Genomic DNA, 1,111,484 nt, shown 5'->3' on the forward strand with positions numbered 1-1,111,484 from the left:
CTGGTCGCCTTCCCATAGTGGCCTCTGCCAGTTTAAGATTACTACATTCACTCCTCAACAGTGAGCACATCAACCACATTCAAGCCATTTTAGTGTGTATTTATCAGAAAAAATAATGATTATAATTAATAACATGTTTCAGTTTTCTAAATAACAAGAAGTGGACCAGGGATGTTTGCTCAGGTCTATAATTTGAGCTACTCAGGAAGCAGAAGTAGAGGGATCACTTCTGAAGCCTGCATGGAGAAAAACACAAGATCCTATCTAAAATAAACTAGGGCAAAAAGGGATGAGGGCCCAAGTGGTAGAGTGTATGCCTAACAGGCACAAAACCCTGAGTTCAAAAACCACAGAACTGTTGAAAAAAAAAGAGGTGTTCGGCAGCAGGTCCATGAAGGATTCAAGGACACATTCCTTTGGAGGTATTTGGAAATATGACCGGCAGACAGGGAAGGCCAGGATTGGGCTGTGTTCCTGTCATCCTTATTAAAATTAATGGTGAACCTCTCCTGTATAATCCTCCCCCTCCTCTAGGTAGCTTGATTAAAACAAAGGCAATAAACACAGCCTGATTACAAACAGAATATCTGTTACCAGAGCAAGCAAACAAACAGTGATAAAAAAAATATCTAACAACTGGTAAAAGCCAGGGTGGTTGTTTAATGTACAAACAACCTTGAGGGGACATTGAACTCCTGTGTAGATCTCAGATTATTCTGCTGGGAATCCCTGTGCCCTGGAAACTCCATCATTAATCACCCTTAACTGTACAACCTCATTTTTCTCATAGTAGTGTGTGTAAATAAAAGAAAAACCTTCCCCGAAGGCAAATCAAATGGCTGCCTATTAAAGCAAGACTGCTTAGCCTAAATAAATAGTGAACAGGGTCTCCATAATTCTGCAGGAAATGACAGCAGTGTTTATGAAACAGCTAGGGTGCTAGTAAGATCATTATTGGATTGTATTTAATAATTCTAAATGTTCAATGTAGCTCAGTATTCCTTGAAGCCAATTTAAATGGGTAATAAAAAATGTCAGAGTTAGAAATGACTGATTTGTGTATATTATGTACAACTTCTGCTAGCAGATGAATAAAAAGTGTGCCAGGGTTTGAACACTGGCTATATATAAGTCAAGAGAAGGAAAAATGAAATATTATAGTGCTGATGGCAGAAGTAAGGGCCAATATTGGATGGAAGATGGAAGCTGGACTTGAATCCCAAGCAGTATGTCAGATGTCCTTGATAAAGTTGGTGAGACTTGACCTGATTTCAATCCCATGGTCAATGGCTAGCCCTCCACTATTTCCATGAATTCTAATGACCCACCCCTTCTGTGCCACACATATTTGGTGGATGTGCTCACCTTCAATAGTGCATAAAAAATGTTTTGGATGTACTGATGATATGGAGACTCACAAGAAGGGAAGAAACCAGCCTTCTGCTATCTTCCTAGCTTCATACTAACCAGCTTCTCTTTCTCCATCATCACCTGCCCTTCCATTATGGAGCCACTGAAGAGCTGCTTCCCATTACAGCTTGCTCATCAACTCCATACATGCCCACGGGCCTTAGGATTATCTGTTGTTCTCCAAGGTCTCATTAGGGAGTTTATATAAAAGGTATTAGGTGCTTCCTTGTATTTCCTCCCCTAAAGTGAATATTGGCATAAAACCTTCTTTGTCACACACATACACACATAGAATGCGCATATATATAAAATGTATATATATATATATATATGTATGCATATATATAAAATGTGTATATAGATATATGCATATGTTGTATAGATGCATGCATCTTTGGAATGTGTTTACATTCCATTTACATTCTAGAATTTCTGTTCATTATTGCTGCTGATGTTGTAGCTTCACTTCTTCACCTGTTCAACATCTAAGTAAACATTTTGTTTGATAAAGGTCTTTAAAGTATAGAAAAACATTTTTCACATACTTTGCCTTGCTCGCTCCTCACAAGGTCCTATGAGGGAGTCAGAAGTGATTAGTGTCTCCAAGTTCTGGAAGGGGAGCCTGGGAATTGTCAGGTTGTGTGTCTCAGCAGAGATCACAGGACTGGCTCATGTTGAATCCAGGAGGATGGAAGGTAGGACTTTGGCCTCTGACTCTGGGGTCTTTCCTCTTGACTAAATTCTGTGAACATTCTGTAAATGGCCTTATGAGTTTACTTGTAAGGCCCAATGATTATTGGAGAAATTAAGGAAAGAGAACTTTAATTTAGAAAGAGAAAAATATTGGCCAGTGAAAAGAACACAGGAATAAGGGCCACAGACAACAGGGAAAGTTATAATTCTTTAGGGGAATAGGTGCAATTAAGGAAGAAACAAAAGTGAGATCTTTCTCATTGACTTTGAACAACATTCAATCAAGTTTACCCCAGGACTATCATTTCATTGATTCAGTTACTAAGCGCAGCATGGAATGTAAGTTTATATAGTGAATAATACACCAACAGCTCTGGATCAAAGGAGAAACAGAGGCAGTGAAACATAGTACACACACATGTATGAGTTGCCTCATGCATCCAGAGGCCACGTGAGTGAGTGAGCATACAGTGAGTGAGCCGTGCCAAGTTTGGAAAAGTACCTTTTGTGATTTTCACACAATGCCCAAATCACCTAATGATACTTCTTGGAATGTTGCCTCATTGTTACATGATGCATAAAACGTATAAATATTCCCTGGAACATTCTAGAGACTATTCATTGAAGAAGCATTAGAGAATTTTTTTGTTATTCTGTCGACAATGTTACAGTGTAATGAATTTAGAAGTCACCATTTTTGTTACCAGAATTTTGCACATATATTTCATTTGTCTTCTTATAACAACATATATAGCTTTAGACTAGTGGGACATATCTACCCTAGAGTGTTTGTAATATCCCATCCTATAGTATTAGTAAATTATGACCAAAATTCCACACCTGGTTCAAAGGACATTAGATCCCATGAGCATGCTTTGGGTAGGTACTGTTAGGCATCATAAGGAATTTTAAATAAGGAGCCAAACATAATCCCTGTCTACAGAAAAGTCAGTTGTATAGGAGATAGGGAAAATTTTCAAGTAATAGTAAAACAGAGGGGAGAAATCCCACAAGCAAAATATTAGCCACTAAGATGACCCTCTTTGCAGAGAATCCTGGATATCTTGGTTCAAGTTCCAATTAAAATAATCAGATTTGCCCCACATGGGAACTGTGCCACTGTAGAGCATGGTGCCATAGCCATGAAGAAGGGTCCCCATATTCCTGAGACAGCCAATGACTTCCTTCCCCTTCTATCAGAATAAGTGTGCCAAATCTGGGCCACCCAGCTATTTCTATCATAGAGTACCATATGAGTTAGATCTTAAATAATAGGCAAAACTTTGGCATATGATGATACATGGTTGGAAAATGTGAATAGAAGTGCTAAACCAAAAATTCTTGCATCCAACATTTTTTGCATGTAATTTTCCCATTTGGATGGAGCACAGAAGCAGTAAAGATTGTATGCTGGGATGTGCTAAATCTGGAAAGGTAGTTCTTAGGTAATAAGTAGGGGACAGTTTTAATTTAGCTGGCAAACAAGAGCCATGTATTTTGTTGTATTGAGTGTTTATGTTTGAATATTATATATACTTATCAAAAAATTGTTCAGTCTCATAGGAACCCTTTTGGTTAGAGTTACTATAAATCAGTCATACTCCCTAAGAGGGTAAATTCAATTTCTCTAGCATAGCACTTCAAATCTTACTGCATGGTTATTAGGTTTTTTTTTTTTTTTTTTTTACTAAACAGGGAAGATGGATAGTGACCAGAACAGCTTTTATTCAAATGGCAGTGACAGCAATAATAGCAGGGGAGATCTGTCGTGCTTACTGGCACAGTCAACTGTTTACATTTAGTATAAATGCCCTCCCTTCAAATTGGCCTCATCAGGAAAAATCTTCTTAGAATTTTAAATTGCTTTCTCTTGCCAAGTATAGAAGTTCTGCCCTCTTCTCATCAAAAAAAAAAAATTATGTTATCCCAGATTACAAAGCATTCTATTATCTGGCAGAGAAAAAAAAATCTTGGGAAGAACATAACAATTCATTAAGCACTACTAACAAGAGACTTCCTATAAGTGAACTCTGAGACTTTGTTGTACAGGACAGCTGAGAAAGGGAAGAAGTACTGTGTAGGAGTAGTGGGAGAAAGGGACTCAACCATGAACTGGAAAGTATTTCTTGAGTTCTAAAATGATCCCATGCTCTTAAATGTCTAAATTTCTTATCCCCTCTTTACTATATTCAGCAACAGAACAATGGATGATGTTGCAGGCATGTTAGGGCTCAATGTGACTAAATTGCCCAGACATTAGAAACTTCCCTTTTTTTAAAGATGGAATTTTTCAGGGGGGATGTTGATTTTTCACTGTATTTTAGAAAATGTCAGTAAAATTAGCAAAGCTATTTTCAACATTCATTTTCAATGACATTCTCTGAGCTTGAATCTAGAGAGCTTTTCTTCCTTTTTCTCCTCCTCTTTGGCGATGCCAGATGTTTTTCATTACCACAATTAAAATTCCAGTTATTTCCATTAATTTCCATTGACATTTTAAGCTCCATGTTCTCTGGGGCAACTCTTGAGGATCTTTGTAATTTTCTCATTTCTAATGTAAGCAATATAAATTCAGTTTATTAACATTTGAAATTTGAAAAATGTTACTTATGAGTCTTTCTTGCTTTTAGAGAAGGAAACATATTTAATTGCAACTAAAGTCTTTGAAAATAATTAACTCTACTCTCCCTAGAACATATATTATTTCTTTGAAGTTAGATGCCTAAAGAAACAAACAGACCAATGGGAACTCCTATAGCTCAAATTAATGTTCTTCCACTTGTAGCTACATGCCTACCAAAAGCCATTTAAATAAAATAGCAATGTCTTTTTCAACTGAAGGAGTTTTTGAGAACGGAAGTCACAAATAGTTAGCATATTCTATTTTCATTGAGGACTCTTATTATAGGTTTACATTTTTAAGATGCCAAGTAACTATTTAGACTAATTAATGTGAACTTGACTTTGTCATTTATTTAGATCTCCAAATGCTGAAGCTAAATCAACAATTTGACATTCTTATTGATTAGCTAGTTGCTTTAGTCACATGGATCAAATTATTTGGCATGATACAGCCATTCTCTGACCTCATCTTCCAACCTAGACACCAGTAAGGAGATGCAACTTGAAAGTTTATTTCTCGTTTTTTACCTTACAGCTTAGCTATAAAATGTAGTAAGGACCACCCAAAAGAAAAAGGGCTTAATTAGTAGATCCAACTCTGAGCACTTCAGGGAAGTATTGCTTGCTGACTAGGGGTAGTAACTCTATATTCCCAAGCTGTAATTTCTTTGAGAGCAGGGTCTATAATTTATTCATTTCTGCTTAGCAACTAGTGCAATCAATGTATGTAAGCAAAGCCTGTTTATAGAATTGGTTGAATAAATGAGTGGATAAATGAATAGATGAACAAATAGTTAAATGAATTTACCAGATCATTTCCCTTGACATTGCTGAGCTGTCCTAAACCTTCAAAGAGGGCAGAAAAAGAATAAAAAACCTAGGAAGCTTTTGCATATTGAGTGGTAATTATGCACTTATTCATATTCATAATTCCCTAATCTCCCAACTACTATATAAAGAAGTGGAGGTTCAAAGGTGTTCTATGACATTGACCAAGATCATACAGTTACTCCATGATGTGGCTGGATCATGGAGTTAAAACAAATTCTGGCTTATGTCGGGCCCCTGAACCTCCACTATGCCAATGCTTTATTCTCCCCCTTGCTTTACAATAAAAGAAAAGGGAATGAGGAGAGAAAGATGTGAAAATTTCTCTTTTCTCCATTTCAGAAAGGCTTTTCTCTCCTTCTTAGCTTTTGTAGGATATGAAATCAATAAATCCTTAAGGTGTCTTAGGAAATAAAAAATCATGTCTGCCACATATTAAGGGACAGGGGGAGAAAGGCTACAACAGCTCATAAATATTCTGTACTTTATAGACATTTACCACACCTGTTGTGGTTCAAATGTGAAGTACTAATGCCATAATTCAGCAAGTAAGTCACCAAGGCCAGTAGTTAAGATATTTGTCCCAAGTTAAGAAAAGGAAATGTGTTTGCTTTAGGTCTGACTGAGTCTAGGTCATTGCAAGTGGACAAAAGTTCAGTCCACTTGAGAGCCAAAACTTCTTCACTATGAGGAATGTCCCTGTGGAACTAGGCTATTTAAGACAAGTTGCCTTCTTAGCTGGTATGCTGTAAATAAAAGTGTCTTAAACAAGTGTTACAGTGGGTGCCCATGGACATCTACTGGTTCATGCTTGGGCTTCAGAAAAATCCAAGAAGCCCCCTGAAATTGTAGGCAACAATTGCTCTATGTGTTTGTGTCTGTATCTGTCTTTGTGTGTGTGTGTGTATGTGTGTGTGCCCATACACACACATACATACACATTGGTGCATTTGGGGTGCAAAAACTTTCTGGCTATTATTACATCCTGAAGTGGTTCAAAACCAAGAAAGTGACTACATCATGTATAGAGGCAAGATGGCAGACTGCTGACAGTCATCACATCCCCAAGTCTTCACAAACCTGAAAGAAAACCTCACATTCATGACTGCAAGGTAGGCAAGTTAGTACACTAAAACTGGTGCCAGTATAAGGATAGATCTTAGCTAGAGTTATCAACCTCTAACTGAGCCTCTGAAGCACAAATTCACACAGGTATGTGGGGGCTGACCCAAACTGGCCCCATTGCATACCTCTGCCTGAATTTTGTCAGTTGTTTTTATTGTTTGTTTTGTTTTGCTTTTCTGCCTGGACATGAGTTGCTTCCTGTTCACAAGGACAATTTAGAATGCAAAACACTGACAGAGAATTAAGAGTCATGCCTGAGCCACAGTTCCATAATTGACTACATACCTGTGTTCCCTCTGACACTCTGACAGAGGTGAGCCTGCAAATCAACCAGGCAAGCTAGCCACTTTTAATCCTAAGGGCTAAGGTGTAGGGCAGCTCATCTCTTGGGAAATAATTCATCTAACTCCCCAAAGAACCTGATGGCTAAGCATGCTCCGTTTGAAACCTCTCCCCTGAAAACCTTGGGTTAAATGGACTGTTTGAAGGCTCCCATACTGGTCCAGCAGGGATGGGGTATAGCCACTAAGCTCAGTGTCTCTATCCAAAGAAGCAGAGAGTAAGCAGGCTAGCTGGCTAGAGTTCAGCATACAGATCTATATCCCCAAATAAGAAGGGCACCTAGGTGAGCTGGACAGCTAGCCAGAACCTTTAATTTATCACCCAATCCAGCAATATATGCATATACACATGTGACAGGAACTTTCTGCCTCTCACTCTTCAAATGAAACATTAATTTGGTGGTCTAGGTGGAAAAGAGGAAAAAGAAAAAGAAACTCAATGTGGACAAGCCAGAGCAATAATTGAATTCCTGAAGACAGAAAAGTACAGGTTCCAAAGGCAGCAGAGTGCTTTCTAGCCCACTGGCTGGTCTCAGAGAACCTAATGGCTACCTCACCCACCTCATTCCAGCAAATGCCTTAATCTAATTCACCCACACACACACACACACTCCGGGTAAACCTGGGCAGTCCTGGGCCCTGGAAGGACACATGAATAAATTCACCAGAACTGTAGACAAAAACCCAAGGACCAGAGATTGGATGGGAGCAACCAGTGCACCAATAAAGCATAGACTATACCCACTCTTCTCCACACCAAGGAAGAAATTCTGAATTTAAAAAAATTTATTAAAATTTTAATTTGTCTATCTCTCTTACGTTGCCAATTTTAGCTCCTTACTTTTTCATTTCTTCCCCCCTTTTTAAACAATTTTTTCTTCTCTTTTTTCCTCACTTTTCCTCTCTCTTCTTTATAAACCATTCAACTAGTGTTTTATTCTAATTCCCTCTTTTATTACTCTCAACCTTTCCATCCTTCTGCAGTCTCTTACATAGCATCCTTCTCCATAATGGTTGAACTATATCCCTACACACTAGGGTCTTGATTACATGCAGACGTCACATTTCACACCTCTTCACCCCATCTTCCTTCGTCCTTATCTCCTCATCCACCTACCCCATTATTTTTACTACTAAGTTTCAGCTTCAATGCAAACAAGTTTCATTTTTCTAATCCCCTACTGTATATAGATAATACCACCAAAGTTATTATACTTCATGATTATATCTGGTTTGGTATTGAATTGGTGAATTTGTTACTGTTAAGTTACACCCCAGGCCAGTGCCAGTGGTCAGAAACAACACAACCTAGCCAATAACATCTTTCCAGAATATAGAAGTTAATTCAAGGGAAAGATTTCAGGTGACTAAAACCTCCAACCAACTAATTAACTACAGATGAGCAAATCTCAAAATACAGGCATAACAAATATGAAAAGGTGGGGTATATGACTCCTCCAAAGGTCAACAATCACACAACAAAGCATCTGATGGATAATAAGGAAGATGAAATTGCAATTTCCAAGCTCAAAAGAATTTTAGGAACAATTAATGAGATGAAAGAAGATATGCAAAAACAAGTCAATGAAATCAAAGAGAATATGAACAAACAGTTAAATTAATTCAAAGAATGCAAAAAAACACATAAATTCAAAGGGGGATACAAGCAAACATCTGAATGAATTCAAGGAAGATATAAATGAATAGATAAAAGAAATAAGGAAAATAATATAAGACAGGAATGGGAAATTTATAAAGATATAGAAAGTCTCAAAAAAAAATTTAAGCTCTGGAAACAAAAACTCCATAAGTTAAATCAAAAAATTCAGTTGAAAGCTTCTTTATTAGACTGAAATAATTGGAAGACAGAATTTCAGAGCGTGAAGACAAAGTGGATATAATATTTTTTAAAAAACAGATAATATAGAAAAAAAGAATGAAGCAATCTGAATGAAATATGCAGAACTCTGTGACTCTATTAAAAGACCAAATCTACAAATCATAGACATTGAAGAAGAAGAAGAGTTGCAAGCTAAAAGCATAGGAAACACATTAAACAAAATAATAGCAGGAACCTTCTCAAATTGTGAGAAAGAGATGTCTATCCAGGTACAGGAAGCTTCTAGGACACCAAACAAACACAACCAAAATAGAACTCCAAGGCATATTACAGTTAAAAAATTAAACACAGAAAATAAGAAAAAAATATTGAAATCTACAAAGGAGAAATGTCAAATCACCTATAATGGCAAACCCATCAGAATAACAGCAGATTTGTCAATGGAAACCTTAAAAGCAAGGAGGACATGGAATGAGGTAGTTCAAGCACTGAAAGAAAATAATTTCAAACCTACATTCTTCTACCTGACAAGGCTATCTTTCATAATTGAAGGAGAAATAAAAATCTTTCACGATAATCAGAAACCAAAGCAATTTATGACTGCTAAACGAGCCCTCCAGATGATATTCAAAGGAATCCTACACAGAGAAGATGAAGATAAACATAGCCATGAAAGTATGAGACTAAATAAATCTCACCAGCTCAGTAGATAAGAGAATGAGGAGTAGGAAAGACTCACACACACACACACACACACACACACACACACACACACACACAAAGCAACATAATGGCAGGAGTCTTGAGAACAGGCAGGAGTAGTTATATGTACATCTGATAAAGTAGATTTCAACCAAAATTTGTCAAAAAAGACAAAGATCACTCCATACTAACAAAAGGAACAATACATCAAGAAGAAATAGCACCTAACGTTGGCACATCCCACTTCATTAAACAAACTACTGAACTTAAAAGCACAGATAAACCCCAACACAATGATAGTGGGAGATGTTAAGACCTGAGTGTCACTACTAGATAGGTCATCCAGACCAAAAAAAATCAACAAAGAAACCTTGTAATTAAATAACACCATAGGTCAAATGGACTTAACAGGCATCTACACAGTACTTCACTCAGCAGCAGCACAGGCATGTTTTGCCAGCAGCCCATGGAACTTTCCCCAAAATAGAACATATTTTAAGTTATAAAGCAAGACTTAAAAATATATGAAAATTGAAATAACTCCCTGTATCCTATCAGATCAAAGTGGAATAATAATAAAAAGAAACTATAGAAAATGTGCAAACACATAGAGATTGAACAACATGCTGTTGAATGACCAATGGGTCATTGAAGAATGGAGGGGTGATCAAAAATTTCTGGAATGTAATGAAACTGAAAACACAACTTACCAGAAACTATGAGACACAGCAAAGGCTAAGGAGGAATTTCACAGCTATGAGTGCCTACATTAAAAACACAGAGAGAGCTCAAATAAATGACCTAATGCTGTACCTCGAGCTCCTTGGAAAACAAAAACGAGTTAAACCCAAAATTAGCAGAAGGAAAGAAATAGTCAAAATAATGGCAAAAAAAACCAAAATAGAGACCAAATAAAAGATTAGAAAAAGAATTAACTAAGCAAATTTGGTTCTTTGTAAAGAAAAACCCTTTGTCAACATGCCTAGAAAGAGGAGGGAAAGGACCCAAATTAATGAAATTAGAGCTGGGTACTGATGGCTCACACCTGTAATCCTAGCTACTCAGGAGGCAGAGGTCAGGAGGATTGCAGTTTGAAGCCAGCCTGGGCAAATAGTTCATAAGACCCTATCTTTAAAAAAAAAAAAAATCACAAAAAGGGCTGGTGGAGTGGCTCAAGTTGTAGGCCCTGAGCTCAAGCCCCAGTAACACAAAAAATAAAATTAAATTAAAGCTGACTAATGGGGTTATCACAACAAATACCAATGAAATACAGAGGATCATTATGGAATACTTCAAAAAGTTTTATTCAAATAAACCTAGAAGAAATGGATGAATTTCTAGATTTATTTCATCAAAGAAAATTGAAACAAGAGATATAAACCACTGAACTAGCAATGAAACTAAAGCAGTAATACTGAGTCTCCCAAAAAAGAAAAACCCAGGGCCCAATAGATTCACTGCTGGATTCTGCCAGAACTTTACAGAGCTAATATCAATATTCTTCAATCTTTTCCAGGAAACGGAAAAGGAAGGAACACTACCAAACTCATTCTATGAAGCCAGTATTACACTCAGTTCAAACCGGATGAGGACATGATAATCTCTTTAATGAACGTAGATGCAAAAAATTCTCAGTAAAGTACAGGTATACTGAATTCAACAAGTCAAAAAGATCATACACTGTGATCAAGCAGTTTCATCCCATGGATATAAGGATGGTTCCACATATACAAATTGATAAATGTAATGCACCATATAAACAGAAGCAATGACAAATATCGCATGATCATCTTAATAGATGCAGAGAAAACCCCTGACAAATTCAACAACCTTTCATGATAAAAGCTCTGAAGAAAGTAGGACTAGAAGGAATGTACCTCAACATAATAAAGGCTATATATGACAAACCTTATAGCCAATATCATACTAAACAGAGAAAATCTGAAACCATTTCCTCTAAAGTTAGAAGTGAGACAAGGGTGTCTATGCTCCCCACTCTTATTCAATATAGTTTTGGAATTTCTAACCAGAGCTAGGAAGAAGAAACAAAACAGACTCAAATAGGGAAGGAAGAAGTTAAATTATCCTTAATTGAAGATGATATGATCTTATACCTAAAAGACCCTTAAAATCCACCAAAAAACTCTTAGACATTTTAAACACTTCCAGCAAAATAACAGTATACAAAATCAATATACAAAATTCAGTAGCTTTTCTATATATCAACAATGAATAGACAGAGAAATCAGGAAAGCAATACCATTTACAATTGCATCAAAAAATAAAACATCAGAAATAAATTTAACAAAGGAAGTGAAAGACCTCTACAATGCAAACTATAAAACACTAAAGAAAGAAACAGAAGAAGACATCCAAGGATGGAATGACCTATGACCTTCCATGGACTGACAGAATTAATATCATGAAAATGGCTATATTATCAAGAGCAACCTTTATGTTCCATGCCATCCCCATCAAAATTCCAGTGACATTCATCACAGAGATAGAAAAATCAATCCTATATTTCATATGGAAGCACAAAAGATCTTGAATAGCTAAAGTAATACTGAGCCAAAGAGCAATGCTGACTTCAAACTATACTATGCAGCCATAGCAATAAAAACAGCATGGTACTGGCATAAAAACAGACACAAAGTCCAGTGGGACAGAATAGAAGACACAGACCCAAATCTGTGCAGCTACAATCTGTGATTTTTGACAAAAGAGCCCAGAATATACATTGGAGAGAGTCTCTTTAACAGATGGTGCAGGAAAAACTGGATATCTGCCTGTAGAAGACTGAAACCAGATCCCTGTCTTTCTACCTGTACTTACACCAACTCAAAGTGTATCACAGATCTTAATGTAAGGCCTGAAACTCTTAAACTACTACAGGAATGAGCAGGGAATACTGAACATTGCAGCGCAGGAAATAACTTTCTGATTAGAACTCCAAAAGCTCAGCAATTAAGAGAACAGGTTAACAAATGGGACTACATGAAACTAAAATCCTCTGTGTAGCCCAGGAAACATCACCAAGCTAAAGAGGTAGCACACAGAATGGAAGAAAATTTTTGTCAGCTATATATCTGACAAGGGATTAATATCTATAATTTACAGAAGCTCAAAACACCAAAAGCCCAAAGAATCAATGAAGAAATGAGAAAAATTAACTGAACAGAAATTTTTCACAGGAAGACGTACAAATGACCAATAAATACATGAAGAAGTACTCAACATCTCTGGGCAAAAAAGGAAATGCAAATCAAAACTACATTAAGATTTCACCTAACTTTAGTCAGAATGGATATCATCAAAAACAAATAGCAACAAGTGTTGGTGTGGATGCAGGGAAAAAGGAACCCTAAATGCTACTCATTGGAATGTCAATTAGTACAAACACTATGGAAAACAGTATGCAGGCTCACCAAAAAATTAAAAAACAGAATTACTATGCAATCCAGAGCTACTACTCCTGGGCGTATATCCAAAGGAATGTAAGTCAGGATACCGTAAAAACACTTGCATGCTCATGTTTATTGTAGCACTATTCACAATGGCCAACCTATGGAAACATCCCAGATACCTTACAACTAATGAGTGGATTATGATACATTGTGTGTGTGTGTGTGTGTGTGATGGAATGGGATGGAATATTATTTGGCCATAAAGAAGAATGAAATTATATCTTTTACAGGTAAATGGATGGATCTGGAGATCATCATGTTAAACAAAGTAAGCCTGGTTAAGAAAGACAAAGGTCACATGCTTTCTCTCATAATGGAAGGTAGATCTAAAAGATAAACATATACACATATATAAACATGTCCATATATATGTACATATGCGAGAGAGAGAGCATGTTAGCAATTGTGGGACTATTTGAGGGGACTAGGTGGAGGAGGGCGAGGAAAAGAGAATGAGATAGTAAATAAAATTGAAGTGTATTTCATTTTTGTAGGAAGAAGCCAGAATGAAATGTACTGAAAGCTGTCAAAGAGGGGAGAATGGGTAAGGAGTCGTAATGGGGCAAGAGGTTAGACTGATCAAAGTGCGATACATCCACAGGTGAAATGCCATGGCTAACCCTCTTCGAACAATGAATATACACTTAAATAATGAAATATAGGAAAATAAAACAGGCCCTCCTTGGGAAGAGAGGACTAGTGAGAGGTAGGAGGAATGTGAGCACAGTCAATGTACTTGTGTGCATGTATGACAGAACATTGAAACCTGTTGAAATCATTTTGTATAGCAGGGAGAGGGTGAGGGAGAGTGACGGAGGGGATGTCACCAAGGTACAATGTAAGCATATATGGAAATGTGCAATGAAACTCCCAGTATCCCTAATATATGCTAATGAAATGTTTTAAAAATGTGTAAAAACCCAAAAATAAAAGACCTCAACATGAACAAATTTTTTTAAAGATTTTAAACCAAGAAGGCTAGAAATCCCCGAAAGACAAAATAATCCTTATGATTCAAACTTCCATAACTTTATCCAATGTTGTTTGCATTTTGGTTTACATTTTATGATTGTTTTAAGTAGATTTTTGCTATGAACACCCAAAAGTAAGACAGTAAACAACCAATAGATATGTAAGTAGAAGTGATAGCACTGTACATGCAGACTTGGAGCCCACCAGGGGATACAACTCAGAGCTGAGACTTCCATTTCAGGGAAGGACCTCAAACAGAGGACGGGAAGAAGCACCTACAGCTTCGTAAAGTAAGTTCACATCTGTGCACGGAGGCTTTAGGCACAGCCGTAACCATACCAAGGCCATCTTGCACAGACACAAGAGTGAAGGCAAGCTTTAAGTTCATGCAAGGATTAACTCTCAGAAACACAGGTCTGAGAGTTTCAAACATGAGCAAAGTCCCTGGGAATGATCAGCACCTGCTGTCACTCTGTTCACATGGATCAGTGTGTCATGAGACTCCTACATACAAATTGCTATTATCAACCCTAACTATACCCAAGGAACCAAGGTGGCACATTACATCAGCAGCATTGCCTACAAGATTCCCTGGAGAGAGACCGTCAAGTCACAGTCTAATGGTTTAAATAGAGGTGCTGACTTGTATTGTGTCAAACAGCTGTGTTAAAAAAAATCCCTAAATAGATAATGACATGAAAAGGATATATTAGCAGCTGCTTGTCCTGCCAATCATCTAAACTGAATGTTATAAAATATTGGACATAAAAACTACAGGGGAAAGTAGATTAGCGTTGTTAAAATTCAACGAAGATTAGTTTCTTGATACTCTGAATTGACTGGTCCCACAGCACAACCTTCTCAGATTCTATCACTAATAAGTAAAAATAAAGATTCGTGATCTGTGTGGGTTTAAACATAGGCCTGCTGCTCTGATCTCATAAATCAGAGATAAGATCAGAGATCATAAATGTGTGTGTGGCATTAAGTCCATTGGTAGTACAGGGGCTAAAGAGCCGAGGGTCAAGAATTGACTTCACTTGTGCCACCAAGATTTGCACAAATCCATGACTGAAGAGAAAATGGCCAACCGCATGAAACCCAAGCTTAGATAGCGCAAGCCCAGACCACAGTTCTGCTGGTGACAGCCAGTGAATTGATTAGGAAGGGATTCTTCTTTCACTACCAATAAACCAGATCATGACTTGGGTGAGCTTACATTTTATACAATTCACAACTGATCAGATTCACGCTGAGGACCAGAACCTAGTTCCTTTTTGCACTGTGAGCTCTTGCGACCTCTGTCGAAAGCAGATCAGTATACCATTCGGACAATTTAGGATCCTTGTGTGCACCATGAACTTTCACATGGAACTCAGAGCTCAGTATTAGCTTAGTGAGTTACAGTGATATATAAATATCTATAGCTTAAATAATATTTTTCTCATAAATATAGAAGAAAATGTATCTATTCACCCCAATCTCATATGTGTACTGTTCTGTGCATATATAAATTCATTTTACACAAAACAGAGTAATGATGTGTGTGTGTATATATATATATATATGTGTGTGTGTGTGTATGTGTGTGTGTGTGTGTGTATCATTTTATCATGCACATCTTTCTCCTTATCCACACAAATCAGCTGATTTAAGAAATATACCACAGCATCGAAAATACTTCGGGGCTGGGAAATGGAACTTGGTGGTAAAGCACTTGCCTAGCATGCACAGGTTCCTACGACAACAAATACTTGCACACACACATAAAATTTAGGAGGAATATAATTTTTGAATAAGGATAATGATGCATTGTAGGACAGGCTTTGGAGCCAATCTCATCTAGGAGGATTCTTCTTGACCTGTGGAAGACTGAACCCAGTAGCACTGCTAGAGGCTAGAGCAGTTTGTGTCCTGGCCCTGATTCAACACCTGAACCCTGTTATAACCTTCATCTTTGTGGTGGAAATCTATGGGACCAACTCATGGTAGATTTCAACTTTTACCCTATGCTTCTCCTTCCTAATATGGTGATTCAATATCCTTCTGATTCTACTATGAGGAACGACCTGACAAGTTTCTCTAAAGCAGTCTTTCAGATTGTAAGCCACAACCCTTCAGTGCATGGTGAAGTCAAACTTTTTGTGGTTCTGGGCTCAAACCCAAGACCTTGCACATACCAGGCAAGCATTCTACCACTGAGCTAGAAACCCAGCTCTCACTTTCACTTTTAAATGAACCTATGAGAAGAAAAAGAAATAGAAAAATAAGTACAGCATATGAAATAAATGCAAATTATAAAACTCTACTTTCGTATGATGTGTGTGTTTTCTTGGGTCATAAGACAAAATGGGCCCTAATGTTTTAATTTGAAAGCAACTAATCTAGAGTGAGGAGTAAGGATTTCAAGGTTCCCCAATAATTTCTCTGAACTGAAAAAAAGTTTAATGCATAAATCCACCATGCCTAGAATTCCTCTAACAACCTCAGGCCAGCTGTGGCTGGCCTCCACATCTGTTAAAGGAAGCAAACGTTTGACAGCTTTCCTACCGCCTGCTGCCGGCTTCTTGCAGGAAAATGAAAAGTGTGCAGCCTGACTTATTTTAATCATAAACCAAGGCATGTTTCTGAAATAATGAATCTTCTGATTAAAGACTGCAAAGTTCAAAGGCTCATTTTGGCTGCAGGAAATAAAATGATTTGGAATTAAAGATGAAGAAATTGAAGCAGGTGAAATGTGAAATGGCTTAAACGACTGCTCTAAGAGTCTTTTGCCATCTAAGAAAACTGCAAGAGGAGACGGTTTGTATGGGAAACACTACTCAGACTTTGCAAAGCACCTATGATTTTAGGACATGATAAGAAGTTTCTACTTTGACTTCTTAAAGTTGACAATTTCAATAAATTATACATAATAACATCCACATATTGTAAGATGTAAAGTATTAACTCATTAACATAAGCCACAACTCAAAAGCGCATCCTCTGAGGGTAGGGTTTGAATTAACAGGCTAAGAAGTTCACTTGGGGAATTAATTTGAGAGTTCTGAGTCCATGTCCTGTAAAATGGTCTATTTCTTGTGAATGTCATGATGAATATATACCTGCTTAACTCAAGATATACACCCTAGGCAAAGCGTTCCCTTACATCTTTCCCTTTTACCAGTTCTACCACATATTTTGAGTGACAGTAAAACACTTAAGTACATGTATTACACTGCTTATTATTTAAAATATGATCACTTTTTAACTTGGCTCCTTAGAGATAAGGGCAGTGTTTTGCATATTGTATCCCTCAGACTATATGATATGATACTATATGGAATACAAACTGGTCCTTCAACAAATATTATCAAATGCTAAAACAGAGCATGAGGACACCAGCACTAACGGAATGAAAACTACGTGCCGGGGCCTTGACATGTATTGTCACTTCATGTGTGCAGTGATCCTGAAAAACATGGACAATTCTATTTCACAAATGAAGAGGCTAAGCTCAGTGATATTCTGTCAGTCACACAAGGCCTGCTAGGTCTCCAGAACCTAGACCCCTTGTTGTATATCAGAAATGTTGATGTGTTCCACATGCCTGAAAGACCATGATAGAGCTCTTTCCTTCTGAGCTAAGCATAACTTCAGACTCCTTCTGAACACCGTGGGCTGGGAAGCCTCAGTCATTGATGGCAGTTGGTTCAGAAGAAATCCCTGTAATTCAGTCTATAGTCTGTTCTAGCTACTACATTCATACTCTTACCAAGCTCTATTTTAATAAATTAGGAAAGACAAAGCCCTGGTTGTAAAGTTTCAAGCTTTCACTTTGTCAGAAAGGTACTATGGCTAGTCGATGCTGTTTGTACCTCCAGCCTCCTGCCTCCCTCTCTCGTTACCTTTCTCCAACCATCTTGGACTTCACATTGCTGTCCCTTCTCCAGCATCATCTTACAGCTGTCTCATCCAGCACAGTAGCACCATCCACATCACTTGAAATGTGGTTAATTCCACGTCAAATGTGCTCTGAACATAAATAGACTGCAGATTTTCAGGCTATAGTATGAAAAGAAGAGATAAAATGTCTCACTAATAATTTTATGTTAATTACATGTTAAATTTATAATTTATAACATGTATATATATGTATATACATGCATATAATTAAATAAAATATATCATTAAAATTAATCTCCTGTTCTCTTTTATTTCTTTGTAATGTGGCTACTAGAAATTTTAAATACATACATGGCTTGTATTTGTGGCATGCCTTATGTTTTTATTGGATGGGGCTGTCTTAAAGGCTTCCACTTCTCATCTTTGAAAGATTCATTTCTTTGCTATTGCATGTCTTCTTATTCCATTTTCAAGGCTGGATGACCCTGCATCTTCCTTAGTCCAGTGCTGCTGCCTGCTGGGCTTCCATGCAATGGGGCAGCCATTCCACCTTCTCTCAGTCCACCATGTCTTCCTTTTGAAACAACTCTCTGTTGCCCCCTGTTGTTGCCATGAAACCATTGCACTTTTTCAGCCAAATATCAGCAGTTCCAACCACACTCCATCAAATTCCAACAATCTCAGTCTCTTGAGAGTTCTTGGAAAAAGACATTAGCAAGAAATCAATTTGAAAGCCAGAAGCAGGAAGACAATTGAGGCTACTATTCCTCCTTTGACTTGGAGTACATTTTCTTTTACAGGACATCCAATCAGTCAAACAATCCCACCGGGACTAATTGATAAAGCATTAAAGGTAAGTGGCCCGTGGTAATGATAGTTTACCAATTACCAGAGCCTGGAAACAGTGGCAGAAGCAAAATGGCTAAGACCACGACCAGAAATGGCCAGAGCAAGTCAGATGGCTACTAAGGGTACCATTACAAGATTCTCAGCAGGAATTGATTCTTTTGGGAGACTAGAAAAAAGACCCAAGGCAACTCAGCCACCTCAAGAAGAAAGTAAATAAGTCCTGCCTCCTTATCTGTAGGACGTTCATTCCAAAAGCTCCCATTAGATGCTGAAACCGTTTATAATACTAGTTTTTGCTATGCATATATATATACAAACTTAATGCCTTTTCCATCTTAAATAAATTTTTGTCAAGCACTGTGACCCTAACTGTTGCAGTTGAGGTACAACACTTCATAATTTCATGGATAGCAGACCCATTCTTGTCATAGCTCTTAGCAATCTCAGCATACAATTTTTCTTCCTTTCTTAAGTTGACAAATTTACACTTGCACTTGAAAATGTCACTTCACAGCTTCTCTTTAGCATATTCAAATAGTTAGCATTATTGCCATTGTGTTTTGGGGCCATTATGCAACGATATAGGGGTGACTTGAACACTGCAATATCACAATAGTCAATCTGATAAGTGAGTCAACTATGAAGTGACTAACTGATGGGTAATGTATATAATGTGCATATGCTGAACAAAGGGATGAGTCACATCCTGGCCAGGACAGTGGGATGGTGAAGACTGCATCATACTGCACAGAAAAATATACAAGTTAATACTTAACAAATTGTTTATCTAGAATTTTCCATTTAATGTTTTGAACTGTAGTTAATCACAGGTGAATAAAAGCATAGAAAGTAAAACCATAGCTAAGGGGGGACTGCTATACACATCTCATTAATCAAAGATCCCAACCACCAGGGAACAGTTGAAAAACAAAGGAACTCTTAGATGGCTTGGTGGGAATGGAAATCAGTATGGTGGCTCCTCAAGAAATGGAAACAGAACTGCATATGATCCAGCTCTACTTCTCCTGGGTATACATCAAAAGCAATCAAAGTTAGACATGTTTTTCATGGCAGTATTCACAATAGCCAAGATATGGAATCAGACTAGGTGCCCATCAATAGACGAACGGACAAAGAAAATGTGGCGCGCACACACACACACACACACATACACAGATGGCATATATATTCAACCATTAAAAAGAGTGAAATCATGTCACTTTCAGGAAAAGGGGTGGAACTAGAGATTGTCACATTAAGCAACTAAACCAGACTCAGAAGACAAATATTGCATGTTTTCTCTCAAATGGACTCTGAAAAAATAAAAAGATCTGAAAGCAGAAGGGAGACCATTAGGAAACAGGAGGGCAATTTGTTAACATGCCTCATGTGTGCCTTAGAGACCTGGTCTCAGGAGCACAGAGTTCAGGGGAAAAAACTCACTTTCAGTTAGGATTTCAGTTACATAGCAGCAAATGGTGACCTAGTTTCTATGACTTGCAAAAAGGAACTGAAAAACAATAGAGAAGAAAGCAGAATTGAACTATTAGGACAAGTGTACACTTCACTGTGCTTTGAAATAATTTGCATAAACCTGTTTTATTCTCTTTGGCAGAAAATTGTATGTTGAACATGCTATGACCAGAACTGCCTAACTGAGTTAATAGGAACTGAAAGTGAAACCTGTACATTCAATGTGGTTTTGAGTATATAATTAAGTTATAAAAATACAAGTTGAACATCCCCAACCTGAAGTCCAAAGTCCTAAATCCTCTAAAATCTGAAACTTCATGAGTGCCATCAGGACAACGCAAGTGGAAAATTCCACACTTGACCTCATGTGACAGGTCAGAGCCAGAATACAAGTGCACTAAAAATATCCTATAAAGTTACCTATGTATTTGACTTAGGGCCCCTTCCTTCCCAAGATATCGCATTATATAATGAAAATATCCCAAATTCCATAAAAAATCAAAAAGTCAAAATATTTCTGAAACACTCAACCTATCTAACATTTTAAACTTAAAAAGTTAGTTAGTAATTTAAAAATCTGCCCCTAAATACTCAACAGGACTCTTATCAGAGTTCTGATCCAGATGTTACAGGAATGAACCCTGTACATATTCTAATGAGAAATTCACAGTTATACACACAGAACCTGAGTAATTTCAAACAACTAATAACTAACTTAATACCTATGTTTGATAATAGGCAATCTAAGAAAATAGCAATTTTGTGTTTAATCAGATTCCCAGTAGAATATTCTTTGCCTCAAAAAACCAAACAAAAAGAAGAAAATAACAAATATGGAAATTAATCCTCCAGCCACTTTATGACCTAGACTTGGACCAGCTATTTGAAAGGAACACTGAGACATCTAAAGGCTACTCTCTCCAATTGGTCCACAATCTGTGAGGCAGCTGTCCCGCTGTCCCTCTCCTGCCCTTCCTCCCAATCCTACCAAACCCCCTGAGGAAAAACACTGGGTGTTTGCTTTGGTTCTTTCTGATACATGAGACATTCACAAAATTTTCCCAAAGCAGAATGTTTCCATGTACAAAATCAGCAGCATGCAAAGAAATCTACATTAACTGCAAATAAAGTGATTTTACTGTGGCCCTTGTCACTGTCACCCAACAACCAGATAAGGTTAAACACAATTTTCACAATGAAGAGAAGTAACTGTTAGTCAATTTCCATGAAAACTCAGAGAAGGCTTGGTGGCTCACACATATAATTCTAGCTCTTCAGGAGTCTGAGATAAGAAGGATCATGAATTGAGTCCAGCCCAGGCAAAAACTTCCTAAGATCCCATCTCAATGAATAAAAGCTGGGCACAGTGACAACCTAGCTACCTGAGAAGTGTTGAGTAGTAGGATCACAGTCCAGGTAAGACCCCACTCAAAAAATAACTTAAGCAAATAACTAAAGGGCTGGAAGCATGGCTCAAGTGGTAGAGCTCAGATAAATCTCCTCCTTTTGCCTGAGCTTCGGACAAAATCCTCCTACCTCCACTATCTGAGTAGCTGGGATTACAGGCACAAAACATCTTGACCACCTTGCTTTTTAAGATATGTTCTTTCTAACTTTTTGTCCTGGCTGGCCTTGAAATTTGAACTTCCTATCTCTACTTCTCCAGCAGGTGGGCATCACCATGCCTAGGTGGTCCTATAGCTTTTGGAAGCCCATTTCCATTTTAAGCACAACATAAATCATAAAACCTTTTAAGTCCTGTCCATCTCAATGTTTGAATTTTTCTCATAAAAACAGAGAGTGAAATCAAAGTTATTCTAAAAACCAATATATTTAAAATCCTATCTATCTCAAGGTTTAATTTTTTCCATTGATTGATTCATAGAAAGCAGAGAACAAAGTTTAAGTCATTCCAAAAGGAGAAACATTTCACCTTCCTGCTTATAGATTGATATGTCATTCCCCAATTTACAAAACTAAAGCCTTCCATGTCCAGACACAGCATCTTCAGTGGCTGGGAGAAGATGGCTCTACCTACAGGGCAGTCCAGAGGAAAAACACCAACCACCTGGAATTGTTTGCTGCTGAATCAGCAAAGCAGCCCAGCCTTCACTCTGGGGAATCCTTGGTTGTGTGGCTGCCCTGATCTTGGGGTGTGCTTTCATTTTTCTAATTTGGCAATTTGTCATAACAAAAATATCATGTCATTCCACAAAGCCTACCCATAGTTAGCAGTCTATCATTTCAAGTGAGTAGTGGCGAGAAACTCTTCCCTGGTGTGACACCATCTCAAGGCTCCAGCATAGGAAAACAGAGGAATCCTGGGTGCACATGGGACCAGCCTCATGTCTGGGGATAATGTCGCCATGTTCCTTCAGACATTGTGGTCCAGCTGAGTTCTTTGTGATTCCTACCAGGTGCTCAGACTGTTGTTATTCTAAAAAACATTCCTATTATACACGTTCTTTGTAAAAACCATTTGCAGACAAATTAAGGGAAACCAATTTGAGCTAACTTAAGCTAACTTTACCATGAGAAAAAGGGAGATTTTTGTGGAACCACAGAGGAAGCATGGAACTCAGGAAGGCACAGGAACCACAGGCAGCTGACTCTGTCCGTGCTTCTCTGAATATAGTCTGCATTCTCATTTGATAAACCAGGTTTCTTCTGTTTCACCCTGGTCCCTGGAGTGGCATATGGGTGTCTCATATCTATAAAGAAATCATCTTGATGGTTCTTAGACTCAATCCCCGATTTCTGATCAAAAATCTACAGGGCCACTCCAGGTCAGGTGTTCACCTGTGCCCATAACCTGGACTCAGTTAAGTCAAGTTAGAAAAGAGATGCAGAATAGTCAGCAGAAGCCCACCATATGGGACAATGGAGAAGAGAGGCACTCAGTCCCCCTCCCCAAAATGGCAGTCATTGACTCCTGGACAAGCCAAATTCCCAAAGGTATACACTCTGGTGTGCAATTATAAAACATGTGACTTCACAGACATGCTCCCCTTAAATACACTTTTTTAAGGCTTTTAACTCAAAAGAATATTCTATTATCTTGAAAATATCTTCACAGTTTAGATCAGATAAAACTTAGTACAAAGCTGCTTATTGTTCGTAATATTTTTAAAAGAGAGAATTTAGTACCAGAAGATTGGTGTGAGGAATTGGCTTTGTTCGGTAAGTATGTGCAAGCACAAGCAAGCATGCCACATTTCCCACTTTGTTTTGAAGTGCACAGGGAGTTTTCCTTGCCTCTCCCATTAGTCCTTGTGATGAACAGCCATGGTCTAGAAGCTCATAGAGTCCCTGGTATGGACCCTGCACCCAATCACTCCTAACAGTACCATCACACATTTGCCCTAGCCTCTTCTCCGGATCCACCATCCTCATCTGCTAAATTTACTTCTTTCCTCAGGAGCTAAATCCCAAAACACTCTCTGCAAAGCCTTCCATTGGCCTCAATGACCTCTGCCACCATCCACGAGATATACCTACAGGTATTTCCACTTCACATCAACCCAGGGCTCCAGATAAGTCCTGCACTCAACATGCTCTGAACCCAGTGAGAAATTTCCCACCTGGCATTTTCCTTTCACTCTTTACCACTTCCCTACCTCTCTCATTTAGCCCCTCCTTTTTCAGTCAAGAAATTTTCATTTTCCAAAAGTCAAGTAAATCCTCGTCTTCTCAGTGATGCATAGCCTGGAATTCATCTCCTCAATTATATGTGATACATCTGAATTGTGCAGGGCTTGTTTTCTCATATTTATTGATAAGCAAAGCCTTACTTCTCCTCTCTCTTGGTCATCTGTCATGGTATGCTGCTATTTAGACTTTCTTTTTCTCAGGGCTTTATGAAGTTTAAATGGTATATTGCAAGGGAGGGACCCTGTATTGTCTCCACCCTATGGCCTCAAAAGCACTCTCAATAAACACAGTGACCATGCAATGGACACATCTGTCCTAGGCTGCCTCTACCTGAGTCTTATTTTGTATAAACCTATACTTTATGTAAGATATTATTCTTTTCCCTAAAAGTGCTGTGAAGAATGGAAAGCTTGTGTTGCCCTTTCCTAGATGAAAGGGAGTGACCACATTCTTTTATTTAATTTCTAACCCCTTGTACTTTAGTATGTCCAATGACAAGCAGAAATAAATTCTCACATAGAGCACATAAAACTTGCATAGAAAAATCATCAACGCACTTTCCTGAGCCTTGTTTGCATCCACATCTCCATGGTATACCTCATCCAGAGTGACTTTTGGGACTGAAAGACTGGATTTCCCATTCTATCCTGGCAGTCCTATAAGCCACTGCAATGGAAGAGAGTTGAGCACTAATGCTTTTGGAAATACCGAAAGCATAAATCAAGACAAAGGAAACTAGGGAGAGATTTCCTTTGTGTGTATTTATAGTCAAACATGCATTTGGAACAGTCTACTCTTGAAAGATAATGGGGCCTTCTTAATTTGTGTCTATGTAGCCGCTTAAAGAGCATCAGATTACACCAGGCAATTCAGATGCCTGTTTCCTAATCACCTAAACTCACTGTGCTTGGCTTTTCAGAAGCAATAACACAAATGGGTCCCTTAGCACTTTTTGCGAGTTCAGATGATCTGTTTTGATCACAATTGCTTTGGAGAAATCACATCCTCTTAGCTTAAGTTACCCATAGACAACAGAGCCTGGCACGCTCTTTCTGAGCAGGTAGGAAAAAATGCCTTAGGTGTTCAGGAAGTGTGGCCATGGTTTTCAAACAGTTCAATGTTGAACGTCTTTTTTTTTTTTTTCTCTTTATTTACATTGTAGAATTCTGAATTTTTCTGGAGTTAACTATAATATGAAACTAATCTTCTAAATATCAGATCCTTCCTGACCTCCTTTAAATAAGGAAATTCATTTCACCGAGCTGGTTTGGAAATATTAACAGAGGAAATCACAGTCATGATCCCAACTTACTATGTGATTTTGGAAAGAAAAAAGTTTCTAGGAGCTGGAACAGGAACATAAACAAGCATATCATCATCAATGTATTGGAAATAAAAACTGTCATTAAGAATAAACTCTAGTATTTTAAAAAATATTTTCTAGGTGCCAGATGTGAGTAATTCTATCATCTCCATTGCAGGTGAGGAGACCAGGCTCAGAAAGTTTGAGAGACTTGCCTGAAATTATGCATCTGCTCAGTGGCTCTGCTGGGATGCACCTGGTTGTCTGGATCCTTCAGTGCCTCCATGTGCAGCTGTTCTATAAAGAAGTAAGAAAGTGATTCTCTTACTTCTGTCAATGAAGTTACAATCCATCATCAGTTACTATGCATCACCTTAAAACAGGATGCAACTCTCAGAGACACACCTGTCCTGGAATCCTGCTCTACCTACAACAAAATAAAAGATAGGAAGAAAAACTGAAGTGCAGTAAGAATTGCAGGGATAGGTAGCTGTCCTTTCTCAGCTTTCAGAAAATCCTGCCAACCACGTAACCATCATGATACATAACACTTTATAAATTGGAAAACCCTAGAAACCAATACTTTTGATCCTTCCAATATAATATTAAATCTAGGAAGTTGTACAACATATCCAAGTAATCAGGTTGTGGTCCATTTGTTGGGATCACTGAAAGTTTGCTGGTAATTGTTAGTTATGTTCACAGGGTATTCTTTAATGACACTGATGTGTCTATTAATTTTGTGGAGGACATCAGAGGCCATACATAAGTGATCATCTTAGGGAATACTATTTCTTTTTTTTTTTTAACTTTAATAACACCATTTTATTTTAAATAACTACATTCATGTAATACAAGGAAAACACAATTTGTGAGTTTCTGACATGTCTTTCCTCCTGTTCCAATTGCCCTGAAATTATTTTTAAAGAATTTTTCCTTCTTTGGTTAGTAGGTAGATTAAAAATTATATTGTTTGCACAGACAAAGTTCAGGTCATCCCCATTTCATGGTTTCTTGGTGCCCTTGTGAAGAATTTCCAAAGACAAAGACACCTTCTTGTTTAGCTAGGTAGCTTGGAAAAATATTGAGTAGATCAGCATCTTACAAATGTGACAGAGTTGCTGAGAATTTTTCCCATGTCAAAGTATTCTCTTTGTTATTCAATATTAGTCCTGTCTTCTTCAGAATCTCCATGTTCATCTTGTTGGCAGGCTCAGCCTCCTTTTGGCCAGGGAATACTATTTCTTTGCAAACCTAAAGGGAAGAAATTAAAAAAAAAAAACCATAACCTTTTTAAAAATGTATGTGCCTATTGGATATTTGTGAACATAACTATGTTGATATTAAATCATATAAAAGTATAAATATATAACAAAATAGAAATCTGTACCATGGGTATGAAAAGAAAAGTTAATTTTGAAAGTGGAGCTATCACTGAATTTTCACATTTAAAGTCTACCAGTTGGTAACACACCAAATATGGTTACCCTGCTTCTCTTTGTTCTTTCAAAGGTTTAGCATTCAGCTAGCTAGATTTATTAGTATTAAAATGACTCTACAAGAGTTGATCCTAACCACAGGCTAGACAACAGCACTATAATCTTCCAATGGGTCCATCTTTGTCAAGTGCCACATGGGTTCCACAGAAAATCACACAATTCTCAGTTTGATATGTCTCTGGAGATGGTTGATAAAAGAAGCTATTCTAACAGCTTGAATTCTCTGGATGGTTTGGAACTGTCACAGGGAATAACAGGGAAGTTTGGAATGATGTAACACATTGAGGATCCTGTCAGATGAGAGACTATGTTAATATCAGTTTCAAAGGATGTGCTGGGAGTAATCCCAGACCACTAATCATTCTAAATAATACATCTAATCGATTCCTATCTCATTAGATGAAATTAAAGCTTCGTGGAAGGTTCAAAGTATTTTGTGTTTGAAATACTTATCTTAGAATTTCTAATTTATAAGAAAAAGTTGAAGAGGCCTATCTCAGAAAATTTCTGTTATTAAAATATAGATCTATAAATATAAACAAACAAACAAAAAGACATGAACCTCAATGGAGGGACTAAAGAGAGAGGAGAGGGAGGGACTGGAGAGAGAGGAAAGGAGGGACTGGAGAGAGAGGAGAGGGAGGAACTGGAGAGAGAGGAAAGGGAGGGACAAGGGAGGGCAGTGGGTAAACAGTATCAAAGCACATTGCATGCATGTGAGGAAATTTCTTGATGAAACCCATTATTCCATACAATAAAAAAAAATCTAATGTTAACATCTGATAACTGATGCAAACATCTGAAATTGGCTCAATGATGAGAAACCAGACTTCATTAAAATTTTGACTTTCCAATTAATGACTGCAACTCTAGGCATGACTCATTTCCTCTGAGTTTAATTTTATCTGCTCAATGGGCTTCATATATATATATATACTCTACAGGGCTGTCCTAAGTTTGAATGAGATGTCTAGAAAATGTTGAACATAGTCTGTAATGTATGGTGACAATCTCAGCTACACTGAGCTTCATTCATTTAATATGTAGGAATCCCGTACTGTCTCTCTCCCCCAACAATAAAAGTAGCTTCATGAGGAAGGGACATTGACTTGTTACTGCCATGCCTGAAGCAGAACCTAGAATATTATAGATTCTTAATAAATATTTATTGATTAAAGGACTGGTACTTGATTACTATTTAAAATGGAAGATTCAACCAGGTGCCACTGGCTCACATCTGTAATCCTAGCTACTCCAGAGACAGAAATCAGGAAGATCATGGTTCAAAGACAGCCCTAGTTTATGAGACCCAATCCAAAAAACACCCAACACAGAAAAGAGCTGGTAGAGTAGCTCAAATGGTTACAAGTATAAGGCCCTGAGCTCAAACCCCAGTGCTGCCTATAAATGAATAAATAAAATGGAAGATTATCTCCCTCTAAAGTCTAAGATTCCCATCTCCTAACACATACTCTCTTTTATTACAACATAGAAGAGAAACAACACTGCTGATCCCATATACACAAGAAGGATGACAAACGAATATTAAGAACCTACAAGTTTGACAAATGAAATGGATCAACTCCTTGAATGTCACAATCCACCAAAATTGGCTCAAAGAGAAATAAATAATATGAATCAGCCTATTGCCATTAAAGAAAATTGATCAGTAATTAACAACTTCCAATACAGAAAACAACAGGCCCAGATAGTTTCCTAAAGAATTCTACAAATTCATCAGGAAGAAGCAGTAGACATTGTCTAGTCTCCTCCAGAAAGTAGAAGCAGAGAGAATGTTTCCTAACTCCTATGACACTCACTCTTCCCTTCTACCAAAAGACAAAACATTACAAGAAATATCTCTAATGAACATAGATTGTAAAACTCAATAAAGTATTAGCAAATAAATCTGACAATGTATAAAAATAATTATCCACTGTCGGAGCCAGCAGTAGGTCCGTGCCTGGGTGATTTGGCATCTGGCCTTGTGAGAAAGCTCCAAGGAACTGAGGCAAAGGTCTCAGGACCAGATGCCCATGGATCCCCCAAAACACTATGGATTCCTCTTCGGAATGTCAGGCCCAGGAAAGCCAATGAACTTGTCCAACAAAGTGATGACCGCCCCCAGATGGAGAACCTTGAGCACGTTGTTTTTCTGGACATCTGGTCCTGAGACCTAATCCCTAACAGGTGGGATGACTTAGTTGCCATCTCGGAACTTGTGTTCTTTAGTAAATGGGGATATTAATCATGTCTACTTCAATGGTTTATACTGAGGAAATAAGAGAATAAACATTTCTTTTTCTGCATGGTTTTCAAAGTACAATGAGGAAGCATCATGGATAGGAGGCTGAACTGTGGTTTTACTTCCCCAGGTGCGATACACATGGCAACCTCTAGCAGAGCTGCCTTCTGGAGTGTGATTAACACACAGCTATGCCACTCAGAAGGCCATCATGCAAGATGAAGTCTAGTTTTGAATTTGAAAGTAGACATATGTTTTCAATGACAAAGAACATAGATCTTGTCAAAATTATATCTAACTGGGTCTTGCCAGGGTAATTGGATAAAAAAAAGAAAAGAAATAGAAAAAAAGAAAAGACATTCAAAACCATCTTAATTTTTAGATACTATGATTTTGAATACAGAGAATTATAAGGAGTCCACTAAAAATTATTACAACTAATCAACATCTTTAGCAAGATTGCAGAATGTAGAGTAGATATATGAAAATTAACTATACTTATATGTAATGTTGAAAGATCCAAAAAATGAAATTAAGAATTCCATTTATAAGAACATCCTCAAGAACATTCAGAAATGAATTTAACAAAAGAAAAAAAAACAGAAATAAATTTAACAAAAGAAATGCAAGACTTATTATTAAAAACTATAAGACATCATTGAAAGGCTTTAAAGTAGATCTAAGTAAATGGAAAAATAGCCCATATTCCTGGATTAAAAGAGTTAATTTTTTAAGGTGACACTAATCTCCAAATTGGTTTATAGATTCAATGCAATCCATGTCAAAATTTTAACTTTCTTTTCCGGATAGATTGAAAATCTGGTCCAAAACTCAAATGTAAATGAAAAAAAAAAACAGCCAAAAAAAAAAAAGAAGAAGAAAAAAAAACTTGAGTAAGAACAAAATGTGAAAACTCTTGATTTCATACAAAGATACAATAAAAAGTTCTTAGTGTGCTAACATAAAGACAGGCATATAAATCTATAAACTAAAATAGAGCAGTCAGAAATAAATCCTCACATTTATGATCAATTGACAAGTGTACCAAAACAATTCAACGGGAGAAAGAAAAGTGTTTGTTTTTGTTTTTTTAACAAATGGTACTGGGAAAATTGTATATGCACAGCCAAAATAATGAAGATAGACTTTAACCTCATGCCACATCCAAAAATTAGTTCAACTGTAATACCTTAAGGTATTAAACCCTTAAAGGAAAACAGAATAAGTCCTTGTGATTGTAAATTAGGCAATGGTATCTTAGATATGACATGAAAAGCACAAGAGACAAATTTTTAAAATTTTAAGTTGGATTTCATCTAAATTGAAAACCTTTTCACTTCAAATGATACCCACCATCAAGAAAGTTAAATGACAACCTAGACAATGGGAGAAAATATTTTCAAATCATTTATCAAATAAGGGAATTATACCCACTATGAGTGTCCATAGATAAATACAGGTACTCACAAACTTACAACTCAATGAAAAGACAAGTGACACTTTCAACATGTGCAAAGAACTTGAACACACATCTCCAAAGAAGATGTATAAATGATCAACAGCACATTCAAAGACATTCAAGATCATTGGTTGTTAAGGAAATCAAAATCAAAATCACAGATACCACTTTATACTCAGGAGGATAGCTACAATCAAAACCACAAACAATAACTAATATTGGTGAGGATGTGGAGAAATTGGATTCCTCAAACTTTGCTGATGGGGGGGTGACATATGGTGTAGATACTTTGGAACATAATTAGGCAATTACTCAGAATGTTAACATAGCACTATCACAGGACCCAGCAATCTCACTCTGCAGTGGCTTCTTTTGAAGCAAATGATCTGAGAGACCACCTCTGAGGATACTCTGAAACAAAAGAATGATTACTAATTCTACCATTAAAATGTCACAGGCAACTTCTACACACATGTGCTAATCATACCCAGGAAGTCTTTAATTCTAGGGGAAAACTCTCATCTCCTCTTTACTAACACTAGCTGTAACATTAGTTCTATTTGTTGTTGGCTTTTTGCTTGTTCAACACATCAAATTTGATGTCTTCTGCTATAATTAAAGTATATTTAAATCCATATTTATAACATGTGGCATTGTGTTTAGATATTTTTAACAATTACAGGATTCTAGTTGAACTGTCTTTCTTATGAGCAGCATAAAAGTTCCCTTTATTGAAGTTGAGTCCTTGAACAGGAAAGTCCTTGAACATAAAAGAGGTCTCTGTTCTCTGATCCAAACCACCCACTGCCCAAGATTTTGAGTGAGGCACATTGGCAATTCTCTCCATTGGCAGGGCACTCGCCATCATTTTGTACATCTCCTTCTACCTGGGTATCATTCTCCATCCTCACTTCTACCTCCGTCTCTTTGTCTATCTTCCTGCTTATTTGGTCCATCTGTCTTCCTCTACTGATCAAAATCCTGCCATATACAACTTTGAAAAAAAAAAAGCTAACTGAAAACTGCCCCTATTCCCTTGATCAAAATGTATTTGTATATCATCTGTGCACCAATCAAATAAAAATGGTAAACTTAACATTTCAAGGTTTACTATGTGGCAAGCCCATTACAGAGATCAGTTCATTTAATGCTTTGCTCCGATATCCCTCTTAAGATTTTTATTAACCCCAATTAATGAAGGTTTCATTAATCCCACTTTTGGAGAGCAAAACAAGATGAGGAGTGCTGGGACAGAGTAGGTAAGGAGTTAGGTCTGGGCTCCAAATCCAGACAGATTTACCTGAGCCAGCCCTGGTTTCCTAACCTAATCTTGCTCACCAAAACCTCATTTGTATTGAGGTCACTGCTTCTGGGCCTGCTCTGTCATTCTGTGTCCTCATGGGGAGAAGTGAGTGAGAACACAGCCTCTTATTATTCCTTGTAAAACTTTTCAGCCCATGGCATAGTGGCTGGGGCTCAATTCATATTTATGGAATTAAACAGCATTCCTATGGGAAATCACAACCAGCTTTACAATAATATTTTATGATATTTGCCCAGAAATGTCTTGTGGCAAAAAGACACCACAGCAATGGGTGTGGTGTTTTCCCTCTCCTTATTATCTGGAATTGTCTTACATCTTGTCACAATTGTTCCTCAGCACCCACATGGATGGAGGCTAAAACTGTCAAGTCATCCAATGGAAGCATAAAATAATCAATATAATAATTATTATTATATTATTATAACAAGAAACAGACAGTATTCTAAGTGTTTTATTTTATTTTATTTTATTATTGTTGTGCTAGTCCAGGGTACATTGTAGCATTTACAAAGATTCTTACAATGTATCAAATATATCATACTTGAATTCACCCTCTCCACTGCTCTCTTTCATCCCTCCACACTCCTGCAACAGTTTCAACAGGTATTTGCATTTACTTACATGGGTACACATTATTTCCACCATAGTCATCTTCCTACCCATTTCCCCATGACCTGCCACCTGTCCCTACCCCAGCCTCCAGGCAAAACCTGGTTCACCCTCTTGTTCTCTGATTTTGTAGAAGAAAAAACATTAAGGATAATGAGAGAAACATGGCATTTTTGCAAGTTTGAGAAAAAGATAGGTTTAGAAGGAGATTCCTTGAGTTATTTCCAGCAAATGTGTATTACAACCCACATTAGTTCATCTCTGCCAGTCCTCTTCACTACTCCCTAGTCCACTTCCTATAGTGGCCTCTGTCAGTTTAAGATTACTATATTCGTTCCTACACAGTGAGCACATCAGCCACATTCAACTTTTCAGTTTCTTTCTCTTGCCCTATCCCTCCCATGCACTCCCCTAATGTGACCTGTGTCCGATAATATTGCTGAATTTGTTTTAAGTCTATAATCCACATATGAGGGAGAACATGCAACTTTTGCCCTTCTGAGCCTGAGTAACTCTGCTTAAGATGACCTCCAGTTCCATCCATTTACCTGAAAATGACACAATTTCATACTTTCATGGCTAGATAAAATTCCATTGTGTATAAATACCACATTTCCTTAATCCATTTGTCAGTAGTGGGGCATCTTGGCTGTTTCCAATAGCATGGCTATTGTGAATAGTTCTGGTCTTTAAGGTATAAGATCATGTAATCTGTAAATAGGGATAGTTTGACTACTTTTTTTAACCTATTTATATTCCTTTTATTCCTTCTTCTTGTCTTATTGCTCTGGCTAGGAATTCCAAGACTATGCTGAATAGCAGTGGGGAGAGTGGTCACCCTTGTCTCATCCCTGCCTTTAGGGAAAATGGTTTCAGTTTTTCCCCATTAAGTATGATGTTGGATATAGGTTTGTCAAATACAGCTTTTACAATATTGAGGTACACTCCTTCTATTCCTAGTTTCATTAGAGCTTTTATCATGAAATAGTGTTGAAACTTATTAAAGGCTTTTTCTGCATCTATTGAGATGATCAATTGTTCTTTGTTTGCATATGTTGAACCACCCCTGCATCTGTGGTATGAAGCCAAGTTTGACATGGTGTATGATTTTTCCTATGTGTTGTTGGATTCAGTTTGCCATTATTTTATTGAGGATTTTTGCTTCGATGTTCAATATGGAGATTGGCCTGTAGTTCTCCTTTTTGGATGTGTCCTTCTCCAGTTTTGGGATGAGTATAATACTGGCTTCATAGAAGAGTTAGGCAGTGTTCTTTCCCTTTCTATTTCATGGAAAAGTTTAAGGAGGGTTAGTATTAGTTCTTTTTTAAAGGTCTGATAGAATTCAGCAGAGAATCTGTCAGGTCCTGGGCTTTTCTTTTTTGGAAGACTCTATTGCTGCTTCAATTTCATTGCATGTTATAGGTCTGTTTAGTTGATTAATATCCTCTTGATTTAGTTTTGAATGCTCATAAGTATCTAGAAATTTGTCTATTTCTTCTAGATTTTCAAATTTATTGGAATATAGGTTCTCAAATAGTCCCTGATGATTCCCTGGATTTCCATGGTGTTTGTTATCTCACCTTTTTTGTTTCTGACTTTACTAATGTGGGTCTTTACCCTCCTCATTTTAGTCAGATTTGCCAGGGGTCTGTCAATCTGGTTTACTTTTTCAAAGAACTAGGTTTTTGTTTCATTGATTCTTTGTATGGCTTTTGGTCTCTATTTCATTGATTTTAGTACTTATTTTTATTTTTCTCCTTCTGCTTGTTTTTCTAGGAGTTTGAGATATAATATTAGGTCATTTATTTGAGCTCTTTCTGTGTTTTTAATGGTTGTAAACACTCATGGTTGTAAACTTTCCTATTAGGACTGCCTTTGCTGTGTCCCATAGGTTCTGATAGGTTGTGTTTTCATTTTCATTAAATTCTAGGAACTTTTTGCTATCCTTCCTTATTTCTTCTATGACCACTGATGGTAGAGCCATGTGTTGTTCAACCTCCAATTGTTTGTATATTTTCTGCTGCTGCTTTTGTTGTTCAGTTCTAGTCTCATTGCTTTGCGATCAGATAATATGCAGTGGTTATTTCAATTTTCTTATATTTGTTGAGACTTGTTTTGTGCCCTAAGATACGATCTATTTTGGAGAAAGTTCCATGGGCTGCTGAGAAGAATGTATATAGCTAGTCTGTAGACATCTCTCAGGTCCATTTGATCTATGGTGTCATTTAGTTCTAGGATTTCTTTGTTGATTCTTTGTCTGGATGACCTATCTATTGGTGACAGAGGTATATTAAAGTCTCCCACTACCACTGTGTTGGGGTCTATATGTGGTTTTAAGTCCCTTAGTGTATGTTTGATGAAGTTGGATGCACTGACATTGGGTGCATGTAAGTTAATAACTGTTATTTCCTCTTGATGTATTGTTCCTTTTATTTGTATGAAGAGTCCTTCTTTGTCTCTTTTGACTAATGTAAGTTTGAAGTCTCCTTTGTCTGATATAAATATTGCTACTCCTGCCTGTTTTCAGGGACCATTAGCTTGATAAATCTTCTTCCAGCCTTTGACCTAAGCCAGTGTTTGTTTCTGTCAATAAGGTTTGTCTCTTGTAAACAACAGATTATCATGTCTTCCTTTTTAATCCAGTTTATCAAACAGTGTCTTTTTTTGTGTGTGTGGTACTGAGGCTTGAACTCAAGGCCTACATCTTGAGCCACTCCATCGATCCTTTTTTTGTAAAGGGTTTTTTCAAGACAGTGTCTCACAAACTGTTTGCCTGAGCTGGCTTCAAACCATGATTCTCCCAATCTCTACCTCCTGAGTATCTAGAATTACAGGCCAAATGGGGTCTTTTGATGGGGGAGTTGAGTCCATTAACATTCAGTGTTAGTATTGAGAGGTATTTGATGATTCCTCAGATTGAATTGCTTTTGTTATTTAAGGATTTCAGTGTGTGCAGTCAAATCAATGTTACTCTCTGATTTCCTGTCTTTTCTTCTCCTGTGGTTTAATATTTCCCATCCTCTCTGGTTTAGTTTGCTTTCATCTTCTGTGTGCAGAATTTCTTGCAGAATCTTCTGTAGTGGTGGCTTCGTGGTCATGTATTGTTTTAGTTTCTGTTTATCATGGAAGAATTTTATTCCTCCATCGACTGTAAATGATAGTTTTGCTGGGTAGAGTTCCTAGGGCTGAAATTATTTTTGTCTAGTACTCAAAATACCTCACTCCACGTGCTTCTTGCTTTTAAGGTTTCTGTTGAGAAATCTGCTGTTGTTTTGATGGGTTTACCTTTATATGTTACTTCTTTTTTCTCTTACAGCTTTCAATATTCTTTCTCTGTTCTCTGTGCTAGTTTTTTTATGATAATATGCCACAGAGGGGTTCTATTTTGGTCAAGTCTGTTTGGTGTCCTAAAAGGATACCAAACCTGTAACTGAATGAACAACTCTTTCTCTAGACTTGGGAAATTTTCTGCTATTATTTTGTTAAATATGTCACATATTCCTTTGACTTGCACCTCTTCTCCTTCAATGCCCATGGTTCTCAAGTTTGGTCTTTTGATGGAATTGCTGAGTTCTTGCGTATTCCTTTCACAGTTCTTGAGTTGTTTGACTAAGAGTTCTTCTCTTTTTTCCTTAATTTCTATTTTATCTTTGAGTCCTGAGATTCTGTCTTCTACTTGTTCTAGTCTGCTGGAATGGCCTTCCACTATGTTTTTTATTTGATTAAAGAGACTTTTTATTTCCAGGATTTCTGATTGATTCTTTTTTTCTGAGGTTTTCCAGATCTTTGTTCAACTCCTTTTTCACATCTTGTGTTGTCTTCTTTATTTCACATATCTCTTTTATTATAGTCTCTTTTGTTTCACTTTGGTGTTGTTTAAGTCCTGAGTTCATTTGGCTGTTTCTGTGTCTTGTCAAGTTTTTTATTTTTGGTGTCTTGACATTTCCTGGGTTCATCCTGTACATTGTTTAACGATGTTTTGTAGCATCCTCATGAGTTTCTCAATGATCTTGTCCCTGATTTCCTCTTTGAGAGATTGTTTTGTGTGTGGATGTCACTGAGCTCATTGGTGACATTCATTCTGTTGGAGTCAGGAACTAGGTATTAATTTTCATTTCCCACTAAATCTTCTGCTGGATTCTTCTTTTCAGGAGTGCAGTTTCCTTGCCTTCTGCTCCTCCTCATGCTTCTAATTGATGCTGTGCTCCAGTGTCCTTGATTGGCTAATTGGTGGCTTTAATCACCTGTTTTATTTCTCTTGATTTAGTTATTATGTTGTTACTGGCTTAGCTGTTAGCTATCTTGATGTGTTATTTCTGCTCCTGGCCTAGAAGTGTAAATTAACAATAACGAATCCACAGGTTCAATGCCAGACCAGTTGTTTACATATTGTACAGAGAACCTCTCAGGAAATGTTTCTCTCTCTTTTCTCTCTCTCTGCCTACCCTCCCTTGGCTATACTTTATCTTGTTATACTAAAATAAATCCTTGCTTGGGGGAGGGGGGCTAAAACATTTTTTAATAAAGGGGTTAAAAACTAGTAAAACAACAACAGAAAAAACCCTAGCTACAACAATAATAAAAACTATGGTCAATTCCACAAAAGTTCTGGACTTATTCCTTTGGAGTCCACTCCTGGTATTGGCACTTATGACTGGGGGTTTTTCAATGCCGTCTCTTCTGAAGGTTGGTATCTGGGCAATGGAAGGAAAGGTGCTGCCCCTCTTGTCCGACAGCCTGGAGGGGAGTTGGCTGGAGGGTTTTTTTCCCCACTTTCCTTGGTCTTATGGGCCATCTGTTACAAGCAGGAGCTCTGTAGTGGTCTCACCAGATGGCTGGCTTGTGAGCAGTACTTGGTTCCTTCTGCCCACAAGGCAGGTTGTAATTGGAACTTGCAGTAGCTCACTACCAGTTTGTGCAAGGTGGTCTGATCTGTTGTTGTTTTTGCCAGGTGGCAGCTGCATTCCCCGACAGCTGCAACACTGACTGGTCAGTTCCTCCCCCAGCAAGGTGGGGCAACTCCGTTTTGTGAACCATCCTCAGTCCCATGAGACTAGCTCAGCAATCTGCCACACTCCCACTCTGGGAGGTTGATTTTCTCTCCAACCCCACTCTCAGCCTTTACTCCTCACCCCACCCCTGCTTGCTGAGAGTTCGGCTCCTTGCCCCACTCCCTCTCCGAGGTTGGTTCAGCATTCCACCCCATCCCCACTGCCAGTGGCAGATTGCAATTCACTGTCTGTGGTTTTCAGTTATGTTTGAGGGGTGTGGGGGGATATGTGGTGTGTGGTCCTCACCTGTTAGGACTGCATATTCATGCAGCCAGCTTTGAAACCAGTCCTCAGGAAGAAATGGTGGGCGGCTTTTCTCAGGGTAGACGTTTACTCAGACTGGGTTCAGTCCAGCAGAGTGTAATAGGCTTTCCACAGGTTAGGAGTCCAGTATGTCTCAGGTTTCAGTTCTGTCTGATGCTCTATCTTCTGCTTTTTGAAATAAAAAAAGAAAGAAAGAAAAAGAGAGAGAGAGAGAGAGAGAGAGGAAGGAAGGAAGGAAGAAGAAAAGGGAGAAAACAGCCAGGGGCCTTTTGTGCCACACTGGGATTTCCCCAGCTGTTAGGTGCAATTAAAAGCTGTTTTAAGGGTCAGTCCTTGAATTTTTTGTATACCTTATATGTTGGCAGTCTTTAAGTTGGCTAGAAAGAATCAGAATTACCTAAGTGTAATTCTCATTTCAAAGTGGTTTCTGAAGTCATGGAGCTCAGCGATACTGATCCCCTATCCTATCTGTCATCTTAGATCCTCTTCTAAGTGTTTTAAACATGTTCTATCATAAACAAAACCCTGAACTCTGAAACTCCCACTGTGAAGAAGTGAGACCAAGAGGCTGGGTAACCTGTCCAAATTCACAGGGTCAGTAATAGGCTCTAATTCCAGCCGCCTGGCCACAGAACTCAGACACGTGAACAGCCTCCATGCTGTGTGCCAAAGGGACCAGGTGCCCTGTATCAGGACAGAGGTGGGCAGCTGCCATTGCTGTGCCCTCTCTCTACGTCCTGCAGCCCCTCAAGGTCTGTGGGAAGTCCCCAAGCACCTCCAGACCCAGCCAACAACTTTTTGTGTAAGCAACCATTTGTAAACATACAACAGCATCTTCAGAGGTTTTTTCCCTTTTTTGTAGCTGCCCCACAAGACACTGCTATTAGTATACTACTGTTGTGATGGCTGCGAACAGAACTTCTAGGCATTTGGTTTAGCAGAGCTGACCTGCAGTGGCTTTCTTACCAGGCATTTGCCTCCGGGGTTCATGGATTGGCAGTCCGTGTTTAAGGCTGAGGTACGCTTTTTACCTACAAGAGGCAGCATTGTGGTGTGGTGTGTGGTGTGGTGTGTGGTGTGTGGTGTGCTGTGTGGTGTGTGGTGTGTGGTGTGCTGTGTGGTGTGCTGTGTGGTGTGCTGTGTGGTGTGTGGTGTGGTGTGTGGTGTGCTGTGTGGTGTGTGGTGTGGTGTGTGTGTGTGGTGTGGTGTGTGGTGTGCTGTGTGGTGTGTGGTGTGGTGTGTGGTGTGCTGTGTGGTGTGTGGTGTGGTGTGTGGTGTGCTGTGTGGTGTGTGGTGTGGTGTGTGGTGTGGTGTGTGGTGTGTGGTGTGCTGTGTGGTGTGCTGTGTGGTGTGTGGTGTGGTATGGTGTGTGGTGTGTGGTGTGGTATGGTGTGTGGTGTGTGGTGTGGTGTGTGGTGTGGTGTGTGGTGTGTGGTGTGCTGTGTGGTGTGGTGTGTGGTGTGTGGTGTGTGGTGTGGTGTGTGGTGTGTGGTGTGTGGTGTGGTGTGGTGTGTGGTGTGGTGTGGTGTGGTGTGTGGTGTGTGGTGTGTGGTGTGTGGTGTGGTGTGTGGTGTGTGGTGTGGTGTGTGGTGTGGTGTGTGGTGTGGTGTGTGGTGTGGTGTGTGGTGTGCGGTGTGCTGTGTGGTGTGTGGTGTGCGGTGTGCTGTGTCGTGTGCTGTGTGGTGTGTGGTGTGTGGTGTGGTGTGCTGTGTGGTGTGCAGTGTGGTGTGCGGTGTGGTGTGCGGTGTGGTGTGCGGTGTGCTGTGTGGTGTGTGGTGTGTGGTGTGGTGTGCTGTGTGGTGTGCGGTGTGGTGTGCGGTGTGGTGTGCGGTGTGGTGTGTGGTCTGCTGTGTGGTGTGTGGTGTGGTGTGCGGTGTGCTGTGTGGTGTGCGGTGTGGTGTGTGGTGTGTGGTGTGGTGTGTGGTGTGCGGTGTGGTGTGCGGTGTGGTGTGTGGTGTGGTGTGGTGTGTGGTGTGTGGTGTGTGGTGTGGTGTGCTGTGTGGTGTGCGGTGTGGTGTGCGGTGTGGTGTGCGGTGTGGTGTGTGGTCTGCTGTGTGGTGTGTGGTGTGGTGTGTGGTGTGGTGTGGTGTGTGGTGTGTGGTGTGGTGTGCGGTGTGCTGTGTGGTGTGCGGTGTGGTGTGTGGTGTTGTGGTGTTGTGGTGTGGTGTGGTGTTAAGCTGGGCTGGCTCGTGTTTGACTCGCTGCATTGTGCTGTCTTGTCCCCTCTTGGTTGTGTCACTATGCTAGTGAAAAAGAGATCTCATTGTAGTGGGAGACAGTTTCTGGTTATTTCAAAGCAGTCATTGGAAATTCACTTTCCAGCACAGAGAGAACTGAGTGTCGGTGATGTCAGTGAAAAGTATGCGAGATACTTCTCTTCTTTCTGCTCTCTTCCCTTGCCTTTTCTTCCCTTCCCTCCCTCCCTCCTTTCCTTCCTTCCATCTTTCCTTCCCTCCTTCCTCCCTCTGACAAGACCACTTGTCAACACTCCAACAAAACTGGCAACACGGCAATAGGCAGTCCCTCAGTGTCTCCTGGTCTCTGGGCTCCCATCAGACTGGAAACCACAGCTCTCACCGTTAGAGAAAAGAAGCATTTTTTTAAAAAAAGAACATCTTAGACCTGTTTGTACAAAATAATCCCAAGAATGAGCTCTTAGAGGGGAGCCATTTAAATATGTTAAACTTGCAACATAAATCCTCTGAACTTTCTATGGATTTGTTTCATAATTATTCTGGCCTTTAAAACCTTAATTAAATAGGAAAAAACCCTAAGGCTTTTCCCATCAATATTAACTAATATTTATATAAAATCAAAAGCCTTATTTAAGCAATTAACATTTTAACAAGGATGGTTCTTAAATGAGGGGACAGCTAGCTGGGAACAGAAGAGCTCCTGAGGGTGGCTTGTCCATTGTTGCCAATTCCTGTCTCTTTTTCAGATTCTACCGATGGACAGTGTGTGCATTTCTGGCCCTGTGTCCATCTCCGTGATTATGAGGATCTGGCTGCTGAAGGACTGTGACTTACTTCATTAGCTTTCAAAGACACAGAAGGGCTTGCCGGAGTCTCTGAGAGTCTTCATCACATTTAAGGAAAGGAAAGACACAGGAAGCAATCCTCCAAGAGTGTCAGTCTGCTCTTAGCCTGTCCTTTGCCTTTTTAATGCTCAACTTGGTTTTCTATACCAAATAGCTTACAGAATCATCTCTAGCTAAACACTGATGGAACTAAACAAACAGGCACACAGAAAGACAAGAAGTCCATTGAAAAGAGTTGCTATTTAGTCACGAATTTGGTGGAAGAGCTGTCTGCCTCTGGAGCTAAGTTAAGGCAGGATAAGATGAGTACTTGGACCCAATTCTCAGTTCACAGCTTGAAGCTCCTTGCACTGGGGCTCCCAACCCTCAAGGTCTGGAACTACCTTACCCCACCATTTCTTCCACTAACATACGTCTGGCCTGGGTACAATCTGATAGAATCCCAATGGCACTAATCCAGCAAATGTATTTGGGGTAAATTTTAACAGATTTACATTTAGAAGTTAGCCTTAAACCATGGACTCCTCCAAAATCAATGAAGTCTGTAAATACTTGGAATTTTCTGAGAGGCAAGAGCGTCTTTATTATTTATGGTGGGCCCTGAGGGCTTATGACACCTGGGCTACTCATGGTGGACCCCTAGATGGCTCATGTTAATGAGAAGCCTCAGGGTGTGTGTGGCATGTTATGACTTTGTGCCATACGATATGATAGGTGCCCAACATCCAGGGGATAGTGGGAGCTGAAGACTGGTTTCAATCCTGTGGCCATGGAGTCAATCAGATAGCCTATATTTTATAATCCCAGTAAGAACTTTGGACACTAAAGTTCAGGTGTACTTCCCTGGTTAAAAATATGCTTATTCTCATACAAAGATGTCTTAGAAAGTCATACATCCTGATGTTGTGGGGAAAAAGACACAGAGGTTTTGTCCTATGCTTCTTTTTTATTTTTTGTTTGTCTTATATTAATTCTGATTTCCATCCCTTTTGCTATAACAAAATTAATGGTAGCATACACAGTCATGTTTTGCTTAACAACAGAAATACATTCTGAGAAATGCATCCTTAGGTGATTTTGTCACTGTGCGAACATCATAGAGTGACTTACACAAACCTAGGCAGTACGGGTCTGTCATATACCATTCAACTTCTAGAAGTCTGCAATATCAGTTAGAGATCCACACATTCTCTTTTGTCCTAAAAGCATCCTATACATGGTTTATTCCAGGCCTTAGCCTCTGCTTTCCTCTCTTTGGGCCTCCTTCTTCCCTGCGGTTCTGTCTGCACCCCTGGCCTTCCCTGAGTCCTCTTCTTTTCTAGCCCACAGCTTGTGCTTATATGTGGCTTCTTCTGGTCCATGCATGGCTTCTGCCTGCTCCCTTTTCTGCTTAGATGTCTTCATTCAAACACCTGACAAGGGGACATGATGGGCTGCTCACCACACACAGAAGCATCTCTGCTGGGTACAGTCCTCATAGTACCGCTCACAGACTGCTGGTCTCCTCAAAGTCCAACCTATAAAACCCCAACTGCCTTTGGGTCCAGAGCTAATCCTCATCCCAGTCACCCATGGAAATCACTGCTAGGTTGCATGACATCTCAGGTATACCAGGAAACTCTTTTGCTCCCTCTGCACACAGCTGAGCTCTGGAGAGGGCAAGCAGCTCAATATATCTGATTCCTCTTCATAGCTTATACTTGTCTCTTGGGATACTCTTATGTTTGTTTGTTTCCTTCCTTCCTTCCTTCCTTCCTTCCTTCCTTCCTTCCTTCCTTCCTTCCTCCCTTCCTTCCATCCTCCTCCCTCCCTGCTTTCTTTCCTTCCATCCTTCCTTCCTTCTTTCCTGTCTCCTTCCATAAAATACCAAAATGCCAAATACTTATCCCACTGTCCACGTACACAGGGACCCAGCTCTCACACCTCATTTAATTTTTTTCACTCCTTTATTTCATTAAATGTTTATTAATAAGCTATTTCCCCCAGTTGCTATGTATCCTATGATTTCAGACCACAATAGTTAAACTATTGCAGATCTGTCTGCTTTTGCCTGTTATACCATGATAGTATCATAAAGACTGAATATCAATAATGACAGTAATGATATTACAGCTGACTTTTATAGCACTAATTACAGAACAGGCCCCATTTTCATTTATCCCTCGCAAAGTGTCTATGCAGTGGTACCGGCTCTAACCTCCCAACCTCACTTTTGCAGATGGGGAAACTGAGTTGAAGTGACTCTCAGACTTACCAGCAACTGTACAGATAGAGCTGGGATACAATCCCAGATGGTCTGAGCCCTGAGTCTGTAATTAGCTGCCAGGTGAATGGTTTGATTGCTGTAAATTCAGGGTCAAAGTCAAGTAAACCTGGATTTGAATGCAACTGTGTTACTTTTGGCTGTGTGGTGTCACTGAGCCTTGTTGTTATCTATAAAATAAAGAGAATTCATTCACAGAATCGTTATAAGAATTACAGGAGATAACACATAAAAAGTACTTAACATATAGTCTAAAAAGTAAGTGGCTCAAATAGTGGCTTATTTTTGTAAGCTCTATGAAGAATATTAGCATCATGTCAGTTTTCAATATTAAATAATCACTATTATTTATTACATACAATAGCATACATCAATACAAAAAATATGCAGGCATAGTCCTCACATTCAGCATCTTAGAGTCTAAAAATACTAATCCTAAGAAATGCTAATATTAATACTAAGAAATAGATAAAACCAACCACTGATGAAAGTTCTGAGTTACCTCAGAACTCAACAGAGTTGAATAGAGTATTGAACAAGTTAGTTGATCGGAAGAAGAAACATGGAGATTAAAGAGGGCTAGTGAGGGCTGTGTGCTGGGTGGTGTGGACCACAGTACATGGAGCTAGGACCTCACCCAGCAAGTGAAGCCAAGAGGAAACTCTAAAAGCAGGGAGGAGGGCTAGGCAATTCTGATAGGAGGAAAACAGGAAATTTCTACAAGTCTTTGTGACAGGACAAGCACCGAGTTTCCTGGCTTTCTCTTGCTAGATAATTGGCTTCTCCTGTTGTTGACACAACATGATTTTCCCTTTTGTGTCTTCCTGAGTTACAAGGATTTGATGAGTTGTCAGTTCTTCCAGGCTAACTATCAGTTATTGTAGCTCTCCTTAGCTGCCAGCACAGGGTGCAGGATGCAGTAAGTCCTCGGTTAATACATGATGACTCTTGGTGACCACAGACAGCTACACTCCTGCCTCACAGAATCCTGCAGGCTTAAAACTATGTCACAGGGTATTTTCAGCAAGCTAAAAAGTCACGATGGAATTGTTTTATTGGCCAAAAATGTAATTCCCTATTGGCATGAGTTTGGACAAGATTAACAAAAGATTTCTCAACCCCCAATTAAACTTTAGGACGTTTGCATTAAGACAAATGGGCAATAAAAGCCTTAAAGTTTAAAATAAAAATATATTCTGCATGAGTGGCAAATTGTTAAATGAGAAGGAAAAAACCATTCTGATATTCTTCCTGCTTCATTAAATTCAGGGACCAAGAAAATTCACCTCTCTGAGACACTATCTTTATTATTATTCAAAGAATATCTCAATTTTTAGCATTCTTTCAAACACTGATATTTATATTGAATTACTTTCCCTTATGCTTTTGAACAAAAGACAAAATTTTAAGAAAATATATTTTATTCATTAACAACTGACTGCTAACTTCACCTATGCCATAGTGAAGTTACTTCCAAATGCTGGTTTCAGAAAAGAGGTTTGTGGTTTACAATAACTGACAATCATCCTTAAGCATAAAAATGAAACATGTGCATTTTAGGCTGTCTTAATATTCCAGAATGGAAATAACTTTTCACATGTAATTTTTGAGCTTTATGATCATAACATAAATTTGTGGAGAAATCTTGGGTTTTTTTGTTTTAGCTACATTGCATACATAAATAGATTATTGCAGACTAAAAAGTGTTGGGAACAGTAAAACACAAATGGTGCCCATGACAGGAGGTTTTTCAAATGCACGATTTTACATGGGCTCTATTTTTTCCTTTGGTGATGGAGGTACATACTTATACTAAAAATGTTCTGTCACTTGTGCCATGGGCCCAGCTTTTTTGCTCTTACTTTATTTTTCAAATGGGGTCTTGTACTTTTTCTTGGGTGGCCCTACACCATGATCCTCCCCATCCACCTCCTGAGTAGCTGGGATTATAGGAGTGGACGATCTCCCCCAGCACATTGACTCTCTTCTACTCACCCAACACAATAACTGTAGCTTAGAGCAGGTTCTGATTTAGCCTTTTGGCTGGATGTGCATGGCAAACTACAGTGAAAGTCACCAGGAGTCAGCATGGCCCTATCTCTTTACTCATAGGTGCATGTCCTCATCTCCTGCTTTACGTGCACTACAGCCAAAAGACAAACTCAGCTTTCTCGTACCAAGCCATACACTGGTAAGAGCTAAAATGTGTCCTTCTTCCTTTTCAAAAGAAATTATTGGGATTATACATAATTAAGATGAGCAACATATTATTTTGACATGCATATTTCTAGTGAACTGATTATTACAATCAAGACATTAAGGTATTCGCCACTGCCCAAACCCTGGTAACCACTGTTGTACTTAACTTTGCAAGAGACTTTATTCTTAGCTTCCTTTTATTTTATTTTACTTTTTGTAGGGCTGGGGATTAAACCCATGCCCTGTGCTTACTAAGCAGCGTTCTACCACTTGAGCCACACCCCCCAGCCCTACAGCTTCCTTTTGAAAGGTTCCTATTTATTGGCACTGATAGTACCACACACCATTGGTTTTTCCTGGCCACTCCCCAGTTTCTTTGGTTAATTCAACCTTCTCTGCATAACTTGTTAAATATGGTGACTCTTTGGGAATCAAACATACATCCTACCCATTTTTCACTCTGTATTCTTGGTTTAAGCAAGCTTATGGCTTCAAACATTGTCCAAGTCAAGGGGTTCTAATTTACATATGTAGCCCAGACCTTTGCTTTGAATTCCTCTACCAATACATCCAAATGGCTATACAACATGGCTATACAAAGCTGTAAGGGCACATTAAATTTGATATGTCCCAAACTAAACTGAGGATCTTCATCCCCTAGCCTGGCCTTCCTCTAGCCTCCTGTCAGTGAGTGACACCACCATCAGGACGTGCACACCAGAAACTGAAGAGACAATCTGACACCTGCCCTCTTCACCAACCCATTCAACACAGCACCAAGCCCTACCACTCACTTCTTATCTAATTCTCATGTTATTTGCTTCTATCTCTACTTCTGCCAGCTTGATCAAACTAACATCTTCTTACACAGACTACTGCTAAACCTTTCTAACTGAACCTGTCCCTATTCAATATTGACCTCCAATCCATTCTTCACACCAGAGTAAGCTTTTCAACATGAAATTTGCTTATTTCATTTTCCAGCTTAAACCCTTGCAATGGACTTCCACTATTCTTATTATGAGAAGCAAAAATACTTGAGGTAGCCCATAGGCCCACCTGTAACATTCTTCTCTTCCCTCTCCACTGTAGCAGTTATCATTCTTGTTTTATTCTCAGCCTATCTCATAGTACACTCTATTCACAATATTCACATACTTATTTTTTGAGAATTTTATTATATCTCCCCTAAAAGACTGTTTTCAAAATCAGAGCCAAGTTCATGTATTTTTGCTCAGTGTTTTACCCCTAAGCATTTTGCTCACACATAGTAGGTATTCAATACACATATTATGTAAATGTCTGCATCAAAGATCGCAGATTTGTGATTTATCAGTAAAGCTATGAGAGCAGATGTGCTCACCTAAGTGAAAAGTAGGTAAAAGAAAGAATTCTGGGGTGAGCTGGAATTCACAAGTTCCCAAAGAATAGAGTGTGGGTCAGGAGAGGTTGTAGGAAATTAAACCACTATGAAACAATTTACGTTTGGGGAAATGTTTCCTTAGCATTATTGATTTCCCCAGTTTTATTTGTGTCTCCTGTGATAGTGACAAGACTAAACAGGGAATTTCTCATAGATAAGCCTCTATCTTTATGGAGAGACTCACTTCATAACCTCAGGTTAAATTAGTACTAACCTCACCTGTGTTCACTGATAGCTCTCATCATTGGGTTTCTTTCCTTAGAATCCCCAGGCATGGTTCCACCATAGATCACCAGCACAGGTGGGTCCTACAAATCTCCACCAAGTGCAAAAGCATCCATGCTGTCTGAGGAGCTGGTAGGAATTCAGGTAAAGAACCCACTTGTGTGAAACAGGCTGTAAGAAGCGCCCCCTGCTTTCTATAAATCACACATGAGTTGTCCACTTCTCTTCTGGAAAAGATGGCTTTAATTTCCCAATAAGGAGGAAAGTGAAAATACAGGAGAATACACCTCTCATAAAAGAGGTTCCAGATAAAATATAGGACACTCGCTTAAATTTAAATCTCAGAAAGAGCAAATAAAATTTTAGTATAACTATGCTCAAACATTGTATGGACATACAAATACTAAAACGTTAATTATTTTTTATTGAAAATTCAAATTTAAGTAGGTATGCTGGATGTTGACTTGTTAATCCAGTAACTCTAACACAGCCTACATATTCACTCATTCATTCACTCAACAAGTATATTTTGAGTGCCAACTGTGGGTCAGTCACTGTTCTAGCTACAGTGACAAGACAAAGTCTCTTGAGGGGTTTTTAGTCCATCATGAAAACCACATGTTGGTATCTATGATTCTGATAGGCTGTACCACTTAAGGGATAGCTGTGACTCACCACTATCAAATCAGTCCTTGACTACCTCATGGTCAATTTGTTATAATGTTATTTCCTTAAGTGATTAATTAGTCACACCAAAATATTACCTACGATCATCACTGGGTTTGAATGACCTCAATTTTTTAAGTTATGTATGTTTTCTACACTTTCTAAATGAGTATGTGTTCCTTGTAAAAACAGTATGAATTGTTCCATTAACTAAAAGTTACTTATGGGGTCACATTCATGCAACTCACTTGGCGTTCCTCCAGCAACACATTAGTTGAAGCTAGGGTTTGAGCACAGTTTGTCCCTACCAAAACTCACACTGGTGTCTGGCCCCCAATATAGCAGTGTTAGAATGTACTGAAGCCTTTATGAGGCATTGGGGTCATTGGGGATCCACCAACACAAGTGGATTGATGTTTTTCTCAAGGGACTAGGTTAGGTCTTGGAACCTGGATGAGGTCTCTTAGGGACTGGATTAGTTACTTCACGAATGGGTTGTCTGAAAGTGAGTCTGGCTTTCCAGGCTCCCTATCTTGCTTCCTTTCTCAGCGTGTTATACCATTCACCAGTGAGCCCTCATCAGAAGCCAATGCCAGCACCATGATCTTGGGCCTCTGCAACTGTGAGCTAAATAAACTTTTTTTTTCTTTATGAATTACCCAGCCTTAGGCATTTTCTTATGGCAACTCAAAATAGACTAAGTCAATTGACAACTCTCATGTGCCAGCAATAGAGAGGGAAGTCCAAGTATGAATAAATTGTGCACACAGGAGTCTACTGTCTTTGATGAAGGTACAAATAGGACTCGGGACTTGCCAATCCTAAGACAAAGATTCTTTTCAGAAAGGCAGGCCACTGAAATGGCCTCTGATCTCCTTGGGACACTGAAGTAGAATTCCATTTAGTGCCTAGTTGCATGAGTGAATACCAGCCCAACACACGCCGTATGAGTCAAACTTACCACCAAGGGCTCACTCATATACAAGTAGACAAATAACCACTGTTTCAAATAAAGAAGCTTTGGGAAATTAATTATTTCCAAAGTCATACAAATAACATTCAATCCAAAGGTAGTATCATATCCCCACATGACTTTGAATGCTTTCTCCTTCATTTCCAGCCATTGCTAAATTATCTATGCCCCAGAGTGTGAAAATGCAGTGCATAAATCAAAAACAAGTCAGTCTTTTTTTTTTTCTGTGCTGTTGCAGAAATATCAATTTGCCACATCATTTAGCAGCAAAGAAGAAAGCTCCAGATGGGATCCAGGGAAGCATAAGCAATGAGCCTGATAACTTGGGGTGAAAATTTGGAATTTCTGACCAAATTGAATTTCTTATAGTGCCAGGGAAAGATGTTAACATGTAGATAAAATGTGAGATCAGAAAATTCTCCTTCGCTTCCCTATAGTCTCAGTTTTAATTTCAACCATATTGACTTCTTATTCTCTCCCCATATCTGACTCCCTGGGCTACACCACTACTCACACTATCAACTTATTTTCTTTTGATTTATTTTTACAACTTAACAATGGTTTCCCATGCTAAGGGAAAATTCAAGGGCTGGGGTTGTAGCACAGTGGTAGCACATGCCTAGCAAGCTCAAGGTCCTCGGTGGCATCCCTACAACAGCAAGAAAACCAAACTTCTTGTCTAAGATAAAATTCAGATGCTGTATCTATCTTAGAAGCATGAATCTAAGTCTCTTAAGTGCACAGGGGAAATTCATATGCACACACCCACAGAGCATTCCCTATTCTGTTTATTCATCTCTTATCATTAGGTTTCATTGATCATTCGCTCATCAAATCTAGACCAGCCTCCCTCCACATCATCTATCTTATCCCACTCAACCATCAATTCAAACTCAAACTCCACCTCTGGATAACTTCAACTCCAATGTCTTTGGCCTCACTCTGTTCTGAGGTCCTAGACCTTTTTGTTTATATCACATATTGTGTCACTTGTTTATGTAATGCCTCACATTGGTATTTGGGATTCTTTGACATTTCTTTTTTTTTTTATTTTATTTTTTCATTTTTCTTTTATTATTCATATGTGCATACAAGGCTTGGTTCATTTCTCCTCCCTGCCCCCACCCCCTACCTTACCACCCACTCCACCCCCTTCCTCTACCCCCCCCCTCAATACCCAGCAGAAACTATTTTGCACTTATTTCTAATTTTGTTGTAGAGAGAGCATAAGCAATAATAGAAAGGACCAAGGGTTTTTGCTGGTTGAGATAAGGATAGCTATACAGGGCATTGACTCACATTGATTTCCTGTGCGTGGGTGTTACCTTCTAGGTTAATTCTTTTTGATCTAACCTTTTCTCTAGTTCCTGGTCCCCTTTTCCTATTGGCCTCAGTCGCTTTTAAGGTATCTGCTTTAGTTTCTCTGCGTTAAGGGCAACAAATGCTAGCTAGTTTTTTAGGTGTCTTACCTATCCTCACCCCTTCCTTGTGTGCTCTCACTTTATCATGTGCTCAAAGTCCAATCCCATTATTGTGTTTGCCCTTGATCTAATGTCCACATATGAGGGAGAACATACGATTTTTGGTCTTTTGGGCCAGGCTAACCTCACTCAGAATGATGTTCTCCAATTCTATCCATTTACCAGCGAATGATAACATTTCGTTCTTCTTCATGGCTGCATAAAATTCCATTGTGTATAGATACCACATTTTCTTAATCCATTCGTCAGTGCTGGGGCATCTTGGCTGTTTCCATAACTTGGCTATTGTGAATAGTGCTGCAATAAACATGGATGTGCAGGTGCCTCTGGAGTAACAGTCTTTTGGTATATCCCCAAGAGTGGTATTGCTGGATTAAATGGTAGATCAATGTTTAGCTTTTTAAGTAGCCTCCAAATTTTTTTCCAGAGTGGTTGTACTAGTCTACATTCCCACCAACAGTGTAAGAGGGTTCCTTTTTCCCCGCATCCTCGCCAACACCTGTTGTTGGTGGTGTTGCTGATGATGGCTATTCTAACAGGGGTGAGGTGGAATCTTAGCGTGGTTTTAATTTGCATTTCCTTTATTGCTAGAGATGGTGAGCATTTTTTCACGTGTTTTCTGGCCATTTGAATTTCTTCTTTTGAGAAAGTTCTGTTTAGTTCACTTGCCCATTTCTTTATTGGTTCATTAGTTTTGGGAGAATTTAGTTTTTTAAGTTCCCTGTATATTCTGGTTATCAGTCCTTTGTCTGATGTGTAGTTGGCAAATATTTTCTCCCACTCTGTGGGTGTTCTCTTCAGTTTAGAGACCATTTCTTTTGATGAACAGAAGCTTTTTAGTTTTATGAGGTCCCATTTATCTATGCTATCTCTTAGTTGCTGTGCTGCTGGGGTTTCATTGAGAAAGTTCTTACCTATACCTACTAACTCCAGAGTATTTCCTACTCTTTCTTGTATCAACTTAAGAGTTTGGGGTCTGATATTAAGATCCTTGATCCATTTTGAGTTAATCTTGGTGTAGGGCGATATACATGGATCTAGTTTCAGTTTTTTGCAGACTGCTAACCAGTTTTCCCAGCAGTTTTTGTTGAAGAGGCTGCTATTTCTCCATCGTATATTTTTAGCTCCTTTGTCAAAGATAAGTTGCTTATAGTTGTGTGGCTTCATATCTGGGTCCTCTATTCTGTTCCACTGGTCTTCATGTCTGTTTTTGTGCCAGTACCATGCTGTTTTTATTGTTATTGTTTTGTAATATAGTTTGAAGTCTTTGACATTTCTTAATTAATTCACTGTGTTTGCCCTGAGTCTTACTGAAGCCTTCAAACCCTTCTCTGCAGTATTAACAGTTCTAGTTTTGTGTCCTAATTCTCTCTCAATTACTCCCAACTAGTCTGAGCAAAGCCAGTGATCCTACATTTTCTTATATAAAAATAAGAGCAATGTCCCTAAAGTTGTTCCCAATTCCAATAGTCAGTAGGTCTACGATTTTATTTACCATTTAGAAATTTAGATTTGTCCTTTTGGGTTTTATTGTTACTCCTTTCCATTGCTAGCATTATTACAACAAATACTATATGCTTACTCCCTGAGTAAGTTTGAAAGAAGATAAAGGAGATGAGTATTTTGGAAGTGACCAGAATTCCAAGGATTAAAAATCAGGTGTCTTTGGAAATGTCCCTCAATGATTAAGACAATTGCTAGTAAATTAAGAGCATCAGAACACTTCCTCACCCCTCCAAAGCATGAAAGGAGGTGACAAAAATACATCTCAGTATTTATTGAAGGCAAAAGTTTTCCCAGAAAAATCTATCTTCAGCCAGGTGCGATGGTGCATGCCTGTAATTTCAGCTACTAGGGAGGCTAAGGCCAGAGAATCAGGAATTTGAATTAGGCCTGGGAAAGTTATGAGACCCTAACTCAAAAATAAAATACAAAACAAAAGTCTGGAGCAGTGGCTGAAAGGGTAGAGAACTTGCCTAGCATATGTGAGACCCTGGGTTCAACCCCAAGAATGACACAAAAAGAATTTAAAACAAATCATCTTCAAAGCTTATAATTTTCAACCAATAAGAAGCAATTCTTTTATCTCCAAAAGTCAGGAGTCTTCTGTCTCCTCAAATGAAGAGAAATGCCTGGCATGTCACATGACAGCCCAACCCAATTTAAAAAGAAAGAAATGAAATGATCAACAGTTTCAAATGGCAATCTGGAAAGAAAGTGTGAGGTCTGACAATCCAGGCAGGTTCCTCATTTTCTGCTTCAGACAAAAATAAAGAGGACTTATAAGGACTGTCTTTTGTTATTACAGTGAGATGATTGCTTCAGCCCTTCTAAAGTGTTTTGTAATATTAATTTTTCACTAATGACATTTTTAATATACTCTGTGATAAATCACCACCAAAGCCTGGTTCTTTGTGCTTGAGATGTGTGGGAGCCATAATAGGCATGACCCCCATCTTTGACACAGATTGGAGTCATTCATTACCCAGTTCTGGGGCCAATTTACATTTCTGATCCACAAGCAGGTTTTCTTCTCCAGCTATTACCTAAATGTGTCCTTGTAACCATTTCCATCCATTCTGGATAGCTGTATGTAAAAATCTAACTTTGTAGGTCAGGGCATAAGGAAGAATTTTGTGCACTCCTCCAGAGAGTATCAGAGGAAGATACCCACCAGCTACCATAGGAGACAGAGTGGGACACCCCACATGGCATTTGAGCTTGTGGGTTCCTTAATCAGGGACATAGTGTACAATTAGTTGTTGGCAGGTTTCTGCTTAATTTGGAGGTATCCCACTTCATATTTTGTCAACACTAAGTAATTCTGGTGGCTGTATAAAACTAGGGCTTTGAAGTTTACACACACATTAAAAACTCAACCTTGAATAGATCCCTTTTCTCTGATTTTAAACAATCACATCTCTGCCAGACTAAGGAAGAAAGAAAGAAAAGTGAGCAATGAATGGAGACGGAGAATATTAGACAACACTCAAATCACATGTACTGATAAAACATGAGCTTCTGTCTGTTTTTATGTGAAATGCATAGAAACATGTGACACAAACTTATTAGTGATTTTATAATTTCATTCATTCATTTATTCATTACCAAGTATCAGTTGTGAGCTAGATATTGAGCTGGGCAGAGGAAATACATGTATGATTAATTATCGCTGAGGCTATCTTGTAGCAGAGTGAGTCAGAGAGTGTATCCAATAAAAGAGTGAAAGAGAATTTGGGGGAGGAGCAAGAGAGAAGAGAGAGAGAGAAGAGGGGAGAACAGAGGAGAGGACAGAAGAGGAAGAAGAGAAAGAGAAGAAGGAAAAGAAGGGAGGAGGAGGAGTAAGGTACAAGAAAGTTAAGTTCTATCCCTAATATCTTACCAAATACCTGGTAGAGAGAGAGTCTCAGTTGTTTTTATATATCATGGAATAAAATTAACGTAATTCATTTCTAAAGCATTGCTATGCCATATAACTTGTGTTTAGACTAGCTAAAAATATCCTAATATGAAAATTGATGTTTGCTAAGAAGTAAATGAACACATTCAGCAGCCACTTGTCTTCACTTACATGTTTCTATATGTGCACAGATATGCTCTGGGAGAATCATTTAACTACTTCCACTTCTAGGTAAGGCTGCAGAGAAGCCATACAAGAGTGTCATGTTCAGAAGGCCACTGGCCCTCCATGTGAGATGCAGGGCAGGAAGCTGCAGGGGCTGAAGAGGGGCTTTTGCAGGGAAGTATTCTTATTGTGATTAAGCTGAATTCTGAGAACACCATCCACCTGTTCCCTGAATATTTGTTGAGACTTCAGTACATTGAAGCATTGAGTCAGAAGGAACAGACCTTACACTTAGAGAACCTGTGGTCACAGGGACCCAGCCAGAGGCAGTAACGATTAAGATGCAGTGAGGGCTGTAAGGAGGAAGCACTAAAGACCTAGAGGATCAATCCCTGCCCAGCCTGGCCTGGCCAGAAAGGGATGTCCAGGAGAAAGGATGTTTCAGTTAAGTTCTTTAAAGAATAAGATCAAATGAAATAAAGAAAAAGAAACCAAGCAGAAGCAATTTAGCAGACAAAATAAAAGAAAGCATTCTAGAAGGAAAAGTAGCCCAGGCCACAGCAAGGGGAGGGGAAAGCTCAGAGTGGGTTGAGGAACTGCATAGGGCTCCTTCTTTGAGCAGTCACCAAGAGAAGTGATCTACCATGGTAGATCACTGGTAGAGGCACAACTCAGGAGGACTTGGGCAGCCATGTGCACAAGACCAGATCTTACCCTGAAGATAATTTTCACTCACACGCTCAGTGTGATGGTTTGCATCTTAAATGTCCCCCAAAGGCCCTGTGTTGAAAAGTTGGTCCCCAAGGGGAAACTATTGGAAGGCTGTGGAACCTTTGGGAAGTAGGGCCTAAGGGAAGGAAGTTAAATCACTGGGGGTGTGACCTCGACGGTGATTTGGGGAGCCCACCCCCTTCCTCTCTTTTTGCTTCCTGGTTGCCATGATGTGAGCAGCTTTGCTCTATTGCATGCTCCCAACCATGAGGTTCTGACTCTCCCCAGGTCCATACAATAGGGTCACATGATCACAGACTAAAACCTCTCAAACTGTGAGCCAAAATAAGCTTTTCCTCCACGATGATTATTTCAGGTGCTTTGTCACATGATTGAAAGCTGACTAACACATTGAAGTAAACAAAAACACAGATGGGCAGCCAATATGAGGTAGGCCTTGAAAACCAGCTCCTTCCAAAGCATAAGAGCAGACTATTAAAGTATATAAATGCAAAATTGATACCTGTTGAAACTATTCCAGGAATGGGTGAAGGAGAAGATAAAGGAGAGTCGTAGAAGGGGTGAATTCAACCATAATATATTGTAAGAACTTTTATAAATGCCATAATGTACCCCCACCCAGCACAATTGAAAAAAAAAAACAGTATTCTTCTGAGGATGGTGTCTAGAGTTTAAGCACACAGAGTGGTCTGGTGTTTGACATACCAACACTGTCATAGGCTTTTTTACAATGCCACTTCTAATGAAGCTAGGGTGGGCAATAGAACCATTCACCAAGGTGGGAAGGCACCTAAACCTACCTGTGGCATGTTCCCACACCAGCTTCACGGGTTCAGCTAGTGAGACCTAAAGTTCTCATGAGATTGTCTAAAACACAACACCATGCTGGCTGGACCCTTGGCAGCTCTATATGTGCGATGTACGTCCATGACAGGGTTAAGGAGCAGAAAATCATTATGAAAGTATGGATGGCACAAGCACAGTCAGAAAGTGAATTTTCAAGTGAAGTTTTTCTAGTAAAAAGAAAAATAAGCCAGAGTTCAGTCTTCTAACCAATCCTGTCTGTGCACATGAAGTAAGCTCTATGCAGAGGGCAAAGGTGAACATGATGAGTTAAAAAGCATTGCCTCCTGTGGGGGGATCAAGAGGTACTCTGAGGAAGAGGGAAGATCAAGAAAGCTCTTCCTGTGGCAACAGCTCCGGCTAGAATGGGATCAGCGTCACCTGGAGGATCCCTACACCAGAGTGTTGGGCCCCTCCCTCAGAGTTTCCAATTGAGATCTGGAGTGAGGCTCCAATATTTGCATTTCTTACAAGTCCCCAGGTGACACTGATACTGTTGGTACAGGTATGGATGTTCCAGAACCTGGGCACCAAGGGAAAGGAAGAACCAGGCAAATAGAAATGAGGTGTGGGCACCCCACAAAGAAGAAATCATGGGCATAAAGACACACGGTTATAAAAGCAAGGTCACATCCTTATTACAATTGAATTGGGGTGGGATATACGCCACAAGGCGTGAAGATGTCTTCAGACAAATGGCCTCAGTGAATTAATTCCCCAATCCACTCCAGTTATTTGAGAGCAGTTGAGTTAGAATACAGTTGCTATCAACATAAGGCATCTTTCCTCTTAAATCTTCTTGAACTATCATGGCTCGCCAGGTCTCCCCACTTTCTGAAATGAAATAGCCATTACTACCAACCCACTCAGTCACCAAGTGTATAACTGATCCTTTCCCTCTAAAACAAAAATTACAAAATCTCTTTAGTCAAGGAAGGCTGGGAATTTTCAAAAGGAATTTTAATAGGAAAATGCACACAGTTTTCCTTTCATCTTAAAAAGAAGAAGTCCAGTCCAAGCAGTTTAGCTTGACTGATATAAGTTTACAAGAGTTTGCAAGATGTGGTAGGGTGAGTGGAAAACAACATGAAGGTATGTTGAAGTCCTTGAACCCATTCCCTCAAAATGTGGTCTTTTTTGAAAATAGGGTCTTTATAAAGCAATCAAGTGAAAATGAGGTCGTTACAGTCAGCCCTAATCCAATACAACCAGTGTCCTCATTTAAAAAAGTCAATTTGGATCCAGAGACAGACACACTCAGAAGGGAGAGGATGTGAAGACACACTGTGTGTATGATGTGTGAGACAAAGGATTGGAATGACACAAGTAAAGACAAGGAACACCAAGCAACCACAAGAAGCTAGAAGAGACAAGGAAGCAAGCTTTCCTCATACTTCATAGGGACCAAGGCCCTACTGACCTCTTGATCTCCAGCTTTGGCCTCCACAATGACTTTTTGTGTTCTGGGTCACCCAGCAGTGGTACTTGTTAGGGCAGCCCTAGCAAGGTAACACCGAAGGCAATTTCAGATTCAATATATAACCTCCCCACACACATCGTAGCATTCTAGTGGCCTTTGTAATCGTGCTAATGAGGCTTTATGCTCAAGCCACATTGCATGGGAAGGTTTGTTGTATATTGTTTTGAACAAATGATAAAGAGCAAGGATATGTTTTCCCAAGGGTGGCTTATTCTTCAGGTGATACATATAGCATTAGCAGTTTCCACTCACACCCAAAGGAAAGGCCAATCACTGGTCCAGTGGCACCTGGCAATCTCAGGCCTGACTGCCAATCATCTGTCATCAACCTCCATCCATCTGCCCCCACCCTTGTCTTGTCTTCAGTGAAGGAGTAATTTACCCCAGGCTGGCATGAATAATTCATAAGTGGGCAGGAGTCACTTTGGATGCCAACTTGCCATGTCTGCAGAGGCTATGAAACAAGTTGTTTGAAATCACAAGAGTCAGGGTCATTCCCCTCCTGTTAGCATTTTAAAAGTCAGAATTAGAAGTCATGACAATTATATGCTTTTATGACAGTAGAGGGGTATTGGGAGACACCCTACCAGTTTGTGGTGCTCAGTCCTGTCATCTACAAAACCAACATTTCCACCCACACAGTCTAGAGAGGAGGGAGCAGAACCTACTGTTGAATAAATGAGCATAATTATGGGTGGGGGAAGGGCATGCATTTCAGCAAAGATGCCCTGTACACACCAGATAACTCATAGCAACCAATATTATCATTAAATCCCTACCCCAAAGTCCTTAACTGAGAGAGAGAGAGAGATCAGTATATGCCAACATTCCTCTCAAAGTCCAAAGATCTTTTCAGCTGGGTCTCCTCCCACCTATGATAGGGAAGGATGCAGCAAAGGAAGGGATACAGGAGAGAGATGAAATTGAAACAGAGAAAGTACTGCACAGTCCATGGTGTTGTGCTTGAGAGCAGGTCTTGTGGCCCTGGAGAGAGACAGGAAATGAAAGAAGAGACCAGTGATGGAACTCATCACCTCACAAGTGACTCTGAATTGCCCTTCGTTCTTGCTTTTGAAAAGAAAATCTATGGAAGTACCTGTGGTCCCTGAGGTTTGACATGGTCCTTCAGAAGAGAAGTGTCCTAACCTCTAGCACATTCAGAGCACATCTGGATACCCCCTCAGGACTAATTAGCACAAGCAACGGTGTAAACATTTCTCCATCTTTGGGGATAATTGTTTTGAGGCTGACTTTTTTCACACTTAAGGGTTTCCTCTTATTTGCCTGCAACCTCCCCCTCCACTTGGGGGGATACTGCTCCAGGGACAGCAGGGCAACCACTGTAAGTGTCCGAGCCCAAGGAATCTATACCCAGTAACCAAAAAGCATGATTAACACCTCCCATGCTGCCAAAATGCAGTCAATCTTAAGAGAAAGCGGTGGGTGTGCCCATATTTCATAAAGGCCATAACAGTGAACTTGAGTAGATAGTTTAAACAGAGTAATTCCAATGTGAAAGTGTCCAGATTGAGCAAGGTTTGGGGAACTCAGTTTGTCTTCCCCTAGGGGTACAGGCTGCCCTTGTTCACCCCTCTCAAAATATCCTGAGTGGTCTAATCAGTGGAAGAGATGGGCAGGTTAGTCCTCTGTATGGGACTTCCAAGTACTTTAGTAGGTGACACAGGGCAATCTTAAATATGCCTATAAAATGTATCAGATGAATATGACAATGATTGAGGGGGGTTTTGATAAGGATCTGCAGTAGTGAGACTGTTTGGGGGGATTGAGGAGGAGGGAGAAAACCAGAGCAAGAGAGAGAGTAAATCTCAAAATATATTGCATCTGTGTAGGAAGACACAATCAAACACACCGAAAGCTGCTGAACAATAGAGGGTTGGCGGGAAAGGGTAAGGGAGAGTAATTGGGGGGGTAAATCTGCTTAAAGTACAATATATTCACAGGTGAAATACCAGGACAAGACCCTTTTGAACAATGACTATACACATAAAAATTGAAAGACAGGATTGTAAAACAGGTCTTGTCAGGGGGAGAGTATTAGTGGGAGGGTAAATGGAGAGGCTAAAGGAGGGTGAATATGGTTAAGTTAACTTTATATGTTTGTATAAAAATGCAACAACGAAACCTGCTGAGATCATTTTAAGTAGTGGGGAGGGGGATGAGGGAGAATGATGGTAGGATAAACCTAACCAAGGTGCACTGTAAGCATAAATGGAAATGTGACAGTGAAACCCCCCCATACTACTAATATATCCTAATAAAATGTTTTGAAAAAAATCTGTAAATTGCAGGGCTTGATAGTATTTTAAATTGTACTAAAATGAGTTGCAAATCACCAGGTGATTCTAATGTAAGATAAACACAGAGCAGTACCTGCCCTTCCGATTTCAAGGGACAGAAAATTAATTTTGAGCTAACAGGGATAAGATGCTTTTTCCATTAAGGTGAGGTTCCTTGGGATAGATCACACATCATCAGTGCATTTTCTATCATGAATCTGAGTGATGGAGAAGAATGATTCTGTCCTTGGAATCCTTACCCAGGAGTGACCATGAAATCACCCAACCCTACCCCAGTTGGCATGGTCTTGGGATTCGACCTTGACCCTCTTTAGCTTCAAGGTGTTGAGGTCATTCTGGGTGGACTTCCATATATCTTCACATTACTCCAGATGTTTAAGATTTTTAAACTGCATAAAGTCAACAGAGTACGTCACTGCAGAAGGCAGTCCCACAAGTCTAGGCTGCTTCTCATAGTAACTAAGCACATTGATTGACACCTGCTTTCCCTCGCCTCCCATCTCACCTGTATTTCCCAGGCTGGTCTTATTGATGGTAGTGACAATAAGGAATTATCCTGCAGGAAGCAATCTAATGATCACTGTACATACATTATACTATCTACCAACATCATATGAGTGGTAATTCCTCCCACACAACCAGTACTCGATACTGCCTGGGAATTAGCAAATGGCCACTTGCCTTGGTTTCTCACTACATTATAAAGAAGCAATAGTCCAGTTGGGAGACTGGACTTTTAACTCCTGAGACATCTCACAGGAGCCAAATCCTCATATTCTTATTTGCAATCCATGTGTATGTACTTTAAGGAAAAATATCTGAAGATTGTGAGTTGGAGCTCCCAATCCATACGTGAACCCATATGTGAAAGCTCTGGAAGCCATACTTTCAAGGGGTTTTGCCTAGGGCAGGGCACTAATGAGAACACACTCATTCTGTACAGAAAGCACACTGAGTACACATTGTCCAAGGCACTCAGGATGCAATGACAAGTAAACCCTGCCATCAAGAGCTTCTGGTAGACACACTAAGATGCCACACTACTGTCCAATGTGGTGAATCAGGTGAATAAGTAAATAGGATATCAGAACCAGTGGTGGGCACCTAATCCAAGCAGAGGAAGGGAGAGTAGGTTGTTGAAAAGCCACATCCCATCTGTGAGGTTAGAGCCCAGCATTCACTCAAGTCTGTCACCACATGGTTAAAAGGGTCAACCAACCTCCCTGAGAAGATACATTTATTTGTTTTCTAACATAACTTGAAGAGAACTAAATATCCCTACTTGTACATTCCCAGTGTTTTCACAAAAAATTTTACTCAGCTGGGCACCAGTGTTCCATGTCTATTATCCTAGCAACCCAGGAGGTAGAGATCAGGAGGATTGTGGTTCGAAGCCAGCATGAGCAAATAGTTCATGAGACCCTGTCTCGAAAAAACCCAACACATACATAAAAAAAAAAAAATAGGGTTGATGGTGTACATCAAGGGTTGAACGCCTGCCTAGCAAGCTCCAGGCCCTGAGTTCAAACCCTAGTACCATCAAAAACATTTTTTCAAATACAATCAGAGGGCTATCTGGGTACCCTTAGTGGGAGAACAAGGTGAACCCTTGGTGGGTTCACCTCACCAATGAGGAATATATCCATCATCTCTAGATCTCCTTAGGATGTCTTCTGCAGCCTGGTCCAGCATCTGGCCAAAGCTCCGGTGTAGCCTATAATGGAGAACAAACGTGTGGGAGTAAACATTTAAGAAATTCAACGTCCCTGTGAAAATACGCCTCAAACAGATTAAGTGATAAGATGCTTAAACAGCAGAAGGGCAACAAGCCGAGGAATCGTGTCCTATCACCATTGCCCCTGAGATCCTACCAAGGAACCCATCTAGACCTGAGGACAGATAAGTGCTCCGGGATTTATCTAGAAGACATTACCATGGTGGGATTTTCTCTTAGGAACAGGGAAAAGTTCTAAATCAACTTTTCTCAGGAGTCAGGTTTAAATTTTCTGGAATTTTAAGCCAGACTTCAATTATACAGTGACTTCTCCTGAAAGCCAAGACACTGAGGAGAAAGGGACAAGGGACCTCAAGGACATCGGCTCTCACCCGACAATGTTGGCTGAGGCCACAATACTTGACCAAGCTCTGTGCTTGCCCCTCAGTCCACAGAGTAGTGCTGCCAGGAGACTTTATTCCAATTTTTCTGAAGAGAAAACCAAGATTCCAAGAGGTAGTAACTTATCTGGATCTCATCCTGCTTTGATGGCAGAACTTAGATCCACCCCCAAGTGCAAATTTCTGAAGTCTACAGGCTGCAGGAGTGAGTGCTACCCAGAGCACACCTGAGAAGGTTTTGTTTTAGCTCGATGGAGCAATGTGTTTCCTGGATTGTGATAGTTACTGTGAGACAGGTGCACACCATGGCCCAAAGCAAAAGAGGCTGGGAGACTTTGCAAACGCACTCCACCTGCGTGCTGTAACGATGAATGCCCGAAGCCCAGCTTCCTTCTATATATAAAGAAATCTGGCACAGGGGAGCTTGGCTCTTGCGTGAGGAGTGGTCAGCCTGGGTTCCCTGTGGCGCCATGTGGCTGCTGAGGCCCATTGTGCTCTGTCTCGCACTGTCTCTTCCTCTGAGCAGCCAGTATGATCCAGACTCTCCAGATGGTCCTGGTGTGCTCCTGTGTGGGCTGCAGGGTTTTCAGCTCACTGTGAACCTCAGCCAGGAGGCAGAGGCTCCTCCTGTACTGACAACTTGGGGTACGTCTGGGGAGGCACCTGGCTTGGCTGCCTGAACCCACTCTAGCTCCTTGTCTTGACTCATTCCTCCTTCAACAAATTCCATAGCTCCTGCCTGCAGAACAGTCTAAAACAGAACCACATCTGAAGCCAAGGCGCTCCTATTCCTCTTAGTGGAAGGGGTCTAGTAGCCGCCCTCTCCCAGCGCCTGTGACAAGATGACTGACCATTGGTGCTTTTCACCGTCTCTCCCCTAGATAGCCATGGCCAGCCACACAGGCTGCAGAATGATTCTGTCTGTGGCACCTGGGTGACTGAGGGTCCTGGCGGCTCCGTGGTACTGGAAGCAACCTACAGTGGCTGCTACGTCACTCAGTGGGTGAGTAGGGCCCACTTGTCAGTGACATCGGGACCTCTTCCTGCCTCTAGCAAGGCTAATCCCTGGCCTGTCTCTCAGGACTTTCACTATGTCATGCCGCTTGAGGTGGCCACGAAGCAGAGACTGCTCAGGTGTCCTGTGGAGCTTCCAGGTAAGGACTGCAAGCACCCAGGCTCTGGAAGGTGCCCTTGGGTCTTTCCTGCCCACTCAGTGCAGTGACACCTGAAACACATGAAGAACCATTTCTCCCGCTTCCTTCCACGGCAGTCCTTAGGGTAACTGCCAATCAAGGACTGCCCACTGCTAAGGCTCCGGTAAGTGCTTGGCGTGTGACCTCCCCTGATTCTAACCTAGTGCCATAAGCACTGTCACAGTCCCCTGGTGGGAACCTGCCCAGGTACTGTCACCAGGAGTAGCAGAACTGGAATTCAAAGTAACACTAAACCAGAACCAGGAGCCCCTCACCTCTGGAAAGAGAAGAAAGCTAAATCTAGTGACCAAAAGCACCTGGAGATGCCACCTCTGCCCTGAGACTAGGGCTCGGTCCTGCTCCCAGCTGGGGTCACTTGATCACTTAACTGGGGAACTGGTAGTGTTATGCCTACTCAACTTCAGAAAACCTTGCCTGGTGATCTGACACCCTACCTCATACTCAGAACAGATTTGAACTTCTCCTCTCCTCTCTTCCTTGTGACCCAAAACAGTCTTGGTGAGTGATACTGCTCAAATGGGGTCACGGGCTGCACCTCCAAGACCCACCCACCCACCTAGTCATGTATATTAAAGAGATCCCAAGGTAACCAATGGTAAGCCAAGCTTGAGAAGGGCCTGCAAAAGTTGAAGGCTCTTTACTTGAAGGAAGGTAAAGAGCCTGCTGCTCCTACAGGTCTTCTGGCATTCCCTTCTCTCAGGAAGGACTCTGTCCAAGGGACTTTCACCAGGTGGCTTAATATTAACCTTGTTTTTGAAATCTACTCTGCAGCTGTAGCAAGCATGGACAGATATGTCACAGTTGTCTGTCAGCCTAGGAATTCGATGCTGAGGCATTGTAACAAAAAGATGTCGCAAAAGACAGCACTAACTCTTCAGCTTGGGTTATTCTTCCCTTCTCAATACCCAGCCCAAGACACTCCAGATACTGACCTGTGCCAGTCCGTGCCAGCAAGGGACAGGCTTCCATGTGCTCCTTCAGCTGTCTCTCGAGGAGACTGCGAGGAGCTGGGCTGCTGCTACAGCTCTGAGGACAAAGACAGGACTTACTGTTACTATGGAAACACAGGTGAGCGAGGCACCAGTCTCGGAGACCAGCTCAGAAAAGAGACTTACTGTGACTAGAAGAGGGGACAACTTTTCTCAGAACGCAAATATTAAAGCGACTGGAAGCCAGGCACTGTGGTTTATGCCTTTATAATCTCAGCTACTTGAGAGGTAGAGATCTAGAGGGTGGTGATCGAGGCCAGCCAGGCTAGATCTCAACTCAATAAAAGCTTGAGCATGGTGGCACCCATCTATCAACCCTCTCTACACAGGAAACAAATAGGAGCTTAGTCGAGCCATCCCAGATATAAGCATGAGACTCTACTCAAAAAATATGCAAAAAAAAAAAAAAAGGGCCGGGGGTGTGGCTCAAGTGGGAGAGCACCTGTCTAGAAAGGCGAGGCCCTAAGTTCAAATCCCAGTCCTTCCAAAAGTGATTGGAAGTTGATATGTGCAATGCCTCCGAAGGAATGGAGCTTTCTGTAGCCTGCCATTTTCTGTTTTCCCAGAATCCAACACAAAGCAAGGCACTTAATGATCTTAAGTTACATCTATGTGCTGGTACCTGATGACTGACAAACTAAAACTTTCCCCAAGGCATAGACACTTTGGTGGCTAATAGTCTGAAGTTGTGTTCAGAGAGCCTTAATTCAAGAGTACTTTCCACAAGCCCAGCTCATGCTCCCAGGTTTTCTAACACTAACCCTCCTCCCACTCAGTGAGCGTGTGTACGCCACACTAAGATCTGAGTTCTGAGCAGGAAATCGAGGCAGGTGCTACCATCCCTGCTTCACAAGTGAAGCTGAAGCCAGAGTTTAAACCCTCACCTCGGGTCATGGGAGGTGACTTGAGCCCAGGTGCTCCTTCACAGCTTCAGGTGAGCTGTGGCCAGCTAAGCCTACCTCATGGTCATCAGTGGGAATCCCAGCCTCTCACTTGGGGCTTCAAGGGCAACTTAGTTACTTAGGATTTGGTGGGGAAATGACCTGGCTTCACTACTGCTTTGGTGTTTCAGTAACCTCACACTGTACCCAAGAGGGTCACTTCTCCATCGCTGTGTCCAGGAATGTGACCTCGCCACCCCTGCACTTGGATTCTGTGCACTTGACTTTCCAGAATGACAGTGGGTGTGACCCAGTGATGACCACTCATGCCTTTGTCCTGTTCCAGTTCCCGTTCACTTCCTGTGGCACCACAAGATGGGTGAGAAGCGCTGGCCAGGGGCTCTGTTCCTGGTCCTGGAGGTTGGGAGGGAAGGTCCTAGTGACTAGCAGGGACAGCTGGAATGTCCCAGCCATGAAGGGATAGCTCTATGGCTCTTCAGGACTTAGGGTAGTCCCTAGAGTAAGAGACGGCTCTTCAGTGAGAATACTGAAACCTCCCCTGAAGTATTCAAAGAACCTGGCTGTGATCCAGCTGCCACTCCACCAACCTATAGAGAAAACAAGGAATAGGTTCCCCAAACCTTCACCCTGGGAAACCAGCAGGGCTTACCATTTGGTTGGGTGGTCGGACCACTGCATCTGAGTGCTCAAAGAACCTTCTCATTCTTGCCTCTGAAGTAAAGCAAGGCCAAAGCTTCCCAAGCTATTTACTGCCAGAGCCCCTGCCTCTGCCAAGGGATTTGGATGTGTCTCACGGTAGCGAGCACAGCTGAGAACCAGGGCAGGCAAAGGGAAGTGACATCCCTCAAGCAGCAATGACCCTTCACTTTACCATCCATGTAGATCACTGGGGATGAAGCAATGTATGAAAACGAACTGGTCGCCACTAGGGATGTGAGACCTTGGGGCAATGGCTCCATCACCCGTGACAGCATCTTCAGGTAAAGACTGTTAACCTCGATCCTAAGGGGCCAGAGTGGCTTCTCTTCCATTAAGCATGAGCTCTAGGTGCACCCTAAATCCACAGAACATCTCTGAATATTAAGAGAACCTGTCCTGCACTTTAGTCTGCTGATCTCACTAACCACTACTTCAGTTCACCTGCATCACAGCCACCAACTTGAGCTCAGCCTTGCACTCACCTGGACATCATCTCTTCCTCTGAACTGGATCGTTTCTCAGCTGAGCCTTTTCCTTTCTACTCACACTGTCCATGTTGAGGCCTAAAGAATTCCTTGAAGACCTTTTCCTGCCAGATCTCACACCTGAAGTTTGTCTTTCCATAGCTGAAAGCTAACGTGACCACGACCTTTAGGGCCCTGTATAAAGCAGGTCCTACTTCTCCCTCCAGCAACCTCCCTCACTGCTTTCCAGACCTGGGTTGGTCCTTCCATTGGCCTTCCAAAGGACTTGGAGAATTTTCTTGCCTCCTTTATTCCCAATCGGGTGTTCCTCTCCATCCTGTACCTCTCAACAGTCCTCATTCTCCTTTGTTATCAAAATGCCTCTAAGATGTTCCTTGACCACCTTCTCTGCACCTGTCTTTCGTGATGCCATGTTTATTTCTTGTATGGGTCTTATTTCCAACTTGGTCCTAATTACATATTGGTCTCCCCAATCAAAATACAACTCCAGTGCTTGCTTTAGCAGCACAAGTACTAAAATTGGAATGATACAGAGAAGATTAGCATGGCCCCTGAGCAAGGATGACATGCAAATTCATAAAGCATTCCATTTTTTTTTAACCTATCAGAAAAAAGAGCTGGTGGAGGGCTTAAGGTATAGGCCCTGAGTTCAAGCCCCAGTACTGCAAAAATAAATAAAATACAACTCCACAAGGGCACAAACCATATCCCAAGTTCACACTAGTGAAGTTGGGTAACATCTAGCACTTAATGGTCCATCAGGAGATAAAATCAAAGGAGCTATGACTACTCCACCAAGCTAGCTAGCTAATTTTTTTTTTCCTTGCAGGCTCCGAGTCAGCTGCAGCTATTCTGTAAACAGCAACACATATCCAGTTAATGTACAAGTGTTTTCTCTCACACCACCTCCACCAGTGAACCAGCCTGGACTCCTCACTCTGGATCTGCAGATTGCCAAGGGTAAGACTCTCTTGGCTGGAGCATCTGGCCTGCAGTCCAAGTCCTGCCTCTGTCTTCAGCATCAAGACTCTAACTTGGTATCAAGACACTTACACAGGTGTTGGGGGTGAAAGGTTGTCTTGAGAGACTTAGAGGTTCCTAGTTCTGTTTGCCCCACTTCAACTCCTGGTTTTGGCTTTGTGCAGACAAAACCTATGGCTCCTACTATTCTGCTGGTGAGTACCCAGTGGTGAAGTTACTTCGAGATCCTATTTATGTGGAGGTCTCCATTCTTCACAGAACGGATCCCCACCTAGGGCTGCTCCTACAGCAGTGTTGGGCCACACCCACCCCAAACCCTCTGCATCAGCAACAGTGGCCCATCCTGGTGAAGGGGTAAGTAGTCCTTTCAAGCACATCTGTGGGTCCCTCAAAGAAGCCCATCCTGATGGCTCAGTCTCTTGGCTTAGATGTCCCTATGTTGGAGACAACTATCAGACCCAACGCATCCCTGTCCAAAGTGCCGTGGGCCTGCCCTTTCCCTCTCACCACCAGCGCTTCAGCATTTCCACCTTCAGCTTCACGGACCCTTCGAGGGCAAAGCAGACTCTCAGTGGACGGGTATGATATTTCTATACCCTTCTGTGCCCTTGCAGGGCTCTGAATCTCTCAGCTTTGGACTGTTTCCCCATCCTACCACTTCTTAGCCAAGGAAGCCCTTTAATGCTGGCTCTTGGTTCTGCCATCAAGCAATCCTAATACCAGTGTCATCTGGACTCTGGTTCCTTGGGGCTGTTGTGACATCAGCTTGGGGATATCAAGATGTTCTGATAACTTTCTCAACTTTTCCCTAGGGAGACAAAGTGGGTCAGAAGCTTTGACCTGGTGGTCCTACAACATGACCCATGTTCTCTTGGCTTCCAGGTGTATCTACACTGCAGCACGTTGGTCTGCCAGCCTGCTGGGACACCATACTGCACAGTAACCTGTCCTATTGCTGGCCGTGAGTATCTGTCGACATAGAGGACAGACCTACATCAACCTTGAATCCCTCTAGCTAGTGACTCCTTGAGAAATCATCACACAAATAAAGCTTCTCTACTTACAGTGCATTAGAGCAGACAACTAACTCCCCAGCATCCCAGGTCTCTTAAAACACAAGTGATAAATACTCAAATAATCCAACCTTACCTTTCCCCTATAAGCTAACTAAACCATAAGCCAAACCAGTCCACTAACCTATATCTGGCTCGCCGTAACACTTGCATACAGCTAATGTACAAAGGTAAGTGCCCAGAACCCCTGAAAGGCAGATCTGCAACCTGCCTGAATAGGTACCAGTAGAATATGACTGGACTTGAGTTCTGTCTCATGGGCCAGGCCCAGTGCTTCCACGGTGTGTGTGTGCATTATTAACCTGGCTTACTAACTGACCTGTCTTGTCCCTGAACTGGAACTCATCAAACCAGATTCACGAAGTACACAGCATGTTGTGGGGTGGGGGTGGGGAGGTCATAGTAACTAAATGGTGTCTATCATGTAAGACAACTAAACACTTTCAGCCACCTCCAATTATGTACATCATCCCCACTTTCAAAGGACTAAACTCTGTTAGATGGACTCTTTCAAGATCTTATAACTGACAGACGGTTTAAAACAGTTGTTCTTACTTCCTGTTCTAGCACATTCCCTTCCCAATGATACAAAGGTGACTGAATGATGAACGTGCTACTGTCAGTGTCCCTTTTAAGAAAGGATGATAGTTCATGGATAATTCCTAACATAATCCTCTGCCCAAGTTCTGGGGAAGGTGAGGTAACAGCATCAGACACAAAGCTGCACACTTGTTCAAGTTTGTATTAACACTAATGGAAAGTAGCTATAAAGAATAGAACAGTTCTAGACATTGAGGACTTGATCTTGCACCATAGCCCTCCTAACACGTATTTACAAAAAAACAAACCCTAACCAATTACTAGCTCTCTTCTCTCCAACAGGAAGAAGGAAATCTGACGTCTATTTTGAGAACCATACTGCCAGCATTTCTAGCAAGGGCCCCATGATTCTACTCCAAGCCACAAAAGAGCCATCAGAAGAGCTCCGTAAATACTTGAGTGAGTGGGAGGAGACCTAACTAGCCACCTAAACCCAGTCAAACCAAAGCCACTTCGTAGTCAATATGGTGGCCCCTACCATTGATGCCAGTACTCAAGACGCCGAGGTGGGAGGATGGCAAGTTCAAGGTCACACACTGTTGCAAAAAGTAAAACAGGCTGGGTATGGTGGTTCATGACTCACAGCTACTTGGGAGGATGGAGGCTCAAGGCTAGCCTGGGCAAAAAGACCCCATTTCAATATGCAAGGACCACAAGATTGTGGTTCAGGCTAGCCCAGCTCCTCCTTGCTCCCCACCCCCTGCATGAAAAAATCTACCAGAAAAATAATTAAAGCAAAAAAGCAATGAGGGCAAGGCTCAAGTGCTAGAATGCCTGCCTAGCAAGTGTGAGGCCCTGAATTCCAGCCCCACTTCTGCCAAAAAGACCAAAGAGCTGCTCCTCCCTCACCCACTTTCCTGTCCCTTACCTATGTTTTCCTCAAGAGAAATTGACATTTTTCTCCTGAAAAGACTGGTCTCTGTCAGAGTAGCATTACTGGATTATTTTCAGCATAAGGTAATCTATCCTTCTGCCTTCTAGGTGTTCCTGAGAAGTCCCCAGCTCTATGGGTGGCAGGACTTACTGGCACGTTAATCATCATTGGAGCCTTGTTCTTGACCTACTTGGTCTTTAGGAAATGGAAATGAGTAGCTCAGACCAAGTGGGTCAATAAAGTTAGACTGCCTTCCCAGCATGTGTCAAGCCTATTGCTTGAAAGGTTGAGCACTAACCTAGCACTAGCCTGTCTGATCTGGGCATCTCCTCTTTCCAACTTAGGGTGGCTTTTCATCTGAGAAAAGAATAAAAAACTGATCCCTTTCTACTCCACTTCTGCCTGAGTAGAAAAGCACAATTCAGGCTGTGTCAAACAACTAAATAACTCAGACTTAACGAACTTTATAAAATTAGCAAAAGGGTGCAGAACAAAACTACCAAATGGAAGTAGGACTAGTCTACAGCTAGTCATGAAACTCCTATACAGCTGACTTTTTGATCAATTACTAGAAACTTGGCATGGTGACATACGCCTGTAATCCCAGCATTTGGGAGATTGAGGCAGGAGGATTACAGGTCCAGGCTAGAATCTGTCTGACACAAAGAATGGGGGAGCAGCTCCATGGTAGAGCACCTTACCTAGCATGTGCAAGACCCTAGGTTCAAACTCTAGTACCACAAAAACAAATTACTGGCTTCTTTCTCGGTGTTTGATTCAGTAGGTATGGACTAAGGCTTAAACTTTCTATATCGGGAAAGTGGTTAAAAAATTTCAAGCTGAATATCAGACTTGGAAAACAAACATCTAGGATAGTGACTGAAAGGTAACATTTGTTCAGGCTTGGTCAACTGGAGCTGGTCAAGGAGCCTTAGTTTCAGGCAAGGTGTGGGGGCGTGCACTTGTAAGCCCAAATGCTCAGGAGCTAAATCTCTAGAGGATCAGTTTGAGACAAAATCAGTGAGACTACCATCTCAAACTGGGCATTGTGGCACACATCTGTAATCCTACCTACACGTGAGATGTAGGTAAGGCTGGTCCTAAGCAAAAAAAAAAAAAAAAAAAAGACCCTATCTGAAAAATAACTAAAGCAGCATGGCACTTACTTAGCAAGTACAAACCCCCCCAGTAGAGCAAAAAGAGCCTTAGTTATGAGCCAGAACTGACGAGTTTACTAGTATAGTAGGTCCTGAGACTGGTAGAAGAAAATGGGGATATAATCGCTGACTTCACCATGTAGATTTCCTGTCCCCAGAACTTTCTAGTAATGGATGCTTTCGGTCATACTCTACAGTGTTGTCTCTGCCCACAGGGAAGCAAACAGTCCTGGTTAAATGTTTTCTCACCCTCCAAGGAGTAACTCCTAGATTACTTGAGATCTTAGCAAACAGCTGCTTTGTGGTCAAGCCAACGTCACTTCAAACTGAGTCTAAGCAGGGAATGGATAGACCGTACTCAACTCACATGTCCTCCATGTTGACGTCACTCTACCAATTGCTTACAACAGATACTTGAGCCTGATGACAACTTGATATGGTGGGCATTCATTCCCAATGTCCATGACCTAGAACAGAGTAAGAGCAAATAACAGCCAGGGTCACTTGGTGAAAAAGTTCACCTCAAACTTGGGTATAACACCACAATTACACTAAAAATACAACTCTGTAGGGTGACCCATTTCCTATGCCAGATATGGGCCCAGCTTAATGAAGAACCTGGTCAGGTTTGCCCACCTGATGCTGGGGAGAAATGGCTAGACTTCACGCAAAGCTCTGTGACTACTGATGGCCTCTGTGCCAAAGGGTGAAATCCACAGAGGGGAAGAGCAGTGTCTTTGTAGTGGTGGTGTTGGATAATAATCACAGAACTGACTCCTCACCTTGGCCATCACAAATAGGTAAAATACATTGTAACTTAATACATCCAAAATTTCAATATAAACTCAAGGTTGTATGTTTTTATATTCAGCTGCCAAAAGCCAGTATGTATTTACAGCAAGTCTTGTGTTGCAGATATTAGTAAATTAAGTATAATTTCCAATAACTTACTGGTATAGCTTTCCTTACGTACAACTGAGCTCAGTTCTTCTAACCAAATTTCAAGTGCTAATCGCATCTGACTCAGAGCTGTAATTGTGATTCTAAAGTCCCCTCAATTCAACATGTATTGGATGAACCCTATGAAAGACATGCTACATGGTGAGAGTAATCAACAGAAAAGCCCCAGAAACAATAGACAAATGTTGTGATGTTAATATTGCTTCTTAACAAATGATAAAGTAGATAAAGAATGACTAGGAAAGGGGAACCAGCAAGTTACATTTTGCCTTTTCTGTAAGACGAATGGGTAGTCATGCATCTTATCTAACTCCTTTAAGGCAAAGCCAGTATGTGTAGGGTCCTCTAAGTGGAATTGTCCTAACAAGCCAGGAATCTAGACCAGCTCAGCAGGTAGCATGTAGGTTATTTACTTGGTCAATTTGTGCCTTTTTTGAGGTTGACATTTATACTTAATACCAGATGTATACTGAAGCCAACCAACCAAAGAGCAGTCCTGATGCTTAAGTTTCTGCCTACACACTTCCAGGTCCCCCTTAAATATCTATTAACACCCTGTATACCTCCGAAGAGAACTAGAAACATTTCCCAGACATCTACCATGGAAGCTCTCTTCTGAGAATGTCCTAGGAGTAACATCCAATACAAAGCACTTCTATAGATGTAACACTGCTGGCTTCCTAGCCACAGGATCCTCATCAACCTAATGTGAACAACAGAGAAAGGAACACTTTTGCTGGGAAAAAGTTTTACAATGCACCTCTGAATTAAATAGGCCCTGGAAGAAATTGGTTTGAAATTGAATCACTGCTACAAAAGGAAGTATCAGCTAGGATCATTAACTTGAATAGTTTATTAATATGCTTTCTTAGTGCAGGGAATAATCGAGTGCCTGATTCAGCTATCATTCTTATGTAACTTTTTGTCATTTGCAAATTTTAAATTGCCTTAACTCACTTATAAAAGGCCAACAGTGCTATCTCATACTCTTTCCAGTCTTCAACATTTCCTCTAAATTTAGAAAATCTACATCTGGTGGACTTTTTTTTCCTCTTTGACTAAACAGTTGTTCAAATCAAGCCAGAAGAATTAATTTACTCCTGTCTATCTTGGGCTCTTCTTGAATAAAATCACTGCTTATTTTGCTTATGGCTTTGTATGCCTGTCATTGTCTTGTTCAGTATGTGTGGCAATGGAACCTCTCTTCCTGTGGATGGTATCTTTCTGGATCTACTGCCCCACTGGCAGCCTCAGAGTTCCCTACATTCTTTTCCTTCTTAACAGTTCCTATGGTTGTATATCCCTGCGGAGAGACATTTACTGGAGATAAAGCCTACTCTGGTTCAGTGCCAATTCGTCATCCTGTGTTGTCTGTGCAACTCTCTCCAACAGGGGCCACACCTGTCCTCTTTCTGCCTTTGTCTTTAGTTTTGGACGTGATGGAAGTTTGTAACTGCAGTTCCTGTCAGACTGATCTTCCTCCTTCCCTGTGCTGATTTATTAGTTATTAGTTGCTGCTCGTGTCTGATTAACCCACCAGCAAATAAGCCAGTGAGGAAAAGAGAACATGCAAAATTAGATAAAATATCTTTGTACCATGCAGCTGATAATGTCCTAATATCAAAAAATATATAAAGGAATTCAACAGCAAGAAACAATCCAATCTTTTAAAAGGACAAAGAATTCAAATAGACACTTCTCAAACAGTTAACGGGCATATGGAACAAATACTCAACACAATCATCAGGCAAATGTGAATTAAAACCACAATGAGTTATCACCTATGCCTGGTAGAATGGCTGGCATGAAAAGACAAAGGATAACATTGTTGGTGAGGATAAGAAGGCAATGTAACACCTGCACACTGTTGCTAGGAATACAGTTTATGCCACCATTATGGAAAACAGTAGGACAGTTCCACAAAATATTAAAAATAGAACTACTCTATGATCCAGCAATCCCACTGTTGGGTATCTATTCAAAGGAATTAAAATGAGTGCATCAAAGACACATCTGCACTGCCAGGTTCACTGCAGTTTTATTCACAATAACCAAGACATGGAATCATCCTAGGGGTCCATGAATGGATGAGGAAAATGTGTATATCACGATGGAATACTAATAGCCTTAGAAAGGGAAATCTTGTCACTTCCAACAACACAGATGAACCTTACTTCAAGGGCAGAAGCCAGGCACAGAAATATGTGGAACCTGAAAACAAACAAAAATGCTGAATTTAACAGATTCCGAGGAGCTGGGATTAGGGATAGATTAAAAGACTCAAATTTTCAGTTAGGATGAATAATTTCAAAAGGTCTATTGTACCATATGGTGACTCTAGTTAATGTTTGTCCTTAAATTGCTAACAGTACATTAAGTGTTATCACCACAAATCCATAAGTGATGTAATGAATGTTTGCTTGACTTAGCCATTCTATCACACTTAGGTATTTCAAAGCATCATGTTATCTGTGATACATAGTTTTTGCCAAATTTAAAAAGCTAATGAAATTCCCCATTTAGTTCATAAAAACCATGATTTAGAGATAAAATTAATATTTTCAGAGTCAATAAATTAAGGATAAAGATGTGCTTGTCACCAACCACTTAGAAATCCAAAAAGGGTTTTTTTATTTTTCCTCTTCATTTGGTCACTTTCCAGGAAAATTTTGTGATAGAAAATGAGATTAAAGTACTCTGTTCTAAGACCCAGCAGTGAACTTGCTTCAGATCTGGAAACAGGCCTAAAAGCAGGAAACTGGAAGTTGAAGTTGGAAGTTGAAGGTTCTTACAGCAACCCTTCAGGAGAAAGCCCCTTTTTGTAAAAAAACAATGTCCTGGGCTACAGCTCCATCCTCAACCATAACACAAGCAGAAGATAAGCTGCATTCTGTGGGCAAAGTATTTAATCTTACAGACCCAACTTTCTCAACCCTGAAATAAAGAGGTCTATAAACCACTTCTGCTTTTCTAGCCCTAAATTCTTGGCTTGTAAAATATTCTTTTTCCCCTTCAGTTATTTTCTGTCATTCTAGATTTGTGGTTATCCCTTAGAAATGCCATTCCTCTAATTCTTGCTCAGAGTTTCCATGCTAGGAATTGGCAGTGTGCTTTTGGGTCTCACACCACAACACATTTCTGCCTTTAAGACCTAAATCCCAGATGCTGCTGAGCACAGGCCTGAGCAAGCCTCACCTTGTCATGCACAATCACATCCACAGGCCCCCGGGAGCAGAGATTAGGCTTTCATGCCACTTACAAGCTCTTCTCTTCCTGCTTTTTCCAAGAAGTGCTATTTTTCACCCTTGCTGATGTGAAAGAGACTGCAGACATTGCCACCTTCACCCCCCAATACCTGGTCAGGTGACAGGAAGTGACCACATCAACTGAAGTTTCTTATTTCAGTCAACTGTGATTGGGAGCCAAGGGAGCAGAAGGGAGCTGCCTACACAAGGATTTAGGGGGTAAAATAAAGAACAGATTCCAATGACATTGGATAAAATGAGTTCTACCTGTGGCATTTTGTCTTTTAGTCTAAATATTCAAGTAAGGTGTTGAGTTATAACAGTTACTGTTCATATCTTGATTGTTTGGATCTTGAATGTCCCCCAAAGGACTCTGTACTGATGGCTTGGTCTGATGGTGCTGTTGGGAAGTGGTAGAAGCCTGAGCAGGTAGGGCATAATGGAATGAGTTAGGTCATTGGGGTGTACCAATGAAGGGGATGCTAGGACCTCTGCCTCCTTTCCCTTTCTTTTTGCTTCCTTTGCACATCCTCCATGACGTATTCCATGATGTACTGTGGTGCCACAGAGCCAACCAAGCATGAACCAAAATCAGCCAAAATAACCCTTTCCTTTTAAGTTGATTATCTGAAAGATTTGGGCACAGTAACAGAAAGCTCATTAGTACAAGTGTTTCTACTATATGCCTGATGAGTTTATGCCCTTGTTAGTATATAAGCACTGCTCTCTTAGAATACATCATTTAGCTGGGTGTGGTGGCTCACACCTGTTATCCTAGCTACTTAGGAGATGGAGATCAGGAAGATCTTAGCTTGAGCCCAGCTCAGGCAAAAAAGTGAATGAAACCCCATCTCAGCCAATAGCTGGGCTTGGTGTTGCCTCAGTCCAGGCCAGCAAAGGCAAAAACTTGAGACTCTATCCTAAAAATAAAGCAAAAATGGCTGGGGTGTGGCTCAAGCAGTAGAATACCTGCCTAGCAAGTGAGAGGCCCTGACTTCAACCCCAGTACTACACAAAGAAAAAGAGATCAAAATTTATTTCACATGTGTCAAAATGCCTAGATTAGTTTTCATAAAATTCAGACTAGGATGGGCAGTAGGAGAGATGTTGATCAAAGAAAACAAAATTTTAGTTAAATAGGAGGACTGTATTAAAGACATCAAATGTAGAGAATGGAGACTAGACTCAACAGCAATGTATTGTGTATCTGAAAATCACTGAGAGTACAATCTAAGTGTTCCCACCACAAAAAACATATTAATTATGTGGGGGTAATGAATATCTCAATTAGCTCCATGTAGCCATTCCACAAAGTGGACATATTTCAAGACATACCATACATGATCAATACATACAATTTTTACTTGTCAATTAAAAGAAATTTTTTGAACGTGTTAAGAAGCAGCAGAGGAGACATTTCCACTGGTCACCCTTCCTTCCCCGTTTCCTCACAGTGCAGAAGTGCTCACCCTGTAAGTGATCCTGAGAAGAACCAGGTGAGGGAGAGGTGGCTCTCTGTGTTGGTCACTTTCATGGTTGGCCTGCAACCCAGAAATTGTCAAAGTCAGACTTTCCTCCTAAAAATTATCTAGCCTTTGTCCAGGACAAATAACCTGGCATAGAGCAGGAGCTGAGTGAATCCCACCAAACCATATCACAATCTACCCAGATGTAATGGAACCTAGAAAATTCTCAGGGAAAGGCTGAATCTGAAGCAGAATATGCATGTTCCCTAATCTAGCCGCTTCAGACCAGGGAGGCCTGGTACAGCTGGTAGGCTACCTGCCTCTGTCAGCAACCCTTCTATGCCCTGTGACTCCTATGTCTCTAGGATGATTCCCACTTAGGAACAAAGAAAGCTTCATGATCACAAAGGATCACACCTTGAATAGAACTTAACTGTCTACCTTTATGATGTGGGGACACTCAGATTCCAGATTTCTTAATAAAACACCAATAATCTGGGAGAGGTGGCTTATTTTACAATCCTAACTACTCAGGAGGCAGAAATCGAGAGGATTGAGGTTTGAGGACAACTCAGGCAAAGTTTAGGAGACCTCATTTCAACAAATAGCTAGACTTGGTGAGGCATGCTTGTCATCCCAGCTGCATGGGGAGTATAAACAGGAGCATTGTAGTCCATGCTGCCCACGGCATAAAAGTGAGACCCTAACCAAAAAAAAAAGGATAACAAAAGCAAAAAGGGCTAGAGGTGTAGCTTAAGTCAAGCTTGAGACCCTGAGTTCAAACCCCATTACCACCAAACAGAAACAAAGCAAAACAAAAAATATCCTGATTTCTTTGTCCTCTTAAGAAAAAACAGTTGACCACAGTAACAATAAAAAATGTCACCAAGAAAAATCACAAATCCAGTTGCAGCTATAGTGCTAGCTTCTGTTCATAAAACTGGCCTTTGTTTTGCATAGATTTTTAGATAGTTTTACCAAGATGATATTCACTTTCCACACAATTCATCCATTCAAGTATCCAATTCAGTGGCTTTTAGTATATTTAGAGTCCTGCAACCATTACTCAGGCAAAGAAGTCCTGTACCCATTAGAAGTCACTGGCTGCTCCATCCTCTTCCAGCCCCTGGCCAGCTTTACTGTCCCTAGAGATTTTCCTGTCCTAGACATTTCTTACAAATGAAATCATCCCACATTGGCCTTTTATGGCTGGCTGCTTTCACTTAGCACAGAATTTGCAAGCTTTATCTATAGTCCATACTGTAGCTAAATGCAGTACTTCATTCCTTTTATGGCTGAACAATATCCCAGTGTTCCATTTTGCTTATCCACTTACCAGTTGATGGGTTTTGGGGTTGTTTCCACCTGTAGGCTATCAGAAATTGGCTATAAACATTCATGTACAAGTTTTTATGTGAACATATCTTTTTATTTCTCTTAAGTATATGCCTAGGAGTAGAATTACTGGATCATATGTTTGTTCCATGTTTACCATAACTCAAAGTGGTCTCACCATTTTGCATAGCCACCTGGAAAGTATGAGTCTTTCTACTCTTGCGTATCATTATCTTTTTGTCTCAGGCTGCACATTAATCCTCAGTTTTAAATATAAAAAGGCTTGAAGACAATAAAGACAATTTGGGCATAACAAAACTAGAAGGAGAAATTCAAACCACAGAGAAAAGCACAAATGAACAGAACACTCATTCTTTCCTCCAAGTTCTGCTCCCTCAAAGAAACCATTGTCCATCCTTTCTTGTACGCTGGTCTAGAAACAAGTCTCATGTGCATAGTCCTTTAATTAAATGGCAACTCTGCTCATAGCTGCCATACTTGGCTGTCACGATGTGTCTATGGAATCTGTCTCATGTGTGGACATCCTGAAGCCCACATAGGGCAATGGCATGTTGGCTGAGGATGGTGAGTGTGACCTTGAGGGGTCCTGGACAGTGTTGTTCCCATTGTTTCTTATTACAGCCCCCCTACAGAACTCTGTGTACAGGAAAATCTTTTTTCCAAGATGACTTTGATTTCCCCATGGTGGGGCTTTTTTGCTGAGCTCTCTAAAGCACACAGAGAAGGTGCAGACTGAGTGCAGGATGAAGAGTGCCTTTAGGCACCTGTGTAACGTTCTGCATTTGGTCCCAGGCTCTTGATAATACTCTGCAGGTTTTCTTCCTCTGCTCCTGCAGGCTTGCTGGCATTTGCTCAGAGAGGTGATGGGAAGGTGTTTATAAATAAGTCCATTCATAATGAGAGCCAAGGAAGCAGCTCTCTGTCAAAGTCACATTTAAATTCCGTGAGTCAACTCTTTTTGCAATTACCAGGCAGAGGATCTTAACCCAGTCTATTGGAGTGACTTCCACGAGATGACACTGACACCCGGGAATGACTCAGGGCCCTCGGTGTGGGGGCATAGCATGCAGTGTTCCCTGCTTCCTGTGAATAAGTCCTTCTCTTATTTCTCTGATCTCATTTACATTATAGTCTAGTCTTTTTTAAAAAATAATTCTCTGGAACCTCAGGAGTCATCACCTCTTGGACATAAAAACTTAATTATCAATTAATAAAAATGGATTTTGAAATCTTTACTAAATGAAATACAAGAGCACAATGGAAATACTTCCCAAGCTGACGTCTGATACAAAAGTATACCAGAATGTAATCATGGAAAAGTGAGCACAAAAGCAGCATTACTTAAATAATATGACTGTGATAAATATTTATTACACATTAACAATACATTGGGTAAAATTAAAAACAGCATGAAAGACAAAAATAATCATGAGTCTAACATGGTGAACTTGTCTAAGTGAAAGGTTATTAGGCGTAGAAAGGAAACGATTAATTTGTGCCTTTTAAACCCTGAAATAAAGGTTGAGAAACTGCAAAATAATAACTACCCTTTAAACAACTGCATCAAATCAGACGCTCCGTCAGCAATTTCCATGAAGTGTTACCATGTAACTGTTACATAGGAGTCCAGTTTATATAGAAGACATTTGTTAAATAAAAAGGATAGGACACCATTGTTTGGACCTTAGTTCCTGGAGGGGGTCCCAAAAGACCAGACTTAAGAGTCAAAATGGAGTGACCTGTGCAAAACCTTCACATTACCAAACCAAAGCCAAGTTGGTACCCGAAGCTCTGTGAAAATCCAACAAGAGATAACAGCCCGATTTCCAAACAGGTTAGTTTTAATTAACAACCGTGATAATAAAGCCTCCTATGCCTTAATCTTTCCATGAAAACTTACCCAAGCACCCTGACTTTAACCAGTCAGGTATTGTTTTCCAATGGTTTTGTCTCCCTGTCCCCACATTACAAGGAAAGTAACTGTTTAAATGACCAATCCTCTTTGTGTTCTTTTCCCTTTTCTCATCCTCTGTAACTAAAATCTAACTCTTCCTCTCAGTCCATCAGAACGCTGATTCTATTTCATACAATGAAGTGTATTTTTAATTCTAGAATCAAAAATAAAGCAAGGTGTGACGGTGGCACAAGCCTGCCATCCCAGCTACTCTGGAGGAGCCTGAGGAGGCAGGGAGACACTTGAGCTCACAAATTTAAGACCAAACTAAGCTACATAGCAAGGCCTCATAACAACAACGACAAAGCCAATTAAGATCTTTAAAGTTCTGTAATTTTGTCTTTTAATAGGTCTGATAAATATTCCATGCATGAATGATACATCTGTGAAATTCTACTACAGTACTGGACAGGCTAACCTCTGCAATACTCTTCCAGTTCTTAGAATGTGAGAAACAAAAGAGAATCAACTAACATCTCATTTTTCATGACACCCCACTCCTGCTACCAAGTATCTTGTTGAATTTTTTCTTAGATATTCTTGCCATGTCTGACCAAAAGTCCTTGTGGGGATAAAGGAGGGAGGTGTTTAAGGCACCCAGAAAGAGCCTGCAGCCCCTTCCTTCTCTTCCTTACACACTCCCCAGATGGGGGAGGGAGGAAGGGCTGAGGATGCAAACACAGCTCTGTTGGCTGAGCATCTACTCCAAACCCACCTGGGTTTCTTACTGCACTGCAGCACAATCCACAGTTAACCTACCTGAAGGCTTCCATATAACCAGGTTTTCAAAAGTTGAGCCAAAGATTAAATTTTTTAAAAAAATTAAATTCCTTTGAGCAACAACACTTGGGATTTAATTACATTATAAATGAGCTTTGATCTCACAGTTGTGACAATCATTCCACTCCCCTCCCCAAAAGTTCAATGGAGTAGGCCTAATTATCTTATCTTGTTAATTCATTAAATATGCATTTGCTAAAGTCATTTCCCTCCAACCTCCGAAGATTTTATCAGAATTACTGATTTCTTTCATTACGGTAGGATTCCATCCTGCACCTTTTGTTTTGCTTATAGAGATAGCTGGACGACCCTGCGAATTCTGGCTGCCTGGGTACCTGTTTCAGGGTCTTCCTCCTTCTCTCCAGGGCAGAGTTGGCAGAGAGAAAGGTTCAAGCTATGCATTTGGCCTAACTGAGCAGTGTTTGAGCTGGGTAAACAATTAGTGTCACATGAGACAAAGGATTCCTTCTGGACAGCAGTCTGGAGGTTACTAGAGGACATAGCCTGAAGGACAGGCATGAGTGAGCTCAGAGGGAGAAACACAGAGGAGGAGAAGTAATTCAAGGAAATGTTGCCAACCGAGCCACTGCTCCAGGGGACAGGAGTTCCATCCTATGGATTTTTTTTCCAATCTTTTTCTCTTTCCCCCCATCTCTACTGAGGCATAATTGCCCCCCTAAAAGTGCATCTATTCAGATGTACAATATGATGATTTCATTTATGTCTCCATTGTGAAATGATTACCATAATCAAGTTAATTAGCATATTCATCATTTCTTACAGCTATCACCTTTTGTTGTGAGAACACTTAGAACTAGTCTCTTAGCAAATTTCAAGTATACAATACAGTATCATTAACTACAGTCATGTTTAATTAAACTCTGTCTTAGTTGGCTTGTGTACTGCAAGTCCCTGCTAACCAACTATTACAGAATTTAGTGTGCAAACTCACTGGAGCCCAATTTAGTTGTATACTTTTATAGCAAATCGCTGAGCTTTAGTCAGTCACAAGAGCTGAGCTTCAACCAATCACAGAAGCCAACTGGCCAAACCACGTTCAAATAAGGCAAACTCTGGGTTGTGAATTAGTTTAAGTTGCCTCTGTACTTTACTTTCATTTTCTTTTCATAAATGCTGCCCTCCCACATTCCAGAGAAGAGGTCTCTGAAGCTCTTCTGGTTCTGGGGGCTAGATCTTTTCTTCGCTAAGAATAGTTACATTTAAATTGTCCCACATTTTTCATTTTAACAGTTTCCAAGCTACACATTAAGTTTCCAGAATTTATCCATATCTTATAACTCAAAGTTTGTACCCTGAAGCCTTTGTACATGTGACATAGCACTGTCCTTCCAGGGAAAGATGGGGCAGCGGCTGTCCATTGGCACTGGCACCAGGTAGCAGGTATATGGGTGCCACACGAGTAACATTGGCATCTCACACGGCAGTATTAGTGAATACCTAGGCAGGAAGCAGAGGTACCTGGCTTAGGCCAGGCAAGGCAATTGTCAGGGAACAGCTGCACAGAGCTGGAAGAGGCCTGCATGGAAGTATGAGGGTGAGCACAAGGCATGAGAGAGACAATTACTAATATGCCATCAGCCCTTGTTAGTTTTTATTCCTAGTGTAATTTCATAGGTAGCATCACTCTGTCTTAAGTCCTTTGGTATTTGATGATACCCATTTCCAACTGAAGCTTAGAAAGAAAACAAAACATGATTCCCAGAATGATTGAGTGCTATTCTGTGTGCATTAAATTGTCAGAACACTATAAAATCCTCCAAACTCATTTGAACCTGATTTTTCAAATGGCATAGAACAAACACATTTGAGAGGAGTATTGAGTTGGGAGAGATGGGTGACTCAGTAAATCCTGTGGTAATGAGATGGCCTGCTCACACAACAGAACCTTCTTACAGCACAATAGCCATCTTGCCACTGTCCCGTGGAAGTGAGTGACTGCCTGACACCTTCTGGAACTGACTCTGACACCTGCTTAGAGAGCTGGGTAACTCAGACTCTGGGTGATGGAGGTGGTGGGAGGTGGACCTTACAAAAGTGAAAGTATGTAAGGACATAGTTTCCCTCCTTGTAGACTTCTGAAGTGGTTTGATTGTGATTCAAATGGAACATTTTCATATCTTTTCAGTGCAACACATTAATTTAGAGTCTCTATTTAAAGTGCAAAGTGGTAGAGGGCAGGGAGTTGGTTTCTATTCTATCACATTGGGACTCACCAACTATTTGAAAGGCAAGAGGAAGTTACATTATACTAAGACAGGCCAGTATGAGAAGGCCAGGTGTCTTCAGAAATTAATTCCTTGATTCTGGCAGAATATCACATCCATTGTAACTGACAGGAGAACGTTATCTGCAGATCTGTCAAGAAAACATGACCTTTACCACCTAAGCAAATGAAAAAACCTGTGCATGGCACCAAGTAAAACAACTACCTCCAGCCCAAGAAACAGGGGCCACATTGTGTATACTGTGGACACATGGCTGTCCTTTTCCCCCATTGTGACTTCTGAGGATGGTTTAGGAAGAATGCCTGCCATTAAAATAATTATAATGGGATATGAACCTCAAAAGATGCAGCTTAAAGCTTAAGAAAAAATGTTCAAGTACATTACAATTTCTGGAGGAGAATAAGCTTAAATGGAATTTGTCTAATCTAAGACAAAATGGAGATTTGGGTGAAGTTGCTACCCCTAATGACACCTGGAATGTTAGTTGGAGGGTGAGAAATAGGAGGGCAGGAGCTATATTCCCTGAGAGACCGTTTCAGTAAATCCCATGGGGATGTGTTAAGGGCATGGAAGCAAAGACAGAAGATACAGTATTGAAGGAAAGTGGACAAGGTTGAGGCATTGAGATATAAAGGTGATTCAGAAAGTTTATTCTAGGGGCTGCAAGTAATATACTGTCAAAAGCTTATACTGAAGCCATATTTTCACGAGTTAGGGATGTGACAGCAAGATATGGAATTATTTGGCTGCAACTCAATAAAAATGATTAAGGAAAAGAATGTCATGGTTTTACTCCCCTGATCCAATAATGACTCAGAAGTTTAACCTTTGTGGTTGATGAGTTGAAAATGCAACAAAGTGTTCAGCTGAACTTGACAATATTAGGAAAAGTAAGATGGGGTGGTGGTGTGAGAGCAGGGACATGTTCTGGGGTATAAAACCAGCCTACCAACATGTTTACAAATGTGATCAAGTTCCTTCTTCAAATTCTCATAAAGGGATTGTTAAAACAGAAAATCCTTCATAATTGGTTCGGGTACATTATAGGGAACACACATAGAAATCAAATAGAAGGAAAATTATGGGACACGGGGGAAGCATTTGGAAGGTAGCTGCTTCCCCAAAATCAAATAACACAGGAAACTGGGTCGAAATGACCACAACTGTCTCTGATGTGCAAGAGAAAGCATCATCTCCAGGCACACAGGATTCATAACAACCCCATTGTAAGGATAGTTGCAGTGTATTCCTAAATCCTGAGCACAATTAGACCTGAAACAACAACAACAAAAAATATCATGCAGAATCAAGGCATTTGACTTGCATCCAGACTATGCACAGACATGATCAAGACTAATATCTACTGAGCTTTGTTCAAGGGCGTGATCATGTTGGATGGTTTATCTTCTTTAATTCTCATGACAATACAATGAGGTGATATTTTTATCCGCGCTACAGCAGAGGAGGAATCCAAGATTTAAATGAGTTAGGAAATGTACCATATTCTGTTTTGTTCATCCCTATGCTCAGAATATTTATTCTAGTGCCTAGCAAACAAAAGGACCTCGGTAATTACCAACTGAATGAATGAAAGAATGAAAAATGAAGTAGCAATGCCTAGAATCCATCCTGGAGCGCCTAATGCCAAATCTGTCAGTCCGCTGCTCTACTAACAAGGACCGTGAAATATAGTTTAAAATGCAAATTTCCTAATAATAACAATCCTCAGGAGTCACCAAGATGAGTTGCTTCCTTTCTTCAGTATTTTTTCTTTTGTTTTTTGGGAACAGGGACTTGTTTTGTAGCCCAGACTCACCTCAAACTTGGGATCCTCCTGCCTCAGCCTCCTGAGTGCTGGGATTTTAGGTATGTATGTCTCTTTCTGCACTATTTGATGGACAATCAGATAGGACATCTAACAAAGCAATCCAAATGCCTGTGGAAGCAACAGATACAACCTGCAATTAGCCCTTCCCTCATTTTCCAAACAAAAAACTAGCCCCTAAATACAAGAGAGCAAAAGAAAATAATTAGAGGAAAAGCACATTAGTGAAGTAACCACAAAGCCCCAATTTTATTAATATAAACAGACTCCAAAATATTCAATACAGATAGCCATCATGGTATTTTTTAGGGAAGAGAGAAAGAGGGTGGGAGGGATGGAGGGAGGGAAGGAGGGAGAGAGAGAGAGATTAGAAGGTTTACAAGAGATAAGAGTGAAACACCAGAAATATTTCAAAACATAATCTGAGAAAGAACAGAATCAGAATTGTACAACTTAGCAGTGCATGCTGTATTCACCATGGCCAGGAGACACCCTGCCCCACACTCATTCTAATTAAGCATCCAAGTTGTCTCAACTTGGTGCAGCATGGTTGCAGGATAATTACATTGACAACAGGACCTGTTGCTAATGCAAGCTAGCAGCAGCTTCAGACAAGCCTACCAAGACTGTCTTGCTGCCAGTCTGCTTGCTTCTACCATCACTGATCCCCAGAGAGACATTTGCTTGAAAGCCAGTGCTAATGGAGGCTGCACACCTTTCATTCTGTACAATTGCTTGTCCCTGGCTCTAGTTTATGCCTTCACAGTGATGTTGATGAGGTTGCAAATCAGCACTATCTAGGCTGAAATGCTTTCAGTACCATGGAGAGCACCACCAGACCCTTGACTGAAGAAAAGCCCCAAAATGATGATGAGCTAATCCAAATCCAAAGCCGATTAAGCCAAAAACAATCTGCTTTGTGGTACCTTGCAAGAGAACCAAAAGACCAAAGTCAAGCAGAGAATATTTTGTTTAGATACTTGAAATTTCACTCACATCATAAACTCAAATGGCAAATGTAATTTGTTCATGTCATGAATATTTATTGAGTGTCTATAATTTATTGAACAGTAGTGTAGGCACCGCTAAATAAAATCAGAATAAGGTAGCAACACTAGCATTGGGGAATGAGCTTTCCAGGAAAAAAACAAACAAAGTGATTTTTTTAAAATGTTTTGGTAAAGCAATATTTAAAACCACATAAAAAATATAGTGCTAAGAGAATTTGTTTCTGGTGGTATGGTATAGCAATCCTGACCATCCCTCTCAGGGAAAACAAATAAATATACCAAGTAAAATATTAAAACAACTTTCTTTTAAACAAATGTTTCTTTTCTTTGGATTTTGGATTTGTTGGTTTCTCTCATTTAAAAATTTTTTATTAGGTTATATTCATTATATGGGGGGATTCTAGTGGCAATTGCAATTAGACTTATATTGTACATTGGTTACATTGCCCTATTGTCTCACCCCTCAACTCCCTCCCCACTTAAAGCAATTGCAAGAGGTTTCTTTGTTCTGTTTCATATAGGAATATATATGAACCGTCACCTTAATCTCCTTCCTTCACCCTCCCCCCTTTCACTAGTGCCCCCCCTCACACATACTGTACCTATTTTACAGTCCTGGCTTTTGTTATTAATATTTAAGTTGATGTGCAAAGGGGTGTCTCAATGTATCCCACTGTGGGTATACTTTACTTTGGTCCATTCAACCCCTTCCATTACTCTCCCTTACCCCATTACCTCCCATCCCCATTTTCAACAGCTTTCAATACACATCCTTATATGCCCTACCTTCACATTTTATGTTTTATGATATTACTGATTCTCTATCACTCTCTTTTCCTTTCCCTCTTTCCCCGAGTTCCATAGAGTAGTTCCATGTTACAAACATGTTCTACCTATGAGTTTGTATATGGTCATGCTTGTCTGTGTATATGCTTATCTTTTGTATCTATCTTCCACATATGAGAGAAAACATGTGGGATTTGTGTTTCTAAGCCTGGCTTACTTCACTTAACATGATGTCCTCCAATTATATCCATTTACCTTCAAACCACATGTCATTATTCCTTATGGCTGAGTAATACTCCATTGTGTATATATACCACATTTTTTGATCCATTCATCGGTTGTAGAGCACCTGAGTTGTTTCCAAAGCTTGGCTGTTGTGAATAGTGCTTTGTTGAACATTGGTGTACAGGTGTCTCTACTGTACCCTGACTTACATTCCTTTGAGTATATGCCCAGGAGTGCTATCACTGGATCATACAGCAGTTCTATCTCTAGTTTTTTGAGGAATCTCCATACTGCTTTCCATAGTGGTTGTACTAGTTTGCATTCCCACAAGCATCGTTATAAGGGTTCCTGTTTCACTGCATCCTCGCCAGCATCTGTTTTGTATTACCCTTGATTATGGCCATTCTAACTGGGCTGAGATGAAATCTCAGTGTTGTTTAGATTTGCATCTCTTTTATAACCAGGGAAGTTGAACACTTCTTCATGTATTTATTGGCCATTTGTACCTCTTCCTTTGAGAATTCTCTGCTTAATTCATGCTTAAATTTGGCCAAAAGGATCTAGTTGGCACCGACTCCCACCTGATCTGCTCATTGTTCCTTCCTGACATGGGACCAAGACCAACTAAATAAACAAAATCCGGGAAAAAGCAAATCCTGACAATGACCAATCAAGAAAGATCTTCAGTCTAAGGCCATACATATCATGATCTCATCTGGTCTCGGAAGCTAAGCAGGGTCGGGCCGGGTTAGTACTTGGATGAAAGACAGATCTTCGGAAGAGACTGTTCAAAGACAAACAGTTTGGAGACAAAGTGGGGAATGCCATCAAAGTTCAAATGGAGTCACTTGTGCCAGACCTCTCAAAAATAACCAAGGCTGAGAGGATTAAAGAAATGGTTTTTATGCATGTGTGGTTATCTGGCATTAAAGCCCTTCCAGACACAAACTCATATTTTTCTACAGGGTCTTCTACTTAAGTAGAGACAAAATAACTATTTTTACTGGCTCTAAACATGTCCTTTGATACTTAAAGATAGTGGTTTTAACTTTTTTAAACAATGAGTTTTCTTGGACATATACACTGACAGTATATTGTTGACATAGTAATTCTACTCAGCTAAAAAAAAAGACATTGGGTAAAAAAAAAATATCCAACCATTAAAACCCCATTTGAGGAGCCCTTTTATTGTTATCTTGTCTACTCCCACCATAGTTAAAGTAGCAGTGATAGCTCCTTGGATCTCACACAGTCAAGTCAAGCCAGCTTCTCTCCAGCGGGAGTGCATCCCTGATCCGGTTTCACCTTGCAGGATCGACATCCAGAATCTGAACACCCTCCCTCAGCAGGACTCTGCTTCTCAGGAAACAACAGGGGACCAAGAACAATGGAACGACAGCCCTGCACTAGTCACCACTGGAAGCTGACTAGTCTGTGCATGGGAGAAGCTTGAGTCAACTCTCCAACAGTACAAATGGGTGTTTTTCACCCCAGTTCTCTCACTGTAATGCATTGTCACCACTTGTCTGTATCTGCTGCTGTAGTTCTCACCCTAGTCTTCACCATAGGCTTGGCAGAAACTGCCCTGATGATTGGTCTCATGGTGAAGGGTTTTTATTTGTTCTCATCTATCTCTTTTGAGCAGGATGCATAATTACTATTTATGGTTACTGATTTAATTTAACAAAGGACAAAATAGGCGGCCCTCCTTCATAAGAGAAAACTGCCCCTAACTGCACCTGTGACACCTGTGACTCTGTAAATTTCACTGTACTTAAGCCATCTGAGTAAACACGGGAAAAGTAATTAGTATAAAAATAGATAAAAGGGTCTTGACCCTGAGAGTCTGATACACCTCAAATTAGTAACCATTACCCATGAGAGTTCCTCATACCAAGTTTTTCACTCCTTTTATAAAGAGATGAAAAATGAGTTTTTCCATCTCTGCCAAAGCTACAACCTTGTTCCTCTCACTGGCTGAGTCTACAGCCCAGACACTAAATGTTACTTCATGCTATGTTTGTGGGTGGGACCAACATGGGAGAACACTGGGCTTAAGAAAAAAGATGACAAATGGCCTTACATGTAATGATGTTATGAAAATACAAACCCCTAAGTAAAGATGATGCTCTTTGACCCTAAGTGGGTCTGAGCATCAAAGAGGGGAATAATGCAGCAGGGAGGAGGACCAAAAGACAACAGACTAGGCCTGAACCTGAGAAAGCAGCAGGGAGGTAAGTATGGCATAGCAGAGAGACAAAACCTGAGAAATCTGAACATGAGGAAGGTCACGTAGCACCAGGGAGGGGAAAGTCTAATAGCACTAGGATAAAGTAGCCAATAAAATTAAATATAACCATATATGGATTAGACCTTGCTTTTTGCTTCTGTGCAAGGGTATATAACGTGAGACCCCTTTGTTCTCGGGGCTCAGCCTTTGGACATGAGTCTGCTGACTCTGTGCTGGCACAATAAAACATTGCTTCCTGCTATTTACTTCAAGAGTCCTGTATCTCTGCTAGCAAACTCCCACAACAGTATGAGGTTTCCTTTTCCCCCACATCCTTACCAGCATTTGTTGCTAGTAGTGTTCTTGATAGTAGCTATTCTAGAGTGAGGTGGGATCTTAGTGTGGTTTTGACTTGCATTTCCTTTATGGCCAGGGATTGGGATTTTCACGGCTGTTAGGTACAATTAAAGGCTGACTTAAGGGTCAGTCTTTGAATTTTATGTGCACCTAATGTGATGGCTAGAAGCAGTCAGAATTACCCAAGTGAGCTCCAACATCTCAAAGTGGTTTCTGGAGTCACAGAGCTTAGGATTTCTGATTCCCTACCCTGATCGCCATCTCAAATCTCCTTTAGTATGACCATTTTCACAATGCTTATTCTACTAATCCACAAGCAAAGAAGGTCTGTCCATCGTCTAATGTTTTCTTTGATTTCTCTCTTCAGTGGCTTATAGTTTGCATTAAAAAGGTCCTTGCTTTCTTTCATTAAATTTGTTCCAAGGTAGTTTATTGTTTTTGAGGCTATTGTAAGTGGGATTGTTTCCCTGATTTCTTTCTCAGTCTGTTCGTTGTTGGTATATAGAAAAGCTACTGATTTCTGTATGTTAATTTTGTATCCTGCTACTTTTCTGAAAGAGTTTATGATTTCTTATAGTGGTTTTGTCTATGTTATACCACCCTGAACATACCTGATCTCTTCTAATAGTTTTTTGGTAGAGCTTTTGGGTTTTTTAGGTATAGGATCATGTCATCTTCAAATAGAGATAATTTGACTTCTTCCTTCCTACTTGAATCACTTTTATTTCTTGCTCTTGTCTTATTGCTCTGGCTAGGAATTCCAAAACTATATTGAATAGGAGTGGAGAAAGTGGACAGTCCTGTCTCATTCCTGACTTTAACAGGAATGGTGTCAATTCTCCATTTAGTATGATGTTGGCTTCAGGTTTGTCATATATACCCTTTATTATGTTGAGGAACAGTCCTTTTATTGCTAGTTTCTTCAGAGTTTTTATCATGAAAGGGTGTTGGGTTTTGTCAGAGGCTTTTTCTGCATCTATTGAGAGGATCATGTGGTTTTTGTCCTTGTTTCTGTTTATATGCTGTATTATGTTTATGGATTTATGTATGTTGAACCATCCTTGCATCCCTGGAATGAAACAAACTTGGTCATGGTATTTGATCTTTTTGATGTGTTGTTGAGTTCTGTTTGCCAGTATTTTGTTGAGAATCTTTGCATCCATATTCACTAATGATATTGGTCTATAATTCTATTTTCTGGTTACATCTGCTGGGTTTTGGAGTGTAATGCTGGCTTCATAGAATGAATTTGGTAGTGTTCCTTCCCTTTCTATTTCCTTGAAAGTTTTGAGGAGTATTGGTATTAGTTATTCTTTAAAGATTTGGTAAAACTTGGCAATGAATCCATCAGATCCTGGGTTCTTCTTTGTAAGGAAACTCTTTATTATTGCTTCAATTCCATTGCATGTAATAGGACTATTTAGGTGTTTAATATCTTCTTGGCTCAATTTTGGTTGGTTATATGCATCTAGGAATTTGTCCATTTCATCTAGATTTTCCAGTTACTTGAATATAAGTTTTCAAAGTACTCTCTAATGATTCTCTGAATTAATTAGTATTTGTGGCTATGTCCCCTTTTTTACCTCTGATTTTATTAATTTGAATATTTTCCCTCTTCTGTTTTATCATGTTGGCTAAGGGTTTGTTGATCTTGTTAATCTTTTCAAAGAACCAACTTTTTGTTTCATTGATTCTTTGTATAGTTTTCTTTTTTTGGTTTCAGTCTAATTAATCTTGGACCTGGTATTTATTATTTCTCTCTGCTGGTTTTGTGTTTGGTTTATTCTTGTTTTTCCAGGAGCTTAAAGGGCATCATTAGGTTGTTTATTTGAGAGGTCTCTGTTTTTTTAATGTAGGCACTTATAGCTATAAACTTTCCCTTTAACACAGCCTTTGCTATGTCTCACAGATGCTGACAGGTTGTATTTTCATTTTAATTGTATTTTAGGAACTTTTAGATTTCTTCCTTTATTTCTTCAGTCACCCAGTGGTTTTTCAGCAGTGTATTGTTCAGTCTCCATGTGTTTGAATATTTTTCATGGTTTCTTTCGTTGTTGAGGTCTAGTTTCATTTCATTATGATCTGATATAATACAGGGGGTTATTTCAGTTTTCTTGAATTTGTTGACACTTGCTTTGTGTCCTAAAATGTGATCTATTTTGGAGAAAGTTCCATGAGCTGCAGAAAAATGTGTATTGCCTGGTTGTTGGGTGAAATACTCTGTAGATATCAATCATGTCTATTTGGTCCAATGTATGGAGTATCTCTGAAGTTTCTTTGTTGATCTTTTGCCTGGATGACCTATCTACTGGTGACAGTGGAGTATTCAGGTCTCATACTATCACTGTGTTAGGGTCTATATGTGCTCTTAGGGCCATTAGAGTTATTTTAATGTAGATGGGTGCCACTGTGTTTGGTGCATATATGTTAGAGATTGATATTTCCTCCTGATGAATTGTTCCTTTAATTTATATGAAGTGACCTTCATTGTCTCTTCTGATTGATTTGAGTCTGAAATCTACTTTGTCAGATATGAGTATGGCTACTTCTGCCTGTTTATGGAGTCCATTTGATTGGAAAACTTTTTTCCATCCTTTGACTTTAAGTCAGTGTTTATTTTTTTCAGTGAGATGAGTCTCTTTTAAGCAACATATGGTTGGGTCTTGTTAATCCAGTTTGCTATTCTGTCTTTTGATTGGGGCATTGAAGCCACTTACATTCGCTGTTAATATTGAGAGGTGCCTGTTGTTTCCAGTTATTTTTGTTTCCCTGTAGTTTAGTTTTTGCGATTCCTTGTTTACTGTTCTGCTTGCTCAAAAGGGTTTATTCTTTCTTGAGTTTTCCTGTCTCACTCTAGTTTCTTCTCCTATATGTAAAAGTCCTTTAAGTATCTTCTGTACTGCTGGCTTGGTAGTCACAGATTCTTTTTCCTAGTTGTGGAAGGTATTAATTTCTTCATTAATTAGGAAGGATAGTTTTACAAATAGACTAGCCTTGGTTGACAGTTGTCAACCTGAATTATGTCTTTCCATGACCTTCTTGCATTTAGAGTATGAGTTGAGAAATCTGCTGTTATTCTAAGTGTTTGCCTTTATATGTGATTTGTCTTTTCTCTCTTGCAGCTTTCAGTATTTTTTATTTGTTCTGTGTGCTGAGTGTTTTGATTATGATGTGCCTGGGGATGTTCCTCTTTTGATCTTGATGGTCTGGTGTCCTATAAGCTTCCTGCATCTGGGTGACTCTCTCTTTCTCGAGGTTAAGGATGTTTTTTAGCTATTAGTCTATTGAATAGGCTGTCAATTCCTTTAGTTTGTATGTCCTTTCTTTCTTCTATACCCATGGTGCATAGATTTGGTCTTTTCATGGTGTCTCAGATATCTTGCATGTTCCATTCATATTTTCTTTGCATTCTTTCATGATCATTTACTGTTTGGTCTAATTCCTCTACTTTGCCTTCCATTCCTGATACTCTATTTTCACCTTGCTCTACTCTATTCACCAAGGTTTTGATTGAGATTTTTATTTGGGATATTAAGTTGTTTATTTCAGATTGATTATTTTTCAGGTTTCTATGTCTTTATTGATTTCCTCTTTCATATCCTGGATATTCTTCGTAATTTCATTCATCCATATGTTTCTATTCTCTTTGAGTTCATTTAATTGTTTTTTTCACATCCTCTTTGAGGTCAAATACTAGCTTTTGTGTTTCTTCTTTGAGGTTGTTAATCATTTTTACTAATTTTTTTAATTCATTATTTGATATCTCTTCCTCTATGCAGGTGTTTAGATCTTTAGTGGTGGCATTGGCTTTTGATGGAGAGCGGTTGTCTTGCTGATTCATTCTTCATTGAGATTTATGCATCTGTAGTTGTTTTTGGTTGGGGTTTTAATCCCTTGTGCCCCTGTATTTGGGGTTTTAAGTTTTTTCTCCTGGAGTTACAGCAGTTTTCCTCAGAGAAGGGTATGCTGGAAATGTTACACCTTGCAGGGTTCTTGTTGTGGTGCAGAATATCTCTTTTCTCTCCTCAGCAAGGGTCCTGGAGTTTCTGCTTTTTGATGGGGGCATGGAACTCTCCTGCAGGCACAGTGGGAATCACTGGGTCTCCGTGAACTGTGGGAGGCAGGCCTCCTAGCACCTGCAGACTAGCAGATTGCCACTCTTGGAAGAGCTGGGATTCCAGCTCTTGGACAGGAGAACCAGACCTCTCCTGCAGGAATGCAGTGTGAAGCACTGGGCTTCTGTGCACCTTGGGGAAGCAGGTCTTCTGGTGCTGTCCATAGAGTAGCAGGTTACAGCTTTCCTCCCCTCAGTGGGGAACCTGGCATTCTCAACTTTGATAGGAGAGTGAGAGTTCACCAGCTGTCAGGCACAGTAAGGAGTGCCGGGCCTCTGTGCACCTCAGGAGGCAGGCCTTCTGGTGCCACTCACTGAGAAGTAGGTTACAGCTTTCCTCCTATCAGTGAGGAATCTATCATTGTTGGTCTTTAAGGGAAAAGTGGGGGCTCTACCAGTGTTAGGAACAGTGGGAAGTGCTGGGCCTTTTTGTGCCTTAGGAAAGCAGGTCTCCTGCACCCACAGAATGGCAGATTACCACTCAGTGGAGGAGCTGGGTTCCTGCTCTTTGACAGGGCAGTGGGGGCTCTCCCCATGGGTGGGCTTGGTGGCTAGTGCTGGGCTTCCATGCTTTATGTGGAGGGAAGCCTCCTGGCACCAGCAGAAGAGTGAAGTGTGGAACCTGGGGTTCACTTGCATGTGTGGTAGTGGTCTTCTGGCCCTGAGTAGTAAGTTGAGGGTGCCCATGGGGCAGCAAAGCCAGCAGGCTTGAATTGTCTGGTGCTTCCACCAGGCAGTGGAAGCCCTGGTGTCTACTTGTGTTGGGGCATCAGCTTCCAGGAGCCACAGAAGCTGCTGCAGGCATGGAGGAGCCAAGCCATCAGGCAATGGGAACCCTGTGGCCTGCTTGCCAGCATAGGCTACCAGGAGCCACAGCAGCTGCTGCAGGCGCAAGGGATCCAGGCCTGTGGGCAGTGGAAATTCTGGGGTCTGCTTGCCAGGTGCAGGCATCCAGGAGCCACAGAGCTGCTCTAGTCACATGAGAACAGAGCCTATGGGCAGCAGAAGCCCCGGGGCTTTCTTGCTGGTGTGGGCTTCCAGGAGTGCAGTACAGTAGCTGCTGCCAGCATGGGGGAACCAAGCCTGCTGGCTTGTACCTTCTCTTACCCATGGAGCAGCAGGAGTCCAGGGTCCTGCTTATACAGGGGCACTGGTTTCCCTAGAGTTTCAGGGTGAAGGTAGCAGGTCAAGTAGTAGGGGGGAGCATGGAGTTCCAAGTTCCTGTGTGTGCCAGGAAGCAGGACTTATCACCAAGTGCCAAATAATGGAGCCTGGAGCCAGGTGGAGACTTCAGGAGTGGAAGGTCAGGACTGTTGAACTGTGAGTTGTTCTCATTCTTCCCGTGGTTAGTTGATTCTGTGGATTCAGAGAGGGCTTTGCTTTTCACTGGTTATAGGATCCCATGGGTATATTTTGGGGTCCCTGACCTTCCTTCTTCAGGGTGGTCACCACTGGGATATAGTGACGTCAACAATCTGCAATCTTGCTCGATCCCAGTATTTTTTTTTATTAAGGTCTTGTACACACAAAAACTTTCAAATAATTGCATAGTTGAATTATCACTGAGTGAACCCATCTGAATAGTTACTACTCAGACCAAACAATGTAACACTACTTGCATTTCAAAAGCTAGCCTGACACTACCTAGTCACAAGCCCCTCCTCTTCCCAAGCTGCCCTCAAACATAGGTTACTTTTGCCTGTTAGGAATTATATATATTTGTTTTGTATGTCTGACTTCTTTCACTCAGCATATTGTGTGCACAGTAGTACATCTATTTTCATAGCATAAAGTTTTCTGTTGTATGAGCACATAAATACAGAATGTACTTATCTACTCAATTTTGAAGGATATTTTCTTGCAGATTTTAGTGTTACAGAATATACACCTTTGAAAATTATTGCATATATATTTTGATGCACATATGTACATGTGTGTACATACCTGCTACTGGAATTTCTGGTTCTCATGGAATGTATAACATCACCTTTAGTAGATGCAAAACAATCAACTTATTAAAAGTCCTTGATGAGTTGCAAGACCTCAAGGATTAATCAGAGGACAAAAATGTGTCCCATATCTTTGCCCCTCCCTCCCTCCTTCCAATTCAACCTAAAATCCATTAGGTATGTGTCCAAGTGAGGAGGCAGCACTAGCAGTGGCCCAGTGCAGCATGTAGGAATCCAAGAAGAGTAAAGAGGGCACTTGTTCCTCAATAGGAATGAAGGCCCCATCCATGGCCTGAATATGGAAGAAAAGTCCATTGAGGTATTGAGCTGGGGAGAGGTGAGTAGGCTGTTCAAGTAGAGAACAGTGTGGCCATGGGAGTTTGGTTACACAGGGTGTATTAGTCCTAATAAGGAAATACATGGAGGATAAAAGGATGAAGGTTTCTAATTATGGAGAAAGGAGTTACAAAACTGAGGAGGAGCAAGAATGAGTGCTGATGTCAAACTGGAATGGGAAGAATTAGTGAGAATTTATGGTTTTCGATACACAGAGATAGGAAATGAATACAAATGTAAATGTGTGGTCTAAACATGTACTCCTGCCTCTGTCCACCATGCATAGACATAGATTTACTTAAGTTTCTATCTAAATGTCCTTCATTTCTTTTGCTACATTTCTTTGGCCAAGTTGAGCATCAAGAGGAAAAGAAGCAGCTAGATACTTTTGTTTTCTTCCTAAAGTTAGGGGGGCTCATTCAGCCTTTCACATTGAATGTGTTGTTAATTACAGGTTTTGTAGATGCTGTTTTCAGATTGAAGAAGTTCCTCTTTTTGTTGAGTGCTGGATTTTTAAATTTTTTTCTACATTTGTTGAGAGAACTTTTTGGTGTCCCATTAATTTAAAAAAATTAAGTCCCTGTTTTCAATCTTCTTTTTTCTCTGTTTTATTTTGAGTAGGATTTTTTTCTATTTCTTTCTTCAAGCTCATTAATCTAATGCAGTCTAATCTTCTGTTTGCTCAACCTCAACCTCATGTATTTTTCATTTCAGACACTGTATATATTGTTCTTGTGTCTCTGTTGGTGCTGGTTTTCTGTTGCTAGCATAACAAATTTCAAATCTGGCATATTAAATCAATGCCCATCCATTATCTCATAGATCTCATAGTTTAGAAGGGAAAAAGTTGAGTTCATGCTTTGTGTTCTCCAAAGCTGGACTCAGGCTATCAGCATGTCTGGGTTCCTTTCTGGGAGCTCTAGGGGTGAGCACACTTCTAGCTCATTCAGGTCAGTGGCAGAGTGAGTTCTGTTCAGCTCAAAGACAGAGGTTCTGTGCCCTTGCTGGCTATCAGCCAGGGTCATGCTCAGCTTCTAGAGGTCACCTGCATCCCCTGTCCCATGGTTCTCTTCCTCCATCTTTAAAGCCCACAGCAGTGACTCAAGTCATCTTTACACTTCAAATCTCTAATATCCTCTTCCGACTTAGCTTGAAAAAGTTCTTTATGGTGCCTCTTTTCCTGGTTACAGTTCTGCCCAGCAACAGACTAAGTACTCACTCCCACCCCACTCACTCCCAATCCTCCATCAATAGCCTCCTCCCTTAGGCAAGGCATTGCTGCTCTTGCTGTTCTTACTAGTTAAAATAACGAGTCAGTTGAATAATGAGTACAGGTTAATTTTGTAATATTAAAATTTAACTTCTGATAGAAAATCCACTGATGCCAAAGATTATATTTTTAAACGTGAGTTTGAGAAACACTGAACGTTAGGAAGAAATAAAACACTTTACTTCAGGAGTGTTATTGGGTTGGATTATGTCTTTCTAACCAAAGGTATGTTGGTGTCCTAACCCCAGAATGTATCCTTACTTGGAGATGAAGGTCTTCTTTTTCTTATTCTTCTTTGCCATTACTGGGATTTGCACTCATGACCTTACACTTACTAGACAAACACTATACCACTTGAACCACATCCCCAGCCCTGTGGTGGGGTCTTTACAGAAGTTATCAAGTTAAAATGAGGTTATTAGGGTGAGTCCTAATTCATTATGACTGGTGTTCTTACAGAAAGCCCAAATATGCACTTAGAGACACACATAGGGAGAATGCATATGAAGATGAAGGCAGGGACCTACAGAGCCTGGAATGCTAGAGATTTCCAGTGAACCCCAGAAGACAAGAGAAAGGAATGGAACACAACCACGCCTCCCAGCCTCAGGAGAAACCAATATTGCCAAATCCTTGACTTTCAACTTCTAGCCTATAGAAATGTTAGATAATAAATTTCTGTTATGTCACCTAGTTTGTGATACTTTGCTACAGAAAATAGCATGGATGAACTGGGAATTTCATATCTTTCTAAATCAATAAATTATATAAAGTCTCAATTGATAATCTTGAAAAATAATCATCAAACTCTAATGGGCAGGAATGACAAATTATGCTGGAGGACTTGCTTTATTAAATATCAAAACATGTTTTGAAGTTTCAGTCATTGATTGAAGCTGGTCCTGAGATGGAGAACAATAAAACAAAAGGAGCCAAAGAACAGGTACAGGAACAGGTGCAGCATCACACCCCAGAACATTTTGATAAACATCCTGCTCCACAAACAAACCTGGTGCTGTGGTTGACTTGGACCACCAGATAACAAGACCCAGCAAGGATTTTCTCAACCTTAAAGGTAACCCAGAGGCCTCGTCAACATCTCATTATAGTTGTGGTTTGATGCACACATCTCCTCTCAAATTGCCATCTTGGCTGTGACTTACTTTATTAGTTAAATAACTAACCTTATTAGTTAAAAATACTCCTTATTCCCCAGTTCTTAGAATACTCCATTTTTCAGAAAACTACACAATTATGTACATGTAATCAACATACTAATTTTCCACAGCCCATAAAAGTGCCCAGGATGTGAGAGCTTAGGGTATTTGGCTGCCCCATCAATTTTCCCGCTCTCGATTTCCTCTGAGGATGTACTTTCACTCAGCTTCAATAAATCTTAGTATGATGAAGTTCTTCTATATTGTCCACCCCTGAATTCTTTCTTCAGTGAGACTGAGAACCTGCTAGTCATCTTTAGTAACAGTTGTAGCATGAGAGCTATTCAAATATTTTTTATTGCAAGTAATAGATAACTCAGTTCAAACCAGCTTGAACAGTAATGAAAATGCTGTTTTATACAAATGAAAAGATGTATGGCTGGCTTCTGAGGATGGGCTAACCTTAAAGTTCATGGTGGTGATGTCAGGATTACAAATCTGTTTCTCTGTGGTTCTCTCTTCTGCCTTTGCTCCTCGGACTGCCTTCTCTCATGGTAACAAGATGACTCTCTTAACAACTGGAACCTAAGGCTTAGATTCACATCCAAAACGATCATTTCACATCCCATAACCGTCAAACGAATGTCCGAATTTTCCATCTATATCTGTCTACTCCTGTAACGATCACAAGTTCAAGGATATTTGTCTTTCATCACTGATCTCTTTTGAACTCTAAAAAGTTCTTCTCATACAAGCAAAATACCCCTTGAAATAGGTGGAAGAAACAAAGTTTGATATAACCAGTGAAACTATCTTGGAAGGAAATCTTTAAAAAAATAAACCAACTTTGATTACTTCAATAGACATAGGGTTATTCATATCTTTAATTCATCTTGTTAGCTTGGAATAGAATTTTTCAAAGATTATTTTATTTTAGAAAAACTTTAAGTTGTCATATTTATTATATATTGCCTGAAAAACTTTTCATCCTTCTATTGTCTCTGCTCTATCTGATGAGATATTATCCATAATACTGGTAATTTGTTTTTCCTTTCATTTTTCATATTCAGTCCTACTGTGGATTTAACAATAATTTTTGAAATACTTATCATTTTTTCAAAGAACCAATTTTTGGCTTTGCTCATTTTCTCTATCTTTATTATCTCCTATTTACTTTGGGTTACTTTCCTTGATCTATTCTAACTTCTAAAATGACACTTACCTCGTGGATCTTAAACCAATTCCTTCATTCTACTGTAAGCATTTTAAGCTGTAAATTTGCTTCTAGGAACTCTTTTAGCTATATCTCATAAATTTTTATATGTTCAATTTTAATAATCATTATTTTAAAAATATTTATTAAGTTCCTATCTTTTTCCTTTTGAGACTTTTTTATTTCAACTGATTTTAAAACAAGTGAGGCAGGACTAAAATTAATAAGGATGAGAGTTGCAAAGCCCTTGCAATCATGGTGCCTGTTCTCTAGTTCCTATGCACATTTTGACTTTGATTTTCACATTAGGGTTGGGGATAAGGAAGGTTGTCAATCTCATCTCTCTCTCTACCCTCCTTCCAATTTACACCTTCAGTCAAGGCCTTGCCAATTCCTTTTTTCTACAGTGGCTTTCTTATCCAGTATTATAGCTAAGAGGAAATTTAAAGGAAATGGCCCATGCTTGTTTTCTATGTGCACTTTAGCCTGGATGGACTCAACTTCCCTAGAAAGCTAATATCCCTTCTCTTGTTGGCACCCTCTCACAGGAACAACAGGAACCCTAGAAAAACTAAGCACGAAATTCACAGGAGATAATAAACATAAAACCTAAAACTCTCTTTTACAGCCACAGAGAATAAAGTAGAAACAAATTGAACTATTGCAATCACAGAGAAAGTGCACCATTTTAGATTTGCCTAATGAGGCAACTGCTTAGAAGTTAAGGCAGAGGGTCTTAGAAAAAGTTTAAGTATGGAAGTGCTGCTTATCTCCTGCAAAATGTCATTTTGGGGTGGGTGTGGGGGGGGCAGATGTCTGGGGTTTGAACTCAGGGCTTTGCATTTGCAAAACAGGTGCCCTACAGTTTGAGCCACACCTCCAGTCCTCATTTTGTTAATTTAGGAAGGATAATAATATTAGCTCCTTGCTTTGAATCTCATTTTTCCATTCTGCATAAACATTGATCTTCAGAATTCTGCCATTACATATCAGATAAGGTAATCCAGTTTTAGCTAGATTCAATTAATTAAAATTCAACAACACAGGTTAATTTTTCAAGTCATATTGCTAATAAGTGCTGTACCTCAGGTTGGAATTTAGGCCCCTTGATAGCCACACCTGAAGGCCAATGCTTCATGCAATTTTGAAGTCAAAAGATCTTAAAGGCTTCAAAATCATTAATGCAACATTTCCTTAAACTGTAGTCTGAAATAACTTATATCAATGTTTCTTGCTTTGATGGAGAATTGATATTACTTAAAATCCAGATTGCCTGGCCTTGTCAAATATTCCAAATCAGAATATTTTGGGGTATGGCTGAAGAGTCTGAATTATTTGTAAGTCACTAGATGGTTTTTTATGCACCTGTACTGGGAACACTAAACTGCTGTGCAGACTGTATTTTCAGGGAGTCTGTCACCTCCTACAATTGCCTAGTCAACTGTTGGGCAGAAGTAGTGAAAGAGTGTTGGAAAATTGAGCAAAAGCCAATTAGTATTGCTTCAAACAAGTGCTTCTAACTTCTTGGACCAAAACAATTACTCTATAACATCTTTGGGAAATAATTAAGAATACCATTCTCTTGTTAGGCAAAAATGGAAATAAAGTAGATATTAATAAAATTATGTTCTTTCTGTGACCTGATAGTTTCACCCAAGCTTAGAGGTGACTTATTCCTTTTTATCCCTTTTTGGTGATTAAATATTTCAAACATAAAAAAGCAAAAGGGAAATAGTAAAATACACCTTTAACTCAGACCCAAACCTCTTGTGCCTCTTCAAAGGTCATTGTTGTCACCTACTCCTGGGTCTCCAGCCACTGGTTTAGTTCAGCCTCCTACACCAGACTCTTTTCAGGACCTCATGATTCTGCTGCCTGGGACTGACAGGTCTCTTGTCCCTGACACATTGGTTCCTCCCTATGGCCTCCCCCATGGGCAACAAGGCTGACCAGCTGCAGCCTGGGATGTCTGGCTCTTTCTTTCCCTTCTAGACTTGGACATAAATGCCCACTATAGGGTTTGTATGGCTCTGGTGTCCAACATGGATTCCTTGAGGCCAGATGATTGAGTTGCATTTGACAGCTTTGGAGTGAGCTTTTACTAGTGGGAAACGGGAGCTAGGAGAGGAGTGAGAGATCCATTCTTGGCCTTTTCTCCTTCCTGTGGACTACTCCAAGGCACCACTTCTCTCTACAGGATGCCTTGTGAACTGGACACATGCTACATGGCTCCTATCCTCTCCTGGCTGGTGGTGGAGTGGTGGCCAGCACATGCCTGCCTGTGTCATCGCTGTTCCTCCTTCCTGACTCACATCCTGCTTTCCTCACACTGCTGTCCAAGCGCCACCCACAAAGTGCAATCATTCCATCCTTGCCCCAGGTGGGGTTCCAGAGAATCCAGGCTTAGACTACATCAAGCAGATACTATCCAGGGTAACCGGAGAACAGCTTCATTCTCAGTATTGTGTCAAGAACGGGATAGAACGTATTTTTTATATGCAGGCAGTCATTTCAAGCTTTACTTCATTTAAACAAAAAGATAAACATGTTTACCAGTTTACCTTACTGGTAAAAACACTACTTAAATAATTGCTTCTATTCTACTTGTATGTAGGGAGAGAAACTGACAATCATCTGACCTTGGATTTTTGTTAATTCATGACTCTTGATGGAATATGAGTTCTGTTCCATCATTCCCATTTTATGAGGAAGGGGGATCCATAAATACTGAAAGCTCGAGCAGGTATTTCAAATTTTTCTTTCTAATAATAAAGAGTGTATGTAATCACACAAACCCATCTACTGCTCTTATTCTTGACATTATGCCACTCTTTCTGAATTTACACATAAAATGTTATGGATATATAATTTGATGCATTTTTTAATATGAGGTTCAGAACTGCAAGTAATTATAATTACAGTGTACAGTAACTTTCAGGTTTGGTGAATCTTTTTTTGAAAGCACTAGCTCTTGAGTTTCACTTATACATGAACACACTGCTCGTTAGAAGCATTAATTTTATAATATTTTGGGGTGTTAACCAGGACTATGTAAGTTATTTTCTCTACAAACAAAAATTCAAAGACCTATTTAGCAGTGCTTAAGAAGATGGCTTGCACATATATCAAGGTCACAGAATTCTTGGAAGAAAATAAACATGAAATTCATGATGCATGAAAGGGACTGGAATGCACATGGGAGTGTGAAGGCTGATAGGTGATGGCACCTAGCATAAGCCACTGTGGCTGCAAATTATTTTGAGATAAAATAAAGGCAGTTGAGTTCCTGAAATCTCTTATCTGCCTGAAGGTGGAGCCTCCCCAAAGAACTTGATAGTCCTAAATTACCCGAGAGCAACTCTAATCTCTTTTTGGAGACAGGAGACAGCACCTGCCCAAACACTCACAAAACCACCTCCCATCCAGTCTCCTAAGGGCATGTTTGTCTTTCTAAAAAGTCATTTGTTTTCCCCAAGCCCCTTTCCCTTGGAGGTCCAGGACATCAGTTGTGCTCATCTCCCCACCCCCGGTGTTAAGCAGGTTTTTAATTTACAGCTTCTTACAAACTTCTTGAGTTACAACTTTTTGTAAAGTTCCAGGTATGTGAGTGAATACAGATCTGTTTTATTTTTGAAACTAAGTTGTTGCTTTTCCTTTAATTTACATGCCTCTGACGACTACACTAACAGGATAAAGGGCGAGTATTTTCCTCCCCGACAAACACTAAGCCACTGACACCCTAACCCAAGGGAGTCTTTGAGCTTCTGATGCTAATAATGTCCAGAGTCATTAATTATTCTAATCACAATGAATATTACAACTGGAACTGGACCTTTTTAGCCATGAAAAAGTAACTTATAGACAGATGAAAACCGTATAGACATTAGCTAGATACTGAAGCAAAATGTCAAGGTTTTCCTTTTTGTCTTCGACTAAAACCGACACTTGCTTTATTTCTTCAGTAGTAGCCATGTTCAGTGGTGCTTTTAGAGGTCAGTCATGTATTTAATCACCCCAGAATCATCCCCTCATTATCAGTGAGCACCAATGATTTTTTGCCAAAATCTTCCATCTCTGTTTTCCTACGTTAAGTCAGCTTGGTAGCAAAGAGCTTGGTGTTTTTCACTCCACTCCAATTGCAACAGAAAGAAGATAAACAACAAACCTGACTTCTTTGACAACACTCAGCGGTGACTTCAGTCTCTCCAGGTAACCTACCTGGATCCTCCCTCTGAATCACATGTGGCTGCTCACATCCTTCCCATGCTACAATCCTGGGCGTCCTGGAATGTCATCCCTATGAGCAAATTAGCATTACCACCTCTGGTTTCTGTTCTGAGTGGTGACGTTATTTAAAAACCTCTGATTTGGGGGAGGATAGAGATAAAGACAGTTGTGGCCCATTTTCAAGGCAAGGCATGAAACTCTGGCCACTTGCTTGTGTATCAGCATACTGATGTTGGGGGAAAGTCCAACTTATGAGGAACTTAAACTGGGAGGGGTAAATCACAATAGAATGAGGAAATGGGTAAAACTGTGTATGTGCCAGAAAGCATGTATCATCGGGAGATCTTCCTGCTACAAAGAAAGGCAGATACCACCTAAAGCCCAACTCTAGAATTTGACCAATCTCAAGAGAGGCATATTTTAAATAACCCAATAGGAAACCTAGGCTACGTCTTTGGGGAGGGGGAAGAATGTACTCCAGCAGTACTCAGCCAATGAGGAACTGGGGAGGGACTTGTGCGCTAGACAATATAACATTTGTTTTAACTGTTTCTGCTGTCTCTGTGAACCAGGCACCTAATCTTACAAGATCACCATTGAAGTCTCATTTACACTGCACTCCACGTGTCTCTGAATCCATTCTTTGAGTCTGGGTAGGTGAGTATATTTCACAAAGGGAACATGAAATTTCAAGATTGACTTGGCTACCTGTTTTATGCTTGCATTAATTGCACCACTGTGGTATAACTTCAGATAATGGTACTGAATGTTGTTCTTTTAAGGAGGTATGTTATTAGTGTTTACAGCCATTCAGAGACCAAGGACCATCCATGCTCAGGTATCCGGGCTTCCACCACAGATATGCAGAGCTCTGAGCAGAAATGTCATCAGGAAGGTGACAATGAGGTCATTATTTCATAATGGTCATTTATGAAATAATCTGGGGAAACATCTAACTGTCTAATCCTTTGCCATAACAAGTTCACTTGAATTCTATGCTTGGGTAGAGTGAGGAATATTAAAATGTTTCTCTTTCACTATGTCCACAGTAAGGTACTCACAACTGACTGCCATGTGGAGACCCGTATTTGTATATTCACCCAGAAAATGGGAGCATAAGAAAAATATAAACAGTTCCCCCAAGAAAGCAAGAGAGTAAAAAATAAATGTTCAATTTCCTTGGTATAACTTTTATAGTCAGACCTAATGTATTTTCATTGCAATGTGGATTTTTAATGGGGGGGCAGGGCTGAAAACAGATGGCCTCCTGCCCATGAAAAATACGATCATCCATCCAAAGAACACCCTTAAAGACACTCATGACAAGGGTGCATTTAGAAAACTTTGACTTAAACCATGGATTTCAACTTACTCTATGGAGTAGATTCAAAAGCTCTTTCCAAGAAAAAAAATGAGAGGAATCTAGGAACTTAGAAGAGCAGGATGATGTCTGTAAATATTGAAGCTGAGATAAGGATACATGTGGTCCAGGATAATATTCTTTGTGAATGTTTTTATATTGGTGCAATATAAAATTTCTAAGAGGATTACATTTCTTGAGTTTGAGTCAGGCAACCAGAGTTGAATCAGAGAAGTGGAGATCCATACTGTGTTTGGGGATCTTTGGGACATTTCCTGGGCATTAATAATATTGATAAAGACCAGCTCCCTCTTTCCTGAGGCTGCCTTGGGAAGTGAAGCAAGAGGTGTCCTGCCCTTACTGCTGGCCAGAGATGAGGCTGGGAAGCATGTGGCTTGCTCAAGTGACCAGCCCAATCCTTTATTTTTCCTCCAGTACTCATGTGCACACAAAGCCCAGTAGCTAAGAGACACCTCCTTTCCTGACTCCAGATTCCAACCTCTCTCCTTCCTGAGTACTTCTGTCCACCTCCCAGGACTTCAAAGCAGGGAGCTATCCACGGAGAGATTGAACAAGAATTTGAAAAATCTACAGGTAACTACAAATTTATTCCCTTGCATCTCACCTGTACTGTTGCTTTGTGTCAACTCTGGTTTGGGCATTGTAAATAGAAGCCCTGAATCTATAGGTGGACTTTTTGTCCCACAAAAAGTATTCTCCACTGGTTGCTTCTTCTGTAGCATTTTGTGAGGAAAGGCAATGTGCTCTTTCATGTTTTTTGGAGCTGACCTGATTTATTTTGCTCAGATTCCTCAGAGCATACGATCACCAATCTGAGCAGGCTTGGAAGTTATTCCTGTGGTAGAGCCAAATTTATTTCTTTCCTCAGATAAAAGTAATATCAAAAGGTAAATACAAAATCCAGGTGCAACTGCTCAGATGCTGTGCCAACAAGGTATAAAATGACAGGTGACATGTCACGGGTACCCACCAGAATTCTTGGCAGGCAGCATGTACTCAGATGGTATTTGAAAGTTTCACACTTTGGACACTTCTCTTTCACACTGAGATAGAAAATGGGCTCCTATCATTATAGAGGGGAAAATGCTCCGAGCAAGGAAGAGCTTTGTAAAATGAGAGATGGATACAAATTAACTGGATGAACAAGGAGTTTTTCTGTCATGGAATTACCCTCACCCCTGTAGCACTGAAATAACAGGAGTGGGGCCAATTGCCTGATGAAACTGAGGTTCAAAAGTCACAAATGCTCCAAATTTGCATAACTCTGCATGTCCCACTGTGGGAACATTCTCAGCACAGGGTTTGGGACAGTCCTCTACCCACCTCAAGTTAAAAGCTCATGGTTTTATGAGTCCCAATTATAAGAGAAATGGAGAAAAAAAGGAGGGTGAGAAAGTTAGTTAAATAGTTTAATCAGAGCAGTTTTACAATTCTAAAATTAACAAGCAGACTGTAATAAAAGAGCCCCAATGTTTGCAAAGTGACCTCCCTTCCATTCCGAATCTGTCTTTAATTGTACAGGTTAGTATTACATTTAAAAGGACTCAAAATGGAAAAGAAATGGAGCAATTGATATTACCATCCATGTTTCGTGATGCAACTGATGAAATCCCTGAATGGATATTGCTTCAGCATTGATATCAAAAAATGGCCTGACAAGGAGTCCTTAACCAACAACTGATCACAGGTGGCTTAAAGAAAGAGAAAAACCCAAGACTACTGTCAAGTTCATAATATATCACATTGTTGGTGGTTGACATTGGCTCCAAATAGACACATAAGCCCACGACACTGTATTACTATGAATAGAATTATCACGGAAGTCCTCTCAGGTTGATCAACTTGCTTCTGGAGGGTTTCTGTGTTTGTTTAAACTTGCATAATAAACATGCAATGAATTTATTTCTTTTGAAAGTGTATTTTTTGCAGTCTTTTGTTTTCATACAAAGATTTCATAAAGTTGCAATGTTGCATCAGCGTTACCAAAATAAGAGCAGGAGAGATGGCGAGGGCAAATATGAAGTAGCTGAATGAGAAGAGCCTCCTTCCATCCTGAGACACACCACCCATCTCTTTTAAAAAGGTGCAAACAATCGGCTTTTCTTACCCTCCCCCACCAAAGAAAAGAATAAAGAAAAAAACTCACAAAATCAATCTAACTAGGAAAAAAAGGGTCGCCATAAAGAAAATAAAGGTGTTTTGTTCATGCACATATCTTCTGCATAGCTCAACCCACATAGAGTAAGGCACTAGTTCCCTTCACAACTGGTGTCCACGGCAATCTGTTAAGTGCTACAGTGCTCAGTGACTCTTAGACAGCTCCTTTCGGGATGGTGAAATAAAGAGGCCGGGTGAGTGTGGTTGCCACGCTTGGCTGTGCAGGTCCTGCAGCTCCGGGAGCCAACCAGGACCTTCAGGAGAAACTGCCTGGGTGCAGTATGGTAGAGAGTTTTCTTTCCAGAGTTTACTCTGTCTGTGTATGGATTTAGATTCTTCTTCAGTTTTTATTTCTCAAAGAAAATACAGAGGTGGGGGGAGAACAGTCAGGTCTTCAGAGATCCAGCTTCGATGCTCTCAGAAAGCACAGAACTCTGGCAATTCACAAAATCAGCAAGACGTTCCAAGAGAGCAGAGAGTCTGAGAGAGGGGAACCCCAGGAAATGGAGAGAGAGAGAGGGACAGGGAGATACTTTTGGTGTTTAGAGGTGATCAGGCAGGATTTTAATTTAGCTGGTCTTCATACTGCTTCCGGAAACAATCTCCTGCTGGAAAGAACTCCCAGCACCTCTCCTGATACATCTTCCAGACATAAGATTCCTGTAAAAGCAAAGGAAATGTATCAACATTGCCCCAAACCTATGTACTCACGCAAGATAAAACAGAGAAAGAGACTCAACTTGCAACTGAATCACACGCAACTGAAAAAACCCAAATTTATTCAGATAGTTCCAAACTGACTACATACTAAACCTCAGTTACTCCTAGCAATAAACAAGTTAACAACTGATATTCGATCTTGACCAAAATATAATAATGAGAAAATAGAGTTGCTCTATGTATTTTTTAGGTTCTCTTGAACTACCATTATTAGTCATGTCCTTCTTCCACCATTTGTGGTATGCACTCCTGAAAGGGAAATTCTGAATAGCTTAAAACCATACACATTTAATATTTAGTCATTTTCAACTGACCATAACACTGTAATCATCAGCCATCTGATTAAGCAATCAAGGACATCATAATTAGGAACACTCAATGTTCTTATAACAGGGGATTCAAAATGAATACGCAGCATTTTCAGTTAATGAAAGTCTATTTTTAAATGTGAAATTAGAATCTTAGTGTTTCAAAGAAGACAGCATCTTCCACACTCACCTAGGAGAAGAGGGGCTTTATATCAGGGTACCACAATTAACATCTGAAAGTAATTCCTCCTGACTCCTTAATGTACACACTTCATTCCAGTGTGTATGGCTTCTCTTTCTATAACTCCTTTCTGAAGATAGCGTCTAGTCACCATTTACCTACCTGTCCCGTGTGTTCTGTTTCATCTTTGTTTATGAGATACATCAGGAAAAACCTACAAATATAGAGACAGAGTGGACTGTATGAAAAGAGCAGAAAAAACAGATAGAAAATATTTTTATGTTTCATATGTTGCATTCAATTATGGTAGGCTCACAGAAACTGCCTCAAATACTTTGTGGAAAAATATTTGCAGTACTGGAAAGAGTTAAGGATGGTTTTCATGTGACTTTTCTGATATGATACTCAATTTTACCATAGAGGCACACTGGCTGCAGGTTAAGAATATATACACAGAATCAAATCAACATGAGTGAATTTCAGTGGATGACTAGCTTCATAAAATGTTCCAATTTACCAATCAGTTCAGTTGAATACAGTTCAAGTACTTTTTTTCTTACAATAGTTCTCTGCATCTTTTGCCTATTTATTTGGTATCAAAATTGCATCAGAAACTAAGAATAGCATTTTCCCAAAGCATAGTTTGGGTTAGTCCCAAGTAATGGCCAGGTTTCCATGTATTTGAAAAAAAAAGCAATTTTTTGTATTGCTGTGCTGGGTGGAGGTATACTGTGGCATTTACAAAGGTTCTTACCATGTGTCAAATATAACAAAAGCAATTTTTAACTGAGTTTCCAATAGTGCCTAAAGAGGCCTGTAAGTCCTCAAGGGGAAAAACAGAAAACAAGGAAGAGCCACGTATCTCAGGGGAGAAGCCAGAGGCTTCCTGTCTGAAATAGGAATGGGGCCAGAACTCCCTGAGATTCTCTGCTCCTGACTCTCTTCCACTCCACCTTCCAGAGTGCATCGTCTCCCGAAGAGCAACAGCTTCGCTTCCGAAGCCAGCCTCTCCAGGGGAAAAGTCCACTAGCTATCGCCTTTCTCTCAGAGCATCTGAGCAGCTGTGAAGCATAAGGAACTTGTGTCTGTCCTGTTCTCTTCTTCCTGAGAGAGAGGGAATGGGGTTCCTGGGGGAGGTGGGGGAGTCTGAAAGGCCCACTCACAGGTAATTGGCCAAGTTGTGCTCCTGTAACGTGTGTGTTTCAAAGCCATGTGGCACTGTGTCGAAGTAATCATTGCCTATCCCACAGATGAAGCACTTGGTCTAGAAGACAAAGAGAAATATGTCAATGTCAGAGCAAAACACAAGGAACGCACAGCATTGTCTTTTCCTTATTTTTCGCAGCCTACATACAAATGCTGGGGGTTCAGCAATCACACTTAGTTATGAGACTGACTGAAGTTATCTACTGACACTGTTTTCAATTAAAACTGCAGACTTGAAACCTACAAAGAAAGTCTGGCAATCAAAGGGCAAAAGGTACAAATTGCTTCCCTTTGGGGAAGGCCAAATCAAATGCCAAGCTATGAGGAGTCACATCACCCATTCACAGAGGGTTTGCCATGGCCTGGTGCTCTGCTAGGCATAGAATTAGCCAATAGATGTGTCCAGGAATAAATGCCTGGTCTCTTTGCTTCCCCTTCCTCTGGACCACACCTCTCTACATGGAGATTACAGTATGGCACCTGCTTAGGTCTGCCATCTGCCGGCAGATGGTTCACAACCCAGAGAAGCAGATGGTCCATCCCATGAGACCATGTTAGAGTCTCAGAGTTAGAATGACATCCACTCAAACGGATTCAGTGATCACTGACTCCCTGGGACTCAGATATGCCTCAGTTTCTGCCAATTAGAAGCTGTTTAGTTCCATTTGAAGCATGTTTATGATGCACTGGATGTGAGAGCCCAGGCTGGAGATGATTCTGATAACTTACGAATTCTCCCTGCCTAGTAGCATTCAGACCACATCCAACAACCTGAGAGAACACTCAAATCTTTCTAACACTCCATTGCATATCTCTTAAACAGGTCTCAACCCCGCTCATTAGTTGTACTCATGAACCTGCTTTCATCTGGTAACCCGGGTCAGTTAACTGAGCCACCATGGTAACCTGGGTCAGTTAACTGAACCACCGTGCACTTATATGATAGCTCATACCTGAAGACTGAGCATCTCCTCAGCTTGCTTCATCCTCATGACCCCTGCATTTGGCCAATCACCACGTTCTTTTCATTCCACCTTCCAAACACATCTTGCATCCATTTTGTTCCTGAGTGCTCTGTTGCACTTTTGTGGCAAACCCTCATGATCTCTACCTGGAGGATGCTGACAGCCCACTTACCTGGTGCTGGCCCACTTCGTTGCTAGTTCTTTTCTCATATTGTAACCCATAGTTATCTTTGTAAAGTGCAAATCTCATCACCTTGTTGCCCTGATTAAAATCCTGTCTTGTTTTCCAAGGCCTGTACATTGTTATAAATCTTTCAAATGACTTAGATTCTTCATTCACTAGCCCCCACTAAAATTTAATGCTTCATCCTGATCCACTTAAGCATCCATCTAAGAAAAGAATTGCATGTCAATTCCCTGAAACCAGGACCTTGGTAATATGATGTTATCAGATGGTGACATTGTCACAGAATCCAATGGGAATGGTAACTTAGCATAGGCTAGGGGAGCAGGGACAAGGGAGATTGTCTAACAGTCCTGCTTTCTCCTGCTCCAATCCACCCCTTAACAGTCTTCAGGCCTCATCATAGCATCACTCTGTAAAAAGTTCCCCTATCATATGGGAGTGACCAGGTACCAGTCCCAGAGATGCCAGCACTGAGGGCCACCTCCCATCAATGGTCCAACATACTGCCTTATCTGTTGGTGAACCTACAGTTTGGTCTCCCCACTCTCAATGGATAAGGTGGTACCATATTGTTATATGAATACACTTGGAGTCCATGACAGTTGTAGCCTAGCCCACAGATCAAGCATGGGTATTATCTAAATGGAAAACAGGCCAAGGTAGCCACAGTGTTTATGTCCTTGTCCCCTTTCTCACACATGCATGATTTTCTTGATAAAGGCAGTGTGGCAACCAGATACCCACAATGTAACACAACTGAGTCACGGAAAGAGGCTCACCTCCATATCTTCCTTGACTTGCTCCTGTTGGTCTCTTAGTTCTCCAAAAGCATCAATAATTAAACCTAGAGTTAAACAGACACACATATCATCTTTACAGCCAGAGAATAATTGAATTCATATCCCCTTGGCGATTCCTTCCAAGGAAAGGGAAAATACATAACTACATTTGGAGCTACTCAAAACATGGTAAAAATGTGAGGTCACCTCTGATCCTCTGACAGGGAAGTGACTCTCTCTGGGGGAAGAAGTCCAGGCAGTTACTGGGGCAAATACTCACTAAGAAAAGCATTTTAAAATGAGATGATACAGCAAGAAAGACCATTAGTCAACTTGGCATATATGGGTGGTATGTTTCTGTTTACTTCACTTCATGCTGAAAAAGAGAAACTGAGCTTTATGGTTGTAAAGCACAAAAAAAAAAAAAAAGTCCACCAAAACAATTTTCAAGTTCAATTTGGAAATGAAACATTACCATATAAATTGAGAATTTGCCTCAACTCACTTTTCCCACAAGGTTCTCATAAACCACATAATTTTATCAAGTGTGGCAACCAGAAACAACATTGAGTTCTTTTGTTCAGACTATTTTGCCTCCTGTCACTTTCCATCTGCACCCTTTCTTCCAAGTGCTTTAAGACTTTGCCCTCTTGTAAAATACATTATTGTTACACTCCATGAAGACATAACAAGTGGATTAGGAATCCTTTAAATCTATCCATGTACCTTACCAAAAAGTAGGTTTATGCCTGTGGAACCTAAAGGATAATGTCACATTTTTAGACATCTAATTCAAACTAGGATAAATGTGTTAAACAGAAAAAAAAAATAACCTGAGTGGTTTTTCTGGGAGAAAGACTACATTCCAAGTTAGCCTGGAGTAAAAGGAAGAGTTGGTGGGTAAATCCACATTACCTGGACCAGACTAGATCCAGAGTCCAGGCAACTCTGCGCAGCTGTGCACTTCAGCTCAGTTACTTTGACCTGCCATGGCTTACTTATTTCACATCGTTACCTGGCACATGGTAGGCACTCAATAATGACAGTGCTATGATTGTTCATGTTGCATGAATTACTTTCAGGTACTATACTGAGGGCCTAAAATCTCTCAACAACCACAGTCCTTAGAGATTTATATAACCTCTATGTGACAGAATCACCAGGTTAAATGGCTCATGAACCTCTCCCCACAATCCCCCTCCAAAAAACTCTCAAAGCTTGAGGAATGCTCTTTCCATAAAATGGAGACTGAAGAAAAACATATTCATGGACCCCCATTCCAGGGTCCTATGCTTCTTTATCTATGGATTTACAAGGAAGAAATATTGGAAGGAGAAATTATTTTTGGGCCCACAGGATCCCAGGACATCCTTATCCCACGTGGAATGCTGGCTCCAACACCAGGTATCTGGAGTTCAAGGTGTACTTGAGCCCCAGAGAGCTTTACCTTGTATGATAGCCAAGAGGATGACAATCACAAAGAAGAAGAAGGTGATGTCAAAGATAATTCGGTAAATCTCATATTCGTCTCCCGCCGGGTCTTCAATCTCATCCCCGATGCCCCCTCCGGCACGCACGCCCACATACATGTGGAACATGTAGCACTGGAAAAGAGGGGAGCCACTTCTGAGAGAGGTCACTCACTTCACACCCGCAGACCCGGGCTCTCGCTCTAGTTCTGACTGATCCTCACTCTGGAAAGGAGTAGGCTCTTCTCTTTCTGCTTAAATCTTTGTCATTGTGATGAAACCACATCCCAGTCTTTTAATCAAAGCTCCATACTGTGATCTCTGCACCTTCTGTCTCACTTTGGAGAAAATGAAAAATACTTCATTAGCATTTTGGCTCCCAAATACCTGTGATAATCAGGTATTATGATCATATTAAAGGGCACAGAAGTAGATTTAATCCACTAGCGTGATAAAGGAAAAGGAGAAAAAAAGAATCTATAGATCAAGCCAGAAAGAAGTAGACAGAGTAACACCTCCTCTCCTGGCACCTAGCATGCACAGATCAGGATGATGACATTTATTTCTTCTTCATCATTGAGGATAAAGAGTGACAGAGTGGGGAGAGGAGGAGGAAACAGAAGCTCATTGGTTAAATCCTAAAATATAAAGGCAACCAGAAACAATTATGGCCGCTGGTGTCAAATGCAGAGAAAGTTTCCATAAAGTGCTTCTGGGGCAGACTCACAGCCTCAGCATTGTTGGTGTTTGTGCTTGGGTAATTCCTTGGGGTGAAAGTGGGGGTGTCATATGCATTGCAGATTTTTAGAAGGATTCTTTTACCTCAACCCTCTAGATGCTGGTAACAGCCCATGCCACAGAGACAACAAAAAAGTGTCTCTAGATGCCAAAGATCTCCTGAGGGCAAAATCACAGTGGGTGGAGTCACTGGCTCAGAGCATCCAGTGTTGAATAGCCACTAAAGCCAAGACCAACTGCCCATTTCAGGCCTGCAAATTCAGCCCCACTCAGCTCTTTAAGTTGTTTTTTCCCAGCTCTGAGCCCCACCCTACACCCATCCCTCCTCCAAGGAAACCGTTCCTCAGCCCATGTCTCTACTTGCACATTCTTCATATTGTTCAGTATATTTTCTCACTCTTATTCCAGTCCTACTCATCCTTCAGAGACTAAACTCACAGCCCTTCCTCCAACACGCCTTCTTAAACGGTTCCAGGCATGCTGACTCACTCGACTAACGCAGATTCAAACTTTTTACCTTCTCCTTCCATAGACAGAATGTGTCAACCTGCTACATGACCTCTTAATGAGTAGTATATGGGATTCTGACTCATACACCAGACTCATGGCTAATTTGAGTTTTTCCCCAAGAGAATGATTAACTTTTAGCTTCTAAACTGGTAAAGCTGAAGATGAGACCATGGGATGGGACTAAATTACCAAACAAAATGTTTCTCCTTTTCATATCTGTTAGCCATCTAACCAATCATTCCTGGCAATATCCTGTATCTCACTTCTCGCCCTCACTTTTTTATGATAACTATGCATTTGAAGAAGGCATTCCACAGTGGTTCAACAGCAGTTTTATGACCCTGATGAAAAGATAAAGTCATGAAGATTTGATTATTTAGACTCAATAAAATACCACATTCAAAAAGAATAAAGGGAACATTTCCTATGGGATTTTGGTTCTGATTTCCCAGCTTCATCCTTCACTAACTGACTTGGTCCAGACAGCACAGGCTATAGCGGAGAAATGTGAACATCACTGCCTTTTGGTGTCAGTCATCCCGTTGTCAAATGATCCTTCTGCCTGGGAAAGTGAGCTACCTTTTGTTCACCTTTCTTTTCAGACTCAGCCTAAACTTGGTAATGAAAGCTAGAGAGGAGACAAGGAGACAGAAGAAACAATTCTGCAAGACAGTACACTTCTTTCAGAGAATTTGAGTAATGAGAAAGGATGGCCCTTGGTTCTATAAAAATTGGGAACAGCAGGTATTAATTCTCAGTATTTGATATGCTCAAGCTTTTCCTCCTCATCTGTCCCCTGAACTGATTGGTTCTGGGGTTAATCATTATGCTGGCTTTTAGATCTTTATGAGACTTAATCTTGGCCAAAAGAGGGAAGGTATGATGGAGAGACAAAGACAGAATTAGAGGAAGAGAATGGGGGAGGTCAGGTAAAATGAGTGAGAATAATTACCTCTTCAGTTAACTTCCTGGGACATGTACTCATTTTCTGGATCACCTAAAAAGCCTCTCCCCTCCAAAATCCACAGGTCTCAGGCCCTCTCTGAGTGTCTCCTCCAGGGGTCTGAGAGGGGGCAGCTGGCCCTGTGGGTTTACAGAGCTGCCCTGGAGATTCAGCCTTGGGAGAAAAATTTCCTTATCTATGTTCAGTCTTTCCCAGGCTGTCTAGCTACAATCATCTCTTTACTCTGGAATTTAGATAATTTTTCACATTCTCCTCCTACATTCTTATAGAGGAGGCTCAAATTCTATCAGGACAGTACTGGTTTAACTAGATTCTCAGACTCAAAACACCAGAATCCAGGAAAGAGAAATCCCTGTGTGAATCATGTAGTGTGTAACTGCAGCTACAGCGCCACCTACTGTAAGAAACAGAAGCTGGAGTGAACTCCCTACTAGTGAATTGTTCCCTAGACCAGCAGGGTGACACCCATCAAACAGGACACAAGTAAGGAAAACTATCTTAAGAGAGAGTACAGACTTCAGCTAGAATATAGATTTTACCCTTTGAAAAGGAACTGCTAGAGAGACTACCACAAAGAAAGGATTCTCTTTTGAGGATTAAATAAATTGCAGAAGATAATCTGGCACCTCCTGCCCCATGCTCTTTTCTTGCTGGCTGGCTGGTACAACCCACCCTTGCTTTGAAAGAACACCATGATAAGTGATCAGTTACATTTTAGATTTTGTCAGCTTTAATTTTTTAATTTCAGTATTTGAAAGTAAGTTGTTAGCTTTTTAAGGAAACTGATGCACATGGATTATTAAGAAGCCAATTAAAAGAGGGTGTTTTGACCCTAAAATTGTAAGGTTAATCTCAGTAATGAGGCTTCCCATCTATGAGTTCTCAGAGACAACTAACTTCCTGTGAGCTTGTACAAAACCCCAAACACCTGCCTGGTTCCACTGGCTGGCAGCAGTGGGTTGTGCTAGTGAATAGGTAGAGAGCTAGATGTGACTGGTGTCTCAGAACTGAATTTTCTCTTGCATGAACAAAAAGTCTCAGACAGATATATCCTCATGGTGCACCCAGCCTCACCACCACTAAAGGCAAGATGGGAAATTTTGTTATTCACAGAAAGATAAAAACTTACAACTGAGCTGGACACCAATGGTGTCACTCATAAGACCCCTCAGAAATCCCTCAAACTGAAGAAAATCTAGGCTCCAGGTAAATTCATCTTTCAAATCATCAGAGCCTATTTCCTCATCCAAAATTGAAACAAATTTCTGTCTTCTGGATTCACATTCCATGTAACTGGGCAAAATCAACCAGGCAAGCCATGGTTATCCCAAGCAATTTAAAATTAATAAAAGCAGTGAAAATGCATACTGAGAATAAGCCAAAATGTAGTTGCCTAAGGTACGCTGATTACAGCCTGAATAGGTCCAGTATGGCACCATGACGACTGGAGAGCAGGGCTCACAAAGGTTTTAGTCTGGAATGAGCAGGAGAACAAATGTGGAAGGTCTTTCCCACTACCCGACAGCCACTGAAGATCACTGTCTAAAATCATCCCCTCCTTCCACTAAGCTCCAGCAGACTATGCCTCTTTGCAAGGTGTCCTACAACTTCTAGAATCCCTGGGGCACTCTTTTCTTGGAAGACATTCTTAGAAAAAGAATGAGATTAGCAGAATTTCTAGAAAGATGTTTAACATAGTCAAGTTCCTTGTTTATTCAAGCCTTATCCCTGACAGGTATCTGGCACAAAAATATCACTAAATAAATAGCACAAACATGAATTGAATTGCATTAATATCCACGAGTTAAGCCTAAACCCAAAGCAATGGCTAAAGAGTCTTTTGAATGGTGTGACCTGTGACAAGTTATCGAGACTCTCGGAAGTTTAGTTTCCTCATCTGTAAAATGGGGACCATAACAGCACCTACTTATAGCACAAAGTTGTCAGGTATGAATGAATTAATATTTGTGAAGCACGACAGCACTTATAGAAAGTGTTACACAAATACTTGATATATAAATGAATAATCTACATTATGAACCTATGACTGGGGTGGTATTTTCTTCATTTGAGGAATTACATTTTTTGATGAAAGATCATGACCATCAGATGTATCTTCAACACTATGTTCTCCAAGGCGGTGTCCAACACATGGAAATTACAAAGTCATATACAAAACATCTTCATGATGGTAATAATTATATGAAACGTATGAAAATTACTAGTGTCCTCTTAATTGTCCTGGGTTAGCTCCCCCTCCTTCCTGCTAGGAAATAGTTCATATATTCTGAAACTGATTTTGAGAATTGATTAAGCTCCCTTTTATAACATGGTGAGTATGAAGGTCAGTTTGTCACTGCTGTGACAAATATGCAAGAAAAAGAATTTAAAAAGAGGAAATAAATTTTGACTCACAGTTTCAGAGGTTTCAGGCCCATGTAGGCTGGCTCCATTAGATAGGGCTTGTGGTGAGGCAAAACATCATGGTGGGAAGCCATGGTAGAGCATAGCACTCACCTCAAGCCAGCCAGGAAGCAGAGACAGGTGACAGGAAGAGCGGAGTCAAGATATACCCTTGAAAGGAATGCCCCCAGGGACCCACTTCCTCCATCTAGGTCCCACCTTCCACAGTTCCACCACCTCTGATGAGTCTATTCAAGTTTTGAATCAACCAATGGATCAAACCACAGATTAGGTCAGAGCCTTCCTGATCTAACCCAGAGGTGTCCTTCACTACTGATCTCCTAGGTGTCTCTCAGTCCAATCAAGTTGACAAGATTAACCACTGCAGTTAAGAGAAACCAGTTTGAGGTTTTTAAAAATAAATGAACATCTCTATGGTAAACATATCCATAGAGGAGTGAAGTTTAAAAGTAAAAAGCCTATGTTTTTCTCTCTCCATCTACCTGAGGTCCTGCTCCCTGTGCACCCTATCATAATACTGTTTGGGACCTTGATTTTTCCTCATTTAAATGGAATTTTTACATCTCTCCCTATCAACATACAGATTGCCCTCATTTTAAAATATTTGCGCACTTTTAACAGATTTTAACCAGGCCTCCATTGATGACAGTTTATATTGTTTCCACTCTGCGAGAGCAGCTAATGTGTTTGAATATGCAGAGGCAAACTGGTGAGTAAACCTTTAAGGAAATCACTAGCAGTGGATATATAGACTTAAAAATTTGATTGAGATTGCAAATTTTCTCTAAAAGTATGTATGAGTTAAAATTCTCATGAACGTGCTGCTTTTCATCAATTTACCAACTCTGGGTATTAGCAAGTTTAATACATTTTTTTACAATAAAAAGTGACAAGCAATTGTTTTGATTTGCTTACTTTTCTGGTGGCAAAAGCTGACCACCTTTTCATGTTTACAAGCCCCCTGAATTTATTTTACTGTGAATCACCTGGTCATGTTATTTGCCCATTTTTCTATTGGCTGAGTTCTTTTTAATGATGGTAGAATGACTTTGTAAAGGAAGGAATCTGGCCCTTTGATATCATGCTGAATGGACCTTCCCTCACTTAAAAATTATCATTTTTATTTTAAGGATTTAAATCTATCCTAGTTGTTATTGACTAAAAGAGAAAAATTGGCATCCATTTATATCTGCTTCCTCCAGGATCTTGTCCATGGTACCAACACCATTTATGGAATTATTTTTCATTCCATGATTATAAAAGCCACTTTTATCACATGCTGCTTTCCATGAGTATTTGAATCTGTTTCAAGACTATTCTCTTACACTGAGTTGGAATTCTCTAGAGTAAAACTGTCTTAATTATTAGTCCATATAACACCTAGAAATTCTCTTTTCTCACTCCTTGGGTGTTTATTTTTTCTAGAGAAATTTTAATATCACTGTATTAGCCACCTTGACTTCCACCTGCAACCCAGATTGCATAGATTTTTCAGTAAGGAATTCATGGAGGGATTCCTCTTTCCAGCTAGCAGTATGCACTTTTGTCTAGCTTTTCTTTCCCAACCTATGATCATGTATGGTAATTTCTGAAGTGCCATTAGCAGAGAGGCAGGTTGTAAAATAGTGGTAAAAAGCAATATGAGACCTGGAATATCTGTTGATTTTGAAAACCAAGACTTAATAGTAAGTTTAAGCCAAGATACTCTATTTAAAAGCAAAAAGTCACAATTCTATTAACAGATAAATTTTTGGATTTTGATAACTTGGGCTAAAGACATTAAGGCAAATAAAAACCTAAGACTTCAAAAATGTTCTACAGGAAATAATTTGACTTGCTGTCCTGGAGGCTAAAGTAATGACATTACTTCTCCTACTTCTTATTACATTAACTCAAAGAGTCCACTAAATTATGAGACTGTAAAAGTTGACAGGAATAGCCCTCATGTTCTACTACAAAGAAAGACTGATGATTTTTCAGTTTTAGTTATTTATTTTGTCTTGCTAGGGACCAAACTCAGGGACTGCACAAGCTAAGCAAGCACTCTACCACTGAGCTACATTCCCAGTGCTTGGTTTTTGAGACAGGGTCTTGCTATGTTGCACAGGTTGGCCTTGAACTTGTGATCCTCCTCCCTCCCTGTCCAGGGGGTTGCAACTGTGTGCCCACCACCATCACATCCAGCTGACTGATCTTTTTTAAAGCCACACAAATTTTTGATGTGTACAATGCTTTCTATTCTTCACGAATAAAAGGAAATACACAACCACTTTGGAGACGCTGAGTAACTTTTTCATTCATGTGAGGTCAAAGGTATGAACTTACCGTTAGCATGTCATCACATTTCATGTCTGGTGTATCACCATCTTCACTTTTATTGTAGAATTTTCGGAAAAAATTGAATGCCACAACAGTGTATAGGTATACGACGACAGCTAATAAACCAACAGTTAGGACAAGCTGGAAAGCAAGGGGATATGGAGCATGCATGAGAAAACACAGGCACAGATTGGTGTACTTGTCACCTGCACTGGAGGGGAGCATGCTAGTGAGAGCACAGCTGGATTTACTGGCTACAAGCAGTCAGTAAACTTTGCCTACCCCACCAGTGGAGAAATTTATTTATATATTCTCTTTATTTTATCAAGTTGTCAGAGTATTTTATGCAAAACCTCACTACTTAACTGGATACAAAACACATAGTATAGCTAGAGTATGAATACATTACCATTTTGTTTCATACCTAAATAGAATGGATAATACTGGAAGGCAGCTTAAAATGTTCAATTTTGTATCATCCAAATATCTGGTTACTACAGGAAGGACATTTCCCCACCTTTTTTGAGGTCTATTTTATGTAAATAAGTGATATTTCTAATAAAACCCACCTCATTTTGTTATGTTAATAAGAAGGGTGGTAAATTATTTCTTTTTTTTAATCATATCCTAAATAGGAATTTTAATGCTTCTGAAATCTGGGGCCACAACTGTTAATAAAATAGACTATGATTTTTTTAAATATAAAACTAAAACATAAGACAATAATTGAAGTATGAAAAACACTACAGTTAAAACCAGCACTTTTTGAAGGCTAGTTTTATCAATGTACAATTAAATCAGTTGGAAAAGTCTTTTTTCAGCTCTATGCAATCTTTAATTTCAAATGATATATTCTATATAGAGATAGATATATCTTATAGAACATACATGTGGTTTACTAAAATGTGACTTTTTAGTGAAAATATATTTCTAGTGATATCACAGAAATTCTAAACATTCTAAAATATGCCATCTTTTAAAATATTTTTTTTTGTGGTCCTGGAGTTTGAACTCAGGACTTCACACTTGCGAGACATGCACTCTACCACTTGGGCCACACCTGCAGCCCAAAACGTGCAACTTTATGGGCCCTTCTCTGAAAATAACACAGCTGTGTTCCTGACTATAGTTGCTGGTATTCATTAAGCACTTATAAAATCACTTTGCAATTATCTTGAGAATGTAAAGGACTTAATTGGCCTCTTTAGGTGGAATACAGCGGTACTGTACATTTTTGTACGCTTTCCCTGTTAGGTGACTAAGCTCTGTATATTTCTGTCAGTGGAAATTCAGCACCTCAAAAGGGTAAGGCAGACTACTCACAGAGGCTCAGAAATTGATTGAAAGTCACACCAGACCTTCTGTGTGGAAACACAATAGATTCAGCATCTCCAGTTCCTCACATAAGAGCAAAATAATCTCCAGGGCTGGTGAAGTGCACAGTGGACCTTTGTCACTGTACTGTGTCATGGTCATACTCAGAAACCAAAGTGACATATGCTGGAATTTAGGTAACTAAGGATTGCAATAATGGGTGTGAAACTGTGGACACAGTTCACATTTTCTGGAGGGGCACTGATCTTAAAATGTGCTGGCCTAGAAGACTCTGGAAAAGAAGGACTACGTTAATCCAAATAAATAACATACACACTTGAAAAATAGCATAGGAACTGACAAATGTATGCTCCTGCAATAGGTATGACACCAAGGAAAGTTTTAACATGGAACACTGAGTTCTGTCAGAACGGAAGTTGATTATCTGGACGTAGACCTTGTTTCCTCCAACTCAGTATGACCATGCCAAGTATAAAATTTTATTTTTTTGTTGTTCAACTTAAAAGTGGAAGAAAGAGTACATGAACATCCAAATTTTAAAAATTATGCTAAACTAAACTGGAGCACCTTAGGTGTCATGAGTAACACAGATAACATATCAGCATGCTGCAACTTTTTTTTTTTTTTTTTGGCGGTACTGGGGTTTGAACTCAAGGCTTCAGACTTGATAAGCAGCCGCTCTACCACTTGAGTTACTCCACCAGCCCTATTTTGTGTTGTGTATTTTCCAGATAGGGTATCTCAAACTATTTGCCTGGGGCTGGCTTAGAACCTCGACCCTCCGGATCTCTGCCTCTAGATTAGCTAGGATTACAGGCGTGAGTCACCTGCACACCTCGCTGCTTCAATATATTTTGATTTCCCATAGAGCAAAAATTGTATCATGACCCACACAGTAGCTAAATTCCTCAGTGCTTAATCTGTGTGGTTCTAAGTCCTGCACATTTGTTTTCACTTAATTTTCACAAAAACCCAACAAGGTAAGTACTTTCATTATTTTTCACTTTATGAAAGGAGTTGAGATTGAAAAACATTGAAAACACAGCTAAATTAGTTAAGTCAAAACTTGAACTCAGGTCTAGGGGTCTCCAAAGCACAAAGCCCCAAAGTTTAGAAGAGAAAAGATACAGCCTCTCCTTTCAAAAAAAAAGTCTTTATAACAGCACATTGTCATTCAAGGGTTGTTTTGTGCTGACTTTTTTGCTTTTTTTAGTTTTTCTGGGAAGGGCAGAGAAAGATCAGTTTTTACCTGTTTGCCATTGTGAGTTACGGAGGACAAGATGGTTCTCAAAGTCTTGAATCCCATAGCGATGTCAAGAAGATGGGCAGCGAAGAAGAAGTTGTTATAGTGCCCGAGGACAGACATAGTCATGTACCAGGCGAGGTAGAGGAAGGACTGTGGGGACAGCGGGAAAGCACGTCAGCAAACCCAGCACAACTGTCAAAGGCCACTCTGTCTACTGCTTAAACCACTCATTCCCATCGTCTTAGACCATGGTTTTAGGTGTATGAGGTCTGTGTCATATTTTATTCTTATTTGCTTTGTTCTAAAAGGTTCAAAGTTATTTGACTTCTCTTAGTCATCCTCCCTTGGAGAAAAAGTTAGTGACTTCCTGACAGCAGGTCTCTCACCTTAGCCCTCATGGTATTCTGGATAATGCTCTGTTGCAGAGGCTGCCCTGTGACCATAGGACAGGACACGTGGCAGCATTTACTAGATGGATGTGGCGTCCAGCTGTGACAATCAAAAATGTCTACAGACATTGCAAATTATTACCTGGGGCAACGCTGTCCCTGGTTGAGAACCTCTGTCTATAGTCAACCAAAGAATCAACCAACTTCCCCTCCCTCTTTTCCTTCCCTCCTTCGTCATTCGTTCCCACACTAGACTAGCATTCATCCAGATGTCCCAGTTATAACCATCTTGCTAACCAGGCATTTCCATGATCAAAGTGAGTCTAGGAGAAACCAAAATACATTGCTGTTACTGAAAGCTAACAGTGTAACTGGAAGCATTTGCAGAAATTGCCTGCATTATTATTAATATACATAATAAACTTCATACAGGCTAGAAAGTGTGTACACTTTGTGGGGGGAGCAGTGAATGGAGCAGAATAAAATCTGCAATGGTTCTAGCTTTTTGGGGTAAGGGTTTCTGCTGTGAAGGGTATGTTTTTGCCAGTGGAATCAGGAGCTCCTCGTTTGGGAAGGATCTGAACAAAACTTTTGTCCCTGGATCTTGCTTGGGTATGGTGTGCATTAAATGCTTTGGTATTTGACTAACTCCTTCCATCTGCAGGAATCTCACCAATTCATCTAATCAAGAGTGCACTTTCTGCTGAGGTGAGAAAGCAGGCTTACGTTGTCAGTGAAAACGACTCCCAGCTTCCACATCTGATACTTCACATCAATAGAATTCAGCCTGGAATAACAAACAACAACATAAAAAGAATTTGTAGATATGCAAATGAATCAAAGACTCAAAGGTTGCCTCCCATGGGCGGGGCTGGCAACCTGCTCAGGACACCAGTTCTGTCCCTGGCTCAAGGGACCAGCAGAGCTATGTAGGAGGCACATCTGCAGTGCTCTGGGAGGCTTTCCACCAGGGCCTTGAAAAACAAAACAAAAGACCACCTCCTCCATCTCCTGTTATTAAGAAGAGCTTTTCACTGTCCACCTTTTCCTTTCCCATATTAAACATAAGCTCAGCTCACTTTGTACGGGACCATTATTACTGGAAACTGCACTAACTTACCCAACATGTGTGCTTCACAATTCCCTCACTTACTTTCATGATATATCTGTAATTGCATTCCTGAAGTTTTTTTGGTTCAAATAAAAAAAACTGGTCTAAACATACACACTTGTTTTATAATTATCATTGTTTTACAGATGAAAGGGTTTTGCTTTTGTTTCCCTTCCCTAGCAGTAACCTCATCTGCCCTGTTCCTGTTTCTCTCCAGGCCGTGGGTCCCCTGCTACTCTGTAGACTCTTCTCTCTATCGTCCTTCACTTTGTCTGCAGCTGTGTGTGTGTGTGTGTGTGTGTGTGTGTGTGTGTGCGCGCACATGTGCACGCATTGGCGTGTGTATACACGTGCACGTACATGTGGGCCTCTCTCCCTGGGCCATGAGCTACCCAGACATGTCAACTGTCTTTCAATAAGTATGTACTGAATGCATAAATCTGAACATAAATATTCTCGATCTTGCAGGTTAAAAAATACATATATTAGAATTTGCCTGTTAATTCTCGTCTTTACAGATCTTGCCACGGATTTCTGGGTTAGATATTATACCTTTCTTGGCTTTTCAGCATTCCGATTCCAAGTAATTGACATGCTAGGATTGGAAAGCATACGATCTCGTGTAATGAGGTGGAGAATTGTTTTCTAGACTTAATGATGCAGCCTTTGATTACTTCTTTAATCCTTTCCTTAAATTAGGCCAACTTGAAATTACAAGTGTAAAGACACATAGTTGCTAAGCAGAGTTCACGTCTTAGATTTTTCCTGAAAGGTTGTGGGTTTACTTAACCTTAGTTTAGGATTTTTCTTTGTTTTGGTTTGGTTTTTCTGAGATGGGGGTGTATGTTGCTCTGGGACTCTTAGGCTCACCTGATCCTCCCTCCCTCCCAAGTGCGGGAACTACAGATAAGCATCATACGCAGCTGCATTTTTTTAAAGGTAATAAAGTTGTCTTTGAGCTATAATTAATTTTAGTGCTACAGGAGCCTTTTATTAAAAAATTCTATGAATATTCTCAATAGGTTTCAATATAAGGAAGAGTTGAAAAATTATAGAGTAATTTGAGAGCACAATTATTTTCTATGAAAGCAACCTGAAGCAAAATAAAGGTTTTTTTCAGGATGTTTGAATTTTGCATAGCAGCTTCTAACTTTATTTTTAAAAATTACCCTTATGGTGATTTCCATCTCTGTCATATGCTAGGTGACCCTACTGCTATCATTAAGCAGAATTTCCTTCATGCGGTACACAACGCTCTTGTCCATACAGTGCTCCTCACGTTGAATGAAATCGACCCTACTCACAGGGGTGAACCATAGCTGATCCAGGTCAATCAGAGCTCAGCCTTCCTTTGGCTATAGGCCTTGGCTCAAGAGTACACTGTAAGCTGGACGCTGAGCACCCCAAATTACCCAGACAGGTGACAATGGACGTTATGTACTGCTTTCACCTGCCTAGTCCTCCAACAGTGGGGGAAGGAAATCAGTGTACTAGCAGGTTCAGAAATGGGTTACTTTTTCTCCATCAACCTTCCCACATAGAGGGCAGAGCAGAAGCAACACTCACACAGCTGACAAGGAGCTGTCTTTCTTGGGCTTCTTCTTCTCTCTTGCATCGCTGAAGTCCAGCGCTGCTTTGTCCATGCCCAGCAACTCGCTGATTCTGTCTCGGCCATAGAACTCCCCATATTTATCCATAACCTGCAGTCAGGAGAACAGCATTTAATTGATCCCAACCATTAAGCAACATCATCTATGTGTGTGTGTAAACAAATATCTAAGTATTTTTGTACGTATGGTATATTTGCCATGTTTTAAAGATGACTTAAGAATTGAGCACACAGCCCATCTTCTGATCACACACAAAGGTTTAAATAAGTCTTTAGCATTTTTTAAATAGCTCTCTGAGGAATAAGAGTGCTCCTTCCAAAGAGGGAGGCATGCAAATTGAAGATGGCGGTCTGCAGTCAAAGCGTGGGAGTTGAAGGAAAGTGAAGAAGAGTACCTTCACTAAACTCATGCTTTCTGGCAGGAATTTCGCTGTATTCCACGTGACTGTCACAGTTCTAAGTTTTGTCCTTATGTGACTATCATAATAAGTAAGTTGCCTTTCATTAGCATCCTATTCTGCAGATAAAGAAACTGTCTTACAAAACTTAACAGAATGTGCCCAAGGTTGTAAAACTTAGCAAAGGATGGCTTCAGGTAGCATCTAGGCAATGCCCGACTTCCCAGTCAACAGTCTTCTCTACAGACCCTACAGTCCACTTCTCTACAGTCCACTAGGTTGCACATCACAGCAGTTACATGCCCTCCCAAGTAGGATTTCAACCACTCAACTGTTTAACCACAGTCCCCTATTTCCCACTTCACTCTTCTCAGAGTCCTAACTCCAGCAATTCTGACTTCAGCAGTCTCGACTCCTGCAAGCTGTCCCTGTCATCCCTTTCCTCGTGACCTCATGTTAATTCTTTTTGAGTACAGATGTCATGCCCATCTTTACAATCATTTCTTCACATCTCTGCTCAGCTTCCTGATGCCTCTCTCATTCTGTCACCTCTTCCTGAATTTCCCACTAGCTCTATTTCTATCTCAGTCCTTGGATGTGGCTCACACCCACCCTTGAGCTCAGGGTGTTCAAGTCCACACACAGCTCCTCTCAGCCTTAAGTTCATGTATCATACATGAGAGTCCCACAGCAATGAGAACAGAGGGAGTGGGAAAGAAATGAAAGAAAGAGGGAAGACAGATCCTCAGTAGTAAAAATGGAAACAAAGGAGAAGGGAAGCAGGGATAAGGCACCAAGAGAATAGGAGAGATGAGAGGAGGGGACTATAGGAGAGAAAGATCAGAGTGATGAAAAAGGAAGTGTAGATGGGGAGAAAAGACTCACATACTCTGAATGTATAGAGCAGGTGAATGAAAAGAATGTGTAAAAGAGCAATGGTAGTTAAGTTGCCTCTTACCCACTTACGGTAAGTAAAATAATGAAATAACGTGCCTGTCTTTATTCTCAGTGCTAAGATGGGCTGGGTAGACAGACCTATGCATGAGTTCTCTATGGGTGGAGACAAGATGAGGACTGTAGCCGGAATGCCAGGAATGGGCTGAGCTACTAGCACAGCTTAGTTAGTTAGCTATTTCTTTGACTGCAAATATATTGTTTCCTTCAGGGCAATTCATACTTTAGTGATTTAGATGATTCATCATTATTCCATGAAATAATTAATAAGAATAAAGTGCTCAAATTACCTAATTAAAATTATCTTTATTCTTTCAAAGCTTTGCCTAATGTGGATGAGCCCATATGCATTTGTGCAATGCTACTCAGAAGGCCAACTCCACGGGAGACAAAAATCTTACAAACACACACAAAAACCAACAAACACACTGCTTCTTTCAGCTGGAAAGTGTGGGGACACACACACAATGGGTTTAATGATGTAGTTGATTGAAATTTAAATTCTTGGCATAAATTCCCTATTTCTGCTCAGGATGGTAACAAAAATTTTCACTGGCCAGTTGACAACTACCTTTTGAGAGGCACTGAATCAAAGGGTGCAAAGAGCAAAACCACTTCATCCAACAGGTGCATCTGGCTGTTCACTCCAGATGATACACACTGGAACTAGAATTCACTACGAAATAATGTGTGACCTGAATTAGCTTAGCCACTAGAAAGGGTCAGAGAATAAGCCAGAAGGCACAAAAAGAATGATTAGTGCACAGCCGTTTATGACATACAAGCACTGTTACTTATATGTCACAGTACAAGTACTGCATTCAACATGAATGTGACCCAAGATAGATTCCTGTGGAACAGGTAGGACAGAACTGACTGCTAACTTGCAAATCAGAAGTTAAACATCAGAGCTTAGCATGCACCATGGTCATGGCTGAACCCATGACAGCATCTTCTCTATGGTCCCCAAAGCAGCCATTACAATAATAAAACCTTATCTTTAAAAAAGACGTCTTTAAAGGTAATTAAAGAAAATAAAATTAGCCTTTAGCAAACCTTACCTTTAAAAAAGACGTCTTTAAAGGTATTTAAAGAAAATAAAATTAGCCTTTAGCCAACTTAAGTCACCTAGACAATTTCAAAGAAAATTTTTGCCAATTCTTGTTATTCTCATAGACAGAACACTGTTGACTCAGCTGCATCAGGATGGGTGGTGAGGCAATGCCTGTTTATTTTGGAGGTACAAAGTATGAATTTCTGATGTGCAATTCTTAAAGGCACATTTAGTTCTACTGACACTTTGAAATCATATTAACTGGCAGATAAAGCATACCTCAATATCTCATGCTACATCTAAACCACATCAAACTCAAATCTGAATTGCACTTTTAGAAAATAATAGAGAATTTATGTCTTCTAAGAAACATTACCTTTCTTTTAACAAATTTATCCCAGTAGTTGTTGGGAAATGACCTAAAAAATATAAAAGCATAAAAGTAAAACAGTATTATATTTTAAAATGATAAATAACATATCACTTGAAATAAATAAACTACTTAAAATAATATCTTGCCATCCAAATAAAGGTACAGTGAATTAGGTTACCATCTTACTGCATAATTTTTCTGTATCATAAGCATATTAAGTACTATTTAAAATATTAGTATGCAAATATATGTATGTCAATCAGATAAAAAGATTATGGGATGATACTTTAATGGAGAAGAATATAATCACATTTGTTAATAAAGAGTATATAATTTTTACCATTTGTATATAACATATCAATACATAGATTTTCTTGTCAACTGTCTTTAAAATGTAAAACATATAGAAATCAGCCATCAGTTCTCTTATGAAACAAAAAATGTCTCACCAGTTATTTTCAAAGCAACTTCAAGCCTATAACTAATCCATTACTCTGGCACCTTGACCAATACAGTTTACTAAAAGGGATGAACTTAATTAGTGTTTGCATTAACGGGTAGAAATGTAAACAAAACATTTACATTTAGAATAATATGTACAATGCACAAATACATCGTCCCCACTGGTAAACTAAGAATCTACCAGAAACTTCTAGGAATAAGCAAGATGAATCACACTAAAAGGAAGAAGATATTTCATTCCTGAGTAGTATGAGCTACTCAAAAATATACCACTAACACTTGTAGGGCGAAAAATTAAATGCTGTGCTGGATTTATAACTGGAGCAGCAGCTCAACACTAAATACTAGCTGGATTGAGAAAGCATTTGTTTTCTGTTTTACATCATGTGGAAACACTTAGGTAGGTTTATGTAAGGCTGCCTGCCACATCAGCTGAAAATCTGTAACTCAGATACATTAAAAATGTTAGCCTCTAATGCTACAACTCTTTCCTTAATGAATAATTTTGGCTTCCTTAGCTTTCGGAGGAGATAACTCAGTGACTGTGCATGTTGTGCCTCCTGAACACTGAGCAATGCACACTTCCCTGAACACGGAGCAATGCCTGTGAAGTCCCATCAGCGCTGTGGAAATGGCTGCAAAGCCCTTTTTGATTAAGGACACAGAACACAGAGGGCAAAAATTGCAGGCATCCATTAGTAGGCTGGTGGCATTTAGTCTTTTGATTTTCTTGGCTGAATATCTAAATATTTTTCACTTGCGCTAAACTTTGGACAAATCAGCAGAACATCCAGCAAATTATATTCTCTGTCTTGATGTTTCTGAGTACGGAAATGTCTCTTGTAAGTCTTCACTCACTGTGTGTTGATTACGAGTCTGTCCCACTGGCCTTTAATGTCATCTTCTGAAGGCTGCTCTGTGATATAAAGTCCATCAAACTCCAATTTTCGGGCTACTTCCTTTTCTCGTTTAAAAATAACCAATGGTACCTACAGATGAAAAATAACATGCAAAAATCAGTTTAGATTTACTGGCATTCCCTGTGGTCACTATCTTCACAAAACAACTTTGGGAAGGAAATATTTCCAACGTACTTGCAGGAAGGTAAAAATTGAGAGAAAATGCACTAGCTACATTCAGACAAAAAGAAGCATCTAGAAGGTTTTTTGGAAAACCAGAAGACAGAATAGATATTATATGTACGCATATGTCTTAAATACATAGAGGTTCATAGATAATTGTACTAATGCTACCATTCTAAATGCTAAAAAGAAAAAAAGGTACTTAGGAAAAACTGTCCTTTTCTCTATATATATCTCAATGTGAATGGATGCAAAAAAAAAAAAAAACCCTTAGCACTCTTAGTAACCCTCCAAAATGCATGCTACTCTCAAAAATGCAGCTTTATTTGAGAAATCTCTTTAGCAATTCCATGCTCAGCATATCCACATGCTATGTGGAGATGAATTTTAATTTCAACATCAGCAAAAATCTTTGTCAGTTTGCCAAGATGTCTGTAGAACCTATTGATTCTCTTTTCAGATGGACAGACTTTACACAGGCGCAGACAGAAGAAAGAGGCAGACCTTCTGAAAGTATCTAAGAATATTTACCCACAAAAGACAAACAGGGAAAGGAGAAGATAAATTTCCTGAAAAAAAAATGCTTTATACTCTAGTCTTTTATCCCTGAGCTCTACCTTTTTAAGTCTTCTGGAAACTTTACAATCAGATGCATAGGGATGTAAAATAAAGGCATTTTGGTCTCCTGGTGACAATGATAAATAGGTTTGCACAGGTAATGGGCAGACCTGAGCACTCAGAGAGAGGCTATCTTGAAGACTGTTCACCAAATTTTATTTTTCCCTAGCATGTCTTTAGGGATAAAGCTGCATCACTTTCCAGGTGAAGTTGCATAAACTATAAAGCAAAGATGGCAAGAGGTGCTTACCTAATAACAGAACAAGCAAAATGCCTCCCTCTATAAGTCCTGACACAGTGGAGCTTGGCTGTGAGACTCAGTGAGGGGAGAAGCTCACTTCTGTGGGGCCAAGTTCTAGGTGAGAATGCCCATTGCATCAATAAGTACCAACAAGTAAGTGAATACTAAGAACAACACCCCTTTCCAGAACAGTCTGGAGCTAAGGATTGATCGCTGTAGATACAGACAGGCCAAGCCCAGCTATGCACGCACCTTAACCCACCTTTTCCCTCTGCCTATCTCCCTTCCTCCCCTTGCCCCACATTTGTAAGTAAAGTTCATGCAAACAAAATCTGCATCCCAGAGCTGGCTCTCTCGGAGGCACGCGCGCACAGACGCACGCAGGTACCCAGATGCTGCACGGGCTTACTTTCTTTTTTTTTTTTTTTTTTTAACAAATATCACATTTATTGAATTAACTATCTTGTTTTTCCTAAGAACACTGGGAATGTCTCTTTTTTTTTTCTTTTTCTTTTATTATTCATATGTGCATACAAGGCTTGGTTCATTTCTCCCCCCTGCCCCCACCCCCTTCCTTACCACCCACTCCACCCCCTCCCTCTCCCTCCCACCCCTTCAATACCCAGCAGAAACTATTTTGCCCTTATTTCTAATTTTGTTGTAGAGAGAGTATAAGCAATAATAGGAAGGAACAAGGTTTTTGCTGGTTGAGATAAGGATAGCTATACAGGGCATTGACTCACATTGATTTCCTGTGCGCGTGTGTTACCTTCTAGGTTAATTCTTTTTGATCTAACCTTTTCTCTAGTTCCTGGTCCCCTTTTCCTATTGGCCTCAGTTGCATTTAAGGTATTTGCTTTAGTTTCTCTGTGTTAAGGGCAACAAATGCTAGCTAATTTTTTAGGTGTCTTACCTATCCTCACTCCTCCCTTGTGCGCTCTCACTTTTATCATGTGCTCATAGTCTAATCCCATTGTTGTGTTTGCCCTTGATCTAATGTATGGGCTTACTTTCAAGCAGTAGTATCCAATGATGCAGAAGAAGGAAATGACCGTGTGAAGAATGGCAAGGATGCGTAGTGTGGGCTCCATGTAGCCACTGCTCTCCTCCAGGACGTAGTGAACCGCGATGATCCTGTGTGAACTGCTGTCCAGGCTCACGGCCACTTTGGTGGTTTCACTGGAACTTCGAGTGGGTAGTTCCTTTCCTTCAACCACAGAAGAAGTGGAGACCTGATTCAAACCATTTAAAACACAGTCAGTTTGCTGCATCTAATTTGCGATCGCAAACAAGAGACTGGGAACACAGCCTTTTTAGCAAGTAGCTGGATGGGAAGTTGTTGCATAATGAAAACACTAAAAGGTAAAGGATAAAAAGACTTCTCAAACACCAAAGGCAAGTAATCCATATACTTTAAAGTTCATTCTTACCTAACCAGGAGTTGTAAGGATTCCAAAGCATGCGGGATAATATTAAATGGTTTTCTTCCTAATTTCCCTAAATAATTTGATGTGACATGGGATAAGCCACATCCAGATAGTAACAAATAAGAAATTCACCTAATTTCCCCTTGGGTACAATGTGGTGGACCCTCTGCTAAACCCAAAAGACTTCAGCTGAAGCCAGCTGAGGCATTTCTCATTCAATGATGTGTCAGGAATTCAGCTTTCTTCTTTCATTCAAATGTATTAGAGAATAGGTTTGGATGTGTTCGCTAACAGATCTGAGCAATCTGTCCACGCATCTCAGTCTATTTGTACTTTTAGTCTGGTCATTAAAACACTCAGATGTACATACCTTATAAAAGAGCAAGATGAAATTGATTGCAAACGCCACAAATAAGGCCAACATTCTCATGTTGTAAAAGTTGCGAGCAAAATAGTTCTGAAGAGGAAAAAAGTTATGAAAGTTCCAGAGACTTGAAATGTTCTGACAATTTAAATAAAGCATCCATTCATTTCCTCTAAAGCTATCATTTGTTTCCTCTAAGCTATTAATGGCTATGCATAAAGCGCCATTCTCTGTGCTGTAACACATAAGGAAGAAACTTCTGACACCACAGAGAGGACGACGAATAACACACTCACAAATAAAAACCAGTTCCAGGAAGTGCCAGGTGCCATAAAGAAAAAGACCTTGGATTGAGGGATTAAGGAAGGAGGTGGGATTTGGATAGGCAGTCAGGAAAGGCATGCCTCAGGAGGTGACTTTGAGCACCAGCGTGGATGCAACAGGGGAACAAGTTGAGCCAACATCTGGGGAAGGATGGGTCAGAGACAGGGATATGAAGACAGGGCCTTGGGGTGACAGTGAGGCTATGTGTTTGAGGATGGAGTTCAGGAAGCCTCAGGAGAAGAAGGGAGGAGGCAGGAACAGGGAGCAGACAGGGGAGCAGGGGAAGGCATCAGAAGTTTCTGATGAAAGTTGATGTTGTCATTTAAAATGCCCTGGTTCATGACCTCTGAATCCATTTATGACCTCTGGGGTCACACTGTCAGAATAGGAAGACCGTCCCTTACCATTTCTGTGATTTGTAATGTGGACAAAGGACTTTATTCCTCTAAAAACTTCACTTTTCTCATCTGTGATATGAGCATAACAACAGAACCTGCCTTATAAGTTTGCTTTGAGGACTGAGTGAGTTAATATAAGGAAAGCTAGTTTAATCTTATATTAATAAGCATATCTATGGCATAATAGATAAAATAATATTACTATATTATAATTACTATTTTATTCTAGGAGAGATGGGATGCATTAAGAACTTGAAGAGGGTTTAGTGTAATTAGATTATGATCTAGAAACACTGTTCCAGCCACTGTGTAGAAAAGGGGACAGGTTAGAAAGTTCTGGAGGGCTGTGGGAAGAAGTGGTGTTGATGGTGGCTTAGCCTCAGTTGTGGCTTGGGGATGGCAAGTATTGGGTTGACTCTGGGTATATTTGGAAGGAAGAGCTGAGAATTACTGCTGGATTATGTTTGAGGTGGGAAAGAAAGAGAGGTCTCAGGGATGATAACGTCTGCATTTGGGAGCCTGAGCTACTAACTAAATGGTTGGCACAATTTATTGAGTTGGAAAAAAGCAATAGAACAGCCTAGAAGAAGTGGGTTTAAGGAAGTAGGCAAGAGAAATCAAGTATTTGTTGTAATAATAATTGTTGTTAATTACACAAGTACATGTGCCAAAGCTTAGCATCGTAAAGTATAGCAGAGTAATAACAACTCTCATTACACCCTCCACACATACACACCCCCATCTCCGTTGGGGCCATTTCTCCAGCAACGGTTCCTGGGACCTCTCAATATACCCTCCACATATACACCCATCTCTATTGGGGTCATTTCTCCAGCAAGGTTCCCGGCTTTACTGCCACAATTTGTTAGACCATGGCTGACCACCACACCTGAACTGGGCCAGTCACAATGGCTCTCCTTGGAAGGTAGAACCAGGTGACAGAGACTCAGATAGCTAACCCTGCTTATCTGAGCATACTGATCACAAATATATGGAGGGTGGGGGACCTGTGATGGCCTGATGTGGCCATGATTAGTCTTGTGCACAACTGGCAAGCATGGACAGTCAACTGCAAAGAGAAGCAGGAAGATGGAGACGGAGACAGAGAACATGTAAACCCTGGGACAGAAAGATGGGGAAAAGCCTCAACTACCTGGCCTATACACCTGCCCTGAAACATTCTCTTCTGGAACCCACCAAGATTATTGCAAAGTACAGCAGAATCCATCTATAAAGAGCTATCTCTGCTACCAGCATGCTGAATCAATGATTACCTAGTTATCCATAAAATCATGTTCAGATTACTTTGTAATAAGCAATTTCAGGAAAACATAACACTTGGGAACACTTCTGCAGAATGCAAGGGACACTACATAAAGAACCATCTTCTCTCTCCTCATGCTTTCATTTTTTTTCTTTTATTTGTCTCTACTTGAAGAATAATTTTGAATTATCATCAATGGGAAGTTGGCTCATTGATTTAGTAATTTCATAATTGGATTTTTTGGCAGTCCTAGGGTTTGAACCCAGGGCCTCATGCTTCCTATGTAGGTGATCTACAACTTGAGCCACTCCACCAGCATAAGTGGATTTTGTAATGAAAGGGTGACGGAACACTGTGATGGCAGTCCCTAAGTCAAAGGGTTTCAAGTGTTATGAATATATGGAGAGGTGACAGGTCTGACCAAGGGAGGCATTCACCGTAAGAATAAACACACCGACATACACATATACAAACTACACCAACCATATTCACCCTCCTTCACCCTCTCTGTTTAAACACTGCCCCCCCCTCAACACACACTGGTACCCACCCCTGGATGAGACCTGTTTTTCCTTCCCTTCCTCCATTTTTTTTTCAGTGTATATTGATTATTCCAAGGGGGTTTTGCCTTGGTATTTCACACATGTATATATTGTACTTCAATCAGATTCACCCCCCCATTACTATCTCTGTACACAGATGCAATGTGTTTTAATATTATTCAGTCTCTATCATTCCTTTTCTCCTCCCACCTCTGCACAGTCCTGTCAGAAAGACTACTGTTACAGCCATAAAGACTAGAAGTGCCAAGCAAATGAAAGGGACAGAGACAGTAGACAGAATCTTCATGCTTCCTGAGTGAAAACTGACTCTAAAATGGGAGAGGACTCCCAGCTGTTAAACAGAAAATGCCAATTCAAATTTTCATAACGAGCACAGGGTTCTATTCACTTGAATAAAAGTTTAGCAAGATGATCAAAAAAAAAAAAAGAATAAACACACCGAGACAGGCAGACAAAATACAGTCAGCCCTTGAATCTGCAGTTTCTCATCCACGAAGTTCAGCAAACACAGCTAGAAAATATATATTTTTTAAAAATGTGTCTATACTAAACATGGTTGGACTTTTGTCTCCTGAACAAATACGTAATTTTCCCCTAAACAATACATAATTAACAATTCCACAGCATTCACACTGCACTAGGCATTATAAAATAACCTAGAGATACTTTAAGTCTACAGAAGGATGTGTGTGGGTTATATGCCAACACTCTGCCATTTATATACAGGGCTCTGGTACTGGGAAGGGGGTCCTGGAACCAACGCCAGCAGACAACTATATCTGCAGGATTCAACAGCTCCGTGACTGCCCTCCATGGGAAGTTCAATGAATATTCACTGAGCCTGAATTATTATTCTCACAATACATCAGTAACAATATTCATTGCAAAACATCTTACTAGGAGTTTTTGTTGATAGGCAATGATTTTCTTCCAGAATGCTGACTCTGGGACCTCAGGTTCTCCATATCTATGTGTGTGAAGCTGCCTCAACTTTTGCTTGCACTTGTCTTCTTTGGCTTTTTCTTCTTTCTCTCCATCTTCCCCCCTGTGAAAATGAATGAAATACAAGCTGTCCAGAAACGAAACAACTAAACAGGTGCTATGTAGAGATGTACACGTGAACAAAGACTTCAGATGCTGGTGTCATTTTTGAAAACTAATTTTCTGGATTTTAGAATCAGGGACATGATTTCCTGCTGATCGCAGTTCCCCACAGACAGAGATAATTCTGTGAGGTTCAGGTCTACCGGATGCTTACAGGTTTGCAGTCTTTACACCCTATGGAGCAGATTCTCTTCCAATTGTGCAACAGAAACATTTCAGTGGAAAAAGAACAATGAAGGCTATTTGTTTTTTTCCAACATATCAGGCAGGCACTCTTACCTCTTCAACCACAATTTTTAACATTGTCCAGCCATTAAGATCTAAAATCATAGGCCTTTGCACTTGATTTTTCATATGTACAAAGTATGTAAGTATACTAATGTACTGATATATTAAGTTTAATTAACTTTACTCAATAAAATATTAATTTTAATATAATTGTTAATAATATTAATTCCAGAAAACAACAGAATTAGGAGAACTAGAATCTTATACTAAAAATGCCTCCAGGAGCCATATGTACTGGTCCATTCCTGTAAACCTAGCTACTTGGGAGGTAGAGACCAGGAGGATCACTGTCCAGGCCAGCCTGGACATACACATGACATTCTGTTCAAAAATAACTGAAGCTAAAGGGCCGGGGCCATGGCTCGAGTGAGTACAAGGCCCCAAGTTCAAACCCCAGTGGCACCAAACAAACAAAAATCCCTCCTAGGTTCAAAATATCAATCTTTCCTAAAAGTGAAAGCATAGATACATAAACCACATCCATAGACGGTGTAAGTAAACCACTGAAATGCCAGTGAGGGCCCATTATAGATGTCTGCCTTTTATTCTAATAGTCATTCATCTGACTGTTTTTACAACTGACGCAACAACGCGAGATGTAGACAATGCACAGTGCAGACTGCAAGGGACACACAAAGAGAACAGGCCAAAGACACGATCAAATTTGAGGCAAAAAAATAAGATGCTAAATTTTTATTTCTTTTGTAGATTTTTCAAAAGGAGCATACAAAATGACATGAAGTTGGGAGATGTGGCTTTTCAGTTATTACCATAAATCCACTGTGAAGAGAGAATCATGCATTTAATTGCTTCACATCCAGCTCTGCATTTCCTGCCTCAGTTTGTAACTGGGCTTTCCAGCACCAGACATGTTGATGAAAATGTAGATCCCTGGGCTACACACCAGACCTGCTGAGTCAGAATTAGGGTGGGCCCAGGAATCTGTGTTATTTGTTTTTTGAGGACAGGGTCTTATTATGTAGCCCAGGCTGGCCTTGATTTTCCTGCCTCAGCCTCTGGAATGCTGGGATTACAGGCATACACTACCACACCCAGGTGGGAGTCTATGTTTTAAACAATCCCTTCTTTCCTCCAAGGTGATTTTTATGCACTTGGCCTTGAGGCTACCCTTGAAGGAAATCACTCTGGTGGTGAATGCTATACTACTGAATTTGTGATGTTTGTTTCCACTTTTCTTTTTAAGGGACAGAAATATATTCATGGTTTTAAAGTAATGTCATCTTTTGGACAGTGTTAATGGGATCACTGGAGTCTTTCCTGCTGAGGGAAAAGTATGGAGTCCTCAGGGAACCAGGAGGAACGCACTGGTAGGCGGCTACACTTAGCCTTATTGTGGACTGATGTCCTCGCCATCACTGAGATGGCAGATCTGGTCACCCTGATTTTTCACAGGGTAAGCGTCCATCCTAGCTCCCAAAAAAGACAAGAAAAAGACTTCCTGAAACACAGGAAAGTGAACAGGAAGTATACATACTCAGCTTTTTCAGGTTCAGATTTGGTTTCTTCTTTTTCTTCCTTTTCTTCTTTTGCCTTCTGTTCCTTGAATAGGTCAATAAGGGAAAAAAGAGCAGGATTACACATCACCTCTGAACTCATCTAGGGAGCCACATGGCCACGTGTCAAACCATAACCCATGCAGGACACACTCGTGTAGCCTGAGGTAAAAGAGCCATGCGTGCTTTTCATGGTAGTAAGGAGCACTTCCCTCTTCTGCACACCTAACCTATTGCACCACACAGTGGCTATGGATCTCCTGGCTCCTTTCCACTTTCTTTTCTCATTTCAGAAACGCCGTTCTACCACCTACTCAAATCTCACTCATCATCCTTCAAGGCCAAGACAAAGCCCACCTCATCTAAGTATAACCCATACTGCTGTTTGCATTTTCTTAACATACGCACTCGTACTGTCTATCCTGGTTAACACTTAATAATTTTCTACGTCTTCATGTGTGTTCTGTCTCTTTAATCAATTATTTAAGGCCATTTGAGAGCAGTGACCACTTCTTTTTTGGGGAAAATGGCATGATTTGAATTCAGAGTCATGGCTTGCTAGGCAGGTGTTCTACCACTTGAGCCACACCCCCAGCCCTACTTTTTTATTTTTGATTCCAACATTGTTAGATGCATAGCAAATATTCATAAAATATTTGAGGATGGAATGATGGGGCCAACTGTCTCATATCATTAGGGGCTACTACTTAAGTTTACATCTTGATAGGTTAACGTAGCAATTTGTAAAGACTCTTAAAGGGCTAGCTTTGCCTACCAACAAGCCATTTCTTTTGAGATTCCAGTCATGTACTTAACACTGATGTCACCAACACAAACCCCAACTGTCCTCATTTATCGTGCCCACCTGAAATCCAGAGAGAGAGCTGCCACGATTAGAGATAAATTACCTGAAACTTTTCTTGCGCCTCAGGGATGGGCACTGGATTGGACATTAGATCACTGAGGCCAGCATTTGGATTGTGAGGAATGAGTTTGTACTGCCCTCCTTCCCTCTTCAGATCCAAGCCAAATATGTCAGAAAGAAGGTCACTTTCTTCCGTCAGTTCCTTTAAGTCGGTCAGATCTTCAGAGGGAAGGGCGGCCTCCACGGGTTTCCTCTCTCCGTCCTCTCCGTCTCCTCGCACCTCATCCTGAGTGGGGTCCGGCATGTTGGCTAACAGTTCTGCCACTTTGATCTTCTTGGCACCTTCCACCAGGCTGCTCCCCAGGAGCAGGCTACAAACGATGCGGAAGAAACCTCTGCAGACACTGGCCACAAAGTGCAAGAGTGTGGTGAAAACGCTCCAGTAGGAGCAGAAGACAGCTGTGACCAGGTCCTTGACTGTCATCTTCTTCACTTTTTTCATCTGCTTCTTCAGGCTCTTTGGGCTGAGCACCCGCACGAGGGTCAGGACATTGTACCTGAGTGCAAACAGGGCCGACCTGACTGTCAGGATGGAAAAGAAACCCATCCTGGGCCCCTGCTCCTCGGGCCTCTCCTTGTCACTCTCTTCTTTATTCGCAGACCTCTCGTTCAGATCGGACTCTGAGATCTGGGCCGCCAACTGCATCTCAAATATGGTGTCCTCGCAGAAGTTCACGAAGAGCTCCATCTTCTCCTTCTCGCCCCCCTCATTGACCACGTCGAAGATGAACTGCCTCTTGGACTCCTTGACCTGCGGCTTCTCCCACTGGGTGCGGCTGGACTCGCTGATCTCGAAGTACACCCTCTCGATGCGCTTGGCACTGCCCATGATCTCGATGCGGCCCAGGAAGGGCTGGAAGTAGTTGAGCACGCTCTCGGCCAGCTCCAGGAAAGTCTGCAGCCGGGTGTCGTTGGGCATGTGCTCTGAGAGGTTGGTCAGCAGGACGGCCACATTGAAGCCGATGTCCTTGGCGGGCTCGTGGAAACGTTTGACAAACTCTTCGTAATCCAGGGTTTCGTTCTCATCCGTCTCTGCGCAGGACAAGAGGAACTCGGTCTCTGACTGTGTGTAGTGCTTGTGGCTTTCCATGGCTTTGTGGAAGTCCCGCTTGGAAATGACTCCTTTTCCATCCGGATCATACTCTTTAAATGTGTCCGAAGATGTCAAGTCCTTCAGTTTTAGGAACATGTCAAAAAATTTGAGAATCATCTCTACGTTGTTGGAAGATTCCACCAGCATATCCACCATCTGTTTGCCGATCGTTCCGTTCACCACGTTACCTGGTGGGAAAGCAATTGTGTTTGTTCAAAACAGACATCCCTGACAAAACCAGTTCTATAGAGAAAATAAACAACATAGGCCTTTAATGAAAACCAAATCAAAGGGACCTCCTTATTTATTTCCAAATGATCAAAGTTTCAGGGAAAGGTGGGTAATTATACCTACACTATACTTTCAGGCATGATTACATAAGAACTTACATAAACAGATCAACAATGCAATAAGAATGACATACGTAAAGCAATACTTGAACAAAATCTGACTTATGTCTCTCCAATTAATCAAAGAAACAACATGTTTTAGTTAAAGAAAAGAAGGCAAATTGTCAAAAACTGAAGTCTAGTCTCATCTTAATGATGAAAATGAATGTTTACACAGCCCTGTAGGGTTGAAAACTCCCTATCAAAGGTAATATCAGATGTAATGGCTTATATCTGTAGCCAGGTACTTTTTATTAATTCTGATTGTATGAATGAGGTAAGTGGGATTAACAAGCCCAAACCAATGTGTCCTTTGTGAGGTGATTATCAAGGACTAGTGCCAGAATATCAAACCAAACCTTCTGATCACAAATTATTGCTTCTTTTTGATTTATGATGAAAAGCCTTTCTTCATACACCTCTTATGATGCAGAGTGCTGATAGCTAAAAAGGATAATCACTGATAAGATTGAGAAAATTAGATTTTATCCCAGATTATAGAATCACAGACTGCTTTATTCCTAGAACACTTTGTTCTGGGAACAAAAGACAGACAGTAGAAAATGGTGCTTGGCAAGAGGTCTGTAGAGTCTATTTGTAAACCCATGGAATTCAGTGTGTGGGATCTGGAGGCATGGATGGACTGAAACCAGATCCACCTGCTCAGGGGACTGAGCAAGGGGTGGGGAGGGGGAGAGGGCACAAATTTCTCAGCCTCTGCACCTAGGGTTCCTCATTTGTAAAACAGGATGCCTGCCTCAGCTAACCGAAGTAGAGTTATCAGTGCCTTGAGGAAGAAAAAGGGAGAGACTGAGAAAAAATAAGATGGAATATAGTATCAAACATTCCTAGTTACTCTGGTCATATTTACATAACTTCACTATACTCAGTCTGCCATGGTCTCTGTTTGTTGAGAAGGAAACTGAAAAATGGAACAGTAGCTTGCCCAAGGGTCACACCACCATGAAGAGGGGAGCCAGACTTTGGAACCTTGGGGGTCAAGTGCCCAAGTTTTTAATCATAACTTTTTCTGCTTGATACAGATGAGACATGTAATAGCAAGGAAAAATTAGTTGAGGGGAGAACAGAGAATAAAACTGGGAGCTTGTGGGGGTTGGAGGGAAATGAGCAGGGCTGAGGTATCTCCTGCAGCATCTCTCTCCTTCACCTGCCAAGACCTTAGGAACTCACAGGAGTGGCTATGTGGTCATCTCAAAGCAGCAATTTACCCAGTTGGAGTTTACCCAAACATCCACAGTCCCCACTGATTACAGAAGAGCAAACACAATCAAATATTGCTTAGACACTGTCTGTGTGGAGGGCGTGCTTGTAGAATAGCATTCTGGAATGAGGTGTTATCAGACAACATTACTGCTCTCCTTCTGCACCTATGCAGGTTGACATAGGACACAGCTCCTTTTTAAAAACACTGACTTGAAAATAAGAATAACAAACTCAGCAATAAACCAGTGCTACCAGTCAGATCTTACCATCTCCATAAGTACACATTGATCTTAAAAATGAGAGAAGAAGAACTCGAAAGTGTAAATAAATGTACCTTCTAACATGGATAGCAACATGACCACCATATCCTTCTGAAGGTCCATTAATTCTTTCAAAAGCTCAATTTGACTGGAATCCTGAAAATGTTAACAGATTGTATATGAGATAACAGGATAAAAAGTATGCAGCCAGAACATCCATTTATTCTCACAGAAAAATGTACTGTTTGCCAACAGTGAGTGCCATCATGCATCGTGGAACCAAAGAAAGCCAATTACAAATATGTAGCTTACTAAACATAGATCGGCTTTGAATTAAAGAGTATTTACTGTTCATTTCAATATGTGTTCATTACAGTACCTGTAAGTAAGGACTAGGAGTGTGTCTTACAAGCACAGGGGAGAGACTACAGACTGATGGACACTCCAATGCCAGGCAAGACTCAAGTGCTTCTATACATTTGCCAATTATTTTTTGAAAAGACTGTATCTTTTCTTATTTCTATGTCTTACATAAAGTTCTATGGTATGTAAAACTAATCTATTTTAGAAAAAATAGACATATCCAGGACATATAACATAAACTTACCTTACACAAATATAGTCAAAAATGCCCGTGGATGTTACCTATGCTAGTATTGCACATTGTATCTTGTCCAGTTTCATTGAGCTTTTACAAACTTCTCTGCTTAATGTTTCCTGGGAGTTTTTGTTTTCTTCTGTTTTTAATTTTGCTATTTTTATTATGAAAAAAATTATTTTACAGAGATATGTTGTAAAAGTCACTATGCTTAGATTGAGTGCCTAGAAATATGGGATGTGACTATAGCTACCTAGCAATACCACATCTCATCAGATATTTTTTCAGAGGACAGTTTGCCAACTTCTTCTTTTTCTTAAAACATTTTAATTAGCATACATCAATTGTACAGGGGGGATTCACTGTGACATTTCTGAATATGTATGGTTACATTGTAATTGGTTAGGTTTGCCCCCATCTCCCTCTCTTCTTCACTACCCACTTAAAACAATTGCAGAAGTTTTCATTATTCTATTTCATATATTTATAAAAACTACATCCACCATGTCCACCCTCCTTTATCCCTCCATTCATCCTCCTCCCTCCCACAAGTACCCATCCCTCACAGAACCTATTTTACAGTCATCAGATTTTATTTAAACTATCCTTTTAAATTTTCTTCTTTAAAAATTGAATAAGGAATCATTTTACTTACTTGGATTTTGCTGTATTTGAAACTAAATTTCTATACTGCTAGAAGGGTGGCTTTTCTTCAGTAGCTGTTACCATGAACAACTGCTAGGTAACACCAGATGATAGTAAATGATGAAAACCCATGAACTGAGAATTCTCTTGTGAGCATATAGATTATATTCATGCCAGTTTCCTTTGCTTTCTAAAATGCCACTCACAATTAGGTGGAAGAACAATGAGATGTCCATATTTGACTGATATCACCAATAACTAGATATTAGCATTTTCTCATTGACCAATGTCAGGCTCCTCTGAGTTTTCTTGCTGACTAGGTCTCAACCTTGAAGTACAAAGATTTGAACAAACACTAGCATAGTTTTAAAACAGCTCATGGCTGCATCCCTAGGATGGACTTAGCCCCATGTACAGTGCCTGCTAGGGAAAAAGCAAGGCTACCAAAAATCTTACCATCCCTGACAATACCCAAGGCATTGTGCCCAAGTCTCCTGAGAGGACAGACCCCTAACTTTGATAATTGCCAGTTAGCAGACATGGCTGGCACAACCACATTTACACCAAGTGACCCTCTGTGACTTTTCACTTCTCTGACTCTCCTGTTCCCCCTCCTGCCCTCCTTCACAGTCTTTGGTTCTCCCTTCAGAATACCCACTCACCTCTACAAACTGAACTTGAGTCAAGTTCACACGGATTCTTCCCTGTGACAACAGTCACTACTGATTAAAATCCGTCCTGACCACTGTGGCATCCAGCTTGGCCCATCTTTGACAATGTGCCATTGCGTATAGGTCAGGAGGGGTGTGAGTATCCTCACTCATACAGCGAAAACAAGGCCTTAGGGAAGAAGGGACTGTCCCACATTTATGGGACAAGGGAGTGAAACTTTTGGGACCATAATGGCAGTATTCCGATTCTAAATCTAACCTTATTTCTTTCTACCTGACCACCTAACAGACACCCAACCTGACAAACATGTCAAGTCTCTGGATAGGATATCAACATTCACTGCATCAATGGGACATGGCTACTCAAGACTGATACTAAAAAAAACCTTTCTATTAATGCATCATTTAGTTCCAAATGGAACAGACACAATAGTGAGAAAACAATAAGCTGTTTTCAATAGGCAAACCCAAGTTAACACAAAAACATGGTGCAAAGTCTGTCTCTTCCTTATTGCCTTAGCCTTACAGCTATTATTTTCTCTTTGGCTTCCAGGAAGTTAAATTTCCTGGTAATGGGTGAAAGTCATCTTTGCTTGTTCATGACCCTTTAAGTACTATCTCCCGTAAAGAGAGATTTGTAACAGGTTACAATCCTTTAATATTTGTGAAGGGGAGGCAAGTTCCAATGAGCAAGTACAAGGCAGCATGTCTATGAGGATTGAAAAGCAATTATTTGGGGACACCCCCATTTTTTTTCTCCACTACATTTAGTTCATTGATACCCTTCATTCTCACATTTGAATACTGACTCCCATCTATCTATTCTCAGCTTGCATAAAGTAGTTTTTTAAACACTATTTTGATGTAGAGTAAGATGCATCAGGAAGTGATCGATGAGAGATAATGTCCAAACATAAGATAGCATGTTTACGTGCTAATGATCACAGCCAGCAGAGAGGCCGTGATTTACAAGGTCATTAATTTACCTGTGACAGCTTCATCTGCATGTGAGCAAACACATGAAGAAAGCCCACCACCGCATCCCACAGCCTGCTGTGTGCCAAACTCTGCTGGTTCCCAGTGCAGGGACCCTGGAGCGTAAACAGAGAGATGGCAGTCATTCCTGACCGTTTATGTGCCAAAGTCAACTTTAAAATAACAGGGAAAATGGACTCAGTGTTAATGTCTCATCGCCAGCATGTCAGCTGGAAACACAGGGACCCACAATGAAAGACACAGATAAGGCGGTGATAATGGTTCCCTTGACAAGTAAGTGTGCTCTTCACTGAAACACTTAATAAGTCCTCGAAAATATTTCTGTAGGATTTTGTGTTCTGCTTTCAAACGAAAAATAAAAGAGTTGCAGACTAATTCATTTTTTCTGACTTTGATCTCTCTAGAAGAAAAGGATAAGTAAGGTATCAGTGTTTGGGTTGTTCAATCAAATCAACAAGTAGTCACTATCTTTTGTAAACAGACTATGAGAATGTGCTTAAGATGAGAGGCTATTATTTCTTATTCATAAATCGTTATCTGGATAAAGCATTTCTATAGAGGAAGAAGTCTTCAACATTTTCTTAATTACACAACTGTTTCACAAATGGTACAACCATTAGGATATTTTTAGAAGACTAACACTTGGTCATTAATTTCATAACTTTACAATCCAAGGCAATTAGACTTTGTTAAAAGGATTACTTGGGAAGCCTCCTGAGTGACAGGGCTCCAGAGCTATGGGCTCATACAGAAACCAAGCCAAAGCTTTACAACTCAGTGTGAACCAAGCTTAACAGTCAGAAACTGCCAATGACTATCTCAATAGGGACTTACACTTTAAACAATAATATATACATGCATATGTATATTTATGGACAAAATCCACACATAGACAAAAATACATATATAGAGACAGACAAGCACACACATACACACACACCATGAAAATGGATAATGTGGATTTTATTTTGAATGAGAAAAGCACCAAAGTACAGTTCCTAACACTCCTTTTTTTGCTGTACTGAGGATTGAACTCAGGGTTTTGTGTATGCTAGGCAAGCAGGCTACCTCTGAGCTACTCTTTTTGAATTATATTTAAATTTTTGAGTCCGTGTCTTGCTATATAGTCCAGGCTGGCTTAAAATCTGTGATTCTCCTGCCCCAGCCTCCCGAATGCTAGCAACACCACACCTTGGTAGTTCTTAACTTCTAATTCATTCATTCATTCACACGAATGACTCATAATTAATTTAAGTTTCAGAACACTTTCAAGCATTTCATAGTTTACTCTAGGAACAGATGATGGCAATACATGATGCACTGAAGACATGGACAAGAGGCTGAAATGGAGCTTTGTCCCATTTTGGCTTAACTTGAGGCCTTAAAGCTGAGAAGGAAATACCCACCAAGTCCCTCCACATTACAAAAGCAGGATATGGACTCAATACCTACATAAAAAATGACTGAAAATGATCTTTCCACCCTAAGGAAATAAAGGGGTTGAGTTGAAAAGGTGATGCTTTGAAGACAGCACTCCACACACTGACTCTACTGTGAGAATGCTGACTTCAAGACGTCCCTTGAGGGGCCTGGTTATGTTTCTTGAAGTTGGGAATCACAAGGTCTGGGATGAGAAAGCGTTTTAGACAGAAAGTGATTGTGAAGAAAAGTTGTGTGTTTCCTACGTGGGATACTGAGGAAGGAGCCACTCTTACCTGTCTGAGATCCTGCCCAAAGTCATGTAAAGAGTAATGTGATTCCCAACAAGGGGAATGGACTTTGAGCACATGATAAAAGCGACAGCACACAAGGGAGGGGTAAGTATAGGTAAGACACCTAAAAAACTGGATAGCATTTGTTGCCCTCAATACAGAGAAACTAAAGCAGATACCTTAAAGCAACTGAGGCCAATAGGAGAAGGGGACCAGGAACTAGAGAAAAGGTGAGATCAAAAAGAATTAACCTAGAAGGTAACACACACGCACAGGAAATCAATGTGAGTCAATGCCCTGTATAGCTATTCTTATCTCAACCAGCAAAAACTCTTGTTCCTTCCTATTATTGCTTATACTCTCTCTTTGACAAAATTAGAGATAAGGGCAAAATAGTTTCTGCCAGGTATCAAGGGGGTTGGGGGGGAGAGGGAGGGGGTGGGGAGGGTAAAGGAGGGGGTGGGAGAAGGGGGGAGAAATGACCCAAACATTGTATGCACATATGAATAAAAATAAATAAATAAAATAAAATAAAAAAGAGTAATGTGATTCCATGGTGGATGGAACCAGAGTCTGTGGGAGCAGCTGGATAGGAGTGCATTATTCCCAGGCACCAGGGCAGGACAAGGGCCAATCTCCCTTGTTAGAGGACGAACACAATTCGCCACACAAGAGGGCTAGTTCTAGGGTAGAACCTAGGATTCCATGTGCCATGGAGGAAAGGCTTTGGCTCTCCCACCCCAACTTCCTCAGGCTTCCCTGAGGAAGCCTGAGACTGACTAGCAGGAGAAGGAGGAAGAGAACAAACGTGTGTGGACAGGAGAAAAGGCTAGGTTTAATTGCAGGTCACTAAGTTCAGCTAGTGAAGCAGACATGGTAGCTTTGTAGTTTAGTCCAACGTGGCTACACTTTACTTCTGTCTGCCTATCTTAACTTGCTTCAAAGCAATGGATCTTGAGCATTTCACTGCAATTGAGTTCAACATCAACATGGTCCTACTACATGGTGCAGAAATCAGAGTGTAAAAAGCAAGGAGGCCATTAGAGGAAACTAGAATGCCATTTTGAAGGAAATGAACTTGTCTTTTCTATAAGTGATACTTTTCTTCATGTGATATTTAGGGTTTTAATCAAAAGTTATGATTTTATATTATAAAAGAAAAGAGTTGTATTCTGTGACTTCTAGGCAACCAGTTCTGGCAACTCTTCTGTGACAAGAGTTGAAAGTCCAAAGACAAAGCACTAAGTTTTCCTTTAAAATTAAAATAAATTACAGCTTTTTTGTTTTTGGTAGTACTGGGGTTTGAACTCAGTGCTCCACACTTGCTAAGCAGGATTTCCACTTGAGTCATGCTCCTAGCCTGTGGTCATGGTTTTGGATTAAGTGCCTACACAGACAGTGTAAAAATCAAAATGGAGTCACTCATGCAGAAGTTCCAGGTCACCAAGCTGAAACTAAGCTGTTTATCTGGACTTCAGAGAAAACAGGAGAGAGAAAAATTTCTCAAACAAGCCAGGTTCAATGGGCAAGATAACGAAATTCTCTCTGACTTAATCCTTGCACAAAAAGATCATGGTGAAGTAACTTAATATTGACTTGATGTTCCATTGTTCTGTCTCCCTTTCTGTGATTCACAAAGAAAGCAACTTAAAATGACCAATATTCTTTGCTGTTTCTGCTTTCTTCAGTCTTTTTCTGTCTATAAACCTAACGTCCTCAGCTTAGCTCATTGGAACGCTCATTCTATTTTATGAACTGAACTATTGCCTGATTCTAGAACTGAAAATAAATCCCATTCAGATGTTAAACCAAGTAATCTGAGATAGGAGGAACATTTGAGGCCAGATGGGGCAAAGTTAGCAAGACCCCATCTCAGAAACAAACCAGTGTACGCCGACAATCCTAGCCACTCAGGAGATGTGGGTAAGGGGATCACAATCAGCGGTGGCCCATGAAAAACAAAACTACCTGAAAACAAACAAAAGCAAAAGGCAGGCATGGCTCTAGTGGTAGAGCTTGCCTAGTAAGCATGAGGCCCTGAGTTCAAATTCCGGTACCACCAAAATAAAAAAGAAGTTAAGCTAAAATGTTGTAAATTTATCTTAAAACCAAAACACATGGAGTGAACTTTACAGGATGTGCTCAACCTTAGATGTCCACTTCTCAGAGCTGTTAGCCAGTTTGGAGGGAATGGCTGCCTCTGCCTGCCTGTGGATGCAATCATTGTCCCTAGCACAGAAACCTTTGCTGTAGGTGGGAAGGCAGGGCAGTCTTACTTTCCCAGAGACCTGATGGCAAGGACAGGAGAAGTGTCCTCTAGGACCCTTGTGATACCACGTCCTTTTAGTCACACGATTTTTCTTCTTCTTCCCCTTTGTTAGCACTTGCATTGTAATCCTGCAGGTAATTATCTTTAGCACAGTTGTTTTGGGTCTTCCACTCAGTTCTCTATAGTTAGCAAAAACGTGAATAAAAAGCAAATATACAGTGCTGTGATCTAAAAGGCACTCCAAAATACACATGAAGCTGATGATCTTTTATTCACTGTCAGTAGTTAGCCAGAATACAGCACAGAGACTAGCTTCTCCTAAACTTATCTCACTAAATGAGATATGCTAACCCGAACTGGATCCTGGACTAGAAAAGGGCACTGAGGGAAAAATGAGCAAAATAAGAAGAGAGCCTGCAATCTAGTTAATAGGACTATGCCGGTGTTAATTCCTTAGTTCTGACAGGTGTGCTACATTGATATCAAATGTCAACAGGAGGGAAAACTGGGTGAGTCACATATAGAAACTCTGTAGATCTCTGCAACTTCTCTGAAAACCTGAAGTTATTTCGAAATAAAAACACATTTATTAAAGCGTAAAGTCATTTCAGAAATGGTTGCATTAGAGGACTACGTCATATGGACAGGGAGTGACAGAAGTTAAAATGAACGGAGAGGGTGAACCGTGAGACCCGACCTTAGCTGATGTCCTTTGACCATTCTTTTACAAATGCGTTCTCTACCACATCTAACACTTTTGCACACTGTGAGAGCTCAGTGCATGTATCTAGCTTTAGATACATTCAGGGACTTCACTTAGTTTAGGTTCCAAGAAATGCTCATTCTTGGCTGAAGAAGCATTTATGTTTCATTTGGAATGCAGAAACCATTTTACTAACTATTTCTCCAAATTCATCTGCTTGCTAAGGTCGTCGGTCAAGGTTATTTAATCATGGCAGTGCACATAAACGCAGTACCGTTACCTTTAGGACATGCATGAGGATACGCTAAGGCAACCATGGAAACCAGGAAAATAAGGACGTTAATGGATGGACTAAAACAGACTCACTTCTACTTTCCTTTGATTTTTAAGAAAACGTGCCAATCAGTGTGACTTTTTCATTTTCAAAAGGTAAATTAAGGGCTGCGCATGTTGCAGTTGGAATTACATCTGTAACTATTCAGAATCTTGGTTTGAAACCAGCCTAGGCAAAAAGTTAGTGAGATCCCATCTCAACCAATCAACCAAGCATGATGATGTGTGTCTATGATCCCAGCTGTGCAGGAGGCTGTAAATAGGAGGATGGTGGTCTGACCCTGGTCCTGAACAAAAAGTGTGAAACCCTACCTGAAAAATAACTAAAGCCAAAAAAAGGGGTAGTGGAGTGGCTCAAGTGGTAGAGCACCTGCCTAGAAAGTGTGAGGCCTTGAGTTCAAACTCCAGCACTGCCAAAAAAGTTGGAACGAGGATCTTCTTCCCCCATCAGGGAGAACACTAATACCAGTAGTGAGATCCTTTCCAGGCACTGAATAAGGCACAAAGGACAGAACCAGGCTGAGGATGTCATCATTATTCTTCCCTACCACTCTTTCCCCCCAGCTGGTTTCCATTGGCCCTGAGTTCTTCATTCAGGCAACACCTCTAACTCTGAGAGGCTCTCTCCCCTTCAAGATTATGGTTAGACTAACAAAGTGAACTACACATCCCTTTCTCCTGGACACCTTAGCACAAGACTCATCACACATCCTGACTGGCCAGTTCAGGGAAATCTTAGCCACTGAAATAAGAGACAGAAAGTCAGAAACACTGATGTTCTGAAGATTGAAAAAAAAAAAAACGAAGGATTATATAAAATTTTATTTTGTACATATCTGAGGTCAAGACTAGAAGTTTAACCTAAGGAGACTATAAGACAAACCAATGTAGCATAACAAAGTGCATTCCCACGGTATTTGGAATTTATCCACGATGTATGGTGTACACACACAAACAAGGATTCTCAGCAATGTTCTCCTTAAGTTTCTATGAAACTTCTTCCTCACTATTACTGGAATACTATAAGGGTGGTTTGAGGATCCACTCTCCCCTTTTCCCTCCTTCCCCTCTTCTCTCCTTTCTTTCTTAATATTTATTGAGTGCTTCAAACATAATCCAGTACCTGGAGACACGACCGAGTCAAGGTCACATTCATGCCTCTAAGGAGTTAATTCCATCTCTACATGCCAAACGGTAAGAATTTTATTCCCTATAAAGACACATTTCAACCCACTATTTTAGTTGGACATTGGTGAAGGGACAATGAAGTGATTGGTAGGAATGTGGAAAATACTTGGGCATACTGCATTATTTTCTCTGGGATTCATTGCAAACAAGTTGCGTCTGTTTTCATTTTTCTTTCTTCAAATAGCAGAAATGTCTTAGCGTTTACCTGAATGTACTCTGTCAGGGTGTTAAAGACTTGTTTTGCCACTTGAATAGCTTTGGAGAAGTTACGTTGTCCTTGTTCATCAATAACGTCTTTCCCTGAGTAATACCAGTAGAAATCACTGATTGACTCCTAGAAAATACAGATGAGGTTATCAAGGCACACAGTAAAGGTATCACACTCATCTGTCCAGCCTTGGACTCCATAACAGAAAAGTCTTTTAAATAACAGACACAGCAGCAACAAAAATGTAAGTACCATTCTTGAATGATTACCCCAACCATACAATATGGAAACCTTCTCCCTACACAAAAAAAAGCAGCAGAAAGCTTAGCTTTAAAAATTACTTCCTGTCTCTGATGACCTTGAGCAAATGTAAACACTCGTGAAGATTAGTGTGTATTCATCCATTGAGCAAGGTTACGCATTGACAATGTGAGCCCAGAAATTAGACACATGAAGGAAAGGTATAGTTTTGGTTGCTGTCAGGAGCATTTTAGCAGAGAGAGCCCCATGATGTTCCTTGTTTTTTGCGATTGCCTCTGAGGAAACTGGCTAGATTGGTTCCCAATACTAATCACAACTGTACACGAGCACCTAAATAAGAGTCATCTTTTCCAACAGGGTATTTTCAACATTAATTTCTATTTTGAAGGGACTTTCAGTGGCTAGATGAATGAAACAATTTAGCTAAACATATGAATTATGTTAGAGTTCTGAAACATGATTTTAAGATCACAAATATGTTTTCTTGATATATTTGTTTTCTAATGCACTGATTTCCCAGGAAACTTTAAATTAAAAAAAAAAACTTTGTGCTATTACATCCTCAGAGATTAATAAAAAACTGAGTGTTGGGCTTTGTAGTTTTCAAGATAGTGTACCTGGCTTCTATTAGAAGTATAACCAGGGAAATAAAAGTCTCCTTCTTTAAGAGCCTTCAGATATAGTTTGGTTGACATGTTAAATATAATTATGACATCAAAGTTATTTTTAAGCAGTGAGGCGTAAAGGAGATTTTCTAAAAAATTAATGCAAATATGAGGACAGTTGACAAAAATAAAAGCTTAGGCTGTCAAAGTAAGTGTATGGTAGCAGTTGAAAAGGATTTCTTCCTAGGAATATTCCAACTGTTTCCCAGTTTACCTATCAACTGTGAAAGGAAGGGCTGAATATTCCAAAATGGAAATGAGTCTAAAATATCATCAAGCTAAAAAACAGAAGAGCATCGCCATCAATAGGAGGAAAGTAATGAGCAAAGTAGGAGCTGTGATCAGATTAGAATGACAGGGACAGTTTTCCCCTAGAAGTTGAGGAAAGGCTGTGATTAAAGACAGAGGGTGCCCTCAAATCACTCACAGTCTTAACTCAAGCACAGTGATGAGATACGCCAGGTTAGCCACACTGCGTTCAACGACACCGTCGTTTTAACTTGTGACTGGCCTGTGCGTTCACGTACCTGCACCCGGAGGAGGTAGTCCACCGTGGAAATGATGATGTTCACAGTTGTATTGTTGCCAGTCTGAGTTCTCAGGTAATTCTGAAAATCTACATAAGGTCAGAAAGCTTTAATAAGCTCACTGAAAAGTTGAAAATCAGTTCAATTCTTCCAGCAACTCTGTGAACCATGTGTCCACAGCAAAAGGTAGTGCTTTATCTGATAGTTCTAATGGGACATAATTTATGTTTTCTGCAAAAAGTGAATGATCATCCCCAAAACATATCTAGATGCTTCACGGAATATCAATGTTCAATTCTGTTGACACCATTTCCTTCTTCCTTTTTCTAGAGATCTGGGCCTGTGAACGACTGAAAAGCTTTCCATCCTTGAGGACAGACGAATCATTCAGGAAACCTCACTACTGTACAACATGCTGGGGAAACAAGAACTATAAAAATTAAGATATGATTCCTGCCTCCATGGAACAGAGCTACATACCTTAACAAGGAATGAAAATACACTATGTTAAATAATTTAATGACGTCTCCTCCCAAGGTAAAGAAAAGCATCACGAAAGACAAAAACATCTAGTCAGGTGCCAGGGGCTCGCACCTGTGATCTGAGCTACTTGTGAGGCTGAGAGTGGGAGGGTCCCTGTTCAAGAATAGCCCGGGTAGAAAGCTTAGGAGACCCTGTCTCAACTGAAAAAGCTGGACATGGTGTACATCCCTGTCATCCCAGCTATGGTGGGAAGCTTAAAATAGAGGCTCATGGTCCCCAGCTGTTCTATGTCCAAAATAACCAAAGGAAAAAGACCTGGAGATGTGGATAAAATGACAGAGTGCCTGAGTTCAAACCCCAGGGCCACCAAAATAAAATAAACATCTATATTAGTTTAAAGATATCTACCTAATTTACATCTTTTATAACTACCACTTCACTTTTCTAACATAACAATTGGTCAAAAAAACAATCAAGTGACATGAAAGCAGTGAGGACCTCTGTGAAGTAGCTCAGTGCCCTATGCCTACAGAATAGTGCTCAAGAAGTCACTGAGAAAAAGCATAGCTGGAGTCAGCGAGTCTCGCTGCCATCAGCCAGGCCGGGGGCTCACGAACCTGAGTTGTGTCCCTCACAAAGCAGCTGCAGGAATCGGAAGAGGTCACAGGTGAACTCATCATCCTGCAGAACCTTCTCTCCTGCGGGAAGTGCAGAGGGATGAACAGGACCAGCCACCAGGCCACCGTCCCTGACCCCCCACCCCCATGCTTGCATCATGTAGCCTTGTTCTGAACCCAGAACATTCCCAGGTCAGAGCGACTTTTCTATCTGAAGCTCCTGAGGTCATGCACTTGGCAGACAGATGTACTTTTTCTTTGCAAGAAAAGAACATTTGAATCTTAAAACTTTTATTTCTCTCTGTTAAAAGTAGCAGCATGGGTTTGGCAACATTTTACAAGCAACCTGAAGGCTGAGACTTTTTTTTCCTGTCCTTTTTTCTTGTTTTGGGAAAGACTGTATATACAAATAGAAGTGATCATTGTACCTCTGACAAATGTTAAATTTGCTGTGTTCCCAAGGCATGACCAAATGACTTGATACAAAGCCTGAAATGTATCTGTAAGACAGTATCAAGGGCTTCTTTGATTGAAGAATAATGAAAGGGTTTCATGAAAACTGTAAATCGCTAGACATTTTTTTTTTATTTTTAACTCACTTTACTTTAACTTTTCAAACATTTGTCTACTAACTAAAAGATGTCAAGGCTTCAGACATCTAAAGACATTTTCATCACTGTTGGAACCTGTCTCCCAGAGGAGGGAAACTAACAGGCAGACTTCATTCTAAATATTAAACTGAAAGAAAGACTAGGGTATCCCAAGAGCTAACTATAACAGAGAAGCTATCCATCCTGCATCATGGAAAACTAAGAATACTTGGGGGGCATGGATGAAGCCCCAACAGTGATCACAATTTACTTTGAAAGGCAAAAACACAAGGAAAGAAACAAACACAAAACAGCACCACACAAATGAAAGTTGATTACAAAAAACAACTGTTAGTGAAAACAAAATTTCAAAGTGATGAGTGTCGACTCAGGAATCTGTATTTGTTTAAAAAGCAAAATAATGGAAAAAAAAGTTGTTCAGCCAGTGAATGGATATACTTATGTATTCATGAAAAATAATTTTTCACAGACTGGAAATACTTTGGGCTATGAAAGAAAACTGTGCAATGACCATGTATTTATTTTAGGTAGGATGACGAATGACCATAATGATGGAGAACTGATGGACTTACCAGTCCGCAGTCTGTGACTTTCAAAGTGAGAGGCTTCATATAATGGTAGGATTAGGAAGCAAAACCATTTTGATAACTAATATAAACATTAAAAAAAAGTACATAAAATCACTGTACTCATTTCCCTGTTAGCCCACAAGATATGATATTTGGTGACCAAGCTAAAAATCACCATGTCTAAAAATCAGAGGTTGTGGCAAGTATACAAGGCTCATTTGCTTTGAATCTCCACACATGGCTGATAAGTCCATTCCTCAAAGCTTGAACTCATGACGCGATCAGAAAGAAACAGGAACAGTTTAGGCTGATAAGCAAACCTAACTCTTCATTGATGATACTGTTTCAATCAGAAGACTCTTCAAAATGATATTTAAATAAAATATTATGAGTTAGTCATATAGAACTATTGATTCTTTCCCTGTAAGCCCATCAACAGTGTTTTTCTTCTGAAAACAGAATCAATAAACCATGTATATACTTCCAAGTTTCATGAGTTCAATGGGAAACAAGTAATCCTGATAGAAAGTACTCAGGAAAAGGAACACTAAAATAGAGATCGTCTATCTGTGTGCCTAAAAACTCGCTGCATAATACATAATGATTTATAACAAGAGGTTTTTATTGACTGTTGGCATGCACAGTATTTATTTTCTTGACTATAAACTGAAAGACATATAAGTAACTTCATTTACATGAGGACACACTGCACACAGCAGAAAAATAGGGAGGGAGGAGTGACAGGAAAGGATGGGACAAGCCTTCATTTACCGCCGCTTGGTTCCAGGTATAAACAGGGTGCTATTGCTTAACGTACACATTGCTCTGGGGTTAAAATGCTGCCATTGCCCATGCTGCAAGTAAGTGGTGCAGTAACAGAGATGGAGGATGGCTTTATGACTGCAGAGGCCCAGGATCAAGAGTCTATTTTGTGATGTATGCAAAAGGAATCTCATTGAAAGATGGAAACTAAGGTTAATGACAAATAACGAAATGGAGTCACATGGAGTTGAAAGTGCTCTGACATTCTTAAAATAACATTTGCAATAGGTACGTGAGGGCCAAGGGAAATATTGTAGAGGGCGTCCCTTTGGTTTTACTTTTATAAAGGGCTCAATTAAGATGCCTAAGTGATATCACTCAGGGAGAAGGACTTCAACACTGTGGCTTGAGATGAGCTCATTCTTTGCCCCTTGGTTTTCTCATTAATAAAAAGAGGACAACATATGACTACTGTTTTTACATAATGTGTGGTGATTATATAAAGAGTGACAAGGTTATTATATTAGGAGCAGTGGCAACACATGCCTAGCTGATAAATGGCTATGTGAATATTTACTTTTAGTTTCATTAATTGTTGTTACATTTTCTGAAAGCCATCTTAATTTTAATACTGAACATTTTCACTTGGAAACAATACAAGGTAGACCTTTTTTTACTTAAGCTAAAAGTAAGTCCTATTTTACAGATCTAATAAAGTTAGATCTAATAAAGTTAACTTTTAAAAACCACTGTTCTACCTCCAATTGGTTTACCCAGTTAATAGAAAGGTATTCAAGTGTTTGATTCAATTTAATAAAACATTTGAGTATGTGTAAACATTTGAGTGCATCCATGTGTGTACATGAGTGCATATACTCATGTGTGTGTGTGTGTGTGTGTGTGTGTGTGTGTGTGTGTGCAGTAATTACTTAGAAAGCCCATGGACATAGATTGAAGTTCCCAGCCTACTCTGCAGACAAAGCTTGGTTTCACTGTGATAATTAATACTAATGAAAAATTAAATGGTAGTACTTAGTAATGGATTAATAAAATTTAATGATATAAGTGACAATACTACCTAATAGGCACCTAAAAATAATTGAAAAAGTATAGACACCAAACAGTCAGACAAGACCATTGTTGTAAGGTCTTATCAAGTCAGTGTTTTAATAATACAAGGATGAAAAAGTGAGTGGCATGAATCAGAAGATGGGCCACATCAAAGGACTCCCCACGATCCATCAATAAGTCTAACTCAAAAGAGCCCCACCACCAATGGAGGACGTCAATCTGGTTACTGATCTCCAGAGGACTTAAATGTCTATTTTGCACAGTGGCAAAACTGAAGAATTAATACTAAACATACTTTTAGATATTGAAAAGTTGAGTATTTTATTCCATGTGGTCAGTTTTAATATCATTGCTTAAATGGCTTGATTATGACTTTCAACTATATAATTCAACCAACAAAATACAAACTTTTTAAAAAATGAACTCAGTTAACTAACATTTAGTAACTTTTAGCTCATTATTTCCTTTTGAGCTTATAGTGACCCTGTGAGTTAGGGAAGTATAACCCCACTGTACGGTTCACTGTACAGCTGAGAAATTAAGCATCTCAGCTGATGTCATACAGTTCCTCACTGGTAAAGGATTTGGTTCCTGTGAGCATCAGTGGACACTGACTCAGTGTCTCCTCTCTGCTTGCCACCTTTATAGTCTGATGGAAGAGGCAGGCAGTGAGCAGATAATTGCAGTATTGCTTGGTCTTTCTGAATCCAGTATGCTACAGTTTCTAAACTTTGTAAAGTAGCATCAGTAACTAAGAAGATCTTTAACAATATCACACAGTGCCTTCTTCAAATTGTGAACTGATACTTGTTTTCATTAAACTTAGGACCCAAGGAAATCATTGCTAGATATCTGCCATTAGAGAAGTCGATTTGCCTTGATGTTTTAATTTTGCTATGGGGATTAATAAACACCTGGCCCCCTTATTTCATAGGCTGTTGGGAGAATCACATTGGTTCAGATACATAAAACTGCTCTGAAATCTGCAAACTGCAAAGGGAATAAATGTAGACTTTCAGATAGGATTTCAGTAGGTTCTGGATATTGTTAGCTATAAATAACGTGCATTTATTTAAATTTTGTTAAGAATCTGATACCATGAATACAATACATTGCTAGTTTAGATCCCAGGATAACAAAAACGATCATTGTGTGAAATAAATTAGGTATGTTATAAACATGACAGAATTAAAGTAAATTCTTTTACTGCAATGAGTTAATGTAGCTGTGGAAGAAAGTCCCTTAGTAAAGGGACTTTAAATCATATCCATTGTGATTTAGAGATTCCTTCTCTCTCGCTTTTTTTTTTTTTTTTGGCAGTGCTTGGGTTTGAACTCAGAACCTCATGCTTGCTAGGCAGGCACTCTACTACTTGAGCCACTCCACGAGCCCTGCAATTGTTTCTCTTAAAGACAAAACCCACGCCTTTTAGCTGACACTACTCTTCCTGAAATTCCTACTGACCTTCATCCTTTCCACTAACCCTGCCCGACTTCCCTGCCTTCACACAGTGATGCCCATCTATACAGTGTTGGTAGAAGTGATTTTTTCAAAGGTATCCACCCAATGATAATACATCCCTACTCACAGATGGAGTCCTTTACCTGTCATTACTGAAAGTCTACTCTGAATAAGTCACCAGGCATACCTCAGAGCTCCCCACTTCCATGGAGGAAATGATGCTCGACTCTTTCTTTGGAAGAGCTTTGTTTCTTATAGCACAATTATTGAGAAATGATAAATCTGTGTACTTTAATGTCAGTGCAGTAAACCAGAGACATTCTTCTAATAGTAGATGGTAGGAACTAATTCCATCTGAGTCATTTACAATATACAGAGTACTGTTTAAATGTCACCTATATAAGGGCTCTCTATGGCCCCAGGAAAAAAAATACAAATTTCATGGCAGAGCAGAAGAAGGTTCTTCTCGGTCTTCCGCAAACTATCCTCCCACTCTCTAGTCTGATCAACTTCCCTTAATCACACTATGAGTGGTCATAGATATCTGTCATGTTTTGTCATGTACTGCTCTCTTCTCCTGGAAAGTCTCTGCCTTCCTAATCTACCAGAGGTACTTCTATTTCAGGCCAGATGTTACCTCTACAGAGAGGTGCCCTTCATTCCCCTGGCAGCTAAGTCCTCCCACTGAGATCATCCCCACACATACAGCATCATTCTGGAGCTCTGTGTGTGCACGTCTGTCCTCATAACACTGAGATCCCAAATCATTCTCAATGCCTAGAACACTAACTAAAACATACCAGCCACTCAAATTTAAATGAGTGCTTCAAAGTTTATAAAGCGAGCAAGGATGTTAAGAAAACTTCTTTGGAGACATGAACCAACACCACAAGCTTTCCTTGAAAAGAGTTTTCTCCCACCAGGGGTGGAATAAAGTAGGCAGAACACTAGGCCATGTTTGTGAAAGTATTTTGAAAGTCTTGGGGGAGAGACAGTCAATAAATAGCAAGATAATAAAAACTGCAACAAGAAGCTATAGTAAACAATAGTTAAAGATCAATATAATCCTTTTGCCTAATTAATTAAAAATTCATCTTTGTTGCTTCAACTCCACATAAATTTGTTTAGGTCACCAGAAGTATATCAATAAGAAACTCATATTGTGTAGCATGATATCAGATACGGCTGGGAATTTTGGGATAGTTAACTGGTAGTAAATGTTTAGGGAAGATTTTTTTAAAAATCAAATGATTTCTACAGAATCAGATCAACTTCAAAACTTTGTCACGCCTGTGAAATCTAGGACCATTACATGTTGGTCAGAACTAAAATGCAATGTCTTTGTCATGTTCACAGTATCTTTTGCTATCTTCCAAGAAGAATTTTGAAAGAAGGAAAATTGCACTTTCAAATTGGTAATGATTTGGTCATGAGGTTAAATGGTTCTGATAAAAGACAAGTTAAAAATTCAAAAGATGGAATGAAATTTTAAATATTCACATAGATTTCTGAACTTCATTATACCATTTAAAACCTATGCGAATGTAAAATATTCAGAGAGGACAACACTGAGCACATCACAAATCCACCAAACACATTCACTGAAGAACTTACTGTCTTTTTTATTTTTTTTTTTTACAAGTAGGAGGTCCAGGTTTTTGTCAAAATGGGGGAAATTTAGTAAGGAGCGATAGAGGCAGGGCAAAGGTACATTATAATAACTGCAGTAGATAAAGAAGGCAAACCATCAGTGTGAAATCTGTGTATAAAAATTGACAACAGACTGGTGTCCTTGCAGGGTGCAAAAAACAGGAGGCAAAAAGACAAAAAATGCTATCTACAATGTTGACTGTGAAACACATCCCCGAAGAACAGGAAAAGATGGGGAGAAAGGACTCTGGCTCATGGGATCTGTAAAGTAAGCAGTGGCTCTGCCACCCAGCTGTGTGGTGGTGGACATGCCAAGGAGCCTTTCCATCCCTTGGTCTCTTTATCTATAAAATCCAGCTCATAGCGTCCATATTGGAGGGCTGTGAGCATCCCAAAACTCCATGCGCTGAATTTTACGCGTTGTGCTTGACTATGTAGTTGATGGTCATATTAATCATCTTCAAGAAGAGATTTAGCCTACTGAAGGCAGTGGGTTAGGATGGAGAAGGTTTGGCTCGAGCAGATTCATTTTTAGTACGAAGCCTGTACTCTGAACCTTCTAAGCTGTGACATCAGACACAGATTTAGGTTTCTAGTCTTTTCCAAGAGGAATGGCCAATTTTCATTCTCCTATGATGGGATGAGCTTTTCTTAAATTTGTAGAACCTTAAGCAAGAGAATGGTCTCATAACAGAAACTTCAAACATATGCCCAAAGAGAGTTCGGTATAGGAGTTCTTAAAGTAGTCTGGGAAATACTACAACATTAATGGAGCTACCAATGGGTGTCGTTTTCCTGGCTTGTTCCAATAGGTGTCATGGTTAAAGTAGTAGTACATGTTCAGAAAGCACAATTTATCCTGAAAGCTTGTTGACATACTAAGTTCTAATCAAAATCTGAATCCCTTCTGTATTACTATTGCACAAATGTCCTGCTGAAGCTATTATACTAAGGCCATCTTTGTTTTGTTTTTATATCAGTTTGAAGAGTAAGGAGTTACTACTACTTGTAGCTGCTTTTTGAATTTAGTCTCAAGGATGAAAATTAGCGTTCATGTTAAAAGGATGGTTAAACTGACATTTTCAAAGGAAAAGAGGAAAACCCAAACCAAACCACCCAAGACTGGGCAGGCAATGGGGAGAGCACACTCAGTGGTCACAGTTCACCTTGGATATATCACTAATTGCCATGCATCATTGGTACAGCCATAAAGCCACAGTATGTTCAAGACAAACTCGTCACGGGAAGACTAAAGCGCACATTCTAGGATTCTTTCATTCACAGGCCCACAAGGAATGTTTTCAAATGAAAGAAACCTAACAAAACAAATCCAAAAGCACAATATAAATGTGTGTGGCCTCTTCACATCTAGTGTATTGATAATGGTACATCTTCATAGAAAGAAGAATAAAGAAAACAAGAAAGCTAAGTCTATAAACTTTTAAAAAAGCAATGCATAAGAATAGAAATTAAATAATCTACTTGTCAACACATACTATGAGAGGGTAAAATGCACACAGACTGTACTATCAAGTCTGCACTCAAAGCTAACCACAAATAAAAGAGCAAATAAACAAAAGACAGTTTTGTTTTTAATAATTACCACGCTCATGAGTGATGACTGAGGAATGAAAGTGGAACATTTACAGAAGTTGAAAGAAAAGGAAAAGAAAAAAAAAGGTGAAACTTTGGTTCTGTTTGCTATTTGTAAGGAAATAAAAAAATGTGTTAATCAGTCTGGACAATTATTTTTTGTGTGTTGAGAAAGAATGCACACATTAAACCAACCCCCTAATGGGAGAGGTACATAATTCTCACGTTGGAATGCACTGTCATGGTTACTTCTGACTGGTGACTCAAAAAGGTTATTCCAGTCCACGTCTGGCTGACGAGGCTAGAGATGGCCGTGGAGCTGCCATTCCTTTATGGAGACTGATACTAAAAGAGACTGAGTCGTGGGATTCTGTTCAGAGTCTCTGGAAATTTAGGTGATGAGTGCAGGAGATACTAAAATTGGTTTCTAATTCTAATCAGGGAACTCAGACTTTGGACAAATAATTCATTTGATTTTAGGCATTCTATGGCTGGAATATGCCCCGGATTCTGAGAGATGCTTAAGCCAGGCAGGTAGAGTACCCTGAAATTTCTACTGACTCTGAATTCTCCAGATGGGGCCCTTAGGAAAGAAACCATAAAGAAGGTTCGAGTGTGCCTGGTGATTTTTCTTGAAGGTAGCTAACTTGATTAACCATATGATATTATGTTTGATGATTGGGCCTACATAGTGAAATGTCACACAAAATAAAGTAACATGGATGCCACACAGTACTAGCAGGTTAGAATCTGTAAAAGTGATAAACTTTAAAATACAGTATGAAATAAGGAAACTTTTCCTATTTGTGAGAACAAAGGTAGACAGATATAAAAAGATTAATTCCAACATTTTTCAGAAGGGCCATCGCAACTACATATGGCAAATGAGAGAAAATTTATTGTTTGAAATGAGACTAGGCCAATAAAAGACCCCATGTTCCAAAACTAATATTGATAAGATGATGAGTACGAGGCTGGACCAAACAAACAAAAACACTAAAACTAATGCAGTTTAAAAAAATCAGACATAACAGAATAAAAATCCATCAAAACAAAAAATATTGGAAACAGGTTTTTCTTAAGAAATATTCATAAGGTGCATGGGTAGCACTATCGAATTCTGCTTTAAAATGCATTGCATCCTAAACTTTCTGTTTATAGAGAGAAAAATTGTAAGATGTGGCACGAATCACTTCTTTTGCACATGTGTAAATAAAATCACCAAATTATTTAAACACAAAAACTACTCTAATTGTCCTCACATAATCTAGACTGTGAGAGAGCAGGGTGAGCGCTGAGAGGGAGAGCTTGGCCAGTGGGAGATGGACAGTAGCCAAAGAAAGAAAAACATTCTCTACCTTGGTTCACGAATGTGTTTAGATCTTGTGGATAATTCTCTCACAAAGGAACTTTATCCTTTACTAGACTTTTATCCCTTATTAATACCCAACCAGGAGAAAGGGCGGTGACAGCTGGGCTGGGACAAAAGGGAGCAGGGACAGGTGTGAAACAATGGCTTTGGGGTGTGACCCATGTGAGTGTCTAGTTGTAATCATTCAAATGAGTCACTTCAGCATTTTATCAATTTCAAAGCAGCCTTGTATCTCTCTACTTGAGAAAGTAATTGCTGATGGACTTGTCTGGGGAAAGAAAGGGGACAGGGATCCTTTTAATGTAAGTGACTAATACCTGATCCTTCCTCGGTCACCATGCCGAGTCCTTCAGCCTTGTTTTGCCGCTCAAATGCATTTAAGTCAAGGACACTACAATAAAAACAGAAAGAGTGTTGAGAGGACTAGTAGAACATTTTTTTTTTTTGGTTCCAGACAGTAAACATCTAAATATGACTTGAAACGTAACCAAACATTAGCACACGCTGAAAATGTGTCCCAACCCAATCCTGACCTCCTTTTCCCACCCTAGACCAGCCTCTCCCCATTTTAGGTCACCCTAAAATGACCCATGTGAAATTCAAGCACAAGGTCCCTTGGTTTCAGCGTGGGGAGAGCATTACTAAGTTAGCAAGCACGTGAAACTGTAGCTAAAATAATCGTGTTTCTGCAGCTGTGATAGAGTATTGTGATATGTTTACATCAGGTTCCTCAGTCTAATGCTATCTGAATGATTTTAAATATTTAAAAAAATGCAAAATGATTATCACAAATTACTTGGTTAAGGATCACTTAGAAGAAATGAGAAATGCCTTGCAAGCTCCCAAATAAAAATCAATAGAATTTTCTTGTATTTCTTGCTTAAAAACTCATACATAACTACGTAGAACACACTTTAATTTTCCAAGGTCCCTACGGAAGCACATTAAGACATTTAAGGGCATTAACGACATTGAGAGAATTGGTAATTAGGACATTACTAATGCTCTAAAAACAAGGCAGGCAACAAGACACTGCCAGTCAACCCACTGCCCAGTGCCTTTCCTCATTACCAATTCTTCCAAGAGTAAAGATGGCCAGAGATGCCAGGCAGAGTTTGAACCCAAGGAGGAGAGCACATCCTCACCTGCAGGACTGCATCAGGCCCGCCAGGCTCTGGAAGAAACCCACATCCTTTTTCTCCTTCAGGTAGTCAAGCATCTTCTACAGAAAGAAAGAAGCCACAAGGCCACTGAACACAAGCCTTGTTGTTGTGCTGTTGTTAAGTAAATATTGAAAACAGGCTTTCTATTCTGGAACAAAGGCGAAAAGTATCTCGTGCATACAATTGTTACTCCTGTCATGTTTAGCACAAAATTGTGGCAAACACGTGAAAGCAAGATCACTGTATGTTTCCAGGTGTAGGAGTAAATAACGTGACGGGAAGAAGGGAGCTGTTTCCCCACCTCCACACGCACCATAACGATCAGAGGAAACAGAACTGGAATCTGCCGTCCTGTCTTTCTACAGTCTCTGTAGACTCACACACTGGTGTAAAAAACCAGAAGGTCTTCATGGTCACTATCCATGGGGTTCTAGGAAAAGAGGGTTCCTTAAACAGCATTATCATCAGAGATTGCGATCAGCATGTGCTGATGTGAGAGTCAGAGACTGAGGCTTGGACATCTTAGTCTCTGAATCTAAATAGTCCAGGATCACTGGGCTATTAAGCTATTCTCTGTTCTCAGAGCAATGTCCAGAATCTGTGGTTAATACTTGATGTAAACACAAGTGTAAAAAAATGCTAAAGCAACCCATGGCTCTGTCTTGTTAGCTTTTTACACACTAACGTGAAACAGCTATTTCTAATACTTGTACAATGTTTTGGAGGTTTCAAATAAACAGTACAGAGCCAGATATGGTGGTGCAAACCTATAATCTGAGCACCCAGGAGGTTGAGACACAAGGTTTGAGCACTTGAGGCCAGCCTGAGCTACTGAGTGAAACCCTGTCTCAACGAAAAAAACTGGAGAAGTACATACAAGTCCCTGATTTATGATGGCTCAGATTATAAATTTTTTGACTTTATGATGGTACAATGGTGATACACATTCAATGGAACCCTACTTTGAATTTCGAATTCTAATCTTTTCCTGGGCTATTGCAGGACACTTGTCTCTCAACACTGGGTCACATAGGGGATGCAATTCCTTCTGTCTTAAGATCTTTGGGTAAACAACCCACATGCTTAGTGTGTTTTGTTGCTAAGCTATGATGTCCCTTAGTACAGGAATAACAAGTGCATTTTCAAGTTATGATATTCACCACTTATGATAAGTTTACTGGACAAAACCCCATCACACATACAAGGTAATAAAAGGCATACTCAAAGGTTTGAAGAAATAAAGACACTGTTTTACTCCCAATCATTGATAGAATAGAGTAATTCCTACTGTCAGTGCTGTTCTAAACTGACCTCAGCTGAGTAGCAAAAATTTTGATAGTGATATTTTTCAGAAGTCAGAGTGAAAGGCAATATAAGTTAAATATGTAAAGGATACAGCACAGCACACACACAAATTGTACACACATAAATGCACACATATGACGTTTCTATGTGTGTATACACACACCATGCACATAAATACACAAGGGCATGCAAAGCAATCACTGGAGTGACAACCTACTAGCCTATGAGAAAATGAACACATTAATCATAGGTCTTTTAAGATAAAGGAATGTGGCTTAGAGCATCACAGGGAGGTGGTGACATATATATTTGAAGTTCAAGGGAGAAAAGATGAGGTGTGAATAGACAGCAAGGACATTTCCTGCATTACCTTTCAAGGACTCTGGATCTAAGGACTCTGAATATATATACTGTAAAAGGAAGGGCTTTTGGAGTAAAGCATGAAGCCAGGAAATATTGTCGATATTTTGGAGAGATTAGTTTTACTTATCTTCCTTTTTTTCTAAAATCCTGTGGTCATTTACTATGGAAATGAGGATGGTGTGGTTACCCCTGCCAGTGTATACTGCACCATACCATGGGACGCCATAGCTTAGCCACACAGCACACTACAGTGGGGTTGTTTACTCTTAGATATCATGGCTGAAGCAAGGACAGCTCCCTGTTGCCTGCTATCAAGAGGGAGTATCATGCCGGCCAGGAAAACATAAGAATCCTAAACTCAAAGTATGGTTTCTACAGAATGCATATCACTGTTGCTCCAGCATAAAGTAAAAAACTGGCTGTTGACCCACACTATGGATGCAACCATGCCTCCATAGTTTGAAGTAAAGATGGTCAGAGAGAGGTTCATTTCCCAATAAATGAACTCATTTGTCAAGGCTAACATTTGTGGATATTTCAGCCCTGTCTTATGTGTGGGTTTGTAAGATGACCACATAATTACTTTTTCCCTGTCATGTTCTCTTTGAGTACTGTGGAAAACTGACATAGAGACAAATTTTATAGGGCTCATTTGTTCGAAAAGTACATTATGCAACTTGCTTAAAGACATTACCTGCTGCACGGTAGAGTTCCCACCATTTAAAATAGCAATTCCTAGTTTCAAAGTAGCAACTACCATTGGTCCAGTTTCACCTTAAAAATACAAAAAATAGAATCCCTTATCATTTCACCTGCTATATTAACCTATCCTACCTCAAGAGGTACATTTTACAATCTTTATTAACTCCTACAAATCTGTGCAAAGATGGAAACCAACTGACTTATATACCAGAACACATGAAACCATAATTATGCATCAATAGTTTTATTAAATTCTGTGTAATATATCAAGACTTGAACTACATGAAAACATAGGGAAAAAGAACAGGAAGAAGCAATTGAAGTACTAAGAATTGAAACTGTTAAGACTCAAAATTAACCATGTGTACTAGAATAATATTTAAATGAATATGAGTTGCTTCCTTCAACAATATTATATTGGAACTTTAATCATTTGTCACTTTTAATGTGCATAGCTTGGTTTTATTAAGGTGGCAATTCTCAATTTTAAGTTATTTAGAGAATGACAACATTTTAAAATCTAACTAGTTGTCTATCATTTAGTACATTATATTTTATTTTTACATTATTTACCCCTACTCAGAAATAAGAATAATCCCCTTAATTTAGGAGAAGGGATACTTAATAACAGAGTATCAACATTACTTTCCCAGTCCATTAAAAATGATATTACCATGTTTTCACAAAAAGAAGATATTACTAATACAGAAACAATCATCTTGAAATGGTTGGCTACTCACATAGACAATTGTACTTAAATTAATGTTAAAAAGACTCACTTTAAATGTCTACAAACTTAAGTCAAGAGCCAATAAACTATGACCTGAGGTCTACTATAGCTTGATCCCTATTTGTGTAAATAAAGTTTTATTAGAACACAGCCACACTGTTTGCTACTTGTTGTCTTGACTGTTTTCATGCTCCTATGGCAGAACTGGGAAGTTACAAGGAAACACATGGTACAAGAAGCTAGTCTTACAGAAAATCTTGCAAACTCCTGACTTATGTGCTCAGTCTGCTAGAGTTGAGATGTGATATAGCTGCTAAAACTTAAAAATATGCATAAAATAAGTCTTTTTAGTGAGGCTCTGAAAAACATTGTCTCTGTAAATGTGAGAGTTGCCATTTAGCATCCAGGGCCCAAAGGTCAGAGGGACTGAAATAAGGGAGTGCCTCTGGAGCAAGGAGGAAGCACGAACATCCCCTCCTGAGGGGACAGGCACAAGCTCACCTTTGCTGGCACTGATGGTCTGAAGCACCATCTCGGCCGCCCCACGGTCATGCAGTCTGGCTTGCTGGTACAGAAGCTTTTGCTTTTCCATTTCTTTTTCCTGAACACAAATCCCAACCATTTATGTCGTGGCTATCAGTAGACAGAACAGCATTCTACAGACCATATGTTTAGTCATCTCTTCATACATGGGCTCTATGACATTATGGACCATTTCAATACCAACAATGCTATCAGACAGATAGTCACATAGTCAACTCTTGGCTTTTTTTTTTTTTCCCTTGATATTTTTCCCAATATACTTTTGGTTCTGGTTTACCAGGATGGATTTTTCTCAATTTTAATTGTTTGATTCGTCCAAAGCCTGTATCACAGTTTTGTACTTCATCATTGAAACTTGAACTTTCCGATTGAAACATTTGTGCATAAATTGGTCACATTTTTTTTAATAATCTCCTATGTCATGGCCATAACTTGATACTGCTCAGCCAATGGCTCAGGTTGCAAGTTTATCACTGCATCACAGGAAAACATTAACTGAGACATCTTGGAGTTTAAGCAAAGTTGAAAGCTGATATGGATCAAAAGGGCGGCTTCAACTGAGTTGTGGACTTATGAGGCGATCCCCCCAGGGACCTCCAAACAATAAGAGAAGCAGTGTGCCTTTATATTTTGCATTCTCTGCTGGTAACAGAGGGTACTGCATGGCACTGCTTGAGCAATGGGCTGGAGTTGGTTCTTTTCCACTTAAGCTACCACTGCGAACATAAAGGAGGAAATTAAACATGAGAAAATATAAAGGCACAGCAAGTTTAAGACTGGGATGAGCATTCACTCGAGCAATCCAGTTCGCTGGACAATTGAGGCGGAACTAAGCAGTATAAGTTGCATAGAGCCCTATGACAGCGTGTCCATCAATGGCGTGATAGAAAAAGCTTAGTCAATGGACATGAAGCCCTCAATTAGTATCATGTCCGTAAACACAACGGCCAAAACATATATGACCTAAGAGCAGTAGGAGTTGCAGCAGAGGTAGCCAGAGCAACAGCTTTGCTACCGTAAACTTTCCATCCAAAGTACGGACAACAGACACTGGAAGATGGAAGAGGTTTAAAAAATGAAGGCTTGCTAGTTACAGAATATGAAAAATAAAGTGAACTAAAAGGAGGGGGAAAGAAATGGGCTCAAACAAATGAAGAAAAAAGAAACCTTTAAATCAAAGCAACCAACACAGACATTTATGCTGTTACCAGAGAGTTCTCGCCGAGGCTGGCAAATTTGTTTCTTAAATCTTTGATAATATCGTGCTGTAAAAACAAAATTGATCAGGGTTTTTTTCACACTATAGTTAAAGCTCCCGTGCTTAAATTTCATTGATTTCTTAAATTATGTGATAGGCCTGAATGGAAGCAGAGAAAAGAAAAGAAAAAGAGGCAGCTGTGCTTCAGATGTAGCATGCTAACTTCTAAAAGGTTTGCCTTCATGTTTAAACCTCTTCCTGAGAAGTCAAAAACAAAACAGGAACAGAAACACACAGACACACAAAACCATACTGTCTTCACAACACGGCTTCAGGAAAACTGAAAGAAGACCCTTTCGTTTGCTCTTCAGCTGTGGCTTAAAATTGAGCAACATTTGATTCTTCCTTTAGACCCAACAATCTTTTACTTTCCTCCCATTGCTAGAGCTAAACTGGAGTTTTCATTTACTGCTTAACCAACTCCTTTTGTGAAAGAGTTTTTTAGTGAGAGAATGATGAGAAATTATTAGCTTGGAGTACTGGTCTATCATTTTCACCATCTAAAGAGGCCAGAGAGTCAGAAACAATGGTTATTTTAGTGAACACAGAAAGATATGTGTCCAGAAACCCACAGAAGATGAAAAATGGCAGCATGCCACCAACTCTTGAGAGAAAAAACCTAACAATTTGCCTTTTGGGTTCCAACAGTGGGTACCTAAATTCAAAGATCTACCAGCTCTGCCAGAACCACTTGTACAATAGATCCAAGGTCCCAGCATCCTCTTCATAACAGAAATCGCACCTGATATATGAATTCCAATGACCTTCTATTAAAAAAAGAAGAAGAAGAAGAAGAAAGAAACTCCCTGGACAAAGATTACTCTTGTCTTTTTTTATCTTTCATCTAAATTTTAATAATGATGAATTTTTCAGAAGTGATGATGAGGCTCATTTGAAAAAGTAACTAAGCCAATAGAAACACTGCTCAAGAAGCAGAAAGTTATACTTCATTAAGAGGGGCCACCAGGTCAACCTCTTTGCTGAATTTATTCTTTGTGAGACTGAGCTGATGGCTCTCTCTTCAGAACTCTGCAGGATTAATTCCTTCCCTATGCCCTATCCTGAAGAATTCTTATTGGCAGGTAATTTAATTTTGCCACAGGGAAATTTTATCCATTAAAAAAAAGTCTTGAAAACTAAACCAGGATGATATCAGTCAATTAAATGATAGGTTACAAGGAAAGAAAAAAAGCACTTAAAATTTATAGCATATTAGCTTTTCTGAGCAGATTAGAAAATTATTGTTGTTGTTTGAAACAGGTCTTGCTATGTAGCCCAAGCTGGCCTGGAACTCGAGATCCTGCTGCCTCAGTCTCCCACGGCATGCACTCCCACAGTGCATGAGAGACAGACCTTTTAAAAATCTTACTCACGGACACTGAATTACAATTTTGACAGTGCCTTTTAAAATGGTGTTTCCTTCCAACAACATACTCTGCTTTATCTGTCTAAGAGTCTTAGATAAACACCCTTATGTCTTCCACCAGCATTTTAGTCATTAAATTATTCTCAGCTATTAAGGGAAGGTTAAGAAAAACAAGAGCAGCTCCACAATTTGAATTTCCTCCTAGGCAAAAAGTTCTGATTGTCAGGAACAACCAAGAATTATCAGCGCTTATCCTAACTAAACTGGTAAAAGGGGCGGTGGGGGGGTTAGATACACCTGAAGAAAAAAGTTGGTTCTTGAACGACTTGAGGAAAAGTATTTAAATAAGAATGATAAATTATAACTGCCCCTTGATCCTTGAGGAAAAATAGTTCATCTCCAAAATGGACATGAGAAGATATTTTAAATTAGGCAACCTGAAGTTCTGAAGAACTTTCCCAGACTTTCACATCCAAGAACCCAGTTACTTGGCTTTTTTCTACAAGGTGATAAAGAATCTCAATCTTCCTAGCAAAAAACAAGTCTGAAAACTAGAAGATTCAATTGGATAACTATGGGAACAAAGATGAAAGGGGTGAAACATGGAGGGCGGATAATTTGTGTTTGCAACACAAACAGAACAACTCAGATTAAAGAAAAACAAAACCATCCCCAAGAGTCTCATTCTCCACTTCAACTAGCTGCACATTAGTCATGTTTATGCAGAACTGACTGATGGTTATTAAAAAAAACCTATAAGATTATAACTTTATTTAATAATGGATGGTTTCCAAAATTTTTAGAGAATTAAATAATCATATATGGAGTCTCATAGAAGAAAAGACTTATGAGGGCAGTAGCCATAGCTTTTTTCCTGGTTTTAACTATGAAACCCATATACATAAACTGTACTATGCTTGATATGTAGCTCAGAACAGATGTTCCAAATGAATAAATGACAACTAAATGATGTCATCATGGGATTGGCAATTGGAGCTTCAAAACTAGGACAATGTGAACATTTATTGAGTTTGCTTTTAGTACATGGCCAAATGGGTCTTTGGAATTATACTAATAGGAAACAGCAACTATCAAATTGTGGGCTTTGGCTCATGTGCTGTTTTGCCTATACCTTTCGTTATTATCCATTCTCTTTGCTGCTGTAATTTCAAATAGTGTGATAACCTTCCAAAGTCCTGCTTCTCACTAAGATGACCATAGTTTTTCATGCTTTCTATTTAACAAAAACAGAAGAGAGGAAAAAATACCATGTATACTCAGAGAAAATGTTTAAGCAAAAAGTTAAATCAAACTTTTACTAACATACTCAGACAACAGAAATACTCCATTAAAGACATATACTTCTTCTGCTGGGGGTTCTGATGTTTAGATGTAGAGTGTAATATGATTTTATGACTCACTTTTTCGATCTTAGATCACTTACATTTTGGGTGGAATATTGTTTCCTTTGGATTCAGCATATTTAGAACTAATTTAGAACCATGATAAAGCAATAAAAACAGCTGAGTGAAAACGACTATCAGGGTCCAGTGGACACAATTTATTCTATACCACAAAAAGCTCCAGAAATGAGACCTTAAAAAGTGAGGCAAGAATAGTTCTGAAATCAGAACTTATCAAATTAGCAAAGTTAAGCTAATCTTTAGAAGGAGCGTGGGTTATCTTGAGCACAAAATTAAAACAGCCTTCATTTGCCTGTTTGTCTTTTTTATTCTTTAAAGCTCTTGAATCCAGAAAGCAAGTGCTATGCCATTCTTCCTCTACTGGCAAAGTCTGATTTAAGAAGAACAAGAGCAATAATTTAAGTGGTGGCCGCCAACAATCGGAAGCTGTGGCTTCATCCTGCCAGTGATGGATGTCACATTAAATAGTGAGAAATGAAAAATCAGAGTAACTTTCATCATAGGATGGATCGTGACAACGCATTATTTGTAACTTGAGAAGCCACAACTCTAGCATCTGTGATTCTCAGTTTTAATAAATGCTGTTCAATTGTCACCCAGATCAGCTCTGGGTAAACAGCTGCAGTTTAAGTACTTAGCGCAGCCCCCAGTCCCTAGCCACGGCTGCCTGCTTAGCTGGGAGGAAGAATTGTCTGAGACTGTCTTAAGGACACATTTTCCTTCCATTCTTTGATACTCAGTACCCTTCCTAGACCAATCCATCCTCAGCTGGACTTCATTGTGAAAATTCTCAAATAATTATTTTGACCGAATTCCTGAGGATGTGGTTTTTGGTTTTTGTTTGGTTGGTTTTTTTTAAGATCATATGCTGTTCCTGGGTGAGGGGGTGGAGAATGCTATTGGATTTTAACTTTAAGAATTTTTGTTTCTCTCAAACAAGACGACTGGCTCTCATTTATTGATACAATGGACTATTAAATTTATGCAATTTCATGTTGGCTCCTAGAAAGCTTATATTCAAAAGTACTGACATCCACAGCAAGAGACAAGTCTCTACAGCCTGCATTTATTTATAGATTAACTTTATTCTTGGAAAGTTCTCATTTGGGGCCCTCAATACCTTTTTTTTCCCCTTTATCTTACTGTCCTGTGCATTATTATGTGATACTTTACCAAATTAGGAAAAGGTGTGTAGACATTATTTTCTACAAAATATTTTATTACGATGTTCTTATTCTAAAAAAAGCATTTATTTCCTTTTCATTCTTCCACAAAAGCGCAAATGAAAACTAATGAAAATCTGCGTGCCTTTATCAGTGTTTATAAATTTAGAATTGTGAAATGGCCCTGAAAAAGACAACTTCTGAATGAACAGCAAACAAGGAACGTCTGTTAGACTTTCTAGTGCAGAACTCTTCATTCTAAGACGCAGCAGCTGAGATACAGAGTGGTAAAAGTGACTTGCTGGAGGCCACACAGCACTCAGGTAAAAAGTCAGTTCTCCTGCAAGGTATGAGTCATTCTTTGCTCACTGTACTGTAGCTTGTTCTCTCATGGGCTTCCATGACTTGTTTTTAGCAGAGGAAGTAAAATTTATTAAATTAATAATATCAGCAAATACTTAGAGAGACTGTTGCGTGATAGGCAATGGTTTGAGAACCTTATATGTATTAATTTAATGTTCATGACACCATTATGAAGTAGACATTATAAGCCCTAAAATTAGTCCTATTTTATGACAGGGAAATTGACATTTAGGTTCATACATGTAGGTGGTGGAGCTGAAATTCAAACAAAGGTAGTTCTTCCGAGTATCCTTGCTTTTAGTGACCCATTGACTGTTCATAACTTGGTAAAGTAAATGTATCAACTGGGGTGATTTTTAAAATGACATGGTTCGAATTCTTCTGCATATTTTCATATGCATAATTCTCCCTTTAAATATACATCTTCTATATATGTCTACCACTTCAGTTTCCATATTCATATGCATGAATTGTCACATACAGTCAAGAGGACTGTGCTTTCTGGGAAGTTTCCAGGACCAGGGTCAGCACCCTACTTCTGCCTAACTCCTGTCTCTCCAAGCTTTGGCCACTTGCCTTGATTCTGAGCCAAATGGACTTGCAAATGCCTAATACCACATTGTGGTTATGAAAACTGGATGCTACCCCCAGGCCCATTCACCAAGGAGATCTCCTGCTGGGTAAGGAGAGACTGAATGGTCTGGGCACTGGACAGGTTGATCCCTAAGTGGATCCCACTTCCCCAGGAATAGGAAGCATGAAAAAATGAGCTCAGTGACCAACACAAGATGAGAGAGACTCATCCTTCATCCCCCAGATGCACTGACACATGACACATCTGGTCCCTCTGGTCATATCCCACAAAATTCCCTCCTCTTCTCCCGTCTATGACTCCATAATAACACATCAGTCCATATTTTGGATGTATATAGCTTCTGTGGTATGAACTAAAGAATTGTAATTTTCTTGAGAAAAGCAAAAACTAGTTGGCTAGTTTATATTCATGGCTATATATTCAATTTCTAGGCATTTAAAGGTTCACTTTGTCTAAAAAAATTCTACTCAAAGAACAAATTATATAGCTGTTGAGGACAGAACATCTTATAGTCAATTAATTCATTGAAAATTACCAAAAAAGCAATTATTCACTATTACACCACTGTAGAAGCCCAAAAAAAATTCCTTTATCACTGAGGTAAAGCTAGATAATATCAGCTTTTAAGAGATTTGCTCCCAAGTTGATTCCTGCATACTTCATGAAACATCCTTTGAAGCAGGAGTGGCTATGGACCTGAGTAATTTAGAAAGTATTTCATTTTAGTTATACCTGAGGCCCATCCAGGAGATAACATGCTAGCCTTCTAAACTTTTCACAGAATGCTGACTCTGCCACAGGCACATTTAATATTAAAGACACAAGAAATTGTGCCTTTGGACTTTGGGTTAATCCAAAGTACAGAAAATAGGACTTCATACAATTTATCTCTGAGTTAGGAGCTGGGCTGTGATGAAAAGGAAGATACAGTTTGTTTAATTATTTGAGAACGATGACCTAGAAAAGAAGTCAATGCTGCCTGTCTTCCTCCCGCGTACCAACCAACGCTCCAGTGCCATTAATAAGGGCTTTTCAGTGAGTAACACGTCTGCATGAGAGTCCCTCAATAATCTGCAGAAGTGCTTTTACTCAGTCATCATTTTAAAGTCATGACCCAGATTCCTGACAAGGGCAAGCCATCTGAAGAGTGTTCCCAGGTATTTTATGAAATCATTGCTTACAAACATGGTCCATTGTGGTACCAAAGTTCTTTGATGATCTTGTTCAGAAAAAAATTCATTGTGCTCAGAAAAATGAACTTATTTGAACAGAAACATTATTACTTATGTGTTCTTATTATTTGCTTTGGCTCATGAAAAATTCAAAACTAAAAAGCACTCAAGTGCAATAATGGACTTTGCCAATACCTGGTAAGGTATACTGGCTTCTTCTAAGATTTAACTGTCCTTTTTAGGATTTTTTTTTTATTGAAGTAGCCATAAATCCAAAAAAATAATTAAATATACCATCAAGTCATTAAATAAGTAGCTGTGGGAAAGCACATTTTATGTTTCATTTTAGATGAAATAAGGAATTAAATTATCCAGCTAAATGAGGAAAATTTTAACAGAATCATATCAATGAAGCATACACATGGTAGAAGAAAAAAGAGCTGATAGATACTTGAAGTTCAGCCCCAATTTGCCTTTTACATGTTTCTTGAGTTTTCCTATATTCCTCACGGAAAATTTCCTTATAATACCACACTTCTTAATACATCTACTTCTTTTCTCAATTTCTAGGTTGAATATTTTACAGATAACGAATTTAAGCAGAAACTACAGTCAGCCAGTTATTTGAGATAAAATTCATTGGCCACACACTTTTTATTATTTCCAAACTTACTAAACATAATTTAGTGTAAAAGTTACTGAAACTGCCAAACGACCTTTTAGATTCATTATAATTTGCATGAAAAATTCCACTATTAGACTGCATATAAAATTTGTGCCAAGGAACCAGACACCTTAATGTAAGAAGTCTGGTAGATACTACATTTATAAAGAAAGTAATAATCTAATTGTCCAGTTAGTGTTTCCATGGTATCACTTAATCAGCCTCAATAAGGTGTATTCTCATAGGTGATTGACTATATACAGCTCTGTCTTTCAACTATAAGTTTTTGTATAGTTTAGTCACAGAGCATATACTTGGTAAAGAGTAAAATGTTACAAAACCAGGCACAGGTAAGAAGTTGTAGTACAAATCACATGAAGATCAGTAAAATAACTGGCTAGAGAGTAAAAATCCCCAAATGGGGTATATGTGTCACACTTAAGAATATGGTGTAATTGCTGACAACTTTAAAACCCTGTGTCATGCCGGGGCCATCACAGATGCTGATCTATAGTTCCTAATTTGGGGTTAACCACCATGTTTCACAGTTATGTGAACTGGCCCACCATTCTTTTTTCTTGTTTTTGGTAGTGGTGCCAGGGTTTGAACTCAGGGTCTCATGCATCACTAGGAAGGCACTCTGTCACTTGAGCCACTCCACCAGCCTTTGCCTACCATTCTTAATCCAAAAGTAGTCCTCCTTTTCTCCCTGGTCAGGCTCATATGGTGCCTGAGTCTCATCCTTAGCCTGGTCTGAATTCTACGTGTTTAAACACTAAGCCTCTACTGGTAGCTCATTCTTTCTGAATAAGAAGTCTCTCCAAAGTCATTAACGTTAGCCCTATTCATCAAGTTGGACTTGCTTTCAGATCTCTTGAAAACTGCCTTCTTCTTTCAGAATAAAATTGTTTTCTTCATCAGCAACTATGTCTCATCCTGGCCTGTCCTATCCACCCTCAGGATAGAGACACTGGCACAGTCTCGGGCATGAACTTGTGTGCTGAATAGGAAATTAAGTCTGTTGGTTCATGTTAGGTGGCTCTTTCATGTTTTGATTCCCCAAACAATTCACAGGAATTCTGAGACAATCAGTGACAAAAAGTCAAAATCTATCCACTTGTTTTTGGGCCCATTGTTATCTACTATGGAAACCCATAATACATTGTAAGTATTATGGCCATTAACCCTTTTACCCATCAATTAGAGCTGCGTCTGATAGTATCTTTATACAATTACATTCCAAGGATCAAGATATGTAACAGAAACAATATATTATTCCAAATACAATAGTGAGCTAGAAACATTACAATTTGTTTCTTCAAAATAGATTGCTCATGACTGTCTAAATTCATTTTTGTTGACTGCCTCAGATATTTATGGTCAATTCTCCCATTAAACAGCCTCATGAAAATAAAATTTAAGCTCAACAGGCTCTTTGCCAAAGTTAAACTGCCTTGTAATTCTAGATCAAAATGTTTTCTTTTAGCAAATTTTCCAGATCAAATATTTAAGATAATAAGAGATAGAAATGGTCACCTTGTTCTTCCCTTTAATGAAATGGCAAAATAAACATTGAAATCATGTGGTCATCTCCAGATACTAACTAAAGAACTAATATCACAATGAAAAGCAGACTTTTCTCCAATCTCACCAGCCATACCAGTTACCGAGTCTGTTTTCAAGCAGGGAGACTGGTGTAAAAAAAAACATCAAGACGGATGAGGCCAGAGGTTGTGCTGAAAAGTCCTAGCTAAAAGTTTATCCAGTAAAGGGCTGGATTCTATTATTATCAAGTACAGTATGCAGCTCAAAGTTGACCTGAAGGATACATTTCAAATCATGAGTCATTTAAACTGCAAGAAGAACAAACCAAAGAAGAGGCTAATTGTATTGGAGCTACAAACTTGTAGGAAGGATTTTCAAGAACTTTTATTATGAAAGAGTCCAAGATGTTGGGTCTAACAAAAGTCAATGTCACAAGAAACTGAAACTGAGACCCAGACACATGCACACATATATATGGTTTTACCTTGCTGCGCTGGGATCCTGTGACCTTAAGGAAGGATGAGGACAAGAAGCAAAATAGCAATAAACAATTGCTCTGAAGACAACTGGTAGACCGTAAATGGTGTGCGTGTCAGGAAAACAATATTATCTGCTGTGCCCTGATCATTCTAATTTGTCTCCTACCAATAAAGATGGATCTGAGACTAGAACACACACACATTAGAAAAGATTATAGTGTCGTATGGGAAGTGAATCCCATGGCATTTCTTTCAGCCAGCAATAGTCATGGGTAATTATCAAATTATTTCATTTTTATATATCTTTTTGCATATTGACTTCAGTGCTGCAGACATGCTCAGACATATTGTTCCTGGAAGCCGTATTTAGTGTTCTGAGTTCATTCCTTGGCTGTGCAGTTTTTTGTGGGTCCACCATAATTAAAGACTCATTGCTGGCTATTGATATGTTTCCAGACTTCTAGCTCAAAGTCCAGAAATGAAAATTAATAGGAAGAAGACTCTAATCTTTATTTCCTTCCACTGAATTTGTTTTTGAAAACTCAAAAAGAAAAAAAAAAGGAGTAGCCAATAAATAAGAAGAGTGGCAAGGGGGATATAACATTAACTTTTCTTCTGGCTAATCAACACTAAGCAGCATTTCGAATCATATGAGATACTTAAAAGTTGAGAATTTTTGAGAAAATCATCATAAAATAGAATCTAGTCCTAGGAATACACACTCCTACCTCATGCAAGCAAAAGACACCATGTGCAAGCACCTACATATGTGCATGGAATGAGTGCCAAATTGGGCAGAAGTCAAGAGGCCAGATCTTTAAGACTTCAATTCAGGAGAAAAATACCAAACCAAAGGTATAATTAAAAACTTGATGTCATGTTGCTCTTCAATCATTTTCCTCACATGTCTGTTGGAAATTGTAGATCAAAATATTACTGAGATGAGAACAATTTGAAGTGGTCTCATCTCTGAGGTGTTGGGGACACTCATTCTGAACATATGGGCTTCGTTCTATGACTCTGCTATCCTATGCTTCTTGGTCTTAACTTCAGCAAATGTTAGGACTCATGTTTGTTTGTCCATCCAGCTCTGACATGCAGGTCCTTGTGACTCAATAAGCTGCAATAAGCCATGGAGCAAGAAACATAAAGTCAGTTATAAGCTATGAAACAATGCTTCCAAGCAGAGCAAGGCCAACTCTAGAAAGATCTAGCTTACTTCAAAGCTCTTCACCTCCTCTTCACTATCGTCATCTTCCTCATCATGACAACTCTGAAATGGGTTTAAAAAAAAAAAGCAGATAAGAATATGGTGAGGCAGAAAGTAGAAAAAAATCATTGAACATAAACACAAATGATCTGTATTAATTTATCATCACAAATGGCTTGTATTAAGTTACCATAAATATTGTTTAAACAAATACACTAGAAATTATATTTAGACAACATGGTCGACTAATTTATGACCTAAAATAAAATGATATTCTATATACTATACTTTTGCAAAATTAAAATATTTAGCTGCTTATTTTGTACATGGCAGAGATAATTATGAGGTCTGTTTCATGCTATAGATAACACTTATTCATGTCTTTGCCTCATTCAAACCAAACATCAATCTTTCTTAAAGAGGAAGGACCTGTTCTCTTTTTATGCTGCCATACTTACACTAATGCAGGTACACACAACAGACATTACTCACAATTAGCAGAAAGCCACACCCACTAATTAAAGTGATCTGTAATCCTTTAAAGTTCATTTCTGTTGTCTCTCACCCAAAGGAAGAAAGTGAAATTCTGCTTATTCTTTATACATAAAAATGATAAAATTGGACTCTTCCATTATTTTCCCTAGACACAATAAAAGGAGTCATGCTAAGCCATGAATGTATTCTTATCTAATTCCTACAGCTGTAACTCTTGCTTGCTAAAGAGGCAGAGAGGAAAAGCTGGTAGAAACAATGGCCTGAGGGGACAGAGTTCAACCCCAATGCTGCCAGTAATTAACTGTTCATACTTGGCAAGTTACTTTTCTCTGTATCTTACTTTCTTCATATTTAAGGTGGGATTAGCGAAAAGAGTATCTGGGTTGTCCGGAGGAGTATATGTGTTAATATTTGTAAAACATTTGCCACTTGGGAAAAAGTGTCTGAAAAATAGGCAGCTTTTGATAAAATCTCAGCTGCTACTCTTATCCTGGTTTGGAATTTGGAGAATAATGGTGTCCACAGGATGCAGTATCTATGGCAGGAGGAAACTTACTGCCTGTTGCCATTAGATTGCTCCAACCATTCTATGTCATTTTTTACTTTTGGTAAGTGCTCAGTGCATCTGTGATGTGCATGGAAGCAAATGGTGACATATGAGTTGCAAATCAAAAAAAACACTTTTAAGTCAATGAGGTACAGTTTTGGAGATGAACTCGAGACAGGAGGCAGGGTAGCAAAGGTGATCCTTCTACCCACTCACTAATAAATGCTAAAAGTTTGCGTATTCCTTCACTCATTCAACAAATATGTTTGGAGTGTCATCCCTTCTATCTAGAAAAATAACCATGTGAGCATGGTCTACAAAGGAGGAAATAAAGGTAAGTACACAGGCATGTCACATTTTCACTCTTGGGGCAAGGTGCTACGTATGCTAGGACCACAAGAAAACTCAAACAGATCTCTAGCAATTTTGTAATGCCCTAGACAGAAATAGAAGGATGTGTGGCTATGGGAGGGTGGTCTTCAATAGCAATTTCATCCACGTAATATGCATGGTAATGCTAAACAAATGGAGTATTATTAGACCCAAATACAGGATTTGGCTCTCTGGATCACAATGGTAAGTTCTAGTTAGGGAAGAGTGGTATTATATTCCAGGAAGGAAAAAGTGAATATGCTCCATACATAAAGGGGCAAAAGATGTAACAGAGAGAATTTAGAAGAAAAAAATAGGAAATAAATGGAGGATACTTTAGACCATTCAGTTATCCAAAACAAATTTTAAAATCAGCAACGAGGACACATAAATTAACAAAAAGGGCACTTGAACTCGCTGTTATCTGCTAGAAATTTCATTCAGCAAAAGAAGAATATTTTACAAATTCTTCAGCTGCCTTTCTGACCACATAGCTCCTCAAAAGACTGGGGGAAACAAGAAACTTCCATACAGATTTAAATCTAACAGAGCTAATGGATGAGAGAGACCAACCTAACAAGACAGTGATCTGGTATTATATCATTTCAACCAGCAAAACATGGAACATAAGTTGTGTTGTAATGTGTGTCTTAAATATCTCAAAAAGTGAGAAAAAGGAAGAAAAGTTTTTCTTAGTCAGACACTCTAGTATGGAAACATTACCGAGTGTTCAATTTGTGATGATATCATCCAGACACTTCTGTGTGGTTACTTAAACTGCCAAAAAAAAAAAACCCACTCCACTAGATAAAGCAGCTTGAGCCTGTGCAGGAAGGATGACAACCAGCACAATTTAGTTTTGTTGACTACGTACTTCCTTCTATAGCTCCTCTATCAGCTCACACTCAGGTCCTCTCCAATTTTCTCAGGTTCCTTGTCCTCTATACTTCTCTTAGCGTGTCTGTGCTTACAGACTTGGCCCTCGGCCTTCTTCTCTGCTCATGCTGCCTTTCCCTTAAGGGTGAGATTATCCACTCTTACGGCTTCAGCACCACCTACTGCTGATGAATCCCAAGTCTACACTGAGAAGCCTGACCTGGGATACTGCAAGGCAGACCTGAATGTCCAGTTGCAGGTCTGACATCTCTCGCAGGCAATGTTATCATTGCAGTCCAGGATTTGACTGCCATCTTCCCTCATCATCCATGCCTGTGATGATTCTGAGGTTCCAGAATCACCTTAGTACATGGTATCCAAATCACGATACTCAGTCAGAGCTTGAGTCTGTTTACACACATCCCCTTATTGCTCTTCTTATTGGGAGGAGCAAATGAAAAAAAAAATACTTTGCATGGCCAAGTCTCTTCAGTAGTTAAGAATTTCCTTAAGTTGGCCTCATGCCTGGGTATATAACCTTGTCCCAGTACTCTTGATGGCTCCTCCACCATTTCACTTATCAGACTTCATAGGATCATTTGTTTAAGTTTTGTCTTCTCTAGCAGATGGTAAGCTCCAGTAAGACATAATATGCATAGTTATTCTTGGTCATCATGTTATCTTGACATCCACTGAATATTTGTTGAATGAACGAGTGTTTGGAAAATTAGTGAGTTCCCCATCAATAAAATGCCTAAGTAGGAAACAATTATTATTTGTCCAGGAAGTTAGAGCAAAGATTCTTGCAACATGTGAAAACTAGGAATCCATAAACCTCATGTTTCTAAGAATTAACAACATTTTGTTTTAATCCCAAAATATACAGGTTTGTATCTTTCATCAAATGAAAGTGATTTCTAACTATTAGACATTAAAATGAGAAAGGATACTTATTTACCTTTGCCATAATATCTGCATAAGCCATATATAAAAAATCTTCCTCCAGTTTGCTAAGGAAAACAAGAAAAACAAAACATTTTTTAAGTAGAAGGCTAGTCATATGAGGATATTCCATCACTCTAGAAAATAACCTTTTTTTGTTTCCTAGCAACTATTCCTTTTATGATTAAGTAACACAAAATGTAGGCAATAATACTACTTCAAGAATATCTTACAGTCAAAACTCAAAGACCCCAGGACACCCAAATAGCTGCTCTACCTTACCTTTAGAAGATGCCCTCAAAACTCAGAAAATAAATGCTGTATTGATTTATGCACAAGTAAGTTTAATTAAATAACTTTAATTTCCTTCAAAATACAAAATGTGAAACAAGCAACATAGGAGCTTTTGACAGCAGAAGTGATATTTGACATTGGTGGAAAGACACCCCAAATTATACTGCTACAGTTGAGATGGTCACAATGATGACTGAAAAATTAAGACAAGGGGGTCTGCCAGTGTCGCTCACGTGGTAGAGCTCCTGCTTAGCAAGCATGAAGCCCTGAGTTCAAACACCAGTACTGCCACACAAAAAATAATAAGAAGAAGACAGGATAAGATATGCTTACTACCCTCTTTCTAAAGAAGTACAGAATCCATAAGTACATAGGAAAAACAGGTTTCCATCAAAACATTACTAAAATGTGCAAAGCTATTTTAGCAGTTTCAAACTTCAGCTCTGAGAAATACTCACTTGAGACAAATACCTCATTACATGACAACGCCAGACAATTGCTCTATGCTTAGGGATGAGATGATTTTTGTTAGTTTGGAAATAACAGAGAGAGAGAGAGACAGTGAAAGGATGGACCACATCAGCTAAGAGACAGCATTGCACATCATCACGGAATACAAAGAGGTCACAGAACTCTTCAGGACTTTGGGTAGATAATTAAATGGTTCTCAGATTTTGAGGAAGTGGAAGACCGAGCAAAGTCAGCTCACTTCCACAAAGTGGGGAAGCAGATAAAGGGTCTATAACCTTCCCTGTGTCCCATCTACACAGCCAGTCTTTGCAGTGCCCCTGTAGTGAGCAGAGGTGGAGATATTTTAATTACTGGGACTGAGAATGCATTTTTTTATTTAAGTCCATAGAGGTTTGCCCTCTGTGGCTTTAGTGAGATCATATGACAAAGAATGCAGAAGAAAAGGAAAATGGGAGTTATCCTTAAAATAGACCTCAAGATCCTTCCAAGTTGAGGTGACATGTTAAACTGCCCTACAAAGCTTCCTAATACCTAATGGCACACCGTCTACCTAGAAATTGGTACACCATCTGCCTGGAAATTTGGCACCACCATCATTGGTATCCCCATACATTCTTGGCACCAGAATTTGCTTTGGGTTCCTTTATTTTATTTATAAAGGCTGTGTGTGCTAGAGAAAAGGAATTCCATCAGAAAAATCAGAATCAACTAAATCAGTCTATTACAAATTTGTTTAGAAAACTCAGAACTCAGAGGTAGGTTTTAAAGCCTGACTCTGAATGGATGTTGGTTGGTAGATGTTCTCTGACAAGAACAAGATGAAACTGAAATGTGACAGGAAAGACACAGACATGGATTTCTTTGTTTGTTCCTCCAGTGAACCCTACCAACCATACCATCTCTCCGTCAAAGCCGTGCGACTGAACAGCAGGACCAGCTGGTGCAGGGGGTCGACTCTCTTAGTGGCTTCATCTTCTTCTGGAGGATCAGCCCCAGGTTTCTGCAAGGACGTCCAATTTGGAAAATGTCTCATTTACAAGATATGTTCACTCAAATCCAGGAGCAAATGAAGAACAGGAGCAAAGGATGACAGAAAAGCCCCCCTCTTCCTAATGTGGCAAGTCTGCGCACTTTGTGCTGTGTATGTGTGTATATTTATGTGTTTTGGGTATGTATAGTGCATAGTAAGCATATGAGTGTAATGTAATGTGTTATATAGGCAGGCTGTCACATTACCTATGTGAAACTAAAAACAGCTTGTAAGAGAGGTAATTATTATTTTGAATAAAAATTAGTATGGACAAGGATGACTACAGAATTGAAAAATTCTCAATGCTATTCTTATAAGCTAATTTGTAACAAACAAAAAGCATATTTGCTAAAGGTATTTTCACTTTAGGAAGGGCTCAATTTATAAAAATTTCCAATAAAAATGCTACGTTACCGGAAGTACCACAGGGTACTTACCAGATGGAACATTTTCCTGTACTGTACCAAGGATGATAGGTGAAGAGTGTGAAAAGAGTTAACCCCTGAAGAGCTACCTACCCTTTTATCTCATTTTTAATTACTTTTAAAACACAAAATATTTTTTTACTGCTGGATAGAACTTCAAAAATGAGAAAACTTACTAAGTATTTTTCTTGCCTGTAGAATTAATTCATCCTGGCTTTGCTTGAATAATTTAATGAATTTTGTGAGACCAGGGATGTACCCATTTAGACTGATTTTCTTTCTTCATCAATTGGGCTCGTTCCTGGATTCAAGGCTTGATGTTATGGGTATTGAACCAATTTCTACAAGATACCTAAATAGTCTGTAGTTGTTTTGATTGTGAAGACAACTTAAGTTCATTTAAAAAAAACATGGGGCTAATCAAGATTAAGCTTTTAAAAATCAGACTAATTCATTTATTATATTCCCTGAAAATTTATGAATTAATAAAGCAACTTTCAGATTAGAGGTCTTTTGGGTTGTTTTGGCGTATTATGTATTTGTTTGTTTGTTTATTTATTGAGACAGGGTCTTGCTACATAGCCTGGGCTGGCCTCAAACTTGGAATTCTCCTACCTTGGCTTCCTGAGTGCTGGGATTTTAGACATATGCCACCATGCTTGGTCAGATGAGAAACTTAATTTGGAAATTATGAAGTCTCTGACAATACTGAAAATTTGTGGGACTATATGTTCATAAATCATTTTGGAAAAATGGCTTTTGTCAGATTTTTAAGCAGCAGCTCAACTTATGAAGTGTTCACTCCCCTGTGTGAATGCCCTTGGGAACACAGCCCCTCACACCCAGCACTGTGGGATGGAACTCCACATGCCACCCTCCATGTTTGACATGGCTTCCTCTCCCTCTACACCCAGTCTAGCATCCTCTAGCCTGTCTATTTTAGAAACCAGCAACTTTCTGCTACTATTAAACTTATTTTGGGTGAATAACTTCTTTAGGGGCTAGACTTTGATACTCTATACTGATTCTGAGGTTAAAGGGGCTTTGAGAAAGAGTTTATAAGAACAACTGAACTACAGTTAGTTAATAATAAACCTGGATATTTTCATCTTAAATTCTGAATAATTAAGAATAAGAAGAGAGAATTTTTCTGTAAAGCACTGAATGAATAACAATTGAGATTCCGTTTCCTAAGACCACAGAAGTACAATGACGGTTTTTTCTTCAAAGTTATGTGACAACTCCTAACATTGTTTCACCAAACCCGGACCCTCTTTCATATTATAACCCCATGAAAAACATACTGCTAAATCTTCAATCAGTTTATCTTCAAAGTAATGTTCTTCTGTTTCAATCCAAGACTTTTCATATCCCTGAAGAAAGAGATTGACAGCCCGATGTCTAAAAGATAAGCACAATTTCAAAACAAGGTTTCAAAAAACATTGAAAAGGAATTCACTTGTGCTGTCTTACTGGATCCTCTATGCACTAAACTGAAATAAAATACACCTCTTATTCTTGATTCTTCTCTTCAGAGGCAACACTTTGTAGTGAACAGAGCCAGGTTCCATGGACCACACTCTGACTTGGATTAAATCCTAGCTTGGCCTTTTCTAAGCTTTGACCAATGTCAAGTTATTCAACTTTCATGGCTTGCATTTTTATCATTTGTAAAACTCAAACAACCCCACCTCCATTTCAGTTTTTTAAGACTTGAAATACAATAGGCAAAGTGCATTAGGTAGGTATTAATTAAATGGTGGCTATTATTACATAAAGTAGCTCTTCATAAACACAGGTAATAAATGCCAATAGAGAATTAATCTGTGTCCAAGTGAACATTATGTACAGGCCCTGAGAATTCTAAAACAAAATGTACTGAGGGACATCCTGGGAGTGTATGAGGGAAGATTAAATATTGGAACACTGAAAATAAATGGTGAACTAGGGGCTGGAGATTTAGCTCAGTGAAAGAGCACTTGCCTGGTAAGTGCAAGCCCTGAGTTTGGTCCCCAGCACTGTAAAAAAATAATAAATGGCGAACTGTGAAATAAAAGATCAGGGAAGACCAAAGAATCAGTGAAACTCTCATGGCATTAATGAGAGAGGTAGGTAAGATGTCAATGTAAGAAGGAATAACTGAATTTCATAACAATAAGGGAACGTCATAAGAAAATGTTAAGGTGATAAAATGATGCCCCCACAGGATAGGAATCCGAGCTTGCCAGTAACCAAAGTGGGCTAAGGACTCATCAGACATAATGGCCAGACAGGATTTAGGATTAAGAAGGACACACAAGAGCAACACACCAAAGGACACATTCGCAGCACTGGACATCAGAAACACTTGCATGGCTTTTAGAGAAAAGACAAGCTGGGCCCCCACAGAAACCCTGACTCAGTAAGTTGAGACCCGGATGTTTCTTAAATGCATCGAAATGTATTTCTTCAAAACATCAGGTTGGAGAACCAACTAGAAGAGAGGCTACAATCTTGAACACAGCATATGAGAGACAGTGGGATGGCAACCTGTGTGGCATCCCATCAACTGTGGATATGAAACAAGGAGCAAGTGACATGAAGTGGTGGCCATGACAGAAGGATAGTGATGTAAAATCATTCAATGGAAAATTAATGTGATACGGAGAATGGCCACATAGGAGTAACCAAGAAAGGAATGTGAACGTGAATTGTGAGTAATATTGTAGTCACTGCAAGGAGACACCAAAATTGCTTCAGAGAACTTAGAAGTACAGGGTTTGAGAAAGATGCTAATACATTTTAGATTTTTGTAGCATGATGTCATCTTAACCCTGTTTATAAGACAGTAGATATGGTGCAACTTGCGTAAAGTTCAGGGTGGCAAGAGTACAGTGTCTTAGGAGAGCCACCTGAGGGCTGACATGGCACCTTTGGCCACCAAGCCAGACTTGAAGAGACCACGTTACTTCTCTATTAACACATGTGTCTGCTGGGCCTCTAAGATGAGGTGAGAGTCTGTCAGATTCACTTACATTAAGTTAGAGTACAATACACCTGTACCCCGATGTTCATTGCAGCACTACTCACAACAGCCAAGCTATGGAAACAACACAGGTGCCCTACGACTTATGATGGATCACGAAAATGTGGTATATACACACAACAGAGCTTTACTCAGCCATAAGGAATGATGACAGTGGTTTGAGGGTAAATGGATGTAATTGGAAGACATCATGTTGAATGAAGTAAGCTAGGCTCAGACAGACAAAGGCCACATGTTTTCTCACATACGTGGAAGATAGCTCCAAAAGATAAACATATACACAAAAACAAACATGAACATATACAAACTCAGAAGTAGAACGTGTTTGTAACAGTGGAACTACTCTATGGAACTCAGGGAAAGAGGGAAAGGAAGAGAGAGTGATACAGGAACAACGATATTGCAAAACCCAACATCTGTGAAGACAGAGGATATAAGGATATGTACTGAAAGCTGTTGAAAATGGAAGGGGTTGAACAGATCAGAGTAAAGTATACCCACAGTGGGGATACACTGAGAAACTCCTTTGAACATCAACTTGAATATTAATTACAAAAACCATGAGTGTAAAATAGGTACAGTGGGGGGGGTACTAATGGGAGAGGGAGGGTGAATGAGGAGATTAAGGTGAGGGATATGGTTGATGGAATTTATATACCTACATGAAATAGAACAAAGAAAGCTCTCACAACTGCTTTAATTGGGATGGGGAGGGTGATGAGGGGGAGAGACGATGGGAGCAGTGTAACTAATGTGCAATATAAGTCTGATTGGAATTGTCACTAGGAATCCCTTTCTGTATAATGAATACATCATAATAAAAAATTTAAAAATTCACTTACAGTATTCCTATAAGTCAGTGTAGCATCAGTTCTTCCCCACAAATGCTAATAATTCTCTATATAATAACATAACAATGGATAACAACACTGTGGTAAGCATACTTCTGAGCACTTTGCATACATTAAGCCATTACATCATCTAAAGAAGTCTGTGAGGCAGGCCCATCATGGGCCATATGAGAAAACTATCACAAAGTCAGGTGAGTAACCTGACCAATGTAGTACAGTGCTGAAGCTGAGATGCCTGGTTTGAAATTAAGACTGCAATGGGTGCATTCTTAACCATTCTGTAAGTCTTCACATATGTGAGAAGCTATTCCTTAGTATATAAGTTACTTAACAGTCACATTATAGGTCCTAGTTCTCTAAAAAATATCCCACAAGAATGACCAATAAATCACTTCCATCCTTCTTTTGGACTACTGTACTACGTTGAGCTAGATTTTTATCACCTATAATTGAGAGAAAAACTAACTTTAGTGTATTATAAATTTTCTAAAAGTTCTGACCTTGGCAGATTGTACAAGGGGGCCATCCGGAAGCAGGCGACCACGGCCCTTTTTCTCTGCTTAGAGAGCAGCTTATGCCACACGGCTTTCTTAGACCTCTGGGGATGCTCCACCTGAGGGAGAAGGGACAAATAAACACAAATTTCCACCACAAATGCCCACGAGAATATTGTATTAACCAGTTGCATCTTGTAAGTATATCTGCAAAAATACCTTAAAATTATTTGGAGAAAGTCTATACCCTAAGGTAAAGTCTACACCCAAAGCTAAGTTTGGGAAAGTTTCAAATACTACTTAATTGTCCTTAGTAAAATTATCACATTTTCCAAATAGTGTGTCCTTCAGAAGCTTTGTCATGTCCCAAATCAAAGAGACATAAAAGCATTCTATATAAAATCATTCTGCATCCATCTCAAGATTTTCTTGGTCCTTCATGGCTCACAGACATCTGCCTGGACAAAAGTCTACCCCATTCATATAGGGATATACATCCACTGGAGCTAATTTGATCATAAATGCTACAGCACAAATAGAGGTAATGAAAACTCTGTGTAATGTCAGATGATGACAAGGCTTTGTGGACACAGTATCAGGAGTGAGTAGAGGGATTTAATTTTATAAAAGTGCTAAAATATGTAACTATTTTGTTAGCTAGGGACAAATGAGAATCCAAAAGTTATAGCCAATGATGCATGATGCAAACAAGGTATTTATTTAACTAATGGTGTTTGGAAATTCAGGAAGAAAGAGAGATTGATTATAAGTATTAGAAAGAAAAAGTCTGAACACAGGATTCTAAGTTAATTAGTAATCTCTAGTCAATTGAGCAATGTACTTCCCAGACTGTAATATCTCCGGCCAGTATATTTAGATTTCTGGAAGAAATAGAAATGTTACATTAGCCAAACAAAGTAATCCTGAATTTATTATCCTTTGCGGTAATGGGTCAAAATATGAATATAAGAAAACATTAAGAATGCTTGGACTATAGTGACTTAGAAATTTTAACAAGGCAACTTGTATAATTGAAAAACACTTATTTCTGTGAGCCTGTCTTCCAGAAGACCAATGAAAGTTTTAAACACAAAGTCCTCTTCCGTTTTCTTCTTTTGTTTTTGTTTTTTGAGACAGGGTGGTGCTACGTAGTGCAGTCTAGTCTTAGACTAACAATCCCCCTGACTCCAGCCTCCTGAGTGCTGGGATTATAAAGCTGTGTACCACTGTGCCAAGCTTCATTTTCTTCTTGATGAGCGTGTTCAATGGAAGTAACCACTGTGGAAAGCATTAGGGGTAAAAACAGAATCAAAGGCAGTGCTGCTCAGGAAGACCCAACACGTCTCAATTTAAACTTGAACTTTGAGATGTGAGAATGTACATGGGTCACGTTAATGGGAATATCACCTTCTGAACAGCATGGTGATAATTCACACAGATTCGGCACTTGGGCATTGAAAATGCAGTAGTGAACAGGACAGAAAAGTCTCCTGCTAGCAGGAGGCTCACTCTTTGGCAGAGCATTTAATACACAAGGAAAGACTGACGTTCCTCCGGGAAATGGGTATCTGTGAGACCAGCAATCCAGAGGTGAACACCACGATACACCTTGCAACTCAGACATCTTGATGGGCTGGTGTGTTAGCTTGCATACACTAAGAGTTTCGGGAAATTTCATGGAGACTGCCTACTCCCAGGAGAATTACCAGAGGTCCAGGACAAAGTATACATCGTCACTAATATGTGAGAGAATTTAAATCAACAGGTATGACCTGCTCAGAAACTGTCTTGTTTACTTATTTACTTATCTTTGGTGCTGGGAATGGAAAGCATAATTACAAGCAGGTGCTCCATCACCCAGCTACACACCCAGCCCAGCACACTGGACTCTGCACTGACTTCAGCAAGTTCAAATATTATCTATACAGCATCCTGACACTTGAGTAGAAATGAACACTATGTTGACAGCACAGTCTTTGCCCAGGGAGCACCCACTTCTTCACTAAATGAAGTTGGACATCTTTTACCATTGGTCTTCAGCACATTTCATATTCTAACACACCTATATCATGCACCTGTTTTTCTGTCTATGTCCCCACAGAGCCTGAGCTGCCGGGGCCCAGGCAATGGTCACTTACAGGTGGTGAGTATAATGACGTCCTGTGATTGAACACTCCATCAATGTCCACAGCAGGAATGGATGTGTAGTAAAGGGAATCTCGTTTTAGAAATGCTTTCACCACCATGACTGCCTAGGCTTACGAATAGCTATTACTTATTACAAATATAACACAAGCAGATTTTAACAAGTTACACTTAATTATCTAAATTCCATGTGAGCAAATCCAGATGTATGTGAGCAAATCCAGATGTGTATATGCAAACCAGGAAGAATTAAAAACAGTGCAGGAATGGTCCTCCAGTAGCTATTGTATTAAAATTTAATAATCCTACTAAATTTGTATGTAGTTTTGAAAACATACGTCTGTGATTTTATATGTATCACTTAAAATTCCATTACCTTACGACTTGTCATTTGCTGACTGATGATAATCTATATTTAATGTTTTAGGAAAATAGTCAGGGAAAAATACTAAGTTCCAAAGCATTACATAAAGTAAATATGTGTTAACAGCTATATGGTCTCAGAGCTAAGTGCAGTGATAAATCCTATGGCAATGGAGTAATTATAAGAATTTATAGGGCAAGTAACAAAGAAAGAAATGAAAAGGATATTACATTAAATGATATCCTCATGTTATTTAACCACCGTGGTAGGGATGGACATTCAGACAAGTATGAATCAAATAAAATGTTTAATATTGCTATGATAATACATTCAAATATGGCTAAAGTTGATGCAAACTTAAAATTTATAAAATTCAAGAGATGATGTCAGGTACCTTATTATTTCATGTTCAGTGTAAATAACCATGCCAAGGCTGGCACTGTCACAGAAGACCATCGGCAGGTCACTCTGTTGGGGCCACTCTGATGCTATGTTGCTGATTGGCCTCCAGGGAAAGAAGAAAGCATGTTTCTGTGTTGTCCACACTTGATCCAAGCCACAGGATCGCTTTTATAGCAATGTAACCCTCTAACTAAGGATGTTTCAAGTATTATTGTTTTGGAAACTCTTGAGTAAGTGAAGTGAGTGAGAAAATAAAACACAATGGGTTTCATGGTGTAAACAGGAGACAAATGAAAGATTATAACATTTTTCATATGGGATTTAATGTCAATATACTTCTCTAAATGTAATTTATTTCTGATCTTGGAGTGACATAATTCAAAAATATCTCTAATAGAAGGTCAGGTTAAGCAAGCAACAAAAATAGAAAATACTGTGAGTATTAAACCCATGAAAGATAATATGTGAAAATGTTGTGATCAGTGATAAAAATTACATAAGCATAAAATGTTTAAAATCAATTGCAACACCTGAATATTTTGTTAGAAAGATTTAGGTTTAAGTATCTAATCCTAATTATCTGTACAATTTTAGGAATATTTTGAAATATACAATAAACAAAGGGCTGGATCTCCTGAACCACACTCTATACACAGCTCCAGAATCATAAGGTTAGAAATTGTGTTTATTAGATGCAAGGCACTCCTGAATCATATATTCTTTATAATGAATATGCTGAACGTATATGCTTTGGGGCTCATAGTCTAAAAGTCAACATCCACCTTCTTTTTGAAATATTTCATGTGGTTAAGGTAAAGTCACACAAAATCTGACCTGTTCAAGATGAAAGAGCACATTTGCTATATCCAGGACTCTTTCTACCGTCCTCTCTGGATCCGAGGTATTTTCTGTCCTGTTTGGCAAGTCTTTGTACAGAGCCATTTGCCATCTAATAGCAGGGTCCTCCAACTGCAGGAAAAGGAAAGAGCATATAAAATCCAAGGTGCCCATCTTAAGAGGTGAAGAGTTCACGTACAATTATTTGTTTTGCACAGCACAGTGTCACCACACCTGTAGGCCACAGCTGAGTAGCATGAGTAAGGTCAGGGATCTAATGGATAGCACGACAACTGCAGATGATCATACGGCACTGTGTTCTGGAAACCTCTAAGAGTAGAGTTCCTGTGCTCTTACAACATACACAAAGAAGGTAGCTATGTGAAAAAACGGATGTGCTAATTCGCTTGACTACAGGAATCATTTCACTGTGTACATCAAAATGTCACATTGTACACCCTAAGATATACAAGTGAAAAAATTATGCAGAGAAGACAGATAAGACTTTGTAGTCATGACATTTATCATTTTTAACTAGGGCTGTTAAAAAGGAAATGTAAGGTACCATGAGATGTAACCTACCATGTGGGAGGTCAGGAAGCCTTCCCTACACAAGGTAAGAGGCAGCCATGCTTTAAGGATGAGTTGGAGTTGGACGAAGGAAGAGTTAAGGCAACCCTTCATCTTTCTCTTCCCTTTTTATATACTAACTGTTGAAAGGTCACATGTCTGCTTCTATAAGAAATGCTACAGGCTCATATTTGTCTATAAATTTAAGGAATTTACAATTGGAACAATGATTTTAAGTAATAAAAATCAATGAAGGTTTATAAAAATTATATTCATCAAGAAGTCTACACTTTTTACTTGGTAACTCTGTCAAATATCCTTAGTGAAAGTTATAAATGAAGTCTTCATGTTGCTTTTTTGTTTGTTTGGCAGTACTGGGGTTTGAACTCAGGACCTCATGCTTGTGAGGCAGGCGCTCTAGCACTTGAGGCATGCCCCCAACCCTGGTTTTATGAACATTTTTGAAACACTCAAGGTTTTTTTTTTTTAACTATCTGAAAAAGAGATTTTCTTTTAATGGGAATTAACCTACTCTGGAGAGCTAGTACTAACTTTTGGCTGAGTGCATATCAACATTCATGGGATTGCCTCTCAAAATGTGCATACATCATGAATCTGTAAAGGCATGCTTCATCTTTATCATGTTATACTCCAAAGTGCTAAAAGGAAAAGAACAAAACATTTTGGATCTTTGGCTAATTCCTTCACCCAGCATTGAACGGCAGCCATTGTGTCGGTGTCCAGTCACACTTTTCTTTTCAATGGAGTTTCCTCTGAGGGGACCTCATTTATTCTCCCTGACATACCTTAACTATACGTATTTAATCTCTGACCACTGGATGCAAAATTTCAATTTCCTATGGTATTTCTTCCCAGGTCTCTAAAGTCCTCAAACTCAGCTACAGAAAAAAAAATCCAACTCTTTATTTTAACTTGTAACATAATTTTTCAAAAGTTTATAATTCATGATGCTTTAAGAATGTACTACTTCTTACCTTAAGAATTGTTTAATACAAAAGGATTTGCAAGTAGGCTAATGACTAATTAAATATTATCATTATCTTAATTGCTAAAGTAAGATTATTTATGATATTAACCTAAAGAGAGATTAACTAATTTATAGATACAAAGCATGCTTTAGAATAAAGTGTGGCTTACCTTGCCTTGTAAATGAATATTACTGCGAATTATGTCTCTCACTTCCTCCTCGGTGTCTTTCTGTCAAGAAATACATGTTACCTAAAAGGAGTCTTATAATAAATAAAGTGTCACAAGTCAATAAAAGCAACTCGAATGTCCTTTGAGCTAGCATACGCCTGACAAGCAGCTTTACCAAAACCCACACCATAAATCTGGGGCATTCTCCTTGAGGTATTTTCTTAATATTGCCATAGCCTGACACAGAGCAACAATCTACTTTTAGTACACAGTAACCACATCAAGACTCCATGGAGTTAGGTTTCTGGTTCATAACAGGAAAGTAGGGCAGAAGTGTGTTCTCTTGGTCTCAAGCAGAAGTGTATTTACATCTTTCTCCCAAATCTCCAAAGGGACTTTAGCCTTTGACAACATTGTCTGGCACCTACAATAGCAGGGAACATCTGCCCGAGAATCACACATCAGGAAACTGCCAAACAGGGCTGTGTCTGTGCAGCCCTCTCCCCAAGCCTCCCTACCATGCACTCACATCTCTGAGTATCAAACTCGGGATGCTCTGTGGGAACCACGCTCGGGGTAATATGTCCTGCGGTTTGCATAAATATAAAATAGTGATTCCCGGGAATGTTTTTGAAAGATTACATCCTCATCTGTGTACCCATGGAGAGGAAATAAGAAGTCTTGAGAGCCTAAATCTTGATGCTTACAAAGGAAAAGACTCCCAGAGGTAAAAGCCAACACCTTCTCTACCCTGTCATTGGCACAATGTACCATGCTTCTAACCTTGAAAACTTCCCTTCACAAATCTGAATAGGACTCTCCTCATATTTTATATAGGAATGCATATGAAATCCACTTTTTTCAGTACTATTTGCGCTCTTCTGTTTGGTTCCTGAATATACTCTGAAGGTGATTATCAATACTTAGAAATAAAACTGGACTAAACAACAGGCAGTCGTTGACTTCGGTCCTATGTTCTATGCAGAAAAACTGCTTAATAAAATCTTCAATGCAAATGAAATATCAGCATTGAGCAGAGAGGCAGAGGAATGCAACACCTGAGAGCCTGGAGGTCAAGGATCACCCATTGACCATGGGTAAGGAAGAAACTTACCAGACTAAATCGATTTTTGGCCAGAGCTATGAGCTCCTGGTCCCCAGGGGCACAGATGTTCAGCCCGATGGGCAGCAACCTCTTCAGAGCTGCTACGATCAGAGATGTCTGCATGGAGTACCGGTCTCCTTTGCGCTTCATCTTCTTCCTTTCCTGGTCAGAAACAGCTACCTGTGAGACAAAGACAAGTGCTAAGATGGGCGCCTGCTTTTCTCATGTTTGGAATTACCAACCTTCTCTAACTCAATCGTTGCTCTCTCGTCCTTATTTTCTCCTGGTTGCTAGTTTTGGAAATCATACTGTTCCAAGAACATTAATCTCTTTTCTCCTCAGCAACTTGTGCTAATTTAGATCCTAGGTCATTATAATTCATGGGTATGTATTACCATGGAACTTTAAGAAGGAAGTCATGTTGTATTGTTAGGGAGGCAGAAATGAGGAATTCTGGAGATTTTCAGATATTGTATACCTTCTAATTCTCAATGCAATGAGAAAAAGCTTGCTTTGAAAATATATGAACAGTATGTTTTGTGTATTACATATATATGTATATACTCCCTATTTGGTATATATAAAAGTATTATAAAATATATTTCCTTTTACATGGTCTTCAAATTTGTCTCCCTATAGCCTCAGTATCTCTCCTGCAGAAACGGAACTGATATACAAATCAGTGTTTCATACATATTCAGGAGTGTCTGTACAGCCAGATTATAACAGAATATTGCCAGAATATTCCAGGACTTTGTGGATTCTTTCAAGGATTACGCTGGCACCTGAGGGTCACCTGAAATGATGGTGTAAGTTTTGCTGGGTAGTGAGTATTCTTTCCAGTAAGAGGGCATGTTCTAATGTCAGAATGAAAATAATTGTCCCATGCCCAGTTCCTTGGGCACTTGAATCTTTTTGAAGCAATAATTCAAACTTGGAGCATAGTTTTATGATAATGACATACTGGAAAAATAAAGAAGAGAATTTAACATATAAGTGATTTTACTCAAAATAAGACAAAATATACCACATCAGAAGCTTTCAGCATGCTGAAAGCAGGGAGACAAATGATTCATATGGGAGTAATAGTTCATATATTACAAAACTTATTAAACACATTATTACTTATGTCAATGCTGTGATTTTCTGAACCATACAAATTACAACCAGATTTATGGTCTAAAGTGATATACTTATTGCATGGATCCCATTTTTTTATTTGCCAACTTGTAAGAGAAAATTTTCAATAAGTTTATTAGAAAAAAGCATAATGAATAATTATTGGCACTATTAAATTTATTAACCTATAAGATTAATGGATCAGTGGTTTTAAATGAGCTCTTTGTTGAAAAGTAAATGCAATTAAATGATAAAAATAATTACCCAAACGAGGAACAATCATCATAAAAATTAACAAACTATGTGAACATACTTCTGTTCAATGCTGATGGTTTAGCTTCAAACATCATTCCTCAACAAAATAAAGTCTGATTTGTATGAGTGCTGGAGTTGTCTTTGATTTGACCTTGTAAAGTTTTTTTGGTCTTGTGGTTACGAGTGCAGAAAGAGCTTGTTAACCTGGTTTGATAGTATACATATTGAAGTGATCAGTAATAAAAATAACTTAAAAAAACTCTACATTGCTCAATTTGAAGACACAAAAGATGAAAGGATTCTTACTTATGCTCAAGCAATGATCTTGCTGTCTATCCTATGGAAAATTCGTAACTGCAAAGAGAATAGCAAATCTTTGAACATGTATGGGCAATATCAAAGCCAGATGAAGCAATTAAACCTACAAGCAATCAGATATCCTCTTATGCATATGCACTGGTTGGCTCTTTATTTGCTTATTTGGTGCCTGTTCTTCTTCTCCCCCACCCAGCCCATGGCGTTCCACTGGGACAGTGGATGGACCTGCCCTTTCCTTTCCATATACTCATACAGACATACATGACTGCAATGATTTCAAATAAAATAGCCTTAAATTTAATAGAAAAGGGACAAAGGAAAGAAAAACACCAAGAAAACTATTATTAAGAGCCACTGTTAGATGTTAATAGTAGGGGAAACTGGGGGAATGGGAGCTTTTGGGAACTTGATATTCTGTTCAATTTTTCTGTGAACCTAAAGCCACTCTAAAATAAAGTCTAATAATAAGTGAATAAAATTTAATAAAATTATGCAGAAAAAAAAAGAGCCACTGTTAGCTGTCTGCTGAATGGTTCTGTGGTTACATGAAATGAAGTAGCAGCCTGCTCCAAACCCTCTCCTCGTGGCTCACCTAGAAACCACTCATCTTCCAATGCCAAATTCAAATCATTTCCTAAGAATTCTTCCTTCACAATCCCCAGGATGTCCTCCTCTAATAAATTCTGTAAATACTTATTACTCATATGATCTTTGGCTATTCGGTTGTATTTTGACTTCATCATTTTGCCATTGCAATAATATCAGTTAAAATTTGTTTGACCCTGCAATCCACGAGGCACCACACACACACACTCACTTACACACACCACACACACACATATTATATTGATCCTTACAGCTCACCATCTAGGGATGCAACAGGACAAACATTTCACTGACATGGACAGGGAGGGTGAAGGTCAGTCAAGGCATCCTAGTTACAAGAGAATCTTTGTCTGCCTGTCAAAACTGAGCTCTTTCCTACACTCCACCATGGAGGACACTCAACCTGTTGTATTTATCATAAAACTTTACTGAGAATTCACAAAGAGCTTTCTTAGATTTCATCACTGGATAGTCTACCATTTTTTATATGTTAGATGTGCTAATTACACAAATGAGCCTGGCTTTAAATGGCCAAGGCTAGTTACTACATTTCAACAGCAAACGAACCCTTAAGGAAAAAAGAAGATGCAACTCTAGAATGCAACAGGCAAACCCCACCATTTTTTCTCACATCAACAAACTAACACAGCTAACCTGTACTGAACACTATGTTTACGTTTCAAAACAAGTTATGAAATTAAAAAACCTTAGCAACGCTAGCCATATAGGGCAACATGAAATATTTTGTACCACTGCAACAGTGAGTTAGTAAAAGCAAAATCCGACACATAAAAGGCCTAGGTAAATGACTACTTTTCAAATTCTTTCAAGTCAACATTTCACTACTTAATTTACCCACATTAAGTAGCTATTATGCTCCACACACTGCATTTAGCAGCAGAGTTACCAAGTGAATAAAGTATGTTCCCCATGCCCCATCATTGAAGAATGCATAGTGCAGAAGTTCAGACGGAGGCAGTAAAATGGGCTGAAGTTAGGAGGGGGACATGGAGCGGGGAAAGGACTTCCAGAAGGAGAAGGGCCTCAGAGAAGGAGAGCATTGCGTGTCACACACAGGCACATCACATGTAAACTGACAAACTGAGCACAAGTACAACATAGCCACTCCTGGTCCACCACCACGAAGACTGTGCCCACAAAGGGCACAGGGGTTTCCTCACCACACATTGGGGTACACTCTCCTGAGAGCATGTGACCTATTTTCCATGCACTGGCCTCTCTCTCTGTTTGTGTTAACACAAAACGAAGTTCTCCATCCCAGAGTACACATTTCGAATTGGTCTACTGGCCTCAATCTATTTTATAGCCTCTTCTCATTTTGGAATTAGGACTCAATACAATAGTGACTGTCCCCTGTTTGGATGACTGACTTAAAGACTGATAGGGGACCCTTTGTTGTCTAGTTTGTGTTCATAATTCAGTTAGTTAGTCTGCATCTCCATTCTAAAGAGTTCCTAGTCCTTTCAGGTCTGGAGTGGGGTACAGAGGTGGGTGGGTCTATCTGTACTTTGATACTTTAGGCAGACAGTGTTGTCATTCAAATCCCCAAAGTTTCCTGTGTCTTTCGCTCTCAGCAAGATGGGAAGCATTGCTGTGCATTCGGCTTCAGGTGTAACACCGGAAGCTACCCTCCTGTTACTCACTTTTGGCATTAGTCCTGGCCAGCACAGTTTGGGGAGCACATATTACTCATCCCCTGACTATAGTTCCAAGTCTGGGTCCTTTGTGTCACCCTCAGTTAGAAGATTCCATCATTAATGCTGATAAAATGGTAGCTATGACACCTCTGTGACAGTATCATGACTCTCAAATCTGACCAAGGCCAAAACAAATGGACACTATAACTCCTCAAGTAAAGCAATATAAGATATTTGGGCACCTGACTGTGCTATCTGAACTAGAGACATCGTTTCTATAAAAGTACTTATAATACTTATGTAGGACGAAACTGCAAACACAACCAGGTAAAAATACTTAAGCAAAGAAGGCAAGAATATTCAGTAATTTCTAAATTTTTCACTTTTACTGCTATTATTTGCTCTCTGTCTTGACTCAGTGTGCTTGAGTCAAATGTTTAAAAAAGAAAACGAAAGGGTTTCAACAACTTTTGGGGAGAGACGTTAAAATCGATCTTCTCCTATGAATTACTTTCAATTTCCTCCTCCCACACATGGGAATGTCACTATGGCAAATGTTTGTAGAGACAACGGTATAATTTTCAGGAATGCAGTATTTTGAGACTCACTGGGCTCTGATGATGGAAAAGAAAGAGGAGGATATCTGTACAGGGAGAGACAACTTGCTCTGAGGTCTTTAATTTATCCTTTGTGTGATGACACACTACAGTCATTGTCATCCTCCCCAGGGATTCTGACTTTTCCTTTCTCTATGCTTTACCCACAGGCACCTTGGCTGACAAAAGCTGCCAAGGTATAAATTTTCCCTCACAGTTTTCAGTTCAAAACACCTGTGAATTTTGAGCTCCAGGTATTTCAAGAGCAAGTCACAGGCAGCAACAGCCTATGTCATTGGACAGGTATCCTAGGACATGGAAAACTTCAGCATCTACTGTCAATCTTGTGACACGTGCGACAGTGTCTTTCAAACTGTAAATGAGACCTGGCCTATCAAGAAATGCCATCCATCCTACTGTCCAGGTAGGAGGTGCTAAGAACCCATTGCTCTCACGCCCAGTGTGATGAGATCATCCCAGAGCAAGTTTTTGCTCACTACTGATTGAGTTAGGTGAGGCTGGGTTCCTCAGCCAGAATTTCTCTCTACTTTGCATCTTTGACAATTTGGCATCATATTCTGTGTTACCATGCAGAAAATGTATTTATTTTTCTTAGCATTAATCTGTAAGATGACGGCATGATTTACTGTTTGGAAATGAAGCTTTTCCCTCCCTGATAGAAGGGATAAAGACAAAAGCTAGAGGCATATTTCTCACCTTGTGAATAAGAACCTGGAATGCACTCAGGTTTTTTGAATAATGCTGCTATAATTTTGAGATCTGGCATGCTTAAGTATATAAATATTCACTCTTGATGAATGCATAATATCTACTGACTGACAGTTTTAGGAGTGTGAGATGTCACGCACAAGTGTGTGTACATGTGTTTGCATGAAGCATTTTGATGTTTCATTTTGATGTTTTACCACCTTGGGGCTTTGTTGATGCTGAAGAGATTGCTTTTCTCAGAATTAGGAAATTCCTGGAGAAGTGAATACCTCCCCTGTGAGCTCACCTTTACATACAAACCAACATTCCCCACTGTCTTCACTAAGCCTTCATACTCTGGGTTTCTGTTCACTTGCCCTAATCACCCCAGGACCAGGTACCAGACAACTAGGGATTTCCATAGGCCCCATGGACCAAGAGAGCATTCAAGTGAACCAAGCCCAGACCTGCTTACTCTGCTTACCTGGAAACCATGATAAAAGCTTCCTGATCCTTTCCTTGTGGCTTCTATGTGTAATTTGGCCCTGCCAGTCACTCTGAATATCTCACCACACCTGATTCAAACCAGTCCTAGGATTTCTCACAACAGTGTGGTGTTTTGAATTAGGACATAACATCATGGAACTGATCAGATTCCAGGTGTACATCTTCAAAGAATATTAAAAAATGCCAACACACAACAGGACAGTCATACCTTGGACATTTTGGACTTGGTGTCGGTAATGAGGAAGGACATATTGTTGATTTCATTTTGGACTACGAAGTTCTGCTCTTCTCTTTTGAAATTCTAAGAAGTTGAAAGGAGACACCAGTTAAAACCACTTGGAGAAGAAGTTGATTTAATTAGAAGTCATACAAGAGCAAACATTTCTTCAAAGATAGGCATGAATTTGCTGTACAAGACTTTCCAAGAAAGAGCAAATATGCATTGAGCATCTAGTGAGTGCTTAGCTGAGAGCAGCACTTCTAAAACTTACATTTAAGCATGGATGTTTTAAAGACAAGACACTAAGGTCATTAGTGCCACTGTGTGACACTGAGGCCACACATTACCAAGTAATAAACAGAGTACTCAAACCCCAGACATATAGTGCCAGGTGAGATAAACATAGGCTTTTCAAGGACACATAAAACTGTGATGCTGTTTTCTATCCTGACAGATACTTTATCTACTTTCATCACATCATTTTATTCACTTTTCATTTGAAACCATGAAAAGGATGTCCAAGTCAATTTATCTTTAAATATTTGGGTAAGAATAGAACACATATTAACAGATTTGTGTTTTAAATATGGGCATTCAGATTTTGTTCTTATTCAGATACATCCAGATCTTCTTCTTATACATTCAGATTTTTTTCATGTTCTTTAGACATTTATATAAAAGCCTACTATTGATAACAAACTCTTCCAAAATCTTGTCTTACACAAATTTAAAGAAGCTTCATTGGTATTTTAGTGACTTATGTAGGTGAATATCATTATTTCCTGAAGAAAAATAATTCTGTTTTCTAAGTGATTTATTCCTGAGTATCTCCTATTTGTCATTTAGGCATTACAGGTAAAATAACCAGAGGAAATAAAAGGTCAAAGGCTGCCAATCCATCTCTGTTCTGGTAGATGAAAATGGATTGATTTCTTCCAGAGTTAAATTTTCCTTCAGAATACCCTGAGTCATCTTAGGACAAAACGTCATTTATAGGTGTGGTGGTGCATTTCTGTTATCCTAGCACTTGGGAGGCAGAGGCAGGAGAAATGTGAGTTCAAGGCCAGCCTGATCTATGTAGCAAGACACCGTCTAATTGTTAGATCACTTGCCCAGCATGCCCAAGGTCCTGGGTTAAATCCTCAGCACCAATAAAAAAAAATTGGCTTTCACTTAGAGGAATATAAAGAACCTAAAATAGCCAGGTGCCAGTGGCTCACGCCTGTGATCCTAGCTACTTGGGAGGCTGAGATCAGTTAGAAGGTTCATGGTCTGAGGCCAGCCTAGGCAAATGGTTCACCAGACCCCATCTCCAAAACAACCAGAGTAAAATGGACTAGAGGCGTGTCTCAAGCGGTAGATTGCCTGTTTTGATAGTGCAAAGCCCTGAGTTTAAAACTCAGTCCCATTAAACAAACAAGCAAGAACCTAAAATAATTATCCATAGATAATATCAATGTGAAGTTACAAATTTACATGTTAAAAAACATTTACATTATACAGTCTCTCTGTGTGAAATGTTCTATATAAAGTTTGATATTAAGTTTAACAGACTCCTAAGATGTAGGCAACAAATATTTATTATTTTATGATTAAATACGATTTTTAAGTATATTACATGTTCAGGGTGATTTGATTTGTACAACAATCTGTTGACACAAGGACAATCCGATCCCTCAGACGATGAAACTGAGACTGAGGTTTTCATTTTTACTTTCACAGTCCTCCCCATTACAGGGTGGCACACAATTAGAACTGACACTAAAATCCTAAACTTTTAAAATAATTTGGGACAATAGTAAGTGCTCATATCCTGCTAGTTACTAGACACAATTGACAGAATATTCTGAAATTCTTCCTACGATGAAAGTCTTTTTTTCCAGATTTAAAAATAAACAGTTTCACTTGCAACAGACAAAATAGTGAAAATTAACTGGGCATGGATTTTAGGAATTTCATCCAGAGGATTCCAGCAGAAACTTTATTGTACTGTATTCTATTTTTTTTTGTGGTACAGGGATTTGAACTCAGAACCTTGTGCTTGCTAGGCAAATGTTCTGCCACTTGAGCCACACCTCTAGTCCTAGAAGTTTTAGTTTAAAAGTGAACTGAGTCTAAAATGTGAGTTAAACTGAATTCCTACAGAAATTGTGATGAAACCATTAAAGCCATGGTCCCTATACACGTAAACCAAGTGTGTCCTATGACTGGAAAACCCCACTCCATCTCAGCACTTCTCCAATTAAGAGCCGAGTTGGGTACTGCTAGGGCTCAGGTAGCACCAAACCAACAGAGAGGGAAAGTGAGAGGGTAAAAATGCACAGCACTCTGTAGTGTTGATGTCACACTGAGAGTGACAGGTTAATATTTCTCTTAATGTCTATGCATGATTTTACAAAGCTCAAAAGAAGGCTATGTTTCTTCTAAGTCCCCAGTGGCACCTCCCCTCTCTCCCCAGCCTTTGAACAAATGAATCCTAGTAAATCAGTTTGAGAAGCACTGCCCTACACAGTTACCAAGGGATCGGTCAACATTTACAAAGCTCTTACCACGCATTAAACAGCAGCTGCCATCTGCCAACCTCCTTACACTTACGTGGGATTTGGACCAGAAGATGAAGACCTCAGCCACCATGCGGAAGAGATCCTCGGCTTCCGGGTCAGGCTCTTTCAGCCACTTGGCCCTGAATCACACAACAAGTAAAGCAGTCTTTCAACCATTCCTAAACGTTAATTTAAAAACGAAATCACCTTTCCTCCCCAGAGTTAAATTTGCTGACCAGAGAACACATAACGTCTTCAGTGTACAGCGTGACATTTCAAACCATGGAAAGGCCTAACTTTACAACTGCTGACTTTATATGCAAAAGGCAGAGCACTGCACAGTGCAATTGCCAATTTTAAGTTTAAGATGCTTGGTGAGAATTAAATTACCTATCAGCATTTTGTTATGTCGTATCCACAAACCATCCCAGGGCAAGCAGTTCGTGAAGGAAGCAATTCAATAGGATCTGTGAGCCAGGAAAGGCTGTGACCAACTTGGGGCAATTAACTACTTTTGCACACTGTACCTGTTATAGTCCACAAATCGAATCAGGAGCGGGTAGAAAGCATAAAGATCTCTGGCCAGCGTGGTAAACTCATCCAGAATGAGCAGCTCGGCCTCCGACATGTCCCCTCTGGCCTCGGCTTTCAGGTGGTCTTCCTCAGAAACCACCATGGCTGCCTTTTTCTTCAGTTTCTCCATTAATGGTAAGAAATGAGTTTTCAAGAGTTGAGGTTTCACTTTATTGATAATAGGCTGGGAAAACACTGTTTGAAGACAGACGTTAGTAATCTTTTCTCATTCAAATGAGAACAGGGTGTAATGACAACTGAAGCTTCAGTTTGTTCTCCTTGTCCCTGGGGCCTGACTTCCTGGAGGACAGAGCCCATGTCTCCACTGTTTCCTCCCAAAACCTCATCACATAGTTGATGTTCAGAAATGATTACTGAATTGAATACAATGTGCTACATTATTTTTTTAAAGATCTTTGATAGGTGATTTATAATAGAAAAAGACAAGACTTTGATTCATTTTGGAAATCAATTATTTTCACACAAAGTGCAAATATGGACATGGTTCCTGCAGCCCTTTCTTTAGAAGACAGACACTCTCCACTGCATTAACCATGGGAGGTCACACACAGGTTCTCCTCTCCCCATCCTCAGCCCCATGGAGGGCTTAGGTTACACTCAACACCACTCTCCCAGTTAGTAATGCTTCCAGTGGTAATAGTTCTAAACTTGTGTAGACCACTGTCTATATAAATTGATAAAAGAGAAAAGTTCAAATCAACCATAACCCCTGGTTCTGATTTGCAAGGTACCTGCAAGAAACCTTCTTTGGAGGTTTCTTTGATGGACTCATAATGAACACATCATTCTAAATTTGTTTGTTGAAATTCTTCTTTTTACTCTCCAGGGTGTCCTGAGCATTTCCCAAGATATAAAATATGTCTGCAATCTTAGCGGTTCTAGATGATGTCACATTCTACTATAAGAGTGTATGTCACTGCAAACATTTCCATACAAGTGACGCAATGACAGACTTCATTTTTTGATTACTCCTCATCCTCACATAGGAAACACACATGTGGGATGTTTCAAAATTCAGTGTTATTTCTGCCTCTAGCTACATGATCATTATATGTATCTACTGATTAACCTTACACAGATCATTAAATCAGGAAAATGTTTACTTCACAGTAGCAGCTATGTCTGATTATACCTGGTTTTTTTTTTCAAACAACAGCATGAAAGAAACAATCATATTTTCCGAGCCCAAAAGAAAATTTTAATAAAGACCATAGGTAGGCTTCTGTATTTCACACCTTCTTGGAAATAAAACAAATCCATGGCTCCGTGCTTCCCAGGTCTTACCTGCTAACCTCTTCATCCAGGCTCCCTCATCAATTCCCAGGTTGTTATAGATGATTTTCAAGATGTTCCCCAGAAGTGTGTTCATGTGCTCCGAGTCCAGGGCTGTGCAGCACATTCCTGCCCTCTCGGGGTTGTTCTCGGGGCCGTGTTCCCACCACCGGGACATGTAGCTACACAGCATGGGTAGCACGACCTCCATGACGTGTGGCATCTGAGTGTAGCGGATGCCGGACTCTGCCAACTCCACAATCTCATCCATGAGTTTCTCCAGAGATGGAATATTGGGACAAACATCTTCCACATTAGTTGGCAAGCTGAGAGCTGCAGGAGCACAGACATGGCATGACACGGCAAGCTTCACTGTGTGACACAGACACAGGCAACCATCCATGGCTAGCTTCAAAACTCAGCAAGACCTGGTCTGCTTCCCACTGGCTTCTTCCTTTTCTCCTGGTGGCTATCTCAAAGCTTCTGCCTCCTGAGTTCCTACATTACCATTGCTCCCTGAAGGTCAGAGAACAGCCATTCTTCCTCCGTCACAGCAAACAAGAATGGCAAATGTCTCTTCTCCAAGCTTCCTATTCTCATGGTCACCAGCCATTGCTGTCTGGTCCTACATTCACCTCCATGCCCCTTTTAGGGGAAGGAGTTTTGAAGTTGGTTTTGAACCAGTTACTCTTGGTTCCACCTGTGGTCCTGAGGCCATTCCAACCTCAGGAGCTTTGAGTGAGCTTCTGTGTTCAAGCATCTTCCTTTGTCAGTGCATGTGATCTTTTTGGCTTTCTGCTAAAGTGCCCCAGTGTCCCTTCCCTCACTCCTGTCTCCTTGGTGAACTTTTGCATGTTGGCTTTCTTTAGGGATCTGTCTTTACTCTCTTCTTTTCCAACTCATATGCTTCTCTAGGCAATTTCAGCCAGTCCTATGGGCTTCTGCTATTAGGTTCTTAAAGCCATATTTCTCAGTTTTTTTTCTGTCTCAACCTGGATGTCTCAGGAGTGACTAAAACACAACAGGACTTAATTTAAGCTTTTCCTGTCCTCTTCAACCCACCTCTTGAGCATGCAACTGGGAGAGGACATAATGCACTCGGTCACCCAGGCCAGAAACCCAGCAGGACATCCAGGCTGCAAGGCTCACGTCTCACACCTGAAATGACTCCACCTCAGGGAAATCTCACAGCTGCTTCCCTGTCTTCTCCTTCCATGGGGCTTGGCCCAATCACCTCACTGCTGAACTACCAATCATCCTCTAACTCCTGACGCATAGCCATTCATCTCCCATGTCACTGTCACAATGGATTTCAGCAACAAAAATCTATTCCTGCCACTCCCTTTTCAAAGCCAGTAAAAGAAACCCTCCTGCCATTCGTACTGTTAGCACTCCTGCCCTTCCTTCCAGCTTCCCTGTCTCATCTCACTTTTTACTCTCTTCCCTCCTGAAAACAATCTCCAACCATGCTGAAATGCTTGACGTTTCTGCTAATGTAACAGAGTATCAGTCTTCAAATTTCCAGAACCTTCTTGATCTTGCTTTGTACAGTCTTTCCCAGAATTCTTAGCTAAAAGTGCTTTTTTTTGTGTATCCTTAACATTTTTATTCTGAATTCGATCACAAATATTTAATAATTTCTCAACTTCTATGGCAAGTAAAACCTCTCTGAGGGAAAGAATCAAACTTACCCATCTTTGTATATCATATCTCCTTCATCTACCACAGTACATCACAGAACTATTTGTTGTATAACTGACTAAAATGTGAACAAAATCATTAAATTTAATTCCTTTATTTTATTATGCAAATGATGCATTATAGAAAAATAAGTGGTAAATTATCTGCTTTTTGTGTATTTTCTTATCTGTAAAGAAATAAGAAATCCACTTCATTTTTGATTCATAGCAAAAATACTGATGATTCAAAAAGCCTTAATAAGGCAAGTCTATGTGTTTACACAGAAGATTAATAATTTGAACTGTTAAGTTCTCACTATGCATAAGTATACTGTGGAAACTATGTAGAAAATTTTTACTAATGCATATTCAGTATATTTGCTTTTCCTTCATTTATTGTATGAAATTAGAGCTATAAATAGGCAAATTAAATAATTATTGTTCAAGTCATTAAAGGATTCTTTACTTGATAAGATTCACTATAAAAATCAGTGTAGCTAGCCAACCACTCCCATTAAAGCACCAGTCACCCAGAGAAGCAGGCCCGTTGGCAGAGAGGTGTGCGTTTGAGGACAGCCAGCAGTCCTTGAGGACTCTTTAGGGCTATGAGAGAACAACCCAAATGCCACAGACTTTACCACACTCGGGGGAAATTAAACAGAGGCGGATCTCATCAGAAGACCCTGTGACATGTTCAGGCTTTCAGAACTGGGCTTTGATTGATTTCAGGTGCTGATTAGAAGCATAACTAGTTCCCACTTAGTGTTTATCCAACTCAGCTCACCTCTTGGCTAATAAGTCTCATAGGTTCTTGAAGGCCAATCATTGAAGTCGTGGTCAGTAGTTGTAAAAGCTTTTTCAACCAGGGTAGTGAAAAAAAGTAGGCTTATTCACCCAGCAGATAGCCAGATTTTCCCATCTGGAATGCAGTAGGAAGCATGCTATATGCATAAACACACGCTGCGCACATGCAGACACACGGATCTTAGGAACACATGTGCAAGGGCCAGGTGCAAACTACAGCTATTGACTGTCCCAGATTTCTGTCTTCAAGTTTTTTTAAATGGCCTAAATTAAATTGAACAATTAAAAAGTCCACATGGGATAAGACCACATCACAAGTTAGACATATTTACTGAATAAAGAAGAACAAAGGGCACAAATCCACAAGTGGGCTGAAGAAGAATGGCACAACCTTCGCTGACTAACTCTAAAAATAACCAAATCAGAAGTCAGATGGACCTGTTTTTCCCAGGTTGGCTGATCATTTTCTCTTCATCTCAAGAGTGGTAATTTGTCTCTGGCTCATTAGCTTAGAAGTAGCTAAACAAATGTTCTTTCAGACACCTGAGAGGAAGAGTACACCGTTCTGCGAAGGCCAGAAAGCATTCAGCAACAGAGCTCATGGAGAGGTAACGCCCCAAATTACCTGCTCTCTCTCGGGAGGACTTGGTATTGTAGATGGAGTAGACGTTGTGTTTGTCAAGATGGGTTTCCAGAAACGCTACAGGAAAGGCGCCAGCGAAGGCAGCCAGACACTCGCCCAATGCAGAACGCTGCCTACAAATGGGAAACGAGGACTGGTTTGTCTCCCAAATGAGCAACCCAGGAAGGTGCATTAAAACTGGCAAGTTTGATATCAAAGAGGCACAATAACATCACTACTAACAAGTTAACCTCCTACCCCACCTTCTATATTACAAAACACGATTCAATAGCGAAATTCCCTCTACTTAAGAGAAGCTGTTATCTTTTTAGCAAAAAAAGTTAACAGCACAGAGTAAAATAATGAGTTAAACAAAACAATGAAAGGGAAAGAAAGCTCCATCACTTCTCCCACAAATCTGAACATTTTCCTGCTTCCCTCCCTGCCCCCTCCTTCCTTTCTTTCTTGTCTTTCTTGAATGGAATGACTACTGCAGAAGAATTCTTGCTAGGTGAATAAGTGGTTTCGGAAAAATTAAAAAGTGATGTACTGAAAGCGGTTGAATAAAAAGGGGGTGGGTAGACCAGAGCAATGGAGGGGATTAGATAATTAAAGCACTCAGGTGAAGTACATGGTAAGCCCCTTGGAGCAGTGAATATATGCTTTAAAAAATGAAGACAGGAATGGAAACAGGTACTGTGAAGGGGAGGGTACAACTAGGAGAGGGAGGGAAAATAGGTTCAAGGAAGGTGAATACGGTCAAAGAACTGTGTGTGTGTGCGTGTGTGTGTGTGTGTGTGTGCCTGTGTGTGTGTGTGTGTGCGTGCGTGCGTGTGTCTGTGTGTGTGCGTGCGTGTGTGTCTGTGTGTGTGTGTGTGTCTGTGTGTGTGTGTGTGTGTCTGTGTGTGTGCGTGCGTGTGTGTGTGTGTGTGTGCGTGTGTGTGTGTGAGTGGAGACAGAACACTGAAGCCTACTGAAAGCATTGTAAGTGTGGTAGGGCAGAGGGAGGGGAGGGAGAATGATGGTGGAAATCACCGGACCAGGGTACGTTGCAAGCATATATGGAAATGCCACAATGAAACCCTCTGTACAACTAATATATGCTAACAAAAATGTTTTCAAAAGTGAACCACTAATATTAAGGTACTAATCACATTTTCTGCAAATTTGCTACACACAAAAAATTCCAGGGTAGCCATGGAATGTTCAGATATGGTAAAAGGTAAAATCTGCTGACAACACTTTAAGTTGACTTATCATTTACAAAGGAAGGAGGGTGTTTAAGAAACCAAACTATGATCAATTGATTCAGGATAGGCAATAAATTCTCTCCCTCTGATAACAGTTTACTTAATCCAAGATTTCACTAGCACATTAAGCTGTTCATTATTAAACACAAAATAATACAAAAGTTATGAGCTTTAAAAAGTCACTTTCTCAAAGACAGTTCACCTTGTTCTCTGTATTGTGACCTTATTTACAGGACAAATTATAACCTCCACTGTTACATTTCTCAGTTTATTTGCTCAGTTTTGGTTTCTCCCAAAAGAAGAACTATCTACGAGTGTAAGGAACCATCTTCCTCGCCAGTTTCCAAATGTTTCACGGTGCTTGGCATTTAATTAATATTTAATGAATGAAAATGGGATTTAAAGGCTAAATCTAAATAGTGGAAAGCAAGAAAAATCTAGGAGAATAAGCATTGAATTTTTACCTGTGAAAAGTATATACTTTTTAGGGTGGGGAAGGGGGGCAGGGTGGAGAAATGACCCAAACAATGTATGCACATGTGAATAAAAACAAAAAAAATTTTTTAAGTATATACTTTTTAAAATCATAAAATAGAGAAGAAAGGACAAACATGAAATAACTGGTTGATGTGAATACTTAAAAATTCAAAATTCCCATGTCATAAAACGCTGTCTGCATATAGTGTTTTATAATGGAAGCACTATAAAGTATGCTAAAACTCATGAAAATAGGAGGAAATAATAGGCAAGTGGCTAATAGCTTTAATAAATAGTTAATAGCATTAATAAACAGATAGTATTAATAAACACAAAACGGTAAAGATAATACATTAATAGAAAAATAGACAACATTTGAGAAAGGACAATTCATAAAATTAAGAAATACAAATGGTGGCTAGGTAGCTCACGCCTATCTAGCTTCTTGGGATGATGGCACTTTAAGCCCAGCCTAGGCAAAAAGTTTGAGACCCCATCTCATCCAATAAAAGCTGAGAGTGGTGGCACATCCCTGTCATCCCAACTATGCAGGAAGTGTAAATAGGAAGCCCAGGCATAGAGCAAGACCCTATCTGAAAAGTACAACAAAAATGGTACAGAGGTATGGCTCAAGTGGTAGAGCACCCGCCTAGCAAATGCAAGCCCTGAGTTCAAACTGTAGTGCCACCAAAAAAAAAAAAAAAAAAGGCAATGTAAACATGAAAAAAAAAAACCCCAACTGGTAATTAGGGCAATGCATTTGAAAATAAAGGTCAGATCCTATTTATAACTATCACATTTGCAAATACCAAAAATTTTTAAAGTAGGATTAAGAAAAATATGAGGAAATGAGTATTTATTATAAAACCTGAAAGTGTAAACCAAATCAATCTTGTAAAAAGATAGTGGAGTATCATAATTGCTTCTTATTTGCATGCTTTTAACCTAGAATCTCCAAATTCTGAGGTTATAGGGACGGAAAAGCAGCATAAATGAAGGAATCCATGAACACAGTTGTAGCATTACTTACATTAGTGAAGAAAAGAGAAAACAGACAACATGTTATAGGTAAGTTCTCAGTTCACTAAGTCATAATACTTCTTTAATATATTTTGTAACCATAAAAAGCATGTGAAAATAGTTCAGTTAAAAACACGCTGATCTAATTTCCTATTTCAATAGAATTGGTGCCTTATTTTAATTTTAATAGCTGTATGAGTTTTAATACTTGGTAATCCAATAACTACCTTTGGCTACTCTTCTGTATCTCTTCAGAACTGTACTGGCTGGCTGGACTGGGGATGTAGCTCAATGGAAGAGTGCTTGCCTTGTATGTGCAAGGCCCTGGGTTTAATCCCCAGCACCACGCAAAAAGCAAAAAAGAAATTTCCAGCTAGACTCATTGCCAGTCTTATTCTCTGAAATGGATTTTCAAATTACCTTGTTCAAGTTCAAGTTCAACAAAATGCAATTTGTCTTTGAAATGTGTTGTAATTAATTATAGATTAATTTGGTGAAAGTTATTATCTATGTAATTTTAAATCTTCTCTTGTTGAGTCTTCATATTTAGTCCATTTTAGAAATTTCTGCCAGTGATGTCTTCTTTTAAATTCAACGTGACACTTGCTCTTGCTTGACCTGTCCAGCATTTGATAATGTTAGATCTCCTGAAACTTGAGAACATACAAGCTTGATTTTACTAATTGCCTATATTTGGACTTACTTTGTATATCTGGTGTACAATGGGAAACTGTCCTAGTACAGTCTTTCATAAAACTCATAAGCACCCTAACTTTAAACTCTCTGTTAAGTATGGTCTTCGTCGTTATTACTTTACCCTTTATAACAATTCTTATTTAGCAGAAAACTTGTCTAGTGACTCTGAAGGAATGTAATGGGTTAAGCTGCTTCAGTTTACAAGTAAGGAAGAAATTATCAAAATGAAGTGAATGAAATTAAATAGCCATTAATACAAGTGAAACTTTGGAATTCTTACCTCTCTACATAAATACTCTTGCTGGTTCCCAAAGCATACAGGCTAGTCAGGATTCTATAACAAGACACCTGCACATCTTCCACTAAGGAAAAAGAGAGTCTCACTTGAATAAAACACTTGCTTGATACATTGTCCTAAGAAACTTTAGGCTAAAAAACAGCATTCTTACCAAAGGCACTCTAATATTTTAACATTTGGAAAAAGCAAAGAACAGACTTATAAAGTGTAAAACTTTTTTTAAGCAAAATTCATTCCTTTGTAAAGGGAACTGAAAACATTCTAAAGAAGGTGATGCAATTATCTAGAACATTCTCAGAAAACAATTCCTTTATAATTTTTTGTAGGTATAAAAATAAAGGATTTTTCTAATAATGAAATTATACACAAGAGGGAGAGGAGAAACAGGTAGATTTTGACTCTTGTTCCAAAGATATACAAGGACTGCATCTTTTATCTCATGTAAAGTATATATGGACAGTGTCTTTTTAACTATAAAGATACATATATATGAAAGAGATGTGTGTGTGTGTCTCTCTTTCTGTGTGTGTGTGTGTGTGTATGTGTGTATCTCAAATGATAACAAGAATACTGGAGAATACAGTCTGTTATTCTTCAAATGACCTGATATTCAAAGAATAAGTCAGTCACTCTGGTCAGTTTTTTTTTTTTTGTGTGTGTGTGTGTGTGTGTGTGTGTGTGTGTGTGTTGGAAAACCAAGTAAAATCTTACAGATGACCAATTATCCAACCAGACACATTGAAAAGAAAAATAAATCTAAGAACTTTGAATTTTTAATTCCAACTCTGTTACCAGTTCCTCATGGATACACCATGGCATAAGCAAAGAAATCAATTTTCCCTCAGACCTGCTTGCATGTGCACACTGGGCCTCAAGCAATGAGCCCACTGGTTAAAAAAAGGTTTTGCCACTGGTATTTGTGGCAGCCACTGAATAACACAGTGGTCTTAATGCAGTGCAGCCTGTCACACACAGAACCTATAAAGTGAGCATCTATGAAGGAGGGCTTGCTCCACAAAGGCCCTATCCTGTCCCATGTTTGTGTCAGCAGCAGACTGGGAAGGCAGAACAGAATATGTGTTATTTTTTCTACTTAATCTTGGGCATTCTGTGGATATTTTTTTAAAAACTACAGGATTCTATCCAAAAACAGTTGAGGAATACCCCCCCAAAAACTGGTTAAAATCCATACATAGTAGGTACTTGAGCCCTTCTAATAGTAAATTATTTAGACTAATAGTAAATTATATATAGCTTCAGTACTCTTCATATTACTTGGTAGTACAGCTTGCCAACACATTCTGCAAAGTCAGAAATGATTTGAAAATATTTAACATGGCATGTCATCTGACCCAAGAGCACTAGAACACTTAGGTTCTAGGCAATGCAGAAAAAGTAGAATTTGGATCCTGTTCTTCAACAATGTAGAAATCATTGCCCATAACTTTATTGGTCCCCTCTCAAAGTGCACATAACTTCTAAGAGACTTCTAAGAATAGTTTATAGAATTCATGTCAATCTACAAGGTCTTATGAAAGAGTATTTTAATGTACAACCAATGTTTGAGTAACCCAGACATGGTGGCTTGTATGATTTTTCTACTGGACTATTTACAAAGCAAACTCTTCAGTACCAGGTTTACATACATATCAGGTCTTCTCCAAACTGGTGCTGGCCAATGTGTTCAAATAAGGAGGACAGCACTGGAAGCAGGGCCACGGTGGTATAGTTGATGATCTGGGTCACCCCTTTGGGCTGGTTTCGGGTATGAGTGAACTGGCCCTGTTTAAGGTTTTCCATAGTCTTTTCCAGGTCCTCTGCAGCATTGTCCAGAAACGCTCTGAGCGCACTTTTCACACTGTCCAGGCCCGTCTTCATCACAGTCCTATAAGTCAAGAAGGGGTCTTGGGCCTTCCAACAGCAGCAAACGAAACACAGATAAAACATGGCCCTACATTGGGTGTATCTTTTCATTACAGCATTAGCCTAGCCAACTACATTCTAAAATTCAATGCCAAAATAATTTTTTTCAATGTACTTGAAGTTATAGGAATACTGTTCTGTAAATTGCTTTTCCCAAGAGAGGTCATCTTTGACTTCATTAAGGACTGCACAGCAATATTATACTTTATACTTTCCATCCATGCCCTCAAGTAGTTATTTTATGACATAGTTATTTTGAGATAGTTATTTTATGACAAAAAAAAAACACAGTTTCTGAGCCAGTTAGTTAATCCCAAATCCAAATATATATATATGTGTATGTATGTATGTATGTATATATATATTTCCTAAGGCAACAAGCATGAAAGAAGCATTTAATACCACCTAAACCATGCCACCAAGTGCTATAAATATTTTGTGCTTTTAAACATAGCAATCACATCTTTTCTAAAGAAGCTAGTGAAGGCTGAATTTTGTACAGAAGTGACACACTAATGCCACTATTTCTGGTAAGAAATGGAGGGGTGTTTTTGTGTCTCCTCTCTCCATTTGTTACAGAAAACATGTCAAGTAAAACCTTGAACTCGGTGGATCTCCACCTCCCTTGCTGAGATGACCCACTTTCAGTCTATTGAAAAAAATCTTCCTTTTCTCATAAGCTCTACTATCGCCTTTACTACAAAAAAAGGAAAAAAACACCTTAAACTCAAGAATGGATAATCAAAGAATATCATGGAATATCCTCTGTAGGAGATAGTTAGGAACTTTATTTAGATTTTTCCTGGATTCTATAGGAATGAAATGTAAGGCTCAACAGGCTGAATCAATCATAGTAAACAAACAGGTTATGTGTTGGTCAACAGGCTGGTTCTCTGGAAAAGTTAATAGTAGGAAAGAGAAGAAAACTCACTCACTTGGAAATTCACCCATCTACAGATTTACTATGTACACTGTTTTTACTTTTTTTGGCGGGGCGGGGTTGTATGGGAGGTTGAACTCAGGGCCTTGTGTTTGCTAAGCAGGCAGTCTACCACTTGAGCCATGGCCCCACTCCGTTTTATTCTGGTTATTTTTTGAACCAGCCTGGACAGCAATTCTCCTATTACTGAATCCCACATGGCTGGGATGACAGGCACATTTTACCAAGCCTAGATTTTTTTGTAATTGGTTAAAATAGGGGTCTCCCTAACTTTTTGACCAGGCTGGCCTCCAACAACGATCCTCTCAATCTCTGCCTCCCAAGTAGCTAGGATGACATGTGTAAGCCACTGTACCCCAGCTACTATGCAGTCTTAAGAATCATTTCTCTTCACAAAATGAAGATAAAACTTTCCAACTGTCCATAAAGCCAAAAATTATTATAAATGTTGAGCACAAGTACCACTCCTGGAAATTAAAAAGACCTCTAAAGTTATCACTTGACCATTTTTTAGTATTGTGATACAACCAGCTCGATCCTCAGGTTATTCCTAGCTGCTACAGAAATTACTTGAAATTTAAATAATTTATTTATGATCATAAAAATAAACCACCAAACATTAGTCATTATTTACAAATTACTAATTTACCTGCACCAAAGTCTTTATTACAATCCAAAAATAAAACCAAGTCACTGGGTCCTTTCTAACACTCTTCTAGATCATTATTGCATTGATTGATTGAGATAAAAAGTTCATTTACCTTGCATCCAAAGTCTGACCCAAAATATGGAGGCAGTTGACAATTGAAGTCGCGTCATTTCCTAAAGGGAAAACAAAACGCTGTATAAATTGTCCTCAGAATGCCTCAGTGTTCTTCTTTTCTATTAATATTTGTGTTGTAAAAATTGGTCAGTGGCACAACTCAATCATAACTCAATTAAAAAGACTGTTTAATAATCGAGTTGAAAATCATGCAGTTCTTCTGCTTAATGGTGATTATGCAAATGTAAGTAGGAAAGCAATAAAGCATGTCTTGTCAAAGAGCTGACATGCTCCAGAAGCATCAAAGCACTGCAGGAAGCTAAGTCTGGCTCAGATCTCCAGATGCACTCCCCTTCCCCAACCCAGTTCATTCTAGCTCACATTGTATGTCACTTTCCAAAGTCAGCTCAAGTCCTTTATGAAACGAGATGGGCTGAAAGTCTGAGCATTTTAATTCTTTTTAAATTACCCCATGTGTCTCTGCTTTCTTATTTCCTTCTACTGCCTGACAGTCTGCAAGTCTGAAATCTCCTGAAGTCAGATAAATTGATCTCTTGAAGAGGGTCGGTCTTTGCCAAAAAGCACCAAACCAGCATATAAACGTAACATCAGAGGTTGAAGAAGTTAAAGAACACCCTTATGAGATATTTGAAATGGCAGTATCTCTTCCCAAAAGTAACGTGAGATTCACTCACTTAGCTCAGTATATTCTATAGGGAAGTAAAGAAATAGCCGTGATATAAGCAACACATATACTTTGCTTTGTGACAGGTGCACAAAAAGGCAAATAAATGAAATGATGAATCCAAAGTCATTTTGGTCACTCCAATACGGTTTGATATTATCAGTTCCTTGTTCTATAATTCCATCACACACAAACACACATGCACACACACACAGAGTCATGTCCTGAATTCTTAGGGTAACAATTCCTATTTTGATTTTTATAACATTTGAATATGTTATGTTCTTGGGCTGGTGGAGTGCCTCAAATGGTAAGAGCACCTGTCCAGCAAGAATGAGGCCATTAGTTCAAACCCAGTGCCATAAAAAAGGAAAAAAAAGAGTGAATATGTTATATTCCTTATAGAAAAACAATCCTAAAATAGCCAAGTGTAGCGGCAAAGACCTATATTCCAATACTTGGGAAGCTGAGACAAGAAGATCACGAGTTCCAGGCCAGGAGGGGCAAAACAGCGAGACCCTGTCTCAAAAAACCAAAACAAGCAAAAGGTTTGCTAACATAAATGACTTAAATATACAGGCAAATTTAAAATTGTCTTAGAACATGGGCAAGCCAGTTTAGAGGCATAATACAAATAAGAAAAAGGGTATTTATTACCAAGACACTAAGCTTTTTAAGAAAATGTCTCATTTATCTTGTTCAAGTCTGAGAATTTCTGGTGCTGATAAAGACAAAATGAGCAGAAGAGAAGAACTGATTTTCCTGGCTGTTGTCACTGCCAATCCAAGGACTTCTATTGTATCCTTGGCTGTATTATTCACTTAATTACAAATAACTATTAAATATCAGGCCCTGTCAAGCTTCCAGTAATCAATAACACAGAGTCCTCATCATACTTGCATTTAGTAGGACGGAATGAGCCATTAAGCCCAAAATCAGCATACAATATAGTATCAGACATACGTATGCATATACACATATATATATCAACATTATCAACATATATGCATATATATCAGGGAACAGGAACTGGAGCACCTGGAGAGAGTGTGTGAGTGGTTGTAAGTCCCTCTTCAAGGGCGCCATTTGAGCAGGAATCTGAACAGCAGGAAGGAATGAACCAGGCACAAACCTGGAGGAGCACAGGAGCAGCACATGCAAGGGCTCCAAGGCAGGAAAAAAACCCTGGTTTTTCCAGGCAAGTCATCAAGGTGGCTCAGGTGGCGAGATCAAGGGCACAGAGAGGATGGATTTGAGGCAGAGAGGTAGAAATGGCCAGGTTCCGGAGACTTGCAACAAAAGCCAGCACTACGCATTTTTCAAAAGTGCAATGGGAAGACAGTTTTTAAAGGACAAGAGGTAGACAGGGTGGGCTCTAATAGGATTTGCACTTTAGGATTAATTCACAATATATACAACTCTGAGAGAGGAATTGTGGAAGTCAGAAAGCTACCTCGGGGCTAAATTAGTGGATTGATTATGGTGAATTTGGACCAGAATATTAGTGGTGAGACATGAAAGATATATTTTCAGGGTTTGTTTATAGACTGAGCATGAGATAAGAGGGAGAGGAGTCAGGGATAACACCAAGGTTTTTGCCACCTGAGCAATCAGGGGAATGGAGAGAGCGAGTGGAGGAATGGGGGCATGCCCCCCTGCTTTGGACATGTGAAGTGTGAGGGACCTGTGAGTGACACAGGGAAAAATACGGAAGCAGCAGTTGATATAAAAATCTACATTACAGGGGGGAGACTGCTCTGAAGCTATATATCTGGGCATCATAAACATACTTTAAAAAAAATATAGGTGTCTAAATGAAATTAGCCAACATGGGTACAAAAGATAAAAGGTCTCAGTTATCAGAAGTATAAATGATAAGAAGGATGGAGCAAAGAAAATGAGGAAGAAGGGAAACGGTGCTGTATGCCTGAGTCTGGCACCTATTTCTCGGTGTGCCAGGCCAGGGAGGCACATCCCACACTCTCTTCCTAAAACAATTCATTTTTTGTCCCTCTGCGTCTGATGTGCTAACCCTCGTTAGAGAGGATCACTGTTAGGACATTAGAACATTTACCTATACCTTTTTCCATAAAGAAAGGTGTGGGCGTTTTAAACCTCCATTCATATAAGTTGGAGAGGTTGAGATTTTTGCTTGTACTCGACATCATCTGGCATAGAGCAAACACTTAATAAAATATTTGTGGAGTGACTATGGGACGGAGGAGTAGGAAACCAGTGGCAGATGAGTACTATGGGTCAAATGAAGATGTGTGCTGGGAATGGGAGATTTGTGTGATTCTTAAAACTAACATAGTAAGCTACATTGTCATTTACATCTCCTTATAAACCACCCATCTTAGATGCAGAACAACCTTCAGTTAAATCGCTGGAATGTAAAAAATGGCAAGAAAGGGACCCTACATGATGTGGAAAAGTTATTGAGTGTTCAGCATTTTACTTTACAGACCAAGTAAGAGAATCAACCCCATTAGTGGGTGTAGGAACCTTCAAGTATGAATGGAAGAAATAATTCATGCAGTGAGTAAGGCTTTTCAATTAGAGTTTGAACCTGACCTTCTTAAGGCTACTCAGATCACCATAACCATAAATGTCAATCATGTCACTAGTAAGAAGGGAAAAGCTGACCAGGCACGGTGGCTCATGTCTGTAATTCCAGATACTCAAAGGCACAGAGTAGGAGGATTGCAGTTTAAGCCCAGCCTGAACAAAAAGTTAGTGAGGCCTCACCTTGACCAATAAAAAGCTGGATGTGGTGACATGCACATTCAGCTCTGTGGCAGGTGTAAACAGAAGGATCATGGTTCAGGCTGTCCTAGGCAAGACACAAGACCCTATCCAAAAACAAATAAAGCAGAAAGGGCTGTGGGCATGGTGTAAGTGGTAGGGTGCCTGCCTAGCAAGCATGAGGCCCTGAGTTCAAACCCCAGTACAGAAAGACTAGCAAAGTTTGGTAAGATGATAGACCACTTGAGTGATTATTGGACTTCTCATGTACTTCAGTCTATGTAACTGCTTAATTGCTCTGAGTGATACAAAAAACCAAAAGTGGTCGCTGGTTTTTAAGACGGCGTTTTGCATGCATGTAGGTGTGCGTGTGTATCTGTAAGCCCAAAAGGTACATAATTAAAATCACAGTTCATTCCCAATTCTAATAACAGACAACATTGGGTTTAAATCTTACACCTGCTCACCTAATACAACTCAATTAGCAATAAAACCAACAAAGTATATGGTATAAATAAATATAGAAACTGCTTTGTATTTTAATTCCCAACTGATTTTTGGTTTTTAATGTAAGGTTTCTGTAACTCAGGAATTCTCACTGTTGTCTCAGGACTGACCTCTCACAAGGCATTTCTGTCTTATAATCTGAAATACTATGGATTCTCCAAACGGTGACCTTTTGCTCTGGAAACAGCAATAGCAGTCCTTCTAATTTATTTCCTGCTTTTCTAACATGGCTCTTGAAATAGTGTCTCATTATATCCTCTTCTTTGAAGAAATGATTAATCTTGGCAGAATCCTTGTTTACAATGTGAAATAAAATTATATTAGAAGATAAAAGTTCTTCCAAAATGATGAGGAGATAGAAATTGAGGAGTGTCGATGATTTTATTACTTACTAATGATATTGAAAAGAATAAAATTACTGGTTGTCTAATTTAGTGAGAAGTTTGGGTTAAACTGAGAACACATTCTGGGTAATTACATCTTCTCTTCGCTTGGCCCAAAGTCAGAAAATTCTCCAGAATACTATGTTCGATGGAAAGAAACAAAAAGGTGTATTTTGTTCTGATACTGTCTTTAGAAATTCCTTTCATTATATGTGTCTAGAATAGATTATTTTCTTTTATAACAAGTCACACCTAGTAAACTCTTACCTTTGCCATGAATTATTGACATAGAATGACAGAATTTTAAGATAAAGAACTTAATGATCTTCAAGTTACAAATAACAATAACCAGCCGATGGTAGCAGATCATGCCTGGTTGACAACTGAATTCTCAAAGTAAAGGCATGTTCGGTTCTCAGACACATACTATCCCCAGAGAGCCTCTGTACTCTAGGAGATTTTCCTCTTCTTTCATGTATCCTACCAAACAAACCAAGCATAATGTGAACCTTGCTGGGGACGAACTAAACATATATTAATTTTCTAGTATCTCCTGATAAAGGTCAGCACTTGTCATTTAAATAAATGAGTGACTTAGGGGAGACACATCAGAAGTATCAACGTAAACATAACCCACAACTTTATTGATCCGGGAGATCTGCCAGTTCAAAGAATTCACTGTATTGTTTAGTATTTACTTTTGAAAACTCTTCTAAACATTATGACGCATGTACTAGTTTAAATTAGGTATGCTCACCTGGAAAAAAAAAGTGAAAACCTACTACTTCCTTTTAAACACATACTACATGTGTTGTGCAATATTGCTGCAGCTAACATTGGAGTTGTACCAATGATATCAAATGTTGACTTCCAGGGTCCCTGTGAGCTCAAACCAGAAAACATACCAGAGACTATTCTCACCCTATACGGAATGCTGGCTTTGTGCCAAGTATTCCTGGCATCTCCATGTCAAAGATTCAGAAAGTCTCCATTGACTTGAGGAGCTATCAGGATAATGTATATCTTATTAGGATGTTGAGAATCACCAGAAGACTGGAGAAGAGAAAAGGTTTACAAATGACAAATAGTTTGTATCAGTTTCCTCAAATAGTTCCTGGAACACAGGGTCGTCGTTGGTTGAGTTAAATCATCTTGTTATTTGAAGAGTCATTAATTGCATGTTATTTCTGTTTTAATGTAAGTACCCAAAGTGTTTTCACGGACCTTAAAGGAATTTTAAAAAATGATTCTCATAGATTGTAGGATAATTACATACAACATTTTTCTTAATACTCTTTCAGAGGAAACAAACCCTAAAGCTTGAGCTATATGTGAATGCAAGAAAATCTCTAAATGTCTAGAATTTGTTGTCATACTTTCCCTATTAGACTCCAGACTTCTGAAGGCAGGATCTGGTTGGCTTATTTAGTCACTTATCAGATAATTCAAAAACAGTAATTTATGTGCCACACGTCCCACTAAGCCCTGAGGCGGCAGAACTGTGAGCCATCCAGAGCAGAGTTCTGTGGGAGAGAGATGTTAACCCACTAAGCACCATCACACCACTGGTGCAATGGAACACAGGGTGGGAGAAGGATTTCCAGACAGCAGTGCTTGCAGTGAAGTCTGAAGGATGGGAGTTTACTCCGTTCTAGGTGTGGGGACTCAAGGAGGTGAGTGTTACATGAGAGATCCCATTCCAGCTTGGAATTTGCTCCTAGGAGGTAAAAAGACCCTAGGCAGAAAGGGACACACACATTCAAGAGGCAGGAGAAGGTCAGTGAAGCTGAAGTAAGTGGGAAAGAATGCACTGGGAGATGAGGGGGGTGGTCCATAAGGAAGGTGGCAGAGAGCCCCCACATGGGCAGTTAAGAAGTCGATCTCAAGACACGCTGTGTGCACATGCAGAAGTATTACAATGAAACCCCTTGGTACAAAAAATATGTGCTTAAAAACCCAAAGAAAAAAAAGAAATGTGCTATGCTAAAGTGAAACTACCAAATGTGTAAGAGTATGACACGGCAGATGGGTATTTGGGGAGGGTGTGACTGTGTGGCACTCAGTGTAGAGAGACAAGGGAGGCCTCAGACAGAATGGCCACCATGGCCTTGGAGTAGTACAGGTTACAGGTGTTTGCAGATTGATCTGAGCACAGCAATGGAGGAAGAAATCTTCATTTCTCTATCCACATCCCGAGAGAATGTCTCATACATACCAACCACACAATGGATGTCTATTTAGTACACTAGCTTTGTCTTCATGTGTACAACTATAGTCCTTAGGGGCCCTGATAGGCACACACCTCTGCCACCATCCCTGAAGTCTTAGCTATGATATTCTGCTCCCTCTACAAATGTCACAAGAGGGCTGTGTATCCTCTAATGACGATGACATCAGTAATCAGCTAGCAAAAGTAAAGAGAAATGGTGGGGATAAAAGCATTTTTCAATCAACATCGAGTCCTTGAAAATGGCAGGTGAATCCTTAGGGCTTGTCAACCTGCCTAGTTCCTATTCGTATCCTATCCAAATTCCCTAGATAAATGTATGCACCAACTGTCGATCTCCAGCAAGCAATTCGGAATTCAAATGAGGAGGCCTATATTTAAACAAGATGGGATTTTCTTTCTTTTTTTGCCCCTATAATAATGTGCATGATTCCCCAGAAATCTGTGGGTAATACAGCTTGCCCTCCACTTCAAAGAAACTTATCTTTCTCCAGTATGTAATGAAATGGCTTTAAAAGCCCCCAGAACAGATGAGGTGGAAGAGCACTACTGATCTTTTTCATTCTTAGGTAGCATGCTTCAATGTACAGAGACTATTTTAAAGTACATCAAAGATACATACAAGTAAGGAGGCCCAAATTTTGGTAATCCTCACCTCAGATGTTAGAAAAAAGGAAGGAAGGAAGGAAGGGAGGGAGGGAGGGAAGAAGGAAGGGAGGGAGGGAGGGAGGGAGGGAGGAAGGAAGGAAGGAAGGAAGGAAGGAAGGAAGGAAGGAAGGAAGGAAGGAAGGAAGGAAGGAAGGAAGGAAGGAAGGAAGGAAGGAAAGAAGGAAGGAAGGTCCTGCACAATGCCTCCAGGAGAGCAATATCAGTCTCTGTTTCATTCTCCTCTCTTTTCTCCAATTCCTGACATACGTAAGGTTAGCATGCATCTTTCTACATCTTCATCTCTGCTCATGATCACCAAGCTCCAATATTTCCTTGTTAACCTCAACTCTCAATTCTGCCTCAGTTTATTCTTAGGAGAGATTGTAGACAATTTTAAGCTAAAACTTTTATAGTCAGTTTACTTCCTGTCAGATGTATGAAAAATGACAGAATATAAAGGTAGGATGAAAGGAGTTATCGATTAATACAACTGTATACAAGCAACCAGTGCATAGAAGTTCTCAGGTCTCTCTCATTAGGAAAATGCATAATGGTATAGCTGATATTTCAAAACCAGATTGTGTTGCTTCTGATTCATTCTGGAAATGGGTAGATTATAAAGGTTTCACTGTGCGTCTATTTTAAATAGCAAAGTCTGGCTTGTATGTAATTCAATTTCTGTAAATAAGATCTAATAAATAAGATTTGAATAAATCTAATAAGTGAAGTCTAATAAATCAAGCTTGGAATACCTTATTTGTGACAGCTGCAGAGTTACAAATTCTAAAACAGTTCTATGTTCACTATCTCATGCTAGGTTTGATACACACACTGGATCTCTAAGGTTAACAATGATATTTAACCTATTGTATATATGAACAAGGTTTTGACAATTTAAGTCCCCTGTCCAAATCATTCAGATGGTTACTTTTCAAAAACAGGACTTAACATCTAGGCTTTTCAGATTCAAAGAACACTACTTCTTACAGGGCATAATATTAGTCTGAAGCCAGAGGGAAAGTATATCAGATAAAGTTTAAATGCATACTACTTAAAGAGTCTATTAGTCAGGCATGGCTGAATTAGAGTATGTCTGATTAACAAAGGCCTCTTGGAATTCTCCTGTCCTAAAGACAAATACCAAAGCAAATCTGAAGTGATAATAGACACTTGGATAACAAAAAGAATGTACAAAATTATAAAATTAAAAAAAAACAAATAAAGGTGTCTAATAAATTCCCGTTAAGAATAAAATAGTGTTTAAAGGAGAACCGACTTAAAATACAATGCATCACACAGCAAGGGATAAATGGTAAAGTCCAGGTCTCTCCCCTAATAGGAACAATTGATCATACTTCACATTCTTCAATTACCAGCCCTTTGGATGACATATTTGTAAGGAGAAATGGAAGTCCAAAAGCAGGCCAAATTAATCCACGGTAATGGAAGCTAGATGTGCTTCATTTTATAATTTGGAAAACGGCCCAAGAGAGGCCTCTGGGATGTTGGAATGTCCTGGCCTCAGCAATGATTAAATGGATGCCTACGGCATGAACAATATCACCACATTATTCTCAACATTTGTATACTTTGCTGCATTTGGAGTACCTCAGAAAATTTAAAAAGAGAAATTATAGTGAGGTATGACACAGAAAAATCAGAGTATACAATAGGTAGGAAGTTAGAAATAGCACAACAAAAACCTTATTAATAAATATACAAAGTACAGCTGAGGAATGAGGCACTCCCATCAGAGCCCTATGTAATTAGACACGACTCTGGTGACAAACAGAATGCTTAAATGCACTGTTACTCCAGGAAAGTTCAGAAGTATGAAAATCCTGTCTGAATAATTGTTATAGAAATTGTTCTCTATTGAGCAGAAGTTAACAAAAGTCAGTCAGCAAGAAATTATTCTGGAGACAATTGCCCAATTGCTTTTAAATATAAAATAAAATATAAGATATAAAAATCAGGAAATTTATATGAAATATAAATATTAATTACTAGATTTAAGGGCAGGAAATATTATAAATGCTAGAAGCCAAACAGTATAGCATTAACTCATTGTTCCAAGAAACTACCATTTCTCAAAAATTGCAACATGAAGATCTTAAAAGTTGTGTATATGTGTTTGATCTTCAGCTTCTTCTTTTGTAGAAATGAATACCTTTATATTTTTAAACTGTAGTTTTTCCTAGACTGTAGTTGAACTTACAACATTCCTACCAATACATTTTTATTACTAAAAACTTCTAACACTATATCAAAACCTACAGAGCAAAGGGCTCAAATTTATACCGGCAGTTTATAAAATCTAAGAAAGTGGGAAACATGAATTGTGCCAGCTGCAGCAGCAAAGCGACTTGTCCCCACTGTCCCAACTATGAAGCTCCAGAGTTTAGAATGCAGTACACATGCAAATCTTTAGTCAAAAAAATTAAAAAAAATAAGTGCAGCTTAAAATTTTTGATTTGCAACAGTTCATTATTCAATCCAACAGAGATAACCAAACAAAAATCCAAGAGCCCAGTTTTGTTTTAACCTTGAAAGAAAACTTGCCATTTTCATTCATCTCTCAATAACATACCCTTTCAATTTTTAATTAAGGTTTGGACTGGTGTAGAAAAGACACATCCCTCCACTTCCCCATAGATGACGCTACTTGAGTCAATCCTGAGGACCTTGTCTTGCCTGTGAACATGCATGCAGCCGTGCAAACATGCACCCATGCAACATCGCAGCACACAACACGGTGCAAAACAGCAAAGAAAACCAAGTGGTGGCCATGCTAGTAGTTTTTTCAAGGGTCTCCTTACCAAATAGTGAAATCCTATGCCTGACAAGAACTCCAAGTTTGCAGAATAGGCTGAAGACAAAAGGAAAACAAAAGAGAAAAGGGAAGGGGGGAGGGAAGAAAGAAAAGACAGGGAGAAATTTAAAAAAAAAACACAAAAATAAAAAAAGAAGAAAGAAAAAACAGCTGATATATGAGCCAGAACAAAACAACACGATGTCACGCAGAAAGAATCGATTCTCTGAGCAGGATGCGGAGTAAAGGGATTAAAGAAAGAATCTTTGAGTGCATATCTTAAACAAACATGGTTAAAAAAGCACATATTATAAGTAAAGAAACCAAAAAAAAAATTGAAAGCAAAGCTAATTAATATAAAAGCAATCTATATGAACCTCACAATAATATAACTACTGAAATACCACATGGGTAATTTTATCTACCCAAATGTACCACTGGATTTCTAGATGTTTTTTAAATTATCAGCATTATTTAATGACAGCAAATGGTGCTTTGGGCATAAAATGTTACTGTAAGTCATAGTACGTTTTATTATTTGAAATGCTCTTCTTTTCCAAACTTAACCACACTCTTTACATGTACACCAACCATCAGTGGATTTAGACTTAGACTCAGTGAAGTACAACAGAATTTGAACCACCAGAAATCACTCAGAGGAAGTCACAGATGTGATAACATGAAGGACTTTTAGTGCTAATGAATGAATTGAGGATATTTCTTGCTTTTCTACAGCAGGTTCCTGGCAAGTCCTTCATGGTAATAAGCAACCTGAGATTACAACTGGAGTCTGGTTCCAATGGATACCTATGTATCCATTGCCTGCTTTTATCCCTCAGCATCATGGCTCTAGAACCCCCTACCTCAGTAAGACCCCAAGACCTACACAAGCCTGACTGTCCCCTGTCTTCTCACTAAGCCTCCCAGTCCCATGGGTTCCCTGAGTCTGTCTCAGGAGTACCATCGCTACACTACCTCCTACCCAATCCTCAGGACCCAGCTCAGGATGTATTGACTCCAAGAAGCCTTTTCTGATGCTAGAAGAGGTCCCCTTCCAGCAGCTCCCAGGGTTATTTGTGGATCTCTCCCACGGCACTTAACCTTCCAGGTTATAACTGACATCATTGTCACCTCTACCCACATTCTTCTGCGCTCTTGAAGAGGACAGGCTTGCCCTAGCCACCACTTTGTCTAAACGTGAAGAACTGTTTTGAAGCTCTATTTGTACTTCCTCTTGATTTTCTCAAGAATAAGGAAAGCTAGATCCTCACTGGGCAGACTCTCAGAAGTTCTCCCTCTAGTCACCAGGTCGGGGAGTGGGGGCACTCAAACACAGAGGGCATCTGGAGGAGGATGTGGACCGATCACATGGGAGAATAAAGGCTGTGGTTCTGTACCAGGATGGAAAAAAGGGGAGAAAGAGGGTTATGTTTATTGAGGAAGTTTTGACCATCACAGCTCACTTCAGTCTCAATGTGAAATTTATTGATGGAAATTAAGTATTTAGGGAATTTTATAACTTTTCTAAGAAAATGTTCATCTGCAAATGTCTAAATTATCAGAGAGTTTCAGCAAATCTATTAGAGAAAAAAATTTTTAAAGTAGCCCTCCATGTAAGAAGCTGTAAGACGTAAAATTAGACCCCGATCTACATTATTTGTGCTACAATTTTGTACAGTTTTATTGACACATATTAAATTGTAGCAGGTTTCATCGTGACATTTCCACACATGCCTACAATGTACTTCAGCCATACTCGCCCCCTCTGTTACTCTTGGAAACATTCTTTAATGCGTCCTACTCGCTAAGGACAAGCAGGGTCAGACTTTTGCCTAACAATTCTTGTAAAAAAAGACAACAAAACAAGACAACTCCTCCCAGGAGCGCTCCTGTACTGAGGTTCATGGATGCCCACTGCACATGCTAACTCAGCCAAGAAGGATCTGAATCTCTCTGATGAAATACATTTAGGACTGCACACACTTTGGATCCTTGTTTTCCAATCTATTTTAAGAGATGTCTCTTATTTATTACTATCCAGTATTCAGGGTAACACGCTCTCATGAACTCTTGGTGATAGGAAATTTATAATGCCAGGAGTTATGTTTTTACCCAATTAATCCAGACCAGGGATAGTGCTTTCTCTGGTGGAAAACCCAACTGTATCTCATTCTACCAGATTGTATTTAATGACTAAGGCTATGTCAGAGAAAACAATTTATTTACCATCTCTGCTGCTCCCTAACCACAAGTGCCACCAGGGAGAAATACAGATAAAGAAGGTTACATCTTCCACAAAGATATATTATTTTCTTTCTCCCCCTGTACCACTCATTTTGGGGGCACAGTTTCTGTACAGATTAGGAGGTTCAATTGTTATAAAGTTTATTTAAACTTTCACTTTCTCTAAAAAATATTACCCATAAAACTGTGGTCCCCTTTTGCTGCTTCCTGTCACTATCCAGATTCTTCAAAATTGGATAAGGTGTTCATTGCCTTGTACTGAAACACTCTCAAAGTTCACGAAGTCCCCTCTCTAATCAGCAAATCTAATAACTTCTTGTTCTGCTTCATAGAGAGCTCTGTGGCTTTTGGCATTGCATCATGCTTGCATCTTTGAAGCCCTTTCCCCCTTGGGTATTGTTTCATAGAAATATTGTTCCCTTCCTCTGCAACTAACCATGCCCCTCTTGTTCTTCGATACCCTTTTCTAAAAGTCCTCCAGCTGTAATCATTTCCCAAGTGTTGGGATTCAGACTTTTTTGTTTCTCTTGTCCTTCTGTTTCATCTGTTTCCATAGCTTTGAACATGACATGTGATCTTGCAGGCAGTGCATGTGAGCAAATAATTCCTAAAGCCATTACTTGTTGCCCAAATCTTTCCAGGAGACCCTCAGGCACATTTCCAATTGCATGCTAAATACGTCCAGCTGAGTGAATTGCTTTCATTTCAATAAGCACCTCACCAAGCTTAACCTCTTCTTCTGGAAACTAGTTCTTTTTGTGAAGTCTGTTTCTGTGAGTGATACCACCCATGTTCCAGCTATCCAGAGCTGAGGCTTTAGTGCCATGTGGGACTTCCTCCTTCCGCTTCCCATTTCCTCACTGCTATGTCACTCTGACTTCCCTCTCATGTTTCCCACATTGGCTCCAAACGTCTCCACTGATAGCACAACTTCGTCAATGGTCACATGTGTCTATACATGTCTCCTCCATGGCACTTCATCACATTAGGAACTGTGTCCTTGTCTGTAGTATGTTGACCTGCGACCTAGGCTCCTCAAGGCAAGCCTTCAGAAGTGTCTGCTGAACAACCCAGGAGGGCAGCACCCCTGAACTAACTGAGCCACACTCCTGCAACAGCCTGCACTGCTGCCCTGGCCCCCTAACGCCTGCCACAGTCCAGGTCTTGCTTTTGCTGCAAGAATGTCCTTCCTAGGGGTCAGTTTGGATCATCTTCCAACTTCCAACTTCCAACTCTTCAATGGCATCTTACTGCCAATTAATTCAGTGGGGGAATAAAAGAATAACACACTTTAAATTGTTTTAAAAAGTAGGCTTGTTCTGGAAATTAGTAGACATCACAACCTATATAATTTACACTTTTCCCAAATTACCAGGCCCTATCTTTTATTGACGAGGGCATGTAAATCTGCAGAACCTTCTCGTCCTTACCTCTGCCCTGCATACTCTTTAAATTATCTGTGAAGGCCATGGCGTCAACACCCTGTAGCCCCTCCAAGCCTTCCAGAGAGATCTGACTATGCTGTGAATCTCTCTGCACCTTGGGGCTTTCCTCTGCCATGGCCCCGTGCTTGCTCGTGTGCTGAGCTACTGCAGTTCATCCAGGAAGACACAGACCACACCCTACTCTTTGCAGACATGGCGCTCCTGGCATCAGTCACAGCAAATGCTCCCTGCATAATTTCTAGCACCGGGGACCACATAGCTAAGCATCTCATGGAAACATGAGTCATTAGCTGTGGAGCAGTTAGTGTACACCCATGAAACTTGTGTTACCTGAGCCTGTTAAACACGAACTAAAGTCATCCGGGAGTGATCACCATGTGTATAAATGTATTGCTGTTAATTTGTGGTCGGGCCAGGCTTTGTCCTATGCATTCTGACTGATGAGGTTTTTCTTTTTACCCATTTTACTTTCTTAAGGCTGTAATAATTAACTCAGCTGATAAGAGATCAGACATTGATAAATTTCAGTGATTCCACTTAAACATGTCAAAGAAATTACTCATTTGGTTTTGTTATTGTAAGGGTGCTATTGATGATTTAAAAACATTATTATAAAAGATTTTAATTTTCATTTAAAAAAAAACTTTGAAAACAAAAAAGTCTCCAAATATGGTCTGAAGAAAACAACTGTTAAAACTAACTTTATTTCTTACCAGTACTTCTCCACATTTACAAATGTTTTACTATTTTTGAAAGATGGGTTGATACTATTTGAACTTGTTTTATTTTTGTCATGATGATTTTCCAAAGTTATTATTTCATATGTATAATTATATAATACATGTTTATCACAATGGCTACACATAATTTTGCATATACATGTATCATAATTAAGATATCATTACCATATGCATTTTTTCCAGCTATATATTTTTCTCCTGAGGTTAAATTCATATGCTTGACTGTCGTGTACTGTCATGAAATAAATTACTACGATCAAGCATATCATTTTTTATGTGTTGGAATCTTAAAGGGCTTGAGTTCCATTTTTGGAAATGCTAATGGGAGATGTAAAATTTACAGTCCTTTTTCTATTAGGTGAAGAAAACGGAAGATAAAATTATGAAAGGCTGGGTGTGGTGGTACACACCTATAATTCCAGCTCTTTGGGAAATAATTTAGGAGGATTTCAGTTTGAGGCCAGGCCAGGGCAAAAGCATGGGACCCTATTTGAAAGATAAACTAAAGCAAAAAGGGGTAAGGGCATGGCTCAAGAGGAAGAACACTTGCCTAGCAGGTGGGAAACCCTGAGTTCAAACCCCAGTACTACACAAAAGAAACTACACTGCAATGACACTGGTGCAGTGTATTAGAGAGGTCGATCTAGATGTGGTCTAGGGTCTCAGCACAAATATTACATGAGGGTGGCACAGAAGGGCAATATTATTTTGATTTCTTCTCTGAGAGATGCCAAGTTGAAATGGAAACAAGCTAATTTTCTTTTCTTTTTTTTGGTGTACAGTTCTCTGAATTGTTTCTAGTCTTACTGAGACATAATTAACAAATAAAACTGTGTGAATTAAAGGTGTCCAATTTGATGCTTTGGTATGTGTATATTGTGTGGTTGATAAACCCTTCTGAGAGTAAAAGCCAACACTGAATGGAGATAATAAAAGACGAGAGAGGATTAGGGGAAAGCAGAGCTTGCATCAATTTATTTGTATTTTTTTCCCCGTTTTCTTTGTCTATTTTCTCCTGATTTATGTAATTAAGTGACACCAGAGTTAACAACCACCTGAGAAGTTTCTGTCACTGAAGGCCAAGCAGGCCCAGAAAGAGTAGGGGACCTCAGGTGGCCTGGGTCTCACCATGTTTCATGGGAACTCAGTGCCTCTGGGTTTCCTAGCTACTTGTGTGAACTCCCAGTCCACAAGGTCACTGATCCAAGGAAGTGGACAAGAGAGCTTGTGAACTGCTGAGGGGCTAGCCATCTCCCTGTGGGGCAGGCAGGAGGAAGGCCATGCCCAAGTGGGAAGGAGTGGGGACACTACATTGCCTGTCCATCTGGTGACAGTTAGGGAGCAAACTATGCCACTGGAATTGGTCCTCTTTGTTGTTTTCACTCTGAGCAGTTTTATCAACCTCAGAAGAAAATTATTACACAAGGAGGTTGGAAGACATCGTTAAAGCTATTGCAACCCTACACCATGTGACTGGCACGGTGGAGTTGGTAGAATGGGTGAAAAGATGAGCTGAAAATTCCATCCCAGTGGCATACTCCAACGTCACGCAAATCCTTCCTCTTTTCCACCCGCTGGTGACCATCTCATTCCATCTCCTCTCACTCTGTCCAACAGACTGGCACAGCACTGCTACTGGGCACAGCATCAAAGTCAAGGGCAAGGAAAGCCTGCCTTCTCTCTGGTTTTCTGCTGTATGTAAGTTCCTTGCTTTTACAGAAATTTTGTTCAGATACATTCTACTTTGAGTAATGTAATAATAGTGATGGACTTACTCAGCAATCAGTTGTCATGTGCACTAAGCGCTAACAGAACTGGGAGCAGAGCGGACCCCAAAACCCCAGCAGAATCACAAAACCTATAAAGAATACTTGGGTGTTAAACACAAATGGGAAGGACGTCCAGACGCCAGGTTGCGCAGTGTAGAGAAATGTTTACCAAGGGTGTATCTGTACTCCTTTCCCTTCCAGGATGGTCATTATTTTAATACTATTGTTCAAATTCAGTTTATATAAGTAAGATTTTGCCTTCTGAAAAAATAAAGGCCGTGAAAAATAATAGATTTACAGAAATATTAAATAAACTAAGGTTAAAAGCATCATTCTTCATAAATACTAATATGGTAATAGATTCCTTCCATGTATGGATTATGGGTTTTTTTATTGTTCTTTTTGTTGCTCATTTGGGGTTTTTTTGGGGGGGTTCAGGGGAGGGAGGTTGACCCTGGAGAGCAAACCCTTATAGATTCTGTTTTGTACAATATTTTCTTTTTTCTGTTTGGCAGTACCTTTAGCAGCAATAAACTGAACACACAGGGCACATACCATAATCTCCAGAAATGGTCCCTGTGACCATCTAGTATTAGATTCCAAGAGAATGGGGACCAGAGGATTGGGGAGGAGACCCTTCTCATGGCCCCCCTTCAAGGTCCCCATGTCCCCTGCCCCAAATGCACATAGAGGGAGCTCAAATAATGGGCTTTAAGATTCTGGCTCTTTACCTAGTTACCATCTCTTTCTCTTTGTTGGATGCGTGTCCTCCGGAGCGCAGAGGCCTGCTGGCTGCAGACAAGAAGTACAAGCGGTGGTTTTTGAAATACTGATCAATGAGAGGAAGAACGACCTAAAAGAAAGGAAAAGAAAACAGATCTGTGGGGGGTGAGTAAGCACCTCAGCTCAGAGCAGTCAGAATTGTATCCCATGTCATAGGCCCTGCAGCCAGGCCCTGTCAAAGGATGTCCCTGAGTCTCTGCTGTATCCATTTTGGGTGTGTGCATGCGGATTGCGGGGGTGTAGGTGTGATGATGGGGAACAAGCAGACTCTCAACAGTCTGGAGTTAGTCTCAGCATTTTCTCAAAATGAGGCATACTCAATATTTCCATACAATATTATTCAATCCCCAACAGACTCCAAAATAACCTTGCACTACGGCACACTGAGTCCCTACTATGTGTGAGGGTTGTAAGAGATGCAGCATCAGCTCATCTGTCCTACATCCCCTTTCTGCACAGACTTAATCCTGCTGGCCCGGCTATCCTCCCTCTGTCCACTCACACTGCCATTCCCCTGAGAGAAATGCTCTTCTCGCTTCCTGTCACCTCCAGGGACCTCAGCTCAGTGGCACTTGAGGGAAGAAACTTTGCTAAGCTCCACACTGGGGAAAAGTCACCTTCTCAGCTCTTCCAATAGCTTTGGCAATCTTGCATTTTGCATGTATAGTTTTGGATTGGAGCCTATGAAGTACAAGAGAGCAGGAAGCATCTCTGCTTTGCTCCCATCATCGCCTCTCCTGGCCCCGAGGCCTGCATGTGGTCTGTTTTGCCTCCAGTGGACTTTCCAGAACATAGGACCCTGCCTGTTGGGCTCATACCAAGTACTAGATGAGTGTGTGTTGAATGAATATATAAAAATGATAAGAGGCAGTACCAGTATTCGAGTCAAGTATGTTTAATTATGCTCTTTTTCCTATAGCTATAAAAGTGAGTAATACACAAGCTTTTATCTATTGTCCTTAAAAGCTATAATATACAAATATTGCCTGAATTTAGTTGTTGGCATATAGTTGGTGTTCAATAAATAAGGGGAATGAATGAATTACAGACTTACTAGAAATTAAGCCCCTTCATGTATCTGTAAACAAAACTATCAGCAGCACTGAGTAGGTAGCAATATGAAAGTACATATATAGAGAGAGATAGATATAACATATATTATAGACATGTTTTTATATATTTATAGTTTATATACACATGGAATTGGAGTTGAACTCAGGGCCTCATGCTTGCCAGGCTGGCACTCTAATCACATTCCCAGCCCTTTTGGCTTTGGCTATTTTGGTTATTTTGGAGAGAGGGTCTCACATTTTATGCCTGGGACAGTTTGGACCACAATCATCCTATTTGTACTTGTCATGTAGCTGGAGTGAGAGGCATACGCCACCACAGCCACCTTTCTGTTGGTTGAAATGGGGTCTCATTAACTTTTTCCCAGGCTGCCCTAGAGTCACAATCTTCCTGATCCCTATCTTCCCAACAGCCAGGATTAAAATGTATATTTTAAAGGCATGTTTGAGGCAACAAATATACAGCATTCTGATAACTGGCTATCAAGGGGAATTACAATTGACACAGGCTGGAAGTGATCAATCAATTTATTTATCATTAACACAAATCAAAAACCAAATCTTTAAATGGATGGAACAGACTCTGAATGCTATGTAGATAGAATAAAGAAGACAAGAGAAATTTTTGCAGTGAAGAGTATAATCCAAAAAATGTAATAGAAGTCAAATATTAACCAAAAAGCATGCCATTTTAAAATCCGTAAAATGCAGTATTTATAGCAAATGACGTGTAATTATCACCAAATGCAAGAACACTGAAAGAAAGTTGGCAGCAATAATCAGGTCTTCATATTAACTGCAAGGTAGTGTAAACAGGAGTGCTAACTCAAGGCCATTGTGTCTCTGTGACTATCCCCAGGCCATAGTCTATTGCCTAACATGGATACAATAAATTCTGAAGAACTGAAGGTACCCAATATGGAGGCTTTGCAACCCTTAATCTCTTTCCCTTCTTGGCTGAAAGGAAGTGTTGAAAGCTCCAGAAATGTAGCAATCCTCAACAAATCCTTATAAAATGGAATTGATAATACTGACAATGGGATATACTTTGTGTATGAACAGTGGATCCTCTGAGACTGTTTCCTTGTCTGTAAAACGGTAGGACTGGGGTCCCACGATAGAGTCACACTAAAGATTCTTGTCACGTGTACATTGACAAGTTAACTGATGCTTCCCTTCCTTATAAAAGGTTCATATAAAATGCTACATCATAACATATTCAAATGTTAAGAAGTGGAAGTGTTTCATCTTTGACACACGAGGAAGCCAAAGAATCAGAACTTTTTGACTTGGATTGCCTCTAGCAGCTAAGTCATTTGAGGAATACAGTAGAAGGAGCTGAAGGAGCTGAAGTGTGACTAAACACGCTGGCAGAAAATCGCTCCCCCATGACTCATGCTGTTATTTCTGTCAGCGAATGTTTACTTGGTAGTGAAACGAACATTTATAGATAAGCACATTCTGGAAAGAGGCAAGGATCTAATGAGAGTATTTTGTAAACACACATATTGAAGCAAAAAACAAGATGGATTGTATACTGTACTTTGGCAAAGAACTTGATTTCTTGTTCATAGGGAAAGTGTTCTCCCTTGCTTCTGCTGCCACCATCTGTAGAAAGAAAGAGTTTTTAGGTACTTGGTATGCTTCAAATATTCCAAGATGGTTACCAAAACACAAAGTTTAGAATGCTTTGCTGAATATACTGTCTCGCCAAACTGAATAGCCAACCAAAAACAGAAAGGCTAACATCAATTAAGAAAAAAAAAAGATCTTTTAAATTACTCAAATCCAAACATAAAATCTATTGACAACAGCCCATACTTATGGTCACAAGCACAAATACACCTTACATAGCCTTGATGTCTTATTGACGTGTTGGGAGAAATTGGAATAAAGTCAAAATCCCACGTCTCCAGGAATCTTCAAGAGAGGAAGGTCACAGAGGGGAGAGCAGTGAGTAGAAGTTAAGTGTGCGTAACTGGCAGGTTTTGACCCCACCCTGAGTCAAGATGTGGCTGGCAGTTTCTGATTTTAATAGACCGACTGAAAAGCTACAAGAAGCCAGTGCCTGTGGTGAGGAGGAGCTAACAATTTTAATATTACACAGCAAAATTAGCATTCTGGGGAAGGATAAAGGACTTTCCACCTATGTCAAAAGATAATTTCAATAAGGGAAGCAGAAATACATTTTTTTCCCTGTGGTTTTGAATATGAGTCAAGGTTAAGAACTGATTGACCTCCTGCACTTAGCTTAGAAGTTGGCCTCTGTCACCTTCTTTGTGCATACAAAAGAGGTAATAATGACACCAGTGACCATGACAGTATGAAAAACAAACTGAAGAGCTAAAAAATTCAGACTTGGATAAAAGATTTTGTAAGTAGAGTTTCCAGATTTTATAAGACTCTAACTTGTTTCTGCTTGAAAAGTAGAATTTCTTTTGTAGTTAGAAATAAAAATAAAAACACTTTATCAAATATGAGACATAAATTCAGGGAAGACAGGTAACACTTGATAGTATCAGATCAATGTCCTCCTCATGAACAAGTAAGAAAATGATGACTTTTTAACACTGAGAAATATTATTTTTGTATTATTTTGGCATTAAATCTCTCTCAAGCACATTAAGCAAAACAGCCAAATTCTTATAAGGGACTGTCCCATGTAAAGTATGTCAAGATAGAGTTTTGTACACAGCCAGTCAAATCTGCTTTTATTTCAAGGAATTAAATAAGCAATATCCTTTCTTTCATTACACATGTTAACAAAAATTCTTATGTGCAGAGCATGAAAAAGATTTGGAGAGATTCTGGTCTATGGTATAACAAAAAAATTAAAGGCCAGGCATGGTGGTACATACCTGTAATACCAGCTCCGTGGGAGGCAGAGACTGGAAGGACTGCAGGTCAAGCTTGGCCCAGGAAAACGTTGACATGACCCTAACTCAACCAACAAGCCAAGTATGGTGGAACAGCCTCCAGCTACATGGCAGGCTTAGGTAGAAGGGTCATGGTCTAAGGCTAGCCCAGGACAAAAACTGAAGACTCTAACCAAAAATTAACTAGAGCAAAAAAGGGATGGGGGTGTGGCTCAAATGACAGAGCACCTGCTTGGCCAGTGCAAGGTCCTGAGTCCAAACCTGACTACAGCAAACAAAAAAAAAAAAAAGAAAGAAAGAAAACTGCACAGCAAGTCCTTACTATCATAGTAACTTAGATCTAAGAATGAATAAATTAAAACTATCCTAAAAAGTCAAGGAAAAAGGAGAAAGAGATAGAGTGGTTTTATTTGTAATTATGAGAGAAATTAAAATAAATGAAGGTTGTGACCACCCCAGTTCTCTGCCTGTCCCTCTAACAGAGGAACTCAGGGCCATCTGAAGAAGGACATGCCACATCAGAAACTGAAGAACTGTTTCTTTGCTGGGCTTAGTGACTGCAGACTTTGTTCCCCGGTGTTGTAGCTATAAGATCCTCTACTAGGAAGAGATGAAATGTACCAGCCCCAAGAACAATCCTTGGAGGGGATGCCTACCACTCCCCGTGCACACATACTGCTGGTTCATTCCCACCCTTCAAATGTGTGTTTCTGTGCTCCAAACGATGGTAAAAAATTAATAATTTTCTCACTCCTTTCTCCAAATGAATTTTTCTCTCTTTGCTGGCCCAAAATATTTCGTCTTAGAGTTGATACCCTTCTAATCCCTTTCAATGGAGATCAGAATTTTCAATATTCAACTTTATGCCTGAAAGTCTCAAAAATTACCCCAGCCTCATGTTTTGTTCTTGGGTTGAAATTCATTCATTCAAACTAATTTGGCTGCTTGTTAGGATCAACCAGGAATCTTATTTTTCATAATTATATATGAGTGACGGGGAGATTGTGCATCATAAATTAATTTGCACAGTTAGATTTCATGTTTAAGAAGAGAGCAAAAGGGCAGCATTTGGACTGTAAATAAAGGGAAGGCTGAAAGAAAACTAAGCTGTTTATGAGAATGACAGTCGACTGGAATATCTTGAATCCCACTCAGAAATTCCACTCAGGATGCAGGTGGCCACGAACAAGAAAATACCAGAGCTCAAATTTCTATAAACTTTAATCTGATGTTGGTCCAAAGGCTAAATTTAAATCCTAAGAAAAACAGCAATTAAGGGTTGAGGGGGATCATCTCAGAGGAAATGTCTTGAAGGAAGGAAGAAATGAGGACTAGAAACAAAAGCAGAATCAGGCATGGTGGTACATGCCTGTAATCCCAACTACCCAGGAGGCACAGGCGGGAGGATGGCAAGTTCCAGGCCTGTCTCAAAAGCAAACTAAGGACTGGGCATGGTGGCACACACTTACAGTTCCAGCTATTCTGTAAGGTGAGATTAGAAACATTGCAACTTGAGGCATCCCAGGCCAAAAGGTTAGTAAGAAAGACCCCAGCTCAACCAACAAGCCAGGTAGGGAGGTATGTGCCTCTGGTCCTCGCTATGTGGGAAACACAGGCAAGAGGATCACATCCAGGCTGGCCAGGGCAAAAATATCTGAAAAATAACTAAAGCAAAAATGGCTGGGGACATGGTTCAAGAGGTAGAGCACCTGTGTAGCAAGTGCAAGACCCTGAGTTTAAAACCAGGACCACTAGATAGATGAGAGATAGATAGACAGACAGACAGAGAGATGATAGATAGATAGATAGATAGATAGATAGATAGATAGATAGATAGATAGATAGGCAGATAGATGAGATAGATAGACAGATAGATGATAGATGATAGACAGACAGATGGATGATAGATAGATGATAGATAGACAGACAGATGATAGATGAGAGCTAGATAGACAGATAGATAGATGATAGATAGACAGATGAGAGATAGATAGACAGATAGATGATAGATAGATGATAGACAGACAGATAGATGATTGATAGATGATAGCTGATAGATAGATAGATAGATAGATAGATAGATAGATGAGAGATAAAAACAAAAGGATTGGGGGGTATAACTTCAGTGACAGAGCACTTGCCTAGCAGGTGAGCATGTGTGAAGCCCTGAGTTCAATTCCCAGTACCAAAGAGAAAAAAAGTAATAAAACTTTGACAGTGAAAAAGAAAATAATATGGAACCACTACAAGAGCCACACTACAAGAGCCACAGATCCGGAAGGGATCAGACGCCCTCAAGAGATTTCACCTCAGCCGGGCTGACTGAGGCAGATCAGACAATGACAGGGGTAGGGAAGGCCACCCGTGTCTGTTCCCATCTGGGGTTTATGGTCACATGCTGGTGGTGAGGTGGCACTGGGCGGGCAGAGGCTCTCCTATGCCCCATAAGTATAATGAAATATTATTCTGCATTGCAGGTGTTCCAGAATAAACACCATCCCTGGAAAAGCTGGACTAAGGCCTCCAGAATCCTGAGAATAGAAGTTTTTTTTTTTTAATCTAACAAGTAGAAAATTAATTTCATAGATTTTACTCTGCCTTAAAATTTTGATGTTTAGAAGGAAAGAATCACCTATGATAACCTTTCTAGATTCCTCCAAATTCACCACTTACAGCAACTAGTTGGTCTACTGGCCGTTGGCCCCTTCTTGGTATAGGACAGATAGGATGTGTTTGTGACATCTGGACACTCCAGTAATCTGTGCCTTTCACACCCCAATGGATGTTGTAAACATTAAGAACAACAAAGATGGGGCAACAAGCCACCGGAGCAGGTGCCTACCAAACTCCAGGATGTACTGATGGGCTTCATCCACGTAGCGAATGAGCTGCTGGAGGAAACTATAGGCAAAACGCTTCTCGATGGAGGGCGTGTCCAGCTCCAGGTCCTTGAACCCTCTGTAATGGCAAAAGTCAACTGTGGACAGTGCAGACCACGTCTCTTACATGGCAAAGTTGTGTAAAAAGAAAAACACATACATGCAGATTTTCACATTACCTAACGGTCTTGGAGCTCAAGGCAAAATCAAATTTAACTTGAAAGGAGCACTTTGCATCTCATATAAAGGTGGAGGAGAGAACCCCATTACTGTGGAATAAAATGTTGCCTTTGCGAAAGCAGGGTGTGATTTGTAATTGAATTGAATTAATTTATTCTTTGCCTAGGGATTTTGTCAAATGATGGATAGCAACTTAATACAGCAAAAGGGCCTCAGCTATGCAGCAAGCAGTTACGGGCCCTAACGTGTGTATTTTGAACACAGTAGCTCTAAGCTTGAACAGACCTGTGGCTTCATTTTCAGCTTTCAAATACCTGATGGGGTATTTGAACACGTTCTTCCGAAAAGAAGGTGGAGGAGGCAAACTTTTACCTAGATACTAGATATCCGTTGATCTGCAGAAACTTGAGGATATCCTGCGCCTTTTCCCTGTCCTTGGCTTTCTCTTTGGCGGTCAGTGTGTCATAGGGCACGAGCAGGGGATGGTTCCCACCTCCTAAGAGAATGGCAAAACAGGGACACACCATAGTAATTTGAACACAATCCGAGGTGACAGTCCCACTTAGGTGACAGCATGTCACAACAGAACTTTCGATGTGTTTAAACAACACACAGAGCACAAGAGACTCAGGCAGGCCTCTTCCTCCTCCAGTGCCTTTCGTGTCCTGGTTAATTCAGGAAAACCACTCCAGGAAAGACTGGGCACCTGCCTTGTACTGGACATTTAAACGTGAACATACAATGACTTGGAATAGCCAGCACAATAACATCCCTGTCACCAAGGAGGCAGAAATGGACACTTTCTTTTCTCTGCTCTAAGGAATTCTGAATGTGGGGAGTGGAGACAGACCAAACCCACATAAGGATCTAGTAAAATTACAGGACAAGTTTTAGGGTTTATGTTTCATTTTCTGCTTCCCAGAGGCAAAATGTACCTTAGATAAGGAATTTTTATTATAGCTCCCAGATCAGAGAGCACTTTATGCTAATATTATTTATAAATACACAAAAACTATATGTAGATATGCTAAGTTAAAAAGTTGATCCATCACAATTATGTAATATTTGACTGGTTACAAAATATTTGGCCAGTAACTCCTAGCAAGAATCGATATCTGACCTGTGAGAATTACTAAAGCATTCTGCTCTTTGAGATTTAAAAACTTTATAGCATTTAAGTTAAAAATAGCTAATAGAGAAAAACATTTATAAATTTTTAATTTTTAAATTTTTTTGTAAAATTATAAGATACTGTTAATCTCAGATAAAAAGATCTGATAATAGAGAGTGCTATTAAAATAGTAACAAACAGAATAGCTTGGTGTATTGTCAAAACTTAAATGTCATAAAACATATATAAGTGCTATATTATTGTGTGGGATGCGAAATTATCCTGAAATACAACGGCTAAGGGATTTTGAGAAAGAAAAACAGAAAATGAGTATTTTGTTTGAATTATGATAACATTATCTATCCAATTCATTTCCACAGTAACTGACCCAGAACTACTAACACAATCACAAATGTTGAATTTGACTTCCTAGTAAACAAGCCAGCTGAAGTACAAAGCTGTTGCTCTGATTTTTAAGAGCTGGCTTTGTGTGAGCGTGCCACCTGCAGAAATGCAGTCGCCCACCCAGTTTTACAACCATCAGGTGACGCTCTGTAGTTACAGTGCCAAGAAAAGCACAGCATAGCAAGGAGCCAGCAGCAGAAAACAGCTGTCAGAAGATAATGCTGTGAGACATCCTGTGAACAGCAAGAGGACATAGGCATGTGACTTGTGTCAGGATAAAAGATGTGATTTAGCAGGATACAGATGTGAAAAAAATTTCATTGAGTAATCAATAAGCACCTATTTCAAACTCCATTATTACATTCAGTTCTAGGGAATTGTGAGTTAATTTGGAGGAGGTGGGGAGAGGGAGAAAAGGAGAGAGGAAGGGGAAGAGGGGGAAACCAAGGAGAGAGAGAGACAATATGAATGAATAAATGAATGAATATGAATAAGGTCTATAATTTAAAACCCCCAAGAACTCAAAGTATCTCTGACTCTGAAACCCTTCTTAGCTTCTCAGACCACTGCTGAACTAGAATTAGAACTAGCTAAAGGGCAGACACATATTCTGAAGTCAGCCTGGCAGATCAACAGCTTAAGGTCTTTGCTGTGCCTCTTAACAGCAGTGTGACTGGGACTACCGCTGGCTCTTCCAGCCCTCTTCCTTCCCTCTGATAACTTGGGTGCAGGTGTTTTGTGTAGAGGAACCAGCTGAGTAGGGGTAAATGGATATTCAGAAAGCCCTTCATGCTGCCTCAAACATACTAGCCCTGGCTCAAGAATGTGTTTATATGGAAGGGCAAAGATTCCCTCATCTGTCTTCAGCTTCCACAGTTGTCTTGGCTACATGACAAATTACCACAGCACAAATACTTAACATGGCAGTAGAGAAAGAACAGAAAGGAAAGCCAGCTCTTGACATTTTTTCACTAATTTGGGAGCACTGATAATAGTTTGGGGACTTTCACTCCTTATTTCTAACTTATTTCCTCCCTCCCTCCCTCCCTTCCTTCCTTCCTTTCTTCCTTCCCTCCCTTCCCTCCCTCTTTTCCTCCCTCCTTTCCTTCCTTCCTTTCCTCCCTCTCTTTCTTTCTTTCCCTACTTCCTTCCTTCCTCCCTTCCTAGCTGCAGTGGTGGAGATTGAGCCAGGCACCTTGCGCATGGTAGGCAAGCACTCCAGCACCAAGTTATAATCCAGGTATCACTCCTTTGTTTCTATTCATGAGGCAAGTTCTCCTCATGGTGCCTGACTTCCTCCTAACCCCTCCAAAATTCCTCAAGTGCACTGTGAGAGAACCGAAGATCCAATGACCAAAGCAAGCAAAATAGGAATTTTCCTGCAGATTTTTCTAAAGCAGATTCATCTTCTGCAAACAGATTCAGGGATGATAAGACAGCAGAATAGCTGAAAATGAAATGGTGCAGTTTTGCCATGGATTTTCTGAGTATCTCTGACTTTGACGCATATACACAGTTCATAATACATGCATAAACTGTGCCAAAGAAATAACCATGGAAGAGACCATCAGTGTTGGATGCACTAAATTGAAAATGTTGGTGCTAATAAAATTTGCAAGTTTTATGTTTAGAAAAGGAGAAAAGGACAAGGACAAGCATATGAGAGAAACGTAAGCAGACCAGATGGAAGAAAAGAGACAAAGGTAGCAAATAAAAAGGGGTGAGGGGGAAAGAGATTCAAGTTGAGAGATTTGAGTTGGAGTAAGGACCGGGGTGAGGGGAGCGGTCCAAGTGTCTGGTACTTGGATATCAGTCAAAGTATACACATGGATATGCCAAAATGGCTGGAAGAAAACCGTCACAATTCTGAGACACAAGGAAACACACACAAGCTGTCAAGAAATTCTGGAATTTCCCCCTTGCATCTGATGCAGGCACATTTGACACTTTCTAATAAAATGAAGGCCTTATGCGTACTTGTGCTAAAAAGACTAATTATTTCACCCACATCACACACTCCCACAGTTAAGCTCTGAGTGCTTTTGAGTGGAGGCTTTTAGACAACCTCACCTTTGGATTCCAGCTCGAGTTTCTTCTTCTTCGCCCATATGTTGTGGTAGTTCTCAGCCATCATTTCCGCCATTGCCTAAAACATACCAAGTACTTAGGAGCTAACTTACGCTTCAGTGAGTGGGGAAGGGTGAATCTGCTTTCTAATATGCAGTCAAAGCATGCCTTAAGTAAATGAAACAGAGCATTAGCACCGAACCACTTTAAAAAGATAATCAAGTGCAACTCTCATATTGGAATTTGAATTCCACAGAATTTTACTGATTTATGAAAATCCACAGTCAGCAAGCAGAAGAGGGAACTTTGATAGGCGTGCTCACTGCTATTCAAAATGTTTAAATGCATACATGTACACACAGATATGTGTGTATGTATATATATTCATATGCACACATATACATATATGTGCACATTTTCTTAATTCAGTAATGGAACTTCAAAATAACTCTGGATTTAAGCATAAAATATTCTTATTTATAATTTCTTATTTTAATTTCCAAAGCTTTAAAGGACAATGCAAACCTTATTAAGCAATGAATGCAAAACAATGTTAGCTGGAGAGTCTAAATATTTTACTTCCAAGTCGTTCTCTGATCAAACTGGGTGAGAGACATTGACCAAGCCACATTACCCTCTCTGTGGCTTTGTGGATTTTGGTAAAATCACCCCTATGGCTCTTTTTACCTTTGATATTTAAGTTTACTATGTTACATCCTTACAGGAACAATGACAAAGAGCAAACCAAACAATTCAACCATGCACAAAATTCATATTTATATCTTTATTTCTCTTGGATATAGTTGTATCATATTGACCTACTAAGTATGATCGAGGATACAAGTTTTATCTCTCACTCAAATCAGCCATTCCAAAGTAGATTCCTTAGTGACAAAGGAGGCTGTGATGGAGCAAGCCAAATACCACCAATTTATTTGGATGGACAATCTAAAAGACACATTCTTTAATGAGTAATTAAGGTGAATCTTGGGCAGAGCCTTGTTAAATGTTTACTCCTCTTATATATAGCTAGCTAGCTACACTGGGCATTTGCAGGGGATCAGTCCTAAGGAAAGCATGTTAAGCATCCTTGCAAAGGTTGAACAGTAGTCTCTCTTGTTCTGCGTATACTTTGTAAGATGCCCAGTGGATGGCTGAAACATGGAACAGGAATCAGTCTTCTATGTCCCATGTGTCCTGCACCCTTGTCATGTAGTGCCAGACTTGATTTGTCCTGTGTTTTGTCTCCTGGGACCTTCACTGCATCTCTTCTCTTGTACTTTGGGGCCATTAGTAAAATAACAGTCCTTTAACAAAAGCATGGCAATACCATGCCAGAGGAACTGATAACCCAGACAGCCACTAAGTCCTTAAGGGAAGGACAGAGGATGGTTCCCGCCCAGGGTGGGACAGAGCAGCATTGCACCACTCAGGATGGAATGTGATTTAAACCTTATGAGTTGGTTCTTTCTGAAACTCTCCACTTAATGTCTCAGACTACAGTTGGATAGGAGTAACTGAACCACCAGGCAGTGAAACTACAGACCAGAGGGGACTCACTGTGTCAACTTTTAAGGTACTAAAAAGCTAGACCACAAAATTGCTATGAACTCTATAGTCCCATTATATGATCACCAGGCTCAAACCATTCATGGTACAAAATACATGCAGGAAACTGTCACGATGCTATGCTTCCTAGAAATAAAACAGACAGTATTTGTTAATAAGTAACTCACGTGTAGGTCTCTGGACAGTGTAACATTGCTCATGTCAATCGCTCGGGGACTGTAACCATGGGCAGCATCAACAGAAACCTAGATTATTTATATTAAAAAAATCAATGCCACATCTCAAACCCTGCAGACCTGCAGAGAGACTTAATTGACACGTTAGTAACATAAGGCAAATACATTTCCAAACACAATGTTTTCTCTGACAAAAGCAGCAAATATCTACGCAAAATGAGTCCAAAGATATATCCAGGGATTAAATTCTATTTGGGTATCTGACAATTACCTATGATTAAACAGTTCATCCTAATATCTTAAGGATGAGAAATCCCCCAAAATTAATAATCATAATTCAACAAGTTGCACAATGAATTCCAAATTCCACCATGTTCCCTTACGCAAAGGATCACTATATTCTTCACTTTCTTACAAATCCTATTTAGATGCAATGAAATTGTCCCTTTCTCAGCCAAACAATAGTGACTCAAAGGAGTATTTACAAATGTCCTGGTGTGTCAAAGGCTAGGCAAAAAAGAACCAGCTTTCTAATTCTGAAAGCAGATCACATGGTATCCATCGGTTGACTAGGAAATCCTGGACGACAGAAGACGTTAGTTTCTAAGTTGCACATTTTAAAAAATGAAATGTATCTCCTTGGCTTAGCTTTCAGAAAGCCTCATTCTCATCCTGTGCACTTACTTATCCTCTCAAAGGCACAGAAACAAGCTGAGGTCCTGCCTATGAATCTGAAGTTTTCTGGGTATATTCCACAGTTGGGTATGTGCTCTCATGGGAAAGGCTCTGAGCCTAAAGAGAAAAGATATAATATAGCACAAATCCATGCTTGTGAAATAAAAGGCCAACGTGCTACAGATAACAATGAGCTCGAGAGAGACATTCAGGTCTCTGGTTAGTTTTGACTGAACCCCAGCTTCTGGGCTTCACCTCACTCAGGACCTCCGACAACACAATGTGTGATACAATCACTAGACTAAGATGAGGTTTAGGTTTGCATAACCCAAGCAAGTGTGAGGTTCAATGTGAAGTGTACTCCTTTCCTACTATCTTTGCTCTAACTCTGAAAATTAGCATTTCTGCTTGTTTAAGCTCCTAAGGAGTTGTCTTTCTGTCTCAATCTCACCATCCTCTGATCCACCTTACACTATTTCATCCAAATTGTATTTCAAAAGACGATTTTGTTATTGTTAAGTGATAAGCCCTATCACTGTACCATAATAATCTGTGGCAGGAGCTAAGACTCATTCATCTCATGTTCCCAGAGCTTGGCACAGGCCAGCTGATACCAAGTTTAGGGTTTTATCAAATGATTCTTGATCTCACAGATATTAAAATATGGCCTATGTGCATCTTAAAACTGATAAAAAAACAGTATTTGGCTCTGTGAATGTCACCAAATAAATTAATAAACTAGAGCTCATCTCAAGACCTTCATTTGTTTTTAAAATGTAGTTTCCTTTCCTCTTAGACATGTTCCCTATATAACTGAAAGTCATATAGTTCTATCTTTAAGTTCTTATGGCGAGTTTAAGAATGGAAGCAAATATTTGTTCCTTCAGGAACAGGTCCCTTTTATGTTTTTTATTACATTTTTCTTCTTCAAATGCATAGAAATCAGAAAACTGGCCAAGTCTTATACAATGTTCTAGAATATGTGCCATCTGGATGTCTATTAAGCACATTGGGTGTATGGTGTCATTTAATCCTGAGGTATCTTTGTTGATTTTTTCATCTGGATGACCTATCTATTGGTGATAGTGGGGTATTGAAGTCTCACACTAATATTGTGATGGGGTCTGTCTATGCTTTGAAATCTAGTAGTGTTTGTTTAATGAACTTGGGCATATATAAGTTAAAAATTATTTCCTGTTTAAAAAAGCCATAAACTTCAACATTAACTCTAAACTTATTAGCACTCATATAAACAACAGCAACTACCAAGTGAGTGGTTGTTCTGAGCAAAAGTCATAGATGACTTCATTCAATCACCTCCAATGCCTCTGAAAGTGGCATTACTTTTTGCCACTTTAAAATGAGAAAAAGAGTACCTTGAGAAATTAACCTAAAAAGTCATACATTACAGTGCACCCTGTAGTAGTAAAGAAGAGACTCAAGTTTTGAAAGTGATTCTAACTCCAAATCACTTATCACAGTCTTTAAAATGGCACCCATGGTCCACTGTCTTGTATGACTGGCCCAAGATCTCTGCAGGCTCTGTGTTGCTCATGGGGCTCCACCTCACCTTCCTCATCCTTGCTCTCCTCACTCACACAAGTCACACTCACACATCACAGGCGTACACTGTTTGGAACATTGTTCCTCCAAATCTGCAGAAGTCCCTCACCTCTTTCAGGTCTGTATTTAGCAATCTTGCCAAAGATACTGACCTTGAAAACTAACTCCATATTAAAATTGCAACTCACTTCCAAACACATTCCAGCTCTTCCTCTACACCCCCAGTCTACCTTTCCCTCAAAACTCTTATTTCCATAATCCACATCACATTCTAGCAGAGTATACAATTAACTTAATTGTTTCTTCACCATTAGAATGCAAACTCCATAAGAGCACAGATTTTTGTCTATCTTGTTCACTGATCTGAGAAGCTTAGAACAATGCCTGACGTGTAACATATTCTCAAAACACATATGTGGAAGGAAAGAATGAACCAGCCTCTGCCCTCCCAATCCTAGCTTGTATTTATGTATTATGTGGGTAACACTTTCATTCCCATCTCCTTCAGTCCTAGGTTCATTTTCTTAAATGGTTTCTAACTTATACCAGCAATACTGAAAAAAGAGAATTCAATAGAAGAAATTGGAGTGTGAGGGTAAAGAAGGGCTTGAAATGTTGGAAATGCCCTTTGTGCTATCTGTAGAGTTCACCAAATGGGAGCAGTCAAATTCTTCTTTAACCTCTTTCTATTACCTTCTCCTCACTCCTAACTCTGCCAGTCTGCATATAATATACTTTCACATATTCTATGAACTTGTTACTGGCATCATTCATGCCCTTAGGTTTGCATCAAATACGCAAATTATAAAACCTTAATTGGTAAGTTTCCTGAAACCAGGATTCGTGTTTTCCTGTGGTCTTCCTGGCACACAAAAGATATTAATAACATCATTCATCCACACAACAATGATAATGACAAAAAATTATGGAGGCCCAATTCTGAAATGCAAGCCAGTCATTCTTTCAGTGGCTCAGAAGCAGCACAACATAGAACACTCACAAGCTTCTTTGAAACTAGATACTCTTATCTGTTGCATTTTGAAGACGAGAAAAGCATAGCATAGAAAGGTTGACCAGTTTGCCTGAGTTCACAGACATGGCTACTTAGTGGTAAAGATGTGTTTTCAACCCCAGCCGGCTGGACCCATTCAGGCCAAGTTGACCATGGGCTGCTTGTGCCCATGGAGATGGGGCCGGGCTGCTTGTGCCCCATGGAGACGGGGCCGGGCCCCAATGGAACTGTGCTGAGATCATCAGATTCCAGAATGACACAGACATGTGTCCCTCATCCATCCATACGCCTCACTACAACCTGATGCTGTGACAAGTGACCACTGATCATTCAGAAGCGTTTGTAACCTAGTAGGAAAAGCCCATTATAATCACATGGGAAGTCAGTAACAAAGAGCAAAAGAAGACATTAAGAAGCTTATCAGGGTGATAGTTGAAAAGGAAAATAACCGGTACGAGGTTAGTAATCAAGAGATGACATTTAAAGCTGGGTATGGTGGTTCATGCCTATATTCCCAGCACTTAGAGGCTGATGCAGAGGGATCACGAGTTCCAGGCCAGCCTGGGCTACATCAAGATACCTTGTCTTAAAAAAATGACATTCTGTTTTAACATTCCAAATGTTGATTTGTGCTTTAAGAATGTTTGAGTGAAAAAGGGAGCAAGGGTTATAGATAAGTCTGTGGCATCTGCTACATTCTACTCCCCATTTCTGAGATAGTAGGAATAGTCTTTTTTTACTCTTTAGAGGTCATGGTACTTCAAAGTCTGGTCCTGGGATTTAAGTTCAAGTAGTGTAAGTCTAGGGCCTTCCCTCTTCACCTACAAACTATGCCACATGCAGAGACAGCATCGCTGTGTATGAAAACACACAGGACCTAAGAATGGATATCATAATCCACATATGTCACTTTGACGATGACTGAGACAAAGATTCTCAATAGATTCTGATTAACAGAATCTATTGAGAACTCAACGTGACAAAAAAAGTGACAGGACAAAGGGAAAGAGGAACTACATACAACATCCACAATTTAAAACTAGAAAACATAATTTTTGCTGTTAATGGAAGTGGGAGATTCTTAATTTTCCTGATAAAACTGAAAATCACCTCCATTGTGTAGAAATTTATTTGCTATCCACCTTACAGAAAAATAAAAAAGGTCATTTCTTAGTCCACACCGTGTGGTACCCTGCCCACACCACTCCACTAGTCTAATCTTTACCATTCTGTGCTATAGCAAGTTAACTTGACCTTCTCTAGGGCCATTTTTTCAGTCTTTAGGATCAGCCTGGATCTCATCTTTGTATTCTTATTGCCTTGAATATAGTTTTGCTCAACATTTGTTGAAACAGATTAAAAATGGTGCAGTTAGAAAAGTGAAGGTACATGAAAAGTAGGTAAGATGTGCTCCTACAGTCTTCATGCATTCAACATTTACCTCAGAGAACGTAGTGAGAGATAGGCCCAAGTCAGAACAGAATTTCTTTAAAAGCATATTTCAAATGGGAAGCATGTGAAGCACATGCTTTTAGCACCCTCATTTTATCAAAAGGATATTTATATTTAAGGATTATATTTAATATAATACAATATTTTGTATAAAATAAATTCACAGCTGTCTGAGGAGGTAGAAGAGGGATGATAACGGGTTTTCCTCCCGGAGAAATGAAAGGGCTACAGGTGAGAAGCTCAAGCATCCTAGTGACTGAATTTTAATGGCTGGTATTTGGCTCCAACCTTGAACCCTAGCTTTTCTAGGTCAGGGCTAAGTCTTCCTCTTGCCACCTTGAACATGAAGCCGTAGGATGGGCTTGATTCTTGCTACATTGATCAAATTCTTTGATGTGGCCCACCAGCCCTGAATTTGTGTTCTACCTGCATGGTTATGTATCTCCTTCATCAGCTGACAGGTGCTCAGGTGTGCAAGCCCGCCTGCATGGAACATCATGGGGTCTGGATCGGTAACCCCAGACTTTGATCACCCACTGTTCCATAAGAACCAGCACTCATTCTGACTGAAGTGAGCAGAAAGTTCTACTGGTAACCCAACTGTAGAGTTGAGCACACTGTCAGCCATGTATCAGGACATAAGCATTGAGTACCATTGTCTTTACTGGCCAGGAAAAGTAGGACTTGATCCCAAAACGCAAGTACTTTATTCACAATTTAATCTCATTTAAAACTAAAGGTAAAGTAACACAGTCCTTTTTTTCTATCTTCTAACTTTTGTTAGTCTTCAGAATTTCCAAATTTTTGTTTGGAAACAACCAATAAGTCAATAAAATAAATAAATCATTATTATTATTATTGCTGCTATTGTTGTTATTATTTTGAGACAGTGTTTTGCTATGTTGCCCAGGCTGGCTTCTGACTTTGGGGCCCACGTAATCCTCCTGCTTCAGTTTCATGAGTAGCTGGTCTACAGATGTGTTACCACATGGGGCTTAAATTTATCTTAAAAGAACAGGGACAGTTCCTTCATCACGTGCCACTCACCTGGCTTGTCTGAGAAATACGGCGAGTCCGGTTGTATAGGGCCATACTGTCCCCCTCCCGGGTTCTCTCAATCCTCCAACCCCAAGCCAGCATGGTTTTTAAGGATTCTTTGATTGGCCAACGATAAATTTCTTTTTCCTACAGGAAGAAAGAATATCAGGGATGTTATGAACCAAACTGAAAAATCAAAATATTTAATGTTTTGTTCTGAAATGGGCTTCCTTCCCTACAAAAAAAATCAACTAGCATTAGTTATTTAAAAATAAAAAGAGACAGTACAAATGCTAAAGAGTGCAGTGTAAGCTGGGATGCAGTCTGACTAAGGCTGCCAAGAGGGGATCTGGCTCATGACACAGCATAGAGGTTGATTCCTTTCCCTCCCAGTTCCTGCTCCAGAAAGGAGAAACACAGAGGGGGAGGCGCAGAGGTCATATGGCCCATGCGTGAAGGCTTTCTACCATCTGAACAGCGAAGTCACTCTTCACAATAAGTGCCATGCTAGAAAGGACTTTTCACTCACTTATCAAGGAACCCATTTTCTCTTGCAGAAGTGAAATACCTGAAAACCCATTATGATAAGCATATTAAACGTTACGTTATCATTCCACATCAAGAAACTCTTAAGTATGATAAGAACATTTTCTAACATCCTTAAAATATGAGGAGGAATAAAAACCAAAAGGGAAAGAAAAATAATGAGAGAGAAGAGAGTAAATAATGAAATACCAACAAAATAAGAACAGAAAGAAAAAGATAAAAGATAAGATGAAGGTCAGGTGCAGTGATGCACAGCTATAATCACAGCTTCTTGGGAGCATCGTGGTTTGAGGCCAGTCCAGACAAAAAGTTAGGGAAACTCTATTCTCAATAAACAAGCCAGGAGTGGTCATTCACATCTATAATCCCAGCTACTGAAGAAGTGGAAGAAGAAGTATCATGGTCCAAGGCCAACTCTGAACAAAAAGCACAGGACGAGATCAGAAAAACATAACTAAGCAGAAAAGGACTGGGGGTGTGAGTCAAGACACAGAGTGCCTGCCTAACAACCATGAGTCCCATAGCTCACTCCTCAGCTTTCAAATGAAGAAATAAACAGAAAAGAAGATGAAGAAATGAAAGTGTTGAATAAAGGCAAATTTTATTAGTATAAATGAAGAAAAATTTTTTTTGGTTTATTTACTCATTTATTCATGTCCACATACACTGTTTGGGGCATTTCTCCCCTTCCCTCTCCCCCCACCTCCCCGCCCCATTCCTCTCTCTCTCTCTCCCTCACATCCCCCTCACTTCCAGGCAGAACCTGGTCTGCCCTCTTCTCCAATTTTGTTGAAGAGTAGACATAAGCAATAATAAGAGAGACAAAGCGTTTTTGCTAGTTGAGATAAAGATGGCTACAGAGAGAGATTCCTAGCATTGCTTCCATGCACAAGTGTGTTACAACCCAAACTGATTCGTCTCTACCCGACCTTTTCACTACTTCCCGGTCACCCTCCCATAGTGACCTCTGTCGTCTTAAGGTTTCTGTATTAGTTCCTCTGCAGTGGGCACATCAAAAACTTTCATATTTTGGGTTTCCTGCCTTTCCCTATTCCTCCTCTATGCCTTCTTCCCTTAGCATGTGACCCATGTCCAATAATATTACTGTATTTTTTTTAGGTCTAAAGTCTGCATATGAAGGAGAACACATGATTTTTGGTCTTCCGAGCCTGGTTAACTTCACTTAAGATGATGCTCTCCAGTTCCATCCATTTACTTGCAAATAACAAGAGTTCAATAAATGCAGACAACATGATCCTATACCTTAAAGACCCAAAAAACTCTACTCAGAAGCTTCTAGACATCATCAATAGCTATAGCAAGGTAGCAGGATATAAAATCAACATAGAAAAATCATTAGCATTTCTATACACTAATAATGAACAAACTGAAAAAGAATGTATGAAAACAATTCCATTTACAATAGCCTCAAAAAAAATCAAATACCTAGGTGTAAACCTAACAAAAGATGTGAATGACCTCTACAAGGGAAACTATGCACTTCTGAAGAAAGAGATTGAGGAAGACTATAGAAAGTGGAGAGATCTCCCATGCTCATGGATTGGTAGAATCAACATAATAAAAATGTCTATACTCCCAAAAGTCATCTACGTGTTTAAAGCAATTCCCATCAAAATTCCAATGACATTCATTAAAGAGATTGAAAAATCTACCGTGAAATTTATACGGAAACACAAGAGGCCACGAATAGCCAAGGCAATACTCAGTCAAAAGAACAATGCTGCAGGTATCACAATACGTGACTTCAAACTATATTACAAAGCAATAACAATAAAAACAGCATGGTACTGGCACAAAAACAGACATGAAGACAAGTGGAATAGAATAGAGGATCCAAATATGAAGCCACACAACTATAACCAACTTGTCTTTGACAAAGGAGCTAAAAATATACGATGGAGAAATAGCAGCCTCTTCAACAAAAACTGCTGGGAAAACTGGTTAGCAGTCTGCAAAAAACTGCAACTAGATCCATGTATATCACCCTATACCAAGATTAACTCAAAATGGATGAAGGATCTTAATATCAGACCCCAAACTCTTAAGTTGATACAGGAAAGAGTAGGAAATACTCTGGAGTTAGTAGGTATAGGTAAGAACTTTCTCAACGAAACCCCAGCAGCACAGCAACTAAGAGATAGCATAGATAAATGGGACCTCATAAAGCTAAAAAGCTTCTGTTCATCAAAAGAAATGGTCTCTAAACTGAAGAGAACACCCACAGAGTGGGAGAAAATATTTTCCAGCTACACATCAGACAAAGGACTGATAACCAGAATATATAGGGAACTTAAAAAACTAAATTCTCCCAAAACTAATGAACCAATAAAGAAATGGGCAAGTGAACTAAACAGAACTTTCTCAAAAGAAGAAATTCAAATGGCCAAAAAACACATGAAAAAATGCTCACCATCTCTAGCAATAAAGGAAATGCAAATTAAAACCACGCTAAGATTCCACCTCACCCCTGTTAGAATAGCCATCATCAGCAACACCACCAACAACAGGTGTTGGCGAGGATGCGGGGGAAAAAGGAACCCTCTTACACTGTTGGTGGGAATGTAAACTAGTACAACCACTCTGGAAAAAAATTTGGGGGCTACTTAAAAAGCTAGACATTGATCTACCATTTGATCCAGCAATACCACTCTTGGGGATATTCCCAAAAGACTGTGACACAGGTTACTCCAGAGGCACCTGCACATCCATGTTTATTGCAGCACTATTCACAATAGCCAAGTTATGGAAACAGCCAAGATGCCCCACCACTGACGAATGGATTAAGAAAATGTGGTATCTACACACAATGGAATTTTATGCAGCCATGAAGAAGAACGAAATGTTATCATTCGCTGGTAAATGGATGGAATTGGAGAACATCATTCTGAGTGAGGTTAGCCTGGCCCAAAAGACCAAAAATTGTATGTTCTCCCTCATATGTGGACATTAGATCAAAGGCAAACACAACAAGGGGATTGGACTTTGAGCACATGATAAAGTGAGAGCATACAAGGGAGGGGTGAGGATAGGTAAGACACCTAAAAAATTGGCTAGCATTTGTTGCCCTTAACGCAGAGAAACTAAAGCAGATACCTTGGAAGCAACTGAGGCCAATAGGAAAAGGGGACCAACAACTAGAGATAAGGTTAGATCAAAAGAATTAACCTAGAAGATAATGCACATACACAGGAAATTAATGTGAGTCAACTCCCTGTATTGCTATCCTTATCTCAACCAGCAAAAACCCTTGTTCCTTCCCATTATTGCTTATACAATAATAGGATACAACAAAATTAGAAATAAGGGCAAAATAGTTTCTGCTGGGTATTGAGGGGGTGTGGGGGAGAGAGAGGGGGCGGAGTGGGTGGTAAGGGAGGGGGTGGGGGCAGGGGGGAGAAATGACCCAAGCCTTGTATGCACATATGAATAATAAAAAAAAAAGAAATGAAAAAAAATAAAATATCACAAAGTAAATAAATAAATAAATGAAGAAAATATTTTAATAAGAAATTATACAACAAAGAAAAAATTTCCAGACAATTAAAAGTTTACAAACTTAGAAAACAAATCCTTACCTTTTCAGATAATAGTTTATAAGGCTTCATTAACGGCTGAACCTTAGAGGAGTCTGAATATATTTCTCCATAAATCCATCCATTTGCCAACTAAAAAGAAATACAAACATCAAAAAGTGTTTTACATGCATTCATTTTACAGTTTGTATGTTTTTAAGCATCTGTTAATAAAACAAACCTAAAATGAACCAAGGATTAAGGTTTTCATTTTCATCCAGCATAAGTCCATATAATGAGTTCTATCCTAATTGATATTATATGCAGTCATCATTTGGAGAAAGTCTCTATCCAGAGATAAAGAGAACCTTGTCTTCCCAAAACAGACCGAGGTCTGTGATTATTGCAAGAAAAAATTCCCCTAGAAGGAGGCCGAGAAATGCAAAGCCCTGGGGTTATTTATCCCGACATGTCTTGGGGTCCCTCCCACCTATGATCCATGTCTATAAAATGTTTATGTTAAACAAAATTGTGTGAGCATGCAACTCAGGAGCTTCCTAGAGTGCTTTTCTGCCTATTACTACATCCATCTGCCTCTCCGCATATTCTTCCCACATTATTTTACCCAACTGGATATATTGCTGTTTCCCTATGTCATTCTGTCTGCCTCTGGATCTTTGTAACTAGACTAGAATAGCTCAGGGCCGGGGAGTAGGGACTGACTGGCTAGAGCACAGGGTGAAACTTATCATGTGAAATCTAGCACGGCCGACACTGAGTTACTGTATGACATCGCACTCTTTTGAAACACTTACTGTTTGGTTTTCATTTCCCCAAATCTGCATGTGTGCATTTCAAACTTCTTGAACCCATTTCTCTAACAAACCAATTTTCACCACCCTCTTTCAAATTAAACTAAGCTCAACTTAAACGTGAGTGTGCAGGTAAGATGCTTCCTTTAGAAAATCTCAGGGCAAGTGGGAATAATCTCAGAGACTAAGTGCCTTAGTTTTCTCGCTTGAATTGTTCTTAAAAACAAAAGAAACCATCTCATCTGGCTGATTCAATCAATTCTTAGAGAACTGCAGAACAGAAGGGCAAACAATTATTAAAGCTTATTAAGAATGTTCAAGATTTTTCATCTAATATAAAGCTACAAACAAAAGCAAAGTTCACTTAAAAAGTGAATTCTGAACTAGGGTCACTACCTCCTCCTGAAGCTCCTGGTGATTCTTACTTTTTACCCCATGAATAATACATTTAGAAGCTCTATTCATGATTTAATTAATCAATCTTTTGAAGTCTTAATACTGTGTTTTTTATGGACATGTTCCTACTCATACGTGCGTCATCCTTGCACTATGACAGAACTAGCTAATTGTATTAGGAAATTGTAATTAAATATTCTTTCCTAATTTATACAAAGCTCCCCCATTAAAAGAGAAAGTTGCTATGAGCAGCTATATGTAAGCAGTGGCCTCCTTACGTTAGAAGTTGATACTCTGATCGTTACCTTGTCCATTGACCATTTGTCATGGGAGTGTTCTGCGTATTTGTTAATGAAGTACTCCAACTTCTCTGGAATTATAATACTATAAAAAAAAAGAAAAAAGCTTAATTTTTACACAATTTATAGGAAATTATATTAATAATTTACTCACAGCTTATGAATGCTTAGATCCCATTCAATGTATAACTGTTAAAAAATAATTTTAACAAAATATTACTTCTTCATATTTAAGATCAATATAAAAGTCAAGCGGATAATGTTCTATCTGCTTTTAAATTGACAAGTCTTTTATTGTGTGCTAATATAAAAGATTTAATATGATAAAATGTACATAATATTAATTAAAATATATTCGAAGATGAGGACAACAGGTTATACATAAAAGAAAATAAACCCTAAGTCAAGACATGGTTAAATTCAACAAGCTTAGAGACACACTTCTCTCCCACATTCTTTCTGTGAAGTGCTTCTCTCTTTTTGTCTTGTCTCTTCTCCAACAACTATAAATGGACAAAAGACCACTGAAATTGGACCTGTGACACTTTTAAATTAATGACATATGTCTAGTGATGTGTTAGTAATTTCAAATATTAACGGTCTATAGATAACATAATAAATGTTACTGACATTGGCTAAAGGGAAAAGTAAGTAACCAACTCATTTCTTAACTCCTTTTAGGTTTAAATAAATATTTAATCCCTTGAAGAGATGTCAAGCATATGTAGTAGATGACTAAGTCTTATGGCAAATGTAAGAATTGGGGATATCAAATAGATCTATGAGCAGAAAATTAAATGTACATATAATTCCCTTCGTTCATGAACATAATTTGTTAAAGCAGTTAACTTTCAGAACATAAGTCTTAAAAAAAAACTGGGAAAATGAGATGGTTTTCTGTTCTTTTCCAGTAGTAATCAGATAGGAAGTGGCATACACATATTTAAGATGCAATACATAAAAAGCACGTTTATGTAGAAGGTATTGATAGCACCATATAAACCTATACCTGTTAGGAAGTTCCCCTAGAGGCAAGCCTGAGTACATTAATATACATGTCAAAGACTTGTTATTAATTGGATTTAATTAACACTGGAACCATGACATTGCTCTGATATCATTTGAAAATCCTGGATTACACTGTATGTTAGCAAACCACACACATACTTACCCAGATAGGCATGTGAACCTGGGATGTTTTGGTTAGTTACTTTGGAAGAAATACAAAGGACGGATCACGTAAGATAATACTGAGGGGTAGACTCTTTTCTCACAGGACTGTTATCAAGTACCCGACATGTAATTTTAGGCATTATCAGATTAATGGTGTGCCTTTTGGGTTGGAATTCTAATCCGGTTAGGAGACTGAACCAACTTGAGGCTCTTCTGGAGCCTCAAAGTTGAATTTCAAGTAAATTCAGAAACAGCGGATATTAACCATCACCTGACTCCTTGCTAACCGACCTTACTGAGTCACCATGATTTCAGTAAAATAATGTAGCATCAAGAGGCAAATTTCCTTTCAAGTGGGAACCATGGCCCTACTTACATCAGTAAAAGAAAAAAATGCTGAGACTTTGAACAGCTGAAGTATCCTAACTGCACAACACTTCTGCAACTAAGAACGCCTAAGAAGTCTCAGAATTAAGGTTGTCAAGCTGCATTCTAACTCCATGTTTCTTTTTCCACAACAATTTCCACTTGCTGTTCCTTCAATCTCAACGCCTTATAATGCTGACCCTCACCCAAACACTGGGTCTGGCTGAGATGTAGTGAGGGATGAAGTAATTCCCAGTCATGCATAAAAACAGCACTGCATTGCATGCTGGGATCATCCTAAGGTAAAGATGCTACACAGAGGTTGGTTGTATAATTGATAACTAACAATGTAGCTAGTGTAGGCTTTCTTAATTCTCATTGTGATAGATCTCACTGTGTGGTTATGTACAGAGACTCCTTATGTGTTTATGAGTATCCTAAAGGGTCCATCTCATCTATTTCTGATATTACCATAATAATTATAATTATTATTATTCCTATCATCTGGTAAACTAAAGGAACTCCTATGAAAAGGATACCAATTCAAAGGGGGCATGTATTAGAGAAAGTTCACTTCAGTACCTTCTTTAATTTCAGACTTCACACACCATTTACAATAAAAACTGCTGCAATAGAAAAGTCCGTACTTTGAGGTATCTACAGGTTGTGGGTTAAAGTTCCCTTCAGAATCCATGGAAGACTGTTTCTCCATCATACTGACATAGTTTGACTCCATGTAGTCTGGAGGCAAAGCTCCCGCAACTGCACTCAGGCAAGGCAGTGCCAGTTTGAAAAGTTCTTGTTCATATTTCTGCAAAGAAAAAAAGGAGAACCAAAGGGAAAAAAAATCACCGTATGTCTCTACAGAAAAAGCTGTCGGCATGGCCACTGTGCATTTTTCCTGGGCTAACCTCACTGCTTAGAGATTCTTTCTCTAGTAATTGGAAAAAGCATTCTGGAGTCCAGCACACACAAGAGATGTTATAGCTAGGTTTAGCAAAGTCCACCTTAGAGACAATAACATCTTTGCTTTTCAAAAGTGCATTTTTCCACTTTTGAAAAGAAATAAGCTTGAATATTCTAAATTTATAATATGTCTTTATGGCGCCTGTAATCCCAGTAACTCAGGAGGAGGAAGTAGGAGGATCTTGGTCCAAGGCCAACCCAAGGAAAAGCTTGGAGACCCTATCTGAAAAACAAATTAAAAGCAAAAAGGACTGGAGTATGGCTCAAGTGGTAGAGCACTTGCCTAACAAGCCTGAGGTTCTGAGTTCAGTCCCCCATACTATTCCTCACCAAATATCTTTACAATACAGACATGATTTCAGTCAGTGAAGGCTCTCTCCCTTACAGTTACTCATAGGTTATTCCTGTACCACATTATAATGACTATCCAGGCAAGATATTAAAAGGATCACATTCCAAAGAGTGAGAATTTTAACTGAACTGTGTTGCATCACAAAGACAGGAAAAATAAAATTCCATATTGGGAAAAAGTTCTCCAGGATATACATATAATAAAAAAACTTCTGGGAAAAGGCATTTGTACATTAATGACATAATTAGTTAAATTGGTAGTTGTAGAATTTTTTTAAAAATCAAATATAATTATTTAAATGGTCTCACTTTAAACAATTAACATTGTAAATGCATCTAAAAATACTTACACATTATTTTAAAAGGACTGTCAGATTACCTAAGGAAATTCAGTAAGAAAAGCACCAAAATCAAGCTCCCAGATAAACTTTCTCCTATCACACAGAAAACCTGTGGCTGCACTACTGCAAAGCTCTAACTCTCTCTACCAGAATTCAAGTAGATTTTGATAGTTTAAGCCTTCCAAATACTTTGTTCTCATTTTCTCTGAAATTACTGTCCTCTAGTCACCTGAAGATACATGAACTATCCATTATAAATACAGCAACGACAAGGGAGGGCCACAAACACAAAGTAGACTGAGCACAGGTTCCAGTAGACCACTGGACTGTTCCAATATTATAGGGTCTTATATTCTATATTCTTAGATTTTATAAAGTTTCTTCAGACCTTCTAAGACTAACCAAGTATCTAGGGAGAGTTTGAGTCCAAAATAAGCCCAACTGCACTAAAAACTTATCAACCATGTGCTGAATTGCCTGAAAGGCTGAGCTATTTTCTTTTTTTTTTTTTTCATTTTTCTTTTATTATTCATATGTGCATACAAGGCTTGGTTCATTTCTCCCCCCTGCCCCCACCCCCTCCCTTACCACCCACTCCACCCCCTCCCACTCCCCCCCTCAATACCCAGCAGAAACTATTTTGCCCTTATCTCTAATTTTGTTGTAAAGAGAGTATAAGCAATAATAGGAAGGAACGAGGGGTTTTGCTGGTTGAGATAAGGATAGCTACACAGGGCATTGACTCACATTGATTTCCTGTGCGTGGGTGTTACCTTCTAGGTTAATTCTTTTTGATCTAACCTTTTCTCTAGTTCCTGGAAGGCTGAGCTATTTTCAATTCAGAAACAGCATTATGATCACAGAGAAAGAGCTACCACGATGATCTTGAAGATTCGATACAAAGCCCATTTCACAATCATAGTTACATTGAGAAAAACAATGAAGCTACACAAAGTCTTGACTAGTAAAGGTTGTACTCCACTACAAATATTATCTTCCCAAGAACATGCAGCTTTTGTTATTTTATCGACACAGATGAATCCGTAAAACACCAAATTACCTTTTGGGACAAGGCATCAAAAATGCCCCAGAACAACTTTCTCGATAAGTGCAGCTCTTCTTCCGAGGCAGCCCCAAAGTTGCCCCACCCCCCAGGCAGGCAGTAGTATTTCCAACACCTTTCATAGTGGTTTGTCAGCAGCTGTGTGGGAAGCAATGACAAAAGTCATGAGGTTAAGGCACCTGTTCCATTTGCATTTCCCCTCCTAGGACACTCTAAGGCTAAACCAAGACCAACTGCAATGAACCTCCTCCAACTCACATGGGATCCTTTGGAAAACGCACTTACTTGCATAATACATCTCTTTAAACTTAACACTGATTGGAATACAAGAACCAAATGTTCAGCCTTACAAATGACGTCCCAAACAGCATTCTTTATGAGGTTGTTTAGATAACCGTGTTTCCCACAGTTTTACTTTCTTTACTAGCATTTACTCACAACTGTGTGAATTGTTGTCTCTGGGAATCCATGCATAAAATGAAGGGACTGATATTGGGATGACCCAGAGACACAATAAGGGAAGCATATGTCTGTGACTGTTTCTGTTCCCTTTCTTCTTCCTCAACTACCACACTGGATGATTTGCCTCTAAACTTACTTCTATAGCAAACTACCAAACCTACGCTACTTGGGTCATTTCCTACTCTGCATTTCTTTGTTGGCTAGAGATGGGTTTCTGGGTTTACACCTATGTGAGCGATAAGGATAGAATTTTCCATTATTTGGTAGCTTTCTAGAAAATTTATTCTCAATCGATAGTTGCCAAGTTCATAAAATAATCTGTATGAGTCAGCTACAAATATTTGGACTCTCTTTTTCTACATCTGAAGAGGAAATACACTTACAAAGATTACTGTGATTAAGACTACTATGAAATATTTCTTCTTGTTTGGCTTCCCTTTTAATTATAAATGGTATATGCACACACGCAACTTAGGAATCTCAAATGATGAAAAACTGAGGTTTAATTTCCTTGGGGTAACATACAATGTAAAAGACTTATTACAAAAGCACAAGAAAGTGATACTACAGTTTTTTCTGGCATCTTTTCATTCATTTGTCCTGAGGAAATTTTTCAGGACAGGACCTCCTTTTATGATGCAAATTGTAAAAATGAGAATTTTTTTAGCAAGGATACAATTTACCTTTCCTAATTCATTATTTTATCTAGATCTATTAAACTCATTGCCATAGAAAAAAGGTTATTTTTGCTATTCATCCAGGGATATTTTGTGTAACACCTTGAAAAAAAAAAGATTCACGTATATTCTGAACTTTTCTTGTACAATGCTGTTAGTGGCTGGCCATGGGGGAGAAAGGGTACCTACTAGATAGTACTGCAATGTGGTCACCTGAAAAGGTTCGTTTCTTTACCATATAATTTGCGTGCACAGCCCATACCATCCTGAGTCTGTATTAGAACAGGAAATTTTTGGAAAGTGGCTGGACAGAGTCTTGATTATTCATGAACTGAATACTATCTACCATCTGACAAGCTGCAATTGTTTATACACAGAAGTTATCTTTGCACTACATGAAATGCTTTTTTGAACCTGGCATGTGATTACCAACTTGAAAAACCTACTCATTATTTCTTGAAGTGGTTAATAATATTTGAGGCCAGGACTATGACCATGCTTGTCAGCCCAAGAATGTCTTCATTCATCTATTTTTTGTGGTTTGTTTTTATCCATTTATTTCCACACAAGTCAATGGTAGGGATTCTATGATTTTTATTGCTTATTTATTTCAAGTTGATGTGCTCATTTGTATCAATTACCTGACCATTTCAATAATTGAGAGAAATTTCCCGTATCAATTATTATACACACTAAATCTAAGAGATGTCCATATGATAACAAGAAATAGAGGAAATGGTGATCAAATAATTACAAATATTGCTTGTACTTACCTTGAGAGGCATTTTTGCATGTTCATTCAATAATGGGACATCAAATACTAGCCTTCTGAGCAAGTGCTGCATCATCGAAGGTCTCAATTGGCTGTTGGGACAAAACAAATTATAGTAACAAAGAGAAGTGTGTCTTAAATAAGTAGACTGTATAAGACAAGAGACTGCGCCTCTACCTCTCTTTAGATGGTATCAATAATCAAGCATTTCTAATTAGAAGATTAGCCAATAGACAGATACCACATAAAGGCGTTGCAGTCAAACTAGGACCACATACATGACAGTGGTCCCATAAGATTAAAAAGGGACTGATCACCAAGTGATGTCATGGCTGGTGTGATGTCAGAGCATGACACAACACTCGCCTGTGTGTGGTGATGCTGGTGTACACAAGTCTATAGCACTGCCAGTCATAAAACAGTATAGCGTGTACAATTATGCACAGTACATAACAGCTGATGATGATGAAAATCTATGGTCCTGGTTTATGTATTTACTCTATGATACATTTTATCATTAGTTTAGAGTGCACTGCTTCTACTTATAGCAACAACCAAAAGTTACTGCAATATGGATGTGTAGAAATATCACACTGCAATCCCTTTGTACAACTAACACAGTAACAAAAAACCTACATATAAAAATGTTGCTGTAACCTAGCAGATGTTACACTGACAGCAGCAGCACCAATATCATGGGGCTTTTGGTTATTTGGTTGGTTGGTTTTTGTGGTACTGGAGATGGAATCCAAAGCCTTGTCCATAGTAGGCAAGTGCTCTACCACTGAGCACGACCCCCAGCTCTGCCAAGTCTCTGGCTGTACCATGAAACCACATTGAGTGATTGGCTGATAACACGTAAGTTTGTGCAGGTGTATCCTATGATCTTCAGCCAAGAACAAAATCTTCCAACATCGTGTTTCTTATGCCTACATATAGGCATTAGATAATACATGCCTAGATCTAATCTCGAATCAAGTTCCATTTCCCAACTTATCTCTGTCCTCCCATTGCTCTGTGAGATGCCTCTTCTGCTCCTTCCCTTCCCAACCACTCTCAACTGCAACCCACCTTTTCCTGAGAACTTCTTCCACTAACTCTCATAACTGCCTCTCCCCTAACAGCTGTGGCTGACTAGAAGCAGAAAGAAGAGTGTGTGTAGAAACAGGAGAAAGAGTCTTTGACAGGATAGGAAGCAAAGAAAACTAACACACAGTGAACATCACTGTGGCAGGCAACACCAGGTGTTTGATCATCATACAAACTGTGAGATAGGCACTTTGACGCTGTTTTACAGAACCTAAGGTCACGAGGCTGTAGACCTACTCCTGATTCCTCCTGCACAATCCAATCCCAGCTCCCTCTGGCTTCTCATCCCATCCTCTCCACCAGGCATGAAACCCGCCTTTACCACGGGCTGCCAGAATGCACGTCCTCATCTCCAGGAGCTCTTGTCCAATCAGCAAAGAAGCCATCCCCCTGGCTAGGGGCTGGGAAACTCACTTTCATGCTTGGATTTTCAGCAGGGGGAGATATCGAACTAGTTTTCATAGGCAGATAGTTGAATATGTCTATCCACAGGAAGTGGCTATCCAGGCTGCAGGAACCATCAGCCTCACCATGGCCACACAGAAGTAATGCTTTCACATTACACTCTAGTCTTTTCATGTTTAATAAGGTCCTTTGTTCTTTCCTCTTCTGGAAGAGGAGTGAAAACTATCACACGCAGGCAAAGGGGGAGAAACTATTAATCTTACCCCATCGTGGCCAGGGATCTAACACATTCATCTCCCCCAATATGTAGGAGAGCATTTTCCTTTTTTTGGTGGTGGTGGTGGTACTAGGGTTTGAACTTAGGCTTTATACTTGCTAGGCAGACCATTCTTTGCTTGAGCCGTAACTCTAGACTTTTTTACTCTGGTTATTTTTGATATAGGGTTTCACTTTCTGCCCAGGCTGGTCTAGACAGTGAACCTCCCTAACTCAACCTCCGGCATAGCTGGGATGACAGGTGCACACCACCATTCCCAGCTATTGGTTGAGATGGAAGCTTCTTATCTTTGTGCTTGGGTTAGCCTTGAACCACAATCTGATCTCTGCCCACCCCCCACCAAGTAGTTAGGATTTACAGGCACGAGCCATTAGTGCCTGTAACAGCATTCTAAACCTGGACAGTATTCAAAGCCTGGTCATTAACCATATCCAACAGCCAGAGGCCCATAGAAGGCTTGGAGGAATATCCTGAAGTTGGCTTGAAGAAGACTCAGGACTCAATGCATGGGACTACTTAAAATGAACAAATTTTTTGGTACAGAAATCACCTCAAAGGTCATAAATATTCACCAATGGCTGCATAATGAATCCTCTTTCTTAAAGAAGAAAGTTGTGTTGGAGCGAGTTGCCTACTTACCCACAAATAGAGAGTAAGCACACTTCTATGGAATCCCGCTGAGCCTTGGTGAGCGAGCAGCCCTTAGAAAGTCTGTACACGGTGTGAAGAAGGGAGTCAATGAGAGAGGCATGGTGCTCTGTGCCAGCGAAAAGCGGGGCACATCTTGTCAACAAAGGCAAGACGGCTGTGCAAAGGTACCGATTGAGGGCCAAGGCCATGTCTGTAGCACTCAGAGCAGCCTGCAAAGGAATCAGAGGGTACACAGCCGTTTGTGTTGGCAGAAGACAGCTTTCAAAGGACTCGACACACTGACGCATCTCCCTATCTAGAAAAAGAGCATGAAAAATAGAAATGCACTCCTTAGACACAGCTGTGAATGCAGTTCATATGCTCAATCGCTGCTAAAAACAACCGTCAATTGTTCATAAGCAGGTGGAGATGATATCGCGTCCAAAAGCACAAGATGGCCAGGTTCTATCATAAAATATCCTTGATGGACCCACGTCAGAGGAAGGTTCCAATGGTATTCAAGATGGGAGCTCTTCCTTTGATGGCGGGGAGACAGCAGGAGTACATTTGCATAATGGATCACATATTCACAAATTCTTTCTGAATCTGGTTTCCTGACATTATTCAGATTTCTGCTATGCCCATCAGCATCACGTCAGTTGTATTACTGTGCTGTCATTTGTACTATTCTCGATTTCATGTGAACACACAACAAAGCAAAAGAAAACCTCTGGTTCATTTTTATGATTCCACAGTAATGCATTTCATGAAAGGGCTATTGTCAACTGAGATTTCCCTTGAGATTAAAAGGACCCATTTGATTGATAAGACAAATAAGTAAATAAAAGCAGGTATTACTACAATGGTATTTGGAACATTGGCTTATTCCTCAGTGTTTCTCAGAGCAGCACACTTACATCAGTAAGGGCAGACCCTCTCTGTGGGCCACCTGATACACAGGAAAGACTCTTCACAATCTGTACGTTAGCAAATGAACACACCAGGAGGACACTGTAACTGGCATGAATCACCTTATTAATTGCTTTCATGAGAAGCATAACTATTCAGGCCAATATAGAGGTTGACACTGAACAGAAGCTAACTGGAGCCACTGTGACCTCCCAAATCACGGTTAGACAAACCTCATATTGACCTCCATAGACCTCATCAGAATTCCTACCACTCTCTTAAGGGTCACCACCTCATGACTCAGTGAATTCCTTGAGAATATGGTCTATTTTACTTTGTATTTATCCACTGCTTGCCTTAAAATAGGATAGGTTTGCAATAGATGTTTGCTGGCAATATGTGGGTAGATGACAATCACAAGTGGAGGAAGGCCACTGTCACATCATACCGTGTCTAGAGAAGCAGCAGCCCGGAGATCTGGCAGAAAGCCAACCTCGAGAAGATGGAGGAGGAAATCTTGCACCTCAATCCCATAGACCCTGTCAAGGAACAAAACCATGGCTGCCTTGTGATCTGGGCAAAACCCCGCAGACATGTCAGGCTCCACCACATTCCCATCTACAAGAGAGAAGGTGACATGTTGGTGTCAATGCTGGGCCAAGTGTGGATTGAGTAGACATGGCTTCTTTCCAGCCACCTCACTTTTTAAATCAAGTTATCAGTGAAATGGTTCCCTGTTCTACTACCCTGGGCAAGTGTGCACATTGGGTGAGGAAACAGGGCAGTGCGATTAAAATCCAAGGTCATCCACTTGCTAACTGCAGACTTGTTAAAGACGTAGCATTAAGTTACAGAGGAAACAAGGCAGCATGAAATCGACCATGCAAAACATGGAGTGAATGCCATGACAGGTTAAAATGTGAGGTGGGGATCTCCACCCTGGCCGAGGCCCGCCGACTTCAGACATTGAGAAAGCCCAGGAGGCCCTCTGTGATGATGACCTTGACACACATCTTCCTGGTCATGGCTTAGAATAATTGCAAAATGACAAATCAACACTACGAGACCAGTATAGCTTTCCTACTAAGTATGTTTCATTTATCATAACAGCATTAAGAACATATTTGAGTCACTCCATTTTCCCTGTCACTAGTCAATACTTAATGCCTATATTGATCAGTGAATATTTTATAACAACTCCATAAGGTCACAGGTTTAGGACACTGCTTAAGGAATTATGGGATGATGTGCCAATTTTAACTACAGGGAGAATTGATTTGCTTCCTATTTGACCATACAATAACTATGTCAAGCTGGTGCTCATAACACACAGTAATATTCTATTAAAACAAATCACAGGATTTTTAGTATGGGGGCAATGTTGAAGAAAGAGAATAACCCAGGAAAAGAAAGTAGTAATCATCTTGAATAAATAAAATAACTTTTCTGTTTTACACTTGAGATCAATAAATGAATTTTCCTTTTGGATCATGAAAACCAACCAATAATGTTTTAAAGGAAATTAAAGGGTAATACCAATAGCTCCCATTCCTTATTATTATAAAAATCACAACATATAACTAGTGTTCTCCCTGCCTTATAAGACTAGCAATTCCACTGTTGTGCTACTGTCCTATACTAAGATCATTACAGACCTGGTCACACACAATTTCCATAAGCCAAGTATGAAATCGTATTCCAATCTTCATTTAACAGGTCATGAAAACTGATGTGTAGGGACATTAAGTAACCTACCCAAGGCCAAACACCTAGTAATGGGCCAGGTTATATTTTCAATAACTAAAATTTTGCTTAAAATCTTTGCCAGTTATTCATCTGACAAGGGATTAATATCCAGAGCTCAAAAACTGAACATCAAAAAATGAATAATCCAGTTATAAAGTAAGCAAATGAAGTAAGCTTCTTCAAAAGAAAAAGTACAACAAACACACGAAGATGTGTTCAATATCCTTAGCTGTAAGGGAAATGCAAATAAAAACGACACTGAGACTGAATCTCACCCTGGTCAGAATGGCTGTCATCAAGAAAACAAACAACAAATACTGGTGAGGCGGGGAAGAACACCCCTAACACTGTTGGTGGGAATGTTAACTAGCACAGCCATGGTGAAAATCAGTATGGAGGTTTCTCAAAATCTAAAACTAGAACCATCATATGATCCTGCTGTACCATCACTGGGCATATCGCCAAGGGAATATAAGTCAGCGTGCAATAGAAATGTCCGCACACCCAAGTTTATAACAGCACTATTCACAATAGCCAACCTACCGAATCAGACTAGGTGCCTATCAACAGATGAATGAAAAAAGAAAATGTGATATATACATATATAAATACACGGTCTCTGTTTGCATTTGCCAAAAAAAAAAAAAAAAGGAAAAGAAAAAGACTCAGCAATTTACTAATGATTAGTGGACTGAATTTTAGGAGTCATTGTGATGGTGATAGTGTACAATAAATCTTTGTAACTCTTGATGTAAATGATATACTGTATTTTTATGAAGAAATACATCATAAAACAATATGATTGGAGTGCAAGTAAGCAGAAGGGGAAGAGAGTGAGTTGAAAAGTCATGAAGTTCGATGACAGACATCTGCACGACACAAGTGGACATGGAAGCTTGGGGGCTACTCTGAAAGTGACCCCTGGGCACGCTCACATGTGCTCAAGACCTTGTCATTACTAACACTACCACTGAGCTTCCCACATCTTCAGTTCCTCATCCACATGTCACCATTCTTATCCCTGTCCTCATGGTGTCAGTTTGGGAGCTCACAACTATAAGAAGGAACAATCTTTTCCGTAGGAAAATGAATGTGAGTTAAAAGAAAAGTGTAAAGAAGGCAAGTAAGGATGACCCAGAGATACAAAGGAAGACATGGCCCCAGGGAGGCAGACAAAGCCTCCTTGGTTTGTGAGGTGAGCACACAGGAGGCTCACTTCCTCTTTGTCATATGGCTGAGAGCAGGTGAGCTACCTACAGGTATGCAGTGATCCCCTCACTCTACACCCAAGCTATTAACATCCTGCCTTCTCTGGACACAATTAAAGGAAGACAAAGATTATAGCATGAGCTCCCTTTATAATCATGTTTTTGTCCTTCAAATTAGCTCAGATAAAAATGAATTATATATAAATATCTAGAACACTGAAAACTAAATGATGTAGACACTTAAAAGCAAAAACGAATTATACTTCGTGATCCAATATCTTCTAGTTGCCACCAGTAATCCCTTGAATATTTTCAAATTTTTCTCCTTTGTCTTGAAAAGAACTCTTCTTCCAGCACACAAGAGATTTTTAAACCTCAAAGTCAGAAGCTATGACTATAACTTTGAAAAGAAATAATCACAAAAGAACGATACTGAAGACTATTAAAAAGTGTGAATTAAGCCGAGCACCAGTGGCTCACACCTGTTATCCTAAACTACTCAGAAGGTAGAGAGTAAGAGGATTGAAGTTCAAAGCCAACCCAGGCAAACAGTTCAAGAGACCCTGCAGGCCCTGAGTTCGAACCCCAGTACTGTAAAACAAAAAAGGAAAAAAGAAAAAAGAAGTGTGAGTTATGGGACTGAGTTCTAGAAAAACAGAGGATGGGGATCACAGAACAGAGCCAGGGATATGAGACAAGACAGTGGTGGTGTCTGAGATGTTTGTGTAAAAGAATGAAAATATTATTGTAAAGACAGTTGTTGAAAACCAATGAGAATGAAAAATATTTAATAAACTAATATGCTTTATGGTTCTTTACTTTTTTAAAAGAGACCTAAGAGGTGTAGTAGCCGTGCTGCAAGGAACAGGGAGACGGGGTGTTGAATATTAATCGCAGTATTTAGAATGCAGTGTTATGGCGTCCTACTGAAGCACACAGAACAGAAGCTGGACTTACCTTTGGCTATTGTTGGCATCTGAAAAGCGATGCTGATTACTCCCACCAAGTCTCCCAACGGGATGAGGGATCTCAAAATAGACCTGATTCTGATGGCTTCTCCCTTACCAGCATGAATCAACTAAGTGGAAAGAAGGATAAAGGAAGATTAGAATGCAGTTGTGAAGTCACTGTTATAATTCTGTCTAGGAATCTGAACTTTGGGAAGCCAAGTCTAAAATAATTTTGTTGGATATTCATATAAAGTTAGACCACTCTCAGAAACTGCTTCTCAGGAGGAGTGAAATAATCACTGGCCCACAGCTTTCACAGACATTAGCATACTCCAAATTAAATACTAACTAGGACAGCTGATTTACCCATCATCCTCTTTGGGGTGTTAAAAGGTACTGAAAATCTGATGCCTACGAATGCTTATCCCCCTCAACTCACATATAAATTCCTACCCACAATGTGAGCAGTAACACGAAGGAACCATCATTACCTATAATCACTGAAAATATCCTAGTATTTATAACTTAGCCTTGCCTTGTGAGGAGAAATTAATTGTATATCCATCCATATTCCACCCTGGTTTTCCCCCAGGCTGGGTTTACAATGGGAGGGAGTGGTGAACATTGTTCCCTAACAGTCCCTTTGGACTGCCACCAGCTGATGAAGTTCTCATAAGGACAGTGGATCAGGATCCAGTCAAGAATGTCAGTGAGTTTCTACAACAGCCCAGAGGTTCTCAGAGCCAGGATGGTGGCTGTTTCCTTCACCATAGGGCATAATTTCTGACACAGAGGATGCCTCAGCTAATGGATGCAAAGATGAACTAATTCCAGAAATGCCAAGGTGAGTTCTTTATGAATCTACTTAGGCTTTCCCACCCTTAACACAGACCCAACAATTGAACGAAAAAGCTTATGCTTCTTTGCACAATGTCTTTCTTAGTTCTTCCAGTCTTTTCACTGAGATGAGAAAAAGCACAAATATGTGACTATAAGGTTTTCATCTGCAATCACCTCCAGCACACAGATATTCCATCACCTGTTCCCACTTACTAAACCAAGATATCTCAGCAGCAGCAGAGTCTGGGTTGTTACAGAAACCACACTCTAGATTTTCAGATCTCTCTATCCTGTAAGTCCTCTCTGCTCACAACAAAAGAGGACGTCAAACAAACATTACCTATGATTCTTGAAAGAAAGAAACCAAACCAAAACAAACATAGATACCAAGGGTGGGGGAAGGACGTGTTCTAAAAGTTCTTCTGGCCTCATGCTCATCCCAGTTTAAAGGTACACTTTCGGGTCTTAACCCTTCCACCCCAGCACTAGCCAAGGTGTTTCAAGATCTGGGCTGTTTTCCACTCACAGGTCATGAAAATAGCTTTATAGGAGCTGGCTAGCATTTTTAAAGCACAAATAATGGAATGAAACAGAATTAATGAGAATAAAATAAAGCAGAAAACACCTGATTGTATTACAGAATAAAAATATTATTCCATGAGGTTTTAATTTCAGTTTGGTCAAAAAGTTTCAGAAAACCCTAATCTACAGGATTTTTATTTCCCCTCTCCCCTCCCTAAACCAGCGGGAAGGCACACAGAGCTAAATGCTGTACAAAAGAAATCAACCCTTGGTGGAAGCAGTTGTTTTCTATAAGAGGAGAGGGGAAAACCGTGCAGAGAAAAAGACATTCTTTTCTTCCTAAAATGCGGGGAGACTGTATGAGTTTTAGAGATACATGAGTGACTAGGTATTCTATTAATGACTCACACTGAAATCTGATTACTAATTTTTACAACTGACAGGACATTGACAACTAAACACTGGTTCAGCAATTAGGCTGCAGCTATTACTCATAATGGAGCATGAAGTCACCCGGATGGACGCTGCCAAGCTCTGTAAACACAGACAGATAAATAGCGACCGCTGCTCCCAAGGCACTCACATGCATCTCAGGGGCACAGCGACCAAGGAGGTCAATCAAAGCTGCATAGAAGGTCATGATGGCATTCCCCATGTGGATGGTGTCATCTTCCTCCTCTTCTGTATCACTTCCGTGGATTTTTTTTCAAAAGAAACAGAAAGCAAATGTGATAATTGGTATTTCATGCTTGTGATGCATCTCTCAGAGAAAAGGGAATGCTAAGGTATTGCGTTGGTGTTTTCTTCTGGTACTCTGCACGTATATTTTAAATTTACAGACTGATATTTTTAAAAGAAAATAATGATTAGTTGATGACCAGAGTTGAGATTCTATTACCAAGAAAGCATCAGTGGGAAAATGAGGAATTGCTAGTTTGACCAATTCTACTCACTTCTAGTGGCAGACAGTGTATTAACAAAAAAAGATAACTCATGGGAAGACTATTTTGAAGTAAGTTTAAGACTTATTTTTATAGACAGCACACATGTAGAGAGAAGGGGACAAAGACATCACATATGGTGATACGTTAAGGCTCGCAGCACAATGCTGTATCCAGAAAAAAGAAACATTTGAGATGTAGTTTATTCACTCACTTACCTAGATCAACTAACCTACCTCTACCGCATTTCTCACAAACAGTCCAAATTACCCCCTCCCTACCTCCCTGAGAAATTTGTAAATATTCCATCATATTGCTGAAGAGAGGCAAATCTGGATGACTCTGGAGGCGTCTGACCTTCATCCTTGGTGACTTGGTAGAGGACAGCCTCAGCTGGACTCAGTCTGCAGTGACAGCAACAACCCTTGGCTGACAACTCCCAGTATGCAATGCTGGTCCCTGGGCCTTTGCATGTACACCTACTAGAGTGATCCTGGACCAGGGATCTCTGGATTTTCTGCTATGAGAGAGACTAGGGGCTTGCTAGTTTTTCTATGGTTAACTGCTAACTGAGTGCAGGATGTGTGTTGGGGATGTTTATTCTTGCTTGTGGAGTTAGCCCAGTCTGGAAAATTAGCTGTAGTGCAGACAGAAAATCCATGGTTAGTCTCTCTGTGGAAGGGTAAGGTTTGCAGGACTCTGTATACACTACTGTTACTTTGTTTGAAAATCTGTCTCCAGTAAGCCCACTATTTGATCTTTACCAGTGTCATTAGCAGTGGGGGTACATGACCCATGAGAGGAATTTCACCTCACAGATGACAAACTATGAAGGCACAGACACACAACACACCTGAGCTGGCTTAGGTCCATGCTGGACATAAGTGTTAACAACTCTACTGTGGAGAGATGGAAGACAATGGCTGCCAGCTGCCTGTCTCCAGGGACTGAGCACGCTACTCCCCAGAATGGCATCTTCTTTTCTGAACTTTATCACCATACCCATCTGGTCAAGTTCCCCATTTTCTTGCTAAAGGACTCTTTCTCACTCTCTCTGATAACATCATAAGAACTCATTCTAACCATCTTCCACTGGACCCTAGTCCAATTCCAAAGGCTCACCTCCCATGATATACAAGAACACACTTTGCCTACAAGATTCATCTCCTCTCATAACCTAAACTTTGCCAGCTAAACCCACACCATCTTCCCAGGCTTTCTTTCTTTCCATTCAACCTATTCCAAATGCAAATTCCATCCATTCTATTTTCATTCCAGGAATGGTGACATATGCCTGTAATCCCAGTACTCAGGAGACTGAGACAGGAGGATCACAAGTTTGAGGTTAGCCTGGGCTACAAAGTGAGTTCTAGGCCAGTGAGTTCTGGGCTATATAGCAAGGCCCTGTTTCAAAAAAACAAACAACAGCAAAAGACACTCTACTTTCATGGGGAGAGATATTCAGTTTCAGACACTCTGTTGCAATTAACAAAATGTCAAATGTATTTTATAAACATTAGTCAGTAGTATAACTTGTTATGAGGGAATCTAAATTGGACCTACAGTGTTCTACTGGATCCACTAGTGGGGGAGGGGCCGTCTCGGGAAGGATCCTCAGCTATTTTTATAGCTTCTTCCATGACTGCGAGAAGTCCATTCCCACCTTCCCCTCTCAGAGCGGGACCGAAGCACTCAGGCCTCCTGATGAGTAATCGCACCACCACGTTTGCATTTTCTTCCACACTCTCCCCTACAGTCAAGAGGGGAACATGAACAAGAATGGATTATATGGAAGTTCTGAGCAAGTAAATGTTATCACAATCATCTCTTATTTAAAGAAACAGGTAAAACTCAAGAACTTAATTGTAGAGCCAAAGTTCAACCCAAGTTACTAACTTCATGTTTGCAAAGCATAGGAAGTTTCTTTGCTTAATATTTTCAAGGCAAAAAAACCCATTATGGATGCCTAAACCATTCACTGTCATTAACTTGTTATAAGAAAAGATGTCATCATGCTAATTATTCTAACCCAATTATAAAAAATACATAAGAATTTAGGATTTTAAGTTAAATAATGGAAGGACTATCCATATAAATATCGTATAGTAAATTATTGTTGTGAAAAGACCCTACTAATTATAAAACATGCAATTTCTTTACTCATATTTGCATCCTTCATGAAAATGCTGGGATGAGTTCTTATTTTCACACAGTTTTGTTAATGACCAAAAAAAGGACCTCAAGCAGTCAAGTCCTACCATTACAGAAGACAGCAAATCTGAGAAAGTCAAGATATCTCTCTCCTTCGACGGGATTCCACCCAATGTCTGGGTAACCCTTGGATACCAGCATCTGGCAACTCTGCAGTCCACAACCAGCCAGGTAGCGAACTACCTACAAACAAAAGGACAGGCAAAGTGTTATCCTTTGGATACTGCAGAAAGAGGGAATAGCAAGTGCAAAGGCACTGAGATGGGGGCACCCCTGGCATGTTCCAGCTACACCAAGGAGACCAGTGTGGCTGCAGCAAAGAGAGTGGGCAGAAGAGCTGTAAGACAGGAAATCAGACTGATAAGTGGGATCCAAAGGTGAAAGAGCTCTATCTTCAGTTTTACTCCGAGAGACACGGGAAGTCTTCAGAGGGTTCCGGGAAGAGAAATTATGTGGTCCTTTTAAGAGGATCACTTAGTCTGCAAATGTAAGAACAGTCTCTAGGAGTTCAGGGGAAGGACCAGGTGACTGCTGGGATGATACTGACAACCACGTCACAGGGAAGATTCTCTCCAAGCAGCAGGTCAACAACTGTGGCTAAGAACATCTAGAGAGCATGGCCTTGTATAACACTGATGCCTTGCTCTGAAGTATGCAATGCCGATGTGATATAAAACGTACGTGTGATATGTGAAAAGAACCTTTGAAAAAATGAAAACCATACAGTTAAAGCAAAAATGACAGCACTTGTCATGAAAAAGCCAAAACATCCAGGATACAGTAAGTTGATTTCTGCTTCATAGAAAATCCTATGATCAGAGGAGATACCATATTTCAAATATCTTCTAACATCTAACTATAATATGAATATATAATATATAGTATTCTATACATTATATATATAACATACTGTAGCAACATACTATAATTCTAATAAAATTACAACACAGTTGTAATTACCCCAAGAAAGAGCTGTGAACAAGTACAATCCACAGGATACACAGGGCAGGAGTGCATCTTACCTTCTCCAGATCTGGCTCCCTCAAGGCCAAGGCAAGTTCATTATTATCCATCACCGAGGCTGCGGCCACATCCAGTGGGGTGGACCCTCTCATAGCTGGTGAGGCTAATTAAAGAAGATGAAATGAATTCTGGGATGTGCTGTAACTATGAATCCCACATAAAAATATGTGGTATATTTTATTTTAGATTTTAATTTAGTTTTGTCTTTGGTGGTGCTCAGGGATTCATGCTTGCTAGGCAGGCTTCTACCACCTGAGCCATGCCCCCAGCCATTTTTGCTCTGGTTATTTTGGAGACAGGGTCTTGCTTTTCCCCCCAGACAGGTCTGGATAGCAATCTTCCTATTTTAGACTTTCTGCCTTGGCTGGCCACACGGTCATGCCCAGCTTTTCTCCCTTGAGATGGTGTCTCACAAACTTTTTTTGCCCAGGTTGGCCTCCCAACCTCAAGCCCCCATGTAGCTTGGAATAACAGGCAACTCCAACGCCTCCTGGAATGGACTGAGATGGAGTATCACAAACTTTTTGCCTGGGGTTGGCCTCAACTGCAATCCTCCCAATCTTAGCCTCCCAAGTAGCTAGGATTACAGGTGTGAGCTGCTGGCGTGTGGCCTACATTTTAATTTCTAAATGCCATACACACTACAGTAACCTAAATCCATTCAAAGTTTAATTCAAAAAATATATTTTTGACAAGTATGTGTATTTATTGTAAACAACATGATTTGAAATGCGTAGGTATTGTAGAATGACTCCATTGGGGTAATTAGCATGCATTACTTCAGGTACCAATTTTTGTGGTGAGAACACTTAAAATTTGTTTTCTTAGTGATTAGTGATTCTGTGATCTGTTTGTGGACATTGAGGTTGATTCTCTTTTCTGGCTATTGTGATTAACGCTTATTATGGGGGACAGATATCTCTTCAACATAATTGATTTCACTTCCTTTGGCTACTCCAAGAAGTGAAACTCTTGGGTCAACTGGTAGCTCTGTTTTTAACTTTTTGCAGAATGCCCATACTGTGTTCCATATTGCTGTGCCAACTCAGATTTCCAGCAACAGTGTGCAAGTGTTCCCTTTTCCCTACACCCTTGTCAACACTTAGTATTATCTTTCATTTTCATTATTTGGCTTTCTAATGGGTGTGAGAGTGAGAGCTCATTGTGATTTTAATTTGCATTTTCCTGATGATTACTGATATTGAGGGTCTTTTCATATACCTGTTCACCAGCTGTGTGTCTTCTTTTGAGACATGTCTATTTGGGTCCTTTGTTCATTTAACACGAAGTTCAATTTTATCTTAAAGATTAAATTAGGGCTGGTAGAGTGACTCAAGTGGTAGAGTGCCTACCTAGCAAGCCTGAAGCCCTGAGTTCAAGCCACAGTACTGCCAAGGGAGAAAAAAAAAGATTAAATTAAAGCCACACATTTACTTACCAAGACCAACACTGCTGTTTTCCAGTAAATAACTGAGATGATCAAACATAGCTTTTTGATTCTGCCTACTTATACGACAGAAGTAACAGAGAAACCGGCAACAGTTGGCCACCATCTTGGGAAAGGTGATTTCCTAAATGAAGAGAATCAGTTACTGAAGCAAGTGATCTTCATGAAATTTAGTTCAGAAGTCACAGTCTCAGTAACCCTGTCAATCTCGTAAACCCAAGCTGCCAAACCTCAGGTACAGCAGAGCTTCAACACACAGACTATATCACTCACCTAGTCCTTGAACATCAAGCCAGGTGCTAACTCAGAAACCTCATTACCATCAACAGGTTGGATCCAGAATTAATCAATAGCCCTAAATTCAAAGGTGGTATGAGCTTGGTTTAGGAATCAGACAGACCCAGCTGGGATTTCTGAGTACTACTATTAGCTGTGCATCCCTGGCAAATTTGTTAATCTTTTGTGATTCTGTTCTGTAAAACTAGGATGCTATGAGTGCTACTACTTTAGGTAAGAAAGGAGAGGATACACTGAGAATTTCTGACCAATACACAGCTCAGTAGTTGGAACTACACAACAGGGTGCTGTTATCAGCATTATTATTGAGGGGTTTACAAGCTCCCTAGTTTGTACACAACTTGCCTGCTGAGCCCCAACCCCCAACAAAAAGGCCTGCCTGGTGGGCTCCCCTGAACTCACCCCAATGCGCCTTCCTTAATAGAATATATTGGGAATATTTTTATGTCTCTCTACCAGTTATGGGAAATTCAGACTTATTTCCATATTGTAAAAAATACACTTACATTTTAAAATATGGAAATGTATTTTGCATATGAGAGGCTATAAAATTATATTGATTTATCTGAAGCTACTTACTTCATTCTGCCCACTTGATTTTCAAGAACTTTGTTTTAAGTTGTAGTCACTTAAAAGCTCTCTTTAAGGTCTTACAACAAATTAATTGTAGATTATCATTGTCAATCCTGCTTTAGTTCAGAAATTTAGGGACTATAACTGTGGCCTGAGTCCTGAGGAATAACTGAATACGAAGGACATGCCTGTGTCATGAATTTGTGGTGGGATCTGATTTATAATTTAAAAGTTTAAGGTAAATTAGGATAACATTAACTTTTGAAGTTTCTAAAGATCCCCTAAATGAGAATTTAGGAAACAAAAAATTACACAGCATAAAAAACTCTGTCAACATCAAAGAAAAATCCAACTCTTAATCTAAAAGGTTTGTGGGGTTTTTTTTGGGGGGGGGGTTCTTTTAAACAAATGGTATTCTTTAAAATCAGTTCTCCAAAGTGGCATTAAGGGGTTTTTATTCTCATGGTCCTCTGTGACCCAGGTAGTCTAGGAGGTTATACTAAATAACACCCCAGGAATCAAAGGCTTTGCTGTACCTTGGACTCCCCACCTCCAAGGACATTCACCATGACCTCCATCACCGTCTCATGCATCCCAAGTGCTCTCATGAGGTTAGGGTGTTGGTAAAACACTTTATTATTCATGATGTCCCTAGAAAGGACAGGGGAAAGAGCGGCAAAAGCTGAAATCAGAACAAAGTTTAAGCAAATATTTGTCTGAGATTCTGACAAGTGTTCTAGGAAGAACTGTGTGCATGGAAAAGTAGGAGTGAGCCTAGCCGAGCCACAGTGCCAATGAGCTCAGCTGGCTTTTCCTCAAAAACATTCAGTCTGATACAGGAGTGTCTGTTCTTTTCTATGACAAGAAATACACTAAACGTGTAGAATCTAGTTATAGAAAATGTACTGTGGACACTAATTTTATGGATAGCCAACAATGTATTCAATTGTTTTGTACAAAAACAACAGTCAATATTAGACCGTGTTATAGAAAATTCCTATGTAAATTCCTGACAAAGGCATCTTCTCTTCACATGGATGCCACTTGGTATAGTACCTTACACAGCACTGCAATCAGTAGCTGTGTGTGTAATTGCAAGAGTCTTGTTTTCCATTAACATTTTCACTCTGGTAAAATATCTGAAATGATGCCTACTTTCCAAGAAAAACTGAATATGCACGAGGTACTCAGTTCAAGTAACCAATTCCTTAGGATGGTCATTCAAGGCTGGGGGTGTGGATCAAGTGGTAGAGCCCCTGCCCTAGCAAGCATGAAGCCCTGAGTTCAAACCCAGTGCAGCCAAAAAAAAACCCAGACATTTGATTTTTTTTTAAAAGATGCTATCTAAACTGATTCATATGACTACTGTACTAAGTATTAATGTAACCTATGTATCTATGTTAATTTTACTCAAAGAACCAACTCAACTTTATTACTTTTTTATTCTATTTTATTCATGTAGCAGTGACCTTCATTGGCTCCTTTTCGCCTTATAATTTATTTAATCACATCAGGTTTTTCCTGTATCTTTGTCTTTTCATCACTTTTTAACACTGCATTCCAGAGCTCTACACCTTTGGGCACTCTTCTTAGGAATATTATGTAGCTTAATCGCATACTTATTTTTTTGCTACTATTTTTATTTCATCTTAACTTTTACATTCCCAACTTTAGGTCTTTCAATGATGACTGTAAGTAAATATTATTTGTTTTGTTCTCACTCCTGAATATGAGGCATAGACTTGAACCCCAAATCTATATGAAACATACGCATATAACGTTGAATCCTTTTACCAAGGCCCAACAGATAAGAGAAACTTCCTCACTATTCCCGGCAGGTGAGCTCCTCCAGCACAGATTTTAATTTGTTTTTATTACCCTGTGTCTTTAAATATAATTGTACATTTCTGAAGAATTGGGGTCATGTCTTACTCCTGGTGACATGCCATGCTACATCAACATCTCGTGATACAATTAGAGTCATCATTTGCTGCTCACCAACTTTCTTAAAACATAACCCTAATACAAGGATCAGAAAACGCAGACAGTACATTTGTACTCACGCACCTAAGGCGTATGAATGATAGAGAAACTAGGAAGATGAAGGGTTGTCACAGTGAAATAGTTTACCCTAATCCACGGATCATAAGCTTCTCTTCTTCTCTGCCCATCCTCACACTCAGCAAGGAACGAATCTGGCCAAGGGAGGCCAGCAGATTGATGGTGTCCTCCACGGAGACACCATTAATGGTGTAGGTCTTCGGCAGAGCCCGGACTAGGCCCCCAATGCCATCGTACTGCCGGTGCAACAGCACGAACATGGCCCTCACCAACTCCGGGTCTTCAATGACAGACTCCTGCGTCCACCGGACCATGGTCTCGGAGATCAGCAGCTGGAGACTGGCTGCAGAGCATTATGGGTAAGTTTTTAAGGGACAATATGAAGAGAAGACACATCAGCTGGTCATTTCATCTCTATCGATACCAGAATTGTGAAGGTTAGGATTCTTCAAATTTCTTTGAAGAAAATTAACTTTAATTAACCATTATTTATATTTCAATCAAGATCAGTTATGGGCAAGCAAGGATAAAAACACAAAAACATTTTAGTAATCATTCTTGTAATTTTATAATTCAGTAAGCCATTTCAAAGTTGTAACCACTTTTTCAAAATCATTGTTATCATCCCAGAAGTAACTGAAAAGTATGACAGTTAATATGAGGTGACCTAACTTTTACTTTTATTTGCTTTGTCCCATTATTCTTCTCCCAGAAGATCTGACATCAGTATCCTTGAAAGGTTGGTCATGTATAATTGAGATGGTATTTGTTTTTCTAGCTATCTCCTTGATTAATCCATCTGCAATAGTGGCCACAGAATTACGATTTTATTTAAATTTGGATCCTGTCACTTAAAATGTCTTCAAAAGCATTTGATTATGAAGCAGACTAGAGTGAAAAATTATTTCATACATACAAGATTACTTGCAGTATAACATACAACACAGCTCATTTAAAAGCAGTAGAAATTTCCACATCTATTAAAATAAATATTAGAATTGTGATTGACTCATATATAGTGAGGTACCTATCATTAACACACTGGCTGACTTTCCAAAGGAGCTGTTTATCTTTGCACCTAGACATTATTTAAGAAAAAACAACCAATGTTATCCGAACACAAAATTCAAACAATGTACTAATATACTTCTATATAGCTCAAAACCTCACTGTTTTAACAGTTTATGATCATAAGTCTGAAATAATAAATGAGATTCATAAGAAAGTTGGAATACTGATTTTGAAGGTGACCTATGTCAAATTTGATTGTGAAAGAAATTTATATATAATTGCATGAACAAAGGTTTTCCATTGTGAGTTACTGCGTTGTTCTTTTTTTTAAAAAAAATAAGATTTTAGTGAGTTTATTTGTTCACTCTTTCAGAAAAAAAGCCTTAATTAAACCAGCCCTACTTCTTAAAATCACCGGAGTCTTGGAAGTGAGGTAATGTGTTAGTTGAGCCCCTCAGACTTGCTCTGTGACCCCTTCAGGATGAGTGTGCCGTGCCCATGACTCTCAGTCCAAAATGGGTATGTTTGGTTTTAAGGACTACCAGTCATTGTTCTTGTTAAATAGGATATGGATGAATTAGAAATGCCTAACACTAGGAAATATTCCAGAACCAAAATACAGTTATACACATTATCTACTTAACTTTTAAAAGGTTTAATTTGATGTGCTAATAATCTGAAAATCAGTTGCATGTGTGATATTTACATATGAACGGTAAATAACTCCCTCTATACTTTGATAGCCTCTGATTAAACTAAATCATTTGCTCTCCAGGGAGCCTATACACCTTTACAATGCTGCCACCACTCAACCTGGTTCTACAGCTAGAGCTCCCATACTGCCTGCCATGTACTTCTGGGAGCTACAGGTGTCCGCTGAAGAATCTGACTCTTGGAAGATATGAACTCTGACTTGTTACCTCTCTGGCTCATCTAGTGTAATATTCATTCACAGGATGGCTAAATGTCCTCAGCCAGCTGGCTATAAGATGTAAGATGCTTACAGGACTTCGTGGCATCACTTGCCACTGGTTTATCTGCCTGCTTCTTCTTCAGGTAGGTCACCTTTTCTACCAGGGACAGCAGACGTCCTCTGATTGTTAAATCACAGTTTCCATCCAAAGATCCATCTTCATCCAGCTCAATTCCTACCACGAAAAATGCAGAGGAAACAGAAAAGGAAAACATTTGAAAAACTGTATCTGTGGAAATGATTTTCAAGTTCCGCAACTTTTCCATTCACAGCTTCGAGCAGTATCAAAACATTAGACAGCATGTGGTTAAGCAAGCTTTTCACAAGCACCCGAATGAAATCCACTCGAGCCTTTTTCTCTTTTCCCCCTGCTCCTGTGGGCTCAGAGCTACTGAAAACCACCACAAAATACAATCTCAGCCAACACCAAAGACACCCTCAGGAGTGAAGCTCAATTCTTCTCGTTGGGCAGACTCTTTTCACATTATTGACTTTGGCTGTCCAGACCCAGGACATATCTAGCCTCCTGTCTTCCCTCCAAAAATGTCGACTGTATTTTGATAACTTGCAAGATAAAAGAAAGCACAGGGGCAATTAGGTACCCTACGCCTAGGAATGCTTATTATCTGTAGCAATAATCCTATTGTTTTAGTGTATTCCCTTTATTGATGATAGATATCAATAAATGTATAATTTCCAGGCATATATTTGGTAAATTTGCATCCATAAAATGAACTAACATGCAAGGTGGTATTTTTTATCCTCTTCTAAAATACGAAAAGCATAATCTTACTGGTACTTTTTCTTTCAAGGAATGACTAATTCACTTTCTTTCTTTGAGTCACAAACCTTATCCACATCATTTCATAGAAGAATAAAGAACTACACGCCCAGGACATCTAATAAATTCCATGTTAAAGTTCTCAGAATAGGGGAGAGCTCCTTCACTAGATCTGGATCGCTGATATAAAGCAGTGTAGATTTGTTAGGTACTCACTATTTCGAAAGTCACATGCTGGGTATCTGAGAACAATCGTAAAAGGTCCTCCTTGAGCTGGTTTAAATATAATTGTTTGTGATCAAATTTATTTCCTCTTGAAATATAGCTTTACTGAGGTACACTATAGACAGAACTGCAGGTGTTTAACGAATACAATTGGGTAAGGTTGACATATACATCACTCATGAAATCATCTTTACCATCCAGGGGACAGACATGAGCCATCACCTCTAAGCTCCTTTGAGCTTCCTTTGTTGTTTGTTTGTTTGTTTGATGCTGTTGCTGTTGTGAAAACATTTAACGTAGGTCTACCCTCTGAACAAAGTTGGCTGTATGCAGCACAGTACTGGTAGTGACAGGTACATGCTGTACAGCACATCCCAAGGACATCCTCACCGCTCTGCCAAGAGCACTTGCCTGTAGATCCCCATGCTTCCTGCCCGTTCCCTGCCACTGAGGGGAGGGATGTCAGTCTTCTTGGGCTCAGTCTTCCTGCCTCTATGATTTTTCTGCCCCCACCCCTCACTTGCCACACAGAGACAGTTTAATCATTTTGCCATAGTAAATACAATATGAACCTTCAACAAACCTGTTGCCATATCGCTCACAATGTTTGTACCAGAATACGTGGATTTAGAAATGCACGTATTTTAGTAAAATGTGCATTTAGTAAAATTCGTCAATCAAGATGTTCCTACCACAATGTGTCATCAAATCTTCATGGAACTCCAGCAGCTGGTCACGAATTTCTTCAGGACATGGACACTCACTTTTGTCATCCTTAAAATTGAGAAGCATATTAATCTGGCAGAAGAAGAGCAGGAAAGAAGGAGAAAAGAAGGAAGAATTCAGGAAGGACAGAGCAAAGGTAACAAACGCTCAAAATCAATTCTTTTTTTCGGTGGTATTGGGGCTCAATCTCAGGGCTTCACACTCTCAAGGAAAGCACTCCTTCTCTTTAACCACACCTCTAGACCCTTTTGCACTGGTAATTTGGAGATAGGATCTCACTTTTTGCCCAGGCCAACCTGGGTCACAATCCTCCTATTTTAAGCTTCTCGCTGTAGCTGGGATGACACACACACAAACCACTACATTCAGCTTTTTTCTGTTGAGATGGGGTCCTGCAATCTTTTCTACTCAGGCTGAACTTCCTGATCTTAGCCTCCCAAGCAGGTAGTATTACAGGTGTAAGCCACCAGCACAGGGCTCTGATTCAGGCATGTGCCCTTGGTTTTATTATACCATAAAGGAGACATGGATTTGGAGGTGAGTAATGAGACAAAGAACCACAAACAGACTGTTAAGTCTTCCAGGAAGACATTTGTTTCTTCTATGAGGATATCAAACAGAACTCATCTTCAGGAAGTCTTAAGAGCCCAGGTTTCAATCAGTGAGGGCAGTGCCAGGACAGCCAAAGAAGACCCATCTGTGGTTGGCTGCTGTGCTTATTTGCGCAATGTCAGGCTCTGGCATTCTGACTTGCTCTGAGAATCTACGGTATAATTAATAAACCCATGTTTGTTTAAACTAACCAAGTAGATTCTTTTGGTAAAACCAGAACTATTGTCTGAAACAATCTGGCTAGTTTAAACAGAACAGGAAATAAACACCCATTTATAATTTACAATTTTGCAATAGCTCGCAAATGAGCTGAAATCAAAAGTGAAAAGGAAAGACTTTCCTATCACTCTTGTACCTGTTCTTGAGGCGGTGACCTGAACTCCTTGGTTTTCCTGGCTGTGAGCGCAGCTGACATGTTCAAGGCTTGCATAACTTCATTGTATCGGAAACGCTGATTGTCTTGGAGCTTAGCTACAAAGTCATCTGAAAAGGCTACAATGGCTTCTATCCGGTGTCGGACCTGGCAGTCACAGAGGTATTGCAGCAAGAGGCACATCTAAGAAGGCAATTAAAAAAATTAATCCTGGATCTTTTACTTTTAAATGTGCTTAGTTATACATTCTTCACCCTTAAAACAGAATCTTAATTTTGTGTAGATAGCAATGTGCTCAGTCTAAATCACAATGGCAAAAATGTGTCCTTCTACTGGACCCTTACCTACCCAACCTCCTTTGCAGCCACAGGGATCATGGCCAACTGATACATAGGGGGGTTGGAGAGAGGCCTTCTGGGAAATAATTCCATCATTAGTAACAGACTAGAATGACTTTCTTTCAAAATACATGCAACTGGGTTACGTCTTAATTGTTGCAGAAGGAATGAGGTGACATGCCTCAGGATGAAAACCACAGGCTGGATCACAGGGCAGAGGACAGCACTGAGCACTGGCATGAACCCCAGAGCTACACACTGGGCATGTCCGTTAAGCAAGGGGTGGCACTCACTTACTAAATGATTAGTATTTGCCTAGGGTAAGCAAGGGGATTTTAACTGATACAGAGTGTAGGTAGAAACACGCCTATGAGAGAACACCAGGCCAGGTTAGGAAAAATTTATGTACACATAGTACTACCTGTGACATAACCACAAGATGGTGTTGCAGAGGATGTTAAAACTCTGCTGGTCACAGTCTGCAACGTAACCATTTCTGTCAACTCTCTTAGAGCATTTGCTGTCATTCTCTACAGCTGCCCCATCCTCTTTCCCCATCTCCATTTCAAGACCCAGCATAAGCACCAGCCCCTCAGGGCAGGACAAGTGCAAGCCACCTGACAAGCCCTACTCTGGACCAGCCTCTCTGTCCCCCTTGTTTCCCTCACAGCAGCCACCCTGGTGTCTCCTGCCATGGAGCCATGTGTGAGGTCACCCTGCCTGCTCCATCTTCCTTGCCCAGTGGAAATCTTACTTCTCCATCCGACCTCAGTTTAAAAGTCACCATTCCTGAGGGAACCTTCCCTCCCACTTTCTAACAGTAATCCAAAGGTTCTTCCATAACCCATTCTTTTGCTGCAGAGAATTTAATGCAGTTTAGCAAAAAGACATTTTTAAAGAAATGCTGAGCATTTCCCCCAGGGAACATGGGCTTCCAGAAGGCAGGCTCACATCTCCTTCCTTCTCTCTGCACCAAGTATACAGCTGGGATCAATGCTGACAGGGAATGAGTGAAAAGCCTGCCCATGATGTAAAAGCTGAAATGACTCTGAAGAACTGAAGACACAAAGACCTTCCCGCAGCTCGAGAGCACAAAGCCAGGCCATGCGTCCCATTCCTTAGAAACACACTGGGGGAGCAAGACCTTGTTTTGTAAGAATGAGCAAGTGTCCTAAGGTGGGCAAGAGAGGAGGTGGTGGCAAGGGGCACCTAGTGCCTCTGTTTCAGGCATCCCAACATAATGTGGGTGAGCTCTATCTGCAGACATGAGAGGGAAGAATCAAGGAGGTGGAGAATGAACAGGAGGGAGATGATCGGGAGGTAAGTTCATTTTATGAAGAACTACAGAGAGAGAGAGGGATGAGGGGGGAGAGGGGGAGACAGGTAGAAAGGGAGGGAGGGAGGAAGAGACAGAGAGAGGGAGAGAGAGAAAGAAAGAGGGGGGAGAGCAAGAGACAGGTAGACAGGAAGAGAGAGATGGGGGGAGGGCAAGAGGGGGAGAAAGGTAGAAAGGGAGTGGGGAGAGCAAAAGAAGGGGGAGAGTGCGAGACAGGTAGACAGGGAGAGAGAGGGGCAGAGAGGGGGGAGGGGGGAGGCAGGTAGAAAGGGAAGGAGGGAGGGAGAGACAGAGAGAGAGGGAGAGAGAGAAAGGAAGAGGGGGGACAGCAAGAGACAGGTAGACAGGGAGAGAGAGATAGGGGAGGGGAAGAGGGGGAGAAAGGTAGAAAGGGAAGGGAAGAAAGAAAAAGAAAGGGGTGAGAGTGAGAGACAAGTAGAAAGGGAGAGAGAGGCAGAGAGAGGGGAAGGGAGAGAAGGAAAGAGGGGGGAGAGTAAGAGACAAGTAGAAAGGGAGAGAGGCAGGTATAAAGGGAGAAAGAGAGAGGTAGAAAGGGAGAAAGAAAGAGGAGGGAAGAGAGAGAGGAGAGGGATAGACAGATAGAAAGGAAGAGATTGGGGGGACAGAGAGAGAGAGGAGAGAGACAGAGAGAGGGGAGGGGAGTGGTAGAGACAGGTAGAAAAGGAGACAGGTAGGCAGAAAGGGAGAGAGAGGAGAGAGAGGAGAACAGACAGGTAGAAAGGGAGAGATTGGGGGGGACAGAGAGATAGAAGAGAGAGACAGAGAGGGGGGAGGGGAGGGAGAGTGGGAGAGACAGGTAGAAAGAGAGGAGGTGGAAAGGGAGCAAGAGAGGAGAGAGAGGAGAACAGAGAGGTAGAAAGGGAGAGATTGGGGGAACAGAGAGAGAGAAGAGAGGGGGGAGGGGAGGGAGAGAAGAGAGAGAGGCAAATTGGAACACTTGAACACAGAAATCTAAATTGACTTTTCGGATTACCTGCAGTTTAACCGGCTCGGGTAGTTTCATCTGGAGCAGGCCCTCCTTGGGCCTCTCGCTGGCTTCTTCTTCACCTGCTCCTTCCAGCCTGGAGTCCTCCGCACTGAGCCCGTTCTCCATGTCGCCCTCCTCCTCTGGAGAGGCGGCCTCCTTGAACACTCTGGGCTCGATCAGCTGCAGGATGAGCTTCAAGTCCTCGTTGTGGAAGACGCCCATGATAAGCAGGGTATAGAAGAGCTTGATGAGAGGCACGAAGAGGAACTCGGTGGTCCCCCCGACAGGGTCCCGCGCGTGCAGACTGCCCTCCTTAACCGCCTCGGTCAGCATCTGGATGGTCTTGGCCTTCAGGATGTCCAGGGGGAACTCGGGGCTGTACTGGTAACACTCGTTGCTGATGCTCACAAAGCTGGGCGAGGAGAACTGCATCCGAGGCCGGAGGGAGGTGCTGAGGCCGATGCCGGGGAGGCCATGCTTCTTGTTCTCATCCGGGAAGAGGGTGATGCTTTTGGTCTCCTCCGTCATGGGCACGATGAACTCGTTGTTCATCATGAGCCTGGCGGTGGCATAGGAGCTGAGGTGGATGTCGATCAGCAGGTCGTAGTAGCCAGCACGCAGCAGGCCAGGCATGTACTTGCTCTCGATGGCGTACAGCAGCTGAGGCTCGTCCACGTGGCTGCACAGAGCGTGGGCCACGCGGTGGTTCCCCAGGGCGCAGACGGCTGAGTAGAGCCGCAGGGTGTGATAGTGAAACTTGAGCAACTCCTCCTGCTCTGTCAACTCTAAGATGTCAACAGACCTGTGGATGGGAACAAGGGAGTCGCAGCGAGATCAGAAATGGGCCATGAAAAGAAATACTGAATCAGAAGAGAAATCTGTGCGCACCAGAAACTTCAAAAAGTTATGGGAACAGACACTGTCTTCTCTTAGTTTTCTATGACATGGCTGCATAGAGTTTGTAAATCCCTTCTGGGTGTTTTACAAATTTTCTTCTGCACGGAATTTGAAAATTGAAAATTTTCCAACCCCAAATACATCTAGGACTTCCTTCAGCCTCCGGGGTACCTCTTTTTGACATGTGGATTTCAATCTGAACTTGGGACACCTCCTTTAAGAACACTCTTAGAAATCCAAAATCTCCTTTTATAACTGGATAACCTGGCTTGGGTCTGAGGAGCCAGAAAACTTTGCTTTTGCTGTGGGTATTACATGGTTCCCACATCTTTGCCCTATGATTAGGCTGTCAGCCTGACCGCACACAGAAGTAAGTGAAGAGCACAAATTCCACTGGCGTAAGTTACCGCCTCATGCACCCCTGGCAAAACCCAACACCTCCTGCCATCTGCTTCCCTCCCCCAGGCACGAGCAGCTCACACTATATAATCTACCTATTTAAAATACATAATTTAGGGGGTTTTATGTATTAGCGGAGTTGCACAATCATAACCAGAAACTAAGCAAGCATAGGACACTTTCACCATCCCAACAGACAACCCAGAACCATTAGCCGTCACCCCTCAGTTTCACCTCTAGCCCTAAGTAACCACTAACCCACTTTCTGTGTGTAAAGACTTGCGTGTTGTGGACTTTTCATGCAAATGGAGTCCTACAGTGCATTTTGACTAGCTTCTTCAGCTTAGTAAAATGTTTCAAGGTTCTGTTTTGTAGCATGTATCAGTACTTTATTGTTCTCAAATAATATATGCATATGCTGCATTTTAGTTATCTATTCATCAGGAGATAGACATGTGTGCTCTTCCCTCTTACTGATTATTGTAAATAATGCTTTCATGAACGTTATTTGGTTTTTGGTGGCACTGAGGTTTGAACTCAGGGCCTTGTGCTTGCTAGGCAGGCACTCTACCAATTGAGCCATGCCTCTAGCATTCAACAACATTCTTGTACAAGTTTTTGTGTGGACCTATTTTCATTTCTCTTCACTATGTACCTGGAAGTAAAATCTAGGTCACGTAGTAACTCCACTTGTATTTTTGTGAGGCCATGACAGTTTCTCAAAGCACAGGTTAAAAGGTAAAGGTTTTAAAGTCAAGTAAAAATGCCAAGCACATAAAGACACAGAAATGAACAAAGCTCCTAAAATCATTTTAAAATTACAGACTTTAAAAGACTACAGATATGTTTGTCTCTTCATGGTCAATAGCATGTTTTTACCTGGTTTGTGACTAAGTATTTTTATGGTACTTTGGTAGGCAAATCCAAAACTTCTGAGACTGAGCTCTTTATTCCAAGGCTGTTGAAATGAAATCTCTGCAATTTAATTGGCAATCCCAAGAAGAAAATGAAAGTCATAATCAAAGCCACCTTTGAGTATGATTGCACCTTATCTTACTATTGCCATTGCCCAGAGTGCAATGATTTGTTTCCTTCCCTGAAGGGGCTTGATCTCAGCTCCACACACCTAGAAAATGAAACGTTGAACTTGGTGGGCCCTCTGATTCCCTCTCTATCATCTCTCAGTTCTGTTGCATTGCTCTGCTAAGTTATCAGCCACATTGCATGTGTGCCTTATGAAACGCATTAGCTATTGTCACCTTAAAATAACACAAGATGGAATGAAAAGCCATACACTATTACGTGTCATCTTCATCCACGGTTTAATTTTTGATTAAGAAATAGACTTAAACCTGGAATATGCAAAGTAACAACTCCTTTGCCAACCACTGCCTTTCACCCTCATTTTGTTCCTCCAGCACCACCCCTGAACCCTCAGTCAGAACTCTGATTCCAAGTGTCCCAAACCAACAGTGATGGACACACAGGGCTGACCTGTTCTCCTCGGGGATGTGAAGTGACATGAACTGCAGAGGGTCCAAACATTGCACCAGCCATCCTTGGCGTTCACTTATCCGAGAGACATCTACCTTCAAAAACTGGTTGGGCATCCGACTCCACAGGACGTGTGATAAGAACTGCACGTGCAGACGTGGTGGGCACTGGGGCACAGGGTTTTTGTGCTCACTCTTGAACAGTCCCGCAGAGAGAGGCATCACATTCTTGGGGACAGGGAAGCAGAAAAAAAAAAATACATTTGTAATGTCCCTTAGGGTATCTAAAGCAATGACCACAAGTCTGCACAGGAAAGAGCTAGTGGGAGCAAGATACACCAGGAGGCAAGTGATGGCAATACAAGACATAACAGAAAGAGTTGAAAGCTCCTGAAAGAACAAGAGGAGAAATTAGGGGAAGAAAACAGCAGATGATTTAGGGCAATAGGTTTGGGATGTGTCTTTCTGGTATATATGAGATTTGTGGTCATCAATCCTGCCTGTTTCTTTACCTGGCTGGGCCCTCAGGGAAACCGGCAGACCTTTAAGATTTTCAGTAGCAAATTTCTTGACCTACATGCCACATATGCTTGGCTCTCTCTCATCTTATGTCCCCTGCCACCCTTGCTGTCCTTAACCACTTCCTCTAACCAGCTATATATATACCAGCTCAAAAGATAAACCCAGCTATCAAAGAAAATCAGTTATTTGGCATTAAGAACACAATTTATGTCCCCTCCATCTCCAACAAGCATCTTCAGCCAGCCTTAGTTCCTCTGGCCTCAGGGAAAGAAAAGTCTCCACTGTGCTCAAAGCTTATCCATTCTCTTATGATGCAGATGTCGTCTTTGCTCTCCTCTGGGACAAAAGGAAGACACTATGTCACATGTATGACCTTCACTCTCCTCCTCCAAGAGCCTTCTGGTGCATTCTCTAGGCTTCCTTGGCCTCAAGCTTTCTATTCCCTTTTATGAATGGGGAAAAACAATGCTTACTCACTGAGAACACATTGATGAACAAAGCTAACATAATTCCTGGCCTTGTGTAGCTCCCATTTTCCTTGGAAGTATAAAAAGAAAACAAAATCAAGGAGTAAATTAAATAGTGTATCAGAAGAGCTATGGGGGGGTAGGCAGAGTTGAAGAATGAGAATACAGGGTGGCAATTTTAAGTGACTATTGATCAAGATGGGCATCAATGGAAGGTGGCATAAAAAGAAAGACCAACAGCAAAGGGCCTCGTGGATGGCAGGGAGGAAATTTCGACACAGAGGACACAGTTGGTGAAGAAGACCGAGGCAGAGCCAGGGACTGGCATGGCTGCAGTGTGCAGAAGGTGGGAGAGCAGCAGGAGAGGAAGTCAAGAGAGGTGATGGGATGTCGGGCTTTTTAGGGCCTAGACATCTGGTTTTCACCCTCAAGGGACATGGGCTTCAACAGCTCTAAGCAGTGGGATGATCTGATCTGCTTTAGTTGTCAAGCAGTGAGAATCGCTCAGATTGTAGAGTGAGGAGCAAGTGGACAAGGGTGAGTTAAAACCCACGGGGAGGCTTCTGGAGTCACATGGATGAGAAACGAGGTGACAGTGATCACAGAGATGACCAGCAAGAGGTCAGTGAGGGAGGTCACAGGTGGAGGATCCATTTGGGACAGACCTGGGTGTGGGATATAAAGGAGGAAATGTGGTTTGGGGGCCTGAGTAACTAGCTCTGACACTGACATGGGGAAAACGGCAGGTCAGGCAGATTGGAGAGGGAAGGGGACCAGCAGTCCACTCTGAACATAGTCAGTTGGCACTCTCAACTGGACAGCCAGATGGAAAGGCCATATAGACCAGAAGGAGCTGAAAAACTACCTCTTCTTATGCTGTTTTTGGAATATAGATCTACACACAGGTGAGTGTGTGTATGTGTGTATGTATAACACATGTATATGTACTATGGATGTGTGTACACATACACATGACAGACATATAGCTATGTCACCTAAATACTTCCTGTGCAGTGATAATATATATACTTAGGTGACAGGTAGGCATGGATGTGGCACCTAAACTTGCTGCTCCCTTTCCCCCATGATTCACCTTTTCTTATGGCTTCTTCCACCATCTCTCTAAAGTTCTTCCAGCAGGGTCACCTGAGCCCTTCTAGTTGACACATCGCTGGCTTCCCTTAGTCTCTGGCCATCTGTGGCACCTGCAGTCTGTGAGTGGACACTTGGCTTCTGATCCCTCCTCACATGCTGCCTGCAGCTCCCCTGGGATCCTGGTGGCTGTGTCCTCAGTGTCTCTCATGGGTTCTCTCTCAACTGACTCAACCAGGCTGTCTGCTCACTCTTCCTCTCCCACTCTAGTTGCCCTCAGACAATTCATCCACCCTCAGATATGAGTGACACTTGATTTCTGGATGACTAAAATCTTAATTTCCAACACAGCTCTCCTTTTCTTCAGGACAAGTGTAGCTACACATGAATTATGCATATGCATTTTATATAATATATATAAATTTACTGAGCAAATGCTATGTGTAATGGGTGGATTGAGATTTTCAGTTATGTTATTTTTTTGATGGTACTCAGGTTTGAACTCAGGGCTGTGAGTTTTCTAGATAGACTTTCCATCATTTGAGCCATGTGCCCAGCCTTGTCTTGCTCTTAGTTATTTTCCAGATACAGTCTCATACTTTTTGCCCAGGGTCAGCCTTGGACAGGGACGCTCCTACCTGTGCCTCTCACATAGCTAGGATTACACAGGAACATACCACCACACCCAGTTGTGTCTTGGGATCAGAGTCTTGCTAACATTTTGCCTGGGCTGGTCTTGAACTGTGACCCTTCTGATCTTTGCCTCCCAAGTAGCTGGGATTATAGATATGCACCACTATACTTGGCCAGATTTTCAGTTATAGTTTTTGAACTCCAAAAAAGAGATACTATGAACTCTATTTTACAAAGACAAAAACTATGCTCATATATATTAAGAAGCATATCCAAGGTCACTGAGCCAGTCTGAAAATGCTATCTACCGTGATCACCCTGACATGTCCCTGGTCCTTCAACTTCACAACTACAAAATTAAGTTGCTCTGAATTTCAAGAAGCTCTTGTAGCTGTGGCATTAGCACTCCAGTCAGAATGACCATTGTCAAGAAAACAACACCAACAATGGCTGGCAAAGATTGGGGGAGAAAAAGAACCCCCACTCACTGCAGGTGGGAATGTAAATTAGTGCAGCCTCTATGAAAAGCAGTGCAGAGGTTCCACAAAACACTAAAAACAGACCTACTGTATGATCCTACTGTATCACTCCTGGGTATAACTCCAAAGAAATCAAAGTCAGCATACAAGAGAGGAACCTACACACCTACCGTGTGTATTGCAGCACTATTCACAACAGCCAAGCAATGGAATCAGCCAAGTGACCACCAATGGATGAGTGGATAAAGAAATCGTGTGTGTGTGTGTGTGTGTGTGTGTGTGTGTGTGTGTGTAATGCAGTATTATCCTTCCTTAAAAATGGATGAACTGAAATCATTTGCAGGGAAATAGATAGAGCTTGACACCACCATGCTACGTGAAATAAGCCAGACTGAGCAAGACAAGTATCATGTGTTCTCTCTCACATGCAGAATCTAGACCTAAAAGCAAACAGACAGAAAGACAGACAGACAAAAAAGACATGAGTGAATCAGGGGGACTATTTGTGGGGAGGACCAGTGGGATGGGGTGGAGAGGAACCAGAGAGGGTAATGGGGGCAAATATGATCCAAGTGTACTGTATTTAGGGATGAAAGGTCATTATAAGGTCTGTTATTTTGTAAAATTAAAAATTCTAACTCATTAAAAACTTAAATTAATCCTTGCTTCCAGTACCTGAATCTAATTAACGGACATGTCCTATTAATCCAATTCATTGTCAGATCCTGACTTTCTTCCCTCTTTCCCATCACCATCATCCACAGCATCAGGCCATCAGCACCGCTTGTACCGCCTGCTCTGATTGCCCATCTCCACATCGCTACATATTTTTCCAAAAGCAGTTTCATTACATTCAATGCCCTTCTTCAAATATTTAAGAACTGCCCCCATCTATGTGCTAAACGCTAGCTTCTAAGCACCAATCTGGCTTTGGCTACATCCTGGGAGGCATCCTCTGTCAAGGTCACATGAAATTATTTACCCACTCTTACTTCTTCTTTCTCCTTCCCTATGACAAGAACAACTCCCCCTAATAAATGCACCTCAAGAACCCCAACTGAGCAGGTCTTCTTTCAGATCACCCTGCTCTAAGTTTCAGATCCCCCTTCTCTCCCCCACACCCATCTTAGTTGTTCTCCATTTGTGTTTCCAGAGCCCTTCACAAGTGCCACTATTCTAAGTGTCATGGTTTCAAGTCTTTACAACTATCTACCAGCTCACTTGTGAGTTCGATGATTACTATGCTGTGTGTAGACTGGCAGTTTTATTCTGTGTAAGCCTAGTTTTATTGAATAACATATATAAAATAATTAGAGACTATATAAAGATAATCAGAGAAAATGACATGAAAGAATCTCAAACATGACAACATTCCTTTAAAGAATGGCACTGACCCATGTCAGTGTAAATAAAACACCAAATCCACTAAAAGGTGCATGCCAGGCCCTACAGAAAATAATAGAAACCCAACACAAGGAATGAGTCTTCCTCACCTTTATTCTTCCCAACTCAAACTGGAAAACATTGGGACTTGTAGCTTGCGCAAACACTGCAGGAAACAATTTTGTACTTGGCTCCACCTTAAATAAAGGAATGCATTTAGTCATGTTAGTAAACAAAGAAACAATATTTTCATTATAGCAACTAAGGAACACTTTACACAAGGAGACCAGAGACTTTTCTTTCCTCGTCTTCTAATACTTAGGTGGAGAAATGACCGAAGGGGTGCACATCACTGGGGAAGTGAGTGCTTCACTCCAAAAGGTTTTGGCACGGTGGATACTGAACAGAAGCAAGCATTAACTCATTTCTGCTTCTACTTTCTCGCCTTCGTTTTGGTCTTACAGGAAGCGCTCCCCTTTGTGGGGAGGAAAGGCTTTATTCCAAGAACCCTGAGGCCATCCGGGCGGACAGGTACCTGGTAGTATGTGCTGAGCTCCTTGCCGTTGGCAATGAACGTGAGCAGCCCGCTAGCAGCATCCACCACGCAGCCGATCTCCAGCCCGTTGTTGTTGCGTCCTTGCCCGGGGCTCATGCTCTCGCCTGCACTCACCATATAGCAGTTGCTGCGTTTGATACTAAATCGCAAAAAACAACAGATTTTTATCTTTGCACGAGCACAGGGAGGAGAGAGAGCGTGTGTCTTGCAAACTAAGCCTAAATGTGCTGCGCAAGCGACAAGCTCATGCTGCGATGGAGAGGTGCGCGATGGCCGAGTCTGGCGGAGCAAACACATCTCCTCTGACTGCAGGGACGTTCTGGATCGGGTCTGACACGTCTCCAAATTTCACACCTCATGGAGCCCGGAGCCCGGAGCCCGGCCAATGGGCTGGAACCAAGTAAGAACTGTCCTGCACCTTCTCTCCAAAAAAACTCAAACCAAACTGGACCTTTATCTGAGGTTCAAAAAAGTTCAACTGCGTAATCATCATCTGAATTTGAATTTCCAAATCGCTTTTGTTTTCACCACTTGTCTGGGATGAGAAACGTTCATTTGCAAACAGTATCAAAGTCCTTAGGCAAATTATCTATGAGGTATCAGCCATACAGTGTATTTAAATTTTGGCTACATTTTAATTAAATGGTGCTCCTTTGTGGACAATTTTTGATGATCTTTGATGAGAGACAGTTATCTGGAATATGCACAAAATCAGTGATGCTAACAAAACTCCACCTGATTCTCACCTTTACCAAAACCTTTCTGAAAGATGGAAACAAAGCTAAGGACTTTCAGCTTCCTCTCCTTCTCTTCTCTCTACACCCTTCGCTCGCACTGGGCTGTGCTGCAGACAATTAACAAGACCAGCAAAGAAAGGCCAAAAAGCAGACAAGCAGGAGGAAAGAACAGAAATTCTGTTTGGAATGCTCAAAGGCAGGCTGGTTTGTTCGCACTAGGCACATACGACTCAAGGTCTTTACTTCTATTTCCTGCACCCAAATTGTCTGTCTGTTACCCCGTACCTACTCTGAGGATTTTGGTTTTTTTATTTTGTTGCCAGCTCTGAAAACTGAATGCACCCCCTAGAATATCCTAGACACACAGGTTTGGGGTCCCATCAGCTCAAAGCGCTCGTCCTGGGAGACCACTGCTAGGTTCCTGTCTCAAGTGCTAAGTCCATCCCTGTTACAACCTAAGAGCAGAACAGAAGGTTTCCCAGTCACCAAAAAGGATGGTGCAGGTAGAGAAGGAAAAGCAACATTCTGGAGGACTCATTCTGAGATCTGTCACAGCAGATCAGAGGATGCATTGGCACAAAAGATAGAAGCAAATGGTCAGATCTTCCCTTGTCTTATTCTGCAAGGAAGATAGCCTTCTTCACTTTTTTGAAGGTTTGGTTTGAGTTTGGTTTGTTTTACAAATGGAAAAGGATGGCACAGAAAGTGTAAGTGACTTACCCAAAGCCACACAGCGAGTCAATGGCAAAGCTGAGGAAAGAACCCACTACTCCTCAGTCCAAGTTCAAAGGTGTCCACCTGGTCTAAACTACCAGCCCGCTCTGTCTTCACACTACTGTCCCCACCACAGCCAGCTCCCGAGATTCTACATTCACCCATCTCTCATTCCCAAAAACAAAGGCTAAGTATTGGTCACTCGAGTCATTAGTCATGTCACCTGATCAATACGTGATTAATACACGTTTTCTGCTCTGCACACACTTAGATTCCTTGCTGGTTTGCAGGAGTGACAAAAAAGGACATTGACATCAATGGCTTCATTTTATTGTTCTATAAATGAAAATATCCAAGAAACACAAGTACCTAGATTTAACCAATATTTTTTTTCCAGAGGTCATTCCTGTAAGAAACTGAGGATAAACCAACCTTTCATGCACTTTTCCTTTTTCATCTCCTAGAGTAACGGTCACTGTCCGGACCCTGTCCAAGTCAAAGCCTGTGTCATACTGATGGAAATCGGATGTGATCCAGCCCACCCAGACATTTGCAGGTTCTTGACCAGGGAAGATTCTCACTGAGTAATAGTACTGTCGAGAGAGCGAAACCAGGTGTTGGCAAAGTCAAGCAAAACCTTGATCTGCAACATCAACTGTTGTCTGAGCCTGTATATTATCCAATGATGTATTTCTTCATTTAAAATTATTTGGCTGAATTAAAATGTTATCAGTACAAGTGACTGATGAGAAGTAAATATTTTACTCCAGAAGTCCTGAATTAAATCAGAATAAACATGCTAAATGATTTTGATGAGTTACATGTATGCATGTATGTATGAAGTACATGTAACAGGATACACAATAAAAGCACCAATCCATCAAGCAGGTACACTTTAAATTCTTCCAGCTTGTGCACACACACTAATCTAAACTAGAGTTTTTATGCCTGCCACCAACATCTTTGCAAAGACTTAGCCTCTCCTATCTCTGACAGATAACATTTTGACACCTTAAAATCACTTTGAAATATTTCAGATCTAAGATGGGAACATCAAACTCAAACACGGGATGACTCTATAACAGATACAAGTATATATATTTTTCCATTTGGCATTTCAGGAAAACTAGTTTTGAAAACTTAAAATGGCAGAGAGTAAAACTTGACCTCTTCCATGGTGTGATAAATAATCATCTTAGAGACACTTCACTGAGATGAAATAAGTTCCATGCACTTGGGAAATTAATATGTAATCAACAAACAGGATGGCAGAATCTTCATTATAGGTGCCACTAAGGATATTTTCCCTAAGAGAGCTCTCTTATTACATAATTGACATCACAGTAGAAACTTCTTTTATAATATTTTTCATCCCAAAAATACATTTAAAAGTATAAACAACTGGTTATATTAAGATTGTTGCTCAGTTGAGTGTGCTGGCACAAGCCTGTAATCCCCAGCACTAAGGCACTAGGAAGGCTAAGGCAAGAGGACAGAGAGAACAAGGCTATCTTAGGCTGCATGGTGAGACCATGTCTCCAAAGTGGGGGGAATTCTAATGAACCAAAGTACACTATGTGAAGTGGAAACCACAATAATCAACAGCAAGCACATCTGTGGCCTCGTACCGTGGACGTCTGCATCAGGCAGTCATAGTCGTCCCGATCGTCTGCCAGGACATCTTCCGTGAGCCTTGCGGAATGGCTTGTGCTGTAATCTGGCTTTGTTCTTCTAAGTAGAAATCTGAAATATGGCAGAGGATCAGGACTGACGAGCATAAAGTGACGGAGTGCTCTTCAACCTGCGCAGTTTTGCCCCCTAAGTAACATGTGAGAAGATACACAGGCATTTTGGGCTGTCACACTAGGGGGATGGAGTACTGGCCCCTGTGGAGGGAGGCCAGGGATGCTGTGCAACAGCCTTCAGTGTCCAGCACGGTGCCCTACAACAACAAATGGTTTGACGGCTCTTGACCTCAGTCCACAGTGCTGAGTGTTTCTCGGTGAAACCCTGACTTGGTGTAAGAAAGGCTGCTACTATTCACAATAGCCAAGTTATGGAAACAGCCAAGATGCCCCACCACTGACGAATAGATTAAGAAAATGTGGTATCTATACACAATGGAATTTTATGCAGCCATGAAGAAGAACGAAATGTTATCATTCACTGGTAAATGGATGGAATTGGAGAACATCATTCTGAGTGAGGTTAGCCTGGCCCAAAAGACCAAAAATCATATGTTCTCCCTCATATGTGGACATGAGATCAAGGGCAAACACAACAAGGGGATTGGACTATGAGCACATGATAAAAGCGAGAGCACACAAGGGAGGGGTGAGGATAGGTAAGACACCTAAAAAACTAGCTAGCATTTGTTGCCCTTAATGCAGAGAAACTAAAGCAGATACCTTAAAGCAACTGAGGCCAATAGGAAAAGGGGACCAGGAACTAGAGAAAAGGTTAGATCAAAAAGAATTAACCTAGAAGGTAACACACACACACAGGAAATCAATGTGAGTCAACTCCCTGTATAGCTATCCTTATCTCAACCAGCAAAAACCCTTGTTCCTTCCTATTATTGCTTATACTCTCTCTTCAACAAAATTAGAAATAAGGGCAAAATAGTTTCTGCTGGGTATTGAGGGTGTGGCGGGGGAGAGGGAGGGGGCGGAGTGGGTGGTAAGGGAGGGGGTGGGGGTAGGGGGGAGAAATGACCCAAGCATTGTATGCACATATCAATAATAAAACAATTAAAAAAAAGATGCATATTCACATTTGAAAGAATGCATTCTGGCTACAAAAGAAAACACAACAAATTGTCATAAACTGTTATGTTTCCAGTTTCTTAAATGTGTGATAATCTAATTAACTTAAGTAAAAGGTACTAAGATGATTTCAACTGATGATAAAACATTGATGCCTGCAAACATGAATAAATGTCTTTCAGCCATGAAAAAAAAAAAAAAAGAAAGGCTGCTAAAATAACGTGCCTTCCTGACCGTAAAAATAATATTTACAGGCGACACTTCTTTTAAGTTTCAACCAAGAATGGAAATGGGGAATCTTAAGGAGTGACTCTTGGGATAGACTACAACTGTGCTAACAAATTAGAAGATCATTAGGTTGCTTTATCAGCTCCTGTAAAATCTTTTGCAGAGAGAGAGAGAGAGAGAGAGAGAGAGAAAATATGAAAAAGACCAACAATAACAATGAGGAGGAGGAATCTAGGGAACCTGTTTACTATAATTCCTCCCACACGATAACTACACATTTAAAATCACATTGCATCTGCTAATAACCTTTGTTTCAGGCGAGAGGGCTTTTCCTGAGCGTAATCTTTGTGGTTATTAAACTCTGGCTTTGTGGCTTCTTTGTCTTTGTCAATGCGGTCAGGCACCAGATGACCATGAGCTGTCTTCATCAGAACCTCAAAGTCGGAATCTGCATCGTAATCCTCCAAGTCACTCTTGGGCCCAAAGAGACCAGCGCCCGGTAGCCCTCCAGGCACTGTCTTGGAGAAGACCTCTGCGCACTCAATGGGCATGCTCAGACGGTAAAACATGATGTCACTGCTGCTGTTCTGAGAACCAAAGGACTTCTGAGTGACCTTCAGGCATGGGGAGCTGTCTATGGTGCCGTCTATTCTGGTCACCTAGCAAACGAAGCAAAAGTTCACACTTTAATCACCTCTGTTGATTATCTGCTCCTAAATATGACTAATGCATGTTCCAGAAGCTCAAATATGACCCTCCCCCCAACCCCCCACACACACAGGAGCATTTTGTCAGAGGTGAGTATGGAGCACTGTGTTATGGACATATAGTTAGCCCTACCTACCTGGCATTCTGCACATGTGATTCAACCAATCACCCTGGGAACACATGCAAAACATGTGTTTGTATTGAATAGGACTAGATTTTTTTCTTGTCATTATTCCCTAAATAATATATAGTGTAACAACTATTTGCATAGTGCCTCAATTGCATTGGAAAGGAGAGGTAGCATAGAGATGGGATGCAAGAACAGGTTCTAAACAAATGCTGTGTCATTTTGTGTAAGGGACTTGAGCATCTGTGGATTCTGGCACCCATGGCAGGCCTGGAGTCAATTCCTTGTGGAGAACTTCAGGACAACTGTATCCACAGAGTTCTGCTCCTAACTCTAAAAACGGTTTGGGAAATTCATGTCACAGTTGTACACATTCAGATTCAGCCAGCATTGCATTCACCTGTATAAAAAGTGTGATGGCTTATCACGGTTGTCATCCTGACTGGATTGAGAGATGCCTAGGGTTGAGTGAAGCTCCCCTCCGCATGGGTCTGGGGCTATTTCCAGGGACTGTTAGATCATGAAGGCTCTGAGCTAAGGAATGGTTTAATCCATTGATGAATTCAAAATCTGAACAGAGTATTGGGAAGTCTTTGTTGCAGATTCTGCTGCTATAAACACACCACCATCACCATCCTGAGTAAGTAACAGTAATTGTCCAAACAGGAACAAAAGCTACTCTACTCCTGGTTTTGGAAAGGGTCTGGGTTTTAAAGAAAAGCAAACCTCAATATGTTCGTGATTTGATGGGACCTGGAGGAACTGAGGAAGCCTCTTGCTCAGCCACATGGTGATGTCTCTGTTTGTATTAACGGCAAATGGCTCATAGCCCTCTTGTAAGCCACAAATAGTGAAGTATTTCAGGGTGCTGACATCCTTTCCGAAATTCATCCTGCCCACCTGTGCCACGCCAAGACTACATACAGGTATGAATCCTGGGAAGAAGAAAGAAATCACAATATTCAGTGTAGTCAGTAGGAGATCCTGCATATTGGTCCAGGACTCTGAGAAATCTATCACCCTAGGATGATGACGGTACTGTGATGTAGAGAACCCAGTATTTGATCTTGATCTCACAGCTTATTAATTGTGGGCCCCTTCTATTATCTAGGTTATTCTACAAAATGAGACCACTAAGCCAGCCATATCTGGTCCTCTATGCATCTTACAGTGTCCCCCAGAAAGACCCCACTTGACAGGCCCTTGCCTTCAATCTCTTGTGAAGGACAGTGAGAAAGACTTAAGTGCTGAAGGAGTAGTTTCCTTTGGCTTGCTGTTAAAACAGTGAAAGACCTTCATATGTGGAAACACCAGACACAGCCTACGTGAAGACTTCCTCATTCGTGACTCAAGGAAAGAAACATTTAAGTGGTTTCCATACACTGAGAGCCACATTGGTTCTTTGAAGAGAACTTTGCCTCTTTTATTTCTGGGGTAAATTCAGGCTAAGCATGGAAAAATATACATGTATATGTATAGATACAATATATTTCTATATAATTATGTATTACACATATAAAGTTAGATATACATATATGTGTGCATTTACACAACAGCAACGATCAATGGGGCAAAAACAAATAAAATGTTTCATAAGTTAGTCTAATGTATGGCTAAGTCAACAAATGTTCCCACTACCGAATAAGGAGGGGAAATTATGTTAACTCTGTTAGTTGTTTCTTCGAGTTCTTTAGAATCAATTGTCCAGAGGGTGAGATGATATTTGTCAGGGGAGGGTGTTTATGTAATCTATATTTCTTTCTATAATATTTTAGACTAATGTTCAAGCAGTGAGAACAATGAATGGTGTTGGCATACAGATTACAAATTAAGGAACATAATTGGGTCCTCTAATTTGTAGATCAAAAATGTAGTGGATCCTAAGGATACATTAATGGTTTTCAGGAGAATTGCAGTTAACTCTATCATTATCATTTATACTTCTTCTCCTGATGAAATTAGGGGCAGTGACATTACATAACCCCCTCAAGTATCAGAAGACAATAAAAATTACACATAACAGTTCACAATGACAGCCCCCAGTGTGTTCCCATCAGTATGCACTCCGAGGAACAGCTGTGTATCCGTGCCACCAAGAAGGATGCACAAGCAGGTCCAGCTGGGCTCCACCAAGTGTGAATGGTGAGTTTCTGGTTAAAACTAAAGAAGCTGCCTCTGTGCCAGCTTGTGAAGGAAAGCTGCCATAAATACACATCGCCCAAGCAATCAAAGGAAAGGACCTGATAAACACAACAGCTCTGAGACACTTGCACTGCACAGAGTGACAAAGATACCCAAGCACTTAACATGTCTAAGGGGCAAAGACAGAAAGAACTCATCAGGTACTGAGCATTTTCCCATTCCTGGCCACTGGCTTTGCAGGAGTTTCTAGACTGTAAGTGAAGTTAGCAGAACTGCACATAGTAGACCGTTGGGTGTTTGCTGTCCTCATCTTTGAATTCTTCTGCACTTTCATTTTAAAAATTAAGTGATGAGTGACACACACAAAGATTTATGTTCCAAACTTCTCCCTGTAGCTATGCTCTCAATTCTAGAATATTGTTTTAATAATAAAGGTTTTTCATATGGTAATCCATCATTTAGCTTTTGAGAGTCTTCAAAGGGTCAGCAACATTTAGGAAAACATTCACAGCAAACACTACTTGAACAAACATTCAACATATGGTCTATACTTTTAGAAAGGAAAAATGCCAGAAGGATTTTTATCAAGAAGTTGCACAGTGGTAGGATTTTTGACACTTTTTGTTCTCTCTTCTTTATGCCTTTCAACAAATTTCCTTCAATGAATGTGTATTTCATTATGAAAGTAAAGGATCACTTCCATTAAAAAATGTTTCATTTAATAAAACAGGATATAACAACATCCTTTTCATAAAGGAACCTGGAAGAGTGACATGGATGGAAATGGCCCAGACAGGGCGTTCTTCAAGCGCTAACAACAGGTGCAGGGTGCTGTAAGTCCACTGCCAGAAATCCTGTTATGAAATTCATATAGGATGATTATCCATTAAGAAACTTTCAACCATTTTTTTGGCAGTACTGGGTTTTGAACTCAGAGTCTCATGCTTCCTACTGCTTGAGCTCCCCCAGCCCTTTTTGCTTCTGTTTTTTTTTTAAATAGGGTCTCCCATTTTTGCCCAGGAATGTCCTAACCAAAATCCTCCTATTTACATGTTATGACTAGTTGGTATGCTTGTTGGTTAACATAGGGTCTCTTTTTGCCTTGGCTGGCCTCAAACTACAGTCCTCCTAATCTCTGCCTCCCATGTAGCTGGGATTGCAGGCATGAGCCATCACACCCAGCTCAACAATTCATTTCTTATTCAATAAATATTTATTGAGCAGGTACTACCATGTGCTAAACACTAAAAATAAAAGGTGAGCAGCATACATACCCTGGCTAAAAAGTGCTTACAGTCTAATGAGAGGTGGAGAGACAAGCAAAGGTTTTACCAAAATAGCCCACCACCCACCTAGCAGACAGGCACAAGGAGCAGAGGTAAGGGTGGAGAGACTGCAGTCAGAGACACTGGCAGAAGAAGAGTTACCATCCAACAAGAGGGCAAACAGGGACGGTGGTTGAGGCAGGGGGAATGCAAGTTTGAGGCCAGCCTGGGATATATAGCACGACCCTGTCTCAATAAAAAAAGAAAGAAGGCAGACAGGCAGCACTATGAAGAACAGAGTTTAGTGTACAACAGATTTGGATCCAAGTCTGAACCTTTGGCAAGTTACCTACATTCTCTAAGTTTTAATCCCTTCCGTAACAGCTATGCCATAGGGCTGTGGTTTTACAATGAGACCCTGCAGGTATATTGCCTAGTATGGAACATCAATGAACTTAAAGTAGAAAAAAAAGAAATGAAAGAAGAAATTAATCTATAATAAGAAAATAGTTACCTATGATATACACACAAGACTAAATACATGCAGGCATGAAAATTCATCTTGAAGGCTCCCAAAATAAGGCTGCAAACCACAATAAAGCTAATAGGAAAATTTAACCAGTAAAACCAGGCACACAGTGAACAGATGCAGTGCACCACTCTTGTACTGTTTGAAGAACCGAGACTTCTCAAAATAAAAAGTGTGTAAAACGAATTTAAAATTCTGTTAAAAGTATTTTTATGCCTTTGGATTATATAGGTTTAAAAGAGGGCTTTTTTTGCTGTTGTTGTTTATATGAAGAACAGAGATTTATTTCTCATAGTTCTGGAGGCTGGAAGGTCTAAGAACAAAGCATCTGCAGGTCTGGTGTCTGGTGAGGGCCTGGTCTTTGCTTCCAACATGGTGTCTTGTTGCTGAGTCCCCAGAGGTGAGGAATTGCTGCTGCATCTTCACATGGCAGAAAGCAAGAGGGCAAGGAGGACCGAACTTGCTCCATTACGTCCTTCTATAATAGCATTAGCCATTCTTGATGGCTGAGCCCTCCTGGCCTAATCACCTTTAAAAAGGCTCCATGTCCCCCAAATTGTTGTGTTGGGGGTTAACTTTCCAACATGTAAACTTGGGAGTCCACGTTCAGACCATAGAATTGTCTGTTGAATTAAGTCTTAGTGGTAACAAGTGTTTTTCTCGTAAGAATTATTTATATACTTGTCTTATTCTTCACCTAAAAGAGGGCTTATTTTTAGAGGATGAAATACATCAATATATCTCTATTTTTTAGGGAGTAGAGATACATATGTACGTGTATGTAAATTTTTAGCCATTTTCATTATACAAACAAATACAGATCATTTTCTCATTAATTTACACTGGTAGATGGCATATTATTGCTTTATTGTTTGGGCTTTTGAAGTCTAAGATGCAGTGCTAAAGTGTAGTAGGTACACAATGAATGCAGCTGCGTTCCAATAAAACTTTACTTACAAAAGCAGGTGGAGGGAAGGCTGGATTTGGACCTCAGGCCTCAGTATGCCAACCCCTGCCCTAGGTTACTATTCCCCATGGTCTTTCTACAGCGTCAGGAGCCTCCACTCAGCAAAAACTCAATGAATATCCACCATGTGCCAGGTACTGGACTGCACACTGAGGTTATGAACAGAATCTAAAAAAAGCCCACGACTGGGGAGCTTACCTTTGACCACAAAAGACATACAGTAATTAGGAAATAGTTATCATGTAATATCAGGGAATAATAAATGCTAACAAGACTGGCACAAATTGTACAAGATAGATTGATAAATGGAGTCATTATTAATCATTACTGCATAGCAAAATCTGATAGCTGGGTTTCAATTCTTTATTACTATGAAGCAGCCATACATACAAATATTCAACACATAAAACAGATTTCCACAAAGTCATGCATGCACCCAGCCTATGTAAAATTTTAGTCCTCCCTTCCTGTCCTTTGAACTCTGTCTTCTGTTCCAGTTACCTTAACTGACACCCTAGAACAACAGAGCGTGACAATATCAAAGGGAAGTCTTCCTAGCAGTGACTCTTAAATTAGTGCACATGAACCCAATCGGTTCTTGGGCCTGAGCCAGACCCACCCAATTTGTAAATCTGTTAAAACAGTAGCTACAACTTATGGTGAAGCTGCTTCTTCCAACAAAGGACAGATGGCTTCAGCAGTTTTTAACTTTCTCCAAGACTGAGCCTCCCCTTCCTACTGCACAGGGGTACATGAGGAGCTCACAAGTCCAACCAAGGATGGCATCACAGGACATGGTTGGGGCTGCAGCAAAAGGAAGATTAAATGGATCACCGGCATGCTAGCTTTTCCTAAGGACACATGATTTCAGATTTTAACACTTCTGAAATAACTAAGCAAATGGCCAATATTATAATATATAAAACAGCCAACAGTATACTTACTAAAAATCAGAATTTTGAATCAGAAGAAAAGGAATCATACACTTGCCTGTAGTCTATTATGTGCCAGGTAAATCTCATATGCCCATATATTATTCATTTAATAATAATCCCGTTTTTCCAGATGAGGAAACAACTATGATATCAACTGTCTAGGGTCCTGTATCTAATCAAATGGGTGCCAGGATTTGAATAAAGAATGCTGAAGGGGAGGATAAAACAAATACCAGCACAAATAACCCTTGCCTGGATCTCTGGGATCTTTAGGACTGAAAGAAGCCATCTCCAATGGCTGCTCCCTCTCACCAAAATGAGAACAGAGAGGCTATTTTCCAAAGCATCAAAAAAGGAATCATTTTCATCATTGGGTTGAGTGGATTCCCCCACTGCAGAAGTCAGGGTCATAGTCCTGACTTCTTCCTTCCTCAGACAAGTGCTAGGTTTTAATTTGGGAGATTCCCAAGTTACTTTCCTAGGACTGTCCAGTAACAGCAGACTGCACAGTGATGTGGAAGAGCCAGGCAGGTACATGCCTGGGATGGCACAGAGCTTCTAGCCTAAATTCACTCCCTGCTGGAGACATTCATGGGTAAGCCACACGCATCCATAGACTATTCTTTATCCTGGTTTCTTTCCTTTTCTTTATACCAGTGATAATGGAAAATTATCTGTCCTTGCTTTCATTAGAGGTCTTTTCTGCCCACAGCTGTGCAGTTATTTTAATTGTAAAAGTACTCTTCTGTTTTTCTCCCATGGAAAGGAATCCCAGGAGTCTGACAGTCCAAGGAATCCGGTTGTGATCACTGTGTCTTCAGATGGTAGATATGGCAGTGAAAGTGTGGTTTCTGGGTTGGAAAACACCGTTATGGCTATGGGGTTCCAAGGTTGCCTTGGCTTACAGGAGGGAAGACAGGCTGCTGAGGCTCCAGTAGAATGAAGCACAAGACAGACCGGTCCCCATAGCACACTCTGTAAAATGCAGGTAACGTCCAGGTGTGAGTGACTACTCTTTCACCGGATCCCAAATGGTAAGGTTTTCATGACTCCTTCACTTGTTTTAAATCAAGGAGAGAATTAGCTCTTCAAACTACTGGTAATAGACAGCCCTGCCCCAAAGAGCAAACTGAGAATAGTAGATCCATAAGGGACAGAAAGGTGGAGGGGGTGGCGTGGTCAACAGCCAGGGCTGTCACAAAGTATGCTTAACCAGAGTTCTATTTTCTCAGTCTAGATGCTAGAAGTCCACGATCAAAGTGTCTGATATCAGGGTTGGTTTCTCCTGAGGCCGCTTTCCTTGGTGTGAAGATGGCAGCCTTCGGGCTGTGTCTTTTCTATGTACACTGCATCCCTGGGGCAGCTGGTATCTCTTCCTCTTTTTACAAGGACACAACCCATAAGGCTTAAGGCATCACTCTATGACCGCATGTGACCTTAATGACCTCCTTAAAGGCTCCTGTTTCTAAATTCAGGCACATTGGGGCTAGGGCTTTGAACACATGAATTTGGGGGAATACAATTTAGTCCATAATAGGCATGATGGGGTCACAGCTATTTAGGATGTCTATTCACCAAAGGACACACCTCCTCCAAAGCCATGTCTTCTGAGCCCCAACAAACACTGAATTAACTCCTGAATTACAAGAACTTGAATTCTACTCAGTGGAATTGCATTTAGTACTCCTGAAAAGCATTCTTTCTCCTCCTCCTCCTTCTGCTTCCTCCTCTTCCCTCTCCTTCTCCTCCTCCTCCTCCCTCTCCTTCCCCTCCCCCCCTCCTCCATAACAACAGTTGGAATTGCACACATATCAGGAGGAGCCAGATAGCAGCAGAGTGAGACAGTTAGTCACCCTCATAGTAGTAAGAATTGGCTTGCTTTGCGTGCGTTCTTCATTCAACATATGTGGGGAGCAGGAGCTCTGTGTCAGAGAAGATTGCACGCGTCATTCTCCTGTGACATCAGCACCACGACGCTGGGGAGGGTGTAATCGCACATTCTCACTAGTACTCCCTTGACCTTATGGGATTGTTTTTAGCTTTCCTTTTGCTGTTTTCAGTGTGTGTTTCTCATACTTGAGTTTGAAGTGCATAAATACTGGGTTTAATTTCTGTATTTTGTGAAGGAATCTGGAGTTTATACTATGTGATGCTGAAGAAAGCTTTAGCAGAGCAAGGAAGCAACCAAATCGAAGAACAAAAAAAATAGAATGCAATATTAGTTTAGCGAAAACTATGCTAGCTGTCAACTTAATTTTAGGGTGACACAGTATTATTTTAATATTAATAAGGTTTGATTTGGTGGCTCAGAAACACAAATCCACAATTTCCTATTGAAATTAATGATCGATTTTTGACCTATAGAAATTTGCTCTCTGAATATACTTTGTTAAGAAGTAAGTTATCCTCAGATAGTGAAAAAGGTCACAGACAAGGCAAAAGCACCATTTGTTATTAGTTGGTCTTTGGAACTCAAGTTCTAAGAGGTTTATTTTTTTAATTGGTGAGCTGGGCTGGGTCATGTGTGAGCCACAAAATTCCCTTCTACTTCTGCAGAAACCTACGGGGAAAAGTCATGCCTTCCTAGCTTCTTTCCTGCTTGCTTATATCAATCCTCACCCCCTTGAGGTTTTGCCCTTCTGATGGCACAAAGTAGCAAGGAGAGACAAGCCCAGATGGGAAAGCCCATCTCCCATTGTTGCCAGCAGCATGCTGCTCAAGTCATTTACTGCAGGACTCTTCCTGGTCCTGAAGTCTCAGGCTGATCTAGGATGGAGGCAGGACAGGCACCGGGAGAAAGAACATGGCTGCTTTCCACCTCCTTCTCAAAACCACAGGATGGGAGAGGAGACTTCAGTAAGATGGATCTCCAAGAGGGGAGGGCTGCATCAGAACAAATTTCTGCTCAGAAATCTTTTATATAGGCAGAAGGTGGAATGTGGGAAAGAAACAAGATTCCAGAGGAGGAGATGGGAGGCCTCAGAGGACCACAGGAAACATGAAGTGACCAAATACCACCAGGAGCTGATGCAGATGGACAGGAACAAAGGGAATCCTGGGGTGCTACACACACACACACACATACACACACACACATACACACACATACACACACACACACACACACACACACACACACACACACACACACACACACACACACCACCTGTTCCAGGATAGAGGCTACCAGGACTTCACCCTCACCACTTCCTTCTGTGCTGAAACTGAAAAACCATTCTGATGTCATCCACTCTTGCAGCACATCACGGCCTCCTTTCCTCAGCAGTAATACCTCTTCTCCAGACTTTATTATCAATTCCTCCCTCTCTACTAGGTCACTCTCAAAAGCTCTGCAGATGCACTCAGAATTCTACATCCTCTCCAAGAAGCTCAAGTACATGGAACTGAACTGTGGGTTGGTATAACCATTTGTTCACGGCACAGTCTCACTCCCATCTGCTTTTTTTTTGCTATCTAGTTAGTGCTACTGAAATACTACAACACCTACTAACCTCCAACCAAGAAAACTTATCAGCTATGCCTCACCAGGGATCTACAACACATGTCTGTATGTACACGCATACATACGCATACATGTGTGCACATATGTACTATACATATAAAGCTTCCAGGTGTATCTTACCACACAGTTCTTATGATTCTCATAATAACCAATGTATGTACAATTGAGCTAACCATCTCTGCAGCAGCAAGGAGGAATCAAAAAGATGGCAAAAAATGCCAAACCATGCATAACACAGACATAATGACAGCCCAGATATAAGAAAAATTTGAAAACAAATCACTTATGAAGCTTTTTAGTACATTTGCAACTATGGTGTAATCCGTTGTTGAAAAATATACATGTGTCCTAAATTAACAGTTTTTCAAACTTGGTTATTCGAGCCCCAGGTGGCACTCTCTCAGTAGAGAGACCTCTATGGGGCAAATTAGGGACCTTCTTATAGAAAGCCATGTGAAGTGAATTTGGAGGGGGAGGGAGTAAGAGATTCCACTACCGAAAGGACCTGCACAGTCACAGATGGGAAAAAAACTCTGAAGTCCTTCAGCGGCAGAAAATTCACACTTATGACTGACCTCTACAAAATCATCAGCTAATAATCATGGCTACCTAAAGCTAAAACCTGCCCTGAAGACCAAAGAAATACTTTCCTAGGACCTGCAAATCATTTAAAAGTTTCTGAAAATTTTACGGAGTAAAAAGTCAAAAAACAAAGTTAGTCATACAAGTGTGCCACTCTTCAGATCCCCTCCCATCCATTCACGGGTGACTGAGCTGTGCAACAGTTCTGTGTCATTAGTATTTGTTAAGCCCTTGAACAGTGTGCATGGGTGTCCTGTGAAACTCTGTGTATGCTGTGAACATCTACACAAACACAACTCACACACCAATTTAAACATCTTTAACTTACAAATAAGGAAAGCATAAATAACCAAGCATTTTTCAATAACACTGATTTGAAAAATAAAATCTTAAGTCATATCCATTGTAGTGGCCAGTACAAACAGACAACAGTGAGAAAAAAATACCACTACGACCTTCCCCATATGTTGACACCCAGGAGTAGTGGAGGATTTTAGAGTGCCAATTTTACCACCTAGAGGTACAGCTGTTAAAAACATAAAGTAATAGAAATGCAAAATTCTTCTATTTTTGTAACTCTGTGCTTAAGAAATGAGGGCTGTATCTGCTCAAAAGATTGCTCCATGAATGAATACAGAACTTAATGCAGCAATGAACTGGCTAAGATTCTGAGGATCAGCAAGCTTATAGAATATTTAAAATACCAATTGCATTGAGCATGGTGGTACATGTCTGTAATCCTAGCTACCTGGGAGACAGCAACAGTAGGATCACAGTTCAAAGCTCACTGGAACAAAGTTAGCATGAGACCTGATCTGAAAAATAAACCAAAAAGCCAAAGGACTGGAGAAATAACTCAAGTGGTATAGCACTTAGCCAAGCATGAGGCCTTGAATTCAACCCCCAGTACTGAAAGAGAATAAATAAGTAAACAAGTCAATGCCAACTGAGAGGTATCATAAAATGAGTATGTATGCAAATATATTCATAGATGCAAATAAATATACATCTATGGTATACATTGAAAAGCCATTTTGAAAAAAGCACTAGCTCAATTTGAAATGAGCTATTTATACAAATGCTTATTAAATACTTTCTTGTTCCAATGCCCTAAAGCAACATGGAACACTTTGGGGCATGATGGGACTGTCTATACCTACACTGTCCAGTAGGGGATGCAACCAGCCACCTGTGGGTAAGGAATACTTGAAATGTAGCTATTGTGACTGAGAAACTCAATTTTTAACTTTCCCTGATTTACACTAAGTCTAACCAGTCCCAGGGGCCACCATATTGGCAGTGCAGCTCTGAAGAGCAAACGGCTTCTATGCTTCACCAATGCCACCATCTTCCCTTCACATTCTGCTGACAGGTCACCTCAGGCCCCCATGGTCAGAAGCATTTGCTCCTGACCTCACATAGCTCTTTCTGCATTTCCTTATTGTAGAATTTGCCCACTGATCACAAGTTACACAAGTGTCAACCTCCTCTAGCTAACTATAATCCATGTAAAGATAGCACAGGGCTTTATTCAGTTTTGTCACTGTAGCTCCCAAGAGGGCCTGACCCTTGGTGGATTCTCATTCCATTTTTGAGAAGTGAATCAGCAGGAAAAGGCTGCATAGCAACTGGTTAGCCAGGGAAGTCCTCAATGAAAAGTTACTGACTGTGGGATGGAGCACCATCCCTTCACCTGCCATTTGTGTTTTTACCCTCAAAAAGCCATTTCCACCTTATCAAAATCCCAGCTAAGAAGTGTAAGACAGCATTTCTGCTAAGGCAATTTCAAGGGTGTCCGAGCAGATTAGCACCTGGCACCCTGTGATTTGGAGCTGTAACTGTCTGCCTGCTCACCCTCAACCAGAGCCCTGAGGACCAGCAGCTGCGCCATGTCACTCACCGTCCCCAACGTCAAAGTCCTTGAAGGCCAGCTCAGAGCCCGAGTCATCCAGCAGGATTTCGCCGTTCAGGGTGAACATCATGGTGTGCTCATTCATGTCAACCATGCAGCCCACGATGTCGCCAGCTTGCCAAGAGCGCCCAAAGTGCTCATTGCCCTGGTGCCACCGCTGGGCCTACAGAGGACAGGAGAGTCCTTGTCACAGCCAGCCAGGGGAACAGCACCCACCCACCACTCACTGGCAGAACTTCTATTAGGAGCAGCACAGGATGGACCCGGCCAGGGATACCAGGATAGAGCAGTGACCGTCAGACACAGGAGCTAGGAATTCTAAACCCTCAGTGCTAATGGGAAGGGCTAGGGAAGCTTCAGCAACACCCATGATCTTGAGTCTAATATTTAAAAAGAAAAATAATAATCCTCAGACTTTCTGTTAAAAGAAAAGCTGTATGTCTTTATAACATTTATTTTTTTCTGCTACGATGAATCCTTTCTTGGATCTGGGCTGTTTGTCCACACTGTCACAAATATGAAGAATTAAGAGATGAGAATCTAGCTGTCAATTTATCATTGAAAATAACACTCAAATTTTTATCTATCTCAAAATAAAATTCCATTCCTTAGAGCCAATGGCAATGATACTTGAACAAAACAGAAATCCAGTTGCTTTGTAGTTACATACTAAAACCAAAAGCTTCCAATCCAACTTCAAAATATTCTTAGAGCTCTAAAATAGCAAAGCAAACACTGAATATAAATGACAGACTTTCCTTAAATACAGAAATGTAATCTTATATTATAAATACATTCAGATGTGAATTTTGGGTCCACATGTGTACTCCACCAGTTTATAGAGACAAAATTAGTTCTACTATTTTGTCAGATAAGTCTTTTACCTTTGTGCTTAAGTATCATCTCCACTGTGAACTGATATATAACAGGACAGTCACTGTGCAAAACTGCTAAAATCCTTCTCAAGATAACATTTTGTATTAAAAAAACACTTAAGTATCAAGAGGTATGAATTAAGAACCTGCTTACCCAGTTCTGGCAGTCTCCTTTGCCTACCTGTGCTGTCCCCACACTGGGGCCCCACCTTGCCTGTTATCTGACTGGGGTGAAGGGTATTTCATACATCTGACCCTCAGCGAGAATAAAGCCAAAGCCACATTCTAGCTGATAATTTGCTTTTAAAATTTTAAATAAATTTTTCTGATTTTGATTCAAACCCCCCACACCAAAAAAAAATGTTAAACTTTCAGGATTCAGGAAATGTGATTTGTCAAAACAAAATGGGAAAACTCTCCTCATTTACCTAGAAATGCTTCCCACACAGGGCATGACACACTTGAAATACCCAAATGTCAGTTTCTTCAAGATTGCTTGTGATTCTAATTTCCTTTTTACTTACTGAAAAGTGGCTTTACCTCCATGTGAAGAAGAATACAAATTCAATGATGAAAATCAGAAATCAACGCAATTTAATCAACACAAAGTGACTATTATCTCATTATAGTCACGAGAACACATACATTTTTAGTTTTTGAAATGTTTTATACTCAGGAGGCTGAGATTGAGCAGGACTGAGGTTCAAGGTCAGCCCCTGGCAAAAAGTTAGCAAGATCCCGGTCCCATCTCAACCAATAGCTGGGTGTGGTGGCATGCACCTGTCATTCCAGTGAACACATGGGCACAGCTTTGAGACCCTATCCAAAAAGTAACTAAAGCAAAATGGCAGGGCTCATGGCTCAAGGGATAGAGCGCCTGACTAGCAAGCACGAGTCTGAGTTCAGACCCCAGTACTGCCCCCCAAAATTTGTTAATTGTTATCTCATTGTAGCTATGAACATAGTGATACATTTTTAAATTTGAAACACTTGATACATGGAACATAACCCTTAAACATTTATTTAATACGTAAATAAATAACAAAACAAGCACTTGACCAGCTTCAGAAATGAAATCACTAGTACCCTTGAAAAGGAAAACTGTCATTGTAAATAATGTCACCAGCAGCATTCTTGGGGCTATTTTTATTTTTATTTATTTATTTTTATTCATATGTGCATACAAGGCTTGGGTCATTTCTCCCCCCCTGCCCCCACCCCCTCCCTTGCCACCCACTCTGTGGGGCTATTTTTAAATGTGATTTTTAATTGATACATAAAAATGTTCAGATTTTAAGGGGCACCATTTATTTTGATACAGAGTTTACACACATCTGTCTCCTCAAACTTTTATTATGTCCTTACAGTGAAGAATTTGAGGTGATTTCTTTTCTTCTAGTTTTGTGAAATACACACTGTCGGTATGCAGACTCACCTACGTTGCAACGACACACCACAACTTCTTGCTCCTGCTTACCTAGGACTTAGTCCCCACTGATAACCTCGCCACATTCCTCCTGGCCCTACAATCCCAGTCTCGGGGTACCTACCATCCTACTCTAGTGTGGGTTGTTACCTGTATACACATAACACTCATTCTTACTGGAGGATGGAATTACTGTGTAAATGTACATACATTTTAACTTCGTGTACGTACCATGAACACTTTTTATTACATTTAACTTGGTACATGTATTTTTAACACCTTTTTTTTGAGACAGTCTCCCTATGTAGCCCAGGCTGGCCTTGAACTCATGATCTTCCTGTCTCGGCCCCCAGAGAGCTGGAAATATAGATGTATGCCACCATCCCAGGAGTTTTTATTAAAGAGCTATGGGGTTTGAACTGGGAACCTTGCTATGCAGGCACTCTACCACTTGAGCCACACACTCCAGCTCTTTTTTGCTTTAGTTATTTTTCAGATAGGATCTTGTACTTTTTCCCCTGAGTGACCTTGGACCACAATCCTCCTGTCTATCTAGACCTCCCACCTAGCTGAATTACAGATGTGAGTGCCACCATGCCCGGTTCTTTGCCCAGCTTCCTTAAGACTTTTGATAGGCAAAGATGACTCATCTTCTCTCCAGCCTTGTGGTGAATTTCACAGCAGTGGTGGGGCAGGAGAAAGAGCTCTGGGCCTTCCAGGAGCACAGATTTCCTTTGCACTTTCAAGGCCTGAGCTGGGAAGTCCTGATCGCACTGGGCACCCCAGGGACCCGCATTGGCCACATGGAGCCCCGTCCAGGTCCCCAGCAGGGCACTCACCTTGAAGCCATCAAAGGCAAAGGCGCGTTCATCAGAGCCAAGCTCCTGATCCGGCTGACAGCCCGGCCTGCTCCAGCCAACCCGCATGTCCCCAGCAGTGACAGCCTCAAATTCAAAGTACCACCGCCCTGCCTTCACCGCATAGGTCTTCTCTGCCCGGAAGATACGAAACCGTTCCCCGGTGCTGCTGCACATCTCGGCTCTGGCGGCTGTGGGGTGTAGAGACTGGTGATCATCAGGTGATCGGGAAAGTAGGAAGGATATCCCACACCCAGGGAGCATGACCCGGGTCACCTCCCATCCTCGTCCTGTGCTGTCTACAAGTGCTTTCCCCTCTGCACTCAACCATGGCAGGTGGATCACAGGGTGCAGGGGAAACCCAGCCAAGGCTTCCCTGGGAGAGGCTGGGGATGAAGGGGTAACCCTGCCTAGGAAGGGGGTTCCTCCTTTTGCCCCATTTCAGGAGGGAACTAGCTTGCTGAGGAAGAAATATACAAGCTGCTCCTTGGTTTGGCGATGGAGGACCACATGAACTTGAGGGTGTGGTTGGAAGGACTAGGTAGCAAAACCGCTCTGCAGAAGACTGGAGCAGACATCCATGGGTGACATGGAAAAGGGAAAAGGTGGGAAAGAGGGAAAGTCATAACAGCAGACATGGCAGACCCTGAATTTGTACCCCAGGATGTCTAAGGACTCTTGATGTGGTGCAGAACTTCTCCACTCTCCCTCATTTTCCATGTGATCTGCTGCTCACTCAAATAGGTGACTAAGAGCTCTGGGAGGAATATATAAAAGTCTAGGACCAGGGGAGTACACAGGAGTTAATGTGGAAGGCAGGGTGTCATGGGGGATGGATTAGGGGTAGGGATGTGGGGGGTGAGCGTGTGGGTGTGTGGAGTATGTGGGGTACGGGGGGGACTGGGAAGGGTGAGTGGGTGTGGGTTTTGTAATGGGTGGTGTGAGTGCCAGGGGGTGGGTGGGTAGGCTTGTGGGGGAGTTGGGAGGTGAGGGGGTGGGGGAAAGGGAAAGTGGTGTGAGGGTGTATGGGGGGCTGTGGGGAAGGAGATACTGGGAGGCTGAGGCCAGAAGGTTGAAACTTCAGACCAAGAACCTGGAGCAGAATGACCACAAGAAGGCAAAGCCCCACAGAAATCACAGGGAACAGGGCTGAAGGCCCACTGATCTGATGCAACAAAGGGAATGTCACCTCAGCTAAGGTCTGCATTAGATCAGACACAGGAATGTCAGTGCCTATACGGGCCTAGGACCCTGAAGAAGGGAAGTGAGGACTTCCTAAAGCTATGGCCTGCTCTTCCCATGGAGTAAGTAGACACTGGGTGAGAGTTTGTTCTCCTTGCTCCCTTATATGATTTGGGTAACACCTTACAAATAATAGAAGTTTAAGGACAGTTTAACCATTGGGTCAGTAGGTGCCATGATGGGCTGTATCATTGAGTAGCTCCTATTCTGGGTTTTAGTAATCAATCAACAGCTGCACTTTGCGCTTTTCTTTCTTCTTTTTTTTTTTTCTTCTTTTTAGCAGGGCTGGGGATTGAACTCAGAATCTCACACTTACTAGGCAGGCACTCTACCACTCAAGTCACATCCTCAGCCCTTTTAGGAGCTTTGGTTCTTTTCAAATAGGGCCTCATGCTTTTGCTAAGGTTGGCCTGGAAAGGGATCCTTCTATCTAAGTCTCCCACATAGCTGGGATGGCAGGTGCACGCCACCACACCTCGCTATTGGTTGAGATGGAGTCTTGCAAACTTCTGGCCCAAGCCAGCCCCAAACCATCACCCTCTCGATCTCTGCCTCCCAAATAGTTGAGATTACTGCTGCTTTTGATGACAGCGGTGGCAATTATAGAACAGACGGCTGAAGCACATCTTCTGGTTTGCCTGTCAAAACCTAGGCTAGCTCTCTGAAGAAGAGAAGGAAATTATCTCTGTGGTGAAGGGTAAAAATTCTATGTCTATTACTGAATATGTAGCTTTTTAAGGAAAAAATACTAACAGATTTTCTGACAGGAAAAGGCAGGTGCTGCTAGCAACTAGTTCTCAATGCTGCCATACTAAAACAGGAAAAGTGAAATTTTTATTCATTTTTCTCAAGAAACAGAGGGCTGTTTCCTTAAATCATCCCTGTAACCTCTCCTAAACTAATCTAAAAGATGCACAATATGAAGCCAGGTGCCGTGGCTCACATCTGTAATCCTAGCTACTCAGGAGGCAGAGATCAGGAGGATCATGGTTCAAAGCCAGCCCCAGCAAATAGTTTGTATGACCCTATCTCAAAAACACCCTTCACAAAAAAAAAAAAAAGGACTGGTGGAGTGGCTTAAGGTGGGGGCCCTGAGTTCAAGTCCTAGTACCACACACACAAAAAAAGATGTATAATCAGAGCTATGGACTGCACAATTAAAGATTATTCTCAGGAAAGAATTCTCACACTAGAGGGCAGTCAAGCTCTAATTATGTCTGGAAATCATGAAGTATGGCAAGTGGCAAGGAAGGCAGGCTATTTTCCAAAACCTTTCACGTACCTAGAATATGTTAGGTGTATTGATATCATACTTCAAAAAATAACTGGTACCAACCATGCACCTTTTAAACATATTATTTATAATAGAGCAATTCAAACTGTAATAAAACCTTGTAGGGAACATAATAAATTCCATTTTCAGATGTTTATTGAGAACAATACTGCAGAGATAATGTAACTCAAATACCGAGTTCATGTTTAATCTAGAAAATCTAAGCATTCTGCTTAAAAACTAGGAAATGAATTGCAGTTCCAATTAATCATATACGGTTACATTCAATTTCACCAACGTTTTATGCTTTCAACTTTTTCCAATGTCAGCCAATTACAAATGAATACTCTTAATCTTAAGTGATCACCAGACATATTTTGCTTTAAACATAAAATCGCTCACAATTTTAAATTTCCATCTTCACCATCCTTCTTCAGGGAAAAGAAAATAACAATTTTTCCAAAGCTTCTCAACTAGACTCTCCACCTCCCAGCACTCTCCTCCTAAAATCTGTTCCTTCCCACTGTTGCCATAGTTACGTTGCTATGTAAACTCATCACACATTGAGATCTGGTTTTAAAGCTTCCCTGCACATTTATACTTGTTCCTTAGCTGGGTTTTCAAGACATTCCATGTCTTGTCTTCATCCTTCTGCCTTCATCTGTGACTGCTGTCTTTGACCTGTACCCTATATTTAGCCTGACTACATGATAGACCATCATTCAACTCCTTCTATACTGAACCACATCAGATACACTTCCCCTGCAGTAGGAATTTCCTTTTGACACTAATCTCTACATCTAACTCAGAAGATATCTTCTCCCTTCCCTGAGTCCTCTCATTGGAAAATTAATGTTTCTCATGTATTTTGCATAAAGCTCTCTTTAATCAGTAGTGTGATTTAGGATGTTGGGTTCAAGTTCATGGTTGTGAACAAGAAACATGATCTCAACTTCTGTTGTGGAATGCATACCATCGGCCTCATTGTTCACTAATCACATAGGACAGAAATTTGTTGACCAACTCTCAAGAGCTCTAACTGTTAATTCTCAAAACTGAGAGACTATGTCATTATATGAACACCATTTCACCTCCCAACTTTCTTATTTCCTTATGCAAACACTTTCACTCTGCAAACTCATTAACTTCCTTCCTTACCTAAATAGCAACCCATAGGTTATTCCCTATTACCCTTCTTCCCACTTGCTTTGTTAACCCCAAATCTTATCCAATTTAACTGTCTTTACTCCCAGCATCTATACTTGCTTGCTGAGTAGTTTGGCACCACTGCTAACTCATTGGTTCTACCCTTGATTGAACCATGAGTGCCCTTTGCAATCTTATCTGTTTTCAGTCTTCTCTCTGTTCCATCCCAAACAGCAGCTAGTTCTAACCTTTGTTGCTGACTGGTGTCTGCAGGAATGACAGAGTAAGGGCCTCTAGAAATCTTCTTCCCCACAAAATCATTGCGAACACTGGCAACATTTATTCCAGAACTCTGGTGTCAACAATCTAAGGAGTATATTAAATAAATATGGCCCAATCTAAGAACCATAAGCCTAGTGGTGTTTTAACTACAATATTCCCATACCACTTTCTCTGGTCCCACTGAAAACCAACAACTCCTGGAACATAGTGAAACAAGCCACCTAGAAGTTTCTGGAGCAGGCAGAACAGGATTGGAGCCCCTCCAAAGCCCAATTTCCATATAACTGTCATGGTTTTACCTTCTGGTAATTTCTTTGGAAAATCTCACTCACAAGGCTTGTCTGTGTTCCACCTGACTTAGAGCTTACCTAATACAAAGTCTTTTCCATGGGGACATTTGTTGAAAATCATCACAGGCAAGTTTTTAACACTGCATCTCCTTAAGTTTGCAATAACATCTGAGACAACAGCTAAGCAAAGCACTAAAGGAAACATCTGGAGATTAGAAGTCCACTGCAGACTGCCAGGAACTCAAGCATCTTCTAAAAGGCCATGTTCATGCCCTTGGCTGTGCATGTGTTCAGGGAACACCTGAGAAGGCCCTCAGCCCTCACCTTGGAAGACCTTGAGGCTCTGCACAAACAGCAGATAAGGTGAACTTGTGAGCTGCCTGGTTCAGTGCCAAAGGCATTCCCCAACATGCATTTGGAGCCTCTCTCTAGGCTTACTAATCCTGTGCATTTAAGAAAGTATCAATCTAATACTGGCTGACGACTAAGCTAAGGAACAGATACCCATTGGCCATGGCCACACATAACAAACAACACAGACTCCACAAAATTAGTTAAGAAAGATCACTAAGCAAACAAACAATAACAACAAGCACAACACCAAATCCCAGATGGGGAAGAGTCCAGATTCCACATTGTATTATTTCAAATGTCCAATTTTCAACAACAAAATACTGAGACATGAAAAGAAACGAGGAAGTCTATGTCTCATATATGATGTGTGTGGCGGGGCAGTCAATAGAAATTGTCCGTGAGGAAGCCCTAGTGTTGGACTCAGACAATTACATTAAATTAGCTATTTTAATATGTTCAAGGAAACCATGTATAAAGAAATAAGCACAGCATGAGAATGATGCTCACGAGTAGAGATCTTCAATAAAGAAAGAAAACCAAATAGAAATTCTAGAGATGAAAAGTACATTAGCTAAAACTAAAAATTTACTAGAAGGGTCCAACACAGGTTTAAGTCAATAGAAGAAAGAATCAATGAACTTGAATAAAAGTCCATTGAGATTATCAAGTGTTAAAACCAGGAGAAAATGACTGAAGAAAAATAAGAATTTTAGAGGCCTGTGGGATAGAAGCAAGCATACACGTTGTGAATGGCACACAGGTGAGGAGAGGAGAAAAGGGATGAAAATTTGGTTGAATAAAGAATGGTTAAAACCTTTCTGACTTCAATGAAAATGTTAATTTATTCATCTAAGGAGCTCAATGAACTTCAAAATGCTCTAAAGCCAAAGTCCCACCTGACACATCAAAATTGAACTGCTTAAAGACAGAGCGAGAACCTTGAAGGCAGGGAGAGAGGAGCAACTCATCACTCACAAGATGGGCAGCTGATGTCTCACCAGTAACTATGGAGGTTAGGAAGCAGTGGGATTACATACTCAAAATGTGGAAGAAAAAAACATGTCCAAGGAGACTTTATTTTCTCTCTCAACCAGAAAACAGTATTGCACAGTAGGACTTCTATTGGTTCTCTTGGGATTTTCCATGTACACAGGTTTCTACAGTCTCTCCAATCCTTACCTCTCTCCCACTAAACTTAGGGGAGGGAGTGGTCTCTGTTTTGTATCAGGCCAATCCCTTCACCCATGCTCTGAATTCCCTCTCTTTAGAGATTACATTTCATCATGGTCTATCCTTGCTCCTCTATTTTTCAACTTTTCCCTTTCTACTGGTTCTTTCCTTTAGCATATAAATGTCTCCAGATTTCTCCCATAAAAAAGGAAATGTTTAACTCTCTGGTTCTCTAACAACAATCTCAGATTTATACCTATGGATGCATTTGAGACTTGGTATCTCTGTATAATTCTCTCACATGAAGTTTGGACTCAAAGTATTTAAAAGCAAACACAGACTCTCCACACCACCGCACCTCCATCTGCTCTAATTCCTGTGTTCCCTATGAATTTGGATGAACATGTTATCTACCAAGCCAAACACCTCCTCTGTCCTCCTGCTTTTCCTACTTATAAATATCAAATTTTTTACCCTATTTTCTGTTCTGCCTAAAATCAGGCCACCAACATTCCTTATCCACTCATCTTTTTTAGTCACCAAACTACTGTCCTCCCCTCGAGTTTTGATTATATTCAGCTGGTTCTCCAAGGAGGTACCAGAGTCACTTTTTTTCTTATTAAAAAGTCACTTTCAATCCATGCTTTCTCTACTTAGTCTCTTGCCATTCTAAAAATTCCATTCTATATCTGGTCATACAAAGTCCTCTGAAATTCCTGTTTATAATCCGCCCTTGGGTCTCCTCATCTTTATATATACCATTCTCTCCACCTGGGATGCATGAACCTGGTAATACAAAAGCCAAGTTGCACCAGATATGTGTAAACTCATCCTTCTAAATTGCATCCTAGCTTTGCTTGTTTTGATGGTTGTAAGATATGACATACTTGGTCACACCACACTTGAAAGGTGTTGGCTTCATTCAACGATTCACTTGAAACAAATAGAATACAATGAAAGTAATTATAACAGGCACTGCAACTTCCTCCTTATGTTTGCTGTCATGGGAAGACACTCAAGCACCTCTAGGAAGAAGTCAAGATGGTAAGGCTGTGTCCATCTGGTTGAGTCTCTCTGGCTATGTCTCTTGCTAACAGCCAGAGAGGCAATGAGGCCTTTAGCTGATAGTTATGTAAGTGAGTGGTATCAGTATCAAATCCTCCATTGTCAGACAACTGTAGACCTGGCCAACTTGTTAATGACCTCAAGAGAGACTAGGATTCAGATCCAGCTTACTAAGTCACTCTCAAATTCCTAACTTGTAGAAACATCCAGGTAAATCAATGTCTATTATTTTAAGGCATTAAGATTGGGGGGTGGGACAATTCATAAGACAGCAGTAGATAAGTAACATATCTCCTCTTTGAAGATTTCCTACACATCATCAAGCTGAGTTAAGTGGGCACTCTTTCACTCTGACAGTATTAGTAATTTAAGTCTATCTTCTCTGCCTGCACTGAGGGCAAAACTATCTTCTCATCCTTGAGTCCCAGGAATGGGTGCAGTGGATGTTCAATGTCTATGTGTTAAAATCAAAAGGAAATAAGAATTTCAAATATGGCAGCCAACTAGGATATAAGCATTTTTGCTTTCTTCTTAAAACTCACTTGATTCCCAAGAAAGTAGGTAGCCATAGACTGTCCACAGGGAAATAGTGTAAATCACTGTAAGTCATCAGAATAACATCTTACTTATCCAGAATCATCTTGGAATAACTTTCTCTCTAACAGTAAATTTATCAAATGTAATTAAATATGTTATACCTTCAAGTGGTAATATCTTTAAAATGTAATTATCACTAGTAATTTTTCTGGCATTTATTGAACATTTCTATGTATTCTCCTTCATGAACATTGACTTTAATTAACTCTTTCCTTGAATTCTCAAGGTTATGATTAATCATTTATCATTTCTCTGAGACATAATACCCCAGTCCCATTTTCACTGTAGTTCTCCTGCTGTCTTTTGTAACTTGGTACTTGAGGGAGGGTGACATTGATACCAATCTCTCTCTGTAATTTTCAGTGAGTATAAGGAAAGCAATGTCACAAGTATTCCTAGTAAATGTAAGGAACTTCCAAAACATTTGACATGAAGCAGTGGGGGAGGGGAAGAAAAAGAGATAATTATATACTTATGGAGATTCATGTAGGAAGAAATGAAAACCTAGAGATATAAAACAATTGATGTGTCAGATTATAAAACTACAGGGGATTTCCCCCAACACACACACACACACACACACACACACACACACACACACACATTTCACTAAGGAAGGACTAGTAACTGGTCATTTCAAAGAAGACTTGTGGGCTTGTAAAACGAGAATTTCTAAACACTATGGCAAAAGACTGAGCTTCTCCATAGGATGCCGCGGTCACTCAATAGTATAAAACTTTCTTGAGGAAACATATGACATAGTCACAATCATGACAGTTTACTCATAATAATTCAAGCTAGGTGATGTGGCAAAGTAAATAAATGTTTGAAAGTTTGACTCTAAAAAATTACAGATAATGTAAACTACCTTAAAAGATTTATAAAATCAATCCCTAAGAACAGTGGTAAAGACAAAAAGAGAAACAAAAGAAACTACAATATCAGTAATGAAAAATCGGATGTCCTATAGATCCTACAGACATTAAAAGGATAGTAAGGACACAATGGAAATTGCAATAAATATGGCAACTTCAATTAAGTGAATTAATGAATCAATAAACATTTTATTCTATAGAATAAAATTTCAAGCCCAGATGGTTGAAGCAATAAACTCAATCAAATATTTAGCAAAAAAAAAAAAATCCCAAACTAACATATTGTCTTTCAGAAAGTAGAGGAAGAAGGAACCATTTGCGACTTACATTATGAAGCCAGCTTTAACCTAATATCAAAAGCTGATAAAGAAATTGCAAAGAAAATAAAATTACATGCCATTATTCCTATGAACACAGATGTAAAACCTCTAAACAAAACATTAGCACACAGAATCCAGCTATATGTAAAAAAAAAATGATAATACATAATGGCTAATGAGTTATTCTAGAAATGAAAACTTGGTTTAATGTTCAAAAGTCAGTATTTTTCAAAATATCAACAGAATAAAATAAATAAAACAATCCTCTTAGTGGCAAAAAAAGCACTTAACAAAATTTAAAACCCCATTAATGACAAAAGCTCTCAAAAACCTAGGAATTGAAGAAAATCTCTTCAAAATGATAAAGGACATCTATTTCAAAAACCCAATGTTAACATAATATTCAAGAGTGAGGCATTAAAAATTTCCCCCAAGGCTTTGCCTAAGGCAGAATAACTTCTCTCACCACTTCTCTTTCACATTGTTCTGAATTCCTTACAAGTTCAACAAATCAAAAAGCAAAAGACTCATGTGATGATTATAAAAATAAAGAGGAGTTTTTTTTTTCATGTAGAACTCATGATTATTTTTGCAAAGATCTTTATGGAATTTACCAAACAACCTAACAGAACTGATATGTAAATTTTACCTAGATCAAAGGATACAAGGTCAATCTACAAATATCAGACATGTATTTCAAATTAGAATTAAGTAGCTGGAAAACAAAATGAAATTAAAACTAATTTAATTTACAATAGTATAAAAATATCAGATTAATACAACAAATGAAGTAAAACTACAAAACAATACCAAAATAAACTAAAGAGAACCAAAACAAACTGAGGTATATACCACATTCATGAATTGGCAGACTAAATATATAGTTAAAGTATCAATTCTCCCCAAATTGATCTATAAATTCAGGAGTAATTATACCACAATAATTAAACTGACAAGTTGAATCTAAAATGTATACAGAAATGTAAAGGGAAAATAAAAGTAATGAAATCCTTACAAAAAAGAAGTTGGAGGATTGACCCTACCCAATTTCAAGATTCATTATGATGCAGTGTGATCTACCCTAAGGACTGCTCGATGGAACATAATATACAGTCTATAAATAGACTGATACAACTATGCTTAATAGAGTTTGACAAAAAACGCCAAGATAATCCAATGCAGAAAAGAAAATGTTCCAACAAATGGTGCTCAAACACATAGACATCCATCCGTATAAAAAATGTACCTTGACCTTAACCTCACATCATAAACAAAAACTAATTCAAACTGGATCATGGACCTCAATGGAAAAGCTAAAATAATGGAACTCTGAAAGAAAACATAATCTTTGGGGTTTTTTTGTACAGGCAAAGATTTCTTAGGACACAAAGCTTACAATTATAACATTAAGAAGTCATAAATGGACTTCAAAATTAAGAATGTCTTCTCTTTGAAAGACCTCAGTAATGAAAAGGCAACCTACTAGCTGGCAGAAAATACTTGCAATATCTGACATGGTACTTAACATTCAATAAAGTAGGATTTTTTTTAAAATAGCATTCAATAAAGAGACAATTACAAATATAAAAATATGATCCAGGGCATTGACTCCAAGAGAAATGAAAGCCTAAGTCTGCAAAAAGACTTGTGTACAAATGTTCATAGCAGCCTTGCTCATACCCCAAACTAGAAACAACCCAAATGTTCACCAGAGAAGAATGGATGAAACAATTGCGACATGTGAGTCATAATTAATCGTCAAGGTCTTGAAAACTCTCATTGCACATGACACCTGCATATGAAGCAGTATGTAAATGTCAGCTAGTGTTATCTGAACTCATTTGTATGCACAGATACCACAAAAATGTTAGCCATTAAAAGATAACTGGGACAGAGTTTTTTAACTTTCTGCCAAAAAAAAAAAAAAAAAAACAGGAACTACAAGGAAACACAGCACTCATTTCATTTTCACCAATTCTGAAACATAAATATTAATACGAAATCAAATAGCACAGCAAAGGGTTGAAGAGTCAGCTATTTTAAGTCATAGTCTTAAAAGGTACTATTTTTAAGGAATATGTGTTGTTTTTGTTTTGAGACATGGTCACACTATGCAGCCCAGGTTGACCGTAAACTCACAATCCTCCTGCCTTGGCCTCTGGGGTGCTGGGATTATACATGTTCCCCACCACACCTGGCTCTTACTTAAAGGAAATGTGTTCTCCATAGCACTATTAAAACTCCAATAACTCAACAGATATTGAGTGCCTATGTTAATGTGTTTCCTTAAGGAAAAACATCATATTAAGTGATTAACCACTACTGATATGTATGAGCATGAATACTGAGATTTATTTCTATGGAGGTCATGAATCCCCCCTCCAGCTCCTACTCCACTAGCATCTCCATATCAACTGAAACCAACATGTCTGGAGGAGGACTGGCAAGGTGGTGGGTGGGGTATCATCACAGAGACCACTGCACATTGAAGACACTTGGGTAAGGTGAGCCCCTCTCTTCTGCAGAATCACTGTGCACTGAGCCACCAGACTGAGGGCTGGGGCTAATCCACTGGCCTACAGCACACACTCAGACTAGCAGACGCCATCTTGCCCCCTCCTTTTACTTGGCTTTGAAGAACTATTACATGATTTTGCAACTAGAGGGCAGAGGACAAAGTCAAGCCAATACCATGGTCTTGGTCTGGGGCTTCCAGGTTGTAGCCATAGCCCAGCAGGGTGCGCACTGCCTCACGGAGGCTGTCCTTGTTTGATTTCTTGGTTCTGTCATCCAGGAGGGTGTAAGGAACAAGGCGAGGGTTTCTTCTGTTCTTCACATCCTGCAGGGCAGGAGAAAGGCATGCAGTTATCCAAACTATGCCAGCAGCTTTTGGAAATGAAGCAGCAACTGATACAGCAAAATTCAAATTCTCCAAGGGTCAACGTTGCCCATCTCTCTGCTCTCTTTGCCTTCCCAGGCTCCAGAAGTTACCAAAACATCATTAGTTTAGAGCTTTATGCAAAGGAACAAGTGCATCAACTTAAAACAGCCTCCTCCATGGAAAGGGGGAAAGAATAAGGATAGGAACAAAAGCCAGCTTTACTGTTCTCTAACCAACTTCCATTTGCCATAGTTACAGGTGATGGGTTAACTCAGAGAAGATATAATTTCCAATTTGCTGCCAAGTCTTTGTTGTAAGAAGGGCCAAATTAGCGGTTAGCACTCTTCAGTGACTGTGAGTCAAGGGACAACACAAGTGCTTTCTCTTCTTCACAATGTGTGTTACAACAGCCATTCTGTGTCCCTTCAACAGCTAAGAAAATAGGCACCAGGTCAACTCCATAAACCAGTGAAACCAGGTAATGCCAGGCAATGTCAAGAATCCTGAAATGACTACAAAATTCATAATTGGTCTATTATACCAGAGGCTCCGGTTTAAAAAAAAAAACTATTTCAAATGTTGCTGACAAAGCGTGGAGGCGACTACTTTGCAATCTTGGCAAAAGAATGCCTAATCTTAGAGGAGATAGAAGCCTTACATTCAGAGATGGATAGAGATATGTCAACTGCTACAAGTGCAAAGGCCCCATCACTGAGGAAAGTCCATCCTTCCATCTACCTGCTGAGACTGCTGAGGATTTGCAATGTTTCCATATTTCAAGAAGCATAATCAATTCCAAATTTGCCTTGGCATAGGAGGAACTGGGAGCTGTGATGTCCCCACACTTTCTTCTGCACACACAAAAAGCTGAAGGGATGAGCTGGATATGGTAGTATATGCCTGTAATCCCAGCACTCAGAAGTCTGAGGCAGGAGGATGACAAGTTTGAGGCTAACCTGAGCTACACAGCCAGACCCTATCTCAAAAAACAAAAACAAACCAAAGCTATGGGAGTGGACAGGCATTGTCCTGGTAGACAGGAGTAAGGAAACCTGTTTTGTGTCTTCTTTCTTTCCTCTTTCTAGCAAGTTTGTACTGATTAATCCATCCCTAGTTCTGAATGTCTGAACACCCACTGCCACCTCCACTGGAGTCAAGTTGTCTGGGCTGCTTGTCCAGACAGGGCCACTCCAAAGCCCTCCAAATAAACAAGCAAAACCTTGCACCACCAAGGCAGCTTCTAGACCTACTGCCAAGGTGCTGCCCCCAAAGCTTTCCAATTGGAATGTCCAAGCCCCTGGGGAATCTCAGCAGATGGGATGCTAGAACTGCACAGTCAAAGGAGCTCCCCAGGGCTCCTGGGTTCACTGATGCTTGAGATGAACCATGATAGAGGACAGGAATGACCAGCTCCTGCTTTCAAGGAGTTTACAGGCCAGTCCTAAGCCAGACGCCATCAACCATCAATGAGAGAGAGGGGAGAAGTCAATGACGACCATCATTCAGACCACACAACAGACTACTGTGTCAGTGGGGAGGGCATGAGGGTGGGTGGGAGCTGGAAGAAGGACTGGAGAAAGGACTCCTAGGGGAGCCCCGCCCCCAACGCAGACAGGGCCGTGTTTCTCAATGTTCAAGAAGGAAGCAGAGCTCAGGGAAAAGCTGACTTGCCTGGCAGACACACGTGGTCATCCAGGCAAGTGGGTCTTCCTTCGGCAGAGACCAGTAGACAGTGTGCCTCTCTAGTATGAGGTTAGGGTTAGCACACATACATGTGCATGTGCACAAGCACAGACACACACACACACACACACATAAACTTGATCTGATCTAGGTTGACATTCTCATTGGTTATGACCAGCTGAATTCAATGCAAAAAAATCATTTGATGGGGTGAAACAAACCTAGTTAAGTTTTCTTTATTCTTCTAAATGACAGATTAGAAGGGCTTTAGAAAAGCATCTTGCAAGCCATCTGTTAGGCTTTGTACAGAACCATAGTCCAAACCTTTGAGCAATAATTCATATTTTGCCTGACAATCTTTAAGTAGATATTGCACCAAGAAAAGGAGGACAAGGGATGAGGGGGAGGGAGGGAAGGGAAGGAAGGGAAAGGAGGGGAAAGGGAAGAGGGGAGGGGAGGAGGAAGGGGAGGAGGAAGGGAAGGGGGAAGGGAAGAGGAAAAGGAAGGGAAGGGGAAGAAAACTGTAGAACTCTAGGCAATAGAGAAGTGTTACACAGTATTTGTTAGGCACCAGGCACCTTGGTCCCCTTTTGCATACGCACATTATATAACAAAGTTAAATAATTTAAGGATTTAAGTTGTGAGACTTTAACTTAAATAGTAATGTCACTAAGGGCTGAAGTAAAATTTGCTTTGAGCCCCTCTGCTATGCTGCCTCCATATACATACCCCAGAAGGATCCCCTCTCTAATGGAAAAAATTGTTTTTTCCTAAATTTAACAAAAAATGCAATTAGTGATAAAACCTTCTGTGAACTGATACAAGACTGTCATAGTCTTTATTTGTCCTTCTGGGTGTGACCATTCCCAGACAGTGCTGAATACGTGGTCATGTAAAGACTCCGCCCTTCCGAGGGTGCTGTGCCACATGTGACAGGTCAGCTACCACTCAAAAACAGCGAACGCTGGAATTCTAACTCAGGCCCTGGGGTGGTGAAGAAGGAACTGCAGATCCATTTTTACCATTACTTTACTTTACGCTTCATATTTCAAATGCCCCTTCTACAATTCCATCTCAAAGAGAGAAATGCCACAAAACCATGTTACAATCACAGTCGTAGGAAGAGCTTTCGTCTCATTTCTGAGGTCCCACGCTAGCCAGGCACATGTGTGCATACGTGCGTTAAGATGTCAGAACAAGTTTTGAAACTTCTTGGTTTAACCTGTCCGGCTAGAAGGGACGCTCATTCCCAGCTAAATGAACCTCGGTCTGCGTGCTGAGCCTCCCACGTACCTGCTGGATGCCGTAAGTCCAGCCCTGCCGGATTCGATCCCGGGCCCACACATTGTGAGCATTTTCTGCCAGCTTGTCCACCATTGCTTCCTGAGAGGGGGTGAGTTTTATTAAGCTCAGATCCATCGGGGCAGGCTTGTATCCACTCGCCAGCTGGTAACTACCAAGCAAAGACGAAGAAATTTGTAATTGGTTTCTTCATAAAAGTCCTTATGACAATCATAATCCTCGTGATAATCCCTACGACAATCTCCAAAAAAGGTCCCTGTGACACTCTTGTCCTGGTGCCACCTAGTTCCAGTTGTTCCATAAAGCACAATGGTGACTGGAGGTAAAGGACCACGTAGCAAGCCTGCGTTCCTTTTGCATCAGCGGATGACTGCTCAGGAGGAAAAGCGACACCGCCTTTATGCTTCCATTTTCGTGCCAATAGAAATGAGGCAACCTACCTTTTTCTCAAAGATCTAAGGATCTACAACTGCATGTGTTCTTAATAGCTGAGGCTTTTGTGTAGTCTAAATCAAAATATTAATTATCTATTAAAACATAAGATGGGTCTCTCTTGCTGAAAAGTCCTCATTTTTTCAACTTTTAAAAGTATTAATGTGATATTTGTTTCCAAAATCAGTGCGCCCTTTCAGATGTGACCTCTTCCTTATTCCATTGCATTTGTAACTTGTTGCCCTAATACCATCCAACTTATAAGACCTAGAAGCTAGGAAGAAGAGAAAAATCTCAGCTGTGCAATCATCTAAAATGTCATTACATTTTATTTCAAGGAACTCCTACCAGAGGCTACTCTCATTCTGTGAGCAAGACTGAGAAGGTCCTATAGTGGTTTTAGATTTTAATCTTTTGGAAGAGATGCAAAATGAAAGCATGCAATATGCAACATGTATGTATTGCTGACCTACTGTGCATGTGTGCACACACACACACGCGCACACACACACACACACACTCCTCTTTCTAGTTCACCTTTCACACTGGCGCAAAGCTTAGTTCACAGCCACTTCCAATTCACCCTTCTGTCACTGCTTATCCTCCATAACTCACTACAGTTTCAGATCCACTTACACCAAAAACAGTTTCTAACAGACAGAAGCCTTTTGATGCATGATTTTTGAAAGAATTAATTTTATTTGCCAAGTAAATATAGGTAAACACGCATCTTCACTGTGATTCTTTTGTGAAAATGAAAAAAAAAACTCGCCAGGAAAAAATGCTAACTCAAAAAAGTTATCAGAACATGAGAGGAAATGCAGCTGAAATGAAATGGAATCGTCTTTCTATGGCCAATGGCTGACATCATGACAAGGCGAGTTCCTCAGCACTGGACACTCATCTACTCATCCACTTCACTCAGACCCTCCTCCCCCACCCCCAGCACAGAGGATGGGGCCCGGTAAGGTACTCAATAGAAATTTGTTGAATGAATCAATGTATTGCAGCAATAAATTATTTTTGAAGTTGAATAGTTACTTCTACCTTAGTTACTCTTATTTCATTACAAAACATCACGTTTTATAATTTATCCATAAGCAAAAATTATAGAAATATTCTGGTTTAGGTAGATTAGTCTGGAGAATGCCAACAACTATGGACAATTACTGATTTATATAATTCTATTTATACTAAATTTATAGACATGAAATTTTGTTCTGCTTTTAAAGCAGCACCTCAGTAAACATGGTTCCTTCCTTCCTTCCTTTTCACTTAAGAAAACCATAAGGGGTTTCTCTACCACTCCTACAAATCATCAAGTCTTATAAAATTCTGATGATTAGGGAGATGAATAAATCTGTACACTACAAGCACAGCTACACATCCAAGTTCTTATTCAGATAGTATTTTCTTCAAGAAAGAGCTCCCAAGGTTTTCCAATGTACCATCAGGAGGATCATGCTGGTACAGTCTAATTTCAAGTTCGAGGCTGTTGGCTGGAGGCAGCCCTCCTCAGAATCCCAATGCAGAGTCCAGTCTGTGCACACTCCTATCTCTGCCTCTCTTCTCAGTCCCCATAACTGCGACCCAGCACACAGCAGCACACCCTGCTCTTCCTGTCTCACTTTCCAGGGGCCTCCATCCTCCTAGCTCCCAGCAAGGAAACACAGATAATAAAGACTCAATATCAATCTATGAGTCACTGATAACAGACAAGACTACCTTCAGACATCCTAGGAAAAGGGTGCTTCCCAGCAACCAGTTGTAACAGAGGCTTTGCAGCAGTAACTCAAGGTCCAGCAGGGAAGGAGGGCCTTCCAAATAAAGAATTACTGCGAGTTCTACTGATATGAGAAGCCAGGTCACTGGCATATGCATTTCCCTTTATTTTCCAAGTCTTCCTTCTCTTAGGCAGATTTTCTTCCCCAGTTGCTTTACTCTGTGAGCTCACATAAAACCTATAGGGTACATTTGCATCTGTTGCTTTGAAGAAGTGCAACAATTACTTCAGTCTCATTTTTAGATGTAGACTAATTAACTACCTGAGTTTCTATGACTCAAAGGGAAAAATGAAGTTTAAAGTGGTTCTTTTCAATAACTCATAATCCACCCAAAGTAGAGTTACTACCACCGCACCTAAACCTTTTTATTTCCACTTCAGCTGTACTTCAAATCATCTTATTCAGTAAAAACAAATGCAAATATCTTAGAAATTCATAAATCCAGCCAACTGGATTTGGTAGAACTGTGATCATAATGAGTGCTTCCTCAATATAAATTAAAGAGTGTCAATGGAATTTATAAAACCATTTGTCTGAGAATTGAATCATTAGGTCAAAATGGAGGATATTTTCTAAAACAGATCAATGTATTTTGGCAAATAATGTCCAGTCATATTATTAATGCCACCTAAAGCATATGAAGTTCTGTCAGCTAATATGAAGTACTATCTTCTCTATGAAACTATCTTCTCTACAAACTGAAAATTCTTTTCAATAAAAGATGATTGACATTCACCTCAAAAGTTAAATGGTTTCAAATAAAGTTTCAAATTGAGTTCGAAAAATTTCTTGGGAAATGTTATTCTGTGGGCCCCCAAATAGGGAACCATTCTACTATTGCCAATTAGGTTAATATAAAATACATATAGCTCTATTAAAGACATCTGTGTATTGCATTCTACCTTCTCCAACTTTCTGGGAAAAGTCTCACAGAATCAGCCACAAGATCTCTACCTCCTTTCATGTATTTGCTTCAGAGGTGTACTTACTTCCCATACCTTAATAAAAGTATTAAGTATTTTGTAGGGTGACTCTGTGCTGTCACCCTACAAAATTAGTTCATGGGGAAAATATATATATATGGAACTTAGCATGTACACTCCATGCAGCCACTTTCCAAACACTGAAATTCTTTTGTAATGACTACCTTTAACTTTCATGTTCACAGGTAGAGAATCTACTAAAACAAAACAAAAACTATTAGCCCTACAGCCTGAGATTCAGTTTCTTTATAGTGAAATTTCTTTTTTAAATATCTCTGGAAAGAGAAAATAAAATGGAACAAATCCTGGCAAACTGCCAGTTCCCTTTGCCTCAAATTACCAATGATATAAACAAAAAGTTGAAGGCATTTGACCCAGCTGATGGATTGTCACATTAAATAGCAATTCACTTTGGTTTTTCATTTCCACCTGACCCAGATCCTTCTTAAGCAGGTATTTTAAATGAGCCTTTGAAAAAAGTACTGGACTAATCTCACTAAAAGGCCAGCTATAATAATGCAGCAAAAACAAGGTGGCAGAACCCCAAAGCACTAGGAAGCAAGCCGTCCTTTCTTTCCAGCCATCCCATCCTCCAAGCATACTTGTTTAGTGTGAATCAAGTTAAATGAAGCTTAGAAATCATTATGCTATGAAAGATGTATGGTAAACACGAAATGGTGATGTCCAAGTTCAGTGGATACGAGCTATAAATCTCAACACCAAATCAGTCCTTCAAGTGCACTGGAACAAATGGAAAATCTCAGATGACTGCACACAGAGATATTAAGAACAAGCCATCTCCCCGAAATGAATATGGGACTGACATTTTCACAGAAAGAGGAGAGAGAATATTCAAGAACCATTCTCCAGAAAACAAATACAGAAGAATTAATTTTGAAGTAGAAATCAGAGTGGGAAAGGACAGGGATATATTTCTTCTTTGATTTCACTTCTTTTTCTTCAAAAATAACTTCTAATAGGATGATGTGTCCTGTGCTCCGCCCCTCTTCCATTTTGCTTTAAGGACTTCCTTTACCCCTCAGTCCTCTTAAACCAACACAATGAAGCATCAACTGCCCCTCAACTCCAGAAAGAGTCATTTCAAGAGAAAGACCCCCCCCCCAAAAAAAATATTACCTTTGGCTTTGGTTTTTAAAAATAGCTTTGAAAATTCAATGCAGAGACAACTCCAGTCTTTTGAAAGGGGCCTGGCCATAGTACAAGCTCTCCTTCTGGATAGCAAAGAGCAAGGCCCTTATGCCTTGGGATGAGAATGAAGATTAAAGAGCTCAGAATCTCCAGTCTAAGATAGGTGAAGTTTCCAGAGCCAAGGGGCAGGGAGGGGCAGTGGAAAGCCAGGGCTTCCATCCCTTCTGGACTTGACGGATCACTGCAAATCAAGGCGAACTTCCACCCTGATTCCTAGATTGTACCCAGGAGAATGGCTAGGTGCCACACTCTACACACTCAAGCCTTGTGCAGTGCAGTGTGGGAGAATAGATGTGGTGACAAGTCAAGTCTAGTTTGACAGGGCCAAAGCAACCCTCCCTTTCTTCACCAATACACTGCAGTCCCCATACTGCTAACCCATTGTTTGGATTGCAGGACTCCCCAAGGAGGCAAGAGGAAGGCAAAGAGAAGAGCAGTGACCCCTTGCCACAGGCCAGCAGGGAAAGCAGGCATCCCACAAGATGCCAGAAGGGATGAATGTAGACAAGTCAGTCTAGGGTAGCCAACTCAAAGCGGAATGGACAAAGGTGGAAGGTCCCTTCCCATTGGGTGAGTGCCTCAGAATATGCAGCTCTGGAACAGGAGTGGTAAACCCCAAACTCAAGCTCACCAAGCTCAGTGCATACAACAGGAGAACGCTTTCAGGCCCTGTTCAAGGAACTGATGCTATTCATCACTGATTAACTGGAACACAAAAATTCTTTAAAGAAATTACCCTCTTATAGCCAATCAGGTAGTAAACAAAATAAATATGTAAAAATAGTTTGTTAGAGGACTTAGGTGCTGTGGGAAAAAATGAAGGAGCAAAGGGATATGGGAGGAAGTACAATTTTAAACAGGGTACAATTTTGAAGAAGCAGAGAGAGATGCTGACATTGGAGTCAAGATCTAAGATTGAAGGACCAGGGGCGTGGTCAAGGGGTAGAGCATCTGCCTAGTAAGCACAAAGCCCTGAATCTAACCCCCAGGATGGCCAATAAAAAAATTAACGATGTAAAGCTGGGAATAAACATGGAAAGCAACGATTTAGTTGAGTTTGTAGCAAACAGTCTAGGATGAAGTTTGCCACATCAGGTTGAAACTGTGTTTGCAGTAGGATTGGGAATTTGAGACCAGACCAGGGAAAGTTTGTGGGATGAGAAATAAAACACGAACAACAACAAAAACCACTGAAGGTTTGGCTCAAGTGGTAGAGCATGTGCCTAGAACACGGGAGGTTCTACATTTGATCCCCAGTACCCACTCCCCGCCAAATATATTCTTCTGCATTGCAAGGTCATGAACATAAATCCATTCTGTTGTCTTCAAAAAGTTTTTCAAATGACAAAGCTCTGTGCACAGTGTAGAGATCCAACAATTTTTCCCGTTTGCTGATCAATTACCTGATCACCACTGGCTCTCATCTGCCTGCTAATCTACAACGTAACCTTGGGCATGTATCAAATTTCCATGTGTGCCATGAACTCTGGGACTCTCTGTTACAATCTGCCTCAGCTTTCCATCACCTTGTGGGCCATTTGAAAGGACTACTCTATCAGCACAAGGTGAGCACTTTATTTATACTGTAGCCAATTTCATCCCTTTCCTACTGAAGAATTCCTCCCTCTCCCTGCACCCTGTGTTTTTTCCTGGCCCTCATTTTTCTCATTTATTTGTTTGCATTATTTTGGTAAACGGTCATGTGCATATTAGTGTGTCTTTCCCCATATCTGTAAGAATGGACAGGAGATATAGGAATAGGTAGAAAACCCAAAACATGAAACAGTTTGATGTCCCCACTCCAGAAGAACTAATACAGAACCTTAAAGCGACACAGGTTTACATGAGAAGGGGATCAGGAACCAGTGTAAAGAACAGTTAGAGATAAATGAACTTGGGTCGTAACACACTTGTACATGAAAGTGGTGCTAGGAATCTCTCTGTATAGCTATCCTTAATTCAACCAGCAAAAACGCTTTGCTTCTGTCTTTTCTTCAACAAAATTAGAGATAAGGGCAGAACAGGTTCTGCCTGGAAGTGAGGGGGGAAGGGGGAGAAGGTGGAGGAGGGGGGTACAGGGGAGAAATGACCCAAAAATGTATGCACATGTGAATAAATGAATAATTTTTTAAAAAAGAAAGGAACTGCTGCGTAAGACAGTGTGCACCTGTTCAGTTGTGCACAATGGTGCCAACTTGCTTTAAACATGGTTGTAAAACATGGTGCCCTTTGCAGACTGTGTTGACCTGCACCCATGTCAATGACCTATCAATTCCCTTACTTTTGCAAGTCAAGTAAATTCCATGGAGAATTTAATTATGGGACAGACTGTCCTCAGGAGTAAGTACTTTTTACTTAGTGACCTCACCTTTTCAATTTCCCCACCTCATCTCAAATAATGCAGAGCTACTGAGAGCAACACAAAGACAAAACATCACTACAAAGACACCAAAGGCAGGGGATCTCAACTCCTCAAAACGACGTACTTAGTGCAAACCTGGGGCCCCATCCAACTGTCTGTCTTAGAACTAGAAATCAGAATTGAAACATGTCACATAGACATGTATCCGTCCATTTGTTTCAATAGAAAAAGAGACTTTTTGTGACAAAAGATAATTCTGGATGGGCACATGGCTTACCTATTTCATTTGGGAAAAATCCTTTTAGATTGCATTTAGAACAAAACCTTATTAACACATAAAAATTCTTTTTATTTAAAAATGAGTATTTTGCCAGGTGCTGGGGGGCTCATGCCCGTAATCCTAGGTACTCAGGGAGCAGAGATCAGGAGGATTGTGGTTCGAAGCCAGCCTGGGCAAATAGTTCACAAGACCCTATCTCAAAAAAAAAAAAAAAATCACAAAAAAGGGCTGCAGGCCCTGATTTCAAACCCCAGTACCACAAAAAACAACAACAAAAAGATAATTCTGTAATTACCCTGACAGTGAAAACTGGCTTTACCAACTAGGTTATATGGCAGATAAATTCCATAAATAGAATTAGGTAATTGTACCCTAAGAGTTCTGATGACATATGAGCACGTGTATGTGTGCACACAGCACAGGATGAAAATAATCTGTTAAGTACATTATGTCTTCAAAGGCAATGTGAAATTAGCGCTTCCCTCCTCTCACGTGAAAAAAGCAACAGAAATACTAGTTTGTTGGTTTGGGTTTGTTTTGGTTTTAGGGTTTTTTTTTTTTTTTAGCTATAAGAAATAATGCGTCTTATATATTTTCAAAAAAAATGAAAGAATGACTTTAATGAGAACAATAAATTCTTTTCCATGTTGGGTGGTTTCTAGCTTTTTGTTTTCAAAACACTGAACAGGGATAGGATTGAGTTGTCACCTGGAAGATTGGTTAAACTTTGTTTCTCATGATTACAAATTCATGTTTTGGTTCACTGAACTAAATAATCTTTAATAACAGAATGATGTATGCGAAGAAAGAATGTAATTGATTTTGCAACTTGTCTCTTTATATTAATAAATAATATTATACATGGATGCACGACATAATTGGAAAAATAGTAGCCCAATACATCTAACTATGAGCTATTTCCAATAAAGTCCTACTTTTTATTAATTGTTATCAAAAAATAATTTTTGTTGTTTTCAGTACTGGTACACTAAAAGCAATTAGAATGATAACTCAGAAAAATTTTGACACCTATGATCTTGATCACAGAAAACAAAAAAGATAAAAATTCAATTTAGATACATATTTTAGTTATAAAGTATGTTAGGATGACCAAAGACTTCCAAGCATAAGAATATTACTTAATAGCATATTATAATGTAGGGAAAATGGATTGGAAATACAGTTCCAAGAGAAAACTGAAATAGTCTAAAATTCCCTGTTATCAATGTTTCCAGGTAGCTTTTACATAGATTCTAAATCATTGTGCGTCTGCTCTCTTACCCTACACTAAAAATGGATGCGAAACTGTTACTTCAAAATCTAAATATGTAAAATGTATCAGAAAATCACATCACTTGGAACTGTTTAAACCTGTAGAAAAAACATCTAGACCCCCAAATGTGCAAGGCAATGATACAGCTTTCGTCAATTCTTCCAGGGACCATCTGAGTAAAATCCAGAGCCTGGAGAGGAAGGCGCTGGGTCAACTCTGCACTTTCAGCGCACCTGCACGATTGATCTCTACTTGCGTTTTATGTTTATCTGATATACCCGAGGCCTCAGGGAAGCAATAGAGTACTGGGTGGCTACTTTGTCCTGATCTCCATGATATGATTTATACTTCCAGACTCACTAGCTACAATCCAGGGACTCAGAAAAGTGCCTTGACTTGTCAAGGTAAAATAAAAGAAAACAACAGTGCATGAAAGCTACTACTTATGGAGCACTTCCTCGAGCAATCCTGGAACTTTCCTGAGATGCAGGTACCGTTAAGTGCGGCAGCAGGGCAGAAGGCTGAGGTTTTAGGAAGGTAACGGGTCCTTAGGCCCAGGCCATAGAGCAGCAAGTGAGACCATTGCTATAACAAGTATCTGCCTTGGTTTTCTCCTCTTCACGTGGGGATAATCACACTGATGCATAATTATTCCTCAAGTATGTTTTCTTTATAAAAGCAAATAAAATTAGAAACAATTTTTGGTAGGAAAGAAAAAGTGATATATAATCAGTTAGAAGCATGGATGCATGGTCACACGCACACGACCTTCACACGCACACTTGGAAAAATCACATACTTACTACAGCACACAACCAAATATACTCTGAGCTTTGATTGTTCTCTCTGCACAGTCTACAGTCCCACCACAGATGTGAAGTAGCCCTGGTGTAACTCAGCTTGTTTACATTTTGGATCTACATTTCACAGCAGTAAGTCCCCATCACAGTTATTCTACACACCAGTACTGATAGTGCCAAGTCATTCAACTTACTTTTTGGGTAGTTTCATTTTCTTCACCTTTTCTTCAGCATGTTCATCTGATATGCCGACGTGACATCCTAACGCCAACAAAGTCCTGGAAGACACAAACAGAGATAAGATGCAAGAATCCCTTCCTGTGTCCAGAACAGACCAAAATCAGGAGGAATGACATACAACGCTGCATTGTGAAAGCAGAGTCCAGGCCTTTTGTCTTTAAAGCAAATCTTATTTACCTATAAATTATTTACTCTTAAGAAAAGGGTAGGACTTCAAATTGAAATGGAACAAAAAGAAATATCCTGAAAATATAAGCCTCCCTCAAACCCTTTTCCATTCTCTTCCCTTTCTCAAAGGCACCAACTGCTACAAATTCTTCTGCATCCTACTGGAGGGCCTCTGTGCATATGCTGAATTCCATGCATGTGTCTTCTGCTGTGTGTGCTCCTGCTATTTTTACCTTGTACACAAATGGGTATACAAAAGATATTTCTCTACAATTTGCTATTTTTACATAACATTATAACCTTCCTAACATTGTCCTTTCAGATACAACTGGTTTGTTTTTTTAACATGTTTGTAAAATGTTTTTGACCAATTTTCTTTTCATAGTCTTCAAGGAAAGTTTTAGTGTTTGACTATTATAAATAATGCTACAATGAATAATCTCACACATTTAATGTCATATAATATATATATACATTGTATATATATATATATTACACATTTAATGTCATATAATATATATATATTGTATATATATATATTATACATACACTACCACTTATCTGGGTGTCTCTCTCCCTAAGTAGATACCCACGGATATGGTTGTCTGTCTTAATGTGTATCAGATGGATGGAGAGATGACAGACAGATAGATAGATAGGTAGATATGTTTGTGGGTGGGTAGTTGGGTGGTTGGTGGTTGGGTGGATGGATGGATAGATGGATGGATGAGATATATAGATGATAGACAGATGGATTAGATAGATGGATTAGATAGATTAGATAGATAGATTAGATTAGATAGAGATATTAACTGAAGTATGGGTGCAATGAGACATGGAGAAATCTATATGAAGTAGTGATGCCAAATCCAGTCCTGAAGGAACTGGAGGTTGACAATAATTATTTAGCTTAAATTCAGGCAGCTAAACCTGTGATTACATGCCCACCAAGAAATCTTCTAATTACGATGCATTTTCCCAGGCCAATCTGTAAAAGTTGGTAGCAAACATTGGTCATTCATGAATATTTCAACAGCTACTACCATTGCAGGCAAGAACCCCAACATTACACTTCCCAAAGGTAGTTGACAAGGTCCACACTGAGAGACCTACAGTCACATGGTGTGCAGATATCAAAATTGGGACTGAACCGTTCCAAATTCAATTGGTTCATGTCATCTTTTTTAAGGGCTTATAAGACAGAGCCAAGCCTTCTGCAAACTATGCCATGACCTACTCAGTCCTAATTAACTCAGCCTCATGACCCTGGTACCAGTGGAAAATATGTAAAAAATTGTCACTTCAGCTCACAAAGACAGTGGACATAACAACCCAGGACTGCATAAAGATATAAGTGTTTGAATATGGACTAGTTCGTCCTGTTTACGAGGTACTTTACAACACAAGGTACCAATCATAAGTTTCTGTTTGACAGTGCTTGCTCAAGCAGTAGAGTGTCTGCTTTGTAAGCATGAAGCCCTGAGTTCAAGCCCCAGTTCCACCAAAACATAAAAATAAATAAAAAAATCAAAATTAAAAAAAAGTCCACAATGAATGATTATAATAAATCAAATAAGGTTCAAAGTGAGGAAAGTTACAATGTAGAAGTAACTCTGATTTATTCCAATAAGCATAATTAATACCTCCAAAGTGAAGATGTGTGGAAATGAACACGTAGTTGAAAGGAGGCAGACTGTCCCAAGTTGGGGACAATGTGGACAATCTACAGAAGCCAGTCTGTGTGTCTGTGGGGCTGGAGAGAGAAGAGGTGATGGGGTATAGGTACCACCAAGTTCTAACCCTCCCAGCCTGACCTCACAGCTCTGCTTCTCTTCTCGTGTGGGCTCGGGTGGTTGGGCCTAGATTAATGGAACAAAGCAGTCTTCCTCACCTATCCTTGCCCTTAGACATGAAGACAATGTCTCTGCTGGACATCCCTGGTAAGCGCTGGGGGCCCTGATAAATCCATCTTTGTGCTTGGTTTTCCTTGTCCCTACATTTTACTTTTTTGCCTCAATATTGAAAAATGCTCTGGAGGCTAATAAAGACCTCATCTCCCTTTCCAAAAAATGGACATGGATACAGCAGGTTGCCCTCCAATATGGGTAGAAGTCATGGCCCTGACTTCACGGGGTGGACAGTCTCAGAGGAAAAGCCCTGGGAAAATTATTGCCAGCAAGAGACAACAACAAAAGGCACAAAGTTTGAGGCTAAACCTGGCCTTTTAGACAAATACTCTGCCTTTTCTTTACCTGTTACCTTTTGTCCTTCTGTATTGTTCTCCTCACGGTCCCTGTATTCCTCCCTTCCTCCCCTACATATGTGCACAAACACACCACATTTCCTACAAATAATTTTAAGCCAAAAAAGACTCAGCCAGTCACTGCTATTTCCACATACATAGAATGTGTCAACTTCCAAAGAAACATTCTACAAAAGGACACTGATTAAACATCATTGTAATATTAATTTCCAAACCATGAGCTATTAATTCATAAATTAAGACCATGGTTGTGGAAAATATCATGTGGACTGAAAATGAAAGTAGAGAGTGGAATTTCAATAAAAGTTACACATGAGGACACCTGACGACATGCACTGTCTGAAGAAGGTGTCAGATCCCCTCACAATACACAGATGACAAGCCAGGTCTAAAGGAAGTTGTCTTTGTGACCAATTTACATGAGAGGAAAGTCATAGAAGAGAATTCAAAATTTATCTTCACAATAAATAACTCAAAACGAGAGATATTCTGGGAGAATTTCTTGCTTATTTTGTTATTTGCCACTTCTCAGGATTTAAACACATAAAATTGTTCATCCCCCTTGTGATGTACGGTGAAGCCAACAAACAAAAAGCTAGCATGTACTCCCTCTGCCAGACACAGGGCGCTGAAGGCCTTATCAACTCTGTCACTTAGACCCCAGGATAATTCCATGACATGAATAAATTCTGATCTCCACTCAATTGAAAAGAAGAAACCCTAAGACGCAGAGAAGTCGAGTCACTCAGCAAGATCCCAATGGTGGGGCAGGTCACTGAGTCATGAATACCCAACTCCAGAGGATCTACTCTGCAGGTGACCAACTAAATAAATGAACAAAGGACACGGGACAGTACTGTGCTTCCTTTAGCTACTGGAACTGGACAAAGTATAAATTTGGGAGCAGTAAGACTTTTTCTAATTTGATTTTTAAAGAAACAGGTGAAATCACTTCACCATCAAACCATATAAATGTATAAGAAACAACAAAGAAAGTAAAGAATCAGCTCATGAAAAGGGCCATTTGCCTTCACCATAGGGACTGACACCCTGACACAGGCATCTCATGACAAATCAAAACATCAGCAGTCGCTATTGGGAAGGAGATTAGATTATATTCAGCAGTCAAAGGTCCAGCCTATGAAATGCAAATATAGGGATCTCCATGTGCCAGGATTTACCCTGCAGTAGCTGGCCTAGCAGTCAATCCAAAAATGATAAGGAGTACACTACAAATTTAACTAAATTATGTTGTAAAAGATGGGAAATAATGAGTTACCATGAATTACAGAACTAACTGCGTAGAACTCATGTCAGGACTAAAAAGGAAGACAGCACTGAACACAGTACCCAGGGGGTGTGGCAAGGCACAGACCATCTGCACCTTTAGTAGGTTCCTTATTTTTCTTGATTTGTATACTCTCCTCCTCTTAAGTTTCTATTTGTTTATTTCTATGCTATTAATCTCTTTGAGGATGCAATGTATGACCTAAGCCCATGTTCTAGAATGTGAAATGTTATTTAAGTTTTATGCTTTGGCAAAATGGCTACAATGGAAATTATTCCTTGCTCTTAACCAAATGGAATCCAACAACAACAAAAAAAAGACAAATATAAAGACATGTTAAGGTAAAGTGACCTATTTGAACAAAATCAGTTCCACAGGACATCAGAATGGAATGGAAGCCCAAAACAAAAGGTTACACATTTTCAAAATTATTTTCTGAACTTTTTCTATATAAAGTTGAAATTATATTCCTTTATTTATTCTACCCAGCCCCATTCTTCCATCTGAAAAAGAAGGTGGCAAATTCAAGAGATCAATTGATTGGCAGGCAGTCATTGGAAAGCAAAGTTGCCATTCCAAGATGATATAAAATAGCCCAAAGTACACTGTGAAGATACACAGGTTCTCCCTGGAAAAAAGGGGTGCTGTGGTTAAATAAATTTATAAGAGTCACAAACTGACTTTACCACATTTCAGAGGCTGACAGTACACAGTTACATATCGAAGTTCTGAGAAGTCCATCCGCAAAACCAAAAACCTAACTATCTTAACACCACATCTCTAAACTACATTAGATCAGGGCTTTTCAAAATATCTGTGGTAAAGGACTAATTATATTTTTTTTCAATTTCCAGTCTGTCATGATCTGATTCTCTGATAAAATACAATAGAATTGTAAAGAAAGTTAAAGTCTCAAAATGAAGACAGATGTGTGCCTACATTTTTAATTTATTAAGTTAATAGGAAAACATTTCTCCCTTAAAAACTGGTATGAAATTTAGAAACACTTATTCTTAATATCCATATTTATCTCATCACCATCCAATGACAGTTTGTGACTGGCCTGGTTCCTGGATCATACTCTCAATAGTACTGGTGGGTCACAAAACCCTCATATTCTGTAATTCACCATTTGGGAAATACTGACATAGAGCAAAAGCATGTAAAATAATAGGGTCAAAGTCAAACTCCCAACAAATACTGATCTCATCCACCTGTGCATTATGGAAATTCCTATCTGGACTACAACTAGCTTCATCACTGAAATAGAGTGTACAACAACTGGCTTCTTTCAGGTGAGGAAGATTAGAAAACACAAAACATTTAGAAACTCACTTCAGGGTCTCAAGAGACATCTGTAAGTTGTAATTGCGCTCCTGCTCAGGTAGCTTGGAGAACTCCACCAGACATGGGTGCTGTCTCTTATTGTCATCTCTAACCTGAAACACAGGAAATCAGCATGTAACAGTCTCCAATGTCAAACGTGAGCAATGCTGATTTAACTGTGGTGAACAATGGAGGTGGGAAGTAAGAAGGAACACCAGAACCTCGCCCTACGGGTCTTCTAGAATCTCCAGGGACCCACTGATAACAAAGATCACAGCCAATGGTAAAGGCTGGATCCTCTGTGCTCCCTGTTCTCTTCTCTGTGGCACAGCTCACACCTTGGTCCCAGTGCCCTTTTGCCATGCCAGCTCCCCTCCAGAACCCACATTACGTCACTCAACTTCTTCCAGAATTTGCAGGAATCTTCCTTTCTCCCTGAGGCTTACCACCCACCTTTCCAATTTAGCAATCTGCCCATCCACCCTACATTTTTAACAATTTGTCCATAAGACTTACCACCTACTAACCACCTGGACCCCTATTTATTGGGTTACTGTCTGCCCCCCTGCACTATTCCTTGGTAACACCATGGGAGCAAGGATTTGGGTCTCTTTTTTCTCTTCATGTATTCCAAACACCTAGGACATAGCTGGCACGTGGTAGACACTCAACAAATATTTCATATATTGAGCAAATGTTTCATAAATTGAATGAATTCTGGGTAAGAAGATATGGTAAAGACTTGGTATTAATTTGTACTAACTGTTCTCTTCAGAGCAAACTAGTGAGAGGTATTAATAAGCATTACTATGAACTCTTTGGGGTAGTTGTGGTTATTCATTTTATACCTTGTAAGTCACTTTCTGCTCTCATGAACCACTCCACTAATGAAATGCAGAATAAAGGTATTTTCATAGTAATCCATGAACGTGTATACAGTTACTCCTCTGTGTCCACAGAAAATTGGTTCCAGGACTCAGCACATTTCAAAACCTAAGGAGGCATACATCCCTTCAACAAAATGGTATTAGTGTTTGCAAATAACCTGTGAACCTGTGAACTCCTATAGAGATGACTTACACTACCTGATACAATGTAAATGTTATATATAAACAGTTGGTATACAGTATTGCTTAAGAATAATAGCAAAAAAAAAAGAACTCTTTATCTGTTCTGTACAGCTGAAATTTTTTTCTGAATTTTTTTGGTGGGCAGTTGGTTGCATCTATGTAGATCCCAAAGATAATGGAGGGCCTACTGTATTACAGCCAACACATTAAAGTCAAGATTTTAGGGATGAATTAATGAGAAAGATGTTCTCTATCCTTGCCTTAGTAATTAGATTTTTATTTTTATTTTTATCGTGGTAGAGACCTAAATTGCATAGGCATTACTGCCATGGTGGCACCTCGATGACAGCCATATGCTGTCAGAAACCAAATTACTCCATGGGAGCAATTACCAGGTCCTATAAATGCCACAAAAGAAGTATGCAAACATGAGTGAGAATTTTTTTGAAGGTCTTCATGACTCTCCAAGTTTGAAATTACATCTTTATTCCTTTCTTTCGTGTGATCATTAGAAATGAATAGGACATATAAGTGAAGTGAGTTACAAAATTTAACTCTAAATCCCTAACCCTAAATGCCAAATATGAAAGGAAAAAGAATGTGTCAGAGTCTGCAGGTAATGCCCTCCTTGTTTGTAGGCGTCCACTTCCCCTTTATTCTCTGACCAGAGAAGGCCAGTATCACCCTCTTCACCTGCCCCAGGAAGAAACTGAACCCCGCCCAGGTCCTTCCCTCCCTTACTGCATTCACACTTGAACTCTGACACATCTCCTGTAATTACACCCTTCCAACCCCACTGTAATCACACTCCACTGTCTCCATTGCCAGGCAGGCATGAGAGTGGAACTCCCACACACACCTCTGCCCTGCTTTGCACCCTCTCCCTGCCCTCCTCCTGCCCTCGACACTCTTGCTCTTTCACATTCACAAGTGCCACCTTCTTTCTCAGCATTCTTAAATGCTCTTTTGTCCTCTAGAGAATAAAACTATACTGCCCAAGACAGACCTCCCGCCCTCATGGCCAGACTTCCCAGCTCTACTCTGCACCACGGCCCCGTTCTCTATCCCATGGCAATGCTGTGCTACTGAAATGTCACTGCAAATGTCCACCTCCTCATTTTTACCTGTGCTATGTCAAGAGTATAGCCCTGTTCTCTAAGTATGAAAGTTAATCGCTATCCTATACTTCCTGCCTTAGATCTAACAGTTACGTCCTCTGGAATCTTCCCTAATTGTCCAGGAAAGAACTAAGCATGTTTTCATTCTATGATCTTCGCACGTAGATCACAAACTAAATAGGAGCCTTCTATAAGGCAAATGCAGTACTCAAAAGTCAACGTCTTCCCAACTTTGAGTCTCCAGTTCCAAGCACAAACAGGCAAACAGCAGGCATGTGGAGCATGTTAAAGTGACAGACAAGGGACAGAATGGATCTGTGTGATGTTATTCTACAAAGTAGAGCCCTTCATGATGCTCCTGCGAAAGGTAGTCCACAGAAACCACAACTTCATCGTAGAAAAATAATTCAACATGCTAAACATGGAGAGCTAAGCACAGGTTACTCCAAAGAAAAGCACACTTGAATATTTCAAAACCTTATTTGAAGGACCAGCAAATTTGTGGAATTAGCCTAGTCACAGGCACCTACCTTAGTCAAGAATAATAGAGACGCTGGGCCAGGAACTGTACTAGGTAACACAAAGAATTATAAGGGAAGGTGTTGAATAGTAACTTGGAGGACTTCAGTCATCTGTTCCATGAACGGAGGATGTGAAATCCTCTCATCTGTCACTTTGAGATTCTCCCAAGTTGCTGATACAGAACCTCGGCAGAGCTTGCCAGGGATGGGCACTGGGAAAACAACTGCTTCATCCCATAAGCAAGTGGTTGGTGAATTTTGTCCTGGCCTCAGGAAAGAGGCAGTGCCAGCAAGCTAGCAGAGGCCGGGACTCTGGCTGTGCCCTGGGGACACATGAAGCTCAAAGGTGCTTCAAACCCCTTGGACCAAGCGAGGTGACTGGAGACAACTGTGAGGCGTCCTGAGGCCCTGTCTCTTCTGTATCTGGAAGCTCAGGATGCTTTAAATGTAGCAGGAATAGCCTGTATGGTATTAAACGGAAATGAACTGAACTGGTAGAATGGATAGGAATGAGACCTTGTATTTCTGTCAGTTTGAAAAGAAACAGACCGAGACTTCACTGAAAAACATGGTCATGTAGGAGCTTACACGCTCCACACTGAGACCAGCAAGCTTTCATCTTCCCTTGTCTCGACACCTTTGGTGAATATTGTCTGTAATTCCTCTGGCAACTGACTATGTTCACATTTATTATCTCTCGCCATACTGATTTTAGTTGATGGTTCAATCTTTTATCTAGAACTTGTCCATTTAATGGATTTGAGTCAGTGAATGTAGCACAAAACTAGATATTCAGCATTTGCTGATATGACAAATGTCTAACCACCATTTTGTCAACGAAAGGACCTCATTTCCAGGCCAGGCTTCAGCAAATTTTATATGAAAACTGCTTTAAACCAGGAGATAGAACACCTGGGTTCCAGTCCTTCTACCAAGTCCTTCAACAACTCTGTAGTAGAAAATGTGAAATAACAACATAATCCAGTGCACGCTATCCCAAACCAACCTAATATTCTCCATGTGTGAAAACACCATTGCTCAACGTACATCCACTACAGAGGACAGGGGTCTCAGGCAGTGTTACTCCTGACACTGAAGATAAACAGTCCTCATTCAGAGCTCAATGCCATAAACTACAATGTGGACAAATACACTGGTTTCTATATTCCGTCAAGTATGAAACGGCATTTCAAGCTTGGGGATATTTAGAACACCAATACTATAAAATGAAAGTATTATCAATGTCCTCTAAAAACAGGTTCACGGTACACTGGGATGACATTGGAAGTTGTTTAATCTGAGTTTCACTGACAAATTATAAGCTAAGATCTTTAAGTGTTTGCAAACAGGATCAATTATTATTTGCCAACCTATTCTCTAATCATGAACCAACCAGGAGCATCTGTCTACAGGCCTCCTGCTGCCACACAACCTGGACTGAGCGGCTGACATCAGAGAGGAAAAACAAATGACTTCCTTCTTTATGTTTTAGCTTCTACTTGTAGTTTCATCGAGTTTTTAAGAACTGACTTGGAAACCAGTGTGCATTGTCAATGTTAACCTTGATTTGAAAACACAACTTTCAGCCCAAAGATTCCATTTTCGAAGCAACTAAGCCATCTCACAAAGAGTCTGCCAATATTGTTGGTCCCTCTAGATATGTATCAACAGGAAATCAATCTAACTTACTCATGTCACTCCAAAGATATATTAATGGAATCTGAAAATAAGTTTCAAAATTATGTACCGGACCATACTGCCAGCCAAGTTCGATTTTATTCATGACCCAGAGCTCGTGGATGTTCTCTGCCAGTTTTTCTCTTATCCTTTCTAGGTGAGGAGGCAACACGATCTACAATTTAAAAGAAGAAAAAGAAAACACACATCAGAAACAGATGCAGAAGCAGATGCAGTGGTGCCAGGATCCCCTCTGTGAATTTAACTAAATCACACTGCCATAAAGCGTCAAAACCTAATCACAGAAGTAGGTTCTATGCCAGCACGTTCATGGTATTCTTTGGCAAACTTTGGGATTTTTTTGTGACAACTTTTGCTTCCAAGTAAATTAATGAAGAAAGCAAATGGTGTCAGTGAAGACAGCTGAAAGATGCTGACTGCACATGGGACAGCTACCAAAGTGTGCATTACTTAAAAAGAGAAATCACCCCAGTGCCCTTAGGCTCACCTGGCCTGCACCCATAGGCCAGGATGAAGGCAAGCCAGTGCCAAGTTCTAATTCACTGGCTCCTTGAGCCTCTAGATGTCTGACTATGGTGATTAATGTTTTCCCTGAACCCTGCTCTGTTACTTTCAGTAGTTTCCAAATATAATGCCTCAAGGGAAAAGACTCTTTTAATGACCTCTTCATAAAGAATACAGGGGGATTTACAAGGAAAGTATGCTTTTTTCCATCTTGATAAAAGTCCTTCTGCATGCCCACATAAATAGTCCCCTGACAGGACAAACGTCTAAAATGCCCCCGGATGAGGTGGCACAGGGGAGCTGTCACTGCATCCTCTCCCTAAAGGTGAGCAGACATCCTGGTCTCCCGCCATCTCCACTTGCTACCACTGCAAATCCAGGTGCCAATTTCTATCCTCCAGTTGTGTTTCATGATTGACTTAGGTGGCACGAGACATATCCTGCCACCTTCTAGCAGTGGACAACAGAAACTAAAGTCTAGCACTGAACAATGCCTGTATATGTATTTTAACTACCTAGCCTAAAACATCTGTGTGGTTAAAAAATACCGACTTTCATTCAAGGAAATAAGTGGTTGCTGACATTCTACTGGGAGTAAGTCAACTTCCAACTTTAGAAATGTCTTCCGTTTTCAAAAACTAGCAACCTTTGAATAGCGAGCCACCCTCACTGATGTTACTTCTCCATCCAAATAAAGCAGCATTTAATTCACCATCAACCTTAGGAAACAGAAACGCATGGACAATGGCTGACATTCCTTGGATGTCTATTTACAAAGTAATGTGTCATCTATTTTTCAGACGTGTTTTTGGCATCCCTACCTTCCCCAAAGTCCCAGAGTGGGCATTTCATCCTGGGCATTTTGCCTTGGAGCCCATAACCTCAATCTCCATCCAAGATAAAGATCAGTTAAATATCATTAACATAATAACTGTCTCTGTGTAGGAGAACAAATTAAAAACTCCATGTCCAACTATGTAAAAAAGTATACTTTAAAACTGGTATGTATGACATCAATATATAATTTCAAGTACAGTACATCACCCCAGATGTGAAACCATCATGACACTATTACACCTAAAGTCACTTTTATAATTTCACAAGTGTCACCTGTTGCTACTAATGTCTGCTTTTCGCAAAGTGTAGCACTAAATAATTTTAGCTATTTTAATAAAACTTTCATGACAATCCAGAACAGTGTTTTTGAAAACGTGAGGTTATGACCCCATCATATATTAAGAAATCAATTCAGTGGATTGGGACAACTCTATTTTTAAAAAGAAACGGAATGGAACCAGGTGAGAGGAGATTGTAAGAGAGCAGTATTTTATAACACTTGTTTCAAACAGACACATCGGTGGCACTACTGGGAAAGGCGTCCCTGTGGGCTGTCGTCCTAGCTCAATCCTAGCTTGAAGCCACTGTGAATCAGGATAACTGCAGTGCAAGCAACGGCCACCACAGCTGCCCTCGCTACCTGGCTGGTGTCCACAGGGATTGGTGTGAAGGCAGCTTGGGTAAGGGACACCGTGGGGCCCAGCAGGTCTCGAGTGTACGTCCTTTCTTGCTTGTACTCCCGACTGTGTTCCACTTTCAATTTTTCTTTGGGCAGGACGGCTTCATAGCAAGGAGCATAGCCCGGTGGAGGGAGGAATTTGAATTCTCCATGTCGCCCCCCAAGCAAAAACCGTACCCTAGAAAGAAGGCACATACGTGAAAGTTTCCTAATCAGCAAACCAATATGAAAAGTTATTACTACGATATTAACTTTCTCAGAAGCCACATCTCCCCCAGCACACTTAGCGGTAAGTGTAAGGATCTAAGAGTTTCGACCGTAAGAGGCAAAATGTGAGCACTTCTTGTCAATCAAACGATAAAACCTAGTTAATATTCGTCAGTGGTCACTGAAGACATGGCACTTGCTAAACTAGAAAGACACGAAAAATATATAAAGCCTGTATTTCCATGTGCTCGGTCATTTAATGTCCTAAGATGCCTAAGTAACATGCGGACAAAAAGGACATATGATTTAGTCACCTGCATGTTTAAAATCGCAGGGTGGACTAGGTTTAAGGAAAAATACACTCATTTTTCCAGTGCCCAAATTACTAATGAAATTCCTTAAGGAGGACTCACGTGTGACGTCCATTTGCTGAAAAAGTAAGGCAACCTTAGTTCTTGGGGGCATTGGGGTTCTGAACTCAGGGCCTAGTGTTGACTAGACACGTCACTTGAACTATGTCCCCCAGCCCAAGGCAACCTTATTTTTTATTGCTTGTCAATTGTAACAACAAGAAAAGAGAACTGACTGAAATACTATGCATATCATAGTTAATTAATTAATTTAATCCAAGTTTCATTGAATAAAGCACTTTTTGAAATAGCTAAATGATATCAAATTCTTGGGGCACTCAGCTTACAAAAGTATTTTTAGATTTTTTCTTTTTCCTTATAATTCCTTTTCTAATTTGTGTTTTAGACCCATACCAAAGTAAATAAAAAGAAAAAACCCAGAGCAAAAAGTGGGAAAAACTTAAAACTTCAGAATAATTCAGAAACTTATAGAAAGAAACATAATTTATATAACTATACCAGTCAAGGTGAGCAGTACATGAATAGCTAATATTTCATGATTACTCTGTTCTTTGATATGGTGCTTTTGTGACAAGGGGTTATTCCTGGGAGGAGAGTTATTACTAAAAGAATAACCAAAATAAATGGATAGTCAGTAGGAATAAGGGAGTGACTCTTGTTAGTTAAATATATAAATAAAATAGACCACAATGTGGTCAATTGTGACAGACCATCATGCACTAAGGTCTTATTTGTAGAATACCAATGAATTATAATGTTAATTTCTTTCCCTCGGGTAATAGAAGAAACGGGAAGACAGGAAACCATGTGGACACAGTTGCAGGCAGAAAATCCACAGTGAAGGGAAGCGGGGGAAGGGGACATCAAAAGGAGCCAGGTGGACTTTATCAAAAGAAAGGACATTATTTTCCTTACAGTGAGGGGCTTGGGGGAGTCTGGGGAACTGTGGTAAGGGAAAAAGGAAACAATAAAATACATACAAGAAAATAAGTGATATTGCAGTATTCATTTCCCCCTTACTAAACAGCACTGTGACCTTGAGAAAGGGACCTGAAATATTTGGGGGCACTGGTGTGAGGGATCATCTCCACCCAGAGCGAAATGGTACAATGAATGCGTGGGACCCCAAAAGTCTCTCCTGGGTGGACCTTGCCTCCTCCTCCAGGATACCCAGCCCAGGAGGAAGGAACAAAGGTGGGAGAAGCAGAGTGAGGCGGGTCAGAGTCTTGTGTGGACGTAGAGGACCAGAAAAGAAAGACATACTAACTTGATTCCTGCAGAGAAACTAACAACTGGAAAGAAGAGGCCATCGATGTTGAAGTTCTCAAACATTCCTTGAACAGGTTGCCCATTGATGCGGAAGGAGATGCTGGGGGCACTCAGATCTAAGCAGCAACTGACGACATCATCCGTCCTCAGCAGGTGCTGGTTTGGTGAGCTTACAGTACGTGCGATACAACCTATGGGGAGAAATGTAAGGGAAGTAATGTGCTTTCCTTGCAGAAAGTCACCTGTGAGTCACCATAAATGGACTGAACAGTGACAATCCAAAACACAGCATTAAATGGACTAAACCTCCTATGTAAATTAATGTCAAAAAACAATGTCCTGCTCTTTTTTCAGGAACCAAGCTGCTTTGGTAGGAAATGGACTTTCTGATATACAGAAATTTCTGCGTGTGGATGGATGGTATCTGATGCAGAAGTTATCTTAGAGTAAGTATTATAATAATATCAGAGGAAAACTTTTAGGAAAAGATCAAACAGTTTTCTTTCCAAGTAGAGGGTTTCTACTTCGACAACCCTGTGCAAATTGCTTAACCTCTCCAAACCTTGATTTCTTCAGAACAGAGCACCAAATACTACACCACCTTCTAGAATCGTTACCGTGGCTAAATCAGTTGTTAACAAGTAATACAGTGTCAGGCATGGCAGGCACTTCACGTCAGTTCTTTCTCAAAGTCCTCTTTGTTTTATAAATCCAAAATAAAAATAAGGATAATGAAATCAGCAGGTGGTGATTTATTCTTGCAGCATGCTGCTTATTATGAGACAATTATACGCCAGTTTGCTTTTGTTTTATAATTGAATTTAGTTTACATAAGAACTTGGTTGGCTTTTGAAGTACAGCAGGATACAATTGGGGGCATGAAAACGATATTTGGTAAATGTCATTCCTTCCTCTGGCCAACCCATGGTCTTGGTCCATTCTTTGCCCTACCAGAACTCTTCTGCTAATGAGTCCCAAGGGCCTCTGTTTCCCATAGCACCCTGGAGAGAGGAAGGTCAGGACCTCCCACCTACACATGCTACAAGCGCAAAGGAACCCCTCATGTGGAGCAGACAAAGATAGATTTCGTGATACTTTTGCATTGTATTTTTATAGCACCTCTTTGTATTTCTAGTATGCAAAGGTTTTTACCAAGAACAGATTCGAAATGCCAGTCGTAGATACTCTCAAGAGTTCAAAATGTGGGCACTTTTTCATTTTACCAATATTCAAATCTGCAAAGCAATAACTGGTTCTTCTAAGATTCCCTGAATATAAGGTGGCTTTTTAAAAAATGAGATAACAACAATGTAGCCCATGGAAGAGGTCTATTAACTAATTAGCTAATTAATAATGAGTAAAAATATTTTAGGCTGGGGGGCCAGTGGTTCATGCCTGTAATCCTAGCTACTCAGGAGACAGAGATCAGGAGGATTGTAGTTCGAAGCCAGCCTGGACAAATAGTCCTTGAGACCCTATCTGGAAAAAACCCTTCCCCCAAAAAAAGGCTGGTGGAGCGGCTCAAGGTGTAGGCCCTGAGTTCAAAAAACAAATATGTTTTACTTTTATAATGAAAACAAGTATTGACTATAACCCAAATATATTGCTCAGTTTGGGGACTATTATAACTATTATCATTCTTATTGTTATTGGTGGTGGTACTGGAGTTTGATTAGGGCCTTGTGCTTGCCAGGCAGGTGCTCACCACTTAAGCCATGCCCCCAGCCCTTTTTGTTTCAGTTATTTTAGGGATAGGGTCTCCCATCATTGTGCTTAGGGACAGCTATTATGCTAATGCTATAAACCATCCAACAGTCACCACAGTCAACTCTTTGCAATGTCTGAAAATGACACAGAAGGTAAAGACCACTAGGGAACAAGCAGAGGCCAAGGTTTGAGTGGCACTTCCAGTGTTGAAGTCACTTGGTACAATTTTCAGGCTGCACTTATGTGAACTCATATTGAATCCACTCCAGAACTGCATTTCTAGTCTGCATTAGCCAGAGAGCAAGCGAGTAACAGGTGGCTGGCTGCACAGCTCTTGGATGTGAAATCTGTGTCGATCTTTCCTTTACTATGAATGCTGTGACATTCCACCATCCTTTGTCTATGATCACATGCTCTAAAAGCATAAAGATCTTTCACATTCCACTCTTTTTAAACATCAGGAATGCCCAGTTAGCCACAGTGTTTAAAGTGAAAGAATAAATGAGGACTTTGCTCAAGACTTTTGATTTTGACCCAAATTCTGGTTCTATGAAACATCTTTACTCTCTAAATACAAAATGTTCACTGGTAAAACATGGGCTCTGTCCTAGAAATCACTAATATTTGATATTTTAACCATTAAAAAGAAAAAAAAAAGGAATAACTTCAAAGACATTATCAAAATTACTATTAGTTGGACCTTGGTAACTCAGTCAGACTTCAGTAAATTTAGATTTATTTTGTTAACTTTGAACCCAAAATTAGCAAAGCATGTGATAAAATCTAAGGGCTGGAGACAGCATACCTTCTAGCTACAGACATGGTAAGGTGCACAGTTCTTTGCTGTTTTTGAAAAATGGAAAAATATTTTCTTTAGACAATGAAGTTTCAAGATACTTTTTCCTGAAATTCCACAATCTACCATCTTTCCTGTGACATGTATATAAATTCACTGATTTTTGTTCTTATTGTTCTATTTCACAGCTATTTTATAACAAAAGTCATGATACACACAGCTCAACTCCATAAACACTAGGTTTTTTAATATATTGAAAGAAAAAGTTCCACCGATTACAAAACCAAAAATGGCAAAGCATGTATTTGAGCATTTCAGCACTGTCTTACCAGAGTAAGGCTTTCTCCCCTAATTTCTGCCTAAGGGGAAAATAGTTAACGTGTTTCATTCATGCTCTTGAGTACCTCTTTCCCACAAAGTGATACCAAGAGCTAGAGAAGGTGATAATTCCTGAAGGGTTATAGGTAACACGATGATAAAGTAGACGTTAGCCTTGTTTGTGTTTGCCAAACCTCCTGAAGTTTCCTGTTGGCTTTCAGCTTGGTTGGTCCACAGGAAATTTAATGTTACTATGGGAACAATACGTTGTGGGTATCATCTGACTAGAAGAGTGGACCTGGATACAGACAATACACACTACTGGAGGACCCCAACCACAGTGCCAAGTGGTTAGATAAGCGTCCTCTCTTCTGGACAACTGAGCTATTGGCACTGAGTAAAAGAGAAATTCAATAACTATTAGGATACAGGTACATGGAAGGCTTTTAGGCTGTGAACTCATCACGATAAATTCTTGGATTTAGTTCACTTTAAGTCTTTTTTCGTAAGTTATTAGGCCTCTGCTGCATTATTATTACACAAGTATCACTTGCAACCATGAGACAAAGTTTAGTTTTAAAACATAAGATAAATTTGTGTAAGTTCTATATAGTCAATGCTTTGCAAAATAAAAGTCATGCTGGGACTTATTCTAAATGCAGCTTTCTGAGCCCAAGTATATGTGTACAGAATCCAGACGAATACAAATACCTCAAAAAAAAATCTCAGAAGCAAGAGCTGAACTTTTATGTCAACCCAATTATACCTCATTATGAAGCAGAGAAGACAGTTATTATTTTCCAAGCCTAGTGCTCACTTTTAATACATACTCAAGCATCAAAACTGAGAACTGGTAGCTGGTGACATGAGGTATACGTTTATTTTTATTTTTTCTAAACTTCTGAAGCAAAGAGCTATTTCATCACAAATGGTCTCCTCATACAGTTTTACAGATTACTGATTCCTGCCTTTACTTTCTCTTACAGGAGGCCGAACCGGCCTCATTCTTCTATTTTCCAGGATTTTTTTTTTTTTGGTATTTTTTGCACTGGAAGCCAAATCTTTGCACATGCTAATTAAAGTAAGCTGGAAACACACAAGTCTTTTGCAGTTCACTCATGCATTGGAATGCCACATCTTAAACACAGGAAATGTACTATAACTGTAACCATTTTCTTTTTGCCTGGTGCAATTGTGCTGTTTTACTCAGCCCTCTTATTCATCATCTCAATGTTAAACTTCTGAATAATACATGTCCCCAGAAGCAGCAACAGCCATACCTTTCAGAAACACACAGCAGGGTCACAACATCTCCATCTGAAAATTGGTGAAAGAAAGTGGATGGTGCCTACCTGACCAGAGATGAAGGCCATCAAATCCGTAAGAGAAGAGGTCATCACCGACACCATTGCCACCCCATTCTTCACCCCCTCCGGGGTAGGGAGAATCCCCTTCGGTGGAAGCCCAGCCCACTCTCAGGTGAGTCGCTTCTGCTGTCACGAATGGCTCGGTGTGGTCCACCATGAGCTCATAGTACCACTTCTTATACTGAGCAGACCCTTCACTGACGCCCAGAAAAATATTGGGCCTCATGCTTTAAAGAGACAGGAAGAACATGTGAAGAAAGGTCAAGGGAACCTCCTGGTATTTTCACTAATGTCTGATTTGGACATTAGTCCTGCTTCTATAGGATCCCATATCCTAAGTCTACATTCCCTTAAATACTACAGAATTAAGGTGCACAGTAGTAGCCTGCCTGCCTCCAAGGTCACCTTCAGTGAACAGTACCTGACCTTGGGTTTGCTTGTCAATGTCACTCAAGATCTAATATGATTTTTTTCTTAAAATTTCTCTTCATCATAGTTTACACTATTAATCAAATACAAGTCACAAAATAAGGCACTTGGTAGAGTGAGCAAACCTTCAGAATCAAGGGAGTTACTAGTCCCAGGACCCATGGGACTCTTCCTAAGCTAAGCTTTGTGTCACATGAGGTATGAGATTGTGGCAGGCGATGTCACTTGTGACGGAGCCAAGGTGGCTGGCGAGGGTTGCTGCTCTCTAGGTCTTGCTGTGAACAGAAGAATTTTTAGCAAGTTGTGTTTAAGTTCACTTTAAGAGGAGGCTTGCAGTCTATGGTAACCTGAGGATTCATGGAGCAGCAGGGACACCGCTCATTCACCACAGATGTTACCTAAAACGCCCTGAATGAAGCCTTAAGTCAACAGCATTTAAAACACACAACGTGGACATACACGCTTAATGGTACTAATTTATTTAAAACAGGATAAAGTAGCAAGCATCTTCTGGACACCTTCTAGAATCAGTGTACCCACGTCACTGCTGTCACACACGATGTTTTGTTGACTGCACTTTTATAGTTCATTTATCTGTTTATTTGACTGAATTTTTTTTTCTTTTTGGAGGAACTGGGATTTGAACTTGGGGCCTTATGCTTGCTAGGCAGATGCTCTACCTCTTGAGTCACATCCCAGGCCCATTTGTCTATTTGGGGGGATGAGAAATGGAGAATGGCATGGTGCTCAACAGCTCAGACTCTGGAGGTAGACCTGAGGTCTATCAGTCCCAGGCTCTTCATCAATAAAATGTAGATAACTGCAGAACCCACAGAAGGAAGCACACGTGCTCACACTCATACATACACACGTGTGCATGTACACACACAAATACGCACACACAGCACAGATGGTATGCAAAGCGCCTGACACTTGCTCATACTTTACATTCAAGGAACATCAGATACCCTGAAAGGCAAATCCTACTGATGTGTACCACTTTATTGGCTACTTGTGGAATTTATTATTTTTTGGACATTCTAACATTTTATCATATACAATGGACACCCCCAAGGATACTGAAGGAGAGTGTTTTTGTTCTTTCTAAGACAGCAAAAAACATGACTGTATACACCTATGCCCCCGTAGGGGTGTCACCTGCTCAGGAAGAGGTCAATGATGTCCATCCACATAGGAATGTGAACAAAAACTCTTACACATGTGTTCATGATAAATCCATGTTTTCCTGGTTCATCTATTGTTATCATTATCCAGTCTGCTTGGTAGAAAACAGCACTTGCATTATTCACTGGGGAAATACATAAAAGCCCCTAATAAAACAAAAAAGACCAACTGCTATCTTAGCTACAAAGCTAGAGCAAGAGTTCTCTGACTGTTTCCTATTTTGAGACACTGTCCACCTGAGTTTACCTGCTGACGTGGTTCATGAGACGGGTCTGCAATAAAAGATCTCTTCCTGGTAGGAGGTTGTCACAGATGAGATGCTGGTTAGAACGGACGGCAACCCCATGGCAAACGCAGAGTGAACACAAGACATCCAGGACCTGTGATGAGAAATTACTTCCAGCTGATTCGAACTCACCTTGCAGATCCAAGCATGGATGGCACTCCTCACAAAGCAAACACCTTCCCTCCAGCGACCTGTGACCCAGTCACTTAAACAGCACATCCTATGTGTCACCAACCCCCCCAACTTTCCTTCACACACGTTGAGAACTGCTCATGCCCCCACTGAGGCTCTGAATGCAACTCCAGCATAGCTAAGACGTAAGAATCACTCATGCAACACTCAAGCCATCTTTGAAGAGTCATCTTAAAAGATTTTCCGTTTGTTTTTAATTGAAACATAACCATTGTGCATATTTACAGAGAACCAGGTGGTGTTTTCATACACATACATATTGTGTTAATATTCAAATCAGGGCGAACATATCTATCTCCTCAAACATTTGCCATTTGTTTATGGTAAAAACCTTCAAAATCCTTTCTTCTAGCTTTTTGAAATACACAGTGCACTGTGTTGCACTTGTTGCTTTTTGTTTTGTTTTCTTTTGTTTTGCAGTACTGGAATACATGAAGTGATTTCAGAATTCATTCATGGAAGTAACATTTCACACTTACCTTATGGTTTCTTCCATGCTTGTCTAAAAGTGAGATGATGGATTTGATATGTCCTTCTTTAATAATATTCAGAGCTTCTGGACTTTCCACTAACACACAGTGTAGGACTTCCAGAATGCCTGAAGACCAAAGAAAGAAAGAAACAAAAACTATGACCAATCAGTCCACATGACTAGCTTCTTCCTTTTTCATCCAGAAAACTGTGTTCACTGTGCTGGACATGTAATTATTTTGAGCTTAATGCATTTGTCACAGAGCATGGTAAATGGGGACGGGTGGTATTTGCAGGAAGGCACTGCAATCCAAAGATGGTGAAATCACAGTGGAGGTGGGAAAAGACTAAGATAAAGTTTAGCTAAGGAAGCTGCTATGAAGTAGCAGCATCTAGACGGGACCTTGGAAGATGCCTTCATTCGCAGACTTTCCAAGAAAGGACGGGAGTAGGGCATGAGTTCAGTCTGTGTGGAGGGCATGCCTGGTGTGCAAATGGGCAGAGAGAGTGAGGGAGGGGACAGCGGCTTGGGACAGCTTAGGAAGCCTCCCGGTATTAAAAGTTTAGTCCTGCAGTAAGGCATTATAATCCAGGGAGCTCATTCCACTCTCCTTAAGGTTTACAGCAGAAAGTATTCCTTGATTTGCAAACAAGAGAAATTTACAAAATTTACAAAACATACAGGATGCAGCAATCCCAAAAGACAGGATAGAAAACACACCTTTTCTTATCTTGATGTTTACAAAAGAAAGAACAGAAGATAAATTTTATTGCCAGGATGTTTAGCATGACCTTGGAAAGCTCAATGTGTGTGTCTTATTCAGTTTTTCAGAGCAATCCATGAGACCACACATACAGACCATGCGGTCCCCCGAGAGCTGCACAGAATTGGGAAGGACCTTCCAGAACCCACTAGAAAAGTTCATCCATCTCAGAGTTTGCTCTTTTGGAAAAGAAATGTAAAGTATTAGTTGTACAACAGAAGAATACAGAAGTCATTTGTGCAACTGTCACAACCTGTGCTTGACCCAAGGCCTAATGCTGCCACACGAAGCTTATTAATGCTAATTTCTTCACTTATGACTTAACTTGTTGAAATAGGAATTATATTCAGTGTTTAAAGTACCCTCAATGATATTGAGTTAATTTTGGTATTCAAAATCAGTGGCTATCTTCCAACAACCTAATGATAAATGTTAAAAATCAAAAACAGTAGAAACTATTAATAATACGAGCTTTTGAACAAGTTGAAGATGTTGACTTCAGTGTACTGAACCAGCTCACTTCTTCCACTATTATTGAAAGTGTAGCAGTAAAATAAAAGCATTCATTCTGAGCTAACAGAAAATCATGGAAAAGCATTTTTAACAGATTAGTCATGCTATCCTGATGTTTTTGTTGTTCCCCCCATTGTTTGTTACTACAGAACACATGGCCACCTGTTTTTAAAAATAGAGTTTTATTGAATCTTCCTTACACATACATTTACAGACTGTGGCTGCCTTCCCTTTGTAAGTCTGGCTGAGAGGCTATAACAGAGACCTGATGAACTACAAAAGCCATAATATTTGCTAGCTGGCTTGCTATGATTCAAATATTTGTGGTATCCCCAAAATTAATATGTTGAGACCCTAACCTCAAAGGTGATGCCATCAGGAAGAGTGGCCTTTTGGGAGGTGCTGAGGTCATAAGGGCAGATCCCTTATGAACGAAACTTGTGCCCTCACAAAGGAGGCCCCAAGGAAGTGACTTTGTCCCCTCCCTCTGTGAAGATGAGCTATCTATAAGAAAAGGGGTCCTCACCACACACCTGCTCCACAGGGACCTTGATCTTGGACTTCCCAGCTTCCAGAAGAGTGTCATAAACATCTGTTGGCTCCATACCACCTAGCTCATGGTATTTTGTGGCAGCAGCCCAAAGAGACTGAGGTACTATTAGCCTTTTACAAAAAAGTTAGACAGTCCTTGCTGTGGATTTACCATTAAAATAAAAAACCAATGAGTAGAAGACAAGAAGAGACCCCTGAAGACCGAGAGCATCCATAACACCGAATAGATCAGAAAATATGTATGACTGGATTTTGGAGATGAACAACATATATATAAATGCATAAGTATATAAATGCAAAAATGGGAATATGAGAATAAACCCAGTTTTTCTCATGTTTAACCTAGTGTAACAGAAGGCTTTCAGAATTTAGTATTTAATATTAATACATTTTTTCAATTCTACCCAGTCGGATCCAATAAATAAGCAGTTTAAAAGCTGTCCTGTCTCAAATTCTACTATTCTGACAGTAGAATGTCAGAGAAAACTTTTATTGCTGTCACAGTAAATTAAAAATTTGCTTTCTTTTTGCAGTAAAAAAATTTTTTTCTTCTGTTTAATTTTTCATACTTTATTCCTTGTGTCAAATAGTTAAAGTAAAACTTCCTAAGTACTGATTTATAGATAATGACTATAAGTGGCACCGAGTACAGCGTCACAAAGAGTAACATCAGTGATCTCTTTAAAAAGCAGTTTTAATTCTTATTTTAAGCTAAATATAACAATTTAGTGCAATAAGCTAAACACACACAAACTTATATTCCTGATCTACAAAAGTGGTTTCTATAGCCACACATGGTTTTAATCAAGTACATATTTCCACAATGAACAAGATCTTACAAATATATTAATAAAACACCACCCAACTACTTATCCTGCCATCAGCTTTTTAAGCAGTAACATTCTTGCTACTAAAATCATTTAATTTTAGAAGCTTTAATCTGATCTGGGAAAATGAGGTCTCCTAAAACCTTAACCAACAGTATGTTACAAACCCACTAAGGTCTTAAATTAAAAAAAAAAAAAAAAAAAGCCTTTCAATACAGAAGCACTGTATTGAACTTTTAGTTTCTCAAAAAAAAAAAAAAACTCTTGTTATTTTTAGAAAAGAATATTAAAACAAATTAGGACAGATAAACTTTCTTACAAAAACTTGTTGTTTCCTATGTCATGATGTCATGTCCTTAAAATCAAAACATACCAGTTCACTATCTTCATGAACCCCCAAGACCACTATCATGAAAAACTTCAGAACGTGTAGAATGTCTCAGCTGTCAAAGGACATCTAGCTGTCACATATTAAAAGCTACAGTATAGCTTATATGGCACAAATCTATGCACACATAAATACTGCTTTATCCTTTAGTCAAAAGTCAGAAGAAACCCCATGGTTTGCAACATGTAAATGCAGTCACTAAAAGCCAGTAAGTAGCTCATGTCTGCTCGGGTAAAGGCAGGCCATGACAGGCTCAAATATCACTTTCAACTTGAAGACATGAAAATAATGGCTGAAAACTTTGTGCTCCTCCCTTTTTCGTGGGCCTGCCTACATATCAGGACATTACTGCAGAAAATACACGGTAATTATAGATAACTTTACAGAAAATAATGAATTTTCAGAAAGTAAAAAAGGTGTCAACCATCGTTTGCCCATCAAATGCTTTTCTAGCTCGTTCCAATTCTTCATTCGTGGTAAGTCTTTAACTCGAGCAAACTTCCTTGGATCCTTTGAATCAAGAAGACAGTATCTTCCCCTTGCACTTGACCTTGTCCTCTGATTGACATTGCTTTGTGAGTCATTTCCATGATGATTCTATGACATGTTCTCCAAGAACATCCACTGACTTAGTAGGATGTCTGGTCATCCCCAAATCCATATGTCATACACTGCAGTTCTTTAGGAAAAGTCTCTCGCTCTCTTTTTTTTTTTACCCTGGCTGTCTTCTGCACCTCCTCCAATTTCTCCAGTTCCCTCCTCAAAGCTGTGTCTTCTTTCTCATCTGCCATCCCACTAGCCTGACAACCCACAGAACCAGGTCAGCTCGCCTGCAGTAAAAAATTCTTAATGGGGATGGAAGCTGGAAACACCAAAGGACTCGGTTTCATAAGAAATAGAGACTAGCTATACTACACTGTGCACATATTCTAATTAAGATGACATTTGCCTTGAACCCTCAGGTGAGAAATGAGGCCAAAAAATAACACTTCATAATGCTTACAATAGCACTCGCCCAGCTCACGGTGATTTGACCATTGAATGGCAAATACACCAAGTAAGACTCAGACGTGGCAACAGTTCATAAAGTTCACTGCTAGACTCTCACAGTTCAAAAGCTTGAAAGATTAAATAGAATTACTAGAATGAAAGAATTATGAGTGTGCTACCAACTGTCCAAAAAAAAAATCAACCAAACACAAAAGCTAGTAAGGCAAAACAACTGGATTTTGCAAGTTATGATAAATTATTTCAGTTAAGCTTTTAGTAACATGAAACTACATGACATGTAATGTAACCTTTAAGTGTAGATACAAAATTAGAAATACATTATTCTAATCATGTCAAATATATTATATTTAAATACATATTTCAAAAAAGACCAGAAGCTAATACATAAAAATGTCTCTTTCAATGTTTCATAAATTCTATAAATGGGCACACATAAGTTTTATATAAAGGACCATAACACAATAGGAATCAATGTCTATTTCCAATTTATTTCTGCCACTCATTATTTATTCAACTCATGCAGCCTAGTCAAGCCTCAGTTTTCCTGGTAACAAATGGGCACATGGAGTGTACATGTATTCACTCTAGAGTACAGAGTCATCATTGACCTTGGTCTAAACCAAAGGTAGACAAAGAGGAAGACTCCTGTGTAGTCTGGATTAGCCTGCCCCTCTGGAAGGAAACAGAGGATACACACAGAGGGGCCTCCATTGTAGAATCAACAAGAGTTGCAATCAGAGCACTTGAATTACAGATTATTCAGACCACTGGTGTCACTGTCCCCCCCTTCTCCACAGTTGGGGGCTGAAACTCCTTGCAGCTTTTCAGTCAGAGCCTTATAAATATCCCCAGAGCTCCCTGAAGGAAGTTGAAGGAAGGAATATGTGTCTCCGACCTGGCTGATAACATTTAAACAAAGTGACAAAGTGAGTGAGAACATGGGAAAAATAAGAAAAGAAAAACATGCAGACCATGAAAAAGAAGGTCAAAGCTCTGCAGGCTATAGACAAGGTTGCTTCTGAACACAGCAATCGGTCAGGTGCGATGGCCTGCCAGCCTTCCAAAATAGGGCCCGGTAGCCTTGACACGGACCATGAGAAGAGGTGTCCTGATTATTCTGTTGTATTAGTCAGTGGTTATAAAAATACACAAAGTTAACAACCAGGAGGTTCCCAACAAGTTGCCTAACCTCCCAGGGTAATTTTATACAGCACTTTAAATAATTTTGTGCATGAAATAAAGCCTGCATATCACAGATGAAGGGGGGAGGAACGTCTTTTTCCCTCAGAGATGCAGCATCAACTGTGTTCACACAATAAAAAAAATGATACAATCATTAAAAAATTTTTTAAAAGTCTACTGGCTACATGTCTCCCCCTGAAATGCCAATGTCTACAGAAACATTGGAAGGTAGAGTTAACTGCACCAAAGACCTTTTTGTGGATGTTTAAAAGACATACATGTGAGTATCTTTAAGATGAACTCTCTGGAACAAGAGAAACACAGATTAATCAGTTCTTCAAAAAGAGGCATTGAGCCAGTACACTGCATCCAGGTTAGGTCATGGAAGCTTCAGCTGAAGTTAACCTTTCCATCAAGTGACACATTGCAGTTACATGACAAAGGGTGATGCTAATATGTTAATAAACAGCCCAGCCCAAGCAAATCCCAGCCAGAATAGGCACAACCAATAAACAGCCATCGGTAGCCATGTGTAAGAGCTATAGCTTCAGTGCTGCCTGTGGCCAGGAAGCACGAGCTCAGTTCCCCCATGGGACTAGGAGCTGGCCAGGGCTGCTTCTCATAAGTAAAATCACTGTCTATGACCTTGTTTTCTAATAAACAGTGTTCCTCAGAGAGGCTTTGCTGATTCTGGGATTTCTGAGACAGAACTTTCTCCTTTATTTCCCTGGCTTGCCAGGACTTTGTGGAAGTCACACTAAGCTATGGCAAGGAAAAACAAATCATCAAAACAGCAAACAGCACAGGTAACAAGAACTCCAGCATTGCCCAACCTTGGGGAACCTAAGGAAGTGGGGCAGATACAAGGAACCACCCAAGAAAAGCCCTTGAAACACAGGACCCCGGGAATTAGAGGCTGATGGAAGGAGGTGGCTGTAGCCTAGACAGAGAGCAGCAGAGAGGACAGGAGGGAACAAGCAGCCTGCTGCAAACCCCATGGGATATCACCTAAGCTGCTGAGCCAGGTTGGAGGAATGTGAGGATAACACAAGAGTCCTACAAGGACAGGACAGTGAGAAAAATAAGGTCCCAGAGACCACCTGCCCTTGGCCAGTCACTGGTCCACACCCCGGGAGTCTGGTTAATCACAGCCCACCAAGACTGCCTCTGTCCAATCGGGCTCCTCTCTGAGGTTGAAGGGCAAGCCCTGGCCAGCAGTTCCTGCAGAACTGGCCAATCTGCAGGGATCCACAGTGTGGTCCCTGCAGCTTGTAAACCTGGTCTTGTCCTCTCCCTCTCCTTTGTCAACAGACTAGGACTCATATACTGAACCCTTCCTGAATTCAGCCTATCAGAGAACCTGAGGTTCCCAGAATGATGCAAGTCTCCTGGCCATAGAGCCAGACACCTGTCAGCACAGCTACCATAAAAGAATCACAGAATGCTTCTGAGGACCACGTATCAATCAGTCAGGCCAAGAATGCAAACAGATAAACAGATGTGGAACTCTGAATACTTACTTGTGAATCTGAAATCCAATTTAGTAACAAAGTGCATCAGAGGCCAAGGCCTTTGAAATGACTTTGTGTTTGAAGGCTCCCTTCCCTACCCCCACAATGGCCAGCAGTACTGCACCATCTCTGCAAGCCTGAGCCCAGCTTCTCCTACCTGCCATTAAGTCCTGGTGCTGTGGCTAAAAACGAACAATAAGCTCAAAGGGGTAACCATGGAAAATGATTGTAAAATCATTCAGCCACATGTCACGAAGCACTGAACCTTTTCTGCTCAACTCTGAGTTGAAGACTTCTTTCATTTCAAGAACCATCTTCTAGAGATGTAATTTGCTATCCATCTCACCACTAGGTTTTAAGAAAGCATTTGGAAAAGGATAAATACTTTAGATAAAAAGCTTTGAACATTTTTTTCTTTTCTGTATTAAAAATGTTCTCTTTCATTTGACATTTACTTTGAGGGACTTTTTTTATGTTTCATATTGCTGGTAAAATAGTGCAACCAGGAAGCCCTTGATATTCAGACTCTCCATTCACTGTCTTCTTTTCCTTTCCATCTACAACTTACCGTTTTGTGCAGAAAGGGGGCACTAGTAATTACCTGAGTAACTTTTAATTAGTAATACTTTACTTCTAAGATTTAGAGTGGATGTTTTTTCTAAAATACATTCCATGTTTCCCTTCCTTCATAAGAGACCCATCAGCATTAAAACAGAAGTTACATGTCTTGATGATCCTGGATCATTATACAAAAGCATTGGTCCCTGCAATGCCCTATCGATGAGGCCGGGGATGCAGATGGATGACTGCATGGACTATTAGGGCCTAATGGGTACTGACCTCAACAGTTGTCATAAAAAATTTTCTTAGACAGTCTCCAATGTCAGCATGATTCTGATTTAGGTTTTCTCCTACAGATTGGGAACATAATCCCCTGGGAATACCATGATAGACTCTCTAAGAGATGCAAAGCTTCAATCAAAAGCTAACATGCCTTCTGCAAGGCTTTCCCCTACTTAACAGCCTCTTTCTCGCTGTCACAAGTTTTTCATGAATTGTTAGTGTCACTCCAATTTGTTAGCTATGATTGCTCCATCTGTCACGTGGATCTTAGATAACATCCCAAGAAAGTATCTTCTTTCTAACTCAACAGCTCACTTCTAACTGGACATCCAGGAGGAGGGTGTCCTCGTACACAGATTCTGGGACAGATTATGACTCAGGTCACAATTTTATTGTGATGAGCTGATGAGCTTAAATTCTTTAAGATAGCATTGTGGTAACTTTGAACTGATGAGGAGGGTGTCCTCGTACACAGATTCTGGGACAGATTATGACTCAGGTCACAATTTTATTGTGATGAGCTGATGAGCTTAAATTCTTTAAGATAGCATTGTGGTAACTTTGGAAGCTTTAAGCTATCCCACTCTTTGGTACTAAGAGTTGTGTTGCATGTGAAGGTGCAACTTTGGGATTGGAGCAACCCCAAGACTCCTTCTACTTAAACCTAGCAGGGCTCCCCTCATTAACACTTAATAAGAGAGGGGAGAGCTTTGCAGATTTCCCAAAGTAAGAACATTTGCATCACTACAAAACCACAGGAGAAAAACAGTGTGCAAAAAATACGACTCAGAAAGTCAGCCACCCCTTGACTAGCTGGCTGTCCTCAATCAGCTTTCTCGTGCCCCCAAACAGCATCACAAGTGCTGAGAATGCCCTAAAGTAACACCCGGTCTTCAGAAACACATCCCCTCCATCCCCTGCACCTGCTCATGTCAAGCTTCTGTCTTTTAAATTAACTCTTATATAGTGATCAGATACTGTGATACAGCTTTATCACTGGTCAGCTAGCTGTCAATGATGAAGAACGTCACACATACACAATCCTTGTTCAACTGTCTTTCTCAGCCCTGCTACGATATAAAGAGGTAAGCAGTGGCTGGCTGGTGGCAGACACAGCCAGGATTCTGGGTAAACCCTTATCCTTCCGTCTCGGTACACACTGCCTCCCTTCCAACTAGCTCCCGTGCTTCCCTACTTTCAGATTTGCTCTGACTACAGCTGGAGGGGACACACACTAAATGCCCCTGGGAACAACATCACCCATCACCCAGATCCCTGGTCCTTCCTATGGGATAACTCCAAGGTCCATGGTCTGCTATTTCACCCAGAGAAAAGAAGTTCCAGTCACCCACAATGGTGACTTGCTTAGTTACACAGTCTCCCTGCCCCCATGCCTACTTGTCTCACATCCACTTGTGGCCCAAATAAACTTACCCTTGAATTCCTGTCTCCAGGTCTTTTTCTAAAAGGACCCAAGCTAAGGTGAATTGCTGCATCATTACTTCAAGTATTGTTCTTGCAATGGCTGGATCTTTGCAATACAAGGATCTTTCAAATCCTTCAAGTCTTCTTCAGTTTCTATTTAAGTTTGCATACATGTGTTTTATTTCCTCATTGTCCTTTCTTGAAAGAAACGCAAAGTTTGTGGCTCCACTCTGGTGCTCACATTCAGATATGGATATGCTGGCAATGGCTTTTACACCTTGTATACATTAGAAACATCTGGACAGCTTTAAAGTCAACACCTCCTCCCCTCCTTGTGATCCTTTTATTGACCGAGTTTCAGATGGACTGTGGATACAGGCATTCATTAAACTTCCCTTGGAGAATGTCAACATAGTGAAATCATTATGGAACAGTACACAGAGGTTCCTCAAAGAACTAGCAGTAGAACTACAGCATGATCTAACTCTGGATATATCCAAAAGATTCAAAGTTAATATGTCAAAGAGATGCCTGCACTCCCTGTGTTCACAGCAGCATCATTCATAGGAGCTGAGTTATAGAATCAACCTAAGTGCCTGTCAACAGATGAATAAATAAATAAAGTATCAGACTGAGGGTATGACTCAAGTGGGAGGCTCTAGTTCAGTCCCCAAATCTCCAGGAGAGAGAGAGAGAGAGAGAGAGAGAGAGAGAGAGAGAGATTGATTGAGAATGTGGTATTTACCCACAATGGAATACTAGTCAACCCCTCAAAAGAAACTGAATTCACAGCACAGAGAGAAAAATACCCCAGGTTCTCACCTACATGTGGAATCTGAAACAATGGACTTCATAACAGCAGAAGATGGTGGTTACCAGAAGCTGGGGGGTGGGGGCATGGGAATGAAGACACGTTAGTCAAAGGGTACAAAGTTTCAGGTAGACAAGAGGAATAAGGTTTTTGAGATAACTGTACAGTATGATGAATACTACAGCTAATAATAACACATTGTACATCTCAAAATTTCAGAGTAAATGTCAAATGTTCTCACCACAAAAAGTAAGTATTTAACAAAACTGGAGAACAGGAGGGCAGAACAGGTCCTGTTGGGGGTTGAGGGTTGGTACCAGTGTGTTGGGTATACAGGGTGAATATGTGCCAATGCCATGTACACATGTATGTAAATGGAAAAATGAGACCTGTTGAAACTATTCCAGGAATGGGGGAGGGGAGATAAAGGAGAACCACGGAGAGGTGAATTCAACTAAGACATATTTGATATTTTGTAAGAACTTTTGTGAATGCCACAGTGCACCCCCAGGACAACAATAAAAAAAACAGAAAAAATAAGTGTTTGAGGTGATGAATATGTTAATTAGCTTGAATCAATCACCCCATGTTGTTCACATGTCACAATATCATTTTGTGCGAGATAAACATATACAGTTATAATTTCTCAATTTGCAATGCAATTATTTAAAAGTCCCTTTGGTGGCTCTAATGTGCGGCTCCCTATGGGTTTTGCTCCCACTTCCATTATAAAGGATTCCTTTACTTCCTCATTTTTTCTTATTTCCTAACTTTAGGGCCTCTGAACATTTCTCACAAGTGGTAGCTATGAATTTTATAAATGTAATTGAGGAATTTCAGAGTGTACCAAAAGGGTCAAGGAAAATTAGATAAAAAGAAATCCCAAGAAACTCTGCTTAGAAATTCTTCAGCTTGCTTAAGAAAGAAAATGAAACTCCAAACCAGGAGACTATTCTATCACAAAATTATACCTACTTTAATTTCCATTAACAAGCTCATACTCAGAGAGAGCCTCTACAGAGGCAGCACAATGGGATGGTTTACATGGTGGACAGTGGATCAGACTCCCACAGTAAGTTTCAAGGCCCAAGAGCTGGCTCTGTCTTGGCTGGGTTACTAAGTTTCTCTGAGCCTTATCTATATAGTTCCCTCATCTGTAAGATGAAAATGATAATGGCCCTATCCCATAAGGTCACTATGAGAATTAAAAGATTAATATTTATAAAGCACATAAAAAAACAGCACCTGGCCCATAAGTGCTGGCTAAATAAGACATCTATCCCTCAACGACTTCAGTTAGAGTCTTACAAAGATGCCTTGCAGTGATGCTATGTATCATTCAGAGACCTCTTGTGAACACAGCATTTAGGTACAAGCCAGGGAAAGTCCTCACAGCGGAGCCATGTAGCTGACTGCATGTCAGTTCCGTTCCATCAGGACCCAGACTCCTTCTACTCTTTGACTCCCCGGCCATGAGTGGCCTTGGCGCCAGGTCCAGCAGGATGGCGACTGAGCAGCAGGTACACGTCTCAGTCCAGCAGCACTGAAGGAGGACCTGCTCTCTCTCCTACAAAGGCTTTCTTTGCAAAGTACAGCTCTCCTAGGCACATTACTTGATTTCACAGGACCAAACAGCACAACCAGGCACTGCCCCTCCCTGTTTCAAGTAAGAATAAGACTTTGAGAATTGGGCATCTAACACTCAAGACGAAGGTCTAGAGGCTCTGAAGATGCCCATCTGCACAAACCTCCTCACACCCACTGATGAGCCTTCTGATTGCATTCATAGCTCTGCACTCTGCCTCCTAAAAACTGACCAAGGTCCAGATGTCAACAGAAGAGTGACTAGAAAAACTTCAGGTAAAACCTTTGACATAATGAAGACAGCCAAACCCATCTGAGCTGACCCCTTGACCCAACAAGCAGGGTGACACATCCCTCCAGAGGTTTGTGACACCTGCCAGCTCTCTTCTCTGGGATACAGGTCAGCTGTGCCTCAACCACCTGTACCCAGTTCCCCAGGTCTGGAGGGGAAAGGCGCCCCCCCAGCTTGCTGCTTGCTTTTCCACTCAACTCCTGTTCTATTCCATGTTTGTGAGCTTCTTTCTCTCTCACCCTGAGCAATAAAAATGTCGGCAGCCAGGACCCCCAGCATGGTGGGAAAACATATGAAATTAACTCAGGTAAATTAGCAATGCTGAGAAGACATTACTACTCTGTAATTATATTAGAGAGAGGTCTGCCTGCTGGCCATCTAAAATTAGAGGTAATTATTCTAATTATCAATATCACATTGGTTTCAACTTAATGCCTGCATGTAAAGGGTAGTAGAGAGAAAACAAAATGAAAAAATAGAAAATAGAAGGTACAATAGCTTGGTATTAGTGACCAGCAGATCTTACTTCTATGTGACCCCTTTCCCAGTACTTTGGCTCTAATCAATTTCTCATTTGTCTATTCACCACAGGTTTTGACATTAAATTTCCTAGTCCTGCAGAAATCCTGGTGAGTGATCTGCCTCTTCCTTCCTCCAATTCCACTTCTTACTCAGGAAAGCCAATAGCTGAGTGCATCACAGCCATCACACCAAAATAAAACCAGCCTGCTAGAGATGTGCACAGCAGGTTGACTGCCTGTAACTACTTTCCTATTATTCAGACTGTGAGTATTCAATAAATCCCTTTTAAATAAAATAGGATGCTGTCTGATTTGTGAAGTACCATACTTCAAATTATCCAAATAATCTTTCAAATGCCAAGAAAGAGAACAAGAATTTCAAGTTCACCTTTTGTTTATAGAGCACATTAGGAACCACTGATCTGCGAACAATGAGAATTTTGGCTCTTTTGAGGCTTTCAGAACTTCCTAATTAGTCTTCTTTTTTAAATGTACATGGGCAAGATATTTTTAGATTGCTATTCAGAAATAAGTAATGATAATACTAATCACTTGATTGATAAATAAAACATTCCTAAAAAATTACAAGAAAAACACTGATGTTACAGTAAGCACCAGAATTTAGTTTTATGTCTTAAAGGACATGACACAGTAGACAACAGGAATAACATGTCACACCATGGGGAAACGTACCCGAGGAAGCTTCTAGTCTTTCCAATCTGCTGATCAGCCAGTCGAGGGAGCCAGAAAATTGAGCACAGTTTTTACGGTTTCCTCTAATTAGAGCCGCTGCAAAAGAAGATTCCACATTTACGTGAGTTTCTAGTTTGAAAATCAAGGTAGGCTGACAGCAAACTTAAAATGTTAGATCAAGAACAAGATATCTTCATGTATCATCTGAACCATATACAACCATGTATACATGTACACAGGAAAAACTAGGACATTAAAAGTGACTTGACATCTATTCATGGGGACTAAAAAAAGCACTGCTCATTAGAAGGAAAATAATTCCAGAAAGTAACATTTCACATTGGGAGGTGATAATGAAGCATAATGGGAAAAACCAGTGTTCTGGGAGTTACCTCGCTTGGGTTCTGAAACTCATTGCCTTTAATTAGCCAGGAGACTGAATTACTTCCTCTCTCTAGAGTCCAATTTTTGTACCTATATGCTGAAGCACATCCGTTTTCCTGAGACTGTACCACAAAATACGAGGAGATACAAGTACTGCCAACTCTACATGAATGTGCATGGAGAGAAGGAATGGGAGCGTGATGGCTCGAGTACGAAAACATGTTTGCCATACACCTCTTCCTCCTCTCTGAGACTCACAAAGCATATGAAAAACTCTGAGGAAACCTGAAGTGAAGAAACCCCTTCTAGAGGACCAAGCAAACCAGGGTACATTGTAAGCATATATGAGAATGACATAACAACCCCCCCCAACCCATACAACTATTATTACTAATACAAATGTCTGAAAACAGAAAGAGAGAGAGAGAAAAAGAGGAAGGAAGGAAAGAAGGAAGGAGGGAGGGAGGAAGGAAGGAGAGAGGGAGGAGGGGAGGGAGGAGGGAGGGAACTCATTCTGCCAGATGCTGCTGGCTCACACCTGTAATTCTAGCTACTTAGGAGAATGAGATCCAGAGGAGCATGATTCCAGGCCAGTCCAGACAAGATGGGGGTCATGAGACCCCATCTCCAAACTAAGCAGAGCAAAATGTACTGAGGTGTGGCTCAAGCAGCAGAGCTCCTGCTTTGCAAGTATGAAGCCCAGTTCAAACTCCAGTCCCACCAAATAAGAAAAATATAAACCCATTCTAACTTTGTTTCTACAAATTTTTTTTTGGCAGTACTAGGGCTTGAACTCAAGGCCTCTCACTTACTAGGCAGGCGCTCTACCATTTGAGCTACTCTGCTAGCCATGTTTTTTTGTGCCAGGTATTTCTGAGATAGGGTTTTGCAAACTATTTGCCCGGGCTGACTTCAAACTGCAATCCTCCTGAACGCTGCCTCCTGAGTAGCTAGGATTACGGACATGAGCCACCAGCACCCAGCTGTTTCAACAATTTTTTTTTTAGCCAAAAATATTTCCTTATTTGAAATTCCTACATGATTCTGATCCCATTCAACCTAGTTTATATACTTCATTTAAATTTTTTAATTTTTCAGTTTAAAACTCAATCGATTCAATGCTTGAAAAGCAAGTCTGGTAATTTTTTTATATAAGTTTCACTCTTTCACCAATAATCTTCCTCAGAGATAGTATAAGTGCTTACAAAGTGTCAGTGAGACTTTTAAGTAACATGATACTTAAAGAAAGATGTCTCCACAGGGAGAATCACTATTTACAGTCTGGTCGCACTAGGAAGTAGATTGGAAATGCCCCAGGTACCTCTTGGTTAAAAGCAGGAGGGATGAGATTCTAAGATCAGAGCATGCAACTAAACTCAAAGATGTCCTTTCCTTCTCCTCTTCCCAAAGCTAAGAAAAGAAGTAAAAGCTATCACCAGGGAGTAAGAGAAGAACCAGACAGAGGAAGACAGGACGTCTCCTCTCTACAGTGGCCTGAGAAGAGCCCTTGGAGCCTCCAGGACATGACCCTTCACAGGGACCCCCTGAGTCTGCGACAAATTCTTTTTAAAAAATCACAAATACTCTATACAAATAGAACTTTAATATGAAATCTATGAAGACATCATTTCCAGAGTCAAGATAGTATGTAAAGTTATAGTAACAACAGATGACAATGAAGAAGAAAGTGGGAAAGAAGGAGGTAACTAAGCAAGTCCCGCAAAAATGCAGACATCAAAGGGAAGCCATTGGACTCTCTCAGACTGGGATTCGGACCATACCAACCAAATCTTCAAGGATAGAAAGGACAAACCCAGTGTCTTAGGGTGCACAGATGTATACAGGCACACACAATACGCTGTTTCATACATGGGCACGTCAGATTTTTGATACATATCCAAAGGAAAAAAAACAAAGGTTATACACTAACATGGGCGGTAAAAAGTAGTTCCCTTCTCCTTATTTATTTTATTATTTAAATTCTTACGATGACTATTAATTTTGAAATCAAATAATAAAGCTGCTTTCTTTTCAAAAGGAAAAAACAATGACATCAATGTACACAGTGTCAATCATTATCAGATATCTGAGACACATCTGAGTTTCAGTGGCAACTTTATTTTTTTTTATTAAGGTGTTATCTGTTTTTTACACCCTATTGAGCTTTTCTTATTTTTCTTTCTTTTATCATTTTTATACTTACGTGTATACACATTGTGTGCAGTGACAAATGGTGCATCCAGGTATGAAAGAGACAAACGTCTTTTCTAAATATGGGACAGAGTATCTACATATACTCTGTAATCCCTGGCTCACTGACTAAGTAAACACTTTCATCCTCCATGAATTATTTTCCCTCTCATTCATTGAAGAACTGCTGACAGAAATGCAGCAGTCACTTTGGTTGGCTCTGTGAAGATGAGCTTACATAAAACGTAGCATATCAAAGTGGCTTACAGGTCTTGTCTCGTTATAGGTTCAGTTCCTTAGGTCAAATATTCTGTCACATCACACCTTTGCACAGCCCATGAAACTTAAAAGATACATGATTTCTGAGCATGAGGGGATGGGCGATTAGCTTCCTATCTTCCATGGAATAAGAACCTCCATGGTTAAATATCTGTAATTCATATTAGTTACCACAGAAATGTTCTGAACTAAGCACTTAAGAAAATGCTAGTTCACTGAATTAATTCATTATTGTTGAATTTTCCAATTAGGCACCAGAAATTGAAATGTGGGCATATTGGTAATTAATGAAAAATTATTGTAAAAATACATATTTGGTTCTGAATTTCTTATTACAGGTTGTCTGCAACTCAAAATGTTTCAACTTACAATGTTTCGTGTTTACAATGGTGCAAAAGCAACACACATTCAGTAGACCATACTTCAGATTTTGAACTTGATCTTCACCTGGGTTGGAGACAAGTGAGACAGTACTGTCTGAGATGTTGTGTAGCAGCTGTGAACTCCAAATCTCAGCCAGCCACACAACGATGAGGTGCAACAATCAACCCTCTACAGTAAACAGTGCTGTCAGCATTCGAGGGGCACAGGTGTTCAACAGATTACGTGAGATATTCACAGTTTATTATAAAATAGGCTTTATGGCAGATGACTGTGTCCAAGTGCAGACTGATCTGAGTGTTCTGAGCACTTTAAGGTGGGCCAGGTTGAGCTATAATGTTTAGTAGGTTAGGTGTATTACATGTGTGTTCTCCTTACTGTGCTTTCAGCTTACAATGGGCTCATCTCAACACGACCATCGTAAGTTCAGGGGTATCTTTAATAGTATGACATGCCCTGTCTTTGTGCTCCAATGCCTCCAAACGCTCAAATTTTCTCAAAGTACTCAGAGAATTACAAGTGAAGTGAAACTTAAGTATTATCCAAGAAAACTCCCTCACTTAAATTTGGTTCAACCATCATCCATCACCTACTGAAAATCACACACTGTTCCTAGCCAATTCAGCAGGAGGCCAGACAGCATCCCTCTAGCAGTTCATATGCAGACCCTACAAACAACAGGTGGACGGGCCCCACACAGCACAGATGATGGAAGTTGAAGGAAGGTCTCTAGAATTTTCAGAGCAATAAGTAGATGCCCCTAAGCCTTCAAGACCACCAAAAATTGGTGCTGAAGAATTGAAGATGACACCATGGAAACTTCTTAGAGAAATTAAGGCATTGCCCTGCATTCCAGCAACCTTGACAGCTGCAGTTGGGTGACTCCTACCCAGGAAGTCACCAGAATGAGAGCAGCACAGACTGTATGCCTGGGGTGCACTGGTTTTCAGGAATGTGCCAGGCCAAGGATGCTAAGTGCACCCCTCCCTGCCTTGGATCATGGGAAAAGGAGACAGCTGTGGGGTCACCCTGAGTCCACTCATTAGGGCCACTGGAGCAACAGGACAGCTTCAGGGAAAAGAAGCTGGAGGTATGCCATCAGTTGCACACGACCACAGAAGAGACTGGAACAGCCACTCAGAGGGGCGTCATCACTGCCCTGTCACAGAAACTGCAGGACAGAGGAGCTCAGCTGGGAATCTCCCTTGCACCCACAATTAAAAGAGCTGCTCTCAGCCACTGCTAGGCCCCAGGGGTATCAGCCTTGATCATGTGGCTTGCCCAATCTCACTCATCCTGCTGGAATTGCCTTTGTAGAATAGTGGGTTCCTTGAAGCACACAAGCAGGTTAAAAAAGGAGGCAACTCAAATTAGTTTTAAAATGAAGTTGCCTAAAATATGTTAATCACTGTCATCGCTGTTGCATGGAAATGAGACTATTACAAAATTGAACAACAACAAAAGTGATGTCTTGCTTAAAAAATGCAGTGCCTGTCCAGGACCTCTTAAGAGCAGGCAGGAACTGTCTACACGCGCACACACTAGAATAATGCCTGGTACATGGGTGTTTGAAGTCCAGGCCCTCACTTCTCATCTCTTGAAAGCCTTCCCCCATGTCTTATGGTGTTTAGGAAAATCTCCCTCCCAAAACACTGGGAAAACTCTGAACCTGCAAAACCCTCTAATTGCTAAACCTTTCTGAGTTAGTCACTTTTTGTCACTGAGATAAAATATCTGAGAAAACAACTTAACAGGAAGAAAATTTTATTTTGATTCACAATTTCAGAGGTTTTAATCAATGGTTGGCTGGTTCCACTATTTTTAGGCCTTTGGGAGGCAGAAACATCTTGGCAGATGGGTGTGGAGGAAGACTGCTCACTCATTGCAGAGAGAGTGGGGGACTAGGGCAACACAGAGCTTTCCAGGGCACACCTCCCGTGACCTACTTCCTCCAACAAGACCCCACTTCTAGTTGCCACCTCCAAAGATGCCATCTAGTTAGGAATCCATTGGTGACCCGTCCATTCACTCAGCCACAGCCCTCAGGATCCAATCACTTCCCAAAAGCCACCTCTGACACTGCATTGCAGACCAAGCTCTCACTTTCCCAAGTCTTCAGGGATTCAGAAACTGCTTACCTCTGCCATACTGAAAGAGCAGCAATCTGTTTGTTTCATACTTTAGATCTTCAGAAAATGAGTATACATAGAGAGTCTTCCCATGAGCTAATTCTCAGACATCTTTGGAAAGCCATGCCAGTTTGTCAATGTCCCCCAGATTAATTATGTGAATGTCAGAGAAGATATATGAAAAAGTGCCACAGTGATTCTTCTCCAGCCATGGGCACTGGTGTCTTTAACATCCTCAGGTCTTCCAGGTGGCAGCTCATAAACCTACTTTTGTCATTCTCTCCTCAAATACATATTAACTACACCCATGTCAAATGCCAAATTGTTATAGATTAGCTTACTGCCTCCTCCCTTTTCTCTCCTGTTCCAAAGGTGCACCAAAGAAGAACGAGAAGCAAAACAAGAAGGTGGCTTATTTCACACCCCACCTCCCAGCAGAGAAGCCACTATGTACCTATCTAGAAGAATCGGCTTAATGAGCCATGCTTTTTGATAGGGCAATGGGCTCTACAAGGAGAATGGCATAAAAAATGTATCATAGAACTCCAATTATTGCTGCAGATCTGAGACTTCTGCAGCCAAACTGAAGGATAAACATGCCAAGGTGTAAGCAGCTTTCTGTCTTTCCTGACCTCGAGCCTCATGAAAATTACGGGCAGCAAAGCATTCTGAAGTCTTATGCACATCAAAATTCAACGTATGGTTTTATTTACTAATTTTTTCTGGTTATGAAGTCAATAGTCACTAAATAATAAAAATCACGAGAACTGAAAGGAATAGTTCTTAAAAGTTTCTCGTGATTCTATCCACATAAAACACTGCTCCCCACTTAAACTGCCATGTGTGTAAAAGGGGAAAGTCTTTTCATTTGCACTCCCATAGAAATATTCTTTTTTCACTCAGTTATAATTAATATATAGTTTTTCCTCATACCATCACTTCACAAGTGTGACTTACAGATGTTAAGTACAATTTGATTATAAAAGTAGTACATGTCAGTACAATAGGAATAAGTACATAACAGAACACGTGGAAAGTAAAAATATCAAGATCCCTCTCCCAAGAAGTAGTCACCTAACATTTGTTCTGTGTACTCTTTCAGAAATGTCCAATGAATACGTAAGAATGTATCTTTCTCTCTGTATTTTAATTTTATATAATTGCAATCTTAATCTGTATGTAACAAGTCTTTGCTTTTTCCTTTCCACTTACCTCCATACCATAGGCTGACATACTAAAAAGAACAATGTAGTCTGTTTACTACATACAGTTTAACAATGATAGATCTATCTCAATTTTCAAGGATAACACAGTATTATGCTATGTAAGTACCCTGCAACTTATATCATCAATTCCCTATTGATACACGATTGTTTTCAATATTCTGCCATTTGTAAACAATTTTACAGTGGGCATACTTTTCCCATTTGCACAATTTTATCTCTAGAACACATTTCATAGTAGAATTTCTGAAAGGTTATACACATCTGCAGTTTTGGATATCTTGTCAGAGCAAGGCTGGTCAATTTCCACTCCAATAAAAAAATAAAATAATAATACCCAGCATTTCCCCATCATGGGCACTACCAAAGGTTTTGAGCTCTGCCAACCTTGGGATTGAAAGACGATTCTTACTTGTTATTTTAATTTGCATTTCTTTATCCTGTTGAAAACTTTTTATTATTTTATTTATTAGCCTACAAACTTACATCTCTATCTGCTGTCCATTTTTCTATTAGATAATATGAATTTATGAAAACTCTGTATCTTAGAGGAACTGGGTCTTTTCTCTTTCATTTACATTATATATTTCTCCTCCCTTGTTTTTTGATTTTGTATTAATATTGTTTATTATTAAAGGTTTTTAATTCCATGTCGTCAAATGTATCAGTCTTTTGTTTTTTATGTAGTAACAACTTTAACAATAACTTGTATCAGATGAACAGGGCAATACAATCCAAAACCACACAGCACTCTGGCTGACCCTGTAACTTATACATGTCTCTGTCACTTAACCACAAACTACCTGGCAGCAGGCCCTATATCCTGGCCACCGCTATCCTTCAGGTACCTACCTCATCAGGTAGGTAGGCATTTGATTAGTATTTGAGACAGAGATGAAGTTTCTGTCATGGAGTGAATGTTGGAATCCCCAAGATTCATGTGTTGCAGACCTAACCCCCAAGGTGACAGCATTAAGAAACAGGGTCTTTGGGGTACAATTAGGTTATATGGGTGGAGACCTTAGAGAGACTGTCACCCATTCTGCCAAGGGAAGACATAGTGAGAAGAGGTCATCTATGAAGCAAACCCCCAGAAAGTCCTCACTGTTCACATCAAGGCCTGCCAGTACCTTGATGTTGACTTCCCAGCCTCCAGAATTAGAAGAAATAAAACTCTGTTCTTTACAAGCCACCTGCCTCAATGTATGTTGTTATAGCAACCTAAGTAGTCCAAGAGCTTCTACTGGAACTGAGACCATCTGGCTCCAAGTCTGTGTCCTCCAACATGACAGTGTCTGTGGTACATGGTTGCCCCATCAGAAGACCATGCAAAGAATTAAAATGCAAAAGGGAAAAGGAAGCTTTCCCGAGGTGAGGTATTTCAATAAAGTAAGACTAAGAATTATCTGGAAGAAATAGAGTGGAAGATTAACACAAACTCTCAGGAGTGGGAATATGCAAATGTGAAAGTTAAAAATGTATGTGCATGTTAGGGAAAAGTAAAAAGACGATTTATCTGTTGGTGCTCAAAAAAAATAGTTTAAAAGTCAAAGATATTCCTGTGCTTGAAACCATTGTGTGTTCTTGGTGACAGATATGGTTACTATGCTGTTATCCTTTTCTAAGTTGTGAGGTTTAGAGGATTCTAATTATGTCAGTATTAAGTAACAGTGCCTTAGAATCCCTTTTTAATCAAATGGGATGAAAATAATTTAGAATATATACACACACACACACACACATATTTAAGACGTATCTGAGTGTTGTGGATATTAATTAATTCTAGACATGCTGGAAGTGCAGTCTGGGCTGGAGGAAGTCTGGAAGGAGGTCGTACAGAGCAGCAAGGACACAGGGAGCTGGTCAGTGGTGGAAAGCACAGAAGGCCAAGTACAGGCCGGAGAGCTCTGAAGAATGACTGAGAAGCAGAAAGGCCAGGAAAAAGTCCATAAGCATTCATGAGGAAGTGCGTGCAGGTCCCTGAGGCTGAAATTCGGATGGGTGGAGGCACAGAGAATGACCTTCTGGTCATATTACACCAAAGGGGTCAACTATGATCCCTCAGTATCCTTGAGGTTTGAGGTTCCTGCAGAAACTAAAATCCCCGGATGCTCAAGATCCTTATGTAAATGGCATGATTTTGCTTGTAACCTACGAATATCTCTGATAGACTGAATCATCTCTAGATCATTTATGAGACCCAGATCTAGATCTACTAGAGAGAATTCATGATATTTAGTATGAGGTAAACACAACACTATGGACAGAGTTGCTACACTGTGTTGTTTAGGGAATAATGACAAGAAAAAGACATCTGTAAATGTTCAGTATGGATACAGTTTTTCTGAGATATATTTTACCTGTGGTTACTTGAATCCATGAATTCAGTACCCCTGGATATGGAGAGCTGACTGCATCTCATGAGCACAAGCTGTACCAGACGCTGAGATGATACAGATGAGGCACAGATACCGTGTTCAGAGAATAAGCAGAAGAGAAGAATGTAAAATTTTCAGTCTGGACAGACCCATGGAGAAAATTTTATTTCCTCTCTTTCCTGAAGAAGAAACCAAGGGCCAATGTGTACCAACAATAATCACGATCCCATGTCTTCTACAACTAATCCAGGGCTTTCTTGTTGCATCCACAGGTCTAAGTGAAGCTTCTTTTCTGAGGCATATTTGGAAGGCAAAAACAAGAATCACAGCAGAGGATGGAGAAGACAGTTTTACTGTACAAGCAAGGAAAGGATGATGACAGCAGGTATCCAAAAGAAATGGGAATAATGACAAGAAGGAGAAGAGCTGTGCTAAGCACTGACACCACTGAATGTAAGCCACCCAGTGCAGACCTCGACCTCTTCTCTTAGGAAGAGAATCGCTATCGCCATGTTAAAGACATGAACCAAAATGACAGAGCTCACATGCTGATGGCCTGTCATCTTCCTAAGTGCCTTCCACTAGGTCATGTAATTGACACAATGACCCTAATACGATAAGCACTTTTATTTCCCCCTCTTTGCTGAGGTAGAAACTGAGCATGAATTTAGTAATTGGTCCAAAGTCACAATAGTGGCAGAGCCTGTGGCAGAGTCACAGGCTCTGGGCCTGTGACTGGCCAAAGGAGGATCATTTTCTCAGTGGCTATTGTCTACAGATGAAAGGTTAGGCTTTTGCTTTGAGAAAAAGACCTAATGGCCAGATGCTGGTGGCTCATGCCTGTAATCCTAGCTACTCCGGAGGCAGAGATTAGGAGGATCGCAGTTCAAAGCCAGCCTGGGCACATAGTTTGTGAGACCCTATCTCTAAAATACCCAACACAAAACAGAGCTGGTGGAGTGGCTAAGTGGTAGAGTGCTTGCCTAGCAAGTGTGAGATCCTGAGTTCAAATCCCAGTACTGCTAAAAAAGAAAAGAAAAAGATATAATGGAAGAAAAGTAAAAGTCCTATTGGTTTTTAATAAAGTAAACTAATAGCCAAATTCATCCAGCTATAGAAAATCAATGGAACTCTCTTCAATGTGTTCATTAAATAATTGAAAGAAATGTTTACAAGTGCCTACTCAGCTTACACCTGGTGCTAGGTAGGTATGAAAGCATTCTGACTTCGGTTCGTCAAACCTGTTGAAGAAGTAAATCGTGTGAGCTTGTATTTGTGGAGGACAATCATGCTTCTCTCTCAGCCTGGCCTGTGACCTCCTCTCTCTGGATGAGTGCCTGGGGCCCCCAGGGCCAGACCAGTCACAGTGGTACAGGGAAATCCTCTCCCCTCTCAGAACGACTGGTTCAGGAATGGCCACAGACACATTTTGGGCCAATGAGATGGGATGCGTGACTTATGGGATTTTAGGAAGCAGCCTGTTCTTTTTCTAGAGCTAACCTCTTCCACTTCGCCCATGTCAGAGGAGGCAGCATGGGGAACTAACTGAAGCAGGAGCTGAGGCTATAAGGGGAGACCCATGTCCCAGGAAGCTGACCCCACACGAGGCAGAGAAAACACAGACAGAAGCCCCTGCGTCCAGTGCTGGTGGAGGCTGTCTCGGTGAGACCCTCAGACTCCCTTTGATGTCTAAGGCATGAGCCAGGGCGTTCTGTTCTTCCAACTGACTATATCCCAAGAGACACGTCACTCCACCTACCCCCACTGCTCACCTCTTTCTTTGTGGACAGGTATGCCATGTTAAAACAACACCTCCAGCATGTTCCAACAGGAGCAAACCATAAAACTAATCCTGGAGAGGAGCTGTGTGATACCCCTGTCCCCAGCATTTTGTAGAGAACATTCAGGCTACTTTAGGAGGCTCTAAAATGATCAAAGTTAATCCCCAAATAACTCTGTGGAGTTACAGGAACAGCAGGCTTGACCACAAAGTAGCTCTGAGGGCTAAGGCTGAAGTGTCACTCTCCTGGCACAGACTGTTTCTACAAGTTTACAAAACTCCTTGTGACTCCCTGAGCTCATGTGTGTCACTCACGGATACCTGAGCACATCCATTGCCCAGGGAGCAGCTAACAGAGGCAGCAGGAGAAGCTGACCAGGAAACTGGGCTCGTGTTAGCGTCATTTCTCTAAAACCATGTTGCTCCTGCCCATTACTCGATCTGCTCCTGACCTCACCTCCGTGCACCTCAATACCTGAGCATCAAGTGTGTGTGGGGAATTCAGCCTGTGTAACAGCAAGTGACGACGTCACACTGTAGTATTAAAAACACCATGACACTGCAGACTCTCCTAGATTCAGAAATTCCACACTTGCAAAGAAATGCTGTCTCGAGAATCTTGACACAAAACCCTCATCCTGATGACTGTTGTGGGTCAAATAATGACCCCAGATTCCTATAAAACCTCGACGTCCCATGCTATCCCTTAGTCTGAAATTAGCAAATTATACATATTTTAATGGCATAGTCAAAAGCCCACCTCATGAAATCATATTTAAAATTCTAATAGGCACAGGAGTTTCATTTGTTAAATTGTATTATGACTATACATTTTAATGAAGCTCAATTATATTGGAAACTTTGTAAAAGACCTTTCAAATATTTTGACTACCCTCCCTTTTTCGTGTTCAAAGCAAAAAGTTTTATCTACTTTCTATACTTGGATACACTTTCCTATTCCACCAGAATCCGGTCACTTAATTAATATTAAATTAATATTGTATTGAGTACCTATGGTATGCCAGACATTAAGTTCAATGACACAAATACAAACACCAGAGAGGCACTGATCTTGTCTTTAATAGATGCTGGTATAGAACCAGGAGCCATGGTAAATGCTGTAGCCCAGGGAAATACTAAGTGCCATGAAAGCAGCTTACTGGCTGTAAGTCAGGTAAAGGTGACAAAAAGCTACCTCAATAAATGAAGACCTATGTTTGCATACAGCCAACAGCAATGTGATAGAAAGCACTGCAGGTGTCACTTAGCATAGGAGGAGCAAACCTAGAAGTTATCAAATGCGATCTTACAAAGACTAGGGAAGGAGGTTGGACCAGGTCCCCAGTATGATGGGACTCTGACTCACGTTCTGGAACCAAAGAGGAAGTCCCTCATCGGCAAACCTCCACCCTCACCCAAAGGCACACCTGTTCTGGCCACTTTTCTCACTGAGAGATGGATTGGAGCACTAAGCAACGCTGGCTGTAGTCCAGTGAAAACTAAAGGTCCTGACTGGGAAGCCTTCTATTCAACATTGTGTGACAGTTAATAAGACTGACTGGTCACTTACCCAGCAACTCATACAGAGAATTCAGAATGGATTTCCAGGGCTCTGCAGCTTCTCTCCCAGCAACATCAGCGAAGTGTGCAGCACTGCTGTAGACGTGGAGACGGTCTATGCACTCCAGCACCAGGTTGATCATTCCCTGGGGGTGAAAAGTCGCCATCAGACACAAGTTCTGCTCATGAACAAAAATGCAAAACCTCCAAAAAAAAAAAAAACAAAAAAAAAGACATCAGGCGTACAATATGTCTATTACTCATAAAATTGAGATCATTCATCGAAAGGACAGAAAGAGCCACATTTGCATATGAAAGGAAATGGTCTTCAATAATCCCCAGTGCCTTTGTCAAACAAGAATGGAAGGACAATGTAAAAACGCCTGCTCACACTTACATCTGCAAGGTGCCACGTTAGCCTAAGTGGATCCGTCTCTAATGGTATTTATTGCTAAAGCAGCCCAGAGAAGACCGGGGTTCTTAGGCAGACAGTATTACAATTACCAAATTAAAGATATAGCACATTATGTAAAAGAAAGCTGGTGAAAAGATATTTCTAAGGCGAATCAAAAATGCATTCTATAATTCTGTAGGAAGCAGCCTACACTTGAAATGATGCTTCTCTTATTAAACTGCTAAGAACAGATACTACACTTGATCTTAGCCAAAAGGCTGGGAAGCGATGATGCTCCTCTTACTATCATTGCCAGACCAAGCTTTGCAAACTGAGGCACAGACAAAGGAAAAGCTATGAAGGGTTGGCTACTTGAATTAACTTATTTGACACAGAGAATTTAAGAGGTACCATGGACCATGGGACAATTCTGGGTCCTATCCAGATTGTCTTAGATGAGAAATTGAAGAAGGGGAAAAAACCTAGCTCAATATGAGGTTGATAATATTTAAATTGAGATTTTTAAATTTCCATAGCTCATTATTTAGGCTTAGTTCTTCTGGATAGCACATAAGTGCAGTATGGTGAACTGTCCACGATCTTGGTGTGTGTGAAAAGCAAAGCTCTTGATAAACTAATCCATGTTTTTATTACCACTGGTTTATGGTGACACTGCCTTTGCTTTTGTGCCATTATATCTCAGGTCATTTCTTTTATACACACAGTGAAAAAGTCCTCAAAAATTAATGTCAGAGGCTAGGCATGGTAGTGCACACCTGTAATCCCAGCTACTCAGGAGGCAGAGAGCAGGAGGATAGCAGCTCAAGGGCAATCTGGGCAAAAAATTAGCAAGAACTGATCTCAACAAACAAATCAGGCCTGGTGGTTCATGCCTGTAATCCCAGCTACACAGGAGGCACAGATAGGAGGATTGCTGTCTGAGGATGGTCCAGGGAAAAAGTATGAAAAATAACCTAAAGCAAAAAGTGCTGGGGGAGTGGCTCAAGCAGCAGAGAGTTTGCCCATCAAGTGTAAGGCCTGAGTTCAAACCCCAATACCATCAGAAAGGAAAGGGAGGGAGGGAGGGAGGGAGGCAGAGAAGGAGGAACGAAGGGAGGGATGGAGGGAGGGAGGAAGAGGAGGTGGAGGGTAAGAAGGAAAGGAAAAGAAAAAGGAAAGGCGTGCAGGAATCACTGAGAAGAACTGAAACCCTCGCCCAGCTCCCTGACTGACCCCATCAGCCCCAAGTTCGCCATCTCCCCCACTAAAACTCCCGAATGTCTGGCCCTAGTTTCTACACCAGCACTGGAACATTGGACTTGTTTACTTGTCCCTTACCTCACTCTGTTTGTAACGCATGCACATGACATCTTTTTAGCAGAGGAACTCTTGGTAAAATAAGCCACGCACACAAATGTAATATATGCAAAAGGAAAAGAACGTGGGCTCTTTGCCCATGAGGAGAGCCCAGAGCTCAGCCTCTTCCCTGGGGTCCTCTCAGGGTGGCTTCCACCCCCAACACAAAGCTCCCGGGGCCCACTGCACTTCCAGGAAGCCTCAGAACCTGCTGACCAGTTTCCTTGATGTTGGCAGGTTCTGTATTTGTGTCCCCAACATGCAGTATGTGCAAATGGCCAGGTGAGGGCTGGGTGCACAGCCTAGGTCCTTGCCAGGTGATGACAGAGACTGTAAAGAAATGGCCAGGCTCCCCCCAGGCCTGTTGTCCTGTCCAGTACACCTGCTCCTCCTCACCTCCCCCTCTACACAACACATGAAGCTGATGGGGTCTTTCCCCACCAAGAAGTTGTTTGCCCAAGAGCATGACAGAAGAATGACGGGGCCTACCTCTTCCTGGAAGAGATTCTGCCGGTTCTTCAGGGCCCGCAGCCGGTTCTGTTTGTCCTCGTGCTCCAGGTGCTCATCCGGGGGGTGGAGGTAGCCTATGAGGTCCTGCAAACTAAGGCTCATGGACTCTATGGGCAGGTCGACCACGGGCGTCTTGGCTTTCTTGCTCAGAGCATCCAGGCCCCTGAAACCAACAGCCAGCACCTCTCTATGTCAGGGTCCCCAGATTTAGTTTGCTGGGTTTTGATTTGGAGATGTTTTCACAGTGTCACTCCCTCCCTATCTACTGTAAAGGGAAAGTATAAGAAAGGGCCTCCACCAGCAGGAGTATGAACACACTCCCCCAAGAGCCTAGACACTGTGTCTTGTGAGCATCACCTACGTCAGAGAAGCCAGCGTCCCAAGCCACTCACCCACGCAGCCCTGGCCAGGTCAAAGGACCAGTGCCCCCCAGCAGCAGCCTGCACATGAAACCAGCTGGCATTCTCTTTACAACACCTTGTACTTTGAGACCTAAGGCCACATCAACCAGGTTCACGATGCCAACATCTGTTTGTGGTTGACTTGTTTGTTTTGCAAAAAGGAATTCTTTAAATTTTGCTGTCACTGACACGAGCTGCTTTGCTTAATTCTTACCAGCTAAAAACCATATTCTCGGGCTGGAGGTGTGGCTCAGTGATAGAGCACTTGCCTAGCATTTGTGACGTGTTGGGCTCACCTCTCAGCATCCAAAAATAATTTTATACTATGTATCTATGTATATGTCACATATTACATGGAGAGAATCTAATGGTGCTAATTTAAAAAATCGCTGTTAGTCAGTAAACAATGTACTAACACGCCTTTCTCTTATCCAAAGGAATGCATTCAAACATTCAATTTAGAAACACTATCGTGATGTATTTTCTATCTTTTCAATAAAAACACAACAGGGATGGAAATGTGTTCATTTGTTCAACTTACTGAGATTCTAACTTGCAGTTTTGAATTTGTTTGAGAAGCACACTAAAGAAGGTTACTTTTTAAAAGAACATAAAATGGATGCCATGACAGAGCAAGTCAACACTTCTATCACAGCTGACACCGGAATGCACTTCGTCAGGACCAAATTTAACACAAAAAGATACCATGCTTCCATTCCCACTCACTGCATCGGTGAAATTACACAGCAACACTTTTTTGGAGGCCTGTTTCTGCTAATTTCCTGACTTTATTGGCACTTAAATTTTAAAAAACAATAAAATCCTGATGAATGAGAGTTAGCTTAACTTTGAACTTTACACTGCTTGAAGACTTATTTAAAATGCATTATCCTTTAGAATATTCAGATTTGGCTCTAGCAGCCAGCAGAAGTCATGAAACTGCAGTTAGTCTAAAGCTTTTGCCTGAAATTCTATACTAACCCTCTTCTTAGAACTCACCCCTTCCCTACTTCCTTCATGTCCGTTTCCCCACTTATTATGAGAAATAAGTATGATACAGAGTGAACCAAAAATAGCGTAGTATTTTCAAGTAATAAGTACAATATAAAAATGGCACCTGCCCAGCTCTAAGCCTTACTGCATCTGATTAAATTAGGCAGAAAAGTGGAGCACTTTTCTATGATGAGGCTAAATGCCACTCAGACACGCTAGTTATAAACACGCATGCACACACACAGTGGAATGGTTCACAGAAGAAGAAAATAATTAAGTGAATATTAATTCACTCTGAAGTAGGACAGGTCTTTTTGATGTTGGAAAGCCAAAACATGACTTACTAGTGAACTACTGTGAAAAAACTACTTTAGAATTATTTCCCAAGCAAATACATTACGGGGAATACTTGCAATTTATATATAATGGCAGGAAATGAGTCTCTCTAAGATAAAAGCTCATGATGGCCTATGTAAAAATAGTAACATGATATTCTGTGAATCACAAAAGAGAAAAATATGAAGAAATCTGGTCGATAAGTATGAAGTGTATCCATTCCCATAATAAGCAAATAAATGCAAATATTCACAAAATATGATATAGATACTAACTTTAAAAATACAATATATACCTCGTTTTCTAAAATTTACATTATATTCTGTATGTGTGTGTGCATATGTGTGTGTGTGTGCGTGTGTGTGTGTGTGTGTGTGTGTGTGTGTGTGTGTGTGTATAATGTTATTTTGGTTTGATTTTCAGATTTTTGAGATAGGGTCTCACAACATAGCCCAGCTGGCCTCAAACTCATGGTCCTCCAGTCTCAGCTTCCCCAGTGCCGGAGTTACAGGCATGCGCCATTGTGTATGTTCAGAAGAATTTACCCCATCAAATGTGAGAACCGAAAGAGCTAGATAGCACCCAGCATGAGTCACACCGTGCGCTGGTCTGTTACCAGAAGACACTTCGGTAACATTTGATTTGGTTTGTGGGTGTGCACTTTTTCCAATTATTAGAAAAACTAATTATTACACGGATCACTTTATTTCTTAGTGTAGTCTGAAACTCATCAAGTTTCTAGACTTCATCACCCTCACTGTAAAAAGGAATTAAATAGATCCAGCTTGGAGATACAGACTAGAATGACTGCTCTGCCCGATCAGACACACAATCTCCAAAAGCACAATTTTATTAAAAGTTCATTTAAAAGAAAGACACAAGATTGCCTAAGTAGCACTGTTTATCATGTTTGCTGACCAATCATTGTATATTTAGAATCACAGTGTATTTCAGAATCATCTATTTGTAAAGTTGGGAGGAAACGAAACTAAAATACCCAACAGCCATCACAATGACAATTACCTTATAAACCTATTGAACAGGAAAACCGTGCTCCGGATGACCCTGGCTGTGCGTGATTCCTCATGTTGAGACCTGGATAAGTTCAAGCCATCGTCCATGTGGCCTTCGTGATGCATGATGGCCTGCAAGAGAGTGCAAACAAAGCCATCGTCCACACCACCTCATGCCCAAGCCAGAGCTAAGAAGGCAGGCTCGCAAAAAGTTGAGCCATAAGAGTGAGTACAATCCAAAGGCAGAGAGACACAGAGTTACTGTGCCAATAAAACAAACCAACCATTCAGTTATTGCTCAAGAGTCAATCAATGTGCCAGGGTGAGTAAAACAAACAGCTGTGCATTTTCACATCTCTACACTCAACAACCACAGCTTCGACAAACTGAACAAATGGTAACACTATACAGGGTGCACTCCTGCACAAAAGTAGACCAATGGACAGCTGAGTGCTGGGCACCACTTGTAAAGCATCTAAGTTCTAAGTTCATGCACATGTGATTAGTTCTTTTGTTAGACTTTGTTTTTGAACTTTCTGTAAAAGAATAGCACAGGTAAGTGCAAAAATCTGAAGTGAACAGCTCAATGGATTCCACCAAGTGAACACACGTGTGAGCAACACTCAGCTCATAAAAAGGGATCACGCCCTCTTCCTGCCCAACCTTCCCAAAGTCCACCACCCAGACTTTGCACGGCACAGACCAGCTGTGCACTCTGTACAAGAAGAGGCACACACTAAGTCCCCCTTTGGGTCTGGCTTCACTCAACACTTACAGCAAGATAATGTAGCAACCCAATCAAGAGTTGAACTAAAATTGGTAGCTGGAACTAAAATTACTCGCTATCTAGACAGCATGCCAAAGGAACTCTGAATGCCCAAATCAACGCAACTCAGATAGATTTGTACTCTGAGGCAAGACTGTACCCTTGCATGCCTTCATTAATAAAAAAAGAAATGACTAAAATCAAGGAACTTATTTTTCATGGTAAGGCTTCTTAAAAAGGATGCTGAAAAAGCAGGGAAGTGGAATTAATGAAGATAAAAAGTGAAATTAATGAACTAGAAATAAGATACTAGAAAGGATGAATGAGCCCCAAATTTGGTTGTATGAGAAGAAAAATAGATAAACATCTCACAAACTAGGCTAAAAATAAAACAAGGAGCAAAAATCAGAAGAGGGGAAATTCTAGTAATGTAACACCATGTACATCTCCATGGCAAAAACAAACACAGCCAGCAAGACCAACTGGTTAATCAAGAAGAATAGGAAGAGTTCATTGAAAATTAAGAATAATTAACACGGCTGGGTGTAGTGGCTCAAGCCTGTAATCCCAGCTGCTGAGGCAGGAGGACCACCTGGGCCCAGGAGCTTGAGAATATGGTCTGGACCACCCAGAGAACTCATCTCAAAAATAATATAATAATAATAAATAAAATCCCCACAACTAAGTGGAAAATTCATGAGACAAGTTTCTTCAGAAAATATTGCAAAGATAATTTAAGATTCAATGTTCAATATTTAAAAGATCTAAGGACTAAGTATTTTACAGACGAGCCTGACAAGCCTCCCTCACGGTAGATAAGGCTGGTCCAGGTATTGGTAAACTGGCTCGTCACCTATTTTGGGGAACAGTTTTCAACATATTTAAAGGGTTGACAAAAGACCAAGGAAGGACATTTCATGACATGAAAATTGTAAGAAATTCCAATCTAGCTAATTTTCTTTAGACAATTTAGTTTCCCTCATGAATACATATGAAATAATTCTGAATAACATATTAGTGAACTAAATCTAGTAGGATTTCACAAGAATAACACACTACAGACAAGTAGGGGTTAGTCTATAAATATAAGGATTCCTCAATAACTGGATGTCTGGTAACATTTTATCAGCAAGTTAAAGAAGTCTGAAACATGATTTTTAACCCATTTAACTAATAAAATTCAGAAATCACTGTTAATTTTTCCAAAGTTAAGTAAAATAGGAGTAACAGGAGACTATTTAAATGTTAAAATAATTTCAACTGTCTTCATGATGCAAGAAGTTATAATTTCTATGAAGTAGGAGTAAAAATGCACCAAGAAAATATGTTGAAGTAAATAAAAGCAATCTGAAATAAAAAGATAAGCTGGGTGCGGTTTTTAAAGGTACCTGAGAAAGCTAAAATTTCAAAGGTACTGAAAGCATTTAAAGAGAAAATAGCACAAAGGTGACTCGGAAGACAGCCTGCACAGAGAACAGGACTGAGCACGATCCTCAGAAAGAAACTACAAAGGACAACAGGCTTCCATTCAAGGACCACCAGGGAGCCTCCTGTGGTGTCTAGCACGGCGCTGGAATCACGGGAGGTGCTCATACAGGGAGTCGTGGAGACGGAGAGCATGGGGACAGCAAGCCAGGACCGCACACCTGTCTCATCCTTTGCTTTCTGTCCCTCCCCTTGGTTAACCTTCAGCTGAACTTGGTTAACCTTCAGCTTATTGGCTTCTGAAGACCTCAACAAACAACATTAGCAATTTGAACCCAAACCCAGAACAACAGGGATCTGTGTCACACAGGCATTTTGCTAAGTGAAAGAAGTCGTAAACGGAAGAGCGCACGCTGTGTGATTTCATTTAGATGAAGATCTACATCAGGCCAATGAACCAGTGGTGGAAAGAGATCACCCGAGGGAAAGGGGAAGGGACAATGGGGGGCCTGAGCCACTTTCTGTATAAATGGAAGTATCTCATACTGAGGTGGCTGTGAGGGTCACACCAAGTGACCTTTAGCCAAAACTCCACAACTGAGCTTTTGCATTCCATTGCATAGAAATTTTACCTCTAGTAGGTGACAACAAATGACAGTAACAGCCTACTGGGATATGGCAGGAGGATGAAAGTGTGACAGAAACAAGGGCCGCGTTGAAATATTGGTGCTGCATGACAGGTGGAAAAGGACATTGTCTTATTTGTTATTTTGTATACTTGGTATCTATTTGAATTTTCCAAAAGTTTTACAACATCCAGGCTCAACTGTAAGAGGCAAGAAATGCATCATAAATACTGAATCCATACACACGCATTTGCGTTTATGAACGCAGGTAAAAGAAGTTAAAAGCAAGTGAGTCTCCTCGTAATGATAAGAGTCCTGCAGAACAGGACCTCCACCCACAGCCCTGGGGAAGGTAACATTAAAACATCAAGGCAGCATCAGCTTTGACTTCCCTAAAACCCACACTGGATCACAATAACAGTGAATAATCTATACTAGAAAGTGTGCATTGAAAATTAAAAATTTTGCCCCACTACAGCTTTCCTTAGCAAGGTCTCACATTTCTGGAAGAGTCTTGTTATTTGGGTCTGCGCACAGGGCTGCATGTCATGTGTAAGAACATGAGTGATGTACTACCATATATTCCCTCAGGGAACTCACAAATTAGGAGAGAGGGACTTGGACCCACATAAATAAAATAACGCAAGGAGTAAAGATCAAATGTAATAAGCTATTTATAAGTATTATGAAAACACAGAGGAAGGTGGAGTGGGTCAGCTGAGATAGGAAGAACTTCTAAGATGATCTTTAAATCTAATCTCTGAAGTATGGAGAAGAATTAGATGGGCAAGAGCAGTTTCGAATGATCCTCTAATTGGAACAAACAATCCCTGCAAAGGTGCAGGCATAGAAAAGCTGTGTTTTTTCTGAGGGACCACAAGAAGTGTACAGAAAGGGACATGCTGGGAAAACTGAACAGAATGCCTACAAAGTGGCAAAAGAATAAGGGACAAGAAGGGCAGCACATCACCACCAAAGAGTCACCAGCATAGAGTGTGACTGCTGCCTTGTAAGCAAGAGGAGGTCAATGAAGGTCTTAGTAGCAGCAAGGACAGAGGACAGAGGGTATTTGGTTGACTAAGCTAGAATCCAGAAGACAGTGAGTGTCTTGACTTAACTGGGTCACATGGGTGATGACACCTCCAGCAATGGTGGTGGGGCCAAAAATTGACCAGTTTATTACTAGTTCACTTTCTCCAATGCTTTTACCCGTTTAAAAAAATTGTGCAGATGGGTTTGCACAAACTGGTGCCCAGTGACTTGGTCTCCAGCATCATTTGGCTACATACTGAAATTCACATATGGTGGGATTTGACCTTTCACATATAAAACAACCTGAGCAGGTGGCTGGAAAGGTTTGCTGTCTTTTGGTGGTGTGTTTGTGGTTTCTGTTCATAGAAATGTCCAAACCGCATTTGTATCTAGTCTTACCTTACGCTGTACGGATCCCATTCGCACAGATTTCACATCCACAGACTGGTAGGTCAGCCACAGCCCTGTATCCACGTGCTGTATGTAGCATACCGAGTCCCCATATTTGATTTCAGAAATTCCCATACCATCGACTTCTTTTCTCACGCCCACATCCAATTTTTCCTGAGTAGTAAAAGAGAGTAGCAAATATCCTTTAAGTACAGAAGTATAGCAATGGAACTTTGCCCTGTTGGAAACACGTTCCTTGAAAACTCAGCCCTCTGAACTCCCCCCAAATAATAATAATAATAGAACTAATCAAAGCTGTAACTCAGTTTCTACTACTGCAGTTTCCAACCTGGACTGCACAGGTTTTCGGTCCTTAGGGGAGTGAGGCTCAGGAACTCACTGTCTAAATGTGTGAAGGCAAGGGCCTGATGTACCTCCTGTCTGTGGCTTCTTACTCCTTTCTTCCTCGATTAACTTCGATGCTCAAAATTACTTTGCTTCTTCTATGTCTTTGGTTATATGATTGTTGCATGAGCTTAGCTGTGGCTACACAAATGTTTCTAAACGTTAGGTTAAAGTAAAATTTATATTAGTTATACCAATATAATATTTATATTTTATTTATGCTTACAAAGGAACACTTCAGAAAAAAACAAAAATCAAGATTTTACAGATTGTTTCATGTCATTTGCATTTTGTACTAGCAATTAATGATCCTCAAGTGATTAGAAACTCTTCTTCAAATTAAAATTGAGTTGAAATTCTCAATATAGAAAGGTCAAGGCCATCTAAGAAAATAAACAACTATCAATTAGGTTGAATTAACTATTATGCAAATAACTTGAAACCCTATTCTAAGAATCTGCAATAAAACAGAAATAAACGATTCTAATTTCATTGTATCAAATGAGGTAAACTACTAATCTACTTATACCAACCCCGTCAATAGGGAAATTAAATTCTGGGGAAAATATAACAACGTAATTATCTTTTCAGAAGAAAACAATGAGCCTCTGAACATTTTTTTCTTTTATTCAAGGAAATTAGTTTGTAGTCTAATTATTTATGGGCTAGTGGACTGTGTTTTGAGAAGTCACGCGCTCATTTACTATAAATTTGTGTTTTGTCTGCGTTCTCCTGCAGTGTTTTGCATCACTCTGTGGACTGGGAGTTTTAATTACAAAATTTACTGATGACTGTGTTTTCATAGCTACTCTGACCCCGAGTCAGGTGAGACTGGCAAAAGTGATGTCAGATGAAGGAACTGTGACCCACCATCCACCTTCTTCCTTTCCTTCATTTCCTGCCCTTTGTCATTGCTCATGTTTAGGAGAAATTCAGAAGAAAAGGATCAAGGTGTTTTAGACAATGTAAGTGTAGTATGAGCTAAGAACACAAAAAGGAGTAAAAGCACCCAACAAAAACTAGCCTCCATTACTACAAATAATGCACTGATGCGTTTAGTAATATTACCAAAGCTCCAGCCAGGGGCCTCTCTCTAAATGAGCGGCCTTTCATTCTGATGTTGGCTTTTGAATTTGATTTTTCTATTGAATTGTTCTGCTTTAGGAGTTGATGGAGTGATTACCTTGCACAAATCCTCCCACGGACACTATTATAAAACTTATTATAATAAGGGGGAATTCTCCTTATTTCCATTAGAATCTAATGGAAAGCACCTGAGAGGGATCAAAAGAGAGAGGACATGGAGAACATATTTGTCTAGAAAAGTGACCAGTGCCTGGCCTGACTTATAAGAAGCTCCCTTTGCCTCCGAGCACACCCAGTCTCATCTGCCCACTCTTCAGGCAGAAGGGAACCATTGTTGTACTGGCTGGAGGTACCAGCGGCAGCACCTTAGGGTTCACAAGCAGCCATAAAACTAGATAGGATAAATCCTGGACTTATATTGTTATAAGATCCATCCAAATTCCAAGTTATGCGTGCTCAGGGAGGTCCAGTAACGACGCAGTTGGAATCCAAAAGTACAAGCAGCCTTCACTGCCAAAGGAGGAGAAGGTGAACTTTCAACCCAACAAGCTTAACTGCCTGCAAAACCAAAAGCACCTCAGGAAAAAAAAAATTAGTCCTACAATGTATCATTTCTAATACCCAATATACTGTCAATTACATGTGAATGTAGAAAAAAATAAGAAAATGTGAGCTATGGTTAAAAAAAAAAAAAAGTACATACCAAAAAGGAAACAGAAATTAAAGCAGAGATGCCCACAGACCTTACAGCCAGCAAAGACCATAAAGTTAACTGTTACAAACATAAAATGCATTCAATGGCATAAATGAAAATATACTCATGATGAATAACCAGATGGGTAATCTTAAGTAAAACTAAAAACTATAAAAAGTGAAATGTAACAGGCAAAACAAAGACAATAACTGAAATACACAATCAGCTGTATTTACTTAACACGTGATTGGAACTGTATGATAGAGAAGCAACGACGTTTGAATTAGACCAAAGAAACTTTCTGGCCTGAAAACTTTCCACTGAAAACCTCCTAACATGAAACAGAAACTCTGTCATTAAACACAACTTCCCTCAAAAGACGTGATACAATTTAATTCCGAGGCTCCCTAGACCAGTCAAGGAAATTCTGAGATCCTCACTATTACACATTTTTGTTCATTACACATTTTTGTCAGTCAAGGAAATTCTGAGATCCTCACTATTACACATTTTTGTTCATTACACATTTTTGTCTGTCTTGAGATCTTGAGAACTTTAAAATGCTCAAATATTAAAAATAAAAAACACTCTTTTCAACACAGTCTGAAGTTATTACAAACTTCGCTGTTTTCACTACAGCAGGTTGGTTTGGACAGATATTTTCTCTTTTGATATATGTAGTCTCATGAACACTGAACTTCCACTTAAGGGTAAAATATTATTTATTGAAATTAGATCCTCAGGACCAGATTGGGACCTAAAAATGCCAGATTGTTTATAAAGAACACATCCTCTTCATAGTTCAGAAAATGTGCTGTGCATACCTCTCAACATGAGCTCTCAAAGAGCTCCAGTCCAGAGTGTATGGAAAAATCTAACTTTCGAATGAACACCAAAATGATTCCACATGTACAGGAGATTAGCCTGAAAATATGAAGTGGTATCTCTGCACTGATTTCACAAATTGGCTTGTTATGGAGTCAAAACCATTTTGAAGCCACTGTGACCTAATTAAGTGATCCACAGGTAAAAGATTTACCAAACTAGATTCATTAAGAAATTCAAAGGACTCCTACAGAACTATATTCTAATTCTTGGACCAGAGGTAGTTGAGGGGATTCTTCTAGCATTAACTGAAATCATCCCAACTTAGTTTGTCAGGTGACAGTTAAGAAAAAACAAAAAGGTCCTTAGATGGTGGAGTTTTCGTTTATTTTATGCTTTGAAATTGGATCTCATTAAGACAACAGTTAATAATAGGACAAATAAAAAGGTCAAAACAATTTTTTACTTTACTTCTTTATGGTGCCATATTGTACATAAAAATTCCTGGACTGACAGGCTAGGCCAGGTTCTACCCATGCAAGGCAAGATGCAAAAATCAACAGCTCTTTTTATTCCTGGGATTTAGGAGACGCTGCTTGTAGCTCTGTGGAGATACAAGATTTTAAAATGTCTCTGGCTAGGAGGGCCTTTTGATGGGATGTCAGTTGTGATGAAGCAAGGTCACAGGGCCCTCAGAGGAGCCCTCTTACTCTGTTAGAGCCAGGCAAGGTGATAGGATGTCACTCCTATGACTCGGTTATATTTTATGGCAATAGGAAGGGATCTTGCAAATGTAATTAAGATCCCTAATCAGCTGGCTTTGAGATTGCCCTATGTGGGGGACATGTAACCTAGTGAGCTCTTTAATGGCTCCAGGCTTCGCCTGAGCACAGAGACTACAAGAGCTGGTGTTCTTGGGGTCTGCCCTGCTCTCCATCTGTCCTTCGTGTCTATGGACAACAGCTGCTGTGCAGGCCCCAGGGGTCAGCCTGCTGCTGATTGAGCTTATCAATTCACTTGCACTACAGATGTGGGGCTTCCTCAGCCAGCCCTCAGGGTCTCACAAAGCATGTCTGCCCACCCTGGACTTACACCTGCACCCTCCTGGCTCTGCTTCTCTGGCTGAACACTGCCTGACAGGCTTCACAGTCACACATAAGGCATTCCCTCTCTGCTTCATGTCTACTAAAAAGAGTCAGCATAAAAACTGGAACTGAATTTCTTTCTGTAAAACCCTAATTTCTATTGTGTTCTGTTAGTTTATCATCACCTCTTCTAAAATGTTTACTTCAAACTTTTTAAATTTAATCTGGATAAAATTCAAAGTTCTTCCCCATTGACAATTGCAATAACTATTTTCAAAAACAACTAAAAATAAATCTAGTTTTTAGACATTTAAGCATTAATAATTGTGATAGATAATGACAGGTAAGCCATCAATCTTCTCTATCAGCTGTTATTATAATGACTAAGTCTTTGCTTCTCTTAATAAAGTTCCCACCTTATTACTTATGCTCAAAGTCTGGACCTGTCACAGAGCTTTTCTCAGGCTTAACTCCATAATGAAGATTAAAAATAGCCTTTTAACTCCATAGGGTTGTGCTAGAATTGAGTGAAATAATTCATGAAAGGTGATCAGCCCACTGGCACATAATTCATTGTTAAACATTACTGTCACTTTCATTGTGTTTGAGTGTATGTTTTAAAACGTATACATTCTCTGAACCAAGAATAAAAGTCTCAAATAAAAATAATATGCTACGAATTATGTCCTAAAAATGTCCTGATCTTTCTGTCCTTATTTCCCTAATCCTCACAATCTCACTGATGGTCTTATTTGAGGCTGTCATATTCTCAGTGCTCCAAGCAGGAAAGCTGGCGGAAGCCATCCGCTGAAAGTGGTTCAAGGGAATATTAAGCTAAAAAAACCTTACATCGGAGGTGGGAAGCTGAACACATCAATGACTGGCAAGACCCACCTCACAATTAAAATTGACATTTGAACACATTGTAGAGTGCGGGCTAAAAGTTCTAAGAGTAGACAGGTGAAAATACTCATTACATTTGAAAGAAAAAGTCTCTCCTAGAATGTTAGCATTCATTCTTCACCTTGGAAATCTAACAGAAATATAAAAAGGTGTGGCATGACTTCCAGCCTACCAGGGGGCACTCAGAGAAAAAAACCATGAGCATCAAATATACATTAAGTGACCCCAATGCATGTGTTACAGGACAGGAGCCACTCTGAATGTGACAATTAACAAAGGGAGGGCTGAAATGAGCTAGCTGCACTGTTTTCTCTGAAACGTTGATGGTGTGAAAACCTTGCCTTTATTCTGCTTCAGTTGGTTCTAAGTTCAATGCTTCTTTCTCATGGAATTGCAGAAAATGCCTTTCAGCAGGAATCAATTTTAATTTCATTAGGCTTTCTTCCAGTTAAAAAAGGCTATTTTAAATATTATAATCAGCATAATTAATTGCTTACTTTCACAAAGATCTGTGTATGAGTGTATTTTTAGATATTGCAGACATGCATACACACCCTAAAAATGTCTCACTTAGCAAAATAGCTTTAATTCCAATCATAGTTCCAGACTTACTATTATCTACAAACTTCCAAAAATCAAAGATCTAAAACTGGAATATTTAAAATACAGTACAAAAAAATACAGTGGAGTGAGTACTGTGTATTCTGAAAGGGCTGTGTTGGGCTGGAGGTGTGGCTCACGTGCTAGAGTGCCTGCCCAGCATGCATGGGGCGTGAGTTCAAACCGATCAATTAATCAATCAGTCAATAAATGAACTAAGTAGTCCAGAACCATTAATTCGCTTTGGTAAAGGTAATAAGAATGGTTACAAAAAACAGATGCAAGGAAGAAAAGTCACCTCTCTACTTTTGGCTAATAAAGAAGGAATCTGAGACACCAGGTCCAGTTAGCAGTCTTGGGATGCAAACATTGTAAGCTAAGGTTTTTTCTTTTTGTCTTTTGGCAGTACTGAGGTTTGAACTCAGGGCTTGTACTTGCTAGGCAGGCACTGTACCACTTGAGCCACAAACCAGCCCTAAAGTCACTTTTTGAATGCTGAAGTCACAACATCCAGAGCTATGCCTGGTCAGAAAGGGGCAGACCATGATTAGAAAGAGCCCAGGAATGGGGCGAAGAGGGATAAAGAGGAGTCATGGAGGGCTGAATTCAACTATGAAACATCGTAAGCACTTTTGAAATTGTCACAGTGTACCCCCAGTACAACAATAATATGATCATTTTTCAAAAGAAAATTGAAAAACAGAAAGAGCTCAAGACATGCTGTGGGTGGAGTTCAGAGGTCGGGAGTAAGTTGAAACCCACACCTTCCCTTCTTGTTCCAGCAGAATGAAGTCGCTACACCACTCTGACCTGTGTCCAGCACTAGAACAAGTTTTACTGGTCGGTTTGGAAATCCATAAAGTGGGATTCATTTTACTTTTGATGATTTTTTGGTCGGCACAAGCACTGATTACAAACTCATTGCAAATGTATATGAGAACTACATACATGAGATACATGGATGTCCAAAACATAAAATGCCTCAGAAAATCCAAAGTGCATTCTAAACTGAATCCTTAAAGTCACGTCCTAGAAGAGGCTCCAAAGTCACTGGTCCGGGGACACCTGGAGTGAAGGGCAGGAAGGTTTAGATCACAATCACCTGCTGGTAGATGCCATGTGTATCCCAGGAAATGACAAGAAGCCACTTGCTCAGACTGCTTACTTTGGAATAGGTTTCTTTCAGCAGAATCCTACAATCATTCTGATGTGACTTTAAAGCAATCAGACTTTTAAAATTAGAGAGAGAAACTTATCCACAGAATATATAATAGGATGAAATTTATCTTCACCAAAATTAGCAGAGACCTGAAAGGATCTGTTGATGAGGTTGCACAGACATGTCAGCTTCCACACCCTGCTCCTAGAATGAATATGCACCAATTCCAAAGAGCACTCATCTATGTGTGTCATCCTAGGGACACTCAACAGCGTCCACTCTGTGTCTGTCACATGCCACACCATGGTGAACACAGCACACATCTCTGACCTCTGGGAGTTTCCAGGACCAAAATCCCTTTCAAATTTTATATTATTTGGCCAAGTACTTCAAGTTCCCAAAAGGAAGTACTTAACCATATGCAGAGTTAAAGACAAAAGTGTTTGGGTTACAAGTGAACATAAGCTAAATACTCAAACACAAGTGCCTAAAAAATCATTATAAATCTAGATATCAGGACACCAAATTTTCATCAAAATTCTATTAAAGGAAAAACGCAGCAGGAGACATAGTATAAAAAAATTAGGCCCAATATGGTATACAATTAACCCTATTAAGAACCAACATTTAAGCTGGGTCCATTGGATCAAGCCTGTAATCCTAGCTACTTGGGAGGTAGAGATTAGGAGGATTTCAATTCTAGGCCAGAGCAGACAAAAAGCAAGATCCTATGTCAAAAATACCCAACACAACAAAGAGCTGGCAGAGTGCTCAAGTAGTAGAGTGCCTGCCTACCAATCATGAGGCCCTGAGTTCAAACCTCAGTACCGCCAAAGAAAAGGGATCAACATATAGGGATTGGGTATGGCGGTTCATGCCTATAATCCCAGCATGAGTGTTACAGAAGTGGCCGTATGAGGATCACAGCTTGCCAGCCCAGGCTAAGGTATGGCACCCTATCTGAAAAGCAGACTAAGCGTAAAGACTGGGGAAGGGCTGAAGTGGTAGAGCCCTTACCCAGTAAGTCCAAGGCCCTGAGTTTAATCCCCACTGCAGAAAAAAAAAGAAAAAATCTATCTATCTATCTATCTATCTATCTATCTATCTATCTATATAGTGTGTGTCTGTGTGTGTATATGTGTGTGTATGTGTGGTGTGTGTGTGGTATATGTGGTGTGTGTGTGGTGTGTGTGTGTGGTTAAAAGTTGTAATACACACATGGAATTGCTTCTGAAAGATGGACTGTAAATTATTTAAATCTTCCCCTTTTACTGCACTCTTTCAAATTTTTCTATAATGATGATGTAGTAAATAAATTTTTAAAAAGAAATTATTAATGCAGTTATTGTTCTACATCATGGAGAAAACCTTATTACCTAACCTGCCAGTTATATTAAAATTAATATTCCACTGAATTTTTGGGGGGTGGTAAGACTGGGGTTTGAACCCAGGGCTTCATAATTGCAAAGCTCTACTGCTGGAGCCACACCTTCAGTCCATTTTGCACTGGTTATTTTGGAGGTGAAATCTCACAAACTATTTGCCTTGGCTGGCCTTGAACTGAGCTCTTCCTGAGCTCAACCTCCTAAGTAGCTGGGATTACAGGCATGAGCCACAACACCCAGCTTCAATTCTACCACAATTTTTAAAATAAAGCATCTTCCTGAGTTTTGGCTCCACCATTATCACTCTCTCCAATCTCGCCATGTGTGATGACCATCATGAATTATGTGGAGTGCACAGGGCAAGCCGGACGTGGCCTGCACAGTGGAGTGGAGCAGGAACCTGAGGCCAAGGTGGAAATGGCGCCAGACACCCAGAACAGTTCATTGCAGCAATGTTCAGACCCTCGTCTCTTTGCCTTCAGTGTCAACTGTGACATTCCAAAGCTGTCAGCTTCTAGGAGAGTCCCTGAGCAGACACCACAGAGGGATGTGGACAGGAAGGAGAATTAGAATGTAAGTCCCACCCTGGGCTGGGATGTAGCTCGGTGGTACAGCGCTTGCCTAGCATGCGTGAGGCCCTGGGTTCGATCCCAGCACCAAAAAAGAAAAAGACAAAAAAAAAAAAAAAAGTCCCACCCTGATACTGACAGAAGATTTAGGGAGATTTGGAGGCAAATGCGCCCAAAGCTTTTGCTGTGCACGATGAGTGTCAAGAGCTCATGAGTCAGGATTCCATTTCTGGGAATCCATCCTCAAGACACACAACAAAAATGTGTGCAAAACTGTGTTCTGGAACACCAGTGCGATGGTTGTCTTTTGCTAATTAATTTTGTGGTTACAAAAGAAATATGTCCGTTGTAACAGCCAAAATCATCCAGAGACCTATTTTCCAAAAGCTAAGCAGAAGAAATCTTCCTCTCTCTCAAACAGTTTCCATTCTCTCGATTGCTCTAAATAATTCAAAGTTAGAAAATGAGTGCATATCCTTCCATGGCTGACTAACAGACATATGCACAGGGTTTCCTCTCCAATTAAAAATAAGCTTTGTACTGCTTATTACATTACAGTCAACAACATTTTCACAGATGTCTTTCCACACCAATATATTCTGACAGTTAAAAACAATTTTTGCATAATTTCTGTTAAGCATTTGAGTTTTTCCTAGCTTCTGGCTGTGACATACAGTCATGAAACTCCTTTGCATGTGTATTTTTCAACAGGGTCCAGTTTATTTCTATAAGGAAATCCCCCCCTTCATGAAAAACTGGATTGCTGGATCAAAGGCCATAGATCCATATATATGTATACATGTACGTTTGTATTTTTGAAATATGTTAATATACTTCCCTTTTTTATTTGCATTTCCATTTGAACAATGAGCTCTGCTTTGCCACAGGAGAATCCTGACTGATGGATTGAAAGATGGAGTCGGCTTTCTACAGCCAAAGAGGAAAGAGGTTTGCACAATATTGCCAGGCAGCAGCCTGAGTGCCTCTGCAGGAGTGGGGTAGCACTTCAGCTGTACAGGCCCTGAGAGGATGAGCTCCGAGGGCAGCCTTACACCCAGAGGGTCATGAGTGAACCAGACAGCTCCCGGCCTGGGGTAATGCCCAGCTTTCTGTAACCACCCTGGGCAGACAGATTGGGGCAGAGATAACCTTGTGTCCACCAGCTCTGCCAGTGATGTGGGCAACCAACCCATTCACCTGTCTTGGTTTTCCCCATCTGTAAAATGGGGGTCCTGATACTCACTGAGATAAAATAGAGAGTTCTTGCTCTGGTGGCTGATTCACAGAGAACCACAGAAAGGCAGTAATTATTTTCTATAAAAAGCCAAGGAGTGGGGAAGAGAGGGTCCCTGCCTCCTGACTGCCTCAAGAGCTCTTGGAGGGCACTAACTACCAGCGTGTCCCTGTCCCCAGCGGAGGCAGGGGGAGGCAGTGAGTCAGCTCTCGAATATCCTTGAGCAAATGAAATGAATATCCAGTTCCGGGAAGAGACCCTAAGGCACCTCTTCAGGCTCAGATGTTGAAAGTCCCTCAACAGTTTGGAAGAAGGCGAATGATAGGTAGCTAGATAGGTAGGTAGATGATTGATAGGTAGACAGATAGATAGATAGGTAGAGGAATAGAATAACTGTAAGATGTAATATTTATTATGTTATTACATCTTATATATATATTAACTTACTTTTTGTCTACTTGACTTTTACACTTCAATTAATTTGTATTTATTTATTTCTTGGTGATGCTGGCATTTGAACTCAGGGCCTCACGCTTGCTAGGCAGGCACTCTCACCACCTGAGCCACGCCCCCAGCTCTATTTGACTATTATGAACAGCCAAAAGTGACTCATTGTCTCCTAATGCTAGGATTTTCTATTTATTTCTTCCTGCATCACCTGCATGCTTTGCTTTAGAAGTATTAATGCTGTGCTGTTTGTTTGGTATGTAGATTTTGCAAACATTGCGTCTTCAAAGGCTTGCACTCTAACACCATAAAGTATCGGCTTTCATTCCCTTCAGCGCTTTTTTCCCTTTGGCCTGGGTCCCAATGCTTGGTTGTATTGTGGAAGAAGCCGAAGAGCCCCAAGGTTGGCACGACAAGGTCACCTGTGCTCTCCAAATAAGAAGCAAGGGCAATCGGCCCACCTTGGGAGTTCTCTGATGCACCCCAGTGGACATCCCTGCCACGTATGGGCACAGCAAACACATGTCGCCATCAGACTCCCTGCTTTCTTTTCTTCTGCATTAGCATGGTGTTCCATTAGCTATTCTCTTCTTTCCAACAGTATATCTTAATTGATTTTATTCGGCTTTTTTGGAGCAGTACTGGGGTTTGAACTCACAGGTGCTCCATCCCTTGACCAACACCTGCAGCGATATATTTTATAAATGTCCATGTATTCACTCAGAAAAAAAATCCCGAAGGAAATTTATCAAAATGCCAGTATTTCACATAATTATAGATTTCTTATTCTACATATTTCCCTGATTTTCTAAGCTAACATAAGCATGAATTCCTTCAAAATCACAAGACATGGCTATCATTAAAGGACCAATATGCATATTGAATTTAAGTAGTCATAAATAACCAAATCCTTATGTTTGGTGCAATGATTTCTCTAAATGACACGTCTATTTTCTTGTAAATTACATCTGAATATGAATATCCTATAAATAGCTTAGTGAAAGGACTTTTCCCAACCAGCTAAATTAACAGTCTCCATTTTGGTACTCACTGGAAATGTATGCACCACAGACATTAATGCAGAAAGCAAATGGTCACTGGCACCTATTAACTGAAAACATGGAGAACATGGAAAGCCCCCAACATTTCATAAATATCTGTGCTCGTGCTGTCACTCCTATGCTGTGCATGGATGTGATTGTACAATCAACACAACAGAATTAATTAAACATATGGACAATTGATCTCTTAGGGAAAAGTTTCACTGGAGCAGGAAACTATCATTCACTAATTCGTACAAAATATTTGGAAAATGTTACCTAACACAGATCTCTAGAGAGAGTTAGAAAGTATAAATGCAAAACCTAACTCAACATCTTAAAAGAAACCTGACAGTCCTCGCACCACAGTCTCACTAATCCAAGTGTTGGTCTTGTGAACACATGACACAGAGTTCTTTTATCTTTTCCTCGACTCCTAACGCTGCTATCAAAATCCAGCTTAAATTCGGGCAGAATACATGGGAAAGAGTGATGGAATCCTTCGAGTTTTCCAGAAGTTTAAACAAGGAGAAAGCAAAAAAAAAAAAGGGAGGGGGGAACTGAATAACATCCTACAGGTGCCTCTGCCTAGACAAGCACAAACCAACCTCAGAAACACAAACCCTACTTCTATCTATAAAGGAGCACAAATTTTGCCTGAGACAGAAGCTAGCCAGTACTTCAATAGCGTTCCTACCATTATGCTAAATAGATATACAGTGCTCCTGAAGTGAAAAAGAAAGGTTGACATATAAAAATGCATGAGTAAACACGTTTCAGAAAAAATCTCAAAGGTATGTTTGATAAGGGTATGTTTTATCATATTTTTTTAAAATTTTTGATGGTTCTGGGGTTTGAACTCTGGGATTCATGCTTTGCTGGCAGGTGTTCTACCACTTGAGCCACAGCCCAAACCCTATTTTCACACTCCAGCCACAAATCACCTGCTAACTGTGTATTGCTGGTGCCTAGGAAAACAGGAAGGAGCTGGCTGGATGTGTTGAATGTAAACAACCAAGGAGCAAATAAATCCAGTGAAATGTCTAGGCGGGTTTCAGTAGTTTGAGAAACTGGTTTTACTGGAGAGGAAGAGATGAAATGAACCTGGGATTTTAGAAACATATGCAGAACAAGCTTGCATCATTTGCGTGTTTGTAACATCAAAGGGAATGAGATGGGAATATATTTACAGGGAATCCAAAGTGACTTGTTCTATCTTACCTTGGAAGACCGGAAGGTAAAAGCTGTTGATTTTACATCAGCTTTTTCTTTGTCCATGAGGAGAAGGTTTTTGTCTTCCAAGAGACTTAGGTACTTTCCTGTTGTGACATGGCGTAGTCGGAATGGTTGACCCCACCTTATGTGGCTTCCACTCCACCTAGCAAAAAAGTAACCATAACTTGGTTCAACAGCATCTGCCATCACAGAGGTAGAAACTGAGGCGTATGAGCAAGATAACATGTGTGTGTGTAGAGTGTGAGTGTAATTAAGCTGCCATTTTTATAGCATACAAGGTAAGGGAAATATATCTATATATTTGAAGTCCCTTTCCCTAACTTCTCTGAATAATTGTGAAATAATACAAAAGTATGAGCTTTTCTTCCATTTACCTTAGTCTCTCTTGGTTTTCCGTCTGATTGAGAGACACATGTCCAACAAAAGTTTACTTTTAAGCTCAATATTTATCAAAAGTTTTAATATTTAGGTGGACTTGATCAAATGTATATCCATATCCAAGAAAAGTAATGCTATCAATCATTAATAATTAATTATATTGATATAGAACTGTTTAAAGTTACAGACTAACAAAACATAAAAATGTATATAAGCTTTTTGTTGCAAAGGAGTGTGACAGAGTGAACAGGATATCTGTTAATCACAGACCCCACTACTTGGGATAAAATGTTACAAGAGAGTAACAGAAATGGGAGTGGGAGGAAAAGTATACATTTTCATTGTTAAACAAGATGGTATTCAAGTATTTTTAAGGAAAAAAAGTGAGTAGGAAATCACAACAGTATTTGTTGTCAATTGGATACTTTGAAAGAACTGTAACATTTTATTTTAAAGTGCTGTTCCTGTAATACACTGGAAGTTATCATCCATGCATCTATTTAAACTGATCATGAAAATTTCCATATGAACCTTGAAATGTTTAAGGATGTACAAAGATTTTCAAAATTACTATACGTGGGCTGGAGGAGTGGCTCCAGTGGTAGAGCACCTGCCTAACAAGCATGAGGCCCTGAGTTCAACCCCCAATACTGCAAAAACAAACAACAAACAAAATACATGGAATATCTCAGCAAAACCAACTAGAGACCTCAAAACTATTTTATTTTTATCATTAGACAGATAATAATGTCACATAAAAATCTATAAAGAGCACTACTCTAGTAAGAAAGTCCTTCACTGCAACCCAAGAGTCTATAATTCTATCTTAATAATTTCCTTAAATTGTAATATAATAAGGTGCTTTTTAGACAAGGACTAATTCTTCCATCTATTAAATTCTAACTGATATTTTAATTCTATTTTAAGCAGTTTAAAACTACCTACTTTATCATCGGTATTGAATTAATTTAAAGTAACTAAAATGCAAGCTTCAGACAGCTTTTGAACTCACCAGAAATGTCTGCATGTATGTTTGTGAATTCTTATGCTATCATGGATACCTACAATCCATATCTCTATCTGCACATAAACACAGTGACAAACAGTGACTCTTCTCCTGTCTTTCAAGATCAGGGTTTCTCTGTTTCACACATCCATTAGGTTAAATTGAGAGTCCTTCTGAGCTGAAGTGGATGACAACTGCAGACACTTGTCCTGCCTGCAAATCTTACACCACTCTGGCCCAGCAGCAGCCTCGACAGGAGATGCAGGGTCTGGGATAAAGCAAAGGAGACTGAAGACAAAGGCATGCCATACAAAACTGGCATTTCTCAGGTCTAAACCCTAGTGAACCAAGATAAACAAAGTAGGCAGACTGGGGAAGAGGAGACACAACTCTCCAGCACTTCCTGGGTGTTTGGTTTGCTTGCGTGCTGGGGTTGTTAACAGGACCCTCTTGTAAGGAAGCAGTGGCCTAGGACACAGAGTGCTCAGTGCCCCTGGAGCCCAGGCTGGGTTCAGAAGTCTACTTACGCCACTCTTAATGTCTCTAGCCTCCAAAGGGAGCGTGCATGAACAGATACGGCCCCACCTTCGTAATGGACAGTTCTGTAAAAGAAAACAAGTCCAATTTTGTGTTTCACAGATTTCATTCTTTGAACTCTAGTTTTCAAGCAAGTTAAAAGAGACAGCACATAGGACAGCCTGCAGGTAAATAGTTACAGCCATAGTTTTTGGCAGGAGCTCATATAAGTAAAAATAACAATAACATAATCGACATAAGTTTTCCCTGAAAAAAACCACTTATTTAAAAATATTCTCTCACTGTCTCTTCTTTTCTCTACTCCTAATAATTTCTCTCCTTTTCCTCCCCCAAGAGAATAGACTTCACCTTTTTCTTCCAACTTAGGTCCAAGGATGTACTTGCTTATCCATTCAGGTGCAGCTGGATTAGATTATTACTTATATGAAACACATAATTATTTACAGCTCTCAAGCATGTTTTAGATATTTAAAACATTTCAAAGAAACAAAATAACACTAATCTTTAATATTTTAAAATGCAATCTGCAATTTATATCAAGTCTGCCACTTGTCAGAATGTCACAAAGTCACAAAAAAAGAAACACAAAAGTCACAAAGAAGGAACTTCTCTGACAGTCTGTTAATATGCCAAGCACGAAGCTAAGTAACTTGCATACATTATCCAAATCGATGCTCGTGTTGACCCTTTGAGAATGTTTTAAGGAAACTGAAGTATGCTTCTTTCCTGAGCACTGGGGCCTCCCTCTCAGAAGGATCTGCTCATCACATAAGCACAAGCAAGCCCGTCCTGTCTCACACATAGCAACATGTCTGCCCCCTTTCTGACTCTCTGGCACCTTCTGTCAGTCTCAGCGTTTTCCAGTTGTCCTTTCAGACCATTGCTCCACTGAGACAGACATTGCTAACGTCATCAAATGACCTTTTTCCAGTTATCAGATGAAAGGTCTGTGCCATCTGTCCTTCCTACAGTGCTTTCCAGAGCCTGGATTTTGAAGATTTCATTCCCATGGTGTTTTTTAACATGTACCCCAAAATTTAGTTAGAACTACAAATCTAGATGCTTGTTTAAGTTAGATTTGGGGAGCAAGAATAGTTCAGAAATTGGCTTTTGCCCTTTTGTCATATCAGCACAGGAAGTACATAATGTCTACTTTATTTTTTATGTCAGAATCCATCCATGATTTCAGGATCTCCCTTTCAACGGATCCACGAGCAGTATCTACAGCAGTGATTTACAACCATGACCGCAGATAAGTCATTCCACAGATACCTTTACAAACTCCTGCATCCTCACCAGTGATCAATTAACCAGCTCTAGAGTCAGCTCTAGAGTCAGGCTCATTTAAACTCTCCACTTTGGGCTTTGGGCTAGGTAGATCTTTGCTGCTTGGCTGCCCTGAGTGGCACACTTACAAACCCCCACCCTCTACTGACTAAATACTAACCTAGCTTCCCACCAGCTGTGACAACCAAAAACATCTCCGACAGTGCCAAATGTCACCTATGGGATAAAATCATTACTGCTACAGAGCCACTGGTTTCAATGAGTATTCTCAATCTTGGGCAGGGTGGAATTTCCTCAAGGGTTTCTTAAAACCCAGAGCAGGCACATGGCCAGAGTTTCTGATGAAGTAGGTCAAGGGAGGGGCCGTGAGTCTGTATTTTCCCCTAGCCCCCAGGGCCACTCGTGTAGCTGGTCCACATTTTGAGAACCATGGGGCCACACCTGTTATGTCCTCGGAGAGTGGTTCTTAAACTTGGTTGTTTATTAGAATCATTTGGCATCTTAAAAAAGGGTATAGACAACACTCAGAGTAATGAAATCAGTCTGTGGGTATATCCTGAAAAACAATGAACGACAAGATACAGACATTTTTTGTATATGTAGATAGGTAGATAGACAGACAAATAAACAAATGCACAGAGACACAGTTTTAAATAAGTCTGATCTTTAATAGAGGTCTTGTGCTTGATCATAGAGAACAATTACATTTTTTAAAGTAAAGCTTTTTACTCATTATATTTGCTGATCACAAACAATAAAATTTAGAAACAAATAATAAAAGATGATGAAAACACAACCATTTGGAAAATTAAGAAACTCTCCTAGATAATTCAGAGAGGGAATCAAAGGTACACCTGACCTAGAATAAAGTGTGCATTTCCTAACACATTTATGACTCACATGGGAACAGGAAACATTTAGCCTATAAGCCCTTAATTATTAAAGAAGAAATAGTGGAATTAAAGGAAGAGTTGTTTGGCGAGAATAAATAGAGAAGAAAATAAATGACCAGAAAAGGAAGAAGGGATTCTATGATGGACTGTGAAGACAAGTGCAGATGGTGTACATTTCCTATCCATCGATAAAGCGCTATGCAGCTATCATAGATACACATATATATGGTTATATACCCATTGGACATAGAGAAAGGTGTTGAATAATGAGCAGCAGCATATTAATTACATAGGAATGGTACACAGAAATTAAGCTGGAAAATATAAAGACCTTTAAGATACAGATAACGTGAAGAGGGTTATATAAAATAATATATACACATATTGAAGTATATGAAGAATTATCATTCAAATATTATCTCCTTCATGACTTCTGTTTAAATTTAACAATCAGCCTTTGTTATTCATACAGGTAGAAATCCAATGGTAATTTTAGCTAAAAACACAAATAAAAAGTGTAAAAAAAAAAAAAAGTAGATCCCTATCCTACCTGAATCACTGTTAGCTCTACTCTAAATTTCTTCTTCCGTGAATTATTTCTCTTTATCTTTTAAAACACTCCATTGGTAGGTGCACAGAATCTGATGACCTCTTTCATGGATCCATTACTGATGGAGTCTGTTATTTTATTGAGTTTTCCATACAATGCACACAGTACATGCAGAATGTCATGGCTGTCTAACCAGGTCTTCATGGGATACTTCAGACCAAACATTGGCATCACAGTATCACAACCCTAAATGTAACAAGAATCTCAGTCCATCATAACAGCACTAGGACGTTCAAGCTCACATAGAAACTAACCCACCTGGAGGGTTGGTCCTACCAAGGAGGCTCCCCTTTTGCCTGCAATGCATCTCAGGTAAGTCCAGAATGACAACTGCTTTTACAAGCTTCTCAAATAGTATTATCAACTCTCAACTCAGACAACCAAATGATCATCTTAGGGCCATCACCCTTTCCACGAGGAAGAGTGAGAAGGGAACGAGATTCTTTAAGAAGTTAAACAGCCCTAGGGTAACATCCCCTGTGGAACTGATCATACAGGGGACTTCCATGAGAGCGGCAGGAATGACACCAAAACTGAAGAGGGGGTCAGTGGCTATGAAAATACAAAAATGGTCACAGGGCAGCTCTCTGCTCACTGAAGACTACTTTTGTCATGGACCTAAACAATGTTACAGCTGCTGGGAGAAAGAAAGTATGTTAAAATGACTGGACATAGAAATTACTTCTAACCCCAAAGTCTTCAACTTCCACCTCATAAATCACAAAAGGTCAGTCACTGCAATTTCACTACCTAGGAATTTTTAAAATAGTATTAATCAGTACTATGAGTCCACTCAGCAGTACTTTGAAAACTTCCAGGCTTCTGGCTATAAGTTAAACCGGCGTCACAAATTATCCTCAAACCTGGTACATTTCATTAACAAACTCCTATTTCAGGCTGACCACAGAAAACTGCCTGCAGAGGCCCTTTAGGATTATTCTGTTATAACTACAAATTTCCTATGCTATCTTCAATTCTCTTCCCTTAGTTATTATAATATTGTCCACTGAAATAAGGTACTTAGCTATTTTTTAATTCAGGGCTATAAAATATAATTTAAGGCTTATCTCAATTGCCAAACCGCTTGTTTTCTTAGTTAAAAAAAAAAAAAAGCAGGCATTTTGACAGCTAGGATAGTACTTCTTCAGAATCTGAAGCCCAGAAAGACTACTTAAGCACACTAATAAATGCACAAATCCTTACAGGCTTCCCACAGCCTGACAGTGTGGTATTTATTCATAATAAAGTTTTATAGGACACACAATTCCAATTAGAGTCCTATAGTGTGGAAGCATAAAATATATAAACTGCTGCAAGGGTGAGTTCCACCACAGGGCACCTTCTCAAGATGATGTCACAGTCATGAGCTCATTTTTTTTTTTGGAAGGGTACCAAGAAATTGATAAGTCACTTTCATGTGTCATTATTGTTACCTTTCTGAAGACATCCCTTCACTGTGTGAACTTGTACAAGTTATGAACTCTGTGTCTCACCTTCCCTGGGTTACAAGGAGGGAGGAAGGAATGACGTGACCCATTTAGACCACTGGAAGTTCCTTGCATAGCCAGTGTCAGCTCTGAGGATGCAGGTGGGGATGTTGAAAAGCCTGTTGTCAATCCTCCCACATGGAGAGCTAAAGACTCGGTTATGTTTGCTTGAGTTGAATTGACTGTTGTCAAATCACTAGTATGACAGACTCATTGACATTCAAAGATATAATAAGTATGTATAAAACTGCTTGGGACAACATCTGTAGTCTTCGTTCCTGAGTCAGCCCACCCCAGTGTCAGCTTCCACCTGCCTGCAGTTCAATGGCCTGTGTAGCACTTGGATCTCAGTTTCCTCCCTCCCTCCCTCTCTTCCTCTCTCTCTTTCTCAATAAACAAGCATAATTCCATACTGTTTCTGTGTGTCTGGAGTCTGAAATAGCTCAGCCAGGCCTTGGGGTCTATTATGAGGCTGTATGCGATACCCTGGTGGGTTGCAGTCACCTGAGGTTTAGGCTGGCCCTAGAAGACCCACTTCCAAGGTGGCTCCACCAGCAGGCTGTTAACAAGGGTCTCCATGTCCTCCCTGTGTGGTCCTCTCCAGGGGTCTGAGCATGTTCACAATGTGGAATGTCCTCACTCTTCTCAACCCCCTCCCTCCCTGACCCCACCACCATGCTGAATGGGTCCCCCCTGCAACAGGGCTTCTTGACCTTCTGGGGTCACACACTCACTAAGCTCTAGCGAGAATTCATGACTGTCCCTTGAGCAAACACATCACCACATCAGCCATGTCTACACACTCCTTTGACTTTGAGCAGCTCTACATTACAAATAAAATGATTCTGAACACAATGTAGCCTCAGAATCAACACATGCAGCTCATCCTGTGTAGTTCCCTGAACAAGTAGTGAGCCCTGTATTCATAGGGTTTCTGACTGTGCTGTTCCCTCCTTTATCACCTTACTCATGCTTAACAATAAATCATCCCTGTCCACCTAAAAAAAATTCCCCTACAAACCAATATCACTTTCTGGCATCTGGTACTATATGCTTATTTAATGGACAAATAAAAATTGTACACATATTTATGGAGCACAGCGTGGTGTTTAGAAAGGCATCTCCATCATGGAATGGCTAAATCCAGCCAACTAACATGCTTTCCTCTCGTGTTTATTATTTTTCTGTGGGGATAATACTTAACACTTACTCTCTTGACAATTTTCAAGTATGTAACATGTCCTCATTAACTACAATTGCCATGCTGTACAACACTTATACCTCCTAACCAATTTTTTTTAACCTTTGACCCCATCTCTACCCTCCCCCAGCCCATGGCAACCACCTCTCCACTCTCAGTTGCTATAGCTTTAACTTCATTTGATTCCACACATAAGTGAGACCATGCAGTATGTGTCTTTCTGGGCCTGGCTTATTTCTCTTTACATAATGTCCTGCTGTTCATCTGGGTTGTTGCAAATGACTTCCGTTTTTAAGGCTGACTAGTATTCCACTGTATATATTACAAGACATGTTGATATAAAAAGGACGCTATAAAAAATTCAAGCTCTGCAAAGAACACATTTATATTTATAGATTTAAAGGACACTTCTTTTCCTATTTCTTCTTTTCTCCTTCTTACTTAAGTCTACTACTGAAGTCACCTGCTTTCTCACCCTTTCTTTGGCTCTCAACAAAGGGATTCATTCACTTGTTTCCCAGGACCACCAGGCCAACGGGTGCCTCACCCAGTCCCCAACTTTCACTGCCACCATGAAAGGGTGACTTAACACACATTTCACGAGCAGGCAAACTTTACCTGCAAGGGCCAGATAGTAATATCTGAGTTTGCAGGCACATGGTCTCTGTCACTCAACTATTAATACAACATAAAAGCAAACATGAACAATTTGTTCAAAAGGTATCACAGCTGGGCTAATAAGACCTTATTTACAAAATGTGCCCTAGGCTGAATTCGAGCCATCAGCCATCGTGTGCTGTCCTCAGGTCTAAAACTAATTAATAGCTTTAATCTCAGAGCACACCTTATCTGTCTTGAATTGCTCTTTATTTCTAGAATTAATATCTTAATCTGATGAAAGAACAGGTAAATTCAGAAGACTTAACAGACTTGGCTGATCCCAAAATACTTCACAAATAAAGAAGAATTGGGACATTTTCTGTCTATTTTTGTTTCTTCAATATATAAAAGAGGTTAGCATATTATTTAATTTTTTTTTGGCAGTCTTAGGGATTGAACCAGGGCCTCAGGCTTGCTAGGAAATGCCCTACCACCTGAGCCATGCCCTGGTATATTACGTTAACACTAAATTACTTACATAATAAATTATTATTATTATTATTATTATTATTATATCCAAAGCCCTTTGAACTTTCCAAGTGAACTTTGTCTTTTCTTTTTTGACATTTATTCTATGACTTTAAAGCACTGGGGAATTGGGATGGAGGTACTCAGAAAAAGTCCTACCTTCTAAGTCCACACACACTCCAGTTTCACTATTTTCAAGAGAAAGGCTACCATGTGTAACAAATGCTGTACACCAAAACAGGAAATAATCAAAGGTAATTTAATCACTCACATCAAATTTTTATAATGAATCCATTGCATGAGTTAAAAATAGAGATGGGCAGCTTCCCAGCCTCTGAAGACTCCCTGGCCAGTTCATGTCGTTATTGTGTTTCACCATCAGAGTGCAGTTGTAACACAAAACATATTAATGCATTTTAGTTACTGTCACACAAGACAGTACAATAAGACTAGGATCTTCATTTTCTAAACTTGATTTTCAGTAAATTCATGGTGACTGCAGAATTCAATTTTCCTTTGGAAAATCATCAGTAGTTATGTAAATGACCTTAGCAAAATACATCATAAATGCAATAATGGGTGTCTGTAGGAATTACCGTTGTTCTATTTCAAAAAACAATGTGCTACTTGAATGCGAGTACAACTTCAAAATGATTACTTTTCCTACTTTCGTACACATAATGTAGCTAATTTAAAATACTGAGCAGGAACATAATCCACAGGGTCAGTACACTAAAGGAAAAGACCTCATGACCCTGCTGATAGGTGCAGAAAAGGCATTTGACAAAACCCAGTATCTATTCAGAGCAAAATCTCTCGGCTAACTAGGAAGAGATGGGACCTCCCCCAACCTGATAAAGAACATCTATAAAAAACCTACAGCCAGCAGATTTCATGATGGAAAACTACATGCCTTCCCACTAAAACCATAAAGACCAGGGTATGGGGCTGTCCCCTCTCTCCACGCTGACACCTGATTGTATGGAAGTTCTAGCTAGCTGGCTCTGTATGTAAAAAGTATACATACCTAGGTAAGAGGAATAAAACTGCCTTTGCAAATAACATGACTGTCTAACCCAATTCCCCCAAAATCAATAACAACAGTAAAATCTTCTAAAACTAATAATCCTTATAGGAAACTTACAAGAATAAGTTAATATAGAAATATTGATTGCTTTCTGATATACCAGCAATAGACAGATATTTAAGATTAAAAACATAATTTATATGAGCATATTTATATGAGCATAATTTATATGAGCATAATTTATATGAGCAATATTTAATATACTTAAATATTTAAGTATAAATATAACAACATATGTACAAGATCTACATGAAGAAAAACCCAAAACCCTAATGAATGAAATTGAAGAAGGTCTAAATGAATGGGGAGATATTCCACATTCATGGGTAAGATGACTCAGTAAGTCAAGATGATGGCTACAAGTTTAAAGCAACCTGAATCAAAATCCTTGCAAGCTACTTTGTGGATTTCAACAAACTGACTCTAAAGTTTAAATGGGGCAGTAAAAGACCAAGAATAGTCAATGCAATATTGAAGAAAAATAAATTTGGAGGAGTAACACCACCTAAGCTCAAGATTATAAAAGGGACCATTAAATAGCATATGATGCTACAGAAGTGAAGACAGGGTGGTGCTGGCAGAAGAATAGGCAAAGAGCACAATGTAACAGGAGGAGGAGGAAGAGGAGAGGGACAATGAGGAGAAGACGACAACACAACCACCAGTCAGATTTTACCCCTTCACAAAGTTACAAAATTCATTCAAAATAACTTCATCCTTGACCATTTTAGAGCAGACCTGCTCTAGTAAGATCTGCTATAAAATCCTCCCCCAGGAGAGTGTCCAATCCCTGCAAGGATTTCAGCCGCCCAGTTTTGTACAGGGACATAAGCTATGTGTCTCTTTGTAAGCCAGCCAAAGAGACGTTGATTCATTTTATCAAACGCATCCCATTCCTTATCAATTACTGACAATGACAGCTCACTGATCATCATAGTATTAAAAGAGACATGGACCTAAAAAATATTGTCATGCATACATTCAGCATGGCTTCTGTCTGCTGAGTCACATTCTGGAAAGTAAACGTACCGTTTACTTCCAGATATTACCCAGACTGTTATTTAATTGCCCTGCATTTGAAAGTAACTAGACTGAGCCACTGTAGGCCAAGAGCAATGCCTGGTAAGATGGAAGGAGGATAACTCTGTCTGTCTGTCTCTCCCCACCTCCTCCATCTCTACCTTCCTTCCTCCCTTTTCCCTCACACAACACACATGAATGCTCCATTCCCTTCTCTACTTCATTTTTCTCCACAGCTCTTACCTACTATATTTTATCTCTGTATACATGGGGATTTGTGTGTTTAGAAATAAACTTATTTATGTTTTATTGTTACATGTCACCACTAGAATACGGCCTTCTTGAAAGAAGACACTTTGTCTCTTTCTACACATTATAGCACTCCAGCATCCAAAATACAATCATTTTTATTAAATTAATAAAACTATGTTCAAGCTTTACAAACAACATTCCCCTAGTACTGATTCCCAAATAAGAGATCCAAAATAATTCCCCTAATTTGTCCATTTTAAGATTTATTAACTTGTTGGGGAGATAGCTCAGTAGCAGAATGCTTGTCTAGCATGTGTGAGGTTGTGGGTTCCATCCCTCAGCATCACAAAAAATAAATAAATACAAGATGTATTAACTTAAAAGTCTTGCATACTTAATTCAGACAGTGCATATTTAATCCATAAAAAGTGTGTATACACCTTTGTTGACACTTTATTGCATTCACATAAATTATGGGTGGAAATAATAAGATATATCCAGAGACAAAAATCTTAAATAGGAAATGTTCCCCACATATATCCTGCTTGAGATAAAATTTGATAACCTAATTCAAAGCCTCCAGAATGGAAGTCTATTTTGGTTGTTTTTGTTTTTGAGACAGGATCTTGCTATACAGCCCAGGCTAGCCTAACTCACTATCACCCTGCTTCAGCCTCCTAAATGTTAGGATTACAGGCTTGCACCACCATATCTGGCTGAAAATCTGTTTTTAAAGCATTAATTAAAACTCTATCCTACATCTGATAAATCCCTTACCAACTTCCAGACTTATCCTGTCTCACCAACTGAAGTCTGAGTAAGAACTAAATTAATAACATGAGAACTTCCACCTGACCGCTCACAACTGCTACAGAGTATATCGTCACTGCTTTTACTGTTCAGGTAAGTTGTGAACCAGAAGTTCTAGACCTATAAACTTCCTGGGAAAATCTCAAGAAACTTAAAATAACAGCGATGCTACACTTGACAAGCACATCAGAATCCACCCCTTCGTACGATGGGCAAGAGGGGAGGAAGAACTTCTCGTTAGTTAACTTTGCTAGGTGCCATTCTTCAACTCAATTCCACTTAATTGAACAGTGCGATGCAGGCTGTTCGTCTGAAGAGTCTGTTTGGTAGTCTTCGTGAGAATCAGTAGGTAACCACAGGTGCACACACATCAGCAGGAAGAAGATAAACCCATCCTACCTCAATTCACAGCACCATCATTGCAGACCACTTTCCACAGCTAAAGTCAGTGGAGTGAGAGAAAGCCAAGCAGCCATTCCTTTGAGGAACGGAGCATCCATGATCAACATATTTCTAGATTGCACACAAGTGTCACTACTGGCCCCTCCTTAGCCATTTCCACTACTTCTCATATCGAAGCTGATCAGAGTTGGGTTGTTAAACTTTATTAATAGCAAGGTCCAATTCAATGGGTGTAGGCAGGTCAAAATTTCTGCAGCGATGAGGTAAAAGAAAACTTCACCTATTTTCCTTGGAACTTCTCCAGCTTTCAAATGAATGTTAAAAAAAATCAAATTAGTTTTATTTCTTTTTGTAATGAATCACCATATTTCAGGTCATCATTATGCATTTCACCCCCCAAACAGACAGTTGTCAATTAAAGGAGTGCAAGCTGAGCTGTCCCCAGTTCCCTAGGGTACAGACAAGGGCTTTCTAAGTCTGTTAATGATATCAACAAGATTAGATGTAATAAGATGCCTCATAAACTTAAAAACTGAAGAATTATTTTATCGTTTTGTGCAAATAATTGCTGAATCCCACTACATAATGAAGACAAATAAAACACTTCCTTTTTAAGTAACAACCCTGAGGCTCCCTGCTGCCTGATTCTGACTCATTTTCTCCCTTAAGTCATGATCTGACATCCATTTTAATCTAATTTCACCATGTGAACATGCTATAAAAAGGGACACAGACAGATGTATTCGTACTGCCACCACTACCTTGAAAGGCTCACGATATGTTCTGCGGGATACATGAAAACTGAAAGAATTCCTCAATATTAAATCAAGACTGGGATTTGGGGTGGAGGGACGGCAGGATATATAATAGGAGAAAAGCTCAAAACAATCTGGAAACATCTTTGAACTCCCCCGGAGTTCTCTGCAGTCACAACCAGAGTTTTCTTATATTCAGTTTGGCCTCTCTTCCTAGAGAGTCAGGTCTAGGCTCTACTGTGTCTTCATCCATTTGCCAGGGTCCTCAAACTCTTCCATAGTCTCTGGCCAAATGATGCCTATTCAGTGCAAATAATGATGGCCATAACAGCCAAAATAAAATGTGTTGATGTCTTCATATATGTCAAGTATTTTACACATGTTTTCTCATCCAGTCTGAGCAAAAGCCTGTGAACTAGGAGATAATATTTAAGCTGCATTTTACAGAGAGGAAAAGCAAGGTTTAAGGAAATTAAGTCCCATGTGAGTCACACAGCTAATCTAACCCTAGGGGCCTTCCCCTAACCACAGATCTCTATAGCTTCGGTGAAAAGGGCCAGAAGAGCTCCAGCAATGACTTGGTCTAGTCTTCCTTTAAACAAATCAAGGACTGCAGACCCGAAAAATAACACTGTGACAGCCTCTAATAACCAATTCCTCCATGTGACTGCAGCATGACACTTAACAGGTCTACACTTGTTCTCCCTTGGTTTCCATGTTTAGCTTACCTGGCTCTTGGCTTAACCCTCCTTCTGTCTCTCTCGTTGACCCTTCCTCCTCTGTCCAAATCCTCAGTAAGTTCTGTCCTCAGCCTCCTGTCCTGCTCGTCTATTCCAGGGCTGCCCAGCCTTTTGAAAGCAATGCCAGGTTGCTGCACACACGCCCCTCGTGTGGCTCCTCTCTGCATGAGTGAACACACGATGGATGCCTCCAACTCCTCTCTACACTTGCGATTCATATTCAAGCCATGTTTTTTCTTAGTCCAAGACTCAGATATCCTGGTTTCCTTCTTAACACCCTGTGGACCCTCTGTACTCACCTGTGCCCAAAGCATACACCACCTCCTGCCATCCTCAGCGCCACCTCTCTCACTGAGCCAAGCATCAGACCTTCCTAGACCTGACACTTTCACCCACAGTACACAGCTAGTGCATGTCCACACCCTTCAAGTTCACGTGACATTTCTGGGGCTCAGGTGGCCTCACATCCCATTGGCACTTTCTGGGTTAAGGACCTTACCTTTTGTTAGGTGAACTACTGCAAAGCCCTCTCCTAACAGGTTTTTCTGGCTCAGATTCTCCCAGCTCTAATCTAAGCCCCTCTTACCTATCACAACCATGACCATTCCACAGCCAGCCCTACACCCCTCCATCCAGCTCAGAGGAATAGCCAACATGTGGGAATGGCACTGACCAAGGTTGTTGACAGCACACTCTCAGCTCTAGTTTCCTCCCTTCCCTTGCATCCATCAGGAAAAAGAGCCTTTCCCAGAACAAACTGCCATCCTATATGCTGGCTCTTGTGTTTAGCATCAGTTCCTCAAACCAGCTGCCTCTTGATATCCCCCTGTCGTTTTACAAACCCTCTTATCCCCTTCAACATCTTCTTCCTAACTCACTTAAAGGCAGCACTTTTAGCTTAGGGGATTTTTCTAGAATCTAATTGCTCTCTCCATCAAGCCAGGTCTGCCTGGTGAGAGAGTTAAGACCCAAGACCAGCTCTCAGAGTAACTCTTCCTAAGCTATTTAAATGAGTATTAATTTCCAAAATGCCCCTTACATCTTTTTACTAAATTATAGTACTAAATACTTATTAAACAAGCTACACTCCAGTGCCCATGGCCTCTATAGGATTTGAAGACATAACAAGCCATCCAGACAAGGTCTTCTCTCATTGTGATGTCTTCTTTATGTATTCAATTTACTTATTCTTTGATTAATTCATGGGACAAAGCAGCAGCAATCGAATCACCCAAAATATTTTTACAGTTTCATAAAACTTGCACACTGTTCCAGGAATGCAGACTATTTTTATCTTCTCCCAGTGCCAAATAATAGGAAGAGAAGAGAGATTCCATCACATAAAATTTGGAAGAAAATGATCCATCAGGAGGAAACTGAAAAGGGTCCTGAAACTTTGCACAGTCTGAGAACTGTTTCTGAGACTGGATTTGAGATGAAACCTTCTAGAAAGAGAATTAATCAGAACTAATGAACATTTAATGACATTTTAAGTAGTTTAATTTCAGTGTTCACGCCGCCCACTCATTTTATTTTGTTCATTGCTTCTTAATGTTTTAATTATACTAAAACGTCCAGCTCTTTTTCTACTGAAAGCTAAGAAAAACCTTCTAAGGAGGACAATAACTTTAGTGGATAGATGAATGTCTGTGGACAAATAACCTGAGTAGACATGTTCTTAGTTTTAAAAATTCTATTGAGGCAAAGAAAAAAAGTCAGTTACATCAAAGCCAGCACAAGGTACTGGGTTCAACTACCAACCTCCGCTGCTCTTCACCATGTTCTCCTGAAGGGACAGTGAGACATTCATCCATGTGTCCATGCAGCAACCTGAGGACGTCACCACCAATCAGATACCCTGCAAGGATGAAAAGGCATTTGCATTTGGATTGTCACGGGTAATGCTGACAGCTGGACGGATCATCTGGACCAATCTTCTGCTTTCATCAACAGAAAATCACAAGACTTAAGTACCTGGCCAACATCACAGAGGTGGGCGGTGTTCTCTGACCCCTCTGAGCCCCCCATGGCTAATGATATTCCCAATGGAATACATGACCTCAGCCTCACAAAACCCACCATTAAACATACAAATGTGGATGGATCCGATTTGAACTATGGGAGTGAGAACAACCAGCTGGTGCCCTCGGAAACCCTACTGTAAGAACATCACTGTGATCTGGCTACAAGGCATAAGCATGGATAATGCAAAATCTTGACGTTAGTCTAACCAAGCAAGACCCCAAGGCCAAGAAATTAAGGAAAGGGCCAGAAGAAAGCTGGCATATGAAATTACACAAATCAGCATTAATAATAAGGAAAGATAACCTCAATATGAGCTTCACTTTTAAACAGCAATTTAGACAAGAGTCTTAAATGCCATGATAGAATATTTGGACACAAAAGAGCACTAATTAACAAGCAGCTCATTATCACAATTCCACAGACCATCATCAAGTTTGCATCAAGACCAAGCCTTCTAATTAAAGTGGAGTTTTTACCTTGGGCTGCTTCACTTCCTGAGCTGATGGGGGCCACGCTCCACAGAGTCTGCTGGAAAGCAGCGTCCACGTGCAAGCTGTCAGTGCCGTAGGATAAGTGCTGTAGCAAGAGGTGAGAGGAGGAGACATCGCTCATAAAGCCTGGCCACTTGAACTTAGCATCACATACTTGGAAGTGTCCATGGCGAACATTTAGAGTAGGAAAAAGAATAATCAAAACTCCTTTTTAACCTTTGATACTTTCTGGGTCCATCCTTAAGCCAGTAATCAGAAAATATACAAATGAATAACAAATGCTCTAAAGTTTATTTACAAAAAGTGACTATTTTTGTTTTAAGGCTTATTGATGGGCAAAATGGTATAGGCACTAAAATTATAACTGAGTTTTCTACATATCACACCATGATAGTCTATTGGCAACCAAGTAGGTGAAATCTGCTGAACCAATGTCTTCATTTTATGGAGTTCTTTGGGAACTGTTATCTGCAATTTGGCACAATCGCCAGTAGATGGCGATGTTTCCTAATACCTATCTAAAATTTGCATCCATTTCCTCCAAATCTCAGCTATTGCAAATTTCAGATTGTCCTTCTAAAAAATAGAAATCCGTTCAAATAATGTAACATTTAACACCTTTGAGAGCCATAGATATGATTTATCAAATGTTAGTTAAGAAAAAAACAAAATTATGAGTACAGCCAAATGCCTTGCTTGTTTTACTGATCACTACTTGCCTGACTTTCGATTTTCAAAAATACACCACCTGCCTTCTTGGAGTCTTCTCTGTAGTCATCACCAATATCCCCTCAGTGCTTCTGCAATACCTCCCCAACAGTGACGACAACCTGAGCTTCTAATGATTTTAATCAAACCAGAATGTCCCAGGAACCTGACCATCCTAGGAAGATGAAGGTCAGCCGCAGCCAGAAGGTGCCACCTGAGGTCTGCCAACACCCGAGGGACTTCTTTACCTAAGAGACTATCCACAAGTCCTCAATAGCAACAGTTCTTTCTCCCAAAAAGAAAACCAAAGACACCTGACATTGTGACCTACACATAATTGTCTCATCAGAAATTTTTCCAATCGATAAAAGGTTTACCAGGTGGCTCATGAGATCCAGCAGTCACATACAACCTCTTCCTCACCTCAGAATCTCGTATGCATAATTCCAGCGGAGGGTCCTTTATGGATTCAATTCCCTTTCTGACACGTTAAAATTCTTTCACATAAACCATATCTTACCTGCTTCCACAAACAAACAAAATACGTTTTCCTTTACAGGAATTAACACACAAGATAATTATTTGGTTTACTTTTCTCTCTTCTTCATGTAAGCTATCTGACTATGTGACCCAGGTTCACAACTGTACCCACGGCATCCACACTATCATTTAATAAACAAGTTGATAGAGAAGCCAACCAAATATTTGAAATCAAAACTGCACAGTTTTTAAAAAATGTATTGTTATTCCCGAAATAACCCTATTTCAATGGCTCAGTGAAAAAAATAACACACACCTCATATATGCGTACATATATATACAGACATATATAATATATGTGTGTATTCATGAATATAAGACATACATCTACATATACATATGAGATGTGGATTCTTATCAAACCATCTGAAAATAATTCAAAACACTCATGTTTGTATTTTACTTTGGTTTTGAAACCAGGTAAAATCGCATGCAATGCTCTGATGAATGACTAATCATTTGTTAATTCATCAAGATTCATTTAATGCACGATGCATAAAACATTACACTCAGTAGTAATAGATTGCACTCCAGATACACACTGAGGGTGCCTGTCATCTTGTAAGGAAGGTAAATTACACACACAATGTGCTGTGTGTTAGTATATAAAAAATGTTGCATGAACTGCAACCAAATGCTGCAGGAATTATGAAAAGACAGCACTTCCACCAACACAGCTGGAACAGAGTCCATGGTCCTGGACCTTCAGGGAGGCATGATGGACACTCCACCAGAGAGGTGTGGTTTCTTATGGCCAGGGCATGAGGGGGCAGTGGGACCACTTGGCCTGGGCCTCCCATTTGGGACACACTGTCTCCAAATAAGTTTATGCATATGTTGGATTTGGATATGTACAAAAATAATGTTAATGTATTAAATGAAAGTATTTCAAACATACTAAAATTTTTACAGGCCACTTAGGGGATTTTCACTTGTAATATATCAGAGACCATGTCACTGGTGGTAGACTGAACCTCCCTTCAGCCTGAGACACTGATAAGCAGAATGTATGCAGAGGGAAGACCAAAACCAAACAGAGCAGAAACAAGTCCAGCAGAGTCTCCTCAATGGGGCCTCTGGCATCAACTTAGAGGTGGAGTGAACCATAGACCTGCAGGTGAAGGCTGGCACCAGACCAACGACCTTACGTTTAGGGCAGTGAGGAACTACTGCAGTGAAACGAAAAACAAGGGGGGTTGAAATGCAGTTTTCAAATCATGCCTAAGCCTAAAGATGAGTCACACATTGGACAGAACAATGAAAACACGGACATTTCAGTCTTGCAGAGAAAATCCTAAGTATGTCCTTAAGGTGATATGACAGCCACAGAAAGTTATATAAAGTCCTCTCTTCAAAAGAAAATATTCTCTGGGCATAACAACTCAAGGTGCATCTAATTAATTTTGGTGCTTAAATGGCAAATAGAAATCTGAGTGAGAGAGGGTTCAAGTTAGGCCTGAGGTATTAAATATTCACGGTGCGGCAACAGTTCAATCACTGAAGCCAAGATGAGTGTCCTTAAAGCAATGATAGAGGATGGCAGAGGTTGGAAGCAAAATCAGCCTTAGGCTGAAAAATATAATCACTAGAATTTTCACAATAATGTAGCTGCATCCATCCATACTTTCCAGGGCTCTGGGCACCAATCTGCAACCCGGCTTCACCTTTGACCTTATGCTAGTGACTTTCTGATCCTATCCCCCAACCCCCCCAAAAAAAAGTAGACTCAAATTTAGGAGGAGTAGGGTGGGGGGGCAATCAAGAGGGCTGGTACAAAACTACTATTTTTTAGGTAATAATAAATTACATGTATGGTTGAAGCACAAAATCTAGAAATAGACTTGACATTCTAAATCCCCCTCCCAGGAGTTCTTAGTCTGAAGCCCACAGAATTATACTTCAGTATGTTTGGGTTCCTTTGCAACCCTGTGTGTTTATTTTATGCATTTTAAAACATTATTATAAGAAGTCAAAAAGCCTTATGATATCACCAGAGGGTTCTATACCCTAATATTTTTAAGGATCTCTGAATTCAACGCTTATCTGAGCAATTGTTCATTTGCTCATTTATCTCTTATTAAAAAGCCAGGCACTTGGGCCCTGGTGATACAGCATTCAGAATAAATCATCATTCAGGAAACACAAGTGAATAAGTCATATTACCCCTCCAGATCCAGCATTTTCTTCTGAAAAAAATAAACATAAATGAGGAGCACAGACACAGATGCACTTTCCAAATGTAATATTCTATGGCATCATCACCTGAGCCACACGGAGAGAAAAAGGGATCCAGGTAAATTAACCAGAATTGAATAGGAGGGGCTAGAGGTGCAGCTCGGTGGTAGAGCACATTCTTAAAAACATGCACAAGGTTCTGGCTCAATCCCTGGAACCCTCTCCCCCATCAAAATGGTTGATGTTAATAAATCACTTGAAAATATTTATGATCACTGTCTTTCATCATATTTATGCAACTTGAGGCAATTCAGCATTTTTATGCAATCAAAATGCCTTTGCATTTCTCATCAAATACCCAGTACAGGAGGAAAAGACGTACAGTACATTTTCATGGGCCCTAAAATAGCTTTCTTTTAAGGATTTTTTCATCACTCTTTAGAATGAAGGGGTCTGCCTGTCCTCATTGATTTTCAGTCAGTTGTTTGGCAGTGTTTTTATGGCTCATAAAAACTTTGTCTATCAATGACCTGATCAATAGTAAATCACCATTTCCAATGAAAATATAGATGGTAACTTTTATGCATACTGGGGATGTTTAACACATGTAAAAGGTGTCTTATATGACTTATTTTTTTCAATTTTAAATGGATTCAAAGTAAGTAATACCAACTTGCTCTGCTTTCTCTACATTAAACTATATGCTTCTCTTATACTTAAGCTGCTTAGCTAAAGCCTTCTTTAAAACACAAAATTTCCAATATGGGCAAAGAACACTTTCCTTCTGCATACTTCTGGAAAGAGGATTAAAATATAGTTTCATAAAACAGCAAGAAAGAGAAAAGACAGCATTTGGGTGGGCAGTTTCCAAGCATTTTTAGAAAGAAGACCCTTCATTCTTTGGAAGTGAGATCTCATTGTCCATTTGCCAAGCAGACAGGGCCTGGGAGCCCTAGCCACAGCATCCTCTTCTGTAAATGAGGTACCTCCACAGAGAAAGGGTAGAACTCAGTCCTTCACATTGGTTTTACTCAAATTAGCATCTTAACATTTGTACTTTGCATTAATGTTCCAACTGCACAGGTAGAAACTTTAACCTTCATTCAGCCACCACTGATGGTGAAGGAAAAGACAGCTCATTAATCAAGAGACTGATGAGCTGAATGACTGAAAAGCTGTAAGTCAGAGATTGAGAATGTTTATTTTTTGTAGTTAGTTTTAGGCAATTTTTCTTGAGACAAAATTTCTCAATTATTTTTAACCACGTCAACATCTCAGAATATGACTCTTGGCTTTTGCATGATACATCTTTACTTAAGATTTTCTGTAATATTACCTCTCTTCCCCAAATGTCTCTTCTTTGGCTTAAATATATGAAATTTCCTTAGCCACTCTAAATAGGCACAAATCTTCCAGGTAAATACTGAGAGTAATCTACCATGCAAGAGCTAAGAGCTTGTTTGGGTTTATTCATTTAATCCTAGTGACACCCCTATAAATTCAAGTCTTTACTAGTCCATACTGCAGAGGAAGAAACTGAGAGTTCATATTTTCCAGGCTCATATTTGCCAGACTCTGTATGAAGAAATACAACCCATCTTTGGTTATTCAAGGTTCAGCTCTGACTATTTCAAAGCCCTTTCATTACCTCACTTCTTGCCTTTCATTTTTTCTAGATCCTTTCATTAAGTGTATAAGTCCTTGAACCCACCACCATAGTACTCTACCTGGTACTAGCCAAGCACAGTGGAAATGTAAGTTAATAGTGAACCATCCTTAGACGCATGGACACTTCCACTGGCACCCCTAACCTGTACGGTAACACTTGGTTCTTACCTTATAACACCCTCCCACATTCATTTAATTTGTGTTACAATTTGGATCTTAAATGTCCCCACAGGTTTGTGTATTGAATGCTCGGTCCCCAGCTGATGAAGCTGTTGGGAGGTGACAGAACCTTCAGGTGGTGGGGCCTAGTGGAAGGAAGTTAGGTCACTGAGGGTGTGCCTGTAAAGGGGATATTAAAATCTCAGGCCTTCTCTCTCTCTGTCTCTCTGTCTTTGTCTGTCTGTCTGTCTCTCTCGCCCCTCCTTCTCCTCTTCCAGGTTGTCATGACATGAGCAGTTTTGCTCTGCTATGTGCGTGCTTCTCACCATAATGTTCCCCCTTGCCCTAGGCTCAAAATTATGAAGCCATGCAACCATGGACTGAAACCATGAGCCAAAATCAATCTTCCTTCTAAGTTGTTTATCTCATGTGTTTTGTTACTAGCACAGTTTGCTCTATTAACTCTTTGAGGACAGAAACCATGTGTGATGATGCATCTGTGGTTTTTCCTGGCTCTTCTATTATATGCTAGGTCCCTGTAGAAATGATAACAAAACCATCGACTTCTTTACCAAATGCAAGTGAAGTTTCAACAGCCTGGTCTTTTGTAGCTCTATTTAAAAGGTTACCAGAAAAGAGAACTTAAGAAATTGGCTAAAATACAGATTAGAAATGATTTGTGATTTTTAATTAATCGTGAGACTCATGTCAAAAGTTAATAGGAGGTGAAGGCCACACACCATATTAATTCCACTATTATTTCCATAGTGCTTTGTAACTCAAAGCACAGTCACCTCATTGTGTCATGGCTTCCTCACAATAACATCGGGACTAGGTATTATTTTAGCTTCAACCACTTTATCAATGGGGAAGCTAGAATTCAGGGAGTTATATGACTTGCTCAGGTTGTGAACTGTCAAATCGGAATCAGAAGTCCTGGCCTCTGTGAGGTTTTGAATATTCTCCTCCTTTGGTGCCTGATGATACCATGGTGTCAAATAAACTGCTATCTAGAAAAAAGAACATGTGCACGACAGTAAAAAAAATACAGTCATGTCAAAACCAAACTGTGGAATTTGTACATTGGAAAGTGTACATGAATTGTTTCTACTGCAGTTGGTTTCCAAGTACAACTATAAGTCAGAATGTGTGTCTCCTGATCACAACACCTCACCCTCTTGACATAGTGCAGACACAGAGGAGGGGCTTAGCCAACACTTACTCTACAAGCTGCACTCGTGTACTGTTCTAGAAATCTGTATGACAACTGTTTCCACCTACACTGGCCAGGAGATGGGAGTGAAGAAATGCTACAAGCCATAGTTAGTGTATGCTACAAACCTCCATTTAGTGTAATATTTCCTGTCAGTAACACAAGCCACTGCTTCCCCATTCCTGTCTTCATCATTACCTCTGCCCAGAGGGCAAAAAAACATTTGAAGACTGGAACTAAAAGTGTTGGTAAACTGACACTAACTTACAACATCCCCCACCCACCCTATTTCTACGTTTACAGAACACAGGAACAGGTACCACAGACTCACCCTATCCTAATCAGATACACCAAGAGCCTTCTGCTTTCTGGCACTCCTTCCTTCTCTTTCTACAGCCTACTGTGTGCTCCACATGACGCACTCTAGTTCTGACTTCTCTTTAAATCGCTGTCCACTTCAGCATCTGGGATATTTTATGTGGATATTCATGCAAAGCTTACAATGCACCTTTAGTTACTTTCTCAACATTAAAATAAAAAGACTATTTTGTACTGGTATCCTTCATACTTCGTGGATTTCAATATTCTATGTACTTCTGTATAGGATTATTCTTTAACAAAACTATAACTTATTAAACATGTAAAATACATATTGGCCTCACCACAAAAATAAAAATACATTTAATTATTAAACATAACTTCTTTCTTCCTTCTCCCATTTCTAGCCTCTCCCCTTTCACACGGTGCAAAGTCAATAAAAGACAAACTTTCAAATTTTGTCTATTCCTCCTTTCCAGGGCAAATGTTTTTTACATAATAAATTGGTTTCATACATATCAAAATATATGATTACCATCTCATTAATATAGCCTTTACAATAGACACAAAATAAAGACAATGGAATTTAGAATTCCTAATTAGACTGCATTTACATTCTATTAATGAAAAAATCTAGGCTAGAGATGTTGACTCACACCTGTAATCCTAGCTACATGCGAGGCAGAAAGTGGGAGGACCATGGCTAAAGACCATCCTGGGCAAAAAGTTAGTGAAACCCCATCTCAACCAACAAAAGCTGGGTTTTTTTATATGGCTATTCATGCATAGCTTACAATGCACCTTTTATGTTTAATTACTTTCTCAACGTTAAAATGAAAAGAATATTTTGTACTGGCGTACAACATATTGGACACATTTGGCATCCTAGCTATGCAGAAAGCATAAATAGGAGGACTGCGATCCAGGCTGGCCTGGGCATGAATGCAAAATCCTACTTGAAAATAACTAAAGCCCACCCCCTGACAAAGAAAAGGGCAAGGGGCATGGCTCTAGTGGTAGAGCACCTGCCTGACAAGCGCAAGGTCCTGAGTTCAAACCTCAATACCAAAAAGTAGGTGCTAGCTATCTCATGAACACATGAACATAAGTCAAGGTCAGTAGGGAAGCTGCCTAGACAGACCTAGAATCCCACTCTTGCTCCTGCCGCATTACTCTCTCACTTATGACTCATGAAATAGAGTTACTTACGAGCAGTTTTCCTAGCTTTGCTTGTTTAGACGCGAATCCTCTATCATTTGCAGAATAAACCTTTAAAGGATTGTTTTATTGACCTGGAATAGCAACAAGTCCACGGTCTCATTCTGCACACTTACCAAGTACCTTTCAGAGGACACGCTAACTAGGATGAGGTCATCTCCCACTCTGACTTTCTCTCCTTCCGATCGCTGCTTAGAGGCCGGATGTATGGTCCACCAGCAAGCCTCACCTGCAGAGTGATAGAGGAGAGAAACAGAGAGAAGTATCTTTTAGCTTAAGATCCATCTTCTTCACCAGTGACTCCATTCTCACGACTTTCAGAAATATGAAATTCCATGCAAATTAATAACTTAGACTAGGAAAATCAAAAGAACTCAGTCAGATTAGTTTAGGTTAAGACATACTGAAATGCAAAGTTTCTTCCCCTAAATACTGGGTGTGACATCAGGTTTCTTTCCTCCCCACTGAGAACTGTTTAAAAAGACATCTTGTGTACTGACATAAGACCAAAACCACCAATATCCCAATCTGGTTTCATTCCCTGTGTAAACACGTGCCATTTTCCCGCTCACATTGCTCTCTGTGAAAACATCTAGCTTTTCATCACTTGATCTTCAGAAGGACTTGGGAACGAATTCAAAGAAGGGTACAAAGTGGTGTTGCCTAAAATCTTGCCATCCTATTACCTCTTTTTGACTTGTTTCACTTTGTTATTTAAACTGGTACTTTCTATTAATCTAAGAGTAAAACATAAAAGAATCTCACTACAGAATGATACATTATAAAACATCTATGAATCATTAAATAAAATATTTCTCCTAGAATAAGTCAAGCATAGGAATGAACTCCAAGTTCCTTCATCAGTGCTCAATCCATTACCCAAGATGCAAACACAAGCAAACCAACTCTTCAATCTGCTCACAATTCCTTCGAGAACCCAAATTTACGTCTGTCTGGCAATGGCAGTAGTGTCCAGTGCTGTGAGGTAGACATTACCACCCTGTCGCCCTACCCGCCATTATTCTTTTTCCATAGCACAATGTGTTGCTTGACGAACCCAATACCAGAACAGAGGTTCCACAGCAGCATGTTCTGCTCACTGGGATCCTCAGCTCTTCCTAGCCTACTGTAACCACTCAGTAAAAATGACTTCGTCGTGAGTGAGTAAATAAATGACCCAGTAACACTGCTTAAGCATTCTTAGAGTCACTATGTCCTTGGTCCCTTTTCTTCCACAAGCCAGGCTTTCCTTCCATGTCACTTGATGGAATGCCTCATCTTCATTTTTAGAGTTGTAGGTAGTTTTTCCTGCATTCAACTAAACATTTGTGATACACCCAGTGCCTGCCAAACACTGCCTTAGTAGTGTGGGATCCATCAAGAAACAAAACCAAAAACATCATCTGCCTTGTGACTTTAATTCCGATGAATGCAAGCTGACAACAAAAAATAAATATCATAAATAATTCAGAAGAAGTCGAGTACTTTGCAGAAAGCATCAGACTAGCAGCAGGGGCTGGGGACGTGGGAAGAGGGACTGACGTGTGGCGATGTCCTGGCTAACACATAAGCATCTCAGTGTGGAACACCAGTCCAGAGCATGTCTGACTTGTACTTCCATTGAGTGTAAACTTAAGACTTTCTGTTTCACTTAACTGCATGCTAAAATACATTAAGTAAATTACATTAAGTAAAATGAGAAAATTTAAAAGCTAGTAAAAATGCAGGATGACCGAGCCTGTGGAAAATGAAATAAAAATAATACATTTATTTTTCTGATGCCTAGGAACCTCGTCACTTACATGAAGCCGTCTGTTTGTCCATTAGAAAGTTAACTGGGTTCATAAATATAGTTTTATTTTTATCCATGTGTTGTTGTGAAAAATTAGAAAATACGGGAAAGTATCTTAATTTATTTGTAAAAATTATAAATACTAATGGGGTAACTCGTTACTTGTAAATGTATACAATGTATAATGTTTAAATTGGGATAAAGACATCTGTCTCCTCAAACATTTATCATTTATCATTTTCATGGGAAAAACTCTTTTCTTCTAACTTGCTGAAGTTAGAAGTACATAACTATTATCCCTAGAGATGAAGGACGGCCTGGTTCCACTCTCTGCAAGGAACAACTTCATAAAAGTTGACTACATCCTTCCATTCTTTTCTCTATTTGGTCTTTAATTCATTTTTAATTCCCCAAATCACACAAGCTCATTATCAGAGATAAAATAGTTAAATTGTACTTCAGCGATATCTAAAGCGAATGTAAATTCTTTGAAGAACTAAGAATGGGAACACAAATAAAACTTGTGTGCTTTTATTTTGATTTTCCAAAAACATGTGTTATTATATTTATTTTCCAAAATATGGAAATGCATGTCTATTTAGACAGAGCTGCAGCACAGTGGCCTCTGTGTAAAGGAATGAGAGAAACGTTCACTTCTACCTTTTTTTGGAATGTTGGCATTCAGTATGTTACATTTTTATACATAAAAATATTTTTAAAAGCCAGGTGCTGGTGGCTCATGCCTGTAATCCTAGCTACTCAGGAGGCGGAGATCAGGAGGATTGAGGTTCAAAGCCAGACTGGGCAAACAGTTCATAAGACTCTATCTTGAAAAAAAAAAAATCACAAAAAAGGGCTGGTGGAGAGGCTCAAGATGTAGGCCCTGAGTTCAAACCCCAGAACCCCCAAAAAAAAGAAAGAAAGAAAGAAAGAAAACTAAGGATGAAAGATAAGAGAGATAAGCAGTAATACTTCATATCACTGCATATTAACCTGGTCTCATCCAGTAAATCATATAGCAAACACTGGTTTTCTACTCTAAACCTTTGAGAAGAAAAGGTTTGAAGTCTAGTTTGAATATCCAACTAATTACCTGGGAATAACCAATGGGAAAAATATATACTTCCTCCTAAAAAATGTCAAATAGAAAATAATTTTTTCACTTGCCTAGCATGTACAAGGTTCTGGGTTTAATCCCCAGCACTGCAGAAAAAAAATCATTTTTCCTGACTCTATTCCTAAGAACACTCAACTCAGTGCTTCCTCACTCCTGCCTCGGGCCTTACAATAAAGTCCCAACCGGGCTTTCTCCGAGCACAGTTTCCATCATGGCACAAAGCGCTCACCTGTGGTGTCTTCTTGCAAGCCAACATCAAAAGCCAGTTTGTCAGTTGAAGACCGGGAGGTGGAGAGGCAGCACAGATACTAAAAATACAGAATCAGTAGTTGTCACTAAGTTTCTAAGTCATATCAGAGTCCTATGCTGACAAGTAGTTTGATGACTGTCTATCTTTGCTGATTAGTCTTGTTCTAAAAATCTGGATACCTCTGCACAAAACTCAGGGTTTTAAATGTCTAAGGAGAGACGCACTTACACGGCATGCAACGGGAGCCATATTCTAAAGAAATTCGGTCCTTTTCCCTCATAAAAGACTAAGGAAATGTGCTCTGTCAGTACAAGATGACAAGTGACTAGGGATGTGTTTGTACATTTCCTCATGTGATATTCATGATCACCAGCAAACAGACAACGTGATCTGACAGCTAGAAATCGCCCCCAAACATAAAGCAGAAAACCATTCGCTTTTATCTTTAGTTTTGTGTCCATTTAAAATTTTTTAACTCTTTGAAATCCACCCAGAATTTATGTTGGTATGTAGCACGTACCTTACTAAAATGAGGGTTTTTAAAGAATTGTTATTAGCATATATTAGTTGTACAGGAGAGTTTCGTTGTGACATTTACACAGGTACCTTGGTTAGATCACCCCGCCCTCATCGTCCCTCATCCCCTCTCCCCCACGTCTTAAGACCATCTCACTGGGTTCCTTGTTCTATTTTCATGAGTTCACACAGAACTTTGCCCACAGTCATCCTCCTTTGCCCTCTCCACTCATGCTTCCCCTCCCACTGGTACCCACTCCCGTCCAGGACCTGTTTGACCTTGCTGTCCCTTCTTTTTGTTCAGTGTATATTCATTTTTCAAAGGGGTTTTGCTGGGTATTTCACAAGTGAATATATTAACCCCTTCTATTACTTTCTTTCCTAATCCCCACAGCCTATTAACAGCGAGGACCACCATTGTCCCCTTGCTCCCCACCCTTAGGTTTTCCTAGCTGTGTATTCTTGTATTCAGGGTTCTCAGACCAATTCCCATAGCCCACTGCAGCTTCAAACCATTGTGAAGTGCTACCCAAATGAGAATACAAAGATGAGTGTGGTATGAGCTTAAAATACACGACCATCTGCACAACACAAGTGATCTGCCAGAAACAAGAGCCTTCAGACAATACCCAGAGGCAGTCCTGGGGACCGAGCAAGCCTAGGTCTCCCCCACCAGAAGCCCTGGATCATTAATGAAAAGGTACAGAGGTCCTATTAAGGAATAGCGTATCCCACTAAATGAGTGTTGGTGTGTGGGGGAAGGGAGGAGATGAGCTGACAGGATCCACGAGCTGGAACCACAGGTGGATGTCAGTGTTACGGGACGTGGAGTCAAATTGGCCTGGAGACTCATTCTGCTCCTTGACTGCAAAGCACTGACCCCAGATTATAGCACAGAAGCTTTGAGAGTTCCCAAACCCGTTTTCAGCCTGCGCAGGAGTGAGCCTGACCTTGAGACTGCTAGCCCATGGTGGTGCCTCAGGTTTATAGTCTTAAGACTTAAACTGTGTTAAAAGCCTTTCTTTATTGAGAAAAAGTAACAACTTTATGGAACTCAGAATTCCCAGGTAAAAACATAAGGAGATACCTATTAAAGTCTTCTGTACTGTTTGTCAGTAATATTATACTACTCAGCACTGGAACTCTTAACACACGTTCTGATTTCCAGAGCAACACTGAAGTAGGTACTACAATTATTCTAAGTGTTATGGCCCATGAATGCATGGAACTGGTCCTTTTCACTACTATTGTAAATGTAGAAGAGGGCCTAGCATAGGGGGAGTAAACACAGAATAATACTCATTGAATAGGTGGATGGAATTTTCAGATGCAATCACAGCCTTCAAGAACTTCAGCAAGGTACCCCGGGCTGACTAGCATGTGACACAGCAACGGAGAGCCTAGATCTAAACACCACGTCAGGGCTCGTAACTCACCTACTGTATAGAGAGATCAGTTTCTTAAAACATCTGCTATTTCACATTTATTATTCTATGCAGTTTATGTGTTTTGGTTGCCCTTGAAAATGGAATTATTTCCAGGAAGTTTTAACAGGTGATTGCTTTGTATGAACAAGTTGTTTTTATACATTTGTCTTATATCCAGTCACTCTCTGAAACTCTACTACTTTCTTTGATTTCAGATCTTACCACGTCAGCCGAGGCCTCTGAACATTATATAGCAGTGGCAGACAAAACATGGTCTTATTTTTATTTGTTTTTTTGTTTTTAGTTAATTTTATCAATACTAGCATCAATGTTTACAATTACAGTATTGGTTTTTTATTTGATGCTGATAATCTTTATCACTGAAGAAATAGTCATCGATGCTTAGCTTTCATTAGGAATAGACACTGATTTTTATTAAAGATATTTTTCTAACAATTATTAGAGGAGAAGAATTTTTCTTCTTTGGGTTATCTACATAATGTAGTACATTAATAAAATATATTATTAAATCATCTTTAAAACAATGCCTCTACTTTCCCCACACTTCTCTTCCAAGGCCTTTGAATTCTATTAACCTGGGATTTATAATCAGACCACTGCATTAGTATACACAATGGAGAGAAACTGTTCATGTGCTTGCTGGGTCTTGGTATCGAGGCTATTGGTCTTCTGCTCAAGAAAAATTTATATAATATGTGAATTACCTTTTTTTAAAGAAGGATGACCAATATATTACAACTGGACTATAGCTTAGCCACTAAAATGATGGTGATAAAAATTTAAACAACAAGGAAATGCTTATACTATGATAAAAAATGAAAATTATCAGGATATAAGTTTGATTATATTTTCTCAATTATGTAAAAAATTAAGAACAAAAGAATGAAATGTTTTAAGTCTATAATAACTTTCTCTTATTAGTGTTACCAAAAGATTACCAAAAGATTTTTTCTATAACTTCTAAACATTATAAAATAAATACATATTTTACAATTTACAAAGTTTTATTTTATTTTATTTTTGTGGAATGATATGAAACATTTATTTGACATACTGGACATGAGCACACCTAATTAATCCAACTCCACTGCAATATAACAAAAAAAATTATCCCTTCAACACAGTGTAAGATTTAAATGTAACCCACATGAGGACACATGTCATAAGAAACACAGTTGGACTGACACTGCCCTGCCAGTTACTTCCAGACCTTCGCCAAGTCTTATTGAAATACTGGTGGCCCAACAGTTTTACTGAAATGAATTTTTTTTTTAATAAAAAGCATTAAAAAAGACAAAAGTACCTTACTAACCATATATCCAACTCAAAACTTAACTTACTTAAATGACTGTCGTTTGCTTCTCACTAATAAACTATTTCACTAGAACAAAATCTTCCATGCTTATCCTCCTTGCCCAATAATTCTAAGAAATATCCAAAATGATCAGTGAAGAGCATGGAGGAATTAACACCCTCCCAATTTGTTTTAAATATTTTTAAGGTTTAAAAATGTACTTAAAGTTTATAATTCTAAATAGGAAAACATTTAATTTATAGAGATTTTAAAGGAATGGTATGAAACTTTTATGTATCTTACAAATCAAAATACAACATTTATAAAATATATTTTTTTTAAATTGTTACTTTTAAAATATATACACAGGATGTAGAGAATGAGAAAACTGCCTGCGAGGAGCCCAGATGATAATGGGAACAGAAGAAGACAGAGAACACCTGGTTAGGAAGGAAAAGAAGTTAGTGAGCAGAAGTGACACTGATGAGTGCTATTTTTATCTTAAAGAAGGACATTTTAATTCTTTTTTAAATGAACTATTTTAAACAAAATCTAAAAAGGGAGAGATTTCTTATTTGACTCTTATGCCTCTCTCCTCCCAAAATTAATCTATCAAAAGTATGATATTAAGAATAGGAACCATAGAATATGGCCTTTAAATGTCATGCACGCTAACTTTCATCTTGTAAATGAGGAAACCAGGGCAATAAAGGAAATGAACATGTACTTCCAAGCTCATTAATACCATTGCTAAAATGACATTATCAACATTCCCTGACCATATGTCCCCAAATGGACCAGCATGACCACACAAAAGACGAGCTCACCACGTTCACTTACCATGCCACTGTACGAATGGCGTAGCAAGATGGCATGTCCGTAGAGGAGTGTCCGATGGCCGCCACCTTGAGCAGTCTGCATGGAGAACAGAAATAAGTAAAGAGAAAAGTCAAATGAGCAAACTCACTAAATCAATAAAATACTCTTTTGCCTATGATGGAAAGTTTAGAAGGAAAGAATACAGTAAAAACCATTGCAAAAGCAAAGTGCTGTGGAAATAATTCTTAACTAGAACCCAGGAAGCCTCTACTGAGATGTTCACATTTGATCTAGTTCTTGAAGGATGAATGTGAGTTTCGTGCATAATTATCACGACTTAGAAGTATTCAACATTCCCCTGGTTATTTTCTACATTTCTCATTACAGTATGGTCTCCATGGAGCAGGAACCATGTACCTTGGTCACCCTTGTATCCAGGTGCCTACATTCCCGACACAGAATAAGCAAATAAATGTTGGTTCAATGAATGAGTCTTTCTAAAATTCAAACATAATCATATCACCTCCAGGCTTTCAAACTGTTCATTCCTTCCAACCACCTATAGAAAAAAGTCCAACCCTTCCTATGAAGTCAAAGAGTGAGTCTTAAACCTTAGCGTGCCTGGGGAACTTGCTAAAATGCAGGTTCCTGGGCCTCACCACTGAGATTCTGACTCAGAAGGTCTGAGACATTTCCCAATTGTGCTGATGCCACTGGTCCAGGCCCACTCTTAGAGATGTATAAGCACAGAGGAGTTAGTCTCAATACTTTCTGAGTCAGCCCAATCACCCATATTCCAAACATATGAGCACTTTCCCTTCCCTGGAGATGCCAAGCTGCTCTGTCTTGGAGCCCAGTGTTCCTCTCCCTGTAGACTTATACCGCATAAACTACACTTCACAACTCAGCTTAAATTCAGCTCTTCTCTGAAGCCTCATCCAGGTTCTCCCTCTGTCCTCTGGAACAGTAGGAAACACTTGCACACTGGCCTCACCACTCTGCACTGCAAGAACCTTTCTGTCCTTGACCAGACTGTGAACTCAAGGACAATGGCCTTATCTCTTCTCCAACTCTGAGCAAAATATAAGACCATAGCAAGCACTGAACAAACATCTGTTGAATGAAAACCTGCATCGGAGGGGGCCCATTTGAGGCTGAGTGAGAAGAGCATGTTCAGGCATCATGGCCCCTGGACATTGGGTGCTGCTTAAGAGGAAGGGATTTCAAAGCGCAGGACTCTACATTAAAGAGCTGGCATTCCTTTATTTGGGAAAACAAATCTTTAGTCGGGGAAAAAAACCCCACCACTTCCAAAAGTCTAAGCACTGGATACCCAGCATCATTTAATCAAATGTGACTTCAACATCAATTAAAATGGTTTTCCCAGTTTTTTGTGTGGGTATGGTCTCATTAACCATGAAGTGACTGACAAGGTTAATATTACATACTAGTGTAAAACAAACTCATGAAATACGTGGATTTTAAAAAGTCTAAGCCTTCAAACAAACCTGAATAACACTATTGAACATATTCTAAAAAATCCTCACTTAGCATTTTCCACAAAGCATTTAATACCAGTTTAGTATTATTAGGTATTTCTAGAGTTCTAGATTTCCAGGATCTTCTCAAAAATGTCCAGTTGGAGAACGCACATTGAAAGCAAGAGATTCAGCGTCTGTGTTTACACTCACATTTATATGCATTCCATATTTACATTTATCTAGAATAACACTCTGTTGTGGCACATCAGTTAGCCATTATTCTTCTTTGTGGGGAGGGTGACAAACTGGATTTTGCAGCTACATTTGAGGTATTAGTGTCACAAGCTTAAAATGTGCCAAGGCAGAAAACCATGAAACATAAAATCAGAATAGAAATGACAGAGAGCAACTAAAGAGATTTATGCACATGAAAATTACTATGTTTTTTTCTTTATTATTTAGGGATTTTTGAGTCTGTTTTTTAAACATAAGCTTACAATATCTATTGACTTTTTAACCTAGGTTTTGTGTTATTGCTGATTAAAGCCATGTACTATCTCACATCGAAACATCTTACAGTTTTCTGATTTTATAATCAGCTATATCTATACAAAAATGCTATATCAGTCAATGTCAAACACTTCTCAACAACTCCAGGCCCTTATGATGTGAGAGAGTTTTTGTAAAAATATAAATCAAACTCCACAGAACTTCTCCCTGTCCCTTGACTGCTGTCTCACTTGCCATTTTAGAAGTTAAAATGGAATTTTTAGAGTTTATTACTTCAAGCAGTACTGAACCCTACCCTCAGTACTAAGGATCGCAGAAAACAAGGAGAGATTTTGTAGCAAAAAGGACATCCTTTAAAGTATTCCGATATTTAAGTGTGTTGGGGGGAACGGGGCGGGGGACAATATTTGGAAAACAGAAAACTTAGTTTCATGGAGAAAAACCGAGTAAAACTCTTCCCATTATCTGGGAAAGACTAAAGTCGGGTGTGAGCAGCACATGATACACGCAGGCAGCACGGGGGTTGGTGGGGGGGGTCCCTGGCTGTAGGAAATTCTCTGACAGCCCTGCACCCTTAAATAGTGAAATCCACAGCAAGTCACAGAATGATTGTGACAATGAATGAGAAACCTGGCTTCAGTGCAAAATTAATTTGCCTGACAAAGCCAGTCAACCATCATGCAGATGGCCACTTGACACCGAATGGCTCTCTTGCCATGGTGGCTAAACCACAAGGCTCCTGAGGAACCGGTCAGGCTTCTGACAGTGCCAACTCATGACGGCATGGCACCAGTGAGCAGAACCAGGTTCCGAGCAGGAGAAAGCAGGCACCTGGATTTAAGTGGCTCAGCAATGCCTTTCCAAGTGTGAAGCCCAAGGTAAATCATGATCGAGGTGACAGTGAAGTACTATTCAGCGTCCTTTCCCTGTTAAGTGACTCAAATTATTCTAATTGCACGCACATGCCCTCTTCTTACTCCGAGCCCAGCCTTCCCAGATTGGCTGACGCAGGTAAGAAAATAAGCTATTGGCCTCTGGCCTGCCAGTTAGCAGAAATCAGAGCCTATTTAAAATAGTTTAGGCCTAACACCTGGTTTAAACAGCGTTACATCATCTATTTGTACCAGTTTTGATATGAATGGACTCTTGCAAAAGAGCTAAAGTAACTGGGGTGATGGTTGCATTTACTTGTCCCAAGAGGAAGTCAATATGGCACGATTTAGGAGACTGGGTTAAGGATGCAATGACAAAATGAAATAGAGTAAATGCAGATTTAGAAAGAAAAACTGAATTTTTCAAACCCAGTTTCATCATTTATTAATATGTGCAAGGAGAGGACACATCTTCATGCTTATTGCTGCTTACACGATCTGCCCAATCCAAACCCTTCCACCATGATGAATCTAATTTAGCATAGGATGCAGTGCTAATATTTCCTACTGGAAAATAAGAGCTGAGGTGATAGGGAATTTTGGAAGGCACTCTGTGTCTCTGTTGATAGGCAGCTTTGAAGATCCGATCCAAATTACCAAATTTCTCAGTGTTAGTGAGTAGGTCCAATTTGGGGAACCCCACCATGCACCTGGTCCTGAGATCTGTGAAATGTGAATGACAGACTTGACTAAGGAATTCGTGGGCTGACAAGAGGGCTCTCCTTCCCTTTCGTCAAGGCAAACTTTTCAGCCCATATCCAGAATTTTCCTTAATAGTGCTCAAAGTTTCTATCTTTTGAATGACTTTTTTGAGATCATACATTATAGGAAGCCTTATTAGCTGAATACCAATAAATGTCTTTATCTATTATTTCTCAGCTATAATTTTAGGATAAAAAATTAAGTTTCATGAATGATACAGGACAAATGTGGTTGGTACCTAACAATGAAACAAACATTTTCAGCTATGCGTCATAAAGTAGCTAGCTATACTGTGTTCTGGCTTCCTTGGCATCTTCCTTCAATGGCACACCTCTGTGCTTTGCTCTTCTCCTGTGTCTGCTTTTAAATTTTTCTACTTTAATTTCCTAATTTAATTGAGAAATAAAAGGGGCCAAGTTATTTTCCTTCTCCGAGAATATGTAAGGATAATTTACTCGTGCCTCTTCTAATTTCCCAGCGTAAGTTCCAATTATATCCATGCAAGAGCACGAAGTCACAAAACAGCAACTATCATCTCTGGACTGAGCGATTTCAGTGAATATTCAGAATATATATTATTTTAATGAGAGAAACTCGTAATGATAACTAACTAAACATGCTCAAGTACAGCCCCAAAATGCCAAGTGTCTCTTAAGTTGTAATATCTAAACAGGTGATTGATTTATTCCCATTTTAAACCTCAAAAGTTGGATTTTTAAAAAATTTTTAAATGTGAAAAGTGCCATGAATCCGAAAATGAAGCAATCCCCGCTGAAATATATGAGGTATTATATATACTGCAAATGATCCAAAGTCTTACCTTCATCATGAATTTCTGTAAGGACAAAAGGAAAAGAGAGACAACATTAAAAATGCGTCATTTCAAAGACTTATTTTAAAACATCTCTTATTTATAAAGACTCCATTGTTCTAAATGGAGTTATGTAAACAAATATTTTTAAAAATTCACCTTGTTGTCGCAACAAAACTTAGTGTTAACTACATGCTAGAGAAGCTGTAGCAAGCAAAACTTTTCAACGTGTTTCAACATTAGTTCTGTTTTCCGTGAGAACATACCACTCTACTGTAATGCGTGGTTCAACTCATAACTTATCTAAGCCCAAGGAGGCAGAATCTTAAGTTTATCCTTTGAAAATGCTCAGTAAAAAAAGAAAAACCTGTTATCTCATCTATTGCATCGAAATGCAGCCATACAAACAGCAATTCCTCTAATCTTACGAAGCTCAGGTGGGTTTCAAACAGTGAGCTGTGCAGCTTTCATGCAAAGTTGCAGGAAGCAGTTCCTTAGATACAGCAGAGGGTGAAAGGTGAATTTCAAAGAAAAATCACAGAAGTGTTTCTCTTTGTCTCTCAAAATGACACAGTCTCCTCTCAGGAACTAAACAGCTCTTTTTTCTTCTATAGGACATCATGTGTATCCATCTTTCTTTCCTCAGGAGATCTCCTGAAGTTCCCTGTCCTCATTCCCAGGAGACATACACAGACGACAAAGAACTAAGAAGGAAAGACAATGTCGTATTTCCAAACTTAGGGCTGGATTTAGTTGTGAGGAACATGTCTAAGTCCTAGAGTGAAAAGATATACACGTCCACATTAGTGTTAATGAAATCAGCAAGGGGAAATTTCCTAATGGAGATATTTATAAATATGACAGTTGTAATCCACATATTACCAAATGGAAATTCCACTGAAACTGGTAATTTTCATTTTTAATATTATAACTTTAAGAGAAAATTGTAAGGAACTTTTTCATTCTTGGCTTGGAAAACAGAGGCTGTTCAGTTACAGTTTTGCAGCTGATATTAATGTGAATGATCTCAGCAAACTTATTTTCCAAGTCAAACTGACCAATCATATCCATACATGTGACTCACCAGTGATGGAAATATCACTCAGTGGGGAATTAAGAAAAATCATTTTATGCCTTAAATTAAGAAAACGAAAAACTCAACATTTTGCTATAGCACATGGCTTACGTTCTTCGTGAGATTTTAAAGTGAGTTAGGTTTGGGGAATTATTTTTTTAAAAAATTCTCAGTCTGATTTTGTCAGTTACCTAACTACTTTAAAATTATAATAGATGTTAAAGAGAAAACAGTGGTCAGTGGAGTTACAGAGGTCTGCTCTTCAGAATTTGTGAGTTGCATATGGCAGCGGGAAGATAAGACCCGAGGAGGAATTTGCATAAACAATAAAAGAGAATGAATTCTGCAAATTAGCAAAGGCCAAAATATCCATCTGTAGAAAGAGAAAGAGCAGCAGATGTAACAGATATAACTTTCCAAAGATAACCAGGACCATGAATGATAACTTGTAGCGCTAACATTAACTTCTTTTCAAATCTCTTACTGGACAATTTGGCTTAGGTTCCAGATATCATCAAAGTTATAACATTACGAGATTCTCCAAAGGAATCATTCAAGGGCAAAAAAGAAAGCAAAACAAGAAGGAGGAATATATTATTGTAATGCTGAGGTATATATACACAGGCAAGGTCTTGTGAACAACAATGAACAGAAAAGGAATGACAAGAAAAAAAAAATCTTTAAAAGTAGATGACATAATGAGAAGGAAAAGTCTTGCAGAAAGATAAATATTGAGGAAAGTAGTGTCTTTAGGTACTTAGAATATCATTTTCATGCTTATAAGAAATTTATAAAGAAATTAGTTTGACTTACTTCAGACTCATGAAAATTTCACTAGGCCAAGTAGAATGAAGGATAATAAGGGAAGCTCTAGTGTAGCATGTGTCCTGACCTCATTTCTGTACTAGAAGAACTTTTGGATGGTAATCAATTTGCACAGAGACACAAAGGGGAGAGCTTTACTTCTTTAGGGTTAAACCACAAGTGGCAGTAATTTAGTGTTCAGGTTAGTTTAATTGCTCCAGGACTGACAGGTCAGACAATGCTCCAGGTCTGAGCAAGAACTGGGACACAACCATTTACACCTCCATCCACATGAAAACCAAGGAGAGCAATCGCTAGTGTGACAGTTTAACACAAATACAGATGACTCTGCTGCGCTGTGTCATCCTCAGTCTATAAGCTTAAGTCACTGGATGCAGCAGATCTGAGAGACTGAAGGGATTCTCTTTGCAGATGCAAATGATTACAAGTGGAAGCCCAAGTTCAACGGTAATACTTTACTCTGGACATTGTTAACAAACAATGTTAATCTTACCCAACCTCTTATCTGTGCATGAAAAGAAATAGCAATTCAGGTGAATATCCCTCTGCCATAAGGATGGCTTTCAGGTCAACCATGATTTTTTCACTGATATTTCAGATTAGGGAAATGAAACCGATTTTAAAAGTTAATACTTCCATATAAGGTCCTCCCTCAGAACATTTATACAAACTGTTACTGAAATAGCCCCTCAAAAAGCATCCAGATGCGGAATTACCAACACAGTAACAAACACTTATGGAAGTTTGTCGTTAAAAAGAATTGAAAGTAGTACTCTGAGAGAATAGGGCAAACTTTAGACTCAAGATCCTTCTAGAATGAATGTTCCATTAGGGAGGAAGAATGTCCCACTCTGGATGTAAGAGTTCCGTCAAGTGGAAGCCTTATTTTTTTTTTTCATCTATCCTCTCCATGTACCAAGGGGCCAGGATTCCTCATGATTGTCCAAGTATAGCCTCTCCTAGGTATGTGTGTGAGCACAAACCTAGTAACTTCATGTGTTATCAAACAAAAATCATATTTCACCACCAAAGACTTGAGTATGTTGGAGGCTATATTTAATTAATAATACAATAATTTGTAGGAGACATAAATAATCTAACATGAGCAACTCCTAGTCCTAAACATATATCAATGCATAGTATCTGAGAGCATGTAAGGATATATATCACATCAACTACTGTTCATATGGTGAAAAAATAAACCCGTGTACACACCAAATTTTCTATGGTTCCCCCACTGAATATATTCAAGTCTATATTGATGAGACAGACATGTTGATTGTGGTTCCAGAAAGGATCAGAACAGGATTCAGCCTTCAACCCATAAGGAGCAATTATAGATATGTCACCTCCCACAGAAACAGTCTCATGTCACTCATATTGCTGGCTCCCATGGAAAGACTCATTGTCACTCACTGGGATCTGGTTAAGCAGGCATGCAGATACATTTAAAAAGAACACACTATATTTTGGACAGATTGTAGCAACTGTTGTCTTTTTCAGTCCATCAATAACGGTGCAAACAGTATTGAAGTGGGCTGCCTTTCCTTTTGAGTATAATGGAGTTGACATCTATATGTATATATAATTATCTAGTTCTGCTTTAGAAGGATGGAAGAAAATAAATGATTCTGATAAACTGCTGTATGTCCTGGAGTTTCATCTCTGTGACACATGTTTATATATTACAGAGCTCACAGATACCTGAAATATGAAGCTGACAAACTAGTCAGGGCTTTCTTCTTTGTTTAGCTTGCCTCAAGAGAGAATTCTTCTAGGCAAAAGGCAATAAGTTGACCTCCTCATCAGAGGTCATCTAGATAATAATGACCTGAAGACATATGAAACCTGATGATATGCAGAGCAGCACCTACATATAAAACTCATCTACATGAGCATGTAGAATATTCTGTATATTTTTTCAAACCATTTCAAAAGCAATTATTGAGTTAGGAACACTTTTAAATGATTTCATATCTTAACAATTACAATAGCATCCATATAATTTTAAGAAGAGTTAAGAGAAAGACATCATTTGGTCTACATTGTTTCAGCATCTGTTTCATTCTTCTATTGTCCCCACCTGTGACTTGAAATCTGAGGCATCCAGGCTGGAAACGAATGGTATAAGGTTAGGGAAGGGTGGAAGAGAGAGCAGATGGAAATAACACTTAGTTACTTTTCAAGCCAAGACTCAAAACAATTCTTCTGTTTTAAAGTGTGAAGAATAGTATTGGTTACCTAAGTAGGCTTATTATGGTTAAACAATTGAAAGATGCCCCAAAGAGACATTGATGAGGGGAAAGAAGGGGGTTGAGGGAGGAAAGAAATGAGGGAGGGAGAGAAGGAATGAGAGAGAAGAGGGAGAGAGAGGAGAGGAGGGAGGGAGGAAAAGAGGAAGAGAAAGAGAAGTGGAAGAGAGACAGAAGGGGGAAGAGAGAGAAAGGGGGTGAGAGAGACTGAATTTTGATGAAGCTACCTAGAATTATGCTTCAAAAAACATACACAGAAGCTATTTTAATTTATATATTAATATATAGCTACATACACACATATGTATATGAGGTAATTAAAGGTCTTCACCTGAGGTTGTTCAATGCACTCTAGACAAGCAAGAAGAACAGACATGAAAATGGGACACCTGTCTCAGAACAAAACAATGGCAAGTTCCATCACATTCCCAGACAGACAGTTACACCACCTAACAGTACACCTAGAGTACAGCCAAAGGGGAGGCTATGGGTGCACCTGCTGCCCTTAGTTGATCACCCCCTTCCAGGCAGTCAGTAGGATAGAGAGCAAAATGACGAGTTCTTAAAGGGAGATGTTGACGGGCATGGAATCCTGCGTCCCTCCAAGCCTGCGCTCACTGTAAGCCTACAGAAGCTGGGACCTGGAGGGCTAGTGCCTGGCTGTGCTTGGAGACCAAGGGGCCAGTGGGTGCCTGCAACCTCTACAAGGCTGCAGCTGGGAAGGGAATGTACTACCAGCAGGCAAAAGCAGTATCCCTTATCACAGCCAGCCTGGGATTATCTAGAAAGACAGACACCAAAAGAACTCAGGAGAAGGAGGAAACCACCCAGCCAGCTACAGGCGATGCATGAAGCTGCAGTATGAGAACCACAGGTCAGGGAGTCTGTAACAGAAGCTCCCCGCAAAATACCTGCCAAGAGCCCATAGGGAGCCCATAGGGAAGGACAGCTTCGCACACCGGCCAAGTTCTGGGAAGCACACTATGGTCAAAAGGCTTTCCTGCCAGCCTGCCACAGCTCCCTCCTCACTATACTTGAAGAGGGTGGAGGCCTGGGCACAGAACAGGGGTCTGTGGAAACTGGTGGGGTGCAGTGAGAAGCCAGTTCTTGCTGACTCTGTCTGAGAGACCCACACAGGCTCATTTACATGGGACCAGGTTAGCCTGCTCCACACAACAGGGCATCAGAATTACTTTAATGAGATGTGTGAGACATGAAGCAACTGATACATTTCACTCTCTGAATATGACAAATGCCATGGGACCTGTTCCAGTCTAACTTCAACTAAGAAGGGGAAAGAGGGGAAGGAAAAGGAAGGATGAGGAGAATGGGGAGAGGGAGGGGGAGTGGAGGGAGAGGGTGAGAAGAAGAAAGAGAAAAGAAAAAGGAGGAGAACAGAGGAGTAGGTCAGACCCTTATCCTATAGACAGGGAGATCATGGCCCACAAAGCGCCTTCCTGAGGCTACAAAGCTGGTCTCTGGCAAAGCAGAGCCTCAAGATGTACAGTTGGGTGACATTTATGTTATCTATTTAGAACTAAGAAGCAATCTCTACCATAAAGACTTACAAATATACTTAATAAAAATAAATTCTAAGGTGTCAATTGTTACGCAAATAAGAGAGAGAAAATAACCCAATGAGACAGATCAAAAGCAGCCAAATGCACAAAGGAACAAAAGAGAATGCTTTCTGACAGTGGTGAAAAGGTGACGTCATTTTTTTCCCCCATCTTCCATTTCCAAAACAATTAGAAGCAGCTTGAGCTTTTGGCCAAGAAACATCAATCTGAGTATTGCACAGAAATACTCAGGGACACAGATAAGAGGAAGCACAGGAATGTGTTTTAGGATGCTGATATTGGAGAGTCGGGGATAAGTAAGGAGGTGGCATGGCTGTTCTTAGAAAGACAAGCTGTCAAAGCCAGACAAGAAAGCTGTAGAGCTTGGATCCAAATGTAACCCTAGGCCCTGAGGAGGATGCACGACTTCAAAGGAAATTGCTGACCACAGTTCTAGTAGCTTCGTTACAAGGAGAGACAACCAGTGTAAACTCTTCCCAGGAATGCCATCCATGGGAACAGCTATTCTCAAAGACCAGTATGGTGTCATCATCAGGGAATTGTCAATTGAAAAACAAAATTTTCAGGGCTGGGGGCATGGCTCAAGTGGTAGAGCACCTCCCTCCCCCCACCCTCCTCTCTCTGTCTGTCTCTCTCTCCCTCCCTCCTTTCTCCCTTTCCGTTTCTCCCCCTCTTCTTCTCTCCCTTTTTGTCTCCCAGCTCCTTCTTATCTTGTTTTTTTTTTTAACAGATAAAGAAAGTGAGACTGAGAATAACAATGTCACTTGTTCCCTTACACAGTTGGTGGACAACAAGGGTCCCCCAACTTATCCTCCAGAATCCCATAGCTGCATTGTCCATAGGACAAGGCTCTTTGCCTTCAGTTTTTAAGATTATATGAATATAGAAAAGTCTGGCCTTTTTCTGTATAATGTATGGAACAATCAACAGTTAGGACTGTGAGATTAAAGTCACATTTTTGGCAAAAAAGGAGAGTACTAATAATAAAAGCCATCCTGTTGTCCAGAAGCCTATCATCATTTATATAATTAAAGCCAATTATATAAAATTCTATGGATCTGGGATGGGGAGTATTTTAATAGAACCCATTTTGGATGAAGCAAAACCACAGGCAGAGAAGGTTCTGGCGGGAGACCTGTAAGACACGTTCATTTCTGCACAGCCGTTAGTTCCAATACTCCTAGCACACGCCACACTAGGAAGCAAAACGAAAACCTAGAGACAGCAGCCGTCATGCACTTCCCATCACAGCGTCTTTATAAATACATGGAAACACATACCCATTTTTCCACATCAACTTGCTGTGGAAAGAAAAAGCCAAAATAAATTAAACAAACAAGAAAAAATAAATACCTAGCAATGTTTCAATAACTGTCATTGAAATCAACTGAAATATCCTCTACCAAAATCCACTTCCAATTCCAAAGGCTAAGAAACAGTGTTCAAACTCTTACTTACCAATTTAATCTCATCAAACATTAAAAATTCAGTTAATTTAGTAATCAGAGTTTCAACAAGCAGGGGCTAAAATTGCAAGTGATACATGAAATTGCGATATAATTCAATATATTCAAGAGCAAAGGTGAACATTTCACCCAATTCCCAAGCATAAGAGGGCTCCAGTCTAGAAACCACTATTTAAAAAGTTCTACATAACTAAAAGATCTAACTAACTATAATTTCTCTAGGGGCACTGAAAGTAAAATTTCTCTTACCTCATTTTTCCGAGCATTGTATAACATTTCATAATACAACAAAAGGGCATGCTTTGCTAAGTAATTGAGCATATATGAGAATGAAATTACTTTTAAACTGGTATTTATTAATGAATGTATGCTAGTCACATGATCATATGTAATTCTTTTAAAAAATTAGTGACTATAATTATATCCATAGTATAAACAGAGCAAAATCATATGTCAGCAAAGACTGTCTCTGACCATGTTCTCAGGTTCAGATCAAATCAATCAGAATGACAAATCTTATCACAGAGGGACTCACTCAGTCTTCAAGGTAATCCCCACAGCCTACACCCTTCTACAAAATGCATGACTAATGTACTGTCAGAATTGTGGTTTACTTCACATTCTTCATATCTAAGTTAATTTGTTGCATTTTTCCTTAGAAAATTCATTTATCAGATAAGAAGCTATTGCCACTAAGGGGAAAATCATGGGCTATCCAGAAGAATTTCCATCCCTTAATAAGCAAACTCCTAGAAGGCAAGGTGCATAAAATGCAATATATAGAGTAATTGTTTTCTTAAATTTTATAAAGTGATATTAAAAATACCAATCTAAATGTAGAGGAGGAATTTTCTGAAGTCCTGGCACATTCAGTAGATAAGTGAAATTACTTTAGTAGTTTATTTACTTCTACACCCATCTCCTTGCTCGCATTTTAAAAACACATTATAATTATTTAAGAAACAACACTTCACTGCAGGATAGGCCTGGTTGTCATTATACTTGAACTGCCTCACGTTCAACAATAATCTCCTCCAGTGATTAATCCATATCTTAGGTCGTGAGGTAAAAGGAAGCAAAAGAAGCTTGCGCAATATAGTATAGTTACCATGTGCTTTTCTAGCCCCCAAAGAACAAATTGTTATATATGTTTTCTTCCAAGAAAAACAATCCACAAAAATGTGAAGTGATTTATAAACCATATTTTAGGCTATCAGTGATTATCAAAACTGTATTATGGTATTACGTTCAGTGTTCACTTCTAAAAGCTAGACATTCATACCCATACACAAGCACACCCATCACTGGAAAGACCAACATCGTGGGATTTTCCAGAAAACAGAATTTACACTCAAGAGTCATAGTTCTCCATTATCAGCAACAGACGGTCTTCAGTGATATACATCACAAAAGAGGAACATAGCTCCTTAAGTTGCATCCCAGTGTGGCAGAGGCCATATCCAGATAAACACAGAGGTGTGTGCTGAGGATAAATGAATGTGTGGCTAGACACACAGACAAGACAAATGGTCCACAAGGCTGGAGACCCACTGAAGTACAACAAAGTCACACCTATGCAGAAGCGAGGCAGAGCAATTTCATGACACGTCTCTTATCGATGTTAACAAGAACCTTTAATTAAATTCCTGCAAACGGTGAAGACTAGAGTGATTCATATGGAGCCAATTAGATGGAAAAATATAAAATTCACAATGAATTTGACCAATTTTATAATCTAAACAATCACTAGATCTACAAAGTATACAAGACAAATGAACACTTTTTCCTAACAATAAATCCAATTATATAGACTTTTTTAAAGAAATATACTTACTCCATGATGTTAGAGAAAATAAGTATTTTAATATTTGTAGGAAACTACATTAAATGTTTTATCATATGAACACTGATTAAAAAAAGGGCAACCTTAGTTTTTAAAATAAAAACAAAATTTCTCTTAAGGGAAATAATCATTTAAATGCCAAATGTATGCTATGTGAACTCCATAGGTGCCTAATGATTTGTTAAACAAGTGATGAAACTGCCAACTAACAAAGAATTCAACGAAATATACATTACACACTACTTTTTATCCAGTAATAACGAGATTTTTTAAAATTAGGATATATTTGTTGTGGGGGGGTGTCATTGCGACAATTCCATAAAGGCTCATATTGTACATTGGTTATATACTCCCCACCTTCTCTCCCCCTCAACTCGCTCCCTGCCCCACTTAAAGGTTTTTTTGTTCTATTTTGTATAAGTATATGAAGTCCATTAACCATATACCCTCATCCAATCTCCTTCACTCACCCTCCCCCTCCCTCTGATACCCCTCCACTGTATCTGTTTTACAGTCCTGTCTTTCACTAAGTCAGTGTTCTAAGGGGTTTCTCAAAGTGTCCCTGCTATGAGTCTACTTCACTTTTGTCAGTCCAACATCAGCATTTGGATAGGTCAATTAAATCTCAACAGTGATTTTATCCCTTGAACAGGGAAAGGGAAAGAAACATGTTTACTGAGAACCACTGTCAAAGTACTGTGCTGGGTACTTTCAGACTTGGTTTTTCTTCTAGATCTCTGACTCTCATTAGTTGGCAAGGACTTTTTCTTTACTCCCCCTTTCTTCCTCGCCCTTACATGTTTTCAAATGACAGAATTACAGATTCACCCGACCTCAAAGTGAGGTATTTCCCAAGTGCTTCTAGGAATAGGCCAAGTAACTTTCAAATGGAAAATACAAAGTGGTAAATTAGAACACACAGACGTGACATTCATGTTAGGGAAATCATAAATAATAATAAACAATAAAAATGTCCCTGCATACTGGAATACTGAATGCGATATGGGTTTTAAACTGTATGAGACTGCAAAATCCTTTCTGTCATCAGTTTGAAAACAAAACTTACCATAAACTTAAATAACCAAATGAAATCACAAAAGTAGATTGGAGAGAGCTTTTTCTCTTGTTCCTTTGTTGGAGTAAGCTTTCTCTCACTCTTGGTTATTACTGAACTTAACTGGGGCTAACTGGGGGTGATGGGAGATACAGAAAAGACACAGAGCAGACAGACAGACAGAAAGTAGGGTTAGGTGTGTTGGGCACTCGGGTGGAGACACCCAACCCTCATTGCTTTTTATTCTCTATCTATATTCTTTAAGGCCTTACTCCTTGCAGTTCTTAAAACCTTGCTTTTAAAGTCTTCTTTTCTGTTCTTTAAAATCTCTTTCCTTAGACTTGCTCTGTCCCATGTTCTCTTTAGCTTTCTTAAAGTCTTGGCCCTCAGACTTGCTAGCAATTCCCCTTTAGCAATTCTCCTTCAGCAATTCTTTTCCCTTCAGCAATCCTCCCTTCAATTCATTTTCCCTTCAACAATTCTTTTCCCTTCCAAAGCCTCCCACAGCAAAAAAGGCAAAAGCCCAAGAGCCAAAAGTGAAAGCCTCAAGCAAAAAGCCTCCCCACCATTCTGTCCTCCTTCAGCAAGTCTTTTATATCAGTGGTAAACAGGGTGGAGCAGAGGTTCTTGGGGAGGGGTGTGACATTGCAACAGGAGAAACCTGCTTTCCTGCTTCTCTGAACATAAACAACTTAGGAAAAGCAGCTGTTTCGCATTTTCCTCTTCTGGGGCCAGAGCTGTGCCAATCTCAGCCTACAGATAAACATCTTAGGAAAAGCAGTTGAGCTGCATCTCACCTTGCTTATGTCTAGTTCTCATAGGCTTCTCATATTCCACTCTTCACAGTAGATCTAGTAATTCATCAAATTATACTTGAGCCCAACTTCTGACTCTACTCTGCTTTTGTATCAACCAGGCAGAACTCTCTTCTTTTAAAGTGTGTCCTACAAGAAAGCAGATTCAGTACTATAGTCTTAGCAATCTTGTTCCCTAACACAAGTATGACCTAACTCAACCAAAGGTCTTATAATGTTATTCAGAAGGGGTTTTTTTTTTTTCTTGTAAAGTTTAAGCCAGGCATCAGAGGACTAAGGCCTGTTGCCTACTTACTAGAACTTCAAAGCACAGTTAAATATCCCAAATAATTTCATGAACAATTCGTAGAGGGAAAAAGCAATGAGGTAGGATAGCCTTATTAAACACTACAGCATTTCAGAAATGTCAAATCATTACATCAGTGTTATTGAGCACAGTAACAACAGAGGAAGCTGGGCTGGTGAAGTGGCTCAAGTGGTAGAGCATCCACCTGGCAAGCACTAGGCCCTGAGTTCAACCCCCAATACTACCAAAATAATAATAATAATAATTATAATAGAGAAAGCTGAGGTGATGGAGAAGGTTTGTACATACTCTACTTTCCAACAATTTTCTGTAAATCTAACACTGATCTAAAATGTGAAATAAAAATATTTCAGTTTAAAAACTATATTCTAATATAAAGAAAATGTAGATAATATGTACCAAGAAATTGCACTGCCCAATCTCATGGGTGTGTTAGATATGAGACAGTTTTCTCTCATTAGATAACATGAAGGTTGTAATTGTTCTGTCATGCAGGGCTCACTTTTCCTGGAACTGTGGAAGCCAGCACACTACAATAGCAGCCTGCAGTCCTCTAATCAGAAATACTTACTGAGTATCTGGTACAAACCTGCCTCCTCTTAGGTATCTGAACAATAGCAAGTGAACAGAAGACCGAAAGCCCCACCCTTGTGGGTCTTTCCTCTATCCTGAGCAGTAACCTAATTGACACATAAGAAGCAAAGTGTAATACAGACTATGTCAGGAGGTCAGGAGTGCTTTGGAGAGGCTTAAGGTAAAGGGTTCTGGTTGTGTTTGTTTTTGTTTCGTGTTTGCTTGTTTGGGTAGGGAGGTAATGGACAGTGTTGTTTGATAAAGTGGTGAAAGAAGGAGGTATTCAATTCAATTAGATGAAAATCCATTTTTTTTAATGTTAGAAATTTCAGAGAATAAACATTGGAGAATGGTGGCTCAATAGATTCCAAAATATCTTTCAGTCACTAGCAATTCTAGAATTGTTTATCACATCTGCTTCATTTGTTAATAAATATTTACAAATGAAAAGACATTTTTCTATTGTATATACACAAAAAAATCTGAGAAAAAAATGTCCAAATTGAATGACACTAATCAAAGAATCTAATGTATACACTTGAGGCTCATAATCTAAAACAGTGCCTAACATGCCCCATGACTGAATTCCATGCTGATTAAATTGATCTCCTTATTGAGTCTGAGGTCAGAGTCTCTGCAAACCACGTCATTCAAATGCACAGAAACATGTCATACTCTTAGCTTCAGATAGGAAGTTGCCTTTCTAGCAGAAAGACAGCAAAACAGAGAAACTGCAGACAAGAGATGCACGGTTCCACCACAGACAGGCTTCCAGTCACATAAGTGACAGAGAGTTGTCGCTCAGGGAATATTTTGAGCTGTAAGCCCTTCCTCAGGAGATTACAATCCTCCCCACTCTTTAAGTCACAGCAGCAATTCTGCAGGTGAAGGGAAGGGGCAAGTTTATGTTCAGAGCCTTCGATAAAGATCTTGGCAAATACGTCATCAATTAGTAAATTTGCCAATTGATTGGCATGTGAGCCTCATTCCAGAGCAGTGCTTAGGCTTCATGAGGGAGGCTCCTGACCAGAAATAGCAGCAGAATCCAGACTCAAAATACATTGCAACTAGCATTTGAGAACTGCACTTTCAGGTATGTAGCTAATGACATCCTATCATCAACAATTTAAACACACCAATCCATTAAGCATTTCACGGTTCTGAGGATGGACTGGAGGAGGTTGTAGTACGTATTCAGAGGTCTCTCCTAGGCACCCCAAAGCACAGATTATTTTATTAAGCAGTATCCCTGTTGAGTCTTCGGCTGTGGCCTCTTTGGGGCAGATAACTACTACACTTAAGTATTTAAAAGCGTGGTCACAGTTTTACATACTAATTCTGTATACTAATGGAGCTTAGTTTTGTATTTGATGGCAATATAGCAGCATTTGTAAAGCTGTAACATATTTGAAGATGGATGAACAAAGTGTTAAGGTAAATGTGTAGGATGAAGAAGTCTAGGATCTAATGTCTAACATGAGGACCACAGTTAATAAACTTGTACTGCTCTGGGATTCCACTAAACGAGTAGGTATTAGTCACTTGTGCCACAATAAGAAACAAACAAAAATGGGTAACTATGTGAGGTGAATATGCCAATTTGCATCACTATGGTAACTATTTCAATCTCCAGATGTATCCTTAACATCATGCCGTATGCCTTCAATACATACAACAAAATCTATTTTTAAAAAATAAACTTCAAAGTGGTATTTATACACAATGAAATTTTACTCAGCCACAAAGAAGAATGTTTTGTCATTTGCAAGTAAATGGATGGAGCTGGAGAACATCATCTTAAGCGAAGCTAGCCAGGCTCAGAAGACCAAAAATCACCTGTCCTCCCTCATATGCGGATTATAGAGCCCAAACAAATTCAGTAATATTACTGGACATGGGTCACACACTAAGGGGAGACTGTGCACGGGAGGAATAGGAAAAGGGAAGGAAACCTAAAACTGAATGCGGTTGATGTGCTCATTGTTGAGGAGTGAATGTAGTAATCTTAAACTGGCAGAGGCCACTAGGGGAAGGTGACCGGGAAATAGTGAAGAGGTCTGGTAGAGATGAACCAGTGTGGGTTGTAATACACAAGTGCATGGAAGCAACACTAGGAATCTCTCTGCATAGCTTTCTTTATCTCAAACCAGCAAAACTGCTATGTCTTTCTTATTATCTCTTATGCTTTCTCTTCAACAAAATCAGAGAACAAGAGGGCGGGACAGGCTCTGTCTGGACCAGGTTCTGGTGGGGGTTCACAGGACCCAGGGGGGCAGTTAGGGGGGAAGAGGGGGAAGGAGGAGGGGGAAGGAGGAGGGGGGAGGTGGCCCAAACAATGTATACATATGTAAGTAAATGTAAAAGTGATAAAATAAAAAGAAAGAAGAAAAAAATAAACTCCATTCTTTTCCAGTGAGTCATTATTAGCCCAGCCTCTGCAAAACTTACTTTCAACAATGTACAGAACATGGTCCCCTATCACACAGACCAGGAGAAGCACAAACACTCCCTCCCTCCTCCCTCCTCACACCATCTCAATTCACTTTAATAAGAGGAAAAGCCAATGGAACAGAAACATCAAAGAAAACTCAGTCCAAGTGGACACGACATTAAGTCTTCACCTTTTTATCACTGGCCTGTCTGCCCTAGAACTTGACCACCAAATAAGTGTTTCAGATACTAAAGCCACTGAACAGACACCAAAATATCAGAAAAATAAGGATATTAAAGAATGTTAAGACCCACTTTGGGAAAAGAGTGATGACTGAAAACTCAGAAAACCTTCAAAGAATAAAGTCTTTTAAATGCAAAATAGGTGAATCTACAAAGATAGACTGAACATAGACTGATAGACTGAAATTAACATTCTTTTGTTTGCAGGGAAGTCAGGCACCTATCAAATCAGAATAGATTTGGTGGCTAGATTCAGCTACCAGACTGCTCAGATTTTTCACTTGGTCTCACCAAAAAGATCTTACTGAATCTTGGTGCTTTCATGAGGTGGTAAGTCAGTAAAAGCATGTGAAAGATGCCTACGTCCTAATCCTTGGAACTGTGAGCATGTGACATGCTGTACACTGCTGGCTTTGAAGATAAGCGACAGACCCCAGTTAAGAATGTAGCAAGCAATGCCCAGAACAGATTCTTTCCAGGGCCCCTAGATTAAGTGCAAAGCTGCCAGTACCTTTATTTTAGCTCACAATTCTCTATACAAGAATGAATACAGAAATTTCAAACTGATTGAAACAAACATAAGAAAGGGACTAAAGCAGAAAGAAGAAAAATAAAAGAAATGAACCAAATCGGGTTACAATACATATACATATGGAAGTGCCAAGAGGAAACTCTCTGCGCAGCTATCTTAAACAAGTAAAAATGTCATGTCTTTTTCCTTTCTATTGCAAAATCAGAGAACAGGAGGGAGAAACAGGCCCTGCCTAGGAGAGGGGGGTGATACCAGTGGGAGGGGGGAGAAGGGGGGAAATGGTGAAGGAGGGTGAATATTGTGCAAATACTGAGTACACAAGTATGCAAGTGGGAAAAAGATACTTGCTGAAACTATTCCAGGAATGGGGGGAGGGGGGAATAGAGGAAAATGATGCAGGGGGTGAATTCAAGTATGATATATTTGATATATTTTAAGAAGCTTTGTAAATATGACAATGTACTCCTACCAGGCACAATAAAACAAATTGATATAATAGATTTGTGAGCTCCAGAACTACAAGACAATAAGTTTATGGTGGTTTCAGCTACCAACTTGGTCAAAATTTGTTACAATGGCCATAAAAATCAGTCTAAAACATTCAGGTAATTAGGAGTTTGGGTGGTGGGGATGGTAGTGGTTGGTTTGTTTTTAGATTTGGTTCAGTTTATAGTTGTTTTCTTGAGGTCCTGGGGGATCAGATCTGATGGGAGCTTACCCAGGCAGACTCCATGTAGGACTCTACAGAAGGATGAAAACACACCCATAGCACCTCCTATGGGCTGGTGTTGACCTACACATGGGGCATATATTATTAATTCTCATCACAATTTTCTGAAGGAAATGCTATTATTTTGCCAACTTTAGAAATATGAAAACTGAGGCACAGAAAGGCCAAATTGCTTGTCTTGTGTTACCAGGAGCTGAACTTGGGGAGTTTGCTATGGAGTCAATGTGTCTAACCACTTGTGAGATACAGCATCACACTTCTTGATTTTGTCTTTTGCTCTTACTCTTTTATAAAATAATCTTTGATGCAATTCCTTGTCTGAAACTGGAGCCTTGAGATTCGATAAACGAACTTGTAAAGAACTCGGCTATGGTGCTTCAAGGTTTAAAAATGTATTACAAAAAACTCATTTACCAGTAAATTTAGTAGGTAGCTTTCTGATGTTGTTTTGAGTACCCTCAGAGTACAAGTCTAAAACAGTCAAGGATTTTATTAGAATGACACAGTGCACTGTGCACACACAGAAGTCCATGCAAACTTGGGCCACAAAGATGCAAGGGACGGTATCATGTTCTGATGCCCTAAGGTATGTCTCCATCCTCAGATCTCAAAGGTTCAGTGAGCAGCTATTCAGATAAACAACAGCTGGTCCATTGACTGTTGACAAGCTTTGAATAAGAACCGAGGTTCAATGGTGCCGGGCATGGTGGCTCACACCTGAAATCCCAGCTACTCGGGAGGTAGAGATCAGGAGGACGGACTGACACACGAGGCTAGCCTATAAGTCAAAAGTCTGCAAAACCCTTATTCAATCATGAGCTGAGTGTGATGGTATATGCCTGTCATATCAACTACTGGGAGGCATAGGAGAACTGTGGTATGAGGTCAGCCCTGGGCAAAAATACAAGACCATATCTAAAAAACAACCAAAGCAAAAAAAGGGCTGAGATCTGGCTCAAGTGGTAGAGCTCTGCTTAGCAAGTGCAAGGCCTTGAGTTTAAACCCCAGTACCAAAAAAAAAAAAAAAGAGGCTAAATGACATTCAATGAAATATACATACATACATATATATACATATATATTTATATATCAGATCTAGAGCTCTGATTTATCATACATTTTTCTATTAAACAGAAAATCCTGTTAAATGAAATATTTCAGAATGCCTTTGGTTTCATGAGAGCATTTCACAAATAGCCACAATAAGCAACTCTTTGGGGAACCAACTTCATAAATTAGGCATATCTTCCTGTTTCATCTTACACAGTGCTTTTTCTTTTATTATCAGTGGTTTTCATGATTTGCTTTGTCACAAATAATGCTGAGAGCATTTTGCTGGGTTTCCTTTTACCTTTATGGAAAACATGCATTTATTCACAGACCCAAGACAAACTGGTTCTTAACCACACAAAGCAAAGGCATGCTTATACATAGAAAGCTTTTCCATGTGGATACCAAGTGTGCTTATGTGACCATATGCACATCACAACACCTTGGACATTAAACAGAATCAATGTTTTTCAATTTACTGAACTGCAAAAGGAAGAATTATTAAATAAAAAAGAACAAAGCTTTGTAAAGAAATTTGATTATGAAAGTGATGGAATCAGCTGATATGCAGGTTTTTATGCACTACTAATTTGTAAAGAAAGAAATAATTTCATGGAAAATTAGCATTGCCTTGCTGATACATGTCATCGTAGGAAAAGGGGACTTTAATTTCAGCAAATCTACTGCCCATAATGTTGGGAAAAAATTGCTTGATAAAAGGTCTTGCCATTAGCATCCCATATGAGTTTAAAGGAGACATTGTGACATACAAGAAAAGAGTATACGACTAAGAAGTCCAAAAGATTTAATTCCTACAAGAGATGACAGAATGCACTAATCACATATCATCAGACATGAGATTTAGCTGGTACACATGCTTATGAATAAATGGAGAAAAGTTGTGTCTCTTGCCCAAGCCCCAGGAGTGCTCAGTAACCTGGATTACCCCACAGGTCCTCCAGGACACCCCAACTCCTTCCACATCCAGCACTGCATCTGGGAGCCACTCTGATTAACTGATATCCATGCAAAGCATTTTTAAAATATATTGAATATCAGTCCTGGATATAATTGTAAGTGTTCAGTAGTCTAAGGGAGAATCTTTTTCCTAAAATTTTTTCTTAAAATTCAAATGAGCTATTTGACAGAATGATAGTAGCTGAAAGTAAGAGTCAGCACCACGAAATATATTTCTTTCCTTTAGTGGATTTTTCGCAAATTCTACCTCTTAATCAATGAATTGTGGTAGCTATTGCAGGCTTTATAAAATGGTGTTCCACATGTCATATAAGTTACCATTTTCCACACATCACATAGATAGAAACTTTCTAGAGGGAACAACTCAAAATTTAATTCAGCTAAATAAAAGTATGGGGGGGTGTCTAGAAATTCTCATTAATGAATATCTTAAAAACATAAATCCTAAAATGTTATTCCAAATCATTTCCTATATTCATGGAATATTTAGAGGTTGCCTAGTTCAACCTCATAATTTACAGAAATAAAAGATCTTTTTCAAAGTTGTTAAATTTAGGAGAAGCTCTTAGCAATCTAAAAATAAAAAATGAAAAATAAAATTTTAGGCAAATTGACTGGTTGCATTGAGAAATTTTGACTCTTTCTTAATTTAAGTCTATCCTAAAAAACTTAGCATGAAAGGACAAATTTTGCATGTTAGTGTAAAATAGTTTCTACCACCAAAAATGAATTTGAAATGTTAAAATATACACAACATATTTGGAGCTTTATAAAAGAAGCTTTCAGTCTAACATCAAATAAAAATCACTCAAGTTTCCTTCCATATTTAATTGAATGCTAAAATTTAAAGTTAATTAAAAATGAACGTATAAGCCAATTAAAATTCTAAAGTGTGTGACACTAAAAATTTAAAAACTATAGGGGATGAAAAACAGTATATTATATTACAATTGATTAGCCATTTGTATGGAACCATGTGTTACCATTTTTAATATCTTTACTTATCGAAACTGGAGCAATAACTCAACAATAACAACCATATGTAGATCAAGAATGACGAAAGACAATTTTCAGTTATATTACTAGAAACCACAGAGTTTACTAAACTATGCAACAATGCAGTAATTAGAGTGCTCAAAAAAATAGGAAACAAAAATTTGATCATTTATCTTCCTAGTTAATTCTAAATTTTAATGAGTTGGTTGGACATGGGTAATAGCCCAGCATTCACTAATAGCATGTCTCATGGAAAACTATTAAAATTACCAAATAGTCTTTCAAAGAAAAATATCTGCATTATGAAATAGAATAGAAATTTCACTTTTCAGCAGAAAAATGATTAGGTCTTTGCAAAATTACAATTAACTAAAGCTCTAAGTATCATCATAATTTTGTCACTTCAAATACATAACAGTGCCATGAAATTTTATTTGCCATAAAGAAGATTAGAACAAGGACAATGAGTAACAGCTGTGCACAAAGTAATTAGTCAGAACAGTAACACTAACAGTGCTGAAAAAAGTGTAAGGAGACACACAAATGGCCACAGAAAGGCTCTGCTTTAAACCACAGACAGACATGAGATGTACTGACACAGACCACATGGAGACTGGACCCTGAGTCAGCCAGCTAGAGCAGAAAGTCAGACCTAAGGGAATGAATCGTAAGGAGAAGCCACTGTCTTATTTCAGCGAGAGGAAGATGGCGACACCAGGAGAGCAATCATTCATCCCCCACAGCTGAGCTCATTACTGCACTACTGCAATCACAGAAAGTGGTACTTGCCCCTTCCGACTTCTCCACCGTGTTGGCCAGCATCTCCTGGAGGGCGCGCACCGAGAGGGACTGGTCCAGCACAAAGGTACAGATGGACAGGTCCGGGGGGACATTCTGTGTGGAGAGGGAAAGCCATCAGTCTGTCATCTTTGTCAAACACCCATGTCTGTTTACCTTTGTGCACTCCAGGTGCCTTCACAGACAGATTGAGTCTTTGTCACTTCTCACCATGAGCTCCCCATCTTCAGGACACACTGTCCTTGCTATGCACATTTAGTACAGTTTTTAAACTCGTGGAAGGCAGCAGTTTCAGTTATGGTGCACTTTCTCTGACACACATCCCACTGGGAGATTTATTCATAGCTCCTGCGGTCACCTACAGATAGAATTATTGCTACCACACAGATAGAATTATTGCTACCACTGTGGGGATGAGAGGATGGAGAAGATAGGCCACTTTTCCAAAGTCATGGAGTTACAAAATTTTCCAGTCAGGATTAAAATCCAGATTTCTCCAACTCACAAGCAAGCATTCATTTCTAACCTCCAATCAGCCTGCTGGCCAATGAGATTTACAGGATGGAGAAATACACTTGCCTCGAAGCAAATGTAAAACTGGACTGGTGTAATAAGTTCATTGACACAGATTCCTGTTCTGTGCAAGATGGAATTCTTCTTCCTCTCATTGGATGTCACATTTTGCCTCTAAGTTGGGATGTAGGAACCTGCCTCCTATCCAGTGCTTATACTCATTATTTTATTTTCTCATCCTCCATCCTTTTTTCCTTTTCCCGTCTTTCTTTAGTCTTCCTGTCCAATCAATACCCCATAAGTTCTGACGATCTCAATAAGTAACTACTAAGCATGGACAGAACCTGGATAGGAACTGCTGGGTAAGTTAGAGCCAACTATGCATTTTTGATCATGTGTGTTTTTGCTTGAGTTGACAGGATCCAGAATGTATGTGGTCCAGCTTGGTGTGGGAACAAGCTCAAGGAAGATTGTCAAAACATTATAAATAGCAAAATAGCAAAAACATTATAAATATCCTTCAGCACAAAATACAAGCAAAATTATTCTTCTATGAAAAAGAACACTAGGAAGATTTTTTTTTTGGTGTGAGGAAATCAAACCCAAGGCTTTACCCATGTTAGGCAAGACCTCAAGCATAGAACCACATCCACAGCCCTTGTGGTTTTTTTTTTTTGAGACAGAGTCTTGATATGTATCCCAGACTAGTCTGGAGCTTGCTATGTAGCTCAGGCTGGCCTAAATGCACAGTACAGGAAGGACTGTAATGAAAGTTGATAAAATGCATTAAAATTTCAATGTATAATGTTTAAAGTGTTTATTAATTAAACCGCTACCATTGGAATGTTTTTAATCATTAGTAAAGAAGGATGCTTTATGGTTTCAAGGAAAGAATGAAGACTAGGGCCCTGAAATTATTTGTAGTGAAAAATGAAGCCAACAGCCAGGCCACAGGAATGATTCACCCAAAAACCCTGTAGGCACCCATGTGTCGCTGTCAAAGGGACATTCTTTCTCCACAGCCCTCCATCCTCCAGTCACGGGCTTCTGTGCACCCAACCTGATCTGCTTCCACTCCTCCTCAGAAGTCAAGGATCCCCTCAAACCCAGGTACAGCCACTGCTGTCACCCTGCAGCAGCCAGGAAGGGCACTGCCATCCAACCTCCTCAGCTAAAAGACTAGAAGCCTGAAAAGGGACTCTGCTATGAAGCTGAAGAATGAATTCTCTTTAATTTTCTAAGTTATAACTACACTGATTACAGTCTCTCCTCTTCAGATGAGGACAAATGTTTTTGGGAAAAAAGAATCTGTCTAAGAAAGTACTTATTTCATTCATATCCATGTCAGATATATTCTGAGAAACAGTGCTGGCCAGGTGATACGTTCTCAAATGATGAACAGCTCAAAGACAAATGCATTTGACCTGTAGCATTTGCCCACTTCTGTGGTGTAAATATCCCAATCATTGCTGATGTCAATGTACCAAAGTTTACAAATCAGCTTACACAAACCAAAAATATCTAGCCATCAACTCTTGGCACCTGTAAGAGTCATTTCTGGCTTGCCACTCGCCAACCATGACCAATATTCATTAGTGGCACACACCTACGGAGCAGGAATTCTGTCCTCACTATTTACACCAGCTGTTAACTGCTCTAACCTTTGATTTCTTTCCCCTGAAAAACAGGATGATAATTACACCATCTTATAAGGTTGTTGTGAAAAAAAATGAGAAGGCATACCTAAAAAATTTATGATTGTGTCAAGACCAGAGCAAGAATTCAAAATACGTGAGCTAGTATCATCACTCTTGCATATTGTAAATTTTCTCCACTCATGTCATTTATGAAGTGTCACTCATTTCTTAAAATTGGTGCTTCAGGAATTCCACTTTGGACAGTGTTTGAAAACACAAATGTATAATTACACACCTGTTCCTAACAGCCAAAAGGTATATTCTAGAAGAGTTCCTTTCCAGTTAAAAGTTTACATTCTGGGAATACTGCATTTTTTCACTCTTTGCTTTCATCAAAATGTTAATGTATGGATTGCAGTAACAACCTACATCATTTTAAAGATCCTGAAAACTCACATGGGTTTGAAATTTATTAGTCCCATCCCAAAAGCTTCATGTTTCCACAGTGACAGGCCTGGTGCAGGTATGTTCCCAGGCAGTGGGTGTTACAGGAAGAAGAAAGCCCTCAGTCCTCCAAGGCAACTCTGTCCCTTATGGGCTCAACCCATTTTCTTCTGACTCATCTTTCTTTTCCTTTCTCCTGCAACTCCTTCTCCGCCCACCCAAATGTAATAGAAAAGCTGATAGAGTAAAAAAGAAAAATTATTTAGCCATTCCAAGAAAATCTGAAACAATACAAATCAGAGCTATATTGTGCTATTTTTTGCTCTAAAGAAAAAGGTCCTAGTTATTCTAAGCCACAAAATCTTTATCATAACCTGGTGCCACTTAAGGTAAACTACTAGAAGTATTCCATAGTTTAGATACATATTTTTCAAGTAATCTTGATTTTAATAGTTATACTCTCTCTAGCATTGATGCTGAGCCTTCACTCCACTTCCAAAAAATAAGGCCAAATCACCAGAAAATAAAGGGTCTCCTTCATTAACCAAAGACCCACTACATGACTCCAAAGAAAAATGGGCCCCAACTCCAGGCCAGCAGAGGAGGCAGCTCCCACCTGTGCTGGGAGCTCCAATGCACAGGAATTTGCCAAAGATCATCTTTTTCTTAGTATTATTTTTCACTCAGAAAGTTTTTTTTTTTTTAACTGAGAAAGTTAATTTTTAGAACTTCAGTTTGAAAAAACTTTATTGGGCTTCCAAACCATACCAGAAACACTTCCCTGGTACACTTCAGGACTGGTCCTTTAAAATACCGATCACATCAGAACCTAAAATCCCAAACTGCTCTCAGCATGCATGCCCACCTGCCTCACACACACTGCATGTGACATTAACTGGCATGCAAAATCCAATCAGAGAAAGCGATTCAGTCTGTCCAAATGTCTAAGCCACCCCAAGTGCATCCAAAGCAAGCAGTCTGGAGGTTAACAATTCTTTTCATTAATTTCACCAGAATATGTGTACCTTGCCAAAAAGGAACTAACTTTAAGCTACCAGCATGGCTGTGAGCCTATTCTTTCTAAAATACAAAATGATCACCATTCTCCCAGGCCTGGCAAACATCACCTAATCTTAGAAAAGAAATTCTCTAGATAACCACAAAGCAGCATCTGTCTTATTGGCACCCATGCAAAATCAATCAGGTTTCCAGCTAAGGTACCCATCAAATCGTTTGGCTTCTACAGATGCTCTGCCTCATTCACTTAAAAACCTCTTGCAACCAATAATTCAGAACCACGTGAGCAACATGAAGCCATCGCTCCTGTTATCACCGTGGAAAACCCACATACTAATAAACTATTTCATTTTAACATTCTGATGCCTTTGCTCATGTTTTTTTTTTTCTTTTTCTCTCTTTCAGAAGTTCCTATCTCTACATCTCCACCTATGGAAACCATTTCATCATTTTACATCACACATAAACAAAAATCACATTTTAAGGCATTTTCTGTGTAGAGAAGTCAAATAACACTGAAAATTTGGAAACTGTCTCTCCAGTGAATTATCCTCTTTCACTCCAAGAGCAAATTCAGTTTTTGGTGTATTATTCTGCAAGCCTTTTTCTATGCATTTACATATATATGCTTACATGGAAACCTATAGCTTGTCTTTTCCATGAATGGACTCAGTCTGTACAAATTTTAATTCTCTAATTTACTAATATATCCCAATAACACTGCCTGTCAGTATATATCAATTCCATTCAGCATGGCTGCTATAAAACCCACCTGTGCCATACTCCCTGAGACCTGGCCCAAGTGTCATGCCATGCAATATTACCACTCAATGTGTGTTTCCCTCTCCACTACCACCAGTCGAAGACAGTGACTTATGCAAAAACAACTGCTTAATGTCTGATGAACTGACCTCAAACTATGATTTCATCTATTTCTAGAAAACAAATGTGCACACAGGTGCAGAGGGAGTCAGAGTCCTGGTGGCAGAACACTCTCCTTTTGGCTTTGTTTTAATTTTAGTTTCCGTTATGAAGATAAGCTAATTTAATTTTTCATACCACCTTTCAAATGTATTCCAAACAACCTTCAAGGTAACACAGAGATATCTCAACATGTATTTTAAAAATCACTGCTGAATCGGATCTTGATGGTTACACAGCACAGAGCAAAGGAGAAGAGGCTGAAGATTCAGGATTGATGGGTAACTAGCCAGAACCTTAGGGAAGTCAGCCTGGACATCCTACCTGTGAAGTGGAAAAAATACTTCCACTTTGAAGAATCACTGTGAAGAGTCAAGTAAGAAAAGCACTGGCTTCTGAACTGAAAAATGCCAATTAAATATAATTGTGTCTATCCAATTTAAGAAAAGCCTAAATTAAATTGAAAGCTTAAAACCTCAGAGATACAAATGAAGAGAAAAGCTGCCGGCCAACCAAGGCATGAGAAGACAGAGGGCTTCAAAACACAGCAGATGGCATGCAGTCGAGGCAGGTTTGTCTTGGCTCAGCTGCCCATCCATGGAGCAGAGGGCGTCAGACTACTCCAAGAGAAAGTTGTTGTTGTTAATCCACCAGCTCCAGACACGAACCAGACAGAATCTCACCTTGCAGATGGGGAATAATGTCCTTATATCTTTCCCAGGGACAATAAAACTGTGGTGTTGGATCCCACAGACTTGCATGAAACACCGTGGGAAGGACAGATCAGCAGAATATAAGAAATACCACGTTTTCCTGTTTTTTTCCAAAACTCCACTCCCAATATTCTACTCCCAGTCTCAAAGTATGATTTCTACAGCTTCGTACTTTTTCATGGTTCTGAGTCATTTTTCTCTTCATCTCACTCTCTCACATGATGACCTTCAAGAAGGAATGATTTGCTCTGCGTCAGTGAGTTCTTTCAAGTCAGCTCTTGAAAAGACAGGGGATAGATGTGACCTTGCCAGATGAGAATGATACATCTAGGTGCCAGGCCTCCAAATAGTCAGGAAAACTCCTGGCACTGTCCTGGCATTTTTGACCACAGGAGGGTCCAGATCGGAGGGAATGCAGTACCAGGTATAAATGAGTCGTGCCTAGCAGGACCCTGCTACCCTAAAGGGCCACAGCTGTGCCAGGGTAGCACCTATGAAATCCCCAGTGAATTAGTGGAGTTTAACAGGGTTTGCTTGGGAGAGGGGGTTCATTTCCCACCATGTCATCCATCTTTTGCAATTAAACCTAATATCATGTGGATACGTCTGACTTTTACAGTTATTTAAACAATTCAAAGATCCAAATGTGCCACTGCAAAACTAGAAGTGCACTAGACTGGTGTTTCACATCCCATGACTCCCCTCTCATCTCCATCACAAAGTGACATCGGCTCAGGTCAATTTGGTTCACACACACCTTGAGTGGGAGCCATTACTGATGAGCTTATGATCACATGGAATTTTAAAAGCAAAACACTCAAGGGAAGCCGAAGAGGCTTCACTGAGCCTGCAAAACATGTAGGTATCTTAAAAATAGAGAAAAAAAAAAGACTATTTCTGCTGACTCTAAACAATTCTTTTCAGCAGTCTATACTCTTGGAGTTATTTTAAAAGAAGATCCCCTACACAATTTATTTAACTGGATGTCTTCTTTTACTCCTGCTGTGTTCTACTTTATAATAGTGCTTCTAGTTTCAGATTTAAACAAGTACTTTCAGCTTATAACTCCAGCTGTCATCACTTGTCCTCTTCTGTATTAATTTCCCTCAAGACTGAGGAATGTTGAAACATATGCGGGGAAACATAAGAGGTAGGGGCTTAAACTGCTTTTGCCGAAAAGTACCCAGTGCCCTCAAATTAACTAAAAGAAGGAGAAGGTATGGCATCTCTCCCTTTCGTATTTATCTTTGTTCTAAGCCATTCTCTCTGCAGTCACTCTGCAAATCATCTTGGATTCCAAGAAAGACAGAACTGATAACATCTTCATGACAAGGGACAGAAACTTCCCCAACCACAGAGTCCTCTCAGGATAACCACTTGCCAGGCAACAATGACTCTGGATAACAAACAAGGACTGAGGTAATGACCAACTAGACCACACCTGACACAGGGACTGTTTAACTTGCAGACCTCTCCCCATGCTCCCAATTCTTCATCAATTTAAACCTAAAACTCATTGTACCCCAAAGATGGCTGAAGATGGGGTGAGTGCTTACTCTGCCTCTTCCCGTGGTGTGTCCCAGGCCATGTAATAATCTCCTTTCTCTGTCCTTAAAAAATAAAAGTTCACCTGACGTGGCCCACTGCTTCTAACACAGCTAAGGACGAACCACGTCTAGCAGACTGATTTCCATTCTATTATTCATGATCAGAAAGACAAGGCCCAATCCATAAGACCTCTACATACCGCTCTTCAGACTCGAGGTAATGACCCACTTTCCCAAGTTGCATTTGTACACCTAATTTCCTGTCACTTATACATACATTAGAATAGTATTCTGAAATACCACTCTAAATTGAGAAACCGACTTTTAAAAATTTATAGTGTCCCCAGTAAAGTCAGAGAATTTAGAGCTATTTGAACAAATATATGAATAAATGAATAAATAAACCAAAGAAACAAAGTAATTAATGGAAATGTTTAGAGCCACTGCTGCAGTTCAGTACTCATAAGAAACTCCCAGGCAGTGTCACTTTCTGCTCAACAGATTTTTTGACCTACTATATATGTAGTAAGCATCTGATGTTGTCATGGTAATAAAGATACAGCAATAATAAAGACAAAAATAATATGTGGCCCAAATATTTGTTGACTATTTGGACTATTAGAACCAGTGAGAACTCAGCTCTGTTCTCTGCAAGATCCCAGCGAAGCACAGACTGTGAACAACGTTGGTGGAACCTCTAGTGAAATTTCTGATGGTCAACAATGCTATCTTCAGGGAGTTTTATGGAATGCTTTCGACAGAACCCATTCATAGGTTGGTCAACTGAAAGAGAACTTGGAAATAACTCTTACAGTAACCAAGTCAACCTAACCATCTGTAATATGACCTCTGCCACAAGAGCCACAGTCTTGTCTCAAACTGTGGGAGAAGCAGGGGAACAATTTGCAGAAACACATCAATGAGGTCAACTGACAGATTCTGACTCTTCAGAGTTTCACAGAAAGTCAAAAAGAGAAGGAAAATGAAAAGCTAAGAGTTATGGCTTCTGAATCTAGTCATTCAGTGATAAGGCACAGTCTCCAAATGGAAGTAACTCTGCAATACAGTACATGTTTATTCAGGCATAGCCATAAATACTAACCACTCACTCTTTGTAGGTGTCTCATTCTGTGATAATGTGCTAGATCAATTTCATGTAAAGTAATTTCGAATGGCAAAAGCTAAATTACTATCAGTCTGAACAAATCAAGCTGGAATCTACTGAGAAACATCCCCTTCAGAAACCAGAAACTCCAGGTAGCCACAGGCTGAAACACTCCACCTTGGAAGTCTTACTAGGAATTATGCTAGCATCAAATTTCTATGCAGTTTCAAGGATCTAGAAAATAATCATACAGTCACAATTGCATCACTCACAATGGCTACGTCACTTTTTAAGTGTTCTCTGTAGGCTAGGTCCTAATTTTCATTGCAACCCTACAAAATAAGTGTTATTAATCCTACCTTAGAAATGAGTGAATGGGGGGTAGGTGGCACAAACACAATTTGGCTCAGAAAGGGACAGTGGGTAACACAAAGAAATCAAATATTTTAGGAAAAATAACCCTAGCAGATGGCTACAGAGTTATAGTCACTAAGTGACACACTTTTATGCTTAAAGGTCAATTGAGGACAGATAGAAAAGGTTTATGAGCTGCATTTTTTATTATTTTTTATTTATTTATTTTTCTTTTATTCATATGTGCATACAATGTTTGGGTCATTTCTCCCCCCTTCCCTCACTCCCTCCCTTTGTCCCCCCCCTCTCCCTTTTCCCCCCCCTACCCTCCTCGCTACCAGGCAGAAACTATTTTGTTGGAGACAAAATTCTGATTTTGTTGAAGAGAGAGTATAGGCAATAATAGGAAGGACCAAGGGTTTTTGCTAGTTGAGATAAAGATAGCTATACAGGGAGTTGACTCACATTGATTTCCTGTGCGTGTGTGTTACCTTCTAAATTTATTCTTCTTGAACTAACCTTTTCTCTAGTTCCTGGTCCCCTTTTCCTATTGGCCTCTGTCACTTTAAAGTATCTGCTTTAGTTTCTCTGCATTGAGGGCAACAAATGCTATCTAGTTTTTTGGGTGTCTTACCTATCTTCATATCTCCCTGTGTGCTCTCGCTTTTATCATGTGCTCAAAGTCCAATCCCCTTGTTGTGTTTGCCCTTGATCTAATGTCCACATATGAGGGAGAACATACGATTTTTGTTCTTTTGAGCCACGCTAACCTCACTCAGAATGATGTTCTCCAATTCCATTCATTTACCAGCAAATGATAACATTTCGTTCTTCTTCATGGCTGCATAAAATTCCATTGTGTATAAATACCACATTACATTTTCTTGATCCATTCGTCAGTGGTGGGACATCTTGGCTGTTTCCATAACTTGGCTTTTGTGAATAGTGCCGCAATAAACATGGGTGTGCAGGTGCCTCTGGAGTAACCTGTGTCACAGTCTTTTGGGTATATCCCCAAGAGTGGTATTGCTGGATCAAATGGTAGATCGATGTCTAGCTTTTTAAGTAGCCTACAGAGTGGTTGTACTAGTTTGCATTCCCACCAACAGTGTAAGAGGGTTCCTTTTTCCCCACATCCTTGCCAGCACCTGTTGTTCGTGGTGTTTTTGATGAATGGCTATTCTAACAGGGGTGAGGTGGAAGCTGAGTGTGGTTTTAATTTGCATTTCCTTTATTGCTAGAGATGGTGAGCATTTTTTCATGTGTTTTTTGGCCATTTGAATTTCTTCTTTTGAGAAAGTTCTGTTTAGTTCACGTGCCCATTTCTTTATTGGTTCATTAGTTTTGGGAGAATTTAGTTTTTTAAGTTCCCTGTATATTCTGGTTATCAGTCCTTTGTCTGATGTGTAGCTGGCAAATATTTTCTCCCACTCTGTGGGTGGTCTCTTCAGTTTAGAGACCACTTCTTTTGTTGAGCAGAAGTATGAGCTGCATTTTTTAAACAAATTTATCGGGCTTCCCCCATAGCTGGAGGAGGTTGGCATACCCTTTCCCCAAAAGCAAGCTGAGTAAAATTGACAAAAATAACACTGTCAGAGTTGTGGGAATTAAGCTAAAGCATCCAGAAATGTAAGAGACTTTTGCGCTTCAGAACTAAACTTCAGGTGAAAATAATAAATAGATGTTCTTTCCTGGGGCTGCCCCATCTCAGCTTGTAAGTGGTGCTCAAGCTGCTTTTGCTGAAAAGCACCTACCCCTTACTCAGGCTCATGATCTAACTAAAAGCAGGAGAAAAGCTTGGCCTCTCTGTCTCCATTTTGTACTTGTCCTTTGTTCTGACCCATTCTCTCCTGCAGCCACCTTGGAAACAAGGAAGGACAAGAATGATCAATAACGTCTTTGTGACAAGTAACCCAAACTACCCCCAACAGTAAAGCCTCCTCAGGACAGACCACATGCCTGATTCCAGATAACAACTCTGGAACCTCTCCCAGAACAAGGACTGAGATAATGACCACCCAGACTACACAGGTGACTGGAACTGCTTAACTATACATTTTGTCCCCAGCCCCAGGCTCATGCCTGCATTCTGAAGATGGCTGAAGAAGGACTGAGTGCTTACTTTGCCTCTTCCCATAAAATGTCCTGGATCGTGTAATTAATCCCCTTTCTCTCCCTTCACCATGCCTTGTTATCTGGCATATGAGAGATATAGAAGCGAGTGGCTGCACCAGGTAGGTGGAATCTCAGGAGTTTGGACCTTGGATCCAAAATTCCAGTTTCAAGCTGATGTTAGGGTCTGCAAGGGTGTGGCACTGGCGAGGCCATGAAGACCACAGCTGTGCCACCTTGTCCAAAGGGGCTGCTCACTCGATTTTGAGCATACCATGCACACTTTATTATCTGTGAAAGTGACTCAGGCCAGGGCCCAACAGCTCTGCCAGCCTTCCTCAATATATTCCTGACTGAATATATCAGTCTTTCTGGCACAAGAAAGACACATGGGACCTGGGAGAAAGTACTTCCAGGCAGGTTTGAAAATGACCAGAGCTTCTCCTGCACTTCCCTCCCCATACGCAGGTCCACTCGTAAGGTCTGGACCCCTTCCTGCCCAAAGTGCCTGAGCACATTCTCTGTACCATCACTGCGTGAACTCTAAACTGTGCAACAGATAGGACAGCACCACGGAAAGACCAGAGACCTGGTCTTCACGACCAGCTATGGCTCACACCTATAATCCTAGCTACCTGGGAGACTGAGATAGGGAGGATTGTGGTTCAAGGCCAGCCTGGGCAAATAGTTTGTGAGATCCCCATCTCCAAGGTAACCAGAGCAAAATGGACTGGAGGTGTGGCTCAAGCACCTGCTTTGCAAACTTGAAGTCCCAAGGTCAAACGCCAGTTCCACCAAAAAAAAAAAAAAAAAAAGGAAGAACATTAGTGCCCCCATATCATAAGGGAAACATATTTCATAGATTTTTGTCTAGAAAATTTACTAAACAATGAAATACACAAACAAAAAAACTAACAACAGCAACCTTATTAGGGAAATATCAGAATTCAGAATTGCTACAATATATTATCTAAATTGCATAGTGTTAACAAAAAAACATAAAAAGAAACCTGGAAATTGTAATCAATATTGAGGGTGAAAAAAGTCAAGAAAAAGCAGGCAAAGGTTTAAAAACAGCTGTTATAGATCTGTTTAAAGAAAGGAAGAACAGGCTGGGAGTGTAGCTCAGTGGTAGAGCACTTTCCTAGTATGCATGAGGCCCCGGGTCCCCAGTGCCACAAAAGTGAGAGAAGGAGGGGGTAGAGAAGGAAGGAGGGAGAAATGCTTAAAGAACTGAAGTGTGACAAAAAGGAACCCAGCAAAGAGAAGTTCCCAAAAACCATAGAGGAAAATACAAAAAGAGGACTAAATGGAGCTTCTGCACTGGATACATTAATTATTAATGATTAGCTAGAGGAGCTCAACTGCACATTTGAGAAAGATCAGAGAGCTTAAAACTAGATCATCAGAAATTACTTAATCTGAGGTATGGAGAGAAAGATCACGGAAGAAACTGAACTGATAGCACTAAATGCTCCTATGTACATGTAAGGGGAGTTTCAGAGTCTTGAGACAAAATAAAGCCTCAGCTACCTCAGAAACAAGGTCAAGCACATCTGTGTGCCTGTGATGTGAGGTGCAGGAGAACAGGGGAGCAGGAGGGGGAGGAAAGAAGCATCACAAACTCCAGGTGTGATGAACACAAGGAGATACTCACCCGGTCATGTCATGAGCAAGCTAAGAGCCAAACATGCAGAAAGCAGTTACAGCAGCAAGAGGGAAAAACACCCATCCCCTGCCATCAATTCGATTAATGGCTGAGTCTCCTTTGAAATTAGGGGGCACAGAAGGCAGTGAGATGACCCAGTCAGTGAGCTGAAACAAAAAACTATCACCCGAGAATCCTACAACCAACAAAGCTAGCTTTCCAAAAATGAACACAAAATACAGACATTCCCAGATGAAAAGACTGAGAATCTGTTGTGAGCAGTTTCTACCTAAGAGATACTAAAGGAAGTTTTTCAGGGGCTGCCTTCCAACCGAGAGAAATAAAACTCTGAAGCGGGAGAAATGTGGGTGAGCATAAATGACTATAAATGTTATCTTAGTATCATTAAAAGACATAAGAATGTGTAAATAAATAGTGAAGGAGTTATAATAGTGTTAAATGAAGTGTTCAATAAAAATAATTCTAATAGTGTATTATTGATTTGGAACATATAAGTATAATACATGACAACATCTAGGTGTGAATATGTACAAAGGTAGTAAGGGAAAGAAGTAGAGTGAGTTAAGGAGAGTTTCTCTATTTTACTGGAATTAAAGTCATATTTATCTGAATCAGACTGTGAAGATAGGATGATGAGTTAAGACAAATCAAAACCAAGCTTATTGTAATCCCCAGAGTACATAGGGATTAAGAACACAACCAAAAATACATAGTTAAAAACAACAGCAGTTTTAAAATGGCACTCTTGATCATTTTACACCCAAGAACAAAACAATGGTGACTGAAGAAACATGGTATAAACATGCCAGACATAAAAGACAGTCACACAATGGCAAATGTAAATCCAATCTTATAAACAATCACCTTAAATGTGTGCGTTGTAAGTACTCTAATCAAAATGTAGACATTGGCAGACAGCATGTTCAGCTTGCCTTCACTGTGACAAAATACCTGAGCTAAATCAACTTAAAGGAGGAAAGATTTATTTTGGTTCATGGTTTCAGAGTTTCAGCCCATGGTCGCTGGGCTCCACTGTTTCTGAGAGTAAGGCAGAGCATCATGGTGGGGAGCAGATGGTCATGGCCAGGAAGCAGCGAGAAATAGCAAGAAGGGGCCAGGCTCCCAATCTAACCCTCTAACACTCCCAGTGACCCTCCAACTAGGACCCACCCACTCCCAGTGGCACCACCAGCTGGATACCAAGTCTTTGACATATGAGCCTTCAGGGGCACTCCAGAACCAAGATACAGCTGACAGGATGAAAAATATGATCTAAGTTTGTGATCTGTATAGGAAACATGCCATGGATTAAAAGCCACAGATAGATGGAATTTTGTTAACGGAGACACAGAACATGCATCATGAAAACACTAACCACAAGAGAGCAGGAAAAGCTGTATTAATGTCGCACAAAAGCGAAATAGGCTTGAAGACAAGAAATGGTACTATCAAAAGTGCAATGAGCTCAAGAAAGAAAAGAGAGAGAAAGGAAAGACATCCAAATGGGAAAATAAAGGAAAGTGTATTTACACTACTATGATTATGCACACGAGAACACCCAGGCAATCCCCTAAAAACCTACTAACCCAAACAAATGAGCAAGTTTGCAAGATACAGGTCAATACCAAAACCAACTTTTTCTACATACTACTAATAAAATCTAAGAATGGGATTAGGAAAACAGTTTCATTCCAATAGCACAAGTAAGAAAACCAACTATACACTACACATTTTTTTTGGCAATACTGGGTGTTGAAGTCAGGGTCTTGTACTTTCTAGGCAGGAACTCCACCACTTGAGCCACGCTGCCAGCCCTTTCTGCATTGGTTAATTTTGAGATAGGGTCTCACTTTATGCCTGGGCTTGGCTGAACCACAATCCTTTTATTTGTGCTTCTCCACACAGCTGGGACAACAGGCACAAACCACCATGCCCAGCCATTAGCTCAGATCAGGGGGCTCACATCTGGGGTCTCACATCTGCCTGGGGTTGGCCCCAAAGCAAAATCCTCCCATTCTTTGCTCCCAAGTAGCTGGGATTACAGACTTGAGCCACTGTGTCTGGCCTACATTTTCTTAAAATAAGAAATGAAATAACTACAACTAGGCTTAAACTTTTCTATTTATTGTTTTCCTATCAGGATGGTTAAAGGTTTTGGCTAAAACTCAAAAAAAAACTACATGACTAATACTGACCACATTGCTGTGCCTTTGAGCAGATCTCACGTTAAGTAGGAGACTTTTGCCACAGGCTTGTTTGGTTTTGCTTTGGCTATCAACTCATAGCAAATGTTGTCTGACTTGTGCCTGTATGTGGAATTTCCCTGAAATTCAAGTTTTGTATCTAGGTGACATGGACAACACTGATTAGGTCAATAAATAAATATTCCTCATTCTACTCTTGTTTACTTTAAAGCACATTCATCCGCCTTTTGGAGGGGAAGGAGTGGGGACTGGGTCTTGCTCACAGACTCAGGTGCAATCTAAATCCAGAAAATGACTGTTGCTATGGTTTGCTAAGATTTGTGTGTCCAACGCTTGATCCCAGGGTGGCAATGTGAAGAGGTGGTGAGACCTTTAGCAGGTGTGGCCCAGTGAGAGGTCTTTAGGGCTTTAGAACATGTCCTGGGAAGGGACTGATCTCCCTATGGAACTTCGGTCCCCCTCTGGCTTCCTGTCTCGCCATGTGATTGTTTGCTCTCTCGTGAGCCCTGCTGCTGTGAGCTGTCTTCCACAGGGTCCTCATTCTCATCAGGGGACAAATTCATTACCACCCATGTGGACTATGAGCTAAATAAACCTCTTTTCCTTTATGTACCCAGTCTCAGGTGTTTCATCACAGTAACAGAAATGGGCTAGTAGACCCATTATCCCTTCTCTAATCCAGACTGGAAGCTCCTCACTCTGCCCTTTGAGGGCACAATACATGGGTTAGTGGTTGTTGACCACATAGGCTACACCTGGCCCAGAAAGAATGGGGAAAGAAGATGATCAGACATGTCTCTTATACAGGACACAACACTCAAAAATCTTTGGATTCTGAAACATTGCAGGTTTTGAATTTGTAGATCAGGGATGCTCAACCAGTAAAGCTTAGGCAACTATTCTAAAATCTGAAAAACAAAATCCAAACCTTCTGTCCCCAAGCATGGCAGAGAGAGGACACCCATCCAGTAATAACAGTAAAGGGAAGAACTGAAAAAACTTTAATGTCATTTCAACCAGGCCCAGACAAACCTAAACTGGTGCAGAAATAGGAAGTGAGGCAGAGGACCAAAGGGAAGGGAAAATGGACCTGACACCTCACGGGCCATAGAAGGTTACACAGGAACTGGACATAATCCATAATTCAAGCCCAGATGCTGCAAGGACAGTGTCACCATCAGCGAGGGGGAGGAGGTGACCAAGGGTGGAGGTGGGGCATCTGTAGGGCGTCCCAGGTTTAAGCGTCCGTTGGATGTCTGGGCAAGGTTAGTCACGCTGCAGAGTAAGCCTTGGGTCCAGGAGGAAAAGATGTGGATGTCTCCTGCACTAAGGTGAAGACACTGGTAACAACTAGCTGCAAGGTTGCATGGCATGCCTGACCTTTTTCATTTGCCACCCACCTCAGACCCCACAGTGACCTCCCTTTTAAAGCAGAAGCTACTTTGAGTGGAAGGAAGAGAAGAGGTCATGAGGCAGAGCTGAGAGGAAAAACAGTCTTGCATTGACCTTGGGGAATTGTGACCTTAAGGGACTAAAGAAGAAGCAGTTGGGGTAGGACTAGGAGAGGGACAGAGCATGGAGGAAGAAAGCAAGAAAAAAGTGGGTGACAAGGCAGGCAATTGAGGGACAGAGGCACCCAGATTCGCAGAGCGCCTATGTGAGAGAAGTGAAATAGGGTGAGGGAGGCAGCGCTTCTGGGTCAGATGACTAAGATATCACCAGGCAGATTTCAGAAAACCAGCTTTAGGAAAATTAACAGGGAAAGGATGGGAGCCAAAAGTTCTATAAAAGAGGGTTTCAGTATCACAGCAACGACAGATGGGAAGGACAATTTCAGAAACCCACTTCAGAAATGAAGATAAAGTATACGAAAAGCAAGAAATGCTGTAAGATGTCAATAGCACTCATAGAGGATTTTTAATTAAATCACCAATGTCCTAGAAAACAAGCTGTAATATCCATATCTGACACTGAAAATTAAGCAAAAACCCTTTGAATTCTGATATAAAAAAATTTTACATAATTTGTTTGGTATTGGTAGCACTCCTGGCCTTGTGCTTGCTAGGCAGGACTCTACAATTTGAGCCACACTTCCAGCCCTTTTTGCATTTTTAGGTTATTTTTCAGATAGGGTTTTGCATTTTCGCCCAGGGCTGGCCTCAGACTGTGATCCTCCTCCCTGTGGCCTCCGGTAGAGCTGGAATTACAAGCATGTGTCATCACACACAGACATTTGTTGATGTTTAAAATAATTTAGTTTAAAAATATTTCTTAGGGCTTATATATTTTTCAGTGGTTCATTTAGACAGTATCAGTGAGACTATACCTTTATGATGTCATAAAAATTATGGGGTTTTTTTGAACAATTGAATATAAAACACAGGCAACAATGAAGAAAACTTAATAAAATGCATAATGAGTTGGGTTCTGGGGTGAGCAACAAAGTCTCCCCAGAGTCTATAGTGTGAAGGGTATTGGGTGTCACTGTGTTGGTAAGAAGGCAGCTGGAGTCCTCAGGGAATGTCTTTCAGATGAGGCAGTAATGTAAGCTTAGAGTTGGGGAAGGGATAGACATTGGGTAAATGACAAAGATGAAAAATAAAACATATGAAAAGTAGAGTGACCTAATTTAGCTTAATAGAGGTAAGCAGAACCATAGGCTGGAAATTAGATTAGCACTAGAATATGGACACCAGGTAAGGAACTTGGACTTCAGACTTTAGGCAGTGAGATTTTGGGGTAAGTCACTGAAAGGACTGTCCTGATATTAGGGGAAGTGTTGCTTGGTGGTGAGAACTAGAAGGGCCCAGAGATGGCATGATAAAGGACTTGGGGAGCAGGCGTCCAGGATATGATAGAAAACAGTTTGGGTGTGAAGACACTAGCAAGGAAAATAAAAAATAACAACTAATTTAAAAGTTGTATTGAAAAAGTGGCTTGTGCCTATAATCCCAGAGACTCAAGAGGCAGAGATAAGGAGGATTAAGGTCTGAGGCTAGCCCAAGCAAAAATAATCATATCATATAGACAAGATTTTTCAAAGGTAAACATGTTAAAATAATGTAGAAACTAACTGATATTTTTACGGTGGTCTAACAGTTCTGATTAATGCTGGTTTTGAAAAAAAAAAGTCATAGTCAAACATTAAAGATTCAAACTATCTGCAGAGTGCTATTTAAGGACCGATTCATTTTCACGCAGTGGGATCTTCCATCGAAGGATGGGTAAAAACTGGACCAGGAGGAAGGTGAGAAACAAATGCACCTGTAGTCACCTAACTCATGCACATGGAGGTCACTAACAGGAAAGACTATTGACTCTTCACAGCAGTAAGATTTTTTGATGAGAAAATTACATACTTCTAAATGTTTCTTTTGGCAAATACTAGAATAGAATCTAATGGCTGATGCCAGCATTAATTGGGCTAAGGAGATTTAACCACACAATCCCCCATTAAAATAAGTATCCAGCTATTTTCTCCAAGCTAATCCCAGTTTTTGTTCATTTCATCCACACCATACCACAGTTTGTGTTTACAGCCATCTGTAGTTAAAGAATGAATGACCCAGCCAGTTTCCAGTGCTCCTGAAATGCATCCGCATTAGAACCATCACATTTCCTGGAGGAACCAATTTCAGTTCCTTTACACAAGAGCACCAGGACATGGAGGCAAATGACAAGCAAGCAGCCCAGTGTATCAGGGACATGGGGAAAGTCTCTGTCTAAGAGAACAGCCTCACCTCTAAGCATCAAACTGCTCAGTTTTTTCAATGTGTGACACACCTGCAACACTAACCAACTTCAACAACTCACGTTGCCTTTGATATGATACATCCTTAATAAAATGAATGATATATCTGTCACAACACACCTCAATTCAAACTTGTAACCTGAGAAGCACAAAGTTACTATCACTTTTTACCTATGCAACTTTAAAGCTTTAGCTATCATGTTTTAAAAAGAAATTAGAAAGACTCCATCTTTTCTTAAGTAAAGCTATGCTCAAAGTTGCCCAAAAGAAATATGTGAAAGTATTTTGCCTTTGAAAATTCCTATTGAAACACAGAGTTTTTTTACTGAGTAGTCACCTGTCTGAATTTGATTTTCCTATTGAGTTATTCATGTCATCTTTCAAAAGGACTGAAATTTTTATTTGGAGTAGAATACTGTGCTCTGATACAGATAATCTGGTAGACAGCAAGAAAAGAGAACAAGCAAAGGGAGGGAGGGAGGGAGGGAGGGAGGAAGGAAGGGTCCCAAAAAACACATACGATTAATTAGCAATCCTAACAGGAGTATTTCACTAAGTTGGAACCTGGAATGGAGACTAGCACCTTCCCACCTTATCTCTGCGCACAAAGTGTTATTTTCTCAGTTCTGCCATAGAAATTAATATGGCTTAACATGATGCAAATGTATTGTCTTAAAAACTGTAGAAACTAAAAGTCTGAAACTAGTTTCATCAGGCTAAAGTCAAGATAGGAGAAGACTGACTCCATGTGGAGGCGCTCAGGAGAGGAACTGGTTTCCTTGTGTTTTCCGCTTGTGTGGTGACCGCCAGCATCCCTTGGATTGTGACCCCTTGTCCCATCTTCCAAGTGCACCCCTCAAAGCTCTGCACAGCCACTGCATCCTCTTCCCCTCTTCTACAGTAAAATTTCTCCCTGCCTCCCTCGATAAGGCCACTTGTGGTTACATTTGGAGCTAACCAAAGAAACTCTAAGAAAAATCTCATGTTGGAATCTTAGCCATGTCTATGAATTCTCCTTTGTCATATAACATTTGTAGGTTTCTGAATTCAGGCATGAATGTCTTTGGGGTTAATTCAGCCCACCACATACTTCATAAGCAAATATTCTTGATTATGCATTTGCAAAAGGAAGCGTGTTCTTAAGCTATTTCAATCATTGCTTTAATTCTGACATTCAATTCCATTGCAAAACAAAAATTTAAATTAAAAGATAAACATTTGCTATTGCTTTTGTTTTTAATTAAAAAACAGAACAAATAATATTTGAGTTGTGAAGGCACTGTGACTAAATATACTTCCTTACTTTTAACCTCTTAGATTAAAACTTTGAGATTCACAAATATGAAAGGCTGGGGTGGAGATGGGGCTCGGCGGCAGAGCACTGGCATAGCACACACCAGGCCCCAGGTTGATCCTCAGCACTGACAAAAAACAAAGGCGCATTTCAACTCCAGTTCATCTTAATGGTTTTGAAAGGTGGGAAACAAATGTGACAGACACACCAAGTTACACATGGAAATGATTCGTTCCCATTTGAATTCACCAAGTTTAAAAGGATTTTGTTGGAATCCAAGCAGTACGTTCTCATTTCCCTATTGTCAATCAAGTCTAGTGGTGCACTATTTCATGTTTATATTTCTGACAAATGAATTCAAATCTCACTTAACATCTTTATTTAGGTGATTGGAACGTCCTGCCTTAGCGTTTACAAAGGTTAACTGAGAGTTTCTCTATGCAATGTGTTTAGATGAGAAAGTATATCCAAATGTCCGTCTTTATCATAGCCTCCCCACAGTAAGATGGCATTGCTACAAATGTCATTGTCACCTTGAGAATACGTCCTGGGGCAGGCACTGAAAAGCTCTATTATCATGGCGGGTCTGGAAGTTACTGTCACGAGATTACATGAAGACCGTCCATGGCAGTCATTCCACATCTCACATACAACACTACTAAGACTTGGACATTCAAGTTCTCTGAGCAACAGCTGCCTATGCAAGAAGGAATTCCACATGGACAACTACTTCTGTGAGCTCGACAATCAGGCATCCAACTCTCTTTGTGGTTACATGGGTCCTTTCCTTCATGAAGAGTCTCCATAACCAACTCCACCCCAAATCCCTGCTTTTACCACAGAACTCACGCACTACTGGCAGTATGTCCTCTCCACAGTGTTACTTCAGTAGCCCTTGGTGAATTTCACTGTTGAGCAGAATCAGTGCAATTTTATAGTCAACCTCCCGAGCCCAGTGGTTTTCCTATGACTTCATATCTTCAGCCATGTCTTCCACATTTCTTCCAACAATACCATGCATTCCTGGTACATTGGGCTTTTAGGGTGCAACAATGCAATTTCCTAGTATTGTCCCACTGAATTCTAAGTGTCTTTCCCAAAGGACTGTCCATTGTGTCTTCCACTAATGAAGACACAAAAGAAGCTTTAACTATTTTGTTGAAGAACACCACAAGTCGTGCCACACTCCAGCTTCTTATTCTAAATCTTTTTTTTTTTTCAGTACTGAGTGGTTGAACTCAGGGCCTCAGGCTTGGTAGGCAGGTGCTCTACCACCTGAGCCACCTGCCAGCCCTTTCTGTGTTGGTTATCTTTGAGACAAGGTCTCTCTTTATGCTCAGACAGGCCTGAGCCACAACCCTCCTGTTCTTGCTTCCCCAGATAGCCAGGATGACAGTGTACTGCCATGTCCAGCCATTGGTTCAGATGGGATCTCATGAACCTTTTGCCTGGACTGGTCTCAAGCTATGACCCTCCTGATATCTGCCTCCCAAGTAGCTGGGATTACATGTTTGAGCCACCAAACCCACCTAAACTTTTACTTCTTAAATGTCTCAGAAACTATGCTGACTTTACACTCTCATTAGTTTGTACCTCAAGGAATGGTAGACCCATAAGGTAAGATTTGTAATAAACAGTTACATTACTCACACTTTCCAGACAGACTTGGTTATTGGGGCCATTTCCATGTCAGATCTAGCTACCAACGTTTTGATCTCATAGTGCAGTTGGTAAAAAGTTTGTGCTAGAAAAGGAGAAACATCAGCTCTTTCCATTTCTTTCACTTGTCCATTATTAGTGCAGTTTTCAGTTTGTGAAGCTCCACAGGCTCTCCTAAAATGAGTTGTCTGTCTTTTGAGCAAACTGAGGTAGAAAAAAATGTTTAGTAATAATTGGTAAACAATGATAACATTCTATTAGCGCTTACTCTGCCTGCACTTGACACTCATTACTCAATTCATGGAGGAACCTTCTACATGACAGAGCCCTACTAAACTAAATGAACATCCTGCTCTGCTGTACTAAAATCCAACTAACTCTAATTGGGGAACTCCTGCTCACCCTCAGCATACTTTGCATAACTTAGACAACAAGTGGTGACTGTGTGACCAACTCCCATTCACACCAACCAGAAGAAAGACTGACTGGTCAGTAAATATTAATTTATTAATGAAATTTAATTTCTTATGTGCTTTTGGATAAAAACAATACATAAGATGCTAGAATACTATCTTCTCACACCTCATTGAATTGCCTCATTTATTTCTAAAAGGCAACCACTTTGGAGACCACTACTAGAGATATTAATAGTCACTGTCTATTATTTGGTAGATTGCAACAGAACCGTAACTTTGGGCAGGCAGCACTGCTAACTAAAGACTCACACTTACCAACTGTCTGTTATTAGTCCAAAACCAGCTTACAGATGCATAAAGTGTCATTGACCTGAGTGCAGCCTGGAGCACTGTGGAGAGTGGATTATCAGAAGCCTGTGAGAACTGGACATAAGCAAGATGAGATGCCGCTCAGCTGCTTTTCCTAAGATGTTTATCTGTAGGCTGAGAATGGCATAGCCCCTGCACAGAAGGGGAAAATGCAAAGCAGCTGCTTCTCCTAAGCTGTTTACCTTCAGAGAAGCAGGAATGAAGGTTTCTCCTGTTGTAATGTCACACCCCTCTCTGAGAACTGCTGCCACCCTGTTTACCACTGGATATAAAAGACTCACCGAAGGAGGACATGAGGCTTTTGCTTTTGGCTTTTTGATATGGAAGGCTTTTGGAAGGGAAAAGAATTGATGAAGGGAAAAGAATTGATGAAAGGAAAAGGATTGCTGAAGGGAAAAGAAATTGAAGGGGAATTGCTAAAGAGGGGTTGATAGAAAGCCTGCACTGAGAATTTTATCGATAGGCTAAGAATAGAAAAGCTAAGCTAAAGAAAACATGGGACAGTGCAAGTCTGAGGGCAAAGACTTTAGAGAGATTATGCTAAAGAAAAGCTTAGAGAAAACATGGGACAGAGCGAGTCTAAGGAAAGAGACTTTAAAGAACAGAAAAGAAGACTTTAAAAGCAAGGTTTTAAGGAAAGACTATAGAAGCAAGGCTTTAAAGAACTGTAAAACAGTAAGGCCTTAAAGAATAAATATAGAGAAAAGAAGCAGAGTAAAGAGAAGAGATTAATAGAGAGAAAAAGCAATGAGGCAGTTCTGCATCTCCAACCAAGCACCCAACACACCTGATCCCACTTTCTGTCTGTCTGTCTGTCTATGCTTTGTCTTTTCTGAATCTCCCATTGCACCAGTTAGCCCTAGTTAGGCTCAGTAATAACCAGTCACAAGAGAAAGCTCCCTCCAACAAGGGAGCAAGAGAAAAAGCTCACTTCAGAGCACCAGTTCTCAGAATCTAAAAACATATCATGAGGGATGGAATATACTATAAGAGTTAAAGAACTACTTCAGGAACCATCAAGTTTGACAGAATCCTATGAAATATGGAAAAAAGGAACAAAATCCAAATTAGCTTGATATAAAAATAAATGGCAAGGCTCCAAAGGCAAATCAGCCAATGAATATATGCAGAAGTTAAAATCACACTGAACATATTCATGATAGTAATTACAGAATTTTTGTAAAAATTCTACTTTTGTCCCATGAAAATCTGGATTGACTTTCCAGTTTAGAAAACCTGCAAACTCATTTCTGAGTTGACTGCTTCTTTCACACTAAAGGCAGTTCCTCATGGTGTGGTGGGAAGGAACAGGGCTAGAATCGAAGCTCAGCTGCTGTAGGAACTGTGATAAATCACTGCAGTCCTCTGAACTTCAGATTCTCCTTGCCGTGTAGAGAGTAAGGGAGAGACCACCCATGTGATGATGCCTAACGCCATCTCAGATACATCGTGTGCATGAAAAATGGTTAGGACATCATTATCTCGCGGCTTTTGTGCTAGAAAACACTGGCTAGATTCAAGCACGTTAGACAAGTGAGCTCTTAACATAGGAGACACATCAGAGAGGAAATAAGACAATTGTCTTATGTTCCAGTTACTGAGTCAGGGATAAAACTGCACCTTACAAGGGTTAAAATCATCTTCCCATCTTTATTCTAATAATTTGTATTATCACAGGTCATCCTATCAGGGTAGGATGCGTACAGCAGAAATAATGCACTGGCTCAAGAGTCCACGGAAGGCCTGGTCCTGCCACTGACCACCTCCAGTGTCTCACTTCCTTGGAGAAAACAGCGGAAGAGACAACTTCAGTTGGCCTCATTCTTTGCAGATCTGTTTCTGCAGATTTTTAATGCTGTAAATACAATTTAAACCATAAAAACTAAAACCCAAGCCAAAAAAAAAAAGTCAAAGTGTTGGGGGACAAAGAAGTTTGTCACACAAAAGAAAGGGCCAAGTAACCAAATGTCAGCAACTTAAAGTCAACCAAGAGGATGGCGTCCAATGACTGTTCTCTATGCCCATTAACGTTTTCCCATTAAATGACCAAGTTTGAAAGCACATAAGTGAAACTTGCTATTACAGGAAGCCTAAACAATGCAAGAGTTTGCTGGCTCCTCACACACAAGGAGTCTGAATCAGTGCTACATTTCTGTCATTCATTGTTAAGTCATGGGCCAATGTAAGGACTAGTGAACCCCATAAGGTCGCATAATTTGATGTTTAGCAGACACATGGATTGGCGTTGGTTCAGACAGACTAAAACTTAAATTTTGTGATTAGATGTAAGACTTCATTGAATTGATGTCTAGCACATTAAACAAATCATCAGACAATTATAAAAATGGCTTTTAGTCCTATCAACTCCTGTTGACTACTCAATAGTCCGGTCCAGATAGAGCTAGGTCTCTCCTCTCAGCCTGTGAGTCCTTCATTTCTGGATCTACATACTTGTTCTTCTGTTCATTAGTACAGTACTAGTAAAACTACCATGAAGGGAAAATTTTTCATCTATTGGTAACTTTTTCTCTAGCTTGTAGATAAAATTTGCAGACTAAGCATCAACCAACATCTTTCAGGCTCTCTCAGTTTATTGAAAAGGTATCATGTATTCAAAAGAATGTATGTGAAGAAATGCATATTTGAAATAAAGCCAACACCCATGAATCCATCAACCAGACTGAAAAAAACATTAGGGGTGACTTTGGAGGTCCCTGTGTCTCTGTACCACAACACCCCCTTGTTCCCATTATAATTTTACCACAAATTTCAGCATGCCTATACAACCCCGAGTTTTGCCCTTTGTATAACCAGACACATGAAGTGTGTGTCTCTCTAGAGCTTGTTCTGGTTGTGCAATATATTTTGAGTGTCATCCATGGTTGATGGGAATGACTACAGCTCGTGCACTTTCACTGCCATGGAGTCATCAGTGCACTGCAGGACCACAGTGGACTTTACTTTATCAGCCTGCTGTGGTTTCCTTTTTTTTCTTATCATCAGTGTTGCAATAAATATCCTTACACGTGTTTACTTGGGCATACGTGCAAAGATCCCACTAGGATATATACCTAAGGTGAGACTCCTCTATGGCAGTGAGTGACGTCTTAATGTTCACCGAACCATTACAGTTTTCCAAGGTGGTTATTTTACAACTTTATATTCCCACCAGACGTGGGGGAAATTGCTACCATTCCACAGTCTCATTCGTAAAGATGTCACCAATGATGCTTCTTTGTGCTCTTAAGTTCACTGTACAATTAGTGGGGCTGATGCATCCATTTTCTAGTGAACCGTGTGCACTTCCTCTTCTGTGAAAGGCATGTGCATCGCCCACTTTCTCTGTTTCATTATTTGTAAATTTTCTATAGACTGGTGAGAATACTTTGTGCATTCTGTGTATTTGTGGGTCTTCAATTGCATGTTTTGACAAGTAACAAACCAAATAAAATTGAGTTTTCCTTTGACAGTCTGTACGTTTTGCTTTATGATTAAAACTACATTTAGATAAAGCACATGTTCATTTAATCAATAGAATTATTCATTTGGTTTTCTCACTATGCAAAATTACATACATATAAATAATGCCTTATCTTTAATTTAAAAACCTTCCAAATCCCCCTTCTGACACATCCTTCAAAAAAAAATAATAAAGATAGAAAACCTTCATCCTCTTTAATTTGAGCATTTGAGCCCAAGTTCCCCACAACCAGAAGTAGAGGTCAGCATTAACTGCACAGGGGCAGTGGGGACACTCAAGGCTGCGTGTCAACGTCTATGAAGAAGTAGCCTCTGAAGCAGGTGGCCCAAGTGACAGTGCTGGGTGCATCTCCCGTGCACTGCCGAAGCGCAGAGGCTCCCAATAATCCAGCAGTTTGCGCTTCCGCTGCCGCAGTGCTTTATGTATTTTCACTGTGCTTTCTGTGGTTTTTGTGACACTCAGTTGTACGTGGGGAGGAAATGGAGCCACTCCCAACACTTGAGAACTTACAAAGGAAGAGGCGCTTCCCAAACAGGATGAGCTTGGGGTGGGTTCTGCTGTCCTTAGGACCTTACTGCCTTCCAAGGTCAGAAATGAATGCCACCAAGGAGGGGAGGTTGCATTGCATAAAAGTCTGCCGAGTGTGTGCAGCTGACTTGTTCCTACTGCTTATAAAACAATCACACCGTGCCCAGGAGTAATTCTATACAACAGCTCTGTTCAGTACTGAGATGAAATTATAGCAGGGAAATTTGTATCCCACTCAGAACATTTGCTTTCTAAGATTTTCTGTGAGCACAAATCTCTTACCCCTCTCAGAGGATTTACAAAAAAAAAAAGTAAAACCTGGCCGCATAGGTTGGCATTATCGAAGTATCTAATAATTAGGAATGTCTAGTAGAATAAAAAGCTCTTCTTGGAGGGCAGACATGGGAATGCATGCCTGTGATCCCAGTTTCTCCAAAGGCAGAGATCAGGAGGATCATGGTTGGAGGTCAGCCTGGGCAAAAAGTTACCAAGACCCCATCTCAACAAATGTGCAAGGCATGGTGTCCCACACCGAAATCCCAGCCACACAGGAAGCATAGGTGGGAGGATCGTGGTCCGAGACTGATCCAGGTGAAAAGTACAAGGCACTATTTGAAAAATTAACTAAAGCAACACAGGGCTGAGGTGTGGCTCAAGTGGTAGAGTGCCTGCCTCGCAAGCATAAGGCCCTGAGTTCAAATCCCAGTACCTCCTGGATTTGGCCTTGTGGGTCTGCCCAGATAGCACTTGATTCATCACCAGGCCAGATGTGAACCTGGAGAAAACTCTACCACAAAGACTCACTGTGACCGCAAAGACCATCATATCTATATGACGGGCAGGACAGAATAAGGAATGTGTACACTTAACTTCATAAATTCAGTTTTCAGTATTATAAACACTTTTCTTTATCAAAAGGAAATTAAAAAGGACAACCTAGAGCCATTTTCATATGAGTACATGTAAGAGAATTATTACATTATTAATACATTATACCCTGGGACTGTAAATATAGTGAGATTCAATAGTTAGAAGTGGGAAAGGACTTCTCATAGTAACTATTGAATTTTGTACCAGATAAATGTATTCAAAACTATATTCAAAACTTCTATATCCCATGAAACTATTTGCCTAAAGATTAAACAAGAAAACTATGAAAGTCTGAGAAGAAAATGTTGATAGGTATTTTTGTAACTATAAGATATGAAAGACCTTTCTAAGGACAGCATGTAAAAAATAGATTTTACTAAGTACATTTTTATTTCTCAATACAGCAGAAACACTAAAACCAAGGCAATATGTTACAAAGAAAACTGGAAATTTTTGCATACATGATTGCATGTATACATGCATGTGTGTATAAGTAACAGTTATATACAAAAAAAAAGACAAATAATAATGCAATAATAGAACAGGAAAACAGGCAAGGGATATGAACAGAGAATTCGCACACCTCCATACACATGGCATCAAGAAAGCCCAGCTTCTCCAAAACAGACCCCTTCTGCTTTTGGGTTAGTGGTTTTTCCTTATTTTAGTGCCCAGTACAGATAAAGGCATGAGAAAATGAGTGGCCAATGGCTGCTCTGAGGTAGTAAAGATCAAGAGCCCTACAAAGAGCATCCCTTTAGCCTAGAAATTCCGTTTGTAGGAATTTGTTTTAGGGAAATATTGAGCAGTGCCCAGACACACTTTCACATGGATGCTCGCTGTAGTCTTTTTCAACAATAGCAAAAGGAAAACAAGCAAATGCTAAGTGCAGCACTGGGATTTTAACTGAGGGCATTCTGACTTAGTGTTTATATCTCTGATGAATTTAGATTCAGCTCTCCCAGCGTAATGGTTTTCCTGCTAGTTCCTAAGTTCATAACAACCAAGATAAATTGCAGATAAATTATGAAAGATATGATTAGCTCATGTCAAGTGTGAACAGGACACTTGCTAACCAATCCAACAGCCTATTCTAGAACCGGCCACAGAGCAAATACAGCAGGCTAGTAATGTAACCCTTGGTTTTCTTTTTATAATGATTGCACACTCAGTCCAAATTCTTAAGCTAAAAATACCTTTTTGTATTTTTCAGTGTAACATTAAACCACACTGGTATGTTTCCTACAACACTACAAAGCCACCTTACACTATTAAGTTGGTGACAATGAGAAGTGAGATGTTTGTTTCTAATTTTTAATTAAAGTGTTGGGTGGTGGGGGGAGAAATGACCCAAACATTGTATGCATATGTGAATAAAAAATAAATAAAGTGTTACTCATTTGACAGCAAATAAATTTATGATTCAATAAAACAATAGAAAAGTGGAAGTTTGAAGCTTGACATTTTCAAAGATACATAACTGATCATCATATCACTAAGTTCATGAAAGCAGGTGAAAATATTTTGCAATACATTTGTAACATTCACATTTCAGTTAAATTATGCTTCCATTGGCGTGCTGGGAGCCAGAGGTTTCTGTCCAAAGATCACAGCCACAGAATTTGGGGGCAGTATGAGCAAATACGGTGCAGTAAGATTTTCTCTACACAGGTGGGCATTACAGGGTGAGGCTGCTGTCTTTCTCGAAAGCATTGTGTCTGTCCACAGACAAAGAATCTAGAGTATCATTAGATTGTGTTCATCTGCCATCAGGAAGAGACAAAGTCATCAGACTGGCCTGTGTTTCATCAACTTAATTACCAAGAAATTGGAACTGCTTAATCATACCAGGAGAAAAGTCCTTTAAAAGGGAATTTTTTGCTATAACAGGAAGGAGGCTAGTGTTAGGCCTCCTATTGGAACATGTATCAACTATGTGAAAACTTCTATGTTCTTAAGGATTACAAATTCTTTCACACAGCCAGTGAAGATACTTTCTACCATGTACACTCAGCGGAGTTCCTTGCAAATGCTCGCCACAACTTCCTTGACTTCATTACTTACAACTAGTGTGCTATACACAATATATACAACCTTCATGAAAACCCAAGAAACTCTGTATTATAATACCAAAATATTTGCAACCTTGAGTTTTACAGATTTGAGAGGTGTGAGTTCAATCAAGGAAGATAAAGCAGAGATCAGCACAGGTGTTGTTCCCTCTTCAAGTAGAATTTCAATTCTGAGATTGATTTTTTTTTAATCTGTTAATTATTAGACTCAATTTGTTAGTGTTTAAAGAGCACTGCACTTTACCAAGCTCTTTAAAGCATGCAAGATTTGGAATTACTCATCCTTCGTGTTTGAGGGTTGGGTGAGGGTGAGGGTTAAATAACTGGGAGACCTATTTTAGTTGCCTGTGTGGCTGGGAATCTGACTAATTTTGTGACCCTCATCGGTCCCTATTACAGCCTTCCCAACTGCTGAATTTCCTTACTCCATTGACACATCTATAAGGGCCATACTATCCTGACTTCCTTTTGCAACCCTTTGATGTGTAGGTGTCTTTAGACAAGTGAAATTGCTGTACTTAATCCCATGTGTTCACAGTTCCCAATCTTTTTATTGCCCACCATCTTCATCCCTTTTGGGGAAATGAAAGGCTTTATCAGTTCAGTTTCACAAACACTGAGTGAATATTGACCACATGCAAGGAACTCTCCTTTTTCTGTTAAATTCACTTTGACTATCATAATGCAGTCACCAACACTTGGTTACTATTGGTCTGACTGGTAGAAAACTGAGCAGATTTCATTGACATCACATTGCTCTCAGCATCGTGGAATTCCCCAGTAAACTGGTTAGTATTTATCTTATCAAAATTGTAGAAAGTCATAGGTATCCTGTTAACATCAGTTAGTTCCCTCTCGTTATAACTGCCAGTGATTCCATAACAAACTATGGAGCAGAGCTTTGCCTAACTCAGTGTGGATGGTCTACTTTTTGTCATGGGAACGGATGGCAACCCAGGAAAGTCACAGCCACGTGACCTACAAATGGCTGCTGATTGAGAGAGCTTTACTCAATTCTGTAACAAGGGCACTATTTGGTTCTCCCTCCCATTTTTAGAACTAAGAGATCAGGAAACACCCACATCAAAGGACTGCAAAGGGAAGTCAGGATAATATAGCCCATACAGACATGTCAATGGAGTGGGGAATTCAGCAGGTGGAGTGGGTATAACAGGGACCAAAGAGGGTCACAAAATTAATCAGATTCCCAGCCACACAGAGAACTGATAACAGGTCAACCAGTTACTTAGTCCCCACCCCACCCTCAAACACCAAGGATGAGCAATTTCAAATCTTACTGACCTGATTTCCCTAGTGGTCCTAAGTCAGCGTCTCCATATGCTAGGTCCCCCTTTATCACATCCAAGGCAGACACAGTCCATAACATCAGGTGACATTCACAAATTCAAAGAGAAAATCTTGGCCTTGAACGTGAGTTTCCTAAAGTCAAGTTCACATTTCATCTCCCTCACTGAACAGACAGGAATGTCCCACGGGACTCAAGGATGACTCAATCACACCTCAACTTAAGACGTTAAAATGGCAGGTGGCACCACAGCAAAGGAAATCACCTTCCAAACACTGCTCCAGGTTAAACCTTTGACGGTACTTCCTATTCTGGCAATTTAAAACACATTATAAATTTGTCAGCAGCTCCGGGATCCACAGCCCTCGGCATAATTAAAACCCATGAGTTTGGTTCAGAGAATAATGGCACCACATGTGCCATGAAAACATATCCTTCTAAAAACCCCGAGGAGAACATTAAACACTCACAACCCACAATGAAGACGTAACGGAACATGCCAAAGAATTAACTTTTAACCAGCCAGCAGCATAACCTTCCTTCCAGACATGATGTACTTAGACCTGGCTCCTCTAGCCTACAATCTTGAGCTCATGGAGGTGGGAGAAGGCACTGAAGATGTCTCAGAAAGCCTCCTGGCCCAAATTCACCACATCCGGGGCAGTACTGAGAGTTCTTTGTGGCAGTTTGGAGAGCAGTTTCGTTTTCGAAGACCCCCACCTGATCATCCTATCAATCACATATCACTCCTTCTCTTTGTCACTAACTTAACCTTGTACTTGTCTTTTGTATTCAAAGGGGGCAAGCTTCATCTCCAGCTCTTTCCCTCTTCCCTAGCAGAATGTCACCATCAGGAGACACTGATTATTCTCCCCCAGTGCTAGGGATGAAATCCAGAGTCTTACTCATGCTAAGCAAGTGCTCTGCCCCTGAGCTCCACTTCTAGCCAAGGTCAAAAACTATTAACTCCACCAGCAAAATAAAGAGAAGGAAAAATAAAAGTCCATAGAATTTTAAGACTATAACCTAAGGTCATCTCTGAGTTCATCATTTAGACCCAAACCAAAACAGACCCATGACAAGGAAAATCACTCTAAGAATCACACTGAAAGTTTCATAATTTCAATCAACAACAGTACCACCAAGCGGTTCAAACTCTTCTGAATTGAATAGTTTAACAGCGGTGCACATATGATACACAAGCAAGAGGAAAATGATTCTTTTTTGCGGGGAGCAGCACTGGGGTTTGAATGCAGGGTCTCGTGTTTGCCTACTACTTGAGTCACAGCAGCCACAGCCCTTTTTGCTTCTGTTAATTTTCAGAGAGGTTCTTGCACTCTTGCCCAGGTCAGTCTAGGACAGCATTCCTCCCACCTATGCCTCCCAAATAACTGAGATTTCAGACATGCACCAACACACCTGGCTTGTTATTTGAGACAGGATCTCACTAACTTTTTACCCAGGCTGGCTTTAAACCACAATCCTATCTGTGCCTCCTAAGTAGCTGGAGCTACAATCATGTGCCACTGTGGCAGACCAGGATAATGAATCTTTAAAAACTATTTTTTTATTGTCATTCTGTTTGCCCAGAGGAAACAGAATGTAGCTAATGGAGCCAAGTTTGATCCCATGAGAGGAGGGTCAGGAGAATTTGATTTCCGTTACATATGGTTCTTTGTCTTGGGTGGTTTGTTGTTGTTGTTTTAATCCTCGTTTGCTCTCTCTGGCCAAATGCCTCATTGCTATATCTGATGAAAATATGCATCACTTTGTAAATAACCTGGAAGGACCATGAGTCCTTGCAGGCCGTCACTGGATGATTTCAGCTGGGCATGACACTCCTCCCAAGCTCAGGCACCATCTTCCTATCTTTCCAACCAGTACCAGGCACAACACCTACACCCAGGTGCCAAAGAGCCAATGGATGGGAAAATATGTCTGAGGTCCAGTGTGAAGGAATGAGTAGCACAAATAATCCAGTTGGCTAAGGAAACAGAGTAACTAGCTCCTGAAAACGATGATTCCAATACATCCTTAGGTTCTTTGTTACATATGAAAATCACATAAAGACAAAACATGCCCTTTAAAAAGAAAGGGGCTGGGAGTAATGGCTGGTGCCTAAAATCCCAGCTACTCAGGAGACAGAGGTTGGGAAGATCATGGTTCAAGGTCAGTCGGGGCAAAAAGTCAATGAGACCCCCATCTCAACAGATAAGCCAGGCTGTGGTTGTGCATGACTTTAATTCCAGTTACAAAGAGGTATAGGTACGAGGATTGTGGTCTGAAGTCAGCCCCCCCACAATAAAGCACAATACCCAATCTGAAAAAATAACTAAAGCAAAAAGGTTAGGGACTGGGTGTCAGTGGCTCACGCCTATAATCCTACTACTTGGAAGGCTGAGATCAGGAGGATCACAGTTCAAGGCCAGCCCAGGCTAGTAGTCTGCAAGACCCCATCTCTAAAAAGGCCAAAGTAAAAATGCACTGGAGGTATGGCTCAAATGGTACAGTGCATGCTTCGCACCTGTGAAGGCCTGGGTTCAAATCCCAGATCCACAAAAAAAAGGACGAGGGCTGTGGCTCAAGAGGTAGGGCACCTGCCTAGCATGCACAAAGTCCTGAGTTCAAACTTCAGTATTGCTCAAAAAAAATGTGATTTTAGTTGTTTGAACTTCGTAACACGCTTTAGTGTCTGGAGCACCATAACGTATCTGTATGCAGCATTTGCATTTTAGTCTCTTGTGGCTCTGTGCCTGACCAAACTGATGATGCACTGTTCCAGTTTAAACAACAAGGATACAGATAAGACTCATAAAAGACAGATCCAGTGTCTGCATTGCGGGAACATCTCCTGACCTTCCTCTAACACACTCGAAGTGTGTGAGCCAAGCCTTTCTCTTCTATGGACATACATTTCGCCAAGTGACTCTCATCCCAGCCTGTGGTCTTAAATCCCACAGTGCAACCCAAGGACTACCAAGTCTGTCTCCAACCCTGACCTCTCCCTATGCTCTAGGCTAACATTAGTGGCTTATGTGACATTGCTCGAATGTCACAAACCTAACAGAGTCAAAGTAGAACTCTATAATAATGTCTTCCCTTCTGTAGAAGGGAAGTCTTCCATCTGTCTTCCTCATTTCCATAACACACTCAAGTCCCAAACTCTTTGCTTCCTCTTTTTCCCTCCTGCCAAGCAGTCAATGCCTTGAGTTAATGACAATGAAATGACATATTCAATGGATATGACAAGTCAATATTCTAAAAGCTGTGTCTCAAAATTCAATTCCACTCAAAAACCCTGCCAAACGGACTCAATTCTCCTTAGAAAATTGACTGAAACCTTGAACATGCTTCTCATATACCTCCGAGGAGGGGAGAGAGACTGAAGGTTGAGTTGATAACCTGTGGCCAAGGAGACCCCCATAAAAACCAAAAAGTACAGAGTTCAGAACTAAAAGCACCCAGAGCTCTGCTCCCTTTCCACACACCTGGCCACATACATCTCTTTCATCTGCATTCCTTTGTAACTTTCTTTTACAATAAATGGGTAAACATCTGTGATGTTTTTGCCTGATTTCTGAGAGTTACTTCCAAGACAGAGTCCTAGACACTCACTTCAGTCACAAGGATGGGGATGATCTCCTACCTGCTCTGGTGTCTGAAGGCAGATATCTTGGGAGACTGAGCCCTCAACCTGCGTTGAGGCCATCGCCAGGCAGACAGTGCAAAAATGGGGTGAAATCAAAGGGCACTCAGTGTTATTGAACACTAGAGATGCCTGGGGAAAAGTCTCCACCTATCCAGTGTGCAAACGTTGTGCTGGATGGAACTGGTGCATGAGTAGTGATTGGAACTCTGCATCCTGACTTTGGCCATCAGATTAATACAAATTGAGACTTTGAACTAAAACACTTGTGGCAAAAACAATCAGTGCAAACCAGTGTGGTGTGGTGGCACCTGGAGTCCCATGATGGACTTCTCTGCAAATATCCTCACCTCTTCTCTGGCTTTATTTTCTTATTTGCCAAGTTGACTATCTTACCCCAACACTGGACCTTGAATTACAATGAATTTCCAGTAAAGCAATTTCTGCTAGCAACCTTGAAAATGTAACCTTGTAAATGTAAATCTAACAAGATAAAATTATTATTCATAACACCAGAACTTCCTAGATTAATTACTTGAGTGTTCACTGCTTATTTCAAAATCTTCTGGCTGGAAAGAAAGGAAGCATCACTTTCCACAGCTGTTTTCTAATGGAGTTCTTCAATGTACAAACCATACAGAAATTCTATAACAAACAACCATGTTCTAACAGCCAGCTCAAATGTAATGCCTGCCTATACAGTTGGAGTCAACTAGGTACCCAGGTCCTGATTCATTCTGCCTGTTCTGAGGGAACAACAATTCTGCTGAAATGAGTTTACCATTAATGATCACTTATTCAGAATTTTTCTGCATTATCTATTTTAATAGCTTATACAGGATCATTTTACATATTTGAATATACTTTTGCAAATTCGATAGGAGTGGTATCATAAAGTATATGTTCATTTGCAATTTAATTTTTCATTTTTGTGCAATATTATGTTCCTGGAATTCACTGTTACTAGCATGTGAACTTATAGTTTCATGTGTACAGTGTAACACTGGTGAATACACTAATTTAATTATCAATTTCTCTACGATAAGCATTTTTGTGTGTATACGATACTAGGGTTTGGACTTAGAACCTTGACTCTTGAGCCATGCCCTCAGCCCTTTTGGCTTTATGTATTTTTCGAATAGGGTCTTGTACCATCCTCCTATTTGCACTCCCCGCATAGCTGGTATGACAGCCATGGGCCAACACACCCAGCTTTTTATTGGTTGAGATCGAATCTCATGAACTTTTTGCCCAGGTTGATCTCAAACTGTGATCTTCCTGATCTCCGCCAACCAAATAGCTAGGATTACAGCCCCCCCGCCAAGTCTGGTGTGTTCGATAAGTTTGTGGGCCTGGTTTTTGCTGATATGGGTTTGATTTGTCCATGTGTTAATGGTGGTGGTTCTGTCTGTGATCAGAAGACCTCCAAAATCTTTGTGTCCTGAGGGAAGGATCTGTGGCAAGACATCTGGGTATGAGGCAGTTTATTAAAAGTTAGGGAAGAAAAATGCAAAGGGGGCATGGTGGACGCAGGTAGAATCTGCAGGCAGAGAGAGCTGCTTCTCTTTTCCAGGTACTTCTAAAACTTATGCTAATCTATGGGAAAGGAGGAACGAGGTGATTCCCATCCAATAATCAGTGAGTGGAGAGGGGAATGGGAGGATTTTCAGCCAGGTGAGGGTGATCTGGGCCATCCTCAGCCAGACGTGAGCAATCTACATATACATATGAGTCCCAAACTTTCCCTGCTTCTAGCCTGCCTCACATGTGGCCTTGTTTTAGTTTGCTAAGTTCGTAGACAGTAATATTTAATTCATGCAAGTAAGTTATTAATCAGCATGGTTTGTGCTGGACAGGTAGTGGTTGGTTACTGCACAAACTGGACAGAATGTGGTGTCATTCTGCCTTGGCATTTGCATTCAAAATGGAGTACACTGCTATCTCATAAAAGAACGATGCGCAGCCTGAGAGCTCCTGTTCTGAATAATATGGAAGAGCTTTGAGCAGGCACTACCTGATTTACCCTCACTCTTTTGACAAATGAGTTGAAAACTTAGGATCATGCAAAAAACTGAAAATGAATGTTTGTAACAGTTTTATTCCTAATGCCAAAACTTGAAAACAACCAGGATGTCTTTCAGTAGGTAAACAGATAAATAACCTATGGCACATCCAGTCATTGGGATGCTATTCAGTGCTAAAAATAAATGGGTTATTAATCTATGAACAGACATGAAAGAACCTTAAATGTATAGTAATGAGTGAAAGAAGCCAATGTGAAAAAAGGTGATACCCTGTGTGATTGCAACTCTATGATATTCTGGAAAAGATAAAACTATGGAGGTAATAAACAGATCAGAGATTGCCCAGGGCTGCGGGGTGGAAAGGATGAATAGGCTGAGAACAGGAGTCTTTTGGGACAGTGAACCTATCCCATATGGTACCATAATGGTGGCTAGATGCCAGCTGTAACACAGAGAAGGACATGCTCGTGTCTTTCCACAATGTTAACATTTATTACATAACAGTAAGTTCACAAACTAGGTCAAGTTCATTGGCACTACTTTGCCAAGTTCTACTGGTTTTGCTTAAAAGTCCTGCCAAACTGGGTCTTTTCTTCCAATCTTAATTACTGCCTCTCAGCTCACACATTATGCTTCACAGTAACATAGAGATTACTAAGAAGGAGTTAAGTAGGGGTCAAAGAGGCCTTGCTGAAGGAAGGGCAGAAAGCTGATAGGGATGCAAAGAGTGGTCAGACAAGATATTAACACAACAACCCAAGCTGTAAGGCCTAGGCTCAGCATTGATTCCAGGCTGACTGGATTCCCATTAGACTAAGAATTCATGTTTTACAACTGTTGAACCCACACTGAGACATCATTACCAGTCTTTGTGTGGTATAGTCTATGTGTTTTAACAATTTTATAATGATATGTTTCCACCATTATAGTACCTTACAGAATACTTTCACTGCCTGAAACATCTTGTCCATCCCTCCCACCCCACCGGCCCTAGGTAACCTCTGATCCCTTTATTATCTCCATAGTTTTGTATAGCTCATGAGCTGAGAATAAGTTCTACATTTCTTCCAATGGTTGAAAAAAGTTGCAAAAAAAAAAAGTAGTAATATCTTAGGACACACAAAAATTATCTGAAATTCAAATTTTATTGCCCATCAGTACAGCTGTGCTTAGCTGGTTACATAGCACCTATGACTGCTTTCATGCTGAAGGCAGAGTTGAGAAGAAAACTTATAACCTGCAAAATCTAAGCTATTAATCTAGCTCTACAGAAAAGGCTGCCACCTCTGTGTTAGAGGACTGCTGTGCTCTCACCAGTGACGGCTACACCACACTCTCAGGTGTGGAGAGGGAGGTGGCAGGCAAGACCCTAGGGCAGTCCCCAGTCCTTCACAGACATCCTCCCAATTCAGTTCTGATCATCAAACTTGGAGCTTCCCCTTCCCCTACTTTTGTTTCTCTTCTCTGTGGTTCCATCATCAAAATCACCATCCATAACCTAAGCTTGTAGTAAAGTTGTTCCCACCTGCTTAGGCCCTCAGCACCTTTCGGTGAGGACTAAGCTTCCAGTCCACATGGGTCATCACCAGCTTCCTGCCTGCAAGGTTGGCACCATCCAGGCAGAGACAGAGCTGACTGGAGGAGGTGGGGGCAGGAACCAGAGGCTGCTGTTCACTTTGTTCCTCAGCATAAAACCTGCAGTCGAGGCAGACAGGTTGGGTGGGTTAAAGTCCAAGAGGTTCCACCTGCCCCATGGTGAGTGCAGCTCCCTGCCAGAGTATGAGATAGATTGTTTCTCAGTGTTCTCTTAAGGTTTCATTTTATTTCATTTTCTACATCTTACAAAAAAAAAAAAAAACCATAAGAAATCAAGAGCCCATTTTTCTACCACAAGGATCCTTTAAAATTTTCCAAAGAATCTCAGGATGAATCTTTAACTTAAAAGGCAATATACCAATTTCCTAATATCTACGTATTTCATAAGTGCTTCCTACTTTGGGAATTTCTTTATGTCATCCTTGCCCTTTTGTGTAATCACTGTTTTCTAACCGGGTAGCAGCATTAACACACGTTTAAACTACTAGCCAGAACTCATCCCACATAACATAAACTATAGCTTAACATTGAGCTCCATTCTGGCGCAACGTAACAATCTGACAATAAAACACATACTGTCTTATAACTCTCTTCTCCTATCAGAATGCTTAAGAATGTGTTCACTTACTCTGATATTCACATATTATTGGGATATTTTCTTTCTGCCACACCTACCACCTATTTTACTTTCACCTTAAAATATTGGAAAATAACCAAACACTATTTGGGAAAGGCTGTAGAGGGGGAATGGGCCACTGTACATATGTATGGAATTATCATGATTAAAGCCCCTTCCTATTATTAATGTATGTAATTCAACAAAATAAAATTTTTTAAATTGGCAAATAAATAAAACATTATATAACTAAATCACAGAGACATTGAGAAACAAATATGGTCTTTGCTAGTTTATCTTTTTTACATTATATTCCTTTTTATTACTTTTATTATGGCTGTAAGGGGGTACATTGTAACATAACTTATCTTCTTTCTCAAGCACACTGGTCTTTTTTTTTTGCTTCCCTTCTGCACTTCTGTGAAAGTCAGAATGACTAAAGAGAACAATGATAATGTTTATACTTATTTGCCTAAAATTGTTTTATTGTTTTAATTAAATTTTAAGGGAAGCACATTGAGAAACAAGTATTTGATGTTTAAGATGTTTCATAAACTTTATTTTTGAAGGGACACTTTCTTATGTCATCTAGAATTTATCTTTTACCGACATTTTTATTGTTCCAAATTTCTCACTTGAAGAAGAAGAGCTGTTCATCTGGAGTAGCATAACTGTAATGCATCATTCATACCCCAATGCATTATTTATGGGGGTGAATAACATGTGGAATGAAAAGTCACTGAAGATGAAAGACTGCTCTATCATGTCCCATTATAGGAAGGAATTCTTCTAATTAAAGTGATGCCATAGAAATTTAGAGTGACAATATCACGGTATCTACAGGGCCAACTTCCTTTTTTGGAAGCCCGATAAAAAACCAACAATGTCATTTACACAGATGATGGGCCAGTCTTAGAAGGACAGAGCCATCCAAGTCTTAAGCTGAAATAAATCTAAAAGATTTTCATACCATCTCTATCCTAAGTCCACAAAGACAGATACCAGAAAACTGTCCTTGTCACAATAAGATAATCAAATAAATATGGGTTTTTTTTAGAAGGGAATACTGCACCGCTTGTGATTCAGCAGTCACATTTGTATAAGACAATGCTCCCCAGCTGCTCCTATGAACTCCTAGTGTTCTGAGGCCAAATTCCTTCCTGTTTTTGCAAGTTTTTCCTCGATTTTAAATACCTATTATAATCATGCTCAGGCATTAGAAACTATTACGATTCCATATAATAATACAGTGGGATTTGGATTTCATTTAGTAAAAAATTAAACATTTCATTATTTTAAAATGTTTACTGGCTAATTATTATAAGTTGTACCTTGTCATGAACTTAAAAGTTAAACGAATTAGTCCCCAGTGAAACTGTCAAACCAAATGGGCAGTTACAATTCCTCACTCTTCTTTTAGTCATTGTTGAAGCTAACATCCCTGTTCCCCAAAGAGACAGCTCTAACTAGTCTGTTCCATTCGAGTTGATTAAAGTTATTCTGCTCTACGTATGGAAAAACAGAAAATTTCTTTTAAATTTATCACGTTTTAAACATGTCTGATAGAACTACATCAATTAAGAGTTGTTTCTTGATGTAGTTCAAGTTAAATTCCTAGAACAACCCAAATATCACCAAAGGAACATTGGGTTAGCTGGCAACTACTCCCCTTCATCAAGTATTTTACTGACCATAAAGTAAAACAGAGAGAAGAGCATTATCAGCTTCTCTAGTCAGGAGTGTGATTGTCCACTGCAAGGGCTGGTCAATAGCAAACCAAGGCATCCGGCTCATGTTCACTGCGGAAGTTCACATTATCCACACTAAAATCCAATTGGTACAGAATGTGGGTGTTTACTTTCAAAAACGGGGTACCCAACATGAATGTTGGGTTGCAGAAATTTCACACCAACACTCAGGAATACAAATTATATTCAGTTATTACTATTTAGAATGAAATATTCATGGTTTTATGACCTAATGATACATCTCAAACTCCTAGAAAAACAAGAACAAGTAAAACCCAAAATAAGCAGAAGGAGAGAAATAATAAAAATAAGGGCCAAAATTAATGAAATAGAGACCAAAAAAAAAAATACAAAGAATCAATGAAACAAAGAGCTAGTTCTTTGAAAAAATAAATAAGATTGACAAGCCTCTAGCAAATCTGACTAAAATGATGAGGGAAAAGAACCAAATTAGTAAAACCAGAAATGAAAAAGGGGCAATAACAACAAACACCAAAGAAATCCAGAGAATTATCAGAGAGTACTTGGAGAATCTACATTTCTATAAATTGGAAAATCTTGAAGAAATGGACAAATTTCTAGATACTTATGACCATCAAAAATTAAACCAAGAGGATATTAATCACCTAAACAGATCTATAACACATAATGAAATTGAAGCAGCAATAAAGAATCTCCCAAAAAAGAAAAGGCCAGGACCTGATGGATTCTCTGCTGAATTTTGTCAGACCTTTAAAGAAGAACTGACACCAACTCTCCTTAAGCTGTTCCATGAAATAGAAAGGGAAGGAAAACTGCCTAACTCATTCTATGAAGCCAGCATTACACTCATCCTAAAACCAGATAAAGACACCTCCAAAAAGGAGAACTACGGCCCAATCTCCTTAATGAACATCGATGCAAAAATCCTCAATAAAATAATGGCAAACTGAACCCAACAACACATCAAAAAGATTATTCACCACGACCAAGTCGGCTTCATCCCAGGAATACAGGGGTGGTTCAACATATGTAAATCTATAAATGCAATACAGCAAATTAATAGAAGCAAAGACAAAAACCACTTGATCATCTCAATAGATGCAGAAAAAGCCTTCAACAAGATCCAACACCACTTCATGATAAAAGCTCTAAGAAAACTAGGAATAGATGGAATGTACCTCAACATTGTAGAGGCTATATGTGACAAACTTATAGCCAACATCATACTTAATAGAGAAAAACTGAAACCATTTCCCCTAAAATCAGGAATGAGACAAGGGTGCCCACTATCCCCACTCCTATTCAACATAGTCCTGGAATTCCTAGCCAGAGCAATAAGGCAAGAAGAAGAAATAAAAGGAATACAAATAGGTAAAGAAATAGTTAAAGTATCTCTATTTGTAGTTGACATGATCTTATACCTCAAAGACCCAAAAAACTCCACCCAAAACTCCTAGGTTCCATAAACAGCTTCAGCAATGTGGCAGGGTACAAAATCAACTTACAGAAATCATTAGCTTTTCTATACACCAACAATGTATAAATTGAGAAAGAATATAGGAAAACAATTCCACTTACAATAGCCCCCCCAAAAAATCAAATACCTAGGAATAAATTTAACAAAGTGACCTCTACAAGGAGAACTACAAACCTCTGAAGAAAGATTGAGGAAGATTACAAAAGGTGGAGAGATCTCCCATGCTCACGGATTGGCAGAATCAACATAGTAAAAATGACTACACTACCAAAAGCAATCTACATGTTCAACGCAATTCCCATCAAAATCCCAATGACATTCATCACAGAGATTGAAAAATCTACCCTAAAGTTCATTTGGAACCACATTAGGCCACGACTAGCCAAGGCAATAGTCAGCAAAAAGAGCAATGCTGGAGGTATCACAATACTTAACTTCAAACTATACTATCAAGCTATTGCTATAAAAACAGCATGGTACTGGCACAAAAACAGATATGAAGACCAGTGGAACAGAACAGAGGACCCAGATATGAATACACACAGCTATGCCCACCTTATTTTTGACAAAGGCACCAAAAACATATGATGGAGAAAAGAGAGCCTCTTCAACAAATGTTTCTGGGAAAAGTGGTTATCTGCCTGAAAAAAACTGAAACTGAAATCATGCCCATCCCCCTGTGCTGGTATCAACTCAAAGTGGAGTAAGGAACATAATATGAGACCCAAAACCTTTTAGTTAGTACATGAAAGAGTAGGGAATACCCTGGAAACTATAGGTATAGGTAAGGACTTCCTCAGTAGAACTCAAGCAGTTCAGAAACTAAGAGAAAGAATGGACAAGTGGTACTACATGAAATTAAAAAGCTTCTACATAACAAAAGAAATGGTCTCTAAACTGAAGAGACCACCCACAGAGTGGGAGAAAATATTTGCTAGCTACACATCAGACAAAAGACTAATAACCAGAATATACAGGGAGCTCAAAAAATTAAACTCCCCAAAAATCAATGAACCAGTAAAGAAATAGGCAACTGAACTAAACAGAACTTTCTCAAAAGAAAAAGTCCAAATAGCCAAAAAGCACATGAAAAAATGCTCACCATCCCTGGCCGAAAAGGAAATGCAAATCAAAACCACATTAAGATTCCACCTCACCCCTGTTAAAATGGTTATCATAAAAAACACCACCAACAACAAATGTTGGTGAGGATGTGGGAAAAAGGAACCCTCTAACACTGCTGGTGGGAATGCAAGCTGGTGCGACCACTTTGGAAAACAATATGGAGGCTTCTTAAAAAACTAAACATAGATCTGCCATATGATCCAGCAATCCCACTCCTAGGGATATACCCAAAGGAATGAGACTCAGGTTACTCTAAAGGCACCTGCACACCCATGTTTACTGCAGCACTATTCACAATAGCCAAGCTATGGATTAAGAGAATGTGGTATTTATACACAATGGAATTTTACTCATTCACAAAGAAGAATGAAATTTTGTCTTTTGAAAGTAAATGGATGGAACTGGAGAACATCATCTTAAGTGAAGCTAGCCAGGCTCAGAAGACCAAAAAATTCCATGTTCTCCATCATATACAGATTATAGACCCAAAACAAATGCAGTAATATTATTGGACATGGGTCACACATTAAGGGGAAAATGCACACAGAATGAATAGGGAAAGGGAAGGAAACCTAAAAGTTGAATGTGGTTGACATGCTCACTGTAAAGGAGTGAATAAAGTAATCTTAAACTGGCAGAGGCCACTATGGAAAGGAGACTAGGAAGTAGTGAAGAGGTCTGATAGAGATGAACCAACGTGAGCTGCAATACTCAAGTGCATAGAAGCAACACTAGGAATCTCTCTGCATAGCTATCTTTATCCCAAACTAGCAAAACAGTATGTCTTTCTTATTACCTCTTATGTTTTCTCTTCAACAAAATCAGAGAAGAGGGTGGAACAGGTTCTGCTCAGAAAGGAGGGGGGAGTGGGAGGAAGAAGGAGGGAGGAGGTGGCCCAAACAATGTATACACATGTAAGTAAATGTAAAAATGATAAAATGAAAGAAAAAGAGAGAGAAAGAGAGAGGGGGGAGGAAGGAAGGGAGGGAGAGAGGGAGGAAGGAATATTCATGGTTTTATTCTATCCTATTCTCTCCCAGACTCAACCAAATTTTTGAAAAGCATTAATTAAGACAATAAATCCATATTGTTGCCTTTTCCTTGATTCTTTTGAGACTATTAGGTATATGATCAACTCATCACAACTAGGAATGGTCTTACCTCCTCCTGTCTAAGCTCCAATTCTGTATTGTGTTGTCTCTTCCTTTCAACAAACTGGGCATCCTTCTTCAACTTACTCCTGACTTTACCCTTAGTGCTTCCTTTTTAAGATTCTAACTTCTGAACTGAACTCTGTGTGTGTGTGTGCATGTATGTGAACCTGCACATGTGCTTGTGAAATAATGTTAAGTAGACAGCCATCAATCTTATTCTACTACTTTTTAAATATAAATAGAATTTGATCTTTGTCCAGTGCTTTTTCTCTATCTAAGGAAAAATTCAAAGGATTTTCCTCCTTATCTCTATTAATATCAGGAGTTATATTAGTGGATTTGTAGCACTGAGTCACTCCTGGATTTCCAGAGTAAAGTTAATTGGTTAGGACACAGGTTTTAATGCAGCTGTGATTTCTTTTTAAAAAACAATTTTATCTTAGATTTCTCTACCAAAGTGAAATTGATATAGAAGTTCCTTTTGCAAAATATTGTCTGTGATTTGGTTCCATAGTTATGCTTCATTGATGAACTAAATCTGGAAGATTTCTCACTTTTGCTCTGTTCTAGAATAATGTAGCAGCACAGATAAACAGGGGCCCATCTTCCCCGGGTGCCCTGTCCTGTCAGGGGACACTGTCACCACTCTATTTTTTGGTAATAGAGTTTAGTTTTTCTAGAAAATTATTCATTTTGTGAAGACTTAAAAATTCATCTGAAAGAGTAATAGAGAGGGAGAATTTGATCAACATATATTACATGCATGTAATAATAGCACAACCAAATTCCCTTGTATAATTAGTATATGTTAATAAATTATAAAAAAGGTAAATGGTACCTTAAAATTTAATTTCCTCTATTTTGGTTATTATATACATTCAACATATAATTTTAATATCTGAATCTTTATGTTTGATTCCTTTTTGATTAGTTATTCTCTACTGGTTTCTTTGAAATTTTAAAATTAACTTATCGATTTTTTTTTTTGAGGGGGCACATGTTTTTTACTTTTGGTGCTAGGGATTGAACCCAATGTCTCAAGCATGCTCAGCATGTCCTCTACCACTGAGCGACATTCCCAATCCCTATGGGTTTTTTTAAATTTTTTTTATTATTATTTTATTATTCATATGTGCATACAAGGCTTGGGTCATTTCTCCCTCCTGCCCCCACCCCTTCCCTTACCACCCACTCCGCCCCCTCCGCAATAATAGGAAGGAACAAGTGTTTTTGCTGGTTGAGATAAGGATAGCTATACAGGGAGCTGACTCACATTAATTTCCTGTGCGTGGTTGTTACCTTCTAGGTTAATTCTTTTTGATCTCACCTTTTCTCTAGTTCCTGGTCCCCTTCTCCTATTGGCCTCAGTTGCTTTAAAGCATCTGCTTTAGTTTCTCTGCGTTAAGGGCAACAAATGCTAGCTAATTTTTTAGGTGTCTTACCTATCCTCACCCCTCCCTTGTGTGCTCTTGCTTTTATCATGTGCTCAAAGTCCAATCCCCTTGTTGTGTTTGCCCTTGATCTAATGTCCACATATGAGGGAGAACATACGATTTTTGGTCTTTTGGACCAGGCTAACCTCACTCAGAATGATGTTCTCCAATTCCATCCATTTACCAGCGAATGATAACATTTCGTTCTTCTTCATGGCTGCATAAAATTCCATTGTGTATAGATACCACATTTTCTCGATCCATTTGTCAGTGATGGGGCATCTTGGCTGTTTCCATAACTTGGCTATTGTGAATAGTGCTGCAATAAACATGGGTGTGCAGGTGCCTCTGGAGTAACCTGTGTCACAGTCTTTTGGGTATATCCCCAAGAGTGGTATTGCTGGATCAAATGGTAGATCAATGTCTACTTTTTAAGTAGCCTCCAAATTTTTTTCCAGAGTGGTTGTACTAGTCTACATTCCCACCAGCAGTGTACGAGGGTTCCTTTTTCCCCGCATCCTCGCCAACACCTGTTGTTGGTGGTGTTGCTGATGATGGCTATTCTAACAGGGGTGAGGTGGAATCTTAGTGTGGTTTTAATTTGCATTTCCTTTATTGCTAGAGATGGTGAGCATTTTTTCATGTGTTTTCTGGCCATTTGAATTTCTTCTTTTGAGAAAGTTCTGTTTAGTTCACTTGCCCATTTCTTTTTTGGTTCATTAGTTTAGGGAGAATTTAGTTTTTTAAGTTCCCTATAGATTCTGGTTATCAGTCCTTTGTCTGATGTGTAGCTGGCAAGTATTTTCTCCCACTCTATGGGTGGTCTCTTCAGTTTAGAAACCATTTCTTTTGATGAACAGAAGCTTTTTAGTTTTATGAGGTCCCATTTATCTATGCTATCTCTTAGTTGCTTTGCTGCTGGGGTTTCATTGAGAAAGTTCTTACCTATACCTACTAACTCCAGAGTATGTCCTACTCTTTCCTGTATCAACTTTAGAGTTCGTGGTCTGATATTAAGATCCTTGATCCATTTTGAGTTAATCTTGGTATAGGGTGATATACATGGATCTAGTTTCAGTTTTTTGCAGACTGCTAACCAGTTTTCCCAGCAGTTTTTGTTGAAGAGGCTACTATTTCTCCATCGTATATTTTTAGCTCCTTTGTCAAAGACAAGTTGGTTATAGTTGTGTGGCTTCATATCTGGGTCCTCTATTCTGTTCCACTGGTCTTCATGTCTGTTTTTGTGCCAGTACCATGCTGTTTTTATTGTTATTGCTTTGTAATACAGTTTGAAGTCAGGTATTGTGATACCTCCAGCATTGTTCTTTTGACTGAGTATTGCCTTGGTTATTCGTGGCCTCTTGTGTTTCCATATAAATTTCACGGTAGATTTTTCAATCTCTTTAATGAATGTCATTGGAATTTTGATGGGAATTGCATTAAACATGTAGATTACTTTGGGGAGTATCGACATTTTTACTATGTTGATTCTACCAATCCATGAGCATGGGAGATCTCTCCACTTTCTATAGTCTTCCTCAATCTCTTTCTTCAGAAGTGTATAGTTTTCCTTGTAGAGGTCATTCACATCTTTTGTTAGGTTTACACCTAGGTATTTGATTTTTTTTGAGGCTATTGTAAATGGAATTGTTTTCATACATTCTTTTTCCGTTTGCTCATTGTTAGTGTATAGAAATGCTAATGATTTCTTTACAAATTCCATCCTTTGCTTTATTTTGGTTATTTTGTTGCTCTTTTCCCAGTTTTCTACCTAGTTGCTTAGTCTGCTTATTTTAGATACACTGTTTCATTTTAATAATGTGCATTTAATGTTATAAATTTTATTTAATTTCTTTAGCTGTATCCGAGATGTTGTTATCATGCTTTGTTGTTATTATGTTCAAGAAACATCACTTTATATTTATTTTATATCTTTCCTTGTACCCAAGATCTATTTAATAGTATATTTCTTAATTTTCAGGCTTTTCACATTAGGGGGTACCATTATTTGGGGGGAGTGCGTTTTTGTATGGGGGTTTTTGTCTTTAAAAAATTCTTAGTTTTATTCTTTCATGGTCCGATTTGTATTATTGCTACTCTTCGGGAGTTACTAAGGTTTTCTTTGTGGCCTACGATATTGTCAATGTCCCTCAAAATTACATGTGAGCTTTTAGGAAATGTACAGTCTCCTTTGGAAGGTAAGATCCTGACCCATCTATCAGTTCAGCCTCACTGATCTCACTATGTATTTCACCTGTTTTTTCCAGTTCTTGTGCTACATCTCCTTTTGTTACTGTCAGGTTCTCCTTGCAGCCTCTGAGCTCCCTGTTTGTAAATGCTGTTTTGGTTATTGAAAATCTTGAACTAGTTTTTCTCCACTGAGAAGTGCAAGCACCCTTTAACATTATAAAATACATTTTGCCTCACAAACTTTTTAGATCTAAATTATACCTTGTCAAGTAATGAGACTGAGGTCTAGCTGTCACTTATTTGCACATCTTTGTCTATCCTTCAGTTTTGACCTCTCTAAACCCTCTGCTTCAGCATGGATGATGTCAGGCTTGGCTTTGTTAGTGAATCTTAAAATCTTACTTTAATAGGTAAGTGACACCCACTGACAATCATTTATGTAATCAATGTTGTAGCCTCCATTTTCTATATTACTGAAATACATATTTGTCTTTAAAATACTATAAATACATAATTCCACGTGTTTAAGACAGGCTTGTTCCTTTCATTCTTAACATTTTACATGTATGTGTGTGGATATGCCTCATCAACACATGCCAGCATCACTCACTTAGGAAGTTTGGCTACCCCAGTACCAGGACCTGTAAATAACTCCTTGAGTCCCTCCTATTGCTCTCTCTGTGAGCAATACTGAAAACAGCTAATGACATCGTGCTTCACCCTCCGCACCGAGCAAGAGGTGCAGGATTTGCTTTCAGATGATGCACACGAGGCAGTCAGAAAGATGAGTGCAGTGGTTGCAAACCCTCCCAACTCTTCTCCCATTTTTTGGTGGCTGCACTGCTCTCCATTCTCAGAGCACAGAGAATCTCCTGGGTCCTCTCCCCAGACCTGGCTCAGCCTCAGTCCCTCACTCAGGTAAATCCCTGTGGGACTCTCGCCACCATTCCTCATGCCCGTCTCCCTGGAGTTGGCTTGTCAGAAGCTCATTCTCCAGGAAATGCCCGAGACAAGGCTCTTGGAAACCTTACCTCCACATTTTCCCAGGCTCATGACGGTTTGTGATCTTTGTAATGAAAAGTCACTGTGGCTGCAATCCTTGGCTCATATTTAAGAAGTTAGAGAACAGAAAATCCATTTCTCCATTTTCTCTTGGCAGAAAGCATTGCTGTTACAAGTCTGATGACAACTAGTTCTTCTCCTTAAAAGTGACTTGGCTTTTTTTGCTTGGGTTCAAAGGAATTTTTTTCTCTTACTTTTAAACTCCTATTGCTTTTCTAGAATATCCATTTGGCTAAGGGGTGGGTTTTCCTAGGCATGTGTTATGCCCTTCCACAGTGTAGTTTCAAACTGTTGTAGATATATGAATATTTGTTTTTCTTCTGCTTCAATTTTTGTCCTAGAACCTTCTATAATAAATATGAGGCATTTTCTTCCTATTGTCTACCTCTGACATTTCCTCTCCAGTCTTCCTCATCTTCCTGTCACTTCCTTGGGTTTTGGGGTTTCTGACTTTTCCACCTCCTGTTTCACAGAAGGCATTACCTGTGGTCTGAGGTGCTCTGGCACTCCTTTGGTTCAGTCTCCTTTTGCAAAATTGGTTTTCTTGAATTTATAGTGCACTTCTGTTACCTTTCAGTTCTCTTTTCAAATCTCTCTTCTCTACTTGCCTTATTTCCAGGTTTTATACTTGACATTATCTTTTCATGGTGTCTCTGATTGTCTGCATTTCTGCTAGCTCATCTTGAAACATTAGGCAATGGTTGTTAGTTCCTTTATCTTGTGAAACTATCACCTATAGACATTATTCTGCTCCTTATTCTCTCTTTGATATCTAAAGTTATATATATATGTGCACGTAAATTATATATAAAATATAATTTACAATAATTATATAAACACATAGACTACTCCACTTACACATAAATTATACATGACTATAAGTAATTGGATATTTATTACCAAGTTATAATGTCTATACTTGTAAAGGCATGTCACACGAAGAAATAAAACTTGAGATGCTATTTTTTGTACTCTAGCAGAGGAAGACATAGTGTTTAAACTTCATGGCTCAGGAACTCTGTTCCTGAACTTTCCTTAGTGTTTGAAACATAGCTTCTTATTTTATGAGCTCTGCTGGATCTGCTTTCCTCCTCATCTTTTGCCTGGTCCTTCACTATATCTTTGCTCCTCTCACCCCTACTCAACCCAGACTCTGCTTTCAGTAATGTAGAGTTTTGTTCGGGAAAGGAGTTTTATGTGGTTCATTATTTTTGACTGGTGTATATCTAATTGAATAGAGCAAGGCATTTCACCATGACATTTCCAAACACATATGTGATGCCCTTTGATCATACTCTCCCCTCTATTCCTCTATTTTATCCACCCTCTGCTTCCCTTTCTCCCTTCCCCTCCCACCTCTCTGCTAGTCTCCCTTTTACTTCATGACCTTGGGTTTTATTTGGGTTTTGCTTCCCCTACCCCCAGGTTCCACAAATGAGAGAAAACATGAACTTCTTGTCTTTTGGGGACTGGATTATTTCACTTAAAATAATGATCTCCAGTTCCATCCATTTTCCAGAAAATGACAAAATTTCATATGGAGTAAAACTCCATATTATCTACCACATTTGTTTATCCATTCATGGGTTGATGGGCACCTAGGCTGATTCCATAATTCAGTTGTTGTGAATAGTGCCACATAAACATGGGTATACAGACACCTGTATGGCAGGCTGAATTTGATTCGTTTACATGTCTGAGTTACACAGGAGTTCTATTTTTAATTTTTTGAGGAACCTCCAGACTGATTTCTATAGTAGTTGCACTAATTTACATTCCTACTAGCAGGGAGTATGAGTTCCTTTTCCCTACAATGCTTTTCCCAACAAATGCTTTGCACCAGCATTTGTTGTTATTTGTTTTCTTGATGATAACCATTCTCACTGCGGTGATGTGGAATCTCAATGTACTTTTGATTTGTCCCTGATGGCTAAGGATGGTGAACCTTTCTTCATGTATTTATCGATCACTTGTATTTCTTCATTTGAAAAATATTCAGTTCATTTGCCCATTTGTTGCTTGGATCGTTTGTTCTTTTGGTCTTTAATTTTCTCACTTCTTTATATATTCAAGATATTAATTCCCTATCAATGAGTATCTGATAGATTTTCTCCCATTCTGTGGGTTGTCTTTTCAGTCTGGTAACTGTTTCCTTTGCTGTGCAGGAGCTTTTGAATTTTCTGCAATCCCATTTGTCAATTCTTATTCTTATTTCCTCAACTACTGGAGCTGCATTCAGAAAGTCATTGCCTGTGCCTGTATCTTCCAGTGTTTTCTCTGTGTCTTCCCGTGTAGTTTCAAAGTTTCAGGTCTTACTTTAAAGCCTCAGATCCATTTTGAGTTGAGTATTGTTCAGGGAGAGAGACAGGGATCTAGTTTCAGTCTCCTACCTGTGGATATAAAGCTTTGCCCGCACTACTTGTTAAAGAGGCTGTTTTTTCTAACGTGTGTTTTTAGCACCTTTGTCGTGCAGTACCTGCATGGGCTCTCTCTTCTACTGGTCTGTGTGTCTCTTCTCATGCCTGAACCAGGCTGTTTTTTCACTGCGGCTCCATAGTATAGTTTGAACTCAGGTATTGCAATAACCTCCAGCATCACTCTTTTTGTTTAGGATTGCTTTAGCATTTTCATATGAATTTTAGGATTGTTTTTTTTCTATTTCTGTGAAGAATGTTATTGGAATTTTGATGGGGACTGGATTAAATTTGTCTATCCCTTTCGGTAGTATGCCCATTTTCACAATACTAATTCTGCCAATCCATGAATATGGCAGGTCTTTCCACCTTCCAGTGTCTTCTGCAATCTCTTTCTTCAGGACTTTATAGTATTCACTGTAGAGGTCTTTAACATCTTTGGTAAAGTTTAGGTGTAGGTATTTTTTTGGCTATTGTGAATGGAATTACTTTCCTGACTTCTTTTTCTGTAAGCTCATTATTGGTGTACAAAAAAGATAACTGTTTTTTTTTTGGGGGGGGGGTTGTGTTGATTTTGCATCCTTTACTTTACTGAAAGTGTTTATGAAATCTAAGAGGTAATTTTGGTAGAATCTTTGGGTCCTTTAACTATAGAATCATATCACCTGCAAAAAAGGATAATTTGACTTCTTCCTTTGTGTCTTTTCTTTCTTTCCCTTGCCTTTTGCTCTGGCTAAGAATTCAAGAATTCATATTGATAATGGACACCCTTGTCTGATTCCTGATTTTATGGGAAATGCTTTCCTTTTTCCACATTCAGTATATTAGCTCTAGGTCTCTCAAATATACTTTTATTATTTTGAGGCATAAACCTTCTATTCCTAGCTTCCATGGGGCTTTCATCATGAAGGGATATTGGATTCTTATCATAGGTTTTTCTGCATCTATTGACCTGATTATGTGGCTCTTGTCCTTACTTCTGTTAACAGGCTAGATTAAGTTTATTGGCTTGCATGTCTTGAACCATCCTTGCATTTCTGGAGTAAAGCCAATTTGATTACACTGTGTGGCCTTTTTAATGGGTTGCTGTATTCAGTTTGAAAGTATTTTATCGAGGACTTTTGTATCTATGTTCATCAAGGAAGTTGGCCTACAGTTTGCCTTTTTTTGTTGGTTCTTCACCCAATTTTGCTATCAGGGCAACACCAGCTTCATATGTTTGGAAGTGTGGTTCCCTTTGTATGTTGTGGAATAGTTTCAAGAGCATTAGTGTCAGTTCCCCTTTAAATGTCTGGTAGAATTCATGAGTGAATCTGTCCAGTTCTGAGCTTCTCTTTTGGGGGGAGGCTTTTTAATACTGTTTTAGTCTCATTACTCATTGCTAATGTGTTTAAACTATTTGTTTCCTCTTGGTTCACTTTTGGTAGGTCATGTGTGTTAGAAATTTATACATTCTCCCAGATTTCCACTTTATTAGAGCATAAGTTTTAAATTATTCCCTAATGAGTCTTTGTATTTTTGGTGGTATCTGTTGTAATGTCACCTTTTTCATCCCTGATTTGTTTCATTTGAATCTTATCTATTTTGGTTCATTTGTCAATATTCTTTACTCTTTCAAATAACTGACTCTTTGCTTCATTGAGCTTTTGTATTATTCTTTTGGTTTACATTGTGTTAACTTAAGCTCTGATCTTCATTATTTCCCCCTTCTACAGTTTTGGAGATTGGCTTGTTCTTGTTTTTCTAAGAACTTGAGGTGTATAATTAGGTTATTTATTTGAGATCGCACTGATTTTTTAATGTAGGCACTCACAGCTATAAACCTTCCCTCTTGAATTATTTTCATTGTATCTCATAGATTCTGGTATATTGTGTTTTCATTTTCATTTACTTCTAGGAATCCCCCCCACCAATTTCTTCAATGATCCACTGGTCCACTGCATTTTTTAGTAGCCCTGTGTTTGTATGTTTCCTATAGTTTCTCTTACTGTTGATTTCTACTTTCATTCCATTGCAATCTGATAAAAAGCAAGAAGGTACTTCAATTTTCTTATATTTAAGATTTCCTCTATATCCTAAAATATGATCTGTTTTGGAGAAGTTCCTTGGGCTAATGAGAAGAACATATATTCTACAACAGCCCATAGGAACAAGGGTGTTCCTGCAATATTCTACCTGACCGTGTGTTCTTTGCCTCTTCCCAGCATGGCCACTGCTTTCATATTGTCCTGCATGCTTTCCAGTGGGTACGTGTCACCAGTCTTTGAAAACAACAGAAATTACATGCCTTTCCTTCACTTTCTCCTATATGCTTCCTGATATCATGGTTGGGGGTGGGGAGACACCTGGCCACTAGTTTGCTTTAGAGATTATGTGGACAGTAGGTTTGGAGTTTTACCATCTTTGTAACTGTCTACTTTCATGCAAAGATACAAAAAGTGGTAAACTATGCCTCCCCAAAAACTTCAAATTTGTTGCTAAGTTTTTAATAGTAACAATATGGATCTGCCTCAAAATAACTAGTTCCTAAAAGCAAAAGCCCAACTTCTCAACTCTAAACTCTAGAGACAACAATGAAAATACACACATAAGGACTAAACAGTAAATATCCATCATTATTAATTAGGAATAACTAATCTAAAGACATCATCAGATTTAAATATTTCTATTTTCTGTTTGAAAACCTATACTGAAATTATGAACCATTCTCTTGCAAAGATAAGCCTTAATAAATATCCTAAAAGTAGAAAACACAAGCATCTCAAAATCTAAATCCTGCCTTCAATTAAAAAATTCTGTAGCTTAAGATATTTTGGGACTGCTTCCAGGAGCACATACATAATTCACAGTGTCTGACTAGTTATTGCCAGCAATCATTCTGTTCTCCTTGCATTTATGATAAAAGCACGAGAAGCCAACCGGAGATAAGAAAAAAGTCACATCCCATTCTACAACGTCAGGCAAGTACAGACACATCTGTATGAAATACATCTCTAGCCAGGTTTACACATTGTAAATAAGAGCTGGGAACTAGAGTTTTGTCTCTTTCTTGTAGAAAATTGAAAGTCTGTCATAGAAAAAAAACACAATTAGCCTAAGACTATTAGTGTCCTTTCAAAGTTAATAATCCACTAAATTTTGCTAGTTCTAGGGCTAGCACTAAAAGATAAGAAAATAAACAAGACATATCTGGTCTTCAGAGGTCCAGAAGCTGGTGTATGGATCCAAAAGGGATCTTGCGTGAAGCCAGGAAGGGAAGGCAGTGTAGACATTGCCAAATGGCTGCATCCTAGATGCATACACAAAGCACTAAGTAGCACAGTGCTTCATAAATAATCTAGTGATCTCATCCCAAATGCAATTTTTTCAGGCCAAGCAGAAAAGTACCAGAAAGCATGAAAATCAAAAGAGTGTAAATTCTGTTCCCTCAGTCATTAGTAGCTACCAGACAGTCAAGTAGGAGATGAGCAGTTCAAATGGATGCCTAGCCCTACTCCCATGCTTGGCTTTTGCATGGTATACTTATTACAGAATTGGGGACATTAATTTTTACTATCAGAAACCAGCTATTTTATCAAAGAACCAAGACAGCAAAAGCTAGTTACAATATTTGATAAAATGTGGAAAGAAAAAAAAACAGGTTAACTAAAAAGCCAAGTCTACAAAAATATGAGAAAACACCAAATATCAAAATGTCTAAGTTTTTAAAGGAATATTTTTTATAACTGAACCTATGATAGTAAGTTTTACAAAGAGAATGTTCTGTTAAAAAAAAAAACACTTCTCAAATTAAAATTATAGCCCCTACGTACGGCTATAAAATACCTAACGTTTGGTAATAAGCTTGTAATATTACTAATGTTACTTTGTATAAACTACCATAATAAACAAATCCTATACATACATTGCTCAATATGATTTTACAGAGTAACAATAGAGGTTCTGAGGCATGAAAAGATAAATCAAGGATTTGAAACCAAAAGACCTGGGAAGAGCATTGGCAATACTGCTGCTTGATGTCATCTTGAATTATTTCAAGTATAATACTTAATATCTATTGGATTTCCATTTCCTCATCTGCACAATGAATTAAACAATAACTACTTGCTCTCTTAGTGTGACAAATATATGAGACCATGGATACCAAGTGCTCTGCAAACCAAAAAAAGCAACACAAAAGACTTCTTTCTGATTTCCTTCCCCCAGAGTCACCTTGTCTTGCCTCATTCCCTCATGCCACTGTCTTCTGCACAATCTGACCTGACAGCAGATCCAGTATGTCCTCAGAGAAGATTCCAAATCCATCCACAGTTCCCACCACCATTGCTCCCAGTCGGAGATAGAGTCAGCTCCCACAAGACCTCATCAAGCAACTTCCCACTGTCTCCCCAAGTCTATTCTTGCTCTCTCCAGTCCGAAACCCAAGACAGAGCCAAAGTGGTCCTCACAGCACATACACCAAATTGAATCGCTCACCTACTCCAATCCCCCATTCCCATGGCCTCCCTTCACACTCAGAAGAAACCTGACTCCTACCATGACCTGCAAGGCTGTCCAAGACCTGATTTCTTGAAGACCCCATCTCCAACACTGCTCCCTCCATTCATGCTGCTACTCTCACACTCTGTACACCCACTCCTACCTGGGGATCTGGCACTGCCTCGCTCCTCTTTGTAGAAGATTTAAGCATGTTGTACTTCTCATCCTCTCACTTGATCTCTGCCTACTCAAATGCCACTGCCTCAGAAAGGCTTCCAGGAATACTCTTTATGAAAGGGCAAGTCCTCCCCTCATTGTTGTCTATGCTGTGACTCTACTTTCCTTCCTGGCCCTTACGTGTTCTGAAATTACATCACTTGTTTACTTTTCACTAGAAAAGGCAAGGACTTTCTCTACTCATGTTAACAATTACATCCCAGTCTCTACATCACAGGGAGATCTTAATTAACATTCTATATTGAAGAGCAAAGGTATTTGTCTACATATTAAGCACTCCACCAAGAACAAGAGAGTGCTCGTAAACTGCATCAATTCCACGAGTGAAGCTTGACCATTTCAATGGCCTCGAAAGACTTCATCCCACCTTGGAATTGGAAGTGGACTCCAAGAAACAAAGTCTGTTGCCAAAGCCTTCTGCCGCCAAACATAGTTTCTGTTGCTCTTTGTGAATGGTTGCGGTGCACTGCAGGACCACTTCGTCATCCTGCAGAGGAGGAGAAACAGAGAAGAAAGAATGAGAGTTGACATGACAAGTCTACATCAGTTCACAAAGAACACAATTTTAGTGCATTTTAAAAAACGGAGCCACATGTAATAACTGGTCAAAAAAAACCCTACAAGATCATTTCCTAAGGCAAGTTTTATTTGCAAGAAAGAAACTAGGTGGGGGAAAGCGAAGGGCTAAAGCTTTTCAAGGCGATCAATAGTTTTCTCATTATTACTGATCCCCAGAGACGAACTGCACAGATAACAGTAAAATAAAGGATTTCCATGTTAGCACTCTCACACACTGCTCTAATCATCAGAAATTACCAAGAAATCATCTGACACATTTCTAGGACATCGAGCATCATCAAGAATAGAACGAGCCAGGTATGGTGGGACATGCCTGTAAGTTCAGCACTCAGGAGGCTGAAGCAGGATGACCTTAGGTTTGAGGCCAGCCAGAGCTACGTAACAAAGTTCCAGGCCAGCCTTAGCTGTACAGTGAGACCCTGTCTCAAAAAAAAAAAAGAAAAGAAACAGATTCTAATAGCAGGCACACGTCTTTCCAGAACCAACACACAGAAACAAGCCAATAACTGAACTTCTGAGTTCAAATTGACTGTAAAAGTCATCATACTTCAGCCACATATTGGCTATTTGATCATATTTGAAACGATCCTGGCTGCTTAAAAATGCAGAGAGACCATTTGTTACTTCAAACCTCTCAAACACACTGGTTCCCAATCAATCAGTGAAGCAGGATTACAGGAAAACCTGCACATGGGAGAAGGGAATAAACAGGGAGACTCAGTGTAGACAGCTTGAGTCCTGGAAGGAAGAAGCATGACTAGGGACAGTGAGCAGGGTCTGAATACCATCCCAGCCTGGCTACATGCTATGTCATGAAATCTTATTGAGTCTCTAAAATGATGAAGAGATAAGTCTGATATATTTGATACACGGCAAGAACTTTTGTAAATGCCACAATGTATCCCTACCCAGGACAACAATAAAAAAACAAGTAAGTAAAATGATGAATAGAGATAGAACACTTACAGAATGACTGACACACACAGAACTAGATACTGGATAAGCAGGACATGAGGTTACTTGTGACAAAGTATCTCATTTTAACCAGTTCTCAGTAGCAAATGCCTAAAAAGTCTAACCATAGGTATTTCACATTTCAACGTCAAACACAGAGAAGGAAGGCCTGCACCTATGGCTCATGCCTGTAATCCTAGCTACTTGGGAGGTTGATATCTGAAAATTTGAGTATCAAAATCATCTCAGGCAAAACATTCCTGAGACCCTATCTCAACTGACAGCTGGGCACAATGATGCACACCTGTCATCCCAAGCTACGTGGGAGACTGAGATTGGGAGTGTTGCTGTTCCAGTCCAGCCTAGGCAAAAAAGTTTGTGAGACCTGATCTCAACAGAAAAAAAGCTAGGCATGGTGGCCCATGCCTGTCTTCCCAGCTATGGCAAAAAGCATAAAATAAGAGGATCAGGTCCAGGACGACCTGGGCAAAAGAGAGAACTTATCTCCTAAATAACCAGAGCAGAAAGGGCTGGAGTATGGCTCAAGCAGTAGAGTGCCTGCCTAGCAAGGGCAAAGCCCTGAGTCAAACCCCAGGACTGCTAAAAAAGAAAATGCACACAGATGCATACCAGAGTAATTAAAGAATGAATATATTCACCACTCCTTCTGAGTCAAATTGTATTCTAAAAGCCCTTCATCAAGATAACATGGCAGAGTAAAAGTGGTAAGATGTGATCACTTTTCAAAAGCAAAAACCAGCTTTTTTTGGCTATCCAAAGAAAATGCTACATTAATTGGAAAAGTGCAACTCTAATTTGCACTTAAAACCTTAGTAATGCTGGCTGTCCTCCTTTATTTCCTATACAGTAGCAGCAATAGGTGATCAGCCTTTGCTGATTTTTAAAAAGCACCTCCTAACAGTCTTCCAGTGCTCATTAATTTCTAGTGAATATTAGTTTTATTTTAAAAGTGATTTGCTTTAAAAAAGCCTGATTTTCAGATAAATACATATGAGTGTAAAATTCATGTTCAGCATAGCTCTAATAAAAAAATCACAAAGTGTTTTATATGATCTGCAAGATCAAAGATAGATGGTGCTTTTCAAACATGCAGCATAATGAGAGAAAAAAACGAAAATGATACCAACAGACTCAATTCCTTACCAAGGAATTCCTCACCACCTTTCACTATCTTGGCTTACGTACACAAATGATACCCTCACAGAAACAAGGGATCTTTGGATCTTCTTGACTAACTAAATACCATTTAGTAAATAATTACTTTAATGCACTAATTAAGGACGGTTTGGGAATGAGAGTAAGAGAAGACATCGAGATAGGAGAAGAGGTAGGTAAAAAAAAGGCCACTTTATAGGAAAAAAAGACAGTATGCTAATGAGCAAGTCCTGACAGAAGAGAGAGCGCCACCATAGGTACCAAAAGCATGAGGTTTGCCTACACTGGCACTAACTCACTTAATCCTCACTCCACTCCTGTGATACCAACTACCCACACAAATGCAGGTGAGGAAAATCAACAGTCCTACAGAGGGCTTATCGAACATACTTCCAGGAATCAGATCATTAAACCTAATTTACCTGAATCTAAAAGTTGTTGGCTACACACCGCCTCTAGAGTGAGTTGATTTTCACCATTTTGTTATTGCAGATGTCTTTAACACGCATCCCACTGCCCAAGGATCTTGGTGAGATACAGGTTCTGATTCTATAGCTCAGGGGGCAGAACTAAGGCTGGCTGCATCTCTAACAAATGCTCAAGGTCAAGGACCACACTCTGCGTATCTCGGATCCAAAATGGGTAGGAGATATAAGTAGTCTCCTGTAGGAGCGTGGAGACCATCAAGAGCAGCTGAAGATTAAAGTATGTGTGTGTACTTTGGACAAAGTCCAAAGTTAGAGCTCCTGTGCCCATGGAGGAATAAATTTAAATAATATATTCAACTACCCTGTCCAATCTATGGATTAGGCTTATTTATGCAAAACTTCCCTTCAATCTGGGTCTTCCCATTGCTTGACAGGATAGCTGACAATCACACAACACTATGGTCTGCTATACCTCCAAGGCAACAGGCAATGACAATTACGACTTTCCATTGATTCAACTTCAAATGACAGCCCCTAACCTGACATACTCATAAAGCTTTCACCAGTCTATCTAGGAGCAGTTTTTGTTCTGCATTCTAATAAGCAAAGAGGTCCTCTTTCACAGAAAATAATACACACCAAACACTTGATGGACCAAACAACACAACACAAACCACCTGCCAGGTCCGTTAAATTATCCCATTATTCATCTCAAAGAGAACTCTCTCTCCAGCACCCACATAGTGGGAGAGACAGCATGAAGACTTTGCATTGAGAGGTTGTGGCAAGTAACCTAAGTTTTTCTATCAACTGTAACCCATAGGTAGTGAATCTGGTTATTGTTAACATCTATATAGTGTACACACGAGGGTATAATTGTGTGTGTGCAAGTGGATGCACACACACAAGTTTGTCTCTCATTTCAAATCTGCCAAACACTGATGAGATCCAGAGGGGTAACCCTGCTCATGTAAGAGAATGACAAAGACCTAGTTAAAGTGGATCTTCTTAGGTCATTCTTCTGAAATTAGTCTTTGCTATGTGGCCCCTGAGAGGCAGACTTCTAAGTCACATCTCTTGCTTTTGCCTCTGGTTGTGCATGCCGATGGTACATCTAGGGCCTCTGTGCACATGGTGGCCATCGTTTTTCCCAGACTGGGCCATGTGAAACAATACTCTCCCTGGAATATACTTTGCTTTTGGAGTTTCTACATTTTACACTCTGGTATCTTGCTAGGGAAACACATTTCAACTCGATCCCCAGGAGGTAATACCTCATAACTAAAATGCTACCAAAAATTGATTGAACTTATGTCCTATTTTAAAATTCCAAAACCCACTAGCTAACCATGAATGACCAGCACAAAAAGATATTAACATCTTGCTGTCCCCAGAAATACTTGATCTTACAATGCTTCCCATTTTGTAAAAGAAAAAAATTTAAAAAAACAAATTTACTGATATTTCTGTATACATATTCTGGATACACAGTAAACTGTAAAAAGAAAAAGTATTTTGGAAGAAACCTCATAAGCAGATAAATGGCATTGCTTGAAGAATGCCATCTTGCTTCCTGTCACCAAGTTTATTGATTCTGCTCCACTGATATCCTTCAAATCACCAGTCCAATCTATCATCACTTCTTATTTAGGACCATTGACATGCACTAAATGGTTTTCCACACTGCGAACCCCTTCCAGTGGTGCTTCATCATCAACCCTATTATGCTGGGGTCTGGCTTAAGGCCCCTCAATGGCTTCCCCTTGCTCTAAGGAAAAAGGCCTTTTATCCACTAGCTTCCAAAACCCCACATCATGTGGTCTGGGGTCCCATTTCCTCCAACCAACCTTCTTTTTGTGTATGCTACTAAACCTCCATTCTCTCTTCTAATTATCACCTGTCCATCTGTCCAACCTTTATCCAGCCATGAGCTTCCCCTGATGCACAGGCTATGTGGGATCCTTTGTAATTTGCTCCTATACCACTGTATTTCTTTAGTTTCCTTGGTTTGTCATTATACTTTCATTTGTATAATTATCAACATCTGATTTTTAAAGTGAGCCTTTATTACTTAGAACTGTAGTCCAATATCTGCCATACAGTCAGGTACACCTTGCTAGAGAAACATTCTAACTCGATCCCCAGTACTGAGGTATTAAGTCAGGACCTCAGAATAAATGAAGAAAAACAAACGATGGCAAAAATTCTAATAAGTTAATCCTGCTAAATCAGCACTACCCTTTCACTGGATTGCTCATTTCAGACATTGCAGTTCAACAGTCAAGTTCAACATGAGATCTTTCTCAGCACCAAAGGAATCCTACCTTCCTTTTAAGCCACTCTAACCATGCCGGATTAGCCAAATGAGAAACTTTGGCTATGATGCAGACAAACACAGGTCTTGGCAAAGAAAATGGATAAACATCATTCAGCGATAGGTAGGGACCTCACACTTGACCAGACACTACACTGGCTGGTCCCAGAAACAAAAGAAATAAAGTAGATGTTATGTGGTCTGGGAGACAAGAGCAAGAGGTAACCAGAGAGGAGGTGAAAGAGAAAGCCCAGACCTAGTGGCTGGAGCATCTATATGCTGGTCCAGGAGTGGCAAGGATAAAGGTGGGATAGGCAGTGGAAGATATTAAGGAGTGGGTTATTGGAGTGTGCTTCAGGCATTTTTTAAGACAAGGTTTCACTATGTAGCTGAGGCTGACCTGGAACTTGCAACCCTCCTACTTTGAGTTCCAAAGAGCTGGGATGGACAGGCATGTGCCACCACGCACAGCTGGGTTTACTTACTTTTAGCAAAGCCAGATTGACCGTGTTTCCCACACATCTGGAAAACCACTTCCACAGACAACCAACCTATCTATCTCAGCAGTCCCTATTACCCTAAGTCCCGTTTTTCTTTTTCTTGATTTTATCATATTTTTTGAATTGCCTGAGCCTCCCCCACATCTGGTTCTATAGGGTGAAAGTTCTATTTGTCCTATTTACTGATGGGTATCTCTCTGGCCTGCAGGAATGCTGGGCTCACAGGAAGTGATCAAACAAGAAATATCTGCTGAATGCATGAGAGAAAGAATGATCAAACTCTAATGAAAGTCCATCCACATGTGGTAGCACTTGCAGCAGTTTCCAACTTTCCCTTAACAAGTAAGTATGAAACAAAAGATGCTCCATCCCGGTCTGGAGTACTGGAGGCAGAGCCTAAGGATGTCCTTCCTCTCCCACTTCACTTCCCCATTAACTCCTCAAATGATATTTAATTACCAGCAACAGACTTTAGAAATCATGACGGTACTAAGTTACCACAGACGGGAATCACCTCCTTCCAGTTACACAGGCCTGTCTGCTCTCTCTGTACCTGTCCCCATGGTATTTAGCACCTGTGTGAGAGCAGGAACAAGATCTGTGTTTCTCCATCATCTAACACTGTGTCTGGCAAATACAGCGCCCTAAATAAATGACTGCAGATCCCAACTCACCTCTGATTGTTCAGACGTCTGTGCTGCATGCTGACAGATGGAATCTCTTTTTAGAATGGCCAAGGTAAGAACTTATTTAATTTCTAATTAAAGCTAGTATTATATGACCCCAATAAGTGATTTAGTGGTTTTGCAAAGCCTGGATATAGGGCAATATTGAAGGAAATTTACTGAGCTATGACAAATTTTTCTTAAATTTTTTATTCATTTATTCACATCTGCATACATTGTTTGGACCATTTCTCCCCCCTGCCCTCTGCCCTCTTCCTCTCCCTCTCCCTACCACCACCCCTTGCTTCTAGGCAGAACCTGTTCTGCCCTTTGCTCCAATTTTGTTGAAGAGAAGACATAAGTAATAATAAGACAAGGCGTTTTTGGTAGTTGAGATAAAGATGGCTACACAGAGAGATTCCTAGCATTGCTTCCATGCACAAGTGTATTACAACCCAAGTTGATTCATCTCTACCTGATCTTTTCACTAGTTCCTGATCCCCTTCCCATATTGACCTCTGTCGCTTTAAGGTTTCTATATTAGCTCCTCTGCAGTGGGGACATCAAACACTTTCATGTTTTGGGTTTCCTACCTATCCCCATACCTCCCATATGTGCTCTCCTCTTATCATGTGACCCAAGTCCAACAACATTGCTGTATTTGCCCTAGATCTAAAGTCCACATATGAGACAGAATATATAATTTTTGGTCTTCTGAGCCTGGCTAGCTTTGCTCAGAATGATGTTCTCCAGTTCCATCCATTTACTTGAGAATAATAAGATTTAATTCTTCTTCATGGCTGAGTAAAACTCCATTGTGTATAGATACCACATTTTCTTAATCCATTCGTCAGTGCTGGGGCATCTTGGCTATTTCCATAACATGGCTATTGTGAATAGTGCTGCAATAAACAAGGGTGTGCAGGTGCCTATACAGTCTGCAAGAAACTGAAACTAGATCCATGTCTATCACCCTGCACTAGTATCAACTCAGAATGGATCAAGTACCTTAATATCAGACCCAAAACTCTGAAGTTAGTACAGGGAAGAGCAGGGAATACTCTGGAAGCACTAGGTATAGGCAAGGACTTCCTCAGTAGAACTCAAGCAGCCCAGCAGCTAAGAGAAAGGATGGACAAATGGGACTTCATAAAATTAAAAAGCTTCTGCACAACAAAAGAAATGGTCTCTAAACTGAAGAGAACACCCACAGAGTGGGAGAAAATAGTTTGTCAGCTATACATCAGACAAAGGACTGATAACCAGAATATACAGGGAACTTAAGAAACTAAACTCTCCCAAAATCAATGAACCAATAAAGAAATGGGCAGCTGAACTAAACAGAACTTTCTCAAAAGAAGAAAGTCAAATGGACAAATTTTAAAGTAAGCACCCCTAGAATCAACACAAAGCCTAAGTATATCCCTGGAAAAAGGCTCTTATCTCCCCCATTTCCCTATAAATAGAAAACTTTGATTATGACAATTCTCTTTCCATACACCATCTACACCAATCAATTATACACTCTTGAATACTCCTCACATCATGCTAGAATTTCCTTAAACTCTTACTCTGCTTGTCTTCCAAAGGGTTGTCCAGCTTTCAGTGTTCTGTGACTGATCTTCTCCCTGGGAGATATCATGAGACATTTTCTTAGTCTTCACTGACAAAGCTCACCATATGTGTCTTATCCTATAGCTGTCTAGCAGGTCAGATTCAATTTCATGGAAACCAGGTGCCCAACAGAAATAATGTTTTAGTTAAAACCTAAGGGAATCACACCATCATCAATTGTAGACCACTGTATACACTAAGTGCTCAAGAAACAGACATTGAGCCCCAAATGCTCAAGAAACATAAATTGGGCTGAATTCCCTTCTTTGAACCTTATTCTACACTTTCTGCAACTTTACAACTCCTTCAAGTTTTATACTTCTGACTGCAATTTATGGGGAGTAGAGCCAGAACTAGAATTTTGTATTCCAAGCATTTGTGACAAGTAAATAAGACATGATTTCTACAACACACAATGCCAAGTCTTCTGGAATCATGCAGCATGGAAAATAATTCTCCAGCAGCAACATCAACAACTTCTTTCAAATGTTCATTCATCATTTATTAGATATTTGCTCGGGACACAAATATGTGCTAAGAAATGTTCTAAGTGCTTGAGAGAAATTACTCAATAGACCAAAAATCTCCAAACTCATTAGGCTTCCACAGTGGCAAGGGAAGAGAGCAAATAAGCAAAAACAAGATAAATTTATAATTATGTTGGAAGATGAAAAGTTCTACAAAAAAGAAAAAAAGAAAAACAGAAGAGTTTAAAGGGATTAGAGTGCTATGGGGCTGGAGGTAGAAGATTTGTAGAGAGCTGTCATGAACTCATGCAGGTGCCTTTTCAGCAGACTTGAAGAAGGGAAAAGCAGTTAGTCATCAAGTGTGTGGAGAAGCATCCCAGAGAGAGGCAAGGTTGGTGGAAATTTCCCCAAGAGAATATAATCTTAGCAGCACCAAGAATAGGAAGGAAGCCAGCCATGGTGCACAACTATAATTCCAGCACTTGAGAGTCTGAGGCAGAAGGATCATAAGTTCAAGACCAACCTGGCTTACATAGCAAGATCTAGTTCAAACAAACAAATGAGCAAAAAAGAACAGGCTCACTGTTCACACTGGCTCACTGGCACAGTATATGAGGTCCCAGATTCAATCTGCAGCATCAAAAGAACAACAGCTAGAGCAGAACAAGCCAGAGGGGAGGCTGGTATACTAAAACGATACAAGGTCACCAATAATGGGGTCAGATCATAAAAGGCATTGATTGAGGTCAGTGCAGCGTCTTTGACTTTGACTGGGGGAAGGGAGAGCCACTCTACCATGTAGTCCATCCAGAGTGCAGGGTGACCTAATGGGATTACTGCAACCATTCAGGGGTGGCTCAGTCCAGGTTGGTGGCAGTAGCAGTGGAGAAAGGGGATCAAATTCTGCACAAATGTTCCTTTATCTAGTGCCTGTTGTGCTGTAGGCACTGGAAGTACTTCCCAGTTTAGCTCAATTACTCTATTATTGCTTTAGACTTTTCTGGCATCTGACCAAATAAAATGTTATCTATGCTTTTTTTTCTTACAGAGAATGAGTAGTTGACAGAGCAAATGAGTTGAGATTATTAAAAATCAGAGAACTGGTGAATCCAGTCTTTTGGACTTTCACTGGATCTGTATTCATTGAAAAACCACTTTCTGCACATTCACAGAGAAAGACAAACAGGAAAATTATTATACTTTATGATTATTTGGTGACTTAAAAAATTTTTTGTCCAAGCATTCAAAATCCTTACTATGATTTATAAATACATAGAAAACAAAAGAAAATGATGTGACTAAAATGTATAATTTAAAACATTGGAAACACAAAATGAAGGAGTTTTATTTCTTTTTGAAACACCTAGGGAGAGTTTGGAGAGAGCCTGCCACCTAACTCCTTCCCACCACAGAGCATCTTCTTTGGGCCTTGGAGCTGTCATACTCCTTCTGTGTTTGGATCAGCTTCCAGCATTTTCTCCCTTGTGTTTTCACATGGAGAAGAATCTCCAAGAGTTCCTTTCATGGCAAGTGTTCTACCTGGTGTCACTTCCTCTAGGACACTGTCATCCTTCTGGTCACAACCACTGTCCTCATTTGCAACCACAACTCACCTTCCCTAAGTTCCACTGGCTCTGAGTGTAGTGTCTTTGCAACAGTGACACAGCTCACATTCTACAGCCAGACATGCCTTCTACAATGTCTTGTAGATTCAACTGGAATTTTACTGCCAGCATTACCATATTTTGCTTCTGGGATGCATTTTCATCTATGTTGGCCAGTTCTGACTTACTCATTTTTGTAAATGTTCCATGTATTGACCCCCAACAGACTCGAGGGAACCCTTCTACACACTTGGCCACCTGTGTGTGAACTAAATAGCATATGCATGGTGACCAATCACCAACAGGCCCAGGAAAGAGTGACATGCTTGTCACCCATGGTCGATAGTAATTCACATTTATAGCGTAATGACACTACAGAAACTTTGGGGTGGGAGGAATTCCTTCTTCTCCTTAGTCATGTTTTTATTTGCAATGCTATGATCCCATTTGGACTAGAATGTGACTGTTTACTTTCAGGTCCTCACCAACAGATGGACCGATTGTCCTCCAATGGCCCTTCCAGTGCTCATGATTTATAATTCTGTGAAAAAGGCAAAGGAAAGGAGCAAATTCCCTCTCTGTGCAAATTCAAGGGGAGAAATTGAGTGTAACCTTTAACATGTTTACCTAGAAGCCTGTCTCTGGCTTTGGGTTCAGTACTGGGAACCAAAGGACATTTCATCACTAGCCTCACCTATTAACGCTGGGCATGTGATCTGCTGCAAGGTGACTGCAGTATGTTTTTTTATCTCACAAACAATAGAGCTACAGAAGTAACCTATTGCTCTGTGCTCATGGCTCATGTGTGAAAGTTTATATACAAAATGGCATGTAAGATATTATGGACTGTGAACCAGCTGTCACAGTGGACCTGGGTAATGTCAGCCAAAGGAGGGCTGGACAAAAATACTCGAACATCAGACACAATAGATGTTCCACCAGTCAGAGACAGCAACTGGCCAGGCAAAAGGCCAGTGCTGCCTGCCAATATATAAACATTCCATCCATGCCTTTCTATCCCTGTTTAGCCAAAGTCAACGCCTCTATCAGAAAGGAACTTCACGTTTTTGTCTTTCATATCCTCAGTCAGGAAATCTATCCGGGCTGAGCAAATGTACTACACCAACAAAGTCTAAGGAAATCCCTACATTCCCTAAGACTTTGGCGATCATCAACCAGCTGCTGTAAAACCCAACTCTGTCTCCTCACAGACACTGGCTATCTCTCCAAGGACAATCTTCAGTTTCCTGCCAACAAAGATTTAGCAAATGAAAGACGGAGATGTCTACAGAGGAGGTTTTCAATGCCCTTCTGAAATGTCAGAGGAGCACAAAAGAAGACAGCCAAACCTCCATCTTATGAATAGTCACAAATGATCTTATTGTTAGTTGGTCCAATTCTCCCTGAAATGGAACATGTCCAAAATGTAAATCTTTCTTCACTTTCTCAAAATTTCACTATTCCACCATTGTTCCTTATGTCAACAAGTGGTACTGTTAATCAAACAGGAATTAACACCAAACATCTGGGTACCTGCTAAGCCTGTCTTGCACTAGGGCAGGTGAACTTGGGCTCAGCCTCTGGGTCCTGCAAGAACTACCACTCCTCTGCAGCCAGCATCCTTTTACACCATCCTCCACTTGACTTACACCAGCATAGGGTGTGACCCAGGTAATAAAGGAACAGGAGGGGTAAGGCAGGGCAGAGCACTAAGGAACCAGAGATCTGTAAGGTGAGGGCACAAGACAGATGTGCAAAGATCTTATTTCCAGCAAAGGTCTTGATGCAGAAAAGAACTCATTTGGAAAACTAAAAGGAGGTTGAGTGGCTGGACTACAGTCAGATTTTTTCCAAGCTTGAGGGTGGGGGTGTTGAAGTCACTCCCATGAATACCACCAAAAACTTAAGTGATGGCAAACTGTATACCTGGACAGACACTACACACAAAAGAAAGAAAGGGTTCCCAGGAACCACAAGACAAAGAAAATTCCTTTGTTTGTATGTTATAAATCCTTGAAAATAAGTCATGTTTCTAAACTATTTTAATAGCTGTGATAACACAAAATTTGGGATTAGAAAAAGATAAAGGGAATTGAGTCTAAAATGGTTTGGATTAAAACCATTTAAATAGAATCATAAAATGACAGCATCTCACAAAAATTATCCTTTAATTTGACCAGAAATTTCATAGGAAATGTGACATACATGTAAAAGATCAGATCTAGAACGTCTGGACACATTTCAGTTGTTTAACCTTGATGTTTCCTTGATATGAGATGGAGGTCAATGTTGACCTAGCATTATCACAGACAGAATGCATCAATTCCTCTTTCCAACCTAAAAACAGTGTGAATCAATGGAATTTTATGCAGCCATGAAGAAGAACGAAATGTTATCATTCGCTGGTAAATGGATGGAATTGGAGAACATCATTCTGAGTGAGGTTAGCCTGGCTCAAAAGACCAAAAATCGTATGTTCTCCCTCATATGTGGACATTAGATCAAGGGCAAACACAACAAGGGGATTGGACTATGAGCACATGATAAAAGCGAGAGCACACAAGGGAGGGGTGAGGATAGGTAAGACACCTAAAAAACTAGCTAGCATTTGTTGCCCTTAACGCAGAGAAACTAAAGCAGATACCTTAAAGCAACTGAGACCAATAGGAAAAGGGGACCAGGAACTAGAGAAAAGGTTAGATCAAAAAGAATTAACCTAGAAGGTAACACCCACACACAGGAAATCAATGTGAGTCAATGCCCTGTATAGCTATCCTTATCTCAACCAGCAAAACCCCTTGTTCCTTCCTATTATTGCTTATACTCTCTCTACAACAAAATTAGAGATAAGGGCAAAATAGTTTCTGCTGGGTATTGAGGGGGGGAGCGGGAGGGGGTGGAGTGGGTGGTAAGGGAGGGGGTGGGGGCAGGGCGGAGAAATGAACCAAGCCTTGTATGCACATATGAATAATAAAAGAAAAATGAAAAAAAAATAAAATAAAAAAATAAAAATAAAAAAAAACTAAAAAAAAAAAATAAAATAAAATAAAAACAGTGTGAATAAAGTTTATGCTTAGCATCCTAAACCTGAGTGGTCTGTGTTTCCCATCTGGCATTGAAGACTGGCTTACTTATCGAGGCTCCTGTTAAATTCATCAGAATAAGTGTGCTGAGTCTACCTGAAAGTAGACCAAAGAAATAACAATTAAAGAAAATAAGAGCTCTGATTTGTGCATAAAAGATTTAAGTCAGCAGAGAGACAAGCAGAGTAGTTTGACCATCAAAAACATCTCCAATTACCTGAAGGATGGTCAAGCAGGAAATATTAAGAGAGAAAAGTAAGTGCCAGAGGGGCAAAACCTGTAGGATCTATACTCACAATTATGCCAAAGACCATTGCCTATTCTACAAACTGTGAGACCTGTTGTGATGAAAAGTTAGATACATTTATTCATACTACTCAGAAATATTTAGCATCTATGCAGAGCAGATGAGCCCCACATGTAAGTATGAATAAATGTATATATTATACATAATACATGGGTTTGGGCTGTGTCCATATTTTAGAATGCTGAGCATACTCCCCCTCCTTTCTGAAGAATGACAGACACCACAATAAGCAAGTAAGAACAGGAGAAAGTCTTGAAGATCCAGACTTAGGTTATGTAATCCATGTTAAAATCCTGAAAAGAAAACCAGAGTGTGCTAATTATCCCAACATTGTAAGTAGATTCTGAAAAGGCTACATTTTAATGAAGGATAGGAAAAAGAGCACTTTTTCAGGAAGGAGACTGAAAAAAGACTGTTCTTGCATAAGTGGCAAGTGTTATACAAGACAAGATAGAAAGGTAATTTTAGAGGCAATTTTCAAGATCTGAATCTGTATATCCAAGCCTCATTATTTCAAGATAAGGCAATTTAACTTTTGAGAACATGGCCCTTTCTTGTATTGCACAATGCAATGACCTTTTGTGAGTACATTTTTCTTGTGTTGCACAAAGCAAGGACAAATTTTCAAGACTAAGCAAGAAAAAATAATAGCAATTTGGGTAGCTATATAGTATACCACTGCAGGAAAAAAAAAAAAACACCAAAGAGTTTTCAACAAACAACATGGAACATGATATAATATTCCTCATGCAAGGAATTTTACCCTCAGCTCTGGGATGGGTTTTGACAAGCCTCCCTTCACTATGATGTTACACAGGATTTCACAGCTCTGTATATATGGACGAAATATCTATAGAGTCATAGGTTTACTTTTGGAAAGTACAATAAAATAAGAGTTTGTATTTTCAAACTTTAATTTATTTCTATAATTGGTGAAACTATTATATTATCTTCTTTCTTGCTAATTATAAATGTAATTCTTTAATTCAAATGGAAATTACCATCCAATGTGGCAGGCACTACTACTCCCATATTTTTTAGGCCTTTGGTAAATTAACTCACTTTTCTTGTGATCGGTAAACATTTCAGCTGAGGCCTTTTCTCTGGCCTGAAAATGGAACAGTGAACCAGGAGGTTTCTACCTGAGCAACAGTCTGGGCTCTGATACAAGACAGGTTGAGCATTTGTGTGGTAGAAATTCAGTCTGCACAAAATGGCAAATTTCAGCTCAACAGCTATTTTCATTCAGTTTCCCTGCTAAGGGGTAACTTGTACATAAGGGAAATTCATGGCACGAGTTCTAGGACCAGAGTTTGAAAAGCTTAGCATTGAACTCACAAAAGTAAACCTCTGTCAATTAATAAGAGCCAAATGTAATGAAAGAAGACATAAAACTTACCCATAGAAAGTGAGATGTACAGAGGATCTGTGTGACAGAAATTTTGCAGTTGTACAAAAAAAGCCTCTGGGGCCAAATCAGAAAGCTAGGCCTGACAGCCTTGTCCACCTGCAGCAGTGGGAACTAGCAGTGACATCCTAGACAGCTCACCTGCCACTTCACCCTCAGTGTTCTCATCCATTAGGTGGAAATAATACATCCTATAATAGCAATTTATAGTAACTTCTCCACTGTGTATTATCAGTTAGTAATTCATAACAAATAATGAATTAAGTGGCCAGAACATGGTTCTTCAATGAGACACACTCCAGGTTTGAATCCCAGTGCTCTATCTGTCCTTTTATAGTTACTATGACTGAAATTTTCACCTATGAAAATAAATGAAGCCCTACCATAGAGGATTGTTGTAAGGGACTAAATTAATCAAAAATATAATTTGTACAAAGTACCAAAGTGCCTAGAATAAAAAGTTTATAAATAACTGTTCATTTCTGCTTTGTACTGGTAAAGATTAAATTCACTATGAAACACAAGACAGAAGTTCTTATCCTTGTGCAGCTGATACTCAGCAAGGAGATCAATACTGAACAAATAGTAATAAACTTTATTATGAAACATGACAAGAGCCAAGAATAAAGGAAGAATGGTGTAAAACAATCAGAGTAAGGAGAGGGCGGTCAGAGCTGACCTCTCTGGTGGGAGGCACAGAGTTGGAACTGAGCACAAAGCATATTCTAGCAGGAAAGAAGAGCAAACACAGGAAGAAGAGAAGAGCTTGGCACACTATAGGAAGTACAAGGGGACAGTTGAGATGAGTGGGAAGAAATAGGGCAGAGACTGAGCATGGAAGATGCAGAGGGCCTTATAGGCTATCGGAAGAAAGGACTTTTGGCCAAATAAGATGGGAGCCATCGAAGGCTGTAAGTAGAGGAATGACAGGCAGTGACACATTTCCATTCCAAAAGCATCACTCAGGCTACTGTGCTAGGAGCATTAGAGCTGATTCCTGTGACCCAAGCAAACAAAGATGGTGACTTCTACCAGGGTGTTAAGCATGGAAGTGTTAGAAACAGATCAAAATCCAAATACACTTTTAAAGTGAGCCAGGCATGGTGCCGTACACCTGTAATCCCAGCTAAATGAGAGGTGAAGGTAGGAGGACTGTAGTCCAAGTCCAGCACAGGCAAAAAGCATGAGACCCTATCCATAAATAAATTAAAGCAAAAAGGGCTGGGGACATGACTTAACAAGTAGAGTACTTGCCTAGCAAATATAAGGTAGGCTCTGAGTTCAAATCCCCCAGTACTGCAAATACACACACAAAAGAACATAGAATTGACAGGGTTTACTGGTACAGGATAGACAAGAGAGAGGGGAAAAGAATGATATATAGCGCCAGTCACGGGCTCATTCCTATAAAGCCAGCTACTCAGGAAGCAGAGATTTTGAGGATCACAGTTTGAGGCCAGCCTAGGCAAAAAAAAAATAAAAAAATCTAGTGAGACCCCATCTCAACCAGTAACATGGACATAATGGCACATGGATGCCATCCCAGCTACATGGGAGGCATAGGCAGGAGGATGACAGTCCAGGCCAGCCCAGGCAAAATATACGCCATCAAATGAAAACTAACTAAAGCAAAAAAGGCCTGGGGCGTGGCTCAAGTGGAAGAGTACCTGCTTAGCAAACTCATAGCCCTGAGTTCAAACCCAGTGCCACACACACACATACATACATGTACACGAGAACGATTACAAAGTTTTAGGGCTGAACATCTGGACAGATGGTGGTGCTATGAATGGAAATGGGAAAGGCCAGGAGAAAAGCAGTTCATGGTGGGGGACAAGGTGTGAGGTCAAGTTTGGACAAGTTCAGTTTGTGATGACTTTCATCCAACAGAGAGGTCAAGTAGCTGGCTAGATTTGCAACTCTGGAATCCAGGGAAAATGTCATGACTGACGATAAGAACTTAAGCAGCACCCATGTGAAGAATGCAGTTAAAGATACGACACTCAAAATCACTACAGGAAAGAATGGGAAAGTCCAGAAGACTTACTGGTTAACTCTGATTGTGTACACCATCATTAGGAGTTTGGGGATGCGGGTCAATACAGGAGACTTACAGAGAACGGCCTGGAAGACGGGGGGACAGTCAGGAGCCAGGTGAGATAAACAGCCCACAAAGGAGAAACACAGCAAAGCTGGGGAATGCTGTGCAGATGGTGATTGAGAGGAAGGCTCAGAAGACCCGGGCATTTGACAATGTGGTGTCCTAGTCAATGTTCACTTAGTGGGGAGGTAGAGATGAGATCCAGATCGGAAGATACAGACACTGCTTGAAACGAGCGCTAAAGAAATGGAACAGTAGCTGGAGAGGGTAAGAAGTTATGAAAGTAAATATTTGGGGCTTCTGGAATGTCTCAAACACCGTTCTGGGAATGATGGAGAGAGACCAAAGCACACAAAACTCCTGATCTCCTGGAAATACAGTAGGAAAGACAATAAACCACACACACATACAATTTGTTACCATAAACTGATGTGCAGAAAAATGAGGCAAAGGAGGACAAAGAAATGGTGACACTTGATATTTTGAATGGTCCACACAAGGAAGACCTCTCTGATAAGGTGACAGTTGTCTGAATGAAGCCATAGGGATGTCTAGAAGAACGTTCCCAGAAAAGTGTCCTCAACATGCTTGAGAACCAGCACAGTGAAGTTGTCACAGGCTAACACACCAATGGGAAACCACCCTGAGAAGGACCAACAAGGGGAAAAGTGCCTGATTTAGGCAAGAGCTGGGACAGGGGTGTCTCCTTTTGGGGTTCAGGGCCCAGGTGGAGGTGGTGGCCTCAGAGAGGGGCAAAGGTGGAAGTCCTGAGAGTTTGGCTGGTTAAAAGGTGGGAGGAGGTGGATGTTCTCTTCCACCCACTTCTATTTTCTTAGCAGAACAAGAAGGAAGGTCACAAGCTGGGAAGGAGAAGGAAGAGGGGCTGGAGGAGTACGAGACAAGACCTGGTGAGAGAATGCAGGATGGCGAGAGCCACTCAAGGCTAGAGGTCTTCCGAACTGTATGACACACATTTAAATGAGACGGTACCTGCAAACCCTAAATTCCCATATGGGAATATGCAGTGTCTATCACAGCCGAAAATGGACAAAGGAACGATGACCGGGGAGAAAAGGAAATGCACCAGTAGTGTGGGAACGAGTTGGATGTGCCAAGTCAAGTTTTGTGAAAATGCTGGCAACAACTGTACTCAAAGCACTCAGAGGCCACAGGGGGCAGAGAACAAGTGGATAATTGGTTGCAATGGGGTATTACATAATAAGGTATGATGATAGAAAAAAAAGATCAGAATGCCAGAGAAGCACATAGAAACGGTCCAACACCACAACCTTACTGCAGTGCCCGTCTCTAGCTTTTAAGCAGGACAGTCCTGCAGAGTTGTCGCCCATCTACTGCCCAATTACCCTCACTGATGGACTCACCCGTCCCATAGCTACTGGAGGCACAGAAGAACAAGGTGCTGCAGTCACCTAAAAATGTGTTTCCACAGGGTAGAGGGCAAGTCACTCTGAAAATCTTGGAATACATGGATGTCCTCATTGGGACCTTGACGACATTCAACACACTTCACTCTTGCTCTTACTCTTACTCATCATGGCTCCCTCTTACTCGGATTGTACACCTCAAGGACAAGGATGATGGGTTATTCTTGCTGCACCTGTGTCTACCATCATGCCTGCAATACAACAGACGTTTGATTAACGTTGGGGGAGTGGATGTGTAGGAAAGTGCAAAGAAGCAAATAAAAAAATTAAATAAGTAGAACTATAGCCAGGGCACACAAGCAAAGAGGAAGGGTTTGGTGATATTTTGAGGCAGACAGGCAAAGTGGAAAGAATTCCAAAGTAGGAGTCAAAACACATGAGTGAAAATATTAAGCCTCTTCCTTTCCAGCTGGTCAACCTTGGAATAATCTACTTTAGTGAAACCCAATAACCTCCTTTATAGAAAAAGGAAAGATTTACCTTTATCCCTTTCCTACACATAAAAATCAAATCCAATAGAATACATGAAAGCCCTTTGTAAACTATGAAGTACCCCCAGTAGTCTGCAATTACCCATACATACAGAACGGATAACTTGGATTAGTACAGAGGTCACGATCAAGGTCACAGGCGGTCTCTGCAGCCGGTAAAGGTCCAGAAGGACCTTTCACTGAACCACATGACTCATGAAAGGCAGACAGGTATTGAGGAAGACGGTACTTAGAGGAAAATGTAGAAATACATTCACTACGATCAACACAAAAGGGCTTATCTTCCCAAAGTTTCCAGCACAATTTTGTCCACATAGAAACTCCTCACCCTTGCTATCCAATCAAAGGTGCACAATTCAACAACTTCTTTAATCTTTGGATTAAAAAACTGTCAAAGACGAGCTCAATATCTGGCCATCTTTGTATTTCTTTTAAAAACCCAAATTGGAATTTTCAGAAATCTGTGTGATGGAGAAGCATCACAGCACTCTTTTTCTCAACTGTTCTCTCTCTGGAAAATTGAGTCCCTTCCTTCACTGCTTTACAGGCCTTGTGCATCAAGTATCTGATTATATTAAACAGCTTCTTCTATCCTTATCTAGCAGTGGAAAGGGTCATGTTTATACTGCAAGAAAAAACTAAATTATACATGAAGTCTCTGGATGGTAACTGACGAGGGGAAACAAAACCAAAAAAATACCACCATTCATATAGAAGATGACCTCACAAAAGATGATTTGGTCACATGGCATGTGACACGTGACCCAGAAAAGTACTTCTCCTTTGAAATCAGTAGGTTTTTCCAAATTATGGATCCTCTTACTTCTAGTCAGATTCCACAAAAACCCTCAGGTATCATGATTTGTGGTTGAAGTGTCAACATTTACAGAAACCTCTGAATCTGCTCTGCCCCACCCTCCTGTCAACTACAGTATAATTTTCAACTCTCACACCTGCCAAAGACACCCTGAACTCTGTTTCCTGTGATACAACCAGCAGTAGGTATACCCCTCAAAATGACTTTTCTTTCTCCTCCATTGCCACCAGGGTCTATTCTGCCTTTCTCCTGTTACTAAACACCAGTCAGTGGCCTTTGTTCTACCAAAGGCCATTCTTTTGTGTGATCTTAGCAGGGTGCTGCCCACTCAGCCTGGACCACAAAGGCCAGCAAGCAGTAAGCTCATTAAGCTGTCAACTGAGCCCCTTTTCCCAGTGAACTTGGGAAGGCAGAAGTCGCTGGTGGCAGCTGAACATAATGAGGGTTCCAACCCACCAGCACCTCACTGGTCTGTGACATCTGAGTGGGCTTGCTTTTTGTCTCCTTCCCTTGGAGTTAGGCTAACTACCTCTCTGATTCAAGATCAGCCCTGACAGGAATCTCTCGGCAATGAATGGGTGAGAGGGAAAGTCAGCACTGTAACCATGCAAGTCTGTGTTATTTAAAACCTGATAGCAAGAGGAAATGACAAGGAAAGTGTGGCTGCAGCTAAGAGATTTTAAAAGCCAATTATGTCTCACAAGCTCAAATGCTTAACTTCTGGGGCTACTTAACACTCCTCCTCAAGCAAGCTCATGGAAAAATTAGGAACAGAAGTTATTGATGATAAGCCACGGCTGGTTGAAAGATCTTTCTTTCAAATTCAGTGAGAAACAGGTGAGGGTAATGACATCCATGCTAGTGACAGCAGTAGACAAAAGAAAATTGGAAAAGAGCAGCTTGGAGTTAATAAGCAATAATCACTTGCTAAGTAAGATACAGGATCACAAGAAATAAGGTTGATAACTCAGACAGAAGTCTTTATTCATGTTCAAATATATATAAAATTGCCCATCAAATACTTTAAGTTATCCATTGTGTGGAAGAATTTAGAAATTAAGCTAGTGCTTATATTTAAATCGAAACATCCAAAACCAAACAATATTCAAAAAGTAAAAATCATGATGTAAAATTCCATTTCCAAGCAAAAACCAATTATAATAAGGAAACAAAAGCCACAAACAGGCCAAAAATGATGGACAAACTGGAGGATTCAATTACTTTTTGTTTCTGGTAATAGGGTTTGACCTCAGGGACTTGCACGTGTTAGGCACATTCTCTTCCACGTGAGTCACTCCACCAGCCCATTTTGCATTGGCTATTTTTGAGATAGCATCTCTCTTTCTGCTAGGGCTCGCCTGGACCACAGTCCTTCTGTTTACAGTTCCTGTGTAGCTGGGTGACAGGTACATACATGCCCCCACACCCAGCCTTTATTGTTTGACATTAGGTATCAGGAACCTTTTCACCATGTTGCCCTAGAACTAGGGATATTCCCTATTTCCACCTTCTGAATAGCTGGATTACAGGTGTCAGCTACTGCACTTGGCTACTTTTTCAACAAACAAGAAGACACCAATGTTCCTGAAAGATTTAAACAGTGCTTGTGTCCCAAAACTGATCAGTACAACCTGCCTTCAAAAGAACAGCAGTGGCAAACCCCAGATAATTCGGTAGTATTGCTGGTGTAGACTGGGGGTCAAGTAGAGTGACAAAACAGTAGGGAAGTAGCTAGAGTGTGGCTTGGTGGTAGAGCACTTGTCTAGCATGCATGAGGTCTTGGGTTGCATCCCCAGCACTGCAAAAAAATAAATAATCACAAAGGAAATTAATTAAAGCACAGTGTTAAAGGGATTTCAGATGGAAGCTGTTTCTAGAATGAAAAACCGTGTTCAACAACTGATGACTGACAAGCTTATTTAGATTCTACGAACAGATAGAACAGTGATTTTCCAACTCTGAATTAGTCTCTAAGTCTTCCCTGATCAGTGCTATCCCTTTGCAAGCTCATCATTCTTGAGTTTTTCCTCCCAGTTTGATACCCTGATACACTTTACACAAAACCTGAGTCTAAATGCATGGAGGCTGATTTTCCCTAGCTCTATTTCTGACCTCCCTCCATTTGTAAGTTTGGTTGGAAATGAATGCTTCCCTGAATGTTCTAACCCCACATGCTCACTACGGAAACAGGGCTGCACCTCACTTCCACACAGCAGGGGCATGGCTCCCTTGAGATCTGTGCAGAAACCGTCCCACGGCATTGTTCAGTGTGGTAAGCGGTGTCCTGCCATGCTCGAACACAGCCAAAGGAGCTTCCGAAAGGGCCAATCATAAGACAGGTGTCAGCCAGCTTTAACAAGTGCCGAGACAACACAAAACTATAGATTAAAATCTATTTTTGAAGTAAAACGGTGAACTCATAAAATAAAACGATTTTATGAGACAGACAAACTTTCAGAACTCTACTGTAAGTGCTTTGAGGAAGGGATCGTCCACTTGGAGGCTGAGATTAGAGTGGAAGCAAAGAGCCATGAAATATAGAAAGAGGAATTTTTTTCTAAATGTCTACATGTCACCTGGTGCACAAGAATGGGAACACTCAGGCGGAAGGGAGAGACAATCTGCTGTTTGGATGGCCCGGTAGGTGCCACTCCGTCTGATGACTCACCTTGACATTCATCGCTCTTCAAGAAGAACCTCTTCCCCACTGGCCTCTGGACCAGTGCCCAGTACCTTCCACTGTATCTGTCAGTTTCTCATCACTGTGATAGATGCCTGACATAGCCAGCTTACAAGGAGGAAAGATTTACTTTGGCTCATTCTTTCAGGGAGTTCAGTTCTTGGCTGCTTGGCCCGAGCATCATGATGGTGGGATTGTGGGTGGAGGAGACTATTCACATCGTGGTAGACAGGAAGCAGAAAGAAGGAAGGGGACCAGGGACAAGAGATAGCCTTCAAAAGGCACACCTCTAGTGACTTACTTCCTGCTTCCTTCCTTCCTTTTAAAGCTTACTAAAGCTCCCAAAATGGTGCCAACCAGCTGGGAACCAAGTGTTTTAACACACGAACCTGTAGGAGCATTTCCTATTGAAACCATAGCATCCATCTTCCAAGAGACATGGCCAAACTGATGCAAAGAGACCCAATCCCAGCAACGAAACCTTGAGAAAGAGAGACTTTCTCTGCCAGGCTCAAAGCTGGTAGAATGTGGGGGAGGAGCAGCTGGTACCCACCTTGCTGTGTCCTGGGAAAACCTGTCTGCATATGAAGCCAGCCCCAAGGAAAACCAGGCCAAGAGACAGAGAGAGAACAATCATAATGGAAGAGTGAAATCCTGGGGGACAATCATTCTTGCACTGAGACCTGACCTGGGCTTTTCACTTATCTGTGTCTATAACACAGCCGTTCTTTATTTTGACTTATAGTTTCAGTTGGATTTCTGCACAGACATCCCAAAGAGCCCAAATACACCCCAAAACATCTCCCATCAGTAGCTTCTGCAAGTCAGAATAGCACTGACAACCCCAAAACTGCAAAGTTATAAACATCAAAGCTAAAACTTTTTCATTGATAGGAGGCCATTTCTATAGGCAATATCAGCAAAAAGTGTGTTAGTCAGTTTAATGTCACTATTAACAAATGCCTGAAACAATCAATATATGAAGAGAAAAGGCTTATTTTGGCTCCCAGCTTTGAAGTTTCCAGTTCAGGATCCACTGGGTCTTGTTGCTTTTAGGGCCGAGGTAAGGCAGCATATCCCAGCAGAAGAACCTGAAAGAACAAAATCCTTCACCTCATGACAAGAAAGTGAAAGAAAGGGGAAGAGAAAGATGTTGGAGTCCCACTCTCCTCTAAAACAACAATTGCCATAACCTGAAAAACCCTCCACGGGACCCAGCTCTAAAAATGCCACTACTCCCTATAGCACCACTGGGCAATAATCCTTTGGATCTCTGGAGTCCACTTAAGATCCAAACTACAGCAAGTCATTTTCATGAGGTTATTCTTCAAGAATATTTAAGTTACATATTTCCTCAATCCCTTATTTTATAGTAAAATTTGAAAAAAATGTGTATGCTAACAATACATATCCTGACAGTTGAACTTTACTGAGTTACCCTAAATTCTCTTTACGTTCTCCTGGGGCATGTGGAATCCTACAGCGCAGAAGTACCTCTTTTATCTGGGTGCTGTGGCTCACGCCTGTAATCTTGGCTACTCAGGAGGCAAAGGTCAGTTGGATCACGGTTTGAGGTTAGTAAGCGCAAAAAGCTCGCAACACCCCATCTCAATCAATAAAAGCTGAACTTGGTGGCCCATGCCTATTACCCCGGCTGTGTGAGAGGTTTAACTAAGAGGATTGCAGTCCAGGCCAGCCCTAGCATAACCCCAAGACCCTATTCAAAAAATACCTAAAGCAAAAAACGCTGAGGACATGGTTCAAGTGGTAATCCAAACATCCAAATCATTTACAAGGCCCTGAGTTCAAACCCAGAACCACAAAAAAAATCATTCATTAGACTTGAAATTCATTAAGAATTTTTAAGAGCCATCTTTCTGCTTCCCTCTGTCCCGCATTTAGTTATCCTAAAATTGTCCTCACCTAGGAGTAAGAGACTCTAGTCTCAGATCTGCCGATAATCTAGGTGCCTGACCTTGAACACAACATTTATTTCTCTGCGTCTCAGCTTATTGTTTTGTGAAGTGAGAAAGGTATGCAAGATGGCTTCTAAGGTCCTCCTTCATGAATTTCTGAGGATTCTTTACATCTGATCTACTGCCCTCCAAAAACGATCAAAATAGTGTTTGTGCATAATGACAAAACTCCTGGACTTAATGGATGAAAAGAAAAATGCAGTTCCAACATATAAAAGGCAGAGTTAGATTACCAGTTATCAGCAAGCTGTGACTTTATCCTAGGAGTCACTCCTGGAAAATATGTTTCTTCACGTATCACAAAGTATTCAGTAGTAATAGTGGCTCTCTTCTTATTTTTCCTCTGAAGAGTGAAAACCCTTAAAACAGTCAAGAAGAAAATCAGGCCCTTCCGTCTCTTCTCCATTTTTTAACTATTCATTAAGTGCTCCTGAGATAACTCTGTATCACATTCTCTACTTATAGTCATACAAATACTGTGGCCTACTGTAGTCAAGTGAAGCACTTAGTTCCAAAAAGAGTCATTCAAACTCCAAATTGTTTTGCCCATCAGCTTCCAAAATCAGCCCTGGGGGGCTGTCATATTCTATCCCTTCCTTCACATGTCAACATACTTGACCTTGGCAGACTTCATACATGGATGACATCACAGATATGTTGATATGCAACGAGCATAAACCCATAGCCTGGCACAGTAGGACTGAGAAGTGAGCACCACCTGGAACTCCGTCCTCAGCCCACTGCAAACTCATGGCACTTTTCTCTTCATTATTGGTTGTGCTGAGCAAACCCCAAGATTCTAATTAAAGAGCTCTGCCTTCTTCCTTGAGACTCACAATGCAGCTTGATGCATGCAGCAGCACCTGTTCCAGTCCATTTCCATTTGGTCTAAGATGAGAAAATCGGTGTGTGCTTGTTAAATGGCATAAGATGTTCATGTTAAGATGGTGACAACATCAGAAGTGGCATCATTTCCTGTTGTTCACTTACACACAAATAAATGTAATATTTTCTTCTAGCCTATGCAACCAACCCATTGAAAAATGATAACACGATTTAAGTAAAGAAAGTGCATTTAGCCTGAAATCTTGGAGGTGAAGAAATTTTGACACCGTTAGACCAACTTCCTACTGAACACGAGTGTCCTCTCCACTGTGTCTTGGACCCACTGCATTTCAGATTTAGGATTCCACTTCACTTACTGTATTTTAACTTAATAAATGTTAGGCTGTAATTTAGAGCCAAAAAGGAAATTATACATCATCCACTAAAACTTGCTTGATTTACCACAGTGAAACCTAAAGCCTGATTTAATACAGTACTCAAAACCATCAAGTTACTAACAGAATCATGGCATCATAACTTGTCACTCTAACTTTTCCACTTTAATATAAACAGTTTCCATTAAAAAAAAAACCTATTTAACAAAAAAGGTACTCCAAGTAATTAAGTACCTCAATTAAAATTCTATTTGGATTGCTTTTATTGAAAAATTATGGAGTGCTTAGAGGTCTTTCTAGAATTCGGTGCCCTTGTAAAGGTCCCCAAAGACTTTGGGGATTTTCCCTAAGTTCCCTTTTGGAAGGAGAGTCTCTACAAGAGCATGCACAATGACACTAAAACCCAAAATGACTCAGGCAACCCAAGTCCTGCCTTAGACCCATCACAACAAAGCAGAGGGATGAAGAGGGTGCCGCTGGCAAGGAGTTCAGTAGTCACCTGCCCTCCAGATTTTGCACATGTTGGCTCACTACCATATCACCTTTATTGTGTAAGAGTACAGGTGGGCAGACACACTGGCTTAATGAATGCCCACTACCCAAAGTGCTCTAACATGCCACCCCACTAGTATTGAGTCTGCCCTATTCAGCAGCTGAGCACTTACAACATCCATGGTGGTGGTACTGACAATTCAGAGGTAATTAAGAAATGTCTGCTGCTTTCAAAGGTTTTTTTAGTCTAGTGCAGGAAACAGGCAAATAAATACAGTACCATGTCAGTTTGTGCTAGAAATAATAGAGCTGCAAAGTGCTCTGCCCATGGAAGCCTGCAAAGAAACTGACCGGAAATATCAGGGAAGGCTTCCTCCAGATCTGAAATGATGCACCAGAGTTTGTAAGATAGCAAGAGATTGGGACCGAGAGCTGAAGCAGGGAGGGGCAGGGCATTCCACACAGAGGGAACCCCTGTTCAAAACTACAGGGGCACAAAGGAGACACCTTATCCAGCAGGCACTAAGACTTCCCAAGTGTAATGGTGGGGACTGCATAGCTGAGGACCGGAGGTAGAAGAGAAAAGAAACCAGCCTAGGGCACTGGTTAGAGGCTAAAAGGCAGCAAATGCAGACAGAGAGAAATTTTTGGAGTTCCCTCTGCTCATTTTCCATACTAGCTAGAAAAATCTGTATTCGAAGGCCCTGTTTACTGCAAATGGAATAGAGAATCTGCTAAACCACAATGGGAAGAATTAGACAACATTGAAAAGCCGGACAAGCGATCAGCTCTAACTGTCCCTAATAATTATAACTCTCCTGGCAAAAGGGGGGTGGGTGGCTCTCTTTGACAATGAGTGACTTCAGCTCAGTAGAACTCCTCAACTTCTGAAAATATCTGGGGTTCAAACATTTTTCTGATACTGGGAAATTAAACAGCAGGTGCAAAGAACTGGCCGTGTATTGTAAGTCACATGTCCCTTGTGCTTAGGCACCAATGACAGGTCTAGTCATCGATGTACATGAGCTTTTGTAACAGTGAAATCCTAAGCGGGGGTGGAAGAGTATATTCTTTTATCCAAACTCCCTCCCTCCCTGCTGGGAATAGTTAAGTCTTAATTACCCCTCAGCGTCCTCGCAACCTTGCAGAGTAAATTGTTGATGAAAAGCTGAGATTTTCTTTTGGTATACATTCTACACCATGCAGCAATTGCTAAGAAAGAAAAATCGAGAGACTTGTTCAAGTGCACTGCTTGTGATCATTAAAGGGTGGGCACGCTAAGTGCCTAGGTTCAGAAGAAACAATAACACACACACGCACACACATCCATGAATAGGCAAAAGCTCACCCTTCCATTTGCATTATATTTTTAAAATTTATCTTATAAAAATATATAATTTTATGAGAAAATCTGATGCTTGTCACACTGACCACACTAAAAGTCTACAAGAAATAAGAGCTGACTGGAAAAAGTAGACCATCTGATGTTGACCTTCCTGCTGCCATTGACCTTCAGAAAATCACCATTCACTCAAATATCTCCAAACCAACCTAACTGCTGTAAATGCTTTGTTGCATTTCATAAATTATCTACTTATAAATATGAGTAAATATGCTAGGCCATATATCATTATCCAATTCAAAACAAAGGCAAGCCAAAGTCAACTGCACATCTATTACAGAGTCCATGTGATTCTCTGGTCTACACTGACCTGGATACCCTGGGTAGCTTCGGAACAAAAGAAAAGAGACATACCCCAGTACAGCTGGTCTAGCTGGGAGTGCCACAGTCTTCATCATGGCTCTTCATAGTGGAGGCCAAGACCAGGGACCAAGGGAGAGGCTAGGATTGTCAACATTTTCCTTCTTTTATCTATAGGATCTTTCTGGAATGCCATGGTAAACCACCAAAGGTATTGGCAGAGCCTCCACCATTCCCTTGTGACTTTTAGGAAAGGACCCATACCCAAACCACCTTCTGTTATAGATCTCTCCAACACAGTATCTCAAAGCACCCAGTATTAAGAGCTTCTACTGTCAAGGCTGGGTGTGGTGGTAGTTCATGCCTGCAACCCAGCTATGTGGGAGGCAGAGATGGAAGATAGCAATTTGAGTCAACTCAGGCCAAAAGTTAGCAAGACCTCATCTCAGGTGTGCGCCACCAAGCTAAGCGTTGTGATAAGCAAAGCTGGTTATAGTGGAAAGAGTCTAAACTAAGAAATGCTCAAGGCTATTCTCTGATCTAGCATCTCACAATGAGCACTGCCAGCAAAAGGAAGGCGAGGGAATGCTGCAAGTAGCAAGTGTGTGAGCAGCAAGTATGCCTCCGATTCCCTCCTGTAGGGGGCACTAGTGAGAACCACCACAGGGTGAAGTAAGGAGGCTCTCCAGTTTTAAGTGAGGTTTTAGTGTTTCATGGTTGTTGTTATTTTGAAAGATGGATGCACATAGGACACTGTGGAGGGAAAGGAACAAGGTTGACCCATGGATCCACTGCATTCTAGGATGACTGAATGTTTGAGAAAATTCTTCCTCACACCATTTAGGACAGTGCTGAGGTAAAGGTAAGCAGAGTAAGCAAGAGGTCTTGCTTCAGATGCCTACCTGAACACACATGCACACGACCTCGTGCAAGTTAGCACTCAAACAGTGACACATTATACCCTACACTTTGTCCTAGGGACTGTTTTAATGACCAGGTTCCTGGCCTTAAAGGGCGAGGTGAAAACATCTGGGGGTGGCTGATTGTACTGATGGATCTGTCTGTGGGGACCATGGAGAGGTGGGAGAGGGACAGAATGGTAGAGTGGAAATTTTTGAAACATGGCGTCTGTGTATGAAGACAGCACTGTAAGCTATTGAATAATAGGGGAGCAGGGCATAGAAAAACAGAAATGGGGGGGTAATCTGATTAAAGTTTGATATATACATGTCTATCAATACAGACTTAAAATGAAGGGCAGGAAGGTAAAACAGGTCCCGTCTGGGGTGGGAGGAACACAAATGGAAGGGGGGAGGGTATCAGGAGAGGGTGAAAGGAGAACACTGCAGAAGTATTTTGTGTATGAAAGAAAACAGAACAATGAAACCTGTTGAAATTGCTCTAAGAAGGGAAGAGGAGGGATGAAGGAGAATGACGGAGTGGTGATTCTAATTAAGATATATTGTAAGTACATATATAAATGTCACAAGGTATCCCCCAGTATAACTATAATATGATAATAAAAGAAATTTTTTTAAATAAAGAAAGAAAATATCTTCACAGAAGTTAAATTGCCGGTAGCCATCACTGCCTTAAGCTCTTGCAACTGAGACAAAACAAGTCCTTCTAATTCGCTATCTTCCCACCTGCGTGGGCTGCCCATCCATCTACGGTGCAACTGCAACCACCAAATGCAATTTTTTCCAACTTCTGAAACAAACAAAGAAAACAAACAGACAATAAACAGGTCATCCACCACCCCCACCATGCTTGGAACTGTGCCACAAATTCAAGTTAACTGACACCAATGTCCTGGAACCGTTTTGAGGAGCAATCCTACCATTTACAGAAACCACAAAACTAACCCAGACAAAAATCTGATTGGCAATGCCAAGAAGAGAAGGCGTATGGTTCCCCACAGGAGTCCAGGAGCAGAATGCCTGCTCTCAGGAGGCTGGACGCCAGATCAACCATGACCACACAAAGGCAGCTGGGGAGGACCAGAGTTGACCAACAAGGGCCTCCAGCTCAAAGCAGCCCCATCCCTTTTGTTGACAGCTCTTTAGAAGAGTTTCTTTGGCTTTTTTGCTTTTTTGTTTATTTTGGTAGTGGTACTGGACTTTGAAATCATGGTCTAACACTTGGTAAGAAGGCATTCTACCACCTTAACCACACTCTCAACCCTAAAATGTGACCTTCTGGAGGACAGGAGCCACAAGCATCAACTTTGAATTCTGTACTTTTACTGCAATGTTCGGAAATTAGTAAGTACCTCAAAATGTTGCTGAATGTAAGAGTGCTTCGTGTTATGCTTTAATTTCCACAAAGCTCAGCTACCTAGAAGTGTATTCTAATACCCAGGACACTGACCTTGAATCCACCACCTGCTTGACAGTCACAGCAAGAAGAAAATCTCTAATGACGAGCATCTTTGCGACATTTCAATTGACATATTTCAATTCATCTCCTCAGGTGAAACACTTGAGATCATTTCAATGCAGAGTATGTAAGAAAAAGTATTTTAACACCTGGGATTCAAAAAACACGCCATCTCCCACAGAACAGATATTTCAGATGCAAGCTCTTGCATATTTCATAGGCTCTCTATGGAGAGTAATTTGTGATGGAATTAAGTGTCATAATGTCCTAAAAAAAGCCAAATCCATATTCTGGGAGATTCATGTAGACATAGCCAATGGGTACATAAAGGAGGTTTAGAGTGTAGCAGAGAAAGGCTGTGTCCACGCAGCTGTCTCAGGAATCCATGACTTTACTACCAAGGAATTTGTGTTTTTAGGAGAAAAGTCACATTGGCAGGGAGGAGACTTGATTCTTCCTAAAGAATAAAGGGTTTCACTTTTAGGTCAAGGTTACTTCATAATACTCTAGAAATAAGATGTTGGTGGCTCTGATAACTGTGCACTCCTGTGACTTCCTCAAGGTCACTTGAGCAGCAGTCCACAGATCTGTCCCCACAACTGACCCATCTTAAGGTCATCAAAACTTGAGTCCTTAACAAAATTCAAGATACTATCACTCTCAGCAAGTGTAATGATTTATAGAATAATTTAAATACAGTAATTTAAATGTAAATCTCTTGCATATGAAGTAACAAAAAAAAGGCAAAGATAGGGGAAGAGCAACCTATCAAAACTAGCTAAGAAAAGGCATACACACATTTTTTTTTTCAATTTAATTCTTTTTTTTGGTTTCCTGTGCTCCAGTTGGCAGGGCTTGGATTATTGGATGGCTTAAGAGAAAGCAACAGTTTAGAAGATTCTAGGATCAGAGGGTAACAGGCAGACATTCTTCTTAAAGAATGAGAGACCCTGTCTCCTAGAAGCCAGAAAGGTTCTGGGACCATGAAGGTAGGAACAGAAAGCTGTCATCCTACAAACTTAAAGGAAGCCTGCCAAATTCCCTCACTTTTTGGTACTTCACTAATTATCCAAGGAATAGAACACCATACAGAACTGGGCAACGGGTTGGCTGTAGGACCCAGGTTCCAGCTGAGCTTAAGCGAAGCTCAACTGGGCTCTCAGGATTCTAGCAGAGCTGAATCCTTAAGTTTAAGTTGCAACACACTTACCTATGTACCTCCTTACCACGTGGGTTATAAGACTGACAGAGTTACATTTGAATTGAGGCTTTCATTTTTTAGAGTATCTAATCAAGTTACATTAAAAAGATGTATTGCCCCTAGGGAGCACTCTGAAGAACTCTCTGTATAATTTTTTAAGTATATGATGGCCAGGCTGGGACTAGCAATGCTAACATTGATCATGGTTGACTGACCCATGCATATTGTTAAGCTCTATCCACATAGCATGCATGAAAATATACAAAATTCCTGGCAAATCCACCCACTGGAAATAAGGATATAAAAGCCACCCAAAAAAGGTCCATCGAAACTAATGAAAAAGTAGTGGATGAGTTGGAGAGGAAAAGCTAAAGCTATCTAAAACCATAATTTGCGTTATAGACATCACTTTCTTGCCTAAAATAAGTATTTGTTGGACAGATGAAGTGTACACAAGGAAGAATTTCAAGAAAGAAAAAGTGTCCTGTGAATCTTTATAAACTGCTTAAGTTCTCACAGTATAATTAAACACCTTTTAGGCAGTAAAATGAATTGAAGCACACATCCCAGATGCTAATTTACAGTACCCATTAGAATATGGGAATTATTTTAGGGTAATGCCTTTTAACAAATGTGCCCTCACTATAAGGTGGTGTTTCTTCAGTCTTCATAACTCTATTAGAAGCCAGCAGGCTTCCTGGTTTTCTCCTTCTGGATCCTATTGTTCTGTGAAAAGCTGATTAAAATATCAACCATGCACGGCTTATAGCAAACATCCCAAAATGTCTTCCATGTTGAAGCACATTCAAGCACAATCTCCCATTGCTCCAGCATTCCACACTTTCTCTCCTCTGTCCCCATTTCTCACATAGATTAAGGAAGCTGCAACCTAAAATGTTCTTTAGCTTCAACTCAGCTAAAGATCATGGAGAAGGTAGTGAGAAGACTTCATTTTTGGGCACCTACTGGAGAAAATGAGCCACTGCCCACGAATAGTCCACAGGGTCCCAGAGATACTAAAAGGTTTGTCCATCACACTCATTTGTGGCAAAGGAAATAGATATTCATGACGTCTTCCCTGAAAATCAAAGTAGAACGAGACTGAGTGGGAGGGAGTAGGAACACGAAAAAGGCTTGACAGCAGAGAACAAGCAACAAAGCCTCAAGTACAGCGTTCTAAACACAAGTCCCATGCCGGTTAGTCCCATCGGCCTGCAGTGGCTCTTCTCCTTTCTCCCTTCCTCAGATGAAGCATGGTTTGGGGGTCATATCCCCTGTGCTATGCTCTAGTGCAAAGTTTGGGCCTCAGAGGGAGTTTCTGTCAGTAAAACAAAACCTAGGAAAGGCGTGACATTTATTTTAGTAAGATGCATCCATACCATAATGCTGTAATTCATATAGTCAATAGAATTATCATACTCTATAAATGTAGAAATTCAATAAATTCTATAAAACAAAAACACTGATGTAATTCTAATGCTGAGCTCTCCATAAATGCAACAAACCTAAGTTATACTTGCTGAGGAAGTTCTACAAGTTGCTCGTATGTTTTACCCATCCCTGTTCAGCAAGGCACTTTATTGGCTTAAAAAATAGAAAGCAGACATAAGAATGACAACAGTATAGCTCCTCAAGCTATCTCTGGTAAACAGCTACTAGGAGACAAAGCAATTCAGTCAGCTACATAAACAAACCTCATAATATTCACTCCTCATGTTAAAATCATGCTCTTCTTAAAATTACCAAACATGTAACGTGTGCACAACAAAAAGCAAGTGAACTCCAAATTACTAGTCACAATTTAAGGAATACATTTAAAAAAGTAAAAACATCCCAGCATGCAATTGACTTCTAGTAACCCAACTATCAGGGGCAAGACTAAATCTGTATTTGGTAAAAAAGACAACCTCGTTTATTAAAAACTGAATATTCCTGAAAACTGTCTCTAATTTCAATGTCAACTCCTTAAAAATGTGTCAATTTGAAAAAAAAGTATAATTTTGAGAAACTCATTTTAAGTGACTGTTAGCTTTAGAAAAATAGCAAGAAACGATTTTCTAATAGGTGATTTGATAATCCCCAAAACACTATAATTATAATGTATAAAAAGAAATTGAAGGCAATATTCTCTTTTAAATGAATCAAATAGCATTAGAGAGAGTATTAGTAGCGTTTATCTTAGAAGATACTGAGTTTATCACCAAGGTTACATTCTCTCTCTACCTTTCTTAGCCAAAATTTGGGGATATTTTGTTTGTTTTGTTTTCAATTCTGTATTTTTTCCAGTGTAAATAAAAGAGAGTTGGTTTTCATGATCAGTTATTTTTCTTAAGGTAAATGTAATATTTCAAAATTCTTTTCATCTTTGAAATTAACAACATACACTATGACACTAGAGAAATCTAGATGCACTGTGGAGGCAAATGACAGCCTTCTGTAAAAAGGCAGGCTATCTTCTGAGGATGGCTCTGAGAAAGGCGTGTCTACAATGTCCCACAAGGTCATCCCATGTCCTGCCCTGGTCTGAGGGGATGCAGGGATGGAGATCTGACCTTTAGAGCTCAGGGAACTACAGGGCCTGGAGTCTGCTTAAAACCTCCTTTGGTTTTAAGCATCAAAATGAAGTAAATCCCTGACAGAGTATGGATCTAAGAGGAACTCTACCTGACGCAAAGGTCACTGACCCACTCCCAGGCAGCCATTAGGGGCTCATTCTGTTGGAGTGCCTTGGGTGGAGATTCAGTGCCCTGTGGGAGGCTCTAGGAGAGCACATCAGATTGGTCCCTGGAAGCCAGCCCCTTATCTCCTTCAGCTGTTAAAAGACAAATCTCACTGCAGCAAACACAATAAAACTTGAAAGGTACAAAAGTCCTAACGTCCAACCACCCATCTCCAGTGTGCACGAAAGTCTATCAAGTTCATTTCTAACACAGAACACTATTATTATTTTTTATTTGCTAACATACGGGAGTTTGAGTGTTCTCCAGTTTTAAGCCCTCAACCCAATTGAAATGAAGTGAACACCTGCACACCCATGTTTACTGCGGCACTATTCACAATAGCCAAGCTATGGAAACAGCCAAGATGCCCCACCACTGACGAATGGATTAAGAAAATGTGGTATCTATACACAATGGAATTTTATGCAGCCATGAAGAAGAATGAAATGTTATCATTCGCTGGTAAATGGATGGAATTGGAGAACATCATTCTGAGTGAGGTTAGCCTGGCCCAAAAGACCAAAAATCGTGTGTTCTCCCTCATATGTGGACATTAGATCAAGGGCAAACACAACAATGGGATTGGACTTTGAGCACATGATAAAAGCGAGAGCACACAAGGGAGGGGTGAGGATAGGTAAGACACCTAAAAAATTAGCTAGCATTTGTTGCCCTCAATGCAGAGAAACTAAAGCAGATACCTTAAAAGCAACTGAGGCCAATAGGAGAAGGGGACCAGGAACTAGAGAAAAGGTGAGATCAAAAAGAATTAACCTAGAAGGTAACACACACGCACAGGAAATTAATGTGAGTCAGCTCCCTGTATAGCTATCCTTATCTCAACCAGCAAAACCCCTTGTTCCTTCCTATTATTGCTTATACTCTCTCTACAACAAAATTAGAAATAAGGGCAAAATAGTTTCTGCTAGGGGCAGGGGGGAGAAATGAACCAAGCCTTGTATGCACATATGAATAACAAAAAGGAAAAAAAATAGTTTCTGCTGGGTATTGAGGGGGTGGGGGGGGAGAGTGAGGGGCTGAGTGGGTGGTAAGGGAGGGGGTGGGGGCAGGGGGGAGAAATGACCCAAGCTTTGTATGCACATATGAATAAAAAAATAAAAATTAAAAAAAAATGAAAGAAATGAGGTGAACAATGAACAACCCCCACTTCTCCCTTCCTGGGGAAGAAGCCACTGCTTGCCAACAGAGCTGGGTTTGCAGGTAATCACCAGTCAACATGAGACCTGAGGAAGGAACTTAGCCACTCACAGTCTTAGGTTCCACAGCAGCACCTCCTTGAATTAAATGACCCAGCAATGGAAAGCGCGTTGCACAGTTCTCGAACATTCTAAATACATGCTAAATTGAGCTGTCTCTAATCTTTTTGTCTACTTCCTTGGTCTCACCATTTCAGATGATGCCTCTAGAAATTCAAACCTGACTTTCTCCTTCTATAGAGTCTTATCACTTCTTAGCTTCACCACTAATCACATCTCTACATGGCAAAGTGGCCATCACTATTACACACTCTTAAATGGCTATTACACTCAGGGACAAGTTGGAGGGGAGGGGAAGGGCGGGGAGGGGAGAGGAGGAGGGGAAGGAAAGGTTGGGGAGGGGAGGGGAGAAGATGGAGAAGAGAAGAGAAGAGGAGGGGAGGGGAGGGAAGTCCCTTTTGATATTGCTTGCTGAGCTCTAAATTATTTTGCAATCTGAGGCGTTTTTCCACATAAATAAACTTACTCTTCATATAATGCTCTCAAAGATGACAATGCTTTTTGAATCACAATTGTCCACACTGTCAGTATTAAAAATATATAAGCCATGCCCCGGGTAACATAAGAAGAGGCATATGCCCTGCAAAGACATAGACTGGAGACAAAAGCACCTTGTTCCGAGGGGATCATTTTTAAACTCCAGAAATCAATGAGGTGACATACACAGCAATTTAATACAAACTCAGGAGACCATTTCAGCTATATTTATACCAATATGCAATTTTCTCTCATAACCACAAAGTGATCACTCAACACCATAGCAACCCTTCTCATTCCCTGACCTAATGGTAAGGTTAACTTTCCAACTTGATCAACTCAATGCTAACATTACAGGGGAGCCCTTTCCCCTTTCTCCCCACTCCTTGAGCTGTCAGGAAGGAGTCTAACCACCCACTCTGGGCCTCTTTCTGTCCCTTCTCTCCCCCATCCTCAGGAGATGGCTTGATCTATCTGATTGGTAAATTTGGAGATGAGTGGGAACTCGCAGCTCGGCTGTTTTTTCTTCTTCTTAGATGCATGTTGTCCACAAAAGATGTCACTCCATCAGTAAGAAATGTGATACTATTGCCAAGTTCTTCCGAATTTAGGAGAGAAGACTGATGCTATTGACTTGTCCTACTCAGAGGGCCTGAAACACTAACATCACCTGAGAGGGTTCTCATGAAATTCAGTCATCATGATTACGCAACAGAGAACAAACGAGTGTTCTGTAAATCAGCATAGTATGAAGAGCATGGTTTACTATAAAGCTGTGGACAAATTTCTTAATATTCTTAAGTTCTCTCACCTGTAATGTGGGGATGATAACAGTAACTGACAATTACTAATATATGCAAAGACTTTGGGATAATGTCAGGATATAATAAGCTGAACAAATGTTAGCTATCTATCAAAAATCGTACCACTTTTGTATTGTTATTAGTTTTATTATTTTGCCTCACAAGACAATTTGAAAAATGTATTCATCCATGATAGATTAGATATCATTCTATAAATTCATGTCTATAGGACTCTAATAGTATTGGGACTCCTAACCATAATAGAAAATTTGTAGGAAAGTGACTCATTTGTCTATGGGTACTATCTCTGGGAAGACAGTTTTGCCTCAAGTACCAAAAAAGAGAAATTCTATAAGCACACACCTGTAGCAGCACACATGCTTCTTGTCTTTGTTCTTCATGTCAAAATCACTCAGACCTGACTTGATCTCCAAATTCCTGATGTGCAGGAACTTGCCTGATATCAAATCCAAAAGGCAAACCTGTTGTGGAACCTTATCGTCTCTGGTTGGCAGAGTAGAATTCACATATCCTTTGTCTAATGTTTCAGTGGCCCCAGACTTAACTTCTGTCCCTCTATCACACATTTTATAAAATATGAAGAGTAGAAAAGAAAATTTCATTTGACTAACCAGATCCCATTTTAGTTGACTATATTTGCCTACTGCTGAACTACCAACTCTAAGAACAAAGTTAAATTGCAGAGATCATTCTCATTAGTAACCAAAGTAGATTTTATGCCTTAGGACTACGCTAACATTCAGGTGTTGGCAATGGGATAGGCTAAGTGAGGTCTTCAACAGGTCATGAGGCATGCAGTTCCTCCCTTGTGAATGGGAGAGACGCTCTGCCCAGCATCCAGTCACTCCTGCCTTTCTACCTTCCACCACGTGAGGACAAAGCAATGGAAATGCACAAATGTCAATGTCTTGGTCTTGGACTTCCCAACTTCCAAAACTGTGACTAATACATTTCTGTCCTTTATAAATGACCTCAGTCTCAGAAATTATGTTTTAGGAGCAGAAACCAGACTAAGACACAGCACTACTCAGAAACACAAATGCCTGCTCCACTATCACAGAACCATACAGAGTATCTAGAACAATAATAAGAAGAAATAAAGGGTCAGGGTTGAAAAATACGGCCCCTCTGGACTGTTAAGGAGAAAATTCCCCCACATCTCAAAGAAAATATGGGTTTGGGATGTCACTCGGTGGTTAGAGAATGGGCTTTGCATGTGTGAGACCTGGGGGGGAAATCCCCAGCACAAGAATGGAGAGGAAGAAAGATGGGGAGGAAGGAAAGATTTATGTCTCTAGTAGTGCAGATGGTACAAAGAATTTTCCTTCTTGAAATCTGGCCGACTGTGGGACTAAATCAAATACAGATGTTATCAGCTGAACATTCAGGGTGTTCTAAAATTTCCCAGTGTTTTCATGGTCCTCTCTTTCTGAAACAAGTACTCCACTATGATGTCACAACATCTGTAGTATTAGAAATGTCATAATTGTGACCCAAGTTAATCAAATCCTCATTTCTAGTACAGACTACCTTCAGAAAAAATGTCTTCACTTCTCAAACATTTCATCAATGACAGCATCTGACTGACTTTTAAGCAGCTCAGTGTCTTAAATAAAGTAACTGAGGTTTAACTGTTTGGGTGTTTTATGAAATCAATGTTTTTCGTACAAGTCTTTTACTCAAAAATTTTAATAAATTCATTTCTTACAGAAAAACAGTAGACTTCAAAGAATAAGATGGATGAGATGCCTAGCTACCAATTTGCAAGACAAGCAGATGCATTGCCAATGTTGAGTCATGAAACAGACAACCAGACTTACTGAACTCCTTCCAAACAATGCAAACATTTTTTAATTGTGAAGTGGTTTCCCACAACCACTTCCTCCTGATGGTAACATTCATGTGACATTGTGTACGCCTCTTCTCAACTGTGTACCTACTACTGGGAGGAGCTCCTGGGAGGATCTAAGATGACACACGTAGAATATTTCATACAGTGTAGAGCACAAGGTGCTCAGTCATGAACAATGTACGGTGTGCAACACAATTACAGCTCATAGGACTGGCAAACACACAAGGCAGGTATGTCCTGGATCTGGCTCCTGGCACAGTGCTTGTCACTTGGTAGCTCTCAAAAGATAGTTGTCCAGTAAGTGAAAAAGGAGATCCTGAAATTACTTAAATAGCACAGCTCTAAGTGACTAAACCTAAGTAGAAGCAGGAACTGTAGCATCTGGTCTCACACTTCAAATTCACGCAATGGTGCTGGTCTGGGTGCGTGTCTCGTAAGATAAGCATGTGACTAAGTGTTATATTCCCCAGTGATCCATGACGAAATCCAGCCTTAGAGAATAAATTGTCAACCTTTCTTTCCTTTTCCACTCTAACAAGATCTTGGTGTTATGTGGTAGCTGCTCCATGTAGCCATGTGCCTCAAGCCATGTGCTTGGAGTGCCACCCACTCCACACTGCAGACATTCTTTTTTTGTTAGTAATTATTTGGGGAATGGACATTTAAACAAACTCTCGTCAATGACACCAAAACAGAGGGTTTTGGGAAAATGTACCTCTATTCTAAGAAAAGACTCTATTCTAAGAACAAAGAAATGGTCTTTCTTCTTCTTCTGGACACTCACCATCTAGATAGGATACCTAGAAGCCCTGCAGCGATCTTGCTAGAGGATAACACATGGGCTCACATCAAGTGCGTAACAGTAGAGAAATGGGCACACTGCCAGCCAACTCTGGGCTGGCTCTGCCTCTAGAGTTATGGTAACCAATTGTCTCTGGGCTTTGCACCAAGATGGCACAAAAAGCAAAGGAAATTCCTGCTCCTACCAAAACTAAGCCAAAGCAAAAGGTTTGAAGGCCAACAGGCAGTGCTGAAAGGTGGCCAAAGCCACAAAAGTCACTCACCTTTGAGTGGCCCAGGACAGTGGGCTCCAGAGGTCACCCAAATATCCTCAGAAGAGTGACCTAAGGAAAAATACACTTTACCACAATAAAGTTTCCCTGGCCACAGAGCTGCAATGAAGAAGAGGTGACAACAACGCTTGTGTTCATTGTGAATGTCAAGGCTAACAAGTGCCAGATCTAAAAGGTGGTGAAGAAGCTCTATGACACTGATGTGGTCAATGTCACCACCTTGATCAGGCCTGAGGAAGAGAAGAAGGTGTATGTGTTCCTCTGGCTCCAAATTATGATACTTTGGATGTTGTCAACAAAATTAAGATAATCTAAACTGAATCCAGCTGGCTAATTCTAATTCGTAATTTCACATCCATACATACACATATACATATATAGAGAAAGATTTTAATATATGTTATGTGTATACAAACAAACTGCCTTTGGTATGAAGCATTTAGAAATAAGAGTCTCTCACTTGTTGCCAAAAGCATCCCAAAGGATGTTCTGTCCAGAGTCAGAAGGTACCATATTCAGACTTAAGCCTGCATGACTCTTTATTGTTCACTTGATTGGTGCATCCCACCAGGTCTCAAAAGGTATGGTAGGAGCCAAACCAGAGGCTGAGATGAAGGGAAAGCACTGACTTTGTGATGTGTCCCCTCTAAACGATGAGTATCAGCATTTAATTTAATCCCCGTAAGCCCACAACTGACTCTAAGACTGAACTGCCAAATTCCCTATAGTAAACCATGTCCTACAGAAGGCCAAGTTTCACTAAAGCTGAAGGCATTGAGAGAAAGAGAAGAGAGAGAGAGAGAGAGAGAGAGAGAGAGAGAGCAACTGTATAGAAACTTTTAATTATCAGTAGGATAGAAAGTTGTAACCTGAATCACCTTGGGTCACTTGTGCAACTCCTCCTGTGTTTCCTCTGCTATAAAATACCTGCTCAGAGAAGTTGATGCCAGCATCAAAGATAATGCACATAAGTCATATCTTTTTATGTATGCACATAATAAAATGTCCAATGACAAATAATCATAGTTAAGAGTATACCTCAGTATAACTACCACAGCGCTAGGAAAGAATCTAGGAGCACTGAAAAACTTGAGTGGCTTTATACTAATCCTTTGATCATAATCAATAAATCACCATTCACATTCAGCAGGGACTCCTCTGAGTATTTATATAACCATCAGAATGAAAAATAACCCTTAATAATCTAGAATCTTATTTATCTTTCCAGAAGTGACAGGGAATTATTAAACTCTGTTGAGGTTTCCTGAACAGAAGAGCAAAGAAAAATAGATATGCACTGAAAAGTATCCAACTGATTCTTAAACTGCTTAGAAACAGTAACGGGAGAGCCTCACGCATACCCAGGTGCAGACTGTGTAAGCCGCTAAATTACTAAATGATCTGAAATTCTGCTATTAATCCCCTTGTCTCCATTAACTATCATTACTCGTTCTGAATGCTGAAGGGATCATAAGAAAAGCAAATATAGGAAAGCCTGTGTTTCCAGACCACAAATCTAAAGGAAAAATCTCCTCTCTCCCTCTTCCTCTCTCTCTATGTATCCTTGGGATGCCACAGACAGAGGTGAGGTCTCTTCTGGTGCGCTCAGGGAGAGTGAGTCTATGGTCATGGCTACTATTTAATCATCAGACACAACACTGCATACTGCACCACACTGGGACCTTGAGATTTGCATGTGTGTCATCGTCACCACTACGAACATCTACTGAATTCCTACTAGAGACCAATAACTCAAGTTGTTTTCAGCCTTAGCGAACTGGAGCCTCCTACAGGGCCACATGGCTGGTGTGTGTATGCAGCCAGAATTCAAAGTCAAGTGAACTGATGCTTCCAACGACCTAAAGCCCTTGCTAACAACTCCAAACTAAATTTTACCAAGTAGTCCTAAGATTGCTTTAGGTACATTCACAGTCTCTAACATCAAGAAGACAAATAGACCAACAAGTTAGGCGTGTAGAATGCCTTTGAGTGACCACAGGGGCAAAGGCCTTATTATAATAATGTCAGCAGGAACTATCACTATGCCTTGCAGGGACTAAGAGCAAATCAATGATTATAAAATATTTCTTTGAATGTCAGTCACAGCACTGACTGACAAGACAGCCAACCTTGCTTCTCTTTTGGGTGTTACTTCTGCACCCAAGATGCTCAGTGTCGGGGCAGTCAAGGTCTCCATGGAGACACCTCCCTAGAAAAGAGAACTCCTTTGAAGGGGTCTGAATTATCTTCCCCCATCATTCAACTCCTAACACAACTCCTACTTTCTACTACATACCAAGCACTATAATGGTCAACTTTGAACTTTCAGGCATCCTTGAGGGGCTAGAGGGATGTGGGGGATGGGGACAGTCCTTCACTTGCACAAACAATGGTTGAATTCCTACTGTGTGCAAGCCAGTGTGCTACACCACTCAGTAAGCGTGTGCTATGCTAAGGCCCATGTTAAATGCTTCAAACTGCAACACCTCTGTAATTTACTGAGCACGTTCTTGTTTTTTGAGAGGTAAAATCCATTGGACAACCAACATAAATCACAATCTCCACTTTTCTAGGTTTTATCTTAGATTTATAAGATATTTTTAAAGTCAGAGATACTTTTGCTTTCAAACTCAATATTCAAGGCTAAATATTGAATAACTATTGAAGCAAGTAAAAAAAATAGCACAGACAGAATTCAAAAAGATTCAGATATAATACAAAGCCAAACTTAATCTAAAAGCCAGAAAAGTCTCCAAAAATCAGAATTAAATTCCACCTATGGGGAGGCAGAGATCAGGAGAATCATACTTCAAGCCCAGCCCAAGCAAAATGTTAGTAAGACTCTAATTCAACCAACAAGTCATGCATGGTGGTTCATGCCTGTTATCCCAGCTAAGCAGGAGGCATAGGGAAGAGGAGCAGGGCCAAAGGCCCAGGGGAAAACGAGACACCCTAAACAGCTAGAGAAAAAAATGGACTGTGGGTTTAGCTCAAGTGTTAGAGTGCCTGCCTAGCAGGTACAAAGCCCTGAGTTCAAACTCTAGTACCACAAAAAAAAAAAATCAGAATTAAAGTTCAGCTGAAGGCCCTAATATAGAATCTTTCTAGATTAATACTTTTTTATGATGTATGTTGTTATAGGATTTATACTAATATGACATAATGCATTCTTTCCTTGGGTAAATATTTTAAATTTAACTTATCTAAACTTAAAAATATTGGCTCAAAATGCAAATGCAAACAATAGTGGTATGAGAGGACAGTGTGACAGTTCCTTGTTTTTAATTCCTTAAGCTATGTAACTGACAAAGTCTTTGTCATATAATTACCAGAGCATAGCAGAAAATATTTGGAGGACTTGGAGTTCAGTCCATCACTCTACCAGAATACTAATCCACTAAAACATGAAAATCTGGCAACACAGGACTAGAGTGAGCAGTACTAAACCCCAAAACTACTTGTTAGTGCGAATTCAGAGGAGTTGTTTAGTTATCATGGAAAGTTCCTACCCTACCCCACACACTGAGCTAAATAGTGTATCCAAATCATTCTGTATAACTCCCGTTTTAAGATGAGGATATAACAGTTCCCCAAGGTTACAGGACAAGCAAGCCCATATCTGCTGGTCTTCAAAATCTAGTCTGCTTTCCCTCTTCATTTGCATATGAACATAATGAAAGCATTTTAATACGTGTACAGTGATTACTATGGAGCTGATACTCCCACTAAGCAGGAAGGGAAATACAGAGAAAGGACATGCCATCATAAAAGGGAATCTGAAGACAAAAATACGTCAGAAAAAACATTCCATATGACTCCATTAGCAGGCCAGCAAAGAACAAGAATCCTTATTTATAGCATCTTACTTTGTCGTAGAATAAAGGACTGGCAAATACTAAATATTGGGCCCTGAAGGCAGAGGGCTACAGCAACCGGTGAGCCAACCAGCACTATCCAATATTTAAGTGGCTTGGAAGCTACAACTCCAGCATTCTTTGAGCTTCTCAAATATCTTGATTTTTTTGGTCCCAGATAAGCTGCTTGTGAGTTGTAGACTTGAGAATTGTCAAAAATGTGGAATATAGACTCAATGCAAATACAAGCAATATAATATATACATATACATATATACAGAACATATCACCCAAAGTGGGACTGGTAGAGGAGGCTAAGGGAGGAGGAAAAGAAGGAAAGAAAGAGTGAATATAATATCTGTGTAGGAACAAGACACAAGGGAACACCCTGAAAACTAAACAGCACAGGAGGAGGAGAGGGGCAGGAAAGGAGGAGGAGAGGGGCAGGAAAGGAGGAGGAAAGGGGGAGGAAAGGGGGAGGAAAGGGGCAGGAAGGGCAGTGGAGGGAGATCACATTGACTTAAGCACAATGCATGCACAGGCAAAAATCCCACTGACCAATGAACAGACACCTAAACAACAAAGGACAAGAATGAAAAACAGATCATACTAAGGGGAAGACACTAATGGGAGGGAAAGGGTAAAAGGAGAACGTGAACAAGGTTGATGTACTTTCTATACAAGAGTTAATACAGAACATTCAAATATGCTGAAGTCACCATAAGAACAGGGCTAAGGTAGAAAGGAGAACAGCAGAGGGCAGGAACCAATTAGGGATATTATATATATATGGACATGTCACAGTGAAACTCCCTGTATAACCATCATAAACAAACAAAAATGTCTTTTTTAAAAGTGAAGGACAGCAAAGTAAAACAAGTCCTGTCCAGGGGTTGGTACCAGTGGGAGCAGGGAGAACATAGGAAAGGGTAAAGGAGGGTGAATATGGTAGAAGTGCTATGTATGCATGTATAAAAATGGAACAAGGAGACCTGCTGAAACTGTTCTAAGTAGGGGGAAGGGGAAGGGAGGGGAGGGGAGCAGAAAAAGTGACTGTGGGATGGGGTGAGCTAAGCCTTCACTATTCCTTTTCCAAATTTCAAATATAGCATTATTTCCTCTATGTAAAGCCTATTTGGTTTTTAACCTTATTTATCTAAAAAAGATTTAGAGTGGTAACAATACTGTCATTCTAAAGAAAATGGAATGCCATTGAGAAATGCTGCCTATTGATGTAACTTTCTAATTTCTAATTAATTTTGTTTATACCTAAGTGAAAACTAATCCGTGAAGGGTATTTTTTAATTAAAAGTGTTAGGGCTACAGCATGGCTTACATGGTAAAGCATCTGCCTAGCAAACTTAAAGCCCTGAGTTCAAATTTCAGTACCACAAAAAATCAATCAATCAATAAAAATGTAAAAATACTCTCAGAGAAGGCATCTGAACCTGCTGAAGGGTTTTTCAAGAGGAATTAATAATGACTGGAAAAACAGTGAGACCTCAAACCAGTTTAAGGGAAAAGAGGATGGGAAGACTGGAAAGATGGCGATAGCCCAGAGATGCTGGTCTAATTTTAGCAGTTACTGTGCCGAGACATAAGAACGTGTGCTTTTGGAAGCACTGAGCTGCAGATGCCTGGGCAAGAATTAGATCTCAGACTGAAGTGTATGAGGCTCCGAGGAGCACACATCTCTTTCCAAGTACTGTATTTCTCATTGAGTTTGCAAATAGAGTCGATGAATATTTTTGTTCTTAAAGATCATCTGCAAGAATAATTTATGAGAAGGCAAAACACACACAGAAAAGGACAGCAATCCCACTGCACCTTAAAATGCAGTATAAAAGTGTAGTGATTAAAACAATGTGAAACATACCGATTTAAAATGAGTACATACACTACAGGAGCTAAAATCAATGAGGCAATGAATAAACTGGGACAACTTACTACCAATTTGGAGAAAAAATAAAACTCTTCCTTATGCTTAGCCAGAATAAATTTCAAGAGACTAAAGACGTAAGTCCTTAAAATGGGACAAATATTAAATAGTTTAGTAAAACACAGACAGGAGGACTGGGGATGTTGTTCAGTGGTAGAGCATGGGGGGGGGGAGGGAAAAACTCCACACCATAAAGCCAGTCAAAGGTAAATTACAAATTGCTTATAACTCATTGAGGGCAAATAATTACACATAAATACCTCTGGCATATGTGACAGTAAAAACTTGAGATTCCATTAGAAAAATAAGCAAAGATTATTATTAAGTAGAAACTCACAAAAGAAGCAATCCGTGCAAACATGGAGAAAGTTCAACATCCCTATGAAGATACAAAACTATAAATATAAGCCAGTAAGTTCTTTTTCTTTGCCTATCAGAGCAGTAAGTAGAAAAGGATGAATGCCACTAACGTGCATTGGTTTACATGGCTGGAAATATACGTGAGCGTGACCTTGGCAAAGTGCTTTAAAAGACTTTATCACTCCACTCCTAGAAGAGAAAAAACAAAACTAAATAATGAAGACTTTAAAGTGTGCCTAACTTTGATCCCTTGATATTCCTAGGAATTTTTCTCAAGAAGATTTACTGTGTTCCTGAGGGTGCATGTTTAAGGATATTTCCTAATATTATTTATCATGGGTAAAAAGGGAGTAATGTAGAATTGCATTAATAAGAGGATGAATACCATGAATCCGTTAAATAGACTTATGGGTACTTGGATTTATTAACATCCGTAAAACACGTCCAACCACAAATCACACTGAAAACTGTGGAACAAACGGGATGGGGGAAAAGGTAAAGAAATGCAGTGCAGGGGATCACCCTGACTTAAGCAAAGTGAAGTACAGGTATGGCATGAAGGCAAAAATCCCACTGGACAACAAATAACCTAAACAACATAGGACAAAAATGAAGACCAGGTCAAAGTAGGGGTGGGCACTAACAGGAAGGGGAGGTTAAAAAGAAGGAGGTTAAGAAGGTGAATATGGCTGATGCACTTTCTATACAAGAATGAATATAGAATTTTTAAACCTGTTGAAACCAACATAAGAAGGGGACTAAGGTAGAAAGGAGAAAAATAGAGGGGATGAACCAATTTGGGTTATAACACACATGTACATGGAAAAGTCATAACAAAACTCCCTGTATAGCTATCATAAACAAACAAAAGTGTTTTTTTTCAAAAATGAAGGACAAAAAAGTCCTGTCTGGTAGTGGATACCAGTAGGATGTGGGAGGATATAAGGAAAGGATGAAGGAGGGTGAATGTGGTGCAAATATTATGTACTCATGTATGAAAGTGAAAAAAATGTGACCTGTTGAAACTATTCTAAGAAGGCGGGGGCAGGGGGCATAAAGGAGAATGGTGGAGGGGGTGAATTCAACTATGATATATTGTAAGCACTTTTGTAAGTGTCACAATGAACCCATAGGACAACAATAATATGCTAATAAAAATTAAATTTAAAAACATGTCTACAATATAGTTTTCAATGAGGAAAGAAAATTAGTATGCATAGTTAAAGAAGAAGCACGTGCTAGTTCTTTCTACATTGTAAGGTTACAGGTAAGCTTCTTTTCGTCTGTATTGTCTTTGGTATACTCTGAACATTTTCCAAAGAACATTCTTTGTAAACAATGACAAAACAGATAAAAACAACAAACAAAAGCCACTGCAATAAACAGTCAAAATCACAGCATGTCAGCAACTCTTTAGTGCTTAGTCCTCTGCCAGACAGATGACGGTACTTTCATAAAATTTGCAAAGACCTTTGTTGCTCTGTACACATTCAACTGCAAATATTTTATCTATTTTAATTTCCCTCATGCAATTAACATCATTTTGTTTCAACCATCAATTTTATTCTAACTATGTCCCACATAAAAAGGTGACACTGCCCTTTAGGTATCCTACTTATCAAACATCCTCAGGAGAAATAAGTCATGCCACTTGGAGTGAAATTAAGGAGGGGTGTGTGAGTTGCCAAAAGCAATCCTTAAATACACACCACAATTATTCAATTGTGCTGAAAGCACTTTGGCATTCAAGCAGATCAAGCATGACATTGCTGGTATTTCTCAAAAGTGGGGCAATCAAGGTTCAGAGACCTATCAACTGGACACATGATAAAGCTGGGAATAATCATTGCAATGAAATGCCTCTGGAAAAGAAGTGGTTCAATGGCTTGGTTTAAGAATTTTTTGTAATGGCTAAAAAAAAAAGGAGAAGTAGCCATGGTATAGGGGAAACTTGTCTCAGCCCAGCCAGACCATAGACAAGCTAGGAGAACTCTAGCAAGCCCATCTGTCTGGACCTTCATCCCTTCCCCTGAAACTGAAAAACAGCAGAGGATGGCTTGGGGTTCAAATGCAAAATACCAACAAGGATGTCTCTTAAAGAGCATATCCAGTTTTTACAAAGCACATGGGTGATTGCACACATCGTTCAATACAAGTGCTGGCATCGCCCTTAAGCTGTTGAGTCCGTGGCATAGGATGGTACTGAACTTGAAATGGATGCGATGAGCTCAAACAGTGTTATGCAATGCAGCAGGGGAAGTTTAGAGCTCCTGCACCCTATCCCAGCAGGGAAGAAATGCACAAGTCCTCCCCAACTATGACACCCAGTAGCCTCACAGGGTCCACCCCACAGGCTGAGATCCAACTTTCCCGAGTTAGCCATTCCCCACAGCCTGGTCCTTACAGTTAACAAGCCTATGTGAGACTCCTCTTGTGGTGACAGCAAACTTCCTAAGCTCCGTTGGCCTCCCACATCTTCTAACAGCAGCATCCATGTGACAACACAGAGATGTAACCACAGTGAAAAGAACATCAAATAAGCATCCATCAGTACCTGAGGAATCATCCCCACCTTTGACCTGGTGTTCCTAGCCCTGTCTCCCCTGTTTCAAAAGGCTTTAATTCATTCACAAGAGAGGGACCCTCATGATCTCACCACTTCTCAAAAGACCTCTTTCTTAACACTGGGACATCGGCAACACCTGAATTTCGGAGAGAATGCATTGAAAGCACAGTACCCTCAAGTGGGGAATGAACATAAATGAAGTAATCCAGACAAGGAGCTCGACACTGTACGTCCTTACTTACAGGTAAAATCCAAAATACCCATTGATTTAAGTTAAAAGAGAAACCGAGAGAGGGATGACTACCATGAGACAAGGAGCAGGAGATGGGGAGCTGTTGGTCCAAGTGTACAAACATAAATATGTCATAAGATGAGTAAGTCTGGAGATCTGACACATGGAGGTTAAAAATACCATATTGTATTGCTAAGACAGTAGAACTTACATATTTTCAACACACACAGGTAACTGCTGTATAAGGCAATGGATATATTAAATATCATGATTGTGGTAGCCATCTCAAATCTATATGTGTACTAAAACATCATCACTTGTACACCCTGAATATAATAAAAGTTTTATTTCTTAACTATACCTTAATAATGCTGAAACTACTTCCCATGATAGCATTTCCAAAATGAGCACGTGCACTCAGCACTTCTGCTTGAGCCACTGTCTGGTCAAACAGTTTTCAAAAGAAATCACATTACGTGTACACACGTATGCACACCAACATCTGATTTTATGCAGTGGTGTACTGAGTGCTTCAATGGAGAATGCATGCACACATTCATCCACACGGAAGGAAATCATTCAGCAACCCGCATTAGCATAAAGTCTTGGACATCCCAAATTGTCACTGAACTGTGGAGTCAGCAAGTCCCATGATGATGGCACCTGTTTTTGTCTCTGACTCAACTATCAGTTGAGTCAGTTTTCAGACTAGCAACTCCATACTTGAGTCATTCAAACAAAACCATCCCCCAAAGCTCGTATTGGCAACAGAGCCTACTAAGGCCTCACCTACAGGAAACCCAAATCCTTTCACTCTCTTCGGAACCAAATAACCCACAACTCTTTTTCAAAGAGGAAGTGTTCACAGGAAGCTACTTTCATCTTGTGATCAGGTGCACACTCAAACAAAAAGGGAAGTTTCTAAATTTCAGGGATTCTGCCAGAGGCTCTCAGTCCACTTTGTGCTCCCATAGTGAAGTATCAGAGCCTGGGTAATTCATGAAGAACGAAATTTATTTCCTCACAAGCATAGACACTGATGTGTAGTGGGGCCCTCTTACTGAGTGGGGCAGGAGGTGGGAGGGGAAGGGAGACCTTTTTAAAAGCTACACTGTAATTCCCATTTACAACCTAATCATCACCTCTTAAAGCCCCTACTTCCTAATACCTTTACAGTGGCAATACCCGAATTTGGAACCCCTTAAAACACCTGGATTTTGAACACATTCAAACCATATCAAGTGGCAAGTGGGTTTTCCCCCTATAGTTCATGTTAGGAAAATTTAGGAAGAATATTCGTCATATAGATTTAGATAAGCTAGCACAAAATACATTGCAAAAACTAGTTTCTTGTAAAAGAAAATTATTAGCATATAATAGTTGTGGGAGGATACATTGTGCCATTTGTATATGTGCTTCAGATATATCTTTCTCCCTTTAGCCTTCCCCTCCCCCTCCTTAGAACTTCAACAGTCTCATTGTTCTGTTTTCAAACATGAAGACAAAATACGTCCACCATTCGCCCTCTCTCCCTCTCCTTATGTCCTCCCCCTCCCACTGGTACCCACTCCCAGAAAGCACTCGTTTTACCTTCGTTTTACTGCCCTTCATTTTTTTAAGTATATATTGATAGTTCAGGGGGGTTGCCTTGATATTTCAGACATGTATATATGATATTTTAATCAGATTAACTCCCCATTACTTTTTCCTATCACACACACAAACATACACACATACAAACTACTTTTTCTATAACAGTGGTCTCACAGAACTCATCGTCACTGGTCTGTTAAAATCTTGGCTTATTCCGTAAAAGCTCAACACCCAGGAAAGTGTCCAGCTGTGGATTCATAGCACTTGGTTACAAGTTTTCTGAATAACAAATGTGAATTATTCATAACAAAGAATAGGTTCAATCTAAACAGCTCACAATAGGAACCAAGTTGGTAAATAAAGTGCAGCTAGTTGATACAATGTTATTTGAGATTTAAGTCACAGGTGAATAAAATAGCATGCATGAGGCTAAATGTAAATCTGCCCAGATTATTATTGTGTCTATATGGACTGTAATCAACACACAAGCAAACTGAAATAGTTAATAAGGTGAAAGGATTGGGGAAAACATTACCATTTTAAGAAAATTTTCAGTATGTGATTAGTACATATTTTACTTAGCAGGTGGAGTAGTCGCAAGCCTGCCTTCCCTGTCCACTTGCCTTTCTCCTCCTTTCAATATGTTCCACCATCACAAAGCTAAAAGATCAGAGCTGGGAGCTGTGGATCACACCTGTAATCACAGCTACTCAGGAGGCAGAGATGGGAGAATCATGGTTCAAGGCCAGCCCAGCTGGAAGAAGATTTACCAAGCCAATGGCCCCCGAAAACAAGCAGGAGTAGCAATACTTATCTCTGACAAAGTAGACTTCAAACCTACATTGATCAAACGAGATAAAGAAGGACATTCCATACTAATAAAAGGGGAAATAGACCAAAAGGAAATAATAATCATCAATCTGTACGCACCCAATGTCAACGCACCCAATTTCATCAAACATACCCTGAAAGACCTAAAAGCATATATAAACGCCAACACAGTGGTTGTGGGAGACTTTAACACTCCATTATCATCAATAGATAGGTCATCCAAACAAAAACTCAATAAAGAAATCCAAGATCTAAAATATGCAATAGATCAAGTGGACCTAGTAGATGTCTACAGAACATTTCATCCAACCTCTACACAATATACATTCTTCTCAGCAGCCCATGGAACCTTCTCCAAAATAGATCATATCCTAGGGCACAAAGCAAGCCTCAGCAAATATAAGAAAATAGAAATAATACCATGCATACTATCTGACCACAATGCAGTAAAAGTAGAACTCAACAACAAAAGTAAATACAAAAAACATGCAAACAGCTGGAAACTAAATAACTCATTACTTAATGAAGAATGGATCATCGATGCAATAAAAGAGGAAATTAAAAAGTTCCTAGAAGTCAATGAAAATGAAAACACAACCTACCAGAACCTATGGGACACAGCTAAGGCAGTCTTGAGAGGAAAGTTTATAGCCATGAGTGCATATATTAAAAAGATTGAAAGATCCCAAATCAATGACCTAATGATACATCTCAAACTCCTAGAAAAACAAGAACAAGCAAATCCCAAAACAAATAGAAGGAGAGAAATAATAAAAATAAGAGCTGAAATCAACGAAATAGAAACCAAAAAAACCATACAAAGAATTAATGAAACAAAAAGTTGGTTCTTTGAAAAAATAAACAAGATCGATAGACCCCTGGCAAACCTGACTAAAATGAGGAGAGAAAAAACCCAAATTAGTAGAATCAGGAATGCAAAAGGGGAGATAACAACAAACACCATGGAAGTCCAGGAAATCATCAGAGACTACTTTGAGAACCTATATTCAAATAAATTTGAAAATCTAAAAGAAATGGACAGATTTCTAGATACATATGATCATCCAAAACTGAACCAAGAGGAAATTAATCACCTGAATAGACCTATAACACAAAATGAAATTGAAGCAGCAATCAAGAGTCTCCCCAAAAAGAAAAGTCCAGGACCTGATGGATTCTCTGCTGAATTCTATCAGACCTTTAAAGAAGAACTGATACCAACCCTCCTTAAACTGTTTCATGAAATAGAAAGGGAAGGAAAACTGCCAAACACATTTTATGAAGCCACTATTACACTTATCCCAAAACCAGGCAAAGACACCTCCAAAAAGGAGAACTATAGGCCAATCTCCTTAATGAACATTGATGCAAAAATCCTCAACAAAATAATGGCAAATCGAATTCAGCAACACATCAAAAAGATGATTCACCACGACCAGGTAGGCTTCATCCCAGGGATGCAGGGGTGGTTCAACATACGAAAATCAATAAACGTAATAAACCACATTAACAGAAGCAAAGACAAAAACCACTTGATCATCTCAATAGATGCAGAAAAAGCCTTTGATAAGATCCAACATCATTTCATGATAAAAGCTCTCAGAAAACTAGGAATAGAAGGAAAGTTCCTCAACATTATAAAAGCTATATATGACAAACCTACAGCCAGCATTATACTTAACGGAGAAAAATTAAAACCATTCCCTCTAAAATCAGGAACCAGACAAGGATGCCCACTATCTCCACTCCTATTCAACATAGTACTGGAATTCCTAGCCAGAGCAATTAGGCAAGAAGAAGGAATAAAAGGAATACAAATAGGTAAAGAAACTGTCAAAATATCCCTATTTGCAGACGACATGATCCTATACCTTAAAGACCCAAAAAACTCTACTCAGAAGCTTCTAGACATCATCAATAGCTATAGCAAGGTAGCAGGATATAAAATCAACATAAAAAAATCATTAGCATTTCTATACACTAACAATGAGCAAATGGAAAAAGAATGTATGAAAACAATTCCATTTACAATAGCCTCAAAAAAAATCAAATACCTAGGTGTAAACCTAACAAAAGATGTGAAAGATCTCTACAAGGAAAACTATACACTTCTGAAGAAAGAGATTGAGGAAGACTATAGAAAGTGGAGAGATCTCCCATGCTCATGGATTGGTAGAATCAACATAGTAAAAATGTCTATACTCCCAAAAGTAATCTACATGTTTAATGCAATTCCCATCAAAATTCCAATGACATTCATCAAAGAGATTGAAAAATCTACTGTTAAATTTATATGGAAACACAAGAGGCCACGGATAGCCAAGGCAATACTCAGTCAAAAGAACAATGCAGGAGGTATCACAATACCTGACTTCAAACTATATTACAAAGCAATAATAATAAAAACAGCATGGTACTGGCACAAAAACAGACATGAAGACCAGTGGAACAGAATAGAGGATCCAGATATGAAGCCACACAACTATAAGCAACTTATCTTTGACAAAGGAGCTAAAAATATACGATGGAGAAATAGCAGCCTCTTCAACAAAAACTGCTGGGAAAACTGGTTAGCAGTCTGCAAAAAACTGAAACTAGATCCATGTATATCACCCTATACCAAGATTAACTCAAAATGGATCAAGGATCTTAATATCAGACCCCAAACTCTTAAGTTGATACAGGAAAGAGTAGGAAATACTCTGGAGTTAGTAGGTATAGGTAAGAACTTTCTCAATGAAACCCCAGCAGCACAGCAACTAAGAGATAGCATAGATAAATGGGACCTCATAAAACTAAAAAGCTTCTGTTCATCAAAAGAAATGGTCTCTAAACTGAAGAGAACACCCACAGAGTGGGAGAAAATATTTGCCAACTATACATCAGACAAAGGACTGATAACCAGAATATACAGGGAACTTAAAAAACTAAATTCTCCCAAAACTAATGAACCAATAAAGAAATGGGCAGGTGAACTAAACAGAACTTTCTCAAAAGAAGAAATTCAAATGGCCAGAAAACACATGAAAAAATGCTCACCATCTCTAGCAATAAAGGAAATGCAAATTAAAACCACACTAAGATTCCACCTCACCCCTGTTAGAATAGCCATCATCAGCAACACCACCAACAACAGGTGTTGGTAAGGATGCGGGGAAAAAGGAACCCTCTTACACTGTTGGTGGGAATGTAAACTAGTACAACCACTCTGGAAAAAAATTTGGAGGCTACTTAAAAAGCTGGACATCGATCTACCATTTGATCCAGCAATACCACTCTTGGGGATATACCCAAAAGACTGTTACTCCAGAGGCACCTGCACATCCATGTTTATTGCGGCACTATTCACAATAGCCAAGTTATGGAAACAGCCAAGATGCCCCAGCGCTGACGAATGGATTAAGAAAATGTGGTATCTATACACAATGGAATTTTATGCAGCCATGAAGAAGAACGAAATGTTATCATTCGCTGGTAAATGGATGGAATTGGAGAACATCATTCTGAGTGAGGTTAGCCTGGCTCAAAAGACCAAAAATCATATGTTCTCCCTCATATGTGGACATTAGATCAAGGGCAAACACAACAAGGGGATTGGACTTTGAGCACATGATAAAAGCGAGAGCACACAAGGGAGGGGTGAGGATAGGTAAGACACCTAAAAAACTAGCTAGCATTTGTTGCCCTTAATGCAGAGAAACTAAAGCAGATACCTTAAAGCAACTGAGGCCAATAGGAAAAGGAGACCAGGAACTAGAGAAAAGGTTAGATTAAAAAGAATTAACCTAGAAGGTAACACCCACGCACAGGAAATCAATGTGAGTCAATGCCCTGTATAGCTATCCTTATCTCAACCAGCAAAACCCCTTGTTCCTTCCTATTATTGCTTATACTCTCTCTACAACAAAATTAGAGATAAGGGCAAAATAGTTTCTGCTGGGTATTGAGGGGGGGAGCGGGAGGGGGTGGAGTGGGTGGTAAGGGAGGGGGTGGGGGCAGGGGGGAGAAATAAACCAAGCCTTGTATGCACATATGAATAATAAAAGAAAAAAAAAAAAAAAAAAAAGGCCAGCCCAGGCAAAAAGTTCACAAGACACTATCTCAATCAATAAAAAGTTGGGTATAGTGACGTGCACCTGTCATCCCAGCTATGTGAGAAACACAAAGAGAAGGACTGTGGTCCAGCCTAGCCTGGGCATAAATGCAAAACCCTATTCAAAAAATAACTGAGGCAAAAAAGGGCTGTGGGTACAGATAAAGTGGTAGAGCGCCTGCCTAGCAAGTGAGATCCCTGAGTTCAGTACTGAAAAAAAAAAAAAATCAGAGCAGAGAGGCACTTACAGTATAAGAAAAGCGTGCCAAAGGTGTAGACGGTCAACGTCAGAATGTGAGTGAGAACAAGCTTTGCTCTAACAAGTGAATTTTAAAGGGAAACCCCATGTATCATTTGTCAGGGAAATGGGCTGAGAACTTCAATTATGCTAAGTGATCATCAAAGTTACTCCCAGTGCTGAAGTGCACTTAATCAAAATGTGATGGGAGAAGGGTTTGCCATTAGAAGTGAGTGACAAAGAAACGAGAGCAGAGTGTCACCAGACACAAAAATACAGCCATCAGGTCACACACACACATCTATCTCGAGGGACACTGCACTGCGAAGTTTACAGGGACATATAAGATTTTCATGGAGGGCATAAAATCTCCTGTGCATCATAAAATGTGTAATAACTCATAGCATCTTTTGGACCCTGCCTTAAGGCTTTTGCTTATGCTAGCCTTATTTCTCCCACTGCTCTGTGAACATTTTATCTTCTACACTCACATTCATGCAGAGCTGCCTTCTGTGGAAAAACGCCACCAACCTGTGACAGTTTATCATTTGGTCATCTTGCAGAAAATTCAACAAATCAGTTAGTAAGATGAGATAACTCAGACAGACCAAGTGATGCTTATCAAAACCATCCTATCACTGCTCTGTGTTTTGACCCATCCCTGAGTCACCATGTCAGCTTGCCCAGGTTGTTTCCACCTACACAGCCCAGTGCCACCATCATCAGACACCAGGAAGGAGAGAGACGCCATGCTGACACTTGGAGCTTCTGAACCACGGTGATGACGGGGGTGGGAGAGGCAGTTTTTGGAAGGGGTTTCCCTACCTTATTGTAAGTATAAACCTACAGGCTACTATTAAGTTCATTTCAAATGCATGAAGCTTTTAAAGAAAAGGCATCCTACCTGTGTCTGCTTGCAAATTTCCTATCATGGCCAGATAAACACAAACAGGATTTCACAGCAAGACCCACAAAGCTATTTTAGTCCCCACTGACAAGTGTGCATCTCATCAGAGCCTACAAATCAACATAGCTGTCCAAAACTATTAGGGAAAAGTAAGCAGGCTTCAAGACCAAGTTCTACCAGGAAAGCGAGACCTCAAGGAAGAGCAAGGGCTGTGTCAGGACCTCAAAGTGACGCTAATAGACTGCGGAAGGAAACGGACATCAAGTCAGGTTGTCTCCTTCCCGTCAGTTCCTAGAGAGGGAGGCAGTGACAGACACAGGTCAAAGCCGTCTTGGTCCAGTCATTTTCAATTCTTGACTCAAAGAGGCTTGTTTCAACGTCAGAACTGAAGGTGCTCTGGTGTTTCCTAGCATTATGATTTCCATCTGTCCACAAATGTTACCCCATGTCATGGAAAGCCACGTGGGAAGGCCTGGTTGAGGAATGGAACCAGCTTTGGGGCTCCTGTGACTGACACACCAGTGGGGTGTCATTCCCAAAGGCTGCTCGCTGGGTCATTGCTAAATTCCACCCTGGACAAGATCCCAAAGCAATGCGACCAGAGAGTCAAAGCTAAAAGAGAACGCTCTGGAATGGAAAAACCAAGGTGGCTTAGCCAAGTTCTTTTGCATTATTATTACCATATTATTGCTGTGCTGGGGATGCACTGTGACATTTACAAAAGTGCTCACAACACATCATAGTTGAATTCACCCCTCCACCATTCTCCTTTATCCTCCCTCCCCCCACTCCTGGAATAGTTTCAACTGGTCTCATTTTTCCATTTTCAAAATGAGTACACAATATTTCCACCACATTCTAAGAAATAAACACTCAAATATATGCTATCATTACCAAAAAAAAAGTACTGTGCTGTTTCCTATGGCTTCTATCTTTCTGTCATTTTCTCTTAAAGGGAAGATGGTATAAACCCAAAATATCAATCTACTCAAAATTACTAAAACCCTTGATTTGCAAAATTTCCACTTTTCTGACTATCATCTATTTCCACTTCATTCATTAAAGAATAGGGGGAAATTTTAAGGGATAAAATTGAGACTAGATGACAAAGAATAAAACAGCAGCTGGGTGTGGTTGCTCATGCCTGTAATCCCAGCTAATAGGGAGGCAAAGATGAGAAAGATTGTGGTTCAAGGACAGCACTGGCAAAAAGTTAGCAAGACTCTATCTTAACCGATAAGCTGGGAGTGGTAGTGTGTATCTATAATCCTAGCTACAAGGGAAGCATAAGTAGGATTGCAGTTCAGCACTAGTTCAACACTAGTCTCCCTCAAGGTCAGCAATGTTGCATACTCCAGTTAAATTGGCAGAATTCAAATCCCAGCTCTTTCCCCACATTAGCTGTGTGGCATTGGATAAATTACATAACCTCTCAGATTTAAAAGAGATAATAATAACAGACCTATTCCACAGTGCTCCTGTGATAGGTTAAATGAATTATCAGTTAGAAAGCACTTAATACACATTTATAGCAAATACTAAGAAATCTTTATTGCAATAAGCAAAAAGAAAACCTCATTAACATAAGTTTCAGAAATAAATTCAGATTACACAATTTGGGTTCATTTAATATGCATATAAATTTAACACTTCACTTCCTTTCAGTAGGAAACTATGTCACAGTCAGGTTTTCCCAGGTGTAAGAGATGTCTTCAGACATAAAATTATTTTCCATAGATCTAAGTTGAAGGAATCCTGAGGACGAATATACCTCTGTCCAATTCTGTATTGTTAGTTTTTTAAACATGAACTTCTTGCTTCTATCCTGATAGTAAAATTAGATCACATCTAACTTTTGCCTCATACCTTCTACAGGACCCAATAGGACCCTACAAAGCACGGGGTGTGAGGTTGACTTCTCAAATTGATCAGAACTGGGTAACTTGGATAGCACTGACCTGGACACCATTAAGTTTTCTGGATTCTTAGTGTGAATGAAGAGCACCTGGCCACCCTGGTTAGTCTGTGGCTGAACACCTCTCTTAGGTCATGTGTGAACTATCGCTTCTCCAGAAAAGAAAACCTCCATCCAAAAAACTGCCTTTCCATAGTGATTTTATCAATCCCAAGTTTTCCAAGGTCCCCAGAATTGCAGACTTCAAAATAAAAAACCATACGACGAGAAAGTCAAAGAAAAATACCCACAAAAAAACTCAAGAAGACACTGTATTCAAACATGCTTAATAAAGACCATTAAACCTTTCATTTGTTTTAAGATATAAGGATTAAGCAACTTGTACCACATTCCATAAAAACAGAGCATATTTCAGATGGTAATATATTTGTATAATGACACAATAACTGGCTCAATACTTTTGTAGGCTCAACACATAAAATAAGTACTCCTACAGTCATAAAAGTGCACTTATTACAGATGGGAACAAATGAGTCGTTTCATTTTCAGGCAATTTGACCATAACTGACTCATTGACAGAGCTTTCTGGAAACTATTCTATCAAAACTCTGAAATGTGTGGCCATAACCTGGACTTTGCCATTACCTCAAAATACTTCTCTTCTGAAATGGTACACTCTCATTTCTGTCAAGTCACAAAGCTTCTTCTGCCTGCCCTTCCTATAACTTCATTGTCAAAAATCTGTCTGGTGTATCAGACCTGCTCCTACTTCATTTCATTCCTTAAACCACCATCTCCTCCACCCCACAGCTGACCAAATCAACTACTTCCTTAGCTAAATTCCCCAAGAGCTTCTTAGTTTCCCTGCCCTATGCCTTGTCACCTTGCTAACTAATATCCTTAGATCAAGCCAATGACCTAAACACCTCTGTTTTGTCCCCAAAACTCCAGAAGACATTATTCTCAGACAAGATAATTGACTACAGACAATTGACAAAAGATGATTGACAGTTAGGCAAGGTAGCCACAGGCAAGATCACTATGTAAAAATGCAACTTCTTTCACATAAACCAGTAATAAACAGAACATATGTATATTTAAAGATTCCATTTATAACAAGAAAAAAGCATGAAGTAATTAAGCACATAAGTAGTAATAGATACATAAGAATTTAAAAGATAATTATAAAACTTGACTAGTGTACATTAAAGAAGACCAAAATAAATGGGAAGATCTATCATATCTATAAGTAGAAAGGCCCTAAATGATAAAGTCAAGAACTACACCCAAACTGACCCACAAATCCAACCCCTCTCCAACTCATACACCAACAGAGGATTTCACACATCTGGACAAACTGATTCTTAAATTGATATCAAAACATGCAGGTAGATTTATTACCAAGACTTACTATAAAATCATAGTTATTAAGTCAATATGATACTGGCACAGAACTGAAACAGACTTGGAAGGAAAAACTGAGACCGGTAAATATATGACAACTTGATATAGGTCACAGTTCACAGATAAAAATAACAGTAAATCACTACCAATATGGGAAAAACAAAGTTCACCCCCAAAAGAAAGTCCAAGTAGGTTCAGTAAGTAATTATGAAAAACAAAATCTAGAAATTTTTTAAAGAAAAATTTTAGGTTATAAAAAGATAGCATTTGCTTTAATTTAGCTAGATATTAGAATTTTGTGAAGAAACTAAAAAATACATATAAAAGCATTTTGAAAAGCACAAGGCCCACTGTATATGGAGGTGATGTTATTCTAATACAGCCACCTAAGGCTGGCAGAGCGCATGCCTAGCAAGTGTGAGGCCCTGCGTCCAAACCCCAGGACTGCCAAAAAGAAAAAAAAGAAAACACAGCCACCTAAGTACATTTCCATGTGTTTGTTCTACCCAGGTTATCCAACTCAACGATTTTTAAAAGATTTTCCCTTATCTCAATATGTTTATTTAATCTGACTAAAGTGCAACTAAAGATAATTTGTTATTTGAACATGAAAAGTCTCCCCAAAAGACATTTCCCTAAGCAGTCTTAGGCCATGATACAATCAGTTGTTCCTTGAGCTGCCATTCATTCATAATAAACACTGCAGTTAAAGATTTCTTACGAAATGGAAAGCACTGCTGTCTTCTCCTTGAAAGATTAACCTTGAGATTGGACAAGAAGAGATGGATTCCTTTTACTAACAACTGAGTGCCTGTGGTTTTAATAACCTGCCAGACAAGAGACACTAAACTAACTGGATATCTGTAAAGAACTTTTTCCAATGACTTTATTTTTGTCATTAATATTCATAATTCAATAAGAGTCAGCACAGTTAATGTTTCTTGAGTGCTCACCATTTCCCTGATATTGTGGTACGCCCCTTCACAGATATTATCTCATTTGTTTCTTATACCTACATGATAAAATAGGCAACATTACCTCCTTTTACTGGTGAGGAAACACACAATCCAGGATTGTGCAATGACTCAACAGGAGCACGTGCCTACCTAGTTCCATTACCTAGTGTAATATTTTAGCCACTACGGCTGTACTCCCTCCATACACACACACACACACACACACACACACACACAAAAGCAGAACAGAGGGTACTCCCCAGTTAGTGTGCAAAAAAGATTGAGGGGATTCATTAAACTCTGGCACTGGTTATTTTGAAGTGCCAAGAAATTGGATGATTTACTTTTCACTTGAAAGGAAACATTTTAAGAGCTGGAGTTTTATTTTTCTGTATTTTACATTTTACAGAATGTATACAATGCGCCTTTTCAAAAATACTGCAAAAATTAACATGTCGGAAAATTACAAAAAAAATTTTTTTTGCCAAACCTAACAATCTATATAACAGCTTAAAGTGTTAAGAGTTTGGTGAGATCTTCACATATCAATTCATGGATGAGATTCAATAAACATCTACTGGCTACCTAGTAGTGCCAGGCACTTTGTGGGGCTCTTATGCAAACTTCATCTTACTCTATGCTTCCTGAAAAGACCTCCCCACTTTTTAGAGAATTCCCAGGGGAAGCCGAGTCCAGCCCAGTCTCCTCTGCTACTCCTCAGCCACCCCGTTACAGAATTCCCTCCCTATCCACGGTTTCACTTTCTGTGGTTTCACTTACCTGATGCCTGAAATTGTGAAATGGATAATACTGGAAATAAATAATCACTATGTTTAAAATTGCTCGCCATTCTGAGTGGCACGATGAAATGGCATGCCCTCCCACGCTGTCATCACACTCTGCCCAGCCTGGGCAGTAAGTCATCCTTGCCCAGTGTGTCTACACTGTATATGCCACCTGCCCCTTCATCACTTAGCAGCTGATGTGCTGTCCTGGAATCACAGTACCTGGTTCAAGTGACCCATATTTTACTTGCTAATGGCTCCCCAGCACAAAAGTGATGACGCTGGCAATTTTACCATGGTATACTGTCATAAAGTACTATTTTATTTTTGATTGCTATCATTAATCTCTCACTGTATTAGTTTATCAATACAACTTTATTATAGAGGATATGCATCGAAGATGGTCTTGTAGGGTCTGAGATGCACCCCCACAGATAAGGGGACACTGCTAAACCTCCAGAAACACTTCCACTGAAGCTAATATCATGCCCAGAAATTAGCAACTAACACCTCTTCAAACATCTGGCCTCCCTGCCAGGATCAAGGAGAAGCGAAGAGGCTTTGCCACCCTTTTCTCCACAAGAACAGCTGTGTGGGCCCTGCTTATACTCGATACCGCAATGCAGAAGACTGTGAGGGTCTGTCCCCGAGCTGGGATCAGGGTGGGAGTGGGCGTCTACATGGACAGCACCTGCCTACCTAATGAGCTGGCCTCAGCCCATACCTTCTTATTTCAGTCAGCCACTTGTGACAGTGCAATCATGATGAATTCACTCATGATCTTTGTGTCTACAGACCTGTGATAGCCACAAAGCTCCTTTCTTCTCTGCATTTCAAATCCACATTCCTCCAAGCCATCCATGCCAGTGTTCTGCATAAGAAAGCAAAATCAGGAGATGCCAGGAAGCTCTAAAAAGTCATACCTGTTCTCTACAGACAACTATGCCAAAGTCAAGAAAAGAAGAAATCAGATGCATTTATGCAAAGGAAATAATTGAGAATGCAAAGAAAAGATATTTCCAAGCAAAGTTCCTTCTCAAATGCTCCAACTGATGGCAGGTACTCAAAGACCTCAAAAGAATTCCGCCTCCCAAAAGTTCAGAAGAAAAAGGAAAAGTTAGAGACAGAATGGCAATTAGAGACCTGTGACTCAAGAGAAAAGCAATCTTGTCTCCATTAGAGGTGTTTAGAAAACTATCAAAAGTGTGGCAAGCAAAAAGGGACAAAGTGTAAGCATAGATTCTTTTCAAATTTGGTGAAAGTCTGCGATTTTTGTTTCACAGCGTTTTATGATGTATGAGGGCTTCTTTATATGGACTTGTCGATTTTGACACTAATAGAAAACATGTATCTCTTGTCCGGTGTTTCTGAAAGATATGAAATAAAAATCAGACCCAAATATGTCCACCATTTACAACTTCTTCCCTAAAGAGCATTACTCAGCACTCAAGACAAGCTGGTGTGTAGAATGCAGGGAACGCCCCTCAGATTCACTCTAATCAGCAACGCCATCATTGTGACAAGTTCCAGGAGTCAGTGAAAAACATCCAAGATGGTTTTAAAGGGCAGAGAAAGACAAAATCCAGAGAAACTCCAAATAGGGGTCATCTTGCCCTTGGATTCTGGATTTGGAAGAACACTGAACACACCTGCTTTACCTACACCATTAGGCTGCATTCCAAATACTGTCCAAAAATTCAACTACACAGATGATCTGGAACACTTCCCCAGACAATGCACAATGATGAGTGTTTATTCAGAGATTAATAGGAAGAAGCATATTTAGGTGAAGTAAAAAAAAAATAAGAAAACTGGCTCTTCCTAAGTCATACTGTCTCTCTTCTAAATTGCTTGGTTGAATTTAGCCTTCTTCCTTTCTGAAATTTTGAAATGACTTATGTCTCCCATGACCTTCTGGCTTTTGGGTAAAGTCACTGCCCAAAGGCTAATTAACTAGCTCCGAAGTTGACTGTGTGGTTTCACTTATAGGAGTGAATTCATAGAACCCACAGTCATTAATGACTGTATCAAATGCTACTGAATGATTTTGGTCAGGAGAGAACACAGGGTGTGGTAGCATGAAGCATGGGGTCAGGTCTTGGCTCTGCCCTCTGCACTACCAGGCTGTGAATGAGTCCCCTGACTCTCAATCCAGTCTCCTAGTACCGAGCATTGTTCAGAAACTTTTCTGCCTACTTCCCTGCAGGTGATGAGAATAGAAGAAATTTGAAACGGTACTGCCATGGTTAACCAGGGTTTTGAATACCAAAATGCACCTGCTTCTCACTTAGGGGCTGACCCAGAAGTACAGCAAATAATATTTATCAAGGAGCCACCACAAAACTCCTATCATCTGCTTCTTCCTTTGCAAAATATTTCCTGTAGTCACCTGATACCTTCAATTGCTTACTAAGGGTTTTTATTTAAAACTGCTATTTGGGGCTGGCAGAGTGGCTGAAGCAGTAAGAGGGCCTGCCTAGCAAGCATGAGGCCCTAAGTTCAAACCCCAGTGCTGCAAAAATTAAATAAATAATAAAATAAAACTGCTGTTTGTTGACAAGAATAATCAATACTCACTGTGTATACTATCAAATCAGAGGTTGCTAGAATATTCTTGTCATCACTTAGAGCTAGAGACAACGTGTCTGCAGCATGCACCTCTTGCCTTGATTATGCTGTCCTTCTACTCGGCCTCAACAAGAGTGCACACGTGGCCACATGGGCTGATCTGCAGCAGAAGAAACACTTTACAACCAACAGCTCACTTTTCTTAAGACTGGGGAACACTTTTGACTGATCAAATCTAAGGCAGCCAAGACTCAAGGCAATCCCAATCAAAACCCCAGTGACCATCTTTGCAGAAATAAAAAACATGTCACTACTAAAGCCATGCCAGATTCTCAAGGGATGCCAATTAGCCAGAAAATCTTGAAAAAGAAGAACAGAGTGAGAGGCCTCCTAGTTCCTGATTTCAAAACATACAATAAAGCAACAGTAACTAAGACCATGTGGTACTGAGATAAAGATACAGGCAGACAAATGGAATGGAACAGAGAAGCCAGAAATAAACTCTTACCTGCCATGGCCAGATGATTTTCAACAGCAGAAAGGACTAGATAACCACATCCAAGTAAAAAAGTAATGAAGCTGTACCCTTTCCTTATACCATATGCAAAACTCAATTAAAACAGGACTAAAAACCTAAACCTGTAAAAGTCCCAGAAGAAAACATAAAGGGGATACACAAAAGCTGGGGGTGTGACTCAAGTAGTAGAGTAGGGAAAACACAGGACATTGGATTTAGTAATGATTTCTTGGATGTGACGCCAAAAACACAGGCCACAAAGGCAAAATCAGACGTGTGGAACTAAATAAAAGCTTAAAACTCCTTTGCAAATCAAGTGAAAAGGCAACTGACAGAATAGGAGATATAGCTGCAAATCATATATCTGGCAAGGGACTAGTATCCAGAATATATAAGGAGCGTCTACAACTCAACAACAACATCAGATATCCTCATATTCAAATGGGCAAAGGACACAAACAATCTCCCAATGACACAGGAAAAGCCAGTAAGCATAAGAAAATTGCCAATCGTAAGACAAATGCCAAGTAATCCCTCAAGGAGATACCACCTCACACCTACCTGGATGTCCATTCATAAGTGTGGGTAATACTGCGAAGGCACATGTGTGCCCCCCGAACCCTTGGCGGGAATGTAAAATGTAAAATGGTGCAGCCATTGCTGGAAACAGTATGGCGGTTCCTCACAAAAATTAAAACTAGACCTACTGTGTGATCCAACAACCTTAATTTTAGGACATCTTAGTTTTTGTTGTTCTAAAGCCAAGAACAATACCAAGAATAAAAACCATTGACTGGGCCACTTATAATGAACAAAGATGAGAATGCCAGCACAGTCGCGTCTGGTGCAGGTTCTAGTGGGGGCCTGTGCCAGGCTTCAGGATGCTGCTTTGTTGCAGAAAGAAACAGAGCCAGCTCTCAGGTCTTTACTTACAGGGGCACTAATTCCACTGGAGAGGGCCCCACCCTCATGACCTAATTATCTCCCCAAAACCCTGCCTTCAGATACATCACATCAGGGGTTAGATTTCAATTATATTTCAACCTGTGAATTAGTGTGGGGGACATGAGTCCAAATGTGGGTATACATACAAAAGAATTCAAAGCAGGACCTCAAAAATATATTTGCACACGTGTTCACTGCGGCAAGGTGGAAGCAACCCATGTGTCCATGGAAGTGCGTGTGTGCGTGTGCGTGTATGTGTGCACATGCATGCGTTTGGGGGGTAATGGGGTGTGTTGCTGTGTGTGCACCTGTGTGTGATATTATGAAGCCTTTGAAAGAAGGAAATTTTGCCACACGCTCAACACAATGAAACGCAAAGGCATTCTATGAGCCAAACAAATAAGCAATATATAAAAATGAATCGGTAACAAAAGGATAAATAATGTGTGATTCCAACTCATACGATGTGTCTAAAGTAATCAAAATCATAGAAAGAGAAAGTAGAAAGGTGGCTGCCACAGGCTGAGGGGTGGGAAAGGAGGAGAAATTCATGATTTATGAACAGTGGGTCTCAGTTTTGGAAGATGAGTAGGTTGTACAGATCTGTTGTTCAACAGGGTGAATACGACCCACATGACTGAATTGTACACTTGAGGATGGTTAAGATAGTAAATTTAATGGTATGTGGTTTTATCACAATAAACAAAAAAAGACACAAAACAAAAACCCTATAAAAACTAAGGTAGTAAATACTGAGTATACAAAACAACGCAGAGCATTAGCCTTCCTAGATACAGTCACCTAAGAACCCAGTTGAAGTGACATCATGGTAACTACTAACACTTTGTGAACACAGACACCAGGCATGAACTAATGGCTTCATGTACTGACTCATTTTAAAATCCCATAACTAGATCAGGAATTATATCCTTATTTTATACAAAATACTGAGGCTTTCAGAAGTCATACCCTGTAAGAGCCCTGTGACCCCGTCCTTGTCCCTACATATTGGACTGCATATTACACCTGAAACCTTCTCTAAGCACTTATCCAGACAAGAGACTAAAACCCACAACAAATACCATCTTTTCCTAATTAAAAATGATCAACCCAAAAAGAAATGCTAAGCAAGTTTACAGAGGTCCAGAGTGTCGCCTTCCCACCCTCATTAGAGATGAGGAGGAGTCCTTCCTTCTTCTCCCCCTGTTTGACCTAAATTTATAAATAAACACCAGAATACCACCTTTGGGGAACAGTATTTACAGCAGGATCATACTCACCCAGCAAGCTTCCACAGTGAAATTACACCAGGCAAATCATACATTCCTCCTCAAACGACAGCAGTCAGCAGGCCAGAGTGATGTCAGTTTTCTATTATCTCGAGCTAGCTGCTCAAGGCCTGGGGATCCTGAAACACCGTGAAGCTTGCCAGCTCAGTCCCAGTTTTAGTGATCTTGGCAGAATAAGTTAAAAAGTATAGGGGAATGAGGAAGATCATTTAGAAATGTACACAACATGATAACAGCAAAGAGGTTTAAGACAGTAGCAACTCAAAAGCAAACCACAACTGAAAAATCAAATACAAGAAATCCATGCTCTTATAGATGGAGTTTGGGAAGAGCCTTTGATTCTTAAAATAATCCCCAGTGTCTCTCAGGGCACAGAATATGGTGTGACTCTGCCATCTGCTTTTTATCCAGAGAGCAATTTCAGGATTAGAAAGTCTTTGTGACACTCTTACCCTTGCATTTTTATTACAGCTCTAATCTGAATGTTCCAGTCTGTGAACTCAGCAACAGCCAGGCTGCAGCCATGTCTGCCTCTGGGATTGGGAAGTGGCAGAAAGCTGACACCCACCCCCCTTCACCTGTAGGCACCAGCCCCACAGTTCCTGAACCTCGACCCCTCCTCCAAATGCCGCAGTGACGGTGGCACAGCCAGCAGAGCAGGCTCCGGGGAGGCCACCTCACGTGGCCTCAGTCTCTGCAGCCCATTAGCTCTCAGCGGCTTGACACAAATACATCCAGCTGCTCAGAACTCACTACAGGCTTCAGCGACGCATACAGCCACAGGGAAAGGCGAGTAATGATTCTTTAAAGGCTTTGCTCTCTTGTTGTCAATGGTAAATCAAGATGATGGGATTTCTGGGGACATCCGTGAAAGGCACAGCCTGTACTTTTCTTCCCAGCAAGGGGACCCATTATGCAAGCAGGTTTTGCTCCATTTCTCTCATTCCATCAGAAAGAATTCTCACAATAATGATCCAGGAGATAGTTTCCAATCTTGGTCATCAAAGTTGAAAGATCACTACTGTAATTCTAAACTGAATATCACTGATCAATCAAGCCATACTTGGTCCACCTGTTTGATTGGTATAGTTAAACCAAAGCGAGAGGACAGAATGACATTCCAGCAAAATGACAAGTGGATGGAGAATTTCACAAGATGGAAATTGGATGGAGATTCCTTGTCATTGTACAAAGAATTTCACAAGACCATGTATTTGCTTTTCATATATGGAATGAAAAGAGGTCAACATAACCACCATGCTTCCATGACAAATTGTTCTAAATGACTGTCTCATAGATAGGTAGCCTCTGCCACCTGAGGCTGTGACATCTGAGAACAAACAGCGAAAGAAAGAAGAACAAAATCTTCCCAGTGTTCAACTATAAATCCCTGCCAGACAGGACCCCATCTCACATGAATCAGGAAGTGGCAATGACCTCCAAGGTCACTTTGGATCTCAAGAGGGTGATGAGCCGCCAGGCTGCAGAGTCACAAGGACCGGAAGCTGCAGCCCCAGAGACCCGAAACTGAAGAAATCCCCAGCCTCAGATCCAGAGATGGATTTGTGGCAATAAAATCCTGGCAACAAGACCATCTAACCAGGTTCAGTCAGTGCCAAGTGGAGCTGGGCTGCAGCCTGACCATGGCGCATACACAAAAGCAGCCAGTGGAGCCCAACGTGCACCTGCTCGGATCTCACTTGCCTAGGGTTCACCTATCCTCTATACAACAAAAGTCTCATTCTCCCAAAAAGTCAAAGCTTTCACAAGTGCATGGGACCTTCCAGAGCACTGGTCAAGCCAGTCACTCCCTCCACCCACCCACTATAAGCATTCACAACCACACGTCATCACCTCCTTCCCTAAGGACACCAGGGGTTAGCAGCAGGGAACTCTTGTCTTCCACACAGCTGTATCCCCATGGGCACGTGAGTACACAAGGGGTTACTATTTGTTATTTGACTGACAATGGGACCACTCAGAAAGTCTGAGACCCTTCTTTAGACTCTATGGGGTATCAGCCTAGAGACCATGAACAAAGATTCTGGAAATAGGGATCTATGAGGCCCAGGAGCAAGCTGAGGCAAGAAAAGGAGCTCTGGCTTAGCACGTGGTGCACAAAGTCTACCTAAAGTCAATTTTGCAGTGTGGTATGATTATGTTCTATCTAATGGTGAACTCAAGAAATTTCCATATAAAGACCTCGACAGAAGGGTCTAAGATCCTTCAACCCAACTAAGGAAGAAGTCAGCACCACTTTCAATGAGACCACAGGAGATTCTATGTGCTATTATTACAAAAAAGAAAGAACAGCAAACACATTTACCGTTAAGTATTACCACATGGTAAACTATGTGCTAACCCGAGGCTGTGCACCTCTCAGATCATGTATAAGTCCACCATCACTCCCCAAATGGCACTTTGGTAATAGCTAAAGTCCACCATTTTCTAATTTTTATAAAAGAATTATTTCTGTCAAGAAGTATCTGTTCTGCCAAGAACTTTACAAGTCATGCAACTGTACCTATTATTTAACAGAAAACAAATTATGTAAGTCTCTGAAAAAAACACATTCCTGATTAAATTTAGCTTTAATGAAGATTATTTATGGTTCTGGAAAAGAGTTCTGTTCTTATAGATTGTATTCCACCATTTGAGGTGTGAAACTTACATCACGGCGAGTGGCCGCAGCAGAATCAATGTCTTCCCTCCTAAGAGGGAAAAAGTACAGAAGCCATGGTCCTCTAAGACGGAAGCCAGATGGGTCACCCCAGCTACCTCCTCACTTCTGCCACCCCCTCAGCTTCTCAGCACCGCAGTCCTTCCTCCACAGTCACCCGAGTCTTGCTCAGACATAGGCTTTTCCCAGGATGACACTCTGAAGTGTCACCTGCTGTGGCAAGCCTGTTCCCTGAATCGTACATTCTCTACCCCAGGGCTGCATCCAATCTGGGGATATGACCTCCCAAAGTCAGCAGTGGGACAGAAGTTTCCTCCAACATCTGATGTGTCATATCCTGATCGATTTAAGTGCAAGATGTTACAATATTTGGAGTCTCTGTCCCATAAGTATCTGGGATTTGGGATTTCTAATCGCTGACTCACCCAGAAATTAATATGCAAAATAAAGCTGTATCTTCAGCTGCTGGATAAGCTCAAAGGCTTATGGGAAATCTCACTAGTATCAGCTGCCCTCATTAAAACTCTTTCCTTCTTGTCAGCATCTTGTCACTGGGATTTTGGCAAAGTCACTAAGTGGAACAAAGGCTGAGACACAATATTGGGTCAATGTTAAGGAAGGTCACTTTGTTATACTTGATGAGTTTAAATCTCAACTATGACATTTTACCTTCTCAGAGTTCCCCACACCTCATTTCTTTGTAAGGTCCTTATCTTGGCTACCTGGGAAGTTCCCTTCTCCTCACCTGAATATGCCACATTAACATTTGAACACATGTTCCTTCCTCGGGCCCTCGGTGGCTTCATCCCCACATCTCTGATAAACTGCTATCAAAAGGTCACCAATAGCCTCCTAACTAGCAAGTCCAAAGGACTATTTGTAGTCTGAACCCCACAAGCTTCCTGTGATCCTGCCCTACACATGGAGCATAGACTTGTCCCCAAGTTCCTCTTCCCTGGTGCAGGCTTCTGCCTCTGAGTTCTTTCCCAGTCACTTTCCATAGATTCCTCTTCCTCTACCAACTCCTTAATGAATGGCTTGTCCTAAGATTCCACCAACAATTACAGCAAAGGAACACAAAAGGTATTCTGTACACAAAGGGTGATGTTGGGGTGGCATATTTTGACAAACAGAAAGATTCATGATGATTTATCATTTCATCAAAATCTGTAAGTCCTATAAGAGCCAGTGGGATACATGGTGACTAATCCAGAAGAGCCTGCATACAGGTCTTATTGGCAAAGAGCAGAGTTGCTGTTGCCAGGGTCAACGTGGCCTGGCTGACCCACTAGCATTTTCACTTAGCTTGGTGACTATACCAGAGTACTAGGTGAATGGCTTTCCCCAGATAAATGGACTATCTTAAAGGACGAAGATGAGGAAATCATTCCAAATTCAGTCACATGGGATCCCTGCTGAGAATCCCTTGATGGAGCCTCACCTGTGCCAGTCTGCCATGCCTACATGTTCAGCCCCTAGCTACCTTGCTGATCTTCTGGCCTGCTCTGTGAGTTCCACAAACACAGCCTCCCAAAACAGACAAAGCAGGTTTTTCAGTACTGTGGGTGGTCACACAATGGAAGTCTGCCTTTGTGAAAATGAAGGCACAAATGCAGGTATCAATGGATCAATCTTAGACACATCAAATCACCAAAGAACACTTACAATGTGTAATATCATCTTTATGAAAATCAAAAGCAAGCAAACATCACAATCTCTTGTTTCATGATGCATTCATGATGCCCATGGTGAAAATAAATGAAGGCGAGACAATGAGAAAATGCAATCAAGCAGGTGACAATTTCCAGGAGGAGAGAGGAGGCAGGAGGGGGATTTGGGAGAAGCCCCAGGAAGCTTTGTTTTACACTTAAGCCACACAATCCACGTGCACCTAACATGCGTTCTCATGGGTACCTCAAACGATCCCTAACTTAAAAAGAAAAACAAGCCCCAATGTGCCATGCCATTCCATGACTGCCCACAACGGGATTGCAACTTAGTTTAACACATGCCAGAGCTGGCCACAGCAAGCCACTGCTTTCTGGTAGAAGGAGTCTGATGCTAGCTCTTCTAGATCAGCCATGACATAACACATCAGCTGTTGCAGAAATTATCGATTTAAATAAGATTATGGCACAATTAGCCTTTCTGTTTAGGCCATATCAAAACCATCTCAGCTGGTCCCCAACCCCACTGGTGCCAGGAACCCACTTTGTATCAACATAGCGTGTTTATTAGGGCTGACTCAACACTTAGCAGTCGGCACCCGGTGTGATTTCTACCTGACAGTGGGGCTGGTGGGTGGTGGCTCTGGTTTCCAACCAGTCTTTACCACTGGGGACTCCAAACTGTCCTTATATTTAACTGTGGCCCACGGTGGATGACAAGGACCTGGCTCAGTAGGTGGGACCTCCCACCAGTCACACTCCCAAGAGTCAAAGCCTTAGCCCTGGCTGTGCCACAGACCTCAAATGTGATCAGAAATCCAGTGCTACATCGGCACCCTACTCTGTCCTCCAGCTCACAAAGGACATGGTGACTTTATCCGCTTTACCTTGGTCAACCAAGCAGAATTCATCCCTGCACAGAACTCTGCCAAAATAATAGGAATCGCTGGCTGTGACTAAAGATCCTAAGGCTCTTTCTGACAGATACCATTCCCTTCGTGAGGTACCTCACCTGCAGACACCTCTCTACCCTGACAAGCTGTCCTCATCTCCCCGCACATCCCACAGTGGTGCGGGCCAGAGACCCACTGGCAACGCGCAGTCACCGGGAGGCCAGTGTGGGTGGGAAGAACGTGTGTTCTGCACACTGACACATGGTACATGCAGTCACATCAGGCAGCAGCTATGGGAAAAGAAGAATCTTGTCCCACAGAAGCTGGGAAGTTAAATCAAGCAATGCAGAGCAAGGGCGTAATGAAGTCATTGGTATTTGCAGGTGGCAGTAATTCTTAGTTTTTTTTCCTGTGCTTCCTCCTTCTCTCCCCTCTGGGGGACTGGCTCCAGAACTTCTGAAACTGTTCCTAGTCCCTGTGGGAAATCACAATTAGAATCTACTCGTAGCCTCTGAATTCCTTGCTAAATCTTCGAGCTTGCCTGTAAACTACAATGAGAAAGGCTAAGTTCACCCCAATGTGATCACCTTATCAGCAAGCAGTAGTTTTAATGACTCTCTGCCCAATGAGCTGTAAGAGTGTGTTACCTAAGATATGAGGTATTTCTGAAGATGAATGAACGCAACCTAGAAGCCCCTGCCTTTTTTCTTTTCTGAGGCACCAGTCACACGACAGAGAGGTGTGCTGATCAGGACACTCCTGAAGAAGACCAAGGGTCGTCCTAAAAGACTTGGCACTGATAGTAGCAATCATAATTCAGGCAGAGTGACACTGGCACAAAGATAAGCAAAGTTAACAGAACTGAGAGCTCGGAAACACATGTAGCAAAAGGGGGTGTCAGGGGTTTTCAGTGCTGTCGGTTGGTAAAAAAAATTTACCAGACAGGCGAGCAGGAGGAGGAAGAAGCTTTCAGAGCAGCAGCGGACTGCTGAGCTCAGGGAGCTCTGCCACCACCTGGATGTGAGGGTCTGGCGGGTTTATGCAAAGCGAAGTGAACACAGAGCAAAACTGCATCCTCAACAGGAGGGGGGCACACTCGAGAAGGAGCACTGCCCTGTGGGGCTCCCAAGATCTCAAGATTTTATTGGGGTCTGTAGAGGTGGGGGTAGTCAGTCCTGGAAAGCCCGGTTACCTGTCATTAACTCAGAGACTGGGCTACCTCTCATCAACTCCTCCCACACGTCAGGCAGGGGAGTTTAGGCCTGGGATGGTCAGACTGGGGCCGTTATCTTCTGTGGGCGCCAAGGGTTGCACGTCAGCAAGAACCATTCTGTTAAAGTCAGCAATCTACAATGGGATTTTTATCCCATTCGTTTATCCCATCTCAGCTAACAATAAGAAAGCAAGAGTGCTGGAGGTGTGGTTCAAGTGGTAGAGGGCCCAACTCCCTCTCTAGCACCACATTAGATGGCTACAGACAAATGTGGCCCACTAGTCAATAAACAGTGCCAGGTCCATATGTCAGGATCATGGCTAATAAAATCTCCTTACTCTCTACCCCACCCTGGCTGGACACTGAAAGTAAAATCCTTGGTGTGTTAAGAACCTAAAGCTTGAAAGTAGAACTTTGACATTTTTTTAAAGATGACCTTGGAGGAGGGGACTTCCCAAGCACAGGAAGCTCTAAGTGTTCAGAAAAAGTTAAGAGGCAAACTATCCCAACTCTTAAGAATCACAGAATATCATATCGTACATTGTGCTCTTATGCTATCCTATTAGAGGAGCGTCTGTTCACCACGGAACACCAGAGAGGGAAAAGTTTTTGGCAAAGATAGACACCTAGACTATCAAGAAAACCAAAAATGACAACGAGAGAAATGAGGAGCATGTTCAGAAGAAGGAAAGACAAACAGACCATAGGCACATGAACAGCATTTGAGCTCAGTAGGAGTCAGCATGCTCATTTAACCATGAGATTTCACTTTACATCCATGATGTGGGAAAAATTAATTTCTGACAATACCAAATGCAACAGCAGTGTGGACCAACCAGTGCTCTTCCCCATAGCTGGCCAAAGCACACAGTGCAGACAACTTGCCCTCGTCTTACGGTCTGTATCAGTTACACTGGAAAACGTATTTTCCCATATAAGCATTTTGCATATTTTTATTTGAAAACTATGGCGTTATCTTGTGATTTCACTATGTCCATGCCCTATGACTCAGCAATTTCCCTTTTAGGAATAAATCGTAGAGAAGATCTTTTATATATGCATCTGAAGACACATACAAGATTATTCATAGCAGCAATGTTTTAAAAGAAAGAATGTTTTGACCACCTACAGACGATTGCACAAACTGCTACACATTTATTAAAATGGAATACTATACAGGAGAAAATAACTGATTTACAACCATCCATGCAGATCAATCTCAGAAACAATGAAAATAACAAGTTGTAATGGTATGTATGTAGAGTATGTGGAATCATTTTAAGCTTCAGATATAAATAACACATTCATATGTGGATTTTAACAAAAAAGCAAGAGTGCTGGAGGTGTGGCTCAAGTGGTAGAGTGCCTGCCTAGTGAACATGAGGCCCTGAGTTCAAACCCCAATGCCACTACCAACAAAAGAAAAAGATAGCAAGAACATGACAAAAAGCGAGAAATGACCCAAACATTGTATGAACGTATGAATAAAAGAAATTTAAAAGAAAATGAGAAAAAGATCAAGCTGTGGATTATGGATGGGGAATTCAGATCAGGAAAAGGCTCACAGAGAACCACTGGAGTTCATCATGCATGGAGGGGCTGTGTGCACATCTTCTCAATTAGTTACCACCTCCTCTCATTCACATACATGTAAGACTATTTTAAATACCTGAAGTTTAATCATTTCTAAAGAAACTGAAGATCAAATTTGCTATGTGACATCATCCCTACAGTCACGTCACAATTCCAAAGTAGACAGCTGACAACTGTACAGTAGCCAATCCAGAGGGACTAGGCAAACATCCCCCACTCCCGTCAAAGAGAAAGCAAAACGTGCTCAGCAATACTCCCAAACACGGACTGAACACTCACTCAACACTCACAGAGCCAGGCACCGTGCTGTAGGAGGCCTACAAGAAAGTGATGTTTTGAAGGACAACACAACACATACTAAAAAGGTTTTTAATTTATGAAAGGACCTAGTTATTCTGTTTGAAAAGCACTAGTCAGTAACTAATGTGCAATATAAGTCTAATCGAAGTTGTCACTACGAATCTGCCTGCCCAGTATAGTGAATATATCCTAATAAAAACTTTATTTAAAAAAGAAAAGCACTCAGCAAATATCAAGAAGTTATTTTCTCCCCAGTAATGAAACATTTGACACCCAGATCCATACTTAATATGAAGCTGTTTCAGATACAACAGGTTTTCCTGAAATGCTGGGTTCCTCAACTTTCTACTACACCCCATACAAACTAGGAGAACGAGCTGGGCTAAAAGCAAGTGAATGACTTGCATTGGACTGGGCCATGGCTCAAGTAGTAGAGCACTTGCCTGTCAAGCTCAAGGCCCTGAGTTCAAATCCCAGAACAGAAAAAAAATTTGCTGTCATTGTACTAAGTATCCATATTTTCTCTGTGAAAAGGTTAACACCTGCAGTGTGACTTTGCACTTAAAAAAAAACACATTTCTACTGATGGTTTGATCACATATTCAGGAAAGCCAAAAGAAATAATGAAATTCATGCATGACCATAACAAACCCTGTAATACTAAAGTGGTTTTTGAAGAATCACATGCTCTACCAACAGAGCTGGCCAAGTGACAAGTTTTTTTAATAGCAAACTTTTCAAGTCAAAACCAGTGGTTTTACTTATTTTAAAGGCTACTCAGTGTAACAGAACACCAGAACCTAGTAAAAATCACATTTGGACCTTTTTGTGATTTTCATAAGCAGATATCCATATAAGTTTACAGATGATTGTGTGTTTCAATGTAAGTAGGACTCTTTTCCTAGTGCAATTTGACAAATCATCTGAAAAGCTTCCACAATGTGAATCAAGTGAATGTCACAGTCACCATTTGTCAGAGCTAACAGGAAATCCTACTTTTGAATGAACCTGTCAACTTACCACTTCTGCAGCGTCTGCTGCTCTCCACGCTGACTGACATATAGCATTAACTGTAGCAGAAGATCTGCCACAGGTATCACAAGTGACAGCCCCACTGGGAAAAAGACCTGTCACAGGTCTTCTGTCTGCATGTGAGGGATACAGGAACTAAGCCAGGGGGGCCTGGAGCCCACAGGAATGTGTCCTGATGGGGACAGTCTCAGTGAGCAGGGCACTCTGCTTGGAGTCACAGTATTTTTAGTAATAAGTTATATATGGTATATGTCACAGGCATTAGAAATGGTGCCGTGTATCCCAAAACTTCACAGCAACAATCCCATAACCTCTACCAACACAGTCACCACTCAGCCAGTTTTCAAATGTGCAACAGGTACACCCATATCCATCTGCAAGGACAGGTATGGGGGAACGCAGTCAAGCACACTGAAAACAATCTTTTATGGGTTATGTGTCTGACTCCAAGTAACATGAAAAGTTCCAAAGGAAAAAAAAGATTTTATAAAAACCCTTCTGGAAAACCAGCAGCTCCACCAGCAGATTCCACAGCAATCACTTTTGCTAATTTAAGAAACAGCACAAGGACTGAAAAGACATAAAAGAATTCAAGAACAGTAACATACAATCGTGGGCTCCTGGTAGGACACTACCCTGATTGCGTGCAATTTGCAGAGATGATATGGGAGGTAACCCACCCATAAGATGTGATGCAAACAAAACACGCCATTTTTTAAATAAACAGAAAAATGTGAGTATTACAAAATCTGCGTGTTCACGTGTTATGCCCAAATGTGTGATTTGCTTGGAAGTGGAAGTCATGCATCGTTAACAAGACTAAAGCTTCCCAGTTGCAAAGGCTGACTCCTGACCATGCATTTCATCTGCAGAAAAATATTTCAAAATATTGTGAACACAAAACCTTCCTGAGCCCAGTGGTTTTCAGCCTTCCTTGATCAATTTACCTAAATCAGTGACCTGTTGGAGTCTGTCTTATAGGTCATCTTTCCCTCACTATGAATGGAAATACTTTGCAAGTGCCCCTTATTCCTCATTCCATGTCATTGCTGGAGTATTTGTAACAGCAGAGTCCGAAAGACCCCCATGCTGGAATCATTCCTAAGTGTTTAGCACAAATTGACAAATGGAGTCACTACACTCAGCCTGTTGTTTGAAAAAGCACTCTTTATAGAGAGCACAAGATTTCAAAGGTCAGATTAAGACAAAGGAAAAAATGAAGAACTAGACAGGCGATTGCAAGTCACGCTATGGAGTCATCACAGAGGATGCGGAGGGACAGGAGTGAGGTGGGCCTCTCCAAGATGGCAGGGAGGGCCCTGGAGGAAGTGGTGGCCAAAGCAAACACTGGGGAAGAAGGACTTAGGTGGACAAACAGTGAGGCCGGGGTGAGGGGCAGCAGGTGGGGAAGTAGGGGGAGACACTCACAGATGCAGAAGGTCAACGTCAAGAGTGAGCAGCTGCTTTTGAGATCAGAGTTCAGCTTTGGTGTAGGGAGCCTAGCTTAGGGGAAAGTGAGTGAGGCTGATGCCTCAGCATGAGAAACCTAATCATGGGAGGGGCCACAAGCCATGAGCACCAAGAGGACTCAGCAGACCCGGCCCTTCAAGGAACGCCAACAAAACTCTAGCTTTGCCAGAAGCATCCCACAACAGAGTTTTGGTAAATTTCTGAAAAGATGTTCTAACTTTATTCATCTCTTTTTTGCCCCTCCTCATAAACGTGTGCTGTCTGCTCTTCCTCTGTGAGGCTGTTCTGCTCACTGGAGAACTGGCTTTCCCCTTCAAAAAGTGAAATGATAAGACAGTTTTTAAATTATTTGCTCTTTTTCTTCTTCTGTACAGTGGTACACAAACAAGATGCCACTGTTTTTCTGGGATCTTATCTCTGTCCTTTTAAACAATGCTCTCACAGGCAGTAACCAGTTTGCACATCTTTCCCTTGATAAAAACTAGCTTTTGGGAGGTTTGAGGGTTCTTTGTTTTGTTTTTGGTGGTTCTGGGGTTTGAACTCAGGGCCTTGTGCTTGGTAGGCAGGCGTTCTACCACTTAAGCTATGCTTCCTGCTCCTTGATGTTTTAGGTTATTTTTCAAATATGGTGTCATGGATTTTGCCTCAGACCGTGATCCTTCCATGTACGCCTCCCATGTAGCAGAGATTACAGCAATGAACAACCACTCTGGCTTGTTTGTTGAGAAAGGGTCTTGCTAACTTCTTGCCCTAGCTGGCCTGGAACCAAACTCTACCTCCCAAGTAGCTGGAACTACAGGCATGACCTACCATATTTGGCTTAAAAACTAGGTCAATGATAGCAAATTGTCTGTCTGGACCCAGACACAGGAAGCAAACAAAACCCAGAGAGTTGGGAAGGGGCCCACTGATTAAGCCCACCTCTCATGACCAGACATCAAGAACTTGGTTAAAGTAGCAAAGCTCTCCCTAACGGAAAGAATTAAATTATAACTTAATCGTTCCCGGATTGTACCAGGGGAGGGACACCTCTGAAACCAGACACTGGTTAACTCACCATCCTTTTCTCAAAGGTGTGCCTATTTTTACAGGCATGGCCAAATGGGCTTGCTGCTCTGCAGACACTGGTGTTGAAGCAAACGGGTCAATGGCCAGGAAAGAAAAGGTTGGCAAAATGAAGTGTTTTAAGCAGAGAAAGTGAGGAGGAAAAACATCAAAATCCCAGCTGAGACCCGGATTCTTTGCAGAGGGCTTCAAGATCTCCCTGCTCATGTGGGTAGCAAGCACACAACATCACCTTTGTGGGGTACAAAGTGGGAGCAGAGAAGCAAGTGCAGATGGATCCACGGCTGGCTTTCTGAACCACTGCACAGCTTAATTGGAATCCTGGTGAAAGCAGGCTTGGAATAATAAGATCCAGACAAATCCTAGAGATTCTTATTTATCTATCCCCAAATAATATGCAAAATATGTAGATGGAGCAAGGGGCTAATTTGAAAACGTGAACAGGTGGGTGCCTAGGACCCTGGGCTTGGGGAGGACCTGAGGTGTATCATGGCTACACCTATCCAGGCAGGAGTGTCCTCCCTGCCAGGGCTCACCCATGTGACAGCTCAGTGAATTCTAGAAGTGTGGTGAGCATGGTTTGAAATGCCAAGATCCCCTGCCCTCCACACACCTCAGTACCTGTGCCACTCATCTGGCGATCAGCACAAGGTTCTTGTTTATAGCTGAGTATTTTAAAACCGCTTCATCTTAAAGGGGAAGAAGGGTGTTCAACCAAAGACTGACATCTGCCTCTCTCTCCCCTTCATCATAACCAATGTCCCTCTGGAAGCTCCAAGAATGAGAACGACTTAGAACCTAGGTGAAGCAGTCAGTGGAGTCACCCATGCACCTCCACCCATTCCTCCACCTCCATGTGTCTGTTTGCCAGAGCCCCTGCCAGGTACAGGCAGGCTCCGTGGGTGGCATCGCCAGCTCTTCCTCCACAGCTTCACAGTGGGTCATTGGTCATGGTCACCTGCAACACCTCTATGGATCTCAGAAAGAATTCCCACATCTGTGGTATTCTCTTCCTGCATCTTCACAAAGCACTGTAACAAACACTTATTATAAAGATTATTTTAAAGATGTCTTACGAGGGCGAGATGAAATAGAGTGAAAAACATATTCCTATGAACTTTAAGGTCGTTTCTACTAATCATGCTGAATTTTATAATTAGTTTGAGGGTCTTCTATAGCAGAGCTGCTACCCAGACTGTCTGGCTGAGTGATTGCCAAGCACTGTCTTGATCAAGGCCTTGGTCTGAATCTGCCTCCTGCACCCACCTCTCTCACACTGCACCTGCATCCACCTCACGAGGCAACCAAATAATGTGCCAGACCCATGTGCTTCTCATCTTGGATGCCCTTGACCTCAATTCTTCCATGGCTCCCCCTTTTCATCGCTCCTGATTCAACCCAAAAAGCCTATCCACAGAAAAGAATGACACCAACCTGCCTGAAATCCCCACCTCCCACCTTCTTCTCCCCAAACTCTGTGTTCCTCTCTCTCTCTCTCATTATGGGGTTGGTGTGGAGAGTGTTTCCTTCAAATCAATGCCCTGTCTGCAATTATTTTGTCTATTTTATTGCCTGAGACCCTCCACCTTCCCAGATAAGCTTCAACAGGGAAGCTACTTTGTTCACCACTGACTCCCCAGCACTCAGAATAATTAATTAATACAATAATCACTCAATGAATGAATGAATGAATGAATGAATGAAAAGGAGTATCCAAACTGTAGCCAAATCAATATTAAACAGCTAATTTTAGAAGAGTGTTTAAATATGAAGTTTATATGGTGCCTAAGCAGTTCGTACAAGCACATGTTTAAGTGGCATATGTTCTTAGGATTTTCATCCAACAGCCCATCAGCCCTGTAATATATGAACTCGCTATACCACAAAACCCTATTTAGGTACAAAGTTTTTCTAGAGTTCCAAGCAAATCCACTTCCTTTATTGTATTTGCTTATAATATTTCAAATATGCTATGCACTTAGAAACATGGAAGTAAAATTCTAGTCATATTTATTTTTTAAGTCCAGCCAAAAATCAAAAGTATATTTCACTCAGTAATAAGGCAATCGCACAGCTGCCTACTCATATTATAACCCAGCACAGAAACAAACCAAAAAATCTTTTGGTGTCTGGGGAGAAAGTAAATTAGGATTTGATTAGATGACATTTAGAAAATGATGAATTCATGCTCACAGTAACAAAATTTAATAAGTTAATATTGTATGCCATCACAGGCATCTCATTCTATCACAACTAAAAGAAAAAGAAATCACCAGGACACAGCCAAGGTATTCAAAGTTTCCTGTTCTGATGATGGAAGACCCAAAGATGGAAAAACGTCACGAAACACACTGTCTCAAGAAAGACATTTAATCAACTTAGTTCTTTCTGACTGATTAAAAGGTAAAGTGAGGGCTGGGTGTGGTGGCATTGCCCATCGTTCCCTCTTCTGGGAGACAGAAGTAGGAGGTTCTTGGTCCAAGGCCAGGTCAAAAGCATGAGACCCTATCTGAAAATTAACTAAAGTAAAAGGGCTGTGGGTATGGCTCAACGGTAGAAAGCCTGCCTGGCAAGCACAAGGCCCTAAGTTCAATCCCCAGTATCACCAAAAAGTACTACTTTAATACTTAGACCAAAACAGAGAGCCAGTAACCATATTGTTTCTCATGACGACAGCAAAGACTAAGTATCCTTGGTGTACATGTTTCAACATCCTATAATATCAAAGGGCAGAGCTGCCGAAAACCAGCAAGTGTCTAGCCTGGGGTGGGTAGACAGCCACACCTGAAACCAAGCACAGTACAGCTAGCTTCTCTGTTCTACTCATCAGCACAGAAAATCAGCAAAAGTGAGATAAGGACAACATAACATTTTTAGGTTACTTTACCCCTTCGAAATATCTTTTACCAAAAGGCTAATACATAAATTATGGGGTAGACATTCTTTACCTCCATCCTCAGTTAGCTCAGTTGTTGCTCTCAGAAAAAAGCCAAACAAGATCAGCTGGAAACCTACCAGCTTCATAAAAGGTCTCTAATGAAACAATGAGTGCCATTTTTAATGGGCAGAATTACGAGAAGACAAATGACCTCAACCCAACTTAGTAACTGTCAAATGAATGACCTGAAATAAAAATGTGGGTATCAAAATCAAAAATAAAGTTGCCAAACCAGATCCCCCAACACACACACACACATACACACACACACACACACACACACACACACACACACACACACAAAGACACACACACAGAGAGAGAGAGAGAGACTGACTGGTTTGGTGGTACTGAGGGTTGACCTCAGAGCCCATACTAGCTAGGCAGGCACTCTACTGCTTGAACTGCACACCCAGCCATTTTTTTACTGGTTCCTTTTGAGATAGGATCTCAATTTATGCCTAGACTGGCCTGGAGCATGATCCTATTTGTGCTTTCCTGCATAGCTGGGTTAACAGGTGAACACCACTATACCCAGCTTAGTGATTGAGATACAGTCTTTCTAACTACTTGCCCAGTCTGGCCTTGAACTGTGATCTTCCTGCTCTCAACTTCCCAAGGAGCTGAGATTATAGATATGAGCCACTGTGCCCAGCCTCAATCCTGATCTTAAAGTTCATTCCTAATGACATTTAAGGACCAATGCCCTGGAGTCCAAGAAGAACATCACTGGCCCAGGGTGATACATATTCACTCCACCCCACAACTGACCAGGTCTCCCTACTCCATGCAGCACCCACAGTGGTATTAACAGGTGAATGGTGTGAGATAGCAGGCCTTTGCCAAGACACACCTTGAGAGCCATGGCTCCCAGACTCCCTCATCCCCAGGGTCCCTGCTCTCCAGGGATCCCAGTACCCACCGGCTGGGTGGGCATCCAGGAAAAGAAGTTGTTGCTCTTTGAGTTTTTGCTTTAAGAGACAGAAAGCAGCTGGGTGCTGGTGGCTCACACCTGTAATCCTAGCTACTCAGGAGGCAGCGATCAGGAGGATCGTGGTTCGAAGCCAGCCCAGGCAAATAGTTTGCGAGACCCTGTCTCAAAAATACTTAATACAAAAAGGACTGGTGGACTGGCTCAAGGTGTAGGCCCTGAGTTCAAGCCCCAGTACCATAAAAAAAAAATGAGAGAGAGAGAGAGATAGAAAGCATCTTCAGAGACCTTATAGCTCTCAACATCAGGATCATGACATGAAAACTGTCTTTAAACTTCAGTCTCTACCCAGCTTATTCCCACATTCAGAGAACCCTATAAATAAAAGGGCCTCCTTACCATCATCCCTGGCCATGCCTCAGCCAGTGGCTGTCCCTAGAAGGAAGTGCTGGACAGCTCCTGGCCCTCTGCACAAAGCCCAGCCAGCCAGGACTCTGCTGGGATCTCTATTGGAAGGTAGGACACTCTGAGTGTTCCCCTGTCACCCTGGGGCCTGCCCATCTGATTGCATCCTCAGAGAAGCAACCCTGGAAATCTCCAGAGGACAGGTTCCCATGGCTGCCAGCAGGCCTCACCATGCACGCCACTGCAGGAGCTGCAGTTGGTCTCATCAAATATTCAACAAAGTCCGCTTTCAAAATCAAATTAAAAAGCTGTGGGGACAGCCTCTTCTGGGCAATCGCACAATGCTAAGCAACAGTACCGCTCTGCACCAGAGGTCGGCTCTGTTAGCTGATTTGTTGTTTCGTTATTTTTTGGCATTTTTTTTTTCCAACCCAAACAAAAGCATTTAACTTTCATCTCGGGTAATTTAATGCCGAGCGCACTCTCTGGTGACAACTGATTTTTCTGTGTGCCCTTCTGTGCAGAGTTTGAACCTGAAACCCTAGAACCCAACATGTACACTGGCGTTTCCATTGTCTCATCTCTAAAGTGATACGTGACACAGCAAATGCTCTAAGCACCACCAGCCTTTCTGCAACCCAGTACAATTTGTAACTAGAACTGCAAATGCTCTATCATGCCCAATTGCCAAGGAACTTAGGCGTTCTTGAGGACTGTTTTGCTTTTTTAAATACTCATTACATGACTCAATGTAACATATCTAATGAATAAAATACATGTTGGAATTTACCTGCATCTCAGCAGTTAACTCCTTCGTGTATGTGCATGCATTTTAAAATACACGGCTAATCCCACTTTCTATAGTGTCACACACAAAAATAAATCCTAATAATAAAAATCGGGGCTCTATCCTTAAGAGAATTTGGTTTAAGTTTCATTGTGAATGGTTGCAATGGGTAAATTTTAAAAGGATGGTCCATGGGTATAAATGTCCTGTGAGCATCAAAATACAGAATATCAACGGACTCATCTTCCTGTCTACAAACACACTCATGCTAAAGGTATCTGTTTTCTCCTGGCGCTGCCTAGTATCATTTTCAAAAGACTGCCAACAAAATGGGAGAGGCAGGTGGAAGCTGGCAAGGCAGCCTCATGTTCTGGGTCAGATGACACAGTGTGCCCTAAGAACCTAAGCCGCCAGGTTCCACTGGGCTCGTGGGACCAGCCCCCTAAAAACACAGAACAATGAGCAAGCAGTGGGGTGCGACAAAGGACACACCCCACCAGGTACGCAGGGTGTGAAGATGGTCCTCACAGTCCTCAGTGGGAAGCTTTAACAATAAATAGAAGACTGTTATCTAAGTCACATTAAACAACAGTGGATAATTGAGGGTAGACAGTTCATCATTCATTCCACCTCAAAGAAAGTCAGGGCCCGATTTTTGTTAGTCTCAAAATTTACCATTCATAAATCTATCTCAATTATGTTCAAATGAAGCCAAAAGAAAAACAATTTTGATACATCTGAAGACCTCTCATCTCTATTTGTTTAGCAGGAATTTTCCACGTATCTGTTAATATAACTTAAGACTTCTACCCTAAAAATAAGTTTCCTTTCTAAAACATTCCTCATTTTCAGTTGCCCCAGGATATCCATCACCTCACCACCCTGTCCCATCTGAACTCCCAATTCCAAGAATAAAAAATAAAGTGAATTAAATTCTGGACATAGTAGCACAATTGCTGCAATCCCAGCAATTGAGAGTCGAAAGGATCTTGAGTTTGAGGCCAGTCTATGCTACAACGTAAGACCCTATCTCAAACAAAGAAATAAACAAAAGTCAAATGAAATTTAAAAATCCCTGACACTGAAATTATTCTATAACATACATTCGTACACAGGGACAGATAACTTAGTGATTTTAAATATATTGAGGGTTAAACATGAAAAGCAAGAAAAACAAAATTAATAACAAAGAAATGCAAGATTGCCTGAAAAAGTTTTGGCTCAAATTTATAAACATAACCAAAGAAAGTCTGTGCACATGAAAAAGGCAGAGAGTCACTAACGCCCTTTGACTATGGCAGCCCATGGAACCCAGCCATGCCCCCAGCCTTCCATGGCTTCCTCCATCAGCCTCGGCGCAGCGCCCATCCTCACCTGGGAGTTTCTCTCTTCTTTCTTTGTGTGTTGTGTGCACCTGAACTCTGCCTCCCCCACAAGCATCCTATAACACACGCCTTGTTTACAGAGTGCCCCCAAAGCCTAGACGCACTGAGTGGGGTACAAAGTCACACATGGCTCACAGGTCTGCAGCTGGCCAGCTGGCAGTGACCAGGCTGGTGATAGCCATGCTGGCCACTGCAGAGACCAGCAGCATTCCGAGGTTGCTCCTGTTTCTCGTGAGCCCTCCAATCTTGAGGCAGCAGCCTCATTAACTCCAGGGCACTAATGAAATTACACTTCTGATCCTGCAAGAGGCAGAGCCAGGCTGCAGCCTTGTCAGAGACCTGGGCAGGCAGCCGGGCACCAGAGACACAGCCCTCGCCCTGAGCTTACCTCCTTCATGTTCATCTGTGGCCCAGAAGGTTATGTGATCCATCCAATGCTAGGTCAACCCAGCAACCTCTCAACTGCAGGTCAAGTCTTCATATATAACAAACACACTGGAGAGTTAACAAGCCTGGACACAGGCTATGCACACAGGGCTATTCCAGAACCTTCTTTTGTGCTTAGCATTCAAAAGAAAGACCAATTTTCCAACAGCTGCTAACTAGCATCTGTTACAGATCACAGAGTGTGCAGGTCTGCAGCATCTTATAGAAAGAGGGTAAAGATCACCTTCATGCACGTTGCTCACTTTAACCTAAAGAAAGTCAGAGACAGCCTCACAAAACCACAGCCAGGAGAAAAGCAGACAAGCTAGCCCGTGGCTACATCAGAGAAGCCCAGGTGAATCCCGGGTCTCAGAGTAGCTCAGCACCCCTGTCCATGTGGGAAACCCCTTGATGTAGGAGAAGATGCTCCCAAAGGAAGTGTGGCAGGGCATGTTCCTTACAAAGATGGAAGAGGGAGGAACTGCCAGTTAGCACTGCAATCGGGTATTGGGGGGGGGTCCCCAAATTAGCAACCAGTGGACAGCGTTGGTGGCCTGGCTGTGTATTTCAGTGCAACATGAAAAGCTAAAAGATGAGACCAGTGTCTGCTGTGACTCAACCTCACTGCCTCCACTCGACAATCACAATGTCAAACATCCCTGGATTTGTGCTGCCTAAAGGATGGAGGGTCTCTGGCTGCCTCCTGCCTCTACTGAAGTCGCAGCTGGAGAAAAGGATTTTTATGCCAGGTGCAAGCCGCTCCCACCTTGCACAGTCTACTTCTGGCTCCTGGGAAGACAGGACCTGCACAGGAGGCAGTCAGACAGTGAGATGCTAGCATCCATTTTTCTTCCCAACTGCCTAGCACTGTCCCGTGGAACTGCTGTTCCTCTGCCACACAGTGTCCCTCTTCCCCTAATTTTAAAGCACCTCCAAACACACTGGACAGCACAACACCCTTTTTTAGGAGAAAAGTGAATAAAAGGGGTATTTTGAATTCTAGCCTTGCTCTCTGAAAATGGGCTGAATTAAACTGATGCAATTCATTATGTTTTTGATCTATTAAGCCTGGAGCTTTCAGGGGTTGTAACTTGCGACAAATTGAGTACCATAAAGCTTAAAAATGCAGAAATGTATAGATTAGGAGCCAGGTTCTTAGTCTGAGTTTGGGCTTTTAGGGGCGGCCAGAGCCCTCTCTTCCTACCATAGACCGGGGGTGGTGGGGAGCTCTTTCCTTCATAGACATCCGCCAGTGGCAGCACACAACATACAACAGACTGAACACAGAAGCAGGCGTGGGAGTCAGATGTTGTCTGTGAACAAGCAGCAGAATTTGAAAAAATAAAGCAATGCTATTCTCACTTACTTTTATAAAAAATGTGTTACTTATTCATCATACAATATATTTGTCATTGCTGTTTTAATTAATTAATCTATAAACGCTAAAAGCCCTCAGTTTCAATTTTTAACATCGTAAAAACACTTTTGCTTTCAGGCCCATGGCAAGGTAGTTCATTATGGCAGAACACATGGCAGAGGAAGCTACTCAGCTCATGGCAGTCAGGAAGCAAAGCCAGAGAGGAAGAGGTCGGTATCCCACAATCCTTTTCAGGTGTACACCCTCAATGATCTAACTAGGCCCCTCCTCTTAAAGGTCCTAGCACCTCCCAATAGCACCAACTTGAGGACCAAGCCTTTAACACATGGGTCTTTGGGGAACATTCCAGACTCTTGCTATAGCTGTCTGTTAAGTGTCAAGTAAGTTTTGGTCATTGCATCACTTATTATCTTCATTTTACCTTCTTAAACTCCCTGAAGTAGAGGCGAAGGTTACTGGCAAACAGAAGGCCAGAGAAGATTTGTTAGATAAACTATGCATTGACTTGATTATCCTGCTGATATAAATGATGTTGCATAGTGACCCACCCAACGACTACACTGGTAACCTGTTTCCAAATCTCTCCTCCAGAGAAAGCTGCACAGCACCAGCTCAAACACAGTACACCTGACCTTTTACCTAATATGGCAGAGTCACAGACTATCCCGAGCTCTTCCATGTTCCCAGTAGATGTCCTTGGCATCACCATTGCCATAAGAAGGAGAAGAAGCTACTGAGTGACAAATAGAGAGCAGCCCTCCCCATTCCAACTTTAGAAACCCTATTATCCTTCAGCTGTCATTGGAAGAACATGGCGTACTTTGGAGATGGCAAATGGCTTGGCAAAGAGCCCCCACTCCTCCCTCTGTGCACACAACCCTACCCAATCTTGGACTCTTTTCCAAAGAGAGAATGTTCTCAAAAAGAATGTTCAGGTGGTTCTCGAAGACTGACAGGAGTTCGCCAGGCTCAGTTAGACAGACTCAAGTTTTTGGAACAGGGCCTGCAAGTCATGTAAGTGCTTTTCTTTCCTTTGCTTGGTATTTTGAGATAGGGTCTTGCTATGGAGCCCAGGCTGGCCTCAAACTTTTGTTCCTCCTGCCTCAGCCTCCCAGGTGCTCGGATCACAGGCATGCCCCACCGTGCTCAGTGTTCTATGATTTCTTACCAAGAGACTCTGCACCTTCCACCCAAATTCAGGGCTTCACTGCCACTGTCTGAGGCTATCAGGATGAAGCTCACTCAGCTCTTCATGTTTTCATGGAATTTCTCAAAGGTACAGAGGGAACTGTATAATATACTCCCAAGCACCCAACTACCTAACTTTACCAATAATTAGCCCAAAGCCAATCTTGCTTTCTGAACACCTCTACCCTATCTTTCTCTAAGACTATTGTAAATAAGTTCCAGGATATGTTGCTTAGTCTGTAAATGCCTTTACCATGTATCCCTAAAAGACAAGCATGCCCCTCCACTAACACAACCTCCTTCCCCCCAAATCAACAACTCCTTAATCCCTACTTACACCAGTCTCCAGAAGGAGCCTGGCACTGCCTCCTCACATCCTGCATGCCCATGGCTGAGAACTTCCCGATATCCCTCCTAGAAAGGGCATTCTTTCCTGAGTAACTGCGCCCCACAACACTTAGCTCCATCCAACGTGCTAACGACAGCTGTCTGTCTTTTCCTAGAAATAACTTCTATTAAGGCACAAAATTTATCTCCAGTGCTATGGCTCCATTTGGCAGAATGTCCTGAGGCTACCCTGAGCACTTGAAATATGGCTAGAGTCACCAAGGAGCTGCTGTCACATTTTCATTCTCTTTTAATTTGTTTGCATTTAAACACTCACATGTACTAGAGTACTCACATTCACTGCTATAGAGAACATTGAAAATTAATTGATCAATCAATTAAACAATTACTGATATATCATATATGGTCAGAAAATATTTGTTACATAAATAAGCAAAGATTCGCCATCTTTGTCATAGAGGGAAGCACATGGGTTTTAGAATCAAGAGACTTCCATTTGAAACCAGGTAAACTGCTTTACTAGTTTCTATGACTTACTGTCTTCTGCCTAAAATGTGAGTGTCTTTGGTGTGGTTTTCTGGTCTTTTCACCAATGGATCACCAGCACTTGGTGTCTTTGTCTGCATTACAAAAGCAATGTCATTAACAAGCATGTTTACACACCCATGAATGACTGAAGAGGTGGCCATACGAAAAATGATGAAAGTCATAAAGCAGTCACTGTGTCTGCAGAGGAAGAGACCACTGGTAATTTCTCAAGCTGAAATATTAATGTGAACAGTCTTATGAAAAGATGTCTAAAGGTTTATGCTCTTTCTTCAGATTCAATTCAAATAGACGACATTCTCAGAGTCATTTTTTAATTGAAACCATTGTATTGATCAAACCATTAAAAAACTCCAGTGGCTATAACTTGCAAAGTACCTTCCTTATCTGTATTTAAACTCACTAGCAACTCTCAGGGCACAATGCTTCTTTCCTTTTTTTTTTTTTTCCAAAAATTTTGCTAACAGTAAAAATAGGGGTCTTACCCCAAGTGAGATGTCAAAAAATCTAAAACAGTAATTGAAATCTTTGAGATTATCATTAGAAAAGTGTACTATAAATTCATATTTGTTATAAGAAGTCATAATCAAATATACATTATAATCACAACTTCATCTGTTCACAAGTGATTTCCAAAATACTTAAATGGTTCTGTTTACCCACAATATTTTCCCAATTTAGTGTACAGTATAAACAAATGAGTCCTAAGCTATAAATATCAGAATCCCTTAATTTAGCATGCTAATATTTGATTTAAGCAAGTTTATATGATTTCTTAAATGTCTGTAAAGAAAACAACAATGTGCAATAAAGTCTAACTAGACAAAATACCTTTGCGAAACTTATGTTTCTAAAGATACAAATAATAATAAAATTGAAATTATACTGGCTAGAGCAAAGCTACAAAGAATGATTCCCTTATCAATTTTCACAATCAATTCTTAGTTTCTTGGTTCTTTTGGGTTTTTTAAGTATCTACTGGAGGGGGATCCAAGTTTGAAGCAATTACCTTGGCCCTTCCCATCTCACCCTTCCAGAGCAGCACTCTAGGATCAATGACAGGATGTCAGAGGACATGAGTGCAATGGATAACTTGATTTGACAGAATGAAAACACATTCAGACACTCAGAGCCACACTGCCAAATGTCTCTTCCATTAAAAAAAGAAAAACAAACAAACATTAGTTCTAAGTCAAAACAAGGGCAGGAAAGAGGAAAGGTAGGAAAGGAGGCAGGGATATAGGGAAGAAGAGTGGGAGGAGTCGCATTGTCTCTCAGGACAGCAAAACCCAGATAACAGAGTAGAAAAGAGCACCACGCAATATAAAGGACCTGTAGACTTTAAGATTTTGCTTTACAAGGTATTCTTCAGCCCTAATAAAAGTAATACCAAGATCCCTCTGTTTATATAGTGTGTCTGTCAAGTTCTGCTTGCTGGAAACTTCAGTGATCACCTAAGATTATCCTACAAGCACTGATCACCCATTGATCATCCCATTAATCAGGCATGGTCCCTGACCTCAAGTATGCAAGCTTCAGGGGAAACAAGAGGATACCCAGTAAGAAGCAACAAGTAACTGCCATGACACAAACTGCACTTTCCAACTGCTTATTAACGATCTCATAGGAGCGTTATCATTGGGAATGGTTTCATGGCAATGGTGACTGGTACAGGCCTTAAAGGCATGTTTTATTTCCCCATAAACTGAAATTATCCCAAAACACCGATCCATCATGAGCTCTATGTATCCCTCTAACTCCCAGCCCACTGCTGATTACACATTTACATATTCACTTAATGACCTGAAACACAAGTGCCACCAAAGCATGTCACTTCTTATGATAAGGAGATGTAAGGTAACAGATCTCTCCCGTCCTTCTCCTTGTCACCTCTCTCTCTTACTCTCCGCAGTCCGGTCCTCGTCCTGGTCCAACGCTGACCGTCTATGTCTTAGATCTTATTTCTAGACTTGCCCTTTCCCAGGCTTTTGTGACACCAGTGCGTAACCCAGACTACTTACTAACTGGTGAATTAACTGACATCATTACCTCAGGACTGAAGAGGAGGACTTAGGATGTGATTTGTTTGTTTGTTTGTTTTTGCTATACCAGGGTTTTGAACTAAAGGCCTTGTATTTGCTAGGCAGGTGCTCTATCACTTGAGCCACACCTCCAGCCCTTTTGGCATTAGTATTTTTCAGATAGGGTCTTCATTTTATGCCCAGGCAGGCCTTGGACAGCAACCCCCTACCTACATGTCCTGAGTAGCTGGGATTACAGTCACAGCCTCCACACCCAGCGGGCCCGGTTTCTAACCAGTTGGGATTTCACACAGACTTGGCAGGAATCCTGAGCCTCAGTGATAGGTGCATGGAACAGCTCCGTCCTTTCTTCACTCCTTCACTCATTTGTGAACCATTTGTTCCATGCCTTTTTGTGGGGAGCATGTGCTACCTACTGAGGAGAGGCCTTGGATGTAAATCTTGCCCTAAAAAAGCTTATAGCGTATTAGCTCAATTGTTCCTCAAAATAGAATATTCTGGACAAAAGACCCAGTGTGCCAAAATGGTAAGGTTGAAGTTGAGAAGGTAATGTCCAGTCATTTTTAGGAATGGAAGAAAATGAGAGCGAAAAGGGAAATAAAGAAAAATAATCTAATCTTGATAGACACATGTCTAACGAAAAACATCAGCAATTTCCCCCTCAGAAGTCAGGGAGAAAGAGCTCATGAAAAAGAAAGAATATGGAACTGATAGTGACATTTTGCTCTCTATTCTCTAACTCCCACCCATCTATTCACTTTGGTCATGCTCTCCACCATCCTATAATTTTACCTCCACACATCCACACTGTTTTAGTCATTTAACTCCCATGAATACAAAACCCTTCAACTGGAAGTCATCTCATCCTGACATTGAACTTGCTTCATCTGTAATTATTTTGTGGTCATTTAACTTTCCCCGGGTTAATCCATGAAGAAACCAAAGTTCAGCATTCAAGTAGCTCACCAAAGGCCACACAACTAATTGAAGCAGAGGTAGGATTTGAACCTTGATCTCTTAAGACTCCACACCTTTCATGCTACCCAGCTGCCTTTTGTACATTATTAGATTGACTTAAGCATCTCGTTCAACATGTATTTAACTGAAGGTTTGTTCTGACCTCCAAACCAGTACGACAAAAGCGGTCCCATCCCTGCCATTTAGTGTAGGAAAGGCACAAGGAACCAAGCAACTACAAGTGACTGTCCCAGACAGTATTAATTAACTGGACATTAATAAGTAATTGTGCATTTTCCAAAAAGCTACTCACAGCTTTGAGAACACTGAGTCAAGCAAAGTTAAACAGCTTTATTTAAGGTTTCTCAGATTCCTTAATCTACCAGCATGCATTGTAAAATCTCCAGGATATGAGTGCGATAGGAATGTTTCGCAGACTTTTAAGTTTTGTTTCTGTTTTAAAATGTAGATAAAAGTTAGCATTTTAACCACTTGAGGTATACGAGCCAACGGCACACAGTATTCCATAGCACTGCAACTGTCTCACCATCCATTCGAGAATTTTTTGCCCATAGATTTTGTGGGGAACAGCAATCGTGTGGAGTCCCACTGAACAGTTTGAGAACTATTTCCCATGATGAGCAGGGCGACGGCAGGAGAAGCACAAGATGCTGTGAGGTCAAGAACTCAGGCCACTGTGAAGGACCAGATCCTCCAACAGAGAACACTGGTGACACACACGGGTCACGAGTTAGCCAGAGAGGACATGAGTGAGCTGGCCAGAAGGACAGTGGAGTGAAGGCCTGGCATTGAGACCGAGCTCACCATCAGGGCTCCGAGAGAGTGGCCTCATTACCAACGTTCCTCAGTGTCCTTGGGGCATTGGTTCCAGGACTTTCCATTCACAGAAACCAAAGTCCACAGATGCTCAAGCCCCTGCATAAAATGGAGCTGTATTGCATGTAGCCTACACACATCCTCTGGAACCTATAAATTATCTCCAGATTACTGTTTAGGGAGTAAATGACAAGCAAAAGAAGTCTCCATGTTCAGTACAGAAGCAATTTTTTTCTGAAATTTTATTTGTGGGGCAGAAATGGAGATGAAACCCAGGTCCTCACATTTACTCCACAAATACCCTCGCTTGAGCTAGGTCCCAGTCCTTTTGCTCTTAGTCTACTTTTCAGTTAGGTCTCATGCTTTTGCTTGAGCCAAGCTCAGACCACAATTCTCCTATCTCTGCCTCCCAAGTGACTGGGATTACAGACATACACTACCACACTCGGCCCTTTCTTCTGACTACTTTGGATCCATGGTTGTTGAATCCATGGATATAGAGACCCAGAATTCAGTTCCAGAGGAAAGGAGCAACAGTGAGCCTAACCATTTCTGCTCATATAACTGCAAGAAAAGTCATTTAATGGTTGGCCAGGCATCTCCTACTAAACCTTTTACAAAGGACTGTAAGAACAGTTAAATCAAAATTTACACTATTTAGTGAAAGTTAATTAAATTTTCTTCTAATAACTGGATACATCCACCTTGGTTTGGTCAAACCAAACCATCTACTCTTTAGCTTAAGTAAAATTCCAAAACAGAAACCCAATTTCCTTTTCTCTATTTTGGTATTTGTTTTGGTGGTTGTGGGGTTTGAACTCAAGGGCTTTGAGCTTGCTGGGAAAGCGCTCTACCACTCGAGCCACACCTCCAGCCCTCCCTTTCTTTATTTTATTCAACCATTGTCCAGTCATAGTTCTTGGCCTCAAGAACAATTTATTTCACTTCCCATCTTTCATTATGGAGTTTGAGGAAACAAAGTGACAGATGTCACCAAAGTAAATCCCAAGGTTCCTAAGGATCCCTAAGGCTTGGAATACAACTGGCCTTGGTGATAGCTGAGATAGGAAAAGCTATAGAAAAGAATGGACACTGAACAATGGCAAAGTGACCTTCCTCTTCCACTCAATGAGGGGATATTGTTCATCCTCATTACTGATAAGAACGGAAGTTCACACAGAGGAACGTACATAAACATTTAAAACGTACTGTTTCCTCCTCAAAGCCAACTGAAGAAAGTGTGAGGAAACACATGTACAACATGCCTTCACAGTGTATTATGTACACTAACATCTAGAAAACTCCACATCCACACAGATTGTCACACAACGTGTTAGTCAAAACCTACCTCACTTTCAGGAAGTTAGGAAACAGGGTAGGAGAGTTGCACAGACCAAACAAAATGTAGAAATAAGTCACAACTGACTTTCCTTGGCCAACAGTTCTTCCAGCCTTGCACAAGTCACCACAGACCTCAGTAGATCTCAGGCTGCCTGTGACAGGGCTACACTCACAAGTCATCATAGCAGCAATGCATCACCCACCAATTTGTGGTCTTCCTGAAGTAACGAGCAAGCACCAAACTAGCCCCACTAGGAGTGTTCAGAAACATCAATGTCAATCGAAGAGCACCTACAGTCTCATTTGCAGTTCTACAAACTCAGAATCCACAACCACAACTCCTGAAATGACATGGTGCCTGGTTATGGTTTTTATTCCTACTCTCCCTCTTCCTCTTGAATTATATTTGTCAATCTTCAACCATTTAATTCTACTGTCCTTTAGGATAGAAACATTTGGGATTGATGAGTACCAATCTGGAAAAATTTAAGGGACCTAATGATATTTTAATCTATTTCTTTAAAATCAAAAGTTACTCTTTGCCCAGTGGCATGAATGTCTTTCTACAGTTGAAAATGACTTCTTTATTTCCAATACAAATCTAGCCTTGGGATGACTTAAATGAAAAATATGTAACAACTCCAAGAAGCAGCATCTAAATTTATGACATTCATTTCCTACCCACGGCTTAAAAAATATGGTTTTGCAGGTTGTCTGCAAACTTATTGGAAAACCTAAAGACATTTACTGAGTTATGGTTCATAACCTTCCAGAAAGACCCAAAGAAAAGAATGGTGTGCCTACATTTGCAGCAGACTATCTGTAACTGTCCCATGCCAGCTGACTCCCCATTAAATTATTATTCTGAATCAGTGCTCCAGAATTATTTCATAGAACTATTATCAACTAATTTGAGCTGTCAGAATGATGACGGGTAATAAAGGCCCAGCATTACTTAAAAAAAACAACACAGAACAATTTAGGCTTCAATTAAAGGCTTCCTAGGGAAGATGATGGCTCTTTTCCCATCTACTACCAACTTGTCCCTTTTCTCTTATATATCCTGTGCCCATTCATAAAGTCACAGTTCACTCAATTGCCAACACAAGAAGCCTCTAACTTATTCATAATTCATTCCTTCCACTCCCCCAACAATCCCCCAATTCAAATCATCACCAATCTGCCTCCTGCCCATTCCCGCTCCACAGTCACTCACATCTGTCTACTCCCTGCTCAAACCTTTGTCATCTGTCACCCAGGCAAGTGCACCCTCAGCAATCTCCTCTTTCCACCTCCCTACGTACATCCTGAGTTGCCTTTCCAAATACAAATCCATTCCCACAACCAACACAGCAAGCCCCACAAAGGCCCTCCGTAAGTAGCCACTGTGCTGATGGCCAGGCCCTGTCCTACTGCTCAATACCTTGACACTATCCATATCTGCCCCCACCTCCTCAAAGACACGGACCATGCGGGCACCATCCAGCTCCATCAGCAGTCACCCTATGATCTCCTTACTCTCAATGATAACTCCAGCATCAACAACAATGGTGCTCACTGTCATGCACCTCAGAATCTTTGGAAGTCCTCAAAATATCCTCACTTAAACTTTTGTCTCACTAATACATATTCTCCCACAGATGATGGATCTTTCAAATTCAGAGATGAAGTGCCTAAATACATGATTTTATTTTTCTAAAAGTATACAAACATGGAGTGTAATGTGATATACTCTAATATGTGTAATGAGGGTGATATAAACTTTTATTGGCCTTTCTTTGAAATTACCCTCACCTTTCTCTTCTGTATCTGCCATTATGAAAAAATATGGTGAGTAAAAACTCATAGCAGTAAGATTCCACAGTTCCTTAGGCCGGAAGCTCTGAGATATTTTGGTTTTAGGGTCAATTTATACTCTTAACACTGTTGAGGATCTCAAAAAATGTTAGTTTATATGTTATATATGTATATACTTTTGTGTGCATACAAATATTTTACATACCTGAGAAGATAAATTATATATTATTAATCTATCAAAAAGTAATTTCATAACAAACATACTGGTGCTAATAAAAATAACATAGTTTATGAAAAGCAAATATATTTTTCAATAAAAGTTAGAATTGTATTGGGGCTCTTAAAAAATAAAATAGCCTCACTTAGCAAACGAGAAAATGAGAGTTTTGTGAGGAAATATAGATTGCAAGCAGCCATCTTTCTCACTGAACTCTACAACTGTACCATGATTCTCGGAGCTTGTTTATAGCAGGAAATCATTTAATTTGAATCATTCCCAAATAGCAGAAGTAACAATCCAGACAGCATTGGGGGACTGGGGGCGCCTTATACACTACTAAAAGCATTTTCTCTAGAGTCACAACATGAAAAGTTGGGGTGTCTGTCTGCTGAGGTAAGTATTCCACTCTGACATACCTGTGACTAGAGCTCACACACCTCTGGTTTCTGCTTCAGGGCAGTAGTAACACCCTTCAGAAGCACTGTATGGTCTCTAGATCATTCTGGTAATTTGAGAACTGTGTTCTGAATTTTGATTTCCAGATACTAAGCTTCAAATTAAAGAGCAGGTACGTACAAGCTTAGTGCAAAATTAGTCTTGAAAACTATTTTACTAGCAGTGCCACTGTTACTCCTAAATCTGACATTAATCAGAAATCAAATGGCTGGTGGAGTGGCTCAAGCAAGTTCAACCGCTAGTGCCACCTCTGCCCCCAAAAAAGCCAATTATGAAATTAAAAATCTACTTCAAAATTAACCCAATTTACTTTCGCCTGTGAGTCCTGCTTCTTTGTTCAATCTCACTTTCAATGTCATGGCCATAGAACCAGATGAGAGGTTATCCAAGCCAAAGTAAAACCACTGAGTTAAACCCTGACCCTCTGATGAGCAAAGCAGAACAGGGCAGACTCCTGACAATCAAAGGCAAAATTAAAGACTTTGGAGCCCAGAACTGCAGGACCTTTCTACTAATTCCCCCAGAAACACACTCCAAAAAGACTTCCAGAATCCCTACTGAAACACTGAAGAGCTATGTCCCTGCATCTTCAAATTCCCCAAATCAACACCAAAACCTGCGAATGTGCCATACGTTCAATATTCCTATCAGCTGCTTTGCTCTTGCGTTTTCTTTCATAGAATAAGGGAGGTGGTTATGCAGACTACACTAGGTGGTTTTCTAAAGCCCTTTCCAATGACTAATTCAAGAAAAGTCCCTGCCTGACCTACATTCAGGGGCTTTCCAAATGTCTCTTGCATTAAACACTCAGGACACAAATACAGAGAAGGTGGGAGGACTCAGCCCTATCTGGAAACTCGTTTTCCTAGAACTTTCCATCTGTGATATCAGTCCATCAATAACATGGGCTGTTTTGAGGGCCAACCCATGGTCCAACGTGGAGCCAAATGCTACCTTTCCTTTCATACTTTTCTAAAAAAAATTATTTTAACAAACACAGTAATTTTACATATTCATGATCTATACGCGTTTTAATTCCAATTCCTCAGAAGCAGCTGTCACAGAAGCAGAGGTACACGGGAGAGAGCAAGGATGCAGGCTTTGATGTCAGACAGACCTCGTTCAAGTCCCAATTCTTATGCTTCCATCTCTGCACCCTGGGAAAGTTACTTAGGGTTTCTATACCTTAGGGAAGGAAAAGAACAAAGGGAAATAACAGAAAAACTTACCTCTGAAGGTTGTCTGTAAGCAAGTGTACACAGAGAATACCGCACACTGTGCTGGTGAGCAAGCCCCTGGGAAATACTGCTTGGTGACATGGCTTTTGTACAACAGCAGAAACAGCTCTGCGTTAAGTTGAGCTTTAACAATTTTTTTCTGTGGAACTAGGGTTTGAACTCAGGGCTCTGTGCTTACAAAACAGGCACTCTACCACTTGAGCCACACCTCCATCCGTTTTCCTCTGGATATTTTGGAAATGGGGGTCTCATGAACTATTTGCCAAGACTGGCCTTGAACTGTGATCCTCCTGATCTCAGCCTCCCTAGTAGCTAGGTTATAGGCATAAGCCTCCAGTGCTCAGCTCACAATTTTTATATAACACAAAGTCCAACTGTTAGGATGGATCTCAAAAGTCCTCCAAAGGTCATGTGTTGAAGGCTTAGCTACCAGCCTGTGGCACTACAAAAAGATGCTGGAATTTTTAGGAGGTGAGGTCTAATGGAACCAAGTCAGGTCATTGGGAGTGTATCCTTGAAGGAGACAGAGGAACTCCAGCCTTTCTCTCCCCACCCCACCCCAGTCACCATGAAATCAGCAGTTTTGCTCCACCACACACTTCTGCTATGAGGTTCTACCTCCCTTACAAGCCCATAAAGAAGGAGCCATGCAACCAGAGAGCGAAGCTCTGAAACCATGACCCAAATAACTCTTTCCTCCTTTAAGTTTATCATCTTACATATTTTGTCACATAGAAAGCTGACGAGCACACCCACGAATTAACTTTCTTGGGTAGAAAGTCAGCTACCATATGCAAATCATAATGGTAGCATCTCACCAAAACCCCCTTGTAAGCTAACTAGCGATACCAGGTATTCCTAAAACCCTTACACTGGCTCCTTGTAAATTTTAATTTCTCAATAGTTGAAGGATATTGATAGGCTTAGAAAAAAATATAAGTTGTGCCTTTTAAACATATTACCCAGATCTAAAAATACTTCCCCGTCAAATTTAGTATCAACTATTGCCTAAGGTTTTGAAGCATTATCTCTCATATGTTTCATATGCTCACTCATATGTTTCACTCTATGAACACTTCTGTAATGCAGGAAAAATTACTCCTACCTGCACTCAAAGTTGCAACCCAATTCAGAAGAAGCCAGAGCTTGGGGCAGAAGAGAGCACAAAATGTCTGAAGCTGAAGAATTCACAAAAACAAAATGGATAAGGGAGTATATGATCCAAAATCTGAAAAATGGGGCTCAAAGAAAACCTTGTCTAGATCTTAAATGTCATTCCAGTGATAATAAAATAAAAGGTACTATCATTTATTATCTTTGGTTTATACTACCATTAATATTCCACTCTCTGCCTTTTATTAGCCCCTGGATATTCTAGCCCAGCCTCATCTACAAACCCAAAGTGACCTCCACTACAACACGCATGTGACCCTACTCATCAGAAACTTATTTCAAGAGAGAACTATGTTTTGTATGACATTTTCAAATCACCCAACCACATGGCTTCGTAACTGTAATGAACTCTGACTGAATAAAACCAGATGGGGTGCCATGAGAAGGCCAAGGTCAAGTCAAGGTGAACAGTGAAAGTTGGCCAACATGACATCACTGGTTGAAATCCCAACATGAGAAGCCTTTGCAGTAATTTGTAATGTTGAGTCTCTGCCGTGTCCAGTGAAACTCTGAAGGACAGCCACACTGCTCCAGGATCTGAAAACATTCCGTTCAACAAACTCTCGGGACTGCATCCCAGGTATTTCAGGAGAATGTGCAAGTGTTAAGATAAGGTGCCTCTCACCGTGAGGTTGGTAGCTGGCTGTTAGTGGAAAGTCATTTGTAATGAAATTTTAAAATGTGATCACCAGTAAAATCTCAAAGTTATCTGATTGTCCTCAGGCAAGTTCACGTGGAAGTCATAAAATGGTCACTGAGCAGGTTGACAATGGATTTGTGAGGGGTTCAAGTTTAGATGAGAGAAGGGGATAAGAATACTTTAAGAAAGAGACAATTTGTGTACACTCAGTCACCCTCGTAATATTTATTTCAGTCAGTTGTGTTTGAGTAGCCAGAGCAGTGGAAGGCTACATTGCTCTTAAAGTAACAGAAATGGGAAATTCATCAGATTCTTGCTTGTAGATTAAATGTGGGGCACACGCAAAGGGCCATAAGCAGCTTTGAGCAAACGCAGGGGGCAGCAAATGAAATTAGAGAGTTGAAGGAGAGATGGAGGAAGGCACGTGAAAACGCACTTCTTTACCCACTCGCCTGGTCTTAAGCATGCTGTGATCAAGTTGATGACAGTACGTGAAATAATTAGGCATGAGGGGAGCCGTGTAAGACAGACAACCCTACCTATCCTACTTGAGTTCTAATAGGCATTACTGCATGCTGTCGCAAATTGAATCTAAGAAAGAACTCATGGAAACAGGCACAAGGATGGATGCCAGGAGCTGAGTGATGGCAAAATGTTAGTCAATAGGTACAAACTTTCGAGAATAAGAATAAATTTGGGTGTCCTGGTGTACAACGCGATGACTGTAGGTAATAACAATGTTACATAGTTGAAATTTGCTGAGAGGAGATCTTACATGTACTCACTGTGCACAAAAATAGCAACTACGTGAGGTGATGACTTTGTTCATTACCTGGATTGTGGTGATCATTTCACAATGTGTACATCTATCTAAACATTACTTTGTATACTTTAAATATATGTCGTTTTTTTGCCAGTCATACCTCAGGAAAGCTGACAAATACGTTTTTTTAACCTTAAAAAAAAGATTCTTGCTTGTTTGCTTAATTATAAGGCTAATGTTAAAATGCTCTAAAACCCTTTTATGTTTCAATCAAAGATATACACACACATTCAGCATGGTATCTCTAATAATTTTCTGGAGCTCAAAAATTTTAGGCAAAAAGCGTTTTCTGAGATTTCAAATCTGTATTTGCGAGCTGTCTGTCAGAGCACAGATATTTTTTACAAAGACATTTGTTCAGGAATTAACCATGTTCGTGCATAATAAAACACTGTGCACTATGATACATTGTAAAAACTTCTGTAAATGTTACAATGTACTCCCACTACAATAACAATGAATAAAATTTTTTAAAGAAACAATTACAATCTTCCCCCAAATGTAAAAGCTGATATGAAATTAATGGCAAATTTCAATTTTAAAAAGCACTATGATTGAAGTAAAATGGGTGATTATTCTAGGTTCTAAGTGGAAAGAAACGCTAACTAAAGCTATGTCTTCAAACTTTTTTAAGAGCGTGAACAGGATGATAAAACTGTAGTTTGAAATTCCAAAGTGAAACTAGGAACAGACGAGAGTAATACTTAAAATGCACGCCAGAAATAGCTTAACACATTCTGCACGAGAAAGAAACTGGCAAGATGACAATTCAAAAAAAGCCTCAAATCCAAGTAAACTTAAGAAGAAACTTTTACTAGTGGACAGAAACTAGTCAAAAAAATGAATTTTAAAAGGATTTAAATTGTCACCACAAAGCAAGTCAAGGGAAACAGCTGCTATAAGAACTGCACAGAGCCATAAGAAGAAATGTACCCCATCCCACAGGGAAGTGCTGGGGTCAGGAACACTGACTGCTCTGCTATCTACAAACTTCCAGGGGGCTCCCGGCACAGCCAGGTCAGGGCCTCTGAGAACTTCATTCCCACACCTTCCTCTCCCTGTCACCAAGACACAAAGCACACACAAAATTCAGCAGCGGCCCTCCCCAATACTGTGTGGGGGGAGGGCTAGCTTGAGATAGCTTACTTACAGCTTAGAGACACCATGCACTCGGTTAAAACGTGAGATGTAAAGTCCCAGAGTCAACAAAGTAAGATTTTAAATTATATTTAGACATTTCCCTAAATTTCCAAACCCTGCCATCTGATAAGGTCTTCTCACCCCTCCTAAAGAGATGGTTTTTTAAAGAGGAATTCAACAATGACTTGTGCTTTGATTACACCAAAGACATCACCTATCACTTTCTCCGAGTGGATGCTGCTCTTCTTACGTCTCTCCATGTGAACAACTACCTCAAGGCAAATTTTACTCTAGCTTTCTTCTAATAGTGACGTGATCCTGTTTACTGAGGCTTTGAGGGCTCAGACAAGATTTCTTTGCTCAAACACAGCTGGAAGAGAAAACCCTTTCATCTTGAACTAATAACAGACCTTGACAGTCAAGAACCCCCACGTTTAAAATTGCTACAGCCAAGGCATATAATTTCTCCCCTAAAACTATTTTCAAGCTCATGAGCACCAGTTTCCCAGTGTTCCTCATTTTTCCTTCACCGCTGTCACCAGGTTGGATAATCAATACTACCTGGAGGACAGTTGAGGACACCTGGTCATGGATGATTGGGTCATTCAACATGCACTACGGCAGAGACAAAAACCCAGTGTGGCAGAGCTTAACCAGGTGTAGAGGCAGAAGACAGATGGTAAGCCAGGAAGCAAACCGTGAACAAGACACTTCCAGAGGCATAGATGCTACAGAAGAATAAAAGTAATTCACTTCCTCTACACACACACTGGAGAACTCACGCATGTGGCACCAGGAGACTCAGTAGAATGTTGACAGAAGCACACCCCCAACATCACAAGCAGGAAACGACCCAGTGTTCTCAGACAGGAGAATGGGCACATGCTCGTATAGTCACATCACGGATATTAGGAGACAGTGCAGACTGGAAACGGCTAGTCCAAAAGGCTGCCTAGAGTGGGCCATGTGGGTTTTTTTAAGTTAAAAAAAAGCAGAACTAAAAAGAGGGAGGGAGAGAGGGAGAGAGGGAGGGAGGGAGGCAGGGAGGAAGGAAGGAAGGAAGGAAGGAAGGAGGGAAGGAAGGAAGGGAGGGAGGGAGGGAGGGAGGGAGAGAAAGAAATCATAGGCTTGGTTTAGAACCACTGGCTAGGGAAGCATGCATATGCGGCACAAACAAGGAAATAATAACTCTAAATTCAGGGTAGAGGGCCTCTAGGAGTCGAGTAGGAGATGCCCGAAGTTGGTTTACAAGTATTACGACTAGACTTCTGAACTTAGGTGTTGCACACAGTACTGTGCAGAGATCAGACATTGCATTCAAACAGCTACAAAGAAAAATAACTCAAAGAACATGATGGAGTGTCCAGAGTGGCTGTGACTGAAACGCAGTGTAAAAACAAAAAAAAATTTCAAAAGATGAGGCTTAATTGTCACTGTTAAAAGTGAGGGAAGAGGCATCTTGCCTTAAAAGGGAGGGAAGCTCATGAGTTCTGTCTTGCCTTTTGAAGTAAGTGTAAATTCTTTTGAAAACTAAATAAAGCTTCGGTCAGCTCCACTGACCCCAAAATATCTCTCTCAACGATTGGGGGATTATCTCTTCAGAGTGTCAACATCCAAGGGAGATAGTAAGCCTATCTCCCAGTCTCCAGCAGAGGGTAGGAGCTAACCTGGGTGGGCGCCTGGCTCCAAGTTGCAGAACTTACTCCTGTCGCAAAGATAGGAAATAACACTGATGCTCACCAGATGGATGAAGGGTGTGTCACAAAATGCTATTGAGTCCTCTTACTCGAAGTCCAGTTGTCTGTCCTGAGCAAGGGTCTAGAACAGGTTGTCTTCTTGCTTACGTAACAGAGAGAGGTGCTGTCTGCCAAGGTGGATTGCCAATGACCGTGACTGGCATTACTTTCCACTTTAATGCTGATTCAATAAAAAAAACTGTTAGCTCTTTGTATGACTTCTGTGGGGAGGTTTTCTGGGTTGGGAGAAGATCTTGCTTTTACTCATATTTCCCCAACAGAAGTTGGGAAGGGAATTTAAATTGGGTGACATCTTAAGTCTGATTTCCAAGGAGCAGACCCTAAGAAGAGGACTGACACACAAAGGATTAGTAGGAAAGTACTGCTGGGAGGTGGTGAGTGCCTGTATGAAGCAAGACAGGAATGGGGAGAGAGCCAAGCAAGGGTTGTGGGGCATAGCAGGTCCAAGTTCCTATCCCACATGGGGCTCTAGAGTGTCATGCATCCCCCAAGAAGAGCTGGGCTTTTGTGCTTCAGTACTGGACCATCATGGGTGCTGGAGACAGCCAGGCAGGTACACTCTCAGGCAACCACAACTCAGTAGGCAAAGCAGCTACAGCATTTAGAGGACTCTCCAAAACTGGGCTGCATAGGTCTACACTGGGCCACCTAGCTCTCCAGAGCTGAGGTTTATAGAAAGGTAGTGAACCGAGGGAGAATGGAAGGAAAGCAGACATGAGGCAGGAGCCTGATGGCACACTAGCTCAGGTTTTTGCCTAATGCAAAGGAATTCACTGAAGAAAAGAATGACTCTATTGCACTTTGCATATGATTGATATTTCAGCACCATCGGTTCAGAGAAAAACAATAGGAAAACACAGATATTTTGCACCTCGGTGAATTTACAAATTTGTTGTCATGGACTTTAGGGATTACTCACAAAAAGACAAATCATGAATGTCAAATCTAACAGCATCAAGGAGCTACTGCACCTTCGCTCCTCAAAGAAAGTGATGTTGGGATGATGGTCTAATCTATCTACATTCAGCCAACTTCTTAGGCAGGGAGTGGATGCACGTCTTCCCAGCATGGAGCCCTACCATGAAGAGGACAGAATGCACCTGGACCACTGGCCTCTCCCTGCACAGAGATAACTAGAGGCGACCATGCCTCCAGTTATAGCGAGACAGGAGGGTCCAATAAGATGAAGTGCCAATGAAGAGCAAGGAGCAGTTCTTAGGAGTCAGAGACCCCTGCATGTCTGACCTGGAGCCCACAACACAGAGGAGATGGAGGCCTGCAGCATGGGAAATCTCTTCCCCTCCCATGAAGCACTGCACTTCTCCCCAGTGTGGCCATGGAAAGCTCCACCACCCCCAGATCACTGAGGGGTCCTCTTAATCCTGCCATACCACTTCCTTCTCTAGTGCCTGGGCCCAGAAACACTATTCAAATTTATTTAAGATAAATGGGACACAAGGCCATTTTCACAATTCCAGCTCTAACCACCAGCCTTGTTTGCCAGTCCTATACACCAATAGGGACCTCAAATGTCATGTAAGTTGTAGTATTTTCCCTTCTGCTTTGATTTCATATAAGCACCTGGCAAATTCTCCATCTGCACAGAGGATGACAAATGGAAGAGAAGGAAGCTGTGAGCCTATTCAGGTGTGCTCAGGTTTGCACATCTCCTCTTGGGCTTCTGGAGCTTGCCCGCATACCCAAGAGGCTGAGGACAGTCATTGGGCAGTACAGGTGGGCCCAAGGAGACAGCCAGGACAACAGGGACTTCCTAGCTGGTCAGCAGAGGCCTCTTAGGTAAGAATCTATCTGATTGGCTGGCTGTAAGAAGGGGCTGTCATAGGTAAATCCCACAAATGCTCTGAGGAAAGAGGAACCCTGGTCCACTATAGCTAACTGACAGCTGCATGACTCCCCTAAGCTATGAAAGCTAAATTTAAGACACTAGAGGCCCCAGACCACCTCACAAGTACAAAATGGTAGGGAATTTAGAAGATACCCCATATGGAAGAGCTTGGAGGATTGGATTAAAACAAGTGGGCTGGGAAGGCATTTGATGAAATACAACCATCATTCAAGACAAAAATTACCAAACAAGGAATAAGATGACTTCTTTTACAATGCAAAAACCTTCTACCAAAAAGTTATAATACCTTGACTGTGAACCATTAGAAATACCTCTTGCAATCAGGTACAAGACAAGGGCACCTACCAACATTGTCTCTATAAATCATGGTAACAGAAAATCCAGAGCTAAAATTGGATGATAAAAAGAAAGAAAATATGTGTGTGCGCCACTCTGAGCAATTGCACTCCTGAGTATGTCCAGAAGACGTTCTCCCACCGTGCATCAGAAGACATGTGCAAGATTGTGCATTGAACAATTGTTTTGTAAGAGAAGATTTAAAAGGAAACAACCCAGACATCAGTCAACGGACAAATATAAAAAGAAATGGTGGTCAAGTGATCCCAGCTACCCAGGAGGCAAAGGAAGGAGGATCACGAGTTTGAAGCCAACCTGGGCAAAGTTAGTTGGACCCTATCTCAAAAACAAAATAACAAAAACAAAAGGCCAAAAATATAATTGAGCAGCTGTACTCAATCCACAGAGTACACTGAGAAACTAGGAAGGCGGAAATGAAGTCCTGGTGTTTTGGATGGATTTTATGCAGTTACTCCAGAAAAATCCAAGATCCAAAGTGAGTTGAATTCATTGTAATAGTTCAGAGTAACCTCATAATAATTATGTCATCAGAACAAACAATGGGCTGCTTTCTCTCCTGATTCATAGGAAAACATAAATGAACCAGGGAACAAATGGATTTGTCATTGAGTTATTTCCACACCCTCAAATGGAGCCTTGCTGTTCTATGATTTTCTAGAAAGAGTTCAAGTTCTCGGAGCAGTATGAAGAAAAGTTAATGACAACCCAGTTTGTAATGAGTGGCTTAATAAACATGATATCCTATAAAGCCAGTAACCAATATGAAACAATATCAAAGGCAATCTTAAACTCTACCATACAAATAACTAAGCACAATGACTTCCCTGTGAGTTGGCACACATCAGAAGATCCATCAGGTCCTTTGGATGGAAGATAAGAAGCAGATATTCCAAGGTAGCTTCAAACGAGATAAGAGAAATGAAAGCTCAAAAAGCTTCAGATATGACCTAGCCTCGTTATCTACAAGCTAAGCTCTGAGATGGTGACTCAGGACTGCATGAACATCCGTCTCTCATTTCTTTTCTTAGTAGCTTTCAAACTTATCAAAAGTTATTAAAGAAACACGTTCAAATGTGTTACTGGGGCAGTCACCAACTACCCCGAGCTCAGCTTCTGCACAGACCCCACCTTTGTGCCTGTGTCGCCCACTGAGCACGCAGTTTTAACTTGCCAGCATCTCTGGGTGCCTGTTGTGAGTAGCCTGGTCACCAGGTGCTGCTGCCTGCCAGCCAGCACCTCCATTCTGTCAAAGCTGCCATAGTTCTCAGTATGGTGGAGTTTGTGAAATTATGTGAAACTTCACTGCATTTGTTCTTTTGACTTATAAAAAATGAATACAAGTAGAAATGTTTTGACAGAAGTATCAAAGACACTGGAGACAAAGTCACAGGGTGGTAGGCATGACAGAGGCGACTAATGGTGGACCAAGTGGAAAGGAACCTGCTGGCCACACAGTAAGCAGTGCTCACAGGGTTGTGGCCATGGTATTTCTCACTTGGGAACTGCTCACTAGCATTCAAGATTCTAATGTCACTCTGGCACATCCAGCTTCTTTTTTAAACTTTTTATTAGCATATAATACATAGAGGAATACACTGTGATATTTACATATGTACTTAAAATATTTCTTAATTAGATCTGACCCCTCCATCATTCTTCCTCATGCCTCCTGCCCTACTTAGAGCAGTTTCAACAGGAAATTGTTCTATTTTCACACATGAGTACAAAATACATCCACTACATTCACCCTCCATCACCCCTTCCGTATGCCCTCCCTCGTCCACTAGTACCCCGCCCCCCGCAAAGGACCTGTTTTACCTTCCTATCCTTCATGGTTAAAGTGTGTACTGATAGTCCAAGGGGGTTTCATCTTGTCATTTCAGGCCCAACGTCTTTCTCTACTTTTTACTGCGATATAATTCCTTAGCCATTCACCCATGGAAAGCACACGACTGAAAAGTAGGCAGTGTCTTCAAAGAGTTTTGCAGTCAGCACCACAATTTTAGGGCATTTTCATTACTCCAAATAGAAGTCCTACATCCCCCAATCCTCCTGTTGCCCTCTACCCCTGGTGGCCAACTAATCTACTTCCTTCTTCAGAGATTTGGAGAGTCTGGACATTTCTATAAACTGAGCCACACCAGAACTTTGTGACGGCTTCGTTTCTTTCACTCAGTGTAATGTTTTCAAGGTTCATCTACACTGTATGAACTTCATTCCTTTTTATAGCCAAATAACATTTCATAGCACGGACACACTTCTGTCCATCTACTCATTAGCTGATAGATATCTCAGTTGTTTCTACTTTGGGGCTACTATAAATGGCATTTTCTGAACACTCATGAACAAGTGTTATGTGCACGTGTGTGTTTATTTTGGGGTGGACACCCAGGGGTGGAATTGCTAGGTCATGTGGTGAGCTACGGTTTGGATGACTGCCACTCAAATGTCCATGTGTTAAGTCAGGTGGCATTACGGGAAATGGTAGAACCACTGGGAGGCAAGGCCTTGTGGAGGGTAGAGAGGTCACTGGAGACCTGTCCTCAAAGGGGGTTGTGAGACCCCTGTTATGTCTTCTTTCTGTACTTCCTGGCCAATCATGTAAGTGATTTCTCCTCTGTGCACTCCTGCCACAATGTGCTGCCCTCAAGAGAGGGCAATCACAGACCGGAACCTCCAGAACCCTGAGCTAAAATGAATCTTCTCTCCTTATAAGATAATTGCTCTCGGGTATTCCATTATAGTAACACAAAGCTGACTGATACATAGGTAACTCTATTTAACCTTTTGAGGAGTTTTAGACTTTTTCACAGCAGCTGTGCCATCTTACATTGTCCCCAGCAATGTATGTGGGTGGGCTCTAATTTCTCAACAGCTGCAAAAACAATTGTCTGGCTTCTTCATTACAATTGTCTTAGTGGACATGAAATGCCAGCTCATGGTGGTTTTGATTGCATTTCCCTAATAACAAAGACGAGTATCGCTGCTTGTATTTAGTGGCTGTTGCATCAACAGTCACAGACCTTCAAAGTAGCATTACACTCAAATTAGAGGACCCCAGATTCCAAATATCAATCCACTGTGCACTGCCAACATGGGTGTGCACTGGTGCTTTCATTTATTTACTTGATAATGAGTAAATCTCACCAATCTGAACTTAGAAAACAAACGATAATTTCTTTTGTTTTCATATTGGGATTTGGGATTTCATAAACAATCTCATCCCAGTTTTTTGTTTTGTTTTGTTTTTAACAAACAAACCACCAAAAACTGTGATGGGGAGTGGGGAGAGGGGTAGTTAAGAAAGAGTAACACAGATGGGGTGATTTTGACCAAAGTACATTCATATGCAAGTTGTCAACAGCACAATAAAACCCCCTTGTACATGTAAAAAAATTATCAAACAAGTAAACTAATAAAATTTCTCATTTTGCCTTCTATAAGAAAATAGCTCCAGAAAATTTAAATGCCAAAACTAGATTGGGGCGGAGAAGTAATAACAATAAAGTCTCTTGCCTCTGGGGCTAGAGCTCTTTCTAGCAGAATTAAATGAAGAACAACAATAAACAAAATTAGTATAACAAATACCCTGGTTACTTAAAGTATGCCAAGTAGAAAAGTGATAAAACTGTAAGGTACAGGAAATAAATGACTATCACAAAAATCAGAAGATTTGGTCACATGTGAGCATTTCTATGGCATTTACAAGGCTCTATCTTGTTAACTGATTGAACAGGTTCACTTCTTATTTTTTAACTGTCTATGGATGTTGTATGGACTTTATATTTCACAATAAGAAACTTTAAAAACAACTTTTGCCCAGGCTAACTCATTGGCATTTGAATGGGATCTTACTTTACAAATAAATTACTTAAAATTCCATCCAACACTGACAACTGAAAGCAAAGAATTGTCATCATTTTCTCCTTCGCACCCATTTAAATGGAGACCACACTGCACAACTTAATTTCTTCTGCAGTCATAACCAGAAGTCTTGCTAAGTGACTGATAAACATCATTTGCTGTCATTTTACTGAAAATGACATTTATTGTACGATCATAAAATCCTTGACAGCCCTTGAGGTAACACCTATTCTTCCACCTCACCAAGAAATAGTTCGTTATTTTTGAGCTGGGGAGATAAAGACAGCAGGAGGGGACAGACACAATGGGAGGAAGTCTGTACTTGTCCTACTGTGGACTCCACCTCCCACCCAGCAAGAAGCATTGCTGAGAGGAAGTGAGATTAATGGCTCCACCCAGGACCACACCCACACAAGTCTCCTTCCTTGGCGATCCATGAAGGAAGGTGAAATTCTGCAAGGTCCCTAGAAAAATGCCCAGAGTGATCTAGGATATTCTATTCAGCATTCTTTTAACTTTTGATGTTGAATACAGCAACTTTGCTTTTATACTGTGGTATATTAGAACAGGCAAACCTTTCCCTTCTCCCTCATAAGTACCCGCCAGAGCCAGTCTAGAAAGATCCAAGCAGTCAGCATCAATCTCCAATAACCATCACTACGTAAGATCGCCAAGTGCTATGCTCTGGTCAGGACAAATGTCCCTCAAAAGATCAAACCTCAGCCTGTGGTGCTATTGGGAGGTTCTTGGGGACTTGCCCTTGAAGGGGATTTTGGAACCCTCTTCCCTTCCACACACTCTCACTCACACACACACACACACACACACACTCTCTCTCTCTCTCTATCTCTCTCTCTCTCTCTCTCTCTCTCTCTCTCTCTCTCTCTCTCTCTCTCTCAGAGAGGCTCTGAGGTCATCAGTTTGGCCATGTTACCAGCATGATATGCTGCTTTGCTACAGGCCCAAACACATCATGGACTGAAAACTCCAAAACTGGGAGCAAAAGTAAACCTTTTCTCTTTATAAGCTGATTATCTCAGGTACTCTGTTACCATGATGGAAAGCTGACTAGCACACCAAGCCTGCCTGGGACCTGCTGGAGAATGCAGACTGTGCTTTTTATAAGCTCATTAGGATTCTGACACCCCACACAGTGGGGAAAACAGTTCATTCTGGCCTTGTGTCATTGGGAAATGACCTCCTGCCCAGCACACACACCTGTCATAGGTGACTGTGGGAAAGAGGTGAGGGGATTTTTCATGAAAAAGTGACCAGAGGTTATTCAGCGCCTTGTGAAACTCTGCCTGGCATGAAGTGCTCTTCCGGGAACTTCTGCATTTAGCCCTCACCCCTCCACATGCCTTCCCTTCAGAGGGTAACTCCAGCCTAAGCACCCAGCAGAGCCTTGCTCCTTCTTTATTACTGTATCAAACAGCATAAAACTCAGCTGGGAAAGCCAGCATTTCCAGAGAGGGATGCAAGGGTGTGATTTGAATTACACTATAAGTTCATCGCATGCCTCTCCTCCCAAGAAGCAGTGAGGAACCAGGGTCCATGCAAGCATGCAGGACCTACAGAAGACAGGCAGCCAATTGTCCAACCCTGTGTATGACAGCAGCAGGGACTGCAGGGGCCTCTGCTTCCCACCAACACCCAGGGCAGCCCTGGTGCTCCCAGAGGACCCCACGGCCAAGTGCATGGTGACTACAGGTTAGCACACTTGCACACACCACCTCCAATCCTTTATCTAGGCTTCAGGTGGGCCAGTCCAAGGTCTGCATCAGAAAGTCCCTCCAGAGGAGTCCCCAGAGACATGTAGGAAAAGGAAGTTTGTACAGAGACAAGTCTGTCACAACTGCCTCTCTCAGGAGCCATAAATCAAAGCTCAAGGAAAAATATGAGCAGTGAAAACAACAGACAAGGCCAGACAGTGGAACTTGAGAATTCATAAGTCAAGAGGGAGGGATCCAAGATGGCGACTAGAGGGCAGAAGCAGACAGAATGAGCTCCGTAAATCAAAAATTTTGCTGAGACGCTGGAGCCACACTTGGCAGAAGAAAAACACCAAGAAGAATCAAAATGACACCCTGAATCCCCAGCCACGTTACACTGAGAAAATAGGAGGGCTCCTGCACCACTAGATGCAAGCTCCAAACCTGCAGACCAACAGGTGAGCAAATAAGTGGCACATGGTATTCCCACAACCACCCCTGGGATAAACCAGCATAGCCCCCTGGGCAGAATAAACAAGGAACTGAAAACTAGCACACAGCAGAGTGGGGTGGGAATGCCGGAAGTGCACTGGAGAAGGGGGAAGGAGCAAGGAGCTGATCTCCTCGTGAACTTTCAGTAAACAAAGGCTGGAAAGGCAGAAGGGCCAACAGCAGGTGGGTGATAAGCTGCCTGAAATAGGGTAGGTATCGGCCCACAAAGCTAATCTCCTGAGCCAGTGAGCAACATCCAAAGTCAAACAACACTAAAAGTTGAAAAACAATCAGCAAACCATCACAACATGCTGACAGCAGGGGGCCAGCTGACAGATCACTGACCTTGCCCCAGAGAAAGTGGGCAAGGCAAAGAAACAAGCCCTCAGTAGTCAAGCACAGTGAAAACCCAACTCCAAAGCAGGGCAGCTGGTGGGCTACAGAGCTCATTTCTGGAACCTGAGGACAACATACAAACTTAAACTGCCACACCCTATTGAGGCAGGAGGACAGGAAAAAAAACTGGCAAGTCTCCCCTACCACCTAACGAGACTACGCCAGAGCTTCTGTGTAAATACCAACACCAGAACTGGATGCTAAAAGAGTAACGCCAGAACCACTAAGACTAAAATTCTATTGTTCCTAAACCTGGAATTTTTTTTATGAGTTTGTTTGTTTTGTTCCCTGTTCGTCCACCACCTCTCCCTATTGATTTCTTTGGTTCTCTCTTTTTTTTTCTTTCTTGGTTTCATTAGTTTTACTATTGTAAGTTAGCTAATACTAAATTACACACAGACCAGGGACAGAAACAGCACCAAGTGGAGCAATGGGAAGATGAAAAAGGAATGGAAACCATTCTCCCCCAAAAAACAAATTAGTACAGGATTCAGAGGGAAATGAAGAAAATGGATATGCAGATCCACACTCCAACAAAACAAAAATAAACTATGCCAAGGAACCCAATGAAACCCATAAGAACATTCTGAAAGAAGAAATCCTGCAAGTAATCACTGGGAATTTCATGGAGATGTTACTAGACATGGTCAACCAAAACGTACAGAAGGCACTCAAGAAATTCCAAGACAACAAAAATAAAGAATATGAGAAGACACAAAAACAAATAAATAAACTCATAGGAGCCCTAAATACCAAAGTGAAACAGAGGACACCATAAATAGAGAGATAAATGAATTAAGAATGAAAATTAACATATTAAAGAGGAAGTGATCCATGATATGGAAAACCTCAGAAAAAAGAATGAAACAGAAATACAAAACACAATGGAAGGCCACTCCAGCAGACTAGAACAAGCAGAAGACAGACTCTCAGAACTTGAAGATGAAATGATAATTAAAGGATAAACTGAAGAGCTATTAGTCAGACAACTCAAGACCTGCGGAAGGAATATGCAAGAACTCACTGACTCCATCAAAAGACCAAATCATGGGCATTGAAGAAGGAGAAGAGGTGCAAGCAAAGGGAATTCATAATATATTCAACAAAATGCTAACAAAATTTCCCAAATCTAGAGAAAATTATGCCCATTCAGATACAGGACACCAAACAGACTTGACCAAAATAGAACTAGCCCATGACATATTATTAAAACAATAAGAACAGAGAATAGAGAAAGAATAATGAAGGTGGTAAGAGAGAAAAACAAATGACATACAAAGGTAAACCCATCAAAATCACAGCAGATTTCTCAATGGAAACCTTAAAAGCAAGAAGAGCACAGAGTGAGGTATTCCACCCACTGAATGAAAACAACTTCAACTCTAGAATATGCTACCCAGAAAAACTATCATTCAAAATAGATGGAGCAATAAAAGTCTTCCATGGTAAGCAGAAACTAAAACAATATATGAACACCAAGTCACCACTACAAAAGATTCTTCAAGGAATTCTGCACACAGAAAATGACAGCAAACAAAACCATGAGAGAACAGGCAGTACCAAACCACAGGAGAAGAAAAGATAAGGAATCAGAGAGTAACATTGATTCACCTACACAAAATCAAACACTCAAACAACAAAAAACAACTAAAAGACAGGAATCACCACATACCTATCAATACTAACACTGAATGTTAATGGACTTAATTCCCCCATCAAAAGACACCATTTGGCAAACTGGATTAAAAAGGAAGATCCAACAAGCTGTTGCTTACAGGAGACCCATCTCACCGACAGAAACAAGCATAGGCTTAGGGTGAAAGGATGGAAGAATATTTACCAAGCCAATGACCCCCAAAAACAGGCAGGGGTAGCAATACTTATCTCAGACAAAGTAGACTTCAAATCTACATTGATCAAACAAGATAAAGAAGGACACTCCATACTAATAAAAGGGGAAATACACCAAAAGGAAATAACAATTATCAACCTATATGCACCCAATGTCAGTGCACCCAATTTCATCAAACATACTCTGAAGGACCTAAAAACATATATAGACTCCAACACAGTGGTAGTGGGAGACTTTAATACCCCCCATCACCAATAGATAGATCATCCAAACAAAAAAATCAATAAAGAAATTCTATATCTAAATCATACCATAGATCAAATGGAACTAGCTAATGTCTACAGAATGTTTAATCCAACTTCTGCACAATATACATTCTTCTCAGCAGCCCATGGAACCTTCTCCAAAACTAATCATATCTTAGGGCACAAAGCAAGCCTCAGCAAATGTAAGAAAACAGAAATAATCCCATGTATTCTATCTGATCACAATGCATTAAAACTAGAACTCAACAATAAAAACAACAGTAAAAACCATACAAACAACTGGAAGCTGAACAACACATTGCTCAATGATCAATGGGTCATTGATGAAATAAAATAGGAAATTAAAAGATTCATGGAAGTTAATGAAAATGAAAATACAACATACCAGAAACTATGGGACACAGCAAAGGCAGTCCTAAGAGGAAAGTTTATAGCCATGAGTTTATATATTAAAAGATCAGAAAGATCTCAAATCAATGACCTAATGCTACATCTCAAACTCCTAGAAAATCAAGAACAAGCAAATCCCAAAACAAGCAGAAGGAGAGCAATAATAAAAATAGGGGCCAAAATCAATGAAATAGAAACAACAACAACAACCAAAAAAAAAACTATACAAAGAATCAATGACACAAAAAGCTGGTTCTCTGAAAAAATAAATAAGATTGACAGACCTCTGGCAAACCTAACTAAAATGAGGAGAGAAAAAAAATCCAATCAGTAAAATCAGAAATGCAAAAGGGGAGATAACAACAAATACCACGGAAATCCAGGAAATCATCAGAGACTACTTTGAGAACCTACATTCTAATAAATTTGAAAATCTTGAAGAAATGGACAGATTTCTAAATACTTATGACCATCAAAAACTGAACCAAGAAGGTATTAATCACCTGAATAGATCTCTAACACAAAATGAAATTGAAGCAGCAATAAAGAGTCTCCCAAAAAAGAAAAGTCCAAGACCTGATGGATTCTCTGGTGAATTCTATCAGACATTTAAAGAAGAAATAATATCAACCCTCCTTAAACTTCTCCAGAAAATATAAAGAGAAGGAAAACTGTCCAAATCATTTTATGAAGCCAATATTACTCTCATCCCAAAACCAGACAAAGATACCTCCAAAAAGGAGAACTATAGGCCAATTTCCTTAATGAACATCAATGCAAAAATCCTCAAGAAAATAACAGCAAACCAAATCCAACAACACATCAGAAAGATCACACACCTTGACAAAGTTGGCTTCATCCCAGGGATGCAGGGGTGGTTCAACATACGCAAATCTATAAATGTAATACAGCACATCAATAGAAGCAAAGACAAAAAACACTTGATCATCTCAATAGATGCAGAAAAAGCCTTTGATAAGATCCAACATCATTTCATGATAAAAGCTCTAAGAAAACTAGGAATAGAAAGAATGTACCTCAACATTGTAAAGGCTATATATGCAAACCTACAGCCAACATCATACTTAATGAGGAAAAACTGAAACCATTTCCCCTAAAATCAGGAACGAGACAGGGTGCCCACTCTCCCCACTCCTATTCAACATAGTTCTGGAATTCCTAGCCAGAGCAATTAGGCAAGAAGAAGAAATGAAAGGAATACAAAGAAAATATCAAAATATCCCTATTTGCAGATGATATGATCCTATACCTTGAAGACCCAAAAAACTCTGCCCAAAAACTCCTAGACACCATAAACAGCTACAGCAAGTTGGCAGGATACAAAATCAACTTGCAAAAATCATTAGCTTTTCTATACACCAACAATGAAGAAATTGAGAAAGATTATATGGAAACAATTCCATTTACAATAGCCTAAAAAAAAAATCAAATACCTGGGAGTAAACTTAACAAAGGTTGTGAACGACCTCTACAAGGAGAACTACAAACGCATGAAGAAAGAGATCAAGGAAGACTACAGAAGGTGGAATCATCTCCCATTCTCATGGATTGGTATTATCAACATAGTAAAAATGGCTACACTACCAAAAGCAATCTATATGTTTAATGCAATTCCCACCAAAATCCCAATGACATTCATCACAGAGATTGAAAAATCTACCCTAAAGTTCATTTGGAAACACAAGAGACTGCGAATAGCCAAGGCAATACTCAGCAAAAAGAGCAATGCTGGAGGTATCACAATACCTGACTTCAAACTATATTACAAAGCAATAGCAATAAAAACTGCATGGTACTGGCACAAAAACAGACATGAAGACCAGTGGAACAGAATAGAAGACCCAGATATGAATCCACCCAGCTATGCCCACTTTATTTTTGACAAAGGTGCCAAAAACATATAATGAAGAAAAGAGAGCCTCTTCAACAAATGTTGTTGGGAAAGGTGGTTATCTGTCTGCAAGAAACTGAAACTAGATCCATGTTTATCACCCTATACAAGTATCAACTCAAAATGGATCAAGGACCTTAATATCAGACCCAAAACTCTGAAGTTAGTACAGGAAGGAGCAGGAAACACTCTGGAAGTAATAGGTATAGGCAAGGACTTCCTCAATAGAACCCCAGCAGCTCAGAAACTAAGAGAAAGGATGGACAAATAGGACTTCATAAAACTGAAAAACTTCTGCACAATAAAAGAAATGGTCTCTAAACTGAGGAGACCACCCACAGAGTAGGAGAAAATATTTGCAAGCTATACGTTAGACAAAGGACTGATAACCAGAATATACAGGGAACTTAAGAAACTAAACTCTCCCAAAATCAGTGAACCAAAAAAGAAATGGGCAGCTGAACTAAACAGAACTTTCTCAAAAGAAGAAATTCAAATGGCAAAAAAAAATGCTCACCATCTCTAGCCATAAGGGAAATGCAAATCAAAACCACACTAAGATTCCACCTCACCCCTATTAGAATAACCATCATCAAAAACACCACCACCAACAGGTGTTGGCGAGGATGTGGGGAAAAAGGAACCCTCTTACACTGCTGGTGGGAATGCAAACTAGTGCAACCACTCTGGAAAAAAATTTGGAGGCTTCTTAAAAATCTAAACATAGATCTACCATATGATCCAGCAATCCCATTCCTGGGGATATACCCAAAGGAATGTGACACAGGTTACTCCAGAGGCAGCTGCACACCCATGTTTATTGCGGCACTATTCACAATAGCCAAGTTATGGAAACAGCCAAGATGCCCCACCACTGACAAATGGATCAAGAAAATGTGGTATCTATACACAATGGAATTTTATGCAGCCATGAAGAAGAATGAAATCTTATTATTGTCAAGTAAATGGATGGAACTGGAGACCATCATCCTGAGCGAGGTTAGCCAGACTCAGAAGATCAAAAATCGTATGTTCTCCCTCATATGTGGACTTTAGATCTAGGGCAAATACAGCAATGTTGTTGGACTTGGGTCACATGACAAGGGGAGAGCACATACGGGAGAAATAGGGATAAGTAGGAAACCCAAAACATGAAAGCGTTTGATGTCCCCACTGCAGAGGAACTAATACAGTAACCTTAATATGACAGTGGTCACTATGGGAAGGTGACCAGGAAATAGAGAAAAGGTGAGGTAGAGATGAATCAATTTGGGTTGTAATACACTTGTGCATGGAAGCAATGCTAGGAATCTCTCTGTATAGCTATCCTTATCTCACCCAGCAAAAACGCTTTGTCTTTCTTATTATTGTTTATGTCTTCTTTTCAACAAAATTGGAGAAAAGGGCAGACCAGGTTCTGCCTGGAAGTGACGGGGCTGGGGGGTGGGGAGGGGCGGGAAGGAGAGGGAGGGGACAGAGGGCAGGGGGAGAAATGGCCCAAACAATGCATGAACACGTGAATAAATTAATAAAAAATTTAAAAAAATAAGTCAAGAGAGAGATGAGAACCCTCTGTTCCCACACAAGTCTTTCACTTGGCTCACTACTCACAAAGATAACTGGGCAGTGACACTACGCGGTCCTTGGTGGCTGTGACTGACATTTCCTGGTTTCCTGAAAATAAGCCATGTGACCTTACACATGGTAAGTGACCTTACATATGGTCAGTGACCTTACCTAAAGCTCTTAAATCATGGATCATCTATCACCAAAGGCTTGGGAACTGTGTACACCGAGAACTTGTCAACAAAAACTGTCTAATCTGCATGTGTTCTGGACTAGGTGAGGCAAAGACTCTGCATCCAAACTCTCTGGCTTGAAATCCCAGCCCTGCCACTATCGCTCCATGACTCAGTCACCCCAGCTGTACAAGAGGGTGATAGTAACCGTCAGAGCGTTTGGGGAGTTATTGACTTGTAAATATGTTAAATGCTTACAGTGGTCCCTGGCACTTTTCATACAGAAGTCTTCACTATGCAATTATTATGGAATCAAATTCTGGGGGGAAGTAACTGTCCAGGCTGGCCTGGAACCACCATCTTCCTATCTCCACCTTCCAAGTAGCTAGGATTACAGTCCTGAGTCACCAGGCCAGCCCTAACTTTGTATACTTTCATATTGCTGATATTTTTTAATAGTGAACACTAAATTTCAAAACTGCACTAAAGCTTCAAGAGAAAGTTTGAGATGTTAAAGGATTTAATGAAAAAGATAAACAATAGCTATGAAATGACCTGGAATTTCAGGAGAACAATGGTAACTACAAAAATGAGTCAACTAGAAAGGAAAGGCATAGTACCCGAGATGGAGCATTCTTTTGACACAATGGTAGCCAGCCTCCAAGATGGTGCCTAATGGTTCTGCTTCTTCCCGTTCATAGCCTCGGGTGTTCTCTCTACATACTGACAAGGGCTTGCCTTTGTAACTAATGGGATATTACAGAAATGAGTTGTTAATCACAGTTATTTTAGAGTTCAGTAGTTCCAATACCTGAGCCATCTCCTGATCTATTTTATTTCCTGGGGTCTTTTTATTCTCCCTATTCCCTTGCTTTTTTTTTTTGCTTATCTAAGAATATTTTACTAAGTACTAAACATTCTGTCGTTACCTGGTGCCCCCTGTGAAGGCCCAGGTGACTTCTCTCAGCATTCTGACCCCATTCACCTGTGCTGGGCACTGTCTTCCTCTGGCTTGTGACTCTCCCCAGCAGGAAAGGAGTTTGCTTCTTACTCAGTTCTCCCACTGTGGCTCCATCTTAAACAGCCCTGGGTGCCTGTCTCAGGGGTAGGACTGTCTTAGAATTACTTTCCACCAGCCAGTGACAACCAGAGTTATGTCAGATTTCTGTCAAACTGATCTAAAAAATTGTTTGTATAAACATTTGAGACATGCTATCTTTCTCCAGATGAGATTAACCTTTGCTTCTGTCAGATGCCTGGCTCCAATCCAGGATCACCTTAATCTAGTGTCAGGATCCAGGGTGATTTTTGGTGGAGCCTAAGGCCCTTCACCAGGCAGTCTGTTGGTCTATTTTCAGCTTGCTCTTATTCTTGCCAAGTAGCCCTACATGGCTGCCCAGGGATTTCCTTCAATTCCTCCTTCCCACCCCCACTCTCGTCTCCTTTCCTGCTTTATTAAAATGTAATGGACAAATAAAAATTGCATATGTTCACCATATATAAAGTATTATTTTGATACATGCATAATTGTGAAATCTTATTTTCTTTGGTGATACTGGGGTTTGAACTTGGGGCTTCATGCTTGCTATGTAGGTGCTTTACCACTTGAGCCAGTCCAGAATTGTGAAATTTTAAATCAAATTAATTAACATATCTTTCACCTCACATAGTTATCATTTTGTGGTGGTAATATTTAAGACCTATTACACTCTTAGCCCCTTCCAGGTATTTAATAGATTAATGATGACTAAAGTCACCACGGTACACAACACGTCTCCAGAATGGATTCATACTAACCGAGACATCTCCCTCTTCCCATCCCTACCACAGTCCCTGGCAACTGCCACTCTACTCTGTTCCTATAAGCTCAACATTTTTAGATTTCACATATGAGATCACTGTCTTCCTGTACCTAGGTAATTTCACTTGGCACCATATCCTCCAGGTTCATCCACATTGCCACAAAGGACAGAATTTCCTTCTTTTTTAAGGTGGAGTAAGTATCCCAAAGCATAGATACACTACATTTTCTTTATTCATTTATCTGTTGAGAGACACTTGGGTTGATGTGGTATCTTGGCTACTGTGAAATCAGTATGTAGAAAAGATACCTGAGACCCCCCAGACCCCTCTATCAGAAGCACCTCCAAGCCTCTCAGCAGTATTGTCTAGACTAAGTGCAGAAAAACAGTTCTGACACCAGGCTGGACCTCCTAGATTTCTACATTCTTCCAAATCTCAGCCAGTAATCCCTCACCATATCAGTACCTCTCCAGTAGCTTTGCCCAGCAGTTTAAAGACTTTGTCCAATTTTTCTAGTTGTCCTTATAGGTGTGCAGGTCCAAAATACCCCATCAGATGGTCACCTACGTGTTCTGCATCTGTACTTGGATATCTAAAAATTATTTTAAATGTCACAGGCCAATATCAAACCCACCCTCTTCCCACTCAAAAGGTATTCTTCCTTCAATTGTCTCCACTCCAGAAAATGGCAGTGCCACCCTTCAAAGTACTTAGGCTAAGAACCTTAAAGTCATCACCATATATACTTCATTCATAGCCAACATTCAGCCCTGTTAGCTCAATTCTGAAACAGAGCCACAACCCATCCTCTTCCCCACCTCCCCCACTAGCACCCCGACACAGACCACTACATCACTCTCTGGATCTCAACAGTAGCCTCCCAACTGTGCCCTGTGACTGGATCCTGGCCCTTCCCATCAGCATCCCCCAACCCCACCACCCAGCCTATCCCAACAGATATGATGATCTTGCTAAAAAGTAGTTCCAATCATGTCACTGTTTTGCTCCAAACTTCTGATAGCTTTTCTCACTTAAGGCTATGATACAAATTCATAAAATGGCCCGGTGGATCCTACACAGCTAGCACTGTCGCCAGCTCTGAGCTCAACACATCCCACTCAGTCCCTTCCCCACTCTGCCCAGCTACACTGCACAGCTCTCACCAGCCAAGGGGAAACTGAGCAACTTCTGAAGGCATCTTAAAACTCCTTCCATGACTTTACAAGTGGGCCAGGTCAGGGTCTCCAAAGATCTGACTCCAGACAGAACCAGACACACTAGTTGCCTTCAGGGGAATATTGAAGAGCAATGAAGAAGGAAAGAGGCAGGGTCAGCACTGGGAGCCTGCAGGCACCTGTGCAAGAGAGAGAAGGAGGGAGGGCTGCAGAGGGAAAGCCTCATGCAACAGCACAGCTTTGAGCAAGTCTGGGTGAGGTTGGTGGGAAAGCAGGAGGGCCAGAGAGAGAGGCCAAGGGCTGGCCACCAGAAGAGTCCCAGCCAGGCAAGAAGGTCCCAGCCCTAGTCCCTCTGCCATGCCTAGCCCCTGGCTGTGACTACCACCCAGACAGCATGAGTGGCACAGCTAAGGCTGTCACCCCCTACTCTCCCAGGCAGTTTAGGGCATATGTATATTTTGCTTTTCACAAAGGGGTCTAGTTTGAAGATGCGGGTTCTTCACTCAGCTTGATGTCATCCTAAATGCACATTTCAGGGAGAGTGGCCAGGAACGGTGTTATTAGTATTTTCACGTAATTCCCTGGCTTTTGCTTCCAAAGTGCAGCCATTCTCATGGAAGTAAAATTCCTTACCGGGGTCTCAACTACCAGTGATTTCAATGTTGAAAGAATGCACCAGTGAATTACAGAATCTACCTTTTCTTTTTTTTTTTTTTTTTAACAAAGCAGTCATCCCTAAGTCACTGCACTGCTTAGTTACTTTCCCTCTCTGTGGCTAGGCATCACAGGCATCAAACCAAAGTCACATGACAGCCAAACAATTCCGTCATCACTTACAACACACCAGACCTCTGCTGCCTGGTCACAGCAACCTTAAAAAAAAACCTTTCCATCACTGCCAGAGGCAGCTAAGACATTAACCAGCCCATGTCTCACATCGTTCTGGGACTTCATTCGAGATTCGTAAGCTCTCCCATTTCTGTGGAACACCAAACACGTCCCTCTGCACAATGGATGTGTCGAGCTCACAGCCAGCACAGGGGGTGTCCTTTCCATGAGTCTGGCTTCCCACCATAGTGTGCTCAGTCTCAGCCATCAAAACTGCTAGTGTGCTCAAAGGCAAATATCTCCAGCCTTCAGATCTCTTTATTTTGCATGAAAAGGCTCACCTGTTGTATCAACAGAAGTCCTTGCCGTAAGTCAACACACTTGTTGTAGGACCATAAAAAAAGTAGAATGGGCCGGCTCAAGGGTGGTGAGTGTGGAAGCCACAGTAATCTCTCAAAATGTCCACATCATCATCCCCAGAACCTGTGACTATGTGACCTCCCTGGCAAGAGAGAAGGAAGGTGGCTGACAGATGGAGTGCAGAGCTCCAGTCTGTGAGAAAGACTCAAATGGCCCTCGTTTTGATATGGGATGGAGCCAAGGTTAGAACGGTCTCCAGTTACCTGGAAGAAGGATGAAAACAAATTCTCTCCAGAACCTTCAGGAAGGAATGCAGCCCTGCCAACACTTCAGTTTTAGCCCAGTGAGACCCATGGCAGACCTGTGAACTACAAAGCCAAGATAATGAATCTGTGTTATTTCGAGCCACAAAATTTGTGCTCATTTGTTACAGCAGCAATAGAAAACTGGTGAGCTCACGGTTTTTGAACAGTCAAGCAGTGCTGGCTGGTCCACAGGAAGGAGGTCACAGCGTGACCCCTTCACTGAGTGAGAAGCTGGCAGGAGTAGCCTCTGGTGTTCTGTCATACGTGAAGAGTCTGTAAGCAAGTACAGGTTAACCATCCCCTATCCGAGCTGCTGGGGTTTTTTTGTTTTCCGATGTGGGAATATTTGCGTGTACATAATGAGATCTTAGGGATAGGACCAAAGTCTATATATGAAATTCAGGTATGTTTCACGTATGCATATACACACGGTCTGGAGAGTATTTAATAAGTTTGTGCATTTTCACTATGAGCCCTCACAGGTGCTAAATTTTCCACTTGTGGCCTCATGCTGGCACATGACAAGTCTTGGATTTGAAACACTCTGGATTTTAGATTTCCACATTAGGAATGCTCAAATTGTATTTTCCCCTAATTCCTGGATGGAGTGTGACTGACGGGTTTGAGGCAAGTCATTGCAAACAGTCCATAAACCAATGGCCAGATGCCGGCTTGTTTCCTGAGTGTGACACACTCCCTGTGGCTCTTCTCTACCTCTGTCACAGACACACTCCCAGCTGTCTAGAAGTATTCCAATGACATCATTCTCAAAGATGCAATATGAGATGATAATGAGAGCATTTCCTTGAAAGGAAGAAAGCCACAGGTCTCCGAGGTCATGAAATCCAAAGGAGGAGGGCTTCCATCAGTGTTTTCTAAATAATACACGACAATCAAATAAAGTGGAAAACCCAAGACAGCATCTCGACTGTTTCAGTTCCGTGCAACGACTGGATCACCACGCAAAATGCAGCTGTCACCCAAAAAGCCTCAAAGCCACTGTCCTAGAGAAGACAGATGCACAAGGTTTAGTGCAAATGACACAAAGAAATTGCAACACAGTGTCTAACTGAGCCCCATTGTGCTTTGACACTTGCTCGTTATGTGACTTTAGCGAAGATAAAATATCTTTTCCTCTGAAAAGCTACATAGGTACATAGCTACACAGGTTCTTCATTTTAAAAAAAATTAAGAGAAAATATGTTAACTTGCAATAAAAATTACTTGAGAAAAAAAGGGAGGCACTTTTGCAATCACAAAAGTTGGGACTTCTGCAGAGCCAGACAGAAGCCAGGCAGTGGGGATAAAAGGCGCTAGCTGCTTCTCCTGTCTGTTCACAGGTTCAGAACATCAGCTGGCTACTCACCCTATCGATGCCACCATTTTGAGCATGTTCCTCTTCACTTTCATCTTTTGAAAAGAAGATGTCCTAATTCTGTTAAGTCTTTCCTTGCTTAGAAACTCTTTGTCATTGCAGACGGGTAGGCAAGCAGTTGACGTGGAGACATCAGTGCTAAAGTGGCCCTCGCCTCAGGATTACCTCCCTCTCTACTGGGTTGTTCCCATCAGGATCTAGCAACTAACCTATAATCAACTCAAAATTCTCCACCAATCCCAAAAGCCTATCATCTGCATCCTCACTCAAGGCGCAGATAAAAATGCCAAACCCAAAAGAGGGTAAGGCAAGGCGAGCTTCCTTCTACTGTGATCTTCTCTCTCCTCTCTCCTTCCTCTCTCTCTCTCTCTCTCTCTCTCTCTCTCTCTCTCTCTCTCTCTCTCTCTCTCTCTCTCTTTCTCTCTCTCTCTCCCTCTCCCCCTCCCCAGCCCGCACCCGAAGGGAACAGCCACTGAACTAATTTTGTCCTCACATCAATGAAATCATCATCCTTACGCTTTTCCTGCATTTCTCTGCTGAATTTCCCCAAGAATACCAAGACAGATTTCATCAAATACACCATGTCTGACTCCGTCAACCACCTGTGGACACCATTCTGTGACTTTTCCTAATACGGTGAGCCTGGTCACAAGCCCCAGGAGCCCACTCCCCATGCTGTCTGAGTGGACACATGGTGGTCTCTGCTGATTGTTGCTTCCCTTCCTCATGGTACACATATGTGATTATCAGACAAGAATGTCACCCAGGACTGACATCCTGTACCAATGTACAACCTGCGGGACTCAGTTCTCCATCTCCTACCTCCCTCCCTTTCTCTGCAGCTCCTTGGTGGCTCAGAGCAGTGGTCCAGCACTCTCTGCTACAGATTCTAGAAACATCCTAGGAGGAACCTGTCCAGATCTGGATGCCCATTTGGAGCTTGTGACTTACTTTTCCTGGACTTTGATTCTCTTACAAAAACGTTTTTACTCAGCCTTCTCCTTGGTCAAGAAGCAAAGTAGGCTGAGTGCGGTGGCTCATGCCTGTAATCCTAGCTACCCGGGAGGTTGCACTTGGGAGGAACAAAGTTCAAGGCCAGCCCAGGCAAACTTTTTTGTGAGATTCCCTCTCCACAAGGAAAAAAGCTGGGAGTGGTGACATGCCTGACATCCCAACTATGGCTTGAAGTGTAAACTAGGAAGATAGCAGTCCAGGCAGGCCTGAGCAAGAAGCAAGACCCTACACCCAAAATAACCACAGCAAAAAGAGCTGGAGGTGTGGCTCAGGCAGTAAAGTGCCCATCTTGCAAGCATGAAGCCCTGAGTTCAAACTTTAGTCTCACCAAATAAAAGGCAAAGTAGGATTGAGCACTCTTTCTATCTTTGATTATTTTTACACTGAATGAGGGAATTTTTGTAAAATGCAATCTCCGTGCTTGACACTAAGTTGCTACTCAAAAAATTTGCATTCTGCCCTCCTCCCCCATTTTACCTGGAGCCAAAGGAAGTCTCTTGCATTTTCCTCCTTCACGTACACATAACCCAAAAAAGATGGTATTTGCTTGCATTTTGCAAACAGTGTAAGCCTCACCTCTCAGAGATACTCGTCCTTCTTCCCTGTCCCACCTTCTAGGTCACCGCACCCCCAGCAGGTGCACACTCACACACACACACACACACACACACACACACACACACAGAGTGTGTCAAAATTGCTCCTGCCGTCTGTCTACCCAGAAACCTGCCTTCCTCGACCAAGGACGGTCATCCTGCTGGACACAGCACACAGCCTTGGGGATGCTCGTGGCATGAGCAGACAGGTGCCACACTGATCTCCAGACACCAGGCAGTTGGTGGGGCCACCAGTACATCACACAGAAGCCCTCACCACCACTCAGAGCTCTACCTGGACAGCCGTACTCCTGACCAGTCATTAGATATTTTGGGTAGCAAGTCAGAGGGCAACAACCAGGTCAGGAACAGTAAGAAGCTGAATGAGCTCAGGGTGGCACCCATGAGCTGCACAATAAACTTAAGATGGCAGATTCTAGTTTACACCTTACCAAGGGGGGAGACTGAGGCAATGAGCTATGAAGCCATTTCAGAGCCCTTCCTCAGGTCACAAAGCCAGTTCAGAGAAGCTAGGCCATTGTCACACCCTACCTGCTGGACTTGGTACATTCTTAGCCACCACTCATGGTACGCTAGCCAGAGACCAAGCACATAGCAACTTAGCATTTTAAAGGTGAACCAGCTACATCAAATTTGCTGTATTTCAGACAGAAACTTAAGCGGAAGTTAGCAGTCCAACCCTGCTGGAGTTCAAAGTACATTTCTCAACCACTACTGAAGGTAGCACTTAATGGGCTGCTTAAGTGACAATAATAGGAGATCACATTTATCAGGTACTTGCTGTGTCTTAGGCAAGGTGACAAGAGTCTTAAGTGGGTTACCTTATTTATCTTTCCCCAAGCCCCCATCCTGAAGAAAATAACTATTGAACCACTTTATAGTGAAGAAACTGAGGGTCATAGAAGTCGATACATTTCCTGAAGTAAACAGAGGAGACAGGAGTCAAAGCCAAGTGGTCTCACTCCAGAGAGCATCAAAATACACATCTATTTAATCTCTGCTTTTAAGGACAAACACCTAACTATTTAGCCAACAAACATTTGTCTAAAAAAAAGGTGATAGCTCTGTCATTTAATTTTGAAAAGTTTGCATAAATAATTTAGTCATTAATAGCCTCTATCTTGCAAAAAAAAAAAAAAACAAATCCGAACTGAGAAAAAAAGCTATCAGAAATGAAGCCAAGGGCTGGAAGTCAAGATGGAGTTGTGATACCCACAGCCTGACCCATGGAACCAGTAACCTCTTCCCCAGGGTCCTGCTGGAGCTGAAAGGTGAGGGTGCAATTTAGGGCCACCCGTTTCTCTGTCCCTGACTTCAACCCATAAAATATGACAGACCAGCACTGCAGTCATGAGGCCAAGCCAACTTTCCCTCCCACTAAGCAGTTGTGATCTTCCAAACAAATTGGCCGTCCTCAGAGAAAGGGACCATAGGGCCTGGCCAGCCATCTGACAGTGCACCTGGACTTCTGTCTCAGGACACCTGGAACCTGGGTTGCCAAGATCAGCCAAGCTCTCGGATGCCATCGCAGGTGCGTCAAGGTGAGAGCACACACGTGCGTTAACAGTGGCTGTGGCGGCACTGTGCCAGGGCTGCCTTACCAGTGCCACACATCGGGGGACCTGGACAAGGAATGGTATCGCGGTGCTGGGGCTGGACACAGGAGGCCAGATGTCAGCAGCATTGCAGGCCCTCCCTGACTGGCAGGTGCCCATCCTCTCCAGGTCCTTCTGTGGTCTTTCTCTGAGCATTCACACGCCAGGTATCCCTTCTTCTTATGGGGATGCAAATCCCATTGCATTAGGGCCCAATTGAACGACCTCATCTGACCTTAATCCTCTTTAAAGACCCTTTCTGCAAATCATCCCATTCTGAGGGACTGACATTAGGAGTTCAACATGAATGGGGGATACACAACTCAGCCCATCACACCCACACCAGAAGTAAATGACAACCACTCAGGACAGTCTCATCCCAAATCCACCGTTCACAAAGAGGGGGTTCCTCTTCGTGAAAATTAGATTTTTTTTTTACAGGACTGGGATTTGAACTCAGGACTTCACTCTTGCAAAGCAGGTGCTTTATCATTACATCAGTTGAATTTCAGGAACATCCGACACTAATGGAAATACTTACATTTAGTGTCTTACACGGTCATAAAAAGTCATGAATTAGCCAGACATCAGTGACTCTCACTTGTATTCCTAGCTACTCAGGAGGCAGAGATCAGGAGGATTGACATTGGAAGTCAGCCACTGGCAAATAGTCTTGAAACCCTTGAAACTCGTGTCACCAAAAAAGAAATCACTCCGATATAATCTGATGCAAACTTCTATCACTTGGCTTATTTTCCCAGGGATGTCTGTAGCTTTAAAATACTCTCTGTGAAACACACGCCTCAGCCCCTTTGTAAAGAAAATGCCTGGTTGACATGTGCTGGTCAGGAGAAGAACTGAGAGCAGAGGCCAGTTGGGGGCCAGGAGGACACAGCAGGTCTCCAGCAAGGCCATCTGTCCTTCCTGAATTCTTCATCTCCCTCACTGTCACACTTAAGGAGCTAAGGGCACAATAACGATCACTTCTGTTCTCATGTGATCATTAAACACAGTACACCTAGATGTGCCTAAAAAACATGACCAAAAGGCATCTCTCTACCCCCACCCCACACTGGACTTGGCCTCCTGGCTCTCTGTCCCTTTGCCTGCAAATTCTGGTTCTTGTCTCTGTCTTCTCAGAGGTGGGCGCCATGGATTCTCTATGTCGCCCCATGGTGCTTTCTGAAGGATGTCATTCTGATCTCTGAGATCAGACAGGCTCTGAAAGGACCATGTGACAGAGTCCTGAAACAATGTCCAACAATGTCCTGGATGGGAGGGAGGTTCCCCCTGCAGGACACAGGAGAAGGAAGGAGCCACTGCTATGATGAGTGAACCTGCCCTGGTAAGATCCTGGGGGCTTCTTTAATAAACATTTGCATAATCTTCAATAAATATCTACACAATTCCAAGGCTCTGCAAGGTAGGGCACACGGGATAAAGAATCAAACAACCCCTGAACAGGACTCAGGAGAAACCAGCCGGACTCAGGGGTGACAGCAAGTTACACAATGGACTGTATATTAAATGTGCACCAGAAACTCAGTAGTTATTTTAAAAGTCAGCGGCGTGAGAATCATGGTCCCCCATTTCTGAGAGGCGAGGCTTATGTCCTTGTGAGGAGATTCAATCAAATAAATATGGGTCCCCAGAAATGTAAAATGGTAATTACTACTTTCTGTGGGCTGAAGAGGTGGGCCTCTTGTCAGGGGAAGAAAGCATTAAGTCGTTTAATCCTAGAAATTTGCCTAGAAGGGGTGAGCCATTAGTTGACTTTCTTTTAATGCTACAGTTTAGAAGGAAGAAGTGGGTTGGAATTCCTCCCCCTGCCTAAGGTAGAGCTTGGACAAATATTTTGTTATTGGGATAGATAACAGTCAACCAAGGTGACGAGTTCAACTAAAACAAAGAGCAGAGACAGAGAAAGGAGCCCAAACTGGGTGATTTGGGGCCCTTATGGCCTCCACACAAGTACTGCCCCATTTAATGCTTACATCACCCACTGGGATCCACTCAGCCGCCCCCAACACACAGGGTGGGGACAGGATGCCTAAGAGTGCCAGACAGGGCACCGGCTTTCATGGAGCCTTCCCTGGACTGACTCACACTTTGTCACCCATTGTATGGGCTCAGAGAGAGCCAACCCTACAACTCACAAAGGCCCTCCATGCACTACAGTGCTTGCTGTTGGGATGGAGTTGGGGCATGAGCCAGGCAGGAACATCTGGCCTCAACATTCACCAGCTTCCTGTGACTCTCACAGGGATGGGCAAATGTGAGCAAAAACTGAAGAGAACACCAAAGACAGCAGAATCTTCCAGTGGACACATCTCTATTCTACTCCCCTTTCACACTTAGGACTTGAAACTTTCAAGTCAGGCCTTCCCACAGGGTCACATTCCTCAGGCCATGACCACCACCAGCTGACCACCCAATTCCCTGTCATCCACTAAAGCTTCTGTGGAAATAGGAAGAAAGGGAAAGGAAACTATAATCACCTCCTCTCACAAATAATATAAAAACTGCTATCCTCTGCTACTTCTGAACTGGCCATCTCACAGCTGATCACACAAACACATGCTGGGAACATCCACCTAACCAAGCCCTTCCCACAGAGCATGAGAACATTTACCAAGTACACTTGCATTCGTTCAGCCCCCCTCCTAGCAGACTCACCTAAAAGCTGCCGGGAATCCAGAGAGAAGCACGTGGGTCTCACCCCTGAGGCTCTCAGTTCACCTTCATGTCAGGAACTCTTAAGTTTTATGAAAGGAGGACTTGAAAATTGAACTGGAGAAACGCACCTGACAGCCAGAGGTACACAAATGATGGTTGGCCCTCAGCTGACATCCTAGCTCCAACTACTCACAGAATGTTCCAGTTCTCACCAGAAGAATTCAGAGTGTGAGCACCCAGAGGCAGGAATGACACTATGGTGACAGCATGCTAAAGGAACCCCGCTTACCTAGGAAGGTAGCAGGTTCACACCTACCTGCAGTGGATTTGCCAGCTTTATCCAGCTCAGTGGTCCTCCAAGAGCTGACCCCTGGGACTTGTAAGATGTGCCCGTTCTCAGGCTCCACCACAGATCCCCAAATCAGAAACTCTGGGCTGAGGCCCACCAATCTGCACTGCTGACAAGTCCTCGGGGGGGATTCTGCACACTCAAGTGTGAGAACCCCTAGTGAGAAGAGCCAGTGTTACAGAAATTCTGTTAAATGGTCACTTCAGTTCTAGAAGGAAATTTAGTGCAGGACATAACAGGACCAGCAGAAGATCCAAATTCTCAGCTTAGCAAAGGTGGTGGCAGCTGACTCCACCGTGCTGGCCATGTTTGTGTCTTGTGATTGAGCTCAGGAAAAAGATGTCACTTAAAGCAAAAAGTCTTCACAGGGGTAATCATCCCCAAAACAAGTCATCGGGCTGGCAACCATCAACATCATTTCCCCTACCTGCTGTAGCAAGCATTTTGCTTAAATTTCCCAAGTCAGTTGCATTGCACCCCTGCTGCCCGTGCATCTCCCCCCCCGCTGGTGGCAGGTGGCTCCAGCTGCCTGGACCCCTCACAGGGGCCCTTCTGCAGAATCAATACTCACAGCACGCTGGTGGTTTTCAAGACATGAAGCACAAATAATCAGATACTGTGTTTAGAGGTTCCAAAACATATAACTAACACCACAGGTGAAAATCATTGCCTTTTCCAGGCAATTGTCTGAGTAACTCCATGCCTGAATTTACCTGCAGGTTCTAACCCAACTTTGAAAAAGGGAGGGGGTCTTTTTCAGTTTTCTCAAATTATATATCTCAATTAAATATATGCATATATTTATTTATTAGAGGGGTACATGGGACTCCCTGTACTTTTCGTTGCAACCTCCAATGAACTTGAATTTGTATTTTTTTTCAGTTTTCCCCTGCTTATTCTGAGAGAATAAGAGAGAGAAATAGAAGACTACAAGCCCTGATTTCAAGATTAAGTCACCTGCTCACACCCCTGTAAAGCAAGGCACCTGGAGCAGCCAAGTGGTGAATGAACTAGTGAGTACATCCTTGTCCAACCACCACAAGAAGCACACCCCAGCTGCCCCAGCTTTCAGAACCCAAATGCAAAGGCTGAGCCCACTCAGAGATGCTAAAAGTGCCACCTCAGAGCATGCTGTTGGAAATCACAAAGACAAAACTATAGGCCTGCTTCCCAGACTTTCCCATCATGCAAAGTGCCAACCACGGCCACTCCTGATTTGCTAGATGAGGAATCCCCAGACACTGTGCGTGCTCTGGCCTCTCTCTCAGAGACAAGAAGGGAATTTTCTGACAGCCTGAAGTATCTGGGCCCTGCTCAGCTGAGCTCTGCTATGCCCTGTCCTTCTGTGGGCTGCTCCTGGCTCTGTCCCCCAGGGAGGAGTCCACTGGCCCTTCTGCAGGACACCAGCCTCATTCCAGGGATTGAATTACCAGGTCCACCAGGCTGGGACTTAACACGCACCCTCCACGAGCCAAGCCAAGCCATTCTGACCTCCCCTTTGTGCTAGTCACTGTTTTGCTCTCAATTCATTGAGAACCTGGGTGGGAAACTTGGGAATTATATTTGGGCCCTGACTCCTCTAACAGGTGTGGTCTGACCACCCAGATGCCCACACCCCTCCTGTAGGGCTTCTAACTAGCTAGTCTAAATGAGCTAATGAGACTATAAGAGGGTTAAAATTGGGGAAATAGTGCCTTAAAGAATATTCCCTGATATGCAGAATTCCCTGGTATGCAGAATTTGGGACTTCCAAATTTGAACTCACTTCCACAGGGGTGTGCAGTTCCATTAACAAGTTTAGGTCTAATTCACTCCCATGGGGGAAAGCTAGAGAAACCATGAGCTTGACAGAGGAACCTTTGATTTTGGGGGTGGGGAGTTGTTTGTTTTTGTTTTTGTTTTTTAGTGCTAGGGATGGAACTCAGGGCCTTTCACATGCTAGGTAAGCATTCTACCTCTGAGCTACATCCCCAGCCCAAGCCTGGAACCGACTTACCAGGAGGTAAAGCCCCATGATGAAGTGGAGGTTTTCCTACTACACCCCAAGAGAAGTAAAAGAGGCATGAGTCCAGCTGTGACAGTCCAGGGACCACGGTGGAGAAGGAGGAGGGAGGAGCCTGCATGTATTTTTAAGAGGTGGCCATCGTGGGCTCCCACTGAAGTGCTCTAGGCAGAACCAAGATGGCATGTTGCTGCATTGGGAAGGAACTCCCAACACACGTGTGCCCGGGTCCCCAAACGTCTAAGGACTCAGGGCAAGGCCTCAGGGATGGAAGCCACCAACTCTGAGCCAGAAATTGGAAGCTCCTGGAGCCCGTTACCTGTAACAGAGCAAGGTAAGTTTAGAAGAATCTAGAGTTGCAGGAAAGCAGGATCCTATAGCACTTTCTAATATGCAGAAAAAAACCATAGTGGGATTCACAGTCCAGAAGCTGTAGATGCAGCTTCTGTTAAGATGTAAGACTTCATCCTTCTTTCGTTTTTCAACCTTTCCCCCCATATGATCCTACATGTCTTAATCCATATTAAACTTCCACGTGTTATAGTAGGAAATTCATATGTTGAAATCTTGCCCCCAATGATGACAGTATTAGGAGGTGAAGCTTTGGGGAGATGACTAAATTATGAGGGTGGAGTCCTTATGGATGGGATTAGTGGCTTCTACAAGGGACTTCAGGGACCCTTCTGCCATGTGAGGTCACAGTGAGAAGGCACCATCTATGAGCCTGGAAACAACCATCATCAGAAAGAATGTATGTACATATGAATAAATTTTTAAAAATATACCAAGTAACTTAATGTTGGTCTTTCCAACCTCCAGAATGTTGAGAAATAAATTTCCGTTTTGTTGTGTTACAGCAGCCCAAAGGGACTAAGGTCCCTTTTTGGATAGGGAGCTCACACGAGAAGCCCACTTCCTCCCAGACACGTCCATCTCTAGCTCAACCCTCTCTCCAAGCCTCACACTAACCACTTTTCCACAGCGCCCTCTGCCTCTGCAGCACAGGCTCCAAACCCCATGCCTGACCTTCCAGACTAGTGGCTAGAAATGCCACCACCTGCCAGCAACCTCACTGCCTGCATCCAAGCCACAGGGAACCCCTGGCTCTATGCCCACCACACACCCACTGAACTGCAGCTGCATACCACACCAGCTGCTGCCACCTGGTACAGGCCACAGCAGACCCCAGCTGCCCAGAAGCTGGAACACGGCAGCTACTCTCCCCACCGCCTCTTTACCTGGCTCTGTCTAGTCTCAACACAAAGCCAGATAAGCCTTTTCAAAGAAAGGTCATAGGAACGAGTCACCTCAAAGATGTGTCATGGCTCAGTGATGGCCAAGACACCAGGCCTGCAATAGCCCTCCAAGACACTCCATCTGCCCTGGCCCAGCCTGGCCCCTGTGGCCTCCCCTTTGTTGCTCTGCCCTTCATCTCCACAGGTCCCCTACCTCGAGCTTTCCAATGGTGGCTCCCTCTGCCTGGAAGCCTGGGTTCACCCCTCACCCCTTCAAGTGTGCTCCAGTGCCATGGCCTAAGAAGCCCACTTGGGAGTGGGGTATGGCGTAAGTGAGAAAGCACCTGCCTAGCAAGTGTGAGGCTGAGTTCAAACCCCAGTGCTGTAAAGGTTAAAAAACCAAAAAAGCCCCACCTGCTAGCAAGCTTTGAAATCACATCTCACTTCCTCCTTCGACCCCTCATCCTGTTCTCATTTTCCCTATGCCTATGGTATTTATGACCGCCTAACACCCAGTGCGACTCAGTGCCCCCTTCAGGTCATGGCTATGTCTCCCCCGCAGACTCTGAGCCCCGGGAGGGCAGTGCAGGTGCTCAACAAACACTTGAGCCTCCCTGGGACACAAAGTGAGGAAGGCAGCTGGACGAGCTCAGGGCTCCTCTCCACTTCGCCCAACCGTGTTTGCCAGAACTGAGACTTCTGCCAGAAGGCGCCATGACTCACGAGCTACAAGCAGCCCCCTGATTTGTGAGATTCCAGAAGGCCTTTCTGCGAGAACTCTCTCTCCTGACAGCCTGCCAGAATGCCTGAATTTCCCAGCAGCAGCGTCAGACCTCTGGATGAGCCTCCAGGGAGGAGGGATGTGGTAAGACCTCTGCAGCCATTACCATGCAGGCACAAACTAGTCTGTGTGAATGTCTGTCACATGATAGCAAACACACACAGGGCCGGCCACACGGGGCTGTGCTCGGAAATGACCCCCTGCTCTGGGATGCAGACAAATCCCTCTCAGACCCACAGTGAAGGTTTGTACAGAGCCTCTGGGCTATTCACCAGGTCCTGACAACACCTGGACGATCATAAAGGCCATCAGAGAGGAATTGAATGACTAAGGCCAGACTCTGCCTGGCAAAGAAGGAACAGAACAGCATCTCAGAAACTACAAAGCCACAAAAGACGGGGCACACAACAGTGGCTGTGTGGATACGTTCCCTGTGCTGAAGTCACCAGGAAGGAGCAGGAAGAGGATGCTGGCTCTTACAGGGGGGTGTGAGCAGAGCAGACCTTCAGGAAGAAGCCCATGGGGCAGGCAGGCGGGCAGAGACCCTGGAGAGAAGAGACCTCCTTGTCAGGGCCTGATGAAAACGCAGCCCAGGTGAGAAGCCAGGAGGAAGGGGATGCAGATTCGTGGGAAAGGTATCTATGGGGTAGTATGGTCTAGCCAACCACCTTGCAAGATCCACAGGAAGTGGGGAAGGACACACACGTGTAATAGAAGAAAACAGAGCAGATGTAAAGCTCTCCAGGTAGCTGGAGCCTTGTCACCACTGACAAGCACCTTGCTTCCAGGTACCAAATAGTATGCAAGGGGGCCACCAGCCAAATCCCATAAGTCCAAGACACAGAGGCACCTTCTTGGGCTGAGGAATTATTGCTGCTCCCAACAGGCTCTAGGAAGGGAGGGAGATGGCTGTGAGATGCAAGCCCCTTCCTTGTCCAGTGAGAGATAAGGAGGAGCTGGGCAGGTGCACCTGCAGTGAAGGTCATGAGACTAAGAATCCTCTGAGGATCTCAGCCCAGGACAACGCAGGCTAACAAAGGCATGGTGACCACAAAGGGACAACCAGACAGAAGAGAACCGGTTGCAAACAACAGAGACCAACTGAGTTCGAGAAAGCAAAAGAAACTGAAGTAGAGGTCTATAAAAACGGGCAGGACCAAAGGGAGCCGGTGGCCACAAGACCCACACAGCCGAGACACACCCAGGAGAAGTGGGACACCTGTCACCTATACCCAAGTTACCTCTCAGCTGTCCCCTGCTGGGTAGCCAGTTCAGAGACCCAGGCAGAGGCAAGCTGGATGTAGGGCAGGGATCAGATGCTACATATCCAAAATAAATTATAAAATATATATATATATATATATATATATATATATATATACCACCAAGCAGTGTCTAACTCTAAGCACAATCTCCACTGGGCTCATTTATCTCGGACACCTCTCTGTCCCTCCTACACCAGGAACCCATAATCCCAGCGACCAGACCTGATGCCATCCACAGCTGAGCTCTGAGTTCTGCAGCCTAGAAGTGCCCAGTGCTCAAATAAATAATGAAAACTCCGACTTGTTTAACAGATGCAGAGTTTCAGTGCGGCAAGACCTGGAGATTACTTGTGCAAAGACGTGAGTGTGAATATTCTAAACACTATGGAGCTACACTTAAAAAAATCGCCAATTTTATGTGTATTTTATTGACAATAAGAACAAACGTTTTTTTTCTCTACCTGTCAAGTAAAAAGAAAATTGCATCCTCTCGGGGCACCGATGGAAACTGTCAGGAAGACACCTGCGTTCCTATTTCCACGTGCTCCACTCCTCACCGGGATTTAACCACTTCAGGAAATGAGCAGTAAGTGCAAAGCTCCCGGATGCACTTGTAATTAGAAGGAAGAGGGGCAGAGTGTACCTATAGGGTGGCAATGTAAATATGAGTGACCTTCCGGGATGCCCCTCCACAGTGAACAGAGCCCCCCGCAGCCCCACCTCCCCTACAGAAGCCTCAGCTGCAGATAGTCTGATGCACGCCCTCTCCCACCCTAGTCCCTAAGTTCATCCTCCCCACCTGTCCATCTGTGCCCCATCTACCTGCCTAAATCCTGGCCACCTGGAGGGGCTTGCCTCTCTCCTGGTCTGCCACAAAGCCTGTGCACAGCCCCCGCAGCCTCTCCTGCCTCCAAATTCCTGTAACACTCAACAGCTAGAGGTCCATTTGACACCCCTTATCTTATAACTCACCTGCCATGATACACATACTTTAAACAGCATTAAAACCATAAACGCAGGCATGATCGCTTCTCTCCCTCCCCCACCTCGGTTTAGATAGGAGAAATACTTAATGCGTACAAAGTAACTGATTAAATAAGACAGAGATGAAAAGTGCATTGTATACATTTTTAAAGATCTCCATAGAGCTGCGGGTGATTTAACCAACACTGAAAATCGTATAGAAGAAATTCTTGCCCCCACTGTGTCTGGGTGTTCACTTCTGACCATCGCTAGCACCCGAGTAGCTGGGATTACAGGCAGATGGAAATTTTTAAGCAATGAGGTAAACAATCTCCTAAGAGCAGTGGTAGACTTTAATTACTACTGTACAGGAAAAAATTTCATAAAGTGTTTATACAAAAAAAAAAGATTTTCAATGTGAGTCAATGCCCTGTATAGCTATCCTTATCTCAACCAGCAAAACCCCTTGTTCCTTCCTATTATTGCTTATACTCTCTCTACAACAAAATTAGAGATAAGGGCAAAATAGTTTCTGCTGGGTATTGAGGGGGGGAGCGGGAGGGGGTGGAGTGGGTGGTAAGGGAGGGGGTGGGGTCAGGGGGAGAAATAAACCAAGGCTTGTATGCACATATGAATAATAAAAGAAAAATGAAAAAAAAAAAAAAAAAAAATAAAAGATTTTGTTTTAAGACAAAAGCATAAAAATAGTAGCCAATATCTGGCAGGAAATTTCCCTGGAGACCTCCAAGGGGTGAGTCTACCAGAACAAAGTGACCAGAGTCATTCACTGAGCCTGGTCATTGCTTATTCACTGAGCCTGGTCTACCCATAAGTGAAAAGGGGGGAGGGGCACCCTCAGAAGGCAGCAGTAGGAAGTGGCCAGACTGAAAAGGCAGCCACTGGTCCCTGGAAGAAAACATGTCAGGCAGCCCTAGAGCTGTTCTCCTACCAGATGTGTCTGTCAAATGAGGAAGTGAGGTGGCCAGCCCTGATGATCACAGTGACAAACCACACAGGACAGAGACAATCAGACTGGGGCTACGGTAGACTTTGTGGCCTGGGGAGATGGAATGAAGAGACCAGGAAGAAGAGGTGGCTTGTGCCACATGAGGGCCACGTCAACTTCAGAAGGATCCTAGTGACGGGGACAAAAAAGATAAGGCTCTGTGTCCAGCTGTGAAAGGCACATGAGGCCTTCCCCGCCCTGGTTTCTTTCCTTCAGCCACTGACCATTGAAGTCAAGTTCCAGGCGGTTCCATACACAATGTATAGGCAAAGTTCCAGTTCCAGGCGGCTCCATACACAATGTATGGGCAAAGGGGAGACCCACACCCCTTATTCTCATGTTGCCTTCCCTGCCTTGCCACTGTCTTTGTTCTCATGTCTTCCTGCTCCTCTTATCCCAGTGGGGACCTAAGAGAAAAGGAAACTGACGCATTTCTAATAGAAGTCAGCAAGGTCAGCCAGAAGGGCCCCAGAAGGAAGACGAGGAGCAGTGGCCTGGGCCCCAGGATCTGAGGGATGAGGAAGAGACCTAAGGCAGTTGCTGGCAGCACCCAGAGGCCCACAGGCTCCTGACAGCACCGGCTCCCAGGCCACACAGCTAAGTTCATATCCCAGTTCTATTTCCAAACTGACTGCCTGGCTTGGGAAGATATAAAATCCCTGTCAGCCCCCATTTCTGTATTTGTAAAATGGAGGGAAAATAGTGCCTACGTTATAATTTGGGGGAAAAGTAAACCATTGAGTGCTTAGAACACTTTCATCCCTTCCTTTTTTCTGTTTTTCACAAATACCTAATTTTAATTTCAAAGTACAATATTTTTAGAGCAAAAGAAGGTTCCATTGATTTACCATAGGTCATGTGGTACTGAGCAATCCCTAAAAAAGTCTAGGATTTTTAATGTGTGCTTTGTCCTTACATATTTTATTAACTCCTCTTGACTTGATCTTGCACTCAATGGCAAGGGGCTGTGAAAGAAAGTACCAAGGCCAGCCTGCCCTGGTGGTCATACGGAACATGCAAGTCAAACATTGATCTCTGCTGACCAACAAGCTGAATTAACGTAAATATTGTACTTATCTTTTCTGGGTCTCTTTAATGTTCACGTTATTTTCCCATTGATTAAAGATGATTAAACTCACTAATTTATTGGGGGATAATATTGCCTGAATGTGGTGCAATGTCCACGCAGACAAAGAGGGTGGTGGGTTTTGAACCTCTTCCCATGATGTACAAGGGGGCTGGTGATGACTGATTGGGACCAAGATGGCTGAGATGTGCCACAGGAGAGACTGTCTCAGGTCTACCCAAGTATTTTCTGCAGTCTGCTCTACATCACATAGATCATCAAATCTTCAGAATGTCATCTTCCTGCAGACTTCATACCCTGTGGCCAGCATCTCCCCTCCCCCACACACCCCTGGCAAACATCATTCCCTCTCCTTCTATCAGTTAAGACTTTTTCAGATTCCACATATAAGCAAGATCATGCAGTACTTATCTTTCTGTGCCTGGCTTATTTCTCTTAGCATGACATATACCAGGCTCATTCATATTGTCAGAAATGACAGGAAATAGCATTCCATTGTGGACAGGTCCACCCTTGAACACTTAGGCTTTTATGACTTTTGTACAGCACATTAATGGTACTGTGTCATACACATGAACTTTGCTTAGCAATCTGACGTGTTCCCACTACACGGGCATATACCCAAATGGTAACCATGGGGTGACAGCTCTGTTAATAACTTGGCAATCATTGCACAATGATATCAAAACATCACATCGTACACTTTGAATACATATAACTCTTATTTGTCTATTTCCTCAATAAAGCTGAAGAAAAAAATATCAATCAACCAATCAATAAAGATTGAATCACTGCTCAGAAATTTTACAGCACGAGTGACTTGCCACATTTTCTCCATTTTCAAGGTCTAAACACCATTTTCATGCGTGAATAATTGAGCATTTACCATTCCTCTGGAAAATGAATAGGGAGGGAAAGAGATCAGTGTTGATCTTGATTTTAATCTTTAAGCATAAAAAGTTTAATGCATACATTTTAATAAAGAAAATGGTAAATTCAATTTGAAATTCAAATCATGACCTAACATACGTGTCTGAAATCCAAATGTATGTGTTATGTCTCAAATACAAACATAGCAGCACCAAGACCAACAGTGTCAGACACTCGCCAAGAGATCCGGAGTGGAAGGCTTGGTTTTCCCCTCTCCTCCTCAGTCCTCCCCTGATCCTGCCACCTGATCATGGCTAATATCACTGGTAGGGACAGACATGGAAGATTATGCTTGGTTTACAAAACTAAGTTCCCAGAAGGAGAGAAATGGAGTGTGTTACTTCAGCCCATGTCCTCCACCCAAAAACAGGAGTCTGTTTGATTGCATGACAAGATTTTTCCCTTTTGTCTTATCCTGTGCAGTCTCTTATGCTAGAAGGTGGTATGGTGAGGATGCCTGAGAAAATAGGTACTAAGTAGAAACCTTTGTAACTACTCCAGAGACCCAGAGGCCAGACTAACAGAGCATCCCTCCTTCCTATTTAACCTGATAAGCACTGGAATAGATTCCAACAGTCACCCAATAAAAGCAGATCAGTTCTGCCATCTGGGGTTCACTTCCTTATTAAAAATGAATGCACAGGAATGAAGAACGAGACAGGACATCTCTAGGATCCCTCAACTTGAGCATCCCCTCGTTACCCACTTTTAACTTGAGGCCTTAGATCTCGGTACCCGTTTTTTGGAAAGCTTGGTGCTGGTGGAAAAGGTCTGCCTGGCAGCTCCAAAGAATTCCACACTCTCTTCATTGCTCTACTGAGGGCCTTGGTTTGGACCTTTCACTGCACTGGAATACTTGAATCATGCTAGCTGCAATATGAGCTGGCCAGAGTTGAGAAAGAAAAGAAAAATATGTATTCCAGCTAATATCAACCCAATTTGAGAAAGCCATTAGTCAACCCCAATTTTAGCAAGGTTTTGAATAAACAGGCAACACTAAAATAGCCCCAGCTCACAAGAGACTGACAACTTTCACTTGGAACTCTAGTCCAAAGGAGGACCTGCCAACCAGTGACGACTTTCACTTGGGACTCTAGTCCAGTGGAGGACCTGCCAACCGGCCTGTAACACCAATTCCTTCAGGATGCAGAATTGCTAATTCAATGCCATGTACTGAGGGGCCCTCAAGAACATGCCCCACAGATTTAAACGGGCATGAGGCATTGCCCTCTAGTGACGAGGTTATGGAAGATAGGTCCTAAAGGAGCCAGAGTCCTCCTCTGGAACTTTCTTGGCTTGACCAAGTGACACAATCTTTATTTCATAGCTAAGAATCTCCATTTTTTTTTTCTGAAGCAGGTAAAAAGATGACGGGATGATTATCACAAAAGTAACATGACCCCCAGACACTACTACCAGCATTAGGAAAATAAGATGCCAATAACTTGCTAAAAGGCAAAGCTGCCTGGTAAAATTAGAATTCAAATCAATGTGGTCCCTTGTACTTTTAAGTCACTTTAAGTCTTGTTATCCTTCATGTGAGCTATAAAGAAACTATAGGAACAATAAACTAGATGTCAATATTTTTTGTTTAAAAAAGTAAAGCCCAGGCTGGGCATGGTGCTTCACACCTGTAATCCCAGCTATTCAGGAGGCAGAGATCAGGAAGATGGAGGTCCAAGGCCAGCCCTGGACAAAAAGCACAAGATCCCATCTGAAAAATAACCTAGAACAAAAAAAGGGCTGGGGTGTGGCTCCAGTGTAAAGAAAGCCCTGCCGAGCAAGTGCAATGCACTGAGTTCAAACCCTACTACTGTCAAAAGTAAAAGCAAAATAACAAAAAACCAGAAGAAAAGGTTCACAGCTCAGGAATGAGAGGAGGGAAGGAGTGTTGTCTTCAGCATAATGACAAGAATTGAGGGAAAGGGCCACAGCGAGTTAATCCCAAAGCAAAACAAGTCGAGGGCTGGATTCCCAAGCTGACCGTTGTGCAGAGAAGGGCTCTTGTTGCGCTGGAAGTATCAGGAGTTGACGCTGCCTCCTGTCACAAACCAGCCACGTCCCTCCTGCAGAAGGAAAAGACGGCCGGAGCTGGTGTACGTCTCCCTCCCACAAATGCAGGACCGAACACAAATTAACGTCCAGGGTCCAGGAACCATGAGCTGCACATTTTCCTGCGATCGTTTATAAGTGCAATTTCTCACAAGAATTTTTGTGAAGGCTCAGACCTCTGCAAGCAAAAGGGATGTATTCCAGTGAGCAATTCCAGGGGTCCTGGCCTTCTCGGAGGTCATGCTGTGCCTCCTGCATGGAACGGCAGACTCCAAGGGCAACCACAAGTGGACGTCCATCTGCCATCCATACTCTGTCCTGAGGACCCACCTTGCTTCCTGACCAGTCGCTTTTGCATGGAACATCTCCCCAGCCAGGACACCATGGAGGGGAGGGCAGAGAGTCAACAGAGGTTGGGTTGAAAGTGGAGGTGATTTGATTGCACAGATGTTCTTCCCTGCCTTTCTTTTGTCCTGCTTTGCCCAGGCCTTTGATCTGACATATGGATACAGCTGGAAGGACAGCTAGTCAAAATATACTGGAGAACGTTTACCAGTCTGATTTGTGGGGAAAGGAGTTTCTAAAGGAAAGATGCACCATCAGAATTTGTTCTGGAATGGGCTGGAGACTGTCCACGTCTGGGCTGATAGTGGGTTAGCAGTGGCGGGGGCTGTCATGTTCAGATAAATGAATATGAAAGCAGGGTGGAATATCCTTAGATGAAAACTAAATCTAAGTCTAAATGAAAATTCCGATGCCTGGGAAGCCCCTCCTTGAAGAGGGCTTTCCTCCCAGGTGTCCTTGTGTGTGAAGTGTACCCCATTTGAAACCTTGTTTAAAAATATGTGGAAATTCTTCACAGATCCAAAATACCATTTATGATTTCACAGCATTCCTCCGGCAAGTCCTGCTGCAGCAATGTTACCCTGTCCCCTCTGCACCAGAGCCTGGCTTTCCTGCAGCCAGAGCAATGACTTGTCATAGCACTGACCCAGGCACCTCCCTGTGACAACACGATGTCTTATTTCTGTGTCACATGTGGCTATTACGCCCTTGAAATACGGCTGGTACCACCAAGACACTTCATTTTCAATTTTATTTTTTATTTAATTGTACTAATTTAAATTTAAGACGCTTCATGAGTAGAGGCCACTGTACTAGACACTGCTTCTCTGTAAGATCATTCAAGTAGAATGGATGAATCAGAAGCTGGGGACCTACATGGGGTTCCCGAAAGAAACGGTAGTGACTTGGGTTTGGACGTGACCTTGGGAGCCTATACCGTGTGTTCTGGGAGAGGAGCTACTGAGATTTTGGGGAAACCTTCAGAACATAAATACGGGGCAGATGCTTCCTTCATGGCATGGAGCTGTCTGGGCAGTAACCAGGGAAAAGGTGAAGTATTGGGGAGAGGTGTCAAGGACAGCCCAGAGGGACAATGACAGGAACAGCAGCCCCAACGAGCCTCTTAAGCAAGTCCAGTTGACCATGGACTGGACGAGGGTCACTGGGGGAAACAGTTTCAGCAGCACGGACTTAGGCCTCCTGCAGAAAGGTCCCTGCTGAAATAATCCGTGAACGACCAGTGCATCCTTGGTCACACTGCAACACGTCAGGCTCCTAAACACCCGAGGGTGCACACCAGAGGTGCAACGCAGGGCGTGGGCAGAGGAGTCACCAGGACAGCAGAAGTCCTGGGCATTTCAAGGACAAGTCCCAAGCTCCGAGAAGTGGCCCTGGAAAGAGAGGTCAATGGATGCCTGTGAGAGTGGGGGGTGGAGGGCGCAGCCGAGCTGGCCTGACCCCACTTTCTTTCCTCTAACTACCCCTTTATCTTTGCAAACCCACATCTGGCTGTAGAGACAGGGGTGAGGCATTCCTGAAAAGAGGGATCAAGTGAAGAAAGAAAATCAACGCAGAGTTTAATACTTGTCGGGAGAAGCTTGCTAGGTCCCGATCCCTGTGGAAAATCCTTCCATTTCAAAATAATATCCACTTCATTTATCGGGGGCTCAGCTGTACTCTGGTCGTACTTTAACTTTCTCTGTCTACACAGGGACTGTGAATACTCTTACGTTTTGCCCAGGCTGGCCTTGAACTCTCCACTCTCCTGCTTTAGCCTCCTGAGCGCTGGGATTAGAGGTGTGTGCTGCCACACTGGCACTGTTAAGAGGTGACTGGCTCATGAGGGTGCTGCCTTCATCAATGGATTAATCCATTAGGATGAGTTGAACGCACTGTTAGGAGGTGGGGTCAGTTTGGAGGAAGTATGTCACTGGGGCAGGCCCTCTCTCTCTCTCTCTGCTTCCTGGCTGCCATGAGGGAGCTCTGCCATGGTGTCCGTCTCACTACAGCCTGAAGGCCACGGGGAAGGCCAAGCATGGACCGAGCCAAAACAAATCTTCCCTCCTTTATGTTGATTTGCTCAGGGATTTTGACACAGTGATGAAAAGTGATTAGCACACCTACTAAGTAATGAAATCCTATGAGCAAGGCCAAAAATATCTGTCTCTTTTTTGGGGGGAGGCAGAAAGGACGATATTGTTCAGATATGAAAGTGCTTAGTAAATATTGATTGACAAAAGTGACAATTTACATCACACTCCCTCTAGTTTTAAAAACCCATCGTTTGTTTTGTCTTCTTGAACATCATTAATAAATACCCTGAGTTTTATGTCAGCTGCTTCCTGGGGGACCTTGCTCTGAGCTGGGCACTGACCACCTCCTGATGCAAGTGAGACCCCACTTCTGTCCATGGGGCTGAGGGAGATCGAGTCGCTTCTTCGGGCTCTGGTTGCTAATTAAAATGTTGTACTAAGACTCTGCTCCTTTCAGCATTCCTCCCCCGAAGGTTTGGAGGCAATGAAGGTGGAGGGCATGTCAAGGGTGTCTGAGACGAGCTCTGTTAATCGTTTCTGTCTCACTACGAGAAGCCCTGATCTTATCTGTGAGGCTTGTGATTACATGTGCAGACTCAGGCCCTGTGTAGTCCTAGAACCCAGGTCTCCAACTGAGTGCTGTACCACACTTCCAGGGCCATGGTGAGGGGCTGGGCAGCACCGTTCCAACAAGGACCATCTGGAAGTCATGGGATGACCATCCTCCTGTGCATTTACAAAAAGTGCATCATTTCACAAGGATCAGATCCGAAAATCCTCTGTAATGAGACGTGCTGCACAAAATGAAAGGGTTAGGGATCAGAATCTTAGCTGACAGTGGGGCTGGGGGAGAGCCTCTCTCTCACTGCAGGGAAGGGCCCATGACACGAGCACAGTGCCTGACGCCAGTCTGAAATGCACTGGTGATCACAAAGCTAGCCTTTAGCATCTATTTGTGGGGGACAAGTGCCACCTGTGAGACCTTGGAAAATGCTGTGACCGGCCACGTCCACAGGCACCTTCCATTCAGCAATGCTTCAGCCAGGGCTGCCAGTGGGGGTGCATTTTAAAGAGCCGGGTTCAAAGGAAGACAAAGTAGGGGCTCAGGTCTAGCCACAGTTTAAAATTTGGACAGGCTTGAGAAGAGAAGTCCAGTGTTTCTGTGTTCTTGAGTCCAGATCACTAGGGACTTGGACCCCCTCCTTGTGGTGTATTGCTTCTATGGGAGCCACACCCACTAGACAGGACATGACAACATCTCCTTCCCTTGGTTAGAATCCAGAAACAACCCGCATAGCACAAGCCACAGCAACTAGATGTTCATACAGCCCCCAGCCATTGACAAAGGTGGCTGACCCTCGATTTCCTTCTTTCTAGTCCATTTCCCTATCTAGGGCTCACCATCTAATTCAAAAACTTCCTCCAAAATAATGACATTCCTTCACCAACCAAATCTGACCCAACATAAATATTATGGAAGACTTTTGCAAAAAAAAAAAAAATGTATGCAACTAAACATGAGTGCATAATCTTCAGTTAATTAGCTTACTTTCTTTCAAGAGGACTAGAGTCTATAACGCACATGCCACAGTCATATGGCAGTAGCCCTTCAGTTCCACGTGTGCCTTCCTTCTCCAAAATGAGTTGCTCTCTTGAAATTGCCCACGTAAAATCACCTCTCTATCAATTTGCTTCAGCTGGAAGTTTTCTTGCATTTCACCATCAAATCACAGACTGTGCATGCCATCGGGATCAGGGAGGACAGTCGGCCATGTGTAACCAAGAGTGTGCGACTCCTCAAGCCACCAGGGCAGCATGTGCTGAATGGGCCTAGGTACAGCGCTTCTACAGCCAAGATGCTTCCAAAACAAACTGCCACGGTCAGGAAGGTTTCAAACAACTTAGGTTTCCTATACTAGGGTGCTGAAGATCGGTTATCCAAAATGAATCTGCAGGGTACCTCCTTCTGGAAACTCCAGGGGAAATGTGTCTGTCTGTCTCTCTCCCTCTCATACACACACACAGACATCTCGGCTTCCTTTCTCACATCTCCTGTGACTCTGCTCTCTTGCCTCCCTCCAGTAATGACCCCGGGACTGCATGATGCTCATGCAATCCAGATAATCTTCCCATCTCAAGGTTCCTAACGTAATGACCTGTCAAAGTCTCTCCTGCCACATAATGGTGTATACACAAAGTTCCAGGAATGAGGACAGGCACCTCTTTGAGGCCATTATTCCATGTACCATGCCAACCTTACAAACTCATCTCTGCAGACTGTCTCATGAAGAATAATCTTATGAAATTCTAGAGATTGCTGAAAAGTCCATGATTTCACCCCACCAACACAAAAGCCATATTTGCTTTAAGCATTGCAGCCTGAGCTGGGCTTCAGCGGGATTAGCTAAAAGGAATGTAACTAATTTTCTAACCTACTGTAACCAATTCACCTTGATACATGTTTTAATAATCTGCAACTGTAGTTGCTGAAAGTAATGTGGATTCATTACCCTTGAGGGATGTTGGTGATAAAATGTGACATCATGTATAAAAGTGACAACATACATTTTCATTTAATTCATTCACAGTGCATTATTTCTTCAAAAAATCAAGTGACTTTTTGGTTACTTATTACTGACTAATCCACTATTTATTTGTTTGCTTGCTTATTTGTTTATTTATTCATTTTGAGACAGTCTCTCACTATGTAGCCCAGGCTGGCCCTGAACTCACAATCTTCCTGCCACAGCCTTTGTAGTGCTGGGATTACAGGTGTGTGCCACCATGCCCAGAACTGACTCACTATCTCTTATAAACAAAATTTAACTAATACTAGACTGAATAAAAATATATTTTCAATAATGCACATACCTGAAAGGAATAAAAGAGTATATGAAAAGAGTGGTAATTTTTTATCCTACTGTCCTATTTAGAAATGCATCTAAAAATCTGAGGTTAAAGGAATGGGAATAGAAGGGCTGCTTATCCGCATATGCCCACCTAGAGATAAGCTTTCTTTATTTACATCTAAGAAAAACTACCTTGAGATCCATTACGGAATACGATGACCCCCATTGGGGATGGGTTGAGTTGGAGGTGGATGAAGTGGATGCAGTTAGCAGGGGTCTCCTGAGAGGAATATTTAAAAGGTGACACTCAGCAGGTGAAAGGGCAGAGAGCTGGGCACCCCTCTGTGGGTCAGGCTATTTTTAATCCAAGGCTGAGGGACCCAGCTTTGTGGGCTCCCAACACTTTGGCGTGCTATTTGGGAATAGAAAAAGGTTTTCCTATTACAGTGGAAGCTCACGCAGGAAAGGGTTGTTTGGGTTTTAAAACTAATAAAAGACTCAGCTGAAATTCAAGAAAACGCTACCTCCTGAACACTGTCTGTTGTGACTCAAATGAAGATATTATGAGCAATTGGCTTGTATCCTTCCCATGATGGCTTGATCTAAACATGTCGAGGTACTAGGAGAAAGAACTACACAGAAACAAGGCTGGAAAATGAACTTTGTGGGTAGAAGAATTCCCTTACCTTGCAGTGGCTTGACTATGTCCCCACATATGTTGGAAACTTCATCTCCGGTGCATGATGTTGAGACAGGGAACCTTTAAGAGGTGGTTAGCTCGTGGGGGCTTTGCGCTCATGAATGGACTGATGTCATTACTGTAAGAGTGAGTTTGTTATAAAAACAAGTTTGGCTCTTTCTCTCTCTCTCTCTCTCCCCTCTCTCTCTCTCTCTCTCTCTCTCTCTCTCTCTCTCTCTCTGCCCCCCTCCCCTCCCTCCTTCTCTTGTTCTCCCTCTCTGCTCTCTCCTCTCTCCTCTCTTCTTTCTCTTTCTTTGCTCTCCCTCTCTCTCAACATGCAATCCCATCATGCAGCAAGAAGGCCCTTACCAAATCAGCCTCTTGACCACAGACTTCCCAGCCTCCAGAACCAAGAGCTAAATAAACTTCTCCTGTGGGTAAATTACCCCATCTGTAGTATTCTGCTATAAAACAATCTAAGAAACCCCTTGAATACAAAACCCACACAGGCAAGTTTCTGAGTCCCTTGTTTAATCTTTTGCCAAGTAAGAGAACTCAAAGCATTGAAGAATGGCAAGTGATAGGTCAGGAGCTTGGAAAAGCCATGGACAGCACCAGTGCCCCTAGGTTTGTTATTTGGTTTTGTCTCGTGGCACAGAAGTTGGAGATGGCAGGTTGTGAAAAGCATTGATTGCAGGGCCCACCCAACTTCCAGCAGACATCCATGACATGTTCATGCACTTGTTGAAGGAACTGTAAATATGGTCCAGTCCTGCAGAAAGACAAGCACAGGCACCCACCTCTCCTGACCAGCCATCAAGATCCATGAGTGGCGGTCACAAGGACTAGGGTGGAGGCCAGATCTCACTAACGACATTGTGCATGTGTGACAAAGGCCACCAAGCTATGAGTGCAAACATGCCAGGCATGTACACCAGGCATATCTTTATTGCAGGGCCGTCCCAAGCAACCTGGTTGGGAGGAGTGCATTCAGTACGTACTACATCTTCTGTCTATTTACATTAATTCCCAGCACTCCCTGAAAAGCAGACCTGGAAAATGTGGCCATCAGTTCATTTCTAAATTTGAAGATGTTACTGGGCACATTCCTTAGCCAGTGCCAACAGATACCAACCAGGTAGTACAAATGTCAGTGACTAAGCCAGGCACACATGTAAAAATGATGGTAGTAAAAACTATGTTTTAAAGTAGTCTAGAATGTTCTCTCTATTCTAAGTAATGAGAAGAATAAGGTAGAAACCACACAGAACTAGATGGAGAGTCCTCAACTTTTTCTGAAGACTCATTTTATTTTATTTTTTGCCATTTTTATTAGCACATATTCGCTAATTAGGGGGGATTCATTGTGACAACTCCAAACAGCCTCATATTGTACATTGGTTAGGTTGCCCCCACCATCTTCCACCCCCCCAACACACACAAATCCCTCCCCATCCCACTTAAAGCAATTGCAAGAGGTTTCATCATTCCATTTCATACATGTACATGAAGCCCATCAACCATACTCCCTCAGCTCCATCTCCTTCATCCACCCTCCTCTCCCACAAGTACCCTCTCACTCTGTCCTTATTTTACACTCTTGTTTTTCATCAATTTCAAAGTCAATGCTCAAAAGGGTTTCTTGATGTACCTTGCTGTGGGTATACTTTACTTTGGTCGGTTCAACCCCTTCCATTATTCTCCCTTACCCCTTCCCTCCCCACCACCACTTTTCAACAGCTTTCAGTACACATTATTCTACCATCTACCTTCACAGATGTTACGTTTTATGATGTCACTGATGCTCTGTCATTCTCTTTTCCTTTCCCTCTTTTCCCCATAGAGTAGTTCCACTGTTACAAACATGTTCTACATATCAATGTGTGTATGACCATGTTTGTTTTTGTGTATCGCATATGAGAGAAAATATGCAGGCTTTGTGTTTCTGAGCCTGGCTTACTTCTCTTAACATGATATCCTCCAATTGCATCCATTTACCTTCAAACCACGTTGTTTCACTCCTGAAGGCAAATTTTAAAAACATACCCACACCCACTGTGGAAGAATGAATGAGGGGAGAGAAGCCCAGGATGCCAGCCAGACACTGAGGGGCATCTACTCGGTGCACATCGCAAATGGGAGTGCCTGGCAAGAGACCCAGCAAGTTCAGCTTCCCCGCACTTGGTTTCTAACAAGATGCACACACACCATTTTCTGCTTATTGACATTTCTATGGGCTGAAAAGGAAAAAATGTGTCTCGGTGCATCTGGTATTAGGAATAAATCTTCCTCCACAAATGGCACTTGAAGAATGACTCATCACTCACTATACTTCTTACATTTTGTATCTCCACTTAAATAAAAACATTTACATTTTTTATCCTGACTTTACTAGACTATAAAATCAGGTGATTCGTCACTGGTAGGTAACCAGGTTAGGGAGGAAGAGGAGAGGAGTGAGGAGAGAGAGGATAAGGAAGAAGAGGGACAGAGAGGAGGAGAAGAAAGAAGAAGAAAACAGAAGTGAAATGCTTAGTGTGTCTTAAATCTGCAATTAAACCTAGAAACAAGACAAAATGGGACAGAGTAGCTGAGAATACACGCCCAAGAACGAAGACTGGTCAGGACACCCATTGCTTGGCCTAAAGCATTTCCTCCTTCAGGGAAGCTAGACTTTCATATGAAAGAGTGCTCCATAGCCAGGCTCTTGTGGCTCACGCCTGTAATACTGGTTACTCAGGAGACAGAGATCAGGAGGAAAATAGTTCAGAGACCCTATCTTGAAAATACCCAACGCAAAAAAAAAAAAAAAAAAAAGGGCTGGTGGAGTGCCTCAAAGTATAGGCCTTGAGTTCAAACCCCAGTACCACAAAAAAAGAAAAAAGAAAAGAAAGAAAGCACCCTCCTATCTTTTACATATGCATGATGGGAATTGTTTTCTCAAGGTCAGGGGCCACAAAAAATATTTCATGAAGCCAGAAAGAGAAAACCTCGTAAGCCACCATAAGCCATGACACTGAAACCTAAGAGTTGGAGGCACACACTTACTAGAAGGCACTCCATATTCCTCCAGGGGTACAATTAACTTGTCTGTTGTTTTCAGTTTCATCTAATTAAAAACTATAATTTTACCAATGCTGGCTAGCATGGGTCTACCTCAGCTGGAGGACAAAGGCCCCATATCTCCACACACTCAATCATCATACTACCTGTGACCTTCCCGTCCAAACCCCAGACTCTCTTAGCATCACAAAGCAAAGCAACATGGTTCTCACATGACACCCTGTGCAGAGCCCTGGCTTGGACCAGTCAACCAACACACTCAGGTTTCTTCATGGGGCCAGCGCCTTTTCTTCCTCCCTGCTCCCACCACAGTGCCTCAATAAGATGAAGAAAATCAATGGACATCCTCAATAAGATGAAGAAAATCAATGGACAAGGAGTGAAGGATAAACCCAGCATGTGGAAGACTCATTATGCTGGGGAGAGCCATGGACTGAAAGTGTGCCCCGAAATCTGTATGTTGAACCTCTAACACCTAGCACTTCAGAACATGGCTGTATTGTAAGGCAGGGTATTAATGAAGTAATCAAATTAAAATGAGGTGATCAGGGTGGACCAGAATGCAATCGGACTGCTGTCCTTTAAAGAAAAGATCAGAACACAGACACACAGACAAAGAAGACTGCACAAGCCAAGGAAAGAGGCTCAGAAGGAACCAACCTTGGTAACAAGTTAATCTCAATCTTCCGATCTCCAGATGGTGAGAAAAGAAATTCCTCTGCAGTCTTTTGTTGTAGGAGCCCTAACACACTAACAGAGAGGAACAGAGCAAGCCTAGAGTTCTGACATCAGAAGCAGGTACCTCGTGGACCTTCCCACCCCTGTCCCTATAGTGTGCCCCACCCCCCCACCCCCCCCCCAACCGGGTTCTCTCATCTCAACTAAACCCAAGTAACAGGGTATAATGGCTTGAATATGAAATGTCTCCATGAAGGGCTCATGTGTCAAAGGCTTGGTCCTCAACAGGTGGATCCAATCATTAACAGGTGATTAGACCATGAGGGCTTGACCCACGGGGTAGGTTAACCCACTGGTAGATTTATAATTGATGACAATATTGGGTGGTAGTGGTGGTGGAAACTAGGAAAGAGGGCCTGGCTAGAGGAAGTGGATCACTAGGGACACACTCTAGAAAGATATATCTGGTCCCTGGCCGCTTTCTCTCTGTTCTCTTTGCTTTCTGGCCACCATGGGGTGAGCAGCTTTCTCCACTGTTCCCTTCCACCATGTTTCTACCACGCCATATGCCTAAAAGCAATGGATCCAGCCAACCATGGACTGAAATCTCTGAAACCATGAGCCAAAACAAATCTTTCCTCTCTTAAGTTGTTTATCTCGGGTATTTTATCACAACAATGAAAAGCTAACTAACGTACACAGCATTCACCTCAAATGCTCCTGGTTCTTGATAGTCACAAAGCAATCGAATTGAACACACACACATGCCACTGTACCCTTCCAAAATCCCAGCTGCTGGATGTCCCGTGCCCTCGTCTATTGCTCTTTCTCATCACTTCCCTTGCCCCCCACCAACATCCAGGAATAACAGAGAGGAAATTAACACTTATTGAGCAAGTTAGGAATGTTCTCTGATGGGGTAGATTTTATGTTATCCAAAAGGGAAGGTACTCAAAAGTTTAAAGTAACTTGTCCAAAAGTGGAACAAAGATTTGAACCCGGAAATTTCTGACTCCAGAGTTCACATTCTTTCTATCACCCTACAGTTTCTTCCCTACCGCTGAGAGGGCCAATGTTTTATGAAACAGTTCTATTATGGGGTGGGGGAGTCACTATAAACATTATCTTCACACCCCTTGAGACCATTTTTAATTGATATTAATTAGATGTTCTCTACTATGTAAGCCCACACAGAAATTAACTTACAAACCATTGATTTTCAGATTTCACAAAGCATGCCAAAAATGGACATAAATACCAACATCACCCTTGAGTGGTTTGGGCTGAATGTTAATGACACACCAACTTTTAAAGTATGAAGCAATGCTCAGAGAGGGTAGCATGACTTCCATGCTTCCTCAATGCTCACAGCATTGGCTGATAGAGCTCTGTTTCCAAGGTCATTCTGGTTCTCTGAGGTCATGAACCACATGAAGGGCAGCCCTGGTCCTTCAGGAAGTCCCATTTCATGCTTCCTGCATGGGTGCTGAAGGTGGAATAAGCTGTCAAATTTATCTTATATTGAACACAAATCAGCTTTTAATTTCATTTTCCTTCTAGAGAACTAGGGACTGGCACATTCAGAGTTGCCTATCCAGAAACGAAACAGTTTTCCCAGGGAAACTGGGACCAGTGAAAGGCACCAAGGAACAGTGACTAGTCCTTAGGAAAAGAACTGGTGAGGGATGATGGAAGCCAAGCTCGGGCTCCTCCCACAGAGGGAGGGAACTGAAGCCATGAATTGCCTCTTCCACCACATCTCCATTTGCAACCCAAAAATGCTTGCTCTGCTTATGAAGAAAAGTAATAATAAGCTTTATGTTCACAAATAGCTGATGGACCTCGTCACCTGGCTGCCTGTAAGAATTATAGACATCATTAAATGCACTGGGCTTTCTTACAAGTGCCATTCAATTTTCAGGATACCCTCAGCCCTTTGCATTCTTAGTGTTCACAGCTTTTTGCTTTCGTAGCCTGAATGTCTTCTTAACTGCCTTAGAAAACTAGATGGAACACTAAAAGCCAGAAAAATAAAGGAAGTGTGGATGGAAGCCGAGAAGCCTGCTTTCAATGATGAAATTTTAGAAAAGCTGAATTTGAGAGCCTATGGGGCATCCCAGTGAAGATGGAGAGGAACACTGGGCCAATGTCCCCACCACAACTGGTGATGAGGAGGATCCTCCAAAGAGAGAGAGTGCAGGCAGATGAGAGAGGCTGGACGACCAAACTGGGGAGGAATTCACATGTAGACATGGAGCCAAAGAGAACTGAGCTGAGTAGAGAAATAACCACTGTTTAAAGTCACGCTGGCGAATGAATGCTTGAAAGGTGACCAGCTCATTTTGAGATGAGTGTTAAATATGAACTATTTTGAAGCCTAACAGATCAATGTCCTGTGTCCTTCAGGGGCATCCAAAAGGAGATCATTCCACAGTGCATGGGAATCTTTCAGAGAGCCATTCCAGAGCACCGTGAGTAGGCCACCTAAGAGGCGGGGAGTAAATAAACCATCACTGTATCTAGAAACTCTGGGCAGGACAGAAGCAGAGTTAGGAACATTTTGTTTTGTGGTTTATGACCATGAAGACCCATATATGTTTGTATACAGCTGTGATGGTTAATCTGGATTGTCAAATTACTAGATTGAGAAGCATCTGGGAGATTAGTAAAGCACACCTCTAGGTGTGTCCATGAGGGAGGTTCCAGAGAGGATTAACTGGGGATTTGGGGGTGGAAGAGCAGCCCTGGATGCAGACAACACCATCGCATAGGCTGAAGCCCTAGAAGGAATAAAGGGCGAGAGAGGAGGAAGCCAAGTAGGGCAGACACTCGCACTCTCTGCTTCCTGGCCGCCGTGATGTGAGTTGCTCGGCTCCACCACAACCTCCCTGCCAAGATGAATGGATCTTTCTCCTTTAAGTTGTTCTGTAGGGTATTTTGTCACAGCAATGAGGAGGTTAAGAAACAACAGCAATCCAAGCTAGACAGGGACGTACTGGCTTCCCCAATTGACATTCTCATCCCCACTGAGCTATCTGGGAACATCTCACACAGCGACACGGAGAAGATGGATGGCTGTGGAATAAGAGGTATTCTCTGATTTGTTAAGAAGGGGCTTGGGCCTTCCATATTTCCACTCTTGCATTAAATCCTGAACAAGATTATGGAAAGAAATCCTGGAAGGGCTGAGAGACAGCTAACTGGGCGACAAGAACAGCATGGCATAGGTGCATAGTGGATCACAGGATCCTGAGGACTTCTAACCAGTGGTGGCTTCTCAGCCCCCATCCTGTGAACACAAATTCATCAGGAAATTTCTACATGGCTGTAAGGAATTTTATTACAAAATAACTTCAAACAAAGCTTGCACCAAGCTGCCATGGAGCAGTTCAGCTGTGTTCTCCTCCTACTCCCCAACCCTCAAATAAATGAATCGTGAAAAGGGCAACTTTGACAGCCATCTATAACTTTTCAAGGGTGACTCATAGCAAAATCTGGCCCCTCTTGCATGCCCGATGCAGAGTCAGGCTATTATTCTGTATGGGCTACAAGTCACTGTAAACACTCACAAAATAGAAGTATGCAAGTGCTGACAGACGCAAGTCCTCTGTCAGCTTGTTAAAAACATCCATGTCTTCACTTCATAAAAATGAGACATTATCCAGGCTTTTGTAATTTCTCTGCTAGCAAGGAGATAAAAGAACTCATGTCACCTGGCACGGCAGGTGTGCACAAAAATGTGCACTTCACATGTAAATTGTGTAACTTATGAACTTACCCCATTAAACCCAAATAAAGAAACATACCAATAGCAGGGTCCAATTTTTTAACACTCTTTACATATAGAAGGAGCTCACACAGAGACTAACAAGCCCTCAGCCCACACACATCTGCTTATTCAAGCACTTGGTGGCCTAACCTTATGGTACTGAGAGCTTGGAAACCCAACAGGATTACAGGAGGGGCAGCTATAAGAAGCAGCTCTCCCTGACATAGTAGCTATACATAGTTTTTCTAATTCAAGGAACATAATACAGGGGTTTTGATTCCACCAAGAGAGTGAGGCAGTGCAGGAAAACAGCACCAACAAATTCATACAAAGGTGCACTGACAATAACAATTTTAATACTTCATTTTCAGATTATGAAAAATATTTAGCAGTCAGGGCTGGGGGGTGGTGCCTGACAAGCATAAGACTCTGAGTTCAAACCCCAAAGCGGGGAAGAAAGCCAGATGCAGTGGCTCACATCTATAATCCCAGCTACTTGGGAGACAGATATTCGAGGATCACAGTTCCAGGCCAGCCTCAGCAGTTGGGAGATCCCATCTCAACCAAAAAAAGCTGGGCGTGGTGGTAAGCACCTGTCATCCCAGCTACATAGGAAGCATAAATAGGATCATAGACCAGGCTGGCCTGGTTTGAAAAATAACTAAAGCAAAAAGGGCTGGTACCATGGCTTAAATTTGTAGAGCACTGCCAAAAAGAAAGAATGAAAAGAAAAGAGAAAGGAGAGGAGAGGAAACCGTCTCTCTTTAACAGTTGGCTGTCTCAGGTATTTCATTTTAGTGTTGGAAAGCTGACTAGCACACACAATATTGTCTGAGTATATGAGTTAACATATGAGCTAAAAATATGATTCTGGTGCTTGTTCCCAGCTTTGTCCACCCTCACTGTGCACATTCAATGTTGCAGCTAGCTTCATCCACCTGACGCCATTGGATTTCTCAGCTCAAAGCTGGGGTCCGCCCAAAGCAAGACCTATACTTCTTAACACCCACTGCATTCAGTAAAGATTCCTTAAACAGCCAATCAACTGAGACTCCAGGTAAAACCCACATGCCTTAAAACGACACTAAGGTTGACCTCTAATGAGTCTCTCTGTACATCCTCTTCTGTAGTCCCAAAATGACCGTTCCAGTGAGTGGTGGGGTGAAGATAGACATAGGCCACAGGGAAATGTGCTGTACTTCCAGGAGCATCATGATACTCCTGGTGAGTGCTTTTATATTAAAAATGTCTGACATAGACTGAAAGCAAGGCCAAAACCCCTACCAATTTTTGTAAGATTAAACACATGGCTCCAAATACACTTTGTGCTTACAGTAAGCAGCTTAAAAGGTGACACTCCAGAAAGCCTCTGGCATTCTCTCCTCACTTGCTGCCAGTTGGCTCATGGATGAAAAACCTCTGAGGAGCTCTGGCTCCCTGTGCCACCTGGTCACAACTCAGGCCACTCATCTCTGCTCCCTGGCTGGGAATAGTTCCTTCACTCGTCTCCCGTTCATCCTCTCTACCAATCCACTGAGTGGCAGGAAGCCCACCCTGACCCATGGGAAAGGGGACTTTCCTACAGACCAACTGACCAATGTCCCAACATGGGTCACATGGCTCATCACTGCTATGGGGCCAGCTCTCTAAGGGACTTGTCCTCCTCTGTTTCACACACATGGGGAGGGTGCTGTTAGCTGATAGGTGAACACAACACACTGCCAGGTCAGCCTCGAGCCAACCTACAAGAGAAAAACACTAAGGATGTTGAGGCAGTAAGTTAGACACCAACACAGGATGTCACACCATCTCCCAATGGCTTATGTGGACCGGGCAATGAGTTATAAAAATACGCTGAGTGTATACTGATGCGATGAGCACTGGAAAACAACTGAAACTTAGGACGAGGAGAATAAAGGGAGACAGTTATTACAGTCAGATCACACCCTCCTTTAAGAAAAACCTCCTAGGTTAGCCTAGCTCAAAAAACCAAAAATCGTATGTTCTCCCTCATATGTGGACATTAGATCAAGGGCAAACACAACAAGGGGATTGGACTATGAGCACATGATAAAAGCGAGAGCACACAAGGGAAGGGTGAGGATAGGTAAGACACCTAAAAAACTAGCTAGCATTTGTTGCCCTTAACGCAGAGAAACTAAAGCAGATACCTTAAAGCAACTGAGGCCAATAGGAAAAGGGGAACAGGTACTAGAGAAAAGGTTAGATCAAAAAGAATTAACCTAGAAGGTAACACCCATGCACAGGAAATCAATGTGAGTCAATGCCCTGTATAGCTATCCTTATCTCAACCAGCAAAAACCCTTGTTCCTTCCTATTATTGCTTATACTCTCTCTACAACAAAATTAGAAATAAGGGCAAAATAGTTTCTGCTGGGTATTGAGGGGGGGGAGAGGGAGGGGGCGGAGTGGGTGGTAAGGGAGGGGGTGGGGGCAGGGGGGAGAAATGAACCAAGCCTTGTATGCACATATGAATAATAAAAGAAAAATGAAAAAAAAATAAATAAAAAAAATAAAGTTTCCACTAGGAATTGCACACTTAAAAAAAAAAAAAGAAAAGAAAAACCTCCTAATAAAATGCATGATAGTGAAAAACAGAAAGGTGAAAGTCAAACATCTTCCTTGAAAATGGCACAATGAAAAGAAACTGCAGGAAGTAAGTTTGAGAATAAAATATTTTTAAAAAGTCCAAACTCTTCCTGACACGACAGAGAAGAAAAGAAGGGAGAAGGGGCTTTGCCAAAACATTAAAAGGAGTTGTTTGCTTCTGATAACCCACAACTTCACTTAGGTTTAAAAGAAATTGTGAACAAGAACACCACTACCAATAAAAGAACATTAGCAAGTGTTTTCCTTGGGAAACATTTCTCTCTTAAGTTAAATGTTATATAAACATTCCTGATTTCCATGGACTACTTTTAGTTATCTGGATGACAGGCACTAATGATTAAATCCAGCACAAAAGTCCTCTCTGTACCCATCGTACAAGCTATAAATGTCCAACTTTCTGTGCCTATTTTGAAATGAATTACTTATACTACGTGTAAATAATATTAAAAATCAGTACATCCCTAGAGAAATCAATTTATATCAGAATGCACATTTTTAAATTGCCATTTTAAAACCATCCCCTTTCATTTGCACTACTAAACCTTGGAGTGGTTCGTTTTAGTTTTGCTCTTTGTCCTGTCACAAATGTAGCCAGATTATCAATAAATGATGTATAAATGAAGCCAGGTGCTGGTGACTTGTGCCTATAATCCTAGCTACTCAGGAGGCAGAGATCAGGAGGATTGCAGTTCAAAGCCAGCCCAGGAAAACAGTTCTCAAACCCGATCTTGAAAAAACCCATCACAAAAAAAGGGCTGGTGGAGATGCTCAAGTGGTAGAGAACCTGCCTAGCAAACACAAGGCCCTGAGTTCAAGCCAAGGTACAAAAAAAAAGCTATATAAATGAGATAAGCTGCAACTTACAACATGGATTGTTCTGGAGCCCACAGTATAGAGCAAGCCAAAAAAAAAAAAGCAGACTTTAATTCTGTTTTTTAAAAATGAAAGATGCTAAAAAGCTATTTCTCAATCCATCATTAATTTTTTTACTTTGATAACCTCTTTTCTGAGAAAGGCAAATCCTCCTGGAGTTGCTACAATTACGCTAAACACTAAGAGACTCAGGAGACTTTGCCCAAGAACAATGTGTCTGCTGTACTTTTTTGTTTTCTCATCTGGCTCACCTAGGAGTGGGTAGAAAGAAAATGTCAGTTAAAGGCCACAGTACAGGGAGATCTGAAAGCAGTAACCAGAAGTACATTTTACACCTAAAAATTCAGAAACTAGAGTCACTGAAACCACTTAACGTTCAAAGTAGAAATGAACCATTTACATGTTTTGTCAGATCAATCAGGGTAAGGGCTTTAAAAAAAATTCCCATGCCCAACCCAAGGTAAATATAAAAAGAAGATGAAGGGTGAATGGAGGAAAATTAACAAATGGGACATCTTCCAGTGGCTAAGAAGGGAAAACATCCACCCAATAGTGAAAACATGGAACCACAGACTAAAACAGAAAACAGACTTACACAAATAGACATGCTGGAAGGGACAAATGGACAGACAACACAATACTATCACAATAAAAACTTCAACAGCATAAATGAAACAGCAACTTTGTTTTTGAGTCATGCTGAAGATTCATGATGTATAAAACTAATATTTTTACTGAGGTATAAATTTTGTCTATTGATAAGTGGACTCAGGACAAGATATTGCCCCAAGGGCACATCCCCAGTGACCTACACTTTCACCACCTCTGAAAGGGTCCGTCACCTCCCAAACATGCCATTGAATTATGAAGCCAATGGTGTATTAATCCATTCATTAAGTCAGAGTCCAGTCAGTGGCCTCATCTCTACAGGTCAACATGTCTTTACTGTAACTGGCATGCCGTATAGACTTATTTTTTAAGAAGTGTTTTTTAAAGGAGAGAAAGTGGGATGGGGGAGAACCTCAGGCGTAGAGTGTTAAAGTGTGTATTTAGTACTGTTAAGTCCTGAGTTTGAGCTCCAGCATCCAAAAAAAAAAAAAAGCTTTGTTTCTCCACAAAAAATGGCCCCAGAAAGAAAGCCAATATTATTGACGGAGATTGTCATGACCAGAAAGTGAAGAGGTCTAAAAATAAGTTAAATTCTTGGCCAAGAAAATTCAAAGTTTTGGGTAAATCAGGCATATACTATTGACCTTGCTAGTGAGTTAACTGTATTGCAGGATTAATTACACCACCAACTCTATATAATTCGATGCAATGAGCATTCATTGTCATCAGCCAGGAGAAACAATGTGAAATTAACATGTCTGGGCTTTCCCTTGATCCATCAATCTTATTACTTAGAACTTCAACTGGAAGCAGTTTTTAGCCCCATTTAAAAACAAAAAACAAAAAACTGTGCTAAAGGAAATAAGGAAGTAGGATAAAATGAATAATGCAGAGGACGTCAGCAGGGAAGAGCTGAGTCAGGAGGAATCCTCCCACTTCACCACAGCAAGCCCCCGCAACCTGTGGGGATTGTGTTCATGTACTGGGAGACTTGGTGCAACCCCAATTCACCCCAAACCATGGAGCGGTTTACTGCAGTTCTCATCAAAATCCCACTGAATTTGCTTTTACATAGACAAGCTATTCTAAAATTTATTTGGAAAGACAAAGCAGTTTTGAAAAAGAGGAATGAAGTGGAAAGTAATATTCAACCCAGGTTGAAGACTTCTGCAGCTATAGCAATCAAGACTGGCACTGCTGCACAGATGGACACACAGACAGATGGGACAGAACACACAACACAGAAACTGCCCTGCACAAGTATGGCTAAATTGTTTTTTACAAAAGTACAAAGGCAATGCAATGGAGAAACAGTAGTCTTTTCAGAAAATGCTGTTGGAATAACTGTTTATCAATAGGAAAAAAATACATATTACAAATATCACACCTTAATTTAAAAAAAAAAGTGGCCCAGAATGGGTCATAGATTTAAAAGTGAAACATAAAACTCTAAAACCTTCAGAAGAAAACACGGGACAACATATTCAGGGCCAAGGACTTGGTGAAGGGTTATTAGACATGAGACCAAAAGCACAATTCACAAAAAAAAAATCAATACATTGTATGTCACCAAAATTTAAAACACTGGGTCTGCAAGATTCTATTAGGAAGGAAAAGATGAGCTAAAACTGGGGGGAAAATATATGCAAACCAAATACCTGATAAAGAACTCATATCTAGAATTGATAAAGAATTTTCAAAACTCAATAGGGAGAGAGGAAGAGAGGGAGGGAGAAATTCCAATTAGCAAATGGGCAAGAGACATAAAGACACACGTGACCAAAAAGAATTATACAGCTAGCAATAAGCAAAACACGGTCAGTGTCACCAACCATTAGGGAAATGCAATTCAGTAGCCTCAGGTATCACCACACACCCAGAAGAACTCAACCCTTTGAAAATGTGCGTGGTGCTGGGGGTGGAACTCAAAGCCATGCACGCTCCAGGCAAGTCTCTACCACTGAGCCACACCCCAGCCCTAACTTTTAAACTAGCCACAATTCCAAATGCTGGCGAGGATGTAGAGACATTGGGTGTCACATGCACTGCTGGTGATCATGGAAACTGACTCAGCAAGTTTCCTTAAAAACTGAACATGCACTTACCATGTAACCCACTGAGCATTTATCCAGAGAAATAAAAAGACTACTTCCACATAAATAGAAGGCTTGGGTGGCATATGTCAGAAGGTGAAAGCCACCACGACATCCCACCATGGGGCAAATGGTTAACCAAGCTCAGTCCATCCATAAAAGGAAAAGGACATCTTGCTGGGTGACAAATGCCAGTCTCAAAGGTCCTACCCTGTATCATTCCATCATTGAACATTGTCAAATGACAAAATTATAGAAATAGAGAACAGACCAGTGGCTGCTGGGGATCAGGGACAGTGGTGACGAGGACATGTGACCATGAGGGTACAGCTAAAAGGGGTCTTTGTGGGGACAGGACAGTCCTGTGTCTTGACTGAGGAGATGGCATACACACACTTTATACCAACACGAACCTTTTGCTTTTGGTACTGTTCCTTATTAGGTCAGAAGTGACCAACGGGAGAGTAGGACCTCCTGCAGCTCTATGGGTGCAACATAAAAATTTTTCTTGAAAACAGAGTTAAAAAAAAGACATGCAGGACAACTTTATTTACTACAAACAGTTAGAGCTAGTGAGGGACTTCTGGTTCTGGTGGAGAAGCTAGCCTTCCCACTGTACTTTGAGGACAACTATAAAACCAGATGAAATACAAGATTAGTTGAAGACAGTGTGGAACACCCAAGTCACAGGATGGGGTGTTCTTGCAGGCAGTTGCCTTGAGCAGGATGTAGAAACTCAGGCAGTGACAAGCTGAATTGAGATTTCATATCCAAAAAAAAAGCCTGTCGCGACCCAAGGTATTGAGATAAGTCTCCACTGGGGGAGAAGTAAGCAAAATTAATATCCATGGCCTCAGTGGCACAAAAAGCAGGAGAGGAGATGGAATTAACAAAGCCCTTCTATCTATCTGTTTATTTATTCATTCGTTCATTTTTTGGTGGTACTAAGGTTTGAACTCAGGGTCTTGAAGTTCAAGACCCATGCCCCCAAATCACAAGGAACTTTCGTTGTCAGAAGACTATACAAGTACCTCATAAGGTTGATACAAGCTAAGGACTCCTGGTCTACTCTCTGGTGTGAACACTAAAAGAACACATACCTCACAAGCTAACAGAAGTTTGTCAATAAGCAACTGATCAATCTAAAAGAAAGCAAAAAGTCAAAAAGCAAAGAGGGTCAAAGAACTAACTGCCTATGCCTGCGTCTCCTCTTGCTGCTGTAATAAGGTACCGGAGCCTGGATGCTCATACACAGGAGTTTGTTTCCAACAGGGATGGAGGTTGGAAGTGCGGGATTGGGTGCAGCACGGTTGGGCTCTGGTGCTGGTCGTCATGGGTTGCAGACAGTGGCCTCTTCATTGCATGGTGGAACACCAGCAAGAGAAGTCTCTGTTTCATGAAGGCTCCACCCTCACATAAGTTGAACTTATGAATTTGGGCTGGAGGATACAAATATTCAGTCCACTGTAATATTTGCAACAAATAGTAACATAATATGAGTGACTGACACTCATATTTTTAAGCTACATGCATACAGGGTAAGACTCTCCGGGTGCTAAAAACAATGCAAACAACACAGAACCTCTCAGCAAAACACAGATAACACATACTTAATGCTATTCCTTTTTCCCTGAAAATGAGAGAAAGGACCAAGAATCTACTCCCACCATTTACTGGTGCCCTGGGAAGCAGAATAAGAAAAGGAAACTGAGAAGCAAGATAAAGTGGTCATGTGACACACAAAACCCAAAAGGAATTTTTAAAACTAGTGGACTTAATAAGCGAACTTATCAAGGTTACTATTAGATACATAGCTAATAATATGTAAAGTTGATTATATGTTCACAGTCTAGGAAACAATTCAAATATGATCATTTGCATCAACGTCACTAAGCATCAGGTCAATCTGACCCCTAAAATGTGCAAAATCTCTCATAGAAGAGTAGAATTTCTAGGACAGGCATAGTGAAACATGCCTGTAATCCCAGCTACTTAGGAGGCAGAGATGTGGAGGGTTAATGTTTGAGCCCAGCAGGGCAAAAAGTTAACAAGAACCTATTTCAACAAGTAAGCCAGGCATGGTGGCAAAAGCCTGTAATCTCAGCTTTTCAGGAGGCATAGGTAGGAGGATCATGGTCCAAGGCCAGTCAGGGCAAAAAACGTGAGACTCTATTCAGAAAATAATTAAAGCAAAAAAAGGGCTGGGGGTGTGGTCATGGCTCAGTGATAGAGCACCTGCCTAGCAAGCATGAGGTCCTGAGTTCAAACCCCGGAACCACAAAATAAAAAAAAGAAGGAGGAGGGGGAGGAGGAGGAGGAGAAGAAGAAGAATATAATAACTGACAAATAAAATTTAAGAATACCTAAATATAAAAAAGATACATTATGTTCAAGCTGGGTACTCACGCCTGTAATCCCAGCTACTCAGGAGGCAGAGATTAGGAGGATCGTGGGTTCAAAGACAGCCTGGCCAAATAGTTTGAGAGGCCCTATATCGAAAAAACCCATCACAAAAGAAAAGGGCTGGTGGACTGGATCAAGGAGTAGGCCCTGAGTTCAAGCCCCAGTACCACAAAAAAAAAAAAAAAATATATATATATATATATATATATATATACACATATATATAATATTTTATATATATTATACTTTATCATATTGTATATAATGTTCATACATCAGAATTTTCAATATTTTACAGATATTGACTCTTCCCAAATGACCTACAGGTTTGATGCTAGTGTGTTACTATGTGGAAATTTACAAGCTAATTCCAAAGTTTAAACTGAAATGAAAGGAGTCGAGAACAGCAAAGACAATTTGAAGACCTACCACAAAGTCAGAGGACGAACAACACATAAGAAGGTGACACAAAGCCAGAGCATTTAAAAGTCGTAGCACAGGAGCAAGGAAAGACAAGGGACCAGCAAGACAGAACACACCATCCAGGGACACACAGCGCACTCAGACACTGGTGTACCGCACAGTGACTGCAGTGCGGCGTGGGAGTGGGCCTTTGATTAACTCATGCTGGATCAACTGGACATCCATATTGGGGGAGAGAGTCAGATCCCTATTCCAAACTATAAGCAGAAAATAAATTTTAGCTGGATCACAAGACTAGATGTCAAAGTTAAAACAATAAAATCTCAGGAAGGTAACACGAGAAGGTAGGCAAAGAGGACACAAAAGGAACAATGATGAGTGAAAAATTTAACTGGACTTCATTAAAATGAGAAACTGCTGTTCACCAACAAATGCCAGTAAGACTGAGATAGTGCTGGTGTTGAATCAGGCATTTGCAATGGACATAACTGGCAGAAGATTCCCGTGCAGAATGTGTGACAAACTCTCAGTGAATTGCCAAGAAAAAGGCAACCTTATTTTCAAGACAGGCTAAAGTTTAAATGGGTGTTTCACAGGAGTATATCCTAGGCTGGCGGAGTGGCTCGAGTGGTACAGCGCCTGCCTAACAGGTGTGAAGCCAGAGTTAAAACCCAAGCACTGCCAAAGAAATAGTAGTAATAGAAAAAGAGTATATCCTAAAGGCCACTAAAGATCTGAAAAGGTATTCCCCATGACCAGTGAAACACAAATTAAATCACAAGATTATTCTACACATCCATCATGATTACTAGTTGTTTTTTTTTTTCCAGCATTGGGGCTTGAACTCAGGACCTCACACTTGCTAAGCAGGTGCTCTACCACTTGAGCTACTCCACCAGTCCAGTGCTTACATTTTTTTTGGAGACTAACATTTGCTAAGCATTGCTGGTGAAAGTACTCACTGGCCCAACCACCTTGGAATACCATTTAGGAAGCTGAATGGATGTATATCCCAGTTAGCACTTCTACTCACGGGTGTGTATCCAACAGAACACACACCTGTATTTCAGTTGTTCATTCAAATACTTCTATTGGGAACACTTCCTTCCAGCTTTAATCTTCCTGGTAAAAACCAGAAGCAACCCGATGTCTCTCAATACAATGGACCAGTAAACGGTGCAGAGTGCTCTCTAATAATGAGCATCTCGACGCATCCCACAGCAAGAGAACCCAGACGCAGAAGAGCACAGATTGTATTCTTCCGTTTACACAAAGTGTAAAACACGCAGAACGGAGCCATGTGCCCGGTCACGGTGACCTTTGGAAGGTAGGCAACTGCTGGGAAGCGGTGGCAGGGGCGTCTAGGAGCTGCTAGCACTCCATGAATTGATCTGAATGGTATATACACTCATGTAGGCACATTGAGAATGTCAAGCTGTACACATAGCATTTGTGTATTTTACCATGGTACATTACATATTACACTTCAATAGGGTTTTATAATTTACTTAAGAAAGCTATCACAGGAAAAAAGTCTGTGAAAGGCAAATAAATTAGTCTTTGGAATCAATTCTTGTGGGAAGGACTACGTCTAATCTGTTTCACTAAGTTCATAGAGGGGAGTAGAACGTCTTCCGTGTAACACGTGTTTAGGAAGGCCAAGAACAAACTGGGTGTAGTGGCACATGCCTGTAATCCCAGCACCTGGGAGGCAGAAATAGAAGGATCATGAATTGAAGGCCAGCCTGGGCTACATAGTGAGTACAAGGCCAGAGTGGACTACATAGAAAAACCCTGTCTAAGAGAGAGAGAGAGAGAGAGAGAGAGAGAGAGAGAGAGAGAGAGAGAGAAATAAAGAAAGAGGACTGGTAGAATGCCTCAAGTGGTAGAATACCTGCCTAGCAAGCACAAGACCCTGAGTAGTTCAACCCCCAGAACCTCAAAAAAAGGCAAAAATGTAATATTGATAGTAGCAGAAGTGCATGAATTAATACAATTCTATGACTGTAAGTATAAAAGCTCTCAGTCAGCAACCACTCATCCTCACTAATTTCCCTTGAAAAAAAGTGGGGAAAAGTAGATGATATAGAGAAATCTGGGCTGATGTGATAGAGACCTTGAAGGATGTCACCTCACTAGCCAATTCCTTCTGATCCTAACCCCTGGCCCTTTTCTTCTTAGTGACTCTAGGAAACGATCTTAAAATAAAAATGGAGAAGGAAGTTTTCAGGACAAATCCATAGCGCTCCATGAACACCTGACACACTGGAGGTGGAGGACATGTGTTTGCTGAGTGAAATGCCACCATACACAGAGACCTGTGGTCCCATGTGGAACCAAACAGCACCATAGGCTGGAAACGTCCCCCAGCCAGTGTTCCCAGCATCCGGAATGAACTGAGCAACCACAGAGCCAGTCGTGGAGTCAGATGAAGATGATGCCGGAAGCTCTATCAAGTCTGAGTCCCCCATAATTTACAGTTTCCCTTGCTCCTGTAAAAAAGAATCTGTTATGCTTTCAGTATTTCAGTCCATGATGTAGAAGGAGCTTATCAAAAACACTTCAGCAATAACTTTTCCCTGCCCATAAAAACAGGGTGAATTTATCTAACCTCAAAAGCAGATTATATTTATCCACAGTATCAGAGCCTTCCTGGGAGTTGTGCTTCTAAATCATGCAGAGTTCTTGACTCCCGATGGGATGAACAAACCAATGATGGTACCATTCTCCATTTCTCTCGTGTGTGGAGATTTGCAAGCCCCCCTCGATTTATCTTCCAGATTCTGTTTTGGTCAGATTTTAGTTGACCCCATAATTCATCCTTGAGAGCAATGCCATTGTCACTCTTAACACTAAGATTGTAGAGTTTGTTCTGCGGCCTGGTAAGTCATCCACATGACCTACACGGGGCCCTCTTACCAAACTGTGGCATCCATTTGCCCAGCAGCAGAGGGACAGGGCAGTGCTCCCTTCCTGTTGTGTGGCTGCCAGGAGCTGGTGTGACTTAGGGAGTCAGGGTGCAGTTCTCCACTGATATTCAGGTCTTATTTGGGGCCTTTCTGGAACAATATTTTTGTTTGTTGTGACATTTGCCATATTTCTTGTTCTGCTGATCACGTGAAATTCTCATGTGACATTTCATCATCCTGTTGAAAATGTCCTGGGCAGGACTAAAACTAGAAAACCTACCAGCAGTAGATACAGAAGCTTCTCTGTAATAATAAAAAGGCTATCTCTCCCCTTCTAACTTGTACCCAAGAATTAGGACAGCACTCACCGACCCTGCTCCAGAGCACTGTACCCAGGTGGGAAGATGGCAGAGGGTCAGCGTGGGCAGGAAGAGGCCTCTGAAGCATCTGGTCCCACCCTTCCCCCCTGCCCACCAGATTCTCAATACTCGTTTACACATTTTCACAGGAGGGATTCACTTTCTGCAAGAGAGGGAGAACTAGGCGCGCATGCTTGGTAAGCCGAGTCGGGCACATGGAAGTGCAGTACACTTGACCTTCACACTACAAGGGAAGGCCTCTGCGAGCCCAGCAAGGTGCTGGCAGCCCTGGCCATGCTGGGAACACCAAGGAGGGGACAATAAGCACTCAACCCAGCACATCACTGGCTGAAGAATGTTCTTAAAAAGTTACAGCATATAGAACCTGACATTCGTCATATACACACATTTACACACACGTACATTACACACACGTGTATATTACACATGCAAACACACATATATTACACACAAACACACGTGTATATATTACACACAAGCACACAAGTATATATTATATATGCAAACACACATATATTACACACAAACACACGTGTGTATTACGCACAAACACATGTATATTACACATAAGCACACATGTATATTACACACAAGTGTATACCACACACTTATATTACACAAATGTATATTACACACACAAAAACACACATGTATAGTATACACACACGTACATTGCACACACAAACACATATACATATCACAGCTACGTTTAGGTAAAGGAAAATTACTGCATCTAATCTTTTTGCTTTGTTTTGTTTTTGGTGGGACTGGGGTTTGAACTAGGGCTTCCCACTTGCAAAGCAGGCGCTCTACTGCCTGAGCCACCTCTCCAGTCAGTTTTGCTCTGGTTGTTCCAGAGATGGGGTCTCTCAAAGTATTTGATGGTCTGGCTTTGAACCACAATCCTCCCAAGTAAATAGGATTATAGGTGTGAGCCACCGGCACCGGCCATCTAATCTGATATAGTCAAGAGCTAACAGTTTTGTGGAAGGGGAGAGGTGAATGAAGGAGATTAAGGTGATGGTATACGGTAGGTGGACTTTTTTTCATATACCCATATGAAACAGAACTAAGAAACCTCTTGCAATTGCTTTAAGTGGGGTGGAGCAGGGATTGAGGGGGAGATGTAAGCAATGTGCAATGTAAGTCTAATCAGAACTGTCACTATGAATCCCACCCCTCCCGCATAATGAATATATCCTAGTGAAGAATTTATTTTTTAAAACAAGAGGTAACATTTTTGTCCCAGTCATATCCTTGATCCATGTGATGCGTGGGGTTGACTAGTTTTGAGCACACCCTGTAATAATTATCATCTTGCCTGTAATCCTAGTTATTCAGGAGGTGGAGCATGGGAGGATTGAAGTTTGTGGCCAGTTTTAGAAAAAACTTAGCGAGACCCCATCTCAAAAAATAAGCCAAGCCTAGTGGAGGGCCTGTGATCCCACCTAGTGGAAGGCAGATGTAGGAGAATGGCAGTCCAAGGCCAGCCTGGGCAAAAATGCAAGAACCTATCCAAAAAGGAACAAAAGCACAAGCGGGCTGGCGGAGTGGCTCAGGTGGTAGAATGCCTACCTAGCAAACATAAGGTCCTGAGTTCGAACCCCAGTACTTCCAAAAAAGAAATTGTCATCTCACAGGTTCCCTTTAGGAAAGTGTAATAGTCACTGACTCAGGACACTAACCAGACTATGCTACGTGCTTTGTTATAAAGTGCAGGCAGTTGTTGAAAGCTTTTATTTTTAAATCACTTGTGTTAAGTAGAGAACACACTGTGGAATCTGCGTGCTAGAGGCATTTACTGTGTAGATTTAAAAACACAGAGCGTTATAAGCTATAAATTACATGTTCAATATAGTGTCAATTATGCGAAAGGATAGGAAAAATACCTGAAAACATAAATTACTTAATTTTATGAAAAATCCCTGCAATTTGTTTAGCCAGCTAAGCCATTTATCATAGTAGGACAGCCAAGGAGGGTTGCTATTAGCAGAATAATTTCGTTTCTTAGTATACTTCAACATTCCTCCCTGATGTGAGCTGTCAGAAAGTCACACCAATATATTCCTAGGATGACCCTTTCATAAAAATTATTTGTGATCATCCATAAGCCCTACAGTCTGTTCGCATCAGTAGCTGTGTTTTTTAAATCACTAGCAAGAGGCACTTCTTGCCTTCATCCTAATGAGATGTGCCTGCTTGGGTTATTTAGTTACCAGCACCTGCAACGTGCAAACAAAACACGCCCCGCTTACAACCAATGAAGCGGCAGAGAACTCCAATTTTAACTACTTACCTAAAGGTCCCCAGCAGAAAATGAAATTATGCAAAGCTAAACCAAAGTCAAATGAAAATATGCGTGCTCTCAAATTAGGTAAAGCAAGCAGTGATTGGGTATCTGCAGGAAAAGCCGCCTCATGAGCTCCTGTGTGTGCACAGCAATGGCAGCACCAACGAGGCAGGGCACCTGCTTCATCCTGATCTGTCCCAGGACCTTGCTACAGCAGCCACCTTGCCTCCCCTACAACCTTACATTACGGTCTGTCCTCTGAGAAGGAAAGAAAATCACTAACAACTTTGGCTATAGTTTGAATCTTAAGTGTCCCCCAAAAGTCCCTGTGCTAAAGGTGTCATTCCCAGGGAGGTGGGGAAGCTTTAAGAGGTGGTGCCTAGTGGGAGATCTTCAGATCAACGGAGGTGTGCCACTGAAGGGGGTTGAGGGACCCCAGTCCCTTCCTCTTCCTCTCTCCTTCCCAGCCATCAAGTTTTGTTCCCCCATGCATCTCTACCATGACGTGCCACAGGTCCAACAGCAATGGAGCCACTGGTCATGGACTAGAATCTCCCAAACTGGAATCAAACTAAACCTTTTCTCTCTATAACTTGATCGTCTTGAGTATTTGTTACAGTGACAGAAAGCCAACTCTACACCATTCTTTCTTTTACCCTCTTTCCACAGCCTCTCTTCCTCAAACCTGGGTGGAAAATGCATCAGCCTCATCTGCCCACCCCATTACTGCCTCCTCAGTCTCCTGTGACCCGGCTTCCTCTCGGTGACCTCAGAGAATTTCTGATGGCGCCATCAAAGGTTTCCCTGTTCACTTTCCTCTCAGTCTTTGCTGTTGGACTCCACATGTTCCTTCCTGGAGATCATTACGACCACTCTTGTGGTTTTGTGTCCAGTCTATCTGAAGGGCCATCCTCTCCACCCTTCCTCCTGTGCCTTGTATTAGAGCGCAGCAACAAAGCACCACCAGCAGGGCAGCTTAAACCACAGAAGTTTAAGCTGGCACAGTCTGGAGGCTCAAGTCTGAGGTCAAGGTGTGGGCTGGGTTGTTCCTGCTGAGAGGGAGGAAGGACCTGTTCCAGGCCCATGACTGACCTTCGGAGCCTCAGGTGTTCCTCAGCTGCAGCTGCACCACTGACACCCCCACAGGTGTTCTGTGTCTTCCTGTCCTCTCCCCTGTGGGTGTGTCTGTACCCTAATGTCCTCTCCTGAGGACATTGGTTGTGTGGGATCAGGCCCACCTAATGACCTCACTTCACCTTCATTGCCTCTGTCAAGACCCTTTTCCCAAATAAGGTCACAGTCTGAGATACTGGGGTTGAGATGTCAACATCTCTTTCCTGGGGACACAATTCAGTCCATAACTTATTTTGAAATTGATCCAAAATGGATCCCACTGTGTGCCCTAAAACCTTCCCTTCCTCCTGATTTCCAAACCCACACTGCCACCTTTCTGAATTCCCCAAGGTCATCTTTGTCCCTTCCTCTCCTTAAATCTAATCTGTCACTAGTCCTGCAAACCCTTCCTTGGCAAGGTTCATTGAGTCTCCCCCACTTCCCATTCCCACAACAACCCCCCAAATCTTGGCCTGAGTTATCTTGTACAACTCCAGGAGTACTATCTCCTGATAGGGTTCTTAGCTCTCGTCTTTTTCTGGTCTCTCTTTATTCCAATTTATCTGATAAATCGCTGCCACATTAATCTTCCTGATGGACAGCTTGGACCCATCTCCCTCCCATGAGAGGAAAGAAAAGAAAGAAGCGTAGCATCAACGGCACATCCTACCCTACAAATAAGTGCAATGCCCTGCTGACCAGGGTCTCAAGGCTCACACCCTTCCAGAATTTCCACAGTCCACATGGTCACATCAACTCTTTCCCACACGTGCCCCCATGTGTTTGCTTCCTGATCCATCTGGGCCTGCCAAGGGGACACTGGGCACTGTCAGGGGATTAACTGGCAAGTGCCTAACCAAAGAGCATTTGCCAAGGAGTGGCCTGTGAGTGGGATGGGATCCAATGACAAGGATGAGGCATCTAGTGACCAGCAACAGTGGGGAGTCCTCCTGAGGCACAAGAGGAGGACACAGTGTCTCTAGCACCCATGGAGAGTACGAGTCTTCTGGGTACAAGGTAGGGAAAAAGAATGGAAAGCTTTCCCCCACCGACACCCAGGAGAGGGAAACAGAGAAGAAACCAGGAAACAGAAGAAGCCAGCAGCTGCCTCTGCTCAAATTCTCATTCTCGTCTGTCCTTCCTGACCGGTACACCCAAACCCATCAAAATCCCACCCATCTGGATCTTGGGAGACACATCAGTGATGTGAAAGATAATTTTTTAAAAGGTAAAGACTCAAACGAACGCAAAGTCAACACACAGCAACAACAAAACAACTAGCTGGTGTCACCATGGGATGAAGGAGAATCCAGAGAGCAAACAAATTCAGCAACCCTCACAGATGAGAGTGCTTGACAGGTGCAAAACTGCCTGGGACCCATCATGCATTCCACCAAATACAACCTGTGTTTTTCTGTGATGAGAAATCAAAGGTTCCAGAATGCTATTGCACCTTAGCAGAGTTGTAAAGCAGCTCAAAGACAAACCACAGGCAGAGATGACTTCCTTCTTCCTCCCCCAATCCACAGTCTTTTGCAATTCTTCCTGACACAGGAAGGGAGGACAGGACGAAGGGAAGAAGAGAAGGAAGGAGGAAGACAGAGAAGGAAGGCAAGGAAGGCACTGGGCACCTGAAAGACCCTAGCTCACCAGCAACATCACTACTCACAAACTGTCCTTGAACAAGGCATTTTATCTCTTTGCAACTCGGTTTCCTGATCTGTGACAGTGCAATTAACTGCTTTATAGAGTAAATGAATTGTTCCAGGAATCAGATGAATTATGGCTCTCCTGTCTGAATAAATGTAACCAAAATACTTGTCCTTCCAATTCCCTTCACTAGAAAATCATGGGACTGACTCCTGAAGTTCCTTTTCAGCCTGAAAGTTGACTGAGAATGCCAGCCATCACACACATGGGACATGGATCCCGTCCTCCTTGACAGCCCTCCCATGACAGTATCTGCCCCTTCTGCAGAGAACATTTCCTTTCCATTCCTGGAAAGCAAGGAACAAGCTCAGAGCTGTGAATCCCAGCCCCTGGTGTGATGCACTGCACACAGTAGGCAGTCAGCAAATATTCCAGACTGATGGAAGAGATGGGACAGTGGACCAGGACAGGTGGTGGCACAATCCTCTCTTGCCCTTTGCTTGTTCCCATGTCCTGTGTTGTGGCAGTGGGACTCCAGCGGGCCCACATCCATGGTTTTTCTGGGAAACATGGGCCCTCATGGCAGGAGTGGGACACTGACACTTCATAATGACTCCCGTCTTCAGGAGATGAAGGCTCTGCACTATCACAGAAAGGACAGTAGTGGGACTGGACATTGGACTGCTCTGACAGTCATCGGTCAAAAACATCTCATCACAGCTTTTCATTGGTCTGTGACTCAAGAAAAAATCTTCTCCGGGTGTTTCCCTGAAGCCACAAGCCAGAAATTGTGAGCCCTTTGTGGAACATGTGTCCTGGGACACAAATGTCAAATGTGTCCTGAACTAAAGGGGACAGAAGGGATAGTCTCAAAACCAGTAAGAAGCCATATTGGTGACTCATGTCTATAATCCTAGCTGCTTGGGAAGCTGAGATTGGGAGGATAGCAGTTCAAGGCTAGCCCTGGCAAACAGTTTAAGAGACCCCCCTCTCAACCAATATCTGGGCACAGTGGCACACACCTGTCATCCAAAGACATGAAGGAGGCTGAGATCAGGAGGATCATGATTCCAGGCCAGTCCAAGCAAAAAAGTTTGCAAGATCCCCATCTGAACAGAAAAATTAAAAGCTGGGTGTGGTGGTGCACACCTGTCATCCCAGCTATGGGAAGCATATATAGGAGGATTGCAGTCCTGGCTGCCCTGGGCAAAAAGTGAAATCCCATCTCCAAAATAACCACAGCAAAAAGGGCAAGAGGCGTGGCTCAAGTGGTAGAGCACCTGCCTAGCAAGCACAAAGCCCTGAGTTCAAACCCCAGTTCAGCCAAAAAATAAGAAAGCAGTAAGAGGAGATGTAAAGGACCTTGGAGATTGAGTCCTGTGTGCATGTATGTGTCTGTGTGTGTGTGTGTGTACATGTGTGTTCCTGCTGCATTTTGCAAGAGGCCCAGTCATCCTTACCATGTGCTTCTCCCCTGAAAGGAAGAGACACAATGCACCTTCCCTACGGCTTCATGACTGTTACTCACCCCTGAAGTACAGTTCTTTAAAGTAACTATCTCTTTAAGGCACTCTGAAGCGTTTTCATCTCTTAGCCCACTCTCCCAAATTCCAAACAAACACAAATCAAAATTCCCAGAAACGCTACCAAATGGACTTTGGAGCCCTGTCAGAGATGGGTGCAGTGTTTCATTGACTTTTAATTCCTCCCTGCCTTGCATTTTGTTCTTCATTCCACAGCCTGGCTTGGTGCTATTTCATATTTTCTAGGAAAGGGACTGTGCTTTTACCACCACTGACTCCACCTGGGAGAGGGGAAGTCTGGAGCCCCCAGGGGCATATTCCTCACCTCTCCTCCTTGTCCCCTCTGAATTGACACAGAGCACAATGTTCCCGGGATGCATCTTGATGTATACAAGGTTCATCTGGCTTGATGCCTCAACTCTGCATGACCCAGGTCCACATCCATGGCTGTGCCCAGGGAGGTGCCCGGCACACTGCTGTAAACAGGCAGATACCCGGCTCATGCCCCTGACCGAAGGTAACCTGGTACTCTGCAGACAATCGCCTGCTCTGTATTTATTACCCAAAATATTTCCTCACAGAAGTGGGTTGATCTCACTAACATTAAACACAGGGCTTATTGTGTTGCAGACTTCCCACAAGGCACTGGAAGCATAAGAAATTCACACTCAGCATTATAGAGGATGTTCCTGAAGACAGAAGCAGAGTGTCAAGTCTCCCTCTTGTCTCATCTCCAACACAAAGGGACTTTTTTGGCCTCACTGGCTGAGTGACGATTCTCGAGCAGCCTCCTAGGGCTGAGGCCATTTCGTCAGTGCTTGTATTGGCAAATCCTTTTTGATGAGCTCACATCTCTGCCCCTAGGCCAAGGGATTTTATAAGGATTTCATGAGAAAAATACCTGTGAAATACTTAGAGCAGCCGCAGAAGAACGAGAACAGATGAACCTACAAGAAATAAAGCCATCAAGAGTAGCAGGTAAAGGCCTCTAGAGAACAGCTCTGGCTTCCTGACCAAGCACAAGCCAGAGAAGTGGTCATTCTTCAGATCTGATAGTGACCTTGAGCTCAGAGGAGCCTCTGTCAGCCTCCAGAACTATTTGAATGTGTCCTAAGAGCTCTTTGGACAACCTCAAAAAGATGCATGGACACCATGAGCCCTAAACTCTGAGATGGTACGGGTTGGCCTCTGGCTCTGCCAGTCTCAAAATGGCGTCCTGTGTCTCACAGTCACACCTCTTCTGTCCACTCACCAGCCTTCCTACTCCTCTGCCTCTAGAACGGGTCTCACTTCCATGTCAACAGATACTTTCTTCTCTTTCTATATGTGAGCCATTTACATTTAACTGGGAGGGGGACTGTGAGCATTGTTCCCTTGTCCTGATTTTCTACTTGCCGTAAAATTTCTTTCAGACCTGTCATTGTGTCTCATACTGTGCTAAGCATCATGGGAAACTAATGTTTCCAACATGGTCCTAACCCTCCCAAGCACATTAGTAAGTGATAAAACGTATAGAACTGACTAGAAGCTCAAGAGATGGTGAGAGAGAATGAAATCAGAATTGGTTGGAGTGACTCCAGAAAGTTCCATGAAGGATGGAGAAATGAAAGCAAAGCATAGAAAGGCAGAATATAAAAGGTCAATTAAAGAAATTAGAGTGGCCGGGATGGGGCTCTGAACTGGGGGGTGGGAACAACCCTTCTCATTAACATGGCAGAAAGGTTCAAGGATTGGGGTATGAGGGATGATGAAGGCTGAAAGACATACTGGGGTACTCTGGTCAGGTATTTACGCACCCCCTGCAAAATTCATGTTGAAATCCTAGCCCTCGAGGTACTAGTATGAGGAGGTGGGACCTTCAGGAGGAAATTAGGTACAGCCCTGATGAATGGCAGTATTGCCCTTATAAAAAAGAACTCCTTTCCATCTCTGGCTCCGGAACTCCTTTCCATCTCTGGCTCTCAGAACTGGGCAAAGTCACTGTTAAGTCTTTGCAAACTCATTATTCAAAAGACCCCAGATTTTGTGACACTGATAAGCAGAAGAGACAGAACAGCAGAAGAAGGGATTTGAACCCCAGGAGAGCCTGCTCAGAAATGTGTAAAACTCACCCTCAACATGCTGTGTGTCCACGGCCAGACAATTCGTAGGCTTTGAGATGGGGTGTCATGGGATTGGGACACAAAGGGACACTTAGATTTGGAAAGGAGGAGGCTACCAGCACCCTCCAGGATCAAGGAGGAGAAGGCAGGTGACCACAAGGAGGAGGCAGTGGGTGAGGACATGTGGGAGGAGTGGAGCAGTTAAGTAAGAGACCAGGGTCAAACAAAAGAATTTCAAGATGGAAGGAGTTCTTGGGTTTGAAGATAGACCAGGAGGAAGAAGGAGAGAAGGACACGAAAAGGAAAAAGGAAAGGATGGGCTGTCCATCCTGACACCTGAGGTCCGGACTTTAGAAAGGAGGAAAGAAACCACTGGAAAGGAAGGATGAGAGGGAGGACAAGGACAGAGACACTATGAAGGTCAAGATAAGGATAAAATGGGACTGTGGGTTTAAACCTAGTATGTAAAGACAGGGCTGATGCAATTTTAGCAATGCTTCAGAATTTTTCACACACTGCATTAGTTACATTGCACACCTGGAATGTGACATTGGTGACACTGGGCCAAGCCCCCTTTGGCTCTCTCAGCTCTAATTTCCTTATCTGGGAAATCAGGGAGGTGAAACTGGGAAGTTCTGTTCATACCCTAACACCAGAGATGGTGTGTGTGCTGTTTTTTCTCTAACCATTTTCTTTCTCTTCTTTGCAGTTATAATTACAAACCACTTCTCTACTTAATTTGAATGCCTCCTCAACACCTAATAGCATACATGTATACAGAAGGTATTCAACAAATGTTTTGGGCCAAGCATGGTGGTACACATCTATAATCCCAACTATTTAAGAGGTCGAGGTAAAAGGATTAAGGTTTTGCCTGGGCAAAAGAAAACAAGCAATCTGAAAACAAGCTCAAGCACAAAGGGCTGGTGGGGTGGCTCACGTGGTGGAACAGCTGCCTAGCAAGCACAGGCCATGAGTTCAATCCCCACCACCACCAAAATTTAAAAAAAAAAAAAAAAGCTCTCTGAATTAATAAAATGTCCATGGTGTCAGAAGACAAATGCATACCTCCAAGGCTGTCCCTCACCTCCAAGGCTGTCCCTCTCCTCCAAGGCTGTCCCTCTCCCCCAAACACTTCCGCTGGTGCCCTGTGCTGTTTGAATCCTTCTGCCGGTCATCCGGCCTTGAAAAGAATAATACTTTGCTACAGCCAAAGCACAAATAAGACCGAATGTCAAATAGATTAGCGGCCTAAGTGTTTTAGATCTTGCCTTTCCTGCCATTGTGTACACACTAATTTCTAAGTCAAAAAAAGTCAGATGACATAAGCCTAGGGGGTGGGAGAATGATTTCCCTCACTTCAGAGAACACCACAGTGCATGTCTACCTCCCCGCGGCTTCGCCAAGGAACCACAGGTGCCACATCCCGTCACCCCTTTTGTACCTGGTGACATTCCTGCAGCTGAGGAAAGGGACACAGGACCCTGCCTGCTGTCACACCCCCCCTGCTTTCAGACCATCTCCTTCTGCATCTCTACAAACCAGGGCCACACAGACCCACTGCACACTGCCCTCTGTGCTCTACTATTATCTCTGGTAACTGATGAAGACTTTCTACATACTCCTTGTCACTGGGGATCGAGATGCACAAGCACCTAGAAGGAGCCACAGTGACATTGCTCCACCTGCAAAGGCAGGCTGGAGGATGGCTGGAAGCCAGGACTAAGTTTGAAGTCTCACTCTGTGAGTGAATACACAGCTACGTGACACGGTACTTTCCAAGGTAACTCAACTGCACTCACCACCATCAAAGACTAGCAAAGGACTCTGAAAAACAACCCTCATCAAGGTCAGCTCACACAGTTTTCTTAAAGTCAGGGGAACAGCATATACCTTCTGTGAAATTCCATAAGATTGCTTGAAAACAAGCACAACTAAAAACCTCCACTTTTTGGATACCAAATTAGCAAATTATAGCTCATTGCTGTGTTGGTAAGTTAGTAAATTTTTTATATAAAATAAACCACACATTTCAAATCATGGACACATTTGGCTATGACAGTAACAAGTCCATTAGGGGCTAAGGGCTTATTTTATGATAGGATTTGTCTGCTGTAAGTGTCTGGGCACATCCAGAGTTTATGTAACATATTCTCCATCTCACTAAAGATAAACAGATCAGGGGGACATGTCTCCAGCTGGTGGGGAAACCACCAATCACTGTCCACACACCCATAGAGAAGGAATGTTGGCAGACTTGCCAGCAACAGTCACATAGGAAGGAGAGGGGAGAGGGGCTAGCAGGCTAAACAGTGACAAAAGCCCTCACAAATGAAAACTTAATTTTCAGCAGCAGACATAACTCATGGAAACCACCCATCAAAAATTTTACTTCAACTTCCCTTAACAGTGATCTTCTGCAGAAAAAGAAAAGGGAAAAAAGGCCATAAAAGGCGCACAAAAAGATGGCTCGATGTGTTAGGGTACTGAACAGAAATCCAACAGACAAGATATGGTCAGGCCAATAATTACATGTTCCCACAGAGCCCTGGAATGCCCAGTCAATTCTACAATGACAGACAGCATCCTCCTGACTAACTGAATCTCCATAACATTTCTAAACTATCAACCCAAGAGAACAAAATGGAAAGAATCCAGAGCAGTGACACAGGAGCTGATCAAGGATTTGAGAATTCCCATATTAAATTTGTGAAGTGTTGAAGGGGAAAAAACACCATGTTTTCCTTTCAGATATTAATGGTACATCAGAAAAAAAAATCCCTGCTCCACAGTGTACATCCTTCAAGGTCATTTATCATCAACACAACCACCTACTGATGTTTTATTAAAAGAAAAATCCCAGCCCAGGCCTGCCAGATCTTACCCAAGACCCACTTATCAAAGGTGTTGCTCTGGCTGACAGGCAGCTGTCAAGTAGGCATGGAGTTAACATGACTTTATATGTGCAAAACTCCATCAGCCAGCACCAGACCTTGGTCCCATTAAGCCTTCCGATAACAGCACCTCCAGGAGTGAGCTTAACATTTAAACCGCAGGAACTCCTTGAGTGTGCTAGGAGCCGTCCAAAATTTCTAGCTAATTTTAACCCTACAGAGCTGGATAAAAAATTGAATTGAAAAAACCACAGAGCAACCACTTATGAGTTCACCTGAAGAAACGATTCCTTTACTATTGAGAAAAATCTAATGTGACTTTAATTATTTTTTTTAATTTACAGACAATTTTCTACTAAGAAAAATAACCAACTGTACTACTAGAAGGCTTAAGGTATTCGTGATGATGCTTTTTGAAGTCAGGTCAACAGTACCTGAAACAGCAAAAGCAATGGTGCAGAACACGCAGCTGAGAGCAGACCATCCCCCACCTGTGTGTGGCCTGCATTTTGTCCTCGCCAAAGATTCGTGCAACCCCTCGTAATGCACAAATGACCCCTACCCCAAAAATATGGTAGGAGGAGCAAATGAAAAAACAGAAAAAAAGGTTCTTTCCAAATGCGCTCTTGCCAGTTTTGCCCAACAGCATCAAGGCTATTTCACACCTAAAAGTTACCGTCTCGTTAGTATTTCAAAATTCAGGCATCCCTAGGATTTTCTGTGATCCCGGAGGGCAGCGGGCTGGGAAGAAGTAGCTGCAGAAGCTGCAGTGGGTCCGCGGTTGGGGGCGGGGATCCGGGAAGGGGATGTTCTCGGGAAGGAGGAGGAAGGACTGAGATGATGCTAAGTGGGTTATTGTAACGCGAAGTTGCTGCGTGTCTTCGGTGGTGCGGAGGCCATGGGCCCAGCGTGGAGGTGAGCCATGCCTCCTCCCGGGAAGTATCTGCAGTGTTGGAAAACCGGCAGGGAGGAGCAGGGCGGGGAGCTACTTAAAAGAATTGTATTAGCGTGGAGCCAACCTTTCCCTGCCTGCCAACCAGTGTGGAAATTCCGGGCAGCCGCCCGGGCCGCGCACACACGCTGGCATGCGGACACGCACTTTGCTGCACTCGGGATTCGGGAAGCCAGTGTTTAGGGAACGACACGTTCACGGTGCTCACCCCTCCCCGCACACGCTCACACGCGTGCACACACACACGCACACGCCACTTCCCATGCACCGCGCTCTGCAAGCCGTCACAGCACCACCATGGCACCACCCCGGGGAACCACGGAGACCCGGAGGCAGCCCCTCAACCCCCTTCGCAGCACCCTGGCTTGGGGGAAATGTCTGTGCAGCGTCCCGCGTCCCCGACCCCGGCCAGTCCCCCACGTGAGCTCTCTGCCAAGTCCAAGGCTCTCCGGGTCCTCGCTCCGTGACAGCGCGCGGAGCCAGCCCCAAAGCCCCAGGGACAGCGCGGTGGCGGTATTCCCGGCGACTGCCGGAGTCCCCATAGCCCCCGAGCCCAACAGGCTGCCCTTGCCCCAGCCGTCGGGGAGGTCCCACCCAGCTGATCGGCGTCCCCGAAGCTGGGTAGCTTGGGTCCCCGGTGCCCCGGGACCGAGCCCCGGCGCCTTCCGCCGGCTCGCCACGCTCTGGTCGCACTGGGTCCCCTGGCTTTCCACACGCACGCACAGACACGCGCCCTGCCCTCCCCGGCCCCACACGCACACCTGCACACACTTGGTGATGCTGGCCCCCCCGCATCCCCGAGGGGCCCTCTGCCCGCCCGCGTGGCCCCGCTGTCACTCTGCCCGGACGCCCGCCCGGCGCCCCTTCCCCGGGGAGGACACGCGCGGCGGCGCTTACAGTTCGCAGGAACTGGATCTCGTCCTCGCCTTCGCCCCCATCGGCCATGGCTCCGCGGTCCTAGCCGGCCCGGCCCCTGCTGCTCCTGCGGCTGGCCCTGATCGCAGCCGGGGGCGCCCGGGGCCGCGCTGCTGGTGCCGATGGCCGGGCGGTCCCCGCCTGCAGAGCGGAGGAGGCGGCGCGCGGGGGCGGCCGAGGCGAGGGGCCTCCCTGCGCCGCACTGTGCGGGAGGAGGGCGGCCCGGCCAAGGCGACGCGGGAGGCGGCCCCGCAGCGCAGCGCAGCGCGCGCGGCCCGGGCTCCTGCGAGCGAGTGCGCCGAGCCCGCCGGCGGAGCGGGGTAGTGCGGCGGCGGGGGCGGGCGAGCCGGCGGGGGGCGGGCGGCGCGCGGGGAGGAGCTGCGGGCTCGGCTGCTGCAGGTAACCGCAGCTGAGGCTCCGGCCGCCAGCGCGGGGCCCAGCGCCGCTTACTGGTTGCGCGGGGAATCGGGGCGGCCGGGCGCACAGCCTCCCTGCCACCTGCGCGCCGCCGGTCCGCCTCATCCACCCGCCCTTCTGACCTCCAGCCTCGCGCCGCACGCCTCCAGGTCCTCCCGGGACCCGCCAGAGCACCTGGCCTCGGATCGCAGGGAAGACCCGTGTCCCCCACCGCCCGCCCGGGTGCACGGAGAGGGGCGCCTCTCGGTAGAGGGTACCCGACACGTGACATTGTAAACTTGCATTCCCCTGATTGACCACCATGGGAATTCTTCAGTGTTTAGTTGTCGTGTGCCACGCTTTTCACAGACGATCCGTGCGGCGTGCATGGCGCACAGAACTCTCACAATTCACCAGCAAATAGACTGAGCAGTGTGTCACCGCATGTGCCGGCGATGTGGAAGCTCAGTCCGATTTAACAAGGAATTGCTCAATGGAATGATAGCTTTGAGTTTGCTTCGCTGGTGGCTCTAAACTCAGACTGTGGGAGCCGTTATCCTCGCCAACAGAAGTTCCAGCCTTCCACCACACATGTCATATCCTGCTATCACAATCCTGCACGCGATAGCCCACCAAGTCCCCTTTTAACAGACGGCTATGGCTAGGAAAACGTAGGGCTGAGACAATTTGGACAAGAAAGCGTGTCTCTGGTTCCTGGCCCACGTCTCTTTGACTTGTGTCAGTTAAAAACTGATGTGAGTAAACACACACACACACACACACACACACACACACACACACACTCTGTAGCCAAGCATGGTGGTACGCAACTGTAATCCCAGCATTTGTGAGATGAGGCAGGAGGATCACCAGTTCAAGGCCAGCCTAGGCTACGTAGCCAGACCATGTCTAAGGAAAGAAGGGAGGAAAGAGAGAGAGGGAGGAGAGAGGGAGGGAAGGAAAGAAGGAGGGAGGAAGGACCCAAAGAAGACAGGAAAAAATGATGTGAAAAGTAAACGTTTCCAAATATCAGCACTGTTACAAAGATGCAGAAATTATAAAACAAAGATTTTTGCATCCGTTTACTAGATTACACGTTCTATGGCAGCTAACTCATGGTTGGAATTGACCAGTGAATTCCATATGGCTCACATTTCATTTCATTTCTGGCATTCAGTAACCTTGTGCTCACTGGGCTGGTGTTCTGTATCTCAGGGGAATGAATACCATACCCACGTGTCTATAAACAGTGTCCCTCTGTGGTGGAACTAACAATACTCTGCCCTGTGTTACAAGGGTTACCCCTCATTTTACAGAAAACTTGAACTAGTCAGGTATCCATGGGGACTAACCATGTCTTAAACCATCACTATGCTTGTGAACTTTTACTCTTAGGAGTCTCTAAAGGAACTCACAAAAGCTAAGGTAACTGGCTCACATTAAATAATTTATCTTCCAAACCTAGAACAAATCCAACTGGCCTTATTGACCTTTCCATGTAATTTTGAGAACTATACACAGTTTCTTAACAAAAACAAGCACAGACTGTATATTTGGGGATTACCCTGTCCTACCTCCACGGTTTAAATAGGATTTAAAAACTCCCAGTGCTTTTTCATGCTGGTATTTTAACTAGGCTGAGACTGTCAAACAAGAATTGTATTTATTATTTCTTTAATTCTCTCAGCATAACTGAAATAATGCCAAATAGTTCAGGCACTCAGTAGTTATTCACGCTCTGAAGTCTCCCACAGCAGACATGTTTACATGGACATCAAAAGTCAAAACTATAATACTATGAAGTTTCTAGATCTTTAATCTGAAAGAAAAGTATAAAAACGTAATTGAAAATGATGTAGAATGTTTATTTTTTTAAGGATAACTGAAACATACAGAAAGTGGTTGTTATATTTTGGTATTCTGATATTTTGTCACAGTTCATAATTATAAAATGAGCTAATACAAGAAAGCTACTTCACTGAAATTTATAGAAACTTTTTACTTACAGTATTGTTTACTTTGAGATGACTCAATGGCGGTTTCCTAGTTTCTCCTTCTAGTGAACAATTGTCAGTAAATCTGTTTTCAATTGAGAATGTCATAGAATAAGAAACAATCTCAATTTTAAACTTTAATTGGGAGAAAGAAATATGATTTGAATTTAGCTTCACTTAGGGCTGGAGGCATGGCTCAAGCAATAGAATGCCTGCCTAGCAAAGCACAAAGCCCTGAGTTCAAACACCAGTACTGCCAGAAAAGCCTTAAGTTTTAAGGTAATTTTTTAATTCTCATTGTAGACTTAAGCTATAATGAATCAGCAGATAGAGGTTTTTAGAGGCATCATAGTACACCTCATAAAATAGGAAAAAATGTTTACTTAGAGTTTTCCTGAGCATCCAATACTTGATATCTATGAATTTTGTCATTTTTATAAATATATTTGTTTTTCCTAAATGCATATTTTACATAGTTCATTTTTCTGTTTGCTATTGGAATTTGTCATCTTAATAACACTTTTTAGATATTTACATATACGTAAATAGCACTTTATGTTAGATCTTTATTTACCATAACATTTTAAAAGTTTACAGAATAATATTTCTATGTTTTTTAGTCCAAATTTTGGAAGCATTTTATTTTATGATTAATTTTGTATCCTGCAAGAGAGGAAGAAAATTTCCCTTTTTTGAATTGAAGTTATTAGCATATAATAGTTGTACAGGGGGATACATTGTGACATTTACATATATGCTTAATTAGATTCACCCCCTCCATCATTCTTCCTCATTCCCCATCCACCTTCTTAGAACAATTCCACAAGATTCAGTCTTCTATTTTCATATATGAATACAAAACACATCCACCATATTCACCCTCCTTTACCCTTTCCCTATGCCCTCCTGCTTCCCACTGGTACCCATCCCCAGAAAAGACCTATTTGACCCTTCTGACCTTCACTTTTTAAGTGCATATTGATAATCCAGGGGACAGGAGGAGGTTGCCTTTACCTTTCTTAATGAAGAGTTTTTCTGCACTCATCTGATTCAGAAGGGAGCAACACAGCCCACTATTCCCTTGGCAAGATTCTAAATATCCTTAAGGAACAACAAACCAGGACATACGTATGGTTTTTCATTTGACTTTACACTTACTAAACTCCCCAGTGATATACATGTTAGCTTAAAAATTATAGAGTCAGTCAGCATTACCACTGTAAATCAGTTTCTTTCCATTAAGACCACACAGATTAAAGATCTTACTGCTAACGTACATCCCTCCAGAATTGTCAGTGGCTCCTTAGAGAGTCAGGACTGGAAAGGTCTTGCATCCTGAAATGGAGCCATTCCTGGCCAACACAGGTCTCCGGTCTTAAAATCTCTAGGAAACATTGCATACGCTTCTTATCCATTTTAGAACTCAACAAACCAAAACTTCAGATAATTTCCATTTTTACTGCATGTAGTCTCAACTTCTACAATTTAGATGTTTACGGTCCTAGAAAAAGTGCCAGAAGTTCCCTGGGGACCTCGCCACAAGCTGGTCCTCAGATAGAACGGCCTGAACTCTGGGTCTGCATCCCTGATGGCAATGGTGGTGATGAAGACGGTGGCGTCTCATTTACCGAACAGTTACTATGCTCATTTTATTTCTGGTGTTTCTATTCAACTTCACATCAATGCCATTTTAGAAAGAAGGGGATAAGGCTTTGAGAAGTTACATAACTTGACCAAGATTGCACAGCTGCCGGGTGGCAAGCCAGGGGTCTCTTTATAGTTATTTTGTGCTGGTCGCCTAACCTGATCCTAGCGTGGAAAGCATGAGTCTAGACCAGCATGAACTATAAAAGGCTCTGGCAGTCCCTGGAGATCTGTCCCTGGTGTCAGGCCAAGCCAGGGCCCTGCTAGCTCTTGGAGAGCCAAGTAAATTCTGGAAAGAGACAAGGACTACTATGTGTTCAGAAATAAAATCCAACGTATGCCTTCCTCCACAGATTGGATTCTTTGGGAAAATCAGTTTTTCAGGACTTGAAGGATATTATTCACCACTGTCTTACCAGTTCCTTACATGGATCTTAAAATTAAGAAGCTCCAAACTGCAATTTGTATTCTGGCTTCCAGGGTCAGGACTAAGCTATATATAGATAGATAAAGTAAATACAACCTACCTCATGGGATCAGAGGAGCCCTAGACATCACAGAGAAGGGTGAACCTGCATAACTAAAAGTCTGCTAATTAGCCATCTTCTCTATTGAAAGAAGGTATGGGTCCTGAGGAAGTATGGGGTCCTGAGGAGGTGTGGGGTCCTGAAGAGAAATGGGTTTCTCAGTGACATTCCCCACTCGAATCACTTAATGACTTCACAAGTAGATCATCATGACAGCCCCATCATGTCCTGTGAGACAGATCTTCCTCCTGGCTTACCTAATTCTATTAGGTAAACCTAATAAATGACTTAGGTCCAAAACCGTATCTAAAACCTGATCATCATCTTTAATTCCTCCCTCAGCTGGCCCTCCAAGTAGCAATGCTTTCATGATAGAAAGCCATTGTCCTCATTCTTTGTCTTATGGTCCACATCATTTCACTAACTTCATAATTAACCCTCCCATTTCCTGTCCTTTTCCAGTGTCAGTCATCTTCCAGACTCCTAGCACAATAACCTCCTAAAGCCATATTTCCATCCTGTCACTTTGCTGCTGCCTTAGAACTGGAGCCACTGATGGATGACTCCCAGGTCGTTATTCCCTAGACAAATGGGATGACAACTACTTAATAGCTTTTATATTATACCAGGTGTATTAGAAGTAATTTAGAGATGGTTTAAAGGATATAGGAGGAGATGTATAGATTCTGTGCAGACACTGCACCACTTTATAAAAGGGACTTGGACATCCTTGGGTGTCACATTGGTGACATCATGAAGTCACAGTTCCAGTTTTGGACTACCTACTTCTAGACTTAATGCTACATGAGAGAAGTAATTCTTACATTTTTGCAAGTATTTTTGACCCACATTTGGTTGACTCCATGGATGCCAAAGGCTGATGAGGGCCATGAGAAAGGATCCCTGGAATTAATGACTTGTAAACAGAAATGGTAAGAAGTCGGCATCTATCCTTTGGGGAGGGGAAGGTCCAGAAAAGCAGTGGTCCTTGTGATTAGAGGGCACAGGATTGGCCAAGGCAGAGGGAGGGGACTTAGGGATGAACCCAAGCAGCAGGAAAGAGAGGCACCATGTTGGGGATATTCACTTGAACTGAGGTGGACCAAGGCATGGCGAAAAGGCCCATCGCTGGTGTGTACGTGCACGTGTGTGTGTGTGTGTGTGTGTGTGTGTGTGTGTGTATTTCATTCCAGATTTAGGAGATACAGGAATTTAGCATACATTCTAAATTCTCTTAAATCCCATCTTGATCAAATTATGAAATCCTCAGGTCCATGAAAATACTTTTCCTAAACTAGTCTATTGGGCTTTCTGTGTTAGGGATATCTTCTTTTTAATAATTTAAAAAAAAAAAAAAACCAAGTTGCAGAGAGGCTCAAGTGGTAGAGTGTCTGCCTAGAAAACATGAAGCTCTGAATTTAAACCCCATTACCACCAAAAAAAAAAAAAAAACCACCAGTTATTCAGTGCCTACTAATATAGTAGACAAATGGTAAAAATACAAGTGTAGCAAGATGGTAAGATTGCTGGTACTCTCTTGTCAGTTTCAGCTTTGGTTCCCAAAGGCCCAAACCCAACAAAACAGGTGGCAAGGACTCCCATGTTCCAAAGAGAAATTCTGTAGGACTTGCATAGAAGGTGCCGAAAAACCAATTTTGAAACAGCATTTGAAGCTATCTGAAAGAAAAGAGGTTGGAGTGACTTGGCAAGGCCTTCCACACATCTGTTGTTATTTTTAACTACCTCACTGACCAAATGCTAAGGACCCAAATGACGTCATCCAAATGGCATTCCTGTGCTGTGTAACTGATCTAGTTCATGCCAACCTCTCCCCTGTGTTCCAGAATGATATCTAACTCCCTCCTTGACCCTCAGGTGGATGAACAGATAGCAGCTCAAATATGACATTTCCCAGGCACAACTCCCATCCATCCCCACGGGGACCTCTAGTTCTGAAGTCTTCCCCATCGCAGATAACAGCGCTGCATTGCACAGGCCAAAGCCCCGGCATGAGGCTTAGACTAGCCCCCTTTCCTCACTGTCTACATCAAATCCACTGTCAAGACCTACCTGAGAACAGATTCCCAACCTGGATGCTCCTATACCTGCTAGGCCTGGACTCCTGCTCTGCCTCAGCAGCCTTTTCTGCTCCCCAGCCCCAACCTCCCTTGTCACTCTGCACCTCTCCCTTTGCCTTGAACAAAAGGCCATTTATAGCCGGTGCTGGTGGCTCACGCCTGTAATCCTAGCAACTCAGGAGGCAGAGATCAGGAGGATCATGGTTCGAAGCCAGTCTGGACAAATAGTTCTTGAGACCCTATCTCAAAAAAAACATTCACGACAATAGAACTGGTGAGTAGCTCAAGGTGAAGGCCCTGAGTTCAAGCCCCAGTACTGCAAAAAAACAAAAACAAAAGGCCATTTATCACACACCTACAAGGCCTGTGTTCTTGCTTCTTCCCACCCCTGTTGGCATCCCATACCTGCCCCCTGTGTTCACTGCACTTCAAAGACACTGGGCCTCTTTCCATCCATCAGCAGGTCAAGGATGGCTGGGAGTGTGGCTCAAGTGGTAGAGTGCCTGCCTAGCAAGGATGAGACCCTCACATCTCCCTCAGATTGTCACATAGCTGGCTCCATATCGTCCTTCTACACAGACATGCTGTCCAGGAGGTCTGCCAGACCACCAGTTCTAAGATCCCAGCCTCTACCCATCTCTTCTGTCCTCATCACCTCGCTCTGCTTCCTTGTTAACTGGTTAGCACTACCTGAAATTTTCTCACACATTTGCTTTCTAAGCAGAAATGAAAATTCATGGTGAAATCACAGTAGCTGGTATCTGTCACCTCCCTCTCAATCAGCTGACTTGTCATATGGGGGGGTTGAGGCTGTCATCATCTGACAGGCTCTGTTGTCTACACAGCCACACTGAGTACTACAGTTCTTACTAAAATATTCATTAGCTGGGTTCTCAACTATTTTCTCCCACCTTCTTTCCTGATATGGGGGTTATGTTTATCAAAATGAAAACTTCTAGGTCATTCCTTTTATAAGTATGTAACTGACTATTTTTGCTAATATCCAAACTTCTCCCTCACAGACTCTCCAGAATGGGACCAACATGTGCTCAGTACTAACAGTGGTCGAGCTCCACTCTGTGTGGATTCATAAACTCAGCTTTTCCTCCTCAGGTTTTCCTTACTTCAAATTCCATCCGTGTCTCCAAAATAAAAACCACAAGACGCTCTTTCACTACAGACATACAGATGAATGGACAAATACATAGATTTTTAGTAATGTCCCAATTCTGTAGGTATTATTTAAGATTAGATTTCTAGGTAAATCTAATAAGAAAAAACGTTTTCCTTTATCCACCTTGTGACTGAAACACTTAGACCCGTTCACTTTTCCCTGCTGAACCTTGCTTTAGTTTCTATACTGTATCTACTTTCAGCATTTCCTGTGCTTCTCCCAGTCAGCTGCCCCACTTTTACTCCACTGATATTTAAATTCCATGTCCTAGAAAGTGGTCTCTTTCATCAATTAGATTTCATTTTACATTTTTCTCTTTTTCCATGTACGAGAATTACTATTTTGTTCTTAATAGAGCATACATAAAAATGTTCAACGCCCCTGCTCCAGCTTAGTTTTTATTTCCTTTTCAGTTCCTATTAATTCAATTTGCGTATCTCTTAATGCATTTTAATTATTTGCTCATCAGCCTTAATCTCTTCAGCATATAGGATATCTTTAGCTGCAAACAACATTCCTCCTTGTTCCCATGTACTGAAAGATGCCCAACAGCAACAATGAAAAGCCGGTTATTTAGGAACCCACACAAGGCGAAGGCTGTTCCTTGCTTCCATATAAATCCAAGCCACAGGCACCATGGCCACAAAGACTGAAGCAAGTGCCCCGTCACTAAGTTCAAGGTCATTCCAGGATCTGCTCTGGCTCTGCTCCCAGCTCTGCTCCCAGCTCTGCTCCTGAACCCTGATCTGAGCCCCCTGTGTCTTTCTACCCTGAGACTAGTGGCTAGCATTTGTCAGACTTCACCCTGAACCACATGTGTGGGGTGTCTCTGGTTTTCCCCCACCTCTCTACCACCTGGCACCAGCCCTGCTCCATTTTTTTCCCCATCCTCTCTTGGAATACCTTGGCTCTCTCTGTCCTCTGTCTTCATTCTCCATGGTGCATCCTCTGACCCCTGTCGTTAACTTATACCCACCTTCATCTTTTGCTGGACATTAGTGACCTTCTAGAGAAGACCTGCCCCACTGACCAGGGCCACTCACCTGTCGGCTGCTCAAATTTCTATTGTATTAAGGAAAGTGTAGTTTGGGGACTTCCCTGTTATAAAAGCTTAACCTTGACCCTAACTGACACTATTTTTTAATCCCAAATAAGAATATAAAACTAGGGGTATGATAGGAAAGCTACTAACATGAAAAAGAAAAAACAGCCAGGCGTCAGTGTCTCATGCCTGTAATCCTTAGCTACTCAGGAGGCAGAGATCAGGAGGATTGAGGTTCGAAGCCAGCCATGGCAAATAGTTCTCAAGACCCTATCTTGAAAAAACATCACAAAAACAGAGCTGGTGGAGTGGCTCAAGGTGTAGGCCCTGAGTTCAAACGCAAAAAATAAATAAATAAATAAATAATAAACAACAAAAAAAAGACCAGAAAAAAATGCAGGTTGTGGAATAAAACTAAAAAATGACAGCAGCAACACTGAGCATCATCACAGAAACAATAAGCTACCACACTCATAAAACAAGACCAGGTACCTATGCAAAAGGAATAAAGAGGAATTCAAAATGGTAACCAAAAGAATAATGTCAATGTCGGGGTAACAAGTTAAAGTTAAGATTTCCTAGAAGTAGAATAAAAAGACATGGAAAATAGAGAAAAAGATGAAGGACCTATGAAGCAAGGTGGGAGGGGAAAGGGGGGGCAGGGGGAAGAAATGGCACAATGTATGCACATACAAATAAATTTAAAAATACATTCAAAAAAAAGAAGATGAAGGACCTAGCACCTCAATCTAGAAAAACATGACGTCTAACTCCTATTAATGTCAAGAAAGAGAATAGGGGGCAACTCTGAAACAATGGTATGGAACTGAAGCCTCCAAGTTGAAAGAGCAGAGGCGGTAGAGAGTTTGTCTCCACTCTGCATTGGAGCTCTCTCCAGCCCCCGAGAGATGGAACCTGCTGCTCTCTAATGAGTGCTAACTGAGTACCTGTTGGCCTCAGGTAGCAGGCGGTGATGGAGAAACAGGGACTGAGCAGACTGAGGAAGATTCCACAGCAGGCCATGGGAGGTACAGGAAAATGGAATGTGGTACCATCACCATGCAGCATCAATACAGCTGTCCCCTACCCCTGGGGACACATCCCAAGACCCCAGGGCACGCTGAAATCTCAGGTGTTACCAAACTGTATGCTAGTTTTTCTATACACACACACCTATGGTAAAGTTTAGTTTATAGATGACACACAGTACGAAATTAACATTTGTAACTAGCAATAAAATAGAATAATTATACGAATAGACTACAATAATAGTTCTTTAAAGTTTAGGAAATGTTCATTTCCGGAATTTCCATTTAATATTTTTAGACTGTGATTGATGGTGGGAAAGTTGAGACTTCAGTTAACTGTGGATGAGAGGGCTGCTGTACGGTGAAGAAAGGACGTAGCCGCACTTTCTTAATCATCCTTGGTATTAGAACAGACAGAACCAAGCTGATTACAACCCAAAGGGTCCACCAAGAGGTGTGGGACCTTCCTACTGAACTGGTATGTGACAGTGCTGAACACGGCTGAAGGAAGGGACCAGTGAGGGAACAGGTGAACAAATGATCCCCCTCCATGGCTGTGGGGCCAGCTGTGTCACGGCTGAATGAGCTCTCCAGCCACTGGGTATGGTGGGTTGAGGGCTGGCGGGGGGATAGGAAGAGGACAGAGAGCCACTGTCCCCGGCAGCACAGCCAATCCCACCAGACCTAGAAACACCAACACATGCAGGTTAAGGAGAATGGAGAACCAGGACCCACACAGAAACTAGCAAGTCCTTATCTAGATCAGATGGCGATGAGGTTTCCTGTGGAGCCCACAGGAAAGGACCTGATCGGGCTGCCCACCTTCAGGTGCAGGGTGGCTCTGGGTAGCCGTAGTCATGAGACTGGGAAGTGCTATGTCTTGAAGAAAAGAACAGCCAGTGCCTTCTAACAGAAAACAGGCCTGTCACCAAAGCAGGCAGCCTTTTAAATGAGCAATTGCTTGCAGAAACTCTCCAGATTTTCAAAACACCTTATTAAAAACACAAGACAAATGTGAGAGGTACATATATCACAAATGCCAAAGGTCACATTCTCTAATAAAAACCCAATGTGACTAGGTGACAAAGTGTTTCTTGAAAAACTATAGCAAAGGGTAAAAGTAAAGAAGAAGAGGGAAAGTGACCGGGAGGCATGCCAGCTGCTAGCAGTAAATCAGCCTCCATCTCCCATGAGCTGGTGGAAAGGATCAGCCAAGGAGGCACTCAGACGCCCTGGTCCACTTGGGCTGCAATTGTAAGTGCCATAAACTAAGTGGCCTTGTACACAACAGAAACTTACTTCTCACATTTGGAAAGCTATAAAGTCCAGGATCACAGTGCATCTTCCGTCTGGTGAGGGCCTGAATTCTGATTCATAGGTCACGCCCTGTCACTTCCCACATCCCTTCCTAATCTTGTTCCTAATTACTTCCTAGAGGCCCCAAATCTTACAATCATCCCCTGGGGAGGGTTAGGATTTCAGCCTGAGCATGTTGAGGGGGAGCAACAGAGTTCTTTAAATGTATATAAATTAGGGGCTCCCAGGTGCCCCATCTGTGCTAGGGAACCATCCCAGCTTCATCTTTTCGGGTTCTTTGAGGGGACAAAAAGACCCAGAAACAATACTGTACATGTGATTTCTTCAGAATTTCTCAAAGGGCCTTTGATCAGGTTCTAGGACTGGAAATCTATTTAAATATAGGAGACATGGGGAAAAAATCAAGCAAAATAATCAGTCCCCAGGGATCCGATATCTACTTTATTTAAACATATACACCATTTGGAAGTCAGGATAAATGGTATCATAAATCTGACCCAAGACATTGAGATTTTCAAAGCAGTGACATTTCAGGTCCTAAGACCTCAACAAATAGTCCTCGGGTGGGGTGTCATGGTGCCCATCTGCAATCCCAGCACCCACGAGGCTCAGGTAGAAGGATCACAGGTTGAGGCCAGCCCAGGCTCCATAGCAAGAACCTGTCTCAAAAAAAGAGAAAAGAAAAGAAAGCTTCCTCAAGTCAAAATGAGCTGGAGATAGAAGACTATGAATTTCAAAAGGGAGTAGAAATCTCTAAATGCAGAAATAAGAGTGACCGGTTGTTACCAGAACCGGGACATCTTGTGTGTCCCCAAAGCCAAAGTCCATAGCATCATGGCGGTAATTAACGAAAATAAATGAAAGTATACCTCAACTCCAACACAAACCGTGGGTGTCAATGTGGTCCTGGTCAATTGCCCTCAAAAACTACAAGTGAAAGTGAGGGAAGTACAAAGCAGGGAACTTCAAATCATGAACTGTGGTCACAGATGAAAACTACTTCAAAAAATTTTAGTCTGGGAAGATAAGTTAGATTGGCATTGATGTTTTAAAAAAAAAAAACACTTTGAAAAGTATAAAGAGGCTAGGAATGCCTCCCAGGGGATGACTTTGAAATGAAGAAGTCTTTTTAGGATGAGTAAAAGTTACAGAAACTCTCACTTCCTGTCTTACTGAGCACCACAGGACACAGACTCTGCAGCAAGGTGAGGCGGGCTGCTGTCAGCGTTCAGTGGGCTCTACTCCCAACACCAGTCTTGGGTATGTAACCAGCAGCTACACTAGTTTGTTGAGGAACAGGGAAGTAGAGGAAAGCAAAAAGCATCCTCAAAGACCACCGACCACCCATCCACCCCTGATTAGCCACCTGTAACTAACCAGCTATCCAAACTCAACACTGCACTAGACAGTGAAGAGCATGGTTCCTCCCTTAGGGACTACACCTCTGTGATGGCAAATCTTGACTGTCATCTTCCTTGATTTGATTGAGATTAGTAAAACACATCTCTGGGGGTGTCTGTGAGGCATTTCCAGAGAGGATCAACTGAGGGGGAAGACTGCCCTGAGTGTGGTGGCTCCATACCATAGGCAGGGGACCCAGGCAGAATAATAACAGGAAGAAGGGAGACGCCAACCAGCAAGACATTTTCCTCTTTGCTTCCTGGCCACCATGATGTCCTGCCTCACTCCATGCCTAGAAACACAGAGTTAAGTGACCATGGGCTGAAACCTCTGAAACCAAGAGCCACAATAAATCTTTCCTCCCTTAAGTTGATTTCTGGGGGTACTGGGTCATATCAACATAAAACTGACTAACACAGCCTATTCTCTAGGAACTGGGGTTGGTGGTTGTTGGGAAAATTATCCCCTAGTGTTTTTACCACTAGACACCCATTTAGGTTAACTGACTCCTCTGTTTGGTGTGGAAATTACATTAAAATGTAAATTAAATTAATCATAAAACCATTTCTTAAGAACTTTTCATGAAAGAAGCATGGAACTAGATGCTGAAAGCATAATGACATGTTCCCTCCCCTAACTATCTCAAAGTAATTGCACATGTTGAACCTGGAATTAATTCAGCCTGCAAAGGAAATTGCCAAAATGTCTCAAACAATGAGGCGACATGATCTCATTTTTTCTCACTTTCAAATAGTTGACTATTTAAAGCAAAAATAATAACAATGTGTTATAGAGTCTCTGGCATCTCAGAATGTTACACAAATGTTTCACAGTGGAAGGGAAAAGGAAATTAAAATACACTGCTATAAAGTTCCTGAACTATGTGTGAGGTGGTATAATTTTATTTGAAGGTTTGAACTATAAATTAAAAGATGGATCTTGTAAATCCTAGAGCAGCCACAAACAAGAATAATAAAACAGAAGTATAGCTAATAGGCTCATCCCCAAAAAAGTAAGTAAAATACAACCATGAAAATACTCAGTTGATCCAAAAGAAGGCAGAAAAAAAGGAAAATAGAAACAAAGAACACATGTGACAAATGAAAAACAAACAGCAAGTGGTGAATTTAAACCCAAACATAGCTCTAATTACATTAAATGTAAATGGTCTAAACATTTCAAGAAAAAGACAAGATTGTCAAACTAGGAATCTGAAATGATGGAATCCTAAAGTAAAAAAAAAAAACACTTTAGAAATTTAAAACCCAATTATAAATGTATATAGAGGGAGAAGGATATCAGGAGGATTGAGGTTCTAAGTCAGCCCAGACAAAAAGTGAGACTCCATCTCAGTCAGTAGGCCTGGCATGGTGGCACACACCTGTGAGCCCAGCTACACAGGAGGCATAGGTAGGTGGACAGCATCTGAAACTGGAGCCAAGCAAAAAATATGGGACCCTACCTTATCTTACACCTGCTTTCCTTTCTTCACTTCCTTCCTTCTTTACTTTCTCCTTCCTTCCCTTTCCTACTTTCCTTCCTTCCCTTTCCTTCCTCCCTCCCTTCCTCCCTTCCTCTCTCCCTCCCTCTCTTCCTTCCATCCTTTCTTCCTTCTTGGTGCTGTATGCCAAGCAAGTGTTCTGCCACTTCCAGCCCATACACTATCAAATTCAAGACTCACTTTAATGCTAAAGCAATCAAAAGATTGTGCTATTAGTGCAGTAAAGATCAGTCAATTGAACAGAACAGAAAGCAGAATACAGAAATAGACAGGCACCAGTACGATCAATTGATCTTTGGTGAAGGTGACAGGAAAATCAATGAGAGAAAGAGCAGTTTTTCTACCCTTAAAGCTGGAACAACTGAATGTCCACATGCAAATAACACTTTGAGTTACTCCTCAAAGTCACACACGAAATTTGATGCAAAATGGATCATGAACCCAAATGTGAAAACTAAAATGATAAAATTTCCAGGAAAACTATCAGAGGAAATATTTAGGGCCTGGTTTTTACCTAAGAGGTCACAGGACAAAAACAAACTATAAATTTTTAAAAAGTTACTAAATTGGACTGCATCAAAATTCAAAATTTTTTTCTTATTAAAAAAATTGAAAAGTCAAAGATTACGAGAAAAATATTTATAAGACACATATGTGATTAAAGGTTCAGGATAGAAAGAATTCTTACAAGTGAATAAGACAAAGAACCTAATTTTTCTTAGTGAACAAAATATTTAAACCAATAAACTCGTTACGTTGCAGTAAACTTCTTACAGCATAATATAGGCTCAGGTGCTATAATAAAAGAGTCAACATAATTGGAAACTAACAACATGGGAGTTTTCAGCCCTCCCGCTGATGGCAGTTTCATCTTTGTGGTTGGCCTGCTGTCAACTGTGAATTGGAAAATTTGAGAAATAAACAATTTGTACTGCACTGTGGGTCGTGACGAATCTCAAGCCATTCTGCTTCCTCTTGCCTGGGATGTGAATACACCTTTTGTCAGGTGTATCTACACTGTATACACTACCCACGCCTGAGACATTTCGTTGATGTCCAGGTGATCAGATGGACTGTTGGAATACGATGGTGCTTTGCAGTCAAGTGGCACAGACACAGCAGCCTAGCAGGATTATGGTACCTACATCACTCACTCCACCTCATCAGCTCACTGCAGCATCCCACGTCATCACAAGAAGGGCAAAGACAGGGCAACAAGGTATTTTGAGAGAGAGACACAGAGAGAGAGAGAGAGAGACAGAGAGAGAGAGAGAGAGAAAGCCATAGTCACATATTTAGTGTGCTATAAAGTGATATGGTTATAATCACTCTTCTATTATTATTGATGTTAGACTCTTATTGTGCCTAATTCATAAATCAAAGTTGATCACAACTATAGAAAACGTAATACATTCAGGCATCCACTAGGGTCTTGGAATCCATCCTCACAGATAAGGGGGAAGGGGGCCGACAGTGTATCTCTCTCATATTGTTCTGAGATACTAGGAACACAGCCTAAAGCTTGGCTGGTGACTATTTGCTCAGGGTCCCCATGTCCCCTTCTACCCTCAGGGAGGAGTACCAAGCAGAGGGGGGGAAAGCCCAGGAGCTCAGCTCCCACTGGCTGCCCACAATCACAGGATCACACCAGCCACAGGGAACGGCAGGGATGGATCTCAGCTGCCCGTGCCCAGCTGAGACCAAGGAATGGCTATGGGTCACCAGCACTCTCCACTACAGAGACTGTCCCTCGTCCACCCCACCCTTGTCAGTTACTGCCTCCTGAACTCCCCAGGGCAGCACGGTCACCTGTCACCAGGTGGTGTGGATGGCTTTTATACAGAGTCAAGTGTAAGAGAAAGGATTAGGACACAGCTTCAAAGGGAGCAACTGGAACCTTCAAAGTCCTTCTGCCGCCCTTGCCACCAGGCACAACCTTTGATTGTGCTCCAGAGTCACAGTCTGACTGTCTACGTGTCTGTCTGGCTCCCTTCCTTGACCTTTTCTGTGTCACTTTCTGTCCCCATTTGGACCATAGCCTCTCTCCTTGTCGTTGGAGCCACAATAGGTTTATCACACTTTCTCTGTCTCTTTCTCTCTCTCTCTCTCTCTCTCTCTCTCTCTCTCTCTCTCTCTCTTTCTCTCTCTCTTTCTCTCTCTCTCTCTCTTTTTCTCTCTCTCTCTCTGTCTCGTGTGGTACTAGGGTTTGAACTCACAGCCTCACACTTGCTAGGCAGGTGCTCTACCACTTGAGCCACTCTGCCAGCCCAGCCCTTATCACACTTTCTCACACAGATCAACTTAACTCTTTATTTTAAAACCACTGAGCATCCAATCTAAGCTCAGGAAGTTTTGTTCTGACCCCAAAGAGTCCTTTCTCTAGTAAGGACACCACCTCCCCTTGGCCAGTCAGCTCAAACTTTCCATTACATCTGCATCACCGAGCAGGTGGAAACAGAAAAATGTGTGCCAAAAGCTCACTTTCCCACACACTGTGGGAGTTGGCGATATGCTGTCTGATTATTAGTAAAGATCTCCCTGCGTAGTTCCCAAGAACTGCTGGAACAAATCCCCACAAACTGGATGTCTTAAACAACAGAAATCTACCGTCTCACTGTGCCGGAAGTCAGAAGTGTGCATTCAGGGTGTTGACGGGGCCAAGCCTGCCCGCAAGGCTGCAGGGGAGACCTCACCTGCCTCCTCCAGCTCCGGTGGTTCCTGGTGCTCTTCAGTGGTGCCAGGCTAGCTCCAGGCTCTGCCACTGTCCACGTGATCTGGAAAGACCCTCAGCCCAAATAAAGTAACATCCTGGAGTCCTTAGTGAACATAAATCTGAGGTCAGGGGACTGCTATTCAACCCACTACTTCTGAAATTTGTAACAGCATGCAGGAAATAGGAGTTCTACTTTAAAACCACAGGTGTGTTTATCTACATGTATACGTGCTCACACATACATGCCTATACATATATAAATATATATATTTATGTAATATATATGCATAAATACACTTTTCAGTAAACTCTGTGCTACATTTTTCACTCACTCACTTATTGAGCAAGCATTTCTTGAACATTTACCATTGTGTTAGATATATAGATTTAGAGTCTTTGAATAAATGGAGGGATTACTGCTCCTTCTGACCTCCTCTCACTGGTTTTCTAGCTCTCCTTTCCAAAGGGAGTCATCTGCCAGAAAGGGGATTTCTTCCAGGCTGCAACTATTTTCACACGTCAGTTCTTAAACTAAAACAATAGTAAAGTGCGCTGACATTTTGTTTCTGGAGCACGTGGAGTAATATTTTCATGGTTCCTCTGGCAACCACAGAGGCAAAGGCAGCAGGAGGGAAGGAGCCGAAGAGCTGGCTCTGGTTCTGCAGGGAGGTGGAAAGAGCGCCTCTCTGTGGCAGGCTGGCTCAGGTCCTAATAGGACGGGGCCCGAAGTCCAAGTACTGCCCAAAAAATGGCCTGGATCCCTGGTCTGACTCATCATCCCTGGACTGGAGAATGTGGATAGATTATTTTCTTAAGAAGTAATGATAAACCACGGGGGTTAGGAATTAGGAACTAGCTCTAAAAAAGAAATGTTTGTATAAGGCCAGACATCCTGTCAACATATAAAGCGCTCTTGCTGGTAAAGCGACTATTTATGGATAAGCAGTACACACGTTGCCAAGTCCACCAGAACCAAGGTGCCACTGGAGCCTGATTCTGCCAGCGGTACCAGATTCTGTGGCCACTGCGAGCTGACACTGCACCCTGATCTAACACTAAATGCTTATGAAACATGGCCCTTTTCTCAGTCAGTCCCTGTCTACCACACAGGGACTGACTCCTGTGCACAGTGCTGAAACAGGAGTGGGGAAAATGGTGCTTATAGGATTGTGCTATGAACCCTGATTCAGCCAAATACATAGTGCAAACGAGAGGAATTTATGCTTCTGTCACCCACACATTCCCCCTCTTGAGACTTAAAAAGAAAAAAGAGGAAGGAAGTAATGAGAAAGGTAGAAAATCCCACTTCCTGCTGGGGTCCACATAGTTGAATGTGAACTTGACTTCCCATGACCTTGGATTTGAATTCCACTTTGTACTTCTAGCTAGCCAGATTACTTATATCACTGACCTTGTTTCCTCACTTACAGAAAGGAGGGGAGAGGGTTGGGGTGTGGCTCAAGTGGTGGAGAGCAAGGCTGCAGTCTAACCATAAAGAAAGGAGGGAGATTCCTCCCTTGTGGCCTGGTGGCGAAAATTAAGAAAGACAATATATGACAAGCACTATTACAAAAGCTAGGATATTCATATATTGTCATTGTCACTGTTGCTGTCACTTATAAATTCAGTCTCATCTGGTGAGAACTTGGGATGTGGGCCTAAGGCATGGTAACAAGGAGTACACAGAGGCTAGGAAAGCTCACATCTGAGCCTCCTGTCCAGGGACAGTACCAAAGGGTATCCAAGTCTCAGGGACATAGGAGGCCCAGTGGCCTTGCATGAACATTCAAGCACTCACTGAGACCTATTTGATGAGGTACCCAACTCCAACTCCTTACCATGCAATTTACGAGTTTCTACTTCTGCAACAGACGACTTGTCCCAAGGTAGAGACCATAGCCCAGGTAGGGTCAGAGTTTGAAAAGAAGGCCACGGCCAATACCTACCCCATATGACTTTCCAACCTAGGTAGAAAATTGGTAAGTAAAGGGAGGATGTCTCATGGACTTGCCTGGATGTCTGCTGGGCTCCCTAGGAGCCTGGGAACCACTGAGAACCCACCTCCCCATTTTCCCTGAGATCTTGTTAGAAGAAACGTTAGTCTGCCTCCTGCCTCAGGATCCTTCAGGAGAATGATTGAGGCCCAGTAATGGGAAATAGTGACAACAACATGGTAAGGAAGAGTTTGTCCCTCTGTCCTCAGCAGACTCTGCAATGTAGCAAAATCAACTTGGATAGATGAGAAGTTGTTTCACCCTCTATTAAATTAGTCACACAATTAAAATTATTTTTAAGATAATACTCTATTTATGTATCAAAGAGTTAATGATGGAGCAGTGTGACTCTACAAGTATTCAAAAATATTCCACATACACTAAAATGAAAACATGAATTATAAAATAAAGCCAGACCAGATTGCTTCAATTTTCAGATGATCATATCCAGAAAGTTACAATATTAACTTATAAATGTTTTTGATCATAGTCAGAACCAGAGAAAGGGGTTTCTATATCAATCCCTTAAAACAAATGTCATGTCTTTGTCAGTAGGTGAAGTAGGTGAAGTGATTTTGAGTAGATATCTACTTTTTTGCTAATTGATCAAATTAGCTATAAGAACAACTAAAACTGGTCTGGTTTTATTTGGTTTCCAGTGAGAGGATATGATTCTGACTTGCCTTGACTAATGGGACTGTCATGTTGTCTGGCTAAACATAGGAACAATTATAGAATTAGGACATAGGTGCTGTAACTTCTAGAACAATGGTTTTGTGCAAAGAAAGAATTAGAAACTTGGGTCATTTGGAAAAGGGGGTGAAGCATTTGGTACAGCACAGTTCTGAGTGAGTTATGGGTTCTTCTGTTCCTCGAGTGGTTTAGCATCTCATTCGTGACACCAAATTGAAGTCAGTGGTCTAGAGATGCCAGTTACGAGTTGGATGGATACGTGACTCAGTGAACAAGGAACGGGAAAATGGACAGGACATGGAGAGCCAGGGAAGGCAGACACTGGACTGGCCTCGGGCTGTCAGGGAAATCGTGGTAGGGACAGGAGAAAGCATGGGACCTGCAGATGAAGTTAGGGTGGGAGTGGGGACGTGTGCCTGCTGAGGCTCAGTGGGGCCAGAGGAAAGGGGACAATAAGATGCTGGGGTGAGGCAGCCAGCCAGCTGAACCTTAACATGAATATCCCATTCCCCAGAGGCTTGTTCCAGCCCCACTGTGTGCCCAGCACTGCAGGGACCCCAGGAATGACTTGGACAGCAGAAAGAACGAAAGCGCGCTCAGTAAACTTGGTGTTGGAGAAGCCCAAGAAGAGCGAGTCTTCAGCTGACCAAGTAACCAGCAATGAAGTCACCAGGTCCCAGGCTGGTGAGGAAGCAGTGAGAACAGAGAGGAGAAATGTGACATCTGGGAAGAAGTGGGAGAAGGAGCGAGCCCACATCAGGAGACATAAAATCCAAACGCTTTGGAACAAGCAGATTCCCCAGCCAGGTGTGGGAGAGACTGTGGGGCCACTGCTAGCCACACTCAGGGACCTTTGGCCAGGCACTTGGCTGGTCTGCTTGGCAGATAAAGATGGTGACAGATTTCTGCCTATATTATAGCACTGTTGTGACATTTTTCGAGGAACCATTTTTAAAATTATTTAATAAATTTAGCAAAAGTTTCACTTCCTCTTCTGACCAGTGGAATGCTGGCCTCTGAGTCGTGAGTTCAGCTCCTCATTGTTCACCTCAGATGTGCAAAGTCATTCTGTAACTCCATGTTTGGAACTGTTACCCCAGCCACAGCCCCGCTGCTTACGTGCTAACGCTGTTCTCTGGGCCATAGCCACAGATAACTGTGCGTGAAGCACTTTCTATTTGCAGCATTATCACTCTGCCTTGTGGCTCCCTAATACCAACAAGGGCCTCTCCACCCTGACTGTCTAGGTCAAGTTGTTCCGTCTCATTGTGCTGCTTACCAGCAGGACGACAATAGTCACATGATGGCTGCAAGGCATCCAGCTTCCCTCCAGCATCTCAGCCCTCCCTGCTTGGAGTCTTGCCATGCAGCATCCTAGGTCGTTTGCGTAGCTATTTTGCATACTTGTTTTGCATGCCTGTTTTGCATACCTGTTTTGCACAGACAAATTGATTCTGGGTAACTGGATTTGTAAAGCAGACTCTTGTGGCTGCACCACTTTAACGGGATGGCAGCATGGGAAAACAAAATGGAGCAGAAAAAGGAGCAAAGCGAGAGGAGAAAGAACTGGAATAGTTTGAGTAAGACCCACATCCTCCCCTTCTGCCGTCTCTATTTTGGGCCCTCAAGCCTCAGGCCTCCATTTGGCTGCCTTCCCTTTCCTGATGCTGACAGAAGTCTGTCAAGGAGGTGATGCAGAAGGGGTGTAAGAAGACAGAAAGGTGTCCCACCAGGAGACCATAGGGAACCACAGGGACAGAATGGCATCTCACCAGGGTCTTCCTGTCACCTCTGCTCTTACCCTCTCCCCATATCATTTCCAGTGAAGCTTTATTTTTTGTGCTCAGTGACTTAAGCCCTTGCAAGGCAATCTAGCAAACTCCCTTGGGGTCATAGAGACTGAACAAGCCTTTCTCTTTTCTCTATTCTCCTGGCATTCAGAAATCCCAGATCTCCATAGAGGATAAAACCCAGGACGTCTTCACTCTGGAAAAGATGCAGACTTGGTGCCTAAGAGGAGAGAACCCAGCTCCACCTTATCTTGGAAGAAAATCTACAATGAAAGCAAAAATATTGCACATTTGCTTGATAAAGTAGACCAGACAAAAACACAACTGTTTTCAGAGTAATTCATGATCTTAGAAAAGAGTTGCAGATTGGGTATGGTGGTTCACACCTGCAATCCCAGCTACTTGGGAGGCAGAAATCAAGAGGATCACAGTTCAAGACCAGCCTGGGCAAAAAGTCAGCAAAATTCCATCTCAACCAACAAGCCAAGCATCGTGATACGCACCTGTCAACCCAGCTATAGGGAAGTGTATGTAGAAAGATGGCTGTCCAAAGCAGGTCCTTGTCAAAAAGTGAGATGCTATCTGCAAAATGACCTAAAAAAGCAAAAAGGGTTGGAGGCGAGGCACAACTGGTAGAACACTTGCCTAGAAAGCACAAGTTCAAACCCCAGTACTGCCAGAAAAAAAACAAAAAAAGATTTTGATAGATAAGTCAGATGGAGCAATGGCTGTGTATGTGTGTGGTGTGTAAATTTACTCCTTCATTCACTTAACTACTCCTGCTTGGGCAGTTGGTTTGTTTATTCACTAGTAACAGAATAATGGGCCTACTTTCCTAAACTTACCTGCTGGGGGATACTGAATACACAAATACACACATCACCTCTCACCCGTATGCAGCTCAGAGGGCTTGTGTACATCCACACATACACTACACCATGTTAGTGGTGTGGTCTCTCCAATCTGTTGTTTTCTGCTTCCATGAGCCTTAACTTGTCCTCGGTGGGGTCTACAAAGGAATCATGGTTAGCCAAAAAGAGAACAGTCAACAGCAAATTCCTCGCTTTAGTTTCAAGGCAATGAACAAGTGGAATGCACAAAATTACTACTCTTCTCTCTGCAGAGCCCATCTACTGGATAGAGAAATAAGTCACACAAGATGGAATAAACCCAAATAGGACAACACAGGGAGAATCAGCCATCGGGAATGCCAGCTTTTGACAAGTTCTGGAGTGTGGAGAATACATGAGACATTTTAACAGAACAACAACAAAAAAAAAAAAAAAAAAAAGCAGAGTAGAGGAAGCAGGTATCCAGAACTTGCACTGAGAGGGAGAAGGAGGTGCCAGTGAGGGAGCTTCCTCAAGGCTCCACACACAAACGAACCGGGAATGAGGGAGGCACGTGTTTATGGCAGGATCAGGTAGGTTATGCTGCATTAGGAAACAAAAGCCGGTCTCAGTGTCTGACCACAAAGGGCTGTCACTCATCCTGTCTACATGCTCCTCAGAGTGGCACCCAGGGTGACAGGGTGTGGTGTGAAACATTACCAGCTATGGGCTGAGAGGAAGGGAGGGCAAACGTGTAGCAGTTACCATCTCACATTCCATTAGGCCAAGCAAGCCACATGACCACGCCAAAGTTCAAGGGGAGGCAGTGCAGAAATCAGAAGCAAACAAAATGCCGTGCACCCAAGTGTGCTGCCGTGTGTAGTTGAGATTGCTGGAGTTCTCCAAAGCTGGGACCCCTTGCTTTCCAAGCTGTATTGAAACCATACACCATCCCTTCACCCCCACTGCGTTTAGGTGTGGCCATCTGACTGAGCTCTTTCCAGTAAGCACCCTTCATGATCTTCCACATTCATATTCACATTCAATCTCTCTCAATCTCTCTCTCTCTCTCTCTCTCCAGGCTAGTCTCAGCCTCCCAGTTCAGCTCAACAATCTTCCATTCCTAAGCTCTTTCTTCTCTCTGTGCAGAAATGAGGGGCTCTGGGGCCCTAGAAGTTGACATGGCTACAACATGGAAGGAGCCAAAAACTCTGTCACCACTTGAGGAAGAGTGTCCATAGAAAAGCTGTCATAGAAAAGAGTGTCCAAGAAAAGCTACACTGGATTCCAGGGAGTGAGAAACACAACTGTGTTAAGCCACTGCCACCTGAGAGCTGTTTGTCATAGCGTCTGGATTTCATTAGACACAAATCCAGCTGACTTCGAGATTCAACACATTCCACTTTGGGACACAGGAGTAGTAGCTTCCAACATGCCCCCCTCTATGGGTTCAGTTACAATATTTGTTTCTGCGGTGAATAATATTTATACAATCAGATTAAAGATGTTCCTTTAGAATCAGCTATAAGAAAAGCACAAAATCCTGGGCTTTTAATTGTGGTTTATTGAACAAAATCTGAAAGTGATAGCTTTTGACAATCTCTCAGTAGACATTCGGATATTTGTTGTGTATTTCTAGGCATTAGTATTTTTCTTGGTGATGCAGGAATGACTATAAAAACTAACAACACAACTAGCCAAAGCTGAGCGGAAAACCAAGAAGAGTTCTTCTTACACCAAAAAGAGAAAAAAAGATGCTGTGTAAAGTGGATGGAACAAGAGACAGGGTCCGTGAGTATTCATGCTGTCAAGACAAACCAGTAGAAGAATTCGAAGTAATAATAAATTAGGTAAACAAGCAACAGAAAAAGGCAGTGAGAGAGTGTAAGTAGAAAAGTTACCATCTTCAACAATGAGGAGTAACTAGAGACTGAGAAAACGAGGTAAGAGCACATTAAGGTAAGTTACAGACATCAAGAGCAGCAGAAGTGAACAGGAGACAGTAACAGAGATTGGTCCCCAGCCGGGGGGCTGCAGGTCATGGAGATGCTCTCATTTTAGCTGTCCTGTTTCATTTCTCTTAAGCAAAGAGATATATTCCATTGATTAAACAAAGAAACACTTCTGTGCTTACTAGGAGAAAACCAATGTAACAGGAATTTCATTGCATGCATTTTCTTGCAAAGTCACAACCTAGAATCAGTGGGTGGGATCCCTTGGCATCTACACGCGGAGGTAGCAGAAAGGGCAGGCTTTCAAAGCACTCCTGTACCTGCAGCAGACACCCGGCTTTGCTAGAGTAAGTCTGGCCCCACAAGATCTTAAAGACCTGGGGACAGCTCTGTAGGGCAGAAGAACTTCCCTTGGTTGATTGACTTGGTTAGCTGAAATGACAGCATGTAATCCTGAGAAGCAAAGCAGCTCTGAGTGCCATTCGTCCTTCATCTGTGACAGCAGGACATACAGTGGTAGACCAGGGACCCAGCATCACAGAGACAGCTTGGCTATAGCAGGTTCTGAGGGCAAGTCCTTCAAAGTTCAAAAGCTTGCAGCAACCTAGCGGTCAAGGTCAACAACAAAACAAGACTTTAAACAGTTGATTCAAACACTACTGATGCTGACTTTTAAGACACATCACAAGGCATAAAGAGGAAATTAAGCTGCTGATTCCTGTGCTTGAAGTTCTGAAGTAGCTGTCTGGCAAAAACTGTCCGCTGCAACAATTAGCCAAAGCCGAGTGGCTTCCCAAAACAACCGTTTCATTGCATCTCATAGTCTTGGAGTAGTGGCTTCAGGCAGAGTTCCTTGGGCAAGGCTCTTATTCTAGGTAGCACTGGTGGGGGCCACTCAGTGGGCAGGTGGCTTGACTGACAGGGCCCGAGATGGCTTCCCACACACGCTTAGTGCTTTGTGGGTATGACTGGAAGACAGCGCTCACCTGGGGCCACGGTGAACACATCTCAAGCATGGTGGATTCAGGGTTGTTGGACTTCTGAATGACAGCTCAGGACTGCAAGAGGATGTGACACTCACACCTGAGTCACAGAGCATAAGTCCTTAAGACAGACTGACGCTTCTGCCTGGGAGTCAGGCAAGCCTGGGACACAAACTAAGGGCAAGATACAGGGCGTGAGCTGGACAACACAGCCAACTGATTGCACGTGAATGGTGCTTTTTAAATTATTTTTGTGGGAAAATACATGCCACAGAAAATTAACCATGTGAGTGATTTTGATCGTGCATTTCAGTGACACTAAGTGCATTCATGCTGTTGTGTGACCATCACTGCCATCTGTCTCCAGAACCCCTTTGTCTTCCCCCAACAGATTCTCAGTAGCCATTGAACAGTAAGTCCCCATCTTCCTCTCCTCGCCACCCCTGGAAACCACTCTTCCAGTTCTGTCTCCTTGCCATTGACTATTCTCCGTATGTCGTATAAGCGGGATAAATACCACTTATCCAGTTATGGCAGGCTGATCAGCATGATGTGCTCATCCATACAGTAGCATGTGTCAGAATGTCCTTCCTTTCCATTGTGTCCACATCGCCTTTGTTTATCTAGTCCTCAGCTGATAAATATTATAAATATTATAAAGGGGTCTTCCACCTTTGGCTGTTGTGAGTAGTACACTGTGAACATGGGTACAAATCTGTGTTTCAGCCCCTGCTTTTCCTAGGAGTGAGTATTTGAGTGAAATAATCAGGGTGAGACCCTGCACAGCACACAAATTAGGGGAGTCTGGAAGAATTCCTAAGAAAGAAATACCAATACCTGCTTTTCACACGTTCGCACTGTGGGCTCCTGTGGGCAGCTGATTGATATACAAGGAACAGGAACAGGAGCGATCTGCTCTCTTCCTTAACACAGCTAAAACATTTCTCCCAAGTCCCTTTGTGACCAGTGTACACACTTAACCATTTCGTGAGCATGGAGGTGCAGGTCCAAAATCCCAGCAATTGGGAGGCAGAGACAGGAAGATCTGAAGTTCAAGGCCATAGTGAGACCTTGCCTCAAAAACCAAAACAAGCAACAAAACGAACCACTCAGCTGAAATGAGGGAGTGCAATCCACGGCTATTGCCTCGGACTCGCCAATGAGTCAAGAAATACCAACTGAGCATCTTCTGCGGCCAGGAACGGGTGATAGGTGGTTGGAACACAGCTGGGAACAAATCAGGCGACCTGTGGCTTCTCGGGGGCCTTATCCTAGTGAGGAGAGATAGTAAAAACCAACCACAGCAACAAGTGAGCTATGGAATGTCACGTATTAGTATCCTTGTGTTCCTTTGCTCACACTTACTTACCCAGTCTACAAATAAACACCTATCATAAGCAGGCCTAGGGAGAGAGCTGTGCATAGCGCAACAGCCCACAGGATTGAATCAACCAGCTTTCTACACAGGGAATACAGGCTGCTCTGTTTTAATCTCCACCGCTGAGGAATATGTGAAGTCCAGAAGACTCAGAGGGTGTGGTCAATTACCAGAAACTCATGTGCAAGATGAATGAGAATCCTTCTTGGGCTCCTCACAGAGAACTTGCCTCAAAACCCAGGATAAAACAGACATAGGGCCTACTGGAGGCATTCACATATTGATTCTGTGTGTCCTTCTGTTATGTTGCAATCGACAAACAAGAGGCAAGAATTCCAGAAAGCCTAACGAACTCTCAAGATTCTGAAAGTGGCCTTGTACACACTGAGCATCGCTTTTTCACTTCTCACTACAGAATGTTCCTGGCATCTGTCAGAAAGCACAGCCATAAAATTACATGTGAACTTATAGGTCAAAAAGGTGAGAAATAATCTTTTGTATACAAGTTTAATTTGACATTCCTTAAAGAACAGTATATAGTTCAAAGCCGAAAAAAAAAAAGGAAGAAAGAAAGAAAAGAAACAAACAAAGATTTATAAACTACCGTGATTAAAAAGCTGAAACTAAGGCCTGTCACTGGGTTTAGCTAATCAGTGTCCCACCCTCTAGTCAAGAGGCCTGTGGGCAGTCAGGGGCTCAATGAGCAGCCTCTGTGCTGTTCTCGGGGGACGAGGGTCACAGGCCCCCCAGAGGACCACTGTCTGTCCCCAGGAGCAAGAACAGCAACAGGGGTTGCTTGATAGGGCCCATGTTGCTCAGCCCTTACCTGTACACCTCCACTTTCATCTCTGGGCCCTCCACACACCTTCACCTTCTCCATTGGCAAGAGGCCACTGTGCTGTGCTGGGCCTCTGGACCCCATTTGAGAAAATGAGGGGACTCTAAAGATCATCTTGAGACTCAACATGGGTTTTCTCATCTACACAGAAAGCCTGGAAGTGAAGCCCACCTCTTCCATACTTAGAAGGACCATCACCCGCGGATACCTTTCCGCAGGGCTCCTCTCGCATGCTCCTACGTAAGACGTCAACATTGGTAAACGAGGTGCCAGAGTGTGGGGCCCCAGGGAAAGATGGAAGCTGGGATCATGTTTCTTTTCCTTCACTTCTGTTAGGTAACTGGCTATTGGGTTCCTAGGTGCCTAGACTTTCAGGACGTTCACAGGCAATGGGGAGAGGACCCGGCCAGACCATGGCGTGCAATACAGACCTTAGTTAACACAGGATAGAGCTTGGATGCCCGTGCCACGCACACCCTTGGTCCTGCAGAGCAAGCCCCATAGGACTGTCCTGACAAGACAGAAGCAGTCTTGACGGCAGGTGGTGACGCACATCGGTCTCTTCATGACCGTTTGGAAAGGCCAACACCTCACCTCGTGGATGAAGGCAGCTCTCCTTCCCCGAAGAAAACAGATCACTCAAATTCAACTGTGCCATTTATGCCTGGGAGGAAGCCATGGCCGGCAGGGCTCCAGCCCTTCCCATCTCAGGAAGGATGATTCCAATGCAGTTAGTCAAGCCTCTCTTTGTGTGTCTCTCCATTCCCTCCCCCAAATCCTCCCATCAACACTGTCTCTGAGAAGACAGGGGACAGCTGGGGCCCCTCCCTGGCACCCACTGAGGCTTAAAGATCAGGAGGAAGGGGTTCTGAGACATCTAGAAAGCACCAGAGAAGTCATTCCCAGCCTCTGCTGGCTGCTGAGCCCAAGTGGCCATGAACATGAAAAATTAATTAGGAGAACATGAGCACCTTTCTCTACCCTCTGACCAAAACAAATCAATACCATTCTTGGCTCCTGCCAATAAAAGGCCAAACCTAACCATGTGTGACCAAAAGACTACCAAAAAGCAGTGAGAGCTACAGACTTTCTGGGGCCCTGAAGTTTCTCCAAATCAGACAGAGAGGTTTACAGATTTACCCAAGACTGCATCGAGCATGTGCCCAGGTTCATTTATCTGTCTCAGAGGCTTTGGCCTCAGGACTCAGAATCAGGGCTTTCCCTGGCCTCAGAAGTAACGGAGGGGGTGGTGAAGGATTTCAGGTTGCAGAGCGATCCTGACTTCCTTTCCCCAGAAGTGGCCCTGCACATGTGGGAACAGGAAGAGAGAGTTGTGCATACCTGGGCCCACCTTGGCCTGCACCCCACCTTGGCCCCAGGGCACACTGGTCTCCTCTAGACCTTTTGAGTATCTGCAAGAACAAAGACTAGACCCCAGAGCCATGTCTATTCTGCAGCCACCTGCCGCAGGCCACCCTGAGCTCAGTCCCCATGCGTTCCGGGCAGCTAGGCCAGTGCAGAGCCTGCCAGGTTAACTGGGTCTGGATTAGGTAATGACACAGCTCCTCCTCCGGGAAGCTGAGTTTTCTGAGCATGGCCTTTTCCAGTCCTGCCACTGAAGCCAGTTTTTACAAACCCTGCTGAGGGAACGTGGGAGTATTCTTTTGAGACTTTTTACTTATCTGGCTGTTTTCTTCCTCTTTCCCAGAGCTGTGAGTTTGGGGAACCTGCTTCTTTCCACCAAGTGCTCCGGTGATGAAAGGTCAACCAGCTGTGAGAGAAAGCACAGTGAGCCACCTTGGTCACCTGCTCCCTGCATGTGGAGTCACCAAGTGACTTGGAGTATCAGTCACCCTCAGTCCACGGGGCAAACAAGGACACAGATGTGTAAAAGGCCAACAGCCAGGGAGGGCAGAGAAGGCCCCCCCGCATAGATGCTGCCTCACTGTGACAGAACCCGTGAGCAGTCCTGTCAGCAGCCAGGGGTGAGGGGGACTTGGAGCAACTGGCTGTCTGTGTGACAGCACTCTGCATTTCCATTCAAGGAAGTAGGGCAGCATCACCTAGCTGGTGTGAGTGACCGGGCCACCCCAAGGCCATCATGGTGGAGAGGACACCAAGGACCACAGATGCTCCTCATGGGCTGGGGTTTTCCTAACACTCCCTCAACCACCCCCCCCCACCAAAGGCCTGTCATCAACCACCGTGAACTTTGAGTTCAGCAATTCCGGTTTTGGTAAAATTGCCAAACAGGAGGACCAGGTGAGAAAAAAGTCACACTGCACGTGAGCATGTCCCTATAGTGCTTGTGGGCAGGCACCTGTGCAGGTGTGCAGGTGAGCGATGCTCACATCCAGGGTGCTCTGGATGACCACCTGCCCTCCCCTGGGTCCTTCCCCACACTTCTGCCAGAGTGCTGTGAGGAAGCAGCTACAACTCAACAACATCTCCAGGGTCCAGATCCCCACCAGCAGAGGGCTCCCTCAGAGATCGGTAACCCCAGACCACCCGTGAGTCTGCTCTGGTGACCTTGCTCCCCTACAACACAGAGCCATGGCCCAGTGACTCCATAACGTTCAAATACCCTGGCTCTGACCTGAATGTTTTGACTAGCCTCCCACTAAAAAGGCCCGGGGGAGAGGGGGGTCTTGCCATTAGCCCCCTCAGTGCTGTCACCCTCAGGTGCCACAGGAGATGGCGCCTCCTGTATAGAATCACTGGGCCCTTATCACCATGTCCCTTCCTCTCCCCTTAGTGAGAGACAGTCTTCCTCTCCTCCTCCCCCCTGGCCTTATCAGAGGAAAAGATCCCCCCTCTCTTCAGTTGCCTGAATTGTCCCTTGGCCTCTCTGCTCAGTCTGGGGACACTGACTACTCTGCACCCTCTCTAGTGGATGCTGATGCTGCTCCCTTGGAAAGGACCTCCTGCCCTCCCACCTGAGACTGTCCTGCACCTGTGTCCTTGTCACCCCAGCACCTCTGAGTATCCAAAATGAATCCTTTGTATGTATTCATTGTTTGCCATGTGCCCTGTCCCCTAGTTAAAGGCACCAGAAAAGCAAGGACCCAGTGTCATTCACTGCAGTGACCTCAGTTTTCCAAAGATAGTTTGATCCATGACAAATGCTCAATAAATACTTACTGACAAATATTTACTAGACAAATGAAGAAGCCAGGCAGAGTGCACCCTGGTCTCATAGGGGACGGAGGGGACTTTGGAAGTGCCTAACCTGGAAGGGCAAAGGAGGGAACAGACAGAAATCTGGGAAGGCTCAAGGGAAGGACCACTGGAAGTGATGCCAGGAAAGGCAGGTGACACTTTCACAGACAGACAGCATCGTGAGAGCTGGGCATGGTGGTGTATACCTGCAATCCCAGCACTCAGGGCACTGAGGCAGGAGGAGGCCAGCCTGGGCTACATAGTGCGTTTGAGGCCAACCTGGACTCCACAGCAAGCCCTTGTCTCACAATAAGCAAGAGACGGCAGTGTAGACCTGCACATTTACTTCTGCTGTCACTGATCATGAGAGCAAAGGAATTGTTTTTCTTTTTAGAAAGCCGGAAGGGAGTTGGGAGGAGACACTCAGTGGAACACTGAGGAAGAGTAAGAACTAATCAGAAGACCTAAGAACGCTAGATCCTAAGAACACTAGATCCTAAGAACAGAAGACAGCCAAGGATCAACCCAACACACACCAGAGACTCCCCAGAGGCTCTGGACCCAGCAGCACGGTTACCTCTGGAAGGGGTGTGAGCGTGTGTGTGTGTTCAGGAAGCTCTCAGCAAAATGGTACCACATTGCTTCCAAGTTAGATCCTGAGCCCCACTTCCTAAGCCCTCCATACAGGTCGGGGGATGGTCCTCCCAGCCCGGTGAGAGCCTGGCTACTTGTTCTCAGGAGGTCCTGAAAGTCACCGGCCCAGCTGGGAGTGGGCACACTGCACTGAAAGCAAGGGGAATAAGTGAACATTTATTTATAAATGAATTTACAGATTCTGGGAGCTCCCCAACTCGGCTCCCAGAATGCAAGCTCCACCCAGAGGCAGGACATTAAAAGACCTTCCTCTGCGGAATCGGGCCCAACCACACAAAGGGGTTTATGCTACTGACAGGGTTTCCCATGCAGAGGTCCAGCTACGTTCCCACGGTAAATCCCACACATTCACAAGCCCCACGCAAAATTCCACCAGTCTTCTTCAAGCCTCTCTCAGGTCTGAGAAGATAACACAAAATCACCAGACATCTGAGAAGAGACACTGGTGTAGGTGTTCAAGGCCAAAAGAGATGAGAAAGAAACCCAGGCCACACAAGAAGAAGATGACACTTCTTCAACATCATTGTAGAGAAAAGATACTGCTCTCATGAAACAGGAACAGGGTGCTTTCTAAAAGGAACAGTCAGAAAAGTCAAAAAGAACTCTTAGAAATTAAAAACATGAGCAGTCAAACATGTAGACATGTACCTCCCTCACCCTGGCAGCCTCTACACAAGGACAAACCATTTGGAGGGGCCACCATGAGGGGAGGGCCCTGATTCAGAGCCACACAGCAACTATTGGATAAAACCCCAAGTCCCCATAACTGCTGGGTGGTTGACGCTCATTCACCTCCTCATCTCACACCTCAAGGTATACTTGTGCTTTGCTAATAAGTCAATCTTATTTCTTTCTACTCTTCAAAAAAAAATCAAAAATAAGAGAAATTTAGCAGAAGCAATGGAAGCTAAAGTTGAGGCAGTCTCTCAGAAGGTGAAGCAGAAAGACAGCTAAGCATGGGTGGTGCAGCTTGTAATCCCAGCACTTGGGAGGCAGAGGCAGGAGGATCACAAGTTCAAGGCCAGCCTGGGCTACACAGCAGGTCAAGGTCAACCTCAGCTACATAGCTAGACCCTATCTCAAATGAGCAAGAGAGGGTGAAGCAGAAGGAAAAAGAGGTTATACGAGTGAAGTAAGAAACCTGGATCATCAGTATAGGTCTAACACTCAGGAGGCAGTTCAGATAAGGGAAGGGAGAGGAAAAGGGGAGAGGAAAGGGAAGAACTAAAGGGCACGGGTTTCCTTTCAAAGGGACCAAAGAACTGTCTAGGATAGGGTCATAAAATCTCAGAATACTAGGAACAGTGAAGCAGAAGCCAAAATTACACCAGAAACTCAGGGCAACATCAAAATCTGTTCAAATTTGAAGGAATATTATTTCCAACACAGAACGCTGTATCGTGTCAAGTGTCTGATCAGATGGCAGGGACATAAATGTCTTGATGTTAAGATGTGCAAAGTCTTACAAATTTACCTGTCGTGAACCTTCACTATTGAGGGAGCTACGTGAGGGTGTGTTCCATCAAAACAATGAAATAAACAAAAAAGAAAAAAAAAAGCAACAGTCACAGGAAACAGGGAATTCCACAGGCTGACAGAGAAGCAAGACCCAAGACCACAAGACGGCACTTAACGTCCACACTGTGCACGTTAGGAAAAAGATGAAATCGTAGGAGACTGGTCGTCCGGATGAATCGTGGCAACGCTGAGACATTAATTCTGAACTAATGAATAGGATTGGATTAGTGATGGAAACTGAGCAGACAATGAGTGACTCAGGGAAGGCAAAGCCGTTCACAATATTTAGAGGAACTGGTTCACTCCCGGGCTCAGCTTTGGGTAGCATTCACAGTCATAGCAAATGAAATTCTAAATATGGGACTTACCAAAATTATGCTATCAATAGTTTTAGTTTAGGTTAGCGGAACCAAACAGATGGATGTTTGTGGGAGGGGAAGGGGTAAAAGAAAGGCAAGCCCTCATCTTCCAAAATGGAACATAAACTGGTATTGTCTAACACTGAATCCAAGAAGTAGTCATCTAGCCAGGCACGATAGCATGTGCCTGTAGTCCCAGCAGTCAGGAGGCTGAGCCAGGAGAGTCACAAGTTCAAGGCCAGCCTGAGCTATATATTGGGACTTTGTCTCAAAATAACAAAAAAAGGAAAAAAAAAGGGAGGGAGGAAGAGAGAGAAGGAGAGAGAGAGGGAGGGAAGAAGGAAGGAAGGAAGGAGAAAAAGAAGTAGGCATGTTAGCAAGGGTTTTAGAGACATGAAGGTAAACTCCAAAAGCTGAAAGACTGGAAAGAGCAGGAAATGACAAGGTCTTTGGCAATTCGGGAGGACGAGTTTCTAGGCAAGAGGGGCAGAGTCCAGATAAACGTCTAAAGAAGCTGAGTGCCAGACCCCATGATGTGACAGCTCGCCACTGTTGCCCGTAAGCGCAGAGCCAGGAGAACGCTTCTGGGCAGGTAACACTGAACATGCAGTTCCAACAGGACCTCCACCAGAGTCCCTCTGTGGATTTCAGGGTGAGAGCCTGGGTCCGAGTGAAAGACTAGGTGATCCACTAACGGACACAGAATGTCTCGTGTGTGCATGTGCGTGTGCGCGTGTGAGTGTGCGCGTGTGTGCGTGTGTGGGATACTGAGGTTTGAACTCAGGGAAGAGGGGTAGAATCCAGACGAACGTCTCAAAGAGCTGAGAGCTGGGCCCACACGGGAAGACAGCGCACTGCTCCTGTCCGGCAGGCCTCTAACACCTGCCTAGCCACGCCCCCCGGTGTTTTGCTTGTACTTTGTTTTACAGGTTGCGCCTCAAGATTTTGCCCTGGCTTGGCCTCATACTATGATCGTCCTTCCCCAGCCTCCGTGTAGCTGGAATTGCAGTCATGCAACACCACACCTGGCTTGTTTTTGAGATGGAAGCTCACTAACTTTTGCTCAGGCTGGCCTGTAACCACAATTGTCCTATCTCTGCCTCCTGAGTAGCTGGGATTACAGATATGTGCCACCGTGCCTGGGTAGAATGCTCTTCTTAAAAGGGCTATGATATACATGGATCTGCGGTCTCTGGGTGGCAGAGCCAATTCTACAAGCAAGGCTCTCTGACACCTTCACCATAATTTTTGCTTCCCAAGAAAACACCACCTCAGAAGTGTCAGAGATCCCGCCTATCAGAGGTGGAGCTAGGAAAATCGTGGTCCAAGGCCAAACTCAGGCAAAAACAGGAGACTCATCTCAAAAATAAACAAAGAAAAAAAAGTACTGGGAATGTGTGATAGAGTGCTGCCTAACAGGTGCAAGGCCCTGAGTTCAAACCCCAGCCCAAGAGGGAGGAGGAGGAGAAAGAGGAGAAGAAACAGAGGGAAGCAGTGGACACAGGTGCCTGGGAAAGGCTCTGGAGCCCAGCCTGATGGAAGCCTGCCGAGCCTGTCCTGCAAAAGCCAACGCTTACTCACTTACCATTGGTTCCGTGAATCTAGAAGAAGGTTCCTGTTTCTCTTTGTCACAGTGATGCTTGATGCCGCACGTCCACTGGGATGCCAGCATTTGTCCCAGGACATGCCATCATTTCTAGGGGCTCCATGTGCCCTCAGCACCACACCTGCTTCCCTTCCTGGGGGTGAGGGCTTGGGGCCCGTTACCAGCACAAGGGCTCTGTTTCCCCTTCTCACACCTGCAGTGTCTCTGCACCCAGGTCTTCCTGCCTGTTTTGAAAATAGCTTTACTGAGATACGATTTACTATCATACAATTCACCACTTAAATATTTTTAGTGCATTCAGCACCATAGTCAATATTGAAAACTCACCAATATTTATTTACCTATCATTCCCCGCCACTGCCCTCAGCCCTAAGCTGTCACCCTAACCTACTTTCTGTCTCTACAGACTCCCCAATTCTGGACTTGCATAGGAATGAAGTCCTGTATCACCTTCTGTGACTGACCTATTCGACTTAGCACGATTTTTCACGCATCAATACTTTAATTCTCTTTTATGGCCAAGTAAAAATATTTCACTATATGAAAATACCACTTTTTTAATCCACTGATGGACATTTGTGTGGTTTCCACCTCTTGGCTATTATGCATGATGCCACAGAGAACATTTGTGCACAGGTTTTTGCACAGAACTCTCTGGAGTCTGATTCTTGGGCGGTTAAGGCCTGCGCCTGGTCCCAGGCTTTCTCTGTCCTCCTACTGGAAGAGTTAAGAGCCACTTCTTGCCCTTGGCCTTTCAGTCAAGGGTAATGATAACTCCCAGTTCCACAATCCTTGGAGCTACCATTTTCCCTATTCCTAAAACACCGGATTACCTCCACCAGTTGGTGTGTCCCTTCCCTCTGACCTGCCATTCAACAAAACACCACTGGTGTATTCTGGGACACTTGGCTTGCTGCTAGGGGTTGAGGGTGTCTGTGCCCTGCTTCCTACCACCCTTGCGATCCTCCCGCCATGAAGGCAGAGAGGGAGTCAGCTCCCAAACCCCATCTAACCACTGACTTTCTTTCTTAACCCGCAGCTAGCCCGACTGTCGCAGGCTGGGTTCTCCAGGAAGCAGAGTTTGGGTGGAGCTTGTTACAATTATCTTTAAGGTATTGGGGTGTCATGAGAGAGACGACACTACTCAGAAGTCAATAGGCAAGGCAAAATTTACCTCTGCAGGAAGTCTGGGAGGTATGCACACTGGTCAGGAGGCCCAAAGGGGTTTTTACTGATGCATGCTGTCCGTCTCCTGCCCTGGGATTGGCAGGTTTGGGGCTCACAGTCTACACGGTTGGCTAATTAGAAAGGGGCCAGGTTAGGAGGGAACTTTGGGAACAAAGAAGTTTTAGAGAAGCAATAACTGTTTCTGGTTATCAGCTATGGAACCAGGGCATCTAGCAGAATTTGGTCCAGCTGAGGATAACAACGCTTTGTTCTTAGTAGAAACTTTTGTCAGTTAAGCAGAGTCTGAGAGGCAAGCATATGGGAAGTGAGTTAGTTAGGCACCGCCTTACTTCATTACTGATTAAATTCTTTGACAGAAAGACCTGACCTAAGCTGACTCTTACAAGCTCAGGGGTAGGGAGTTCTTAGGGGTGCCCTGAATCAGCAGCTGTGTTGGGAGAGGACAGGGACAAACAGGACCAGGCAGGGGGAGACACTGCGGTGTGAGTTATTGTCCCGTCAGTGCAAACTAGTGAGGCCTCACATCCCTGCTGTGGTCAGTCCCTGGATGTGGACCACATGGGAGGGCGTGACGGAGGCCAAGGCAGCGGTCCTCAGCGGAGGCCTCTGCGTGCACACTCCCACAGCTGTGGCCTCGAATCCTCCAGACTCCGAGGGGTGCGTCCCAGCTCTGTCACAATAGTACATCGGAAGGAGCCACCAGGACGTGTTTGGAAGCAGACACCTGACTCCCATGGGAGAGGGGCCACTTCCACCCGGCTGCCCCCACCAGGCTCGTGGCCTGCTCCTCCTGCTCTCTGAGAGGGCCTGAGGCCGGGTATGTCGCATGTCGGGTGTCCCTCAGCAACCCCCTAAAAACATTGGTGGTTTACCAACTGCTAGGGCAAGAGCTGGCAGAGCGGGAGGGCAAAGAATGCCGCTGGGAAGATCCGCTGTCCCAGGGGAACCTGTGAGCCTTGGTATTGGCCAGGAGAGGGTCACTAAGTACTATGAGACAGTAGCAGCCACACGGGCAGTCTGTGTCCCCTGTCACTTTCTCTTTGCTGCTCAGCATCACAAAGGATAATGCGTCTTTCATGTACATGTAAACACACACACATGCACACGTGTGTACACATACATGTGTGCACACACATGCATACACATACAACACACACACACACGTATATTTCTAGTTTCATCCCTCCAAGCATTCAAGTCTAAAATTCAGGCAATGGCCACCCACAAAGACCATCTTGTAGCTCACAGAAACACAGCCTGCTCTGAAACTGCAGCCATTCAACGCCATGGAGAACCTGGACAGATGTGGAGACAAATGGCGTCACAGCTGGAGCAGCAGGAATCCTGAGGAGCCAGAACAGAGGCAGCAGAGGCAGACAGAGCAGCAAGACAGAGCTTCCTGGCCTTGCCTCAGTACTAAATGTGCTCTGGACGCTGCACTGACCCCAGTGTCTGAAACCTGGAGCAGATGTCGCCTGAATCTAGCACTCAAAGCCATTGGTAGAGCCATCCTGCACCAACAGAGAAGTCGGCACAGAGTCCTCTGCATCCAGGGCACTGGGTGGCTGGGACAGAGACAGCAGGCACTGGGGAAGACAGTCTCCAACTCTAGAGGTAGATCTGCAACGTAAAGGATGTGACTAGCTGAGTGTGGTCACTCAAGCTTTAATCCTAGCTACTCAGGGCAGAGATAAGGAAGATCACAGTTCAAGGCCAGCCTTAGCAAAAAGTTCAAGAGACCCCTATCTCAACCAATAAAAAGCTGGATGTGATGGTACCTGCCTGTCATCCCAGTTACATAGGAAATAAATTGGAGAATTTCAGTCCAGGCTGTCTTAGGCATAAAGGTGAGACCTTATTCATAAAACAACTAAAAGACTTTTAGGCCTGCGGGTGTGGCTCAAGTGGGAGACCGCCTGCCTAGCAAGTTCAAGGTTCTGAGTTCAAACCCCAGTACCTAAAAAAAAAAGGATTTGACTGAATGTGACTGCAGTCAGTTCCCAGTACCTTCTGGTTTTGCAGTTGTTTGGAGAATTTACCTTTGTGGGATCTCACTAGTTCATCCTGTTGGTGCATAAACAGCCTCGCTTACAAAGACAAATCAGAATTTAAGTCAGAATGACTTGTTTTACTTTAATCTTATAAACTTGGTACCCAGAAAGACAAGTATGCAGAAAAAGGGGTCAGATTAAACCCAGAAATAACCACGAAAGCTGAACCTATGCCTTCCCTCGCTCTGTCCTTCCTCTACTTCCCTCCCTCCTTCCTTCCTTCCTTTCCTTCTTTCCCTCCCTTCCTTCTTTCCTTTCCTTCCTTCCCTCCTTTCTTCCTTCCCTCCTTCCTTTTCTTCCTTTCTTCTCCTTCCCTCCTTCTCCTTCCTTCCTTCTCCTTCCTTCCTTCCTTCCTTTTTCCTTTCCTTCCTTCCCTCCCTCCCTTCCTTCCTTTCCTTCCTTCTTCTTCTCTCCCTCCCTCGCTCCTTCCCTTCCCTTCCTTCCTTACTTCCTTCCTTCCTTTCTTCTTTCCCTCCCTCCCTCCTGCCCTTCCTTCCTCCCTCTCTTTATTCCTTCTTCCAACAAAGAAATTTTTAATATATTTCTCTTGGACATCTACATAGTTGGATAAATGTACAGTCCACCATATGTATCTTTGGGCTCCTTATCCATGGATTCAACCAAAAGTCCATCAGTACTGAACACGCACAGACTTGTCACTATTCCCTAAACAGCACCATTGGGTTGCTTACTTAGTGTTTACATTATACTATGTATTAAGTCATCTAGACCACATCATAGAAACAACTTAAGCCAGACCCCTCTTGATACTGAGGGACAACTGTGCCCCTTTGAAACAAAAGAGTAAATGCCACCAACCTCAGATGATTTGTGCCATTTTCATCTTTTAAAGTCTTGCACTAAAGGAACACCTGGAACAAGGCTAGAGGGAAGAAAATTGATCAGAGCCACGTCACCCTCTGCTGTCCGTATTTTCTCTTGTTTTCTTCTAATCCTTGTTCACAGAACTGAGCGCACTGAGTGGAGTCACAGCCTATGGACAAATGTTCTCTTCCAAATGTTCCCCTTAGTTCAGTGGCATCTACTTTTCTCTGGTTGCAGCTGCTCTGCTTTGCCACACGCTAGAGGAAGCAGAGCCATGGTCCATGCCTGGGGTACTGCAGGCATTTGGCGAGTATCTGTTGAATGGCCCACGGTCTGCACAAGTCTACTTTTAACAGGTGCTGAGGGCCCTCTGAGTAGGTCATGGGGATGCAACATTGCACATCTAGGCTGGTTCCCACCTTCCCTCTCTCCCTGTCCAACAAAATGACAGTCACCACCACAGCTAAGGTGTTTTCCCTTCCTTTTAGTTATTTGCTTGATATGAAATGTCAAGAGTGAGGTCTCCAGTTTAATTGAAGTGGTCTAGAATCTGCCTGTGTGCTTCTTGAGATGTATTCCCAACTATTTTTCCAAAACAAAATCTTCAGTGTAGCCTTCTACTCACCCAGGCACATCATATCAGATACTTCTCCAGTGATTGATGGGGGTGGAGACTAGGCTGGGGACCAGACGGCTAGCCATGACAAGGGGACCACACTTTGTAAACTCTGTGAGCTCTCAGTGTCTGCTTCAAAAAGTGATCAGATGTGTTTCTCTGCATCTCCATGTTCCCAGTGCTCCCCTGAAGTCACCGCTTCCCTCTTACTCAGTCTACATCAGTAAGAGAGAGCTAGTGGCTGTCCCGCCTCAGAGCCAATGGTGACAGAAAGTTGGCCAGTGAAGACGCCTCTTGGAGCACTCACATTCCATGTGGGCTGAATGCAGCCTTCACACATCTGCACCTCCATCTGTCCCCTGGTTGTGGGACATCATCCTCTGTCCCAGGCTTGCTTAGTTTGCACAAGACATGTCTGTGTACGAATTTTACTTCACCACTCACTCCTCCGCAGCTGCCTGTGCTCAGTCGCACACCACCCAGCACTCGCCATCTGCTGGGAGCACACAGGGTGTTGGGCATTAGGACCCAACTTCTAGTGTCATTCCAGCTAAGAGTCACCACCCCCACTGCACATGCCCCCCAGAAGGAGCAGTGAGAAGCCATCCGATGCTTGTGTCGGAAGCCCTTCATCTACTTCCTGCTCTGAAAAGCTACAAGGTCACGGTGACTCACTCACCACTTACCACCTCAGTCGCCCTCCCTGTCAAGGGAGAAGGACAGCTGTCGTTGCATCTTCGTGGTTGCAGAGAGAGCAGCATGAAGCAGCATGCGTGAGCACTGCCCATCACGGAGGATTACCTTCACATACAATCACACCCAGCTTTCTATTGGTTGGGACGGGATCTCTGTCATTATCATTGCAAAGCCAGCTCTGAAGTTCACAGACAGCAATTGGGTGGTAGATTCAGTGTCTGCCTTCCCAACAGACATGCCATTCCATACCCCATCTTGGCCAGGGGGACCCTAAGTTTCTATTCAGTATGCAGGATGGATGGTGTGAGCCATGTGGGTGGTGAAGGCGTAGCCTCCTTTGCTACTGTGAGGCAGGCGTGGTGCTTCTGTTGGGAACCGAGCATCTGAGAGAGCCCTGTGCGCATGGCAGGAGCCTGCTGGGACCATCTGCTCCATGGAGAAGAAGAAAGCCTTGGCTCTTTTCTGCTCCCATGGTGCTTGGGGAGGACCTGGTGTTCAGTGCTGCATCCACAGAGGGAAAGCCAAGAGCATCTCAGGGCCTGGTGCAATTGGACCAGGACATGCCACACTGGGACTCTGTCTCCAGGTTCCATTCCATGTATGCTTTGCTCTTGAAACCCTATGGCTTATGTCAGCTATCCTCCTACACAGGCACAACCTGAGCTGCCTTTATAACAGAACTGGAAGGGAGCACCCTAGTCCCTCCACCACGAGCAGACACAGTGTTTGCCCCTCTCATCCCTTCTTCTATCTCAGGATGCAGACTTCTGAGGCTCCAGAGCCATAGGAAAAAATTCCTGTTGTTCATAAATTTCCCAGTCTGTGACATTTTGCCACAGTAATAGGAATGGACTAAGACAGTTAACAACTTGGCTTTTTGATTTAATATTGGACCTTAAGTGCATAACAGCAACACACCAAGTTCAATCCTTGGTTCAGGGCACAAGAATCATCACTGGTCCCACAGAGCCCCTCTTTTGCTTTCTTCTTATGACACCTGTCATCTTAGATTCAGGGGACTTCTAACCCCAGATGACCTCATCTTAATGTCTTTTATTAATTATATTGCAATGACCCTATTTCCAAAAAGATCACATACTGAGGTCCTAGCGATTAGTACTTCAATATGACTCTGGGAGATACAATGCAACCCACAGGGACCTGCACCACCCATCCAATCATCACTGCCGGCATAGGTGGAGCACCTACCCGAGGTTGTTCTTCCTACCCTCCCCTGCTTGAACGTTACCGCTCCCCTTTCCATACTGTCCTCCTCAGCAGGAAGTCACTAGCACAGCAGCCATCTCTTCCTGAGTTCCCTATTCTGTTCCATTGACCCATTTGTCTCTTCATTCACCACGCTATCTTGCCCAACATCATTACACAGTAAGTCTTGAAGCTGGGTAGTGTCAGTCCTCCAACTTGGTTCTTCCCTTTCACTATGGTGTTGGTTATTCTGAGTCTTTTGCATCTCTGCATAAACTCTGGACTTGGTTTGTTGACATGTACAAAATAACCTGCTAGCAGTTTGATCAAGATTGCACAGAATCTATGGCTCTGTGGTAGACTGACAGCCTACCAATATTGTATCTTCCAGTCCATGAACACAAAGCATCTCTCTGGTTAATCTTTTATACATTACTTTAAAGTTTTGTTTTGAACATGAGATGGAAAAAAGTAACCACTGCGGAGGTGACTTGGATGAGGTCATGGATATAGTCCCCAATTCAAATATAAATACACCAAAAAAAGGGAAGAGCAGACCTTAGGCCAAATGTCCAATGAATAAACAAAGAACTAGGAGCTTTCTGAAACTTAAACAAAGCATTTGCCACATTAATAGGTTTACTTTAGCCTTAGAACAAAAGCTGTGTTTACAACTCCTAGTGCCCATAAACAGTTGTCTGAAATGACATAAAGAGCCATGAGTATAAAACTGAGGTCTCATTTTTAAAAGAGATAAAATGGAAAGTCCATTTACTTCTCATTAGTTAGGTCAGCAATCCATGACTGCATTCAGCTAAAATCTAATTTATCTCCACAAACTAGGGCGTGGCTGCCACTGACAAAATGAGGAAGCAAATTGAAGAAGTTCTTGTGTATTTGGGTCAAATATAATTTGATCTCAATTTTCTAGTTCATTTAGGTAGAAGTTGTGCTTGGCACCGAACGATCTACCATTTTATTTTTCTGTTTTCTATGATGAGAGCTCATCACACACACAGCACACCTTGGGTTGATTTTGGAATTAGTAATGAACATTTGTTAGTTATTCATTTACTCATTTACTTACTCAACGGGATTTTACTGTGTACCAAATGCTCCTAGGCACAGAAGAGAGACATGTCCTGAAGGGACATCAAACATAACAAGGAGAAGCAGGTAACACTGGACCACAGGAGCCTGAGGGTAAAACAGGTGGAGCCTCCGAATATCTGGAAAATGCTTCTAGATGGACAAAATCAAGTCCAAAGTCAGGAAGGGCTAGCAGAGTGAATCAAGGGTAGATCTCCTACCTCGCCAAAAAAGAAAAAATAATGCTTAGGGAAAGGGAGTACAGTGGAGAGGTGAACTTGTTCACAGTACACTGCATGCATGGATGGGTTACCACAATGACACCCTGCATGTTATTAATGTATGCTAATTCAAAAATAAAATTTAAAAAAATAGGAGCATCCTTGGGGTTTCTGAGCAATAATGAGGGTAAAAATAGAGAGGCAGGAGGACATAAGGGATCAAGTCAGAATGGACACTGGGACCATCCAAGCCATACACAGCCGTGGAGAGCTCAGAGGACTCAAGACAGTGGAATGACCTTATTTCCACTTGTTTAAACATATATTCTTATTTTCATAAGATAAAATATGGATAAAAAATATACACATAAGAATTATAACTGACACTGTCAGCTATCACTCTGGCCAGAAATGTCAAGTGTTGCCAGCTATTGTAGAAGCCTCTGCAAGTGACCTGACCTTCTCTCACTAGTCACTTCTTTCTTCGTGGTAGAGTCACTTGAGTGTTCACTATTTGACACTCCAGGTGACACATGGCTGCCTTTGCATGTGTGGGCAGTGAAATCAGAGGACAAGAGAAGAAGCAGACAGACCTGTGAGGAGGTTGCTGTGTGCTTCAGGAAAGTGATACCTAAATTCTGGAAGTAGAGGTGAAACAACCAGAGCAGAGAGATTTTTGGACATCCAAGCAGCAAGATTTGCAAATGGGCTAGAAGGGAGGTAAGCAAAGGAAGTTCTGTCCCAACTATTGGAGTTACTACCAGGTCTGTTAAATCAGCAGCCAACGTGTAAACCCAAAAAGTGCATCTTCCCCCAGCCACCCCACCATTGCAGACCCTCCATCTGAGAGGGAACAGTTGACTCCAGCAATGCCTGCAATTAACTTAGCTCTCTTACTGATTTTCTTTGTTTCTCATTAGAAATGCCCATTTTAGAAATGTTTAGAAATTTATATGTTTGTTTTATAAAATTTAGAAAACAGAGAAAGAAGAAAAATAAAAACAAACACCTTCCCATCCCTGGGCAGAAGTAAGCCACTACTAGTGTCCTCTGTCAACTCTTCCTAGATTTTACAAAACCACACTCACAGGTAGGACCACATTTTAAAAACGCTAGCAGTGTCAGAACCTGGATTCTGCTTTGACTTCCTTTCTCCAGTCCAGCAGGCTGACACCATCTGTACTGGTATACTGTAGTTTTTGTCTCCCAGCATCTTAGCTTAGGGTGAGGACTGCCATGACAAAATGTCACACCTGGGGTTTCAACAACAGATGCTAACTTTTTTCCCAGTTCTGTAGGATAAAAGGCCAAGACCAGGATGTCACCAGAACGCCTTCCATGGGAGACCTCTCCTCCTACCTGGTAGATGGCCTTCCTCTGTGCGCTCAAGGAGAAAGAGAACTCCATTGTATCTCCTCCTCTCCTTACAAGGACAGCAATCCTATCAGATCAGGTCCCCACCTGATGGCCTCATTTAACCTTTGTTATTTCCCTGTCTTTAAATAAATGGACATTACAGTGTCAACATATGGACTTGGGAGGTGGGGGAGGGCACATTTCAGTCTATACACCCAACCAAAAGCATTCTTAAGGTTTTAAGAATTCCCCCCAAAAGATTAAAAACAAATATGGATTGGAAAATTAATCTATTCTTATTGGTCATATTGAAATATAAAATTTATATATTAATACATATTCCACACTTGGGATGGGGGTATTTGATCATTCAGAAGGACAAGGTCAGTGCTGGACAGTATCTTTGGAATCTGGATTGTTCCCCTATGTGCTGACTTTCAGATCTAAAATCCTGCTTTATCTATACATTCACTTATTTATTTATTCACTCATTCATTCATTTTAATGGATGGAATCTCAAATTCCTGGGCTTAAGCCATCTTCCTGCCTCAGCCTCTGGAGTAACTGGGACTACAGGCGTGCACCATCATGGTCAGCTCAAAAATCTTGTTTCAAAATGCACCCAAATTTGGTCTCTTCTCCCTAAGCCATGTATTCACATAAAAGCATGTCTTTGTGATGAGAAATTAATAAAGAATTTAACTACATTCTAATAAGCTGTATCAGCCACCTTCCAGTCCAATAGCAAAAATATGTCAGATTGTTCGGGTTCTTCCCTTGCTCCCTTTATCCTGTGCTAGGAGCACTGTCTAATCACAAGCTAGACATGAGGCCCTGTCACATGACCTTTGACCCAAGCAGATCAGAAGCAGAGCTAGAACCACAAAGCTACATTCCAAGCCCTCAACCCCAGAAAACTGGTGAGCAATTTCCCAGCAATTAAATGTTTCTTTATTAATGCTTAGTGTTTTGTTCTTACAAAAGAGGAATGCTACACTCTCTTCCTGGTAAAGAAAAGTGATGTTTGCAGAGCCAACATGTTTTCCAGCAGCTCTGTAGAGGAGGGCTTTTACATTCCCTGGTGATTTGAGAAATCTGACCATTTGCCTAGAGAGGTTTAAACTCTCAGGATGCAGGAGCACTGAGTCCAGAGCCTTGGTGGAAATACCAGGTGAGTCACACCATGTTGTCTCATTAAAGGGTTTCCTAGGATCCTGGAATCTTCCAAGACAATAAGAAAATGTATTTGAGTGGGGTGTTGGTGGCTCACACCTGTAACTCTAACTCAGAAGGCAGAGATCAGGAGGATTGCGGTTCAAAGCCAGCCCAGGGGAGAAAAAAAAAAAAGCTCATGAGACCCTACCCCAAAAATTCCCAACACAAAAAAGGGCTGGCTGAGTGGCTCAAGTGGTAGAGCATGGTAGAGCCTAGCAAGCGTGAGACCCTGAGTCCAAAGCCCAGTCTCACCCCCAGAAAAGAAAATACATTTGGATTGATCGGCCAGGTTTTCTAAACAAATTCCTTCATAGTAAGGCAACTTTCTCTACACTTAGCCCAGAAGTACAGTGTATGGACCTGCACAGATCTGAGTGACAACCTTGGTCCTGCCACTTCCTAGCTGGGTGACCTTAACTAATACTGAGTCTCTGTAAACCATAGTTTCGTCCTCTGTGATGGAGGATGAGAACATGGGTGGTGTGCAGACATAGCTAATGGCCAGTATCTGCTACCCACCATGACTGTTATTAGTGCTGTAATGTTATTGTTAATTTCCTGCTATTCTTCCCATTAGGCATGCTCAGTACTGACTGCCAATGCTGGCTTGCTTTCCAGAATCTTCAAGGATCAATAGGCCAAAATGTCACTTCTCTTTTAGTCTTTCTACAGTGCAGTCTTTCTCTAGCACTTCTTAGTCACCAACACGCACCCTAGGGCCCAGACCAGAGTCTGTCTGTCAGGGAGAATTAAGAGGGTAGAGAACAGAGATGGAGCTTATGATGAGGACTCCATAGAAAGATCTGCCTTGAGGGATTCCAAGATGGTGACTAGAGGGAGGAAGCAGAAAGCATGCTTCCTAAAACAAAATCTTGGAGAGACACTAGAAATACACCTTACAGGAAAAGCCACCAAGAAGAGGCAAAACTTTGACTCCTCCACACCCCCAGCCCACGCAGAGCATCTCCACTTCACGTTAAATGGAGAAACCAGGAGGGCCCCCGGGCCACCAGACGCCGGTGCCCAGACGGCTTGGGAAGACACAGACCACAAGGTGAGCTAAGCTGTACGTGGTAAATCCCACAGACAACCCTGGGCCAGATCATCATATCCCCCTGCTCAGACTGACCCCCACCCAGGGAAAAAAGACAAAAAAACTGAATAAACAACAACAACAACAACAAAAGACATGTAGCAAAGAGGGTGGGGCTCCCTGAGCACCGAAGGGTGGGAGGGGCAATCCCCAATGGAACTGTAAATAAACAAGCCACCGGAGAAGGCAGGAGTGGTGGTACACGCCCAGCAACCAGGAGCAGGAAGGCTTGTAAAAGTGGTGGTGGGAGGAAAACTCCACAGGAGAGGGGGGAAGACCCACTTCCCATGTGAACTGTAAATAAACACGCGGCTGGAGAAAGCAGGTGTAGCGTCACCTCTCTCAGTGTGCTTGGAAAGAGGAAAGCTTGTAGCAGAGGCTCACAGGAAAACTCTGAGTAAACAACGCCTGCGGGGCCAGGTGAGGGCTAAGCTCACCCCAGAGATCTGCATAAATAATGCCACATCCTCAGATAGCCATTCACAGAACTGTCTCCAGACTCTTTTTTTTTCTCTTCCTTTGATGAGACAACAACACCTGCATGCTGAAAAACTTACTGAAACTGTATTGCATTTGAACTTAGGACACTTTGTGGTGTTTTGGGGTTTTTTGTTGGTGGTGGTTTTTTTGGGTTTTTTCCCCTTTGATGAGACAATAACAGAACTACTTCTGAGACAACATCTCCAGGATTGGAGGCTGAGGGACTAACACCAAAATTATTAAGACTGAAACTTTATTGCATTTGAACTTGGAGATTTTTTTTATTTTATTTTATTTTTCAATCCTCTCTCTGTCTCTCTAATGCCTGTTTAGCTTACTGTTGATTAGTACACTATCTCTCCCTGTTTATACCTTTGAAATTTTTGTTTGTTTGTTTGTTTTACTTGTTTATTTGTTTTTCCCTTTTTCTTTACCTTCTTTGCTTTCTCTCTCCTCTCACCCTTCCATTCTAGATATGACCATTGTTATTATTACAAGCTAGAAAATACTTACTTGCACACAGTATAGGGACAGTAACAACACCAAGGGCAATGACAGGAAGACAGAAAAACCAGGGAAACCAGTTTCCCCACAGCAAAAAATTAGTACAGGAGCAAGAGGGAAATGAAGAAAACAGATACTCAGATCCAGACTCCAACAAAATGAAGATAAACTATGCCAAAAAACCCAATGAAGCCCACAAGAATAATCTGAAAGAAGAAATCCTACAGGTAATCAATGAGAATTTTATAGAGATGATACTGGATAGGATCAACCAAATGTACAGGAGACACTCAAGAAATTCCAAGGCAACAAAAATAGAGAATTTGAGAAAGCACAAGATGAAACAAAAGAAACCACAGAAGCACTGTATAAACACCAAAGTGAAACAAAGAACACAATTAATAAAGAGATAAATGAACTCAGGTTGAAAATAGACAACATTAAAGAGGAAGAAACTCAGGATATGGAAAACCTCAGAAAAAAGAATGAAACAGAATTGCAAAACAAAATGGAAGGCCAATCCAGTAGAATAAAACAAACAGAAGACAGAATCTCAGAACTCAAAGATGAAATGGTAATTAAAGGAAAAACTGAAGAACTATTAAACAACTCAAGACCTGTGAAAAGAAAATGCAAGAACTCACTGACTCCATCTAAAGACCAAACCTGAGAATAATGGGCATTGAAGAAGAAGAGGTGCAAGCAAAGGGAATGCGTAATATATTCAACAAAATAATAACAGAAAATCTCCCAAATCTAGAGAAATCTATTTCCATACAGATGCAAGAGGCCTCCAGAACACTGAAGAGACCAGATCAAAATAGAACTACCCCATGGCATATATCATTAAAACAACAAGTACAAAGACCTGAGAAAGAATATTGAAGGCTGTAAGACAGAAAAACAAATAACACACAAAGGTAAACCCATCAAAATCACAGCAGACTTCTCAACAGAAACATTAAAAGCAAGAAGAGCATGGGGTGAGATCTTCCGGGCACTGAATGAAAATAACTTCAACCCCAGGATACTCTACCCAGCAAAACTATCATTCAAAATAGATGGAGCAATAATAGTCTTCCATGATAAGCAGAAACTAAAACAATATGTGACCACAAAGCCACCACTACAAAAGATTCTTCAAGGGATTCTGCACACAGAAAGTGAAACCCAACATAACCATGAAAGGACAGGCAGCACCAAACCACAGGAAAAGAAAAAGCAAGAAAGTACAGAGTAACCTCAACTTAGGTACACACAATCAAACCTTCAAACAACTAAGACAACTAAATGACAGGAATTACCACATACCTATCAGTACTGATGCTTAATGTTAACGGACTTAATTCACCCACCAAAGGCACCGCTTGATGAAATGGATTAAAAAGGAAGATCCAACAATTTGTTGCTTACAGGAGACCCATCTCACCAGCAGAAATAAGCATATGCTTAGGATGAAAGGCTGGAAGAAGATTTACCAAGCCAGTGGCCCCCGAAAACGGGCAGGAGTAGCAATACTTATCTCTGACAAAGTAGACTTCAAACCTACATTGATCAAACGAGATAAAGAAGGACATTCCATACTAATAAAAGGGGAAATAGACCAAAAGGAAATAACAATTACTAACCTATATGTACCCAATGTCAACACACCCGATTTCATCAAACATACCCTGAAAGACCTAAAAGCATATATTAAAACCAACACAGTGGTCCTGGGAGACTTTAACATCCCATTATCATCAATAGATAGGCCATCCAAACAAAAAAATCAATAAATAAATCCTAGTTCTAAAATGTACATAGATCAAATGGACCTACTTGATGTCTACAGAACATTTCATCCAACTTCTACACAATATACATTCTTCTCAGCAGCCCATGGAACCTTCTCCAAAATAGATCATATCCTAGGGCACAAAGCAAGCCTCAGCAAATATAAGAAAAAAGAAATTATACTATGCATTCTATCTGATCACAATGCAATAAAAGTAGAACTCAACAACAAAAATAAAGACAAAAACCATGCAAACAGCTGGAAACTGAATAACTCATTGCTTAATGAACAATGGGTCACTAATGAAATAAAAGAGGAAATTAAAAGTCCCTGGAAGTCAATGAAAATGAAAACACAACCTACCGGAACCTATGGGACACAGCAAAGGCAGTCCTGAGAGGAAAGTTTATAGCCATGAGTGCACATATTTAAAACACTGAAAGATCCCAAATCAATGACCTAATGATACACCTCAAACTCCTAGAAAAACAAGAACAAGAAAATCCCAAAATAAATAGTAAGAGAGAAAAAATAAAAATAAGAGCTGAAATCAATGAAATAGAAAACAAAAAAAAAACTATACAAAGAATTAATGAAACAAAAAGTTGGTTCTTTGAAAAAATAAACAAGATTGACAGACCCCTGGCAAACCTGACTAAAATGAGGAGAGAAAAAACCCAAATTAGTAGAATCAGGAATGCAAAAAGGGAGATAACAACAAACACCATGGAAGTCCAGGAAATCATCAGAGACTACTTTGAGAACCTATATTCAAATAAATTCAAAAATCTTAAAGAAATGGACAGATTTCTAGATACATATGATCATCCAAAACTGAACCAAGAGGACATTAATCACCTGAATAGACCTATAACACAAAATGAAATTGAAGCAGCAATCAAGGATCTCCCCAAAAAGAAAAGTCCAGGACCTGATGGATTCTCTCCTGAATTCTATCAGACCTTTAAAGAAGAACTGATACCAACCCTCCTTAAACTGTTCCACGGAATAGAAAGGGAAGGAAAACTGCTGAACACATTTTATGAAGCCAGTATTACACTTATCCCAAAACCATGCAAAGACACCTCCAAAAAGGAGAACTACAGGCCAATCTCCTTAATGAACATTGACGCAAAAATCCTCAATAAAATAATGGCAAACCGAATTCAACAACACATCAAAAAGATTATTCACCATGACCAAGTAGGCTTCATCCCAGGGATGCAGGGGTGGTTCAACATACGAAAATCAATAAACGTAATAAATCACATTAACAGAAGCAAAGACAAAAACCACTTGATCATCTCAATAGATGCAGAAAAAGCCTTCAATAAGATCCAACACCATTTCATGATAAAAGCTCTCAGAAAACTAGGAATAGAAGGAAAATTCCTCAACATTATAAAAGTTATATATGACAAACCTACAGCCAGCATTATACTTAATGGAGAAAAATTAAAACCATTCCCTCTAAAATCAGGAACCAGACAAGGATGCCCACTATCTCCACTCCTATTCAACATAGTACTGGAATTCCTAGCCAGAGCAATTAGGCAAGAAAAAGGAATAAAAGGAATACAAATAGGTAAAGAAACTGTCAAAATATCCCTATTTGCAGACGATATGATCCTATACCTTAAAGACCTAAAAAACTCTACTCAGAAGCTTCTAGACATCATCAATAGCTATAGCAAGGTAGCAGGATATAAAATCAACATAGAAAAATCATTAGCATTTCTATACACTAACAATGAGCAAACTGAAAAAGAATGGGTGAAAACAATTCCATTTACAGTAGCCTCAAAAAAATCAAATACCTAGGTGTAAACCTAACAAAAGATGTGAACGACCTCTACAAGGAAAACTATACACTTCTGAAGAAAGAGATTGAGGAAGACTATAGAAAGTGGAGAGATCTCCCATGCTCATGGATTGGTAGAATCAACATAGTAAAAATGTTGATACTCCCAAAAGTAATCTACATGTTTAATGCAATTCCCATCAAAATTCCAATGACATTCATTAAAGAGATTGAAAAATCTACTGTGAAATTTATATGGAAACACAAGAGGCCACGAATAGCCAAGGCAATACTCAGTCAAAAGAACAATGCAGGAGGTATCACAATACCTGACTTCAAACTATATTACAAAGCAATAACAATAAAAACAGCATGGTACTGGCACAAAAACAGACAGGAAGACCAGTGGAACAGAATAGAAGACCCAGATATGAAGCCACACAACTATAACCAACTTGTCTTTGACAAAGGAGCTAAAAATATACGATGGAGAAATAGCAGCCTCTTCAACAAAAACTGCTGGGAAAACTGGTTAGCAGTCTGCAAAAAACTAAAACTAGATCCATGTATATCACCCTATACCAATATTAACTCAAAATGGATCAAAGATCTTAATATCAGACCCCAAACTCTAAAGTTGGTATAGGAAATAGTAGGAAATCCTCTGGAACTAATATTCCAGAATGGAATGGAACCCCAGCAGCTCAGCATAGATAAATGGGACCTCATAAAACTAAAAAGCTTCTGTTCATCAAAAGAAATGGTCTCTAAACTGAAGAGAACACCCACAGAGTGGGAGAAAATATTTGCCAGCTACACATCAGACAAAGGACTGATAACCAGAATATATAGGGAACTTAAAAAACTAAATTCTCCCAAAACTAATGAACCAATAAAGAAATGGGCAAGTGAACTAAACAGAACTTTCTCAAAAGAAGAAATTCAAATGGCCAAAAAACACATGAAAAAATGCTCACCATCTCTAGCAATAAAGGAAATGCAAATTAAAACCACACTAAGATTCCACCTCACCCCTGTTAGAATAGCCATCATCAGCAACACCACCAACAACAGGTGTTGGCGAGGATGCGGGGAAAAAGGAACCCTCTTACACTGTTGGTGGGAATGTAAACTATTACAACCACTCTGAAAAAAAATGTGGAAGCTTCTTAAAAATCTAAACATAGATCTACCATTTGATCCAGCAATACCACTCTTGGGGATATACCCAAAAGACTGTGACACAGGTTACTCCAGAGGCACCTGCACACCCATGTTTATTGCGGTACTATTCACAATAGCCAAGTTATGGAAACAGCCAAGATGCCCCAGCACTGACGAATGGATTAAGAAAATGTGGTATCTGTACACAATGGAATTTTATGCAGCCATGAAGAAGAACGAAATGTTATCATTCACTGGTAAATGGATGGAATTGGAGAACATCATTCTGAGTGAGGTTAGCCTGGCCCAAAAGACCAAAAATCATATGCTCTCCCTCATATGTGGACATTAGATCAAGGGCAAACACAACAAGGGATTGGACTCTGATCACATGATGAAGCGAGAGCACACAGAAGGTATGAGGATAGGTAAAACACCCAAAAAACTAGATAGCATTTGTTGCCCTCAACACAGAGAAACTAAAGCAGATACTTTAAAGCAACTGAGGCCAATAGGAGAAGGGGACCAGGAACTAGAGAAAAGGTGAGATCGAGAAGAATTAATTTAGAAGGTAACACCCAGGCACAGGAAATCAATGTGAGTCAACTCCCTGTATAGCTATCCTTATCTCAACCAACAAAAACCCTCGTTCCTTCCTATTATTGCTTATACTCTCTCTACAACAAAATTAGAAATAAGGGCAAAATAGTTTCTGCTGGGTAGCGAAGGGTAAGGGGGGGGTAAAGGAGGGAGCAGGTGGGGGGGGTGGGTAAGGGAGGGAGCAGAGGGAAGGGGGGAGAAATGACCCAAACATTGTATGCACATATGAATAAAATAAAAATTTAAAAATAAAAAAATTAAAAAATTTTTAAAAAGAAAGATCTGCCTTGAGGCTTACAAGGGGAGAACACCAGAGGCCTGGGATGACCGGAAATTTCCATAAGTGATCTCAGTGTCTTTGCTTTGAAATGGACCACAAGCCTTAGGACAGGGTTGCATCTCAATAATGAAAAGACAGGCTGAAAACGAGACATTTTTGTGGTAGGCCAGAAATGCCCCCCACCCCAAAAGAATCCACAAGTCCCTGGGCCCTATGGATATCATAGGAAAAGGATTTTTTGCATGTGTGGTTAAGGATCTCAGGGTGCACAGACTGAGGTGTTCTGCCTTACTAACATCTAACTCTGATTTTTAAAAATAAAGTTGAGTGCAATAATGCTAGCTAGCTTTTTAGGTGTCTTACCTATCCTCACCCTCCCTTGTGTGCTCTTGCTTTTATCATGTGCTCAAAGTCCAGTCCCCTTGTTGTGTTTGCCCTTGATCTAATGTCCACATATGAGGGAGAACATACGATTTTTGGTCTTTTGGGCCAGGCTAACCTCACTCAGAATGATGTTCTCCAATTCCATCCATTTACCAGCGAATGATAACATTTCGTTCTTCTTCATGGCTGCATAAAATTCCATTGTGTACAGATACCACATTTTCTTAATCCATTTGTCAGTGGTGGGGCATCTTGGCTGTTTCCATAGCTTGGCTATTGTGAATAGTGCCACAATAAACATGGGTGTGCAGGTGCCTCTGGAGTAACCTGTGTCACAGTCTTTTGGGTATATCCCCAAGAGTGGTATTGCTGGATCAAATGGTAGATCGATGTCTAGCTTTTTAAGTAGCCTCCAAATTTTTTCCAGAGTGGTTGTACTAGTTTACATTCCCACCAGCAGTGTAAGAGGGTTCCTTTTTCCCCGCATCCTCGCCAACACCTGTTGTTGGTGGTGTTGCTGATGATGGCTATTCTAACAGGGGTGAGGTGGAATCTTAGTGTGGTTTTAATTTGCATTTCCTTTATTGCTAGAGATGGTGAGCATTTTTTCATGTGTTTTTTGGCCATTTGAATTTCTTCTTTTGAGAAAGTTCTGTTTAGTTCACTTGCCCATTTCTTTATTGGTTCATTAGTTTTGGGAGAATTTAGTTTTTTAAGTTCCCTATATATTCTGGTTATCAGTCCTTTGTCTGATGTATAGCTAGCATTTGTTGCCCTCAATGCAGAGAAACTAAAGCAGATACCTTAAAAGCAACTGAGGCCAATAGGAGAAGGGGACCAGGAACTAGAGAAAAGGTTAGATCAAAAAGAATTAACCTAGAAGGTAACACACATGCACAGGAAATCAATGTGAGTCAACTCCCTGTATAGCTATCCTTATCTCAACCAGCAAAAACCCTTGGTCCTTCCTATTATTGCCTATATACTCTCTCTTCAACAAAATTAGAAATAAGGTCAAAATAGTTTCTGCCAGGTAGTGAGGGGTGGGAGGGAGAGGGAGGGGGCGGAGTGGGTGGCAAGGTTGGGGGTGGGGGCAGGGGGAGAAATAACCCAAGCATTGTATGCACATATGAATAATGAAACAATAAAAATTAAAATAAATAAATAAATAAAACTGAGTGCCTGATGACGCCCTCCTTCCTCATGGAATCAGTCCTTACCCACTGCATGTGGAGGTGCTACAGACAGTGTGGCCATGGTCCTCCTCCCCTGCTGTCACCCCTGATGGCAAACCCAGAGGGACAGATGGTAGAAACCACAGGGAAACCCAGAAAGGAAGGATAGTAGAAACCACAAGACATCCTCTCCTTGCCCTGCCCTTAGGGCAGCATACCTGTTCCCAGAGGACACCATGTTTTCAGGAAGTTAGGACTACCTACCATGTCTTCAGAAGACCAGGACTGGCTCACCCTGCCAGGCTTTGTGTGGGGCCACTGTAGACATACAGGGCAGCAAAGCACCTCCATCGCATCTGGGCTCCAAACCTCACAGAACACGTGCCCACAGCCCTTTCCTCTCCTATGTGCTGTGGTCCAGGAAGCACTAGGAGAACAGGAGCTTGTACCATGATACAAAATCTGTTCAAACCCACCTTAATTTACTGATTTTTCACCATCCCCTCCACACTCTCCCCAATGGTGAGAGCTGGTGCTCTCCACACAGAATGGACAAATTTGAGTTTTTGTGTTTTCCTCCCCTCTTGCTAGTTGCTATCCAATAACCACCAACCCTCCAGCCCAGTCTTCCAATCTGGCTTTGCTTGCCCAGGTGTTAGGAATCCCTTGGATTGAGGCTCCCTCTGTTCCTTCGCTCCTGGCTCTTTCCCTGGAGTTTTTCCTAGAATGTCAAGTTAGCCCAGACCTAAGGCAGGCCTCTGCAGCAGCCTCATTAAACTCAGCCTCAAATCCATTTCTCATTTTAATTCCTTTGAACCAAGTGGCTGCCCTCTCACTTCTTGTCTAAGTGGCTTACTCCTGATGGGAAAATCGTCATGAAAGCCCAAGCCCTTCTCCCTCTCCTGAGCTCTTCTGCAGATCCGACTATGAGGTCAGAAAACTTAATAGTCTACTCACTGACGGGCCTTTAACTCTTTCCTTACCAAGCCATACAAAAATGACTGCTTGAACAGATAGGCTTCTCTTCCTGTAAATACAAAGCTCTTAAAATTCATGCAAGAAAAACTAATGTGTGTGAGACGTCAGGACACGATGCAGGTTGGTGTGCACTCCCCTCTCTCTCACTACCCCCTGGCCAGGAAGGTCGCATGAAGGGAACTCTAAAAAGGCAGCAGAAAACAAAAACAGTCCCTGATGTAAAGCAGGCAGCACTTACACAAGGTAACTGTGCAGGGCAGATTCTGCTAGGGATTCAAGAAGGGGAACGAGTTTATGCTCAATGTCCAGCTCTTCTCAATGTCAGTGGTCTCCTCTATTCAGGTTCCAGCCTCTGTCACCTTTCTGGGTCCTCTCTTCTCTTTGGACCTCCTTCTATCGCCTTCTTACAGACTACTCACCAGCTCCCTGGGCCTCTTGTTCACAGACATATCTATCTTGCCCTTAGCCTTTCTACGCCATAGTCCGAGGGCAAATATTTCACAGGCCAAATGGTTGATCAGGCTGCTTTGCTAAATCCTACTTCCTCCCTTTCACCATGTGGGGATGCTTAGATGACACCATCTCCAACGGAGGCCTTCAACAGACCCTAATCTGCCAGCACCCTGATCTTGGACTGCCCAGCCCTCTAGACAATGAGAAATAAATTTCTTTTATTTATAATTTCAGTCTATAGTGTTTTTCATTAGCATATATTAATTGTATAATTTTTTCATTTGTGTATATAATGTACTTTGATATTTACCCATTTCTCACACTCTCTCATACCACTTTCCCCCCTTTTGCTGGTCCCCTTCCTTTTCCCAAATAGTCCCCCTTCTACTATTTTCATGTCTTTTTTAAAAAATCTAGGTTCTGCAAATGAGAGAAAACGTAGATTTGTCTTTCTGAGTCTGGCTTATTATACATGATGAGCTCCAGTTCCATTCATTTTCCTACAAATGACATAATTTCATTCTTTATGGCTGAATAAAACTCCATTGGTTTATATACCAGCTTTTCTTTATCCATTCATCCATGGATGATCACCTAGACTGATTTCATAACTTGGCTATTGTGAACAGTGCCAAAATAAATGTGGATATGCCGGTGTTTCTACCGTATACTGACTTCGATTCTTTTAGCCATACACCCAGGACCTTACCACAGTTCTATTTTTAGTTTTTGAAGAAACTCCGTACTGATTCTCATAGAGGCTGCACTAATTTACATTCCCACCAACAGTTTCTGCACTGCTGCTTCCCCTCCCCTGCATGTGTCCTCACCATCGTGGGTTGTAGTTTACTTCCCTGACGATGGCCATCCTGACTGGGATGAACTGAATCTCAGTCATTTGGCTTTGTAGTCCCTGGTGGCTAAGGATGCCAGACATTTTGTCACGTACGTGCTGGGCATGTGTGCTTCTTCTTTTGAGAACTTCCTATTCGGCTCATTCGCCCATTTATTGATTGGATTAGCTGTTCTTTTTATGTTTTGTTAACTTCTTTAGATAGCCTGGATGTCAATCCCCTGTCAGATGACTATTTATCAAAGATTTTCTCTCATTAGTTATCTGTCTCTTCATTCTAGAAAGTGTTTCCTTTGCTGCGCAGATTTTTAGTTTGACACAATCCCATTTGTCAATTCTTGCTCATTTTCTAAGCTGTTGGAGTTCTATTTCAGAAAGTTGTTGGCTGTATCTAGATCTTCAACAATTTTCCTATAGTAGTTACAAAGTTTCCATTCTTACATTAAGGTCTTTGGTCCATTTTGAATTAATTTGTGCACAGGGTGAGAGACAGGAATCCAGTTCTAGACTTCTACATGCAAATAACTCATTCTCCCAGCACAATTTGTTGAGGAGGCTGTCTTTTCCTCAATATGTTTGTGGCCCCTTTGTAAGAATCAGATGCTGTAACTGCATGGTTTATTTCTGGGTCCTCTAGTCTATTCCACTGGCCTCTGTTTTTGTGTCAGCACCATGCTGCTTTTGTAACTGTGGCTCTGTAGTAAAATTTGAAATCAGGTATTATGATACCTCCAGCATGTTTTTGTTTGTTTTTGATTTTTTTTTTTTTTTGGCTCAAGAGCTATTCAGAAACTTCTGTGTGTCCATACTAAATTTGAGGATCATTTTTTCCATTTCTGTGAAAAATGTCATTGGAATTTTGATGGGAATTTCATTGAATCTGAAGATAGCTTTTTGTGGTATAGCCATTTTCACAATGGGAAGTCTTTCCATCTTCTAGTGCCTGCTACAATTTCTTCCTTCAGTGTTTTATAGTTTTTGTTGTAGAGATTTTCACCTCCTTGGTTAAGTTTATTTCTAGTGTTTTGTTTAGGCTATTGTAAATGGGATTGCCTTCCTGATTTCTTTCTCAGTGTGTTCTTTATTGTTATGTAGAAAAACTGATGACTTTTGTGTGTTGACTTGGTGTCCTGCTACTTTGCTGAAAGTTGTTTTCATCAGCTCTAAGAGTTTTCTGGTAGCATCTCTTAGAATGAACACACTAAGACACTCCCTCCTGCCATGCTGGCCACCTTCCCATTTCTTAGATCTCAGCACCTTTGCCCTCCAGGACACCTTATCCCACAATCTCACATGGCTGATCCCACCCCTTCCTTCTGACTTCTGCTCAGGTGTCCCCCTACTCAGGGAGGCCTTCCCTGAATAAAACCATCCACCATCCTAGCCCAAGTGCCTTGATTCTGCTTTGTTTCCTTTAAGACATTTTGTTGTATTCATGTACATTTTTATGTGCTGTCTTTCTCCTCCACTGGAATGTAAGCTCCACTAAAGCAGGGGGACCTACTTGTCTCCTTTGCTGGATCCAGGGTCAGGAACAGTGACTGCAGGATGTGTGTTCCATAAATACTTGTTGGCTACTAAATAAATGGATGAAAGATGTTGGAAAAGTAAGATGTTAAAAATCACCATAATTTTGAAGAAGGAGGGTAGAGGCTTGCGGTGGGGGGGGGAGGATAGGCTGGCCCTGTAAGATATTAAGATATTACAAAGCTCTGTGAATTCAAATATAGTGTTAGAAACTCCATATAGCCCTTCTCAGGAAGAGAAATAAGGCATTAAATTGAGCAAATGAAACATAGAGGAAAACAAAGTAGTGACCCAGGAAAGAGCACAGAGACTACCAAGCATATGAAACAGAAAACAGGGTCCCAAGGGGAGAAAAGCAAGTGGATCCCTAGAACAGTAACCAGTGGAGATGCCAGAATGATAGTGGGGAGCCTATCCACACTGAAAGAAGATGGGTCCATGGGAGGAGAGGCTTTTTCAAAAAAATTCAAGGGATAGGATGACTGACATGGGAGGAAACTTAGACAAGTGTCCACAGAATATGAATCTGGGTTTCTGAGAAATACTTAGGGAAAAAGTATTCAAAACAATGGTTGACTGCAGGGAAAGGTTTCCCAAAAAAACTTGTATTTCCTGCTTCGACAGCACACATTTGAAGAGTCATACTATTGTAATACTGTATTTTGTAAGCAAAATTATGTGAAAAGAATGAAGGAGGTGCGATGTGCAGGTGTGTAGAGATGACCCACATCTGGCCACTGCTTGGCCCATTCCAGATGTAACTCACCACAGAATTCTTCAGGAATTATCTGGGCGTACTGTCACCACTTCCTCATTCTACTTGTGTTTTAACACAAAATACCAGTTGTCCTTACCGTGAATGCTCAATAGCCTCATTGGTGTTGCCAATACACTTGGCTGATATCATTGTGTGCCCATCTTGTTAAACTTTGCTCTTAATTCTGGCTTGACTTTTCTAATTCATTAGCAATTCTCCCCAGGAACATCTGTGGGTGATAAGCTCTCAGCTGTGTTGTTTGATGTCTTAGCTACATTGCTCTGTCCTGAGTAAGAGTTTAATTATATAGGTTTTAAGACATCACAGTTATTTTCCTCAGCCCTGATCTTGGACTCCTTTTGTTGCTCATAGAAGTCAAGGGTAAGCCTGCAATTCTTCTTCGCAGCAACTTGTCTTTTCTCCCTGGTATCCTTGTAAGTTTTTTCTTCTATCACTGACAGTCCACAGTTCTATTATTTTGTGGCCAGGGATGGGTTCATTTTTATTAATCTTGCTAGAATCCCGGCATTCACTTTCAATTTGAAGACTTGAAGGTTCGTGTCTCTACAATTTAGGGAAGTTCTTATAAATCTCAACTCTGTTGGCCTCTACTTCCCTAACTCCTATTGGCCACATATTGGAGCCTACAAATTTACCTTCAAAATGTCAATGTATTTATGAGCTGTGGTCTGATCGCTTTCCTGGGAATATCTTCCAGTTCATAAATTAAGTTGTATTCAATCTAGCACTTACCCAATGTATGCTTTAATTGTTATTTAAATCATTCTATTTTTCTCCTTCTGTAGTTTATAGTTGGTTCTTGACTACTATTATTTTTAATCTCCGTAAGTCATTCATTCAAGGTTATTTATTAGGTATCTACAATATCCCAAGGCCCTGCGGACTTGGGAACAGTAAAATACACAAGCATATATTCTCCCAAAGTAAATGTGGAATATGCACAAATAAAACAAAATAAGATGTAGAATGCACCAGTTGGTAGTAAGTGCTAGGGAAAAAAAAAAATAGGGGAGGGGTGCTGGGAGTGAAGGGTTGCCTTACTGACCAGGAGAAAGGCAGCTGTGTGGTCTGGGCTTTCTTGAGGGGACAGGTCCATGGGATAGATGGCACAAGGAGCTTCAGAGCTGGTAATGGTGGGAAAGGTGGGAGTCATGGAGACAGAAGTGGGAGAGAGGGATGAGGCCCTATGGGGAGCACACAGAGCACTGGGTCTCCCTCTTCACTCCTGAGATGGAGAAGCAGAGGCCAATGGAAGCCAGAGAGCTGGGACAAGAGGACCAGGTCCACACTACTCCTAGGCACAGTGCTCAGGGCTCCAACACCTTCTTGATGCTTGTTTTTCTGGTTCATAATTTTGCATACTGGCTTTCTAAGTGTTATTACTTCCTTTATCTCTTTGAGGAATCAAATGTACTTAACTTAGGCTCTTTTCAGATGTTTGTTTTATAATTTGAAGTGATCCTGGAGTTAATTGTTTATTTGTTTGGCCTGTTGACTATTTTTAGTTTGGCTTTTGTGCTTTGGAATTTTAATACACAGACTCATCTTCAGTAGGAGGAGGTTGGAGAGGGCATCTCTTCTCCCACACTCACGTCTGGTTACTTTAAATTGCATCTACCGCCCAGTTCTCAGGCTCTCCAGTTTACCAGGAGGCCGGTTTGGGTGGCTGTCATTCTTGTTTTGGGCAACACTGCAGACATGATACAGCAGGAGCCTTGCGGTAGGAGTTCACTCCAGGCTATCCCAGGACAGAGCATGCATGATGCAGGACAAGTCACTTAGATGTCATAGCTTCTGATTCCATGAAGAACTGAACTCATGATAGGCTGCTGAATGACAGCTTCAGAGCCTGGATGCTAGAGCTCCAGGTTTAGTCCCACCTACCTCTGTATGTTCAAGAGAACAAGGTATATATTTTATAGCATTCATCTTTTCTTTGGAAAAGCACCTCAATGTTTTTAATACTGCTTCTATGCTTTGCGTCTTCATCACCTTAATTAACAAATGTGAGAAGAAATCATGGCGTAAGCGTAACAGAGTGCACTTTCACTAGGATGGTAACTGCCAGTAGTAACTCAGAGAAGCCCCAGCTCCTTCTATCTGTGGCTCTGCCATTTTCAGCACATGGACACCCCAATAGCCAACTTGTACTCAAGTTCATTGGCAAGAGCTGAGCATCTAGAGGCAAGGTATCCAAGAGGTTCTGGCCTTGGGCAGGGTTGGTGGAGGGACCGTAGTTAAGTCCTGTTGTTACTTCTGCCCAATCTGACTGCGTGTTGGCACAGAGAAGGGCTGAACTCACTAAATCACAGCATCTGACCAGAAGACCTGCTGACACACACCTCAACACACTCCTGCCTGGTTTCCATCACCACCGCCACACTTCCCCATCTGCTTACAAAATCTCCAAAGGTCTCTGCCATGTCAAAACCAATGGGCACTTTTCTGTCCCCATCTTTCTTAGCCTTGTAGCAACTCCAAACTCAGGGACTTCATTCTTCGTGAACTGCCATCTTTGGCTTCTGTGGAGTTCTGTCCTCCTAGGGTTGTTTTTTCAATTTCTACTTTGTTGGCGACCTTGCTGGAATAGGTGACACCTGAAAGACACCCATGCCCTAATCCCCTGAGCCCATGAATGTGTTGCAGTACTGGTCCTCTTTCCTCCCAGAAGGCCCCTTCTATCTACTTCCTTTGTTCCAGACACTGGCCACTTTCTACAGCAGTGAACCTGTCTCCATCAGATGACCAAGGAGCACGTCCTAGGGAAAGCTGGACCCCTGACCTGACTGTCCAGAGACAGCCTTCCCCGCACGTCTGCCCCTCACCAGTGCAGTTTCCGTCACCACCACCACCATGTGGAGGAACTTCCAGGCCTTGCCTGATGACTCCTACTGGCAAAGGCTGCAGTGGGTTCTGGATGCCAGGCCCTCACATAGTGGGCCAGCAGACCTGGGGTCAGTGCTGAGAGCTGTGTGAGAACTGAGAACTGAGAAGGAAGCTGTCCTTGGATAAGGGCCCAGGCAGGTGTGACAAGGACAAGGGTGAAGCAAAGCACTTTGTCTGCTTTCTCAATGCTCAAAATTAATTGCAGGCAAGTGTGCATAGATGTGGAAGGGCATTCTTCTCCAATTAGCAAGGTGAAAGGATACCGTATTTCTTAAGTATTTTTGTTTGTAACATCTCCAGCAGTGTCTGAATTTGAATTTATGTCATTAACACATCTGCATACCCACATAAGCATATCTGCTACAAGTAAGGGGATGATGAAAGACTTCTGTCCTTTGCAGGGAAAGGATGTGCCATGGGTATCATTTGAAAAAGTCCAGTCCCCTCAGGGGACAGGTGCAGTTCCTGCCACACTCCTCTGGCAGCAGCTACTTCCTGCTGGGCTCCACTCTCTGTTTTCTGCCAAAAACATTTTCCGTACTCCAGTCATGAGTCTGAATTACCCAAGGCAGGAGCCCTGCTCTTTTTCCAGAAAGCTAAAAAGCTCATTTCTCTCTTTCTTACCCACAAAATCACAGCAAGTAATTTATCTATCTACAATTCATCACAGCAGGGTAGAGCTCAGCTTCCTGGTTTCAAGAAGCTATAGCCCTTTTGAGGTCCTGCCCTGAGACAGTGGAAATTTTGGAACCCCGACTTCCTGGGAGCCACACAATGCCCTTCCTGTGGTACTCAACAGGTGGCCAGGCCAGAGGCTAAATCTTCCAGGCAGAACTGAAGCAGCCACCCTACAAGGAGCTATTTAGAAAACACCAGTGTCCTTAGAGGCAGGAAGGTGAGACTGGCTGATTTCTTTGGAATCCAGAGAGGAAATAAAAATGTGTTCTTTCTGCAGAGCCAGACATATTCATGGGCAGAGCAGGTGGCTGCCTGTATGTTGGTATGTGCAGAGTTCCAGGAAGGTCCTCAGCCAACATTACCCCCACACATCCAACTGGCCACAAGAGGCTAACGCCTTCCCATGGACGTCCTCTGATTTCCTCTGCTCTCTCCTTCTGCATCCTCTTTACAATACAGAGAACTTTAGGAAGGGGTTGTTTATCATTTTCTCCTTTTTATGGCCTGACTCGTGCCCCCAAACTCACATGTTGGAACCCTAGCCCCCCAGTTCCTCAGAATGTGACTACAATTGAAGGCAGGGTCTTTATGGCGACAATCAAGCTGAAATGAGTCCATAAGCGTGGCCCCATCCAATGTGACCAACGTCTATCCTTAGAGGAAGAGCTCAGGATGCAGACACACACTGAGGAAGACTGTACAAGGACAAGCAACTACAAGCCAAAGAGATGGACCTCGGAGGGCACCAGCGTGGTGGCACCTCCATCTTGGACTTCACCTCCCAGACCTAGGAGAAAACAAATCCCTGTTGTTTAGACCACCAGGTCAGTGGTTTGTTGTTAGGGTGTCCCAGACAAACTGACACAGTTCTTAATGTAAATTAGCTTATCTGAGTTTCTACTTTGCCAATTAGTTGAAGTTTGGTGTGGAAATGGGGAATAGGTACCTCCTGAGAAGGGAACGGCCTGGGGAAGATTCCTGAAGAAAGAGGGGGCTGAGCACATGGAGGTATTGGAAGACAGAGGAGGAGAAAGGGAAGAAGGACAGTCCTTAGGTCACTAGCATCTAATATCTGTATAGGATTATATGGGCTCCTAAGTGTGTCACATTAGCATAGCAGTGTTTGAGTGAGATTCTGTCTCCAATTTGGACAGGAGAAACCAGAGTCTCAGAAAAGATGGGTGGATTGCTCAAGGTCACCCCCAGAGCTGAGACTCAAGCCCAAAGCCATCAGCTCTCAAAGATGAATCCAATTCCTGGGTTTGCTATGACTGCCCCTGTCCTGGACCTCAGGACCTGGACCTTCCTAAGAATAAAAGGCCCAACCACCTCTTGATCTGAGGTTTTCTATCACAACCTACTACCACAATGGGGACCCTGCTGGAGGCCAGGACTGTTCTAGTCCCCTCGAAGCCCTCACAACACCTGATCTGAGCATTGCTCAGACCAGCTGAACCTTTGCTGACTGAACAACTATGACCCTTTCCCTTTATTTTCTGCAAAGGCAAGGCCAATGAACCGAAGCACACATGGCAATTTCTTCCAGGTGCCCTTCCAACTCCAGCCTGAAGACTATCAGAGACCTGCCAGATTCTTCGGGTTTCCACTGTAGCCCATCTGGCCAGCCCTATCTTGTGTGTGAAGGATAAAAGTGGTTGCTCCTGAGCCAGCCTGCCTGCGACAGAAATCTGACTGTAACTTCCATTGGACCCTCCAGAAGGGGCTCTTTAGCACGAGGCCTGTGAGGGACAAGAAGACTGTTCACTACGGAGTGTCTGGACTGTGAGAAGAGCTGTGTGCAGTTTACTAACATTGCTCAGGTCTGTGGTCACATGCACAGCATACAGCAGCACTCCACCTACTGTCCAGAAGGAAATCTAGCCAATTCTCGCTGTGCAGACTAGCTCGGGTCCTCTGCCCAGGCTCAGGCTCCCAGATGTGCACTGTGCCCTGGCCTCCCCAGACTCCTCTTGTTCAGAAGGCCAGGGCAGCTTCACAGTAAGCAGCCACAGAAAGGCCCAGAGCTGGGCTGAATGCTATGCTCTTCTCATCTTGAAGTTCTTGGTACTTCCTGAACCAGGGGCCTGCCTTTTCATTTGGGGTCCCACATACTGTATCGCTGGTCATGGGACAGCCTTGTTGCTTTCTGGACTGGCTACTGCACCACCTGCAGGAAATTTCAGGGTCTGGGTGTGTGGTTTGGAACAACAGACAGGGTTCTTGGTGTGTGTAGGGGGAAGACACTAACCTGAGCACAGGCCTCCTCATCAAGGTGATTGGTGATGTCACTGATCTGAAGTCACGTTCAAGGCTTCCATCAACACTGAGATCTGACATGGGTTCCAGAAGAGGACTGGTGAGCAGTAGCAAGGGGTCTCAAAGGAGGGCTGGGAGCAGAAGCCAGGAAATTCTGCCCAAACCTACTGCAAGACAGCGGGTCCAGGGCTCTGACCCCAGGGAGCAGAGCTGGCAGAAATTGTCCAAGGAGAACAGGGGCCCAGGCAGCATGACTGGGGCTCGAGGCTGGACCCCCATCCCAGCAGACCACTCAGATCTCAGCCAATTCTAGCAGATGAAGAGGGGAGGGAAGCTGTTGTTGTGTTCCCCTGGGCTCCTACAAAGCAGCCAAGCAAGACTCCAGCAACGCCAGGTGTAACTCCCCTGCCCACCTACATCATCCAGCACAACAGCTGGGAGGAGTGAAGCCCAGCGACTAGAGCCTGGCTTGACAGGTGGAAGGCTTTATGCTAGAGCTAGAATTTTCATCAGCAGTACCTGCATTGCTCTGGCTGAATCTGGTTTTTTTTTTTTTTGCTGCTGTATGGTTTTCTCAAAATCCTAGAATTTAAGAAACTGTGGTTCATTTTCAATGTTTGTACTGATATTTCTTCCTATTAGAGGAAGAAAACCTCTCTCTCTCGATCTGGTTGACACTGAAACTCTGTCAGCCCAAATGTGACTAGCCAGTCTCCCTGTGACTCAGAAGGCCTGGACCCCATACAGCATCTGCTGTGGACTACAACCACACACCTTACATAAGCAGCTGACTTGAAACTGTGCCTCTGTCATGTCATTGGCACTTGCATCTTACCTGTTTCATTTCTGTACCTGACATGCATCTACATGATGTGCAGGCATCGTTGGATAAGAAGACAAATGGAAATACATGGGTCATACTCTGAACTCTTTCTGAAGGTTAGCCTAAGGAGCCTCTAAAATACTGCCAGAATCTAGTAGAAACAACCCAAAACCAAATGGATAAAAATTCTACCTGAAAACCAGCTAGGATCTAAAGCCCATAATCACTGCTGACACAAACTGTGAATAAGTTAATAATAAGACTGAAACCAGGCCACAAAGTGGTCCCTTCCTTGCTCCTAAACCCTGATTTTCATGATGCAGGCACTGAACCCCTGGTCTGACCTGAAATAACCTTGAGAGCCAGTGGGACTTAAAGGTGCTAAGTAGCTAATCCTGAGGAAGAGAACAAGGCCTTTAGAACTGGGCAGAAGCAAAGGTGTCACCTATATCTGCAGGCAGACCAGAATCACCAGAAGCTAGGAAGTCCCACACCACATGGGCCACCCATACTCGGGTCACAGCAGCCCACTCTATCCCCTGGCCTCGGGCCACTGAATTTCTTTCACTACAGTGATCTGGGAGGCAGATAGGATCCCACCACTTGTCTCCTGGTCAATCAACCTGCATTGAATTGCTTCCTTCTCTGCACTTTGGCAGCAAGGCCTCCCTGGGTCAAGATGACAGAGCTAAAGTTTCCTGAGCGCTAACTGGGCGCTAGACCCTGTCTCGTGCAATGTCCTTCAATCTCATAACAGCCTGGAAGGAAGTTTCCTTCCTACCCAGGTCACACCTTCTCATGCTCTCAGCCAGAAGTCAGTCCCCGTGAGGCCCTGGTTGTAGGCTCTCCACAGTGACAAGCTCTCAGACTCGGTCATGGGCCCGATGCTGCTGAGCTAACAGGTTTTCTCTGCTCCCAACACTGATGGGTCTGGAAGTTCATCCCGTTACTTTTACCTCTGCACCAGTCTCTGCTGCCTGGCATTGACCATGTGCTTGACAAAACACTTCTGGTACCTTGGACATGAACTGCTTAAGATCAGCCCTCTGCCGTGAGAGGCAAGGTTCGTAGGCTGGATGGGAGCAAGTGCCTAGCTCACCATAGTTCCTAATTCTGCTCTGGAAGGTTATTTCTGGCCAGCTCGGCTCTCTGTTCTGATGAGTATTGGGGAATCATTGCCTTTAAGCACAATAACTGATGTTTTGAATAGTGTCACCAGGAGAAAGACACACGTGTGTGTGTTCATTCATGCTTGTGTATGTGTGTGTGCACGTGTGCTCCATCTTCCCTGTCACCAGACTGTAAGGTGGTGTCATCTCCCCTTGCTCGCCCACACTCACTCAAATGCCCACACACCACACCCCTCACCCACACTGACTCACATCCACACACAGAGGTGTCCACAGCTCTGTCCTTCCTCAAGGTCACCTCCACCCGTACAGCTCTGCCAAGCTACTCAGGTCCATACTTCACACTGGTGCCCGAAACATCACCCTCTAGGTTGGGCCACAATCTTAGGTCTTCTCAGAAGCCCACAGGAGTGGGGTTCTCAGTGGATGCTCATTGGCATCACCTTCCTAGTCCTGCAAAACCTGTCTCCAGATTTACTCCAACCACCTCACCAGCCACATGGTTACCACCTGTCTTTGGGTTCATGCAACCATGTGCAGAACCAACATCAATGGAGCCTCTGCCAGAGCCTGGGACTCTGCACCCTGTTGGGGAGCAATCATAGACAGGACACAGCTTGCCATCAGCCCTGCCAGCATTTCCCAAGGTGGCACCCCACAAGGAAATGCCAGGACTCTGCCCAATGCTGGGGCTGCTCCCTCAGCTGGACGTGCTTTTTCTTGCCTACTAAAATCATTTTCATCTCCCAGGTAGTTGATGTCTCCCTGCTGTGACACTGACCCTACTCCGCTAAGAGTCCTCCTCCTGGAGCCTGAGTTCCTGAATTTCTGTCTTAACCTCTACTGACTTGGTGTGTGACGTTGGACAACATTCTTACCTTCACGGGGTCTCAGTTTCCTCATCTTGAAAAACCAGGATAATAACTTGAAATTTAAAACTCATACGGTTATTGAGGAGCAAATGAGACTTTGTGATTAAAATATTTAGAGCAAGGTAAGAAGTGATTTCCAGACTCCTGGCTTGCCCTGTTCTTTTCACAGGCCGTTCTGCCTCCTCATTCTGCCTGCTTCTTCTAGTCGATTTTTCATTTCTTGAGATCAGGAACGGTCATTTGTCTTTGCATTTCAGTGTCACCAGGAAGAGAGCTTTGATCGCAGTAGATGCATAATAAGTACTGGCATCGTTGAGTTTTACTGCTCCCTGGTTGGCACGCTGGGAAACACTAAGGTATATCACTCATCTCCTCCTTGAAGTAGGACTCTCCTAATTCCACGTAGATGAGAGTCTGGCCCACTGGCAACCTGTTGCACTATCTGATATTTCAAACAAATTAAAGGACACCTAATCAATCATGTCATACAAATATGACAGATGCCATTTTGTGCACTGACCCCTACCAATTTATAATGACTGTCTCCATGCCAGGAGGCTGTAATTGTTTAGCGCTGGCTGCATGAGTTGAGCAGTGGGCAAAGTGCGTGTCTTACATTTACCATTCCCATTCAGGCCATTGCTCTCATTTGCACAAGAGTAAAGGAATGGCCAGCGAAGGTGAGTGATGAGCTCTAAGTCCCACAGTTAGTGGCAGGGTTCAAACAGAAAGGCAGGCATTCCGAATTCTGATTCAGTACTTCTTAGAGAAACTAACGTGGGGGAGAAGAGTCCAGTTGGGAGCCAATGCTTCGTTCCCCTGTATATTTAATGCCATTCTCATTGTTCTGTGGGTGGAGAGTGTGTCTTTGAAGCAGAGTGAGTGAGCATGAATGGCAGCTACCCTAAGGAGAAGTAGCTCCTGTACACCCCTTCTCAGACAGCCTGGCCCCCCTGGAAATGCCAGGAAGCATCTGCCCAAACCATGGGGCTGGGAAGGCTGAGCCCTGGGCTGCTTCAGAAGAGGGGACATCCCAAACTGGCCACGAATTCTAGACTTTTACAAAATAAGGTTCAGTGCATAGTATACCCCACGGGGTGTCCTCTTCCTCGTAAGATTGACTTTGTAACTTTAATTCAAAACCAAAACACTGAAAGAATTTCTTTGGGGGAAGGGAAAAGATTATTATACAAGATCAGAAAAAAAATTATAGAACTTCCAAATAAGCTGAAATTTCAGAAGAATTCAGAAAACCTAGCCTGGGCTAATAGAATTCAGATTCTGATTATGTATAGTCACAAATTAGGTGGGGGAAAGAGAGGGACACAAATGGACACAGAGAGAAGAACAGAGAGAGGCAAAGTTCAATAAAAACCCAGTTCTCAGGAATGGCTACTGTCCTGACTTTATACTGTGCAGGCCACACTGAGCCATATCACAGCACACACACAGCACAGCATGGCACTCACCCAAACCCAGCTCCAGGTCAACTGTAAGATGGTACACCTCACTGGACATGCTTAGTACACAAACACTGCCCTGTAGAATCATGGGATATGACAGCTGGAGAGGAAGTTCAAGTGATGGACCAATGCCCTCCCTTTGCAGGTGTCCCCAAAAGGCAGAATGACTTACTGCCTTATGGGAGCTCATCCATAAGACCCCAGAGTCTCTATCCAAACTCTTCCTGCTATCTAATATACGCATCCTTAGGTAGCATGTTTTCCATGGAAACAGTCTGGATGATCAGAAGGAAAGTATCCAAAGCAATTGTAGTCATTCCACAATGCCAGAATTTACATTGTCCGAGCTAACAACCCATTTACGATTATCCTTTCCTTTAATACAGTCAGATCATCTTTATGGACCCAGTCTCCATTCCATTTTTCTTACAGAGAAATGGAGGAAATCAGTGCTTATAGATGTGCCAGGGCCACCCACCTTATCTCCCCAAATATCACAATTTATTTTTTAAGAAACTTATTCTTTGTTTACTCAAGGTCATATATCAGCAAATAGTGGAGCTTGCATTCAAGCCAGGGCTGCCTGTATTCAAGTCCCAAGGAGTTCTTAGTCTGCTCAAGCTGCTATAACAAAAACACAGTAGCCTGGGTGGCTTAAACAATAGGAATTTATGTCTCACAGTTCTGGAGGCTGGAAGTCCTAGATCAGGGTGCCAGCACAGTTGGGCTCTGCTGAGGGCCTCTTCCTGACTTACAGATGGCCTGTGACCTTCTCCCTGTGTCCTCACATGGCAGAAGAACAAGGAGGCTCTTTCATAAGGGCACTAACCTGCAATAGGGCTCTACCCTCATGACCTCATGACCTCCCATAGGCTCCACCTCCTAAGACCATCACAACAGAGATTAGGATTTCAACATGTAGATTTGGGGAGACACAAACGTGCAATCCATAGAAACTTTGTACAACACCAAACTACCTCCAAACACTTAACAGGGTTCAAGAACACATATGGTGTTATTTTCAGAACATGAAGGTAAAGGAGGGAGAAAGCAAAGTCATGCACAGTTGGTTTCATGTCAGGGGCCCAGGGCAAGACTCTGGACCTTTGCATTTCATCCTGCCATTTGCTGTAGGCCTAGAGACACAAGGAGTAGGAAGCCCCTACTATCCTAGCCTGATGAATGGGCTCCACCCATAGATGGCTGGTTAATTTTACATGTCAACTTAGCTGGGCTATGCACCCAGATATTTGGTCAAAGCACACAGTCCAAATGTTGCCATGAAGGTAGGTCTTAAGAGATCAGCATTCAAATCAGTGGAATTTGAGTAAAGCTGATTACCATTTAGGGTGCAGGTGGGTATCATCCCAAAAAGACTGAGCTCCTTTAAGGAAGAGGGAATTCTGACAGCAGGTGGCATTGGACTTGAGTTTCAGCATCAACTCTCTCCTGGGCCTCCAGCCTGCCCTGTGCATTTTAGATTTGCCAGTCTCTACAACTGCTCAAGCCAACTCCCCAATTCCTTAAAACACACACACACACACACACACACACACACACACACACACACACACATCTGCATCTACGGGTTCTTCTTCTCCAGAGGACCCTAACTGGCACACTTGGGGTGAGCACCTGCATCCCTGCCACCAGGCTTTTCTCTGCCCCACCTTAGAGGCCTTCCTTGGTTGGGGTGGAGGCTGGATGACCACCTCTCCCCAGACTAGGGCCTGTCCCTGCCTGTTCAGAGCACTGGCTGTGAGGTGGAGCCAATAAGATTACAAGGACAGGGTTGACAGCCCCCTAAGCATCCCCACCTGATTCTCTTTGTATGGGGGGAGGTGATGTCCAAAGTATCCATTTTATCTCAAGCACAAATCTGAGCATCTGCTCTCTAGAGAGCAGAGGGGAAGGAGTGAAGAGGGCCCCTTGAGGCCAGGGCATGTGGTCAGCTCATCCTAAGGGATACAACTTTACCCAACCTTTCTGTTGCCCAGGAAGGAATTCTGGTATCCAGTGCGGGCCACTAGGAGTTGGGGAATCCTGGTGACAAAGGAGTGGCCCCAACTTGACCAAGCGGCTAGGCGATCAAGCCAGGAAGGAGCCAGGGCTGAGGAGGAAGGGGTCCTGGCAGGGCGCTTGTGCTGACCTGGCACTCCTCGCCTGGGGGCTGCTTGGCATTGTCTTGCTTTCCTCCTGTTTTAAAGTAACATTGGGGAATCAGGACACAGCCAGGGATCCAACCCAGAGAAGCTGCAATGAGCATCAGTGAACACCATTGTGTCTTCCTCTGTGAAAAATCCCCACATAACCCGCTGCGTGCTTGCAAGTCTTGTATTCTCTCTCTCTCTCTCTTTTCATTGATACCTTTACAGAGTTCCCCGTATCTACTGGAACTATATGGAATGGCTGATATTAAACCATTTTCCATCTTTATTAGGATATACTCATTGTACAGGGAGGATTATTAAACTATTTTTAGAATGTCAAAATGATGGCATTTTGGCATGAGCTTCTTCCTAACATAGCCTCCCCTGGTAACAATCGGGATCTGTACCACGCTTCTTATCTCTCTCACCCACTTCCTCCCTCTTCATATACTACACTGATATTATCTGTAAATTTAGGTCCATATTAGTAATAAAACTTTTTAAAAAAAACTCAAATGCATCCTCACTATCACACCTTGTGTAACACTCTCATGATGGATTCCTTTGTCTTCTAGCTGGAATGCATCCTGAGGTAACTTCCCAGGCAGAGGCTGTAGGTGAAAACCTCCCAAAGACCTTGCATGACTTAAAATGTCTGTTTAATCCCCACTCTTTAATGATCTTGTGGCTAGATGAAATAGGTTCACATTTTTCCCATGGAACTTTAAAGGTATTTTTCCATTATGTTCTGATTTCCAGCTTTGCCAAGGAAGAAGCTCTTGGTATGGCAAAATTGTATTTTCTGTTTCTAAGGTAGCCAAATAATCTCGTTTCAAAGCTCTTGTTTCACGACTACCTGTTCCTTCTTTATGGATATGTTACTCTCCTTTATTTCTCTGAGAATTTTAAGTTTGTTTTTTTAAAAATCCTGTTCAAGGGCTGAAGAAGTGGCTCAAGTGACAGAATGCGTACTCTAGCGAGTACAAGGCCCTGAGTTTAAACCCCAGTTCCATTCCTCACAAAATCCTGTCCTAGTAATTTCATTAACTTTGTACCTCGTGTGAGTTCATTGTGTTTGTTGTCTCCCACTTACGTTCCCCTAGCCCAAGCCAGAGCTGGTTCACTCCCGTTCCAACCTACCCCATCTTTGTGGGAGGAAAGGAAGGACAATCTGGACATCCGGGTGGCATTTTAATCATGGGGTGTGGTTGTGCACCTGGGGTCCTGCTCTCTCTCCAGTCCAGGCTCCCGCAGTCACAGTTCCTATTTGGTGACAGGGACTCTGGTTGTCACTGCTTGTCTAGGAGAAGAGAGTGGCCTTTGTTTTGAAGACAGTGGGCAATGCTGTGAAATTCCCTGGGCTATCTCAATCTGAGAGTGATGTTCAGAGTATGGGCTTTACTACACTGAAGCTGAGCCCTAGACACAGGACATAGGTGCCCACGGGTCCTGTAATCAGTGTGTCCCCAGAGAGTGCATGCACGTGTATGTTGAGTGCACAGCCTGGCCCACGGCTGGTCCACCAACTGAAGCTTCCCTCTGTTTTCGCTGGGAGATTTCTCAAGTTTCCACGTTACTTAAGTTCTCCTTGTTTGGGGTGCAAATAAATATTTTTCAAAATATATTTCCTATCATTGAACGGACTTGGCACGGACAGGAAGAAGCTCGGCTGTGCCGGAGGCCCGTGGGAGACAGCCCAAGTACTGTGATGATAAGGAGTGATGCATATGTGACCCAAAGCCTGGCAGCATCATAAGGACTGTGACTGAATGACTCTGACGTGTTCCCTGCAAAGCCTGGTTCAACACAGTTCACAGTCTACGTGGGGTCCACAGTCAGCGGCATCCACCTGGCACCACTTCTGGGTAAAACAGTCTTTTTGTTGTTGATGATTTTTTTGGTATTTTTTGGACACAGGGTCTCACTGTGTTGCCTAGGCTGGTCTTAACTCCTGGGCTCAAACAGCTACCTGTACAGCTGGGAGTGCAGGCATATGCCACCACCTCTGGCTAAACCCAGTCACTTCTTTAACAGAATCAACCTACCACATCACCACATCACGCTAGAAAGCAGGCATCCTGCAGTGAGTCCAGCTGCCACCTCCATCACTTAGGGTCCCCAGCCACCTGAGGTGCTAATTCCATCACAGCTGATGAGAGGCTCAGGGGAGGACAGCTGCTTGTGGACAGCTTCATGGGTCTGGAAGTCCAGGTCGCCTGTTGCTCCTTGTAAGACAGCACAGTTTGTTCTTGAAGGAAATGTATTCTTTTTTTTTTTTAATGCTTTAAAAAGGAAAGATATAAAGAGGAGGAGAGAAAGGAAGAAAGGGAGGGAGGAAAAAAGGGAGGGAGGGAGGAAGAGAGGGAGGGAGGGAAAACCACTTACATCTTCCTCCTTTTCAATCCCTCTCTGGACACATTTGTTGGCCACCCTGCCAGCTGTTGTAAGTATCTGAGAGCTGGCAGCGGGCTTTCATGAAAAAATCAAATCTCTGCCCCTCTCCAGAACTCCATTAGTGAGATATTTAAACAATGGCTTCACCTGAGAGAGGACAGACAGCAGCCCCCAAGGAAACCTCCCATCTCCTTAGGGAGCTCTCAGAAGCAGCTGCATCCTCTTTCTCGGCCTTGACAACACTTCCTACTCCTTCCTCCTACACGAATGTTCTGGAGAAAGACATCAGTACACCAGAGATGCTGCCTCTCCTCCTAGGCTCCACCTGGAGCAGCAGAATCCAGCTCCATGCATTTGTCCATGCTGAGAATGTCCTGGGGACAGAAGAGAAGCAGGAATCCTGCTCTAGGGCACCACACAATAGGGCAGCTCTCCAAAGCCGAGAATATACAACCTGTTTAAAAGAAGACTGATAAATTGGTGTGTCTGTACTCAGAAGTATCAATTTATATAACACAAATGTAAATATTAAAGTCAGTCCTGAATTTTAAAAACAGCAATGTGAGACAATTTTATTTATGTAGAAGTTCATTTGGGAAACTTAGAATTCATTTTCCCATGAAACAAATGTTATAAATACATATTGAAAACCATGGATGTTTTTATAATTGCTGACCCTGGAATCCACTTCAAGAAATGTGTCCCAAGAGACCAAATCAGTGGGGAAAAAAAGAACCAAAGATATTCAATGATTTGTTGTTTTAAAGTCAAAAACTAAGTAGCAATTGTGTCACAAAGAAAAACAGTTTTAAAAAATTAAGAGAAATTAGTCTGTTGTGACACTGTGCAAATATCAGAAATATTCATGCCATTAACTATGCACTTGCACTGCAGATGTTTGTGATACAACATCTGAGGAAGGAATCAAAACACGTCTGACAGGTGCTCTTTACAGAAATTCTTATGCATGTGGGTGTGTCAAGGGGGGGCTAGTAGCCCGACCCCAGCCGGTGGCTCACACCTGTAACCCTAGCTACGCAGGAGGCAGAGAGCAGGAGGATCTTGGTTCAAAGCCAGCCCAGCTTTGAAAAATCCTATCTCAAAAAAAACCCATCACAAAAAAAGGGTTGGTGGAATGGCTCTGAGTTCAAGCCCCAGTACCACAAAAAAAAAGAAAGGGGGATATAGAAAAATGAAAACAGTTGTATTAAGATAGTAGGACTGTGGGTAAAAGTTTTCTTCTCATGTTGCTATGTTATTTTTAAAATAAAAATGGAAGCATACAATAAGGAGAATGTTAGTTACATCCGCATTGATGCATAAAACGCCTTATAACTCATAATTAATCTACAAGTAGTTTCACCCTAAAATGAAGGGTCTGAAGACAAGGTCTGCAGAAGGAAGATTAAAACGTGAGATGGGGCTGGGAGAGAAGAAAGAATTGAGAAAGGAGGGTGAGGTGTCTAAACATTTCCAGGCCTGTCTTCTTTAATAACTGTTTGCTTTCAACATTTATCATAAATTGGTCTTAATTCTATAGCTTCCTGAGTCGATTCCTAACCTCAATTATGTTTTTCTGATATCCTATCTACCTCTTTCCAGTCTAAACACCAGATTCTTTCTGTAATTAATATCATAACCAGGATCTATGCATTTCAATAAAAATTTAACCAAAACTCAGCTTGGCAAATGGAAGAGCAGGAAGGTTGTTTCTTCCTCTGAAGGTTGCTTCAGAGGAATTTCTTTTAATGCCACAATATTTTAACCGCTGGTAATGTGTTATTTCTTACCTTTCTAATTGCTTGACCTTCCTAGTTGGTTCAGAGCAGTCATTTTCCTAGGTCAGGCACAAGCTGGGGGAGGCCTGCAGTTGCTGGGGAAAGATTAAGAATGTCATAGAAAAATGCAAAAGGAAAGATGCTCTTCGTTGACATATAAAGTTAAATCAGTACAAAGGCAATGGTCTTACAGTCAGGCTGCAGCTTTAGCCAAGGTGTTCTAAACACTTCTCTCCTCTGCTGGCAGAGTAACCATCAAGCCTAGATGACACAGTTACAGATCACCCCCATAATGAAGAGACGATCACTCTTGCTCATGACGGCTGCATGGTGGGACAACTCTAAGAACTGAGTTCCTCTAAGACAAAAACAGAGTAAGACTTAGACACTGAATTCTGAATTCCAGAAATCCATATGTTGAAGTTCTAACCCCAAGGACCTTGGAATGTGACCTTATTTGGTGATAGGGTGATTAAGATGTGATTAAGTTAAAACAAACTTAACCATTAGGGGCCATTAGGTAGACCCTGGTCAATATAACCAGTCTCCCCAAAAAGGAAATTTGGACACAGCTGGCCATAAGGAGCCAACTCCATGTGAACAAGAAATTCTATGAGGCAAGGAGGGAGGCCTGGAACATTGTCCTTCACAACCTCATAAGAACCAGCCTGATCAACACCTTGATCTTGGACTTCAGGCCTCTAGAACTGGAAGACTATAACTTTCTGTTGCTCAGGTCACAGTCTGTGGTGTTTGTTACGGCAGTTCAGGAAGCAGTAGCCAAAGGAAAATAACAGATAATCCTCCTCTCCACTCCAGGGGCTGGAGGAAGAGGAGAGGGCAGTTGCCCCTGCCCCCTCATCTGGGACTTTGGAAGAAAGCCACAGTAACCAGCTTCCATGTACAAACCTGGGATGCTACCACACCGAAGTCAGCTTGGACACACAAGTAGCAAGTAAGGAGACCAGAAGAGGCTAAGGCAGAATAGACAGGAATAGGGGACAGGGAAATCAGAAAGTATCTGAAGACGGGCCAGAGTTAGGAACTAAAGAAATCACTAGAGTCAAATTAAATCTTTTTAAGAAAGTATATGCGTGCATATCTTCCATCACACCTCTTTCGTTTAGAAGTGAAGTGAGTTACAGTTTCCTTAGATGAGTCCTGGTTCAGTAACTTTTCCACCAAAAAGGAATATTCAAGATCACAAGAAGCAGAGACCATGTTTGAAGTCAACCCTTTGATTGTAAAGCCACCCTAGACCCATTGTCTCCATGTTTGGGCGATAACATTAAATCAGGAACTTAGCAAAATGATTGAAGGTTGCCAGGTGAGCCCGTATCTATGGAAAGCTTAATCTGAACACCCTCCCCACCTCCACCCCAGCTTAGTCTAGATGGAATAAGTCCTCCTGGGAAGAGGACCCTGTCGAGCCTCGTCACTCTCTTTGCTTGTCTGTGGGTGTTTCCTTTTCTCTTTCTTACTTCTCACTGTTTTACTCCGCTTTACCAACAGATCTTTGCTGGCTCCTTACCTCATGAGCCTCGTCTGTGTATACATTTAAAATTCTATTCATGGTTGAATTCAAGAGCCTTGGATGGGGGCGTGTAACTGGGGAGTTGAGTCAAGAATCCCCTTCTGTCGGGGACACTTCTCACCTCCTACCCTTTTTCAGTGACAAGATCACTATGGCAGAGATGAAGTGACTCTGAAGGACTGTGGGAGATACCCCAGACCCAGAACAATGGGAGTCCCAGCCAGGAGAGAGGCACAGTTCCAACAGGCTGAGGTCTCTGCAGGAAGACAGAGACCAGTTTACAAATTACACAGCTTCAGGCTTCAGATGCAAATGCTAATGAGGTGAGAAGGTCCCAGGTAGACAAGAGATGTCACACCCAAAGAGCACTCTGAGAATCTCAAGTCTTCCCTGCCCCATGAGATGTACATAACCTTACCTTGCTTCATGTGCCATCTCAGGGAGGGAAGGGCTGAGGGTTAGGGAGGTAGTGAGGCAAGAGATCATATCTGAGACACCAAGTACTTTTAGTCAAAAGGAATTGGGCAGAACCAAATGACCAGATCAGAATAAACGAAACCAGGCCAGACATTTAGTTAATTTTCCATACCACCAAGTTATATTGTGTTTAAATTCTATAGCATACACACACATGTTGCATTACCACAAGACTTTAGGTGGTGAGGGAATTAGAAGAGGGGTCATTCACTCTCAGGTTCATGAAGTCGATAAATTACTTCAGTCATATCTAGTGTATCCTCTGTGTTGTCCACATTCCATCAGATCTGTTCCAAAGACTGTTACACCTTTGAGATGTCTCTAGCTTCAGGTAATGGAGTGTTCACAGCCTGGAGGAGTACTAATGGGAGTCACTAGCAGCCTGGTGATCCTGCCACAGCACCTTCCATAAACAAAGCCCTTCCTGTCTGTGGTCTCATCGGATCCTCAGGAGGAATACCGACTTAAAATGCAAAGCTGTCCAAGGGAAGCCAAAGTGAGCAGAGCGAACTGGGAAGGGCTGGTGAAGGGTGAGCTGAGAGCCCACTGAGGACACCTGATGGGAGATCTTTGTCATTTTCACATTGGCCCTGCTCTTATGTTGGGGATGGGAAAAATCCCTTCAATAGCGGGAGAAAAGGCCACTAGCCCAAGACCTTACCAGGTTAAGAAGTTGAACTTACAACTATGTAACATTAATTGTAAACAAACAAACAAAACACTTCTTTAGCAATGCATCAAAATGAGTGCCTCACTGTAAGAAAGTCATTTAAAGATCTTAACTGGTTTTTTTTCGGACTCTAGAATGAGGTGACACCACATTTCATAAAACAGAATTATTATTTCAAGGAGCCAAAGGCTGGAGAAATAAAAAACGAAAAAAAGTGGTTTCATTTCAAAGCTATTGTCTGTGTAAGGCAGAGACAGGGAGACAGCAACACAGAAAAACAACTGACTGGGTAGCATCAGGTCACTACAGGTCACTCCTTTTTGTGTAAGGATTGGCCAGAGGGAACTTCATCTTCATGCCTGCTGGAACTGGCCCATTTGGGAAATTGGGCTGTTTTCTCCATTCCTCCTGGTTTCTTGGACAGTCAGATAAACAGCTTAGTTTCAGTTTGCTGATGTGGAACTTTAGCCTGAGTGACTCCATTTTTATTTTTAGACTAGTCTTCTGGGCCTCCTGTAATGCATGCTTAATACGAGCACCAAGAACTGTGTGCCCGTCACTCATTCCCATCTCAAATCAATAGCAGAGCCATTACCATGATGGTGACCCAAGCAGTCACGGAGCAACACTATCACGGCATAAAGCCCCTCTCCAATGACATAAAAGACAAATAAGGTGACAATTGTGTTTCTTTCCTAGCACTTTGGAACTCCCCAAATGCTAGGCACCATACTGGTGGGGGTGGGGGGGGTGGGGAAGGAGAGGGAGACGCTTAGCCTCAAAAACTGAGGAATAAGAGAGCAAACATATATAAATTACAACCATTCATTCAAATATTCCTTCTATGACTATCTGGAACACAGATCCACTATGCAGGTATTAACAATGCAGCCATTAATAAAACAGCTTCCTTGCCTCATGGACTTACTCTCTGGTAGAGAAGCAGAGCATAAAATCAACACATACTCTGATATACAGGTGGCCATGTGTGACACAAAGAAAGCAGGTTAGAGAGCTAGACCACGAATGAGTGGGGAAGTGAGCAGTTGCCTTTTAGGAGATGACAGGTTAATGCCTCTCTAAGAACTGGCATTTGAGGGCAGACCTGAACCAAGCTGGAGTGTGATAATTAAATTTACAATTGACTTGCCATGAGGTGCTCGATTAAACATCAGTGCTAGATGTGTCGGGGGTGATTCCCGATGGATCGGCATTTAAATTGGTGGACTTGGTAAAGCAGAGACAACCTTCTTGTCACTGTGACAGATGCCTCCCATAAACGGCTTCAAAGGAGGGAAGAACTGTTTGGTTCAGTTTCCAAGGTTTCAGTCCATCACAGCAGGGGGGTGGCTGAGCAGCTCACATCATGGCAGACAGGAAGCAGAGAAGAGGATGTCCACGCTCCCTGGCTTTCTGTTTCTTCTTTCATGACATCCATGTGCCAGCCTATGGGGTGGTGCCACCCACATTCAGGGCAGGTTTCCCGCCTTAGTTAATCCACACCGGAGGAATGCTTTCCTGATTTCCCACGGGTTTCTCATTCCAATCAAGTTGATAACCAAGATTATAATCGACCCAGCATGGAGGGCCCAGCCAACCTTTTGAGATACCCCTCATCATTCCTGGTTCAGGCTTTGTAGCAAACTGTACCATTGGGGGGGGGTGGTGTATGTGTGTGTGTGTGAGAAAGAGAAAATTTTCTCTAATGAACTAAAAATACTAGAGCTTAAAGATCCTCAGAGTTAACACTGTTATTCTCTATACACACACATACTCACACACCTCCCCAAAACGTTCCAGATGAGTTCCTAAGTCACCCCCCTAAAACAAGGTTTGAGGAACACCCCTCCTGCTGTGAGTGGAGGTGAGAAGGAAGGCTAAGCTCTCTCCTCTGCCCGCTCTTTGATTAACATCACCAGCCTTTCTACAGACCTTCTCACTCTCCCACCTTGCTATTTACTCTGCCGCCTCCCTGTCAACGCTAGCCAGGAGAAGAGCGAATTGTGAAGCTTCTTCTACCTCCAACACTAACATTTAGATTAAGAATGAAGATTATTATGATTAAATATGATGTCCCCCACAAAAGGCTCATGTGTTGAAGGCTTGGTCCCCAGCTGGCGAAGCCACTGGGAGGTGATTGGATCTTTAAGGCACTGACTTCATTCATTTAATCCGTTGATGAGTTTGTAGCTTAATGAGCTATGGGGGGGGGGTCAGTTGGAGGAAACAGGCCACTGGAGGCTGCCTTTGAAGGACATATCTTGCCACCAGGATTTCCTCTCCTCCCTCTCTCTGCTTCCTGCTGCTGGGGGGTGAGCAGCTTTCTTCTTCTTTGCCCTTCCACCATGATTTGCTGCCTCACCAGAGGCATAAAAGTGATGGAGCCAGACATTTCTTCCACCATGACTGAAACTATGCACCAAAAGAGCCCTTTCTTCCTTTAAGTTGCTTTTTGAGAAACTAACAGATGAAAGAATATTTTTCATAAATCAACAGGGTAAACCCTCCTGACTGTTTTGTAAAATCACTTCACAGGGGAGTTTCTTTCCCCCCTTTCAGTAGCTCAATACACAACATTCAGTCAAATTGCATCCTCTAGCAGGGGACAGGTCGTGGAATGGATTCTTGTGCATTGGTTACCTGAACCTGTTTGTTCAGAACTTCTCAGACAGGAGAGATTTCTAAGTTCAGGCTGTAGCCGGAAGGCTATTCCGTAACTTTGGTTCCTTGGCTCTTTACCTTTTCAGAGTGAAGGCAGACAATGAGTAATTATGATGGGAACTGATTTAGGTGCTTAAGCATCCCAGCTAGCTGGGATGAGAATTTCACAGTCTGGGTTGAAAATACACTCTCGTTGCTTCTTTGGTAATGCTGAGCCCTCACAGGTGATAATGATAGTCACTTTGTCATTCCCTGAAGGATGGAGTAAATAAATGCTCCACAGAACCTCAGAGCTCATCAGCCTCTCAACTGAGGGACCATAACCCAGTCATTTCATGCATCTCCAGACTCCTCGGACATTTTTTGGTGATAGGTGTCTCACTGCTGTCAGAGAGCTGTTGGCTGTGGCTCTGCTGGTCTAAGTCAAAAGGAGTGACCCATCCACTCATTTCCTGGTGAGAGACCACATGACCCCAGAGGCAACTAGAAAGATGTCCAACCAAAAGTTTACTCTTCTCACACTTCAGAGACTGTCAGCATTTTTTCACCAGTATTTATTAAGTAATCATTTTGTGCCAGGCATTGTTATACCACAGGACACAACTTTTTTTTGGAGGTACTGGGGTTTGAACTCAGAGGCTCACACTTGCTAGGCAAGCCCTCTACCACTTCAGCCACTCCCGCAGCCTTTTTGTGATGGGTTTTTTCAACATAGAGTCTTTTAAACTATTTGCCCAGCTGGCTTCAAACTGTGATCCTCCTGATCTCTGCCTCCTGAGTAGCTGGGATTAAAAGCATGAGCCATCAGCACCCAGCCCCCAGGATACAACTTTAAAAAGACCTATTCTTTGTTCACCAGGACCTTATAATCTAGTTTATTAAATTTTGATGACTCTGGTGTTTGCCCAGCATGCATGAGGCCCTGGGTTTGAGCCCAAGTACCACAAAAAAAAGTTACTGACTGAATTAGTGAAAATAGTATCAGTCATCGAGTTTCATTAAATATACATTGATTTATTCCACAAAAATTTATTGACTAGAAATTATAGTTTAGTATGTCATATGGAGAGGCCTGGATAAATCATTATAACAGGATGTTACAAATGACATAATAAAACACAGCTCATTGACTTGATCCTTCTTAAGGTGACGGGCGAGGGGAATCTTACAGGTGTTAATGCAAAAATCTAACAGCACTGAACACTTATGGAGGTAGATTAAGGAGAAGGATGTTTCCAGAAAGATCTCGTACTTTCTGATTCTGTTCAAGGCTAGCTCAGCTATACACCAGCTGATTCACTAGCAGGCTCCTTGGGCAACACCCATAATCATTCTTAAGCACTCAGGTGGCATGGCTAATGAGGGGTCTGCCATACTGGTTTTAATGAGCTGAAACGATCCAACTGTAATTAGTACATTTATTAGCTTAATGGGAGTCAATGCTCGGAAGCCCCTGAAAAGAATTTAACCTCTGAAAGAAATTAAGCCCTTCCTACGCCTCCTTCAAACTGTTAACATACCTGCTCTTCTTTCTTTTTGGTATAAATCACAAACATCACATCCAAAATACTTCCAATCACAATGGATCTCAAATAGTCAGGCTAAAAGTAATTAAAATCCACTGTAAATGGTTCTCTGAGCTTTTCTGAAAACCCCAAGGAAAGGGATGGAGGCACAGATGCCAGTTAGGATCAGATTCTGATTGAACACACCGAGGGAACTGTGTGTTGGTAAAATCAAAAGGGAGGTTTCTAGCCACAGCCCTGCCAAAGGCAGCTGTTGGGGGCAGGAGGCCAGGTCTGCACCACCTTTGGCCATCACTTACTGCGTTTGCACCTCCATCCATCAGGCTGAACACAGAATCGATAGCAAGTCGCCTAGCAGGATTTTTTTTTTAAGGTTATCGCTCCCGATCCTTCATGTGATGGATGCATGATGTTGACTGGATTGAAAAGTTGCTTTCTGTTTCACGTCTGATAAGTAACCATTTTCTACCAGATAAAGAAGTTTCTACAAAGCAAGAAAAATTACTTTTCTGAGATCTGCTCTTGCTCCATAGAAACAGAAATGTAGCTAAGAGGTTTAAAGTGGAATCAGCAAGATAATATGCCTGCCTTGTGACTGAGAATTCATTCCTCTGTTGTATGCATGTTTTGAAAGCATTATTTCCTTCTGTAGGAAACGATATTTAGAAAACCCCAGTGCAAAATAAGATCTATCACACACCTAGGATGTGCTCTTAGAATAACGCTAAATGAGAACTTATATATTTCAAAAATGCAACCGACTATCAAGGTTCTGATCTACTTCATAATAAATTCCTATTGATTCAAAATGTTTCTGAATTCTGGGATGTTTTTAAAAACTGGATTGACAAAGAAAAAGAGAGATTCTGACTCCATGCGGCGGCTCACATCTGTAATCACAGCTAGTCAGGAGATGAAGATTCAGAGGCCACCCCAGGTGGAAAGTTGTCAAGACCCCATCTCAGGTGGACAGGCACCTGTTGTCCTAGCTATGTGGAGGACCGTGTTCCAGCCTTGCCAGAGCAAAAACGTGAAATCCTATTTGAAAAATAACTAAAGTGAAAGGGGGTATAGGTGTGGTTCAAGTGGCAGAGCACCCGAATTCAAACCCCAGTACTGCCAAAGGGGGGACAAAAAGAGATACCAAAGAATACCAGCTTCAGTGGTGGTCTTTTTCCCTTCCCATATTTGTAACTAAGTTCTCCAATAGCAAGAAACAAGTTTTAGAATTGATAACCTAAGCTACTCAAGAGGCAGAGGTCAGGAGGATCACAGTTGAAGGCCAACCTGGACAAAAAAGTGAGCAAGACACTCCCCCCCACCAATCTCAACAAACAAACTTGAGAGAGTGGTGGTGCCTACCTGCAATCCCAGCTATGTGGGAGGCATGGGTAGTAGTATCGTGGTCCAAGGCTGGCCTCTGCAAAAATGAAGACCCTACCTGAATTAAAAAAAAAAAGAAAGAAAGAAAAGAACCTAGGCTAGGACTTACAGCTCAGTAGTAGAATGCTTGCCTGGCATGCACAGGTCCATGGGTTCAATCCCCAGCACCACCAAAAAACAAAAAAGACCCTGGAATTGTTAACCGCTGAATAAAAACCAATTTTCTAACTCGAGTTACAGATTCCTTTTTCTCCTGAGCTAAAATTTGCTACAGTGCCATGCAGGAATATTAGGTGTGTAGCCCACGGAGGTTTGATGGCTGTCAGAACCATCGCTCCCACCAGAAAATCTTCTCATCCTGGAAATTGCCCTCGTGCTGTTAGTCAACACCAACCTTTGTAAATAGCCACTGCCGTGAATCCTGTCACATGGAGTACTTCCAATTTCCTTCGGGAACTCTTCCTTTTCACTCAGTTTGGTGCCAGAGGCCTGCCTTTCCACTTACCTCAGCTCCCCAAGACATACCTCCCCAAGCTTAACCACTCCTAGCTTTTTATTTAAAGTGAGAGATGTGTGATTTCTACTTTCCCTGAACACTTATAGGCCACTTCAGGGTTAGTAACTGGTACAGTTTCAATATTGTTGTATTTTAGGGACTAGGAAGGCTGGAAGAGAGGGAGAGAGAACAGCTGGGTGGGGGAGCAGTCAGAACACACGCATTTATTGGTGTCTTACGTGGGCACACATTTATCACTCCAACACAACTGCAATAGTGATACCAAAGATCACTGATGGCCAACTGTCCTGGGGAATGGGGCATGGCTGGAAAGGGGGCCACCCGCTTTCCTGACACTGCACATTAGTGTGGGACCTGGCAATAAACCACCCGTAGCTGACCTCCTTCTGAAAAAACATCACTGATCACAAATCACTGTAGCAGGTATAATGGTATTGGCAAAGGCCATAGTCCTGTCCTGTGAGAATCACCAACATGACAGGGGTGCATTAAAAAAATGGTGCCAATGGGTTTCCTCAGCACAGGGCCACCACAAGCCTTCAGTTTGCACGCACCGCAAAGCATGACAGAAGGAGGCTCATCTGTGTAGCTGAGAACACGACGCATCTGTCCTTCCACGAATGGCTTATTTCACTTACCATGATGCCCTCAGGGCTCATCCACTTCTCACATAAGGCAGGATTTCTTGATGTTTTTAGATACAATAATGCATATGAATCTTTATTAACTTGACCTACGAATACTCTAATTTAAATATACTGAAAAGGACAAACAATATTTTAAGATATCTCCAGCTACTGTAATAGAATATGGGAAATGCCTGTGGTCGTAGTATAATCCAGATATGATATGCTGTGCACATTCATAAAGAAAAATGTCGATTTCAGTTAAAGGTCAGTGAAAAAATACATCATTTTTTCCTTTTCAAATTCATGAACTCTTTCCATGGAAACTCAAGTTATAAACCCTGAGCTTAGAGGCGCTACCTACTGTTTATCTGCAGTAGAAAAACAGGATTTCTTCCTTTTGGTAAAATTCTTTTTCACAGGTTTGGCTATTATGAGTAAATTGTGAGAGTGTGAATTGGTACCATCATTTTGGAAAACTATTAGGCTGTTTTAATTATTTTATTTTTGAATTTCACATTGCCAATACAAGGGGATTTCACTGTGGTAATTTCTTATGTGTGCACAGTGTACCTTGAACAAGTCCACCCCCCCATTATATTCCCACTCCTCCTTTCATTCCTCCCCTTTTTCCAGCAGTGTCCGCGGGCTGCATTGTGCTGTCTTCACATGTGTATATGCGGCATACTTCATCCTCCTCTCCCCTCAGTAAACATTACTCCCCCTCCGTTTTTATAAAGTTAAGATACACCTTCCCTACCTATGACCAGCAGTTCTACTGCTCGGGATTTACGTAAAGGAATGAAGCTGTGGCCACAAAGAGACTTGCACAAGAATGTTTATAGTAGCTTTATCCATTCTCGGAAAACCAAATGTGTCAATGAACCCAGCTAGGTTTGGATTTCCTGAGTGCAACCCTGCCAGTGGCTGCTCATCCTCTTGAATAGATTAAATCCAGTAAGGGTACTGCCATTTGTGTGTCTGTTTATGTTGTCTTTTTTTCCCTCCCCTTCTCTTTTTCTTTTTTTTTTGGAGGGTGGAGAGTGTTGAGATAGGGTCTCGCTATTTAGCCCAGGCAGCTTCAAACTCAATTTCCTGCCTCAACCTCCCGAGCACTGGGATCACAGGCATGCACCACCATTCCCAGCCTTCCTCCTCCCAGCTGGCATCCTTGGCGATCTGTGTCTTGCCTGAGGTTCTGGGGAAAGTTTGCATCTTCCAGACAGATGACCTATTTCCCAAAGGGCAGATTAAGTAACAGCTGATCAAGGACTTGTTTGCAATGTTTTTTTACAATTCCATCTACCTCTCGTTTCTTCCACACCATGATGTAGTACCCAGGATCCCCAGTGCAAGTTTGGAGTGTTGGCCTGCAGCTTGGGTGGGCATCAAACTGACACTGTGCTGTGCATACCTGGGACCACTCTGCCCTGCAGGTGTAAATTCACAAAGACCCGTGAGTGGGTAACAACAGGACATGTACTGGAGTGGTGGGAACGGGCAAGCTCGCTTGGGAAGTCTTGGGAAACACCACTTACTGCAATCTGCCTAAAGTTGGGATGAAATGGAAGAGGCAGGATGAGTTTGGTGCTTTGCAAAGTGCGAAAGCTGCCAGTGAGCTCTCTGTTCCTCCATCAGAAGCAAATGAAGTTAACGAAGCACTTACAGAAAACCCAAGGCTTTCTTTCAACAAACCTTGTTAGGAAGACGGTTGGTGGATCAAGTGGCACTGGAAACCCTCCAGAACTAGATGCCTTAGTGAGGGAAGACGAGTGTGAGAAATACATGAAATCTATGAGGAGGGAAAATACTAACTACTACAAAATAGCTTTCTAAAGAAAGAACTCAAGAGTTGACATGCATCTACAGGGAACACAGCCAGTGGTCTGGCAGAGTGGATCCACACCTTCCTCACTACCAGGATCTTTGCGGCCCCAGCCCCTCCCACCTCTGCCATTCTAAGTTCTCAACACTTCTCAGTCCTGAACTCCAAAGTTTGCCATTCTAATCCTGTGGGATTGCCAATATTTCCTGCATCCCTACTTCTTAAAAAGCAGCAGCTTTCTGCCTACCTCTACCCAGAATCTCATCTTCTGCCACCCCACTACCAAAAACAGGCAAACAGCCTGAGGGCAAGAAGACTGTGTGACACTGGCTTCCCTCCCTATCCGTTCTCTAGGGACCACAGCTCAGCAGTCCGTTTGCCTGGGTAGTTCTACTATGCTTTCAGCTGCATTTTTTTAAAAAATTGTCTTTTATAGTTTTTATGGAAGATTAGTCTGCTGTAATCTAACCCATTCTAGCCACAATTTCTCTTATCCAATTGCACTAGTTACCACCATCAGTTCAATTAAGTAATTATTTATTTATTTGGTGGAACTGGGAGTTGAACTCAAGAGTTTCGCACTTACAAAGCAGGTGCTCTACCATTTGAGCCACGCCTCCAGTCCATTTTGCTCGAGTTATTTTGGAAATAGGTCCTCAAACATCGATCCTCATAACTGCAGCCTCCCAAGTAGTTGGGATTACAGCGTGAACCACTGGCACCCAGCTTAAGTAATTTATTTTAATGGGAATGTTTACAAGGTTTCCCATTGAGAATGAGGTTTCGTGTGATTTTTTTCCTAGTTTTTATCAGATCAAGGATATGCTCCATTATTGTTAGTTTTCTACAGTTATTATTAAAAGTGTTAAATTTCATCAAATATTTCTGCATTTATTGGTATGACTGTATAGTTTATCTTCTTTCACCTTTTGATTGATGAGGTGTGTCCTTGCCCAGCAGAGTATCAGCATTTTGCACTCCTAATGAGTGAACAGATGCAGGCCAAGATCACGGATGAGCTCACAAGCATGGCTCCATATGTTGTACCCCTCCTGGTGGACACGCCCAACACTGCCTATGCCGTCCCTGAGCACAACTAAGACAATAACCGACAAAAATGGGATCCACTCAAGCTCTGCCAGTTCACACCAAACACAAAGGACAGTGGAGCCTGTTTATCACTGTGGGGCTGCAGTCACAAATCTACAGGATAAACAACTTAGTGTCTTCAACTAAAACTGCAAAAGCAGGGAAGGGAAGAGAGGGGAAAAGAGGACTGACAGGAGGGGAGGGGATGGGGAAGGGAACCTATAAGTTAAGAGTTTTAAGAGACATCATCAGTCAATTGCAACCTATGGGCCTTATTTATATCCCAATCAAATCCATGAGAAACACACACACACACACAGAGTTAATGGGATGTAGAGGAGGAAAGATTTAGCCATGATTTGACAATCATTGAAACAAGTATTTATTAGTTTGCTAGGGTTGCCATAAGAAAATACCACAGAGGACAGGAGGAAAAGCTTTGGATCCATATAAGAATATAAAAAGGAAGAATTTATCTAGATTCAGACCCTCACAGACTCACAAGTTCAGTAGAAAGGTAAACTGGATTAACATTCACTGCTCTAATGGTCTCTAATGAATACTACACTGAGAAATCTAACCATGGACCTTGTCTCTCTTATATTTGTAGTTCAAGTTCTTGTGTTTATACTACCTCTTTGTACTCCAGGATTTGCTACACTGAAAGATCCACATAAAAAGCCATTAAGCTGTTAATACCTCTGCTGTGCCTGAAGGAAAGAAAGGTCTGGAGGGAGATGCCTTGAATCCAAACCAACAGGATTCCAACAGATAAAACTCTGCCAAACAGGCGCTCACAACCCGTAATTAAGATACAGGAGAAAACAGGATTGAACACCTATGGGACTCAATCATCTGAAGGCTGGAGATTTTTAAATGACTTGCCAAGAATTCACATGACTCGGGTCCTGTGAATTGCTTGCAAATTCTTTTTTCCCACCGGTAAACTGCCTTTTGTCCCACATGGGAGCTCCTTCTCCTGAGATGCTAAAGGAAAACCTGGTCTAATTGCATCTAAACATTTTGACAGTGAAAAATGAGCAAGTAGATTCCTCCCCTCTGGTTCTTCGAGGTGCCAAGTGTCCTCATCTGTTTTCAAGACCCTCTGCAACCTGAGACAGAACGTTTCAAATGTTCTGCTCAGTGCTCTCAGTCACCTTCTGGGAGAGCAATTTGGCTAAACACATCCATCGTTGTAAATGTAACATTCCTTTGAGTAATTCATTCTGAGGAAATTCCCAGACACAGAACAAAGGCTGAGTGTCCAACTATACTGTACCATCATACCTTTCAAAGGTGAAAAGCTGGCAATGACCTAATATTACACAAAATAGATGGTTGTACACAGTACACATTTAACATAGAGTGTCACTCTGAGCAGACATTGAAAATTTTTTGAAGTCTTTGGTATAAAACTGAGTGGAAAAAGTGAATTAAAACATGCTTGCATAAATCTCAAGGAGATACCACCTTCACACCCATTGGGATGGATGGCTATTACCAAAACAGGAGAAAATAAGACATAGAAAAATTGGAACTGTTGTGCCCCGGTGTTGGTAAAGAAAATGGTACAGTTTCTGTAGAAAATGGTAGGGCAACTCCTCAAAAATTTAAAAACAGAACCACTGTATTATCCAGCAATTCTACTTCTAGGTATGTACCCAAAAGAAAGGAAAGTAGGGCCTCCGGCAGGTATCTGGGTACTCTTGTCCATAGCAGCATTATTCATGACGGCCACTGAGGAGAAAAGGAGAAGCCAAATGTGGTATATCCATGCACTGGAATAGAATCCAGCCTTAAAATGGAGGAAAATTCTGATACATGCTACAGCATGGATAAATCTTGAGGACACTGTGCTAAGTGGAGTAAGACAGCCCAAAAGAACAAATTCTATATGATTCCATTTATATGAAGTTCTTAGAATAGCCAATTTCATAGGCACAGAAAGTAGAAGGGTGGCTTCCAGGGGGTGGGGGAGGGAGAATGGGAAGCAACTGTTTAATGGGTACAGAGCATTGGTGGGGAAGATGGACAATTTCTGAAGATGGATGGTGGTGATAGATGCACAATGTGAAACATTCTTAATGGCACAGAACTATCCTCTCGAAAGTGATTCAAATGGTAACTGTCATTATGTTTACCTTACCACAATAAAAATACACACAGGAATATTTACGGTAAAATATCAGTCATAAAAAAGATACCTGTAGGTAGGAGCTTCCAGAAACTGCTGGGTTCATGGTGTACTTGTTTCCTGTTGCTACATAACAAACCTCCACATATTCTCTTACAATTCTGTAGAAATGAGTCAGAAACCAAGGGCTGCCCTCTCTTCAGAGGCTCTGGGTAGAATCTGTTTCCCTGCTTTTTGAAGCATCTAGAAGTTGCCTGCATTTCTTGGCTCACAGTGCTGCACCTTGTCGGTTATAGAGACTGCATCAGTGCTCTCTGGGGTTGCTCTTCTGAGGAGGCTGAGAGCCCAATGGGTGATCCACGATTATCTTCCCACTCAAGACTATGAACTTTACCCCATTTTCCCACTTACAGGTTCTGCAGATTAGAGCATGGGTATCTTTGAGGGCCGTTACTTAGCCTCCCTGCACATGGGTGGACCAAAGAAGGAAGAGTGAGACAATGTATGGAAATACAATAAGCTTTAATAGCAGCTAACTGTGGGTTATAGAATAACGAACTGTTCTCTTCTATGTAACTCTGACATGGTTTACAAGCTTTTTTACAATGAACAAACTTTATAATGAAAAATGCAGCATATTAAAGTGGGCTTTGCCAATGTAAATCTATCTTCATGTATTTGGAGTACTTCTCCAGGAGTGAAATGGTTTTCAATAAGCCACTCAGCAGTTCTGATATCTCTCCTAATGACCAGAGTCATCCATTTGTAAGAAGTCAGTTCTGTACCACACTCATGGTCTATAGCTATGGAACTGAAATAAGTTGCCCACTTGAGATTTTGCTCAGGAATGAACCTGGCCAAAATTAAGTAAAAAAAAAAAAAATCTTCCATAGAGAAGGTATTAACCATTTTTGTATATTAATACAAAAATACAGTGGTACAGTCAGGAGAAGATAGCTGGCAAAACACGAGGCACATGAATGGGCAGGACGACCTTAACCTTGATCATGCCTGTTGGCCCATCTGCCTTATTTACACTCTCTCTGGGAAACTCGTCTCCCCACAGTCTCCTTTCCTAAGCTCCCTATGGTAGCTATAGCTAGGTTGACACACAGTGTCCATCAAACCAGGTATATTTGATGTGGTCTCACATTCGTGGGTTTTGTTGTTGTTTTTAAATTTTAAAAAAAATTTTTTTTCTTTTATTCATTTTGTTGTTGTTTTGGTAAAGCATGGTTTTGGTGAAGAATTGTAAAAGTTAAACATCTCTCAAGGGTCTTCAGTTTTGTTTTTGGCTAGGGAAGTTTTTGAGTTTGTTGGATTTCTAAATGCAAATTCTTGCACTTTCCTGTTTCCATTTAGTGTTGAGGCCTTGTAACCTGCCCACAGTCACCCGCTGAGTAAGTGTTGGAAGCAGGAGGAGAGAGGCATTTATCAAGCAGCAGAAATATTATTTATACACTACAGCTAATCCCACACCTGTGCCCTGAGAGGACAGAAGACAGATCTGACATGGGAGTGCTTTCATATGACCTTCACCTCGGGTCAGGCTGTTGGCTACCAAGTACCACAACAGTGGGGAAGCTAGCACAGGTGAGCAGGGGGAAAATCCAGCTGAACTCATCACACACATACTTTAATGACTGAAAGTTACCTTAAAGTGAGGTTTTTTGTTTTTTTTAAACTTGTGCTAATGTGAAATTACTGACTCCTTGGAAGCTGCACTAATGCTCAGAAAGCAAATTTTTAGAAAATGAGAAGAGAGGACAGGAAGGGACTCCTGACTCACAGCAAAGGGCTGGGAGGCGAGCTGTATGTGTGTCTCTGGAGCAGCATATAAATGAGTGTTTCCTCTTCTCAGAGCAGATGTTTATCAGTAAATACTCCTGGGAAGGAAGCGCAGCTTGTAAATCTGCAGGGGAGATGATGTCTGGGCGTCCGTCCCACAGGTCCTGTGAGATGAGGAGGAGGAAGCCTGGACAGCTGCTCTTCATCGGCACCCATTGGCACTCCACTGCCTGGAGTTTATGCTCAGCTAACCAGAACTTTCCTTCTGAGACACAAGTGGTGCACACACTTTACCTGATTCTAGCATGGCAATAAGAAAGATTAATATCCAGGAAGAGCTCTGTTACCAGGACATTGCATCAATGTTTTCGAGAGAAGTACACAGCTTGGTTTCAAGCCAGAAATGAGGACAAGCTTGCTTGATGAGGTCTAAGCCTGGTGGTGTTAAGGGAAAAGGTAAAAGAAAGGGATGTATTTTGTAATGGTGCTAGCTACTCTCAGCTAAAAGTCTCTAAAAAAGTCACAGGGAGTGCAATGTTCCCTCAAGTAACACACAGGAGTATTAGGATTAGTTTAGGATCTGAGCTACCAAGACCAGGAGGGCATCCGCTCACCCCAAACTGCAGCGACTTTGATTCTCCAGGCAGGCAGGGAGGTATCTTTGTGTACCCAGCCCTAGCGCAGGACCTGGCCCAATATATTTACTGAGTGAATATGAAAACACACACACATTTCCTATTATAGCAAATACACTCGCCTCTTGGGAGTCTCAGCTGAAGGAAAAGTAGAGGTAGGTTGCCAGCCAGCCTCTTACCTGAGGTCATGACCACTGTTTGAACTTCCTGGAACAGAAGTTTAAGAGATGTATGTAAATGGCTTTGCTCCTATGACTGCAACTCTTGGCTCAGCCCTGACAAGAAGATATCAATAATAAAATAGTTACAGATTTTTAACTGAAAGGAGCAATAGAAATGCAGGCGCATCATCAAAGCAACAGGCAACAACACACCCATCCCACTGGAATGAACACCTGCAGGGAGTGTGCTAAGGCTGGGAAGAAATTACCGGGAAAAATCCTTTCCACTCCCATCTGTCATGACTACATTTATTTTTCCTGTGTCTCTCACCCCAAATATGCCCACAAAGGAAGGTTAATCCTATAACCAAACCCTTTATGAAACTGATTCGTTTTCCCACCATCCAGAAACCCGTTTCCCCATCCCTTTCAACCCTCTGTTTCGAGTAAAAATCTGATAGTGGCATTCAAAACCCAACTTCAATTTTCACTTGAAAAAAACCAGTAATTACTCTTTCTAAAGTGAGATAGTCCTGCTGATCTGATCCAACCCATCCAGAATTAGCACTTTCCTTCCCCCTCAATGCCGAAGGCATCAAGTGACTCACCCCTGCCCTCCACCAGCCCCTTCGGCTTCCAGAGCTTGTGCTAGCGTCCCTGTCACGACACACTCCCCCATCTTGTCACTTCTCTCTAGCATCTTGCCATTAACCCTGACAAGCCACCTTCTACACTTCAGTGCCCTAGTCTCCAGTTTAAAAATCAGTCCTGGCTCTTCAGCCACGTGGTGATAGAGGCAAAAGGTACTCTGCTCTTCAGCATAACAGATTTTATTTAACCTGCACTCCGGTCATCACACTTGGGCGGCCAGCCTTCAACTACAGCAGTTCACCTGGTAAGATGTATTCAGCACTGAAATTACACTGAATTTTCATGAGTCTTGTATGATTCGGAAGGTACTACAAGAATACCACAGTACTTGTGAGTCATCGTTATGAATATCCACGTTACTGAATTGTGGGTTTTGGAAGGGCCCCGGTGGATGGGCCAGGTTTGCTTCTGTGCAGTTATTTTCTCGCACTGGGTAGGTACAGATTTCTGACCACGACTGAAGGGCTCTAGAGTCTATTTCCAGGTGTTCAATCCTCTAATATGTTTTTACCCATTCAACAAATACCCTACTGGTGCTTGGCAGGAGGTGCTAAATCTTTGGTTGTCATTATTACATAGTGTTCTGTCGTCAGAGCCGTCCCACGCCTCTCTATGCCTCACATTTGGGGAAAAGTTTGTTTTGTCTGTTTTTCCCAACTGACAGTCACTTCTAAAACCGGACTGCAAGTTCTGCAGGGTCTTTCCCTTGACTTCTTCCATCTGTTGGTAACAATGCACAGTGTGACACAGATTAGCCTTCTAACTCATTTCCGGTTTTTATTGACAATTTTCTCTAATTATAAAAGAGAACTGAAAATCTCATTTCTATGCTGAGCTGAAATGGACTAAATCTTTCTTTCTTTTACCATATAACTCACAAATTTCAGGGGAGGGTAATAAATTTACTCACTAATATTTGATCCTAACTTTCACCAAGAATTTATTCAAATTCTAGTGGCGAGCCAGGCACCAGTGGCTCACACCTGTAATCCTGGCTACTTGGGAGGCTGAGATTCAGAGGATGGAAGTTCCAGGCCAGCCCAGGCAAATAGTCTCCAAGACCCCGTCTCCAAAATAACCACAGCAAAATGGACTGGAAGTCCAACCCACCATAAGAAGGGAAGGGGGAAGGGAAGGAAAAAAAAAAAAAGAAAAAACGTCTAGTGGGGAGAAATGAAATTCTGCAGGCCACACACCAGTCCTGGCTCTGCCGGAGACCAAACTGAGATTTGCTGTACAGGGTTCAGTTTTCTCAACGTTTTTTAAATGATGTTAGTACTTGTCCAGAGCAACATAAGAGCTTGGAGGGCTGGAAAAAAAAAAGACTTAATAAAAGCCATTGAGATGTCTTAGAGCAAACTGCCATCTTTGTTGAAAAGTGGCATTATTTTTAAAATAACCAAGATTTTGACACCAAGGTTGTTTCCCCTGAAATGTGTGTCTATGCACGCACACGCATGTGCATGTGTACACCAATGTGTGCACCTGTAACTGGGAATTGAACCCAGGGCCTTGAATTTTTAATTAATGATGCTTAGCTCTATCTACCAGGACAACTGCGTTTCGCAAATTTCTCACTGAAAATACGCAGAAAATAAGTGAAACAATGTCACATAGGTAAGCACTGAATGAAGTGCAAATGGTACAACCATCCACCAAAACCTAGGCTCGAGAGCTACAGGCAGGTGCACAAATGCACCCGTCTTACCCAGCCATCTTCATACTGGCTATTCCTCTGGCTAAAATGTTCCTTTCCTTCAAAAATGTATCTGACCTATAGAAACATCATATACAAACTCATCATAGCACATTTTGGGTCATTTCACTTTGCCTTTATTTTTTACAATATATTTAACACACATTAAATACAGCATATCTGAAATGTATAAAACTGTTGTAAAGCAAAATACAGTATATAATAAACACCATCTCCCTCCCACTCAAGAACAAGAATGTTACTTACAACTTTCATTAAGCATGGGTTTCTCTCTATCTCCTCCCATGGCAATCACTAAGATAAGTTTTGGGTTTGTCATTCTGTTACTTGTTTCTTTACAACACGGTTTTAGTCAATGTATTCTTTGGTACTGCTTGTTTTTGAGCTCAACAAAAATAGTATGTCATATGTGGTCTCATGGAACTTATTTTTTCCTTTTAATGTTTTCTAGGATTCTTTCTCCCCTCCCACCCAGTACTGGGGATTGAACCCAAGTCCTTGCACATGCTAGTGTGCTAGGTAAGTATTCTACCACTTGAGCCACAGACCCAGCCCTTCTGTGTACATCTTTGTTTTAGAGATGGGGGTCTTGCTAATTTTTCCTGGGCTGACGTCAAACTCACAATTCTTCTGTCTCTGCTTCCCAAGTAGTTGGGATTACAGGAGTGTGTACCACCACACTTGGCACTGCAGATACAGCTGTAGCTTGTGCCTTCATGTTCACTACAGAATAATATCCCTTAGGGTAAATACACCTAATATATTAACCCACTGAACTATAGACAGACACTGCACTTTTTCTAGTTAACAATCACAACTATATTACTATGAACATTCTCACACATTCATGCATACACCAAAGTACAAGAGTTGACAGACCACATGACTGGAAGTCAGAAGCTAGATAATTAGGTCTGCTGTTCTACTGCAGGGGTTCCATGTGACAGATGTGTGTGACAGCAACCCTCTTTAACACCTTGTAACACAGGGCTCAATTCTTGCAAATCTTATGAGTGTAAAGTCAAATCCATCGTGGTCTTAATTCGTATTTCCTCATCACTAATGCTGGGGAACATCTCTTTGCTTGTTGGCCCTATATGAAATGCCTTTCTCCTTTCTATTTTTTAAAGTAGAAATTCTCTACATATTCTGATGACTATGCCTTAACAGTTGAGAGTATGTGTTCTCAAGTTGTGGCCTGTCTTTTCATTCAAACTGTTCATTTGCTTAACCTAAGTCCTTAGTTTTGGTAGAGCTGATTTAATCATCTTGTATGATTACTGAGAGCTTTGTCTTGAGATTTTCTGACCTATGTTTTTTTTTCACTTAGACAACTTTTACTTTCTGTATTGAAGCCCTTAAGGTATTTGGAATTGATTGTTGGGTAAGGTCTGAGGCAGAAATCATCTTTTTTCTTGTTTTCCCAATGGATAGCCATTATTCTAGTACGACTTGTGCAGAAGCTCTTCCTGTCCCCACTCATCTGCCAGCCACCCCATCCTGCCTCAAAGGTTGACGTGTGCACAAGCCAAATGCTTAGAAAGTCACCCTGTAGCAGGTACATCACCCTCTTTTACAATAAGTCTGGACGCACTGTAAGGCAGGTCCACTAAACCTCTTCTGCAGCCAATCCTTTGCTATTCCAAATAAATTTAGGTATCAGCTTATGTTCAATATAACTGTTACATGGTTAGAATTTCTTTTCCAAGTAGCATTGAATCTACAGCTCAGTTTGCAGAGATCTGCTGCCTTCATATCCTTTAATGTTCCTACTTGGAAATGTAGACCATTCTTCATTTGTTCTCCCTTGTTGCTTCATCTCTATCCTTTAAGTCCTAAAGCAAACTCAACCATGCCCTCCCTGAATATTTACACCACCATTCCAACTAAAGTAGGAAAACTGTATCTTTAATGTACAAAACTGAAATGACTGTAACCGTAGAAAATGATGATGTGGGGTGAAATTGAGGTCTGCTGCTTGGGTGGCAGCATCAGTCTTCACTACTGAGTGCACTGAGGACGTGAGACAAGCTGCTGAGTGAGAGATGACTGCAAGTCCTCCAAAAGGAAACTGAGCATAGAGCTTTGTTCATAAGAAGCAGGGAGTATGAATGGAGTAACCTAGGAGTACTGCCTAGACAAGATTGCCCGATGGAGCTATATGCTCAAGAAGGCAACTAATAGCAGTGTGCTGGTGGTTCATGCCTGTAATACTCAAGAAGCAGAAATCAGGAGGATCGAGGTTCGAAGTCAGTCCCAGGCAAACAGTTTGTGAGACCCTATTTCAAAAAGACATCACAAAAGAGCTGGCAGAGTGGCTCATGTGGTAGCATGCCTGCATAGCAAGAATGAGGCCCTCAGTTCAAACCCCAGTACCACCAAAATAAAATAAAAAGGCAACTAATGATAGATCCTTCAGGATATGAGGATTTATGTGGGCAGAAAAGAAGAAAATTCAGAAAATGGCTGAGAAATTATCATAAATGTAGATGGTTAATGAGAAGAGTGATGTCAAGGGGGAACCAGGGTAAGGAGAGTTTAGAAGAAGTACTCAATACTATCCAAAACCAAAGAAATGAAAATCCATTGGAAGGAACATTATTAGGTCTAGCAATGAAGAGCTCATTAGTGGTAAGAGATGGGAGATACACACACACACACACACACACTCTCTCACACACACACTCTCTCTCTCTCTCTCTTCGCTGAATTAAGGAGAGAATGGGAGGAGAAAATAGCTGGTACATATTAAGCACCCAGCTATCTGTGGAGGGCATCCTAGGAGAAATCTGCCTAGGCAGCTTATCCTATACGTGAGTTCAGTGTGGGTGGAGAATGCTGAACAGAATAAGTCAAAGGAGAAACAAGGTATCACAAGACCTGATCACATCCACCATCCCACAAAAACCAGCTTCACCGTAGACAGCAGACATAAGCACCAGATGGGGACAACTCATTAGAGGGAAATGAAATGCAGAGCCCTAGTGGATGTGGAAACGCCATGTGTGAGTCAGTTAATGTCAGAGTCCCCAGCGCTGGTGGTGAGGAGAGTTTCTGGGTACAGTCAACAGCATGGCAAGACCCAGGTCACTATGTTATCTGCCTGTTTGGAGTCCTGCTTCTCTGGCACGCCCAGAACAAATTAAGGAGGATGTTTTCAAGTTATTTTTATATTTCTTAAGACCTTTAGGCACTTGAATTTGCAAACATACTTTGGTCTTTAGGGAATGAAAGCCTCTGTCATGGGATTGGACAAGCAGGCCATTCTGTCTCACAACCAGCTGAGAGAAGATATAGTAAGCACTGGAATCCAGAGACTTAGTAACTGCTCGGGTAAAATACATTAAAATATTTGGAGGCCATTCTTTCTCACAGAAGAATGTTCCAAAGCCTAAATAATATACATGTTGTGAAATAACAGGAAGTGAGTCCTAAAACCAAGTGGCTCAGAATACAGGCACCCTATGCTCAACCTAGCACAAGTTAAATGTACCTTTAAAAACCATGTAACTGGAAGTATGGCTCACCTGGTAGAGTGCCTGCCTTCTAAGCACAAAGCCGAGTTCAAACCCCAGTTCGCAATCCTCTGCATTTGAAGGGCTGTAAATGTTTGATGCTCTGCAAGGAGACATGAGCACATGACTGATACACAGAACTGTCATTTGCAGTGATGCACCTCCACTGTACCTGAATGAAATGTGGTTTGACTGCTTTGGGGATAAGGCTGTCTAACCTCACAAGAGTAGGGGAGGGTTTGTCTCAAAGAAAACAAGTCCAAGTGATGCATATATCACAAGAGGCAGCTTCTTCTTCCCAGGCAATGTTAGATGGGGTTGTAATCTCACAAGGGGACCTACGATAGTCAATCAATCATTCCCACTATTTTTTCCCCTCCAATAACCTTTTATTCTTTCTGTGAGCACTTGCTATGTGTTGAGCTGAGGGGCTGCGTATAGAGCTCTACAGGAGCTACTTTCTCAGTAAGCACCTACTACGTGCCAGACACCATGTCAACTGTCTTACACACATCAGCTCATTTAATCCACACTCAGATCAATGAGAAAGAAACCAGTATTAGCTCTCTCATTTCACAGATGAGAAAACAATGCTGAAAAGGCTGAGTTCTTTACTTTACTTATGTCACACAGCAATTAGGTGGCAGAGCTAAAATTTGAGTCCATGCATGCCTCACTTCCAGCATGCTCTTAACCATTCCCCTGAGATAACCCGGAATGAGTCAATGTGCTATTTCCAAACCGTAGTGAGTCTGGAGTCAGGATGGTGCAGAAAAAGAACTGAGAGACACAATGCAATCCACAGGTCCTGCACGGGATACCACAGTACCACAGGTCAGCTGAGAACTTGCTCAATTCTGAAAATAGCTGGAAGATGCTAACTAATAGTCACTTTTTCCCACTTCTCCTTTCCCCCCACCTTAGGGAAGGGACTATGAATACAGGACACACACACACACACACACAATCTCAGAAAGCATGATGGACTGTACTTGGCCACACCAGGACATAAAGCTTGAGTATTTCTGACAAGCAAGTGTAAGAGCATGCCTTTCCAAAAGAATTTCTGCAACCATTTAATTGAGCTTCAGAACACGAGGTCTGCTGGAGCTAGCACAGAAATACTTTCCTCCTTGTCAGAGTGTACTGGTGGAAGCACTTAGATTAAAATGCCCCATTTCTCACAGTGGCACCTTGCCACAGGGCCACATTTCTCTATTCCACTTTCAGGTGATTTTTCTAGAAGGGAAAAAACAAACAAACAAACAAAGAAAAAAACAGGAGCATGTGCCCTCCTAGATCTAAGGCAACGATGGAAAAGAAGCTAGTTGGCTTGCTTTGAAATGCAAAAGACCTCTATCTCCACAGTGTCACAGTCCCTGAGGAACCAGGGAGAGACCAGAGACAATATGAGCCTCAGAGTTCAAGCACTGAAAAATAGTGCTTCTCTCCCAGAAAGCACAGGAAGATCCGCCTCTACACAGTGCCACCAGACAATCTTCTGAGACCAGAAGCACTCGGGCTTTTTGTTGTTATTTCTAAGGCACTCTGGATTGTACCTCCTGCAGGTCAACGAGTATAAAGAAGGTTTAAAAAATAGAAGTTAGTCTGTATCGTATCCCAATATGGGGCCAAGCCACCTCTCCACCTCGGCCACAGGCATGTTCTTCCTCAAAGCATAATCCTCAACCTGCAAAGACAAAAGCATCTGCTCGATCAAAGTGCTAAGACTTTCTGAACAGAAGTTTCCACAGATTTTTGCCAAGAACAATTAAGTACCTTGCATTTCTTGCCATAAAAACAATCTATGAGGTAAATGGAGATAAGCATCTCCTTCTGCTCAGCTGTCTTACTCTCTGGGCTGAAGACAACACGTAGTAAATATGTACTGTGCTCAGAAGCTGGCTGAGTGCGCACGTGGGTACAGAGGGAAGGCCAGAATCACAGTAATGGGTTGAAGTCAAATTAAGACATTCATTGGGATAAATTTCTTCATTCTCTTCCCTTCATTTTGTTCTCATTTAAAATAAAATAGGCTCTAGAATTCCATTTACAAGAAGATAGGTGGGAATGGGGTGAGGGTCATGTAAGTAAATGTAAAACAATAAATTTTAAAAAACAAGATAAGGATCTAGGGAAGGCACACACTTACCTGATCCTTGGAAATTTTCCCCACAGCAAAATATTTGGACTTCAAGTTGGAGAAGTAGAAGCCTGATACTGCAGAGGCAGGAGCCATTGCCAAGGACTCCGTCAGCTTAATGCCTGGAGAGAGCAGCACAGGAGAGGCTCACTGACGCAGTCCTAGCTTGGGGCCTGGTCTCTGGCTGAGTAAGTGAATGGAAATAAACTCATGCCTTCTAGGCAGACATGTGACACAACAAGGAAGTTGTGACCAGATGAGTCTAGCAAATGCCTGCCAGGTGGAAAACCAAAGAGTGGGCACACAGGTTTTCCCAGTGGGGACAGGTCTAAAAAGACTCTAAATTCTTTCCCTGGTACCCAATTGCAGAGGCCCAATTTGTCCCTCACCCAGGCCTTCTTAGGCAGGAGTGCTAGGTCTCATATACAGGAGAGAACTGCTGACAGCCCTCCACAGGATCTGTGTGACCAGCAGCTGGGACCCTGGAAGTCTGAGCTCACAAGAGCACTGAGAAGGCAGCCACACTTCCTACTGGGACTTAACATTCTACTCTACTCACTTAGTGGACAAAGGTAGAGCATCTGTCAAAGGTCACCTGCTGCTTATGGAAAATGGGACCCTAACCCAGATCTCGTGACTCCCAGGGTCAGTTGTTGTCTCTGCTGACCCAGCTTCAGCACTGCTCACGGTTCCCCTCTTTAGTCTAAGTTCCTTTAACTTCAGCTTTGGCAGCATGCTTTTAACTAATTCCACCGAAAGCTGTGAACTCAACCTCACAAACTAGGCAGCAAGGGTTGGAACCTACATAAAGACAAAAACAGGATTACGTGAGGCCACAGGACCATGTACTACTGTGCCCTGGGCCAAGGATGCCGAGGCTGGGCGCACAAGCCGATTTTTTATTTTCAACTGTAAGAATCAACCTACGGGCATAACATAAGAGAGAATTACGATTACAGAGGAGCCACCAATGTTAGTAACAGAGTAAAAGACAGGGAGCTGAGGGAAAGGCTGGGAGCTCTGCCAGCCTTGTGTCTGGAGACACCATCGGCACGCCGTGCGGGCCTAGGGCAAGTGATGCTACTGACGGGACAGAGTCCAGTTGCTAGGAGGAATGAAAGACGCTATAGCACTAACAACAGAAAGCTGAGGTGAGGAGGTGGATGTCTGAGCAAGCTAAATTCCCATGATGGGTCAAGAGGAAATGATTTAAACTCATAAATCTAAAATGGCAACAAAAATACAATACAGCAATAGAGTGGCAGAATGAGTAGCTGTAAGTGAGAAGGGGTAGGATACAGAATGTTCCAGCGCAAGCGCTTCCGTTAAAAACCACTTTCACCAGGCATGGCACTGTCCTGATGAAAGTGTTATCTACCGAGTCAGGAAAAGATCGGAGTTCCCTTCCCGCACACACCTGTGACCTGCTCGACACTGGCCAGTCTCCACATGGTAAGCTTCTCGGTGTGGTCAGGCTGGCTGGGGTAGCCGGGAGCTGGCCGGATGCCACCATACCGGAGCTTACGTAGGTCTGTGATGTCCAGTTGCTCACTGCTGCAGTAAGCCCACAGTTCCCTGCGGACCCTCTCGTGCAGCTCCTCTGCGAAGGCCTGGGAAGCCCAAGCAAAGGCGTGCTCAGGAGGAGGGAGCGCAAAGCATCCTACACACCTGTGCCACGGGTAACGGAGCAGCCTCCTTCACGTGGCCCATGCCAGAGAGAATTTGGGAGGAGGGGATAGGCTGGGTTCTCACACCTGTACTCTCATCAGCTGCCCAGTTGCACAACAGTGTCCTCGACTTGGGCCCTGAAGTGTCACGTTTAGAAATCTGAGAGTTTTAGGCCTGCTAACTGAAAGGCTTGCCTGAAGTTCCATCCACAGCTTCACTGCCAGAACGAGCAGTGGGAACCAAAGGGCTGTGTTCCTCCAAGGCTTGCCACAGGGAAAGGGGTCAGGCCCCCCTACAACCTGGGTTGCTTCACCCCATGCACAGCAAGATGAAGACTACAGAAGATGACAAGGTTAAAGGGACAGGCTCCGAAATAGAAATCTGCTTTTAGTATTTTTGGGGGACCTCAGGAAAATGCTGCATCACAATTAGCAAAGGAGGACCTCAGAGATGAGGCAAGAGATCAAGGTTCTAAATGCAACAGCCAATCAAAGCAGCTCTGAAGGCTCCTCTTTGCCCAAAGAGGATACATGGTTTTAAGATATGAAAACACTAAAGTGGCAGCTGACAAAAAAGAGAAAAAGACAGATTTTGTAGCTCATCAGTTTTCTGACACTATTGTGGGATCTATACCACCTAGACTGGGCCTCGGTGTCCCAAGGCTCTGCCGCCACCTTACCTCTGCCAGCCGGTCCCCCAGAGCCTTGACCATGATGCTACTGTAGTCATCGCCGTCATCCTCATAGGCTTTGCTCAGCTCTTCCACCCCAAAGCAGGCAACAGCAAACAGGCCCAGGTAGTCACGGACGCCAGAGTGCAGGGGGGCGACGAAGTCTGAGAGGCAATGGTACGGGTCTGTGCTGGCAGAGTCCTTCTCGGCCTTAAAACCCAAGCAGTGGCAGAGGGGCTGTTAGCATGGATGTGCCACCAATACACAGTGGCAATCTGCCGTCTTCACGTGACTGTAAGTCTTAGGACACAGGGATGTTTGCCTGATGTGTCCACTGTGAACATCTGCAGCACTTCAAAACACGCCTGACACATAGCAAGTATTCAATAAATGCTTGCTGAATAAATATACTTCTATGATTTGAGTGTGCCCCCAGAAGTTCATGTGTTGGAACCTGAATCGCAATGTGAGTGCTGGGAGGTGGGGCCTAACAGGAGGTATTTGGGTCACACCTTTCTTGTGAGAATGGGTTGGCGATCACTGGAGTCCAAAGCCCTTTAACTCCTGTGCACAAACCTCTCCCCTCTTCTGACTTCCACCATGTCAAGCAGCACACAGTCCTCACTAGGTGCGGCCACCTGATCCTGGACTTCCCAGTGGCCAGAACCGTGAAGCAAAATAAACTTTTTCCTTTATAAATTACCCAGTCTCAGCTCTTCACTAAGACACAAGTGAGATGGTATCTGACATGATATAATACATACAATCAGGAAGCCAGATGCTCATTCACACACAGACCAAACACTTCCTGAATGCCTATAGGCACTGTGCTAGGAAATGGAGCCTTAACCAATCATATGTAAAAATCTTTTCCCTAACAGTGTTTTCAATTCAGATGAGCGTGAAGTCCTGGCACTGTGTAGGAAGTGGTTCCGTTACAGGTATGAGCCTCCACTCAGCATCAGCAGATGCGGCTTGACAAACTGCTGCATGCTGCCTGCCAAGGGCGGTGGTGCAGCACACAGGACACCCCAGGACGGCCTAAAACCAGAGAATGCAGCAGAACTCACTTCTGGATTTTCTCTAAGGCCAGGTGCCTAATTAGTTAGTCAACACATGGACACCCAGGCGCTTCATAGCCACTTGCCAGCCATGAAAGCATGCACAGCCTGACCCAGGCAGAGGTCAGTGAGTGGCTACAGGCGAGACATTTGATAAAGGCACACAGAAGTGTCACAGAACTCATGCATGAAGAGCCATTTTTCAGTGGTACTTTTTGCTAACAAAAGCCAGAAGAGGACACAAAGCTTCCCTGGAGCACAGGACAGGCAGGTCAGTGCCTCAGAAAGGACAGCAACCAGAGCCTCCTCAGGACAGAAGGCTCCCAGAGTAAAGAGGCACTGCGGCCAGAATTTTCCTGAGGGCACTGAGAAGAGCACCTCCTCATTCCTCTGCCCAGGGACTAGTGGAGGGTGGACTCTGAGAACCCCTACGGCAAATGCCCTAATGTGATATGCCACAGACTGCTGTGCATAAATAGCTTTTCACTTCACTCTGGAAGAGGACAGAGGAGGACTTGGAGGATGAAGGACTGGTATGTGACTTCAGCCACACCTAGTTTCCCTGGTGAGGAAGCACTGGAACATTAGAACCCCCGGCTCTGTATGCTGTGGTGTCTGAGCCCAAGAGCACACAGCTAGGAGTTACTGAGCCTGCATGCATGCAGTAAGGATGAGGCTGTCCTCATTTGATTCTTTACGGTACTGCAAAAGGCCTGGAATTTAAACATCCCATCAGATGTTATGGTCAAAACACATGTCATTATGAATTATACTACAACTGTGGTTAAAGGCAATACTATCACTTTTAAGTGGCTAAAAATGACAGTAAAGCTGAAAAAGTAATTTACTGCAAATTATTACATTCTGATTCCAATTGTTGATTAGGACTACTACTTACAGCAGCTAAAGGGACCTGTATATGACAGTTGCATTTTTTTTTTTTTATGGCAGTACTAGGACAGAATTCAGGGCCTTACACTTGCTGGGCAGCAACTCTACCATTTAAGTCACAGCCACAGCCCTTTTTGCATTAGGTATGTTTGTTTTTTTGAGCAGGGCCTTGCGTTTATGCTCAGGCTGGCTTGGATCATGATGTCCTATTTATACATCCCACACAGCTGGGATGATGGGTGCACTACCCCACCTAGCTTTCATTGATTGAGATGGTGGTCTTGCAAACTTTTTGCCCAGGGTGGCCTTGAACTCAGTCCTCCCAACTGATCTCCACCTCTCATGTACCTAGGATCACAGGCATGGGTCACAGTGATGACTATGATGTTTGTATTCTTAAAGCTGGAGCAAGAGTAAAAGAAGGAGTTGTGCTGAAAGGAGCAACTCTAGCCACACTGAAGGGAGTCAGTGCAGCAGAAGAACAGACAGGGAATGCGTATGGTGGGGTCACCCCTTGTACCTGGAGGGCAGTGCCTGATAACAGGGCTGCGCAGAAGTTAAGCAGCATGGCCCATCCTGCACCCTCCTGGTCACCTGGTATCCAGTGGACATGCAAGGAATGTTCGCTTTCATCTGTCTCCCAGGGGCCAGCTACCAGTGTATTTAGTACCATGCACAACACAAGCACATTGCTTTGGGAGATAGCACTGAGAGTCAGAGAAGTCAGTGTGAAGCCTGGGGCAGCAACAATGATTCTTGCCCATCTGCAGACCTGACAGTGAACACCACTCCTCCTGGAGCTGGAGAGGCCCTGTCAACAACCATGTTGATACCTCCTCTCCATCATCCTCACAAATGCCTTGTGGGCTTTGGGTCTGTGGCTGGTCACTCAGGACAAGGTGGAGCAGACTCCATCATTTATAGAAAGTTCTGGTTTTTTATTTAATTCTCATTGACATTTGTTAAGTTTAGTACACAAACCTGAGAGTAAAAGCAGTGCTCTGATTGTGCACATGTCATCCATACCTGCTGTCTCAGACCATAGAAGGTGGCTATGGGCTCTGCAGCCTGGGGCACCACATCCTCTGCATACAGGTGGATGTCATCTTGGACGCTCTGAGCTGGCCAGAATCCAACCACGCCCCTGGCTTTGAGTTTCTTTTCACTAATCAACACATCCAGCATATTCTGGGCATCATTATACACCTTTTTGGCCTCTTCGCCTTTTAGGAAAATAAAATAAGAAATGAAATAACTTACAGATGCCAACAACAGCTCACAAAGAATGCTTCTTAAAACCCCTGCCCTGCTCAGCCAGCTTCCCCTTCCCCATCTCAGGGTTTGCCATCCTCACAGCATCAGAGGAAGAAGCCAGGGGCTACTGGCTCCTGTGACGTGCAGCCCCTACAGTCGGCTTCCCCCAGCTCAAGCCACTTTCATTTTCCCATTTCACAAGAGGCAGCTGAGACAGCCAACACTGTGGCTCGACAAAGCAGTCTGTCAGAGGGCAAGGAAAAGCAGGCCAGATTCCAGGCTCACTGGCAGCGATTCCTACGCACACGAAATCCCACACACTTCGCAGAGACCTCTGGGGATGAGATGGGATGGGTGGTGAAGCGCAGTTCCACACCCTCCTAAGCGGCTTCAATGCTGCACTTGGACAACCTTGGAACCTGCACTGTGGGGCCAGGCTCCCTATCTGCCACAGCCCTGCTGTGTAGGGGTGAGTCCCTCAGCCTCTGACTTCTCCCCTTTGGTGACACAGGACATTACAATGAGAAGCCCATACCCCACTCCTGGCTACCTGTGAGCTGCTGAGCCTCAGCATCCTGGTATACACCCAGAACCCCTCTGGGAAGCCACGGGCTGGCTCCCCACGTTCTTCCTTGCTCCAATCCCATACTTCTATGAGTCCACCCTCCATCCTACTCTGTTCTGGCCACTTTCAGATCCTTTGAATGGCTTCGCATTGTGGTCCCACGTTTCTGGGGTAGGGCCAAGGATGAGACATCAGAACAAGGAGTGGCAATTTATGAACTCACCCAGTTCTTTAGTTTGTCACCCAAACCCCTCTCCTCTCCTGAGTTCTGCAGGCAGTGATTCTGCACGTCCCACACAGGCACATGTCTGTGGCTGTTCATGCTCCTCCTAGAACATTCTTTTCTTTAATACCACCTCTCATCCTCAGGCCCAGCCTCAGTAACTCCCACCAATTTGTCAAAAAGCAGTTCAAACACCACTTCCTCCAGGAAGCCTGCCTTGACCTATCATCAGAGCCCGCAGAAGGAGCCAGGTGGGTACCCTGTACTAAGTCAGGAGCTAGAAGGCAGAGGTTATACTGTCTCCTTTTGTCTGTCTCTAATGCCCTGTACACAACTGATACCAAATAAACACTTCTTGAAAGAATGAATGAATGAAATGTCCAATTTAGCCAATTTGATAAGGACCAACCAACCAGTCTAAAAACCATCTAAAAGCTAAGCAGGTGAACAGCAGGAACTTATACCCCACATGATCTAAACACACTCATCCTCCAGTGCTGTGTTCACAGTCACAACACAACACTCTGCAAGGCAGGCAAGAAGGAGGGACTTACTGAACTCACCTACTGTCTTGTCATGAAATATCTTGGGGAAGCCTCGATTCGGGTACTTGCCCCGGAGCTGCCAGACATCAAAGAAAGGCTTCCAGTCAATGTAGTCCACCAGCTTCTGCAGGTCATAGTCTTCAAAGACCCGGGTACCAATAAAGGAGGGCTTCACTAGGGACAAGCACAGCCATGAGTGCCGACCCGGGGGGGGGTACCCCCGAGCCCGACCACGGCACACCCCGGCTCCTCACCACACTGCTCGCTCCCTCCCACACTCAGCCTCCCTCCTGTCACATGAGTTGTCTTACAAAGAGCGGAACTTTCCATTACTATGGAGAGCGAGTAATTCCACACTGGATCTGAAATAAAACTTCTTCCCATGCAGCTGGCTGACTGACTCCACCACCCTGGAAACTGCCCACCACCCTGTCATCCCCGCCCCAGCCCAAGAGAAGGAAGAAACTAAGTTAATCTTCACTTGTCCAAGATGAAGACAATGTAAAATAAAGACCTCCACAGAAAGAGGCTACCTATATAAAGTTTACAAACATGAAACAATGACCTGTATTGCCTACTGCCATGCACATCAAAGCATAAGAACCTTCACGGAAACAAAGTCCCAAATTCAGAACTGTGGTTATTTCTTCAGGGGAGGAAGGGACACAAATGGGACTGATCCTACACACATATAGTTCTGTTTTCTAAAAACAGGTGGAGGTGATTTCTCAGGCTCATTGTGGGTATGCCTGCATGTTCAATACACTGTTCTCTACATCTCAGTTCTCTGAAACTCACTGTAATGTAAATAATGCTGATGAGCGTTAATGCTGTGTCCCTGGGACGCAGAGGGATGCCCGTGGCAGTAGGCTGGAAGCCCAGGACGCAGACCCTGCTGCAAACTGCAAGCCCTGGCTCCTCCCCTGTGAGTAGGGTCCCATGAGCTTCCTGTGAGATGCGAGAGGAAAGCAGAAGAAAAGCAGGAGCAGGTCTTAATTGTGCCTGGAATCTCTGCTTCACACATGAGTACAGTGTTCCTCTCAGCGGTGCCTTGTCACCTTTCTACTACACAAGATGGCCCCATCTTTCTAAATACTATTTTATTGGTTTTTCTAGTAACAAGGTTATAGGCCCATACTCCCAAAAGCATCTTCACGTTCAATGCAATCCCTATCAAAATCTCAATGACATTCTTCACAATGATAGAAAAAAATCAATTCTAAAATTCATATGGAAATACAAAAGACCTCGAATAGTCAAAGCAATTCTGAGCAAAAAGTCCAATGCTGGAGGCATCACAATACCCTACTTCAAACTATACTACAGAGCCATAGCAATAAAAACAGCATAGTATTGGCACAGAAACATACAGGAAGACAAATGGATCAGAGTAGAAGACCCAGACATAAACCCACTCATCTATAGCCAACTGATCTTCAACAAAGGAGCCCAAAAGACACAATGGAGAAAAGGCAGACTCTTTAACAAATGCTGCTGGGAAAACTGGATATCCACATGTAGAAAACTGAAATTACATCCCTGTCTCTCACCCTGTACCAAAATCAACTCAAAATGGATCAAAGACTTTAATGAAACATTGAAACAACTTCAGGAAGTAATAGGAAATACACTGGAACATATAGGCATAGGGAACAACTTCCTAAATAGAGCTCAAAAGGCTCAGCATCAAAGAGAAAAGAATGAAGAAATGGGACTGCATCAAACTAAAGAGCTTCTGCCCAGCAAAGGAAACAGTCATCCTCAAGAGACAGCCTACAGAATGGGAGAAAATCTTTGCCAGCTACTCATGTGATAAGGGACTAATCTCCAGAATCTACAGGGAACTCAAAATACTCAGCCCCTAAAGAATCAACATTCACATGAATTAAATAGGAAATTCTCAAAGGAAGAGATACAAATGGCCAGTAAATACATGAAGCAGTGTTCAACTTCCCTGGCTATAAAAGAGATGCAAATCAAAATTACACTAAGATTTCATCTCACTACAGTTAGAATGGCCATAATCAAGGGCAAAAACAACAAGAAATGCTGGCGAGGATGCAGTGAAACAGGAACCCTTATACACTGTTGGTAGGAATGCAAGTTAGTACAACCACTATGGAAAACAGTATGGAGATTCCTCAAAAAACTAAAGATAGAACTGCCATATGATCCAGTGATACCAGTCCTGGGCATCTACCCAAAGGAATGTAAGTTAGGGTACAGTAGAGACACCTGTAACCCAATGTTCATTGCAGCATTATTCACAACAGCCAAGCTACAGAAACAACCCAGGTACCCTACAACTTATGAATGGATCAAGAAAATGTGGTATATACACAATGGAGTTTTATTCAGCCATGAGGAATAATGACACCATGTGGTTTGAAGATAAATGGATGCAACTGGACGACATCATGATAAGTAAGCCAGGCTCAGAAAGACAAAGGCCACATGTTTTTTCTCATACTTGGAAGATAGATCCAAAAGATAAACATACACACAAAAACAAGCAGGATCATACACAAACTCAGATGTATAAGATGTTTATAATAGTGGAACTATTCTATGGAACTCAGGGAAAGAGGGAAAGGAAGAGAATGATAGAGTACTAACATAATCATAAAAAAAGGTTACAGGCACCTCAGGAGAGAAAGGAGACCCTGGTGTGCTTCTGGTGATAATGGTCCCTTGCCGGCAGGCAGGGAGTAATAGCCTGCTGCCACTGAAGACAGGGCTGGTCTTGGTCAAGCTTGTACCCAGAGTTTGGGAGTTGCTTCGGGCTCTACCACACAGAGCCTGAAGAGAAGACCCTTCTTTTTTCCTGTAGCTCCCCAAAACCTGGGTTGTTCTCACACATATCTGAGGGCCTTCCCATTTGGGATGTTTGACCTGGTCAGGATGAACCTGCCCCTAAGGCCATGGCCAGTTTCACACTATAGCATCAACTCTATAGAGACACATTTCCTCAAAGTTTTTCACATAAAACCTTACTGTACCCTGTCAGCACTTCCATAAAGTAACCTCCTTTTACACATTAGAAACTGTCAAAGACACTCAGGGTCACTCGGTGAATCAGAGCCTGCAGGCTCTTTGGGACAAGCACCCCGGCTTCCCAGCACCCATCCTGACATTGTACTAAGGCACACTGAGCTCAGCAGGGATGAAATTAGAACCAGGCACACCTACATTTCCAACTGAATCCTCTCAGCTCTGCCAAGCATGAGCAAAACACAGATGCCTTGAGCAGTGAAGGCTGATTTGAGACATTACCTTGCAAATATGGATTCAATGAATACAACCTCTGTTCACCATCTTGGTTTTGCATTTGCATCTCCTGCCTCTCTAAGCCTGTCAAAACATCTTACACATTCTATTCCCTCATGAATACCTATGTGAGGCAAGAAAGCTACCCAGAAATAAAAAAGGTCAGAAACCAAATAAAAGAAATTAAAAGAAAGGGAAGCATCTAGAGAGAAAACAAGAGTGTGAATGAGAAACAGGGATCCAGCTTAGCTGAGGGTTTTTTGATTTTAAACATTCCATGTCTGCCCTTGGGCTTGTGGAGACCTGGATGAGCCAAGCCGGCCCAACTCAAGCACAGCACAGAGGATGGGTCACAAGACAAATCTGAGGGAGAATGCTAGTGACCTTCCACGGTATTATCTAAACTCAGCTCCTTCACCTGAAAACAGAGATAAGGACTCAGAAAGCTAGGGTTGGTCCATCTTGGGACAGTGTCTGGACATGATGGGATTTCCTTAAACAGTACCCATGTAGTTTCTTTTCATCGCCAGGCTGACTCATTATGATCCACAACTGAGAGCTACTAGCTGCTGCTTTCATTTTGAAGCCAAGTAACTACAAACATCCCCTATACACCGTCAGTTATCACACCCAGCTGTCTCCAGCAATAGTCACAGACCTGGGTGAGGTTCAGCCAGCCAGTCAATGTGGAAACCATTTTTTCTGGCTTGACTTAGGGTTAAGTATTTCCTCTCCTGTTGAAGGAAAAAAAAAAAAAAAAGTTATTTACTGAGAGCCTCTTAGCTTTTCCAACTCTGCTATAAAAGCATGACCAAGAAAGCCAGTATAGAAGCTTTGCATAATAATAATACACATTTAAATGAAAATCCTTATTGTAAAAAGCTCCCCTCTTTCCATCCCATATGGCTTCACACTGGGAGTAGCACAGGAGACAGTAAAGGCAAGAGCAAGCACTACCTCCAGAAATATGGCCATGAAGCCAAGCCTGCAGCTCTGATAGTGAGGGAGCCAGCCAGTACTTGCAGAATACTGGCCTGCCACTGACCACCCTGAGGACCAGAGGGCAGAGCTAAGGACAGGGAGCTCACCAGCACCCCACCAACAAACCCGCATGTCTTCATCCTGTTTGTTTTCATGGAACATCCCCAGCAACTGCCCACACAAAAGCCCTGAAGGGAGGTCACCAGGAGGAAATAGCCCAGTGACTTCAAAAGGGCAATCATGGAGCCCTGACACCTACAGAGGAGGACAGTGCCTGCCGCATTATTCTGCACAGCAAGGCCTCTCCCTGATGGCCCACAATGGTCCTGGCTAATGTGTCCACTTCCCTGTGAGTGTTATCTTAGGTCGTGTTTTAGCTCTGGGTATGCCGTCCCCATTCTGGGAACTCTAGTATGTAGTACTTTACCTAAGACCTACCAGAAACCCGGCATATTTGGCTGAACTCATAAAATCCCCGCCCCCCCCCCACCTCACCACTGTTTTTGAGGCAGGGTTTTGCTATGTAGTCCATACTGACTTCAAACTCATAATCCCCCTACCCCACTCCCACAGCATCTGGAGTCCTGGGATTACCAGCATGTGCCACTGTGCCTAGCTTAAAGTTCATTTTAGTACAACCAAAAATGACTGGCAATCTACAACTATGATTTTTAACTAGGAAACAGACCTCTGAAAAGACCCCAAGTCTTCACCTCCTCAAAGCAGTCGATAAAGTAACATGGAAAACTGTGGATCACTTTATAGCCCAAATAAGCAAAGAGAGTTTCTGTCACTTACCTTGAGAGAGTCATAATGGTCCTGTCTAATATCTTCATACTCTTCCATGATTTCTTCAAAGTATTCATCCTTCAGATTTTCATCTAATAGCTGAGAACACTGAAAGATACGATGAAAGTTCAATAACCACAGAGCAGCAACACAAAGACAACATCGCCCTCAGTAAGCATTCCCTTACAACCTTTGCTCTCACTTCAACAAGTGTGCTTGCTACTGCCAGTAATCTCAGTGGACTGGGATGTCAAACCCACAAAGGCAATAGACCTGGCCCTGCCCTGGTTCCTGGGAGACCAGCTCTAAGCCCTTGGGGTATCTTGCCTGTAAGAGTATCACTGTAAACCTGGGACAATGGGCCAGGGCCAGAGGGGGCCCTGGCTCAGGCTATGACTGTTAGACCTTGAGAGGGGCTGGAGACTGAGCAACTAAGGTTAGATGCATGGGCATTCCATGCTTATGTGACTAACCCAATAAAAGTCCAGGCCACCACACTGAGAAGTGCTTTCTGGTTGGACATGCTCCTAAGGACACATGTCATCAGTGGGAGAATTTAGTTTGCACAGGGAGATACCCTGGAATTTTCAGTCTGTCTCTCCTGGATGTGCCACCCTGTGTGCCTTTGGCCTTTGCTGATTTTAAGCTGTATTTTTTTTCATGATAATAAACTGTGATCGTGAGTATAGTGTTTCTGAATTCTGTTGAGTCCTTCTAGTGAATCACTGAACCTGAAAGTGACCCAGGGGTCACTGAGACACTGGGGTCAGTGCACTCTCCAGTGTTCCAAAGACACTCTATCAGCACTCCATCTATTCAGCACTGTGCTGCTTGCAGGTCTTCAGAAGCTGCGCCTGTGTCTAATGCTCGTCCTGGAGGACAAGCCCTGAGAGTCCCTGGTGCCCTGGTGCACAGATCAGTGCCTAGCACTTACAGGCACATGCTGATTACTTAACAAAGAAAGAAGCTCATTTCATGGTCAACAGTGAGCTTTGATTAAAATGCAAAAAAAACCCGATAATCTTAAAAAAAAAAAATTGAAGCTACTTATTAAATTGTAAAGCTGGAATCAGCTAAGTATTTATGATATTATCAAGCTGGTAGAAGACTAGCTACCATCAAAACTCAAAATAAAATTACAAAGAAAGAAATGGCTGCTAATGATCCCACTGGTTAAAAGCCACAGCATTGTCCCTCTCTCACCCTCCGGCAGGATGATCTAACACAAAAAGGGCAGGAGTTCAGTATCTTCTTCTGAAATTACACAAGTAGACTAGTAGACTAGATGGTTGCTAACATGCCTCCCAGTGAGTTTTCCAAGTATCACTGTTAATACTCCAATCACCTGTGAGTTGGTATAAAATAAAATCACTCCATTAAGGAATAAAGTCAAAAAAGGCCACTGAGGCATGCCTAAGAACAGGTTCCCAAATGAAGTACTTCCCTGACTTACATCAAACTCACCTCCACAGAATTCTCATTCATAGAACCAGGCCTAGTCTGACTGACTATACACCCTGAGGAAGCAAAATCTCATTTCCCTAACATCTGGAAAATACACAAAGCCCTGTCACAGGTACTACTGGGTAGGCAGAACATACCTCTACAGTTTGCTACTACCTCCCAAGGAGCCTTAAGCTCCCACAGCCCCTTCCTGCCCAGTCTGAGTTGCTTGAATTTAAGAAGCAAGCCCATGATTAAAAATATGGCTAATGATATCCTTTCACCAAAATATCAGGATCCGTCAGTGTTTTAATGCCACCATTTTCCTTTATTTTATTGTTCGTGGCAGCAACTGCACAATGAGAGGAACTTTTTTTTAATAACTTAAAAAGCAATAAATATTGGTACCTTGCCTTTTATTAAAAGAAAGACAAAAAAGCATGAGTCAGACCTGACTCTAGCCACTAAGTGCTTGCTACATCTTTTTCGAACCTTTCAAATCTATGAGGAAGTAAGTCACTAAAGCACAGTCTTGCCCCGTGTTCATTTCATTGAGATCAAAAGGCCCCTAGCTGATAATGGAGCAAAACAAATGACACTCCTGGCTCCTGGAAAGTGTCACTAGCAGTTACCTAAATGATTTCTCAGCTGATGCATATTTGAGCCACTTCAAAAACTGGCCATTTCTTTGTATGTGAGAGGAGCTAAGCATGACCAGCTACCTGGTGGGGCCAAACTGCATGAGGTCCCCTCCTTGTCCTCTGTCTGGCTCTGAGCAAGGCCTGGGCTGCTTGAGCTCTTCAGGATGGAGGAAGAGTTTGTCCTCCAAACATGAAATCTATCGTCTTCCCTACCTAGGGGGGAAGTGTCAACACTGGGCACTGAGGTACATCCAACACCCCTGTCTCCAAACAGAAAATGTTTAGAGCCATTCATAACATTCGCAAACAGCAACAAGCTTTAAAACAAGGCCCAATGTTCACTTAACCATGCACCTTATAAATTCCTATGAAGCATAACCCAAAAAATAAGATATAAATGTTGTTTTAGAATTGAGTTATAGAAATGCAGCTTATTTGCACATTAGTCTATGTCAATAGCAAATTTAAAAATGACAATTCTATGATTTCAGCTTGACTTAATTTTATCCCATTAAAGAATTGATAAATATTAATGGAACCAAATACAATTTATCATAGAGTAGGACCCTGCATTCACATCCCACACCTTCCATGTGATGGACAGGTGGCCCAGGAGTTACTAGCCTCTTTATTCCTGTTTCCTCATTTCTAAAATAAGGATAATAAAAGCATCTACCTCCTGAGGTCATTCTGAAGATTAAGTAAAATAACCCACAGGAAGTATTAGTTCAGTACCAAACATACTATAAATTTTCAATTACGTGATTATTGTATAAATTCCCTATAAATAAATTTGCAGATCTGAAAGAATCCCTCTGGAAGATGGCTTAGAAAAAGTGGCCATTCTTATACAGTGACACATTGTCACTGGACGTCTCCCAGATCACCAGGCCCCTTCTGTCACTTTTCTCCCCTACAGAAATACAGAAGTTCGATACGCTGGTGGCTGTTGGACTGTGCTCTCTCCATGAGAACTAAGAGTGGGGTGAAGGGTGGAATGGCTGCCTGAGCTCATCTGGACACCAAGCATCCAGATGAAACACCGCTTACAGGCAAAGAACTCTATAGCCACAGAACTCAAACACCACTCTACAGCTAAGAACAACCTGGAAACTACTAGACACAAAGTCTCTCTGATGTCCCTAGCTGTTGTGTCATATTTTTTAGCAAAACAATGACACCAATAATAAGACAGTATGTTAGGCTTTCCTGCAGGAGTAAAGAAGGGAAAAGACATGTTCACTGGTAAGCAGAATGTGCTAATCTGGTTTTGAATAGACAGTGAACATTCTGTCTTTCCCATTCTCAGGTGATCTTATATCTGGAAAAGGGTGATTTTTTAAATCCTACATTCAACTTAACTTTGGCAGTGGTCAAGGAAGCGTCTGTTCATGTTTATAAATTGGAGAGGTCTGTCTGGGTAGGTATCCAAGTGGAAGGTATATGGGTACCCTCCCTCTGCTCTGCTCAGTTCCGTAAGTGTCTCCGGAAGCCCAGGACATGCTCATGGAGCCTCCTTCTGGCACAGCAGATGCTGCACTTTCACATTTCTTTAGTAGAACTGGAAAAATAAATGGATCTTTGGGTGATACCTTAGCTTTTAATACTTTTTTTTTGTTCTCTCTACAACACATCTGAAATAAAATGGAAGGCACTCCACTTACCACCACCACACTCTTAGATGCATCCAGGACGTGGATTACAGGTGCACTGTATCGTGGAGCTATTTTAACTGCTGTGTGGGTTCTGAAAAGAAGGGTCAGGAAAAAAAAGCATATCCATCAGCGCTGACAGTTACTACACAACTCTTGTTCCAAACCATTAGTGATAATGTATTTCTATGGTGTTTTCCAAATAAAGATTTCAAAGTACTAACTTTCAAATACTGAACTTCAAATTTCCCTAGTAAACAAGAATGACTTTTCCCCATCCTAAGATGGGAAAGGAAGATGAAATGACATGAATTGATAGTCCTATGCTTCAGACAAGTCTATGACAAAATGAGAAAAACCTTGTCCTTGACTAACTGCCAAGAAAGAGAGCCCAGGACCTGGCACTCATCACAGCCTGAGTAAACCAAGGGAGGGACCACTCACAGGCAATGGCACTCTGCTGTCATCAAGGTTGAGTTGGGTTCCTTCCTCTAAGAGATCTGGGAGACCACCCAGGGCTCCCAGGAAACCATGACCAGCATAGGACACAGGGCATGTTTCTGGCTGCTGTTCTCTTTGTGGGACATCAACACCTCTGGGCCCCAAGGCCACCTTACACTTGTAGTAAGCAAGCCCCAACCAAACACAAAATGAAACAGAGATAAAAGCAACAAAGTATTCCATACTCAGATTGGCTCAGCCCCAAGTCCCTATTGCCAAGCTTGAAAATGTCAGTACTGGGACAAAACAACCTTTAATCCTTAATGTTACCAAGTTAACTCAAGTACAAAACAAATTTCCCTGATTTCTGGGTGCTTATAGCAATAGCATAGGCAACACATCTGCTATTTCATTAGGGAACATACCACATTAAAGAGAAAAGTGAAAACATGCACAGCCTCCCTGTAGTGGTCAACATGGGGCATAACAATGGAGACCCATTTGAAGGGTGGTAGCAGTAATCCCCACTGTGGGTGACCTCCATGCTTCCTGCTCTTCCCTTCTCCCCAGTCAAGGGCTTTCATATTCTTTCCCAGTTCATGAGCACAGACACTCTTGGAAAGAGTTTCTACTTTCCAGCTTTCCACGAATATCTCTGTTCATGAACTAGAAGAGAGGGACTAAAGCCTTAAGCCAGGAGAAGTGACTGGAAGAGGGCCACTCCAGCCGAGGTCAGCTGCGACACAGCTCAGACTGGGAGATGGGTACAGAGCACAGAGGAGCTAGTCCTTGGTCATGGAGCTGTGGAGTAACCCTACTGCCTCCTGAGGTCCTGTCCTTTGCCTAGTGTGCATTCAGGGCCCAAGATTTGAAGATACCTGAGCATTCTGCAAGGGGAAGGATTTTCAGCCCAGTAGGAAAAATTATAAACTAAGTTTGCTTCCTCTCCTTGAACAGAAAACTCCCTAGAGTACTCAAACACATCCTGCATGACTTTAAGCCTGACAATACTCAGCTGACATTTCTCTCAGAGACCTGGTATACCGTTAAAACTTTAGAATCAACACAGTACTTGTTAAGCATCCCAGGGTTCTCAGTCAATTCTGGGCAATCCTTTCTTGATGATCTTGTGGGTGAAGGCACTAAAAGAAACTGATGGGTCCTACTATCAAAAAATAAATAAAGCAAAGTGCTACTTCCCAACAGAGACAATGACAAAGCCTGATGGCCACAGGCATGGAATCTGAGCTTGCTTAGCCAAAGACTGCTTCTGGCTTCCTTATAAAATAATCTTACACCAACTCCTCTTTCTTTCTGCTAGGCATCCACTAAGGAAGCTTCTCCAGCAGGAAGACTTCTTTTGCAGTCTGACAGATGCATCACCCTGGAATCCCTCCACCCTTCTGCACAGAGCGAAGGGCTACATGCTAAGACTGAATCTCCAACGCTGTCTCTGCCAATTCGCTCACAGACATTTACAATCCGATTTGTTGCCTCCCACACTTGTCAGATGGGCACAATGGTGTTGATCTCTGGTGTTAATACTCTCAATAATAACAGGTACTCTAAGCATTTATCTCATATCATACCCTATTCTAGAGTTTAATTTAAGAGTCTTTTACATAAATATAGCATAAGCAATGCTTAAAAAAATCAATGAGGAAAAAAGGAAAGTTAAGATGAAATCAGGAATGGAATTAGCATATAAAATTAATTCCATGAAATCTTATACACTGGCCTAAATTCTAAGCTTCCCCATGGTCAATGAAAAGAAGAAAGTAAAAGCACTTATATGATTTAGTACCTTACTTTTTAGCAATTAAAAAAAACACACACTTAGGAAAATTATCTCCATCTTAAAGCAATGTGACTTCCTGCTGAATTTTCCAAGTTGTACAAAAAAATAACTGAAAAAGACATTTTGTAGTAACTGGCTATAAAATAGTTAAAACGTAACAGTCAGCTGCCAGAATGTGTGCCCTGAAAACCAGATTCCACTAACTTCTCCTATGTGATGTCAAACCACCTACATTGCAGACAGCAGAATATGCTATCATCTACTCTTTTGTAGCTACAGGTTAAGGGACTATCCAAGCATATTCCCACCCATCTTTGGCCCCGAATTTGTGTCACCCTTTCAACCTCTCTACAGACCCTCCACTGGACAGCCTTAACCCCTACTTGAGTATCTTGGGAGCACAGGTCTAATTCTGTTCAGGCTACTGCAGGCCAGGTCACAAGAACTGCCTTTCTGTCTTCAGCTCTGCAAACAATGAAAATAAATACCTTGTCATACCTGAAGACACAGTAGGTGATTTCCTGTCTCATTAATTTTCATCTAATATGTCAGGGGAAACTGTGAAAGCATCAATGACTCTAATTCTGCCAATGACGTATCTTGAGGACTGGTCATGCTGCTTTTTGATGTTTTGTTCTTGAATCTGGCAATTCCCATAAAACTCTCAGTATAGACTAGAAAATGTGGTCAAGATCCAATCTGCACAAGTAGCAAATTCCTGATCTTAAATTTCTAAATTTAGTGTCCTATCATAAAAAAAGATCTTAATTTTGAAACCAATGTCACAATTACAAAATCTATAATACACTTTAATACATCTTTTCATTTAAATATTTATTCTAAAAGAGGGCAAGGGGGAGAATATGATCAAAGAACATTGCTACTGTCTTTTTTTTTTTTTTTATGGCACTTGCTGGACAGGTATCTATTGCTGAACCCCATCTCCAGCCCAATCAAAGCACACTGTGTGCAGGTATGAAAGGCCATAATGAAACCTATTCAAAATTAGGTATTTGTATATTTACTCTATTTTACAGTCAGGTTTTAAAGGTCTTTCATTCTGACAATAGTCCATATTCTGGCCACTCTCCTTATTAAGCTTGTTACTGCCAGGCACCCATGGCTCTCACCTGTAATCCTAGCTATTCAGGAGGCAGAGATCAGAAGGATCGTGGTTTGAAGCCAGCCCCAGCAGACACTTCACAAGAGCCTATCTTGAAAATATCCATCACAAAAATAGGGCTGATGGAGTGGTTCAAGGTGTAGGCCCTGAGTTTAAACTTCAGCACCACCAACAAAAAAATAAAATAAAACAAAACAAAAAAGCTTACTATCAATTACAAAAGACCATGGTCATTAAAAACTGCTACCATGGTTGGTCATACCCCTTGAGAACAATTCTGCCACTCAGCCTAGTAATTATGTCTTTTGTGGGAAAACAAATCCAGTTTGCTAGTGTGAACAACAGTCACACATGGATAAAGACATGTAGCACTTGTTACTTGTGAAAATTCAGGTTATAAATGGCAGGATGGCTAAACTTATGTGTAAACCTGGCTAGGACAGGATATTCTGTTTTTAGTCAAACTACAGACTCAATGTTGTTATGAAGATGTTTTTTAAGATGTGACCAATATTTTAATCAGTAGACTCTGACTAAAGCAGATTCTCCTCCGAAATAATGTGGACAGACCTGCTCAAAAGTCTTCTTTCTCTGAAAGTTGAAACTTTCAGAGAAAAGACTAAGGACCCTCATGTACTTCCTGCCCCTTCTCCACAAGGAAAAATACATTCTGCCTTCAGAACATCTTCAATCTCAAGACTGTAATACCAATGCTTGCCTGGGTCTCTGGCCTGCAGATTTCAGACCTGCCAGGCCCTCAATCACATCAGTCAACTCCCTAAAATAAATCGTTCAGGCTGGGGATGGGGCTCAGTGGAAGGGCATCTGCATGGCTTTCACAAGGCCCTCGGTTCCACGCCCAGCATCACAAGAAGAAGCCAGTCTCTCTATGGAGATTTGGAATACCTATGACCAGGCCACTGTTGAATTTTTGCACCAGAAAAAATAACTGCACATAATGGGACTATCAAGTGCAATACTCCAGAGCTTGAGATTATTTCCTGCCAAAGTAAATGATGAGTGACATAAAGAATACTGCGGAAGTCTAGTGCCCATAATTAACATAGCGCTCACCAAATCATATGACTACGATCCTAGAAAAAATTTGACAAACCAAGTAATGGTCATGTGACTAAATGTGAACCTTCTCCTCTTTACATTGTTCACCCCCAAGCTCCCCCAAAAGTCCTCCTTCCTGAAACAACTACCCCAAGAGGCCTTCTAGTTCATTTTCACTAGTTTGTCTCTAAACTATTATAAGATTAGAGAATCTATGAGGGAACTTATAATTATTCAGCCAGACTCCACCTGCTTCAAGACAGAGTGTGAAGTTCAAGTAACATCCTTGTGCCAAAAAGCATAGCTTCTCCACTGTCTGATTTCAAGAGCGGTAGCATTTCATTGCAATTCTCAGGAACTGAATTCAAAGTGAGAGGATTAAGGAAAAGAAAACTGCAAGTCAAAAGGAATCCAAAAAACCAGGCAGCAGCAGGGAACCACAGAGGCGTGTCCCACAGGGCGCTCCAAATTCTGACACTTGCCCAAGTGAGGACTAGAAAGTTCTATGAGGAGCCAAGGAGTTAAGCATGAGGGAAGACACAAAGCACTGGCACCAGCTTGCTGGCAGGGCTCACCTGGAGGTGGTGGCTCCTCCAATCAGCAGTGGGATCTTTATAGCTAATCTCTCCATTTCCTTGGCAACAAAGATCATCTCATCCAGGGAAGGAGTGATGAGTCCTGACAGGCCAATTATATCTAGAAGAAAGAACAGTAAGAGCTGTGAGAAGAGGGTGAGAGAAAAAGAGGAAAACTATGCAGATCCACTTTAAAGCACTGTAACAAAACCCACAAGACCAAGCATGAAGTTCCAGTTCCCAAATCTAAGACATCTTTTCTGTCAGGGATTTAGATTTGCCTTCTGCTTTGGCTAGTAAAAAGATTTAAAAGTTAAGGTGCAATGATGTACTTGCTAGCATGAAGAAGCCAGGTGCTAGACGGTCTCTCTGGTTCATGATATCCCAGACCAGAACACAGCACAGAGTTCAAAGAAACATGAAAACAGCAACCACACACAGTCCATGACGCTCCATCTCCAGAGCTCTAGAGGAGCTACGTGGCCACTCAGTCACCACTTCCAACCCCCAGTGCATGGCCACACGGTAGCCCACACTGGAGCTGGTCCTCAATGGCCTGGATGTCCCTCAGACCCAAATGGGCTGGGCTTTCCTGACACACGCTCTTGGGAAGTGACCCTGGGAGAGTTGCACAGTACCTGCTTTGTGGTCAAGAGCAGCCTTCAGTATCTTGTCACAGGGAGTCATGACACCTAAGTCAATAACTCTGAGGCAAAGAGAGCAGATGGGAGAAAATTGGTGGGATGAACATTTTAGCTCCAGCACTAAACACTGTTCTCATGTGAATATTACATAAAATATATATTACATTATTAAAACTATCCTTGGCTTTGGTGGCACTCGGGCTTGAACTCAGGGCTTCCTGCTTGCTAGGCAAGGACTCTATTGCCTAAGCCTCACTGCCAGCCCTTATTATTTTTTAACTGTGGTAAATATATGTATAATTTTCCATCTTAACCAATTTTTTTCCTTTCTTTATTCTGTTCTTTCCACTTTAACCATTTCTAAGAGTATAATTCAGTGGTATTAATTAGGTATAATACTGTACAACCATTATCACTGTTTATTTCCAAAAAATTTCATCACCCCAAACAGAAACACTGGAAACATTAAGCAGTAACACCTTCCTCTTCCCTCCTGCCCTCCCCACCCTAAGCTCTAGCCCCCTTTCTGTCTTTAGGAATTTGCCTAATCTGGATATTTCCTCTAAGTAGGGCCATACGGTATCTGTCCTCTTGTGTCCATCACTTAGCACAATGTCAAAGTTCATCCACATGTTAGTGTGTATCTGAATTTCATTCTTATTTAAGGCTAATATTCCACTGTATGGATATACTACATGCTACAGTTTGGACCTGGAATCTCTCCCAAAGACCCATATGTTAAAGGCTTGGACCCCAGCTTTGCACTATTGGGGGTGGTGGACATTTAAGAGGTGGGGCCGGTAGAGGTCTTCAAGCTAGCTGTGGCAGGCCCAGAAAGGGCAGTGGGTCTCCAGCCCTTTCCTCTGTCTTTCTCTCTTTTTCAAAGAGCTATGAAGTGGTGGCTTTGATCCGACACCCACTTCCCACTATGATGTGTTGCCTCACCACAGGCTCGGATACCCTGAAACCTCCAAAACCGTGCGCCAAAGGAAACTGTTTCTTTTATAAGTGGATTATCTGAGATATTTGTTATCATGACAAAAAGTGGACTGGCATGTCACATTCTGTTTATTCATTCATCTGTTGATACACACCTGGGTTGTTTCTACTATTTTTTTTGCTTTATTTTTTCAGGTAAGGTCTCCTGTTTTCCCTGGGGCTGTCCTTAGACCACAATCCTCCTAGCCTCCCTCAAAGCTAGAACCACCCACAAGAACGTGCCACTACGCCTGGCTTATTGACTGAGATGGAGTCTCACTCAACTTATGCCTGGACTGGCTTTGAACTGTGATCCTCCTAATCTCTGCCTCCAAGTAGCTCAGATTACAGGTATGAATCACGGTGCCCAGCCTATGCTAAAAAGCTAACTTACCCTTCATAGCAACTCTATGCAGAAAGCACTACTGTTGGTCCCATTTTAACAAGGAAGGAAGGGCTCTGGTAAGGTCAGCATCTCGTCTAGTCACACAACTAACTGGCAGCAGAGATGACACCAAAACCTATTATTACCTTCTCACTCAGGACACCGAAATGTGGGCAGTTTCTCAACAAGTACTTAGCATGGACACCGCGTGGAGAAAGAGCACGCAGAGGCCGGCTCCTGTACACAGAGCCGCCATGGGAAGGGAGCGTGGACTGTGGTGGGCACGCCCACCGTCTTTGGGAGGAAGGCACTGAGGACATGATGATGGCAGAGGAATTTCAAGTCCTGGGGCGGAGTGCACCCTGGAACTCAGGTGACACCACACGCACTCTTTTTTCATCTTGCACTAGACTCTATAAAGCCAGCATTCTCACAATGACTTAAGTACTCATTAAAAGATGTTTAAAATTAAAGTGTGCATTATCAATTTTTTAAACTAAACAGGCAAACATTTACATTTTAAAAGGTCTGTTTGAGAACTTTATACAACACACCTAACACCAGCTGGCAAGAAGGAGACTTGCTTCTCACTAGGTGACTAAATTGTTGGATTTTTAGTTTGTTCCCCTATTACTTTCTAAGGAGTTTAAAGTGAGGCCAGCTGAGCTACACCTGCAGTCCCAACTTCTTGGGAGGTAGAGAAGGAAGGTCACTACCCAAGGCCATCTAAGGCTGGCCTGGGCAAAAGCACATTCAAAGCAAAAGGACTAGGCTCAGTCCTGTTGAGCTAAAGTGGTGAAGTGCACACCTAGCTAGCACAAAGCCCTGAGTTCAATTCCTGGTACTGCCAAAAGAAAGAAGTTTAAAATAAATAAATAAACAAGCACACATTGCATCCTCAGTGAACAGCAAGGCAATTGCACATCAGTGACATCAGTGACAACCACATTCAGCTTCCTGAGCTAAGTGGGTAACACGAAGATGGTGACACTGGGTAGCCTGCAGCCACAGCAAAGCGAAATGCACACACTTCTTTTTTAAAAAGAAAGTCTGTTCAACAATGACTAAGTATGGACCACTGCATATGAAACAAGGAAAAATAGCACTTTTAGATCAAGACAAAAAGCATGCACTTCAAAGCTGATTTCTTCAAGGATGCATGCACTTGAAATCTAAAGAATGGCCTTGCTCTCACTGCTTTTTCTTGCTTTATCAGTGTTTCTTCCAGGAGTATCTTTCACATTTGAATGAGCAAGGGGAAGGAACCCACGGTGACTGCGCAGGAATGGGGAAGGACAGCTTTAGGAATAAGGCCTGAGCCGGGAGACACATAGAATCACGAGAGGAGCATTTTGCAAAAATCTAACTTGGATTGAAATCCATCCCCCCACCCCCCACCCCCGTCTTCCTCCGTTCTCCCTTGGTCTCCCTTTTTTAGTTTGAGCCATACCCCATGTCTGTAGGTCTCTCCTTTACATATTCTTGTATTTGCCACATGAGATACAAAAGAGAGTAAAAATGAAAAGTTAGCCAGGTGTGGTGGTGCCCGCCTGTAATCTCAGCCCTTGACAGAAGCAGAGGAAGGATTGGTGAGTTGAGTTCAAGACCAGCCTGTCTCAAAAAAAAAAAAAATGGAAAGGAAGGAAGAGAGGGAGGCAGGAAAGAAGAAACAAAGAAAAGTTATAGGAAATGCTGACTTTACAGAGCTATTCGCATGCTATTTAATTTGGGTTTCCAATTCAGAAAAAATGTAAGCTACACTAAAGGCTTTATCAGTGGCTTCCAATACTACTTAAGAATATATAAAGTTTACAAACTATGTATTATGAGATCTATAATGAAAAAATTAAGGAGGAAAGTAAAATGCACACAAGGTATGGAATAAACCTAGGTGTCCATCCATTGTGAACAGGTAAGAAAATGTGGTGTTTACATGCTAAACATTATTATTCTGCCATGAAAAACTATGTTATTTGCAACAAAATAGATGGTAATGGAGGACACTATGTCAGGTGACATAAGCCAGACTTAGAAAGATGTCCTTATCCTGTGTGGAAGTTGGTCTCAAAGCATAATAGAGTCCAGTAGTAATTACTAGAGACTGGCAAGGCCAAGGGAGGGAGGAGAGTCAAGGCTGGAGAACAAGCACCAAAACAGAGAGCCAGGAGGAGTACTCCAGCATGTACCGCACAGCCAGATGGCGTTGCTTCACGGTACCCAGTTCTATTTGTGAAGAGCTAGCAGAGAGAAGCCAAAGACTCCACACATGAAGAAATGACAAGGAGATGGAAATACTAATGGCCATGATTTTATCAGTACACGTCATACACGTGTATTGAAGTATCATACCATGCCGCAATCCAATTGGCACTTGTTAATCAGAATTTTAAAAGTGTAGAAAAGAAAACTAACCTGCCTTCTGTCCCTGTCAGGAGATGACACTGGACTGACTGGCAGCAGCGCTGCTCCTGCAATTCGCCCGTCGTACCACTAGGTGGAAGCACCTTACCAGCCCACAGCCCAGTGGCAGGTAGAGCCTGCGGCAGTTTCTCCTCAAACTGTAACAGGTCAAGAGCCTCCAAATAATTGCTGCTGACAGGTGAGGGACTCAGGTGAGACTGGATCAGCAGGCCCCTGACTTGGATCAGTGGGCTGAACGCATCATCACAATTTCAAACTGTTTTCGTGCCTAGCCATATATTGCTTATTTTTTAACAATACTGAACTGGTAAAAATGCAAATGCCTTGTTTTCCTTTCACCAGATCCTTATTTTTTAAAGTACTAGACATACAATATAATTTTCAAAGTCTATTCACATGAGTTTTTCTTGTAAGTTAGTGTAATTACTGCCACGTGAGAAAAGCATGTCTTTTTTCTTTTTCTGTAGTTGTCACAAGAGCACATCTAAAATCCATTCTCATTAATGAAACACCTGACCAAACCCATTCCCAAACACAAAAGCTCATCTTATTCACAGAATGTCAAAATAAATAAGTAAATAAAAATCAAAAGAAATTTCAAAAGCGCAAGTGTTAATTCCCACACATGCACCACGCAGGCAGTCGTGCACCATTGTCACTTGTGTTTAAATAGCTCTGGGATCTGCTAAGTGTCTTCCCTGCTCTGAGTTTTTGAGAATATACACGTCTAAACGCAAGGTAAAGCACAGGAATCCTTCCAAGCCAAAAAGGACACAAGGGGCTTACCTGACGTGATCAGTGAACTTCAGCTCGCTGAAGGGTGCTTTGTCTTGGGCAGACTCTGGGCATTGCGAGAAACGTGGCCCAGCACCAGCCCAGCACACAACTAACCGTGCCCTCAGCATCCGGGAGCCCTGGGGGCCTAACGTATTTCTTAGAGGAAACTTAGAATATGAAAATCCAGCATTACTGTTTGGAAAGTAAAGTGACATAATACAAAGCCCTGCCTACTCTGACACTTGCTGGCAGTGTGACCTCAAAAAAGTCGCTGAAGTTCTCTAAGCTCCCATTTCACTATCTAAAAAATGAGAAATACAGTGACTCCAAGTAACTCCAAGGCAGGCAGGAGAGGATCAAAACCATGAAAAGGAAGGAAGGATGAAAGAAAAGAAAGGAACCAGCTGGGTGTACTGGCTCATGTTATAGTTCCATCTACCTGGAAAGAGAAGGCTAATCTAGACAAAAAATGAGCAAGACCCCATCTCAACAAACATACAGGTATGATGATTCATACCTGTAGTCTCAGCTCTGTGGGATGCATAGTTAAGAGGATCACAGGGCTGGTGGAGAGGCTCAAGCAGTAAGAGCACCTTGCCTAATTATAAGGCCCTGAGTTCAAACCCCAGTTTCACCAAAAAATAAAAAGGATCACAGTCTGAAGGGCTGGCCTGGTAAAAATTCAAGACACTACCTGAAAAATAACTTAAGCTTCAAAGGGTTGAGGCTGTGGTTCAAACAGAAAAGCACCTGCATTGCAAGTGCAAGGCAGAGATCAAAGCCCAGTAGAAAAAAGGGAGCAGGAGGGACGAAGGAAGGAGGGAGCAACAACGGTAACGAATAAAAATGAAATCAGGAGAAGAGAAGATGACAAAGACAAATCAGTGCTTGCAAGTACTGAGTGTGCGCAAGGTCACGTGGTAAGCAAATGTTGGGGACGAGCGGGCTCCTGGTGAGACCTCTCTACATCATCTGCAATCTATTGTACCACAGCACCATGTATTAAAATACAACTGTCACTTTAAGTCCTCCTCTTTTTTACCCACGAAGAAAAAACACTGTCATTACTTCATGAAATTTGCAGCATGGGTGACAAAAAGAAAGATGAGGATCTGGTCCTAGACAGCCTGCGGACTTGTTCACGCTACCTGACAATCCCGAGCACGGCAGCCCAGTGCTAGATTATGAGACAGAAGCCAAGGGGGTGTTGGCCTCTGGTAGGAATACTGTAATTCACTACTGCTTTCGTAATAAGACATTTTTGCTGGGCATGGTTGTACACCCCTGTAATCCCAACACTCAGGAGACAGAAGGAAGAGGATCTTGAGTTTGAGGCCAGCCTGGCGACATAGTGAGTTCCAGGTTAGCCTGAACTACATAGCAAGAACCTGCCTTTAAAAAAAAAAAAAGGCCATCTGCAGTGGTTCATGCCTCTAATCCCAATTACTCAGGAGAAAGAGATCAGGAGGCACACGGTTCAAAGCCAGCCTGGGCAAAAAAGTTAACAAGACCGTATCTCAAGCGATAAGCTAGGTGTGATAGCACACCTATAATTCTAACTACATGGAAGGCTATGAGTAGAAGGATAAAGGTCTGAGGCCCACCTAGGCAAAACAAAAGCAAAAACAAGACAAGAACCTACCTAAAAATAACTAAGGCAAAATAAGCAGGGGTCGTGGCTCAAGTGGTAGAGTGCCTGCCTAGCAAATGAGAGGCCCTGAGTTCAAACCCTAGTAGCACCCCCACACACACACACAAAAAAGTCTTTCATCAGAAGATGGTTCTCCAGTTAGACCTACCAAGAAAAGACAAGCAGACCCTCAGCACACAGGACACAGGAAGGAAGCAGCCCTCGCAGCACCCTGGAGGAATGGTACCCATCACCCTGGTGGTTTAACATGTCTTTCTTGGGGGAAAAACATTCCTAGTATGATCCTCGCTGCTAATTATCTATTGATCAAAATAACAATCCAACGATGACATCATCGTAAGAACTGCTTTTAAGATGTCTACCTACACATCACCTCCAGGAGCTGCTCCTCACGATTGATTGTGGGTCTGGCTGTTGGGCAGGATAAACTTCTTGAGGAAAGTCAACATAGTTGTCTCAGTGTCTCAGTACACACACATGCACTAGATGATCTACAAACATCATTAACTCTACTGCATTTTAACTGATTGTCATGAATGTAAATGGAAACTAGCAATGTCATGTTTGAAAAACTGAGACAATTCCAGAAGTGTCATGTACATTTTAGTGAACACCTTATTCAAATGCTTATTATGTAGGTAAACTCTTATTACATCAACCAACACCAAAAAGTTCCTCTCCCTTTTTTGGGGGGTGTGGTGGAAGGCAGGGGCATTTATTTATCCTTCTGTCCCCACCCAAAAACACAAATAACAAATTTTACAAATAACAAATGCACTGACAGAAACAGCACTCCTCATTTGCAGGTGCAGGATGATGCTTGGTCTCGAGACATTGAGAGAGCAGGCAGACAGAAAGGCAGTGTGTGGGGTAAGTGCCTTCCTGACACCACTCCGCCAATCCCAGCCTTCCTGAATGGGCCTGGGATGCATGGAATTAGTCTTGCAGGCAAAAATGGAGAAAATACCTGACAGCAGAGAAGAGAACTCTAGCAGCCATAGCAAAAGCTATACTCACTGTGACAGTTTAAAAACAGTACGTAAAAATAAATTTTAAAACCCTTCAACATCCACTGCCATACCTATTCCTCTCACCCAGTAATGAATTATTCTGTCGACTTTCCTTTTTTAAACAGTAAAGGATCGACAGAGGTGAGATCTTAACTTACCTGAAATTATTGCAGCCTAGCACCACTCCAACTATGTTTTTGCCTATGTCATGCACGTCGCCTTTGACGGTGGCCAACACGATTGTGCCTTGGTAGGGGTCCTGGAAAGTAAGCCAAGTAGCTGAGCATGGCTAGACAGGTGCCAGCACAGAAAGGAATTAATGCCACCAGGACCACCTCAGAGACAAGCCCAGGACAAACTAGGGGCTCTCAAGCCATTTGAAGGAGGCCTGCTGAGGTGGTTAGCCCAAGGAGCTTCAGTTCAGATCAAGGGCTCCATCATCTCTAACTTGAAGCTCAAACACAGAGAAACAGTCCAACAGCTGAAGAGCACACCCTTCACCCCCAAAACTGTACAACAATGTTTACTGGACAGGGAGAGGGAATGCCAGGCACAGTGGCACAGGACTATAATATAATTCCAGCTACAAGGAGGCATAGATAGGAGGACCTTGGTCTGAGAGTGGCCCTGGGCAGAAACATGAGACTCTAGCTGGAGATGACTAAGGAGGGAGCAGGGAGGGAGGAGTTGGCTAACTGGCTACCTGCGAATGTTCCCTCAAACTCTGGGAATAGCCCTTGTAGAAGGCACTTGACCAGCCTTCTGTTTCTTTCACATGGATGTTCTATGCACTACCACCACATCCCCTACCCTGGAAGAAAAAAGGAAAGGCAAGCAAGGCACTTTTGTAAACACTATCTGTGCCCGAGTCATTTGCCAACTCAGATCAGTTTGAGAATTCAGAATCCTTGGGACTGACACTGTCTGTGCTTCACAGGGAGCTAAACAAAGTAAAAAAAAGGCTTAATGATTTCCCCTGGAGGTGCAGCCAGCAAGAATCAAGTTGAATCCAGAAGTGGTATCAAGGATACTACCAGTAGCTACAGAATATTCAGGTAAGAATTTTCCAAAAGCAAGTATTATCAATTACCTCAAAAGCAAGGACAAATCTTGGTAGCTACAGATCTAGCACAGAACTTGGCATAGTAGACATTTTCTAAGTGGTCAATTAATGAAGACTGAATGAACTGACTTTGTCCTGAAATCACAGGCTTTGAAAAACTGCTTAAATTTAAAAAAGCCACATTCAAATGAAAACCCCAGGGTATTCTAAAGCTTGGAGAAAAGATGATCAGATGTTAGATCATTTCTCTGTTTGATCTTCAGTAACAAACTTCTCCCTTCACCAAAAAGTCTTCAGGCCAACTCCTGCCAGGGCCTATGGCCTGGACAAAGTGACTTGCCTCTTCTTCTACTGTGCCATTAAGCACCCTGGTTTCTTCTCTTTCTTTTTCCATGAAGGGGATCAGGTGGCCAACAGCCTTCTTCATGACCCGAGCTGACTTTATAACCTGTGAAAAAAGCAGAGTCAGGCATGTTTACCAATTCATGGCTTCTGATGGCTACCTGTGTAACGTCAGCACAAATGAAGAACACATGTCCTGGCCTTGGCACTCTCGACAGTGAGCAGGAAGAGGAACAAGCTCCCTGTGGGAAAAGCTAATGAATGAGGCACGGCAGAAGAGCACAAGAGAAACAAATGAGCTTTTGCTTGCTTGCTTTCCTCTGCCTAGAAGTCCCTCTATCAGATCTGTAAACTCTGTGCACCTCCCAGGTTCTAAGTTTCTCCACCACGAGTTCATCCCCATCATTCTTATTTCAATCCTCTGCATTACAACTCACTTAAAATTAAGTCTCATGCAAGAAGAGGCCCTTTTAGTTATTCATATGCCTCAAGAGCCCTAATCTACATACTCAACACGTTTGTTAACTGAGGTGATTAATAGTTCCTGTAATTTAAAATAAAGAGTTCTGGGCTCACGCCTATAATCCTAGCTTCTCAAGAAGCAGAGATCAGGAGGATCACAGTTTGACGCCTAGTCAGGCAAAAAGTAAGACCCTATCTCAAAAATACCCAACATACCAAAAAAGAGCTATCAGTGTGGCTCAAGTGGTAGAGTGCCTGCCCAGCAAGTGTGAGTAAGGCCCTGAGTTCAAACCCCAGTACCACCAAAATAAAATAAAGAGCTCTGGTTTTACTTGAAAGATACCATTTAATATAGCACTATTTATACAAGTAATACTTTTTCAAAGTATGCATCCTAACACTGGCTGGTCAAATTAAATATTCATGTTAACTTTAAATTTATCTTGGCTTTTATTTTTTTGAGTAATGTAGAATGAGGGCTTTTTAGCATGTGTCAGTCATACAAAGGGTTTCACTGTGATATTTCCATGCATTCACTTTCACCCGTCAGTCTTTCCCGCGCCCCTGCCCTTGCTCTATTTTAGGGTAGGCGGGCACAGGGACAGCAGGCAGCGCGACCGTCAGGCATGCAGCTCATCATTTCGAAGCACCGCACCACTCTTCAAGTGGATTTTTTGTTTCAGACCCGACTCTGAAATACACCTGCTAAAGGAATGACTAGATAATGTTCTTGAACTCTTGGTCAAACTGAAACCAAAGAAAAATGCCCAAACTAGTTGCTGAAAGAAAAGGAAAAGCTTTAACTGTGAAATTTTCTCCCTTTGTTGTGCCAACCTGAGGTAGAAACATTTTTCCAGCTCCAAAAAGATCACCAACAGTTTTCATGCCATTCATCAGGGGTCCTTCGATTATATTCAGAGGTCGGGGATACTTTTCCTGGTTTAACCTGGCTTCCTCAGTATCATCAAGAATATACTTTTCAATGCCCTTCAAAAAAAAAAAAAAGAAAGAAAGAAATCCAAGAAAAAACAAATAGAAAATTGGCTTATGTCCAAATAGCTAACAAACAACGAATCACAGAAACATTAAGGAGTAACATGCCAGAATCAGAACCTAAGTTCAAATCCTGGGTCCAACTGCTAGCTTAGGTAATTTATTAAGCTTCAGTTTCCTCACTCACATGTTTATTTGGAGGATTCCTGGGTGATAACCCATGTAAAGAGCTTAGCTATCTCTGTTCATCAAAGTAAGTGCTCGTAAAAGGTGGCGATTAGTGGAGGCTGGGATGTAGCTCAGGTACAGCACAGGCTAAGCAAGCGCAAGGCCCTGTGCTTGAGCTCCAGCCAACAGGGTCCGAGTTAATAAATACCCGCGAGGTCAGCGTGTTCTCACTGTAATGTTTCCTGGCTGGAGGATGAGCGATCATGAGTCATTCCTGATTTACCTGAACCTCATCTGACTTACCTGGCATTCAATGACAAGCCCTCTCCCTCCAGCCAATTACTCAAGAATCCTTGGACATTACTGAAAGTTCTCAAAAGGTCCAAGAGTTTAAAAAGTTAAATTATACAGCCAGGTTAAAAAAAAAAAAAAAAACCACAAAATCTCTGAAATTCTCCAGATTCACAAATGGATAAACTAAAGCCAAGCAATGATTTATCATGCCTAAAATTCAAATATCTGTAGAAGAGCCAGCACTAACTACTGACCGACTGGAAAGCAACTTGATCAGGGCAGTTTCTCAACCTCAGCACTAGTGATATTTGGGCTGGGAAATCCCTCCCTGTGTGGGGCTGTGCTGTGCACTAGAGGACGCTCTGCAGCATTCCTGATCTCCGGATTCCTGGAATATCTCCCATCAGTGTCGGATTTGAGGAGGGGTGGTCTCAAGCTGAGAATCAATGTCAGCGGCATCTCCCCATCCAGCTACTGTCAGCACCAACACTCCAGCAATGCAGCAGAGAGCCACAAGGAACAGCCAGCCCTCATGCAGGTCCCGCGCTCACCTTCACAAGGGCATACTCAAGGCGCTCCTCGACGGGGCAGTTCCTCCACTCATCAGTCTGGACGACTTTCTTCCCTCCTTTGCCATGAGTCTAAATTGAAATTAGGACCAAGAAATGGGTACAAGTGGGCACTTACTGAACTACTCAATAGCAAATAAAAAACTGTCTTGTTCTTCTTTTACATTTCCCACCCCTCATAGAATGTGCTGCATGCTTTAAGATCTGAGTAAATGCGGAGGGAGGGAGAGAAATCTCTTAGGATTGCACTTCTAGTAGAGAAAGGAGGAGGTTCCATTTGTTTCTTTCTTTGTTAAGATAACAACTTAAAACAAAATATTTCTAGGACAGTAAGGAAGCTATTCGCCAAACCTGATGAGTGATGCACTCACCCCAGAGGTTGAGGCATTCGAGGCTCTCAACAAGAATTACCATCATCCACAAACAAAGGTAGAAAAGCTGGAATGAAGCCAAGCAGACATGGCTTGGAGGTGAGCACACCAAGAGGTTTAAGACACAGGTCACACCTCCAAGTCTTTGAAAATACAAAGAAAGGGAAGCTACAAAAGAATTCCATGTTGAGGGCTCAACAAGTCGATGATACAGAGTAGGAACATGAGGAAGGAGTGTCACCACAATGCTTGGTGATAAAAGGCTTCAAAGATACTGGGTCTTAAGGGGACATAGGCAGCAAAGGGACAACAGCATGACAATTATGGCACAAGCAGATGGCATTCCATTACTCCACCTCCACTACTGGCACCAGTGGCTTAAAAGGGAAACTGCCTTTCATTTGAACCTGCATTTCTCACATCCAGTCAGTCACCTCTTGGCATTCTTCTCTCCATCCATCATCCACTTGCCACTCACCCACTGCCTCCACAGCCCAGCAGCACTCTGGCCTCCAACTTGCCTTCTGCACTGAAGCCAGAGGGGCCCTCAACTTACAAGTCTGAATCAACTGCTCCCCGGTGGATAAACCCTCCCCACTGTTCTTAGGACACAGTACTGATGACTCCTCCATGCCACGTAAAGTCATTCCTGACCAACTACACTCATCTATCTAGTGGGTTTTTGCTCCCAAAACTCTCTATCACCTGATCACCTTCAGGCCTGCATATTCATTCACTTGACAGACATTTATTCAGGACCAACCACAATATCAGGCTCCACGATATGCAAGCCTCTCCACGGCAGACACAACCAGCACCACACTCACCCCACCCTTGGCCTGGCTAACTCCTATTCCTCCCTCTCAGGTGTCACCTGACCCACCACTTCCTTTGGAAAGCTTCCATGAGCACCTTCACCCTAGAGTCAGTGTCCTCCCCTTGGCATTCTTGAATCATCTTGTACCTCACTACCACAGCACTTTTGTTGATTACAGCCACCTCTATAGATCTTTGCAGATCTCAGTAAACTACAAGCTCTGGAAGGCAGGGGCACAACGTTCCACCAGTCAGACCTTACAGGCTGAGTGATGGACAAAGCACAGAGCAACTGAACATTAGCTCAATGAAACAATGCAGGATAGTAGAACCCAAGTCACAAAGGACTAGAATGGATGCTGTGCGGTTTGGATTAAACCTACGGGCAATTGTATGGGTGGGGACAGGAGACATCATTCAAAGTTCTATAGCAACAGATTCACACCCAAAGTGGCATTTTTAAAGGTAACTCAGGAGGAAAAAAAAAAATTGCAGTCAACAACGAAGATCTAAACTCAGTGCTAGTACCAGGAAGGACAGATAAGGACAAACATAAAGACACTAAATAACAGTGAGTTTAAAGGAGAGAAGGAAGGAATTAGGAGAATGTCAAGATTTAGGACCAGGGTAGTAACTAGAATAACGATGAGGCAGGGCCAATCATATGGGAAAACTTAATCAAGGTGGTGATGAAAAAGAAAGTCTTCCTAATGCTCAGATTCCCATCACTGATAACACTACTTATTCCCTCAGCCACACCAGACAAACAGAGCAGACCACTCCAGATGCTTCTGAAAGGGAACCTGGTGTGTTCAGAGAGTACCACATTGTGCCACACTCATGGGGCAGCAAGGAAATAAGTATGTGATACAGACAGTGGTAAGTGAGGACACAAAGGTCAGAAAAGACTTCACTCAAGTGCTGAGGGCTGAACGAAAACCATCCCAGTGGAAAGTACCCAAAACCTGATGAACTTGATCCAACAATCAATACTTAAAAACGAAGCAGTTATTTCAGAAGTACAAGATGGCATGCTGAGCACATCGTGCTTTCCAGTATTCAGCGGGACCCTTGATGGTAACAGGGAACTCCCCATTCTAAAGACAAGATGCTGAAGTTCTCACAGTGCCCAGTAAGGAAGGCCAATGCCAGGCTTGCTGTGGAAGTCCATTAAATGGAAAACTAACAAACTGACATGACCCATCAGTAGTCACTGTCCATCTGCTGCTCCTTACATCTGTGCATGTAGAAACCTGATGACAGAAATAGTTTCCTCCTGTTCGAGAGCAGGTTTTGCTTCACAGGGATCTCACCGTTCCTGATATCAAACTGAACTAGTAACAAGGAAGCAAACTGCTCCAGAGAAAGCCAAAGAAGAATGTGAGCTCACAGAACCAGGAAAAGGATCGAGGCTATATCAAGGAACAGACAACTGGAAGAACTGAGGAACTCTCCCCAAAAAGCATCACGAACACTGAGATCCAGAGTCATGCAAGTCAGTGTGTGCAGAGCAGGGGTCTTCCCACCTACTGGGAAATGACCTGGACTCCATTCAGTACCATTTAACACAGAAACTCCACATGAATTACATGGCACCATTTTATTACCAAAAATAATTATTCACCACAGGACAGTCTGTATAAAATTAGGAAATTTTATGACTCAAAATAGACCATTACTCCCCAAGTGTGGGAGCAGTGTCTTGGAAAGTGAGAGGTGGGGCTCCTCCTGTCATTTTCAAAGATGTATCAGACAGGAACTTAGGGGCAGACTTCTTTATTTAACAACAAAACACACGACTATATAAAATCTCCCTGGCCCTTATTTGCTGCCTATTATTCCTGCTTTTCATGCCCATCTGCATTCAGTGCTTCCCGAGGAAATGCAACCAAGTTGGTGATTCCTAGGAGAGATCCCACCCGTTTTGTTAGTAATTCCCTTACCTTGACTGTAGACTGCCAGCCTACTTGACTGACAGAAAGGTCACTGGCTCATAAGTCTTGTGATTACATTAAGAAGGAGGCAATTTCTTATATGTTAGATTGTTAAACTCTTGTAATTGCTATTAAGATGCCCCTCAGCAGGAGGAGGTGGTGGCAGTGATGAACCAAGAGGTGATGCCACAAGGCCCCAAATGGGTTTTGTCTGAGCCTCTCTGATGCCCATACCCCAGACCCAGGTCCACGGAGATCACAGAGACTGCCCACTGTCCAACAGTGCCTTCTCCATGATTCTTCTCACTGGATCCATTGATAGAAACGACCTCTGACCAGTACCAGACAACTGAGAAGTTTTCTGCCATCCTATGACCACTGAACTCCTGTAGTTACAGCCGCAGATGTGGGAGCGGAGGAAAGCACAGTGGGCAAAGCAACTGTGCAGCACCATTGTGAGGGTGCTGGCAGAGTGCAGGGGTCAGATCCATGCACTGAGTCAGCACAGCACTCGATTTGGAGGGCCCGGCCCTGAGGGGCTGCTGTCAAGAAGCCTGGGTCCTCTCTGGCAAGCAGCGGACAGAAAAGGATGTGACACTGTATCAAACCTTGCTGCAGCAGCCCAGGACCAAACTGGTCTCCTGTCCATCCCTGAAAACAGGTCAGCTCTTGACCCTAAAAATTCATCCCACAAAGCCTGGGTGACTCTGAACTGCTGACCTTCACAATTCCAACATCTCTGGTCTCCAGTGAAGATCCTGAGCATGGAGCACTGCTATTGAGGGATTAGGGACCCATTTCTGGGATGGAAAAAGAGGCTAAAAACCTGGGTTTCCTTTTACTTCTTCCCTGTGCATAAAAACACTCCCTCTCTGCAAAAATAAAACTTGCATTATAGCCAAAAAAAAAAAAAGCCCTCAGTGTAGCTCTTCCTCCAAGAGCAAAACCTCTTGGGAGCTCACTGAGCTCACTGTGGTACACAGAAACAAAAATTTGTAACAAGAGCTAAAACTCAACACAGATCAGAAAGAATGACCAACATAAAATGTAATGCCAACAAGTTTGTTTGGTTTTTTTTTTGTTTGGTTGGTTTTTTTTTTTTTGGTGCTACTGGGGTTTAAACTCAGGGCCTCACACTTGCTAGGCTGGTGCTCTACCACTTGAGCTACTCCACCAGCCCCAACAAAATCTTAAGTAGGAATGTCTTAGAAATAAGGGGTCCCCTATTTAGATGGCAGAGCTGTCTCCTCTGCACATCATTTTATAGGTAGAACCTTCTACTGCTGGGCACAGTGATACACACCTTTAATTCCAGGACTCAGAAGGATCACAAGTTAGATATTTATTTGTAGTCTACAGCAAAGTCTCAATTACTGTGAGTGAGTAATAAATTCAAAGACAGGAAAAGATGCCACTGGACACTTTTCACTGTACCTGGGCATAGCGTAAGAGCTTCTCGGTGGCCTCAGGGTCTTTATTCCAGATGAGGTCTTCACAGAGCTGTAGAAGGTCCTTATGGATGTCATCGTACACAGGGAGGTTGCCTGCATTCACTATCCCCATGTCCATGCCACACTGAGGACAAGAAAAAGAAAAGTGAGGATTTCCAATAATGTGCTAAATCACAGGTCAGAGAAATTTTAGGCCACAGTCTCAGATATACCTTGTGTTATGTTGTAGCCTAAAAACAGCCCTAGGCACGAGACAGGTATGTGTGGATTGGGAGGCAGGGGTAATGGGACAACTGTCTGCTCCAATGACACCTCTCACAGAAACAGGCCAGTTTGCACACCCATCATAAGTGAAAGCTGGTGTATACCATACCTTGATTGCATGGTAAAGGAAAACCCCATGCATTGCTTCTCGAATGGCTTCCATTCCTCGGAAGGAGAAGGACAAGTTGGAAAGACCTCCACTGATTCTGACTCCTGGTAATGTTTCCTGGCAAAAATTTTAAAATGTGTAAAGATGCTCCTGTTTTTCCAGAAGCAGACAGCAATCCCACCTCTTAAGAGCTACATGTAAGAGTAGGAAATAAAAACGTAAAGTCCAAAGTAATTCAGAGCTGTTGCTACTAGATATAGACTGAAATCTGCATATTACCATGTCTCCAGGTGCTGCTTCATAAACAGTTTTTCCAGTCTAGAGATCAGAACTAGACTCTGATCTCCCTAAGGAAAAACACTAAATTCTACTTTATCTCCGTATACCTCTACAATGACCATGATGGGGCATAACATACAGTGAGTGCGCCACAAAATAGTTGCTGGGTACGTGACAGAAAAAGAAGGGGACAGACAGACAGAGCATGTGTGTATGCATCCACACATGTGCACACACACATTCCCTACTCACTGAAAGTACAACCTACTGAAACACTTCCCTAGCTTAAACACGAGCTCCCTACTTCATTGTAACAGGACAAAAGGCAATGAGGTTCCTACATAGACACAACTACGACAAGCATCAGCAGGCCCATGTAACGACAGGAACGTTCACCAACTGTGGGCTCAAGCTCAAGCATTTCAGGAGAAAAGCTCATCACTGCTCAGCACTGTCAACCACTCCAGTCCTGGGTAAAATGCCATGGAGAAATGGCATCTATGCCTAGGATACACGGACAAGAGTGTCACACAAGCACTGCTCCTAATGTCCAAGAACTGGAAGCAAGGCAGCTGTCCATCAACAGCAGAATGGTCAATTGGACCATGGTGACACAATGGGAAATTACACATTAATAAAGATGAACAAATGGCAGCTATAGCAAGCAATACAGATGAAACTTCAAAATGAGGTGGAAGCCAGGCATGGTGGTGCATGCCTGTAATCCCAGCTCTCAGGAGACTGAGGAAAGGGATCATGAGTTTGAGGCCAGCCCAGGATACATAGCAAGACCCTGTCTCAAAAAAATAGAAAAATTAATAAGGTTGAAGACGGAAAAAAAGACATAATCATCTTAGGATTCTATTTACATCATACTCAAAAACAGGCAAAACCGAACTACACTGTCTAGCTGTTTAGCCGATTCCTGTTACTCTTTGGTAGTTCCATCTAGTAACGTCACTGCAAACACTGAATTAGGGACCACTGAAGGACCACTCCTGAGTGACCTCCTCCTCCATGACCCCTGCCTGGACAACTCATGCCCAACACATGTTTTCCCCATCAGGCACATCACAGCCTTCCTGGACTCATAAACTAGACAGCACTAGCACTATGCCAGAGGGATACTTTAAAAAAAAAGGTATTACAAATAAAACAATGTGACACACGATGCACCACAGACAGCTAACAAGACACTTTATCACAGAATGAGAGCTGACACAGGGAGGCAGATCATCTCCAAGTTCATTCTCATCTGGGAACATCTGAGTCAGAACACTCAAACCACACGTGGATACTTCAGGGGTGATTTGTGGGTCATAGAAAATGTGAGTGAGTAGGTGCATTCTAAAATACAAAATCCATAAATAATGCAAATTGAATGTACATAAAGAAGTAATAAAATTATGAACAAAAGCAACAATGAAGTATCAAAATCATAAAAACCAGGATGAGGTTACTTCATAAAGCTGAGGTGAGGCACACCCAGACAAGGAACCCCACAGGGAGCATGAGCCATGTGCTCCTCATTCTGGGCTAAGTGAAAGCATTTACGTATTTCATACTGACTGATTTACTGCAGCCTATATTTATGTTTTATATATTCTCCAGTGTGTGTGTGTTAGACTTCACAACTTAAAGCAGTATTATAAAAACAATCCCTACTTTCACAAAAATAATTTACTAAGAACCAGAATGTTAACATTCCCAACCAATAAACATATGTTCCAGCTCTAATCATTCACTAGATCCATGTGATGTCTTGGGTGGTTGAGAAAAAATATGCAGACTTACTTTAATGACTCTGGTTGCATGGATAAAATTGACAGCGTACAAGTTGTGTTCTTCCATCCCAGTACCGATGGTGAGGATGTTGGGGTCAAAGATGATGTCATTTGGATTGAAGCCCAATTTTTTCACAAGGAGATGGTAAGCTCGGGTGCAGATACTGATTTTGTTGTCTGTTTCTGTTGCCTATGTGATACAGAAACAAAGCATTATCACTTGATGAAAGCACTCAAATCTCAGTGCTCGAATTTCATAGAAATCCAGCTATCAAACCATCTCTAAACATTTATCAAATTATCTCAAAGAAGAAACCAGTTTCAAGATCTCTTTCTGTTTTCATCAACGCAACTGTCATAGAACTTATGCAAAAAACAAATTCCATGCACACGTAAGTGATTTACTGATCAGGTGGCTCACGCTTGTAATCCCAGCTACTCAGGAGGAAGAAATCAGAAGGATCACAGTTCAAAACCATTCTGGGCAGATAGTTCATGAGACGTGTCTCAAAAATACTCATCACAAAAAAAGGGCTGGCAGAGTGGCTCAAGGTGAGCCCTGAGTTCAAACCCCAGTACCACAAAAAAAAAAAAAAAGTATTAATAAACAGGCTTCTAAAATACACTTGTGTGATAAAAATTCAAACACTACCAATAAGTAGATTAAAAAATTGTGTCCCTCCCTCTGCTGACCTGCTTGCAGTGTGCAGACAGTGCTGCCACTGCTTCCTTGGGTCTTCCTGCAGTAACGTTCTACGTAGACTCAACCACATGTACTTACTCTCCACGTGACCCTCCACAGTACTGACTTTTTAACAAACACAACTTAGTGTCATCCTTCTTAACAGAGTGCCTAGAAGGCAAAACAGACTCCAGCAAGGTTGTCCTCCCAGCTGCTTCCATAGTCCTCCATCAGGGCCCCCATCTCCAGCCATGTTCTACCATTTGTCCCTTCCTCCACTCCACTCCCCTCTCCCACACCACTCCTGTGACATTCCTCAAACCTGCTAAGTTTGTTGCCACCTCAGAGCCTTCCATTTATTGTTGCCACTGCCCAGAGCATAGCAAGACCTGGCACTGTGCTTCACATCTCACAGGGACCTGGCCCATTGTCCCTTTTCATAACCTGCCTTAACCATTCTCTCCCAACCACCTCTTCCCTTTCCAGATATTAGAACAACTTGTTTATTATTTTGATTATTGGTTGTTTTATTACTAATTATTATCTCCTGCTAGCTACATCAGTCTTACTGTATCACCAGTACACTGGATAGGGCCTGTCAGAGTGTGTTCTGTATTATCTGTTGAAGGAATGAATGAATAAATGCTGCTTTTACTCAAAGCATTTCTGAACTTTGTCATGGAAACGTTCTTAAGATCAAACTTTCACGCCAGGTGCCAGTGGCTTATACCTGTAATCTTAGCTACTTGCAAGCTGCATTTCATCTTAGACTTCAGTTCGCCCTTCAACTGAGGGCCCAATAGAGCCTGAGGCTCTAGTTTCAGACCCAGTGAGGCTCACTAAAGCAGAAAGCTGCCAATGCTACTGGTGTTTCTCAGCAACCCAGCGAGGCTGGCAAATGAAGCCATGGCACTGGTCATTTCTGTCTCTGAGCCATAAATGCTCTCGGGCCAAGTTCAGCACGCTGAATAAGTTCTGTACATAGAGTGGGGCTGTGGGGTCTGGCAGTGTACCACAGGCAACACCGCGTGGGGACATTCAGGAGTAAGCTCATGGGATAGGAGTTCATTTCTAGGGCCAAAGCAGAGTCACCAACTATAACCTCTTTAAGGCTGTGACCCTTGTCAAATTGTGCATGTCACATGAACACTCAGCCTCTGTCCACTGAACAACAAACTGGTCTCAGAAAGAACAAAGCTTTGGCATATAGGCCTCTGCCAGGAATGGGTCCTAGCAGACTAAGTTCTCCAAGGTCCTCTGTTTTACTCCTCAGCCAGGGCTGAGACACAAACATGCTGGTAAGTCTCAATCATACTTGGGAATTTCACACATCCAGACAGAAATTCAACAAAATTGGAAGGGCTCTCAGCCTTGGGTGTGTATCACAATAACCTGGAAGATGTCTGCTTGTCTATTTGAATATTAATACCTCACTGATAACCAGCTGCATCCCACTCTTAAGGCAGGCTGCATCCACAGTATCTTTAGGAGCCCCAGTGCTGCTTCTGTTGTGCCAGCATGAGAACCAGTGACAGGAGATTCAGCCTTTTTAAGCTGCTTACAGAAAGACCCTTCTCTGCAAGGCCAAATATTCAGGTCGGATAAGCCATCACATTCTAACCACGGCAAAAGGAACCCACTCAGTTCTTATTCAGGGAGGGAAATGCAGGAGCATGCCAGGGAGCTGGGACACTGAGCTTGGGAGAATGCCACCCGTCTGCTGGGCTCTTCTTTCTATGGGACACTGAAATCTCAGGCCTAGAGGTGTGGTGCCAGCAGAAGCTTGGAGACCTCATACCCCTCACACTTCTGCCAGAAAACATGGTCTCTGAAGGTAATCTGAGTATGTCGCCTACAAAAAATTTAAATATAAGCCATCTTTTAATGAAAGACCCAAGAATAGAAACAATCATGTCATCTTACCCAGGGAGTGGTGATCTATTTGAAGCCACTAAAAAGGAGGGGCCTGAAATGCAAAAGTAGGTGTCAGGTTTTAGCAAAGTCTAAAGGAGATCAGAAAAAGAAATATGAGGTCAATTTGCTTTTTGCAAGGTAAAACAAAGGAAAACTAAAGCTATTGACTTGCGTCTCTGAGAACTATTTACTTTACAACAGCTACAACCTACACAAAAATCCAAGACTCTCAACTGGAAAGCATCAATTCACCCAAATTCAATGAAGGGGCTGATTATGAAATAAAAATCTAAAAATCACTACCAAAGGAAAAATATGTACCAAAGGAAAAGCCAAGTGTGACAATAATAAACCAATACAAGATACCTAGGAATGATTTTGAGACACTATTTAAAAGAAACTACAACTGGGCGCTCATGGCTCACACCTGTAATCCTAGCTACTCAGGAGGCAGAGATCAGGAGGATCGAGGCTCGAAGCCAGCCCAGGCAAATAGTTCATGAGACCCCAAGAGGGTGAAGCAGGACAACAGCAACAACAAAAAGAGCTGGAGGAGTAGGTCATGCAGTAGAGTGCCTACCTAGAAAGACATTCCATGGCTCCCAAAAACAAATCTGAACTGTAGCAAGACACTAATTCTTCACTATTTTGTGGGTTTGAATTAAATTCAATCAATGTCCCCTGGGGATTAAGTCTCCATAAATTGGAATTTTTTAAAAATCATTTTAACACAGGAAAATGTTTTGTATGTAATGGATGCACTTATGGGATGATATTCTATAGCTTGTACATATATAAAGATAGTACAGTCCATTCTGGTATTATACTTAATTATACTTTAACAATCTCCATATTATCAAAATCTGACATACCAAAATAATTTCAATTAGAAAAGAACTAAATCTAGACAGCAGTGGTAAATTATTTTCTCTACTATTCTTTTATTATTAATTTATTTATTAATAAAGGTATCCTATACTTTGCTATGTGGTGTTAAAAATAATAGTTGAGGACTGGGGCATGGTTCAAATGGTAGATCCCCTGTCTAGAAAGTGTGAGGCCCTAAATTCAATCCCCAGTACTGCCAAAAAATAAAAATAAACATTCAAATTGACTTGAAATAAAATAATAATGGTGATAGTGTATCAAAACTAACACCAAAAAAACACATAAATGTTTCCTAGTTGCCTTTCAATCCAGAAGTCTCAGAGGCAGTCTTCTCTGTCACACTGGACCTCAAACATAAACCAAAGACCCAAAGAAAGCAGCCAGATACAGAAGCAAAGCAAATGTGAGCTCCAAGCTCCTCTGCTTTCTCTGGTTGCAACAGTGGTTCTCCATTTCAAGGAGTGGCTTTCTCCTTGGATTCGGTGGTATCATCCAAGCAAAGCTAATCCTGACTGCTACATCCAGCAGCACTAGGAGAACTCACCTGATGAAGACATGCCTACATAACCACAACATCCATATTCGATTCTGAACTCTGGGGTATATGAATTTTGTGCTTTGCTCTTTTTAACTTTGAATACTGAGAACAAATTGACAATGGACACACATGCTACTCCACACTTGCATATTTAAATACTCTGGATAATATTCCAGTAGAATGATCACTTGGCACTTGGGTTATTACTGTTTCCAAGACTACTGGTATAAAATCTTTGCACATATAGTATTCTTATGCTATTATGTTAAATTCTTCTGTTGGCATAATTCCCCAGAAGTGAGATAATTAATTAGCTCAAGGGACATGAACAATTTTATGTCTCTTGACAGGTGTTAGATATTTTTTTTTTCCCCAAAAGGTCTATACCAGTTTATAAGACATGCTACAATCTGGAGGCTTTCTGTTTTACACCTGCTCTACCTGCACCCACCTTAATCATTTTTTAAGTTCCCTTTCATGAATGTTTTTGCTTGTTTTTTGAGGCAAGGTGTTGCTATACAGCACAGTCTGGACTCAAACTTGCTTTACAGCCTCAGCTGGCCTCAAATTCCTGATCCTCCTGCTTCAGCCTCCCAGGTCCTGGGGTTACACATGGCACCACCATGCCTGGCTTACTTCCATAAATTTAGTAGAAGTAAAATATGACCACGATGTTGCTCTAGCTTGCATTTCTTTCATAACTAGCAAGTCAAATAGACTTTTTTTTCCCCCTATGATTTGTTTTTGGTTTTTCCTCCGTGCTGGGGATTAGTTTCCAGGCAAGTGCTGGCTCCACCACTGAACTCTGTCCCCAACCTATTTATTCACTTGTAGTCACATTCAAATCTAAGTTGGGAAAATCTGTCCTTAAATGGGATAAAGCATGAAGAAGTGTCAATAACAAAGCATTGGAGAAGGGATATGACACTGAATTTGGAATCAGATGTCAGTCTTCAAACTAGGCAAACCAGGGATGAAACTCGGTTTTATCATGTCCCAAACATGATGGTGGGTCACTGTGAAATGGCATGACAGCTGGAGGTGACCAAATAAGCTAAACCCTGCTGGTGGTTTTCACCCAGAGTACGTATGAGAATGATGTGGTAAGCTTTTAAGTGACTGAAGCCAGGCCCTATCCCAGACCAAATGAGTCAGAACCTCAAGGGCTAGTGTCCAGAGAAGTGGTGGATCCCACCGACTCTGTCCTTCCTTATCAGGCAGATAGATTCTGCTTTACACTCCCAGTTGAACACTGAAGATCCCTGAAGCACACAACATCCTATTTTCACTGAGGTGACCCTGCTTCCAACTTCACTGAGAAAGCATGCTACCAGACTCACACAAGCACACTAACCAGCATGCATACAGATGTGTACACTTCATCTGCTCCTCTCCCATGCTGTCAGTGGACTGCTCAGCTCCTGATCCACTTGCATGTTGATTGCCACCCCTCTGGACTCACGAGGTCATGGATCTAACAAATGCTCCTTTTTTCTCCTGCATCAATCCACCCCCACCAGATCACGCTCGTGAGCTTACACAACCATGCTGTATGTGACCTATACACACCCTTTCTTAACCTTAAAGATCCCTACCTTGGTTTCCACCCCGTTTCTCTGGTCCCCTTTCTGGCAGAACCGCTCCCCCAGTGTCTCTTAAGGCCCTCCCAACAAAGCTCATGTCTCCTAGGAAATAGTAAAGGAAGATCCCAAATGACCCATTTAAATTCAATAGTGAGTTCTTGGTCTCATCCTACTTGATCTATCACAGTTCTTTAAATAGCTGATCATGCCCTTCCCTGTGAAGCTTGTTCTTCACTTGGTTTCCAAGTGAAGCATCCTTCTGGCTCCCCTCCTACCAAACAGACTGCTCTTCCTACATCCTTCTGATACTGTCTACCCACCCCAGCCACTAACACTACAGCTCCAAGACTCACTCGGTCCTAAGACTTCTCTTACTTCCTTGATATGCACAGTCATTCTCGCTATTAATACTATCTATGCACAAATAATTCTCAAGTAAGGGAATCCTATTATAAGTCCAGGCTTTGCCCATGAAACCCAGATTCACTGTGCAATTGCATGCTCAACATACCCACTGCAAACATAGTGCATCCAAAGCCAGACTTGTCCGGCTCTTTGCTGTCCTTCCTGTCTCAACAGCTGCATTCTTTATTGCCCACACCAAAACACACTGACCTCATCCAAGTCTGCTTTCTTTCTCAGCCCACTCAACGTGAAGGCTAATTCACTGGCTGCTTGCTGTCTCCTCTATTGCTTCCAGCGTGCCTGACCATCACCATGTCTCATCTGAATTACAGCGACAGTCAAGTCATTGTGCTTGGTCCCCAACAGACATTTTCTTCACAGCACCAGTGAGCCCATGCTCACTCCTCTGCTCACACCCTCTGAGTTACAGTGCTGAGCAAGTGCCAACAATGGTCTCCAGGACCTGCGTGATGAGCTGGTTACCTTCCTAACCTCACAACCTCCCAGTCTCTTCCGCTCCAGCTACCATGGCCTCCCTGCTAGTTTTCAAACAAGAAGCTCCGTCTGCTGAGAACCTTCCCCCATGTTCACAAGGCTCTCCCTCTCACTTCCTCGGGCTTCTGTTAATATCACTCAAGTCACCCTGAGACCTTCCAAAACCATCAGACATAACACAGCACCCCCACACCCACCCCGGGACTCCCTAGCCATCTTGCCCTCTTCATTTCCCTTTACCATATCCAACACTACCAACATATGTATGCCCATTATTTACATATATATGTAAACATATATGTATATATTTACACCTTGAATTTTTATTCTACTTTCTATGAGAATGTAGCTATAATTCAAGTATCACCTCAGAAACTCATACTAAAATTAAACTGCTCTTGTATCAAGGTGATACAATCACCTTTACAAGTGGGCAATGACTGGCCACTGGTGGCTCACACCTGAAATCACAGCTACTCAGAAGGCAGAGATAAGGAGGATCCTGGTTTGAGGTCAGCCTGGGCTGAAAGTTCAAGAGATCTCTCTCAAGCAATGGCTGGGCATGTACCTGTCATCACAGTTACAGCAGGAAGCTTAAAACAGGAGTCCAGGCTGGCCTGAGCATAAAGCAAGACCCCATCTCAAAAGTAAACAAGGCAAAAACAGCTGGTGGAGTGGTTCAAATGGTAGCTACACAGTATTGCCAAAAAAAATATATTAATGCCATTACCTTGGGAGTGGATTAGTTAACTTGAGAGTGGGTTCCTAACAAAAAGGGGACGTTCAAACACATTTTCTCTGTCTCACATGTACTTACTTGCCCTCCCACCAAGAGCACAAAGGCTCTTTCTTTTTTTGGCTGTACAGAGGTTTGAATTCAGGGCTTCTCACTTGCCAGACACTCTACCACTTAAGCCATGCCTCTAGTCTTTTTTGCTCTGGTTATTTGGGAGATAGAGTCTTACTTTTTTGCCCTGTCTGGCTAGGACTACAATCCTCCTATTTATGCTTCTAACTGGGATGACAGTCATGTACCACTACACCCAGATTTTTTCTGTTGAGATGGGGTCTTGTTAACTTTTTGCCTGGACTGGCCTTAAATCACATCTCAGGCTCCTCAGTAGAGAGGATTACAGGCATGAGCCACCAGGCCCAGCTAGCAAAAAAGTCTCTTGACAGATTCTGGCACCATGCTCTTGAACTTCCCAGCCTCCAGAACAAGACTCAGATAAATTTCTATTATTTATAAATTACCCAGTCTGTGGTAACTTATACCACAAATGGACTAAGACAAGTACAAACTACACAAGTCAGGGACTCTGTTTAATTCTCTGCTATCTTCTCAGGACTTAGAACATAGCCTAGAACACAACAGGTGTTCAAAACAGATTTGAAAATAGTAACCTCATTACAAAGTAACAGGTTGCTATGTTTTCTAAAGAAGCAATACAATTAACAAAAAAGAGTTCCTGACAAAGTCTAAAACTCAATCAAGGGCTTGGAGGATAAATGAAGATGTAGAAATCTCTATAGGGCAAAACAAAATGCCAGAGTTGGAAAATAGGAGAAAAGATAAGAAAATGAGGAATGAGAGTGGCTCAACTGGTAAGGCACCTGCCTAGCAAGTGCAATGCCCTGAGTTCAAACACCAGTACTGCCAAAACAAAAAAAGAGAAGAAAATGAAAATTTGGCAACCTGTCCAAGACATCTAAAATCTGAGTAATACATGTACAAAAAGAGAGACTACAAGTCAAGACGCTTCCTGCATCTGCAGCTGTTAGTCTCCCAGCCAAGAAATGGCACAGAATGGAAAAGTGAGCAAGCTGCACAAAAGCACAACAGTTAGAACAGCATTGGACTTCTCACCAGAACCAGTGGAAACCAGGATCAATGGACCAATACTTTTCAAACAGAGAACAATTTTGAACTTGTACTGTTTTACCAATCTAATTATCAATAAAGTACAACAGGAGAATAAAGCCATTTGCAGACATATAAGGTCTTAAAATTATTCACTGTCATTTTTTTTCTTTCACAAGAAGCTGCCAGGGAGCTGGGAGACATTCTACCAAATGAGGTGTTAACCAAGAATAAGGGAGTCAGAGATCTAAACACTTCAGAGATAGGAAAGAGGGACACCTCATAATGACAGCGGTACAGTCAGCCTTTCCAGGTCCTGCCAGAAGACTCAAAGAATGCTTCAAGAAATTCAGATAACAGGTCTGGGGATGTAGCTCACCAGGCAGAGCACGTGCCTAACATGAGCAAGGTATGAGAGAGGAGGAGGAGCAAGGTATGAGAAGGAAAAGAAGGGAAGGAGAGGGGAGGAGACAAATGACAGCCCACTTAATGTGTTTTGGACACATTGAATATTGGAGAGTTATACAACTAGTGGACAATCTGAAGGTAAAATGAATAGGAAACAAGGCCAAGTATTAACCCTGAAAGACAAGCATTGTAGAAGAGGAAAACAATCACAGTGCACTGCGTGGGTCAGCTTTTACACAATATGTAAGCATGGAAACTAGTTACAACTAAAATGAACCACACTGGGAGATGGAGAATAAAAATAAAGATGTAGGGAGTGGGGAAAGAGAATGCTAAGAACTAAATCCTGAATCACTGTAGAAAGTAAATAAAAACTGAAGCTTTTCTTTAATCATCACAAAACTCAGTATCTTCTCATAGTTTTATTGTGTATTTGTACTCCCTTTTCTACAAACTGCTTCTCGTTTCCTTTGTCCATTTTTCTGTTGCTGATTGGGATTGTTTTGCTCTGACTTATAAAAGCTCGGCAAATAAGGAATGTTGCAGATATACCGAGTCTTTCACCATATAAAGTTTTACATTTTTATGTAGATAGATCTATCAATTTTCTTTCTGGCCTCAAATTAAGAACATTTTCTACACCTAAAGTTTTCCTCTATGCTCTTCAGAACTTTTGCACTTCAATCTTTAATTGATGAAGACTTTACTTTGGTATATGGTAGGAAAGAGGCTAGTGCTGAGAGCAAGAGCCTTTACAAGGTGATGAGGTCAGGAGGGTTCTTCCTTTACAAATGGAGTCATCTTGTCATCACAGAGGGCTCCTCAACTGGAGAGTGGTTTGTTACAAAGGCCTTCACCTGATTTGGTCTCTGAGTCTCAGACTTCCCAGCCTCCAGAACTGAGAGCAAAATAAACTCCTAGTGTTTACAATTACCAAGTCTGTAGTATTCTGTTATAGCAGGACAAAATGGTTTAAAACAGGGCCCTTTCTCTTCCAAAGGTATAACCAATTGTCCTGATAGCATTTACTGAGTAATTCAACCTTTCTCCAAATTTTCATATAAATATATGTTATGTATATGTATGTTTGTATGCATGTTCATAGACACAGAGGTATTCCAGGCTCTGTTTTCTCCCACTGCCACCTCAACTGGGTGATGCAATGGAGCTAGGCCAACAGAAATCACTCACCTGTCCTTCTTCATCAAAAGCCATGATCACAACAGCAGCTCCAAACTTCTTAATCTTCCTGGCCTTCTCCAGGAAGTCATCCTCCCCTTCCTTTAGACTGATGCTGTTGACGATGCACTTCCCTTGGCAGCACTTCAATCCAGCTTCAATCACAGCAAAATTGGAAGAGTCGATACACAAGGGTACCTGAAGCAGAAGGGCAGGACCACAGAGAGGCCGCAGCCACGAGTCACGAGACCCTCCCAAGGGCTCCCAAGTAGACTCCAATAAATAATCATAGTGTATTAGGGACAGAATTTGAATATACTTGCTGAAGCCTAAAGCCGAAAATACAGGGAGTAATTTCAGCTTGCCAAAAAATACATGCATGGGGCAGGATTTATTACCCAAAGACCAGAATGGAATCAGTGAGATCAGTTCATTGGTTTCAGTACCAGTTTACACTTTCAAACACCTAAACCCCAAGGCAAATACATCAAATGGGATTCAGACATTCCTTGTTGTATTCAGGGATTAATGTTGAGCATATGGCCTTTGGGAACAGTCCTCTAACAAAGATCCAAACTCAATTTTCCCTACAGAAAATCAAGCTCCTAGCTGGGCGCTGGTGGCTCACACCTGTAATCCTAGCAACTTAGGAGGCAGAGATCAGGAGGATCGCAGTTCAAAGCCAGCCCCAGGCAAACAGTTCTCAAGACCCTATTTCAAAAATACTCAGTACAAAAAAGGGTTGGTGAAGTGGCTCAAGTGGTAGAGTACCTGCCTAGCAAGCACAAGGCCCTGAGTTCATACCCCAGTACCACAAAAAAAAAAAAAAAAAATTCAAAGTTCCTGAGTGAGAAACATTTTAAATAAGTTTTATTATTAGAAAGAAAAGTAGATCTAATTCTCAACAAACGCATATAACTAAAATAAAGGACAAAACTGCAACGTGCAAATGAGAACAGGTTCCTTTCTAGCCATGCCTCTGTTGCAAGAGAGGTAAAAGGAAGGATGTGATTAGTACAAAGAAATGAAGCAGGACAGCTGACCAAGGCCCCGCCACTGAAAGCAGTCAATAAATCACTGCCTGCCACGTTAGGTTCCATACAGGGACAATGGTGTGGCAGACAGGTCCCTGGCTTCACCAAGCCTATAGAGATAAATGACGTGAGTACAGTAAATGCTAGCACACCTGAAGCACACACAGATTGCCACGAATGCAGAGCTCAGGCTCCAAACCCTGTGTATGAAAGGGAGGAAGGGAGAGGTGAATTCAGGAACATCTCTCAGGGCAGAATACATTTAAGTGTGCAGTCAGCGATTCCCTAAGCCACCCCTCCAAAGTCAGCAAAAAAGAACAAGAACTCTGCTGATTTTGCTTCTCCTTATGACAAGGTTTGCTAGGAAAAATAGTCCAATGGAATGGTGAAAGCAAACCAGTGTTTTAAAGAGCTTGCTAAGAGTTTGTTGTCTCAAGTATTTCACCCTATGGATGAAAATGTGCTAACAAAACTTTTTGTTCGTTTTGCTTTTGCAGTCCTAGGGTTTGAATTCAGGTCCTCGCACTTGTAGGCAAGCACTCCTCCTACCTCCACCTCCTAAGCAGCTGGGATTATAGGTGTGACCCACCACTCCAGGTCCTAGAAAAACATTTTAAATACTCTACCCCAATTGACTAATATTTGGCCTCCAGTAAATTTCAGTGATAGATCAAAACCAGGAAACGTAAGAAAGAAAAATTATTGTGGCAATCAGAACACAAAGTAATAAACTCTTCTATTACCTGAGGGCCTTCATAATTGACAAGGCACTTTCATCATTACAGTTCATGAATCAAGTACAGCAGGTATGACCAGCCATCTGAGAAATAAGGAGGACACCAGGAGCAAAAGCTGAGAGGAGCCAGCCTTAGGCCCACTATGAACCAACTTCAAAAAGGCCACTGAGCTTTTCTGCCCCTAAAAATCTCAAAACGTTTACTCCAGGAAATGGTGAGGCTTTCAGTAATGAATATGGATGAATATAATACAGTGCTTACTTAAGACGTCCAACTTAAGAAAGCATTTGCTGATGCCTAATAAAAAGCTGACAGTCTGGGCTGGGGGCATGACTCAAGTGGTAGAGTATCTGCCTGAGCAAGTGCAACGCCCTGAGCTCAAACCCTAGTACCAGCAAAAAACCAAAACAACTTCAAAATTCACTTCTCATCAGATTTAATGACCAAAAAAATGAAGTAATGTCTTTAAAGTTTTTAGAGTCCCTCTAAAATTTGTTAAAGGCTGATACAAAAATTAACATTCACCTTTTTTGAAGAACAAATGTTAAAACTGACCTTGCTTTCACCCTTCTTTATGTCGCTGTCTTATTCTGATAAGCCTAACAGGGTCCCTTCTTCCTACAGGAAAGATGGGCTAACTGAGTTCGCTTGGCCATGGCAAGAATGGAACCAGTGTGGCAGAACAGGTAAGTACATCTTTCCAACTTGTGGAAGGTGGTTCTCATTTGTCCAGACACGTGAGAACATCAGTGCTCATGATCAATCTTAGAAGTCTTGGAAACAGCTAACCTGAAGTTGAATCTCTGCCCAAACTCTGCCTTACGTTGGAAAGGTTACCATTAGTTAAGAAAGCTGACAATCAGAAGCCACTGTGTGCTCAATGTAAGAAATCAGAAAGGCAGTTTTATGGTGCACAGATCTGTGAAACAAGTAACAAAGCTAAAAGACTGACATAGCAAGTGGAGTACATTCCCTCACATTACACACAGTAAACACTGTACAACCTTAGCAATGTCAGGCTCAGAAGCAATAAAGTTGCAAAATCTGGTCATTGCACTTGGACCGTCCAGCATGCCATCATCCATGTTGATATCCAGCACCTGGGCTCCCATTTCCACCTGCACTTTGGCAACGCTCAGGGCTTCCTGAGGAAGGAATGCAAGAGGAAGACAGTAACTCAGAGCAGGCTAACAAAAGTAATCCTTCACCACCCCCAGTGGTTCGTTCTAACTGTGCCAGACTAAACCTAGCAGACCCCGACTCTGGCCCTGCCCCACTACCAGCACTCACCACAGATTAAGCTTTCTCACATTTTTCCCATCACATCATTTCACTACTTGGAATCCAGCAAGGCTGTCTTCCTAACATAAAGAAGCTAAACTCCTCAGCCTAGTGATCAAAACCCTTAAGCTAACTCCACCTCTTCACTCAAATGAAATTCCCACTTGGTCCCCACTGGACTCTTTACCTAGCCAAGCACATTTCCAGCTCTGTGCCACAGATCAGGTGACCCCTCTGCTTGAAACAAAAGCTTCTACCTTTCCACACTGCTTCCATCTCCTTTAAGAAAGGTCCTTAGAGAAACTACTCAAAATTCATGTAATTCTTTAGTGTTTGCCAAAATTTACAAAGTATTTCTCATGGGCTATTAATCCAAATCACATGAAAAGAAATGTGAGATAAATTTCAGCACATCTTCATACTGGAAGACTCCTTTGGTACTGCAACTCTCCAAGAACAGAGTGACCCGTGGCCTCTTAACACCAACATCACAAGGTTTATCATGTCCTTTCCTCATGGCTTTTCTGAGCACTAGTTTATTCCTCCAAATAAATCTGGAGTATCTGAAAACCAAGAAAGGTCTTATTTATCTCCTAGTGGCAAAATATTCATGTTTATATTACTTGCCAACTGTCTTCACTGAATACTTCACAGTGCAACAAAATAAGCAAGGATAAAATCAACAACAGATGCTGACGTTGTCCTGATTTTTTCTTAGTCCAAGAAAATCAATAGGAATTTTTATCAGTCATTGTGACAGAACAGGCATGAAGCCCTCTGGCATATGCCACAGGAAACACAATTACTAGTGAGCCAAGTTTACACAGAGAAAAACAATCACAAATTTGGCAAATCAAAATAAAGTTCTCAGAGCTGGGAGTGAAGCTCAGTGGTTCAGCACTTGCCTAGCATGCATCATGCCCTGAGTTCGATCCCTAGCACCAAAAAACAAAAAGAGGCATAACTCACAATCCCTATTCTTGAAGGGTTTACATCTAGTTGGGGGTACATGACACAATCACATTAAACTACTGGGAACTGCCACTCAAGGTCCAAGTCAAATACCTAGAATTATTTAGAAAGTGAAATTCTCTCATCAATGAAGAGAGCCAACTGAGGGAAAGTCCTCAGCCAGCCACTGGGGGAGAGACTGAGGAAGCAGAGAGAGAGACAAGGTAAGCAACAGAGAACAGAAGACCTGGGAAATGGAGATGCCAATACCTGACCTATTTCATCGGTCATGGAATAATGATTTAAAGGTTAAACCTTCCAAAACAAGCTCAGAGATGTGACATGGCTTCTTTTAAGATGAATTGAGTTGAGCAAGAAGGCTGGACTGGCACTGCTCTCAGGTCAGTGCTCTCTCCATGAAACCACATAGCAGTGAGGGATCACTGAGTAAGGAATGCTAGATTCAAATGAGAACCCATTCCACCTGTCCCTGCTTGCATGTACTGCACCCTTCTACTGTTTCCACCAGAGGCAGCTGGGTGATCACGGACCTGCACTTGGTTCCATCAATTACTGACTTGTGAAACAACAGGCCAATAACTTAACCTCCCCAAGCTGCCCCTCCCACATGTGTAAAATGGGGATGACAACGAACTGTCCTATTCATGGGCTGTGAAGATTAAGTGAGCAATGACAGGATGCTCAGCACAGTGACTGGCACACAGAAAGCCATGGTTTAATGATATTACATCCACCAGTTTGCTTCTTCCTAAAGTGATCTCTGCTCCCAGTGTCAAGTCCATCAACTCAAGAGCTGAAAGGGACACCACGGAATGAGCAGAAGAATGAAAACAGAAGTAGAAGCCCTGCTATAATTACAGAGCACAACGCCACATGACCAGGAGACCTGCACATCCATTAGTGCATCAGAAGGGCACAACGAGCCAAGATACGGAGCAGAAGCAAACCTCCAGAACGCACGGATGACAGATCATGTGGGAAGGCTCCAGGCCCAGGTGGAAGACAGAAGGATTATATCCTGCATACAGAAAACATTGCTCTGCAGAACTTTTAAACTCAGAGGACAGCTAAGATGGAAACTCAGCAACAAAGAGGAGTAACAAGAATAAAGGGAAGGGGACCAACAGATAAGGAACCAGGGAACAAGGCCCTGCACTGAGAGACACAACTCTGGGACACCATGAAGAGTAATTAACACGTCCAAAGAGGGAGGTTAATGGGTCATTTTCTGTTTGATGAAAACTAAATCTGCTTTGATACTAGTTTCTGGAAGATCTATTTCCTTAAGGTTTCAAAACCTTAAAGTGAGAAAAGTGGATGATAAAATTAACCATCATTAAAACTCAAACCAAATTCAGCCATTTTCAACTTGGTTACCTACAAAAAAACAAACTTGATCAAGATGTCTTAGGCAGGCTGTGTATACATCAAGTTTTGCTCATTCACTGAGTGACCAAGCTTAAAACACAATGGCTGGGCTGAGGATGTAGCTCAGCGGTAGACAGCACTTAACTGGCATGAGCAAGGCCAGTTCCATCCCCACAGCACAATAAAAAACCATAGCTAAAACCATCACACAAACTTCCCAAGGCATGGGTTTATCTCTTTTGTTAGTTGGTTTCAGTCTATACCTTCATCAATCAGCATTTATGTGGTTGGGAAGAAGTGAGTAGGAATTTTCTTGGCTTTTCCATTCCCTAGAACGATTTCTGACAGGCCAACATAAAATGCATTTTCTTACTTAACAATTAACAGCTAGAACCTAGATTTCATTTCCCTCATGCTCCAAATGCAGTACTCTGACAATTACTGACAAGAGCAGCTCCAATTTCTCCAAGCCTCATCCTCCCATAGGCCCACACTTCGAACACATTACTGTCTTCACACACTGTCTAGCAGCTCTGCTAACAGCACTACCAGGGGCAGAGTGCGGCTCAGTGACATGCGGCCTAGCCAAGCACAGGGCAGGGCTCTGGGGTCTCATGAAATGTTTACCTCATAGTTTCCTGCCATGATGAGTTTGGCAAACCTCCTGGATCCTGCCACATTACAGCGCTCTCCAATGTTAACGAAGTTGGTGTACGGTCCAATCTGGAAGGCCTGTAGACCTTGAAAGGAGAAGCATTTGAAAATTTCCTAAAAAATCCTTTGGGTGACATGAGAAGGACACAAATGTTTTCAGTAAGAAAGAAGTTTCTATGCCAAAGCTCATCTGAGCACACGGGAGAGCCAATAGGGAAAAAGGATACGACCTCCTTTAGGGAGACTCAAGTGTAACAAAGGCCACTTGTTGCAGCCACATTTAGAACCAAAATTCCAAAAGGAAGAAATACCACAGGGATTTATACTGTGAATATCCCAATGGGTTGAACCGTACCATCTCTTAGAAAGAAGAAACACTACCATCATATTCTTATTTAACCAAGAGTCTGGGGGCAAAAGTCATGAAGAAGTTAGAATAAAAAGAGAATTATTGAGCTAGGTGTGGTGGTACTGCCTATAATTCCAGCACTCAGGAGGCTAAGAGAGGAGGATTTTAAGATTTTGAGTTTGAAGCCAGTCCAAGCTACATAGTGAGTTCCAGGTGAACCTGGATGATACTGTAAGACCCTGTTTGGAAAAAAAAATAAAAAGAAGAAAAGAAGGAAAGAAAGATAGTGGGGAAGGGAGAGAAGGAAGGAGAAAAGAATGAATGAGAGAAAGGATTGTTCCATTGCTGTCTGCTCATACATCGGCTTAAAGCCAGAAGGAGTAAATTCTCTTGATCCCACCAACAGCTCTGGTAGACTTCATCTCTTTGATCTAGAGATCAAGAACCCATAACCAGCTAGGCTAAACCAGGGACCCAGAAGGGACCCAGGTGGACACCCAGGAGACAGAAGTCACTGTGGCAAGTCCTTCATTAATGAGCTGCCCAAGGCAAGCTACTGGGCATTTGGCACCTATTTCCCTGTCTGCTAAGGAGTAATACCATCTCCTCTGACACAGGTCAATTCAGGGGCAAGTGTCAAGTAACACATGTGGACACGGTATACTAAGCACCCCTACGGAAATGCTCTGAACTGCCTCCGTCCTACACGTTATTTCTACAGTAATAAGAGGAGCAGTCTTCCTGGATGGCTGTGGGCTGGCTCTCAGGACAGGCAGCCTTGGGTTCAGAACACTTACCTGACTGCACAACCTGAGGCAACTGTCTCCACACACAGCCTCTGAGTTTATAAAACAGGGACAGTAAAGTCCCTGCCTTATACTGTTATTGTACAAATGAGGCTGGGCAATGTTGATCAGCACAAACTTAGCACCAGCAACCAGTGCTGTTGTTAATAAAAGAAAATGGCTCATGATTCCTTTGCCAGGACATCGGAAGAGGAAGAAACAGAGATGAAGAGAAGGAAAATAATGAGATAAGCTGGGTTATTACAACACTACTCCAGGCTTTTTGCTCACCGAATCACAAAATAATCACTTTCCAGTTTGGGCTTGTGATTTCTCTTCCAGTAGCCCTGACTGTTAGGTCAACCTGGAGATTCATTGGACAGGAGCGGGGATGCTAACCTTTAAGAGTACCCATGTGACCACTAACAGCACTGCAACAAAGTGCTTCTAATCCAGTGTGAATGTAAAGTACCCCATACAGAAGCAGCACTTCTATCAAGTGCCATTTAAAGAACAAATAAAGAAAGCATGCTTCAGTGAATACAGCTGATGTACTTTCCATACAAGAATGAATATAGGCTGGTGGAAGAGTATCTGCCTAGCAAGCATGAAGCCCTAACTTCAAATCCCATGCTGCCAAACAAAACAAAACAAAAAAAAGAATGAATGTAGAATCTTTAAATCATTGAAATTACTATAAGAAGTGGACTTAAGATAGAAAGGAGAAAAACAGAGGGCATGAACAAATTCTGGTTATAATATATCTACATCTAGATAGATGGATAGATAGATAGAAATATCACAATGAAATTCCCTGCATAACTATCTTAAACCAACAAAAATGTCTTTTTTCAAAAATGGAGAACAGGAAGGTAAAACAGGTCCTGTCTGGGGGTTGGTACCAGTGAGAAGGGGGAGGATATAAGGAAAGGGTGTATGAGGGTGAATATGGTAGAAATAGTACACACTCATGAATGAAAATGGAAAAATGAGACCTGCTAAAACTATTCAAGGAATGGGGGGAGGGAAGATAAAGGAGAATGATGGGGGGGGTGAATTCAACTATGACATGTTGTAAGAATTTTTGTAAATGTCACAATGTACCCCATTACAATAATACAATAAAAAAAGGTAAAAAAAAAAAAAAAGAAAGAAAGAAAACGAATCATGCTTCATGTCACACAAAATTTAAGGTGAATGCTAAAGAACTTTTAGAAACAGTGTTATGAAATTCAAACTGGAGAAAAAGCATCTTGTTATTCTTATAAATAAATTCTAAAACATGCTATGTAAATGGCTGTCTTGATTCTGGCAAAGGCTGGATACTTTGTTAAGTGCTCAGCTAAAGTGACACACAGCCTTGACCTCCAGGGATGAAATAAATGCTCCTGCCCTGCTTCTCTCTGACAAAGCCACTCTATCTACCCCAAATCATAAATCTCACTTCTCCTAATTCATCCTCTGCCTCATGGAGCATAAATAGAAAAGGGTGGTCTGAAGATGTATTTTTATTAACTTCAAACTCACTCACTCAAGTTTTAATTCTGACTCAGAAAAGTTGATATTACTCTTGTTATCACTTGAAGTTTATTTTGATTTTCTCACGATAACATAACAACATTATTTCCTTTTAAAGAGCTGTGAAACTGTAAGCTACTATGCAATTCCCCATAAGTGCTATGTACAATTTCTCTTAAAAAAAATGTACTCTTCTATTTAAACTCACTCTCTAATACTTCACTAATTGAGGCAAAAATATAAACATTATTTTCTAACAGTTGGCAGGATGGATTTTCCTAGCATTCCTTGTTTGAATATCAAAACACATGGCTGAAAAAGGAGGCTGACTATTCACAGAGTTGTTGAGAAACAAATAGAAAATAAATACAACTCTTTGAAAAGTCCCAAACATATGGCAAATAATGTTTTGGAAGCAAATGAAATTCCCCAGGAAGAAGCTGATACCATTACCAACAATGAGCCTTGGCAATTAAAAATCTTAGGCCGTGGCCAAGCGTGTTTTTAAAACAGTGTACAATAAGCTGGGCACCAGTGGTTCCCACCTGTAATCCTAGCTACTTGGGAGGTTGAGAGATCAGGAAAACTGTGGTTGGAGGCCAATCTGGCCAAATAGTTTGACAGACCTCCCCATTTCCAAAATAACCAGAGCAAAATGTACTGGAGGAGTGGCTCAAGTGGTAGAGCACCTGCTTTGCAAGCACAAAGCCCAAAGTTCACCTCAGTCTAACCAAATAAATAAATAAATGTCAGTGTACAATAGCTACAAACAAACAAAAAAGACCCCAGAATTCTCATAGGAACCATCACCTGGGCCTTAATTCGCATTTACCCTGAAGCTGTTATTGTCCACCCTAGAAAACAAAGCATTCTTCCCTAGAACTCATCAAGTGCCAAGAAAAGTATGTACTCTTCTCTGACCTAATGAACAAGACATTTGGCACAAACACCACTACCACTTAGAATCATCACACTGATACATTCTATAAATGGCTCCCAAAATCATAACCACCCATCTTCATGACTTACCAGACAGTAACATATGTCCTTCAAAAACAGTAGTAGGTGGGACTCTAGGCTTACAATTTTTTACAGCTTCAGCAATCTCCCTGAGTTAAGAGAAAACACTATATTCATTAATTCAGAATAAAAGAAATTTAAAGTAATATCCAGCTATGAATTAAGTTTATTTAACATAACTATGCATAATTATATACTTCTGCATGTGCAGCAGCAATCACCTTTTACTTTTCTCAGTACACAGACAAGGAATCTAAAACCCTTAGCTTCTAAGTGCCTGTCCAGTCACCTGAACACTGGCTCTGCTCTCAGAGATGTGAATCTAGAGCTGCAAAAAGGTCTATACAGAGACAAACTGTAAACCTACTTGAGCTCACATATGTCCTCATGCCACCAAATCTATACATAAAACATGCCCTTGTGTCAACTCAACAGTTCAACTGAAAAAAGGACTCAACTTTGAGGAGAAGCAAACAGGGCAGATGGGCTAGGAGTGGGAGGACCCAGGTCCTGTCACTCCACTTTTGCTACGCCAAACAGGGAACACAGCTGTAAAGCATTTTATATCTCAAAACAATTACTCCTCAAAATTCGTCATTCATATTCTCTTTAACCTTGCCAGCCTTAATAAATGATGTCTTTAACCAACCAGAAAAAAAACCTGGCAACTCTACTAAATTTATCAGGACCAGGAAGAACTGCTCACTCTACTACCCCTAAATAGTATGTGGATGTCTAAGTAAAAGCACAAATACAGAGACACACAAAGATAAATACAAATATTTAAAAACAACTCCCCTTTTCAAAGAGGAAATGACCCGGAAAAAAGAGAAATAGTCTATAAGCCAAAGATAAGCTACTTCAACTACTGCTAGCTTTCAGGCATGATATAAAAGATGTTAAAAAAAAAAACCGGGGTGTAGCTCAGTGGTGGTGTGCTCTCCACATGCACAAGACTCTGGGTTCAATTCCCAGCACCAAGACAAAACAGAACCCTATGTTTGTTAAGAGTCTGTCACAGACACACGGTAAGGAAGGACTGCTGAGAGGTAAATGGAATTTTTCAGCAGGCTGGCTTCAAGTTTACAGGGACTGAGGCAGATCTGTGCCAGCCTTATGCTACTGTGGCCCAAAAAGCTCGGTTCTGTCTCGTTCTGCTTCAGGCAGCTTTACCAGACAACGAGCCTACTAAACGAGGCCCAAACCCTGGTGCCATGCATTGGCAGGTTCAGGTTTTTGCTTCTATGAGCGTCACAGTTCCCACATGGCTATCAAGGAATTTTCATAAGCCTCACTCCAACTAAGACAGCGGCCAAGAACTAAGAGGGCAGAAGTCCCAGAATGCATTTCACACAGCCAGCCAAAAAAACTTTAAGGTTAAAAATGAAGCAAAACCAGTTACCACTAACCTTAGGAAGATAAACACTGTGATGATTAAAGAGTGAATAAAGCTTCTGTAAACACACAGAAATGGCACATTTCTCAAAAGGCCTTTCTCTTGAACCTCTGCAAGGTTCCTCTGCTGCTGATTCCTCAGCAGCATCATGAAAATGAACCAGTTAATGTTGATGAAGTCACAAGATTAAGACTCAGTTGTAATAATTCCCCCAAAAGATCAATAAATTAAATGTTTTATACAAAAAAAAAAGTATCATAGAAGTCAAGAAAGGCAAAATCAGTGAACTATTTTAGGCAATTCAATAGCATAAGCACATCATGCACGTGGAACAGACTTAGAAAAGTGAGATTACTGGCTCAAAATATGACCATCACTCACTCACGCTAGGGAAAGGACAAACACAAACAGTCCTAAGCTCTGCTCTGTTCCACTGACCTCATCTTCCTATAAGCCACAAAACTATGGAATTCAAGTCCATACATAGCCTTTCTCATCTCACGTGACACACAATCACAAGACAGCACAAATTAAGCCAAGATGGCGCCAGGTGAAGTGCCTGTCTTGATCTCTCCATGCTTGTCCTCTGAGGCCTAACTGCCTTTCCTTCCAGAAGAGATTCTAATGGAGCCATGCACTGCCCACAGGAAACATGAGCTGTCCTTTAAGCATTCAAATGCTACTTCAAAATACTGTGGTATTTTCAGATATCAAATACTGTACAGTCAGAGTATTATATATGGGATTTGCTTTTCAATATTCCAGGAGGAAAAAGCTGTAGATAGATAAAATGACAAAACTTTGATAGGCGCACAGAGGCTTGCTTTATTATTTCTCTGGATACATTAGTCTGCTAGGCTGCCATACAACATGACTTCAACAACAGAAATATACTTTGCCACCATCTGAAGGACAGAAGCCTATGACTCAGGTGTTGGTCACCCTGCTTTCTTCTAAGGCTCTACCATGACTTGCAGCTTGCTGATTGCATCCTGTGTCTGTAGGTGGCCTTCTTTCTGTATGTGCATCTGTCCTCTCTTATAAGGACACCAATAATGTTGGGTCATGGATGAACCTTCTTATTCTACTTCAATGGTCACTTTTTAAGGACCTAGCTACAAATACAGTCACATTCTGAGCTACAGGGGGATTGGGCCTTCAATATAACTTGGGGGAGCACAATTCGGTGGGTGTGAAAAGGAAAAGTCTTTGGAGCGACTGTTACCTGATATGATGTGGTGTCGAGCCACAGCACCCACCCACTATGTTGACCAAGCCATCCACAGCAAAGTCCTGCATTTAGAGAAGCATCAGTGAGTTCATCTGGATTCTAGATTCACAAGAACCAATCCAGTGTAAAAGCCTATACTTTCTACATTTCCTGAATTACTAAGCTTACACTAAAAACAAAAGTATGCATACATTTTTCACTTTAGATATAAAAATTTCACAGGCCCTGGATATAAGAATAAAAGTGGATATAAGAATAACAGTGCAGATACCATGAGAGCCTCTGTGCCATTTAAAACGCAGCAGGGTATTTGCTTATTTGACTATAAGATGATATTAAAGACTCTTTATCCATTTGCTGAGCTCAATGAATGTGAGCTGGATATTGCATTTTCAAATAACACATAAAATGAATTATCAGTTTTTAAATTTAATTAATTTTTCCCCCAGTACTGGGGTTTGAATTCAGGGCCTCAAGCTTACTAGGCAGGCACTCTATCACTAGAGCCACTCCACCAGCGGTAATTTAAAATTTTTTAAGTAAAAACAGTAGTTCCTTTGTCACACTACCCACACTGGAATTGCTACAAAAAGCACAGGTGGTAGGGCTCCATACAGGACAGCATGGGTCCAGAGTTTAACCAGAGGATGGTGAGTGAAAAACATGATAACTGAGACAGAAGTCAAGGAGATGAAAAAGCACAGAGATCAACACAGAAGATTCTGAGAGCCAGGTGTGTGCAGGGTGGCACACCTGTAATCCCAGCACTCGGGAGCCTGAGGCAAGGGAACTCAAATTCAAGGCCAGTGTCAAGAAAAAGATACTTAAATCTTAAGATTCAAGTCAAAAATAGGAGAGAATGTAGACAAGTACATTAAGGAATGGTAGTAGGTAGCATGATTCAAAAACAAGTACATTAAGGAATGGTAGTAGGTAGCATGATTCAAAAACTGGCAGGTGAGAGGGCCAATGTTGGATGACAATAGCAGGCCAGGTGGACATCTTGCAGTTTGAGGAGCAAGAGGGGAAAGGAAGTCATTACTTGGGAAGGTTGCAGAGGAAGGAACACAGAAGGATTGCTACACCTCATTCCATCTGGAGTGTACCTCACTGGGACTTTTAAAACAGCCGCCAGTGTTACTCAGCATAAGGAGGCCCTGTTCCTCCACTACCTTAATTCAGAGCAGCTAAACTTTTCTGCGATTTCTTTAGGAGAAAATTCTGTTTCTAAACACTCTAAATGTAAAGTTCTCTCTCACAGCACATGGTAACATACCCTTGTAATCCTAGCTATTAGGGAGGCTGAGGTCAGCCTGGGCAACAGACCCTTTCTCAAAAAACAAATGAAAACTTTCATCCCACCTTTCCACCCCTTACCCACAAAAGTGGAAGAGAATCCCTAACCTTTAAGTGTCTGGCCATGATGGAAGGTGTTTCATCGTATTCACCAAAAGTGTTGGGAAGACCTGAGAAAAGACATTTCAACTATTATTCACAACTAGCAGAGAAGATAATACATCCTTTTTTGCTGCTGTTTTTTAGTTTGTTTGTTCGTTCTTTTGTTTGTGGCAGTACTGGGTTTGAACTCAGGGCTTTGCACTTACTAGACATTTGAGTCATGTCTCTAACGCAAAATCAATTTTTGTAAAAGACTTTAAAAATTATACAACTTTGTACTGATAAATCAAATGGTAATTACTTGAAAAAGCAAGTAACACATAATATTTAGTAAACAGAAATATCACTCAAAAAAATTCAGAGGAAAAGAAACATTCACTACTTCTTTTTCACTTGACAGGAAAGATTCATGCTATATGAGACAGAATACACTGACCCCACCTCCAATCCCTGCCGATAACAGAAACTTTGTTAGAAAGCTGCTTGGTAGCAGGAGAGGAGGCACAGCACACCCTTTGAACTAATGAATGCCTGACACTCAATTAAAATCATACGAAAGCCAGGCACCCGTGGCTCACACCCGTAATCATAGCTACTTTGGAAGCAGAGATAAAGAGGATCATGGTTTGAGACCCAGACTGGGCAAAATAAGTTCATGAGACCCCCAATTCAAAAACAATCAACACAAAAAAGGGCTGGTGGAGTGGCTCAAGTGGTATAGCACCTGCCAAGCAAGCGTGAGGCCCTGAGCTCAAACTCTACTATCACAAAAATAAAAAGTTTTCTTTCAAGAACATTTCCATAAGAAAGACTTTAGCCTCTAACTATCCAGCTTCCTGTTTTATTTATTCCCCATCCAATTACCTTAATCCTGTCAGGAAATAAAATTTATTGTGTACTTTAAAATGTACATATTTGGGGGCTGGGTATGGTGGCACATGCCTGAAATTCCAGCTATTCAGGAGGTAGAGAACAGAACTGTGGTTCGAGGCCAATGTGGGCAAAAAAGTCAAGACACACATCTCAACAAACAAGCCTACAATGGAGCACCCGCTCCATGGGAGACACAGATGGAAGGACTGTAATCATGGGCATAAACACAAGACCCCATCTGAAAAATAATTGTGTGAAAAGAGCTGGGGCATGGTTCAAGTGTAGAACACTTGCTTAGAAAGCTTGAGGCCCTGAGTTCAAATACCAGTGCCATCAAAAGATAAAAATAAGTAAATAAAATGTATGTTTGGAGAGAAAAAGGATGGAAAGTGATTTTTCACCATAAGTAGCTGAGCAGGACTCAAAACACATGCACTGAGAAGCCTCACTAGCCAAGAGCAATTACCAATATCTAGAATTACCTACAAATATTTTCTGGCATTTTCACACACAATAAGCTAGAAGTCTTAGCTTATACAGGAAAACAATACACAGACTATCCTGCTGCTTGTCTGCCAACAGAGTGGAACAGAAAGGGCTCGATCTCTCTGGCCACGACTACATGGTGGGCCCCAGCTCCAAAGGCAAGGCTCTGGTCAGTATGTGACTAGAGTTGTTTCCTGAAGTTATGTCCTCCTCTGAAGCCTCAGGCCAAACTGTTCCTTCTAAACAGTGATTTGGAAACTTCCTTTTCAGCTAAACATCTGCACAGTTGGACCTGCAACACAAAGTCTTCACCGGAGACCTGGCTGCTCCTGTACCATGCTTTGAGTGCACAAATTTCCCACGAGCAACCCTGAAGCACACACCTGCATTGGGGTAACAGAGGATGTAAGCTGTGGTACACTTCCCAATTGTTTCAATGAAAGGTCTCATTTCAGCTGCACCCAGAGCACAATTTAATCCAATGCTAGAAAAACAGTAAGAAGACATCAGCAGACATCAGAAACATTATGTTATTCAAAATACTTACACATGTAAAAGTTATAAGAGTAATGGAACTGAAACCAAGCACGTAACAAAACTCTACATTCAGATGTAATCAAAGCCATCTCACTGAGGGCCCTGCAGCACTGAATATTTTTGCTCACGTTTCCGACTTCAAATAATGTTACAGCTAAAGGACCCCATTGGCAGATGTGACTCCTTCAATACCTTCACAGATTAACGTTACACTGTGGGACAGAAATTCGAGCAAATTACCACTGCCAACAAAAATCCAACACAAAAATATTTAAGGAAAGAGAAAAGAGAAACTGTGCTGATGGAAGGAACATGAAACAGTAGAAAGAAGCTACCGTGGAAATGCCTGCAACCCTCCAGGGGAAGCCCCAGTGACTTCTGGAATTCAGGAGCCCAGTGGAGCCACTAGAATGTGGGATCTTTGGTTTTTGTATTTTGCTTTATTTTCTATTACAGTGATTCCTAAGTGCAATGTGGCATCCTAGATTGCATGCTGAAATAGAAAAAGGGTATTAGTGGGAAAATTCTTGAAATTCAAATAAAGTCTGGAATTTGGGTAACAGTTGACATACTCTTAGTTTTCACAAAAGTTCCTTAGTTATGTAGGATGTTAACATTAGGAAAAAATAAAAGGCTATATGGAATTCTCTGTACTATCTTTTCTATGTATCCATAACTATTACCAAAAAAAAAAAAAAAAGAAAGAAAAGCTTATTTAACAAACACCTGACACCCGTTCATGATTTAAAAAAAAAAAAGCTAACTGGCAACAGAGAAATTTCTCAACTTAGTGAAGAACAAAAAACAAATCACCTAATATCATACTTAATGATGTGTCTAGACGCAAAAAAAAAAAAAAAGAAAAGAAGAAAGAAATAAGCTATTATGCCATAAAGACACAGGAAAACCACACTTTGCTAAATGAAAAAAGCTGATCTGAACAGGTTACATATTCCATTCCAGAAAAGCCAAAACCGTAAAATCAGTAAGATTAGCTGGCTGCAGGCAAGAAAAAAAAATGGTGAACAGGTGGTGCCCAGAGACTCCTAAAGCAGTAAAACCACTCTGTATGATATTGTGACAGTGTCACAGAAGGTACAATACCAAGCGTGAACCCTAACGTAGACAGACAACCTTCAGTGAGTAATGTATTGATAACGGTTCATATTGTGACAATGAGTCAATCAAGGTAAGATATTAGTAACGGAAAACCAGTGGGGGAGGGGAGGAACCAGGGAAGTTGCTATACTTTCTGCTCGATTGTTCTGTAAACCTGGAACTGATCTAAAACAAATACGACTCTGGTCAACGGTGCCTGACAACTACAATTCAGTTAAAATGCTAGGTTCACTGCACAGCTAGCTTGCAAACCTTCGACTGATCTAAATTTAGCTGTTTTACTAGTCCCATTTTGTAATTTAACCTTTTTTTCATCTTATGCTACTGTCACCTGGATTCAGCACCATGTAAAAAAAAAAAAACTAAAACAAAAATTATAAAGCATTGCATTACCACTAGAAAGAATCCTTGACTTGTTTCCAAACTTAGTTCCAATCCTAATTCCCCTTTTCAATACACGACTTCAGTTCCTTCTCTGTCAAGCAAAGAAAACAATGCCACTCAGCTCTCTGGGTTTTGCTAAAGTTCAAATTAAACACCCTATCTGGAAATGCTGTGTGAACTATACAGTTCTCATACTGACATTAACTCACTCTGATTCGTCATCCTGACCCTCTGTGCTTAGCAAACTCTGGCTCATGTTTTCCAACATAGTCCAAATGTCACCATCTCTACAGAGCCATCTCTGAATCTTACAGCAAGCCCACAGGGTTGTTCTATGGCTGGCCAGATTTTTTTCTACTTCTTGTATTTTCATTTACTTATGTATTTCTCCTAGAATAGAGTGCTTCACATCTATCATTACTCCAGAATATACAGTAGGATTTCAGTAAATAGTAAATAAACAATAATATAGGGCTCTGTCCCACTGTTCTTTATTAACATGTAAAGTTCTTAATAAACACAAATAAGTAAGTAAACAGATTTATTACATATTTCCCTTTTCATATGTTGTTTTCTGCCTTCTATTTGCACCTTCAATCTATCAGATTCCAAAAAATAAAAACCCGACCTTTAGAATTCTCACCTTATGCCAAACTAGACCGTTTCTGGTTGCCCCACAAATAGGGACAGGCATTGCCCTAAAATTTGTAAAGCACAGTCCCCAAAATTCAAGTAAATGATAACAGCTCTAAAGCATTACCAATACAAGCACAGCCTCAAACTACAAAGGGATGCCTGCAGAGAGAAGGCAAACGTTTAGCTGCCCAGGACTTAAGACAGCTCTCCCAGTCCCTCAAAGTGACCCATTTCGGCAGTGGTCATCTGGAGCTCGGAGGGGGGTGGGGAAGGAGTCTGAAGGAAAGCTACTGTACCATAGAGCAGCTCAGTGGAAACATAGAAGCAATCCCCTACTGGGTCACATTTTGTAATGATTGCAAAATATCTCCCCAAAAGGAAGAAAGTCACTCACCAGAGTGGGTCTGCATGGGACACACTGATGACAAAGGCCTCTCCAGTCTGTCCAGAAAGAGTCCGCCCACTCTTATCAACAATTGTCCCTGAAATCTGAATTAACAAAGCAGTCAGTGACACAGACTCAGGCAAAGAACATAGGTGCAAAGACAAAATAAAATAAATAAGCTCACATTCTGTGTTATTTCATAAGGAAGAGAACTGTGGAACTCAAATTCAAAGGCCGTGCTTCATCAGGGTCAGAATGGACACAGGCCAAGTAACCCCTGGGGAGAAGGTAGCAAGTCACTAGAACAGAGGGAAGGAGAGTCACTGAGGCAAAAGCAATGCCGCAAACCTTAGAATTCACGTGCCTGGCCCACTGGAAGAACTTCCCAGAGGTATCTCAGGAAGTTCTACTGCTGCTAACATCTGACTTCTCCAACACCATCGCTTTGACTCTCGTGTGGGTCTGCCTACTGAGCTAATGAACTGTTATCTGGAGCCCTCAGTGTTGGGTACTTGGCAGTCAGTATGCAAGACCATCCCTCTATGGGCCCTGATGAGGCCAGTTCTTTAAGCCTTTGGCTTCAAAGAGGCTTCCTTTGAACAGCCTGCCTTCCAACATCACCTCCAAGTTCATTTTTCTTGCCTCTCCAGAGGTGAGTCTGCTATTGACATAGATGTGCTATTAGGAAGGCGGTGAACAGAAAGATATATGTTTCTAAAAGATATCTATCACCATTCTACTATGCTGTGGGGAGAGCCTAGGCTCAAAATGACTGTTAATAAAGAGAAAAGTTATGTGCAAACATTTTAGACTTACAAAAATAGGCCGGGGAGTATAATTCTCTTCAAAAAGTTTCTGGAGTGCAAACAAGGCTGCCTGCCAGGGAGAAAAGAACACCTTTATTTCCAAGAGAATGTGTCTAATATCAGTCCAATTGCCCAGTAAGAAAATACCCCATTCAAAGGCCTCTTCAGTTAGATACACACAGAGATCTTGAGGGAGAAGAAAATAATCTCTCCATAACGCACCTCAGCGCCCCTTTCTCAAGTGTAATACTGTCCACATTAAAACAAATGCTTGGGCTGGGGGTATAGCTCAGTGGAAGAGTACTTGCCTAGCATGCACAAGACCCTGGGCTTGATCCCCAGCAGAGAAAAGAAAAAAAATATGCTAAGTTCATTGTGAACTAATGTGTCCTCTGAAGAAGAGCTGAAGGGCTATTCTTTCTCTCCTCCCTCAATCAAGTTTAAGATTAGAATGTTCCTACCTTCCTCGTCTTTTCACACACATAGCAGATGTATGAACCAACAGTGCACATCATTGAGAAAATGTTGTAAGCTTGCACTGGGTTGTAAATCTTCAAATCCCATGTTACTCTACACTGGTCCATCTGTTTCAAGTCCCAGGCAATGAATCTTCTCTTTCTTTTTATCACTACATTGCCTGGTTCAGAGGTGTAGTATTTTCATAACTAATGTTCTGAAATCAGAATGCACTGTAATTCCTGTGCACCCTTCCTGTGATGGTAGGGTTTTTTCATGGAAAGTTATTAAGTCAACAGTATCAAAATGTCCTTCTTAGAATGAGAAAGACTAATCCTAAAAATCTTATGGAAAACAAGCACATAAGAATAGCCAGAAAAGTTCTAGGAAAAAGGGTGGATTAATCAAAAGAGATTAAGCTAACCAGTTACTCAGTTATTCTAATGCTATGTAACCAGCACAACAGTAAAGCATCAGCAGACAGTCTGCAGGAAAGACTAGATCAAGTGCACTACGAACTGAGAGTGAGACAGGTAGCATCTCACATCGTCCTACCACTGGGAATTAAACAGTGTTACTAGACAGTCCTAGACCTCAGACCCAAAAAAAAGTCAATCTCTACCCAATTTTCTACTCCAAAATAAATTCCAGATACATCATGAGGAAAACCTCTATAAAAAGAATGTATGCCACACACTTTAAAACTAAAAATTCAAAAGCATAAATAATTAAAATTTAAATTCTTTAAAATTGCAGTTCAATAATGTACCATTTTGTGCTAGGAATTAACTCAGGACCTTGTGCAGTAAAATATATTCTTAATGCCTTATCTCACACTGTCTTACCCATCTCATTTTTCTTTACTTTTTTTCCTTTTTGATTTTTGAGATAGGGTCTTGCTATGTGGTCCAGGCTAGCCTCAAATGCATGATCCTGCTACCTCAGCCTCCCAAATGCTGGTATTACAGGGATGCCCACCAGGCCCAGCTCCCCCTCTCATTTCAACTTAAATAATATTGTGACTCTTTTCAAATGTACATCTTAATCCCATTTCTCTTATTTTCAAAGTGAGTATATGAATTACTACCGAATTATAATTTGTTTACCTGAGAGTCACAATACAATTTTTGAAAAGATATATAAAAAGATCCCCAACAAAGGGATGTGTTGAGAGTGATAGAAGACAGCTAGGGATGTAGCTCAATGGTAGAGTGCTTGTCCAGAATGCAAAATGCCTGGGCTTGACTGCAGCACAACAAAAGAGTGAAGTAGGGCCAAGCCTGGTGGCTCACATCTGTCATTCCAGCTACTTGGGAGACAGGGATCAGGAGGATCATGGCTAGAGGCCAGCTGCAGCAAAAAGTTCACAAGGCCCATCTCAATCAATTAAAAGCTGGACAGGATGGTGCCTGCCTGTCCTCCCAGCTATGCAGGAAACATAAACAGGAAGACTGAAATCCAAGCTGATTCGGGCAAAAGTACCTACAGCCGAAAGGGTTAGGGTATGGCTCAAGTGACAGAGTACCCACCGGCACCTGCAAGGCCCTTGGTTCAACCCCAGTACTAAAGGAAAAAAAAAGTGAGGAAGGGCAGTTTCTACAGCTGGGATCCTGAATGTTCCCCGAAGATCCAAGTGCTAAAGGCCTGGCCCCCAGGGTGGTGCTACTGGGAAATGATGGGACTGGCAGGAGGTGAGGCTAGCCTAAGTCCCTCAGGTGCTGAGGCCACAGCCTTCAAGAAGACTGGGAATCCCCACCCCCTTCCTGCTGCCTTTTACTTCCTGACCATGAGGTGACCAGAGTGCCCTGCCACACACTCCCCATCACCGCCACCAGGTACACCTACCAGAAGCCTTTACCCTCCCAAACTACAAGCCAAAGTAAACCTTTGCTCCTTTTTATTTATCTCAAGTGTTTCATTATAGTGATGGAAAGCAGCCTAACAAGGTGGTCATCCAGTGCTGGATTGCCTTCCCACGTGCACATACTTTAGCAATTCATTTCTTTTCTGTCTTTCTTTTAATTTTCTTTTTTTTGTTGTTGCTTTTAACAGTACTAGGGACTGAACTCAGGGCCTTCTACCAAGTAGTCAACCACCTTAGCCATGGCCCCAGTCCTTGTTTTTTGTGTTTGTTCTTATTTTTTTGGTTTGCTTTCTGATAGGGTTTTACTCTATCTTTGCCCAGGCTGGCCCTGACCTGCTATCCTCTGACACCCACCTCCTGAGCAGCTAAGATTATGGGCACGCACCACCAAGCCCAGCACAAGTGCTTTGTGAAAAGTTCAGGAAATTTTGACTCTGTGATTATATTTCCACAACAAGTAAACAAAGGCTGGATAAAACCGCAAAGTATTAGGGGAAAGAAAAGATTGTTTTCTCTTTATCTTAAAATAAGGAGTATCCCTGTAAGTACAGCTCCCTCACCAAAAAAACAAAAACAACATTGATGAACTGTACAAAAGTAAAATTCTCTGTCATTAAAATGAGTAACTTCACAATAGTATCACCACCACTAATAAAGTTAAAAGTCAAATAAGTTGGGTATTTGTTATTCATTATTGACAAAGTCCTGACTTCCTTTGTAAAGGAATCAATTAAAACAAAAAATTCAACAGAAAAAGAACACAGGACAAAAAAGTATATACAAATGGTTCTAAAACTAAAGATTTCATTAAAAAAAAAAAATACTGAGTCAGGCGCCAGCTGCTCACACCTGTAATCCTAGCTACTTGTGAGGCTGAGATCAGAAGGATCATAGTTTGAGGCCAGCCTGAGACACCATCTCCAAAATAACCAGGGCAAAATGGACTAAAGGTGTGACTCAAGCAATAGAACACCTGCTTTGCAAGCACAAAGCCCTGAATTCAAATCCCAGTCTCCCCACCCCCAAAAAAATACAAATTAAAACTAAGTGAGAAGGGCTGAGGGCGTGGCTTGAGTGGAAGATCACCTGCCTCGAAAGTAAGAGGCTGGGTTCAAACCCCAGGACCACCAAATAACACACTACAATGAGATTCCATTTCTACCTGTCAAACTGGAAAAGGACAAAAACTTATTTCACTTGTACAAATGTAGCCTAGAGATACACTGTGTATAAGGCTATTTTTCACTCCACATACCATGTGCCTATAGTACATAGGTCACACACACACACACACACACACACACACACACTCTCTCTCTCTCTCTCTCCTGTCTGTGATGAATCTCTGTCAAGACCCCCAGACTGGTAATAGTAGTTGTTCCAGGAAACCAAAGATGAGAAGAAAGGACTTCCATTCCACACATTACGCATCTGCAGGATTTAGAACCATAAGCACATACTCATTGCATATGCGTGTATGCACACATAGTAGTGATGGATGGAAATACTTTGTAATGAGAAAATGTGTATTTTAAAGACTAAAGACAGGTTGGGTTTTTTGGGTTTTGGTTTTTTTTTTTTTTTTTTTTTTTTTGACATTTTATGTATTTACCCTGGCCTCAGCTAAAATTTTCAAGATTGAAATGGGGCAAATACAGAAAAGTTACACAACTTTGGTGACAGCCATTATCTTCTCACTCCCATGTGGGATTCTTCACAGCCTCTGTCCAGCCCTGTCCCTTTTCCTCCCCCACTCACCTTGGCATTGGCAGTATCAAAAACAGTCTCGATGAGTAAGATATCAACCCCACCGTCCAGGAGCCCTTTGGCCTGCTCTTGGTATGCTTCAACGAGTTCATCAAATGCTGCAAAAAAGCAAATCACACCAGGGCATCAGTGAGAACACCAGGGAGTGCACCCCCCTGGGGCCCCAGGTGATGCCGAGCTCAGGTCTGACGCAGCATCATTTAAAGACAACATGCTGCCTTTTTAAGAAGCCAAATGAAGAAACAAGGTGGTGATGGGAGGTAAACAAGTAAGCTGAATACAACCTTTCCTCAACACTTGTCACACAACTCCCCTCCCATGTGTGAGCTAGGAGCGAGTGGAAAGGTATGTCAATTTCGTGAAACAGGTACCTTACTTTCAACATCTTTAAAATATACCACTCTTCCCCAGATAATCTTTCTTGTTTTCTGAGCCAGGGTCTTGCTGTATTTATCCCATGCTAGCCTTAAACTGAGTTCCTCTTGCCTTGGCCTCCCAAGTGCTGGGATTATAAGCACACACCACCGCACCAACCTACGCACTATTTCAATTCATTTTAAGAAGCATGTACATCTGAAAACAAGCTCAAATACAAATAGCAACTTTTTATTTAGATGGTAACTATATTCCAGGCACTGCTAGAAGCCCTCTACCTAAAGTCACAATCTCCCTGAGAAGAACATGTTACTGGGCCCACTTTACAGATTTGCAGACTGCTGAAGCACTTCCCCCAGTCCATGATCACATGTGATAAATACTCACTGATGTTCCTATAATCTGGTCTTTCCACAGATGGGGACACAGAGAGTGTCTTATTAGTTGGACCCAGAGCTCCTGCCACAAACCTCTTGACTCCTTTAGAAAAAGAAAAGCAAGTGTGAAATCTCTAAGTAGCTCAAGCTTTTTATTGTGAATCAATAGACTTTAAGATTGTTCCTAGAACACAGGGCTAAATCCTGTGTCCACAACTCAGAAATCCAAAAGCGCTAAAAGCCTCAACTTTGTTTTCTGAGCTCACTTGACAACAAACTTGACTTCTGGGGAACATAAAGGCTACTGAGATGCCTAGACGCTGCCCTTACCTCCCTGAAGAAATCATGTAACAGGGACAATAAATATTACCACCAAGCCAATCAACAAGCTGAATTCATCTCAATGAGATTTTGCATGAGAGTGTTCTTTTCCATCACCACAGCAGTGTCTAGACAGACCCTCTCCTTATTCTCACGAAACCTTGAAGGTGCTGAACCTCAATGTGCTTCCCAGTAGCATCCACCTTGAAATACTCTCTGGGCCCGTGTCGCAGGCCTTTCACAGAAGGTAAACAGTGAGTCAGAATTAACAATTTCAAAGCCTGGAACGCAAGTGTGAGGCAGATGAATGTTGCCTTAGTAACTCTTAACTAAACTTGCCTTTACGTCAGTCAAGGTGCTTGGGAAATTGTTTGTATATGACAACAGAAACCAGGAGTCCTACTGCTCATTACCTTTGATGATTTTACCCACTCAATAACCTGGACTATGCTTTACAGCTGAACTGGAGACAGCTACCAACTGTGACAGGTTACAGGCCACAGTATCACAGTATTCTTTAGCCCCCAAAAAGCCTAGCAATAACATACATATAAGAAAAAAGTCCTTATCTCTTCCTGCTTTAGCTGGCTTGCTGTCCTCTGCCTACTGCCCTCTTGGGCACTATGCATTTCCATGGACTTAAACTGTCTGTTTAGAAAGAGTTCCTATTAACTGCTCTGCTCTTAATTAGCATGCTGTCATTAACTTCCTAGCAACCTTGCTTTGTATCTTTCCCACTGGCAACAACACCACATTTCTAAACCGTAAGGGACTCCGTATATATTTCTACTATCCTCTCCCTCGCTCAAAGCATCCTATCAGCTAGTGCTCAAGTGTTCTGATGGCAACTAATGAGGTTAGTTATCTCAGGAACCACTGTTCCAGTCCCAGCAAGACTGAATCCAATGACACACTCCTGTGTGCTGCACAGCCTTCAAGGTCATGGGTAGTCAAAAGGAGAAACTGTTTACAAGGCAATCTCTGCTTAAATAAGCCAATCGTGGGGAGAAGGGCAGCTTTAGAAGACTGAGATCAAATATCCTATTGAGAACCAAAATAATCACACGAGCCAGCTATTACTTTAATAACCTAACAGTGTGCTTCCAAAGGGAGAAAAACTGTTTTAGCTCTAAATACACAGAGGTCACGGGCCTAGTCATCCCACGGGCAGGTTAAAAGAGTAAATCCTGAGCTCAAGGCCCACAGGGACAACATCACTTCGGAAACACTGAATGCTTCATCATGAAACCACAGACAAGTAACATATAACAAGTAAAATACAGTTATCTGCAGCTGCTTGTAGGCCAAAGGTCATGTATGGAAAAACTGCACATTATAGCTAAGAACATCAAAAAATTCATGTGTACAATGTCCCTTACCTGTCTGGAGAGTTATCTCCTCTGCAGCTTTTCTGGCCACACCTGCAGAGCACTTGTTCATCCGGTAGGCCTAATACATCAACCACCAATGTTAGTTTGTCCTGCTTTGCCTCCAGCAATAAATAAGAAATCTACAGCCATCTAATATTTAGTTGTACTCAACAAGAAAATACAGAATGAATTCATCTCTTTTATTGGCAGTACTGGGGCTTGAACTCAGGGCCTCATGCTCGCTAGGCAGGTGTTCTACAATTTGAGCCACTCTATCATCCCTTTTTTGTGTTGGATATTTTTGAGCTAAGGTCTCTCACACTATTTGCCCAGTCTGGTTTCAAACCTTGATCCTCCAGATCAAGCCACCAGTGCCCAGCTGGAATTAATTAATCTTAAATCTAAGTAAAATCTTAGCCAAGAAGCCCTACTAGTTGCCCTAGCCTTAAAGGGCAGAGGGATGAACAAGAATCCTTAGGAACTGCTTTTAGGCTCTTCTTTCATACCATGAGCCAACTGGCGAAAAGGGCAACCCCTGAATATGTGGCAGGTCAAAGTATAAGCTGGTACAATTAAATACACTGCAAATTAAGAGAAAGCATACTAATGGGAAAAAAACCACAGGCTTCTGAGACAGGAGTTTTGAGTTCTAAAACTAGCTCTGTCACAGCCTAACCAGGTAGTTCCCATAGCAACTCTCCCTGGCTTTGGATTCCTCCACTGTACAATGGTTGTAATCAGTAGTTCTGAAGTTTTTATAGATTATTAACCTCTTAAGAATCTGGTAAAGGACCATGAAACCTCTCACTAGGAAGTAATCAGGAAGTATGCATATACACACAAAATACAGCCTCCAGGTTAGGGAGGTTCACGGGTCTTCAAAGTCCTTCCACAAGCCAGCTCAGGAGGCTCTGGATCTGTACTCTTCATTAATTCCTCCAATTTTAAGTCCTATACGCCTTGGATCCTCACATCAGATAATTAAGAAACCACAGTGGTCAGCGAGCAATGGGTCATAGGGCAAATCTAAATAAAGTTCTACTGCAACAGTCACAACCATTTATTTACATACTGTCTGTGTGCACACAGCCAATGATTATGCCTTATCAAAAACCACTACATAACTTTTTTGGGGGATGGGGGGATACTGGGTCCTGAATTCAGGGCCTCACACTTGCTAGGCAGATGCTCTACCACTTAAGCTGCTCCGCCAGCCCTTTTTTGTGTTGAGTATTCTGGAGATAGGTTCTCACAATTATTTGCTCAGGCTGGAAACAAATGATCCTCCCGATCTCTGCTCCCAAGTAGCATGAGCCACCTGTGCCTGGTACAAGTCCCATCTTTATTGGACTATTACTTACCCATAAAATGAGCTGCTGTACTCATGAGCAGGAAAGATTCAAATCATCATCCCTGTCTCATCACAAGCAACACACAGTGAGGCACTAGCTTGACTCTGCTGCTTTCACATGGTCTCTCACTAGCACCTGCAATGCAGCAAACGCTCAGAGCACCTTAGAAATGAGAAAATGGAATCCTCACCAAGTGTTCAAGGCCATAGTCAGCTTGGGCGATACTAGTGCTGCTAAAAGTATTTGTTTCAATGATATCCGCTCCAGCCAGCAAGTAATCCTGCAACAAGACAACAATGCCAACCTTTGAGTCCAGAGTCCCTGCTCTCAACAGGTAGTTAACACATTCCTTCATCACAGTCCACCACCAACCACCTTCTGACCACTTATCAAAAGTGAGGTAGTGCACTACCTAGAGATGCCAGAAGATACAAGGATTTCACAGAAAGGCACATGGTTTAATAAACAAGCACAAACTTGAATTCAGACAAAGTAAACACACCAAGGTCAAGTTCCTTAAACTCTCTGAGTGTCAATCTCCTCCTCTGAACCCTCTTCTGCAAACTGTGGCTGTGTAATATAAGGTAACATCTAAAGTGTCTGGCACTTCTTGGGCACCGAACAAATACCAGTTCTGTTCCCTTACCTTCTCCCTGCTTCAGCACAACGTGATCCCCACTGAGAAATGCACCACCGCTGAGATCTCAAATTCTGACCAGTTTTTTTCAGTCCACAGCTCCAAAACCCTCTGACCCATCTCTGCACCTTTACTGGAACCTGTTCTCCCCCTTTGAAATCTGTCGTCCTGGGTTCACTCTTTGGACCAGCTCAGTCTCAACCTGACTAGCATCTATTATCTCTTGACCCTCTTGGTTTTTCTAATAGTGAGTAAACTCAACCTTTCCTATGCTAATAAACATTTGCATTTATTAGCAAGTGAAAGAAATGAAGTGGGAAATGAAAACCAAGATAAACACATTTATAGTAAAAGTCACAAACATCCTCAATATCATCAATATAAAGATAACCAAATCTATTCACTCTACTATTTAGCTATATGTAGATAAAGTGTGTATCTACATACATCATCATGGTAAGCCCTTCCAAAGTACTGCTGAGTAGAAAAACAAAATAAGTTCACCCACGTTCAGCATATACCAGTTATTTGGGATGCCAAATAACATCCCATTGTTTATACTACATACATAACAATTTGTCCACATAACAGCTGGACATCTGGCTGCTTCTACCTTTTGGTGCTTGTGAAAAGTGCTACTATGTACATGTTGTCTGTATACTTGCTTTAAGTATCTGTTTTCAGTTCTAGGAGCAGAACTGCTGGGTTACATGGTAATTCCATGTTTAACTTTTTGAGGGATTGCCAAACTGTTTTCCCACAGTGATGGAACCATTTTACATCCTCAACAACAATGTACGAGGGTTCCAGTTTCTCACATTCTCACCAACCTTTGTTACCAGCAAGAACACTTCCTTACGAGTGCAAAGTGACTTCTCATTGTGCTCTTGATTGATTTTCCCTAATGACTGAGGATAGTGAGCATCTTGTCATGTGTTTGTCTGGTTAGACATTCATGTATCTTCTCTGAGAAACGTCTCTTCAGATTCCTTGCCATTTTTAATTTTTTTTTTCATCTTTTTTGTTATTGGGTTGCAAAAGCTCTTTACCTATTCTGGCTACCAGACCTTTATCAGATACCATTTCTCACTTTCTTCACTTTTCTGCTCAAATGTCACCCTATCCAAAAAGATTCTCTGACACACCTCATATTTTAAAATAGGATCCTTGTTCAGGTAGCTTCAAGTACCATGGGAAATCATTATATTCTTTTTCTGATACTGCCTCTGTCTTGGTGGGACAACAGGAGTGGAGGGGATATCTCTGTGATCTTCACAGTTAAGACCTTCTTGAGCTACTGGAGGGAAAACTCATAAAAATATGGGGACCTCTATTACTGAGCCCCTATCCTGACCCTGGATCCCACACTGGTTTCTGTTTGTGAGTTCTGTTCTGTTCTAGGGTTCTATGACATCCTTCTCTGACCAGCTCTTCTCCAAGGTCATCCTCCAGGGGATGCTAGAAAACATCCCAGGGAGGCAGTAGCCTCAGCAGATATACAGAACCTTGGCAATGACAGGGACCTGGACCTTTGTCTACAAAACCTTTGAACTGTTGCTGGGGAAGAAAGAGGGTTCCTCAGCCTGATGCTGTGGCAGTGCATAAATGGGGTCTGCTGGCTGGAGAAGCCCCTCAAGTCTCATCAGTGTGGGGGCCTTGAGTCCTGGAACTGTGGGACTGAATTCTGAAGTCACAGCTTTGGAAGCAGATGCAGCAGCCAGACACAATACTGCCTGGAGCCTGGGCAGAGATGCCAGGGAAAGGAAGCAGGGGAGTAGGAGAAGGCCAGACCCAAGGCTGCAGAAGTCAAACCAGAGACCCTCATCCCGGAGTTAAGGCTGGAAAACCACCAGCATTATTAGGTTTGCAACAATTCTTTTTGAAAATATAGTTCTTCTGCTGGGGGCATGGTTTAAATGATAGAGTGTCTGTCTCACAAGCATGAGGCCTTGAGTTCAAACCCCGGTACTGTAAAAAAAGTAAAAAAAAAAAAAAAAAAAGAACAAAACAGTTACATTTGGAACACCTCCTGTTTTCCTTAGTTTTTGGATGTTAAAACTGGCACTAAGCCTAAAAAGAGGCTTAATTCTGTATCATTTACATCAGCTTTGATGTGAAAAAAATATGCTTACAAGTTTTGGCTCACGTGAGCATACACTGATAAGCCCAGGAATCTCAATATCTCACGTGGCCACATCACGTGCTGCCACCCTTCCCAACCACGTATTTCACAGCCTGCATATTGGCACAGCAGCCCACTTTATACTTGCACTTTTTTTTTTTTTGCATAATTGTGCTTTGATTCTTCATTACTTTTTATTTTGTGCAATTTTTTGCAATGACCATAAAGTATAAAGAAACTATACGTGAAATTTTTTTTTTGTACTGGGTTTTGGTTTTTTCAATTCAGCTTTATTCCATGCAAGTAAATAAATGAAATCAACTTATAATTACCATACTGATTTTCTGCAAAGTAAATTAACACTGAGTGATTTTTAAAGTACCTGATAAAATTTCTTAAAGGGGATTAATGCCTTTCTGCTGAAATATATTTTCATAGATGACTTTGGTCAGAAAATATTCTTCTATATACAAAGCAAAGGTAAATCTTTACAGTACTGGGTTTTGAACTCAGGCCCTACACTTTGAGCCACTCCACTAGCCCTTTTTTGTGAAGGGATTTTTCAAGATAGGGTCTCACAAAATATTCGCCTGGGCTGGCTTTGAACCACAATCCTCCTGATCTCTGCTTTCTGAGTAGTTAGGATTACAGGCATAAGCCACTGGCGTCCAGCAATATATGTGACAATGAAAAAAAAAAAAAGAAAACTATGCAAAGCATGATGGCACTAAATTTAAAAAAATATATATGCACAAACAGTTCTATGAGCTTTTCATACGTACATACTTATATACATACATAAATTCATAGCAAAAGACTCTGGAAAGACAAACATCAACTAATGGTGGTGATCTCTGGGGTAAAAAAATAGCAATTTGGGGTAGAAGTCAGATAGGAATGTACTCCAACAATGAATTAATTTTTAAAAACTTTCTTGGTGGTACTGATGTTGGAACTCAGGTGCTGGCACTTTCTAGGCAAGTACATTACTCACTTGAACCATGCCCTTTAATTGGTTTTCAAACGGGATTTTGTGTTTTCGCCCAGCATAGCTGATCTTCATTGCTGGAAAGAAAGGTATACACCACCACACCCAGCTTTTATTAGTTGAGATGGGGGTCTCACTTTTTGTCTAGGCCAGCCTTGAAACCCAATCCTCCCAATCTCTACCTCCTGAATAGCTGAGATCATAGGCGTGGCCCCACTGAACCTAGCCCAAAATTCAATTTTTTCAAAAAATAAGCCTTAGTACAGCAAGTGGCAAACTCAGGAGTTAAACCCATATTTTTGCCTTCTTGGTTTCTCCCAAAGAATATGAGCATTCATCGGATTGTTTGATCTGATTTTTTCAGTAGGAAAAATGGTTCAATTATCAGGCCCTTGGGTGCCACTCATCTTTACCCTCAAAGCTGTGGGTACCAGCTTAGGATCTCATTACTGTTCATGTGCAAATTTTTGACAGCTGCAAACCTAATCTTTCCATCTCCACTCTCTCCTTCTAAGGCATTCTGCATATGATTGGCAGATGAATCTCTTTAGAGCACCACTGTATTCATATTGCTCCCCTAACGCTGACTGAATGATAGACAACTCGTTGGTCCCAACCTATTCATCTTTGACTTCTTTCTCTTCATCTCCCTTACGCCAGTGTCAGGTACCCCTACTTCCTAATAGGTTCTCTTTCTTATCACCATTTTAAGTTCAACAAATGTGGATTGGTATCTTATTTAACATCCAGATCTGAGTTGTCTGACTGCTACTACAAATTGCAACTTTCCCCCAGAGATAACCACTATTAGTTGATGTCTGTCTTTCCAGATCCTTTCGTTTACAAAACTGTTGCGATTCAGTCCTGATCCTCTCAGAGGTTGCTAGGGAATGAAAAAGCAAACATGCAAACCACTGTCCTATAAGGCAGAAGAAGCTAACTGCTAGAGCAGAGGAGGAAAGTGCTACAGGAGTGACTGAATGCTTATTACAACTGAGGATCTTGGGAGCTTCCCAAAGAGGGGCTGTTTGACCTGCTGGATGAATTGATGTTGCCAGGAAGAGAAGCAGAATAGGAGGCTCCTGTCCTAGCACTGTCTGTCCCACACACTCATCCTTCCAGGCCTAGCTCTTTCTCTGCACTTCTGCTGCACACCCCACCCTTTACAACAAAAACACTTATTCTTTCTAACCTGCAATGTAGCTAACTGTGCATACGCCTACTTCTCTTACTAAGCTATGAGGAAATGGGACACAACCACTTCATCTTCGCTTCCTCACCCACTGCGTCCAGAACTGACCCATCACCAGTCTACAAGCCATTAAAGTGTGAATAAATGAGTGAAAATTGGGCTACTTAAAAAAAAAATTCAAGGTGAAACAGATTCCCTTAGATAATTATTAATTATATTAATTTAATGTAGCCAGGTGCCAATAGCTCACACCTACTTGGGAGGCAGGAAGCAGAGATCAGGAGGACGGAGGTTCGGAGCCAACCCAGGCAAATAGTTCTCAAGACCCTATCTCAAAAATGCTCAACACACACACAAAAAAAAGGGCTGGTGGAGTGGTTCAAGTGGCAGAGAGCCTGCCTATCAAGCGTGAGGCCCTCAGTTCAAACTCCAAAACTCACTACCACTCAAATAAAAGAAAAAAAAACCTACTATGTGCAAGGCAGTTGTGCTGTAGATAAAAGTGGTATGCCTGGGATTGACCTACCCTCATGAAGCTGACTATGAAGTGGGTGACAAACATTAAATAAATGAAAAGCAAAAAAAAAAGAGTGAAAACAACCTTAATGCCTAGGAATAAGGAGATTAGTTGAGATGACAAATGCATAGGACAGATTATTATGAAGTTATAAAATCATATTTGAGAATATTTGGTGTTTGTGATATGTGAATAAAAATTCAAATTATAAAACAGTATGAAGCAATTTCATTTTTAAAAATCCAAGTGTAGAAAACTAGACTAAAACATAAACTAGACTATGTGAATAGCACTTACATTTTGGGGTTTTGTGGTTTTTTTTGTTTTTTGGTTTTGGCAGTACTGGGCCAGGAACTCAGGGCTCACACTTACCAGGCAGGTGCTCTACCACTTCAGCCATCTATCAGCCCACATATTGGGGTTTTACAATGGGTGAAGGCCTATTCACTGGTTCATACATGGCGTCTTGAAACCATGTCCTCACATGAGAAGGGGTAAACACGCTCCCTTGGACCTTGTTGATAAGGACACCTCCTAACACCATCACATTAAGAATTTAATGTGGGGGACGAGGACCTCAGCAGTACCCTGAGAAAAAGAAACACGAGACCTTGCTTCCCTGTTGCTCTCCCTCACCTAAGGACATAAGATGGCTATCTATGAACCAGGAAGATGGCCTCAGCAGGCAGATCTGCTGGCATAGTTCTCAAAACTGTAAGAAATGAATGTTGCTATTTAAGCCACCTATCTGTGGTATTTGTTACAGTAGCCCAAACTGATTAAGTTACCAACTTTCAGTACTTCCTTGTAAGGGCTATTGTAGTGACTTAAATAAGACAATGAGCATGAATCCCCTACTTTGTCCAGGATTCTGTGGGTTTTTTCACTAATGTTTAAATCCTCAAAGGCAGAAAACCTACCTTCATCATCTGCTTATCCCACATACTGAACAGTGTCAGACACCTGCTTTCTGAATAAATCACCTTTCTTTGTATTCTCAAGAGCATGTAGTACAGTGGTCTGACCCTGGCGCATGAAACACTTTGAATGAGTAAGAACCTGGGAATAACTTACCTTATGGATTTGGTAAATGATATCGGGTTGAGTTATACTTAAAATGTCATTGTTGCCTTTCAGTGGCCTGGAGTGATCTTTGAATTCATGACCTTGGAAGCTTTCCTCACTCAGCTTATACCGCTGAATCATGGTCCCCATGCCTCCATCCAGCACCATAATCCTCTTCCGCAGAATGGCTTCGATCTCATCCTGCAGGGGTTTCTTCATCCCTTCTTTAAACAAAGTAAAAATTTTACTTCAGGGAATAAAAGATAAAAAAGATGTGTAGAGTAATTCATAATAACTCACAGTAGACAGTAAGTGGAGCTCATGAAACATGCACTTGTAACTCTATGGCATTAGAAAACTGCAGCCTAGCCAGGCTCACGCCTGTAATCCAGCTACTCAGGAGGCAGAGATAATGGTTCAAAGCCAGCCCGGGGAAACAGTTCAAGAGACCCTATCTCAAAAACTACCCAACACAGAAAATGGCTGGCAGAGTGGCTCAAATGGCAGAGGCTGAAATCAAACCCCAGTACCACCAAAAGAAAAAAGAAAAAAAACCTGTAGCCTAAAAACATTGTCATAAAGTCATAACAACATCTAATACAAAAAAAAATTTATACGCAGCACAAAATTACTGACAAAGCAACAAACCAAGATGACAGTAGTCACCTTGTTTATTGTTTCAAAGACAAGGAAAACAGGCAGCAGGGAACCAAGTGAACTAAGGCTAGGCCAGGCTGCAGGAGAAAGTCCTCGGGGCTCTTGGCTTGTTAATTCTGTGCAGATGTTCCCTTACTATGTTGATTCAAGATGGATATTGAAAACCATCAATAATTCCAAACCGACATTCAGAGAGTTAGCTTTGACCATTGTCCCCCCAACAACTGGGCTTTACCCACTCACCTCGCTCTGTCTATGAACTAATAACTGCTGACAACCTCAAGCTCCCCAGCCCTCTGCATGCTCCTGGACTTCAAATTCCTGGCCCTGAAAAGGCCCCAATCCCACCCCTCGCTATCTTCCTTGATGGTTTCTAAGAGCTACTGAAAAGTCACAAACTATGCTGACTGGAGTCAAGTCAAAGTCAAAGTCAATTCTTTGTTCGTCTTTTCTTGACTTCCCTTAGTCAACATCTGTTGTCCCAACCTCTGCTTTCTCTTAGCACAAGTTCTTCTTATCCTTCTCATTCTGCAAGTGATGAAGCCTAATCCTGTGCACAGATTTTGTCGGAAGCTCCTCAAATGACCCTCTCCACCTCAAAATCTTCTTGCAGCTTGGCTCACTCTCGGTCCTCCCCCCTGCACATGACCACCAACACCAACACCTCTATTGCTCTCCCACTACCCCTTCCCACTCCAGCAGCTGTATCTCAGCACCCACTGATTCCTTACCTTCCTGGCGTGGCGTCCTCCTCCACCTCTGTCCTGAAATTACTTTCTAAAGTCACCAATGCCCTACTAGTTACCTTTACCTCTAACACCTGACCCTTACATCCAGATTTCAAACTGTCCACCTGATATCACCACCTAGAATACCCACCAGTTTCTCAATCTAAAATTCAAAGCCAAACTTGCTATATTCCCTTACAACTGCCCTATTTCTGTGAATGGCTTATCTTCCCAGACATCTAACATTGCCTCTCAGTATTATCTGACTCCCGCTCTCCCTGATCAACCCATAAAGATCTGGACTCCAAAATACCATTCACATTGGTCCCATCTTCCAGCCCTAGTACCAACCCCTTTCTTCAAGCCCTCACTGCACCTGTCAGCCAACACAAATCCTCTCTGAACTTCAGTCTGCACCAGGCAAATGAGATCACACACTATTGAGTGTCCTACAGAGGTAAGAGATCACCACCATACCTGGTCATCCTCTGTACCACTACTAGAATAATCTGTCAAGAGAACAATTTTAAACCAGTTGCTTCCCCTGTTCATGCCTACTGCCAAGTTACTCAAAACAAACTGCAATGACATCAGCTTGTATTGTCAACATTCTCTTCTGTCCTCCCTGACAGGGGAAAAAAGACCAACTTACATGGAGCTGGTCCTAAGCTATATGACTTCCTTGGAGGAAAAGACTTGCCTAGACTAACTCATGTCTATCCCTAGCAACACCAAAGGCAGTACCTGCCATCTAAATGTTCAAAAAAATATTCCTTGGCCAGGTGTGGTGGCTCATGTCTGTAATCCTACCTACTCTGGAGGAAAAGATTGGGAGGATCAGGGTTCGAGACCCAGATAAAAAGTTCATGAGACCCCCATCTCAACAAAAACAAGCTGGGTATGGCAGCACACCTGTCACCCCAACTACACAGTAAGTATAGTAACAGTCCAGGCTGTCCCAGGCATAAATGTGAGACCCTACTTGAAAAAAATAAAACAAAAAGGTCTGGGAGTGTGGCTCAAGTGGTACAGCACCATCTAGCAAGCTCGAGGCCTGAGTTCAACCCTGGTACAGCAAAAACATTTTTAAAATAAATAAATTTCCAGAATGGAAATAACAGAAAAGTGAGGGGAAACAAGAGAGACAAAGGTTGTTTAAACACACACCAGTAGTCTATGAATACTCACAAGCTGGCACCGGATACACACGTAGAACTCTCACTGTCCTACTGTCCAGTCTCAGGCACACAATACAGGAACAGGGACTAAACTCCTACTGAGTACTACTTCCTGAGGCATAGACCTCAGGAAGGCTGTTCTGGTGGCCAGCAAAGGAAATATAAGATCTGGTTTCTTTCCCAAAGGCATTATGCTTCTTTCTAAGGGTCCATCCTTTCCTAAAGCTAGCTCACTGCTAATTGTGTTTACTGAACTTGCAGGTGAGAGAAAACCCTCCTGACAAAAGAACAAAATTAAGATCCAGTGACCCGAACAGTAGTACTTCAAGTACCAAAGGAAGTCACTCCTTGAGAAATACAGAGAAAAGGTGGAGCTGAATGAAGCATGTCTAATAGAAAGACAGGCAGTGCTCCAGCCATTTCAAACAACGGTCAAAGCAAGTTTAGATGTGCCATTAATTTGAATAGCCACAGTGTGACTGTCCTATCAGCTAGTAAGCACCGGCATGGTTAAGCTAAAGATGGCAGTGAGAAAAGTCAAGAAATCTGGGTTTTAGCTATGTAGCTAAGGGATTTTGGTAAGACTTCTCTACTTTCAGCAAAATGGGGAAACGGCCCCATCTTCATCATCAGAACTGTGATAAGGTCTGGGGATGCAGTTCAGTGGTAGAACACTTGCCTAGAATGCACAAGACCTTGGATTCAATCCCTAGTACAATAATTAATAACAATAATAATAATAATAGAATGTTTAAAAAGAAAAAAAGAACTGCAGATAATAAAATGAGCCCATGTGTTAAAAACTGGACCTCTTAACTCACGGTCATGAAATTAGACATCTGTACTTGATATATGGTTAACACCCGATAAGTTACTTCTATTATCCTGCTATTATCACACAGTCTGGAATCTTACATACTATATACTATAAAGTGTCCTATATACTATGAAGTCCAAAGCTGTGAAAAAACATAGAACTTATACAACGCCTAAAGCTCTTAGCCTTGTTCATGCTGGGGCAGGAATGGCATATTTGCAGGTTTGGAAGTGAAGAACAATCTGACAGAAAGAAGACACTGCTCAGTGAAAACACTTAAATGAACAATTTCAAATGAGGAATGAGCAGAGAAGACTAAAAACGTTAACCTAGACTATGTCCAACTGAATTCCTGTCATCTTAAAATGATGCAGCTATGGCGAGGCGCTGGTGGTGCACACCTGTAATCCTAGCTACTTGGGAAGCAGAGATCAAGGAGATCAGGAGGATCAAGGTTTGAAGCCAGCCTGGACAAATAGTTGAAGAGACTATTTCAAAAATACCCAATACAAAAGAACTGAGGTTCTTACAAATCCACTACTTCGGCCAGGTGCTGGTAGCTCACGTCTGTAATCCTAGCTACTTGGAACACTGAAATTGGAAGGATCCAGGCTCAAGGCCAGCTTGGACAAATAGTTCACAAGACCCCATCTCCAAAATAACCAGAACAAAACGGACTGGAGATGCGGCTCAAGCAGTACAGGGCCGCTTTGCAATGCTGAGCCCTGAGTTCAAACTCCAGTCCAACAACAACAAAAAACACTGCTTCTACATCACCCACGTGCAGATTTTGCCTCTAAGGGACCTTGTAAGATTTCCCATTTAAAGAAACTAAGAAGTCTTCCTCCAAAAGACTTGGTGTAAGAGTCCACTGTTCTTACCCTATACCCTCCCTGGAGACACAATGACCCCATGTAGGTCTGATTTACTTAGGACTTCCCTTTCCACTGTGCTAAATGGGGGGGAGGGAACCTCTTCTTTTCTGCACTGTAAGCACTGATCTCAATGCTTTCAGCACTTCCCAGCCTTCCCTAAATTACAGATAGGTCTTCCACCCTAAGTCTCTTGCAAAAATACTCCTTTCATTTGGGGCTCTACCTTCTAGTTCGCACTGACTTGCCTTACTTTGTAGGCATCTCTCTGCTCGTACCTATTTCATTTTTGAAATGTGTAATTCCCCCTTTCGATTTTAAAAAGCCAGAGGTGGATTATACTGATAAAATTCACTGGGTTATTTATTCATTCTTTGACTGTCATTCATTAGCTGAGTTCCATGCATGGTACTAAGCAAGATGAAACTTTAGAAGCTGGAGTTCAAATTTTCTCACCAGCCTCCCTTCCCAGGGGGTGCAGCCATGCTTTCCTATCAGACATTTAGCCTTAAGGCCCAACCTTGAGATTCAAGAATTCCAAGTTATTCATGAAATACCTTCATTAAAACTCCACATTCTGAAGGACAATTAAAGCACAGGGGGGAAAAGTGGACACCAGTAAATGACTAAGGGTTTCCAGGAAGACAGGATTGCAATCCCAATACACGGTGTTGCTCACATACAGAGAATCAAGAAAACATCTAAGGTGTTTTCTATGCCCAGGCCTGGCTTGGAGCTGCTTAAGGAGCCCTAGACCTGGTGTTCAACCATGGAGAACCCAGCTAGATCCAAACACCAACGACTTTCCTTTCATAAAAAGATCACTCACTATTCAAACTAATTAGGTTTTTGTTTGGGATTTTTGTTTTGTTTTTGAGACAGGATTTCACCCTGTAGCACAGGCTGGCCTAGAATTCTTGGTCCTCCTCCCTCAACCTCTTGACTGCTAGGATTATGGAAATGTGCCACCACACTCACCTCAAACTATTCTAAATGTTCAGATGGCTGCTGATAGCAAGACCTACTTCCTTTTTGAAATTAGATGGAAAAGGGGAAGCCAGCAGCACTAAGAAATATGACTGAACTAACTACGTGATACCTCTATGAGAGACGGGTATTTTAGAGCCACAGTGGTGTGTTTCTCAGTCACAGTCCCCCCCAAGCACAATTCCACCACCTCCAATTGTGGAGTCCCTAGAATCAACGGAGCCACCAGCTAACCTCTGATAAATTTCCTTCTGAGTTACGAGTTTAGTGTTCACGCTCCTCGCTCTGTTACTGGATAGTCGCTGCTCTGATCTTATAACCCATCCTCCTTTCTACGTGCTCACCACGCACCGTACCTGTTCTTATGGGTGGACTGGCTCACCAACTTGAAGACACCCAGAGCTCCGGGTAAAGCTGAAACGACGCTCCTCTGGTGCTCAACTAGCTTTCCCCCATCATTGGCTCCACAGCCTCCAGCATCAGAACCACCTAAGGAGATCACCGCGTCCCTTCCCCACCCGGAGAGCCACTTCCCCGGGCAGCAGCAGAAACGACAAGTCCCACGTGGAAGAGCGGGATAAAGAACGGAGGGGGTGACTTCAACTTTGAAATACTGTAGGAACTTCTGTAAACGTCTCAATGCAACCCCAGTACAACCACAATTTTTTTTTCTTTTTTAGTTCCGCGTCGCTTTACACAGCTCTCCGGGTTCCTCCTCATCCCCCCGCGTCTGAACTTCCCTTATCGGTCTGTTCCATACAGATTTACTGAACGTGATCGCGACGTCATGCAAGCCCTCCATCCAGCCCTGCTGGAAAAACGCAGACCTCAGCTGCGTTGACAATGTGTTTCCGGCTCCCGGAGGAGGACCCGGAGCAGCTGGGGAAAGAAAACGAGCCACAAACGCAGCCCTCGGGGCTCACGTTCCCAAGCAGCGGCTGACTGACGGGGCAGCCCCGCCCGGCGTCCCCCACCCGCGACTCCACGTGCACACAACCGAACCGCCCAGGCGGGGTCGCAGCGTTTACCGGGTTGCGACAGCGCTGGCGACATGTCGCCAAGTCTCCTCCTCGGGCAGGGGACGCGGCGGGGAAGGCGTGCTCGCCACAGGGGACGCCCGCGAGCGATCACAGCCAGCGCAGGCGGACGGGCCCGACACGCGCACGGGTCGCGCGGCCTGACGCCGGGGACGTTCCGCCGCCCGCCGCCCGCCGCCCGGGCACGTGCTTCTTCCCAGTCACGCGGCCCAGCGGCACCCGACACGCGTGGTCGAGAGCCGGAGCCAACCGCCGGCGAGCACGACGTGGCAGCGTAGCCCTCAGCCAGGAGGTCCAGAGCGGCTCACAGCGCCGTTAATTCTTTTCTCAATCCAGCATCGTACGGGAGGGCCCGCCCCCTCCCGCCTGTGATTGGGCGTTCCAACCTCCTCGCGCCTTATTGGCTGTTGGTTTCAACCAATCATCTTGAGGCTTAGCCCCAAGCCTCTCTGGGAGATGAAGTCCGTGGGTACCAGGTCTCCAGGAGGCCTGAGCATCTCAGCGCTGGGTTCCGGAAGTGCCGCCCAGACGCAGCTTCAAGTTCCAGCGACAGTATCCAGTCAGCATCGGCCTGCAGCAGCTGTGCGGTGTCCAGAGCCAGGAATTTAGAATCAGAAGCCCCAACTCCAGATCCGTTTTGCTGGCTCCGGGCAACATACACAACCTCTTAAATTATCACCTATAAACAAGAAATGCGAGGGTGGAAGTGATTACGACTTTATAGGATTGTAGTAGGAATTAAATGAGATCCTATGTGTTTGGCCGGTGGGCAGCCACCCCATGGTGATCAGGGACTCTCTGCTCACTTTCCACTCCATCCCCTCCTTCCCTTCATGATTACCATGGCAACTCCCGCTGGCAGGCAATGGGTCCCGACCCATATTACCCTGAGCTCCTCCCCACCAAACATCGACCTATCCCGATGCCCCATAATACCTTAAGCTCTTGACTTCACCCAGGATATAAAAACTGGGCTGCCATTTCTCCAGCGTGACTTCTCCGGCCCTGCTCTTTGGGGACAGTGAACCTCACCCGAGAGCGCGCTCTCAATAAAGCCTGCTTAAAGCCTGCTTGCTTTATTATTTGGCTCCAATTTGGCCTTCCCATCAGCGTCGACCTAACACTATGAAAACTGTGTGTGTGTGTGTGTGTGTGTGTGTGTGTGTGTGTGTGTGAGACTGGGGTTTGGACTCAGGACTTCAAGCTTGCAAAGCAGGTGCCTCATCGCTTGAGCCGCACCTCCAGTCCATTTTGATCTAGGTATTTTGGGGATAGGATCTGGCAAACTGTTTGCCCAGGGCTACCTTGAACCAGGGTCTGTTAAAATACATACATATATGTTATTTGTCCTACATTTGGCTACACACTCGGATTGCATGAAACAAGCTGCATAGATAATTGAACAGAAAAAAAAATCCACAGGAAGTGTTCCAAAAGACATTGAGTCCTTTAAGGTGCTAGGTAGCAGTTAGCTATGAATGATGGAGATTTAAGCAAAGAGCACCTAAAATTCTCCAAGGTCTCTGAGAGAAAAATTTGTCTTTAAACTTTACAACTCTTAACCTCTGATAAGGTCAACATAGTCCTTATGTTTTCGTGTCTCCCATCCATCCGAAGGTAAGTGACATCAAACAGTTCCTGGAGCAATAGATCTTTATCTTGACATGGCAAAGACCTGACTGTAAACTGTACCCTTGGGGTCAGGTGGGCCAGATAAAAACTTATTGTAAATCCTAGACTCCAGTTCTTGACCTTGACTTCAGTCTGTGTGCTGGTCCTGGGGAAGGACTTAGAGCTCCACAGCTCCTTCCACTTCAGAAACACTTGTGCTGGGGTACAAGTAATTGTTTTCAACCTCTCTTTCTGAGATGAACGGCTCTCACTGCTGGAAGTCTCTCTATTCTAATAAACTGTACTATAATATCATTCTCACCCTGTAGACTTTCAGTCTATTGAAAGTGTATCTCTTTCCTAAAAAACTTTGCTATCACTTTCATACATTTCTTCTCTCACTGTACACAAGGACCAAGATGGATAGCTGCACTGACTTTCCGGTAACTTAAGGGTGTTGGGGAAAAGCTTCAAAGGAGCAACTGGGTCTCCAAGGAACAGTACGTGCACACCAGCTAAGTCCATCTAGTCAGGTGAACTTCCCTGAGTGCTGGATCCCAGGCTGGGCAAACATAGCACTTTAAAGAGTTTGGCCATAAAAGAGAGCTCTATAAATCTGACCATGGTAGATGTGAGGAAAAGCAAATGAATCTAGAAAAAAAATGAGGGCCAAATTACGGTGTTTTCTAACCTTAAAGATATATGGAGCCAGGCATGGTGGCGCCCGTCTGTAATCCCAGCACTAGCGTCTGAGGCTGGAGGATCTAAATTTGAAGCCAGCTTGAGCTATATAGCAAGACTGTGTCCAAAAAGAAAAGTTATATACCACTTTCATTTTTTAAATCAAAAAAAGTATAATGTGTGTAGCATCCTTAAGTGGGTCATACTTGGGAAGGGGAAAATGCAATGGGTGAGAGAGAATGGAAGTGCACTAAGATGGCCAGAATAGCTTAAGATCTTGTTAAGATTACAAAGGCTATCACCTAAAGCCCAGTGTGTTGATAAGCTTCTTAAAAAATGATGTTTCAGGTCCCTAGTCACCTATCCTGCCTCTTCAATTGTCCTAGTAGAAATGTTAACACGGTGAGGGGGGTGGAGAGAAATAGAGAGAATCTCTTCTGCAGGTTCTTTAAAACTTACACCAACCTATGGGAAGGGAGGAGCCATGGATTTGCACACTCATGCTCTCTTAGCTAAGCTGGTCTGTTTGCCCCTTATTGGGGTGGAGGGGACAACTTGAGAGCATTTTGTTTATCAGCCCAGTGGCAGATTTACGAGACCCTGTACCTCCTCCTCAGGGTGCAGGAAAGCAGATTTATGACTCCTTCTCAGGGTGCAGGGCTCATAGTGCTCTCATGGGGGATGGGATACTCACTCATCTGTCCCTTAGGTTCCCAGACCCAACAAATCCCCTTCTGAGACAAGTACCCAACTGCTGTTGGAGAGAGGGGCAATGACTCATCTAGGTGCTTCGTGCTGGCAATGGAGCATCCAGGGTAAGGGTGGTGGTACTTGTCTCAGGATTGACTCGTGCAGTCTCCAGAGGCCCCAGATAGAACTGAACAGAGGGTTTATGCATAGGCAGAGGTGAGTACTCCTTGACTAAGAGCTAGAACTTGATCCATTGGACCTGTTGAAATATGAATCTGGAGAGAGCATTTATTATAGAAGGCCCAAATAGGAATATTAGAAGGAGCATAAAAAGGGAGCCAGCCAGAGGTAGTGCCCAAGGAGCCCCATTCCATATATTATTCCAGAAGGACCACGAATTGGCTAGCTCCTTTTTGTAATGTGTTCTCTTAACTGTCGGGCCATGTCTCTGACCACCCCAGATTTGTTAGTATAAAGCAACATTCCCTGTTTAGGAAAAAAGCATGTTCCACCCTTTTCAGCAGTTAAAAGATCAAGTGCATGCTTATTTTGAAGCACTACTGACACAAGTGAATCTACCTCATGTTGTAAAGCCTCTAAGGACTGTGTGACCTGTTCTATGTCATTAGTAAATTCTGTTGACAGCTTTTGGTAGGTATAGACCAACAAGGAGATACCCCAAAGTCAGTGCCTATTCCAGCCGTGATCCTCATCGCTATCAGTAGGGGAATGACTTAAATAGCAATCTTTGATCGAGTGTAGGCCTCTAAAGGAATAGGAAGGGACTGGTTACCAGGGACAACAACAATTTGTAGAGTTAGGAGAGCCTTAGTACAGATTCCCTTCTAGCCAAGAGGTAGGCAAGTGTAGGTGGCAGTTCCACAAAGTAAGTTCCAGGAGAAAACAAACACTGAGTGTCATTTGTTGACTGTGTGATATTGAGCAAAGCTCTTGGAGACTTCCCCCGGTGGAATTAACCCCTGTAAACTTTGGAGCCACTGGGGAGCAGGATGGGTTAGTTTTATATTGGTAATATTAGGTCTTGTTAGGGGAAGGTTTAATTTACTACCTGGTGAGGCCTCAAATGAGTCCATGGGGGTTGCCAATACCTGTAGAAGGCTTGGGGAGAGACAAAGCCAGCAATCCTCAGCCAAAGTGGGGTTTGTAGAGTTTACAAGGTAATGGGCAGAGGTGAGGAACCTGTACAGCTGGGGATCTAGATTTAGGGGTGGCTGAGGCCATGGGGGTTTTATTGCTCTTCTGTGAGTTGGAGTGGGAAGTAGGAGTCTCCGTCGTACACACATTACATGATCCTCATGTGACATGTCAGCCGGTATTTCCACTTTTCAACTTTTGTTTTTATAGCCTCTTATTATTATTATTATTATTATTATTTTCTCCCTTTGTCCCCTCCTGTGGCCAACAGACCCACTGGCCTGCTCTCCCACGGCATTGGGTGGAACCATACATGCCAACGAAGCCTGTGCCTAAGGCCTTTCCATATAGTTGTCCATTTTGTAAACAGTGAAAGTTGCTGTTGGAACAACCAGGTGTAGCATTGTAGTAACTGCAATCATGGGTGCAGGGAGGGGGACCCGCAGCCAGAACACAGACTATAAGAGGGAGGAGAGCACAAAGAGCAAGGTACACAGGACGAGATACCCACCACTCAAGGCTACTCATTGGTGACATACACACTCAGGGGGAATAAAGGGGACCAGAATATAAACAGCCCACAAAAAGGGAGAAAGTGAAGGCATAAGTTACGTGTTTGAGGTGTTCCTTTTGAAAAGATATTTGAGGTCTTCCACTGGCTCACAGGAGCAGGCTGGTGGAGCAGGGTGTGGCTCAGGGTGGGTGCGTGAGGCTCTGGTGTCCAGCGTTTGGCTCAGGAGATGTTAATCCAGGAGTCCAGCCCAGCAACCTTAATTCTTGTAGGGATAGATAACAAGACAGGGTATGGCCCTTCCCTAGGGGCTTCAGAGAGACCCTGGGGGTCATGGGGAAGTTTGAAAAGGACTAGCTCTCCAGGACAAAAGGCAGCCGGGGAGAGACCTTGGGGGTCCTCCCTCCCTACTTCAGAGAGGACCTGAACCTGGCTAGTTATGTGATATGGAGACTAGGTTTGTCACTTTGAGGTCCAAAATTAAATCTTTTTGGAGAAAGGGTCTCCCATACAAGGCTTCAAAGGGAGTTAGGCCCATTTTATTTGGGGTGTTTCTGAGTCAGATTAAGGCTAGAGGTAGTAAGTTTTCCAGGGAAGGTGAGTTTCCTGAGCCAGCTTTGACAGCTGTCTCATGAGTAATTCATTGGCTCGCTTACCCTTGCCTGAGGAGTGGGGTCCCCAGGCACAGTCGAGATGATGTTTGATTCCCAAAGCCTTAGAGACCCCCTGAGTGACTCTGGCTTGGAATGCTGGCCCATTGTCACTTTGGAGAGTCTGGGGGAGTCCAAATCTAGGGATAATCTCACTAATCAGAACCTTAATTACCCCCCGGGCCTTTTCAGAGAGCAGGGGAACGCTTCAACACACCCAGTAAAGGTGTCTACCAGAACCAATCTAGAGGCTGGGTCCTCTGGCAGGTGGGTGAAGTCAAGCTGCCAGTCCTCCCCTGGATATGTCCCCTGCCTATTATTCCTGGACATATCCAGGAATAATTGCCATATCAAGCATCCCCCCACAAATATAAAATATGTCTGACAAAAGAGTTACTTTGATAGAGTAAAATATAGAGGTTCAAGCCCTCTTATTTCTAGAGCTAAAGGAATCGAATCTAATCCTAAGAACTCAAAATTCTTCGTGCTACCATATCACACCCAACTCTAAAGTAAGGTCAGCTAAATTAAGCTATCGGGCCCATACCCCGAAAATGTTGGTTTAGATCCTTCCCGTACTAATTAACCCTGCTGCCAAATTAATTATCTTACCCACTATAATTATAGGAACAATAATTACAATAACAAGCTCCCACTGACTAGTAATATGAGCGGGTTTAGAAATTAATATATTAGCATTCATCCCCCTACTAATTAATTAAAGGAAGCCCACGATCCACAGAAGCAGCAACCAAGTACTTCATGACACAAGCCACAGCATCTATACTGCTACTAATAGCGATTGTGATTAACATGCTAGACTCAGGCCAATGATCAATCACCTATACGCAAAACCCCATCACATCATTCATAGCCCTAATAGCACTAACTATAAAACTCGGATTAGCTCCATTCCACCTATGAGTACCAGAAGTCACCCAAGGAACCACCCTAATGTCAGGAATACTACTACTAACATGACAAAAACTAGCCCCAATCTCCATCCTATACCAACTAAAACCATCAATCAACCATCAATTCCTCATATCAATAGCCCTACTATCAATTATAATAGGTGGCTGAGGAGGACTAAACCAAACACAGCTACGTAAAATCATAGCCTATTCATCAATCACCCATATAGGATGAATAATAGCCATCACCCCATACAACTCCATAGCCTTCATACTAAACCTAATAATCTACATCTTACTAACCATCACCATATTTACAATAATCAACTATAACACAAACACCAACACACTAACTTTAGCTCACTCCTGAAACGTAACCCCAGTAATCACCCTAATACTACTCATCTCATTACTATCACTTGGAGGACTCCCGCCACTAACAGGATTCCTACCTAAATGAATCATCATTAATGAGTTAACAAAAAACGATCTAATCTTAATACCAACAATTATAGCCATACTGGCCCTACTAAACTTATACTTCTACATACAACTAATTTACTCAACAACCCTAACCCTATTCCCAAGCACAAACACCACAAAAATAAAATGACGACACCCCAACAACAAACCCTCAATCCTTTTACCCCCACTTTTTATCATTACAACTATAACCCTACCCCTAACACCTATCATATTTACCCTGAGCTAGGAATTTAGGTTAAATAGACCAAGAGCCTTCAAAGCCCTAAGCAAGTTAAATAAATTTAATTCTTGTAATAAGGACTGCAAGATACCACCCTACATCTCGTGAACACAGATCACGCACTTTTACTAAGCTAAGTCCTCGCTAGATTGATGGGATTCAAACCCACGAAATTTTAGTTAACAGCTAAATACCCTAAGCAACTGGCTTCAATCTACCTCTCCTGCCGTCTAGAAAAAAAAGGCGGAGAGGCCCCGGCAGAGTTGAAGCTGCTCTTCTGAATTTGCAATTCAACATGATCCATCACCTCGAAGCCTGGTAAAAAGGGGACTCGACCCCTGTCTTTAGATTTACAGTCTAATGCTTACTCAGACATTTTACCTATGTTCGTCAACCGTTGACTATTCTCAACAAACCACAAAGATATCGGCACCCTGTACTTAATATTTGGAGCCTGAGCAGGAATAGTAGGGACTGCCTTAAGCTTATTAATTCGCACAAAACTAGGACAACCAGGAACCCTATTAGGAGACGACCAAATCTATAACGTCATCGTTACAGCCCATGCTTTTGTAATAATTTTCTTCATAGTAATACCAATCCTTATTGGAGGGTTTGGTAATTGATTAGTACCCTTAATAATTGGAGCCCCCGATATAGCTTATGAACAACATAAGCTTCTGACTCCTCCCACCATCTTTTCTCCTCCTACTGGCCTCCTCAATAGTAGAAGCCGGAGTGGGGACTGGGTGAACTGTACACCCCCCACTAGCAGGTAATCTAGCCCGTGCAGGAGCATCAGTGGACCTCACCATTTTTTCTCTTCACTTAGCTGGTGTATCCTCAATCCTTGGTGCTATTAATTTTATCACAACAATTATTAATATAAAACCCCCTGCAATATCACAATACCAAACACCATTATTTGTATGATCAGTCCTGGTCACTGCAGTCCTCTTGCTACTCTCCCTCCCTGTCCTAGCGGCCGGAATTACAATACTCTTAACTGACCGAAACCTAAACACTACTTTCTTTGACCCTGCAGGAGGAGGAGACCCAGTCCTCTATCAACACTTATTCTGATTTTTTGGTCACCCTGAAGTATACATCTTAATTCTTCCAGGCTTCGGCATAATCTCTCACATCGTTACCTATCATTCTGGCAAAAAAGAGCCATTTGGATATATAGGAATAGTATGAGCTATGATGTCTATTGGCTTCTTGGGGTTCATCGTATGAGCACACCATATATCTACAGTTGGAATAGATGTTGACACCCAAGCCTACTTCACATCCGCTACTATAATCATCGCCATTCCCACAGGAGTAAAAGTCTTCAGTTGACTAGCTACACTTCACAGAGGTAACATCAAGTGATCCCCAGCCCTACTTTGAGCCCTAGGCTTTATTTTCCTTTTCACAGTAGGTGGCCTAACAGGCATTGTTCTATCCAACTCAACCCTAGATATCGTACTGCACAACACATACTATGTAGTAGCCCATTTTCACTACGTTTTATCAATAGGAGCAGTATTTGCAATCATAGGAGGATTTGTGCACTGATTTCCACTATTCTCAGGCTACACACTAGACCAAACATGAGCAAAAATCCATTTTACCATTATATTTGTAGGAGTAAATCTAACCTTCTTCCCTCAACACTTCCTCGGCCTATCTGGCGTACCACGACTCTATTCGGACTACCCAGATGCCTACACAGCATGAAATACAGTATCATCGACAGGCTCTTTCATTTCCCTAACTGCAGTAATTATTATAGTTTTCATAATCTGAGAAGCATTTGCCTCAAAACGAGAAGTAGGAGTAGTTGAACTTACAACAACAAACCTAGAGTGACTCCACGGATGCCCACCACCATGCCACACATTCGAAGAGCCCACATATGTAAAAACACACTAAGAAAGGAAGGAATCGAACACTCTAGAACTAGTTTCAAGCCAGCCCCATATCCCATATGTCTTTCTCTATATAAGATATTAGTAAAATAATTACATAACTTTGTCAAAGTTAAATTACAGGCTAATCCCCTGTATATCTTCATGGCTCACCCCCTACAACGAGGCCTACAAGATGCAACATCACCCATCCTAGAAGAATTATTAAACTTCCATGATCATACATTGATAATTGTATACCTCATTAGCTCTCTAGTGCTCTGTATTATTTCACTTATATTTACCACTAAATTAACACACACCAACACAATAGATGCCCAAGAAGTAGAAACTATCTGAACAATCCTTCCAGCAATTATTCTCATTATAATTGCCCTCCCATCTCTACGAATCCTATATATAATAGACGAAATTAACAACCCAGTACTAACAGTAAAAACCATAGGACATCAATGATACCGAAGCTATGAATACACCGATTATGAAGACCTAACATTCGACTCTTACATGATCCCGACATCAGAACTAAAACCCGGAGAACTCCAACTCCTTGAAGCTGACAATCGAGTCGTACTACCAATAGAAGTACCAATCCGAATACTAATCTCGTCTGAAGATGTACTACACTCATGAGCCGTCCCATCACTAGGCCTAAAAACAGACGCCATCCCAGGGTGCCTCAACCAAGCAACCCTCACCTCCACACGACCAGGCCAATGCTCCGAAATTTGCGGCTCAAACCACAGCTTCATACCCATCGTATTAGAAATAGTCCCACTCAAATACTTTGAAAACTGATCCTTATCTATACTATAAGTACATTATGAAGCTACTGCATTATGAAGCTACTGTTAAAGACAGAGAGCTAGCTCTCCATAATGATATGCCACAACTCGACACATCCACATGATTTACAACAATTACCTCCATAATTCTCACCCTGTTTATTATCTTCCAATTAAAAGTAAAAACATTCAACTGTTCACCCAACCCTACACCCAAAAATGTCGAATCTATAAAACAAGAAAACCCTTGAGAAAAAAATGAATGAAAATCTATTTACCTCTTTCATTACTCCTACTAAAATAGGACTTCCTATTGTCACCTTAGTGATCCTCTTCCCAAGTATTATACTCCCAGCTCCAAACTGATTAATTAATAACCAACTAACCTCAATTCAACAATGAGCAGTCAAACTAATCACTAAACAAATAATAACAATGCACAACTCTAAAGGATGTACCTGATCTTTAATATTAATATCACTTATTATCTTCATTGGATCAACTAACCTACTCAGACTTTTTCCATACTCCTTCACCCCAACAACTCAACTATCAATAAATTTAGGAATAGCTATTCCACTCTGAGCAGGAGCTGTAATTCTAGGCTTCCGCCATAAAATAAAATCATCCCTAGCTCACTTCTTACCACAAGGAACCCCAATCCCCTTAATCCCAATACTAGTCATTATTGAAACTATTAGCCTATTTATTCAACCAATAGCACTAGCCATTCAACTAACGGCTAACATCACAGCAGGCCACCTATTAATCCACCTAATCAGCGGGGCTACACTAGCACTACTAACTATTAACCCAACCACAGCTTTCGTAACATTTATTATCCTAGTCCTCCTCACAATTCTCAAATTCGTGGTAGCCCTAATCCAAGCTTACATATTTACACTCCTAGTTAGCCTATATCTCCATGACAACACATAATGACCCACCAAGTTCACACTTACCACATAGTCAACCCAAGTCCATGGCCACTGACAGGAGCATTATCTGCCCTCCTAATAACATCAGGCCTAGCAATATGATTCCACTTTAACTCTACATTCCTCTTAATACTAGGACTGCTCACCAACTCACTAACCATATACCAATGGTGACGGGACGTGGTACGAGAAGGCACAATCCAAGGCCACCACACCCCAGTTGTTCCAAAAGGACTGCGGTACGGAGTAGTACTGTTCATTGTTTCAGAAGTATTCTTCTTCGCTGGATTTTTCTGAGCCTTTTACCACTCAAGCCTTGCCCCGACCCCAGAACTAGGTGGTTGCTGACCACCCACCGGCATTGACCCACTAAACCCCTTAGATGTCCCTCTTCTCAACACATCAGTTCTTCTCACATCAGGAGTATCCATTACCTGAGCGCACCACAGTCTAATGGAGGGAAACCGAAAAAATATAATCCAAGCACCATCAATCACTATCCTACTAGGCATCTACTTCACCCTCCTACAAGCCTCGGAATATTTTGAAACTTCACTCACATCTCCGAGGGCATTTATGGCTCCACCTTCTTCATAGCGACAGATTTCACGGCCTACATGTAATTATCGGCTCCACATTCCTACTGGTACGCCTAACTCGACAACTACAATTCCATTCTACATCAGAGCATCATTTCGGCTTCGAGGCCGCAGCCCAATGCTGACATTTGCTGATGTGGCCTGACTGTTCCTGTACGTCTCCATCTATTGATGAGGCTCATGCTCTCTTAGTATTAATCAGTACAGCTGACTTCCAATCAGCTAGACTTGGTATAAACCCAAAAGAGAGCAATCAACCTAATTATTGCGTTAACCCTAAACTCCCTCCTAGCAACCCTCTTAATCACTATCGCATTCTGAATCCCACAAATCAACATCTACAACGAAAAATCAAACCCCTCCGAATGCAGATTTGACCCCATGGGCTCAGCACGACTCCCAGTCTCAGTAAAATTCTTCCTCATGGCAATCGCCTTCCTCTTATTCGACCTTGAGATTGCCCTACCTCTTCCCCTCCCTGAGCACTGCAAACAAACCACCTCTACCCAGTTGTCCTCATAGAGCTAGCTCTAATCATCATCCTATCATTAGGCCTAGCCTACGAATGGTCTCAAAAAGGATTAGAATGAAATGAATACGGTGCTTAGTTTAACACAAAGCAAATGATTTCGACTCATTAGATTATGAACCACTCATAAGCACCAAAATGTCCCCTATCCTAATTAACCTCTTCCTAGCCTTCCTAGCATCCCTATTAGGAGCACTAATCTATCGATCACACTTAATATCCTCACTCCTGTGCTTAGAGGGTATAAAACTATCAATTTTTATCACCGCACCCCTAATCACCCTGAACTTCAACATCACCCTATCATTTATGTTCCCCATCATCGTCCTAGTCTTCGCAGCCTGCGAAGCCGCAGTAGGACTGGCCCTATTAGTTACAATATCAAACTCATACGGAACGGACTATGTACAAAACCTAAACCTCTTACAATGCTAAAAATTATTATACCCACAATCATACTCATCCCTATAACATGATTCTGAAAAAACAACATATCCAGGAATAATAGGCAGGGGTTGTTTTGCTGACAGATTTCACATCCTCTAATAACATCCTGGGGAGTATCTCTGAGTTCTAACCACTTGAATAACTGCCCTGCCAAGGAGAGTGTCTTATGCACCTGGATGATAGGTTTGATGTAGGGTTTTTAGGACTTGCCATCGGCTGTTCTGTGGGAGAAATAATTTTCCCTCAGGAGTTATCCACCATCCTCTATGATCTAAGCAATACCCTCTCTCTGAAGCCTGTGAGTGTTCGGTAGGCTAGTATTGGGGGCATTCAGAAGGAAGGAGGGACTGTTCCCACAGACAGGGGCCTGAACATAAGGCCTCCTGGCGGCCTCCTTCGCTGCCATGTCAGCTCTCTGGTTTTCCTTAGCAACCTAATCCTCTGACCTTTGATGTCTGGGGCAGTGAATTACTGCTATTTGTTTTGGAAGTAAACCTGCTTTTAAGAGGTTTAAGATTTCCCTGGAATGTTTATAGGAGATCCTTCAGTAGTTAACAATCCTCGCTCTTTCCAAGGGCCACATGGGCAAGTAGGACCAGGAAAGAGTACTGTATAGATGTTGGCAGTTTTCCCTCAGATAGTTGTAATGCCTTAGTGAGAGCCATCAGCTCAGCCAGTTGGGCACTAGTGGAAGGAGGCAGAGGTTCAGCCCATAGGGTCTCAGTGAGAGAGACCACAGCCTCCCCTGCTTGTCTAGTTCCCTCCTGGACAAATGAGCTTCCGTTCATGAAGAGGGTGAGGTCTGGGTCCGGGAGTGGCTGGTCAAGGAAGTCAGGCCTAGCTGAATAGCATTCGGCTAGCACTTCCTCACAGGAATGCATGAGTGGCTCCCCCCTCAGTGCGGAAGAGCGATGCCGGATTTAGGGCAGAGCACACCCGAAGGCTCACGTCTGGACAGTCTAACAATTGGGCCTGACACTTAAGTAGCCTGTTGTCTGATACCCAGTCCTCCTTTAGCTGTTAGAAGCCCCCCCTAGATCATGTGCAGTATGTATGGTTAAGGGCCATCCAAGAATTAATTTGGGGGCCTCTGGGATCGAGAGGCAGGTTGCTGCCAGGGCACTTAGGCACCCAGACCACCCTTTAGACACATTGTCTAGTTCTTCGCTTTGATATCCCACTGGTTGTGGAGTGGGCCCTCGGGGCTGGGTTAGCACTCCTAGGGATGCCCCCCCATAGACATACAGCTGGAAGTGGTCTTGGGTAGGCAAGCTCAATGCTGGGGCAGTTTGGAGTGACTGTTTGAGGGTCTGAAAAGCTTTTGTGTTCTCAGGGTCCCATTCTAAAATGGATTGAGAGCCTCACTGAGCATCTTTTAGGAGCTGGCATAAGGGTCTGGCAAGGGCTGCATATCTAGGGACCCAGATTCTGCAAAATCCTATAACTCCCAAGAAAGCTCTAAACTGCTTTATGGTCTGGGGTAGTGGGTAACAGAGGATTGGGTCAAGCCACTCATGACTCAGGGAGTGAGTCTGTCCCTTTAAGACTATGCCTAAGTAGGTGACCTGAGGGAGGCATAATTTTGAGCCTTTTCCTTGGGGACTTTGTTTCCCCTGGAGGCCAGAAAGTTTAAAAGGGACCCAGTTGCCCTGGAGATGAGGGTTCTGTGGCTCCACACAGGAGTAAGTCATCAACATAGTGAAGAAGGGTGGCCTCAAATAAGTCTCTGGTTAGGGCCCGTCCAAAAAGATGAGGGCTAACTCTAAACCCTTGTGGGAAAACTGTCCAGGTCAGTTGTTGTGGGGGGTTAGTGGGATCTTCAAAGGCAAACAGAAGCTGACTGTCAGGATGCAGAGGAATGGAAAAGAAAGCGTCCTTTAAATCTAGTACAGAGTAATATTAGACTTTTGAACTGAGCCGGTAGAGTATAGGGATTGGGAACAACTGGGTGGAGGGGAATGACTGCTTCACTACTGAGTTGGAGGTCTTGAACTAACTTCCACTTATTTAGCCCCTTATGGACAGAAAGAATAGGAGTATTGTAGGGGCTGGAGCAACTAATTAGTAGCCTTCGTTTTTTAAAGGAATTTATGATAGTAAGAGAGGGGATACTGTTTTTGATGTGGAAACTGTGAGGGATCTTTGAGTTTTATTTGAATTGGGAGGGCAGTTTTGGCTCACCCTACAGTCATCCCATCAGTCCACACTGTGGGATCTACTTGTTCCTAAAGAAGGGGGCAACAGAGGTAGTCCCTGGGGAGAGTAGAATTTGAGCCTTTAGTTGAGATAGTAAATCCCATCCCAGCAGGGGCACTGGAGTCTCAGGCACTACGAGAAAAGAGTGACAGAAGTGGAGGTCTCCCCAAGAGCAGGCCAGAGGCTGAGTAAAATAGCACTCTAGGGGCCTGCCAGATATGTCCCAAACAATGATCTTGTTATTGGACCGGGGACTGGGAGAGAATGGTAAGACAGAGAAATGGGCTCCACTGTCTAAGAGGAAAATGACCTTTTGCTTCTCTGCTATTATGGTTACCCAAGGCTTCTCAATACTAATGCTAAGAAGTGGAGCCTGGACAGAAGGCCTCAGGACCCATCAATCCATAGGAGGAGGCACCCCACCTTCCAACTGGAGATGGGGGCACTTAGACCTCCAGTGGTTACCTTTGCAGAGAGAGCAAGGTCCTGGTGGTGGCCGGGGCTGTCTCCCAGGCTGTCCCCATTTTGGGCATTCTCTGCGGAAGTCCTCCTCCTGTCCACAATAGTAGCAAGCTTGGGATATAGGCCCCCGTCAGGTGGGGCGCTCCCTGAGAGCTGCGATTAGGTCATGGTGTTTTTTATCCTTTTCTTTTTAGTGACATCCCAGTTCAGTATACAGCTAATAGCTAATTGCACTAGTTGGTCCAATGATTTTTTTTCCCCTTTAGCCACAGACTTTTGGAGTTTTCTACAGATATCTGGGGCTTACTGAGTTAGAAATTTATCTCTGAGGAGAACCTCTTCCACCTGTGACTCTGGGTCCACTGTGGTATGCTTTCTGATAGCGTCCTTAAGATGCTGTAAAAAGGTAAGGGGGGTTTTGTCAGGGCCTTCTTGTACTACAGTCACCTGGGAATAGTTTAGAGGTTTGACTTTGGTCCTTTTTTAGCCCTCCCACTATAAGATGGATTAAGCGTCATCGACACCATTCATCCTCCTCACCATTTTGATTCCAATATGGATCTTCCAAAGGAACTGTCTGTGCCCCTGTCTGTGCCATCCTGTGGGCATGGGCATATTTATTCCCTCATTTCCAGGGGCCATGGGTATTGGGGCTCGTTGTAGATGGAAATTGTCTCCAACCTGAGTGGCCTGGGCCCAGACCCGTTGCTTTTCTAATGAGGAAAGAGTCTGGTCTTAGTAGAAGCATGATGTCCTTCCATGCCAATTCATAGAGACAAAGGCTTGGATGTATTGGTTTGGGGCATCAGTATAGGTACCCAGATCCTTTTTAATCTCCCTTAGATCTGATAACTGGAAGGGGACATAAGACTTGCCCTCTTCTTATCACTGTCTATTGAAGGGGGAACATCCATTAGGAGGTTCTGAATATTGGGGTGGCTTAGAAGGTAGGGCAGAGTGTGGAGCAATAGGGACAGGGGGCCTTGCCATTGGTAAGGGGTTTTTCTGGTCCTTCCTCATGTTTATTTTGCGGCTTACAAAGAACAGCCAGTGTCTGAGTATCTAGCTAGCAATTATGGAGCCATTCTGGGTGGTCCTGGAGATAAAAGAAAAGCTGTATATAGGAGACCTCAGTCCACTTTTCCTCCCTTTTACAGAAAAGGTCTAATTGGAGTATGGTATTGTAATTTAAGGAGCCATCTGAAGGCCACTTCTCTTGGTCACCCAAGGGATATTGAGGCAGGCCTCAGTACAAAGAAAGATGAGGGTTTTTCCTTGAGAGTAATAGGGTCAAGGTCCTTCCAATGTTTCAGTAGACAGACCAGTGGAGACCTCTTGGGTACTGAGGCTGGAAGACTGGAAAGGGAAGGTCCCATCTAGAAGAAGAAGAATAACAACAAAAAACTGTGTCAGTTCCCCTTCTTGTCAGCATCCCAACTGGGGACTGACCTAATGAGAGCAGACATCCCTGTCGGTAGAGAGTGGAGTATGAGAAGCCTATGAGAACTTGACATAAGTGCAGCCATGTCTGTAGGCTGGGTTTGGCACAGCCCCCAGCTGCAGAAGGGGGCGAGGGCAAAATGCAGCACAGCTGCTTTTTGTAAGATGCTTATGTGCAGAGAGTAGCAATCACAGGTTCTCCCTGTTCCCGATAACTACAGTGTCATGTCTCCTGAGAACTTCCTGGTTTGCTGCTGTATATAATAAACTTGCTGGAGGTGGTGGAGCCTGTTGTGTGTCTCCACTAGAGTGCCCAGCCCCACCTGATCCCGGCTTTTTTTGCATGTTTATCTTTTTTTTTTCCTCAATCTCTCATCACTCCCAGTTAGGTTCCTAGGATGAGCTTGTGAAGGCTGTGAGACCAGTCTCATGATTTCCTTCCATTATCTGTGGCCAGGACCAAAGGAAATGCAGTGACTGGTAGGACTGCAGCCACCCTTACCTATGCAGTGAGAAAGAAGTCTAGGACCCTGCCTTTTAGCCTTATATTACCAAAAGCCTAAGGCTACCTCTTTAACAAAGGGATGCATCACCTAGAGAAATGCCTCTAAAGTTAGAGAAGGGCACTCAGAGGGAGTCCCAGGGTAATTATAGTGCCACAAAGGGACAACTAGTGCCAATATTTGTAGGAAAATTTTTCCTATGCTGAGGCCAAAGGTGTGAGAAATTTTAAATGAGAAGTTTAGAGACCACAGCAATGCCCTTTTGTTTTGTTTTGTTTTGGCTGTTTCTGGAAGGTTACATTAGTGCTTCTTGGGGAACATAACTTTGAGATAAGAATTGGTTCCAAGGGCTGGGTCAGTGAGGCTTGGGCGGGTGTGGGGTGGGGCTGGGAGTGGGGCTTGTGCAAGGTACCACCGCCTTCCTCCATGCCCAGGGCGAGCAACCCTGTCTGCGCAGGCTCACCCCTGTGGCCTGTTGCCCCTCCTCCTGTGTACGTGTGCCAGCGCACATTTATTTTCCTCATCTCTTTTTGGGGGAATGGCAGTGGGCCGCAGTCACTGCTGTGTATGGCTGGTGGCTTTGGATGCACACTGGCCCTTTATGTGCAGGCATCACCATTGTGCCCAGGGGCCAGCATCCCTGTGCACGCATGCACCTGTTTTCCTTCCTCCCCTTGTGGGGGCAGAGTTAGGGTGTGTGTGTGGCTCAGTGGGAGCCCCATGTCTGTTCTCACCCCCGCCAGGTCTGCCCCTCAGGCCACAGTTTCCTGCGGGTGCGCCTTTGCCTCTGCTGGTGCCCAGCAGCCAATGTAAAGTTGGTGTGGACCAAGGGGCATGACAAACTAGGTGTGGGAGTAACTCAAGAAGGTCGTAAGGTACCTAAGGTATCTTGGTTTGAGTTTCCCATGGGAGGCCAAGGTCCCAGTAAGCACAGAGAGGGGAAGGCAGACAGAGGTGAAAGACTAGGCAGCAGGACTGGGGAGGGAGCATGTGAGTAAAAGTATGTCTGTTGCTTCTGGCGGGGACAGAAGGGGTGACCTGACATCCTAGGTGGGGGAGGGGGAGCCCAACTGGGAGACAGGACCCATGCCTGAGGAATTAACGATTAGGTGTGCTTCTGGTCGCTCCCACTAAGTGGTACTGGAACACTGTCAGCCACACAAAATCTCCACTCTCGGGTCACTGCCTCCTGCAGAAGGGAGTATTGACAAGTGCGAGGAGACGAAGATCGCCAGGTGCCAAAACCAATCTGGTCCCCCCCCAATGTAGCATAAGTCATACCTGAATAAACCCTGGGCTCAGCCTCAGCCTGCACGGAGGAAACAGAAAGCACCCCCAGAGCTGGAACTGCTGTGAGGCCAAAGTTGGCTAGGAACTGTTGGTTTGACACCATCATGGGAAAGTCCTTCAGGAAGACAGGAACAGAGAGAGATGGGGAGTTGCACAGAGAAGTCTGCTTTTGGCTACTCCTCAGCAGGGGGTTTCCCCCAGCAGGAGTATCCAGCAGGGTGCCAGAGGCTCACAGCTACACCTTAGGCAAGCTCTTGCTGGTTTGGTGCTCAAGTCATACCGACCTTTGTCCAGGAGAGATGTCCCTTCATGGTCATCAGAATGTTATGTGCCAGTGTGAAATTTGTGGGCCAGTGTCCAGGGTCCTTGTCTTCACAGGCCAGAGAACTGCCTTGTGAGGCAGCTGATTGACTTGTGAGATGAGGCTGGTACACAAAGTAGGATTAGAAAGAAAGGAAAGGCTACAGCTAGAGCAGTGCAGTGGAGCCCAGAAACCAGTGGCTCTCTGCTCAGGTGAAGGCTGAGGCTTTTTATGGACACTTTAACTCTGGGTTAGGTATTGGTTTTTTTCTGTTGGCCATGTATTTGCATGTGGCTTTCTTAGATGAGCTGGTCTGTTTGCGCCTTATTGGGGATGAGGACAACTTGAGAGCATTTTGTTTATCAGCCCTGTGGCAGATTTATGAGACCCTGTACCTCCTCCTCAGGGTGCAGGAATGCAGATTTATAACTCCTTATCTGGGTGCAGGGCTCATGGTGCTCTCCATGGGGATGGGTTACTCATTCATCTGTTCTTTAGGTTTCCAGACCCAACAACCTGGCTGAGTTACCACTTTTTATTGACAGCTGGACATTCTGTGGGTTATTTTGCGGTACAGGTTGTATGACTCTGTAACTCTGTCTCTGTGGTTTTCCACAAGTTCATTCATGGGTCCAAGTAAAGAAGCATTTGTTTGTGGTGGGACTGGGGTTTGAACTCAGCAGGCATCCTAGCACTTGAGCCACACCTCCAGCCTGCAAAAGCAGCTTTTAAGCCCCATTACAGGCATTTCTTCTGCCTGTCTGTTTGCTCTGGATTTCTGATTCTCTTCTTTTGCTTGAGATCCAGCATCATCCCTTTGTGACTCTTCCAAACTATTTCTGCAAAATGCTTGCATGCTCCTTTTTCCTGAATTTTCTCTACCATCTTCTCTCTCAGTAATTACAAAGATGTGCCTAAATTCCTGGCTTTTAGATAGGTGTTAAAACAAACCCCATTTCTTTAAATTTCCTCTTGGCTAGGAAGCCAATCAAGCCCTAGGGTTTGAAACAATGGCTAACCCCATGCTGATTCCTCAAGCCATCAAAACAACATTTAGTGCTCCAAACACACAGCCCTGCTTTTTGGGGGACAAAGCACACTTTCTGCAGGGTTGCTGGTTCACCTGTTTTGGTGGAGGTATGGATTCCTGAACCTTCACTGTTCTACCACCTCTGACATCACCTTGTGTGGACTTTTGGCATTTAATATGAATGAGAAATGGGCCAGCTTTTTCTCGCTCCTGGTTATTACTGAACCTAGTTCGACCTGAGGGCGATGGGAGATGCAAAAAGGACACAGGATGGACAGACAGAAAGTTGGGGCCAGGTGTGTTGGGTGCTTGGGTGGAGAGGCACAACAGCCTCATTGCTTTTTATCTCTATTAATCTCTTCTCTTTACTCCACTTCTTTTCTCTATCTTTAAGGCCTTACTCCCTTATGATTCTTTAAAACCTTACTTCTAAAAGTCTTCTTTAAAACCTCTTTCCTTAGACTCACTGTGTCCCATGTTTTCTTAGCTTTTCTTTAGTATAATCTCTTAAATTCTTTGCCCTCAGATTTGCACTGTTCCATCAGACTTGTACTGTCTCATGTTCTCTCTTTAGCTGTAGCAATTCCCCTTCAGCAATTCTTTTCCCTTCAGCCAAAAACTCTCTTCATCCAGAAGCCTCCCTTCATCAAAAAGCTTCCCTTCATCCCAAAAGCCTTGCATCCTCCTTCAGCAAGTCTTTTATATCCAGTGGTAAACAAGGAGGTGGAGCAGCAGTTCTGGGGAGGGGCGTGACATTGTAACAAGAGGAACCTGCATTCCTGCTTCTCTGAACAACTTAGGAAAAGCAGCTGCACTGCAGCTCATCTTCTCGCTCTCTTCTGCAGCTGGGGCTGTGCCAAATCTCAGCCTACAGATTATTTGACAGAAACATCTTAGGAAAAGCGGCGGTTCTGCATCTTATGTCCTCATAGGCTTCTCCTACTCTGCTCTCCAGAGAAAGTCAGGCCTGGTGGTGCACCTCAAGTTCAAGACCAGCCTGGGCTACATGGCAGGACCCTGTCAAAACAATGTGTTTATTAAAGAGTGGTATAAGCCCCAAATTTTCTTTTTTTTAATCGAGATTTTTTTGTCTTTCTAATTAAAAAAAAAAACCAGCATATATGAGGATTGGTGGAGTGGCTCAAGTGGTAGAGCACAAGTATGAGGCCCTGAGTCCAAACTCAGTGTTGCCAAAAAAACCAGAATATACCTATAGGTGTTAGTTTCTTTTAATTCATTTTGCCCAATGCATTCTTTGTTCTTTTGCCTTGGGCATATGAAATATTTTATTCCATTCACAGAAGCTTTATTTGATGATAGTCTTGATTACTGCACTACTTCTGTCCCACCCATTCTGCTCCTTCAAGAATAATTAGAATATTTGAAGTTTTTAAAATTTAGGTTAGATATCCATTTTCCATTTCTATTTTTGTCCAAAGTAATTTTTATCCTAAAAACATTTCTGCAACAGCTGTTAGTCTCTCATCCTGTTTCACTTTCTTTTTTCCTGTGGTGGGGATAACACTCAGGGCCTCATGCATGCTGACCATGCTCTGGACCTCTGAGTCACAGCCCCTGCCTTTACCTATCTTTTTTATTTTTTTGGCAGTACTGAGGTTTGAACCCAGGGCCTCACACTTGCAAGGTAGGTGTTGTATCACTTGAGAATCTCCACCAGTCCTGTTTTGTGTTGGGTTTTTTGAGATAGGAAGTCTGTGAACTATTTGCCCAGGCTGGCTTCAAACCATGATCCTCCTGATCTCTGCCTCCTGAATAGCTGGGATTAAAGGCATGAGACACAGATAACCAGCCAGTCTCTCATTCTTTAAGGGAGGCAGATAGTACACCAAATGAGAGTTTTAAAATATGATGGAAACTTTAATTGAGGAAATTTATTTGCAATTAACCAAAGTACCTGGTTATTCTTTGAAATAATAAAACAGTGATTCTTTTTCTTTTACAAATTTAGTTTAATTGATAACTCAGCATCAGAGACAAAAATAACTTCTAGAATGAGAGTATAAACATATTCACTGTTTTTCAGCTTATTTCCTTTCTTCACTTATCAACAGACAGATCGATCCATTCTCTTGCTGAATGTTGTAAAGAAATTAAAATTTGTGGTAGGTGAGTTACCCATATCCACCCTAAAGCACAAATCCCCCAAGAAGTGGCCCCAAAGGAGGAACAACTTCCCAGCTTCTCCCAAGCAAATATGGACGGAAGATAGCACCTGCTCGAAATAAAACAAAAAGAGTCAGCAGCTCCCCTACACCACTCCAAGGCTCCAAAGAGCATGAAACTCAAGGGTTCAAATATTTCAGGAATCTGAAAGCTACCTACATGAAAATGAAGCAAATGAGTGAAACGCGAACGTCTCAGGTACCACACTTTGTGAACGGAAGGCGTCATATCCAGCTGTCTGTGTAAATCTATTAACAGCTGAGGAAACAGACGGTAGGCTGGGTGAGAGGCAGGCTGCTGCTTCCCTAAGGAACACTTGACTTGCTGTCTGCAAAGCTTTCGTTTGCTTTTAATCCATGTCTTCATCACTAAGGTCCCGATAGAGTGTACCTGCTTTATTCTCTACAAGCTGTCAACAAAGTGAAAAAGCAGAAGAGGGATAGCACATGGCATCTGCAGCAAGAGTGAAAAAGTGAATGTACGTTGAACAGATCAAGATACGATGTCTGGAGCACAGGCAACACCCTGTGTCACCGACTGGAACTCGACACAGACAGAGCCAGACTGGGCATTTCTTGGGAGGACAAGGCCCCATACCATTGGTGAACACCTGACCACCTGCAAAAACCTGTCCTACTTCCTACTACTCAAAAAGAACCCACCAAAAGCTAGGGGAAGGTCCTGGAGGGAAAGAACTTACCTGTGCTGCTAACTGGGAATGAACCCTTCCTGCTCACGCTCCTCCACCTGGACAGGTGCTAGAACTCAAGGCGTAAGGAAGCCCTGCTTAGAGCTGGAAGGTGCTGGTGTCTCTCACCCTGGACTTTAACTACAGACACCTGCTCATTTAAAAACCAAGGCCATCTCTGAGAACCTCTGTGAACAAGCTCAGGAAAGAGCCTAAGAATGTGGTATCAGGAGACAGTCCAACAACACTCATTTCACCAGCTGCCTCCATTCTGCAGCTCTGGCAACTAACCTGACTTCTTTCCACAAGTCCCTTCTTTGCCCCCAAAGAAGTCTAAGTAAGGCATTAAAATCCACTAATCAGACTGCTGGGTCCTAAACAATAAAAAGCTGTCAGCTTTATTTTTTTTAATGCTTTTTTAAAGATGGTCTCACTCTGTAATCCAGGCTGGCCTCAAACTCATCAAAATTTTTAATTATTAAAAGCCAGGCATGGTGAGGTCCACCTGTAATTCCAGCACTTGGGAGGCTGAGGCAGGAGGATCTTAAAGTTCCAGGTCTGCCTCCAAAAAATATATATGTTTTTAATTACTAACGGGCTTTTGAGTGGTCTGTTTCTTTCCCCTGGCAGGTCCTTCTTAAAATGCTTAGTTCTACTGAAGTACTCCTTATACTTTAGCAAGCTAATCTCTGGGTAAGCAAGAACGTAACACACTAGGATTCCAAATCTGTTCTCCTCCAGATAATCACATAAGCATACTACACATGAAGACTATTTTATAAAAAAGTCAAACTTTTATCAACTTGTGATTTTTTCCCTCCCTAGTCATGAATCTTGTATATTTTGGATTTTCACATTTTTGACATCTGTTTTTAGGTCATCCAAATTTCGTAATATTCAAGGAATTTGCTTTGTTTAACCAAAGAAACAAGCCAAGCTACTGTTCCATTACATTTAGCTGAAAATCCAGAAATAAAGAAACCTATCTACGAGGCGCACTAGGCAGGTCACCCACTATGGAAACCGCGCTTCAGTCACATCCCTCTGCGGTTACAGAATTCTTTCCCTCTCTGAACTTAATAAAGCTTGTCAAAGTTTCCAGGAGACAAACAGTGACTTCAGCTTTTATTGCGTTCTGATGGGACCAAGGATTACAGAACCCAGCATCACAGGTCGCTCTCCCCATAGAGGGCAGAGGAGAAGGCGGTGTAATCCAGGGCGCCAGGCACGCTGCCTGGACCCGAATAGGCAGGCATCCTCTTGATGCAGTACTGCGCCTGATCCGGGGGCAGCTCTCGGCGCAGCTCCTCGGCCAGGATGTACGGCTGCAGAAACACACGTGTGTGCAAAGTCAGTCATGAAAACCTCTGACCACAACGGGTTTTTTTTGATGGTACTGGGTTTTGAACTCAGGGCCTCATGCTTGCTAGGCAGGAGCTCTCCCACTCGAGCCACTCCACCAGTCCCCAGTCTGATGTGTATAGTAATAAACATGGCCGTGTTCTGCTAAAATCCTACCTTCCTGATGGGATTATTCTTTACTCTGCCAGCCAGAATAGGAGATAAAATAACATCATCCCAAGGGGCTGGTGAAGTGGCTCAAGTGGTAGAGCTCCTGCCTAGCAAGCATGAGGCCCTGAATTCAAACCCCAGCACTGCCAGAAAAAACTTACCCCAGACTAAACGGATGCATCCAGAGATGTTTTAGTATTTGGGGGGTCAAATGTAAAACTTCTGAACTTGCAGTTAAATTCCTATTAAATTTCTAGGTTGTAGAATATAAATGAAAGTCTTGCCAATTTTCTAAACCGATTGAAAGTGTAACTTTGCTCCAGTCACCGGGCACAAAGGCAGGGTCACTGACCTCCAGGGGATGGTTACGAAATATCAGAATTGTGCAGTTTCTTCTTTCCGACTCACACTTGCCAACCCAGAAGGTAAAATCGGGTTGAACCAGTAACACGCACATGTGCACACACACACACTCCTACAAAACAGACACTATTGGTCCCATCTACAAAACTCAACATGGGGCCTGACACAGATATTTGCCAGGGATGGGACTTTTTTCTCTATCTGAGGCACAACACAGAGCAGCCATCCAAATCCAGTGCTGATGCTGTAGGAAACGCACCGGTGTGAGAATGGTGTTTACTGGCAATCTGTTTCCCGTTTTTGGTAAAACAGTGTGGTGAGCTATGGCTGAAGGAGCAGTAAATCTGTGGCACAGACCTTATCAGAAGCCAGGATTCGGAAGGAGGCGATGACCTGCTCAGCGGTGTCGGTGTCAGCTGTCTCTCTAGTCATGAAGTCAATGAAGGATTGGAAGGTGACCGTGCCTTGTCCGTTGGGGTCAACTAGGGTCATAATTCTGGCAAATTCGGCTTCACCCTGAGGCGGGGTGGCAGAGAGACATTAAGTACCTTTGCCTTTGAAAACTTTAAGTAATCCTGCAGTTCCCTTCTGTCCCTGAAAAGGATTCCCAATCAGAGGTGACTCAGGTTCACTGTCAGCAAACAATTTCAAGGGCCAGGCACAGTGGTGCACACTTGTAATCCCAGCTACACAGGAGGCAGGGGTAGGAGGATCATGGTCTGAGGCCAGCCAGGGCAAAAGCTTAAGGCCCTACCTGAAAAAACAAACTAAATGCAAAAGGACTGGGGGCATGGCCCAAGTGGTAGAGCACTTGCCTAGCAATAAGTGTAACTCAAAGCAAGAATTGGGCCTTTTCTCAGATTGTAAGACAGAAAAGTTTGGAGGTGTGCCCATAATTTTATTTTAAACTTCTGGAGAGAAATCAAAGCAGGTCATGTTTAAAATATGCATTTAAGGGTAACAGAAAAGTGTGGGTTCACTGGGACAATCACATCCTACAGGAAATGTCAGTCTTTCTTAGCCGATTTATTACTAAAAACATTTCACCTTCTAAAATATTAAAAGAAAATGAATCTTAAAGTCAGGATACTGGTGGACATGGTGGCATATGCCTATAATCCTGGTACTTGGATGGCAAAGGCAGGAGGATTGAGAGTTCAAGGCTAGCCTGGGCTACCCAGCAAGTTCCAGGCAAGCTTGAGAGGCAAAGTGAGGCCCTGCCTCAGAAAACAAAACATGAAAAACAAAGAAAATCTGTGTACAAAATGAAGTGTACACTTTAAGTGCGTGAACTGTATGTTGTATGTGAGTTACGTCAATAAAGCTGTTGAAAACCACAAGGTTAGGGCTGGAGGCATGGCTCAAGCAGTAGAGTGCTTGCCTCATAAGCAAGAAGCCTTGAGTTCAAACCCCAACACCACCAAAAAAGAAAAATCACTGAGCTAGCTCATGCTCTTGATTCTTTTACTAGAAAAAAAAATGTGCATGAAGAACGAAATGTTATCATTGGCTGGTAAATGGATGGAATTGGAGAACATCATTCTGAGTGAGGTTAGTGTGGCCCAAAAGACCAAAAATCATATGTTCTCCCTCATATGTGGACATTAGATCAAGGGCAAACACAACAAGGGGATTGGACTTTGAGCACATGATAAAAGCGAGAGCGCACAAGGGAGGGGTGAGGATAGGTAAGACACCTAAAAAATTAGCTAGCATTTGTTGCCCTTAATGCAGAGAAACTAAAGCAGATACCTTAAAGCAACTGAGGCCAATAGGAAAAGGGGACCAGGAACTAGAGAAAATGTTAGATCAAAAAGAATTAACCTAGAAGGTAACACCCACGCACAGGAAATCAATGTGAGTCAATGCCCTGTATAGCTATCCTTATCTCAACCAGCAAAAACCCTTGTTCCTTCCTATTATTGCTTATGCTCTCTCTACAACAAAATTAGAGATAAGGGCAAAATAGTTTCTGCCTGGTAGCGAGGGTAAGGGGGGTAAAGGAAGGGGCGGGGGGGAGGGGGGAGAAATGACACAAACATTGTATGCACATATGAATATAATAAAAAAATGTGACCAATTAGCAAATAAAAATATGTGTTGGTGCTGTAAAATTATTTTTAAACAGGAGCAGGCAGACTTACAAAAAATATTACCCTATGTAATGAAACTGCGCCAACCCCAAATATCCGACCTTACACTTAAGCCCCTCGTTTCCTAGACATCCAAGCTCAATAAAACAGCGAACCTCAGTACAGTTCCAGCTTGGGTCTTACCAAATCATAACCCATGGAGATGAGACAGGCTCTGAAGTCCTCATGATCCATCAGGCCGTTCTTCCTCTGTTATAGATGCAAAGATCAGAGAGGAGCAGTTAGGAGCAAGGTGGGCAGCTCTGCTTGACCAGGTAAGCAATGTCTAGTAGGGGAAGGGCCACCTTGAGCTCTACCAATATCAAAAAGGTCATGGAAGGTTGACTTGTCGGAATGATAGAACCTCCAATGCAATGATGTCTATAGAATTGTTTCCTTAAAAGGAAAAAGGAGTTGGAGGCCATAAAGACCAAACAAAAATGAAAGAAGACCCCACGTGCAAGAAGGTACCAAAGGAACCCACCAGGAACTCACTACTGCCACCTACTTGCGATAGGACATACTGCAATGTTCTGCAGAAAGAAGAGCTCAGTAACTCTTGAGGACTGACTATGGAAGAATCTCTAATTCCACCCTCCCTGTCTCCCACCATCCTGCCCGTCTGTCTTCCTGTCTAGTGAGAACATGAAGCCAGGTGACTCTGCACCCCAACCCCTCTCTCCAATGCACTCCAAGAAAACCTTGTTTCCTTATTTCCAAGACATGGCACCCTTAATGTTTAATTTAAATACATGTTAAACTTGGCAAGTTCTGCACTCTCCTCCTTTGGCATTTGTTGCGAAAGACTGTCTCATCCCCCTGGAGTCAAATCAATGTGCTTTTTTCCTACCAGGTGGCCCAAATGAGTGATATGACCGTCAACAAGTGCAGTGGATTTGTGCAGGGACGATGACGATTTGCCTCCCTGGGAGGAAAGTGACTTGGACTGCAATGAATGAAGTCAGCTTAGTGTTGTGAGCGTGTTTCTGCCCAATAAAGTTGTACTGACACCATGCAAATGACAGCTCCATTTCTGTCTGCAATTCTTTTTTTTCTTTTCCCTTCCAGTACTGAGGATGGAACCCAGGGCTTCGTGCGTGCTGTGCAAACATTTAAACACACAGAGCTACATCCTCAGCCCTCTGTCTGTAATTTTTACTTTGTCCCTTTGCTCTTACTCAGAAATCTACCATCTGAACTTCTCACTAGACTCAAATGCAGCTGGCTTAGCCTGAAGGCATTTTAGGGGCCATTTACTGATAGCTGCAAATCGTAAACGGGGCCCTGTACACAGAAATATATAATATTCTTTTTTAATCATCTTCTAACAATTGGAATGTGGCCTTAAAAAGTTCCTTTTAGCCACCCGATTAGTTAATTAATTGGAGCTTTCTCATAAAGAATTCGTTGTTCACAATATTATTCAAATCAAATCACTAGATAACATTTTCTAAGCAGTACTTAACTTTTATATGCCACCATTTTCTAAAAACAGATTGTGACTTGTTTTTTGTTAATTAAAAAAGAAAACTGAGTTTTCAATGTTGAAAGGTAGGTGAAGGCCAGGTGTGGTGGCACATGCCTTTAATCATAGCTACTTGGGAGGCAGAGGCAGAAAGATCTTGAATTCAAAGCCAGCCTTGGCAAAAAGGTAGCAAGACCCTGTCTCAAAACCAAGATGGAAACAAAAGGGCTGGGGGTATGGCTCAAGTGGTAGAGCACTTGCCTAGCAAGCTCGAGGCCCTGGGTCCCCAGTTGGGGAGGGTTGGGGCAGGTGGTGGATGACAAATGAATAGGTTCAATTTTCATCAGGTGTTTTCCCTAAACAGCTACTAAGAAAAAGAACATCAAAGTTTTGTGCTTAAGTCTTTAAAAAATGTCCTAAATCCAACAATGACATTTTGTTAGGATGCACTTTCACTAAGAACAAACAAAACTGGGGTTTGAACTCAGGGCTCACACTTGCTAGGCAGGTGCTCTTACAGTTTGAGCCACTCTGCCAGCCCCAAACAAAACTTTGATCTCAACTTCAAAAACAATCATTAAAGAATGTTCATGAAACAGCACACAAATCTAGACTTCAAGTCACCCTGAGCCACGTCATTTTGGTGACTATTTTCCCTTGGCATCACTCAAACAATTTCCCTGTACACTTCTGGGGACATTAACATTTCAAGTGACTGTGTGCATATTATTTCAGATACAATGTTTAATGCCCACAGAACTGCCCTTGGATAACAAGAGAGTGTGGTACCCTGTCGAAGTGGTTGAAGGAGGCTCTGAACTCATTCATCTGCTCCTGGGTGATGCCCTTCGCATCTCTCGTTAGGATCTGGGTCTCCACCTCGTTGATGGTCCTGGCAATTGTTGTCAGTAGCAACTCCCATCCCACACGAATGTGCTACGGGGAAAGAAGAGGGAATGATCAGCCCGGGTTTCTCCAGCACGGCAACCTTGGCTCTCCTTTCACAACAGGAGAGCTGATTTTCAGTGCAGACAAGCAGGGTTTGCTATGGAGTGTCCTACACTTTGAAAAATTCTACCTTTTCAGATTTTTGCAATTAAGACTTGGTGACAACTGGCACTTTGTAGATTAAATATACAATGTGTGGTCTATTTGTCACTAAGGATTTCTTCCCATTTACCAAGTAGCAGGATGAGACCTGGGCCATACCTGGTGACCCCCAGGGAGTTCAAATGGGGACTGACTGGTGGAAATGGGGACAGTCTAATCTCTGGTATGCTCTCCAAAGAGGAGTGACAATTCATGTGGTAGTAACAGTGATGCTGATGATGACAGCTATGACACGGTGCTTGGTATAGTTCACAAAGCTCTTCCACAGGCAGTAGGTGGAAAGGCTCAAACACCCTTACCGTCACACTCACAGAACTCAATAGGGACAAGGAGGTGGGGTGCAGCCATGCGCTCCCGTACCTCCATGGTGTAGTTGGTGTGCTTGTTGTCAAAGACCAGCGCCTCCTGGATGAGCTGGTGGTCTCCCTCCAGCTTGTCAATGTTGTTCTTATAGTTGATGATATTGTGCTCGTACTGTTTCAGCTGGTTCATCTGGTCCTCCAGGGCACCTGTGATCTGGATGGAGCTGCGAGCAATCTCCTGGGGACAGACAGACGGACACAGTGAGCAGTGACTCTGCATCCCCAGGCCACACCCACTCAGGCAGCAGCCCACTCATGGGTGTTTCCAGATCAGGGGTTGAAACAGGGTCTAGCTCTAGTCTGTCTAGAGAATGGGAAAAAGTCAACCAAGACCCAAAGCAGAAAAATAAGAGGAGAAAGAGTAAGTGTGCTACCCTTCTTAAGGGGCAGAGGTCACTCTCCTATCACAACCACCCTGCTCCCCTGCACAGGGGCAGGCTGGGGATGGGCTGCATGGACAGCGCACCAGATAAATGTAACGACCGAACCCTCCCCTCCAGCAGAGGAATTTCTTGTAATTTTTGGTGTTCTCCATCTAATGAAAAATTTTATCACCAGAAGGGAGGTGGAGAGAGAAATGTCTGGGTGAAACACACCTAGACCTCAGAGTCATTCTAAGACCACTGGCTCTTGGAATGTCCTGGAAATAAAAGTTAAATGTGGGTCTTTACACGTCCTCCTTAGGGATAGCCGGTTTAAAACGTGGCTCCTGCAGAGGCCAAAAATCGAGAAAGCCTCATTGCTGTTTTTAATGACAAAAGAAACAGCAGCAAGAACGTCTTCAACCCCCATCCCCTGACAGTGCCCCTTCATGGGCTCTGAGCTGTTCCAGGTGCACAGTCTATGGGGCTGGAAAGACAAAGTCCAGAGTGACAATGGTAAAAGTAGGACAATAGTACAAGAAACCCCAGCCCAGGAGAGCTGCTGTGCCAGCTGAGCGCTGCCTCCAAGGCTGAAGGAAGCCCCAGGGAAGGCCACCTACCTCCATCTTGTTCTGGATCCAGGGCCCAATGGCGTTGGCCTGGGCAGCAAACTGTCTTCGCAGGCGCTCGTTAGCGTGCTGCCGAGCCAGCTCCTCCTGCAGGGACTGGTCCCGGATGGGCACCAGCTGCTTCACCTGCCGGGCAAGGCAACAGGAATGAAGGGCCACCCTTGGTCTGATAGGTATGAGCACAGGAGGGACGCCCAAGAGTGGAGGAAGGACAGAGGGGCAAAGGAGAAAGGTAGGGAAGTGAGGTGCCTACTCTAGGGACTCGCTCTGATGGCCCTCTAGTGCCACCACGTGCCTGGCTGAGTTGAGGGCATCCGGCCATTTCTTGACTAGGGGCTCTTGCCCCCCACAGCATCAACCCCACGGGGTTGGATCTCTGCTGCACAATGCAGACTTGTGGACCTGGATGAAGGGAAACTGTCTTTTGTATTTTTAGTCTCTCTGCTCAAAAGTTAGCCATTTCTGCTGGGCACTGGTGGCTCACGCCTGTAATCCTAGCTACTCAGGAGGCAGAGATCAGGAGGATTGAGGTTCAAAGCCAGCCTGGGTAAATAGTTCACGAGAACCTATCTAAAAAAAAAAAGTGGTTCAAGGTGTAGACCCTGAGTTCAAAGCCCAGTACTGCAAAAAAGAAAGTTAGTGATTTCTTCCATTATGAATGTGGGCAGATGGGCAGAACTTGGCGAGCCGTGACTGTGTAACACAAGTCACCAGCAGGCAGCACGGCAGTACACGGGTTGCTGCCTCTTGCAAGCTTGTGAGCACTCAGCTCTGCCACCTACGGATTAGATGGTGTGATTGGTTTTTAAATGTGCTGATAACAACCATGTCCTAACCTTTTAAAATATTTTAACAAGTACGTTTCAATCACTATAATATGTTTTCTTTGTAAATTTAACTATCTGTATGAATTTTCAAACATTATCAGAAGGGATCCCTGCAGAATCCCTGCTGGGTTCATGAGTTCGATTCCTGTGTGACCCTGGAACACAGGAAAGCATGGCACCTGCTCTCCACAATTTCTGTCCTATAGTAAATTACATGTTGACGCTCTGCCTCAGTAGTTTTTCTCTGACAGAAAAAAAACTACTTCGGAAATTCTGTTTGTGTCATCGACAAAACTGCTAAAAAAAAATCCCGTGATTACTCACTGGGCTTCTTTTATGAAAATCCACGTGGTCAATCTGCTTTCTAACTTACTAACAGAGAAGAGTTTGTCTCACCTTAAGAAAGGATGCACTGCCTTCCGCCCTCTGCAAGGGAACGAGTTACATCAGCACCTTGTCCTTTTGACCTTCACTGTCTGGAAGACCAGAGCTAACTTCAAAGTGCTCACGCATTACCTGACCACTGCCTGAAATGACAGGGCTCCTGCCCACTCCTATTTCTCCGTTACGCACTGTTTAGAACAGACTTGCTTCATGTGTTTTTATAGCAAGCCACTTCAAATCCACTCGGCATACTGATTTCTTATAGCCCATGTATCAGCATACTGAGATGAAGCCATGAAAATACGTGTCTCTTAGAAGCGACACAAAAGGCTGGGTGCCGGTGGCTCACACCTGTAATCCTAGCTACTCAGGAGGCAGAGAGCAGGAGGATCCCAGTTCAAAGCCAGCCCCAGGCAAATAGCTCTTGAGACTATTTCAAAAATACCCAATACATAAAAAAGGACTGGTGGTAGAGTTCCTGCCTAGCAAGGGTAAGGCTCTGAGTTCAAACCCCAGTACCACCACACCAAAAAAAAAGTGAAACAAAGTTGCCCACTTTGACTACAATTAAATTTGTGGACAATTTTCAAAAATTTAAAAGAAGACAAAAGTTAGTAGGAATACTTTTTGTTCCTAGATATAGTTTTCTAAGCAACCTTTCTGCATTTACAATCCATATACATTTAGGACATATCTATCTCAATAATTCCAAAAATGATTTTTTGGCAGTACTGGGATTTGAACTCAGAGCCCTGCACTTGCCAGGAAGGCCTCTACCACTTGAACCCACTCTGCCAGACACATTTTTGCTTTAGTTATTTTTTGGATAGGGTCTCATGTTTTTGGCTGGGCCAGCCTAGACCACGACCTTCCTCCTGGGCATGCCTTTCTGCACAGCTGGATGACAGGTGCACACTACCACACCCAGCATATTTCTTGAGACAGAGTCACTAACGTTTTGCCCAGGTGGCTCCCCACCTCTACCTCCTGAGTAGCTGGGATTACAGGTATGAACCACCATGCTTGGCCAAAAATTCTTTAAGAGATCCTGGCTGGAGGTGGACAGACATACTAAGGGCAAGCTGATGCCATCAAATTTTTAATTTGGGTTTTAAAAAGGGTTCCCCCATGGCTGGGGATGTAGCTTAGTGGTAGAGCACTTGCCTAGTTAAGTACAAGGCCCTAGGTTCAAACCCCAGCACTGCCTAAATATAAATAATAAATAAATACGCAGGGATTCTCTTCTTGCATTAGTATCATAACCTGACTGATTTTGCCAGAATTTATAAAGATTTTCCTTAGAGAAAGGAAGGTCTACTTTCTTTGCCCACAAATCACAGAAGCAAGCATTTAAGAATGAATGGTGCTTAAGAGTTCACCAGGTTTCGCCGTGAAATGTAAGATGAAGGAAAAATCCTAATGGAGAGGCTGAGTCAGGCAGGGAACCTGGGTCCCCCAAGGGTCCCCCTCTTCCCTCCTCCCATAGCCACCCACCTTGTCCCACTTGGCCCGGAGCTCGTCCATGGTGACGGTGCTGTATGGGTTGCTGGAGCTGATCCTGATGCCGTAGCTTTGAATCACCTTCTCCACCTCGTTCTGGATGGCCATGATGGACTGCCGCTCGCCGTCTGCCTCGGGCAGCGTGGCCTTGAACTGCTCGTGGGCAGTGATCAGACTCTACACCAGGGAAGGGGCGGAGAAAATCAATGTGACCCGAGTGTGGCTTTTACAGGCTCAGTGGCCCCTTGGCACACGTGCAAATGTCAAGTGCTGGCGTCTCTAAGCAAAAAAGGTTCCGGGTGTCTTAGAAAGCACTTTGGTGGCTAGATGTCAAGAGCCTCGAGGATGGAAGGAGATGTGACGGCTGCTTAACTGAGGTCACCTGAAGCCTTAATAATTAAACCATGTTTGCTTTCATTACTTCTGGTCCCCCGCTCCCGTCCAGGTCCTACTTTCTGCTGCTGAACACGGTGGAGCTGCTCTTTCTAACGTCTGGTTTTTCCTTTGCAGTTCCTCAAAGCACCTGTCACATGCCACCTTACTTACACTCATCTCCACCCTGGACAAGAATGCAAGCAGCTCTTGCCCCAGGGCTGTGTGCAACACTGATGGAACCATCTCCCGACCCTACCGGGTAGACACAGCACAGGAACTTCTGCTGCTCAGGACCTCGCTGTCCCTCAGGCCAGCACTGAGCAGAAGGCCACCACTCACTTCAGCTGCCCAAGGCCTTTCACTGAGGCGGAGTGTGTCTCCTGGGGCATTGTGGAGGTCTCGCCAACTCCAGACTAAATGTTTTTGGGTTTTTTTTCCCAGTCTGTTAGCCCGAGCTTTGGAAACATGCAAGAAATACCAACAGTTTCTTTCAGGCAATTGACACACATCCCCCCACATAGAGTGAGGCTATGTTTGGAAAAACCCATGGGAATTGGATGACATCATAAGTGGGAAACGCATTTGACACCCTAACCTACCAGTTATCACAGCTTAGCACACAGCACACAGCAAAGTGTGACCCTTACGATTGTACTGGGAACCACGAGGAAAAGACAGACTCAAAATTTAAAATGTGGTTGGGTGTGGTGGCTCATGCCTATAATCCCAGCACTAGGGAGGCAGGAGCAGGGGGATCAAGAGATTGAGGCCAGCCTGTGTAGTAAGACCCTATCTCAAAAAACCTTATTGTTCTTTACTGAATTCATTTTGTTTTTGTACCACCATAATGTCGAAAAATCCTAAATTGAACCATATGTCAAGGGCTATCTGTCATAGTCCCCTGCATCCCAGGGACAAACCCTTCTTGACTGTTCCTTAGTAAGGAGGTGAGGGTTTAAACCCCAATCCCCAGTGTTTCTTTTCTATTGGAATTCTTTTGGATGAAATAGTTAATTTCATAGAAAACAGAACCACAAAAGTATTGTGCCTTTAAGTTCTATTACACACGTTCATTGCACAGTGCTTTCTAGAGAAATCAGGTCCTGGCTATCTGGCATCTCTCTCCTCCCCAACATCTCCTCTTAGAAGTCTTGTTTATCGACTTATTTGAAGTTCCAGTATAAGCAGGACACTTTGGGGTTTTTGGTTTTTTTTTGTTTTTGGTGGTACTGGGGTTTGAACTCAGGGCCTCACACTTGCTAGGCAAGTGCTCTACCACTTGAGCCACTCTGTCAGCTATTTTTGTTTCTTTGAGACATGGTCTCACTGTGTAACCCAGGCTGGCCTTGAACTTGCAATCCCCCTGCCTCTGCTCCCAATTATAGGCGTAAGCCACCATGCCCAGCTAATCAACATATTTTTAAGCTAAAGCCTGAGGGTAATTTAAGCTTCCTAGTCATATTTTTCTTAGTAATAATATATGTATACACACACACACACACACACACATAAAACAAAGCAAAAGCAAAACAAGAATAACTCAACATTTAATGGCAACCCACAATGCACTGTGAGTGCAGAGTTAGAATCCAATCACCTGTATCTCCTCGATGCTATGGACGATGAACATATCCTGAAGATCCTCCATGGCACCTTCCATCCAGTTGTTGAAGGGAGCAGCTCTCTTAGCAAACTCCAGGTGCAGCTGATCGATGGTTTCGAGCAATTTCTCAGTTCTCTGAAGATGAGTTAAATGGAAGTGAATTATCTCGGATGAACCATCTTAAAATCCCTCTGATGTGCAGTCAGATATAAACAAGTGAGGTGGTATCTCACATTCAGCAGCCACCATTAACCAGTGCTGAAACGATGAGGAGCCTTGCAGGTCTCTGACGGTCCTTGGTTTGAAAGAACCTGATGTATTCTACTCTTTAGGAAACTAAGAACCCACACAGGAATGTGGTGACTGTGACTTGCTTTATAAGTTAAAGGACTTGGTTCCCCCACTGTGCCAGGTAACAAAGTCTGGGAATCTCCCACACCCTGTAATCAGAGTGTACAGGGAGTCTGTGTGCCTTTCCCAACGTCACCAACTAGTGAGGACAGTGGAACTAGTTTAATGCCTTCAAATCCTCCTCTAGGACGCAACACAGGGATCCTCTCTAGCCTGTCTGTACCTGTGAAAGCACTGGACCTCAGGGATGGAGAGCGTGTCGTGCTGCTCACATGGCAGAGACGAGCGGGAGGGACACACGGGGAAAGCAACGAACCTTGAACTCATCCACAGCTACACGATGGTTTTCTCCTAATCTAAGATGCTCACACTGTCTCTGCCTGGTCCTTCCTCTCTCAACATTCTTTTCTTAGGCAGATGGGAAACAGCCAGTTGGCACGTATGAACCTTGACTTCACAGATTTTCTAAGTTATATCAGAGTCAAGGTGACAAGTCTTGGTAAACTGCTTCTTTCTGTCTCGTCCCCAAGGTGGTAAAAGACAATTAGGCTCAGCTAAACCCAGTCAAGTACCAAGTCCTGCCTGGGAAAAAGCCCAACTGCAATCCAAACGGGACCACATCAACTTTTCCTATCACCTGTTACCATTTTTCCTTTGCCCTTCCTGATCTCCTGACTCAGTCAATCTGAGTGTACTGCAGGACTACCGGAAATTCCCTGCATTTACTACTTGACACCAAGTGGGCTTATACCACATCCCCTGGACTTTTTTAAGTTCAAAAGTCTGCACCATTGCCTCATGGATGAATTTCAGTGCAAAGCTCCCATACCCAACTGTCTCCCGCTTTCACATTCTCTTTAAGGGGCTCCACTCCCAGACAACCTGTTTAGTTTTATACACACCACACCACAGACACCACCAATGACTTAATTAAGAGCCTCTATGGAAAGTTTTCATGTGGAGACTACAAGACGTCACACCTCTAAAGCCTCTCTCCTCTTCTGAGTTAGCGTCCCCAGTCTGTCCCACTGGTCACAAATTTTCTGGCACCGATCATTGATGTTCACAGCGTCGTGGTAGTCCAATTCACTGTGAAAGTGAAAATAAAGATGAACTTTTCCGGATGATTTGAGGGAAAATAGTCATGGGCTCAAAACAGAGAGTTTTATTTAAAAAGAAAGATCTGATAGAAATACTGGCAGGGATTTCAGGGCTTTGGTAATCTATCACTGGAAAAATTAGGAGAAGAATTACAAAAACGCACGCTGATCAACACCTTTCTAGTCTTCCTAGTGTTTCTGGCTAGCTGTCTTCTCCAGAGTTCCCCAGAGACCATGATTTTTAAATGGAAACTGTTAGTGAAGCCAGCTACCCGACCTGGGGACAGGCCAGTGGCCAGGCTGCAGCCACAGTGACTGGAACGTCAACATCACAGTGTGGAGGGGAGGTGTCAGATTGCACTGGCTGTGTCCTTGGCTCCTCTGAAAGGACACACAGCCTCACCATGCGGGAGCACCCCACCCAGGAAGGGGCTGTGACTTTACCCAGCATGGAGGGACTTCTAAAACCAGGCAGGATAGTGCACTCCTCCTTAGGGACCTTAGGGACCATGAGGTCCTGACTTGTCTCTGTCACTCGTGTTCCAGAGAGAACCAAATGATAGCTCACAAAATCCTTACTCTTCCTCACAAGACCCGTCTACGCATCCTACCCGGGGTCTTTGTGAGGTGGAGTCATTGGTCCTTACCAATAAAGAGACATCTGGCTAAAAGGTTAACCTCGTGTCTCAGGGATTAAAGAGTTGGGATCCTGTACACAACTCAATCCCCTTTCGGTTCAGAAGAAAGCAAGAATCATGGCAGTTCAGAGACATTTCAGGAGATTTCTTCACAAACAGTCCATGCTGGGGATGGCTTCGAGGAAGTCCCCTCCTTCCTGACCCCCTTTCCCTTCAGCCTCACGTCTAGTACTGAATTTAACCTTAAATTAAGGAAGTGACTGTCACAGCTTTTTTTTTTCTAGAAAAATGTTAACTCAGGCTTATTAACTTTATTGTTTGTGTTACCAAACAAAGGCAATGCCAAGAGTTGCTATCTGAGTGCTCTTCAGTGTTCTTCCAGAACATTCTGATAGGAACAGACACTCCCTGTCACCTCATTAAAGCGTGTCCAGCTCTCAGAAGCAAGGAGCAGCTGCCCACAAACACATGCTCTTCATCTAAATGCAGGTGACTGAGATTCGTAGACCTGTGTTATACCCAGAAAACCTAAACCAAGCAAAACACATCAGCAGTGTGCACAACCCTGAACACAGAACAGAATGTGCAAATACTGAAGAGCAGAAAGACCTCTCCAAAAGCAAAACAAAAATCTGGGGGTCCTTTTCCACAATGGAGACACCAGACCAGTCTCAATTTACCTTGAGGGTCTCTCTGCTCTCACTGAGTCACACACAAGGGCTCCATGTAGCTGCTTTTGGGGAGCTGGGCTATCTGTGCAGCACTAATTTTATGCACTTTGGGAAGTGTGCACAAACTCTGGCTTCTTCTGGCTTCTTATTTTAGGACAGGCAGAAAGGAAAAGCATATCACTAACAGTAATATGGACATAGACTTTTAAATTTGGTGTGTGGTCATCTCAGCTGTGTGGAGAACGAGGCACTGGGGTGGCCAGAAATAATGATGATATAAAATTATTACTTAACGTTTATGGGCAACACTTACAAAGTGCTCCAAATTACTCATGGGTGCTATTATAAATAGCTGACGTTCCTTTTCATCCCCTTATTTTATTGGTGAGTAACTGTTATTAGGCAAAGGCCAACACTCAAAAAGCATGAGAAATAAAGCCACGTAAAGGCCACAAATGATTGCACATGAAGACTACAAATAACGAAGGATGTATATGGGCCATGCTGAAAAACAGTGCAGTCTTCAAAGAGGCCCCACCTGCCCGTCAAGGCGTTTGCTCTAGTGGAAGGTGATATGTAACATGCAATACGCCGAAATGAATTTTACCTACTTAGCTTTTAGAGTCATTGTTAAGTGACAGGCTCTAAAAACTCTGCAGCTGTGTCAGCGATTATAATGCAGGGGAAAGGAAGAGGGAATGAAATTTTCTACTTATCCAAAGGGGAAAATGTCATAATTACAAAAGCTTAAAACATCACATAGAGGCTCCTCTCCCTGAGGGTGGCCTCACCCCAGGGCTCGGCACAGAGCAGGGACTGAGCACATGTCCTGGGCACTCAGCCATGCCTGGCCTTACCATGCCGGCCTCCTCTGCAGGCCACAACCGTGACAGTGGAACAGCCTATGCCTCAAGATGGCGAGGTGGATTCTGCTCTGCACTGCTCCCGGTCCCTGGCCTGGAGCTGGCTACTTTCCCTCCCCTTTGTGAGTCCAGGACTCCCCCACCACCGTTCCTCACTTCCTCGAGGCTAGGTGTCCAGGATGGGGAGACACAGGGAACCTGCCACAACTGAGGCACCACAGCCAAGGTGTTTTGACATCGGAGAGGCAAGAAGATTCCATCCTGGGGTGCACTGGCCTGACTCTGCATCAGGAAGGGCAGGGAGGAGAGGAGAGGGGAGGGAAGGCCTCCATTGGCCTCTCCCTGGAGTCCCTGCACACCCCATGCGGGTCCCCAGCACGTACTTGAGCTCCTGAGCGATGGCCGCAATCTGCTCCACACGGTCCTGGTGCGCGGCCAGGTCGCTCTCGAAGGCCTCATGCTTCCGCAGCAGGGCCCGCACCTCTGTCAGCGATGCTGACTCGTAGTCCTTCTGCAGCAGGATCTGCTCTTTGCCTGTGAAGGTGGGAGAATGAGCGTCCTGATGTCACATGGCCACTTCCTTGGTGTGCAGAGGTCAAGGAAGTAAGCGGTGTTGAGAACAGCAGGGCCAAGGAGCAGGCAGGTGTGTTCTGGCGTTCAGATTGTCACCTGCAATCAACACCCAGCCTCTCCAGGTGGTCACAGGGCCTGTGCACCAAATGGGGTTGACATGCATGCTGAGGGCATCTTACAAAACCAAGTGTAGGTGGGTACCAGTGGCTCAAGCCTGTAGTCCTAGCTGCTCAGGAGGCAGAGATCAGGAGGACTGTGGTTCAAAGCCAATCCAAGCAAACAGTTCTCAAGACCCTATCTTAAAAAACCCTTCACGAAAAGGGCTGGTGGAGTGGCTCAAGGTGTAGGCACTGAGATCAAACCCAGTAACACACACACAAAAAAACCCAATGAGTATATTGTGCATCATTCTAAGTAACAACCATCTGCTTTTCCAGTGTGAAGTTCAGTTAAGTTAGAAATTATTGGCTCCCAAGAGCCATCTGGGATGGGTGGATAAAATACTTGTGTTAGCCAGGCATGGTGGTACACACCTGTAATCCCAGCACGAGTGGAGGCTGAGACAGAAAGGTCACAAGTTTGAGGCCAACTTGGGCTACACAATAAGACCCTGTCTCAAAAAACCAAAAACAAAACACGTATTCTGTTCGCCTATCTTCAGGTCCCCCTCTACCTCAATTCTTTTTGTTGGAAAGCTGTAAGTTCTGTGGTTAATGTGGCTTGTGTTTTGCTTGTTCTGATAATAAATATTACAGGTTTTCTTCTCTGATCCTTTGCTTATTTCCCTATAAATATTTCTTAAATCTAGCAACTGCTGTGGTTGAATGACCAGATCCACGTTTATTCCTTGGCCAATGACCTTTAACAATTTAATTCTGTGACACTGGAAACAGAAAGAAAATGTTCACATATTGAAGGATGACAACATAGCCTGCCGACCTGTCAGACACTAACTGAAACACTTTACACTACGAGCTCACCAAATCCCCATGAAAACCCTCAAGGGAGGTCTCCCTGCTAGTCCCATCCTGAAGAGGACACTGGAGCACCTGGAGGCTAAGCACTTGTCTGGGGCTCATGGCTGCCAGTGTCAGAGTGGGGATGCCACCTTGCCAGCTCTGGCTCCTGGCTCCAAATCCCAGCTTTTGAAATGACACTGTTGTGTAGCATCAAAACTCAAGCATTATAGGAAAAGGGAAGGAAAGAACAAGGGGAAATCTCAACATCTCGCAAAATAGATTGTGACAGGGACAATGTTTTGTCCTTCTCTTTCAGCAGGAAGGGCCCTTGGGTGGAGCACCCAAGACAGCAAAAAGTTGCATGAGCACACTGTCACAGGTAAGGGACAGGTGTGTTTGTGAGGCCTGAAAGAAGAATGTGAAAGTGAGGGAAGAAGGAAGTCAGACACAGGAAGTGATCGCTTGCTTTCTTCCTTTCCAATGTTGCACGTAACAGCCAAGCGATGGCAGAAGCTAGTGTAGCTGGGTCGGGACTCTCTGCCCCCCAGTTGGAGAATAAACAGGTACTTGTAGCATCCAGTAGGAAAGATGGGAGAGCCAGGCATGGGGCCCATGTCTACCATCTCAGGAGGTGGAGTTAGGAGAATCCTGGGTTCTAGGCCAGCCCATACAAAATCTGAGAGACCCTATCTCCAAAAAACTAGGCAAAAACAAAAAGAGAGGGAGGGGGCTGAGGAAGCAGCTCAAGTGATACAGCACTTGCATAAGGCCCTGGGTTCATTCTTCAGTGCCACCAAAACAAAAGGAAAGATGGAAGGAGGCCAGTCCTCACAAAGGTGACATGTGAAGGACACATTTTTGGATGGCAATTTGGGGAAGAAGTAGGTTACCTGCTTGATTAGAAGATACGTTTTCATGCTTACTGCTTGAAGAAATATGGCTCTGAGACAAGAGAGCAGAGAAAGGTGGGGACACAGGTCCACAGTGTCACAAGCATTAGCAGCACTGTTAGCAAGGACACATCACAGGCTCTGTGCCCTGCCCTGGCACTCACCGTAAGCCCACGTCTCGTGTGTGGATGCTTTCTGCCTGAACTTCTCCGCCAGGTGCTCCAGGCGCTCCAGTCTCCGGATCTCATTAAGCAGCCACTCTTCGTAGCCCTTCTCGGCCTGCTCCAGCCTCTGCCAGGCACCAGCGATGTCCTGGGGGTTGGAGGACAAACAAAGGCCCGCTCGTTATATGTGGAATTCCTGGGCTACTTCCCTGAATCTCTCGACATGTGACTGACAACCACATCATTTTGCTTTCTTTGCCTTCCCCTCCTCCACTCAAGTAAGCATCAGCCAGGTGGGTTCCAAATGTCTCAATTATCACTGGGACGGTCTAAAACTAACACAGCTGTTCTCAACAGCCAAATGGACATTTCTCCAGAGGTGGGCAGAGATGATCATCTAGCAAGATGATGAGGGCTCAACGTGTCTCGATTCAAAACATTCTTAGTGAGCAGGATGAAATCATTCAGCCTTTCAGCCCCCCCGGACTACATGCTGCACACCTCACATGTTCCAGACACTACTGAGGAACTTTATAAGAGCAGACAACATCTGTAAGGCTTTCTTCCTGCTGGGCACAGTGGCTCAGACCTGTAATCCCAGATGCCCAGGAGGTGGAGATCAGGAGGTTCACAGCCTGGGCAGCCAGGCCAGCCAGGGCAAAAGAGTGTGAGACCTTATCCGAGGGGAAATCTCCCCAACTTCTCTCAAAACAGACTGTGACAGGGACAATATTTTGTCCTTCTACTAGAGCAGGAAGGGCCATTGAGTCTCGCAGACAGCAAAAAGTTGCATGAGCATATTGTCACAGCTAAGAGACAGGTGTGTTTGTGAGGCCTGAAAGAAGAAAGTGAGCTGGGCGCCGGTGGCTCACGCCTGTAATCCAGCTACTCAGGAGGCAGAGATCAGGAGGATCAAGGTTAGAAGTCAGCCTGAGCAAAACCCTTTACAAAAATAGGGTTGGTGGAGTGGCTCCAGGTGAAGGACCTGAGTTCAAGACCTAGTACTGCAAAAAAGAAAAAAAAAAAGAGGAAGAAGAATATGAAAGTGAGGGAAAGAAGGAAGTCAGCTACAGAAAGTGATCTCTTGTTTTCTTCCTTTCCAATGTGGCGTGTAACAGCCAAGTGATGGCAGAAGCTAGTGTAGCTGGGCCGGGAGTGTCTGCCCCCCAGTTGGAGAATAAACAGGTACTGTGGCATCTAGTAGGAAAGATGGGAGAGCCAGGCATGGGGCCCATGTCTACCAACTCAGGTAGGAGAATCCTGAGTTCTAGGCCAGCCCACACAAAATTCAAGAAACCCCATCTCAACCAATTAAAAGCAGGGTGTGGTGGCAGGCATCTGTCATCCCAGTTAGGCAGTAAGCATAAAAAGGAGGTTCATGGACCAAGGCTGGCCAGGTCATAAAAGTGAACAACAAATAACTAAAGCAAAAGGTCTGGCATCCTGGCTCAAGAGGAAGAGTGTTATAGCACTTGCCTAGCAATGTGAAGTCCTGGGTTCAACCCCTAGCACTGCCAAAAAAAAAAGAAAGAAAGAAGCCAGTTGAGTGCAGGCTGAAGAGGAGCAATCAGTGGGACCGAGGAACCATGAAAGAACTCTTTCCTCATGCTCTCCTGTCCACTGAGATGGGACAGTAGCTATGGGGAATGTTGGGTGGCTGGAGATGCTACAGCACTTTATATGTCTGTGGGAATGATTCAGTTGAGAGGGGAAACTAATGACACGGGGACAGGGAGATCAGCGTAGGACCCAGATCTGGAGAGAGTGGAAAGTGCTAGAGTTACTACAGGGCGGAGAGGCCAGGTGATCTAGATGCTGATGGACCTATGGAGAAGACAAAGCAGGGTTCCAAGAATGGGAGGAGAAGAAGAAGGTGAGCATGAGCATGGAGCATTTGCCAGAGGCCTGCTCTTTGCTGGGCACCATGCAAAAAGACCAGGTATGGTGGGGCATGCCTATAATCCCAGCACTTGGGAGGCTGAGGCAGAAGGACCAAGAGTTTGAGGCCAATCTGAGCTACCTCAAAATATGAGAAGTACATGACACTAGAGCGTAAAATATCAGGGATAAAGTGGTTTCGGGGCCACGATGGTAGACGCTAATAGACAGGATTTAAGAAGTCAAGGCCACCTTCTCAGCAGCCCATCAGGGAAGGGCCTGGGAAAGAAGCCTTTAGGAAACACAGCGTCCCCGCCACTCACCGACACCATCTTGCCCTCGGAGGGCATGAAGGCGGGCCGGTTGCTGATCCGCAGCTTGGTCTGCAGCGTGTTGAAGTTGATCTCCAGCTGGCACTTCTCCTGCACCTTGGGCGGCTTGTGCTTCCGCCGGTAGTCCCGGAAGTCCTCCAGCTTCTTCTGCATGGCCTGCATGGTCTTCTCGGGCGTCCGGTTCTCCAGCCAGGGGATTGTGCGCCGAATCCACTCCAGAAGCTGCCCCCAAACACAGAATCGCTGCTGAGAACACCAGCAAATGGCTCCCAGGCAAAAAACTGAGGGGCCCCGTCATTTGGAATCGGTGAACCCCATAATCCTCAAGACCCTGAAATGCGGTTACAACACCCCAACTTAACAGCCGGGGTCACCGCTCTGGGCACACTGACATGAGTGATATTGTCAGGTCCACCCAGGACCACTGAGGATCACCACAGCAATCCCATACACAAGTCACAAACTTTAAGTCAGCACGTGAACTTGTGTTTTACAAAAATGTGACATTTACAAGAAACTTGGGGACCAGACGTTAGCAGACAAATGCTGGATGGAGCTTTGAAAGTAAAAAAACACAACAAAAACAAAATTAAAAACCCAAAGAAAACAAAAATCAAAAAACCTGACATGGCAGAAACATAGTGCAATAAACTCAGCAAAGAACTGGGTTTAACTTCAATTTTTTCTTTAAAAAGTAACTTCAAATCTAATGATTTTATCCACTAGAGAAAAGTACTGTACGCCTTGGACCAACTTGATTTTAGCATCTGGCTTGTAAGGAAATCCACAAGAGAGAAGTAAGAATGATAGTTAATTCCTGCAACAAACATCCACTCTTCTCTTGGATTACTACCCAGGTCTTAGGCTACCAACCACTTGCAAAATGACAGCAGATGAGAATAAAAAGTAGTTAGAATGGTGACACCTCTGCAGTCTAAGGGTTTTAGGAAAATAAATGAAGGAGCAAGTAAGAAATACAGGGTTTCATTATCAAGGATCATCCAATCCTTCTGTCCTGGTCATACTTCACCCCTGAAATTTATCACTGACCTTAAACAATGCTGTCACATTGGATTTTCCCATAGTAATAATGAGAACAACAAATAAAAAAAAAAAGAGAGAGAAACTTCCGATTTTCCCATAGCGCAGTATGAAATACAAACTCATTATTGTTAGGCCGGATTACTGCACACTACTACTTGGGAACACTTAGTCCGTGTGTCTCACACTTCTCCCGGCACAGATAAAGCGCCAGGTAAATCAAGTGAGAGCAAAAGTTATTTGGTCTTCAACCTGCACTGCCGTGCTTGAGTTCAGTCTCCAAGGACTGCAGGCCTCCCGTGGCCTGTACTCAGGGAAAACCTCATAAGGATGGGGACAGCTGCCTCAAGGCCATTTGTGCTATAGTAAAGACAAAAGGAGGACCAGGAAAAGTGCTGTTCTAACCAACAATCTGGCTGAATGGCTGTGCGAAGGCACCACTGAAACTCAGGCTCGAATGTCTTGGGGGGGGGGACTCAGTCTCCCCGATGTCTCTCTGGGGACACATGCAGACACTGAGGCTGCCTCCTGTCACAACAGGCTGCACAATTTCCCTTGACCCTGTGTCACTGTGCAGCGTGAGGTTCCTGAATCTGGAGACCATCCTACGGTGCCAGTAGCCCGAGTCAGGGGCTATAATCTGTCTGGAGGCTCAAGCTACTGGTAGAATGACATCTACCACCTCGACACACAAACGTCCTCTGGGCTTGGGGACCCTTGGAGAGACCATGGGAGTGACACTTGCACCAGTACTTATGCCACTTCAAGATGAACAACCTGCAAGGTTGTCCTTCTATCTGAGATGAGAAACGCGAGGGACAGGACAATCCATTTCACCCTCTGCCTCCGCCCTGGGGGGTGCGTGGAGCGGGGCGGCTTCCTTTACCTCACTCGCTAGCCTCTCATATTCTTCCATCAGCCTTTCATTCTCTTGATTCACAGCAAGAACCTTACATATCCTGTTAGCCGCTGTCTCAGCCTGCAAAACACAATCGGTAAACGGGACGGCTTATGGACAGGGATGCACACACAGCTGGATGTGGCAGGGTGACAGCTGATGAGGGGGATGGTGTGCTGACACGGTGCAGAGTCTGGGTTAGGAGGGAGACGAGATGGGGGAATGGCTTTTGGACACTGTGAGTCATTTCACACCACTTTTAGTTGTTACACAGACTTACATGGCAGGCTGAATATACTGTAAGGAATAATGGGGAGAAACCATTAGTCTAAAACACAAGCTTTGCAAAACATCGAGCAAGTTAGTAACAGGAACAGATGGCTCAAACCAGGATCTCAGACCCCTGAACGTCTGTCCACCTGAACACGCCTCAACACTGATCTCATGGCAATGGGGTGGAACCTCCCTGAAGGTCACTGGCCTTTGGAAATCAAAGCCAAAATGATTGGGTCCTGAATATATTAGTGTCATTACCTTTGAATCTGTGAAAGACCTCACCTCCTGAAACACAAGAACTTTCTAGATGGGTCTTCCCCCAGAGCTAAGCTTGCTTTAAGATTTTGCTTAAGTTTTTTTTTTTTTTTTTTACCTACAAAGAGGAGTTACTGAGGCAATAAATAATCCCTGTCATCATTTGCAGAGGGGAACCTGGGCCGGAACCTGGGCCATGTGCCTTGAATCATGAAGAAAAATGGGCCTGACCAGGCTTCTAGGCCCACCACCTGTCCCAAAGCCTCACCTCTAATGCCCTGACCACAGGTGGCTTTCCAGTGGTCACCTTCCTAATTAGGCCTTTAGAGAGATAGCAGGAATAACGCATCCTTTGTCTACCTAGTCTACTGGGATTCCCCATGTGAGGTGAAGGAGCAGAGGCTTAGGCAGAGGAGGAAAAGCATTCTCCCACAATCTCCCCCCGGCCCCCAGGCTGGTCTTGAGAGATGTGAATCCTTTGGAAGTTATAACAGTGTTATTCCTTTCACTGTTTCCCTAAAAATGAGATTATCCTGAAAGGTGTTAGAACAAAGCACTGAACAGAGAAAATAATTTCCAGGCAGACCAGAACAGTGGGGCGTGGGAAAGACATTCTTTTCTCCTTGTCGCCTTTTTCCTTTACTGCCCAATGTACATGGCTCAATTTTCAGGGCACTTTTTTTTTCCCCTAAAGCACAAATGTTTCCCATGATTTGCTAAGGAAATAAAGGAAATCAGAAGGGAAAAAAAACTGATAAAAGCACTTTAGGAAGTGTTTAAAAGTTAAAGCTTTTTAAAAAAATTATTGGCAGTTTTGAACTTGCAGCATTAGTTGGTTAGAAAACACTGAGGTCGGAGGAAAGCTGTGAAGCACACAGACAACACCCAGGCACCCGCACACCATGCGGCTGCCCATGCGTGGCTCCAGTACCTGCTCTGCTCCCGCAAAAGCGTGGTAGAAGCAGGAGACGTAAGTCATGATGGCTCGTTCATCGGGTTTTGGGGTGTTCACGATGTCTGAGGGGGGAGAAAATAACACAGGACACAAACACACACGGGGAAGAGGAGACCCACAGTGAACGAAGGGAAGAACAACTGGTCTACACTTTTCTGTGTGTTTCATAGGCCCACGATCCTGAACTTGGGAAGACTGGACAGCACTGCAGGGACTCCTGAATGGGATTTCCCAATGATGCAGCCGAGGGCTGTGCCCTGCAGCCCTTGACGGGTTCTAAAAGTGCATTTAGTGTATCAACATGGCGCCCCATCTGCTGAATGAGCTTGCCATTCCTTCCGGGCACCTCTTCTTTTGACCCCCGCTCTGAGGACTGCGGGTCACTTGGAAAGATACTAGAGATTCCAGTCTGGCTGTCCTGTCCTGTCACTTCCCCATCCCACCCTTGTAACTATGGAAACCAGCCTAGGTGTAAGGGAAAGGGCAAGTCTTTTAATACCTGCTACACATACTTACCATGCTGCTTACAGAAATCACCAAGAGTAACAAAAATCTAAAGAGAGGGGTCTACACAGCTGTTTATAATGCTTGCTACCTTTTTGTATTAGCTGCTGAAATAACCAATCAGAAGAGGGAACAACCGCGTGAACACACATCCTTTCTTCCTCCACCTGGGCCACCCAGGTCAGTCAATGAACAGATGCAGTTAAAATGACGCCCTGTCATTCCTCTAGCCAAAGGCTTTGCAGAGGTTATTAACAGAAAGAACGTGGGATTGTGTGACTATGAGGAACCTTCTGGAAAATAAACACAAATGCTATTCCACTGTGGGAACAGGAAGAGAAAGTTTCAAAGAAAACTAGACTTAAAAAGACAATGAGCGCCTCCTCAGAACCAGACAGTTTCCTTCCTCAGAAGAAAGGGAAGGGGGAGAAAAACAATGGGGAATAAATGAAGACACAGAAGGTGAAGGGTGAGCAGTGAGTCATGTTTTACCTTCTGTGCACCCTCAAAACCATGACAGTGACACATAAGTTATTATGGCTCTTTCACTGGGTCTGGCAGTGAACACTACGGCTGTGTGAAGAAAGAATATTAAGTGCTTGGGTGCTCGGTTACCAGGGCTGCTGTTCAGTGCTTCCTCAGAGCAGTCAGAGTCGGGAATCCTCGTCCCCAGACCTGCCGTTTAAATCTCAGCTCAGAGCTAAAAAGTCACCATTTCCTGCGCACTTTTGAGAACTGCCATGGGGAGCAAAGGAACTGTCAAAGAGAAGGGCACAGCTGGTCCAGAAGAGCCTCAACTACAAGAAAGGCACAGCAGTGGCCAGAACGAGGCCTCTAGAACTCCAGCACATGCTCGGGAGCTTCTGTCACCACACGCAGAGGCCCAGGGTAGTGCAATCCTTTTGCAAGTCTACATGGTGCATGTGTGTCCACAGAGCTAAACCTAGCCCTCACCTCAAAATAGACTCGTGGTGGAAACAAAGGACACAACCTCAAAACCTTTTACACATATGGCAGATGGTCAAGATAAGAAGAATGTCCCCAGTTTTCACTTCAGGTGCAATTCAAGGGTGAGGGGACCCATTAGCCACTTGAAAACCCCCAGCTGACTTCAGAGACCGACACAAATGACAAAATGTGAGGTTGACAGCAGCAGGTAGAAAGGAAAGATTTGCCGAGAGGCGTTAAAGGGCTGAGAGCAGCAGACCCGGACCTAATGTTACAACGAAAGAGCACAGAAGTAAGAAAATGTTCCCGCAACGCCGTGGTGATGGTGAGTCAGAGAGCACACAGCAAAGACGTGAAGGGTAACGAATGGGTGGACAGCCTGTCACCGTTACATCACAGCAGGTGCCAAGGCAGTCACGGTCACGACTGTGCCAGGGGATGCTGATGAGAAAGTACTTCAACAGCAATATGGTTTTTTTAGGGAAGTGTAATAGAGAGGGTGAACCTGTTCAAAGTGCAGCCCCTCGTACAGTTAACGTACGGTAACAATGCTATATATGATATGTATATGTGTGCATATATATGCATATATTTATTGTGTGTGCATATTCTCCCGGACCATTAAAAAGGGAAGAGGAAGAAAACTGATGGAAGACGAGAGCAGGGAATGACAACACTACTAATGCAGCCTGTAGGCTGCAAAGGAGAAATGGGGGGCATGCATCCAGACAGGACCTGGGAAACGAAACGGAAGCTGAAGAACTGGGGAGAATGTGTGCAGGGCTGGAGTAACAATGATGGTAAACTTGCCAATAAGTCATCAGTGAGTGTTTGCAAACGAGACTTGCCTTCCGTGTAGACTATTAGGGAGGCCTTGGTGAACTGAAAGATGAATTTACTAATTCATCCGAGATCTTCATTTGAGAACTCTGGGTCATTTCTTATCATATGGAAAAGACAAAGGAGAGGACCATCAGTACAAACTTAGTTTGGAGAGGACAGAAGGAAAAGGGAGCATTCAATGTGGTGACTCTCTCCCTCTAAGGAGGTTCAGAGCAAGTTTAAGTAGAGTTCTCAATAGTGCATTCAAGTCTTAGCACCCAAGCAGGTGTTTGATTAGATGGATAAATTAACAAATGGCAATATTAGAGTCTCAACTGAAAGATCACTGTTATAGGTTGAATTGTGCCCCCTCACAAAAAAACAGATATGCTGAACTCTTAACCTCCAGTACCTGTCACTGGACCTTATTGGGAAGAAGGATCTTATAGCTGTAATCAAGGGGAGATGAAGTCATGCTGGAGTAGGGAGGCCCTGAATCCAACAGGTATCCTTGGCAAGCATACACAAAGGTAGACCCAGAGAAGAAGGCCTTGTTTGGACAGAGGAAGAGACTGGGTTGATGAAGCACAAATCCAGGATTGCCTGGAGCCTCCAGAAGCTGAGGAGGCAGGGGAGGATCCTCCCCTAGAGCCCTCAAGCCCCACCAACACCATGGGTTCAGACCCAGAGCCCCCAGGGCTGCAAGGAGAAAGAGCATTCTGTTGTTTTAAGCTCCCCAGTTTGTGGCTGTTTGTTACAGCAACCCTAAGAGAATCAACCAAATGAGAAATGAAAGACTGGCTGTCGACTGTCATCGAGTTCTTTACTGTCCCCCAACAAAGCCGATCCATGAAAGCAACAGACCATTCCTTAGTGAATAATGGTATTCACGACAACAAAGTCACATATGCATACAAGTCCCTGAGGGCAGGAACTTACACATCTCATCGTGTCCCATAGCACCTAGCAGCTCACTGGATCATACATAAACGAAACGAGTGAATGGCCTCCACAGCTATGCTTCACATGGTGTGCCATGGTACAACTCACAGGAGTTTACCCCAGAAATAGGGCATGAAAGGGATCTGAAATGGGCCCTCAGATCTAATAAAACTAAATTTAATTTAGACTAATTAAAAATGAACTACAATTTTTTATTTGTTTTAGTTTTTTGGTATGGGGATTGAACCCAGGGTCTTGCCTTGTTAGGCTACCACTCGAGTTACACACTCAGCCCAAAACACAACAGTTTTCGTGGTACCCTGATGGCTGGATGCTCTGTATTTTAAATTTAATTCCAGCTAGAAAATATAACTTCCAGCTGGAAGTTAGAGAATCCTTGTATGTCATGAAGATACTCATTTGCTAAACGTATCTCTGTGGCTAAGGAAAACATACCGTGTTGCCTTAAAAAAACAATTTATTAAAAATTATGAACCAAAGCATTCTGTTAGCTAAAGCTGAACATTTTGCCAAATTTTTCATAATAATTTTGCTGTCTTGTTTTTGAGCAAGACTTAAAATAACAGGGGCTGGGGCCATGGCTTAAGTGGTAGAGTGCCTGCCTAGCAAGCCTGAGGCCCTGAGTTCAAGCACCCAAAAAAGATTTAAAATACATGTGTGTGTGTGTGTGTGTGTGTGTGTGTGTGTGTGTGAACAAGCTACACATAAAACTTTAATACTCATGTGTCTAGGGACAGAGATTTGTCGGGAGTGTAAGTACTCTGGATTTAACAAAGTCTCCCTGCACCACAACAGAATTTGTCGTCTACAGAGTTTCTGTAACTTGGCAACACAATTTTCATCTCACCTTCAGCATCCAACATTTTAGGAATATCCAGGTGCTTCTCTGCAATCTCCATTGCCAGGTTAATGTTTCCTATGGGGTCATCCTGCATGAAAAACAACACGGAATGAAATGGAACTAACAATTAATACTTTTCATATACCTCACATGGAGACCATCACCTTCCCAACCTCCACCCACGCCATCATCCTGTAGAGTGACTTTCCTTCTTATCATTTCCCAGTCACGTCAGACATTTAGGGAAACTCCAAAAATCACAGAAACCACACGACCCATGCAACACTCTACTGCAGACAAAGTGAGCAGAAGGTAACAGAACAAATGTTTTGTGGATTGGCAGGTTTGTGGGAAATGTTCTCAGTGATAAGAAACAATACCCAGAACACAGCAGAGCTAATTTTCCAGCCTAGGAAAAACACAGCTTCAATCGCTCTAAAAGAATTCATGAAAGATGCATTTTTCCAGATCTGGAAGGTGGTCTTTGGAGAGTGACATGCTGGTTTTAAATGTGAGAAGGCTGAGAGTACAGAAGGGAGGGAAGGTGCTGCAGTTGAGAATTTAACTCACTAAAAGAGGTGACAGCGACAAAGAGCAAACATCATGCTTCTGTGAGGTTAAAGACTAGAAAAAAAAGTACAAAATCTTAAAATTGTAAGTGGATTTGTGAAGTATGTTTTCTGGAGATTGTGTTTATCTTTTGCTATAAAACTAGTTAAATATACATAACAAAATTAGTCCAACCAGAAGTGGATAACTGAAATACTACAAATTAAAGGCTTAGTATAATTGTTTTGATCTATTAAGAAATGAACGATTATGGATCTGAAATGCATGGTAAGACATGAAAAATCAAACTGGACGATGAGATTAGTCCAGGATGACTGTAAACAATCTTACCAGCAAAGCCACTTTAATCCTAGAAACAGTGATGTTTTGCAACACTCACAGTTATCTTAACACAATAGAATTCTTGGAAAATTCGGGCTTCAAAACCCAGCTAATGTGCTCCATGAATAAAATGAACATCAGCTTCCTGACTTCCCACAGCATGTAATTACTTCAGGCAAAAATATCTGTAACTGCATATTATTTTAACAAAGCATATAACCCTTGCCATTTGATTGAAAGTAGCTATCTCATCAAGAGAATCTTACCTGCATAGTTTATGAACGTGTTTAGGAAGTGAAAGTTTCTTTCCTTTTTTTCTTTTCCAAAAAAATGCAAAGATTTTTAGCATCAAAAACACAGATCAACCAACCAGCCGTGGTGGCTCACGCCGGCAATCCTAGCTACTTGGGAGGCTGAGATCGGGAAGATCGAGGTTTGAGGCCACCTCAAGCAAATACTTCACAAGACTCCAGGTCCAAAATAACCAGAGTAAGATGGACTGGAGGTGTGGCTCAAGTTTAAACTCCAGTGCCACAAAAAAACAAAAACCCACAGAAGAATCAAGTGATAGAGACTGCCTGCCTACCTACCAAGTACAAAGCCTGACTTCAACCCCCGTACAGAACATTCTGCCTTTGTGACAGCTATCTAGTTTAGACTGTAATTTAAAGAGATAAAATGTGGCAATGAAGTATTTCCTAGCTCAGCTACCGGCCATGTGACCCTGGGCAGGAAACTGACCTTTCCACTTTCTTCGTCTATAAAATTGGGATCTTAATAGTACTGACTTTAAAGTGAAACTTGAATAAATATGAGTATGATTTAACTTGAATAAATATGTATATACATGAGTACGTGTGCATACAGATATTTATTTATAAGTTCTGATCTAGCAGCATGTTAAATTTTTTTTTCCCCCAGGGTACTAGGGGAAAAAAACTCAGGGCCTCACGCTTGCTAGACATGCACTCTTCTGCTTCAGCCACTCTACCAGCCCTTTTTTTTGTGCTGGGTATTTTTGAGATAGGGTCTCCCTTTTCTTACCCCGGCTGGCCTCAAACCATGATCCTCCTGATCTCTGCCTCCAAGTAGCTAGGATCACAGGTGTGAGCCACTGGCACCTGGGGAAGTGTGTTAGGTATTAGTTGCTATCATATCATCACCACTTTTCTACCCATCATCAATGGCTAATTTCCGCAGGTCTACTGATCTTTTGCAATAAAACTGACCATGATAAGCTGCTAGAGAAACCGAGTCTAACCAGCACAGTTTCTTCATGTTGTAAATGCAATGAAGACTCATGGGGAAAACATCACTTGTCCATATGTTTAAAGTCCTTCCTGGGGACTCAGGGGAATAAGAAAACAAGTGCGGTGGAATGCTGCAAGCTGGCTTCTGCTACAGGGCTGTCATCTTCAACCCTAGGGTCAAATTCATGTGGAGTCAGTGGAGACAGGCCGGCGGGGGTGTACAGGGGATATGTGTCCATGCCACACAGGTGAGGGTATCATGCAGCAGTGCCAGCTTCCACGCCAAAACACATGACACACGTGCACAGGCAGCTGAGCACACCAGCACCCAGGAGGAGGTGTATGGAACTGTGCTACAGGAACACTGGGCGGAGGTGGGCCAGAAGTCACCCCAAATCCTCCGGGTCCTCCTTATCTCTGAGGCAGTGCAGGCCACACACTCAGAAGGGCTCTGATTTCTTTCTGTATCACGAATCACACTTTAAAACTACTTAAAGAATGAGCCAGCACTTGTCTAGCAAGTACAAGGCCCTGAGTTCAAACCCCAGTACCACCAAAAAAAAAAAAAAAAAAACAAACAAGAAGAATGAGCCAGGCAGCAGTGGCTCACACCTGTAATCCTAGCTACTCAAGAGGCAGAGATCAGGAGGATCAGAGTTCGAAGCCAGCCCAGGCAAACAGTTTATGAGATCCTATCTCTAAAAACCCTTCACAAAAAATAGGGCTGGTGGAGTGGCTCAAGGTGAAGGCCCTGAGGTCAAGCCCCACTACTGCAAAAAAAAAAAAATGAACTGGAATACAAGTCTAAGACAGGCACATTAAACATAAGAGTTGAAGGGAAAATTCAAGTTTTGAAAGTTCAATTTTCTGAAAAAAGTAGGACAAAACAAAAATCACCAAAACTTCTTTTCTAAAGTGACGATTAATATATTAATAGTGAGATGTGGGCTGCTAGTATGCTCAAGTGGTAGAGCACTTGCCTAGCAAGCACAAAGTCCCAAGTTCAAATCCCGGTGTCACCAAAAAAATCAAGAAGAAATTGCTATTATTATTGTTGGTGTGAGAAACAAGTTAATTGATTCTGAATAAAATACGGTTGGACCTAAATCCTCCAGGAAGATAAATGAGATTTTAAAAGGCTTGGAGTATTTGAAACTTTCTTCCCATCAGAAGATACAGGCTTCACTGCCTATATCTATAGTTCAGGAATGTAAAATATTTAAGAAACGTATGTAAAGCCTTCCCAGAAGATCAAGCCAAATCACCAAACCGGTCTTGACAGGGCACAAGGAGACCATGTGGCATTTGGTCCTAATATGTCAGTATGCAAATGGGCTCCTCCCATTTGCATTCTGGGAAATGCCAGCCTGGAGAACATCTGTGCGTCTGTACAGTTAGTGCTGATGTGCTCACTCTCGGGGCGACATGCCAAGCACAAGGGTGGGGACACTGCAAAATGACCTTGTTGAGCTTTGAGTAGTCAATGAGGTCGGGCCGGTGTCTGTGGATGAGGGCACAGAGGCCAAGGCCATCCTTCCAGCTTCACAAGGTAGAAAAGAGGGAGGAACATGGGTTAGTGGAGAGAACATAGTGGGCAGGTTCCACTCAGTGACATGTGTGCTTCCGGGACTGACAAACACACCAGAGGGCCCTTCCCCTGCCTGGCCCCTCATAAAGTGGGAGAGCCCAGCTATACTCTACTCTTCCCTTTCCACTTTGAGCATCAGGCCCAGCCTCACGGGGGACCCCGCCCTGTCACCTGTCCCTATCAGGTCTGTGCTGGCACAGTGAAGAGGGAAGATGCCTGTACTGCTGTCCCACTGTTCCAGTTCTGGGGTTTCCTCTTCTCCTTTCTTCCAGCCTCCGTTCTGGTCATTACCCTGGAATGCCCAATAAACATCCCAAGGATGCCCACTCCGAGCATGTCCAGGAGACCTTCCTGCCAGGAGTTCTTAGATTTCAAAGCCATCATGAGATTTTTAGATGCTCCTCTGTCTCTCCTCAGGGGGTTACTTCCATTTTTTTTTAAGCAAAGGCACACAGGCAAAAGGGGGACACAGATGGTCCCCCTGTGGATCCACCAGGGTGGATCCTGATGTCCAGGCTGGGACACAGATACCAAAGCTAACTGCTAGTGAGACAACACTAGGTTCTGAGTGTGCTGCCAACAGTGGGGTTGGTGAGAGTAGGGCAAGGGAATGCTGTTCCCCAAAGGGCCAGGTTTGAAGGGGACCCTGGAGGAGCATCAGGGCCTCACTACTGAAGGACTTGTGCCAAGCTGGGCCCAGTAAAGAACAAGAAAGTGAGGGGAAGCAACCCTGGAGACTGTCCCAGCCCTTTCCAGCTCCTTTCCTCTGCCAGATGGCATCTTGCAGCTCTCCCTCTGTGCTCACCAGCTCCAGCTTTCTCGGGAGACATCCTGGTAACATCTGTCTGACCAGAAGCACCTCCCAATTTGTCATTGAGGTTCGGCCTTGTCCTTCCTCTCTTCACTATCCACACGCCTACATAAAGCCATGGTCACCCACCAACCACAAGGTGAAAACACAACCAACTCCTCTACTTATACGTAACAACGACAAAAACTGCCTGAGACAGAAGACTGCAGCCAGTGACCAAAGCCACTCCTGTAGCAGGTGTGGATTTCATCCATCCCATTCCCTACCAGTTTTCGAGTGTGATTTTCCTACTTGTCTTAAATTTCAGCAGAGAAAAGCTGAGGTACTGAGCACCAGGGACCGTGATACGAGGTATGGGAGCTTGCAGAGCTGGTTGTGATCTCACCATCACTGACAAGTGGCTGCCATTCCTACTGCCTTCTGCCAGCACTGGGGGAGGCAAAGTGAGGTGCATTTACCCACCCCCCCATTCCGAAGCAGCCCAGCACTGCAGTCCCCCCACCTATTTACAGTCACAGAATTTGTTACCTCCCAAACCTTGATGAAGCCGTTCCCCTGGGGGACCTTGAGCATCAGGAAGTCTGCAACCTCAGTCTCCCACACACATAAACAACATCTCAGACAGGAGGTGACCCATGTCTAACACTAGGTCCTTCTGGCCACCTTGGGCTCCAGGGACACAAGAGCCTGGAGCATACCTGGTGTGGAAGTTCTGGATATTCACGTTTCTGTAAGGAGCCGTCTTCCTCTGACACCACAGCAACAGGCCCTCTTTGGCAGACGTTTCTGTAAGGACAGCCAAGAAAAAGTGTCACAGGGAAAGACATGCCATTAGTTCACTCTTGGAAAAACATCTCCCGGGGACAGAGAGCCACCTTGCCATCTCTGAAGTTAAGTCTTTCCAATCAAAGACACCTGGGCACCGTGGCTCCACCCTGCATTCCTAGGCTGATCCCAAGTCAGTAAAAGGTTAACAAGCCGCCTCAACAGTGCACATGGTCACAACACCCCACTTGGTACAGATCGAGGGGAAAGTACACATGGTGGTCACTTGGTTCACACACATCCCACCCAAAACCCTGATGGTGGGTATAAGAAGGAGGGTATAAACTGACAGTGCCATTTGTCACTCCACAAGAAAAACCTGGATGGCATACTATTAACCGTACTTCCCTGATCTGCAGATTCGTAAAGAGAAAGAAAGTAACCTCTCAAGTTCGTTCTTGTAAGAGGCTCACCCCCCACTCCACTGAAGGAAAATGACTCCTAAGAACTCAGTTTTAATAACATACATCACTAAAATAAATAAAGATGACTTTTTCTGTAGACTTCTAGAAGTCAAGTATTACTTCACAAAACTAAAACAAATAAAAATACAAGTTAGCAAACTAACACTGGCTACCGTGTTGGACAGTGAAGGACAGTGTTGGAAGGGATTTCAGTATTCTGCTAATGAAATCGCTACTTTTTACTGTTTCCTTTCTTAGTCTTGTGATGTGCAGATTAATACATCTTCTCACTGGTGACATTTTATAAAATACTGATTTGAAGGCCAGCATGGGGGCACACACCTGTAATCCCACTAATAATTATGCCTGAAATAAAATTAAGTCTTAAATTCATATTATCTTTAATTTAAAATTTGTAACCGGGGCTGGGGATGTAGCTCATGGTAGAGCTTAGTTAGCATGCATGAGGTTCTAGGTTCAAATCCCTAGCACTATATATATAGTGGATATATATTTATCTCCAAAAAACTGAGGTCAAGCTCACTCTTGTAATATTTGTTGAAAAAAGATTTGTTACCCCAGCTTATGCAATAGTGTAAAACCAGTTTTAAAATAATTTTTGTAGTCAGGTGCCAGTGGCTCATGCCTGAAATATGAGCTATTTTGGAGGCTGAGATCAGTAGGATCCAGGTTCGAGGCCAGCCTGGGCAAAGAGTTCACAAGACCCCATCTCTAAAATAACCACAGCAAAATGGACTAGAGGTGTGGTTCAAGTGGTAGAGAGCCTGCTTCACAAGCATGAATCCCTGAGTTCAAACCCCAGTTCCACTCAAAACCCCCAGTATTTGTTCTTTAAAATAGGTTTGGCTGTTAAAATATTTAAATTTATAAGTGTATAAAAACTGACAACATCACAAACTATTGTTTTTGATAGAGCAGGAACTTTTAGGAAGCATCTGGTTTTTCTCATTAGCACAGAAGTATGTACTATAAAAAAGTACATTGTGTACAAGTTTCCCAATTCAGACTACTTATTAATTCAAGCTGGCTGTCACTCCTGTGCCTGAATTGATGTTTTAATGTCATTATACCTCGGACTGATCTTTGGTTGACATAAATGGGTCTCTGGTGCTAAAAAGGGAGCCACCTGAGCAAATTAGGGGCCCTCTAAGGGCACAGACGGTAGGTGTCTGTCACCTAGTACATCAGGCAACGGACGGTAGGCGTCTGTCACCTAGTACATCAGGCAGGCAAGTTGCTGGTTATTCATGTTCATTGGCTGACAAGTGAAGAACATCACTGCACAAGACCAGACTCAGACCATACACCAGTCTGGTCAGACCTATAAATGAGGCTCCACCACTCCGGTTATCTGTAGGTGACAAATTAGGGGAGACTGAATATTTGGGCAATCCAGCCTGCCATAAACATATTCTACAGCTCATTAGAGGGCTAAATAGGCAAAATTCTAAGTTTAAGAGTGTCAATTTGACACTTTTCAACTGTGCTGAATTTATGAAAATATTTTGGAGTGCAGTGGGTGTAAAAAACTAACATGTTCTGCGGCATGCCAAGGATTAAGGTTCTATTACAGAAGACACAGCAGTAAAGAGATTTTGTTAAAAGAAAGATGGGGAGGGAGCACAGAAAGAGAGGAAGTAACAAACATATAAATACATAGGCATGTATTGCAAACGAATGGCCTAGTTTATCATATATGAGGTCCTGGGAAGAAAGTAAGGAAGGAAATGGAGGGAGAAAGGAAGGAGGGAGGAATGGAGAGAAGGAAGGAAGAAGAGAAGGAAGGAAGGAGAAAAAGGAAGGAAGGAGGGAGGAAGGAAAGGAGGGAAGGAAGGAGAGAAGGAGGGCAGGAGGGAGAGAAGGAGAGAAGGAAGGAAGAAGGAAAATGAAGTAGGGAGGGTGGGAAGAAGGAAAGGGGAGAAGGAAAGAAGGAGAGAAGAAAGGAAGGAAGGAGAAAAGAAGGAAGGGAGGAAAGAAGAGAAGGAGAAAAGGAAAGAAGGAGAGAAGGAAGGAGGAGGGAGGGTGGGAGGGTGGAAAGAAGAGAGGAAAGGAAGGAGGGAGGAAGGAAAGAAAAGAAGGAAGGAGGGAAGGAGGAAAGAAGAGAAAGAGAGAAGGAAGGAAGGAAGGAGAGAGGGAGGACCCCTTTCATGGTCGTGAACCTAAGTGGTAAAGAAGCTCAGTAGCTACTCATTTTAAAGTGACTTCTGCTCTGAACACGTGTTCCTCATTTCCAAAAGGAGTCCACCCTCATGACTGACACAATGATTCAGGGTCATTCCCCATCTCAATATAATGTTCATCAAATCTCAACCTACATGCATTCATTCAAACATGGAAGTGACAGTCCAGCGTCACAAGGTCCTACTCAAATTTCAATTTACAAGCTCAGTCTTCAAATTACACACTTAGACTTTCAGCTCTATCTTTTACCTTCCACTGAGATGTCCTGAATGGCGAAGCGAAGAATGATAGTCCAGATCATACCCAGGGTCATTTTCACGTTGCCATCAACAATCTCTGCAGGGGAGAAAAACAACTCAGAGGAAAGATGACACACTGAGTGCAGCTCTCCTTACGTGTTGAGTTTGGACACCAGGGCTACTACAAAACACGTACACAGAAGACCAGTGTGAGATTTTATAAGCATCGCAGGGTGTCTGGGTATAAATGTGGTAAGCCAAGCCAAATGTCTCCAGTTTAAATGAACTCTGAGTTAATAATAAGCATGGATCTTGCATATGCACCTTCACTGAAACTCATCCGGTTTGCAGTTTTAGGGCTACGTGAGCAAAGGTTTTAAATGATCAAATAGAGAGAACACAGTCTTGGCAGCCCTGATCCCTCTTGCAGCCCTCCTCCCAGTTGGCAGGAGCGGGACTCAGTTGGTTATAATGAGAAGCAGCTCATCCCTGCTCCTGGGGCTCTGCCACACACTCAGAGGAGGCTGCTTCCTTCCTAGAAGTGAGTTCTAATTAAAAGTTCTTGTGCCAGGCGCCAGTGGCTCACGCCTGTAACCCTAACTACTCAGCAGGCAGAGATCAGGAGGATCACAGTTCAAAGCCAGCCTGGGCAAATAGTTTGCGAGACCCTCTCTCAAAAGAACTTATCACAAAGAAGGGCTGGTGGAGTCGCTCAAGGTGTAGGCCCTGAGATCAAGCCCCGCAAAAGAGTTCTTGTGACATGTAAGTTCTTTCTCATTCCTGTATTTGCTTTGAAGACATGTCTGACCCTCTTCCCCACTCACTGCTCACTGCTCCTGTGTTCTCACGGCTGGATGCTCAGTGCCCAGCAGGGGTCCTGGCAGAAGTGGGCACAGAACCCAGTGGGAGGGAGAGGTGAATTCAAGTTGCAGGCCACACCCTTGTGAGGTGGGCAGCAGGCCGGGCCCATCACACCTCTCACCTTCAGCCCCGATGGACACCAGTTTTACCCCCTTGCTGGCTATGTAATCCAAAGCCTTGTTGACATTTGCAATCTTGTGGAACCGCATTTTCCCCCGGTCAGGTTTTGGCAGCCTTTCCCCTATGGGAAGTAAAGAGAATGGTGTGGTCAAAGTCAGTCCTTAGTGCAGAATCCTGATGCCAAAATCCAGAGGCTGGGCCTTCCTTAAGCAGAAGTGGCTATTTGACTGCTCCTAATGTGGCCTTGACCTCTCTAAATCACAGGAGAAAGGAAGCACTAGCCCAAAACATATTCAAGACCAATCTGACCAGCAGGAAACCATTGCATTAAGGCTATATGCTTTGCACATCTACGGGGAGAGAGAGTCTGGCCTGACCAGGGATCCACTTCCACGTGCGTAAAGAGAGAAGCTGGATAGAGTCCCTGGGGCATTTGGAGTTGCTGGCTAGCTATTAGAGGAAGTCGGTGGCCTAGCTCAAATCGCAGAGATGGCTGCCAGGGCTCGTAGTAGACACCTGGTTATGAAGATATACAGATCAGGGCAGACTAGCCCTCCCCCTTTTGGTCACACTTCTTCAAGGGCCATCCATCCAGTCCATGTCTAAACCAGTCATCTGAAGCTCGGGCAAATCAGAACCCCATAGGATCTTAACTCACATTTGGAATCCATGCTGTCACATGCAACCTTCTGGATACAAGATACAGCTCTTAGCTGGACTAAGCACGGGAAGGACAGCAGGTGGGGTAGTCACTCAGATGTCATCTTTTTCCTCTTTTTGTTTTGAGATGGGTTTATTTTAATAAGTCCATTTAAAACAGAATTCACTCCTTTTTTAGAGCAGAAAAATAACTCCAGGCAGATTGCTCTCTGCAAAGGTTTTCTTTGTCAACAACACTATGTTCTTGCCCAGTCAAGTTCAAAGGGAACTTCTAATGCAACCATCTTTTATCAGACTCTTACCTACTGACTGCAGGTTAAAGAGTAGGACTGGGGTGTGCGCTCACCTGAGATGACTTCCAGCAGAAGCATGAGTTTGAGGCCATTTCTGAAATCCTCTTCGATGTTCTCAATCTGAGTGCCGGCTTTGCGCAGGTGGGAGTTGCACCAAGCGGTGAAGGTCTGCAGAGAAGACCAGACACACTGAGTGCAGACTCAGCACCATCAGATCCCTACCTGGTGGACAACACTCAACACCAGCACATGGACACACTGCGGAGGGTGTGCGTACATCTCTGAAGAGTTCTTTGCAGGGAAGGGCTCCATTCCCTGCACTCAATGAAAATAAGCTTGCCTGCAGAATGGAGGCAGAAATACTGAAGAAGGAATGTCCAAATGCCTCTCTTTAGAGCACAGGGTTGACGACATCATGCATGTAGCAAAAAGGAAAAGAGAGGAGGCACTCGGAACCACTAATTACCAATAAAGAGTTTATCCTGGGTGAACAACAGTTTTAAATGATTAACTAAACAAATTTGCAGGGTAGGTAATCATTTAGAAAATAACAACTTCCTACTGACCTATTCCAGGTCCTGAGCTAGACTCTAAATTCTGAGCATAACTCGTCATGGCCCTGCCCCGGAAGGCCCAGTGACATTAACAAGCTACTGGGACAGTCTTCAGTGGGGAATGGACTATGTGTAAGTGACATCCAAAGTCATTCCGTTTATCTTTCAAACTTCTTTTAACCTGGCTTCCACTTGTGCACTATTTCCTGCCAAAACCAGATTAGAAATGTCTCTGCCAGCTGCTGGCTAAGAATGCAAACTGTCCCCTTGTCTCACAACAGCTGCGGGGGCTCAGGAACAAAGTGCCTAGCATGTTAAACTGGGGCACTGGGGGAGGGGCAAGGGACACACAGATTAGGGTTGGGTTCAAGATGGGAAAAGCAACCTCTCAAAAACAGGTGGTTTCCAAGTAAGAATAGAAAAAGACAAAGTGGCTGGGCGTGGTCGTGCATGCCTGTTATCCTGGCATTCAGAAGATAGGGACAGGAAGATCACAAGTTTGAGGCCATCCTGGGCTATTTAGCAAGTTTAAGGCCAAGGTTAGCTACGTAGTGAGTCCCTGTCTTGAAAGAAAGAGAGAAAGAGCGAGAGAGCAAGAGCGAGAGAGAGAAAGAAAGAAAGAAAAAGAAGAAAGAAAAAGAGGAAGAAAGAAAGAGAAAAAGAAATAGAAAAAGAAAACAGAGAAAGGAGAGAGAGAGGGGGAGGGAGAAAGCATCCATAAAAATTATTTTCATGGTTTAAAAAAAAAGATTTTCAAGTCTACTAGTTACTCATTTCAAGAAATGTATGTTGGAATTACATTTAAGGGCAAAAAGGAAATGTAGTCATTTTCTCGGGTTTCCAAACAGATTTTGCCCTGAGAGTCTAACTGAATAATCATTTCCCCTAAAGCACATCTGAACTTTAGTTAGGTTTAAAAGGGGAAATTCTGGACCCATAACTCATCAGTGCGGCAGCCCCTACTTACAGTGGCTATTTAAACTTAAATTAATTAAAACGAAACTAAATTAAACGCTTGGCCTGAGTTACACAGGCCACCTTTCAATTGCTCAGGAGTTCTGGGTGGGATGGTGAAAACCACGTGAAGACTTGCTGGACAACACTGCTATTCAAATTGACGGTTAATTTTGAAGGTAAGAGGCTATGAGTATTACTCAATACTGACCCCCACTATTTTGGGTATTGCCTTTTTGAATAGGTAATACATTTCCTTAGTTTGAAATGAAGGAGAACAAACGGGTGTAAGTGATAAACCTTCCTCTTGTGTGTTCCCAGCGACTCAGGCCCTGTCCCAGAAAGAGCAAGGGCGTGGGTCTCTCTTGTATCCCTCCAGGGTATCTTTGCATGTAGAAACACACAGACTCACATGGCTGTTTATTTGTGTTGTCGGTCCCTTTAACACAATCTTAGCACACACATTGTTCTGCATGCTGCATGACTTGAAGTTCATTCCCTGTCAGTCCAGAGCACCACTCCACTAACACTCCACTAACACACTTTATGTAAAAGGCTCTCTATGGATGGACGCTTAGGCCATTGGCAGATGTCGAAGTTCTTACAGAAAAAAAAAAAATCTCAGACTCTCTTTTTATGTGCAAAAACTACTTTTTAAAATAAATAATTTATTTATTGTGATACTGGAGATTGAACCAAGGCCTCAAGCATGCTGGGCAAATAACTCTACTATTTGAGTCACACCCCGAACCACAAAAACTACTTTCCAGGGTGCTTTTTTAAAAAATTAACAGTATTGAGGCTAATGCTATACCTGATCTTATGAGAAAGGTAAGAGAATAGCTATCATGACATAAATATTCATACAGCTGCTGTGATTTAAATTCTACTTAAAAAGGGCAAATATTAGATTAGCCAGATGCCGTTGGCTCACGTGTACATTCCCAGCTACTCAGGAGGCTGAGACTGGGAGAAGCTCAGTTCAAGGGCAGCCCAGGCAAATAGCTCAAGAGACCCTATCTCAAAAATACCCAACTCAAAAAGGGCTGGCAGAGTGGCTCATGTGGTAGAGCACCTGCCTAGCAAGAATGAGGCCCTGAGTTCAAACCCCAGTACCTCCAAAAAAAAAAAAAAAAAAGAGCAAATATTGCTGGCACAAGTCACTCTACCTTGTTATCTTATTACTTAAGTCTCATCATAGTAAAAGTATCAGAAGCTTTCTAGAGATAACCCCAAAGATGCTTCTATCTGAGCACAGGTGGCTCACACCTGTAATCCCAGCTACTCAGGAAGCAGAGATCAGGAGGATCGTGGTTCAAAGCAGCCTGGGAAATAGTTCTCAAGACCCTATCTCGAAAAAACCCTTCACAAAAAAAGGGCTGGTGGAGTGGCTCAAGGTGTAGGCCCTGAGTTCAAGCCCCAGTATTGCAACAACAACAACAAAAAAAAGAAATAAACACCTGCTTCCGGAGTTCCACTATGGAAGGCCATGAAAGTCTGTCTAATTCTACCTTTTCACAGGTCTACCAACAGTGGAAGTAATTTATCAGAGCTAATTACTCAGTTCTGCAAATCCAGACAAGAAGTGACTCCTAGAAGGTCAGTTCTTTTTGGCTGAGTTGACTCTAATGAAGCTTCCGTATTCATGACTGCACTAAAGGTGGTGACCAACCAATTTAACCGCAGAGAGAGGACCCTGACAGCTCTGTGACAATTGCTTACAAGGAGGCCCTGCACTCTGAAAAGGGATTTGAAGCTTTATAGGAATGTTTCATTTTCATTCTACTTATAGTTTTAATTACCATGGCCCTGGGCCCAGGGAGACTGTTCTATGTACTTCCCACCTTCGGATCCTGGAGACAAAAACAACAGTAACAAAACTTCTCTCCGTGGGACTGACCTGGGACGGTGGAGGTAGGGCCCTGTGATTTTAGGCCAGGCTCCTTGGTTTGAACCAGGCTCTCAAGCCTGCTGTCCTTTCACAGGGAGCTGGTGCTTATGAAGCAGACACAGACCATGGAGAAGAGGCCAGAGTCTCCCCTCCCCCAGGTCAAGCCAGAAGCTGCCCAGGCATGCGTGAGGCCCTCCAACACCCTCCCAACTTCCACCTTGAACCTTCCCCTACCTCTCTAGCCCCTTCCTCTGCACCTCGTGATAAACGCAAATGCTTCTAGCATCTCGAAAAATGGGCAGGTGAAAATGGTCTCAAAGCCACACAAAAAGGACCAAGATGGGAGCTATCTTTCTCCCCAAGAAAAGAGATGTACGTTTCTAGTCCCTATCCCCTCCAAAGAAGCCAAGGCAAGGCTTAGGGAGCGTTGAAGTCACAGTGAGGCAGACGTTCCTTAGACAAGTGGAGGAAACACTAGAATGTGTCCTAAACACAGGCATCACAGGCCTGAGCCACTGGCCAGGATGGCAGTCGGAAGGCACACTGGCCTCCCCCTCCCATCCAGGGCAGATAAAGCCCTCCAAGCCCAGCAAGCACAAGAGCAAGGCCTGACGCTAGCCCATGTTCCCGGTGCCTGGCGGTCTGGCGGTAGTCTGCTTTCATTGGATGAGGCTGAAAAACGTGTGTTAGCAAGCACCTCTGCCTCTGCTGGCATGTTCCTCCTGATCATCTCCTTGACATCCAGAAATACTCCTCAACTCCCAAACATAGTGACTGAGAAAAACACCCCTCAATGGCAGGGAAGGACCTTCCATCTTTCACACAGGACATATGAGCAAAGACCTTAGTCCAGGGGAGCTGCAAGACTCCTGCCTTTCTCAGAGGGAAGTTACACAACAGCACAATCAGCCCGTGTGCCCAGTGGCCAAAGTGCTCGCGTCCTGCACTGGGTGAGGTCAATGTGCGCGACTCCGCTGCTGCCTGTGTGCACGTGGTTTCTTGTTAGATTAACTGTACCTGCTGGAGTCCACCTATGCCACAGGGTGTTACGAGAAATGCGTTACATCTGTCATTATTTGCGTTCCTCTTTGATCACGTGTGCACAATTCTACCTGGACGAGATTATTACCTGGGGACACAGATGAGGACAAAAAGATCAATGATGATCAGCCTGATATGACTCTTGGACTGGGTGTGTTTCATCTTTCAGTTACTTCTTCTTTTGACAACAAGGCTGTCAGCTCTGGTAAGACTAGCTGTCCAGTATTCACCATTTTATGTCCACCAATGAAATTTCTGGCAACACATCCATAATTTTCAATTTCTTCTTTAATAACGATTGCATATGATACACATTTCAGATCACATTTTCTGAAGTGCTCTTCTAAATGAAATGAACTGGGGTCTGCAGCCCAAAGGTGAGAGGAGGGGAGACAGGCCCTGTCACCCACTAATTATGAGACAGCACCAACAGGCAAGTCAAAACGGCCCGTGCAGCTGTCAGCGTTTGGTGATGTTGAGGCTGTGCGTCATTTCCTTTCCTCAGGAGCCAAGAAGTCTGCTCTGTGGGTTCTAAGCCTGCCCTGGTACTGATTCCGGCCTAGGGACAGGACACCCAAGTGCCTGAGAGGAGACAGGGAGGACAGGCGGGAGTCCAGTCTAGCCTGCAGTCTTGGCTCAGAACTCAAAGTCTATTTCTGTGATGCCATGCAATTATTTGTCCTTCGTGTCCTGATGTTTTCCCAGCTATCAAAAAGGGACAGTCATTGCCATGGTCAGCATTACAAAGTAGTTCAAAACGGTTACCAATAGAAGAAGAAATACAGAAGTAGGCCAGCAGCACTACCTGGCAGGAGGTTCTGCACGCCCTCACACATAAAACGACTGAGACCCACAATTCTACTAAGCTGACTTAAACTGTTTCATTTACTTTTCTATTTGTATCAATTGCTTTAATAGTATCTTCTACTTCATAAAGTCCTAAATTGCCAAGACCACTTCTGATCACCTTCGTGGTTCATTATAAACACTGCAAAAGAAGGGAGCTCTAGGGAGCCACACGTATCTAGAATCTTTGGTGGCGATGGAGCAGGAAGCTCAGAGATGCTTCTCTGAAGGAGAGCTGTCTTGAGCCATGGCTTCGAGAGAGGAAACTCCAGTCTCCCGGAGAAATGGCCTAACTTCTGGCCCTGTGAGGGGGACAGAAGCCCTTTTCACCCACATGGCTGGAGAAAGCAGAACTGCTCAGTGCATGACAGAGCCACACACCCCCAGCCACACGAGGAACAACAGATACTAAAAGATCATCATCACTGCTCTAGCACCAGCCCCAACCAATGTGCGACCACAGCCACACAAGAAGCCAACAGTTTCAAATTCCAGACACTCAGCCACCTTGGAAAACATGTAGAAAAGTGTTTCTGCTGGCATTTGCTCGAACATTCAAGAGGTCTGTGGACCCAGCAGCCACTCATGAACCAACCTTTCACCATAATAAAAACTGAACAATGATCTAATTGAAAAAACTCCAAAATTTCAAATGTCACCAAGTGCCCAGGTACACCTTTCAATTGTCCATACAAAATCTTTAAAATCTAAGCAAAGCAGAGTTTGCAAATCCAAGAGCATCAGCACTGACCCCAGCTGACTGCAATCAATTGCCAGAATGTCTTGAGGTCCATTTGGGGTCCTGATGTTCCCATAACTTCTACAACTACAGAGCAGCCGCCCTTTTGTTCTCTGCCCACAAATGTCTGCTGAAAATCAAAACCACACTAGGATTCCACCTTGCTCCTGTGAGAATGGCTAGCATCAAGAACACGCCCAACAACAAATGTTGGTGGTGAGGATGTGGGGAAAAAGGAACCCTCACACACTGCTGGTGGGAATGTAAGCTAGTACAACCACTCTGGAAAACAATATGGAGGCTTCTTAAAAAAAAAATAAATAGATCTGCCATATGATCCAGCAGTCCCACTCCTGGGGATATACCTGAAGGAATGTGAATTAGGTTACAACAAAGGCACCTGCACACCCATGTTTATTGCAGCACTATTCACAATAGCCAAGTTATGGAAACAGCCAAGATGTCCCACCACTGACGAATGGATTTAGAAAATGTGGTATGTATACACAATGGAATTTTACTCAGCCACAAAGAAGAATGAAGTCTTGTCATTCTCAAGTAAATGGATGGAACTGGAGAACATCATCTTAAGTGAAGTTAGCCAGGCTCAGAAGGCCAAAAATCACCTGTTCTCCCTCATATGTGGATTACAGCCCTAAAACAAATGCAGTAATATCATTGGACATGGGTCACACGCTAAGGGGAGACCGTGCACAGGAGGAATAGGAAAAGGAAAGGAAAACTAAAATTTGAACATGGTTGATGTACTCCTTGTAGAGGACTGAATAAAGTAATCTTAAACTGGCAGAGGCCACTATGGGAAGGTGACCAGGAAGTAGTGGAGAGGTCTGGTAGAGATGAACCAATGCGGGTTGCAATACACAAGTGCATGGTAACAATACTAGGAATCTTCCTAGATAGCTATCTTTATCTCAAACTAGCAAAAACACTGTATTTTTCTATTATATTTTATGTTTTTTCTTCTGCAAAATTGGAGAACAAGAAGGAGGAACAGATCCTGACCCGGAGCCAGGGGAGGGGGAGGTGAATAATGTATACATATGTAAGTGAATGCAAAAACAATAAAATAAAATAAAACAAATCTGTGCTGAGTCACCAGAGCCTGTTGGATAACACTGTACACACCAGCTCGTTCCTGGACACAGCGGCCCTCCAGTGGGCAGCCAGGCTTTGTGGCCAGTGTAGCTTCCTGAATGGGTGAGTCGGCTCATCTTTCTTTACCTAATTAACCAGTTTGCTGCAAAGTATGGTAGATTATAAGAAGCAGGAAAATATTTTGTAAATAGAAATGGCATAAAAGCACAAAAGAACAGCAATGGCCAATGGCGACTCAAAGAGACTGGAGGCATTTGGGGCTTTACACTAAAAGAGAATTAAGTAATTCTACAATTCTGCTCAGGTAGGACAAGATCGCTCAGAAAATAAACATAACCTCTAACCAGATTTAAGCCTGTTTGAGCACAGGAGAAACTCTGCCTTCCTAACTAAAGGTAAACACAGTGTTGCTCAGTGACAGATGTGGCCACACAGACCAAAAAGGACACAAGAAGGTCTGTGATCCAAGAATCCAGATTGCTGCCAGCCTCTCCTGGGTTCCAGATTTATCACAAGTACTGACACCCCTGCTCAGAGAGCAGAGAATGTCATTAGCATATTCTCACTTCCTCTGGGTAGAAGGTGTTCTGAACATCAGCTTCTGCTGAGAGGAGGAAAAAGTACTTTTTTTTTTTCTTTAACTGGTGGTACTGGTGTTTGAACTCAGGGACTCCTGCTTGCTAGGCAGGAACTCTACCACTTGAGCCACTCCTCCAGCCCTTTTTTGTGTTGGGTTTTTTTTCAAGATAGGGTCTGGTGAACTATTTGCCCGGGGTTGTCCTCAAACAGAGATCCTTCTGATCACTGCCTCCTGAGTAGCTAGGATTATAGGCGTGAACCACTGGTGCCCAGCTCCTTATCACTAAGGGACAGTTAAACCACTGGGCTACATGTGAATCAGGACTTGGGCGTAACACACCAGGTGTATAGACCCTTGACATTAACTCTTGGAAAAGGCAAATCCCATCACATCTCAGTGCACAAAGAAGACTCAGAGCTGGTGCCCAGGCTTCTACTGGCTTGCGTGTACACACATTAGGAACTCCAGACCCAAACTGAACACGGTAGCCTCTACTGCTACCGCTTTCACCTCCACATCCCGCAGATTTCCCAGCCCCCAGTGGGAGCATCAACATTTACACACACACAACAAATATCTGGTCCAGTTCTGAATATGTCAAAGTTCAAACCGTGGCAATCTCAGTCATAGTGAACTGAACTTTGACAGGAAAAAAAGGCTGCTTCTAACTTGAGTTCCAAGAATAGATTTAATTTCCTAAAGACGAGGTAAGGGGGCAAAAAGAGACAGGCTTTTCTGTTGGTTAATTCCAACAAACTCTGTCTCCAAGGGGGACTCTGGATTTCTTTCTATCCACTGTCTCAGGATAGCTACTGATCTCAAATTGCACAGTAGGAGCGTCCACAAGTACCTCAAGAGTTCTGAAGCCCCACCACTACCATCACCAAACATTCTAGGATATGCTGGTGAATGTGACAACACAGAAGGGCAGGGACTTTTGTGTCTGGACAGTCCTTAGAACAAAGCAGCATTCAACTACTGAGTAAGACTTTACTTGTCTTTCTCCTGCTAACCAAAAGGATAGCAATCAGATTTTTTTTTTAACCAAAAAGATTTAAAAAAAAAAAAAAAGACCAAGAAGCTAAAAACGTGTACCTGTTCAAGTTCTAGGTTTTTAAAAATTATTATTATCATGTCAGACTTAACTGCAGAACCCTTAAATGTTAAGAAAGACTCTGTAAGCTTGCCAAAGAGAGAAAGAAAGAAAGAGAGAGAGGGAGAGAGAGAGAGAGCTACCTTGCAAAAATAACAGGCAACCTCACTGGAAAGGATGTCTAAAAATAGAATCCAGCTAATGGATGACACTTTAAGTGGGCAGGTTAAAGATGGCTCCCCCAACACTTGAAAAGACAGTCTTATCCAGGCCTGGTTTTAATCACAAATTCTGAACCACAAGCTTTGAGCTTCAACTGCCAGGCTCATGAGATGATCTTCCATTTAATCCAGGTGCAGTTTGGGATACAGAGAGGTAGGTCCTAAGCTCTAAGGCCATACAGTAAGTTTAAAAATGTACTTCAGGTTTTTCAACAAAGCCAAGGCTCTCCCAGACTAATTTTGGTTTGAGGAACAGCCTCTTTGATATGTGGAATCTTCCCCAAAACTTCCAGAAAGGAAGGCACGAATTGCAGCCATGGAGTGTGGACAGGGGAAATGGCTGATAAGGCAACGTTTTATCAGGAAAGAACTGTGCTTCAGTGGGAACAGTGCATAGCCCACACCCCCTTCTCTGCGCTTCTGTGAGACGCAGACAACCCATGGCAAGGACAAGTCATGTCTGGAGGCATTCAGATGAACGTGGTCCAGTAGACAGAGAGCCCTCCCCTCCCCACCCCCGAAACCCTTGCCTCTGTTGGACGCTCACAGCACTGTTTCTGATGTACAAATGTCTCTACTCGGGGGATGCTATTCTCATCGACCGCAAGGCCTCACCAGTCTTCTCTCTGGTGAGTCCAGGAACACCTGTAACAAGTCTTCACCTTCCTATCGGTGTGACAGTGGTGACTACGCTTTCAAACTGTCTCACTACTTAAGATTCCTTGTCCTAAAAAGGAGGTCAACATTCAGATAAGCTACTCCAATCTAAATTTTATTGATTCCAAGGAAGGTAAATAGTAATTAATACCCGAGAATGACACACAGAATTACCCAAAGTCTGCTGCTTTGTGATCCTAAATTACAGTAGGTGACACCAACAACTGTCCTAAGTCAAGGCTTACTACATTCTTTTTCCATGTCAAATCCTCCATTTAAAACCCAATACACTGGGATTGGGGACATAGCTCAGTAGAATGCTTGCCAACCAGGCATAAGGCCCTGAAAGAAAACAAAATAATACATGTCCCCATGTCCCTCCAATACTGACCACCATACTATAATTAACACTGGATTTGGGTTCAATTATTCAGCATTTTTTTTCTGTTTCATAAAGATCTTACATTTATCAGGAGGTGAAACTATTTCCATCTGTTCATTTCCAGCCTGCTCAAGAAGTGTCCTACAAACACTATTGCCACTTGCAGGAAGCCTTCGTACTCACTCTCCTCGTTCTTATCCAGCTGCAATTCTCACCTCTGCCTCTGCAATCCTCACGTGAGTGTTATGCAGCCTAACGCAGCCTAACAAAGACGTGGAACACTTCTGAGCTGGATCCTGACGCTAGTATGCAATGTAAGCTAGCTCGACTTAATGCCAAAGGATGTTTTAAGCTTCTCAAACCAAAATGTTAATTATCAAAGGAACTAATGTAGCATACTCTCTTCCAAAGGAGGCCCGTAAATGGTCTTAGTGAAAACCTCCCCTCACCATTGTAACTGTTAAATTCAAGAGAGTGAAGAGGAGAAATATGCAGCTCCTTCCCCAACTATTTTAGGGCTAGAAGCACATGTTAAACTCACCAAACCAAATATCTTCAGAATCAAAGTCTAAGTCATTTTTTATCTAAAAGGTTAAAAAAAAAAAAAAAAGGAATAAGCTCAAAGAACCACATGAAAGCTATTAGGACCTGGCCATCCAGGCTTAAAGTCACACGGAGCCAGGGGCCTAACTTAGCCACTAGCTGGGGGTTCTGTGGGGTCACACCTGCCTCCCCCAAGCTGGCACACAGTACGTGGAGAATTCCTCTGGGGACTTTCTCATAAACACCCAAGTTAAGGCTCCCAACAACCAGCCCTCCATATGACTGATCCTCAGCTATGATTCTGAAAACAACTTGTTCCCTCGGAGCCTGGGGGATGAAGCAGAACATGTGACTCTGTGACAGGCCATACCCACCTGTTGCTCAGTTCGAGGCAACAGCTACACGCACTGTGCCTCTTCTAGAGGGCGGATTCAAGCTTAAAGCAAAATACACTGATGTTTCCCCATCCAGCAATGGGGAAGCAGCTTGCACCACACAGGCAATAAAATAAATATTCCCTAATTCAAGTTCACCATACTGTTACTATTTTCAGGGACCCAAATAAATGCCTGCCTACACAGAGGGAAGACAGCATTCATTTAGGAGGATTCTCTGCATTATTGTCCCACGCTTCAGCCAGGTATGATGACAGCTTTCCCTACAGATGGGGGACTCCCGTTAACATATGGAGAAGGTTCCTGCCGACTCCATGCTGGAGGCAACCAGGCTGGGGTTCCCCATCAAGACGGCTCTCTCTGCCTGCAGAGCATTCACGGGCACACCCTGAGTTGTTTCAGATAATTACACGTATTACGGTACACACATAAACACATGCTGCTGTGTCACAGCGCAAAGCACTCCATGGTGCCATGACTAAATGTTAACTCTGCTTCTCTCTCTTGTGAATTTTAAGTTTTTCCTTATGCAGTTGTTTCGAAATAGATCTTAATGGGCTGGTGGAGTGGCTCAAGTGGTACAGCACCTGCCTAGCAAGCGTGAAGCCCCGAGTTCAAACCCCAGTACCACCAAAAAATAAATCTTAAAAGTAATTTGAAGCTGGGCACAGTGGTGCTCACCTGTAATCCCAGCACTTGGGAGGATGAGGCAAAAGGATTGAGAGCCTGAAGCCAGCTTGGGCTACATAGTGAGACCCTGTCTCAAAAAAAGAAGTAATTTAGGAGCTGGGGTGCTGTGCAGGTGTAAAATGCTTGCCTAGCATGCATGAAACCCTGGGTTGATCCCCATCATCACAAAAAAGAAGGACAAAAAGTAATTCCAGAAATTATGAACAATTTATTCCCTTATATTCACAACCTCTTTTCTTTCCCTTCCTGGCTATCGGTTGTTCTGCTCTCGAGCTTTACTGCATTGGTCCTCCGTATTTGTAACTGGGCGTGAGGGCTATGAAACTGGACTTAATCCAGCACCCTTACCTTTCTGAAGTACATCACGCAATGAGGTGCTACTTCAAGATCTTTGTTCAGTTTCCATGAAAACCCCTATTTCGACATCATACTAAGACAACTTATGAAGGAGTACACACCGTCTGGGAGTGCAGAAGAGAAACGCCTTGGAGTTCTTCTTACTCAGTTACCCAGGTGCCAGTTCCAGCAACAGAGGCCACTGTCACACACCAGGCATTTGGGACAGTTTTTCCTGCTTCCTGACCAAGTCCTTAAAGGACAGGAGCAGTGATGGCCCCATGAGTGTGTCATTAGGGAAACAAGGAAATGCCTCAGTGAATTCAATTTTACCACACAGTAAATACACTCATCCCCACTTCACCCCAGGTCTTCAAGAGTCTGAACTTAGAAACCAATTCCTATGGGAGCCAGGTGTGATGGTGCATGCCGTAATCATCTAGCTAAGTGGAGGATTGAGATCTGGGACCAGTCTGGGGCAAAAATTTGAGACACTATCCAAAAATTAACTAAAGTAAAAAAGGGCTGGGGCGGGGGGAGCAAGTGGCACACAGCTTGCCTAGCAGGTGGGAAGGCATGAGTTCAAACCCCAGCACTGACAAAAAAGAGAAGAGAAAAAGAAATTCTTACAATTTTGAGAAAAGGCTTAAATTGTCAGAACAAACCTAGAGACTTGGCTTTGGTAACTGGTTCAGATATTTAAATAACATTTAACCCTTAGTTTTTCATATATACAAAGTAAAAATACATGCACAATATATATACACATACATACACAAAATAAAAATCCTTAATAGCAGGCATAAATTAATATCAAGTTGTCTGAAGTGTAGGCATATATGATATTTATGAAATCACATAAATACCCTATAAAATACCAACAGGATTACAGGGACACACATTTCAGAGGGCCAGCCGGCCCCCAGCAGGGTAGGTGACCCTGTGCTCCTCATCCGCGGACTCACCACCCACAGCTGTCTGCAGGGCTCCGTCATCTAAAGGATTCATGAACTAGGAGATCCAGAAGTTACTCAACTCCAAGTGCTACAGCTGTCAAAGTACTGGAAATCACACTTGGCCGATGTCCACCTTTGCGTTTGGGGTCTGAATTCAGAGCAAACCAACGGAGTCATGCTTCCAGTCACAGGTTCACATTTTTTAAAGTTCAGAAACAGACCTGTACTGTGGGGAAATACATTACGACCTCATGGACACATTTCTTAGCTATGAGCATTATTCTGACCTTCTGAGAGGTCACCTTGTGTGACTCCTTGGAACAGAGAGGCCACGCTTCATAGTCTAAACTGGGCCACTTCTGAGAGTCAAAGGAGGAGTTAGTTACAAATTCTATGGGACAACAGCCACATGCTTGCATTGTCCCAAAACCTGGATGCTGGGTCACCGAGCCTCTAAATGTACTCCACCCTCCATTATCCCATCTCATTGATAGGACCCGAAGAGGTGAAGTGCCCTGCCCAAGGTCACGCGCTATTGTGCTACTTCTTACACAATCTCTCATCTGTAAAGCTAAGAAGCAATCTTGTAAAGAAAGAGCTGGCCCAGAACTGCCACTGGTATGCAGCCCCCAGCCCTTCCCTGGGGCAACCCTAGGAACACAAATCCAAGAAGGTGAGGGTGGCTCTGATGGCAATAAAATCTCCAAAAATAGTCTTGGCAAGACAGGCCCTTAAAAACCTTTTAAGCAATGTCTGCCTGTCTCCTTCTTCTACTCCGGAGAGGGTAGAAGAAATAAAGACACACAAGTATCAAATTCAGCATCCTCAAATATTGTTCTTGCCTCCAACTCAAGTTCACTGCTCAAAACAGGAACAGCAGCAGTCAGAGATGCTGAGGTCAGGTGGGTTTATAGGATCAGTTTGCAGCAGGAGAGAGTGAGTCCTTTCCCACAGCATGCATCCTAACCACACGGATACACTGGCACATCCTGGCGCTATGGGCTGACCCCCAGACCTGTAGGATGCAGAAAGGGCCTGGCCTCTGCCAATGTGCTGTCTTTGCGCAGCTCTGTCCTCTTCCGAGCCTGAAATTCACCGAAATTAGACAACAGGGTTACTGTCTCAAAAAGGTCACCTTACAATGACCTTGGTGCTGGACGTGGCGGTAGACACCTATAATTCCAGTTACTCAGGAGGCAGACACAGGAGGAGGATCTTGAGTTATAGGACAGTTAGCAAGACCATGTCTCAAAAACAAAACTACAAACCAGAGGGCTAGAAGTGTGGCTTGAGTGGTAGAGCACTTGCCGAGCAGACACAAGACCCTGGGTTCAAATGCCAGAACTCCAAAAATTAGAACTAAGCAAACAAACAAACAAATTAAATACCCTTGGTGATACCTGGAGACTATCTTTCAGGAATAAAATATAAAATGGCAAGGGCACGAGGAATTATTAGAATTTGGGGGCTCGGGGTGATGTACAGATGGTGGATGACAAGGGCAGAAGGAAGCAAGAGGCCCTGTGGATGACAGGGGACTCGAGGAATGGGCAACAAGTAGCACCTGACCTAGTTTCCTTCCTAGAAGGCGCTCGTTAACTACAAAGACTCCTCTCTGTTTTAGAATCTGAGCCCCTGAAACTCCTCAGCCAGCTGGGTGTGGAGAGCCAGACTACATTCCCTCTGCTTTGGTAGATGTTTGAAAATCTCCACAATGAGAGATGAAATAAATGGGGAAAAAGCAGCAAGATTTATTTCAATGTGAAGTGAGTTCTCGGTACTGTCACTTCCCAGTGTGTCAGACCCAATCCCTGGAGAGCTGTGATCTCAGTGCCTGGCCAGGGCCACTGCTGTGTCTCCAAGTCCCACCTTCTGCTTCTCAGAGGGAGAAGGCTCAGGGACTCAGGCTTCTTCCAGACTGAGCCAGGCACACAGCAGTGATCCCTCGCTGTGCCCTGAGAGGCCAGCTGGCTGTTCCCGTGGGCTCTGCCTCCCACATCAGCATTTCTTTGGGACAAAGCAACCCATAGTGCTGCACTCAGATTCAGAGTTTTTATTCTCATCAGACGCTCCTAGTTCACAAGTTTAGAAATTAAAATTCAGACCCAAAGGCTAGTCCACAGAGGCAGCAGGTGTCTGCTCAGTGGAAAATCAGGCAGACCGCATCCCAGGCTTCTGCCCCGCGTTGTTGGTTATGAATGTAAGCAGAAGGCAACAAACTCGGCACAAGTTCAGTGGTGAAAAGCCTGGCCCGAGAGTCTAGCAGCCTGGGTCTGAAATTCACTCTCATACTTACAGATCACAATATGCAGTCAAATAACTACCATCTACACGCTTCTAGAAAACGTCAACTGCGAACTAGAACTGTATCTGCGTAATTTAGACAAAATTCTGTGTGCAGTTACCACTTCCCCATACTCACAGTTGGGTAAGTTATTTAACATCCCTGGCTAAAAAAATGCAGCCAAGCAATGCCCATCTCTGGTTACTGTAACCAGCAAGTAACACAAACGGCTAGAATAGCACCTGGAAACACTCAGCAACAGTTGCTTCTCGGCTTTATATAGTGAAAAGTTTGGGATACCAGGAATGACATGCCAAAATCCCTTCCCACACATACCTTTTTTAAATCCACTGGCAAAAATTCATACATTAAAGAATCACTTTTACTGTTAGATTGGGATTTTTTTTAATTCTGGAATTGAGGGGGAAAAAAATCTTCTGCTCCAAGATGTAACATAAAAGGCCAAAGTAATATGGAGACACCATAATGAACCCACCAAACACTGAAGAGAGAGGAGTGGGGTGGGGGTGGGGTGGCGGTGGGAATCTAACAGGGTGATCTTGTTCAAAGTACATTGTATGCATGTGTGGAATTATTACAATGAAACCCCTCATATCATTAATGCATGCTAATTAAAAACATAGTAAAACTATTTTTAAAAGGACAAAGTATCAGTCAGTATACAGAGATAATTCTCTTTTTTTTGGCAGTACTTGGATTGGAACTCAGGGTCTTGGGCTTGCTAGACAGTCTTTCTACCACTTGAGTATGTCCCCAGTATACACTTCAAAAACCAAAGGATAGGAAGACAAAACAGGTCTTGTCCAGGGATGGGTAGTAGTGGGAGGAGAGAGGCCATAAGAAAAAGGTGAAGGAGGGCGATATGGGGGACAAACTTCATGTTCCTGTATGAAAATAGAACAACGAAAACTGCTGAAATTGTTCTAGGAAGGGGGACAGAGGGGAATAAAGAAGATGGAATGAGTGAATCTAATAAAGATACGTTGTGAGCACATATGTAAATGTCACAATGTACTCCTGTACAGCTATCACACGCTAAGAAAAAAGCCAGAGTATTCAATAAATAATCAACAAACTCATGCTTCATAAACTTTCACTAATAGGATAGAAATATTACAATCTATAATGTGTAAAAACACACGGTTTGTGTTTTTCCAACTAAAAAACTCTCTCCCACAGACTCCTGCCTCGCTTCAAAAAATGTGTTTGGTTCCAAATTAAAAAAACATTAGTCTCCATTGGTGAATCTCTGAGCTGATTATATTTCTGTATACATCATTTACCATTTTCATGACAGATATTCTCCAATACACCAAATAACTACATTGTTAAAACCTTAAAACAAAATGTGTAAATGAGTACAATAATCATTTCATTTCTTAAGTTTATAAATGATAAAATAAAAAAAACTATATTGGAGTTTAACTTTATACTTTTTACGTTAAGATGAAATGAATTCCATCTTGTCAATAATCCTTACAAACACTCAATGAAGTCTTCCTCAGTGAAGCCTCTTGCTGGCCATTCTCAGAGCAGAAGGATTTATGGCACAGACCATAAATAATTCCTTACAGCTTTCACTTCCTTTGAAAATGTAAGTTGTCTCATGAGCTAAAAGACATCCCATTCTACAGTGCCAGAGCCCTGGGTTTCTGTTCCAGTGACTAAACCAACTCAAATGCCAGATTAAGGCTGACTGGCCAAGGTCCAATGTATTACCAAGGTGAGATTTCTCCAGAAAGAAAATCAGACATCTTGACAGTACAAGTGTTTCCAAGTTGACTAATACATGTGTGTTTTCATCCAGAGAAGCAAGGCTTCCACATTCAGTGAACGTTGTCACTTCCTCCAGAGTCCTTAATTCTTAGCTCATTCTGGTGCCCCCCATAAGTCCTCTTTCCAGTTTCCCCTCCCCTTCCACAAATAACTCCTTTACTTAAATCTCTGACTTTGACCTTCCTCTTGGGTACTTCCAACTAGATTCCAAGCCCTCAATCCAAATCCCACATTTTTTAACTTCCAAAAAGCCAGCATTCCCCTTGCTTCCCCCAATTAACACTAAAGGCACTAGAGATAAGACTAGATGTGATTAGAATTCAGTTCTAGGGCCTATTTTGTGATATTGGTCAAAGACCTTGAATATGGAGAGACAATAGTGACAAAGTGGTTTCATTGAATTGAATCATAAGAAATTGCAATGGGGAAGATCAAAACAGTCAGCATTGACAATTTCATACAGCAATGCATGCCAAACATCTCAAAGTCTTAATAAAGAACAATGAGACCTTCTAAACAATTGTATTTTCATATCTTCTTTGGCTATCATGAAGTAACCTAAAGATTCCTCAGGACTCTCAAAGGTAGGATTTCTTGATTTGCCTTTGCAATCTCAATTATCTGCACAAAACTCAGACACGGCTTCATATTATATATTGCTACTTTGTGTAAAACAATCTCATGTTTGCCTATTTGTCTATTTGGTTCTCACAATCACTAAAACAACAAGTCTCTTCCAAGCTAGCATGCGTTTTAACAAAAAAAATTCTAATGGACACCAAGAAGAATCTATTTGCAATGTACAGTGATTTGTAGAGACTATAACTAACACACTGACCCCTGGCAAAATAAATGAAACAGGACAAATCACAGTCCTGCTAACTCTGAAGTCCAGGACATGGCATGTACGATATGGCTTGTGCCCTCTCTGCCCCAGGGTCACATCTGTTCAACACAATCATTTGTATTTAGTCTCCGTTTTCCAATTCTACTACTGCGAGGCACGCCACATCTTCAAAATTTTTTCCATGGTTTCCATAAAAAATACAAATTCAAATTTAACTTTTTTGAATCATAAAGCAATCTGGAATTTTCTTTAAGGGGGTGAAAGTTTCCAATCTAGAAAAAAAAAGAGTCATTACAAATCAAATTTAGGTTACCAGAACTTTTTGAATAAAGATATTGACACATTTTATCATGATTTAAATAAATCTGCATGGATCTTTTTTTTTCCCAATTCTAAAAGCTCCAACATTCCATTTTTTTTAAATGAGCAGCTTGTCTTTGAACTCTATCTTAAGAACCAAGTCAGAGAATTCTATTATACTGAAGAAAACATTTTTAAGAGCATTGTACCTACAGGGGAATGGAATAGCAGTCAGGGATGACACCATCCTGGCCTCAGAAACCAGTGTAAGTGGGCTGAACTCTCTCCTGGAGGCAGTGAGGACCCAGGTACCTCCACCAGGCTTGTGTCTTGCCAAGATGATTCTTGCCAGAATCATGGAGGAAAGGCTGAAAACAGCATGATCCCAGGAAGGGTGACAAGAGACCCCCCCCCCACCCTGACCTTGGCAGGGAATGCAGAAAGCGTGAAGGGGGTTCCAGAGGGTCGTGGCAGTTGTGCACTGGTTGCCACTGTGTGGGAGAGAGGGCCTTGCCAAGGGTACTTCTAGGTCTCTGGTTGGGTACCTGGGAAGAAGTTTCCGTTCTTCCTGACAGGGAAGGGGTGCTTCCTGCAGAAGGGGTGCTTAGGAAAACATTCTACCTCCTCCTGCCCAACAGGCTGAACTGGGGGAGGAGGGTCCTCTATGCTTCTTAGGGACCTTTTCCCTCTGTCCAACTAGGCTGTAAAGGCAGGGAGCCTGGCCTCCCCGGCCTCTTAAAAGACCATAATAAATGACTGCCAAATAAATAAAGGAATGAATAGCCATGCTCGTGTCTGTGTGTATTTTGCTCCTGAAAACTGCCAGTGAAAATACCTACTTTCTGATCTAGAAAATTGCATAGGGTGTGTAGCCTGTGTGTCTAGAAGCCTGGGCTCAGATACCTGTTTGTACAAAGAACTTTCCCGAGACTTCTCTAGAAAGGTCAAATTCTTGCACTTCAGATTTTTCCTTCCTTTCAATTTTGTCTAGCATAGCACTTAGCAAGCTTTCCCCCTAGTCTTTGCTTCTGTTCTTTCTGGAAGTATCAGTTCTGTTCCCAGGGAAACGGCGCAGAGTTCTGACTGTCCTCCAAGGGATTCAGATTCTGTACCAACTCCTCTGTGTCGCCAGCCCCCCCCACTCCAGCAGGCACTTGTCTGTAGGTGTCTCCCAGCTGCAGCCACCAACTGCGGGCTCTGTGACAGCTTCCCCAGGCTGGTTAATTAAGGTTCCCAGCTAAGAGTTCTAGTCCTCCTCCCACGCGTATGGAAAATCTTATTTTAGGCTCACGTTTCTTATTTGGTGAATCTGACTGAAAGCACAGGGCAGACCCCAGGACACACCCTAGTACCCAGGACAGGATGTAAGGACAAAGTGATTTTTGTACCTTAGAACTCTGCACCTGTGATCCTACAGGGCAAACGAGATCCATATTTATAACAACAGTTCATCAGGTGACGGTAGAGTTTTCTTAGGGCTCCCACGACATTCTGCCTTTACCCTTCTGCTCAGGAAGAACTATCACTGGCCAGAAAAGGCTATCTGAAGCCCCAGGCCTCCCTTGCAGACACAGGACAGCAGGGTCACTCATTCCTTGCACTGATGATGACGTAAATATGTAGCTTCCCATCCAGAGGAGAAACAGATGCTCCGCATTCAATGTTCGCTGCTTGTCTACACCACTGTCTTAGGTTTTATTTTAGCCCAGGAGCTCTAATGGGAGGATCGCATCTGCACGACTGGATTTATGCACCAGCCTTCCGTGGACGGACATGTGGTTACGGGATATACGGCGTTCTTTCATCCCTTCCCCTCATGCTCAAACGGATGCCTTCCTTGCCACTGCACCCATTAGCCTCCTTATTCAAATTCTCAGCATTATTTCCATGTGGTCCCTTGATAAACTTCCATCCAGGTCCCCCAGCCTCAGACCCTTCCACTTGGACCAATCCCAAAACAGTAAGCTACTGCAAGTTTGGATCTTCCCAGCTCAAACACCTCTGAAGCTCTGTGCTGCCTGGAGAATGGAGTCCACACTCACCCTGGTACCCAAGCCTTGGTAAGGTACTCCTGTTTTCTCTCTATTAGACTTCAGCCGCACGAAACCTCTCTGTTCACACACTTCCTTGAACAAGTCATAAGCAGCAAACAATCCAGAATGCAGAGCTAGGCTTCCAGGGACCCAAGTGCTGGCATGGCTGCCTTAGTTTCTCTCTCCCTCTACAGACTTCCTCTGAACGTGCTCCCCCATCTCTCTAAGGGGCGTGAGGGCAGGAAGGGTCCTGTGAAATACTGAACATGAGGCCACACTGTCATGCCAAAGGGCTAGGTATCCACTGATCACTCCTTCCCTCCTCACCCAAAAAGCACACAGCCCACAACCCACACTAGCTCTGTATCCAAGAAGGCTGTTTCTCTCCCCTGTCTGCTCAGCCAATAGTAAGTAACTATGCCACTGAACTTGGTAAACTCTTTCCTCGTTATTCTCGACCCACAATGATTCTCCTTACTTGACATCTGAGCCTTTCTATTCTTTATATGAGCTTCCAGAATTTAATATTAAACAATTTTTTGTATTCTAAAACATTCAAGTATGTAACTCTTAAAATTAGGGGAGGACGGAACGTAAAGCAAGTGTGTAATGGGTACACAGGTTTCGGTTCCAGATACTGGAGGCGTTCTGGAGACGGGTGGTGGTGATAGTTGTCATGATAACATTAATAATGCCACTGACAATGCACTTAAAATGGTTAAAGTAGCAAATTTTATGTTATATATGTTACCACAGTAGAAAAAAAAGTACATCAGAGTCACCAAGGACCTCATTTGTGCTTCATTCTCCCTCCCAAGTCCAAGTGCAGTGATGCTTATCATTCTACTGATGGCTAAAATTAACCAGTATCACTGCCCAAGGATAACAATATTTACAGGCCACATAAAGCCCCTTCAGCATAAATCAGTTTAACCATTTGAGCCAGACAAAACCCTGCGAGGTAAGAAAGACAGGATTTCATCTCCATGCCACTCCAAAGGTTTAGGGACTCAACTGCTGTGAAACAAAGCCGACCCACAAAACCCAGGACTCCTGAATCTGAGCCTCAACTTGTTCCCTTAACAGGCAGCTGTCCCCAGAACACTGGAGAGACAGTCTGCAGAGTCCCTGGTTCTCAGCATAATCTCCACACTTGAGCAACTGCTCCCACAGTCCTCATTCCAGGCTGCCTGGTTTCACATGCCACACATTAGCCAGGACCCCAAGGACAAATGGGCCATCTAAGCTTGGAAGAGTGCAGAGACCTTGAGCCTCTGTAGAGACTGTGAAAAACTGTCAGAGCACTTAGAAAGTTTATCGGCTATGGAGCCATGCATAGACTAAGGATGTAAAGACCATTTAGGGATGGAAACAGGTATCTCTTTTGCTTAAAGGTCTGCCCTAGCCTCTCATGGTTAAGAACTGTGCTTTTGGGGACAGTGCACACAGTCAGCACTGTTGTTCTGACAAGTTTCCTCTTACCCAAGCTCCCTGGAGGTAAAGGCGTGAATGTGTTCCTTAATCCAGGGAAAGACTGGTTCTAGACGCTGATGTGCTAGACATTTCAACAGCCTCCTGTTACTTCCCAAGTTACCTTCAACTAATGTCCCTAAACTGTGTGCTGTCTGGTAAAAGGTTCTCTAAGTCCATGCATGAGCCTGATCCTCTGCCATCATGTACATACAACACTGAAAGCGATTTTCTCCTTTCCCTGAGTTGCGTGAGGTGAAACACAATCTTCTACGCAGGCCATATAAATAGTCCTACCCCATGAACTACCCACCCCTACAAGATAAGGTGGGCCCTCTGACATGCCTGCAGAGACTCGCACCAAGTTCCACATCTTCTGGATGACCTTTTATGAAGCCCTACTCTTTTCCCAAGGCCTTCTGTGGCAAGGCATTCCGCAGCAGGGGGCAAGGATTACCACAGTCCCTGAGCCTCTGAACTGTGGGTATTATTAGGCCCTGCATCCATTAGAGCACCACCGACGTCATCAAGTGCCACCAGCATCTGTTGACAGATCGCATACCCAGCATATCACTGAAATGGCAAGTGCAGAGAAGGTGGCCCACAATAGAAACAATGGCATCTCCTCCTCGCCCAGTTCCAACAGTGCCTCACAGGACAGAAATAGAGGCCACTGCCCCACTGCACAGAGCTCAAGGCTCCACACGCCTCACTGACTGGAGCAGGTTCTATACCAAAAGTGGAAAGACAGTCCTTTTTGGCTCTGCTCAGTTCTGTGTCCTAAAGGAGCCTAGGCCTTTTCCCCCCAGCATCTACAACATCTCATCTAGCTTAAGAAAAATATGAATCTCACTTTAAACTTTTCAGCATTAATTTATACTAGGGTCGGAACGCATTTTTTTAAATAATATGCTTTACTTTAAGCCCTATACAATTATTAAAATACATCACACAGGAATCCCAACCCTAAAAAAACTTGCAACGCCACCATTTCCAAAAACACTGCAAATACATTAAAAAATTAAATATGGCAGAAAACATGTCCATGTGGCCATTAAAAACCAAATATAGTCTGCTGTTGTACTCTACTTTATAAAAAATTTACAGAATCCTCTGGGTTCAGACTATTACTTTCAAAACTGATGGGCAAACTATCCATCCCATTCCTTAGCTATTTTACTGTTCCTCATGAGAAAATTGCAATCTTTGAAACAAAGACATGGGAACTAGATTGTTCCTTAAATCCATGAAAAATTCAATCATCAAACTTGTTGGGAAAACTTTAAAAGCACTTCAAAAATTGTAGAAGGTTTAGAGTTGTTTTTCCTATAGACTCAACTTCTATTTATCCAGCCCAATGTCTGGTTTTCAAGAAAGGCAGGGATGGTGACAGCTTTAAGAAACTAAGGTGAAGACTTAAATGTAGCTAAGTTAGAGCTTTAAAAAAAATGGTAATGGTAAATGGTATTTTCACAGAGAGGAGACAAGACAAATTCTGATATAAAAATAGTGCTTGGCTATTTGATAACTTTCCAAATATAAGACATCTCTCCTTCTAGCTAGTACTGTTAGAGAAGTATGGGCCATGACTGCTTTCTACCCTCATACACTCATTCACCAAATACTACAATAGTGGCAGCTACAGATGCCCACACACTCTATGACCAACACAGATTTTCACTTAAAAGGCTCTCAGAAGGAAAATCCACCTTGCCCCATGCCCAGAAAAACAGGAAGAGAAAGCACAGGGCGTTTGACTTTTGCCATGAACACAGTGTCATCCTAAGGTTGGGATGGCCAGTCTCAGTTGCCACGCCTGACTTCCAGCCTCTGTGCCCAAATAGAGACAGAACTTAGCCTCCTGGTGAGCACCTCCTATTTTGTTCTAGCCAGGATCAAGAAGACTTGAGATGGTGGAATGTTCCATCAGGCCCCAGAGAGCGCCAACTGGGATGGGGAGGGAGCCCTTGGAAGCTTGAGTCCTTCGTCCCTGTGCGCTTACCTCAATGAACTATAAATAGGGTGTGAAAGAATTATTACTTTACCGGTGAATGTCTAGTGTCCCACAGCAGCTTCTCTAAGGAGCCCAAAACACTTAGTGACTTTCGATGGCTCTCTGGGGGATAGCCCTGTGAAAGTTGGAATGGAGCTGATGTTCACTGGACCTCCGTGATTTGGGAAGAGGTGGGCTAAGAGACAAATGGACAGACAGGGCTGTCCCCAACTCTGCAGCCAAGGTCACAGACTCTAGGGGTCAGGAGCCAACCTGGGACTCTGAGATTCTGGTCTAACACAGGTTGATATGAGAAACAGAAACACACAGGGCAATAAAATCCTTCCACAGTTTTCGTTTTGCACCTCTGATGTTTGTTATTTGCACACTCACACCCCACACAGAGGTCCAGCGTCCTAACTGGCCCTGGCCATGTTCTCCTTCCTGATGGGACACGGAGCTGCGAGGACACAGGACAAGACACCACCTCCACCAGTCAGCACTCAGCAGGGCCGGTGATGCCCCCGCCCCGGAGCCCCGCGGGGACCGGGACACAGACACGCGGCCGGGGCCCTGCTGACCTTCCTCTGCTGTTTCTCCCAGGCCGGGTCCAGGAGCAGGTCGCGGTCCCACTCCTCCTCCTGGATCATGTACTCATCCTCGTCGTAGACGTAGTTGTACTGCACGCCGGGCTCTATCTGGTTCATGCTGCTGGGTGGCCGGGGCGTGGACGGACGGATGGACGGATGGACGGACGGCGAGGTGGCTGCGGGCGGGTGACCTTCGCGCGGCTCCTCAGGGGCTGCACGCTGGGCGCTGGGTCTCGGGCGAAGCACCAGCTCGCGGTGCGAGCAGCTGCGCGCGGCTTAATAGCCCGGGGCGCGTCACGTGCCGCCAGCCCCGCCCCGCCCCGCCCCCGCCCCGCCCCCCGTCGCCCGGCCCCGCCCCCGCCCCGCCCTGAGCACGTGCGCCTGGCTGGGGCTCCCCACTCCGCGGTCCCCGCTGTCCCCACCGCGGTGGCGCCGCGCTCCGGGGTCGCAGGGAGTCACCGAGGCTGTGAGACGGCTGGACTCACGTCCTACCCACCCCCGCTCCCTTCTGGCTAGCTGCGGCGACCAGGGCGACGAGCTGGGAGGTGGGGTGTGAGTGAGCCAGGGAAGGGACATCTGTCACACCCTCGTCACACCACCCCGCTGCGCTTCCAGGCTTTCCAAATATCATTTGCATATTCACGTTTTCCATTTATCTCCACATGTTCACTGAAAATCAATCTCTCTCTTCCCAACCCCCCTGCCACATAGACGACCCTAAGGAGTAAAGTTTAAAAGCTACAGAACCCCTTTGTTTTCTCCCTGCCCTCCCCTAGAGGAATTAAGGCCAGGCAAAGTACTTGGACGGACCCTATAAAAATATCAGGAACCTAGCCAAACTCAGAAAGTGGCAGCGCTCACCTGCCAGCCATAAATTTAAGAGAACTGACAATGGAGCCCAAGCAGCCAGCTTCACCTTACATTTCCATCTCCCCTTGTCTGTTGCACTTAAGCTCTTGCATCCCTGAGGGGCTGCTTAGCTGTTCCCCGTGAGGTATGCCGCCGAAGGAAGCAAAATGAGGACCCTTAGGACGTCAGGCTGAAATGTTAAAGCAATCTGATGTAAAGCAGATGCCACATTGGGCACGCGGCTGCACAGGCGAGCTGACTTGAACAAAAGTCCCCAACAGATGCTACAGGATGTTTGTGGTCCGGGAGACCAGTTTGTTGGCATGTTTCGAAATGAGAGTATGCCTTGCATTATGTTCCGTAGAAGTTTTGCCTTGATTGTTTTGGGCCTTCTGCAGAAAGACTTGGACAGTTAACAAATACATTGTGTTAACATTTTTAAGAACATTCTGACCAGGATGTGAACTTCAGGTGGGCACGGATTTTGTTTTGTTCACAAGTGCAGTTCTCAGCAAATTCAAGTCTATCTACACGTAGGTGCTCGAACACTTGTTCAGGTATCCCTGAAAAGTAACTGAGTTGAATGTGCTTGGATTTAAATTTACAAGCTTATATTTTGGGTTAAAATCACTCTCTGAACAAGTTTATCAGTAAATTTTAGTCAAGCGCTGGTGGCTCACTATAATCCCAGCTATTCAGGAGGCAGAGATCAGGAGAATCGCAGTTCAAAGCCAGCCCGGGCAAATAGTTTGTGAGACCCTATCTTGAAAAAAAAAAACTATCACAAAAATAGGGCTGGTGGAATGGCTCAAGATGAAGACCCTGAGTTCAAGCCCTAGTACCGCAAAAAAACAAAAAAGTTTATCAATAAATTTTAACTTAGAGAATAGTCACCAATTGCAAAATGAACCATGGAGACCTCAGATTCCAGATGAGGCTGCTGCAGCACCAAATTTATCATCCTATCTGAAATAACTAAACCCTGAGTGAATAAACACATAAAACAAAGGTTTCTGATTTTTGTCACAGCAAGGAAGGAAGATGATCCCTAAGAGGGGACTAAGGTGGCCCCACTTACAGCCAGAGAGTTTTCAAGATGTGTTGCAGTAAGGAGGAATCCAGGCACAATTCAGTGGTCTTCCTAAACTGGAGGGGGGATAACTATAGTCTCAAAACCACTATAGTTTGCAAGGAGAGAGAATCCTGGAGATCTGTGAGGGTCCTTGGAATCTGATCAGTGAATGCATGGGAGAAAAAGAATACCTGAAGGCCAAGGAAAGAAGCACCCAAAGGGACCAGAAAGAATGACCATTGGAGCTCATAAAAGGTCAAGAATATAGTGCCTTCTTCAATTGGTCAGAGTGAAAAACCACATAATCCACAGAGCACCAGAGGACTCAGAAACAGGAGGAAATTTTTTTTTTTTCAGTACTGGGGTTTGAACTCAGGGCCTACATCTTGAGCCACTCTGCCAGCCCTTTATTGTGATGGGGTTTTCCAGATAGTTCTTGTGAACTATTTGCCTGGGCTGGCCTTGAACTGCCATCCTGCTGATCTCTGCCTCCTGAGTAGTTAGGATTACAGGCATGAGCCACCAGTGCCCGGCAGAAATCAGTTCTTGATTTAATGTTATACTGGTCCTGCCTGAAAAGCCTCAAAAGAAAAACCTGAAAGGATCAGACTGTTTATAAGTAACTTAACCATGTTGTTAAACAAAGCTTCAAATGTCTAGAGGAGCATAAAACATTTAGCACTGCTCAAGATAAAAGCTGTAATTCTTGCAGAAATTTCTTCAAAAATATTTCATCTATCAGATATTGCCAACTGTGTAAAAAAAGCAGGAGGGTATGATCCATAATGAAAAACAATTAACCAAAACTGACCCAAAATTGACATAGATGAAAGAATGGGCAGAAAAGAGAAGCAAGCATGAACAGTACCATTTTCTTGGCATTCCATATGCTTAAGAAGCTGGAGCAGAGATTGGACATGCTAAGGGGAGACACAGAAGATATTTTTAAAGACTCCAGTTGAATATCTTCAGATGGAAACGATAACTTCTGAAATTAAAAATACATTAAATGTGTTGAACAACAGACTAAACATTGCATAAGAAAAGAGTGAACTTGAAGACATAGTAAGAAAGATTCCATCTGGAAGAACTAGGTGACCAATATTTACAGAACATGAGAGGCAGAGAGAGAAAGAGAGAGAGAGAGAGTCTCTCTCTCTATGTGGGCTGATGGAGTGGCTCAAGTGGTAAGAGAGACTCTATGTGCAAGCTAATCTATACATACTGACAACAGAGTGGTGGTTTGCCTGGGAACTTGGAGGGTTTGGGAGGAGACAGGAAAAAAACATTACGAAAACTTTGGGGGTGACAGACACAGGCATTCCCTTGATCGCAGTGATGATTTCGCAGGTGTGTGCATATATCAAAACTTAACAAATTGTACATTTTACACATGCACAGTTCATTCTATGCCAGTTATATCTCCACAAAGCTGTTTAAAATCAAGCGTGTTTCTCTGTTGCCCAAACAATTTGGACTAGCTCAGCGTCCACAGATGGTGGTTCTTCCCGTGTGTCTTACAAAATCCAGTGTTTAAAGTTCTGCCTCTGTTTGGAGCTCTGAAAGGCCTTCTCCTCTAACACGACTCCTCGTAATTTCAGCCAGAAGGGACTCACCTCCATATTCCAAAAGCCTTTGATATATGTGACTAACGAATGCTGCCTATCAACACTGTGTGTCATTTCCCTTGTGTGTGTGTGTGTGTGTATTTAAATGGTGTCTGACAGATGTCCATAATTTTTTTTGAGGTACTGGGATTTGAACTCAGGGCCCTGTGCTGGCTAATCGAGTGCTCTACCACTTGAGCCACATCCCCAGCCCTTTTGACTTGAGCTTATTTTTCATGTAGGGACGCATGTTTTTGCCTTGAGTGGCTTCAGACCCTATCCTCTCATCTCCGCCGCTCACATAGCTGGGATTACAGAAGTCTGCCACCATGTCCTGCCGTAATTGATTCTCAGAACTAAGTCAGCATAGCTAACATATATTGCCAGGTGCCTTGGAGGATGATTTGGATGTTAACTGATTCAATATCACAGTACACTTGTGTTTGCAGTGAGTATATTCACCCACTTACACATGAAGCTACTGTGATTTGCAGAGACTAAGTCATTTGCCTATCATCATCAACTTTAATAGTTGGTATGATGGTTATCTTGCTTGCCCACTAGACTGGATGCAGGGATGCCTAGAAAATCAGTAAAGCCACTGCTGGATGCGTGTTTGAGTGAGTTTCAGAGAGGATTGGCATGTGCATCAGAAGCCCCAACCCGAATGTGGGAACACCGTCCAATAGGCCAGGGGCCCAGAGGGAACAAAAATGAGGAGGAAGTGGGAAGCTCACACCGAGGAGGGAGGAGCTGTGATTCCCACTTTAAAAAATGAAGGAAAGTAAGTCAGAGTAGTTATGTAACATGTCTAAGCTCACACAGCTCAAGGACCAAGGGGATCTGTACAAAACCCATTCATTCAACAGCTATGCCAGGCTGCCTTCTTACTAATTTTTTTTTTTGCCAAATATACCCCTGCATGTATAAATAATGTTTATAAGATGTGATTTCCTCGCAATCTTTTTGTACAGCATTTGTTACTATCAATCAAAAATTTTAATTGAAGGGCAGGAGGCATGCTCAAGAGGTACAGAGCCTGCCTATCAAGTGGAAGGTCCTGAGTTCAAACCCCAGTGCAACCAAGAAAAGAAAGAAGGAAAATTTGTACCCTTTGACCCAGACATTCTGCTTTTTAAATCTACCCTACAGATACGACGGATGTCCACGTGCAAGGCTGTGGAACAGCTGTGTGACATCTATGGCTTAGACTAGAGGCAAATTCAAAGGTGACTTGTTTTGTGTTAGAAAATCAGCCATCTAACATGCTTGTACTTGGAAGAAAACATTCCAAACTGTTCAACAAAGCATGGGGCATAGGTAGGGGGTGGAAAGACGAGGGACCGCTGTTTACTTCCTGCAATTTTGAACTATTTGTTTTTTTCATACAGAACAAGTTACGTTTATAACGAATGGTAACATTTATTGCTCCAGCTGTGTTTCTGCCAGTCAGGCCAACAAAATATTATATAACACGTGGGAACATCACATATACTGGCATTTAAGTTTGTACTTGACTTTTCATCTGCCCACGTTCGCTTCTATTGAACTCACCGTCAAGACACCTAGGTCTTTTTTCACGGAACTAGAAAGCAGCGTGGGTAAAGCAACAAAAGATAAAATTCAACCCAATTATTGTTACTTACTGTTAAGAACAGACTTCAGACAACAGGCAATCCTTGACCTTTTCAACACTCATTCCTGTGACAACCCACCTGCTCTTTTCTCTTGATGTTTGTGATTTTCCTGAGTTGCCTGGAGGCTCAGAGCCCCTTTACAAAGTGAAAAAACACAGGTGGGTGGGGCACAGTCCCACTATTAGGGTGCTCAGACGTTCCAGTTTGTTTGTGTTTCATAAAGTACATTTCAAACGCAATGCTTTCCTCTCACTCTGCAAACAATCAAGACTTGAGAACCCTTTCAGAATTTTTCTATGCGTATTCACACATAAATATTACTTTTGTAAAATTTAAGTAAGATTGGACGATTGTGGGGCTTCCTTTTTTAATGTAGCGCTGTGCCTCAGCTATCTTTCTGTGTCGCTCCATGGTGGCATTGTCTCAACAATGTTGACTGAACTTTTTGACTAGTGACTTTTGTGTGAATGTGGGAGGGGCAAGGGGAAAATTAGGGATCAATAAGAGTCTTCCCCAAATTTCAAAAGCCAAACAGTATCAGAAGTCCATCTGCTCAATAGTGACATTCCAAAGTCTGTGCTAACAGAGGGCCATTTAGACTGGCACATTCTTTACTTAGCATGTCGCTCAGTGAGCACACAGGTGACAGCAGAGCTATGTCGGGCATTCCTGGTGGTCTCCTCTCAGTTTCTCAGGCCACAAGGTTGTTGTTTCTTCCACACGTTGGTTTTTCACTCCATCTCTTAGTATCTGCCTCCACTGAGCAACGCTTTTGGGCTCCCTCTCTCCCTCTAGACTTGACAGTCTTATTGGCCACTTTTTGCCATCTTGAATCTTCAGGGAAGAGACCTTGTCCCTGCTGGACCAGACCCAGCCAAGGCAGCCCCAGGAGAGCACTGTCACCCCTCTGGATATGGGGAGGTGGGACGACACACAGGGTGAAGTTTGTCCATCCACAGACATCCTTTTGGGCCAACTGTCTTATACAGGCGATGCCTGGGGTAGACTTGGAGGATTTGAGTTTGGTTTCTAGGTAGGGGTATTTAATTTGGGATTCTAGAAAAGGGAAAAGTGTGGGTGGGTGGAAGGTAGGAAGTTAGAAGCTAAAGCACAGAGCACAACGCTAAGGGAGGAGGAAGTGAGGGAGTGAGCACACATGGCTACATCCAGTCACGAGTTGCTTAATGAGACATGTTCTGAGGAGCGCGTCTTCAGGGGTTTTGTCCTGTGTGACATCATGCACTGCACTTGCACATAGCCAGGTGGTGACATCAGTGACTCCACGTGGCCTCTTTATGCAATCAAAAGACACAGTGTATGACCAGGTATGACTCTGGGGCAGACAGTAAACCACTTTTTATAACTAGAGGAATACACTCTAAAATAAATAAAAAAGGGTAGGGTAGGAAATACATGGAAGTAAGTGGACAGTCAGATAGCTGCTCCTTATCATTGTCAAATATTGTGTTCTTCATTGTGTGCACAATGCTTACTTCAAACGACTGGCAACGCGTTCCATTTATTTACATCAGCATCACCACAAACACATGAGATGTGACGCCATCTCTAGGCAATAGCAATTTTTCTGTCCCATTATGTGATGGGGCCACCATTGAATATGTAGTCAGTCACGGATCAAAATTCCCTATGCAGTGCATTTGTGTACTCTGTCATTTTGACTCAAACATGGGTGGCATCTGTAATAATTCCTTTTAACTATGCTTACTGCCATTGGGATAGTTTTGATTCCTTGGCGTATTGACACCTGAAATACGGATGTCAAGACTACTGGGGAATTGTTGGTAACAGTGTCGACCACATGTTGGGGACATGGTATTTGCCAGTCATGTTCCAAGTGCTTCACTGGTGCTCAACAGCATTGTCCCCAGATTCTACAATAGTGCCTGATACACACTAGAACACTAAAAATAATTATCATTGAGTAAGTCAGCCCACAGTTAATAAATCAGCTGGGTGCTGGTGGCTCACACCTGTAAGCCTAGCTACCTGGGAGCCTGAGTTTCAGGAGGATCATGGTTCAGGGCCAGCCCAAGCAAAGAGTTAGTAAAATGCAATCAGAACAGACAAAAGCTGGGTGAGGTGGTGTGCACCTGCCATCCAAGCTACAGAGGGGAACGTAAAATAGCATTGTGGTCACAGCCAACCTGAGTAAAAAGTGAGACCCTAGCTCCAAAATAACCAGAACAAGAAGGCTGGTGATGTGGCCTTAGTGGTAGAGTGCTGCCTACCAAACACAAAGCCTTGAGTTCAAACCCAGTACCAACAAGAATAAAAAATTTTTTTAAATGTTGCAATCAGAATTTAAACATAGATCTATCTGTTTCAAACTTCTTAGCCACTGTCATTCTGCATCTCTCCCATCTTAGCTGTTGCCCCTGATCCAAGCTGGTCGGACATCCTCTGGGACAATTCTTTTTTTTTTTTCTTTTTATTTTTTTATTATTCATATGTGCATAAAATGCTTGGGTCATTTCTCCCCCATGCCCCCACCCCCTCCCTTACCACTCACTCCACCCCCTCCCTCTTCCCCCCACCCCCTTAATACTGGGCAGAAACTATTTTGCCCTTATCTCTAATTTTGTTGAAGAGAGAGTATAAGCAATAATAGGAAGGAACAAGGGTTTTTGCTGGTTGAGATAAGGACAGCTATACAGGGAGTTGACTCACATTAATTTCCTGTGCGTGTGTGTTACCTTCTACGTTAATTCTTTTTGATCTCACCTTTTCTCTAGTTCCTGGTCCCCTTCTCCTATTGGCCTTAGTTGCTTTTAAGGTATCTGCTTTAGTTTCTCTGCTTTGAGAGCAACAAATGCTAGCTAATTTTTTAGGTGTCTTACCTATCCTCACCCCTCCCTTGTGTGCTCTTGCTTTTATCATATGCTCAAAGTCCAATCCCCTTGTTGTGTTTGCCCTTGATGTAATGTCCACATATGAGGGAGAACATACATTTTTGGGTCTTTTGGGCCAGGCTAACCTCACTCAGAATGATGTTCTCCAATTCCATCCATTTACCAGCAAATGATAACATTTCGTTCTTCTTCATGGCTGCATAAAATTCCATTGTGTATAGATACCACATTTTCTTAATCCATTCGTCAGTAGTGGGGCATCTTGGCTGTTTCCATAACTTGGCTATTGTGAATAGTGCCGCAATAAACATGGGTGTGCAGGTGCCTCTGGAGTAACCTGTGTCACAGTCTTTTGGGTATATCCCCAAGAGTGGTATTGCTGGATCAAATGGTAGATCAATGTCTAGCTTTTTAAGTAGCCTCCAAACTTTTTTCCAGAGTGGTTGTACTAGTTTACATTCCCACCAACAGTGTAAGAGGGTTCCTTTTTCCCTGCATCCTCTCGCTGGCACCTGTTGTTGGTGCTGTTGTTAATGATGGCTATTCTAACAGGGGTGAGGTGGAATCTGAGTGTGGTTTTGATTTGCATTTCCTTTATTGCTAGAGATGGTAAGCATTTTTTCATGTGTTTTTTGGCCATTTGAATTTCTTCTTTTGAGAAAGTTCTGTTTAGTTCACTTGCCCATTTCTTTATTGGTTCATTAGTTTTGGGAGAATTTAGTTTTTTTTAAGTTCCCTGTATATTCTGGTTATCAGTCCTTTGTCTGATGTGTAGTTGGCAAATATTTTCTCCCACTCTGTGGGTGTTCTCTTCAGTTTAGAGACCATTTCTTTTGATGAACAGAGGCTTTTTAGTTTTATGAGGTCCCATTTATCTATGTTATCTCTTAGTTGCTGTGCTGTTGGGGTTTCGTTGAGAAAGTTCTTACCTATACCTACTAACTCCAGAGTATTTCCTACTCTTTACTGTATCAACTTTAGAGTTTGGGGTCTGATATTAAGATCCTTGATCCATTTTGAGTTAATCTTGGTATAGGGTGATATACATGGATCTAGTTTCAGTTTTTTGCAGACTGCTAACCAGTTTTCCCAGCAGTTTTTGTTGAAGAGGCTGCTTTTTCTCCATCATATATTTTTAGCTCCTTTGTCAAAGACAAGTTGGTTATAGTTGTGTGGCTTCATATCTGGGTCCTCTATTCTGTTCCACTGGTCTTCATGTCTGTTTTTGTGCCAGTACCATGCGGTTTTTATTGTTATTGCTTTGTAATATAGTTTGAAGTCAGGTATTGTGATACCTCCTGCATTGTTCTTTTGACTGAGTATTGCCTTGGCTATTCGTGGCCTCTTGTGTTTCCATATAAATTTCACGGTAGATTTTTCGATCTCTTTTATGAATGTCATTGGAATTTTGATGGGAATTGCATTAAACATGTAGATTACTTTGGGGAGTATCAACATTTTTACTATGTTGATTCTACCAACCCATGAGCATGGGAGATCTCTCCACTTTCTATAGTCTTCCTCAGTCTCTTTCTTCAGAAGTGTATAGTTTTCCTTGTAGAGGTCTTTCACATCTTTTGTTAGGTTTACACCTAGGTATTTGATTTTTTGGGGGCTATTGTAAATGGAATTGTTTTCATATATTCTTTTTCAGTTTGTTCATTATTAGTGTATAGAAATGCTAATAATTTTTCTATGTTGATTTTATATCCTGCTACCTTGCTATAGCTATTGATGGTGTCTAGGAGCTTTTGAGTAGAGTTTTTTGGGTCTTTAAGGTATAGGATCATATCGTCTGCAAATAGGGATATTTTGACAGTTTCTTTACCTATTTGTATTCCTTTTATTCCTTCTTCTTGCCTAATTGCTCTGGCTAGGAATTCCAGTACTATGTTGAATAGGAGTGGAGATAGTGGGCATCCTTGTCTGGTTCCTGATTTTAGAGGGAATGGTTTCAGTTTTTCTCCGTGAAGTATAATGCTGGCTGTAGGTTTGTCATATATAGCTTTTATAATGTTGAGGAACTTTCCTTCTATTCCTAGTTTTCTTAAAGCTTTTATCATGAAATGGTGTTGGATCTTATCGAAGGCTTTTTCTGCATCTATTGAGATGATCAAGTGGTTTTTGTTTTTGCTTCTATTAATGTGGTTTATTACATTTATTGATTTTCATATGTTGAACCACCCCTGCATTCCTGGGATGAAGCCTACTTGGTCGTGGTGAATAATCTTTTTGATGTGTTGTTGAATTCGGTTTGCCATTATTTTGTTGAGGATTTTTGCATCAATGTTCATTAAGGAGATTGGCCTATAGTTCTCCTTTTTGGAGGTGTCTTTTCCTGGTTTTGGGATAAGTGTAATGCTGGCTTCACAAAATGTGTTCGGTAGTTTTCCTTCCCTTTCTATTTCGTGGAACAGTTTAAGGAGGGTTGGTATCAGTTCTTCTTTAAAGGTCTGATAGAATTCAGCAGAGAATCCATCAGGTCCTGGACTTTTCTTTTTGGGGAGATCCTTGATTGCTGCTTCAATTTCATTTTGTGTTATAGATCTATTCAGGTGATTAGTTTCCTCTTGATTCAGTTTTGGATGATCATATGTATCTAGAAATCTGTCCATTTCTTTAAGATTTTTAAATTTATTTGAATATAGGTTCTCGAAGTAGTCTCTAATGATTTCCTGGACTTCATGGTGTTTGTTGTTGTCTCCCCTTTTGCATTCCTGATTCTACTAATTTGGGTTTTTTCTCTCCTCATTTTAGTCAGGTTTGCCAGGAGTCTGTCGATCTTGTTTATTTTTTCAAAGAACCAACTTTTTGTTTCATTAAGTCTTTGTATGGTTTTTTTGGTTTCTATTTCATTGATTTCAGCTCCTATTTTTATTATTTCTCTCCTTCTATGTTTTTGGGGATTTGCTTGTTCTTGTTTTTCTAGGAGTTTGAGATGTATCATTAGGTCATTGATTTGGGATCTTTCAATCTTTTTAATATATGCACTCATGGCTATAAACTTTCCTCTCAAGACTGCCTTTGCTGTGTCCCATAGGTTCCAGTAGGTTGTGTTTTCATTTTCATTGACTTCCAGGAACTTTTTAATTTCCTCTTTTATTTCATCAATGACACATTGTTCATTAAGTAATGAGTTATTCAGTTTCCAGCTGTTTGCATGTTTTTTGTCTTTACTTTTGTTGTTGAGTTCTACTTTTACTGCATTGTGGTCAGATAGTATGCATGGTATTATTTCTATTTTCTTATATTTGCTGAGGCTTGCTTTGTGCCCTAGGATATGATCTGTTTTGGAGAAGGTTCCGTGGGCTGCTGAGAAGAATGTGTATTGTGTAGAGGTTGGATGAAATGTTCTGTAGATATCTACTAGGTCCACTTGATCTATTGCATATTTTAGATCTTGGATTTCTTTATTGAGTTTTTGTTTGGATGACCTATCTGTTGATGATAATGGGGTGTTAAACAACCACTGTGTTGGCATTTATATATGCTTTTAGGTCTTTCAGGGTATGTTTGATGAAATTGGGTGCGTTGACATTGGGTGCATACAGGTTGATAATTGTTATTTCCTTTTGGTCTATTTCCCCTTTTATTAGTATGGAATGTCCTTCTTTATCTTGTTTGATCAATGTAGGTTTGAAGTCTACTTTGTCAGACATAAGTATTGCTATTCCTGCCTGTTTTGGGGGGCCATTGGCTTGGTAAATCTTCTTCCAGCCTTTCATCCTAAGCCTATGCTTATCTCTGTCGGTGAGATGGGTCTCCTGTAAGCAACAAATTGTTGGATCTTCCTTTTTAATCCATTTCATCAAGCGGTGCCTTTGGTGGGTGAATTAAGTCCGTTAACATTAAGTGTTAGTACTGATAGGTATGTGGTGATTCCTGTCATTTAGTTGTCTTAGTTGTTTGAAGGTTTGATTGTGTGTACCTAAGTTGAGGTTACTCTCTACTGTCTTGCTTTTTCTTTTCCTGTGGTTTGGTGCTGCCTGTCTTTTCATGGTTAAGTTGGGTTTCACTTTCTGTGTGCAGAATCCCTTGAAGAATCTTTTGTAATGGTGGCTTTGTGGTCACATATTGTTTTATTTTCTGCTTATCATGGAAGACATTTATTGCTCCATCTATTTTTTTTTCATTTTTCTTTTATTATTCATATGTGCATACAAGGCTTGGTTCATTTCTCCCCCCTGCCCCCACCCCCTCCCTTACCACCCACTCCTCCCCCTCCCTCTCCCCCCCCAATACCCAGCAGAAACTATTTTGCCCTTATTTCTAATTTTGTTGTAGAGAGAGTATAAGCAATAATAGGAAGGAACAAGGGTTTTTGCTGGTTGAGATAAGGATAGCTATACAGGGCATTGACTCACATTGATTTCCTGTGCGTGGGTGTTACCTTCTAGGTTAATTCTTTTTGATCTAACCTTTTCTCTAGTACCTGTTCATTTTGAATGATAGTTTTGCTGAGTAGAGTATCCTGGGGTTGAAGTTATTTTCATTCAGTGCCCGGAAGATCTTACCCCAAGCTCTTCTTGCTTTTAATGTTTCTGTTGAGAAATCTGCTGTGATTTTGATGGGTTTACCTTTATTTGTTTTTTCTCTTTTACAGCCTTCAATATTCTTTCCTTAGTTTCTGAACTTGTTGTTTTAATGATGATATGTCGTGGAGTAGTTCTATTTTGATCTTGTCTGTTTGGTGTTCTGGAGGCCTCTTGCATCTGTATGGGACTATCTTTCTCTAGATTTGGGAAATTTTCCATTATTATTTTGTTGAATATATTATTCAATCCCTTTTTTTTTTTAATTACTTGAACATTTTTTTTCTTCTTCATTTTTTTGGGTGGCATTGGGGTTTGAACTCAGGGCCTCATGCTAGTGAGGCAGACACTCTTACTCCTTGAGCCACTCCACCAGCCTATGCATTCCCTTTGCTTGCACCTCTTCTCCTTCTTCGATGCCCATGATTCTCAAGTTTGGTCTTTTGATGGAGTCAGTGAGTTCTTGCATTTTCTTTTCACAGGTCTTGAGTTGTTTAATTAATAGTTCTTCAGTTTTTCCTTTAATTACTATTTCATCTTCGAGTTCTGAGATTCTGGTTTCTGTTTGTTTTATTCTGCTGGATTGGTCTTCCATTTTGTTTTGCAGTTCTGTTTTCTTTTTTCTGAGGTTTTCCATATCCTGGGTGGTTTCCTCTTTAATGTTGTCTATTTTTGTCCTGAGTTCATTTATCTGTTTATTAATCGTGTTCTCTGTTTCACTTTGGTGTTTATATAGTGCTTTTATGGTTTCCTTTATTTCTTCTTTTGCTTTTTCAAATTCTCTATTTTTGTTGTCTTAGAATTTCTTGAGTGTCTCCTGTACATTTTGGTTGACCCTATCCAGTATCATCTCTATAAAATTCTCATTGAGTACCTATAGTATGTCTTCTTTTAAGTTATTCTTGTGGGCTTCATTGGGTTCTTTGGCATAGTTTATCTTCATTTTGTTGGAGTCTGAATCTGAGTATTTGTTTTCTTCATTTCCCTCTGGTTCCTGTACTAATTTTTTGCTGTGGGGAAACTGGTTTCCCTGTTTTTTCTGTCTTCCTGTCATTGCCCTTGGTGTTGTTAATGTCCCTGTACTTTGTGCAAGTAAGTATTTTCTGGCTGTAATAATAGCACTAGTGATATTTAGAATGGAAGGGTGAGAGGGGATGGAAAGCAAAGAAGTTAAGGGAAAAGGGAAAAACAAGTAATCAAGTAGAAAAAAAAACAAAAAACAAAACAAAGAAACAAACAAAAAAATTTCAAAGATATAAACAGGGAGAGACAGTGTACTAATCAACAGTAAGCTGAAAAGGCATTAGAGAGACAGAGAGAGGATTGAAAATAAAAAATAAAAAGAATAAAGATAAGAATAAAAATAAAAACAAGTAAATGAAAGAAAAATGTATATATATAAAAAAATAAAATATAAAATATAAAATAAATAAAATTAAAAAAAAACCTCCAAGTTCAAATGCAATGAAGTTTCAGTCTTAATAATTTTGGTGTTCATCCCTCAGCCTCCAACCTGGAGATGGTGCCTCAGATGTTGTTCTGTAGTTGTCTCATCAAAGGGGTAACATAAGAAAAAAAGAAACAATCCACAAAGTGTCCCAGGTTCAAATGCAATACAGTTTCAGTAAGTTTTCCAGCACGCAGGTGTCATTCAGTTGTTCTCTCATCAAGGGTAGGGAGAGAGAAAAAAAAGAGTCTGGAGACAGGTCTGTGAATGGCTATCTGCGGCTGTGGTTCGTCTGCCTGCTGCTGTCAGCCTGCTGTTGCTGGAGGCGTTATTTATGCAGATCTCAGGGGTGAGCTTAGCACTCACCTGGCCCTGCAGGCTTTGTTTACTCAGAGTTCTCCTGTGCACGAGCCGCTGCTACAGGCTTTCCCCTTTCCAAGCACACTGGGGGAGGTGACACTGCACCCGATTTCTCAGGCCTGCGTGTTTATTTACAGTCACGTGGGAAGTGGGTCTTCCCCCTCTCCTGTGAAGTTTTCCTCCCTCCGTCACTCTCACCAGCTTTCCCGCTCCTGGTTGCTGGGCGCCCTGTCCCCGCTCCCGCTGGAGCCTCTCCAGCCAGGCCTGGCTGGTTTATTTACAGTTCCGGGAAGGATTCCCCTCCCCCCTTCAGTGCTCAGTGCGCCCCACCCTCTTTCCCATGTGTCTTTATTGTTCTTACTGCTTATTACTCAGTTTCTCTTTTTTCCCCGGGTGGGGTCAGTCTGTCCAGGGGGCTATGCTGATCTGGCCCAGGGTCGTTTGTGGAAGTACTGATTACCGCTTAGCTCACCTTGTCCGCGTCTTCCCAAGCCGTCTGGGCACAGGCAACTGGCGGCCCAAGGGCCCTCCTTGTTTCTCCATTCAATGTGAAGTGGAGATGCTCTGCGCCGGCTGGAGGTGTGGAGGGGTCAAAGTTTTGCCTCTTCTTGGTGGCCTTGCCTGCAAGGTGTGTCTCCAGCGTCTCTCCAAGATTTCACTTTAGGAGGCTCGCTTTCTGCTTCCTCCCTCTAGCCACCATCTTGGAAAAAACCTGGGACAATTCTTGAATTTAGTCTGATGCCTCTCCTCAAAAGACCACAACACAAAAGAATCTGCTGGACACATGGTGGGAATTCAAGTTGATCTTGAATGACCCATCTGTCTGGGCTACTCCACTTTAGTATGCTTCCTCAAATCGGGGGAATCTCTAGAATTTTCTCTGACTCAGCTGTTTTTAACCCAATAATTTAGAAAAGGCAAGTGAAAAAGGAGTGACCAAGTGATACATATCAGTGTCATTCATTCACTTCTTTATTTAGCAAATATTTTTGAGCCTATTCTAATACATGTACCATGACAAATGTTGCTAATGCCAATAAGAAAGTAAATCGTTCCTCCACAAGTAGGGGTGCATACCTGTAATCCCATCATTCAGGAGGTGGAGACAGGAGGTTCATGAGTTCAAGACCAGCCTTGGACATGTGCACACTGATGTTTTTTGCAGCACTGTTCACAATAGCCAAGCTATGGAAGCAGCCCAGATGTTCTGCAAGTGATGAATGGTTGAAGGAAATGTGGTGTATACACAACAGAGCTTTACTCAGCCATGAGGAATAATGACAATGGTTTGAGGTAAATGGATGCAACTGGATGACACCATGTTGAGTGAAGTAAGCCAGGCTCAAAAACACAAAGTCCATATGTTTTCTCTCATATGTGGAAGATAGATACAAAAGATAAACATATACACAAAGACAAGCAGGACCATATACAAACTCAGGTGTAGAACAGGTTTATAACAGTGGAACTACTCTATGGAACTCGGGGAAAGAGGGAAAGGAAGAGAGAATGACAGAGCATCAACTATATCAAAATACCGAACACCTGTGAAGGTAGAGGATATAAGCTTATTACTGAAAAATGGGGGGAGGTGAGAGGTAATGGGGTAAAGGAGACTAGTAGAAGGGGTTGAACGGATGGACCAAAGTAAAGTAGGCTCACAGTGGGGATACATCAAGAAACCTTTTTGAACATTGGTTTTGAAATAAATATTGAAAGACAGGACTGTAAAATAGGTACAGTGTTGGGGGTACTTGTGGGAAAGGAGGATGAATGGAGGAGATGAAGGTGAGGGAATATGGTTGATGGACTTCATGTACATATACAAAACAGAACAATGAAACCTCTTGCAATTGCTTTAAGTGTCGGGGGGTGATGGTGGGGACGACCTAATCAATGTACAAGGTAAGGCTATTAAGAATCGTCACAATGAATCCTCCTGTACAATGAATATATAGTAATAAAAGTGAAAAAAATAACCTTGTTACATAGTGAGACTGTCTCAAAGAAAGAAAGACAGAAAGAAAGAAAGAATTGTAACCATCTTCAAGGAGCTCACTGACTAGTGAGGAGAGACTCACACCACACAAGCCAAGAGCTCCGGCACAGTATTTTAATAGGCTGTACCAAGGCAGGGGTGTGCAGGAAGCCAGGACTCGGGGGTGCCTATCTGAGACAAGGCAGGCTTTGCAAAGCAGAGGAATTTGAGCCAAGTTATGCAAGATGGAAGTTTTCCAGGGGAGTAAACAGGGAACAGTATTTGGGAAGAAGGGACAAGGCATGCAGACTCATGGAGGCCTGTTAGCCTCCATGAGATATTGAGATGAGGTGCAACACTGCACAAAATAAGACTGAACATGTGGGCTCGTGGGCTGGGGCCCTTTGAGATAAGAGAGGGAAAGAAGAGGCAGAAAAGCATGCAGAAGGGACAGTTGGGGACATCCTAACTTGTGGGCGGCTGGAGGAGAGATTCGGGGAGCCTCCACCCTGATGGAGAAGAGATGGCTCCAGTGTGTCTGTGCAGATGAGGCTGTAGCTCAGGACACAGCTTTGCCAGTGGAGATTAAAAATAGTTTCTGTGGGTGGGGGCAGGGGGGAGAAATGACCCAAGCCTTGTATGCACATATGAATAATAAAAGAAAAAAAAATAGTTTCTGTTTATTTGAATTACTGGCGGGATGCAGGGGTCTCCTGACTACACAGACAGGCTGTTTTTCTTTGGCAGGAAGCCCAAAATTTTACCATTCTGGTTTAGCCTCCCTTTCCTTTATTTTGTGTGTGGTAAATATATTTTCATTGACCTGATTTCCTGAACTTTCATACAAATACACTGGCTTTCTGGGAAATTATGAAATTGTTAGCCACTTTTATTTCCTGTATCTTAGAGAAAGCTTCAAACACATATTTCAAAGTGCAATTACACTCTGAGGGTCTTTTACCTGATCCCTCATTGTGGACCCTGGAAATCTAAGTGGAAAAAAAGCCAGGAGTGGAGGACATGTGTGAGAGCAGCACTGGAGGGCTAGTCTGGTTCCCTCCTGGGATGTCTGGCAGGGAGGGAGGGACAGATAAAATGATGTTTGTCTCCTACTCACACAAAGGAGGCCAAGCTCCCAGTTCCCCTATAATTTAGTCCTTAAGACAATTCAGCTAAAAACAAGGCAACTGCTGTGAGGGAAAAGGCTGCAGAATTTTCTCATTTGATAGAGTCCGAGAACCACAGGACCCTACTCCCACTGTGACAGGGAACATCCCCACGTGAAATTTTAGTTTAAACACTGCCTTGTGCTTGGGCTTACTGCCTTATGTCTAAATTTCTATGGCAATCAGTTTCTTTTCCCAGTCTTCTCCAACGTGAGAAACAAAGGACAGGTGACTCTCAGACAGTACTGGAGGGGACTCATCGATGATACCCAGCTCTCTCTTAAAGATAAGCATCCCGAGGCTGGGAGATTAAGAAGCCACCTCTTCTTTGGTCATCACAAGTGTCTGGAGAGGCTGGGGACTGTGGCAGAGAAGAAGTGGCATTAGAGACGTTTGACCCAGGTTCTGGTCCTCTAGCTGTACAACCTCAGGCAGCTTTCCATACCTCTCTGAGCTAGATGTTCATAAGTGCATGAAATGAAAAACACAGGCTAGAGAATCTCTAACGTCACTTTAAATTGTAGGAACCTGCCGGGCTGGCGAAGTGACTCAAGTGGTAGAGTGCCTGCTTACTTACCAAGCGTGAGGCCCTGCAAACACTAGTACCAAAGGGGGGAACAAAAATTGTAGGAACCTGCAAGTGTTTTGTGAAAGTCAGAGCCAACTTGACCAGAACCTTAATCCAGGACATTTTTAACCACATTTCTCTCCTGCTCACCCCATAAATCCTTGCTTGTTTAGCTAAACCTGCTGCAGCTCACCTGGGAGCTTTTACCCAGAGCCGGGGCTCACAAGCCTAATCTGCACAACACAAGGCCGGCACTGGCTCAGAGGCACGGGGAGGTTCAAGGGGCAAGGCGCTGTGCTTAATCAATCCGTGCTTACAGCATCAGTTGTGAAAACTGTCATTAGATGAACGTGCGGGTTGGAGGCACAGCTAACACATCTCATCACATCAGCAGACCTGACAATTTAGATTCAGGACTCGACAGCCTTATCCCTTCTCACCTCTGTGACACTGACGAGTTATTCTCCAAACTTCAGCTTCTCCAGGTGCAAAATGTGAGCAATTCCTGCCTCAGACCCCTCACCAGGGCTGAACGAGTAAAACAACATACAGAAAATAACTGTGAAAATGCCTGACACCATAGTGCAGCAACTTTTACGAAAGGAGAGAGTCCTGACTGTTCAGAGAACGGAGCTGTGGACGAGTTGATGGCATGAGATTTGTGTCAGAGAGAGGTAATCACCTGCACAGTGAGCTCTGTGAGCTGTGGGAGGCTCCTGCCAATCCCTTCACCACTCATTGTCTTATCTGGGCAATGTGTGGATTTTTCAGTGGGGAATGGGGATTAGAAGAAGTTTAAAAAACAAATTAAAAGACTGGATGAGGAATTTGAAAACACCTTCATAAGTGCACTGATGAGCTGGCAATAAAGTGAATAAATACCCAGAAGGCAAAAACTAAACAAAAGGAAAACCAAATTTCAACTTTAGGGTACAAATCACAGCAGACCCAGGTGGTGGCAGACTTAATGGAGAAATTCTAATACAAGACACTGCCCCCAAAAGCCAGAACCCCAAGGGACTATGTAATCAGGGAATGATGAGCTAGAATGGCTGGCAGAAGACCCAAAAAGATGCTCTCTCTTAAGTCTTGGTGCTCTGTGAAAGGGGAAAAATTCTTCCCTAAGAATTTCCAAATATAAGCTGGCTTTCATGCTAGCTGGACTTACAGTCCAAAATTTCACTAGTCCAGAAATTTCACAAGTCCAAAATTGCACTTTCAAAAAATCTCAAAACAAGAATTTAGTTTAAAATGGTCATTGGAAAGATGAGTAAACTTGAAGACTTAGCAAGTGAAATTGTTTTGAAAGCTAAAATGGAGAGAACGGAGAATTCAAAAAGCAAACCTGAACATCTGTGAGCGGTGGGAGAACATACACCCTGATGCACAAGCAACAGAAACCTCTGAAGGAGAGGTGTAGAGGAACACACAGAAAAAGAGTTTGAAGAAATAATGCCTGAAATTTCCCTAACCAGGAAGAGGACCTGTAGAACCAAGATACTCTGTGTGCCTGAAACATGAAAACTACATCAGGACTGGGCATGGTGGCTCATGCCTGTAATCCCAAACACTTGGAAGATAGAGATTGAGAGGACTGTAGTTGGAGGGTAGCCAGGGCAAAATGTTAGCAAGACACTATCTCAACAAACAAGCCAGACATTGTGATCCACGTCTGTAATTCCAACTAGGCAGGAGGAAAGGGAAGGGAAGGGAAGGGAAGAAAAGCTATTTCAGTTTGTTCAAAATCAGTGACAAAGAGAAAACTCTTAAAAGTAGCCAGGAAAAAAAAAAAAAAGACATGATTTAATCAGATAAGAATTACAGCAGATTTTTCACTAGAAACAATGCAAGCAAGAGATTGTGGAGTGACATCTTCTGAGCAAAGATGTTATTAAATAGAGGGTTCTAAACCAGCGCAGACACCTTACACAACAAAGCAAATACTCTTATAGACATTTGAAACTGAAAGAATTCCTCACCAGCAATGTTACAGGTACTCCAGGCAGAGCTATGGATCTATACAAAGGAACAAAGGGCTACTGGATTTCTTTGTTTGTATGTTTCTGCTTTGTTTTGTTTGCCATTTTGAACTCAGATCCTGATACTTAATAGGCAGGCATTCTACCACTTGAACCATGCCCTAGTCCTTTTTTTCTTTAGTTATTTTTCAAGTAGGGTCTTGTGGTTTTGACCAGGGCCAGCCTTGTACCACCATCCTACTACCTATATCTCCCATGTAGCTGGGACCACAAATATGGACCACCATACTGGGCTTATTGATTGAGATGGGGTCTTGCTACCATTTTGCCCAGGCTGGTTTCAAACTACAATTCTTCCTATCTCTCCCTCCCAAGTAACTGGGTTTACAGGCATGAGTCACTGTGCCCAGCCTTTGTAATCACTTTTTAAAAGAATTAACATTTTAAAAGAAAGTAAAAAAAGAACTAACAATTGAGAAAAATAATAACAGTTGGGGGCTATAATGGATGAAAGTAAAATGTATGACAACGACAGCACAAAGAATTAAAAATTTTACTATGGATTTCAAAGGGGACAAACCTGGTTCAATCCACAGCATTTGTCATGTCGAAATTCCTTTTAACTACTACAAGAATAGAAATAGAATAAATGCCTATCAGAGTGATAGATTTGCCCTCCGAAGATGAGCCACTAGTGTCTGATGGCACTGAGAGCCACCAGTAAGGCAAGGACACCTGCAGGAGGCAGGAACGAGGACTGGGAGTTCACCATGGAGGGCCTGATGTCCTCAGAAGCAGCTTTGGGGTGTGGGGACATCTAGACTCTAGCAAAGCCCTATTTGAATGATGCTTGCTTCACAAACCGTCCAACCTCTCTCCCCATCTGCAAATGTCCCTCTCTAGTGCAATTGCAGAGTTATGTGAGCATTGGAGGAAGCTGGAGGTCATTTTTGCAGACAGAGGAGGACGCCCCAGAAATAGTCTCCCGCTTTCTTCCCCAGGACTCTGCGTTACCACTGTTAATTCAAAAGACCACTGGTAGTGCTGGAGGGTCCATAGTCAAATCTCTGCAAGATTTCATTCCTTTTTAAAATGTTTTCATGGTGGCAAAATACATGAACATAAAATGTACTATTTAAACCATTTTAAGTGTATAGTTTGTACAGTGGGGGGAGGGGGTACTTGTGGGAGGGGAGGGTGGATGAAGGAGATGGAGCTGAGGGAGTATGGTTGATGGGCTTCATATACATGTATGAAATAGAGCAATGAAACCTCCTGCAATTGCTTTAAGTGGGGTGGGGAAAGGTTGGGGAGGGATAGTGGGGTGATCTAACCAATTTGGAATTATCACAATGAGTCCCCCCCAAACCACGAATATATCCTAATAAAAATGGAGAGAAAAAGAAACATCAGAGAAAAAAAGGTGTAGCTTTAAGTACATTCACTACCTTCCTTCTCTGGGACGTGTTCATCTTTCCAAACTGAAACAAGGATTTCATTCTTAACCCAAACACCAGCTCATAATACAGAATATACAACACAGGGTCCCAGGCCTCCAAGTATCTCACAGTTACTTTTGAAAAACTTAAAAAGGAGAGTCTTATGTACACACATTAGTGTTATATGTAAAAATTAGGAAAATATAAATTGATGCAATTTTAATTTGACAGTTTTTTGAGCAGTTTTAGATTTGCAGAACAATCTAACAGAATAAAATAGAGTCCCATACACCCCCTATGTACGGCCATTTCCTCTGTTAACATCTTGCAAAAATGCCATATAGTTATTACAATCGATGAGCCAATATTAACTTGTTACTGACCAAAGGCCAGAGTATACATTAGGGTTCACCTTTTTTTTTTTTTTTGGTGGTACTGGGTTTGAACTCAGGACCCAGGCTCTCTATAGCTTGGCACACCTCCAGCCAGGGTTCACTCTTTATGTTGTCTGGTTCTATGGTTTTGTACAATGTGCAGTGTCATGACTCCATCATTATGGTATCATACTGGGTAGTTTCAATGACCTGAAAACTTTGTGCGTTCCTTATCATCCTCCCCGACTCCTTTTTTATTATCTCCACAACTTTTCCATTCCGGAATGTCACGGCATCAGAATCACTCAGTATGTAACCTTTTCAGATAGGCTTCTGTGAAAGAAGTAATGTGCTTTTCAGGTTTTCCCATGTCTGTTCATGATTTCACGCCTAATTTCCCTTTTTTGGTGCTACAAAATATTCCTTTCTCTGGATATACTACAGCTTATCCACTCACCTAATGAAAGACATCTTGGTTGCTTCCAAGTTTTGGCAACCATAAATAAGGTTGCTATGAACATTCAGGGGCAGGTTTTTGCATAGACGTAAGTTTTCAATTCATTTGGGTAAAATATCAAGGAGTGCTCTTGCTGAATCCCCAGCGAAGAGCACGTGTTAAGTCTCGCTAAGAAACCAAACTGTCTTCCAGCAATCATTGCATTTTGTGTTCCCCCAACAGCGAAGGCGAGAGAGGTGCTTGGATCCTATCCTCAGCAGCTAGCACCTTAGTGGGTGTGTAGTAGGGTCAGAGCGTCGTCTAATGGGCTCCTTTACCATCTTTGTATTTCTTTTTCAATGAGCTGTCTGTCCAGGCCTTTAGCTCATTTTAAAAACTGAGTTGTCTCCTTATTGTTCAATTTTAAGAGCTCCTGTATCCTTGGGTTCCAGTCCTCCTTTATGTGACACGCATTTTGCAAGCCTGTTCTCCTAGTAGGTGGCTCATCTTTTCATTTCTTAACAGTGTCTTTTATGGACTAAATATCTTTAAATTGTTTGTGGCACTGGGGTTTGAACTCAGGGCCTCGCGTTTGCTAGGCAAGCACCCTACCACTTGAGCCATGACCCCAGCCCTGTATTTAAATATTACTGAAAGCCAAGTTATTTTCTTTCTTTTATGGATTGTACTTTTGTTATTATATTTAAAAATTAGGACTGGAGATGTGGCTCAAGTCGTCGAGTGTCTACTTGGCAACATGAAACCTGAGTTCAAACCCAGTCCCACCAAAAAACAAAAAAAAAGAAAATAAAAACTAATTCCCAAGATTTTCTAGATTTACCTAGATTTTCTTGTATGCTCTCTTCTAGGAGTTTTGCAGCTTAATGTTTTAAATTAGGTCTCAGATACATTCCATTTTCTTTACAGAGTACTGTTCTCCACAATTTCCTATTTTAACTGTATATCATGACCCTCTCCATTCTCTGTTCTGAGTTACACCCTGGAAATTAGGGTTTCCTCCTATTTTCAGCCCACTATGTTTTCCTGTTTCTTTGGTGACAACCTATGATAGCTTCTGCATTGCTGGGACTCATGCCAAGACTTCTTTCATTGTGAGCACTGTGTGATTAGTAAATTATCACAGATTCTCATTTGCCAGTGGGAATAACTCAGGCCCCACGAGAAAGTCACTCAGTTTGCATCTAACTCAACCCGAGGGAACCAGCACAGCTGAAAAGCTGTGAGAACTCACAGAGGAACCCTAAAATGAAGTGCTCAAAGACAGCCCGGTGTTCCAGATGAGCTTGTGCTGGTGTCTTTATGGAGCCTCACTCGGCCTTTGCAGCCTAACACATATGGTGACAGGTGGAGAAACTACAAATAGCCTCCGCCTAAGAATGGAAAGAATCATGAGCCTCGGCCAAGGCTTTCAAAGTGACTCCACGGCTGGAATGCGAGGGGCAGACCTGAAGATACACAACAGTGCACTGCAGGCCTCCCAAGAACTGTGAGTGCAGAGGACTTGGGGCTGCATGCTGCTCTCATGCCCCTCTTGACTAGGGCAGAACACCTCAAAACATCAGTATGTGGGGTCCTGAAGTCCATGACATGTCCGTTCAGTGAGTCTCATGGTACCAACTTCCTAAAACCAACAGAGCGTCCCTAAGTCCTGGTGCGTCCCCACCATGAGCCCCTTCAGACTGCTCATTTGCAGGACGGCCAGGCTGTGCTGCTCCCACTCGGAGCTGGGGAAGTACAACCATGTTGCCACTGGAAAGCAGCTTAGCCCACCTGTCAGCTGTCTCACGTTACTAGAAGCCGGGGGAGGGTAACGGAGCAGGGATTTAGGAACTCACTTTAAATCCAGCTCCACTTGTCCCTCATTCAGCACTTCTGGCATTCTGATTTCCTCATCTTTAAAATTGGGCTATGAGCTGGCTTTTCGGGGAAGGTGACTGTGAGTAACTAACACATGAAATAGACCATTCGGTGCTGTCTACTTAGTGGAAGAGAAAAGCTAACATGAACTCCAGGCCTCGCCCTGCCTCACCCTTCCCTATTTCCTCATAAAGACATGCCCATGTGGTTAAGCTCCAGAAACCCTAAGACTGCTTCTGTGCTGAATCCATTTTGTTTGTCAGGTTTGTGCAGTGGCCACCAGACTTGAGCAGGAAACAGAATCACATGGGCTGTGGGCTCAAGACGGGGCACTTCCATCAAGTTCCCTGACCATGCCCAGGGAGCCACTGGCTTATGGTGGGTAAGAAAACTGACTGTAGCTGAAGGAGAGGTGACAGGAGGCCTGTCCTGGGTTACAGCCTGGACGGCTCCATCTTGCCCCCTCCTTCAAAGCCCCCAGGCTTCGTTTAATGCTCTGTTGTTAGTGGCAACTTGAATTTCTCTTTTTTATTTTATTTTATTTCATTATTTTTGCTGTACTTGGCATTGAACCTAGGGCATACTCTACCATTAAGCAATGCCCCTAGCCCAAAATTCTTAATTCTTAATTTTTGAACATGTGGCTCTGTGTTTTCATTTTGCTCTTGGGCCCTGTACATTTGACAGCTGGTCCTGTTTGTAGTTTTTGGTTGTTCAAATAAACTTTGGGTGGGTGAGCAAATGTCATTTTCAAAAGACGCCTTGGAAGCTACTAAGAACCCACAAGCCACTGCTGCACCTGAAGCAACAAGCTTACTGGGAAGTTGTTCTTTTAGTTCCTGGCATCATACCTATCAGCTAATCCATGGGGCAGAGGCTGGTGCGTATAAGAAGCCAAACCCTGATTCAAAATAGGGCTCAGTGAGGTCCAGGTTTCTCTTTGAGTTGCTGTCCTTTCTTCTTTTCTTCTCTCTTTCTCTCATTGTCTCTTTCTCTCTCTTTGTCCCTTCTTATCCTTCCTCTCCTCCTCCTCCTCTCCCCCCCCCATGCCCCTCCAACTTCTGCACACCTAATGAGCTGGGCTTCCTTCACTAGTCCAGACAAAAATGCCTGGAGAGAGACAGACTCTCTTCCCAAGACTTCTAGTTAGAATGCCTACATTTTCAAACAAGAAAACTTCAGGGAGAAAGCAGTTATTATTACAGATCTAAGCATAGTTTTGAGGGTGGAGGACTTCACCCTTGGCTCAGAGCGCCTGTCCAGCCTCCCTCTCAGTCAGTCCACAATCCTGCCCCTTAGGGGAGAGAGTCTTAGGAACCTAACCTGGAAGCACACCACAAAAGCCTCCCACACGTGGCCAGGCTGACGTGAGTGGGATCAAGGCTAGGGACTCTCACCACCAACTGAAGACATGCATATCTTTTTTTAGGATGGGATTTCCTATGCTGGCACACCTCTCGGGCTTGTTTTCCTTTCAGGCAGAGCCGATAATAGCACTGGGTTTTATACAACCCTGTAGTTGTGAGTGTCGACAATGTAGAGAAATATGAAGCCACAGTCCACTTCCATGGCTTCCTTGGGGTAACTCGCATTTAACTTAGGAGCAGACAAGCTAGGCAAGTATTGCCAGGGGACATAGCAACAGCTGACTGAAAAAGACATTGCTTAAGTTCACACTTCATCAGACTGACGGAGAAAGAGTCTGGGTCTCATGGGCAGCCAGAGGTCACAAGGACACGCTTGCTGAGAATGGGCTGATTCTGCTGGGGCGTGGGATTCTGGGTCTGGTAGTTCTGGGTCATCTGGAATTATGAAACGTTAAGACAATTGGAGGTAAAGGATGCTGCTAGATTTCATTTCACATCTCACTGTCACCTGAAAGCCATTTGACCCTTTCTCCCCACAGCCCCACTGTGTGCACGCGGGAGGACTTTGTGCCAATCAGGAAAGAGACGCCCTTCACGGGGCGCTTCATAGCCATAGCCAGGAAGTTGTCGTCACTGTCATGGAAAGCTGTGAGGCCCCTGAAGTGAATGGGGTTCCTTGGGGCTGGGATAGCCACTTAGCCTTTAAACAGAGGCTGTCTCTAGGGCTGGAGCTACAGTTCAAGTGGTAGAGGTTCTACCTACCAAGCATGAGAACCTGAGTCAACCCCCAGCACTGCAAAACTAAACAAAAAAATGGGGACAGTCTCTAAATACCTAAGGTGGGAGGGACTACAGGGACCTTTGTTGTTTAGGTAACTCCTCCTTGTCGTGGGGGGCGAGGTGTGTGAAAACCATCATGGAGGATGAACACGTCTGTGATCTCACAGTCACCTTGGCATGGCACTTCTCTGGAAGAAGGAGACTGCCTGCATCCTTGGGGACCTCGCTCACCCCCTACAGACCACCCATGCCAACTAGCAGCAAGTCACAGGACTTCCGTTCAACTCCCTCATCAAAACCAATCCAATCTGATGAAAAGACTCGACATAAAATCACAGCTGGGAATGGGACCATAGAAAAGGCAAGCAGAAACTCCATCAAAACCTGAGTTTCTTCTTTTGATTATTTGCTAAACTTTTACTCAGGTTATCTGTACCTAAAAGTTTAAATTATGAGGAAAACAACAAAAGATTGAGGACCTCCTATCCATTAAATGATCATTTGCCAAATGTTAAGACACAGTTGCCATTCTTTGAACTCACCAGCCCGATATCTGAGTTTCTATTGATGAGCAAGTGTTTGTGCAAAACCACAGACTGAGACTCCTCCAGAAGGTGGATCATACGTGATATGTGAGGGGACTATGAAGAATTTTCCAAAAGAAGGTGACCCAAAATAGACCAGAGTCAAAAATTCAGTGAAATAAAACAAAATCATAAGAGAGTTAAAACATAGTCAGGTGCAGAGGCTCACGCCTGTAATCATAGCTACTCAAGAGGCACAGATGGAGAGTACAATGGTTCAAGGCCAGCCCAGGCAAAAAGTTCAAGAGACCCCATCTCAACCAATGGCTGAGTGCAGTGGTACATGTCTGACATTCCCAGGTGTGCAGGGAAACAAAAATATAGGATTGTAGTCCAGGCCAGTCTAGGTATAAAGCAAGACTCTATTTCAAAAATAACCAAAGTGAGCCAGGCGTGGTGGCTCACGCCTGTAATACTAGCTACTCAGGAGGCAGAGATCAGGAAGATCTTGGTTCGAAGCCAGCCCAGGCAAATAGTACTCAAGACCCTATCTTGATAAAATGCATCACAAAAAAAGTCTGGTGGAGTGACTCAGGGTACAGTCCTGAAGTTCAAACTCCAGTAGGTAATAATAATAATAACAGGTTTGGTATGTCTGCTCCTGGGTAAAGAGTTAACATCCAAACCAACACGGTCTTACTTAGATCTCCCCAAAGTACAGAAACTTGTCATCTAGCACAAATATTCTGAGCACACCCCCACCTCTGAAGTTAGTTTCTTACTTCTTTCTGCACACTGACTGCAGCCTCGCTGCTACCAAAGCGGTACTTCCTCCAGGAGGGAGCCCTGTCCACCAGTGTCAACCTAACGCAGAACTCGCTGCGTTTCTCACACTCTGTGATTTGTAATAAGAAACATATATTTGGACTTCCACCAATTCCTGTGAAAACCTTAGTAATTTCTGAGCAATAAAAATACAAGTGGAATCTTTCGTTCTAATATTTGGTTTTTGATCAGGTCCCTAACACAGAGATCTTAATCCCTCCGAAATTCCTACGTGATTAGAGCATCTTTGTTATAACAAGGGTACTCTTTGTGGGCTTCTCAATGGGGGCTGGTCACCAGAAAAACTAAGTCATGATTAGATTGGGACTTTCAGCTCTATTACCGCCCCCCCCCAACTCTTCTAGGACAGGAAGAAAGAGCTGGAGATTGAGGTAAATATCCATCGTGACTATCAAGAAAACAAGTTGTGCTTGGTGGCTCACACCTATAAATTCAGCTGCTCAGGAGGTGGAAATCAGCAGGATCACAGCCACCCTTGGGAAAAAGTTCTCAAGACCCCATCTCAACCTATAAAAGCCAGGCATGGTGGTATATGCCTGTCATCCCAGCTACACAAGATGCATGAACAGGAGGATTGCAGTCCAGGTTGACCTGGGCAAAAAAAATACCTACAGCTAAGAGGGCTGTGGGTGTGACTCAGGTGCGAGAGCACCTGCCTAGCAAGCACAAGGCCCTGATTCAAATGCTAGCACCACCAACCACCAAAGGGAAAAATAGTATTGGTGAGGATATGGGGTGGGCTGGGAGGTGGCTGGCAGGTGAACATGGATGGACACTCAGACACTGTTGATGGGAACGTAAACTAGCACAGCCACTATGGAAATCAGTATGGAGGTTCCTCAAAAACTAGAAAACTAAAAATAAACCTCCCTGTGTGCCTCTTAAATCACTCTTGGGCATGTGTTGTTAAATTTTACAACTGTAAGGTTATTTATACTCCTCTAAACACTTTCAGCCTTAGCTCACTTGTTCCTGATGGCAACCTGGAGAGACTGGCCAAATGGCCTCTGTCCACCTCACAGGTGAAGCAGCAGACTCCAAAGACATGGATTTGTCACCAACATCACTGCTAATGAAAGGTGGATGGGGACCAGAGCCGGGCATGGAGTTTCTGGTCTAGGGCTCAGTTATAGCAATCCACACGGGAGCAAGCCTCATGGGGGGGACAACACCTGTAAGTCTGGCAACAACATCCCTCAATGGGTATTGGGAATTAATATAGAAATGCCACTTAAGAAAGGTGGCATTGTGACAATGGTGATACCAGTGAGCACATGCCTCAGTTTCACACACATCATTTCTTCAGAATGATTGCCTCACAAGTGGCGTGTTCCCTCTGCCTTCTCTTTGCAGGTGGCCCAGGATGGCTTGGCCAGAGACCAACGAGGCCCTGGGGAGTGATAAGCGTTCCAGGGTCAAGACCTAAGTGATGGGAGATGCAACAGGAAGAAAAAAGGGGAAAGGCGAAACGGTCCCCAAAGTCCACACACTCTGTTTGCCTCAGAGAAGCCAAAGCCAGAGACAAAGAGCAAGAGTCTGGATCCTGAGTCAGGAGGTCCAGCAAAAGCAGCGAGGCCCACTGGGGAGAGGCCATCAGGATGAGGGCTCCACACACTGGTGTAGGGGGGTTGGCTGTCCAGGTGGCGCTGCGTGGAAAGATTGGCTGGGTAAACGGGGAGCATCTGGCCCTGCTGGACTCGGAGCTGGGATGACTCCAACAGCCTGAGTGTCAAGGGCTCAGTCCTCCAACCTGGAGCCTTAACAGGTGGGGCTAGCGCGAGGTCTTTAGGTCATTGGGGGCGTGGCTTTGAAGGGATGTCGGGGACTCCAGCCCCTTCCTCTTCTTCTCTTTCTTCCTTAGCCATGAGTTGCAGCTGGCTCTGCCACACGCTCCCTGCCATTGCCAGTGGTGTCCCTGCCAGAGGCCTAAGAGCAAAGAGTTCACCTGAACGTGGACCAGAACCTCTAAGACCGTTTTCCAAAATAAACCTTTCCTCTTTATAAATTGACTGTCTTGGGTGTTTGTTGTAACAGTAACAGAAAGCTGTCTGACACAGACTTCTCCCTTTTCTGCCCCACAGACTGTCTCTGGTGCTTCCTGCTCCCAGGGCCTCAAACAACCCCATGACTTACCTGTCACCAACTCTCAAACATGGCACATGTGCCTATCATAGTACACTTCACATTTCTTTTTGGTTTATATGTTTTTGTCATTGCTGCTGTTGGCTTTTAAGGCACAGAGAAGCCTCTAAGCACACTTAAGAAAAGATGCAGAATAAGGCATTGTTCCTCAAGACACTGAACCTGTGACTGCACTCCACTGGCCACAGGGACACCTCTGCACTGAACACGCCACATGGGGCAGTTTGTATCTTGGCTCAGAGCTTTGTGGCTAACTGCATCCATTAACAGTGATTTGGGGCGCTAAGAACAAAAAGCAGAACTAACAGCAGCTCAAGCAAGTATGGTTTATTTTTCTGGTGTGTCAGAAAGAACACAGAGGCTTTACAATGGATCGAAACCACTCTCCCTCTCTGTCATCCTGAAGGCCATGTTTCATTCCTCATTGTTGCAGTGTGGCTGCCACAGCTCCAGACATTCAAGGCAAGAGGGAAAGGAAAGGGTGATAGCAAGATGTTCTCTTCTCCCACCTGTAGCTTTTGTAAGGAAACAAAAGCTTGCTCAGAAACCCCCATCCACGTCTCTTCGTGTGTCATCGGTGAGAACTGAGGCACATGGCGACTGCTGGCTGCAGCACAGGCTAGGAAAGAAAGAATAAGTTGGTTGCTTTACTCAGCCTTATGGTGGAGTGGCTGGGAATGACTCATATTGAGTTCCAAGGCTGCTCTGTAGGGTCACCGAGGCACAAGTTACTATACAGAAACAGTGACCTCTCTATGCCATGGCTTCCAGCTTGTCCTCTGTTTACCTTTGTCTACCTCAGGCAGACCCTACAGCAGCTGTTCTGAAACCTTTAGTCTCAAGACCCATTAATACCCCTCAACACTGCAGAATCATAAAGAGCTTTTATTTATGTGGGTTATATCAGTATTTACCATCTTAGAAATTAAAGTTGAGAAATTTTTAACAAGATATATTGCTGGGGGTGGTGGTGCATTCCTGTAATCCCAGCACTCAGTAGGTTAAGACAGGAGAACAGAGAGTTCAAATCCAGTCTGAACTACATAGTGAATTTCAGGTCAGGGCCACATAGCAAGACACTATCTAAAAAACTATCTATTAAAAACTATCTATATATTAATGAATTTTCAAATAACAACAAACCCATTACATATGACAATAAAATTAACACAGAGTATGTTTTTGTGAAACATAGAAACAAGGTGGCATTGGCTCAGCATTTTCCCACATTGCTTAATTACCTACCCTCGTGGAGGACATCTGGATCCTTTTGTCTGTTCCTGCAATCTGTTTCATTATCACATAAGTCACATAGGGAGATGTGGCTGTGGCCTTGAGAAAGGAGGCGAGTGACAAATGACGTCTTAGTATTAAGTCAACACAGTTGGAACCTTGCAGGCTGCCCACGGGGTCTCAGGAGCTCTTTGAGAACCATTGCTCCACAGACACGGGGAGCCATCCAAGAGCGCCTGCCACAGTCCCCATCTCCAGTCCTGGATGTCACCTTATTTTTGCATCACTAGCTGGCCAGCTCAAAGTTAGTGCCGAGCTGGAAAACACCTTCCCCATGGTCATGGCTTACCAAACAGAAGACTACTGCAGGCTCGTTTGGGTTTTCCCTCCGTTTGGATTTCCAGGTCAGGGCTCAGGCAAATGATGCCTGTGATTTGAGCTTTCTCTCCTCTGCAGGAAGGAGCCCCTCCTGAGCTCACGGGTAGGGTATTGAGCAAAGGGTGCTCTGAAACCCGGTGATGGAAGAACACATCTGCTGACACCCTCAGCCTTCTGTTCCATGTCCCATCCAGGCTCCGCTGCCTTCTGTGTGGCCACCCCCATTCCTCAGGGACTGTTGGAGCCACATTTGATGACATCCAAATTCATGCTCTAAGTCTTTAGTAGCCCTAAGGATGAGCCCTAAGGCTGTCCTCCTTCTGTTCCCTCCTCATTCTCCTTTTCTCTGCCCCTCTTGCTGCTCCCTGAAAACCCAGAAGGTTCACAGGATGGTAACAGAGCAAGTGGCCAAGGTTTGTGACACCTCCCTGTCTGATCTTCCCTGAGTGCCTCATAGTGCCTTTCAAAATGTCAGGAGCACCTTTAGCGTGTGGCCAAAGTAGCTAGGATGCTGTCCTTTTTGGTTTGGGGTGGGTTACAGGGTCATCCGGGGCGCTTTCTTAAACTGCCTGCTGGTTGCTCCCCAAGCCCTATGGAATCAGAGCCCACCCCAGGTGAAAATCACTGATCTCAGTCATCAGGAAAGAGCGTTATTAAATTTAGATTCAGCATGTGGGGTGGTGGAGAAACCTCTCTCTGTTTCCGAGAAACAACTGTTTACTATTCTAACACTGCCGAAGCCTGGCAACCAGCTCGGATGACTGGCAAGTGTGAGCCACAAGCTCTTGAGCAGCTGCTGGGTGAGCGACCCCTGCCCTGAGCAGGCTATGTCGGGGGGGTACAAGACCCAGCACCTCGCAGGACCACAAAAGGCAGCCTCAACCTATTTTGGATGATCCTGGGGATTATCAGAAACAGAAATTCCACAGTCCAGGGAGCTCTTAAAAAGCACTGGGTTCCACTGCCTTCTTTCCTTGTCCCTTTGACTCTATTTCTGTATTTCCCTCTGGATGTTTCTGTGTTCAGATGGAGCAGCCATAAACTCAAAGTGACAGTCCTAAGGAGATGTTCCTGGGTGGAAAAGTGGGCAGTTCATCCCTGCGTCCCCTGATCAGACAGGAACTAGGATGGAGTTGCAGGAGATGGATAGATCGGCGGGTGCTCTTGACATTCGGAGGGGGTGCTTATTCTACCATCACTCACTCCAGGGGAAGTGCGACGTGGGCTACCCCTGCCTGGGGATCAGGGCCAAAGTTGTCACTGAACACCAAGAACTGCCTTGCTTGCATTTTCTGTCGGATGCATTTGGCCTGGCTAGGCCCATGTCCTCCGCTTAGATCCCCTTCTTCTAAACCACACGCACAGCACGTGATACCTGCTGCCGGAGACGGGTGGCTGGACAGTGGGGTGAACAGTAATGCTATCTCTGTACGTGACATTCCAGACACGCCATGCCGCACAATCCCCAAGGCTAAAAGGAGACTCCAGAAGCTGGAGGGAATGGAAAGTGGTGACGTGAGCCGCCTGGGTGACATTGTGACCTGGGAGGATGCTGGCGGTCAGTGCTGCGGAAGCTGAAGGGACTGGGCTGAGTGCAGTGATGACATCACGGCTGAGAATGCTATGACGTCAGGTGTTAGCATCCCTTGCAGGAGCTTGACTCATCATGGGGAGAGCAAAATAAAGCTAGTAGACTTCAGCCATGTTGGATAGTGGAACTGGCTCTGGCAGAGGCCACACAGTGTGCATTTACGGGGTGAGTGTGTGTTAGCAAAACTTGTCCAGTCCCACTGCTCTGCATTCACCTTGAGCAGCTGCACCCAGGAGACCACACACCAGCCTACAAATGTCCACTGTCACTCTACCCATTAAGTATTGGGACAGGACCAGACAAGTACCCATACATAAAAACAGATGGAGGACTGGAGGGGGTGGTTCAAGTGGTAAAGTGCCTGCTTTGCAAGGATGAAGCCCTGAGTTCAAACCTCAGTCCCTCCAAAAATTAAAAAAAGTAGTCACATAAAAAGAGATGGAACCTGCCCTGAGAAGGTTCATAGCTAGCAGGAGAGGACAAGGATGTAAAAAGGCATCCATGTTTACATATAAATATATTTACACATGGAGAGCACAGTGCTGTACACTGATGACACGTGGGTGAAGGGACAATATCCAGATGAACAGGGTGGTCTTTATGGAAGATACTTAGGAATATCCTTTGAGAACTATTTTTTCCCCAGAATTCTGGAAGTCAACATAGGATTCTAGAATCTTCTTTTTTTTTCTTTTGGTGGTACTGGGAGTTGAACTCAGGGACTTCCCTGGCGAGGCAAGTGCTCTACTACTTCAGCTATGCTTCCAGCTCTTTTTTACTTTGGTTATTTTTGAGGTAGGGTCTGAAGGGCCAGCCTCAGACCTTGGTCCTCTTACCTTTGTCTCCCTGGTGTAGTTAGGATTACAGGCCTGAACCACCATGCCTGGCTTGTAGGGCCTCACTAACTTTTTGCCTGGGCTAGCCTCAAACAATGATCTTCCTATGGCCTCTTCCCAAGTACTGGGATTTTAGGTGTAAGCCACTGTGCCCAGCCTACAATCTTATTTTTAACAGACATTAGTTGCTAATATAACAAAGCTAAAAGTGAAATGTAATGTTCAAATATTAATAGATAAATTAATAATGTTAAAATTTAATTATATTTAAAATTAAATACAATGCTCAAAAATTAATAAACTCTATAAGCTTGTTTGTAGTTCTTTACATAATTGAATGAATGATTTTTTTTTGTGGCGATACTAGGAGATTTGGACTCAGGGACTCATGCTAGTTAGGCAGACATTCTATCACTTGAGCCACTCGGCCAGCCCTCTTTTTTGTGTTGGTTATTTTTGAGATAAGTTCTCTCAAACTATTTGTCCAGCCTGGCCTCGAACCATGATCCTCCTGATGGCTACCTCTCGATTAGCTAGGGTTACACAGGTGTGAACAACCATAGAAGAAATTTTTATCAGATGCTTATATAAGACCAGACAGGTGACAGTGGCTCATGCCTGTAATTCTAGCTAGTTGGGAGGCTGGGATCAGGAGGATCACAGTTCAAGGCCAGCCTGGGCAATATTTCACAAGACACCATCTCCAAAATAAGCAGAGCAAAATGGTCTATAGGTGTGTCTCAAACAATTGAGCACTTGCAAGCACAAAGCCCTGAGTTCAAACCCCAGTCCCACCAATTAAAAAAACCACTTATATAAGGCCAGCATACAGTACCGTCTTCCTACACAGCAAACTGCACAGGAATGGCGGTTAGTGAGGAGGAAGCTAAATGGGTAGCTAGCTGTTCACCCAATCTCTCCTGGGTCACCATGGTTTTAGGGAGAAACACTGAAAGCAAACTACATTGAGTTAAGGATGCAGTGAGTAATTCACTGTGCCTCTACTTTGACTCTAGCATCTAAATGATAATGAAATGTGTGGGTTACAATGAGAATGTGGTCGAAAAGAAGTTTCTCTGAGGCAGTACTTTAACGTTTCAATTCTATGAAAAACTGTTGGTGTTGCATAACCCTTAAAATTATACATATGGGCTGGTGGAGTGGCTGGAGTGGTAAGAGCACCTGCCTAGCAAGCATAAGGCCCTGAGTTCAAATCCCAGTGCCACCAAAAAAAAAAATATATATATATATATATATATATATATATATATATACACACACACGTGTCACCTAGCAAGCATGAGGCCCTGAATCCAAATCCTACTACCCCTCAAAAGTATACACAATTACTATTTTTGCATACATGTTAGGTATTCATATTAAGTATACATAATGCTATTCATATATGATTTTCATAAATAAACTGACTCCATTACAATTGATTTGAACCCATTGCTTCTAATAATGGCAGAACGGAGCCTTGGCGGAGAAGGTGAGCATGACCTCCCAAGCCCTTTCTAATTTGCGTTGTTGTAGAAAAGCAATGGGGAGAAGTGGAACTCTTCCAGAAGTTTGGAGAAAAGTTTAAAAGCAAATTTGAAATATATCCTCTAAGCTTCTTGATTAAAAATTTTTCCTAAAAAGGAAAGTGACTAGCAAGTTTCTCTCTACCTACACCCTCTTGGCTCCGCCCATGGAAGCCATTCTTTCGAACAGTGCTACACCTGTCCTGTAAGGCACCATGGGAGAACAAAGCCCGCCAGGCCGCCTGCCTTGCTGTGCCCCAGGCCTCCATGGGTGAGGAGACTCCTGACCACTATGTGTTTACCTGCTGCAGTTAGGCTACCTGTGCATCCTTGACCGTGGTACTCACTATGCAGTCCACTTACACCTGCCCCAGGTGGGTGATTCAGGAAAGAGGTTCCCTCTCTCCTCACACTGGAGGTGCTTGTGTGCACACACACACAAACATGCACACGTGCACACACAGCTTTCTTCTCCCTCCCCTATTCCTTGACCAGGGCTCCATAATATGGTATCTGAGATCAACCAGCGCTGCCTACCATGTAGCCACACCTCCCTCACCTGTAGTATGAGCTTCCCTGTTGGAAACAGGACCTTCAGTGGAAGAGAAGGAAGAGGGGGAGGAGAGACCATCTCTCTCCTCCCTGCTCCCCCCAATCCACGAGTGTGGAGGGGAGAGAGAGAGAGGGAAGAATGGGAAGAGCCCCCCCTCCTGTTACCCAATCTCTACCTCTCTCCTCTCTTTGCTCCCTACCACCTCACTCCTGCAATGTGTCCGTGAAGGGGAAATGATAGATCCAAAGACAGTGGAGCCCAGTGCTCTCCTCACTTTTCCTGACCACCTGGGCCACTACTGCCACCCAAAGGGGCCTCCACACATCCCCCTCTTACTCCATCTCCTCCCATAGACCCTTTGTCTTTTTTGTCCTTGTTCTCCACCTCTTGCCAGTCTCCAAGGCTCAACGCCTTCTCCCCTGGCTATGGGATCTTAGCTGGCGATATAGACTTGAGAAGATCACATACCTGGTTCTAGGATCGCAGCAGTGGAGACATAAGTTCTTGACAGAGTTAGACTGTCCACATGTACACATACAAATTTCATTGTGACACACACGCCTTTTATTACCTGGTTTCGTTTTAATAACCTGGCTTTTGGAGCCCTCCTCCTCCTTGCACCTTCCTTCCTTCAAGCCACACGCCACTGCTATTTGTCTTCCTGCTAGTTCTGATATTTTCCAACTTTGTAAATTATAGCAAATTATATAACATAATATTTGCCATCTCACCCCGTTTAGGTATATAGTTTAGTGCTATGGAATCCATCCAAAATGCTGTGTGACCGTCACCACTGTCCACTCCATAACTTCCTTTTGTAGTGCAAACACAAAACTTGGTACCCATTAAATAAATAACCCCCCCATTCTCTCCTTCTTCCCCAGTCCTAACAACCACTGTTACTCTTTTTCTCAATGAATTTGACCCTTTTTTTTGTACTGCGTGTCAGAATTTCCTCCCTTTGTAAAGAATGAACGACAGTCCACTGTATGGACATTGCTCATCCATCTGTGGATGGACGCAGGTCATTTCTACCATGCCTTTTCATCTGTGTAGACTGTTTGACCTACCCCTCCTTACCTACTGGTACCCATTTTTCGAGGAACACCTGAAGTGACCTCTCTGTGGCTCTATGACCTACCTGCTTCTCCTTCTCTGCCCTCTAGCCTGAGTCACTCTGATGCTAGCACATTTATCATGCCTTTTGAAAGTTATGTCTGTGTTCTGCCCCCACCATGTGCACTACACACCCAGGGGGAGTTTGGGGAAGGCCAAAGGACATATGTCACCCATCTTCAACTCCCAGTGAACTAGTGTTCAGTAAACTAAGTGTATGATGAATGGACCTAAATAACAGTTATATATCATTTATTAGTTCTATATTATCCCTTGGTGGGAGCTATTCTAGACAGCCATACAAATGACAGATAAGGCACCTGCAATCATGGACTGTACTGGTAAGGGACATGCAAATGAATAAACGAGTAAGATCGCTGCAGAGAGTCTGAAATCCCGTGAATGAAGTCCTAACGGGTGATGGGGTAGAGAGGCTGGTTTACCTCACTTGAGCGGTCCCGGAAGGTCATTCCGAGGAACCATTAGTTACATTTGTTCTGCCACGGAGTGACAGGAAGGTTTGGGAGGCAATTCTAGACAGGGTCAGCGAGTGCACAGCTCGAGGTAGGAAAGAGCTTGTCATATTCAGAAATGAGTCAGTGCTGCTGGAGAGAGTGAGAGGACGCTATGGACTGAACCGTGTCCCCCACAATTAGTCCTAATCCCCAGTGTGAGGGCTGTCAAAGACGGGGCTTTGGGAGGTAACCAGACTTAGATGAGGTCATGGCATTGGGGCTGTGATGCCTAAACTTCCATGCCAGCTTGACTGGATAGAGGAGATTAGCAAAACATACTTCTGGGTGTGTCCATAGGGCCATTTCCAGACAGGGCCCTGTAAGCGGCTGGTACCATCCCATAGGCTGGTGGCCATGGTGGAATAACAGGGAAAAAGCAGAAAGACAGTACAAGCATTCTCTCTCTTTGCTTCCTGACACCATGATGTTAGCTGCTCTGCTCTCTCTACCATCATGGATTGAGATCTCTGAATCCATGAACCAAAATAAGTCCTTCTTCCTCTGAAGTTATTTACATCAGGGATTTTTGTCACAGTGACAGAACGCTCAGGTTCAGCATCTTGGTTGTCTTCCATGTGGCCTCGGTTCTCCATGGAATATTTCATCCTGCATGGTTTCTCTGTTTTCTCTCTTTCCAGCAGGGCAGCCTGGGCTTCCTCACAGCATGGCGGCTGGGCTCCAAAAAGCAAAGTGGAAATTGCCAGGGATCACCACATCAGGGCTATTTTGACTCTGCTGGTCAAAGCAAGGCCCAGGGCAAATATTGACTCAGGAGGGAGAAAAGACTCCACCTTCTGATGGGGGAAGTATGCAGACAGGAGAAGTTGCTAGCAGCCGTATCTATACATGCCCTATCTGGTCCAACCCACCTTCTGTCTCCCCTTTTTTTTCCCTCTCCTAACTCCTTACAGATCCAGCATCATGAGCCTGTGACTCGGGAAGTACTTGAGTTCCTTGAAACACTCTCAGCTCTCATTTGACCGCTGGTCTGCATTAGCAGATTTCCACATCCTCAGAGCCGAACTTGAACTCTCCCACAGGTACAACTAAAACTCCCTTATGCCCCTGCTAAGGTGAAGTGACTGTTATCGTTAATAGCAAATGTTTATTAAACTCATTGTCTGTACCAGGCAAACCTTGACAGCTATATGTTAGCACCGTTTTACAAAGAGGGAAGCTGAGGTCCAAGCGGGTTAATCGGGTGGCCCAGGCAGAGCGAGAAGCTGAGCTCGGATTGTGAGGGATAAAGCAGCCTGCGTTACTCCACCCCTGCTCCCCTCTCTCCTGGACTGTGAGTACTGCATAACTCTTGTCAGTGGCCCTTGTCCACTAAATCCTGACCTCTGAATGGTGTCTGGGCCCTTCTGCATTCCAAAATGCTAGCCCTGTGTCTTCTTTCACTCCGAAAAAAATTTTTTTAAATGTGTATTCTACTGACATACATGTCATATACAGAAAAGAACAGCTGAGGGCCTGATAATTTTTCATAAAATGATGCTCACCAGGCTGTACCACCCAAATCAAGGGGTAGAACCTCCCCACAACCCCCAGAACCCTCAAACTCTCACCTGGTAACTGCCTACCCCTGCTGTACACATCAGCTCCTTTATGACAGATTGATTTTGACTGTCTTTGAGCATCATGGATAGAATCACGTGACAGGTGCTCTTCTGTCTCTTCTCTTGCTCACCATCTTGCTTACAATATTCAGGACTAGGACTGTGTGTAGTTAACAGTGGGTTTGTTCACATTGTCTGATCATCCCCAGCTCAGGGATCCACTCTCCTGGGGATAAACAGCTGGATTAGCTCCAGGCTGAGCTGCCACAAATAATTCTGAGATGGATAGTCTTAGACATGCCGTTTGGTGCACATACACACATATTTCTGTTCAGTGTAGCATACCTGGAAGTTTAAGTAATTATGAAACGGTAACTTTACAAAGTATTTGTGCCGGTTTGCACTTCTGCCAACAGAGACTGAGAATTTCAGTTGTTCCACAGCCTTACCAACATCTGGCTTTGCTTGCCTTTTTAGTATTAACCAGTCTGGTGATGTGTCTCGAAATCTCATTGTGGCTTTAATTTGACAGGTTACATATGACATGGAGAACATGCTACTATGTTTATTATAAATATGGACATTGTCTTTTTTAAAGTGACTGTTCTTGTCTTTTGCTCATTTTCCTATTGGGTTGCCTACTTTTTTTTTAATTTGGAGCAATTCCTTGAACATTTTGGATATGAGTCATTTGTCAGATATATGAATTGCAAGTATTATTTTTCTGTTCTGTGGCTTAGGTTTTGTCTATCTTAATGGAGTCTTAGGTAAGCTTACTTCCTAAGTATCACCACTGCTCCATTGCTACCCTCTACTTCCTACAGGATTACTCTTTCCTCGGGTCCCTCCCTAATGCAGCCTGCTGCCTGCACCCCTGCTTTCAGGACAACATCTCCGGCTAGGTACACTGAATACCCTCAGAATTCGGTGCACCTGTTCCTGTCCTTCCACAGTCAGCCCTGTCCCAAAGGCCTATCTGGTTCCAGGTTCTGGCACCATCCAGTCTTCTTAGCCTTCCCCACAGTTAACTAGCTATGCCCAGTTGTGCTCTGAAAATAAATTCAAGATGTCCAAACAATTGACTTATAAATGAACTTTGAGAATCCATGACTCTGCATATGGGGAGTCCTAGGTACTCTATTTTTTCTGTCTTAGTCACTTAGGATCAAGTACTTGTAGCCAAAGAGAACTGAAACACTAAAACTGTGATTGTGAGTCACCTAAATTTAGTACCAGACTGCTGATCCCTGGGAGAAATTACACTATGGAAAAATGAAACACTATGCCAAACCGATAAACTCGAGAAATAATGGATGAGGGCCTGATATGCGCCAGTCCTGTTCCAAACCCAGAACAGAAGTAATAAAAGAAAAAAAATCAGGCATCAATCTGTGTACACATGTTGCTTATATTTTCAATTGAGAGACAGAAAGTAAACAAGTGACACAAAGCAGAGATTTAACACGTTAGATAAGTGATAATGGCAGCAGGTGGGTTTGTCACAACAGTGGTGGTAGCTTGATAGTTTAGGATGGAATTTCTAGAGAAGGGCTCACAAAAAAAAGATGAAATTCAAACAAAGACCTGAAAATGGGGGATACTTCTGAAGATAATAGAGGAAGAGCATCTAAGACCAGGGAACAGCAGGTACAAAGTCCCTGAGGTGGAAGTATGTCTTGTGTGTTAGGAAAACAGTGAACAACCAGAGGCAAGTGTAGCTGTAGTTCAGGGAGAAAGGCAGAGACACATAGGATAAGAGATCAAAGAGCTGTGGGGAGCTCTTCCAGGTCATTGACCTACTGTGTGTTGGAAAGCTTTAGTGATTTGAGACAGTGATACTCAGAGGCCAAGGTCACTTTATGTGTGCATAAAGAAGATGCCTATAACTAGGAGTTGTTAAGAACAATGCACTGCAGTGTCAAAATGTAAAGTTCTGTACCTCAAGTATCTATAATTTTTCTATGTGGATGGTCTCCCAATAAAGTTATTTAAAAAGTAAAATTGCCATTAAGCCAAACAAACAGGAAGAACAAAATTCTGCCTCCTTAAATGAAGAGGAAAAAATAGCCACGAGGAGGGCAAAAGGGAGGACCCACACTCCTTGGCCAGGCATGCGGTTGATGGGGAGGAGTAGTGAGACCCTGGGTGCACAGGTCACAAGCCCCACCCACATCAAGAAAGGGGATTACAGAAGGACATAAATACCAGGAGGCCAGGATCACAGTCATTGTCAGAGCTGCTCAGCTGCCATCTGCCCTTGGGCTCCCACATGAAAACATTCATGTTAAAGCATGCTCACTCCTCCCAAGGTTCCCACTGCAGAATTTCCACAAGTTCAGGGTCTCGTTATCTAAACAGGACTTAGACACAGCTAAGACTCCTTGGGAGCAGTTCTTCTCAAACTGTGCACCTGTAGAACTAAGGAGATTGGGGGAGCGAGGAGTAGAAGTTGAGACCTAAGAAGCATACCACTTCAGGACTATAGAACTAGCAAAATTTATTATCAAATAACAACAACAAAAAGACATCCAGAACGTATGCCTCTCTCTCCTCTCTCTCTCTCTCTCTCTTTCTCTCTCTCTCTCTCTCTCTCTCTCTCTTTCTCTCTCTCTCTCTCTCTCATTAAAGCTGCACTTGGGGTACCTCATCTTCCTTGTGCCAACGGTCATCAGTTGTTGTAGATGCATCATTAGTTACATCAAGCTTACTGGCGCATCCAGGAACACTGGGTCATTCTAGGTGCTATGTCTGTTTGAGAGGACAAATGGTCCCTTAGAAGGTTCCATTGAGTTCAGCTTCCTATGAGAGGGACATTGTCTGGTCTCCCCTCCCTATACCCAACCTCAAATGGGGGTCCAAGTGTGTAAGCACAGCTACCAACATTTCCATTCAAAAAGCGTTAAAACAAGCTATGAAGTCACTTCTGAAATTCAGTCAGGCAGATGGTGGGAGTTCCTTCATTGGGTTTTGATGACTGAGACCACTACTGTGTAGCGGCTCTGCCCTTTGGAATTTACTTTCTGCCCTGAGTCAGTTTTTACCATTAAAGAGTTTGCAACTGAGAAGTGACCCTGGTCTACTTCCTTAGCAGAATGGGGGTGGGGATCCTGACACTCACACTCTTCGTCCCTTTCAGTTGAAACTGGCAACGTTTGCTGGCATAACTTTCTCAAAAGCTCGGTGGGTTTCCTGTGAATTTTTCTGGCTTCTGTTCTATCAAACAAAAGCTATATCCACAACCTTCCTCCAGTCTCTACCCCAGGCCTTGGGGAGAAGACTGCACCTGATCTTAGCCAAAAGGCAGAGAAGCGACACTACTGAGAAGACTACAGGACAATATTCCTAACTCCCTCCAGGCTCTCGGTATTGATGGAGAGGTTCTGGGCTCACACCCTCACTCACTTCAAAGCCCTTTGTGTAACAGAATGCCGCCTTGATGCTCTGATTTTTCCCAGGTCTTAACAAAATGTACAGTAACGCCCTCAGCTTTTTCTTTGGATCATACATTCTTGATAGAAATGGCTCAGAAGCCAGTTCTCTATTTTACCATCTCTGCTGTCTGAAAAGGCTGAGCGTTTTCAAAATCATAAAGACTTGGTTGCATTTGCTGTAATCATTCTTCTCGCTGTTTGTCTCCTCTCATTGTTGCTATAAGCAGCAAGAGGCAGGTGGCACCTTTAACACTTTGCCTGGAAATCTCCTCAGCTAAATTACCAAGTTTATCACTTGCATGTTCTGCTTTCCATTTTGCAACCATTTTTTTCCTGTAACTTTGTAACAAAGATCTCTCTTACTTCAGTTTCTTCCCTTTTTTTGTTGTCAATACTGGGGTTTGAACTCATGGCCTCGTACTTGATAGGCAGCCACTCTGCCAGCCCGGTTTTGATGGGTATTTTTGAGACAGGGTCTCATGAACTATTTGCCAGGGCTGGCTTCGAACCCCGATCCTCCTGGTGTCTGCCTCCTGAGTAGCTAGGATTACAGGCATGACCACTGGCGCCCAGCTCTCACTTCAGTTTCTCACAGTCTATGCCTAGCTTCCTTTTGAGCCTTCCCTGGCAGTATTCTCCACATCCAGATTTCTCTTACAGTCTGATCAAGATAATGGAGGCTTTTCTGACACTCACTTCAAAATATTTCGAGCCTCTACCCACTGCCTGTTTGTAAAACCACTCCTTCTTCATTTTTAGTTTTAGTACAGAAGCATCCTACTTCTGGTACTGAAATCTGTTCTAGTTATCTATTTCTGTGGAATATTACCATACACTTTGTGACTTAAAACAACACATATCTATTATCTCACAGTTTCTGGGGACCAAGAGTCCAGGTCTGCTTAGCTGGGTCCTCTGCCCAGGTCTCATAAACCTGAAATTAAAGTGCCAGCTGGAGCTGTGTGCTCATCCGAGGCTCGACTGGGGAAGGATCTACTTGCAAGCTCCTGTGCTTGTCGGCACCATGCACTTCTTCATGGGCTCCTGAGCTAAGGGCATCAATATCTTGCAAGCTGGAAGCGAAAAGTGGGTTCCCTTGATTCTTTCCTCAAAACTAGCAAAGATGCTCCTTGCAAGATGGACCATTACATACTTTTATCACATAATTATATACATACAGACCCATACTGCTGTCAAATTCTGTTGGTAAGAAGCAAGTGACAGGCTCCTCAAGAGGAGGGAAAAAATCAGCACAGAGGTTATGGGAACCTTTTTTTTTTTTTGAAGTACTGAGACTCAAACTCAGGGCCTACACCTTGAGCCACTCCATCAGCCCTTTTTTGTGATGGGTTTTTTTAAGATAGGGTCTCTCGAACTATTTGCCCTACCTGGCTTTGAACCACGATCCTCCTGATCTCTGCCTCCTGAGTAGCTAGGATTATAGGCAGCCACCAGCAATGGTATGGAGACCACTTTAGAGTTCATCTGTCATCATTTCATCTTAGCATCTTGGGGTCAGGGAGACTAGATATTCGTTCAAAGTCAACTTACCATAAGAAGGTACATGGATTTGGGCGGTAGATGTTCTACCTAGAATCCTCTGTGTTTTGGTCCTCAAGCAAGAGTTCCCCGATATAATTGGCCCCCACAGTCTTCCCTGGCACATAAGAACAGCTACGGCTCACACCCAGCAGTGGCTTTATTTCATTTCCCACAGCCTAAATGTTTGGAAAGTATTTAAATAAATTATGAGACCCATAAATTATCATATCCTCAAATTATGTAGCTATTCACAGAGATTTTAGCATGGAAAAATGTTCCTGGGGAAAAAGGCAGTTTATAAAACAGAAAATATTTCAGAACTGATTCCTTTTAAAATATATGCATGTAATTATGTATAGAAATATCAAAAGTGGTTAACTGTCAGCGTTTAGTGATTTTACATTTCTTCCTCTAACTTTGCCTTTATCAAAAATATGAGATGACACTCGTTTGTATGAAAGAGACAAGCTTTAAACTTTTTGTTTAATTTTAGAATGTGAGCTATTTGAGGTAGGGGACTATGTTATTTAATTCTGTATTTCTAGCCCCTATGCTGGGTGTTGGGACCTCCCAGCTACTCAGGAGACTGAGGTGGGAGGATTACAAGTTCAAGACCAGCCTGAACAATTTAGCAAGAACCTGTCTCAGCAACAAGACATATTAGATTCTTAATAAATGTTTTTGAGCAAGCACCTGAATGTCACAAGATTTTAAACTATGATCAAGATATTCTGTTTGATATGAAAATAGTTGTAATTCACATGCATTATTACAAAGAAAACAAAAACAAAATCCCCCAAACCTGGACTTTATCTCAAAGGAAACAATTCCACTCTTACTTTGTTAATGAAGTCAAATATTGTAGCACAAGTGTCCAGATGCATAGTGCCTATTAAGCGGCTTAGAGAAGTGAGCCTCACGGGTATCTAGTATCTCCTGTTTCATGTTCTTTTTCTTTTCTTTTTTTTGCGTGTTTCATGTTCTTTAACTGTCTTCCCCGATGTGATTTTTGAAATACTAATAAAAACTGATGAAGTTGTCCTTACAAATTCCTACCTTGTTCTACCACCACAGGACCTGGCAATGACCTGGCAACTGATTCTGAGCATTAAAATGGAGGAGGACAAGTAATTCATGACCCTTGTAGTATCGTGAATTGACTATAAATAAATCCTTGCTCTTTTTACTTCACCCTGAATAAACTGTTACTCATCAGGGATGAGTAGCTAAGAGATCTTTCTTTCCAAGAATGCTAAACTGTAACATGTCATGATATGTTTATAAAGCATTGCTTCAGCATTTCACGAATGCTCATGTTATTTTTAATAACAATGGAATAATTTGAACCCTCTTTTGTAGAAAGGAATATTATAGGATGACTTATAGAATGTCAGTGGCCCATCAAATAATAGATTTAAAAGTTTTCTGATTGATCTATTTAAGTTTAGCCAGCCAAGACCCTTTTATCTCTTACCCACTGGTTTCTTACTTTTTAAAATTTTTTTACATTTTATTAGTTGTACATATATTAGTTGCAAAGGAGGGTTTCATTGTGACATTTACATATGTGCTCTCCTACAGGACCTATTTTACCTTCTTGTCCTTCATTTTTTTTCAGTACTGGGGTTTGAACTCAGGGCCACACGCTTGCTAAGCAAGTGCTCTACCACTTGAGCCATTCTGTCAGTCCCGTCCTTCAATTTTGAAAGTGCAATGAATTGTTCAGAGGTTTTGCCGTGGTAATTTCACACATGCATACATTGTACTTCAATCAGATTAACCCCTCGGTTACTTCCTCTTTCTCTACGCCCTGCTCCCCTATTACTCAGCAGCTTCCAGTGCGTTTTGTGACATCATTGTCACGCACAGATGCGCTGTTTTGCTATTGTTCACTACCTGTCTTTCTCTTCTCCTCTCCCACCTCCCCCTCAACCCCTCACTATTAAAATCATGCACTCTGTCTCATATATATATATATATATGTATATATATGCATATATATGATCGTATGTGTATTTATGTATACATTTATTTTTTAGGTCTAGCTTCCACATATGAGGGAAAACATGATTCCTTGGTTTCTAAGAATTTTAAAAATCAGATAACAAATCACTAATTAATTAGCGCACTGGTCTTTTCTCCTTTTTGCTGTGATTTTAATGTTTTGATGGTTAGCTCTGTTTCCCCAGGGGAATCCTCTCGATTACAGGCCGGAGTGTTTCCGCCTTCTCTCCGGTGACTGGGGCTTCAGACTTAGTGTCTCTGGCTAAGCCGCACCTTCCTGCCCTTATCCTGAAGAAAATGGGGACTTCCAGTGGAAACTGAGTCCTGGCAGAATCAGGGGTGAGTAGGGACGGCCCAGTTACATCCCGCACCCCACCCCCACAGCCCTAAAGAACACTCCCTTCCTATGACACAGGCCCCTCTGCCACCTCCTCCCAAGTCCCTGCTGGGAAGTCACCTGACTTTCCCCTGCCTGAAACTGAGCCCCGACCAGGCAGATCCGCTGTCAGCACCCCATCTCCTTCCTCTCTGCACCTGATAGTGGTCTTTATCCTTTCCTTATCCTTGAAGTCAATTTTTTCTTTTAAAAAAGTCAAACTTCAGGACTGGAGGTGTGGCTCAAACACAAGCATGAGGCCCTGAGCTTAAACCTCCGTCCCACTTCAAAACTCCCACTTCTCCACCAGCAAGTGTGCTTGCAAATTAATATGAGGTTAAGTCACTGCCCTCAAAGAGTGTCTTACTGGGTGATTCAAAACCCAGCTCTGACACCGATCATTTGAGGCATTTGAACAAGTTATTTCACTTACCTGAGGCTCGGTTTTCTTCTAGGGGGTTGGGGAAGACAAAACTAATTCATACTCACTACAAAATTTTAAGCAATACTTCATTACATAAAGTAAAAATGTGTTTTGCTTCACTCTCTTAATCTATCTCATAAGGTGATCTCTGTTAAAATTTTGGTATAAATCACTTTATACATTTCTCTGTGTTTAAGTATTTTTATAAAAATGGTATTAAATTCTATATATTGTCCTATAACTTGCTTTTTTCCACTTAACCATATGTCATGGGCATGCTTGTCTACTGTGGTCTTGTATTTCATGGCACAGAGAAACCATAATCTACTAAACATTTCTAATTACTAATGGGTGTTTAGATTGACCCATCTAAAAGTCCATCAACAAGCACATATATCCTCATGCATATGTATTAGAATTTTGTTTTTTCAGTACTAAGGCTTGAACTCAGGGTCTACACCTTGAGCACTCCACCAGCCCTTTTCTGTGATGAGGTTTTTTGAGATAGGGTCTGACAAACTATTTGCCCACCCAGGCTGGCTTTGAACTGTGATCTTCCTGATCTCTGCCTCTAGAGTAACTGGTATTACTGTTGTGAGCCACCAGCATCCGGTTAGGACTTTTTTTTTTTGGCAACACTGGGATTTGAACTGAGGGCCTCACCCTTGTTAGGCAGGCGCTGTTACTGGTTGAGATACTCCACTAGCCTTGTATCAGAATTCTTTAAGATGGCTTTCTAAGAGTGGAATTGCTGAGTTGAAGGCTACCCGTATTTTAAATTTGTGAAAGTGGTGCCAAACAGCTATCCAAAGACATATTGCTTGATGTTTTGCCCTTTCATACCTTCACCAGCATTGAGTATCATAAATCTTTTTTATACCCTACCAATGTCGCTGTGAAAATGCGATCACGTTGAAGCTTCCTCGATCTACAAAGTGAAGAGTGAGATTGCATGATCTCCAAGGACATTTGTTTTCTAAAATGCTGTCACCCTACAAAAAAAATTATGGAAAACATAACTGCTTTACCTAAAGACAGAAACGGCTGTGTTAGAGTGGAATTTTCTGGACCCTTCCTGACCCTTCAGCAGAGCGATAGTGCACAGGCCTGAGAGTTTGCACAGATGAGGCAGGACATGCACCCGGGAGCTATGCAGAAAACGGGCCCTATCTATGTCAATGTCACCTGAAGAATAGGAAGACAGAGGTTGCTATTTTCAGCAATTTTAACTAAAAGACAGAAAACTTAATACAAAAAAAAGCATTATATGTAAAAAATAATTTTTTCATACTGAGCATCATAAAGCAAAGAAAAAAAGCTCAGTATTTCATCCCAAAGGGTCTGGCTTTGCAAAATCTAGCATTGACAAGGACTCAATAGTTAAGGACGGAAAGAATCCTGATGAAGCCACCTAGGCTAATTCTCATTTCTGGCTAAGATTTGGATATGTAGATTCTGGGATGACGCTAACCAAACTTTCAGTTAGTCCTAAGGGAAAGAAAAGATTATGGCAGAGCAGTGGAAATCCACCAGGGGAAGGCTATGATGATTGATGTGCCCTGCTGGCGCCAGTCCTCAGTTCTTCATTTAGATTTACAAGTCTGTTGAAAGGCAGTTGGAAGCCTTCTCCTAGCATTCAGACTACCTGTGGTTCCATAAAAGTTAACTACTTAGTTACCATTAGCTCTTGTTATTAAATAAAAAGCTTCTATTCTGATAGCTTTTTAGTTCATAAAATACTTGTGCAGTTTCCAAAGGGTTAACTTTTAAAAACTCCAATCAACGATGGAGCGTCAGTGGATCACACTAGTCATCCTAGCTACTTGGGAGGCTGTGACTGGGAGGATCATGGTTCTAGACCAGCCTGGGCAAAAAGTTCAAAAGACCTCGTCTTAACTGAAGAAAGCTGGGCGTGGTGGTGAGCGCCTGTCATCTCAGCAATGTCAGGAAGTTTAAAACAGGAGGATTGCAGTCCAGACCCAGCTGGGCAAAAAGAAAGGCCCTATCTCCAAAATAACCAGAGCAAAAAGCACTGGAGGTGTGGCTCAAGTAGTAGAGCACCTGCCTAGCAAGAGATGCTGAATTCAAACCCCAGTACTGGCCAAAAAAATCCAATTAATGATGTCCTGAGGATGGAAGAAATCACATGTAAACTGCATCGGTGGGGAAAAGCTAATGTATTGCCATACCCAGCAGTGAACGGTTGCCGCCACCCCCTTACTGTCTGTCATCAGCACTCACCTCTCTGATGTGGTCTCTATTCCTCAGCCAGAATCCACCACCCACCCCTTGGATTGTCTTCCGTCTTTGCCCTCACCTCCCACCCCATTGGCTGCCTCAGTTTCTCCGTGGAACACACACATTCTAGTCTAATCAGACTGGCACCATGCCCAACCCTCTGCTTTGCTCGTGTCTCTGTGTCTTTTTATGTTCTGACCCACTGGCCAGAATGACATGTCCCCTGCATGTCATCCTTTTGTCTCCAGTCAGTCTTTCAAGATGCTGTTCAATGTCCCCTTCTATGGGGAGAGGAACACCCTGGGGCAGGTTAGACGCAATGTCTGTTATCAATGTGGTTAAGCCTCCTGGTAGGTGAGTTTACACGGCTGGACTGTCTTCTGTGCTAGTTACTGATACCTGACTTGACGTGAATCCAATTAGCATGACATAGTGGCAAATCTGAAATTTCCTAAGATCACTTTATTGGTGATGTTGACATAAGTTCCTACAAAGTATTGTTTGTCAAATAAGCTACACTTAACAGATTCTACAAACTACTAACAAATCATGTCTAGGAAAATGTCAATCAGCAGGCAGTGATCCCAAACTCCTTATTGTAAGACTGAGGTATGAGAAAGACTTCATTCTATTTGATAGTTTTCTTCGTTAGGCTTCTTCTGGACAGTAGCCATGGTTCGCTAAAGATTTTGAGATCTTTTGCAACATTTGAAAGCACATTCTATGAAAAAAACAAGACTAACAAGTGTGAAAAACAGGACAGGCTGTGTTGTTACTCATCCAATTAATCCCTCCCCCCCTTTTTTTTTGAGGAGTTGTGGAGTTGAACGTAAGACCTCACTTGCTAGAAGGTGCTCTACCACTCGAATTACTCCACCAGCCTTTTCTACATTGGCTATTTTTGAGATAGGGTCTCACTTTATGCCTGGGTGGGCCTGGACCCTGGTCCTCCTATTTGAGCTTCCCCACATAGCTGGGATGACAGGTGCACACCAGCACACCCAGCCATGGGTTGAGATAAGGGTCTTGCAAACTTTTGGCCTGCACTGGCCTTCAAACTTCGCTCCTTCCAATCTCTGCCTCCTGAGAAGCGAGGATTACAGATTTGAGCCACCATGCCTGGCCATCTAACTAGTTTCTTAACGGTGTAGCGTCATCCTTCCAACTTTCAAATGAGCCGAATCATTTTGACCTGTCCAACTTTGGAGACTTTAATGGGACGGAGTCCCCTTTTCCCTTTCTGACAGCACAAAGTAACTGCTTTATGGATGCACAAGTGTCAGCCTTTAAGCTAAGGCCTTAATTCTTTAATGTCTGCAATTACACTTCAAGTTTAAATTTTTTACACGTACAATGTCTTTTACAGAAAGACCCTCTGAGTGGTATTTCCCAGTGTCTTTATGCTAGGACAAGGAGAGTGTTCACTGCATTACTTTCTGCTGTAGAAACCTGACTCCCAGGAGGGAGGTCTTCTTCAGAAGGGGCTCTTGTTCCCATCCTAAAGAAACACCATTAAAATACCATCACCCAAACACGCATGCTGTTTCAGTAGTTACTGGTATATTGTCTCTAATAAGTTATTTATATGGAGCTATTTATGGGAAAAATGCCAATTATGTTCATGGCTTAACTCTTAGCAGCTGACTTAAGATATAAAATATGTGATATCATTTTATCATGGTGCTACCCATAGATAAGTTAGAAAAAGATGCTTGATTATTTTGGCTTAAAGCTACCAAACAATAGTTTTTAGAAGTTTATACTCAAACCTAAATACTTATACTACATATAACTGTATCGTTAAAAACCACCGTCCTCCACAATAAAATGATACCGGTGTGCTCATCGCTGTGCAATGTTGGGTTTTAAAGGCGTACAGAAATGGAGTAGTAAGGTCGTGACAATGAATATGCTTTGAGTTCTGGATGCAAATTTCCAAACTGCCTCCCAAAGGGTGACACCACTTCATAGTGTCAGTAGAAATATGTGAAAGTATGGATTCAAGTATATCTCTGCCAGGAATAAATAATGCTACTTTGCTGAATATTGAACTATGATTATTAAATAACAACAAATGTTCTATTATTTTAACAGTTTTCTAACTTAGTACATGTGAGATATACAAGCATAGCTATCTTCTCTGTCTCCATTTACCTTTTGAAACATATGGAATTTTGATATTATAACTGCTTAGCATCCTTCTTTGCTAATTCTAACATCAGCGTCAGTCCTGGGCCACTTTCAACTGATGTCTCTTGTCATTGTGTGTGGTGTTTTCTTGTAATTTTTTATTGGATGCCAGACATTGTAAAATCTACTCTGCTGGGGGCTGGGCATTTCTGTTTCTGAGCTTTGTTCTGGAATGGGGTTCTTTGGGAACACTTCTATCTTTTAGGACCTGATTTTGAGATGTTAGGTGAGACTGGAGCAGTGCTCAGCCTAGGACCAATGACTCCCACTTCTGAGACAAGGCCACTCTGTGTTTCATGCCTAATTTATGAGCCATGAGATTTCCAATCTTCTTGGTAGAATAGGGTTTGTTTCTGCTCTGTGTAATTCCTTCCCTCTAATCCTTTCAGTTGGTTCTTTCTTTGGCTTCAAGCTCCCACAAGGGAGCTCTCAGCAGTACCTGCTGAACACTCTGGGGACCCTCTGCAGGTCTCTGGCCCTCTGTGTTTGAGTCTCTCTCCCTCCAGTCCTCTTCCTACAAGCTCCAGCTGCCTTGTCCTCTTGGATTCTTAGCTCCATCCTTCACTCTAGGTCCTGAGCCACTCCAGCAGCCATTTTCTAATTTTTTTATTCTACCAAAATCAATTACCCCAGCGTTAATCAGTGAGTATTTCCTTCCCTGATCACTTTTGATATTTCTCTTCTACTATATTACTTACATTAGAATCTATTTTTAGATTAGTTATTTGGTACTGGGGGTCTATTTATTTGTTTTTCCCCAGGGCTGTACTTTCCTACTTGCAGAGTTCTGTTGTATATTTTTAAATATTCTGATCATGCTAACCTACCCTAGTACATTTTTCATTAAATGTCCCTCTGAGAACTTTTTAAATGTATTCCTAGTATACCTGTCTTTTATGTACTCTTTGGAATCATTTTATAAAATTTTTAAAGATTCTCAGACTTTTCTTAAGACTGAATTAAATATGTAAATTAACTTGGGATGGAAAATAGATATTTTATATATTTACTTTCTTATCCAGGAGCAAAATATCACTATCCATCTTATCCACAATTCAAATCTTTAATTTTCTATAAAGTTTCCTGGTTTTATTCACCATTCCCCTATTCAGTAGAAACTAGCATAGAAGGAGGTGGAATGAGGGAAGGGAGGGTTGCTGGTACCCATGCCTGTAGGTTACTAAGCAGATGACTGAATGGTTCTCTTTAGCCAAGAATATCTAAACACTTTTAAATTCTGAGTTCCCTAAATGCATTTGAAGGCATTGTTGTATTGCATTTCAAGACATGCAGAAGGGTTATGAATCAGTTTCTAGACAAAAGAATATAATTTTCACATTTGAAAACTGTTGTTTCCCATCAGGCACCTGGGGCTACTCCTGGCTGACTTGGGAGTTGGGAAGAGGGTTTGGTTCCCCCTGCTGGTCTCGAGCTATTCCGGGCACTTGCTCCCTCTTTCCAAATCATTGTCAAAGTAACAAAAGTAATTTTTATTGACAAGACTATGAGTGCTCAGGTTTATAATTCTGCAATCATTTAGTCGTTCGTGTGTTAGCACTTGGCCAAAATGTAGATTTCACGTGTTGAATTTCTTTGCTAATGAGACACATCTTTTTCAGCATCCCATTAGTTGTGATAGATGATGCAAATAATTCAATAATAAAATTCTGAAGTTTCTGAATTGATTACTTTTATTATAGAGCTATTCCGTCACTCCTGTAGTAATACTGTTCTCACTCATTTGCATTCCGATACACATTTCTTAAACAGGAAGGAGACACAGATACAGCTTAAGCGCATTTTCATTCATTCATGCAGTCAGCCAATTAATTACTTTATTTGGTAGTGGAGTTTCAAAAGTAACATTAGCAAGCCCTTGTCTTCAACACATCCTGGTCTCCTTCTATCACAAATCCAGAAGCCTACATTGTGTTTCAAGATGTAGGAGTCTCCCAATCTGCCACTCCATACTGTACAGCATAACTGTAGCCTAGACATCCAGGGTCATGATTTACACTGCCGCCTGGGGGAGACAAGTCTTTTCCCTGTGTCCTCACAATGAAAGACGACCTGAACACTCCGCAAGTTTGTGGCTTGCACTGCCCCAGGACTTGCCGTGGAGGGCAGGGAGGACTCGAATAAGAAGTGCTTAGGTAGGAGTAAAGACTAACTTGTCACTCATCCCCTCAAACTGTACGGAGATAACAGATTTGGGCATAATAAAGAGGTTTTCCTAAGTAGTTCTAAACACATGATTTCTTATTTCCAGTTCATGGTCCTGGATGTACTCAGGAATTAATGTAGCCAATAACTCACCCAATAACTGAGCGTGGCAGCTAAAGAATATTTAACAATACCAAACAATTCATATGGCTCAAATTTGAAAATAGGTGGGTATGGCTGTATCAGGAATGAAGGGGCATTGAGGCTTGCAATGGCAACATTGAATGATCAACTTGTTGATTTTGGTGAAAATGCTTCACAAGGTAGTATTTACTAAAAAATAAAACTTCAGACTTATTTAAATAATGTTATTTAACATTTTGTCACGGATTATAATCTATATTCGGCTTCTTAGATAAAATAAGCGAAAATAAATTTAGTGTATTAGTTTTTAATTTCTGCTTTTATGAAAACATTCTAATTTTATATAGATTGAATAAAATTAAATTTTATTTTCAATCCTTTTGATCATTATTGTTGATAGAACCTAATTACATGAAAATCTGTTTGTGGGGGGGCGGTTTGCTGGGGATAGAACCTGGCCTCACAATGCTAGGCAAGCTTTCTACCACCGAGCTACACCCCAGCCCCCATAAAAATCTTGATTAAATAACATAATTGGTGATTTTGTGCATTAAATGTACAGATGTATATTAACTATATATGTCTGTTACTCACAAAAAACCATCAATCAACAGGATCCAATCATCTTTAGAGTGCCTAGCTTTTACCCTTTATTTTGTTGTTATAAATGTTTGTCAGTGTTGGAAGTTATATAATATCTTAGTCAATAGTGAGTTGATTTATAAGTTTTAAATATTCAGACCTATGATAACAAGTCAATCCTAGGGCTGGACTGCCTGCATGTCAACTTGCTAAAGCCAGGGTTCTAGTGAGGGTAACAAGAAATAAGCAGGTAAACAAATTAAAAATTCAGATCATTTCCAGAATAATCTGAATGAATGCTGTAGAGAAAATACCAGCTTGGCCAGGAGCCCTGTTGTGGTTGGAGCAGAGTCAATGTCAAGATCAATCCTGTCTGGGATGATCACTTTTTCAAAACTTTTCATTCAGGTCCTAGCATAAATGTCCCATCCTTAGAGTCCTTCTCCCACAACTCAAACTAATGACATCTGCTAATCACCCCTGTCATATGGTTTCTATTACTGTCATAGAACACTTACACGTTACTTGATGGTTTGCTGGTTTCTCTTTGGCTGTCTCTTCCTGTTGGGATACAGGTTCCAAAGGAGCAAGGAAGGACCTCAGTCTGTTCACATCTCCCCAGCCCGGCATAAACACATATGGGAAGTCAACAGATCTGTCCTCTGCATTAAAGGGGATAGGGTGGGAGGGGGAGAATAGCTTTAAAAATAACTCATTCCCTGCCCACCCATGGGAAAGGATATGTGAACAAGACAGGATGGCAACTTCCACAGTGAATCAGCAAATAAAGTTGGAAAGTCTCAGACTTCTAGGAAAAAAAAAAAGAAGAAAGAAAGAAAAGAAAGAACCAACACTTTTAATCCTTTAAACTCAAAAGCTCTTACTTTTCAAGCCAGATGCTGGTGGTTCACACCTGTAATCCTTGCTATTCAGGAGGCAGAGATCAGGAGGATCAAAGTTCGAAGACAGCCCCTGCCCAAATAATTCACAAGACCCTATCTGGAAAAATCCCTTCACAAAACAGAGATGGCGGAGTAGCTCAACTGTAGCATTCCTGCCTAGCAAGTGCTAGGCCCTGAGTTCAAACCAATACAGCCAAAAAAGAAAACCTTTTCAAGATAATGAAAATAAAATTGTGAATTTTATGAAAGAATTACTCATTAAATTACACAGATATCTTAAAATAGATTAAAGAGCTCAGTCTTTAGACTGCTTCTAAAGTAAAATTGGGGATGATACCATATGTCTTCAGAGCTGACCTAGAGAAAACTGAAGCAAGCATCTGTAGCACATCTTTTAGCTTCACTTTTACAAATACATAGGGGATTTTTACACACACACACACACACACACACACACACACACAAACTGAAATAGGAAATATGTCTGTGGATAAAACAGGCCTGCTTTTTATTTCTTACCAAATACCCAAAGATAATTGTTTTTTAAATTTTATTTATTTACTTTAATTAATTAACTAATTAATTAATTTTTGGTTTTTTGAAACAGTCTAGCTACATAGCCCAGGCTGGCCTGGAACCATCAATCCTCCTGCCTCAGCCTCCTGAATGCTGGGATTACAAGTATGCACCACCATGCCTGGCAGGTAACTGCCTTATTATAAAATTGCTGTGATTCTTAAGAAAAGAAAAAGCATTTGAGAAATCAGTTTGTAAGGATGAAATAGACTCCATCAGTCTTTCACGTTATTCTCTGCAAGGCAATGAACATTGCGTGAAAAAAATAGGTTTTTAGCTACTTGCATAAATTAAAAAAATAAATTCTATTAAAGCAAACCAACAATAAAAATTATGTTGATGCAAGAGGGAGAAGCTGCAGGAAGCACAGGAAAAAGGAGCCCCTAAATCTGTAGCTGTGTGTCCAGCAATGCTAATCTACAACCAGCCCAGAGGACCTGAGCTTGCCTTGGGGTCCAGGGGATGAGGACATCTCCCAGGCTGAGGAAAGTGACTTTGAGGGATGCTGGAGTGTGTTTGGACCCGGAAGATGATCACACCTGCATTGTTCATTTGCTAAAACTCATCCAACTGTGGGACGGAACTGGGTGCATTTTGGGGTTATAAATTATAACTCAACAGGGTTCGTTTCAAAAGAAAAATAGTAGCGTCCTCCAGGAATGAACAGGAAGCGGAGTGACAGCGTTGCTGGAGGTCTGGGGCCAGCAGCTCACCCCACGGAACGCTAGACCGGCTCCAACTTCACATTGCGACGTGGCTTCACGACTCTGAACGACCCCGCCTACAGATCCTTAAAAGTTCACAAACGGCGCAGCCAGAGCCTAAAACGCAGACCCAGGCCAGCGCACACAGCAGCAGCGCCACGTGGGAGCGGAACCCCTCAGCCGGAGCCGGGCAGGGGCGTGGTTCTGTAGAGGGGCGTGGCCTCGCGGGGCGGGGCCTAGCGTCGGGGGCGGGGCCATCCGGCGCAGTGCCCACAAGCTTGTGCCTCTTCGCTCGCCGTACTGCCTGAAACAGGAAGTTCCTCTCGGACACGCGTTCGGTTTCCGGCGAGGGCCGGGCTGCTTGGTACCATGTGGGTACTGCGGTGACGAGTTTTCCAGACCTGCCCGAATTCCGAGCTCCGGGTAAGGGGGAGCAGGAGCCGCTTGGGGTGGCTGCGGGTCGGGGCGGTACACCGAGGGAGGCTGATGGGTCTGCGGAGTCGGGGGTTGCGGGAAGACTAGGTGCGGTCCCGGGGATGGCCCTGGGGTTGCTGAGCGCTGCGTCCCGGAGCCGGAGGCTTGTGCCTCCCGTAGGGCCCTGCAGACTTCTCACCGCGCTTGTCTCTTAGCCTGAGTTTAGGAATCCGCTCGTGCTAAAGATGACGTCCTTAGCCCAGCAGCTCCAGCGACTTGCCCTCCCTCAGAGCGACCCCAGCCTCTTATCCAGACATGAGGTTGCGTCTTTGTTGTTTGACCCCAAGGAAGCGGCCACCATCGACAGGGACACCGCTTTTGCCATTGGTAAGTCTAACTTGTGGATTGATGCGGTTAAGGGAAGAAGAGCGAGCATCTGTGATAGATGCTCGGCGTGCTAAGAAGTGGTGTCTGAATGTCATAAAACGGAGAGACCCGGTTAGGGAGGTCAGCTAACATTTAAAGAGGATGAGGCAGTGACTGGAGGAGTCTTCCAGGAGGAGGGGGCCTAATTGTAGAGGATGAGAGGCGGGGAGGGAGAGAGATGGAGGAAGGAAAGGCGAGGGTGGGGGGAGTGGAGGGGGAGTTGGGAGGGAGAGAGACAGAGTTGATTCTGTATGTTAACATAAGTCTATGGAGTGAGGTGTGGCTTTGCAAGCATGAAGCCCTGAGTTCAAATGCCAGTTCCACCAAAGAAAACCAAACAAGCATAAATCTGTGTTTGAGACTACATATTAAAAAGAGTTCAGAGACTTCAAGGGTAAGTAAGACTGTAGAAGAGGACAGGATGGGTTTGCTTGCAAAGAATTGCTAAATAAAGTGACCTTTCCCTAGGGTGCACTGGTCTGGAGGAGCTGCTTGGAATCGATCCTGCCTTCGAGCAGTTTGAAGCACCGCTGTTCAGCCAGCTAGCAAAAACCTTGGAGCGCAGCGTTCAGACCAAAGCAGTGAACAAGCAGCTGGATGAAAACATTTCATTATTCCTCACTCACTTGTCCCCCTACTTCCTGCTTAAGCCAGCGCAGAAGTGTCTGGAATGGTTGATTCACAGGTAGCTAACAGAATGACAGAAATAATTATGGGCTAACCACCCTGGTCTTTTAAAAAGTTAGTAGTTGCGAACATTTGCCAATTGAAAGCTGAAAAATTAGGTATCTTAAGAGATTAGTATGTTACATGAGCATGAAGTAAGTATCTTCTATTAAACATAATACCGAAGATCCCTGGGAAATGGTCTAATCTCATTAATTCTGAGTAGCTCATGGCACTTTGCCATTACAGATTGTTCCATGACATTTGGGGCACTGGGTATTAAACCTCTTTCTTCCCAAAGTGGAGGGTAACAGCATCCTGTAATACACCTTAACTTAAAATGTTAATAATGAATGTGTGTTGAGCACTTACACACCAGGTTCTGTGTGAGCCCTTTTCACATAGCTCAATCCCCAGATACTCCTGTGGGGAGATACTTGTATTATTTCCTTGTACAGTTGCAAAAACAGGCACAGAGTGAGTCAGCTGTTTGAGTCACACAACTAGTAAGTGGCAGAGCTAGGATATAACTGAAGTTTGTTCCTAAGCCCTGTTCTTTCAACTGCTTTGGAAATTGTGTCATTAAGTTTACTCAGTATATTTTCTCACTTACTGTTAGACATCACAGCTCACGCATGTTATTTTTCACCCAGCATATGTGTGTTAGAAGTAGAAAGATGTCCATTTCATTAATGTAGACATAAGATTGTAGTGATTTCCTTTTAGAAAACAAGTGAGCCATTAAGAAAACATAATTTTAAGTTGGGTCTTCTGGGAATCAGAACATTAGACTCATCAGACAAAAAATTCCCTTTGTCACCTTGCATTTAATTTCTCCCAAGCAGATCATTAACATAAGGCGTACCTCTTGCATTTGATTTTTTGTGTATTCGTGTAAGTTATTTATTCAGCAGACATATACATGTATGAACATTTCCCCTCATTAATATCTTGAAATAAATGTCTTAAAAGTTTATGCAAGATTTAAGGGAGGTAACTCTGCCTGGATTAGTTGAGGAAAGCTTCTAGATGCTTATAAACTTTGACTCACGCTAAAGCCTTATATAAAACTAACTAATGAAAGACAGACTGGTGTGGTACTGTAAGAAAAGTAATGTAAAAGCACTTGACTTTTAGACAGACACAAGAGGAATCACTTGGCTGGGAGAATTAGGAAAAGCACCTTGAAGGAGGAGTGTGAGCTAGGTCCTGAAAACAGGGAAGATTTCAGTGAATTCACAAAAGAAGTCTGTTGGGCTGGAGGTGTAGCTTAAGGGTGTCTGCTTTACAGGTGCAAAGCCCTGAGTTTAAACCCCAGTATCACCAAAAAAATAGGAGTCTGTCTTACATTTGTTTGGTAGAGGGACTATATGTGCGAGCTATGTAAGATTGTGATTTGATCATTTTTTATCCACAGAAATTAGTGTGCTTTCCTCTTGAAAGATAGTGTTGGTTTTGGAAGTGGTTAGGAAAGCTATGGAAGGCAACAGGAACACAGAAGCTGAGCTTTGTTGTGTTAGTGCTCAGTTGGTTTGACTGATGATCCTACTGTTTCATTAAGGTTTAAAGAAAGCAAATGGGTTGTAAATTTTGTTACTGAATATTCAAAAATGTCAGTGCATCGGAACGGACGAAACCATGTTGAGGCAAACTTGGAGGAAGAGTAGAGGGCTCAACTTGGTGCCAGTGGCTCACGCCTTTAATCCTAGCTACTCAGTAGGTAGAGATCAGGAAGATTAAGGTTCGAAGCTAGCCTGGAAAGTAGTTAATGAGATCCTATCTCGAAAATATCCAACACAAAAAAGGACTGGTGGAGTGGCTCAAGTGGTAGAGTGCCTGCCTAGCAAGCATGAGGCCCTGAGTTCAAACTCCAGTACCACCCAAAAAAGGAAAGAAAAATAGAGGGCTTAGAGGCCTCATTATTTAAGTGCTCTGAATCTCACTAACAGTTATGTGATTGTTTTAACAAGTAGCACATTCGGGGTATTTTTATGTCACTGATACAGAATTTGGACATGTTGGGAAGTATGTGCCTGTGTTTCATGTCAGTTTGAATTTGCTTTTCTCCCAGGTTCCATATCCACCTTTACAATCAGGATAGCCTCATCGCCTGTGTTCTGCCATACCACGAGACAAGAATATTTGTGCGAGTGATACAGCTTCTAAAAATTAATAATCCAAAACACAAATGGTTCTGGTTGTTTCCAGTGAAGGTATGACGGTTGAGTGACATCTATCTGTATGTAATCACTACAGATCTTGAAGAGCGGCTATAACTTAGAAAAAATAAAGTCCTTAGTGATCTGGAGATAGTGCACATATTACCTATATCGCTTTTATTTTCTAATTTCTAATTGAAATTGTTACTAATAACATCTAGCACTTTTTAGTACCTGACATCAGGCTATGCATTTTATTATATTTGAGTCTCACAAAACTTTTTTTTTTTTTTGTGAGGACTGGGATTTGAACTCAGGGCTTCATGCTTGCAGAGCACGCACTCTACTGCTTGAGGAACACCTCCTCCAGTCCTCACAAAACTTTTTACAGATAAGGGCAGGCTCAGAAAGTTAAGTTACTTGCTGGAGTTCATATAGCTAAAGTGTACAGAGTTGGTATATGAATCCAATCTGATGGCTTGTTCTTTGTTTCAATCACAGCAATCTGGAGTACCCTTAGCTCGAGGAACATTGGTTACCCATTGCTACAAAGACCTGGGGTTCATGGATTTTATCTGTAGTTTGGTGACCAGTTCTGTGAAGGTGAGTAGTGCCTTGTTTCATGATCCCTTGGTGTGATTGCCTGCTCTGAAGGATGGAAATATACAAAGCCTTCCTGAGAAGATGGAACCTTGGAGACATTTCTTTTGTTGAATACACCGCTGGTTTTGGTGCATGAGCAGTCTGAGAATCAGTCTTTCCTTACAGAAGTGTTTTTCTGTAAAAATAAGTTAGACTATTCCTTGCCAAATTTTAGCTATCGTTATTTAAGTGAAGAAACCATCTGGAAATGTCAAGAAGATTGTTATCGTATTGCTTATTTTCTCAGTGTTGCATATGGTAAGACAAAGTTGAGGAGAGCTGCAAGTACTTCTGTGGTTTTATCTAGATGCCTTAAAACACATTTTGTTTGTGTTCCCTGTTTCAGGCTTTTGCTGAGTACCCGGGAAGCTCAGCTCAGCTCAGGGTGCTTTTGGCTTTTTATGCTTCCACCATTGTGTCTGCTCTTGTGGCTGCTGAAGACGTGTCAGACAGCATTGTGGCCAAACTATTCCCATATATCCAAAAGGTTGGTCCTGCTAACCTGTCAAGGAGATCATGTTGTAAAGGAATTTTCTTGCTTCTAGAAATTTCATTTAGAAATGAGTGTTTTTAAATTGACAGTTTAGTGCTGTGGGGGAGGGACATGGCTCATGTGGTAAAGTGCCTGCCTAGCAAGCTGAAGGCCCTGAGTTCAAAACCCACTACAGCAATAAAATAATAAATACTGTTAAGTTTATTCAAGTGGATGATAAAATTTAATCTTTAAGTAAAAGATATGGGACTAGAAGTTTGGCTCAAGCAGTAGCATGCCTGCTTTGCAAGCACAAAGCCCCGAGTTTAAACCCCAATCCAGCCAAAATAAAGAAAGAAATAAATACATATGTAAATAAGACCCTTGTGGACTTGAGCCGTTACTCAAGTGGTAGAGTGCTTGCTTTGTAAGCATGAAGCCTTGAGTTCCAACCCCAGTATTGCCCAAAAAATAAATACATAAATAGGACTCTCTTCAGACCTTAATTAAGTATATAACATCTGTTACTCTCTACTGTCTCCCAGATCTGTTTCCTCAGCAGTTCTTTACATCACTGGAAAGGAACAGAACAGAGGGTCTCATCCAGGCACAGGCCACCATCTCTTACCTGTTCTCCTCGCAGTGGTTTCTGCTTCTCACTGTGTCCTCTTCCTGTGTTCTGCTGCCGCCACCTTCCCAGATGCCCCATAAGGGCTCTGCATTTCACTTCTGGTCAAAACACGATTTGCTGTCTTTGTCAGATCCTTTTTACTTCCTCAGTTATCTAATCGAAGTCCACCTTCCACAGTGGGGACTTGCAGATAGAAGCAGAGCTTGTTGGTTCCTATCAGCATGTGTAGAGGGTGTTGAGTTAGGAGACCCTGCAGAGGTTCCTTCCCTCTCATATAAGAGACTGGCCTCATCCCTGTGTCCACACAGGAAAAGGGGTTAACACATTGATGATCTGCTTCTGAGAGTGGTTGACCATCAGTGTGCATCAGGTTTTATTAATATCTACTTAATATTTTTAAAAATTTATTTATAGCTGATACATGAAAACAAGTTGCACATATTTAAGGGGTACCATGTGATATCTCGGTACATGTATGCATTGTGTACTGTTTAAAGAAGGTAAACATTGGTCTCCTGAAACATTGACATTTCTACTTTGACATTTTCCTATATTAAACATTTAGGGATTGAAATCATCTTTACTGGATTACAGAGCTGCCACATACATGATAATCTGTCAGATTTCTGTGAAAGTGACAATGGAAGAAACCTTTGTTAACTTACTAGCATCACAGATCATCAGAACGTTGACTAACGTTCCCTCTTTGATCAAGGATGGATTGGGTTGCTTGATAATTCTCCTGCAGAGACAGAAGCCAGAAAGCCTCGGGAAAAAGTATGTCTCATTGGAGTTGAGCAGTGGTGCTATTAGAGGTGGATGGAGTCACCTTGAGTAGTTTTTTGTCAGATGAGTCATAAGCTGTTTTCCTGCATTTGCTTCTTCCCAGGCCATTTCCTCACTTGTGTAGCGTTCCCAGCCTCATTGACTTACTTCATGGGATTTCCGAGACGCACGACATCACTCCTCTTCTGCGATACATGCTTCCCCATCTGGTAGTCGCCATCGTTCACCATGTTACAGGTACTGGGTTCTCCATCTTGGGGCAGAAGCTTCCTTTCTAAGATTTGACCGCCATAAAGTTGGAACCATACCCTGCTTAACTGCTTTAAATTATTTTAAATTTCTGCTATCCCATTGTTTCTGTGTAACCCTTTAGGAAGTTAGTGATCTTCAGTGAGTCACAGTAAATACCCAACTGCCAAAAAAGGTTCTCTCTGCAATACAAGACCTAGCTGGGTGTGGCAATTAATGCCTGCAGTTCCAGTCAGTACTCAGGAGGTGGAGGCAGGAGGTTTCTGGGTTTGAGGCCAATCAAGGATACATGAGTAGACCCTTCCTCAAAAAAAGTGTGTAAATAGATAGATAGATAAACAAAAAAGCATACCTAGAAATCCAAATAAAGCCAAGAAAGTGATTATATTATTTCTTTTACCCTTTACAGAAAGAGGCCAAACACAAGTGGCTCATGCCTATAATTCTTGCTACTCAGAAGGCAGAGATCAGGAGGATAGAGGTTCAAAGTCAGCCTAGGCAAATAGTTCATAAGACCCTATATCAAAAATACCCAAAAAAGAGCTGGTGGAGTGGCTCACGTGGTAAAGTGCTTGCCTAGCAAGCATAAGGCCGTGAATTCAAATCCTAGTACCATCAAAAACAATAAATAAATACAGACAGAAGGAAGAAATACTTGATGCTGTTGCTACTCTGAGAATATTGAGGACAGCTCTACAGCTGTGTCAGTCTGTTGGCAAATAAGGTTTGTACAGCCAAAACTTGATTTAAAACTTGCATTTCAGAAAAGTGGTTAGCATAAGTGCAAATGTACTCTTTCTGATCCCGTGGCAGTGACTAATGTGGACCAGGTTTTGAAGACAGTGGCCCACATCAGATTCATGTGTTTACGGTAACTCTAGAGTGGAAGGTGGCAACCTTGGTTTATGAGGAGATACTGACATGAAAATTTAACCTGTTTTTAGAGATGGTTTGTTGAGACCTAGCTCATGGCCTGACTTTACCACTAACTTTCATGTATTTATTTTTGCTTAATTTTCCTTTATTTTGGGGTTTTTTTTCCCTTCTTTTTACCACTAACGTTTAGTGTGCCTTAGGAAAAATACTATGTAATTTTTGTACTTGTGATTTTTTGATATAAACATTGTAATAGTTAACATATAGAGAATTTTAGGTAAAGGACAAATGAGAGTAGTCATACAAAAATGCTTTGAAAAATATAAGTGACTAAATAGGTAAAATATATCTTTGAAAGTGGGTGGAAAACTGGGTATTGAGGTATGTGCTATAAAGTATTCCTGCAAGGTTTTCTGCTCTAAGTAAATTTAATTGTGTAAGCATGCAAAAAATTCTCCCCAACTCAATTCTGAATGTTTCACATTAAGAAGAAGAAACTGAAGAATTAGATGGTCAAGTCTATAAGAAACACTTAGAAGCCATTCTTACGAAAATACCACTGAAGAACAACTTGGACCATTTGCTGGCTAGGTAAGCTGTTGTTTCCAACACAACTTTGACTAGCATACTCATGGTTCAATGTACATTTCAGGGCAGGTTAGTTTTCTAGCACTTCTTTTCCATGTATATCTTGCTTTGTTTGTATCATTTTATTAGTTACAGCATTTAATCCAGTAATTGTGGCAGCATAAAAGTAACATTTCTTGCTTGCCTTTAATACTTACAGAAGAAAATGGAAATAAATATAAGTAATAAATGTAAATAATGGTAATAAATACAAGTTTAACAAAATTTGGGTTATAAATAAACCCAGTTGGTGGTTTAAAGTTTTGTATTAATAGTTGAACCAACTGGGCATGGTATTAGATGCTTGCAATCCCAGCACTTGGGAGGCAGAGGCCAGCCTGGGCTATATAGCAAGTTCTAGGCCAGCATGAGCCACATAGCAAAACCCAGTCTCAAAAAAAATTGATCAGCCAACCAATTAACAATAATATGTATCACAATTAATACACAGTAAATGTTGATTGGAAACTTAATATTGAAGATAGGCACAGAGTAAATATTCTTCCTTTTCTGTAAAGGTAGTGTGGTCTTCCTTTTTTCCTAGTTAAAGGGCAACTTGGGATGATGAGTATAATGTAGGCATTGCAGTCAGGCATAGGGTGGAATTCTGCTTCTGCCACTTCCAGTGGGGTAGTAGATTCCGAGGTCAGTTGGACAGGACCTTCCCCCTGCCAAGAGATTAGTTTGAGAATTAAATAAGAATATGTGTGAAGGCTTTACTTCGGCTCTATAGTCATAATTGGGTTTAAAATTTAAAACCCACTCTGCTTTTTTCTGGCATACAGGGCCTCAGGCAAGTTGCAAGACATCTAAGGCCCTAGTTTCTTATTTCTCTTATCTTGGTAATACAAGTGGTATATATATTTCTGCTTTGGATGGTAATTAGAGAGTCTGTTTGTAAAGCACCTGGAAACATTGTAGGAAATCATCAGTAACTTGCACCTCCTGATTCCTCTGCTTTTTCTTGCAGCCTTCTTTTTGAAGAGTATATTTCATATTGTTCACAGGAAGAAATCGATCCTAACAAAGTATCTTTGCTTAATGAACAATTCCTTCCACTCATCAGACTTTTAGAAAGCAAGTAAGTTGTGTATGTTCTTTCTTAATGTGCACCTCCTGTTCTGTAAAGATGGTCCACAGGTCACAGCTTCATAGAGTCAAGTACAGAGACTTCTCTTGTTTTGTTTCCTTTTCAGAAAGGAACAAGTATAAAAATTAAATATTTTTCACATACAAGAATAAGTAGGGATTGTGTGGGGGTCTGTGGAATGTATAATTTTTTTTTTTTTTTTTTTTTTTTGGTGGTACTGGGGCTTGAACGCAGAGCTTTGCAGTGACAAAGCAGGTGTTCTAACGCTTGAGCCACACCTCCAGTCTATTTTTTTTTTTTAAGAGAGACACTTTTGTTCTTAAAGTCATCATAATAACAAACTTGATTAATATAATTTGCTTTTATGGATACCATTTGTTAAAATTTAAGTCTGAGTCACTTTGCAAATTTTGTTTTAGATCTTTGCTTTGTAGACGTGTGGTGTTTATGCTTGATGGCTGTATTAAGAATAATGAATGAGAGTCTGGGTGTAATGGTTCACGCCTATAATTCTAGCTACTTGGGAGGCTGAGATTGGGAGAATCATGATTCAAGGTCATCCTAGGCAAAAAGTTAACGTGACCCCCCGCCTCCCATCTCAACAAACAAGCTGCGTGTTGTGGTTCATGACTGTAATTCTGGCTACACATGAAACATAGGTAGCAGGATCTAGGTCTGAGGCTGACCCTGGCAAAAACATCAGACTACACCTGATAAAATAACTGAAGCAAAACAAGAGGGCTAGAAAAAGTACTGGGAGTGTAGCTCAAGTGGTAGAGTGCCTTCCTAACAAGTGGGAGGCCCTGAGTTCAAACCCCAGTGCTGCCACAGAACAAAAAAGAACACTGAATGAACTCTGATTTCTTCCCAGATACCCCAGAACATTAGACGTTGTATTAGAGGAACATCTGAAAGAAATTACAGATCTGAAAAAGCAGGAGCTTTTTCACCAGTTTATTTCTCTTTCTACAAGTGGAGGAAAGTACCAGGTATGTAGTTCTTCTGCAGAGGAATGGCAATAGGAAATAGGGCATGCATGGTTGTTTGAAGAGCTCCAGGTGGGAATTTCCTGCTTTCCTCCCCTCTTTGGAAAATCTGCAGAGAGGTGAGACTTTATTCAGCTTGCCTAGTGAAACTGACCTCTGATGCCAGAATTGAATCACAAATGTGAACATGATGCTATTCAGGAAAACAGTATGTGCGAGTTTCATGTATATTGTTTGACAGTCACCAGGGCACAGCCTCAAGGGTGCCCAGCATTCCGTGTCTTCTCTGAGGTCTTACTTCCCAGAGCAGTGCACTGACCATTTATTGATTAGAGTAGATCATGATCAGGATAAAACTGAAATTTTCTGGTGATTCAACCCCAAATCTTTAGACCAGAAGTTAGATGTTGAACCAAATGTTCTTAAAATTAGCCTTGAAGATGGATATTATGAAGAGTTTCTCTTCTATTAACTGGCCTTTTGTCTTTAGTGCTGTTGTGTTTCCAGATCTTAGGTTGGTTGGTAGACTTCTTAGTCTGATTTCATGAGTGAAGTAAGTTGTCACTAATTTGAGTATTCCTATCTTAACGTTACTTGTAGCGCTGAGTTGCATTCTGTCTTGGAGAGGTGATTTAGTGGTTATCTCAGGTTCTTTTCACTTGGAATTAGATGTCCGTAAAATGAAAAATCACTTCACTAAATTGAACCTACACGCACAAAGTCTGTCCCTTACAAAACGAGTATTTCCATTTGTTGTAACTCTTGTCATGCTCTGGAGAGGACTTTGTTTACTTTCTGGTTTGTGCAGTTGCCTGTACATATGCAGTGGAATGCGTTGGGCGGCCTGGGGTGTTATATGCCCTTCAGATTAAGTGGTATCATTTGATAATCATGTTGCACTCACAGTTTTTAGCAGATTCCAATACCTCCTTGATGCTCAGTCTGAATCATCCCCTGGCTCCCGTGAGACTTTTGGCTATTAATCATCTGAAAAATATCATGAAAACATCAAAGGTTTGTTTCAGATGTCTTTCAGTTGGGGTTTTTCTTTCCTTCTGACAAGCATTGAAATTCTAGAATAAGAAATTAAAAGTTATCACCAAGAATTGATATTGTGTAATTAAAGAGATAAGATGAATTTTATTGGTTTTATGGGGCTTTTTTTATACTTGCTTTGATGGTTTTCAACTTTGTGAAAATATTTTTATATCTTCTATATTTTAAAGAGTTACAGTTACTTTAAATTGGTATGTAAGTAGTAACTTAAAGCAACATTAGGATCTGTGGGAGTGTTTCCTGGTAAGTGACTGAGATAACACTGAAGCTGTAGTGATGCTGAGAGGGATGTTCTGATCTGTTCTGGCATGAGTCATGTTCTCACAAACCCCTTCCCTTAGGTCTATCCTACAGATTTATTAAACAGTTAGTATATTGAATGCTGGAAGACTTTGGTGTCTAGAACAAAAAGGATTCCTGTGATCTTCCTAAAGCTGTTCTTTTTCTTCCTCCTGCTCTTAATTTCTTTCTCCCTGCTGTGTTGGTGGGTTACTGAAGGATGCTGTAGATAGGTTAATTTGCGGACTTGAGTCCTGTAGTCACAGTCCACCCTTTCCTTGCATGTCAGGTTTTGTTTTCCCTTCTCCATCAGTGACAGAATTCCAGATTGAGATAAATGGCTACTTATTAGCTCTTGAGGAAATTTTGGTGTCATTTGATAAATAAAACTTAGGTCTAATTTTTGTGGATTCTAGGGTTTTACTTTGTCTCCGAACAGAGTGACATATACTTTTTTTTTTTTTTTTTTTTAATAGCAGTATTGGCTTACACCTTGAGCCCTCCACCAGCCCTTTTTTGTGAAGGATTTTTTTCAAGATAGGTTGCAAACTATTCGCCTAGGCTGGCTTACACCTACAGTCCTCCTGATCTCTCCTAAGTAGCTGGGATTACAGGCATGAGCCATTGGTGCCTAGCACATATTTTTATAAAATTATTTGGGGGGGTTTTTTCCCACTGTGTGTTTATAGCAATATACTTGTTTTGATTAGCAGTCCTTTTTTTTTTCTTTTTGGGTTTTGTTTTGTTTTGTTACTATGAATGATTACATACCTAGTTTGTTTTCTTTGTAATTTTTTAAAAATAGGATATCTGGCTTTGTGGTATATTTCCTTGTCTTTGTAGAAGTCTAGATAAGAGCAGTAGGCTAGCCTAACACATGCTTAGTCCATGGAATGTACTGTACCAAGTACTGACACATTTTTTAAGGCTCTACCCACCCTTTGCAGTAGGTATTATTACGAGTAGCCCTGTTTTACAGATGAGAACAAGGAGCCAGAAAGGTGAAGTAACTTGCCTGAGGTTACATGGCTGGTATGTGGTTGAGCTAGGATTTAAACTTGCACATTCTTTAGTCTATGCAGTTCAATATCTGAACTATTTTATTTTATTGTTTTTTTCATTTATTCACATGTGTATACATTGTTTGAGCCATTTCTTCCCACTTGCCTCCGCCCCCTCCCGCCCCTACCCTCCCCACCCTCCCACCCCACTCACTTCTAGGCAGATGCTGTTCTGCCCTCTTCTCCAGTTTTGTTGAATGAACTGTCTTATTTTAACAAGATAAATTTCTTAATACAGAAATTATATCAGATTATACATACTTTATATTTTCAGTGGAAACTTGAAGAAATCTGTGTCATATAATTACCCATCTCAGAAGACCTATTAGAAATTACCTAGTTCTGGAGTGTTTGAACTCCCCTCAAGGCAAGGGCTATGTTTCCTTATTAGTATTCTGTGAATATTTTTTTTTGGCACTGGGGTTTGAACTCAGGGCCTCATACTTGCTAAGCAGGTGCGCTACCATTTGAGCCACTCCGCCAGCTGTCCTTACTAGTATTCACAAAACCATGCTTCCAGGCAGGTGCTGGTGGCTCACACCTGTGATCCTACCAACTCAGGAGGCAGAGATCAGGAGGATGATAGGTGGAAGCCAGCCCAGGGCAGTAGACCCTATCTCAAGTGGCAAAGTGCCTGTCTAGCAAGTAGGAGGCCCTGAGTTCAAACCCCAGTGCCACCAAAACTAAATAAAACATGCTTCCATCTAGTGGGAATTCTTACAAGGTTTGTAGCAACAGTGAAATTAATTTGTTTTTCTGTTGCTCAGGACTGCATTGATGAGTCTTTCATAAAAGAAGCTGTTTTGGCTCGATTAGGTGATGATAATCTAGATGTTGTTTTGTCTGCTGTAAGTGCTTTTAAGGTGAGTTCTTCAAGGACATGTGCATTTTGTTTTATAAATACTTGTTTCTCACACGATTCTCTGCTCTAGGCAGGAATATATTTGGAAATTATTCTTCCATTGGAAATCTGTGCTTTGAGGGTACGGATGTAAGTCTGGGTAGAAGAAGTTCAAAGGAGTAATGAGACTGCATGGTTTGATATATAAGGAAGCTCTTCAAGAAGGAAAACACAAGAACCCGGGGACCCTGAAAAATTGGGTCACTTTTGAGAAACTGCTCTCATAAACTTGGAAGTTACATTTGGGTCTTGAGAGAAATTCTTTATAATTAACTGTTTTTTCAGGTTCATTTTAGAAACGGCGCATGTATTTGAGACAAGTAAATATTTACTCATGACTGTTTTCCCTTTAGATTTTCCAACAACACTTTAGTGCAGAAGTGACTGTTTCACATCTTCTGAAGCTCTTCCAAAGAGCAGAACTTTCAAAGAACAGAGGATGGTACGTGTTTGTTCCTCACCTTCCCATGCTCTTGAGTCAATGAGGTTCTTGTATCAAGGTCACATTGATTTTCTTACTTTTACTAATAACTAGTTATGTGACCTTATTGTCATTTCTAATCTAGTAGGACAGTAATACTCTCACATTAGGAAACTAATTTATTTGGGTTTATTTATGTTCATATGCTATTTTGTGTTTGAATTTTTTTGAAGTGCAAAGCGTGTAACGTAAGATATGCTAAATTTGGGAAAGTAGGATGGGAAGTTTTCTTATTTTCTAGTTTGTGTACTTCCAAATACTTATTACTTTGTAAGTAAAAACAAATGCAGAGGCATTGATACCATCTGTAGTATTTGATGTCCTGTGGTTATTTAATTTTGGCACAAAGGCTTTTTATAAGGAAAAGTGACAAAGCTCCTAAGAGCACCAGAGCACGTGTTGCATGTTTGAGTCTGTCATATAGGTTGATACCTAGCACATAGATAACGTGTAGATGCTATCATAGAAGATGTGCTCAGTTTTCTTAATGAGTGCTACCTAGTGGCTTCGAGACATGCAATGTGTTGTTTATGTTTGCTCAACCCAGTGATTTCTTAGAAGAAGAAGTGAAAAAGATTTGACTGGACAGAATTCTTGTCCTAGATAACTCCTTTATTTAGCATGGATTTTATGTGGTGTCTCCATGTCTTGGAATAGTATTTGCAGGAAGGAAACCGGGATATTTTCAGTTGAGATAGAACAATGTAATCATGAGTTTTTGCTGAACTAAAGTCTCTTAATATGTCTCTCAACCAAATATGTGTATATATCTTTTAGGTACAGGGTACTTGAGATAGCAGCAAGTATATTAATTAAAAAAGAGATACTGAGTGCAAGCCGTCAGTTGTCAAATCAGGTGGTTATACATTTGCTGCCTTTTATGGTTATTACTAATGATGATATGGAATCGGCTGAGATGGAAATTGCTATATATCTGTCAAAATCAGGAATTTGCTCTCTGCACCCTCTACTGAAAGGCTGGAAGGAAGGTAAGAAAGTGAGTGGTTTTTTTCTAAAAAAAAAAAAAAAAGCAAGCAACACTTTAAATAGAAGATAAGCAAATTTGAAATTGGTTGTATTTGCTATTTGAAATGGTGCATGCTATAATGCCAGCACAATTCTTTCTTAATTTTTGCTAAGATACAAAGTATGCAGTGGGGTGGGTCATGCCTATAATCCTAGCTGCTCAGGAGGTGAGATCAGGAGGATCACAGTTTGAAGCCTGCCCAGGCAAATAATTCACCAGACTGTATCTTGAAAATACCCAACACAAAATAGGGTTGGCGGAGTGGCTCAAGTGGTAGTGTGCCTGCCTTGCAAGTGTGAGGCCCTGAGTTCAAATTCCAGTGCCACCAAAAAAGCAAGCCAGCAAACAAACATGAAAGTATACTATGGTGGGCACTAGTGGCTCGTGCCTATAATCTGGGCTCCTTGGGAGGCTGAGGTTGGGAGGATCGTGGTTCAAAGCTAACCCTGGCAAATAGTTCCTGAGACCACTCCCCCCACCATCTCCAAAATAACCAGAGTAAAATGGACTTGAGCTCAAGTGCCTTGGGTGTGCCTGCTTTGTAAGCTCAAAAGCCCTGAGTGCAAACCCCAGCCCCACCCCACCCCCAAGAAAAAGTATATGATGTAAAGGAAGCTGGCTCACAGAAATTCATAATTAGATTAAAAAAATAAAACTTTGAAGAGAAATAGTAAAAATTTTACCTAAACTCCTTTATATAATTCTTTATGTGAGTGTCTGTAACATAAGGGCTCTCTGAATTCAAAATTTTTTACAGCACTTGAAAATGTGATTAAAAGCACAAAGTCGGGAAAGCTAATTGGTATAGCAAATCAGAAGATGATTGCATTGTTGGCTGACAATATCCGTTCAGAAGATCCTTCTTCAATGTTGAAGATGGTAGGTGTGCTATTGGTCCACCGCTGGCTTTCCTCTAAATGTGCTTACTGGATTGAAGCTTTTCTTCAAAGAGGAGAAATGTATTTACCTTAGTAAATAAACCATAAAGGAACTGGGTATGTAATTTAAATGCACTAACCTGTTGTGTACCTATGTTCATAATGATTTCTGAGAATATTTATTTTTATAATGACTTTAAAGGCTTTTATATTTGTTATCTTACTTTGTATGTAAAGCACACGATACCTAGGTAGACCTGAGATAGAAAAAGTTATGAAACTCAAGAGCTACCAGTAATGGAGTGTGTTTTATTTTTCAAGGTGGAAGATTTAATAAGTGCTGCTGAAAAGGAGTCCTTTAACCTGAAGCAGAAAGTGACATTTCACGTGATTATGTCTGTGCTAACCTCTTGCTGTACATCTTCAAGAGAAACTCATTTTCCATTTGCAGTAAGAGTCTTCAGTTTGTTGCAGAAAACAGTGAAGAAGCTGGAAAGTGTCATCACTGCTGTGGTAAGGAGTGCAGCCTGCAGAGAGTTGAACATTGAGGGAAGGGGTGTTTGGGGCTGCTGTGAAGTGGCAAGCAGAGCAGGGGTTCTAAGTCAGTACCCATCAGGCTTTGCAGAAAACTTAATTGGGTTGTAGAGTTCAAGGCTGCAAGGCTTTATATCTGATGGAGGACTCTTATTGTCTTTCTGGGTAGTATCCAAGTTAGTGGTGATCAGTATACTTCATGTGTTAGGGCTTGACAAAACACCGTATTAGTCAATGGAAATAGATCTTGTGTCTTTCTAAAACTCTAGTGCTCTGTTAGACATGGGTCTTTTTAGCATTGTGAAGGGACATATTACAGCTATTTCTCTTTGTACCTTGTACCTCATCTTGAAGTAACAAGATTATTTGTTTTACTATTAGCCGTATTTTCATTTGTTCTCCATAAGAGTGAGATTTCATAGTTTAGAAGATGGTTCAGGTGAGCTTTTTTCATGTCTTTCATGCAGTATAATAATAACCAGAACTGTACTTGTTCTCTGTTAAAAGTGTGGCCTGATGTGTATTTTATATAAGAAGATGACGGGCGATTCTTGTCACCTTGTTCCAACACCCTTTCTGAGGCCCAGAGAGTATTTTCAGCTGTAGCAACACTAGCAGTACACAGTCAGTCATATCCCTCTAAAGACATTATCTTCTAAATCTGGCTCTCAGTTATTTTCCTTTGGAGATTTTACCATGTCCCTTCTTCAGATTGGCAGTACAGTGTAAGTGAGAGAAGTTCCTTTCAAAGGACTCTTAGAAATCCAACTCCTTATCTTTCTGTTTAGAAACATGTCTATTTATCCTTATTTGATAGGATTTATATGAGTAACATTTGTTTACAGGGACAGTGTTTTAAGGTAAAACGAAGCCATATTCAGCTTATCCATGTTTTTCATTGTGAACAGTAATAGTGGGATATCTTAAAGACCATACAAAAGTCTCCCCCCACCAGAATGCATACATAGGCAAATTTTGCATGTTATGCAAAGGAGCTCACACATCCCTTGCAGTCCGCCCATGGACCCATGCTCAGAATGCACATCGGCCCCTTTCTGTGTGTGTTACTTGTTTCCTTTATCATTTCAGGAAATCCCCTCAGAGTGGCACCTGGAGCTGATGTTAGACAGAGGTTTACCACAGGAGCTGTGGGCACATTACATAGAACAGCTCCAGAGTGCCCAGAGGGTTGCTGTGGAGGACTCAGTTCTGCTTGTATTCTCCCTGAAAGTTTTTATCTTTGCACTGAAGGCTCCTAAGTCTTTTCCTAAAGGTAAGATGCAAGTCGTGACTCTTTGAGCGAGGCACTCCGCTATTCTTTTGAATGAGAACTTCCCCACAGCACATGCATATAGGTTTCTACTGACTTCTGTCTCTCCGTGTCTGAGTAGATGACACATGGTGGAATCCCGAGCAGTTAGCAGAGGACGGGAAGCACTACCTGCACCTGCTCATTGGCCTCTTTGAGATGGTCCTCATGGGTGCCGATGCTGCTCACTTCAGGGTTCTGATGAAACTTCTCATACAGGTACCGGCTCACCCTGTTCAGACTTCTTCCCTCTAACAAGATACTGTAGATTAAGTTATGACAGTGAAAGGAGATTTTAAACAGGCCCTGAAACCAAGTACTATAATCATGATACCACGCAGCAGGTGAGCAGAGCAGTAGTGCTACATCTACCTACGTGGTGTCTTTGTTTTTTATTGTGGTACTGTGGATTGAGCACAGGACCTCATGCTTGCTAGGCAAGCACTCTATCACTTAAGCCATGCCTCTGGTCCTTTTGGTGTTAGTTTGTTTTTCAGATAGGTCTCATGCTTTTGCCCAGGTTGGCCTCAAACTGCAGTCCTCCTGTCTCCGCCTTCCAAGTAGCTGGAATTACAGACATACACTGCCATGCTTGGCCTTTCTTTGGTTTTTAAATACCACTTACAGGTTTGCAAAGCTGATGCTTGGGAGCATGGGGATATAACTCAAGTGCCAGTACACTTGCTTACCATATGCAAAATCTAGGATCAGTCCCCAGCTCTAACAAACAAACAAACAACAACAAAAACCAACTGATGTTCAGAGAGGTTATTCCGTACACGCAGTCACTCAGCAAATTCATCCTGGGCACCACCAACCTCCATGTTGCCATGGTCAGTTTTGGTTGTTGCCTAACTTGCTCCCTCCATAGCATTGATATCACTGTTATTGCTCATTCCATCTTTGAAGTAACTTTTGTTTTGGTGGGGTGGGCAATACTGGGGTTTGAACTCAGAGCTTCATGCTTGCTAGGCAAGCTCTGTACACTTGAGCCACTGTGCCAGCCCCCTAAAGTACTTTCTTAAGGAAGCTTCCTGAACACAACTCTTGTCTTGATTTTTATTTATTGTCCTTGTGTTTTTGTAAAGTGTTTTAAAGTACCAGGGTTTTTTTGTTTGTTTAATTTGGAGGGTGGTATTTGGCAGTACTGGGGTTTGAACTCAGTGCCTTGTGCTTGCTGGGCGGGTACTCTGCCACTTGAGCCACACCCCAGCCCTGGTGAGCTTTTTAATGTCCATCTTCATTGACATCTTTCCTAATGGCTAAAATACCAAGTTTAAAGTAACCTTTAGTGGTTAGACAAGACACGCACAACATTTCATTAAGCTATTTCTGTTTTATAATTGTCCATTAACTAAAAGAGGATTTGGAACCACCTTATTTGAGTAAGAAACTTCACTGTTTGTTCTGATCAGGTACATCTAGGAGATGTGTTTCAGTTATTCAAGTTCTTTTCTGTGCTGTGGACCTATGGTTCTAGCCTTTCAAATCCATTGAACTGCAGTGTCACGGCAGTGCTGCAGACTCAGGCTCTTTACATCAGCTCTGCGATGCTCCATTCTCAGAAGGCACAGTGTAAACAGCAGCTGGCGTCCACGTCGTCTCCAGGTACTGAAAACAGCTCAATACATTCTGTCATGTCACACTGTTAAAATTTTTACTTCTAAGGAGTGCTTTTGACTTCTTCATGGTGTTTGCAAACTCTCCCTAAACAAAAAAGTGGTATACTACAAATGGGAGAGTAATATCCATGAGTTCTTAATCATCTAACTACTCACATTCCGAGCCCCAGCAGCTGCATGGGTATATGTGGAAGGCAGATTCTTAGACAGTTCAGCAATTAACTGACTATTTATTCTAAACTCCTGGATTTATCGCCTTTGTCACGCACAAGCCATTTTCAGGCTGATTGCTTTTTAATGAAACATCTGAAAATAAATGTATATTTTTTTCTTTAAGTGGAATTGCAAATTTTACAATTTCATAGAATTAATGAATGTCACGTCAAAAACTGAGTTAGCTTATGGAGCTACTGACAAAGCAATGGAGCTGGCAGAATTAGAACAGAAGAAAATGGTGGAAGATGAAAACAGGATAATGGATGTAATTGATGTTTCAAAGTGTATTGACTTAAATATGTCAGAGGACTTAAATATGTCAGAGGACTAAGAGTAGCCCTTGGAACATTGAAAGTGATCTGTGAAACAAAGTGAATGATGCTACGCTTTTCTCAGAACAATTTCTCAATGTTTACCTTTTGCTACTACTTCAGAGAACACATAATTACATTTGCATGCAGCCAAAATTTTGTTAAGAGTAAGGTAAAGTAAAAGATACAGAATTTCAAATTTTACAAAATAAAACCCCATAAAAATCAGTTTTTCTCCACTACTTACTACATATAAAATTCCAGTCTCTGTTTTAGGCAAGTTTACCTTTCAGAACTTTTTTCTTTGAATAATGAAAACTTCCTATCTTTTTTTTTTTTTTTTTTTTTTTGGTGGTGGAAGTGGGATTTGAACTCAGGGCTTCATGCTTGCAAAGCAGATACTGTACTACTTGAACTATACCTCCAGTCAGTTTTGCTCTGGTTATTTTGGAGATGGGGAGGGGGGAGCTCATGAACTGTTGGCCTGGACTGGCCTTAAACCTCGATTCTCCCAATCTCAGCATCTGACCTATTCATATGTATTTTTTTATTTTTCATTTTTCAATTAGTTTGTTATGGACATCTTTCCATATAAATATAGAAATTTATTTTTTATTTCATTGTATGGAGCTAACATACTTCATTAAAAGTTGCCACTTATTAAATTTGTGGGTTTTCAAAAATGTACATGTATTTTGTTTAGAGATAAAGTTTCTAGTTTGTATTAAGAATCTTCTATTCTTTGACATCAAAGGTAGTGGCTCTTGAGTAATATATGTCACTATAAATGTCAGGAGCAAAGAATTTACATTTCCCACTGGTATTGCTGCAAGATAGACTTCTTGCCTACTCTTGCTGCCTTGTCATCTGTCTGCCCCCTCCCTGAGGTACTTCTGCATTTAATGCTGTACAGATACGTCACAGCACTTCTCAGAGTGGAAATGAGACATACCTTGTTCCACTTAGAAGCTCACAGACTGTAGCCTCTTAGAGGCTGGGGAGGCCCTGGGTTCAACCCACAGTACTGCAAAAAAAAAAACCAGGCCTCTCAGGGTCCTGAGTCCGTGGAGAGCTTTTCAACATGCTTCTGTTAGGAGTACAGGAAGTGTTGATTGAATCTGCTTTAATATATTTAAACTGTTATGACCTTCAAAGGTTAAAATACATAATGTGTAAATATAAAGTGCCATATAATAAAATATATAGTATATCGTAGTGTAACTTAATATTAAGTAAATGTATATAACATAATTATAATGTTAACATATTCACATGATATATTCAAACGTAAAGTTACTATAATATAGTAATTTAATATTATAATAATAGGTAATAAAGTTGCATGATGTATGCAGCATTGTGATACTAAAATACAATACTATATGAGTTCAATTTTGTCAGTAGCTTGGGAATCTAACTGTCATTTAGTATTTTCTACGCACATATGTAGTCTAAGTCAGTCTTAAATATAGCAAATCTTTTAAACGAGTAAATAAAATTGTCCTGTCATTTATAAAATGAGACCTGCCTTTCATTTGCTATATCTAATCAATGTAGTAAATTTATTTGCACGCTTAGAAACAAACCTCAATTTTTATGTAAAATATGCTATTTTAAAACTAAATAAAATTAGTTGGGAGAATCAAGTCACATAGATTTTTCATTGGAAAGGCATTCCTATAAGATGGCTTCAGAACTCATGTAGTCTGATTATGCTGTGTTCTAGGACCTCACTTACACATGGTAGCCTTAGTAATTAATATGTCAAATTTGCCTTATAATTTGAAATTTTTAGATCTTCTGCTCTACCATATAGGAAATGTTAGCAGGAAGATTTTTAGGCCTGAATCTGCCTCTTGCATGAATTTAACTTTTCAGCTATTCACTTCTTCTTGGGGTTTTTTTTTGTTGTTGTTGTTGTTGTTTTGTATAAATTAAACCTGTAGAGACCAGGAAGGATTTCTATCTGTCAGGGGGTGTTATGAACTTCACAGACAGTTTTAAAGCTTGTCAAGCTCTTTGTTAGTGTTCCAGACGTAGCATATGTGGAATGGAACATTTCTGGTGAAACAAATCACCAAAGTTTCCCCAGCAGATGACATGAAATAAAGCCCAAGTAACTAATTACTATAAGAGGAATTTAGATATCTGTGTATCTCAGCAACATCTTTTTTTTAAAACCCTGCTATGTTTGTCTCAAAGGTAGGTATATTCTACTGTGTGAAACCAGTTCTTTCAACGTTGTTGAACTGGGCAGAGCATAGAAGACAATGGAAAGCTTCCAGATTCTTTGTTGAAACCAGCGTGACATTAGAAATTCACAAAGCTTCAGACCCAAACAAAACTGTAGACCGTGATGCTATGAATGATGCTGTGTGAATACCCTAAACAAAACATTTGTAAATAGGATCCAACAGCACATTTATAAAAATAAACATTTTCCCAGACAGCATGCATACCAAAATGCTAAATTGCTTCATTCTAAAGAACTCCTTATTATCTGTTGGCATTGTCAGTGCTGAAGGGAAAAACATTATCAAAGATCTGAAAAGGCATTAGATAAAAGTCAGTAATTTATTCCTAATTAAGTGGCAGTAAAATAAGAGTAACATGATAAAAATATTCCTCAAATCAGTGCTGGCATTTTTACTGCATAATTGGGCAGTGGGATCAGGGAGGGGTTCTTGTTAAATTCATCACTTCTGTTGAACTTGGTTCTGGAAGTACTAGCTGGCAAGATAGACAGATTTCAGACACTTACGGAATGAATGCATAAAGAAGAAATCCCAGGTCTGTGGGATGCTCATGCAGATTGTTAAGTAGGAAACATTAGGAAGTCTGATGCCGACATCATTCCTTATACAAAAATTCCATCCAATCTAAGGATGTAACATAAAACTTAGCTCTGGTATTAGCTCTCTCTATTTAAGAGAGATTCTTCCTAAATTTATCTGGAGTGGGGAGGCTTTTCTGAGCAACAAAAAAGTAGAAGGAAGATTTAACTATAAAATTTCTGCAACAAAAAGTAAAGTCAAACACATCAGTCTGGGGCAAAATAATTGCAGCGCATGACACACAAGCAACGATTCCTGTGTGCAATTACACAGGGACAGGGCTGGGAGTTTGCTGCAGCGTTGGTCTGCCGCCACCTACCCTCACCAGTCAGATACTGATTTAGAAGATGGAAAATACAGCAGAGTACTTTCCAGCTATATCGTAGCATATCATTTAGATAGCGTGTAGCAGTTTGAGGTGAGGTGGCAGTTGATGCACAGCAGTATCCTCTGAGCTCGTTTGTTTTCGAGAGTATACCAGAGGATGTTTCTGACATAACACATAATTAAACAGTGAGCCATCTTCAGAGAGGGAGTTTTGAGTTGGGAGGGAAAGTTTCTAATTTTTTGCGGTGCGGGGATTGAACCCAGGGCTTCATACATGCCAGGCTAGCACTTTGCTACTGAGCTGCATGCCAGCCCTGGGAGGGATTTTATTTCTTGTTACTTAGATTCTTTCCCTTTTGGTTTTAGTGGTGGTATCTCTACTTGTTAATCTGGGAAGCCACATAAAAGAAGTACGCAGGGCTTCCATACAGTGCCTCCAGGCCCTTAGTGGAGTGACATCGCAGTTTCACCTGGTGATAGATCACCTGGTTCCGAAAGCAGAGGAGATCATCTCAGATACCACCTATGTCGTTCAGGTAAACTCCCTGGTGAAGAAGGCTGAGAGCATCTGTGTGGCTGCACGTGTGTGCATACCTATGCGGATACTTGAATAGTTTGCTCCATTCTTGACATTTTACCTTGTAGAGATTTGATGGACTAAGTCACTGAATTTAGAAACTAATGTCAGTACTGCATATCTTTCCCCTGTTTTAAAAGGCCACAATACTATTTCTCAGTTCTGGATAAAAGACTGGTGGGCTGTCAGGTAAAAGTATCGGGGCTGGCGGAGTGGGTCAAGTAGTAGAGCACTGCCTAGCAAATGTAAGGCCCTGAGTTCAAACCCAATTCCACAAAAAAAAAAAAAAAAAAACCCAGTATCAATTAGAACATTAAGCTTTTGTGGTTCCTTAACTCTTTATTATCCAATTTTCTGTCTGGTATCCTAGGATTTGGCTACTTTATTTGGTGAACTGCAGAAAGAAAAGAAACAGAAATCTCATCAGAAGTTGTCTGAAACTTTGAAAAACCTACTTTATTGTGTATATGGTTGTCCATCATATATTGCAAAAGATTTGGTGAAAATATTTCAGGAGGTCAACAGTGAGGTACGTGTAATTTCAGTGGATCATATGTCCTACACACTGTTACTGAAGATTATTGTAGCTACCTCGTATGAGGAAGATAGTTGTGTGCTTTCAGCAGAGAATGTAGAAAGCACTCATTGTGAGTTTCTCTCCATTTTAAAATTCAGTGTGTTGTTCCTTAATTGTGTTATCTCCTCCTCAGCTTGATTTTAAGTTCGTTAAAAAATCTTTACTGAATCAATGCTTTGTGTCTGCTTTTCAAGTAAAAATCCTCCACAAGGAATATATTTAAACATAAGAGAAAATTCCAAAATTGTTTGCTCATTTATTAAATATATATGTTTGTGCATTTTCCTGCGGGGTGGGGAGGACAACTGGTAGCTTTCATATGTTCTTGAGGAAGACTGTGAAACACTTGTGTGGTGGTGCATGCTGCTGGTCAGCAAAGAAAAAGTGCCTTCCTCCCAGTGTGCCAAAAATCAGAAGTGCCTCGTACTTCATCAGTCTTGGACTGGCTGCAGAACTAGAGAGTTAAAATAGGTGAAGTGAAGATCTTTGCATTGTATTTTTCACATTTGTCGGCTCTGCGTCATCTCTGGGTAGAGTTTACAAGCTGAAAACTTCTTGTATAAAGGACCAGAGAGTGAATACAGTCAGCCTTCCTTATCCAGGAGGTTCAAATCTGTGTGATCAATCAACCTCAGATTGAAAGTGTTTGGGGGAAAAGGTTGTGTCTGTATTAAATGTACATACTTTTTTCTTGTTGTTCCCTAAACAATATGGGATGACGACCATTTGCATAGCATTTACATCACATTAAGTATTATAAGTGATCTAGTGGCAATTAAAAGTATATGGAGGAACGTGTGTAGATTACATGCAAACTCTGCCATTTTATAAGGGACCTGGTAGCTAACGGGGTCTTGGAGTCAGTAGGCTCTGAGGATCATCCAGTCTCTGTTGCAGCCTCTCCCCTCTGCCACCGAATCAGAAAGGCAGCCGTAGATGCTGTGTAAGCAAATGAGCGTCGCTGATGTCAGTGATCAGCACTTACAAAAGCAGGTTGTCCACTGAGTTTGGAGCTCAAGCCTCTTTAATTAAAGCCTTCACACATATTTGCATTAATACTAATCATGCTTAATTGGAGACTGTTTGAGAGAAGCACACATTGTCTTAGCAAATGCTAAGCTATTGTTACATTCAAATTTTAGTTTGTATTTTCTGTTCTCAATATGTCTTTAGGAGGGCTGGGGGCATGGCTCAAATGGTAGAACCCTTGCCTAGGAAGCATGAAGCCCTGAGTTCAAACTCCAGTACTGCCAAAAACAAAAATATTCTTGAGGAACAGACAGATTGGCATTCAGCCTCTGTCTCTAGGGTTGGTTCGGAGCCTCAGTCATTACACGTAGCTGTCAGAAGGATCTGAGTTAATAGCCTCCCCAGTCTAAAAGTCATCATGATGGGGCTTTTCCCTTCAGCCTTTCCATCTTCCAGCAGGGAATCTTCAATCTTTGTAGAGTCAGCAAAAACATTAGCATCAGTACGTCAGTAACTGTTTACTAATAAGTTTTCAATCTTCAGCTGGTGCTTTCTCAGCTGTTGCCTATGGTGGAACAATTACTAGAAAAGATTGAGAAGAAGCCCACAGCTGTCCTGAAAGATGAAGCCATTGTTTTGCATCTCACTCTGGGGAAGTACAATGAATATTCAGCTTCACTTTTACATAAGGACCCAAAGAGTCTAGACACGTTTATAAAAGCTGTGCACACAACAAAGGAGCTTCACCTAGGAATGCCAACTGTTCAAATCATTGCCCTCGAAAAGGTCGGTGCTTCTTTGGAAAACCTGCACTTGTTAAGCATTTAGAGATTTGCACTGTAAATTCTTAGTGGACTGGACATATTTTAAGGGCATTTTATATTTCACCTTCTGTTCAAAACTGAATGTTACTTGGGTTATTTAAAAGAATTGCATTTTAATGAGAAAATAAAATGGGGAACGATTTTAAAATTGTGAGAGAAAATGATACAGAAATGTGTGGAGTTGAAGCTTGTTCAGTGAGCTCAGTTTTTCTGTTCCTCTAGATGACGAAGCCATTTTTTGCAGCAATACCAGATGGAAAGGTGCAGCAGAAGCTTCTGTGCATGTTGTTTGACTTACTGGTGAATTGTAAAAGCTCACACTGTGCTCAGACTGTTAGCAGTGTTTTCAAAGGGGTGAGTTGCAAACCTTCTGTAATTCGCCTGTTCTGTTTAGTCTCTCCAAAGGACACTGCATTTATCCTGTCTTTCACAGTGCTCTGAAGAGGCCAGATTTCACCGTTAACAAGGCTCATGGAAAAGCAGTCATAGAGAGCTACAAATCCAAAATTAGACATCTTCACCATTATTTTAACTGTTTGCGATTTTTATAGTTTTAGTGAGCTAGGGATGCAGTGTGTGCCTGCTTTATGCAAGAAGAAAAGTAGGGCTTGATGTTGAGGTGGGTGACATTGCACTTAACAGTTACATGCCATCTGTGATGGAATCAGAAGTCTGCTCGTTAGTTTCAGATGTGTGTTGAAACCTAGCTAACTGCACATTATCACCTTGCTGTTCTGGTTTTTGTGTTGGTTCCTTTTTGTTTTGGCAATACTGGGGTTCGAACTTGAGGCCTTACACTTGCAAGGCAGGCACTCTACCACTTGAGCCACTACACCAACTTATTCTGTTTTTTGAATTTTCAAAAACACAGACTGAGGGGCTGATCTAAGAGTGCAGAAAGTGCACCTGCCTGGCAAGTTGTGAGATCCTGAGTTCAAACCCCAGTACTGGGAAAAAAAAAAAAATGCACAGTGAGGAGTGCTAGTATCCACATTTAGCAGCTCTCAGAATTTTAACATTTGCCTGATTTTTTTTTCTTCTATTTCTTTGCTGAAGTATTTTGAAGTTACCTGAAAGCATGAAGTTACTGGCTATCGCTATGTGTGTATGCATCTCTTTAAAAATGGACATTTTCTCATGATTGTAATGCCGTTACTACACCTGAAAAATCAACAGTAATTCATTGCTATAATGTGGTAACTCTGCCCATCATTATTTCTATTGTTGTCTCAAAAATACTTTGTTTTTTTTTTTTTAATGGGCCTGGGGTTTGAACTCGGCTTTGCATGTGCAAAGCAGGCACTCTACCACTCGAGCCACACCTCCAGTCTTCAAAAATACTTTTTTGTAATTGTTTTCTTTGAATCAAAATCCAAATATTTAGCTGTATCAACAACAACAACAAAAAAGATTTCCGGAGCTCCCTCCCATCTAAAGAGTCTCTTGGGGCATGAATGAGTGTGTGTGTGTGTGTTACTCCTTCCCAGTTGACGAGTTTGTATTTGGTTTCGCACATGGACTGGTGGGTGTGGATGATTCTGTATTGAGTGACTGAGGGATGAGGATGGAATTGAGTGACTCTGGACCGGATCACTGTTAAAACGTTATCAGGGAGATGCAGGTCTGTAACTTGAGACTCAGCATGCCCTAGAGAGGTGAGTGCAGTAGCAGGGGCTCAGTTAAAATGAACCTCACAGTTGAATTCATATTGGCTGGTACTAGGTTGGTTTAGGTTTATGTCCCTTCTCTCCTTTCTTTTCTTTCTCTGTCTTTTTTTTGGTCTGTAATAAAGTGGCAGCAGCATCAGGTAGCAGGAGCTGGGGCACACAGACTCCAGAAGCCATTCTCATCCCTCAGTTAAAGAAACTCTTCTTAAGGAATAATGTTTACTTTTAATCTTAGTATTTTTAAGGAAATGTGGTGGAAAATTAGAATCACAAAGATAATACATATTTAACAGGTTTTGAGTACTGTATAGTGATAATTTAGTGCTGGTTGAATTAAGATTTAGTCCAGAAGGGAGTATCTTAAGACGTTTAAATAAAAAAGGAAAGAGTCTTCCATTGTCCATCTCAGTAGACAGCTGACTCCAGGGCATAAACTGAGAATGAAGTGGCATAAAGACATACAAATAGACATCACTTTTGTCATGTCTCTGTCATTCATTTATTGCTCTTGCCTTGACCCAGTGAATTGTATCAACAACTGTTCTTCCTTCAATATTTCAGATTTCTGTTAATGCTGAACAAGTCAGAATAGAATTGGAGCCACCAGATAAAGCTAAATCTTTGGGCACGATTCAGCAAACAAGAAGACAGAAAATGCAGCAGAAGTAAGAGCTGTGAATGTACTGAGAACATGCTTGTTCCCCAGGCTGGGAATGTTAGAACACTGTTGTGACTTCTTGATACCTGTCATTTTGGCATAATTGGGTATAATAATTTTTACTTAGCTGTGATAGTATTTGCTTTTCCAACTTTCTGTCTTTGTTTCCCAGAAAATCACAAGATGTAGAATCTGTTCAGGAAGTTGGATGTTCTTACTGGCAGAGAGTAACACTCATCCTAGAATTACTGCAGCACAAGAAGAAGCTCAAAAGCCCTCAGATACTGATTCCAACTCTGTTCAACCTCCTGTCAAGGTAGTGCACTTGGCTTTGATCTGTGAGAGGATTTGAATAAATTGTCATTTCATTTTATTTAACATTGCTGTCTCAGCATTCTCTCTCCTTGTTTAGAGAGTCTGTACAATAAAACAGAAGAAAGAAAATAATCTAAGGTACCTGTGGTCAGTACCCTAAACAAGTCTTTCCTGCTGTGCCATGCAGGAGGTGATCTTACTGCCTACTGCCTACTTTTCTTCTTAACTTTCAGGGCCATGCCGGGGCTGTTATTCTTCTATGTAAAGATACAATGTGACACTTGCATTACTTTTTTAGGTATAACTAATTAGATAAAAAGTTTTAGAGTATGCTGCTGAATTGTGGCGTGTGCTTTCATGTAAAAAAATAATTCTCAAAATTGTCCTCTAAGATTCCAAGTAGGATAACAGAAGGAAGATAATTTGATCTAAATATTTGTCTAAATGAGAATAAAAATTAGTTAGAAATCTTACATCTTATTTATAGGCCTTATGTTTAATGACGGTATATTAGTTACTCCTTATTTAATACAACCTCTGGACACTCATCATTAATGTGACAATGTATTGTGCAATTTTTTCATTTCCCATCCTTTCTCTCCTGGATGTCTTGAAGGTGTTTAGAACCTTTATCACCAGAGCAGGAGAACATGGAATACACCAAGCAGTTAATTCTTAGTTGTCTGCTCAACATCTGCCAGAAACTCTCCCCAGATGGTGGCAGAATACCTAAAGGTATGTGCCTGTTGGAAGGAAAGAGTAGAGACTGTCTACTTGAGTGTGACTGTATCTGCCACTTAGGTCCTTTCGTTCTACCACTGTAGATGTTGTGGACGAGGAGAAGTTCAACGTTGAGTTGATAGTTCAGTGCATCCGCCTTTCAGAGATGCCACAGACCCACCACCAGGCCCTTTTACTCTTAGGTACGGTTGCTGGAATATTCCCGGTAAGTGTTTATGCGTAAGGCTTTAGCGAATATTTCAGATAGTTTTCTTCATGGAAGTTCGTTGGCGTCTACTGATGTAAATGCATTGGGCTGGGCCTGGGTCATAGCTCAGTGATAGAGGACTTGCTGGCATGTGCAGGACCCTGGCTTTGATCCCCAGCATTGCATTAATAATAATAATAATAATAATAAACTAAAAATGAATTTGTTGGGCTTTGGGATCTTTCAGCAGTGCGGGGACTCTCAACTCCACCTCTTTATAGTTGGTACAGTGTGAGCCAGTTGATCTTTTAGGCTTCAGGTCCCCTGATTGTAAAGTGTAAGTAATCATAACCTTTTCAGTTAAATAATGTGTGGTTAGCTCTTAGCACAGTACATGACACATGGTAACTGTCCACTAAGGTAGTACTAGTGCTACTTTGAAAAAATTGATAGGCTACTAATTCTCCAGTAATCCTCTGACAGCCTTCAACCAGTGACAAGCTGCCATGAAGAAATTTTGTCTCTTATATAAAATACATCATGCAAAGATTTGTAAAGAGATTGAAACTGTTTTCATGTCAGAGATTTAGGTGAAAGAGTCAGTTTTAGGTCAGTTTCTCCATGAAGCTTTAAGAGGCCTCTACTGAAACCATGTGCAAGATTTATGTGCATGGGACTTTTTTCTTGGAAGACAGTATAGTCTCAGAGGGATGGCTATGAATGCTTGTATACAAGGTGTTGTGTGGACATGTTTTCATTTTCTCTTGGGTGTATGCCTACCTATGGAATTTCTGTGCCATATGGCAACTCCGTTTAACTCTGAGGCACTGCCAGACTGTCTTCCAAAGTGGCCGTCTGTTTTACGCCAGCAGTTGTCCATGAGGGTCCGGATTTCTCTACCTCCTCCCAGTGCTGGGTATTGTCTGTCTGTTCATTATACCGTCCTGGTATGTGTGAAGTGGTATTTGTAACTCCTGTTAACTAATGATGTTGAGTGTGCTTCATGTGCTTTGCATATGGTTATATGCTTTTACCATGTGCATATTTTCAGTGGAGACTTTTCAAATCGTTTGCCCAGTTTTTTTAAATTTATTTTTTGTTTCTATTTTTGCTGGTGTAGGTGACTAAATCCAGCATGCACTGTACCAATTAGCTAACTCAGTGTCTTGCCCATTTTTAAGGCAAAACGTTTCTGTTTTTACTAGTGATTTGTAATGAGTTGGATAGTACTGTTGCTTTTTGTTGGGGGGCATGACGCTGGGGTTTGAGTTCAGGGATCTGTGCTTACTGCACAGGCCATTTCTCAGCCCTGTTGCTGTAATTGTTTTGGATATGGTCTTGTGTTGTCGCCCAAGTTGGTCTGAGCTATAATCCCCTGTGTAGCTGGGATGATGGGTACCTGTCACTGCTCCTAACATACTTGTTGAGATGGGGTCTTGCTAACTTTTTGCCCTGGCTGGTTTTAAACCACTGTTCCCAATCTCTGCCTTCAGAGTAGCTAGGGGTATTTATTTGAAATAGAAAATGCTGATAGTTGTGCTTTCTTTCAGGATAAAGTTCTACACAATATCATGTCTATTTTTACATTTATGGGAGCCAATGTCATGCGCCTAGATGACACTTACAGTTTCCAAGTTATTAGTAAGACAGTGAAAATGGTCATTCCAGCACTTATCCAGGTAAGCTATCTTAATACCGTCATCATTATTTTTTTAAGTTGTACAGTTTTGCATATAAGTGCCATCAAATGCTTTTCTGAAGTGCTCACATACTTGTGCCTCCTAAACTTTAGAGGGTGGAGCTAACAAGTGATCGTAGAAATACCATCTTTTCCAAGAATAGCTGGCTCTGCTGCACCAAAGTGGTTTAACCTAGAGGTGTTCTATCATCATGCTCAGGTGAATTTACATCAGCTGTTTTGGAAAGTCACATTAGTTTGATGATGCACATTTGTTAGCATGCAATTGAATAAACATTTACCAAGCATACTGTGAGAGTCAAGTGCTCACAGATGTGAGAGGTAGTCTCAAAGATGAAAGGGCCTGGTTCTTTGCTGGAGTGATCCGCTTACCCCATCTTGTTAATGTCTTTTCTCGCGTTCTTGGCCATTCTGGGGATAAACACAGTATACTTTCTCTTAATCTTGCCATAAGATTGGTGTTTTCTCTGTCCAACAACTTGGTGGGTATAGCTTATGCCTAAAGATAAAATAAAACTATTCATTCATGTATGTGCTAAAGGAATTGATAAATGCTAAAGCACTCTGAAGAGGAAAAAGTCCAGATGGGCCAGAATAACCAGAAAATTTCATAAAAAGTAGAATTTGAACTGGTGGGAAAGGAGGATAGGACTTGCACAGTGAAGTGGCTCTGCCATCATAGCATGAAAAGAAGTCTGGTGTGGGTTGTGCACAGTGTGTGAGAAGAATGAGATGATCAGTTTGATGGAGAGCAGGTAGAAGTAGAGGGCATTGAGTTACTCATTTAAGTGTTTTTCATTAACTCATTCTCTATTTTGAGTGCTGGAGTAAATGGGTCAAATTGCATTTTGAAAGCAGCAGGGATCAGTTGGCTTTTTCTGTGCTCTGCCTGCTTTACTCTGTGTCTGTGCAGCCGTCCAGCAGACTTGCTGTCTTGCCACGTCCCTTGGCACCTGCCATTTTCTGCATCTGGATATTGTTCCTCATATGTGCATCTGTGTTGTACGGATGAGTCTCCCCAGGGCAGGGCTCACACATTAGCACTGTGATTCTCAAGGCCAAATAGTGCCTTGGATACTCATTGAATATTTACTGGAAAGTCTTTGATTATTAAAATTTTTTTGGTAACTTGGGACACATCTGAAAGCTTACCCCACTTTGTGACTGTGTGGAGGAGGTAGTTGCACATACTCATGTCCTGCGTGTTGTTCTGCAGTCTGACAGTGGTGACTCCATAGAAGTCACAAGAAATGTTGAAGCAGTTGTGGTGAGAATCATGGGCGTGTTTGTGGACGCGCTGCCACATGTTCCAGAACACAGACGTCTGCCCATCCTTGTTCAGCTTGTTGACACGCTAGGTGCAGAAAAGTTCCTCTGGGTTCTGCTCGGCTTGCTTTTTGAACAGTACGTCACTAAAACAGTGCTGGTGGCTGCCTGTGGAGAAAAGGTCAGAATATTGGGTGGGTGGTCAGAAGGATGATGGTGACCTTTCATACACATTTTGTGATATTGTTCAGTTTGAACTTTACTGAACAGGGCCTGGAATTCTTTAAAATTGCTTTCAGAGCCTGTGGCACCTGGAATATCTCAGTAGCAACAAAACATCTCCAGGTCATTTCCCTTTTCTAAGAAACAAGTCTGGTGCCGTACTAGGTGGGTCTGTTTGAAGTCTAACAGGATGGAGCTGTGAGGTAGTAAACCTGTCCTCTGCAAAGTGGTGATAAAGGCACCTGTCAGAAGGGGGAGGGGCAACCACATCAGGAGACATAGACCCACGAGGCTGCTTGATAGAGCCTGGTTTAGGTAGGCTAGGGTAGAACTTACATGTCAAGGACTGTTTGTAAGTGATTTCATAGATGAGGGATCTGGGAGAAGATCAGGACCAACTCAAGGTAGAGGCATATATGACATTCCTCTGGAAATTATAATGCAAACTATTCTGGGACTCTGCCGTTGTGGTTGAGAGAAGGAGCGCACCAACTTGCTCACTTGGTGACAGCCATAGGAAAAGCGCACACCAACTCTGGTTGCTAAGGGATGTTTTAGAAACGTCTGCCCTTTTTCGTACTTACCAGGCCACATTTGTTAGTTCCTGTTTTGTTAACCTTTTTCCCTTCTCTCCATTTAGGATGCTATTTTAGAGGCAGATACTGAATTTTGGATTTCAGTGTGTTGTGAATTCAGTGTCCAGCATCAGATACAAAGCTTGATGAATATCCTCCAGTACTTAGTAAAGTTGCCAGAGGAAAAAGAAGGTAAGTTTGAGTCCAGTGCTGGGGACAGTCTGATGGCCAAGAAGCAGAAGGGGATTGCAGGTTGTCCTCAGAACTGTAGTGCGTCTTTAGAAAGGTGCTTTTTAAGCAAGCTAGTCATTTTTGATTTGTGGATATGACTGAGCTCTTTCTTCACTACTATAGAAAGTAGCCAGTAGTCCTTCTGCCTGCCCTTCCTTACGTGTCATTTTATTCTTCTGTGCCTTACCCTCATGAGTTGATTATGGAATGCCAGCAGCGTCCAGGATGGATCATGTTCAAATTTCAGTAAGCTAACTGGGCCTTGTTAGTTGTGTCTCAGCTTCCTGTTAAAATATGTGAATACATTTACCAGAAAAGAAAAAAATATATAGGAGCCAAGCAGAGTTAACTAAATATTAAAAATTTCCCATATAGCAGAGTCTTGAGGAAAATTCCACTAACCACAGCAAAATAAAGCTGTTCTTAGTTCTCTGCCTTCAAAGCAGAATAGTAAGTCCCCATAGAGACTGCTTTCCATATGGCCAGCTGTTGGTCTTGTCACCTCTGTCAGTCAGCTCAGATCTAGTGGAGGCTGGCCAGGAAGGAATCTGGAGAGCTGTGCCCAGTGACATGGTTACGGGTCAGTCTTCACATTGAGTCATTCTTTGGGATAGTGGGGGTTTTGATGTACATGCTAGGCAAGCCCTCTTCCACTGAGCCCCACACACATACTCCTGGCAGTGGTTTTTAAGTGACCTCCTGTGGACCTGTCCTCTGCCCCCAAACCAATTTATGTTAGCTACATCTAGATAAGGAATTCTACATCTAAAGTCTGAAGTTCTAGGCCATACATCTTTAGATTTTTAGAACTGAGCCTTATACTAGAGGTAACCGTCCTGCAGCCTGTGTGGACTACCAAGTCAGTACCCCTAAGCCAGCATTCAGATTCCTGGAATGTCTTTGTCTCCCATCTAAGTGTTTCAGTTGGTCTGTTTTGTTATGTTTTTGTTTTGACTTAGACACACTTTTTCTGTTCTTAATTAAAAGTTCATTGTGACACAGAGTCGGGTTGAAGAATGAATAAGGTCACCTGTTTTGTTGCTGTTTTTCAGAATCCACTCCCAAGGCAGGATCTGATAAGAATGAGACCCATGAAGAAATGCTACAGATTTTCAGCGTAGACACTCACACTAGCAAGCAACTGCGGCACTTCAAGTTTCTGTCAGTGTCCTTCATGGCCCAGCTTCTGGCTTCCAATAATTTCCTCAAAAAGGTGATGTGTTCCTGAAATGTATTTATGATAAAATGACCTTGCTTTTGCTAAAGGAAATGACTATAACTTGTGAAAATAGCTTAGCAAATGTCTCGTGAAGATGTGAGGTGCATGCCTTTAAAGGTAATAGGAAAAATGGTACATTTTACTATGAAGACCTATTGGCATGATCTGCCAAGGCTGACTAGACAAGCCTGTGACCCAGTAACTTCATCTCAAGCGGTGTACATCCAGCAGAAGTATACGAGTATGTAGACCACAGGTCATCTACAGGAATGTGGACAATAGCATTGTGCACAGCAGCTAGCAACTGAACCACCCAAGTGCCCACAGTACAGTGCATAAGTGAGCATAGCTAAGCAGAGCCAGCTGCTGAATCTCAAATAACACAAAGGAGGAGGCCAGGCACAAAAGAATGCATACCTTCATTCTGCTTAGAAAAAGTTCAGATACAGGCAAAATGAATTTATGGTTTTATTTATTTATTTATTTTTATTATTCATATGTGCATACAATGCTTGGGTCATTTCTCCCTCTTCCCCACCACCCCCTCCCTTACCACCCACTCAGCCCCTCACTCTCCCTCCAACCCCCTTGATACTGGGCAGAAACTATTTTGTCCTTATCTCTAATTTTGTTGAAGAGAGAGTATAAGAAATAATAGGAAGGAACAATGGTTTTTGCTAGTTGAGATAAGGATAGCTATACAGGGAGTTGACTTGCATTAATTTCCTGTGCTTGTGTGTTACCTTCTAGGTTAATTCTTTTTGATCTAACCTTTTCTCTAGTTCCTGGTCCCCTTCTCCTGTTGGCCTCAGTTGCTTTTAAGGTATCTGTTTTAGTTTCTCTGCGTTGAGGGCAACAAATGCTAGCTAATTTTTTAGGCGTCTTTCCTAGCCTCATAATCTCCCTTGTGTGCACTCGCTTTTATCTTGTGATCAAAGTCCAATCCCCTTGTTGTGTTTGCCCTTGATCTAATGTCCGCATATGAGGGAGAACATACGATTTTTGGTCTTTTGGGCCAGGCTAACCTCACTCAGAATGATGTTCTCCAATTCCATCCATTTACCAGCGAATGATAACATTTCGTTCTTCTTCATGGCTGCATAAAATTCCATTGTGTATAGATACCACATTTTCTCGATCCATTCGTCAGTAGTGGAGCATCTTGGCTGTTTCCATAACTTGGCTATTGTGAATAGTGCTGCAGTAAACATGGGTGTGCAGGTGCCTCTGGAGTAACCTGTGTCACAGACTTTGGGGTGTATCCCCAAGAGTGGTATTGCTGGATCAAATGGTAGATCAATGTTTAGCTTTTTAAATAGCCTCCAAATTTTTTTCCAGAGTGGTTGTACTAGTTTACATTCCCACCAACAGTGTAAGAGGGTTCCTTTTTCCCCCGCATCCTCGCCAGCACCTTTTGTTGGTGGTGTTGCTAATGATGGCTGAATTTATGGTTTTAAAGGTGAAGATCATCATGTCTGTACTGGAAAGAAGGGTGGGACAATAATGATAGGCGAGTAGTGGGAGACTTCTGGGGTGCTGATAATGGGCTGTAGCTTTCCCTGAATTTGGTGAGCTCTGTGTGAATGATTGGTGCACTCTTCTGTTTGTGTGTTAAACTACAATTTAGACAGAGAGAAAGAAGGAAAGAAATACCATGACCAAGAATACAAAAATGGTTTAAACTTAGAACATAAAAAGAACTGTAATGCATTAGCAGATCAAGAAAGGAAACCACATAATCATCATAATTCTTACATAGAAGTAATCCAGCAGATTCAGTAGTCATTCATGATCTAACAACAAAAAAAATACTCTTAGAAATACAGGGTAGATGGGAATTACTTTGGCCTGATAAAGGTGTCTGTTAGCAGCCTGTGGCTTATATCATACTCAGTGATGAAACATTGGAGGGGCCCTGCTAAAGTCAGGAACAAAGGTACCTTTTATCATCCTTTCTATTCAGGGAAAGAAATGAAGTATAAGAATCAGAAAAAGGGGGAGAGGGATGAAGGAGAATGATGGAGGGAGTGAATCTAATTAAGATATATTGTAAGCACATATATAAATGTCACAATGAAATTCCCCTGTCCAACTAATATGTCCTAATTAAAAAAAAAAAATCAAGAAAAAGAATCAACTTAGGTCCAAATTTTCTTAGAACTAATAATTAGTTCAGCCAGCTTGCCAGAGACACTGGCAGTTTGTTTTCTGTTTGTAAGGAAAGACTGATCTTGCATCATAGACAACAAGTAATGTTAGGCAGAGAAAAACTTAAGCAAGCCAAGAACAATATTTTTACAGAGGATAAAGATTGTTTTTTTAAAATTTTGGTTCAGATCTGGGTGTGGTGGTGTGTACCTATAGTCCTGCACTCAGGAAACTAAGACAAGGGGGTCACGAGTCCAGGAGTTCAAGACCAGTCTGGGCGACATAAAGAGACCCCATCTCAAAAAAATAAAGTAAAATTTTTGGTTCACAAAATGCCACCTTAAGCAAAGTGAAAAGAAAACTGCAGACTAAGAGACGGTTATTGTTCTGTATAAGTAAGACGTTTGTTTCCATTAGAACAATTGGTAAATACTATGAATTCAATGAAGAGGAATCGTGAATGGTGGAATATACACCACAGGTTTGCCTCCCTAGGGAGCAGGAAATGCAGATTGAGATGCTACTATAATACCATGGAATTGGCAAGAATGTCAAAGCTGTTAATACCAAGGAATGACAAGGACATCAGAGAAAGCAGCAGTGGGTGGTGTTGGTCCAGTCACTTGAGAAAGCATGGCAGGATCTGTGCAGGGTCAGACAGGTTGGTAACTCCCTTCCATAGGCAGGAAACTTTCCATAGGTACAAAACTTGTAGATGCTTGAGACTCGTAAAAATGTTCTTGGGCTGGAGGGGTGACTCCAAAGTTCTTTGGTGTCGTTAGCATTAAACCATCTATCACTGCCATGACACCACAGGTGGAAGGCTCCACACCTTCCCCATGTGACAAGTCACGTCAGAACACGGGCACATGGAGAATTTCGTATAAAGTTGTACCTTCAGGCTATGTGTAGAAGGGTATATAAAACATAAATGAATTTTGTGCTTACACTTGGGTCCCAGGGTACTTCATTAAGCTCCATTATGTATGTACAAGTGTTACAAAATCAGAGAGATCTGACATGCTCCTCCTGCTCGCAGGCATTTTAGGTAAGGGATGCACAAACTATGAAATGGAAAAAATGTGCATAAGCTAAAAATGCAGCAACAGAGTGAGTGGCTACAGAGGAATACTGTGTGCCATTGGAATGAGCGAATAGAACAGTTACACGTCTGAGATCTCTCAAAGCTCACGTTGTAAGAAGACGTGTGTTGAGTACGTGCTGTTTGGAAACATTTTGAAGCCCATTCGTGAGGGGTCTGGAGTAAGAGGAGGACAGACCAGGAGAGCAGTGTGAAGTGCCACAGCTGGGTCTGGAATGGTTACTTCTCCCCCAGTTCTGTAGGTACTAACAAGGTCAGCATCTCATGAATTAGTGTAGGGAAATGAGTGCTACTCATCTGCTGTATTTTTCTGAATCCGTGTACTTCATAGATTACAAACAGAATATAATTAAACTAACAGGCATAGAGTTACTACAGCCCAAGGAGGACAATCTGATGAAATTATAATGTCAGAAAGCAATCAGGTTGGGAGGTTTGTGGGAATAGTCAGATTTCGTTGAACCTACCTCAGATAACTTTTCAGTGTCCATGTTGTTCTAATAGAGCTTTCTTTAACACTTAGGTGCTTGAAAGTGGAGGTCCTAAGATTTTAGAGGGCCTTGAGCAAAGGTATGTTTGCTTTTCTATTTTTTACTTTTCATTAGGCAATAATTCCGAGCTTACAGAATAACGCAAGGATAGAACACAGAACCTTCGTGTATTCCAGGCATACCAATGACTGCCACATTTGCATTAATTTTCTTGCTGCCATTTGCCTCTGAGCTAAGTCTATACATTGGTGTGCATTTCCTAAGAATAGAAGACGCTCATACAGAACTGTAACACAGCTACTAAGCTCCAGAGCCAGAGCATCTTCCAGACGGTGGCCTCTGTACACTTCTCAATGGAATTTCTGTAGGATGACAATCCTCCCTTCCACATTTCTTAAAATACTCAGTACAAAACTTTTCAGTTGCTTTTTCGTTTGAAACATCCCATGTGAGAGGATATAAGTGAATTCTTTAAAAACATCAGCTTTAAAATCATCAGTTGTTGAATTCATCTCCTGTGTTTTAGGTTGCTTGAAACAGTTCTTGGCTATATCAACACTGTAGCACAGTCCATGGAAAAAAATGCAGACAAACTGACTGTGAAGTTCTGGCGAGCACTCCTGAGCAAAGCTTATGACGTGCTAGATAAGGTAGGGGCTTTCCATTCATGGTTTGCCTTGTTTTGTCACTGCTTTGTTTTTGTTTATTTTGGACCGCTTGAATTCAGGGCCTTAGGCTTGCCAGGTAGGTGCTCTTACCACATGAGCCACTCCACCATTCCTGTCACTGATTTTTATATTGTTGTAAAATTATTCAACTTAAGTTTTACTTTAAGAATAAATTTTGCAGTACCTTTTTGGGTTTTATTTATTCAATTATTTTTTGGTACTGGGGTTTGACCTTGTTAGGAGCGATGCCTCCAGCCCACCAATACCTTTTGATATAACAAAGCTCAGATTTTTTAAAAAGACTCTCTTGATGACTAAAAATAAACTTATTTGAGGAAAAAAAAAAATGTTTCCCTAGCACTTAGGAGAACATGTGCATCAATAAATCTGATGTTTTAATATTCAGTCATGTAACGTATAATGTTCTACTTCATTGAAGTGGATTAAAGTAATACAGGCTTTGAAGTTAAGATCACTGTTCAAGCCTAGCCAAATTATTTACTACATGGCCTGGAGAGGTATACCTATTCTTAGCATCAGGTTTTTTGTTGTGTTTTATTTAATAAATGTGGTTAGTAATGACTACCTGAAAGGTTATTTTAAGAAGTTATGTAAGAAATAGAAGTCACAGCTAAGTATGGTGGAGCACTTCTATAATCTCAGCACATAGGAGGCAGGAAGATCTTGAGTTACAGGCCATTCTGGGCTACACAGGGAGACCCTGTCTCATTCTTATATAAATGGAATCTTAATTGCAGTTGACTTTTCTGTTATTGGTGGTACTGGGGTTTGAACTCAAGGCCTCATGCTTGTTAGGCAGGCACGCTTCCATTTGATCCACACCTCCAGCCGTTTTTGTGTTGGGTGTTTTCAAGATAGGATCTCATGTAATATTTGCCCAGCTGGCTTCGAACCGCGATCCTCCTGATCTTTGCCTCCTGAGTAGCTAGGATTACAGGTGTGAGCCTCCAGCAGTCAGCTTTTTCCTTTTTCTTTTGTGTTAAACGTAAAACTTCTCTACAGGTCAATGCCTTGCTGCCCACAGAAACGTTCATTACTGTGGTTAAAGGGCTGGTGAGCAATCCCCTGCCATCCGTTCGCCGGAAGGCACTGGATCTTCTGAATAACAAGCTACAGCAGAATACCTCCTGGAAGAAGAGGATGGTGAGTGAAGACCGATCACAGGTCCATGGACTTTCTTTTACTGTATTAATGAGCTGCATCTAACCACCCCCCCATCCACAAAAGCTTATCCACTTAAGATTGAAGTGTGTACTGCCTTAATGGAATACTGTGAGGGATTTGTTCAGAAAGTGTAAGAGTAGAGTTGCACTGCAAGAGCTCTCAGAGTTGATGTGGACCGACCGTGCACTGCCTTAGCCTTGGCACAGTTTTGCCCCTTCCCCCTGGGGTGCTGTATGTGAAGTTGATGGGAGAGCACATGCATTTGCTTAGTGTCAATAAGGCAGACAGAAAAACCGTGCTGAGTAGAGTAGCGTGGCTTGGCCTCAGTCCAACTCCCATTTAGACATTTCAAGCTGGGAAAGGGAAGTGGACTACCGTTTTGCAGCTCTGATTATCTGGGAATTTGAACTGTCCTTTCCAGGTTTACCGTTTCCTAAAATTGGTTCCAGTTCTTCTGGCCATCGTGCAGCAGAAGAAAAAGGAGGTGGAAGAAGAACAAGCAATAAATAGACAGACAGCTTTGTATACCCTAAAGCTTTTATGCAAGAATTTTGGTGCAGAAAATCGAGAGCGCTTTGTGCCGGTGCTGAACACAGCAGTGGACCTGATTGCTCCAGAGAGAAAGGAGGAGAAGAATGTTCTGGGAAGTGCCCTGCTGTGCATAGCAGAGGTGGCCTCTACCCTGGAAGCGCTGGCCATCCCTCAGCTTCCCAGGTATACTGTTGGAGACTTGGAAAAGGAACCATTATTGCCCATGCAGGTGGAAAAATGCCGTGGTGACCTTTTTAGGGGCCCTGAAAAAAATACATAAAAATAGATTGGATAAAGAATGGATGTTCTCTTCAAACTGAAATGGGTAGCATTGCCATTTATTCTCAGATGCACTGCTTTGGACACTTCCCCTTTGACTCGCTGTGTCTAGAAAGCTGACACGGAAGCCAGGCCGCAGTGGCCTTGGCTGCCACCTCGGGAAGGTGGATGTTCCTGGCTCTGTCTTTGGCTCTGACCATAATGCTGCACAGTATGGCAAGTCATTTACCTTTGGAGTTCTGTGTCCATAATACAGACGATAACTCCCCACCCTCTGGGACTTCTGTAGACAGGGTGTTGCCAGCTTTTGGCACAGTCCTGATGTATAGCATGTGCTCAGTCATTGAAAGATGTTATTTTAACTGTTACTGTTGGCATCAGTACTGTTGTCACTGGGGATCTCTTGAGCTTGCATGTGTAAAATTTACAGACGTTCTGTATACTGAGACATGCAGCATTGTGACAGGTTGGCATGGATGTTCTGTACACTGAGATGTGCAGTGTTGGGACAGGTATGGTTGGCGTGGATGTTCTAGAGTCCCCAGCTCCACTCTTGAGTATGTTTCTGCTTGTGGTCCCTCTAACATGCTTGTGCTTTCCTTTCAGCCTGATGCCATCACTGCTGGCAGCGGTGAAGAGCACCAGCGAGCCAGTCCACAGTGAGGTCTGTCTTCTTAGCGCCTTGGCCGCCCTGCACAAGGTTGTTGAGACGCTGCCGCACTTCATCAGCCCCTACCTGGAAGGTGTTCTGTCTCAGGTGAGCTCTGGTGACTAGGATGCATTGTCTGGAATGCCAGGGGAAAACAAAGGGTTGCCAGTGTAATTTTACTGGTTCTGTAATGTTAGCGTGTTTGAGGGGTAGCATTCTTCCTTCTGAACAGATTGCTTATTCTTACTAAATGCACATTTCTTTTTCTCCTCCATCATCCCTTCTGCTTCATCATGGAACTAATGTCTTTTTAGTGGGACTTCTCTTTATTAACTATGCAGAATGTTTTACTGCTTTTTTTCTCTGCAAGATTTTGGAACTAGTCAGGTAGAGGTGCATCTTTATTTGTGACACTGCTGGGTCCTGTTTGATTCTTATGTGAAAAGTTTCCTAACCTTACGACGTTTTGTATAGCAAAGTCCTACACTGGGATCCTGTATTGCAGATGGGTGGGTGGTTGACTGTCTACACACACTGTGGGCAGGTGGCCTTTCTAGTTGAAAATACCCCCTCACTTCCCTGGTTCTTACTGTTCTGTTGTGCCAATTGCTTGTCTTTTATGAGTTAGGAGCCTGCTTTAATAAAGGATTCATACACTCTACCAAAGGGGCCTGAGCTCTGAGGAGCTTTCTTTTATTTATAAGAAGACAGAACCCCCTCCCTCCGCGCTCCCAGAGGAGCCGGCGGCCGGGCGCGCGCGGAGCAGGTGCCCGAGCCCCTCGCATGCGGCTGCGGGGCCCGCGGTGGTAGCGGCGCCGGGCGCTCCGCCCGCCCCTCCTCCCGGCTGCACTTGGGCTCCAGCGCTTGGGGACATGTCGGTGGTGACCGGCGGCAATGAGGCGGCCGGCGGGACCGGAGGCGGCGGCACGCGGGTTTTCTTCCAGAGCTCCCGTGGTGGCGCCGGCGGCAGCCCGGGCTCCTCCCGGGAGGACTCGGCGCCGGTGGCGACGGCGGCCACAGCCGGGCAGGTTCAGCAGCAGCAGCAACAACAGCAGAGGCGTCACCAGCAAGGAAAGGTGACAGTGAAGTATGATCGCAAGGAGCTTCGCAAGCGGCTGATGCTGGAGGAGTGGATCGTAGAGCAGCTGGGGCAGTTGTACGGCTGCCAGGAAGAAGAAATGCCAGATGTAGAAATTGACATTGATGACCTTCTTGATGCAGACAGTGAGGAAAAAGAGCTTTAAAATTACAGGAAGCTCTCGTAGATTGCTACAAACCAACAGAGGAATTTATCAAGGAGCTGCTCTCCGGGATAAGAGGCATGAGGAAACTGAGTCCTCCACAGAAGAAGAGTGTATGATTCTGGAACAGGGTAGAACTCTCTCAGAGAGGAAGAAAGAGTCCTGGGATTTGGACTTCATGAAGACTTTTACTAAACGATAATTGTCCTTATGAATAACTTCTCTTTTTTTGGTGTGTGTAGGAGGGAATCTATTAGACATTTATTCAAGAGTGTTCCTTTTTGTTGTAATATTTTAATAGCAAAGATATCACGACTCTGACCACAGCCCAACCTAGGATTGTAAAAGCAGGTAGACATCCAAGGATGGGCCAGGCCAGGCAGTGTTTTCTGCAAGGATTCAGATGTTTAGGACCTTACTATACAGGGAAGATGGTTTTCTTACAACCAGTTTGGTAATACTTTTTTCTTAAGTTGTACATTTGACTCAGATGTCAAATTTCTTGTACTTGTATATATCTATCCACAGCTAAGTTAAAATGTAGATGTGAGTTTTATTTCACATTGATGGAATACACGTGTGTCATCCTGTAATGAGTGGTCACAGCAGGTGTTTTGGAGAGGCCATTAGTCTTCTTCATGGAAGTGCTGTTGACCATCAACATTCACTTTTGACACCAAACTGAAAGGATCCAGTGCATCCGTTATTTTAATGAGCTACACTACAAAAAAGTTGAGTTGGGTCAAGGGCTTTGTTTATGGACTTTATATTATTTCATTGGTTGGGATGCTTTGCCAGGCCGTGGGCTTGTTACCCCATTTGTGGTCTCTTAAAGTTTGATGAACCCTTAATTTGAAGAACTAACCTGACTTCTAGAGAAATACCCATGCTATCTGGTGGTGTTTTGCAATGGAAAAGGGAAGCCCGGTGAGACAACTGACGCTGCTTTCAACCAAATACTGTGCATCATTCTCTCTGTGTGAAAGCAGATAAAAAGGAAAGTAGCAGATTGGACATCCTCCTCCTAAGAAGTGGTTTCTAGCCCCTGCTGTGCCTGGGTGGTGTTAGATCAGGAGCTGAGTGTTGAGCAAAGTGTAGAGATGGAAAGCCCTCATCTTCTCTCAAGACACTTGATAGAGCAGCATTTTCTGGTTTGCAAGTGTGGTTGCAGTTCTGGCTTCTCTCAGTACTTCATGGTGGGAACTTGTGGGCCTTCTGGCTCTAAGTGTGACCTTGATCTCCATGCTTGGACAGGCCTCAGCACCTAAACTGTCCCCTCAGTTATATACCAGCTCTTTGGAGAAGGATTAAAATTCACATGGAATGTGGGCAGGGTAAAAGTTGAGAGTAAAACTTTTATCTTTCTTCCAGGAGGCCCCTGATGCCTTTCTAGAAGTCCTGACTACTGTAAGATGTCTCCAGGTGGCCCTGTCTGAGGACAGGGACCAGGCATTTTCTATCAAGGGTGCTTTGAACATATTTTATTTTTTAAAAGAACTATGTTTGTGAATTTTATGTATACTGGCAAGCTTTTGAAAATGTATTTAATTTTGTAATGTTTATCAATGATTTATTTACAAGCTATTTACTCGAATAAATGGAGCTGCTTACAAAAAAAAAAAAAAAAAAAAAAGAAGACAGAACCTGACTGTCCCCATGGTCCCTGGCTTTCTGTACTCTCAGGAGACCCACAGTGCCATGTGCTTCTGCACCCTCCCTTTGTCTTCATCCCTAGCCACCATTTGGGAAAAATGCATCTGGCCAGTGTTGAGTTGTTTTGCCATATTGGGGACTGAACCCAGGGCCTGTACTTGCTTTAGTGCTGCACCACTTCAGCTGTGGCCTCCAGCCCTTTTGTGTGTATTTTGTTTTTGAGATAACTATCCCCAGGCTGGCCTTGAACTCTGTATCCTCCTGCCTCTGCCTCCCAAGTAGCTGGGATTATAGGCTTATACTACCACATCCAGCTTGCTCAGTTTTATCTAGATATTCAGGGATGGCTTTATTTTTTTTTCCATTTTTCTTTTATTATTCATATGTGCATACAAGGCTTGGTTCATTTCTCCCCCCTGCCCCCACCCCCTCCCTTACCACCCACTCCGCCCCCTCCCTCTCCCCCCCCCCAATACCCAGCAGAAACTATTTTGCCCTTATTTCTAATTTTGTTGTAGAGAGAGTATAAGCAATAATAGGAAGGAACAAGGGTTTTTGCTGGTTGAGATAAGGATAGCTATACAGGGCATTGACTCACATTGATTTCCTATGCGTGGGTGTTACCTTCTAGGTTAATTCTTTTTGATCTCACCTTTTCTCTAGTTCCTGGTCCCCTTTTCCTATTGGCCTCAGTTGCTTTAAGGTATCTGCTTTAGTTTCTCTGCTTTAAGGGCAACAAATGCTAGCTAGTTTTTTAGGTGTCTTACCTATCCTCACCCCTCCCTTGTGTGCTCTCGCTTTTATCATGTGCTCACAGTCCAATCTCAGGGATGGCTTTAAAAGGAATTTTGTGTGTACCTGAAATATGCTGTGTTTCCCAAGCACTAGCATTTGAGCATCGTGTCATCACTGAGCCTTTCTGTGAGTGTGTAGTTGTCAACACAGATCCATAGTAGCCTCTGTTGCTATGTTTATATTCTCATAGGTAATTCATCTAGAGAAAATCACTAGTGGAATGGGTTCCACCTCACAGGGCAGCATCCGTCTCACATTGCTCAAAAAGACCCTGGCCACCCAGCTCTCACCCCGAGTCTTACTGCCAGCCATAAGCAAAACTTACAAGCAGATTAAGAGGAACTGGAAGGTGAGGTCATATGGCTATTGGAGTCTGGAGAGGGGAGGTACTGAAAATGTTTAGAATTTTCACATGAGGAAGCATTTCATTACTTACTTTCTATGATAACGCATTCTGAGCTCTAGAAATAACCAACCTGGTGCATCTCTTTGCCATGTTTGTGGTAGAATTACATGGGCCCATTCATGAGCATCTTGCAAGAGCACATTGCGATGATGAAGAAGGAAGAGCTCCTATCTCACCAGTCTCAGCTGACCACCTTTTTCTTGGAGGCCCTGGATTTCCGGTCGCAGCATTCAGAGGTGAGCTGGACCCCTCCCCACATTCCAGAGTTGTCATCTCCCTGTGTAAAAGCCAAAGAAGAACCTGGCTGCAACAGTTGTGCTTGACAGATGTGCTTGATGGAGCTAGTGCTCTGGTTAACTGATGGGCCCCTCCATTTTCAGGATGACCTGGAGGAAGTTGGGAAAACAGAGAGCTATGTTATTGCCTGCCTGGTGGCCATGGTTGTGAAGCTCTCTGAGGCCACGTTCAGACCACTCTTCTTCAAGGTGAGGTTTTCTCCCTCTGCACCTCCTGCTCGGGTGTGAGTGAAGGATGAGGAGACATTAAGACTCTGTTGTGGTTTTAGCTGTTTGATTGGGCCAAAACAGAAGATGCCCCAAAGGACAGACTGCTGACATTTTACAACCTGGCTGACTGCATTGCTGAGAAACTAAAAGGCCTTTTCACTCTGTTTGCTGGCCACTTGGTGAAGCCTTTTGCGGACACCTTGAACCAGGTGAACGTCACCAAAACAGGTTGGTAGCTCCTTCAGCAGCCCACACCCTTGCTCTGTGCCTCACACAGCACAGTGAGTGCAAGACCAGCCTAGTGCTCAGGCAGGACTTCAGAGACTCTTGAGTTCTTTGCTGAAGAGGGTTTTTACTTTATTGTTGTCAGAGATTGAAGTGTTTGTTTTAGCATAATCAAAAAATACTAGTCATTTGACTCGGACAGAATAAAATAAGTGGATATTTCATTATTAGAAGCAACTTGAAAGCATTAAAATTAGGGCTTGGAATGTAGTTCAGTGGTAGAACGCTTGCCTAGCACGTGAGGCCCTTGGTGTATCCCCAGCACTGAAAACAAATTAATAAAAATGAAAAATTGGTCTGTTGTAATGCTGGCAAGCACCCATGGGACAGTTAAAGTTATGTTGAAGTTATGTCACCTCCAGACTGAGCACTGGAGTTGCAGCAGGTCTGTGAAATCACTTTCTGTTTCATGTTCTACCTTCATCCTACTATAATTTCTGAATTGTCCAGATCTCTTCTGCTTGTAGTTATTTTCATTGTGGTTCATGTTTAGTCACTGGAGATTAAATTGTGACCCCCTTTTTTTTTTTGTTTTACTCTTATCCCATCTACAGATGAAGCATTTTTTGACTCTGAATATGACCCTGAAAAGTGCTGCTTGCTGTTGCAGTTTGTTCTGAGCTGTTTATATAAGATCTTCCTCTACGACACGCAGCACTTTCTGAGCAAGGAGCGAGCAGAAGCCTTGATGATGCCTCTGGTGGACCAGGTAACCGCAGTGCCTGCTGTGGAGTCAGCAGGTCACCGACTGATCTTTGCAGGGTTTGTGTTTTCCAGGTGACAGCTCACTGAGCTTTTCCTCAAAGGTTTTTTTTTAATGGGGGGGGGTGTTCATGAAATTTTATATTAAAATGAATTTTTGTTGTGACTTATCTTCATTATGAAGTTCATTGAGTTTTATGTTGGAATTTTTAAAAAGAAAGATATGAGCTCCCACAGTCAACTTTATCAGCTAAAAAACTGTGTTAACTGTGACTTTAACTGGGCATGTCTCAAGGCATGGCTGCCCGCAGAAGACAGTGCCCCCCGAGCCTTCTGGAGGGAAAGCCTGGTGCTAAGCATTGTCACCAGAGGGTAAGAAGTTAGCTCTAGAGAAAGCATCAGAGTACAGCCTGGTTTTTGAGCCTGTCATGAAAGACAGTGAGATACTTTCAAATGGAATTAAAAATGCACCCTGTTCTTATAGCCCTATCTCCCTCTTCACAGCTGGAAAACAGGCTTGGTGGAGAAGAGAGGTTCCAAGAGCGGGTGACAAGGCACCTGATCCCCTGCATCGCACAGTTCTCTGTTGCTATGGCAGATGACTCTCTGTGGAAACCCCTGAACTACCAGATTCTACTGAAGACCCGAGACTCCTCACCCAAGGTCAGGGTTGCACACTTCCTGAATGGTCAAGCTGTTCAGAGTCATGGGTGTCATGGATGTCGGCCTCCAGGGTACTTAGCAGGGAGAAACATCGCTTCTGGCATCTACACCAGAGGTCCTGTCCACTGTGTTATGCAGAAGCTCAACTCAAACAAATTTATTTTACTTACAGGCCATTCATAAATAGCAGTCTCCTCCACTCCCATGGTGTGGTGGACAGAAGCATTGAAATAGTTCTAAATACTTTTAAATCTTGAATAGCAAAAACTTGAAGCCACTGCCTTATGTTTTTAAAGTGCCACTTAAATGTCATTGTGCGTGAGATAAATGCTTTCAGTTTGTCCACAGAACACTTCTGAGTTAGGACATTGTACATCTCTTTGTATACTTAGGCTCAGGATTCTGGTGAATAAGTGGTAGCTGCAGACTGACAGTGACATGGTGGGTTGAATGAAAGTCAAAATTCCATATGGTTTTGGCAATGAATCACCATTTCTCAAACTAATTACCATAGTAGACCCTCATTGGGTAAAAAAGACCAAAGCAGACTTTTATTTATAGGATTTATTCCTTCAAATTTATAGTTACTTATTAGGAAATGAAAACAGTAAACTGTTTCGATGAGCAGCTTAAATCACAGGTTGTTACATAAGATGTAGCATCAGGTATATTTTAGTATTGTATCTTAGTTGCACAACATCAAGAAAATCTCATGTGACTTTTCTTCATTGCTGAGGAGACAGTGTAACCCAAGTAGGTGCCCCAGCTCCTCACACCACTGAAATGGTGACCACGGTGAGGGACTGGGTCTTGCAGAAACTGCCATGTTGGCACCACCTCAGGCAATGCAATGGATTATCCAGCTCTGGTGCAGTTAAGTTTGGTGACACACTGAAGTTTGCATGTGACATTTTATGTTAGTGTTTTTCTTAAAGGAAAATAACATTAAAAGACATTCACACTAAAGAGCTGGAACAGTTTGAGAAATACTGATTTATAAGATTTATTATAGACGGATCTAGATTAAATAAGATGGGAGCTGAATGGGCAGGGTGATAGAGTGAAATAAAAACACATGAAAGAACATCTGGTTTAAAAAAGAGCTCTTCTCCAGTCAGTTCAGGACTTACAATAGTAATTACAGCAATAAACAAATAAAAATTCTTTCTTACTCCTGCCAGGTGCGGTTTGCAGCCTTGATTACTGTGTTAGCACTGGCTGAAAAACTGAAGGAGAATTACATTGTCCTGCTACCAGAATCCATTCCTTTCCTAGCAGAATTGATGGAAGGTAATTCCTGAACTGTTAAGCAATAATTAGGGTAAAATTCTGTGTGAGTGTGCCTGATGGGGCCACAGGTTTGGATGTTGTGACTCGCAGCAGGTCCAGGCCTGCCGTGTTCCCAGGCTGGGTTGTGGGTCAGGAGCCCCACCTGTTCATCTGAGGTTCTCATCACTCATGCACTCTCACTGGCTTCACGCCTGTGGGGTTTGTGCTCATACAGACTACCTCATACGTTTATATGATCATTTTGGTCCCCAGTGTCACTGGGATGCAGTCTAACATCCATCATAACGATGATCAGCACTTGTCTGGTGCTCAGGGTCAGGAGCTTTACCGGGTGATCTCACTTCGTCCTCACTGGGATAAACAGCACTGTTCCTGTTTAGAAAGGAGGAAACTCTGCCAAGCACGGTAAACCCTGTACTCTAGCTAACCGGGAGGATCGTGGTTCAGGGCCAGCCTGGACAAAAAAGTTTGAGAGACCCCCATCTCAACCAGTGGTTGTGCACAGTGATGTGTGCCTGTCACACCAGATAAGCAGAGGAGCACAAATGGGAGGATTACTGTCTAAGCCAGTGAGTGTCACTGGTGGTGCTGGCTTAAACAGTCCAAATGCACCGTGCTGGAACACAGGTCCTGAGCACGATCCTTCTTATTACAAGGGGATGGTGGCAAGGAGACAGTGTTTTCCTATCAGTGGTTCACTGTGTGTCCTGCACAGAGGCATGTATGTCATCCTGTGTGTGACCCGGCAAGGGGCTATGGGGGCCCTACAGCATAGCAGCACCTTGGGTTTGACAGCTGGGTTTGGCTTAGCCTCCCAGCCCTACCTGAAGGGAGTGGAGGCAGAAGGGAGCAATGCGCCATCGCCAGAGAACGACAGTCAGGACTGGGCCAGCCTCACTGAGGCAGGGTGGCTGGTGGACCTGCTTTTAATTCTTGAGTTTTCATTTTCTAGATGAATGTGAAGAAGTTGAGCATCAGTGCCAAAAGACCATTCAGCAACTGGAGGCCACGCTCGGGGAGCCGCTGCAGAGCTACTTCTGAAGCCTGCTCTGTTGAGCAGGCTTTTTTACCTTTATATTTTCATTTGGGGTGTTTGGTGCCATGTTACTTTTGGTGCTTTCACACCTGCAGATATTTAATGACTTCTTCAGAATCCCCGCCTGGTCTGGGCTGTCACAGAAGCATCTCCTGCCATTTTGTACAAAATTGCTAAAGATTAAATGAGATGTCTTTAACACAGACTGTGTTTGTCGCTCCTTGGGCGTGAAGCCCTCCCTCCCTGGTCTGTGTCGTGTGCTCAGCAGTGTCTCGTGTACACGGAGCCCCTGTTCGGGGTTCCTTCAGAGTCACTCTACTCAAGAAGATGGCAGCATTTGCACTTGATGCAGTTCATTTACTAACGCCGTATGAGTTTTTGCTTTTCATTTTGCGTAGAGTGACACTTCAGCCTGAGTTTGTGTGTGTGCCTTGAGGCAGTTCTGGAATGCACTTTTAGCTCAGAACTATGATTGTCTCCTTTGTCTTTTCCTCTTTTGTGGGGAGGGAGGAGGCAACTGCCTATGGAACAACCCATGCGGGGCTCTTCACACAAATGGGCCTGAACGGTAGGCGGCGGGAGGGAGCCTCCCTCCCTCCACAGTTACAAGTGAGCACATTCTGGTGGTGAATTCAGAATTGCTCATGTGAGGAGGTATCAGTACATCTTAAATTCTCTAATCTCCAGTTCTATGTGATGGTGAAGCTGAAAAGTGAGGGAGGGCTCAAATAAAATTAAACCATCTATCGATGAGTCAGTCTTACTAGCTGCACACAAATGAAAATGAATTTTTAAGACTCTGAGAACAGAGTAGGAGTGTGCTTTTATCTTCCCTAAGTGCCTGTCAGTCTCCAGCATGGCATCCTCCACTAGCGTTCTTTATGAAGAAATGACCGTGGGGGACTGCAGAGCCCTCTTCCCTCCTACAACTCACTGTCCCCTCCCCGCATCTTTTTGAGTTTGGCAGGACTTGGCCTAATAAATTAACATAAGAAAAGACTTAAGAGCTAGTAGTTTCAACAATGATTTTTAAAAAACCAAGATTGATACTGTATTTTTTTCAACATCAATATAAGTAGCTAACGAAATCTGTTAGGAAACTATTCCTAAATCCTGGCATTCTGTCCAGGAGTTTAGTACAGTAACATGATCGGACCAATTGAGCTTCTCCCCATGGCCCACATCCAAACCTTTGAACTCTCCTGTAACAAGATCTGACCTGTGAAGGATCTACACGGAACTTCTGCCAGCAATCTTCAACTAGCAAAAATTACAGAAATGCAACAGTGTAACTTGCTGATACAGGTTTGATTTTAATCACTTAAAGCAGAACAAGGTTTTGATCTCCATTGCTGATGGTGATAGACTAATCTTTGTAAGAGCAGTTGCCTCCTGCTCCCCTGGGTTCCCGTGGGCTCCCGGGAACAGCCTCTGCTTCCTGATAGCCGTCTGCTTTGTGTGCTCACTAAGTCTCATCTGACATGACTTTGCTACCTACTTGTATCTTAGGAGCTGTGTCCGCCCAGCCTCCACCAAAAACTTCCCCTAGGTGTACACAGACCTTGACTCAACAGGAATCAGCTGCCTTCAAGAATGACATCAGTTAATGTCAACAACATTTGCTTTTTGCCTTAATGTTTCTGCTGTGTTCAGCTATCATAGTGTTAATTGTTTTGTAAAACTGTGCAAGAAAGCCAGGAGACTGCTAAAGGTTGCCAGTGATAGGTGCTGATCCTGAAGGGATCACTGCGGAGTAGTGTCTTCTAGTAACAGCTTAGCTGACTTAACGGCTGCGAAACTCTCAACCCTGACGAACCCGGAGGCAGACCACGCACAATGGTAGGACACAGAAGTCTCAGCTTCTGTGAGAAGAGAACAGCGAGCGCACTGCTGCTGTGTACCACCCTGCTTCGTGTCCAGCTGCTAGCACGGTAGCCACTGCAGTACAGTAGGCACTTAGCTACCTGTTTATCTGGTTTAGAAGGAGGCCAAGCAGGGGGAGCCTTGCTGGCTGTATGTGAGCTGCAACTGCCCCAGGTTTGCCCCTAGGAGCTGGAAGTGGTCACACTGCACACCAGGTCAGGAACGCCCAGCAGGATTCATGTCCCATGGGCTCAAGTGAATAGACAGCGTAGGAAGAGCGAGGTGTGTTTTGATGTGGCCAGTAGCACAGAAGCCACTTGTATTTTGGGTTTTGTGGCTGCCCTGGCGACTACCAGCTCCTTACTTCCAGCAAGTGGATGTGGCCGTCAATTTCCAGCATGTCAATGCTGCCGAGGTCTTGAAATCTGTGCTTGTACTCCACGCTGTGCACACCGTTCACCGCCACCTTGAATCCCCGGACATCACAGTAAATGATCATCTACGAGGAAATGAGACGGTCACCAGGGGATTCCTCAGTTTTAAAGTTTTCATTTGTTGTACGGCGGTCAGGAAACGGGTGGCCTGCTTTGTGCCTAGAAGCCCTTCAGCCTGCTGTGCTGATTTCTAGGGCCTGAAGCCAGAGTGTCTGCAGGAGGCACTTACACTGTGGTCTCTCACTGGGGCCTTGCACTGGGCCCATGGACTTCTGACTTCATGCTTCCCCTCCCCTCCCCCCAGCACCACTGAAGACTGGGAACTAGTGAAGGAGGAAAGCTGGCGTCCTGACCCTCATTCACTGAGAAGCTGCTTCCAACAGCAGGTGGAAGCCAAGGGCCTTGGATCCTGACTGTCCTCACGCCTCACCCTAGGGAATGTCAGCAGCTCGGAGCGGATGACAGGTGCCCAGTGCTTTGCTAAGGTAGCGAAATGAGCACCTCGAGCCCCGGGTCCTAAAGCACTACACACCTAACCCTACACTTTCGAGCCCACTCAGTGCCAGCTGGTGGCCTGCACTGCGCTCCTTGCCCTGGCAAAGCTTCAAAAGCAAACACAGGGTGGCCAGGCCTGGCTGCCACCCCATCCCATCCCCAAAGGCCAGGCTGAGGCACCAAACCTGAATCTTCAAAGATTGGCAATAGAAAATAGAAATGGCTGCCAAGGGAAAGGAGGACAGCGGAGCTGTGCAGACCACAGAAACGACCAGAACCAGAGCTGTACTGCAGCGGGAATACTGTATCCCGAGACCCTATCTCACTGAGAACGGCGGGAATGAATCCCAGTTCTGACTGTAGAAGGAGCCTTCAGTGATGTGTGTTGAGACATCTCAGGGAGCGGAGCACAGCCTGGAGGCCTCGGAAGGACACCAGACGGACGCAAACCCCGTGGGAACATCAGCAAATGGGACACAGCACAGAGAAGTAGAACTAGCACACAACTGGCAAGCACACTGCTGCATGCAGAAAGCAAAGGGGAGCACAGAAGAGTGGACAGAGATCCTCCACAGCCACCTGATGCTCAGAACAGCTGGTAAAACCATCAACGTGACGGTTTTTTTTTAAAAAAAAAGCATACAAATGAAATTACAGTACTGAATGAGAGGTTCTTAAAAGATGGGGTGGGGTTGGGCATGGTGGTACACACGTGTAATCCCAATTATTTGAGAGGTAGAGACAGTGGGATCACTGTCTAAGACCAGCCAGGGCAAAAAAAAAAGCCACCTACATCTCAATAAACAAGCTCAGCATGGTGGTTCATGCCTGTAATCCCAGCTACATGAGAAGCAGAGAGAAGGATCACTGCCTGAGGCTGGCCCAGGCAAAAGCACAGAATTCTGTCTAAAACAAACTAAAACAAAAAGGGCTGGGACATAGCTCAAGTGACAGCTCACTCACCTAGCAAAGGCCAGTACCTGGGTTCCATTCCCAGCACTATAAATTTTTTTTTAAATATTAAAGAATTTGTTTTTGGATACGGTTTCATATGTCACCAGGCTGGCCTTGAACTTGCAGTCTTCCTGCTTCGGTCTCCTGAGTGCTGGGATTACAGTCATATGCCAGCATTTCTACCAAGTGAATTTGAAACAGCAAGAATATCCTGTTTAAATGAGAGTGAGTGGGAAGTTCTAAAATGTCAACAGCCTATTGAAAATCAGAAGTTTGGGGAAACCGGAAACAGTATCAGCATGGAAACCGACAGCAGTGTTGGCCACCGAGGGTACGAGCGAGCGTTAGTAATTACTAACGAGGAAAGATGACTGAGGATCCCAGGAGTGCAGGGCGCCACCCACCACCAACTGGACTCGGGCCTTCAGCCAGCGAGCCTTCGACTCTGTCCTCAGAGAGTGGAGAGCGGCCTGGTCTCAGCGGTATTTGTCTGACTGTGAAGTTGCAGTAAATATTTTAATTTGCACTGTAGTGTTTTTCCTGAATTCCTTCTCTCGTTTTTTTTGTTTTGTTTTGGTTTTGTTTTTTTCAGTACTAGGGTTTGAACCCAAGGCCTCCCACATGCTAGGCCAGCATTCTACCACTTGAGCCACACCCCAGCCCTGGCCTCTTGATCCTGCAGCCTCAGCTCCTGAGTGCTGGGATTACAGGCGCATACCATCACACTCAGCTACTGTTACCTTTTTAAATTTTAATACCATACACCAAACTTGGGCCCTGATAGGTCAAAACCAAGTTCCATCACTGATTTCCTATCACCAGCTGCAAGGACCGACTTCCTGGGGTACTAAGTGTCTCCCTCCAGCAAGCCCCAGGCTATCCTGAATGTCCTGACCCTTGCCAGCCACAAGTCCTGTGCCACCCTTGCCACCTCTAGAGGCGTGTTCAAATCGTGCCCTAAACCTGGCTTTCCACACCCTTCCCAGCCTTCTGAGTCCCAAACCAATATCCACAGCTTCAGGAGGCTTCCATGACTGCCCAATCTGCTACCCCCATTCCGGGGTGCTGCCCCCATTCCGGGGTGCTGCGTCGGGTGGGGCCTTGGGAATGAACCCATCGTCTGGGAAATCACCATCGTCTGTTCAGCCGTGATGTTCACCTTTTGTTCTGGGTGGTACTGGGCTTGAACTCAGGGCCTCACGGTTGCGAGGCAGGCGCTCTGCCACGAGCCACACCCTCAGCCTGACGGCCACGCTTTTAACAATGAACTGTGACGGGCGCCCGCACGGTCCAGAGCACGTCCAGTTTAAACGACACCCCCCGTGAGCCGTGGTCATGAGGCAGTGAGTGAGCCCGGCCAGCCAGGCGTCCACGTCAAGGGCCTTCATTCTCCTCCGACTCCCAGAAGCGTGTTTTGGGGCGGGCGTGTCACCACAGTGCTCACGTCCTGGCGTCTGCACATTCTCCCTAAATCCACAAACAGGACCAGTTCTTTGCACGGTTGCCTCGTGGAGCTGCGCGTGCCATGGACAGGACGGACACACAGTTTCAAGGATCCTTGTGTCCACTTGAGTACATGTGTTCCCATCTTGCCAAAATTTGTATTATTTGGGGCCACACGGTCATTTTCAATATAATGACGAATGTCAAATAATCCCAGTGCAAATACCGTGGCACCCTACTGGCTTCGCCATTTATGCCGAGGTCCCATATTTTAAAAGAAGACTCTGAATTTACAGTCTTTACGCCAATAAAAGCCCTCGCACAGCCCCCACGATGCACCGGACTCGACGGAGGCAGAGCACTTATTCGGCCCCTACTCCCACGATTTTTTTTCCCGTCCCATTCCAAAAACCACAGTCTTACCTCAAAGTACATGCCGGGACTAAATGGGAAGCAGGTGCTACTCCTCTCCTCTTCTCCCCAGGCCCCCTGGAGAAAAGAATTTCGCACGAATGCTTGGGTTTTCAGGCGTGGGTTCAAGTGTAGAGCAATGTCCTTCGATTTTCCTGCCATTAGATCGACACTGAAGCTTTCAAGAGAGAGAAACATGTAATTAGTCAAGGAGGAAAGAGGACGGGCAGACTCTGGGACTAGCCCTCAGACTTGAACTACATTAGAACTGGATACGTATGAAAAGTGAAAGGGGGCGACACTGCAAAATTTGTAAAATACAGAGACCCTCGTATCCGTGTGGGGGCTGGGGCTGTCAGGCACAACTGAAGCCTGTGTTAGGACACCCAGGGCTTCTTGGGTGCTGAAGCCAGGCCCTCAGCAAGGCCTCTCTGAGCCAGGAAAACAGGCTATTGTCAGGAAGCAGCTCTTGTCTCAAACTTGCAGGACTGGACATCTTGGAAAAGGTTCTTTTTATTTTATTCATTATTATTTTTTACCTTTTTGAGACAGGATCTCACTATGCAGCCTAGGCTGGCCTCAAACTCACGAGCTTCCTGCCTCAGCCTCTGAGGTGCTGGGATTACAGGTGTATGTCACCATGTCTAGCTGGTTGGAAAAAGTTCTTAACGTAGAAATTGTCTAAGTCACCAGGTATGAGGGGGCCCTAAAAAGAGATGCCTAACCTGGGGCTGCCTGGGGTGCTACAAGGCAAGGGGGACCTCATGGACAGAGGAGGCCTCAGTCAGTACATGGACTTCAGTCGTGATTGGCCTCCAGCTTGTTAGCAGTGTATCCTCATCACGCTTTCACAGGTCTGATGTCACAGGAGGACACGACACCAATTTAATTCAACTCAATCCCTCAAGCCCACAGAGGTGCAGGACGGTGGCAGCAGCGTTCATGTTGTCACCAGTAATACGGGGAAGCTCACCCTTTGGCATCTGTTTTCACTTCTCCTTTAATGACAACTGTCCTTCCGGGGCCCATGGAGGAGTTCAGCCTTGCTTTGAACGGCAGGCTCTGCAAAGAAGCCACAGTCAGAGGCAGGCAGCTGCAGAAGGGGATCCGGAAGAGAACTGTCCAAACACCCCGAGAATGGCTAAGGGCCCGGGGACCCCGTGAGAGGGTGAAGCCTGCTGTGGTCCCAGCTGGGTCCCCTGTACTGGTCCTGTGCCAGCTCACAGTACACACTCAATGACTGGGGGACATGGAGTGGTTCCTGTGTGTGATACTCCAGCACAGCCACCAGTGCCTGGGTCTGTATTCTAACTAGGAGGAGGTCAGACACACACACTTGGTGGCCTGGCAGACACTCAGATCTGCCCAGGGACAGCAGACAAACGCCGGGGGCAGCTTTGACATTCTACTTGGGGTGAAGGTTACACAAAACAGCCAATTATCACTTAATTTCTACAGTGTTAAGAAGCTTTCTGCTCTCCACACCTTTGACAAAGAGTTGATAGGAAGGATTTTGGTGCAAGTGAGAGTGTGGTTCACAGTCAGATCTCCACTCTTGGTGTAGACGGTTCTCGGTATGATTTTAGAAGAGTCCCCTTCTCTAGCACTAGGCTGCAGGGAAACACCCCGGTCAGGAGTGCAGAAGTGGAGCTGCCTCCCAGGCCGCGCTGCTCATTTCCCAGGCAACTCACAAAATGTCCCACTTGCAATCAAGCAAGAGCATACTTACGAGGTGAGAGATGCCAGGCTTTTGCACCTGTTGGGAGAGGAAGAACAATGAGCACGTGTACAGAAAGACATTTCATCCCATGAGCAGGATGATCTGGTTACTGAGCTGAGCCTGGCCATCCCCAGTATGCAGATCAGTGCCCGCTGTGCCTGGGCACAACACAGGCAGCCAGTGCAACTGCAGGGCAACTGAGCCTGGAACGGAGTTGACAGCCCTGTTCACTGGAACCCTTTATGTTCCACCATAAAGCAAGTATTTTTCACAGGACTGCACAAGAGCTTCAAATATGTTACTGATCCCTTGCAGTGCCCCCAAACATTGAGCCTGTTTATAATCACCATTATGAACAGCAAAGATGCAATTTTCAAGCCACCCTTGTTCCCACAGGGGTGAAGTTCAGTATTTACAAAGCCTGGCAGCAGACAGGACTGTTCACAGGTAGGCATGAGGCACGTTTACAAGACGGGGTTGGGGTGGTGGGGGCAGGGATGGGATGGCGGTCATTTAAACTGACAGGCTTCCCATCAGTGAAACAGCGAGACCATCTGAAGTACACGCCTCAGTTCCTGCATGACTGCTGCTATACTGGCCTCATATTAAAAACAGAATTTTTTAAAACCCACCCTCCTCTCACCCATGACAACTAAAAACATATTTTAAACCAACATCATTAAGAGGTTTAATATTTACATTTTCTTGGTTTAACTCTGTCAGTCCTAGAGCCGATGCCTGGGCACCTTGTAAATCCTGCAGAAGAGATAATACAGAGTAACACTGTAACATCTTCAGAACATCTTTTGAAAATACTTGTTTAACATACCAGAAAATGGCCAATGGTACTTGGTGTGAAAAATGACTGAAAGTTAGGATCTGAAAGTGTGCCTGACAGTTGGGGCCCCCAGTCAGCAAGCATTACAGAGACTGAGATCCAGAATGACAAGACGACAGCGCCAGGCATGGCTGTCCAGAGCACAGACCGGCTTCATCTTTGGGACAAGTTAGCCATGACCAAGAAACTTAACCAGCCTGCATCTAGGAAGCTGTCCTACAGAAGCACGCATGCTCCCATGGGAAGGAACACATGATTCAGCTAAAAGGTTTGTTTTGCCAGAACTGTCCTAGATTTAAGGTCCCCAGGCAATAACAGCCTGGTCAGGGAGAAGCATCCAGCCAGTCTGAAAGTCACTTCCAGGAGGTCAGTCCTCAATGCGGGAGACTGTTACACCCTTTTGTCCCAACAGGCTATGTGGCTGCGGAAGGGTGCTCACCGAGCTGAAGCTGAAGCCAACCGAGTGGATGTTCACTGTGCCGTAGATGCCCAGTGTGTCTATCTTCTCTGGGCTGATCCTGTGGGCGTAGAGCAGCGTGTGCTTCCCGTTCACAGCCACCTGGATGGACACAGTGACAGGCCCCCAAACACAATTAGCACATGAACGTATTCTCCAAATTCAAATGTTTCCTTAGGGGTGGGGATGGAGCGAGGTGCACAGAGCTTGCCTAGCAAGCAGGAAGCCCTGGCTTCCATGCCCAGCTCTGCAGGGACAAAGAAACGTGTCCTCAGGCTGCGTGTTATACCTTGCCTCCAGGTCTCCCCTCACATCTGATCACTGTGGCTGCAGCAGCAGTGCTCCTGAGCTTTTAGGTTCCTGAGCCGATTAAACACCTGGACAGCTTTCCCCAGACAGACACGTGCACTCAGGAATGTGTGTGCATGTGTGTGTGTGCACCTGTGCGTGGTTCACGGCCCACAGGAGCAACACCTGGGGCTTCCCCTCCCCTAAAGTCCTTGAGGAACGTGAGCAGAGACCACGCACGCAGCAGATGCGTAACAAGTGCACTTGGAGTCTGCTAACCATGGAACTTGTCAAGCTCAGTGCTCATCTATAGGGCGACTTCAACCTCAATGGCCTTGCAGGTGTGAGGAGGTGACAGAATGACTTCAGTGAATCCTCCACACAGCACAGGGGTCAGGACACATGGCCCCTCTCTCTCCAGATGCTGGGGAGCTGGTGAGGGGACACACAGGAAACAAGCAGCACACAGTGGGGTCTCACTCAGGGAGTGGGGGATACACCCAGGACAGACCAAGCCCCGCAGGACACGGACAGACACACTGATGCAGGCTCTAAAAGGCAGAAAAGGGTGAGGTGAGCACAGTCCAGAGGGTTGAGTGAGGTCCTCAGAGCAATGTCCTGTCCCACACTGAGCTGTGAGTCCTCACTGGAGCCATCAGGTCTCCAGTCTGCAGAAGCTCTGCGGGCTTGAGAGCCACAGGAACAATGTCTGCCACACACATGCCACAGGGGGCCAGGGGCCACGCTGTGATCCTCTCAGCACCATCTTGTGGGAGACTTAACTTCCCAAAGCCTCTAGTCCGCACCCTGGGTCACCTGTCTGCTCCTTCTGGATCTCCCTTCCACTTTGGGGGTGGTGGCTGTCATCCCTTCTCCCATAACTAACAGGATGCTGTATCAGTCTGGAGCTCAGCCTTGCTGGGAGAAGTGGCCCTAGGAGAAGGTGGCCACACAGGACCTGTGTCCTGCACAGCACTGCATGGCAGGACTGGCTAGAGAGGGTGGCAGTGACTGCTCACTTAGCACCTGATGGGCGTTGCAGGCGGTTGCAGAGCCAGGGTCTTTGCTCGGCGTGAGCAGGTGAATCCTCTCCCTAGCAAGACCCACACAGAACCCACCTGGAATTTGTCCTTCAGCACCATGACCACGATTTCGAAGGACTTTTCTTTCTGGAAGGGCATTTCATATGTGATCTCTTCCCAGCCCCACTTCTCATTGGTCAGAGTGTTGCAAACAATGCAGTTGGATCTTTTGAAGCGAGGGTTGAAATGAAAGGCCACGTCGGCTCGAGGCTTCACACTGCTGCCACACTGCAGGTCCACCTGGAATCTGTGTGAGAAAAGATGGGGCCACATGAGCCATCAGAGGCCACTCCAGGAAAGGCCAGGGGTGGGTGACCTCTTTCCTTCATCCACAGGCCCAGCAGGCACCCTGGCCAGTGGCAAGCAATCCCCTTGCCAGGCTCAAGGGTAGGCTGCCCAGTCTTGCTTTTCTCTTCCTCAGTAACTGAGCCCTGACCTGGTAGCTGGGCTTGCCTGAGTGGTGACAGCTCTGCTGGCCAGTACACATGGGCACCCTGGAAACCATTAAGAGCCAGCACCTGCCTCCATCCACCCTGCATGCACACACCCAGCCACTCAGATGGGGATGGAGTTCTGGCTGCTGACAGTCCTGAGAAAAAGGACACTCCCCACCACCTTGCCAGGCCAGGAGCTGGCTTCTCTAATAACTGCTCGGAATGACTGCCAAGCTTAGGGTGTCTCCTGGAAATAAGCCCCACATCTTTCTCCAGCCAGTGACCTCTGGATGTCAGTCACACAGAGCTGAGCCCCACTGTAACCAACACTCCAGTTCAGAGTTTACACCTGGAGCAGGTGCTCAGGGAAGCCACCAAATCGGAACCTCCACACTGCTTTTTGCTTTTATTGCACAATCACAAAGACAAAGTTTATCGGTGATCTTCCCTCTAGCACGAGGATCTTACCTGTCCACATCACTAGGAACATGCCCTCGGATCACGATCAAAGATCCCGGCCTCAGCTGCTCAGAAATGGTGCCAACATAGGGGATCCTCTGAGGGGAAAAATGTCAACAAATGTGTGTTTACATAAACAGAATTACTAATGAAGTAATCATAACAAAACTCAGTGACACAGAAAAAGACTACATCTTCAAAGGTTGCACATAAATCTCAGAATGTGGTATTTTCAAACAGCTATAAGGACTGGGGCTGTTAGCTCAGTGATAAAGTGCCTGCCTAGCATGTGCGAGGCCCTAGGTTCAAATTCCAGTACTAAAAAAAAAAAAACTACACGGGAACAACAGGGCTAGAATACTACAAATCACTCTGCTTTCTGGGAAAAGACACAAGATAAATACTACTTGCATAATTTTCTATTTGAGAGCTTCATGAACTAAAACTTCCCCTTAATATGCTAATTCCGAAATTAGAATGAAGAACTTGTTGGAATGCCTTCCTCCCCCCTTCCCTACCATCTCACAGATGCTCCCAACAGAAGACCTGAGACCACCTGAGGCACAAGGCCATGGGGTTCCAGGCCTGAGAATGGAGACCGTGGAGCTGCATGTCTGAAGAGTGCTCTGGAGCCTGATCCAGTCCACAGCCAAGAGCAGCAACAGTCACCCTGTGAGTGCCCCAGTCTCTGCCTGCTCCTCATTTTTGGGGGGACCTGTCTACTGTCAGGTCCTAGAGATGACTCCACCACCATCCTGCCACCACAGACCGGTGCTATGTACTGTAGCTCCTGCAGCACAACCACATTGACCTTCACTCTGCAGCCTCTGAGCAGGACGTGCAGGCCAGGCCTCACTACCCAAGAGACGACATACACGTTACAGCTTACACTAGGTGGCTCTGATCAAGTGACAGGACATAAAACAAGAGGCGCAACCTAAAAATATGACAAAGTGAAGCTGGGCCTGGTGGTGCATGCCTGAAATCCCAGCACTCAGGAGGCTGAGGAAGGAGGATTAGGAATTTGAGGCCAGCCTGAGCTACATACCGAGACCCTGTCTCAAGTAAGTCAATAAATACAGGAATACAAAAAACAAAAGTGCTGCAGGTTGGAGGTTGGTGTGCTCTGTGTCTTAGTTCAAGCCCTCTTCTCTGAGCAGCCTTTTCCAGTTCCCGGGCTGACTGCATTGGCCCCAGTCACAGGCCTTTGGATTCTGTCTGCACCCAGCTCTGCTGGACGCTGAGGCTCACAGGCAGGCCTGGGCAGGGGTGAGGGATGATCAGTAGCTACTGAGAATGCATGAACTCCCAGCAACCTGGAACCTGGGATCCAGCAGACCTCCCGCAGAGCAGAAGCCACTGCTGCTGAGCTGTGGGCTGCGGCAGTGAGTGCCCTGCTGCCATCAGCAAGACGAGAGAAATCATGGAAGCCCATTCCCGCTGGAACCCTGAGGCAGGAGCAGGCTGCAAGGCCACAGCCACAGCTACATGGTAGGTGAGTGGCAGTAGAGAATATAGGGTTACATTTTCCCTGGTCTTTCAGCCACAGCTGATTCCAAGGGCGTTGGGAGTCATGAGCTGCAATCTGACAAGGTCAGAGGCTGCAAGTGCACCATGTCTTTCACTGGGGTTCTGAGGGAACATAGGGTGGCTCCCTTTGTCCAGAGAAAAGAAACATTAACCTGAAGGTATTTGTTTATGAAAGGTTAGGAACAGGTGACATGCCCTTGGCAACCAGGACCGGGTTTTGTGTACGTCAAACCAGGTGAAAACAGGGAGGTCTGGGTTTCGTTAGTGAAACTAAGAGGGTCCAGGTTTCGCTGATGAAACCTAGGAGACTGGAGCAAGAACGTTGTTTTTCAGGTAGAGGGCACTGTTTCCCAGGCATAGAAACTCTCCTTGCATTGTATAACTTCCTGCTTTGTACTGCTTATAAGCCTGATGCAAAAATAAAAAATTTGCCAGAGTGGTCATCAGCCTTCTGGTCCTCTCTATATATGTGTTGTCTGTTCATTCCTTCCCTGAGCTCTTTTGGGTCGGGGAACCTCTGTGATCCTGCCACGAGGGTACAAAGCAGTATCTCGTATAGTGTAAATCTCTTCATAAAAGGACAGTTCTTGCAACTTCAAATTTTACACATACTAGATCACATTCAGTTGTGGCTTTGTTTTCTTCTCTTTTGAGATGGGGTCTTGCTATGCTGCCTAGGCTGGCCTCTAACTCCTGCGCTCCAGTGATCCTCCTGCTTCAGCCTCCCAAGTAGCTGGGACTGCAAGGCTGTAGGCAAGTGCCACACCTGGCTGACTGTTTCATTTCAGAGAGTAACCTACAAAACTACATGTACTATGATTTCAACTAAGATGATGTGAAAAAACACTCAAACAAGAACACTGATGAAACAAGCCACAAACGGTGCCATAGTTTTTGTGGGAGGTGGGATTTAAATTTTCTCCTGTATATATTTTGATATTTTCACATTTCTGAAATAAGCACTTATATTTTATAGCCATAAAAATGATTTTTTAATTACATATTTAGTATTAGGGATGGAAAGAACCTTTGGAGACCAAACAATCCACTCTTCTCACTTGTTCACAACCATGAACAATCTGTTCCAGTCTTAGAAACAGCCATGCTCAGAGTTCTGGCTGCCTCCTGCTTTGGAAATGATCCCAAATTCCATCAGCTATACTCAACTCTTCTGGAATCCCACAATAGGGGCTCAAATGCCTTGTGGCCCACTTGTGAACCCACCAGCACTTGCTCCTGTGCACAGGGGGGAGGGTGCTGGGGTCAGCAGCTTTGATGCATCACAGACCACTGTCACTTGTATGAAACACTGCTGCGGGTAGAAATACAGAGTAGACAGTACATGGGGTAGGCCCTGCTCAGGTTTGCTGTTGCTTGCCAAAACAGCCTAGCTGATTCACCTCGCTTTGCTTTTTGGTGATTACTGCTGTATGCAGGCTAGCTATTAGGCAGACTGTAGCTAGAAAGCTGCACGGGCACTGTGAAGTCCACAGCGTAGTCGGGGGCTACTCAGATGGAATGAATGGTACGCTCTGTATGGCCGTCTGAAGCCAGGCCCCCTCCCTCTCCGGAAAATGTCTGAACAGGGAAGGGCATGGACAGCACTGTCCACCAGGACCCTAGCTTAGACTTCAAGTTAGAACTGGAGACAAGCAGCAGCACAGGGATGCAGAATTCACTCTGGCTAGGGGACCCAGTCACCAGGCCAGAGGATTGGTGGCACTGGGGATGTTGCCAGTGCCACTGTACCACGTGGACAAGAGACAGCTCTTTGTGAGGCGTCATGACTCCGTGTCTGCAGCCACGCTGTCCCCTGGCCTGGCTTTGGGCTTCTGAGAACTGCTCAGTATCACGTACGAAACTTTTCTTCTGCTTAGAGAACTGGCTTCCGCTTCTTGTGACCCTAACCCTGGCTACTTGGCCACTGAACAGCAGAGCGGGAGTACCAAATAGATGCTGAGGAGCATGTGGCAGAGATCCCGACTGAGGCGCCAGAGAAAGCCTGGGGCGAAGGTGTGATTTGTGCTGGATTCCCACGGCCAGGCAGAGAAGCGAGAAAAGGCAAAACCCATCTAGGGGCAAGGAAGTGGCCAGGGAGCACTGGAGGAGGGGAGCACTGCAGGAGGGAGCACTGGAGGAGGGAGCACTGGAGGAGGGAGTACTGCAGGAGGGAGTACTGGAGGAGGGAGTACTGCAGGAGGGAGTACTGCAGGAGGGAGCACTGCAGGAGGGAGTACTGCAGGAGGGAGTACTGGAGGAGGGAGTACTGGAGGAGGGGAGTACTGCAGGAGGGAGCACTGGAGGAGGGGAGCACTGCAGGAGGGAGCACTGGAGGAGGGGAGCACTGCAGGAGGGAGCACTGCAGGAGGGGAGCACTGCAGGAGGGAGCACTGCAGGAGGGAGCACTTGAGGAGGGAATACTGGAGGAGGGGAGTACTGCAGGAGGGAGCACTGCAGGAGGGAGTACTGCAGGAGGGAGCACTGGAGGAGGGAGCACTGGAGGAGGGAGCACTGGAGGAGGGGAGTACTGCAGGAGGGAGCACTGGAGGAGGGAGCACTGGAGGAGGGGAGTACTGCAGGAGGGAGGACTGCAGGAGGGAGCACTGGAGGAGGGAGCACTGCAGGAGGGAGCACTGGAGGAGGGAGCACTGCAGGAGGGAGTACTGGAGGAGGGAGTACTGCAGGAGGGAGCACTGGAGGAGGGAGTACTGCAGGAGGGAGCACTGCAGGAGGGAGCACTGCAGGAGGGAGTACTGGAGGAGGGGAGTACTGCAGGAGGGAGTACTGGAGGAGGGAGTACTGCAGGAGGGAGCACTGCAGGAGGGAGCACTGGAGGAGGAAGCACTGCAGGAGGGAGCACTGGAGGAGGGAGTACTGCAGGAGGGAGTACTGGAGGAGGGAGTATTGCAGGAGGGAGTACTGGAGGAGGGAGCACTGCAGGAGGGAGCACTGGAGGAGGGAGCACTGCAGGAGGGAGCACTGGAGGAGGGGGTACTGGAGGAGGGGAACACTGCAGGAGGGAGCACTGCAGGAGGGAGCACTGCAGGAGGGAGCACTGCAGGAGGGGGTACTGCAGGAGGGGGTACTGCAGGAGGGAGTACTGCAGGAGGGAGTACTGGAGGAGGGGGTACTGGAGGAGGGGAACACTGCAGGAGGGAGCACTGCAGGAGGGAGCACTGGAGGAGGGAGTACTGCAGGAGGGGGTACTGCAGGAGGGAGTACTGGAGGAGGGGAGTACTGCAGGAGGGAGCACTGGAGGAGGGAGCACTGGAGGAGGGAGTACTGCAGGAGGGAGTACTGTAGGAGGTAGTACTGCAGGAGGGAGTACTGGAGGAGGGGAGTAGTGCAGGAGGGAGTACTGGAGGAGGGAGCTTTGGAGGAGGGAGTACTGCAGGAGGGAGTACTGCAGGAGGGAGTACTGGAGGAGGGGAGTACTGCAGGAGGGAGCACTGGAGGAGGGAGCACTGGAGGAGGGAGTACTGCAGGAGGGAGTACTGTAGGAGGTAGTACTGCAGGAGGGAGTACTGGAGGAGGGGAGTAGTGCAGGAGGGAGTACTGGAGGAGGGAGCTTTGGAGGAGGGAGTACTGCAGGAGGGAGTACTGCAGGAGGGAGCACTGCAGGAGGGAGTACTGGAGGAGGGAGTACTGCAGGAGGGGGTACTGCAGGAGGGAGTACTGCAGAAGGGAGCACTGCAGGAGGGAGTACTGCAGGAGGGAGTACTGGAGGAGGGGAGTAGTGCAGGAGGGGGTACTGCAGGAGGGAGCACTGCAGGAGGGAGTACTGGAGGAGGGAGTACTGCAGGAGGGGGTACTGCAGGAGGGAGCACTGGAGGAGGGAGTACTGCAGGAGGGAGTACTGGAGGAGGGGAGTAGTGCAGGAGGGAGTACTGCAGGAGGGAGTACTGGAGGAGGGAGTACTGGAGGAGGGGAGTACTGCAGGAGGGAGTACTGGAGGAGGGGAGTACTGCAGGAGGGGAGGCTTGGGTCCCACATCAAAGTGACAGGAAAGGGATGTTTAGCAATGCCAGTCACATGGGAGTTGGGAGGCTGCGTCCAGTAAGTATAGTGGGAGGTGAAGACACATCCAGGTTGGTGGCAGTGGACACTGGCGGGGGTGGGTGTGGAGAGAAGAGAGGTACAAGGGACATTTCAAAGGAAACTGCTCTAGAAGTTCACCATGGCAAACAGGAGGAAACACATGTCAAAGGGAAGATGATGACTTTAGTCTTTGATCTCTGGTGAGAAGGGCTGGCAGTGCATTAGGCAGATGTACCATAAGGAGCTGAAGATCCAGAACTGCTTGGGGGACTACTCAGAGCACATGTCTAAAAGTCGAGCAGACGTGACTAGTAATGATACACAAGCAGATAAAGAAACGGACAAGAAGAGCCAGCCAAGGTCTCAGTGGTTTCTAAGACATGCAGGTGTGACCTGACTGCCATCTTCCTTGGCTTCCTTGAAGGCCTTCCGTGGCTGGGCCTGCCCTTGGGATTTTAGGCAGGACGCAGCACTCTGAGCAGTGAGGAGGAAGCCTGTGCCTCTACTGTCTAACAACAGTGAGGTTATGCTGAACAACTGCGTTCCTTCCTGGAGTCTGGACTCTGCCATGTGCTAGGCAGAGGGTGCCATGTGACCAGCCCTCAGGAAAAGCCCTTCCTCACAGACACTTCACAGCTGTGTCACACTCCCCGCAGGGCGCAGGGCGTTAAGAGGACCTTGGAACCTTGTGCTGGGTTTCTCCTGATTTTACCCGAGCTCCATATCCTTCCACTGTAATAAGTTACAGCCATGAGCATAGCTCTGTGCTGGTAAGAAAAGGAAGCCTGACATCTTTAATTCAGAATCCTATCACTGGGATTGGTCAAAGAAATACACTAAATAAGAAAAAAGACACACACCAGTCACGATATTTGCCTTATCCTTTCTAAGAAGAATTAACAGAGTTCCCACCAATGTGGGTAGAAAAACATTACTGAAAGAGACACTAAAAGTTATGTGTGTCATGATATCCAATAAAGAATTTAGGAGAAGCCGGGTACCTATGTCCCAAGCTACTCAGGAGGTGAGATGGAGAGGATCATGGCTCCAGACCAGTCCTGGCAAAAAAAGCTTTCAAGAGCCCATCTCAGTGGAAAAAAACTGGGCGTGGTGGTACGTGCCTGACATCCCAGTTAAAATACGTTCAGGTTGATGTGGGCAAAAAGTGAGACCCTATCACTAAAATAATCAGAGCAAAAAGGGCTGGGACATGGCTCAAGCAGTAGAGCGCCTGCCTACCAAGTGTGAGGCCCTGAATTCAAACCCCAGCACCACAAAAAAAAAAAAACAGGAGAGACTCCATAACATTTCCTCACTGTGTGAACTGATCACTAACAAAACAAAATAACCACGAGCCAATAAAACAGGTTTCAATCTAGCCTGTAAAACATCCCAGTGACACCAGTTACATGCAATGTCTTTTTTTTCCTTTTGAACATTGGAAGGTCAAAAAACAACAACTAAAAGAATGACTTCAGTGTAATACAGCATTCATGTTTAAACTGCACATGTTTAAAAGAGGGAAATTTAAAGACAGCAAAATGTCATTGCCATTCAGTTCAGATTTTTTACCTTAACCTTTTGTGAGAACTGAGTGTAAAACAGAGAAACTAAAAAACAAAATAAAATGGAAAAAAGCTACTGTGAAAAGCATTTCCTGGGAAACTTGCTAATCTCAACTGTCCTGAGAATGCCCGGCTGCTCCAAGAGGCCTCAGGGCCAAGCAGTGCTGCCTCCCAAGCCCCCTCCTACTTGCCTCAGCTCCCCCTTGACAGGAGGGCCCTGACCCCAGAAGTGAAGGGATGCCAGAATGCTAGGATAGAGACATACAGGGATTTTAATCTGTAACATTATTTTCTAGCCAATATTAAAAGTAAGTGTCTTTGTGCGTAAAGGGCAGGAGTGAGCAGCGAAACCTGGCCTCCACTCCATCCTCCGGCTTCAGCCAGGATGACACTCTCGGTCTCCCTTGGGAGGCAGACGGTTTTCATGCTTGCTTTTTAATCTTTGCAGAAACTCAGTCCACAGCCTTTGCCAGGTTATGTACACTGGAAACAATCTTCCTGTTTAAGTCTATTACCACCAGGGCCTTTCCGCTAAACTGAGTTTGCTTGATGTGGTGGTTATACCTCATTCTCACACAATGGCATTGAAAGCCAGCCACAAAGTAATCAGACCTGCACCCACACACGCTGGAGACTAGCTTGGGCCTTACTTCAATGACCTTCATCATCAGTAGTGTCCCAGTGACCTATGGGGCTTACTGAAGACTCAGCTACCCCCCACTCGGGACACACTTCAGGTAAGCAGAAGCTAGACATTCCATCCCCAAAGATTCTCATCATCACACCAAACCAAGACCAGCTCCTGACTGCAAGTTCCAGCCATGACAGTCACTCAGGGGATCTGGAATCACCTGCACTGGACTGGGCAAGATGCATCTTTTCATACTGCATCTCACCACTGGCACTGCACACTTTCTCTGCTCAAGTGCCAAGCAGTATTTTAAAAGTAGAGGAGAAAGCTAAGAATTAAGTTCATATGGACAATTTTCATTTTTTAAAAGCAATGAAAAGACACACCTGCATTCCCAGTTATATGCAGATAAGAGAATCATACATGGAGGCCAGCTGGACAAAAGTTAGCACAAACTTATCTCAACAAAGAAGCTGGGTGTGGTGGTTCACATTTATAATCCTAGATAACTGCAAGGTAGATGGAGAAGAATTGTAGGCCAGCATGAAAGCACAAGACCATATCTGAAAAAAAACAAGCTAAAAGCAAAAAGACTGGAGACATTGCTTAAGTGGTAGCAAGTATGAGGCCCTGATTTCAATCCCCAGGACTGCCAAAAAAAGAAAAAAGAAAGGGCAATGAAAAACAAGGTGTGGTGGTACACACCTATAATCTCAGCACTTGAGGGGCTGAGGCAGGACTGCAAGTTCAAGACTACACTGGGCAACACAGCGACACCCTGTCTCAAAAAAAGAAGTTGGGATGTGGCTCAGTGCAGAGCACATACAGTCCTGAGGCCCTGGATTGCACCCCCAACACTGAAAACAAAAAAAAAACTTGTACAATAAGAAATTCATTTTCCTTTAAAAATTCTTTAAAGGTCTTTCCCCTCCACTACCAAAGGTTGACAATCCCTTCCTGTACACCACATCCTCTGTTTGTGACACTGCTCTCACCACTTTGGGTTGTCATGGGGACCTCTTCTACTGGGGACAAGAGCCAGGTCTGTTTTTCAGCCAGCACCTACCACAGTCCCTATCACACGGTGGGTACTTTACATACTTTCTCTGGATTTCTCTTTTCTTTTTTTTGGTCATACTGGGGTTTGAACTCAGGGCTTCACGCTTAAACTTGATAGGCAGGTGATTTACCACTTGAGCCACTCTGCCAGCCCCTTTGTATGTAGGGTATTTTTGAAATAGGGTTTTGCAAACTATTTGCCCAGGCTGGCCTCAAACCATGATCCTCCTGATCTCTGCCTCTTGAGTAGCTGGGATTACAGGCTGAGCCTCCAGCACTCAGCCTGAGTTCTCTCCTGCCGTTCTCCCAGTGCGTAATTATTTCCAACTGGGTTTGCTCTCAGCTCCAACACAGGGAAACAGTGATTTTACGAAAATCAGTTACCGGGTTGTAGATGACATTTTGTAAGTTGTTTAAGGACAACATCATTCTTTCCCAACTTAGTGCTGATTTTCTTGACTGGAGTCTCTTTCACGTAAGATTTTAAGTGCGTTTCACGTAAAGGTTATCCAGACTGAAACTCAGGTACTCGCCCTGTGCAAAGTCAAAATGGGGGAAAGGAAAACAAGCCTGCATTATTTTTCTTCATACCGTATTTTTATATTTAAGTTGTTATTTTCTGACAGCTACCACATAATATATATTACAAACAAAGACTCAACCTCCATTCTTTCTAGTGTACTTCTATATTAAACAATGTTGGATTATAAGTACAGGAAATAGTTTTAAAATATACCAGCAGAAAATTTCTAACATGGAATTTATCATTAAAAACACTGAAAAATTGCTGGGTGTGATAGCTCATGCCTTTGGTCACAGCAAGAGGTCACATGTTTGAGGCTAACTTAGGCACCTTAGCAAGACTATCTCAAAGTAAAAATATTTTTAAAGGCCTGAGGATATAGTTCAGTAGTAGATAGCTCTCTTGCCCACTGGGTTCAATACCCAGCACCAAAAACAAAACAAAACGAAAACCCTAAACAATTGAACAATCCTATACAACTGATTATCAGAAGCATTCGTTTCACATTTTTCTGTCTGTCAAATGAGTGTTCCCATGATGGGTTTGTTCTGAGAACTAAATGAATTAAAACACAGAGGCAGGAATCACTGAGTTGGCTACTGTTATTTACAGAAGACATTGGTCTTCCTCCTTCAAATTAAGTAAATCAAAAGGGAAGAAATCCAACCTTTTGTATTCAATAAGACACAATTTTCCCGTTGCTAAAGAGGGGGGAGGGATACAGCCAGGTTTTCAAAGATAAAAGTTTCCATAAGTACAGCACTGAACAGCTCTAGGGAACACTCGATGACTCTAAGCAAAATTAAAGGAGAAACGAAACTAGAGTTTCCTAATTTTACTTCCGGGAATTCTCTCACTCTGACAGACGCTAAACAGATCTACTGCTTTTTCTCTACTGAGGAAAAAAAAAATTGCATTCCTCTTGGTTCACCACCTAAATCCAAACGCAGTTTGTATGAAGAACTCTCACACAGGGGTGACCTCAGACCCAGCCTGGCACCTGTGGCTCGCTCCTGTAATCCTAGAAACTTGGGAGGATGAGATCGCGAAAATAGAGGTTCGAGGCCAGCCCAGGGAAACGGTTCTCGAGATTCCAGCTCCAAAATAACCAGAGCAAAATGGACTGGAGTTGTGGCTCAAGTGGTGGAGAACGTGCTTCGCAAGCATGCAGCCCTTAGTTCAAACCCCAGTCCCCCCAAACAACAGCAGCAGCAAGAAAACCCCTCGGATCCTTTCCTTCTGCTGGGGTGAAATTCAGGAAGCACGGGAGAGAGCAAAAAAGCCGCAGGACAGAGTTGCCACCCCACAACCATCACTGATATCCTGAGCAGAGACTATGCATTTAAGCCCCAGAGTGGCAGGGAACCGCTGGTCCCCGAGCTGCGCAGGCTGATCCCTTGGGTCTTAGGACGAGCGGGGACTTGCGGTTTCTAATTTGCAACATTGTTGCACCGCAGCGCTGCGCTGCGGTTTAATGACGGCGTGGCAAAGCGCGCGTCCGGAGTGAGGGAGAGCAGCAGGGCTCTGTCACTGCGCCGTCCCCGGGCTGTCATTAGAAACGCCGGGAAGGACAGCGCCCTCCGCGATGCGGGAGCGGATGGAACGTAGTCCGGGGGCGGCTGGCAGCGAGGCGACACCCCGGGGCGAGTGTCCAGGGAGGGGTGGGGTGAACCAGGACCCCGAGTGGACCCCCCCACCCTCAAAGTCTCTTTTAGAGACAGCCACGTCCCACTCTGTCCCCGGCCGCGCGACTTCCAGGGCCCCTGGCCTGGCCACCGCGCCCCTGACCACCGTCACCATCCCAGGCCTGCGCCCCCGACTTACCCCGGACCGCGCGGCCGGCGCTCCACCCGCAGTTGTTTGTCCGCCGCGGGTTGCCGTCCGGGCTCGCGACCCGGCGTCCGTGACGACTACCGGAAGTGGGGGGGTCAGCACCCGTCCATTTCCGGGTTCGCGCGCCCGGCGTCCAACGTGACGTCCTCGTGGCTCTGTGGACCCCTGGCCGCCACCGGCTCCACCTCCCGCACAGCCTCCGGGCGCTGACACCGCGACGGCCTTGCTGCGGGGACAAAGGGCGCGTTTTAACAGCGTCTGGGTGGGTCCGAAGGCCGCGCCCCGACGCCCACGGGCCGGGCGCTGGGCGGGCCTGGCCTTGACCCTCGGCTGCCGCCGAGCACAGTCCTGACACCATCTTAGGGACACAGCCGGCCTGTTTGGGGTGGAGGGGGATGGTTCCAGGTTGAATGTTAGATTATTGATAAAGAGCAATTAAGGATCTTCACAGTTTTGCCTGGGTCTACCCAGTACTTTTTTACAAAGTTAAAATAAGATGAAATAAATACGTATCAGTGCTAGAAGTATTCCAAGCTGAGGGAACAGCTACTGCAGAGTCCCTGGGTCTCTTTAGAGTGACAGTATGCTGTGGAAACAAAAGTTACCAGCATGGTGAAGCAGAGGAGATGAGGGGGAAATGATAGTAAGCCAGCAATTGGATAAGGTCACCTAGGAGAGCAGATGGAGAAGATGAACCAGGACAGAGCCCTCAGGAGATAAAGCCAGTGAAAAGGAAGAAAAAGCCAGCAAAGGAGACTGAGAAGGGATAGCCATAGAGACCTGCTGACAGTGGTGGCACAGAGCCAAAAAAGCAATAGCCAGTCAGGCCAAATGCACTGAGAGTTCAAGGGAAATGGGAGTGACTGATGGGTTTAGCAACAAGGTCGTCACTGGTGATGCTGGTTCTGAAGTGAATCAGATATGAAGCAGAGAAGTGGTGGAAATGGTGACCATAAGTATTTCAAGAAATTTTGCTATGAGTAGGAACAGAGAATCAGCATCATGGCTGAGGAAGCAGTGGTGTGCGGGGAAGATTTCATTTCTTGTTTTTGAAGACAAAAGATACTACAAATGTGGCTTTTAGACTTTTTAAAAGTGAAACAACATTCTGATTTCAGATCATGTAAATCTTTTGTCTTTTAAAAGTGAGACAATAAGTAGAGTTACAATGTTGTAGACTGCTTAAAATTACAGAACAAATTTCCCAAAACTGTAGTCTTGTTATGTATGAAACAGTCAACTTTTTCATTTTAAAAAATGCCATTCATAATCCACTAAAATGTTTGCAAGACACACTAATGGGCTGTGACCTTAAGACTGAGAATCACTTTACAGTTGGTTGAAGTGGATTTGTACTGGCTTCTGAGAGCCATTTGTACTTCCTCATCCATGTTGATAACTTGAAATTTGCCAGGATTGGGATATTTGCACCACCGAAAGAGGCAACTGCTACAGTTTAGGATTTGTCCCTCTTCAGAAACCAGATGAAAACATTTACCCACACAGGATTGACTGTAGTCATGTTGTGATTCAGCAGATGGCACAGGAGAGAAAGTCAGGACAGGAGTAATTCTTGAGAGGACTTTGCCCAAAATACAGGAGTGAGAGATGTGAACAATAGTGTTACAGGTGATGTGCCCTGATTGCCTTAGAATTCCAAAGGACCACTTCTAGTCAGAACAGTTTACTTTTCATCTTTATCATCTTTCCTTACCTAGGAAGCCAATAATCTCAAAAAAGTTATATCACAAATTTAGAAATAATGTGATATAAAAATACCACAACACAGAAATAGCATATTGCCCAGATTTTTCTAAAAACTAGTTTAAAACTCACATGAGTTTAGACTAATGAATTACAGACTGTGTACACTCTTGCTGGTTAAACACGTGCCGTGACTTGTCAGTGACGTGAGCCGTTCGATTCAAGCTGAGAAACCTCTGCCAGTGATTTGCCAATTATTGTTGGTTATTTTTGTTCCTGTAATTTAAAAAGATGTTTTGACACATCAAGCTTTCATTAAATAGCAGTGCCAGTGCTGGGAAAATATGCCCCAAAGTAATTTTTGTAATGCAAATTAGAAATGACAAAACACTGTGAAGAACTTTAATGTATATCATGCTGTGAATTTAGAAGCCTGAACTATAGAACCTACAATAGTAATGTTATTTACAACAATATAAAAGCAAATCCTGGGCTTTGATCTCACCCTGCACCCCACAGCACTGACCCTCTTCCCCCCTCGGCCCCCTGGATTGAGATTGCCAGGTTTACCTCTCAAGCGCTACAGGATGCTCCCTTGGGGTTGAGATTGGCCAGGTTTACCTCTTAAATTTCACAGGATCATGTCCCAAGTCTATTCAGGTGTGAAAACAAGCTTCTAGAACTAGGGTTTTGTGATAAAACAAAAGAATGTTAGTGATGACATGATCTTAAGAGGAGTGTAAAATTCATCTCTGTGGTTCAAAGGCTAGATACTGTCCTATTTTCAAAATACTTCTCTTGAATGACTTGCTGGTTGTAGACAATGATGAGCTATTTGGCGTGAGAAAAACGTATCTGAAGTTATATAAAATTTGAAGGCAAAGGAACAGGATGCTAAACATGTAAGCTGTATAAGGTAGATTGTACAAATAGATACTCTCCATGCAATAGTATACATACATACGCATTTCACAGAGCACGAAGAAGTGTACCAACTAAAAATAGAGTAGGTGAAAAAAAATAGCTCTCCAGACTTTAAAATCTTGAGGGAATCAGACTTTAATTACATTTGTATGTGTGCCTGAAAAGTTAAAAGACTTCCCTCAGCAACCCAGTCTCAATATTTAACCAACCCTTCTGGCTCATAGCTAGTCTACTTCTAGCTTGAGTTCACATGGCTCATTATAAAATAAAGTGACAGGGCTGGAGATGGCTCAAGTGGTAGAGCACCTGCCACCTACCTCAAAAGCTCAATACCCTGAGTTCAAACTAGTACTGCCAAAAAATAGTGACACCGGAAACCTTGAAGTGAGAAACCTAGGTGGTTTGTCAAAGAGAAAAAACTGTCATTGAGTCCATGTATTTGCCTTGAAAAATGTTTAATAAGAGTAAGTATGGCGTGATGAAGCCCCAAGTTCTCACTGTCCAGCTCCGGCTAGTCTCAACATGGCCACTCTTGTTGCTCGCTTGTGTTACCACTTCCTACCCACCACTGGCTCATTTGAACTCCGTTTAATCTGCAAAAACTTCAAAACTGGTTGTTAAACTGAAAGAGCCCAGTTTCAAAACTGGTTGTTAAACTGAAAGAGCCCAGTTTCAACTTCTTTGGCCAGAAGACCTCATGGGCAGTAGGACTTCCAGGTATTTCCTCAGTGAGGCATACAATGTTTGTTTCTTTTTTGGGTTTTGAACTCGGGCCTCACACTTGCTACGTACCTCCTCTAGTAGATCACTTGAGCCTCACCTCCAGCCCTGTTTGGTTGTTCTAATGACATCAGAACTGATCGGTGGTTTCAGATGTTAGCCTGATTCCTCTATTTCAGAGTTCCCATCAGACTTTGACCAGATAACGTCAGCATCTACTGGCTTCAGTGTCCAGCTGTTGACGGTCATTGCCTCGATCCGTTATTTCATCAGAAACTGGATATGGGTGATGTTTTGACCTGTCATTCCTCCTGCTGTTAAGAGTAGGAGTTTTTCTATAAGGAAGTACTTAGTGACCCCAACATGAAATTTATTCCAGAGAGGCCCAGTAAATGCTTGATTCTTTTCCCTTACTGGGGTTTTCAGAATAATAGATGGGTTCTTCCAGCCTCTGCCAAAGTTAACGATTACCTTTCTCTACTGTAACATATTCCTGAGATAAATCAACTTAGAAAAGGTTTATTTTGGCACACAATTTTGGAGGTTGTGTCCATAGTTGATTGGCTGTTGCTTTGGGCCTGTGGTGAGGCAGCACATGATGGTGGGAACGTGTGGTGGAGCAAAACAATTCACCTCATAACAATCAAGAGGAGGAGTCACCAAGCACCCTTTGAGAATTCATTCAAAGCCTGTCCCTGCTCTAGCAGGAGGTCCAAGCTACAAGGGCGGGAAAAGGATGCTGGCAGGTGAGCCCCTAGAAGTTATAACCGGAAACTTCACTGGAGATAATGGGCCATGTGGAAAGCCAAAGTCCAGGACCCAGGAAGCAAACCCCAGAATTTCAATAGGGGCAGGGGCAATAGGTGAGTTGCTGTGCAAGAGCAGAAGTGTGGGGATGGTGTAGGCTGAGGTGACTGCCAGAGCATCTGCTCTTCCCTCCACCTGCCGGCTGGCACCTGTATGGTCGCAGGGTCACTGCATGTGCTCCTGTTTCACACAGGGCAGCCAGGTAAAGGAAGGTGACTTTTACTGTCTGTTTTACAGGCCAAACTGGCTGGTGCAGAGGGATGGAGTGGGGCAAGGACCCTTTCTCTAATTTGTGCAAAGGTGCATTTGGCCTACTGGCTGATCAGAACCAGGAAAGAATTACTCCAAAGCTCCCACTTTGGTGGTTATCCCTGTTTTTCCTCTGTAACTTAGCTATCATTTAGCCATTTTTAGTTGGTCAGAATCTTCATCACATTTGTTTCTCTTACACTCAACCTATCTTCTTTTAGATTTTTTTTCCCTGCGGGTGTCTAATTGTTCCCCATTGATAAACACAGTCTTACAGGAGGACAAATGTCACTTTCGCCTGTTTCACTGGTGTTTTGACTAATTGGGCAGATCACGAGGAACGTGTGTGTGATTACCAGAGGGTAGATGGACACAGTCGCCCACATTGGGCAAGTGCTTCCTGGTAGCAGAAATGAACATTTGAATCCCATGACTAGGCAAGAAATCATCTTGGTTGGACAGTCACTCAGGAACCCTGTGTCTCACATGTGATCTGTGTATCATCACCTCCTTAGTCTGTGCAACAAATTCACCAGAAACCTGTTAGTACAGCTGTGGGAAGTTTGGTGGGCCAGCTACAGTCTAGATGTTGGAAAAAGATTTGTGGGACCCTGGAAGGTAGGCTTTTAGGAGAATGTATTCTGTGTGTGCATTGGAGGCGGCGGGAGGAGGGGATGTTGGGGGGAGCAACATAATTTAGCATAAGGGCCTGGAATTTGAGACAACCAGCTCTCCTGAGAGCTGCCGCTAACACTGAACCTTCCAGGAGAAGAGACCCTGGTCACAGGTGATCAGAAGGCCCAGTGGTTTCTGGAAACCATTTGAGTAGGATCTTGGGGGAGGCTGATCAGCACTTCAGGCAGTTGGTGTATTAGCTTGGCAGTGCCTCCCAGTGGTCAAACAACTCAAGTTCATGTGTCTGACAGCAACCATGGAGAGAGCCAGACCCCCTCCTCTTCACAGTCCTTGAAGGATGAGGCCAAAGATGGGGAAATAGTATTGTCCGTGGGCGTTAGTTCAGACAGAACTGGATTCACACAGAAACTAGGGATTTTGAAGAGGTGAAGGCAATGAACCTTGAAGCTCAACACAATCCCGAGTGCCCCAGGCCTTGGTCAGCTTCTGCCATCCCTCAAGCCACAGGAAGGAAGAACGTGGACAGCTGTCATCCCACACAACCCCTGAGGGTGGGGAAGACCCACCTGCAGGCTGGACACCTGCTGAGGAGGAAGGGATGTGAAGAGACAGCATGGCAAGGCACCCAGCTGCTGCCTTCAGAGGGCGTTTAGGACAGGAAGGAAAATCAGGTCCTGTCTAGGGATTGGCACCAGTCTGAGGGGAAGGGTATTAGGAAAGGGTGGAGGAGGGTGAATGTGGTGGAATATTATGTACTCATGTATGAAAATGGGAAAACGAGACTTGCTGAAGCTATTCCAAGAATGGGGGGAGGGAGAATAAAGGAGAATGATGGAGGGGTGAATTCAACTATGATATATTGTCACAATGCTCCCCATTACAACAATCATATGATAATTACAATAATAAAAGAGGGCGTTTAGCCAGGTCCTGACTGGCCTGGCCTGGCAGGACCCCGTTGGTCCTCCTGTGTGTGAGTGCAATACTTGTTGGAAGTCACAGCTGGCCATTTTCCTTGGTTAACTGTATACCACAAGGGGAAAACAGAACCTAAGGTCCCCAGCCACCTCACTTGGCCCCACCCCATAAGCACACACTCTTCTTGGATACCCCCTACGACCCTGTGGGTAAGGGACCTGTGGTTTTAAAAGACAGGCTCAGACCTTGCTGACACATCAAATATGTGTGCCATCCCAGCCTCACTGGGGACCGTGCAGCTTCAAAGAGGCAGGAGGTTTGAGAACATAGGCTTTTGGAGATGATTAATAGCTGGAGGTTTTTAGGTGAAAACTGTAGATTTGGATCTGTCAGAACAGTGTCCACCTCTGCTAGAACACAGCTGCACAGATCATAAATTAGTCAATTCATTCTGTAGATAAGCCAGAGCTGCCCCCAACTAGGACAGTGTGGGCTCCTGACATCAACACACTGTCACTTCTTTTTGGTCCATCTAGACACTTGGGCGAGATTGCATGGTGAATGGGTATGCACAAGGAAATAATTATTTGCCCAGTCCTAAAATAGAGAGGCCCAGTAAGCAGGCTTAGCGACTAGGGTGGGGCAGTAGTCTGCCACTTGTCTGAAGTTTTGCTTTCCATAATTTATTTCAGTTACTTATGGTCAACTGTAGTCCCAGAATATTAACTGGAAATTTTCAGAAATAAATAATCCTAAATTTTAAGTTGTGCGCATTTCTGAGAAAAGCACTGCATCCGGCCTGGGAAATGAATCGTGCTTAATCATCGATTCGAGTGCACTGCAGATACATGAGGTACAGCTCTTTCCAGCGTGTCCAGGCTGTATACACTACCTGCCTGGTATTCACTTAGTAGCTGTCTTGGTTTTCAGATCAACTGTCGTAATATTGCTATGCTTGAGTTCAAGTCACCCTCACTTAGTCGCCTAACACTGTCACAAAAACCTATGACATTTACCTTGCTTCAGCCCATCACACAGGCATCGGATCATCTCCCATCATCACAAGAAGGGTGGGTATGGTACATGAAGAATTTTTTTTTTTTCAGTACTGAGGTTTGAACTCAGGGTCTACACCCTGAGTCACTCCACCAGCCCTATTTCATGATGGGTTTTTTTTTGAGATAGGGTCTCGAGAACTATCTGCTCAGGCTGGCTTCTACTGTGATCCTCCTGATCTCTGCCTCCAGAGTAGCTAGGATTACAGGCGTGAGCCACTGGCACCCAGCAAGAAGCTTGGTGTTTGTTTTTTTGGGTTTTTTTTTGAGACAGGGAGTAAGTTTCCGAGACTGACCTGGAAAACATTATGTAGCTGAGGCCAACGTAAGTTGTGACTCTCCTCTTCAGCTTCCCCAGAGCTGGGATTACAGGCCTGCACCACCATGCTTGGCAGAGGAAGGCACTATGAGGGGCCATAGCCACATAACATTTATCATCGTCTGTTGTTACAATTGTCCTATTTTATTATTAGTTGTTGATATCTTACTGCACCTAACTTATAAATTAAACTTCATCCTAGGTAAGTATGTCTGAGAAAAAGCATAGCACTTGCAGGGCTTGGTACAGGGCTTGGAACATAGCCCCATGAATACTAACTCTCTATGCAGCAGACCCAGGCCCCCCTAACCTGTCAGGGAGGCTCTCTTGCCTAAATATTGCATCTCTGGTTGTTTAGCTTAGAATTCCTGGCTTTGCCGGCTGAGTGCCCTGCCAGGAAAGGCAGCAGGCCTAGTTTAACGAGCCTATGAGTGGCTCCAACCTCCACCTCTGTGGCCAGAAACTTGCGCCAAGGGCACTAGGCTCCTCTTGCACCCTCGTTCACCTCGGCCGACCTTGGAGTGGAATGAGGCGCTTCATCAGAGGGAAGCCCAGTGCAGGCCTGGGGATCGGCTGACTCGCATCAGCCGTGCATGCAGCCACGTGCGCGGTGGCCGCCCTGCGCCCAGGTGCACCGCTGGCTGAGGGAATTTGGTACCGAGCCACTGGTGCAAAGATACCAAATGGCAATCGTATATTTAACTGAGTGTGCAGTTCTGGTTCTACTCATGAGGCCTGAATGAACCTTTAGACATTTCTGACCTTAGCTACATTACCTGTTTTAGTTGAGTGCAAATCCCAAGAACCTTTTTTTTACTGCAAGAATGTTTTTTAGCTATTCCTTTTTTTTTTTTTAGCTACAATTTTACTATGTAGCCAGGCTGGCCTCAAATTCCTTCTCCTCCTCCCTCGGTCTTCTAAGTGCTGGGATTACAGACACACACCACCACACCCAGCATTCCTTTGTCTTCAGTGAAATCAATTTCAGTGCAAAATTAGTTCATTCTCACAACTGTCCCTGCCACACAGGCCTCCTGCCCTGATTTCCAGACACTTCTGTTACATGAACCGGATTGTGTTTGATTTTTACCTTTTAAATGAACGATTAAGATGTGAGGATTAAAGAAGTTCTAACTTCTCAGAAAGCTGAGAGCGTCTACTTAGAACTGGGAAATGACTCCAGTCTCTCAACAGTTCATTAAGATCAAGAGATGAGTGAGTGGGAGGAGGGAGGGCATCAGGAGAGCGGGACGCAGAGTATGGTGAAGTATTTGGTATTCCCATATGAAAACAGAGCGGTGAAATTGTTCTAAGAAGGGGGCAGAGGGGAGTAAAGAAGATGGAGGGGTGAGTCTAATTAAGCACATATGTAAATGTCACAATGTATCTCCCTGGACGACCACCATAAGCAATAAGAAAGGGAGCAGGGAGACCAAAAACAAGGTCCTGCATTCCCACTATAGAAACCATGCCTGAGGCAAAGTACACTAAAGGGCGTCCTCCCCCTTCCACAGGGCGGCCACCAAAAGGGGACATCTTCAAACATCATCAAAACCTTTTTCCTCTGCAGCATCATTTATGTGGGTAGAATTCTAAGACTGAATTCGATTTTGGTGGGTTTTTTGGAAAACCATCTTTTCTAATACTCTAGGTCTTGTAAATATTTAATCTGAAGTTTTTAATACACATGATAGGACTAATCCAATTTTAGAAAACTCAAGTAATTGAAGACCATATTTAAAGCTTTTTCTCTTTTGATGGTGCTGGGGTTTGGACTCAGGGCCCCAAGCTTGCAAAGCAGGGGCTCTACCACTTGAGCTACATCCCCAGCCCATGGTGACAATATTTAGGTCCATGAAAGTGTTTGCTGTTGTGCTCCACAAAGTACCACACCCTTAGGGAAGCGTGTGTGAAAAATGTGGGGTTTTTTTCTTTAAAATTTATATATTTTTTGTTTTTGTTTTTGTTTTGAGACAGAGTCTCCCTGTATAGCCCGGGCTGGCCTCAAACTCATGATTCTCCTGCCTTAGGCTGGGATTACACACGTATGCCACCATACACTGCTCAAATTTATTTCAATTGATAATTTGTAGGGCTGGAGACATGGCTCAAGCAATAGAGCGCCTGAGTTCAAACCCCAGTACCAAAAAAAAAAAGCAGCACTGAGAACTTTTAACATCAAGGCCACACCATGGAACACAGCCTCAGGGTGTCCACAGTAGTGTCTTCTCCCCTCTGAGCTAAGGTGCTCAGTGCTTGCTAAGGGATCCGGGGACTGCAAGGGCAGAGGTCAGTGCCTGGCCCTACAAAGCCGGCGCTGGCCCTGGAGAGGTGAACCCTCAATGAACTCCCAGTGAACCCCAGGTTCTTGGCCTGAAGATTCTACCATAAAGCAGCCTGGCTTGTGACTTGCGGATGTGCTTTGGGGAATCAGGGTACTGTCTTTGTGGGAGACCAGAGTCCACTGTCACCTTTTTCTTCTTTAAAGCCCCAAAGGCTGTGTTGCTACCTACACCTGGCTCAGAGCTCCCTCCAGCTCCCCTGCTTGCCCCATACTCCCTCCAGAAGCAAAACTGGGTCTCCTCTCCTTCCTCCTTCCCCCCCCACCCCCGCCTCGCTTCCCTCCCTCCTTCCTTCCTTCCAGTTTACTGAATTCACACTACAGAAGCAGACAGGGCTTTTGAAAAGCAATAAGAGGTGAAATTACAGACACTCACAAAAACTTCCAGTGTCCTCATGGTAGTCATTTCTATGTGGAGAGCACATTCACCAGACTCCTGGGTTGGAATCCTGGTTCCAGACCTACTGGTGGCCTGACTAGAGGGAAGTAATGTAAGCTTTCTGTGCCTCAGTTGTCCTGTCTGTGAAGTGGGGATGGGCAGAATCTTCACCTTATATGGCTGTGTGCACTGAGTTTACTTACAGAGCTTATGTAACATGTGTGAACACACGTGTAGTAAACACCATGGGCAACATCGTCAGTTCTCACTTTTAAAACCCTGGAAATGCCTGGTTCAGGGGACTTTTACTCCTGAGGAATCAGAGGGCAATGACCAGGAGTAGTTTAAGGCCATATTACTGCGATCTCGGAGGTACTCGTGAATATCTCTGCTGGCAACAGAAGGTCAAGTCCTGTCCTGACAGCATTTCTCATATTTTATCTAGGTCTTTTGCTCGCAAAATGAAAATAACCTAAGGGCAGTGAGCAGTGGATGTGTCTTCACTCTCAAATCGTACAACAGTGGCTGTCACCACCCCAGCAGCCATGGGGACTTTAGAGGGGCTCTAGGAACAGACACCAGCTTCCCCAAGTCAAAGGAGGCCTTACACTTACATTCAGTTGGCATTTACCCTGCAAGTGTCCCCTCATCCCTCGGCCAGTCGTTCTGGTTCGTAATGCAGGAGTCTGAGGGTTAGTTTATCATCTAGCGATTTGATGAAAAGTGTCATGGACACGAGCTGCTGCGCTCGGTTCCTGAACTGAGCAGAGCTCCTAATCTCTTTCCTGCCTTCCTCCTTTTTCTCTGAATAAAATATTTCATTGTAGATGCTTGGAAGTAGCTTTGAGGATGCCCTTTGAGAACTGCTTGACATTTGAATATGAATTACAGAGTTGGTGGTTCCTGAAAGTCTCTGGGCTCCACAAACAC

General features: G+C 42.0%; 6 protein-coding genes, 1 long non-coding RNA gene, 1 other non-coding gene and 3 pseudogenes across 35 annotated transcripts; 4 read left to right on the top strand and 7 right to left on the bottom strand.

The window, feature by feature from the left end:
• Nucleotides 1-61,377: 61,377 nt before the first annotated feature.
• Zp4 (zona pellucida glycoprotein 4) lies at nt 61,378-69,005 on the top strand. The gene is made up of 12 exons (XM_020157461.2): nt 61,378-61,580; nt 61,817-61,938; nt 62,017-62,089; nt 63,059-63,217; nt 64,211-64,398; nt 64,923-65,020; nt 66,054-66,184; nt 66,370-66,559; nt 66,634-66,784; nt 67,088-67,166; nt 68,161-68,265; nt 68,860-69,005. The coding sequence occupies exons 1-12, from the start codon at nt 61,406-61,408 to the stop codon at nt 68,964-68,966; spliced, it is 1,578 nt and encodes a 525-aa protein (XP_020013050.2). The 5' UTR covers nt 61,378-61,405; the 3' UTR covers nt 68,967-69,005.
• LOC141417315 (uncharacterized) lies at nt 63,093-80,048 on the bottom strand. The gene is made up of 3 exons (XR_012441840.1): nt 80,006-80,048; nt 70,277-70,376; nt 63,093-63,175 (listed from the first exon to the last, which is right to left on the bottom strand). It is a non-coding gene; the product is annotated as an uncharacterized lncRNA (long non-coding RNA).
• LOC141417624 (U6 spliceosomal RNA) lies at nt 65,714-65,820 on the top strand. Its single transcript, XR_012442276.1, has one exon. It is a non-coding gene; the product is annotated as a U6 spliceosomal RNA (small nuclear RNA).
• Nucleotides 80,049-105,391: 25,343 nt separating the features above from the next.
• Ryr2 (ryanodine receptor 2) lies at nt 105,392-697,326 on the bottom strand. 13 transcript variants are annotated; one of them, XM_074056805.1, is made up of 106 exons: nt 697,180-697,326; nt 516,640-516,759; nt 461,099-461,203; nt 448,573-448,593; nt 441,570-441,584; nt 437,146-437,220; nt 433,027-433,105; nt 430,005-430,117; nt 421,875-421,974; nt 421,135-421,231; nt 407,692-407,766; nt 405,766-405,922; nt 393,122-393,286; nt 388,884-389,005; nt 386,110-386,293; nt 383,881-384,016; nt 371,567-371,662; nt 358,658-358,776; nt 357,947-358,080; nt 356,072-356,313; nt 351,897-352,089; nt 350,013-350,229; nt 348,081-348,185; nt 343,634-343,737; nt 338,534-338,617; nt 329,208-329,367; nt 326,042-326,189; nt 314,719-314,927; nt 311,567-311,741; nt 300,450-300,658; nt 299,195-299,547; nt 297,524-297,638; nt 296,328-296,488; nt 294,424-294,583; nt 293,999-294,085; nt 289,314-289,540; nt 286,530-287,325; nt 283,844-284,044; nt 282,843-282,948; nt 281,176-281,319; nt 279,230-279,503; nt 277,636-277,750; nt 276,221-276,353; nt 274,782-274,885; nt 273,807-273,942; nt 273,112-273,298; nt 271,191-271,296; nt 269,253-269,373; nt 265,790-265,959; nt 264,442-264,662; nt 262,033-262,123; nt 260,118-260,258; nt 258,047-258,210; nt 255,867-255,945; nt 254,417-254,506; nt 250,284-250,421; nt 244,526-244,603; nt 242,793-242,868; nt 239,579-239,702; nt 238,990-239,105; nt 234,815-234,879; nt 232,150-232,271; nt 225,228-225,277; nt 215,212-215,272; nt 213,234-213,472; nt 211,570-211,651; nt 207,850-207,980; nt 204,754-205,074; nt 203,403-203,643; nt 202,928-203,015; nt 200,321-200,413; nt 194,355-194,525; nt 193,241-193,300; nt 191,510-191,644; nt 188,609-188,645; nt 187,771-187,882; nt 184,699-184,795; nt 182,836-182,939; nt 181,191-181,242; nt 177,952-178,005; nt 176,738-176,761; nt 166,662-166,761; nt 165,423-165,502; nt 163,043-163,119; nt 162,215-162,288; nt 152,809-152,889; nt 151,709-151,797; nt 150,253-150,381; nt 143,833-143,937; nt 141,007-141,088; nt 137,950-139,247; nt 137,023-137,087; nt 135,033-135,180; nt 131,593-131,679; nt 130,806-131,027; nt 128,713-128,843; nt 127,396-127,438; nt 124,571-124,704; nt 122,620-122,680; nt 121,508-121,654; nt 118,930-119,064; nt 111,947-112,103; nt 110,500-110,564; nt 108,526-108,626; nt 107,525-107,576; nt 105,392-106,813 (listed from the first exon to the last, which is right to left on the bottom strand). In XM_074056805.1, exons 1-106 carry the CDS (start codon nt 697,225-697,227, stop codon nt 106,718-106,720), a joined length of 14,919 nt encoding a protein of 4,972 aa, XP_073912906.1. In that variant the 5' UTR covers nt 697,228-697,326; the 3' UTR covers nt 105,392-106,717. The 13 variants fall into 13 exon arrangements, with proteins under 13 accessions (XP_073912906.1, XP_073912895.1, XP_073912894.1 ...); XM_074056794.1 differs by lacking the exons at nt 441,570-441,584; nt 448,573-448,593; nt 461,099-461,203; nt 516,640-516,759; nt 697,180-697,326 and adding exons at nt 153,992-154,024; nt 295,902-295,931 and having other exon boundaries at nt 137,023-137,081; nt 437,146-437,245; XM_074056793.1 differs by lacking the exons at nt 441,570-441,584; nt 448,573-448,593; nt 461,099-461,203; nt 516,640-516,759; nt 697,180-697,326 and adding exons at nt 153,992-154,024; nt 295,902-295,931 and having other exon boundaries at nt 437,146-437,245.
• On the bottom strand, nt 361,644-362,781 carry LOC109682313 (transcription initiation factor TFIID subunit 13 pseudogene; annotated as a pseudogene).
• On the bottom strand, nt 384,341-384,554 carry LOC141417610 (U2 spliceosomal RNA; annotated as a pseudogene).
• Nucleotides 697,327-792,000: 94,674 nt separating the features above from the next.
• Nucleotides 792,001-886,729, bottom strand: Mtr (5-methyltetrahydrofolate-homocysteine methyltransferase). 10 transcript variants are annotated; one of them, XM_074056806.1, is made up of 34 exons: nt 886,562-886,724; nt 880,304-880,515; nt 873,964-874,053; nt 872,431-872,500; nt 870,741-870,833; nt 869,970-870,076; nt 865,902-865,961; nt 865,095-865,189; nt 862,408-862,508; nt 860,672-860,733; nt 859,262-859,329; nt 856,650-856,729; nt 852,942-853,054; nt 849,698-849,838; nt 848,109-848,156; nt 846,935-847,120; nt 836,980-837,159; nt 834,907-835,023; nt 834,517-834,657; nt 829,944-830,033; nt 828,772-828,924; nt 827,474-827,581; nt 826,229-826,329; nt 818,843-818,910; nt 818,205-818,325; nt 813,221-813,302; nt 809,482-809,580; nt 808,361-808,436; nt 804,454-804,609; nt 802,875-803,071; nt 799,906-800,106; nt 798,976-799,168; nt 797,568-797,680; nt 792,001-797,105 (listed from the first exon to the last, which is right to left on the bottom strand). In XM_074056806.1, exons 1-34 carry the CDS (start codon nt 886,584-886,586, stop codon nt 797,019-797,021), a joined length of 3,834 nt encoding a protein of 1,277 aa, XP_073912907.1. In that variant the 5' UTR covers nt 886,587-886,724; the 3' UTR covers nt 792,001-797,018. The 10 variants fall into 10 exon arrangements, with proteins under 10 accessions (XP_073912907.1, XP_073912912.1, XP_073912909.1 ...); XM_074056811.1 differs by having other exon boundaries at nt 880,304-880,518; nt 886,562-886,722; XM_074056808.1 differs by lacking the exon at nt 886,562-886,724 and adding an exon at nt 885,890-886,476.
• Nucleotides 886,730-909,891: 23,162 nt separating this feature from the next.
• On the bottom strand, nt 909,892-972,067 carry Actn2 (actinin alpha 2). The gene is made up of 21 exons (XM_020157476.2): nt 971,786-972,067; nt 947,540-947,654; nt 946,535-946,654; nt 945,563-945,649; nt 942,581-942,668; nt 940,945-941,023; nt 937,349-937,430; nt 933,241-933,326; nt 931,767-931,859; nt 929,831-930,061; nt 927,630-927,777; nt 925,427-925,577; nt 922,752-922,860; nt 921,415-921,555; nt 919,437-919,619; nt 916,723-916,857; nt 915,739-915,918; nt 915,058-915,204; nt 912,948-913,013; nt 911,029-911,187; nt 909,892-910,121 (listed from the first exon to the last, which is right to left on the bottom strand). The coding sequence occupies exons 1-21, from the start codon at nt 971,909-971,911 to the stop codon at nt 909,963-909,965; spliced, it is 2,685 nt and encodes an 894-aa protein (XP_020013065.2). The 5' UTR covers nt 971,912-972,067; the 3' UTR covers nt 909,892-909,962.
• Nucleotides 972,068-1,028,514: 56,447 nt separating this feature from the next.
• Heatr1 (HEAT repeat containing 1) lies at nt 1,028,515-1,078,644 on the top strand. 2 transcript variants are annotated; one of them, XM_020157469.2, is made up of 45 exons: nt 1,028,515-1,028,651; nt 1,028,858-1,029,029; nt 1,029,537-1,029,753; nt 1,031,806-1,031,947; nt 1,032,395-1,032,496; nt 1,032,882-1,033,022; nt 1,034,204-1,034,415; nt 1,034,528-1,034,661; nt 1,036,038-1,036,140; nt 1,037,147-1,037,257; nt 1,038,138-1,038,255; nt 1,039,159-1,039,266; nt 1,041,416-1,041,511; nt 1,041,903-1,041,991; nt 1,042,808-1,043,019; nt 1,043,815-1,043,936; nt 1,044,257-1,044,448; nt 1,045,559-1,045,742; nt 1,045,861-1,045,997; nt 1,047,194-1,047,386; nt 1,051,455-1,051,624; nt 1,052,036-1,052,194; nt 1,053,755-1,053,997; nt 1,054,258-1,054,389; nt 1,056,264-1,056,367; nt 1,056,533-1,056,676; nt 1,057,292-1,057,410; nt 1,057,500-1,057,621; nt 1,059,154-1,059,282; nt 1,060,519-1,060,749; nt 1,061,431-1,061,557; nt 1,062,649-1,062,809; nt 1,066,589-1,066,635; nt 1,067,083-1,067,206; nt 1,068,248-1,068,388; nt 1,068,831-1,069,123; nt 1,069,826-1,069,976; nt 1,073,748-1,073,906; nt 1,074,065-1,074,199; nt 1,074,344-1,074,448; nt 1,074,529-1,074,697; nt 1,075,309-1,075,463; nt 1,075,961-1,076,119; nt 1,077,301-1,077,409; nt 1,078,362-1,078,644. In XM_020157469.2, the coding sequence occupies exons 2-45, from the start codon at nt 1,028,888-1,028,890 to the stop codon at nt 1,078,448-1,078,450; spliced, it is 6,432 nt and encodes a 2,143-aa protein (XP_020013058.2). In that variant the 5' UTR covers nt 1,028,515-1,028,651; nt 1,028,858-1,028,887; the 3' UTR covers nt 1,078,451-1,078,644. The 2 variants fall into 2 exon arrangements, with proteins under 2 accessions (XP_020013058.2, XP_073912916.1); XM_074056815.1 differs by having other exon boundaries at nt 1,036,041-1,036,140.
• On the top strand, nt 1,070,634-1,072,752 carry LOC109682323 (protein phosphatase 1 regulatory subunit 14C pseudogene; annotated as a pseudogene).
• Nucleotides 1,076,669-1,100,717, bottom strand: Lgals8 (galectin 8). Of its 6 annotated transcripts, none has more exons than XM_074056819.1 (11): nt 1,100,494-1,100,717; nt 1,098,531-1,098,680; nt 1,089,333-1,089,421; nt 1,088,467-1,088,677; nt 1,087,043-1,087,162; nt 1,086,465-1,086,521; nt 1,085,775-1,085,801; nt 1,085,531-1,085,656; nt 1,085,019-1,085,107; nt 1,084,058-1,084,217; nt 1,076,669-1,080,807 (listed from the first exon to the last, which is right to left on the bottom strand). In XM_074056819.1, the coding sequence occupies exons 2-11, from the start codon at nt 1,098,573-1,098,575 to the stop codon at nt 1,080,658-1,080,660; spliced, it is 1,074 nt and encodes a 357-aa protein (XP_073912920.1). In that variant the 5' UTR covers nt 1,098,576-1,098,680; nt 1,100,494-1,100,717; the 3' UTR covers nt 1,076,669-1,080,657. The 6 variants fall into 6 exon arrangements, with proteins under 6 accessions (XP_073912920.1, XP_073912917.1, XP_073912918.1 ...); XM_074056816.1 differs by having other exon boundaries at nt 1,084,058-1,084,223; nt 1,100,494-1,100,710; XM_074056817.1 differs by lacking the exon at nt 1,100,494-1,100,717 and adding an exon at nt 1,099,670-1,100,480 and having other exon boundaries at nt 1,084,058-1,084,223.
• Between the last annotated feature and the right edge of the window lie 10,767 nt (nt 1,100,718-1,111,484).

This window comes from Castor canadensis, chromosome 15, assembly GCF_047511655.1.
Source record: "Castor canadensis chromosome 15, mCasCan1.hap1v2, whole genome shotgun sequence".
Classification (NCBI taxonomy): Eukaryota; Metazoa; Chordata; class Mammalia; order Rodentia; family Castoridae; genus Castor; species Castor canadensis.

Excerpts from the sequence above, each read along its gene's own strand:
- Zp4 (XM_020157461.2), top strand. The coding sequence starts at position 61,406 with ATGTGGCTGCTGAGGCCCATTGTGCTCTGTCTCGCACTGTCTCTTCCT. Across the intron at positions 63,218-64,210 it reads CTGTTACTATGGAAACACAG|TAACCTCACACTGTACCCAA; the intron begins GTGAGCGAGGCA and ends TTGGTGTTTCAG. Across the intron at positions 66,185-66,369 it reads GGATCTGCAGATTGCCAAGG|ACAAAACCTATGGCTCCTAC; the intron begins GTAAGACTCTCT and ends GGCTTTGTGCAG.
- Ryr2 (XM_074056805.1), bottom strand. The coding sequence starts at position 697,227 with ATGGCCGATGGGGGCGAAGGCGAGGACGAGATCCAGTTCCTGCGAACT. Across the intron at positions 234,880-238,989 it reads TCAGTACATCCTGGAGTTTG|ATGGTGGCAGCAGAAGCAAG; the intron begins GTAGGCACCTGC and ends TTCTTTCTACAG. Across the intron at positions 191,645-193,240 it reads ATATTCATTTACAAGGCAAG|TTGGAGGACCCTGCTATTAG; the intron begins GTAAGCCACACT and ends CTTTTCCTGCAG.
- Mtr (XM_074056811.1), bottom strand. The coding sequence starts at position 886,586 with ATGTCGCCAGCGCTGTCGCAACCCG. Across the intron at positions 849,839-852,941 it reads TCATGGCAGGAAACTATGAG|GAAGCCCTGAGCGTTGCCAA; the intron begins GTAAACATTTCA and ends TTCCTTCCTCAG. Across the intron at positions 808,437-809,481 it reads ACCATTATGACTCTCTCAAG|GAGAGGAAATACTTAACCCT; the intron begins GTAAGTGACAGA and ends TTCCTTCAACAG.
- Actn2 (XM_020157476.2), bottom strand. The coding sequence starts at position 971,911 with ATGAACCAGATAGAGCCCGGCGTGCAGTACAACTACGTCTACGACGAG. Across the intron at positions 945,650-946,534 it reads GGTGTCCATCGGGGCTGAAG|AGATTGTTGATGGCAACGTG; the intron begins GTGAGAGGTGTG and ends TCTCCCCTGCAG. Across the intron at positions 922,861-925,426 it reads GCCATCGCTCAGGAGCTCAA|TGAATTGGACTACCACGACG; the intron begins GTACGTGCTGGG and ends TCACTTTCACAG.
- Heatr1 (XM_020157469.2), top strand. The coding sequence starts at position 1,028,888 with ATGACGTCCTTAGCCCAGCAGCTCCAGCGACTTGCCCTCCCTCAGAGC. Across the intron at positions 1,075,464-1,075,960 it reads TGATGCCTCTGGTGGACCAG|CTGGAAAACAGGCTTGGTGG; the intron begins GTAACCGCAGTG and ends CCCTCTTCACAG. Across the intron at positions 1,076,120-1,077,300 it reads CCCGAGACTCCTCACCCAAG|GTGCGGTTTGCAGCCTTGAT; the intron begins GTCAGGGTTGCA and ends TACTCCTGCCAG.
- Lgals8 (XM_074056816.1), bottom strand. The coding sequence starts at position 1,098,575 with ATGATGTTGTCCTTAAACAACTTACAAAATGTCATCTACAACCCG. Across the intron at positions 1,085,802-1,086,464 it reads CAGAGTTAAACCAAGAAAAT|GTGCAAAAGCCTGGCATCTC; the intron begins GTAAATATTAAA and ends CTCTCCCAACAG. Across the intron at positions 1,084,224-1,085,018 it reads GTGAAAACAGATGCCAAAGG|CTTCAGTGTCGATCTAATGG; the intron begins GTGAGCTTCCCC and ends CTCTCTTGAAAG.